General features: G+C 40.1%; 104 protein-coding genes, 4 long non-coding RNA genes, 1 other non-coding gene and 1 pseudogene across 248 annotated transcripts; 55 read left to right on the top strand and 55 right to left on the bottom strand.

Annotated features, from left to right (window-relative positions):
• The first annotated feature begins 1,424 nt into the window (after positions 1-1,424).
• LOC117606226 (uncharacterized) lies at positions 1,425-17,519 on the top strand. Of its 7 annotated transcripts, none has more exons than XM_076690264.1 (8): positions 1,425-1,717; positions 6,394-6,517; positions 6,765-6,850; positions 10,239-10,331; positions 14,035-14,097; positions 14,251-14,394; positions 15,660-15,888; positions 16,061-17,519. In XM_076690264.1, the coding sequence occupies exons 1-8, from the start codon at positions 1,643-1,645 to the stop codon at positions 16,183-16,185; spliced, it is 939 nt and encodes a 312-aa protein (XP_076546379.1). In that variant the 5' UTR covers positions 1,425-1,642; the 3' UTR covers positions 16,186-17,519. The 7 variants fall into 7 exon arrangements, with proteins under 7 accessions (XP_076546379.1, XP_076546378.1, XP_076546380.1 ...); XM_076690263.1 differs by having other exon boundaries at positions 1,426-1,717; positions 14,251-14,448; XM_034328473.2 differs by having other exon boundaries at positions 1,429-1,717; positions 14,311-14,394.
• A 185-nt stretch (positions 17,520-17,704) lies between these two features.
• Positions 17,705-21,246, bottom strand: LOC117606241 (facilitated trehalose transporter Tret1). Its single transcript, XM_076690262.1, has 4 exons — positions 20,836-21,246; positions 20,466-20,728; positions 19,749-20,173; positions 17,705-19,658 (listed from the first exon to the last, which is right to left on the bottom strand). The coding sequence occupies exons 1-4, from the start codon at positions 20,864-20,866 to the stop codon at positions 19,040-19,042; spliced, it is 1,338 nt and encodes a 445-aa protein (XP_076546377.1). The 5' UTR covers positions 20,867-21,246; the 3' UTR covers positions 17,705-19,039.
• A 145-nt stretch (positions 21,247-21,391) lies between these two features.
• On the bottom strand, positions 21,392-25,648 carry LOC117606273 (ubiquitin carboxyl-terminal hydrolase 35). The gene is made up of 3 exons (XM_034328568.2): positions 24,044-25,648; positions 23,597-23,814; positions 21,392-23,527 (listed from the first exon to the last, which is right to left on the bottom strand). Exons 1-3 carry the CDS (start codon positions 25,516-25,518, stop codon positions 22,584-22,586), a joined length of 2,637 nt encoding a protein of 878 aa, XP_034184459.2. The 5' UTR covers positions 25,519-25,648; the 3' UTR covers positions 21,392-22,583.
• A 924-nt stretch (positions 25,649-26,572) lies between these two features.
• Sumo (Small ubiquitin like modifier) lies at positions 26,573-27,519 on the bottom strand. Its single transcript, XM_034318009.2, has 3 exons — positions 27,295-27,519; positions 27,099-27,224; positions 26,573-26,929 (listed from the first exon to the last, which is right to left on the bottom strand). The coding sequence occupies exons 1-3, from the start codon at positions 27,310-27,312 to the stop codon at positions 26,792-26,794; spliced, it is 282 nt and encodes a 93-aa protein (XP_034173900.1). The 5' UTR covers positions 27,313-27,519; the 3' UTR covers positions 26,573-26,791.
• A 257-nt stretch (positions 27,520-27,776) lies between these two features.
• On the top strand, positions 27,777-30,263 carry LOC117602226 (glycerate kinase). Its single transcript, XM_034319966.2, has 2 exons — positions 27,777-28,041; positions 28,106-30,263. Exons 1-2 carry the CDS (start codon positions 28,001-28,003, stop codon positions 30,261-30,263), a joined length of 2,199 nt encoding a protein of 732 aa, XP_034175857.2. The 5' UTR covers positions 27,777-28,000.
• On the bottom strand, positions 28,916-34,775 carry LOC117602219 (small G protein signaling modulator 3 homolog). Of its 2 annotated transcripts, XM_034319953.2 has the most exons (13): positions 34,508-34,775; positions 34,247-34,428; positions 34,053-34,151; positions 33,602-33,976; positions 33,395-33,525; positions 33,094-33,327; positions 32,931-33,025; positions 32,702-32,847; positions 32,520-32,617; positions 32,263-32,442; positions 31,767-32,188; positions 31,002-31,162; positions 28,916-30,926 (listed from the first exon to the last, which is right to left on the bottom strand). In XM_034319953.2, exons 1-13 carry the CDS (start codon positions 34,574-34,576, stop codon positions 30,734-30,736), a joined length of 2,385 nt encoding a protein of 794 aa, XP_034175844.2. In that variant the 5' UTR covers positions 34,577-34,775; the 3' UTR covers positions 28,916-30,733. The 2 variants fall into 2 exon arrangements, with proteins under 2 accessions (XP_034175844.2, XP_076546174.1); XM_076690059.1 differs by lacking the exon at positions 34,508-34,775 and having other exon boundaries at positions 34,053-34,176; positions 34,247-34,412.
• A 161-nt stretch (positions 34,776-34,936) lies between these two features.
• Positions 34,937-42,615, top strand: LOC117602263 (uncharacterized). Of its 2 annotated transcripts, XM_034320055.2 has the most exons (5): positions 34,938-35,100; positions 35,226-35,372; positions 35,494-35,678; positions 35,757-35,890; positions 35,998-42,615. In XM_034320055.2, the coding sequence occupies exons 3-5, from the start codon at positions 35,558-35,560 to the stop codon at positions 36,157-36,159; spliced, it is 417 nt and encodes a 138-aa protein (XP_034175946.2). In that variant the 5' UTR covers positions 34,938-35,100; positions 35,226-35,372; positions 35,494-35,557; the 3' UTR covers positions 36,160-42,615. The 2 variants fall into 2 exon arrangements, with proteins under 2 accessions (XP_034175955.2, XP_034175946.2); XM_034320064.2 differs by lacking the exon at positions 35,226-35,372 and having other exon boundaries at positions 34,937-35,100.
• Positions 42,548-44,649, bottom strand: LOC117602234 (uncharacterized). The gene has a single exon (XM_034319975.2). The coding sequence runs from the start codon at positions 44,647-44,649 to the stop codon at positions 42,754-42,756; it is 1,896 nt and encodes a 631-aa protein (XP_034175866.1). The 3' UTR covers positions 42,548-42,753.
• Positions 44,650-46,695: 2,046 nt separating this feature from the next.
• pip (heparan sulfate 2-O-sulfotransferase pipe) lies at positions 46,696-84,453 on the top strand. Of its 6 annotated transcripts, none has more exons than XM_076690063.1 (10): positions 46,696-47,717; positions 51,106-51,324; positions 52,059-52,417; positions 58,971-59,119; positions 74,821-74,894; positions 80,708-80,914; positions 80,991-81,070; positions 81,507-81,788; positions 82,181-82,335; positions 82,679-84,453. In XM_076690063.1, the coding sequence occupies exons 3-10, from the start codon at positions 52,368-52,370 to the stop codon at positions 82,873-82,875; spliced, it is 1,194 nt and encodes a 397-aa protein (XP_076546178.1). In that variant the 5' UTR covers positions 46,696-47,717; positions 51,106-51,324; positions 52,059-52,367; the 3' UTR covers positions 82,876-84,453. The 6 variants fall into 6 exon arrangements, with proteins under 6 accessions (XP_076546178.1, XP_076546176.1, XP_034175912.1 ...); XM_076690061.1 differs by having other exon boundaries at positions 51,570-52,417; XM_034320021.2 differs by having other exon boundaries at positions 51,522-52,417.
• On the bottom strand, positions 81,689-145,365 carry Gbs-76A (Glycogen binding subunit 76A). Of its 8 annotated transcripts, none has more exons than XR_013062719.1 (4): positions 142,058-142,348; positions 131,148-131,174; positions 123,362-124,460; positions 81,689-81,824 (listed from the first exon to the last, which is right to left on the bottom strand). XR_013062719.1 is itself a non-coding variant. In XM_034319923.2 (3 exons), the coding sequence occupies exon 3, from the start codon at positions 95,303-95,305 to the stop codon at positions 93,014-93,016; it is 2,292 nt and encodes a 763-aa protein (XP_034175814.2). In that variant the 5' UTR covers positions 95,306-95,407; positions 131,148-131,174; positions 145,243-145,365; the 3' UTR covers positions 91,118-93,013. The 8 variants fall into 8 exon arrangements, 5 of the variants coding, with proteins under 5 accessions (XP_034175814.2, XP_034175785.2, XP_034175805.2 ...); XR_013062721.1 differs by lacking the exon at positions 81,689-81,824 and adding an exon at positions 97,855-98,655; XR_013062720.1 differs by lacking the exon at positions 81,689-81,824 and adding an exon at positions 112,220-112,893.
• Positions 145,269-150,186, top strand: aln (divergent protein kinase domain 1C). The gene is made up of 4 exons (XM_034319988.2): positions 145,269-145,418; positions 147,643-147,803; positions 148,476-149,163; positions 149,246-150,186. Exons 1-4 carry the CDS (start codon positions 145,269-145,271, stop codon positions 149,474-149,476), a joined length of 1,230 nt encoding a protein of 409 aa, XP_034175879.2. The 3' UTR covers positions 149,477-150,186.
• Positions 150,187-150,804: 618 nt separating this feature from the next.
• Vps8 (vacuolar protein sorting 8) lies at positions 150,805-156,578 on the top strand. Of its 2 annotated transcripts, none has more exons than XR_004582633.2 (15): positions 150,805-150,979; positions 151,315-151,593; positions 151,663-151,956; positions 152,027-152,245; positions 152,322-152,501; positions 152,579-152,824; positions 152,897-153,037; positions 153,103-153,558; positions 153,652-154,397; positions 154,539-154,926; positions 155,002-155,169; positions 155,244-155,391; positions 155,524-155,764; positions 155,925-156,052; positions 156,135-156,578. XR_004582633.2 is itself a non-coding variant. In XM_034336155.2 (15 exons), exons 1-15 carry the CDS (start codon positions 150,899-150,901, stop codon positions 156,234-156,236), a joined length of 3,903 nt encoding a protein of 1,300 aa, XP_034192046.2. In that variant the 5' UTR covers positions 150,807-150,898; the 3' UTR covers positions 156,237-156,578. The 2 variants fall into 2 exon arrangements, 1 of the variants encoding a protein (XP_034192046.2); XM_034336155.2 differs by having other exon boundaries at positions 150,807-150,979; positions 155,839-156,052.
• A 111-nt stretch (positions 156,579-156,689) lies between these two features.
• LOC117609837 (uncharacterized) lies at positions 156,690-159,427 on the bottom strand. The gene is made up of 4 exons (XM_034336599.2): positions 158,007-159,427; positions 157,557-157,766; positions 157,152-157,370; positions 156,690-157,070 (listed from the first exon to the last, which is right to left on the bottom strand). The coding sequence occupies exons 1-4, from the start codon at positions 158,070-158,072 to the stop codon at positions 156,789-156,791; spliced, it is 777 nt and encodes a 258-aa protein (XP_034192490.1). The 5' UTR covers positions 158,073-159,427; the 3' UTR covers positions 156,690-156,788.
• A 191-nt stretch (positions 159,428-159,618) lies between these two features.
• On the bottom strand, positions 159,619-165,004 carry scny (ubiquitin specific peptidase 36). 5 transcript variants are annotated; one of them, XM_076689894.1, is made up of 9 exons: positions 164,832-165,003; positions 164,470-164,752; positions 163,105-163,646; positions 162,889-162,996; positions 162,579-162,805; positions 162,106-162,504; positions 161,081-162,015; positions 160,857-160,993; positions 159,620-160,400 (listed from the first exon to the last, which is right to left on the bottom strand). In XM_076689894.1, exons 3-9 carry the CDS (start codon positions 163,598-163,600, stop codon positions 160,057-160,059), a joined length of 2,646 nt encoding a protein of 881 aa, XP_076546009.1. In that variant the 5' UTR covers positions 163,601-163,646; positions 164,470-164,752; positions 164,832-165,003; the 3' UTR covers positions 159,620-160,056. The 5 variants fall into 5 exon arrangements, with proteins under 5 accessions (XP_034192319.1, XP_076546009.1, XP_076546010.1 ...); XM_076689895.1 differs by having other exon boundaries at positions 164,470-164,686; XM_034336428.2 differs by lacking the exon at positions 164,470-164,752 and having other exon boundaries at positions 159,619-160,400; positions 164,832-165,004.
• A 581-nt stretch (positions 165,005-165,585) lies between these two features.
• Positions 165,586-221,542, top strand: LOC143305713 (uncharacterized). Its single transcript, XR_013062824.1, has 3 exons — positions 165,586-165,745; positions 202,791-202,905; positions 220,155-221,542. It is a non-coding gene; the product is annotated as an uncharacterized LOC143305713 (long non-coding RNA).
• LOC117609125 (uncharacterized) lies at positions 172,686-186,543 on the bottom strand. Of its 2 annotated transcripts, none has more exons than XM_034335042.2 (4): positions 186,374-186,543; positions 177,786-177,953; positions 174,943-175,202; positions 172,686-174,407 (listed from the first exon to the last, which is right to left on the bottom strand). In XM_034335042.2, exons 1-4 carry the CDS (start codon positions 186,533-186,535, stop codon positions 174,308-174,310), a joined length of 690 nt encoding a protein of 229 aa, XP_034190933.1. In that variant the 5' UTR covers positions 186,536-186,543; the 3' UTR covers positions 172,686-174,307. The 2 variants fall into 2 exon arrangements, with proteins under 2 accessions (XP_034190933.1, XP_034190942.1); XM_034335051.2 differs by lacking the exon at positions 186,374-186,543 and adding an exon at positions 183,105-183,287.
• Positions 188,050-222,107, bottom strand: LOC117609115 (uncharacterized). 2 transcript variants are annotated; one of them, XM_034335028.2, is made up of 4 exons: positions 221,590-222,107; positions 197,973-198,165; positions 197,485-197,629; positions 188,050-195,823 (listed from the first exon to the last, which is right to left on the bottom strand). In XM_034335028.2, exons 2-4 carry the CDS (start codon positions 198,162-198,164, stop codon positions 195,546-195,548), a joined length of 615 nt encoding a protein of 204 aa, XP_034190919.1. In that variant the 5' UTR covers position 198,165; positions 221,590-222,107; the 3' UTR covers positions 188,050-195,545. The 2 variants fall into 2 exon arrangements, with proteins under 2 accessions (XP_034190919.1, XP_034190912.2); XM_034335021.2 differs by lacking the exons at positions 188,050-195,823; positions 197,485-197,629; positions 197,973-198,165 and adding an exon at positions 204,245-213,557 and having other exon boundaries at positions 221,590-222,103.
• Positions 222,108-223,268: 1,161 nt separating this feature from the next.
• LOC117609132 (uncharacterized) lies at positions 223,269-226,154 on the top strand. Of its 2 annotated transcripts, none has more exons than XM_034335072.2 (3): positions 223,269-223,879; positions 224,569-224,763; positions 224,938-226,154. In XM_034335072.2, the coding sequence occupies exons 1-3, from the start codon at positions 223,628-223,630 to the stop codon at positions 225,118-225,120; spliced, it is 630 nt and encodes a 209-aa protein (XP_034190963.2). In that variant the 5' UTR covers positions 223,269-223,627; the 3' UTR covers positions 225,121-226,154. The 2 variants fall into 2 exon arrangements, with proteins under 2 accessions (XP_034190963.2, XP_034190953.2); XM_034335062.2 differs by having other exon boundaries at positions 223,272-223,879; positions 224,884-226,154.
• Positions 226,155-226,743: 589 nt separating this feature from the next.
• Positions 226,744-228,114, bottom strand: vito (nucleolar protein viriato). The gene is made up of 4 exons (XM_034317280.2): positions 227,946-228,114; positions 227,770-227,875; positions 227,232-227,710; positions 226,744-227,063 (listed from the first exon to the last, which is right to left on the bottom strand). The coding sequence occupies exons 1-4, from the start codon at positions 228,104-228,106 to the stop codon at positions 227,027-227,029; spliced, it is 783 nt and encodes a 260-aa protein (XP_034173171.1). The 5' UTR covers positions 228,107-228,114; the 3' UTR covers positions 226,744-227,026.
• A 2,694-nt stretch (positions 228,115-230,808) lies between these two features.
• On the top strand, positions 230,809-239,499 carry Agps (alkyldihydroxyacetonephosphate synthase). 2 transcript variants are annotated; one of them, XM_034319526.2, is made up of 6 exons: positions 230,809-231,020; positions 232,374-232,463; positions 234,439-234,719; positions 236,175-236,463; positions 236,750-237,059; positions 238,363-239,499. In XM_034319526.2, coding segments are annotated over exons 1-6 (1,746 nt in total). In that variant the 5' UTR covers positions 230,809-231,018; the 3' UTR covers positions 239,137-239,499. The 2 variants fall into 2 exon arrangements, with proteins under 2 accessions (XP_034175417.1, XP_034175325.2); XM_034319434.2 differs by lacking the exon at positions 230,809-231,020 and adding an exon at positions 231,488-231,800.
• Positions 239,500-239,640: 141 nt separating this feature from the next.
• On the bottom strand, positions 239,641-247,778 carry Hel89B (histone acetyltransferase 1). Of its 2 annotated transcripts, none has more exons than XM_034319233.2 (15): positions 247,582-247,778; positions 246,959-247,008; positions 246,470-246,717; positions 246,032-246,387; positions 245,581-245,932; positions 244,882-245,504; positions 244,034-244,812; positions 243,390-243,960; positions 243,009-243,303; positions 242,636-242,937; positions 242,233-242,546; positions 241,220-241,970; positions 240,858-241,136; positions 240,150-240,791; positions 239,641-239,860 (listed from the first exon to the last, which is right to left on the bottom strand). In XM_034319233.2, exons 2-15 carry the CDS (start codon positions 246,967-246,969, stop codon positions 239,660-239,662), a joined length of 5,724 nt encoding a protein of 1,907 aa, XP_034175124.2. In that variant the 5' UTR covers positions 246,970-247,008; positions 247,582-247,778; the 3' UTR covers positions 239,641-239,659. The 2 variants fall into 2 exon arrangements, with proteins under 2 accessions (XP_034175124.2, XP_034175206.2); XM_034319315.2 differs by having other exon boundaries at positions 247,600-247,778.
• Positions 247,779-248,253: 475 nt separating this feature from the next.
• On the bottom strand, positions 248,254-249,550 carry ATPsynF (ATP synthase, subunit F). The gene is made up of 4 exons (XM_034314953.2): positions 249,305-249,550; positions 249,135-249,233; positions 248,514-248,630; positions 248,254-248,440 (listed from the first exon to the last, which is right to left on the bottom strand). The coding sequence occupies exons 1-4, from the start codon at positions 249,432-249,434 to the stop codon at positions 248,412-248,414; spliced, it is 375 nt and encodes a 124-aa protein (XP_034170844.1). The 5' UTR covers positions 249,435-249,550; the 3' UTR covers positions 248,254-248,411.
• Positions 249,551-249,818: 268 nt separating this feature from the next.
• On the top strand, positions 249,819-252,801 carry Nup75 (nuclear pore complex protein Nup75). The gene is made up of 8 exons (XM_034314943.2): positions 249,819-250,078; positions 250,286-250,712; positions 250,795-251,174; positions 251,251-251,570; positions 251,646-251,863; positions 251,930-252,148; positions 252,231-252,330; positions 252,404-252,801. Exons 1-8 carry the CDS (start codon positions 250,049-250,051, stop codon positions 252,612-252,614), a joined length of 1,905 nt encoding a protein of 634 aa, XP_034170834.2. The 5' UTR covers positions 249,819-250,048; the 3' UTR covers positions 252,615-252,801.
• A 437-nt stretch (positions 252,802-253,238) lies between these two features.
• On the top strand, positions 253,239-262,450 carry Lrrk (Leucine-rich repeat kinase). Its single transcript, XM_034317328.2, has 2 exons — positions 253,239-254,135; positions 254,211-262,450. Exon 2 carries the CDS (start codon positions 254,219-254,221, stop codon positions 261,599-261,601), a length of 7,383 nt encoding a protein of 2,460 aa, XP_034173219.2. The 5' UTR covers positions 253,239-254,135; positions 254,211-254,218; the 3' UTR covers positions 261,602-262,450.
• Positions 262,211-264,882, bottom strand: LOC117601192 (oxidized purine nucleoside triphosphate hydrolase). Its single transcript, XM_034317687.2, has 3 exons — positions 264,354-264,882; positions 263,159-263,304; positions 262,211-262,540 (listed from the first exon to the last, which is right to left on the bottom strand). Exons 1-3 carry the CDS (start codon positions 264,503-264,505, stop codon positions 262,350-262,352), a joined length of 489 nt encoding a protein of 162 aa, XP_034173578.1. The 5' UTR covers positions 264,506-264,882; the 3' UTR covers positions 262,211-262,349.
• Positions 264,354-266,191, bottom strand: mRpS23 (mitochondrial ribosomal protein S23). Its single transcript, XM_034317818.2, has 5 exons — positions 266,003-266,191; positions 265,588-265,749; positions 265,418-265,517; positions 265,036-265,253; positions 264,354-264,477 (listed from the first exon to the last, which is right to left on the bottom strand). The coding sequence occupies exons 1-4, from the start codon at positions 266,044-266,046 to the stop codon at positions 265,128-265,130; spliced, it is 432 nt and encodes a 143-aa protein (XP_034173709.2). The 5' UTR covers positions 266,047-266,191; the 3' UTR covers positions 264,354-264,477; positions 265,036-265,127.
• Positions 266,192-266,196: 5 nt separating this feature from the next.
• nero (deoxyhypusine hydroxylase nero) lies at positions 266,197-267,543 on the top strand. The gene is made up of 3 exons (XM_034317553.2): positions 266,197-266,715; positions 266,801-267,127; positions 267,203-267,543. The coding sequence occupies exons 1-3, from the start codon at positions 266,436-266,438 to the stop codon at positions 267,511-267,513; spliced, it is 918 nt and encodes a 305-aa protein (XP_034173444.1). The 5' UTR covers positions 266,197-266,435; the 3' UTR covers positions 267,514-267,543.
• A 517-nt stretch (positions 267,544-268,060) lies between these two features.
• On the bottom strand, positions 268,061-268,132 carry TRNAQ-CUG (transfer RNA glutamine (anticodon CUG)). Its single transcript has one exon. It is a non-coding gene; the product is annotated as a tRNA-Gln (tRNA).
• Positions 268,133-268,493: 361 nt separating this feature from the next.
• Positions 268,494-272,271, bottom strand: Vps26 (vacuolar protein sorting 26). Of its 2 annotated transcripts, none has more exons than XM_076689910.1 (6): positions 272,129-272,271; positions 271,870-272,013; positions 271,327-271,721; positions 271,148-271,248; positions 270,769-270,980; positions 268,494-270,693 (listed from the first exon to the last, which is right to left on the bottom strand). In XM_076689910.1, exons 1-6 carry the CDS (start codon positions 272,129-272,131, stop codon positions 270,424-270,426), a joined length of 1,125 nt encoding a protein of 374 aa, XP_076546025.1. In that variant the 5' UTR covers positions 272,132-272,271; the 3' UTR covers positions 268,494-270,423. The 2 variants fall into 2 exon arrangements, with proteins under 2 accessions (XP_076546025.1, XP_034192785.1); XM_034336894.2 differs by having other exon boundaries at positions 268,496-270,693; positions 271,142-271,248.
• A 461-nt stretch (positions 272,272-272,732) lies between these two features.
• LOC117610059 (palmitoyltransferase ZDHHC3) lies at positions 272,733-275,135 on the top strand. Of its 2 annotated transcripts, none has more exons than XM_034337023.2 (7): positions 272,733-272,874; positions 273,041-273,207; positions 273,307-273,492; positions 273,575-273,711; positions 273,795-273,879; positions 273,946-274,158; positions 274,231-275,135. In XM_034337023.2, exons 2-7 carry the CDS (start codon positions 273,127-273,129, stop codon positions 274,390-274,392), a joined length of 864 nt encoding a protein of 287 aa, XP_034192914.2. In that variant the 5' UTR covers positions 272,733-272,874; positions 273,041-273,126; the 3' UTR covers positions 274,393-275,135. The 2 variants fall into 2 exon arrangements, with proteins under 2 accessions (XP_034192914.2, XP_076546026.1); XM_076689911.1 differs by lacking the exon at positions 272,733-272,874 and adding an exon at positions 272,923-272,939.
• A 139-nt stretch (positions 275,136-275,274) lies between these two features.
• Positions 275,275-276,442, top strand: LOC117610115 (uncharacterized). The gene is made up of 3 exons (XM_034337158.2): positions 275,275-275,465; positions 275,854-275,913; positions 275,987-276,442. The coding sequence occupies exons 2-3, from the start codon at positions 275,884-275,886 to the stop codon at positions 276,248-276,250; spliced, it is 294 nt and encodes a 97-aa protein (XP_034193049.2). The 5' UTR covers positions 275,275-275,465; positions 275,854-275,883; the 3' UTR covers positions 276,251-276,442.
• Positions 276,443-277,549: 1,107 nt separating this feature from the next.
• On the top strand, positions 277,550-279,850 carry LOC117609904 (uncharacterized). The gene is made up of 3 exons (XM_034336687.2): positions 277,550-278,083; positions 278,219-278,274; positions 278,356-279,850. The coding sequence occupies exons 1-3, from the start codon at positions 278,060-278,062 to the stop codon at positions 279,848-279,850; spliced, it is 1,575 nt and encodes a 524-aa protein (XP_034192578.2). The 5' UTR covers positions 277,550-278,059.
• Positions 279,851-280,717: 867 nt separating this feature from the next.
• Positions 280,718-281,118, top strand: LOC117604674 (uncharacterized). Its single transcript, XM_034325029.1, has 3 exons — positions 280,718-280,735; positions 280,819-280,871; positions 280,943-281,118. Exons 1-3 carry the CDS (start codon positions 280,718-280,720, stop codon positions 281,070-281,072), a joined length of 201 nt encoding a protein of 66 aa, XP_034180920.1. The 3' UTR covers positions 281,073-281,118.
• LOC117604666 (uncharacterized) lies at positions 281,099-282,837 on the top strand. The gene is made up of 3 exons (XM_034325015.2): positions 281,099-281,113; positions 281,966-282,021; positions 282,164-282,837. Exons 1-3 carry the CDS (start codon positions 281,099-281,101, stop codon positions 282,828-282,830), a joined length of 738 nt encoding a protein of 245 aa, XP_034180906.2. The 3' UTR covers positions 282,831-282,837.
• Positions 282,838-282,918: 81 nt separating this feature from the next.
• LOC117604937 (uncharacterized) lies at positions 282,919-296,382 on the bottom strand. Its single transcript, XM_076690174.1, has 5 exons — positions 293,946-296,382; positions 284,402-286,274; positions 284,107-284,168; positions 283,608-283,834; positions 282,919-283,577 (listed from the first exon to the last, which is right to left on the bottom strand). The coding sequence occupies exons 2-5, from the start codon at positions 284,414-284,416 to the stop codon at positions 283,426-283,428; spliced, it is 456 nt and encodes a 151-aa protein (XP_076546289.1). The 5' UTR covers positions 284,417-286,274; positions 293,946-296,382; the 3' UTR covers positions 282,919-283,425.
• Positions 288,296-289,917, top strand: LOC117604923 (uncharacterized). The gene is made up of 4 exons (XM_034325544.2): positions 288,296-288,433; positions 288,601-288,650; positions 288,744-289,070; positions 289,191-289,917. Exons 1-4 carry the CDS (start codon positions 288,422-288,424, stop codon positions 289,915-289,917), a joined length of 1,116 nt encoding a protein of 371 aa, XP_034181435.1. The 5' UTR covers positions 288,296-288,421.
• LOC117604919 (uncharacterized) lies at positions 294,147-296,407 on the top strand. The gene is made up of 5 exons (XM_076690175.1): positions 294,147-294,216; positions 294,508-294,569; positions 294,684-295,135; positions 295,612-296,203; positions 296,332-296,407. Exons 1-5 carry the CDS (start codon positions 294,199-294,201, stop codon positions 296,405-296,407), a joined length of 1,200 nt encoding a protein of 399 aa, XP_076546290.1. The 5' UTR covers positions 294,147-294,198.
• A 413-nt stretch (positions 296,408-296,820) lies between these two features.
• Positions 296,821-304,657, bottom strand: LOC117604930 (uncharacterized). Its single transcript, XM_034325556.2, has 4 exons — positions 301,105-304,657; positions 300,632-300,690; positions 300,206-300,488; positions 296,821-299,915 (listed from the first exon to the last, which is right to left on the bottom strand). Exons 1-3 carry the CDS (start codon positions 301,492-301,494, stop codon positions 300,242-300,244), a joined length of 696 nt encoding a protein of 231 aa, XP_034181447.1. The 5' UTR covers positions 301,495-304,657; the 3' UTR covers positions 296,821-299,915; positions 300,206-300,241.
• Positions 298,556-299,420, top strand: LOC117604956 (uncharacterized). Its single transcript, XM_076690241.1, is given in 7 exon segments — positions 298,556-298,560; positions 298,641-298,675; positions 298,718-298,749; positions 298,752-298,819; positions 298,862-298,904; positions 299,147-299,223; positions 299,294-299,420. Coding segments are annotated over 7 exon segments (387 nt in total).
• Positions 304,658-304,798: 141 nt separating the features above from the next.
• LOC117604945 (signal peptidase complex subunit 1-like) lies at positions 304,799-305,692 on the bottom strand. The gene is made up of 3 exons (XM_034325581.2): positions 305,534-305,692; positions 305,329-305,388; positions 304,799-305,251 (listed from the first exon to the last, which is right to left on the bottom strand). Exons 1-3 carry the CDS (start codon positions 305,576-305,578, stop codon positions 305,069-305,071), a joined length of 288 nt encoding a protein of 95 aa, XP_034181472.2. The 5' UTR covers positions 305,579-305,692; the 3' UTR covers positions 304,799-305,068.
• A 1,163-nt stretch (positions 305,693-306,855) lies between these two features.
• Spase12 (Signal peptidase complex subunit Spase12) lies at positions 306,856-307,638 on the bottom strand. The gene is made up of 3 exons (XM_034325594.2): positions 307,474-307,638; positions 307,265-307,324; positions 306,856-307,187 (listed from the first exon to the last, which is right to left on the bottom strand). Exons 1-3 carry the CDS (start codon positions 307,516-307,518, stop codon positions 307,005-307,007), a joined length of 288 nt encoding a protein of 95 aa, XP_034181485.1. The 5' UTR covers positions 307,519-307,638; the 3' UTR covers positions 306,856-307,004.
• A 107-nt stretch (positions 307,639-307,745) lies between these two features.
• Positions 307,746-316,333, bottom strand: LOC117604871 (prestin). Of its 5 annotated transcripts, none has more exons than XM_034325417.2 (14): positions 316,171-316,333; positions 313,971-314,084; positions 313,633-313,794; positions 313,463-313,573; positions 312,939-313,111; positions 312,334-312,501; positions 310,395-310,496; positions 310,191-310,324; positions 309,968-310,130; positions 309,617-309,793; positions 309,150-309,422; positions 308,874-309,023; positions 308,685-308,811; positions 307,746-308,573 (listed from the first exon to the last, which is right to left on the bottom strand). In XM_034325417.2, the coding sequence occupies exons 2-14, from the start codon at positions 314,065-314,067 to the stop codon at positions 308,428-308,430; spliced, it is 1,983 nt and encodes a 660-aa protein (XP_034181308.1). In that variant the 5' UTR covers positions 314,068-314,084; positions 316,171-316,333; the 3' UTR covers positions 307,746-308,427. The 5 variants fall into 5 exon arrangements, 4 of the variants coding, with proteins under 4 accessions (XP_034181308.1, XP_034181328.1, XP_034181318.1 ...); XM_034325437.2 differs by lacking the exon at positions 316,171-316,333 and adding an exon at positions 315,124-315,359; XM_034325427.2 differs by lacking the exon at positions 316,171-316,333 and adding an exon at positions 314,711-315,028.
• Positions 316,334-316,812: 479 nt separating this feature from the next.
• On the bottom strand, positions 316,813-319,847 carry LOC117604898 (carboxylic ester hydrolase). Its single transcript, XM_034325474.2, has 10 exons — positions 319,511-319,847; positions 319,303-319,440; positions 319,074-319,233; positions 318,827-319,012; positions 318,559-318,758; positions 318,037-318,199; positions 317,816-317,967; positions 317,613-317,760; positions 317,206-317,338; positions 316,813-317,117 (listed from the first exon to the last, which is right to left on the bottom strand). Exons 1-10 carry the CDS (start codon positions 319,706-319,708, stop codon positions 316,901-316,903), a joined length of 1,695 nt encoding a protein of 564 aa, XP_034181365.2. The 5' UTR covers positions 319,709-319,847; the 3' UTR covers positions 316,813-316,900.
• A 16,920-nt stretch (positions 319,848-336,767) lies between these two features.
• On the bottom strand, positions 336,768-345,991 carry scrt (scratch). 3 transcript variants are annotated; one of them, XM_076690173.1, is made up of 4 exons: positions 345,681-345,989; positions 343,850-345,582; positions 338,062-338,710; positions 336,768-337,667 (listed from the first exon to the last, which is right to left on the bottom strand). In XM_076690173.1, the coding sequence occupies exons 2-4, from the start codon at positions 344,175-344,177 to the stop codon at positions 337,025-337,027; spliced, it is 1,620 nt and encodes a 539-aa protein (XP_076546288.1). In that variant the 5' UTR covers positions 344,178-345,582; positions 345,681-345,989; the 3' UTR covers positions 336,768-337,024. The 3 variants fall into 3 exon arrangements, with proteins under 3 accessions (XP_076546288.1, XP_034181391.1, XP_034181380.1); XM_034325500.2 differs by having other exon boundaries at positions 336,768-337,664; positions 343,850-345,991; XM_034325489.2 differs by having other exon boundaries at positions 343,850-345,989.
• A 12,482-nt stretch (positions 345,992-358,473) lies between these two features.
• Positions 358,474-368,718, top strand: LOC117604889 (uncharacterized). Its single transcript, XM_076690172.1, has 4 exons — positions 358,474-361,545; positions 363,504-364,718; positions 364,782-365,276; positions 365,489-368,718. The coding sequence occupies exons 1-3, from the start codon at positions 361,380-361,382 to the stop codon at positions 365,219-365,221; spliced, it is 1,821 nt and encodes a 606-aa protein (XP_076546287.1). The 5' UTR covers positions 358,474-361,379; the 3' UTR covers positions 365,222-365,276; positions 365,489-368,718.
• Positions 361,747-365,595, bottom strand: LOC117604962 (uncharacterized). 2 transcript variants are annotated; one of them, XR_004581537.2, is made up of 5 exons: positions 365,476-365,595; positions 365,147-365,387; positions 364,772-365,062; positions 363,509-363,919; positions 361,747-363,444 (listed from the first exon to the last, which is right to left on the bottom strand). It is a non-coding gene; the product is annotated as an uncharacterized LOC117604962 (long non-coding RNA). The 2 variants fall into 2 exon arrangements; XR_013062758.1 differs by having other exon boundaries at positions 364,772-365,387.
• A 175-nt stretch (positions 368,719-368,893) lies between the features above and the next one.
• On the bottom strand, positions 368,894-371,494 carry LOC143305676 (uncharacterized). 3 transcript variants are annotated; one of them, XR_013062757.1, is made up of 4 exons: positions 371,279-371,494; positions 370,580-370,999; positions 370,391-370,481; positions 368,894-368,966 (listed from the first exon to the last, which is right to left on the bottom strand). It is a non-coding gene; the product is annotated as an uncharacterized LOC143305676 (long non-coding RNA). The 3 variants fall into 3 exon arrangements; XR_013062756.1 differs by lacking the exon at positions 371,279-371,494 and having other exon boundaries at positions 370,580-370,702; positions 370,863-371,243; XR_013062755.1 differs by lacking the exon at positions 371,279-371,494 and having other exon boundaries at positions 370,580-371,243.
• A 1,846-nt stretch (positions 371,495-373,340) lies between these two features.
• Afg3l2 (AFG3 like matrix AAA peptidase subunit 2) lies at positions 373,341-377,679 on the bottom strand. Of its 2 annotated transcripts, none has more exons than XM_034325396.2 (13): positions 377,479-377,679; positions 377,239-377,359; positions 376,851-377,160; positions 376,663-376,756; positions 376,426-376,591; positions 376,220-376,346; positions 375,772-375,890; positions 375,418-375,693; positions 375,105-375,332; positions 374,811-375,037; positions 374,560-374,736; positions 374,249-374,467; positions 373,341-374,170 (listed from the first exon to the last, which is right to left on the bottom strand). In XM_034325396.2, exons 1-13 carry the CDS (start codon positions 377,560-377,562, stop codon positions 373,907-373,909), a joined length of 2,412 nt encoding a protein of 803 aa, XP_034181287.1. In that variant the 5' UTR covers positions 377,563-377,679; the 3' UTR covers positions 373,341-373,906. The 2 variants fall into 2 exon arrangements, with proteins under 2 accessions (XP_034181287.1, XP_034181278.1); XM_034325387.2 differs by having other exon boundaries at positions 376,851-377,163; positions 377,479-377,678.
• Positions 377,680-377,988: 309 nt separating this feature from the next.
• LOC117604909 (uncharacterized) lies at positions 377,989-380,576 on the bottom strand. The gene is made up of 7 exons (XM_034325513.2): positions 380,252-380,576; positions 379,770-379,946; positions 379,285-379,699; positions 378,982-379,175; positions 378,552-378,881; positions 378,337-378,465; positions 377,989-378,274 (listed from the first exon to the last, which is right to left on the bottom strand). Exons 1-7 carry the CDS (start codon positions 380,444-380,446, stop codon positions 378,200-378,202), a joined length of 1,515 nt encoding a protein of 504 aa, XP_034181404.1. The 5' UTR covers positions 380,447-380,576; the 3' UTR covers positions 377,989-378,199.
• A 1,878-nt stretch (positions 380,577-382,454) lies between these two features.
• On the bottom strand, positions 382,455-383,414 carry LOC117600670 (very-long-chain 3-oxoacyl-CoA reductase pseudogene; annotated as a pseudogene).
• A 1,846-nt stretch (positions 383,415-385,260) lies between these two features.
• On the top strand, positions 385,261-385,884 carry LOC117600680 (ninjurin-A). Its single transcript, XM_034316423.2, has 2 exons — positions 385,261-385,542; positions 385,681-385,884. Exons 1-2 carry the CDS (start codon positions 385,261-385,263, stop codon positions 385,882-385,884), a joined length of 486 nt encoding a protein of 161 aa, XP_034172314.2.
• A 3,030-nt stretch (positions 385,885-388,914) lies between these two features.
• LOC117600658 (uncharacterized) lies at positions 388,915-391,727 on the bottom strand. Of its 3 annotated transcripts, XM_076689866.1 has the most exons (7): positions 391,326-391,676; positions 390,912-390,954; positions 390,487-390,767; positions 390,115-390,408; positions 389,706-390,033; positions 389,249-389,626; positions 388,915-389,174 (listed from the first exon to the last, which is right to left on the bottom strand). In XM_076689866.1, the coding sequence occupies exons 3-7, from the start codon at positions 390,615-390,617 to the stop codon at positions 388,920-388,922; spliced, it is 1,386 nt and encodes a 461-aa protein (XP_076545981.1). In that variant the 5' UTR covers positions 390,618-390,767; positions 390,912-390,954; positions 391,326-391,676; the 3' UTR covers positions 388,915-388,919. The 3 variants fall into 3 exon arrangements, with proteins under 3 accessions (XP_076545981.1, XP_076545982.1, XP_076545980.1); XM_076689867.1 differs by lacking the exon at positions 390,912-390,954 and having other exon boundaries at positions 391,604-391,727; XM_076689865.1 differs by lacking the exon at positions 390,912-390,954 and having other exon boundaries at positions 391,326-391,677.
• Positions 391,728-392,095: 368 nt separating this feature from the next.
• LOC117600532 (uncharacterized) lies at positions 392,096-395,501 on the top strand. The gene is made up of 3 exons (XM_034316111.2): positions 392,096-392,431; positions 392,593-392,976; positions 393,056-395,501. The coding sequence occupies exons 1-3, from the start codon at positions 392,291-392,293 to the stop codon at positions 394,718-394,720; spliced, it is 2,190 nt and encodes a 729-aa protein (XP_034172002.2). The 5' UTR covers positions 392,096-392,290; the 3' UTR covers positions 394,721-395,501.
• Positions 395,502-397,425: 1,924 nt separating this feature from the next.
• LOC117600599 (tRNA:m(4)X modification enzyme TRM13 homolog) lies at positions 397,426-399,092 on the top strand. Its single transcript, XM_034316208.2, has 5 exons — positions 397,426-397,719; positions 397,791-397,984; positions 398,053-398,478; positions 398,544-398,790; positions 398,860-399,092. Exons 1-5 carry the CDS (start codon positions 397,547-397,549, stop codon positions 399,035-399,037), a joined length of 1,218 nt encoding a protein of 405 aa, XP_034172099.2. The 5' UTR covers positions 397,426-397,546; the 3' UTR covers positions 399,038-399,092.
• A 116-nt stretch (positions 399,093-399,208) lies between these two features.
• On the top strand, positions 399,209-400,303 carry wrm1 (wurmchen 1 transmembrane protein). Of its 2 annotated transcripts, none has more exons than XM_034316299.2 (3): positions 399,209-399,421; positions 399,816-400,028; positions 400,104-400,303. In XM_034316299.2, exons 2-3 carry the CDS (start codon positions 399,839-399,841, stop codon positions 400,301-400,303), a joined length of 390 nt encoding a protein of 129 aa, XP_034172190.1. In that variant the 5' UTR covers positions 399,209-399,421; positions 399,816-399,838. The 2 variants fall into 2 exon arrangements, with proteins under 2 accessions (XP_034172190.1, XP_034172181.1); XM_034316290.2 differs by having other exon boundaries at positions 399,211-399,421; positions 399,813-400,028.
• A 172-nt stretch (positions 400,304-400,475) lies between these two features.
• Positions 400,476-400,970, top strand: wrm2 (wurmchen 2 transmembrane micropeptide). The gene has a single exon (XM_034316363.2). The coding sequence runs from the start codon at positions 400,476-400,478 to the stop codon at positions 400,653-400,655; it is 180 nt and encodes a 59-aa protein (XP_034172254.1). The 3' UTR covers positions 400,656-400,970.
• A 1,563-nt stretch (positions 400,971-402,533) lies between these two features.
• LOC117600617 (uncharacterized) lies at positions 402,534-424,950 on the bottom strand. The gene is made up of 6 exons (XM_034316263.2): positions 424,577-424,950; positions 407,257-407,396; positions 406,256-406,405; positions 405,278-405,433; positions 404,482-404,549; positions 402,534-404,379 (listed from the first exon to the last, which is right to left on the bottom strand). Exons 2-5 carry the CDS (start codon positions 407,393-407,395, stop codon positions 404,515-404,517), a joined length of 480 nt encoding a protein of 159 aa, XP_034172154.1. The 5' UTR covers position 407,396; positions 424,577-424,950; the 3' UTR covers positions 402,534-404,379; positions 404,482-404,514.
• Positions 424,951-427,469: 2,519 nt separating this feature from the next.
• Positions 427,470-430,782, bottom strand: PAN3 (Poly(A) specific ribonuclease subunit PAN3). Of its 3 annotated transcripts, none has more exons than XM_034316173.2 (8): positions 430,640-430,782; positions 430,223-430,480; positions 429,773-430,148; positions 429,575-429,691; positions 429,267-429,506; positions 428,668-428,950; positions 428,188-428,542; positions 427,470-427,977 (listed from the first exon to the last, which is right to left on the bottom strand). In XM_034316173.2, the coding sequence occupies exons 1-8, from the start codon at positions 430,715-430,717 to the stop codon at positions 427,861-427,863; spliced, it is 1,824 nt and encodes a 607-aa protein (XP_034172064.1). In that variant the 5' UTR covers positions 430,718-430,782; the 3' UTR covers positions 427,470-427,860. The 3 variants fall into 3 exon arrangements, with proteins under 3 accessions (XP_034172064.1, XP_034172065.1, XP_076546141.1); XM_034316174.2 differs by having other exon boundaries at positions 430,223-430,402; positions 430,640-430,776; XM_076690026.1 differs by lacking the exon at positions 430,640-430,782 and having other exon boundaries at positions 430,223-430,257; positions 430,397-430,625.
• Positions 430,640-444,298, bottom strand: path (solute carrier family 36 member pathetic). Its single transcript, XM_034316184.2, has 11 exons — positions 444,030-444,298; positions 437,434-437,477; positions 437,284-437,360; positions 436,779-436,877; positions 436,269-436,419; positions 436,070-436,191; positions 435,629-435,993; positions 435,060-435,243; positions 434,810-434,976; positions 432,488-434,728; positions 430,640-430,913 (listed from the first exon to the last, which is right to left on the bottom strand). The coding sequence occupies exons 3-10, from the start codon at positions 437,349-437,351 to the stop codon at positions 434,487-434,489; spliced, it is 1,398 nt and encodes a 465-aa protein (XP_034172075.1). The 5' UTR covers positions 437,352-437,360; positions 437,434-437,477; positions 444,030-444,298; the 3' UTR covers positions 430,640-430,913; positions 432,488-434,486.
• On the top strand, positions 432,732-433,835 carry Rpb10 (DNA-directed RNA polymerases I, II, and III subunit Rpb10). The gene is made up of 2 exons (XM_034316349.2): positions 432,732-432,868; positions 433,125-433,835. The coding sequence occupies exons 1-2, from the start codon at positions 432,774-432,776 to the stop codon at positions 433,231-433,233; spliced, it is 204 nt and encodes a 67-aa protein (XP_034172240.1). The 5' UTR covers positions 432,732-432,773; the 3' UTR covers positions 433,234-433,835.
• Positions 444,299-447,365: 3,067 nt separating the features above from the next.
• Positions 447,366-449,113, bottom strand: LOC117600614 (uncharacterized). Its single transcript, XM_076690039.1, has 5 exons — positions 448,979-449,113; positions 448,782-448,923; positions 448,232-448,393; positions 447,640-447,769; positions 447,366-447,579 (listed from the first exon to the last, which is right to left on the bottom strand). The coding sequence occupies exons 1-5, from the start codon at positions 448,985-448,987 to the stop codon at positions 447,366-447,368; spliced, it is 657 nt and encodes a 218-aa protein (XP_076546154.1). The 5' UTR covers positions 448,988-449,113.
• A 70-nt stretch (positions 449,114-449,183) lies between these two features.
• Positions 449,184-450,805, top strand: LOC117600591 (uncharacterized). Its single transcript, XM_034316199.2, has one exon. It carries the CDS (start codon positions 449,426-449,428, stop codon positions 450,707-450,709), a length of 1,284 nt encoding a protein of 427 aa, XP_034172090.1. The 5' UTR covers positions 449,184-449,425; the 3' UTR covers positions 450,710-450,805.
• A 56-nt stretch (positions 450,806-450,861) lies between these two features.
• On the top strand, positions 450,862-452,601 carry LOC117600606 (uncharacterized). 2 transcript variants are annotated; one of them, XR_004580492.2, is made up of 5 exons: positions 450,862-451,124; positions 451,179-451,849; positions 451,912-452,252; positions 452,361-452,433; positions 452,539-452,601. XR_004580492.2 is itself a non-coding variant. In XM_034316234.2 (3 exons), exons 1-3 carry the CDS (start codon positions 451,008-451,010, stop codon positions 452,207-452,209), a joined length of 1,086 nt encoding a protein of 361 aa, XP_034172125.2. In that variant the 5' UTR covers positions 450,862-451,007; the 3' UTR covers positions 452,210-452,381. The 2 variants fall into 2 exon arrangements, 1 of the variants encoding a protein (XP_034172125.2); XM_034316234.2 differs by lacking the exon at positions 452,539-452,601 and having other exon boundaries at positions 451,912-452,381.
• A 312-nt stretch (positions 452,602-452,913) lies between these two features.
• LOC117600533 (short spindle 6) lies at positions 452,914-457,026 on the top strand. Of its 6 annotated transcripts, XM_034316154.2 has the most exons (6): positions 452,914-453,056; positions 453,233-453,381; positions 454,839-454,949; positions 455,061-455,291; positions 455,382-455,642; positions 455,726-457,026. In XM_034316154.2, the coding sequence occupies exons 2-6, from the start codon at positions 453,361-453,363 to the stop codon at positions 456,893-456,895; spliced, it is 1,794 nt and encodes a 597-aa protein (XP_034172045.2). In that variant the 5' UTR covers positions 452,914-453,056; positions 453,233-453,360; the 3' UTR covers positions 456,896-457,026. The 6 variants fall into 6 exon arrangements, with proteins under 6 accessions (XP_034172045.2, XP_034172063.2, XP_076546140.1 ...); XM_034316172.2 differs by lacking the exons at positions 452,914-453,056; positions 453,233-453,381 and adding an exon at positions 453,903-454,064; XM_076690025.1 differs by lacking the exons at positions 452,914-453,056; positions 453,233-453,381 and adding an exon at positions 454,071-454,435 and having other exon boundaries at positions 455,382-455,639.
• A 331-nt stretch (positions 457,027-457,357) lies between these two features.
• LOC117600623 (uncharacterized) lies at positions 457,358-458,562 on the top strand. The gene is made up of 3 exons (XM_034316277.2): positions 457,358-457,762; positions 457,991-458,120; positions 458,198-458,562. Exons 1-3 carry the CDS (start codon positions 457,652-457,654, stop codon positions 458,365-458,367), a joined length of 411 nt encoding a protein of 136 aa, XP_034172168.2. The 5' UTR covers positions 457,358-457,651; the 3' UTR covers positions 458,368-458,562.
• Positions 458,563-458,988: 426 nt separating this feature from the next.
• MEP-1 (zinc finger protein MEP-1) lies at positions 458,989-468,156 on the top strand. 9 transcript variants are annotated; one of them, XM_034316078.2, is made up of 10 exons: positions 458,989-459,126; positions 460,437-460,560; positions 461,861-461,953; positions 462,500-464,842; positions 464,936-465,024; positions 465,555-465,692; positions 466,290-466,463; positions 466,550-466,672; positions 466,910-467,014; positions 467,129-468,156. In XM_034316078.2, the coding sequence occupies exons 3-10, from the start codon at positions 461,884-461,886 to the stop codon at positions 467,441-467,443; spliced, it is 3,357 nt and encodes a 1,118-aa protein (XP_034171969.2). In that variant the 5' UTR covers positions 458,989-459,126; positions 460,437-460,560; positions 461,861-461,883; the 3' UTR covers positions 467,444-468,156. The 9 variants fall into 9 exon arrangements, with proteins under 9 accessions (XP_034171969.2, XP_034171987.2, XP_034171960.2 ...); XM_034316069.2 differs by lacking the exon at positions 458,989-459,126 and adding an exon at positions 459,136-459,392; XM_034316096.2 differs by lacking the exon at positions 460,437-460,560 and having other exon boundaries at positions 459,045-459,126.
• Positions 468,157-469,614: 1,458 nt separating this feature from the next.
• Positions 469,615-473,256, top strand: Parp1 (Poly-(ADP-ribose) polymerase). Its single transcript, XM_034332191.2, has 5 exons — positions 469,615-469,829; positions 470,171-470,312; positions 470,387-470,928; positions 471,013-471,218; positions 471,294-473,256. Exons 1-5 carry the CDS (start codon positions 469,716-469,718, stop codon positions 473,254-473,256), a joined length of 2,967 nt encoding a protein of 988 aa, XP_034188082.2. The 5' UTR covers positions 469,615-469,715.
• On the bottom strand, positions 470,502-475,242 carry eIF3i (eukaryotic translation initiation factor 3 subunit I). Its single transcript, XM_034332323.2, has 5 exons — positions 475,078-475,242; positions 474,509-474,755; positions 474,129-474,409; positions 473,851-474,051; positions 470,502-473,776 (listed from the first exon to the last, which is right to left on the bottom strand). Exons 1-5 carry the CDS (start codon positions 475,078-475,080, stop codon positions 473,528-473,530), a joined length of 981 nt encoding a protein of 326 aa, XP_034188214.1. The 5' UTR covers positions 475,081-475,242; the 3' UTR covers positions 470,502-473,527.
• Positions 475,243-475,422: 180 nt separating this feature from the next.
• LOC117602580 (lanC-like protein 2) lies at positions 475,423-478,872 on the top strand. Of its 8 annotated transcripts, none has more exons than XM_076690034.1 (11): positions 475,750-475,764; positions 476,587-476,731; positions 476,840-477,016; positions 477,081-477,260; positions 477,342-477,493; positions 477,558-477,705; positions 477,782-477,922; positions 477,989-478,171; positions 478,247-478,393; positions 478,467-478,569; positions 478,643-478,872. In XM_076690034.1, exons 3-11 carry the CDS (start codon positions 476,930-476,932, stop codon positions 478,717-478,719), a joined length of 1,218 nt encoding a protein of 405 aa, XP_076546149.1. In that variant the 5' UTR covers positions 475,750-475,764; positions 476,587-476,731; positions 476,840-476,929; the 3' UTR covers positions 478,720-478,872. The 8 variants fall into 8 exon arrangements, with proteins under 8 accessions (XP_076546151.1, XP_076546149.1, XP_034176882.1 ...); XM_076690035.1 differs by lacking the exon at positions 475,750-475,764 and adding an exon at positions 476,081-476,200 and having other exon boundaries at positions 476,587-476,707; XM_076690033.1 differs by lacking the exon at positions 475,750-475,764 and adding an exon at positions 476,081-476,200.
• Positions 478,873-479,024: 152 nt separating this feature from the next.
• LOC117602760 (uncharacterized) lies at positions 479,025-480,631 on the top strand. 2 transcript variants are annotated; one of them, XM_034321213.2, is made up of 2 exons: positions 479,025-479,898; positions 480,341-480,631. In XM_034321213.2, exon 2 carries the CDS (start codon positions 480,341-480,343, stop codon positions 480,629-480,631), a length of 291 nt encoding a protein of 96 aa, XP_034177104.2. In that variant the 5' UTR covers positions 479,025-479,898. The 2 variants fall into 2 exon arrangements, with proteins under 2 accessions (XP_034177104.2, XP_076546155.1); XM_076690040.1 differs by lacking the exon at positions 479,025-479,898 and adding an exon at positions 479,906-480,267.
• Positions 480,632-480,637: 6 nt separating this feature from the next.
• dre4 (SPT16 homolog, facilitates chromatin remodeling subunit dre4) lies at positions 480,638-487,983 on the bottom strand. Of its 5 annotated transcripts, none has more exons than XR_004580908.2 (21): positions 487,164-487,510; positions 486,974-487,078; positions 486,714-486,878; positions 486,479-486,631; positions 486,261-486,407; positions 485,923-486,189; positions 485,518-485,853; positions 485,077-485,446; positions 484,798-484,996; positions 484,346-484,727; positions 484,086-484,268; positions 483,891-484,022; positions 483,642-483,811; positions 483,382-483,565; positions 483,227-483,305; positions 482,989-483,157; positions 482,824-482,916; positions 482,654-482,719; positions 482,452-482,589; positions 482,284-482,375; positions 480,638-480,686 (listed from the first exon to the last, which is right to left on the bottom strand). XR_004580908.2 is itself a non-coding variant. In XM_034319958.2 (21 exons), exons 2-21 carry the CDS (start codon positions 487,230-487,232, stop codon positions 482,369-482,371), a joined length of 3,414 nt encoding a protein of 1,137 aa, XP_034175849.1. In that variant the 5' UTR covers positions 487,233-487,275; positions 487,885-487,983; the 3' UTR covers positions 480,912-482,368. The 5 variants fall into 5 exon arrangements, 3 of the variants coding, with proteins under 3 accessions (XP_034175849.1, XP_034175937.1, XP_034176022.1); XR_013062696.1 differs by lacking the exon at positions 480,638-480,686 and adding an exon at positions 480,912-481,861; XM_034319958.2 differs by lacking the exon at positions 480,638-480,686 and adding an exon at positions 487,885-487,983 and having other exon boundaries at positions 480,912-482,375; positions 487,164-487,275.
• Positions 487,984-488,060: 77 nt separating this feature from the next.
• On the top strand, positions 488,061-494,523 carry Ptpmeg (protein tyrosine phosphatase Meg). Of its 6 annotated transcripts, none has more exons than XM_034320712.2 (17): positions 488,061-488,656; positions 489,436-489,647; positions 489,733-489,861; positions 489,931-489,979; positions 490,061-490,228; positions 490,305-490,425; positions 490,503-490,590; positions 490,666-490,818; positions 490,896-491,128; positions 491,194-491,364; positions 491,437-491,614; positions 491,685-491,852; positions 491,914-492,089; positions 492,168-492,367; positions 492,433-492,776; positions 492,850-493,134; positions 493,210-494,523. In XM_034320712.2, exons 2-17 carry the CDS (start codon positions 489,498-489,500, stop codon positions 493,291-493,293), a joined length of 2,697 nt encoding a protein of 898 aa, XP_034176603.1. In that variant the 5' UTR covers positions 488,061-488,656; positions 489,436-489,497; the 3' UTR covers positions 493,294-494,523. The 6 variants fall into 6 exon arrangements, with proteins under 6 accessions (XP_034176603.1, XP_034176509.1, XP_034176328.1 ...); XM_034320618.2 differs by lacking the exon at positions 488,061-488,656 and adding an exon at positions 489,032-489,222 and having other exon boundaries at positions 489,733-489,855; positions 489,931-489,973; XM_034320437.2 differs by lacking the exon at positions 488,061-488,656 and adding an exon at positions 489,032-489,222 and having other exon boundaries at positions 489,733-489,855.
• A 1,105-nt stretch (positions 494,524-495,628) lies between these two features.
• LOC117603647 (calpain-7) lies at positions 495,629-499,396 on the bottom strand. The gene is made up of 13 exons (XM_034322992.2): positions 499,240-499,396; positions 498,849-499,135; positions 498,613-498,776; positions 498,326-498,536; positions 497,930-498,252; positions 497,722-497,854; positions 497,453-497,643; positions 497,157-497,384; positions 496,847-497,091; positions 496,571-496,779; positions 496,289-496,497; positions 495,991-496,223; positions 495,629-495,924 (listed from the first exon to the last, which is right to left on the bottom strand). The coding sequence occupies exons 2-13, from the start codon at positions 499,030-499,032 to the stop codon at positions 495,780-495,782; spliced, it is 2,475 nt and encodes an 824-aa protein (XP_034178883.1). The 5' UTR covers positions 499,033-499,135; positions 499,240-499,396; the 3' UTR covers positions 495,629-495,779.
• A 167-nt stretch (positions 499,397-499,563) lies between these two features.
• On the top strand, positions 499,564-502,093 carry TfIIB (transcription factor IIB). The gene is made up of 5 exons (XM_034323330.2): positions 499,564-499,715; positions 500,157-500,267; positions 500,332-500,518; positions 500,596-501,066; positions 501,140-502,093. Exons 1-5 carry the CDS (start codon positions 499,699-499,701, stop codon positions 501,299-501,301), a joined length of 948 nt encoding a protein of 315 aa, XP_034179221.1. The 5' UTR covers positions 499,564-499,698; the 3' UTR covers positions 501,302-502,093.
• A 220-nt stretch (positions 502,094-502,313) lies between these two features.
• On the top strand, positions 502,314-503,566 carry Sec8 (exocyst complex component secretory 8). Its single transcript, XM_034323509.2, has 4 exons — positions 502,314-502,789; positions 502,888-503,049; positions 503,127-503,296; positions 503,374-503,566. Exons 1-4 carry the CDS (start codon positions 502,733-502,735, stop codon positions 503,459-503,461), a joined length of 477 nt encoding a protein of 158 aa, XP_034179400.1. The 5' UTR covers positions 502,314-502,732; the 3' UTR covers positions 503,462-503,566.
• Positions 503,567-503,672: 106 nt separating this feature from the next.
• Positions 503,673-506,876, top strand: Ciao1 (cytosolic iron-sulfur assembly component 1). 2 transcript variants are annotated; one of them, XM_034323305.2, is made up of 5 exons: positions 503,683-503,848; positions 505,384-505,756; positions 505,823-505,937; positions 506,004-506,168; positions 506,233-506,876. In XM_034323305.2, the coding sequence occupies exons 2-5, from the start codon at positions 505,394-505,396 to the stop codon at positions 506,499-506,501; spliced, it is 912 nt and encodes a 303-aa protein (XP_034179196.1). In that variant the 5' UTR covers positions 503,683-503,848; positions 505,384-505,393; the 3' UTR covers positions 506,502-506,876. The 2 variants fall into 2 exon arrangements, with proteins under 2 accessions (XP_034179178.2, XP_034179196.1); XM_034323287.2 differs by lacking the exons at positions 505,384-505,756; positions 505,823-505,937; positions 506,004-506,168; positions 506,233-506,876 and adding exons at positions 504,164-504,625; positions 504,693-505,322 and having other exon boundaries at positions 503,673-503,848.
• A 1,310-nt stretch (positions 506,877-508,186) lies between these two features.
• LOC117603844 (neurotrimin) lies at positions 508,187-538,483 on the bottom strand. 4 transcript variants are annotated; one of them, XR_004581311.2, is made up of 8 exons: positions 537,520-538,483; positions 536,566-536,735; positions 534,137-534,347; positions 533,511-533,638; positions 513,515-513,683; positions 509,836-510,136; positions 509,607-509,711; positions 509,106-509,238 (listed from the first exon to the last, which is right to left on the bottom strand). XR_004581311.2 is itself a non-coding variant. In XM_034323355.2 (7 exons), the coding sequence occupies exons 1-6, from the start codon at positions 537,557-537,559 to the stop codon at positions 509,132-509,134; spliced, it is 825 nt and encodes a 274-aa protein (XP_034179246.1). In that variant the 5' UTR covers positions 537,560-538,471; the 3' UTR covers positions 508,187-508,921; positions 509,090-509,131. The 4 variants fall into 4 exon arrangements, 1 of the variants encoding a protein (XP_034179246.1); XM_034323355.2 differs by lacking the exons at positions 509,607-509,711; positions 509,836-510,136 and adding an exon at positions 508,187-508,921 and having other exon boundaries at positions 509,090-509,238; positions 537,520-538,471; XR_004581310.2 differs by having other exon boundaries at positions 509,607-510,136.
• LOC117603780 (protein Wnt-4) lies at positions 536,676-577,834 on the top strand. Its single transcript, XM_034323257.2, has 9 exons — positions 536,676-536,816; positions 542,978-543,024; positions 544,094-544,193; positions 571,366-571,546; positions 573,602-573,725; positions 574,251-574,408; positions 576,481-576,658; positions 576,890-577,121; positions 577,356-577,834. Exons 1-9 carry the CDS (start codon positions 536,794-536,796, stop codon positions 577,555-577,557), a joined length of 1,245 nt encoding a protein of 414 aa, XP_034179148.1. The 5' UTR covers positions 536,676-536,793; the 3' UTR covers positions 577,558-577,834.
• Positions 539,892-541,663, top strand: Mat1 (CDK-activating kinase assembly factor). The gene is made up of 2 exons (XM_034323318.2): positions 539,892-540,324; positions 540,394-541,663. Exons 1-2 carry the CDS (start codon positions 540,201-540,203, stop codon positions 541,230-541,232), a joined length of 963 nt encoding a protein of 320 aa, XP_034179209.1. The 5' UTR covers positions 539,892-540,200; the 3' UTR covers positions 541,233-541,663.
• Positions 577,835-577,974: 140 nt separating the features above from the next.
• On the bottom strand, positions 577,975-583,347 carry LOC117603759 (uncharacterized). 2 transcript variants are annotated; one of them, XM_034323227.2, is made up of 5 exons: positions 582,571-583,347; positions 581,948-582,494; positions 581,394-581,739; positions 581,065-581,323; positions 577,975-580,903 (listed from the first exon to the last, which is right to left on the bottom strand). In XM_034323227.2, exons 2-5 carry the CDS (start codon positions 582,313-582,315, stop codon positions 580,389-580,391), a joined length of 1,488 nt encoding a protein of 495 aa, XP_034179118.2. In that variant the 5' UTR covers positions 582,316-582,494; positions 582,571-583,347; the 3' UTR covers positions 577,975-580,388. The 2 variants fall into 2 exon arrangements, with proteins under 2 accessions (XP_034179118.2, XP_034179111.2); XM_034323220.2 differs by having other exon boundaries at positions 581,948-583,347.
• A 121-nt stretch (positions 583,348-583,468) lies between these two features.
• On the top strand, positions 583,469-585,474 carry Nup62 (nucleoporin 62). 2 transcript variants are annotated; one of them, XM_034323238.2, is made up of 6 exons: positions 583,469-583,681; positions 583,802-583,887; positions 583,962-584,510; positions 584,572-584,734; positions 584,805-585,042; positions 585,112-585,474. In XM_034323238.2, the coding sequence occupies exons 2-6, from the start codon at positions 583,818-583,820 to the stop codon at positions 585,472-585,474; spliced, it is 1,383 nt and encodes a 460-aa protein (XP_034179129.1). In that variant the 5' UTR covers positions 583,469-583,681; positions 583,802-583,817. The 2 variants fall into 2 exon arrangements, with proteins under 2 accessions (XP_034179129.1, XP_034179135.1); XM_034323244.2 differs by having other exon boundaries at positions 583,469-583,690.
• A 125-nt stretch (positions 585,475-585,599) lies between these two features.
• Positions 585,600-586,778, bottom strand: Hus1-like (Hus1-like checkpoint clamp component). Its single transcript, XM_034323383.2, has 3 exons — positions 586,510-586,778; positions 586,033-586,439; positions 585,600-585,962 (listed from the first exon to the last, which is right to left on the bottom strand). Exons 1-3 carry the CDS (start codon positions 586,559-586,561, stop codon positions 585,600-585,602), a joined length of 822 nt encoding a protein of 273 aa, XP_034179274.1. The 5' UTR covers positions 586,562-586,778.
• Positions 586,779-586,972: 194 nt separating this feature from the next.
• Positions 586,973-616,331, top strand: Myb (proto-oncogene like protein Myb). 6 transcript variants are annotated; one of them, XM_034323020.2, is made up of 11 exons: positions 586,973-587,123; positions 587,570-587,703; positions 608,622-608,787; positions 609,734-609,898; positions 611,047-611,368; positions 611,543-611,858; positions 611,938-612,350; positions 612,441-612,757; positions 612,841-612,930; positions 615,096-615,221; positions 615,684-616,331. In XM_034323020.2, the coding sequence occupies exons 2-11, from the start codon at positions 587,678-587,680 to the stop codon at positions 615,816-615,818; spliced, it is 2,076 nt and encodes a 691-aa protein (XP_034178911.2). In that variant the 5' UTR covers positions 586,973-587,123; positions 587,570-587,677; the 3' UTR covers positions 615,819-616,331. The 6 variants fall into 6 exon arrangements, 4 of the variants coding, with proteins under 4 accessions (XP_034178911.2, XP_034178903.2, XP_034178939.2 ...); XM_034323012.2 differs by lacking the exon at positions 586,973-587,123 and having other exon boundaries at positions 587,231-587,703; XR_004581270.2 differs by lacking the exons at positions 586,973-587,123; positions 587,570-587,703 and adding an exon at positions 591,579-596,294 and having other exon boundaries at positions 614,589-615,221; positions 615,684-615,707.
• A 729-nt stretch (positions 616,332-617,060) lies between these two features.
• Positions 617,061-622,871, bottom strand: Rchy1 (Ring finger and CHY zinc finger domain containing 1). Of its 2 annotated transcripts, none has more exons than XM_034323346.2 (5): positions 622,047-622,871; positions 619,770-620,087; positions 619,400-619,678; positions 619,225-619,315; positions 617,061-619,129 (listed from the first exon to the last, which is right to left on the bottom strand). In XM_034323346.2, exons 1-5 carry the CDS (start codon positions 622,170-622,172, stop codon positions 619,110-619,112), a joined length of 834 nt encoding a protein of 277 aa, XP_034179237.1. In that variant the 5' UTR covers positions 622,173-622,871; the 3' UTR covers positions 617,061-619,109. The 2 variants fall into 2 exon arrangements, with proteins under 2 accessions (XP_034179237.1, XP_034179228.1); XM_034323337.2 differs by having other exon boundaries at positions 617,061-619,132; positions 622,047-622,868.
• Positions 622,872-625,949: 3,078 nt separating this feature from the next.
• Positions 625,950-639,339, top strand: Bsg (immunoglobulin domain-containing protein Bsg). 3 transcript variants are annotated; one of them, XM_076690031.1, is made up of 6 exons: positions 625,953-626,675; positions 633,537-633,803; positions 636,131-636,379; positions 636,460-636,904; positions 636,975-637,337; positions 637,536-639,339. In XM_076690031.1, the coding sequence occupies exons 1-5, from the start codon at positions 626,603-626,605 to the stop codon at positions 637,306-637,308; spliced, it is 1,368 nt and encodes a 455-aa protein (XP_076546146.1). In that variant the 5' UTR covers positions 625,953-626,602; the 3' UTR covers positions 637,309-637,337; positions 637,536-639,339. The 3 variants fall into 3 exon arrangements, with proteins under 3 accessions (XP_076546147.1, XP_076546146.1, XP_034179164.1); XM_076690032.1 differs by lacking the exon at positions 633,537-633,803 and having other exon boundaries at positions 625,950-626,675; XM_034323273.2 differs by lacking the exon at positions 636,975-637,337 and having other exon boundaries at positions 625,959-626,675.
• Positions 639,340-639,894: 555 nt separating this feature from the next.
• nahoda (DOMON-like domain-containing protein nahoda) lies at positions 639,895-657,374 on the bottom strand. Of its 5 annotated transcripts, XR_004581257.2 has the most exons (18): positions 655,036-656,034; positions 651,052-651,411; positions 649,000-649,070; positions 646,318-646,415; positions 646,110-646,233; positions 645,786-646,017; positions 644,902-645,366; positions 644,779-644,823; positions 643,931-644,569; positions 643,119-643,562; positions 642,904-643,049; positions 642,745-642,822; positions 642,325-642,667; positions 642,049-642,253; positions 641,781-641,971; positions 641,482-641,663; positions 640,721-640,975; positions 640,391-640,530 (listed from the first exon to the last, which is right to left on the bottom strand). XR_004581257.2 is itself a non-coding variant. In XM_034322940.2 (17 exons), the coding sequence occupies exons 2-17, from the start codon at positions 651,224-651,226 to the stop codon at positions 640,099-640,101; spliced, it is 3,870 nt and encodes a 1,289-aa protein (XP_034178831.2). In that variant the 5' UTR covers positions 651,227-651,411; positions 657,017-657,374; the 3' UTR covers positions 639,895-640,098. The 5 variants fall into 5 exon arrangements, 4 of the variants coding, with proteins under 4 accessions (XP_034178831.2, XP_034178821.2, XP_034178838.2 ...); XM_034322940.2 differs by lacking the exons at positions 640,721-640,975; positions 655,036-656,034 and adding an exon at positions 657,017-657,374 and having other exon boundaries at positions 639,895-640,530; XM_034322930.2 differs by lacking the exon at positions 640,721-640,975 and having other exon boundaries at positions 639,895-640,530; positions 655,036-656,027.
• Positions 657,375-659,326: 1,952 nt separating this feature from the next.
• LOC117603625 (uncharacterized) lies at positions 659,327-728,306 on the bottom strand. Of its 5 annotated transcripts, none has more exons than XM_034322972.2 (8): positions 725,305-725,943; positions 724,682-724,807; positions 667,327-667,630; positions 665,548-666,084; positions 663,465-663,784; positions 663,048-663,371; positions 662,439-662,872; positions 660,752-662,092 (listed from the first exon to the last, which is right to left on the bottom strand). In XM_034322972.2, exons 2-8 carry the CDS (start codon positions 724,804-724,806, stop codon positions 661,842-661,844), a joined length of 2,295 nt encoding a protein of 764 aa, XP_034178863.2. In that variant the 5' UTR covers position 724,807; positions 725,305-725,943; the 3' UTR covers positions 660,752-661,841. The 5 variants fall into 5 exon arrangements, with proteins under 5 accessions (XP_076546139.1, XP_034178846.2, XP_034178872.2 ...); XM_034322964.2 differs by lacking the exon at positions 725,305-725,943 and adding an exon at positions 727,070-728,306 and having other exon boundaries at positions 660,753-662,092; XM_034322955.2 differs by lacking the exons at positions 724,682-724,807; positions 725,305-725,943 and adding an exon at positions 669,344-671,440 and having other exon boundaries at positions 659,337-662,092.
• Positions 728,307-729,296: 990 nt separating this feature from the next.
• On the top strand, positions 729,297-734,143 carry Taz (tafazzin, phospholipid-lysophospholipid transacylase). Its single transcript, XM_034323395.2, has 5 exons — positions 729,297-729,654; positions 731,565-731,693; positions 732,314-732,557; positions 732,659-732,913; positions 732,993-734,143. Exons 1-5 carry the CDS (start codon positions 729,540-729,542, stop codon positions 733,030-733,032), a joined length of 783 nt encoding a protein of 260 aa, XP_034179286.1. The 5' UTR covers positions 729,297-729,539; the 3' UTR covers positions 733,033-734,143.
• On the bottom strand, positions 733,874-738,485 carry LOC117603700 (PX domain-containing protein kinase-like protein). 4 transcript variants are annotated; one of them, XM_076690028.1, is made up of 8 exons: positions 738,094-738,485; positions 737,637-737,825; positions 737,470-737,566; positions 736,867-737,309; positions 736,626-736,802; positions 736,145-736,555; positions 735,925-736,081; positions 733,874-735,533 (listed from the first exon to the last, which is right to left on the bottom strand). In XM_076690028.1, the coding sequence occupies exons 1-8, from the start codon at positions 738,193-738,195 to the stop codon at positions 735,358-735,360; spliced, it is 1,752 nt and encodes a 583-aa protein (XP_076546143.1). In that variant the 5' UTR covers positions 738,196-738,485; the 3' UTR covers positions 733,874-735,357. The 4 variants fall into 4 exon arrangements, with proteins under 4 accessions (XP_076546143.1, XP_076546142.1, XP_034178989.2 ...); XM_076690027.1 differs by having other exon boundaries at positions 733,874-735,542; positions 738,094-738,484; XM_034323098.2 differs by having other exon boundaries at positions 733,876-735,542; positions 736,867-737,291; positions 738,094-738,484.
• Positions 738,486-738,743: 258 nt separating this feature from the next.
• Positions 738,744-742,349, bottom strand: LOC117603722 (glycosyltransferase 25 family member). Its single transcript, XM_034323144.2, has 10 exons — positions 741,890-742,349; positions 741,133-741,361; positions 740,725-741,067; positions 740,523-740,642; positions 740,234-740,423; positions 740,042-740,116; positions 739,727-739,784; positions 739,507-739,634; positions 739,228-739,431; positions 738,744-739,121 (listed from the first exon to the last, which is right to left on the bottom strand). Exons 1-10 carry the CDS (start codon positions 742,075-742,077, stop codon positions 738,944-738,946), a joined length of 1,713 nt encoding a protein of 570 aa, XP_034179035.1. The 5' UTR covers positions 742,078-742,349; the 3' UTR covers positions 738,744-738,943.
• LOC117603868 (uncharacterized) lies at positions 741,541-749,555 on the top strand. 8 transcript variants are annotated; one of them, XM_034323426.2, is made up of 7 exons: positions 741,541-741,701; positions 741,845-741,947; positions 748,199-748,330; positions 748,450-748,718; positions 748,798-748,934; positions 749,003-749,150; positions 749,294-749,529. In XM_034323426.2, exons 3-7 carry the CDS (start codon positions 748,283-748,285, stop codon positions 749,397-749,399), a joined length of 708 nt encoding a protein of 235 aa, XP_034179317.2. In that variant the 5' UTR covers positions 741,541-741,701; positions 741,845-741,947; positions 748,199-748,282; the 3' UTR covers positions 749,400-749,529. The 8 variants fall into 8 exon arrangements, with proteins under 8 accessions (XP_034179317.2, XP_076546153.1, XP_034179325.2 ...); XM_076690038.1 differs by lacking the exons at positions 741,541-741,701; positions 741,845-741,947 and adding exons at positions 745,910-746,066; positions 747,046-747,192; XM_034323434.2 differs by lacking the exons at positions 741,541-741,701; positions 741,845-741,947 and adding an exon at positions 745,927-746,066.
• On the bottom strand, positions 743,290-745,722 carry mtDNA-helicase (mitochondrial DNA helicase). Its single transcript, XM_076690030.1, has 5 exons — positions 744,862-745,722; positions 744,531-744,763; positions 743,771-744,455; positions 743,431-743,675; positions 743,290-743,375 (listed from the first exon to the last, which is right to left on the bottom strand). Exons 1-5 carry the CDS (start codon positions 745,109-745,111, stop codon positions 743,370-743,372), a joined length of 1,419 nt encoding a protein of 472 aa, XP_076546145.1. The 5' UTR covers positions 745,112-745,722; the 3' UTR covers positions 743,290-743,369.
• On the bottom strand, positions 746,127-746,941 carry LOC117603919 (uncharacterized). The gene is made up of 3 exons (XM_034323522.2): positions 746,751-746,941; positions 746,585-746,662; positions 746,127-746,358 (listed from the first exon to the last, which is right to left on the bottom strand). Exons 1-3 carry the CDS (start codon positions 746,939-746,941, stop codon positions 746,301-746,303), a joined length of 327 nt encoding a protein of 108 aa, XP_034179413.1. The 3' UTR covers positions 746,127-746,300.
• Positions 749,556-753,321: 3,766 nt separating the features above from the next.
• LOC117603726 (uncharacterized) lies at positions 753,322-788,806 on the top strand. Of its 6 annotated transcripts, none has more exons than XM_034323177.2 (5): positions 753,322-753,364; positions 754,518-756,090; positions 780,396-781,428; positions 781,611-781,670; positions 786,186-788,805. In XM_034323177.2, the coding sequence occupies exons 2-5, from the start codon at positions 755,692-755,694 to the stop codon at positions 786,377-786,379; spliced, it is 1,686 nt and encodes a 561-aa protein (XP_034179068.2). In that variant the 5' UTR covers positions 753,322-753,364; positions 754,518-755,691; the 3' UTR covers positions 786,380-788,805. The 6 variants fall into 6 exon arrangements, with proteins under 6 accessions (XP_034179068.2, XP_034179076.2, XP_034179059.2 ...); XM_034323185.2 differs by lacking the exon at positions 753,322-753,364 and adding an exon at positions 753,375-754,082; XM_034323168.2 differs by lacking the exon at positions 753,322-753,364 and adding an exon at positions 753,375-754,431.
• An 841-nt stretch (positions 788,807-789,647) lies between these two features.
• On the top strand, positions 789,648-790,358 carry Snapin (SNAP associated protein). Its single transcript, XM_034323496.2, has 2 exons — positions 789,648-789,847; positions 790,031-790,358. Exons 1-2 carry the CDS (start codon positions 789,696-789,698, stop codon positions 790,356-790,358), a joined length of 480 nt encoding a protein of 159 aa, XP_034179387.2. The 5' UTR covers positions 789,648-789,695.
• A 138-nt stretch (positions 790,359-790,496) lies between these two features.
• HemK2 (HemK methyltransferase 2) lies at positions 790,497-791,334 on the top strand. Its single transcript, XM_034323486.2, has one exon. The coding sequence runs from the start codon at positions 790,497-790,499 to the stop codon at positions 791,133-791,135; it is 639 nt and encodes a 212-aa protein (XP_034179377.2). The 3' UTR covers positions 791,136-791,334.
• Positions 791,335-791,390: 56 nt separating this feature from the next.
• Positions 791,391-800,205, bottom strand: LOC117604663 (uncharacterized). The gene is made up of 9 exons (XM_076690240.1): positions 800,099-800,205; positions 795,177-795,292; positions 794,930-795,034; positions 793,624-794,415; positions 793,373-793,533; positions 793,134-793,292; positions 792,771-793,040; positions 792,428-792,679; positions 791,391-792,334 (listed from the first exon to the last, which is right to left on the bottom strand). The coding sequence occupies exons 2-9, from the start codon at positions 795,283-795,285 to the stop codon at positions 791,993-791,995; spliced, it is 2,190 nt and encodes a 729-aa protein (XP_076546355.1). The 5' UTR covers positions 795,286-795,292; positions 800,099-800,205; the 3' UTR covers positions 791,391-791,992.
• A 6,149-nt stretch (positions 800,206-806,354) lies between these two features.
• Positions 806,355-809,119, top strand: LOC117607509 (uncharacterized). Of its 2 annotated transcripts, none has more exons than XM_034331279.2 (6): positions 806,355-806,836; positions 807,059-807,269; positions 807,436-807,732; positions 807,814-807,999; positions 808,091-808,320; positions 808,390-809,119. In XM_034331279.2, the coding sequence occupies exons 1-6, from the start codon at positions 806,579-806,581 to the stop codon at positions 808,594-808,596; spliced, it is 1,389 nt and encodes a 462-aa protein (XP_034187170.2). In that variant the 5' UTR covers positions 806,355-806,578; the 3' UTR covers positions 808,597-809,119. The 2 variants fall into 2 exon arrangements, with proteins under 2 accessions (XP_034187170.2, XP_034187180.2); XM_034331289.2 differs by having other exon boundaries at positions 806,359-806,836; positions 807,844-807,999.
• Positions 809,120-810,299: 1,180 nt separating this feature from the next.
• On the bottom strand, positions 810,300-833,657 carry LOC117607589 (frequenin-2). Of its 2 annotated transcripts, none has more exons than XM_034331470.2 (9): positions 833,560-833,657; positions 829,792-829,965; positions 829,471-829,655; positions 819,493-819,517; positions 819,128-819,176; positions 818,945-819,034; positions 818,574-818,652; positions 817,920-818,008; positions 810,300-814,206 (listed from the first exon to the last, which is right to left on the bottom strand). In XM_034331470.2, exons 3-9 carry the CDS (start codon positions 829,532-829,534, stop codon positions 814,039-814,041), a joined length of 564 nt encoding a protein of 187 aa, XP_034187361.1. In that variant the 5' UTR covers positions 829,535-829,655; positions 829,792-829,965; positions 833,560-833,657; the 3' UTR covers positions 810,300-814,038. The 2 variants fall into 2 exon arrangements, with proteins under 2 accessions (XP_034187361.1, XP_034187354.1); XM_034331463.2 differs by having other exon boundaries at positions 829,792-829,969; positions 833,560-833,642.
• A 3,362-nt stretch (positions 833,658-837,019) lies between these two features.
• Positions 837,020-849,888, bottom strand: LOC117607551 (putative G-protein coupled receptor B0563.6). The gene is made up of 5 exons (XM_034331374.2): positions 843,853-849,888; positions 839,330-839,479; positions 838,823-839,073; positions 838,453-838,740; positions 837,020-838,390 (listed from the first exon to the last, which is right to left on the bottom strand). Exons 1-5 carry the CDS (start codon positions 844,055-844,057, stop codon positions 838,130-838,132), a joined length of 1,155 nt encoding a protein of 384 aa, XP_034187265.2. The 5' UTR covers positions 844,058-849,888; the 3' UTR covers positions 837,020-838,129.
• Positions 849,889-850,065: 177 nt separating this feature from the next.
• LOC117607462 (protein GPR107) lies at positions 850,066-855,967 on the bottom strand. 2 transcript variants are annotated; one of them, XM_034331184.2, is made up of 10 exons: positions 855,766-855,967; positions 855,235-855,345; positions 854,590-854,753; positions 854,358-854,509; positions 852,490-852,719; positions 852,285-852,418; positions 851,927-852,194; positions 851,568-851,840; positions 851,284-851,456; positions 850,066-851,119 (listed from the first exon to the last, which is right to left on the bottom strand). In XM_034331184.2, exons 1-10 carry the CDS (start codon positions 855,853-855,855, stop codon positions 850,957-850,959), a joined length of 1,758 nt encoding a protein of 585 aa, XP_034187075.1. In that variant the 5' UTR covers positions 855,856-855,967; the 3' UTR covers positions 850,066-850,956. The 2 variants fall into 2 exon arrangements, with proteins under 2 accessions (XP_034187075.1, XP_034187084.1); XM_034331193.2 differs by having other exon boundaries at positions 850,066-851,107.
• Positions 855,968-856,213: 246 nt separating this feature from the next.
• LOC117607525 (uncharacterized) lies at positions 856,214-858,319 on the top strand. Of its 2 annotated transcripts, none has more exons than XM_034331323.2 (3): positions 856,214-856,409; positions 856,518-856,754; positions 856,838-858,319. In XM_034331323.2, exons 2-3 carry the CDS (start codon positions 856,561-856,563, stop codon positions 857,982-857,984), a joined length of 1,341 nt encoding a protein of 446 aa, XP_034187214.2. In that variant the 5' UTR covers positions 856,214-856,409; positions 856,518-856,560; the 3' UTR covers positions 857,985-858,319. The 2 variants fall into 2 exon arrangements, with proteins under 2 accessions (XP_034187214.2, XP_034187205.2); XM_034331314.2 differs by having other exon boundaries at positions 856,216-856,409; positions 856,539-856,754; positions 856,838-858,318.
• A 1,066-nt stretch (positions 858,320-859,385) lies between these two features.
• Positions 859,386-863,370, top strand: LOC117607565 (alpha-tocopherol transfer protein-like). Of its 3 annotated transcripts, none has more exons than XM_034331401.2 (7): positions 859,386-859,692; positions 861,089-861,359; positions 861,480-861,639; positions 861,712-861,773; positions 862,059-862,252; positions 862,570-862,783; positions 862,985-863,370. In XM_034331401.2, exons 2-7 carry the CDS (start codon positions 861,185-861,187, stop codon positions 863,188-863,190), a joined length of 1,011 nt encoding a protein of 336 aa, XP_034187292.1. In that variant the 5' UTR covers positions 859,386-859,692; positions 861,089-861,184; the 3' UTR covers positions 863,191-863,370. The 3 variants fall into 3 exon arrangements, with proteins under 3 accessions (XP_034187292.1, XP_034187302.1, XP_034187313.1); XM_034331411.2 differs by lacking the exon at positions 859,386-859,692 and adding an exon at positions 860,283-860,720; XM_034331422.2 differs by lacking the exon at positions 859,386-859,692 and adding an exon at positions 860,735-861,020.
• Positions 863,371-863,516: 146 nt separating this feature from the next.
• On the bottom strand, positions 863,517-865,835 carry LOC117607499 (putative serine protease K12H4.7). The gene is made up of 9 exons (XM_034331266.2): positions 865,536-865,835; positions 865,290-865,471; positions 865,033-865,216; positions 864,907-864,955; positions 864,698-864,833; positions 864,550-864,616; positions 864,014-864,354; positions 863,772-863,941; positions 863,517-863,710 (listed from the first exon to the last, which is right to left on the bottom strand). The coding sequence occupies exons 1-9, from the start codon at positions 865,731-865,733 to the stop codon at positions 863,601-863,603; spliced, it is 1,437 nt and encodes a 478-aa protein (XP_034187157.2). The 5' UTR covers positions 865,734-865,835; the 3' UTR covers positions 863,517-863,600.
• A 269-nt stretch (positions 865,836-866,104) lies between these two features.
• On the bottom strand, positions 866,105-868,829 carry LOC117607430 (uncharacterized). 2 transcript variants are annotated; one of them, XM_034331113.2, is made up of 4 exons: positions 868,224-868,829; positions 867,642-867,943; positions 867,034-867,579; positions 866,105-866,941 (listed from the first exon to the last, which is right to left on the bottom strand). In XM_034331113.2, the coding sequence occupies exons 1-4, from the start codon at positions 868,479-868,481 to the stop codon at positions 866,206-866,208; spliced, it is 1,842 nt and encodes a 613-aa protein (XP_034187004.2). In that variant the 5' UTR covers positions 868,482-868,829; the 3' UTR covers positions 866,105-866,205. The 2 variants fall into 2 exon arrangements, with proteins under 2 accessions (XP_034187004.2, XP_034187014.2); XM_034331123.2 differs by lacking the exon at positions 868,224-868,829 and adding an exon at positions 868,011-868,113.
• Positions 868,830-869,240: 411 nt separating this feature from the next.
• wus (TM2 and DnaJ domain-containing protein wurst) lies at positions 869,241-871,754 on the top strand. The gene is made up of 5 exons (XM_034331386.2): positions 869,241-869,770; positions 869,841-869,988; positions 870,271-870,635; positions 870,696-870,803; positions 870,895-871,754. The coding sequence occupies exons 1-5, from the start codon at positions 869,483-869,485 to the stop codon at positions 871,099-871,101; spliced, it is 1,116 nt and encodes a 371-aa protein (XP_034187277.1). The 5' UTR covers positions 869,241-869,482; the 3' UTR covers positions 871,102-871,754.
• Positions 871,755-871,895: 141 nt separating this feature from the next.
• LOC117607396 (uncharacterized) lies at positions 871,896-879,046 on the bottom strand. 8 transcript variants are annotated; one of them, XM_034331050.2, is made up of 10 exons: positions 878,730-879,046; positions 877,133-878,546; positions 875,937-876,297; positions 875,133-875,510; positions 874,336-874,523; positions 873,563-873,692; positions 872,840-872,980; positions 872,498-872,682; positions 872,185-872,408; positions 871,896-872,083 (listed from the first exon to the last, which is right to left on the bottom strand). In XM_034331050.2, exons 2-10 carry the CDS (start codon positions 877,286-877,288, stop codon positions 871,960-871,962), a joined length of 1,887 nt encoding a protein of 628 aa, XP_034186941.2. In that variant the 5' UTR covers positions 877,289-878,546; positions 878,730-879,046; the 3' UTR covers positions 871,896-871,959. The 8 variants fall into 8 exon arrangements, with proteins under 8 accessions (XP_034186941.2, XP_034186949.2, XP_034186959.2 ...); XM_034331058.2 differs by having other exon boundaries at positions 877,133-878,525; XM_034331068.2 differs by having other exon boundaries at positions 877,133-878,274.
• Positions 879,047-880,050: 1,004 nt separating this feature from the next.
• On the bottom strand, positions 880,051-885,902 carry metro (membrane palmitoylated protein 7-like protein metro). 5 transcript variants are annotated; one of them, XM_034331143.2, is made up of 11 exons: positions 885,128-885,902; positions 884,198-884,484; positions 883,967-884,098; positions 883,575-883,601; positions 882,741-882,908; positions 882,592-882,663; positions 882,308-882,432; positions 882,104-882,228; positions 881,554-881,838; positions 881,136-881,479; positions 880,051-881,069 (listed from the first exon to the last, which is right to left on the bottom strand). In XM_034331143.2, the coding sequence occupies exons 1-11, from the start codon at positions 885,168-885,170 to the stop codon at positions 880,893-880,895; spliced, it is 1,785 nt and encodes a 594-aa protein (XP_034187034.2). In that variant the 5' UTR covers positions 885,171-885,902; the 3' UTR covers positions 880,051-880,892. The 5 variants fall into 5 exon arrangements, with proteins under 5 accessions (XP_034187034.2, XP_034187026.2, XP_034187052.2 ...); XM_034331135.2 differs by having other exon boundaries at positions 880,052-881,069; positions 881,554-881,856; positions 885,128-885,837; XM_034331161.2 differs by having other exon boundaries at positions 880,052-881,069; positions 881,554-881,730; positions 885,128-885,829.
• Positions 885,903-886,309: 407 nt separating this feature from the next.
• Positions 886,310-927,758, top strand: LOC117607612 (uncharacterized). The gene is made up of 4 exons (XR_013062784.1): positions 886,310-886,387; positions 887,238-887,283; positions 918,230-918,353; positions 927,576-927,758. It is a non-coding gene; the product is annotated as an uncharacterized LOC117607612 (long non-coding RNA).
• A 231-nt stretch (positions 927,759-927,989) lies between these two features.
• LOC117607365 (protein bric-a-brac 1) lies at positions 927,990-1,053,203 on the top strand. Of its 7 annotated transcripts, none has more exons than XM_034331011.2 (6): positions 927,990-929,123; positions 1,043,024-1,043,081; positions 1,047,638-1,047,815; positions 1,048,858-1,048,943; positions 1,049,315-1,049,554; positions 1,049,965-1,053,203. In XM_034331011.2, exons 1-6 carry the CDS (start codon positions 928,119-928,121, stop codon positions 1,050,495-1,050,497), a joined length of 2,100 nt encoding a protein of 699 aa, XP_034186902.1. In that variant the 5' UTR covers positions 927,990-928,118; the 3' UTR covers positions 1,050,498-1,053,203. The 7 variants fall into 7 exon arrangements, with proteins under 7 accessions (XP_034186902.1, XP_034186886.1, XP_034186894.1 ...); XM_034330995.2 differs by having other exon boundaries at positions 1,048,858-1,048,949; XM_034331003.2 differs by having other exon boundaries at positions 1,047,635-1,047,815.
• The last annotated feature ends 3,089 nt before the right edge of the window (positions 1,053,204-1,056,292 follow it).

Raw genomic sequence — 1,056,292 nt, 5'->3', positions numbered from 1 at the left:
AAAATTTTATAGAAGAATCGCAACGATTTCATTCAGATTATGACGCTTATATATCCGGTGAAATCGCTAATGATATTCCGGAACGAGCAACATTTACGAGCATTTTTCCACGTGTTCCATTCGCGTGTCAACTAATTACAATGAAGGAAGAATTTTCCAAGAGTCTTCCTCGGACCCCGGTGTTAAATCAGGACACCTTCAGACAGCAGAAGCTATTTCGTTGAATTTATTTCGCGTGCAAGAGGCGTGTGGCAGAATTCGTTTTGCGCGAAGGAGAAGACACCTTACCCTAAGACGAGTGAACGTGCTATAAATTGTGGTGACGAAAGAAAGGCAAGCGAAAAATGGTGAGAACAAAGGACCAGTACTTAACTTTGTACGAGAGCCGTTTCGTTGTTAAAAGGAACAAAACGTTACTTTCAATTTACTTGGTTTTAACTTAAAAATACAGCTTCTGCTTTTCAATATTTCTCGCAGCATAGAATTCGATGAAGAGATTCTTTTATTTTATTACCATTTTCGGCCGTAAAATTCGAACAAAATACCGGAAAACGAACCTCGTTAAATATGTATGAGATAGGATACGATTAAGCTTTCTGCAAGAAGTAAGAAGGTCTGGGAATCGATCGATCGTTTTCTAAGTTCAGTGAAGCGTGATGACGACCTTGTCACGAAAACCCATTTCTCAGAGGGCGAAAAATCGCGAGAAAATTTCACGGGCTGCGCAACAGGAAAGAGGGAACCGTCGCCGTTTTATCTACGCTCTAAAACAAACGTCAAAATCATTCGTGGAACTTTTTACGATCGTCGAAAGTGGAAGTGGCATCGTAAAACAACGGTAGCAGGAAGTCAAGCTTTTGTTCGCATTCGTGTATGTACATATTTTCAAATGAAAAACCAAAACATCGTCTATATACCCCTAAAAAGTTACTCGGCTATTGTTCGGTCAGTTCTCATGAGCATGCAAATGAAATTTCCAATTCTATATCCTTTCCTTTTTAAGACCACTGCCATGGAATTGATTATTCAGTATGTTGTACCATTAGAGGGTAGATTTCCAACATGACCCAGTTGTTTCTTTTTTCCTCGATCTTCTCGAGAATGCTTGAATTTTCATTAAAACTGCGATATCAAAATCATTAACTGGAATGGATCCTGACGGAACTCAAAAGTGCAGTAACGAAGCTAATGAAAGCCGCAACTTTTTCCATCAACATTAGCTGAATTTCTATACATATCCCATGAGAATATCATCCTCTTTTCCGGGTGAGTACAAGTCAATGTCCCCACCCCCCCAATGGTAATGCGATATGTGTCAACTAATATAAAGGCTTGTTATCCAGGTGGAAAAGTACAAACTGGCCGATCGAGGCGAGTGCGCATGCGCGTGCCGAAAGTTTTCGCGCCGCCGGCCGGCGCGAAACCGTCAGTCAGCATCGAGCCGTCGCACGTGGAAGGTCGAGCGTAACCTGTTCGTGCGCGAAATCAGGATGTTTCGGTGTAGTAACCCGCGTATTTCTTGTTTTCATCATTTATATCGTTACAAATTACGTACGATCCTGTAGTCAGAGTCGTTTAGAATAAATTCTTTTCGAATCGGGTGTATGTATGTGAAATGAAGGACAAACCACGCATCTGAAGCATGGCTATCATGCAGTCCTGTTGCTGCTGGCGGTCCGTCAGGAGGGGTAGTTTTGCCTGTGCTATTTATTCTGGGGTAAGTTATTGAATATTTTTATCACTATCCTCTCCTCTGAAATTTCAATTTCATTTTCTTTTCTATTCCTGTATGTTTGATGTTTATATTTAAACCCAGACTGCATTATTGATCCGGCAAGCTATCGAAACGATAATATGTATCATTTAATAAAACATAACTCAATGGAATGCTTTAGGTAGACGCGTTAACCTATCCCGTTTATTGCTAATCCGAAGAATGAACGAGCACGAAATATTGGCAACGTAATACGTGCTACGAATTTATCGCAAATTTTTATATTTCTCCCCCGGGTGTAAATGTTTTAAAAAGAACGTTCCGACAACCCTTGGAAAGTGAACGGAATTTTATTTACAAAAGCGTAATCGAAAGTGCCAAGTTTACCTTCAACCTTTCGTTATTTTCAGCGGAAATGTTGAATGTAATTGAAAGAAAAATTGTCAATGCGATATTTCCTTCTTCGAACCCTTCGAAATTTAGTAAATATACACAGTATTCACAGTCTGTCATTCTCATTAATTGAAAGAAAACACGGAAATGTTTAGCGAACAAGACTCGTTATTTTATATTATAAACACGTTGAAATACCAGGAAGTTCAATGCTGGCGATTACAGTGTCCGCCGGTTTCCTTTCTTTCGCGCGGTAGCCGTATAATGCGAGAAAAATGTTCACGTTTTCGTGAGACGCCAGAATTAATACATTTTATCGTTCCACCGTGGTCGTAAGCGACAACAATAAACAAGCGTGGTATTATGAAATTGCTAGCGTGTCCATAGATGCTTAGTTACGATGGAACATCGTAAAAGGATCGTATATGGTCTATTATTATTCTGCTATGGAATTATGAAATTGCAAAATTATGCAGCTGTTATTTTTAGCAGAAAAATAATATATGACGCACGTGGTGTGTCATTACAATATCGGACGCATAGGGTGCGTTATTGATTGCACTGTATAGACAGCAGACACACAGGGTGCGTCACATGTCTCTATTAGCCCTTTATACACCTACAATCACTTCTTTCTTATATTCGTTACACAAAATGCCCGTCGAAGAATTGATAACGAAGTGTTTGATAATCCAGGAGCAAACTGTGACCAGAGCAAAGGGTTAAGGTACCCTGTATCAGAGAGTTCCTTGATCACGCATATAGCATAACTCGCTAACAAAGTTAATTACGTTCAGTGGCTTGAAATAGAATTAACTTCTTGCAACTGAATTTGTGTCATTCTCCGATCGGTTAGAGTTTCGAACTTCCGGCATTGATTCCCAATTTCGCTGTCGCGTGTTCCTCGATACGCTTTCCCGGAACTATATTTAATTTTCCAAACTACACGTCACACTTTTTCCGCGTAAATATAAATATCGATGAAATTTTCAAATCGGTTATTTAACAGGAAAAATGAAATTGGTGATTTGATCGTTCGCATAAAAAGCGGCGAATTAAATCGGCACGGTTGTCGATTTTCAAGCAGGACGTAGGATATCGGGCGCCAACAAACTGTCGAATTTCATTTAGAACGAAATTACACGGAGAGGGTGGAGAAATTGTATCGTCGATATTTGATGCCTCATAAAGACGCGTCTACACGAACCCGATCGTAGTAAAACGCAGAAAAAAAAAGGGTTAAAACAGCCCCGTTTATTGGGCTTCATACCGTGAGGATGAAATATCGTGAATGGCTTCTTCGTTTTTGAAAAGGGAATAAAAATATTTCGATTAAACATCGAAGTCGTGTTACCGCAGAAATTTCATATCCCTCGTTCGATACTAATTTGTATACAAATTAATTTTCGAATAGATATACATAGGCAAATTTAAATTAAATTGAAATTCATCCACGAAGAACGTTTCAAGTTTCCCTGAAATAAGTATCAGGTGCTCTTTAATCGACAATTTTTCCCGTAACTTTGTAATAGAATAATTAACTCTATAGGAGAAAGACTCTTTTAATGAAATACCTGCTTTCGGGGTAGGGTGTGCACTGTCTGGAAAGTTACGTAAGTTCGTTAGGAATTATCAGAGAAAGGATTAAATTGAATCTTCGATCTGCTCTCGATTGTTAAATACGATGAAAAATCTCGTATACCTATGGGTTAATACCAAGTTACAAAATTAGTCCAAAGATTTTCTGTTATTATTCGATTCGAGATAAGCCCGAACCGACTGTAAAGTGGAGAGGTTTAATTATAAATCAACCTCGAACGAGGAGGATTCGCGAATCCTTTTGCAGCGTTTAATTATTAAGCAAAAGGAAGAACGTTTGAACAAGAAAACTAGCATTTTGTCGGGTTAAAGTGTCCATGGGTCAAAGTAACTCGTCTATCTTCCAAGGGTTAAAAAACGCAAATTTTTAATTATATCTCATGTAATGATATCAGGTAAAATGGATGAAATTATCAGGTAATTCAAAGCCCGTTGCATTGGCGGTACAGTTTAATTGAAACGTTAACGTGCGAAATCACACGGTTGTTTTAATTCTTTGAATAATCGGGAATATCTGACGCTTCCCACGCCGGGTAATTTAATACTGCTGTCCTCGAAATGATCAGGATTATGTTAAATTAATTAAGATCAAAGTTGATCGGCAGAGGCATGAAATTCCTGTTAATCAACGATATGCCGTTTACGTAGAATCAAAATATTATTCTTCGATGCAATCAAAACTTGTGTATACTTGTGTATAACAAGGTCTTCAATTCGATAAAATCGTTAGTTTCGAATTACTGATCGTAGAATTGATTTGACAATTAGAATCTGGAAACCGGAAGCTGCTGTCTTCGGTTTCGAGTCTTAACGAGGACACTTTTAACCCTTGAAACGGATACAGAGTGAAATACTGAAATTTTCATGAAAAGAGTTTCCATACTTCAACATTTATTTTCGAACAAACGAATAGTCTATACTCTATAGTCTGTACTCTTGTGCAAGCAGAGTTCCCTTTCTCAGTCCCTCGACAATATTTGCCATAGAAAAAAAAGAAGGAAAAAATTCCAGAGAAGAAATGAGAAGGAATGGAGAACAGAACACAGAGTATTCCCAGAACAACTCAATAATATTTCTTTTTTGTTTTTATAACTTGAGCCCCGTTATATTGCGGCAAGCTAGCAGAAACTGATCGAGCCGTCTATTGTGAAGGTGAAAAATTTCGTGTTCGATCGCACGAACCATTTCTGTTCGATATACGATATGGTTGAATGAAATGGTGCAAAACAATAGAGCAAATGGTGTGCCATTACAAGAATTCCCTATTGAATTTCTTCGGTTAGATATACTTTGAAAAGAAAATCAACTATTCGATTTGTTCCTTTCACGAGTCGTTATCCTCGCATCAAGCATTTTCTTTTAATTATTATACAGGGCCATTATTTCCAATTTCGTTGAAATTAATCTTTATTAATTCGATACGTGACCGCGAAGTATCTTTGCTAATTGATAACGTGAGTTATCATTTTATATTGTCATCCGCTTATACCCGGCTTTTCGGAATAATTAACTCTATTTGTGTAATTGAAAAGCCCCGAACGGCCTGTTGGGATCACGAGTTGTACGAAGCTTTACGTAAACTTGGCGAAATACATATTTTCATTGAAACACGCGGTCCACGAATTTAAGAACCCTTTTCAGAGCATAACCACTGAAAGGGAATGAAAGAAGGCACCTCGAAGTTGATGACATCTCGAAGACCTACAAAGATGAGGAAATTGGTCCAAGGTCGACCTGACTAGTCGATAAGAGGGTAGAAGCAATTTCAATAACCTCCTAGAATCGATCATTTGAAAGACGAGAAAAAGATACGCGACTCACTCTGAAGAAGCGACTTTTGTGTACGTTTCTGTGCATGCGTCATTCGTATGGCGCGTCAAATCAATGATAAATGTTGACAAATGCTGCTGGTAACGTCCTTCCTTTGAATGAAAACGATTTCTCTTCTTCGAGTGCGCCGTTATTGATACGAATCGCTATTAAAAATGACAAACGATCGATCTTTCTTATCTGTCGTCAGTTAAAATGTGCAAAAACAAAGTAGAGTAAAATTTAAAGTATGACATTTTCTTCTTGGTGTTTGAAATTGCCTGAACACAGACCATTAGGGTCGCTTTTTTGGGAAGTAAGATCCCAATGGAGAAGCTGGATTTCTTCAGAATACCTTGTTTCCACGGCAAAATCTTTGAGCGTGAAAAAAAGATAAAGCAATTGCGATTGCGATTCGACTCCAGGACTAAAGTGGATAGAGCAAAAGAATGGTCAAACTCAGAAATTCAATTTTAAATTCAAACGGTAATCAGGTTATGGTATCGATTGGACATGCTTAAAGACAATTAAAGTTGTCGATAATACACGAGCGGGACCATCGTTTAATTAAACAAATGGTTAACCGGAATCGATGCTTTTGTGTACGATAATCTTTGCACGTATATGTACATCAAACAACATTTTGTTATTTCTGTTAATTGTTCTCAGAGGGAATTCGATTTTTTACATATTTATAAATATGTCAAATGAGCTATAAAAGTGGGCATTTGCTGTTCAGTGATAGGCTTTGATGTCAAGCAGGTGACTGTTCGACGAGGGAAAGAATTCTTTTATTTTGTCACGCTGCATAGAATTTTTACGGGATTCGTAATTGAAGAAAATTTATGACTAACACCTTAGTGTTTCTTCTGTTTCAGATTTACTTTACCGTGTTGGCGCTAACCACTGGCAAAGTACTCCAGGGGGAGAGTCAATACCTGAGAGGGAATCGTTCTTTACCGGAATCCACCAGCTTCCTAGAACCGGACACGATATCCCCGAGTGAGTATTTAATAACAGTATTCACGGTACGTACACAGGAATAGATATTACAAGATTAATAAGTCATTAATCAATAGCTATATTCCCGTGTACTTGTATTTGCTTGAAATCACAACCCACTATTTCTAATTAACGCTAGCGTTCTTAGAAGAATTACAATTTGAAAATTCATAAAATTTCCCAAATGTGTAATTACCAAAGGAAGAAATATACATAGTTTAATGATAACGTGCTTCTGTTGCTTCAGCAACGGTACGGTTTAACGTGACGCTGCTTATATGCTCGTGCTGCGGTGTGATTTGCAGTATCCTCCTTCTCTATGGCCTCTGCAAGGTAAGAGATTTCACCACTGTCACCATAGCGTAAATTTAATTCTTCATTATTTCAACAACAACCTCCCAGAATTAAAATTAAAGCGAAAAGGAGTGGTCTACCAAAATTAGTTTCTCGTCATTAGGAGACAAAAATAGTTTGAAAATAGATCAACAGATTGGTATCATCAGTCGACTGTCGTGTCGTGTCACCCACGTGTGAATGACATCTGAATTTCCATAGAGATCCATCACCCTTATTTTTAGAAATTCTTTGCTTGGTCTAATTAGAAACATCCTCCAACTAGATGATATTTTTCTGTTGTAAACAATAATGTTCCATTTCTTTGCCACGTGGTTTTGAAATGGATGGAGGATCTCAGAGGGAATAAGATTGATTCTGACATGAAAAAGCACAATCCGTAACCAGTGATCCCACGATCACCGTTTCTAGCATCGAAAAGGGATCACAGAAATAGAAAAGCGACGAAGGGTGAACCGAAGGGCACGATCTCCTTCATGTTCTCCTCTATCAAGTTTAGTCCGAAATGGGTGCAGCACGTGGCTGGAAATTCGGATCCTTAAAATTGATTATAAAAAAAGGGACGAGAATAATATCCAGGAGGGTGTTCGAGAGGGAACTTATGGAAACGACCCCGGTTAATTAAGTTGAAATTACTTTTGAAATGGGCCAGTTGCTTTCGCATTGTATTACTGGAAGAGTTGAATAACAAAATTTCATTTCAAGTGTTTAAAATGTTTTCAAAAAGAAAGGGGTCAATGTATCAGATAATCCGACCAATCATTCTTCTGTCCCTTGTAATCGACGTCTTATCACCCTCCTATCCTTCCCGCTGTTGGTTCATCCTAAATGATGGACAAATCCACCCTCCGGGTATGGCGATGCAATTTTTATCAACATCCTAGAAAAAGCATAGCCACCAGTTTTCTGGGTAGCGTAGAATCTTGGCTTGTCGAATCGAGGAAAATATTTCTAGAAATAGTATTCAATATAAAATACAAGTAGAAAAAAGGACACGTGTCGCGAGTTAATATTTTACTGTGAATAAAATATTAAATTGAATATAGAAGCCAAGAAAGGTAGAGTAAATTCTCTGAAAGTTAAAAAAGTAAAAGACGAACTCTTAATCAAAAAACAAGAACCTTCGGCTTCTTTTACGAGCTTTTATCAAGGTGATATAGATCTGAAGAGACTCGCGAGGAAAGTCAATAAAAAGCGCGTTACCTTACAAGTACTTTCCATATTTTTCTTTTAACCGGTCGTTACGCAGCAAAGTTCAAAATCAATCCGCGATGGGTAGACAGGTCGAGGGATTTACAGAAACGTTCCTGTTAGTCCCGCAGAGAGTTAAGTTTTCAAAGTGGATTCCGTAGGATCCGTGATACGTTAACGTAATTAAGCTCGGCGAGTTAATCTCAGGAGTTAGCTTGCTGACTGCCATGCTCGAACAGCTTTCGAATCTTTGACATAATATCCAAAGGACCATGCAAAATTTGAACCGTCGTGAATCGTAAACTGTTTGATTAAGATAGAGAATAGAGATTATTACAATCTGATCAGATTATTCCAATTATCAATAGTAAATAAACGCAGTAAGATGATTAGCCCGTTGTAATCTATTATCCCGTATGATAGGCCAAGTCCGCGAAATATTAGAATATTAGGATCTTAGAATTTTGGAAATTTGGAAGATTAAAATCTTAGAATTTTAAAGTCCCCTTTATCAATTAGAAAATATTAAAAATTAATTATTTCACTTATCTGAAAAATTTGCAATTAAAAGGGGTCGATTTGAATGCCACAATTAATTTTCCAATTGCTTCGGTAATTGATTTTCGCCTTATCATCGTAGGACGAGAATTTTCCGGAAATTCAATCTCTTGATTCCAGTGCTAATTCATCGGTCTGACGCAAAGTTCCTTTTCCTTATCGACCTGTTCATCCATTAATCATTTGACGTCAAAACGTTTATCCCGCGATAGTGAGCCCATCATGAATAACCATGGCAACGTTTCGCCAAGATTATTCCATGCTTTCGTTAGGTTATTTGTCATCCGATGTTCATCATCCCCAACACAATACGTTCGCACGATTGCACGGTTTTTTCTTCAATTTTCCCTCAATTTTCCTCTTGTTTATGGCTTTGATCGAAATGATTCATCTTTTGTTCGTGGAACAGAATGGCAAAGAGGGGATCACGGTAACTGGATTGTGTATTCTGTTCAAAATTCCTCCCGCATAGATCGATTTTACATTTCACGTCAAGAAAGAAACTTAGCGAGCTTAAAATAGAATTTAAATGCGCCCTTGTTATATCTAATGATAATATTTAACAAAGCATAGTTAATTGCAACGAGAGAGTAACTTTAAGTATTTAGCTTTATAGTTAAGTCTTTTCTTCTGAGAATGAAGGTTTTGTTTTGCAGTCATTAATTTTGAAAATAAGATTTAGCCAAGAAAATGGTAACTTTAAGTGCACCAACACACGCAACTAAACTTTCCAACTAGAAGTTTCACTCGATTCGAATCGCATTTCAAAGCAGCCAGCCTGTGTAAATGCACTCGAAGCGAATCGTTTCTTTATGGGTTTACATAAGCACCATGAAACTTTACCTGTCGTATTTTTACCGTAGTTTCAGAAAATATATATAGAAACAATAAACATTACCATTTCTTGCATTTCCTTGGAACAATTCGCGTTATTGTTTCATTTATTTTGGTTCTTTCGAAAATATCCAAACGTATCAAGTTTTTTTGTAAATTAATAATAAAGAAACCCTATAGTATCTACGTGGTAAGAAGAAAATGAAGGCTCATTTTTCACTGACATTTAATTAATTTCGTCGGACAAAGGACCACATAAAAGCTTTGTATTATAAACCCTTTCCAGACGCTATAATTACGAGTCAAAAGGTTTTCAATAAAGTATTAAAAAAGGGGTTTTAATTTGCTCTTAACGTTACAATATAGTTTTCTGAAAGAGAAGAGTTTTGAGAACAGAAATGGAAAAGCTGGTGATATAATTGAATCTGTCAGTATAGCGGCAAGAAAATTATCATTTCCGACTGTATAATCGTCCTACTTTTTCACTTTAACAGAGAAACTCGGTATTCTAGGAAAACGCAATACAATTGTCTTTCCACTGTTCGGAGAAACTTTGAACCCTTTCTAGCGGAGAAGTTGTCCGAACTGTTTAACCCTCTCGGTAGACTTGACGCGGAAAAATGTTGGTCGTTTCACGTTGGCTAGGTGCAACGAGTCGAATCGAATGTTTCTAAAGGAACGGAAAAGATATTAAAGTTAAGAAGAGATACTTTGAACGACCCTCTAGAAATCAGCCTTCCTTCTCTACATTTGTCTCAGTACATTCGTGACTGATGTATTCCAGGATCAACGTGTCTTCCTGATACCATGGATTATCGTCGTCACCACCATCTGTTTCGTCGACATTGGACATTCCTTGTATCTCTTCATCGCTGCTGTAAGTATTACGCATTCCTCTTCGCTATTATTTAACCCTTTCGTGTGGGTGTCTCCGTGCATGGAATTGTCAACGAAAGGGTTGAAGGGTTACCTGAGAAATTTTGAAATTCTGGTATTCTGAAATTTTTGAATTTTAGAGTACGTGGGAATTACTGATTTTTCGGAGATCCAAACTCATTCTAATTCATATAAAATAATGATTTTCTTGAGAAAGAATTTGAAGAAGATCGCGTGTCTCGTTTCCGATAAAGAATAGTCAGGAAGTTGTTTCAGTATCTTTGTTCCTATGCCAACATTCCTACATCCTTCGTGAGAAGAAACCGTATGATCCTTCCAGTCGCGTGTCAAAGAGGTATGTCTAAGGATAATTTAAGGAATCCCTGGGAACTCGAAGGGAAAAGCTTTCACCGATGCTCTTTTGGTCGCTCGAAAGCTTTCTCTTTCCATGAAGAATCCCATATGGAATGAAAAGTGAAAATACGATTTCCAAAGGATTGCGTCCTTGATGCTCGAATAAGTATCGACTTTACTCGCCTCGATAAAACTCTCAACCATAAATGGTAAGACTGGTAGCGATTTTCGATTACGAATTCTTCGACCCAGTTCTTCTCGAAGCTGCGTTTTTCAAGTTCCCTTTAAATCACGACCAGAGAACGAGAATTTCTTCAAACGTTGAATATGGACAGGGGTGCTTTTTACTCGAAGAAAGGTTCTCCTTCGTTCGACGATTTTTATTCGAATAAAAACCACTTGATCGAGGACCAACCCCTCGTATTACGTTACACAATCTTTACGTGTTCTTTTTCTGAAGAAATATTTCAAAAAATGTGATTTCTCTTTTCTGACAAGTTCAATACTTAAATTTATCGATAACCGGAAACTTTCTTTGTTCTCCTTGATAAGTTGAGGAAACTTTGGGATATTTTAAAAAATGTATTCCTTTTCGGCTTAGAAGTTTTATACAGCCAACTATAAGTCGAGTTAAGGGAAGTTTTTAAGCATCGATTGATGGAACCGGGGTCAATCGTGACCCACACCTTTGGACCGTTGGTATAACGCTTGAATTTTTCATTGAACGACCTTTGTATTTCTAACTTGTTAGGGTGAGAAATTAGCACATTGTTTATTAACATTTCGCATCACTCGAGGGTAATTGCCACCTCTCTTAGACCCACCCTTGCCAAGGGTTGCTTCAAACTTTCCTACTAAATTATAATTCTCCTTACCCTCTCACGATTTAAAAAAAAAAAAAATCCTCGGTACAGTATAAAATGGAACACGAAGTGGATACTGGACCGCAATCCGAATCTCTCCTCGTTTCGAGCACTCGTTTTTCCTTGTTGTTGAAGCTGAAGGGTTGAACCGTGTCATTACAGAGCACACGACAAGTCGAGTACTTTTTTTCGATGTTTCCGACATGCTTGAAGGACCATTCTATTATACGATCGAGCATCCACAACGTTTTGACATCTCTCGAGAGGCGTTCACGTGTGGGGGTGGCGCTGGTTGATCCGTATTTGCATATTCGCGAACTTTTTAATGATTCCGACTAATTAGCTTCGAATAGCATACAGGAATATTTCAGATAATTGTTATGGGAATTCGTCAATGACCGCGTCTAGGAAATTTTCATTCTGCCGAGTATAATTCTGAATTATAATAATAATTAGAAACAGTGATTTAAAATATCAAATTTTAAAATAACTCGTTTTTAATTATAAAAATGTAAAATTAAATTTAAATTACTATTGTCTCAGCAAATCTATGATCCATAATTATGCTCGAATAAAAATCAGATGCTTTGGGCGTCACTGAGAAATGGCTACTTTAATAACATAATTGAATGAATTAGTATCCTCTCGTCGTATCTCCGTCAGAAGATCCTTAATTGAGATTCCTGTAGCCACCTGCGTTCGGCGGGGATCAATCCTTAGGCAAATTGTATCATGTCACTTGGTGGTTGTATGCGAGGCCACGAGATCGCATCGCTAACCCATTCAAATCGAGTCAATGAACACGAACCCGAAATACCGTGTATTTCGTAGCGGAATCAGAATCGGTGAAACGTTTATACGAGGCTGTATCTCCGCGTTGCAATAGTTCGAAATCGCTCTAGGTCATTCAAATATTGACTGAAATATTTTTTCGGAAAGAACACGAGCCAGGACAAAGGGTAGTGTAAAAGGAATTGAAAAACGTTGCATCGAAGCATGATGATAAAACGTGTGAACACATGGATCATACAAGGAAATGTCCATGGGTATTTTTTCGCGTACAGAATGGCAACACGTCCAACAGCATCGTGCAATCTTCATTAACGTCCTTACAACCATCACATTCACCTCTTTTGTTAAAAGAGCTGGACGTGGGTAGAACGAAACATTTTTTCATTTTTCTGCACGAACATCAAACGACATCGTCTTTTCTTGCATGAAAAGTGGGACAGTGATTATTATTTCTTGCCGAGACGTAATGATTGATTAACGATTGATTAATATGGAATGGATAAATGTTCGAACATCGACGTTGAAAGGAACGGCAACGAAGGATCGTTGCGTAATGCAAAATCGTTGTTGGTGTTCTCTTTTTCATTTTGCCTTGACTAGAAAGCGCGTGTCACTGATTTTTTTTACTCCCTCTCTTTTTCCTTTCAGTCTTTGGCTGTAATAAAATTTCAGGCAAACTATCGGGAATCGATTGGAAATATCCTCGATTCCATTTTCATGATAGCCATCCGCACACTTTGCAATGTTTGTGGTAGAATTTCTCTAATGAAAAAGCGTACATTTTCAATTGTTTCAGTAAACGATCTATTTTTCAATAAAACTTCTCTTCTATAAAAAATGAAAAATGTATTTCAAGTTTCTTTCACTCTCGGGCGTTTTAATAATATTACTCGTAACCTGACGTAATACAATCTTTTGTTAACAAAGGAAAGGAAAATGATATGCAAATTGCGTACAGCATAGGTTTTACTCGTAGCTTTTGTATCAACCACACAAGTTTTTAGCAGGATATTGAATAACGTTTTACAACTGGTATACAATGAACGTACCACGAATAATAGAAAGCCTCAGCCTTCATTGCCCTCTTGTAATCGATTTCCGTTACCGTTACGGTTCCTCATCGAAATTTTACATTGCGACAAGAAGAGAAACGCAACGAAGCTTATTGGAAAATAATGAAACTTTAATCATGAAAATTATTTTCTGCCAAGAATTTGTCATACCTTTCAATTAAATTGCACACGAAACACTCGATCGCTTTTATTAGAATTGAAAAGACTTTTGAAACTGAAGTTTCCAATTTTTTTATCATCCCACGCGCAACATTGATATTATATACCACATTTATTGACACAAAGAGAAGGTATGGTAAAAAAGAAAAGTAAAAGGTTTCTTTGTTCCAAACACCATAAAAGATAGATTATACATTTTTTCCAGACGAATAATTGTTTCCATATTTCATCAAATCGATGCTTTCACCCGATTTTCTTTTTGCCTCGAAGCTCTCCTTTCGATTTACTTTTCAATACGATGACAAATTTCCGAGATTACTTTGCACTTTGATGATTTTCATCGAGTGCTTTTATGAAACGTCGACATTAGTGTTTTATTTTGGAATCTCTGAATGATGGATTTACGATACGTTTGGATGGTGTATTTCAGAGTGGATTTAATTTTAACGTGATTCTGTTTCAGTCCTCCTTTGACCCGACCAAAGTGATGCTGTACACGTTGAACTTCTTTCTTCTATGTTTGAACGTGAGTGGATTTCAGTCCATATATTTAATATTTATTAAACATTAACGTCATCGTCTTAAAAAATTCGATATCATAGTTCGCGGTGTGGATGAAACTTGGTTAATTTCATCTTTTAATATCAGTTATAAAATATCAGTAGAAACAATCTGTTAGGTTGTCGGACGAGGAGGAGACAATTTATCGGGCTATATTCCAACGTATCCTTTACTTCAGATATATTCCCTGTTGTGCGTGATCTCCCAGTATCAAGAATATACGAACGGTCGAGGCACAGCCGCAGATGACTACGAATACAGGGTCAGTATTCTGAGAGTGTCTCAACGGGAACAGGACAGGGATAAGGGACGAAAAGTTAAGTGTACTAACCGTATTTTCCAATTGTTATTATCTAATTTATATCTGCGAAGTTTCGAGTTCCATTCGTGAGAAATAGAAATGGATTCTGATCATATATTAATAGATGAAACTGGACCTAAAGTTAATTATTAGATAAAAGCTTCGGGGAAAAAAATAAAAGAAAGTTTCGGAGAATCTGGAAACGTTACACTATAATATCCGTCGTTTGGTACGGTAACAAACAATTATGTAGAATCAATGAAAATGTGATACCATTGTAATCTAACGCACAAAAAGTCGGATCAAATGATATCCTCTTTTGTTTTTCCCCAGAAAATCGCTGGACTTCCAATACGAAAAGCTCTTAAGAGTATCGATAACATCCAATTTTGTTATCTTAATACAGGATAACTGTTATCCTCGTGATTTTTTGATAGAAACGTTGCCTTTTTTTGTTATATCAGAGCCAAGTTCACGGGTGAAAGCACGTTATGTAAAATGTACGAGATTTTAACAGATCCGAAGTTCCCTTGCGGATTTAACATCGGAATCTCCCGTGCCATTAATTTCTTGAGAAATAATGAGATTTGTGCCAGACAACTTCGAACTGGCATTGTAATTACACAGAGAACCCTCTTAAATCCTTATCTCTAGAATTCAAACGACTGTCCTCCAACTCCTTACAAAAGACACTTCCTGAACACCATTATTTTTAACGACAATTATGAAACAGCTATTAATAAAGATATTCCATTAAAAATCTAACGTTAGTTTCTTCAGATTTAAATTATTTATCAGAAATGCAATATTGCAAATAGCAAGGTGCAATCAGAAGTGCATCCCAAGAGAAAACTCGATCATGACCAGGAATATTGATTAATGTAGATTGTGTCACCAATGACGTTATACATTCGCATCAATGTACGGATGGACTCGTATTATTACCTTTGTACAAAGGGCGCTTGACGTCGCGATGCCCTTTCGTATCGAAGGCCCTCCCAAACAAGTATCGTTCAAATTAATATGCATAATATGACTCGCGATGTGCATTCGGATAACAGGTTCGATAGAAATTCGTAAGGTAATCCTTGAAAGGTTCGGAAAACGTTCGTCCGGAGAGTCGGCGACGCACGGTACATACTCGGTAGATTCTCGTTATCTTCACAAAAGCGATAGAACTGCAGGAAGTTAATTATAAAATGGACCTTATGAAGTGTTCTTTAAAGGTTCCAGCAGTCAGATACGCCACACATCCGCTGACTACAACCGCCACCTCTTGTTTGAGTTCTCGACGAGCAGCGACCAACAACGAAACCAAAGTAACCGCAACACCGACGCAAAGTCCTACGGGCCAAAATACTGTCTCGTCGGAGAAAAGTCCCGTCGCTGGTAAATCGTCGAGAAAGCACGTCCAGTTTCCTGATACAGCGTCGGACAGCCAGAAAGGAAAATCTGGTAGATTCATACTTTTATATGAAATTTTCAATGTTTCGAAATTAGCCTGTTCGATGTGCAACGAATTTATTATTTTCTATGCATATTTCTTGACGACACTTGTTGCAGAGCTTCTTTGATTAAATACAAAGGCTATTTCGAAACATCAGATCTTTCACTCTGTGTGTTTCAGAGAGCTCGATCACGATGCTGGTAGCCAACAAGGAGACGGAGAATGAATACGCGATACCATCGGACCCAACGATGATCGATCCATCCATTCAATCTCAGAAAATGACCGAAGTACGATACACCTGAAACCATTGTCCATCCCTGTCCCGTGTCAATGATCATGACAGCTTCTTGTTGCCATTTTACGGGTTTTCTTTGCCCATTCGTAGAACGTTTCCACTACGGTCGATTCAATGAATAATTTATCCTCGTAAAGAGCACCATCGGGATACAAGTTCGATAACCGATGGTGGTCGTTTTACCAGTCGTAACAGTGGTTCGATGAAAGCGATCCTCGACAGCGAATGTCGACAGTTTGCTCTATCGACGGATTCGGCCCCCGCGAATTACTTCCAACTAATAGAATCTGGTCATCGGTTCTCCGATAATTGTCCGAGTTTCGTGCCACGATCGCGATAATGTTGCCTGCTTGTCGTCCACGGTCACGATTTTCGTTGCAACTCCACGGTTTTTACCAATGAAAAATCAGATTGACGTTAGAACAGGAAATTGAGAAAGTTTGGAATGTCACCGCGGTGGTAAATCAAGGTACAAAGTTTCACAGGCGGATTCTAGATTGGGGTGAATAACTTCGCGAGTTATGATTTTAGTAAAAAATTCGAAATTTCTATATTTCGAAAATTTCAAATTTCTAAATTTCTGAAATCTAAAATTCTAAAATTCTAAAATTCTAAAATTCTGAAATTCCTAATCCCCTAAAATAATTATTTTACCTCCTACAACGTATAAATGGATCCGCCTCTGCAAAGTTTCTCGGGGAGCAGAAGCAAAAGAATTTTTGGTCGGGTCGAATCTAAGGATAAATATTTACGCCATTGCCGATCAATATTTAACGTCACAAATATGACAATTCTATCGTCGTGGTAATGAGCATCGATCTTTCGAACGAAGATAGACGTATCAATGGTTATCGTTCGAAAATTGTTCGATTTAATCCACGTTTCGAAACTGATCGGGGACGAATTTCAGAGTTGCGATGAGAACGCATCTACGATTGCATACTTTATGCATACTTGAAATACATATTTATACCAACAATGAAATATTTTCGATTCTCAGACTGCTCGTATTCTTCGATGTACATATGATTATAAATTTCATCGTATTACAGTACCTGTTTGTATAGATCCCGAAGAGAACTTTTAAAAGGCTGTTTAAACATTTTCAATAAATCGTTTATGTGGTTTTTTAAAACAATGATTATTATTTTTCAACGACGACCTACAATGAAAATTACAATGAAAATAAATAGTGAATACGTTTGTACAGGTATTCGATTTTCAGGAAATTAATAACAATTGCAAAGGGTACTCGATACGGATGGTAAGTACCTACAGATAAAATGCAAATAAAATGGTATTCATCTTTTGCGTGCAGATCTCAAACGGTCATCTATTTATTTGCAATTTACACTGTAGGTAACGGAATTGATTGTTTGCATGATAAGTAATACGAGCTGCGAGCAACCTAACGTTATTTCATTTTCCACGTCGAATGTTTATCCCTTTACGTTCAATTAATTCGGAGAAATTTCATCTGCACAATATTTTTATCATACAGAGAAATATGCTTATATGCAAATATCAGCCTGTTATTCACAATATATCGTGTAAAGGTATTAATTCGTTTGTTCCGAGTAAAACGTGCTTGTTTATTTTCAATTTAAAATTGGAAAAAGAAAAAGGTAACAGTGATGGAATAATCTTCTAAAATTTTTTAATAACGCACCGTTTCCCGAACTTCGATATTGAAATAATTTTCTTCAAATATTCAACGTAGAATTTATACAATTAAATTTTTGAATAATTTACTAAATAATCTTATAACACAATTAAGGGGATGAAACATTAATAAGGGTGGAAACATGAATAGAATAACAATTTGTTGATTATGTAATTTCACGTGACACATGTATTATACGACTGATCAACATCGGGAAATGACTACTGCCAGTAGTAATAGCTTGCATGCAATTAGCATCAGTAGTAACGAGCAGCGTGGATCAGACAGCGATTTACATAATCTAAACAAATCGTTTATCGTTAATTTCTCAAATTTTCGTTATTATCAAAATACGCACAAGGGGAGGTTACCGTTCATTTTCGTAATACCGTTCATACCGTAAATTCGATTTTCTTTTTTTTTACATAATTTGCATCCTTAAAGTGTTTAGAACGCCTATGTATGGTGCTGGAATAGCTGATTAAATGTAAGTTGTCAAAAAGAAACATTAAATACGATTTCTTAGAATTTTAAACTTTAAATGTGTTTTTCTCGAAACAGCATTTCTTAGAGCGCGGGGCGCTCTACAGCTTCATCGGATTAACCGATTCACATGAATCCTCCGCCAATTGAAAGAAAATTCAATTTGCGGGGCCATGACGAAGCGATTTTTGTTAAAAATTAATTTACAAATGTTCTTTTCGCCTATTGAACAAAAAAAAAACAGCAAAAAAATTCTGTTTTTTCTTCAAACGGCTGCCATTTTCTTATCCAAGGGATTGTTAGAAAATGAAAAACGGTAAGGCCCCTCAAATTTATTCTAGCTTAGTAATTCTGAATCCGTTTTTGGTTCAGATAAACTAACAAGGCTGTGGAGCGCCCCGCGTAGAGCAAAACACGTTGTGCATTTATTTACTATATGACGGGAACTAGAGCCGTCACTTTGGACTTCTTTTTCATAACAAAATTGAAATTTAATTTTCAATTATACAAGAATATATTACGTTGAAACCTATATCGAAAAGTATTTATTTTATATCAAAAAGAAATTCCAAAACTTCACGCATTTTTCATACATCTTGACGGTAACCTCCCCTTTTACTATTAATTAATATTTCAAGTTCATTTAATAATCATTCACGAAACAAGAGTTTCATATTCTTTCAAAGACAAAATTTTCTAATAATATTTACAATAATTATCGTCCGTGCAATTGCTCCTGCACCTCCTGTAACGTTTTTCCCTTCGTCTCGGGCATGTAATAAAATACGAAAACGACCCCTGAAAGACTGATCGTTGAGAACAGCCAGAAAGCAGCGTGTATACCATATTGTTCGACGATACTTTGATAAATCGATGTGACTATAACAGCGGAACCATTGCAAACGAACATCCCGATTCCAGTACCGAGAGCTTTAACGTTGGTAGGAAAAACTTCGCTCATCACGGTGAACGGAAGCGCGGCCAAGCCGAAGGCATACATGATCACGTAAAGTATCGATCCCGTAGCAGGCAACCAAGTAATCATGCCGACGTCCGTTTCGTTATTTTGAAGGAAGAAAAATAAACCGACGAGAAAAGTCGAGACGGAAGTGCCGAAGGCGGATATCATTAGCAACGGCCTCCTACCGAACCGATCCACCACGGTCGTGCCAAATATAGTGCATACTACTTGGATAGCACCCAATATCATGGTCACGTATTTACCTTGCAGTTGGTCACCCGTCGCGTTGAAAATTAATTCGGCGTAAGACATTATCGCCTGGCTACCGCTCCATTGTTGAATTATCACCAGTCCCAATACGATAAATAACGCTCTGAGGAATAAATAAAAAAAAAGAAACAAAAGCAATTATTATAATTTTTCGAATTTCCTGAACATAGAAATTATTCGAAAATACACGCACTTTCGATTGCCAGACACTCTAAACAATTCCCATAAACCTGTGTCATTGGCAAGATCTATCTTGACCGATTTTTCAATGGCATCAGCCTCGATGGAAACATCCGTGCTTCCTCTTAATTGCATAAGTGACTCAATCGCCTGGTGATGTCTTTCGGATCGCATCAATTGATAAGGGGACTCCGGTACCCATAGAACGCTGAAGATGAAGATAATAGGTGCTAACGAGGACACCAGTGCCAAGTTTCTTAATGAAAGAAACGGACCTATCGTCCATTCGATGAACACCCCGAGCTTCGAAGCTATGGTTAACGTGGATGTTAATATCCCACGTATGTTAGCCGGTGATATTTCACCCATGTATACGGTGGCGGATATGTAGCCGTAACCGGTGCTCAAACCGTACGAGAATCTTCCAGCCATCAATTCCTAGACAAGAATAGAAACGAATAGGAGAAATTGAATTTCGAAAACGAAAAAAAATATATATATACATATATTGAATTAAGTATCCTCCTCCTTTTCGAAGTCGGATAAAAAATAAAAATCGTGCTTCGTGATACGAACAGTCGTTAGGAGATTAAACTGATAATCGGTATCACCTTGCACGGCTTAAAGTATTAGACGTATCGCGCGATCAAACTAAAACCGCGAAACTAAGTTAAGATTTTCAATTGAAAAACTCTGGCTACTGAATTATGACAATTTTTAATAAAATTACCCATGCCGATGTCGCTAGAGCGATCATCATCCATCCTATGACCGCTGGTATCGCGGTCAGGAGTAGGGACCATTTTCGACCGATCACGTTTAAAATGAAATAACAGAGAAGGGAACCAATGGTTCCACCAATGGTATGAAACGATGTAACCCATGTAGCTTGTTGTGCGGTTAAACGTATAGGACTATCGTCTTGCAATAAAACGGGTAACGATGGCGAGGCCCAACCAAAACAGAGACCATAAGATAGCATGCCCAAGTTACCTGATAAATATTTCATTATTATTATTTTTTTTTTTTTTTTTTTTTTTTTTTTATAAATTACAGGATTATTGATCGTATAATCAGTTGTATAATCAGTATTTACTTACTGGCAATCGTAGCTAAATACAGTTTCTTCATAGTAATTCAGGTGGGAACTTGTAGTCAAATCTACACCAGGTATTCACAGATACTAAATGAAATAATCGTTATCTCACCAGAGATACATTCAATTATGAAACACCGTATTAAGATAAAAATGCGCATATAAACACAATATTAATGTGAATCCTCTATCATTTCATTAATTATTTAATAAAGAAAATTGGAACCATTTAAAGCTGCTACGGTACTTAAAGAGACAATCACGAAAGAAAAAATGTATAGGAAAATGATAAATTATCGTATAGTCCAGTGAAAAATTATCATATTAATTATCATTTTATTAGTTTAAATTAATGGATCTTTCACACTGGCATTATGTTAACATACTACAAAAACTAACAGAAGAGTAGCACCGAAATTTATATAATAAGAATGTATTTGGGCGATAAAATATTACTCGAACGATTTATTTATTATCCTGAAAATAATTGTGATGCTTGGATAATTTTTTATATAATATTTCCTATTAATAGTAAAATGAACAATAAATACAAGATTAAGTCTAGATAAAAAAAGAATTGCTATGAATAATTTATTCGCGTACTATTTTAAATGATTTACAATTATATAAAAACCTAATAAATATTTTATAGTTATGATGCATCGAATATAAATTAAGACCGATAACGTATCCTTTTTTTCTTTTCTTTTTTGAATACTGAGCTAAGGAATTAATATCATCGATTTGACAGTATAAATTTATCACAGATTCATAATGCTTGGAGTTTCTCTTTTTTTCTTCTCTCTCTTTTTTAATCATCACGATTAAAATATACCTATTTACAACGATAGCAACCGTCATCTTTACAATTTTTTTTTTTTTTCTTTTTCGTTAATATTACAACAATTCTACAATGAATGTTAACTTATAAGCATTAATCGATTTTGTAACGTTTATATAAAAGCTACGATATAAATTGCAAGTAAATTACAAATTTATATACATTGCATTTATCGAAGAGTTAACGGATAAAGTAAGAATGAACGTTAGAAGTAAATGTATTGTTAAAAATAACATATGTTTTTATGCACGTGACAGAAGATTTATATCGGTATCAAATGATGTGCGAATATATTATATAATAATATTAGAGATATTATGCACAGCTTTTTTATACGCATATATATAATATATACATATAAACAACCAATCGTGTTACATTTCTTATAAAATATTAAGTTTCTGTTCTTCTTTAAATTACAATTTTATAATGCACTTTTCCGTATCGATAATGTAACAATTGTCAATCTGTTAAACTACCGCGTCATGAAATTCGAATGAAAAGGCAGTTTAAATATTATAAAAGTAGAAAGAAAAAGAAGATTTTAAGAACTCGTGAATATTCGCATAGCCATCGTTACTTTACAACATTTTAATGAAATATCGATTAATGTTAACATGTTATCTGAACACTAAAAGTAATGATGAAATATACATTGATGTACAAATTAGTTCTAACTATATAGAAATTTACAATAACAGAACACATCAAAAAACTAATTAGAATAATAAGTAAAAATTTCCGTACAATACTGTTTTTGAATGTGCTTGAACGTTTACACCAATCGAGGCAATAGCACTGTACTTATAAAGGAACTTTATTTCCCTTCTTGAAGTAAGGAAAATGTATTAGAAATTTACCTGAAGCATTCGGTTTCATAAAAGAATATACCATTTAAATAGAAAACTAATTTAATAGAGGAAACGACTCGCAGGCATATTAACCGCACCTCGACAGCTACTGGGAGGAGGATTTTCATCGTCTGAATTTTCATTCTTTCGTAGTAACATCGAATTATGTCGGCCTCGTTGTGATTTTTCTGCTTGGTGCCTTAATTCTTCTATGTAAGCTGTAGTATCATTTTCCACAAGTTCTTGTAAATGTTTACTTAGCGTTGACAATTCAGGTTTGTCTTCGTCGTAAACTCCTTCAAATGGTACAATTTTCTCGTAGAACAATATATAAGGTGTGTCCGGTGGTTTTAACTCTTTGAAGTCATTGAACGTTGTTTGCGATACGTAACTATCATTGAATTTATACCAATTTTGTTTCGAATCACGAGCATACGTAAAGTAATGACCATAGTCCATACTGTAACCCGAATGAACAACCGCAGCATATAATTGATACGTTTCCGTGGTTGTGCATAACGGCGTTGACACCGGTAACTGTATGTGTTCGTTATACATTACTTTATGCCGTAATTTCGTTCTTGGTCTAGTATCAAAATCATAACGGAAATGTTTCAGTATTAAAATCAAGTATGTCGGTGCGTGCAAGATTTTAATGATTCTCTGTGCATCGCACAATTTCATACATTTGTCGCAACGGTATTTATTTTCACCGGTCAATTTTTCTGGTGTTAGATAGTAATTAATGAGATCTTGTACAGAAACCTCTTGATTCTCTTGTATCTCTTCTGGGAAGCACAATTGTAAGTCACGAAATTTGTCCGTATTATGGGAACTAGTATCACACTGAGCACACTGATAAGTTATTTTACATTTTCCTCCGAGAACTCTATGTACAAGAGGTACCTGCGTACTCGTATCTTCTCCGCCTACAGACTGTATACCACTGTCTGTGGAGTCTGAGTGTGAATCACTAAGCTGTTGTACTTGTGCTAGATCTTCTCCTGCAATAGACACGATTAATCAAAGTATAAAATTTGTATGTGCTAAAATGTATTAGAAACGCGTATTACCATGTGTAAAATCAGCTAATGACTGAGTTTTCCTTTCCAAAGCTATACTACCAGTTAAGTCTTCTTCAGTTGTCCATCGCTTAATACTAACTCCCTCCTCATTTACCGATGATATGTCGTTTATTTCTTTATCATCTTTATACTTGAGATTAGAATTATTACCCTCACAGTTTATAGGAGCGGATTTTTCTTGCTCGTGTAAAAGGTCTAAAAGGTGACTGTTAACAATAAAGAAATTATTTAATACAGATAAGATATCAAGAATTCATAGAACAAATGAAGAAAAGAATTAATGAGAAAAAAAGGAATCGTTTTCAATGTTAAATATAAAAATGCGCTGAAATAAATGACATGATTATTTCTTACTAACAAACTTACAAATAATAGCTATAAAATTTTATACTTTGGTGTAAAAAATAAACATAAAAATACTAGCAGCATATTAACCAGAGAAATTCTGAACTATCTTGCTGTTGACCCGGTAGAAAATAAGCAGGACGGGAAGCTAATAAAATTTCAGTTGGCGCCAAGGTAATCCTTTTGGAATATAACAACAGTGTAAACAAATTCTGTAACTTTTTAAGTACAACTTGATCGTCGGCTTTGCTCATAGGTTTGTACAGTAATACTTCATAACAGAATCGCTTGGTCATTAACAGTGCTTGTAATACACTATTCATATAACATGTATTTCCAAGATTTGAAAGCCCGACTTTTTCCACGTGTGGTTTTAATGGTTCGATTACTGGTTCAACCTCTTCTATTTCGTCTACCCACACATGCTCGGTCCATAATTCCTTAACAATATGCATTCGTGGTGGGACCGGTAAACTGTTCTCTAAATTGTTGAAGACACTTAGGCCTGGAAATCTTAACATAAGCGTTTTCATAATATCGACCAAATTTTGTATGCATTCTTTGCTCGATTCCGAGTCTTCTTTCGTTAAATAAGACAATATCATTTGTGTATTACGTACTATATTTCTAAACAACGACGGATGCCCTTGTCTTTTTAAAACATAAAATATAATTGTAGAAGCATTCTGACGAATTACCGGTACCGATAAAGCGCAAAACATTACATAGAGCGACGCTTTGGTCACCTCCATAAGTATAGAATACTTATGCTGCTTTTCTAAGCCAAGTATAAATTCCATAATCCAAATGCTAAGTCGATCACCTCTCCACTTTGGAAGCCAACTACAGAGAACCTTTAGAGCTTGAGCTAACTGAGAATCACAATGCGATTCAGATAGGATCCATAAAACAGCTTGAGGTATAATTGATGGTTCTACTACTTGTAATACAGCTGCCAGACCAGGTCCAGGATCTTGTTTCCTTTTGGTATCTGATATAATTCTATATAATGTTTGCAAGCATGTAAAAATTAAATTATTGTTTTCTATATTTTTGGACCTTGTTTGTACCATTTTTAAAAAGTATTCCACTTTAGTAGCATTATCATTGAACTCCAAAATCCTTTTTGACTCATCAGGCATTGAAAAATTAGACAAACTGATTATAATTGCTTCGCATAGCTTTGCATGATTTATAAAATCTGGCAGATAGATACTATGATCCAATAATACTTGAAGTATCATAGTTAAATGAGACATGTCACTGATCTCTGTATTTCTCAACATTGTTGCAATGTCATTTGAAATTAGATGAACAGTCAGTGGTTCCTGTGGCAAATATTTTGCAAACCAGACCATGATTCTTGGTACTTCATGTACATTTTTTATTTCACTATTGAGTACTTCTCGTAAAATACTTTCGTAATTACTTAACTGTTCATATACAGATTCGCTTTCTAATTTTTTAAGTCTAGTCCATCCTTCGTTAACCTCTACATCATCACCAACAACTATTAAATTTAAACATTGTTTAATATCGTACTTAAGAATTTGTTCGGTCTCCATTATTCCACAAGTTACTACTTGAATGACACTTTAAATTACTTCTTTACAATTTTTAATAAGAACTATCATTAACCTCAACCAAGAATGACTTTCATGAAAACCTAAATGATTTTACCAGTCCTAGAGAAATAAAAAACAAATGTCAACGTTACAAAGAAAAATTACCTATATCTTGTAAGCAACTATTAAAGTTCAGTTTTCACAGTAGAGTCATACAAATAAGTGACACAGTAATATTTTTCTTAAAAAACGTATATTTTCATAATGTTACAAAACTAAAAATTATTTATTCATTCAATGAAAAAATCGAAGTAATTCGCACATCTCAACTCAGCGCACCCTCTATATATTGCCAATTTCTCAGTCTATTGGTCATATACTGAGTGGACAATAATGTGCGCATAACAGAATCAGAACATCATGTTAGTAAAAAATATATAGTTCTTTTTCTCCTCAAGATATTCCCCGGTATCGTATAAAATTACTGGATGAATAGATCAAAATTTTATAATCAGCATTTTATTCAAATTTCTATCATAATTCAATATATGCAATAAATATAAAACTTTCAGTTGTTCCAAAAATTACAATAATGTGAATAACTATATGTAAATAAATAATTTCAATTTTTAATTTGAATAAGTTCACAGAATGAATTGAAATAAGTATTTTATATAATAATTAATAATCCAACATCTAGTATTGCATATTAATAACTAAAATTTTTGTTATAACTTTCTAAGATTGAAGAGTAAAAATATTAAAAAATGAATTATTTCTTATAGAAAAGATTAGACGCAATTTATTTTCTGCTTAAATGTACAAAGTAATTATTTTCATGGAAGGTAAATGTCATATTGAATTTAAATTGAAATTATAAAACAAAACCTTTATGAAATTTTTACATTATTAAATATTAATATATTTTTATAACAATACTCTTTATCATTATCCTATTCGTGTACTATTACAAGAAACGAAAATACCTAAAAGGTTGAAATGTATTAAGGTTATTATTTTATAATATTAAACGATATAAAATATAGATAAAAAATTACTTTTTAATAAAAGGAACAAGACTGAACTGTACTTAGATATTAAGTTGATGCATATAAAAAGTGTTAGCAATTCTTCCACATTACATAATGAAATAAAATATTCTGTTATGAGAGGAAAGATAGAAAATAATTTATGCCTCTTTTCTGCAATAAGCACTGGAACAGAAATTTTTTATCAAGTCCATTTTTAAACTATTAAAGGACAATTTTAAATCTCAACACAATCCTCCTCCTGTTTGTTGTTGGTAAACTTCTATTGTATCTCCTTCTTCCATTTCAAGAGTTGTTGGTGTATCTAATTCATTTATGGGTTGTCCATCAAATCTAAATCTTACTGCTGCTATTGCTAAGCCCTATAAGAACAAAATAATTATTGTTATTATCAAAATAATAACTAAATGCTTAGATCATAAATATGACACAAAGTTATAAATAAATCATAGAACATTTTATTAATAAAAAATAATGTAACTACTGTTGATCAAGTAATGATATCATATAACAAAACACACTCAAACTTACCACACGATCACAATAGGCATTCATTAATTTCCTGAGTGGTGTATGTTTTTTTATTTTAAATTGAACCACTGCACTATCTTGGCCCAGGACTTTTAGATTTATGTGTTCTGATTCTGTTTTAGTTTCCTACAACAAAGTATACTCTTGAATTATCACAAAACATTGTAACAACAATTTTGAGGTTATATAGCGTTACCTTCTTTTCGTCAGACATGTTTACAGTTTACCACAAATATATTATTGTGTCACTGATTAATAATAAAATGTTCACGAATTATTTATCGGATTAAATGTAGGTTCCGTAAAATATCAGTAAATAAACGTATAAATGAGTTACTCGCAATAATCCCGCTCCTACCTTTATACCTACAATCACAACGTTTTCATCTTACACAAGTAGTGTAGTATTGTAGAAAGTTATTGGGATACACGCGTTTTAAAAACCTAACATTACTGACTAATGTTTTCTAGGAAATTTTATTATTTCATTTTGGTACTTGTAACTCTGCTATAATTTAGTGAAAAATGAATATCGCTAGATGAGAAAATGCGTATACCGCAGTTCACCAGAGTCCATAACTGCGAAAAGACCAGTTTTCGTTCTTCGCGCATCTCCAGTACGCATCTTCGCCCTGATTGGCGATACTCCCAAACAAAGTGGAAAGCGATTAACAGAGAGCTCGCTGCGTTTCCCCACCATCTTCCAACCTGCGCGTTGCAGTTATGGACTCTGGTGAACTGCGGTATATATAAGATGTTTATAAAGATTTATTTTTAACATAGTAGTAGATATCAATTTTTAAAAATTGGTTAGTAGCTAAGCATAAATAAAAAAATAGTGGCTACATTAAACCTATTGTACTGTCGTAAGAATATGTCTGTACAATAGAGATAATTTAAAAATGCAATGTAAGAATATATTGCATAAATTCACACAATACAGGCAAGTGTTTTAAATAGCCCAGATGTAATATATTTATATTTATACTATCTTGACATTATTTCAGTAATCCAGTTTTTTTTAAATTTAACCTATCAAACATAAATCAATTTACACATAGAAGAATGTCTACTGATATAAAATCTCTGGAAGAAACAAAATCTATTTTGAAAAAACTGTATTTTGCTGGTGTTGAAGCAGTATCACCTAAAACTCTTATATTGAATAAAGTTAAATTTAAAAATGGAGTATTGTATGCAGGAGACCAAAGTTTTGAGCTTAAAGAAAATGTTTATTTGATTGGCTTTGGCAAAGCTGTGATGGGTATGGCAATAATTCTTGAGCATATGCTTGGTAATTATTTGAAGAAAGGTATAATCAGCGTTCCTTCTGCATCAACAAATGCAATGTGGGAATCTGAAGACAAAACATATTTTCCTAAGTTAACAACTAGTGTGGTAGAATATCGTGAAGGTGGCATAAATAATCAGCCAGATGATAGATGTTGGGAGACAACACATGATATCATAGACTTAGCAGAATCTTTAACAGAAAATGATACTTTAATTGTATTGATATCAGGTGGAGGTTCCGCATTGCTTTATATGCCACGGCCAACAATTGATCGTGATGATAAATTAGAGCTTTGCAAAAAGCTTCAAAATGCAGGAGCTGATATCAAAGAACTTAATATAGTAAGAAGAAAATTATCTATGGTGAAAGGTGGAGGCCTGGCTCGAATGGCTTATCCAGCTTCTGTTATAACTTTGATATTATCTGATATTGTTGGTGACCCTGTAGATTTAATTGCTAGTGGTCCAACTGTATATAGTAACAAAATACCAAAGGAAGTAATAAACGTATTAAAAAAGTATAATTTATTCCAAAGTTTAGAAGGTGATCTGAAGAAGATCATATTGGCCAAAGAAAAATTTAAAGATCGTAAACTAATAACCCGAAAAAAGAAAGAATTTAAACATGTAAATAATATTATTTTGGGAAATAATTTGGTAGCTGTTGAAGGAGCTGCTTTTGAAACATACCGCAATCAGCTCACTCCTATAATATTAAGAACCGATGTTGCGGGAGATGTTCGTGATGTCAGTTTAGCATATGCTCATATAACAAGTTTAATATGTCTCGTATTAGATAAAAAATTAGAAAGAGAAGAATTCTTTGCAAAAGTAAAAGATATTCCTATACTTTCACTGCCTCCTGCTAAGGTGGATGAAATCTATAATTTGATTGAAAATGTTAGTGGAGAAGGATTAGTACTGATTGGAGGAGGTGAACCAACAGTGGTAGTTAAAGGAGAAGGAAAAGGTGGTAGAAATCAAGAACTAGCTCTACATTTTTCTTTAGACTGGTTGGCAAAGATAAAAAGTAATCCCCGGTTTGCGGAATATAATGTGGTAATGTTAAGTGCAGGTACAGATGGCCAAGATGGTCCAACTGATGCAGCAGGGGCATTTGGTTACCCTGCAATTGGTCCAATAATTCACAATATATATCAGAAAGCGAAACATTTAACTTCCGAAGTGGTAATTAAAGCAGAAATGAAAAAAGAAGCCATTAAAAAGAAAGAAGAAGAAAAGCAACTATTAGAATCATTGCGACCTAAAGAAATATGTAAAACGCAATTATTAAGTGGTTTTTTTCCAAAAAAACGTACAGAGGAACAAAGTGAAATAAAAGATGAAACAATAGAAGCAAGAAAGAAACTTGATTCGATAATAGATGAGGAAACTTTACTTCCATTTGTATACCTAACATTGGAAATAGAACGTATGTTACCTCAAAATGCTTTAAAAGAAAATGATTCATATAATTTATATTCACGGTTTAAGAAAGGTGCAGATTTATTAAAAACTGGTTTTACTGGTACCAATGTCATGGATTTACATTTTATTTATATTAAACAACGTAAGTGTGAATGTAAAATAGATTTCGAAAAAGAAATATCTGAAAACGATTTAAATATGCATGATTTATACATTGATCCATCAACTATTGAAAAATATAAAAGAATGCGCGAATTAGGAATGTTTAAATGGCAGAAGGGTTTCTATAGATCATCTCGTGTTAGTAAAGATGAAGCTGAACAACTAAATTTAAGAATTATCGATGATAATTTGCTGGACCCATGTTGTCGCAAAGAAAGAAAATTTCCGATAGCAAATGTTTTGAAAGATAAAAAAGTTCCAGTGTCATATGAATATCCATAGCAATTTATTAATGAAGTACAATTAACAAATATTGTTTACGAAACACTTATTTGTATATATTAAAATGTAAAAAAAAATTGAATAAATAGAACATTTGATACTGAACACTGGATTACTAAATATTTGATAAATTTAATGACATTTCTCAAATAGAATTTACAGAAATATAAAATATACGTATGTACATACAGTGTTTATATGTATATACAATTTTTGTTCAGTGTAATAAATTAACGTGGTTAGAAATTTGTTTATAATAAATAATGTTTAAATAATGTATACATAGTAGACAAAACTGTAGATATATTACTGTATTTTTATGACACTCAAGCACAGACACGCACGCGTACATTCTCACAGGATGTATATTATAATGTACATACACAAAAAAAACTTATCTGTACTACTGTGATTTACATAATATGTAAGAGATTTAACGTAAATATTTTTATCGCTTTTGGTATTGTACGCTAAAGATCCCAGCTAAATAAATGATGTTTAACTAACATATCGCGAACACCATCTTTTAACGGTTGCGATTGTTCTTTTTTGGGTGGTAATTCCCAATCAGGATTCAAATTAAAAGCAAATTGACTTAATATTCTTAATTCGCATTTAATTTGTACCCACCCAGGACTATATATAAAACTCCATGGTTGGTACCTATAAAATTAATAACATAAATTAATATTGCAACGAAATAATTTATTACGGATAATTTTACATAAAATTTAGTACCATTTTTGTACAACTTCTACACAAGAACATAAAACTTCGAGCCATAAATGTAACACCTGTTCATTTAATCCCAAACAAATAAGGGATCGTAATTTTACATCCATCTGTGCATGTGCATTATCATGTGTTAAATTTACTGATTGAACACATCGATATAACAACTGAAATAAATTATAAGCAAGAAAATTAGTTTACATAGTATATACAGGGTGTCCCGTAACTTGTGTAACTCCCGGAAACGGGGGGTTGCTAGGGTGATTCTGAACAACATTTTCCTTTACCAAAATGTCGTTTGAAGCTTCGTATTTGAGTTATTAAAGAAAAACACTGGCCAATCGAGCGCGCCTTTAGCGCAGGCCGAACCACGAGAGCGTTGGCTTTCAGCCGTGCTCGGTCGTGGTCGTGAACAAACGCATTGGCACAAACGCATTCATTATTCATGAATAACGAATGATTCCACATTGTTCTTAATTTAAGACTATGTAACATTTATCGCACGCTTCACTTGATACCCACGCTGTGCCAATGCATTTGTTCACGACCACGACCGAGCGCCGTTGAAAGCCAACGCTCCCGTGGCTCAGCGCGCGCTCTGATTGGCCAGTGTTTTTCTTTAATAACTCAAAAACGAAGCTTCAAACGACATTTTGGTAAAGGAAAATGTTGTTCAGAATCACCCCAGCAACCCCCCGTTTCCGGGAGTTACACAAGTTACGGGACACCCTGTATATATATGATTATGAAGAAATAGTTTTTGAGTATTACCTCTTCTGGTGTAAGAACCTTGCCATCTTCATCTAATCTATACGTTTTACAAAGTACCAATCTGCTATAAACTGAATTAAAATCTTTTTCTACTTCTCTGTTTGAGGCTTCTTCTATAAAAAGCCATGGGTGACATGGACCGCCTAAAAATGATGGTTTACGCATTCCATGTTCTAGTACTGCTTTAATAGCTGGGCATAAAGTTCCTCTAACTAAATCCGTAACAACTTCGCTAACTGTGTCGTCTCCGGCACACGTATACTGTTTACTTCGTTCATCCAATAACTCTACAAATTTTGCCGGAAACCACCCTCTTAATCCATTGAGTTCCCCTACCCAGCAATGTTCATCTTTTTGACTTATAATCGTAATTATATCATTTTTTCGAAAACCTAATTCATCATCGTCGTGTCTTTCAAAATCTACGATAGAATATGGTTGGAATAATGGTAAATTCTAATTAAATATGTTTTCATAACTTAAATATATAAAATACCTAATAATGCTTTAGCTCTTCTTTTCCTAGTACGTGATACATTAATATAATTATCATGATCTTTTCCATGACTGTCCATACTATAATCTGCTATAAGTACAATATCACTTAATTTCGGATCAACGTTTATGAAATGTCTTGCAAGTTGTAAAACAGCTTCCCTTAAATCTACCAAGATTTCTGTAACATTTAATTCGTATCTTCAATATTCTTATAATATTATCATTAGAATATAACTTGTTTTTTTAATGCGCGACCTGTTTGACGGATATTTTTTGACTTTGCATCTTCTTCGGTTTCGGAATTTCCAAATAAAAATGTTTGAAGCATCGATTTGTTCTTTTTCATTTGGCGTCTATAACGAAGTGTAAATAACTATATAGATTTGCGAACCTATATGATTAATTAAAAACTTAAAGTGATATAAACAATAATATACCTATTGAGGTGTTGTTTGGGTAAATTTGGTACAGCATCAGGATTACCTACTAACCCTCCTTGATCAGCCATTAAGTAGGCTAAATCCCTACGTCTGTGAGTTTCAATTAAGACATCTGTTAATGATCCACTTACCTCTAAAGATGCCTAAGACCAAAAAAAGGTAGCCAATATATTATATCATTTTTTATTTGTTCATAATTTAAAGTTTAATTTTAAAAAAAACTTACATTAAACAACTGATCTACATCATCAATATCTCCTGGTATATCCGAAAGTGCATTAAATATTTGTGCAGAATTTTCCAGTTGAATTAATTCAGACTCTGAAAAAGAATTTAAACATTATACTATATATATATAATTCATTATATAAAGGTATATAAATGTATACCTTTAATTTTTAACATTCCAAGGGTAACTTGGAACAAAACTATAGATCCATCAAACAGAAACATATCCCATATGCGTAATAATATTTTCATGTGTACAACAGATGCAAATAAAGTTAGGAACCAGTGTAAAGATATTAAACTTAATTCTATGTCATGTTGAATCAGTACTTGATCTATATGGGGGAGATAATTTGATACTAATGTACGAAGTACTCGTTGATCCGCTTGGATACCTGTTAGACATTTTTAAAATTAATAATAATTAAACTTGTATTATTTAATATACCAATCATACAGTACCTATCAATGTTGAAGAATAATAAGATGCTGGCAATAAATCCTCTACTATTGTAGCCATCATCCAAAAAGCATCTTCTTCCTCTAATAGTAATAAAAGAGAAGCTGCTATTGTGCCTGTACCTTGACAGTATCTTTAGAGAACAAATAGATAATGATACAGTTATGAAATACAAGTATGGAAATACTACTTTATAAAAGTATCATTACCCAATATCGGGATATAGCCAAGCGAGAGCACGCATAACGCGTCTCAAACGTGGTATACCAGTGCTATGAAGATGACTGAAACATGCATTAGAAGGCATAATACGAAGCAAATCCTTTTCTATTTGTTTATTGGTCATTAATGCATCATTATTTGATGCTTTTATTATATCTTTATATGTTATTTCAGAAGAAGATTTTTTTTGAAGTGCTCCTGACATTCTCATCCATATTTGTGGTCTAAGAGAATGAGGTACACCATGACGGACCATGTCGCGTAATTTATCCGTGCGAGGTAATCTTCTGTCCATATTCTGCCAGGAAAGTTCTGCTACTTCCTTACTGTGACTAAACTCTAACAGAGCAACCCATTGTAATCTATGGTATAAGATTTGTCAAGTTTATTGCATTATATACTTATAATTATATACTCATTCATTGCTTTTATATTTACCTATGTTGAGGATCCTCAACAAATGGAATACCTAATAATTTTTTTGAACTCTGTTCTGGACCATCTTCTTCTTCCACACGAAATCCAAATTCATCAAACCTAACATATTCAATTAAACAAATACCTAATGATTTATTGTATATCAAAATATAAATAAAAGTAATGTTTTGTAAAATATTATCTATAACAAACACCTATATTCTGGTTGTGAATTAGGATCATCTGGTTGATTTAATTTAGCTAATATATCTTGGGGCCACATGGATGGTGTCAAAGCAAAAAAAGAGCCTCCTGGTGCAGGAGATAAAATTTCTCCACATAATCCTGTAATTTCCATTTCAAACTCATCTTCGGAAACTGCAGTTTCCAATTTTTTCTGAAAAGTAGATATAAAACGATTTGGAACAAATAGATGTATGTTAATTTTTACTAGTTACACATATTTGTGACCTTACATTGTGATCTTCTTTTCCAACGTAACCTTCATGATCACGAACATTAAACAATGATTTAGCAATATCCATTTTACAGAAGTTTTTTTATTATTTATTATGATTGTTGAATATATTCGTTTTTTTTTTATTATGTTATACTATTTGTATACCACACCGCTTCTCATGTCTACCTAACATTGAGAATAGGGTTGACAGTTGACAGTACTGACAGTTTTATTGAGTTTTGTATTTATTTCGCCATCTGACGATGCTAATGATAAACCAATAATAGTGCTCTTTTTAAACTACTTATTGTATGTAGATCTTTTCTTTAACTTCTTAACCCACGGCCGGCAAATGGTGGGTTCGAGTCTCTGAGTTATAATATTGAACATGACATCATTCAATGGTTCATAAGAGTAATTTAAAGAGAGCATGCGCATAACCTGTCATAGCTCATAGTATTCGAACGTTTGTTCAACGTGTGATGTCATTATTGTTTGATGTTAATATTATTGTTTTGTGATTTTCGTTTGTCATAGTGTTGACAACTATTACGTAAAGTTCATATTGTGTAACGTTATTGAAATTACGGGGACGACCTTTCGTTAAAGGTGAGCTTCATGTCTGGAGAGTAACGTCGTGCCGACGATCGTCATGACGTAGCACATTTTTAGATTTCATAGCTCTATATGTTTCAAACAAAGTTTGATAGATTAATGAGTTTTAACAATAACAGAGCGAAGGACGGAGAATTCTGATATCGTCAATCTAATCGGAGTCATCCGCTCGAGATGATGAATTTTGAAGAAGAAAGTGGATCCGTGAGATCCTCATCACGATATATTTGTTGTTGTCTCGCAACAGCTAGATATAACAGTTCAAAGTAAATTTTTCTAATTCGTGTTTAAACGATTCTTTTACATGATCATGTTTTCTCATACATCATTCAATATCATTGTATACGTAGCACTTCTAAATGCTCATTAATTGTATTAATGTTTTAGTGCATATAGATATTTTGTAGACCATCCAGTCTGAGTATATTGTCAGCCGAAGTAGGCAAGGACTATGAATGCATTACAAAATCAAAATACTCATGAATTAATTCGGTGTAGATACAATAATAGTAATAATAACTACAGATTAATGGAATATATTAATTTGGATAACCGTACAAATGATCCTCTCAGTAAGCAAAGACACAAAGAAAAATGTTTTATACAGTTTTATTGAATAATGAGCTACATTTAGTTATACACATTTATAGGTGAACCAGAGGTAACTATGAGTTTAAATGAAAGTTCAGCACAATTACCAGTCCATCCTTTGGAGGAATTAGAAGAAGATATGTTTGATGATGAAGCTGATGCTATGATTCAAGATATAAGTACAGAATCTGAGGTAAATGGATAAATATCACACAAGTATTCTCTTAGTTTTACAGTGTTTCAGATTGCTTGTATAATATCTTTGCACTATACTAAAAATTACTTTATTTTTATTTTTAGGAACAAGTAGTACCATCCAGTCAGATAAGTAATATTTATAAGTATCAGGAGGAACTTACTATTTCTGATGACGAGGTCGATGAGGGTATATTTGAAGACGAACCAACATCTAATTTAGTATTACCCGATGATAATAACAGGCATGATTCTCAACCTCCGTGAATGCCTATCTGGTTGTAGTTGATGTGTTTGTAGAGTAGCACTCTGTGCTCACTTACTATCAACATCTAATGTTATTCTGTTCTTCCATCAACCAGAATTGCAGAACATATTTTAAGTTCTGTGATAGTAACATTAGAGTATTGATTGGTGTTTTATACAAGAAGAAAGCATTCCATATGATATTATAATTTGCAATCAATCATAATTTAATATACAACCAAGCATTAACCAATTATATTAAATATAATGCATGTTTCTGTTAAACTTGGATGTATCAATGAATGAGAGATTTTATAATGGTTACCTGAGATTGATATAAATTTTATTTGAGATTTTAGTATGAGAATTATATATATATATATATATATATTTATTATACAATATGATACATATATTTTTGAGGTCATTATTTTTGTGATTATTACAATTACATGAACATAAAAAAAGATAAGCAAAGAATAACCCTTAAATTAAATTGTATAAATCCATTTTATCGAAATGTGACATGGTATTAATACTCAATAATAAAACGTTCATAGCAAAATATACATAGTAATTGAGTATTCAGTTACGATTGTTTTACGCCTAGATGACGTGCTCCAAATAATTGCATACGTGATGAAGGAAATGTATGAATCAAATTTAATTAAAGGAAATATTCATTACAAGCTGGTCAGTAGCATCCGTCCTCTCGTTTGCATTAAATAATTTGTCAGTGTTTCATTGTACAGTGCAGACGATTATTATCAGTAATTTAAAACACTTAGTATTTAGCATTATTTCTCAGAGAATCTTTTATCTTAAAAAATGCGTAACGGTATAATTGTGGTAGCTTTCTTAGGTACAAATAAAATATTTTATCAGTGCAATAAAACATCCCGCGGAGGGATTTTATTGTTTAACGGAATTTTTTTTTTCATTCAGCTTACGTGAAAGTTCAATGACACTACAACCATGATTTCAGTTATATTGAGTGGGTTAATTTGATTCAGTGTTCTTGTGATTCAGGGCAGAAAGTCGCTGTAATATTTATGCTTTATCAGATGTATGCACAGGTTTAATATATTATCTAGTTTCTACTGTTTCAAAGAATATTTCTCCATGAATGAGAATAGAGCTCTTTTCAAATATTCATTTGAAATAACGGGATTGTTTGATTTATTCCTTTAATTATAATATCAACTTTATATGGTTCGAAGTAACTGGACATTGATTCATAATTCCTTTATTTATTGTTATTTATCGGGGATTCTGTTTTCCGTCATTTAAATGCAACTTTCGCTCATTTGTAAAAGCAATATACAGTTCCCAACTGTGATTTCTATAAATTATAGACATTTGTGAAATGACATCAATCATTCTGTAAATGGAACAGACAAATCGCTTAAAGTGAACGTAAATCCATCATTCGATGAGCGTACTGTCTAGATAAATAATTTACCCAACGTTATTAATTTTTCTTATTATGGAATAAATGATTTATTAAGAGTGTTCGGTGTTGCATTTCGTCGCATGTCCATCGAAAAGCAACTTTTTTGTCATCCAACACGCAAATGAGCCTGCACAATGTCGAATGCTAGAATTACTTTCTGACTCGTGTTTGAAAGTGAAATTGAATCTTGCCGAATCGAATTTCGAACAGTTTCCTTGAGAACATAGTCGACAATCATAGTGAACGCTTTTATTGTTCCCATCGTTGATTCGACTACGTTGCGAAATTCTACGATGTCGAATGTAAATTCCAGAATTGAGGCAATATTATAATTATATATTCATTTTATCATTTCTGTAGAATTAATTATTATTGGTCAAGTTTCTTTTCTCCTGTTACTTTTTGCTTTAAATGACATCAGCATTTGCGTAATTGATTAAGGATTGGTGGACCTAGCCCCTCAAAATGTGCCCCCTTTCCGCACATCAATAATTATTGCAACGAGTAAAAAAATATCAGTTCGTAAAATCGTATTCTAATCATTTACTTATTTTAATATCTATGTTCCTTTTATAAATATAATAATGTTTGATATTCTATGAAAGATGCTCCATATATTGTAATATAATTATATTTTACCTACGTCTTTATTACCTTCCATTAATTGCTACAAAATTTGCATTTTTCTTTCGTTGTAATCTTACACCATGGTACATGATTCGAGAATGCGGAAGTGATTGCGAAATTTCATGTTAATGTCAGATTGGAACAAGAGAAGCTGTCTTTGCGTTTTTATTCAATTCGCACAAAAGAGGACACGTGGGTACGATAAAATTTAAACTATTTGAAATTTCATTTCAAAATGATATTCAGAGGATATCAGTGACAATGGCAAGAATTAATTATATATTAAAAACTATGAGATACTCATTTGGAGTTTCTTGAGTCCTAGGCATATAAATTAAAATCAGGGCCCTTTATACTTTTTCATTAAATTTAGAAGTCGAAGCCAGCAAATCTTTATTGCATTTATTTCTTTTAAAATTATTTTTCTAAATCAGATTTATAATTTTATACAGTGACAATATTTACAAATATTGAATGTCATTCTTGTAGGAGTTGAAACCTTGAAGATAGTAATTTTGAAAGTCAACGTACAATTGTAGGTCGGTTACGCAAATGGAATGAAATTACTAAAAATTTTAAGACTTTCGCAAATGAAAGGTATACGACGTTTCATAATCTTGTCGTTCGAAATAAATATGGGAAGCGTATTTCATCAGGTCAGTATTCATTGTGCATTACGATCTCAGAAATCGTACAACACGATGTCTGGTGTAATTCAAGCCAGAGTCCAGTTTCGCTGGGACAGAAATACCGGGCGATAGTTTTGCAAGCAGTTTCGTGTTTCAAGTAAGGACGACAACTTTTCAGTGGCAATACTAGAAGCATGTATCTAAAGCATCCTCTAAATCGTCTCAACTACTACTATCCATTTCTAATAAATTAAATAATAATTGTTTTGTAACATAGAAAATATATTTAGGACTAAATGCAATTAAAAATAAAGTATACAATAATGTAAAATTCTTATTATATGAAATTATGAGTAAAAGTTATTTTTAAATTAAGCCACATTGGATATTTGGCACTTTTAGTAAATCTAGGGAACCCTAGATAAAAAGCCTAGTTACACCAATGATCATATAGTGTATGTATATGGTGTTGCCTATATTACGGGGCAGGTTTCCTCTACTTGTTTTATACTCCATCCGTTACAGTCCCGCTTATTTCCAATCGCACTTTTCATCTTGTTCGCGTATGCAAATTTTATATTGTGCTTCCCCAGAATGACATGGAACGTTTTTCATTTATGAAACAGCGGAAGAACTCTTACCTCGCCCACACGTGAAGATGAAATCTTTCGCTCGCTGTTTTATTTATCCACTAAAGTACTATTCGTTGAAATGTTTAGCGAAATAGCTGGGATGGGTCGTTTCGAAATGAACAATCTAGGTCGAAACCGGTTTCGATTAACCCCGATGATCTTTGTACAAAATACCAATTATGCATAATATATTTTCTTCGCAATTATCATAATTTTATGCTGTTTCAATTAAATATTATACAATTTTTCTGACTTCTTGAATCGTATCTTAAAATCAGTATACAAGGATTATACTGTTATAGTCCTTGTATAATTTGAAGAAATTTTATTGCTTTTGTTATTTAATAAATTGAAGGAAGGAATTTTGATAAATTGAAGAATTTTTTTTCTCCTGTAGAATATATTAACAAAGTTTGTATAGAAACCTGTAGATCACCTTATATAATAAGGACGTTCCAGATAGGCACGAAAGCATCCTTCGAAATGTGTTAAACAGAAGAGGAAACGTCTGTTTTCTCGTCACGTTGAAGTCGATATAGTTCAAAGTTACCGGACAATGGAAGAGGTCTTTGATTGCGAATCAAAATGCATTCGGCATCCTTGACTACTATCGTAGCATTGCTTTCTTCATTCACGAGCTGGCTATAAATCGAATTTAGGGCTACCGCGGAGACAGACTGATGTATTCACGAGACGTGCTTTTTCATGGACTCTCTAGACGTGCGCCTTTCAGAGACGTGGAAGGCCAGTGAACTCTTTTGGATCTTTCTCTGGTGAAGCTACATTTTCTCTAGTTCATCTTCCAGGCATCCCTTTTTTGCGCTCCCCTTCAGTTCACTGGCCTACATTCTCCTTAATACTTCATTTCCGCCGCATTTCTTATATTTTTGAACATACACCACCATTCAAAACTCTGTGGACACTGTACGAATTAGGATGTTTTGAAAAAGAAGAAGAAAAATGAATACCCTTAAAATAACTGAGAAAATTTTATTTGTTAAAAAACAAGGAACGATTCCAAACACGGAAATTAAAAATATTATGAAACTGTAAATATGTAGGAAATGTCCTCCTGATTAAAATGCAATTTTCGTTTGCTGCCAGTTCGTATCTAGTATTTTGCGATACTAATGCTATCTATTCACGATGGGCAAATACGTATGAATGGCAGTGTATGTCATGTTTCCACGACGGATTGCACCGTTTGCCAAGCTGCTAAAAATTCCTCTCCGTCGAGTTGCGTTTAGTGATTTACGTAGTGTGCGTGTTTTCGCAGGGACGTCAGGCGATAGTCCTGGAAGAGACGTACGTTCGATAACCCTACTAGGTACCGTTGGTTAAACCGGAAGTGAAGAACCCGGGTATACAGTGTCAATGCCACGAAATTGCCCGGGACTTTCGCCATAGAACGAGAAGCGGATGGTATGTGAGAATGCGCTTCTTTTTCGCTGCTCGAAAAATAGCAATGGGAATGACGCCCTCGCAAACGATTATGGTTCCGTAACAGTTATACATATTCATAAATGTATACCGAGATGATGGACGGGAGAGTAAGATATTAGAAGCTGTCACGTCTCTTGTTCTTGCAGATGATGTTGCCTGAGGCTTATTGTTAGATTACATGGAGATATTTCAATTGCATTGAATTGCAGTCTTGTCCAAAAGTAACGAGTATTCGATTCTTAATCCTTAACTGGTAAGGGGGACTGACATACCACAATTATTCTAATTATTCAATTAATAATTAGATAAAAATATAATTATTTTAAAAATGCAAATACATAAAAGAAAATTAAAATTTCGTTTCGAAAATTTCACCCTTGGCCCAACCTACGCCAAGTGAGAATAATTTAAAGAATTCGAAAGCTGAGAGGGATAAAATAATAAATTCTTCTTACGGAATATCAAATTTTACTTTCATAGCTTCTTTGGCAATATTTTCAAAAATTATGTAAAATCCTCCCATTCAATGGTGCCTGTTTAGCACGATCATGAAAGATGATCGTAAAGTGTGTCAATCCTCTTAAAATCCGGTCACACTTCGGCATCTCAAGGTTCTCGTGAAAGTCAAGATCAGTCGGTCGTAAACCGCAAGCTTATTTTATGCATCGTGCACTGTGCATTGTATGTACGTATACATACACTACCGGTCAAAAGTTTAGGCATACTTGATAATCGTAAAAAACCTTTTTACGTTTTTTCTTCTTATTGTAAATATACGTGGAAAACAAAAATTCAGACTTAATATATGGTGAATAAAACTGTAAATACTTGGAAGTTATAGAACTATAATATAATGCATCATGAATGGTATAGGTGTCATAAAAGTTTATTATTTACAGTTGAAGGATAGATGTGCATTTTTATATTGATTAATCGTAGACACAAAATATTAAATGCCAAACATAAATGCAATGGGTGTACTCGAACTTTTGAACCGTAGTGTATATAGAAAGAGTATGTATGTATTATATTTGAGAGAAAGCGAACGTATAAACCAGTGTATGAAAATTGCAATGACCATTGCTAAGCTGACCCAAGTCTTTTATGGGCAAATGCATTTTATACTTGTAAACGTTCATTGCCACCAATGCCACAAATTGCAATAGGTAATTAAACTATGCGTTGTCCTTGTGTTTCCTTTTCACCTTGGGACCTGAATATTTTTTCTTGCAAAATTATTTATTAAAATTCAATAAACAAAAATTTTTAATAGAAATGAGTATCATTCTACTTAGAAGCGTGGGGAAATATTCAAATAGTTGTGATATTAACTTCTTGGTATGAATATCAGTGGATAAAATAACTAATAAAAATTGCATAATTTTTAATCTTGTGTCAGAGATAAAACGCAATAAAAATTTTTAAGAAAGATATAATTTATTAGTAAAAAAAAGGTGTGAAAAGATTTTGAATACAAATGTTTGGAAAAAAGGTGTTAAAAATCAACAAGATCTTCTTAAATATCCAATTTTATTTTCTCTAAACGGTTCTTGCACAATAACAAAAAGGTAGATTCGACAACATATACATACATATATGCGCAGGTTTGCGGTGACATGAATATGAAGCGACTGTTGGTTAAAGATATGAGATTAACATACATGTTAGAGACGTAGAGAGCAGAAATACATAATATCATAATCGAGAACGTGTATCCAGCGATTAAAGCACAACCGTAAGAGATCGTTTTACATCAAGTACAAAGTCGTATCCTAACATCAAGCTTAACATAGAAAGCAAATACGCGAGTCGTCAATATTTCATCAGTCAATTAAATGTCTTCGAATATACCACCCTGTAGTTCATTCAGCTGATTATTATAAATATACAAGAAATTTCCTCTGATCGAGCTCAGCCCGTAGAGAGCTCCATTCTGCAATTTCTGGAATGGATTCCTCGAGATATCCAAAATATTCAAACTTCCCAAATTCTTGCAGGAGCCTTTCGGTATCTCCCTGATCTGATTCTCGTTTAACCAGAGACGCTTCAATTGAGGCAGACCTTCGTAACTATCGCCATCGATGGTTGTCAGGGTGTTGTTGTTCAGATGCAGGTCCCGAAGGGTGGGCAGGTCGAAGGCACCACGCGGAATGTCCGAAATCTTATTTCCAGTCAGGGACAAAGTGAATCTGGGGACATTCAAAAAGCTGCCCTTCTCGAGAGCATTGATCTCATTGAAATCGAGGTGGAGGAAGTCGAGGGTTGGGGGCAGATTAGCAAATGTGTCTTTGGTGATTCTGACCAGCTTGTTCCAGGCCAGGTTCAAATCTTTTAGGCTCTCCAATTCAGAGAAGGTTCCTTTCTGCAGCTCTGTTAAAGAGTTACGATGAAGATAGAGGGTGGTCAACTGTTTCAGGTCGCAGAATGCCTTGGGTTCAATTTCTGTCATACTGTTCCTGGTGATGATGAGCACCTGAAGGGAAGTCAGACCTTTGAATACGTCATCCTGTAGCTTACTGATTTTATTGTTGGCCAGGTTCAGGTAGACCAGACGCGAGAGCGCTGAGAAGGCTTCACTGCTGATGGAAGAGATCTGATTGCCTGATAGGACGAGTTCAGTCAGAGTCTGAGGCAGGCTGGAAGCGAAGGAGAGGTCCTCCAATTGATTGCCATTTAAGAATAGAGCTGTTAAGTTGGTCTTCTGGAATGCACCTTCTTCGACCTTCTCTATAAGATTGTTCCTCAGGTTCAACATCTTCAGATATCTATTTTCAATCACTTGGCTCCAGATACCTCTGATCCTGTTGCCAATAAGGTTAACATAGATCAATCCTTCGGGAAGATCGTTCAATAATTCCTTGGTGATCTCTGTGATCTCATTGTTAGCCAGGTCCAAGGACACGATTGGCAGGTATTGCAGCTGGTACCATCCCTCGTGGAATCCTTTGATTCCCAGTCCACGAAGATTCAGTGATCTGTCCTTTTCATTTATGGGCAATTCGATGCATCCATTTGAAACAGTTTTGTCATCTTCCAATGGTTCTATGGAGAGGACTATCTTCTCTGGCATGCATAGCTTCAGTTTGTTCACCGTGATCAGCTTCGTTTGCGAGGGGATGTAATCGTTTATATTCAAGGCGTTGTTCTCTGTTACTAAACTCAAGTCCTTTTCAGGTTCGTCGTTTTGGATTTCGATGTCAGCCTCGGCCTTGATCTTCTCCAAATGCTTCAGCTCTTCTTCGTCCTTCAGGAAGGAATTGGTGAAGACTCCTGTACTGATGCTCCACAGCGAGTTGCCTTCGGTCAAAATGGTCGTGGACTTGGTAAGACCGAACAAGTGTCCTCGACGTAGGTGCATCACGGGATTGCAGGATATATTCAAGACTCGAAGTTTCTCCAAGCGGATAAACAGGTACTCCAGGCTGCTGAGTCTATTCTCGGCCAGGGACAGGTATTCCAGGTTCGTCAGGTTCGAGAACATAAATTCTGGAAGCGATTGCAACGAGTTGTTCGCCAAGCTGAGGGATTTCAGGTTTGGAACGTTATCCAAAGAGTTTTTCTCCAGGCTGCGTATCCCCAGACCTGATAGGTCTAGCTCGTTAACAGCCTCGCCCTTGAACTGAACGTTCTTCAGGATTCCATTATCGATGTCGATAATGTAGTTGCTCAGTGACGATTTCAGTGGCACGGCTACCACCAGAGGAAGGAAAAGTATGGGAAGTAGCATTTTGAGAAATCTGAAAAAATATATTTCAAGCTCCTTCAGATTTTATTTTCTGTATAAAGAAAGAGGTGATCTCGAAATTCTTTTTTTTATATTTAACAAGAATTAATTTCTGAAATGTGGCACTTGGAAGCAAATGAATACAAATGTCATTTTTTTAAATTTTAGATTTAACCCTCGGACAGCGGACCATGGAGAGAGCTACACTTTTATTATAATTCTAGTTTCAGGCTGATTTTTAAATTTTTGCATCCTTTTGGTTTTAAGTGCTTCAGATACAATGTCCAATCTTTAAATTTCTTGAAATATTCTTTTATTAATTAATAGAAAAATTTGAAAGGGGTAAGTAGAACCGAGTTTCAAGGTGAACTGTCCTTATACGCGTATATTGACACAGCAACTGGAAGTTGCTGGTGGATGTCACCTGGCAAGTTCAGAATTTTAAAAATAATATTTTTTTCTTCTCTTCCGTTTTATGGATCTTCTCGGGACATCAGGATTATCAAAATCATTATGGTGGTTGTTTTGCATGTGCAAGGGGACTTGCATCGCGTATCGTATAACCGGTTTAACCACTTCTTGAAATCGAACTTGTGAAGCTCCTTTTATTTATTTTCAACCATTTTTTATGGCTTGTGCAATTTCAAGGTGGTAAAGCGAGGTGCTAGTTACTGCCAAGCAATCGTAGGCTTTAAAGAAGAGTAAATCTATGTAATGATTAAATTAAACTGAAAGAGCAGAGTTTTTAAAACGTTTATGATGGTAATTTTCACTTGAAACGAAGATTTTGCAATTTCTTTACCTCGTTTGTTGAAACTTCAAACTTGACGATAAGAGAAATCATGGGAGGACTAGGAAAAGACTAGGGTTGCATCTTTGAAACGTTACAACTTATTTTTCACAAATTTCTATATAAATGAAATGTGTTTCTCCCTACGTAGGGAGTTAAGAGCAAAATAATTCAAAATTATCAGCAGAGAATGTTTTGTTCACCCTTTGCTGCATAGTCTTCTTAATTTTCACTTCAAAAGATACATTTCTGAATAATCAAATTTTTGCCTTTTTCAGAAATTTATTTATAGTAAGATCTTTTTTGCAAATTTGCAAGCTTATGTGTTCTATAATTTCATTGCAGTTCATTAATTATTTTATATAGCATATTTGCAACACAGTATAACAAAGGGTTGATCTCAACTTAGTCTCCACTTGAATTTCCTTTTCTAGTTTAAATCTAATCCTATTTCAACCCCCTTCTGGGATTTAAATATAAATTTAGAATTCGATTAATAAAAATTTCCTTATACAAGGTGAATTAGTATTATAAAAACTACTGCTTGAAATGATTTATCTATTGAATTTATAAAACAATGTTCGAAGTGAAGTTTATAGCATGAAAAAATTAAAATGTATCAATTTGATCAAATTCTTTAAATACAATAAATTTCACTTCAAACAGTTTTCAATAAAATACATATGTGGATAACAAGTATTCTCAGATAGTAGTATTTATTGATTCACTCTGTATCAATTTTCCAAGATAATTATAATAATTCTCATTAATTTCAAGATATTTAACTACAATATTGAATTGAAGGTTTCTCTGATTATAGTCAGAATAATTACTTATCATATCCCAATACTTATATTTTATAGAACAAGCCTTAACACAATTAACACAACATAAATTTATCAAAAATGTTTCAATGTCGGCACAGAGGGGTACAAATGTTGAAAAATATGACCTATAGGTTCTTACCTCTCAGCTTGTAAGCGATGGAAGTCTGAAGATCGAGCAGAAGTGTAGACTCAAAGGACTGTCCTGGGTGTCTATCGTTGGGGCGCAGCTCGCGACAGGATTCCTCTGGACGCAGCAATCGCGAAAACAGGTCTTGCAAGCCTTTATATCCCGAGGATTTTAAGTGTGTTCGAGGAATCTATAGATCCGTACACGCAGGTAACGCGAGTATGTTGTCGATTTAGCAGTTCGAGTGGGAGGCAATGTCAAAGAAGGCAAAAAGAGGAGGATGTGCTCGCAGAGCTTCGTTAAACTCGCTGTCGAAGCTATTAGAAGTAAAAACGTCTGTTCCAGATGTTCTTTCAATCGAATCGAATCTATTATTAATTCGACCCATGCGAAGAAACAGACGTAAACTTCAACCGTGTGTCTTCGAAACAATAGCTTCTGTATGCTTTGCATTCTTTTCGAGGAAAGTTGTTAGGTTTCGAAGAATTTGGATAAAGAGTTCGTTGCTAGGTGTTCTGAAATTATAAATTTTAGCTTTCGGTATTGTTTATTTGTTTTCTGATTGTTTAGAAGTATGTACAGTTGTGTAAAATACTTTGAGAATTTTATTATAATAGTTACATATTATAATAGTAGCAAATTTTCTACGAAAAAGTATTAAAATTATTAGATCGAAAATTCATTAGTTAAAAAGATATCTTAGAGAGGGACCACTAGGTTTTCCCACTTACTCCCTCAAATACCTTTTGGAATATTCATAAAATTATTCGTAAAAATTAGTAAATATTCTATGATCGGAATCATGGAAGTGTACTTACATGTGTATGCTTTTGAACATAAAAGTACAAAATAATGATCACAGGTGGTAGATGTACATATAATCAAACATATTTTGATTTTAATCCCATTTTTCTATCAAATTATGCATTTCCAGTCTGTACACAACTGTAATATAATACGCCAACCATTTATTTCGTCAAAGTGTTTGAAAAGGAATCTTCCAGTGGTGTTCGATCAAACAAGCGGCGTATACGAGCAGTCAGTAAATCAATGGTCAATTTCAAGAACTCGTTACTTCTCGGATCGAGACGTCGATCCGATACTTCCGGATGCAAGGAGCCCCACTTCTGATGATACGCTCGCCTCCTGACTGTCTCACGATCGATTATACGATCGGTTAAGCATGACCGATCGATCGAACTCGTTCGACGAGGAACGGCCTGGATCGTCGAGCACACAGCTCGATCTATTGGATCGTGTTGAACGTTGTCTAACGGACGGCATCGGTTGCTTCTTTCCGCAAACAGAATTATCTCATACTGTGCAGGTACATTCCTATTCAATAATCATTTATTAACACTTATTGAACCATAGAACGCTTATTTAATTCTTATAAGAATTAAATTTCTCTGCAACAAGGATCTCTTTTTTATTCTAAAATTCTATACTTCAAAGGGTTAAATCCTGAGTATGCCTCGACGAATGCCCTTACCTTATTCCCAGGTTGCGTATAAAAATTGAAAGTACCGACCAATATATATCTTGTACACAATAACAAGCAGCATCGAAGGAACGACTCGTTTGAATCGAGCAGCTCCAAATCGGGCGTTCGTTCATCCGGAAACAAGCTGCTAACACCATTATAACGTTCACGCGTTTCGAGCTAGTGATTCGACTTTGTTCGACAAGAATCTTCAAGGTGTTCCCCCAAGCCGGTTGGATATAAATTCTTCGGCCGCAGGCGGTATTTCTACGACCAATTTGAAATGTTCGTGACCAGATCAGGGGACGAGCTATGTCCCGGGGTCGATGTACTTCCGGAACTGAAAAATCTCAGGCGAGAACCACTGAAACCTACCGGATCGTGGTTATTACGTAGTACACAAGAGAGGCAAACGCTCAGGCTCGTAGTTCTCTCACGGTGGTATATCTCGAGAAAGAAAAGCGTAGGCTCGATACCTGTAGACGCGTCGAGTTAATTAAGTTTGCGCGCATAGAGTCGCGTTCGGTATCAGACACCGCTTTGAAACATCGCTGAAGGGCTTGAAATACCGAAACGAACCGTATATTATCTTCCGTGAACGATCGTTCCCCGTTTTTCATCGCCGTTATTGTTCTGAGAATTGTTTTAATTACGCGAACTGTAAAATCATCAATTTTTATCGTTTCGTCGAATTCATTGTGGATGCGCATACTCAGTAGTGCAGGTAGAATTGGACTTAATATTATCATGGTCATAAATATTACTATATTAACAGTAAGATATAAGAAAAGTTTTGACCCCCTTATTAAATAATTATAGTTACGCCCCTGTATACAACTCCGCTCGGAAGTCTTCGGACAATTACTCCTTTTAATAATTTGTATATAATTGCTAAGTAGGAATAACAAAGTAAATATGAATTCAAATTTTCCCGCGTTACGTTTATACGCAAGTGGTGGGAGGCCGCAGACCTATATATACGGGGCCTCCGCCCCTACTCGTCATTCTCCTCGGAGAAGCCTACCGGGAAGGGTGGGAACCTGGCACATCACCATTTCCCCCGGGGAAGCGTGATTTGCTCGCGGGTGTACCTATCACTGCTGTCGTATACTTGTCATACCAATAAGTATTCACATATCAGAAGAAATATTTCCTGCAAGAGTAGCTTGTTATCCTCGGATGAAACAGTTATTCAATCAGTACACGTTTCAATTCCTCGTTCACCGTCGTTTATAAAATTATCGAGAGAACAACTTCACAAGCTTCTTATAAGATTATTTTTTAATTAAAGTTGATCAATAATCATGACCAAGATCAAGGATTCGATCGATGTTGTTTAACGAGATACAACGTTGTTAATGAGATATGTGCTTGGCTAAAAACTGGTTCAGAAAATCCGCAAAAACGTTGAAAATGTATGAAAAATCCTGTTTATCATTGCGGACTTAAATGCCGCTGATAAAATTAATGTTATCTGCGACAGGTATGGTTAAATGGATGTTATTACCTGTTGTAAATAACATGTATTGAGAAAGTAGTGGTAAATATTGCATTATTTCATAAATAATAACATTTCTTATCTTTCTTATGAGAAAAGAAAATATCCTCAGAATTGGATTCAGTTCAGATAAATATGTCGAATTAAGGTAAAAATAATGAACCTCTAAAAATATTTTATTAAAAACATTTTATTTTATTCAATCCTGTATTACAATAATAAATAAACAAAAGTGTTACGGTGGTTTGAAAGATTTCTCGCTATTAAATTGATAAGTACACGCCTTAATCCGGCAAAATACAGTCATTACAATGATTTTCCATGACCGTTCTGAAATAATTATTCCAGTAAAGGTGCGAATTTATTTCCCACGGAATGTTTATACATTTTAATGAATTCACTCATCAGCGGTCGCAATTAATCATAAATTTGCATGAAAATACATAGACATAAATAATTTGCTGCACTTACACGGTGACACGTAATTGTATATCTTGACGAGGATCGGTATTGTTTTTTCTTACGCCGCCGATACTCCCGCGATTAGAAACTTTCATTTTTCTTTCTGACTTGCTAATGAATGCTTCCTAAGCCGTATTTATACAGGTTTGCTAATCGATCGTTTGTAGGCTAATTATCGACGATTCCGTTAAATTACGCGTTAGAAGATAAAATCGAGCTCATGGAATGGAGATATTTAACCCAAGATGCTAGTTTATCCGGTTTAAGGAAATGCATCGTGTTCCACAAAATAAGTTAATGGTCTAAAATTTAAACGGGAAAATTCGTCACGGTTAAAGAAATAAAAATTTTATTAAGAATTTTATAATTTGCAAACTTGTTTCACGAGGTGTAAGCATGAATGAAATTACTGCTAAAATTGTTTTAAATAGTATAATATATATAACCTTTGCACATAGTGTTAGAATGTTACCATGTTAGTTGAACATACAAAATAATTTTTGAAAATTTGAGAAATAAATATTTATCAAACGGCTACAGACTATTTTGCTCGCTGACTTTGACACCGCACACGTTGTGACTCGTCAGTCGAGGGAACATTAGTGACATTGCAGGATCGCTTTGTTTTGCTGCCGTTTGAAAATTTTTGACGGTGCGTGAATTTGATATATTTTTCCTATTTGTTATTATTTTACCATGCTTATTTTTGTGGTTGCTTACATGCCTGCGTGTGATATTTATAAATATTCGTGAAGCTATGTGATTTTTTTAAAAATCAAATATGTTTCTAACTTTGAAGAAGTTCTTATATTCCATATTAAGATACAATTCATTTATCTATTAATTTTTTTAAATGTTAAATCAAAATCGAAAATTGGAAATATAAAACTATGTAGGTAGTCTAGGTATCGAGTAGATTTCTCTCAGGAAAATGGCAATGTCCCAAACCCTTTCATCTTCACTGGTTTCGAGTTTCCGGGGTGCCTGGACCTTACGGTAGTTCTCCCCTTCCTCGGGCACCCTTCCCTTTTTCCGGGCCTTAAACGCCTGGTGGGTGTAGTTTATAACCCACTCAGGTTCGTTTGTTCGGCCCAACATCCAAACTCCTTACGTCGACGAAGAGTTAAGTATTGGGTCTTCCGTACATCTAAAACAGTAGAGGTACCTAATTATTAAAAGCTTCATAATTTGAAGCCGGTAGAAACGCCTAGGGGTGAAACATTTGCTCTTTGCCATGAACTTTCTTCTACTGACCAATCAAAACTTTTTCAGATTACACCGATTGATGTGAGCAATAATTATGCAAGTGATGCTAAAATTGGTTAATAGCACCTTCGAGATATATTACACTCGCAAGTTATATACACCTTATTGGATTTATTGGAGTTTGAGTAGCATCAACCCTACCACTTTCTTCGAAAGTGCCTCTCTCCTGAAGATATTCACGGAAGTGATGAGCATTCTGCATGTTTCCTTTCTTTGAAACTCCAGGTATATATCTACTGTAGCTTATATTTCAGATTTTTTTTTGATGAACGGAAATCATGTTGCACGTAAGCATACAAAAAAATTTATTAAGGAATATATTGCACCATCACTCGGCTAATTAAAACTCTTTTCTTTTTAATTGCTATACATAGTAATAAATTTTATGACAGCGAAGTTATAATTTTCATATAATTTACCAGGTATTTCTAGTTATTAATCCGGTGTTTATTGAAATAACATCTGCCTAGGGGTATCACGATTTGTAAAAAGAGATATGGCAGAAAAGATGAAAGGTTCGGATGCCGGGCATCAGTCCAGGTGGATGGCAAGTTCGGGGTCGAACACCTTTTTCTACGGGCAATCTTTCAAGAAAGTGGCGCCTTTCTCGCGGTGAAAGAGGTCGGTTCGGGGGAAGCGGCGCGGCGAATGTGGAGTAGAATCGCATTACGAGGGAGCTGAGTAACGGAGCGAGCGCGGAGTAGAGCGTATCGCGTGTCGTCTCCTGGGTCGACGAGCGGTATGCTCGTACGGAATATTCCTGGTGCTCGCCAGTCGCGTGCTGACCAGCCAACTGTGCGTACGCGTTGCCCTCTACGATCCACCCTGATCAGCTGTCCTCGCTTAGCCCGGTGATTGATGACAGAAAATCTTTGTGAAAAATCTTGTCATCTGTCTCGATCGGGTAAATCCGATCTCTTCTCGCGACACTTGCCGAAATCTCGATGAATCATTTGCAGGATTCGATAGCGGACAAGTGAAACGATCGATCTACGAACGCTTGACGAGGGTGAAGAACGTCCGTCTCGGTAAACCGCGAGTGAATCGGGGACGGTTCCGAGTGCGGCGTTCAGAGTTTCAGTGATCAATTGGAACGATAAGTTGGCGAGGATCCGGTTAACTGGTCGGAAGAAAGAATACATGAGCCCAATCGGTGGCTGTTCCTGCTTGATGAGCCGCGTTCGACCGTCTCGGGTCTGAGGATCCGATCGACGAACAGCGCGCATTGTTCCTTGATAGATCTTCGAAGAAAAACAAACGGCGATAGGATGCTGAACGACAACGTGTGGAAACACAGGCGGGTGCCTGTTCCGAAAAGGTGAGTGTCGTTGATTTCATTTTTTCTTGTTCTATTTTGATTAGGGGAAGAATGGGTTAAATTGGAATTGGGGCTTTCTTCATGGTCCGCCGATTCGAGGGTTGAAGGAGTCGCGGATCTGGATTCTTATAATTATAATTATAACTCGTCTGCCACTTATTTTTCTATATGCCGTGAAAATAGAAATATTAAAATTTCGGGGGATACCCATTCTTCCCTTATTCTTGTGCTTTTTTGTTTAATTTTAGGTCACATCAGTTGTGTGGTTATTAATTACTTTGAAGTTTAATTTTATTCTGTTATCAAGTTTTAGAATTTTTACTTTTATCTTTATCAACTTCCTGTTTAATAGAAATATTCTAATATTATTTTATTAGATTCCTTTTTTGTTAGTTATTATTTATAAAAAAGATAATATTAGGCGTTTGAAACGCATTCGCACCATTACGAGTTTCTGTTCTAAAGTTTCTTGAAACGATACAATCTCAAGCTGGGAATAATATATTCGAGTAGGCAACATTTTGAAATGAAATTGTACCATTATGAACTACTGGTCAAAAGTTTGTTGAAATGAGTTACTCGAGTGGCCAACATTTTGAAATGCAGCTGTAGCATTATGCAATAGGTACTGTTCAGAAGTTTGTGACCAATTAATTCTTCCTTGCATTATACGGTGCTATTCAGTAAAAGTGAATTATACGATATTCAATGCCTGCCCATACTGAAAGCAGTTATTTATTAACATTTGGATTTTCATAACTGTTTATAAATAAAATATGTCATTATTAAATTAATAAAATTAAATAGAAAATTGGAAAATGGTATTGGAAATCCAAATATTCACTTATTCTTCAAATTAGCACATACTTTCTCGTCTTAATAACCAAAACAATAAAATTTAACAATAGCAGTAAATAACGAGTCCTAGTTACGACAGGTCTTTAATAGATGATGTAACAAGTCGTTGAATATTCATACCGTCGGCATCCTCGTATCATCGTATCCTTTTCAATTCGTTTCCATAACGAGTTAAGTGAGAAAATCGTTGATGAATCATTTGTGTACTGTAATCTGTTTGCACTTGATATTAACGGTATACGCCGAATTATTAAGTTGTTTGAAGAGATCTTAAGGGACCTTAAAAGGATCCTTAGAGAGATCTTAGTGCAACACAGAGTAAAGGTCCTCCTAAGTAAACAGGTTTCAACACGAAGTTTCGGTATCTAACTTTATCTTGACCAAACTATAGATTGTAGATTGTCTTCCCAGCGACCACTCAGTGATCAGATACATTGGTTAACGGCAGGAGTGTTTGGGTTCGTTTACCTGGTACCGTTACAGTTTATCTAGGCCAGAGTGATAATTTAGGGTAGTCACGTTAGGGTTGTCAGATCACAACCCATCAATTACTATTCAATTGGAATAACTTCTAAAACCATTAAATAATCAATTCCAAGGTTTTCGAAATAGGATACAGTTGTGCCAGGGCCGTGAGTAATGGCGGATCCAGGAGCCCTTTTTGGGGGCGAAGGGGTGTATAAGTATACCTTTTTTACAAGATTTAAAATTTCCTTGTAATTTATATTTTAATATTTCTTCAGGTGCACCCTTATCGCTTTAGGGGTGCTCCTCTTACCGCCCCCTCCCTTTTGTGGAGCTACCATTACTAATCTTATAAATTTTTGATAATGCTACTTATTTTCGAGTAAATCAATATTAGTTTAAGTACAAAGCGTGAGAACTTAAATCTCCGGTCTCTAATCAATTTATCAAGCGGCGTTCGACGCGTTAAAGTGCTTAACCCCGGAATACCGACGGGTTCAGCGAACGAACGCTAACAGATAAGTGTCTTTTCTAACGTTAGTGTGCTTAGGCGCGTTAGATTTATAGACGAAGAGCAGCTTTTTTTCTGGAGAAACTCTTGAATTATTAACAACTTAAACAATCTTCTATCGCTAGCTGCGCTTCGGAAGGATTCACAGAGATCAACGGGGTAAGAGGCACAGTCGGTTTAATGGGGAGAAGTTGAGGTAACATCGATTATTATCTGCACAGTGATTGAGATTAGATTCGGGGACTTTCGTGATTGGACGTTGCAATTTTATGGAGATACTGATTTTATAATGATCTTCACTGTGACGTGTGTACAGTCACTCCAAAGTTTGTCTTCCTTAAATAAATAAACGTTTCTCTACCTTTTACCGTTTTAAAGTTATAGATACTACAACTAGTCGATCAATATTAGCTTCCTGATGAAATATTTCAACGTTCGTTTAATATTCTGATCTCTATAGAATATTCTTCTTTCTATAGTGTTTTTAACCTACCACGAAGTTTCGTGAAATTTGTCACTCGTGTCAATTCCTAATTATCCAAGTTCCCATCTTTAAAAGCTTCGTAGGAGGGAAAGGAACCGAGACATTCCTAAATGACGTTTAGATGTATCTCCTCGGTGAGCAAGGTCGATGTAATGGATTAAAGGTCATTCAGCAAGGTCTGCACAGTGCCGCAACTGTGAACAAATCGATCCATCACGTTGATTGAACATTGGAATAATGTGAACTGTACGAGACTCACGAGCTGTCGATTCGTTCGTGCATCGTGTCCTCTGGATATCCACGACTACTTTCTTTCATCGATGCGTTTGATAATTCAATGTTGATTAGTTTATTCAACCTTCTCTCTGTGTGCAAATATTTTAATTGTAACCGTATACAGGGATGTAATTACACCACATGCATTTTCGACGGAAAATCCGGGGTTGTAGCCCCCTTATATCTCCCCTAATCTGGCCATAGAATGAAAATTTCACTGTCTTACTATAAATTTTTACTGCGGCAGTAAATTTGTTAAGAATGTCAGAAAGTAAACATACCTTGTTCCATTTGTCTTTAGCATACCTGAAATGTACACTACAAGCATTTTGCGTTGTTCTAAGTGAAAAGTGTATTTGTTTTAACGATAAACGTGCTGCTTTCCGAATACTTTCACATACCAGAGGAAGTGCATGCAAATGACCGAAGAAAGTATGGACAGTGTCCATACTCCGAGAGACAGTGAGAGTTTACGATAATGGTAGTCCCATAACATCGCTGTTTTTAGAAACTATTACTCCCCATGTAATATCGTTAATACAACATGTAACTTTCGATCCTCGTTAATGGCTAGATTTATACGTGCTCATCTCTTCGGAGTTGGTCGTTCACCTTTGAGGATAAAGAACTGAGTGAGATTAGATTACTATTGTCTGAGCTTGTGAATGAATTTCTCAATCGCGCTATCATTATGATTGGAGTTTAATTGATCGATTGTTATGTAATTTAAAATAATTTATTAACTGAAGTTAAACGTATAATTCTTAGATAGAAGGGTTTTATATGTTAGAGGAATAATTTTTATAGGAGCTGTGTGAAATTTAGAAAATAAAAATAATATGAAATACACAATTAAATGAAAATTGGAGCTCTCTCCACGGTCCGCCGTCCGAGAGTTAATGAGCATAATTGTTACAGCCTTTTCAGGACACATTCTAGTTATCACGCTCGCGTTAAAATTGCTTGCGTGCTGATATTAACAACACCTAGTATTTTCGCGGTGTTCTGGCGACCTTATTAAAATCACGCGAAGTAAGGCCTGGTTCGCTGAAAATGCACTATGTTTCCTCGGTCTTTACACCTGGCATGTTAGATGCGACGACGTTTTTCCACACGGGGGAAACGTGGCTTCTCTATTCGTGACTCTATCGCTGTTCTTGCGATCGTTTCTATAGAAATGTAATAACGAAAAGCGGAAGTGTGCTACATCAGAAGAAAGAACCGTATTGTGGAGAATAATTTGCAAATAATTGAGAGTAATATCGTAAGGTTGTTTTTCTTTGAAAACTGACAAAAAGAGAATGACTGGTTTGAGATTATTACTAATTTAATAATGTACGGATTGTTGTGTTAAGCTGTACAAAATGGTAAAGCCAATTTATTTTATTTTTAAGTTCAATTACTCGGATAAATTAAATTACACATTTTTTTTTAATTTTATATTATTTTATATTTCTAATAATATTCTCAAAAAAGAAAATATTTTTTTTAAGCTGTAGAAAAATTCAGATGAAACATCGGCTTTAAATTAGGATTGAGCAGTAATGTATCCTCAGAAAGCGTGGCATTAAATCTCACGTGTACCGTACAATGAAGTATTAAAGCATTGAATTAGCTAGATTTCTTATCCTTCTCGAGTTTGCTTTTCATAATACGTTCTGAGACTCATTATAAATAACCAAACGTCATGTCAATTGTACCTAAGGCTGCATAAAACATAGGAACCGTACTTATGTACTTACGTATACAGGCTGAAAGAACAAAGGCAGTTCAACAGTAAGCCTAGATGAACGTTGGAAAGTAGCCATTTGAAGAGGCTACATTTCATGCAAACATGAATAGTTGCTTTAACAAAATTTGGAAGAATATTTTTATTCCACCCTATAACAATATCCCAACCAGTATTAATCCCAACTCTTTAATAAAATATATTAGAAGAATTTCGAGAAACACAGGCATATTCGTGACTGGACAACAATTAATTACTAACTCATAAATTGTACATTCTTAAGTACACTGTTTCTTTATCTGTAAGTAGTAATCTTCAGATGTTTTGAGTTCCTTGAGATAGAGGCTCGGTTGTTTCATTCCTGTGAAGTAGTACATCACTTAAAGTGCTTTGTTAATTAGCAACATACCTGTTTGAAGATTTTTTAAAAAGATTTATCGAGGATTTTGTACAGAGTTGCCAAGAATTTTCTGCTAATATTCAAGGATTTTTAAGATTTTTGTAGGAATTTCATGATAATTATTTAAAAAGTTTTTAATGATCAACTTGTTCCATTGTTTCAGTATTCTGAATTCATTTTTTAAATTTTATAGAATCTTCTAAAAACACTCTTATGAAACATTCATTCATCCTTTATTTAAGCCTTTTTCAAATAATTGGGCTGTGATAACCTTGCTAATTTTTAAACTAACCATAAGCATAAGTAGTAATTCCGAACTTTCAGCTGGTAGTGTAGGTTCTATTGTCTAGTATGCCTAACCAACCAGACAAGTCATACACATTCAGGTATCGAACGATTTGACCCTGAGACCTCTTTACTGGCCACCACACGTGTGCATTATTGTAGCTCGTGAAATTGGAACGTGCGATTAGAAGGATGCGGGTCCATTATGTGGATTAATCAGGTCTTCAGATATGCTCGTTATACAGGATGGTTCGTCGTTCGTGTGCCTGGTTCCATAGTCTCTTATACAGAAACGCGTTTCTACGGGCTTACGGTTCCTTCGTCCATGTGTCGTTGACACTACGTCTCGCGACCGATACCGTTCGTTTCTTGTTTTCTTTTATCTGAACACACGAGTTCATTTCTCTCGCGTGATTGTGTGATTCGTCTGAACATCGAAACGGTTTCTTCAGGTGTACACGTATCCAGGGAGGGAACAAAGATCAACATTTTTATTGCTCTTGTTTGTTCTTCTGCAACAGGGATAGGCATCGGGTGTGGTGATAAAACTAGGCATTTTAAACCACCGTTACCATTTCACATATTATATAATTTTTTATTTATTAATACTATTATAGTATGTGTGTTATTAACACCTTTACTGCCCTTATGGTCGCTGGTTGTGTTAAGAAATTTTATTAGAATTTTCTCAATTGAAGCGTTTTTTAACTCTCTATAAAAAAGTATTAAGGAGCTTGGGTTGAAATCGATTAGTTTAGAAGATATCTTAGGAAAAGACCATTAGGGTCGCCCTATCTCTCCCTCGAATATCTTTCGAACTAATTCATTTTCGACCCAACAATTTATATTAATTTATGAGATTTTAATTAGTACTTCCATTTCACAAACTCAGGAGCTAAGAACCAGTCGTTAAGAAACGTTTAGTTCTTCGAATTCTGCTAAAAGCATTTTGCATTTCCTTGGTGACGATTGTCCTTTCACGGTCGACGGGGGAACACTTGCTCACCGGGTGAAACCAGGTCGTACGTGAAGCATCTTCGCGAACAGGATGATCAATTACGAGACAGATGACTTTGCCATGCCCTGTTTCCTCTGGCTCCGACAACCCACATGACAGCCAGCTCGTGACACATTCATTTCGAAAAAGGGACGACTACGAGTTTTTTCAACATTTTGTCGTTTTGAATCTATTCGTTCTTTGGGGAGTTTTGTTGGACGAGATGGATGGTTTCATCTTCGAGTCTTTTGTAGTCGATGATTAATACGTGACATCCATTTATGTAACTAGAATTTTTGGGGGGATGGACCAGGACTATTAGTTTCAATAAAAGCGTCAAATGTCTGATATTGTTTAATTAGAATTTAATTATAATATTCTTCATTCTTTTTATTAGGAATATTATCCTATGTTTTGGTTCTATATTGCAGATTAAAATATTGATAATTCTAATAATTCAAATACTTGAAAATTGAAATTTGGAAATTTACTATTCTCATTCTCAATACTTAATTAGAGTTCTAATCGAAAATCTTATTTCTTTTCAGAACCATCGAGCTAGTCGCTCTGGTAGCAATTTCCAGCACCCTCTTTCTCTTTCTTCACACAAGAGAATTGCACTCACGTCTGCGAAAAATGGAAGTTCGTCTTCAGCCTGGAGAAGACGAGATACTGTCAGCGAATCAACTCTCATCCGGTGAGTTTCTCATTTTTTCAACCCTACAAATTTATGATACAAGCAAAGCATTTTTTATATCAATCTTTAAAGGGAATTTTAGTTTTTCATATATTAGTTTTATTATAATAACATTTAATTTATAATTAATTTTTACAGTCGTCGTCAATAATCTATGCAGATGACACGTCATTAAACTTATTAAAAAAAAAAAAAAATCATGGATATGTTAGGCACAAATTATTTTATAGAAATCAGGTGTATAGTAATTATTTATATACTAACAGACGTCATCTGCCTGAGAATTACTTTTAACATAATTAAAAATAGAAAAAAAAAATTGTCTCTAGTCGGGCGGAAGGAAATATCTAAATTAGCGCAGGGAATAGGAACACAATGAACAACTGACACCCAGTCACACGCACACGCGTGGTACACTGTCCTCCGCATCAAGGAGATTAGACTTCCCGGTTGAAGAAGGTCAAGGTGTGAGAGTGAAGGTACAAAGAGCCGTCGCGGTCGAGAGAAACGTGCGTTTCACGTGTGCCCCAAGTATGTACACACCTGTGTATGTATCATTAGATGATTATCGTTGCGCCGCGTAGCATTTCGCATTCGCGAGATACGTAACGGTATCAGGGCCCTCGTTTGTCCGTAACACGCTAATTAGCTGCTCCGGATTCTCTATATCGCTCCGGTTCTCGGCTCAACCACTGCTCCTTCCAATTTGTTCCCGCGCGTTTTGCGATCGGATCGATGAATCGTTCCATTCTTGGAAATGGTAATGGGAGGTCGGTGGAAAAGCCGCTTAACATTGCGGTTACTTGCAAATAACGTAACCGTTGGATGCGGGTCTTTTCGATTCGATACTTTTTCAAATAATTTCAAAAATATTTTTTTTAAATGAAGAATAATGTGCGCAATAATCGCGTTTAAAGGTTAAAATTTCTCACCCTGTATACTTAACGTAATCTCACCTTGAAACATCATTTAACAAAGAAAAAATTGTACGTTTTCCTCTGCCTCGATAAATCATCTCTATGAACTGACGCGGAAGTGAGATAAAAATCAATTAGAATAGCCCAAGGGTTGCAAGGGTGGATAGAAAAACTTACGGTACAGCATTCTAGAAATGACTTCTGGTTATAAATATTAATATTGAGTGATTGCCTTGTGGAATGAGATGAAAGATTTCCAGCAATCCCACTGCCATAACAGGCACCCTGCAATTTGTATAATTAGAAATATTCCAAATAGGCGTAGGAAAGTGCACAGCTTATAAGGTACATCGGAAATCGAAAGTGTAGGGCAGGGAAATGTTGATGAATCATTTTCTTTCATTCCAATACAATAGAATTTACTAATGAAGACGCATGGGTACATAATTTATACCTGTATTTAATTACTGGTATTTGAACTATTCGACGTGAGAAATGCAAACAATTGGACATCTATGTACACGTATGACGAATTAACCCTTCGTTGCATTGTGTTGTATAGTATCGAGCATAGGTACTCGAGGGTTCCTAGGCTTACAGAGGAAATATAATAGAAATTTTCAAAACCTTAATTTAAGGCTTAATATAAAATAATATAAATTGTCGAATTATAAAAGAATATTACGCTTTTGGGTGGGAAGAATGGATGCATCGCAGGCTGCAAGAGTTTATATCTCTTGACCTCGTTTCAAGCGTTCTACTTATTATCAATAAAGGAAGAATTTCTCTTCATTGCAACTCGCCTGCATGGCACTTTCATTAACCCCTTCCGCTGTAAGTACACGAGTACGTCGGTATAAAATTAGTACTTGTGACGGTTTCGATGTTATTCTAAATTATTAAGAAACCAAATGTTGTGTTCAAAACATTTCGAAACTTTCAATCAAATTGAAAATATCGACACCTTATTTTCTCCTGAAATCAGTAATTAAAAAACACCATTCAAAAATAACTTCAAGGAAGATCCACAATGATGAATTGTTTCTTTAATTATATTATGATGATCAATGATCAAACTAATTACCGCGACAAAATCAACTTACTCGCTGCTACAGAAAAGAGATCCTTGCATTTGCATTAAATTCAATGAAGTTTCACATCGAAACGAAAGTCGGTGAATACCTGCAAAAATTTCAGACAGCTTTCCATGGATGCGAACCAGCGTGTATTGAACACGATTTCTACTTCCTTTGCATCCAATATGAACATTGGTTCAAAAAACATTTCCTCCATCGTGAGAAGCAACGGTCAGCCTTTACATAATTCAACCTGTAAATAAAGCTGAATCGAGCTGATCGATCGTAATCTAGATCAAAGGAAGTGGAGTAAATCGGTTATCTTTGAAGATCGAGATCTTCTATCCGGATAGAATCTGCGGCGATGCACGGACCACGAATTATGGGTAAAATAGATAGATTTTACGGTGGTGAGCGAACAGTTCGGTATTTTATTAACTCGATCGTTTTAAGATTATGCTGCGATAAAAAGGTGGATTCGATTGAATGCCGGCTACAACGCTAGAGCTTCATTGTGAAATTATGACGGGGATACCGGCGCGATCGATGGGAAATAGAATTAGCAAGCTTCCTGTGGTTTCTTATCCTCGCGGTTACAAGGATTATAATGGAAGCTCGAGATAACTTAATTTGGTTTAAAATACTTAGATTTTATCGACTTATCTGATCGTAGATTTACGTGAGATACAATGTTGAGATTGAAGCTTCTTCGCACGTTGATTTAAAATTGAGGTAGAAATTCCTTTTCCTTTAAAGGTGACGTGGAACTTAATTTTTTTTTAATGATAGATTTATAACATTACTTATGGGATAATTTAATTCCAATTTAAAATATGAAAAATATTTTTCTACAATTTTACAATTTTTACTCACTTTATGAATTTTCATCTCAGACTCTATTTATATGTAAAAATTATTATCTACTTATTTATTGTAATGCAAATTATAATGCAGGGATCTAGAATGCTGCATCTGCTACATGTACGTTGCACGTTTGCATATGTTTTACGCACATCTGCATATTTTATGAGCATAAGTGCAACATATTTCTTGCATATTTTAAGTGCATGAAAATCCATACTCTATAGTCATAAAATTTATCCCGATTCGTTGAATTGCTTTACCATAGAGTTTGTTTATACGAGGAGTTTGAATGATAACAGGAAGAGTATCGAGGGTGGTTGAACGACATTCTCATTATGTTTTACCTGCAAAAACAAACACGGTCGTTCGCGATGTAGAAAAATAGGGAAGAGGAACGCGTGAAATCGGTCAGCTAATTGACGATGGGACGTTCACCAGGAAGAAAAGGGAAATCACGGAGGATCTGTAGTCAACAAAATAGACGAGAATTAACCTGTCGTGTATCTCGTGATGCGAGGTGAAAGGAAACGCGGATAGGAAAATAAACGGAATGAAGTACCACGCCGCGTACGAAGAAATGGATTAATAGTTCGCGATGAGTAAAACCTTCAGCGGAGATGAAAGTCCATTCTGAGTTTCTTGTGAAAGGAAGTTATAAGTAAAGGGAAGTACAAACACAGTAGGTTCTATCGTCGATTGAAGTTGCATTATTTATAGATATCTTCGTGAAAGATATAGAAATTCTGTCTTCATTTCAAAGCTTATTGAAGCTCAATCAACATAATTGTTTTTGTCAATTTCTTCAGGTGAAAGTTATTACTTTCTTTGAATATTTGATGATAATTAGTCATGGGTTAAAATGAGTGACAGTAACCACATTTAAATAGAAAAATAATGAAAGTTGCAATCAGTAGAGATGCAACCGAGATGATTAGTAACCATTGATACTAAAAATTACTGATGGTTTTGTAGAAATTCTAAATTACTGTAGATATCGTCAATTATTGTTAATTGAAATTCAAATTTTAACAATACACTAGGTATAACTAATTATAGACTAATTAGCATTGCTAATGTTATGTCTGAGTTATTTGATTGCAACACTGCCGATACATCCTCTTCTGTAATTAAAAACATAGTAATGAGCAACAGGAGTTTTTCTCTGGTCAATTAACATTCACTAATCTCTTTATCTTCCAGTACTACATAATTGAAGTACTATGTAGATACGGTCATCAAGTTGACGTGCCAGGGTGTTGCATATTGAAAGACTGATTTTGAAATATCAAAAGTCATACAATTTAACGATATAAGAATACCGTAAAATACTTACCAATTAAAATTCTAAAATCAATAATTTTATCTACAATATCAAACACTAATTGTAATTCCAAAATGAGTAATTAATTTTCTTTAAAAATTATTTTCTATGTGAAAATTTATTTATTTTTTTATTTTTCAATTTTTGACATTTACGTGTTAGCCATAATGTTACTGACATTTCAGCCCCTTTGAATATTTTTCATTTATTTTAACTTATTAAATTCACCTCTTCGTATATACCATCGTCACAGCTCTAGCCAGTATATTATTAAACGTTATACCATATAGCAGTTTTCCATAAATCAGATGCGGAACAAAACGCGAACGTAGAAGTCGAAGAATCCCCAGGAATCTGATTGTTTTGTTTTCACAGAACGGTTTCAGGTATATGTATATCGTGCCCGTAGGAATGGACAATCGCGGCTTTGCAATTCGAAAAATGTCCGCGGTAGCGTTTCTTGCGACGAATCGAGATCACGGATGACGGCCGTGACAAACGACACACGGAAATGATCGCACGCCGATTGCTTTGCAATTCTAAGCGCTCTCTATTGTGCGATGTGGTTGAAACTGGGATCGATCCAGTTCATAACGCCGACCCATAGAATGCACCGGGTTTTCATGGTCAAGATCAAGATCGTGGACGATATACAGGGTAAGACTCTTGAGACATACCCAGCGATCAAAACGGAGATGATTTCATTTACAGAAAGAAAGTGAACTGTACCATTCGATACCAACGTTCTTATGAATGAAATAGAAATTTCTGTTGCACTCTGGATAAGATTGCAAAGATTCAATGAGCCAGGTCTGTTTGATATGCTTGTTTGCGCCGCGTGGCTAGTTAGTAGCTGGAGGAAGTATAAATCGCGGAGGCAAAAAGTAACGAGGAAGGATAAATCAGTGATAATGTGCTATAATGAGCGTTAGAGGCTCCCATTTCAAAGTTTTACGACGAAGGCCGTGAAATACAGCTATTTCTATTAGAACACGTCTTAGATATTAGTAACGGTTTCGAGAATGAAACTATGGTTCATTGTTTCCTTGATGATAATACTGTTGAAAAGAATTAAAATTTAATTAATTAACGGTCACTTAAGGGTCAGTAAAAATAAGGCAAATACGACCAGAATGTTTAAGAATATAAAGAGTTAATTTTTCAATTTTCAATTTTATTGTTAAATTACTATTTAGAGTTTTTTTTTTTTGGATGTAAATACAGTAGACCCTCGTTATATTGCCATGTGAATGATTTAACTTGTATAGGCAATTTCAGTGATACTAATCAATCATTGAAGTTTTATATTTTATTTCAAAGGAAGACTCAGATGTATCTATAAAAAATTTAGTTCATTTTTGTATAAATTTGATAATAATACAAGTTATTATTCACGTATTCAACACGTTTAAGAACGTTAATTATACGAGGCTCTAAATGGCAGCAGACTGTTTAAATTAGGAAAGGGTACATTAAATTAATTATTCAAGATTATAATAATTAGACGCGGGAAAAAGTGAATATCAAGTTTATAATTACCACTTCTATAGCAAGGTAAAATATGAAGCCATTATAAAGCTTAAGAGAATCTGAGATTCTCAACTTAATTGTTATATTACAAAGGGTTATTTTTACAACTTCCTTTACTAAAGAATCCAAAGCCAAAGAAACTTGTAATTAGTAAAACTGTAATTGAACACACTTAATTGTATGTGGTACAAACAAGCTGTTCAATTTCAATGTTTTTCTAGAAATTATTTCTTCCAATCACCGTGTTCAATGAAACGTATCAAATCACTACTGTTACGAACTCAATCAACCGAGACTTCTACCAACAAAGTGATGTACAATCACAATTGATACTGTACAAACTATTAACCAATTTATTATGTGCTTTAATACAAAAGTATCTGTTTTAGTTGTAGTAGACTTAAAATGTATTGGTATACCCTTTAAAACAGGATAACTTTTTTAAAATTGAATTATTCATTAAAAGTTTTAACAGTATTCGTAGTGATAGCATTGCAGATGAAAGATAGCCTCTTCTAGGTTGTTCATTTTTTGCTCAGGAAGCAAGGAAAAGCGTATCGAATTACCAGCAGATTACGTTGGATAATAGCAATGGACGTTTTATTCTTATTAGAGGAGAAATCTGATAATCGCCATGAAAATGGACTCTAAGTAGAGCCTGTCTATTTTCATGTGCACCTAGAAACAAGTGATACAATGTTGGACAAGTGTTACAAGAACTGTTATTATGAAAATGAGATTGATATTTTATTGAGGAAGACCTCTATTCATGGTGACTTTTAACAATCGATCATTTAATAAAAATTTACTATTGTTTAAAAGAATTTATAGAAAAAATTGCTTTACTCATTTTAATTAATTATTTATATCAAATTTCTTTTCTATTTTGCAATCAAATTTGGCCAAATTTTAAGAAAAGTATTTGAGAACTTAATAATTTTGTCATTGAATAATTTTTAAAACATTTCACCTTCATTCGTCTATTCTAACAGTTCAGAACCCTTTTTCTATGATCCTACATTAGCAATTGAAAGCCGATTACCGACAACATCATTAAAAACGCTTCGGCCATTAAGGGTACACAGGTTCTTGCTGTATGTGGTAACGACAAAGGGTTGAAAAACGCGACTCGTGATAGCCTGGAGGGCAAATCGTGGCCAGGAATATCCGGAAGCTTGCTTCTTCGACACGAAGCGACCAGCTAAAGTGGAAACGAAGCTTCGAGGAAATCAGTGGTCGGACCCGTTTGCATTCTTTTCTCCGCCAACCATCTGCGTGCATATCCTGAAACGAGGCCGATCGACCATTAATTCCGGTACTCTTTCCTCGGTGTTGGGACTCCGAGCAATTCGCGCGGAGCGTATCGTTTCCATCTTCGCGCTTCCGTCGAAGGAGCGCATAGCTCCGAGGTATCTCCTCTCGATTTATGGTGTCCTCCTCGCCACGTAGCTTTGACCTCCGCCAGGACGAGGAGGAAGCGATGGTAACGCGAGCACTGGCTAGAACTTGTTCATTGGGATGCTGCCAGTGACTCGAGGGGAATGGAAAGGATGGCAATTGAAAAACCGGGCAAGTACAGATTTCGAATTTTTGAAAATTAAATTAAATATCATTTGTCTAAGTAATAGCAATAATATTTGGGATTTAACGAAAATACAGGGCTTGATCATTTAAAAATTTCAAAATATCGGAATTACAAAAATTTCAGATTCGATACCAAAATTCTAGAATTCCAAAATCATCAAATTTCAGAATTGAAAAATTCCACAATTTTAGATTTCCAAGATCCTAAAGTCTCCAAATTTCTAAGCAACCCAGCCCTCCTTAGAAAAGAATTCTAATTACGCCCTTTTATTTCTCTCACAAATAACTTAATACTAGTGTCACTTAAAATAAAAAAGTTATATTTATTTCAATTATTCAATTATATTAAATTCATAAAAAAAAGTAGTAATATTCAACTGTTACACGGATATTACACTCGGGTCGATACGAATCGTTGCGTTTAATGGAAAACGATTACGATGAAATTAATATTGCAAATCGTCTTGAACCATTGTTCACTGCACATTTATGCACCGAATAACCGGTGTTTGGCGTATTCGAGGAATCGGAGTAGAACATCGACGCAAACGAACCGGCGAACCCGTTCGAACATTTGTTAACGAAACTGTTACTAGCAACGGGTACATCGCGAAACAAGGCTGAAGATAATTACGGGACCGAGAAGAACTTGACGAAGAAGGTTGTCAGGCGGAACGATTCTGGAGAGGACGAGGCTGACGCACTCGGATCGTCCTACTTTTATAGCCGGATTTATTCCTTCTTCTCGACAGGAATTCACGGCACAGCTATGTCAAGAAAATCGAGTTATTTGCGCTTTGATTCGGATAAAATGGGACATTAACCGGTTTAACGCGTGTAAAAAATGTTCTACTCAATTTAAGATGTCTTAATATCTGTGAATTTGAAAGGAGTTTATAAATAATGGAATGATAGATATAAACTAGAATCATTTATCAGTCTTTATTAGAAAATATTACTAACAATGAGTGTACTTTTCGCTCCTTGTAAAGCAACCTCGATGGGATTAGAATGATTTTCAAAGTACCATTCGAATCGTTCTACGAAACTGATAGAATTCATCGTTTTTCACAGTTCCTGGTGCTCGTAAAAGTCGCTTTACGATTTTTCCCAGGACTTTGGGCGAACGAACCCTTCGTACCTTTTACAGCCACGCCATTATCGTGGAATCCTGTAAACGTTCGAACAACTGGCGAAGTTCCATGTTGTCGCTATGAGCCGGCTTCGTTACGCGTTCGACACTTTGGTAACGAGTATCAGGCTCGATAATTCACTTTAATTCAAACGAAACGTGTCAGCAACCCTCAGTGTATCGATTCGCTGCTTGTTTGCACTTTATAAATCTATCAAGAGGCATTTCAGTTACGGTTCAGTGAATTCTAGGGTAATGAATCTTCTCATTAAGCCTCGTACGATTGCAGGTAATTTTGACCTAGTTGCAGGAATCAAGTATGCAGAATATAAGAAGTTTGTTTTTAACACATTGATTGCCACTTAAAGGCTATTGAAAATTTCATTAGACTGCATTTTCTTTACTATTTGTAAAATATTTTGTTATTTTCGTTGTTCGTCATTTCAAATACCGTATCTCGAGTCAACAACCTGATGTAAATTTTTTAAAAATTTTTTCTTAATTTTTTTGGGAGCATTGCTCTTGTTCAGTGGTGTAGGACGAGGTCCTCGCCAATCGTCGGACCGCTACGTTCTGCTCCAGTTTCGTTTCGAGACGACTGATGTGAGCTTTCCCAGGCTCCTTCTCCCTTTCCTTCGAGCAGGAGATTCCATCGAGGAAGTCGAGTTAACCCGATCGGGTCTCCAGAGCGTTCGTTGCAGACACTCAGACAATGGGGTTCGATACAATTAGCGAGCGGGCCGCTAACGAAGGAAGTCGAATGTAAGAACGCGAAACATGGAAACGAAACGAGCAGACCCATAACGATGCGTCTGATGGAAATTACACTGATTAGGGTTCACACGATTTATGTTCGTTGTCTGGTTGGTCACAGATGACCAACAGTATACACTAATTTGCATTCAGTGATCTGAACTTAGAAAACATATAGAATAATATTATCTTAAAATTAAATGTATAATTTTTAAACGAAAGAGCTCCATGTATGGAAAGAAGAATTTTTAGAAGAACGGTGTTAAAGTTAGAAAATGAAAATAATGTGAAATATAAAATTACATTAAAATTGGGGCTCTCTCTATGGTCCGCTGTGGTATCCAACGTATTAGATCGTTAAAAAAGAATTTAGAAACTACGATTTCTTAATAAATTTCCACTCTAGCGACATACATACGAGCTAAACGTTAGGTCGAGTCTGGTGAAGAAACTGTCGCGATCAAGTCTTGGCTAGAATCGCGATGAAACGAACGGTATATAGTTGCTGGGTTACTCGGGCAAAAAGGTAATGTTAGTAAAAACACTATGGAACTAGATATCTTTCAGCCACTACTGTTATCCTTTTTCTTTACGATTAAATCTTATTTAATTTTATTCAGAATAAATTTCAATTTTGAATCAACCAAGAGGGTCCTTAAACGTTTGATAGCCCCGACTCTCACAAATCTTAATCCGGTTCTGAGTATTAATTTCTATTATTAGGCGTATTTCGATAAATAAACAAAAGAAGTAAAAATATAATGTTCGTAAATAAAAATTTTTATTTCTTTATTTCTAAGCATCAATAACAATGTTGGTAAACAAGCTACATAATTAGGCATTCGACGAAATACTGATTAATTTAATACGATTTTTTGTTCATATTTGATAGTAGATAGCAACAGAAAAAAAGTTGCAGATATGTCATCTTTGTTTAGTAAACATAAACTGTTACCTTGACCTTCGATTATTAATAAATGCGATTAATTAAACAGCGTATACGTAAATAAATCATCCAGTTAAGAGTTGTCATGAAACTCTTTTGTCAGATAAGTGCTACTTACAGATTAAAAATAGTTTAACGATTCCATGGATTAAGATGGCTCATTTATATCTTTATTAATTTATTATTATCAAAAATGTAATCTTTTATTTTATTATATGTTTAAGAAAAATGTGAAATTTCAAAATTAACTATTTCTGTTCTTAATAATTAGAGATTGTTCAATATGCCTTTCAACAAATGCCTATTTTCGCTATGGCAATCAACGTGTTAAGAATAATTTATAACAACATTGCTTTAAATAAGTAAGCTATTGAGGTTCATTGACTACCCATCTAGAAACGGGATCTCGAATCGTTTCAAACGGTGCCTAACTGAATGCTTCGAGGAAACAAATCATACTGTTAAAGTAATAAAACGGGACGATCGAACGCAAAGTGACTGCGTAAAATTTAATCATGAAATTGCACGAATCCTCTCTACATTCGTGACATACATCGGGAGGAACCGATAGCGTGTCTTGAAGCGTACAGGAATACGTTCACGTCTCGAGAGGATTTCGAGGCCTCTCGATCACGGCCTACATATTTGATGTTAATAACGTTCACCTTGCGAAAGTTGTTCAACAGCTCTTTCGAATCTCTTTTCCTCGAGAACTTCCTCCTTCGTGTATAGTCCGTGCTTCCTGGCCACTCGTAATACATAGATGTACATCTTTCAAAGATTAAGCTGAACTCCACTTTCTGATATAACACTGACTCAATTTCTCTGATGTACTTCTTCTGTAGAATTTAAAATATCATACACAAGGAATTTGGTTAGTAGGTAATAGTAATAAAAAGTTGTAGATGAAAGAAGTTGGCAAATTTTTTTATTAAAGATCATTATTTATAAAATTATTAAATAGTAATCACATAAAATTTTACATAATATTTTATATAAAAAGAAAATGTAAAATATACCACGAATATTATTGATCTTTTTACATTGAATTCTAAAATTTTTGGTCTATAATGAAAAGAAAGGATAAAGCAATGTACCATGATCCCAAAGTTAAGAAATACTTCTCGCTGTTGTTGAATCTTTTAATTTGAACATCTCTGCACATAAACTTTTACTTTCTTACACGGTCTGTCATAAATAAATCATATGACCTGTCGAATTCGAAAGTCAAAAATCGATCATAACTTCTAATTGTTACGTTTATACGGTTTCCTGTTACATACTGTTACTTTCTTTCGATCCACCGCGATCGCGACCAGAACGATCCACGTTGATGGAAAGCCGGAAATTACGGTGGAGGTATCCAACTCCGTCGGAGATGAAAGTTTCTTCCAGACACCACTAACAATTAGAGCGCAAGATCGTCTCGAGAGGAGTATTATAGCAGCCGCTCCTTTCGAGCCGTTCGCTTTCCCAAGTTCTGGGTCACCGGATCTCCTCTCCGCCAGTTGGGGCTAAAACAGGAGTGAGAGGTCGTCAGTCCAGTCTTATAAGTTCGAGAGAGCATTTACGAATCGAACAAACGGTCATCGCGTTCGTTTTTTTATCCCTTTTTACTCGATCTCACCTTTCGACCATCTGACATCATTTTACGAAAGAAAGAAATCATTTTACTGACATCATTTCACTTTGGAAAGAATTGAATTCCTTCAATTTTACTATAATTAGTTATTAACTTCGAATTCTTATAAATCAATTTTCGGATCGACGCGATAGTTAATAGATGGTAATAAAAAAGACGAATTCAAAATTATTCTTCCTTCCCGCGCGTCATCGATATCCGCCGTAAAGGAGAGGAAACGCATCGTAAAACGTGATTGCCAGTTGCGTGGTCAGGTATTGTTAACTCTCTGGCGATTTTCTCTTCGTTCCTCGCTCGAACGATTACCGCTCCTCCTTTCTCCCTCGACTGGAACAATGAACGTTTCCTCTTTTTTTCCATTTCTGCCGCTTTGAATTCGCGCGCGCTTAAAGCCACTTCCGTTGAGGTTATGTAGATCCCTCTGCGCTTGCACGTTTCACTGTCCAGCCACACCTGATTAGCATTGAACGGGAACAATACGGAAAGCAAATACCACTTTGTTGTTTCGCTATTTACGATTTGTTCCTGTCAATTGACCAGTTGATCGACTTAAACTGTTTTATTTCTCTTGTTGCGATCGTGTCGGGTATTCTAACCTATCAGATCTGTGACGCCATTTTTTCAAGGGAAACCGATTATGCTCGATACTGTACAAAACTTAGATAAGTCGTCTAATTTTATTGTTAGACGTCAATTTTGTAATTTTCATTATCTAATTGCTTTTTTAATGATTATTGAAATTAACTGGTGTGCTAATATAGAATATATCAAAATTAAGTAATTAATTAGAAAACAATTTCAATTAATTTAAAATTGCTTTTCGAAAGGAATACTAACTAAAGAAGCTATAATTACAATAAAGATATCTCAAATGCAGAAAACATTTTAAATTTTAAACAACTAAAAGGATTATATTAAAAACCCAAATTTTCTTAGTTTATTTAAAAGAAACAATGAACTCTCGTTGGTGAAAAAGTAATATCCATTCAAAATATAATTTCTAATTAAGTTCAACCCTTTTTCTCGCATCTGTTCTGAGAACATCCATCCACCTTTCACTCGTCCTATAAAGGCAGGCGAAGGAACAACTGCAATACATTACGCGAACGTTATTCCGATCGTGATGATGAATAATCAGTGCTTACTACGAGTACTCGCGATTTTTCCAGCCTTGAAGCTCGTTGTTCCAAGTCATGAATGACGCGAAAGAACTCTCGACGCCCACGCTGTGCACTGCCCCGAGCAAGCTCGCTACCAGCCTATCTGCTGCTTGAATCCGTATCTGTATCGGTCACGAAACTTCCTGTCACGATTAAGGTCGAACCCTAATACCGATCGATACCAGAGGTCACCCACCGGATAGACGTGCAACGAACTTTAATTGGATATAAAGGGATTCGACGTAATATTATCTTGCACGTTACTGACCACCCTAATATCGATCATTTAGAATCATGTTTAGATCATGTTTAATTTGTTTTAACCCTTAATTGAAAAATGAAATTCCCATTGCCAATTGACGTGGCGAAAGTACGTGTGAAATGCATAATTCTTGACATCATTCTGAGAAACGACGAGAGACCATGAAGTTCCATAGCAGTTCCCACACCTATGAACCATGACCAATATGATCGAAGGATTTTCAACAATCTATTGTTAATCGATTTGTTCTGATCTCAGCGTGCTTCATCACGAGAAAACCGTGGAACATCTCACGGTCAAGCATGCTAGACTAGTCACGAGCTATACTTATCTACGAGGAACGAAAGTTTGCTTGTTTTTAGAAAACGGTGATAAAAAAAGGGGTTTGGAATTTTTAGATAGATAGTCAGGTAGACTATATCTAGTCATGCCTTTCAGTTATATACTAAATTTTATTAATCATATTATTTTGTTTCTAAATCACTTTTAATGTTAATATTGTCATTTGTTCATTTTCTCCAGGGAAACCTGGTTTATTCTTTCCTATTTTCTTTAGGAGATTTTTCCGTGATTTTTAAAAATATTTAGTAGGATAGAAAATTGTGAAATTTGGAAAAATTTGAAAATTTGTTAGGTAAAAATATTTTTCTTTTTCTGTTCTAGAAATTGCCTCGTACCAATTCTTATTTACTTAATGTGAAGCAAATATTCATGCTTTTCCGGGTATTAATTTTGATTTGTTTCAACGATGAAAGGTAAACTTTTCGTTCGAAAAAATATGAAGCGTGATAACATGTGGCCTTTCCCATCTCTTTCTGTAATTAAGAAAGTTGCGCACAGCGGAACCTAAGGAAAGGTTAATTGAGTGTAGCCACGGGGGTAGCAAGGTTAAACAGGAAGCTTTTAATACCTGTTTCACATCCTGCGATCACATTTGAATGCCACACCACGCAATGCAATTATTCGCTGTAATTGGCTGTAAACTACTTCATTTTAAAAGATGTTACATTTACGCTATAACATTATGTAAGAACATGTGTATACATTTGAAAGGTGAAACTTATAAATTGAAGCTATAAGTTCCTAAAGAGCACATATTCCACATATGTACATTAAAACATATAAGTCGTGGCATATAATTATTCTTAAAATTAGAGTATATAATCGAAGTTGTCCTTAAGATTGCGAGGCTCGGGGCTAAAGTCGAGATTATTGAGAATATTTCATTAGAAATCGATAATCTTAAAATCTACTTTAATATCATAACTCGTGTGTTTTATATTTAAAATTTAATTAATTTTATGATACTTTGAAAGTATTAAAACAGGGGGACCAGAAAACGTCTAGGGGCTAGGAGCAGCACTGTATATAATAAAAAAATAAAATTGCCAATACCAAGTCCAGAAATTCATCTCTTCTCGATATAAATAGTAAAAAATGAAAAAAGACCATAGATTAATTACATAAACAGTATGAACATCCATCCGCCAATCATCACATACGGAAATCCTTTCATCACTGAATATAGGTTCAATGAAGGAGAAAGCAAATCGAAAGGATTCTCATCTTGTAAACCAACAAAAATATAGCTCGCCTTTAATTAAACCATAAAACTGTTGGAGCTATTCTTAATTATCCGCGTCATTTGCCGAGATTCCGCGTTTGTTTTAATTAAACTCAACTAATTACATTTCGACAAAGATCGAGAGGTCATTTAAGGTTTACAGCACGATTTGATCTGATAACTGGTCGTCGATCTAGAATTTTATAACAAGACACGAGGAACCCTTGCGGTCATATTAATAACGTTACAACTCAATCCAATAATTAACAGAGGTGAATGAACCGTTCGATGAAAATGCCTTCAGCGAAGAATGAGTGCACGAGAAACGTGACAGATTTACACGATTATAGTTGCTATCGAATAACATTATTTCATTTTATTTGGATTAAACTTCCATTTTTTTGAACCAAGTTTGTAATCAGGGAGGCCCTCAAAAGTTTAATAGCCTCAAGGAAGACCTTAATTCATTTTAACTGAGAAGATTCATTTTACTCTTCAAATCTATAGTAGATTCAGGCATGAGAACAATTTTTCCGAAGTAGAAGTCACGTGCAACTTTCCCAACACTTTTCCCACGAACGAAAGTATAAATCAGGACCCATGACTTTTATTGCCAATAGAATCTCGTGATCCATACAGTGACCAATGGATATAGCTTTTCTTTAATAGGAGAAAGGCATCGCTGCAAATATCCTCAAGATGAACCAAATTCTTCCTGGTGAATATCAATTAACTGGAAACTCGACTGCATTGATTTTTATTTTGAAATATATTTTATAACTAATTGCATAATTTCCATAAATGTATTTTATGAAATTAAATATTGAAATAAATTTGTGTTAAATTTGACACTATAATTTTAAAACCGAGTAATTGTTACAAATATGTGATATAAGATTATTGAGATTTATTAATAATAATACTAATCTACCTTTCCTTTTCTGTTGCAGAAGGAGTTCAAACAGATTCTAGTCCAAGTGGAATCGTCCATTACCCATCCGGGCATCGTCCTTTTGCAGTAAAGGTATGTACGATTAATTTATAATTTAAAAAGAGCAAAATCACAAGTTGAAAAATGGTATTGTATTAATTTTTAAATGAAATAAAATACTATTTAGAGGAATATTGTGAAGTTTAGAAAATGGAAATTATATAAAATATAAAATTAAATGTAAATTGTCATTGTTGTTATTTAATTTATTTTTTTGATTATATTACTTTAGTATAGAACGAAAGTTTTTGATAACATTATTACCGTAGGCTGTAAATTGATACTTTCACTGCTGTCTTCCAAGCAATTAAACCCTCCTAACTAAAGTGTGTAATTCAAACGATCGTATAAGGAATACATCCGGTTTCTATGCTATCTCAGAAACGGCTCTTTGTTTCTTATTTAGTATAGAATAACGCATAATTGTTGAAATAAATAAGATGTACATTCTAAAAATAACTAACATGCAAATAATTTCCAAATTAAGAAAAAGAAAGTGTTTTAGTGAAAGCTAAGAAATACGTAAGATAAAAATAAATATTTAAAGTAAAAGTTATTTAATACCGAATATTGGTTTTCCAAATATACTATTTTCATAATCACAAAAAATTACAAGAATCGAAAGATATTTCGTATTTGCACGACTGTGCTTATTGATTGTACAAAGTCAGTTTAGAAGGACTTAATTTTTAGGCCTAATAAATGTTGAAAACCTTACACTTATGGGCATATCTTCGTTGCAACATAACAAGCTTGTATCAAATCCTTGACACAAGATCTTCTTACAAACCCTTCTCTTTTATGGTTGAAATCAAACACTTATTGATTTATAAAGTCACGAGTATACATTGACGAACAACGACAAAAATGTTTCAAATAAATGCGTTTGCATAATTGTCAACTATCATTGCTTCTCGATTGAGACAACTTGAATTATAAATAACTAATAAGTCGCAACCCCTTACTTTCTTGTTTGATACACACGAAGGCTTGAATTTAAATTGAAGAACGAATTCAAGAATCACCTCTCTATCAATCTTTACGTTGATGAGGCCTCAATTAAATTTTATTTCCATTTTCCCTCACTTTTCATTTTTTTTATTTCATCTGCCATTAACCCGCTTTACTAACGTAATGATCGGTCATTCCCTGGTTACGATACGATTTTAAACATCGTATGTTCTTCTTCAGCGACGCAAAAAATCGCTCTTATTAAAGAACGTTGCACCGAATGATCTCGTTTTGGAGAAAAAGGAAACTGGCGAAACACTTGAAAAACTTCCGGCGTCGAGCTAGATTTAATTAACATCACAATGAGCTAAGTGATACTGGAACGAGGACAGTGTTCCATGGAAGGAATGCTAATTGCGACTTAATACAGAATGCGTTTCTTTTTTACCTACAATTATTCTAATTATCTCTTTAGCCGAATCGCCTTATTTATGCAAGTTGTTTAACCCTGGCTTCTATTCTTCTCGACTCTATATGGCTGAAAATGAAAATCAAGTTTCCTTAAGTATTCCTTAAAAAAATTTAAGATTCTTTTTAAGGAAGGGTAAGTATAAAAGAATTTTGTTTCTATGATCATTTTTTTTTTCCTCTGGATTCCTCGTGTACATATTCCAGGGGTGTGCGAGTACTTGAAATTACGAGTACCCGAGAAGTGTACCCTTCCAAGTGAGCCTGAAAATATCGGACTACCCGATATTCGTACAGTTTGGCAGCGATTACAAATACAAGAAGTCTGGACATGTTCCTTTGTTCTCAAGGGGTGATGATTTTGGAGGTCCCAGATATCCCCACGTCCAGTTAGGCCTGTATGCAGAGAGCACAGCCGATATTACATTCGTACTTACCTGTTTTACCAGTCCCTCTTTTATCGCACCTCGGCCTGTACAGACTGTAGAAACATAATTTTCACTCCCTTTGATTCTTTATTAAATTATTATTATACACAATTGAAATTATTATTATACACAATTGTAATTATTATTATACAAATTTGTATTCACTTCATACACCTTGGTAAATAAATCATTTTAAAAAGCAAATGAGTTATTATTTCATTCATCCAATTTTATTTCTGATTTATTTAATATCTTTTCTCGGTTATTTATTTAATTTACTCGAGTTATTTTCTCATTTTATTTATTTAATGTACTTACCTTCTTTTCTCAGCTATTTATTTCTATAACATAAAATAATGACTGTTTGATCTTTAATAAACAAAAAACATAATATACATGAAAATCAAACTTAAATCAAAACACAGTAATTACTTCTCAATATGAGAAGTTTGATCTAGAAGGAGGCACTTCCTCAGTCTTACAGCGACCGCCGAGGGGTGCAGATCTACCTGTCAAGCATACGTATACTTCTAATATTCTTCAGGAGTTTATTTAATTTCCATTTTCTTTTTTATTCGCTTATTAAATAAGTTCACCAAAGGGGAAAGAAATTTATTATTTCATCCCTCTCCTGGACCTCGGCCGACCATTCCTTTCATTTCTGATTATACTCTTCCTTATGGGCCCCGCCTTATTTTTCCCAGTTATTTATTCTTTTATCCCTCTTTATGGGCTAAAGCTCACACTTTTTAGTTATTAATTATATTATTCTTCGTTATGGGCCAAACCCACGCTTCCTGGTTCCTCGCGGGGACCACCCTTCTCAGTTATTTAATATCATATTCCTCTTTATGGATTAAGTCCTCCCTTTACAGGTATTTATTTTTCTTCATCCCTTTCATAGACCTCGCGAAAATTACCCCTAAATCACCGCATCCCTTACATCCCTGCTTTCTTGACATCCCTGCATCCCTTAGATCCCCGGATCTCTTAAGTGCCTACATCAGAAATCGAAAAATCGTACTAAATTTAGTTCCCTTTTTCGCCACTAGAGGGCGCTGTTTTTTCGAGAAAAATTTAGTTCGTATTTTCTCCACCAGGGAGCGCAAAATTATTCGTTCTTTAGTTCCTTTTTTCGCCACCAGAGGTCGCTGTTTTTTCGAGAAAATTTTAGTTCAAATTTTCTCCACCAGGGGGCGCAAAATGAATTCGTTCTTTAGTTCCCCTTTTCGCCACCAGGGGGCGCTGTTTTTTGAGAAAATTTTAGTTCAAATTTTCTCCTCCAGAGGGCGCAAAATTGATTCGTTCTTTAGTTCCTTTTTTCGCCGCTAGAGGGCGCTGTTTTTCGGGAAAAATTTAGTTCAAGCTTTCCCGTTCAAGATATAACTGATGCATGAGTGTAAGGGATCCAGGGGTATAACGGGTGCAGGAATGTAAGGGATGTTGGAATGTAAGGTATGCAGAGACGTAAGGGATGTAGGGATATAAAGGTTGCAGGAATGTAAGGGATGTTGGAATGTAAGGTATGTAGAGACGTAAGGGATGTAGGGATATAAGGGTTGCAGGAATGGAAGGGATGTTGGAATGTAAGGTATGCAGAGACGTAAGGGATGTAGGGATATAAGGGTTTCAGGGATGTATGGGATGCAGAGATGTAAGGAATACTGGGATGTGCCTTTTTTTTTTGTTTTGTTTTTGACGTGGGGAAATCTTGCATAAGAGTGTCAGATTCCTACTGGCGATGATTCGACATCGACACAATCTGCTATTACCATCAACGAGCGTCTAAAATGTACTTTCGAACACCCTGTATATATTTATGTGTACATTATTCTTGGTTTAGAATGCATACATACTTTGATAGCCATCGCAGCAGCTATAGCGTCGATTAATCAAAGAAGGAACTGCACGACATGGGGTAAAGATGAGGTATCGAAGCGTGGCATGAGTTATGACGTTGTTGGGAATACTCACGCAAGAACAATGCAAACAGCCTTTCCTACGAGATATGTTTCTCCGTTACTGAAATTCAATAATTGTGACGGTTTATCTTGGATATTGTTAAATGTTAATGGGAGAAATCATGTGAAAATTGCAGCTTTATTACAATTTCTAATTTACACATTTATTTACAAACATATACAATAAAATTTACACCACAATTCGAGTAGCTTCTCCTATCATGTCAACCATGCGATGACGGAATGCAACAGACGAGGTTCGTTTGCAACTATCGAGATTCTACTGTAGTAAGAATGACCAAAGAGAACGTTGACCGATCAGTCAAGGAGACAGATGGCTGAAGCTTGGTTCGGGAAGCTTATTCTCTGTTGCTAACAGTGCTCAGCTGCGACCAGGAGTGGTCTTGATTTTCTTGGGAACCAACTCTGTATGCGTTTCGTATCAAGATCGCGTACTTATATACACTGTAACTCGATCTAAAACCTGCACAATCAAGATTCTGGTTCAAGATTAAACTGTATCCATATATTTTTACGAATTTCTTCTCCTCATTTGGTTTTCAACTAAATATAAATTCTTACAAGTGCGTTGATATACTTGAAAAATGAAATTATATTTTTTTTCTGTATTCACATTTACAATTTTCCTATAAGTTGTAGTTTGTAAGAAAATAAAAATTAATAAAATGTATACTTAATTCCAATTAGTAAATCATTTAAACTACAAATTTTTAGAAAAATTTTATTTTATAAATATTGTGGTAATTTTGATTGCACCTCTTAAGGGTAGTTTAGGATATAGAGGTTCAATTTTGTACAAAGCAGGTTGAAATAGAAATATGCAAACAGACAAGAAGGGAAAGGTAACGCGAAGTAACATTACTGTGACTACGATGCGTGAAACCGCGAAATAGATTGCTACCTTTCGGTCTAACCATTCATCGCGTAAAGATCTCAACCATGAAGGTTACTCTGAATTTATGACATAATCGTCCGCTAACCGAGTCGATCGGTGGCAATGACATTGTTGAATTTTCCAGAAATGCTAGTGGTATTTTAAAATAAACTAAAACGAGAATTAAAATTAGCCCTAATATAGTTTGCACACAGCTATTAGGAAACAGTGGATAAACAGTTGTAAAACTTACCTCGTAATGTTTGGTATTACACGAATAACCGCGAAGCAAATTACGTCACGATCCTTTAATACCGCGGGCAGAAGGATTGACCATAAATTGGTGGAGAATTCAAGGAAGAAAGACGGTAGGAAGAAGGTTAGAGGATCCGTAATCAAGGAGGAAGCGTGCAAACCCGTGTAGTAATAATGTAATCACGTAAGATACTTGCAGCGTAATGCTAAGCCTTGGGACGTGGGCAGGGAGAAAAAGATGAGGCTAATTCTCGTAGATCCAATACACACTGTGCGATAAAAATTACCTAATTCTTAAATGTAATTAAAATAAATGTTACACTTATTAACACGTTAATTACTACGGTGGTTTAATTATGGCTTAATTTTGGAAAATTTTTTAGTAGATATAAATTCACTTGGAATTGTTCATGGAACTTTGCAACCAAGGTGAATTTTTAATGTTTCTATCTCTTCCTACAAACTAAACTACAGTAGTGAACAAATCCGAGAAGCTGCAATTATCGTTCCATTAAAGAAATCGTGCAGCAGGTACGTGATTTCAGGGTAGTAAGAAATCGAACGGTAGTCGAAGATTTCATACGAGGTTAAATTCCATATCTGCAACAACCTTGCGGAAGCATCTCTTGAATTATTCTCAACCGAAGCATGTTGAACTAATTAGACCAAAAAGATTAGAAGATAACATAATTACGGTTATGATAATTCATATGCGAGTGTAGAGGGAAATGTAGAGGGAACTGAAAATAGAAATGATACTTTTCATTGAACATTGTTGCAGAAGAAAAATTAAATTAGGACAACAGGGTGTGTGGCAGTGTAAAAATGAAATATAATCTTGGTTTATATAATTTATAAAATTTTCGAATATTATTTATTTGATTTTAGTATAAAGAACTAGAAGTTCTGGACATAGATGCCCTGAATAACACAAAACGAGCTGGCAGAAAGGTTCTCTTTTTCAACCGAGTACCGAAAGTGGGTTCTCAAACTTTTATGGAACTATTGAGGAGGTTGTCAATGAGGAATGGATTTTCATTCAACAGAGATCGTGTGCAGAGAGTCGAAACCATACGTCTTGCACCCATTGAACAGGTGTTAAAAGCAAAATAATTGAATATTCTAACAAATCAATTGTAACATTACCACTTAATATTGTCTTCACTTTTAGCTTCAACTTGCCAGGATGGTCAGCGGTTATGCAGAACCATCAGTATACATAAAACATGTGTGTTTCACTAATTTCACCGAGTAAGTATTAAATTAAATAAAATTTAATAAATAAACATTTTTCTACAGTTTCGGTCTATTTTCCCTAATAACTATGAAAATAAAATTATACAGTAGACTCTCGTTATATTGGTTCTTGAGCGATTTTCAAGGATAGGTACTAATGCCATTTTTTCTTCATCACAACCTACGAAAATGATACATTTTTTTTTTTTCTCCTTTAACTGAAAATTTGGAAGCTTGATATTTTCCCCTACGACCAGCTGCAGCCTCCACCGCGGCAATATAACGAGAGTTTAATGTAAATGCATAAAACGGAACAACAATATGAAATATAATGAAGAACCGTGATTTGTTACAAAGGTAGAAAGGAACTTAAAAATAGAACGAGACAACTTACCAAGAACTTCTTCGATTTCCAATCCGTCTGTTGAATGCTCAATGATTTTCTCCTCAGGTTCAACCTGCCTCAACCAATTTACATCAACATAGTCCGGGACCCTGTTGAGAGAGTGATATCCTGGTACTATTACGTACGAGCACCTTGGTATTACGTCGAGCGAAAGCAAATATTTCCAGACCTACCCTTGCCAGATCCCAATTGGTTAAAAAAAGACTTCGAATCCTGTGTACTTAAGGCGGACCGTGAATGTAGATACCTGGAGGGCGAAATTCACGAAGGGATCGGAGATCATCGCAGACAGACGCTCTTCTTCTGTGGTCACAGTGAAAAGTGCACGTAAGTTACTTTGAACTTCAGTTTCCTATATGTTTTCTGCAATTTCAAAATTTTTTAATTAAAAAATCTCCTTTGCGTACTACACTTTGCAATGGTTAAACAATTAATTTTTTGTTCATACTCAAAGAACCATTTGTACAAAAAATATTATCGTTATTATATTGCTCCATCAGGATCAAAAGGGTTAAATACAAACGCAAAGGTTCAACTATGTGTAGAAAAATGTTCATCTTTCCATGTGCTACTGAAAATTACCAGGAAGTTCAATAATCCATCATCTAAATGTGTTGTTTACATTTTATTATATCGTTACCTCTTTTATTTCTTTACCTCTCCATCAGCGAGCAATTCAAATGGCTATGATACTTATATTAACTGTTATTTCCTGAAAGGCCGTTCAACACTGTGGGGGCCTTAGAACGAGCGAAAATGGCAGTGGAGAAACACTATGCTGTTGTTGGTGTACTGGAGGACGTGAATGCCACTCTCACGGTATTGGAAAATTACATACCCGGATTTTTCCAAGGGGCCACCGACGTCTACTATGGTAAATTCTTTTGTATTTTTTCATCTGACCCTTCCTCGTCCTAAGCTGTAATCGGGATAACAAATGCTTTCCATACAAAACACCTCATAATAGAAGAAAAATCAGCCTTCGAGGGTCAACAGCGATGGCCCAAGTTCGAATTGATCTTGGGAACTTCTTACGGCTAAAATGGCCAAATTTTTACAATTTTTCCCTAAAAAGTTATTATAGATTTTTCTCAATATTGTATCCGAAAAACGTGAATTACTTTATTGGTGTCTTTTGCTTCTATTCCACTAGAGGTACTCTTGTAGATCCTTGATTCATTATCGAGATCGTTAGTGAAATAATGTTTCATTTTCAGATGAAGTGAACGCGTTCACTAGAATTAACCGGAACTTCTTCAAGCCCCCGGTCAGCGAAGAAGTGAAAGACATGGTACGAAGCAACTTCACCCGAGAAATCGAATTCTATCAGTTCTGCAAGCAGCGTTTGCACATGCAATTAAGAGCCTTGAAGTTGACGAAGAAGACGCCATTATCGGGTTCCAACAGTTTGTAATTGCGCCTTTTCATCGTCGAAAGTGACGAATGGTACTTTCAACCGCTGAAAGAATTCGAAAACGTTTGAAACTAAAGCAACGAAGGAACGTGGGTAGAGGGAATGGTTAAAGGAGACCCTTACACAAGAAACCAATAATAATGAAGAAAAAATGTTACAGACAGCCATTGTTTTTAAGAGAAAATTGTTTGATAACGTTGGAACAGATTGTTGTGTTCCATGAATTTATTTAAAGAAAAGAACAAATGTTATAATAAACTATACCTTTTGTGATCCACGCGAGTGAGTGCTTTGTATTTGAATGGGACACTTGAATCTAGTGCCTGTTTTATTTTGTGATTGTTTTCCTTATTCTTATTACATGTAATTTAAAGAAACGGTGACACGATCGCTAAAATCGTTAGATCAGCGAATATTCACGACAAGAAGCGTTAAGAATATTTATTTATGATAATGTAAAGTCACCCTACTTGTAAAACACGCGAAGTGTTTCTGTATCCATTGGCGTAACTTGGAGCTTCTTCTGGAACGAGCCAGATCCCTTAGAAATTTTTCAATTTTTAGAATTTGGAATTCAGAACATTAATTTTTTAATTTTTCGAACTGAAACTTTGGAATTCTGAAGTTTAAAAATTCTGAAATTTCGAAATTTTTTAATTTTACAAGGGACTTTTAGGGGGGCCAGGTCCACCTTGGCCCTTTCTTAGTTATGCCAATGAATATATCGCTTCTCGATTGTTTCTATTTTGTAATAAGTGAAGAACATTGTGAAGACTGATCTGAGCGACCAGACATTATTTTTACCAATGGGTACTTAATTGTTGTAACAGAAACACACAGGGTAACAGTAGGGTACTGCTTATCAGATCATTTGACTTTTAATGTTGACTTAAACTGTCTTCTAGTGTTCACTTTTTTCCTCTGTTTTTATAATAAACAGCTGCCATTTCGAACTGTATTTTATTTCTTTCTATTCCACGATTTCGAGCGATTTAATTTGTTATATAGGCTGTATATAATAACTTTCAATGTTTCCTGAAAGGAACGCCTAAAATAGAAAATATGTATACAGGGTGTTACAGTAATTATGATACAATTGTTAGGGATTATTTCCTCTGGAAAAAATTAATTGAAAACATACAATAAAATTTTCTTACATACATTAGTTACATAAGGAAGATGATAATTGCAATGATTTTTAATTTAATAATTAATAGATGTTATAAATTTATAAATATAATTATTAATACCGCCAAAATGTATCTTTCATAATATTGTTACACTTTGGTGAACCATTTATCACATTTTCGACTAAATCTACCTTGCTATATAAATAAGGTCAGAGAAAGAAACTATCGATCGGTCTTCCATTTATTGTCTTAACATATAGAACGTGTGTTACAGATATATTATATACGTTTATTCATACGTATAGATACTTCATTCCTCCATCATCATTCATTTTGTTGCAACTTCATTTCTCTCAGAATCTTCAAACATTGTCACCCACGCCGTACTCGATCGTCTAACAATAAGCACGAAATCATACCTAACTATAAAGAAACATCCAAACAAACAGATTTGATTAAAAATAAATTCTCATTAACGATTTACAATTAACGGGGACTGGAAGGAAGAGAAAAGGGAAGTGATCCATAGAACTCTATGCTACAAGACAATTACATATTACATAGACAATTTGTTATTAATAACAGGTTCTTCTCGTTTCCTTTTTTACTAATAAAGTACACAGTAGTCTGAGCGTTATTTCAGTCTGAAGCAACATTGCTTAGGTTTAAGAAAATTTTCAGGAACTTTTCAGAAATCAATTTCCATTAACTCCGTATTGAACAGATAATCAGAGTAGAAGAGATAGAAAAAATATAGTTTAAGATTTAAACAAAGTGATTTTCAATAAAAATAAAATTAAAAAAATTGTGTTACCCTGTTTAACTTAAGTTTGTTAAAAATAAATTAAGTTAATTGCAAGAATTGATTTATGAAAAGTTTAGTTAACAAATTATTTTCATCAAATTATACAATAATTTTCTGTGGCAAAACATCGAGCAGTAAAATAATTATATTCACTGTATAAAAATCATAAAATATTACATAAAATCATATTGAGAATAGTGTTATTGCATTATGGTATCCAAAATCCACTATACATAACAAATTTATAGAATAAATATGTCCAGTACCGAGCAAAGTAAAACGGTGGCTCCTCCACCCCCACAAGTTCCCTGTTTTACTCATAAATTTCGCTAACTTCTCACATTCGCGAATTCCCGGTCTTTCCCCGGGCTCTCGTCCTTTCCCGTCGGCGATCCCGAGGAGAATGACGATGCACGGGAAGAGACCCCATATATATACAAGTCTATGCCCTCACCACTTGCCTAGGAACATTTTGCGCGGGAGAATTTGAATTGATATTTGTTTCATGATACATTTTTCTTAATTATATACTAAATTTTATAATGTTTATTAATTAAAAATGATATTATTTTAATTCTAAATCATTTTTATTAATATTAATATTGTCAAAATTAAAATTTTAAGAATTCCTTCTTCCCCTGTAACGCCATCTATCTCAGGGAAGCCTACTTTGCTCGATACTATACATAATTGCCGCGGAGAATTCTTGATTAAACGATATATCTGATAAACAACATCACTGACGTGTCGCAAATATCCGAAACGTGTGATTCATAAGCAAAAAAAAAAATATATATATATATATCGTAGATGTATGACTGTATCGAAAGACACCAGCTATTTTTACACTCGCGAAGAAGTCTGTCAAATAAAAGACGTGCTTTTACGAGCGTAATTATTTCATAGTGGCCTTCGAATGATCGAAAGTACGGAGTACAGCGATTATCTTGTATCAGTGATACTTTCTGTGCAATACTGATTGCTCAGTTTTGCAAATTTTAAATCACCTTCTCATTTATTGTCGAACAAAGTGTAACACATCAGAGAGGTTTTTTGAATGTAAATTCTATTGAATAATAAAAAAGTTTTTGGAAAGAAACTCTTTATCATTTATTTTATTAACCCTCGAATGACAGTAAGTGGCCCAATTGTGAAGTGTAATACAAAGGTGCATCAATTAAAATTGGAAATAAAAATTTCCAAATACAACATTTAAAAAAATAATAGAAAGTTTAGAAAATAAGAACACAGTAAAATTGAAAATTAAATTTGAATTATTAATCATAGATCAGAAAGGATTCGAGGGTTAAATATTAGTTGTTAAATATCTCATCTAAGGTACTGAATAATATTTTTTACAACCCAATTCATATTCCATATTCCATCTTTTGCATACGATTTCAATTTCCATACGACGGAACATCAAGGATCAATCCAAAATTACATATTTAAATAATTTTAGTTAGGTAATTATATAAATCACACTACATCTTTTATAACAAAATGATATAATTTTTAAATTCTCGCGCACCTCTAATTTAGAAGATTAGGAAAATCACTCGATCTATGCGTAGGAAAACAAAGTACAAGTTTCTATCAAGATTTTCTCGCTCAGTCTTGTCTTCGATTTAACGTGAAACCATAGATCCGCGCTTTCGAGCTCCCTCAATAAACGGTAGCTAATTAAAATGTAAAAAGTCATTAGGTAAAACAACCTTCTGCAGATAATTCAGTTTAAACTTTTTACTTCAATGAAATTATGAAAAAAAAAAAAAAAATAAAAACGAAGAAACAGAAAAGAAAGGACAATGATTTAAATGATTGACATGAATTTTTAAAAAAGGAATATGGACCAGCTTGCAATTACTAGAAATAGGATTAACATTAGAACAACCATTTCAGATTTTTCATTTTATATTAAAAAAAAAAAAAAAAAAAAAAAACCAAACTGATAAGTATGCTCTTTTCGTAATGATGATTTTAAAAGAAATAATAAAAATGATTTATTTTACATTAGTTACCTAGATACACCGAAATTTGGTAAAATGTCTAATTTAGTAATCCCATGCCATAATTTATTTATACAAATATATTTATTAAATATTAAAACTAATTTTATTAAATCTTTTGTCGAAACGTATATATTGACTTATATTGAGATTATTAATTGAAAATACTTATTAAACTGGTGGATTGATTCGAAAAAAAAAATTGATAAGAAAATAAAGGAAATAAACAGACAACACCAAACAATAATGTTAATTTACAAAGATAATTTCTACTTCGAAGGCTGCCCATTGCTAATTGTTATCTATTCGTTTCACAGCCGAAATTAAACAAAAAACAAAAAAGAAAAAAAACAAGCAAATTTTTCCTTTTCTCCCGACAGAAAAGGAAAGGAACAAAGAATATAAAATAAAAGTAATTCTTATAGATTGGACAAAGAGATTTATCGATACGTATCTCCAGGCTCTTTCATTCGTTCGCTCTCGTAATTTCATTCACACAAATCAAATAAACACATACACGCATGCAGTCTTTCGCGTTTTTTAACACTTTAACAATATAGATTTCAATTCGTTCGTTAACTTTTTTTTTTTTAGAAACTGCAAAAGGCTCGGTAATTGGACGAAAGCTCACGGCTCTATGGATTAGAGGTGCAACATATGCTTACGTGTACATTATATATAAAATTATACTATTCGATACAATTATCATTTTCCTTCGTGACCACGAACGTAGAAACAGTTTATTTAAAAAGATTTTTAATTTAAAAATTAAAATAAAACGTACTATCTTGAAAATAATATAATTTAATCCTTTGGGAATTAACAGTTTAATGTATACTTAGCAGTATTTTACCATTTTATTTTTATCTATTTATTACTTTCGCTACTCTTTATAATGAAACTGATATCGTATCGCTCAGTCTGGCTTGCGTTTAAAAAAAGAATTTTTCGATCGGTATAAAAATAAATATCTAAAAAGCCTACGCACTGGTGCTGTTTAATGACGAGTCGAGCCAAGAAAAATGGCACGATGTCAAATTGTTTCTACGTTCGAGACCAACGTGACACAATGTTTCAGTTCCTCGATGACGTAAGATTCCCTCGAATGTCGTAGCTGCCATGAAAATCAATTTCCCGCCACGAAATTATACGTTTTACGTGAAATTCCGTCCCACTACCCTTGGGAGAATCTTACGCACGCGGTGACGACAATAACTTTTGAAACATTAACAAAAATAGTTCGCTCACAGTGTAGCTCATGGTTAGTGTATCATCTCTCGTTATAATGTGACATCCAAAGTAGTCACTGCAATATTAGGTGTACAACACCGAGCATAATGGGCGTCCCCACAGAAAATGGCGAATTCGGAGGCTCCCCCTCCACTCGTAGGTTTCCCCCACTTTCCGCATCCCCAAATTCCCACCATTCCGCGTGGGTTTCTCTTTTGGCGGGCTCCCACCCTACCCCTCTGGCGTTCCGGAGGAAACTGACGATATAGGAGAGATCGCATGTATACAGGCCTATGGCCCCCACCACTTGCGTATAAACGTTTACGCGGGATAATTTGAATGGATATTTATTGTATTACTTATATTACTTAATTCTGTATTAATCTTTATAATATTTAATAACAATTAAAAATTATATTATTTTATTTCTAAATCACTTCTAATATTCTAATGTTTGCTAATATCGCCATTTTCTCTAGAGAGGTCAACTTTGCTCAATGTTGTACAAATTAATTCGGTGTCATTAACATTACGCTTTCTGAATTATTATTGTAAATTTAAATTTTTTATTTTTCTGTATATTTTGCTAATTTGAAAGTGTCGTAAGAGAATAAGTTAAGATGACCTTTTAAAAATAATTTTTTCATTTGAGAGAAGGCATCGAATTAATTTGTACATCTGATAGAATTTTTGAAATAGAATTTATGATTTAATGGGTAACAGAATTTTGTCTTGTTTGATGACACTTTTATAATGTGTAATGTACGATTTATGAATTAACAATGATTAATAATATAAATTGCTTTTGTTATACGAATTTTTCGCACGTAGAAATTGCATTTATAGAGAACGTTTCAGTAATTCTGTCGCAAAATTCTTATATGAAATCTTTTATACGAAGAAGAGATGGAATTTTGTGCTCTACAGAATATAAATAAAAGTATAATTTAAAAACCTCGAATAATGTTATTATTAAATCTCAATTCTAATATTCAGTTCGTATCTTCCTACATGTTATTTTTTTATTTAAATATCTACTTTATTTTAAGAACAATTTGTATCTCTTAAAATTTCTGGGCGTAAATGGGTCTGAAATAAAATTCAAATTAAACCATGTTTAAGAGGATTACAAAAAATAAAATTATTTATAAAATTTTTCTTGATTTCCCAATTTTACTATAATTTTTTATATATGAAATATTCTATATAAATAATTATCTACATTAATTAAAACATGGAAAAAATATTTCTTTATTTACAATTTAAAATAAGCCTCAAAATTACATTATTAAGAGCAAAATCAGATTCCCCTCGTAATATAAAAGATTCATGCAGTGAAGATTTTGTTAAAAAGAATTAATGAAACATCTCGTATATTCAACAACAGGTTCGAGCTTTCGTAACAATTAAAATATTTTAATTTGTGTTGCCAGTGATATAACCGTGTTCATAAATCTTAATAACGTCATTGCTCTAAACGCGTGAAAGAATATCGTTTCTCTCGTTAACCAGAATAGAAGTCGACATCATTTCGATACGTAATATGTACATAGAATAACTAGAAAAGGCTTTCATTGTGTATCGAGTAAATATGTGTGTAAATATCGGGGGCCTCAATAATGGTGGTTATAATGCGTCTAAATTAAAGAATACCTTCTTTAACAAAGGGATCCTTTTAAAAATTATATTTCATCGTGACTATATTATCTACTGTATTTAATGTTATTAATACATTGAAAAATAACGATAGTAGTTTGCCCCAGAATAAAAATTAAAACACTATAAAATAAAACAAGACGGTTAACACGTTCGTTGTCGGCGTGTGATGACGACGGATGTCGAACACTGTCGAATGCTGCCGAACACTGTCGAGCACTGCCGAACACTGCCGATTGACTCCGATAGGAGCCGCCGACAGCGAACGTGTTAAAACAGTAGTATATAAAATTATAAAAGAGGTCATAATAGCGACCAAAAATAAAAAAAGAAAATATAGGAAGCTACAGACATGATTACCATGCAAACACCGTGATAAAATATATAAATATGTACATTTAATTAAGAATCTTCGAACAGCTCGAAGAATGAATAAAAATGACTCGTCATCGAGACACCAATACTGACGCCGCTTATATACAATTTACGAATAGCATATACACATCTCTGTACTTCAAAACTGTTACAAAATATCTGGATATATCTATAAACGTCGCTTTAACAATATATTAATAATCTTTAATATCCTCGTTCGTTTCTGTATTATATTGCAATTATCAGCGTTGCTGACTCCGCTTGGTCCAGCTGGTAATCAGGGTTAAGAAAACAACGCTTAACGTTATCAAAATAATTCTGGGATGAAATATTTATCAGTATCTTGTGATTTCGAGTACTACGACGTAATTGAACGATTCTTCGTTTGGTCGGTCGTTAACGTGGTCTGTCGTTCGACAAATGATCATGTCGTATTTTTATATATCCAGGATCGGATTAAGGTTTCTTGGGCCCGGGGCTATCAAACTTTCGAGGGCCCTCCTTTGTTGATAAATTTGGTTCAAAAATTAAAATTTATTTTAAATAAAATTAAGTAACATTTAATTGTAAAGAAAAACAGCAGCGCAATAAAAAAAACATTGCATTCAATATTTTTTAACAAATTAAATGAATCATGACGAAGCCCTTGTGAAGTGGAACCCGGAGCTATAGCCCCGCCCCCCCAACAACCCTTAGATTTCCCGTTAATCCGGCACTGTACATTTAACATATACGACGACGAGAGAAAGTTGCTGTTTTTCACTCACAGTCTTTATACACGAATAGGTGTCAAAACATTAATGTCTTGTTCTCATCGTTCTACTTCGCACACTTCATTGTAAATAGTTCGATCGTTACTCACTCAAACCATTGATGATGTGGTTGCACAAAAATGAACGAAACGTGCATACAGTTCTTCGAATGAAATTAAAAAACGAAAATGTACCTTCGTGTATTTCATTATCTTTTTATAATCAACAAAAACAATAAACCTTTTAATCAAATCAATTATCTTATAAAGCTAGTTAACGTCGAAATAAAAAAAAAAAAAAAAAAGAAAAACAGATTCTATGTACACGAGTGTAAAATCATTTAAATCTAAAGGACTATTATTACATTACTCTTGCAGGAAAATTTCGTCGCATTTTTGGTGCCCCAACGTTTTGTACATCGAGTATATATGTAGTTTCATACGCGAATAAAATTGCTGAATCTCTGATAAAGAATTAGAATTTTTGAAATAATATAATAAAAGCATAAAACACACCGAAGGGCAGTACGATATCTCATGATTATAAATTATCACATTTAAAACTCTGTATATGATATAGTATGTGTTTCGAAGTGATTCAGAAGCAATGACGTAAATTGGACCTTCTTCTAGGCTGGGCCTGGTTCCTTAAGATTTTTGAAATTTTGCAACTCTGGAATTCTGAAAATCTAAAATTTTTTAATTTTGGGAATTGAAACTCTGAAATTCGGGTATTCATATATCGTGAAATTTTAGAATTCTGGAATTTTAGTATCTTACAATTTTTTGGGAAGGAACAATCCACATTTCTATGGGGCCCAGGTCCATCTTGACCCCTGCCTAATTACACCACTGTTCATAAGAATATTTTTCTCGATGAATTCGTATAATGGCACTGAATCAAATTGGCACAAATTGAACGTTTTGATTGATGAAGAAGAAACTTCGAAACTAAATGTCTATAAATAAAAGTAGATTCTAAAAAAATATGGCTTTTGTAAAGAAGATCAAATTGGTCGTGGTTACGCTTGCTAAAAAGATATGTTTTCAACCTTATCGAGTTATTTCAGGAGTATTTGTACAAGATATCGTTAAAATTAAAAATAAAATATCGTTAAAATTAAGAAGAAAGATAAAATAAAGTGAGCCTTCAATTTTGCCTCCTCGAAAAGCAGTACCATCCTAAAAGCGTCTTAACAAACATTTCAATCCATAAAATAGAAATTTTTCATAATTACAACCCTGTCGAAACGACAGAGTTCCTCGACTTCCGTCTCAAGACCTTGTACCATCATTGGTAAGTCTTACAAACGTATTAGGCTCAGGTGCGTCGCGAAGTCTGTACAATTAGCTACTTTCTAGGAACGTGAAAATAATCTCCATGCTCTTCTTAGGACGATTCCTGTTCAATCTTTCTTCGGTTCTTCAAAGACACTTCAAATACCAGACTTCATTTTCATCTCGAAGAACAAGCATATCAGAAGCGTCTTACTCCTCAGCCAGCTGTCTGCCGCTCATGCATCGAGGCGTTTATTAATAACCCACAGAATGTCCCAAAAACAACCTCAGTCGAGAAAAGCAAATTAAAAAATACCCTTTATCATTTTACAGTCTGTGGCTTCGTTTATACGCACATAGAATAACAGGCACTATTGAACAATAAAAATTTGTTGTGCTTTGAGAATTGATTTCTTCCTATCTGGCAGTACTCTGTGTTCTGGAGCAGCAAATTTTCTATTATTTTTACCTTGAAAATACAGACTGCAAATTGTTAAAGGATATTTCGATTCGCTTTACCACGAAGGACTCATGAATTCTAGGATCTTTTTAGGACATCCTGTATATTTGAGCGCAAACAAGGAACAACAAACGTGTAAAAAAAATGTCAGTCTAACAGGTGCGTCAAGTTCTTCCAGTCCACTTAAAGGCTGGTCGGGAAATGGCAGGAAAGAATAATTGACGCCAGTGCTATCCCTGCTTTCCGATTCCACCTCCCGTTCCTCCATCGGCTCCTTCAGAACAGTTATGTACAACAGTAGGGTACACTTTAGGAACGTTTATTCATCCGTAGGCTCTCTCTCTCTCTCTCTGTCGCTTGTTAGCCATATTCGGCTTCACTTTAGACCGCTTCGCCTCCGCGAAACATAGCAGCCCGCGCAAACATCAACGACCTGCACGTCCATCAGTAGAACATCGGTGACCATTCGTGGTGTTGATTCTCTTGCGCGGTGATCGGTATGTAATCGATAGCAGAGGAGGTTGGCAAACATTGGAAGCAGTAATTGGCCCCGGCATTGTTATCCCAGTACTGTTCACCTTTACATTGGAACCGTACCGCAAACTCCAGTCTCTGACCGACCGGCAGCGTGTGACAATACAGGACGAACGAGAATTTGTCGCTGAAACCGTCGCACGAGTTCGGCACGTATATCGCTTGTAGATCGCTGAAATTCCTCCAAGAGTTCAACGTGTATCTGATGTGCACCGATTTGTGAAAGTCCAAATTGATCACGCGCACTGTGCCCTGGATGCACATGGAGATAGGATCTTGGACGAGCACGTTCTCCAGGCATACCCGACGTTCCCGGACTGTCTCCAGAAAGTTAGGCAAACCGCCAGGTTGTTGGAACAAAGGCATCAGAGTTCTGTCCAGTTTGCGAGGCGGCAGCGAGTAGCTGGAATCTCGTCTGCTCTCGGTGTACCTGTCTCCCCAAATGTTTGGTATGCTAGTCACTGGACTGCTGTCCTTCTGGAAGATGTCGTCGTAGATCAGGTCACTGTAGGCTGAGTTGGGAATCTTCGGGATCTCGTCGAGGAAGGTTCGCACGTCAGCCAGATCCAGACCAAGGACATCCGCGAATCTGACGATCTTCTTCCTTCCAGGTGTTCCAGGCGGTGTCTTTCCTGTTTTTAGGGACGAAGACCGTCTGATCTTCTGCGGTCTCACCTCTTCCTCTTCCTCCCCTTCCTCCTCTTCCTCGATGTTTCCTTGAGGTTCTTGAGTAGCTTCCTGGACGTCATCCTTTGCCGTTGAGTCGGTCGTCAGCTTCTTCAACAGCAGACACATTTTGTCCTCGTCGCTGCTGTTCGCCACAGAACCGTTCTCGATTTGTAACTGTACCTCGTTCTTCACCGTTGCCTCTATCACTCTTTCTCCCGTGGGATACTCCAGAGTTAGAGCACCAGGAATATTGATCATACTGCTATACGTCGAACCAATCCCCGTCTCGACAGCGTTTTCTTCCACTTTCAAACTAAGGTTGTTCTGCTGCACCACCGAGACGCTGGGTTTCTCCTCGTCATAAGGAAGTTCTTCTTCGGTGGTGTTCTCCGAGGAATCCGTGGATTCTTCTTTCATTTCCAGGTTCCTTACGTTCTTCATATCCTCCAACTTGCCATTTTCTGACAGCCCGTTCACGAAATCAACCTCGTCGACACCTTGATCGACCTTGTCCCATTCGCAAGAAATCACTAGCCTAGGTCCGTGGGTAGGAATCTCAGAATCGGAATGTGACTTGGGAAGCCGATTCGGAAAGGCGGTTAGCCCGGAACTGATTCTGGAGGGACTTTCGTCCTGAAGAGACATTGTGCTTTCGTCGAAGGTACTCCAAAGAGATTCGTGACTGAGCGAGGTGGTCTCCAAAGAGCTCCTCTCGTTCGAGTCCTTCGAATTACACATCAGTTCGTTGTTCTGCGATTCCTCGTTGCTGAAACTGTTCCTTGGCATCGAGGAAGTGGATTCCGACGTGTCCTCCGACTGTTCCATCTTCGTCTCTGGCCTCCAGCGATACGACACGTTCTTCATCTTCGTCGGCTCGCAGCCGTTGGAAAGATTCGAGGTAGTCATTTCGCTGTCGGACGTGGTTACAGGGTCAAAGTACACCTCGTTCTTCGCTTTCTCCACGTCCGATGACTCTGGATCGAAGTATATATCCGACGAGTCACTGTCCGGGGATCTTTCCATCAGAGGTGACGCGTACACGTAGCCAGACTCGGAATCCAAGCTGGAGTACATAGTTTTCGAGCCGTTTGGCGAACCGTGACGTAGATCGCGATGATTTTTCAATGCTTCGGGATTAACGACCAGGTCCGCCATCTCCGCTGCCGTCGCCTCTTCGGCGGGCGAACTGAGGCCATCTTCGAAATCCTGACACAGATCGGATAGATCGAAGTCGTAACACAGCTCTGTGTCAGGATTGTGACGCGGCTGGTGTTGTAGGACGTGATTGGTCGAAGCATTGTTCACCATCGACTTTGTTGTCGAGGAAGAGCGTAACCAGGAGGTCTCCTTTGGATTGGTGGGATCTTTGTTTCGCTGGGAAGCATCCTCACTGCCGAGAGACGTCAATCGTCGATGAAGACGTCTGGCGAAGGCTTCCGCGCGTCCACGGCAACTGCTCGGGAAGAGGGAGCTGACCAGGCCACAGGAAGGGCCGCCGCTGTGGGCGCTGCCCGCCGAGTCCGTGCTGCCCATCACGAGGACGGACGAGCCGGATGTCCCGTCGGCGTGCCTGCCCTCCGAGGGCGAGGTCGTGCTGCTACCCTGTTCTTCCGACTCCCGACTCTCGGTGTTTGCCTGCAAATTCCAAAAATAGTCTTTTATTTCTATTGACAGAATGGATGGTTCTGTTTTATGCAAAAGAGAATGCACTTCACCCCCAGACGATCTCTTAAACGATTTTATTTTCATCCTGACCTAACATCATTTAGCCTTTTCTCTTTAATAAAATTTCAGATTTGAGACTTTGTTAAATCTTAATAAACCTTTAATTTCTTCAAGAAATGAAATATCTTTCAATTATGAAATTATAATTACAATAAATTTGTAATGGCGGTGATTAATGTGTCCCGCGGCATTCAAGTGTTAAATGGCTTCCATGAAGCCGAGAAGACAAAGAAAGAAATCGATTGAACTTAATTCAATCCCGGCGAAAAAAATAACCGCGAAGAAACAGCTGCAAGATGCAACGACTCGCATAAATCTAAACGAACGTCTGTCCTGTTTACCGGTGATGTCGACGTCGACCGCCACGCGTGTGCAGAAAAAAAAATCATCCGGTGACTTCATTTATCATCGGATCAGCCGCGCGAACGTGCGAGGAAAAGCGGCCGTAATTCTATCGAACATCGCCTTCTTCTTCGTTGCCCTTACACTTTGCAAGGCACGGAGTTACTCGCGCCATGTATTAGGCGCACAATCATATTATTATCCCCTACGGTTAAACTTCCAACTACCATTACAATATTGTTGTTGTAATAGCTTCAAATTACGTGGATCGACGGTCACACACCGTGACGTGTAATCCTACGTCGCAGCATCCTTGAATGAAAATAACGCTCGACCGTTCTATTTATATGCTTTTAAATTCCATAAGCCAGATTTATAGATCCTCCTTCGCCATTCAGAAACACCGGTAAATCGCTTGATCAGAGGGGATCGATCGAAAAATTCTCGGAACTTATCGTCACGATCTTTAAATCGTGATTATCACGTGCCATTGAAACCGTAAGTTTTATACCTATATTTTTTTTTATGATTTAAGGCTCATAAGGCTATATTATAGGGACTATATAATGTTCGAAGATCTTCCTTTGTTTTTTATTTATTACTACCTGATGTATAGATGCTTAATCACAGGTAGGTATTAATTGCTCGTTGTTACTAATTATAACTTGTTCGTAAACAAGGTGATAAAAATGAACTTGCGTTAATGACATGGAGGGAAATTTGAGCATGGATCACAAGGTTGGCTCAAAGCCACAATTCTAATAGAAAGAGGGAGTACAGGAAAACGGATGGTCATCTCGATCTACGCAATGATATTTAAATACGTAAAATGTTTCATGAAATGTTTCAAACATATTAATTAAGAAAAATAAATATATAATTAAGAAAAGTGAATTTTTAAGAAATATTGTACCATAATGTGGATTATAAAATTAGAATTTAATAACGAATCGCTGAAGTGAATCAAATAAATAAGCACGTTCTTTTAAAAATCTTTTTGCCCACGTCATAATCTGTTGATCGTTCTTACCTTTCCCTGAGGCCCATTGTTGCACCGATCCATGTGCACTCGAACGTGAAGCAACGAAAGAATGAAAAATAAAAAGAGCCTCAGCAGGAAAGCAACGCAGAAACGTACACACGAAGACGAAGAGGAAGAAACGCCCTCGTTTCGCCTTCTGCCTTGCAATCGCAGAGCTCTGGCAATTATTTTTGGCGCCGAGCTGGCCATAGCCGATCATCGAAAGCAATTGGTCAAGAAATGGAGCGTGATAGATGACCACCATGACTCGCTTGCCCAAACCGATCATGCACTGATACATCGAATTCATCGATTTTTCAATTAAGATTCAAAATTAAAAGAAAGAAAAAAAAAAAATGAAATATAAATGTGTGAAAAAATATAATAAATAATACATTATATTGTGTATTGTATTATAATATATCATATTATATTATATTTGAATATAAATAATTTATTTTATAAAAAACCCCGCATCGATCTTATGGAAATTGGCTCTCGACGGATTTGGATGAAATTTTGGGAAAAGGTCAAATTCAAGCTCCTGATCAAAAGTTCTCACGGGCCCAATTCCATTTAAAGCAGAATTTAGACTCTGGAAAGCCTCAAAGGGGAAATAAGCGGATTCATGGTAATGAAGATTATCATGAATTATGATTTAGGATATTGCTGAGTAGCATTGATAGGAGTGCTCAACAAAATCTTTTTTCCAAAATCTGGAGAAAACAGTTTTGAGATTTCAATCTAATCGCAAGGAGCTGCGTGAAAATTAGAACAATATAAATACCATTGGCAGAGAACCAGATCTGCTTACCTGGTGGTCGGTGATCCGACATTTTGCAGCGTAAAATTCGTAAATACAAAGCATCATTGCGTGAAAGTTAAAAGCTTTTACGAAACGTAAATTAAATTTATAAAATGACGAGATATTTTGAAATACCTCAGTCAATAATATTGAACTAAAATAGTAATTTTCAGTACATTTAGCCAATTGTCACAAAATTCTATGCAATACTTCTTTTTATTTGTATATTAAAAATTTGATAGCAGAAAGCAATAATTTTTAAAGGAACAGTATAAAATTTAGGAAATGAAGATAACATGAAACGAGAAATTAAATTAAAATTAGGGCTCTCTCCATGGTCCGTCGTCCATGGATTAAGAAGTTAAAATTAATGAGGTAAGTCGGTGCTATTTCCGACAACGGGATAAGCACCATGAGCGAATTAATTGACTCAATTAGGACGCTAAATTCCATGATCGATCTCGAGGAGACGCTTCAGATCACTAATACTCTTATCGATAGACTTAGAAACTGTCGCACTAAGGCTGCAAAATTCCAAACCTTCTGGTCTGTCGTCAATTCCCTCGACTAAGTCGCCTTCCCGCGAATACTTTTATGGAATATTCGTTCCATTCAATTGCGTCGCAATGAATTGATCCTGCTTGTCTCCGAGCAACAAGCTCAAATAATCATGATTACTGAAACCTGGCTCACGCCTACCTCTACATTCACAATTCCTGGCTTCACTGTCCTGCGCCAAGACAGCTGCACTCCTACCCCTTCTGGGGGTACCGTCCTCCTTATACATAATTCTCTTAATTTCATTGCCATTGATAATCCTTTAGCGCACAAATATCAGGCTTGCTTTGCCAAAATCCTTCACCCCAAAATCCTTGTTGGAGTTGTTTATATTCGCAACACTAACTTACTCAATAACTCCGATCTTGACACTCTCGAACATATCGGATCCACCTTCATTATTGGAGGTGACTGGAACGCTAGACATCCCTCCTGGAACAATTACACTACTAACCACGCTGAAAAAGTCATTTATGGGCACATGTCACGTTCCTCTTATCGAGTAATTCATCCTAACTCTTTCACCTGTCATACCCCCAACCGTCGATCATCCACCCTCGATTTCTTTATCTCTAATTACCATCGTAATTTCGAATGTATTACCACTGATCGTTTTGCTTCTGACCATTTGGCACCGGTAATCCTTTCATTGCTTGATTCCGCTCGTCCTCCTGGGCTTGAGGCCGTTGTCGACTGGGATCGTTATTTCGCAGAGACCAACGGACTCAAACTCAAGTCCAAATTCAACTCCATCTCCGAAATTGATACCGCTGTGGACGATCTCTCCGATTTTCTTCACGACTACCGTTATCGCGCCACTAATCATAACGACACAACTACTGGACGACATGCCTTCTTACATACTGATGCCACCTTAAAAACTCTTATTAATGCGCGTCGCCGTTTCCGTAAGCTTAACCAGCGCTTTCCTCTTGACCACATTAAGGAATACATTCGCGATCTTTCGTCAGTAAAAAATGCATTTCTGCCCTCCGAAGTATCGAATGGGAAAATACACTGAAGTCCTTCAAACGACCTGATCCTACATTCTGGACCACCTTCCGAGCCTAAAATTCTCGCAAATCTTCCAGGACGGTTCCATCGCGTTCTCCGATAAAGACAAGGCTGAGGTCTTCGCCGAACATTTCAGCAGGGGAACATTTCGCCTACCACAGTGCAAGCGCCCTTGTGCTTTTGGTTATATGATTCTAACGTCACATTCTGATTCCAGATTACTAGCAGCGGTTGTTTTGAAAATTTTTCCGCTCTATCTTATTTTTTCAAATCCCCTTCACATGACCTACTCAGCCGGTAAGCTGGCTCTCGCTTGCAGGGACGGCGACGGAGACGAGAACACGGCGGAGGGCGCTCTCCGTTCAAATTGTCTAACCTCAAGTTAAAAAAAAAAAGGTAAATCGGTGATAAAGAAACTAACAGAAAATATTCCACAGCATCGCGTGTCGCTGGAGAATAATTATGCAGCTAGACCGTCGGGACGCACCTAGAAAGAAGGACCTTGCCGTATTATTACGCGCGGAGAACGCAACAAGAAACCATCGTGCCTACGGCATGCAAAAGCTTCTCTCTCGCGAACTTCTCTCCTGGCTCGGGTTACACCTCGCCCCACCGACACTCTCGATCCCTATCGGTATCGTAAACTTTCTTTATCTAGACCATAAATACAGAAAGAAGTTCGTGGATGTCCGAAACAGCCCACGGCATCTCGTCAAAGCCAGGGCGTTCCCGTTGCCGCAGTAATATCGCTGTACGAGTACGCGGACCAACAGCCTCGAAGCGACTTCTTGCATAACCATTATCTATCACGCACGCCTAGACTTCCGATAGACGAGAATCGGTGTATGCGGATCGTGTATAAACACCGATTCCATATGAAGAAACAGATGTTCTCGATACGATCATCAGAAGTTCCGTATCACGGTTCCTTATCTATGCCGACCTACAACTGAAACTACGTTTGAATAGTAACCTTGAGGACGTACTGTGAAGAATCGAGTGTGTTTCTCATTGGAGACACGATGAATCGATCGTACGTGGTTGTTTCAATGATAAATGATGATTAGGTTTGAACAGTAGAAAATTTAAATTTGAGCAATTTAAATGAAATACAATTCATTCAAGGATTGAACTATTCTTTGGAGCACACAAGATTAGTGACTTTATATATATATATATATTCTAATAGTATTCATAAAAAAATTAAAAAAATAAAATATGCAACAAAATACGCCTCTTTGTGCCCGAAAAGTAAAATGAAATTGAGAAAATACAAATGTATGAATACGTGAGTTCAAAGTATGATTACGTGGTTTATAAAGGATTAACATTGATACCAAACTACCGTGATGTCTTCTAAACGAACAAAGAGCAGAGTACGCAATAAAATCATTATACCGAAACAAACGACCAACTTCAATTGACCCCATTTCACCAAGTGGCACAAGGACCCTGACTGCTTCTCGGGATATTTACTCCCCATGAGTGGTCCAGCATCATAAATGTGAATTTCAAGGTTAGGTGGATTTGGTGATCTTCAATTCCATTTGGCATAAATTAAAAAATCTAACTGTATGAATGAATAGTTATTGGAAATGATGATCTACCCATAGGAGCTGAGTATTACAAAATGAGGATTTGAGTAGGACTTATTTTCGTAGAAAAACGCTTTCGTACACTTACTTATTTAATTAAGTAATTCAGTATGTAAATGTAAATAAAATAATTTTGTAACTGAATAGTCTTCTGGGTGCTTCTTATTTTTGTGCCCGTCACTTCCACTGCATCCATGCAACACCGCCATTTCTACTTTCACTTAGATTCTATAATTTTATAAAGTTTGGAGAAATCGAAATATTTTTAGCTACGCGATAAACTACTTCTTTTTAAAAATATGCAAATATTTTTTACCGCTCTGGTATACACAGTGGGCGTTCGAAAGGTATCTATTATTACAAACAATTTTGTTTACTTTGACAAAATAAAAAAATACATACTGGTGCTTTTAAAAATAAAAATAGAATGTTATTCAAACGTCTCGAGATCTTAACGTGCGATTTAGAATCAATTAACCAAGATCAGAAAATAAAGAACGTTATCGAATGAAAAAGTGGCTGTAATTATAGAGGTGAGTGAAGAAAACGGGATCCTGAATTCATGTTACGATACGGTGCAAATTACAGTCATGAAGAGGCAAATTTTCATGCTAATTTGAACATATGAATACTTATTTTATCATCATTTTTACTTACTCCATGGCCAGTAACTGTACAATCAATTACCGGCAATAACTTCTCGATACGTGGTATTAGGAATCCCGTTTTTTTTTAAATTAAATATTTCCTACCCTGTCTCACCAGGCATACCAAATAAGGCTAGCAATATCAGCAAATCGATACACCGTATTATAATGATTTTAATTTAATAGAAGAAGGTAATAACAGCATCAACATGACCCTACTTAACATTCAATGTTTATTCTAATTAAAAACAAAAAAAAAAGCATCTTAATAATTTCTCTAGTTACTTTAACGAGTTTGCGTGCCTGTTGTTAAATATGCGTAGGACTTGACGAATGTACACGTGCACGTGCCCACGCGAGCAGAAAGAGTTGCACCTGGGAAGAACGGGACGAGGCATAAAAACAGCTTACAGCCGAGACTGGACAATGTCCAGAGCAGAATTTATCGATAGCTTCAAGTGATTAGCAAATAATTAAGCCGAGAGCGGGAAGATGATAAACGGCCAAGGAATACGATATCCTTATGCATTCTCTATTTTCAGACCGACCTCAAAGAGCAGCCTAACGAACTGATATACAATTTCGTCGATTATCCGAACGGTACAAGATATGCATACGTGTTTCTGTATGCAAAATGATTAAACAGAAACTATCATTTTTTTTTTTTGTTAGGTACTAAACATTGATATGTTATCATATGAAACTTATTACTATCTTAGTTCAAACTACTTAAGAGTGAATTAGTTTTTTATTGAAAAATAGTACAAATTTCCTTAGTACTTTGCTGCTCTAATGAAACCCGGAATAAAAAATTGCTAACTCCATTTAAAAAAATAAAATTTACCTCTAATTCTTTTCTACGCCTCCATCTTTAAATAAAAAATATATTCCTATTTTTATTTATTATTCCAACCCAGGGTGATATATCAGCTGGATAAATGAAACACCCTATATGTTTTTAAATAATAAGTTATAAAAATATGCGTTGGTGTGAAATTGCACGGTTCAATGGGACAAATACATTGATAAATTTATTTTTTCCATGTCATTTTTTCAGATACGAAGGTCATCACTGTTTTCTTAAATGGGCTAAAATATCTGTTGCCATAGTGGTGTAGCGAGAAAAGTCAGAATTGCATGTTACCAGATACAACAAATTATAAAAACAAAAGGTCTTTATAAATGAAATAAAACTAAAATGTTCTTTAATCGAAGAAAATTGTTTTCGTTAATTATTATAAATTACCTGTTTCTAACAATAATTGTTAACGGACAGTGGCAATCTTCGGTAAATACGCATCTAAATGCATATCATGATTCTTAAAACAACATGCTTATTAAAGTGCTTCTTAAGATCCAGATGGCAAAAACGGAGTGCAGCACTCATTAACACAGCAATGGCGCTGATCCGGATTTATCGACTGACACAGCGATACACTATTAGTCAGTTTTCCTCCATTAGAAACAAATAAAGTATGTGCTGATAGAAACTCGCAATCGTCTTACTAATTAATAGTCCCGGTTTATGTTAGGAGCGTAGCGCAAGGTCGTAATGAATTATTATCGTATAACTAACAAGAGTGACACGGTCAAATGTTGCTTCGACACTTCTTGTAATCTATACTATCGTATTACTGAAATCCTCCTTTTTAAATGTGCTTCTGATTTACTATTCATTAAAATTAATTTATTCATTCAAATTAGAAATAAAGATTTGTGTTTTAATGAAGTCACTGCAATGCCGCATAGAAATTTTATAAATCCTCTGTTAATGATTCTGAATGGAATTATACGAGTCCAATACATAAGCTTTTCTACTTAAAAAAGTATTTAAAAAATGGCAGTATATGAGAAGCAGAAATTCTCAAAATCTTAACTTTAATGATATTAATATTAAAAGCGATTCAGAAAATGAAATAATATAATTTTTAATTATTAAAAATATTTTACTGTTCAAGCTAAAAAGGGTCAAAATGGCCCTTATCTCGTCAATATTTTAAATAATGACAATACGTTAATTTATTTCCTTTTACATTTAATAATATTGCCAATACTAAAATAAAAATCGATATTATAGGTATAGGTATTGATTGTCTGAGAGCCCCTTTACACGATTGAAGATTAGGTGGCCGACTTCCTGGGCGTGATCAGAGACTCACACTCATGCATCGGATCCCGTGTAAGTACGTTCGCGCACCCAGAAAGCACTACCAAACAATAAGAGGTCATTCACTCTTGGCCCTTCTCGGAGCGTAACAAACGCTCTTAGTACAGTAGGCTCTCGTTATATTGCCATGAACGAGAGTGTAAGAGTGGCAAATTTTTTATACTTTCAAACTTTCATTTGGAGAGTGAAGGGAAATGGAAGAGTATCATTTCCATAGAATACGATGAAATGTTACGATAAAATGTTTGAAAATTCCTGTGAAGATTGAATCTCTCATATGGCAATATAACAAGAGTCAATTGTACAAATGATCTTTTATTATTCGATATTTACTATCTGTGTATTTATATATCTCAATATGTAGTCATTTGTGTCTGTTTTCATCATCGAATTAATTTTTTTTTTAAGAACTTGTATTTGATATACTGATTATAACCTTCTCAATGCATACAAAAATTAGCTTTCGAATCATAAAACGTTTCCAATTATGAGCCTATAACTGTTACATTATGACTTTTTTGTTTATTTTGACGATTATTGCATGCTGCTTAAATTTGGCCTGAACTTTCAACAACTCTGTATATAAGGCCTTCCCCACGCGTTTGGCTTCATAGAAATGTTAAATAAGCAAGCTCTTCAGAAATAGCGTTTCCAATGACTGTCTCATAAATTTAGCACAAATTCCAACTACAAACATTACTCGAAGTGCTGTCTAGTAGTAGAAATGAACAAATATGTACCGAATCAATATTCAAGTATTATTAGTATTTCATGTTAAAGAAAATTAAGTAGGGAAAATACAAAAATGTGGAATAACTACACGTAACACTTGATTATTCTACCATAGTATGTAGCGCAACCATACTTGACTCTGATAGGGGGTCAGAAAAATTTTTCTTTATAGCTTATTAGCATCATGATAATATTATCTGAAATTTTTGAAAATATTCCAATATTTATTGAAAAAGAAATTTTTTATGATTGTGCCTCTGTTCTATCAAATACAGTAGGTATTCTTCGGTTAATTGTCGATGGCTTGTGTTTAAGTCTCAATTATTCGTGAAGGTAGGCGTTATAAGAATTACGGGTTATTTCGTTTCCGGAGTGTATCGGAGACGAGAGGGAGAAATATTGAATGTGAATGAAGTAAAGTTTACAGAGAGAAAGGTTCGCCGACTGTTTCACAAGTCGTCCCACAAGCCTACACAGTTATAGTACGGAGCGTATATCGTGGGCTGTAAAATGTTCATTCAGATATAGTCGTGTTTGGTATCATTTTCATTAAAATGATCTCAGACTGGGAGTTGAAATTTTAACCAAGAGATTAGTGACAGGATGGAGTCTAATTTTAATTAATTAATTGCCCAGCAGGAATTTACCCAGACTCCCTATAGCTAGCCGCCCCTGACTAAAGATTAACCCCCTGTTTCCCTTTGGGTTTATATGATTCACAATAAAAATTATATTTTTATAAATTTCCTTCTAATTTTGCACTGAATTTAAATTTTATATTTACTTCCCTAATATCTTACATTTTTTCAGAATAAACTCTTTTAGGAGCCCTCAAATATTTGATAGCCCCGTGCTCCTGAAATCTTAATCCGGTCCTGCCTCCTGAGTGTAGACATACTTTGTCAATTATCATATCACATTTATGAATTACCTTGTGTAATTTATAAAACGGCAACAGTTCTAAATGAATTATTCAAAGTATATAAATCAATAATGAAAAGAGACACGTGGCAAGGCAGGGAGAGTTGTTTTCAGAGGATCTATTCTGGCTCTATATATTGTAACAGCGTCGATTTATTCTCATCTGATTGTTCACCAACGCAACCCAAATCGTGACCACTTAACCCATGGTTAGAGCAGCGTCGCAATTTATCCTGACAGATTTATCGTCGTTACTCCTACCAGGAGACGTAGCCAATCAACACCAAGACTTTGCTTTAATTGATTAACAACAAATTACGTGGGGCGACCCTATACGTGGGATACGTTCAAGAAAATGTTTTCCTTTCACATTTTACACCTGTCTCCTGTTTTTATCGTCTTTACCGCAGTCAATCATTCCTCTTGAGACTTTACTTTTATATCAAGCAATCAAGTAATTGGAATTTCAAAAAGTTGTGAGACGACGTTAATATTTTTATTCAATCTCATTAAATAGGTTGTAATAAGAAGATGAATAAACTCTATCTTCGCAGTATACAGCCTATTCTTCTTTGTCACAAGCTATTTAAAAAACTCCAAGTAAAGGAAACCCCGAGGCTCCGCTAGACATGATTGATTTAGAAAATTGGATTTAAAAAACCTCAGGAAGTTGTTAACCCTACCGTAGATTAACACTACTATGGGTGATTATAGTCATTAGGTACAAGGCATGTGTGTTTCAACGTAATGAAGATGCAACAGAAATTAAATTAAATTTTATTGCAAACAAAATTTAATGAACATAATTTAATTTGAAAACTTTTGAAATAGAGTGCTTGATAAGTGCACAGGCAATTCTTTGAATAATTTTATTTTCCGAATTATGGAATGTAATAAAAATTCGTCAGAAGAACAAACTGTCGATTCATTGCTGATTATCTCGATTTATGACTCAATTACGTGGCAAAATTCTTAATAAGACAGTATAATACTTATCAACGATCTTATCAATGTTTGTATAATACTCGATACTTTTTCAGTTTAAGTGCTATCGAACGTACTAATCCTTCTGGATTAATTAATCGATAAAACTCTCTCAGAAATTGTAAAATAGTTTTGATAAAAATTTAATTGTTACTTAGAAAAGACAATTTCATCTGTGACTTGAATGATCAACATATAAAATAAATCATTTTATATTACTGTAATTGAAATAATTCAATTTTAATAATATTACAAAGTGTCCAAAAATTTTACTGCACCAACTATATTGCTTTCCTTATCTTATCGACAGCTGACCTTGAGACTAATAATAAAAAACAATGCATAATAAAAACCTTAAAACATAGTCAAATATTTACAAAAAATAAAGTAACAATCAGAAGATGAATGCTCTTTGACTGAGGCATAATATCAAGAATTTCATCATGCCAGAATTCCAAAATTCCAAATTAAAAAATTCTAAAATTACAGAATCCTAAAACTCTAATTTTCTAACATTCTCTGATAAAATGTTGCGAAATTCAAGATACTAAACTGTGGATACTGTTAACAAAGCTAAGGAACCCGGTCCACACCACAAAAAAAGTCCTAATTACGTCAATGGCGGATACGCAACTTTAGATATTAATGGGTTAAAGTGTCAACTTCCCCTTGCTCAAAAGTCACTGAAAAAATTTGCATTGTTTGGCAAATATGCGCCACGTAGTTACTTAATCGAGTGTCGATCGAAAACTAATTACACGGCACACCGATAAACTGCAACTTGGATTATCACACCAAGACCACGCCACTATTTTTTCACCTCGAGAAACATTCCATCGACGATGCGTCACCGATCGACCGAGTCAACAACCTTTCTTCTTTTATCTTCTTACGTTCCAATTGTTCGACACTCGTTGCAGCTTATTTGCCTAAATCGAGTACGACGAAAAATTGCATCGGTAATCATTTCTACTCTCTTAGTCTTCATCTATTCAGGAGAAAACCAAATTATCTCTTGGTACTAGTGGAATTTTGGTACTTATCGATAAATAAGAATAAACAACAAATGAAGTAACAAGAAACATGATTTCAAAAAGTCATTAAAATTGGGACTCTCTCCATGGTTCGTCATCCAAGGATTAATATGTATCTTCAATGCATATAATGAAGTCATGCATATTTTTTTAATTGATGGGATCATCCTGGATTAAACTAATAAGAAAAAGGTATTTATCTGACGTCATGCAGCGATGCAAAAGCGAATATCAATAATAAATAAGATTATATCGAAGCGTATTTATTGAGTCAATAGAACTATTCGAAGGAAGAGCAAAAGACTTTTAAGAATAATAAATTTAAACGCCGATGGTTGACCGTAAAAGCTGACATTTTGAGATTTTTTGTTTGCATGAAATTTATTGCTTATTTTATTAGCAAATAAATAGGGAGTTGGGGGAAGGGTAAAGGTCCCTTAGAAATTTGAAAAACTAGAATTTTTACATTTTTAGGATCTGGAATTTTGCAATTTTGGAATTATGAAACTGGAGTTTAGAAATTCTGAAATTAGAATTCTGACATTTTGAAATTTTAGAATTTTAGTATATTAAAATGATTGATTCTTTCCAAATACCCATGTTGCATTTTCATTTAATGGTGTCGAAGGACAATCGAAGAAAAACAACGACAATTAACCCATACACCTGAATATTTTATCGATACACCTTGCAAGTTTGAATTATAACGCGAGGCCTCGCAGCTGACGAGATTCTACACGTTGCCAAGAATAAATAAAGTTCTGGTTTATATTTAGCCAAGATGGAAATTGTGACACTGTCTGCATTTCAAAGATCGTTTTATATTCAGGAACCAGTGAAGATCGTAAAAATCAATTAAGACGCGTCAATGAAGATCTCATCCTCTGTTGAAAGCATCGAATTACGTTGAATCTTTTAAAGTACAACTACAAGTTTCCTTTAGCCCTAAGTAACTTAATATGATAAATACCTAACGTATTTTATCTTCCTTACTGTTTATGCCACAACGAAATTCGCAATTTAATTTTACTGCAATAATACAAATTTCACTTTTATTAAAAATAAATTCTATTTAAAAATTATTCAATTCTTTAAAGATTTTGTAAATATATTTTGTACAAATCACAGACACCTTAATCATACTTGGCACCACTGATCATCAATGACCTCTATACTATATAACTTGTTCTTCATTGTAAACAATTAGGAACTTTTTATATTGATCTCAAAATATATTTCATTTAACACATAGAAAATCAACTTCAATCAGAGTATATTTATTCACAGGATAAAAACAGGATGACATTTTGTTGATCATCACACACGTATCTCCTTTGGCAATCAGTAGAAAATAAATACGTATTTATAAACGCACACACGTGAAATTCTGAAATACACTTCTTGTACACTTTGGTGCAGTGCGAGCTTGCAAGACATTTGCATGCAACCATTGAGAAACTCTTCATTTTGTATTTTTAGTACAAACTGGTACCAATAATAGAGACTATGAGTAACTTCATTAATAAGACAGACCGGTTAATGATAAGTATTTTGGCTTCGTCTTCAAAATAATCCCAGACTGATTACTGTACGATTTTCTTACTCATTTCTCTAGCGAAAATTTCACGATTCTTTAATTTTGTTTTTGAATGTATAATGACTTAAAAATTTTACTTTATAATGATATAAAAATCATCAGAATTGAGTCATAATTAAATACTAATAAACAGCTGCAGAGCAGCAGAGGAGATACCTAATTAGAGAATGCAAATCTCTGCAAATCCATTAATTACTTCTATTTTTAATAATTAGAATTGCAATATCTCTTACAAAAATTGTCCATTTTCAATAAACCTACTGATAAAAATTAATTTTGAGACCATAAAGTTATTTATGAAATTCAATATATCTTAGTTAAGCAAGCGGAAGTGACTTGTTCCATCAATACGTTAAATACCACATCATCCATATCTGGATGACACACAGGCGACAGAAATCCGCAACGCATTTTACAAGGAATAATATTATTTACTCGGCTGTTTTGCTAATTGCATAATGTGTTATGCAATTCGATAATGCATGATTAATCTAATAATTAACCGTACAATTTTCGTCTGGATTCTAATAATAATTTCTAGAAAGTCAAGCAGTCTGAATAAATAAATTTCAAATAGACAATGATGCTATTTTTAGAAAATCAAATAGCCTGAGTAAATGAATATCAAATAGACAAAGTTGCTACCTTAGCAACTTATTTAATTTTAATAACTATTTTTAGAAAATCAGATAGTTCGAGTAAGTGGATTCTATATGGACAAAGTTGTTGATTCAGCAATTATTCAATGCTAATAATAATTTCTCGAAAAGTAAGTAGCCTGAGTAAACGAATGGTAAGTAGAGAAACGAGACGGAAGTGCAACGGGTTCTATCGATGTCGCGCGCCACGCCAGTGAATGCGAAGCACGCTGTATCTGAGACGGCAGAGAAAGTCCGTGACAAGTTCTGCCACTGCCTATTTTTAAAGGCACACGGTATAAGGTCGTTGCAACACGACCGTACCACCGAGTACTAGCGATCGACGAATTAATCAAACGCGAACGTTACGTCTTTTATTGTGTTGTCTGAATAAATCCGTTACCTTTTCAATACACAACCCCCCTGACTCACCTCGTACATCCATTATTATACGATCACCGTACGCGAGATCTTTCTTACCTGACCGATGTAACAATTTGCAACATCAAATTTCCTTCGATGGAACGTGACAGACCGCTAGGGAAACTTGCGATTCAAACCTGTTAACACGGCTCGTTTATAGAATTTATGACGTACGGACGTGTATCTCTTTGAACCTGATCGATAAGCGTACGTCACGGAAGGATAGAGATCTGGACAGCTCGAATACCAGGGAACAACAATGACCGTGATAAATAAGGAATATTGTTCCTGCATTAAAGAACTTTATTGCAACGGTATTGAGACGTTATACGGAAGTAATTTATAAAATGAGCTGCTGCATTAATCATTTGATTAAAGACTCGACGTTTTATTATTAAAACAAACGTCTGCGGGTTGATTTTATTGAAAATTCATTGATAAATTTTCTCGATAAACTTGTAACTGTAATTAATATGTTTATGCAAAAGATAAAATGATTTTTTCAGGTTGCAGAAAAATTCAAGTTGAGTGTTGTCTTAAACCTTGAATGGCGGACCATGGAGAGAGCCACAATTTTCACTTAATTTTGTATTTCTGATGCATTTTTATAATATGTTATAATTCGAGAAGAATTTTCAATAATAATTTCCTTTTCATACAATCTGTTTGATAAGGGACAAAAGGGATAACGGGAACGCGTATCATTCGTAATAGATGTTTCAGAATTTCAAGAAGAAAAGGATTCCGTTGCGAAGAAAGAATGCACTCGTAAAGGTATTACCGTTTCAATAACAAACGGGTATCGGTATCCAAAGACGATTACGTTGGATCCACGAGTCGTCTCATGCAATACTTTATAACGAGGATTAATATCCTTCTCTGTTTAGCCAAAGACTTACGAGTCACAGATGCAATCGTCCTAATCCGAGAAAGAATGACGATGAGAAAATTTATTCGCACAGTCTACTACATAAATCTCTTAGCAACGGAGCTACGAATCTTAACGGAGTAATCGCGGCAGATATCATTCGATTAATGGCAAACGCGATCCTGCGAACCGCGACACAGGATCCTCCGCTAATGCTGCGGATTGCGGAACGAGAAAAACTACTGACAAAACGGGAAACCTATTAAACGAGACGGTTTGAAGATTTCTCGATACGCTACTTGTAACTTTGTTAACTCTTCTTCCGCCTTAATATACGAGACACTTAGAACGTTAAATGATGCAAGTGATGTTTTACAAATTTTTGAATTAAGAACAGAAATGGTTAATTAAGACATTAAATATAATATTATTACTATCCTTGATAATTAGTAACTACCAGTTTGATGTTATTCAAATTTTATAATTATTCTCCTAATTTTACAAATATTTATATTCTTATTTTATTAGCAAAATAAACATACTCTTTTGTTTAAAAAAAAAGAAATATGCGATTACATTTATTGTATAAATGTCCATGGAAATGAACAAATTTAATAATAATTCAATTAAATGTAATTGTATATCTCGAGAGAAAAAATTAAACACGTTATTCGATTATCTGTTAGGTGTGTTGAGAAATTCCACATAAATAAGATTTAATTTACATTGAAAGAATACGTAGTAGAATAGTTAGCACTAGTAGTTAATCCCAATAAATAGTCAAACCTTATAGAGAAGCATGCAAATCAATATTGTCTACCATTCAGTGAGAAGGTAATCACTGCATAAAGCTTTCCTCATTTATTTCAAGTAATCAATTTACATTTCTCTTAAGTGAATTCTGCAGTACTTGCAGAGGATTAGACACAGTTTATATGCATATGTGTAGCTGATAATCTACTACTGGAACCAGTTTCAGAATTACACACTTATTCTGAAATAACCAAGTTCAAACCATAGTAGTAGAAGAGTTTATTACACTATTCAACAAATTTTAACTTTTTTAAATCACTCACATTTAATAAACATTTTTTTTGTAGATTTTTATAAAACAAACCATTTTTCTCAATTTCTAAAATGTTTTAGAAACACAAATCATAAATTGTTACTACAAAAGGCAGTAATAGTTTAATAAATTATTAAAAACTTTTAAATGTGCTTACTTCTTTTTGATTTTTTTTTCTATAAGCACCAATCCTTAGTTGAAAAAATGAAAAAAGAATTATTATTGTTTATTATATAATAATTGATGGTTTCATATATTAACAAGTTTAACAATCAAATAGTATAATAGTTACATAATAATCATCTCGTATAATAATTTATATAATACAAATATATTGACGTATAGATAAAGAAACTTACACGAATTTTGTGTTTATCCTAGATTTCGATGTACTTTGCATATTTATGAAATATATTTGCATAAACTTCCGTAATCTATTAATAACTGAGAATCTACTCCTTTTTGACTTTCGACAGTATAATCTCAAACCATTACCGCCAACAGCTTATACTGTTTTTAGATGATTATTTATGGAATAAAAACTAACAGTGTCTAGCCGGAGGCATGCATTTAATGGACACAGGAAAACCGGTATTTCCTACATGGAAAACTAGTTGACATTTCCTTATCTTTCTCTACCTAATCTCACCTATATGTAATTATTTTTTGAAATATTGTGTACTAATTTTGTTGATCTTTTATCACATCTGAACATATCCTGTAATCCTTGAACAGCGGAGTCTGGGTCAATCGAAACTTAAACTTATATAACTGGAAAGATATGTTGGAAAAATAATTTTCAGAGGAACAGTAGAAAATGAAAATAATTCAAAATACAATATTAATTATAAAACTGGAGCTCTCTCCATGGTCCGCCGTTCAATGGTTAATAGAACGACTAATTGTTATTTTGCTTTCAGAAGTGATCGCTTTATGTATCCTGTATTTATATACGGTATCCTTGGTTTTTCTAGCCATACTGAACTAGAAAAAAATAAACAAAAAATGTTAGGCAAATATAGATTCATAGACGCTTTATTCCGAAGGTGTTAAATATTGCAAGAAACGATAAAAAAGTTGTTATTAGCACAATACTTCATGAAAATAGGTCACATGTAATTTGTTCGCAAGACCTTTGTGCACTATTTGCTTCTATTGTTCCATTTCAAAACATTAATCATTAATATCAATATAAATAAATACTTTCAATCTATTCTCATATTACCAGTTCATTCCCTTTTTGAAAGATTTTTTTAGAACGTTTATAGGTCTATAATTAAGTAACACTTTTTTATTTATATATGGATATAACGTTTTACGGCTGACATTATTTATAACATCCTGTACGAGGAGAAATGTATACAGTGCCATTAAAAAAAAATAAATGCATTCAGAAGATGAAACTCGTTAAGTCATTCAACTTTCACCATTTTCTTCTATTTGCAGTCCCAAAAATAGAAATAGCATGCCCCCAAACACCTAACTCCTCTTGTACAGTCTGTTTAAAATAAACGTACACGCTATTATTTAGATACTATTCATTTAACCACTAGAAGAACAACAGAAAATAATTATTATTTTTTGAAGGTACCACATGTTACACTCACAATCAGATTTTTAGGTTTTGTGTGATTTTCGCATATTTTGAATTTGAAAAAATTCAACAAGAATTCACTGAAATAGTTTCAAGTATGTAATTTAAATTTATAAGATTCAAATGTTAAAAAGAAACTAAAGAACCTTTTCTTTTTTAATTGGTTTTGATATATAGTGAATAATAAAAAATAATTAAATTCACATTTATCCCTTAAAACTTTAGAAAAACAAATATGCCGCTTAAACAAATTTTCAAAGAATTATATTTATTTGCGGATCTACATATTCTTGAAGATATACAAATGCCACAAATCACGTTTTTTATAATAATTTTCAAAAGTTACTATGCTCAAATATTTACAATTACATTGGCATACGGTGATTGTGACAGCTAGTCAGAGACAGTGCCATTCTCCCTCACTACATACAACGACGACTTCTATGTTTAGGGTCATTGCCCTGTTGTATAATCTAATGTTCTCTCTGATTCAAACTGTTTCCTAATCAGAATTAATTCTATTTAAATAAAAGTTAATTTTTCCTTAATGATTTTTTTCAACAAAAATTTAGAAATAATTGTTATTTTTTATCTCTGGTTTAAATTATCAAGTATAGTGTTCCCTTGTTGATCATAATAAATGGGAAAATAAAGATTCTCTTCTATTCTTCTCAGAAACATCTCAAGCAGAGGAAAAAATAAATAAAAATGTCACTTGCATCCCTTTAGTTCTAAATGTCTCATTTGAGAGAAATATGTACTACTCTCGACAGCTTCTCGCGCGAGTTTTGCTCTCAAGTGAATCGCGTATCTTTAAAACTAGAGAGTAATTGCGAGTCTACAGAGATGAAGTCTACTGAAGATGACCAACCGGTCGCAGGAGGGATTAATAACAAGAATCAGCTAGCATCTGCGTCTTATTATCAACGGGGAAGATTAGATGAAGAGACGGTACGTAGTTGAATCAGGGCTGTGGCCGGTCATTAGTGCTTTCGGAAGGAACATCTCTCGCACCTTGAAATTACTCATGCGCGATTTATTGCATTTTAATATTCTGACACAGTGTTTCTCAAACTTCAGATATCTGTGTAAGTGCCTCTTCTTACATTTTTCATTATCACCAAGTACCCTCTTATCAAAATAAATGTATATTTCATTCAAAATTTAGATGTACAACATCGAGCAAAATAGACTTTCCTAGGAAAAATGGTGATACAAAGGAAGCAAAAGCTTTAAAAATTTCAATTTTAACAATATTATTTTTAGAAATGATTTAGAAACAAAATAGGTCACATGAAGATCTTTCAGGTACCCTTCGAGGTACGCGTATCACGCTTTGAGAAACACTGTTCTAACATAGTGAAGCGTGATTTCTGAACAGCTTATGTAGAAATGTCAAGAGAATGTCCCTTGTGATTAGCAATACGGTTTGCACTTTTTATCTCTTTCTTTTCTCTTCTTTTAATTCAGAGTTGTTCATTATAATTATGAAAAATTTATTACTAATGTTTTTGTAATGTAGATGCTTGGTAATTTATCAAGCTTTATAGCATGAAAAATAGTTTATAATTTATAATTTTGCATGCTTTGATGGAATTATCATTTAGCTAAGTTTGAGAGATGTGATTAGGTTCACTTGATTATGCTTATATTATCGCACACAGTGAGAATTGATGTTAATTCTGGTTTATTATGAAGAAATAGAAGTTTTTATATAGGGCAATGACTGTGAACCATTGAATTATTTTTGATGAATGAAAATAAATGAAATTGTAAAGTTTCAGGAAGTTTTTTTTTCTTAAATATTTTAATGTTACTTGAAACGATTTTCAATGTAATAGAACATATGATAAGTTACAGAGAAATGTAATTCCTATCATGTTAGACGCAATAGACGACTGACCACAAATGATCCATTTTCCCTAGTTCACTTCTAAATGAATCATGACAAGTTACGTACTATGTATTTTGTCTTAAAAAATATTAAAATAGATAAAAACTTAAAAATCACTTTAATATTCGACAAATTTTATTTATATAAAACACTAAGAAGTTATTGTTTATGTTAATAAAAATATTAACAATTTCCCAATAGCTCCTTTTAGAGAGTAGATTACATTTTGGTAAACAACTGTACATTTAAATGTTGCTAAAAACACAATAACAGTGTAAAAAGCTACTGAATTATGTATGGAAACGAATTTTAATTCGTATTTGAAAAAAAGATGTTACCAGACGAAAACGTTTAATTGACTCATCTAAGTGCATTATGATGCGTCGATGTTGATAAAAAAATTTATAGAACTAGGAATTCTTTGAATTCTGCATTTAATAGAATACAAAAATTTACATTTTGAAAATTGAGTAAAAACATCGTTTTTATTCAAATTCTGTTTTCACGTCCAAATAGGCTCATTAAACGAACGAAGCTATTCCATTCGAAAGGTAGATTCGTATAATTTTTTGTTTTCAGAAAACAAATTTTTCTCCGTTAACATACTGATTTTTTATTTTATTTGTGTATTTATATTGTAACTGTAAATGTACTATTCATTGATACAAAATAAGTAGAAAATTAGAAGTAGCATAAGTAGAAATTAAATGACTATTTAAAAGAAAAATTGTTATATTCAAAAATTTAATGTAATCACATTTTATTTATATGTACGCATATAATAATCAATGTACAGTACCGAGCATGGTAGACTCCCCCAAGGAAAATTACCACGTCCTAGGTTTCAGATCCTCCCCAGAGGCTTCCCCTTCCGCGGGCTCCCGACCGATCGCGTTGGCAGCCACGAGGAGAATGACGATGTGGGGAGAGATGGTCCTATGTATATAGGCCCGCGGCCTCCCACCACTTGCGTGTAAACATTTACGCGGGAGAATTTGAATTGATATTTACGTTATTATTCATATCCCTTGATTACATACTAAATTTTATAATATTTAATGATCAAAAATTATATTATTTTATATTTAAATTACTTTTAATTTTAAGACTTTGAGAATTCCTACTTTATCATCATTTTCCCTAAGGAAGCCTACTTTGCTTGATGCTGTAGGTGAGTTAATATTTTTTTATAATATATTTTATGTTTCTAATAATAAATAAATAAGTATTCCAAAAGTATTTAGTACATTTTAGTCGGTAAAATCAAAAAACTGTACAAAGGGTCCCAACCTTCCCTTAGTTCCTGAGTTAAGTCATAACTTGTCACTATCAATACGGAAGCATTGTAAGCTACACGTAGAATCTCAGGTGTGAAATAAGCATTTGTTCTTAGACGCAGGTTATCACGCAATAAAGCATTCTGGCGGCTAAGATAGCACGGATTGTATTGCGTTTGCCAAGCAACGACAATTTTCACAAGGATATGGGTTAGATAATCGATGCACCGTACTATGCGGCATAACTATTAAAATATCGTATGGCAAGGGAATTTGATCGGTCGAGTAAGTCTAGAATAGAATTCATCCCGTTCGAGTATAAAACAGCACGCGTCGTTCTCGTGAAAAAAAGAAACTTCTACACTCAAGAAAGTCCGATCTGATTCATCGCTGCGAATCGAACGCAGTAGAGTTGGTAGAAATTCTAACCTAAAGTCTCATCCGTGCGTTGGACTAGCACCTTGACCTGCTCTGTTCAATTAAAAATAGCACAAGGCTGAGGACTCGAGAGGAATCGCGTTTTACATTTGCAATACTCAGCGCCTTTAATCTTACGCAAGGAATAAACAATTGGCTCGTCGCTATGAGTGATCTAACTTAACTGAATGTGGACTTCCGGTTAGCGCGACTGTTTTCCTAAGAAAATAGAACCTGAACAAAAATTTATTTTATTTTAATTTATTTAAATTCAAATTAAATTTATTTAAACGATTCTAAAAATATATTTATTTTGCATAAGTATAAAATCATGAAACAATTGATAAATAAATGATTATATTCACTTTCTAATGGTTCTGATTTTAATTTCCAGTAAATTACTCATTACCCATTCATATACCAATCTGACTTACAAAATAAACATTCTTATCCCTTTTAAAGCAAACCACCCTTAATAATACTAAAATCATTCATATATCTTGAAATATTGAAAATTTGGTTGAACACGAGTTCGTTGGGCAATTATCGTGTTAGTATCGCGTTCTATATGTCGACCTCGATATTCGAAGAACGAATCCGTAATTAACGCGTTAATTATTAGAGAATAGATATCATCTGTCGGACGTAACCAATCAAAAAGACGCTTGTTATGAATTACGTCGCGATAACCTCGCGCATTCTTCTCCCTTTATAAACTCAATCGCGAAAAAAAGAAGAAACTCGCCTTTGGCACAATGACTCCCGTGGATAGATTTCACGTTGCGGGCAGTAGCGTATATGAAAACGCAAGGGAGGGAAGAAAAAGAGGAGCGCTCTTGTATTGCTGTTTTATAATTAGCAGATACAGAAGACCCGTTCTGCAAGTTCGATTACATTCCCATGGACTTTCGAGTCATCGTGCGAGCTACGTAGGAGAAACACGCGAACAGTATTTTTAACCGTGGAAAAATGGCCGTGTTCCTGAAACACAGGGGGGTGAAACTAAATTTCACCGAAAATAGACGGTTACGTTTATAGACATCGCGATCGAAGTCTATAGTTATTAACGTAAATATTTAACCGGCGGTACATCTTTCAATTTAGTTGGCACATGTTGCTTTCTTGCGAAGAAAGGAGGATAGGGTGTGTGTAGCAAGAGGTACGGCGGTGCAACGGAGTAGCCGAGTTAGCAACCAAGTGAGAAGAACGTTCAGGGCAGTCAAAGCTTTGGAGGGTAATTTATTTAAACGACGGCCTATCTGCGCGTCTATCGGGTTGCTAGTCTCGCGGTGGTTCGCTGATAAATCTCTTTCTCTCCGGCTCGTGGTGTGTCGGTACCGTTTTTTCTGGCTGAACGAGGAAAAGGAGGCGCGGAGGATACGCCAGGATGGCTTGTTAGTAACTTCAGCAAAGTGCCGGGGACCGTTTTGTTTCCCGGTTTCGTAGCTGGACCAAGCTATAAGCAGCGACGGCCTGGACTATAGGTACCTGAACCGCGCACCTTCTCGCAGGATCGCTGAACCACGAAGAACTCGCAAGTGCCGTACGTCTTCTCGAAGATTACATCGCCATATCCGCCGTGACTCGATGCTACACACCGCTGGATTTTCGATAATAAAACGACAAGATTGCGATCGTTAATCTCGAAAAGGAATCGGTTACCGTTACGGGCTGTAACGACGAGCTTTCATCCATCCTTTTCACCTTTTAATCGCTTCGCATCGTCCTTTTTTTATCGCACGTTTCAGCTATTTTTTTAAAGCGATCCGAATTTTTCGACATTTTGAAAACCGTACAGCGATTAGCTGTACGCACAAAGAAAAGTATTTGACGCGATTTACAACACACGCGTCAACGAAGTTATTTTTGAGAAACTTGTTTTCCCTGCGTTTTACTAATTTAAACCGAACAATGCACACGTCCTTCGAGAGTTTCGTCGCCGGTCTCAATAACGCCCGTGAGGCTCGTAAAAAGTCAGCGGTGAACCAGAACCGAAAAAAGAAAAGGGCACACGTTGCACTTGTATGGAAGGAGAAAAAAAAATTAAAAACACGTTTGAAACGTGAAAAGTTAATTCGTGAAACATATTTCAAAATAAAGCCACTGAATTTTTATCAGAATTTTGAAACTGCCAAAAATAATGCTTATTTATAACAATTAAAAAAAAAACTTTTGAAGAGTATTGTAACAATAAATAGTAAAAATATTTAATATTAAAGAATTGTTGAACAAAGATTTTATTTTACAAATAAGATTTAATCGGTAGAAGAATTTCTCATTGTTACTTTCCTTCGAAACAGTATGGTCAAACGAAAATGTCTTCGCTGTTTCCCGTGGCATTCAAGTAAAGATAGGGCCTATAAAGTTAGAAATTTACAGATCCCTATTTACTAACAGCATGTAATGAGTCTGGCATTAAATGTTGTTAAACAGTGTTTTGAACTTAACGTTTAAAGTTCATACATTGGGACTGAGACTAGGAGAAACTTTCATGCGGCTCTGTCTAATAAACATACCTTTGATTTCTACCCCTCTGTTACCCAAAGGTAATTAATCTGTCTAGTAACTACCAGATTAGAAAATTAGAGATACCACCGTCCATATAATAATATGATGCAGTATTAATATAACATTTGTTCAATTAAAAAATTAATCGAGTAGTGAGGCCTCCTACTCTTACATTCCCATTTACCCTAAGACCTTAAAAATAACCTTTTTTTATATCCTCAATATTTAAATAAACAGCGGAACTGTCGCATATTAGAGTTACTACTCTATTTACATATTGCATAATATTTTTATTCAAGGATTTCTAGTTTTAATTACATCTTGTTTTAATACAGTCATGTTAGTAAAAAAAAAATCATCGCATTATCATGAATCTCATGCAAGATAAATCTACTTTTTGTTGTTCGATTTTTATCAAACGTGAAATAGAAGTAGCTCATTTCTAGTGGAACAATGACCCAGTTAGTATTATTCAAATCCAAAGATATAAATGAACTTAAATAGCAAAGCTTGTTGGCTGTTAATTGTAAAAATGTTATATTTAATACAATAAAATACTGGAACTATCAGAAAATTCAAGATAAAATTATTTCAATCTGTGTATTTGAACAACGCATAATTACCCCGATGACTGTGCCATTTTAATTTGCACAACAAATGTACAACAAGCATTTTATAGATACACGTATTGACCTTCCATATCGTGTCGTGTACATATTATCGTAGCTAAAAATAGCCGTCGTTAAAGCATCCGCTAAATTCTGCACGGCTATCAAGCTCATTGTAAATTCGTGTAAATACGTTTTGACAGGACACCCGTGTTTACACACGACCATAAACGTGCACACTCTAATGCGTTTTGCGGCGAAACATCCGTGGCACGCACCACGCTCGAATACTCTTCTTCCCTGTTGCGATAAAACGCATGCACGTCGACGCATTCGCGGAAAGTTATGAGCCTTTGAAATATTCCCCGTTTAGAATCGTTTAAGTCGTGGACTTATGAAACCGAAACGAAAACATGCAATTTTTATCGTAATAAAAAAAGAACTGATAAGTGGTCGTTGTATGGAACTATCGTGTAGTACTTGTATCTATACTGTTGCAAGTTCAGTGACAAGTTTTTCGAGTTTTTATTAAGTCATGAATATAAATTTAATCCTTATATATATGTTAGACCCTTTGAACATGACTCAATATTTGCAAATAAATTTTTATGTTCTGCTATCATATTGCTGGATATTTTAGCATTTTTTAAAGTAAATTATTAGTAAATAATAATTCAATTATTGTAATAGTGGTTAGTTTTGGAGAAATGGGTAGGATGACAAACTACCACTCTTGAGGAGTCAGAATAATAATGGTTTCACGAGTAGGTATTTGTCATTCGATAGTTAATCAGGGCGCACACGCCTATTTTGTATATTATTAGCATGTAGCATATTAAAAAAACCACTTAAAATGAATATCGGGAAGTCAGTGTCCCCATGTTAGCATATAATTATCTCTTTTCTATGCTACAGTATAATAAAGTATATCGATAGCAAACATACTTTTTATATTTATCCACTGCAAACCTTATGATTCAGAATATAAAATATTTAACATTTAACTTAAATATTTGTCACTTTATCGATTCAAGAAATCAAATTTTAACAAACCATTGATAATTGGATCGTTTATTTTGAAAGTGATCCAAATTCATTTTCAAAAATAATTTTTTTTTTCAAAAATATGGACGTATAACACTTGCAACATTTTGTGAAATTCTCTGGCTGATCGTCGAGAAAATAAAAAGAGTTCAAGTTAATTTATGCAAGAAAATCACGGATTGTGTCCAAAATTAGAAATGATATTTGCATTCTGCGTTCGATCTTCCTTCGTTTCGTTACGTAAAAAATATGAGTCGTCCTGCTTGACGAGCAGCAATGAAAAAACGAGGAAAAGAAAAGGAAAAACGAGCAGCGCATAAGAAAACACAGGCAGGAAATTTATATTCGTGAGAATGCAAGGACGACCAAGAAATCGTGTCGCTCCTGCTTTCAACGGGAACAATCCATGAAAGATGTTCGATTCGGTTGTCGTTCGGATTTTTTCCTCGGTCTATTGTTTTTATGCGAAAGTATTAATACCCAATCAAATGACCCGGCAAGGTTATCGTCTCGACTTTTCAATGTTTAATAATTACTTGAAACATTCGAAGTCACGTGTCTTGAGATCAATAAATGGATACCTCATTTAATTGAACGCTTCAAATGTACAAGCTCGAAATGAAATTCATAATTAACCATATAGATCTAATAATCTATACATTTTTATTCGAAATTGATATAAAGTAATTACCAAAAAGAGAAACTTTTAAATAATCTGCAAAGATTGTTTAAAGTTACGAAAAAGAATAATAAGCGAAATTATTATTAAGAGAAACTCGTATGTAAAATTCAAGCGATCTTAACCACCACGAGGGAAGAAAAAGAAATTATCAAAATTATCGGCATTCGTTGCATTCGCTGAGCAATAAATCTACGCCCTATCTGGAACAAAGTGTTGCACTTGAAGGAAAGAAGAATTCGTTCATTCATTGTCATAAAGCACGATGAGTAACTATCATGTGGAAAATTCTACGAATACGTCATTGTGTTATTGTCGAAGAAAATTTGGAATCGTTTGAAGGGAAACCTTTTTTATCAGATCCATTAGGCAATAGCTTCTCATCCAATGTAATCTGATAAATCAAACATCAATATTTACAGATTGCTTTTGTCAAACATCTTCATTTAACGTTTAAACGATTAAATTTAGATTTAGTATATTTCCTATGAACATTTTAAATGTTATTAATTGAATTTGCACTTCACAAAGATAAGGGGTTACAACGTAACTTGTAAACATCTTTTCGAAGGCTACACTTGTAATTAAGTATATTAACTCCTACACCTCCTCGAAATAAAAACACAAAAGCTCTTTTTAAATGGCAATTAATTGATGTAAGATGCCAAATGCATCGAGAAGTCGCGACGCAGAGCGAACGCTGAAAATTGTATGCGATACGATATGGAGTAAACTAAATATAAACGTACTTGTTGCTGGATATGCGTGTTTAATTTCAGAACAAATAAATTTATCTGGAACGGTTTTTTTTCGATATAACGTAATAAGTCGGCGAATAGCAATGTAACGAGTCAAACGTGGCGCTGCCTAATAATAATTAAATCGAATTAAACGAATGGTTTTGATTTTGTGATTAACTTGGTGCCAAATGTTCGTCGTAACAGTGTTTACAATTTTTCAACCACCTACGACAATTTGAAAGAAAAAATTATAGGAGCAAAATAATCATTACTTCATGACTTTCTTTTGCAATAGAACCATGTGGTATCTACTTTTTCTTTCAATTTATTTCCTAACAGAATTTCTTACAAGAAATAAAAATAAATTTCAGGTATTATATAAATTGATCCACTGTTAGAAATTAAAATTAATTAATACTTTCAGATTGTGGAAATTCTTATAAAATATTAAAAGAAAAGTAATATAATTCTATTTTAAAAATATTAAAGAAATTTTACTAAAAAATAAATTTCATGTATTATAAGCTGATGAACTATTAGTAATTAAAATGAATTAATTTTTTTTTAAATTGAATTTTCAGATGGTGGAGCAGAACCTTTGTCAACCCAACATATGATTTGGAGTTAAAATTGAATTTTGAAGTAATTTTCTAAATTAACGAATTAATTTAATAAATAATTATTTATTCACCATTGAGTGTCCATTCATCTGGTCCGTCGGTGTCTTCGACTCGAAAGTCGTCGATGCTTCTTCTGTATGTGTCATAATCATGTTCCCTTCTCGAATTGATCGTATCGAAAATAAATCACTTTCCAATCAGCTTCACACATTTCCGTCCTCACATTTTCAAAAAACGAAGCCTTGTTTCCCAGACGCTCTTAATTTATCAAGTATCATGAAGCGTCATAAGACGTTGATTGTCTCTGAATGAAATCGATCGGTCCTTTATATCATTCGAAGAACAGCTCAATCCACGAGTACTATCACTCTGGTATCATTAAAAGAACTCATTTCCATCAACAAACTTGATCACCTTATTTATCAGTCTCAACAACCGACAAAGTTCAGACTCAGAGATGTGTCAAAGTCACCTCTGCATTTGAGTATAGGAATTTATCACAACGTCCATGTTACAATTTTTCAAATTATCAAAAAATTAATTATTTCAGGCTCTTTAAATGTCATTACATCGATCATCTTCACTGTTACTTCAATAATTTTTTTCACTTTGTAATATTCTTTATCTTCTTAGAAACAATGTTAATTATGCAGTCTATCATATGTCCAAAGTTCCTTCAGTGGGAGAGACGCAAAAGCTCTTCAAAAAATTGTTCTATTTTCAAAATATTAAAATTCACGTATCTCGTCGTACAACCACTAACAAAGTGTGTAAAAGTTTCACATGTAAAATTATTTCACTGACAAAAAGAAGAACTTGTTGTTGTTCGCATAAACGGTTCGGTCGTAAAAATTTCGACGACAGTTCAAAATCCAAGTATCGCAAATTTCTCGATTGCAGCACTGAGATTCAATGGTGGTAGAAATAATTGATTTTTAATAAATGCTCCTTTGGGATGGTTTTAGTTCGATCGTAAACGAGACACTTTTCACGTTTTCCAAAGGCTGGGTTTCAGTGAACATGAAAGGCAGAATGATTTTTCGAAAAACGGAGGTGCAACAGAGCAGAGGCAGAAAAGAAGCCGGCACGACCGGCCGGCTTACACACACTGACTTCTAACTGGTCGAGCTAGTAGGTGACTGCAGGGACCCCTTCCATAACGCATAGCAACTGCTCATAAAACGACTGATAAGTTCTTGTACTCTGTTAGGATCGACAGATCGTCCTGAGGGCGGTAAACGATTGGTCCCAAGATCTCTTGATACTGTATAATTACTTTTACAAACAAATTAAACGATATACCGCCATATAGGGTTAATCCACATAAGCGCCATTTTGGGTAAAACGCTTTCGAAATTTAAAGTGATTCTTTTTTCTATTTTTTAACAATATTTCATTTGGTGGTTATAGAAATGTTGTTCAATTATTATTAGTTCTTTATATTTTATAAGAATGCCAATTTTTATTCTGCTCTTTTCTGAATTTTATAGACAGAATTTTATTAATTTTTATAGCTTATGTATATAGTTACTTTATTATTGCAGTTTTAATACGAATTCTGATAAGTGTTTTCGAATTTTTTTTCTGAGTTACTGCGATACCGATTTTAATAAACTGGTACATTTTATGTACTGTAGATTATATTTCTTTTTGTAATATATAAATCTTCTTCATTTTTATTGAGTTTTATGAATCAATTATTATCTTGAGAGCTTCTGTACGATTTTTTTATTCATTTATATATAATAATTTTCTTTATAAAAACATTATCCACCAAAATTATATATATATTAATTTTTAACCCCTTGAGATCCTTTTTAATTGATAAACTTGTTCCAATAATTGAAATTTATTTTAAATAAAATTGAATAGCTCTTAATCGTAAAACGGGACAAAAATGGAAAAATTATATTCAACATTTTTTCTGGCATAATAAATGGAAGGCTTATAATAACAAGGCACCTTGCAAAGTGGAGCTTAAAGCTGCAGACCCTCTTAGAGCTCCCCTTAATCCAGCACTGGGACCATGCACTGGCATATGCAGTGGTCATTGTTACTACTCCGATTATCAGATAACTTAGAAACTGACTGGAAAAATCCATTATCTAGATATTTATTTTTTGCAGCACCGGATTAAGAGGAGGTCCAAGGGAGACTACAGCCCTGCGCCCCACTTTGCAGGGGATCCCCTTCTAAGCCTTCCATTTACTACATCAAAAAATATTGAACGAAATTTTGTCCACCAGGGGAGTCCTCGGAGCTTTCATAGCCCCGGGGCACCAGAATTGTTAATCCAATTCTGATTTCTTGCAAATTTATTTAAAAAGTCAATTTTCGCCAAAAATATTGAAGCTGACAATTTTCTTTCACGTTTAACCGAAATACCTATAGAGATATACCGAAACGAAATGAGGCGAACGGTTCTGAAATTGGCAGGTCACGAAAAGAAATCAGCACAGTGATTTGATGCGTCGTCGGCTAGTCGTAAATCAACAGGGGGATGCAATATTATTAAATTATGCCCTAGCTGAATTCCTGCTATTAAGGAGTGCAACTCCTATCGATCTTATCGGCCGATTTCATCGATCTTATCGGGCGACAGTACGAAACGCCTACGCGTTTGTAATCACGGCTTAACTGTACGCGACCTACGCCACAGGCGCGCCGTACCTAGGCAACCTCGTTTTTCAAGCTACGTAAAAAGAGAAAACACCGGGCCGACTCGAGCCGCAAATAATGAAATGAGGCATAAATGCAGTCTCCAGAATGCCTACCTCCCGGCGGCTCAGTCGGATCCATGAAAGGAAAGTGCAAGATATTCGACCATGTCTATCTGGTTTAACAAGTTCGAAATCTTGGAAGTCAGATCGACGGGAATTAATCGTTCAATAGTAAATGGTGTTGCTCTGTGATAATTTGACAACGATCAATACAAAGTGCAATAATTTTAACGCGTTTACTGTCATGAAAACGTTACCGAAGGATTTCATTGAGCACCTAGTATTTTTATTTCATAACAAATTTTGTTTATTATTTTTATAATTATGTTAGTGATATTATCTATGATTGCAAATACTTAATACAAATATTTCTAATTAAAGTAGTATTTAGTTATTTATTTATTGATATCTCAATTAACCCTTCGGTTCAATTACATAAAATTAATATTCTGATTAGTAGATCAGATATTTATTGTAACCAAAATCTTGTAAGTATTAAACCCTTTCTTTAAAATTTGACATTAGGAAATCAATAAATTTATAATAAAATAATAAAATTTTCAATATTAAAATATTAACGAATCTTACTACAATTTATCTTTATTCTCTCTTTTTTTTACCAAAATATTTTTATCACTTCTGAAAATAATTACAATTTAACGACTTTAACAATAAATACTACTGATCCATAAATAAAATAGGGGTTCTAAATAAAAAAATAGCTTGCTTCGTTCTACATGTGTCACTTCAGAAATCGTACAACTGTTATTTGTTTGACCTGTTTTTCGCCACAGACAAAAATACTACTGTAAGTAAGGCAGTTCCAAAAGATACGTTCTATATAAAAAAAGAAAAATTCATAACCCACGATTATTGAATAATAAATTTGTTCTAACTCGATCATTCCTGTTCCAGGCCATTACTTAACAAAAAACGTCATATAGTAAATAAAAAACGAATCTAGATAACGATAAGAAAATTTACTTGAGAATTATATTTCATTCATTTCTAAGCTTATCATAATAGATATGTGATAAGAATCGACCTAAATACAATTCGCAACCGAGATAAGATTAAAGATACGCAAACTGTCTGCTTTTGACTTAATCGCGATTCATAAGCTGCTAATTATAACATTTTCTGAATTATTAGAAAGAAAGATCAGAAATATCATTGAAAGTTTCTACTTTTCTAAATAATTGTTGCCCAGAATAAACGTTCAAGAGACAATTCGAAATTTTCTTCATTGCTACTTAAATTATTGACCGCACGTGGTCATTAGTACTCATTAAGCTTGATTTTCTGCTCCATCCCCCTCATTCTGTGTTGATTGAATCTATTTACCGCGTCAACTAACATAATGAAACATTTATAATGATTAAGAGAAAGAGGAAACAGAGAATATTGAATGAGATAATTAACATTATCATTTCTTCTCGATGCAAAGCGAATTTATCGATCTTCATCGATAATAACTTTTCTCCACAGTGTTGCCTTACAATAGTCTGGAGAGATCTTAGGAAACACATAGACACATTGACCTAGATAAGACTTCAAGAAAGAGCAACTATTCTTAGGATGCACGAGTGGGTGCCAAATATCTTAGAAACTGGCAAATGATTAAATTCATAGTGAATCAAAAAAATAGTTTCATTTTTTTCTAAAATATATCCCGTGATCCTTTGATGACACATAGTGTAGTCCACGAGTAATGATACAACACGAAGATATTCATTTTTATGAAGTTTCAAATCAATTATGCTAATGTCTTATATTTCCAGTTACGCTATTCGTCAGGTTTTGATAAACGAGTCTCACGACCTTAACTGCAACTACTATATAAGTGGTCGTGCCATTGGTGACACACCTTATGAGCAGGAAAATAAATAAGAAGCCGTAATGGCATATACACAGATTATTTCGTTGTCTCAGACTAGTCTGTACACGGTATTTGCGCGGACGATCGTTGTGTACGGTTGACATGAATTATCTTTATTGCGCTTCTCGTTCTCCTTGTTCACCGAGCACCCACGACACGAACAGTTGAGACGATGATCAGGGAGCAATGAGCAACGATATTTCGAGGCCTTACTATAGCGATGTCGTTTCCTTCGTCTGACCTAACTTACTTTTATTTCCCCTCGAATCAGGTTCAAGATTCCGGTTCCGTGGATTTCCCATTCTCTTCGGAATTTGTACTCGCAAAATATTTATTTCTTTCTTTTTTTACCAACAATAAACATTTGAAATTAAGTATACCTAATCACATTTTTTTGGTATAACGAAATTCGAAACAAAATTTTAAAATAGTAGTTTGATTATTTTTGTAATCTGAAATTAATAATTATTTTCACCGCAATAGCGGATGTAATCAAATTTTGCTACTGAAATAAATGATGGTTATCTGTCAATAAAGAATTTTTATATTATATCTTTTAGGTATTTCAGACGTATTTTTTATCGATTGAAAGCATCGAGTATGTACATGTAATCATACATAATCAGATACTCAAACACTTGACTTTATACATCTTCTTGATCGTTAATTTGACATTTTTATAACAATAAGAAAATGGTAATGAAATATTAGATAAAAAATAGTGCAATACTATTTTAGAACTTTACACGTTACTATAAAAAATAATAGCTTTTCAATAAATAACTAATTAAATAAACAAATTTACTTTTCGTAATAGCTATTTAAATATCAATGCGAATAAAAATTGTATTATTACCAACTACTAAAATTGGATTACATTTAATCAACACCAGCGCCGTATTAAGAGGGGCTCGAAGAGGAGCCACAGCACTGGGCCCCTCTTTGCAGGAGTCCCCTGTCTAAACCTTCCATTTACTATGTCAAAAAATACTGAATTAAATCTTTTTTTACCTTTGCTGATTAAGTAGATTATAGTGATTATAAAACATATAGAAAAAAAGACTAAAACTGACACAGTAAATCTTTCATTTAAAAAGTATTGAATAATATTAAAATAAAAATAACGAAAATTTAATAATATTCAAGTCGATTTGAATCGAGATAACAGGACAATATCTTAAGATATTTTATTTGAACCAATTTAATAAACTCAATAATAAGAAATAAAATATCCTGTGTTCTAATATTCTCGTAATGAATAAATACTTCTCGATTGCGATTTGTCGCAATAAAAATGATAACACACTGATTGTCGAAAGAATGTTGTATAGATTAGATACATACCTAATGATAAATTACTGTGTAATATGATTGATTTATTTCGATTATGTCTGTCACAACTACCTACGTAATTATTTACTCATACAGTGTTAGGGCCAATAAAGAAAATTGAAATATTTAAAACACTAATTATTAAAATTAAGCTTCACTTTTTTTGCCTAAAATCCCATCGCAATTTTTATGCAATTATTAAGTCATTTTTTGGCATATTACTGCTTTATTGAAATCATAAATTTGCAATTCCTTGAAATATTACTTTCTCTATGCAACTAATTTTAGTTCAAATATCATTACATATTTCCTAGATGTGAATCAAAACTGACCTAAGGTTCGCCATTCAAGGCTTAAAACCTAGTAGACATACAGAAGCTCAAAGATAAACATGAAACTAACTGATTAATTGGAATAGCTTTTGAAATGCTCCAGAGCACTGCTACGTTCTTCCGTTCGATACGATCACTTGGTTGCCAGAGGCAAGGGTAAGTGACCAAACAAAATCACACCAGTTTCAATGGACAAGAGACTACGTATCGCGAATACTATACAGGGTGTCCCATACAACTGGGCCAAATTATATCTCCAAAATGAAAATATATTATGAAGAAAAATGAGATAGTGTCGAAAAAAGAATCATCTAATCAAAGTGCTGACATTGGAAGTGGAGGGTTTCAAAGATTTCAAGACAAATTTTGTTGCTATAAATGAAACTATGTACTCTTCAATATGCCAATCAAAGTATATTTTTATTCTCTACAAAAAAAGTATTAAGGTAATTGGGTCGAAAATTAATTAAATTGAAATTAAGTTGACTTTGATAATTCGATACAGTTTAATTTTGCCTAATGACACTTTTCCCTACCTTTCATCATTTTAGAAATATAAGAAAGCCCAATTGCGTGGAACACCCTGTATACATGTAATATCTAAATTTCATGCATAAGCTGCATGAACAGTTACAATTCATCGGAACGAACAGCCGGCTTGCAACAGGCCGAGACAAAGACCCGTTGTCGATAGTCGTATAAATTATTGTTAACTTCTACGAGCAATAAATATTAATCCAGCGTGGCACAAGTGTTTCCGCAATATGATTTAACCGCCGTAGCAATTGACGCTTCGCGAAACTCGGGAATAGCGAGGCGATTTACAGGTGAAAAATGTATACTTGCATAAAACGCGAAATAGAACGACGAATGGACCATATTTATAGAAACAAATAAATCGAAATGTCAACGGCCTTTCGTTGATAGTCTGCTTTATCGAGTCAAGATAAATTACCAGTTATAATTTGCTTGGAAGCAAGTACGCTGTACTTTATCTGTCACGCGAGATGCGTGAATCATCTAATTTTAAAACGAATTATAAAAATGAGGCTATGCTCGCCCATTAAAGAATTTTCTGATAAGAAGTTATGTCAGATAGGACAGAAATAAATCATTATCAACATAGTGGCCGTTTTGTGCTTAAAATAATTTTATATGCTGTTATTAACAATGTTAAGCGTGTCGTTTCATATGTAACCTTTTTGAATTTTTAAATTCGATGTGAAATTTGCTTTGGCACACGAATTATTATTAAAATAGAACATTTACGAAATTATAATACCCATCTGAATTAATGATGTGTAAAAATCTATTACTACAAATAAGCCTAATATTATATTCTTTGTAATGCATATTTGCTTTACAATTAGCCCCTGAAATTGTCTAGAAATCCGATTTTGAATATTCCACCTACCATGGAAGATCATAAGCACATAATAAATAATCTAGAGTGTATTTTATTAACGCTTAAAAGAATTTTAATAAAAACTTTACTTTTGGCAAATAATGCTGAATTAAGTGATATACGGTGCTGTTCGTATTTTTACAACTTCCCTATTTGTCAAATAATTCATCGATAGACATAAAATCTTACCTTGACCCAACTCGAATATCTCGTCTCCTGTAACAGAAGAAAACACACAATTAGTGTAATGTATAATTTGTATAAAATTAACTGCTCTCCCCTTCCCCCCAAAATAAGACGTAATCTCTACAAAATTGTTGAAATTAATAAACAAATTTCTTAGCTCTCAAAATTTTGTCTCGATAGAAATAAATTGCCCCCATGCCATTCTCCCAAAAAACATTCTAATTACCTCAATGACTGCAATATTTCAAATACCAGTAATCTTTCAAGTATTCCCATTAAATTTCTATCGTCCAGCTATCATCGTTAAATAGATCAACATTCGCAGTACGATTTAAAAGAAATATCCCGAAAGCAACAAGAGAGCCAACTATACATCTGAACTGCGTCATAAAATGAGCAAAAGCGTAATCGTTTTCTTTAAACGACTCACTAAAAAGGCATTCCTCAGGATAATACGCACGCGAGGATGCGTTCTACTCGTATCGTTCGTCCTCGTTAATAGAGGAAGGGATTCCGAGAACAACGGTTAGCGTGAAACGAAACGATTTCCTCCGGGAAAATCGAAGAGTTACCGCGTGTCATAGGATCGTGCATGACGTTACTTTACGACAGAATCTTAAAACTGGTCCGTGGCTGCATACGAATACACGATATAATTGTGATTGCAAAAAGAAATGAGGGAAGCAAAAGGAAAAGGAGAGGGAATAAAGCGAGAGACCGCGATCCTGTCAGGAGATGTTCGATCGGGAGCAACGACCAATCGTATTTTTCCCCGATGATTACGGCGAGCTTGGACGATTAATGATGGTTTAGCTCGTTGTTAATGCAACGCTGATAATCGTTCGCGGCATTGCAATTATGTTGTTACGCTTACGGGGACACCCGGTATATGATCAGTCGAGGGTGTGGTCTCAAGGCGAAAAGAAAGCGAAGAAAAAAATCTCCTTCCTCTTTTAAGACGCATTATCGTGCGTAACGCATCGTATTTCAGCCTCACTGAGTGCGAGGGGCCCCAACCAGTATCTCCCGCGAAAATAAACGTCCGGTAATACGGACGCTTGTACACTCGCGGTCAAATCAGTCTCCCCCTAGGGAAAATGGCGATACAGGGGAAAAAGGAAATTCTCAGAATCTTGGTAATTTTCTACTATTTCGTCTACCATACGTTATCGTATGTTTTGTTTTCATTTGCACCGTATATATTACCGTATAAATATTTATTTCGATCAGAACGTCTTCGAACTTTGAGCGTAACCCCTGTATTTAATGTCAATTAATTTTCGAAATGCTATGCTTACGCATTTACTGTTGTCAACGGAAGAAACCCCTGGCCAATAAGGAAGTATCAGATACGATGGGTAGACGTCAGAGATGGCAAAAATCAGTAATTTTGCAATGTGTACATAATTTCAGGAATACCCGAGCAATAACACGAAAGATAATTAATATTAAAATTCTGATTATATTTATCTGCTTTGATAATGATTTTATTTTTTTAATAATGATTTGCAAATTTGCAAATTTATTTTTTCCTTTATTTCATTGATATGAAATGCAGTTCATTTATTATTTTATAAAACAATTATAATTTTAATAATTTTACATATCCCAAAAATAACAATTTTGCCGAAAATGATATCTGAGAGCTTGATTTAAGATACGCTACGAAATGACTTATTTCCAAATAGCAATTTACATTTAATAGAAGAAATTCAAATAGCAATGTGAAAGGTTGAATAAATAAATTACGAATACTTGAGGGTGGCCATTGAAGCGTTTAACAGGGCGAAAAATTCGATGGTTCCGGCGAAGATTCGTCAATTTCGCATGCAAACATCGAAGGAGCGACCGTAAGTCGAAGTCATTGGCCGTTGCAATATCTGCAACGTCTATGCACGTGCGTGCACCCGTGAGTGCATAAACGCGTTCGTACAAAACGCAATCTCGTCCGTTGATCCGATACTCTGAAACCTGCTACGTCAATGGGAGACGCACCGTACCCTTGTAATTGGTATTACTTATGGGAATTACCAGCTACCATAAATAACGAAAAATTAACTCGTCGACGAACAGCCGCGCCGCGAGGGAAACATAAGTGAAATACACCGAGCGTTTCGTTTAATTGGAGCAACTGGATAGTTCGATTAATTATTGCCTTCTACGCCGACCATCGGCCGAGAATAATTGAGAAACAGAGGTGAGATTCACGGCGATTGGTATGAAATATATCTAGAACCTGTATGTTCAGTCTCCTTGCTACGATTTTTCATACATCTATCAAACACGCGAGCTTCCTTTTACACTCTATAGTTTCATGCGCTCTATCCAGAAATAGATAAAATTGAGAAAAAAAATTCATACATAATTCCTTTTGTTTTTTTGCTTAATAATGACTTCATTTGTTAATAATGCATAGCGAAAAACTGAATCCATAGAATTTAATATTTTCAATCTGTATTTCAAGAGGAAGACTTATAAGACTTCGACTTTTGTACTACGTAGCCATAGATGAGATTATCACGCAATCGATGCATGACATCGTTCATAAATACATTACTTGTTTCTCCATTTACCTAACCAACGAAGAGCTAATTGAGGCCTCTGACTGAACATGCCGGTAATTAAAAGCTCTTGGGCTTAATTATTGTTACTCCTGTGGGTCAATGGGCATGCGCATCAATAGGACGAAGAATGTTAAGATACAACACATTATAGAGTCATATCAGAATTTATGTACATTATTATTTAGGTGCTAATAATGTTTATTGGGATAGAAATAAGCATAGGCGGTATGTTATTTTGCCTGCTATTATAATAAATCAATTCTTCATAATTTCCCTTATTCCCTTTTTGTACTTTTACATAATTAATTAAAATGTACATTAAAATAATAACAGTATTATGCAATAATTTTCCAAATATAAAATAGGTATCTTATTTGAAAAATTATGAATTATTTTGTAATAAAAACAAAAGTATCTTATCTCTCTTCTGTTTTTCAATTAAAAATATGACAGTATAAACCATTCAAATACTTATACTAATATCATGTTAAATCACAACCCTTAAGTTTTTTCCATCCTTTTTTCTGGAAACGTGTTGTTCAACAGAGAAGAATGACCTCTTCCTGATGACCTTTCTAGAAGATACATAGGAAATCGAATGAAACGAATACATGGGAGGCTAGTGGGAGGAGCTCGCGCCTCAGGGTGACTTTCAGGAACTAACTAAGGTCCATCCGGGATACTGGATCGAACACAACCCTCTGTTTGAAGGTGACCTTTACTGACGTAGTTACAGACACGAATTGAAAAGACATGACAAAAACGCAATCAGCGGAAAATTGAGCTATATTTGATGAAATACGTCGAAGTAATTAACCCTCGGACAGCCGAGTCCTAAGACAATGATATCAAATTTAAACTTAATTTTATAGCGTTACGAAACCCTTTCGTTTGAAGATTGACAGATCTAGTTTTAATTGAAATTCTATTGAATGTGTCTGGTAGGTACATATGAATCACGATTGACCCAGAGCAGCTGTCCATAAATGAAATGCGTATCAAAGGCATTATTTAATGCCATTTTTTAATTCGTCTCAAAAATGACTCTTTGTATAGTGAGCAACAAAAAATAAATTTTATTTTACAACTACAGTATTATATTGCGAATAATTAAATAAGTAAGATAATTGTTAAAGCTTTTTAATTGTTTTTTATATTTTTCAAAATCACAAATTAATCGTACCTATTCACATTTATTTATAATTTTATATTCTAACTATGGATCTTATTACTTTCAAAACTGCACGTATTCGTTGTGAAATGCTATCCACTGTCTTCTAATCTCTGCCAGTAATCAGGTCTACTTTTTTCCCACTCTTCTTGCACTCTGGTTCACAGGTTATCAATGGATATTGGTGGTATGTGATACTCACAATGCAATCATCTTTCTCTTTTCTTTTTTTTTTTTTTCAAATAAACCCGCAAATGATTTTTATTGAATTTAAATCTCGAGTCTGTGCAAGCCAATCTAACATTGCAAATTATTCAACCAATCCTGTATTTATTCTGCTGGAAATCTTGGATTGATGATTTCCACCAGACTTATACATAAATCTTATCTTAAACCACTTCAAAAATGACAGAGTCAAATTTGAAAGTCATCAAGTCAAAGCTCATTCGAATCCTGTCAATTTATTTAGTGGATACGAGGATCCCTAACTATTCATTCAAGAGATCTTTCAATCCCGGAAAAATCTCAGAAAACCAGTATGTTCGATTTGACACGACATTTTCTACCACTGTCTAGTCGACAGAGAACCTGACAAATTGCATTCAACTTCCCGGATGATGTATGATATTCCATTGGCGTAAGGATTTTTTCTGGGATCGGCTAAGTCTCCTAGCTTTATTTAATGCTCCCAACCGGATGCCATCATAAGATGACAAACTTAATTTAATTCTATTAAATGTAGGAAGTGATGCTTCATTCGTCACTATTTAATTTTTTTCAATGACATATTTTTTTTCTATCTTATACCGTTTTAAAGCTATAGCTTGAATCGACTGTAAGGAACACCCTGTATATGGTTTTACGAGGAGGACTATTTGCATTCTGGGTCCCTCCTTACGCCAATGCTTGCAAAACCCTCGCATAACTTATCACGAATTTAAAGGTCGACGAAAGGCTGACACGATCAATCGGAACGACGTTACGCTGAATCGAGGTCATCGTTCGCACTTCTTTCACGATTCACCCCACGAACACGAGAACGAACTCACGCAGACGAGGGTCAGAGGTCAAAGTAAGGCCTACCTCAGCGACTCGGCCGCAAAGATCAAAGAATATGCTCGCTCCTTTTTATGTGTCGACAACCTGAACGCTAAGGATTTTGCCACGACCTTACACACCTGGACGTGGATCGTAGCCGGTCGGCAAGATACCAGCAAATTTTATTCTCCGTTATCGGTGCTCTACCATACGTTACTTTAAAGCTACTTAGGATCCTTAAGAGGAAATGTGTATATAAAGAAAAAAAAGTAGTTTTATTCATTTACTTTTCAGCCACGTCCAGAGCATTCTGGGTCTTAGGCATACAAATGAAAACCGATGCCATTTTATTTGATTTTTTTCATTAAATTAAAATAAGTCGAAGCAAGCAGATTCATTTATTTCATGCAATTATTTTACTTCACCTTTCATCACAAATAAAAATTAGTTAAGTTATGAATCAAATTTTAAGAAGAAATATTGAACTAGGGGGAAGGGCTCATTATACTTTTTACTCTATATAAAATAATACACACATGTGACACGTATTGTCCTATAGTGCATCAAAAATATCTGCACGGATGTATTTAGCTCAGCTGGGTCAAAGGGGTTAAAGCATGTAACACATGTAATTTCAGTGAACTTTGCATATTAATAAATATTATATATATTTAACTAAGTTTGTAAACAATAATTGCTTACACGAATGATTCCGTATTATTCAATGTCCTCGTAACATTTATAAAGAATGTAATTTTTATCTCAGACGCAGGCGAAATGATGTCAGCGAACGTTATAACTGAAAATTATCGTTATTATTGTTATTGCTATTGCTATCGCGTTCACTATCAACGTGTATTTTTTTTTTAACAAATTTATTATTATATACTGCGCACAAATTTTTTAATTTGTTAAAAATGGCACCGCTTAAGGACTCTCAAGTAAATATTTTGGTTCGGTAAACATTATAAGAAATTATATCTCGAATTATCGTTATGTAAGAATACGAGAACACGTGACAAAGTAATTAAATACTTTCGAGTTCCTTCGATACAACTTCATACAGAGGGGAACATCTGAATAACTCACTTGATTTAAAAGACAGCAGAAGATATAAAAAACCAATCTCACAAGGGAAGTTTAATACTTTAAAAATTATTTTAAACAAGAGGAAGTTCAGCGTGTACTGATAATGGCACACATGGTAGAGAATGAGTTAGTACCCATTTCAAAACATTGGACATGATCCAAAAATGGATTGATGAGTTCATTTCATCGAAAGACCAAGTTTGCTTTTAGACGCAATCAATAAGAGTCAAATATTATAGAATCACAGTGATTACATTTAAGATGGAATGTAAAACTTACAAATATGCATGGATTGTATAAAATAATGGAAACATTTTGTACATTAGAATCCGGTAGATTTAAATAAAATAGCTTTAAAAAAGTGCTTAAAGAAACATTTAAAAATAAAATTAGTGTAACAGGTGATGGGGAACTATTCCTTTTACTTTTTTTTTTTTTTTAATCAAACTGGATTATAATGTGCGAAGATGACTCTCTTACCATTATTTTAAATGGAAGTTTCCCTTTCTGTACTCTAATCACTCGTGCCCCACCTAACACTATATTTGGATCAATATTTCCATATCTCGACGAATTTATTATCAGGATGCCCGAATATTCTACTAAAGATAATTATCTACCAACAGGACCGAATTAAGACTATCAAATTATTAAATTATTAAATAAAATATTGTTTACGCTACCTCGTGTACTTCAATGTTCAGATAATATATGGTATTAAAATTTCAGGCACTATGTGAACATGTGGTTTCCCACGCGTAATTGCCATTTGGGGAAATTTGTAAGTTTACACCGTAACCGTTTTGATACGAGATTCTCGTTAGAGAGTTAATGAATGGTCAGGCTGCGAACGCCGACGTTGAAGTAAATTAACTGCTCATTCGTGGCTGAACATCAATTCCAATTTTTGTTGGAACACGCTGCGAAACACGCGCGAGAAACATTATACGGGTCTTACTAACCAACCAGTCTGTTATTCCCTAGAAAACTACGCTAATTGTCGATTATCAAGAAAGACCTATAGACCATTAGCGAAATCAGAATTTTACAGCAAATCTAATTAACTGAAAGTTAAAGTTATTTCACAGTTAGGGTAAAGTAACTGTGTTAGCAAAAGTTTAAATCTTATAAACTATGTCTCAATAATAATTCATACTTTTAAACTATAATTAATCGATCAGGATTAAATTAATCTGTAAAATATAAAATAAAAAATTAATTATAAAATTTATTCAATGATATCATCGATTGAATTGAATTGAATTAATCGCACGATAGAGATATTACAAAAAAAAAATTAACAATTTATTATTCTTTATAAATTGTTGAAAGCAAATACGAAAGTGAATTTTAAGAAAATTTAAAATAATTCTAAATAAATCACTTTGAAGATATGAAGACAATATTAAGTGAATACGTTCGTGATTGATAACATGGTAATACATCTTTTTATCAACTGAAGCTGGAAGCTTCTAACGTATATACTACTACGTCTTTAATTGTACGTCTTATCTGAAGGGAAGAATGTAAACATTAAGAACTTATAGACTGAGTGAGTAGATATAAAAAAAAGAATCACAAGAATTAAATAATTTTTAAAACAAATTTTTAAGCTTCTCCAGATTGTACTATTGGATAGAAGGAAGGTGCAAGCTGCATTTTGGATATACGAATTGCAAATCTACGACATGGCTTGAATGTTAAGGAAATAGAAAATCTCTAATCCTTTATTGTAAAATCTATTCTAAACACATCTTGGTTTATTAAAATCAATGATATAAGAAGAATACCAAATATTCCCATAGTAGAAAAGAACTTGGACATCTAGAAAAGTGTAGTTAATTGGATGAACAAATAGGAGCATTCGATAATGAAACAGTAAATTGTGTATGCTTATTGATAAATTGACAAATGCTTATTAGCGATAGTGTACACAGAAGATGAAGGAATGACACGCGGTCAGTACATGCTTATAATACCACGAAAGAACAACGAATATACGTTCTAATAGCTAGTCGATAAAACGATACCAGTAATATAAGAGAGGGAAGGACGTTTCCGCTTGTAACAGAAACAAATCGATCATCGGTTCATCCTCTTCTATATTTGAACATGTGTACTGAAACGTATTAACCTGTTGCTTTGTTCCTTACAATTTCGTGAAAATTACTTTTCACTTTTCTGTTTGATAAGAAAATTCTTATAAATTATATTTTCCATTAAACTGGCAGTAATAATTGTATTAAGAAAAGTTACATGCAACTAAATTCAGAAAGAGTACAGTACTGAGCATGGAGATTCTCCTAGGGAAAATGAAAAATTCGCCACTGCTCCCTGTATATAATACTTGAAAAATAGCAAGCATTACTTTTAAGAATAAGAATGTCACATAACATTTCCTGCTATCGGTTACATCAATTTGTTTGATACTCGAGAAAGCCCCTGTATCGAAACACAATATGTACGTTCACATCGGTAAAAGAAACGCGATACGAATCTGAAGCAATCGGTTACCTTTCTTCCACTTATGTTCAAAAGTGGATCGAAAATATGTGTCTATCCTTATACACATATACCTTATATTTTTAATAATTTGCATCAGTAACAAAATACAAAAACATAAAAATTTTTTTAACATATCAAAAAGAAGAATCTTAAATTCCTTATTTTAAATTAATTAGTATACGTGAAAAATAACGCGAAAATATGATAACGATAACAATAATCTTTTAAAAATAAATTTTCAATTAAGAAAATAAAGAAAAGTCACTGAATTAATTTGTACACCTAACACTATAAATACTTAAGAAATTGTTGATTTTATTTGACCCAATTGGGTAGCCATAAAATTATCAAAAATATTTAATAGATTATTCATATAAATATTAATTTGTATACTTAATACATTCAATTAAAGAAAAGAAGAAATATCACTGCATAATCGTAAAAAATATTTGTTAAAAGTTTCAATAATTTAACTCTTAATTACAATCAATTTTCGTTTCTATATTGTCGAAGATTGTTTCGAGAAACGAGAGGAAGAAAACATAATTTTTGCGATGAAAAGGACAAATCTGAGCGCAAATGGTCCGAGCGATTAGACAAGTTATCGAAAGTTGGAAATTCCACCATTCTCTGGTAATTCTGAACGAGGCATACATTGTTAATTTTAATTGGAATGCAAAAGCGAAAAAACGCGAAGGAGGAAAATCCAACAGTTTGAAATATGCGAATTTCAAGTAAACACGAATTCGTTCATCCATATTAAAAAATATTAGTTCGCAGTTGTACATTCGATGAACGAAATATTACAATATAAATACTTTTTGAATTCCACTCACGAAAATAATCATTGCATAATGTTAAAGTAATAGTGCACGCGAAAAGATACATCAATTTAATCACGAGCGCGTATCTTCTACCGCTATTTATAAGTCTACTTCTACAAAAGTACAACGTGACATATTTTTCGTCTATTTCGTAATAGATTTAATGTTGGTAGGTAATTAAATTAAATGTAATATGGGAATTATTCCAATGTAAAAATTTAATTATATAAACAGGTCGTCCCTAGCCAGGACCGAATTAAGATTTCTGGGGGCCCTGGGCTATCAAATTATCTAGATCTTCCTTGGCAGATAAACTTGGTTTAAAAATTGATATTCGTTCAAAATAAAATTAAATGTGCTTATTAATATTTTCTAACAAATCCAAGGGAAGGTTTATAATGGGGGAGGTTTATAATTTTTTTATTACCATTCCTCCCTAACCAGATTATTAAAATAAAATTCAAAAACTACACATCAATTAATCCATTAATCAATTTAAAAAAAAAAAAACTAGAAAAAATAATAGAAATAGTACGCTTTTCAAAGCTGATTTATCTCTTTTTAATTTAAATATTTGGACTTTTGGATGATATTTATTTCATCATTATATTATTAATTAAATTCTTTTTAAAGTGTAAACACATAAGCACGTAGGGATTTAATAGAGCAATATTTGTTTTGACACTTAATGGTAACTGAAGGCTGACCAATCAACCATGATTGCCTTGAATTACAGAGATGATACTACTGAACACTGCAACTGATATTTTATATTTGAACAACCCTTATATGAACAAATGATGGAATAATGGTCTCATGTGTTCCAATTAACCCTCGAAAGATGACAGCCAGGTCAGTCAGTGACCCATACCTACATGTATCGTATGTACATACACAGGTATCATTCACTAACGTTAAACACTTCGAAAGATTTTTATTTAATAAAAAATGATATCTAAAACAACAGTATAAAATTTAGAAAGTGAATTGAAAATTAATCTCTTGGATTAGCAATAATATTACCATTATCTGGGGGCAAAATAATATTACCTTTCCAGCCCATATGGCAACATTCATTTGAAATGTATCAGGAGATTAGGAATTCACAAAGTTTGATTTCTGAATAGAATGACAGTTTCGCTAACGCAATATAAATATATGTAAAACTTGTTCGCATTGCATCATATTCTCTTCATCGCATTCTCTTATCAATGAAGAAAAATTTGAAGTAGAAGGGGTTGACAGCATCAATGAACCTACAGAAAAGACCTGCAAGGTTTTAACCCTCAAACGGCGGACCATGAAGGGAGTCACGATTTTTAAATTTTCTACTGTTCCTTTACAAATATATGAAACCCTTTTGTTTAAAAATTATATTATATATTAAATTTTAGGTTACGTTTTGTATACCTTGTATACGTTTTGTAAATTTGGGTCACGATTGACCCAGGCTCCGCTGTTCAAGGGTTAAATGCCATGAAGGTCACCGAAGACCGGCACCACAAACTACGCGTACTCTAATAATAATTGAATGAAACCGATAGAATAATGTAAAGTAAGAAATAAAAAGCTTGTCATTTCAAATTTGAAAATTTTCTACTCCTATTCAATGCTTCTCATAACAAATCCCCAGTTTTAACTTCTCTCACGATAAACAATTTTCTAATGAATTGCGGAAGGGTTGAGAAACGTGCAAGTGAGCGCGTGCATCGCGACACTCACGGACTTTCCGCAAGGCGATCCTTTCGCTGTTGCCCCTTCCAAAGCGCCGAAGAACGAGATGCACTTCCGAGGACGACGCGGCTAGCACTCGAGGCCCTCAGCCGGAAGTACCGGTGTCCATCGACGGAAGCACGGTGTTTTCGCGCGAGAACGCGACACAAAAACGGTGAACGCGCGATTTTGCGTCGTTACGGAATAGGCAAGTATAGCCGAGATACCGAGCGCAGCGGTTCGGAGCTCCGGGTGGCCGTGCGTACGTCCGGCGTAAAAATGATGAGGACGGGCGTCGCTGCACGACCGCTGGCACAAGGGCGTCGAAGGTCGCAGCTGCGCGCCAAGCGACATACAGGTGCGTCCCTCTTTCGCGATACGCGCGATTTGGAAACAGCCACGAATCTCGGCTACAAGATGCGACCGTATCTCCGAGTCGACACCACGCGTTTCAACAGACGGGTATCAACGGAAGACGTCTAAATCCGGTCGACTTTCATGTACTGACATTTCAACGGAGGGCATTCACGCTAAAATCAACTACTAGTTGCTCTTTGTATACAATTTTCAGATTACGTATGTTCATATCATTTTGAACGCTGCATTGTAAGTTATGGAAGAATGAATTTTATTATTTAATAAAACAAAATTTTAAACAAAATTATCATTGATACTGTAAAATTTCTACCCTTGTCATAATTCCCCTCTCCCACCCCCTGCAGGATTTCCTGAATTCCTGGTCCACCCCGTAGACTTACGCGGCTTTCCAGGTTCCAGGATTTCCGGGATTCCCTGCCCCTATCGTAGTCCCCCCTAGGCTTCTGCTCCTCACCATAGGTGGTCCCGGGAAGAATGACAATGTAGGGGAGAAGACCCCATAGGTTTGTTACCCCCCACCAGTTACTTTCCCTGTAACGCCATTTCCCTAGAGAAGCTTAATACTGTGCTCAATACTGTACATATAGAGAGTATTGAACAAGCATCGCATTTACTCAGCATTTACACTAATTGATAGAGAATGAAAATCTAAACTAAAAATCCAATATCCTTTTTCCATACGATGCATATTTTTGCCGCAATTAATTATTGAAAATTAATGCGATTAGTCAATTAGCGTGGAACTTCAAGAGGAAACGATCTAACTGCAACTGGGAACTTCTTATTCTTCTAAGAGTAAAATTATTACATGAATTTATGGATACTATGTTAAAATTAAACAATATATGCAAGACACTGAACACTTTTAATAAAGCCAGGAAATCTAGCCCATCCTAGACAAAAATCCTAGATACGCACATGTCTTTAATAGATCACATATATTAAAAATATAATCCCAAAAACTATTTGTCCCCTTTTAAATTTCAAACCGATTGCATCACTGATCGCAAAGATTTCAGTTGTATCTATTTCATAGTATGTGCGTGCTATAGAGGAGGCAGCACCAGCTGGACTTCGAATTAAAGCTCTCCTGGCCAGTTTGAAGTACACATTCGTAAGTTTGCACACGATCATAAAGCTTAATGTTGCACATGCACGACGATGATGAGCCAGCAAAAAAATCCCTACAACAGCAACTGATGTAAAGCAGTTGCAGTTAGAACGCGGTGCGTGAAAGCGAGGCTTTTATCGTACATCTTCTAACGAAATTTCATTAGATTAATAGTGCAAGAATTTTTTAATTAATACGACGTTGGTACAGAAATTTAGTTATGTAATGGCTGTCAGCAGTAGTGACATCATACTGTGTCAAGAAAATTAAGTTTGTCAGTGAAAATATTTTTGGGGATCAAATTCGACAACTAAATTATAGAAAAATAGAAATAATAGTATATTACAATTGCATTTATTTAAAAAACCAAGTGATTTATCGTCTAAGTTAATTAAGAAAATTAATCATAAAAAAGAATTTAGTTTGTGAGTTGGATTTGTATGTTGATTTTATTTATTACCCTATTATATAATTCTAATGATTCTATAATAGTTAATTATTTTTAATAAATTGCATAGTGGAGAAACTAAATATCTTAATAATTACTTTAATAATAATTTATTTTGTGCAAACAGAAGTGACTAAAATAATTTGGCAACTAAATATTTGTATACTGTAAAACAAAAAAATTAAAAGTAATCTAATTAAATTTTTCCTTGCTTTGTTTTCTTCCAAAATAACCTTATAAATATTTATCGACATCTTTTTGTAAATTAAAAAAAAAATTAGTAAATTTAAAAAAAAATTTGAAATACGTAAATACTTAAATGCTGTTGACTATTTGATTAAACATTATTATTTTCTTCGATTGTATAATTATACTTATATGTGTGTAAAATACGCAATATTCTGATTACTACAATTAAACATCACGTCCTCAGATAATTCAAAAGAATAAATCCATTATAAAAACTTTCTCTAGATATCTAACTCACACATGTACAATTTTTACTTGCAGATATTGCATACCTTAACGCATGACAGCAGTATTCGATCACATAAACGTCTGATTATTTCCGACAATATATACACTATACTTATCATTGCTGTATCATATAACAAAATTTCAATCTATCTCAGCAGTAGCGTACTGCTCAACTAAGCAGTACAATAACTGCCACCCCAAAAAGAAATAACCGTCCTCTCTAAAAAAGCAAAACATAACACCAACAAAGCATAATCCCTACTAAAGCAAATCCATCCGTATTTGGCCATTTACACTGTCGCGTGAGACGCTCCGAAAATAACCTTTCTTAAAAGCTAACCTCAAATCTTGCTCTAACGACCAATCATCGTAGCCATAAAGTAATCCCCGAGAGTACAGCGTCATAGCGAAAAAACGTCGGGAATGAATTTCGAATTTTTACGTAGACAGGTCTAAATACAATACGAGCCTGCGCAAAAGAGAGGTTATCCGAAGAGTCGCCACGAGAGGCGCGGCGTCGCGGCGCGGCGTCGCGGCGCTCGCATGTGCCGCAGATTATGCCGCATTGCCACAAGCGTACAGAGCACCGGTCAGCCGACGATCGTATCGTCGGTACGAGAGACGAAAACGAAACGAATGAGTTCGCGAAGGGATTAAAAAAATCGGGGCGTCGGCACGATGCGCCGTCGCGGACGTCGACGACGATCAAACTTATGAGAAACGAGAACGTCGACAAAGAATAGTGGGAAAATACGGCTGCGTAAATACTGATCGACTTACCCGAAGGAAACGGAGTCCGCAGGATCATGAACGTCCGACGTTTGCCCGGTTTCATGTACCACTACAGGATGGTCACTCTCTTCCTGTTCTCCATTTTCCTCCTCGTCATCTACTTGCTTCTTCACTGGGGTATCATGTGCACGAATCTCGAGGCTTGGCGACACGTATCCAACGTGGTGAGTTCTTTTCAATCTTACACCGATGCAATCTTGACACTGTACCACGACATCACGCGTACACGGATCACAGAGGGTCCCCCGAACTGGTGAAACGAGGATAGAAAATGTGTTAGGGGTTGAGAGGTACACGCACGCGCCCTTGCGGCCTGCACGAAACTGACTGCCAGCCTTACCGAGTGCCAATTTCACGCGTATCCGTACGAAAGTCGAATCAAAACATTGCGTGCCTGAGTGCCTGCACTGCTTCTGTTTACACTGTTTCGACCATATTGTGTTGATCATAACTGCTGTGCTCGCAAGGGTTTTTTTTCGGAATTTGCTTTCGGAGTTTACTGATCTATTTATCTCTCTATAAATACGTCCATAAACATTATTTTCATCTTGTTTTCCAGAAAAATAGAACTCTTTTCATAGATCACAATTCTATAGATGTTGTTTGAAATCTTGGGATTGTGATTAATCGTTGATGAAGATATGCACAGAATTTTTAGGAACAATAATGAACATAATAAAAATCTTGTAATTTAGAAATATTATACAGTTATGACAAAATTTTCTAGTACATTTAATGATTAGATTTTTATTATTAAGTAGGAAAGAGAGAGACTGAGAGAGCCTAATGGTCTCTCCCCAAGATATCTTTTCAACTAATGAATTTTCGCACTAAGCACCTCAATACTTTTTCGTAGAGAATTAAAATGTATTTGTGATTGAACTAATTGTAAGCACTTTAAGAAACTTTGTTCCTAGGCTAATTATAAATTGATCAGTATTCTTCAACTGTAAACAACATTCATTGAACATGCATATACATAAATTCAATTTGTCGCGAATGGTTGCATCGAACGTAAGCTCAGTGTCACTACTCATTGTATTCGATCCACAGTATCGTATCAGAATATTAAGAATGAGACTGTTTACGTAATATATTATCCAGCTCACGCGAGGTCATGAAAAAGTACTGTTATTATTCTTCATACTAAATTATTGGTCATTTAATGTTTTTCCATTTGCAACATTAAATAAGACCAAAAGTAAAATCATACGCATTGATTAAACTTAAAAATAACATCAAGCAGTAACCATTTTATTGTTTATTTATTTTGTAATATTGATATATTTTTAAAAGCAATTTCAAATTATGTAATATGCACTTCTCGTTTCAACTTTGTTTTTGAATTTAAATATTCTGATGCTATATGTATACAATGCCATGAATGCAACGTATGGCACTGTCTAGACGAAATTTATTTCTCAACCTTGATGTCTTTAATATACTGCATCATCGTCACGAATCCTACTTAACTACTTAAAGCAAGAAGCCTCTGTAATTCTATTCAGCTGAATTTTAACCTTTGTACGTATTCCATAATTTAAAATAAAACATATTATCGACCAACAGTTTTAAATCATTACGTGAATTAAATTTAAAAAAAATAGAATCTTTCGAGAAAGATACAATCTTTGAATTTCATATTATTCCATGCTTCTTGTAGTAATTTTCAAAACTGTTCAAAATTGTGATTATAGGTATAATGTTTTTTAAATAATAAAAATGTTCAAGCCATGTCAGTGGTCAAACAATCAAAAATTGTTTTTTTTTCATAGTTTATTCATTACTTTTTTTATTTCTATTTATTCTCGACAACGTTTCCTGAAATTTTCGAAAATACTCAAAAAAAGATTTTTAATTAAACCATTGACCCTTTACTCCCAATTAACGCGGCCTTCTTTCCCTCTTTAACCTACTTTTCAGAAGAAGGTGCAATGGAAGAACTCTAGCCTCATTTTCATCGGTTTTCTGAAGCTTTAAGATTCCCTAATTCGATTTAACTATCAACGAAGATACCATTGTCTTTCTAATTTGCTAATTATGTATAAATATAAAATGAAAAGTAAAAATAAAATTTTAAATGATATTACGTCGAAGATATGTTACCTGATATACATTACAGCCCTCATCGTAAAACGGCTTTAACAGCTTTTCTGTCCCACTTCAATATCTTACGTAACTATTTTTACCGAAAAAGAATACTCGTAAAAGTGACATAAATCACATAGGAATTGAAGCATCGTGCAATATAGAGTAGGTACTTCATAAGAAGATATTTGTTTGGCGTCACGAGAAATGGGGAAAATTTCAAAATGGAATAACGATTTGAACGAATTAAATTGTGTCTTATAAAAGTGCTACGGTATTTGATCATAATTTTCATTTCAGTGTAGCACGCACAGAAAAGGGACTGCAATAGGAATTCTGTGCGAACCATTGTGCGCCGAAAGAGGAATTCACTCGCTCGCCTGTGAAACGCTCCATGCAGGCAAAGAAGCTGTATTTTCTGCCCATTGGGAGACAACTCGACTAATGTTCAAGGCGTCGAGGTTTACATTATTTTCATATTATTATATATTACCTGTTTTTCATAGCTGTAACATAACGAGATCGTAAATTAAAACATTCAGAAACAGCGTCGATTTATTTTACGATGTACAGACTAATATCCAATAATCGTTAACACGTTGATCCACTTCGGTAGATCTACCCTTAGGAGAGATTCAAAGAGATCGTAAAATCACTTAAGCGTGAAAGAACACGGTATCACTAAAACAAACCGCAGTATGCGGTTTTAAGTGCCGGCATCATCAAAGAATCGCTGCGTTCTAATGATTTAATTTACAACTCCTCCTTATCTCGACAGAACTGCATTTATTACCCGGGACCTGAAAGTCTTTAACTGATCAATACTTTTATCGTGAGAAGCTTAAACTGGTCAATACTTTCGTCGTGATTTTACTCTGTTGAGCGTGTCATCTTATGACGACAACCGTTCATTAGGTTTGTCGTCTTATGATGGCATGCATGCTAAGGGATAATACTATAAATTACAAAAATTTTAAAAACGACAATTTGGAAGAATTTTGAAGAACTAGAAAAATAATAAATATCAGTTCAAAGTTTTCTCCCGTAAACTTTGGAACCATCGTCCCTACATCACCATTTTCCCTAGGGAGGTCTACCATGCTCGGTGTTGTACCCATGGAATTCGGTTTCAGAACGAAGGCCCAGTCGGAGCAGTTCGAATCGCTATTCTGGACAGATATATCTGGCGCGAAGCACTACCCGTCTGAAACGGACTTCGGCACCATGATCAAAGATCTAGTTGTTAGCAAACTAAACGTGACACTGTCGCAGCATCAATTAGAGAGGCTGATGCGACTTCGTACGCATCGGGTCGAGACCGAGTCGACGAGACGACAGCTCGAGATGGAAAATCTCTGGCCGTTGTTACAGGAGAACGAGTATCTGATGAGCATCCTTTACGAGGACAGGGATATTTTTCCTCAGCTGATTGGCACGTGCGGAACCTTCTACGCGGTCGAGTACGTCAGGCCCATTGAAACACCCACGACGGTACTAGCGTTGTCCGATTCGAAACCGGAATGGGCAAAACGGCTGAAGCTGGCCGTGATGATCCTTGATTTGCTCGAGGAACTCGACACCAACTTCCCCGAGCCGATTCATTTGTGCGACGTTAAGATAAACCATTTTGGTTTGCCCCTCGGCGGGCAGAAGCTGAAATTCCTCGACCTAGATGCCGTGTTTCCTAGAACGATCATCAACCGTATCACGGCGGACAGGAAGAGCTGCGAGAAACACGAGGACTGCGACTTCTTCGACTGCAGGTCGTTTTGCTCGAAGAACAAGCGTTGCGAGTCCCCGGTCGCCAATAATAATTTACAAGTAATTCGACTGCTAGTTGTAACAGTTATTTTTATTTAATAAAGAAAATACTATTATTTAATCAATTTTTATGGAATTTCAGATCGTATGCGAAAAGATATTCCTCGGCTGGACTCTTTCAGGGACTATCATCATTCCTGGACTACTCATGTCAGAGCACACCACCAGCACATTGGCAGTACTTTTAAGGCAATGTGCAAATCCAGCTGGTGATGTCGAACATCTTCCACGTGCCGCGGTGTCGGATAGTTTAAAAACTCGATTATACAATATGCTACACGAAATGGAACAGGAAGTTGCTGCTTCCGTGTAAACCAGGCATTGCACATGAGATTGCCCTACGGGCGCCCGAGCGCGTCAGAGACAAAGATTTCTTAATAAATAAATTTACATGATAATTTTTGTTTTAAATAAGATAAATATTGTCCGAATTGAATAAGAAGCAATTATTTAAGTGAAATTGCTATTAATTTTATAGTCATCCTTTAAGAAAACAACTCGAGTCTGGCCGCCTCGGGCGACCGTTTTATTGTTTACTGTGCATGCCTGGTGTAGATATTTCAATTAGAGTACAAAGAAATCGCGAAAATCTAATGTTAAATTTTAAACAGCCAAATTTATTGGAATCTTATTACAGAATGATATTAGTAGATGGAAATATTAAGAACGATTCACGATTGTTTATGATTTTACTTCGAGAAAAATTTGTAATTCGTTTAATGTACAGTACCGAACATGGTAGACTTCCCCAGAGAAGCATACTCTCCGCGTAACCTACCCCATAGGTGACTCCAAAGAGAATGGCAATGTACGGTAGGGGGATTCCACATATATAGGTCTGTGGCTCCCCACCACTTGTGTGCAAATGTTTGCGCGGGAAACGTTTTTGCGGGAAAAACGAATTAAAGTATATTATTATTTAGTTATCGGATCAAGTATAGCGCAAATGTTTCCCGAATTTATATTTTATAAATTCGAAAAAAAACTCGAGAATCGAGTAAACTTTGTACTGTAAAAAAAAAATAACGAAATAAACGACCATTAGAGGCTAGTGATAGCGATAAGGATAGGTATTTGAATCAAGTACGATATTATCAATAACGAGCACAAAATACGAACTATCTTATAATTAATTATAGCATTAGCTGTATAGTTTAAATTTAAAACTTGATACGCTTAAATAGAAGTAAAAGGTACTAAGATTATTATTTTTAGTATTCATGCGTTGAGACTAAGCAGAAATCTAATAACGTATACCAATTTAGTAATTGTATCATTTAGTAGGTTTTATTAAATTTTGTCCTTGCCCTTTCTTTATTGAAATTTTTGTATTGAATAAACTAAACTAAAAATTCAATTTGTAGTTTAAAAAACCTTCCTCCTCGCCGAAAACGGTACAGGTGGGATCATCTATCGGCGAACTTAGGAACTGATAAAATAGAAAATGCCGTTTTTTGGCGAAATAAGGAACTTTTGGACTTTTCCAAGGCGGCCAAATGATTCTACGACCTCGAATACACAGGAAAAATGCCCTCGCATTCTATTTAAAACTTTAATTAAGAAAATAAGAAAAATAGCCATTTTATGGACCAAAAAATTGCCGTCCATCTAGCGACAGAAAGATGGAACTAACGAAATACGAAAATTGACATGAATAACAGTGTATGTTCTACAGTTCGATAGAGAGCTGCTATATTTACGTGCATCAGCTGTGGAATGACAGGTGGAATAAAAAATGGCTGAAAATGGGTTGGGGTCGGATGCTGGGTCTCAAGAATATCTTGCAACAGAGATTATTAATTTAGATATTGAAGAGGTAGTCAAATGAGTTTATTACGTAAATACCTAAACCTGTACTTAAACCAATAAAGTTTTTTAGGTTATGTTCTCCTACTTCATTTAATCAATTATTATTTTTATCTTACGTTTATAATAATAATAAAATATTGATCTATCGTTAATAGATTTCTTTATAATAATATTGAATCTTGTTTCTAGGTCGTACTGTTATCTTTTATGTTTACTCAACTTTTAAATAAATATGTATACCACTTAAATATACTCATTTTGTTATTTAATTTAGTAATTATTATCATTCGAAGGCACCAAATCTTATAGTTTATAAATTTGAATTACATTTTACTATTTCAGTTGGACAATACAGAATATGCTATACCTGCTGTGGAGGAATTACCTTCATTAGAAAGTATATTAACAGAACCTGACTGTGCTTCATTATCTGGAACAGACAATGACTTTGGTTTAACACCAGGTGAAAAATTAGGTAGTAGCGAAACAACGAGCGTCGGAAGTCACTTATCGTTAAATTCTTTAAATAAATCGAACAAAACTTCGCAATCAACATCTTCTGGGACTATTTTAAGACATGTCATATTAAAAGGAATATCATCACAAATTGTGTCCGCTAGCGTAAGAAAAAATGTTTTATAATTTTAAACAGTAATAAATAGAATGATTAAACGAATATATTTTATACAGGAAAAGGTGAATGCTGGCTTAGCGAGTGCAGTTGCAGCTGGAGGGAATATGCTAGTAGTTGGAACTAGTCATGGACTGATATTAGGCTTTGATTCGTCGCAAACGTTACGATGGTGTGATCAGGAGGCAAGACATCAGGGATCAGTGTCTGCTTTATGTTTTAATTACGATGGAAGTAGAGTTCTAGCAGGTTTTGCTAGAGGTCACATATTAATGATAGATAGCTCTAATGGAAAAGTATTAAGAACGCTTACCGATGTACATCCGCTTGATACAGCCGTATTACACGTTAAAGTATAATCAGTTTGGTTTATGATGTTACATACTTTCTTTCATTAATCGTATATTACATTATCCTTTATAGTTTACAGATTCACCTAAGGTAGCATTATGCAGCGACAGCGGTGGATCGGTTTTTGAATTAATCTTTACGAGAGTTATGGGAGTACGAGGTTGTGATAGTAGATGTTTATTTAGTGGATCTAGAGGTGAAGTGTGTACATTGGAACCTTTGTTATTAAATCATCTGCCGTCGCATCCCTTGAAAAATTATACATTAGTAGCAATGGCAACATTATCAAAGGTTCTTCAATATTTTTTTAAAGAAAGGTCAAAGATATATTATACTTATATAATTATGTAACGTTTAAATTGTTTAGGTAATAGTAGTTTGCATAAGGCCGCGAATGCGTGTTGTGTTAACTCATCCTTTATCTGGTGCTCCTATAGCACCACCACAATTATCTTGGCAACTTGTTGTCATACAAGCAGCAGATGCTTCTCGTGTAATTGATCCAGTTTTGGCTCTTGCAAGAGACGACGTAGTTCACTTTTATCAAGTAATAATCTCGTATAATTTTGTTTATCAAATAACTACATTATCGTGAAGTTTATATCAATTTAATTGCTTTACTAGGTATGTACCGAAGCTGGTTCAAGAATAAAATTATTTCCGTTAAGAAGAATGACTTTTCCATACACGATAAGTAATTTACGATGGTTGAATCCAAGATCTTTAGCAGTATTGGATACCCAAGAAAGATTACATTTAGTTGATGTAAGAGCACAGGACAATCTGGAAACTTTAGATATGAGTCGTGTTCGTATTTCGTACGCATCTAGCCATTTTAAAGGTTTATCCACCGGTGGAAACGTTTCAAAGGTACTCGAAAATAAAGTATTATTTATTGACACTGCGACTTTGTTAATATCATGTTTTTATTTTTAAAATTAGGCAATGGCATTGGCTGGTGAACGAGCATGTTATAATACCGTGGTAACATTTGGTACCCAACTATTATTATTGGGTACCAAAAGTCTACATGTAGTTTGTATTCGAACGTGGACAGAACGATTGAGACACTTGACGATACAGGTTAGTACATTATAGTGAATTAAATTTTATATTCTGTGTAAATTGTTAATTTTTTAACATTTCAGAGAAGATTTCCAGAAGCTTTAGCATTGGGACTCTCTTTTTATCAAGACAAAGGGAAAGCAGTTGTCGGTCTTCGCGGTTCGAAGCAACGTCGTAAACAAATAGCTCGTGATAAAGTCTGTCAGGTTTTAATTCAGTACATGGAAGAATTGAATCATTGCTGTTCAGATGAAACTTCAGAGTTCGAAATAGTCACCACTTGTGTGGATTATTGTATACAACTAGAAAATACAGATTTATTGTTTGGAAAGTTATGGGATTTAGTCTCGGAATCCGAAGGATTGAAGGCGAGTTATTTACACGCTCTTGAAAGTCCATTATTAGATGGAAGTTTGCGTCCTCGGTTACCACCATTGATTGCTCAACAATTAGTTACTCTTTATGATCAAGAGGAAAAAATAGACTCACTTCAAGCAATTATAGTGTTATTAGACGTTGATTGTTTAGATATTCATCAAGTGAGTAAAATGTGTAATACTATGTAAAAAAGAATTAACTTAATTGGTTATAGAAAAGTTGGTTTAAGAAATATTTACCTAAAAATATTATAGGTAACAACAGTTTGCCGTCAGCGGTGCCTTTGGGAAGCTCTAATACATCTTCAAACGACGGCGTTAGGCGATTTCACTGCTCCTATTCATCAATTAGTGCCGATTTTACACAATTTATTAACAAATTTGAAAGACGGACTAACTCGAGACAGCATACAACTTGGTAATGCACTTCTAGTATATGCTAGCTGCTGCCTTGCCGGTCGTGGTTTTCCCAGAGACGAACTTCCTGAAGGCATGTCTCAAAGAGCGAAAACAGACGTGTTGAGAGCTTTACTTTCACAACACTCTAGCTTAGCTAATGACACAGAGAGGCAGTATCCGTACCTAAGAACTTTACTTCAATTTGATGCAAAAGGATTCCTTGATGTGATTGCGATTGCCTTCCAAGAACCAGAATTTACATCTGAAATGGGTCTTAGACAACGGCAAAGGCTTATAGATATATTATTAAATATTGTTATGCCTAGTACACCGTTAAGCCCAAGGAATCCTGATTACATCAACGATGAACATAGAAATCTAGTTCTTATATTCATAGCTAACGAAGTCGCAGAGAATACTGTTAATTTAGAGCCTAGTATGTTAAATAAAATGATAGAAATATTATGTACTGATTCAAGCATGGGCTCATCGAAAGAACTTAACGCTGATAAAGAAGACGCAATATTGGGATTGTTGCGTTCAAAGAAAATACGCAATATATCAGATAATACTTTACTTAATTTGGCAGAAAGAGCTAACTTGTAAGTAAATTGATTATTCTTTAACGTTGATGTTAGTATTAAATTAATAACGTTTATATTAAATCTCGATAAATTATATCTTATTATTAATGCTAATAGCATCATACATAGTAACTTGTATCGCAGTATATAATGTTGCAGTACGCGAGTTGCAGAGTTACTGTACAGTGCGAGGGAAGATTGGATTTCAGTTTGCAAATGCATGATATCGCATTCATCCAGACATCGTGACGTTTGGGTCTGGTTAAAGAATCTTCCCGCGAACTCATTGCAATCAGTTATAATGGCCAATGTTGAAGCTCTTGTAGGGATCAATGCGAGTCAATTTGCTATTCTTGTAGCAACGCATATGCCAAACAGAGTCGACGAGATATTAGAAAAGTTGGAAAGTATTCCTAACTTGCAATATGCTCTGCTAGAAGCTTTATATCAAATAGTACAATACAAAGAAGAGGATATCACGTTTGAACTGAAAACTGAATTATTTGAGAAATATTTAGAGCTAATGTGTGAATTACGACCGGATCGTGTAAGTGAAAAATTTGATAAAGGTCTTAAAATATACTCTTTCTTAATCTTTTTTTAACTATTTTTTTTAACGTAGGTAATTGAGCATATTCAAGGGTTTCATGGTTGTAGATTGAACGAAGCGCTGAAGATTGTTCAGAAGACAAATCATAAAGATGCTGAAGCAGTAATGTTAGAAAAATTAGGAAATTATCAAGATGCATTTGATATTCTTATAAAAGAATTTCAAAATCATCTTGAATTGGTGAATATATTTTATACAACTAATATAAAAATACAAATATTGGTTGCTAATAATTTGGTATAATTTTGTTTCAGTATTGTCAAAATAAGAGTTTAGAAAATACATCAATCCATACTGCAATTCAGCTTGCGGGATTGTGTAGACGGTCTGCTGGAAATTTAGATTGGATGCCACTTGTGGAAATTATACTTCAAACACACTCGAATAGTAAAGATGAAAAAGGTATGCTGTATTTTAATATAACATGCATATACAGTATTCAACATAAACCTCGAATCATCGTATCAGTGTTTATGTAAAAGTTTACTTTCCATAGTATTTATAAAATAAATACTAACAATCAATAAATTACAGTCGAAAAATTAAGTGGAAAGTTGTTGAGAATTACATTAGAATTTCTTAGTGGTACAACAGCGTTGTCAACTGTATTAGAACAAATACTGAAACATCCATTAGCAACAAGTGGAACGATAGGTGATATCAGACAATTATTATCCGGAGTACTTACGCATTCTCGTTACGAACAAACCTTAGTCGAAACTACAGCACGTTTGGTCAGTCTGGAACTTCATAAAGCATTAAAAAAATCACTAAGGTAATTCATTTTAATAATTATATTGACTTAATATCGTCAATCAATTTTGTAATATTAAAATTTATATATCTTAGGGACGCGGGTAGAGCGTGTGCCAGTGCATCAATAATTTGTGCAATATGTAGACATTTGTTATCACAATGTACAGACTATATAATAGTTTTCAGTTGTGGTCATGGATTTCATTCTGAATGTTTGGAAGAACCTAAATGTTGTTATAAATGTTTGAATACAAAAGGATGGGCATCACTTGTTACGAATACTGTATATACTACTAAATCATTCCATGTAAGTGAATTTTTTAGATAAAAATTGTATCAGCATACACTGTTAAGATTAATTATTTTTAAATTTACGTTACGTTTTACAGGAAACTAAACAAATTCTGCCCCCAGAATTTATGCGTAATAAAGATCTTTCTTTAAGACTTGCACCACCTACTTCTTTACCAGATCTTGAGGGTATTTTTTAATCTAGTCTTCAAATATCAAAATACGGCAACACACTTTTAAATGGTGTGAAGCATTTTGATAGTAGAAATGATGCGATGTCGTATACGTGTACATTACATTAGATCTCGTTTTCATTCCATCAACATCACATTATTTTCTTTCCATATTTCACGTAGAAGATATTATTTTAACAATGTTCCCTTATTATTCACTTTTATTACTATATATGTATATATATATACACATACCATTTTATTATATTTTTTCCAAATATTTCATGCTCATTATTTAAGTCATTTCTCTGTTCAACAGGATTCAATTTATCATATGTTTGTACATTGTAAATTAATATTATGTCTAATATCATTAAGGATTTAAATACTATTATCAATGTAAATTCTATTTGCCCAATGTGCAGCACGTTGCCAAATATCATTCATTAAGCCAATAAAGATCTTAATTAAATAAATTCATTTTTATTTGCTGTTAATAATCATGTATTGTTCTGAATATAATGGTTTATCGTAAAAATTTTAAACTAATGAATAAATATGTGCAGAATAAACACTTTTTTACGTTGGATAATAAGAATTAATCGTTTTACGTTTAGTATTTTTGATAATGAAAACTGGTTTCTTCGGAACATTTTCCATTAGAACATAATTAGGATCAATATATTCATGATCTAGTAATTCACCGGTTAATAATTTGATAACTAACGAAAAAATGCTTAAATCAGATAAAAACGATTTCTGTGCAGGTAACAATTCAACATTAGTGACATATTTGTCTATTGCAGTCTCCAATTTAATAAGATGCGGAGTGATATTTGTTATAGACAAATACTGTTGTAACTGTAAGATGAAAACAAGATATTAAACTATTCTTTTATTCCCGATAATTTATCTTAATATAAAGCTAAGCAATTTTTTTACCTTACTATCACACTTTTTTAAACTATGTATAAGTTCTTCGCTTTCTGTAATTAATTGGTATCCTTTTCGGATATATTCTTTATTATAAATAGATTGATTAATTTTAAGCGATTTTTTTAATAAGATAATTTCCTTCTTTACTTTATCAAGAATAACTGATAATGGTACACCGTGTAACGTTCGACTGGCCATTTGAATTTTAGAATACTTGTCGCAAATCTATGCAAACGTATGATTAAATTATTTTCAAAATTCTACAGTGTGTCAAAAATGGTGTACAACTCGAATATACATAGACAGTTCTTTCAGAACTTTTTAGAACCTGGATTTTTGTACACTATTTTTAAGACAAACTTAATATAAAATAAAAAAAAGAAAATTATACTCTAAAGATACATGTTTTACCTGACGATTCACAGAAGTCCATGAATGTGAAATTTGATCTGCGAATTGTTTTATTTCATTTCCTGATGAGTGGTGTGCTTCAGCTAATTTCCATAGGGAATCAAGTTTATCCGCGAGGCCACGTGATACATTATTGTACCATGTGAGCTTAGTTTCCAATTCATAACCGATTTTTAAATTATAATGATTCTCTATTTTTAAAATAGCTACCTATATAAATATTGAGATTCTATATCTAGTGGTCTATTTTCAATTATACACTCTCTTGCATTTTTACAAGTATCGGTTTTTAATCTTTTTTAATTTTTGTTTTGTTCACTAACTCTTTCATGTTAAACAATTATTAAAAAAATATATTCGAAACTAATGTATTTTTAGGTGTTTTTATAATAATAATTTTGATGAAACTAATAACATTCCAAACATGAAAGAGTTAAATTGTTTACTCACATTTCTTTCGAGTGTTTTCATGAGTTCGTTGCAGGGAAGCTCCTCCTTTTTTATTGCAAGCTCCATTTGAAAATTATAGAATGCCTTTATCACAAATTATAGCAATATTCTAACGATAAGACACGTTAACAAAACGTTAAAACGCATTACGTGCATCCATCAACTTTATATTATATTCATTGGAAACCGCGTTAGTCTTTTTTTTTTAATATAATGAATATCGGTTTCTATGGATTTATTATCCGTTTTACTTTGTCCACAGTAATATTTCAAATATTTGTACAAACGACATTTTCATTTTATTTAAAGTAATTAGTACATAAATTAAATCTGGCATTTATTCGCTATTTGTCGCTGTACAGTCGATATCACATACGTTTACAATAGACATACCGATTTTAAACTTCCAAATTCTGTTCTTTTACGTAGTACATGTATTTGAATGTTACGAAGACCATTTTTTACTGTGTATCGCAGTAGACAGTAAGAACATCGTGCTTAATGTAAGGCTATATCACGGTAATTATACATTTACCGCAATATTAAGCTAATGTGATTATTTATTAACACTAATATTTGCATCTAATATTTAAAATAAAGACACAGGTCTAATGTGCATCCTTCAAATTCATGTATCTTTGAAAATAAAAAAAATTAGGAATTATAAAATCTGTATCAGTTGCCAGATTGCAACGTATGCTTGTTGTTTTTATTTTGGCTAGTACTTAATTTGTAGAATAATATAACGAGGTATTATATTATAACAAGCGGGTAAAACAACCAGCTTCTTTTATACTTGACCTAACAGATTATCTATGGCTTTGTAACTCTTAATGCTCTATGAAAAATCCGTAATATTAAAATTTTACATTTACCTATATAATTTACAATTTTTTTTTGCTTTAATTTATATTTTAATAACTTGGTATTATTAATCATTATCATTAAACACTCTCCATTCCACACTCGCTCTGGAATTATATTTATATATGTATATGTATATTTTATATTTAAAAAAAGAAAAAAATCAAAGTCACATGTAATCATGGAAATATATTTAAGAGAAAATCTTCGCTTACTGATTGATCATTGGAATCATAAATTTCTTTTTACAGTAAGCAATCGTGAACACCATATTTCTCGATACTCATCGCTTGATTAGATTCATTTTATTCTAATTCAGAGAGAGAGAGAGGAGTGTCTTTGCTGATTAAAACAAAGGACGGATCATTATGCTACGAAAATGAAATTATAAATCTTTATCCCATTCTATTTCTGTAACATTAAAATTAATTTAATTTTGTTTTTTCACTTAATATCTGCAGAATTTTTCTGTTGAATGATGTATGGACACCCATTAATTTCTATAAGCAACTAAAGTCATTTAATTATGCATATACATTAATTAAATTCAATTATAATTCCAATATAATAATAGTCTTAATAATTAATATTAATATCAAATCATTAAAAATTTCTGTATTATCGTACAAATAGAATCGTTAAATTATTTTACAAATATGTAATGCCAATTAAATAACAAGAACATAATTTTACGATTAAAAAATGTATTTAAGAGTTGATAAACTCCTAAGTGATATATCGTTTAAACTTTAAAGATTATTCACGTAACTTTGAAACATTGCATCCATACATACACTATACGTAGTCTAAATTAATAATACACGTATTGTAGCACAATTTTATAACAAATTTTGCTTGCTTCACTTTGAACACAAAATTGGCAGAGCTGCTGGTACTCATCTTCCGTGTACTATGTAGTACATTGTCAATAGACATAATATGAGCTACAAGACAACGATAGAGTACGTTCAAACTCTGTCAGGAACATGCAAAGTTATCGCGATGCGGTTTAGCGACTTGTTTACAATGAATGTTGAATAACTTTCAAAATTAATCATCTAAATCGGTACTAACATCCGTACTTTAATTTAAATGTATTGAAAAATTATCATTTGCTTTAGCAATTCAAAACTAACGAAGTCTTTCGACAACAAGAATTTCTCCCAATAATTTAACCTGTCCTGTTTTATCCCCGTTGCCAATGGCCATGAGAATGATTATGGTATCTGTAATGTTGAGGCCTATAATTTCTACCATGCCGTGACCGAGTATAGCTAGAAGTATTATAATAATGTTTCCGGTAATAACCACCACCGGAAGCTCGGTTCCATGTTTTGCTATTTTGATATTCTTGAAAAGGATTATAATCAGTATTGCTTCTATCTTCGTACGTTCGATGATCCTTCACTTTTTTCACTCTACCTCGATCTATCTCCTCATCGTCTGTATTGAAATGCCGCTTACGTTCTTCTCGTCTATCATTGTCAACCTCTCTGTCTAAATGTGTCCTGTTACCATTCCAATTTACAACTGTAAATAAATAAACGCGTTATACATTATATTGAATTTTATAGAAGAAATTAGTGTAAATAATCTTTTAAAACAGAAAGGTTTATGCTTGGCTTGTGATTAAACACATCATTTAATAGTAATATCTTAATACTTAATATAATTTTGTAATAAGAGATTTGACAGAAATACTTTCAATTTAATAAATTATAATACTGAAAAACCATATTTTGGTACTACCCACAATTTATCATTTAAAACCACACTTAAAATATTATTAAAACTATTAATTTTTTCTTGAGACTCTAAGCGGTATTTTAGGCTTTAGGGTAGTTGGATTAAAGGTTCCCGTTGTTTGTACGTTTGCCTTATTGTTCAGTGTTGAACTTTTTGATTTAGAATGCTTGACCGCACAAGATTTTGAAGGAAAAGGAGCTGGACTCGGGTTCTTCGATAGAATTCTTTGGTTGTACTGACCGGAAGAACTGCCGTAACCACGGTGAGACATCTTTAATAAATGCGAAACTGTGTCGGAACGATTTGTTCCATTAAAATCTCTTAACGCTGCAACACTGGGTGTTGTACTGTTTTGATTAACTTTATTTACGTCTTCTCTATAAAAATGAAAGAAATTGTTCATGTATCATGAAGTTTAATCGGGTAAGAGCAATAATATTTAATAAGCAATTATTAAGACTTACTTATCAGTCACGGACCACCCATTGGGTGCTGCAGTCGACGTAGGGGAAAATGTATCTTTTGAAACTTGCCAACCTTTCATATTGCTATTTGCAGCTTTAGTAATTACTTTCTCGTCTTGTCCTGTTTTCGCTCTAACAGAATGATGCCATTTACTTTTATTAGTGCTACTACTTTCTGTCTTACCATTTGCTTCTAATTTACCGTTCTGGTACATTATTGGAGTGGTACTGTAACTGGAACCATTTTGTGCCTTTGCACACTGTGTTATACTACTCTGATTCTGTGAAACATTATTACCACCATTTGCCTTCGACGTAAATTTCTGTACTTCTTTTGAACTAAAAACTGTTTTCGGCAAGTTATTTTTAATCGGAGAATTTTTTGGTGTACCATTAGTGGCACTAGTAGATGTGTTCGTTTTTGGCGCAGTACTTGAACTTGTATGATTTTTTAACGGTACAATGGAATTAACATCTTCTTCTTCGCTGGATCCGTCATAAGGAACTAAGCTATTCCCATTTAAGATTTTTCCATTTTTAATATGCATAATTAATCTCGGTTGTGATTTATCCTGTAATTTTTGCGGTAACTGTGGTCCAATAAAATTTGTGCTCTTCTGTGAAGTGAATTGAAGCACCGCGCTCTTGTTCGTCGATGCTTGCAAACTTGTTTCGGACTTTTCAGTATTGTCTTTATTGACTGATGTACCATTGAGCGATCCGTTTAGTGAAATTAATCCAGACGTTGATGGTTTAGGAGCTACAGTTTTATTCTTTGGACTTCCCGGTGACGATAACGTATTGTTTACAGTCATTGTACCATTTAATTTGACAGTCTGCTGAGTTTGAACCGGAGTTGGTGTTTGCTGTTCCATTTCAAAGATCATTATATATGCGTTTGTACTCAACACATTATTCAAACTAATCGGACGAACCTGTATAAAAATAACGAATAGAAATATTATCACTATGCACAAGGAAATAATTCGATAAAATATAAATGCCAAATTATTGGTAATACGTACACAAGAATCGTCGAAGGAATAATATTGGCCTGTTGAAACTTTAGCAACTGCTGTGTAATGCCCACAATTTACCGATGGACCCATATGTGTAACTATTGACATAAGTTTATATGTAAGTGGTTGTACAGCTTCTCCAGGTTCTCTCCAAAGATAAGGACCCATATCTATAGTCTGCTTAAAACCTATATGTTTTGATATTTTTCCTCCTAGAACGCTGAACCTCTTTAATTGCACACAGAGCACTTTAGGAGGTCGTTCTAAGCTAAACTGTTTTGTAGCAGGAACTCTTTTTTTACAAGCTTCACATTTATAGTCATTGTTATCTAGTTGTTCACGACTAAAATAACTAGTTAATGCTTCATCCAGAGTATTTGCTTTACGAATGTCTACTAATAAGTCCTGCAAAAATTTAAACATACGATTACATTATCCTACGCATAATACGCTATTTAAAAATTAATTTTTAAACGTACTTGAAAGTGTTGAAATGTAGTGGAAACATGCCGACACTGTAGGCACTTTACTTCAGTACGGATATAACCACCAAATATTTGATTAATAGGTGTTGTTTCTTTAGAATAACTGTCTAGTTTGCTGGCTTTATGTCTTGCTAAATAAGCTTTTTCCATGCCTTCCAATAAATAACGTAAAAATTCATGCGCATCTTCTTGCTGCCCAGGCACCATGGTTCGACAAATAACTAAGGAATAAATCCAAATAACATATAAAATGTTTATTATTTCAATAACGATTTAATAATATCTTAAAATTTTCAATACTTACGTTTTAATTTGTTATATATGTAAAACGGCTTGATAGCACATCCCGATTTTTGATGACTAAACTGTAAGGTCTTAGCCACTGCACATGTAAGGCACTCTCCACCTCCATCTAAAACTATCCTATTATCAAAATACGATACAAAACTGTGGAATTATAATTTCAATTCTTTTTCATTTATAGAGTACAAATAGAAAATTATACATTTTGAACACTCACCGTTTTGTTCACACTTTGATGTATGATGCGAATCAGATAATAACCAGTTAACAAGCGCTGGTATATGGAACAGAGCTTGAAGAGTGCTATTTAAGTAACAAGTATTTCCAACATTATACATGCCAGCTCCAACTGGAAATGTCTCTTTCCAACCCAGGCTAACTTTCTTGGGTGGATATAAAACAACACTTGGTTCTGGCAAACTGGGTCCTTTGCTTGTTTTTTCATTTCTTTTTATACAATTTGTTCCATCTTTTGTTTTACCATCTAAATTTTCAGAGTTTGGCAAGCTCAATACAATATATTTGGCTTTAAGTTGATCCAAAATTGTTGTTTGATAATCATCTACTTCCTTGTATTGAATTTCTGATTGGAGAATTCTAGATGCATTGTTAACCAAGCATGAAGATAAATCATCCGATGATTTAGGCTGGTTAGTCTCCAAAGAACGACAGAGTGTGGCCGCAACAGGGTCACATATGCTTACAGCAGGCATTTTAGCTTAGTTTTATTTGACTTCAGACTTATATTATTTGTTTCTCCTATGACATATAAAACAATATAAAATATATTAATAAAAAAGAATAATGTTTAAAATTAATTATTTTTCACAAATCTAGAAACTAATAAATAAATAATAATTTCAGTTTTATTTACTGAGTAATAAATTTATAATATACATTACAAAGAGTAAACAAATAGTTCACTATATTTTGTTATTGAAAATATAAAAAAATCACATTACTTTTTTTTTAATAATATCATGAATTTAATACAATTACTGCACAAATTATCCGAATAATTACATTAGAATAAACGAAATTTGTCGCAATATAATAATTTTAGGTGTCCTTTTTTCTTATTTAAGATATATACGTACTACAAATGCACGAATTCCAGGAATGTCGAAACGTAAGGGTTAATTTCACTACTAATTCATTGATGATCGCATTTCTAACGATGAATTGAACGACTAAATTACGATTTATTTAATAGAAAAAACAAAAACATTGAATTACGTTAAATTTTTTCTATGATTACACAGTACCACTCCGAACACGTAACGAAGTACACTAAAAGCACGCGGCATGCAATTGATACCGCGCCAACAGATTCATTGTTTACGTTCTTCTTGTGATTATATACGTTATAACTTGTAGAAATAATTTTTATTGAAAGTATTATAACACATTTTACATTATAAACGATATTTTCCCACCACAAACATGTACAATCACAACGCTATCGATTAATTCGAAATTCCACGCGCTTACGTGCCTCGAAACGGTTACCGGATGAGTTTAACTGAGGGCGCGTGTCTCCGGTCACGAGTCATTTTTTTCCCGCGTACTTTCTCACACTTACCCCACTTGTGTTTATTCAGATGAAATACCAACGTTAATTTCAATAACAGACACTGTTAAAAGTAGTACATGTCTATATTACCCGACATGTTTTGAATTGTTAGTTTCGAAGCATGCAAAAGCAAGGGGCCATCTATCGTAATGTCAGCCATTTGCAATTACACGGTTGGCCATTAAACTGTTTCCGTTGGGTTCCGATGCGTCCAAAAATATTAGATCTGGTTTTCATGTTTATAGATGTTTATAATAGCCAAAATGAAAACATCGAAATAGTAATAATTGGTCTGTGATGAGAAAATATACTTATCGGTAAACACTTTTTCGTTCACTCTGCGCATATTGGGTTTGATTGGTTCTACATACTTTGTAATCAAGGACAACACGCAGGTGGTCAACGACGTTTGTGACACGAATGTGCATATCCAGTGATCTTTTATTTAGTATATTCTTTTACATTATCATTTCTTTTCATGTTTTTTCCACTGTTCATATATGTATTTTTGTCTACCATGTATATGTCCACAAAGTAAGGTGTAAGCTATAGATGGGCACCGTACTGGTAAAGGAGTCTACTGAACATAGCTGAGATGCGCAAAATAAGTCCTTACATTTTTTTATGACGAGGACATATAAATAAATTAAAACAGGAAAGGAAATAGGATCAAGAAACAAAATTAAAAGAGAAGACAAACTAGAGAAAACAGAGAATATAATTATTTTGTTCAACGAGAGAAAAGTAGTGTCGAGCGATGAATTTTCCGTCCATGCTGCGCAGGTCTCCTCTGGTTCGTTCTAAGCAGTTCCAAGCATGACTCATTGAGCAGACAATTTTTGAAAATTATTATCATAGTCTAGGAATAAAATTTACCATGCAATGTAAATTCCTATCCGATGATGGGGGGGCTACATATCCCTCTTACCATTCTGATATTACATATGTCGTATGTCATACGCGATATTGTCAGATCAGAATAAAAGTATTGGAGCTTTGATTTACACAATTTTAGATATCCACCAATAGCAATTATTTATCGTCCAACTTCGACCAATCAGAATCGTCGCTATCGGCTGAGTACGCAGGTCTGACTCGGTGCGTCATTCCTCTTCGAAACTTTGTTCTGAGTGCATGTGTTTGTAACAAGTAAGATTAAATTGTATTAAAATATTAAATTAAATTGTGTTTCGGATATCAGCAGTACATAAAGTGCAAAGAGAAGTTAAAGAGACATCCAGATCCCTGATTTCTGGCATTAGTACGGCATTTTCTTCAGAAATGCGTGAGTTGAAATTTTTTACTCCTGTCACGAATTTAATTTGAGATTAGAACAGCATTATCTTAATTATTTTCCTTTTATATCGATAATTTCTTGTACTATATTAAAGTTTTTATGTTCTTGGAATTTTTTTCTCATAATTTATTGTTTTAAACTGTAAACATAGGTTTCTATATTTTTGACTATTCCGTTCATGTACACGTGAATTAAAATGATAGTTTTCTTGTTTATTCTGTTTTCATGTGAATAATTTCTTAAATAATATCGAATTTCCTATGGTTTTCTACTTTCTTTTCGGTAATTTAGTGTTTTAAATAGAGAAAAGTGATTTTGATTTATTTTCAATATGGCGTCTATATTCAGAACAATCAAGCGCCAAATTCAAATGTTCAACATTTTGTGCAACTCTTGTTCAACTCTTTGTTTGTTTTATAGAAGTAATTTATATGACTGTTGGTAGAATTAATTGTTTATTTATGTGCTGTTTCGTGTTATTTTATTCTAACATTTTAAGGATATATTTTTTAATTATTAATTAATTCCTTGACGATCAAAACTATAATTTTTGTCTTAATAATATCTTTATTAATCGCTATAGATAATTTTTGCTTACAAAATATACAGATTAACAGAACTTTCAAGCGACAAGGTAATAATATTTTAGATAAAATATTTTTAATGTATATTAGCCATTAGTAGTAGCTTTATTACGTTTACGATGGCGAAAGGGAACATCGATATCTGATACTATAATTTTTCTATCATACTTATTTTATTATTAATTATAAGTACTGGAATGATTTTTATTACAATAATTTGTTTTCTTCTGCATATTAAAAAGGGAATGGGAGTTTCGTTTCGTGTATGCGTATACTAAAAAGTAAGATTGAAACCATGCAATTAATCAGTACTCTATCTGAATGTGATCAATAATTATCCGTAAGAAATCTACATTTCTTCTCAAATACTCTGGCAGTGATAAAACAGACGAAACTTTTCGTTTGAAAAGTTTGCTTTATCTACTGTATGACTATAAAAATTTAATTATTGGATTAATGAACTGTGCGTGCCTCAGAAGTAGTCTCGCGGGTTAGCACAGAAACAAGAGGAATACTTTCGACACATTACCCTGCTCTCTAGTTTTATATGAGATTAACTGATAGATGGTAGAGGCCCGTCAGTGCTGCATTCTGGCCACTTAGATTATATTTTTTTCACAAGATTTCTTGCGGGGCACACACTGTGCGCGGTTGACAAGAAGTCATCCACAAGACTTCGCGGGACTTCTTGTTAGCTGCGCACACTTCACTGCATAATCTTGGATTTCGATACTCGTTTTGAAATTTGTGATTATACGACAAGGTGTATTAATTACTGTACCACGAAAACAATATCGAATGAATATAATGATGAAAAATTACGCCATCGTGAACGTGTTATCATTATTCTGTAAACGTTATTATGATATTGTATCTAGTTCTAAACTTATCGGTAGAACTTTCTCAATTACGTGTACTAACCGGCAATGCGTCAGTGCATTCGTGCCGTTACAAAATTTTCATTGCATTAAGCCGTTTTGACTCGTTTTTGATACGTCTCCTTAACTCGTATCTGATAAAGTTTAATCTTCCTCTTTAATTTGGTTTGAAAATTATAAGCAGCTAAAAAAACGTTATAATTAATGTAATTGATACAATATTGCTAATTTAGTAATTTAATTAGAAATTTAAAAAAAGGAATAGATCATTTTAGCTAAATATGAACTTGATACTAATTCCTATAACAGTTACTTTTATCAGACACGAATTAAAAGCCATCCACTACTAACTCTAATTAAAGTTCGTCTTAATGATTTCCATGTGACATCCCGATTGGTCATTAAAACGGCTATCGGTATAACAATAAGAATATTAATAGTGATAATCATCTTTACAGCCATCAAATATCCTCGATGGCTATCGAAAAGTTATCATTGCAATCTATTGAATTCAATCTACTTTTCTTTTTTTTTTCCTTTATCACTTTATGTATCTCTGTTGTACATTCTAGTAATTACTGCAAAATATTTGGCGTGTATATCCGCGTGTATATCCACGTGTACCATAGACTTCCTTTGGTTATATTCGGGGTATGGAAAAGGTGCTTTGCATTATTCTTTTCTCTTTTTACATAAAACCAAGTTTACATTGGTATAGTTATTTAGTTCAATTTTTGGTCAACCAACTGCAGAACTGGAAAAATGTCTATGGAAAGTAATGCAGAGTACACGCGACCGTACCACGCTACATTAAAGATTAATCAACAAAAGTCAAAGATCTAGGCGCAAAATATATCTCAATTCCTTTTTCTAACGTTAAGAAGCAACAAAATTGATATTTAAAAAAAACGGAGGAATCATGTGATAATATCGGCATTCGACGGTATAGACAATCTCGTAGAGCACCATTATAAAAACTCTTACAACTAGGTGTGTGCGTTGAATGACTTAATCTTAATTTGGATAGCAACATGCAACAAGGAATTAGCTTTCTTCTTAATTATAATATTGAATATTATAATTAATTCAATAAATAAGATGGATATTCACCATATAACTAGTTGCATTTATTTTGGAACAAAGCATCAATAAAATAATAAATAGTTATAAAGAATAGAGTTGGGAGCCAATGATGTTTTTCTAAAAAATTTTGTTTTTCCTTGTTGCACCTTATCCAAGATCCGCTTCGTATTAAACACTACTGTAGGAGTAATATCTTGGGGAGAAATATTCATTTTCAAAATGGTAGAGCATTAGAGAAAAAGGAAACGATAGATATAATTTTAATCGAAGTGATGTTCCTATTCGTAGAACAAAAGAATTAGAATCAACCGAGGGAGAAAACATAAGAATTTGAATCTGAAGCTTCCCCCAAAAATATTTCCATCGCATTCCTTATGTATTATAAATTACGTCACGTTCGAAAATAATTACTTGCTCGCCTAAGAACATATTCATAGTTATTCCTCGCCGAAACTATTCGTCCACGCTAATTCTTCCTAAGATATACATATATGTAAAGGAAGCAAACATTTTACAAATTAAGGCAAACGTCTCTCACTGTAGAAGTAAATCTCATCAGCGAATGGTATGTCGTTCGAGAAGAAACGAATTTTTCTGACAACGGTGTGTTTAATCGCTCTTTCCCATTTACTTCTTTCGGCTGTATTATACGAATAGCAATGAAAAAATAGTTATCTACGTATCGCTTGCTCAATAGATATGTTTCCTTCGAAATTCTTTGCTCGTTGCAAAAAAGAACAAACGCACACGTTTACATGCTGAAATTAGCATTTTATGGAACTAAATACGTACGTGCCTATATGGACCATTAATGCTACGTTAAGTATTATGAAATTGTCAAAGTGGATGTAAAAAATCACTTCTACGTAATACGTTCAGCTAAGATATTTTAATGGCTCGCGTACATGAGGACGGGGTACAGTGCATCGCATTGCAAAAATTTACACTGATAGCATACCGTGCCAGCTCGCAATGGATTGTTTTGCGATATAAAATTTGACGGCTATCTTTTTTAAATTGCGAATTATACGCAAAAATTTACTTGCTAGCCGTTGATGTGGTTCGTTACGATCCGACAAACGATCTAATTCATTTTGATCCGACCCGACCCGACCCGACTCGACCCGATCAGATCTAATCCGAGCCGGTCCGATCTGATCCGTCCCGATCCATTCCGAGGTAACTCGATGCAACCCGATTAGTCCCGAGGCGCGAGCTTTAAAAGAACGATATGGTTCGTTTTGATCCTGTCTCGTGAACTGCGGGCTAAAACAAGGATTTGGTTTCAAAACCATTGCTAGTAAACTAAATGGAAAATATTATGGGTGTAAACTTTCTCTACGATGTATGCGTCTATCCATATGTTTTATGTTATCGTATATGTTTACATTTAATTTTATGTTTTATCCTTACGATTACTAGTGAAATCGAATGGATTTATTTCGTGAACATTATAACAAACATGGTTGATTAAGCTCTCCATTTATCTCGTTCTCATTCTAACGAAGGAAAGGACAGTTCTACTTTTTCACTCCGTAAAGATGAATTCGTCGTTTTTGCTATAGGAGAGAACGCTATTATTATCGTTAGCTATCGATGAGAAAATTGGTAAAAATTTTGAACGATAGACCTTTACGATGACAACTATATGGTTGGATTCACTTTATACCTTTAAACGACAACAGTCAGTTATCAACTGTTGAATAAATATTTAACAATAACTGCAATTAATAACTTTCAGTATCATTGACTTCTATGTATTAGTAGATAAAGATAATTCATACATTTTAATAAATATATGTTTTTTGAATTTATTTTTAAAACCTTCTTTGTTGTGGGTATGCATCAGAATTAATTATTCAAAATTCATAGAAGAAATTATTATTTACAATCTCCTTTCTTGTATTTACTTTTAGAACCTATTACTATACATATAATTTTATTAAACTCGCATGATATTTTTAATATAAACATGAGACTGCGGATGTTTATAATATGTATAAAATATTAGGCTGATAAAATTTGCAATTTTCTTTTTTTTTCCAATAGAATTTGTTAAAATTAAAAAAAGGTTACAATTTTTTTGATAATTTTTCAATTCCTCTGCGCTTAACTTGGGTTATTTTGGATTAAACTATGTGGGGAGGTAAAGTTTAAAAAACAAAAAGAAATATAAGGAAGCTAATAGAAAACAGGCGATATGTGCAGAACATGCATTACGCAAAACATATCAAATAAAAAATGTAAAATAATTTTTATTTTTATTTATTTATTTTGCAAAATATACATTTTTTTAGAACCGTCTAATGACAAAACAAATTTCTGTCTAGGTCCTACTTCTTTATGCATAAAATATGCATTTGCATAAACATCCGCAATCTAGTTATGATTTTTCATTTTTGTCAAAGTTATGTTTAACATAAGCTTATCTTTCTCGTATATTTGAACATTATTTTTCGCTGTTAAATATGCAATAAAACTATTTTTATTATTCCTTTATTATTAGCATTTTGATGGCCTCACGTATTTATCATTTTCATACGTAACTTTATACTTTATTTATATTTACTTACAATTTGAGAATTGGTAATTTTGTTATTTCAAATATTCTCGCAGTAATTTTAGTTTGATACACAAAAAATATATAAAATTACAAGAGCTACCAATTTAATAAAATACGTGGCCGTCAAACTGTTAAATTACATTTACAACTGTAATTTGCCTTTTTAATGTTATATGGACTAAGATTAAAAAAGAAATTGTTATTCTGCAGTTATTTAATTATTTTTATTTTTATCTCTTTTGTTTCTAACTAGTTATTTCTCCTCTCTATAAGATATGTTTCTTTTATCTATTATACTCTAAAATCTTTTCTTATGTAAAAATAAATAAGTGCCAGTGTTTCTTTTATTATATACAATTTGTAAAGTACATTAACCCTTCTTTGCATTATGTTGCAAATCTGTTACATAAATTCCTTATATTTTTTAAACAGTTGTAGCTATAAATTCTATATCATATAATGTTGCAAATTTTTAATATTATATAGTTTTATTTGAAATGAAAAGCAGTATTTCTTTTCAAAATTAAAAAGTTCATGCAACGAAGGGTTAAAAGTTAACCCTTGAACAGCAGAGCCTGAGTCAAATGTGACCCAAACTCAGAACACATATACAAGGATATCAATTTAAAGTTAAATGTATAATTTTTAAAGGAAAGAATTTCATATGTTAGAAGAATAATTTTTAAAGGAACATTGTGAAATTTAAAAAATGAAAATAATATACAAAATTAAATTGCTCTCTTTACGGTCATTCGAGGGTTAATTGAGAAAGGAAAATCAGTGCATCGTTTTAATATTTTACTTGTTCATCGTCAAAGGATCATTTACTGTCATTCGAGCGTATAAAGTGAATCCCATTCATATACAACGTGAACTATTTAATTATATTACGCATGAAATAGAAAATTTCATATGATTCTAACAGCCTTTCTGGGATCGATACGATCATTTCTTCGAGCAATTATCCTTAAATTTGACAATATTTAATCCCCCATCGAGAATCTTTATGCTCATTTCAATCTTAACACACGAACGAGCAACCTTAACGCCTATGGACTAAGCCTAAACATCTATTTATGTTTCGTAATGTGAAGCACATCATTTTAATAATATTCGTCTCTCGGTATGTTTCAGCGTTCGTGGCCTCGTTCATTAAACTTTGATAAGTTCGAACCACTTTCTTCATCATTGTCGAACGACAAATGTTTTCATTTATCTCGTATTCTACGTCGTTTCATCTTTTTTAGGGCTACTTTACAAAAGTGAACCGCATTATGTTTATCTTTGTCAAATCCTTATGATATTTTTCATTGATATTCTTCTCCTCGTGAACTCGTTTGATGAATTGTGAAACTAACTTAAAAGAAAAAAGAAAGAAAAAATTGATATTCCAATGGAGGAAGTAAATCCTATACATTTAATTAAATTAAAAAAATTTTTCTTATCTTTCTTTTTGAACTTCTTGGACATTATTTTCTGAGATATATCGCTTATCTTAAAATTCACTCGTTTATTAAAACGTTCGCCTTAAACTATCCATGTATTCACCAGAGTGTTACATTTCTCTATGTATTTTTCTTTTCAAATGTGTTTCATCGAACACAGACAATATTGATAAAATGTTTGCAGGAACTGGTTAGACGATGTCTAAAAGCAACTGCCGTTCTAAATAATCAATCGTTTCGTGTGTATATTTAAATTTGTGGCAAAGAAATCGTGCTAAGTGAAAGCGGTAGTGAGAGGGAACACGAAACGCTGAAGTCCACGTTCCCTCTAACGATAAGCTGCGCATAATCTTTTCCCTCACACACAGAATCTTTTGAAATTATTTCTCGCGCGTTATTTAAAATTCTGTGCTTAGAGAGGAATAACAGGTCCGCGCAGGTGGAAAAGAAATTAGAGGGAACATCGCTGTGGACTATTAACAATTCTATAACAGACAGTAATACTGTGTCGTTATCAAAGACGGTTCAGTGAAACAATTCCTAATTCGTTTGTAAATTCTTCTTATCAGAGGAACGATAATTTTTCCTCAGCAAAGAAGTTTTCCCATTAAAGCATCGGATTTTCTCGTAAGAATTTTCCATTGAAATTGTTTACAGCTATGATTTAATATTCGAAGATATGTGCAGTACATCATGCGATGATAGATATTTTAGTATGAAATTATTTACTTAAGTGTATTACTGGCAAGTGAAGGGGCACCAAGGCCTGACTAAAAATATTATGCAAGTGTCCGTAAGGGTGTTTGCTGGCTATAACAAGGCCGCTCCATGCTACGTGATTTATTTGATTATTTTCAAACGTCACTCGTTGTCGAAGCACGAATTTCCATCCTTTTTCTCCCGAATGAAGTAATCAAGAATGACAATTAATCTAAACTTTATACAGTTTTTTATACTCGAGTCAGACTTATATCTTGGCGATTTGAACACAATGAAGTCTCGAATGAAATTGCTTCTTTTTTTATTTTATATAATAATCGTGAACAATCGAAGCCGTGAAGCAGCCTGCGGGTATCTTTGATAATGTCGACTTACTTTGACCTCTGTTAAATTTTTTCTATAAAGATTCTTTGAACGAAATTGCACGAACAACAAATTATACAAAATTGTACAATTTGAATTGAAATGTTAAAAAACAATTACACTTTTCTTACAAAATGTGTCGCACTAAATTTCTTGCAAACTAGATTAGTTCGTGCTTCGAAACGAAAGAAACACCCGTACGACCTGAAAGAAAGATCCTGAAGTGAATCGAGAGTTGAACGACGATTATAAGAAGGCAGCCAATTATTAGGTCCCTGTTTTTTCTTTCTTTTTTTTCTCTCTATTTGATACAAATTAAACGTCGAATCTCTTCGCTCTGGCTAACTTGAAACACGCTCAGTTGATTTTCAATGAAAGTCGGAATATGTTCTTTTACTTCGAAGATCAAAAGAAACGTTTCATTGATCGATCACCCAACACCACGGCGCTCCTTTCGTGGTTAATGTTCTCAACAACTTCCTCGATTCGTTCGTTCGAATTTTTCTTTCGAACAATACGGTCTTTTCACAATAATCGCAACCGAGTCCACGAAACAATAGTCAATCAATCGAGAAGAAGTCCTCGCACTGTTCTCGGCTGCATATCAACTGAATTGTTCTTTATAAACGCGACAATTTCACTGGTTCGCCTTATGGATACCCTTGCACAAAGCTAACGGCAGCGTGCAAACTTCGTAGAAAGAAAGAGCACTTGCTGCGTGCACAATTAGTCGGAACTGATTCTCTAAAGAGGTGGCTGACGGTGCGCCAGATATTTTAAACCAGACTGTGTTCACGAGAATCGTAACGATGCGTGTAGAGAATTGATGAATTAGTTCCCGGCGATGTCGATGACGATGGCGTGTTCGAGCACGGTGATGACGATGATTGGGCCTTCTTCGAGGCCGACAATACCTAGGTATTGTGGCCCTGTTTACGAATTTTATTCTCCAGGTTGGAGGTTGGTCGGCCAACGAGGTCCTCCAGTTCGTCAGGCGTCAAAACCGTGAAGTCTCTGTTAAGCAAATTTATGTAATATTATTTTTATATTTTCAAATCGTTTTTTTCTATACTCATTTTCAACAATTTTTAATTTTGGAATGAAGATGAGAGAAAGTAGGGTAAAATGGGGTACCTGATTTTGTACCTAAAAGAGTACAAAAGTTTTAAACTATTAAAATATTTTTGTTTAACAAAAATATATCTATTATAGGATTTCAGATTTTTAAAAAGTGCCAAAATACCCGATTGTGCTCTCTGGTTTGCAATTATAGTACTTTTTTTTAATTATTCTAGCACTTCTCATCAATATAATCTTCATATGCCTATACTTGGCATATAATATATTCTACCCATTTCTCCATAATTAATTATTCAAATAGAAGTTCTATAAAAGAATAAAATTGCGTTTAAATCAGTTTAGTAATTTTCAGTTTTTGTTTAATTGAAAATTAGTTTTCGTGCTTCATTTTATTTCTGTCTACTTTGTTGAAATATTAGCTCCATTGTCTTAGTCAGCAAATAAATGAGACATTGTAGTTCGTCCTTACCTATGTTGAGCAAGAAGCATATCTATGCTAGTTACACTTCTTTGATGCGTTCCATCCTTCTGGGCAGCCTTTTGTTTCTTTATGCACAAAGCTCTGAGTGGCGCGAGAAGTACGCCAACCACTAGTAAACTGCATCCGACAGCAATAAGGGCGGTCGAGTTTTGTGCAGCTTCGGCTCCGGGTGCAAGCTGCACCAGGCCTACTACCAATACCACGGCGCCGAGCAGCAATGACCCAACTACCACGTGTAACGAATTGACCTTCGAAAATATTGAGAAACCCCAATCAATAATCAGCTACATCGTTTACATCCAATACTATTTATCCATAAATTTGATATCATATTTTAATAACCCTTCTAGCTTTGTTACAGTTTTCTTTCTTTTCGTTGTAATTGTATTATTCTATAGATAAAATAATTGAACCGATGGTTAAAAAATAATATTTTTATAGAAGTTTGTTTTTAATTACTGCTGAGTGTTTCCTCTTTTTTATTTTACTTTTTGAGGCACTTGAAATAAAAATGTTCTATGTTTGAAAAATAGTAATTTTTCATTATTTTCATCAAAAAATCATATTCAAATTGAAAAATATCTGGAAATATCTTGAAAATATTTGGGAAACCATATTACTTTTTCTTGATCTATTATTATCTTTAAACCTGTTAGCAAGGAGAAGACTGTTGTTTAAGTATAAAAGAAGAGTAACTAAATTTAGTGTTGGCTGTCGGGGAATAATGTTTATAAAATGGCGTAGAATGAACGGGTAGAAATCCAAGGAGGGTAAATTCCAAACACGACTACGCGCTTTACGTACACATAGTTATACTCTGCTTCTATGTACTAAACGCCCACGTGTTTTCAATGACGTCATTCTACACCCTGCTCCGTTGCGAGAAATATTCCATTTCCAGCGTGACGGTTTGTAAAGCAGCCACGGCGGGGCTCATTTTAAATCGAACAATTATGCGAATGAAGATTCGTTGTTAATTCAGCCGAGTTATTCTGAGATCATCGGAGATATATTTTCATGGATATTATTCCACCCACGTTAAAGCAATTACTGATATGCCAATAGCATCGGTAGTTACTTCAGTAACATTGGCTTGGGTTAAACTTTATTCTGAGGTATCATTTTTCTTTAACTTCTTTTTTACAGTTTGATAGTATTCTATAAATGTAGACGAGGTAGGACTCTCTCCATGGTCCGCCGTCTGAGGGTTAATTGGTGAGATGGGGCCTAACATACCTAAATTATTCTATTTATATATCATTAATTATTGGAAACAATAAATTAATTATTTTAAAAATGCGGGTCAAATTAATTAAAAGGTTTGACGATAGTGATTTGCAAGATTTATTGAATAATCAAGATCCAAATCAAGATTTTAAAACTTCATTCGATTTTACATTAAAAATACACAGAAAACATTCAAAAAGGAAGTAAGTAGATTGGAAAAAGGGAAGAGGCGCGAATTTAATTTACACATCTAATGTAAAACCGATATTGGTGAAATGAGTATTGATGAAAATATTTTCGATAATTTCATTGTCTCGGTGAATTCGTAGTGCCGACGAAACTCGGTGTCGCTGAGAACAGTGTGAGTGAAATGATTGTCAGTGATCTCTCAGGGTAACCGAATTCACCCTTCACCCTTACAGATTGTCTGATCATCAGAGGTATGCGCAGATTTCATCGGGTTGAAATCAGATTATTACTACGGCATAATCGGAATTCCAACATTTCTGAATGTGAATTTCGAGCTTCAATTTTTCTTAAAATCTCCCTCTGAAACTATAAAACTTGTATGTCTAAGAGGGTACATCTACGTTGTCAAGATCTACGATTTGTCTCACAGAGCGTAGATCTACGGTTAATTGCCGTACATTATCGAATAAGGTTTTTTCGAGGAAATTAAGTGCTAGAAGACATGAAAGAGAAATAAAGCTTACTCGGGCCTAAGGTTAAAATTCCTGATGCATGGTCGCTTTTACAGATATGCCTTCTCCAACTCTTTGTTTCAACCTTCACCTTTCGGAGTTTAGTAGAAAATAACGGACCTTGTAAGCGTGTTATACCGTACTGGATTCTTCTTACTCTCTTTGCGCATGTTATATCGATCAGTGCTTTTATCAGTATCGAGTAATAAGTGTCGAATGCTTTTGATAGTGTAAATAATAGGGTTGAAATTGCTTGGTTAGCACTATTCATTTAATTGAAAAAACCAATTGAAGAAACTGCAGAACGTTATAACGTTACGTTAGAAATAAAAGGAACATTAGAAATCGTCTCTTGAACACGTTCGACCACTCGAGTAGATTGAACGCTTTTTGTAGGTTGACGCAAAGTGTAATTCTTAGAAGGTAAAAGTGTTTAACGTTAAAGTGACGCTAATTACAGGGATATTTACTAAGTTCTCAAAGTTCGTAAATAATTCTTTGATGGATCCTCGAGTTAACAGAATTATACTCTAAACTCTCTATGTAATTTAATAATGCAATAATTTAATAATGTTCTTGAATACCGCGACCGTCAAAATAAAAGTAACTATATCTCATTCGACGTACTATTATAATAAATTATTAAAATTATTATTTGCTATTTAAAATTATTAGTGTGATCTTAATGATATTTGAAATACATCATTCGATACTGACATTGATACTTGTATTTTTCGAACTTTTTAATAAATAACGACCGCCAAGTAAAATCTTCACAACACTACTCAGGTTGATGAGCTTGGCAATAAAAAAATCATTGAGATCGTAGGTTGATATCTTTTATAAATTGTCACTATGAAATCTTTTTTTAATATTTTCCACTTATTAATTGCTACTTCTTACCTTGCCACAGAAGTAGTACTCCGGTGGTTCCTTGTCCATTAACGCTAGTACCGCTTCACTCTCAGTTAAGGGGCTGCCAGGTTGACTACTTGTTATCCTGGCTCCTTTTTCTTGATAATAAGTTTTGTGGAAGACCTTCACCGAGGGCACTGGCAATGCCGTGATCATCTTCCAAAGAAAATAAAGAAAGCTCATAATTAATCAAACATCACAATTATTCATAATTAAAATTAATTTTAAAAAGACCTCTGTCAGTATTAATCTTGAAGAGAGAAGTGAAAATGAGTAATTTTTTGAAATTCATTTAAGATGAGAAAAATAATTATTACGCGATCTCTCTTAGAATTCTGTTCAAAAAATGTGAACTACTTTTCTATGTTTCATTTCTACTTCGCTAGATTCTCAAGTTCTGAAATTGTTGTCCTCGTAGAACTTTTCCCAGCCTCATTCCGTGTTTCTCGAACAACGTCTAGTAAATGTAAGGTTGAGCTGATTGGGAAAACAAGGGAAGCCCCTGGTCGCTGCGACTTAACGATAAAACAGCAATAACGCGATCTCCCCTACGGTTGGTTGTTCGATCTCAAAGATAGGTTGCAACCCGTCCTTGGCTTTAATTTCTCCAACATCACCTTTTCTGCAGTGTTTATACGATAAAGAAACCATGTATGTGGCGTTCACAGTATGGCGACGAATTATTGTTCCCTTACACGTATCGTCCTTGTCCTTCCATGATTTTTTTTTTTTAAATTGAAGATCGCGGGTTTCTACGTTCTCGTCTCGATCGATGAGAGAAGAAGGTGTTGAAGGGGAAGGATTCATGTTGAAGGGAAGTTGTGTTTTCAATACGACTAATGATCCTGTCCTTGGCACAGCTTTAAACACGTTCTTATAGAAGCATTGCCTAGTTTTTTTTTATATACGATGTACTTTAAGTGACTGATACAGTAAAATTGGATTTATTGACGATAACGAAGGATTTATACTGTTTCGTGGATTACTTCAATGATTTTGTGATTCAATAGGATAAATTGTAATTCTGGAGACCTGATTGCTATAATTGAAGAATTCTATGCAAAACCTGTTTAGCTTCATTTTTTAATAAAAAATTGATTTTTTTTTTTTAAATACATACGCTACTGGCGACGTTTGTTGGACAACTTTTTATTGGTACTCTGAAACTTTAAATAACAGAGTTGAACGATTTTTGCATTGAGCTTTTTAATTATTGTAATCAGAGTAAACGCTCGATAATTCCTCGCATTTCGAACATTGTAAGGGGGGCACTTATTTTATACCTTCTTTTTTAGTTTATTTGAGTGTATACTATTAATTTTGATCAGTAACTATGCCAATAAATAACCAAGCTACGCGCAGGATAATTTTTATTTTGCAATAAAAAAAAAAATGAAATCGAAAGAGAAAAGAGTTAGGTTGAAAGGGTTAATACACGATGGTGGGCAATGGTTGTAGCAGTAGCAATGATATTGATGACGGTGGTGGTGGTGGAAATGCTGGTGCCGGTGGCCTAGATACGCTGTTGGGGCCGACGGCCGTTGCACCTCGGTTATCGAACAGCAGAGCTTACACGGAGTGCAGCTGCACCGCTATAAAACTATTGCAGACCTCTTTTTGGTCTCCTCCTTGATTTCCTCTCGGAATCGATCGGTTGCATTCAACGTACAACAGATAGGACGATTTCAAGCTTCATCTATCGTCTTATCGATGATTTAACTGATACAATGTCGCGTCCAAAGCCAGTAGAAAGGGTTAAATCTTTAGGTGAAAGTGTATTGTTTTACGAGCTCCTATATAATCCTTGGACAGCGGAGCTCGGGTCAATCGTGACTCAAACTTACGAAACATGTACAAGGATAGTAACATAAAATTAAATGTTTCATATATTGGAAGAAGAATTTTTAAAGGAAAAATGTAAAATTTAGAAAATGAAAATAATATGGAATACAATATTAAATTAAAGTTGGGGTTCTCTCCATGGTCCGTCGTCCAAGGACGGCATTCGAATGTCGAATTACAAATATTTCATTTTTAGAGTATGATAAGGAATCATTGAAACCATTATCCAATGGTGATTTAATTTCGCATTTTCTCCTACAAAAGTTTATATTTTCTACCCAAACAAAGACCCCGAAACAATTCACTTAACTCTTTGTTCACTTAATATTTCTGAGAAACAGTAAATACAGTATACTAATGGAGTCCTGGAAAGCAGAATATTAAAACAACTTTTTTCATTTCAAGTACAAGAATAATAAAGCACGTCATATTTGTTTGTAGAAACCATTTCAACTACATTTGGAAAATTCCAAAATGATATTGGAATACTGTGAAATTTCTAGAGGAAGGAAAGGGTTGATTTATCCGTTCGATACGACTGAAAGAAACTGTCCGTCGTATTTCATCGTTAATCTTATAAAAGGATAATTCTGAAAGTGTTAATGATAAACACAATCTCGCGTGCCCATAGTTACGTTCATGAAGGACGAGAGATGAACGACACGCGATCCAATATGCACGTATCCGTGCAGCTTATATTACTCAGAGTTATACAAGCAGGGTATTCAACTGCACTACGAATTCCAAGCAGGTCTCCTAACACTGGACATCTAGAAAGAAATTACTTGTATATCCTACCGTTCTGATTAGAGGGGGTCTAAGGGAGGGCTACAGCCATGTGTCCCACTTCCTAGGAGGACCCCTTTCCAAACCATTCATTTATTACTACAAAAAATTCCAAACTTTAGGATTCATTATAATTTGACAAATCTTAGACCCGATTGTTGTTGCTTAGACCTAGTTTTATTCGTTACACATGAACTAAAAAAAAAAAACGAGGCTACGAAAGAAATCGTACGAGCGTAACGATTCGAGGGAACCTAGATTCGCAAGGCAGAACTTTCGTCTGTGCAACTTTCACGGCCCTTTGTTTAAGAGGTTTGCTCGTCAATGGCTGTACGGTTATAAACGAAATTCCAAGGCCTTCAATTGTCACCGGTGCCTCGGTAACTTCGATTCACCGACACGAACCGTGTCGACGTCTTGCTTTTCCAGCCGGAATCGTACAAGTTTTGCAACGGAGTCGGTTACGTGCACGCCGAAAGGGTAACCTTTATTGCTCGGAAAGGCGTAAAGTAGGACAGTGGCCTGATTCCTGGAGTCATGGCTGTAGCTGCATGTGCACCGACCAGTGTAGAGGAACGGCTATAGACAGACCGAATGTGCAACCAGTACCGCGTTCTCGTTCCTTGGATATTTGCCAAAAGCTCGCGGGTATTCCCGCTTCGTTGTAGACGGAAACGAAAAAGGAAACGGAAAAAACATACGATTAATATAATGCACGCGTTGCGCTAACACAGTGGACTCGTCTGTTTTCCACGTCTCCGCGTAACAGGTCCCACTTTTCTTTTTCTTTTTTGTCGTTCGATCCATGGAAACGGAGATTATTTTCATTTCCTAGAAATCGAGGATTATCGAGGAGGGTTTCCAGAATTTCTGTGTTTTGTTAATATACCGGACGACGATTGGTGTCAAGGGAGAGCGAGAAGTTTTATGCTCGAACAGAAATGTAAATAATTAGAGGAAGAACTATTCAACGCGTGGAACAGTTATTGGATCAATGAGACGCGCCACAATGATTTGAACAAAAATTCAGCATTTTTCAAAAACACTGGAATTAAGATGAATTATCAATGATGAATTTTTTTTTTTAAATTGATTATTTAGCTAAACTATGAAGGAAAATAGCTCGAGACGTGTTTATACAAAGAAATGTAATAAAAATCATCGGTAAGGGCCGATGAACCGCGAGTTTTCTTTTTTTTTTTTTTCAAAATTCAACCGGCTGTCTAATCGAAGTAATCGTAGAAGGTGCAGTCTAAACGATAAAAGAAAATAGCTTGGGAAGTATTTATGCAAATACGCGCCTTTGCATGGTACATGCAATTCACTTTTATTGAAGGTGGCACGACATCAAGGTGGTTCACCCTTTCGCGGAAGATACCAACTTATAGGGGTGTTACGTGTGCTACGTGAAAATGAGCGATCCTCCTTGGTTACCACCATAAAACGGTACCCCTAAATGAATTTCAACGAAATCTCATGATTTTCACGTCTAATTTGCCGCGTCTCGAAGAAATATTTTCGCCTCTGACGTCGCTGGAAACGCGATTATTATAAAGCTCTCTCATCGCAGATAAAAAAAAAAGATCAAACGTATCGCTTGATTTTCACAGAGACCTAATTATCGATCGCGTGAAATTTATAATTCCTCGCGAAGATCTATGGACGTATCCCGGACCAGAGATTGCTCGTACGTTGATTCACGATTTCCAGCCGCACCAAATGCAGTTGCAACTTCGCCTGGCTATGTTCCAGCGCTACCTAGCTATATATCTATTTCCATAAATTCGGTAATCGAGGTCAGTGTACCTCCAGCTTTGACGTGTCTATTTGCAGAATCATTTTAACACGCCTTGCTTTCACCGAACTTTGGCCCCGTCGAATTAACAGATATTCGGTAACAAGAATTCTGTGATTCTCCTTATACGTATACACGCGGTACGTGGCTCCTCGATAGCTAAGCACAGCGTTGTAAACCTCGAATCATCGGATTTCCATTATTTTAAGTTCATCGATTTTATCGCCTGGAAGTAGCCTTCGACGCAGTACAAAGAATAAGGAGGAAAATTAGCAGACAGGATGTGTGTAACGTTCGATTAAGCGAATTCGATCGAAACAATCGTAGAAATAGTTCGTTAAAATCTCGAGAATCGATAAATGGGTCACCGTAGGTCGTCGAGCAATATCTTACGTATCCACGATGAGTACTCGATCGTCAACTGGGTCATTCGACTGTGGCTTAAATATGAGACAGAAGTGATAGAAATCGTCGGAAATCGTTGATTCGAATGATCGATATCCATTTCGTGTCACTGCATTCTCATCGTGGATACTTGTATAACGTTCACCTTAATTGATCATAATAAACAAATACCACACGTGTACGTGGTTTCTGAAATTCAAATAACCGCGTTGCGTAATTAAATAAAGAATTTCAACGAATCGTTTGAATATTAAACGCTTCGAGTTAAGAAAATGTCGCGCAAGACGGTGCCACGAAATGACGCGTATTTACATCGCTCGACTTGCGGCGTGATAGTTTTTCATCCCTCTTAAAGAATTCACTACTTGTAGCTAGTTTACAACCGTCGATCAATTACATTGGAATGGAATTTAGAAGGTTGCCACAATTTACGATCATTGATAAACATCCGGTGTTGGAATATAAGAGGTTTGACTTACTTTGCTGGTTTATTTTCGACAAGCCTTCAGTGAAATGCCGCGTCGATTCAGCAGCAGAATGCCGTGATAGTGGAACTGTTTCTCACGACGAACAGAACATCGAGCTTCTCGAGTTGAAGAAAATTGCACCGCGAACCCGAGACTATTACGCTTCCGTAAGAGATCGCTTTCGACAGGGTGGTGGTCCCGCGAATACTGAGCCTCCAGAGCTTTGTATCTTGGTCGATAAACCACCCTGTCGGCCACCCACTCAGCTCTCTCGCTAAAGGTACCATCACACTTGCGCTCACGTGACTCCGGTACTGCGTTTATTCACACGATGGATGCTCCTCTTGTGTAGTTTAGTTAGTTAATTTTTTACTTTCCACCAAGGGACGCGCCGTTTTTTTTGCTGTTAGATATATGGCCGCTTAAGGGACATTTTCTTCTTCCTATATTGCCCAACGAGCACGTGGATTACCATTTAGCGTTTTAATTAAATTTTGTGCCTTTTATTCTTTTTAGTCTTATTATTTGTCCTTCTGGTTCTTCATGATTCGAATTTTTTATTAAATTCTGCGTCCTTTATTCTTATTGGTTCTTTCTCTATTCATTTGTTTGTCCTTCTGCCTTTAATAATATGATTTTTATTAAACTCTCTGTCCTTCATTTTCCTTTTGATCTCCTTTCCATTCATTTAGATGGTTTACAACTAAATGATTCTTTTTTTAATGAAAATATTATTATAAGAACCAATGTGCCGCGTTTTTTCCGCTCCGTGGAAATCGTAAGGAGCTGGTGATTTTCTTTCGTCAGGGAAGGATAAGAATGGATGAATAGCACGAAGAGCATTGTTGTGAATTGCGTCTTAGGGAGTGCAGGAAAGAATGTAACTATTGCATTATGGTGAAAACAGATCCATCATTATCGTAACAGCAAGTGTTACATAAAATGTATTTCTTTACTCAATAGCACCATGAAATTATTGAAGCTTCTGATACTAATTATTGGTAATGTCACTGTAAAATGAAGTTATAAATTAACAGTATGTTCGTTATGTAATGAACATTAGAAGCTTTCATAGCTTCGCTTTACTATTGAATAAAGCTCTGTTTTCAACATTATGTAATAGCGTTCGTTGCATTCTTCCTTATAACAGTAGTGCAACAGGGACGGGGGGTCAGAAAAGTCTATTGGCCTCTTATTAAGAAATTAAAAGCCTACCTTCCGAAAGAAGGTAAAAGATCTTCCTTTAAGAGAACGTGGGAGTAAATGAAAATGAATGAGAATAGTTTTATTCTCTTTATTATACTTGCGCTCTTGTATTCCGATCTATCTACAACACGTGTACTTTTCCTCATTAACACACCTTTAACCTTTCTTCTCGACCACTGACATTTTCATAACGAGAGTCAGATCATTTGAAAATATTTTCAAATACATAATAGTTCTTCCTGCTTCCAGGTATGATACTTAAGAAAGTCTTATTATTGTCAATCTGACAATTTCTGATGCTTATTATTCAAAAGTTGAAGATGATTTATAACATTTTTTGTTCAATTTTATCACCCGACTTCCGGGTGTAAGCTGTGTTTAACAGAAAGATGCTCCCAACGTTTTCATTAACTTTAGATGTTTTTCAATTGTAACAACAATAAACCTACAAAATTTTTTAGAGATTTAAATTATAAGTTTTCAATGTTTCGGTTCTTTTTTTCAGCTGTTTGATATTTTACATATATCATTTATATCATCTGCATTAAACTTTGCAATAAATTTTATTTATCTAATCAGATGTAATGTGTCAGTTCTACCTGTAAATTTCTCAACTATTCTTGACTATAATGTAAAATAATTGTTTAAAACGTAAACGAATGGAATTCTATTTAGCCGAGATTTAAACTTTTCGCACAATGTTTGTATACAAAAAACGGGTGCAGAACTGTTCCATGCATGTTCGAATAAGACGCAGATTTTATATTGTTCGTGGTAGTTAGGGTGATTATTTTTAGAGCATGAAGCGCATAGGTGTTACTCTATCGAGAAAATATCGATGAGACCTTCTTCGCAAGGTTGGCCGTCTCTTCGTCGAAGCTTAAAGCGATGCACTAAACGGCAATAATTAATTTCATGATTAACCTTGTACAATTAACCACTAATAAGGTCTTATCTAACAATTTCAATCCGTTCGTATCTGTTCTTACATGTCGGATTATGCAACCTATTATTGAAGACCTTGGTACAAAATCCGGATAGGTCGAATTTTTGAAAGATATGGGAAATTGAATAAAACTGTGTTAATACGACTTATAAGTAATTATACTCATATTTTGGATTTAGCAAGACAGTAGTATGATACTTCTTGCTTCTCATTGACATAAAATTGAAGAATTTTAGAATTTTGGAATTCTGGTTTTCTAGAATTTAAAATATCTAAAATTGCACCAATTAATCGACAATTCGTATTAAAATATATACATAAAACTTCAACAAGTACTATTTTATTAAAATTTGTACATATTCGGTTTTTGCACCGGGCTCCTCAATGCTGGAAAAATTCGAAATTTGATATTTCAAATGGCGTAATTCGATAATGTATTCCTTCGTTAATTTGTGTTCAATCGTCGACATAGGAATCCGATTTCTACTTTATCCGCTTTTTCCAAGAACACTTGATGAGCTGTATTATTGAGTTACAGCACGAGATTGGGTCTCTGATCTTGGAATGATAGAATATAAGATTTTCTACTTGGTGTATTATAAATTTAAAAAGTATATTAATTGTTGATCCGGAGAAAGAAATTTTTATATGATTCATCATAGTAACGTTATTAAATGATAATTGCTTCCGAGTACAAGTAATGCAAATTGTACGAATTGTGCAAAATATAATCACTAATATCCTAACCCTTGAATGGCGGACCATGGAGAGAGCTCCAATTTTAACTCAATATCATTTTTCATATTATTTTTATTTTCTAAATTTGACACTGTTCCTTTAAAAATTATTCTTCCAATTTATGGTATTCTCTAATTTAAAAATCATAAATTTAACTTCAGATTAATATCCTTGCATGTGCTTTCTAAGTGTGGGTCTTGATTTACTGGGAATACGCTGTTCAAAGATTAATGCGAGATGTGGCACTGAATATGATGTTACTTTATGGATGTTATTACATCAAAGAATTTATTTTTAAAGAAATATTACATTACACCTTTATCTACTTGTGTCTGACATTTGAATATCAATAATGAGATGAGATGAAGCAAATTGTATATTTAAAAACTACCTTTCCAATGAGTATCGCAAAAGACGTTTCTATCACTGGGAGTACTGTCTTACGTATCACTCCATCACTGTCTGTAGTGTCTGAGCAGATTAATTCCACAAAATTTGCACTGTACAGCCAGAGAATAGGAATCTTCGGTGTTCCACGTGTCTGTGATTTCATTTGCTACCTATTTTTACCAATGAATTGCAGGCCCGTGTCTAAAACAAGATATGTACCATGTGTTGAACGAGTAGTTAGCAAATAATAGCTACGATGGAGGTGAGATTTTCAAATAACGATCTGTTGTTAGGATCCAATGGATTCGCGTTCATTTGCAATTTATACACAAGACGGTATACATTTACAAAAAAGAACAGCCTGATTTGCAAATTTATTATACAAGGTGTCTCAGCAAAAAGGGACCATCTAAATATTTTCATCTTTCATGGCATTGAAAATAATCAGGATACAATTTGAATTTTGAAAAAAAAAAAGAATTTTGTTGGTTGAGTTAGATAGGACACCCCGGATGTAATTATCGGCTGGTAATTAATTAGCGACGGATCGATCACTTCGAAGATTATTCTCAGGAAATCGATCGCTCTTCATGCTAGAGGTAAATTTTCCTCGAATAATTTAGTAGAAACAGATGAGTAAGGTTGTTGATCATATCGTTACGTCATTCTTCTAAGAAGAACTTTCGGATTACGTATTCTTGCGAGAAAGTTTGACTAATACATACTGCGTTTCAGAGTTTAGTGCATTTACTGTTATCAATCAAAAGTCCATAAAAAGTTATAGTACTTTAGTTTTCAATAAAGCATTGCAAATGGTAACTTTTGCATAATTTTACTGCAACATGACCTTTAGCTGTTATTTTGATTTTTTTTTATCAAACTTTGCTGTTACCAAAAACTTTAAATTTCATACTGCGTGAAATATGTTAATAATTTTCACTTGGAATGATTTGATAAATAATATCAGTGAATTATTTACAAAGAGTTAATAAATATTCAGCGATATCGAAGAATGATTCAATAAATTCAAAAATTTAAACATAAACTTATACATATTCAATATAAGAGTGATGGATGTAACAATATGTCATTTTTAATTTGTATCTCTGTCATTGTTCCTTCGCTGCAATTTTTCATTTAGAAAGCGTAATATTGAGCTAAAGGTCAATTCTTGATATTCTTATAAAATTTTCATTTCATTCAGTTTCATTTTTTTCATTACACCCCAACAGTCGTCAGATATATTTACAACCTGCATTCTCATTTTATTCTACATGTTTTCAACTTGATTTCAAAAAAATGTTATTACTAATTGTTCATAAAACCATAAATTTCCTCTCTAATTTACCTATGTAAATGTCAAAATCCCATTGGCGCGAAAAAGTTGAAGTTATGCGCGTGGGATCAATGTAAAAACTACTAACAATAAGTCAGGATTTTATTTCATCCTCTTTTCAATCAGACATCCTCTTTTGATATTCCTTGCGGAAAAGTATTTCATTTTTTATTGCAAACGGATTTATTTCCTGTTCTTTTGAAAATGTTTTTTCTTTTCGAATCGTTCTATTTCCAGAGGCAACCCTTGGAATTTTGTTGCCCCGTGAATAATTGAACGACATCGTGAAACGCTCAAATATTGCATTTTTCGTGCAATTATATAAAACTTATTTCAATAAATGCAAATTCTTGAAATTAAACAAAGAGATTATCGTAATTAAAAGGCCGTAGTTGTTAGTGAAAACGTTTTATTAAACTCTGGAAGTTACAATAGCGGTAGAGTTTTTGTGTTATTCACGATTTTTGTTTACTGTAGAATCACATACAAGGTTACAGTACTTGAGGTCCTCCGTGCGTAATAATCGCGACACGTTTCTCTGCATACCTTCAATCTCGTCGTAATTCCGTGTACAGTTTCTCATTTTTCAAAAACAATTCAGTCTTTCTAAATTATTATTACGTACTCCAATAAAACATTATTATCAAGATGAATTTCCTAACAAAATTCCTTGAGGCGTACAAAAATTGTACGATTTATTCCTCGAAAACTATCTAAACTAAATGTCACATGAAATTATGTGAATAAATTGGAATTTATTATTTCCATGAATAAGTATTTAATATAAGACCTTTTTCATGAAAAATATACTAAATATCCATATTGTCACTGGATTAGTCCTTTATTTTCCCCTCAATTCCTCATATTTGTACAGAAACAATTATAATTGTTAATTTGATGCATATGGCGTGATCAGTTCTAATTTAAATCTTTGATAATAAAGAATTTAATTAAATCAATATTTTGACATTTAATTCATCAGTTTTTTGACATTAATGAATAATTACAATTTGAGCTGAACTGAAGATACGACATAGCATATGCATTTTATGATTCTATCATATTTATATTATTTCATATAAAATCGTGGGATCAGAAAGGAATTAGAGGGCAGGGGTCTTCTGAGAACTGTCACGAAATTTCACGCACGAAGTTACGACGATTTCGGATGCGGCAAGAAAAATGATCATGTCTTTTATACATGCGATGTCCTTGCGTTATCAAATAATTTTCGAGCCGTATGCGATAAGAAGGTTGAACGATAATCGTAGTCTGCACGAACTTAACTTTCATGCATATGATTCTGTGTATAAATGTACAATAAATATTAAACGGAGAAATAATAATATATTCTTATACAGTGTCCCAGTACATTCGTGACGGGGAAACAAGTTAAAAATATAGAATAAATATAAGCATATATGTATATTTGGAGTCTGACTTCGCAGGTTCATTTATCCTTTCTGAAAGAACACCGACACATCGTGCAACAGAGTCCCTAAATAAATATATAATATATAACATACTTTTTTTTTAAAACTAGAAGATCACATAATCTCACGAGAATTAGAGTTTCGAACGTTGTGCATGGCGAATGCATTTCGAATAATTCCGTTCGTCGATTCTTAATTTCTAGAGTACACAGACCAGTGATGTAATCATAATTATAAAATAGGGAGTTTGACAAAATTTTATTTTATATTAAGTCTAATTTTCTTCTTCTTTTTTTTCTGTTTATTTCAAATAACGTTTTCTGAAATTTTCGAAAATATTATCGTATTTATTAAAAAGAAAAAGTTCGTAATTTCTCAATAAGGGGTCGATCGACCCTTCTTTCTCCCCCCTTGATCAGTTGTGCTACTGATACAGACAAGAATACGGTTTGCTTGATAAGAAAAGAGCATTTCTTTGAAACTACCCGTTCTTTTAGCGCGTTGTTGACGGAATCGAGCTCAAAGGAAGTTGTAAGCATTGAATGCACTATTTTTATTGCTTTCGCTATAACTTAACTATGATCGTTAGCCGAACGTCTTGGATTTAACGTATTGTGGCTCGATTACAATTCTATTACGCTAAATAATTTTCTGCTTTCTCAATACTTTTGTTATCGCCCGATTCGATGATAGTGACAGCCGCTGAAGTTTCGATCACGCGATATCGCGTGCTTGACCGTCAATTTTTTAACGCACTCGCGTCAGCGGCACCCGGAAGGAGGATCATGAATGAGGCGATTACAAAAGTGTTGATATCTGAGGAAAATTTCTATGAAACTTATAAACGGAGCAAGAGTACACAAAATATAGGAGGTATATTTGAAACATAACGTAATAATAACATGATTATGTATTTTGTATAATTCAACACATAATGTAAAAAATGAGTTTAACGATGATAAAACTTCAGAAGCAATAAATTGATGAATAGGAATAGATACATGACGGTATTGCATAAGGAACAAACGAGCTTCTTTTGCAAACCACGGCAGCAAAGCAATCAATCAATTATAAGCGTAATGTTATTTAAAGAGCTACAAACTCTTTAGTGTTTATGATTATCAAATAGTTCGGCGCAATAACAGCAATCAGCGATTATCTAATTAAAGCATCAAAATTGCTTTCTTTTCATAAAACTAATCAGTTTATAAATCAGTGCGGGCACACAATGAGTCTTAAATTGGTAAACATAATCCGTCCAATTGATCATGGATCATCGAAGATCAATTCAATTACAATAAATGATAAATTAGTGGATAATGCGTTTCATCTAATTTACATATCTAAAATATTTTAAATCAAGTTATTTAATTCGAGAGAGTAAATAGTTAAATTAAAAAATATTTATTTAACATTTATTATCATTATATTGTAAGATATCCTTACAATTAATTAATTAGTTTGAAGCATTTTTACTTTCAATTATTATAACAGAGATAATTCATATACAATAATGAATTATACGCTTTTACTTTCTAATGAAATTCAACCCTTTCCTACAAACTTGCCACCGTTTAATAGTAATAAAATTGTTTTAGATATGAAAATTAAAGGAAACATTTAGTATATACAAATTCACTCGTTAGAGTGACATAGAGAGCATGGAAAACAGCGCAAAATATTAAAAAAGTTTCAAAATGTCGCATGTAAAAAAAGTCACATTGAACGTTATCTATCAGCGAGCTTAAATTATGAAACTATTTACACGAATCGCTTAAACAAAAGGTCGAGCTTGTTACACCTGCTCATCTTTCGCTGTACTTAAGCTTAATCGACTTACAAGTTAGATATGCAGTAAATATCTTATTAGTTCAGAAATAATTCGTGTGTGTACCGTATTACTATATTAGAGTGTGTGTATGATATACTTTTTTTCATTATATATATATGCATTATGTCGTATTATAATATATTATCACTAGCACTAGGTGAATGAGAATAAATTAACATCTTTCGGATTTTACCTTCATTCATCTAGTGCAAACGCTTTGTAAAATTCCTTAAAACTGCTTTCATATACGTACATAGATGTAATTTTTTTATTTTCTTTGTTTAATAACTTTAAGTGGACCCCAACGGTAGTCGAACGTGCACACCTGTACATCGAGCAGAGTTTTTCTTTAAATTAATTAATTAGAAGAACCCAGTGGAATACAATTTTTTGTTATAATTAAAATTGATATCTAATTATCATTTACTAAGAGGTATCTGATGAGGACTGCATTTACTCGAAATAAAATTGGTACAAAAAGAATTGTTTTGCAAACTCAGATATGATAATTAATATAAAACATTGTAAAAATTAAAATTTTTCATAGACCATTGATAACCCGTATATTGTCTGGTTAATTAAAATGCACCAAATTGAATACATTAGTTTATACATTAGATCAATATATTCAATTAAAAACATAATAATATTTGTATTCATGATGCAGTTATAATTGTATCCACACTGTACTCTTAAATCAGAAGATTTTTAAATATTATACAATTGATAAAGATTTAGAAAAGCTAACATTCTTAATTGTAAAAGATATCCGCATTTGCTCTGGTCAGGAGGATTTCTTGTGAAAGTCTTCTCGATGTACGGGCACAGAAGAATTTGTAACTGTTTTTAAGTATAAATATTGCAGTGTAAATAGATAATTTAAATATCTGTTACTCGAAAGACACATGTAGACCGCATTTTATGTCGCGTGGTAAGATTATCGGAAATACCTCCAACGGGTTTCCCCTTCTTTTCAAAACTTTCCTCGAAAAAATAACATCAAAGTTGGGTAGGGTGCAGGTGCTGAGTTACATGTATCGACAAGGTGTAAATATACTCAATAGCAACGTTCCTTAATCATATTTAGAGAACCCGAAAATGTGGGGTTGGGTCAAGGATACTTTCTGGGACCTGATCCGACATTTTCGAATTTTCGCACCCCTCTAATTAAGTATCTCTCTTCCATTCTTTTCATTATTCCATGTCTCTTTCTTTCTTTTTCTCAAATCGAACACAATGTTAATAACAAAGCTCAGTTACATACAAGATTACTCGAGAAAGATCAACAACATATATTTTTACAAAAGTTCTAATTTCCTGCTATTTTTCTAATGTGTTGTTATTTAACATTCATGAACAGGCACACGATTTCAAGCTTTCTCTCATCACGTTGCTTTTGAACACCAAACAAGGTGTCGGAGAAGAGAAAAAGTCTTTCTTTTGAGATTGAATTCATAAATGAAAATAAAACTTTCAATCTCACGCGATACTTTGTCACACAACTGCTTTCATTGTACATTAAAAGTTAGAAATTAAAAGATATGATGTGTTAAAAAAGTCTTTTTGTAGTATAATTATCTATTAGCGTAATTCGTAATTATAATTAACAAATATGATAGATCTATCCAAGTGGACTCGAACGTAATAAAAGGAAAGAATTTAAAAGTTTTTTCTATTTTTTTCTTGTACGACTAAAATTATTCTAATGAAATTTAAGTACATTTAACTACAAATTGCTGGCGAATAGATAAAATTCTTCCAAAAAGTCTTTTTTAACACTTTGTAACTTTTTGTAAAGATCTAATTGGTCGAGACTGAAATTTATCGATAACGATAATGATATACGTACATACAAAAATCAATCTAACGAGTCTTATACAGAATATCAAAAACCTTCTAAATACCGTTTCCTTCGCAAAACGACCATGTTACATTCTAATAGGCCTTGTACACACGTAATTGGTCGAGGCGGATGCTTTTCGCGAAAGGCAAAATTTAAGACAGAGGTAGAAACTTATCGTGATTTTTAGAGTGCACTTTTGCGATTAGCATCGTAAAATTTTCATAAATGATCAACAAAACCATGCCAGAAAATTAATAAATTATTAAACTTGCCTCCTTTTTAAAAAAAAAAAAAAATAGCAGTTAAATGTCTGTCATTTATAATTAATTTAGATAACATAACAAAGCCTATATATTATGTATAGGTTTTTTATAACAAAAATATATTTATTTACCGTTAATGGTATTCTTGTTATGTATCATAATTACGTAAAGTAATGTGAAAAATCAAAAATGTTTCTTATTTTTCGTGGCATATTCTATTGATCAATTATAGAAAAGTTTTCCATCGAAGCTCATAAAATAGAAAACATTTAACAGTTGTCCAGAAAGAATCGGGTAGATGTCTCTATCGTGAACACCTTTCGAAATTTCAACTGTCTGATTAATTTCTTTTTTTTTTTATAAACACGTGCTAGATAATTTACTACGTCTCGTAGTAAAATAGATTTTCTAACGAAAGTCTTACGCTCTGATATTAATGTAAATGTTGTACGATTCAGTGAGAGATGTTTGTTATCCTGAATAAACAAAACTCATAGTAAAAAATACGCTACAACAATGACAATTCATAGAATTCAAAATGTGTTTCTTTTGGTGACACTAGGCCAATCATTTTAGAATCCTAACTTTACCTTATATGTACACATATGCTCATATATATATATAATTAACATACGTGTGGAGCTACATAAGAAGATAGCAACAAGAAAGAATATTCAATAGAGTATACTATCATTTTTTAACACTATTATAAGTACACTCACGATCAAATCAGTCTTCCTCAAGGAAAATCGCGACGCCCCCTCCATACCCCGTTCCAGGCCCCCACCACACCCGTAGGTGGCCAATGGGAAAATGACGATGGAGGGGAGGGCCGCATATATACATGTAGATCTGTGACCTCCCACTACTTGCGTATAAACGCTTACGCGGGAAATTTGAATTGATATTTATTCATTATTCATACTTCTCAGTTATATACTAAATTTTATAGTAATTAATAATTAAAGATTGTATTATTTTCTTTCCTAAATTACTTTTAATATTAATATCGTCAGAATTAATATTTTGAGAATTCCAGCTTCTCCTACATCTTCATTTTCCTTAGGGAAGCCTCATTTAATCGCGAGTGAACAACAGAACCATTCAGAACTTGTTACAAATTGGCACGTGAAATCGTACTCAGTAATTTTCTTCTAATTTTGACAGTATTATTTAATACATTAATTCTTCTTTTTATCCAATTATTCTCATCTTTCTTCGACACAACTACTCTTTTTTCTTTTATAAATTTCTAAACATTCTCACGTATTTTGTTATCTTCCTTTTCAATTTGTAGAACGTTTCTCGCGTACAATGCATTTGTTCTATGTATGTAACATGTTTTTTGTACAAAGCTTTTGTTTTCAGTGAGAAGGAATTGTCTGCGATCGCGTGTAGCGTGCTTAACAAGAAGTGTCTCTTTCGTTTCACGCTCGATCATCGTGAAAAAACAGTAACACCCAATTGTCGTCTACAAATCAGCAAATCTCTAACACTTCAATTTACGTCTACTTTGTTACCAATAAGATATTAAAACGAATATCTGGATAAAATTCAAGTCAAATATCTGAGGTTCTGAACGTGTGTGAGCCAATGAAAGCATTTGGTTAATAAGCCAACCCAAAGATTCAACGTCGGGTGGTTAATTTTTCATTTCTCCTGCTAATGAACCAACAGAAAGCGTAATAAAGAGGCCTCCTAGAGTCTGCTGAATTTTGTATGCGGTTGGAGTTACCGAGATGCCACAGAAGGAAAAATTATCATCTTTTCTTCTAATGAGCCAACAAAAGTCACCGAGAAAAACGAATTGTATCTCTTATACCTCTAGATTCTAGAGTCTAGAACAATCTATTTCAGGAATCCACGTCAATCGTTTAATCAGATATTCCTTTTACCAAGAATTATCCAACAGAAAAATGTCGCCTGTACAATAGATACAATCGCTTTTCTTTCTCTCCCAATTAATTTACATTCAAACTTAAGATAACCACCGCGTAGTATTTGGGGTAGCCATTTCATCTATAAGCAAACGTACCAATGGCCGATAATGTGATATTCAGATTAGATAAAGCTCAGCCAGCATACAAGATAGAAAAGTGCACTTTCCTCAGCGACATTTCAAGCTGAGTACACGTTACGCGTTACACGTAATATATATATATATAGTATGTATTGTATATGTATGTATATATATATATATATATATATATATATATATAGAAAGTTACAAAAGATAAAAGAATCGAGTATAATATACATGTACAGACTGTTCTGAGAGACGAATGTCTCCTCTCAACGGATTTACTTCGGTTTACTTTCCAAAAGCTTCATCTACTTTAGTGATTTTTCTCGTTTAGCTACTTTGGTCTGAGACGCCTCGGAAGTTTCTCCCTCCCAGCGGATGTAGGTACTTTCATCGTCGACTAATTACGATCCGATTAATTGGCCGGTTATCTGATGTCGATCATTAGGCTTCGTCGGAATGGGAGCCTTGAGAGCTGCGCTTCTTCTTGTGGTTGCCGTGGTGGTGGTGATGGTGGTGATGGTGGTGTTGATGGCGGTGGTCGGTCTGCATCAAGGCGTCGTTTTCTGGTTGATTTTGGTGGCCTATTAGTAGGTCCAACGGGCCTCTCGGAAGTCCTGCTTGTTCGTTGGCCGGCGGTGGAACCGGGGTTGCCACCGGCGACTCGGTTGGTAATGGTACACAGTGCAGCACGTAACATCTTACGGCTGCCAGAATGATACCTGCAAATTCGTATCTTTTACGCTCTGCTGTTTTTAATAATAGTAGGATAACGTATTCAGCGATACAGTCAGGGCCGCGTTTATCCCTAGGCAAAATAGGCAAATAGAAAAAGTTGAGTTTATTAATATCAGCTATGTGTCCAGTAATTAATCTTGTACAAATTTCAAATATCACCTTGTAATTAGTTCTGTACTACCAGAATTTCATCCAAATTTATATGATAAATTCCATATTGATACATCATTAACATCGTATAATTAATGAGCTCTAAGGTACTTTCCAAATTTAATTCCGAACCGTGCTTTGTTCGTAAGTGTATGTTTACCGCGTCGATGCATATGAATTTTATCGAGGTTTCAAAATTTAATGAACATGCAAATGTTGTAAAGCTTTTACATCTGTATTCATTTTAATTTGCATTTTAGGCAATATACTAAAATACAGAACATTCTATTGCGATCAAACTAAATAACTACATAAAAATACTGCTATAGGTATAAACATTTATTTTATAGTAACACTTGACACATTACATTCTGATTCTTTCCAATAATTTCCTTATGTTTTATTCATATATTTTTTCTACGAGGATGGTTAATTGGAGAGAAAAGTCCAGGTTCATTTAAAATAAGTCTGCGTTTCCATTGCTTCTTATTGACCTATAAATTTTGAATAATTTATCTGAATTATTAAATAGAGAACCTATTCTTAATGTTGATATGCATTATAAAAATCACCTTCCTGAATAATTTTTCCTTATAAACTTAGGGAACATATAGAGGGATACTCATCTAAAGTTAAATTTATAATTTTTGAACGAAAAAGTTTCATATATTGCAAAATAATTTTAAAAAACACAGTGTAAGATTTATAAAATGAAAATAATGTGAAATATAAAATTAAGTTAAGATTGTGGCCTTCTCCATAATCCGCGCCCCAAGGGTTAAAAAATTATTAACAAGATTAACAAGATAAATTATTTTTTCAAAAATCGAAATTTTTTCCACATGAATGCTGCTATATTAATTATATATATACTTTAATATCGAAGGTGATAAATAGACGGATGAATCTTTTTGTCAATACTATATGTGATTATAATGAGAAATGTTATAGAAATAACGTGGTATATTATTTGAAATTTCACAAGCAAAAACGACGAATGAAACTCTCAAGGAATTAAGAGAAATATCCTTGAAGCAAACAATCTTCATCGTTTTTATGTCGACCACAGTAGTAAGTAACAGTAACTCAGTTAAGTTAAATGAATAGCTGGAAGCAATATGATTAGGCTATAAAGGTTCTGGAGACGGTGAATTTCTTCTTAAGCTCTCCTTTATTATTGCTTTACAGGAAAGCATATTTCATACAATCGATGATTAAATTGAATTAAAATACTGCAAGAAATAAATAAATCCTAGATAAATGACTGATTTCTTTTAATTCAAAAAAATATATATAAGAAGTGCCCCGATTTTCATTTATATGTCTGGGTCTGGAAAACGCTAGTCACAGCTCTGGATTTTATTAAGATCATACATAAAATATCGAAATGTATCTCTTAACTTATTCGTCCGGCTGACGCTGGATACGAAGAGTTCTGGCAAAATTTCAAAAATTCTTTCATGCTGTTGAAATGAGCTGAAAAAAGATGGCTTACCTAAGAGAAGCAAAATAGTGCCCGCTACAAGGAGAGCGAGTCTATGGTCGGTGGTCGTTGCACCCGGGGCAAGTTGGACTAAACCAACAACCAGTACCACTGCACCCAACAATAGGCAGACCACCACCGCGTGTAGCCCTGATATCTGTGAACGACAATGTTCTCGTTAAATAATTTTACACGCCTGGCGGTCATATAAATCATAGGGCTGTTAAAAGCTATTAACAAGAATAATTTTCAAATAAAGTAAAAAATTTAGAAAATTATGCATTAGTTCTTTTTTAAGAAAAATTTAAAATGTCAACTTTTATTGCCTTCATAAACATTTTGTGCTAACCTGGAGTAAATTAGAATACTACGTGGTATAGACTGATTCGAAAGTCATGCCATGAAATGTAAAGATGCGTCGCCTATGTTCATGTGAAATCAATACAGAGTCACGTTCACACAGCAATGTTTTTGCGATGTATTCATAAGCAAAGAATTACCTTGCCACAGAGATATAGCTCGGGTAAAGGTTCCAGATGGCTGTTGGGACCATGAGGGCTAGGGGTAGGTGGTGAACTTTGAGGTGGTGGCATCCATGTGCCCCCCAGGTAAAGCTGACTAGGGCGTTTCAACCTTTTCTCTTGCCGTTTGCGTTCGTGGCGAACTGCCACTGCTGGCATCGCACCGATCATCCTGTGAAATCGTCGTAAAAACGTTGATAATCACAATTTGACAAATATCTTGAAGACATTTCAAGAAAATTATAAAAATATACAAGTAGATGCAGGGTATAACAAAGATAGACTTATGCAAAAGAATGTTTTTATTTATAAAAATTAAAATGCTAAACGAAAATAAGAATTCATATACAATTTATAAAACAAATGTGTTTTATAAACTTTTCCTCATTCCTAAAAATGACAGAGACAATTTTAGAGTGACATGTCTAAAAGTGACCACAACAAGTTCAGACTGTATGCAATCACAACGAACAAGTAAACTAGAGGCAGGCGCGAAATATCTTGGAGCCTCAGGATGCCACAGTTTGTCACTTGATAAGTCTCGGGGAAGCGATGACGGACATAGTGAGATAAGTAGGGGAAGTTGCCTAGCCTAGCTTCACATTTTCTTCTTCTCTCTTCCAACATTCTGTCATAAGCGATAAGACTACTGTCATGTACCCAACAAGTACCCAACGCAGTTGCACCATCGGGAGGCATAGTTAGCGATGGTTCCAATAGTAACGCCTCAACCTAGTATCAGGTTGCGATCCTCTCTCCGATGCCGTAAGACAGGGACCGTAAGTTCGCTGTTACGACCGCTAGATGGCTACCCGAGAGTCGTGCGTTCTCGCTAGCACACGGAACGCGCACGACTATAGATACTATAACGTGAACAGTTATGAACGCTTATGCCCCTACTGAAGTAGATGCTAAGATACCGTACGGTGACCGACGGGCTTAATCCTAGAGCTCCCTGGCCTTGTGTTTCCGCTCCAGTTGCGAGCCCCCTCCCCTTCTTCCGTCTGTCTACAACTGTCCCCTCAGTTTTGCGAGCCAAGACCTCGAGCTTAACCGATTTACATCAACTGACTATGTGTCTAATGACGTGTTGACCCTCTTCTTCTAACGTACGCCTACTGTCGTCGCTCGCAAGAACTAGAAAATTGTCCGGAGTGTACGGTATACCTCTGGCCAAATACCACTTCTATCGATCTCAGAAGATAGTTGAACACCAAATTCCAGCAGTAAGAACCGAGTACAGAGCCTTGGGGACATCCCCTCGGGGCCTGCTTGGAAATCTCCACGAAACCTTCTAAAAGCTTAACTCGGTAGCCGCTGAGATAACTGGATTGCGCTTCAAAAACATTCCACAGACAGCGTCGCAATTTCAGACCATGAAGAAATAGAGACCAGCAGACGTTGGCAAAAGTGTTTGGGGTGATGTCAGATCGCGTCCTCTGTTGACTTTCCCGAACTAAACCCGAACTGTCGGCCGAAGACCCGTCCCAGAGGTATCAACGTCTGGCTAAGTCGCTTCTTAAGATGCTGCGACTTCTGCCTCCGTGAAAGGAGCGACTCTGCGGTACCGGATACGAAGTGTGTACTTTCTCTTATGACACCCCTGCCTCGGTGTATTATCCTTCTCCCCATCACCCGAGTGAGATATAAGCATCCAGAAGTAGGCTGACTGTAAATCTAAAGTAGCCTTCCTACTATCCTAGAGGGCTTATCATAGCTACTATACCTATCTTGAGCTTATAATGGTACCCCAGGACTCCAAGGACTTGTGCGACGTAATAAATCATTCCCAGCTCTCCAGCTTCACCTTTCTTACCTTTTTGCTTCACTTTACTTTGGAACCAGATGCATAGCATGAGGCAGAGGAGGACCCTTTGGAAGTAGCCGCATAGGATCTAGGTGATACCTTATTGCAGGCATGGTCAAACTGTGGTTCACGAGCCACTTTTGACTACCATCTCTACTTTCTCATTCCACTGAACCGTAGAAGAAGATCCTCCGACATACCTCTTCCTGTTAGAAGCTGAAGAGTTTATTGGTGACAGAAGGAAAGAAAGTAGGTCTGATTAGGTTAGCTGGTCCAAATAAAGTGTTTTAAGCTATTTTTTCCGAAATGATAGCGGATATAAAATTTTTTCAAAGTTGACCTGAATCTGGCAAATTCTGGTCCAGTTGTCACCTATAAAACTTAACGCGATGCTTTCTTTATGCAGCTATTGATGTTCAAGTACTGGCAGGATGGGATGCCAAATCGGATTAATATCATATCCGCTGGCTTTATTGACGTTCTTGGGTGCTTCAATATTTCGATTGGGCTACGGTGTTTCCTTGGGAAACACTCTCGTTATATTGCCGCGGATGGGGCAATGGAAGCGAACAATTTTTCAAGCTTCTAAATTGTAGCACTTTTATAGGCTGTGTACTCATTTTTTAAAGTGCTAAAATATCTGATTCCTATCAATGAATATATTCACTCTAATTTTCGAAGTTTACACAAGACTTTACTCATTATCTATCATATAGAGTATGTAAAAATGAGATATCTCGTTCTAGAATATAAGTGATGATAACACTACGGATTAATCTACATCTATCCTGGGTACACTTGATAATCCGAAAGCTCTATGTTTTACAACCTACATAATATCAATCTTAATTATTAAACATTAATTTTCAATTCTTAATTGTTAATGTACATGGTACAAATTGAGATTGCATTACTTTTATAACCATTAATTGTTAATTACAGAAATTCGAATCAGAATAATCCTATACAATTAATTTAAAAACAAATACTTGATGTTTATTCATTTTAATATATTTTATCATTACATCTGTTATATTAATATTCCGCATTAATGAATCATGATTGTTTACCAAATATTTTAATGAAATATTTACATAAGCAAGTCCATTAATTTTATTAAAAGTACCAGATACATATAATTTATTATTTTTTTATCTTATAAATTAATTTTGTTTAAAGTTTTTTGAAAAAAATTATAAAATTATCACTTTTGCAATCACAATTTTAATACCCCAAAGGAAATCCATGTTATATAAATAACTTCCTCCATCTTTTATTGTTGCTCGTTCAAAAGCGAACGTAACATATTACAGCATCGGGATAATTGTCCTTAAAAAAGTGTGAAATGGAGGTCATAAAGAGTGGGTCGATTTTTATAAAACGGTAGTTGAACAATACGAAATGGCGGCTGTACTTTCGGTGGGTTTGTGAACCGGGAGACGGTATGAACTTTGGTGACCTCAACTGACCCCGTCGGTCGATACGTTGCTATGTTCACTCCCTTCACCCTCCGGGCTCACCATCCAGCTAGGATATACCCAGGTTCCATGGGGTTGCTAGTACCAACGGTAAAAGCGAATTTACAATCATTTTAATTGCTTTCGTATATTTTTAACTAGAGGAAATATGATCCTTGTTAACCGGGTAAGGAGGCAATAAATGCAGAAACAATCTTCTTTAGGTACATAAGTAACCCATTACTTTTTTAATTAATTATAGATTTACTTTCATTTCGTTCATTTTTCATTTACTGGTACAATTTATAGTTATATTTAGAAATGCACTGATGAATTCTAACTTCAAAAATCAATTAATAATGTGGTAACAAAGATGGCAATCAATAAACAGCATGTAAAAATATTAACAAGTAAAATTGCTGTAGATTTTATAGATTATTATGATCTTTTCTTGGTAAAACATCATATTATATTTGGAATAACATTTAAAATATTTAACCCCATTGCTCCATGCCAATGTCAAACCTTACATTGCTCAATCGACTAAGCTGGATTATCCCACGTCGAATCGATCACTTTTTGACGTCAATGTCAGGGATCTTATCCCAAATATGATGTATTGCGGTTATGTCATTTTCTGTGCAACAGGATTTCTCAAAATAATAATTCTGACGATGTTAATATTAAAAGTAATTTAGAAAAGAAAATAATACAATCATTAATTATTACTTTGTATTCAATTCGAATTTTCCCGCGTAAACCTCTATACGCAAGGGGTGAGAGCCTGCGGTAGGACCCGGAACTCCGGAACCCCTACGAATTTATCAATTTATATCAAAACATTTATGCAATTTATTAACATCAACGTGTTAACGTTGATCATGCTAATCACTGTCGATCAAGCGATTTGACATCATTACTCGTCAAGTGAACACGATGACATAATGCAAAGCGAATAGTAGTTAAACTCTGAAACAGCTATGCAAAGTAGAACAGAAATGGAGAATAATTTTAAAACGATAAAGAAAATTACTCTCTATTCTTTTATACAACAAGTGGTTCTTTAATATATTGTTAAGAATCTTAAACTACCATCGACTTGAAGTGCCACTATTGTTTACACGAGTGGGCCAACAGCTACTCAAATGTTGATAACTTTACACCCAGATAATATGTATATACCAAGAGAACTAATTGGATAAGTACGCTATATCAGTGGTTCTCAACTTATAAATAAATGTGTATGCCCGAAAATCAAGTTTCCCTACTTTTTGTTTCTTAGAGATCAGTGATTTAGCAAATGGGGGCTCATATGTAAATTCTAATATAACTTAACTCTATCTTTCCACTACTTATGAGGATTAAAATAATCCTTACGGGAAAGACAAGGACTGCCCGATAGTCAAGCAGAATGTTGACATAAAAAATGGTTTCACGTCCTTATCTATCCATATTGCTCCTAAAAGACTTTAAGTCGTTTGACTAAAAGATTTACACTATAGCGACGTCGTCCGACATTTTTCATTGTTCCAGATGACTGATTTACTGATGTGATGAGATATCTGCCATCCGACAATGACGATATTAAAATGTTTATACGGTCAGTTGCGGTTGACACCAACTATTTATTCGCCCAAAAGCAGACAAGGTAACTTCGAGTATTTATTTATCTCAACCTGTGATAAAAGTTTATAAAATATCTTTCGTAGATTCAAGTAAAATTTTATCATTATTGTTTAATTATTCTGAACTACTAAAACATCAAAGACATCCTTCTTCAAACGTTTATCTTCAAGTTGTTTTGAAATTAAATTAAATGAAAACACTTGCAATCAGACTACTGTTAATTGAATCTAAATCTTCCATCTGTTATTTAAACATTCGGAACTTCTGAAAGTATACTGGTATTGATATTTATACAATAAAACAAAACATCTATTGAAAATTGCAGGAAATAAATCTTTGCTCTAATTTTATTGCTGTAATAAATTTGATACGTAACAAACATTTTATTTAAAGTTAGTATAAGAAGGACGTCTAAGACGCGAGTTAACTGCAAGCACTTAAAACTTAAATTGAACACATTATCTTATTAGATCGATAATGCTTTGCGCTATTGGAAAAGCAAAGTGCATCGGGTTTTAAACAAACACGAAAGAAACCTTTCAATCGTCGATTCTATTTGAAGAATTTCAGAAGCAATTTCCCGTTGACCAGATCTAATATTTTATCGGGTCTCAGCATATTTTCCTATATTTGAAAGTAATCGAACCTCACGTTTCACGATTTCATATTCACTTCCCTCTATTTCGATATTCCATGCTTTACCTGAGACACATTCAGGTTTAGGGTAGTTAGCTTTTTCATTTCAACTCAAAGGTCTAATAAACGTATAAAATATTTAATGTTACCACTATTAATTAATATATAAAAAATTTTTTTATCAAGTTTACTTCGATTGAGAGAACACTAAAAGGTTGGTACTTAAAATGTTAACACAATTTCGAGTCAGGAAAGTTATTAACTCTTTTTGAAATAAACAATTTTTAATGAAATTATCGCGATGATACGGAATATATTTGTAAATTTTTTGGCTGACGTTTATGCGATATGGATTTTTTACCGGGGTACTGCGCAATGAGATAAATTCAACGACCTGGATAAAAAGTTGCCCGGTTCACCGACTCGTGGTTTATTACTGCTCGAGTCGGATGAACGAGAACAACGTCCGGCTCTCTAACATGTATCTTCAGAAGTATAACATTTCAGAGATGTACTGTATCTCAGAATGTTACAAATTAATATTCATTTTCAATAACACCATTTAAGGATCCACAGAATCGACGCTTTTTTAGATATAATTCTAAGAGAACTACATAATTAATATAATATTCATACTCAGGAGAATTATAGAATGCTTTTGGGAAAAAATTGCAAAATATTTTCTCCTGTAAAAATGCTTCTTTTTCTCTGACAGAATAACAGTGAAACATGGAAAAGTAATTCACGTTTTCCGTCGGCCCTGTTGATCCTTAATCTATTAAATTTGTTTAATAAATAATTATTTAAAAATGAGGTTGCTTTATACGCATCGAGGATTGTCGCGTAAAATCTAGAAAGAACAACCAAGTTACAAAGACTGGAGCGTTTCATAAAGATTTATTCTCGAAAAGTCGTGCATCATGTGTATATAAGTGGTACAATAGAGAAACGGCATAAGAAAGCTTCTTAATATCTATTTATAACAGTTGCGATAGTAATAAGTATTGCAATAATGTATGTAAGAACTATAATTATAACAATGATAAAGATCGTCACCGCTCATCCCAGCCATTCGTCTCCCTTATCGTGTATTTTTATACCTTAGGACTTGTACATGCAATAAGCTTACACGTTAAATTAATCGCTTTCGAAGGGATTTCATTCCTTGAAATGTTCCCTAAGAACGCTATCGTTACGACCATAAATTCTGATTTATTCTTTCCTTTCGAAGACGTCAGAACTGCGAGGTCCCCTCAATGTTTCCCTTGTTTCCCTTATCGTATCTTCAGTTTCTTTTCTGCAGCGAACTCGTTATTTTACGATTACACGAAACGTCTTAACAAGGAAACAACGGTATAGATTTTACCCTTCGTAAGGATCGACGGATTTCTTATTACTAAGAAATTTCGATTCCGGGTTCACGAAGGAATTCTTCGTTCTATCAAGTCTCATCGAGTTCCTCGTTTCAAACCGCCTCGCCTTCTTTCCCATCCTTCGGAACGTCGAATCGATAAGCGGGGAACGTCGCGGGTCTATTACGGTCTCGATGGAACCATCCCCGTATACAGAAGACTTGTAAAACGGTTGTTTTATCAACTTTGCCACGGAAAGGCGCGCTTGGAAGAATAAAGGTCAGTTTATACTAGACCATACCATCATCGCACCTTCATAGTGGTTTTCATCCCTTCGTGTAGTGATACGCGATTCTGGGACTTTTTCCTCGCTAGGAGGTTGCGCGCGCATGCGTAAGTGTCACGTTACAGCTAAGGACATCACGTGATGCCATTTTGTTTTTTCACGATATCTTACGTTTTTGAATAATCCTTTTCTATGTAATGAAGTTTGAGAAAAAAATTAATTACCGAGCAAGGTTACGATCTAGTATAAACTGAGCTTAAAGTGTAAACTTTCACAAATTGTATTAGTCGCTCAATACGAGAAATTGTGCCCGCCTCGTGCGATGCACACCACCCACGCGAGACTCATCTCTCGTTAATTAACCCATCAACGCTTTGCTTATCACTATTAAACTCGCAATCGTAGGAAAAATAATCCTGCGAATGTCCTGATGAAATTCTTTAAAGTACCTCTCGTGCTTGAGGGTCCCTTCGGAGAGGCACATTGACCCAGTTCCTTTTCCTTCAGTTTTTAACATGGATGCTCAAATTAGACTAAATACTATAAATTATACATTCACATGGCAAACGTATTATAGTCATAAAAATGAAAACTATCAAGAACCTTTAACATTATTAACCCTCGAATGACGGATCATAGAGAGAACCCCATTTTTACTTTAATTTTATATTTCATATTATTTTCATTTTCTAAATTTTATACTATTTTTCATTTGGACAAATAAATATACATAATTTTTCATAAGACATTATTAGTTCAATGACCGTTCGACGAGACCCTCAATAGTAACACGAAGCTTTATTTCATAAGCTTTCACACTCTATAATCCGTCCAACGAGACGAGTCAGTATATGTTTACAAATTCACGCGCTCGACGTAGAATCGAAGCACAGTTGTTTCCGGTTCTTCAAACGCTTCGGTCGAGATCTGTGTATTTACTGTGAGTTGGGCCTGCTTCGAGCACGTGAATTTCTTCGAATTTACTGTCTCGTCTCGTTGGATAAACTGTACGAATGTGCGCAAGGTATTAGGTAAAAGTAACTGTACCACTTATTTTAGGATATTTCTGTATCTCGATTTAACGTGCCGTGGAACCCGCCAATTTTCAATTAACCCCGTCCCTCTATTGATACAGGTTCGATTCCTAATAAGATATCTGTCGTGCGTTAAAAATCCATTATAATATATAGCAATAAAAAGTTACAACCCGGTATAATATAGAATAAGTTCACCTTTCAGAGAATATACATGTACAATGTATAATAGATAGATCATTTAAATGAATACAAGAGAAGTACTGAATCACCTACGATTAAAGTTAATCTGCAATTTCAGCCTTTCAGTTTCGAAGGAATGAAAGAAGTAAATTAATTCTTTACAATTGTATGCGCTCTTATATTAAAAGGTACCGCGGTAACAAATAACGTTGAACGTTTTTTGATAAACCAATAATTATTGTCACCTAAATATCATCATTATAGACAGTGGCGCAACCATAATTATGCTATAGGGAAGGGATGCTCAGCAAGTAGTGCCCTATGCCCATAGTTGTACATTATTACGAGCTCGAGGTACATTCGCAGTCAAGTCAATTAGATAAACAAGAATTCTCAAAATTTTAATTTTCTTTAATTCTGACGCCCCTGCTCTCAGTTGCGCTACTGTACATACTAATTAAAAATTCTTTTCGTAAACATTGTAGAATTGTTTTACGCAAATAATTATTCGTTAATTTCGAGATAAGAAAATAGAATGTTTTAATTTTCTTCATTTTGGTAACATCATCTTAACACTTACACGTAATTCAGATATGGATAAGAATATTATAAGATGTATACAAATGATATTTAAATTGCCTATGCAATTTGATAAGTTTAATTTTGTGAACCATTGTCCACATAACGTTTCATTAGGAAACACTTTTTGGAGAAACATTTAACATAGTTTCTTTCAATTCAGATGCCAATAGTTACTGGTTTCAGGTATAGGGCGTTTCATAAATATTCAAAAAATTTTAATTGTTTAATAAATAATTTAGTTTACATCCTTCAGAAATTAGTATTGCACTAATATTGTATCAATTTTCGAAGAAAATGCTTTTATTTACAAAAATTGTGAAAATCATATACATAATATAAATTATTTACTCCACTACCCCTAAAATTATTTCTTCATTTATGAAACACCCTATACTTATAAAAAACACAAGAGCAAGAAATTCGTAACTTACATATCGAGCTTATAAAAAATTAGAAAAATTGTGAAACATTATTGATCGTCACAGGCGATAGAGAAAACTTCATGAACATATCAATAAAAAAAAAAGTCGTTTCCCTTCAACACCGAAAAGCTAGATGAAATACAAAACACATCGCAAAAGGCACTTTCACTCAACATTCAATCTAACCGAACTGTATTTTTTTTGTTTTCTTTTGAGCGTTCCTTGTGTATACCAATTTCTCTCACCCTTTCTCTCTTTATCTTTCACTCTGTTTCGCGCCCTCCCTCCCTTTCTTTCTTAGCCTTGCAAGAGCACACAAAAAGTTGGAATTACGCGAAATACGAAAAGTGGGGACGTCACTTTTTTTTTTTTTCTTTCCCTATCTTGTCTTCGACATTTCTCTCGTTTCTTGCCCTCTTTTCTCATTAATAAATACACGGTGCCCCAATTTAAAAAAGGTAGAGATGTATAATAGTATATATATGTACAGAGTAAGATTCTTCGAAAGAATGTTATCCACCTTTTTTTGTCGGTATGAGTTTAATTAATTAAGTTTTTCATTGGATCACAGAATGGTAGCGCCCGAGCGTGGCAATTTCTTCTTGAAGACACTCGAAAACGACCAGGTTGCGGGACAGACTTTGTGCTGCAACGAAAATTCGAATCTTTACAACTCTCTATTGTCTGTAACACGTTCGTATAATTTTCACGAGCCAAAGGAAAGAAAATAAATAATCAGCATGCTCTATTTACGCGAGATCAGTAACAAAGAATGATAAAACGCGAACGAACGTGAATCGGGTCGTTTTCGATTATCTCGCCGTCTAAAGCTAGCATATGTAGTTAAATACCCATAGTACTATAAAATGGAATATAGCATATTAAAATTACCAACTATCTTAACGATACCGCGCTATCAGTCACTGGACACTCCAAACCCCTGGTTCGAAACACCGAAAGAGATTGCAACTGCCTTTACTAATAATCTTAAAAGCAACGTGTATAAATTTCAATTAAGGGTATTGGGGTATCCGAAATTACGGGCTCAGGCGAACTCGATAAAATTCGCGCCGATCAAACTAGTGCGGAAAAATTTGAACCAACTCAGCCAAGTTTCCCTGCTATACGAATTTTCGGAAAATCGTTAATCAAAGCCTTATCGGCCTACTTTTCATATCTATGTAATATTCCAACCCGTCTTCTCGAATACCCTCACACCTTTAATTTGAATGCATTTATGAGAAAGCAGGTACGTTATATGTAAATGTAATTCGTTTTGATGCTACCAAGATATTGCGAACGAAATGTAAGAATAAGCGTGCTCGAATCTGGATGCAATTTTCAATTTTAATCGCCTGTACAATTCGTCGTATATTCAATAATATTTTCTTCGTCTTTTTCACCCATGCGCCATCGTGACTTATAATAATGGAACAAATACTTTATCTCAATCACTCGTTGTTCTATTAAGATACAAATATTTCAAAAGATTACTCGTTATTTGTCTTCGACACGTAGAAGGTTAATCAGGGTCAGAATTAAACGTTTCAGTCGGTGGAGCTCACTTTGGAAATCTCTTCCATTGTTAGTTTCATTGTGTGCACTATGGTGCGTTTAGACCAGGCATGGGAACAAAAAATGCCTATGTCTGGAATATTTGGGAGCTTGAGCCTACTTTACTAGCAGCTCTATAGGGAAGGGTGGCGTTATAGGGACGGATACTATGGATGGAATAGTGGGGTATGCGATCACTGTACCGATCTGGAAAGATGGCACTTGGAAGGCATAGGATTCCCTCTTTTTTAATATAACCATAGGAATAAAATGCACACATTTTTATCTTTTATCGAAATGATCACATCCACTAATAGACTAATGTATAATAAATATCCTGCGTCATCTCGAGTGACTTCTTTCCAGCTCTGCACAGTACCTGGCATAAAAGGGTACTTCATGGCAGTGCCATTTTAGCCACGATCCCCACTGTCAATGATTTTTATAATTAAGATGACCGAACACGTGTTGATGTGTACTCAATTATGGTATACAGTAGCTGCTCAATAATTCCCCGTCTTTAGGGCTCTAGAAGTAGCTCTTCTAAAGAACTGTGCTCATTTTTCACAGTTCGTTTATGTGACACAGCTATACGTTCATTGATTATCTAAGCGAGATAGTGGGGTAGACGCGCAGGGGTGAGTAATGCATATGAACATGGGGCGTTCCTAACAGAAAATTATATGGCAGGGAATTATCGAACGGCTACTGTATCGAGATTGATGCCTATCCCTGCGGTAACACATCATGATTATCGGAGAGATTTCGTTCAGTTATTACCGTATACTTTATTGTTCACTTTCGTTTCGTTTTGTTCGTTTCGTCGTAACTGATTCTTTATTTCTGAGATGAAGAATGAGGTAATGAATATAAAGAAGACAAAACGTATTTAACTGATCTCAGATAGCCAATATCTTAGTACTTGAAGAATGATATTCTTTAAGAAACAGTTAACAATTATAACTTTAAATTTGCATAAAGTTAAAAATTGCTCGAGATTCACAGCACTTTACGATTTAAATGTTTCCTTCACGTAAAAAGTCCTACTGAAACTTTCTATAATTCATTGATAAAAGGAAAAGAGCTGAAATTCCATTGGAACCAATTATAATAATTGTAGAAAGTTCTTAACGACAACCGTTCCAATTGTTAGGTCTCATTTCTTGATGTACTTGTTAAAAAAACTACTCCCCTTCCGATTTCGATGATTTCTTAATATATCGTAAAATTCTAGATTTTACGCAACTTTTTTTCTCTAACCTATAGGGTGATCTTTTCGCTAGTGAACTCATAGGCAGTGCCACCACAATGCAGTAAAAATTCAATGAAAGCGAAACGTTCAGGACCGAACTTTGGCTTACATTTATAGACAAAATTCACTGTAGTGATAATGATATTTTTTCGCGAATATCTCAGGAACTAAAAGAAAAGTTATATAAAATGTCGAATTTCCAACATATTGAAAAATCATCGAAATCGAAAAGGGAGCGTCTTTTTTACAACTTCATCCGTTCTTATGAATTTCGTTGACTTCGCATGTGCAATGACTGATATCAGACTCGTGACATCGAGACCAACTTTCTTAAACGTTGAAGAACATCGGTTTTGATAAATTGTGCTTCTAACAACACATAGTCCCGATCTCGAGTCCGTTGTTACTTACGATATAAATATTATGTGTAATGAGTATGTTGGCGCCGGAGACCTCTCCTCTTCTCCTTAAACGACTGCTAAAGCAAATTTCTGACACACACGATTAATTAGTGATATTCCGCGAACGAAGAAACATATCATCTACGCGTTACTTCCGTCCTCTCTTTGGCATCGTTATCTTCGAGATCTTCTTTAAAATTGTTCCACCTCGCTCCTCGAATTAATTAAATCTTGGTCCTTGAATGCACATAGTTGAATTCATTTTTTCGTCGCTTAGGTCGGTACTTCGATCGACCCTCCAAGACGACTTCTTTCAGAATTTTTCCTCTTTCCCGTTTCCTTTTCTCTCCGTCGTTCTTCGAATACCGCAAGAGTTCGGAAAATTTCGCACCTCGAATGATCGCTTACTTTCAACTGATCAAGACGTTCCTTAACTCTACTACAGAAGTCGTCAGCCTAGTAAAAGCTTTAATGGACGAAAGGTTTTATCATTTCATGGGTTCGATACAGATGCAATTTTCGGATTCCTCTTTCACCTTCTCCCTTCGTTGACTCGCACTCGACGAATCAGCGAGCAAATTCAAAGGGTACCGTCAGACAGCGGTCTAAAAGATACGTAAACATACTATTCTCAAAGAAGATTCTTCTTGCTTCCTAATGATTTAGAGTTCTCGATTTTGGTGTCGTCGAAAAGCTACACGCGTATCGTTGCACCGTTTAATTCTCGTCGTCTTTTCGTATGCATTGTTAACCCTCGAACGGCGGACCATGGAGAGAGCCCCAATTTTAATGTAATTTTGTGTCTCATATTATTTCCATTTTCTAAATTTTACACTGTCCCTTTCAAAATTAGAAAACCCTTCTGTATATTTATGGTAAGTTTGGGTCACAATTTAGCCAGGCTCCGCCGTGCAAGGGTTAATTATAAAGGTGGTAATCGAAAATTTGTGTTTGTAGTTTAAATATTCGTGAACTGAAATTATCGAGATGTCGAATCATTTTGAAAGAAACGCTACTGATAGTAAGAATAAATGACCTCACTACTGTAATTTCTTGAGATAATTAATTAGTTTCTCCTTTGAGATTTCAATTGTTGAAAATTTACTTGTCGATTCAATTAGTTATCCATTTTATAGCCAATCGGTTACTTTGCATGTCTTGTAACGATGCTTCTGATAAAATACGCTTGAAATCAGTTAATTCGATTAATTCAAATTATTATAAAATTTGCAACTATACCATTACATGCTGTTCTCTTTCATTTATACACCATCGATGGACATCCAAACATTACCATGATATTCGTAACTCAAATAAACCAATAGATTTACGGGAATCGTAAAATCGTTCAGGCATGAAAGAAATGAAAAGAATTCATAAGAAAATTTTAAATATATATGGTGGAAACTGATGATCGGAATCGAACTGATTTATTTCAATTAAAAGGCATCGTGTTACTGTCCTAATGTCAATCGCTATTGTATAAATGAAACGAAATTATCCACTGTAGTGTTCGTAGTGAAAATACATAGGTGAACAAAACTTTGGTCCCACGGTTTAATCACTTTCTATTATTATAGGAAATCATTGATGGTAGTGAGATCCTTCGTACTAAATCAATTTGAAATGCCTACAATAATAAATAAATCAGTGAAATCTCGATAACTTCGAACAAGTAACTACAACGATTATATATTCGATTTATCGTAACGTGAATGAATTCTAAACAAAATTCTACTTAAGATAAGAAAAAAAAATTGAAAATTGTTGATTGAAAACTTTAATATATTCCTAAATTGTTCAATTTCTAATATCTTCGTTTATATACTTCTATTCTTCAACACGTATGCAATTGGAAAATCATCTCTAAACGATTTCCGAGCAAACTGCCAGATTGTTCGATCGTTTCGCTTATCCGTGTGAAATAAACAATCGACAGGATAACGTAGAAACAGTAGAAGATACGCTGTTCGAAGACGTACATACATATAAAAGCTTGTCCTCGTAAAAATTTTCTTCCTCGAATTTGCTCCCGATACGAGATTCTCGCGGTTCTTTGAACATAGAAGGTATACCAAAGATCTGCCGGTATCTAGATCCTGGACACGTAGAGCGGTCGATGAACCTGCTGAGGGTTACCATTCTGCTTCGAGTGGCGAGGGTTCTGGAGTAATTCCCGTGTCTCGCTAGGCGAGCCAGGACTCAAGCTATTGGTCGTTGACGTTTCCACGCGATCGCTGATGATCTCCTCCTCGGTGATCTGCTCGAGGAATAGGGTCGATTGTGCCGTTTGATGATCTCCGTTCATCGTCGGGGGCGGCGAGTAAGCAGGCGGAGGACTTCTGGGCGGGGATCCTTCGGATTCTTTCTCATTCTGCGACTCGATGGATTCCACTTCGCTGGCTATCATTTGCTGCATTTGCCTCGCTCTTCTTGCGTGTTTCGTGGATAACCCGCCCGTCTCGACGTCCCTTTCCAATCTATGTCCAGACCTTGACCTGGTCAATTGCCTCTGTACGTATTCCTCCAAATCGTTCTCCTCCCTCTTCGCGATCACTCTGTTCAGGACTATCAGGAATATACCGACGATAATGGCGAACAACCCTATAGCCACCAACTCGTTCCACCAACCGCCAGACGCTTTGGTGCCCCATTGGGCCAGATCTCCGGGTAACAAGCCACTCATCAGAAGAAAACCTCCGAGTACAAGGAACACCACACCGATGTGAAGCATCCCGATCGACGTAACCACCTTCGTATCCAGCATCCCTTGGCCAGCGGAACGATTCGGATGTCCATGTTTATGGTGTCTCGGCGGATGGTCCAAGGAATCGGTCGATGCCCTCGGAGATGTCAGCCCGCTCTCGCCCGACTGCGCGCTATAACGACGCTCGCGGGCACGACGCTGCTCGTCCCGACGCTTTCTCTGACGCTTGATGGCCAGCGCCGAATGCAATCCAACCGCGTGCATCCTGCAACACCGGAAAGATAACCCTTGCTCAGTCAATCCTCTACAACTCCCTCTTCCTTCTATTCCCCCTTCTCTTTCTACGAATATTACCACCACTTTCCTTACTTTCCCCAATTTTCTTTTTTTACTTGCTCTTTCAGTGTAAACGTAAATTGCGCCGAGACGAGCATCGCGTTACCATTATGTCATTTTCAACTAATTCATTCTTACTATTCTTTAAAAATATATTTTAAATATATATTTGAAAAATATTTAGCATCCTTGCGGTGGAACAATGCTCGTCTCGATGTAAATCTATTGCAGTTGGGTTTCATTTGATCATTCGTTGGAAATAAATTTGTTAATCTAAAAGCTGTACAGGGTTCGCCCACAGGTTTCACAGGATGCACCGCGACAGAATCGCGCATTTCACTAAAATTCACTACTCGCTAACCGCTAATTAATTACCAAAAGTTCTCGTTGATGCCCACGGATCTGGGTATATTTCTTCTTGCACGTATTACGTTTCGTCGTCCATAACGACACGAAGTTCAGCAAGGTGGAAGAAAGGAGACGAGATGAACATCTTCTTAATTTCGAATTGTCACAGTTCCCTTAAATCGGAGAAAAGGCGGAATTCGGTCGACCGAGTTTCTATGCACGAAACTCCGTCGACCGGAAAGTGTAAAGATAGAATCTTTGTTATACCGAAGTTTAATTATTTCGTTGCACCCCATTTCCTTTGTCCCGTGCTTTGTGCGCACAAATAGAATGCATATTTCTTATAAAATTATATACTACATCAATTAAAAATTGTAAGCGTTAAGTGTGTTTGTTTCCAATGTATTTTTAATCCTATTATACAAAATAAAGCGAAATAAAGCGCTTAACCCTCGGACGGCGGACCATGGAGAGAATCCCAATTCTAATTTAATTTTCTATTTCATATTATTTTCATTTTATAAATTTCATACATTTCCAATATTAATTAAGGATAATTAATATACGAATTAAGTATATGTTTCGTAAATTTCGGTCACGATTTGACTCAGGCTCCGCTGTTCAAGGGTTAAATTCACGTTTGCTGGATTTTGTTCATACTGGCTAAATGTACCAATTACAGAGCTTGTCCCTGTTATAAAACCTTTATATGTATTTAAATGACCCTGTCGGGAAGGAAGAAATAGATATTGATTTTAAGAACATGGTACTGTTTTGCAAAAGTGACTTAAAGTCACCGTAATTGGGACACGCGCACCCTAGGTGTCTGTTAGACGAGGAAAAGTAAATATGACGAAAGATGAGATGAATTTCATCGGTGTCTGCGGATTCTTCCCGCTGGTTTCGCGATCAGGAGGTGTGGGACGCAGAATCGTTTCCTCCTCAACCGATCAATAAACCATCCTCATCCCCTTTTGCGGAACGCAAACGCAAAGTCCACGGCGTCGGATAGTGCACTGTGTGCAACGGGGTCATACGTGTACACGTGCACCAGTGCGTGAACTTGTGTAGAACCTTAGGCGGCACGACGCTCTGTCGCTCGGGAAGGAAGAAGGAAATTAACGGCCAAGTCCCCTACGATGACCTTAATTCTTATGCGAAACGCCAGATTCCGAGGATGTTTCGACGAATCGTCACTTTGCAGAAAACGTACATCTGTTATCCTCCCATTTATGTATAATACTTGCATTTATCCTTTTACCGTTGAACAATGATGGTCGGATGATGTTTATTTATTGCGATGCACTGGACTGAGCAATTCTTCGCTCTTTCATATTGAATATATTGATTTTAATTGAAATTATTTGATATTATTAAAATTATTGAAAAGTTATTGAAATTATTTGGAAATTATTCCATTTTTTCAGATATAGTGTAAAATAGAATTTTTTTTCCTCTCTCTAGAAGTGTGATTTTTTTAAATTTCAGAAGTTGTAGGTAATTTCATTTCGAACAACCCTCAACTTGAATTTTTCAAATCGGATAAGTGGAATCTAGGTTATAATTAAAAATTCTACTACTATTGATTCTACAACTGGCAAATAAAGTTTTGCATCCATTATTTCATTCATTTTCATACCAAAACAATTAAATCTATGAAAATAACAAATTTCAGATTTTTTGTATTAAATTACAAAAATTATTAAGGTACTTTTGCGTGAATGTATATTAATTCCTATTAACGCTAATTGCTACATTGGAATTATCACCTTTTATGGATGCCATGTAACTTCGAACAATGCTTTGATAGCTTATCGATATCCGACTAGTGTATTATATTGATCTTTACAATTGACATAGAGGACTCACTTTTCATCGAATAAATTTGTCATAGGATTCCCTCTTATTTAGAGCGGTAAATAAAATACTCATCTTCAAAGGGTACACATGGTTAGGCAGTGTCAATTCGCGTGACATCCCTTTATCCAACTTGTTTACCCTACTCGGGGTCGATAAAATTAATGTGTCGGGTAACGTTTGTATGGTGTCCGTACGTGAAATTTTGTTGCAATTCCGCGAACATTGACGTGAATCAGATTTAACGTTATCGGATCGAGGGATGAAAGGAATTTCAGGGGAATAGTAGGGAAAGGAGTCAGTCGGTAGTGACGCCGTATAGATATATACATATATTATACTAATTCGACTTGTGAACACCATGCAACATTTTGTGATGGGAGCTAATGGTGCTGATGGTGGAAATCTTTCACCGAGGAAGGAAACATAAAACATCTCAAATTTATCGATCTCGTAGTTCAAAGATTTTTAAGCGAAGAAGCAATATTTTCTCATGATTCCTTTCTTAAAATATTCTTCATACAATTATACAGGGGCGTACAGAGCCCGATTTTGCAATTTGGCTTTCAAAACCTTATTTACCTTATTTTTTGTAAAAGAAATTTTTTTACAATTTTTCCTAAAAATCCTCTGCACGTCGATGGGTATACTTCTCCTAAGTATAAATATTATAATCGTTAGACGTTTCTGTAAGAATTAGGTCCGAAAACCTTGAATTACTTTTCTGTGTTTCGCTTCTACTCCTCTGGAAATACTAGCGTTACACCTGTTGACCTTTAACTATGAACGAGTTACTTTCCCGAAATGTTACGAACTACTAAGATATGTATTAATACAATATCAGTGTGTCCTCAAATCCCTGATGAAGTTAGCTGTAATGTTGGTGGGATGTTAGAACATAACTTCGCAAGAACATGGCTTATGCGTGGAAACCTTCAATATCGTCATAGTAACCGAAGTCGTAACCGATTCGTATCAAATTATTCATTATTTTAGGCTTTCATGTTTAATTCATGCTCAGCAGGTATAAGGACGAGAGGCCACAACTGAGTTATCCTCCTATGCTGACTTTCAAAATAATTTTATCCCCGTCTAATCTGTCTCTCATCTTCCATTTATCTCATCCTCCTCAGGGATTTTTTGTCAATATGGCTCTCATCTTCTCTTACGTCCTTCTCTCTTTCTTTTTATGCATACATTCAATGCGTACAGGCATGTCCCTTACTCCACCCCATATACTGTACATCCTCTATCATTCTTATCTCACCACTTTTCCACCTTCATATTTCATTATCCATCCTATATCTTGCTATCCTTTGCCTCCTCTTCTCTGCCCATCTGCAGAACGGGTACAGTGCCCGCTTGATAATTCTCTACTATCGGGGGTCTAGAGGAGGGTCTTTCTAATAAGCGCGAAATTATCGAGCGTCAATAGTATTAATCGGCTATCTAGGTGAAACAATGAAGTACATACACGCGTGTAGGCACAAGACGCTTCTAGCAGGGAATTACGTGGGAGGAAATTAACGAGCAGTTGCATGGAACACCCTGTATAGAGTTTTTATAATGGAAATAAAATTCCATAATCAATAGATTTAATATAATCAATAGATTTTTCATCTAAGTCTGGCGCGCAACAGGCGACTGTTCTAATGCAACCTCATAATTTTTTTACTTGCAAACGCGGCACGATGCCAAATCCTCGCCCATAGCTAATTAATAATTTCTTGGCAAGCCAGGTGCGCTCACGTGATAACAGGTCAATGCATGTGTACACTTATTGAAATTAAACCGAACAAAAACGATGAAAACAATTTTATTACTTGGAAAAATATAAAACTAGTAACTTGAAACGGAAATTTAAATTATAAAAATGAATACCTATTTGTTTAAAATTTATTGTTTTTTACAAAGTTGCATTAAATATCTTCTTTTCAATAAATTTTTATACAAATTTCATTTTCAGCAATTCTTTTCTCAATGCATTATGTTATGCTAATTTAATTGAAATTTACATAATTTTCTCGTTATTATGCTATTGTCATTTATTCTGGATCCGTCATAAATCTTCATTTTCATTTTTTTGTAAAAACAGTTATACAACTGAATTTCTTTTTCGTAGAGGATACAATTTCAGAGTTTCTGTCATTTTTTAAAAATAATTTTTTAATATCATCTTCAATTTTTTTTTCATGTGTGACTACAGGGCGTTGAAATAAATTCAACGATTTTAAAAAGTATATTTTGTTTTTCTTATCCAAAACAAAATTTCTTAAATATCCTTTGATAATCTGTCCAATAACAAGAAATTTTTCTTATTTGTCGTTCAATGATAACAAGACATTGTTCAGCTGACTTACAAAGCGTTCGGACGTATTATGATTAACGAGGCATATTCACACAATCCTTCCAGTAAACTGTTAAACGATTAGCTGACAAGAACAGAAGGGTAAACACGATCGGAGGGAAGAGAGAAACTTTCGAGCTATTGTCACGTGTGTCCGACAAGAACAGAAACTCAGGGGAGACAAAGGCAGCTGAAAACTGTTGCTTCCACTTCGCAAAAGATCGCCAAAGAAGCGATAAACTTGTAAAGCCACTCGAAAAGACCCACGGGTTTATTCTTGAATCATTATTAGAGTTGTCATTGAACGTTGCTAATTAATCTACTGCTGGCTGATCTTCCATCTTCATCTTCATTGTTATGGACAATGATAATTTCTCATTTGTTTATACTATCGTTAATTATTTCTTTTTGTATGATTCATGGATTGCATTAATGATGAAATTTTCGTCACGTTTATTATTATTATTCTTTTTAATTATGAATTTCTGTTGCCCCAGTGAAAATTGTAGGAATAGTATCACAATCAAATTTTACATTTTAAAATCTACACAAATTCTGAACAATAAAATTAATTCGATATTCGCAGAATATGTATTTGAATTGAATATTCATTTTTAACAAACTTTAAGCTTCAAAAATACATCCTGTTATTTAAAAAGACCAAGGTGAACTTGACTTTTTATAGAAAAGAGGCATTTTTTGGCAATTTTGAATTCTGCAATTTGTAGTTGAATCATTTTTATCAAATATTAACCTTCACATTGGCATAGAATAAGTATCTTTTTTATAATGTCTTTATGTCATCCATTTAACGTTTTACAACCTAATGTTTCGTTAGAGTAACAGCAAGGTTACCGTGTGAAACGCGAATAGCTCATAAAAAGAAGTCAAAACTATACAGAACTATACGACGCGACGTTCGTTTTTAACATACGACACCAGACGTACCACATGTATCAACTTGCTTACTTTACCGTGAAAGTTTGTTGTTTATCAATAAAATCTGATACCACTTTTTGTTCAACACAACGCATCGTGTAAACTAGCAAGCATACGTTTCAGATTTGTCGCATGAATTTTCTTCGTTCGGTGGACAATATTCTTTTGACATTATGTAAACCTCGATCGCGGCTTATTTTTCGCTATTTCCAGTTTGGCAGTCTGCCAGTTCTTTTTGTTTGCCATTGTGCTCCTCGAAAGACAGACACGCCATATCACCGTTCCAATTTACATTAGCATTCTTGAATGCGCCGTTTATGTATTTATTGCCGTTACTAACTCTGACTGAATGCGAGAAAATAAATGTAGGTTAGGTTAGTTTAACTCTGGTAAATCCGTGATAGTTTTAACATTTGTTTATCGGCTGCCAATGTTCACGTCAAAGTGAGTTAAGAATCTAATGATAGTTCAGGTATTATACAAACAAATAATAGATTGAGGGAATTGTATTAAACACATTTTATACTCTATCAACTCGTAAATATAATCATAAGTACTTTGTTTAGTATAATTACTATTGTTGATAAGTTATTGTTTTGTGTTATATTTATATCACGTATTGCCTTGTAAGGGGCGAAAGGCGCGGGCCCCTGTAGGCCCGCAACCATGATAACACCTCCGCGGCCGCCAGATGGCAAACCCATAGAACCGCGTTCTCGCAACTCGCGAGGTTACCCGCGGGTATATAAATAGCGCTCCGCAGCCCTAAATGGGCCAGGTCAGTCCTTGCAATGCGAGTCATTTAACCAGCACAATTACTGAACTGTTCTAATTTTTGATATCGGTCGATTCAAGCCCCCAATTCTTTGTGCATGATTGCTTGCCTATCCCCGGAACAGATAATTAGACCTTATTGAACGCGTTCATCGAATCCCTGATCTGATGTCATACCTCATTTCCATTTTTAGAGCCTCAAATGTGTAGAGAATTTATATCGAACGACTACTGTACGTGTATGCGTTCATTTTGTTCCAGGTTTACAATGTCACTCCCCTGCTGTTATTGTCACGTGTGAATAGTTACGTTCATTGATACAACGTCACATCGCTCGTCCACCGAATCTCACGGTGTCTCCGGAGCGAAATCTCGTCAACAAGTTGCTCGTTTGCACCAGGTCTAATTGCAAGCATTGTAAGCCTTAATTGGTGAAGTGATTTTTGGTTTATTTTGTAAGTTTTTTAAAAAAGTAAAACGGTAAGTTATACTAGAATAATCATAGTATTTCTAAGGGTTTCGAAGAAAAAGGAGAAAACGTAAAACGACCAAAATTTTAAAAGCGATTTTAACCTGTTTAGACCAAAATTGCGTTTTCATTAGGAGAACATCGCCTACATATTTATAATGTTTCATAATTTTTTAAATTTGCGAATTCGGGATTATTCCCTATGAGATATTGAAATGTAAGAAAACGAAGGACGCCCCGTGATCAGGCAACCGCCTCGCACCGACGCGACGTCAAGGCTCATCATAGGGGCGCGTCGTCGATGCTCTGTGCCACAGAAAATTTCTAAATTTTTTTGCGCCAAAACGAGCACGTTTAAAGATGTAAGAAAATTATACTAATAAATGAGATTAATTTTAACATTTTTTGCTTGGTATAATTAATGACTTGCAATTAAACTACTGTTAACTTCAAAATTATTAAAATTTGAAAAAATCGAGAAGGTTGCAACACTTTAACACCTTTCTTACAACATAACAAGTAGTTAAGAATATTATACTACTACACATTTTTTTTTGTCTTTTTATAACCGCGTTGTAAACAAATTCGAAAAAATGAAAATGATATGAAATAAAATAAAATTGAAATTGTGGCTATCTCCATGGTCCACCGTCCGAAGGTTGGAAAGTTCATGTAGCTATTACTACTTAAATATGTAAAACAAAATTTTAATTTTTTTAATATAATTCCTTTAACATACGCGTAATGTTCAGAATTAGAGAAGAATTTACCAATACTCATAATAAAAGTCATGACAGATAAAAAAATACACTAAAATTCATAGATCGTAATAGTTAAGTAGTACTGAAGGAAAGGTTAAAAGGGAGACCAACAACGTACTGCGTCGTACAGATGTATATGTGTAGTCAATTAAATGATCAACGGTAATTTTGCATAAAATGCAAATTGTTAATGTAGTTGAGTATAACAAAGTAGTAAAAAAAATTATTCAGTAGTAATCGTTCAATTATAAATTTAAAAAAATGAAGTTGAAAAGCTAGTGCCAAATTACATCATCCTTCAAAAAATCACTGTATATAACTATAAAAATATCACTATAGTATAAAACCAAAAGTACTAAGAAAAGCCGGTAATCAAGCAAGGTAGTTAAGCAGCTAGGTCGTAAATCCAGCAGCTGGCTAACCAACTGGATCTAACTAAAATAGAACAAAACGAGCTTGAACATACCTGATTGTTATCAAGCTTCAAACTTCCGTAATGAAATATCGTTGAACTGTGCTTCCGATTTTCACGCCATGGGAGCTCCTCCGCAAGATGCTTCACTCGCGATCCGTAATACGGGATGTGATCTTCATTCGACGAAGCTAATTTCCAGACAACTGATCCACTCAACCGTTACATTTTCGCGAGCTAAACGACTCTATCGACCGTTTCCGGTTCGAATGACTCGTCTGTTAAAAAAAGAAATTAATTCGTGCCGACTAAATCGAACGCAAACAGGAATACTGTTTTTTTTTTTTTTTTTTTAAATTCTTTTTCTTTCTCGGTTCGACTAGACGCGCACACTCCAGCACGAAAGCTCGTCGACGAGTAAAAGCTAACGAGTGTAGAGAAACCGAGCAAGCCAGGACGCGCCTTTCGAAAGCACCGCGCAAGCTCAGGCTGTTCGTACGAAATCCAGTCTCTGAAGTGGTGTTAAGGATCGTTTCTCTTCGGTTATACTCGGCTACGTTCGACTACCAATGGTGAATCCTACCTATAAAACAGTTATATAGTATAAAACAGTGGTGGGGGGCGGGGGTGACTTGCACTCTGTTATGTTTACATACGGCTACGGAGGAGAAACAGCATCGGGCAAAGGTGAACGTTATTAAACATGTTCGCTTTTATCGCTGATTTTGTTTATTATCTTTGTGCCTATAAACCGGCCCCTATGGCTCGGGGGGTTTAGAATACGGCCACGGTATCCCCTGCCTGTCGTAAGAGGCGACTAAAAGGGGTCACACAGACACATACATATACACATGCACGCACACGCACACACACACCGATTAAGATGAGCGGACACTAAAAGTATGGATTGAGTATAGGATCTAAAAGTATGGACAAGTATACAGAAGTAAAAGTATCGAGAGGAAAAGAGGGAGAAATTTAAACAATGCGCGAGTTTTGGGGTTGGCGGTGCTGCCAGCCCATCCCCGATGCGCGTGGACGATAGCGCTTGTTGGGCAATATGGGGACAGATAAGTCCCCAAAAGCGCCGACCCCTTTAGGGGCGAAATTAGTGAGTGAGTGAGTGCCTATAAACGAAGAACGTAATTTCAATATCACTATAATTCAATTATAGTATAATAATTGTTATAAATAAGAATGAAAACATTTGAATTCGCAGTTTGATGAACAAACTTATTTAATTTCAGAATAAAAATAGAAACTTCATAAAGCAGAAGAATTTAATATACTGCATTCAGTCATTTTGAAATTTTACATATGGTGCTCTATTCTATAATTAAACGCACATTGAAGAGGCTTCAACAAAGAAATGTTGAATTTTATTTGTAGAGAAAAAGAGGAAAGGGATAAATATACATATTTTTCACGCAAAGTATTTAGACATTTGTTGATAAAACATTCTAAGAGCGCTTTTTAGAAAAAATTGCAAAAGATTTTCTTCTATAAAAATGTAGTTTTTCTGAAGTTTCTGGCTTTGTACGGCGGTGTATAATAGTATAAAGAATATTTTTAAAAAACAATCATGAGAAAATATTGTTTCTTTGCCTTAAATTCTTAATAATAATAACTAATTTTTCAGATTTATACTTGCCTCCATTCATCACGTGTTCTTGGTATAATTTACAACCGCGACAACAGCAACCCCTGACGGGATGTGATCATACAGGTCCATACAACTTTATCTCATGATACTTATAGAGTTCGTGGTAAGTTTTTGGTCCTGTGACGTCTTCGTATCTATACATCGTATGTGCACATTGTATCTGCATTGCGAATGAATAATAGCAATAAAATCGTGGATAATTAATATTGCACTAAATGAAATAAAAATATAAAAAAAAACTACAGGCCTCAATCTAAAATTGACAGTTTGACACTTTAACAAGAATGTATTATTCTGCATAGTAGATTCAATGTAATCGTTTTTTATTCACCTATTGGTTAGTAGATTTTAAACGAAGATTCGCAAGTGATTAAAGTGCCCGTTGTTGGGCATAAAATTGCAAAAATTGCGTACATTTCGCGAGAAGATATGCCAGACAGTGGTGCTGTTTATCAACCCACAACAGTGGGTTATACGTATGATAGCGGAGGTGATGGTGCTGGAGGTAGTGGAGGTTTAAGAAATGGTTTCTGGAGGATTATATCCAGACATAAACTTAGTTCTAGAAGATGGTTTGAATGGGTATTACTATCGGTCGCTGTGTCGTTTTTTGTTGCTGGTTTAACAACAATGTTAGTCAGTTTTATATCTGATGGCACGTCACAGGAAAATAAATTTCAGGTAATTTTAAAACTGATCACTTCTTACAATATAAATAAATATTTTAGTTTTTAAAAACATATTTTCAACATGTATTTAATGAAACTAATTCATGAGATAAGGAATATGCACTTTTAATAACTGTTCCTCGAATCACAATAAAAGGAAAACTTCCTACGATATTTTACCACTGTGTCAATTGAACATTAAGTTCAGAAACTGAGAAATGCAGAAACTTTAACCCTTTAGTGTATAATCATTACATTATTAATTGATAAGTTGCATATTTCTGTATGTTATATTTATAGATGTATAAATATTTATATTTTGATAATTTATTATTAATCTTTTTTACTATGTTTAGCTATGGATTTAAGTGAAAGGCCAATAGCAGTTTTGAAACCTTTCTTTATTTTATATCTAATGTTGTTCTGTGTTTCTTGTATAACTGTAGTGGGATCTGTTTATTATAATCGCTTTGGGACTTGGAGCTTTTTTTATAACATTAAGCATAGGATAAAAAATAGTTGTTATTAAATAAACAAGAGATTATAATAACCAAATCCCACTGTTTTATAAATATTTAAATAAAATTAATTTTTATACTTTCATACCGATAGGATAAATACATTTTAGAAGATTAAAATGAGATAATTTTATTAATTTTTTAATTATACGATATATAAAACTAAGCTAACAAATGATTATAGATAAAGATGAATGAACCTTCAACAACATCTGCAACAAATATCGAAGAACAAGTTGAAGATGCTGCAAAAAGTTCCATAGCATTAGGTGCAGGTATGATGTTGATAGGACTCCTGTTGGGTTTTGTCTGGGCATGGCTCCGCTTCTTCCATCATGGCAAATCTCCAAGAAGCGGAATGGTTGGAAGCAGTGGTCAGGTAAGCAAAGTGGTTTTAGTAAACGTATATTTTGAGTTTGGTTTTATTTACTGGAAGCCATCCGTGCTCTGGTTCGTACGTTTGTTTCTTTATCTTATATACGCGTTGCTATGAGGAAAGATGTTGGGCGGTTTGAATCCATCAACTGACTTGCTGGTGGGTTCCACTTCGCAGTACGGGCCAGTACTCACGGAGCTGCCGAGTCAACTGAAGCTGAAACAAACAACTCCCCATGACGTTTCGGCAATACCACTTTCTGATCAAGAGGAGGAAACACGTACCCTAATGCAGGATTCTGTGATTCCCTCAGCTGTTTCTTCTGGTCCTAATACCATTGCTAATCAGATTCCAGGTTGAGTACAAAAGTTAAGTCTGTCATTGTGTAGTAAAAACACATGATACGGACATTCTATTAATTTTATGTGAATTAATAAGAATCACAGTTTCTGCCATTTGTCATATACCTGATTTATTTACAAACAGGATAATTAATCCTCCTTAGCTTTTTCCAGTAGCAACTTTAGTCAATATTAAGTCTGTAAATTCAATTGCATTTTTTGCCTAAGTAATTTTAAAATGTAAAAAGTTTTATTTCTGTAGATTATTGGCACAAGTTTTAACATAAGGTATCATGTAATTATATTTGTCCCGGTTTTAAATTTTACCCCTGGCTTTAACCTATGCATTCCTCCACTCCGTCCATTATAATTGGTAATATGTTAGATGAGCATTGGATCCAGATATTATAAATGGAAAATTTAAAAAAAATCTGAATTAAAATGTTTTTCTCTTTTTAATTTTCAATATTCTTTGAATGAATTATATCTTTAGTAGTAATACTAATATCAATTTTACAATTAGTATAACAATCATTTTCCTTCATGCCAGTGCATTATTGGTCAGAGAAACGGACCAGTTATGAATACTTGTATAAACAAATGGTTATTCTATCCAAATTAAATACAATGGCAACATTTATTGTGATTGACAATATCTTTAATAAAATGTTCGCTCAATTATATGTAGATGGAAAAATAAGCTTTAACGTGTAGTGGTATTAGCAAAGTAAACGATTATGTACATATATATTAAGATAACGTACATAAATTACAATACCAGGCAATTTCTTTTTTCAAATTTCATTGGAATAGGTATGATACAAAGCAGTGAAAGGAATGCACTGCACAATGTTTGTTATATTGTTTTATCACTTTTTATACTTGCATTATTTATAGTTAATGTATTTAATTACATACAGTTTAATTAGTATGTCTATTACAAATACATTTTTATATGTATTTAAACGTTTCAATGAATTTTGGACTCTGTTTTATTAACTTTTCGCATATCTATTGAGACTGGGTAATATATGTAAATATAAGATAATGTATGATCAAGGTGTTTTAACGATCGGGTATAAATCAGAAAAGATTATTAAAATATTTTTAAGTGGCAATCTTTATTTATACATAGATTTAATTTTATTTAATATTAAAATCGCATTTATTATTAAAGACCAATTTTTATCTTACATAAAAACTTAATTATTCATAAATAATATGTTATTAAACTTAAGTTTTTATTGAGTTTATTGTAACTTTTGTTAACAGAACTGAACTATTTATATTGTTTAATAAAATTTTATGAACAGAAATATTTAAAGCGAAAAGAATGAAATTTTTATCTGGATTCAATGCTATTATAGAATGACTATACATAACATTAATATTTTTTTTAATAATTTGTATGAAATCTGTACTATAATAATTAACAACTTATTCATTCATTTATGTAAGTATCCTTATTATGTAAACAAAATAAATAACTGTAAAATAATGCGTGTATGTTTTTTTAATTCCATTATTTGACATATTATGTAAAGTAATATTTTTAGAGTTTATTTAATACGAGACCAAAGAACTATTAAAATAAATGTTTGACAAACCTGTATTTTAAAAATACCGCCATAAATTAAGTATTTTTAAAATTCGATCTTAGCGCCATCTATACAGAAACAGTGGAAACTACACGACAATTTACCTCCTTTGTTTTCGAGGACTCGTGACCTATGGGGTCCCAGACACCCCATCATGAAACCAAGTCGGTATGCAGAGAGCGCCACCGATGCATCGGGGTCTCTGACACCCCGGTAAACGTAATATCAGAATGCAGAGCGTCACCGGTGCATCGGGATCCCTAATATCCCAAGATCATATCAGATCGGTGTCCAGAGGAAGTAAGAATTACAATGGAAGGATTGCTTTCAAAAAATCTTTGAAGCAATGTAAATCATCTGGTCACTAGATTTGAACAAGAAATTTGCATACCTATATTTCCCAAATACAGCAAATGTCTGAATAAAGATATGTCCATTTAGCAGAAAAAATAAAATTAAGAAACTATTCATTATAAAATATACTTATTTATATTTACAATATTTAAAGAACACAATTCAAAAATATTATTACTTTAACTTTTTTTTAAGCTTTCCATTATGTTTCCGAATTTTCTCATTACGTTTTTGTTTCCTCATACTTTCTTTCTTATTTTTTTGGCGTTCTAATTTCTGTTTTCGTTGGAATACTTTACTCTTTTTTACTTGTTTTAATGTAGCTTTCTTTATTGCTTTCTTCAAGTCTTTCTGATTCCCAATTAATTTATTTTCAATAGTTTTCTTTGAAGTTGTGCTTTTAGTTTTTTCATTTAAAGGCATTCCTTCAATCTCTTCTTCATCTTCAGAATTGTTATCACTTTCCTCTTTCTCATTTTCTTCTGTTTCAATGTTACTTTTATTTTCACCAATTAATGCATTGTCTGTCAGATCTGCAACATTTAGCTCCAAGATACTAATGGTATGCCCCTCTGTTTCATATTCATGTTGAGATAATAATTGTTGAATTTCAGGAATATCCCGACTTGATACCAAGCTTTTATACTCTTCTCGTACCTATGCAAATAAATGTATCATATCATTATTGCAAACATGAAAATCATGTACCTACTTACTCCTTGTTTAATCTTCTTTCGTTCTTCCTTCAACTGTTGTTGCAATTTTTCTGCAGCTTTTTCTTTTCGTTGTAATTTTCTTTTACGAAATCCTTTTAAAAAGTCTCTGTATTTAAAAGTATGTAATGCTCATAATGTTCATAATTTTGTTAATTCTAGCAATTAGTTATAAATACCGTCTTTTTTTCTCATCAAATACAACAGTTATCTTCCTACGTTTTTTTGGTCGATGAGGTATTCTGTTTACATTGAGTAACTTTGGTTGCATTTTTGTTTGCACCATTGTACATACATTTATGTATATCCCAAGAACTCCAGATCCAACAAGATTAAACATGCGTTTATTCTGGCAGTGACTACAGATGTAGAAGACTGGACATGCCTTTGTTTCCAAGGGGTTCCAGACACCCCCGGATCGAATTAGGTCATACCCATCACTATTCCGAACAAGTGAGTTTCACGATTTGTTCGTTTTTAGGTCTTATATTTCGCTAGATCCGGTCGTACCCATCACTATCCCGAACAAGTGAGTTTCAAGATTTGTTCGTTTTTAGGTCTTATATTTCGCTATTTGATTTGGGGTCCCTGGCACCCCGGTGGCACGATTTCGGTATGCAGCGTCACTGGTACCTCGGGGTCTCAGATACCCCGGATGCCGTAGTGTCGGTAAGTAAAGAGTGTCGTCGGTGCTTTGGGGTCCTTGACACCCCGAATGCCGAATTGTCGGTATGCAAACAGTGTCACCAGTGCTTTGGGGTTCCTGACACCCCAGATGATATCATGTCGGTGTACAGAGATAGTCCTTGGTGCTATGGGGTCCCTGGCACCCCGGATGCTATATTATTGGTATACTAAGATAGGTACCAGCGCATCGGGGTCCTTAATACCCCAATATGATATCAGGTCAGTACGCATAGGGCGTCATTGGCGCATCGGGGTCCCTAACACCCCTGGATAATATCAGGTCCGTATGAAGAGGGCACATCCAGTATAATTTTTTTCCAGAGTTTATTTAATTTACTTCATTTATTTTTTTTTGCTTATTAAATAACCTCATCGAAGGGGAATAACATTTATGATTATATCCCTCTTCTGGGTCTCAACCGAGGACTCCACTTATTTTACTTTTTCTAGTTATTAATATAATTTTATCTCTCATTATAGGGCAAGGATATCTCAGTATCCCTTACATCCCTGCATTCCTTCCATCCCAGCATTCTTTACATTCCTGTAACCCTTAAATACACTTTTTTTTTTTTTTTTTTTTTTAACGTGGTGGAAATCTTCAGAAAGACACCTTCAGCCCTCCTGGGCAGGGGCCGGAGGTAGTGTGGGATTTTTACCCACTAAAACCACCACGGTGGCCTGCACTAGGGCGGTAGGGTCCCTTGACCCTCCACCATGTGCCAAACTCCGCCGACATCGGGGGCCACACCCGATGCTACACCGGGGCCCCAGACCCGCACCTCTACGGAATTCCTTTACATCCTTCGTTCCGTTACATCTCTGCATCCCTTACATCCCTACATTCTTTTCATCCCTACATTCCTTTCATGCCTACATTTCTTACATCTCTGCATCCCTTATAATAAATATATTTTAAAGACTACTTCGAGTAAAGGTAAGTAAAGGTAAGTAATGTCTTGTGAAAACTAATTTTAAATTTAAATTTTTGCAAAATTTAGTTCCTTTTTTTACCGCCAGAGGGCGCTGATTCGACGTAGCAAATTTAGTTCACATTTTTGCCGCTAGAGGGCCAAAATTCTGGCGTGCTTTAGTTCCTTTTTTCGCTGCCAGGGGGCGCTGATTCGACATCGAAGTTTTAGTTCGAATTTTTGCCGCTAGGGGCGCTATTTTTCGAGAATTTTGCGAAAATTTCGAAAAACAGCACTCCCTAGCAGCAAAAATTTGAACTAAAATTTCGATGTCGAGTCAGCGCCCTCTAGTGGCCAAAAAAGGAACTAAATTTGTATAAAATCGCAAGCCTTATAGCCGCAAAAATTTGAACTTAATTTCAGGGAAGTACTGGGATGTATGGAATGCAGGAATATAAGTGATACAAGAATGTAAAGCATATAGGCATGTAAGGGAAGTGGAGATGTAAGGGATGCAATGATATAAGGGATGAAGAGATGTAAGGAATGTAGAGATGTAAGGGATGAAGAGATGTAAGGAATGTCGGGATGTAAGGGATAAAGAGATGTAAGGAATGTAGGGATATAAGGGATGAAGCGATGTAAGGAATGCAGGGATGAATAGAATGTAGGGATGAAAAGAATGTAGGGATGAAAGGAATTTAGGGGTGAAAGGAATGTAGGGATGAAAAGAATGCGGAGATGTTAGGAATACTGAGATGTAAGGGTTGCTGGGATGTAAGGAATGCAGTGTTATAAGGGTGCAGAGATATAGTGGAATCAGAGATACAAAAGGTGCAGACGTTCATCCTCCTAAGGAGTTTATTTACTAAGCTAACAAGATAATTGCAGCAAATTAAATGAACGCAGAAAATAAAATAAGGGTATATGTATGCCTTTAGCTACCTACATAAAAGATCTTCAACACAATGACAGTTGCTCCAAAAAATTAAAAAAGCTTTTGCGCATAGAATATAAAACAAAAAAGTTAAACGCTTTCCGCTACGCTCTCTGTTGGCAAGAGTCCTGAGTATATGTTGCGCACGCGCACTACAATTATTTATTATAAAACAAACTTGTAAATAATTAAGAAATTATTCACTCACAAACAATGAAAATGATATATTTGTAAATCACAAACGATTGCCAATCAATTACAGTTATCAGTTATCGCAAAATCTGTTTATTATAAAAAATTACTAAAATGTTTCGGCTCACATCATGACTCAAATAAAATTGCTAATTACAAAGGAAGTAATTTGTCACAAACGTTAAAAATAGACTCACAATCAATCACAAACGATTTACAAACGAAATACACTAAGAACAATTAAAAATAATCATATTTTATTATTTCTTCCGGCTAGCTTCATGTACATAGGTGCAAACCTAATCTCATCTGGGGGTGTTTGGGATCCCCTGAATCATGACCCTTGAGAACAAAGGCATGTCCAATGTTTTGCATCTGTAGTCACTGATTCGTGTATATTCAGCAGATCCAGCAGTTACCAGCAGTACATACAGATATAAGCCAGTACTATCCAGGTTATATTGGGTTATATTAGTTTATGTCAAATGTGCATCCAGGTTATGTTTGACTAAAATCTATTCAAAAATGTACTACAAATAATAATTTAATACATAAATAAAATATTTAACATTGATCATTAAAAACTTTTCATGTTCAAGTGATTTCTAACATACCATTATTCCTACATGTTCAGTATTCAATATATATTATATATTACGATATTAATGATAAAATTCATATACAGTATGAAAAATATATCTAAATGGTTATTTAATTGCTTTAAAATATTTCAAATATGTTCTGTTAATTACTATTAGATTAGATAACCTATAATTTGAATAATTTGATACTTGAATAAACATATGGTAAATTTTAGGATCCCTCATATGAAATGTGTAACTGCGCATGCGTAAGAAATCCCTTTCATGAAAAGAATCCCTCAATTTGGGCAAGCACAGTAACAATATCATAGAACATGTGTGAAGAACGGTAAACGTAGTGAGTCAGCCTGTCATTAGTAGATAAAGAATGTTCGTTATTTTACAACGAGAATGCATCGGGTATAAGCGATTGGTTGCCTTTCACGAGGAAATCTGTTGGTAGGCGGATAGCCGTAAAGCGGGGGCTCTATTGATTTAAATTTGGTTTGCCGGTGCGCGTGTCAATAGTCAACACAGTGCCGTGAAGAGCGCGCGCTCAAGCATCTATATACGCTTTGCTGGCCGTGTTTTGTGCGAATCGAAAGGTTAGGCCCTTCGCGGTTCCACTTAATAGGATATGTCGAGTAATCCGAAAAATGGGGCTAATGAGAATGTGGAGAATTTAAACGGACCGATTTGTGTCCAGAGTGTTGTACCAAAAGAAAGGTCAGTTTTGTGCCGGCGAATTCTGGTTTCTGTCAGTTTCTATTGAATCTCTAATATGTCAGTAACAATATCGAGAAAAATATCCACAAGAGGAAGGAGCCTTTGTTAAATTATTTGTAGCCACGCCTTGAGGCAAGTGTTAGCTGACTCATCGGCAGATGTTACGAATCTAAAGCATCCCTTATGTTGCTCAAGCGTGAAAGAGAAAGAGAAATCGATCGATAACATTTTCTCGTCCGATGATGATGATTGTGCATACGAACGTTATTATATAATTACCCAATAAATAATCGCGAACATCGAAACGATCAACTTTTCTTATTATTTTTTCCTGTCAGTTAGTATTTCTTATACAAAATCGATTCGTTTACCGGGTACTTGTTGTCCAGAAAGCTATACGGATTTTACCGATTGGTTGTTGATCAGTCACGTGGCGCGAAAAATTGCGCGCCGAATGTATTGCAAATATATTGATGTACATACAACTCCACTTTTTCAACCGATATTGTTAATATTTCGAAGTGGCGATGCTGTGAGTCAAATAATCGTATGTTTCTTTTCAAATCTTTAAAGGCAAGATTTATTGAAGTGGAATGGCTGGGGATACAAGGATTCAGAATTTCGTATAAACGAAAAAAATATCATCGAATTTACTGGCGACAGGTAAGTCTAGTATGAATAACATCTGTTTGTAACTGATATCACAAATATAATATATTTGTTATTTAATAACTAATTTACATAAGGTTTGGAAAGAAATGTTCTTTTTTAATTTTGTCTTATAATTATTTTTTTATAAAACTGTATGATTCTTGTGATCGGTACAGTAAGAGAATTAAACTTTAAAAATTAAAGTTTAAAATGATATATTTCTATTTCGCCTCCCCCCTTCAAATGGGAGTTTGGAAGCTTGACAAATTTTTCATTCCTACAGGCCCCTCGGCGGCAATATAACGAGGGTCTACTAAGCGAACTCATTACCTCACGGGTTATAGAGTAATTAGAGAATTATTGAAAATGTCTAGTTTAAAAGATTTATTAATATATTAAAATTCATTGGTTGTATTTCGATGTTCAGTATTTAACAAAGTAGGTTTCCACAGCAAAAATGCCGATATCGGAAAGGTAGGAATTTTCAAAATTTTAATTTTGTCGATATTAATTATTCGTTTATAAAAAATTTGATGCGCGGGTCACCCGGCGACGACCATTCCGGCTGCTCTAGAGTCACAACGCATTCTGGCACAATGCCATGATGTGAAATTCGTGTAATGTTGAAGTAAATGCATTCACAATACATTCTAGCATTATGGAAATAACCAACAGAGACCACGGTGTAATGTGAAACAATTTTTTTTTTTAACTTGCAGGAAAGATATTAACGAATAATAAACTCTTTAGCTTAATTTTAAACTCTATGTAAAAATACAAACCTATTTATTTTTGGCAGTTCATATTATCTATCTTTTATAAACTTCGACTAATTTTGTTTTCAGTCAAAGGAGAAAGTGGAAGATAAGATTGTATCATTTTCGTAACTCATGATTGAAAATTTGTGCAAATCAAATCGCTCGCCTGGCAATATAACGAGAGTCCACTGTATTTAAAATTTTACTTCATCTAACGCTACTGATATCATTGCAGCAAAATGTTTATAGATACGATTTAATTTCACCTGTTAATTTAAGAAAATTTTCTATTTTTTCTCCTATATTTTCCATCGAATTTCCCTTAATAGATCATTTCGTCTATCTGTGTCTCGTTACGTTCACAGTGAATGTCTTGTTTGAAACTCGTTTCGTTGCTGTGTCGTAAGCCACATGCAAGAAATTCCATCTTCTTCATATTTGTTCTCTCAATGTTGAGAATTTGATTAAGCAGGCTCGTTTCTGTTCAAACAATGAAATGTAATGAATGTAAATGAATATCTAATGAGTGCATCTTATAAGTGCATCATCTGATATTTAATAAGATGAACAAGTTAACCTTGGAATAAATTCTTCGTGCTTTTCCTATGATCATGCAATCGTTATTTGAAATTTATTTACAGTCATGATTGTAAATATTGATTCGTGTTCATTTAATCTCGCTTTAAATTTTATTCTAAATTTTCAACAATAATTTAATCTTTGAAGATGTGACAATAATTATGTGATGTAATTTGCAATTTTTGTTTTATACCATCACGATTCATTTTATACCATCATTTTATTTTAAAATTCACGAGAAGTTATCGTGATAAGATATACTAATTAAACACATCTAATACTATAGGTTCTATAGTATAGAACTTAGATTTTAACTCGTTATTTCCAACTCTTCACACGTTACTGTATTATTTATGTAATACGATGAAAAGAAATTTTTTCTTTTATTATTATTATTCTTTATTGTTATAAAGTTATGTGAATTTTTAATAAAATTTTGTCTCTTCTCTTGTTTCTTCTTAAAAATTGAATCGTTCAATCCCAGTTTCTGCTAGATTTTAATATAAACAAATGATTTTGGTACATTTATTTTTATGTAATATTTTTTTATGAATTATAAGTAAAAAATTTTAGAAACAATATTTACGACACGATTCTGAAGCTCAATTATTTTTACTAATAAATTTAATAATAACAGAAGATGTTTGTAGGTATCCCATTGGAAATAAGGAACTTCCATATTTCACACAATGGGTCAAAGACATGTTTGGCGTAGACCTGAACAAAAAGCAACCATCTCAACCGATGCCAACGAACTTACCGGAACCAATTATTTCATTGGAATTATTGGAAGCGATTCAAGAGTTAAAAATCGAATATTCCACGAAAGGTATCGATCGATTAGTTAGAGCACACGGACACACGCTTCGCGATATTTATCTTCTGAGACATGGGTCGTTCAAGAGGGTACCGGACATCGTTGTATGGCCAAGTGAGTAATTCATAATTCTTTAAGAAAAAAATAATAATTATCTCGAGTAAAATATTTTTTCTACTTTAATGGCAATAGGAATTGTTACATTTAGTTTATTTAACCCCTTGCCTTATAACATCGAGTCGCAGTCGTGACGCAACTTACACTTCAAATGTGTGAAATTTGACTGGTATTTCTAGTGTTGGTTCGTCTAATTTGTTCAGTCAAGAATCCTTGGATGCCATGTATGCATGGCATTTCAATTTTCTTTACTTGTTTTAAAATTCATGCAATGACTGACGCAACTATTGAACAACAATCATAAGAAAAAGGGTTAATTAAAAGTATCGACATCTTTACCATAAAATAATTTGTCTTATAGCTCTAAAATGGTATAAAATAGAAAATAAATATCATTAGGAAAAATGAAATGGTGTCGAATGTAGCACCACTTGCTACACGTGTTTGATTAATTTTCAGGTCAAATATTGAGAGTATTTGTTTCTTAGTATCTCATTCACAGAAATCGAACATAATCTTTTACCTACATTACCTCATTTGTTACAGTCATTATTTTTATCATAACATTATCAGTACTTTATCGTGTTTCGTTTTCATTTTCATAGTCTTTCACATGAACTATTTACACAGTTTTACAATCGATGCCGATTAGGATAACGGTGGGGTGAGCGAGAGTACTTAAACCTTGACTTAGTTGCGTACTGTAATTTCCGGAATGCATTTCCACACTAATCCATAGCCACGAAGTAAGCGTAAATAAATTAAACGACTGCACATGCATTCAATTGAAAGTCGAATAAAATTTGCTTTTTACATTTCTAACTTGTATCATCTTAAACTATAGTTTAAATGAAAAAATAAAGTAGGATATTTAAAATCATCTTTTTGAATTAAATAAATGCAACTACTGATCTTAAGTTAATCTTTTAAAATGAAAAAAAATGGTATAAATAGCAAACAAGTTTCGTTAGAAAATATCAATTATTTTTTATCATATACTAATACCATATTTTATCACATGAGTAAGGTAAAACCAATTATCTGTTTCAAAGTACATCATATTTAGATACTTAGTGTTGCTAATGATTGTAAGTTACATTTAGGTACATACACTGCAAATGAAGTGATAATTGCAAAAAGAAATTTCGAAAATGGAAAATTTCAATGTAATTTCATTCTATTGTATATTCATAGAAATGGCATATAAGGTTGACAGTAAAGACATTTGCGCATGCAAAAAGCAATTAGTTATGTAAATAATTGCTAAATTACCTGTGTCAAGGATTCTTCGTTACTTATGTAAATAACTTCGTACACTCGCGATCAAATCAGGATCCCCCTAGTGAAAATGGCGATATAGGGGAAACACGAACCCTGAAGATCATAATTTTAACAGTATTAATATTGAAAGTGTTCTATTTAATTAATCTGGTTATATTAATTCGTTTCTAGAATGCCACGAGGACGTCGTTAAAATAATCAAATTATGCGCTCACTACGGATCAGTTTGTATCCCGTTCGGCGGTGGAACAAGCGTCAGTGGTGCAGCCTCTTGTCCAGAAAATGAACGAAGAACGATAATATTACTGGACACATCGCAGATGAACAGGATATTATGGTTAGACAGGGAGAATCTAATCATCTGCTGCGAGACTGGTATTATCGGTCAGGATCTCGAAAGGCAACTCCGACTGCAAGGTCTGACTTCCGGTCACGAACCTGATTCTTACGAATTTTCTAGGTACACGATATTCCATTAAAAGAGAAAAAATATTAACTATCCCCTTGATCCTAAAATGCAAATAGTTTTAGTACACCTCATACATATCCAAAAATTAATAATTTAAGCTCCCAACGTATAAACGTTTACGCGGGAAAAATTGAATTACTTAATTATATACTAAATCTTATAATATTTATTAAACAAAAATCCTATTAATTTGTTTCCAAATTATTTATCAAAATTAATAGATTAATTATTAATCTACTGTTAGTGACATAATTGTTTTTATTTCTTGAAAGAACAGTTTAGGTGGATGGGTTGCCACAAGGGCAAGTGGCATGAAGAAGAATCGATATGGAAACATTGAAGACTTAGTCGTACGAGTAAGAATGGTTACCGGTAGGATAGATGACCCGGAAATAACGTTGGAAAGGGGCACATTGGTTCCACGAGCTTCTTGTGGTCCTGATTTCGATCACGTGATACTTGGTAGCGAAGGTACACTGGGTGTCATCACAGAAGTTGTATTGAAGATTAGGCCAATACCAAAAATAGTCAAATACGGTAGCATAGTTTTCCCAAATTTTCAAACTGGCGTGTCAGCATTGCGACAGGTAAATTTGATTGAAATATTATAAACATAATTTCGACAAAATCATTTGTAAAATTGTTATGCTTATTTTAGTGACATTTTGCATGTTTACAGAATTACTGCAGATAAAAGACAACTTCCTTCGCTACTTAACCATTTAATATAATTTTTCAAATGTAAACATTTACTAAAAATTTAACTTTTATTTTTATTGAATTTGTAACTTAACAAACTTTGTAAAATTAAAAGCATAGCATTTAATGAATTAATATGGCTCACAATATTTATTAGACCTATATTTTTATATAACATTACACAGAATATTTTTCAATTTGATATTAGTGTAAAGTAAGAAAATCAGAACTGAATCTAACTACACAGTATGCCTGCTTTAAGTGCATGCACGCTATTATTTTTCTATCTACACTGTTCCCATGGTTTCTTTTAGATCTCGCGCGGTTGATAATGACGTAAATAGGATTCCCATACCCCTGTAAGTATGGTGATACGCCTTACACCAGAAAACGTTGTATTCGTGGTAGTAAGGAACTCGTTTGTTTCGTTCTTGACAAAATTATAAAAATACTATTGCCGCGTAAATGGAAACTCGCATAAAAGGGATCCCCCAGTTGCGTTACTGGATCAGTGTATTAAAAATGCAAAAAAAAATGTTCCATATGAAAGTTGTTTGAGTTAATTATTCAACTAAATAAAAAATTGCAATCTTATTTCAAATTATTATTTATAGAGATAGAAATAGTGTAATTTCTGTTTTAATGGAACTCCATGTTTTTAACGAAGTGTATAATGAATACATTTGAATAATTTATCAGTTACCTGTACGTATATTAGTAGAAAATCTCAAGTGCGATTAGAGTTATCGTCCTTTACTCAGCGTGTATTTAAAAATATGAAAAAAAAAAATGAAAATTTTAATCATTTTCAATTATTTTTCTCTATAAATAATAATTAAGAAAAAAAATGAATAAATTCTGTTAAGGTTCCCCCATCAAATTAAAAACCAATTTTTACATTTTCAATAATTGCAAAAATAATAGCGTTTATACACTTAAAGCAGATGCACTATAATTTGTATGGTTTCAAAGACCTACTAACATATAATTCTAAATTTCTACACCACCATTTTACCCCTACTTGGTATTGTAACATATATTATATCAAAAATATATTTATAAATCTGCTTAATTTAGCACTTACATATGATTTTATACGTATAACAAATTGTATATTGTTTCTTATTTTTTAATCCTGTAAACATGCCGAGTGTCATTAAAACATATAACGTTTCATATTACTGCGAATAGGTAGCCAAGGATCGATGCCAGCCCGCTAGTATACGTTTAATGGACAATGAACAGTTCCACTTTGGTCAGGCCTTGAAACCAGAACCTGGCTGGGGTGGTTTAATTGTACAAGGGTTGAAACAAGCCTACATCACAAGGATAAAACGTTTTAAATTCGATCAAATGTGCGTTGCTACGCTTCTTTTCGAAGGTGACACAGCTGCGGACGTGGCGGCGCAAGAAAAGAAAGTTTACAATATTGCCAAGCGGTACAATGGTGTTCCAGCGGGAGAATCAAACGGTGAACGAGGATACGTTTTAACGTTTGTTATAGCTTACATTCGAGACATGGGATTGAATTATTACGTTTTGGCCGAGTCTTTCGAGACCTCCGTCGCTTGGAACCGTACGGTTTTCCTGTGTAGGAATGTGAAATCACGTGTGGCTAGAGAGTGTTACGCGCGTGGTGTGGAACATTACTTCATATCTTGTCGTATCACGCAAACGTACGACTCTGGTTGTTGTGTTTACTTCTACCTGGCAATCAATTACAACAAACTATCGAATCCGGTTGAAGCATACGAAAGTATCGAACACATTGCGCGTCAAGAGATTCTCGCTAATGGTGGTTCGTTGTCTCATCACCATGGTGTAGGCAAACTCCGTTCCTGTTTCTATCCGAATGCTGTAGGAGAAGTAGGAGTGTCCCTTTACAGAGCAGCCAAAGCACACTTGGATCCGCATAACATATTTGCAGCTGGAAATTTGGATCCCAGGTGTGTATCAAAATTATAAACTCAACGCCCACTGAAAAAAATTGCATACTTGTTACACTGGAAAGAATTACACCTGTTGAAGAAAAATTTGTTAGTGAATAACAATAACGATTGATACTGTCATTTTATTAATACCTTGTGATGATATAAAAATAGTGGTAAAGGAAGAGACTAGTATAATATAAATAAATATGAACCATGGTGTCGTTTGGTACAAATACAGAATTGTAATTGTATCAGCATTTTTATAAGTTATTATAAATAAACAAGACTCGCTTACTTATAGTACATAATTAATATTATCCATAACTTATTTATCTGAGTGTTTTTTTTTCTTTTATAAGTAATTCGTATATCTTTTCTTCATTTCTAATTAAAAGAATGTTTGTTACTTTCAGTCCTTGAAATTAAGAGAATCAACCGTTTCCTTTATCAGCTCTGATTTCGATACCTTCGTCTAATAACGTAATCAGTTTTTACATATACATTAATTTCACTAAATTCTTATCCATCTGGTGATACTGATGTGCAAAACGATAAGCTCACTGGTTATCAGACTTTAGAGTGGAAAGAAATGAGTCGAAGTCGTATTCGTCGTCGTATTGTTGTTGTTCCCACAATTCAGGAAGAATTTCTAGAACGGAACGACTCACGCCTGGGACATTGCTAATTTTAGACACGGCATCCTCTTGCGTGTCTGATCTTTTTCCTTTATTATTTTCCAACGAAAACAAATCTAACAACTGTAAAGAAGTAAAGGAATTAATTTGAAATAAGTTAATACAATTCTTAATTATTACATATCATTATCCAAAATTCAAAATACAAATTTTTAAGTTTCACAATATAAAATTTAAAAATTGCCAAGTTTCAAAATTAAAATCGTAAGATTTCGAACTTAAAAATTCCATAACCTTAATTTTTAATTTTAGAATACAAAATACAAATGGCGGAGCTTTTTCCCTCCGGAATGCCATTTTCCCAAGGGAAGCCTTCCATGCTCGGCACTGTACAATACTTTAAATATTTTACCTGATCAGTTGCCATCGTTTCCAAAGATGCGTTTTCAGTAGAAATTACAGTATTTGCAGTAAGAAGCTTGAATTTCTGAAGTCCCATAATTTTCTCTTCCACCGTTGATCTTGTGATTAACCTATATACGTTAACCACTTTCTTCTGTCCAATACGATGCGCTCGATCCATCGCCTGAAGATCTTTCATGGGATTCCAATCGTGTTCCACAAATATAACAGTATCTGCACCGGTCAGATTCAATCCAAGACCACCGACTTGGGTCGTTAACAAGAGCACATCTATCGATGGATCAGCGTTAAAACGTGCCACCACGGAATGCCTTTGCGTTGCAGGTATACTTCCATCAAGCCGTAGGTAGGTAACTGTTGGTAAATGTGTACGCAGCAGATCTTTCTCTACGATATCCAACATTGCTTTCAATTGACAAAAGATCAATGCTCGGTGTTGGCTCACTAATTGTTGCTGTTGCGGTGGCTGATTATCTTGAGTAGCGCCAGTAGCCACTGAATTACACCGGCTTTGTTGCTGTTGCGGTTGCCCGATACCACAGTCTAACAACAATTGCTTCAATGCAGGTAATTTAGCTCCATGATCTATATCAGCCAAAGTACTCTTCTGCTGCTTCAATGTATTGCATATCTACGAAATAAACATAATTAAATAGATGTTACAAATATAGGAAACAAATGTATCATTGATACTAACGTTTTGATACAGCGGATGTCGTGGATTCAGTACTAATTTTGGATGATTACAGACGTTACGTAGATAACGCAATGCTTCGAACACGTGGCCACCGTGAGGATCACTCGCGGATGAAGTACACGACGTAGAAGATAAGAGAGTAGCAGAATGTCGAGTACGAAAATCTTCGTAGAGTGTTCGTTGTAACGGTGACAAATCGCAATAGTAGTCTTGCGTGATTTTAGGCGGTAGATCTTGAAGGACATCCTCTTTATTTCGCCTGAGTAAAAATGGCAAAACCTGACCGGCATAAATAATAACATATTAGATTTGTAAAAATTTGTTAATAATTTAAATAGTAATTGTGTTTTTTCACTGATTACCTGTCTATGAAGCGCTTCCATGGCCAGAGCCCCTCCTTCTTGTTCTTTTGGCCCAGCTTTCGGTTCTCTACAAGCTAGGATAGGACGCGAGTACTTGGCCGCAAATTGTTTTTCGGTGCCCAAAAAGCCAGGCATTAAAAAATCGAACAGAGACCACAATTCAAGTACGTCGTTCTGCACCGGTGTTCCTGAGAGTATAAGTCTATGATTGGCGTGTAATCGTTTCGTCGCTTTTGCGCTTTTCGTTTTCCCATTTTTTATAACGTGACCTTCATCGAGCACGCAATAATTCCATTGACGAGTCTCGAAATATTCAATATCCTTACGTACTATGTCGTAACTTGCCACAACGAGTCTGTGATAAGTAACTTTTGGACGTAATTTTTCACGTTCGGGTGGCGTGCCGGCGTATTGTAATACCGAAAGATCTTTGGTTTTGAAAAATTTGTCCGCTTCGTACACCCAATGACCAGTCAGAGTCGGTGGGCACACTACCAAACTTGGTGGAGCATGCGGATTGCGATGGTGATCTAATGCTAATATACATAAGGTTTGTAAGGTTTTTCCAAGACCCATATCGTCACACAGAACACCGTGGAGTCGATAACGGTTCAAAAAATTTAACCAGTTTAAGCCTTGACGCTGATAAGAACGCAATTCCGCAGCTACAGGAATTGGTAATTCAGTATCTGGAATACTGCGTGGGTTTAGGAGCTGTTCTAAAAACCTCCGTTCTTGTGCCTTCTTCTCTCTGGAATATAATTGATATTTTTAATAAATTAAAATCTATTATTTGAGTCATTGGCATAATTAGATTGTTCCGAAAAATGTAGACTGGCCCCCTCACCAAAGTCCTAAAGTCCTAAAATCCTCTAGTAAAATTTCATCTCAATAGAAATAAATATTTTGACTGAAATATTAAACATCTGACACTATTAGTAAATCTAGGACCTTTCTTATACAAAATCCTAGTTACGCCAATGATTACACTTAATCAAATCTTTCAAACTTACACCAGATCCGGTAAATTAGCAATTGCACCAGGATCAAGAGGTAAAAGTTGGACAAGCGTTGCAAATGTTGCGCTGCAAGCTAATCTTACAGCCTGATTCTGATCACTCATACGTCCAAGTAAAGGTACCATGAACAATACAGCATAGGGGACAATATTAACACCTAAATTTTCTACAAGACACGTTAATGCTTCAGCTGCACCTTGTCTTATAGAATCTACTTCACTTGGCGCAGTGACAGTCATCGAGTACACTTTTTCTCCACCGGTAGCTTCTAATAACGGTATTACGCTACGTGTAATATGTACTACTACCTGTGACAAATAATTTTTTCATATCATTTATACATTACAAAATCAATAACTATTAAGTTGATGAAAAGAAATGATTAATAAATACTCACCTTTTCTGTGTCTAATGTAGCTAATACAGCGATACATCGTGAAGCCATATGTCTAACAGCTTTATACGGATGGGCCAACAATTTACACAAACAAGAAAGACATTCTAGGGCAGGAGGTAGTAAAGCTTTGTCGAGGCTCGGAGCCATAATTTCTAGAACTTGTAAAGCAAAAATTAGCTGATTTACTTCTTCTTGACTATTTTTACCGCCGGTGATTTTATCTTCTTCCCGTAATATATTTGGTAATATTAGTTCCCAAAGATGTGGCAAACGTGTAGGTAATTGTACACCAAAGAGAGTAGCTACGAACAAAGATATAAAAAATGTACATGATGTAATTGTATCGTGTATAATTTTGTCATATGACGCAAACCTATAGCGGTAAGTGCAAAAGTGGCACCACGACGACGTGTTCTCGCAGCTTTGGCTTCAGGCTCTTCGCAAGCAAGTAATTCCTCTAATGGAATTTCAGTCGTCGGTGGCCGACCAGGTCCTCTTCCTCCGCCGAGTCCACTGTTCGCTCCTCGATTATAAGCTACTCTTTCAGCATGTTTTTGTCTGTTGCTTAAAGTAAGAATTCCATCAAATAGATCTGAGTCCGTATTACAATTCACACGAGGTGTAAATTCAATATCCGAGCATAGGAATGTACATAAATTGGTCGATATCTATGATTCAAAGGGTACATCAAATTATTCGAAAAAAAAAAACAATAACTGACTGTAATATAAATTATATCATCTTCCATGCATACCTTTGCGTTAGGCGAAGGTTTTCTATTTACACAAAGATCAACTAGGTATGACAAATGCTTTGCAGCTAACTTTTGTAGTTCTTCGTTTTCTTCCCGCTTTATAGCCTCCATTAGTGGTTTCACTAATGGATTAAGAGGTTGCGGGGTCGGGGGTAGGCAATGTAACATGGTAGCAGCACCAGCTAATGCTGCCATCGACATAACATTGTAAGAAAGTTGTTGCGCCGCTGTGTCAGCAGCGCCTACTTCTAACGCTTTTCGTCTTTCTTCTAAACTTTCAATCAATTTCGGCTTTAGTTTAACCGTACTGGTATTGCCGCTAATGTTTCCAGCCGGCCCTCCGGAACCCGTGGCATTACTTATGGCACAAAGCTCTGAAATTGGTTTCCCAGCAAGGCTGGCAATTTGATCAAGCGTCATTACACCTGACGCATCTGTTTCAATAGGAACAGGTAATTTATAATGCTTGAGAGTAGCAATGTAATCACGGCTGTCGTGCAAGAGACGAGTAAAAGATGCAGCTATTTCGTCATAATATACGCATTCATTTAAACACCCCAATAGTCTGTCCCTATTAAATAAATACATGATTATTATACTATACTAAAGAAACAGATAGATAAAGAAAGGATTCATCTACGTACCTTAGAATGTCTGGTATCGCAGGTGGTTTCATATCGTTTATGGTCGCCCAATGAGACATCGTTAAGCCTGCAACGGTCCGTTGCAGTGCTGATCGCGAGTTAAGATGTGCCAGTAATACTTTAGCGTAACAAATTGCAGGACTAGGTATATCCGGTGTGTAAGTAACACCTGGAGCTGGTTGTACTACGTAATGCGATAACAATCCTAACATTCGTGAAGCTCTACAACGAGCCTGTACCACGTTTGATTTCCTTATACTTTGAGCTACGGTTTCGATACCGCCTATATAAACTTTCAATTCGGACACTGACTTTACGTTTCCGGTTACAGTATTGTTACCACCGTTGTTACTAGTGTCTGATTGTCCGTCGCAAATATCGATAATTTGATTATTTTTTATCCCCTTGTTAAGAGTACTTATTGTCATTAATAAGTTCGGATTAAATGGCACGTGTTCGGGTTGCATAGCGAGGCAGAGCCACGTGCTAACGAGAGGACAAGCCGCGTGCAATAGTAGTTCGAGATCGCTCTGTACGACTAGATTATCCCAAACACGTTCAGCTACGTCTTGTATGGCAGTTACATGTTCAATCAGTACGCGCTGAAAAACGTGCCGAAGAGCTTCCTGTAACACCAATCCGCCACCGTCGCCCCATCGTTCCCTTTTATTTTCGTTATGAGCACCGTCTTCTCCGGTCAATGTTTGTAACGTTTGCAGTGTAGCTTTTCGCACGCTCGAACTAGAATGACTAAGGAATGGCCATAATCGTGGTAAAACCTGTAATTATTCATATTTCAAGTTAAACTGAACGTTAAACGTTATTGTAAATTAGATATCAATTGTTACCTGGGATAATGGCTGAGGTGTAATACAAGTGCGTGCTGTAGGTAATGAAAGTATAGCAGCGAGCAATCCCATGAAACTGTTACATGCTGCTGCTAGATCATCTTGTTCGCGTAGAAGCTCCCAAAGACGAATTACGATAGCCTCTAATTCGGATGGTTTCAATAAACGTGGAAGAGCGGATGCCACGGGTATAAGCGCACTAGCTGCAGCAGCACCTACATCATCGACAGGATCGGAAAGACCTTGCATGATGGCTGGAAATACTCTTGGTAGAATATCATCCAATAGATCATCTCGTACAGCAAGTAAATATTTCAGTGCAAGTAATGCACCGTGCCTTGCTTCCCATTCGTCGTGTTCTAAAAGCTTCAGCATAACCGACAGTATTCCTATGATACCCTTATTTTCATTTTTATCGTCCTTTTGATTTGGCACTAGTAACAAAAGTGAACCTAGTGCCTGAGCACATGTTTCCCGTACGGGTGCAACGACTTGATCAGAAACAAAATCTCCAAATCTATCTAATCCCAAGACGCATAATAATCGTAAAGCAGCATCGATAATCCATTGATGATGATTTTCTTCCATCTGATCCGCTGTCTGATCCCTTGATTTACCAGCGCCTACGAAAAATTTTAATCGACATTGAAATTTATAATTATTTTATTATTAATAATTGCGTTTAAAGTGTTTGATCACCTTTTCCATGAAGTTTTACAAGTTCTCGTAAAGCAGTTGCAGCTCCATGACGTATTTCCCATTTTTGACTAAATAAATCTTGACAAAGGTTTTCGGCAAATGACTCTAATGGCCAGTCTATTACAGAATCTGGCCAGCAACCAGTACTATCTGGTACACTATTGGTTGATTCATTCTGTGCACTGCAAGTAACACCGATTTCTGATGAGATCACTTCCTCTAATTTTATTTTCTTATTGAATGGTTCTCCTGTATTAATAGGAGATTGAGCATTTGAATTGTTATGATGATCTTCGTTGCTACGATGATCATCTGGTTCTCGTGAACGTTGTTTCGAAACTGACTGTCGTGCCTATTACATATATGTTGCATATTAAGAGTTATGAAAATACTTGAATTTTAAATCAGTATAATAGAAATATTCAGATAAAAAAAAAACGTAACGCGTTACCTTACGTCTGGCTCTATTCATTTCACGTCTACTAAGTCCGCCTGGTTGTTTTAGCGTTTCATTTACAGATACTTTATTCTGTGCATTCGAGGTAGGTGGTAATACTACTGGGGTCAGATCTTCAGCGGTAAATAACTCTGATGTATCAACTCCCATTAATCGTGGATGTAGACCCAGTTTAGCAGCGATAAGTTTTTCTTCTTGATTAGAAAGTGACATTTGCTCTCCATCGGTAGCGATTAAATCGTATTCACTACCTTCTGATCCAGTAAGATGCGAACTGCGAGCTAAGACTTTTTCCATATTAAAATCTTCCAAATTTAATTTATTACTGGGTCTCTTCGCTTCCCCATCACCTATTAATTTATATAATTTATAGATTAGCAGTTAGACATTATAATTTGCAGTATTAGGGAACAGAAGAAATATAACAATTACTTGTACATGTTTCTTTTTTAATTGATTGCGGATCCCAAGCAGGAACTTGGGCAAGTATAGCCTGCACAGCTTGTGCAGCTGAAACTCTGGTATCCCATTGTGGGGATTTTAAGAGAGTCGAGACTCTTGCTAACAAATGATGTAGATCATGAGGATGTAATCTTTGTGCTTCTCCTAATTGTTGTGCCGCAGCCCTTTTAGTGACCGCATTTGTTCCAGTTTCCAATAATATGAATAGTCTGTCCAACCTGTGATAATTTGTACATTACATTATATGTAATTATACTCTCAGGTTAATAGGAATTTCAGTTTTCATAATGTATAAAGTTGTACATGTAAAATTTAATAATAAAAGGATTCATATAAAATGGGATCATTTCACAAACAAACATTTGGTATTTAAATAAGTATAAATAGTATATTAAGGTAAGAATTATATATATTATTTTATACAATATATTTTCAATAAAATAATTATTAATGCTTTACCTTGATGTCATATTTGCAAATAATGTTTAACGGTAAACACCAGTAAATTCCTAAAATAAAAAAATATATATGTATTTCTCTATACACATATAAGGGATTAATGATTATTGATAAACAAAATTATGCTTGTAAGAACATTTGTATAAAATAAGTAAAAACATGAGAATGAAACTGTCAAAATATCTCAAAGTCTTGATAAATTGACTGAGAATGTACTTTCATCACATTCTTACATATTGTGTATAAAAGTTGGAAAGGAAGTGCACCAATTGTACCAAATAAAATGGAGTACAAGAAACATTAAAATAAATTGTTTGTTATTTATTATTTGATTAGCAGAAGGAAAAACAATTTCAGTGGTAAAAGTTAATTTTCAAATCCGAAGATGAAAGTTTGTTGTAATAAGATTGATGAGGTGGAAATAATACATGACATCTGCGGGGACGCATTTTTTAATCGGTACTTAAGTTCAAGCATCCAGATAATGTAAAATTTAGGCACTATGATAGAAACTATAATTAAAAAACTGGACAGATATAATATTACTAAAAAATGAAGATATTATTATAAGAAAACACAATATGGATACATAAATAAATAATGATTGACGAACTTAGGCATACCCGATTTCAATATATTACTTATTTAACTGCTTCACTTCAGCTAACCCTCATAGCCGTTTCCCACTGTATTGATTCTTCGAAAATCACATTACGATGTATATTTTGAAAAAGTCGACAGATAGACAGACTATTTGTCAAATATTTCGGAGAGCAACGCATGTTACAAGCATCAAATTTATACTGACAGCCATATTGCAGGGGAACCTGAGTTTTGTCCCCCAATTTTGCTCTTATTGGCGGGTTATACGATTCTTATAAATCGATTGACCAATCAACGCTTTCTTCGTGCATTGGTCGCATCAAGTTGCACATATTTCGTACATAGGACGGATTTATGCCGCGTACACATATTTATTAGATGCATTCATTATTTCGGAATTAATTTAAAATTTATCATGTAAATACGTAAACGTGGATTTATTATTTACTATACTACTTGTTTATCATTTTATAACTATTCCATATTTTAATAATTTGTGTATATAATTGAATTTTGATAATTCCCATGATCTTATTGCGTATCATTTTAAAAATTCTATATTTAGAATGCACCCGATGAAATAACTATTTTATCAGTCTATTTTATTTCAGTCGATATTATATTTTTCAATATAGAGGTAATATATAATTGTTTTTATTATACACAATAATGATATGAAAAACAACTGCCCATAAACAAATCTCTTTGTTTAATAATTATAAAAAATTGCATTTTTTTGTATATTAAGTATTTATTTTACTAATGTTTATTCAGCAAAGTGTAATGAACTAATACAACAATATAGTGGTGTTCTATTTTGACTGAATATATATTCAATAACAACAAAATCTTAATGATACTTGTAGCTCCTGTGGCCCCCTGAAAATTAAAATGCACAATATTATAACACAATCACTTTGGCTAAAGGTTAATCTTAGAATTATTAACTTACTAAGACGTAAATAGTTCAGTAAATAAAACAGTGTGGAGCCTGCAATGAAAAATTGGAAAATTGGCGCCGGTGAACTTTTCCTAGGTAGCACCCATGTCATTTGCCAACGCCACAAAGCTGTAATGTTAAGAGTAATTTTAATCATGTTATAATACTTATTACAATGATATAATGAAAGTAATAACTTAATTAGAGGTTCAACATTTCAACATTGAACATCTGCAATGACATTAATAGAAGGAAGGTTATATCTAGTTGTTATATAATTTTTAAGCCATAATATGATCACTGATATAATACACAGGGTGTCATGTAAAACAGGTCATCTAATCATTTTCTATAATTATAACAAAAAAATGTTATACACAATGTATAATTTCAACCTTTTACAATAAAACAGTTTTTTACAAGAAATCAAGTGCATAAACCAGGAATCTTAATGGAAGAATATTTCACATTTGATGTAAAATGTTGAAAACTAAAATCGTTTTACGAGGTGGTATTTATATTAGATTTTTCTATTTTCCGGTTTATCCTTTGAAACCATTTAAATTACGTATGAAAAGTTACAGCTAAAAAAGATAATTAAGTGTCTTGTTTTGTGTAATACACCCAATATACCTCGGGAGAATAGTCCTGCCACTCCTTGGGGTGTCAGGTTACGGCGACCAATCCATGCTGGTATTTCTTTAATTTTTAGTTCGCCAAATGGTGTATCGGCTACAAACATATACATATAACTTATTATAATTATCTTATATAGGAAGTACGAAAATCACAGTACAACTTACCTGGCCCATAGTATCGGGAAGGATTGTATGGTCCATGTTTTGCTGGATCGTATCCCACGGGATAATCCCCAATTCTAACCCATTTTGTTATAGGATTTACGACTGACGGATCTGTCGGTGGTGTTGCCATTACGGAATAAATAAGAAATATGTTACTTTAAACGTTCTCAGAAGTGGTGAACGATACCTTGAACTCGTCGTGGAAAAATAATACCTAGATAGCTACCCACAATTACGAAACTATCTGATCCCCCACTCGCAATCTTTTTAAATCTATAGTTACGGGAGAATCTGTATGTATGTATGTATCACCAGAGTCCATAACTGCGAAAAGACCAGTTTTCGTTCTTCGCGCATCTCTAGTGCGCATCTTCGCCCTGATTGGCGATACTCCCAAACGAAGTGGAAAGCGATTAGCAGAGAGCTCGCTGCGTTCCCCCACCATCTTCCAACCTGCGCGTCGCCCTTATGGACTCTGGTGAACTGCGATATACATACATACATACCTATCAAAAGACGAGTTTCCGCTCGTTCTGCGAATATTGGCTCTGATTGGTTCTAATTCAGCCTGTAATTTAAAGTAATGCGCAAGCGCTCAAACGACGTTCATGACGCTAAGCATGTGCTTATGTTCATGTTATAAACTCATGTTTCAATTTATAAAAAAACATTAACCTCGAATTTGAAGTTAATGTGAATAACATCATAAAATCGCATTTATTTTAAACAATTTCTTTATCAAATATGGCCGAAACTGATAATCCTCCAATTGTAGTAAGCAGTAAATATATTAACCGCATGCGTCAATTTTTTACTTAACCTACATTTTTATCATTAAATGTATTATTTTAATTTCATATAATGTTTATTAAAGTCTAATTTAAATAACTAATCTTTTCATTATTTTTTATAAAAATTACCCTCATAAGATTGTATTGTTTCGTATTAAGTATTAATAAAAATATTATTTTTCATTTATAGGGCACTTTAAGCATTTCAAAAAACGTAGGTATTGCTGGCAGTTGGATAAATAGTAATAAAATCAGTATATATGGTAGTAAAAGATTAAATAAGGAATGTCATGAGAAATATGATCCAACAGTACATATTTTAAGGCCAGAAGTTATTTTATTTTCACCACAATTACGTAAATTGGTAAATGAAAGTAATGGTGTCTTTTTATCTATTCAAAAAATTGAATTAGGTTCTGGAGATGTTAGGCCAGAACTTTTGAAACATAGTAAACAATATAGATCTATTTTACGAGCTTGTATAGAAAGCTTACAAGATATATGTGGGAAATCATTATCAGATAAAAAGGAATCATTAGAAAATTTTCTTACAATTTTTTATCAAATTGAATGTGTATGGCACCTAACTGAAATTCTATATATAGATGTAGTTCCAGGTAAGTTGCTTTTATCATAATTCGATATTAAAAATCAAAACAATAATGTTATTAATATAAAATATAAATATTTGACATTTAGGGGATATAGTATTACCACAATTGCTAGAATGGATCAGATTCCATTTTCCAGCTAGAGAACTAATAGCTCTTAAAATATTAGCTCAGAAAACAATTGGTGCTGATTTAGAACATCCAAATTATTGGGAAACAGTAATAGGCTGTGCATTACATGGAAAAATTGATTTAGTACGAGCTTTACTAGCATTACACAGTAAAGCAGATCATCCAGCCTTTGTAATGGCAGAAAATATTCTTAAGACAATGCCTCTGTATAATGTCTATGGTGGTTACTCTATAAATGAATTTATGATGCGTTGGAAACATTGGCAACTTGATCTATCTTCAAATATAAATAATAAAGCCTTTGTATCTGACACTAATCTAGAAATGATAATGAAGGTATTAGTAGCGCCACTGTTTGTCTAAACATAAATACTTAAAAACCATTTAAATTATTAAAAACCATTTAATATAGTTAATTGTAGGAGAACAAGATGTACTGTGGCAGTTTTCATCATACACAGATGCATGGTATGAATTATTAGCAGCAAAATTATTTTATACATCTCCGTGTTGCAAACAACCCGAACTGTCGCTTCATGCAAACAATATTTCCAAAAGATGGCAAGCTAACAAACCTTCTGATAATGCTATACATGCTTTAATAGAAAGTAATTTACATCAAGTTATCAAAGAAATCCAACATATGGGTGATAATGGCTGGTTTGCTGCTCATTTAGTAAATTTATTATATACTTGTGGAAAATTGAAAATATTGGACAAAGACCAAATTGAGTAAATAATTTAATTATTTATCTCATATAAAACTTATATAGAAATTAAAAAATGAAATTTTTACTTTTCTATTAGAGTTACTAGTCAGCTTCACGAATCTCTTATATTAGAATATGGCAACACCTTAATGGGGCACCATTCTTTATGGCAATGTGGTGCAAGTTATTTGATACATTGTCCTAGCCAAGGTTTAGCTAGACTAGAAATACTGTTACAGTCTTTACCAATGGGATCAGAAGCAAGAGTAAACAAAATAATAGATATAGCACGCGATAACAAAATGGACCATATAGGTGTATATTCATTTTTGCTTGCAAACTATACAAATTTTATATCAGTTTTAACGCCCCCTCTTTTAGTTACAAGTATGTGTAAAATCCAAGGGATAAAATCTATACAACAAGGAAGACTGGGAAATGCTCTTGCATGGGCATTGAAAGCTCAAGATAGTAGCTTTACTACTTATATTGCAGATCAATTTCTGAAACATTATGCAGAAAGCGGAAAACTAGAATGTCGTGATTTATTGGAAAATTTAGGGTTTTGTATGATGGCCAGTGACAGACTCACATTTTTAGGTAAATCATGTACTTTTCAAAACATTAAAAGTATAATTGGATTTTTGCTAAAGCATTAGTTTTGAATATATTTTTGAATTAGGAAAATACTGTGAATTTCATCAGATGTATGGAATTGGAGAATTTAAAGAAGCAGCAAGTTTATTAGTATCCCTTTTAGTTTCGAATTTAACACCAAAATAGTAAGTGAAATATAGATAATTCATTATGTTCAGAAAAAAGAGAAAGTTTTTCTATAAAATGCTTTTGTTCCAGTTTCTGGTCAATACTGTTATCAGATGCCATTCCACTACTAGAAGCCAAAGATGTTATTCTGTCTTCCAGCGATTGTTTCGAATTGTTACGTTGCGCGGAAGCGCACGGAGATGATCCAAAATTTCAAAATGAAATCGAAATTTTTCGATTAGCCGTTGCAAGAAACTTGGCCCGAGCATTAAGCCTTGAAGGCTGCCAAGTGGAACATTAGAAAGTTTATTAACATTTATTATGTAAAAGTTCTCTACCTTTTTAATTAAAAGATTCCATACATTATCATTAACCTACTTCATTAAATCATAGTAAATCTCAAGTATTTTATGAGCATTAATTTTGATACAAAACACCGAATAAAATCATTAGGATAAAATGTGTAAATAAAGAAGTATTTTTATACAAATGGTCGTTTATATGTATTACAATTATTTATAATTTAAAAAGACTGTATGTCAATTTGTATAATAAAAAGAATATAACAATTTATACGAGTTTCTTTTATTATAGTCTTCTGTGACTATTAGTTTAGTATTAATAGTTGTTGCTATTACTTTAGATATAATAGAATATTGAATATCTCTAACATAATGAATATTTAGTTATGTATAAAAATTTGTCGGTTTTCACACATTCGATATGTGGACCAAGGTCTATTCTCATTTATTACGACTAATATGTGTAACAAAGAAAGACTGAAACAAATACATCGTATTTTAAACGTACTTTTGTACGAACAGTATCAGTACAGAATATACTTCAACTTTTCTGCATTGTTAATTTTCATTATAAATCCAAATTTTCTATTTACTTTTTATGTATCAAATAAAAAGAAGTAAAATATAAAATGAGCTAATAGTAGTTTCAAAAAATTAGTACACCACAAATTTGGAAGTGTTAAACAAAAAGTTTTGCGCCGAAATCATTATTGATAATAATTGAAAGTAAATAAATCTTTCAGTGATAACAATAGTAAAGATGTAATGCTGTAATATAGATGAAAAAAGATCAGTATTGATATTGCGTAATATTAAAGGTAGTACTATTTATTTAAATCGATCCGCTGCTAGCGAAGCATAAAATTGTGGCTAAAGGTGCGTACAGTCGATAAAGAGATTCAACAAAATGGCGATCGCTAAATGTTATGTTTAGTATTACGATTGTTTCTCATCCTAAAAACTATACTGTCAGTCACTGTCAGTCAAGTCGCTTGTCAGTGTGAAAAACAATTAAAAACAATGTCCACGTATATAGTGAAAAGCGAGTAATTTTAAACAATCAATCGAATATAATTTTTATAACATCTTTCTCTGATTGATATAAGGTTTGACATACATGCAAGTTCTGCATTTGTATACTGAATTTTAAATTTTAAATTATTTGTTACAAACATGAAAAGGAAGTGACAATGATATTAAAGTGATAATACGTGGTAAAAATTTGAAAATAATTAAATTTAAAATACAAAATATTTTTAATATGAAAACGAATAAATAAATAATCGAGATTTTACAAATGTATATAAACAGTTTTAAATATCTAACTTCCACTTTAGATACAGTAGATATAAAATTCAAAAATAGCAGTCAATTTTTTTACATATTAGATTGTAGTGAACATAAAACATTAAATTTTGATGAAATTAAAAATAAACAGTCATATGCAAAGTATCACAAGAGAAGAGTGTGCCGACAATGTGAATATGTAATTATAGATCAAAATAATTTTTAAATACTTCGTAAGTATAGATATACATATATTAATATTTCTTAACAATGGGTAAAAACATACAAAACATTTAAAATATTTATAGTTTACATTATGGAAGATTATACTCCTATCGATGAAGATTTCCTTGGTCGTCTATTACACCAAGCTGCTTTATGGGATAACGCTGAACTGTTGGAAGATCTTCTGCGAGGAGAACACGCACAGTACATAAACAGTCAGGATTCTTGGGGTAGGACACCGTTACATGCTGCAGCCATTACTGAAAATTCAAGGTGTTTGGACGTGTTATTGTCTGCTGGAGCTAATCCAAATATACCATGCGGACCAAGAGGTCATTATCGTACACCGTTACACGTTTGCGCGGAACATGGTCATAATTCCAATATCGAAAAGTTTTTAAAATTTAACGCCAATCTAATGATTCAAGATAACAATGGTAACACGCCGTTAGATGTAGCAGAAAAAAATAAACAAGATGCATGTATAAATTTACTTAAAGTGGCAGCTGAAAAATATGAATTGGCCAAACTAGCGACACATGCTTCTTTGCGTGCGATATGTATTCAGGGAGATATCGTGGCAGCCAGAAACATTATCCAAGGACTCACCGCTGATGTGGAATCTATTATTAACATGGCACCAAATGGTGCGAATACTCTGCTTTTTATAGCATGCGAAATGGGCCATAAGGATATAGTTCGTCTACTTTTAGATCATGGTGCAGATTGCAGAATTCATCCTGTTACTAAATACTGTCCATTGTATATAGCTTGTTACAATGGCAAAGTAGAAATCGTAGAACTACTGCTTCGTCATTTTCCTAAGCAAGTACAATCTTTAACGGTGGAGAAATGGTTACCTATTCATGCGGCAGCTATAAACGGTCATCACATGATTATTGATTTACTATTAAAATTTGAATATCCGCAACATACGTATCAACGTTACAAAGATTCCTCTGGAGAATTTGAATACGAGATGCCGTTTGATATTAATACTCAAGACGTAACAGGACAGAATGTTCTTTATATATCCAGCATGCTTGGCAACATTAAAATCGTTGAATTGTTATTGAATTACAGAGTGAAAGCAAGAAAGATCAAAGAGGAAGAAATGGGAGTAACGCAACCACTTCCCATATCAAAAAGAAAAATTTCAAGCGGAATACAAAGATTAATGTCTAGCTTAAATTTTAGAAGTAAAACGTTTGATAAAAAGGATGACAATATGATATGTCCGTTAAATTTAGATTTATATTGTAATAATGCAACTGAAACCGCTTTACACGCCGCGGTAAAAGGCAAACATACGGATGTAGTTACCGCTTTATTATTGGCTGGTGCCGATCCTAATTTACTCGTCAAAGTTCCTTATGATCAAAACGATTCAGAGAGAAATTATTCTAGCGCATTAATCGTAGCATGCCAACAGCGTGATATAAAAATTGCTGATCTTTTACTGAAACACGGTGCTGTAGATAATACATGTAAAGCAATTAAAATTGCTGCACAAAATCGAGACGAACCTTTGACAGCTAAACTTTTGTCCATAAAAGCTTACCCCGACTGTGAATACAAAATCAATAAGAAAGCTATGACGGAATGCACTCAAACGTCTCATTTCTCGGCATTGTCCTCTTTTGGTAACGTTACATATTCAACGATATTCCCAAATACTCCTACAATGATAAACTGGCACGATCAACAATGTCATCTGTCTCAAATACGATCCCAATGGTTAACCGACGCCGTGTTGCATGTGAACAAAAAATTGAGCGCCAAAAACAATGATTTAGTGTTGTACGCTATAACCAGGATAGATATCTCTCATAATTCAATTACTTCTATACCATCCACTATATTTTATCTGCAAAGCTTACGGTGCCTAAATATGGCTCAGAATAAAATAGATACTCTCAGTGCTGAAGCAAAAAATGCCAAGGATAAACTGTGCCCTGTTCTAGAGGAGATGTATCTACAAGACAATCGGTTGGAACAGCTACCTGAATTCATCATGAATCTACCCAGCTTGGAAATAATGGATGTTTCAAATAATAAATTACAGTGTCTTCCGGACAATCTATGGCGAGCACCAAAATTGAAGGAACTGAATGCATCGTTTAATTTATTGAAAGATTTGCCTAGCCAGGTGTCGCAAAATATTTCACGGAAATCACAGCGGGACGACTGTTTGAATAACAGTCCGAGCAGTCGAAGCTTAGCAGCACAGTTTGCTATTTCACGCGAGGACTCGTTGGAGTTCGAGTCTTTCACTAAAATAGCAAATGCACAAATAATCGACATGGAGCGTCCGCATGTTTGGACCAAATCCGTTCAAGTTTCAGAAAAAATCTCTGACGACAATGAAGGTGGAGTTAGATCGGTTCTGGCGTCATTGAACTTAGCACACAACTTGTTCAACAGCATTCCAGTAGCATTGCCGTGTTTGGCTGTTAATCTGGTAAGATTAAATATGGCATATAATTCTCTACGGTCCATGAGCCACATAACTTCGTACCCAGCGAGTTTGAAACAATTGGATTTGTCTAATAATCAAATATCTCGATGGCCCAGTTTACCGCAAGTGGACGGCGCAGATTTGACGGAACAAGCAAACACTGCTTGTTATTGTCCCGCTACAAACGTACAATCCCCGATAGTACCAGGGAACAATAGACAAACGGCAACCTCTTTACGGGACGTGGTTCTCATGTCGGTTTGCACGCACAGACGTCACTTGCGTTTGGAAAATTTAAGGACCTTGATTCTTGCCAATAATATGCTAAACAGAATTCAATTAACATCCGTAGACGACGGGGAAATGCCAAATTTCGAGGAAGAGAGCATAGACAAAGACACGAAGATAACTTATTCAGGCTCGAAATTGTACCTTCTCTTTCCCAACGTCAGTATGCTCGACGTTAGCAATAATAAATTGAAAGATATCCCACAGAACATTTATGAATTGAACAACCTCTCTGTCTTGAACATAAGCAGTAATCCAGACATTGTTGAATTACCACCGCAAATGGGTTTGCTGTCCCGTTTATGGAATTTAAATACTCAAGGCTGCCGATTACAGGAGCCTCTGAAGACGATGATCGAATCGAAAAAATATAAAACAATGGACGTTGTTGGGTATTTGAAATCAATATTGGAGGATGCTAAACCGTATGCTCGATTGAAGTTAATGATCGTTGGAATTCAGGGTATCGGTAAAACTAGTCTGCTGGAACAATTGAGACAAGAAGGCGAGGTACCGAATAAGAAGAAAGCCTCTGAACACTGGGCAAAGAGAATGGGTAATAAAAATATCAACGCAAAGACTGCCAGGGGAACGACTATATCAACTGTAGGCGTTGATATTGGTGATTGGATCTATGAAAAGAAAGTAAGAGGCCAGTCGTCCCACGGTCCTGTTTACTTCAGAACCTGGGACTTCGGTGGGCAAAGAGAATATTATGCCACCCATCAATATTTCTTATCTAAACGTAGCTTGTATTTGGTCGTATGGAGGATCACTGATGGTTTCAAAGGTGTGTCTGAGATATTTCAATGGTTGGTAAATATTCAAAGCAGAGCACCAAACTCTCCGGTGATCATTGTCGGTACCCATTACGACATATCTTATGAACATAGCGAGGCTTTGCAGCAGTACATTCGCGATAAGTTTATAAACGTGGTCGATGCCGAGAAATGCGGTTTGCCAAAAGTCATGGAGACCATTGAAGTAAGCTGTAAAACGAGGCATAATATAAAAATGCTTTGTAATTTAATATACGACGTCGTGTTTAGTTTAAGATCCCCTGGAAGCAAAGAATTGTTACTCGAACAGAAAGTTCCTGCCAGTTATCTTGCCTTGGAAGACGTGGTGATACAGCTTGCGCACGATAAGAAATTATCAGGGGCAGATCCAGTTTTGAAAGCGGATCAGTACTATGCTGCTGTCAACAACGAACTTCAGAAACTGCACAGATCTTTCAGAGATCCAGCAGAATTGCACCAAGCTACGCTTTTCCTTCATGAAAACGGTATCATTCTGCACTACGACGATGCTACTCTGAAGGATTTATACTTCCTTGATCCTCAATGGCTCTGTGACATGCTGGCGCACGTAGTGACGATACGTGAAATTAACCCTTTCGCCAGGTCTGGCATAATGAAGCTGGACGATATTCAACACGTTTTTAAATCTTCCACGATATCGTCCATCGACACGCAAGGATATATCGTCAGCTTACTGAACAAATTTGAAGTTGCGTTGACGTGGGATTATCGTACATTACTGATCCCTTCCTTATTACCAACCGAAGAAGATATTTTAAGAAATAATCAAATGATCAAGATACCGGTGAAAACGCGTGGTTGGCACGTAAGATCCAACAAAATTACATCTCCAATGATGACGTTTCAAAATTTTTCCGGAGATAAATTGACGACGGAATGCGTGTTGACGTCTAGGTCGCAACCGGATTGCTCCGTAACAAGACTGCTTCTAATGTCTTATTTTCCTAGTGGATTTTGGTCGAGGCTTATAACTAGAATATTAGCCGACGATGCTATCGTTGAAATAGTGATGTCGTTTCTGGCACCGTTCAAAGATTTCGTCGATGATAATATTTTTACAAGCTTATTAAATACGCAAGCAGAATGGGTACTCTGGCAGACAGGAATAGAGCTAAGATACGCTAACATTACTTTGCTGCGTCTTAAGGAAGTCAATTACAATTTAAAGAACGTACCGTACGATTACAGGCAATTTAAATTTAAACTGAAACAGGACGGCATATGGTGTACGGTGGACCTAAAGAATTCGGCGATTTTAGAAATATGGTTCCCGGTTGACACTTTGGTAATTAAACAACCTATAATGTCAGACTCGGTCGAGGAAGAACCGATGGGTTATCAGGCGATCGTGGTTGAACCACGGCCAGAAAGTATGCCGCAATTGCTAGCGCTTATAGTTGATCACATTGATATTTTATTAGAAGACTGGTATCCTACGTTAGGAACACGTTTTGTCCATACATCCGAGGGTAAATTATTAGTTACTAGATTGATACCGTGCCCTCGGTGCCTATTGAATAACGGAGAGAATGAGAACGAAATTAACGACAGTGATCGTTTAGCAGAAGATATTCAAAGATATTACATTAATAAAGAAAGGCAAAGTCAGGATAGTTATAAGTCTGACGGTGATAGTGGTGTAGGATATGATAGTTTAACATCAAGTAGAATGCCATCTTTAGAAGGTCATCCGGATGTTGCTAAACAGAATAGCAATTCTGAAAGCATTCTAGCATATTCCTGGATGGTAGAGGAATGCATTCTGTCTGCATATAGTAACAAACCAATTAGTTGTCCTAAGCACTTTGATATACCGTTATCGCATGTCGCTCCAGATATTATTTTTATGGATCTTGGATCGAAACATTTGATAAAATCAGAAGATATCAAGTTAGGAAAACTTTTAGGTCGGGGTGCATTTGGATTTGTTTTTAAAGGTGTTTGCCGTTTACCTGGGACATATCAAAAGGTCGATGTTGCCATCAAAATGTTACAACCAGTACCGCCTGGTTCAAATTCAAAACAATCTGCAGTTCTTGCTTACAAAGCGGCGCAAAGTAAATGGGATAGAGATCCTTTACAATACGCCTGTAAAGCATATTGCACTGCTAGACAAGAGCTAAACATTTTATTGACACTGAGACATATAAATATCGTACCCTTGATTGGAATAGTGATTAGCCCATTGGCATTAGTATTAGATTTAGCGCCCGAAGGTGCATTGGATAGCGTGTTAAAAAATTACAGACGTTCAGGCGCTAAATTAGACCCGTACACGTTACAAGCCATAATTCTTCAAGTGGCGAAGGCTGTGGAATACCTTCACCAGCAGCATGTCATTTATAGGGATTTAAAATCTGAAAATGTTCTCGTTTGGCAGATGCCTTTACCGTTTCAAAATCATCCTGAACATCCTGTCCATGTTAAAGTAGCCGATTACGGGATATCTAGATTAACGTTACCAACTGGTGCTAAAGGATTCGGCGGGACTGAAGGATTCATGGCACCTGAAATTATTAAATACAATGGAGAAGAAGAATATACGGAGAAGGTTGATTCATTTTCATTTGGAATGTTTATATATGAATTGATTACTCTGAGGCAACCATTCGAAGGCCATGAGGCGGTTAAAGAATGTATCTTAGAAGGTGGAAGACCACCGTTAACTTACAGAGAAACGTTTCATCCTTGTTATGCTCTTGATTTAATGGTCATATGTTGGGCTCAAAATCCTAAAGAACGACCAACTGCAAGTCAAATAGTTTCTATTGCATCTGCACCTGAATTTACACACCTTATAGACGTTATACTGTTAACAGAGAGAACTCAAGTAACTGCTATTACCATGACAAATAAAACTATAGAAGAAAACATAAATGGAGATGAAATTTGGTTTGGACACAATAACGGTGAAGTTGATATGCTATTAGGAACACAAAAAGGATGGTTACAGCATGTTAGAATTGAAACTCCTATAATACCATATGCTATGTGTGGAGTTGATGGATATATATGGATCGGTGATAACACAGGGCAAGTTCATGTTTATTTAGGCAGCAATTTTGGTTGTGTCGCTAGCTATAATCTAGAACCTAATCACAGTATAGAATCTAAAGTGATAGGCTTAATTTATTTGGAACAATTAAAACAATTTGCAGTAGCCTTACATAGTGGAAAAACATTTCTGTTATCAAATTCTTTTACCCAAATGAAGAAGATGGAAATTATGACTAATATACAAGACAATATAAAAACATATTCTTTAGCAGCTGTTCATAAAAAGAAACGCATATTAGAATTATGGGTTGGACAAAGCTTCGGTAGAATATCCATTTATGTTTTGAAAGATAGTAGTTTAATAGACACAGTACAAATCTGTCATGTAAGCGGAGAGGTGGCAGTTAAAAATTTATTTGCTACATATTTATTAAGCGCTGAAAATTCCATCTTATCGTACACGTACCCTGGATGTATCGTATACCAGTGGGATGTAGATACTAGGCAAATAATAAATAAATTAGATATGTCAAAGTTAGTACCTTGTTCTGAGAGTTTGAAGTCCATTTCTATAGAAGAAAATTTATCGACAGAAAAGTGCCAAGTAACAGCTCTTGAAACTTGTAGGAATCAGTTGTATATCGGTACCACTTGGGGATGCATCGTAGTGGCTGAATGTAATTCTCTCAGACCGATTACTGTTTTCAGACCTTTCGAGGGTAAAGTATGTCAAATAATATCATTCAAATCGATGGATGAAAAGAAATTAGTATTAGCAACAGTTGGCCAGGGTTACAGAAGTTTAATCTCCCGTTACACAGATTTTCCAATTGACAATTTAGATTCAGATGATCTTAAACATAGCATGTATGCTCTTTTGTGGAGATCCGAACATTGGTCGGCAGCTTAAATATAATTTTTCTTTGATATCATAATATTAAGAGTGCTTTATGGTGCAAAGATAAAAGGTGATATAACTGGTTGAGAATTCTATACGTCCATGATATACTTCAGTCTCTAGACTTTAAGCTTTCTACTTTGCCTCATATATTTTTTCAACTAAAAGTGGAAATATTTATTCTTTAATCTGTCCAAGTTGCATGGTGCTTGATTGCAACATCAATTGCAAGATTTTCATTTGCAAGATAAATGTAATTAAAGCAGGATATTTTTATCTTTATTATCTTATGATGCAGCACAGTACGTATAGTTTTATAGTTTACGAGTACTTAAGTCTGCAAGATAATGATGCATTGATTTGATAACAGGTAGAAAATAGATTGCTAACCTCGCGATACAATTTAAAAATTTATTTAATGATCTCTAAAATATGAATAAATATTTTGTACATGCAAATAGTTTAATACATACGTTTTTACACTTATTAAGTTGAAAGTACAATTACTGTAGTACGTACATATTTTTATAATTTTTTGCTTAAAAATCTTTTTCTGTATAATTTAGAATTATAAAGTGATAAGAAATAATGATAATTCCAAAATAGTTTCAGTACTAAAAAAGTTATTGAACTAGCGAAGAGCCAAATTTTATTATAATTATAAAAATGTGAAAGTAGAGCTTTTAATAATTGAAATTATTAACATGTAAATGAATGTATAAAAGTTGTGAATGAAACCTGTGATTGTTAATGAATGTAGTTAAGGAACATCCATTGCTGGTAATTCTTTCAAAGTTTCAATATTATGCTTAATAATTAGGTCCTGACCACGGTACAAAAAGTATCCTTTGAATAATTCCCCTCTTAACATGTAAGGGAACCAATATTCATCATCCGGCCACATTTGTTTGAAAGGAATGTCTTTCAAGTTAAACCACTTTGGTCGCATTTCTGAATAAAAAAAAACATATATATTGTATATATATATATGTGTATTATAAGTAATTACAATGTATTTATTATACTTTTAAGTAAAACAAGTATTAGAAGTAGCAGAAATTATGTAATAGATATATTTTTAAACTTTTTCAGTGTGCCCAAAATATTTCTGATTTTTCTTTTTTTTTTTCAAATAAACTGACATAATTTAAATAGTAACATGCAATCCATTGCAATATAATCTGAGAAACAAAAAGTATAATTTCTTTGTATCTCAAAAAAATATATGTATATGTAGTTAACAGCACTGACATAACTAGAATTCTTTTTTGAATAGGCCAGGTTCCTTAACTTTACTAATAGTGTCAAGAATTCTAACTTAATTATTAATTTAATTTCTTCTATTTATAACGTCATGTAATAAGAACATTACAGTGTGTTTAATTTTTGTTGCATTACAGATTAAATTTTGACAGAATGTTAGAAATTGAAAATTTTAGAATCTTAGAAATTTAGAATGGTGCAGGGCTAGTCTGCATTAGGGAGGGGTCCCATCCCAGCCCCTACGTAGTTATGTCAATGGTTAACAATATGGATAAATATTTAATAGAATCTCTGCAAATTAAATACCTTCAGATTCTGTTTCTTTTTCCTGATAGTTATATGTCTCAAAGACATGAACTTCTAATAAGCTGTCATTTCCTTCAAACTCAAATTCTAAAATACCAACTCTCTTTAAATCTTGTGTAGATAAGCCGCATTCTTCTTTCAATTCACTATAAAATGTAAAGAGAAAACTTGAATAATTGCAGTAACTTTTATTTTATATATGTACATAGAATAGGTATTAATACTGTAATACAATATATGCAATATTTCTATTGTATATATTACATATTTATTATAATTGTTTTTCTACCATGTACAGTCAGTCATAAAAGTTTTCATACATCTCTTAAAATGATCAGTTTAATTAATATAATAATTTTGTATAGTAGCATATTTAATTATTAACATGAAGTAATATTAATTATTTTATAACAAAGTGTATTTATTCTAGAGGAATATTTGAACGAATAAGAAAAGAAATGAACTATGTGCTAGACATCCCTTTGCTTCTAAAACAACTTATATAATCTTCTTTGCAAGAAATGCGCTTATTTTTCAATTTAATGAATTTTTGCCAGATTTTTACTAAAATACTTTTAAGTGCTGTTAAATATGCTCTACCAGCTTTAAATTCATAGATAAGCTACCCTAAAACATTATGTTTCTCATTAGTTACTTTAAATAAAATGGTTCTTTTATGGAATGTACAGACCTTCATGAGTGACTGTATACTCATTAATGTTAATTTTAATTTATACATAGCATTTTATTTAATTACATAAAACTGTACCTGTGCATACAAGATGATTAATGGAAAATATTTTATTGATAAAAATTTCACGTTAAATTTAAAAAAGAACTTACAAATAGTTTAATACATAGTATTATGTTAAAATAATGCAACTATACAATTCTGTGATACAGTGAATATGTATTAAGATATTCATTTATTCATTTATAATCCCATTAGAAAGAAAAGCAAATATTAATCGAAGCTATTGAAAATTCTATAAATCATCTTGTATACTGTTGAACAAAACAAAACAAAACAAAAATCTGTGTTGAAATTCTTCGTTATTTAATGTATCAATTATTACGAAATATAAAATTGTTGTTGATCATACGTTGCATTGTTAACAATAATTTGTCTTTAAGACAATGTTACTATGCACGATATATATAAAATATTCGTAGTAAATTACTTAAAATTGCTTACCGTATGGCTCCTTGAACAATTGTTTCTCCTGGTTCTACCTTGCCGCCAAAACCATTCCACTTATCTTGCCCAAATCCTCGTTTTTTAAAACCTAGTAGGATGTTGGTTGTGTTTCTAACGAAAACTAATGAAAAAATTTGTTTGGCGGTCATATTAATTTAATTTATTAAATATGCCTATGAAATCAAAGTATTTTACGCTCTGCGTATATAAATATGGTGAAATTCAGTTTTTTACAAAATTGTTTCAAAAGTAATGTAAGCAATGTTTATTTTGTGCAATATAAAATTCAAACATTTCTTCCTAACAAGAGCATGCATGCATGTGAAATAACTTTCCACACGTAGCTTTAGAACGTTATTAAAGGTTATCTCATCGTAAGGGGTATTAAATGTACTAAGAATAGTTTTCAAACTTCTTCCACCCCTTAAAATGAGATCTGATTGATAAAAAAAATGATAAATTAGACATACATGTATATCCAATTAAAAGCATTAAATATCTTCATACGATCTACTTCTTTGAATTGTTATAAATGTTATATTTTATTTTTTATTTCATAATTATTTATAATGGTCGTTTCTATTTACAATAATGAAATAAAAAGTTGACTTGATTTCATTAGCAACTTGTGTAGTACTGAATAAAAGGATATTATAAATACCAAGGATTTTATAAATACCTATTTTAAATGCAATTTATGATTATTTTTTATTTTTCTAAATATTATTTTAAGTATGTACATATAGTACAGGTATTTCTATCTTTTTAAGTTTAAATCTTCTTCGTATCATCGTCTGATGATTTGTTTTCGCGACGTTTTACTGATGTACCAAAAACCCTTTCATAAATTTCCAACACTTTTATATATATATCTTCTTCTTTTTCTTTGGAACTAATCTATGATAAAATAAAGTACTGCATATAACAATCAGAATAAGTTAAAAAAATACATATAATTATATAAATATTGTACTCTTCTTTTTTTAACACCCAAAAAAATATATATATATAATTACTTTGTAGTGATTTAACAACATAATATAATTTCTTTTATACATTACCCGTTTTAAATTTGCATAGATGATATAAAATAATTGAGTCTGAGAAAGTTTATCACTTTTTAAATCTATAGCTGGTAGGGTTACATCCTTTTGAAATTTTCTGTAATAAATTTCAAATATAAAAGTATTTACCAATTATCTATGTACAATTTATATTTCATTATACTTACGCCCTTACAATATCTTCTTCATAGAAAATATTTCGTACTGATTTCTGTGGTGCTGGTCTATCAAATCTTGGTTCATATTTTGGAGGAAAAGTTTTATATATATTATACCATAATGGTAAACTTTCTTCTGTTATTGCTTTACTTTTCCACAATGCTGTCACTCTAAAATTGAGAAATTATTGAAAATATTTTCCAAAAAGTGTTGCATATACAAACACATAATAAAAAAATGTATTAATAAATTTGTATAATTTCTTAAATAATTTAAAGCATCAACACAAATATTTTTATTTCGTCATTTAATTTAAATCAAATAATTTATTGTATGTACAAGGTATATAATTATGCTATAATTCTTAACCTTCTTTACATTAAATTTATTAACCCTCATAGATTAGATACAATACAATTTCACCTGGAAAAGATTGTTCCAATTCTTTCCGTTCTACTGTGTGCCATCGTTTACACATAAAATTATAAAAAATTGCGATTTTATTTATTATATGTAAACTTATTTATACATATAAGGGACATTTATTTTTGACGTTAGGTTTGCTTGAAACCTAACCTAATCTATCCTAACCACTCTTTCTGCGCATGCATACTCTGTAATCCAATGCAACATGTGTAATCTCAGATCGTTAATCTCACTGACTGTGTTTATCTGTCACATCTTTAAAAATTAACCTCGATTGTTTATTTAACAAAATTTTAACAGATATCATCAACAGTAAATACTTTTTCATATATGGATTAACTCAAAAGCTTTTGTAATTTAGTAAATTAAATAAATTTGCAAGCATTTTATTCAAGATTAAAAGCGTATATTGTAAATTTATAAAAGCAGTATGTTGGAAATAAGTGAGAGTCAAATTTCTGCCATAGGTCATGTTTTGAATGACCAAACTCGACCATTAAAAGAGAGATTTCGTGCATTATTTACTTTAAAGAATATTGGTGGTGTCAAAGCTATTGAACAGATTAATAACTGTTTTAAAGATGAATCAGCCTTATTGAAGCACGAGCTTGCATATTGTCTTGGTCAGATGCAAGATACTCGTGCTATACCTGTGCTCATTGAAATACTGAAAGATGTTAAACATGAGCCAATGGTGCGTCATGAAGCAGGTAAATTACATATGTATATGTATATTTTTTATATTATTATTTGTAGAACATTTTGCATTTGATGAAATTTATTTTTGCATATTAGGTGAAGCTTTAGGGGCTATTGGTGATCTTAGCATTATACCAGTATTAGAAGAATATAGTAAAGATTGTGTACCAGAAGTAGCAGAAACTTGTCAGCTGGCATTACATCGATTACAATGGTTAAAATCAAACAATTCAAAAGATTTAATGAATTCACAAAGAAGTTCTTATATGTCTGTGGATCCAGCACCACCAGCAGAGATTACTGACATTGAAAAACTAAAAAGCATTCTTTTGAACGAAAATGCTTCTTTATTTGAAAGATATCAAGCAATGTTTTCATTAAGAAACATACACACACCAGAAAGCATTCTTGCTCTCTGCGAAGGTAAATATGATAGTTTTTTGCTCAAATGTATTTATTATTTGTAGTTCATGTTCATGTTTATTCATTTCTACTTAGGTTTGAATGCAGGTAGTGCTCTGTTTAGGCATGAAATAGCTTTTGTTTTGGGACAATTACAAGAAGAAATTTCTGTTCCATATTTGGCAACTTCTTTAGAGAACATGGAAGAAAATGAAATGGTACGACACGAATGTGCGGAGGCTTTAGGTTCCATTGCAACATCAGATTGCTTTGATATTTTAAATAAATATATTAATGATAATCAGAGAGTTGTACGGGAAAGCTGTATAATTGCATTAGATATGTGCGAGTATGAAAATAGTTCAGAATTTCAGTATGCAAATACATTAACCAAGGTTAATGCTTGAAATAATATTTCTGTACATTTGTAATTAAATAAACATGTTTTAATAAACAAAGTTATATTCAATGCCCTCTGATAAGTCAACACCCCACGGCGGTCATTACGAGACAGGGGTTTCATTTCGCTTCAATGATGAGTACACCTTCCTTTCTCCTCGATGTCCGTAGACAGACTGACGCGCTTCTGTCACGAGAGTCCATAACTAATCGTAAGCCCGCAGGTTGGAAGATGGTGGGGGACGCAGTGATGGTGGGAGAAAGCGATCCGCCAATCGCTTTCCACTTCCGCTGGAAGTATCGCCAATCAGAGCGCCAATGCGCAGAAAAGAACGAAAACTGGTCTTTTCGCAGTTATGGACTCTCGTGACATCAAGTATGCATATAACAGTGACTACAGATACAAATGGATCGGTAGTCATTGCATATAATATGTAATTATATTCTTCACCTTGAGTGTGGTGAATTTATCGAGGACATAATGTAAGTCCTAAAGAAATTAGAACACTAATTGTAAGTCACCATTTAAAAGCAATATTTAAAAAAAAAATGTGAAGGTCCCACCGAGATTTGAACTCGGATCGCTGGATTCAGAGTCCAGAGTGCTAACCATTACACCATGGGACCTTGTAGAAATGACTTCTATACAGTTTATTTATCCTCATTTCTTGAATAATTCATAATTTTTACTTATACCTGATATAATTTATCTAGTAATGAAGATAGATAACATTTATGTCACGAAACATCAAAATATTAAACTTTGCTATCGTTATTATTATATTTACATCGCTCAATTTACAGTTAAAATGTCGTTCTTACAGAAATTCCACTTGAATCAATTTAGTCCTATTAATAATATCCTATTCTAATTTTCATTCAATATTCTTGTTTATTGTTTAACATATTTTAAAGAAAAAAATATACATGCATTTTTAAAGAAAGAAATAATGAATTTTGATAAATAATTAAATAACATAATTAACATCACTGTTTATATTCTATAAGAGCAGATAATCAAATTGCAGGTTTTATATATCCTATTTGTTATAAATAAAATTATATAAAAAAAAAGAAAAGAATGGCACGTGGTGTATTAATTAGGAAACTGGTTTGGAAAGTTGTGGTAATTTTAATTGACGTTTAATTAGTCGATCTCACTTTCTGTAAATTTATCATAAAATTAATTACATTTAAATGTAGGAGTTGTCATGGTGAAACTTTCTATGTTGACATAAAATTTTCTGAATAAAAAACAAGTTATAAATAGTAAAAATAAAAATTTGACGATTATATATTAATTAAAACAATAGGAAGGGTATATGCATAAGTGAAGTAATCATTTCCAATATACGTGCACACAAAGGCACACTGTATATAATATAATATACTTATATGGGCATTAAAATGTACAACTAGTTTTGTATTGTATGACAATATGTATATGTATATACAATATTTGACATGTCAAATAATTCACAAATAGTTTTGCTTTCTCTCTTTTACACATATATCTTTTTTTTGTCAACAAATAACAAAGGTGTGAAATATGAAAACTTTAAATTTATACGAAACAAAATTCTCGAAATACACGCGGTTGACTATCATTTATCTTTTCGTTAACAAGATTTTTAATCAACCCATGTTAACATAGAATTGTACAAAACGACAGGCATTCTGTTTCATAGCGGTGAGTTCCATTGTGGTAGCAATCATGGTACTACCTTAATAGAATCTTTTCCTTATTAGTTATTTGCTGTTTTCAGTAGTATTACAATAGTTGGTGGATATTTGTGTATGAATTTGTGTGTGTATATATATATAGCCCAGTTTTTAACTACTGCTATCATTAAAAATCATATATATGCATGTATATATCCACACACATATTGTAATATGTATGTATATATCTATAAATACATGTTGGGCCATCCCAATTTTTAATCTATCATAGTCCACTCTTATATTAATAAAGGCATGCTAAAATTGAGCAGGTATACTAAGGCATATATTTCTTCGAACGATTTATACCATGAATCTTGCATAAAAATTCTATTAAAAAATTAATTGGTATATACAATTCAATAATTTGTATATACAGTTAAGCTATAGTTGGGACAGAACTATTGACATTGTGTTTTTAGAAGATGTACACGTATCTTAACGTATTATTTTGCAAATATCAATAAAAACTTTGTATTAAAAGAAGCCACATATTCTTGTAAATTATTTCAATAACAATGTATTACATGTACGAGCATCTTTTTAATGTGCCTTTATCATATTAGTTGCAGACTAAGTGAATTGATTAAAATAGGGCAGCCATTGTGAGTATATGTATATTCATTTCAGATTTATAAAACTCTAGCATGACATAAATTTTTGTCATACACGAGATTTCGAATTTTAAGTATAATCTAGTGGTTGAAGGCATCATTCACATAACACAGAATAAGTTTGTATAAAATATTCAGAACACTGTAACATTCAGATGCCATTCAAGAATATACCACTGATTAATATTCGATTATTAAACTGTCCGTTTATAAATATTCATTTTATGTGGCTGTATCGTTAATTTCTGTAACATCTTTTCATTTTTAAATCATTTTAGATCTGTCCCGTCAGACACCTTCGATCATTACCTATAAATCTCAATAATTTTAAATTTTGATCGGTAATTGGCTACTTATTCGATTTATTCACCCGCATTATTTATAGGTATCCAAAATATTTACAACTTTGTTTGCAGGCGTTTTTTAATTCTTCGCTGTTTCTAAAATTCAATATCTCTTTACAATATAAGAGTTCCATTCGAAACTACTAGTTCCGCTTCGATTTCCCTCAAGCTGTTACTGGATTCTTTGAACTAGTAAAAACTTCCATTGACTTCAGTAACTGCCTCATTATACAAAAATTCAGTTACTTTCAGGACTAACTTCTTTTTCACCTTCACCATCTCCTTCTTCGCGCGTCATGCCTTCTATTGGAGCTGGTGCATCCTCTGCGTTGGTAATATTACCAGCCGGTAGTTGACCTGATTGTATTGACGGTGGCGCGGATGGTGGACCGTTTTGAGCAGCTCCCTGTGGAAATCCTGTTTCTGCCGACACTAAATGCGATGGCATGTGTGGCGAAGCAGTTTGAGATTTTCTACTTTTTTCACCTTTTCTCCATAACGTTATTTCCTGAACGAGAGACTCATTTAAAATAATTTGTTCGATAAGTATTAACAATGAATGGATTGTATTTCACAGCCTTACTTGTTGCTTGAAATATCTGCGATCTTCTTCGTCCATAAGAACTAAATTAAGGTAGTATCTAACACTGAATTTTTTATTAATGTCGCGCATTGTGGGTGCCAAATCATAACCGGCCAGAAATACTCTTATCGGAATTGATTCACCACGGACCGGTGCTCCGTCCATTATTTCGTATTTCGCTATAGTATCGTTTTCCGTAAAGGTATGTGGACCTGCAAATATATATTCTAATTATTACTATAGAATAATAAGTTGGAAGAAATAAATAACTGGAAAATAAAATACTTTCTCCAAAGAGTGTATTATGATTTGTAATAATATCGAAATTATAGCAAAGATTACTACAACTACTTCTATGTTAATTATACAGTACCAGAACCTGTAGTTTCCCGTTTTATTATGGCAATTTCCATGTGTTTGATCTTTATTCTAACCAAAAGAAAATATATCTTTCCAACAATAACATCTTTTAAATGATATCTGAAAAGTCAGATACAAATTAAAATCACATGTACTTATACGTAAAAATAAATTAAACAATATAACAGTGTAACTTACTTGCTTTTGTTATACTCAAATTCGATATGCAAACAGTCTTCAATTCCAACTTCCATTTTAATAGGATTATTCATATCTGGATAGGAACTAAGAGTGTGCACGACTAATTCAAGTTCTTTAACAATATCACTAAGTCTTCGAACAATTGTCACTTTGAGAAAATATCTTAGCCGTACATTAGATCCTGTATAGCTTTCAAATGGTTTTTCTACATTTGCAAATTCAAAAGTGTATACAGTGTTATGAGTTAGTTCTCCCGGCCTAGCTAATTCTTTAACCAAATTTGTGAATTCATGATGATTTCCTCTATCATAATATAATTCAATTTGTCCAATAAATTCTACCTTCACACCCTGATGCTCCAATTTACCAGCCTTTCTAAGGCTAATATTAATCTGTAAATAAATTAAACAACCTTGAATTTATAGCATACGCTTGTTCATTTGAAGTTTTCGAGTGAATGGTGTAGATAACAAATAACATTCTTTATTCATACTTATTGTTTTATATACTGACTGTTGTTCATTTAAAAAGAATCTTTACCTTCCCAGAGACAGTTTCACCATCATAATATAACAAGTGGCGCTCTTTTTTTCCATCTTCGGATTTAATGTCTGCAGTCTTCCTGGTCTCTGCACCATCCAAAGTAATCTCTATGTCAGCTGACTGACCAAACCCAAAGAAACTCTACAGGAAAAAATAAAAGAAATGAAATAAGAACATCGGAAAAAATGATCAATTGTCAGAACGATCGTATTAAGTATTTCAAGGCGGAGAATTTATTAATCAAAATGTAACATACCATTTTTCGTAAAAAAGGATCACCCTGTATAAATGATCACACGTTTTACCGCAATTATGTTCGCGCTGATAAGTGGAACGTGTGAAATCAATGAAAAATCCTCAAAAGTAACATTTTTTTTACTTAGAAACGAGAAAAGTTGGGTTATTTTTTACTTGCTTCCTCCCAAAAGTCACAAGTAGCCAATATGGCTGCGCACTGTGTCTCCCACCCCTAATATGTACTGTCAAACTTGCAGTCGCGTGCAAGCGAATGCAACACAAACGATGTTAGAACCGGTAGTATCTAGTATTCTTTAAGTTCATTCTAATTACTTGTTAAACTTTCCTTGATCTCAATTGAATAACACAGTGCACTTGAGTTGCAAATATCTCCCGTGAATACATCTGCACGATTGAATGTCCGGTGTGTTCGTAATACAGTTCAATGGCGATTATCGGTGACGTTTAGAAATCAAACTATCTATCGGTTTACACGTGATAACGTAACTCGAGTTTCGTTTACGGTTCATTTACTGTACGCTATATTTGAACCGTTATGAACAGGCGATCGTTGAATACATGAGGAAGATTTTCATATTATTAACATAATTGTTTATGAATGCATATTCGAACTCGGCTTAATTGCTTGAGAGGTGATAAGGAAAAAAAATCAATTTTTATCATCAGGTGTTCATCATACATGCATAGAAAAACAGCATAATGAAGAAAATTGAAATAAAAGTTGATCGGTATATCGTAATCAGTGTAGGTGTTGAGTAATAACGTTAAATACTTGTTGCTTAGGTTATAATTATAATTTACGATACAAAGTTCGTTCTGCTAAATTTAACTTCTTATAAGTTTCTCACTATTGTTTTATCAAATATCTACTAATCTTTCATTCATCTTTTTCATTAACTTTTTGTTCCAGGCAAAGAATCATGGTTATGTTGGTAAACATTATTGATGTCCCTTTATATAATTGATAGTCAAGAATTTAGTAAATAGATACAAATCATGGATTATGATTATATGTCTTTTCATAAAGAAAAAGATGTTCATAATAAATGTTATGGTGGAAGATTATGGTGCATCAAAGTATGTTGAAACACTATAACATTGATTCATACATGGCCACTTGGCCACATGTATTCTATAAATACATTGTAATTTTATTGTTTTACTTTTTTTTTTTAGGACATATGTGGCATTATATGCGCAGTTCTAACATGGTTGTTAATAATTTATGCAGAATTTGTAGTGATGGCAGTAATTCTTATACCTACAATAAACACTTTATATTCTAGTTTAAACACTGCAATATTTCAGTCATTAACTTTCCTAGCTTTTGCATCCCATCTAAGAACAATGCTCACTGACCCAGTAAGTAAACAGATTGTATTTTTAAACGTTCCAAGGCAAGTTTAATAACAGCTGAATAAAAAAAAGTATTTTACATGCATAGGGTGCTGTTCCCAAGGGCAATGCTACAAAAGAAATGATAGAACAAATGGGATTTAGAGATGGGCAGGTAATTTTTAAGTGTCCAAAGTGTTGTTCTATTAAGCCAGATAGAGCGCATCATTGTTCTGTTTGCCAAAGGTAAATTTCTAACACATCTCAATTGGAATTCTTGAAATATGAAGATATAAATAATGATAAATATATGAATGATTTATTTATAGATGTATTAGAAAAATGGATCACCATTGTCCATGGGTTAATAATTGTGTCGGAGAAAATAATCAAAAATATTTTGTACTTTTTACGGTAAGTGTTACTGTACATGGAATTTAAAAGTAGTTGAAATATACATTTTGAATAAATGTATTTCAGTTCTACATAGCTGCAATGTCATTGCAATCTTTATTTTTATGTATACAACAATTTACCACTTGTGTGAGACAAGAGTGGAAAGAATGTTCTACATTCAGTCCACCTGCAACAGTGGTGTTATTACTGTTTCTGGCTTTCGAAGCGCTTTTATTTGCTATTTTTACCGCTGTAATGTTAGGAACACAATTACAAGCAATTTGGAACGACGAAACTGTACGTACATATCTAAATTATGAAATTTTTGTTAGCCTTAAAAACATCAAATTCTTTTTATTTCGATTACAGGGTATTGAGCAACTTAAAAAAGAAGAAGCACGGTGGGTTCGCAATAGTAGATGGAAATCTATTCAAGCCGTGTTTGGAAGATTTTCGCTCGCTTGGTTTTCACCGTTTACTTCACCTCCAAAGGGCAAAACAAAGCTAGATTCTTATTTGTATTCAGTGTAATGCGTTATGGTACGTGGTGGTATCCCAGGGATATTCAATATTTGTAAATATAATGTAATTGTGACGTATCATGAATTCATGTACAAGCGAATAGAATATTTGTAATTTTATACTGTTACCTAACATTCTTATTTTATCGCGACCATTTTGAGAAGTAGCTAAACGAAACAAATAATATTTAATGTATATTTTATTTATCAAAATATAGAGATTTGTAAATTTGCAAACATACAGAAATGGTATGTTTCACGGGAAGATTTGTATATCAAAACATTGATATTACTGTATTGTGATAATGCCAGATGTTTTCAGATACTTTAATCATGATACACCGCAACATATTTATTGTACTAATGTAACATGCATTTTAAGCCATAATATCATACGCTACAATGAACACACGGAACACGACATTAACTTAATATCTTAAGTTTCGTCTAATTTGGCAGTCAATGCTTTGCACCATTTAGATAAAATACATTGCACTTTGTGATAGTAGTGTATCCAATTTACAAAAGAAACCAGTTCATTGGTGTTGCGTTTTAGAGATAAATATCATCTGTGTTTCTATCGACGTTTAGACCAGACAATAATATTAATTATCAGCGACACCAACACGCTTTTTATAACTTCTTAATTTTCGAGGCATATATTTTTATTCCATTTCCTTCTTCGCCGATTTTGTATTTACACGTGGATACCTGATTTTTTGTATAAATAAATTGTACAGTTTCTTACTTTTACTAGCATTGCCCTTGTCTTTTATACAATTTATGCGTGCGACCATTTAGATTTTAATTACTTCATCAAACATAGATTGAGCTGTTCGAAGAGTTAGTTAGTAAAACGACAAAAAGATGCTGTCAAACGGTGCTGGCGATGCCCGAGGTCAATCGGTTTTCCACTTTCATCGACTTCCGTTTCTATAGACCTTCAGAAGTTGCTCTTGTTCTTCAGTGTGGGGAGTGCTCAACAGTGACAAGGTCGCTTAACAGTGTGCAAGTAGAAGATACGTTCTCTGTAGTGTTGTGTACGATCGGTCGAGCGGCTTTCACTTTTGCTACAACTGTTTGGTAAGTTGCAAGTTGAAAACTGGTACTTTTACAATTGTTTTTTAACAGAAATACATTAATACCGAGAATATTTTATCCGATTAATTTATATTTCTCTTTCCATCAAGTGATTTTTATCTATATAAGAAGTAGTAGAGGAGTAAAAGCAGAACTAGATGATTCATTGAATTAAAGATCTCATTTCTTTCACTGAATGTTTTCTTCCTTGTTTTCTATCCTGATTTCAGAATTCCTTTAGTTTCTTCTTTATTCATTAGGCAAAATTTATTTTTTAATTGCATATTTAAACATTGATTTACGATGGCTTCTATAATATATATTTGAAAGCCTTTCAAACGTGACGGATTTCTTTTAATTATTTGTTCTATTGCATGTTTAATTATTTCAGCATTGCAAGAGAAAACACAAAATCAGCAGTATGGCTTTGAATGTTTTTACTTTGTTTATGGTATGTTCTATGTGTTTGTTATTTTATTTTGTTAGAAGAGTTTTGTAATTTTATTCGATATTTATGATTATAGAACTTCTTGGTTTTAATTTCTTTCGCCGCGAATACGTTGGCCTACGATCCGAATGACAAATCGTTGAAGGATATTCTACTTCCGGAGGGACAGTTCGAAGCGTTTTATCTGAAAGGAACACAGGATGAGGAACAAAACGCGGTCAGACCGGCGCATCTTCATGGATCGTTTCACCAGTACAAGAATCCTGCTCTCGTTGGAGCACCCAACAGTGCTGCATACGGTTTCCGTTTCGATGGAAAGCGTCGTTTCAATTACAATTAAATTGTAATGGATTCTTTGAAATCCATTTTCAATGTCTCCTGTTATAGATTTAGAAATTTCTAACAAGTGCAATGTATTCTATATACGTATGTATGCATCTAGGTGCTGTTTGTTAAGTAGTTCAACGGAGAAATAAAACACTTTACAGTATTTGTGTTCTTTAATTGACTCTCCCTTTAGTTTTACTCTGGAATAAAGATAGAAATTTAAAAAAATTTGAATTTAAAAAAAAAATGCATTTATTTCGGTGTTTTATTTGAAACCTATTCAAAGTAATCTTGATTTTGTCTCTTGTCCTCCTATCAATGGGAATTCTGGGTTCAGTATTGAAATATAAGGAAAGATAGATTCTATTTTATCCCTCGTTTTTCATGGTATGCCATATTTAGGACAGGATCTGTTTGTGGGAAAGGACAAGAGGCGGGAAAGTCCCCGCGAAAGTAAGCGAAATTTAGTACCAGCCATCTGCCCCTAGGTGGTTATAGTGTTTCAGCGCCTATAATCAGCAACTTTTATAATTATAAATTTCAACGACTTCAATGACCTATGATGACATTATTTGAATGTAATTATGATCCTAGAATACTTTACATATGCTAAAACGCACAAAATTTGCTAAATTTAACCAAAAAACGTATTTTTCTGTTCGATTAGTTCCCTAGATCATCATCAGGTGGCGCGGGTGGTACAAATTTAAAAACGCGCATAAATATAAATTCAAAAGATATAGAAAAATAAGTCTCCAGCAATAAAATAAGAACCCTGCGTATGCATAGTTTTCGAAACAACATTTTTATAAATTGTACTCCTGGTTCTTATTAAATATTTTTTTAAAACCCGTACTAATTGTGACCTACATAACATGTATTTAATGAACCTTTTAATAGCCGCCTGTCTATTCGATCCCAATTATGGCTACACAAAACCATCCTCTTGGATGGACAAGACGAGTTCGCCGCTGCTTTCGTTTCACGTCAATTAGTTGATTTATGAACAGGTCTGATGGGACGCGTGCCGCACAGCTGCTCGCAACAAGAAATTTTGATCGTTTACTTTCGTTGCCGGTGGATAAAGTTTAACGATACATCGATCGCTTAAACAGCAACGTTGATGTTTGCGCATGCGCCTGAATACTGATTCCGCCAATTAAAGCAATTCCACGCCGGAAAATTCACTTTCATCGAGATCGCGTCTCTCTCGCTGCTCGTGATAAACACGCGCGGTATATTTAGCAATCACGAATGCGCTCCGGGTATAAATGGAAAAGAAATATAATTCAGATGTCAGTTAATTCCTGACTAGTCTTTTATTATCATTCTCTTCCACGAGCGAGTTAAGTTTCATATTGCGAATATAGAAATTAAAAAAAGTATCGCAATACAAGACTGTTCCTGAAAAAAAATATCAATCCGGATTTCTATTCAAATTTCATGACACAAAAGTGTCCTGAACAACACCGTGCGTGGTATCAAACGTAACATCTATTCTTACACTCTTTTTTTGTTCTTCTTGTAAAGATCATTGATCGTGTATTTCAGTCACATAGGTAGATCAAAGAAGGTGGCAGTGTAGCGCGGCTCAATTGCTCGCGACTCGTTCGGAATAGGTAACATCATTTTCTTTTTCCTGCCAGAGAAAAGTAACGGCGCCCTGCTGGCACGTGTGCTCGCAAAACAATGTTGTCGGGTCCAGTTTAGCTGCGTTCGTGGTAGCGGCTCCGAGGAAGCTTTAAAAGAGGTTGTCGATGAACAGCCATCCCCATAGTAGGATCGGCGAAGTGATCTAGTGGGACCAGACGCGATCAGCAACATGAAGATCGCGCGTGTGGTCACGGTGAGTGGAATGGTGACAAGGTAGTTGAAATTTATTGGAAAATATTTTGTGAAGTACACCTTACGTGAAATATGCAACGAAGTGTAACCAGTGGAGTTTAGGACTGCAAATTTAAAATTATTTTCATGATTGCAGGTTTGTGCTGCGTTGATATCAACCTCGCTCGGCGCGGAAACTGAACGTTCCAAGAGGTAAGTTCCCCGAAATTTTCATTACAAATTTCCCTTTTCACTTAAAAAAAATAAATTAGATTTTTGCAAATGTGGATTCAGACGAGCACAGCCGAAAAGCCAGTTGCCTCAACCGAGGATAGAAAATATCAGCACAACACCGGTAACATTCACCACCCTTCGGCCGGACATAAGGCCCTTCGGCTCGCAAATCGACCCCAGTGTCTACCCGGTTGGTTTTAGGAGAAGGGCACCAAGGATTCGTACCACTCGGTTCGCCTCTATTAGATCCAGGAATAATCGTCATCGGAGACAGCTTCATCGACGCGGGAAAAAGAGTCGTCTGGGAAGATCTTTCGACGTGACCAACTCCAAGAAGCTAGAGCTGGTGCATGGTCCACCCGATGAGATCCACCTCGAACCCATCTATCGCGTAATCAAGAACAAAAACATCTTCGACTCGATCATTGATTTGATACGACGATTGATTGGATCGAAGAAACCTTTGGGTCCTCTAGTGGGTCCTTTCCACTTCCCCGGGGTGGGTGACAAGGTTTACGTGAGACTCTTGGAACCAGTGCTCCCTAACCACCTGGTGATCCGTTTGGTGTCCCATTTGCCAGCCACGGAGATCGAGGCTGCTATGGAGAAACATATCTCTCCGCCTATTCATATACCAAAACTTTCTCAGATCCCATCGATCAGCCACGAGTCCTTCGTTGTGGCTCCCAATGAGTTGATCGATTCTTTCAGCAAACACAGTTTAGCTGCATCGGACAGTTTGTTGTCCTCCAGCAACCACGCGGTGCAGACATCTAAAACTGCAAAGAAATTGGATGAAAAGATGCTTGGAAATAGTTGGAACAATAGGGTGCACATATCTGAGACTTATACTAAGAATGATCATAGGAATTCGACGAATCCTCAACCTCTATGGTCACCCGAAATCAGTCGAGACGATTGGAAATTTATAGATCTGAGCAATGAGAGCAGTTATCAGGATTCTTTCAACCAGGTGTACGAGTCGAGTAAAGAGCCTGAAGTGTTGAAGTTCAGTATCGAGGACTTCCACGATCCATTGAACGTTACGGACTATCAACCTTCGGTTAATTCGTTTATTCCTGTCAGGGATTATGCTTTGAATAATGAATTTAAGAATGCTGAAGTTTCTCCTAAATACAGCCTCGATTTTGTGAGCAAGAAGATGAGGTATTTGAACCTGGACGGAAGTGTCGACTCCTCTGAAGAGAAGAACGATGGAAGTTTGAAATCGGTTGAAAATAGTCCAATTTTCTCGAAGGTTGATCGCGAATGGGGATTGGTCAGAAGAATGCGTGTAAGGAGAAAGGAAATAAAGACGTCGTCGAACAGCGAAAAAGGGGTGCAAGAAAGAAACAGCACTGAAGCGTTTCCGGAAGTAGACAGGAAATCGGATGATGATAGATCGAATTATTCTATGAATAAGCTTAGAAATAATACTGTGACAGGGTTGAAAGAAGATGGAAATTTTGGCCAGCGGTATAAAAATAACTCAACTTCTGTAAACACCACGAAATCAGAATCGATTAAAAATTCTACCGAATCTAGAGGAATATAAATTGAGAATTATTTTATTGTATTTTTTTTTATTGACGAAGGAGTTGTTTGAACTCTGATTTATATATTCCTATAATTATTGTACCGTTTAAATTATAGTAATTATGATAGAAATTTGTTTGAATAAAAATTGAAAGTATCTCTAACTGTATCTTTAATTAGTCACGAAAACTTTAATTAGTTAATTAGACGTGACGCGCTCGGGATGAAATAGCGATCCATGCTTGGTTGCATTTTACGCTCGGAGAAGTGCAACTGCATTTAATAGAACAGTTTCCTGGATGCAGTCAGTTCTTCGACTACTCCTGAGTGGTTAGAAACTCTCCGTCTCTCTGGCGAACGTTTTTGCCATTGTCAAATCGAATTGAACCATCTCTTTGCAAGTATTCTGTGTTTTTGCAAGAATAATATTTATAGAATTCTACGAAGAAATGATTAGCTGGATCACCCAACGAACTTTTTAATTTTTAATAATTATCAACAATTAAATTGTAGATGTTATCGAACTCTGTATAAATTTCACATTTTTCATTCACTTGACAGCAACTCGGTGAGTATGCGCATGCATTAAGAATAATTAAATAAAGAATTAGTCAGGATAGGATGCATTTGAAAATTGCAGCATCGCATGACTCTAAATGCAATCCAGTTGCAGAAAAGTGAAAATATACAGGTGAAGATTGACTCCTTGCACGCTGGGCGGAGTTTCTTGGAATTATCTATGGAAACGATTCGCCTCGCTAATTTCACCTCTATATAAATCTAAGATTTGATCTGGTGCCTGCAGAAAGTATCCGTCTCTCGAGTACATTTCAAAGGTGAACGTCTTTGCTCCAGCAACGATACTGTCCATTGGTCTTTCTCCAAAATGAATAGAAAATTTTTGGTAAAAATAATTTCAATCTTCATTAATGAAAATCACCAATCTCTATACATTTATAAAATTTGCATTTTCTTTTTTCTTTTCAGTATGCTGCTGCTTTGTTGGCATTTTTATTACTCCTACAACAGCCTACAGAATCGTGAGTATTGATATTGTTTTTTTAAATAAATATGGATACAGGTTGTACATTTAATATATATTTTATTACAGAAAGAAGGTGATCGTTCATGTACCTTACCGAGTGAAGAATTTGAAACACACCCACACCATATATGTAGTTATACCACACTATGATGAGAAGGAGGAGGACTCTAAAGAAGATGAAAAATTAGAAGATTAATAATAATATTGTGCCTGATTAGTATAATGTATAGTAGAAATGTAAATATAAGCTGAAAGAATAGATGTTCAAACAGTATTAGTTTATTTAAGGAATAATTGTATGTATTTTCAAGAATGAACTTAATAAAGTATTGCAAAGTCTATTAATTTTGAAAGATATTAGTTGTAATATTTGAAAGTTTCAATAAATAAATTAAAGACTAATATATTGTCTATTGTTTATCTTTCAATCCTACTACTATTACAATAAATGGAGAAATTTTTAATAATTGAATTTGCAACAGCTATAATTATTATTTAATCTTTAGATAATTGCAAAATTATAGAAAATGGTTATTATACTTAACTGTATTATAATAATTGATAAGTATAAAATATATTAGTAATTGAATTTGCAACAGCTATAATTATTATTCAATCTTTAGATAATCGCAAAATTATAAAAAATGGTTATTATACTTAACTACATTATATTTAACACGAAACGCTTCGATTAGCATGCGGCAATGAACTTTGACGGTCATGTTCACTCGTTTTTGCCGAGCATGTCGGATGAGGATTGTCAGATGGAGCATATCTCTTCGAAATGGCGAAAGTGTTTAATCAGCCGTAAAATTTCGCTGGATTCGATTATAGTTCCGCGGTTCCATGGTGTTTCCCCTAATAACGGACTCGTTGATATAAAGCAGGAGCATCCTCGACGATGTCAAACGACATTGAACCACTGTTGCTGACGTTCACCCTTATCTCTCGTTGAAATCATGGTAATCAATAATTTCGGTGTTAATCATATTTTTACACCAATTGCAATCTAAAAATCAATCATTTTAGCAAATCAATAATTTTCCAATATCATCAAATACAATAATCTACGTATATTTATCTCTTCAGTGGCTCTTCAAGTACCTGTTCCTTCTCGTGTTAAACAAGATCGTCGTTAACGAAGCGTAAGTGTACAATGAACATTTATCACACACATCAGTTCGAATCTAAAGCGTCTCACCGATATCACACGCTTTCACCAACGAAAACGAGCGTCGATCAACGAGCATCACTCTCGTTTTCGCGCTAACTTTCGCCTGGTTGCAGAGTGCACCTGAAGATCTACGTGCCGGACGTGGTGAACCATCACATCCACACGAAGACGGTTCTGTTGCACGTTCACAAGCCAGCCCCGAAGAAGCCGAAACACCATAAGAAGCACGAGTACCACGCGAATTGGAGTTCCTGGAAGAGCTATGGGAACGATCACACCTTTAAGGACCATCAGGAGTTCCCTGAAGAGCTGGAGGAACCGAAACACGAAGTTGTCACGAAGAAGCCTAAGGATCAGAAAGATAGACAAAAGTATCTTCCAGTTTATGGATATCATAAAGATTCCTATTTCCCACAGTCTTACATGGAGGACAATGATCTCGAAGAAAAGGGTCGTCAACGTGGCAAAGGACCCTCTTACGCGGTACACGAAGAGGTGAATGATATTCCTCCAAACACTGAAAGTTTCGCTTATAATTACGAGGAGGGATACAGAAAGGGGTTGCAAGAGGAGGCTGGGCATATTCGTGCGGACCAGATGAGCAAATTTCACGAGGACCACCAGGAAGAGCAGGACGATAGCGAGAACGAGGGGTCCAGGGATGAATATGAAGGAAAAACCGACGCTGGTCGATATTTCGTGGATGATGTCGAATACGAAAATACCAGGGACAAACGCGACGGTAGAGTTGGTCGTTTTCGAAGGATCATTAAAATTTAGGTTCCATGGTGGTTCTTTCGGTGTACATATTTCTGTAGATAGAATGAAATAAATGTAAACGATGTAAAGAAACGGAATCGCAAGGGGGTCAGTGTTCAGGTACACACGCAATTTATTGAACTTTCTCGTGACTTAATATACACGAACCGCGGTTAGACAACGATACAAAGTAAATAGTTAAAAACAATAGTAAACTGGTAACAATATTTACATATTAACGATACGAGCGATGATTAACAACGGATGGATGAGAGACTAGGACGAGAGGTAAAAGGCAGGGTGATGATCAACAACCCCCCGGGAAACACCAGTCAAAGTGAAGAAATATCTAATCTCTCTAAAACGATCTCCCTCGGTGAAGGGTGAAAGTGTCGTGCGATTGGGGGGTGCTGGTTGCTTCATCGAAACGTGACCGATTCGATTTTAGGCTCTTCCACGTATTCGTTGCAATTAACTTTGTAGATATCTATAATTTTCAATATTTCCGTATGTCTTTGGTTGGAAGTATCAGTTTTGATCAAATAAATGGCAGACGTTTCGAGGAAGCATTATTTCAGAAGAAACTACCAGGTTTCTTCAGGGAACGGAGATTCGATTAATGGCCACCCCAGTCTTCGTGGCCACCGCCTCCGTATCCGCCGCCACCGAAACCGCCTCCACCTATGTCACCGCCGCCGCTGTATTCGATGTGGCCGCCGCCTCCGCCACCGCCGCCGCTGTATTCGATATGGCCGCCGCCTCCACCACCTCCGCCACCACCGCCGTACTCGATGTGACCGCCGCCAAAGTCGCCACCGCCTCCGAAGTCATGGCCACCACCGCCTCCTAGATCGTGACCACCTCCGAATCCTCCGCCGTGACCTAAATCGATCGGGTGTCCCACGGTATATCCAAGGACCTCGTATTTGTCCCCACCTCCGCCGCCATGGTGGATGTGCTTCGTTATGGTATGCGTATGGTGGATGGTCTTGATCTTGTAGGGTACGTGGATGACCACATGGTCGCTGAAACACGAGAAGTAAAATACGTTTCAATCGCTACCGGTTTCTTTCATCGACTTCGAAATGTCACTGTTCCTAAGTCGTCGAAGGAGGAAACGTTTACGAGATCGTTTTATCATCAATCTCGAGGATTCTTGAAGAAAATTATTGCCGTCTAGGAGAAAGTTACAGGAAACAAGTGGGCCGCGATACGGCTCGTCGAGCGCATTCTGTCGATTTTTAGAACATTTCTTCCGCGTCGATACTATCATTTTATAGCTGGAGAGGAAACTTACTGTCCGCCATGGTGTCCTCCTGCCGATGCCAACTCGAGCAACGTGGCGACCACCAGGATAGCCTGAAAGAAAATCCTTTCTTAATTTACCAAAAATCTTGAAAAATTTAAACTTTTCCCCAAAATTGCAAACACCATTAACAGAAAAGGTATTTTCTCTTATTCCCAAAAAATGAAAAAAAAAAAAAAAAAAAAAATCTGATTGAAGTCTCAGGAACTTCATCGAACTTCAGCAATTTCCTATCCTGTTGTTTAAAAAGAATATCTCCCTCGGGAAGAATCCATCACGAACTTACCGCGAGCTTGGTCATCGTGCTGCTCCCTCGGGACTCTCGTCTATGGTGTTCGGGCTGGAACAGAGTATCTGACAGACGATGGTAGACGGGAGGAGCAACTACCGCGTTCCTCTATCGCGATCTAGTTGGCGGTTTAAGCCACGGTTTTGATCTGCTGTCGGTGGTGTACACGCTTGCCGCTTTTATACACGTACGTGATTGGAGTTGGATAAGAATGAAAGGGAATCCTTTGCACCCGTTGCCGTTGCACGTGAAAGGAGCCACGGTATCGTTAATAGAGAAGACGTGGCAAAAAGCGGAGGACCAAGCAACCCCCTCCATCGCAGGCCCGTCTTACCCTTCACCACCGTCTATCGTTTTCTTCGTTTCCTCTTTTTCTGCAAACCGCCACGCCGTAATTCCCTGCCCGTGATCGTGGTCGTTTTAATGAAAGCTGGGTGAACGGCCAAGATCAAGATCAGCTTCGTAATACGAGGTGGGTGCTCCTTCGATTCGTTTCACTCGTCTCCTGGCTCTGGGAGCAACGAGATCGATGCCAGGGACAGGACAAATCGTGTAAACATTTTTCTTGATAAAATGGAGCTTCTTCCAAGTTACAACGACAGTTTTTCATTCGTTTTTCTATGTTTCTTTCGCGTCACTCTCGTTTTCCATAGATTCGTTCGTTGGGTAAGAAAAGTTTCTACTGAGATTTCAGGGATTATTGTATTTGGTACTCGAAGAGGAATCGTAGAGATTTCTTTGGGCTTTGTATTTTATTCGAGTCACTCTCGTTTTCTATGGATTCTGCAGACGATTCGTTCATTGGGTAAGAAGAGTTTCTATTGAGATCTTCAGGGTTCGTAGAGAAATCGTAGCGATTTCTTTCGACTTTGTATCGATAATCCTTGATCGCGAATCGTGTGTCGATGAATTGTCTAACATCGTAATTTAAAGTTCGCAGTAACTTCAGACAATCGCATCACGAGATCCTTTCAAGGATTTTTATCTGGAAAGTTGCATCTTTCATTTTCGATTCGTTTAATTTCTTTCGAAGACGCTTTCGCGACATTTGCATACGAGAATTTTGTTCGATCGTTTAATCTACGACGTAGAAACGGACGTTTTTATAAACATTCCGAAACAAGAAGAACACATTAAGAAAGTTCTCCACCCGTTTCCACGCCCACGCGACTGGACAAATGCTAATGAAAGTGACTTCGCTCGCTTCCGGTCCCGGCTTGATATCCTGAAACATTCTTGCATCCTATAGTCAGGATCGATAGAAATATTGTACCAGTTATTGCGAACTTGATCTTGAACTTGAGCGTAAGTGAAAGAGATCAAGTGCAAGATCAAGATCGTGAGAGGATAACAAATAAACTTGCATTTTTCAATCGTCAAGGATCGACTGGATTTTAAATAAAATAAGCTTCGAAGTGTAACAGTGTTTGTCAGATAAAAAAGAACTCTTCCTAGTTTCTTCAGTACCGTTTCACCGATCGATTTGTAATATTTCCTTTCACGAAACCGAAGCACTCGATTCCTCCCCGGAGGAGGATCCCGCGGAGGATCCCTAGAAATCTGTAAGACGATCGTCGGTGCTCGTGCCAGACGATAGGAGAAAGGGAAACCGATCACCTAGCCTTGTAAAACGTACAAAATTGTACGACAGCATTCCAATGGGAGGCGAAGCGAAAACAAAAACGAACAACTCGTTATCCTTTTCCTAGCGGATCACGGGACCGTGACAGTGAACTCTCTCTACGAGAAGAATTCCATTCGAACTTGGCTCGCTGAATTCGATTCCTCATCAATCCGTTCCTTTTAGTCGTTCAACAGCGGAAGAGTGAACTTGATCGCGTTCGTGGGAAGATTGCTATCGCGTGTTCGTCTAAAATGAGAATTCAGTGATCGGAAAATTTGAAAACATTAGAATGCAAATTATATCATTAAATCTTAATTAGCGTAATTAACGCTTAAACGTCGAAGTATAAATAAATTATCATCGTTTCATTTTACAATGTAACCTTCTCATTTGGTACCTTAGAAAAATAATATAATATCAATGGTATTTAAAATTTTTTTTCTTCAAAATTTTATGAAACTCAAAAATTTATGAATACCTTTTAATTAACATTTAAACGCCACGGTATAAATAAATTATCGTCGTTTCATTTTATAATGTAATCTTCTCATTTAGTACCTTAGAAAATTAATATAATATTAATGGTATTTAGAATTTCTTTTTTCTTCAAAATTGTATGAAATTCCAAAATTTATGAACACCTTTTTTTCTCTCTCAACTTTCATTTATACTCTTCCGTTTTTCTTCGTATAACAAGCCGCAATTAACCCAATTGCGGTCACTGCCGCGTCGTGAAATCCGGAAGGAAGTACCTCGGAGCGGATGCTTTAAGCTTGTTCTCTATTCTTATTGCGTTTCCAGCGATTCTTGACACTTTGTTATTTACCAGGGCGATAGAAAGTGTCGGGATCAATTCGAACAATTCTGACATTTAGATACGTCTATCGGCAAGATAAGTGTGCATTGAACCCGGTAGGTCTATGGTTATGCGTTCGATAAACACCTCTCGAGACCCAAGCTCGTGATACGAAAAGAAGGAGCAAGGTTCCCGTGGTAGGGTTAGAAAGCGAGCATTTATAACGTTACAAATCGTAAGTTGACTTTATTTATCCGCCAAGTTTCACTGGTATCGCACTATCGTACTTCTGATAAGCGACCACATACTTCAAAATAATATTCTATCGCTGAAAAGAAAGTTTAGTTGACTCTGTATCAAAAGAATTGCCGATTCTTTCACTGGAACCTAATAAAATCTCAAGTTCGTGCGATTTTCCATTAATGTTTATGCAAATAATTCACGAGCCTAATCATTACTTTCGAAGCGATCACTTTCACCCAGTGGCTACTCTGGATGTTTTTCGATCGAAGTACGCTTTTGAAAATCGAATACATCAGCATCCGATGACTTTCATAGGCGTTTTCCATCTGAGAAAGAGTAACGACCGCCGCTCCGGCAAGAAAGTCCATCGCGTGAATGAGTTAATTGAAGCGGCCGCCTGCGCTTTTTACTTTAACGACACACCTACCCGCGCGTGGATTTCGTATATGTGGACCGTAACGCCGTGAACGTGAGAGAAGAAAAAAAATTATATTAATTCAGTGAAACGTACGTTTCTAATCGAGACGGGAAGAAGATACGATCCGATGATATTTCAGCACTGGATGCCCTTGCACCCTTCTAAGTTTCTTTTTTCAAACTTGCTGCGGATGGATTATTGGCAATGTCTGAAATATCATATCAATGGCGAAAGTAGGTGAATCATTTTTATGGAAATTCTTCGAGTTGATATTCTGTGAATACCAATTCTCCTCCTTTAAGAGGAGATATTACAACTCTAATTAATAAGGGATGGAGTCAATTTTCCAACCCTTAACCACCCATCTAAAATCTCATCCATTCACTCGTCCAAGAGCTACCGTGTCGAGCGTCCGTGTACAGTTCCAAAGAAATGTGGAACGCTTGTTCCGTTCTTGTTGGTCGCGTTTTGGAAAGCACATCGGGGCGCGGTCGACCTCTCATGCTTGCGTTTAAGCGTTATCCTAAGCCTTGGTAATGGTGAATGGTAACAGAAGAAAGTTTCCCCCCGAAACAAAAATGTCCAGCAAACGGTGGTGCTCGGCTGTCCGTTTCGTATCGGCACGCCATTTTCCCGCGTCCAATCCTTTTCTATCCTTGCGACGGCATCTCTTTCCAGGGCTCTGGCCATCCGGTGGGAGGTCGTTCCTTCGTCCAGCGATTATGCTCTTTTTATCTTGTATAAAAGAGAACAGATCTCGACGAGCCTCCCGCAATTTGTCTGCATCGTTCGAAGTACACGGAACATAGTGAGCTCAGGGTGCGGAGAACGTTTGGATCACAGGGGCACCCATTGTGCGCCGCATCCCTTAACCCGAGGATCGTCGACCGTTTGAAAGGACATTTTTCGAGAAGTTTGCGTTGATTAATCGACGCCATGCGATTTTTGGTAAGCAGAGTTTAATTTTTGGTGATGGGACTTCTAATGGGGTGATTTGTAAGATATCTTTGGGTTCCGGGTGTATTTTTTTCAATTCCATAGAGTTTGAATTAAATTTTAGAAAATTTAATTTAATTTGCTGCCACTGTATAAGTGTTTCTAATTAATTTTTCCAGGGTTTCTGTATTCTGCTCCTGACAATCGGCGAACCTCTACTTGTTCTCACGTAAGTATCAATAGATATGAAATTCAAATTCCCACGATCACGAATCTTCCGTATATCGATGCGTTCTTCATTGTATTTTATTTTATTCCTCAGGGAAAAGGTGCTGCTGGTGATCCCTCAGCAAACCAGGCGAAGCCTTGGACCATCATGGCGGTCTGCTCCGCCGCGTTACAGAAAATCATCTCACGATACTGAGTCCCACTATCACAAGTACTATAGTCCTCCCTTTCATTATCACAAGAGACCTGTGCACGGCAGTGTGCCGCTTCCTCACGGAGGGGATGATTTCGATCAAGGTCACGAGCAAGTGAACCACGTGCATCTACCTTATGGAAAAGGCATCAGTCATGCCATTTCTTATGGCAAGGGGTATATTCCTTACGATAAAGTGAAGAACGCCATCTCCTATGGTCCCGAAAGGTAAGGGTGAAATTTTAGTTTTTACAACTTCTCAAATTGACAAATTAATTCTAACAATTCTAGACTAATTCTAATATTCAATTCCAGTTCTAATATTAATTCCAGTAATTTTTCCTTAAGTCATTACAGACACTCAGGATCGCAGGGGTACAAGCATTCAGAGCCGGACTACGAGTCCACCTCCTACTCTTCAAGCGGAGATTACCCCCCATCAGGACAATTATACGAGGCCCATCATTCGGATGCCTACTTCTCGAATCCGGACAGTGACGTAAGTTACAACGAAAGAAGAAACGACGAGAAGAAATTCTACACCTCCAGATCCATCGAGAAAGAGCTAACAGCAAACAGTGGCATCGATTTCAATGGCGCTGCGAACAAGGACCAACTTCTTCTTCTGCAACAGAAATCTGCAGACTTGTTCAACGACATCAGTCCACAACCAGAAGGTGGCGTTGTGCTACCAACCGGAGTACCATCGGCAACCATCGGTGGTAGCAAAGAAGGCATCGTCCTAAGAGACACAGTGTCAATGGACGAGTATCAGCAGAAGTTGCAAGAGATGACGAAATCTTGGCCCCAATTTTTATCCAACGCTGCTGCAACGTTCAATAGTAATTTTCATAATCAACCAGTGACAGCGAGTTATACCATAGCTGCTTCTTCCACGCCCTTCAACGGTTGGTCCTTGAACTTTGCTCAACCAAAAGGCTACGACGTGAAGGAGGACACCATGGAGCCACCCCATGATTTTCGTACCGCCCCTATTCAAACGACTCCTTATCAGACTTATTCCATTCCCGTGAACGTGGCTCAGCATTCTGTGGTGCAAATGGTTCAGGGTTAATTTGTTTTTTTTTTAGATTAGGTCCTCAGGGCACAATGACATGCATGGAGCAATTATAATCCATGTGCAATTATTTTAAGATTCCCCCTAAACTAATGTAACCAATTAAATTGTACATACCGAAGATTACTTGTAGAGTTAAAAATGGCAATTATTTGATTTAATTACAATTATTCAGTAATTGTATATTTTTCTACGAAGAGCAATCGTTAAACAGTCAACACTCTAATCAGGTGAAAATACATAAAATATACGTTACCATTTGGTCGTCTAATTAAGTCATCGTTACACTTCACAAACTCGGTCATTACCATTACAAAGGAGCGTAAATCAAGTTCGCCTTCGTTTCACCGTAACTTCGGTTTAATTAGCAGGCTTCTGCAGACAAATTTTCAAATATTAATTTTTCAAACGTGTTACATTACGAACCTCTATTTTCACTATGTTAATACGTAATTATTATTCAAAGTTTTCTCTCAGTTATTTAATTATATCGAATTTATAATATTGAACAATATTGAATGTGTTAATTGGACTGCGCGGTTGTCCATCAAACGTCCAGCTGCTCGAATAAACGAATAAAAAACAAAAAAAGAGATAACGATTGAATGCCACGGTCGTGAAGATCACATCTTCCCCGTTTACTTTCACTCGAAGTCCGATGACCGGCTGAAACGTTCGAAAGTCGAGAAAGTAGCTCTATCGCGCGAAGAGACGCGCGATCCTCTCGATTCTTTCAGCTCGCCCCCGCTTCCTCTGCTCCATCCTCTGCGAGGATGATTTTATTAATTGTTCAAATATGGAAGCTATTTAATCAACACCTTCCTTCGGCGTTTTCATTATTTTTATTCCACCTATGCAATTTGGCAAAACGTTTTTTTATTGAATTTGCGAAAGTTCAACAAAGAATTCTCGAAAAGGAAGAGGGAGAGAAGGAATGCAAAGCGAAAGGAGTTTTAAACTCAATGCCATTTACATTGTTGCTCTTTTGAATCCAATGAAAAACTGCAGTCGACTCTTGAAAAGGGTACACAAGGTAGTAAACTCGTATCTTGACAGAACAGTGCGAAAGATCGTTGCTTTTCCTACTTTGTAAGGACCCGAGTGAAAGGAAAAGGAAGACGGAGAAAAACCCTGGTGGAAACAGGTCGACCTGCATTTCTCGCGAAAGAGGATGACTTCCAACCAGTGAGGGATCGCTTTATTAAAAGCAGAAAGGATAATTGAGACTGAATTAATTAAACACCGTAGTAAATTTCCAGAAAAATATATATAAATGACAGGAACAAATGACTGGTTGTTTAAAAAGGAAGGAAAGAAGAAAGGTAGTCATTGAGAATGAAGTTGCCAGAGGGATTGGAAAAGCGGAAGTGAAGATTAGCGAACAGCTAATTGCACGGACAGCTACAATTTCCTGAAAGGCAATATGGTAAACAGCGTTTATTGTCCACTTTGGGCGTCGTCGTTACGGTTTGCTCTTCGCGAGAAAGTACTTTATCTCGGTACTTCTTGGAATACATCGAGGTTTCTCGTGAGTCGAAAAGGTCAGGAAGACCCAGACGATGCGTCGAAAGTTGTCGCAGCTCTCGAGCATGCAAAGTTTCCAATAATATTTTTTCGCTAAAATAAATTCCATTCGAAGAAACATCCCAACCCATTTGCGTTAATTATTTGCAATTATATTTTTCACTAACCGTTAGTCTCAATGGCGTAGGTCAAGGGTGGGCAATTGTTTTGGCTCGGGGGCCACACCTTTTAAAATGATTGCATTCATTAGTTAACTTTGCATTTCAGAAAGATATAAACTGTACTATAAAAATCAATAAATATAAATTAAACAAAATAGTGGCAGTTTTATTGGAAATCTCGATTCAAGGTGGATTTTTCTAACTATCTTGGCGGGCCATAAAAGACTCTTAGCAGGTTGCTATTTGCCCACCCCTGGCGTAGGTTTATCAAGATCACCTGGAAAGCGACGGAAGGCAAAGGTACACGCACGGGGTAGCGTCGTTGAAGATAATCTCACTGGTGACCGGAACACGAAAATGGAAGAAGTGAAAGGGCACGATACAATCACCTGAAGAATATTCGATCTCTCTTCACCTTCTCGAAGATCATCGCTCCCTGTGTTCCCTTTTCTTTCGTATCGCCACTTTCTATTTCGTTCCCTGGCAACAACCTGACTATTCAATCCACTAAACGATCATCCTTCATTGTTTACAGACTGAACAGGATCAATCTACCAGGATGAAACGGCAGTTGTAGAGGTATCGGTGAGATTTAATCTCCAGGAGATTCTAACAGCAGAGGGGTGCAGTTTCGATAAAAGATCAATCGAATCGCTTTCTTTCCCACGAGGAGTTCTTCTACCATCGCGTGTTTACAATGTCTAACTTCCCAGAACGATTAACCTCCGAAGAAATGTCAATGGCGAGAGATTCACGCTCGGTTTCACTGACCATTCACTTTTCTTCTTGCTTAATTATTTTTGTGACGTTTAATTACAGAGAATCGCGATTATGCCATGAAACATCGTGCGACACCCAACGCGTTAAATATGAAAAATATTCTTACGAATAGAAACCGAGGAAAGTGATGGTGCGATTTTTAACGAAAGCAAACTGGTTTCTAGAGCATTTTGCGAGCTTCCGATGGGGCGATTACTTGCGACTAATCGTGCTATTACCTTTCGTTATGCAATATTAGTTTCAATCGTCGATCCTTGTATTTGTACGAATCGTTTAGAATTTTCTTGGTAGAGGAAAGTATCGGGAGAATGAATTTTCCCGATGGAATTGGGTTTTATTGCCGATCAAGAGAGAAACGTTCCTTTTATAAATACCAACGAGACTCTTTTTTTTTTATTCACTGAACAAATACTTCGTATGGATCGCGATGACTTGCGCATAGATCTCTCCGTTTCATTTTATTCTGGAAATCAGGGAAAGTCGTAGCTGGAGTCGCAAAAATTTATCCAACGACCTTCGAGGAAAGTAAATCGATGATGTATCCAGGCTATCTTCGCGATGACGTTTCTATGCAGTGAATAGAAAAGGAAATGGATACACTTTTAGTAATGTATTTCAATATTACACAGCAAGTATCCTAGATGCCACTGATTTCGACTAAAAGTTTCCAGCTATTTATCTTTCCATTTAGAAAATTATAAACAGATAATAATTTCACAAAATTGTGACGATGTCAATTTTGGTTCCTCACGAGTTGGTATGTCTAGGTAATTGTGTGGACACGTAGGAAAAGCATAGAAGCGATTTCTAACGATGGTATGTCGAACATCGTTAGAAAACGAAAGGACAATGAGACGAGCGAACGAAGAAATTTATTACCTCCATTCTGACTCATGTGAATCAATTGAGAATTAAAATTCCTTCTTGCATTTTAATTAGAATATACGACTCTATTCCGTGTACGTTTTTTCTTACGTTCTTTCACCCATTGTGATCGAAAAACTAGGTCAACGTCACGAAGAACAAATTAAAATAGTTATACAATATAACGAATCGAAGCTTATCAACTTCGAATTTAAATATAATAGGATTCATTCTTAATTCTTCCAAATATGCAAAATAATCTTTTAAACATCTGCTTCCTTTTACCAACTCTTCGGCGCACTTTCACAACCGAAATTGCCTAAATTTCGGCAAAAATTTTAATTAATCAACTTTCCCTCCGCCTTTCTTACCCTTCACTACTAGAGAACCAACATTGGCCGAAATTGCAGTCGAAAGGTCATCGCGATGAACCGTGCAAAACAAGTACATACATGGAACCGGAAGGGAAGAACCCAACGCTCTCCACACAGAAAATAATCACTTCAACATTTAATAATTTCCCTTGCAAAACATTCACCTTCGTTATAAGTTCCAAAAAAAAAAAAAAAAGAAAATAATACAATGTCCACGATGTACCCCAGAGGGCAATAACGCCGAAAATCGCCCGAAGCGTGAATTTCTCTGATGGTCGGCTCTGGGTCACGGCCGTTCCTTCACCAACACGTGCACACCTACCTGCAGGAACTCGTACGATCATTGGTCTGTCGTGTGCATTCGCATACGAGGCACCTCGAGTACGACCACCGTCGTCGATTCGAGTCTTCTCTGGTTGGGCACCGATCTTCGGTCTCCCCACTATCGTTAACTCTTCCGGGACTTCCTTCGGGCTCGCTATATATAGGCAGGTTCGTTGCCAGATATATATGACAGTGTGTCCCTAGCCATCGAGGCGTGCTGATCAGGAAGATCCAGGAAGAAGAGAAACACCATGGAGCTGAAAATTGCTGTAAGCAGGAGGATCGATTTAGTGACAGGGGGCTCGTTAGGGTGATAAGTCTGTGATCGAGTTTTGTTCGTGTTAAGGTTCCAAAAGTTCTGAACACCGCGATTTTGTGACAGAGGGATGGGGGGTGTTGAGGTTTCGCGAGCTTAGAAGCAGGGGTGGGAGGATAATAGTAGAGTTTGGGAATTATTTGCAAAGCAGTAGTAAGGGTAATTATAGTAGGAGGGTGGTAGAAGGGAGGGTTGTATTTGTTATACAAAGATTATGAAATAATAATACATTTTTCCTCCACAGGTAAGGTGCCTGATCTTCACCACAATCTTCACCGCCACGTTGGCTACTTTCGGAAAAGAACAGTGAGTACCTGTCTTAATCGTATAATCAACGATTAAATCAAGTCACCATAAAAAATCTCATTACGGTAAAAACGGTAATAATCTCGACTCTTAACTCAGCGATTAACTTTCTAGTGTGCATATAAGGATTCACGTACCCGAGATAGTCCAGCACGAAGAAAAGAAAATCATCAAATACGAAGATCATGGGGGACATGATCACGGAGGAGGTGGAGGTGGACATGGAGGAGGTGGTGGAGATCAGACGATAATAGTTACTTCACCTGGAGGAGGAGGAGGAGGTCACGGGGGTGGTTTTGGAGGCGGACACGGGGGAGGAGGTGGGTTCGGCGGTGGTTTCGGTGGACATGGAGGAGGTGGATTTGGAGGTGGTTTTGGTGGACACGGAGGCGGACACGGAGGAGGTGGTGGAGATCACGCGATAATAATCACTTCACCTGGAGGAGGAGGAGGAGGAGGAGGAGGTCACGGGGGTGGTTTTGGAGGCGGACACGGGGGTGGTTTTGGAGGCGGACACGGCGGAGGTTTTGGGGGTGGTGGCCATGGAGGTGGTGGAGGATACGGAGGTAATTTAATATAGATTATAAATTACAATTATTCTAAAAACGTTCCAAGTATCAGAAAGGCTTCTTACGTTACACGATTTCGTTCCGAAGCCAATGATAAAATCACTTCTCACGTTCTCCTTAAGCCAATCATGATATCTCGTTGATTTACAGAGAATACTTTCGTTCACTGTTTCTCTGCGTACTCTTTGGCACCGTTCAGGCTGAAGAACTCGTTTCGTGGCGTTTCACTTCCGGCTCGTTTCGGAGGCGAGAATATATATTCTGCAGTGTCGCACACGTCCATCTATTCACCTGATGCCACATCTTAATCCGTTCTGTTTTTCTCGCTTCACCGCTAAATGCGCAAACTGCTTAGCAAGGTCGACGACGCGATGACTTTTGTATCGATGACATTGACAAATGCACTTTAACCCTTCCGCTGCGACGAACGAATTCATTTCGTGATTCTGAAAATAAAAAAAATCATATTTCAGGTGGACACGGAGATGTGATAATATCCAGCCCTGGAGGTGGACACGGAGGGGGTGGTGGTTTCGACGACCACCACGGTGGAGGCGGATTTGGAGGCGGTGGTGGTTTCGACGACCATCATGGTGGTGGAGGTTTCGGAGGAGGAGGAGGTGGTGGATATGGGGGTGGCGGTGGTTTCGACGATCATCACGGCGGTGGAGGTTTCGGAGGAGGCGGCGGTGGTGGTTTCGACGACCATCACGGCGGTGGAGGTTTCGGAGGAGGCGGCGGTGGTGGTTTTAGCGATCATCACGGCGGTGGAGGCATTGGAGGAGGCGGTGGTGGTGGTTTCGACGACCATCACGGTGGTGGAGGCTTCGGAGGAGGCGGGGGTGGTGGTTTCGACGACCATCACGGCGGGGGAGGCTTTGGTGGAGGAGGAGGAGGCGGTGGTTTCGGTGATCACCACGGTGGAGGAGGCTATGGAGGAGGAGGAGGAGGAGGAGGTGGTTTTGGTGACCATCATGGTGGAGGAGGAGGCGGATACGGAGGTGGTGGCGGTGGATTTGATCACCATTCCATCAGTAATAGTATATCTTCTGGCTTTGGTAGCAGGTTAGTACATCATTTACAGTATTAATTAATGAAATATCGGTAATACAACGAATTATTTATTTTAGTGGCCATGGAGGAGGAGGAGGAGGTGGATACAGTTCTGGCGGGGGCTACGACTCGTATTCAAGTGGAGGCGGCGGTTTCGGCGGCGGTCATGGTGGCGGTCACGGTGGTGGTTTCTCAGGATACCACAAGAAAAAGTAAAAAACGATCGACAGACCAATGTCGTGTTTTATCATTGCTTTGACCGACCGATTTGTCTAACCGTTTTCCGACATGGAATCGGCCAGTGATCTTTCAGTCAAGTTCAAATCACGCGATTGTTAATGTCACGAGATTTCCGTCCGCCGTCACCAACACTCACAGTATACGCGCTATTGCTCAAAAGTCTTAAGATCGTGCAATTGCAATTCTCTATGATTCGATAGATAAATGAAGAAAAGGCGTTCAATTATAAAATAATGACTAAGGATTGTTATGTAGGAGAAACAAGAAAGAATATTCTTAGTTAAATTTAGCGATTAAGTTGACAAGCTAATCACGAGCTAGCTGGATCAATTGATCAGTATATGTAGTCGCACGTTCTCGTGCGACGCGTTAAGTTAATTAATGACTACTCGCGTGCGTTTCGCAATTGCGATTCACCTACCTGATTGTTTACTTGTTGCAATTATTGTGTTTTGTATATATTATATGTTGTGTAAATACTCTTCTCTTAGTGTTATCTCTTAATAAACTGTTTTTTACGTGTTTTTTTAAGAATCATGGCGTTTTTATACCCTCTAGAAATCATGTAATCAACTTGAAAAGAAGAAATATAAAATTTCAAGTCATAGATTCTACAAAATTTTTTACCATCGGAGTATCAAAATTAATTGACGGTAATTAATGGAAATTGAAAAACATCGACACTAGAACCATAAATAAGACAACATTTTCTCGTTAGAGGATGATTAGTCATCGTAAGGATCAGTTAATTGGGGAAATTGATTGATCGATGGGTACTCGATCACCTAACTCGTTCCAATCGCGGTGAACATGTTTTCCCATAACAGAATGATTTTTCTGTAACGATAATCGTTTGCCGAGCGGCGAGATTAGTTTGAAATGGAAAGTAAGCGGAAAGTGAGAGCAGATGTTATGGAGCACAGAGAAGGACGATTTCACTCGTATGCTTGTATACATTTTATAGCCGGATGTTGCCCTTGATCTACGATAGCTAATGTCGATGTTCTCTTGTTTTCCTACGACACCAACAAGCTTCTAGTTCAATGGTCTCATAAATATGTCAAGGGAAAAGTACCCACGATTTAATTGATCTGAATCTTTCAATTGTTCATTGTGTTGAAGAATAATAAAGCATCAATCATTTCACATTTTAACACTTTGACAGCCTCAAATTTCATCAATCTACGATTCTTGTAATTTTATGCTCCTTTTAATGATTCGTATAATTATTCAGATTGCAAGATTAGTAATTAGCAAATTGTGATTATTATTAAAGTTAACGCTTTTGCGAGCAAATTTTCTCCGGGACCTTCTAACATTCACGGATTACTTTAATGGGAATCGAATCGATTTGAAATGAAAATGAAACTTTCTACTAATTGCTATATTTTTTACTTTCAACTGGAATAATTAATTACGTCTGGAAATTTTAAAAAAGAGCGATGGTTCTTGGAGCAATTACCGGTGAATGCGATGAAAATTTGTTAATTTGACAAAGTAAACATTGGACTAAAACTAAATAACAAGGAAGGTGTCTTGCGATTGGAACGAAAAAAAAAAAAAAAAAAAACAATTCTCCGTTTACTTTCTTCATTACATTGGCGTAGAATAAACTAAGCGCAAAATGCATATTAATAACGCATGTATTTAAGAAAAAAGCGCATAATTAAGCAACTTTCTATCTTTTTTACTAATTTTAACATTTCTAATAAATTGTACATAAAACAAAGTGTAAAAAGAAATGTGCTCAACTGTTAATATTATCTTTCTATCTATAAAAGACGAGCATCGTATTAGAATAAATTATACGTTTCGCAAGGAGATAACATCTTTCGTGGGACATTTTATTTAAGTAACCAATAGACTCGTAACACGACAATTATGATGAACAGATTATGGCTGCAAATGATAGATTACGACAATGGCTTATTACTATAATTACAGTAACAGTAGACAGAGAAAGCGAACAAACGTACCAGAAGGTTCGAAAGGGTCGTTTTCACTTTAATTTTTTTTGATCAAAATTGTAATCGAGATATTGGAATAAATATCAATTACAACTTTCCATTCAACAGGTATCGATTCGCTCAACATTCATTCATTGATTTTCATCAATATTTAATAATGAGGTAATTAAATAAGTGACGGATAGTAAAATGAGAGCAACCAATAAATAGCCATATGTTTTATTTATGTTTTTCTTTCACAGAAGAGATACGATGATGTCTACGACAATGATAGAAGGTTCTCGTGGAATTTCAGGTGATCTCAGGTGAGAGTGAACAGGGTTGGGTGGGGTGCACACAGGAACTATGTATTTTGCTTCGTTCCTGTACCATTCACTGATTGTGTTTCCGTTTATAAGGCTTGCCAAGATCCAACATTTTAGTTCCCCAAGAACAGCGGCCTCGGGAAACACTCCGACTTCAGTGAAGACAATCTCGAAGCAGAAATGGAGAAGCTACGAGCACACGTGGGTGTTCATTTCAATTTCCTTTGTTTTCTTCGTTTGGTGATTTCTCAAAAATATAAGCTCGAAGTTTAAAGATTCAAAATTAGTGGAATAATTTTAAGTAATTAGAAAATGTATTTCTGGTGAAGAAATTTCTCTTTTTATATTGAAAACAAGATTTTGTGATATTAATCATTATAGTGTGATGTTTGAAGAATGTGAAAATTTTAAATAATCTACAAAATAACATTTTTCTTCTTTAGATTGTTCTCTTTGTGTTGCTGGTATCCTTTGCCCTAGTGTACTCGATGCCCTATCCTGGGGGTGGCCACCACGAACAGTAATTATTCAATACAATTTCGATCGTACCAATTATTTTTTATTTATTAACAGAAAAATATTGTTTTCAGCACACACTTCGTCATCCACGTACCTGAACTCATTCACAAACATCATCACACGCATGTGAAGAAGATACACATAAAATCTCACGACGAAGAGGGTGATGATGGACATGAACACATAGAGGAATGGTGAAACACTGTTAATTGTTAATTTTGTTCTTGTTATTGTTGTATTTAATTGTTGATCACTGTTGCCAAATATTATGTGAAATAAAATAATATTAAAAACTTATTCTCTTCACCCTTTGCCATCTTCGATTTTAATTCACTGATATTTAAACACTCGGGAAATAAGTCAATATCTCATTTCACTTATATATTCGCTATTAGAAAGAATAAGAAAAGAAGGATAATAACAACGGGATATTTGTTAAACACGTGTATTGTATAAAAAAAAATAATGTAACATAATACAGTATGTACAAGTATCTTTGAACTAAGTACACACATGTGCATACCAAGTGGCAATAAACCTATATTACATACTTAAATGACTAAAACAAGCGATTCGAGTTATTTTGTACTATTTTAGAATCATTTAAATTCTAGCGTGTATACTTCCGGAAACGATCAAAAAGAAACCTCACGAAACGCTATATTAACTCGAATGCTCTCTTTATTTTACAACCTGAAACAGAGTAAAGAAACATTAATTTATCCTTTTAAATTTTCTATAAAATTATCATTATTAGCCAACCCGTTTCTAAGATTGAAAATCACTTTTCACTTTTGTACAGGCCAAACGGTAAGAGTTATCGAAGAAATTCTTGCGTCATTGTGTTTAGTGGGTCAAAATCTCAAAGAATGGCCGGAAATTTTTTTTTTTTGCCACTTCAGGTCTGACCGGAAATGGCCGAAAAAGGGTTGGCTCTAGAGCGAATCTCGCTCTAGTTCATTTTAGCTTGTTTTTATAATTACCTAAGCAATAACAAGCCGAAAGGCGAAGCGTTCCCATCACCACCATTGTTTTTCCTCGTGAACGGGTACAGGCACATGGACCTTTTCGACGATCGGGACAGGTACGTGGACTTTTTCAACGTGGTGCACCGGTACCGGGACAGCCACCTTCTTCACGTGATGGATGGGAATTGGAACAGGAACGGGCACCTTTTCGACCACGTGTACAGGTACCTTCTTCACGTGATGATGATGCACCGTGTGCACGTGATAAGGCACGTGCACCTTGACGTGGTGGTACGAACTGCAATTAAACCATCGATTACCTTTAAATCGTCCCCATCGTTCCTACGATCGTAGAAAATATTTTTAAGATATTCTGGAGGGTGAATTGTGAATTTTCGGTGTCAGCTGGAAAACATGAATGCTTCTTGAAATAAGACTCACCCATGGTAGCCTGGTACCGGAGAAGACAGTGCCACGGCCAATATTCCAAACACGATTAGCTGCAACACGAATGTGAATTTCTGATTCGTAAGGCGAAAAGTGCACCGTCGTTTATATGCACGACGTTTCTTTTTTTTTTTTCAAGTTTCACTGCCGGTCCTACGTGATCCGCGGCTGTCGCGTGTCGGGGTGAAAGTGTCTCGTTCTAATTTTCAGCAAGTCGATCGATCGGTATCAAAATTTCTTACAAATACTAATATCAAAAAAAGAAAGAAAAAGAAAAAAGATGAATTTATGAAAACTCGTTTTGGTATCACAAAAATATCACCACGCGAATATTCACGAAGATTCTTATTTAAAACCGAGACTGACACAAAAATAAATCAACAACCACTGCTGTTCACGAGTAATACTTTCTTCCCGATCACAATTGTTTCACAAATAAAATTCTCCATGAGGAACGATCTACTCACAGCGATGGTCTGGGAGCGCATCTTGGTCGGCTGATTTACTCTCAAGCTTCTACCCTTCGAAACTTGTCCGTTCGAACGAGCTCGCGGTGCGATGGAAATAACGAGATTAATTAAAAACAAAAAAAGGGAAAAAAAGAAACTAATCCCCAAGACGATCACCGTGTCACGGTTGTCGATACGTTTCTGGCTTTGAACGGCCAGGGATGTGTGCTTATAAAGGACGAACCGAGGTGGCCAAAACCACCCGGTGAAAAGCCGACGAGGTGGGAGAGTAAAGTCGCTCGACTTTACGGTTACGTAAAAGCTAGGAAGCGGGCAACGTTGGTTACGTTCGTTTCGCGCGTTCCACCAGCTGCGTAACAGAAAACGTACGATGCGTACAGGGGGCATGTGTACAACTTTTCTGGATTATCTGTTTTATTCTTTATTCGAGAAGGTAACTCATCGTAACGCGGATGAGATGGAAAAACGATAACGTTCGACGAGTTTCCTTGATTTTTCTGAATTATGAATCAGGGGGTTCATTGACATTAAGGGGTGATCTCTAGACGGAGAATACGAAGGCTCTGTGTTTGTCTGCAAGAAAATTTGTTTATTAAAAAAATTCGAAATTCTTGCGAATTTTAAAAGGTTGACAAAATGTCATAGGACCACATAGGATCATAAATAAGAGTCGATAGTAAAAAATACAAATGATTTAAAATTCATATCTCTGGATATTCTTTCTAGTGCTTTTATACCGGTAGCTTTGAATTTTTAATTTTACCAAGATCCATGACGCTTCTTATATAAATATTGCCTATAAACTTTACTGATATCATTTATTTGGTAATGGAAAAATTTTTAGCGATACTTTATGCCATCCTGATGTCACGTAACAGGACGACGCTAGTGGAATTTTTGTATTACGTGATCGATTTCACCAAAAATCTTTTGCAAAATAATGTATTCCATTTATCCTGTTTATATATAAATAAAGGATATTTAAATGACATTACTTCAGATACAACACCTTATATATCATCATCGCTAATTAAAACTGTCAGAATTTAAATGAAAGAGTAATTATAAATGATAAATCATAAATAATTCGTTATTCCGAATTCTGTTCATCAAGCAGTGACATTTTCAAACGCGATTAACATATTCTTTGCGAAAAAGAGAAATTCTGTTACGTGTCGCTTGTACAATTTCGAAATACATTATAAAAACTCTAATTTTTCTGTTTCGTTTGATATTGTCCACCTAGATGATATAATAATAAACACCATCACGCGCATAATAAACCACTTTATTACCTGTTAATTACATCGAAGCTGTATCTAGCTCACCGTCAGTCAACCAGAACCACTTGGAAGTGGAACAGGAAAATAGAATTATCTAATGACAGACTATGTATCAAGATTATGTCTTCCCATCGACAAACAATTCGTTTAATCGTGAAAAGATTAGGGGGTTCGTTTCGTTCTGCTTCTCGGTAGAATTTAAAAAACTTTCCTTCCTTCCGCTCGACGATTTCGTCTATCGTCATTATCTTCTCGTTTTCGACTAAACATAATATTCTGGACACGGTATAAAAGCGTCTGAAATGCATTTTCCTCGAAACACTTTTACTCTCGCAGCTCGAAACAATTTAAGTGGTGAATTTCCGTCTGTCCTGTCGCGTTAATTAATCGCAACAAACTTACATGGAAATTAAACGAATAATATCCTTACTTCCCGTGCGCAACGTGCTAAGTCTAGTGACTTTAGCTCGTGCGCGGTTAGTCTAGGGAACCCTAGATCCGTCAATTTTTCAATTCTAATTCTCAAACGTGTCATTATTTTTAGAATATAAATCGTATGTATGCAATTTTGTTAGCATCGTGAAGTACTTGATTACTAATTACTGGTATGGAATAACAAGAACACGGAAAGTGTACTTTGTTCCTTAGGGACCTTCGATCAACGATGTTAACTTGATTAACCGCTTGGAAAATCTAATGCTCGAGGACAGGAAAAACAACGATTATATAGAAACGCATAAATCGTTGAAGTCCAGATTCCTTTGTTACTTCCGTTCGAATACTTCGAATCGGTTTGCTTGCTTTCTAAATGATCTCGGGGAGTCAGTGTTAAGAGCAAGGTAACGGACGAGACCGTGTCTCCGTTCCAATGTTCATTCTTTGTTTTTATTTTTCGTTTTTTCACATGTAGGCCCGGCCAGTGTTGCAGGAAGTGGTGCAGCCTGCATGCTTAAAATATCCATCATACAGGGAGAAAGCGTTTCGTAACCCTTTTCTGTACGACTGTGCGTATCTTGCAAGTTGGCTGCACCAGGTAACCGGACGAGGTGAGAAAGACACCATTATGATTACGTAACACGACAGTTTTCGGTTAAGGTCCAATTTTTGGGAGGGACCGCCCATACGGGGAACGCGAAAGCAGGAATTTAGCAAGGCGATCCGTATTTCCCAGAAGAGATGACTGTTTAGAGAACGTACACGCGAGATGGTATCAGGAAGAGGATCGCATGAAACGTTGATGAATGAAAATTATAGAAAATTGTGATTGCGTTAAATTAGCCATTCTTTCGGTCTCGCTTTCTTTCTTTGTTCCTATGAAACATCGCGGTTCATTCTACTACTGTACTGTGCGCTAATTGATCGTTCGGACACCTCGTAGTTCGATTGTTCTCGATGACAAGGATTTCTCAAACATTATTGCTCAATAATGTTGATTTCTCTGGTGAACGCGTTGACAAAAAGAACGTCGATTCACAACAAGTCCGCAAACGAAATCGTCCTCGTTGCGCAATCTCGTCCTCCCTTTCCGTATCCGTGACACGAGACACGAAGAACAAAGTGTCGAGAGTCGATGACGAAAGGGGCAAGGCTAGAGAACGGGAGCAAAAAAAAGAGAAAAAGAGAAAAAACTGTCGAAGAGAAGAAATTGGTAACGGACGTGCTTTGCGGCACATTTTGTACAGTTGGAGGAAGAGACGTAGGGTGCTCGTGCATTAACACGTTCGCTGTGGACGCCGTAGACCCCATCGATTGCGATTAATATTATTAACGTTGATATCGATCCTTCTGAATTTGCATCTAATTGAACAAGGCTCTAATTCAAATTCGACCAATTTGCGACCACCCTACATCGCTTCCATCAACTGTACTTATAATCGTTTGTCGTTTACGTAAGGATCGGCTGCAATCGCGATGCCCCACCGTTCGAAAAGGCTTCTACCTCTTCTGTCCTGTGAAAGTCACGTCCGCAGGCCGATTTTGAGGGAAATATGCTTCGGTTACCGTGCAATGGGAGAAAATGAGAAACGTGCCCGATGAAAGTCAAACGTTGGAACCGATCCAATGGGTGGTGCGTGGTATGTGCCACGATCATAAACCGGTGTTTAATTGTTCGTTGCTAACGGGCAATTTATAGAATCCGGAATACATCGAAGTGGCTTGCTTATGAAAAAAAGACTACGCACAGGAGTTGGATCAACTTTGTAACCGAGACTCCTTCCTGTTACCGGTACGATTATATAACAGTGGTTCCGAAGCGGAAGGGAAATTCTGAGTACGATATTTTATACGCTTGTACCGGTGAGATCGTCCACATTGATCTCCACACACGCGGTGTTTCGCAATAAGATTTACTTTCCAACGGTAAACAACATTAACGGTACGATACAATGAAATTTATGTAAGCAGAGTATGGTTACTCGAATAATTTTATTGATGTCTTTGAAACATCAATGCATTGTGTGTAAATGCAATCCATTGGTACGAGTATTACTTGCCAGTAATACAATATACAATCTAATTTAAAACTAATTATTTAAATAAAAAATATCAGTTCACTCTATTGCAATCATGCCCACTTGTTTCTCTCAATCATAAGTACCTTACTTTAAGACTTATATAATAATGCAATATAATACAGTAATCAAAATATCTTAAATATAATCATGAGTAGTAATTGACTACTTCTTTTTTTTTAACTTAGCTGCATTTGTAAGTTGAGGCTTTTGCCAATCTAAAGGCTTACGGCGATACATGGGCCATGCTGGTACTGTGATCAGGATTGACATTAACAATCCAGCTCCAAGTATATAAATTGTTTGTGAAAACTGCTGGATTACATATCCCCATATTAATCCAACTATCTGTAAATAGAGATCAAATATTTCTAATTTTTCAAAGAATATTTATAACTATAAATATTTTAAATACGATATTTTACCCCAAAAAGTGTTACAATAATCCTTGAGAATTTTTCTGCTCGAGCCTGGCCATCGTAATCCTAAGAAATATAAATCGTGTTTTAAAAATTTTAACATACGGTCATACATAACCTTAACAAAATTAAAATAAAATAAAATATTGTTCGAAAGTTGTTCAATGTATTAATCATTTAATGCTAGTTATAGGTCATTTTGTAAACCTACCATATGCGTCGGAATAGATTTGATATATTGTATCAACAGATTCATCGTAAACAAACAAGATCGAGGTGCCGCGCCGGTTGCGTACTAATGTGAACGAACTTCAGTACGGTTCTCGCTTCCGGTTGGTGCGTTAACGTCGTACGCGCGGACGTTCGTATTTAGCAATCTAATCGTGTAAATTTTATTCGTATTAACAATTTTAATAATTTTAGTAGTGATACAGTGATAAAGTAACGTTTCCTCATTATGTTGAACTTATACTTTTACGATGGCAACGTATATTACTAGTGAAATAGTGTTTTGGAACCCTACCGCCAATTTCACTTGAGAATCTCTCGACGTCTTTCTTCTTCCTGTGAGTATTATTTTGTTTTTACTGTATATATTCGATTTTTTTTGTTTCAAAACTATTTTCCTGCTGACATATAAATAACTATCTGTGGATAAAGTGTTAATTATAGCATTTCAAATGAAATACGCAAATGCATAAACTGACCGTAGTTTAAATAACATGGTCAGTGACTCGATTCGAATTTAGTTTTTTAACCGAACAGCATTTACGCAATTTCTTAACTTATCATTTTACGGATATAAACTGAATGTGTGTTACGTATATCGTGCTTTCTAATGCTTTCGAATACGAATTTCTCCATTAAAATTCAGGAGATTATCATGTAAAGACAGACATCATATATAGCGGATAGAAATGTAAAAACTAATATATTAGTTTGTACATACATATATACAGTTCAATTTATATTATAATTTCTATCTGGCAAGAAAAATAGTTTAGTCGAAAAAATTTCCCGCCTTAAAATATTCTTATGCTATTTCTTGTTCCCTCCGCCATTTTTCCGGAGGGGATTGCATTCCAAATTATCATAGTTCGTGCCAGAGATCGTGTCACTGATCGGTTATACAGAAACTATTAATTAGAGTCAGTTAACTTTTTTGAGGCGTCGACAACGCTGTACGTGTCATCATCGGTTAGAAAACGCGTTTCTAGTTGTTCAATGGCATGCAATGCTTGTCCATTCATGCTTCGTAACAGTTTTAGAAAAGAAACCATCATGCGTAGCATGTTAGTCTACCCGCGTAAAACACGCGTGGAATTCAAAATAAGATTCAGGTAAAATGTCTCAAGGGTAACGACGTGTTACGAGAGTATTGAAATCTAGTAAGAAAATCAGCCGGTAAACATTACGAAATGTTAGTCGTGTTTCATTCTTCCTCTTTGCTATTTCTTACAATTCCTTTATCTAAATAGTAAATGTTCAGATAGAGTGAAAAATTAACTAGTTTATTTGTGTATTCATATACATTTAATGAAAGTCTTCAATGTTTACCATTATCAATGGTATTTTTTTTAAATTACTGTTCTTGTATTCATTAAGACCAATTATAAATATATAACTTTTACACATATCTTTATTACAAAATATTATGAAGTACAATCACAAACAGCAGCTAACTATTTCTTTTTCTTCTGTTTAACTGTAACTTCAGACTGTGGCTTTTGCCATTCTAAAGGTTTACGGCGATACATAGGCCATGGAGGTACTGTAATTATAACAGCCAGTACAAATCCAGCACCGAGTATGTAAATTGTTTGGGAAAATTGTTGGATAACATATCCCCATATTAATCCAACAACCTATAAATATAAATCAGGTTTATGGTGAATTTGAAGAAATTACATAGATTATTAATATTTTAAATATACTATCTTACTCCAAATAATATTATGATGATTCTTGATAATCTCTCTGCTCTAGCTTGACCATCATAGTCCTGAAAGTGATAATATTATTGTTTAAATATTAAATAACAAAAGATATAATTATATAGAAACACCTGTTGTATTGTAAGACATAACCTAACTATGGTTAGGTACACGTACAGCCAAAAGAATATAACTTAAAATTAATCTTTAAACTCACCATATACGTTGGAATGGATTTGATATATTGTACCCAGGCACTCATTGTAGAATAAATAATACTATCTTGTCGGTTAATTAACAATAAACGAACTCTAATTCAGCCACAAATCATACATGAAATGTTGACGTTGCTAACGCATGCGCAGGCGTTTACTGCTGTTGCGTGTAACTTTCTCCGTGGCGCGAATTTAGAATTAAAAATTTGATGTTCATTAAAATGAATATTGTAAATACATTTTAAATATAAGGAAGGGAATAATACAAACTTGAAACGTGCTATATTACAACATAAATTTATTTAACATAATATTGTTCTTTTCCACAATTCTTAGAAATCGATGTTACGAAATTTGATCAGTGAAACAAAACGCATCGATCACAGTCGGTAGACTTTTTTAATTCACCGTAAGGACTTCGTGTCGTCAGAGTTTAGAAAACGCGTTTTCTAACGTTGCAACGGCATGCAACTATGTTATATATTCGTGTTTAACATTGTGCGATCGGCACGTGCTTCTGCATGCACGGAATTCGAAATCACATCGCGATGATGTCTCGCCAAGAGCGATAATGAATCAGGAATATCGAAATTGAGCAAAGTAATAATCGATCAATATCCGATCACAGATACCAAAAGTACTTTCAGGAATCCTTAACCCTTTACGATTCGGACTAACTTGCTTCCATTTGGTCCTCGTGAATTTTCAAACTCTTTCGAGCTAGGAATCAATTAATCACAGAACAATATCACATACACACATACATACGTGTATCACATTTAATCAAGCGTACTGCCTCTTTTACGAGGCTTCATTCATCAAGGAATCGCTTAAATATATCACGCAGGAACAGAGGCAGTTTAAAGATCGCAACAGATCTTGCGTTAATTGAGTATCCACTATTCGTGAAACATGAATGAACACTGGTCACCGACGATTAGTATTCTCAGCTCCTCCTACATGGAGGAGTACCATGCCGGTGTGTGCGTCAACTCGTTGCATCTTGCAAAGTGCACCGCGTCAGCCACGGTGGGGAACATGGAGAAGAGACCACCTCCTAATTCCGTTAGATTGCACTTTCTCATCATCTCGTACACGGGTCCTACAATCGGTTAAATCCTATCGAATCCCGTTCGTTTATCGCACGGACCGATCGGCCAAGCTTCCGCTTCCGATCGATCGCCCTCGAGGAACGTTCGTCGTTTCTACTCACCGGAACAGCCTACTATGTACACGGCGATATTGATGTCGCAGTACTCGCTGATCAGGTTTCCTAGGGTCGTTGTACCCGCCAGATCTATGCGAGTTAACGCGCTGAAGTCCAGTATCAACGTTCGCAGCTGCGAAGTAACAATAAAAGGAAATTGATTAATTCCTTCATGAAGAAAGGATTAATCCTCACCTGTTTAATTTCCGTCAACTCCTCGTGCCTCGTATTCTTCCGAGGCTTTCGTCCGGCTACTTTGTACACCTTCTCACGAAACTGCTGACGACAGGCAAAGTTTAAACTGCCGGAGTAATGAAATATCTTGATACCCGGTAGCTCGACCGTCTGGAAACGCAATGTCCGTGCGGATCAGTCGTTTGGGATAGGATTCGGTGGCTTACTACACGAATGAAATCCACTTTACAGCAGAGACGATAGTAAGAACGAAAAGTGACTGTCATTACTCCATACGCCTTTATATCTCTTGCTATCCAGATAAATCTCGGTACCAGGCACTTGGGCCAGCGAACAGGTGTACGGACGAACGGCGAACAGGATCAGTTTCCCTATGCAGAAGAATATCCCGGCCATCAGACCATACTCCACGTCCAACAGAATGACGGTAATGAACGTCACGGCCCAGATGATTCCGTCCATCTTGTCCAGGTTCCAGAATTTTTTGAACTCTTTCACTTTCATCAGCATTCCATTCAGAGCTACCACGATGATGCTGGCTAGAACACACTGTTCCAAAAAATAAAGTGAACTTGAGCGAGATTCGCTTTAGAGCCAACCCATTTTCGGCCATTTACGAAAATGCAAAAGTGGGGAAAAAAAATGTTGACCCACTAAACACAATGGCGCAAGAATTTTTTTGATGATATAATATAACAGTAATATACGAAACACTTTGGAGATTGTAAGAGAGTGATTATTACCCGTGGTAGAGGCTCAAAAAACGGACCAATCCATAGTAGGACACTGATCAGAAGGCCACAGGATATCAGGCTAGCCAGCTGAGTGTGCCCTCCGACAGTCTGCTGGATCAAAGACCTGGACAAGGAAGCTGTAAATGGCATGCAAGAGAAGAAGGATCCAACAAGGTTACCTACACCCTAAAATAATATAAATAAGGAATTATTCTGTGCCTTGAGTTTTAACGAGACAACTATTATCAATATGGATCGTTAAAACACTTTATGATCAATTTAGAAGAGCCTTGAGATCAAAAGCAGGTTGAGAATCAACTGGGATCAACTTTTTAACTCAAGGATTTTGTTTAACGTTACCTGAGCCATTAGTTCTTGGTTCGAGTCCACCTCGTAGCCCAATTTCTGTGCGAAGATCAACGCCATCGACATGGTTATGGTGTAGGACACCATGGTGATTACGAAACTGTCCAAAAGGATGTTTGGTATCAACGAGAACGGAGGTAGAGACGGAGTTGGTAATCTAGAAAAGAAAAATATATGAAAACTACCTCTCTTGCGTTTTTAAAAATATTCTAATTACCCGACTGGTATGTGACCGACTGTCGCGAGTCCATAAGTCTCTCCAAGATTCAAGTACATTGATAGAATAGTTCCAATTAGAACTGCCAGCATTTCTATGGGAAACGGTAGAGGACTAAGTCTCGCGATTCTCTTCTGCGAATAAAATATAATTAATATTCAACGCGTTAATATCTACGTGAACAATGAAATTTTGTAAAACTACCTTTAGAAAATTGTTGAGGATGAGGATGAGAATGATAACGGTAGAAAGGACGATCGCGACCCAGTTGACGGTTTCGATGTTCCTGAAGTAATCCACGTAAGTCTGAAAACAATGAAATTTAATTATATAACAATCGTCAACATCTCGACGATTGTCATTCGAGAAATCTTCCGTTTCCACGGAACAAAACTGTGGGACTTCTCGTCGGCAGATGAAAAGGAATCTCTTTCTTCGACCGAGTAATCGGCGATAGAAAGTTGCAAGAGGAATTTCGTCCGGCATTTCATTGCGACTAGTTTCTTCGCAATCTTCGTTCCGTTCACCTCGGGATACCGTATGGAACCGAGTTTCCTGAAACGGATGTATTCTATATGTCGGAAACGAGAGAAGCGAATAATAAAGCGCTGTAAAACGCGGCTTTATTTGGCAGTCGGCGATCATGGCCCTTGAGGTCATGTACGACTTTTACGTTTTGATATCAAAAAGCGGATATCCGCTTCAGGAGCGAACCGGAAACGCGCCTACGAGACCCGGAAGAACGGCAAAGCGCGTTAGAAATTCTAATATCGATTCTCGTAGCGATAAAACAATTCGAGTTTCTTTTTTTTTCTTTTTACGATAGTTCCGTGAAAATTAGCCGTGCAATTTGATTTTTCTTCAGCAATGACATTGGAGTTCGTTTTCTCGAACGCCGTGAACGGTCAGCTTGAAACGAGGTCTATCGACACGGCTCGTTAATCTATAAAAAAACATAGAATTTCAAGGATTGCTGCCAAGATTCGCATAATTCTTTCTCTTACAAATTTCTCCAAATTTTTTGGGTCTTTGATTTTTTACAGCTCGGATTTTGAATCTAAAAATCTACAAAGCTACTATAATATGTGCCTCGTGAAAAAGAAATATTTCTGATTTTTTCCGGAATTTTTCACCCGCAAAAGGAGAAATCGACCAAAACCTGTGTTTTACATTTTTGCCCATTACTTTTCACCATCTTAACCAACCCTTTAGAGATCATGTTTCTTATTTCGTCGATCTTCATTTGAATTATTGACTCGTAATAATTTTGCTTCGCTTCGGATACAAAATTAATATCATTCGAATTAATTTATACAATTTAAGTTAAACATTCGAAACTACGGTAGTTTGGACTTTCGAAGTTTTTATTTTTAGCCATTTCAAGGTTCAACCGAAAAACTGATAACACGACCTTCATATTGACACAAATGTCTGATAATAATCACGGTACACTTGGAATTGGATCGTTTCAACAATGTTCCGTACAAAAGTCATTTGACTACTCTAGTAAACGTTCTTATCGTATGGAAAAATTTTGCCTTTTTCAATGACGTGTTGGTAGACAAAGATTCTGAATTTTACATCAACGACCACGTATTATGAAGGCGTTTCAACGACATTATTGATAAAATTCTGATAAGAAGTCACGTTTATTGATCAGGACAGATACGTTCGGTAAATACGTGTGGTTCGAAGCAATCGGAAAGTTGTCAGCCGATCGATGTAACGTAATAATAAATTATGAAATGGTTGAAGTAATTTACATTGCACAATTTCTAAGAAATATCTAAGAAATATTGATTCGAGGAAACTTCAGATTTTTAGATTGGAAAAATAATTTTCCAACGATGTAACTAAGCAATCTTCCCTTTCAATTTCATCTCCTGTTAATTACGTATAGAGAGAAAGTACCTATCGATAACCCGGACATCTCAATCGATTAACTAACGGTCTCCTTGCAATTTGATCCTGTAGAAACTTTCCTTTCGAACCCATCGCTCTTTCTGTCAGTTACGATCGATTATAGCCATCGCTGCTGTATTGTCATTAAAATAGAGTTTGTCGTGAATCAACGGTTCGTTACTCACCAATCACCCACGCGTTAACCCAGTCCCCAGGGAAGTATTCTACCTTCCGTACTTACGAAGATCAACTTGAAGGCTCCTCTCCGATTAGGTAGATTCTTAAGTCCTAACAAATCCTTTACTTGCGACGTGAACACGTGAACCGCCGCCGAGGTGGTGAATCCACTGACCAGACTGTCCGCCAGTAAAGAGGCGATCACTCCCAATCGCAGTAGATACATCAGTAGCTGAATTTGAAAAAAAAAAGAAAATGAAAACATATGCAAGAAATATTAGATGTACAAATTAATTCGGTGCCTTCTCTATTATTTTAATTAAAGATTTATTTTTAAAAAGTCATAGTAATTCCAATTATTGAAATAATCGTTATTATTATGTTGTCTTGTCACTTTTCAAACATTCAAAACCGCGGGAAAATATTCAAATTAAAAATATTAATTAAGAAGGCGTAATACTAAAGGCATCGAATTAATTTGTACACCTAATAATAAGTTAATGAAACTTGAACCTTGTCTCCCGACAAGATGAAGGTTTTTCTAATTGGACCGTAACGAAAGAATGAAATATCAACGAAACGCTTGGGAAGTTCTCCTTCACGGACAGATAGAAATTAGAATTTTCATAGATTAAAAAAAGAAAAGCGACGAGATCGAAGGACGATTACCTGAATCATGGCTACGGTGAACGTGACCGCGGTAGCAACTTCCACGGGGGAATATTGATTATTCCTGGATAATTCGTGATTATCCGTAGCATTGTTGTTCGTCTGTAATTGCTCCGGGGTGCTATAAGTGGCTACCACTTTTCCAGTCATCATGCAAACCAACGCGAACGTACCTTCGCATAATAAAAGTAGCAATTAAAATATCCTCTTATTTTTAATCCTGGGTGTTCTTGAACTGGTGGTACAAATGAAATGAATCTTACTGGAAATTTCATTATTCGTATTTGCACGTGAAATCTGTATCACCGGGTCAAGATTACTTTACATGTTAATATACGTACATATATATATGTATGCACTCCCCGTTCGCTTTAAGGTGTTAATAGTCTTCTGTTCGATAAAGTGTTAATGTTGGAGTGAAGCTCGTCTAATGGTACCATAAATTAGCCCGTTAATGATTGATCGTCGTAATATCGATCAACAAGCTGACGTAACGTTTTATCGTGCCTTGATTGATTACTTACCCATCGAATTGTGTCTCGAAGTACCGAGAAACAGGTAAACTAAAACGGGAAAGAATGCCATGTAAATTCCGACGATCGGTGGTACGTTGCCCAGTATCGCGTACGCCAGTCCTGGAATAAGAATTAAATTAATTATTCCAATTACTATAATTTTATTTAAATCTTTTTACCTTGAGGGATATGCATCACCGCGACTGTAATCCCGGCGATTATGTCTCCAAGGATGTTGCCTTTCCAATTATACTTCGATAACCAACCAATTAAAGGTATCGATTCTTTGACAGCCTTCAAACAGTTGAATTTTTGGCATCTCGATGATAGATTTTGAAAAACTACAACGATAATAAAATTGTGACTGAAATGAATGAAATGGCGCTGTTTACAAAATTTTTATTTCAATTTTTTCACCGATCGGTTAATAAAGAAAAGCAAATACCGGTATCCAATGTTTGTAAATTTTTTCCTAAAGCAATCTTTCGAATATTCGGTGTTCGCGGGGAATGCTTACCCGTTTTATTCGGCTTTACGTATTTGTACAACTGATTGATCTCGTCCTGTTGATAGACCGGTCGCCGGACCATCAGCTCCGGGTTGTTCGTCGACATCTCGTCGCTCAGGTAGTCTACGAAGGTAAATTATGTAACGTTTGTACCGTTAGAAAGATCGCACGCAGAAGATAACGAGACGCATCGTTGAGAGGAAAGAAAACACTGAAACTCCAGTTCGGAAATGAAATTTATCGGTCGATGGAAGCCGATTACATAGAATTGCGTAAACTTGTACTACTAGCGGAGCACATGGTTAAGACCTATAGGAGAAAAACGCGTTTTCTACTTTCGAATCGCAACGAACCGCTTCCCTCCACCTAGTAACACCGCGAGAGTTATCCAATCTTGTCACGAATCGGCATTATTGATCGGTCAATCACAGGCGATGATATTTATCCCACTAATTTTAATACTTCTTTCTCCTTCATTGCTTTCGTCACATCCGAGCAAGTATTATTTAAGCGAAGACGTCTTCGGAATTTTCAGCGTCTAATTTTACTCGGTGCACCGTTCAGGAGACGTGGGTTAGAACCCGACATCACCGACGCGAGTTGGCATCGTGAAAATAGACGCGTGCAGTGAGATGTCTTAGAATCTTACGATATATTAATTTTGTGGGTTTCGATTAGAAAATAAAACTTTCCGTTCTCAGCGTGGCGTTTAACGCGTTGATCGGCATCTGGGTCACCGGTTAACTTACGTCCTCGGATCTTGTATCACCGATTTCTTAGAATCTCAATAAAATTCATAAAAACCTGTCATCACGGCGAATAGAATCTGCTTCCTTTCGATCTAACTCGCACGAGAAACAAACGGATGGAACGAAGACGAAGCGTTACGGCGATTTAGCTCGGCGCTAGCCACTCGCACGCGCGTATCGATCACTTCTAACGATAAAGGCAGAAGATCGAGAGAGGATCGAAGTTGCGAAACGATAAGTTGCACCGTCTATGCGTTACTAACGAATCGACGAAGCGAACAGAACGAACTTCGTCCGACTGTTTGCTCGTATTTTCCATCGACGTTCAGTCACGTGCCGTTGACGCGGCGAGAACCACCGAATAAAACGTCTTGCGTTTCTCGAGATGATCGCTCTCGTCAATGTAGACATACTTTCCGACGATTAATTGAGCTGATGTAACAGTGTCGACCGAGCCGAGGCTCTAATTGAAAGAGATGTTTGTCCCAGGAAATAGTCGTCGAACGTTTTCAAACGAATTGAAAATCTTGTGTTTTCTTCGATTCATCGGTGAACAGAAGGAAAATACGATAAAATGTGTTTGGGTGTTTCCTAACCCGTTCGACCCTGTTTGGATGATATTGCTCCCATGATAAGATTGAATATTGTGAATCAGTGATCATTTTATTTCAGTAAAAATTAATTTTCCTTCCAAAAATTATTTCAAGGTATCGAGTTCACTTCTGTTGTCGAAAATTAATTATAGGGCTTGTATTTTACTGGTCAATATTTTAATCCCTTTTTGTCGGTATTTAAATATGAAGGGTCAGTAATAGTTTTTTATTTATATTGACCATTCGATATTTATGTACTCACCGTTTAGTATTTTTATATTGACCATTTTGGTAATAAAATACTGACCGAAAGTTGATTTATATACTGACCGAAAATGGATTTAAATACTGACCATTTAGTTTGTTGTCTAATTATAGTAGGTATTATTTCTATTTTTCAATACCTACATTCAGATTACTTTTGCAAAACAAATGTGTTTACGCGTTGCTTATCATTAATTTTGATGCATACGGTGGACACCGAATAAATTAACATTTGAAAAGTGAAGCGTTATGTATCGGGTACAAGGAACAAGCGAACAATGGAAAGTGTTATTTAATCGTTCGACAATTTTATAATAATTTAACATTCCGGATAAATCATATTTCTCATAATCACATGATTCTCATTGTTACGAACTGAAGTAGCGAACACGATAAGAAGGAAAAAATATGATGTCGATAGCTTTGAATAGCGAGTCGAAACCGATAACCGCAAGAACGACAAAAAAAAGTTTCTAAACACAGAGTGAAACTTTGAATTCACTTATCGCGATACTGGAATGCTCATAAACGATTTAACCAGTTTCGTTTTCGTACTTAATCCAGGTTTCTGTTTACTTTTTTGGAACCAAAACTTTCATTTACCTGCAATTATTTGTCCTGTAAAATTGATGAAGCAACAGAGCTAAGGTGAAATTATGAACACGAGTGGAACACTGATACTGATAGAGAATCAGTAAGATTCAATAACGCTACTCGTTTCTATTGACTTTGCTGAAGTTCTTCTGTTTGATCTTTGGCTGACATGTCGGTCGTTATTACCTAATTTAAAGCGTAATTGTTTCCAAACACGTGGAATTTCATGAAAACAGCGACGTCTCGCGATTTATGAACGTCGCTACTGTTATCTTATTTATCAGAGAGGAAATAACAGGATGACGTCACTATTATCGTCGCCTTTCTATTCGAACCGAAGTCTATCGAAAAGTGACTAAAAACATGGCCATAATTATTTCAGCGGAATATCTGAATTTGATTTTAAAAAATTTAAAATATACGCTTGTTATAAAAAGTTTGCTGGTGTATTTACGATCGGGATTTATTTAATTAGTATCATATATTTACTTCCCTTCTGTTTGCTTTTATTTATCAATTGAGATAATATTCCCAGAACTTGAAATCGTAAAAGGTGTTGACGACTCCTGTGCGAACTGAAAATCTTAGAATCTTTGGGATCAGAGGATCTTAAATTTCATTGTGTTAAAAATAACAAATTGTATTGTTAAAAAAAAAAATTATATTTGATTTATACAGTATTATACAGTGTTTTTTGCCAAAAGACGACGTTCCAAACAAGAATCTTATATTACAAATATCAAAAGATATCTGTATGGATCGTTGGTATCTTCACGCAGGAGCTAATCACCGGTAACGCCGCGTCCAAACTTTTCATATATGTTTCTGTCCCATCGTCTACTGTACGATTATGCATCACCTCATTTTCATTGAGTTCTATCTGCATGCCAGTCTGACCAGAACTTTTCCAAGTCACGTTGTAATTAGAATTCATTAAATGCTTCGGTGTTGGATCTCTACGAAAGATGGGAATTTGATTACTTAAGAAACCTGTCATGGGTAGATGTACCCAAAGGTGACTTGATAATTTCTCATTTTTCGTACCCGTATTTGGCAAAGTTAGCCCACATGTTGACCATCTTTTTCCTGAATCTATTTAAAGGGTGCCTTCTATCACTGGGTGCTTTAAGATTATGTACGTAAAATATGTATCCGATATCATCAAAATGAGAAGTTCCTGAAACGTATTCACGTAACAATTTAACACTAGAATTACCAAACCAATCCAAATGATTGATTTTTAGTTTCTTATTGAGTTATTTTTGTTAAAACGTATGTTGGCTATTATTATTGAGATAAAGTATGAATGTATATATTAAATTATGTTTCATCCTTTATTTATTTATTTTTCAATATTATTTTCAACTGAGAAATAAGTGTGCATTAAATGTCGATAATTCTATTATTAACAATTTAGAAGAGTCACTTTGTCACAACATTGCTCCGCTTACCATTCAGAGGATTTTCATACAATTTATGCATAGAATATTCCGTTTCGTATGACAATCGGTAGTAATAGATAGGATACTGAGCGTTGTGTTTCGCCAAGAGCCTTTGAGTTAGATCGATAGGACCACTGAAGAAAACGTCCGTTGCAATCTGAAAATGATAGAATTTTACCTGTTTCTCTAATTAAAAAGTAGGATAAATTTACCTTCATAGTTTCTTCATAGGTAGCATTGTAGGTTCTTTGAACGAGTAACGCTATTTCATCCATTGGTTCAGCGTTCATGTGTCCGCGACGTTCGGTCATCTGATTTATGTACCTTTTAGCCCAATCGATTATGTTCGCTATACCGATCGGTGCTGAACAAATTCAGTAATAATATTATATATATCTGTGATTTTCTATCATTTTGATAGAATGATACTCACGGCCTAGGAATAGAATTACTTCATCTCGAGTATAGCCCATCATCATTGCGTGTCGATAGAAATCTCCATTAGAATATCGAGTTATAGGACACTCCGTCAAAAATGAGCTATTAGTGGGATCGATTCTGGGATCTTCTATCGTCGGTCGAAATGGCAGGAAATCCTAGATGATTAAAGAAATAATTTCCAGAGATGTTATTTGCGGAGCTAATAATGCTTCGAGACGAACTTAATTTTGTAGGCGTTTAGTGGAGGGGGAAGGCGGTGAGTCTTCCCAGACGCCCCTTAGTTCAGGTCGGCGACCGCCAGGTGGCAGTGGGATTGGATCTGTTCTCGCTGGCGGTCCCCCGGCATGCGATTATAGGCGTCTGGGGCAGGGATCGTCTGTCGTCAGCCCCACTGACCAGTCTGGCAGACGATCCCGAGACGAAATGCCTTTTTTTCCTCCTACAATTTGACTATGACGCTTTAATAAAGTGCTACGCTAAATGTTTCAATAAAACTCTTTGATTATGTAATTACCAATCCTATCGTTGACCCAACACGTGCAAGATCCATTGCAGGAGCACGTTGAAGAAAATTCAGCAAATCGTCCTTGCTCTTTGGCACGTAGTTAAGGGATGCCGCAATATGATAAGCGTTCGCAATGATATTCTCTGGGGTGTGGTATGCCCACGGGCACAAGGGTGAACCGCTCATGCTAATCGATCGTAGAAACAGACCTGATTAGGAAACGTGTCATTAAAGTAATTATACAATACGATGTAACAATAAATTCTTATTTGTATACCTCTTGATCGTTCAGACAACACGTGGAAACCAATAGCAGTGCTACCAGCACTTTCTCCAAAAATTGTCACTTGTTTCGGATCACCCCCGAACATCGCGATATTCGTCTGCACCCATTTCAAAACTAGATTCTGATCCTTCAGACCAGCGTTTCCTGTTGCATCCGGATGTTTCAGTGTCAGAAATCCTATAAATGAAAAAAATCGCTTTAGAGTCCAAAATTTGATGAATAAAAATATTAAAAATACCGAGAGGCCCAAGGCGATAATTGAAGCTGACGACAACGAGGTGCTCTTCTAAAAAGAAATCAGGTCCATATAGAGACGTGTTGCTAGAGCCTGAACTATAGGCACCTCCGTGGATCCACACCATAACTGGTCTCAGATGCAACCGTCTGTTGAACCTCGTCTGATAATGATTATTTCATTGATTTTTTTGGTTAGAATTATAATATTGTATATATAAGTATAAATTTACCTCAGGAGTGAAAACGTTAAGGAACAAACAATTTTCATCCCCTATCAGAAGATCGGTTTGAATTTCCTTCTGTGGACACACATTACCCTCTTGGTAAGCGTTTAACACTTTCCTCCATGGTTTAATGGGCACTGGGGGCTGGTTATTAGGTGATATTAATTTCTGCTAGATTTTCTAGTAGCAAATAGAAAAATAAATTTCACTTTACTTTGAATCTGAGCTGACGAACCGGTGGTTGCGCGTAAGGGATTCCTCTGAACGACGAATACTCGATTCTATTCCAATATGTTTGCAGTATCGAGCCCCGTACAGGCCCGATTGACGTATTTACCACGGATGTTCGACGAGAATTCGCGAGCAAGCAGAACGAAAAGGAAACGAGTGCGAGCAAAGTTGCGCCACTCATGGTTCCTCAATGGAGCAGCGAAAATACGCTGATTCCGTTCTTTTTAACTGTTTCCAAGTATGTCCGTCCACAGATAATTGTAAGTTGTGGTATTTCTACTCGATACAGAAATTCTGATCATGGAAAATTTATCGGTCACGTATGAACGTCATTGGCGTACAGGAAAAATGTGTTAAACGATTGTTTAACTTCTTCTTTTTTATGTAATCGTTTTATCGAGACTTCTTCTGTTTGGATAATATATGACGTAGATGATTTATATAACAAAGGTTGTTTTTAAACGAATCCATAATTGCGATTTAATTATGTGCTGATCAATGTGTATGCAGAAATTTCAGTTTGCACAAAGATTCAACAAATTTTTCACCTTCTCTTAATGCTATTTTTTGTATAATAAAAAGGGCGGTTTCTGGTGTAAATTTCGTCAGAAGGTAGAAAATGAATTCTGCGAACACGCGTTATCTAATAGTTCGTTAGGAGGGCCGCGAAGAAAAGTTATACAACCGGTCACGTATTGGCTCTTCCGTTCTAAAGCAACAACCTCGATACCCTTTCACGCTAGGTAACAATGAAAGCCCGCTGTTAGGTTTGAAGGGGACGAGAGGGTGGTGGAAATTTAAGTTAAAGCCGGCAAGATCTAGCAGCCGTCTATCGAATGGCCAGGGAATGTGGAACGTTCGCAAGCTTTCGTACAGATCTCTTCTTTCTTAAAGCCAATTTTAACCCTTTCTCCTAGAAATGATACAAATTAAGTAACCAATGATAGGTTAAAGTAACAAGAGTTAATTACTCGAAAATGATCTGCTTGTCGCTGTAACATTTGTAGAAAGTAGCGTTTGAACGCAATGAATTCCGGCACCAACTTCCTGTTGAATATTTCATGGCAGTCCAACTCTGGGTTGCAAGAATTCCTAAGTACATTCTTGATGAGGTAGAGTAACTTTGGTGGCGTACGTACGGGGAGTTCGAATTGTTACAAATGGGAGAATTATTCGAACGATTTAGGAACAAAACGGCTATAAAAGAAACCTTTAAATTTAAGAGACGATTGCGGGAAGAGAAGGTGATAGAATCGATGGAGAGAAGAAAAATAACGCTGGTATGGTTAATACGTCTTTTTTCTACGTGTCTATTTATTATGAAAATATAATACAAAACATCCTATGTTGTATTACATAGATAACAATGCTCAATTAACGTTTTATTCCCTTTTGTCTTGTAACGTTACCATCCAACACTATGAGAAGCATGTCAGGACAGGTAAAATCGTGTTCTCTTATTCCGTGTTCTTCTTCTTCGTCGTCTTTATTTTTTTTTTGTCCCTTCGTTTTCATTTTTTTTTTTTAATATATTCTTTTTTTTTCATTTCGTTTGGAGGAAAGGCCCGATATACATATATATTTATTTAGAGAGAATACATTAGACGAGACGTTACAGATCTGAACGTGGAAACGAAAAGTTCTCTTTCCTTTTGTCGTAAAAAAGAAAAATTGGTTTTTTTTTTTTTTTGTTCAGGAAAAACAGGGCGGGAGCGTTTTATTTCACCTCGATCCGTCTTGGCTTCTCGTCGGTTCAGGAGAAGGTTTATTAGGATGGGGTTTTTTTCTTTTCTTCATCGTTTTCTTTTTTTTTTTCCTCTTTGTTTCGCGTGTGTCGATGCACAATTGGAGTTTTGTATTAGCGCTAGTTTACAAATAATACAAATGTATGTAAATATTCGTTATTATAATAATAGGTTCCCTCTTAGCGAGAAAGAAGCTTAAAGCTAATTCATCTAGCGTCACTATCGTTTTCACACCATGCTAATACTACGTGTTCCAGGTGGTACCCGTGAACAGCCGTGTCGTACGTGGCCGAGCGTTCTTTCCTCGACCAAATAATACGAAATAGAAACAGGGCTTTTGGGGTTAGTAGATGGGTGAAAATACCGAGTCATTGTCGTTCCTTTTTTTTTCTAAAGAACAAATCGAAATATGAATTATTTTATTTTATAAAAATTATTAACTTCCCACCGAAAGCAATTTTTCACCCTACATTTATTTTTTATTTCGAAGCAGATATTCGTTAACCCAAATTCAATTTAACTTAGATCTAACCCAAACTTGATCCAAATTCTACCTAGCCTTACTTAACATCGGTGTGAAAAAAAAAAAGAAATTATAGGAAGGAACGACAAATGGCGACGATTAACACTTGGACAGAAAGAAAGTAGAAAGAGGGACCATGCTCGCGAAGGAAGATCAGAACAAGTTTGAATACGTTGTTCTCTACTCAACAATGTATTGTCAATCGTTTCGTTCTCGAACGGATATAGCGAGCTTAGCTGTCACAGGCACCGAGTGAAATACATTAGCGTTTTTACTTTTAATATTTTTTTTTTTTCCTCTACGATAACTCTATATATCACTACACTTTTTTTTTCTTTTAAATTTATTAGGCGAATTTTCTGTCGACCAGAGTTCCCAGTGTAACCGATACGCGACACCCTGTAGGAAATTAAATCGATGACGATCATTGCGGTTTGTCATTTCGTGGGGTGGTAAAGGGGGAGGCAGGGTAACGCGGAGGGTGACACGGAACTCTGGACGATCCGGTCAACCTAGGCAATTAGTGTCATCTACGTAAATGCTAAGTACAATTAGTACTACGGTCAGAATAAATTAATGACCATACATAGTGTCCACCTGCTGGCGTGTCCTGTGTCCCGAATATCACGGGCGTCCATGTTACGGTTACAGTCGTGTGTTTCTTTATATTTGTGTTAGCTTGTGTGTAAGTGTTCAGTGTACAATAAATGGTAAAAGTATTCGTTTTATCAAAATTTATTGGTTATTAAAGAAATATAAAATTGCAAGAAAAGAAATTTTAAATCAAAAATTTCTGATTTGGAATAATATACATTGAAATACATAAATATATTATTATTAATTGGGAGGATACAAACACTTTTGCCATTCAGTGTACAGAGTGTGTCAAAGTAGCTTCGATGGCTACAGCCATCTTTTTATTTGTTTAATCTCCACGGTTATTAATATTCGTTTACCTTTAGTACCTTTAATCTCGTTTAATTACCTTTTTAACTCTATATTGCTCTTTGTATTGCTTCGGCGGCAGTATAGCCCTACGTAGTCATGCAAGGTATAATTGTATATTTATTTATTTATTTTTTTTTTTCGTTTAATAGATAGAATGTAACTGGTACCTTCGCGTCGTTACAAATCGTGTGATAATAATGAGAATTATTGAAACGATGATACAAGAGATAGTTGACAATGTTGATCATAATAAATAATAACAATGATGGATTTTCGTATTATTGCAAATTTTTCCTTGGCTTTATCAGGGCCAAGTCAACGTGATGATTAATTAATTGAAATTATCGTGACAATTTAGCAGGCCTACCAGTACGATTCAATATATAATTTGTTGTCAACGTATCTATATAAATATATATAGTTAACTTCGCGTTCTGCGTGTACGGTTTAATTTTTCTTAAGTAAAAGCTATAAAATATGGATACTTGCGCAAAAATTCTTTTCTTTTCTTTTCTCCTGTGATTTTTCCCTTTTTCTTTTATACACACACTCTCACTCTTTTATTCCACACTTTTCTCTTTACTCTCTCTCTGTATTTCTTTTTTTTTTTTTATTTTGCGCTCTTTCTATTCGTTCGTCGCTATTTTCTTCGAACCAAAGTTCGAATATTATAATATATATAATATTCTTTATGTATATATATAATATATTTATAATAGATTTATGTATATCAATGTAACCAGTGGTGCGCGTTCCATGCGCGCTGCATCGTATTACTTCATCTTATAAAAGCCATCGCTAATCTCGTCGCCCTTCTTCTCTGTATTATTTATAATAATAACTCTTACTAAATCGTTAGGTTTTTATTAGGCTCATTGTATGGTGTATCTGTGTATGTGTGAGCGATTAATCGAATGTAATATAAATGATTCTTCGCTTATATTTTATTCTACTATTTCCCTTTCGTACCGTTCCCTATCACTCGTTCTCTCATTGTCGCTAAATTAATATTTCTTTTCTATTTTTAATAAATCCTGACGCGTTACCGTATGCTTGTTTCACGCTACGTGTTCATGCGAATGTGTGTGTATGTGTGAAAGTGTTCGTGGAGATGCTGCGCCGCTAAATTAATGTATTTATAAGGTTAAAAATTCATTTCGGCCTATTCTCAACGTTTTTTTTACCTTTCTTCTTATTTTCTGCGCCGTTATTCTTATTTTTATATATTTAATATCGGTCGCGTGTGTGCCTCGCTCGAGGATCCGCGACCGTCTACGAAGTTATTGCTTTTGAATACCCCGGCTTCTTTGGGAGCATCCAATTGGAACAATATCCTGTAAATATCAGTCGCACTTTGGAGGAGGCAGGGATTTTTCTTTTTTTTTTTTTTAGGCGGTTCATTATTGTTGATGTTATTTTTTTTAATTGGTGTGTGTTTGTTGTTGTTTCCTCGAGGGTACTATCACAATGCATACAATATCAACATTCTATATGCGTTTATAGGTAAGGTTAAGGTTCACCTTATATCACATCCGTCCCTAACACGCCGTGGTTCGCGACAAACGAGTTCGTAAGAATTTGTATTTTTCTTTCTTTTAATCGATCGGATTTATAATTTCGTAGAAGTCACTGTTGCATTAATGTAGGAATTTCCGAGAAATGGGACTTTGCTGGGATTTGAATGCGGGTCCTTTTTAATGGTACAGTCTGATTTTTTATTGACTATAAGACTTGTCTAACCTGCGGCCCGCGGGCCACTCGTGGCTCTTTCCCCTACCACAGAGCTCGCGCTCGACTCCCCCCACTCTTCCAGTTGGTTTCCCCACTCTTCCGATATTTGACGGGTATTCCTAGTCATGCTGAGAGAAACCGCTGCCCCACTACTGGCACTACTGGATGGTGGGGGAAGTCTGAAGCGGTAAGAATGGGAGCAGTGGCTATTTCACTTCTAGCAGTTAGACAGGTCTGGGCTATACTACTAAAACCCTACAACGTTCCTACATCAGCTATCCCTTTTATCAAAAAACGAGACTCGCTCGCGGTACCACGGCAATTAGCTCATTAATTTAGGTTCGCAATCAATAATAACAATAATAGTAATCATAGTTCGCAATCATTATATCGTCGTCATCATAGTCGTTGTTAATAATTGGTACTCGCAAGCGTTTTGTAATCTCGGATCGTCGCTCGATATTGCTTTCGTCGTATCTGTATATTATTCTTCGATTTCCTCGATGCAATTCGTATGTCACTCATTTTTTTTTTTTTTTCTTTAAACCTGTAATTGACACTGTCCGTACTCGTTGGAACGCATCGTACACGCTAACGAATAATTTTTTTTCTTTTTTTTTTTTACTGATGTATATAGGCACTTTTTCTTCGTTCTCCTTCTCTTTCTCCCTCTCACGCGTTTCGGAAAAAAAAATCAACAAACTCCTCTACAAATTTTCATCCCCCTTTGTAATCGATAAAGAAACGTCTTGGAGAGAAAGAAAATTGACCAGTCTCTTTATCGAAACAGCCGTCACTTTTTAAAGCTAGAAACACCACGGAATCGAATCAGAACTCGCGTTTATCACACCGAAGACGAAGAATCGTCGAATGCTCTTCGTTGACAGACGAAGGGTCGTAGTGACATTGAAATAGAAGGGAGACAGATGGGAGGAGACAGAGGATAGGAGAACACCATTTTTACGGGTGTCGTTTAAGGGAGAACTTATTCGTTGTTGAAGTTGATAAAGGATCTGGTAGGAACGGAAGATAAGTATCGAAAGAGGAAACGGTACAGCGACAGATAGAAGAAATTTCGAGCGAGAGGACATTCCAGGACGCAGTTTCGATTTATCTTTTCTCCACGTCCGTGAAAATATACTTATCGTCACGCACTGCTGCGTGCAGTTCGTTGTTAGTAATTTTAATTATTAATTGCGAACGCTTTCGGCGACTGGTGTTCGTCGTACGCATATAGGTCGCGGATTAAATGGAAAATTTACAGCGAACAGTTAGAGAGATTATTTCTTGTGACATGAGATGCTAGAGAAGTGATCGTCTCATGAAGTGATCGCTCAAAATATTTTCAAAATATTTTCTATCAATATTTTAACACGTTGACGTATTATTCAAAATACAATCATTTTTAATTTCAATTTCAAACATTTTTCTAATATTGCTTCTTTGAGTATCGAGTCTACGTGTCAAATACCGATCGACGATCACTTTTATCCGATTTCCAATACCGACTGAAAATGCGCGCGATCAACGCCGTTAAGTGAAGAAGAAAGTTGACATTATTTATTTATTTTTTCTAATTTCGCGCCTTCTCGTTTTCGTTCTTCCTCTCTTTGTACTTAATATCACTGCTATAGACGGTTAACTACGATCGTAAATTAAACTAACGAGACTCTTACGAAGTTATTGACTCGTTATTGACTCGTTTTCTAGTTGTTGAGCAATCCTGGATCGATCGAGCACGCGCGTTTTCGGTTGGCCGTTCCATGCTGTCGGGTGTCACCGACATGGGAACCCGGAGTTCGTTTTTGTCAAGGGGTAATGTGTTATTGCTTATTTGTACATGCTGAATGACACATCACACGCACGAAAATTATTCCCCGATCGAGTATTGCTTTTCACCTTACACGACTAGCATCTATGCGATTAGACACGAGCGAGAAACGTATTCGTGTTTGAGTTCGCGATAAACCTTTGTCGTTTCGACGATGGTACGAATGGTCCAGTCGTTTCAATTAAAAAGAAAAATCAACGTTCCGTACGTTTAATATTATCGATGCGTTTTGTTTAGTCTCTTATTGAGTATTACATCAAGTATAATTGAACATTTATTACGTAATCTCGTATGATCTTTTTTCTCTCAACATCGAACATTGGCTACACAAAATATGCGTCTAACACGAACAGCCACTTGGTACCTCGTGATTCAGCTGTAGTGCTGGTGAGTTGGCATGCGAGCATTTTTTTGCTACGGGTGGGAAGGAATTGCACGCGATCTGAAGACTGGTGAAACTGATGCCCACTTCGTAGTTCACTTTACCTTTGCAGGGGAAAACATTTTTTCTTTCTCTACCCCTTTATTCATTTTAATTACCAGTCAGATTGAATTGTAAACAAGAAACAGGCAGTCAAACAGTTCAATGAAAACACAAAGTTTCCAGCGTTCCCCCCTACCCATAAAATGTTCACGATGAATCGGCGATTATCCGCGATCCTCGGCGAAACCGTTAAAGCGATCGACTTGTAATCACATTTAACCCTGAAACATATAACTGATGAGATTCACGCGAAGCTGCGAGAATTTCCTGTTTGTCACCTTCGTCCCGTGTCATTTTCGTGCAATTAATTCCGGGTTCATTCATTAAGATTCGGGTCACCGGATTCGATTACCATTTATGGATTAATCGTACGCGAAGCTTGTACATCGTTGCCCCAGTTTTCCCAGTGAGAGATTCAAAAATGTATTTTTAGACATTTCGCGCTTCAAATTTTGAAGAAACTGGGAATTTAAAAAACAAAAAATAGTGAAGGTTTTATGCACGAAACGAAGGGAATGAGAATTCGATTCTTTGAAACCGACGAATCCGGGCAATGTCACGTCAAGACAGACTTGCAACATCCGAGAATAAGCAACGATCGTTACACGATCACGAACAGAACGAGGAAAATAGAGAGAAATGAAAATAGATCATCACGCCGATATTTATCGAATATTGGCCCGACTGGGAACCCAGTTCTCGCCAGTATAACATTACTTACTTTACAGAGTGTACCTCGTCCCGTGAGACTCTTACATACTATACGCTTTAAAGTTTTCACCTTTAATATCTTTTTTTTCCCTATTATCGTTAAACCCTACTAACTTCTTTATATCGTTACATCGTCCCTACGCGGTTCTTTTATTTACACTAGAACGCGGAGAAAGGGGAACCAAAAGGGAAACGGATGCGGCCGACCCGAAAGAATCCAGAGCGATCACGGATAATAACGTTGTTTCTCTAAGTGATCAAATTCTTATTTTTATAAATAATAAATGCAAAGGTTATTGTACACCACCATCAACTCCTTGAGTCACGTTTCCATATCCAGGGGTAGATTGGGACTTAAAGTGACACGAGGAGCCCTGATTTTAATTAATTAGACTCCGAATCCCTATCAGCCCATTGATAATTTTTCCATCCTTGTTAATAATTATTTTTATTGGGCCTGAAAACTTCAATTCTACCATGTTTAGAAATTTATGATTCTCCAAGAAAATAAGCTTAAAATTAATTATCACTTAGAGAGACAACGTTATAAATGATTGTAGTGATATTCAATCCGTAATGGGCGATAAATAGTCGAGTTTCGTTTAATTCTCTATGCATATACTTTTATATACTATGGATGTACAAGTGTATATATGTACTATTAATCCTTGTTTATGCAATAGTGTGCGTGTGAACGAACTTGTTCCTCGTTGCATCCTTTTAAAGTAGATCAAAATAGACGTAGAATATTTTCTATCGCGATTCCTCTGCTTTCGTCGGAGGAGAAATGAAAGCATATTGCTCTAAATGGCGCGAGGAACTGAAGCAATCGTAGTTATTTTATCAATCAAACTTCCTTTTACGAAACGTATATTGATTAACAATCGTTGCGATACTGTGTTTGTTCGAAGAGCTTGGGGGTCAGCGAGAATTCATTTCGTAATCGTGAGTTTGTAAATAGAAGATTTTCATTCATTTATGAAGAACGATCGGAAGAATTTCGCAATAGATATTTCCTGATACGTGCATTTTCGATGGTCATCGCGATCGCGTATAAGGAAGCGGAAGGCGAAATCCAAGCGTTGGAAGGAGAACCGGGCGAAAGTAAGTAAGAATCCGGTGAGAGCGGGATGGATCGATCGTGAAAAACACGCTTACGGTGGCTACTTTTGGTGTGTACACTCCGCTGCAACGTAGGCCTTTCTTGGTTGAGGGGGAAGGCGGGGGGAGAAGCCTCATATTTGTTTTGGATCCAGGAAAAGCTTAAAGCTCTTTTTCCTCTTGAAAAGAGAACTCTTTTCACCATTTGCTTTTGGCCTTAGGAAAATTTTGGGCAAACCTAGGGATAACCATAAGAGAATCCTAGGGAACCCTAGGAGCACCTCAAAACGTTCTCCGCCACCGTCGAAGCATTGTCATCATAGAATGTAATGACCCGTGTGCCACTCGTCAATTGTGCTTCGACGTTGCTCGTAGGAATTAGGATATAGTGGCACACATCATGTCCCTAAAATTTTCTGGGTAGCAGCGAACGCGTTAAAAGAACGTAAGGACAGCCTAACACAGAACCCTCCATCTTTGCAAATAAACATTATAGGTAAATATGACAATTCTTTCCCCTCCATTTCTCCCCAACAAAGGGAAGCCTAAGTTGCCCTCAGAGTGTGTACGTACTTAACGCTAGAACTAGAATCCTGAACACATTGTTCTCTAAAGTGACATGGTGCTATTTAAGCGCATCTTATTATCATCGACGGAGTCTAAAGGTATCTCAGCCACATCGAAGCCGCCGCAAAAAACGAGACCTGTGAATCTGTCGAAAACGTGCGAGGCTTTATTTTTTATTTAATAATTATTTCATATACGTGGCTAACTGTTCTCCATGCTATCGGAAGTCGAAGCTACACGGATTCCTTTATTCTTTCTAGATTTCTTTTCCTTCAACTATATAAAATATATTATGTATAACTCGTGTGTGTATACTGAAACTATACTATTTCTACATGTGTGTGGATGTATATATATATATATATATATATTAGGCGCCTCTTTCATTCGAAGATTCTCAAGAATAAACGGGCAAATCTTTGATTCGTTTGCACAGCGGGTACAACGGACGTCCGGTTCCTTAGTAGACGATAGTCTATCGTTCTGGTCGTTCGCAACACTGTTTCTCGTCCTTTAAATTATTAGGATCAGAAAAGGAATTTTGTTGTCTGGTGAGAAACACCGACGTTCGTTAACCCTTTAGTTACTTAACTCCTTTGGCTGGGCCTCGATTGAGCCCTTGGTGTCAATTAGTATTGATATTTGAATTTTTTCTAAATTGGCAAATCGACAAATATTAATATATTATTTTGCAATTAAAATCCAGTGGAATTCCACTTGAAAATCAAATAATGACAAGTAGCCAAAGGGTCGTTCGAAAGTGGACCGTTCCTTCCCACCTCTTCTCTAATTTCCTCCCCTCCCTCTTTCATCTCTTACGCTAAGATAACTAACGAATAGTTAAAAAACTGTCAAGGCTCTCGTTGGAAGGATTACAAAACGGGACGCGTTCGAGACGAATTCCTTCGTTGGTCGATATCATCTTTTTTTTTTTTTTTTTTGGATAAACGAGAAGATTTCAGCGTATCGTTCAAACGCGTCACCCTATATAGCGAACGATACTATCGGAACTAAGAGAGTCTCGTCGTTAAAATGCAGCTGGGGGTTGACGGTATATCTACTCGTTCGCTTCCGGCATTTCAATCACGAGCCTCGATCTCCTGTCCTCTCTTCTCTTCTTTTCAAGCTTCGATTCATAGAACCTAAACGAGTAAAACGAGCGACAAAGTAACGAATGTTCCCACTTTTTTATTTATTTATTTTTTTATTTTCCGTCGCGTTTGTTCGCGTCAGTCTGACGAGACAACTTGTCTCGCTTGTTCGAATCGATTTCGAAAGGGTGTCGATTCGCAGCGAAGATCGAGATTGCTCTGTCGAGCGAGAAGAAAGCGTTTCAGCGTTGAAATTTCGAAGAAAGAAGTTTTCTTTAGTTTTGGTCGAAGATACTTTTTCTTGCATCCACAGTTTTGGGTTGGGGAGAAATATAGTCTTCTTTTTTTAGGATGAAACGTGACGATTCGTAAAGGATAATCGAGGAAGTTCAAAAAATTATTGGATTTTTCATAATTTAGATTCTATTGTACAGGATTGATCGATCACTTTTGGATAATATCGACAAGGGTAGAGATTAGGGGTAGACGACGAGCTTGTCGATTATTCTATCGAACCGAGAGGTTTCAGGAACACGATCGAAGATTTGCTCGACAAATTCAGTATTTGAGCAGACAGCGACGAAGAATATCGTGTCGCGAGTAGAAATTCTTTAAGGTAAAGGTAGAAGGAACAGCAGAAGTAGAGGTGGAGGGTGAGAACAGCAACAGTGGATTCGTAATTAAAAAGCAGATGGTAAATTTTCAAAATTTCCAATTCCAAAATTTTTAATTTTTCTATTTTTGAATAATTGCAAATTTTCTCAAAATTGCTGTTCCCGCTTCCCAACTTCTCAGTTTCCAAGCAAGAAATAGTGATCGAATTAGCGAGCACGAAGAACGATCGCTTCGATTAGGGAAAGATTAGACTAGTCACAAGTTACAGAGAGTTTACACGAGAGAGATCTAATCGTGTAATCGTGTAGGTGTAAGAGAGTGTGTTGTCGAGTGTGTCTTTAGGAAATTCTCATACGTGTACGTATTATATACATGTATAATATTTAAGTGTATATAGATCTAGAATAGATAGGTATATACAGAATATATTGTTTAAGAGATACGCGCGTTTTTAACATTTTTTTTCCATTTTTTTTTATCAACTGGGCAAGACTGGAACTCGTCCTCGAGAAGGAATGGCCGTGGAGGAAAGAGTTGGTACTTTTGTCGAAACAAAAGTGTTTCCTTTTTTTAATTACTTTCTAGAAAATAATGAAGTTCTTCTCTGTTGGATTGTGCAAACTAGGGCTAGATTCTACCGTCGCTACTTCCGGTTTTCGTGGTGTGAAAATTCAGTTGAAAATCGATCCACGCGGTAGATCGTGAGATTCCTTGGAACTCGTTAACGATAATTACTAAATTTTATTCTTATCATTTCTTATCGAATGCAAATTGTTGATGGTTGCGCTTGAAACGACGCTTCGTTAAATATTTGCGAAATATATTTACAGAAATAATCGTAAAATATTGCTTCGCTTATCGTTGATTATCTCTATCTCTAATTACTTGCCGTGCCTCGTCACTCGTTATCGATAAATACACGGTATTCATTCTGTCTCATCTACGTTTTGTACACACATGTTTGAGCATCTCTAATTAACAACGAATCCGTGATTGACAGGATTGAGCTGCTGAGCGTTTCAGACAGTTGTCAATTTTTTATCGTATCATTACTGGACAAAGCACCGAATTGAATTGTAGGATAATTGGTCGATTCGCTATGTATTTTCCAAATTACTACTAATTAAATAGTCACACCAAATGTAACGACCGCAATTATCGTGATCAGTATATTCATATTCAATGCGCCGAGTGTGTTAAGTAATTGTTGACTGTTTCATTCATGAATTATACGGGTAGACTATACATCTAACGTGACTATACACGGTTTCGAACTGACACGTGTATCTCAGCGAACAATTGGCTTACCTGTAGCCTTCGGTAAATGTATACAGTATTACAAATTGATTCTGTTTCCTGTAATCGATATCAAAACAATCCTGACTACATAGTTGACGTGTCGTTCCAACCGATTGAGCAGAAATTGCGAAACCTGTAAACCGTTCCTATCAACCGTGTTGAGTGGAAGAAAAAAAGAAATATAAAAATACCATTAACATTATCGTGGATTTAATAATAATTTTTATTCGAAGAATAGTAAGAAGGTAGCTCGTTCGTTGAAATGTTAATTAAATGATTTTAATTTGCTCGATAACGAAGAAAAGAAACAGTGGAAAATGGAGAATTTTCCAGGGATGCAGGGGAAAAGAACTGTTAATTAGTTTGAGAATCGCTTTCGGCCGTTAATAACGCCACGAAGTTACGACAAACGTGAAATGGCCTCGCCGCCGGCCGGTCAATTAAAATAGTTTAATTGTCCATGAGACTTCCCTAACAAACCGGTGCAATTTCCAGTAACGAACTCTGAACTCGATCCACGTTTACCTCTATCTCTCTTTCTTTCTCATCGAATATTTGCGTTCAACCTCGGCTTTCTTTTTTTAATCGAGGATCAACGTCTCTCGATATTTCGCCAGAGACACGCTTGAAAAAATACTTGGAACACGATCAATTTTTTTTTTCTTTTTCGTTTCCATTCCCTTTTTCAACGTATTCTAATCAAGTATGCAGAGGACGAGTCACGATTCAATCATTATATCTCACGTTATAAACCGAATACAAAAATACGATTCAATCGTTCCTTGCAATTTCAAAGATCATCGAAAAATGATGTTTCCCGACGAATCACAAATTCCCAATACCACCTACGTATTACAAACACCCCTAAATCTTCGTTTCAAATCTTTACAATTTCCAATTTCTCTCTTTTTCTTTTATAATATATTAATAATCATAGAAGCAAGCTAATCGTAGAGGACGAGTCACGATTAATTTCTTTTTATTTTATTTTATTTTTTTTTAATTTTATTTAACATCATAGAAAAATACGATCCAATCGTTCCTTGGAATTTCTAAGATTCATCAAAAAATGAAATAATTTTTTTTCCAGACAAATCACCAATTCACGATACGATCTACGCGTTTAGCAGATACTACAATTATGTGTAAGTACTTATACGAGTATCTTTTTTTTTTCACGTACAAGAACGCGTATAATGTACATTCTACGCTACAAGTACATAATGTACATTACCACGTTCCGGAAGTTCGATTACATTATCGATTAAAACGACTGTACACGCTTGAGACTGGTTCAACGAATTGTTTTAGCCTCGATCGTTCCATTTTCTTTCTTATTATTATTATTTTTTTTTTTTTTTTTTTTCACGGGAAAATATACGAAACGACAGGGATTGCACGTATTTTCTTTCACCGATCGTTGTACAAAAATCGTTGTATCAGGCGCAATAATAACAAACGATAAATGATTAGAAAATGATGATTATAATACAATTAACAACAACGCAATAAGGTGAATTTAATATAAGGATAAATAAAGTACACAATAATAATAATAATAATAAATATAATAAATACCGATGACAATAATAAATTACGACGATGATGCAAACGCTAATAATAATAATAATACTGATAACAATTAGTAAGAAAAAAAGAAATAAATATATTATTAAGTAATGAAGAACAATGAAACTGAGACAGAATAAATGCAATTCGAGTTTGCAATTGGAAACGAAGCGAAAGAACTCGAGCAAACGAGTGACTATTTCGTTAGAATAATTTTGGTAGGTTTCGAATATGGTTATGGATAATTAATTAATTTTGAATGGTACTAAATAAGTATTCGATATGGTATTTGCTTCATCCACTCTACCAAACCAACCTAGGTCCATTTCAATTTTCTTGATTCCTTTTATTTAAATTCGATACCAAATATTTAAAATTTCAATAATATTTTGAAAATATTATTGCAAAATTTCAATGACAAAAGTCGCTCGTCCACGTCGAGCCTTAAATTAAAAAAAAAAAAAAACCCCACGCGTCAAACAGTGCGCTTCGTTTGCGTTCACCTGAACGTTTTTGCCATCTTCTTTTCCTATTCGAATCGACTTACTAATTTATATTAATTGCTTTCCTTCTTTAATTAATTAATTAGTATTGCTTAGGACTTTATTGCTCTACGTTCGTATGTTATTTACGTACGCGAGATCGCAATTGCACGCACGGCATACAACTCACGAAATCAATTTCCTTTAAAGGAAAAAACTAGAAAAGCTTCTTTTTTTTCTCATCAATTTAAATTCGATCGACCAGATTTTTCTTCTGAATTCTGGGCCATCGAACCGGCTAAGCAACCAGGGGAAAAACAACAAAGAATATCGTGTTCGTTTTTCTGTTCTCCGTGTGCTTCGGTTCTTTCTCATTTTTTTTCATTTTTTTTTCTTTTTTGCAGTTCATTTTTTTTTTTTTTTTTTGCTTCGTTACTTTGGCGGTGAGAGGTCGGCTACTCTGTACATGCAACGCGGTAATTATTTGTCGGCAATAATTATTACAAAAGGACTCGTTGGATCGTCGAGCCATTTCTGGCTCTGATCCACGCTCTTCTTTGTTCTCTCGCGATTTCTTCGCTTTTCTTTTTTTGTAAAATATTTTTTTTAGAATAATTTGGCCTGGTACAGTCGTTGCTATCTTTAGATAGCAACGTCGATCGAATGGAAGAAAATGATCGAGTCTCTCGGCTGGATTTCTCTGTCTCTCTATAATCGTTGTACTTGGAAGAACGATGTTAACTAATGTACGATGTTTAATCGATGATGAACGAGCAAGATTCGATGTATGTAATATTCGATACGACAAGAAATATTGTCCGTCGTTGTTCATTCATTAAGGACGACGTTACAAATTTAACCCCTATCTATTTAAATAATTAAAACATGAAAGATTGATTAGTATTATCAACTTTCTCGTTGGTTACAGCGCGCATGAATTTTTCCGTATCTCGAGTAGCAAATGAACGAATAATACCTATTTAATTAGTATTCAGTCATTAATTACTAATATCAAAGTGACACTACTAGGTAACTAAATTCTTAAGAATGTAAATTTGGTGTTGTGAAAAAGGCGAATCATTGAGTCGCTGATTCCTCGATTGCTCCCATTATTTTATCCAACCATTCTAATACAAATATGTATATATATATATATATATTAGATTCTAAAATAGGAATAGCTTTTGCTTACCAATACGAAAGAAATTGTTTTTTTCATTAAGCATAGAGAGACAGTGAAATAAATAAACCATGAAACTCGAACAGTTTAACATACGATCACGAAAATGATCGAAGAGCGTGGTTGGACGATCGAATAAGTTCGATACCGAAGCAAATCATCGTTTTTTTTTGTTTAATTTCCCATCGCGTTAAACTTCGATGTTCGCCTCTATATATGTATAATTATATAATTCGTTGTGTCGAAACATTGCTTTTTGACCGTACGCGTCGTCATTATTACTGGTTTATTTATTTATTTATTTACTTTTTTTTAATTATTTTCTTACTCGTTATATTGCTTCTATAAAATATGTGTATAACAATGTTTACGCATCTATTACTTGAATTTGCTCTAAATATACGCTTGTGTTCATTTTGCCCTACGTGTTTGTGTCTCTGTGTCCGTGTAAATCTTGAATTTCCTTTTTCCTTTTCACTTTGTATTCGTTCGTGTAGCATTGCGGAAAGGAAATTATTGAACATCCACTTTCGATAAGTGAACCATTATCTTATTTACATAATGTACACCGTGGAATAAAAATAACGTGAATTTTGTTCACGGGATTAAGGTACATCCACCGTGAGATCGACCCCTGGTCGAATATAACGTGGTCCACCGAAGGATCCATCGAAGAGGAACGTGCGAACGGGGTCGATTGGGTCTGAATTTTCGGTAAAATAAGTGTCGGGGTGACGGGTGTGCGTACCAGCTAGCGACGATCGTTTTTTCGACGCGATTCGATTCTCGCGAGACGTTCACGAACGGCGTCGATGGATCTATCGAATGTTAAGGGATGAATCGAAAACCGGCTGAAAATCACGTTATCGTTTATCATTATTGCATCTTTTTTTTCAAGTACTGACGTATCTCCCCATTTTGTATGTATGTCGTTTATGTGTGTGTATGTGTGTTCTTTTTTTGGTATATTTTCAAGCATCGAAGAGTTTTATTTTCTTTTTTTTTTCTTTAGGCAGCTAAATTATCAATAAATAGTGTCTCCGTAACGAGCTCGCGACTAGAACCGTACGCGCTAGTAAATATACTATATATATATAATAATAATAATATAATATAATATATAATATATAATAATATAATATCATAATGTATTAGGTATAATCGACTAGAGTGACTAGACTGCAGTGTGGACGTCACCGTTCGACGTGTTCTCTGTTCTCGTTTCTCTCGTTTTGTTTCTCCCTTTTTCCCCCTTTTTTTTTTTAAGACTTAACATTATTGGACGTTTTTATTAATGTTAGACATTATTTTACGAAGCCGACACCTCCTCTAACTCTTCGTTCGTTCGATCTCCTCCTTCCCCTGCCTCGTCTTTTCTTTTTTTTTTTTTTCTTTTTACTCTACATCTCACGGTTTACTTCTCTATTCCCGAAATTCACTACTGGCACTTTTCTACTTAAAACCTACGGCAAACCTTATGCGTTAATCCTCGTCCTGCTGATTTCCTCGAAAGCCCGGCTGTTAACCGGCTGTGGCCGGGAACGACCGCTAGCTCTCCTTAGACTCGCTAAGGACGTCCGGGCGTCTGGTGATCATCGCGTTCGCGTCGTCGAAGCGCTGCTACAAACCACGGTTGTTGCTCTGCTGGTGTTGCGTCGCGTTGTTGCTGTTGCTGCCGGCGGCTTGCTGCGGCGGTATCTCGTCGTCGCGGAGGCACGCGGACTCCAGGTGTTTGTTCAAGTAAGATTTCAGCGCGAACGTCTTGTGGCATCGGGAGCACTCGTAATTTTTGTCCGCCGAGTGGGTCTGCATGTGGGCGCGCAGGTTCGAACGATCGGCGAACGCTTTGCCGCAATGCGCGCACCCGTAAGGCTTCTCCCCGGTGTGACTTCTGAGATGACCTTGCAGTAACCAAGGCCTGGAGAACATCTTGCCGCAGACGCCGCAACTGTGGGCCAACTTGTGGGTCAACACGTGCATCGCCAGAGCTGGCATGCTCACGTACGCCTTGCCACAATGGATGCACTTCTTCGCCGATTGAGAGTCTAGGCTGCGATGGGTCTGCTTGTGCCGGGACAGGTTCGAGGAGGTGGCGTACTGTTTACCGCATTCGGTACAGGTGAACTTCGGCCTGTCCGGTTGGGTAGCCTCCTTGTCGGGCACCGCGGCGCCGTTAGTGCTGTTCCCACGACGCTTCGACCGACCGTCCGACACGAAGAAAGCCTCGTACGTGTACGCGACCGTCTTGCTACTGCCGCTGCTGCTGTTGGATCAAGGATCAAGTGATAACTGAAGGCTGCTAGCCCGTTGAGTGCCTGTGATCTAGGACGGACTCGAGGATTCATCGTTACGGGGCACGGACTGGCAGCCGATTTCGAAGGATTTTGGATGTAGGAACGAGGAATCTCCTCCGCGTTCGTGCCCTTTTTCATTACTTCGCTGACCCCATCCAAACATCAAACGTTACCCCAGGAAAGTAACATGCAACACTGACAATGAGAAACGACCAATCAACACACTCAACAAGCGATCGTATACAGAAGCGAGACAGCAAACATCGAATCGCGTTCATCCAACACACCTAATGCCCTACGTGTCCCCCCTGTATCTGTGACCAACATACGATCCATTGCAACGATCAGTAAACGGATACTCACCCATCTCTACCAGCGGAGCAGTTGCCTGCGTTCGCCTCGGCTGTGGCAGGTGACTGAGGTTGCGGCGTTTGTTCTTGTTGTCGCAGCTGGCTGGTCTGCGAGCTAGGTACCGGGACCAGCACCGACACGGGTATAGGCTGCTGCTGTGCCGGCTGCAGCTGGCCGGCCGTCGCAGCGCTAGGCGCCGTTGGCGCTGTAGGCTGCGGCGGTGGCGGCGGTGGTGATAGCGTGTGAATGAAGACCGAGTGCGTGGGCGCAGCCGGTGACGCGCTCAGGTCGAGGATCGCCTGCGCGGCTGACAGATCCTCCTCGGCCGACGTCCGGATCTCCGATGTTGGCTGAAGGCTATAGGGTCGGTAGATGTCCTTCTTCTTCGGGGGCAGCGAGAGCGCCGTCCCGGTGCTGGTGAAGCACATGGACAGGCTTTTTCTAGGAGGTAGACTCAACGACGCGGACGACGAAGGGGTGGTCGTTGGGGCTACTGGGTGTGGTTGGTGCAAACTGGACCCGGTCACCACCACCGGCAGCTCCTGCTGCGCGGCTGGAGGCGGAGGAGACGGGACCACCGGTCGGGCCAGCTCCGCTGCCGAACGCAGGGTCGCGTATTTTGGCGGCTCCTCGTGGTTGATCCACGATTCGTGCGTGTAACCTGCGCAAAATATTATTTTATTATTTAAACATATGCTTTCTGAAGAACATTTGCCAACCGTGGATAAGGCGGATGGATCACGAATAGGGAAGTGTGATTTATTACTGATTTATTCGCGCGGTTAATCCACAGCTCCTGATAAAAGGGAGGGATTAATTAACTAAACTGGGATTTTGAGGATTTCCATCTTACGTCCTCTAATTAATCTACATCCCGGGATCAGAAAGGGTAATCCTGCACACAAGATTAGGAGATCCAAGATTCTGCAAACGAGTTGATTAATTATGATTGCCTTTGAATCTCGCAAACTTATTGTGGTGTAAACTATCGGTTACAGGACACGATTGAAATTACCAAGCTCACCGTGTTGATACAATTAACGAATTGGCTCGTTCCGTATCGAGGGGGCTAAAATTAATGCTGAATATTAATTAATGAGGGATATACGCTCAATCAGACTTAATAGGGAATTCAGAGCTGATTAGAGGCTGCGCTAATGAATAATGCAGATCGAAGGTTTCTCTTCAATTTTCAACGCGCGCTCGGAGAGTTGAAAAAATTCTTGAAAAATTAATATCACGAGGTGAAGCATTTTCAAGACCAACGAACAGAATATAAAACGGCAGCTTCGAAATAACAGCTTTTAATTATCCCTCGAGGATTTTCTCGAGTGGAACGAAACGTTGCGATGTCGAAAATGAAAGGCCACCGATAACGCGACGTTCCTTCTTTCCACCCCGTTTCTTGGTCATCCGGTGCTTCTAAACCCCCCCTGGCTCTAGCCATGAATATTTGAATTCGTGAATCACACGAAACCGGTGCGCCACGCCGTTTCATTTCCTTTTGCCGGTACACGTCAGCTGCTCACGCCATATGCGTTTATTAATGAGAAAACGACACAGAAAAAGTACTCCCTGTGCGTAAGAGAGGGTAAGAAGGATTTGCGTAATACCATGTAAAGTATCTGTTGCATTCAATATTCTCCACTCCACATTTTTCTTTCCTCCCTTGAGAACGTCGCTTAATTTCATAACGCGACTCCTGCTTTTCACGATGTGAAAATGCATAAGATTTCAAGTCACGATTTCAATCGTACCTTTAAAGAATTCACCGGTTAAAGGGTGAAAAACACCGTGACGTTTGCACAGGCTCGTTCAATGTGTACTCGGCTTAATATCCATTCGAACGACATAAACGGGCAGCCCTTCTTTTTATTGCCGTTGTCCACGCGAAAGGACACGCGACAGTTAGCCTTCGATGGCTCGTTGTTGCTTTCCACCGGACACGATCGATACCCTCGCTGCGACAATGTAACGCGACATTTCGCATTGTTGCGAACAGGCCCTGAACACGACAGAACGTTGAAATTGTCGAGCGTGTCGCTTCCCTTCTGTTCCGTCAGCTGCGACTCTTTCCAGCCACGAAAAATCTTCCATCCGTCCCGGTGAAACAATACCGCTAGCTCTCCTTCCTTTTTTACCTTCGTCGAGCTGAGAAACGCGGTTGCGATCGACGTATCGTATAGGAATTCTTTTTCTATCCGGGGTCGTTTACCCTATTCCGATCATCCAGCTATGCCCTCCACGAATAATTAACAAGACAAGAAAAAGAAGAATCAAAGTGTTAATCGTGGGATCATCAGAAATTATGAAAAATTTTCACGTAAAATTCAGTGATTCTGTGGAAAAGAAAAATATAAAGAAGCAACCACTTTGACGAATCGCAAAGGGTCTCGGATCCCTCGAGGGGGAGCCAGGGGTGTCGCAAGGGTGGTCTTCGTGACAGCAATAAATCAGAAAACTGTGCTGGCGATCGATCAACCGACGCGCATCTATTATTGGCTGAAATAAAAGGAAGTCAACACAGAGGGAAAGAAGAGTGGCCGTGTCTGGAAGTGCATTTCATCAACGGCCTAGAGAGAGTGAGAGGGACAAAGAATGAAAGAGAAGGGATGGTGAAGTAGAGAGGGGTTGGAGGAGAGGGTGAGAATCAATAATGTCGAATGAACGCTCAGCACGCTCCCACGAGTCTGTTGATTCTAGCCTTTTCAAAAGGCGACGTAAGGTCCTTTTGCTATTGTTGCTCGTCGATCGTTTCGAACGGCGGACGATCGGGATGCTTGAACAAAACCGAATTGAAATTGATAGGAATCCTAGTGTTGGAAACTGCAAGAACGTAATTGCGTTTCATGGTATATGTATGTACAAAGATTGCAGCATGTTTCGCGTGATTGATAGCCTGCACTTGGTGCGGAAGATGGCCCGATCGCGACTACCTATACTACTTGAAAAAGAGTTGAGCTATACAGGGCGTCCAGTGTCCTTTAAATTCGCCTCGAAAAGGGTTAACGTTTAATTCGAATTTTTTTTAACTCGTTCGATGTGAATTCGCTTACCTCCGATTAGTTTCATTCTCGACCATGTAAAGAGAGTAAAAATAATACCATATGGAAGGAGGGATTAGTGTAGTAAGAATTGCAACAGATTGTGTTATGAAACGCAAAAGACCGCATCGAAACTTTGTACGATTGGGTGGCGCTTGAAAATCGTGTCGCCGGATTCGCTAATTGCCTCAGCCTCATTATCGCCAAGCGAACCCTGCCCGAGACACCCTCTGCGCGCCTCGAACATTCCTCGAGCGTTGCGCAAACTCATTCCCTGCAACATCCAGGCTTTCGAACTTTACTTTCTGCTAATAGAAACTTGAGGAAAATTGAAGAAATTCGATGGGCCGATTATTTTGTAGCAAGTTGAAAAATTATGATTGTCATTGATTGCATAAAACAAGCGACCGTCAAAATGGTATCCTTGTCGTACTAGGCACGGTTATTTCCACTGTACCAGTCACCAGTGCTAATTTATTAATTTGGGTTGCGAGCACCCCCCCCCCCCCCCCCCCCCCCCCCCCCCCCTCGTCGCAGGAATACTTAATCATTAACATGGAATTAAGAGAAGTAACAGCGAGCCCGTACAATGAAGTATTACGTGACTACTACAAAGAAAGTACCGTTCGTTATTTGCGTAGTACTCACAGCAAAAGGAAGCCGTTTAATCGATGCCACGTCGTTCTTACATATTTTTCGACCTGAATTCTCATCTCGACGTGCAAGGTCGTATTCGACGATGCATAAAATCGAACGAAACGAAACGAAACGGAACCGTTCGTGCCCTATTATTTCCAGTAATAAAAGATTTCATAGGAAAATTATGCACACGGTATCTGTTGAAACGAAGTTAAATTACTGATACTTATCAAAATCACAAATTTATTACATCGGTTGTCAAAGGATTAAAATGAGATTTTCGAGAAGTTTGAAAATGTTCGAAGGTTAAATGAAAAATGTACTTTATACACGGTTGCAAAATTGATATATAAAGCATTTTAAAACAAATAGAGAAAATTGGTTGACTTTTGTTGCAAGGTCCAACTTTTAGCCTCGTGGAACGAGTACACGTGTTACATAACGCTTCGCGCCATGTTAAAGACCCGACGGTCAGAATCGATAACGGAATTTAATTAACAGCTGCTCTCGCACGTTATTTTTCGCAACAACCGGCCACCTAATGCGATTAGCTAAAATGTCGTGAATGTCGTGAAACGTTAAATCATTTGTGTGTCACCAAACGAGGTACTTTAAAGAGAAACGTTGAATAATCATTTAAAAGATAATTACATAAAAATTAAAACTAATCATCTGTATTACGTATCTTTAAATATTTCGATAAATTCGATCACCTTTGAACGACGAAAGTTTGTGTTTGATTAAAAATTAATCGAAGGTATCCATTTTGTGGTACAACTTGTGGAGCGCGTTCAACATGTGTCAAGTGAATATTTCGAACCGAAGAATTAATTTTATCGAAAGATTCTATTATCCAAACATTTCAGTTATCTCCTTAATTTCAACGACAAAAGCTTGTTTCTCGATTCTCGTCGGTAGCGAATATCCTCTCTTTATTCTGAATGGTACGCGTCCTAAATTTCGCGAAAACTGCTCGTTTTCATCTGGAACTCTTAAGCCGGCAGCGTAAAAGAATCGCGAGGTAACGTCGTTCGACAAAGGAACCTGACCCAAATAGCTGTGAAAAGAATTTTCCTTTCAATTCTATCATAATTCCTGCATTACAATTAACCGGCCCGATACAATCTCCATTGAAATTCAAATCTCGAACGACGGAATAGAAACCGGGCTCGTTCCTGTTGCGCGAGCAACAGTGTCCCATAGCGCGATGCTAACGGCACCAGGCTCGCCATCGCGCACAAAAATAGGACAACATTGTTGCGATCTCTAATCGCGCGCAACAAGCAAGTCGAAAGGAGAGATACCGAAATTCCTGTGTCCTCGTTTGCACGAGACAGATAGTTTTATAGAGAAAAACGGGGAGAAAGGTAGCGAAAGCTTTGTTCGTAAAAGGAACGTGACCCAAATGGGACGGGCGAGAGAGGAAAGAAAAAAAGAGGAATCATTCCTCCCCTATGCTTCGATCCACCCAAAGATCCGCAGTAGAATCAACGATCGGCCTGGCGGGTGTGTCACTGAGAACCTGTGTGTGTATGTATGTATGTATGTATGTATGCGACGCATGGCCAGAATTCATCGGACGGTCAGCAGAGAAAAATCATTAATCGAAGGAAAAGAAGAAGGAGATACATATTGTTTGGTTGATATTTGGCTACGATTGGAGGTGTACCGTGTTATCGTGGTGGACGACTACCGCAATTTCTCTATAGCACGGACGATCGTCCAATCGGCGGGTGTGTCAGCCCCGTGGCGAGCCACGCATGGCCAGACTCCGAAGGTCGAATCTCAATCGGGGATAAAAATCCAAGCGGGAGAAGAGGTTTTCATCTTACACGATCGCCAAGTCAGATTAGACTCGACGAATCTGGACAAATGTTGGGCGTGGCACGATGGGATATAAATGGATAGGATGATGATGACTATTGCTCCTATAAGTTGTTTATCTGATACGGACGTGAAGATTGTAGCAAGCCAAGCCTACACGTGGAATTTTATATTAAGAGAGATTAGAGTTGACATGCTTATCTCGATGGATAAATGGTCGAGAGAGAGAGAGAGAGAGAGAGAGAGTGTGTGTGTGTTTCGGAGGGTAATCAATAACATCGAAGGTTACTCACCATGATAGTAAAGAGCGCCGGAGGCGTTGAGAGGCGGTGGGCTAGGTGCAGTGGCACCAGCGGTAGGACTGTGCGGACCCCAACAGGTCTGCTGATGATCGACCTGCCTGCTATCCGTGTCCCCGACCACGTCGATCTCCTCGTCTTCCGGCTCATGCCTGTGCTGCCGTTTCTCCATCGTGGCGGATATCTGTTGAATCCCCGTATGACTCGGGGACGTGTGTTCCTGCAGCATAGCCGAAGGATCGTTTTGCTCCTCCTGTGGATCGTCCACGCGATCCGGCCAAGGATAGGCCTTCCATTTCTTGGCCATGAGGCAACGCGGCATGTTGACGGTGCTGGTGGTGATCGCCGTCCGGTGCTTCGTCCACCAGGACCCGATCAGCCGACCTGCCCGACCAAGTATCCCTGTCACGAGAAACCTCCGGATTTTTCGTTACACCACTAGCAACACCCTCACGAATCGCACGAAACGCACCACCAACTTCGTACCGATCGACCGAGTCGATCCGAAGGATGCCCGCGACTAGACCGCCACCGGCACCACTATCGCCGCTCTTCTTCTCCCGTTCCCCGTTACACGATACGTCGACCGCGACGACCTGGTGGTCGTCTACGTTGCGACGCCGTCGTCTCCGTCGCCGCCGTCCGTCACTCAGCGCCGTCCGTATCTGAAGCCTGTTGACCTCTCGTGGGATCAGGGTATCCGTAGACGGTGCCTGCTGCGGCTTCCTCTTCGTCCTTCCTTGCTCACGTTGGGGCGTGATCTGCAGCCTCGTCATCGGCACAGCGAGGGCAGCTCCTTCGTAGGATGCACCGCCACCATGCCAGCCTGTTCGCACCAGAGAACCCTCCTCGACTTTCTCAGCCTCACCCCTTTTCCTAACTAGCGATTACTTTTATTCCCCGTATCGCTACACACCACACTACCCCCTAGAAACTACTACTCTCTATTCTGCTTACTGACGACTCGTTTGTTTCTTCTTTCGTTAGTTATCTCTTCGTTTCCGGTTACTTCTGTCGTAGCTGGACGTTGTTCCTCTTTGTTTTTTTTTTCCGTTCACCGTGCTTCTTCAGTCCCTTCAGTGCAACACGACTAATTTATCCGCTGGCTGGCTAACTGAGTGGACCGACTGACTGACTGACTGACTGACTGACCGTCTGTCCGTCCGTCCGTCCGTCTGTCTGTCTGTCCAAATACTCTCTCGGTCGCTCCCTGTCGCGGCTCTCGCCAGTGACAGGGGGTGCCCTCGAATACGATCACAACGACGGGGTGCGACTGTTTAGTCGGTGGCGCTGCCGCTCCGCTGCTTATCCCCTACCGTACGTTTATCTACTCTCCTCGTCGCGCGGCACCGACTGTTGCCGCTTCTCCCTCTGACCTTTACTGAACCAGCAACCCCCCCGTAGCCCCTCCGTTGCGGCTCACCCCTTGAGTCAGCATCATGGAGTGGCGCTGCCATCGCAGTCGTTGCTGCTGCTGCTGCTGCTGCTGATGGTTTATGCCGAAGCAAGGGATGGCTGCGCAACCCCTCGAGGCTGCCGATGCTAGTTCTCGATTCCTGCAGGCCTTTTCATTGCGTGCGCGCGCGGGCTTCACGTTTGCGCGGTACACGCGTGTGTGCATCCCCATTGGCGTGGCCACAGTCCGCTGCTTCTGAATCGATGAGTTGCTTTCTCAAATGGGATAACGATTCGACGATGACTCTGTTATCCTTGATTCTCCCACGGACCTTCGTAGAACAGTTTGTACGAACTCGAATTTTAATCCCACCTTCAACGACTCTATCTATTTCTAAAATATAAAATTCGATCAATTCGATATTCCTACCCACTGTTTGCCCATAAATTCAGCTCGTTCGAATCCGGCCGTGTCCAAAGGAGGTTAGTGAACTCTGTCGGGCAAAAAAAGAAGAAACAAGCCCCGAAACGTTAGGAAAGAGGGAGAGACTGGTGGAGGTAGGTGGTGGTCGTGGCACGATTCGAGCCCGTGTCGAACGTAGACATGGAAAACGGAAGAGAAAACAGCTGGCTAGGGTGCCACGGGCACCGGCCTCCTTCCTAGCTCCGCGACGAGTGTGCAAACTCCCAAGGGGGGAGGGCAATGGTAATTCCTATGGAAGATTGGCTGCATAGTGGTGACGCTATGTCGGCGATACGCGACGCGCGACGCGAACTTGTTGGTAGCTCACTGTTTGTGTTGGTGCCCGTTCGGGGGTGAGACGTGGCAGGAGGGTAGTTCTATCTCCCCTTGTGCAAAATGGAAGGAGAATGGAGGGGGGGGGGGGGGGGGGTGTAGAAGGTAGAAAACGAGAATGTCGGCTAGATGGAGGGGTGGAAAGGTCCGCGAGGGTTAGGCAAGCTGGGGTAGAGGGGAGTCGCACATGCGCCAACGTTCAGCATCGACCCGACGCGCGACGTCTAGGCAACACCTGGTAGCGCCCCACGTGCCACGTTAGGGTGGCACCAGCCACCCCGCGCACGCGATCCCTCCTATCGAATATCACGCTGGCCTTCCTGTCCTGTCTACTGACCCATGCCAACCATGTCTTTCATCGTTTTCTCTCTTTGCCGAACTCCTAATGGGCCACGCACGAATCCCGACCGATTCTGACTCACGTCTTCTCCGACCAGTTGAACGCTTGCTACTTTTTCTATTAACTTACTTTCTTGACGAAATTTAATAACATCTTTTTCGAACATAGCCCCTGTTACCAAAAACACCCACCTTTGTCGTTAAAATTCGGAGGCCACCGATAACAGAAATTGGTGACACGATATCGAAATTGGTTTCGCGGACAGATGTTCCACGTTGCGGGAAACTCGTGTCCTATTTACAGACTATTGTCACCCTTCCAACAGGGTGCAAACTTTCTAAGTGGCGTCGCGTAATAACCGTGCCACACGAGTGAAATCGTGCCGCAACAGCTGATGCGTTCGACGACGTTGATTTATAATTTTCGAATCTTTCTGCAAGATTTTCTTCAAATATTTACGCGCTCGCGCTTTGTCGCACACCCTCGAGAGCTACCGTTCCGATTCGACACCCTTTGACACCCTCTCGGGAGAACAAATAAGGCAATCGGAACGTTTGCGACAACTTCGGCAACCTTCGTAGAGCTTCCCGGATGACTAATAATCGAGAACTTCCAGAACCGTAAGCATTTTTTTATTTAAGCAAACAATCGACCAAGTACCTTGACTTCGGTGTATGCCGTTAACCCGATTTCTCCGGCGAATAAACTCGTCAGACATTAAACAGGGCATGTTGAATTTACCTTGGGGAAAAATATAGCCTTCGGCTGTATTTCATTTACAGCCGAGGCGCGCGTTAATCCCGATCTGCGATTAAACAACGCTTTACATCGAATCAGGCCGCTATCTCGTGGCGCATTCATCTTTCCGCCCGCTATCTAATCAATCGCTAATTAAACGGTGGCGCGAGCCAAGTCTTATTACACGTTCCACAGGGTTGGCGTGATTTATCCGATCCCCTGCGTATGCATCCTTGCCACACCGACTCACGTGTCACGCCTACACGCTCTTGGACAAGCTAATCACGTTTATTGACCCGACGAGCAGCCGGCTTTTTATCCTGATTCCCACCTGCCCACCTACACACGCGCGCCTGTCTCTCCTTCGCTTCCGTTTCCTTGTGTTCGCGATAACCGATTTTACGGAGCTGAAAGGTTATTATTTTTAACAGAGATCCGAAAATACGTGATTTCGACGTCGATTTTGAAATTAAATAACGACGATTGAAACGTCTAACGAGTCTATCGATCGAAGGAGGATCCGATAAACGTGGGTGGAAAAGCGATGGGACATTAGCGCTAATGACGCGTATAATTTAACGTCAGGAGCTTGACATTTGGAAGAATTTTTAGTCTCCCTGTGAACGAGAATAATCTCGTCGAAGCATCGCAAAGCAAACAGCGATTGATGATAAGATGATTAACGAGCTTCCGTAGAAAGTGTCATTAGGAAATACAGGAAGTTGAAAAAGTTTGAATCGCGAGGAAAGAAAATACGAATTTTCTTTATTAGCGAATATATTATCACAGGAGGTTGGTTCGTTTAGCCGAGAGGGGAGAGTCAGGAAACAGGTTGGTGGATTTCTGTTTCCGCCGAGCACGCCTTTACCTTCGGATTCCTAATTTTCTGGCGATCGCGAGAACAATCGCTTCGTTCCACTTGATTCGTCGACTCGATTCCATCGAGTATTGCGTAACCGTCAATAGTGTCTCTCTGTATCGGATCGATCGACGAACGGTGGGCTGGTCCGAACGAAAACTGCTTTCGTAATCTAAATCCTTCCTCTTAGCAACAGGACATTCCGTCGCTCGCCAACAATCGAATCTTTTTTCATCGCTGAGCAACGGATTTGGATGGATTTCCGAAGAAGGATATCTTCGAGTACCGGTGTAAGAGTTTCGTGGCTCGGATATCTTGCAGGTTTTTCATTAAAATAATTTACAAGCCGAACTGAACTCGCTTCGATTGTCCGAGCGACAATTTATTGTCGAATAAATCGAGTACTCGCACACCTCTGGTTTAATCGTTCGACGGACGATCGATTAGACGTGTTCACACTGGTGGAAAATGTAAGGAAAGCAACAAGGGTGGAAAGGGGGTGGAAAGGAACGCGTATATCGAGCAATCTGATGCGGTGCCGACTTTATTTCGACGTTTTATCACTGAATGCCGAGACACGGAGCCAAGAAGGCAGAATGCCAAGGGATCCGCGTAAAGAAGGATCAGATAAAGTTCCAGATACGTTCGAGCACCGCCTACGTAACTGGGAAATTCACTTTGGCCCTGGACGAGCGCGAATCGACCCACCGTACTGTATCGCGATAGAGATAACAAAAATGTGACAAACTTAAGTGATTAATAATGCCAGCTAACGTTTCAACTAGACGCCTGCATGCAAATTAGAAGCTCGCTGAAAGTAATATCCTGTTCTGGAAAAATATTCCTGAAACCTTTATGAATGCGATGGATCGTGACCTTTGACCTACACTAGTGGAATTAATTTTGGACACTTTCAAAATTTTTACTTAAATTTCGCATTTATTAAAATTATTTAATATATAATCAATTATATTTTATATTATAATCATTGTTTTCTAATTTTAAGGCATCGCTTGTATAAAAAAATCAGTAAAAAGACCATTTACGAGCCATACTTTTAATATACAATAAAAAATACAATTTCAGCACATCAAAGGAGGTAGAAAAAAATTAATATTTCATCCTGTGATTGGATATTTCACATCATGCGACGTTTCATGTTGTCAGGCGCAGAAACAAAAATAACAACTCGGTTTAGATTTTTTTAAATAAAAATTTTAAAACATTTACAATCAAATGATGTAAAAATATTAAGTATAAACATTATAGATTACAATAAAAATATTACGGTATCAATTTAACATAGCAGAATATTCAAAGTGTCCAGAATTAATTCCACCAGTGTAACCGGAATGATATATTGAAACTCGATCGTTATCAGATAGGAAATTTCGAGAATTCTGTCAAAATAACCACTTTACGAGCCATCCTTTGTGCCGGACGAGAGCAATTTTGTAAACGAGAAGCATCCCCTTCGCAAGGGATAGAAACGTCTTCGAATCGAATACTCGATAACGACGATGGAATAAGAAGAATCGTATGTCGGCGATCTTGGGAAATAGAGTCTAACAATTTCTTTTCGTCCATCTTATCGGTATTTTATAATGTGTAAAAAGAAAATCTCGTTTTCCAAGGTGGAAAATCGTAAATCAGTGGTGTCGCGATAAAACGCAACGGGGGGTCGGGGATGCGTGTTAGTATTGTTTTAAAAGCTCCCTTTCCTTGCAACAGTTGGCACGCACTTACTGGGAGGGTGAAAACAGGGGATGCGACGGCGGACAGTTCCGTGACGGGAGCTACCCCACTTTCGGAAGATAATTTCCAACCCGTGATAATCTGTAACGGCGCGCATAAATCTTCGGGTTCGCGCGAAAACCGAGCCACCCACTTGTTCCACCGCGAATGAAATCGTTGAAATTCTTCTCGAATAATCCTTTCCGTCCACGATTTAACGCGTCGCCAAAGTGGAACTACGAACGATACTTCGCTGGTTAATTTCCTTCCTAATCACTTTCGGGAAAAAAATTCTGTTTCTGCATAAGAAATTTCGTAAATTCGAAGAGCCAGCGATATCTCGCGCAAAGGGAAAGTTAATAGCGGATCTAGGCGCATCGGGTCACCCTTAATGACTCATCCCCCTTTTCCTTCCCTTTTCTCCCCCACCCTTATTCGGTGTCTTTCTTCTCGTTGATGGGGCCGGAGTTTCAGGCTGCCTCATAAAAGTCAGCGTATCCGGAATTTCGCCCCTCAGTCATCCTTGATTTTCGCAACGACAGGAGGAGGGAGGAAGCCATTAATTTATGCCCTTCCTCATCGATCCTTTCGCTCTGAGTTTGAACTTTGAACGAGCGACAGCATTGACATCCTCAAAGAGGCGAAATTATTTAAAAAGTATCTGAAGGCTAATACAAAATTGACGGGAATATATTTTAATAATGAAACGTAAATAAACCTCTGATGGCGAAAACCTTTGAAATATAGATTCATATTTCATTTGATCGTCCAAAGTTTACAAACGATAGGTTAAATAATTCGATACAATTTTCTCGAGTTCCATCATGGATTTTCCCTTTCGCAGAACCGTCGTTCGATATTCCTTTTTTATCTTCACTTTTCTCCCCCGTGGTTCCTCGCCGTCTTTTCTGCTCGTCCCTCGCTCGCTTTTGTTCCAAATTCAATTACCCGCCACCGACAAAGGAACGAGGTCCCGAGTTCTACGAACGATCGATTAGGAGGGTTATGCAATTTTCAGAACGAGATCACCGAGTTTCTCGAACAGCCGAAACTACGTAGTCGAACGTCACGCGTTTCTCGTTTTACTCCTCCGTTTCCTCTTTTCTCTCCACTTTCGCGCCGCAATATTTACGATACCGTTCGGAGCCACCCCTGTTTCGAAAGGTGGAACGCTCGATATAATAGGAAATTCACGCTCCTCTTCTTTTCCTTGAAATGAAAAAGAGAATGATATAAAAGATTTTCAATGTCGACGAATTAAGGAAAAGGAAATATTAAGAATTCAAGGAAATATTTAAAAAAATAATAGAGAACCCTCCAATTATTTGCGAAATTAATTCCTTTGATAAAGAAATAAAACGAAGCGAACAAACGGAGCATCGTTGCACGGTTCGTGTCACTTCAATCACAACCTCTTTGAGGACACACAATTTACTTGCATCAGGAAGGGAGAGAAAGAGAGAGAGAGATCAAAGGACTTCCTATCATACGTCGAAAGTATGTACTTCTGGCTTGTTTTCTTCCTCATTTTTTTCTGGAAAGAAAAATTGAATCGAAGATCAGTTTTCTTTTGATTTTTCAACCTCTTCGTATCTACCAGCATTTTTATTAATTATCCACTCTTAATTTCGAAAGAATTGAAATAGTAAATCACAGGATAGATCAATTACTCTTCGAGCTCACTTTTCCTCCTTCCTTAGGAAAGAAACGTCGAGATTTGCGATTGAAACGCGGTTACAGGACCATCGATATTCTTCCTTTCCCTAAGATTCGACGAATCGTTGACTCGTGTTACTGAAAACGGTACAGGTTTGCTGAAACTAGGGATAAAGCTGGAAGTGAAAATGGCAATTCTCGACGCAGCGCTACGTCTTCTTAATACAGAGTATTTCGTTTCCTCGTCGAGGTTTTACGACCACCGACGCTACGTTTCATCGTAAAGCAAAGCCGAGAGGATTTTGACGGGGTGTTAAGTTGTTTTTGATAGCTGAATTTAGAAGGGTTTTTTAAATTGAAACAATTTCCGACAAAAACGCGTTCGAAACGGATGCAGATGTAGCAGGGAATTACGGTGACGCGTTCGCAGGAATAATTCAAGTAAACCGAAACATAAATATGTCGTTCGAGCGCAACTAATGTGCAGCCGCTTAAACGGATTTGCCCGCAGATTTATCGCTTAAAGCGATTTAAATGAATGGTACAGGGCAGCTGGTAAGGTGGATGCAAGAATAAAGCATCCGGCATTAAGTATATTAAAATTTATTTAACCCATTTCCAATAGCATTAAAATTTAGAATTCTTTGTTAGAATTTTTCTAACGAAGAATCGAATGGAATCTCGGGTCGACCGGATGGAAATGAAAATCGGGTTATTGAAAGTTTATCGTTCGTAATTGGTGTGGGTGGGGCTCTGGTGCAGCGCGTACTCACTTAAGTTGCATCCACAGGTAGTTGATTTTCCTGTTGGTCCCAGCCTCCTCTTGTGCACACGGAACGGATCGCAACTAGTGGTTGAATATGGAAGCCGTGGAGATCTCGAAAAATTTCCGACGTTCCCCCGTCGTTTTAATTAAATTCTTTCCATGATTATAAAAACGCGTCCGCGAGCAGATCCGTTTAACGCGACTCGACGAAATATACCGTTGCCCTTTGTAAAGGCTTTAACGAGGGTTCAAGGCATTAAGCTCCGTCCGTTTTTGGAGGCAATCGGGTCCTCGACGATATTACGCCGAGATTAGGAGACACGAGCGAATAGCGTGTCGTTGGCGATTCGTATCAGCAACGTGGATACACGTCGGGCCTAATTTCATCCCAGCGGCGCGCAATCTCTTGCGCTGCCATGTCGTCCCGTCGCGGCGGGAGGTCGAAATCGGGACCTAAATCGGATCGGACCGTGGCTCGTAAATTATTCGGCACACGCATACGTCTACATCGATTTTCAACCTGCCCCCGAAACGGAACAAAGGCCCCCGTTTATTTGCTGAAAATTTTCAAGTAGAAGCTCGAATTTGCCAACGAATTTTTCAAAATAAAAAATTTGTCTTAATAATAGCTCAAAAGAAAATCGCGAGGGTTGAATTTTAGCTTAAGGGTTAATAGCCTACGCGAAAGGTAACCGCGTCTAATAAGTAACGATTTCTCATAATCATTATCCAACGTGTGGCGCAAATACGAGAGTAATAATAATAAGTATCGTAAGGTGGCACGTTGTCGGGCATCGGCACCATCGTATTACGTTTTATGCTCCCTCTCATTTGCTTGCTTGTTATCAGCCTGTCACGCGAATCTCGCCAACGAAAAGCGGAGATCTTGGCCCGTAATAGCGGACCTTTATGGAACACAGCATGCAACATTAATATATTCTTATAACGCTTGATATTATGTTGGTATTTCCCTTAACTACCAACCACTTACATACTTCCTCTTTACCCTGGAGAACCGAGCTTAATCTGACGCTGTGTTCACTTTTATCTTCCCTATTGTTTCTTAATTACGTTGCGGAAGTTTTAGTTAATGAACCGACCGCGTAATTGCTTTTATTATTTGGCTAGGGTAGATTTTTAGAAAGCAGATTGTTCTCGCGATAACTTTCGGGCCAAGGAAATAAATAAACTTTTTAGCGTAATTAAATGAAACACACACACACACGAGAGAAACATTTCAAAAATTTTTAATTTATTTACGAATCGCTTCAAACATTTCATTTCCCGGTCCGTTTTCCTGGAAAGAAAACAACAAACTCGCAGAACGTTTATTGCAGACTTTATAATAATCACAATTGATACATTTCACGGAAAACAAGTTCATTCCGGCTACAGCGGGCTTGATGCGAATCGTTCCTCATTAAATTTCTTTAATTACCTTCATTCGTTCTCCAGAACACGGCTGTTAAATTGAATTTTCGATAAAACTTAGCTTTTCTAAGAGAAGCCGGGTGAAATATCACTTAGAGATGTCCAAGAAACGAACTGAAAAATATATCCGTGCGTCTGACAAATATCGTGGCTGACAAACAAACCACCATCGAGAAACAAGAAACCGGGGCGAGGGGGGGATGAAAAAAGAGAGATTGCGAAAGGGGTAGACGAAATTCCAGAGCGAGGCAGTAAATTCCGTCGTCGCGGCGATATTTTCACCGTGCGCGACATTCGTCGAATATGTCCACCCCCTGCGTGCCACCCTTCGCCCGCACCCTTTCCGATGCACGCCAGGATGAAATTGCGAGAAAAAAAAGGCCGTTTCTCAACTCGAAGTAAGTGGTGCATTCCTCCGTTTTCTATTTCCCCTTCGCCCCCTCTTCAAACTCACCCCCTTCCCCACTTTCGAAACTGATCCTCGCTTCGTAGCTGGCCAACCCTCGAAATCCACCCGCGTACTCGTCGAGAAAGGAACACAACTCGTGCGATTCAAGCAGGAACGTAGAATCGCGGGGGTGGGAGGGGGTTGGTCGAGTGGGGCTAAGTAAGCTTAGCGTGTCACCCTGAAGAGAGGATTTTCTCTTCCTCCTCTGTCCTCTTCCCTCTCCTTCTTCCGCGCTTTTTTTTCCTTCTTCCGTTTGTTTTAATCAAATGCACCCTGTAGAAAGGAGATTTTATTAAAACGAGTGCGGCTTCGAAGGACCTGGCTCTTTCTTTTTTCGAGAGCGCCTCGAGAACTGGCTTCCTGGAGATTGTTTTTTCCTTCTCTTTCCTTTAACTATCAAGGTTTGGCGATAGGGAGAGATGGTTCTTTGTAAAAGGATAATTTGAAATAGTATGTCGGATCATGCATTGCATTGACTATAACTACTGCCGATAATATTGCCTGACCAAGCATTGATTATATCTACTTGCCAGTCAAAGGTTCCGCCCAGTGCATTATAATTTCCCGATCCTTTTACGAATAGGAAGATATTAAACGTAGAGGGCGCCGCATAGAAATACTAATCTTGCCTTTTAGAATCCAGTTTGCGTTCACACGATTCAGCTTGGAAATGAAAATCCTTGGGGTTTGAGAATCGAGGGCAACGCGAGGCGTGCTGCGAGGATATATATCCAGGGAGATCTAATCGAGAGAGAAGAAGGGTGCTCGTGCTGCATCCCGCTGCATTTCCAGAGTGAATCATGCCGCGATACAATCGCCGGTAGCTCCTCGTACTTGCCACCAATACGCTCGCCGTTCTCTGTGCTCTCGTCGATGAACGTCGACGGCGAATCCATTTGTATCCTCTTTATATCAAGATGCAATCTGACGATTGGTAAAACGACCGTGCGATTTACTCGAGTGTTCTCCAGCTTGCTGAGCATTCTTTATCGCTCGCTCGCTCGCTCGCGATTACGGTAAAGCAGCGACGGATACAGCTGGCTGCTGAAATCTCGTAAGAGATTCGCATTTCGAGGATTCAAGATCGTTTAATTGTCTATCGCAATCGGTGCCAATTTAAGTCTCCGTTTCGCTACTTGGCTGGAAGAAAAGTCGGAAGGCGATAAAGCGTCGTTGAATCAGAGCGCACCGTGCGTCGCCGACTCTCCGGACGGTATATGCGAAATAATTAATAGCGCGAAATTGTAATCCCCGAAGGTTGGACCGGATGGACGCGCGCAAGACAAATGGCATAGAAACCAGCTCGGATGTAATCTCTCCATACGTTGGCTAGATATCCGGATGGCATTCAACGAATACGCAGATCCGTCGATATCCTTCCATTATCCCGAAACTAGTGTGCGCTGCTTATAGACCATTCACCGCGAGATTCTCTTCGTTCGACGATATTTAGTTATCGATTCCATTTCGCATCCCCGTAAATCTCTTCGCTGGTAAACAAATCATTGAACGAACGCATCGCCAGATACAGAGGAAAGTAGAATAAGTAGTCGAATGATCAGACAAGTAGAAGAAACTCGTTATACATTCAGTTACTTTAATACAGCTACAATAAAAAGTGACATATCCAGCCTCGTACAATAACTGGCTTCTATTTTCGTTGCAATTTTTATCATGCAGATTAAATCACGTAAAATAGAATCGGTATCCACGTAAAGGTGCGCTTAAACGTGCCTCGATTTCCAACCAGTCTATTCACCAGCTACTCGACGGAATGCATAGCGCACGCCTCTAAAGCGTCTGGAAAATTATTGGCCGTTTCTCTACTTACATAAGCAATTTCATTGGATCCACCAGCCGTGGACGTGTCGTTCGGTAGCCGGGTATCCTGGAAAGGGGAACAACGGTAACGGGAGATTCGCAGATAACGCCGGTTCAACAAACGATCCAGAATTCACGATCGTGACTACGGGATCCCGCGTATTTCATTCTCGAAGTAATCCTCGAATAATCCTTTGATTTATGAAGACCTACGTTCAGTTGTTATTCGTAAGCCACTGAGTCAGTCTCCGATTTAATCGATCGGTAATTTTAATAAGGTTACGTTTTTGGATGCTCCTTTCTTTAGGCGTCGAAAGAGCCCCGAGCAACGGGTTGAAAGTTTATCGAAGATAATATGAAATAATAAGGAGCAAAGGAAAGATTCGGATGGGGGGTAGTTAGGTTGTTTCCATAAAGGGGTTCTTCGGCAACGGTCCACCATAGTAATCGGGCTCTTAGGTTCGATCGCGTTAGACGGCCGGGTAATTGCGGGATACATTCTATTTTACAATCTCCTCGGCAACTCCCACTTGCCGTCCGTTCGCTCGTTCTCGCCCGGTCCTCCGGTAATTGCGCATATTCACCGGTTGCTCGGCAACCTTCGGGGCACTGAGTCGGGTGTACTGGCATCCCGGGACCGGGATGACGCGAAACCAGCTACGCAAATACGTCCTCCAAGGCCGAGAACCGATTAAAATAGGACCGGATCGACCGGTCATCCCTCGAATCCCCTTCCGACCAATCCAAACACCAACCCCGCTTTTTACTCATGAATTTTCGAAACTCTATCGTTCCTTCTCACCCTCCTCTTATGGCAAGCTGGAGAAATTTTTTTCTCTCCACCGTGGAATATTTGCGCGAAGGAAGAAATGTTGTTCCGAGAAACAGGAGAAATATTAAAAGTATTAAATTAAGGGCTGTAACGTATACCGTAAAAGCCGTCCATTTACAGACCACCGGGTACGAAGAATGAAATTTTCTGCGCCAGTTCCAATTTCACACGCGATACAATGTAGAATTTTTTTGTTGAGACCATACCGGTACGTTTGTACAATTTTATTCAGATATTCAAAGTTTGTACAACAAAGAACCTTACAATTGTTTACGATCTTACGTTTGTCCGATATTGAACGTAGGATTAAAACACGCAATTTCTGGCATACGTTATCGGAACAGGTTTTCATAGAAAGGTGGAAGGATAACAATCGTAAATGGAAATTCAGGTCGCGTTTAATTAAAGATCGAATGTTAACACGATTCGCTAATTAGCCTTCCTTTAATCCTCGGGGCTTACGTCGAATTCGTTCCGGCGTTTTAATTGTCTCGTCGGTCGAAACGTTTCCGAGCTGAAAACAGTTGGATAAATATTAATCAGAGAATTTATCGCGAGAATCATTTTAACGATGACGTACGTTCTCTACGGAAACTTGATTAATCCGCGATGAAAAGGCTGAGAAATTAGAAAAATACTCGGTGACGAAACGATCCACGAAGGATTTCGTGTATTCCCCGACATCGTTAAACCTACACCAACAGGAGTAAAGAAGGAAAGGAAAAAGAAAGAAACGGTTCTACACCCTCCAGGACGTCCCCTGATCCGTGGAGAGGCAGAGGGATGAACAGAGAAGAAGGAGGAGGAGGGTTGAATGGGAGAGAAAAGTGAACGATGCGCTATCGCGAACGACGCAGACGATACGAGCGGTTAGACGACGTCCGAGAATAAGCGTCGAGATTATAAGGTACGCATACAAAGCGTCGCGGGGGTTGGAGGTAGAGACGCGCAGCGTCCTCCTCTCTCTTATTCGCGGGAACACGTGGACAGAGAGGAAGATAGGAGAGCTCGGGACGGACAAGGATCGTAGCCTGTTGGATGAGAAGAAGAAGAAGAGAAACGGAGCAAAAAGCTGGAAAACAGAGAGGAAGAAAGAGGGTTAAATTGAAGGCGAAAAGGAAAAATCCGGAGGATGAGAGACAGCCAGGGGGTTGAAGAAAAATGTTAGATAGAAAGAGCAGGCTGGTTTTGGGTAGAAAAAGAGAAAGAGAAAAAGCAACGCGAGCGATGCGCTATCGCAAAACCCTGCCAGCGAACACGGCGCGGCACAACGCCGGGGTCGACGCTATCGATTGGCGTCGGCGTTTCCTCCACGTCGCTATTTGCCCGCCGCCGACGTCTCCTTTCTCTTTCTCCCTATCCCTCTCGACTCACCCTCTTGCAGAATCTCACCTCTCTCTCCCTCTCTATTTCCCTCCCACGTTCTCACCTCCGCCACTCTCGACCACCACCCTCTGTCTCTATTTACTCGGAACTTTCTGTCAGCCTACCTCGTTGCCCCATGCGACTTCCTCTCTCTGTCTACCTCCGCTATTGTTCCCCTCCAGGAAACCTCTCAACCACCCTTCGCCCTCAACCACGTCCTCTCCTCGTCCATCCAACCCTCCCGCCGTTGATAGCTGTACGTTGGTCCTTCGTTGCTCTCTCTGCTACCACCACCATCACCACCACCCCCGCACCCCCTTCTCGCCTGGTCCGACTGCTTTCCATCCGACGCGGTAACAGGTGTTGCTCCGGCCCCGAACTCGTACAAAATCGATGGCCAAGAGCCACCATCGGCGTCGCGGCTAGGGGTGGCTAGGGGTTGTGTGCGTTCCCCTACCGATTCCACCCTCTTGCTCAGTTTCCTCGTTCCTACGCTCGCATTCAACGCTCGATCGGGAAAGGGAAGCTTGTGGCAGCAGCTCGCTTGTGGAGGTGGAACGGAGCAAAAGCGAAACGGAGAAAGGCTCCCTACCGATAGAGAGGGTGTAAGAGGGAAAGACGAAGGAAGCTGCACGAACCGAGGTGTGCGAAGGACGCAGGCGTCCAGGACGCGAGGCGACGCTGCTCGACGACGCTGCATTGGCAGTTGCACCCCAGCCACACCCGGTACGAGCCATGTAGTCGGGCTACCCTCCACCGCGATACACGGCGGACAATTGTTGCTTCTGCGCCCACAGGTGGTACATCTTCGTCTTCGATTTTCGTACTGCTAGACGACGCGCGGTCCGTCTCTCGCACGTCCAGCTCTAACCACCGTAATCCGCGGACACGAGTCTGGAAAGCTCGCTCGACCACGCTCCTCGTCTGCACGAAACCAGCACTCTACTCCACGTCCAGCCCTCGTGCCGATACGATTCCTCCTCGTCGTTCTTCGTTGCGTGCCGCTGCTTCGAATCGTCGTGGTCGTCGTGGTTACGCTTCGTCGTATCGTGCGCGTCCGTATACCCTGCGACCATTTCGCAAAAAAGCCTTTTTCTTATCGAAGCTTGTGCGGTGAACGAAGAAATAACTCTGTGCTGCTGAATCAAGGGAAGAAGAAGAAGAAGAAGAGTGAAAAAAAGAAGGGAAAAATCGAGGAAGCATAAAAGCGTACGTGGCTCGTCGACCCCGAAGCTCGGATGATCCGAACAGGCCGCACGAGGGCAGAGTTGTAGCTTCACGCGGTTCTACGCGATCCTCTTTTCCCGGTGCTTCCCGTCGTGCCCAGGGTGAAAAAGCACGGACAGAGGGTGAAGAAAAAGCTTGCTTCGTTCGCGAGACGCAGCAAGACGCAGAGGGGAGAGGGGACCACTTACCCAGAGGGAGGTTATCGACTACACACGTAAGGCGACAGCGCACACGTACGGATACACAAACATCGCGGACCTGTTGTCCAACTTGTTGCTCGTCCCTGCAAAAGGCACACCCGCCTGCCTCGCACAACCAGTTTTCGAAAAATAAGCGACCCGAGCTAGACAGCCAGCTAAATATCAACCTAACGTCGATCGGATCCGACGAGCCTGGCAGAGCAGCCTGCCACGCTCTACCCTTCAGCTACCTCGCTTTCCCTCGCCGGGCAGCCTGATAAATCAATCCCAAGCTGACCCCAAAAGTCCACCCTTAACTGGATAATTATCTTCTTTGCTTCCACACAGACGAGGGACGAGGATAAAGCTCAACAAGTGTTTGCTTTGATTTTCTATCGCTCAAAAGTTTGCTTCGAGGAAGGGAGGCGGGGTGGTTCGCCAGTGTTCGCCAGGGATATCCGTCGTTCTCGAAATCGGTGAGATGAGGGTATCGTCGCGAGTACGGACACGCCCGACCACCACGGTACCGAAGAAGCCGAGTGTTGCCGGCAGAATGGAACGCTGCTCGGACCAGCCGGGCGAGTAGACGGTTTTAAAAAAAATTTTTTTTTAATAAAAAAAATATGTTCACGAGAGACACGAGACTAAAACATTTCACGAACCAAAGAAAATACGATACCTGTATAATGTACGAGTGAATTACCGAAGTGGTGGGGGTCTTGACAAAGAAAACTCGTGGCGTCGACTAAATATATTATACACAGATGTAGGTGTACGGATTGTTTAGATTCCGTAGTTATAAAGGATGAACGTAGCGATCGGTAGATACGATCGGTACGAAGGCGTGAGGAAACGGAAAACAGGGCCGAAGTTAGATGATTAAGAGGGATTAAACGGGATCGATCGAAGCGAGTACCCGAAGCACCACGTAATCTTCCAGCCGTGAATACAACGAAAGCAATACTACAAACAAGGTAAAGCAACAAAGAAGAAACGAAGAAGAAGAAGAAGAAGAAAAAAATAAAAGAGAAGCTAAAGGCAAGCGGCACTCTGTTCGCGCCGTACAACTCCGAGTCACCTTTCGACGAGCCAATATATTTACTGGACATCCTCGTTCAAGAAAGTTTCACCCAAGCCGTTTGGACTCGATGAGTTTCGACTGACACTCGCTTCGCCGAAAGATATTTTAATATAAAACGTATACACCTGTATCTATAGATATATATAGAGAGAGAGACACACAGACGCGCGTGACGCGTGTCTATAGAAAAGGCATATAAGATAGACGTATAGATACGGAGCTGTTTTGTAAGCGATCGTGCAACGACATCTAGAATTAAAATAACCGCCCCCTCAATCGCGCCGCGATAACCTCTGATCGGAATCGACGTTTCCGCTAGAGCTGCTCTTCGCCGGACACACCGGACGGAAGTGGCGCATAACCTGAATCGATGCGACATCAACAGCGTTGAACGAGGATTGTTCTTCCGAAGAGATCCACCCGCGAGAGAGGACCAAACGAAAAATTCAATCGCGTTTTGGTTAATCGTCTAAGGGAGACCCGAGGAGGAGGAGGATGCAGTGAACAATGAGGAACAACTACTTAGGTTGAAAGAAATTCGTCAGAGAATCGAATCGCATCTTCGGTTCCTGGTGGCCTCCACGGAGACCACCAGGACGATATTTTACATCGACCAAAGGACCGTCGTCTGTTCTCCAACGTACCACGAAGGATCCTCTTCGATCAGTGAAGCAGGGACGATAAATAATTCAGAAAGAGGAAACTTGTGTCGAGACTTGATGCGCCACTCGGTGTTTCGTAAACCATCTACCCCGAAGAGCCGTGAAATCGCGCGGACGTTGAAGCAGTTCGGTTATCCGCGAGCTTTTCGCTAAATTTTTTTCATCGAAAATAAGAGAAGAGAGAGGAGGGCAAGATGCCGCGCTGTTACATGGTGAAGAAGGCCCTGTGCAACAAGTACATAAGCAGCGTTGCCAGAGGATTCGAAAGCTGGGGTCGTGGAAGGAGCCCGCCATCGCCAACCACCATGCAGATACCAGTCTCGCCCATAGAAGGCAGCGTTGCACCCCCTGTTGCTCAAGGTACGACCGCTCTTACTATTATAACCCCTGTTACTGTAATTAAATCAGCTACTCCGGTGGTCCATGATGGACAGGTTTATAATATCATTATACACGTATTTATGGTACCCTTTGAATATTATTTCATCGCTTAAATGGTACAAAATGGTATGGTATTTGTACGGACCAAAAGCGCGGACCTTAAAGAGATCCAACCTCCGGTGCTGCTTACATAGCAAAGAAAAATCGGAAAGATATCGAGCTATTAGTCTTACCGAGCGAATAATAATGATCAATATTTTAGCCGCAGCTATTACGTTCAATTAATGCGAATGTTGCTATTTGTTCGGAATGTCCGTGGTATTGATTCACCCTCTAGCCATATATCGTTCGTCCCGTGTCGGCGCGCTGCAGGAGCGAGCGTTTCGTCGCAGCAAAGAAAAACCAACGAAAAATCATCTGCAGCCGTTGCTCGAAAATATTTCATAAATCTCGAATAATTTATAACGAAAATTAAATTCTTCAGTTTAATACGAGGTCAGAATTAAAACAGAGTACCGCGTCGTTATTAACGAACAATCTTCTCTAATTAACTGAGATATAATTTAAAAAGCGCACGATCGTGAATACAATTTTTTCAAAATGAAACTCGCAAAGAGAAATACGATGGTGCTTAAAGAAAAATGTAAACGGGGAGACGCGAAACGTGGCGGAGGTGGCAATTTCTAGGTACATTGGTGCAATTCGCGGTAAACGCATTACTCGTCGCGGGGCAAAGCTACATTAATTGTCTGAATTGTCGTTGCCTGTGGCGGCGTTTCAAGCGACGGCCCCGTTTTGTAAGGCTCGGTTTATGCCTCGTGTTCGTAATCGAGTGAATGAGAAAGTGTCATGCGAAACTTGTGCCGGAGACGTTAATGGAGCTACAAAGACCGCACTTAAGACTCGTTACAATGCCTGCACACGACTGCGCCAGCTTTCTAGTCGAACCAGGCCAATCGAAAGCAAATTACCAAAAAAAGTAAATCTCTAATTAGGAGGAGAATAATTTTACAATGATTTTCAACGTTTTCTTTAATCAATTTTAAATTCAACAATGAAAGTCATCCGGTGACTAAACGCAGGTGAATAACAACGGAACAACTGGGTGCGCTTTGAAAAGACTAAAAGAGCTGGTGGTCCTCTGGCAGAAGCGGTGCTTGCTCGAACGAAACGCGCAGTTTCATAACCGAGTTATCGTGAAATTTTATATCCGCTCGGTCGTACACTTTCCTTAGCCATCCACTCATCCCCTTTGACCTCCTTTCCAACATGCTTGCCGTCATAATCCCCCCCGCCCCATGCCGTCGTGCCCGCGCCATTTCAACCACCAGCTTCGACACCGTTCACTGCCACATCTACAACAGCGGCTAGAGTTCCTCGTCTTTCGTGTTCGCTCGTTAAATCTCGATTAAAAAGTCAAATTAAGAAATCGAGTTACACGCTACTCGTCAGGTGACTTGTTAATATCGTGAACGAAGGGGAGAAAGAAGAAAAAAAAGAAAAAAAGAAAAAAGAAGAGGCTGACAATCCTTTTTCGCCCCCTTTTCCTCGACCTTTCTATTACGTTTCTTTTCGAAGAAATAAAAACGGCTCGGTAGCCGGTCTACGCTGGTTGCCGAATAAAGTTTTCCCGCTACAAACGAAATTCCAGTCGCCGGGTTTATTGAATCTCGCGAACGAGAGGGATTCTTCTCGTTCTCTACCGAGAACTCGCTCTTTTCGAGCTTAATTGCTACTCCCGAAGCGTTAAGATTGATCGATGCTTCTTGCCGTGTTTCCAACAGTCTCGTGGCTTCGGCAATTATTTTCTTGCATCAGTTTATTTTCTTCTTTCAAGTTCGGAGTACGCCACTAGGGATCTGTACTTGAAAAGTAAAACTGTAAAAATGATACGGGTATTAAGATTTTAAAGAGAAATCCTTTTTTTACGATTGCAGAGTACCTGAGCGCGCAGTCCCAGGAAACGAGAGCGACGACAGGAAGGAAAACAGCGGAGCAAGAGGTATCCAGGGAGAGGCTAAACGAGCCGAGCAATGGGAACGCGACATCCACGTCGAACGCATCGAGCAATGCCATCATCGTCGCGACGGAAGCTCCAGCGATCGTCGCACGGACAGAGACGACGACGACGACGGTGATTACCTGTACCACAGGTTCCTCCTCAATAATTATCCCAGCAGCAACAGAGTCCATCGGTTCCAGCGTCGAGAATACGACAATGGTGACGTCCGCGTTACCGTTCACCGCACCCAGATCGCCGTCCAGTACAGTCACGGAACAACAGATGAGCGTGCTTCATCATTTGCCACCGGGAGAGCCGTCTCCTCCTTCGAGTACAGCGACGCCGTATCATCTGGAAGAAAGCACCAATCATTCGACGTCCGAATCGAGGATAGGGTCCGATTGCAACGTCGTCGTTACCAACTACGCGTCCTCGATGTTCAAAGATCGTTCCGCAGCCGAAACGGAAGCCGCTCATGATCTGTTAGAATTGTCGAGGTCTCTGCCACCCTTGCCACCACCCAGCGTCGCCATCGGACCCCAAAGCGTAATCGAGACTCCCGCGACCGACATCCAAGAGATGACCGTCTACCAACCGGACCAACCGATCTACCAAGTGAACACCATCGACTTAGCCAGCTCCACCGTGTACACCCATCACCAGCAACAGCAACCACCCACCGCGAGCATCATCTACGAGCCAAGCGCGACGATCGTTCAGCAAACGGGCAGCGTGTTCATACCTCTGTCGCCGGTGCAAGAGATCCTGCTGACCTACAGCACACCGTCCATCCCGTGCACGCCGATCGTTGCCCAGCAACCGCCGCAACCGCCACCGCTGCAGCAACAGCAGCTTCAACAACACCAGCCCATCGAGACTGCGCCACCGCTCACGCCCCCTACCTCCGAGTGCAGCAGCGACATAGAGAACAACAATCCCAATTCGCAGCCCAGCCAAAAGGACAAGGAGGTGCAGACGGTGACCGAACAGACGGAAGTAAAACCGGCCAGTTATACCTATGACACTCTACTGGTGGCCGATGGAAGGTCGAAGAACAAGAAGATCGCTCCCAGTCAGAAGAACCAGGAGACCGAACCCATCGAGACACCGGAGACGTCCAAGATCGGTCGCTACGTCTGTTGCGAGTGTGGTACGTGTTCGGGTTACGTACTGTAATTTCTCAAATTCACTGTGAAAATTCACCTTTTTCCAGGTAAACAATACGCAACATCCTCGAACCTATCGCGGCACAAGCAAACCCATCGCAGCATCGACTCCCAATCGGCGAAGAAGTGCATCCACTGTGGCAAGGCGTACGTGAGCATGCCCGCCCTGGCGATGCACGTGTTGACACACAAGTTGACGCACAGTTGCGGCGTCTGCGGCAAGATGTTCTCCAGGCCTTGGTTACTGCAAGGTCATCTCAGAAGTCACACCGGGGAGAAACCATACGGTTGCGCCCACTGCGGCAAGGCGTTCGCCGATCGGTCCAACCTGCGCGCCCACATGCAAACCCACTCGGCCGATAAGAACTACGAATGTCACAAGTGTCACAAGTCGTTCGCGCTCAAGTCCTACCTGAACAAACACCTGGAATCGGCCTGCCAGAGGGAGAACGACGAGAGCAGCAACGACGTCGATACGCCCCAGTAACCGTGTTCCTTTTCGATGGACGCTTGTCGACGCTGGGATCTTTAATGTTCATCCGGTGAGTCGGTGGATACCTCGACGAAGATATTTTAATTTTGATTTTAGTTTGCGTTCTTTTCGCCGCGATTGTACCTCTTGAGTATAGTTAGCCGCGGAGATATAGCATGATCTTAAAATTTAAAATATAAATAGTTAATTTTATTTTTTTTGTTACTTTCTTTTTTACTAGTTATTCAAGGACTGATTCATGTACCAACTTTTCTCTTTCAGTCAGGTTCGCGTGAATGAAGCGTAAAACCTTCCTGGACGATGGGTCAATTCGATAACTTCAGCGACGACAGTGAATTCCTTGCTTCAACTTCCTCGAAAACTTTTCGAGAGCATCGAAGTTCAGAACTACACACGAGGAGAAAGGTCCGTGAAGCGAGGCAATCGAGCATTTCTTGTCGTCATCGTCGATGCCACAGGTGATCTTTCGCCTTTCGAACAGAAATCTTCATCGTCGTACGGCATCCAACGCGACCTGGATATGGGTAAGCGAACGATGGTTCATTAAATCCACGGTCAATGTGAGAAAAAGAAAACGGTTCGTTAGAGACGTCTGGGAATTTCATCCCCTTGGATTTTATAATCAGAGAAACGAAGAAGATCCGAAGGGGTTAAAATTCTAAAGAAAGAGGAGAAAGTGTTTCGAACGTACATACAGGGATACTGTTTAAGGCTACGCTTAAAAGGAACGGCGATTTTCTTGGCATCGATCGCGGACACGATGCGATTCAAACGGCATTCCTCTTGTCCCTCCGCACTCAACGGAAATCCGTTCACCGTCTGGTAATCGATATTCGAAACTCGAGGGAAACGAAACGAAACGGCAATCGTTCGTTCCCAATGCTTGCTCGCGATTAAGAATCGACGAGGCTTTTTCGGTAAACGCGGCTACAGCCGAATTGATGCAATACTATCGAGGGACCATCAATTTGTGAGTAAAATTCATTTCGATACGACGATCGGGTCGAGAATCAAAGAGCTTTTTCGAGGATAGACATAAACAGCTTCGGATTCTCAAGCTTTTATCGTTAACTACTTTATCCTATTCGATACTCGAAACTTTGGACAAACTTGGCCACGATCATCCTTTTATCTTGTCTTCTTCGTTTTATAAGAAACCTGTGTCTATTCTCTTTACCTGGAACAGCAAACACTTTGTACTTTATTCGGTTAATTGATTTAAGATATTTTATTTGATCGTTTACCTGGATTTTAGGGTAAACAGCGTACCTGAATTTCGTGAGATAAAGGTATCATAAAATGCTACTTAAATGTTTCGTTCTGATATTCTGTATGGAAAATGGCCGGTTCGTGGTGGACGGTTAGGCGAAAACTTTTCTCCCAAATTAGAAATTTCCTCGAGACGTCTGGGAAGAGTCGTTTTTCCGAAAGTTCTATCGACGCCGTCGGCGTACAATGCAGTTAGAGAGGGGCAGAGGGCACACGTCGAAGGTTTTCATCAACATTTCACGTGAACTGGACCACCTGTTGAATGCAGGAATGACCATTCGGTGGCAAAAGGGTCGCTCGTTCTGCTTCCCTGAATTATAGAACGTCCTCCTGTAATTTCCTCATTGTTAAATACGCGAACTGAATCGCGATTCCGTCGCTTTCAATCGTCGAATGTAAACGTTAGACCATCTTCGTTCCGATGATTTCTAGTCCATATGCTCTTTCAATCGCTATCCTAGTCGTAACACGTTATTTCCTTCTAGTCTATTTAATCTACTCGTTTAATTATATCCAAAGTACTTGAAGACTCCAAATTGTCCATGTGATATTAATTTAGTATTTCCTCGTCGAGTAAGGCACGACTTGAAAAACGGAAGGAACAAGAGGAATGCCGAGCAATGAAATAAAATAAAATTAAATTGTCTGGTCAATGGAAAACCAAAAAGAAAAATAAACTGAGGAGGAGGAGAAGAAGAAGAAGATGAAGAGACTTACCCTCTAGTCAGCGAGCTACGCTTGAAATGTATCGTTTTATCTTAGGTTGCCCTACGATAAAGGGGCAGGCGTATATAGTCAGGGTGGAAATTTTCATTTCGTTCGTCCGTGTGTTGCTTTCATCGTGAAAAACCGCGTTTTTTATATCACGTAGAGATATTTTGGTACGAGACATTTTCAGCGATTAGAGACGAAATAGGGTTGACGAATGAATTGCGTGTAAATCGGTTTATTCGCGTAGAGTAATTCAAAGGGCGCGAACCGGAGAGCTTTAACGGTGTTTAAGTTGTAAAATGCATAGATCAACCCGCGAGTGATTCAGAAGAAGATATATTAAACAGGCTATCGTTCTGAATCACCTGCGCGTTGCTTAATAAATAAGTTTTAAAGTCAGAAATAGACTTGCCTAACGCTTTCTAATAAGACTTAGATTATTAAACCTCGTGGCTGTTGACTTGTACATAAATCCCGTTATTTTTTCACGTTCTTATTAAATGATTTAGCATTTAAGCGTAAGGTTCCTAGTCATGGCGATCGTTACATTTATATTTTTTCGTGATCGTTTTCATTCGTACGAGTTAAGCGAGTCTGGTTCTGACTGAGCTCTAATGAAATAAAAAATCAAGAAAAAGGGAACAGCGTTATCCTGATATCGTTCTGTGCGTTCGTTTCTACGGGACATTAGCAGTATTTCTTGTCCTGATTCGTTGAAACAAGAATCGACCTGGTTAAAGTAGGTCGTACGCAATTTCGTCGCACCCTTTAACGAATTATTATTATCCACAGTTAAAAAAAAAAAAAGCAGTCTCGTCTTCACGCTGTATTACGATACTCGACAGTCAATCGAATCTCTAATTAATTAGAGTTAACCTCGTAACGATAGTCAATAATAAAAACAAAGGATAATGAACTGTAACGTTATCTCAAGGCGAATCGTTCCGCGTTGCGGCAACGAACCGCAGTGCTGGGAAACTTTTTAATCATCGTCGACATAGATTTTCAACTTCATCAATTATCACAGAAACGGATAATTCTCTCTAGAGCTCTTGCTCCGTCGCTCGACGGAGGAGATCGAAAATTCACCTCCTCTCTTAGTACGTTAAATTTTACTCTATTTCGTATATACATATTTTGTTGGTCGCGTGACAGAGTGAAATTTCGACGACGATCGTCGGCTCGCCTCGTATGGCGAAAGGCTTTCGGTTCGTTGCCGTTGTCGACGAACGTTTCGCCGTTTCAAAGATGTTCTCGAAATGAATAGCGCAGCTTCGGGGCTTGCCGACGCGATTTCCTCGACGCTTTTCTCGACAGAGAAAAGACACGATAACGCGTAGAATTCATTGAACGAGCCGGGGGAGAAACGGTATCGCAAGCCGCAGAACTGAACTCGCGAATACAAACTAACGTTAGATCGTCGCCGTAGTGTACTTGAACGCAAAGAGAGAAAAAAATACAAAAAAAAAAAAAAATGAAAAAAGAGGTGGTAATTATTAACGATATTAACGGACAGTCGACACTATTTTTTAGATATTGAAATACGATTTAAGCCAGGACCAAGGACGATCATGCCTCGTACGTTTCTCGGTCCAGGGGAGAGCTTCTTGTGCTTTTGTCCGGGATATGAAACACGCTTCTTTCTATCGGCTGTTGCGCTAACAATTTCCGATCGAACCAATGAAAAATCGTGCACGTGTACGACGATGGTCCGAGCGATGCTTAAAATCTTCAGTCACGAGACAAGAATTGCACTGACCTAGAACAGGGTATTTTAGAAAATTAAATACGCTTAGCGTTTCTTTCGTAGAGGCAAGGTGTCCGCGGATTACCGACAAAAGGATAACAGCAATATACAGGGTGTTAAAAATTCCCTAAAAACCTCTACACTGTTGGATAGATCACAAAAAATCTAAGCGAAAAGTTCTGTAGCATTTTTCGATGGGATCAGTAGTTTAGCCACATTTCGTTGTTGAAAATTGAAGAAATTGACCAATCAGCGCGCGGTTTGAGTGGCAAGATTGTATTCCGTTTCCACTAGACTCTCGGCGCATGCGTAAGTGCAACGCACAGCGGCGCATGCGTAAGTACGACGCACAGCGGCGCATGCGTAAGTATGACGCACAGCAGCGCGGCTCGTCGGCGGCAGAGGAGGCTAGTTCCCTACTCCGCATATCGTGCCACTCAAGCTCCGCGCAGATTGGTCAATTTTTCAATTTTCAACAACGAAACGTGGCTAAACTAGTGATCCCATCGAAAAATGCTACAGAACTTTTCGCTTCGATTTCTTGTGATCTATCCAACGGTGTAGAGATCTTCAGGGAATTTTTTAACACCCTATAAATGTAAAAGCTTATCCTTATTTTGAGAACACCCTGTGTTGTATGGTTCGAGGTAACTCGACTGTTTGCAACAGGTCAGCTTAATTAATTTATATAATCCAAAGGAAATCTATCTTGTTAAGCTAAAGCACACTCTTGTTACTTAAACGCCTTATCACGGGTAATTGATCTATATTCGTGACAATTTTTTTTTTACGCCAGACACCGTATCGCTTCGTTTTCATTTATTCCTGCTTTCCTTTACATCATAGCTAATTGCCCGGAGTTGCGTCGTACTCGTTACCGTCACGAAGCCTCGCTTAACAGAATTTTCTAGTAGATAAAAAGCAACTGACCCTTCCCAAGCACGATTAAACGGTACCGTTGATATAATGAAAGGATACTTATTGCCCCGTAGATGTAAAGTTTGCCCGATGAATAAGTACATTAATGAAAAACGAGAAGAGATTCTTTTCATAGTTCTATCGTGACGAAAGGCCGATATTATCGTTTCGACGCGTCGCTTAATTAAATATTAAAAGATTCTACAGAGGACCAAAGTACTTAAAACATAAACTGTACGCCGAAACCGTGGCGCTCTTAAAACAGCGGTAAATGTAATTGATATCGCTTTCGTGCTGATACACGTTGTCGATATACAACGGAAATCGATGGAAAAAGAGAAACAGGGAAAGATCAAACGAGAAATAAACAGAGAGCTGGCTGTTAACACGGTTAAAAAAAAAGAGAACAACGAAAAACAACGTGACAAAAATTATTGTCCGTGTACATGTAACTTAATTAATTAATTAATTTACTAGGAGACAGGCGCACGATATGCTATGTGTATATGTGTATGTACCATGTATGTTAGTCGAACATGTTCTACGCAGAAACATTTTCGCGGCAACGATTGCCTCTGATTAATTTCAAAACGTTGCCGCACCAGTCGCCTGGAAAACGAGAAAATGAATGATTTAATCCGCCTAGCTCGTACAATTGTTCATTTCCTTTAATACTTTCGAGATTGAAATCGTAATTTAATGCTTACACTGTATACACGTATTTAACCTTCCTTATGCCTCGAAAGTCTTTACCATAGATTGATACCGTTTCACGGATCTTGAGATTATTATCGATCAGACTTCCGCTTCGTTTTCAAGGTTTTCTAAATCTGTAGGTTAGAACGACGTTATTCGTTGCGAGGCAGGGGAACATGAAAAATAAATAATCCATTGCACGTTGAACGGGTAATTTGCGGGCCACGGATAAGAAATAGGTTAACCTTTAATAAATGCAATTATGAAATTAATTAGAGCGCGATCCGAGCTTACCTCCGTATACACGATAATTTAGAATTTCGCTCGAGTTTCATGCAGAGTCGATAAATACGAAAACTGCACGTAAACTAATGCCGTCGGAATCGTTTCACATTCACATACGCGCGCGCACGCTGAATCAGTGGAACTAGCTGAAAAATGTAAAAAAAAAGAGAAACAATAAACCAGGAGAGAAGCAGGCATGATCATCAGTAAACCTGGCTTTTGTGAAAAAGACAAAAAAAATGAGGAAAAAGAGGAAAAGATGTAAAAAAAAAGGGAAAAACGTAAAGTAAAGAAAAAACATAGAGTTTAGATTAGTGTGATACAAGGTACGACAAAGCAATAATTTAGTGATTGTATGATATATTTGATTAGTGACTTAGCGAGCTAAGTTTAATGGTAAACTTTCGGAACTTATAAATACCTACTTGATAAATATTATAGTTTTGTAGAAACACTGAGAATATTTGCCACTTGAGAGATGAGATGAAAAAAAAACGCTGTCTTGGGATCAAAGATATAGCGACAAACGTCGAGAAAGAATTAGTGAAATGTGCAATCTATGGTCGGCTTACATGACCCACGATAATGTTTTTTAACAATTTTCTTATCCTCGAAATTTTCCTCTGTTTCTTTTCAAATTGCGCGTCGACGAGGATTCTGCAACAAATTGAAAAGTAAATGATTTTTATCTTTCAAATTGTTTCTATAAAAAAATTCAAACCTCTATAGCAATCCAAGCGAAACAGTATTTTTACCGATGCGCGAATCGTGTTGGTGCCAAAATGTCATTATGATTCGATGATCGATTGCTTCGAAGAATCACAGAAACTCAATAAATGGAACAATTAAGGTGCTAATCTGCAATACAAAGCGGAATAAGAATTTTAATGATTCGTGAACATTCGCGATCAGAAAAAATGGCGATGTAGGGGAAACAGGAATTCTCAAAATCTTAATTTCGACGATACTAATAATTAATAGTAATATAGAAACAAAATAATACAATTTTTAATTATTATATATTATAGAATTTAGTATATAACTGAGAAATATAAATAATAAGGTAAATGGTAATTCAAATTTTCCCGCGTAAGCCTTTACATACCAGTGGTGGGGCGCCACGGATCTATATATACGGAACCTCTTCCCCTGCATCGTCATTCTCTCCGAGGATGCCCATGGGTGAGGGTGGTAACGTAAAGTATCGCTTCTTCTGGGGGAAGCCTGATTTGACCGTGAGTGTACCTACTGACGTTATATGTTGTGCGTCACGTGATTTTTGTTTGAAACTGTTTTGATATCGATCGGAAATAACATTTCACTCGTTCCAATTGTACGCCTTTCTTTTGATATTCGAAGAGAGCATTTTTTATAAAATCTTACACGTATGTAAGTATTGCACGAAAAACAAAGGTGCAAATATCTTTGCCAATCTTTTCGTAACACAACTTGTGCACGAGAAACAAAAACTAATCCATACGATTATGGGTTGAGAAATGCTGGTTGGAAACTATTTTTATGCGCGCGCTTTTTAGAACGTGAAACTTTTTTTTTTATATATTTGAAACTTTTATAATAGTGTAGTTCGTTCCGTTCAATATGCGAACATGTATATAAGATCTATTATATAACTTCTTTAATCCTGAATAAATACGTTTAATTGATTTCAAAAAAAAGAATTACAAAAAAGGCGCGTCAAAATAAAAACAAGCAAATTTTTCAATCCGATACTTTTCTTTGAACGTTCAAACAATATTCCCAAGAGCGTCTCGGCTCATAAAATAAATTTTAAAAAAAAAATCCCAAGACTGATAGTGAATATATCGAGATGCATGCACATCCGATTTGTTTAAACCTACGTCTAAACGAGCTCAAAGCTTACCTTATGAAAAATCGTTTTTAAATGTTCTGACTTCACGAATAATGCGTATGTGTGTAAGTTTGTATGAGAGAGATAAAGAGAGAGATAGGAAGAGAAAAAAATGAACGAAGGTCTACATTTTTCATATCCTTCGACGCAACTTACTCTCGTTTTAAGTACATACTTCCGGTGTCTCTTATCCACCGGAAGTTGCTAGCCTGCAATTTGTTAGTTATCTTTAATCGATAACTGTTTTGTTGTTGAATGATATTATTATAATTTAAAATAATTTAGTTTTAGAAAACCCCACGACATAAACGTGTACAGAGATGAAGTGTTAAAAATCTTACCAACGAAAAAGACCTTCGTCGTTTTTTTTTTTTTTTAAATTTCCATCATAAATATATGTATATGAACCTTTAGTATACAGGAAAAAAAACAAAGTAGAACTGTTTTCGTTTCATTTTTATTAAACGATGTCTAATTTATGCACATTCGTACACGCATTATTTTTAATTGGGCTGCACCAAAGATTTCGCCAAAATAAAACTCAACAATTAGTGATAAAAGGAAACAGTAATGTAACAGGTTATCAATGTACTTACAGTATTTAAGGATAAAAACAATTTAATTGCACTACATTTGTAAACTTTATTAATTATACGTTGCAAAAAACTGATGTCATTTGTTGTTGTCATTTACTTTAGTCTTGAAAAAGAAAAAAAAAGAAAAAACAATGTTACGATTTTAACAAAATAATTACTCTTTATACAATTATATCTGAACAATAAAAGTTACATGTCCCTTGTACCCTTATTTTACACTCTGCATAAAATGTTATCGCGCAAAATTTATAAATACAGTACTTCAAAAATTTTAATAGTTTATATTACGTACTTTTATACAACTTGGTTTTCATTATAAAAAAACTCCGTTGATTAATAATCAATAGTTACGGTGACGATGAGTACAAGCAATACTAAATCGGTGTAAAAAGATAAAGGTATTTTCCAAAATAGTTGCTAATTTTTTGAATAACTTTTAAGCTTGAACAGCTTATACACATTGTAAATATGATCTATACAATCGATGCAATCGAATGCACACTCATATATTACTACTTATTACAATTATATATTTCAAACTATAATACAAAATACTTAACAAGCTATAATCCATGATAGTATTATAATTATAATCGCTGGTGCGGTTGATTTTGAGAACTGCTATCTGAAACTGCGTCCGACGATGGAGGAACTTCTTTCTCTTCCTTATCAGATTTCTTTGTTTTATTCCATTCCTGTAAACCTTTTGGTAAGCTGGTATCTTCCTCGAACGAACCTGTCCCTTCGACAAATTGTTCGTACGTTGACTTTTCAGGGAACGGTCTAGGTCCAAGCAATTCTATCATGTCATCTCTACTTAAAATTTCTTGTTTCAATAACCGTTCAGCAACCTAAAGAGAATACAAAATATTTCACTTATTCAGTTCAGTATGAAGTAATTGTAAATTATATAAATTAACATTCCATACCTTGCTTACGTTGTCCTTGTGTTTTGTAAGTAATTCACGCGTATGGACATGCGCCCTTTCGATTAACGCGCGTACTTCAACGTCGATTAGCTGTGCCGTATGTTCGGAATATGGTTTATCAAATGTCATATCACCCTGTTGTGGCATTTGGAAACTAACATTACCAACTTTTTCGTTCATACCGAACTGAATGACCTGAGCATATGCACTTTGAGTTACCTGGTAATAAACAAAATCTTTTATATTAGTATAAATTAATTTTTAATAAATATAATAATATCTGAGAAAAGGTTATTTAAATAGAACAGTACTTTCTGTAAATCATCTTGTGCTCCTGTTGTTATGCGACCAAAAAATATCTCTTCTGATACCCGTCCTCCAAGTGCCATACACATTCTATCGAACAACTGTTCTTTCGTATAAAGATACTGTTCGTGTGGTAAATACTGGGCATAACCTAAACCTTTACCACGAGGAATTATGGAAACCTGCCACAATTAATATAATGATTCACCTAAATTAGATTAAATAAAGGTTGCTCCCGATGAGTGAGAAATTATACCTTCAACAGTGGATCCGCGTATTGTAGAAACCAACCTGCTACCGCATGCCCAGCCTCGTGATATGCAACTGTTTTTTTCTCCTCAGGTTGCAAAACATTCGTTTTCTTTTCCATGCCTGCAATCACTCTTTCAATGGCCTGTTCAAAATGTTTTATTTGAATGTTATCGTTCAAGTCTCGGGCCGCTATTAAAGCCGCTTCGTTGCATACATTAGCAATATCAGCACCTAAAACAATCTATGTACAAACAACACTTTTTTGAAAAACTTCATTACCTTCAAATCATTCTCATACCGGTGAATCCAGGGGTTAAGGAAGCCATTTTTCTAGCTAACTGATCTTTGTCTACTGTAGTTTTCAAAGGTCCTAAGTGTACTTTAAAAATAGATGCTCTTCCCTTAATGTCTGGCGCGGAAACGTAAATTTGTCTATCAAATCTTCCAGGTCGTAATAATGCTTTATCTAAAATATCTATCCTATTAGTTGCCGCTAAAACCACTACGTTGGTAGTCGTATTAAATCCTAAAGAAGAAGAAGAAAGAAAATAATGATTAATTAAATGCTGAATTTAAAACTGATGTTTGATGTCAACTATTATAATAACAACCATCCATTTCTACTAAAAGTTGATTAAGTGTGTTTTCTTGTTCCGAGTGACCACCGAAATTTCGTCCACCTCTTTTTCTTCCAACAGCATCAATTTCATCAATGAACAATATACACGGGGCATGCTTTCGTGCCATTGCGAACATATCACGAACTCTCGATGGACCGACGCCAACAAACATTTCCAGGAATTCGGAACCTGACACACTGATAAAAGGAACGTTCGCTTCACCAGCTGTAGCCTTAGCTAACAGTGTTTTGCCTGTACCCGGTGGACCTATAAAATATATTAATTAACACATCAAGTATACAGGTATATAATATGAAGAAAAATTATATATAGTTATATCATTACCCGTCAACATGGCGCCTTTAGGAATTTTAGCACCAAGTTCAACATACTGTTGTGGATTTTTTAAAAAGTTTACGAATTCCATGATTTCAATTTTTGCTTCTTCACAGCCAGCAACATCCCTAGATTTTCACAATATACAGAGAAATACGGATAATAATTTTATATTAACATAAGTGATAACTGAAAAATTACTCCAATATCCTTAAAGAATGTTGAACAATTGCATACAATCTTTTCCTACTCTCTAAACAGACTACATTGTTCCAATAATTCCCTGTAATTTATATTATAAATTACGTTATTGCTATTTAATTCCTCTTGCTTTATCTTTTCTCATGCCACTCTATGTATTCTAGAAAAAGCCCAGAGTAGAAAAAAATTGTTTACAATTTATGATTAATTACCTGAAATGATATAACATTGATTAACATTATCTTTACCAACTTACTTAAATCGAACACCAATATCTTTAGAATTGATTAATTTTGCAGTTGATTCCATTACTGAACCAAATAGTCCTTTCTTTCCTCTACCAAACTGTGCCATTGACTTCCGGAATAAAAAAAACAGAACCCCTACAATTAAGAAACATTGCGATTAGCGAAAGAAACGAATGAAAAAATGAATATGTATATGTAAGTATCTGTAACTTACCCCATATTACTAACTGTGGTAAAAATTTTAAAACGTGACGTAATTCAACTTCATTCTTATAATGTACTGGTAAGTAATTATGTGATTCTATGTTTAGCTCAATTTGTGCACTTTCCAAATTTCTCTCAAACGTCTCAACACTTCCAATATTAAACCACAAAGTATCCTATGAAATATATCAAATAAATTATTGTACAATCAACAAACAGAGAATACATTTTTTAATAACAAACCCACTTTTCCATTCACAGTATGTCCAGGCAATAATTTTACACGAACCCATTGTTTATTAACAACTTCTACTTTACTCACAACTCCTTTGCTTAAACACCTAAATGAAATGAATAAAAATTATTTGTATTCATACTATGAAAACCTAATTACTGTACGTATTATATCAAATGACCATAACATAATTCAATTACTTAGTTATAAATTCTCTCCATGTGATCTCTGTTGCAAGACTTGATACATGTTGCAAATATAAATAAAACACTGCCATTGTTACAGAGCCAAAAATTATCATTTTTTCATTATTCTTATTTTTAAATGGATTATTTCCTCCGTCCCATTTATATTCCCATTGAAAATTACGTTTGAAATCATTTCCTAAAGAATTGTCAGATGATTTCTGAGACTGGCGTCCAGATGATGATTCTGACTTAGAAGCTGATTTAGATGATCCTTCTTTAACTTTCTCTGCAACCTTTTCAGTGGTTTTATTGGAATTACTTTCTTCTATAGATAAAAAACAAATTTTATTACCACTTATTGATATCACTTATGGTGAATTAGTAAGTATAAAATAATAACTTGATTTATAAAACTTTTCAAATCCTTTTGGTGGTTTTAACCATAATCTCCACTGCTTTTGTAACCTTTCAATAGTAGTTGGTTCATTGCCAGTTCTAATCAGTGATAAGTACCTTCTTAACTAAAAAAAATGTTATAACATTTAATACCGATAAACCATATAAAATAATAATTCAAGAACCATTATTGGAAGAATTTATCATAATGGATAATACAGGTTATGTTAGGTTATATTTATACCTGAAATATGTTGCCATTTTTGTAAATAGAATTTAAAACGAATCTTTCTAATTTACTTGTTGAAAATAATAGCTGATGTGCCATATTTCTGATTTTGTTTAATTATCACGTAATATGATGAAATTTTGTAGTTCCACTTCTTTCTTGCAACAGATTACCGGTCACAAACCACCGTTCCAACAAATATCCCCAGTACCAAACTTTATTTCTCATTACAGCGCACAATATATACTCGTGGACAGTCCTAAAACTACTATTTGTTGGCTAGTTATCTTTTCTCAAATAGAAAACCATATGATATTTTAATACATTATATGCTAGCAAACAAACACCAAGAAACATATTTTTAACATTCTAAGAAAAACTATTTTTGATGTAGTACACGTTTATTGTTGCAACATTCGAATGAATCAGAGACCAGTAAATTATTTCTATTAATTCTATTAATTACATTTATATAAATATAACACATAATACTTATACATTGTTCGTAAAAAAATAATTATAATAAATATTCATTAAATATATGAGCTTGAGAAAATAATGAACATAAAATTAAATCAAGATCATTCTTAGTAATTTCATTGCAATATACAAATATTACGAAATTAGTTTTTATATCTTATCGTGTGTATATATATTATTATAATTCTAAATTAGCATACACGTTACTATACAAAAGAGAATATTATGTTTTAGATGAATGATCAGAATTTATATGCTAACTCTCAGTCTGCGAATAATTTGAATTTTCTTCAATACTTGTAGCACAAGGAACATACTCTTGTACTGATTCCTGAAAAAAATTGCATCAATTTAAATAATGATTATTAAATTAAATAGATAAAAGGAACGTACGGAATTAACAATAATTTGTCGTCCTTCTTCTAAATTAAGTTCGTCCATATCTTCTGCTGTTAATATTATCACAGAATCCTCAGGTATACTATTTTCATCTATGTAAGTTATAGGAATCTCTGATGAAACCTATAATTAGAATTTATTAATAATAACAATATTCAATTATACAAATCCATAAGATAAATGGTAAAAATGTTTAAAGCTCTTAATACCTCACAATATGTAAAATCAGAACCTTCCTGCACTTTAGTTTCTGAATTATGTTTAGGATCTATTACTCTTTGCTTTCTTGAATTTAATAATCGTTCCGATTTTTTACCATCTTGTTGAAGACGCCTCCATATAGTTGTTTTAGGAATATGATAAGTCATGGATGCCGCAGCTTGTGACATTTTCCCTCCCTTACACGCGGCGACAGCTTCTTCCAAACGAGACTTTTTTAATTCCTCATTCTCTGTTTTACGTTTTTTCCAAAACGATAGTGGTAATTTCCCTTCGTCCACCAATCGAGCTTTATCTCTGAATAAAGTAGTCTTTGGAATCTAAAATCATAATTTCTAATATTACCTTTAAAACGTTCGAATAATGGCAAAATTGTTTATTACTTCTATTATAGATTAAGAATTTATTAAACCGTATTACTTTGAATTCAAGCGCGACTTTTGTTAGATTCTCCCCCCTTTCTAATGCTTTCACTGCCGCTTCTCGTTTGTCAGAACCATAAGACCTTTTCATTTCAGAACGTAATATTTGATAGCCTTCTTTCTGAATCCTTCTCCACAATACAGTTTTTGGGATACTAAACATTTCTGATGCATGCTGTAAACTTGATCCACCTAGGATATAGATAAAATAAGTTGAATATAACGATACTCCACGCACCCGCCACCAGAGGCATCCACAACACTTACACCTACTTCCTTACTTAAGAATTAAAATACCAACCAATTACTGCATTTATAGCAGCTTTCATACATTCAGCTGGATATTCATTTCTTGATGCATTTAAATGTATACCTAATGCTTTGGCACGCATGTATAACGTTGAACGGGGTATATTGTGCTTAGTAGAAGCTTCTATCAATGTTTGACCTGATTTTAAATCATTGATCGCAGATTCTAACATATCATCGCTATAATCTCTTTTCGTCGCATCGCGTCTGCGTTTCTTCTTTTTATGCAAAGTGATATTCTCAGTAATCTGTTCCTTTTGTTGATCCTCCAATTCTTCGTAACTATGTTGCAACGCATTGATAACATTTTCTTCTGTCTCCTCGTTGATTATAGTTGTTGATTCTTCGCTATTATCATTGAAATCTTTTGTGTTTGTTACTAAATCACCTTCGTCAAGTCCATCAATCTATAAACATAACAATGTAGAAAAGAATGATATTTTCATCCAATTTCTTTTCATAATCAATGAAACCAACCTCAATAAGGCCACATATTTTTAAAGAACGTGCAGCATCTAACAAACTACTGATATTCTCAACTGGAACCCTTACTTCGCCATGATAAGTAAATTCTACAATAGATTTTATGTCTTGAGCAGATATGTCGCTCAATATTATTGTTGGATGATCTTCATTTACTTGACTTAATATCTCCTACAAATAAAGGATCAATTATTAAGTAAATTGTATATAGTATGATATATATATGTTTAGCTTTTCTATAAACTACAGCATACATATTCTGTTATAAGTAGAAAGTTATCTATTGTAGAAAAAGGTGGATCACACAACAAATAATATTTTTAAGTACAGGACAACTACAACTCTTGAAGAGTATGAATAAATGAGTAAAAATATTAACTACTACATTATTAAGTTATTCATGAACATTTGAAAACATGAATTAACATTTTTCATTCAATATTTGTAAGCATACATCGAAAAATACAATTGTTTACTCGAAATAAAGTGCTGCAAGCACAGAGGACTATTCGATGAGCATGAATTCGTTCTCCTGCAGCTGCTAATGTAACATCCACCATGCAATCCTCATCCAAAAGTTGTCTAACTACATCGGATAAATGATTTTGATAATCATTCCATTTGAACCAGTAGCTCTGATTAATTTCATGTTGGTTAATAACCTCGGACATGCCGTTTCAATTTCGTTTCCTTTTTCAGGTTTCAACAACGCGTATACAACAGGAATTTGGAATAGGACTGAATTCTTCACAACCAAGATGTGATACTTTGCTTTCCAAGAGCAAATCTGCGGTAAATTTCAATAGCACGGTGACTACAGATCTATAAACTGAACATGCCTTTGTTTTCGAGGGTCATGGTTCAGGGGATCCTAAACACCCCCAGGTGAGATTATTGTTAGTTCTGCATGTGTAATAGCTGGTATGACAGTCGTGCCGCTTATATCAATCTCTCTTTTACCATATCTTGCATTCGCAACTGAAAAACCATTTTGACACCCTTTGATTCCATTTTTTTCGAAATCAGTCCAAATTAGCATAAATTGACAATCTTGTATTTTAAAAGGACCGCCATAATTTCAAAATTCTACACCAGAGCCATCTATTCAAAAATGGCGGAAACTGCTGAATGATATACCGATCTAGATTTTTGGGGTCCCAGGCACCCCAAGGCACAATTAGAGCTATATCTACAGAACACAGTCGGTATGCCAATCCTGTCTGTTTTACCAGTCCTTCGTTTACCGCACCCCCCACAGACTACTGCAAACATACAATATTGACTCCCTCTGACTCTATTTTTTATAAATTAATTAAAATAAGTACAAGACCAAAACATTATTAAAATAATTGTAAGACAAACTTGTATTCACCTCATGCTTAGTAAATAAATCATCTTAAAAAAGCAACTGAGTTATTATTTAATTTACCCAACTTCATTTCCGAGTTATTTATTTTATTTTATTTCTTTCGGGGTTGCGATTTTGTACAAATTTAGTTCCTTTTTCTACCGCCAGAGGGCGCTGTTTCGGCGTGAAGATTTTAGTTCAGATTTTTGCCGCTAGGGGGCCGGCGATTTTGCACTGCTTTAGTTCCTTTTTCTACCGCCAGAGGGCGCTATTTCGACGTGAGGATTTTAGTTCAGATTTTTGCCGCTAGGGGGCCGGCGACTTTATACAGCTTTAGTTCCTTTTTTACCACCAGAGGGCGTTGTTTTTTCGGGGAAATTTTAGTTCGAACTTTCTCCCTCAGGGGGCGCAAAATTTATTCGTTCTTTAGTTCCTTTTCTTACCGCTAGATGGCGCTATTTTGGGAAAATTTAGTTCAAACTTTTCCGCTAGAAATATAATTGATGCATAGATGTAAGGTATGCAGAGACGTAAAGGATGCAGGAATATAAGGGTTGGAGGGATGTGAGGAATGCTGGAATGTAAGGGATGTTGGGACGTAAAGGATGCAGGAATATAAGGGTTGGAGGGATGTGAGGAATGCTGGAATGTAAGGGATGTTGGGATGTAAGGGATGCAGGAATGTAAGGAATGCTGGGATGTGAGATTATTTTTTTTTTTTTGTTTTTAACGTGGGGAAATCTTGCATAAGACCCCCCACCGTCCCTTGGGGGAGGGCGGCGGGGGAGTGTCAGATTCTTACTGACTAAAACCCCACGGCGACCGACACAGGCGTTAAAGGAGGTTTTCGAGACCTTATGTGTATTACTTCGGAGCTCTTCACGCATGGCACACAGGTGCCCATTCCGGATGCCTAGCATGTGGCCGACACCGGGGGTCGCACCCGGTGCCGACTCTTCCTCGGACCGCGTACAAGGGCGTCTGGAGCCCCCACTCCTGAGGCCCTTCGCTTTCGATATCGGAAATGTAATAGAACCACATAAATGAATGAGCTTCTTTAATATCATGTTTTTAATAATTGAAACTTCGAAGAAAAATTATAGTCATTAATATCGAAGCAATCTACAGTTACCGTCAACGCGTACTAGACTGGTGCAGTCTACTAGGACAGAGCAGATGGCACAGTTAAACCTTTAGCGCCATTTATTAAAAAAATAACAAAAACTACTTTGGAAGATGATGCGCCAAGTATGAAGAGATCGAAATAATTTGTGTTAATTTCCTTATCATTCTGATGATCTATGAAGCAAAAAGTATACAAATTTGTCTTTACATTAAGGCTTGTATATTTAAATATTTGTACAAAATCATCCGATGTAACGCCGCAAGGCGATATTCCGATTCCCTTCCATGATGTTGATCATCCAAACGATGATAGAGTTAGGTGATACTCGATAAATCAATTTAATTATCCTGACTAGAATGGAGTGTTGCAAGAAACCTGTTGTCACATTCTCCTTGCCTATCGTTTTAATAGCGCTTTGTACATATTTCTCAGGCGTTGGTACCATCCACCCTGATCTTGGCGAGTCTGTCTTATGATTAGTTACGGTACCAGGTAACAAACACTGTACAATTATACCATGTTTAGCATATTCGATCTGTAAATCTTTACTGAATTTCACGATGTACGCCTTCGTGGCTGCAAATACAGTGAGAAGAGGACTCGGCAGTACAGCGACCATCGAGGCAACGTTTACGATCACTCCTTTCCCTCTGACCACCATTTGAGGCAGCAAGATGCGACACATGTTCGTGACGACGACCACGTTGCAATGTATGATGCTCATGTAGATCTTCTCTTTGTGAGGAAGATTGAGAAAATATTCCGGATGCGGATACGACATACCAAGGTTGTTGATCAATACGCCGATCTCCAAACCGTACATCTCTTTCTCAATAGCGTTGTACGTTTCCAGACCTTCCGATAGATCCAACTTGATCACTTTCGTTTTCACGTTGTACATCGCCTCGATATTGCTAGCGATCGCCTTTAAATTCTCCGTGTCAGGGCTGACAAGAATTATGTTTAACCCCATTCTTGCTAGAGCCTCGACATACGCTCTTCCTATCCCATGGGAACATCCTGTGACCACTGCCCATTTACCCATCGAGTATAAGTCGACGCATGAAGTGGAGAAAAAGTTATTGTACACTTTGTACAACGTGTTACGAGAAAATTTGTATCCCCAATATATGATCGCTGCATAACCTATTTTCTCCACCAACATTATTGAATATATCGCACGGTTTCCGGACCAGTTTTCACTATGTACATGTTCAAGGAATAAGCGATAAGTCAGATTTTACTTATCACCTCATGCGGTTTTCCAGTTGGAAAGGGAATTTATTTCTGTGACATTTAAAAAACTTAGGATACTTGAAATGATGACATATTTCAAGAGAGTGAAGTGATCAAATGAAAATCAATGAAAGGAATTATTCGCTATCAGAGGCAATACCTTTACGCATTTCTAGCAGTCTTTTAATATCTACTTTTGCGTAACCAAGCCGTAGCTATGATCACAAGATACACACTTTCGTTATCGCCAATTTGTTCATTGGAAATGTAACTACTGAACTTTGTTTATAAAAGTAATTAGTACTGATGATTTGCCTAAGTAATCAATAATGCGTGTATCTTGTGCTCAATCAACAAGGACCTGTACACTTGTCGTTTTTTTCGAATGAAACTTAATCGTGAGTGTCCTCGTCTTCGACGTTTATAGCGAATTGACCCCTTTATCCTCTCGACTTTCACCTGTACAAAACGTTCTTTTTTGTTCCAGATCATTGGTTCGCTCGAAGGACCACAGTTACGCCAATGTCCATAATACTATCAGGGATCAAAATACACGCGCGTGTCACGATGCTTTTCTTTAATTGTAAAAAACACGTGTCGCTGTTCAATTAATGAGTCAACAATAGGTCATTGTGCACCACACACGATAGGTTCTCTGTGCCCTCGACGAATTTACACGTGGGTACAATGTTGGTGAAGGGTAAAGAGAAAAAGAGGAGCGTCTCGCCATTTGCCCTAGAAGAGCCTAAGATTCCTAAGGGAAGCTATGAAGGAGGATGACTTTTAATCCTATTATGCTAATTCTTCTGCAGTGAAAAAATTCTTCTATTACAATATTTATCTCTTCAAAACAATAGACATTCCAACCTTAAGTGACTCTTTCTATATATATATATTTTGAATTCAAAAGCAATCGAGCAGATAATACATATAAATGATTAATTTCTTATCAGTTATCAGATTCAGTTAGCCAATCAAAGTTGCAATCAGACTTGTTTCAGATCTATTGCACAATACTATTCTCTAAAGAAAAGAATTTATCTGTCTCTATCACCATTCAGAGACTTAATTGAAACGAATCATCAGATTTATTTGCTTATTGCAATTGCTCGTGGTTTTGTTTTTAAATATAAGCGTCTAACAAGCTGGAAACAATAGTTGAAATCGTCGTAGTTACTGTCACTGTCATCGCTACTGACCTCCTTTTTTCTTTTTCGTATTTTATTGTTCATACGACCGCACGCGGTGATAAGCTGATACAGTAGCCAACATAGTAACGATGTTTTGATTGGTATACAAGCGTATACATTCATTGTCCTTAGACACTTCCCTTCAGTCACGCGTCATTTGTGGTTTCCTTAAGCCACCACGGAACTGAACTCTCTTTTAACGCTATTTAACATACGTTCCGCGTTAATTATTGTGAAGTAACTTCAGGTAAATTCTTCTTTCGCTTACCTTCTTATTAACTCCTGTGTGGGCAACCGGTTAGTTGTTTCATTTAACAATTTTTAACTTGTGAAAATATTACAAAACCACTCTTTGGATATTTCTATATTGGTTCACCTTTTTTAAAATCAAAATTTTAAACAATAACGCTGGAAAGACACAGTGGATACCTGATCGCCCACACAAGAGTTGATATTTTAAATTATAAACCTTGTCATCTCAGTGTAAAACTTAAAATCAATGTTACATGTGCACAATATATATATATTTTTTAAGAGCACTGACTCTGCCAAAGAAAAGCACAGGGTTAATGCAAGAAGAAAACCATGGAGGAGGAAAAAGAAATAGATCCGAAATTAGAAGTACAAATGATCGAAGAAGTGGTAATTAAGGATTCTGTGCCATCCGTCGACACGACGGACAAAAAGTCTCAAGCGTATAAACAATCAAACACTTATGCCGCTAAAAAAACGGTCGCGCAAGGCATGATGGACGTTGCCTTAATTACTGCCAATGCGAATCAATTGAGGTATCTAATTGAGTATCAACGGTATAGCCCTACGTTCCTCATCATTTTGTCTTTGATAATTATCAGTCTTATGCTTCAGGTAAGATTATCATTCTTACTGACACAAAGAATCAAATATCCTTTGTTAACAATGATCGTGATAATTGATGATATACAAATTGATTACAACGAATTTTGTACCTTTCATTTCTTTATGATTTTAATCTTCTGCTTTTAGATTGCTGTGGGAGTCAGTTTGATTTTCAAAGGTCGCTTCGACATAAAAGGACAGTCGAAATCACTAAATGCAAGAAGAATCAATAATTACGTGGTAGTTGGGGTTTTTCTCATAACAATTATAAATGTATTCATAGCCGCGTTTAGTATATCTGTCCCCTCTACCTCACCACAATTGATACAAACAATAGGCAATGGCGTGTGAATAATTTGAATAATTAGGCAATAATTCAGTGGCTCTCTATTCTTGCATAATGCGATTTAAAAACGGCCCTTTTGTATATGCGTAAAACTGATGTAGTTAAGTTTTTTATACTTTTATATACATAGTTGATAAGATAATGAATATTCTGTTGAAATTTTATATTAAAATATCATTAGATCTGTAAATATATTATTTAATGTAAGTCTGTTGGAGATACAAATAAATAATCTTTGCAATGAATATTTGGTACCATTTCAACACACAAAAATATTCAGTATGGTTTTCTATTTATAACTTTTTGATTTGTTACAGAATAAAGACGATTGATTTTTGCTAATCTTAGTTTAATAACTAATGAATTAATTAGTGAAGTCGTTAATAGATTTAACAATTTTAGTTACAAAAAAATGAGATAGTATAAATTTTTAAGGATTACAATTTGTTAGAGAAGCTAATTTACCTGTGAGCTCTTTTTTTTTTTTAAAGGAAGTTAGTCTTCTACTAGAATAATGTAGTTGTATTCATCTAGACCCATTTCCATTATCTTCTGTTTGTTGCAGAATATTCAAGTTTCTCTCTCATGAGGTACTTTAATTAAATGCAAATTTAAATGCTCCTAAGATTTTGATATGTTCCTTTTTCTGCATACCTAACAATTACAAAAATGTCACAAATAAAGTGTCTGTCGTTACAAATTAAGTTCAAGTAAGAAATTTGAAATTTCATTTGAATTATTAATCGCAAATTACACGCACGTATAACTTTAATTTGTATTCACAGCAAAAATATTTAGTTAGATCCATTTTGTACAACCAATATGTTTCTGACCTACTTAATCTAACTTTCATATGTATATATAAGAAAGCTGACTATTAAATAAATAATATAAACATTATTTTAACGTTTTCTTTAAAGCTATTTACACACAACAAACTCGGATTTCTTTTTATTCTATAAAATCCTTCATTTCTATAGAAACATCATTTTTTCTCTGATGAATCATGAAGAAGAAACATTCGTTCTGTATTAGTTCATAAAGTTTGCGCTATAATTTATACGTAAATCTACTTAATAAAAGAAGAAAATGATAATACGGTAAGAGGAAGTTGCGCGTTAAAGTAAACTGATGTATGTTTTTCATAGTTTTTTTCATATTTGGTAGTCATAATACAAACCTAATACGATTTGTAACATGTCCATATGTACCTCTGGAAAGTGGACAAAAATACATGTCCATTATAGGTCTTTCTCTTTCTTAAATACAACAATACTTCTAATGTATTAATCAATTGTAGAATTTGTAATCCTCTCGAGTCTTATTCTCATACACTATTAGCTCATCTATAACAAGTCTTTTTTTTTTATTATTTTTAAAACATTTGTCACTATTTTTCTCTTTACTCTAGTTAACAAATATAGTTATAGCTCCTTTCTTGATTACGCTTGATTAAAAATTGAAGCAGCTGAACAAATCCTGTAACGTGTGATTTTCAATCAGTCGAAGTGATCCCTTCGTATCGGTATATTTAAGTTAGATAATATTGCATAGAATATAATAAAAATACAATAACTAATAATTAACACATTCTTTTCGTTTCTTTCTTTTCTGGTGTGACTAGGATTGCTCCATAGTGGCATAACTCTATCTTGTGCTTCATACATTCCCGCTGACAATTTTTCTGTTTTGCGCTTCACTTCCGCGAACTTGATACCTATATCACACACGTGAAAATATAAAATTCTTACTACATCGTAGTTTATACATACTTTAATAGGATATTCAAGAATCGTTTGATGCGCCGTTTTAAATTAGTTATCGTGCAATGAAAACTCACTTATAATTAGTTCCTTTCTGTATCCTATGAAACAACTTTTCTTTTCTCCTGGTTCCTGTATATATAACGAAGGCCGACGATGTTGAACTTAATGTAATAAATTAAGGAATAAAAAATTAAAAGAGAAGCTATTTTTTTTAATTTATCCACACCTAATTCTGAAGTCATTTAAAGACTTTGAAAATGCCTTAAAACGTCTACTTTAGCTTCATAAACGACTAGATGCAAAGCCGTAATTTAGATGACTTAAAATGATTTTCAAGGAAGGAGTATTGGAAACAGATAGTTCTTTCCTTTACATGTCAGTTGGTATAAGTCGACCTGTACAGTGGTACCTGTAGATATATCTTTTGAAATGTTAAGTGAAATTCCTATAAATTAAAACTTTTTCGATGTACCATATTCAATATTGCAACTTTATAGAGTATTATGCTGAAATAATATAATAACATTTCTAATACTTTTTCTTCACTCTATTCAATTTGATCTATTCCAATTAATTTGGAAATACTGCGTTTATGTTTGTCTTATCGTAGAATTACGTTTCACACTAATGTCATTACTAACTTAAAATTACGCATACATCAAGTTGCACATACTGGGCAGGGCCAATTAGGGCAAGTTTTTTGATTATTATAAACAAATTATGCTGCTGTTTAAACTTACATAAAATTTGTTAATGCAATTATGCAAGATTTTTTCACTTAATACTCCTTATAAAACGCGTTACCAGGCTATACATGCTTTCTTACTTGATAAATATCAGTTTACATAAATAAATAATACGGAACGAAATATCATCTTTTATATACCTATTATACTGCATAATATTCTATTTACTTTAGTAAATTTGTTTGAAAAAATTTCTTTTCAAGATAATTATAAATCTTTATTCTGCCCTTACCTGCCCTATCCATTTAATTGTGCTTTACTTTTTGATAACATGTTTAAGTGGTTTTCCCTTTTCAGAACATTTATATGATTTTCATTCTTCTTTGGATAATTCAAATTCAAAATCGTTACATTATACATTTATAGTAGCTATTCTGTTTACATGTTTATCAATAGCAGATTTATCACAGTGGTATATTATTGTATTCCTCGAATTGCATATTTCATCTGGAATAGTACATCATATACTAATTAGAAACATTTTATTAATTTCCATATAATTCAGTATTTATTTTTATCTTACTTGAATTAATCATCCCATTCGTCATCATCTTCGCTGGTTTCACTAGTCGAATCATCACTTTCACTATGGATTGCACTTGATCGCTCGGCAAGAGCTCTGGACAAAGCACTAGCTAATCCGCCTTGATATGCCGGTGTCGTTTTAGATTTTACCTCGTTCGCAACAGGCCTTAATTCAACTCCCTGACGAATTTGTTCCAATAAAGCATTCCTAGGACCCCCAACAGCAGGTGCTGGTTTTGTTTCAGGTTTATCAACTTTCTGTAACGTAAATTTATACAATATTAATAATAAAATTCAGTGGCAGTATCTATATTCTTTGTTCTGATACCAACTCTAAGTGTAGTGCCACTTCTTATAGACTGCATGAGCATTGATCTAGGGTCAGCGCTTTCTTCGTTATTATTATTATTACTATGATTATTATTATTGGTAGCACTCGTATTCACAGTTCCTTCATTGGTATTTATTAAATTAGGCAATGGAGGTGGAGGCGGGACAGGTGCGGTTGAATTATTTCTGGATGGTGGAATTGGAGCTGGTGGAGCCGGAGGTGGAGGCGGTGGCAGTGATGGTGCCGCAGTTAAAGAAACTGGGGGCGGTCGAGATGGTAATGTTCTATGTACTGGGGGCGCAGTAAGCGGTGCATTTGGCGGTGTCGAAGGTGCGTTTAACCGGCTTGGAGGTAACGGAGGAGCACTTCTTGTTTGATGCTGTAAAAAAAAAATTTGCTTCGTTAAGCTGATTCATCTTTTCACAAGGAACATATAATGTCGTACAAAGTATACCAACAGGTATCGTTCTCGCAGGAACTGGAGGAGGATATTCCTGTCTTGGAGGTGCAACTGGAGGTTGTTGTTGTTGTTGTTGTAATGGTTGATGTTGTTGCTGTTGTGACTGCTGTTGTTGTGTGTTACCTTTCGAAATAGACGAAGAAATATCTTCCCGAATGGCACTCATGCCGCCATTCTTTTCGATAAAATCATAAATAAAATTGCGCGTATCTTGATTCCTGAATTGATGCTCTGATACTCCTACTTTATCAAGGAAAATTTTTAAATGTAAATCAAGCGGCTCTAAATCCATTCCTTTGTTATTAGAATTCCAGCCCATAACATGTCTAAAAACATTAAAATAAACGTGAGAATTTATTTGATGTTGTTAAAGAAATGGTGCTGTAATTATTTTATAAACTCCCCACCTAAAATTAGATGGAGGACCTATGTCATCTTTTGTTAATTTTTTTTTCGCTTTATCCCGCTTTTTCTTTTTAGTTTTGTATATAGAACTACTTGACGCACTCCTATTGACGTCAATCGTAGCCGGGGTTCCGTTTAATAAATTAGAAGTTGATCCTGTGCTAAACGCAGCGGGTGATGTGTTACTCTGATTCCTCCAGGGTAATGTTGCACCATGTTGACCTTCTCCTTCTATTTTAGATCTCCTTTGTTGTCTTCTTTGACGTTTGGCATTCAATTTACCAAGAAGAATATTCCTAAATACAATTTATAGTTACTCCACATTTTTTACAATACCTTAATAGCACTTTCCCTTAACTTTTACCACAAATTACCTTAGAGTAACAGCATCAGTTTCACTTGCAAAATTAAAAGCAGCCATGCAATCTTCTGCTTCAAATGTATGAAAGTATGTCAATGGTGCTTTATAGTCCATTGCATTGTAAACCTCATGTTCCCATAACATTGCTTTCCTTTGTAAGCAATATAAACGAAGGAAGAAACTACGTCTAGGATTATCCCTTATCAATGTTATAATACCTGTAGTCTTTTTTATCCATTCTTTATGTAACGGTGGTTCTGTCAGATACAACTGTATAACTCCAGCTGCTAGACACTAAAAAATAATTTTTAAAAATGTAATATAAATCTTTATGGAGGTATTATTATATTTTCAATGAATGTGCAAACAACAAAGTGTAAGCATGAAAAATTTATTTAACATAAATATTTAACTATTCAATGGAAGACTTCTGCATACTTATGAGTCCTCTGATGTCATTTGATTCACCCATGACTAATACCTAACATTAAACATACACTTTCAATGCTGTGAAATATTTTCTATTTAATAATTCACGATATTATTTAAAAGTACTAAATCAATACTTCCATTTAAATTCCATTTCGTAATTTCGGAATTTTATTTTACGTTATTAAATATGTCGATGTTAAACATTCAAAATTGATATAGGTATTACACGAGTAACAGATAAGATAAACAAAGGCTTAGCTGGAATATTGGCAGAAGAAAATTTGCAAATAATGTGAAAATAGAAATGACAATATGTGTTTATCTATATCTGTCGATCGACAAAATTTAGGTCAAAATCAGTCAGGTAAAATAAGAATTACCGTATTAGCGAGAAAAGTTGACCGTGAGAATAATTCTTACCTGGCACCGATTTCCTATTAATTGGAAGACTTGCTCGTTTTCTTCCAATTTCAGAAGTGTCGAGCCTCTATGTTTGTCCATGGTGCCTGACTTCATTTTTAACAAGGTTAGGATCCTCGCACTATCGCACCGTGATATTTCCTACCACGTTCTCTCACGATCAATAGATTTTTTCTCATAATTTAACATCAACATATTTCGTTTTCACGCATTTTTGTTAACTACGTGCATGTACTGACATGAAATCCACAGAATAAAAATAATCAATCACTACCCACCAAACTTATTCCCGATACTATCCCCACAGGAAACTCCACCAGTTGGTGATGACATTTTCATCTATCCGGTTCAATGTTCCACGTTTCCTCATTCGATATCTTCCCGAGCATAGATGGGAGCCCAGACCACGAATTATTATTATAAAAAATATTCTTTGTAAAAACATGAATTCTTATTTCGTATGAAACATATTTCGAATAAAGAATTGTATAAATAAACTTCTTATATTACTTTTTTTAAGTTTCTATCGCTAAAGAACGATTGTTCTAAAAATTGAAGCAGTGACATACTAATAAAAATGAATTTTATCCACTTGTCATTGATTATATGTAAGCGATATAAATTCTGAAATCATGTATGAATTAATTTATAATCATACGTTGTAATTAAAGTTCCTTTAATATTTTTAAACCTGCATGTGTTTGTGTAGTTTACAAATAGATTTGAATTTTTAGCGCGTTTCGTTATCGTTCATTGTCGCTATAATCACAAACTGCAAATGGCCACGGGTACAATTCACGTAGTCTCAGAAATGCGATATCAAGCGGGATCTTATTTTGTATGCAAAATAGCATCGTCAACGATGATAGCGCAATAGTGATCATTGCTACGAGTATATTTCTATAAAAGGAAAGTTACTCGCGATTTTCTTAAGGTCGCGCAATTAAGTTTTCCGCGGGAAAACAATGTCTGGATATCGAAGAGTGAATTATTACGAACTGTGCAGATTGTGTACTAGCAGTGAGGGAAATAAAATGAACATTTTCCGGGAGGAAGGTCGTAGACGGCAACTTCAAACAAAGATTCAAACATGTTTACCGATCCAGGTGAGGCTATATATTTTGTATGTATGTTAATTAGAAATGGTTTTTAAAAATGTTGGTTATAAAACAGAGGCTATCCTTTGTAGCATAAGCCCAATTTAGAAATGTAGTATTAATTGATTTGCATCAATAAATAATATGTATAATTTAATAAATATTTCAAGGTTCTCGAGGAGGATTCTTTGCCAAAAATTGTTTGCCATGAGTGTGTAAAGAAATTGGAAAATTTCATTGAGTTTAGAGAAACTGTTGTTAATGCAGAAGGTATGCTAGAATCATATTTTACTTCGTTAAGATTCTCTGAAGATTTCCTAAAAGAGGGTAAGGTTTATGTAAAGAGTACAGAGAAAGATAGATCTGCAACACCTGACAATGAAATGTTAAAGTCCATGGAAAAGGTAACATCCTCTGCAGGAAATCAACTAGTTAATAATGATCAACAAATACAGCATCAGCAACCTGTTGTTGTTAGCAACATAAATACTTCAAATATTCAAATTATCAGTGGAGTTCAAGCTAGAGTTCAACAATATAAATGTGCTATGCAGGTTTGTTAAACACAAAAATATTGTTACATTGCGGTACTCATTATTTTTTTGATAAATTAATGACAGTTATGTATTTTAGATGCAACCTGGGGGTATGGCAGCTGCTGTAGTAGAAGCAACTGCGGAAACACATTATAGTTATCAGCAACAAACCTCGCAGCAAGTATCGCCTCAACAATCAAATGAAACACAAAATCAAATAAATGATCAACAAAGTCCAAACTCACAAATTCAACAAGTGCAAAGTCAAATTCAAAATCATAATCCTATAAATCAACAAATACAACCACAAAGACAAATATCTCAGCAACCGAATCAAACACAGGTTAGTCAGCAGCAGCAGCAACAGCCACAAAATCAATCACAAATAACACAACAGATTCAACAGTTACAAAGACAGCAAAGAGAGTACGAAAAGCAACACAGACAGCTTCAACAAATTGAAAAGCAACAAGTACAGATTTCCTCGCAACAAGAATTTCCTGTAAAGCAAGAATCTCAAACTCAAGTAGTACATCAAAATAATAACATTGTTTTAAAGGTCGATTCGAATCCTAAACAAAATCAGCAAATTATCCAAAAAGTACAATCTGAAACTCAAAAAGATGAAGGTACAGTGCAAAACGTACAAAGTTATACGACCGTACAAGGCGCGCCAGAAGTATTTTTAAATTTGGGATTTAAAGACACACCTTTGGTTACGCAAACTGTTCGAGAGGAGGGAAAGGAATTTAAAGATTATAACAAATCAGACGATTCAATGTCTCGTAACTCGATCGGGCAGATATCAGAGTTTCTGAGAATTAAATCAGGACCTGAACCGACCTCTTTAATCACAGTGAATCCTCAAGTTATATCGCAAACTCATAGGGATAGTACTTGTAAGGGTTGTGGTAAAATTTTTTCCTCTATAAGTCAACTGAATAGTCACAGTTGCTCTGTTCAAAATCTTTTAAGTGAAACATCTGACGGTAGTGCTATCAAAGAAGATAATTTACAAACTAGTACCAATTCCTTCAGTTGTGACGTTTGTGGTAAACCGTTTAAGCGGAAAGAACATCTTTACCAGCATAGAAAATTACATACCGGTGAACGTCCTTATGTGTGTACTACATGTACTAAAGCATTTAGTCGCAAAGAACATTTAGTTAGACACTCTGTGTCTCATACAGGCGAAAAGATGCATGACTGTGAAATGTGCGGTAAAAGCTTCTCTCGTAAGGACAATCTTCACAAACATCGTAAAACGCATGGCGTATCTGGCCCGTATATTTGTGAAGTTTGTGGGAAATCATTTGTGGTCAAGCATTATTATTCGATGCATTTAGCAGCTCATGCATCGTCGGCTATCGCGGATGATGTAAATTGTCAGGTTCCATTACCATTCAAGTGTGATATCTGTCACAAGGGATTCTCTGTAAAACAAAGTCTCGACACTCACAAGCTTCGGCATAGACCTAAGAATAGGAATAATAATAATCCTGCCCAGAATGCTGCGAATGGCCATCAACCACAGCAACAGCAGCAGCAGCAACAACAACAACCACAACAACAGCAACAGACGCAACAATCTAATACTACAAACAATGTTAACATAGTTACTAATTCTGGAAATTTAAATAGTACCAATGGACAACCTAACAGTGGATCAACGGTTGAAATGCAAAGTGTTATTGAAAGAAATGAACAATCAAATGGTTCATTCAATAACCAATATCATAGTAATATGCAAGAGTTTCAATGAGATAAGGGGAAGCGTGTCTATTATGTTCTCTTGCCAAATGGTAACAATCATAAGATTGTCGTTGTGTGAGCAAGAGAAATCTTACGACGCGCCAAAATATTTTCTTAACTAAATCTGCTGTTACTCGAGAAAAAGATTTTTTATACTTTAATAATAGTAACAATAATAAATTTAAATACTATTATTTCGAACAAGTTAAAAGTTGAATAACTCATCGTTCATTTGATCAACAAAGTAGAATCTTCAATGGCTTATGAGCTTAATACGGAACATATTGTATATATATTTTGCCAGTAAAGTATTACATGTATTAAATGCATGCTATGTTTTATATGAATGCACACTGTAATTTAACGTTAAAAAAGAAAAGTTGTGTGCTACAAAATTTCAATGTACAGTAGATAGTCATGAGGTTGTTTCAATACCTGATTGGATGGTGTCTGTAGATAAGTACGTTTTTAAATAATTGTTAAATGATAGAAAATATTATAAGAAACAAATATTTTTTTTTTTATATAAAATTTGATAGTACAACAAACATATTGTAAAAGGAAATCAAAGAAATGACAGAAAATGATTTTTAATACCAACAAATTTTTCATGTATTCTATCATTTATAAATTATTTAAAGCAACGCTTATCTAGGGACACCTAAAATGTATTTAATCATTGAATATCAGATCAATATGTAATCAGGATATTTACAAATCATTGTCTATTATTTTAGTTGCTTACATTAATAGAATTAGAATAGTATGCTAAAAATAGTCAAAATTTTTTTCTACAAATGTTATCAGAAATATTCAAGTATTTGTTATATAGTTTTATAAATGATTATTAGTTAAATTTTATATTGTAAATGATTAAATGAATTGCAAAAAAGAATCACATCTTATTTTGCTTTGTGCAATGTTTCTATAATTATATACGTTAATTCGTTAGTTATCACGAGAAAAGTTTTTTTTTAACCAGTGATTGCAACAATCTATGACCACTTTACAAAGTATTTTAGAATTATATGATTTATATGTAAACTTAGAATACAAAACAAAGCAAAACTTAAGACCAAAGAAATTTATATTATGTATAAATTGGGTAAATAATACAGAAGTAGAGAAATGTAAGGTAAAATCAGGCTCAGACCTAATTAGCTCTATTATAATTAAGATTTTGGTTAAACGTGCATGTATATAGATATATGCACGTCACTTACTAATGTGTATAACGATTTAAAAATCGTTTTCTGACAAATGAGAGTGTGCCATACAGTAAACTTTGGAAATAAGTATATGAGAAATAATGATCGATAAAATTCCTCACATTTTTAGCATATACAGACCAAATTAAAAAAAAAGGGATTAAAAGAATTTATATTTATTGAATCTTATTCGATTCTGTAACATTTGTATGTAATTGATATATATATATATATACACATTATTAATTATAATTAATTTATAATTTATTTTTTATTTTTTAATATAAGATAAACAGGGGGCAACTATATACTTCTTCGAATAACAGTTCTCAGTGTATCATTATTAAAAATTCTTGTTAAATTTTCTATTTCTGTACGAGTAAATTACAAAAATTGTATAATTTACTTTTAATTATTGCACTAATTTTACATGGAACACATCGATTTGTTATTGTATATATAACACCGACAATTCTTTTTTCACATAATAAATATTTCAAATTGTAAATGAACTTACTACAGTACAAAAATTTATTATCATTACTGGTCAAACTTCATTTTACAATAAGATCTTGTACATATATTGAAAGAAAAAATAATGAGTTTAAGACTGTGTTTCTATACCACCTAGTAATAGGTGTACATTGATGGTACATAGATTTATAGGGATAATATTGTATATAACAAGGTCCAGTGAGTAAGACAAAAAACTGTTAGTGTGCTGTTCCTAAGAAAATGGTACTTCCTGCTAAGCAGATGAGTACCCATATTCATATTGAAATCTTGTAAAGTAAACATTACATACAAAGATGCAATTTTTTTTTGTATTAATTATATACTTTGTGCCTAATTATAGAAATCATAAACAAAATTTATTTATGAAATTATATCAGAATCTACTTTTCAGAAGCCCCCTGCTATGTATAACTTACAGCAAAATGACATTAAGTAATTATTTAGATACAGTTGTTTTCGAAATTCATACTATTAATTTTTATTCATTACATTGTATATATTTTTCAACTAATACTATATTTAAATATATTATAATAAATTAAACTGTAGTAGTGTAGTGTTTATTTCCCCATAGCCTTCCCTTTCCGTAGGTAGCCCCGGAAAAAATAACCATGTAGAGGAATAGAATTCCATATATACCACAAAGTTTAAATTATTGATAACAATAAACAAAAAGTAAATACTAATAAAAATACAAAGTTATTTGTATTTTCCCCGCCAGCAGGTAGCAATTTTGCTATGGTGGCATCTCTGGTGTTGATAAAAAGAACTATAATTAGGAGTAATTTGTGCGCTCCCTATCAGCGAAATCAGGAAGCTCGGTTAGAGCACCGGAGAATAGATGGCGCTACTTGTTTTGGCGGCTTTTTTAAAAATATAGAAATTTTAATGAATTTTTAGATGTCGAATTATATGATAGGTTGCATAAATAATCTATTCTATAGACATTTTGTTTATAGCTATAAAACTATGAATTAAAATCGTATGAAAAAACTAAAAAAGGAAGTAACTGTTTCTATATATGTATTGGATCAAGTTACTCGATATACTAGGTTATAAACACATAGTGATTACATTATTTTATAAATCACTATAAATTCTGTAATCAAACTATGGAAAATCATTGCATGTATTTTGTAAAAAGAAAGAAGCGTTATTGCCGTATGACAGTAAAACAAGGAAACAAATACTGTGGCGAACATCAAGAATATTCATTGGAATCTACAAATTCCAAAGACAATGAATCTGTAGATAAAAGAATAAAGTGTCCACTTGATTCTACACAGTAAGTGTACTTCTAGTAAAATGTATTACAGACATTCCTTCATGCATATAAAATTTATAGATCATTTCCAGTACATGCTTTGAATCAAAGTTGTCTAAACATTTGAAGGTATGCAATGCGAAAAGGTTGATGGATGCGCAACCTTCCTTCATTGTAAAGGGAGTTAATATTGATAAAACATGCGAAAAACCGCAACATATACCACTTTCTGAACTTAATGAGCTTATAGTAAATGCAGTCATAGATAAAGTGACAGCTGCTTATGGTTGGTAATTTATATATAATATTCTAAGTTTTAATTTTGTCAAACTATTTGTTTAATTTCATTTTTAGAAAAGTTGCCTCAATTTCTTGAGGTAGTGAGAACACACAAAGTACTCAGTGATAAAATAAATGATGAATCTTATGGGAAAACTATTAAGAAACATATGTTACAAAATTCTTCATTGTTATCTCACTTAGAAGATGCAGGTCTTGTACAAGATAATACATGTTTTATTGAATTTGGAGCAGGGAAGGGTAAATTAACTTACTGGTTGGGGCAAATGATAAAGAATAAAAAAAATAGCTGTATAGTGCTAATAGATCGCTCTAGTCACAGACATAAAAGTGATAATAAATTAAAGAATGAACAGTCTCCTTTGGTGATAAAAAGAATTCGTGCTGACATTGCTGATTTAAAGTTAAATGAAATTACAGAGATACAGAAATTTGAATGTAAAGTTGGAATAGCAAAACATTTGTGTGGTACAGCTACAGGTATATACTGTTATTACAGTAACAACTATATTACTTTCAAATATTACTAGAAATATTGTTTACAGATTTAACTGTAAGTTGTTTGGTTCAAGCAATGCAAAATGATCCTAAATGTAATGTTACTGGATTAATAATAGCATTCTGTTGTCACCACAGATGCGAATATGCGTCATATGTTGGAAAAAATTATTTAAAACAATGTGGTTTTACTCCAAACGAATTTACAATCCTATGCAGCATTGCTAGCTGGGCAACTTGTGGATATGGTTTAAGTAATATAACTAAAACTTCAAATAATTGTAGGGATACAAGGTAACTTTAGTAATATTTAATTTGTTTATATCTTAAAATGTATGTAAGACTGCATGATATTTTTTTTAGAACAATATTAACTTCCAGTGAAAGAGAAAATATCGGTCGCAAAGTAAAAGCTTTATTAAATTGGGGACGATTAGAGTATTTGAAAAGTGTTGGATTCCAGAGCAATTTAATTTATTATACCACTACCGATGTATCTCTGGAAAATATGTGCATAGTAGCTACAAGAAATCAAATTTAGTAATTTTATTACATCATGTAATTAATTTGTTTTCCTTCATTTGATAAGAATAAAAAATTACTTATATTGAATTTTTAGTATTTAATACCCTTAATCCTTCCAAACTATCTTTAATCGCGCCATTTCATGAACAGAATTATTTGACTTTTTTGCTATAGGTATGTGAATGATGCTTAAAGTATACATTTCTCCTACTACTATACAGAACGCCCCGCCCAAATACAACTTGATGTAACAGATTCTAACGCATAAAAGGGATGCTTGGAATGTGTATGGTATATGTAGTTTCTTTAATACTACTAATTTTAAATTGCAACGAGTTTAAATTATAAAAAATTTCAGTAATAATTAATAGAAAAATACGCGAACGGAGCAAACTTTAAGGTGCGTATTGTATCTCGTTAACGTGCTAATTTCACCTGCCTATTTGAGGTCTCTGAAACTCTTTCTATAAACTTATCTCCTAGCTTATTGAAATTTATTAAAGACGTAATGCCTTTCATTAAAGTTATTAATGTATAAAAGAATTTAAGTTCAATGGTAAATACACCGCACCCATGTGATTGACGGTAACCACAATTTCATAATTTCAAATTAACGCCACGCCTACACCTTTTGAAGTACAAATGACGCGAGATTCTTTTTTCTTAAAAATTGATTTTATGAATTATAAAAAGATTCTCTTCAGTCGATTTCTAAACCTATACTCTGATTAACAAGTAAATTCGATGAAAATTTATGCATTGAAGGGAAAACTATCTTTGTTTTTTTTCAGAAGAATCTCAGTTTAAAATTTATAAAATGTCCGTTCTAGACGAAAGAGAAGATTATCTGAAGAATCCGTTCTTTGTGAAGCACGAGTATAGTGACTTTACCCCATTTTATGTCACTGTCACTATCTGTTCTCTGATATTTGCATTCCTGTGTATCCTAAACATTGGATTTTGTTGGTGTTCACGACACAGAAGCTATTGGCAAAGTCCTCATACTGGTGAGTTTCAAAGATTTCATTTGTTAATGATTTTAAATTGATTCCATTGTTTTATATGATTCTTCATTTTGTTAGGAAATAGGTGGATTCAGCCGCTGTTTACAGTATTACCTCATAAAACACCACCTCTAGACTTGAGTGAATTAGAACCAGGACGTGTTTTTGAGTCTCAAGAAAAACAAGAAGTTTTACAGTATCACAATCCTAAGTCTTATAGGGCTGCACCACAAACACAAGAGTATATGGAAATGCAAAAACGTGAAAGTGAAATTTAGTTTCAATATTTTGCAGCTAAGAAAGTACAGAGATTTTACAAAGTATTAGCATTGAATTAAAAACATCACTTTTATCTCACTGTTATACAAACTGGTATATTATATAGCCAAAGTTGAGAAATAGTAGAACTATAAAATTTTGAAAGTATTTTAAGTAGAAAACTACGCCGAGATGGGACTACACATATTTTGGCCAGCAACTACATGTTTGACCCTTTTTGTAGTTTGCATTATAATGATTATACTCAAATACGGTTCGCGTATTTGTAAATTACGGCATACGCCGTTACCCTCGGATCAAGAATGGGAAGAAAAAGCATATTCACGAAAACTTTCCGTCTCTATGGCGTAAAAATAAGTAGATATCACCAATTGTTTTCATATCACTTTACATGAAAATTTTAACTAAATCAAAAAACTTCAGCATGTAGGAACATGCTTATTTTATCTAAGTATAACAATTTATACTTAACCACTTAATATCAGAATCTCTTAGATGAATATCTATAAAGTAATACCATTTTTCTATTTTACAGTAGCATAGTTGTGTGTCTAAAAAGTTAATGCTACATATCTTTTATACGTTACCTTTTATATGTAGTATAAGTATCGCTAACAATTCCGTCCATTTGTACATGTAATTTTAATAATTCGAGTCTCGAGAATTGGCAGAACGTGTCAGTTAATTACAGCAATAAAATTAGAATTAAACTTCCGGATCGTGACATAAAATATAGAAAACTCAAAAAGTTAATCATTGTATAACTTAAAAGAAAGACTATATCCGTCCAATGTTTTAGTATTAAATGACAATTTTATCTATGAACTTTTACACTTTTTATATGTGTTTCCTTTATAAATAAAAAATGCTTGTCTTTATATAAAATATACAGGTGTATTTTATATGAAATGTTCCCAATTTCTAAAATAATTTTAGAAACAGTTGAGATGCCAACACTTACTGATCCACCTTGTATATAATATTTAGTCTTTATTGACAACATTGGATTTTTATTACATGTGTAACGGTTACACAATGATTTAATAAGTAAGTAGATACATTATACAATTTTTTTTTTTTGCATTCAGTTATAACGTCAGTTTGTAAATAAATCACTGACAGTTTCTCACGAGCTACGAAGATATTTGATTTTTAGGAAACATAAATTTGATTCGATTGCCTAGGCAACTAAAACCTCAACTTATTTTTTTTTTTATGTCAAAAAACATCGTTTCATAAACTTTTGCTCTTAACTAATATATTCGGGCTTTTGATCTGATGTAAAACTTGATTCGCTATATAAACTGGAAAGACACTGAACAAAATATCCTTGCTCCCTATTGATTTGATTCCACGCTAACAAGGTGAACTATTAACACGAATATAATGATCGAGAAACTTGAACATCGTAATTGAACGACCGATACACCCTTGGAAAGACTTTTGATTATGTTGCAAGTATAGCGATGGGTCAAATTTTAGAAGAAATAAAGCAACACTTTCCTCCGTCGTGATACTTCACTCGCATCGAGGAGCGGTAATTAATTTCTAATTATCAGCGTATCTTCTATTGTTATTATGCTATGTTACAATGCGTTTAACGCGTTCGCTGCGAATTGAGAGCCTTGGAAATAATATTAATATTAATAATAATGTCAATTATGATATAAGTATTAGTATTAGTACTAATATTATCATTGATACTATATTAGTAAAATTAATATAGCACGAATGTAGTAAAATCAGTATTAATATTAATAATATTAACGCGTCTTCAGCTGACTTAAATCTACCGCATTCGCAGTGGATGCGTTAAAAAAAAAATGGAGAACTTCCATGAAGTTCCACACAGAGAGAGAGAGGAAGAATTCAAGCATGTTATATTTAATTACGCTTTAGTAAACGTTTAATGATAGCTAATTAGAAGAAATAATAAAACGTAGATAAATGCTATCTTACTCTATCGGTAGATTCGTTTTTTCCTTTTTCTTTCTTCATTAAATCCATTAAATGGTGATATGATGTACATACGTAATCTAAATCTATAATCATTGATACCGATCAACACTATTTGATCCGTATATTCATGTTTTTCATTGAACGCATTTTTTTATACAGATACACCGTGTTTATATGTTATACCTGGAATCAGCTGATTTCATATTTTTTTTTATGTATCGAGCTTCTTTCATTTTTTGATTATACATCTAGACTTAAAAACAAATACAATCTTGTATTCGAGGGAGGGCGGGAGAGGGTTTGATTTCTATAGTTTCACTGTTACGTCTCGTAGAGACGAATTCTAATTAACCTAATTAGCCGACCGGATCTACGAGACGCCTGAGACTTTTGCATTATGTTAATTTGATTTTCATGCTCATTTGGCTTTCGTTATTATTATTATTAAAGTTTTTTTCCACTCAGAGATAATTATGAGACACATATAATGATTTGTATATACCGACATTTCTTTTTTATGCAATGGAATATGTCTTTTTCGAAAAACGGATCGTAATACACAGTGAAGAGTGCGAAGTTAAACTTACGAAGCGATATTTCTCAGAAAATTGTTATTTAGTATTAACGCGTACAATGGATAATAATTTTCTAGGAGAACAATCATATTCTTTCAGTTTTGCTCTTCACTATAGGAAAAATGGTAGTAATTATCAAATCATGCTTATTACTTGAAACACTGATTCCCAAACTTAAGGACCCAGCAATTCGAACTAATTCTTTATCCTTTTATCCCCCATACCTAAAGCGTATCATAAATACTTTCCAATTTCAATTTTTATATGTACTTTATAAAATGCCTTTTTCCTCTTTGATTATACATCTATTATAGAAAAATGTTTTCTTTACTAGCACAATTTGATTAAACAATGTTAAACGCAAAATCATTCACTATATCGCCCGAAAAGTTTGGAAATCATTGGGTGTATAAGACATAGTTAACATCAAACATTTGTATATTATTTATGCGACAATCGAGAAGATATATTTCTAGTCACAAATATTGTACCTGGTTTTAAGTGTAAACACTGTTGATTACGAACTGAACAAGGATCACTTTGAAGCAAAACATACGTTAAAAATATGCGTGAAAAAAGATACTCTTAACAATTGAATGAATTGAAACGATGCTTGTTAATACCATCCCTTTTGTTTTTCACTTCTTTCAATTAGAGGAAGACGAGGAAAGTTAACGGGTGTACCTTAAAAACATAGAGACCGTACGATCATCTGCTCTTTTCTCCGTTTCTTCTTTCGATTTCTTTACTGTCTCGAAAGAGTAACTACATCTAACCGAGATATCTATGCACGCTATGATCCATACAATTATACGTAACGTGTGGAAAACTCGTGAATGGGTTTTTGTTTAACGATGTATATTCTAGCAAGAATATATTTCGTGAAGAATCTCAACGGCAGTCGTTTACTACACGTTTACCATAGCGTATTGCTATATAATTATTACAGCTTGTGTCGTCGTTTGATCATCGAGACAGTAGCACAGCGTGATAAAACGAATAAACACCGCATGGTTTTTTAAAAAAATAATCCGCGTAAATATTATCATCTTAACAAATTACTTCTTACGCAACAATCTAATAAATGCAAAGAAACGAACGATAAATTGGAACACAATGGTTGAAATTGAATATTTACCTATGCTACTGCGTCGATAACATAATTTTCATATTATAATATTCACACGCAATAAATTGGTACATGGTCATTTCAGCGTCGGCGAAAATCGCTAAGGATAACCTATGCGTTTATTTAAATCGGCATATCACCATTAATAATAATATTGGCCACATACAACGAAGGTAATTCTGAATACTCACGATTGAAAATTACCGACGGTCGGACATGTACCGACAGCCAACGATTTGAAAGTAATGGAAAATTCGGATTGAAGATCGTTGCGCCTGATGTACACGTATCGATACTTGTTACTTCCTAGACAAAGTACTTAAAAATGCTTTTTCTTTGAATTACGATCACTGCCAGTACTTTGGATTGTGGAACGTTTTTTCCATCTTCGTGTTGTTCTCGTTTGTTCATGCTATAAACAGTATTCATTGAAAAAAAAGAAGATATAGTTTCGCGTGGAAAAAGATAAGATTGCGTTTTTCGTTGCCTGTTGCCGAAACAGATCGTAGCGTACCATTTGGAGCGATCGATCGACGATTTTCTTCGCTTACTGCTTACCCGATTTCTTGTTCGATCGTTCACCTAGAATAATTCAAAATTTGTCAATTTATGTAATAATATCTGCATGTTCCGTATAAATTTTGTCAATTACCGACCGTCGATAATAATTTTTCAAATCGTAAAAGACTGAATGATCGCAATTGTTGAAAAGAGTAAATTGAAAGGAAAAAGCCGCGTTCCAATTACTTTATACGATGTAAGGATGTTTTATGATCTAGAACAAAAAGGTTCATTCAAAAGAAAATCTATTCAAAGAGAAAAAAAGGTCATTACGAGGAACAGAGCACGTCCATTTCTAGACGCGTGTGCTCTCGTCTCTATTCAAACATTTGTACGGAACATTTATTGCCGCTATTGTCCGTGACCGCAACGAGAAGTTTCAATAAGCTATCTTTAACTCTGTCAATGCCATCGTCAAGTGTGTGCTCGACGAAGCGAGGAGATGCTGCGGCACTAGTGTGAATCTCAAGTATAACCAGAGAGTATACAGGGTTTCAGACAAAAGGGGTTGTTGCGTCTTTCAATAAAACCTCAAGTAACCTCGCCTTCGTTTTTACGTTAGGTTATCGACGACAAACTGCCTTCTTTTCAGCTGCTATCAGGAAAATTGAACTTTCTTGTTAGTTATCGATTTCGTATACTCAAGTTACTTCAAAGGGCGGATGCTATTACTGAAAGAGTCTTCGAATTCTTCAAGATGTCATAGGTCAATTCTTTCAAACGCTAACGAAAGAAATTAATGGCAATACCTTTGGTAGATTTCTTAGTGTTGGTCTCTGGTTTACACCTCTTGGTAAGTCGGCGCGTCTTCTCGCAGGAGGCATCACTGTTCACCTTCAAATTGTCCACTCTCGTCATCAGCTGATTCGCGCATCCGCTCCACGTGCCCTTTTCGTATCGGCAAGCTGTGTTCCCCAGCAGGCAGGAAAAATAAATCAAAGTTACAACGATGCAAAGAAATATTGCAGTTCCTTCAACGAGAAAAGTTCTAGAAGTATTGATCGAAAATATCTCGAGAGTTAGGTCAGCAGATTAGATTCCGAATATCACGGTTTTTAATTCGATTGAAACGCCGCATGGAAAGAGGGGATATGCAGGGTCAGCGGTGTCCATTAAATTAAAAAGTTCTCCAGGAGGTTTGTGTATGCCAGGAGGCTGCATTTGATGGCGGTGCTTTAACGAGTTTTTAATCACGACCACAATTCTCGTCGTTTATTTTTTGCCTTGCTACTTCGCGAAGTAATTCTTGGCGAACGATTTCAAAGAAATGCGATCGTTTGTCGACACGTTTCGATTATAAATTGGAACGCGACGTGTTCCTTCTTCGATAATTAAGATATTCCTGAGATTCTCGTTAATTAGTCGAGATAGTTAAGTTCTATCCAATCATCTTTCTCTCTGTGGAGCAAACTCTGACGATATGTTAGAAATTGATGACACAACCGGTGCGTCCTATATTATCTGCTCTATATAACTGCCGACGCACCGTGTGCGTCTTGTAGGAAAACTGAAATAACGCTGTGATAATTAGTAAGATCCTCTCGTATGCATTAATTACTGGAAAAAAACCTCGAATGAATTAATTAGTAAAGGACACGCGACGTATTTCAACTTAATTACTCTATTCAAAGTTTCCAATTTTTCCCCGAGATTCGAACAATGAATCCCAGAGAACGGATGATGGATATCGGAAACAGAGAAAAAGAAATGAAACAAACGGGATGTACCTTTTTTACACTTCTTTTGAATAGTCTTCGTCTGCTCGCAGGACTTGTCGCCCTTTTTGAGGTTCAGCGTGCGGGACCGTGTGTTGGTTTTCGAGTCGCATTCCGACCATTGACCCTTCACGTATCTGCACGACGAAGTGCTGCCGGATGCTGCGTCAACAGATGCGAAACGTCAATGAAGATAATTGAAGGCACGACCGATCAAGTGGACAGAGAAATTTCCGAACGAAGAGGAAGACCCCTTAATTAAAGGCCCATCATTTTCGATCATTTCTGACTATCTCGAATTCAAACGTTATTTTATTATTATCAAATTCTTTTTTCTTAGGGGATGGGGAGAGGTAATTCATTCATCGTCGAATTCTTGTATTCCAGCCACGAATATGGCGTTTCGTTCGAATACCTAAAGTTTCTTACAGTTCCCGAAACAAGCGGCAAGGGGGTGAAGAAAAAGGGAGGGCGGGTGAAACGCCTAAGCAGCAGAGTGGAAAGTTGTAAGCCGGCAAAGATTTGGCTCGACGTTGTAATTCGACGTGATCCTCGAAGTTGAAATTTCAACGGCAGCAGCCGGCCGGCCGCGTTCTTTCCGCGACTTGTTCCAGCGTGAAAGGAGTTGGAAGAAAGAGTTCTCTCCCCGGTCCGTGGCACGGAAGCTCGATCCTGGCCCGAATAAATTTCTAAGGCCAAATAATCTTAGTCGACAATGAAACGGTGCGCGAACCGTCGGATGATATTTCAATTGTGTTCTCGGCCGTAGGCCACGGCCAGTGGAAGCTCGAAAGATGAGAAAAGAGCTGGCCAACAGAGACAAAAGGGGCTCTTTTCATCCGTGCGATCAGCAGGGCTATGGATCCGCGATACCGCGCTTTCGAATCCGTCGTCTTCTTTCTTCCACACGCTCGATCGACCCTTTTCTTGAATACCCCTATCTTAGAACCTTTGCTTGAAAGTTGAAATTTCACCTTGCAATACGATTTTGAAAAAAAAAGAGCGCGAAATACCTCTTTCTTTGGTACCGCGAACGGTTCTCACGAGAACTTCCGTGTCGTCCTCTTCCCAGAGATCGGATTCTGCCCTGGTTGTGACGACCACCATCAACAGGGCGATGCCCACTAACGCCAAACTCCACCACAGCTTCATTCTGTAACGAAGAAAGTAAATTTCATTAGTATTAGTGATGCGCGACCCGACTAGTCGGGTCGGTTCGGAAAATATCGGGCGGGCTCGGGCGTGCAGTCGGGTAGCCCGACTATTTCGGGTTCGGTCGGATAAAGTCGGGCAGATGCGGACGAGCCCGTCCGAGCCCGTAATATCGGGTACCCGCACATCCCTAATTAGTATTAAAATCGAAGAATTCTGCAATTTCTTTGCTCCTTCATTTTCACGCTTCGACGAATAAATGTAACAACAAAGACTTTCAATCGGTATCGGAGTTTCTGTTGGGAAAATCAATTTCCATTGTGTATCCTCCGAATTCGATGGCAATATTTTCGCCAACGTTTTACCAACACGCGTATTTTTTCCTGGATGGCGTGTTGGAAATTTACGGGTCAATTCATTCGCGCCAGCAGCGCGCGGTGCACCGCGAGATTGGACCCAGCTACGAGGGGAAAAACTAATGTTTTTTCAGTTACAGATTTAAATGGGTCGCAGTTTTCTCTTATTTCTTTTATACACTCTCCCAATCGATCGTTTAATTGCACGTTGTATTTGTTTAAATTCTTTGCGATTAAAACTCCCTTTCTATTTTAAACGTAACTAATTTATAACTACAGTTCAAACGATCCCTTTGCCCTTTAATATTCGATCGAACGCGAAACGAGCTACATGGTTCGGTGAAAATAAATGAAAATTGATCGTGGCTCGTTTTAAGGGTGCCTGAGGGATGAGAGGGGAATATTAAATATATATCTGGCGTAACGTATATGTATGCACCAGTTAAATCGTCATGTTAATTAATAGGGAAGTGCGGGGGCGAGAAAATTATACCTAAAGCAATTTCGTTGCCCTTCCACGGGAGGAAACGTTCGTTTGTCTCTTACATTTGCAACCGCAATTACTGAAATCTTTTCCATTTGCGTCAACGATTTCGACAATCAATGCCAATGGAACAATGATACGTTTATCTCATTACAAAGCTACTTTGTCGCGCAATCAATCGAAATTGTTCGACCAATAAATGACGAATAACATTTTGCACATTGACGATTTTATTATATGCAAGGGAAAGATTCGTTCTCACATCAGTGCCCTGTATTATTGAAATAAAATTTTCATACTCGAAATTTTGTCTGATAATTAAATGTACAGAAGGAGGTCATCCACGAACGACAGGAAAGAAAGTAACGATTCTACTTTTTTTTTTTTACACAGCAGAACTCGTGGCCCACCACGTTATTATAACCTCGTTTCGACGAAAGGGATGTTAATTAATCTTAGGAAGCAACTGTCTTCGTTAACGCGGCGTTACGAGCGAGAAACTAGCTTCCAACTTTTTAAATTTATAATTAAGCTGGTTTCACTCTTTCAGTTCGAAAACTTACATAGTACTTTGCACGAATTTAATTATCGCCCTTTTTTTTTAATTTGCAATGATCCCGCGTTACTCGATCTATCAACAGCATCGTCTATAAAGAGAGGGAAAAATAAAATATAATAACACCGAGCAAACAGCATTGCTTTTACAGAAATCACGCGCTTTTCCAGCTATTTCAGATCGTTCCGAATCGAAACGGTGGGAGCGAGCATCCAAAGAGTGGGATTAACTGGAAAATAGCCGGGCAAAGTCTATGTACGCGTTGGAAGAATGAATTTTAACGAGGTAGGAGCGCGAGAGAATGGGGCAAATCGGCCCGAAACCGGCGACGAAAAGTTTAATAACCGCACGTTAATGAACGGCAGCTGCAGTTCCGCGAATCGTGTGCAGCCAGCAAGCCGTGCCATTTCGCACAGCCTCGCATTCTTATGGGGTGAAAAGAACGGCCAGTGAAAAGAAAGAAAAACGAAGCGACCGAGAAAAATAGAGAGAAAAATAGAGGAGAAAGGAGAAGAGAAGAAAAATCGAAAGAAATGAGAAAAAAAAAAGAATATGACTCGCGTGGGAGGGACGAAGAAAGAAATTAGAACGTGGTGGAAAAAGTTAAATTGGAGAACGAGGGGAGGGAATAGAAGAAACATACGGGGAGAAAAGTAACGAGAGAAGAAGAAAAGAGTTAAAGCGAAGGGAAAGAATTCTCGAGGGAGAACACGTGGTTTAGAAAATAGAATTATGGCGCCTTGACGAAGCAGAGAGAAACGAGAGGCGACGAAAATTGGGAAAAAATATTTTTTAAATTATATGGAACGACGAGCTAGTAAAATAAATAGGATACCAATTTCGGCTGAGACGAAATATTGCCAGCGTCGAATTTTCGAGGGAGAGAAAAAAAAAAAAAAACACGTCGCTTTTTCAAGCGTCGTTGGCTCATAAATATGCGGAACGGCGTGCCGCGATGTGGCGTTGGTGAAATTGCGACGCTCAACGTCGGCCCTGACCGATCCCGGCCACGGAAGCTGCAGATTGATTCGGTAAAGGGTGCACACACGGCGATACGCATAAATCATTGTTTCAAGGTCCTTCCTTGGAACCGTTAGAAGCGGATTATATGCAACTCGACGTTTCGAATGAGCACCCTTCAAAGCGATCCTCTGAGGGCACCAAATTCAGGCTACCCGAATAAAATTCCAGGCAAGGACAAAGCCTCGGGGTTTTCTCTTTAAAATTCGGTTACTCGATATTGAGGGATACCGCAGTTTTGCATTCTATCGAGACCCCTTTCCTTTCTTTTTATTGGAAAAATAAAAATGGAGTACCCTTTCGAATAATTTTCTTTCTATTTCTTTTTTCTTACGTTTTATAAATTTATACCTTGGCCTAATTATATGCAGCACCCTGTAGCGTTCGAAAGAAGCGAGCACCCAATTAACGTCACATCTCGATTTGGATTTCCTTATATAACCCTGGCAACTTTCTATTTCGACTTCAAAAGCCTCCACCTAACACACTTTCACCTTTCACGTGTATGAGCTATTAGTCGCTTAATTAAACCGAGGGTTGAACAGGGGCGAGGAGCTCGGTATCGGGTATCGTGATAAAATTGCTGCAACGAGAAAGTGGGTGATTCGAAAGAACGTGTTGATTGCTAAATTAACCTTCAAAAAAAAAGAAGCAAGGAAGAGACGAGATGATTAATTAGAAAATAAATAACGAACAACCTTTTTACAAAATACTTTGAATTTTCACGTGGCACGTGTTTCAAAGCGATCGTCTGTCGTCCACGTGTTCCGTGTGCTAAGGGAGAGCCAAGTTTTCTCTTCAGGGTCCATAAGATTTGCTGTTTACCCAGAAGATAAATTTTACAGTCTTTACGACTCGGGGGGCCTGGTAGAAGTTGGAAATTTATCTTTGGAATTCGTTTAGTCATGGACACGTTGGCTAGTCCATCTTCAGTTATATCTGGAGTAGCAACGTGTTTTGCTGACTAAATTCTATTTTTAAAATTTTTAAATACACCGTTTTAAAAAGAAAATACAACGTTCTTCTGTAAGGAGCTTTGATAGATACACTTTTGTAAAGAATATTGTGTAAAATGAAATTTTCAATGAAATGATATTTTGTAAGCGTTCGGTTTTCTTGCAAAATCCGTTTGGCTGGGTATAATAAGAATATGGAAATATGCTTGTTACTATGAAAATTCAGCTGTAGCAATTTCCTGAGTCAGATATATCTCGTATCGTATCTTTCTAGGCGGATCGTATTCGTCGTTCGATTGTAAATCATGGAATTTGCTGGATCTCGAGCTATCGGGGATGTTGCCTGGCATCGAATGGTACATAGAACTGCATTCTCCGCGGCACATTCGTCGAAAAATCAATTTCGTACAAGGATAGAAAGCGATTTTCCAAAGGATGCATACCGGACGGTCGCGCAAAGAAATGGTTACTACGTGACCAATCAAATTTCGAGTTTTACATTATTCTTCCATTATACATCCTTCGGACGATTTAAACACAATTTTTCATTTTCCAAAAGTCAAACGTACACGACAGAAGGTAATTGTGTAAATACCGAAAAAAGGAAATTTGAAATCGTTAAAACTTCAACGTAACAGATGACGAAAGTCGTTAAGTTAATTTACCGTGTCACACGGAAAATTCTCTTTAATTACGGAAGTCCTACTCGACGCTTTTTCTATACGGAACCGTAAGAAAACCGCGTTTTAGAGATTCCGCCCTTATTACTTGGGAAGCGCTTTCCTCTTCAATTAGAAAAACATTCGCGTGATAAAAAGAAAGGAGCCTGTTGTGAAAAAAGATTTCATTACCAGCGCGGAAGTAACACCCCGAGTACAATTTTTAACAACCAAAAAAGATACGAACGATAACAGGAAGCTTATGCAAATTTGAAGATTCAACACCGGAAGCGAGCCTTTCGAAGATAACTACCCGATGCAAGTTATCAGTCGAACCGTTTTATTGATTTAGGACTACTCGAATAGTGAACATTTCTTTTCAAGATTTTCAATTTGAAACTTTCAAACGACTAAAATGAAGAAAATTTGATAATTTTCATTGAATACATTTTCGTGGGAGATGACAATTTCAACTGATTTTAGTGATCATAGATGAAACGCGGAGGTTGGCCTGGTGTAAATAGGAGCCAACACGATGGAACAAAAGGAAATCCTGGGCGATACTTGCCGGCGTGGTTAACCAAGGAAATTCTGTTTAATTAGAAGAAACCCACTCGAGGCTTTTTCTTGCGGAGAAAGCTATTTTTAAAAGATTCCTCTTCCCTTGCTCTAACCACCCTTTTCGTGTCCTTTATTCTTCTGCTCTCTGTGAAGCCCAGCCAGCCAAGTCTTTGCTTTTGTTTACAGAACCGTGCCAGATGACAGAGAACATAGGACAGGAAAATGAAGAAAAACCATCCTGTATACGTGTACCAAGGAATTTCGAAGAAAACTGTGTAGGTTTTGTACGTCGTGGGGTAACGCGAGCTTGTGGAAAGAAGTTCTTTGTTGGAACACGTATCAGAGAGGATTTCTTTTGAAAATATCCTCAGACGACTTAGCGGATAATAAGAGGTCAGAGGAACGCGTTCAAGAAACACGTGCAACGATCCTTTTGAAGTTTTCTGTAATTTTCAAATCTTTGTGCCCGGATCTCGAGGAGAACTTGGCTGGATTAAGGAAAGATTGCGTTCACCGTGGCGTTTAGCGAACAACTATCTCCTATTATTTTAATTTTCGAACGACGGAATAGAATTCACCGGCTGTGATTTCAATTTCAAAGGGATCCTCGAAAGTGCCAATGATTCAAACAGTTGCCGTTTGTCTATGCGGTGAAATAAAAATCGAAAGAACGGAGCGGCTGTCGCGTCGATTGACAAAATTATCGGAAGCATTGTGAAAACCGGAAGACAATGCTGAAAACTTTTACCTTTGTCGAGGATCTTCTCGTTGATAGCTATTGTTGGCGCACTCGATACCAGACGCGTGTATGTACTACACAAAGCTGATTCGAAATCGAGAAAAAGAATTAATAATAAAAAAAAAAAACGATACGAGCGAACATTTTAATAGGAAATGTTATTAACGCGTTGATTGTTAGAGTGAAAATGACCGTGCGCAGTATCGTAGTTCGTAATCGTTTTGTGTATGCTCATATGTGAATTCAAACTTTCCACCTGTTACCTTGTTTAATTAGTATAATACAAAACGTACCAATCAAATTTCTATTAATATTGTATCGACAGCATGAAATGACTAATTGGAGGTTCTGAATAATTAAAGTTCAGTAGTCACAATTTTAAATATTCTAATAATTATTATAATATAAGATGGAAGGAGGGAAATATGTTAACAATTTATATTACGACAAAATTAATCCACGTTATTCCATCCACTTTCGTATAACGCTAAATTAAGACGATAAAAACCGCTCTATATTTGGATATGCATTATCAGTGACACGATAGCAGAAGAACGTCCTCTTTGTCGGACTTCCTAGCGATATCAAAGCGCGCGTCGTACATTCGCAAAATCTAAAAGGAAAAAAAAATAAAATGAACGGTAAAGCAAATGGTAAAGCAGGAAATGTGCCGTGTCCCACTTGGCAACGATCCTGATTTGGAAATGTTGCATAGCTAAAAGCGCAATAAAGGAAATAGAAGGGGGTTAGGTAGGTAGGTTGAACGAAACGAGATCCGTCCCTGAAGTCCAATTAAATTAACGACTCGAACGCGTGCAATTGAAAGATACCGTTCGACTGACAAGGAGTTGCATACTCGTCGCTGGGACAGGTCTAGAACTGTTTCAATAATTTAATATTCAGATATCTTACGAATACGTAGAATCGCGATCGAATCAGGCTTCCCGGGGGGAAATGTCCCCCGTCTCACCCCTTACGCGGTCGCGAGGTGAATGACAATGCACGGAAAGGGGCCTCGTATATATACCTCTGTGGTCTTCCCCCACCACTAAGACGCAGAGGGTTACGCGCGGGAAAATTCGAATTCGTATTTACTTTATTTCCACTTTTCAGTTATATTTCTGTATTTAAACGCAGCAGAGCTGGCTAATTAACAGTAGAATTGATTTTTCGTTAAAAGAGAAGTTCGGTCGGTCGAAAATGTCTATCGGATGGAATTGACAAAATTATCGGGAGCAACGAAGTGGGGAAGGGACAATGAGATAGTAAACGCGTGTTTCCCTTTGTCGAAGTTCCTCGTCGAACCCATTGTCACGTGCTTGCACACAGGACTCGGGCTACAGACGTCACCGCTTTCCGACATTGAACGAGACACTTTTCGATGCGGAAGTTACGAGGAAAACGGCGAAACGTCGGAAATCGAGTCTGGGAGAAATTCAGTGAATCGTTGGACCACTCGGTGATAATAATTGATCCGACGATATTTCACGGACGATACTGTCCATTCAAACTGTCTTGCTTTCGACGAATCAACAGTTGTTCGTTTCGTTTAGATAAAGCTAATTAATTTCAGAGTATTTTAAATATAGCTTTCTATTTAGATAGACGATTCCTGGCAAGTATTTTTAACTAAGTCAGAGCAAATTTTAAGGCTCCACAGATTGACTTAATTTCGTTGCCGAGAATTGTCGGAAAACATGATCCCTGCGATCGTGGAAACGCAATCCTCTCTCTATACGTATGGTTTAGCATTGTCAGAGTTAAGCTCTGAAGCTTACAGAGCTTCCCGCGTTCCGTTACCATGGTGCATAAACTCTGGCTGAGATGTGAGAGTTGATGTCATACGTGAAAAGTACGTATCTCGTGCAGCGAACACGCATGATTCCCCAGAAAATCCACCCTATTTGTTTGAACCATCGTATCAAGGTAGAATTTGGACGGCAAATTCCACGAGTATCTTGTACCTTTACAACCCTTTCTTCTTTTTGCTTGTTCCAGTTAAGCTTTCGAGCTTAAGAAGATTCTCCCACGATTACTCCGTTATGGTGGGAGATTCGAGTGAAGTTATCTCTGGAAAATATATATAAACCCCTTCGCCGCTGATCATTTCTTGAGAAAGAAAATAATTAAGGATCATCTATAAAACTAGTTAAGGAAAGAAACGATAGTGTTGGTTACCAAGAGATGGCTACAGCGAAGAAAGAATAAAACATGGTGGTATATTGGAGGCGTGGCAAGAAATCAAAGAGAAGAGAAGCATGAAAGGGCTGGCTTCCATCCGACCGCCGAGCAAAGAAATTGGATCTTCGGTACAAAGTGTTCGATAGAAGCGAAAAAATTGAAATGTCAATGAACAGAGAAGGTATGAAATAAAAGGGGCAGGTTCGTGACAAAGTAAAAGACCAGGTAGCCTATGAAACAGAGATGAAGAATGGAGAGATAAGGTTCTTTTAAAGAAAGATATAGAAGGTAAAAGAGAAGCATAGGGAAGAATTTCCACTTGGAACCGTGAACCGATTCTTGTTATCTACATAGTGTATAGAGGAGCATAGTGCCAGGAGCGAGTTAATAAAGATAAAAATTTCTAAGTTCCTATTTCGTAATTTTAGCAAAACAAGGGTTGGAAATCCTAAGTTCTACATACTTAAGGACTAAGTCCCATGCGTCGTCAGCTTTTCGGAGGGATATCCCTAGTATCTATAAGGAAACATACTTCAAAGAGCATCCAAAGTGAAGCAAAAGTTTCTAGGTCCCTATTTCTCCACTCTGACGAACTGAAAGTACGAAGTCCCAAAGTCGGAAGCCGAGAGCCTGTGTAATGCCGTGCGTCGCCGACTCTACGGATCCGTAGCATTAAAAGCAAATAGAGCTAAGAATTCATTTCGTGAATGCATCGAGGATGTAGTTATTCACTGTTTAAGGTAAACAACTTTTGAAGAGGATTTGGAGAAAGGTATGTACTGTAGGTTTCCAATGGAATACAGAAATACGCAAACGTCGCGGTTGCTCCTTGAGAGGAGATCTCTTTCCTCCAAAGTCGCAACTTTCTGTTACTCTATCCTGGATCAGGATACACTCGCTGATCCTGGGATAACAGGAACGTATTGAACGTTATTGCATTCCACGTTGCTGTTTCCTAGGATTCGAACGCGGATTACCGTTCGATATCGAAGTCATTAGACGCAGATGAAATCCGGGTATGGACATGCATATCATGCTGCCGATGATGCGATCTAATTGAATGGGTATTACACGTATCGCCTGCTTCGTTACACTTCGTCCGACAGACGTAACTATGCCGAGAATAATTAAGTTAATGAAAGTGTGTTAATATAAAAGAAATAGGAACAGATATTTTCCTCCGACTAACGTCTTACGTACGTAGGTTCGCTGTAGAAAAAGAAGAAAAAAATTTTGATATAACCATCTACGAGTGCCCTTTGAAGCTATCTCGTTTCTTTTGAGCCGTCTACTCGTATATTTTTAGTTACCGGTTCTCTCCTCTTTTCTTATATATTACCGGTGATACGGCCTGTAAAGAGCTGTTTTTGCCCGTGGCCCGAATAAACGGCAAAATGGAACCGTGAGTACCACTCGAAGCTCTACTTTCAAATCTACTCTTTGTTCCGACGAGAAAAATTTTTAATCAAATGTTTATATCAAACTTTAAACATAGGAAAAAATAAATTTTTATTTGTAGGAGGGAGAGAAAAAGGCGTTTTGTCTTGGGATCGTCTGTCAGACTCGTCAGTGATGCCCAGACACCTATCATACCGAAATTCGGAACTCCTATACCTATATTGGAAATGCATTGCCGGGCGACCGCCAGCGAGAACGCTGATCGTCTCGCCGCCACCTAGCGGTCTCCGGCCCGAACCAAAGGCGCCCGGGGAGACGAAACCCCCTCCCTCTCTACTCAAACGCCTACACATTGATTACAAATGAAGCGAAGTTTTCTTATTTAACTTAATTTCTATTCTTTCCACTTTCTGTATTCGATTAATCTGAAATTCTCGACTCGCTCCTCTCCGTAAGCTCGCAATCAGCGCGGACTCGCGAGCATACAGAGGGATCTTACAGTATTTCGAACGGATTGCATCGAGTACCGTATCGTTACGCTGAAAAACCGTCAGATTATCATCCCCGGAGTATCTCCAATTAAAACTTTCCCTTCGAACAAGGTATGCAAATGTAGCCGGATAAGGAAAAATAAAAGAAAAACGCTTCATACCTGAAATCTGTCTATAACAGAAGTATTATAGCGCTTATAAAAGAATGAGCTCGAATATCATCCACGATTTACCCTAACCTCCCGCCATGTAAATTATTCATTAACGGAATCGCCGGTGATAAACTGCGTTACAACTTCAAGTTCATTAATTTAGAAAAAGAGAATCTTTTTTTCTTAATTTTATTTAACTTCGAGTTTCAAAATATACGGGAAAATGGTACGGATCACGTTTCCAACGTTTTTCGTTGGACAAAGATTTCGACAAAGACCAACGAGAGAGGGTACAAAAAAGGCACGTTAACAGGCAGAGGTTAAAGATAATCCGTATCAGGAATGCCCCTCACAACTTTTTCTTTTCCCTCGAAATACTGATACACGAATTTTGCGTTGTCGACCGACGTTCATTCGATTCCCCGAGTATTTTTCTGTTAACACATTGAACGCCACGGGGGTCACCGGTGACCGGCCCCGCAACTTACACGCGCCTGAATAATTAAAAGAAAACAATAGAAAAACATTATTTTAAGTAATATTGCTATGGTACAAATAACGTGAAATGGCAAATAGAAATATTGAAATTTGAAAATTAATTATTACTATTCTTAGTAATTAGAGCTTTCATACGTCCCACAAAAAATGGCCAATTTCACTGTGGCGTTGAACGTGTTAAGTACATATTAACTGAAAAAAAAAAAAAAAAAGAAAAACGTTAGAGTCAAATCGCTTTTAATATCATCAGGCAATGTTTTCACTCTAGTAACTCAGCTTTGAGTTCTTCACAAAGTAGTAATACTGTAATCGAGTACACGGACTGGTGAATGGAAAATGGAAGGCCCTTGGCTTAGCGCTCCGTTTCTTCTTGTTTCCACTTGCTTCTCGAGTCCGTCAGTCGAAAATTCGGGTCAGCGCACATCGTCACAAAGAAATCTGCCTGCTCTATCGCGACGTAATTTCACGATTCCGCGTAATTCTTATCAATGTCCTGATAAATTTTCAACCTACAATCGAGGCGGAAGTTTCGAGCGTTTCTTTTATCGGGCACAGCCAAAGGGAGGCTAATTTTCTCGAGAAATCGAGAAGTATAAATTTATCGAAGCGTGTTCGAATTACGCGGAGAGAAACAAAAAAGTCTTCTTCATCTGTATCGCCATTTTCCTTGCTGGACTTCGTTTGGACAAGAATAAGTTTGAAGGGGAAGTCTAGGGGAACTTAAGGAGAGCCTAGGGAGAATCTACACTCCGTCCTTCCGACGGACCTTCCATCGCTAAAAACGTTCCGGAACTCTGTTTCTCTTTTTAATTTCTTTAACGAACGCCAAGGTGCTGTTGGTCGCGTCGCGTGAAAAATTGGAAAACAACAGATGCACTTTGCGAGTTTTTCTAATGAAACTATGTTTGTTTGAAGAAGAGTTTTTTTTCTCTTCACCCTAGAGCCACCACCACCGGAGACATCATAAATCTACTCGATTTCAAGTGGAAACAATTTACGCTCGCGTGGGTCTCGAACGGCCCCCAGATGTCAGAGGTCTTTCTCGGGTTAAATGTAAGTACGGTTGGCTCTCCTCTAGATCGATCAGCGACCTCTACAGACTGTTTTATAAGTAGAGATCGATAGTAAAAGGATTTTTGGAAGGGAAATAATTTACTTGGACTTGAAACGAAACGGAAGTACCGCAACAATTTTCTGATTCCTCGCGGAACTAGCAATCATCCCTAGCCGGAGAAACGAAGGAGTGGAAACCGCGAGGAACAGGAATGACGACTGTTTGTACAGCGCACGAGACACTTAAGTGGAGAATAGGTAGACGAAGAGAGGAGGAGATCTCGTCCATGCAAATTGACATTAATATGCAATTGGAACAATAGATCCCAATTAATTATCTCCGGTTAATTGGGCCAACGAGAAGCGCGCGGAAGGCATCTTAACGAAGTTACCTATGCATTTCCCCAATTTGGCAACAAAACGACGCGATAGCAAGCGCGACGTTGTATAGAAATTAATATTTACCAAGGCAATTTCGCGAGCGTGTGCTCCTGGTCTTCGTGGCCGCTTACAATTTCTCCTTCTTCCAGGATTATTAGAATTACTTAGTTCTTATTGCCGCCATAAATATCACTGCTACCTACGTTCCTCTATTAATTGCTTTCATCACGAAACGCTGCGCGGGCGCGTATAGTACTTTGCACCATGTACGCTAATAATACTGTTCGTATCGCTGCTCTACGTAACCAGTAATTATACCGATATTTTCGCGGATTAAAACGCTTCAGATATTCAAGAAAACATAATAAACATAATAATATGTTAAATATTGTGCTTCGATGCGTAATACTTGATAACGACAAGGTCAGGAAGCTAATGTATCTCGTTGAAAAATGGCGCCAAACGTGTTCGAGAAACCGGAAGAGCACGGGGAAATCGGAAGAGGGTGCACACGCGATTATCTCTGGCGAACGCTAAGCGGAGAAGCTCGAAATCCAGATGCTATGCCGATAAGGCGGTATCTAAGAGATAGGATCGACACGTCAATGCCAGCAGTACGTCGCCGTTGGATGTAGTTTCCTCGGGCGATGAAAAAGAGAAAAACAGGGAAAAGGGAAAGAGAGCCGCGTTAAGCCGCGATAAGAACCGCCTTACCGTGAGATCGTTACGGGACGATCCATTTTCCCTGCTAGCGGCTCGAGGAAGATCGCGAAACGAGGAAGAAGAGGACCGATCCCCGTTTACATACCCGCGGTATTTCCGGTACCCGTGTCTTCCGGCGATTCGAGAAAACCGATGGAGCCGGCTTTTCTTTCCAACCACCGTCCGGCGCGGCGTCGTTTTACCATGCCGCGACACGGAATGCTCGTTAAAGCTACGTCGACGTAATATAACGAGAGTTTCCGGTTTGAATTTTATTCACTGATTCCCTCTTTTTATCGGCTCGATAGATCATAAGGGGAAGTATAAGATTTCAGGAGCAACGTCCTTAACAATGTTATTCATTTACGGATAAAATAAGAGGTTCAGCCATTAGAGCAAGAAGCGTACACTTGTACCTATTATCTTGTTACATATTGTATACAGAACGATGATATGTTCGTTGAAAGGGTTAAAAGCTTGTAGACAGCGAATAGATTCTCTCTTGTCGAGGGAGAGGAAGAGGAAGCTAAGACGTCCATTATGAAAGTAAGAGAAGGGTAGAGGAATGGCGTAAACTATGCGCCATTTACATACAATATATCCGCGAGTGAAGCCGCATTTTCTGCTTTATGTGACATCTACGTCCTGTGTGACGCTCTAAGGCGAACGTTGTTCCGTCGTGCGTTCAATGATTTACCTCTGGCAAACACACTCGGCTCTCGAACGTGTTTCCGGCTAAGCAAATAAATTCATCGTCGAACGGCAAGAAATGCTTTACTCGCTGGAAAAACAAGACTACCTGGAGCGAAGAAATGTACTAACGATCGCAGGCATGCTAACCGGTACGTCCGTGTGCAAACGTTTAAACAACGAGCACCGACGAAAGCACGTTTCACGGATCGAATTCATTAGCACGCCTGGTCGATAAATTATCGAGCAACTTAACCGCGAAATCGATGCTTGTTAGAAGCAGGGGTTGCAGCAGAGGATAACGTGGATTCGTATAACACCGAGCGAAAATTGTGATAAGGGGAGAAACCTTCCACCACTTGCCTTTGGTCTTCGGGGAATCTAGGGAGATCCTAGGGAGATCCTAAGGAGAGACTAACGAGATGGGTGGCGAGACACTTTTTCTACGTTTTCCCAAGAGAAAAAGAAGAAATATAGGAAGAGATCCCACCAGTGAAGAGCCACCCCACCAGTAATCGCTTTTTTCCCTAAGCCCTAGGGACAGCTAACATAGGGAACCCTAGGTTACCATACTTAATATTTTCGAACCGTACACGATAAACCGAAGGCTCGATATTTTTGTTTAAAATCACTTTATACATTCTGAACGGATAAAAATCATCGATGAAAAGCGGAAAGGAATATCATGAATATCTAGCCTACAGTTCGTGCATTGAAATTCAAAGAGGTTAGAATCTCTTGACGGAAGACTCAAACGAAACTTCCTGACAAACAAGAAAAGGCTAATACATAATGTACAAAAAAAAGAAGGGACGAAAGATTAATTCATTTACATAAGTCTATGTTGTTGGATAGATTACCAGAATTGATTACATAGAATGTTACGCGTTTTTGGAATAATTGTACAGCTACGACATGTAAATCACTCGTTCACGAATCTATATAGAATTCAGGGAACCATGTTTTGTGTATAAATTCATCCTCGCGCGTAGTTTCCTTTTTTTTTTTTATCAATCAATATTTGAATTTCAAATATTTCTATTTGACCTGACTGTTGTATCAACATGTGCACTCCCATTTATTAGGCTTCCCTTCTTTTCCTTTCTTTACCTATAAAAAGAAAAGCTGGCATGTATCACCAAGCTATCATAGATGAATTTTTTTTTCTGTTCAATAGAAAACTATCCGGTCAAACAGGTTTCATAGTTATACGCGTGGGATGGTACGGATAGATAGGTATTGACAATGGACTCGATTGTCGACCCCCTTGATCGATATATCTCGCTGACAATTTAGCAACGCGATACCAGCGATATGGAGCGATATTATCGATACGACAAACTGCTTGGAGAAGGCGAAACGTCAGTAAATTGGCGGCAACTATGTCACCAGATGTACCGCAAATTGAGGTTAATTAAAGAGGGAGATATGGCGTGGTAATAGGGCCATGATATGTTTAAATGCATCCACATTCTTAATAGACATTAAAGAAACGTATGAACCCTCGTACGCAATTTGACACGATTAAATATGAACAGAGTGTCCCAGAATTAAACCGTCATACTCTAATAAGTATAAGACGTATAAAAAATTGATGGTGGTTTCATGGAAACGAGAATAAAATTTTGAATTCTTCTTCTTTAGAACCCTCCCCCACTGTTATGCGCAAAAGAAACAGACGATTAAATTAATTTGAATTTCGAACGATCAGAAATTCAATGGTAATTTAATTCGCGCCGCCTTACAATTCTAATCTCGACTGTGGAGGAACAAATGTCAGCGGTGCTAAGAATAAACGTAGACGCCACGATAAGCAGGAAATCACAAAATGAGTGTCACTCGGGCTTCAAGGCTCATACATCACAAGCTATCCGGTTATATTCGTACGGGCTACGAGAGAAAATCGAGATAGTTTCCGTAGGCGAAAATCCGGATTCTCGCGAGATTTTGTAGAAAAAATAATATGCGTGCAAGTGTCACGGTGAAATTCTTTTTTTCAACGCGATGGAACACGACATCGTGAATCGGTCACATGGTGCCGAGAACTCTATTCCCTAGTTCTTTTTTTCTCCTCAACCGTCTCGCGCGTGCGCGTGCGCGGGTAATATGATTCTACCACGGCAATGGCAAATATTGCACGCAATTTCCCCTCAAATTGCTCCCGTGTAACTTAATTCGCTGGCGATGGTGAAGCACGTCGACCCTTTTTCTCCTCTTTTTTCATCGACCATAATTTCTCTCGCGGTATCGGTCACACAGGCACGCCTTTTTTTGTCACCTATGCGTCCCTCCCAAATTGCTTGACCATTTTTCACACCGTTATAATTATAAATAAGATAGCCATGAAATTATTTTATATGTAAAAAAAGCAATACCTAACCTCTCTTTGGTTTTCGCTTAAACAGACTATGCAATAAACTATTAAACCCTGAACAAAAAGTCTCGCGTTTCTCACGCTACTAACATCGAACAAGTATCACTTAATGCTACAGTTTACTGACTCCGTTAAATCAACCCCCCGAATGTCAATTCAAGTGTATGCGCGTCTATTGTGAGTGCCATCTGCTGAACAAAAGTAAAAACATTTACCGCACGCAACATAATTGCAAACTCAAAAAAAGTTCCTAAAATTGTAGTAGATATAAATTGTATGGTTCGTATTTTGTAGCTATACAGTACCAGTGTTTCTGATTCACTCTGAGCAAAACAACTGAATTTACAAAGCATGGAGCAAACAAAAATAATCGACATATTTTTTCAAAGGGTTGTTGCAACATCACACCATTCACTCGATATCCTTTAATGAATTAACAGGAACTTGCACCACTAGGGTGATGCAGCTCGAAAAAATCGTTAAACATCGGCTTCCATCATGTTGTTCGAGATAAACGTGTATTACACTTTTCATATTGAGAAGCTTGTTGCATGAAAAGGCGAGACGCGTATGTGTAGGTACAAGTCAATGCGCGTTACCTTGTGTGCTGTACCTTTTTATGGAATACCGTGGTTTTAAAGCACCGTGTCCATTAAAAATATCATATCGGTCACTAGTTTTTATATTACTTTCATTCCCAACATTTCCCGCAAAAAGAAAGAAATTTGGTCTTTTCATGTATCCAATGCCCAACAAAAAAGACATCACCAACCCTTATTCACTGATTTGGATGAAACTTGATGAGTTTATAGAATAACCCGAGATAAGAGTAAAGGTATGCTTCATTCGTGCCCAATCGTCCTTTAAAGGTATAAAGACTAACCTCAAACCCAAATGGGCTTAGATATTTTTGTTAACCTAAAAGCTAAAGTTCACAGTGTTCCCCGAAAAATACTGAACACGAAGTCGCGGTAAAATAAAAATTCATACGCTACGCTGTTGTTTTCTGTTTACTTCGACGGCTCCTTTCAATTCGGACATTTTCAATCTCGTAAAAGTTCGAACTACTTTTATACCGCTAGTCAAAGTGCGTGTTTACGGTGGCAAAGTTTCTTTCAATGAATTCTTTCTGTTATACCGGGTTCGCTTGTCGCGGTAATTCGAGATTCAGGCCGATGTCCTCTCGCGTCTACGCGAGAAAAACAACGCGCACGAAGATTGAACGTAAACAACAAACATGTACAGAATCTATGATAACTATACTCTACAAAAATTATTATGTATCATTAATTGTTTAAATAAAAAACTGATGATTTCTCTTCATAAAAAAGTTTTGAAAAGTTTCACGAATCACGCTCGACCGCGATCGGACTTCGATCGTCTTCTTCTATCGAGAATCGATACAGACGCGTGGTCCATCGAGAGCAGAGCGTCTAGCGAACGGTATCGCGTCAGAAAGAAACGACCATCCATGGATTCGAAGATACAGGGTAAAAGAGAGAAGCCGATAGAGTCCATCGATCGTCGACGGCAAACACTCGCGGCGTTTGCCCAAAAAAGGATCCGCAGACTCGTCTCGATAACCAAGGGAATTATACGACCGCGCTTCGTATGTCCCTTAAAGTCTTTATGAACTTCAACGTCAGACGGGTATGGGTGAAAATAAAAAAAAAAATGATCAAGTACAAACTGACAAAGAGAGAGGGAGAGAACGTTAAATTACAGGGCGGGTCTTGCTGTGGAAAATCGATGGGAATTCACAGAGAGAGCGCGTGGAACGAAACGCTATGGTGTTCCAAGAAGGGTCGCGTCGCGGTCGTTTCGGTGGACGAAAAACCGCGTACGTAAACGAGCCACCATTTTCAAGCTCAACGATCGACGGACGCTGATCGGGTAAAAAGATGCAGAAAAAAATATAGCGGTTACTCACCTCACGTTGTCTCGAGAATGCGAGCCCTCACTTTTGTACGATTATCGTCCAGGAACAACCCGATGCTGATCCGGTGGTCCTGCTGACGTTCCGTGTATGTTGACACGCTTGACGGTGCAGGTGGTGGTAGCGGTGGTAACAGTGTCGTTGGTAGTAGTGATGGTGGTGGTGGCGGATGCTGGTAGTGGTTGGAGAGATACGGAAAAATGTATCCCCGTAACGCGACTGCGCCACTGGACCGAATGAGACTGGCTCGAAGCGAGTCTACCGACTACCAAAGCGACGTATACAAGCGTGTGCGTCCTCGTCGAGGTGCTACCGTGTACTACGTGTTGCTGCTTCCACAGCCGCTACCGCTCTACCCGCTCCGCGACCTCTTCTCCTCTGTGTGTGTCTACACCATCCCTACGCAGCAGCAACCTTCGCGCGAGCAGCACGCGGGGTTGCCGCTTCCAGCGTCGCCCCATCGTTCCGCTGCACTGAAAGGATATTTTCAAACCTTTACTACCTGTCTTCTATTTCTTATGTTTTCCAATAGTCTAGCCAATAAATATTTATCCTGTCCCCAGGATAATATCGCTAATCGTTTCTAACACGACTGGGATTAAACGGAAACAGACGAAGCCGGAAAGGATTAAACAAAGAGTAAATATGGATCAATGTCCTCGAGATGGATGTAGGAAATTATTAGAGACGTTTACTACTCCTCGATCCTTAGAAAGAAAATGTTATATTGTAAATAAATTATGTACGTAATAAATTCGTATAACTACGTTTCACGTGTTTCTTTTTACCGACCTTACATTTCCTTTTTTACCGCTCCATCTAAGAGGATTAGGGGCAACTGTGCTTCCTAGGTATTACGTACATCATGAGCAAAGTTTACAATTTTCTTTTTTTATTAGAGTTTGCGTTTGTAAATGAGAAAGGAAGGAAATTGTTTCAAGGTATACTATCGCGACTTGGAAAACACGTTTTTTAATAAACCCTTTGCATTTTCTATATAAACCATGTGTACTACCATTCCCACGAAAATCTGCCACGACATACATACGTTATCCGATAACTTGTCCCTCGTATCTGGTGAACGATTAATCTCTGTAACGCGGTGATTAAACTACGACTGGTGAGTAGGCAAGAATATCGATTCAAACGAATCGGATGCAAAACATGGTGTATGACGTTGAACCGTGTGCGTGCGTATGTACAATGTGTCTTAACCGTTATAGGGTAAAAAAAGAAGCGCGCTAACGAACTTCAACGTTGACCAATAGTCGAGTCGAGTTCTTATTTGAGCCACACGCTCGATAAGTAAATTCTGGTAAAATTTTTTTCCCCCGCGAATACCTCGTCTTCCCGAAACAGGCAGAAGGAGAATAACCAGACGAACGAGACGCTCGTGCACCATATATTGCCCGAGCATGTTTCGCTGGTACCTTGCTTTTCTTGGAACACATAGAAGAAGTTACACGTTCTTTCTCACCGAGCTCTGGTCATATACATTCGCTTGCACGGAGGAGCATACCGACTGGTCTTTTTTTTTTCAAACGGTTTCGTGCGACCTTCCGCGCAATCCAGTTTCATGATCGTGGGACGATCGTAAGAAAAGTCACTTGCGCAAGGGTTCGCTGCTCCCGTGGTTGTGTTTAGAGTTTCTTAACAACCAGTAAGTCTGGATTTAAAGCCAACAGCGCTTTCACGATCCTGTTATAAACGTACCTTAAGACATCGGATTTCGTCATCATAAAATTTATAAATCATCAACGGCGGAGCCGGATCTGTAAAAATGAAATAATCGCTGGTCCGTCGTTCAAGGGTAAATAATGATACAAATATATTTACAATATTGATACCTCCTCACAGCCGACGCGGATCCGCGTCAATGAGTATCAGAGTTAATTAGTAAAAAGTTAATCGACTATGGATTAATCATTTTACGTTTAAAAATATAATGTCATAGCAGTATTCGTGTGACGTCTCTGGGTTAGCGGGTTGATGTCGAATAAAATGAAGACTTACACTCGGTCGTACCACGTATATATGGTTAATACGTGTACGAGAAGAGTGATTGTCAGAAATGACACGGTACGGGGGAGTAAATCACGTCGACATTAAGACAATTAGGTGGAGAACGATGGGCCCAGTCGAATCGGTTAATCTGTCTTGGACAGAAACAGATGTTTGATATGCCTTTTATTTCGACTCCACGGTCAGCTTACGTATAAGTTAAACACTTATTCGAACCACAGGACGTACGTATGATAAATGCATGGGCGTCGATACAGGGTATTAGAGATGAGAAGAAATTGGATGAATATTATAATCCCACAATGAAATTAATTTTTCTCCAATCAAAGATATCCTCTGTAAAAAATTGTTATTTAAAATGTAGATATTTAAATGAGGTATATAGTGTAAATGTATGTTATATATATGTAAGATTGTATTTTGTGAATAAAATACTAGCGACGACCATGTGTATGATACGATCCGGAGAATGTGTGCGCAAAAGTCTGTCCATACTCTGGTCGTGCAATTGCGCGAAGGAAATGAGATCAAGTTTGAGTGATTGCGGACAGCAGCCGAAGAGCGGAGGAGAGCGGTAGGGAATGTAGATAGGGCAGTTCAAGAACCGAATCTACAGATTGCCAACTGGATAAACTGGAACAAACGAAGTACCCAGATTTCTACGAGTATCAAATATTCGAATATAAAATCACATAATAATGGATAAAAATACAAGTAAATTTTGTATGGTGATATAATTATTTGAAATAATCGCACACCATTAATTAAGATTGCTTTCAAAAATAAACATTTATTTCAAAATTAATGCTTACCAGCTGTATCCTAAAAACTAAGATCTATCCTATACACCGACTGTGTTTAGGTATTTCTTATTTTTTTTTTTTTTTTTTTAAGACTTCATTGCATTATTAAGTTGTGTACAATTCATTTTCTTTTGTATAGTACCGTAATAGCTTCCACAGCAAATTCAAACATTTTCTGATTTACATCATCACATGATCTCCTTGCACACATATGTTACATTCAAATGGCAGTACCAGAATGTATTTCGCACTTATCTAATGATTCGACATTGTAATCATGCTTACAAACTGGTTCACATACTATTTTTTTCTTATCACCAAACTTAACTCTCGGATCGAATCTCACTCTCCTATGTCTTGATAAAGATTAAAATGATAGTACCGCTAAGTGGTGATATCACATTTATGGTTCGGAGTATGTACCGTCTGGTCAGTTGAGAAAAAGGGTTAGACCTAGACAGCATCTTTAGCAGATTGTACCAATTCTCCAAATGAGGTTTCCAAACATTGTCGCAATTCTGCGTAACTTACTACTAATACACTTTGTTCGTCTCGTGACATCAAACATATCTATATAAATTATAAAGAAGAGATTCAAAAATATATATTAATATCATTTGTATGCTCAACACTAGATTGCCGATTTTATTGCTATTTTTTTTTGAATATATATAGATTTTTAATAGAATTATGAAATGTATACAAATACTAATTCCTTCCCGGCCTATTTGTCCGGCAATCTAGTGTTAATGGATGTATTCTGAAAAATAAAAAATATACCTTATCCTGAGAACCTGAATCCAACTTATTTAAGCAAGATACAACATGAGCCATATCCAACCACGGTCTCCCATCGGCTGCTACCTGGTGGAAAACATAATCCCTAAACAATTTGAGCATATACCGGTCACCCGTTTCTGCCCATGTGGGTTCCATGTTAAGCTCAGGTCTTTCGTTAATAGTGGCCAATTTGACGAGTAACTTAAATAATCTTCCATTTTCCAACTCCTTGGCAAGTTCGTTTTCCAGTACATCGGATCGAAGTTGAGCTGCGTCTAGTTGCGTATAAAATCGTGCTCCAATCATTGGCATGAGATCTGTCACACTTCTTCGTGCTTGGTTTGAAAGTAAATACCTATAAAATTATAATTCCGTTATGAACATAAGCACAGAGTAACGTAAATTACTCTGTCTCCTTCAATCGGAAATGTTAATTTTACAACGAAAAATGTCTTAGAAGGATATAAAACGTATACAAACAGAATCAGATTTCGAAGATCCGTGGAGTAGGAACGTGCGACGAGCTCGAGGGACGCTTGCATATTGTCGCGATGGACGGCAAGTAAACTACGGCATGCTAAAGCCAACACCAACTTTCCAAGGGCGATTAAATCTTCCTGTTGATAATGCGGTATAAGAGAGAGTGGATTTGCTGCGCTTCCATCAAAAGTAACGACATCCGGTATAGCGACACAACTTAAACGTAATCTCGTTCGGGACGTGAGTAGCACTTTCGTCGGATCCAAACATCTGTATGCCAAACCTATCAAAAAAAGAAAAAAAGAAATAAGCTAAAGTGAATTAGCGCGAGATTCGCTCTAAAGTCAACCCTTTTTCGGTCATTTCCGGTCAAAGCGGAAGTGGCGAAAAAAAAAAAAATTTGTCGGCCATTCGTTGAGATTTTGACACACTAAATACAATGGCGCAAGAATTTTTTCGATAACTCTTGCCATTTGGCCTGTACAAAAGTGACAGAAAGTCTAAATGCTTTATCTCCCTTCTCAAGATTTTCAATCTTAGACACGGGTTGGCTAATAAATCAAACAAAATACGTAAAAATATTATTCAAATATACAAACCAGCAGCATGTATAACACGAAGCGCGGCAGTGAGTTGAATGATATAACTCCATATGACGCTTTCCGGTAACATACTGCTATGCTGTTGCCTCAAAATAGTATTCTTGGTATGGCTGTAAGGTCGCGGAGCGTTAGGATCCGAAGAAAATGGATCCGTATAACCATTTAATTCGGTTGCTGAGAAATGCTTATTCAGTAATGTCTCCGAGCCAGGATGATAATCGTAAACAAATACCATGGCTGAAACGATAAAGTTGCTTCATAAAGGTATATTTAGAATTTTTCTTACTATGTACATTAATACGAACAATGGTCACCAAAGGCCTTGGTTGTAAAAACTTCTCTTAACTGCACCAAATTTGTATGAGATAATCGTTTCCACATATCTACCAGCACCATACACTTCGTATTAGCAAGTCTGAAATCTAAAAGGATATGAAATGCTTCTCTCAGTATCATTTTTATTGAACTTTTTAAATATTACCACACAGTTTATAAATACTTACCATGTATGCGACGTAAACAATAACGAGTACCACTTTTAATGCTGGTAGCTTTGTACGTTGATGTTTGATAGCCAAGTATCGTTGAAGCAGGTTTATGGATTGGTTCCAATGGGCACAGCTCGTGATAATTATCTACCTCATTTGGTAAATCGGGAAATCGTACTACATCAGGTTGCGCTAATGTTAAAGCATTTTTCTGTAGAATGTCCATTCGTAGATTCTCACTGACAAAGAAGCTGGGTGTTGCTTGGGGAGGTGGAGTTGAAGGAGCAGAAGAGTTATTAGACGAGGGGGGCTTTGTAGGTTTCACTGGCTGAAGATGGGCAGGTGTACCTGGATAGACATAGCCTACCTGACCTGCTCCGACAGTTCCGATCTATCAATGAAATTTTTACTCGTTAATTAAGCAAAAATGATACAATGTTTTTGTTAATTTTGATATTTACTCACAGTCTCGGTTCCTTCTTCAGCCCCAACACTTTCAGCTGAAGTATTTCCAAGATAAAAATAAGTAGTACCGCCCACATTCTCTTGCGAATGATAAGAGTTATTGAAAAGATTTGGAGAGCTGCTGTTACTACTAGTAAGACCCCGTCCAGGTACAAATTCTGGACTGGCAGTTACCTTTTTCTGTGAATCCAGAGAAAGGTTTGACAAATGTTTCGTAACAGCTGAGGTACTTAACGTTATCCCTGGACTTTGACGATTCTATCCAAAAAATATATAATAAATAAATCATATATGTATATTACCAATTCATTAATGTATTCCAATTTACTAATGTATCTAATTGAATAATATATAAAATGGAAAGTTTTACTAAAGCTTGACTCTCCTCAAATAAATTGAAGATGAGTAGTATACTACCATGTAGGTAGCAAGCTTGGACTCCAGTGGAACGCCGTTTGTTTGAGGGGTGTACGCAACAAACATTGATGGGTCCATCTCTCCTTCAGCCACTGCATTTACCGCTGTCACGCTTAACCCTCACTTCTACTCTTCCTATTTTCCTCCCTGATGAAAATCTCTTTGCACCTATTTGTCTCAATTGAAATTAACAAATGTGCTTTACCACAGTTGTCTGCTCCTCCTATTATATAGATGTACGATGCGATATCAATTCTCTGACCCTGGAACATACCTTACAAATACATAAGTATAAATGAAAAATAAACTTATAACAAATTATTCTACATTATCAATAGTTATTGCAATATATAAAATTAACGATAGATAAATATATATTTATTGAGATAACATAATTGTCTCAAAAATCATAAACGCATGTACAAAAATTAATTTACAGAACAACGAACAATATATCAATATCTTATATAGATAGATAGATAATATATAAAAATAATATATGTAGTTTGTTTATAAAACATTTTTGAAGTATTTAAGTATATTTATAGTTCTAATCCACGTCCACTTGTATTCATACAAGTAGTGGTGTATAAATTTAGTAAAGTATATCGCTTCTTCTAAACGACGAGATAACTTGCCGTGTACGATTTAAAAAAAAACTGAACACACCACAAGTCGTTGATCTTGAATGAAATTTCGGGAATGGATGTAGCTCAAGAAATATAAAAAAAAAAAATAAAAGAAAACCAAAAAAGAGCAAGTAGAATTGTACGCTATAGCAATGGCAGCTGATTTTGACAATACAGCGAAAAAGACGCACAGAATATAACCTTGACTTAATGTTATTAGCGATACGAAGTATTTATCGCGACCACGAGTTTGATAAAACGATCGAACGATTGGGCAATAAGAGGAACCGAAAACAATTAAGTATGGGAACGTATTCGATAAAATGTACGTAAAAAGTACGCTGTGCTAACATAACCATTTACACTGTCATTGATGTCGCGTCGGTGTACGGCGCCAAAATTCCGATCTTTCCGGTTTCTGTTACAGCAACGGTAAACGAGCGCGGTAAAAAAAAAGCAATAATTAGAAAGACGATTTGATAGCACTCTAACCGTGTTATAACATGTTTCCATCCAGCAGACAAAGGAGAAAGCAGAACCAATGCGATCTTGTATGTTTATGGTGTTCTCCCTTTGCTTCGGCCTCGTATTTTTCTCTTTCTCCCTCTCTCCCTTCCGCCCCCCCTATTCATGTCCTTCGATCGGAGCAGCTGTCTTTCTGCCACGGCTTGTCTCCGGGCGCGCTAAACGCGAAGCTGTATATTTATCTTTCGAACGCGCTTGTAAACGACCGCGTTTTGAATTGTCACCGCACTTCTTAGACTTTATCTAACTGTTGCTCATTGCCAATGATTATCCGTAAATAATATTCAAGGTGATCTAACATTTTAACGGTACATTATTAATAACAATCGATCGAAGAACAAAAATACGTCCACGATTTTTTAGTTGGTATAATTTCATTATGGGAAACGTATGGTCACCGTTATTGCGTCGCGTTTAGAATATTTATCTTGCCACCCGATTTGTTATATTCAATATTAGATTAAACGTTCGCAACGATAAATATTCTTATCGAAAAATGATACGATAATAATGTTTAAATAAAAGATTATTTCTTTGTTAAAGGTTAATTTAGGACGATGATTTTAATAATTTGAGTCACAGCGTACGATTCGCTTTACTTATATATAATATATATATATATTTTCGTTTAACGTTTCTCAGTTATTTTAAGACGCTCGTATTTTTTATATACTATGATAATTCAAATATTTACAATAAATTTACGAGGCTTCTTTCTCGGTACTGTAATCTTCTCGGCTGATGCACTCTAATATTTTATTTTCACGATTTTGTTGGCAACAATGAGCAAGATCGAAATACTTCAAGGTACTGCACGATTGCAGATATGTTAGTTTGTGTATGCAAGTCGGAAATCGAGCTTTCGAGAATAAGTAAACTAACGTTTTTTGCTTATTCGTTATTGTAAAAGTTAAAGCGAGTAACAGTACACATATTGACGTATATTGAAAGGATCTAATTGTTCAGTAAGACTTATAACAATGATTATACCTGTACGTTGTTTTACTTGTGGAAAAGTGATCGGTAACAAGTGGGAAGCTTATCTTGGTTTATTGCAAGCAGAATACACTGAAGGGTGAGTATATAAATATCTAAAAACAAAAAAAATAATTTTAAAAAAAATGACATAGAATCCAATAATTTGTATGTATTTTGTAATTCACATTCATAAGAAACTTAACCTTAATTTCGAGCATATTACACTGTACTGAAGTCAATAAAAATCAGTAACATAAAATTGATTAATTGCTCTTCCAATAAAAATTCTACATGTTTCATCAAGTCTAAACAGCAGATATTAATACACTGTGTGGTACATGTGTATGTTACAGAGATGCTCTTGATGCATTGGGATTAAAACGATACTGTTGCCGCAGAATGCTCCTTGGACATGTAGATTTAATTGAAAAACTTCTAAATTATGCACCATTAGAAAAATAACATGTTGCATTTTTATTTTCAAACCTCGTTTTGAGTAACATTGTATAATGATTATAGAAATTGTTAAAATAAAATGTTGCTATAATATTTTGTACTCTTAATACTAACAAGTGTATAGAAGTGTATTTACATGAAAGTATTATTCCTTAATGTGTACATAAAGTTTGGAGTAATAAAATGTAAGAACATATTATAAAATGATTTGTATTTTAAAGTTACAATAAAATTCATCTTGTATTCGTTTTAATCATGAATATGTAAATATTCCCAACAAGTGTATAAAAAATTGATTACAAGTTTGGTGAACAAACATTGCTTTGGAAAAAAAAATGTTTTTTTTTTTTGTTTTTTAAATATGTATTCACATTAAATGCAACACAAGAGTGAAACATTTCATATATTGTGTATCTGTTATATGCACAGAATATGTAACAGGAACTTATTTTACATGCACATTCGTATATCTAAAACTTTCCTTAAAAATTTAATATACATGTTTCAAATATTACAACAATATTTTATATTTACTATAAATTAACAAACTGTTTTCAGGTTTAGAAAAAAAATGGAAGGTTATACTCTGTGTTGAATAATAAAAAATTTCACGTTTATATTTTTTCAAATTTTGAATCAACATTGTTTGTAACTTATTGTTCCAATATAAAACATTGTTCACAGTCTAAATACTGTTTACTTCCCCTAGACTCCATCTTTTGTAAATTCAATAAAATTTTATAAATAAAAACGTTAGTTACATACTTCAAAATTCATTAGCTACTTTTCAACAATTAAATTTTTTCATATAACCTTCGTTGACGCTATTTTATATTGTACAAGTTATTTGTGCGTAGATACAATTTAAACTATAGCATTTACCGAATATCGGCTCTTCGGTTCTGATCGTCCGTACAAGAATTAATATTTTGATGTTCCCATTTGCACAGCAATCGAAACATTAGCATAATAAATACTTTCTTTTCTCATCTTATTAAAATTACTTCTTGTAAGCACGTAGAAACATTTAAATCTGTGATATAAACTTTCAAATTTTCTATTTCGTGTTCATCCTTAAAATCAATTATCATTAGTATTTCTCGTTTATAAATCTTTCTTCACTTTTATGATTGTCTTCATAAAATATAAAAGATTCGAAATTTATTGCATTAAAATCCGTTATAAAATGGTATCCAAACGTTTGAAGTTTGGAACATTGGAATATCTACAAATCTATTTATTGACGAGAACAGCTTCTTTTAACTGTATAGTGCTACGATTTGTATCAATGCACTACGAGATCCAAATATCAACGCCATCATGCCAATAATACATATGATAATGTTCTTCAAGGCTACCCAATTTCCTGCCCCGAAACCAACGTCCCAGTACGTTACCGTTTCGACGAACACGGGAATTAAAAGTCCCAATATCGAAAAACAGAATGCACCGATCAAACCGATGAAAGGTTCGATAGTTGGTACAATCACGGCGAGTAAAACTGCAACACAAAAGTAACATATTTATTTTTTCTTCTTAATATCAATGATAAAATTACTCATAAACGGAATCATGTTTATACCTGCTCCTGTGACCATCACTGTTCTCAGAATGTAATTAGCTAACAATGGTTTCTTCTGGAACCGATCTTTAATACCGTTCCATGCAATATCAAGGCACACATAAAATTGCAGACCAAACGTACAGTAAACAGCAAGTGCTATTAAAATCTTTACAACTTGGGCCGGTCTGAAAATGAAAAAAAAAAACATGAGATATAATTAGTACAAATAGATCTTTCATTTATTTATTGTACTAATCGTGACTCCTACATTTCTGCCGTTGGTAAATTCAACGTGATACTGTCCGAAGTAAGATCTTGATATTTCACGTATCCTAAGAATCCGAGTAAAATATATATAAGCGTAACCCCGGACATTCCCTTGTTGAGAACACCGCAGATTCCAACAAAATGTTGCGGTGTTTTCATGTTATTCTCCAGTGGCATTACGACACCTGTAAAACACTGTTCTTTCAATCCCAATTTCTTTATATACAGGGTGTTAAAAAATTACCTAAAGAGCTCAAAAGTTCTGTACTATTTTTCGATGAGATCAGTCGTTATTAAAAATTGAAAAATTGACCAATCAGCTTGAGTCGAGGTGCGACGACAGAGCAAGCAAACGGAGACACCTACTCCGCGTGTCTTGCCACTCAAGCTGCACGCTGATTGGTCAATTTTTCAATTTTCAACCACGAAAATGTGGCTAAACTACTGATCCCATCGAAAAATGCTACAGAACTTTTCGCTTCGATTTTCCTTGATATATCCAATGATATAGAGCTCTTCAAATAATTTTTTAACAGTATGTTCAAACGATCAAAGACCGATAAACAGTACCTATTGCTTCCATGGCAAAAATAGTAATGCTAAAGAATCGTGGGAAGTCCTCGATAGACGCAAACAATGGTACAGAGTTGATAGGAGGGAGATCCCAAACTAAATAATAAAACGTTATTCCTAAACCGGTTCCCATGAATATATTGGCAACCATAGAAACAGGTGCAAGATACTTCAGATTCGGTATATAACTAAGCAGTATCATCGGGATCAGTAAACAGGCGGCTATCAACCGTAAACTGAATTCAGGCGAATCTTCATCCTTGTAATATTGAATAATTTGCTTGAAGTTCGCGGCAACGATAACCGTGTACACACTGCAGGTGCCAAAATATGTTGCGAATAAACTAATTTGTATAAGATACCTGTTGACAAAAAGATCATAACGTTGTTATCACGATTACATAGAACGATAGTTAGCCAGTGAAATAAAAGTTTTACCTAATTGGCCTTGCAAACTTTCTTCCCCATTGTGGTCCGGTGGCAAACGCTGCTTCTGCTACATCAGCGAAGCTCATTTCTGAACGCTTTGTTTTGTAATAAAGGACGTGCGCACATTTTACCTGAGCATCATAAATTTACCAATTAAATCTCTGTTTAGCCTTTAATTGTCAGACTCAATGTCTCAATGTTTATTTACCAAGATATAAGCGCAGTGTGTGCATACAAATGCTACCAAGATAGTGGAAAATACACCGAGTAGGAGACCGGCATTCTTGAATGCAATTGGCATAGACAGTATGCCTGTACCAAGCGACGCTTTCAGTAAATGCGTTAATGTGTCGCAGTCCCTGGAACGATACAAGGGCAACGTTTCAATAGATAATCACCTGTTTGCGTAATTTAACGAGGAACAGTTATTTTTCATTTCGTGTAATAAACGTCACGAGCAAATAAACTGTTTACAATAATAAGTGTGAAAATAAAAAAAAAGCTACAACTTGCTCCAACAACTAAAATCAACGAATATAAATCAAGAAGCTTTAATCAAGGAATTCCCACAACGAATATCAACTTTATTATTACTTTTATCTCTGACCTAAGAGCACGAATAATGTGTAACGATTTAAGGCGAGAGGGGCAAGTAAGGTTGAATGTATCGATTATATTAAATATTTTTATGAATTTCTTCTTTCGCAATTGCTCTTACGTCGTCGGGTTATCAACTATTCGTTCGGTGAAGGGATCGTAAGTTTTTCCATCACCCTGTGCGGCCTCCGGGTCTCGTGGAGCGACTTGCACTTTGTATCTGCAACGAACATAATACATTACCATAAATGGAACTGAATATTATTTTACGTAATGCGATTATCGTTGAATATACGAGAACATAATAGGTGTAAGCGAACTTTGATTATTCATCATTAAGTCTGTACGATAACGAGTACCTTAAATTTTCTAAAAACAAATGTTGTGATAATGAAAATTTCCAGAGGAACTTATTTCATTTTTATAAATGAAACATTAATTCTATGAATCGATAACTGACAAACATGACTTTCATACATAAATTTCCGCTGGATAACCCATGCAACGGATCATATAAATATCAATTTTATTAATAAAAAACTTCCACGTTCAAAGTGCGTGTTTACACAAATTAATTGATAATAATGAATCATTAATGTTCAAAATGAAAAAAAAGTTAATTTTACTTGGTTAGTACACCGTCTTTAGGGTTGGATCCGTCTTGGGGTAAAAAGGTGTGCATCTCCGTAGGCATTCTGTTATCCTAAAAAGTAAATTTTATATAATAAATATTCCGCATAATTGGAGATTTAAATATTCAAATATTTGTTACGTACCGTTTGGATGCCGTCTGTCTTCTAGCCTTTCTAAATTATATTATCTGTAATTAAAAAGAAAAAGCGATAATAATAACGTAATTATCATTTTTATCACTAAATCGAAACCATAGGAGAAATTGTTTTGTCTGTGAGTGTAACAAGATATTATCGACTTATCAGCTTAATTGGTGATGCTAATCGAAGCCCTATCGTTCTAAAAGTATTGTTATAATTAAACTGTGTTAATATCAGTGTGAAACGATTGGCGAAATTTATAAATAAATTGCAAACGTATAGCAACAATTTCTGTTCTATCGTACAACTCCAACTTCCAAATTCGTCTGTCTCGAATTTAAATTCAATATCAATCGCGCCTAATCGGGCGCTAAATAATTGTAATCAAGCATTGTCTCTCGTTTCAGAATTGAATTTCAAACGAGGATTTCCGAGAATAGACTGATGAAATATACATGCCACTTTGGTCGTGTAAAGTATTTCAATTTAGAATTTAAAAAAAAATAAAATAAAATTGAAATAGGGAGTCTCGTTTTAACACTGAGCGCCCCGTCATCCATATATGGGTGACGCTTGAATTTCAATAGGAATCAATCACTCGTGTTATTAAGAATTCTTTGATTTAATTGGAAATACTTATATCAGATACTTGAAATTGTGGATAAAAATATAATGAAATATTTTAAAGATAATATATATAAGATTTTTGAAGATAAAAGTAAAAAAATAATTTATAACGTAAAGCGATAATAATAACAACGCAATTATTATTTTTAGCACTAAATCGAAACCATAGGAGAAATTGTTATGTCTGAATGCAACAAGAAATTATCGAAAATACTTAATGGAATTTTCAATGGTTTTACCGTGGCAGTCAAAATGTTAAATTAGTCACTATAACGTGACGTAGTATTACATGGAATTACGATATCTCTTGAGCATCCTTATGTAAAGTATCATCTCGGAAAGACAGCCTTTAGCTCCGACCTTGTAATGTTGCGGTTCTACATGCATTTGAATGACGTATACGGAAATGCAACAAGTGTGGGCGTTCGATATCCCGATGCGTAGAACAATTAAGACGAACAGAGAAATGTTAATCGAAGCTCTGTTAAATAATCATTTCGATATCGCGGATCGAGCCTTATGGCGAAAGTACTGTTCATTTTCGCCGGGGAACCCTCACCTTGATTTTGAATTCAAAGTGCTTTCAATATAATTCGTAGATAAAGAGATTCTAGCTCGTCTAGAGGTTATCGTCTTTGATAACGTGTTTAATTACGTAATTTTCTGTTATCGCTGATCTAAACATTTACAGAGGTTGCAGTATTTCAACCTTTGAAACTGCATTCACGCGTACTGTGCATTTCGTGGAAGGAGAAAAAAAGAAGTAGACCAAACAATTAAATAGTAGATTATTCCCTATGACCGAAGCTTCTAAGTACGTAATAATTAATGACGTAAATGATTGCTCAAAGAACCGTAAGAGAGACAGTTAAACGAATAAATTAAGTATGTGAAAAAATGAGTACAATTATCTTGGACATTTAATTGTCAAAAGTGACGCGAGAAATCATCTGAGATATAAGACGAGTTTAGAAGCAATGCTATAAGTCTGCAAATGTAAATTAAGAAATAGTGGAATTTGGATCGAAATCTAGGTTGTTCGTGCAACAGCGCTAGAAGTATCCGAGGAAATATGAATTTCTAAACGCTTCAAATTAAGCAGCCAATTATTTTTTCATTAACCTAAATTATACGATACTTTGTCTACAATATTTATGCGATCGCTGTTGATTTCCACTATCACCGATCAAAGACCCTTTGTTCGCTCTTGCTATTATTATATTTAAATACACTTTATGCGGTGCTTGAACAAAGAGTGCCACTGTATCAAACAATTTTTTGGTCGTACTTTAAAAGCAACGATACTGCTCGGCATTTGAACGCGTCTTATTTTCCGATAATATTTCTGAATGAAAGGAAGAAAAATTTTTCAACTTATAATTACTCGTAATCAGCTGATCATAAATTGCACGTTTCAACGGCGGTTCAAGTAAAAATACCGAACGCTAGTAGCTAAACTTACAAAGTAAGTTTCGCGTAATCTTATTTATTTTCAGGTTTTCCTTACATAATTAGGAACAAATTTTTTTTCATACTCGTGAATATTTTACTGTAAACCAGGGGTGGGCAATTGTTTTGGTTTGGGGGCCATTTTGTGGAAGCGGAGGACCGCGCCCTTTAAAATGATTGCATTTCTAGAAAAATTTCTAGAAAGTAATTCGGTTACAAAATCGCCATTTTTTACGGATGAAAAATATTCGAAAGGTTAAAGTCGCCCAACTGGAATGTATAATTAAATGTTTCCATGCGAGCGGACTTGATTCGTGCGCAATTAGGTTTTGACAATACAGTTTGATTTCCATGATATTTAAAGGGCATGCTCGTTACAAATTCAGATATCAAACGTACAGCAAAGTCTAATTACCATTCCGCCGATCGAAGCCTGTACTTGTTACCTGTAATTTGTTGCCGTCCACGTGTCACACCAAATAGCCGAGTAAAAAGTGCACACATGACGTACAAGTGAAACAATCATTACTCAATCATGATGTTTGCATACATTTGAGAACTTGTAGCTCTAATTTCAGTGAAGTTCCTTTTTCGATTTTCGAATAAAGTAGGAGCGAAGTGAAATCAGATTAAACTATCCTAGATAGTAATTGCACCGACGATCCTAGCAATTTCGCATTGGAATTAATTAATCTTTAATCTATCCTCGTTGAAACGACAATTACCAGAGCGAGTGTTATGTGGAAAATTAGGTCGTTCAACTTTCAGAGTTAACCTTTCATTTATTGCGGTCAATTTTAGTTAATTATTACCGAATCGCTGACTAATTTTTAAAAGGGAAGAAAAATATAATCAAGTATGCTCGATGGGTAAGGTAGGAATTACAAAGAATGGAAAATAACAAAGGACTTCGTCCGGTTCTGTTTATAAATAAGAAGATAAATTTACTGGCGGTTAGCCAATTTCTGAAACCACAAGGCATCCAAAACTTTGTTAGAATACTAATTGGTGCGGTAATTCCTTAATTCCTTCCCAATAAAGCTTACAGCGTTTTTGTTGACCCACGTTTATCAGCTTAGTTAAAAAAAATCTTTACGAGAGGATGATTAACCGAGGCTCAAAATAAATTAGCTTCTTGGTGTATCAAATTCTCCATTGTACTACTGTTCGCTTCCAACCAATTGTAAATTAAGTAGCAGTTGACAAAGGTTGATTGAATTAATCAGAGGCACGAAATCTTTTCAATTATCTGTATAAAGGAGAAGCAGACCTTAAGCTGCTATACTTACACTTATAAAACTTTATATCGAAACATGACAAGGTGATTTCGTTATATTGCATGATTTGCTTTTTCATCTTCAGATTCTTTTCTATAATTCTACTTTCATATCAGTAGATAAGTCACAGATGTGACTATCGGGTGCAACAAGCATGAGTAATGTTTCGTGCCAAATATAGATGCTGTTTAAATAATTTAATAATTTATATCCGGCGCAAGATATGGCGTCTTGTAGATGAAAAGTATGGGAGGAGGAACGACCAATGGCGTTTCAGGCTCAGTTTAGAATCCTCGATTCTAAAATAACCTCAAACTATCTTTCCCAGTAAGCATAATGTGCAAGTAATCATCGTTTACACCATATTTTACGTCACCTATTCCTTCGATGGAATCATGACTAAGCAATATTTTGTTTAAGAAAAATGCGTCGCTATTTGACGTTCGCAAAGATGCGTTATAAAAAATTTCCATTTTTAACCTATAAGTAAGCAATTGTCTGCCACGCAAAATAACAGAAAAGGAAGTAAACATACATTATCTGAAGTCGATGAATATGCATGCTAACTGTATCTCTTACAAACATTGTTTCCAGAGCAGAAAAAACAATGTGAACATAAAATGAATTAATTTAATGTAATATTGGATTAATTGATTACGAATGTGATTTTAAACGTTCTAACAGAAAGTGTTGCGCAGTATTTTTCAGAAAATGACTCAGGAGATTACAAATATACTGGTCCAAACTATAGCTTTAGAAAACAGAAAAGGATTTCGGTACGAGAAAGAAAATGGCGCGAATGCAGCATCACGTGACGCGTGCGTAGGCTCCGGAAGAAGAGGCGTTTCCAAAGATTTATGGCTACCTTGCCCATCTTGTGCCCAATGACCCGAGATAATAAAATTCCATTTGAAAGTTCAAAACTCGAAGAACTGTCTTTATTTACGGATTTATACCTGGAATTTTTGAAAAATTCCCTAAAGAAACGTTACAATCCCTTGCTCGGCCTGTTAGAAACTTCCTGGAAATCCCCGTTCACAATATCTCTGCTTTTCATCACGCCTCAACGAAACGATTAGTAATATAATATCAGAAACGTTTCTGTTTCACGATCATCCTTTTTTTACAGTGTTTCCGTCGCACGTGGTAAATTGTTAATAAAAGTGCACGTGTCACAATGATATAGTTACCTGCATAGAAACTGAAATGTGGGTCACCTTGAAACTGAGTTTTCTAGTTCGTTGTCAAGGCTGAGTGCCAAAGTTCGTTTATACGGCCGTTTCGTGTACCGGGATCAAGTTTTTGTAAAAAAGGAATTCAGTAACTTTCTAACAAGAAACTGTTTGTCAGAAATAAATTGATACATATATTAAGTGAATGATTGATAAAATATTTTGAACACATAAATCTCGTTATCACATCAATATGTAACGGAAAGCAAATCTCGTTATATGCGATAAGATTACAGTAATTACAAGGTCAATGAAATTATTCATATACAGCTCATAAAGGTTCTTGAGTTATTTCATATTCAACCGGTTTTCCCGCGAGTTCAAGAGTACTATTATAATTTACATAAAGTGTATGCTTTAATCCTTTGATCCTTAATCCTTTTAAAGATCAAAATTTTATTTTTCACACTTGCTATTTCTTTTTTTTTAAATATCGAATATAATAGTCCATCTATTACGCCAATATGATGCAATAAACAGGCAGTTATTTATTATCTCTATCAACAGTAAAGTGATAACAAAAAAATATTGTTTTTTCTATCATCCCAGACACGTCGTATAACGCCAGGTCCGTTAATAACCATGACACGAACCGCTGTGTCACATTTGTTCCCGAGGTATGTACATATATAAGAATAAAACGTGATGACCGATAAGAAAAGCGTGACTTAATTTACACGGGAAAAATCGATTTCTATGACGCGAAGGTGCAACGAACGAATTCATCTATATAGTTATATCGTAGTTTCAACGCGCATGTCCGAAATATCGACGCGAGGTTACATCATACAAAGCTACCGTACGATGGAACTGCCATCGCGAGCCATACAAGTCGCGTCTACCACAAACTTAGTACACCACGTGCTCGTGGCGGCACGATTCTACTGACGAAACACGTTCAAGAACTTGCAGTCTTCTTTCTACGACAAGAATTTCCAGATGCACTACATTTTTCCTCGTATTTCATTAACATTCTATTTCAGGAAACGTTGGGAATTTTTATACTTTAAAGAATTTTTATAATTTAAGATAAAATTAAGTACCAGATGGATCATTCATTTCTCTAATGACCAACATTCAGCTCTTGTTTGCGTTTAAATTTTTCCGATACACTGTATAAATGTTTTTTTAACTAAAATAACTTTTACGGTTCATCAAATTGATAATGCTAAGCGCTAAATTCGCCGGGGCAGATTACTGAAGGACAAGATATACAGTCATGAGAAATGGTATTCCGTGCTATTGTAATGTTTTCTCTTTCTTGAATTTTACATGTACCACACGACTTTTTGATGGCGAACAATGCTTGAACGCAGCTGTGACTAAACGCGTGAGTGAACAAAGTTTCCTAAAACGCATGCTTTCAGTTGAAATCCGTCAAGAAGACGAAGAGGATTGATAAAATTGTAAATGTCGATATTTAGATCGACGTGGCGTCTTGAGGTCACGCCGAGAAAAAGATATACCGTTGTATTCGACGTAGTATTTAAACTTTACTCTTCGTCGCTTAAAATGTTTCTTTTTTTTATGAAACAAACTCTTCGAGATTTCGTTTATGCAAGTCTATAACGCTTATTGCATCATTACATCTTTATTCGAAAATTTTTTCTATTCTTTGAATTTTAACGATTACACGCGAAAAAGGTGCCTATTCGATTTGAGGTTAGATTTCACACCCTTCAAGGACGATAGGGCACAAATAGAGCGTATCTTTATTTTTGTCTTGGCTTACTCTACAAACCCAAAAAGTTTCATACAAATCGGTAAATAAGGGTCTGCGATTTTCCCTAGTCAGTTTGAACGTGTAAACTATTGAAATTTGAATCGATCTTCATCGATCAAGATCGATGATACATTTTAACGCAAGAATATAATTCGAATATCGATCGATTGCATAGAAAACTTTGATCGTTACATTCTCAGCTATTTTGTAATTTAAATCGAGTGCACGGACCTTTTTAAACAGCGCAAGGAGGAGTGAACATCTAATAACGTAAATTAAAGATCCACATACCTGTTCGCAGAAGGTTGCTTATGTTTTATACGGTGTAGGAAAGAAAACGTGGTGCGTACGGTTGAATCCTGCCGTTTGATGTTACTTCATTTCAGGCAAACGCCGGTACGCACAGTAACGATGTTTAATAAATTAATTGCAGCGTAAATTCAACACAACAAAATTCACGATGCATCCAATGGCTTCTTACTACACGTACCGGCGTATACCGCCGCGAACATCGACCGCCCGAAAGAGACTGCCGTTAGAGACGCACGCCGTGCAAGAATAAACTGAAAACTTTAGTCCCCGGAAGAGCGTCCTACGCGTTTCGTCGACCAACCGCCAGAGGTCGAACATCCTCCTCCTTCCCCCATCGCAATCGAATTCTGCCACAGTATTTTCCGCTGTTTTAAAATTATTACCCCCTGATCTATGGCCACCGTGATCACGTGACTAACCAATCAGTTTTATTTTCATTACCGAACTACAAGGTTATCGAGGAGAAAATACGAGATCAAGATGTTTGGAAGAGCGATGCTTAATATTTCCGTTCTTCATAAAGGTTCGTTTATTCACTTGTTCAACAAATTTACTATGGTTTGATGAATTGGTTAGTAGAGTTTGTTGCTTGTTTTGATGTACTGAATAAAACGATATCCACTGTAAAGGCGCGGTTTTCATATTAAGCTGGTTAGACAAGCACGTGGTTAAAAACCATATGATGAAATTCTGACTGGCGTGTCACCGTCAAATGACCGTGTGATTTAAACGATTAAAATGTCAAACAGCTACGTCGATAATCGATGAAAATTTAAACCGTTACCGATGTACAGCACATTAAATTTTGCTTAAAATTTCGTATGTCAATATTATGGCGATAAAATTGAACAAGATTTATGTTCACATTTTCTTTCATTACTCGGTCTATAAACGGTATCAGATTACTGTTAAGCGCGATTAGAATTATAAACGTGTTACGTAATATCTGATACTATCTTTTGTAAACGTTACGATAAATGGCATGAAACACGCAACGTGACATTACATCGATCAATGAATGAACGAAAAATTATAATTTTTCGTGCAAACGTATGCGCATGATCGAGCGTTGAGTCGATTCTTCGATTATTATCGAAAAGAGGTTAACTAGTTAAACGGAATGCGCGGGAAATACCACGTGTGAGACAAAATTGTTTATTTCAACATGAAATACCTACGAAAACATGCAAATGAACTAGATCTCCGTGAAACCGTAACATTATTCTTGCTGACATAATGGCTGCGTCGTTTTCTGGAATTCGCAAGCATCATGCAGAAAAGAAACGTAATCGCATCGTAGGGTGTAGACGTAATTTAATCGTAGGACTACGCGACGAATTAATTCTACGAAATAAAAACTACTCGTTTACGGAGTGGCGTGTAAATTGAATATCCATTTCGCTCGATTGAAATACGAAACAAAACAGAGGTTCAACAAAGGTTAGCGATGTTAATTGAATAACATACACGTCTAAGATTCGTCGTAGCAGCTTTTCTGTCACATCTGTGCCACGCGTTTCGTAACTGTCTTATTGCTGATTTGCTATCGGTCATGATAATATTTCCTTTTAGCCTAATGCGTGTATGTTTTTAGCCTACTTGCGTGCAATTTGAACGTAGCCGATTACGGTAGCTGATCCAGAAGCTTTGCTCGGCTAAAGAATTTTAATTCCTCACTTTCGTTGGTTTATTCCTCGAATACCAGATATGTAAGTCGTGCAAGAAAGGTCGGGTTAATTTTCGCAGTTCCTTTTGTCGTTCTGCATCGGTCGTAAAAATACTTGTGCTCTCGTAGACGGGTTGCCATCGGTGATCGTTATCACAAGGCGTTGTATGAATTATTAACAAATCTTTATCCAACTTTGAATCGCGAACTGCAACGGGTTCGAATTAGAATTACAAATTTGTCCGCGTAAGAGGGAAGAAGTTTTCTAAAGCGTAGGTGAGAATATTTCATAGAAGACGACACCTACGACGTTTCTGAGGAGGGCAGATACATCTGTCAACAGGTGGACTATCTTTTGGCAGGCTTTCAACATTTCTCAGCACATGTTTGAAAGCATCTGCTTGCTCGAGGACATCCTTCATACTAGTATCTTCTGGATTCTGTTCAAATACAAATACCGTTCTCATTTTTAATCGAGACCAATATCGTGCGCTAAAAATTTTAATAATCGAGTTATCACGTTATTATTCAAGACACGATCGCTTCATTTTTTTTTCAGTTCAATTGCTATCTTACGGAAGTACTTTTCTTAACACGTTGACTGCCAACTACGAGCCAACTCGTAGTTTGCGTTATTGCCTAGGACGCCAACTACGAGTTATCCCGTACTTTGTGCACGAATTGACTCGTAGTTGGCCAGTTACGAGTCAATTCGTGCACAAAGTACGGGATGACTCGTAGTTGGCGTCCTAGGCAATAACGCAAACTACGAGTTGTCTCGTAGTTGGCAGTCAACGTGTTAAAGACTTAATCGTACAGCTAAACAAACGAACGCTCATTTAGACGATACCAAAGGTGTCGACCTTGGTCTATTTCGCACAGCCTGAGTGATTTTTCATTCGTGAAATAACGCGTGCAAACAAAGTTCGCGTATACTCGACAATTACATCTTGTGACGGGTGACGTGTAAGCTTCGAGGATCCTCGCTCGTGTAACATTCCGGATATTTAATTTTACAGCGTTCTCACGCTGCAATGTGACGGACAAATCGTTTAAACTGTCCTCGCGTAAGGAATTCAAAGTCGTCATTTTTGGTACTTTGTGATTCACAATTGGACCTTTTTTTTGTTTGCCGGAGGGGAAATACGTTTACGTACGGAAAAGGTGATCCCCAGTCGCCTATTCGGCTAAGGGGGCCCAGGCAGTATGGGACTACCACCACCCAATGGCGGCTCGCGTATAGGCACTGTAGAACTGCAGCACCCCCTATTTAATTTAATAAGTCCTCTTTTCTTTAATTCTTTCTTTATACTTGTACAATATATGTATAATCTTTAAGCTCAATGTCAGTAACCATCCCCCAATTTATGAAAAAGATACAAAAATCTTTGTATGGAACTGTGCGCTTCACAGCTTCAGCGACGTGGTGACTGCGTGCGCATGCGCACATAGGAAGCTGCGCGCGAGGCTGCGCAGGAGAGAGAGCAATGTCGCTACCGCAGTGCTGGTTTTTTAAAACAAAGACTACACATTTTCTGGAACAGCACCCCTACTAATTTTAGCTACGAGCCGCCACTGCCATCACCCCTCTGAAGAGTAGGGCCCTATTCACCGTTTCAGGTATCCCAGGAATACCGGCATATTCACAATTATACCTTTATCCGATGAATGACACCGGGTATGTATTTCTTCGGATGATCCATGTGAAGTTTCTCGCTGATTTTCATATCGGCGTGATCTCGATCCGCTGCTCGTTCAAACGTATAATCGTCTATGTTCCCCACCGGAAGAGCTCTTGGTTTCCCGGTTTCGCCTTTCCACCAAATCGGAGGTTCCAAGAAATCGCACGGTTCCTTGTCCGTTCTATTAAAATTACCTCGCCGTTTCATCGAATTACATACCGAAGATAAATAGAATCCTTACTTGATTTCTTCTTCCTCTTTTTCCTCGCGTTTTGTCTCCGTCGTTTTACATTTTCCTGATTTTTTCGATTGTGTCTCGCGGATGTGGGATAATTCGTACTGCTGCGATCGTGGAAACGTGGAGAAGGAAACTGAATAAAATTTGTTCGATTATTTAAAGTGTCATCGACTCGCGATGAAAGGAAAGAGTTCATCGACGTCGTTGGCTGACGGATCGACGATTAGCAATCAGACTAATTTTTCTAACGTTGAAATTGAATTGCAAATCACTCGCGACTCATTAGCAAATTAGCGTCGTGAACAATTCGTTTCATCATAGATTGCTTCTCGGACGTTCCGTTATTTATAAGACCGATACTCGATTGGTCGAAATTGCCAGCCCGCGATGTATTCCTTCATTACTTTAAATGGGGAACAATTAATATTCCAGACGGTTCTTAACTACAGAGGACCGTTCTGTCTGTACAAGACCAGATAAATCACCTCTGACCTCGACATTCTAATTGTTATTAAAAGAAATCTATTACTTACAGTGATAATTAATTTATTTAAAAAATACCAAGGTCTGGGTCACGACTGACCTTAAAACATACATTTTTCTCTTCCCTTCCGTTTCCATTTGGGCATCCATTTAAGAATATCGTAAACCATTCCATCATCCTTGCCGCAAGGATTCACGTATCCTCCCTTCTCCTTCTGAAGAATCCGGCTTAAAGTACGCGAATCTAATTCCTGCGGCGGCGCTATCGGGTCGCCTGCAACAATTATTACACGAACATTCATCTAATTCGATCGGCTTAACTCAATTGCGACATCGTCTTAAATGCCATTAACCGAGACAGTTCGATTCAATGATACGAGACGGATATATCTCGAAGCATCGCGTGTGCAGTTTCATTATCGCCTACTTCCAAATCAATTATGCCCGTTCTTGGTTTCCACATTAATTGAAGATCCTGATTTCTCTTCAATTATCGTTTCTACCAATCTTTCAGAATTCTCATATAAATTATAATTGAACCGACAATTTTGAACGTTTCGACAGCAAAAGTGTTAAAAGATACAACGTTGAAACTCGAGGGGGAAAAAATTGTTATCGTCTATGTTTAATCAAGATAAGGATTATCCGAACCGATAACTTACGTAAAGTTCTTTTGATCGGTTTTAGTTGCTTGGCAATATGTTTATGACCGGCAGCTGCTCGTCCGTGATAAAATATGCCGTCCGCCGAATAAGACGACGAGATATCGGTTATATAATAATCGAGTGGAGGTGGTTCTGGAAACTGATGAATCGCATTAGAAAATTATTCTATCCCTGTGCGCGTACGAAATGCTTACCATAAACATTTTTCCGTAGAAATATTTGCAATATTGACTATTTTATTTGTAATTTTTTATTCGTCGTAGCCTAACCTTTATAAAAGTATCGAATTATCGAAACGATAACTCAGCCATGTTCAATGGAAACTGTGGTTTGTTATTGCAAATAGAAGATACCTATCGGTATCCTGTTGATAAGCGATAAACGTGACATCACGGTCGCTTATCGCGTTCGAAATTCAAAATGTCATCAGGGAACGCCTTTAATTATGACACGATCGAATAGTACGGATAAATAACGAGGTGGAAATCGAAAACGATTTTCCAAGGACGTACCAAATTATTACGAACGATCGAGACTTCTTCGCGGTATTGCTAACTTCACGGAAATGCTCTTTCGTAACCTGGTCTGAAAAATTGTCAGTCGCTCTTTAAACGAAAAATGTTCAATAATAATTATCATTAATGGATCGTGGACATCGTTCGAAGAAGAAATCTCTGAAAGACGATAAAATTAAGAAGGATTCGTCACTAACTCTTGGAAGCCGCGACCAGGCTGTACCGGAAGCGAAGGAACATTACCTCTTCCTCCTCGAATTCTTCATCCACCAGTTGACCAGCGAACGTTTAGCGAAGCTGAATCAAATGTTCTTCGTGCCGACCACGATCTCCGTGGAATTTCTGAATTTCAAGAACGAAGATGGCATCGAAATCACCCCGGTCGACCCGATGTTCCAGCCTCAAGCAGGAGTCGCCGACGACGTCGAGTATTTTTATTCGGGACGATCCGTCTTATTCGCGATCGATCAATACACGGTTGTCAATAAGATGCTGGAGTTGGTGATCGATCTCTGTGTACGGAAATCGATGCCGGAAGGAGTGAAACCGGACGTGTTGGTCGGCAAAGGTGAATTGGACATGTCGAAGCACTTCGCCGCGCTTAGGAAGGAGATGCTTCAATGTTGGCACAAAATGGTGCCACCGCCGAGGGTGTTCGAGGGCGAGGTACCCTTGATGTACAACGAGGAGGAGATCGGGGCCGCGTGTATGTTCGTAAGGATCTCCGCTTTCGGTCAGACGATCGTGACCGAGTTCGACGCGCCTCCCGAACGTACCGTCTCCTCGTACGTCTTCAAAGGGGACGCGTCCGACCGGAAGTCGCCGGTTTACAAATGCCGGATCGTCGACTCGCAGATCGCCGATGTTTGCAGAGATTCGAAGGACGAGCTCTACGCCGGTGGTCCTCCTTGCCGCGTCTGCGTGAAGGAGCAGCATCCTTGCACCCCGTGCGGTGATCCTTGCGGAGCGACACTGAAGCCGAACGTCAGCCCCAGCAGACAATTCGAATCGGAACCGCGCTCGAGGCCGGTCTCGGGAACGCGATCGAAGGCGGACTGCAAACAGGCCGGTTTGATCCAATCGAGCCGCGGGCCGGCTCAACCGTGCGGAAAGGCGGTCGTTCTGAAGGTGTCCGGCATTTTGGACACCGGTAAAGATAAGAAGCCCACGGTCACCGTGGCGCCTGAATGCGAGGCCACCGATCCTCACTCCGTCGACCCTGACCATGACATCTTCGTGCTGAGGATCGGGAAGAAAGGCATCGTCGGAGCTGGTGAAAAGTCAGACATACAATTGGAAATGAAAACGCCCAAGGGACCCGAAAGGGGACCGCCCATCAGGTACGAGACCCGGGAAATGCAGACCGACGAAAGCAAGGGAAAGAAGAAGAAGAAGAAAAAGAAGAACTGATCGGGTTCTTCGAATGATTCTCATTGAAATTTATGTTCTATTTTGCAACTGCTTTATTGAATAAAAATAATTTGATAACAGCTTATGTTTAGAATATAAAACAAATTTTTATGATTGTGCGTATTTTGACAGTGCCCTCTAGTTTACTTTTGACTTTTGAATTTTTTTAAATTGTTGGTTAATCAGTCTCTAAATCGATGGTTAATATATAAATATCCTCCGTATTCTTTATGAAGGATACTTAGAAACCGATCATGAAAAGAATCTTCCAAATCTAGTGAAATTTTATCCGACAAAAATGGGTGAAGAACAACAGCTTTTCTTAGTCGAATTTTTAGTCGAGAAGGTTAAGATTCCAGTGATAAGGGCGATGCAAGACGAGTTGTTGCCAGCGTGTACCTGTGTCTCTTTCCAAGTAATTACACTTACATTTCATTCCTGGCACCTCTGCTAATACCGCGAATTCCAGATCCTCGGTTTGCCACCCGTCAACATTTGCCAGGAATCGTTGACCGACGGTTGCGGTTGCGAGGACGGCGACACGCAGATCTTTAAGAAAGGGAAATCCTGTTTGTTCGCGTTGCCATCGATCGTGCTACAGAGGCCAGTAACCTCGTTCCCGGTCAAGTTATCCGTCTACAAGAAGCTACCACCTGGAGTACTACCGGACGTGATGCTGGTCGGTTGTCACCAGATCGAGGCGAAGGCTTTGATAAACGCGGTACTGAGCCAGAAGGTATTCAAGATCGCGAATCCATGCCAGACGATCAAGGACACTTTCAAGATCACCACCGCAACGGGACAGTGCGTCGGGGCTGTCACCGTTTACATAAGGGTGTCCTGCTTCGGCAATAAAATCATCACCCAATTCCAAGTGCCCCACAACAGGAAACCGTATCTATTCAAAGGCGCCGACGACAGCCCCGTTTTTCAATGCAAGAAGATACCTTCTTCTTGCGACACACCTGCCCCAGTGAAGTGCACCTGCACGAAGAAATGCATCGACGGAAGTGGCGAATCAGCTGGAAGAACTTGCTGCCAAACCCCACTGGTCGTCGCGTCACCCTGCCCTCCTCTACCTGACAAACAACCTGACTGGGGACCACGACCCTGTTGCGCCTCTCGACAATCCCCCCCCGGGTATTTCTTTTCGGAATAATCGAATCTTTTCGTTGGAATAATTTTTGTACATGTATTCTTAGGGGACAAGGTGGGAGTTGTCCATGCTCCTCCAAATCACCCCAAAAATATCAAGATACCGATCCAACGGTAAAATTCGGTGGATGTAGCGCTGTTCATCAGCAACCTGCCGATGGAAAATGTAAACCTTGTTGCGGTTCGGCACAACCGGTTCAAAAGGATCCTTGTCCACCCTGTTGCGGTGCCTCTTCATCCGGCTCAAAAGGCTACAAAGGGTTCAGTGATTTAGCGAGTAAAGAAACGCCCACGAAAAAGTGTGGATGTCCTGTGAAGGATTACAGTTGTAACTGTGGAAAGTGAAGAGAATCTTTCCACTTGAAAAATAAACACTTTTTCATAGAAAGTAATTAGTAGAGTGCTCTGAAATAATCGCCAAATGGACGTCGAATTTTGTTTCGATAATTAACCATAAATTTCTTATTTTCTTTTTCTTTTTCGACTAACGTTGAAGCAAATTTTTGGTGAATATGGCAAGCACGATAGAAACTTACAAATCGAATTCAAGCATCTTGGATCTCTACTCGGTAATTCTGTGCAATTTGCACGAAAATTCTATGATAATTACTATTGGTATTAGTATTATTACTGTTTCATTAGAAATCTAACCCCCTGTACATTGCCAATTCCAGACGACTTATCCGTTTAATATACTGATTAATATCCTCGCTGGGAACGTGCTGGTAGTTCTCGAGTGGCAAGCGATGCTGCTTTACGCGATATTCGATCCGAATAACAATGCGGGAAGAGCGTTAACCGTAGTTGAAAACGAGACTTTCCCGCAATTAAAGCGACCGGAAGATGTAATTAAACAGCCGTGTTGGGAGAGAATGGACGTGAACGCGGAGGAGCCTAGGACGGTGCAACACGCCGGGCAGAAAAAAGGCAAAAGGAAGAGGAAATCTGGTGGAAATAAAGAGAAAAGGCGAAAGGAACGAGAGGAAAAAGCGGCGAAACGTAACGCGGAAGAGAAGGAACGTTTACGTAAATGGGAGGAATGTTGGGAAAAGGAATTCGAAGCCGAAGAGGAACGCAATAAAGCCGAGTGCTGCAAGAGCGACGGATTGTGTCTGAAACCGAGGACTCAATCGAACATCTGGATCAACGTGGTTCGGGATAGATCGATTCAAGAAATCCATATGGCTTTTAAGTAAGATATTGAATAAATTTCAAAGACGCATTTCAACAGTTCACAGGTCAAAGATATGAGCACTGAACTTATCTATGATTTTATGAGACTTTGAATTGTTGTTCAATATCGAATTGGATGCAACAATTTTAAAAAATTTTTCATCAATCCAAAGCAATAATAATTAATTTGCATAGACACGTTCCTGTCCCAAGACCCAAACCTCCACCGCTACCACCACCCCCGCCACCCGAAAAGAAAAGCGACGTGCAGAAAGTTCACAAACAGGCCGGTACAACGAAGAGGAAAAAGAAATAGGATACATATGCAGAGTAGTTGTATCTCTGTACGTCACCGTTCTTATTTCTCCCTCGTATTTCTTTAGACATTTCGCGTGTTTCTGTTTTGTTGAAACTCTTTGTAAAAATATATATCGGTCCACGGCGACGGCGAGGTCGTCGTCGTGACACGTTATTCTGGTCGTTCGAAGTGCATTCACCGAACTACCGAAATGGAAACGGTCTTGCAGCGAGAAACGATGCGCCATTAGAAGCCTCTATTCGTCTGAAAATTCGCATTCAAAATTCATTTTCAAACGTTACAAAGCAAATTTGATTAAATGCCCTTAGAATACCATATAATCCACCAGGGGGGTTGAACCGATAGAAGATAAAAATTTCATTGGAATGAAAAGCGAACAGACAAGGGTGGACTAAAGTCTGTTCATTGACATGTTCCCCGAAAGAAATGACGGTGCAGAAGTGTAAGGACGTTGCACGCGATGAGTTATTCCTGTCCTGTGGGAAAGAGCAGGGCCACGGTGCGGGGGAGGGAGAAGAAGAGATAGGTGATAAAAGGTGACGGAAGGGGGTGAATGGTGGGAAGAGGAGAGGGATCGAGGACGAGACTGCGCTTGCTCTGTCCTCTAGCACCCTCGGCAACCGCGAATACGACGGGGTTGTAAGCCGATATTGTCGGGCAGGCGCATTGGACGCTGCTGGCCAGGGGAAAAGGAAGATAACAATAAAAGTGAGCATACACGATCGCGATACACTAAACGCACGTTAACCTCGCGGCCTGGCTGGCTGGCTGGCTGTGGCTGCTCGCTCGTCGCCTCCGAAAATGTTGACCACAATGAGAGAGAACGTGAATCTTAAAGCGTTGTAAGCTAAGCACGGCGCGCGACGCGAAATAAAATAAAAAAAGGAATAAAGCAATCTCTGTTCGTTCGCCATCGACGACCGGCCCACAGATCGTCGCCCTCTGTGCGAGGATAATACCTCTCGGTGGTGGAAGGAACGATGAACAACTCGCCGCAGAATACGGAGGTGGCCGGGCAACAACAGCGGACCGGCGTTGAGAACAGCGACGAGGAGGAATGGAGTGGTGTCGTGGAATGTGTAATGTTATTACATCGACTCGTGTATCGAAAGAATGATTTTTATTTGCTGAAACAGCCTTCCTCGAGCAGTTTCTTGTTGCCCATTTCGAGTTGTTTTTCGTGGTCAAGGAAATTCTGTGGATTGCACAACGTGTGTTGAATCTTATTATCTGATTCTTAGTTTTTATTGTTATTGTTGTTGTTAATGTTGTTGTTGTTGTTGTTGTTTGCACTGAACAGATTTGTATCACACGAGTTTTCTTTTATTTATTTATCGCGCTTTGATAAATCCAAGATACTTGATAGCTTGATTGCTTATATTTCTATCTATTAGTCTTTTGAAATTTCTTTACTTTTGCCAAAGCATAGATTTATGCCCCATTTTCGTTCCGAGCATATTGTAGTAATGCACTCTTCCGTAGGCTGTTCTGGAGAGGTCAAAGTCAGAGCGGGTGACACGAGCGGATGAAGACAGACGTCGGCGTACCATCATCGTCGAAAAGAAGAACGGCACGTACGGTTTCACGTTACAGGTAAAGTGATCCATCCGTGTGCTTATACCTTTTCTTTTTTTGCACCACTGTATTAAGCCTCGAATTAATTTCGAATCGTACGATTAATTTGTCTGATATAAAATTACGCAGAGCTATGGAATACATTACAAAAGGGAGCAGGAAATCGAGATGGTCACCTACGTGGACTACGTAGAATACGACGGGCCAGCGTTCAAAGCCGGTATGCGCGAGGGTGACGTGATACTTTCGATAAACGGCCACGAAATGGACAGGGCCGATCATAAGACGTTAGTCAATTTCATAAAGAACTGTGATACTAGGATGCGAATGGTCGTGTCTTTCGAAGACTGCGTAAGAAAGGTGAGGGGAACCTTTGCAAACGCGATTGACAACCGGTTAACCGCGTAGCCGAAGCCTAATTGAACGCGACGGAACGACGTTTTCTTTCAGGTGGAATTGCATATGCGTTATATCGAATTACAACGTGCCCTCCAATCACGGCTCAGTGAATTGGAGAGACTTTGCGAAAGGGAACGGTCTATTCTTATGGGTCGATGGAAAACCCATTCACTGCCAGCACGCAAAAGAACGCCTAACAGTGTAATTACCAGCAATCCAAATCAACCATCACCGTCGTCCAGTTTCAATTCTTCCACGATTCAGTGTTGCAGACCGGCTACGTCCACGGAACATCTGTTGCTCTATAACGTGGTATATTCGAACCCCTTTGATGCTTCGTCCGATTCAGGTTAAGCTTGTTATACGACTGAACACGATTATCCACGTGTTTTCAGTTTGCCGATGGACGACCGTGCTTGGTTCCTCGCAACGCTGCCTGCTTAGTAGCGATAGGACCTCCTCGTTCTCGAAGCGACCATCATCATTTTTTGTCGAAGATGTCCAGCGAATCAGGGGTGACCACCTCGTCGCGGCACAGTTATCATCAAGCGAACGGGATGAACAGCACACCAGCCAAGTCGAAATTGCACAAATCTTGTCAGCAACAGCAGCAACAGTCGAATACGAGCGGTGATCCGAATCCTCTTCATCCCCCACCGCAAAACAGCCTATGCGTTGCTTGCATCTCCAGCGCAAATCGTCGTAGAGAACACTCGGATAGCGGTAGCTTAGACGCGTACGATTTAGCCAGTCCGTGCTGTGATCCGAATTGTGTACCCAGTCGTAGACGCAGAGAGAAACAGAGGAGGGCTAGAAACGAACAGAATCACCATCAACAGCAACAGCAACAGCAGCAACAATCACAGGTACAGCATCATCATGTGCAACGAGAACAATCGCAACAACAGCAACAACAACAACAACAACAACAACACGGTACGCACAATTGCTCGCGCACATCGGGACACAGTTTGCATTCCATTACCAGCAGCGACGTATCAACTGCCGCCGATAGCGTCGCTTCCTGCTCGACCAGCCTAAGTACGGACACGCTTTATTGGGATCCAAGTGTGCATCAACGACCACCACCGTGCCTTCAGTACGCCAAGCCAAAGTCCTGGGACAATCTGACTACAAAGGCGTTCGGAGGCTATGGCTTCGGATACGGTTATTTAGACACGGCTACCATAAAAACCCACAGCGCCGAGAGGCCCGGCAAAGGTGCACACGGTCGTGCCAAAACACCGACCGGTACCGTTCAGAGAAGAACGAGCAGTAGTACCACTTATTCTGGAAGTTCGAGCAGACATTTTCAACCGACTAAGTCTACCGAAAGTTTACTGATACCACCGCCGTATCAAAGCGAATTAGACGCCAGTTTAAGCTGCGAGTGCCTGGACGGACCAGCCCCACGGTGCATACCGATTATTCAAATGGAAAAGCACAATCGACAGGATGAGGGTAGCTATATTATTAATACGCACACTCAAGTTCGACATCGCCGGTCTAGCCATTCCGATGGGAAATTAAGGGCTCTAAATAATTCCGAAGTGACGCGGCTGTAAGTTACGTTTCTCCTTGAAAATTCATACCCTAAATAAAACGTAATTACAGTATCAGATTCCAGACGTGCGTCGGATCTATTTGCATTTAAACCTTTGTATTCAGCTTTATATCATGGCAATTAGTACTGTATTCGCCGAACAATTGAAGAATAGATCACCATTTTTGAAACTTTTTCGAACGTGTATAATATTGATTATGGTGTTTAGTTAATTGAATTATGTTAGATTAATAAATGACATTTTCTTTCTTCTTTTTTTTACTTAAGTTTCGGTACAATTTAGTACAAATATGTCGATGTTTTACGACACTTTTTTAAATCTTTATTAAATTTTTACGAATAGTTGATTATGTAATTAATCGAGAAATTATAAATTATGAGGAAACGTTAATAGTACAATTATCGTTATTATAAAAGGAATAAATTATCAAATGTATATTATTTCAATGTTAAAGTCATATAATCATCCCTTCATTCTTTGAAACAATGAGTTTATTCAAAAACACATTCGTTTCGACCTGGTCTTTTCATGTTCTTAAAAAATTTTTAAATCATACACAATGCCACATATAGGGTTATAAACTTCCTATAATTTTTCCCTGATACCAACCAGTCAATGAAATGTACTAGTAAATTTTACTAGGTGCTTCTCGATGCGCAATCTATGTAATATATAAGTTTATGCCTGTTTGCGTAATAACTTTACGACGGTTAAATTAGGTTATATTATGATTTAGTGTTTGATATTATTAACAAAATGTCACGGAAAAAACACAATGTGTCGTATATTAAACCAAACGAACCAAAATTTTTACGTGAATTAAAAGAACAAGTTGGATATAAAGAAGGACCCACAGTCGAGACAAAGGTATATTTTACTTTTTCGTTTTTTAATTGTTATTATAATGTGATTGCATTTTATTTTGTCTAAAATTTAGCAAGTACGTAATATTATTAGATTTACAATTAGATTTTGGAGTTATCAATCCTGTTTGTTACATACTCATACTTACTCTAATCAAATTATTAAGTATAATATAATTAGTGCTTGTTTATAACTAGCATAAACAACCATTTAAATGACTTCTTAAAATAGAGAGAAGTATTGCCAGTAGCTTCAGATAATGAAGATGAACGTGATGAAGAGAAACCTGTTGTGGTTGTATTAAATTCTGAACATTTAACTGAAGAAGAAGCAGAGGCATTTAAAAAAAAAAAAGAAGAAGGTATAATTTTACATAATTTCGGACACAAATTTTTTAATTTATTAAAAAATAATGTTCATATAAATATTGAATTGCAGAAGAAACTAATGCCCCAGCTGATCTATCTAAACGAATCATATTTAGGAAAAATAAATTAACAGAAACAGAATCAGAAACCATAGATAAGCCAGTGAAAAAGAAGATAAAGAAAAGAAAACAGGAAAAGACTGTGTTATCTTTTAATGATAATGATGAAGATTATCTTTAACACTATTTATATATTTAGAGTGTTTTTGCACACATGTTGTACATAATAGAAATTAATGTAAAGACTTTTTATGTATTTGAATTCATATTTAAATGAAGATATTATTTTTTATTTTTTAAACAACAATTTTTAAGATACTTGCATAAACATTAAAATTTTGTAATAAAAATATTTTAGAATAAATTGCAGCTGTAGTCTTAATTACATATATGAGAAGTAATTATATACTCAATGGTATGATAAAAGATACTTATAGATGATAAGGATGATATTATTCCACTTGGAATATTACAAGAATTAAATAATAATTTAAATATTAATGAAATTCGTAAAGATATCAAAGTAGTTTTTAGATGTTATTACTTAAATCACTCCAGGGGTGTATACCAAAGGATCCCATAGAAAAGGGCGGGGGCTTGTTAGTCAACCCTATTATTATACATTGTTGCAATTGCAGATTGTCCTTATTCTTGGGAGAGACTCTCATTGGATGTGCACGTGTACCTGGTCACGTGATTATATATAACAAACGCTACTGGTCGTTTAGTCCCTTTAACATTACTCGTACGTCATAAAATTTGCGGTCACGTGATTATCGTCGCCATCTTGGCAGTTTTCGACGACGAAGGTAAGGAGGATCCGTGACGTCGAACCCAAATAAACACAAAGTATGTGTGAATAATTTTGATATAAAAACGGTGTATATCAAGTGCCGAAGGAGTCGCGTGTGTTGTCGAATATTTATCAGTGCTTCGAACGGTCAGTGAATTTAAATAGCGCGGCATTTGCGATGTGTGTGTGTTTCGATTATTGGTCCTCGTTTGGGGGGATAATCGCGATCGGCTAGCGACCACCACGGCAGCTGTTCGACAGTTAAGCCAGCCCTTATGAAGAAATGGCGGCAGCTTTCTAAATTTTAATAAATCTAGTAGACACCACTGGTTTAGTTGTCGATCATAGAGAATAATATACTTTATAAAAACATGCCAGGGGACTTGGAATTGATTTGTTGAATTTTACAATTTGTACAGTTGTGATACCAAATAACACAATATAACCAGGGCCGTGACAGTCCTCTCAATCCCTTGCGCCTTCCCTATACTTTAAGTCCCGTTGTCTTGTTAAATGTTTATGAAATTTGCTTCAAACATTATGTTTGTATATCTTTTGATAATGTTTAGATAAAATAGATTACTATTGCCGTGTTGAGGTGACTCATTCATGATATATTGATGATTATTAAAACAAACTGTAGCGTAATTAAATTTTACACCTACAAATTATGTAAATTACTCGAATAAGCACACATTGAAAATTCCTCGTTATAAATTGAATTCATTATTATTATTTTTGTTACATTCGATGTTATAATTGGATTTCATCGTTTACAATTTATTTTAATTTGAAATTTATATTAAAGTATACCGTTTGGTTATCGAGTTATCTTGCATCATAATTTCGCCTACTTAAGCGTGTGGTCAGCAAATAAAGAATACAGTTCTAAGAAAAGTTTTACATATAAATTACAGAAATTACATTCGAGTTATTCTTATTCTTTTAAATAGAATGTGCTAATGTTTTTACACTTAGTTGTTCGGCCATGTTTTGTATGTAATGTGTTTCTCTATTTGAATATAATAACAGTATTAAAAAAAAAAGGAAAAAATGCATTTTTGAAAACTTATTAGCAAGTCTTATATGCTATGCTTTTTTAATAAGAAAACTACTAAAGATTCAATATCAGCGATACTAAATGCTATTATTACGTTGTATTTATTTTTGTAAAAATAGTAAGGAATGTTAATTATAAAGTAATTTTTATAAGAATTTAAATATAGAAATGATGCTAAAACTGTAACAGTTGAATAGCGAGAAGATGAAGTAGAAAGATTATGGAGATAGCTTTTCTTCCGTTTTGTGACTTCTTTTTTTTCTATTTTACTCTACTTAACCCTCATGAAAAGAACCCACGATTTTATGACGGCCCTGGGTATAACTTTTTAACGTTTCCAACGTAGCGCCTGCCCTCTGGTGCCTAATTTTCAGCGATGAATGTTCACTATTTACAGGTTTGTGAATAAATCGTGTACCGTGCATATAAGGACGATTCGTAGCTCCACCGCCACCGCTGAAGATTGCAGGTTGTGAAAATGTCGCGGTATCAGAAAATCGTTTAGGACAGCAAGCGGTCAGGTGCGTATACTTGTGCCTAGTGACAGGATACGGATGGAGTTCGTACGCGTTCCATTACCTCATCGAACTGCCGGGATTCGTGGATAGGGAGTTAAGTAGCACGAGACATGCCTCGGAACAAGCATACTGAATGGGATTCCTTTTATCTGAAGTCAACAGTGCCTTGAATTCTCTTTCATGTTTTCCAACTTCCAAACATTGTTACCATTATTTCGAACCTAGATACACGCTGGATAAAGCTAAACATTGCTGTAGGTTAAAGTATGCTCAGCATCTTCAGTAAGAATACTATGCCCTCCAGATTTATACAGAGATTTTATCTCTATTTTCATTTTCATCGATTTCACACTTGTTTTCACACAAACATTCGAATTGTCTTTGATAAGAGACCAAATGGTTATTACGAAAAATTCTCGTAGAACCTTGGATAAGAATACTGTGTTCGGGTGGATCAGATTTCTATAGATAATCTGACAAAATGGTCCGCGTTTATCTAGTTCCTTCTTCGTCACGTACATCAATCGGTATTACAATGTTTATCGGTTTTTGGTTTCTGTTGTTGTACAGACAAAAACGATTGAATATTTGTACAAAAAAGCCGTTTAAGTGCAGTATCGTCGTGGGAGATCAGTGTATCATGATCGGATTCGGTAGGTCATAGGGTTGTTCTGTAGGTGGTTAGTGTGTTGTCCGGCATGTAGTATAGAGTTCGGAAGGTTGTGCGCTCGCGCGTACACCCATGGATAGTAAGTTGATAGGACGTGTGTGAGTGATTGTATGCGTATTAATACGTGCATGTATCGTGTATGAAAGGCGAAAGTTCAATGTGTAAGTTGTAGGTATAGATGTAGTTTGGTAGGTTGTGAAGGTTGAGAGGAGAGGTACGGCGGAGGGCTGACTGACTGGCTGGCTGGCGCTCGGACGCGGTGGCTGGCGAGTGCAGGTGACTGACTGAGAGACGCTAACCATTCAAGCTACTTCACAGGACTTTACTCGTCCGATCATTTCTATCCACGGGTGACTCCCTGTCCCTTAATTAATTCTGTAACTGTGCGTGCCAAGAGCATTCGGACCAATTTGACGCATTTCGACAACGCGTCGACTGGAAATCAACGTATCACGAACTTTGTTGGTTATGGGAACAAGGAAATAGGAGTACGGAATTCGCAGCGCCATTTTGAAAAATTCGGCCCCGCTAAAAATTCCCTCCCTCTACCCGCCCTCGCGTTCACGTCGTCGATGTAATGAAACGCGTCGTCGCCACGAACCGCTTATTCCTGTGTTCTTATTAATTGTTTAGATCAACTAAACAGTGCTGGCCCCATGGAAGGCACATTGGAAGAACCCCCTGTTAAGGACTCATCTCAGGCCAGTCCTGATAAGGTTCTCAAAGGTATAGTTTATACTGCTTTGCTTTAAATGATCAAAGCAACTCATCTCATTCGTCCAATACATCTTAAGTGTTTATGCTATCATAAGTTGTTATTGAACAATAATACTGTTATTGCAGTTTTACTTTAATAGTGTACTGTATTGTATTTTATAACGCTCAATCAAATGTGTATGTACATTTTGAAGAAAACATGGCTTGTTTAAATTATGTATAAATGATTCTTATTTTGTAACAAACCTTTGTAAATATATATTTAACATCTTATTTTTGAATCATGTACTATTAATGTATAATTGTCATTAATATATAGATAATTACATATGTACATGTATAAGATATAACACCACAAGTACATACTTTATTAAGCTATCATTCAATAATGTGATTAATATTCTAAAAGTAGATTATGTAAGATATTACCAGTACTTTATTTATCAGTTTTGAATCTTTCAGTTTTATGATTTTATCTTTGTTATCTTATGTTTCATAATTTAATAATACATTTTAAATAATATCTTTATGAAAATATTTTTTTACATTTTTCAGATGTGATTCCAAATGGTGTTAATGGAAATTATAATGACAGAGAAGAATTTGATGATGCAAATATTAATGCATCTAAATTTGTGTCTAAAGAAATTAACAGTGCAGTAAAGGGGAATAGGGAGGCAAATGGAAAAGAAGATGACGAAGATGAACACAAAATGGATGTTGACATCGAAGAAAGGGATTTAGAATCTGAAGATAGTGAACAAAATGGGATAGCTGAAAGTAGAAGCAACAGGGGTGAAATGTCAGAGTCAGAAAATGACTCAAAAACATCTAAATCATCTGAGGGTGTCAGTGAGACGGACAATTTTAGTGAAGTGTCTAAGACTGAAGATAAGTGTAAAAACACATCTTGTGAGGCTATGGAAGTTGACGAACAAAGTAATAACTCAGATGTTGAATGTCTTGATGAAAGTGTAACAGAAATACACTCCGATAATGATGATGTGTTCACTATGAAAAATTCTGCTGTTAAGGATATTCAAAATTTATCGAGCAGTAGTGATATACAGATTAATGACAGTAATGAAATTGCTGACAGTAGTCTGGATACATCTGATGTGAAAATTTGTGAAGAAAATGGAAGTTGTGGTAGTCCTGATATCGAAGAGATAACGGATAGTGCAAAGAATGGTCATAATTCTTCGTCAGAACGTACTAATAAAGATCCTACAAAGCAGAGGAAGCCAAGGAAACAAATAGATCTTGGTAGCATTACACCGAGAAGAAGTTCGCGTAATATAAAAAGGACAAGTTATATAGAAAAAGAAATAGAAGAAGATGTAGATGATGATGGTTCGGATATAGAGGAAATTAAGCCAGAAGATCCTTTGGCTGGTATCGATAGTAAGGATAAAGAGAATTCTAAACTGAAATCACCAATTAAAAACAGTAAAACTACTATTGTGGTTAATGATACTAAACGGTTAGTAGAGATTGCAGCTGGTAGTAAATCCGTAAAAGGAGGGAAAAAAGAACCTACTTTAGTTATCATAGACACAAATTCCATTCTTTCTGGGCGTGGTGGTGTTCCTGTAAGTAGCAGTAAGCCTCATCATACTGCCTCCAGTACTAGTTCATTTTCTGTGGTTCCAATGGGTATGACAACACAAACAATGTATCCTAATATGAGAACAACAATTACACCTGTGCCCATGACATCAAAATCTGCACAGTTAAGTCCTAAAACAAGCAGTATGACTACTGTAACACCTACAGTAACACCTCCGATATTACCAACATTGACTGATGATATGTTTGTAGTAGAAGCACCATCTTTTATAGTACCATATGTATATGAAAAACCACCTCTTAAACCATTAAAAGAATTTGTCACAAAACTAGAAAAATGCTTAGAAGAAAAGGAGAAGGAAGAAAGAAATAATAGAATCATGGAAGAGAATAAAGAAGAATGTGATGACGACTCGTCGGATATAAGTCAGAAAAATAAAGACAAAGATGAAGAAAGTGAAAACGAAGGAAATTCTAAAAGCAAAGATGGGGAGGACAAAGGTGATAATTCGTTAGATTTAACCGAATCTGGATTTAGTAATATAAGTGACAAACAAGACATAAGGCAAGACGATAGGAATAAAGTATTGACTTATTTTGATTTACCATTGGGAAAATTTTTCATGCAAATTGGAGTAAATCTTGTACAAGAATACGTGCAAACCGATCTTTTACGGACTCAAAAGCGTAAACAAGGCAAAGGTAGCACATCGGCTGAAACTCAGTTAGCTATAAATTCACTCATTAAAAACCTAGAATTTAGTAAAGAAAATAATGAACCATTCCACTTAGAACTGAAAAAATGTGAATTCTGTAGTTTTAAAACAGAATCGACCTTAGTCATGCAACATCATTTAGAAACACCGCATATGCGCAATTACGTCTACAAGTGTAACTTCTGTCCAGTCGAAGTGCGTAGCCCTCACGATATATTATTCCATATGGAAGCAGAACATAATACTCGCGGAAGGTTGGAACGTGGTCCAGCTTTTCATCAATGTCCTAATTGTCCATTTGAGGATAATCAAAAAGGCAAATTAACACGACATATACTTGCTTGTACTAAAAAATTCAGACCAGAAAAAAACTTGGAACCAGCTGCCGATTGGGAACCTCCAGCAAAGATTCCAAGATTAAATAGAACAAGGCCTGTTGGACCTACTAACCCGAGTGCCCTTGCAATGGCAATGAGTGGTAAAGGGCCACAACCACTTTTACCAAAATTACTTCCTGCCCCTATCACAGGACGTGGAAGAGGACGAGCACCTATGCAGCCAAGATATCCAGATTTAAAAACGTTACGGCCGGGTGGTACGACGATGAGACAAGGTAAAGCTTTTGCTACTGAAAAATTAATAAAATACTAAATTCACGTATATTCGTTTCTTAAGTCCGATTATATAATACGCTGTATCGTTTCAGATAATGTTGCAGGAATGATGTATCGTCCAACATCTTCTGGTCTATTAGTCCCTACTTCATACCAATTTGGTAGCAACCAAATATTTCAGGTAATACTTTTTTTCACTGTTACATTTATTTCTGTGAAAATTAATAGAAAAATATCAAAATATTTTAATAGTAGAAAAATTATACATGTTCAGTGTTTTTTGAGTATCGTAATTTTTTTGCAAATTTATTGGCATTTAGGGCAATGATAATCGTGTAAAGTCATGCCCCACAAGTAATATGTTTGAATTGTAATTGTATAAGCACACATATGATATGCGTAGTGTATTCTTTGAAATCATTTGTAGGTGTACTAATATAAAGAAATGTATGAAAAGGAGTATTATTTGTTATTATGCCAAATTATTGTAAAAAATTGTACATTTTAAACAAAAAAAAGAAGGCTTAGTTACTATTCCCTTTGAGAAAATATTAATCTAAATTGTATACCTATTTTATTTAGTTAATTTTAAGTATTTTGTATTCTTCATTTTCATCAGTATTAATAAGTATATAGATAAAAAATACGGATTTACAAATAAAAATAAATAAAAATGTAAGAATTAGTACAAAAATATATGGGTGGTGGCAGGTGGTGGGTGGCTCTGGGACTGTCATGTCGGCTGTCTCGGGAGTGAGTAGCAGTAGCGGCGGCAGTTCCGGTCAACCCACACCCATTGCACTTGTACCCAACGTAATCGACTCTCTCTCTAGATTGTCCTCATCACAGGTAAATAAATGTTCGAATCTACCAGGAAGTTTAAATTGATTTTATATACAATTTGTGATCGCATGGATGATGTGTTCTATAGGTGTAAAAGGCTTTTATAACCAGTTCCTTAAACTTTATCATAATTCAAGCTATACACAATCGCTTATAGGATTTAACAATATGTTTAAGATTATAATTAAACATATCATTAGTGTGCAGTGCAACTAGTTCTGTAACTATTAATTTCAGTAATACATTTTGTTCCTTATAATAATTTGTATTGTCTAAGTCTGTGCCTAATTTTATCATTAAAACAACAATTGTTCTTATCTATGTAAGATTAAAGTTAATGACTAGTATTTAAGTTTATACTAAATATAAAAGGTTTGAAAGTAATCATATATATATATATATATATATATATATATATGTATCCAAATGTCTAGCAAAATTATTTTTAAAAAACTATTTATATACGTATTGTATAATCATTTAAATGGATAATTTTTAATATGATTTCAAACATTTGTTTATCAAATAATATAGTATTTAGTATCTTTGATGTACATGTTATTTAATTAATATATTAATACGATTTTACTTTATATTTTTCAGAATACAACAAGTCCCAAGAATCCCACAGCAAAGTTGTTAAGTCAGCCAAGTATATCTATTACTCCATTACCGCGTACAACATCTCAAACCTCCGTTCCTGGTTCAGGAACTTCGTCGAAGTCTGGGGGGAAAACTACATTTGTTATATGCGAGATCTGCGATGGTTATATTAAGGTAAATTATGTATCTTATTTAAGAAAAACCATTGTAACTTGTAATTTATATCTTTTATCTGTAATATAAAAGTATATTTTTTCCAGGATTTAGAACAACTACGTAATCATATGCAATGGATCCACAAAGTAAAAATACATCCAAAGATGATTTATAATAGACCTCCACTGAATTGCCAAAAATGTCAGTTTCGGTTTTTCACAGATCAGGTACATATACTATTTTTAAGTAATGAATATGTATTATCGTACACTAATAAAAATGTATATAAAATAATAGTTCTAAACAAGCATATCTTTTTTTCCATAAAATTTGTTGTCAAGAGTATAAATATATTCAGTCGTGTCTTAATGGTAATTCTTTTTTTGTTTCATTTTTTTCTGTATAACTTTATGTTCGATTGTTTGTTGTATAAATGTTATAATGATGTGTTGTTTCTGTGATAGGGTCTAGAAAGACATTTACTTGGATCTCATGGATTGGTTACATCTAGTATGCAAGAAGCAGCAAACAAAGGAAAAGATGCAGGTCGCTGTCCCGCTTGCGGCAGAGTAAGTTTATTTTCTTTACTTTGTGTAATATATGTTGTTATAATACATATGACACGTTGGGAATTATAAGTATAAACAGAGTGATACTTGAGGGTTGTGGATCTTGATTTTTAGGTATATCAGTGGAAATTACTAAATCATGTCGCGCGAGATCACGGAATGACACTAAAACCAGCGCATCTATCTTATAAATGTACAGTTTGCACTGCCACATTTGGAATGTATAAGCAATTTGAAAACCATGTTTATTCGGCACATAGTGTCGTTGCTAAAAGAGTGATGGATAAGAAGAATACACCTTCGTCTCCATCGTCCAGATCCAATGATTCCCTTCTGAAACCGTTGAAGATAAATGATGAAATTACAATTATTCCACAACCAGCAAAACCTACAACCAGATCGGGTACATCTCAAGGCAGAGGAAAATAGCAATGATCAGCCGAGTGATACATGTGTCTTGTCTTACTGAATTTCACGTAATTTTGTGGTACTCCATATGGTCGTTGTATTATACAATGACTGACGTGCCGTGTACATGTGTATGCATATTATGCTTAAGACGCAATTACAACACATAAATCTTACAACTCTTGGCAAAAAAAACTAGTTGATTGCGTAACAATATTCCATCAATGATTATACCGATATATTTATTTAAGAATTTTTATTGTTGTTATCAGACATAGATAAAATAGACTGTAAAAATATTAAAGGGTGGCCTTCAGTCTAATTCCTTGGTTAATCCTAGAGCTGCATATTCCTGACCTACATGCCTATGAAAACCTACAAATATAAAGTATATTTACATTTTATGCGAAACTCACATGTCATATTGCGAAATCACTCTTAAATAGTAAATTCACTATAATATAAATTCATTTTCTAAAACAAATATATTTGAATTAATTCTATTTTGTTATTAACGCTAATACAACTAAGTAGGGCAAAAACTGTCCTCACTATCCATATATTCGATGTGTCTGCGCGTTGCGAAGCAATTTCTGAATATACCAAGTAACAAATAATACTAATTAACGAGAGTGCCCTAGACTGTCTCGCGATGTTTTTTGGTATGTAATAGGTATCAAGAATTTTTTCTCACTTTTTTCTATCACATGTATACTTCTCTTTTTTTTTCTAATTTCGCCATCGTATTTTTAAGCGACGAATGTGAAACTTATAATTCACTGCTTAAACTTGTAACATTTACTGAAGTTATGTGTATGAAATAAGTTGTGACATCAGAAACTTTTTCAAAGTTGTAAATTGTGTTACTGCTATAAGTTGAAATCTTTCGTCGCAAACATTGTAATAAGACAATTAAGTTTTATTTTCGTGCTCTTAATATAAAGAAAAATGTACATTAACATAGAGTATAATATAAAGGATTATATCAATAAAATAGGATGGCACACACATGTGTATACATTTTTTCTGTTAAAACGATGAATTTATCATGGAATACCGAACTTACTAGCACACATCGCGATATTTAAATAAATATATATATATTTATGTATGTATATATATAATATCTAACAAAAAATATTATATATATAAATATGTAAAATTATTCTAGTATAGCGATAGTGTGGTATAAAGAAGGACAGTTAATTATGTTCTTGTATGCACTATGGATCAATAATAGGCTTATATTAATATGTAGATAGTTGAAAAAGTAACAGGTTTAATTTAATAATTTCGATTTTTTCTTAATAAGTTTTATACGTTACTGTAGGTAATAATTTTAGGAAAAAAAACTATATTCAATAAAGAAAATAACGGTGCATTTTTGCACTGTATGGCTGTATTATTTAATTCTATCACTTGCCAGCCACTTTTATGGCAAGACATGTTGGTAAAACAGAGAAACATTCATAGACATAATTACAGAAATATATAGTTTACTGTAATAATTTGTACAATATTATATGATTATAAAAATAAAGTGTACCAACATTGTATTAAAATTAATACTTTATTCTTGAACTCCTTCGAACTACGTGCAATAACACATCATTTTGTCTACAAAATCCAACTAATCAATGAATTTTAATGGAATTGTAAAAATATTTACTTTATAAAATAAAATACTGTGAAAAAATAAAACTATTATAATGATTATTAATTATTAATAATACAATGCTTGTACTGTCTTGAGATAAATATACATATATTTTACCTCTTAATTATCAATATAAGATTAAATTTAATCAACAAAAAAAACATATAGTCTTTAATGATCTTACGAATCAAATAATAAATTCATGAAAGACAAACACCGTTTCAATTTTATAACATGCATTTTGAAATCAAAACATGCGTATAAATTAAGAAGTAGTAAAAGCATAATTTGTTAACATTAAATAAGGTAAATTTTAAGGTCCGTTAGACTTAAATTCTATTTCCGGTTAAACTGATTAGTCAATTCGGCAACTATATGCCGGCAAATTATTTGATACATCTTTTTAATTGTTTATTTTAAATAAATATAAGTAAATAAAATTGTAATAATGCTTTATAATTTTAAGATTTGTTATTCTTATGTTCCAATTTATTATTATATGTATTATTCGAAAAAAAAAGAACGAATTTAGTTTGGCGGGTAACACGCATTTTGTCCTGTGCTTCGTGGCTGTTGCGCGGCTTCCATCATAGTACGACGCCTCTCAACTGACATTGTAAAACCGTTAACAGAATAATGAATGCAGATCAACCATATTCTGTCGAATATGCGAAAAGTGCACGAGCATCTTGTCAAAATTGCAAAAGCTCTATTGCAAAGGATTCGTTAAGACTTGCCGTAGTAGTACAGGTACGCATCATTCAACATACCCCATAAATAGCAACGTTTCATTTCGTTTATGCGTCATTATCGCTAACGACAATACATTTTAAAACTTGTATTCGCTCTTAAATTAATGTTCAGTTTTTGTACTGTTATGTAATGCAATTAGTAATGCATGTAAAGTAGAAAACATGATAATATAAAATATGCAAAATGTTTCTTTGTAGAAATTATTCGGTGTATGTTTAGTTACAATGCAGTCTGTTGTAATTATTTTTAACATTCATATCCGTGTAATATTTATCTGAAAATTACATAGGTTTAAATTAATAGTATTTTACCTTTTATTAATGACATTTTAATTTCAGAGTCCAATGCATGATGGACTGATACCAAGATGGTACCATCCAGATTGTTTCTTTATGAAACAAAGGCCAAAAATTACTGCAGATATTGCTAATTTTGATAATATTCGATGGGAAGATCAGAAGATAATTGAAAAAAAAATTGGTTTGTGCTTTAACAAAAGTAGCATTCAATATTATATAATAAAATAATTCAACTACATAAAGAGTTACTTTTAGAGGAATCAACTAATCTTCCATTACCTACAAGTGGAAGAGGTAAAAAACGCGGTAATGCTGCTGCAAAAAATGCTGGTCCATTAGGTGATTTTCTTGTTCAATATGCAAAATCAAATAAATCAACTTGCAAAGCGTGCGAAGAAAGGATAGTACAAGGTGAGATAAGAATATCAAAGAAAGATTTTGAAAGTGAACATGGTAGAAGGTATGGTGGTATAGATAGATGGCATCATCTTGAATGCTTTGCAAAAGTAAGAGAAAGTTTAGAGTTTTATGAAAGTGGTGATGTGCTTCCTGGTATAAAAGATTTTTCTAAAGAAGACCAAGCAAAAGTTAAAAATGCCCTGCCAAAAATTAAATCAGATGATATACCAATTAAGAAAGTTAAAAACGAAACTCAAGATGCAGAAGAAGAGGAAGAAATGAAAGAACAGAACCAAGAAATATTTAAAATTAAAGACATTCTATCTCCAATAAAAAAGCTTGATCTTATTGCCATGCTTGAGAAAAATGAACAACAAATTCCAGAAGGTGTACCAGCTGTATGTACCATCAGCAATACATAGCTTATAATTTTAAACAAATAATATTTGTAATAATGTGAAAATGTTTTTTTTTTTTTACAGATAATAGATCGTTTGGCAGATGCAATTTATTTTGGAGCCTTAAAGCCATGCACAAAATGTAATGGGCAACTTGCATATACCTCTGGGATTGGATATAAATGTACTGGAAATTTAACAGAATGGACTAAATGTGAATATGTAACACAAGATCCTAAAAGAAAAAAGTTTGTTATACCAGCAAATTTAAAAGAACCATACCCAGGACTGTAAGTGTTTTGTTTGATTATTACTTTAAAACTCTAAATAATAAGAAAAAACTAATTGTTTAAACATTTTAACAGGAAATCTTTAAAGTGTAAAGTTAGAAAAAGGCTCATAAAACTGGCTGTACCTTCAACATCTACATCTGTGAAAAAAGATGTTGTTGATTCTGGAGTTAAAATTGAGGCAAAACCGAAACCATTAAAACACATGCAGTTCGTAATTATAGGACGTACAGAAAGAAATAAAGACAGTTTGAAGAAAGATATTATGCTTTTGGGAGGAGATGTAACTTCAAAAATTCATGAACATGTAGCTGCTATTATATCAAACCAACAGGAAATAGAAAAAATGAACAAAAAGATAGAAGAAGCTAAAAAATTTAATATTCAAGTTATTACTGAAGATTTTATTGAGGAAGCAAAAGAATACATAATGCCTGCTATTACACTTATTCAGAAAAAGACTATTTCGAGTTGGGGTGGTAATTTATCTGATAGAATTAATGTCGTGGCAGAAAAGTCTGCTGCAAAAAGCAAAGGTAAAAGCATTTTTGAAAAATCAGCATCAGGTAAAGTAAAGCTACAAATAAAGGAAGGTAGTACAGTTGACCCAGATAGTGGTTTGCAAGATTGTGCACACGTATATCAAAAAGGTAAAGATAAGTACACTGTTACGTTAGTACATACAGACATCCAATCAAAGAAAAACAGTTTTTACAAGCTACAGATTTTGAAGCACGATAAACAGAATAAATACTGGTTATTTAGAAGTTGGGGTAGGATAGGAACAACTATTGGTGGTACCAAATTAGATAGCTTACACTTAGAAGATAGCAAAGCACAGTTTGAATTTTTGTACGAAGATAAAACTGGAAACCGTTGGTCTCAAAGAGAACATTTTGTTAAAGTGCCTCATAAGATGTATCCCGTTGACGTTGATTACGGAGACGAAGTTACAACAAAATTATTAGATTCTGACATTGAGAGTAATTTAGAAAAACCAGTTCAAGATTTAATAAGATTAATTTTCGACGAAGGACATATGAAAAAAGTAATGGCAGAGTTTGAAATTGACGTAGATAAAATGCCGCTTGGAAAGTTAACTAAAAAACAAATTCAGAAAGCTTATTCGGTACTAACAGAACTTCAGGAACTATTAAAAAACAAACCAGTTGATTCCGTTCTTTTACTCGATGCGTCTAATAGATTTTATAATTTAATACCTCATAATTTTGGAGTATCTGGACCTAAAGTCTTGGATACAATCGAAGAAATTCATGTGAAGTGTGAGATGTTAGATGCGTTACTCGAAATGGAAATTGCCTATTCTCTGTTGCATACCAAGACCGATGCAACAAAGAATCCACTCGACGTTCATTACGAGCAATTACATACTGATATTAAAATATTAGACAAAGAAAGTGAGGAATACAAAGTTATTGATCAATACGTAAAGAATACTCATGGAAAGACTCACACGCAGTATGAACTTGTGATTGAAAACGTATTTGTTGTTAAGAGACAAGGAGAAGAGAGTAGATATAAGCCATTCAAGAAACTACATAATAGAAAATTATTATGGCATGGTTCTAGAACAACTAACTTTGCTGGTATACTTTCTCAGGGATTAAGAATAGCTCCACCAGAAGCTCCAGTTACCGGATATATGTTTGGTAAAGGTATATACTTCGCAGATATGGTTACCAAATCTGCGAATTATTGTTGTACAAATAGTGGAGACCCTACTGGATTATTGTTACTTTCTGAAGTAGCATTGGGTAATATGTATGAAAGATATCGTGCAGATTATATTGAGAAACTACCCCAAGGTAAACATTCAACGTGGGGTCATGGCCAGACACAGCCCGATCCCGAAGTCGTTCATAAAATGGAAGATGGTGTCGAAGTTCCATATGGACCAGCTGTACCTGCTAAACTTCCTAAAAAATCAGACCTATTGTACAATGAATTTATTGTATACGATGTTGCTCAAGTAAAGGTACGGTATTTGGTGAGGATGTACTTTAAGTACAAGGTATAATATTATATACAACATCGTATTATGATATTATATACAATGATTATGTATGCCATATGCAATATAACTTATGTTATATCTTTGAATCTCTATTAATAATCCTACTACCTGTTATTCTGATCTGTGTACCATTAGTGATAGTACTGTTTTTTCATAAGTACATTTATTGTTTCTTTTTTATACGAATAAAAAATATATATTTAAATTCATGGAAATAAATAATTTACATGATCCGTTTGATTTATACACATTTTATTACTTTTATCTGACAAAATTAATATTCAAAATGAAAGTCAAAATACGATTGATCAAATGTATTAATACGAACATATCCATCTTCCCCGCCCGTTGAAATGCTACGACCATTAGGGTGAAACGCAAGAGAGTTAATTGGACCGAAATGTCCTTTCAAACGAGCAAATTCTTCTTCGAATACTAAATGGAAAAATCGGGAATCAAATTTTCCCTGACGAGTAGACGTTGTTGTGACATCCATAGCATCCTGACCTCCTCCAAGAACCACCTAAAGAAATACGATTATAAATATTCAAGCATTCAATCATGTTTTATAAACATTTCTGTGTACGGAAAACATACGTGATCATAGACAGGTGAAATTGTGGCAGAATTCACAGGCCTTTCTGTTTTATACGTTTTTAGTAACATCAATGAATCACTGTCAAATAATTTGGCAGTATTATCTTTCGATGCAGTTACAAACATGGTGCCATCTTTATTGAACTGCATGTCGTTTATTTGTGATTTGTGTCCTTTGACACTTGACAATTTCTTTCTTGTCTACGAACAAATGAAACATCCTGATCAGTTATATCCAGTGCATATTTTATACCTGAATGCACAAGTGCATTACTTACTCTCACATCCCAAAGAGCAATTTCACCATCTTCATGACCAGTGATAATTGTTTCGTCTAATGCACCCCATAAAATAGCTGAGATTCTGGGACCAGTGACTGCAATTCTGGAAATTGCATCTTCTTGTGATAACTTTGCATCAACATTTCTTATATCAATGATGAACATTTCGCACTGATGCCCTAAAGCTTTATCAGTAGAATAAACAGCAAGGTTTGCTGAGTAACTGAAACTACACGTCCTTACTGAACTGTTTGTCTCAAGTAAACCTATTTCTTTTCCTATAAACATAGAGGTATATAACAAAGATTACGTATTCAAGTAAATGTATTCATGTTTTGTCTAGAGATTAACAAAAGCAATAACAGCAAAATACAAACCAGTTTCACAATCCCAAACTCTTAATGAATTGTCACCACTTCCGGATAAAAATCTTGTTGTATCCCAATTGACATCTATACACCACACAGAACCATTGTGTCCATTAAAACTTCCAAGCCGTTCTCCATTTAAAGAGTACCAAACATTTGGCTTTTTGTCTTTGCTAGAGGAAAACAATAAGTCTCCTTCTCTATTGTATTTGATTTTTGTTATGGCACGTTCATGCCCATGTAACATCAAGGGTTTCTACAATAAAATAATATGCATTATATTTTATTTAAGAAATTATAACACGTAACTAAACGTAATAAGATAACCATAATTTCGCTAATTATTGTAATTATTATAAAATGAACGGACTAAATTCCATCATAACAATATTTTGAAAATAAAATGCACAAATTTTGAAAAATTCACGTATATTTAATAAATTAGCATTTTTAACGGAGAAATGACATCGACGTTATGCTGTCACATGTTTAAATATATCCTGTAACGTGTAGCTTTGATCATTAATTATTAATTAAAAATTGTATGTACAATTGCTGGTATGTATGAAATAACTAACCATTTTGTTTTAAAATACACGACTACGTAAAATGGTCCAAATATCAGCAAACACTTTACTAAATTACAAAAGCTCTCAATGTAAAACCACAAACGAGGTAAGAGGTGGTAAGAAGCACCATGTCCTGCAAATTTCTGTATTTTGTGTCGTATCGCCAGTGACTGCAGATAGTAGAAGACTGGATAAGCCTTTGTTTGCCAGGAAACATGATTTTGGGGTCCCAGACATCCCTAGACACAGCGCCAGTGTTGGACGCCGTGGGCTACCTTCAGCCCGCCTGGGGAGGGGCCGGAGATAGTGTGGGATTTTTACCCACTAAAACCACCACGGTGCCCTGCACTAGGGCGGAAGGGAGGGTCCTTTGACCCTCCACCATGTGCCAAACTCCGTCGACATCGGGGGCCACGCCCGATGCCGGCACTCCTCGACCGCGTGCAGTGGAGACTGGGGCCACAGCATCGGACCCTTACGGAATTCCGTTATATCTCTGCATCCCTTACATCCCTGCATTCTTTTCATCCCTACATTCCTTACATCTCTTCATCCCTTAAATCCCTACATCCTTTCCATCCCTACTTTCTTTTCATCCCTACACTCTTTTCATCCCTACATTCTTTTCATCCCTACATTCCTTACATCTCTGCATCCCTTATAATAAATATATTATAAAGACTGCTACGAGTAAAGGTAAGTAAAGTTTTTTCGAAATTTTCGCGGAATTCTCGAAAAAAAAAAAAAATAGCGCCCCCTGGCGACAAAAATGTGAACTAAAATTTCGATGTTAAGTCAGCGCCTTCCGGCGGCGAAAAAAGGAACTAAGTCACGCTCGATTTCTGGCCCTCTGTCGGCAAAAATGTGAACTAAAATTTCAATGTCGAATCAGCGCCCTCTGGCGACGAAAAAGGGAATTAAATCTGGCTTCATTTCTGGCCCCCTGGCGGCAAAAATGTGAACTAAAATGTCGAGGTCGAATCAGCGCCCTCTGGTGGCGAAGAAAGGAACTAAATCTGTATAAAATCACAGGCCTTATAGCCGCAAAAATTTCAACTCAATTTCAGGGAGGTACTAGGATGTATGGAATGCAGGAATATAAGTGGTACAAGAATGTAAAGGATACAGGCATGTAAGGGATGTTGGGATATAAAGAAGGCAGGAATGTAAGGGATGAAGAGATGTAAGGAATGTCGGGATGTAAGGGATAAAGAGATGTAAGGAATGTAGGGATATAAGGGATGAAGCGATGTAAGGAATGTAGGGGCGGAAAGAATGTATGGATGAAAAGAATGCAGAGATGTAAGGGATGCAGAGATGTTAGGAATACTGAGATGTATGGGTTGCTGGGATGTAAGGAATGCAGAGATATAGTGGAATCAGAGATGTAAAGGGTGCAGACGGAAGTAATAAAATCAACACGTTCGTCCTCCTAAGGAGTTTATTCAATAAGTTAAGAACATAATTACAGCAAATTAAATGAACGCAGAAAATAAAATAAGGGTATATTTCGGCTAGCTTCATGTAGGTCCGTGGGCCCGTGGGGTTGGTGTCTGAGACCCCATAAAACATGACTCCTCGAAAACAAAGGCATGTCCAGTCTTTCGCATTTGTAGTCACTGCTGAGCGTACTATATAGGTAACATTTCTGCTGACTGAGCCGGTAATTTTATAATTTTTATTTTTTTTAGTATTGCAAAAGATACTAACCAGTGTTATCGTATGTAATTTTACATATAAATAAATGTACTATATGTAACATATGTTTCAGGCAATTATCAGATATAAAATCAAGGCAGAACAAACATCTACTAAACGTCTAAACACCATTAAACAATTCAGACGTTTGTTTTGTGACAAAATGGATGATAACCGGCATTATAACAATCCGTTTGAAGATTATCCCAATCCTTCCGCAAATTCCATTGTGAATGCTTCTACAAATGAGGTAATTACATATATTATTTATAAACTCACGTATATGTACGATGAATGAGATTTATGCTTGTTAGGTTAATGAAAATTATAAAGAAACCCTACGAATGCATACAAAGAGATTATTGGACGAATTGAAAGAAAAGAGGCATAATTGGACGTACAATGATGATTGTTCTGTATACACTGGAACAGCAGGGATTGCATACATGTATTATCAATATGGGAAATGCTTCAATCAACCTGCTTATATTGAAGTACGTATCATTAATTATTTTGATGTAATTAAGGGATGTAATTAAGGAAATTACATATGCGTTACACATTCTTTATTATAGCAAGCTACAGAATGGTTAAGAATATGTGTAAGTAAATTCAGAGGAAGAAGAGAAGTTACATTCTTAACTGGTAGTGTGGGTCCGCAAGCTTTAAGTGCAGTAGTTCTTCATTCTCAAGGCCATAAAGAAGAAGCACTTAATATGATTTCAAAGTATATAGATCATAGTTTCATTTATTTATAAATATAATACTTATTCTATGAATTTGTATTTTAGAGTAAAATCAGTATCTGCTTATGTTCTGGATGAATGTAGCGATTTGCCTGATGAATTACTTTATGGAAGGGCTGGATACTTATTCTGTCTTCTATTTTTAAATTCAAATATATCTCCCCCTCCTATAGAAGATGAGCTTATTAAACAGGTATTCAATAGCAGTAAAGCTATGATTAAAGGCAATGTTGTTACAATACTAGTTATTAAACAAAGTATTATATCAGGTTATTGCACTCATAATTAAATCTGGAAATGTATATTCTGCTTCAAGAAAATATAAGACACCTCTCATGTATGCCTGGCATGATTCAGAGTACCTTGGCGGTGCCCATGGTTTGGGTGGAATACTATATATGCTCTTACAGGTATTTTACTTTTGTAATTTACTTAAGTAATAATATAGATTACACAGAAACACATTTATTCCGTAGGCACGGCAGTATTTAACACAGAGTCAACTGACAAGAGACATAAAACCGGCATTAGATTTTCTTCAGAGTTTACGGTATCCTTCTGGAAATTGTCCATCTTCTATTGGAAGTCGTACTGATAAATTGGTGCATTGGTGCCATGGAGCGCCTGGAATGATTATGTTATTTACTTTGGCTTATGAGGTGGTCACTATTTGATTGATGTTGTTTCCGATTTTGTTAAGTTGTTTGTATTTAATTAAATGTCTATTTGAGCAGATATATCAGGATGAGCAGTATTTAAATACTGCTTTACAATGCGGAGAAGTAGTTTGGGCAAGAGGTTTGCTTAAAAAAGGGTGTGGAATATGTCATGGAGCAGCTGGAAATGCATATACATTCTTAACCCTCTTCCAAAAGACTAAGGTTACATTTAATTTATAAAAGAATATAACAATATTGCAATAAGTCCTAATCAAATATTGGTATTGCTTTTCAGGATGTGAAACATCTATATAGGGCTTGTAGGTTTGCAGAGTGGTGTACGGATTATAAAGCACATCAGACTAGGATTCCTGATAGACCATATTCATTGTTTGAAGGTATTTTACTATCAGTTATCATATGTATCCCACTGTTAGTATTTTTTAATAGTATACGTATGTATTATTATAGGTCTTGCCGGTACTATTTATTTCTTGATCGATATACAACATCCACATTTGGCAAAATTTCCAGCATATACTATTTAAAATAATTGCATTTTAAAGATTAATACCCGTAAATTAATGTTTAATTAAGATAAAATTAACAAAGAATTGAATCTATGATGATGAATAAATTCATTTTCCGTCTTATATTTATGATACACAAATCAATGTATAGTTTATACATGCATAATAAATTGCGACCACTCCAAATCTATACAAGGAATTTCTAAATTGGCTTCAATTTATTGCTGTATAATTTATGGATTAATATTTCAAGCTTTTTTATACCTACACAGTTTATTTACAAGAATCTCGTTTAATTTTTAGCGCTGCAAATTTGTTGCTATTTATTGCTGATAAATTTCGCAGGTTAGACGATTGAAAAAATAAAATATTTTATGGAAAGGTTGGGGCATTAATACTATGTAAGCAACACACTTGAATCCTGTTACTAGCCTGAGGACAATGGTAAAAGTGAAACGAGTTTATTTCAATCACTACATATTGGTTAACAGGTCACTAATATTCATGGCGGGTCGTGCAATGGTATTTGTAAAAGCGTAAAGAGAAATGGTTAAAAGAGTTACATCGTGTAACGGCTTTGTTGAATCCAAAGTACCTCTGCTTATAATCAATATATGCAACTTGCTCTGTATAATCTCTACAGAACAGGCAATCATATTTTTCACAAGAAACTTGCAAAAACTCGTGCTAGATAAATAGCCATGAATTGCAGTTATTTCAATGAACCGTGAAACGTGACATTACGGTAATACCGCATCGATTGCGAACCAATATTACCATTTATCGTTCACCAAGAATGAACGGTTCGTCGGGCAAACGAAAGCAAAAGTGATGATCACGCGTCTCTTCCTGCAACTTTTAAGAAATTGGAAGGTGGATCTTTACTGTTTGCCCAAGAGTGGTGTGCTACCGCAACCACAGTGACCATCTCCAGTATAAAAGCCGCTTCTGCCGGCCGCGCGCTTAGTTTCGCTTCGTGGCAACCGATTGTGAAACACGATACTCCCAACGTGAGCAACATTCATCCCAGATCGGTTTTTTGCGATTGCGAGACCTACTTCCTTTTACCAATTAACCCTGGAACGTTAACGAGTTGCGTGGAATCAGCTGGGAACTATACTATCTTTCTGTTAGTTATCAACGGTCGACCAACGTTCTCACTGCTTTACATTCGCACGGCTTTGACAGTGAATAAACGTAAGTTAATATTTCTAACTTCTGTTTAAGACCAAACGGGTGAGAAAGTACGTCGTCCACGTTACTTACCTGGCATCACTTACCATCTTATAGTGAAAGTGTGGAAGCAACCTTCTAAAGAATTAAAATTAATGAGCTGTTCAAAATTATAAAATGTTAATTCATCTACTGCTACTATTTCTTTCATTTATGGGAAACTGAATTACAGTATATTGTCACTAGCAAAAAGTAATGTTCTTGTAATTTGTACTTATTCCATTAAGTACTATATTTGTATTATAATATTTTACTAAATCGCACTTGTACACATTCGTAAGTCTTAACATGAAGAATATCAATGAAAATTTGTACAATTCAATATAGGAGACGGTAAATATAATACAATTATTAAAAGATAGAAGTTAAACAAAAAGTAGCTAATCAGTATTTGTTTCCTTTTCAGATGGAAATCCGTACACTGTTAATATTTTTATCCGTGATAGCATCAGCGGTAACATTTCCTCAAAAAGATGGTCAAATTTTTAGTAACGAGGCTATAAAACAAGCACAGAATACCTATCTTATTCCAAAAGATGCGACAATACAAAAGGTACAAGAGGGTATAGAACTGGCTGCATACGAATCAATTCCTGGTGATCAAAAGATCAATCTTTTTGAAATTCTGGGAGAGCACGTTCCTCCGGAAGTCGTGAACAATCTTCAGACTCAGATCGATCAGATAGGACGAAATTAGATTCGTTTCTTTCTTCCCCGATTGTCATCGTTTCCTTGTAAAAATTTCTCTAGCCCTAAGTTTTATAACAAATATTTATAAAATGTGATAACCTTTTTTTTTATAACGATGTACTTAGTTTTTGTCACTTTTTCTTAAATAAATTGAATAAAAACACACCCTATTCGTATGATCCTTGTAAAAATGTTAATATTCCTGATTTCTGTGAGACTTTTGAGAAAGTCCTATTGGTATTATTGTCAAGAGAATGGCAATGTTAAATATATATTAAAAACTTTCTTCACGACGCTATTCATGTATAAGTTACTCAAACGTTTCCTTGAAAAAACTTGATCATTCATTTTATTTAAGTTTATAAAATTTATGACATGATTTAAATACTTTAAAACTAGCCTTTCGTTGACCTTACCGGTAAAAGAATTACAACATATATTCCGAATAACATTGTTTCGTTATAAAAAAGAAAATCGCGTCATTCACAAAATTGTGAAACACTGAACTCAGTCAGCTGCTAGAATTATGTATGGATGTGGCTAGTGATGTCGTGGAGAAAGCTGCAGAACCACTAACCAGAAGTGTACTTTCACTTCACCTACATTTACGTTCTTATTGGAACTGTATTTCTTTGGCGTTTATCGTCATATAACGTTGCCAAAAATAATACCAGTGTTGATAAGTATCCTTCATCTTTGTTAATTACTCAATATAAAAGCAGAAAAAATGAAAAATGTAAGTCAAGGGTATGACAAATTTCGTAAAGTTACACTTTCATTTTGCTTTCACTTTCACGTAGACCTATCGATATTCTTGTTTCTCTTCTTTGAAACTTAACAGGAAAAAAAATTACGTAAGATCTCAAGGATGAATGAATATTTGAATCTCGAGAACAAAACTGATTGTTATTTAATGACGTTATATAATTAAAAAACGTAATCGTACGCTACATGCTAAATTGTGATTACTTCACTAGAGTAAGTGAACGATATTTATACAATTAATGATAAATAACTTAAAAAGTATTTATTTCGTTTACCAAGGTACAAATTTCAAAACTATGCGAACAAAATTATCAAAGGTTTTTGATCCATTTCAGCTTTCTCCGCTTAGTAAATTAATCTCTATCGTGTCTGGTTATCTTATTTAACGATAGTTATCACTAGTGCATTGTCTTGCATTGAGAGCGTATTACAATTATTATAGTATACCTATTATAGGTTTTCCTCATTTTGTCTGTAATAATCACGAAATAACGTTATATTCACTGTCTGTACAATAAATATTGTTTCGCGTTGTTAATATACTTCAATTTATTAACTCAAGTTAATACAAATGTATTATTACCACTAGCAAACGAACAATGGAATGAAATGATACGTGTTAGTAACTATATGTTATACAAATAAAAAATCGATACTTGATTACTTAGAAGAGAGTTTTATGTACAATTGATAAAAAATGTATCGCAAACGTTCGTACGAATACATTACCCGTAAATGTTCATATACACTGTACCGCTATCACTGCACCTCCAAGCATTTTATACCTTGGAGTACTTTATCGAACTTTAAAATAATATCAACAAATCGTTTGCTGAGCAGTTTAAACGAATCAATGCAAGAAAATGTACTATTCTTATAACTTAGTTGACGTACCACAAGTAAGAAAGCTTAATGTAGAACCAACATGATGTTCGTGTTTTCAGGTGTGCTTTTATCTCTCATATTTGGATAATTGTTCTCATTTTCTGGAAACATAAAAGCAACGTGAACTAATAATTCTATTACGTTACATTATATCTAATAAGGTGTATTCATACATACTTAGATTTCTTTGATCCTCTGTCGTTTCTTTCTGAACTCTCTTCGCGAGATCGTTTTTTACTGTTAGATGAAGAATGGCTGGACGATTTATGTTTGTCGCGTTTATCATGTTTGTCGTGTCTATCACTCTTCTTAGGACTAAACAGAAAAAAATGAAGTTACATAAAACGTCGTCGAATATATATAAACTTATATTAATCACCTGTGTTTGGATGACGTAGAAGGAGATACTTTCTTGTGTGATCTCCCGCTCCGCGATCGATCCGATCTTTAATTATTAAAGAATAGACTTAACACAATTTCACAACAAAATTATGTCCTTTGTGTCTAAACTTTGAGAACGCAATTTAGGTAAATACGTAGTTTTGTTACCTGTGCTTATCGGATGACGATGATTTTTTATCTTTGCTACTGGACGAACTTTTACTTTTCGAACTGGAAGAACTTTTGTGTTTTGAATTATGCCTGCAAAAAATACCGTGGAAATTAAAGGCAATCGAAAAACGGAGAAAGGAAACAGGAAGTTGAATAATATACCTATCCTTTGAAGGTGAAGGTGAGTGTTTTCGACTTGATTTCTTTTTCTTGCTAGAATTATAATCATCGCGGAATCCATCTTCCCCTCTTTCTTTATCTTCTTCAGCTGCTTCTCGTTCCAAGTCTGACCAGTCTTTACCTGATTCTTCAGAGCTACCTAGTTCTTCTTCTGACACACGAATAGATCAAGTAAGGGCCATTAAATAAACAAAATTATATTTTGTAATTCGAAAAGTACCTTCGCTATCAGAGTCTTCCGAAGCTTCAGAGTATTCAGAGTCATCGTCGGATTCTTCTTCGCTGTCCAAATCAGTTGGCTAGATAAATAGGCAAACAATATAAACATTGTTGCTTTCATAAGTTTTTGTATAATTATTGAAGTAAATTTTAAACCTCGTAAGCATCATCCTCTTCTTCTTCTTCATCTTCCAGATCTTCATTTTCTGCATCACTTTCTGGATCCAAGAAGGTCCAACCACCATTGTCAAAGAAACCTTCAGGATCATCTGTGATCGTTTTCATGATCTTTGTCCAATTCAAAGATTGTACACCCTCTGTGTATCTAATGTCGCATGAACTAACCAAAAATTACACGTTTAAATTTTATTTCATTAGAATTCGTTTAATGAAGAATAATGTTTAATGAAACTTACTTCAACCATTCCTTTACATGATCCAGCATGTTCATAGGGATAGCATTTAATATGGCAACTTTTCTATGATAATCTTTGAAAACAAAAATCATATCAAAATTCTTCAGGTGAAATTGCACTCTTTCGAAATGAACAAGTTCAACATCCTCTAAAGTAATAACAAACGGAGGCTAAAATATAAATACAAGTATGTTATTTCTATTAAATTTTCAATTAATCTAATTGATATTAATAGCTGACAGAACTTACCCATTCTGTGAGATTAACCAAACAACCACTGGTTGGTTGCAAAAGAACAGTACTTCGGAATGGGGCGCCAGGGAATCCTAGTTCTCTAAACGGTGTGTCGAATTCAATTTCTTGCTTCGTCATACTTTCAACCTAAACCAGCATTTATCATTTCTCTTCGTTGTTTGAAATAAAACATCTATAATTTAATATTACCTTCTCACAAAAACTTTTAAACGCAGTTTTTAATTTGTGCCTAAGTTCTCGTTCTGATTGTTCCGCGGCAAGATCATCACGATCGTGCATGTGTTGATGTTTCCCTAAATCTGTTGTAATTTCACCGACCTCGGTATAAAATTGTACATCCACGTGTTTCTTTTTACCAAACATTATTGCATGCTAAAAATGTTAATAAGTAACATGGTTATTAATAGTAACTAGAATAATTTTTATTCCGACGTCAAGAAGACAAGTACCTTTAAATGAAAATGAAGCAATATGATCATTTCACCATCACATGGTTGGAAAAAGGCATTCTTAATATTATTGTAAAGAATATCAACTTTGTCTCCTCTGACAGAAGTGTAACGAAAACCGTTTACATGCGCTTCTAAACCCCCAGTCATTCTTTTTGAGACAATGTTTGGTCGAATGTACAAGTCTTTCAATTTCGGGTTACCCTTATTTTGTGACAATATTAAAGTGTCTTGTTTCACGAGATCCTCTTTTTCTCTTTCTTCTGCTTCCCTGTTTTTGAATTTCTTTTGGACTTCTTTTATCAGTCTAAAGGCTGTGTTCAGATTGGATGATGGCGCTGAAATTTCACCGGGTTCTTTTGTGTTTGTACTTCGATATGTTCTGTAAACAGCATAAATTATTGTTGCGCATGTTTGTGCTTGAACAATAGATAAGTGTGAAATATACTGACACTTCTTTAACGAAGGTGGCATCAGGCTGAGGATAAGATCCACCTTCGTTGCGACCCATTGTCGCACCAGGATGAAAAAAATTTATTCTGAGATACGTATAATCTCCTTCTACAGACTGAGAAATGTTCTTGATTGTGGATATGTGGAATGGTACAGGGATACCAAAAATGGGTAGAATTACAGTTTCATATTTTTTGTCTGAAAATATAAAACAAAATGCTTAATATTCTGTTCGCTTGTTACATTTGTGTAATAAAAGCTACTTTATTGTAACTTACCCACATATAATTTAAGCTCTTTTACTTCCGGTTCCCGTGGCATGTGACTAAGGCTTTTATACGATATCGTTGATTTTCGTATCTTTTCTTGTTCCTTGCCACCGGATTGCTGAGCCAATCGAGCTTTCGCAACTTCGTTCAATTGTTGTGCAAGTTCTTTCTGATGCTGTTTCCTTTTCTCTTCCGAGCTATGTTCTGTTCTTAATTTCGATTCTATCACCGCTGTTCTTTTACCGCGGCCCAGAATTTCCGGCTTAGGTTCATTTTCTTTTCCACTGCCCTCCTCTTCCTCTTCTTCTTCGTCTTTAACAAATATCCCAACATTTTTCAGCTTTTTCTTCGATGGTGTCAAGTTTACCGCAGGTTGTCCCTAAGATAAATAATTTTATTGTAACATTCAGTTTTCAATTTACAATAACAGGAATATTCTAGTAGTTTTACCTCATTAACCATAACAGTATCGCCAATAAAAAGAGCATAGACTTTTCCTTCCTTCTCAGTAGCATCTGGATTTGAAAGATTTGCCAATCCAACATTTACATTGAACACCATGCCTTTCTTTATTACCGCATGAGTTTTTGGACCAATAAGTAACGAACTCTCTCTAAATTCAATACCCATAGCAAATCCGAAATTTTTGGTTAAATGATCTAGCATTTCTGGTTTCTCATCCTTTACATATTTCACACCTGTTTCATATACTTCGCTGATTTTTACTCCAGCTATCAGTTTCTTTAGAATCTCCTCTTCCAATTGTAAAAGGAAGTTATAATTATCCTGTGACAATTAACGTGTATTATTACGGTAAGTATACAGTTACGATTATATATAAAATTTCCAAGTTACCTCGATCTGCTTAGTGGGATTTACTAATAACGTCCGAACTATGTTAGAACAATAAGATTTGTAACGTGCTCCGAGAGAACATACAATGACACCGAAATGCAAAGTATTTTTATCACTAACAACACTGAATTTTAGTGAGTAATTTCCACCGCTCTGTATTATCGCAGGATAACACATATCTACTTGGGTAACATCGACACCGGTTACATATTTCTTATTCGTTATAGCCGCGTCTACGCCTTCTGCAAGCTTTGAATGCTTAACTTTCTGAAATAAAAATAGTCATACATCAAAATCAATGACACACGCATAGTTTTAAATGAAAATAATTCACATACCTTATCAGAATCAATTATTTCCATGATCTGATCTTTAAGGTACTTTGTGAAAACATCTACAGACACCAGACATGCCTTTTTTATTGTAAGAATCTCAGCATCCTCTTTAGGACACATTACATATGCAGCTGCAGCACTAACATCAACCTAGTAATGTATATAGTAAGCATTATGATAACGATTCTCACATTATATTATTATAAGAAATGACATCATACCGTATCAAAAGATTCTGATTTCAAAGCAGCTCTCCATGCATCCATAAAGGCACCTGGATAATTTTCTTTTGAAAAAACACCCAATGTTTTACCCTTTTTACTTTGTTTTATAGTCTCAATAAGTTTAGCAAAATTAGCTTTATCCTCGTCATTCTAAAATAAAAGATTACAATACATTATGTAAGATCAAAATCTTGAGTGGTTGAACAAAGCATGAATCACATAAAATACTTACTCTATCTCTTACAAGCAGTTTCACAGGGGGTACACCAGTCTCTTCTGCTTTCTGATTTTCAAGTTTCCTTAGAAATTCAATTTTTTTCTTGCTAGCTAAGAAGCAAATAGACTCTTCTGCTAAGATCATTATAGTGTCTGTAAGTTCGTAACTAAGGAGCCAAGTCTAAAACAAAGCAGAAATTAAGATAGAAATGATTTAATTATTTTTAAGCGCATAAAGACTAGACTGTAAAATCAGAAGGTTTTAAAATAATATACTTGTAACGCCGTTGATTTGCTGTAAACGATATCCTCGTCTGTGCCCACTGCAGAAACGAGACAATCCATTTTACTAAAACTGTCATCTGTACCGACTTCTCCATCCTGTTAAACAAAAAGCATTATTTTCATATATCGAACAATAACGGTTACCGCTAACATCAAAATAAAATAATCGTGGATTTCTTACTTTCCACGCGGAATAGAGCCGTTTCATACGTCGAAAGAACGTTTCTTTGTCAACGGATACGTTTGCCATAGCTGCTTGTTTTCAATTTGTTTCAGCGTAGCACAACACGCGGCTGCGAAATGCGAAATCAACTCAACATAAAAATATAACAAATCCTTTCGGCATAAACGATAACGAACTAAACATTCAGATAATTGAAAAAACGTGAGGTTATCACATTTTCCTTGATATTCCTTACAAAACAAGTAATACTATCAAAATTCCGTCGAGTTAATACGGAAATGGCGGGATTTATAACCAAACCGCAACTACAATCCACAAACTACAGGCCACGCGGCGGGAATAGTTTTGATGCATCGTGAGCTATTCGCTCGTGAAAGAAAATGCAGCAGCGCTCCCAGTGAACAAATGCAAAAATAACTTTAACAATACAGTGCACGCTAACGATTAATAAAAATTTCATAAATTAACTTTACTATTCTACATTGTTGCAGAAGATCAACACCTCAAGTTACGCAATAAGTAGCAGTCACGAAATGATTTTAAGTTTTTTCAACTTCCTACACGTTCAACGCTATTACCGAAACTGTTCGATTACCGTAATAAGAATTTCAAATTGTATCTGATATTTTAACAATTATAATCTACAAAATTAGCCTTTTCTTGTAAAACACAGCAATTATAACATGCACAATTTTCAAAATATTTCAACCTTAATTACCAGCAAGTTATTTGTAAAATATACCAAGTTAGGAAGCGTAATTACGTTATGAACTGTTGCATTATATTATGTACAATCCATAAATAACGAACATCGTTACTATAGTATGTGGAAGAAAGTGAATTACAATATCTTAATTTCACTTATTCTATGGTTAATATAAATGCGCGCATACATGCATACAATGTAGTACATACATGCATGTAACACAGTGAAATTTTCTATCAGGGCGTCAAACAATTTTATTGCAAATAAAATTGTTAATCTTTATGGTACGATGCTGTTGAAAGAAATTATTTCAGAATAATATAGTCTACGAATACATACAATATTTACAATGGTTGTTGTAAAGTTGGAAGAGAACATTGAATGTAATTCAAAGACATCATTGCTTGTCGTGCCGATTTATTAGCGTTACCTTATATGTTGCTGATCGAGTGAAAGAACTTATAGTTTTATAGAATTAAACTTGTTTTACTATTAACTGCGATAAAGTGATACGGTAACCAATGCTAACTAGTTTAATTGGGATTGCATTTTTTCAAAATTAACGCATCAATATGTGGCTGTAGAAAATAATGAGAAAAGCTTTAAAAAAGAAAAAATTCTCGATGAAATTTCTTTATAACAGAGAAGATTTATTTTTTCCCTGATGTTTTAATAAATATCATTTACGAAAGCACTAACAAGCGTTAACAGTTTTTCGCTTGTCAACTTATCAGGAACACCTGTGAAAACCTATGTATTGGAGGTAGTGCAACGGATCATGAATGTAAGTGTTGATTTTACTATGCTTGTTTAATACAATTACACATCGCATCCGCTTTGATGCGTATTAATTAATTATTTATTCTAATATTTGAAATATACGTATATACCCTGGTTAATATTGAAATTATTTATGTTTACAGTTCAAGATTTTTGCCTAAAAAATCTTTGGATATTTCCTGTATTAAATAATTACCATTTCATTTGTAATATACAAAACAAATATCTTAACACACAGTAAAACTGTACCTGTGGTTGATTATTGTAAATGAACTTGAATTATAAATATTTTACTATTTCTATATTATAAATAACAAATAAATACAATTACAGTTTAATTAATTTTATAAAAAGAAATTTTTATTTTGTATTTCATGCCTGAAAGGATTGATATGCAAAGCATTTAAATATATTTGGTAGTTAATGAGTTCATTTTGCTTCTTTTATGTAAACTATTTTCAGAATACCTCGTTCTATATTATTCTGGCACATAGTAGACATGAACTTGCTTATATAACTGACGTTAGATTGCTGACCTGATGAATTTATTTTCAATGACATCTTCTGAATGTAATTACACTATCAATAGTGATTTACAATTAATCAGACTATGTAACTGTAGGAGATTGATTTGTCCAGTTATTTATCAAAATAGACAGCATGGTTGATGACATAACCTTGCATCTAGTATTATTTAAATTTCCTTTTCTATTGATATTACTTTTCTATTAATATTTAACATAGTTTAAATAATATTTTGATCATTCTTTTGTAAACATTTAGGTGGTCAGCATAGCAGAGAGGCGGTGTCGGGAAGGTGGTTGACACGCCTTCAAATCTTTGAGATGATTGAAAGCGTATCTCGTAGAGCGTTGAGTGGCTCCAGTGGGAGCTACCACGTTCGTGGTGCTGAATTAGCAAGAAATCGTAGGCTAAAATCTTTATCAGCAACTGTTGTATTCCTTGATGATACTCAACACACATTTCAATTAGATGTAAGTCTATAAATTGTTACAAAGAAATAGAAAAAAGAATAAAATGTTTTTCTCTATTGTTTAGACACTATTTTAAATGTTTTAGAAAAGAGCAAAGGGTCAAGCATTATTGGATTTGGTATTTCAACACTTGGAACTTGTTGAGAAAGATTATTTTGGTTTGCAATATGCTGAAAATGGAGCTACAACCTGTACATATTCACCCGATGTAATGGTAAAATCTTGTACTAATTTTATTATGAAAATTTTTTCATTAAGTAATCCAATGATTTGAATGTTTTAGAGGTGGCTAGATCCTAGTAAGCCAGTTAAGAAGCAGATAAGAAGTAAGGGTAAAGATCCTATTTAGATTGCCTACTTGTATCTACAGAGACAAACCTCATGAGATAATGTAAAATAATTTATCATTTCAGGCGGACAATTTTATTTTAGAGTGAAGTTTTATGTATCTGACCCTAGTAAATTACAAGAAGAATATACTAGATATCAATTTTACTTACAAATACGAAGAGACATTCTTCAAGGAAAGCTTCAGTTACCACCAAGTACAGCGTGTCTTATTGCCAGTTATACTGTTCAATGTAAGCATTGCACTACACTAACATTTATTTTGTTGTAAAATTTATTTACAATATTACAGTTTTTATGTGATTACAGCTGAGTTAGGCGATTATCATCCAGAAGAACATGGTCCAGGATATCTTTCGAGGTTACAGTTAATACCAGGACAGACTGAAGAAATGGAAAAAAAAATTTCTGAATTACATAAACTTCATAAGTAGGTTGAATTTGTACATATAACATTAATCGATTATTTTTTATAAGAAATGTTACCTAATATTACATATTCTCTAGGGGTCAATTACCAGCAGATGCAGAATTCAATTTTTTAGATCATGCAAAGAGATTAGATATGTATGGGGTAGAATTACATAAAGCTAGGGTACGTATTTGTATTACCAATTTTTCTTCCAAGTATTTAACAGTTTCAATTTATTTTACTTTATTCTTTATCTAGGATTCAACGAATAAAGAAATACAATTAGGTGTAACATCTATAGGCTTAGTAGTATTTCAAAACGGAATAAAAATCAATGTATTTTCATGGTCAAAAATAGTTAAAATTTCGTTCAAACGGAAACAATTTTTTATTCAACTCAGAAGAGAACAGGTACTTCGAAATATTCTATTTTATAATTAAAAATATCGTTAGAGCTTTTTGATAATGTATACAAAATTTCATTCTAGTCAGAAAATTACGATACATTACTTGGTTTTAACATGCAAACATATCGAAGTTCAAAAAATTTATGGAAAGCATGTGTCGAGCATCACACATTTTTTAGACTTCACAGTCCTAAAACGAGGCCAAGGCGTTTTCCACTCACCTTAAGTAGTAGATTTACTTATTCAGGCCGTACTGAATTCCAAACAGTTGAAGATGGAAAGCATAGAGCCAGGGTGGAAAGAACGTTTATTAGGTAATACTATAGAGTATCATATTATTTGTTATTCGTAATATAACATGACAATTTAATAAATTTAGATCTCCTAGCAAAAGATTAGTACACGGGGTAACATCAGCCTCGATTATTGAAGAAAAAGGGAAATTATCTATACCCCCTGGAAGACCTCCTAGGCCGTATGATAATAAAGTTCAATCTCTTGGTGCTCGTGAACCTCGTCAAGCCTGGGGTGAAGGGAATCCTAGTGACGAGTTAGTTGAAATCAATTTAAGCCATTTAAAAATGTAATCTTTTATCTTAAATTAATTTGTCTTGCTCCATAGTGAAGGCGGTTTTCTGTCTCTTCGAGAAGAAATAACAGGCTCGCATACCCAGGGAAATGCATTTTCACCTATATTAGGATCTAGAGTTTTAAGTTATGTGGACGATGATACAACGGCCGAAAGAAATATTTATGATCTTCCTGATTATAGTGAACCTACAAGTTCACCTGCTCCCCAGGTACATATTTGATGTTCTTTAATTTCTGATTATTTTTACAATGAATAATGTCAAATGTGGTGATTTACAGATAGTGGAAGATGGATTAGTAACTATATCTTTAACGCCAGATGAACAGGGTCGATTTGGGTTTAACGTAAAAGGTGGTTTAGATCTTGACATGCCTATTTTAGTATCCAGAGTAGCGCCGAATACACCTGCCGATCGTTGTTATCCAAAATTAAATGAAGGAGATCAGGTTTGTATTATTGTTAGCATTTGAATTGCAACTATTCAAACTATTTGTTATAAATAAACAGGTAGTATACATAAATGGGATCGATGTGAGTGGATTGTTACACGAACATGTAGTGAATTTAATTCGTCAGTCTCGTGATTCGGGCTCAGGTGAATTGACATTAACAGTTAGGCCAAATGCTTTGTACAATGCTTTAGCGGGTACTGATGAAACGTCCGAAGAAGAACCTCCATATAGGTATTACATCTAGTTATAGATAATTAAAATATTAAATATCATACCAAATATTAATACCAATACCTTTGTTTAAACAAGGTACGTTCCGGATGCACCTCACGCAGCTATCGGATCAGATGCATTAGCACAATCAATGTTACTCCTTGCTGATGGTCTAGCAAGTGGTGCCTTAATTGCGCAATACGAACAGTTGTACAGAAAGAATCCTGAGCTTACCTCTCTTGAATCCAAGAAGCCTGAAAATCAGAGCAAAAATCGTTACCGAGATATCTCACCATGTAAGAATAAAAAAGATTTAATGTATAAAGTTTTCTATAAATTCTTTGAATTAATATGTTTGCAGACGATGTTACTCGAGTGATACTCATGGGCTCTGCGAGCGGAGATTACATTAATGCTAACTATGTGAATATGGAAATACCAGGATCGGGTATTATCAATAGATATATTGCTACCCAAGGACCATTGTCTTCGACAGTCGCTGATTTTTGGCAGATGGTTTTAGAAGCAGGCAGCACTCTCGTTGTAATGCTTACAACTTTAGTTGATCGTGGCCGAGCAAAATGTCATCAGTATTGGCCTGCGCTCAATGAAACTCTTACACTGCGGAATCTTACGCTTACATCCACGGCTGAAAATGTTGAAGACACTTTTATATTTCGAGAATTCATACTTCGTGATATTAATGTAAATAAAATCAGAAACTATATTATGTTTTATTGCTGTACGATTGATGATTGATTGCCTATATATTTTATAGACTGGAGAGGAAAGAGACATAACGCATATGCAATACTGCAGCTGGCCAGATCATGGTGTTCCTAGTGATTGGCGACAATTTACGACGTTTACTGAAAGAGTGCGGGCAGCTCGAACAGGAATGGTAGAACCTGCTGTTGTTCATTGTTCCGCTGGAATAGGCAGAACAGGTGTTTTAGTGTTAATGGAAACAGCACTGTGTCTTATCGAAGCAAATCAACCAGTATATCCACTAGACATTGTGCGATCTATGAGAGATCAAAGAGCAATGATGATACAAAATGCTGTAAGTTAAATTAAAGGAAAAAAATACGATTAAAATTATACTGTAATTAATAATAAAACAAATATTTGGTTACAGAGTCAGTATAGATTCGTATGTGAAGCAGTTCACAAAGCTTACAGCGAAGGAATAGCTAAACCACTTCCGGAATTTAGCAGGTGAAAATAACACAAGGTTGAAAAGCATTGTATTTACCATTTTTCTTACATTTTGCTAAAAGCATCACATCATTAGAAAATAATTTTATACTCTGACAATAATATACATATATATTATTGATTAATAGAAAAGATATATACTATTTAAAATAGATATTTTCCGTCTAAAAATTTAATTAACAAGAAAAAAAATATAACTTTTCGCGCCTTTGAGTTTATCTATTTTAATTTATACAAGAACACTTGTAAATAATGAAATTTTGATGAAATAAGTTTACTAATTTATATTTAAGATAAAAATATAAATGTTAAAGTATTATTTGAAATAATTAACGTATTATGATTTTATTGTTATCATTATCATTGCTAACTTTGATTTTCATACATGAGATACAAAAGCAAGGGTACGGAAAGTTAAATTTCAAGATATTAATAACGTCCTTTTAGATTGTGAAAATCAATTCCTTCCATTAATATTATTCTATGAGATCCAATTTTTGCATTATTACTCATTGCAGAGTAATACCACCGTAAATATAATCCTTTTGAAAACTTAATAAGGCATATTTAAATTTATAAATTTTAATTGGTATGTTAGCAAGATGTTTAGAAATATAAGAGGTGCCAATCTAAAACTAATGCCTTGAAAAAAACCAAAATGAAACGTTAAAAATATAAATTAGCACAAAACTAAAGGAGGCCGAATCTATAGTCAATCTATTAAAATAAGCTAAAGAATGTGATTAAACAACACAATTTTCAGAACATTAAATATTTTGAAAACGTTTTTAAGATAATTATTCATAAACTCTGCTCTCTTTCAAACTGATCTAACAAATAATACATCTAACACTTCGTCCCTAGTTTAACTTGTAATTATAAATAACATTCTATTTGTAATAGTTGTAATTTCTAATATCGTTTATACAATGTACAGCTTAATTTTTATTCGAAACAATAGTGCATACTACTAAGATATCAAAATTTACGCTCATCTTGTAGGAAGAATGCAAGTTTAAATATAAAGTAAAGAAAACTGTTTAAGGTGATATTATAATACAAAGGTATTTTACTATTAAATTAAATTCAAATTAATTTAAAACAAAATCAATATGAGTTAATAATTTTAGTGAATTTAAAATAACAATGATTGCGTTTATAATTATAAATTATTGCATACATAGCAGCAACATAATTATAATAATTAAACATTGATTAAATTTATAACGCATATCATAACACTAAGCAGAATAGTAAAAGTACAATTTAATTTAAATATTTTCTACATTAATAATATTTCTCTACGTTGACAATAGTGCCTTCTATATATACATCTAAATAATTACAACGCGAGAATACTGTTATACATATAACAATTTCACTCTATACAGTTTTCTTTACAATTTCATTTCCAATTAATACTATTGTGTTTATTCATTGTGTACATTTTTTGTATAATTGTCCATAATTCTTTTTATAATTTATCTGTCCGCAGTTCTGTAAATACATTCATGTTCTACTCAATTTCTGTTTCACAACCCATGATTTCATATAAATTACACGATTATTTATTTATAGTTATCGTTAGGTTAACGAGAAATATTACAATTAACAATAATTATTAGTTTATAATTATTTGTAAGCCACTATTGACAGATGTTAACGAATTCCATAACTAATGAATATCAAAATACGAAATAGCATATTTAAAAATCAGAATATAAGTATTAATTACACAATACAATTGTTATTAAGTTATGACATCTTTAGGATATAAATTACTATACACATTTTTAACAAAATTGAAAATGTGTTAGCCAAAATTATAGTAAAAAAATTTGGAAAAAAACAGAATTAATATTGTAGAACATAGTTTCTATTAAGTAGATAAAAAAGAAATATGGTAATGCAATAATACTTACGATTAACACCATTTGATGCGTTTTCTTCACATTCACATACAGATGATTAAAAACACATTATTTTATCAAAACGACGTTCATATTTTTCCGTACTGCGTACATACGAATAGTACAAAAAAACATTAATTAGCCGATAAAAAGATATTTAGAAAATTATACTCATCGAAATTGAGCTGCATACGTGCCAAACATAATATCAAACAAATATTGAACATAAATAAAGTGCCACAAATCTTCATAATCCAGTCAGTAGTTGTCTAGTCTAATTTGTACTTTGAAAATATAATAAAAGCATTTTATAATACCTTATTTAATTATTTTTCCAATGTTCTTCAGTTCGCATATTAAAAAAAAAAAAACATTTCACTGTTTATGATATTAACATACATTTTGGCATTGTAACATTTTTAAATAATTTAGTATTAGCAACATTTATTTATAATTTTGTAACAGTAAATATAAATATTTTATAGCTCCTTTTTGTATATCACACTTGATGCGTATAAACGAATGACTATGTAATATGCATTTATATATAAAAAAGTAAATTATGTTATAATTAATGTTCTTACTGTAACCTTTGAAGCTGTAGTTTGCAAGATGATTTGCAAATTAAGAAAAAAGGTCCTTCTTGCCCAGGGATGTATGTTGATGGTGTAACATGATATGTACCAGCAGGTACATCTTCTAATTCAAGATAAACAAAGCCCGACCTGTATAAGATTTAATTATTAATTCATTATTTACATAATTATGTATAATACATCATTAAATAATACCTGAATGGTCCTGAACTTTTCATTTTGAACGCGCTGGGTGCGTCAGGATCATTTAATACAACCGAAACAATATCAAAACCTATTTGATACTGTTTGGGACCTTTTAATATAATCAACAAATAATTATTATTGTTTGAACTTTCTAATACTAATTGGTAACGTGGATTGTTTTGATATGTTGGATGATTGCTGCATCCACCAGCTGAAACACCTTTCCACTGGCCATCAGTGATCTAAAATAACAATTATTTTAATACAATATATTTTAAACGAATAAATAAGTAATAAATAAATATACCTCTTTTTCGTATTTGTATAATTGTGGCATTTTTCGTAATGTAAATGGACATGTGCCGTAAGCGCGTAAAGTGTAATATATCGTATTTGTCTTTTCATATTGCGATATGACTAGAGCGTATCTAGAATCACTATTCCCGTCTAGCTTTATTTTACAGAGGTAGTGAGGACTATTTATTCGTACACCATCAATGTACGGTGGTGGATCATCTACATGATTAAATATCTAAAGTTACACTTACATTCAATATCAAAAATATTATAAACAAATTATTTTTCTTACGAGGATAATATACTCTTCTTCCATCATTTTTATACACTAATATTGTAATATATTCTTGGTTCTGTCGGAAATCTGCTATATCCGTAATATGTCTCGTTAAAAGAATCCATATGACCCCTGTTACATTATTTTGCACCTCTAAACTAAACTGAGGATTGTCACCTATATTGTATGCATCTTTTACCGGGCCTATTCCTGCATTCCACATCCTATAACGGAAGATCTTTTTATAAAATATCATAAAACTATAAGGGGAACGAGAAACATGTAACTTACTGGTGAATACAATAAGTGTAATTAAATAAACCTGGGTTCCAGTTTAAGTAAAACACGTCAAAGAAGCGACATATGCTATCATAATCAATCCAGAATACTCCGTTATCAAATTGAGACGCAGAATCTGGGTCATAATTTAATGCTTCTTTTAATTCGTTCGTCCAATGCATGGTATCAAGCTCTGAATAATTTCCTTTCCAACGTAAATGAGACCAAGGATTTTTCAGTTGTAACAATCTTTCTCCCTGTAATTGTGTCTATGAATCTTATGTCTTTTAATATTTGTTTTAAATGAAAAATTACTGCTCACATTTATGTTTCTAACATTAAGAACAGCATATGCATGAGTAGGTACAAGACCTGTTCTATCAGCGTCTAAATCAGATAGTTCTCCAGTAGCCACTGTCACTAGTACATCTCCTTTATGTAAACGTGATAATAAAACATTATACAAATTGTCTTTATTAAAATCTGGTTCACCTGGTCTTATAGCCCACCTCTCTGGTATCCATCCAGTTAGAGCATGTAAATCTATATTCTAAACAATATTTACTTGTTAGACAAATATCATTAATGTACAAAAATACTGTACAAAAATGGGCTTACACTATTTGAGCCAGGAAAATCATAACCACCCATTACTTTCATGTATGCTTTCTCCAGTAATGAGATCCACAGCTCTCCCTGATTGCTGGAGTAGGAACAAAGTAATTGGTTGTAACGACTTACAGGAAGTAAGTCATCTATTATAACTTTTCGCGGTATGCCATTAATGTGTAGTTTCACCATATATTTTCCTAATCATAAAATTCTAGCACATTAATTATTTAAAGAAGAAAGTTTTATAATTTGTACAATAATACACAAATTCTTACCAAATGGATTATAAATTGGTTCTTTATTTCTATTTTTCGGATAAATAATAGACGTGATAAGTCTACGTCCAAATCTTTTTTCATATTGAGCACTAACAGCGAGTGAAGCAACAAAGGAGCAATCAGAAACAACCTAAAATTGAATATTAAATTAACAATTAAATCAAGAATTTTAATAACATAACAGCAATGACCATCTATTACTAACAGTTTGCTTTATACTATAGTAATCGACATGAGGACCTTTAAGCATTTTCGGATCAGAAAACAGTTCTTCTGGTCGGCACCATCTTGCAAAATCAGGTTTCTGTTTTGGTGCTAATTCTAACAAACCGTCTCTATCAGTAAATGGAATGGCATACTGAAATTTTTCTGTAAGATCAATACTCATAAAGGGTACGAATTCATGATCGTTGATATGAGAACTATGAAGTAAAACCCTTTTCTCTTCCTCTGTGTAATTACTACTACCGCCGCTTACTTTTAAATGCATACTGCTACCACGATGAAGCGGTGGTCGAGTTTGTTTCCCTAAAAATTATGATTAATTAAGAGGAAAGAAAAAAATTCTTAAAAAAAGATATACAATTGTTATTTGCATTACCAGAATTTAAAATAGGTCTTGTTGTTGGTAGCGATGGGATTTTATCCACATCTTCATCCAAACTTGTTTCTGGCACTGGTGGTAATTTAGAAAGTGTTTCAATAATATCAACATTCTCTTGTTTTTTCACACCCTTTAAAGATTCAGCTCTATCAAGAGCAAGTCTTACAAGAGCAGTTAATTTTCCTTTAGCTTCTGAATCAGTAGTTTTCTGTAATTATAGTATTAATTAACCAATGTTTTTTACAAAACTGATTTCGTTAGCATTAAAAACTTGTTTTACATACTACACTAAGTCCAAATTCAGCAGCATCTGTATATAATTTTACAGCAATATCTTTCAAACCAGCTTCATCCGCATCTTGTGCTTGATTTATAAGAAATTTGCATCTTTGCAACTCTGACTGATGTACAGACTGAGCTTTACAAGATTTCTGCTCTTCTTCACTAACTATGAATGATTAATAATGTACACATTTTTATTTGCCTCTATATAAATTATAAATTTATATAAAATACTTACTAAGTTTCTCTATTACTGATATTCTTTCCTGATATTCTGAAAGTTTCTGATCATACACAGGATCTTGCAACTCAGTAAGGTATTTCACAGCAATGTTATAATAATATAAAGCTTGTTTGTATTGACTGTTACTATCGAACTGTACTGCTTTTCTTGCTGCATTTTGTACATCTTCTAATGTCATTTTATAAGCTTTTTTAGTCACAAGTAAATAAAAATTTATATTCTATTCAGTACTTGTACATATATATATAGATCTATACTTTCATTGTTTGGTAAATTTCAATCTGCACAAAAATTCATAAGTTTTGTAAAATATAAAAGGGTTAGGTTCATATTTGTTCTAAAAACCAAGTAAAGAAATGTGAAGGATTAAATTTCATTAACTTACATTTCTTATTTTTGTATATTAGTAAAATTTGTCAAGTTCTATATATATTACTTATTGTAGGAAATCACTTGACAACTACAGTAAACAATACAGGTAAAAATATAATTTTCAGGGTGAGTAATACACTATGATTATGTTTATATGTATGTATAGGCAGGTGCATTGATTGCCTTTAGTTCTTGTTTCCATTGATCAGAAGTTCAAAGAAAATTATGTTGCATTTCATGAAGCTAAAGTAGATTACAGTAAAGTATTAACAATTCTTTATTAACGTTTAGTGTATAATAATTAGTCCTAAATGTATGTATAACATAAAATCAGTAATACATTTTGACTATTAGACCTTATGTCCACTGCATTTTCTATAGCTCAGTACACATGTTAATGCCTATCCATACAGATACGATAAAGTATCTGCATTGACTTACGCGGCAGAGTAGAAAAACACGAATCCAAAATATGGCAAGTTCGTCAAGGTAAATTTTGTGGAAGTTTTATCTAATATTTTTTAATTGATCTTAATAACGTATCTTGTAATATTTTGTCTTACAAATTGTTATTATCCGATAACAAATCCCAATAGTTTGTGCATAAATTGATGTCATAAGCTGTGGTTATGAAATCTGACAGTAAAATTGTTTGTTATTAATGTATTCTTAATTAATTGTCTTTGAAACTATAATGTGATATTTATATATGGTTCATTTTCTCCAAATTCATTTTTTATAGTTTTTCTGCTTTAATAATAAAGGTGTATTGGACAAAGATTAAACACAAATTTTTTAAATAAAAATGTAAATGCAAAGAGGTACAAAAAGCAGTAGAATTTTTACAGTTATCAAGATAGTAGTAATGCAAATATTGATATGTATGTATATATATTATATGGCATACATTTTCATAATTTTTTTTTACAGACATGAAACAAACAAAGTTTGTTGTTATGCACATCCAGATGCACCACTTATTGAGGACTATCGGGCTGGTGATCAAATCTGTTCAGAGTGTGGATTAGTTGTTGGTGATAGGTAAATATAAAAGTTATATATCTTTGAATTGAAACTAATCTAACTATAAAATATTTTCTATAAGAGTAATAGATGTTGGTTCAGAGTGGAGAACATTCAGTAATGAAAAAGCTGGTGTTGATCCATCGCGTGTCGGTGGACCAGAAAATCCACTTCTCAATGGTTCAGATTTATCCACCATGATTGGCCCAGGAACTGGTGCAGCATCTTTTGATGCCTTTGGTGTATCAAAATATCAAAACAGACGTACAGTAAGTGTTGTTATATTGTATGCAACATATTTTAATCATTTAAAATAATAAAGCTTAATAAACTATAATACTTTCAGATGAGCAGTTCAGACAGAGCATTGATCAATGCATTTCGTGAAATTAACGGAATGGCCGATCGCATTAATTTACCGAAAACCATTGTTGATAGAGCTAATAATTTGTTCAAACAAGTGCATGATGGAAAAAATCTAAAGGGACGTGCAAACGATGCTATTGCTTCTGCCTGTTTATATATTGCCTGCAGGCAGGAAGGTGTACCACGAACATTCAAAGAGATATGTGCAGTCAGTAAAATTAGTAAAAAAGAAATTGGAAGATGTTTTAAATTGATCTTGAAGGCACTGGAAACCAGTGTTGATCTTATCACTACAGGAGACTTTATGTCTAGATTTTGTTCTAATCTTGGCCTTCCTAATATGGTTCAAAGAGCTGCAACACATATTGCTAGAAAAGCGGTAGAAATTGATATTGTACCTGGAAGATCGCCTATTTCAGTAGCAGCTGCTGCAATATACATGGCATCACAGGTATATAAAATGATTAAGAAAATTATTATTCAAAGTATATATAATTCTTGTATACTGTATTGTTTTTCTTTAGGCTTCAGAAGACAAGAGATCCCAAAAAGAAATTGGTGATATTGCTGGTGTAGCAGATGTTACCATCAGACAGTCTTATAAATTAATGTATCCTCATGCAGGAAAATTGTTTCCAGAAGATTTCAAATTCGCGACACCGATCGATCAATTACCGCAAATGTAAAGTAAACATGGAGCCTTATGTTTCAATGTATATTTTATCATGTTGAAACAGTAGTTTATGTATCTGAAATAATTATTCATAAATAATTTAACCTTTATTTACAGTATACATTCCTAAATAATTTACAAAAAATTGGTATTATCTTATTTATTGCATAATGATTACACTTCCTATTTTCTTCTTTTATTACAACAGTAATAGCCTGATAACTTATATGGTGTGGATAATTAATTTACATTCGCCCCTAGAGTTGCAATGTTAATTTAGTTTTTTCATTATTAAACAAAATTTGAATATTTTAAATATAAAGATGAAATATACATTTTTATACAAATACGAATAATTTTATTTATGTAGAAATTATGTTTCAACATGTTAAAATTGGAAAAAAGAAATTCGTACAATTCTAAACATATTCATATAAGATATTTAATACCAAATATGCATTAAGTTTCAAGCTATGTGAAACTAAGCTGATAAGTGGAAACTATTTTATAGACTTGTTAACATCAATTTTGCTTGAAGTACTGTAGCACAATATTTTATATTTGACACCTAGGAAAACAGTGAAGACTAAAAATAAAATTTGTTACAAATTAACTTGAAAGTACCACACAGTACAAGTATATAATAAATTCTGTGATACTTCTATATGACTAAGTCAAATATTTGCAACTAATACATTCAACTAAATTCAGAAGACAATAGACTTTTTCATATTAAATAGTGTACATATACATTATTTTTCATTCAAAATTTGTATAAAATACTACACAAAAATGTTTCTGAAAATGAATTTTTAATAATGAAATATCACTATTTTACATATTATATGTTATTTTGTTACAATTTTATAAAATATTTGTAGCAATTCAATTATATCATGGAATTGATAACATTAAAAATGTCATTTCCTTTTCATCTTTATGTTTAATAATGAAAGTTTATTACTGTTTTTAATTGTGACCAATTTGAATGTACATACATTGCCACAGAAATTGTATGAAATTTAAATAGATATAATACATATCCTAAATTGTATATCAAATTTTATTCTAATAAAACAAATTGTTGCAATTAGTTAGATAAGCAGTCTGCTTTTATTGGCACCTTTAAATGTGTGTGTCTGTAGCAGTTATGTTGCCTAATGTCACTTTCAAAACGTCAATACGCGGGGGTGTGTGTATAATAAAAACAGTCTAATAGTTAACTTTTTCCGTTTAAATAATAATTATTTAGTACTTTTATAACAATTTTTCTAAAAATATTCTAAAAATCGGATGTTTAAGTATCACAGATTTATGAAACTGTATATAAAACATAACCTATATATGTAACATTTAACAGTAAATAGAAAAATCATTATTATTATACAAAAAGAAGAAAATTTGACGTTGTCTTTTCTGTTTTTACTCGAGAAAATAATAGAGAATGAACTCAGTGCCTCCTACTAAGCCTCCAAGAGGTATTAAACCAACTAAAGAAACTGTAAGTATAACTAATACATCTTTATTGCACTATTTCAACATTTTTCATTACAACAGCTAAAATTAGTTAGCTTCATTATTAATCAAATGTGTTTTTAGAGTGGTTTATTGATCTCTGTGATTCGTGCTTTGTCAGCAAGTGAAACTAATGAACAACGAGAGATAGAAAAAGCTAAACTTGAGAAAGAATATAAGAAGAGTGACCAAAGACTTGATGAACTAGTATCATTACATGATCAAGATCTTACAGAAGTTATGCAAGTAAATACATGTTATTATATGATGTAAGATAATGATTTTGTATACGATAATAATATGTTTATTATTTTCAACTTCAGATATTTAGTGCTTTATCAGAAAAGGTAACTGCATCTAGAGAGAAAATTCATGCAGTTAAGGAAAATTTGAATGCCTGTAAACAACTACTAAGGTGTAAAAGAGAAGAATTATTAAATTTATGGTTGGAGGGTATTGAACACAAACATGTGTTACATCTTTTGAAAGATGTGTAAGTAGTAAGAAATTCTTAATATAGTTATGTTCAAATACAATTACTAAATTTTCTATATCCCTTTTAATATTTAGGACACCTGATTCTTGTACAAGAATGTTACCTTTAACAGACACAGATTCATTATCAGTAGCTACATCGTATAATGCAGCATCAGACTGATAATTATTAAGTTTATTCATAGATAATTATAAACAAATTGTAATTTAATTATTTTTTATTTGTATATTATAAAAAATAAAATATAATAAATTTTGATTGTGGATATTGTTATTGTGGTGAATAATAATTTATTTCCACCTTCTAATGGTCAATAATAATCAAACTAATCCTTTTGAAATTTTTTGAACAATTTATCTGGTCAGTTAGTAGTTCATGGTTATGTGACGCACGTGATATTTCATGGATATTTCACGAAGGATTTGCAATCTGCTATCTGTGTATCTATTATATTATTATAATTATACGTAAAGCATATGCAGCCGACTGAGCTTGCTGACTATTCATTCTTTAATACTGTGCAATTAAAAAGTCTTCAAAACGATTATCGTAAGTAATTATCGTAATATATTGGTCTAACACTTTCATCGTTTCGTAAAATATTCTTAACTTTCATATAACTTGCAAATTTTTATTGTTATGTTGTTTAAAATATCGTTAATATTATCAATACTTACGTAAAAATTGAAACATAATTATCAACATAATTATCAATTTATGTTTGCTTGTATGTACATTTCATGATTTCGATCTTCATGTCAGGTACGGTGCGCAAACATTTCCCACTCGTATTTCCTCATTAACATCTGTAATATTTTTCATAAGTTCAGGGTAAATATAAAGAGAAAGCATTTATTATTGCAGGTAGAAATGGGTACATTGGAATTAAAACAAACTTTGAATGGACATAGGGGAAGAGTGTGGAATGTTTGCTGGCATCCTAAAGGCATATACCTTGCATCTTGCGGTGAAGATAAAACAATTATTATATGGGGACCGCAAGAGCCAAAATGGGCTATAAAAACTATTCTTACTGAGGGACATTCAAGAACTATAAGAGAAGTTGCATGGTCTCCTTGTGGGAATTACATAGCATCTGCTAGTTTTGATGCTACTACTGCTGTATGGGATAAAAAATCGGGTCAGTTTGAATGTAATGCAACATTAGAAGGGCATGAGAATGAAGTGAAAAGTGTTAGTTGGTCTACAAGTGGACAGTTGTTAGCTACTTGTAGCCGAGATAAATCTGTTTGGATATGGGAAGTAAATGATGATGAGTATGAGTGTGAAGCTGTAATTAGTGCTCATACTCAAGATGTGAAAAAGGTAAGTATATCATTTTTATGTTTTTGAAAAATAAGAATATGTTAAATACATGTTTGAATTAAAATAGGTAAGGTGGCATCCAACTGAGGAAATAGTAGCATCTGCTAGTTATGATAATACAGTAAAGATATTCAAGGAAGAAGCAGCAGCTAATGATTGGTCCTGCTTAGCAACATTATCATCTCATACTTCAACAGTTTGGAGTCTTTCATGGAACAAGGAGGGCAATAGAATAGCTACATGTAGCGATGATCAAACAGTGAAGATATGGCAAGAATTTAAGCCTGGTAATGAACAAGGAATTGCTACAGCAAACAATGAACCGGTTTGGAAGTGTGTGTGCACAATATCTGGTTATCATACAAGGACAATTTATGACATTGATTGGTGTAAAACAACTGATTTAATAGTGACTGCATGTGGTGATGACATTATTAGAATATTTAAAGAAGACAGTGATTCTGATTCTCTTCAACCTACCTTTACAATGGTTTGTTCAATGGACACTGCTCATACACAGGATGTGAATTGCGTGCAATGGAATCCTACTGTTCCTGGACAACTTGCATCATGTAGTGATGATGGTTTAGTGAAAATCTGGTTTTATAACGAATAACACACTTATTATTGTTATGTAATTGTATTTTTTAATAATAAATATATTTAAAAGATAGAAATTTATTTTATTTCTTTTACTATCAAATAATTGAAATGATATTTCATACTTGAACTGTTTTACCTGTGTTCACTTGTTTTAGATTGCCCTAAATGTTTAGACATTTTACTGCATTGAAAAGAAGCTGTAGAATCTTTGTTTATGATACTAAACAGAAACACAGCAGTGTATTGTATGCAATGAGTGCCATGAAACCTGATGCTATGGGGATTCCTTTAACCCAGGTTGTAGAAACATTACACAAGTTTGCTGATCCATCACTTGCAAATCCCTGGGATAATGTAGGGTTACTTATTGAACCTACAGAAACAAAACTAGTCTCTCACATTCTTCTAACAAATGATTTAACTGAAAGTGTCATGCAAGAGGCTTTAGATTTAAAAACAGATATGATTATTACCTATCATCCTTTGATATTTGCCCCTATGAAATCTGTAACAACCAGATCATGGAAGGTAATTAATAATTAGTTATTATGTTCTTGCTAAATTCATACATACTATTTAAATCATTTCTTTTAGGAGAAAATTGTTGCCAAATGTTTGGAAAATAGAATAGCTGTGTATTCGCCGCATACTAGTTTCGACTCTGTTAAAGGCGGTGTAAATGATTGGCTAGCTTCAGCATTTGAAGATGGTAAGTTTCAAATAAAATTGTTAATTCTGAAAATTATGTTACAATCAATGGTGTTATGTCTGTCAGTACTTAAGAGCAGTCACCCAATAGAAGTAAATGTAAGCAATCCTGACTATGGTTGTGGAAGGATATGTATTTTAAAAAGCAAAATTTCTATCGAGGATGCTGTACAACGTGTAAAGGAACATACAGGCTTGAAATACGTTAGATTAGCTCGCGCTTGTCGCACAGGTATTCATTCAAATATTTACTTCCAAACTATTAATAGAGATTCAAATTTAAAATGTTATTTCAGATGGTTTTATCAACACTATTGCACTTTGTGCTGGATCTGGAGCATCTGTTTTAAAAGGTGTGTCTGCTGATCTATATCTTACTGGAGAGATGTTGCATCATGATATTCTTGATGCTACACACAATGGAATCAGTGTGATATTAACAAATCATTCCGATTCAGAACGTGGTTTTCTTACAAAATTTGCATTTACTTTAAGCGATGTGTTGGACAAATCTGTGAATGTGAGTGTATCTAAAAATGATGCGGATCCCTTGAAAACGGTTTAATTTAATTGGAAAAATAAAAAGGGCAGTCACATCAACGTGAAATTGGGGATAAAATTATCTTTCGTTTTAAGGATAGACAATTTTTATTTCAACCCGATGAAGTTTTTAATCGGAGAGATATCAGGGAAGTAATCGTTACATAAAAGAATCATATTATATTGTAATATAACACAAATAATTTACAGCTACAACAGAAACTGTATTTCAGTTTGTGTATAACGCGCTTAAACTACTTTGCAATTAATCTTTAAACATATGTAACCATTATAGAATCAATTTCCCTTAATTCGATTATTGAAATATTTTTCATTTGCTTTACCATTCGTCCGTTTTATTTTTCTTTTTTTCTTATATGCTCACATTCACACGAAAAATCACGCATGACGATTACGAAGAGAAACTTGATCTTTTTGTTAACAACGTGTACGTAATAGACGCTTATCGTTTGAAAACTTATCTAAATAAAATACAACAGTCGTTAATTCTGGTCCAATTATAGAATTAATTTCCCAATCTAAGTAGGTCCACTCATTCAACATTCTTCATTTCTCACCATGTTTCTCTCTTCTTCAATTTGGCTTCCACTTAACAATAGATGAAAATTAGTTTGTTCGTGTAGCAGACTTTATGTAAAGACCTGTTACAGGTCAACGTAGATGAAATCTAACAATAAATGATCGTTCATTCTTGCTAAATATGTGTGTTGCACTTTCGTGTGTACACCGACGACGAAATAAAATGCTTAATACACAATGAACACTTTATAAATTGCGATTCTACGTCACCAGAAACGGTGTGGAAGTATGCCCTGAGCTGAGATGCCCAAAAACTGTGGACCGTATTTAGCCGTTTCAGAATATTGCAGAACAGACAACGCGAAACCTCAGACCGAATAGTAAACGAAATTCATCATCATACACCGCTTCTAATCATAGATCCTTATAAAGTTTTTAGTTCAACGTTTTCCATACTGCGATAACTGATTACCGGTAGTATCGGTTACTAAATCAGGAATATGTTCTTATTAGAAATACTGTGTCATTATCAAGAAAATACCGCTTTAAGTACAATTTATCATTTTCTGGTTCAATGTTGCTGACTCTTAATACCAATGTATCAGCAATTTTCAATGAGGTGTACAAATTATGGTAATTCGTATATGTATGACAAGTAATTTCATGCGGTTCCAATCTGAACATAGTCCAAGAATCGTTTAGAATGACTGTTAAAAGCCGCTAGTTCGTTCAGACATCAATACACTCGCCGGATAGAACCAAAAAAAAACAAATTGAGTAAAAAATCATTAACAATCTTTCTCTTTTTACGGCGCGAAACAGTTTTCTCCATTTGAAACTACAATTTGCCGAACGTATAGATTCAATTCGAAGATAATCCAGCTTTACTTCACGCTTCTAATCCAGATCCTCAATTTAACGTGGTCAAAGGTGATTCACGTTCCACCATTTTACAACTGAACACAAATTCCTGGCGATTCTTTGCCATTTGTTTCCAAGTATAACATAGTCTTTCTTTCTATATATATATTAATATGTATATGTATACCATATAGAGTTACGTATCGTATATAAACAGAACAATTAAAAATCTTAATCGCATTGTTTCAACAATAATTCGTACGTTTCCTTTGGCAAGTACAGCGTATTGTCTTGTGACCGTAACACAGCAAATAAAAAAATCGTACACCCTTTTCTCTCCCGATGTTAATCGGTTCGCTTGAACGAACTATATTACTACCACCGATAGCGTTTTTATGTTTCCTTTAGATACAGAGTATTCCAGAATACGAATAGAAGTGGCAGAGTTGTCGTTAATGAATTACAATCTTATATTTATGAGGAAGTGACTTCAGGTTTGCCATGATGGATACTTAGAAGGTTCTCAAGGGCTCCTGGTGTTCATACATATTTTAGTACAACCATCTCATTAAATATTACATTAGAATTATATTCAGTAATATCTATTTTTAATGTGTTTCCTTCGTCCTACTAAAAATGCTTTTTTTATGGAGGGAGGCTCTAGGGTATTTCATTATTATAAAATGAAAAATCTACAGGAATGAATAGAGTATTACAGCTAATAGAAGATTTTCATTCTGGAACACTCTGTACATGAATTCTTTTTTATCTCAAGACAACAGACTACTTTTTTTTTTTAGATACATTCAGCACATAACTGTGCTCTAGAATGGTCCAAACTCCTACACCGATTTTTTCATTCAGTCATGGATCTTTTTTTCAACCAGAAACACGACAGAGATCACTTTATCGTTCCATCAACAGGTATCATTTTTTTTTTAATAATGGTATTCGTATACTTTCACGCTGACTGCCAGTCCCATGTTGATTAAGGTTCTTCTTGTCCTCTTTTGAAAAAGCAGCAACCAGCGATGTAAACGTAACCTGGAAATCATAAAAGGACTTGTGTATTTGATAAAGAAGCTTTCCATCGTGTTCAGTCGAAATCTCCAAATGGAGCTGTCGGAGATTGGATTATTCTGGGTGGAAAAATCAAATTTTCACGCGTGAAACGGGTTTCCACGACGACTGTGCCAGTGGAATATGATTTACCAGGCAAAACGGGCGTCTCCTGATCCCTGTGCTGGTTGCTTTTCAATAACGATGATTCAGGAAAGCCAGCAGAGTCGTTGAGATCATTACGAAGGGTAGATTCGCCAGTCTGAGTTGGCCACCGTGTTGCATCGCTGCTGGATGTTCTCCTGTCGAAAAATGATTAAAATTCAAATTGAATTCTCTTTTAACATCCGTCGTCTTATTGGAATTGTTTCTTGGTTCTACGAGCTATGGCATACAGGGTGGTTCAAATATTGTGGAGGGAAATCATTGCCATTTTTCCTGGGGAAGCTTACAATGCTTGATATTTTACTTTAAAGAATCTGACAATAAAACAATTCAATAAGCTTAAATAACGGATCAAAATGTTGTGAAAGAATCTCAAGTGAAGGAAATAAACAGCAATGTCGATTCAAATTCAATATTGAATTACAAAGAGCTAATAAATATTTCACGCAGCGAAAGAGATTATTCTCTGTAGAAGCTTTTAATTTTTCATCTAAAGAAATTGTACTTTTTTTTTTATTATCCAAGAACAAAGAAGGAATAAACGCATCCAATAAATTTCCTGCCTATTGTGCTTTATACAATCCCGTCGAGTTGAGAGTTATTCAGAGTGCTGAAAAACAAAGTTCAGTAAATTTAATTTGTACGATATCAATAGAGTGTTGATAAATATTAAATAAACGCTGTTAAAGTAGATCTCTTGTGAAAGCGATGAGCGAATAAAAATCACATTTTACCTTTAGGGAATTCATCAGACTGGCTATAGAGAATCTTTTTAAAAGGGAAACTTTAATTTTTCTAACACTCGTGTGCTCGACGCGAAGCTAATTTCTGTCATCAGTATGTAAGTACATCGTAGCCGGAATTTAAAACTGCCTTCAATGCCCTCCTCTTACACTTGCTGGCTCCTTATGCTCGTCTGAAGAGTCTCCGTTACACTTTTAAGAAGAAAGCATATCAAAAGAGAGTAATCTTCATATCTCGAAAGCTTCTCCCCTATACAGATTCAAGTTTCTACCTTCGTACGATTGCCTGTAACTTATGTTAATGAAAAAATTTTTAAAACGAATAAAAATTCAGGATCTATCTCTAAAAGAATCATAGTAATTATTAAAATTATGTTTGAGATTTCTATTTCTAATAATTCTACTGATTTTCTAATACTTCTACATTATTTTTTAAATAAAATCCCGCAATTTTAAGCATGATATTTTTCTTGGAAAGCGCTGGTAGATGGAAACAAGCCCGGAGGAGTGAAACTCTTGGACGTCGACCGCGTAACCACCCTGTATATCGATTTTATGATAAACTTCCTCTCTGTCAGGCCTTTAATCCAGAATTCTACTTTCTAACGTTATCCATCCGGACAGTGTACGGTTTCGCCAGAGTGTCTGGCAATAGCTGAGCTCAGCTACGTCCTCTCTGCACTCTGAGAAATCTCTTTAATTACTCTTCCAACTCGGTCGAATGGTTTTTTTTGCTAAGACCGTTATCTTCTGCCAAGACCGATCGGATTCATTCGTTTTGTAAACGGGTCATAACCAACCAACGGAACACGACCAACCGTATTATGAAATACTGCTACCCCCGTTTCTTTTTCTCTCCACCCTTCCACCTGCTTTTCTTCTCCGATAGAAGAGGAGGAAAGCTTGGAGGAGTTTCGTAGCAGAAACAGGATTACTACAACGGAGCAGTTTTTAACGAGAATTCATTAACGGTCCAGTTAATGGAAATTCGTGGAATCGATCCACCCTTTGTCTCCTACGCTTCCACTGAATTTTTTCTTTCATCTTTGCCGTCACCAAGGTGTTCGCTGATCCGTATACTGATTTTAAAATATTACATCTCACGATACTTTTACTGTATCGATATTTTTCGTTCGTTGAATCATAAAAGGATCCGACATGATTTCACAACATAAAAGTACTTCAGAGTGTAACACTTATAGTACATCCGTGTCAGGATCGATGAAAATTAGTATGCAAACGTTTATTAATATTGTTAATACAAATTGACTGGTTCTTTGTTCGAACAAACAATGCATCGCACCGAGTGATTTGTGGCTTAATATTGTTCATTAGCGAATATCCAATTTCCAATCGGTCGTATTTCAAATTGATAAAGGAATTTCCGATTTGTTTTACCGTAATGGTTGTATAATATGAAAATTATTGATTCTATAATGAATATCCGGTTGAATAATTGTAAAAATTAGAATATGAATGACAGAGAATTGAATATTCCTTAGACGATTGATCATCTGCTTGTTTCAATAAAAATTCCTCTACTTTATATTAGAAATATTGTCGAAACGTGTACGCAATTTTGTTCGGTGAACTACAAGCTTTAAATTCGTATACCGCAAGTGCCATTTTGAGATACTTTTCTGTCATCAATTCGTGTCGGAATTTAGATGCTTCTAAATTCGTCACTGCTCCCTGTAACTGACAGTCAGCCATTTTTTATTACGAATATTGATGAAGCTTTTACATGATCATTTTCACGAAACTTTAAGCTCCAAAATGATATATCACAAGTTGTATTTCGAGAAACTTTTATGTCATCGAATCATGTAAAATGTATCGTTTCAATAAAGAATGGATCGTATCGCAAGCTGTTACTCTTATTTTATGGAATCCCTTAAAATCATGCAATATTATGCGGTTGGTGCAACACGCCTTGTATTCTTCCAAAAAAATAAACGAAAATGTCCGAAACGATAAAGTTAGCCGCGTCTTTTCAACGTTACGTTGTATGTACGGTATAAAAGCGAGGGAACATCTAAGCAAGCAACTCAGGTAGTTCCTTTACAAGGAGATAGCGAGGAGGAAAAAGTGTTCAGGAGGAAGAAATTTCGTTGTCCGAGAGTGTAGCTCATTTTTATCCTCCTTTAAGTTTCTTCCCTTAAAAGAAGAAGTCAAACAACGAGTAAAAAATTTTTAGAAGAATTTCAAACTATCTCCCCCTTACTTTGTACCCTTTTGATTGATGCAACACTTGAAACACCTTGCCGAGAGCATTAAAAATGGTAGTGAAGGGTTCAACCCCTTGGGGGTCGATATAATATAATTAGGGGTCGATGAATACCAATGTTATTCAATCGCAAGTTTTTTTTCTTTTTTAACATTTTTTTATAGAGAGGGTCGATAAGAGAATTGGCAAATTTTTAGGGGTCAATGACCAAAAAAGTTTGACGACCCCTTTGGAGGTTCCATAATCTCAGGGTACCAAGGTTCTAAGGTCCACAATCTCCAAATTTGTAAGTTGCCAAATTTCAGAATCTCCCAATTGCCAAGCTTTCGAATTTTCAACTTCTCAAATTTACAAGCTTCCAAATTCACGGATGGGTTAAATTAGTTGTCTATGAAAATCCATATTTAAACAAGCGGTTAGCATTCAATTTCAGGGGAACAGGGTAAGGTAAACACAATTTTCCGGGTCTTTTGAGTTACATCTAACCGGTTCCTCGTCGGTTCAATTACAGGATCACCTGTTCAAAAGACTTCATCGTTCCCCGAGGTGTGCAATATTTTAAAAGCTCCAACATGTATAAATTAAACGTTTCCCTGCTTTCGTTGCTGTGCGCCAGCACGCCTTTGCCTCCAGACTCGAGTCATTTTCAATTTTCCACAGGAAACGCAATTTTCTCCCATCCATCCGAGTCATTTTTTTCCCCCTCCCTCCACCCCTATCGCAGTCCTGTCGTGAACGCTTTGAACGTTTAGAAACGCGAAAAAGATTGCTCTGTGTAGGGAAAGATTCAAGTTTACTCAACAGAATCAACAAGACGCCGAAAGTACGCTATTAAACAATTTTCCCTCGACTTTGCAACCGTTGAATCGTGTTGAATTAAGGGTTTCTCGCGTCAACACCCACACTCGACACCCGGAAGAGCCGAGGATGCGGTAGCGCAAACGATTTCAGCGTGTGAACACTTTGAGAAGACCGCGAGCTACGTAGGATCCACCGCCTTTATAATTTTATTCGCCTTTTTATGTTTGAACAGAGAGCAGTGGCGGATTTGAGAGGTTTGGCTAAGCTGTTTCGCTTCGAAAAGCGAGCGAAAAATCGGTGCTTCGGAAATCTTCAATTCTGAACCTTCGAGGCATTCGAATTTCCAAGCAATCAAATTTCTAAATTTCTAAATATCCAAATTCTCGCGTCACTAAATTTTCAAGCTAAAAAATTCTAAAATACTAAAAGTACTCTTCAACTCTTTCTTCTACCCCCTGTTACACGGCACACTGTACAACGGCTGATAAGGTTGAAGTTCGCGTTATGTATCAAAGTCACGGAATGTAAGATACCATCCATCAAAGTGTTACAAAAATTTGGAAAAGCACGTAGCAGGTAGGGTAGAAAAGAGAGAGATATATATGTATATATTCAAAGTTTTTCTCGCTATTATGTACATACCGTTAAGTACGTGTACCAGCACGGTTTTTGTGTTGGCGTTACTTGGATGGCAGGTATAGTGTCCGCTATCAGCAGGCTGAGCACGTTGCACTAGAAGATACGAGGTTGTAACTTCTCCTTTTTCCGTGATCACCGATACACCGCCCCTTGGACTGTCGTAGTTGATCACCTATATCAGCAGACGAAGGTGGAGAATGTAAGTTAAGGCTGGTTCGTTTCGACCATTTCGGCGAGAAAGGGGTGAAAAAAGGGGGGAAGGGTGAAAAAGAGAAGGAACGTTACGAGTCAGCGTGATGCTAGTTAGGCGAAAAAACAGAGAGAGCGCTAATTCTCTCGTTTTCGCCGGTGAACGAATTTATTTCACCGTTTCGTTCGCTAACCGAATTGTCCAGAAATTCGTTTATCCGCGGTTAATGGAATCTCCGCTCGCAGCCCCAGAAGCGGAACGTGAAATTCGTCCGAGGACAGGAAAAGAAGGGATAAAACGTACAAATTTCGAGTATAAATTATATAAAAATGGTACACGAGAATCTGATGTTTAATGATTGGTGAAAATAGCTGGTTTCTCGTCGGAACAAACAACCGACGGATTTACATATTCTCCTCCATACATGGAATATTCGAACGAAATTTTACAAACTTGTCATGGTAAAATAAATAAAAAAATTCCGTTATTATCTTCAGGTAGCTACAAGTATGTAATTGGAAACTGAATATCCGCTAACGAGCACCATTGATCCATTGTTCGTTCGTTCCGACAAAAACCAGGAATATTATATTACGAATATCGATGAAGCATTTATGCGCTCTTTTTCTTCAAACTTTAAGCTTTAAATTCATGTACGGTAAGTGCTATTTTGAGATACTCTTATGTGATGAATTTGTGATAGACTTTGGGTGTTTCAAAATCGGTCACTCTTTAACATAATTAACCATCATTTATTTTATATCGAGAATATTGATAAAGCATTTGTATCATCGTTTTTGTTAGGCTTTAAGCTTTAAATTGATATACCATAAGCAATATTTCGTGATACTTTTATGTCATCAAATTAATTCTGAATGCAACCGCGAATGGCGAAGATATTTCTTTAAAATTATAATAAAATAAAATTATCAATCTGTCCTCGAATCCGCGTTTAAACCGTAAGCTATGGAGGAAAGAAAATTTAAATGGAATTGTTAACAAGTCACCGTCAGCCTCTCGTTAGCATAAACTTTTCAACAGTACAATCATAATATCGTGTACACGTTTCAAATTACGATTATTTATACGCGTTTATCGTTGCGGGTTCATCGAATTTCCAAACAGCAGAAATAGAGAGTCGTTTCGCTGGGTATTCTCCAGGGTGAAACGACCCGATACCGTGAATTTGCGCCGAGCAGCAGAGACTTTATTATCAATTTATCGGGAACGAATTAGCCGGCCGACAAAGGGGTGAACAAGTAGGTGCAGGAACGAGTTTGCTCGTTTTGTTTGTTTCGAGTGGAATCTCGAAAACGCGGACATCAATGTGCCCGAATAATTTATTAAAAGTATGCGAAACTTTTGCACATAACAGAAGTTCCGTTATTTGAATTAATCAGAGGACAAAAGTGTCTCTTTCCCATAATGGAACGAGGAATGTTCTCCTCCACTAGTTATGAAACAATTTGGGAAATATTGTAGGAACCGAAAAAGGCGTTTCGTTTCGGGATCGTCTGCTAAATTCGTCAGTGGAGCTGAGGACAGACGATCCCTGCCCCAGATGCCTGTAACACCTACAATATTAGCAAGTTGAAATTGAAATAAAAATATAAAAATTTCTAAATGCCATGAGAATTTATTAAATGCGTTGGCTCGTTAACTTGTTTTTTTAATCAAAAAAACATCCCTCGATTTCTGATTGATAAATTAGCAAACGTGCGTGATTGTACGAATAATCGCGATCCCAGCCGCGATATTCCATCCCCCCCTACGCATTTACCATCGATTTTGTAAATACATTCGGGACGAGGATAAATAAATAAATGAAACGCGTCGCGATTACGTGACACGAAATAATGAGCGTTTATCGTGGGGTTTGGAGGGTTGAAAAACTGTAGGAAAATGATTCGAGGGAATTCAAGATTTATCTTTTATCTGGAATTTTAATGAATTATTTAAAACTTCTTTATGCCATTCATTACTGATTGACAGTTAATTAACAAATATTTCATTATTAATCACTGAATGAAATCTCAATAATAGAGTAATGTAAATTACCACAATTGTTCTCGTCTTTCGTTCGTTATTTAAAGTTTCGTTCCCGTTTCAGCTCTGTATTTTAAATGAAAGCTACGTAAAATTAATATTAAAATTTGTGAAATTTCATATGCAATAAAAGAACGATAAGAGAAATGTGACATCTTGTCAGGATAGCGTATAACACGATATTAAGGATAAAGGTTAGTTTCCAACGATAATCCAGATTTTGCGTTTAGTACAAGTAACAGAGATAGGGTGTCCATTACCATTACTGTAACTTAGAAGTTGGTTCGGGCTTCATGGTTTCATATGGCTGCGTTCGTGTTCCAAACTCCTTTACCTACACCCCCTCGTCTCTCTGTCAATTTCCTTCTCCATCCACCTGTGACTCGGTACATATCCCACGGTAACATTACGCAAATGTTATTATTCGACAGTACTAGACGGTTTGCCTATATAACGCAGCTCTTGCCGCTCTACCAACGCTTAATGCGGCTATTCCTTGCTAATCCGCGGCTAATTGATAATTAAGAAAATTAGACGCTTCTTTCATAATTTCAAGCTTTCTGAACTTCCACTATCCTAAGATATTGCATTTCCAAGCTCTCGAATTTCCAAGTTTACAAAATTCTAAGTTCTCGAATTACCAACTTTCCAAAATTCCAAGTTCTCAAATATCGAAACTTCGAAAATTCTCTACTCCTGGATTTCTAAACTTTCAAAATTCTAAGCTCTCAGATTTCCAAACATCCCACGGGATATACTTGAATTTAAAACTCGGTAGACGTGTACCATCCGAATCTCGGTACGAACCGATTCCGCGAGAAACGCGGTATTCGAAAGCCATAAGTAAATGTTATCAAGGCAACCATAAATTCTATCCAGAATCGATACAATCACCCTGTGCACCCTCTTCCTCTCCCCTCTTTCGTTTCGCCGTATCATTTTCCGGACCGTGTGCTTGGCCGTTTAAATTCCAACGTCGTGAACCCCGGTACACACCACGTTTCTACGAGATTAACCGTGTAATTTTTGCCAAACGAGAAGCAGCAAGATGAGATAGCCCCCGGTTACGGCTGCAAACGATATCGTTTCGATGCGTAAATTTCCCTTGGAACAGCGCGTTACTGCTAAAGGGAAACTCTGGGGAAAAAAAATGAAAAAGAGAAAGAAATAGACCAGTAGAATTTTTATAACAATTAATTTGTTAGTTTGATCCATGGTGTGTAATAAATCCACGTTACCCATGATATCTGGTTACTCGTTACGAGTCAGATTCTTTTTTTTTGTTTGTAATAATTAACTTTTCCCATGAACTGGTGGCATAGCGGGATATCAATGTCAAGAGGTAGTTCATTAAGCGTACAAGTCTTTCCATGGATGACTCATTTTCGCGTGCCTTAATTTCTCTGACACGAACGAGTGATTACGACCGACTGATGTCCACATCAGAGAGTAACGTAATCCGTTGTGTGCTATACCAATATACCAGGTCCGTTCGTTGGTAACGGTAATTACATCAGTGACCCGTATCTCATCGGGCGAACGTTGTAACTCAGAATTATCCGGTTTCAGACGGTTCCATCTACGATACACAATGGTAGGTAACTGAAAAGCATCCCGAGATATTCGGTGAATCCTTTCCTCGCGACAAACAGAGGGTAATTTTCCAGGAAACAGCGTAACCGGCAAAGTCGAGAGCATTTCGGAAAAGGAAAAAACTGAGGAGAAGAAGAGGCGCGCTTTGCCAGGAAGAACAGCGTCGAGAGTATTATGCGACATAATGAAAAGTCCGTGGCACAGGGTAGTTTCTTTTTCGAACGAACCTCCGGTATTACTGCAGCAAGAAACTGGCGACCTTTTCCAAACTCGAACCAACCATTCGAGACGCTTTTAATGAACTGGACTTTTCTTTCTTACTTTCTTTCTTTCTTTCTTTTTTCTTTCTTCGAGTTTTTCAACCGGGTGTTGGCTGCTTTGATTATTAGCAACGATAGGAAAACTATACTTTAAGGAAAAATTTTTTTATATACCGACATGAATATAGATTATTATTTTTTTATTAGAATTTCTTAATTGTGGTTGTTCGTTTTACAATTCGTTAATTTAGAACCGCGACGTCAGTAAAGTAACTGGCGATTGATAATATATTATTTCTGCTGGCTGAAAAAAATTTATTTATAGTTTGAGGGATGTTTAGTATTTTTCATAAATCACCCTGTACTGAATGCGAGGATAAAGCAATCTATAAACACCGGGTAATATTTGAAATCAATCACGATCGTTGCTGTCCGTATTCGTCATCGTTGTCTAACTGAAAAATAAATCGTGTCACTGCACGTCGAGCATAAATTAACGGAGCGGACAGATGTTAATGACAAACAAGCGGAATGGTGGGGAGGGGAAATGATTTCGCGTTCAATCGAGGCTGAAATGTGTACGGAAAGCCGGGAAATAATTATGGCAGTATGATGGAAAATGAAAAAAACATTTGTTTGAAAAAAAACGAAAAACTCGTTGCAACAAACGAAGTTCGGTCGTATGGAAAAATAAAGCTGAAAAAGAAAAGTTGCACGAGCTTGGTGTAATTACAGTGCCGAGAAATGGGAGGGGCTCTTTTTACGTTCTCGACAAATCTTACCGGGAAGTTTACGACTTCCGGTTCATTACTGATCATCAAAGAATATTAAAAATTTCAAGCTCGAGATTGGTCGATAGAAATAAATAAAATTGTTCAATATTTTAACGCTCGATAAATTTCAGCGCTATCAATATTCGAATGGTACGAATTCGGTGCAATTTAAAATCTAAATGCTTCGAATTTTTTAATACTCCAGTATTCGAATACTACGAATTCGGTGTGATTTCAAATCCAAACGCTTCTAATTTTTGAATACTCCAGTATTCGAATGCTACGAATTTGGTACGATTCAAAATCTAAACGCTTCGAATTTTTGAATATTCTAGTATTCGAATGCTACGAATTCGGTGCAATTTAAAATCTAAATGCTCCGAATTTTTTAATACTCCAGTATTCGAATACTACGAATTCGGTGCGATTTCAAATCCAAACGCTTCGAATTTTTGAATACTCCAGTATTCGAATGCGACGAATTCGGAACGCTTCGAATTATTCGAATTATTCTCATAAGAAATTCCTATTCGAATACTCCAATTCCAGGTGCACCTCTTTTAATAGAACCTGTATAAATCTGTTTCGCAAACAGAAATTACCTCTCGTTCGTCCGACGATTTCGTAGCGTCGATTGTTTCTGAATCGAATTGAAAAGGGAACGAAGTTTGCACGTGTGCTCGTTCTTGACGTGTTACCGATCGATCGATAAATCCATCGATTGATCGACGAGAGGCTTTCGGTGTCGCGAAAATTCTAGCCTTCTCGCGCAAATATCGCGTATCTCAAAGCGTGTATGAATTTTTTTTCCCCACCTTTTTTCTTTTTTCATCAACAACTGCGATATCGACGAACAATAGATACACTGGGCTTCTGTTACTCGAACGTTGTTCGAAACTAAAACGGTGGGATTTAAATGCAACACATTGGGGGGGAAAAAAAGAGGAAGAAAAAAAATTCAGGAAACACGAGCTTAGGTGTAAAACTGAACGTTTCGCGTTGTCGTGGAAAAGAGAAATTTCAGGGAAACGTGATTCTCATTCACCGCGTGAAAAACGTTCTGCAAATTTCATTAAAACCAAAGTTCCTAATTGCACAAGGTACGTTAAATAAAGTGTTAATTGGTTGACGCAGTTACTCTACTAAAATGCTTTATGTTTCCCTTTTTAACGATATATAAATTTATTTTGCAGAAAATATGAAACGTTGTAAGTTATTCTCATAATTGCAGGTTAAACTAATAATTGGTAAAATTATAAATATTTTGATAATATATGAAATAATATATTTTGATTATATATGAAAGTATTCGTTCAATTAAAAATATTCTCGTTTCCATGTCGCTAAATAAAAACGATCGTTGCTCGTAACAAGTCATCGAAACTTATCGTCGATTTCCATTTCGATCGTTAGAAGATGCTCGTCGAAAGTTTCAAGAAATCGATCTTTCAGCTTAATATCTACACCGTGTATTGCCGTGAGAGTACTTGGAAGTAAGTTGGACAGCGAAGAGGCGAAAGTTTCTGTTACTTATCGGAACGACTCTCGTACTGTCTCGAAGCACACAAATTGAAGGGATGGAAAGAAGATGAAGAAGAAGAAGAAGAAGAAGAAGAAGATGAAAAAGAAAAAAAAATAGGGGAAAAAGAAAGAAAGAGGATGGTAGTAAAACCGAGGATGTTGGAGTGGCAAATAACAGGTCCTTTTAGAGGCGAGGGTAAGAAAAGGGACGGGCGTTTTCGAAGGAGTCGATAGAACGACAAGATCTCTGTGATCTTTGATAGAACGATCATCGAACACGATGCCAAGGACTCTTTAGATTTCGCGAATGGTTGAACCTTCCTTTCCTGTATCGACAGTTGTATTTCATTGTTTCGACGTGTTGCACGCGATGAACGATTGTTTCCCTTCTTTTCTCGTTGCACCGTGAAATTGACCTTTAACCCTTTCCTTAAACGCGACACCATTTGTCGGTATTGACAGAAGAAGGTAGAAATATTTGTAGAATTTCAAATCGAATCACTTCGAATCTTTGATGCGATCTGAAATTGAAATGCTTCGAATATTGGAATACTCGAGTATTCGAACGTTGAAATTCCAACTTTACCGGTATTCGAAATAATCCAAAATTGTAAAGCTTTGAATACCCAAATTATCCCATTTAAATACGGAGATATTCGAAGCGTAGAAATGATTTATTTATAAATATTTGCACCGCGCAAATTGCATTTTATCTATGAAGATCAGTAGGTGCAATGGTGCACGTCACTTTCCATCGCGGATCAGTTGTTGCAGAAAGACTGCTGTCCCCGTTTACGCGGAAAGGCTTTTTCATTATATAGAAACGCTCGGTAGAATGTCTAACAAAGTAGAATCAACTGAATTGATGCATCCATTACCGAGGATTTAATTCAACTCCATTGTACAATGTTCACGCGATTTCTCGTTTTTCTCGACGAACTGTATTCTGTTTTTATTTCTACCCCTACAATGGTGAATATTTATCACCAGGGAGTCCGTGATAAATATCTCGAAACCATCTATTCTTGATTGCATCGAATACGTATCGCTAAACATTTGCACGAATTCGGTTGATTTTTGTGATAATAAAAGGAAAAATTACGAGATATCGCGTTTTGAAAAATAAAATTGTTACAGTATAAAATGAGATAAGAATCTTGATCAGAATCGCCGATCGTTTGGTAACATTCACCCTTCGATGCTGACCGATTTCCATCAATCTTGATAAATTTTATCGGTGTAGATCGGGAAAGGTGTGAAAAGACGGCAAACCGAAGGGCAGAATGGACGACAAAGCGGCTTCTCCTCTTCCGTTGGAAGCTTAGCTTCCGGTCGTTTGTAGCGTGTTAAAGCGTTACGCGAAGCCGAGCAGCCGGTTCTCATGACTATTCAAATTTTCCACCGGCATTGTGCGTTCTCGAGTATTTTCTCGTTTGTAAGTTAATTGACCCAGACTGCTCGAGAACCGTGCTCGTCGCGGCCTCTCCTCGCGCGATTTTCTCTACGATACGCTTCACGCGAGCAATTCAGACTCCCGTGTAACCACCCTTCTATAATTCACCGGGCCGGCTAATTTTTATATTTCACGAAAGTACCACACTGAATTATTAATTAAAAAGTTTCAACGTCGAACAGCATGGAAGTATAAATTGGTTCGTTAATCAGAATACGGTACAAAAAAAAAAAAAAGAGAAACCTATATTTATTAAACTGAGAAATAATTGTAAAATTGTCTATATTTTTTTTCAACCGACGAATTACGCATAGCGTGCGTTCATTAGCTATAATTTTCTGCAGATTTTGTAATAAATTGCCGGTAGCCATCACTGCAGAAAGTTCTGATTGAAATCCCTGGAAGAACAATACACGAATTTCCCTCGGACCCATTGTTTGCTGTAACTGACAACCAACCATTTTCTACGAAGCACATTAATGAAACGTTTGTATTTGTATTCGTGAAACCTTAAGCTTGAAATTGATGTGGCGGTAGTGATATTGTACGGTTAATTTTATATTATCAAATACTGTTAAATTGGATACTCGATGATGCAACAATAGAATCTCCATTTTCGATAATTTGAAAATTTGTATAAAAATGGAACTGTAATAGAAATGATAAAAATTGACTATTTTTATTCGACCAACAATAAAATTCGTAGCATCGATGACCAAAATGATACTCGACGCATCAATTAGTTGTCTGTGAATTTAACGAAGGTCTTCGATCAACCAATCAAATTAAATTCTATCGACCAAAACCATTTTAAATACTTTCTAAAGAGTTTGTGATTGTTAAATAAACTGAAACGAAAGCGAATGCCCGTGAAATATCCACAGTTGTTTCTGAACGAATAAACCATGCGATGTATTATACATGTCATTTCCACTTCTGGTAAAAACCAACGATGTACATATTACCTCGTATTTCAGATATGCAAATCGCTAAAAACACCGACATTTCATTTTTACAATTTCATATTTCGTTAATGTATCGTAATAACGACTAACAAACGGGCGATTTATTATTCTTTATTAAAGCTACATTTCAATATTTAATTTTCACGTTAAATTTTCCATTTGAGAACTCTTGATTACAATATCCATTAATTATAACTTTTAAATTATGATTCATAATAATATTCATTAATTAAAATTTTTATTAATCTACCCTGCAGAGATTGATAAAAAGATTTGAAAATTTGATACTTTTATTTATGCTTTCTGGACTATAAATTAATATTTATCATTTTAAAGTTGCGAAGAATAATAAAAGAAATTTCAATATTAAAAATTTTATTTTATTTTATTTTAAATTTGGAGTTTCTAATGCATCGGCTATTGAAATTCTTGCAATCTTATTCCGAAATCTGTCCATGCATTATTTTATCGATACTTTCAGCACTAAAAGACAGTCAGAAAAATTCATTTTCTACACGCTCTCTGGAGGAAAACTCTATATGGGAGACATCGCGTTGAAGCAGAGAGTTTCATCTTAGAGGAAACAGCTCTTCCAGCCGCATGCATACGAAGCTAAAGTATTCGAACTATTCAATTTGATCTTGTATCCACCCTCGCCGTGAAAACCCTTCAAATTCTTAGGGAACACACTTCGCCTCAATATATGTGCAAGTTTTTTTCATCGAATGTCAAATATGACTGCAATATTCTGAAAATTCGTTCTTATGCGTATATCCCTTAAAAGCAAAACCGTGTGTGTGTACGCGTGCCGTGAGAAGAAATATTTTTTTGGCTGAGAAAAAGCACGTCGTTTCGTATTCGAAACACGAAGCTAGCCCCCGTTCGATCATCCGAACTGAGAGCGTTGAAATTTCTGAAAATGCTCCTCTACCATGGTATTTGGATCAATTTTTCGTCCGGCACACGTAGCGATTGGAATTTTGATATCGTCGAAAAGCCAGCTAGCTGAAGGAAAATGAAATTTTCGTCCACGCTAGTGACAACTGTACTCGTTTAGCCGAGTTATGTGAAAAACCTGACGAGACACGTTCCTCGTCTTCCATAACCCTGATATAACCAACCCTGAACAGGAAGTGTCGAATTTTATGTTACGTAATCCGTCCATCTATTCCTCTCACACCTACGTCTTCTCGTCTGCTTACGGATGATCAAATAAAAAAAATAAATAGCTTCTTTCACAGTTTCAAATTCCAAGTTTCAAATTTCACGATTCCAAATTCCAAGTTTCAAATTTTGCAGCTCCAAATACCAAAGTTGACTGTATTAATTAAGGAACGTAATTTAATAATATACCGAGTGTTTGGACTGAACGCATTCGCGGGTTTCAAAGTGAAAAGTAATTAAACTAATGACTCTTCTGTGAGAAACTCTTAGAGAAAAACAAAATTTTCCTAAAATGAAACATGGAATTACGGTACTTTGGATGGTCGGAAGCGGAAACTGGAGTTATTCAAGTTTATTTCCGTATCGATGGTTTAATTCAGTGAGAAAGTTAACTGAAAGTGTCCAGCATGATACAGATAGCTTTAATCCTTTTCACCACAGGAGAACTGACCAAAAACGGCCGCAGCTGGACCGGGAAAAGCGATAACGCGAGTGTGCACTTTACTATGAACAGACTTTGCGCTTTGTTTGTTACTCGCCGAGTAATTTGCTGTTTTTAATGGCCATTATAATGCTCCTTTGCTACGGAAGGATTAAAGCCATTCTTTTAAACTTAAAAAAATGTGTTTTAATAAAATATTAACCCTTCTTGCTTTCATTCCTTGCTTTGTTTCCGTCGCAGTAAAATGCATGCAGTTAGCAGTCGATGTATGCGCGCACTAACTTGATAAGTAAATACACAAGCAATGAAATTTAAACTTTCGCTAATAAAAGCATACAGTGAACTGTGACAAATGTGTCTAACGTATAATGTATTCATTTTCTAGACAAATAGGAGAGATTCCGAAATAATAGCAGAAACAGACATTCCTATTTTCATTCGCAATTCAGTTTCGAATGTCTCCAAATAATTTTATGCAAATTACTTAGCAATAACGCGATCTGTTTTCATTCCCTTACGATAAATCGCGAGAATTCGAAACAGTTGATTAATTACAATTCACCGGAGGTATACACAAAAATTCCAGGAATCCAAAGATGAAACATTGAAAAAAAAAGTGAAAAGGTTCAAAGTGTTAAGAGCGTCACGCGAAGCGCAGGGATGAAAAGCAGGAAGAGAAAAGCGCGCGGGTGAAAAAAAAGAAGTGCGAAGCACGACAAAACTGATATCGTCGTTAAGTTAAATATTCGCACAAAAGAAGGGGCTGGGTGAAACGCGGTGCAACGACAGTGAGTAGATAAATGAAAAAAAAGAGAACAGGCAGAGGGGAAGTCGTAGTAAATAAAAGGGGTGGCCGGGGTGAGGTAGCGCGGAGCGGTGGATGAAAAATGTGTATATGTGTACGAAATGGGGCCGAGGGCGTTGAAAGACACGCGGAAAATCCGTCGGCTATGAAAATATGCGAAAAAAAAAAAAAAAGAAAAGGCTACATAGTATAATTGCGTTTAAAAAAGGCCTTAACCCTTTTCGCCGTTTGCCAGAGATTCGTTTTCCGTGCCGTGTGGTCGGCCAATTCGAGTTCACGTTGCCGGAAAGTGGGCCGAGGTACTCGCTAAAGAAGAAAGAAGAAAAAAAAAGAACGATCGTATCCGGATGAAAATTGAAATTAATACACTTTGAAGTCGAGGGAAACGCGAACTTTCTACTTTCCCGCGAAAATCTTTCTCATATTTTTCCGACGCTAATTGATCACGGCCCTGACATGATGATTGTTTTATGAGAAATAGTGGATTAAGGATAGAGAAAGATCTTCCATCTTTCAGACGATAAATTTTGAAAATTCTATCATGGATGATTAGATTTTTTTCTGGCACGGTGGTTTCTATGGAAACTGTACGTAGCTGTAAACATTTTTCAAAATAAAAAATATGAGATGGTCTTTTAATTCTTCTACGGCTTTTTAACACACAAATTGGCAATTTCAAAATATTTCAAAGTAAATTGTCAATCAGACCTGTGACACGTTAATTAAGATATAGAATAGAAAATTGTATTTAAAAAATAGCAAGTCCATTGGAATATCAGTGAAAATTGTATCGCAAGAGGTTTCTCTCCTGAAATATTGAAGAGGATAAAGGATGTGGGAGAGCCATTCTTGAGTATCCTTGAAGAACCAAAATCTTTCAAGTACAGTGGCAAAGCTTCTTACAGTCAAGTGGATATTTCAATTATTCGCGATAATATTCAAAATAGGTAGAGGAATATTCTACTTGTATAATACTGACTCTTCAATTATAACAGTATAATTTTATTTTATTTTTAAATTTCAGGATGTTAATTCCCAATGTAATGAAACAATCGTATTTAAATCAGAAATCTTTCGAGATGTCTTTGAAGTCGATAAATAACAATAAAATAAAAGAAAATCAGTGAAACGAGGAAAAGTGTAAAGAAACAAGTGAAACGAAGCGAAGCAATTAACGGGTAACGGTGCAAATTATTAAAAACGATAAAAAATTTACACATCTCACAATTTCAGCGTTTCAGCAAGTAGAAAATTCCCAGAACAATTTTCTCGCGAAATTTCGAATATCACAGTTACGTTATACATTCAAGATATTAATGCATCTGGCAAGCTCTAATTGCATTAGAAACAGAGTGAAATTGTTTACGCTTAGATTTGTTTCAATTTGCTGAAAATTGCAAACTCATGAATACTTAATTGTATTTGTTTCAAAGGGGAGGTTCTTTTAGCGGAAGACGATGGTCACCACTGGGGTAAATGGATTTTTGGATAAAATGGGTTAGCTCCCTTAACTTTATTAACAGGGTCAAGTGTTTAATATCTTGAATTTCGCAAAATTTTAGAAGAGCATCTTAAAATTTTAAAAACTCTAAAATAACAAAGGGGGCCAGACCCCACCCTGTCCTCCGCTTAGTTACGCCACTGCAGAAAATAATTCGAAAAAAAAACAATATCGAGTCAAGTGGCGCGAATTTCCATTCGACTTCAAATTTCCTTTATTTTCCACCGTTTATTTTGTCCTTTCCAACAATGTCTATATCTCTGCCTCGCAAAGATACCTACGCGACACGTTCGTGCTCGCCTCTTTTTCCCTTTCTTTCCTTTTTTAATCATCAACCCGTGCGAAGAAAATGTTCCACGGGACGGTAAATTTGCTCTTGCAACAGTAGCTTTTCAACTGTCGGGTATACAAAGACGTAAATTAACGTCACTCGGAGAGGCACGTTCGCAGAGTACGCGGAAACAGAAGAAAATTTTTATTCGCCGACCGAGATTCCTTGAAATATTCACCGGGTCCCCAACGTTTCAACGTTTGTTCTGCTGTCGAACAAAAAATGGAGCGATTAATGCGTACGGATGAAAGCTTGGGAAAATGGACCCTTTAATAATACGTGTATTACCCCTTCTATAATCAGGAAATTTTAACTGCTGCTTTTACCATGAGATTCGGCAAAAAAAGAAAAAAGAAAACACACGATTTCAGTTCTTCCGAATGGAAAGAGAATTCAGATGATTTAATTAATTCGGATTAAAAAGAGAAAAATCGTTGCCACTTTCTAGAGGGAAACAAATGGCTATTGTATGTTAAAAATAATTACTCAATTTCATTGGCACAGTGAAAAGTGCAGCGGACTTCAATAAAAATAATTTGATTATTTTACCATTGTTCAATTGATGTTTTTAAAATCGCTAATTATTAATTTTTTAATTGTAATAAAGCAAGCAAAAATTAAGAAAATTAGGTACAATTCACCAACGTCTCGTTCAGCTTATGCGTCTGATCAATGAAAGGGACTACTACTGACGACCGAGTGTCACTATAAAGTAGTATAACCCATTGATAGATCAGACCAGTGGCCACTCCGTTGTTAGACGGTATTGACCACGTTGTTTTGTGTCAACGTACCATGTACGCCCATTTGTCTGGCGTTGGTGAACGTGTACAGTCTTGAATACAGAAACTCACGATTGCTTGCACACACTTCTACAGAGATACCAGCCGATCTGGATTCGCTATTATAACGTGTCAAAGAGCCAGGTAATCTACCAACAACTTCCTAATTAATAACTAACAAACATATCATACAAAAGAGTAATTAATCATCATGATTTCAATGATGCGATCCATAATTTTCTATTAGTACATTCTGACATATAACAGATAAGACGATCCAAGTTTCTCTAATAATTCTCCCAAGTGCTTAAACCATCCATTCTCGTGTGTTGATCTGTTCAAAGTTTTCACACTAAACTGACTTCCTAATCACCCGCATAGTCTTCTCTTCAAGTTATAATCGTAATAAATCAAGCCTTTATACGATGAAACATTATCCTGATTACACGTTTCATTAAATTTTAGAAGAGTTTTATTATTAATGCCAGTTAGCTTATGGCACTCGTGATTTAGAGGATTAATATTCCACCTTCAATTGTTAATTCAGTCTATGGTAGTTCATTTGTAAACGTTTCATTAGTTTCATCCTATGTTACATACTTATCCATTATTCACTAATGAACAATACTAAGGTAAACGTTAATTGATTCATTAATTACTCTAATAAATAATTAAACAATTTGCATTGAAAATATTAATGAAATGTTTATTAATCTTTAATTTTTTTATTAATCTTTAAGTTTTAATTTGATGTATCACAAGTGATATTTCGTAATAATTTTATTTGAATAAACGCAAATTCTGTTCATAACCAGTGAACCTATTTTCACTATAACAGCTAGCAGTGACCCGGACCAATTATCCAGTAATCAAGCGACACTGGAAACCCATTGAATCCTTGCGATTCTATTACTTTACAAAAAAAAACCATTAACCACCGCACCGATGTAACCCGGTTTTCATTGGTATTGCGATCGTTCCCAAATGTCCCTGGCAACCTGATTCACTGATAATCCAGATCGTTCTACAACGAGCCAACCCTTCATCTCGGTGCAAGCCGTATCGCGATCTACGAAGTTTCTACGGTATCCTAGAGCAAGCCAGTCAAGTGTTCTGACCCATACACGTTGACCTACTGCATCCCGTCATCTTATCTTCCCTGTATTGGCTATATCCGCACATTCGCGTGGGCGGTGCTTAAACATCCAGCAAAGACGCTTCAAAGATCGCAAATGAAATTACCCGAAGATTTAATTGGATATTAATAATAACGATGTTTGAAGAACGGTGAAATTTCAAGAAAGGAAATTTCAGAATATTTGGATGGAAAATGTAGGCTTCTTGAAAGTTTCCCGTTTGGAAATTTCAGAGCCTATTTTTCATCGATGCACCGATGCGCTTGGGTGCAATGTAGGTCTGCGATTTGCTTTCAATCTTGGGCGAACCAAGAGAGGGCCTAAGAACTTTTATGCTATTTTTTCTTTCCAATATACGAAAGTCTTTCGTTTGGAAATTTCACTGCCTATTTTTCATCGATGCACCCATGCACCGTTGCACTTAGGTGCAACGTAGGCACCTTGATTTGTTTTCAATCTCGCGGGGGAGTCTAAGAAATTTTACATTTTCTTTCTTTTTTCCTGTTCAATATTACGACTAACTTTCGAACGTGGCTATCGCCTTAATCTCACTTGAGTGGACGAAATTTTGTACGAACGAGCCGTGCACACACCTAAGGGGGCCACTTTTGATTGCGGTGCATCGATCAGATTCCCTGGGAGCTTACACGCGCGTTCAACGCGGATTCTCCGAATGTTTATAAACGCCAATAACAGCGGGGAATTTAATGGGAATCGTTTCAGCTATTTCAACGGATACGTTTTGCCAAGTAAAGTCGATTCGTATCCGTGGTCAAACAACCGAACTGGACCAAACCGCTTGGACAATGGAAACTGGAATCGAAGGAACTTGCTTTTTTTATTCCGTTGTTGCTACAGGGCTTTCCGTTTTAAGCTCCCTACTGTATCTATATGCAATTCCCGGCTTACGTGCACTCGAATGCACGTGCAGTTTTCAGATGTAACTTCGTTTAATTCGCTAGAATTAATCACTGGAAATTTGACACACAATTAATGATAGGTATCGGATTTATCGTTTTATAAAATAAAATGCGTCATACGGTTAATCGAAATTTTGTTGAACGTTGATACTTTATACTTTGACGATGAATATCCATTTCCAACCCTTTATCGGCAAAACCAGATCTTCCTACCAAATTTTCATTTCCACAGAAAAGAATTTGGAACGTTTGACTTAACGAGCAATTATATAAATAAAATAGTGAAAATCTGGAATTTTTGCAGATTTTTGAAAAGTTAAAATAACACAAATGACCCAGTTTGCTGATGGTGTATGAAAAAAATGCTTCTCTACGAACGGTTAAAATAAATACGGGATGTTTGTGTGCTATACATCATTTATGTATTTTTTCAATTTATTTAAATTGTTAACTTTCCTTTGCCCGGGAAAAACAGATATTGTTTCCAGATTATTGCAAAACTGAATATTGTAAATAAAAAAAAAAAAAACGTGCAGCACACATCGGCTATTTAATTGCAACAATACAGATACCGTTGAATTCGAAGTTTTCGAAGCGGGATATTTTTGAAATGAAATTGAATTTTTGATTCATATTTGGTAATCAATATTTCCCTGCCGTCCAATTGCTTCCCCATAGTCAGCAAGCAAATGAGTCACATAGGATTAAACGAGGAATAAAATGTAAAATATTGATAAGCGATTATGTTTGAAAACATTCGTACGACAGTAGCTTTATTAAATTAATTGCACGGTATCGGTTTCTAAATTTGATCTCTTCTTTTTTTCCAATTCGAAAGTCATATTTTCCAAGCAAAATGGACAGAAAACAGGATCGATTAATTATTCGTCGTATATTCTCATTCGCGTCGATAAATATTAAATTTAATCACGTTTACGTATGTATGTATGTGCTTGCGTACACGAAGTACTCGCAAATTACATCGTCATAAATTTTGCTTACCTACCTAAGTACATTTTAGTTTACCTAACAAGTTAAGCGCAATACAAATATGAAATTTCATTAAAATTAACGTAGAAACTCTGGATGGAATAATCTGTAAGTGAATATGCACGTGTGCGGTCAGACGGACGTCAGTATATCTGAAAATTTCGGGTACCCGTACCTCGGGTCGAGTCGTACTCGGCTGTCGAGTTGATATCCGTGTGTAAATTAACAAACTATGTACTCTCGTCGGGAAATTGCAATTTCAACTTTCCTCGAAAGGAAGCGTGTCAACGAGCCTAAGAAGCGTGGAAGAAAGTAGACAGCAACGTCAGAGGATCTCCGAAAAGTTATGTTTAACTAATAAAAGGAACGTCGTCAAGAAAGTAGGAAAGCCAGTCGGACGGAAATAAATGAAACAGCAGCGTGGCTCGTAGACGAAGTTCACGGCAAAGTTTAACGAACTGACCAAGAACATAATAGGCTAAGGAGCTGGCCCCAGTGCCGGGACATTGATAAATGGATACGCCGGGTGTAATCGAGTGATTAAGGAATTGATTCATAAGTTTCGTGCCACGGTGTGTACCGATTCGATCCGAACGGAGAGACTCCATGGAAACGGGTCGGTCAGGGATGAAGTAAGAAGTAACGACAAAAGGACGAGTTTGGGGAAAGAGATAAAAAAAAGAATGGGAAAGTTCGAACCGGACGAAAAGAGCAAAGTGAGAGAAGAAAGGGGACAGGGAAAGAAAAAAGCGTGAACGAGGGTTGAAAACTTTTTTTATCGGCTAATTAATTCATTGTCTCGTAGAACAGGGGGATGAAACGATATCGAGCCGAGGGGTAAAAAACAACGAAACTTTTATCGACGAAGGGTGGAATTTGGAGTTACGTCCTTCGAAATTATCTGGATTTTTTAGCAAAATGTCCAGCAATCGAGCGTGGAATGACCCAATCCTGGTCAACCGAGCGATACCCATGTATCATTCAACCCCTTAGGAGAGGGAGTGCAGAGAAATAAATTTATCTCGCGCAGGAACATTTATTTTTCAATCGGGAACGATTAAACGTTGGTACGACGGCGAGATGAAAAATCATTTCGTCGGATTGGCGTAAAAAATGGAGTGGTTCTCGTTGAATCCGCGCGCAGCCGAAGGAGGGTTGGCGATGGTAGAAATAATTGAAAGAACCGAGAAAGCGGTGAGGAAGAAAAAAAATATTGACGGAGACAAGAAGAAGAGGTCGAAGGGTTGCTGTGGTCGTTGACTGACAAAAAAAAAAAAAAAAAAGAAAAAAGAAGGGAACAGATAAAGCCGTACTGCTGGAAAGGATTAGAAATAGCAAAATAAAAAATATAAACCAGAGAGAGAAAGTGCAGGGTAGGTGTTGACTGCCTAGATGGAAGAAATGACGTGAAAGGGAGACAAAACTGAAACGATACGGAAGGGTTTGAAGAGGAGTAAGGCGAGATAAATAACGAGATGCAAGAGGAATGACACGATGAAGCGACAAAGAGCGTGTAAAGTCGATAGTGAGGAATAAAGAGGAGGGTTGCTGGGTAGAAAAGGAGAGGGTTGAACGAGGAGGAAAACTCGCTGGGAAATTGTGTGTGCCTGGCTGTGGAGGATAGTGCGAAAGTGGGCGTGTTGTAGCTTGGAAGGTGACAGAGATAATGGTCGCGACGAAGAGCGAGGGTATAAAAATGAGTGAAAGACAGTGTGTAAGGCTGGGAATTGTAAAGACAGACGCGGTGGTACACAAAGAGCTGAGCTGCCAGAAGAGAACTGACACCCTTAAGAAGGATGGACGTGAAAGACAATGCACCTGCGAGAGAGGAAGCTGCGTGAGAGAAAGAACAGTACCGTAGATAATTCAAGAGAGAGAAAACGATGGGGAAGGGAAGGGAAGTAGAATCGTAGAACAGAATGTAGAGAAGACGAAAAACAAAAGGGCCATGCATGCAAAGGAATTGAAAAGAAGAAAAAGATAAAGTAACTGGGGAGAGAATTAGGGAAAGGTGCAGGGTATTAGGTGCGCGTTGAAGAGAAAGGCTTGTTTTATTCATCCTATAAGACATTGCCTTCTTATAGAGTAAAGAGGGTGTCTCAAAAATAAAGTGTGAATCGTAAGAATTTTCAGGACTGAAAATTGGAAAAATAAGGATAAAAATGTTAATAATGCAAGGATGCGTCGCGATGATAGAAAATTGAATATCACGATTCGGGGTAGCCGAAAAGGAAAAGTTTGAGGATAGCTGTGAAAACTATTTCCTGAAATTTGAACGTGATCAAAATTCAACGAGGGCGTAAATTTGTAAAGACTCAGGAGAGCTTATTCGCGTTCCGGTATACGCCGACACCAGTACCAGCCACCTTTCCTTTTTTTACCCCCGAAATGTAATTGAATAATTCATTTCGTAAACTACGACTTGAATAATATCGTTTCTGCTCGGTAGAATTCGCTCGGCGATGCGCTCGGTGTAAGAGGTATTAAAAGGAAGAGGGAGAAATTAAAAACAAATTGAAACAAAGACACAGACAAGCGCGTGGGAGGAAAAGAAAAAGTAAACGAGAAAATTAACCTTGCTCCAACTTCCCTCGAATATCCCTTTAACCTAGTTAGACGAAATTATATAATCGAGTGCTCGATACGACTACTTGACTCGACCCTGCATCGCGAACAATGTTCATAACTCACCCACATACCTAGGCCGGAAAAATCTAGCCTCACCCTTTTTGCTGGTTACCTCGTTATCGCTTCGCCGTTTTCGACGAGACTTCAAAACTCCGCCTCTCCCTTTTCCCGTTCCGTATTGAATTTGTTTAAATTCACAGGTTAAACCGTGTACCATACAGTTGTCGTTAATCGATCGTTTTAACCGGATTCCTGGATATGCATACGCGATGCGAAAAGCGAGATAGCAGGTTCCGTTTTCGAATTGAAGTTACATTCGTCTGTACCGCGTGTCCTCTCGCTAATGGTGATCAATAACGTTCTGGCTGGCCTACTTTCCTTCCTTTCTTTCATCGCGGTATAATTTATACGAGGGAGTATAAAATAATTTGCACCAGCAACACATATACAAATGCATAGATCCACACAGAGATTGATTAAACACATGCGATAGACGTACCTCGTGATTGTGGGTCCAATAAATGGCGCTCGGTGGTTCTGGACTGTGACGTATCACACAGGTTAGGTTCATAGTGCTGCCTTTGTTTATGAACATTTCTGGTTCGCCGACGATCGATGTGACAGGTTCTGTGTAATAAACGAAAATAAAAAAATCCTGTCATAAATCAAGCTCCATGATAATTTAGTCGAATATCAAAGCGAAATAAAATACAAGGATGCAGAGGAACATGTGGGAATAAAAGCAACAGAAATGAAATGTACGCCATGTTGTTTTCTATTACGTTCAGATTCGTTTGGCGTGAGAAAACACAAATTAGCTGCAGGCAAGAAAACAAACAGGTTTAATTGAAATTCGAAACAAATTTGGAAGTAAAAAAAAAAAGGATAGAAACACAAAACACTACTGAAACACTCGTTTCGTGTAAACTTGATTCTCGTCGGGCAACGAAATAACACGATTAAAGGTTAGAGGAGATCCTAATAGAACCCCGGGTGAAAATAAAATGAACGGTTACTGGCATTGAAACAACAGCGACGACGAGCGAAATTAAACGATAAGATTACGAAAGGAAAATCGACACGACGAAAGAATAAAAAACGAATAAAAAAGGATGTTCAACGAACCTACAACCGAGAGATGCATGGAATGACCGATCGGAGGTGTGGTTGACACTTGACATTCGTAGGTCCCTGAGTCACGTCGTTGAGGATATTTTACTTGAAGAGTCCAGTCTTCAGTTCTAGGAAAGTGTGATGCCACAAATCGTTGATCCGAAGTGTATGTTTGAATCCCGATAGTCAAAAGATGAATATCCCTGTGCCTCACCCATGACACCTATGCGATACACATAAATCGTACAAATTTGTTAACTCGTTCAATAAACGAATAACTATTAAAAAACACAAACTAGTAAAGGAACAGCTCACGGTTTTCTCTTGTGAAATACAATTAAATGTGTATTATTCATAAAAACGCAACTACATGACCGCTTGCTTGAAAATGTCGTATACGACTGACTTCATTCTAAATGTATGGCGGTTTGTTCAGTGATAACTTCACATCTTTAAATCTGACAGGATCGCCATGCTATTTTCCTCGATAAATACACCACTATTTCACATGAACGAGCTTGCAACGTGATTCTAAATAATGAAGCACTTATCGGCATGCAATTTTGCTTGCAGATCTGTTTAAGGCCGAAATTCAAACTCTTGCTCAACTATTCGAGTGAGTAACGTTTGAAATTGATTCTATCTTTGATATCGGATCGGCGCTATGCGTTGAATAATCGAGATACAGATCGATCGACTTATTCATTTCTATCTGTGCGTCGAATAATTTGCGTATTTTTTTAATGCCGCAATATTTTTTGGCATTAATTCGAATAACAGACTTTTGTTCCCCCGAGAATAATGGTACGAACTCATTGTATCACGTTTCATGGAAATGATGAAAACTACGCAGTGTCGTATCTAACACCGGCCAAATGGGGCGCTTGTTTAGGGCTCATATTCATTAACTTTCGTATTTTTTGAAAATTACCGAATTCATTGAAATTCTGTAATCTAGAATTTATCTCGAATTTATAGCATGTGCGAAAAACACCCGCTGCACATTTCGCATCGATGATGCGTATTCGGGCGAACACGATCCCGCAAGAAATGCATTGTTACCGCGAACAACAACGATTCCATGAAAAGCTCTAATTAATGCTCGTTGTAACGCATCCTATGATGTGTTTGCAAACATCAATTTGAGTCCGTCGTGACACCGATTGTTGCCGGGTAAATAATTATTAACGTTATCCGCTTGGTGACAAACTTTTTGTCTGTGTGCAGACGTATGTTACGTGTACACGCTTGACACGAGGAGAATCCGTTGAATATGCATTATTCGATGTACTCGGTGTAGTTATAGAGTCCGGTAAAATGGTCGTACTTCACGCCTTCAGCGAGCATCATTGATTGCCTGCTGATGGTTTAATACCATCTGTTGTGTTACGCCTCGTTAAATCGTTCGTTTCCTCGTGTACGCGTGGCTACTTCTAAACAGATTATACATTAATATTTGGTACATACATATGTACCAATAATCGGTAGGACATTCTGAGCACACAAAGGAATACACCATTCGCAACGGATAACCTTTCTGCGCTCGATGAAAAGCCACCACAGTCGGCTTACTTAAGAACCCCACCGCTACCGACCGACCATTTAAAAATTCAAGTGCAGCTTAAGGTATTACATGAAATTAAAGATGAATCGAAACAAACATCTCCTTGGTTGTACAGAGAACCATAGCGTTCTGTTTAAGACTTTAAGCGGACTACGCAGCTTTCGAAACTACGTTAGCCGATAAATTATTTACGAACGCCGGAAGTAGCTCGATGGAAACCCGTTGCACGCGTTTACCCCGAACCACGTGACCTTTACATATGTGTACGTTTCCTGTATAACGCGATTCTTCGCCAACGAGAAACTTCGCGAGACGGTGAGAAAGAAATATTTCTAAAAACAACGCGTGTGCGGTATTATCGGTGTTTTGTGAGAGAAAAAGAGATAAGTAAAGAGAAAACGCAAGGAGCGAGAAGTGAGTTGACGACGAATGCCGCGCGCGCGATATAAAAACTGCACGGTAAAAAACAAAGCAAAGCCTTCTGTTTTACTTTAATTCCTCCGGCGAACACGGGAACGAAGTACGAACAAACGACGCGAAAAACGAAACTTTGCTCTTTCGTTGGTTCGGTATTACGAAGCAAGCTTCGAACTGTTATATGGTTACCTCTTGATGGGCCAACTTAAATTGTACCCCCCTCTTTTGTATTATACGCGACCTGGGCTGTCTGCTCGTTCGCCCCCTTTCTCCTCCAGCATTAATCTCTTAATGCCAGTTCGTTTACGGTTCGTGCACAAGAACACGCGTCGGTATTCTATCAATCTCTTGCCGTGATTACAAGAATCTCGTCTCGTTACTGAATTTTCATCATTGTTCGCGATAGTCGATAATCCTCTTTGATCCTGAACATCTATTTATTCGAGCGTATATTACTTACCGTGCGGTCGCCTAAATTCCGTATACGACAGTTTAAGGTGGCTGTTTTGCCGACCAACGCGGTGACATTTCGAGAAGCTGACACATCAAAGTACGGTCCACGGTCGAGTGGTTCTAACGACCGATTCTCGTACATCTCCTGATCGGACGTGCTCCGGGCAAGTCCTTGCACTTGAAGAAAAAGGACGAGGACACTATCAAAGGGGTTGTTCCAGCCTGGCAGATTAGGATGGATCGTTCTTTGACCAAAAGGTAATTACATATCATGAATATTTTAAGAAAGAAAAAACATGTCACGTTTAATCGTTCGTTATCGAAGTTTCATGAATCCTCGATTAACCTCTAAAATGCGATATTCTTTCTACGCGAGTTTGTATATTACGAGAACGTACAAGTACGGTCTTCGAGGAAAAGGGATTAACTTTTAAGGTTTACCGCGACACGGTGTAGTCGGAAGTGGTGAGAAATCATTTTAAAGTGTCCGGTAAGTGATACGTGGTAAGAACGGCGATATATCTTTCTTCAGCTCGGACACAGACCTTGCTACGCTTTGTCTCATAATGTATTACAGCTAAGCTGGTAAAGTTTCGCGTTGCAGTTTCAGAAAGTACTTCATCTCATAATACGTGGCGGTAAGGTGTCACCGAGAACCGTTGTCGCTTTGCTCTTTTGTGTATCGCGCGAGTGAATGAAACGCGTCTCGGTCGCGTTATTACAATAAAATGTTCCAAGGATTTCTTATCGTTTTATCGTATTACTTGTGCTACGCTTGCATCGGGGAAAGCAACGTTCTTTCAACGAACGGTTAAACGTGCACGAGAAATTGCATTCTTCTCCCTTTTACCTCTAATTTACTGTTTTAATTTTCTGCATAATTCATGAAACATGTCACTGCACGATATTCAAAGAACAATCTCCGTACTCGACGTATACGCGTGACTGAAGGTTCACTTACCGGAAAATAATAAACTGAGGGTAAAAAATAAACCCTTCATTTTCTATTTCTCTCTCTCATAGTCGATCCACGATGTTGTTCGATATATCCGTCGCGGTATCGAATAAATGTACACCAGAACTGATCTCGGCTTGTTCACGATGAAATAGAATTTGTTACAGGTGTCAAGTTTTTTAATCACGAGTTTCACTTATCAATTATTTCGATGTTATCCCTTCTACGCTGCGTTAATTTCCTCCCACGGTGATGCAATAATCCAGAAACGATCGTTCTATATAGCATCTCGCGACAAAGGCGCGGAATTAAAATCGAGGAGAAAGTAGTATCGGACGAATCGATAGCATCCGATTTTCCTTCGGTTTTTCACTCGATGTCGCCATTATGTCTTTGCTATTCGGGATCTACGCGTCGGGATGCATTGAAATCGTCCTCGATACTTCTTCCTCATAGCCTCTTGTTTCCTCGATATACGACTATTCTCGTCTTCCCGCTACAACATGCCTTTTATACGCTCGTTGGGTAATCCGTCAGCGTCTTTTTTTCTCTCTCTCTCTCTCTCTCGGTAAAGTAGCAGTATTCCGTAAAACAGTACGGATAAAAGATATATCCAATCGTGTCTCGTTTCCTTTCCCCGGTGTATTCTATTATGCAAATCAAATTGCCCCGACGAATTCGAAGCGACGGCCGACTCGATTTCCTTGATCAGCCAGTTTTAAAGAACGAAACAAAATATATATTTGTCAACGATTTAAAACGATTCGAGGTTACGCGCGAATGAGAAAAAGGTAGGAGAATCGAGAGCGTGTCGAGAGTTTAGTTCTCTGCGAGGAGCACGATGGTGGTAGAACAAGCACGATAAAACTCGTGTACGAATATCCGAGCGAAACTGACAGTGCATGCGACACGGCCCGGGAGAGACGCCCTGCCATCTGTCCTTGCACACGCCCCGCTTTCCCTCACCTGAAGTCAACGGGAAGATGGGGTAGACATCGTCCGGCGCAAGCGTATCCCTTTAGTTCTATTACAGCCACCCACACTTGTGCGAGCGGCAAGCGTGCAGCATCCCCTAGTCAAGAATCGAATTCCATGCCGGCCGATCGTTGTCATTGTCGTACACGTGTCGTGCGCTAACACGGCTCGTGCCACCGTAACAAATTTCATGCAACGCAACGCACCGAGCCAGCCACCCTTCCGCGTCGTCGTTTTCTTCTGAACGTAGGGTCGAATCGAGCGTATCGCTTCGATCGTCGCTTTTACAAAAGGCGGCTAACGAAACGAGATACTTATCTCGAGTGTTTCGACCATTGGATTACTTTCGAAGAATATCAGATCGTCGCGTGACGCGTTCCATTGATACGAGATTTTGCCTTTAGCAGTATACTGCAATTTTTTAGTTAAATTTCAAAAGCCAAAGATGGAACTTTATCCTTAAGCGAATTTCCGTGGAACGAGGAAACATCGAAATAGGGAACTGTCACTTTAGCAAATCTCCTCGGAACAAGATTTCGGCTAATCTCGGAAATTTCGTGTGCCACCGTGTAAAAGCAAGCTTAGGATACCTTTCGCTTACCGTCGAAACGTCGTTGCACATTTTTCACAGAATCTCGGGCTGGTCTTACGAAAAAGGGGTTGAATAATGGGAGTTCGTAGCATCACCGTGAAAAAGCAGGGGAACACCAAAGCATACCATCCCCCCCTTTTGTTCTTTAAAGTATAATGGACATGCATTGCATCTCCTTCTTGCAGCTTTTTAATGTACAATTTACACGATGGAACTGAAAGAAAAATCGATGCCCCAAATCGTTAGAAGTGAGACGCACAAAAGACGTACGGCTTTGGTCTTAAGGGACTCGATTTTAGCTCCTTTTTCTCTTCGCTAAGATCCTCTGTCTTTTCCTTTCTACCTCGGTAATCATGTAACAGTGCGTGATCATCGAGGATCACAGAAAGAGGAACGATTCCTTCCATGAAAGTAAAACATGCGACACACGTATCTTTCATAAGTTTATCTTTCAATTGATTTATACATCTACACTTATAAATGTCCGAGATGCGACTAGTAAAAATGGAACTTTAATTAGAAATCGTCACAGATCTACTAAAATTGCTTCAAAAATAATTAAACAATGAATAATGATAGAGTATAATAGAATTCGTATCACATAATATAAATTTATGGTTATAAAATCGGGATTTTACATTTAGGTCAATCGATAGCGGAAAATGTATGCAGATAATAATTGTTAATGGTTATAGGCGAATATTACAATTAGTAAAGATATTATCGGAGATCATGCTTAACAAACATTTGGTTATTTTACATTGCGGTTATAAATATCTCCGATATTATCGACCCCGAATGCATTTCATACTTGATTCCACAAGCTACGTAATGGCAGCGACTACAGATCCATCTTGGAGCTGTTTGCAATTGCAATTATAGGTTATGTTCAAAAATGACGATTTTATAAATCCTTTGCTACGTCTTTGAAAGGTGGTAATGCAGTTACTTTTGCGTTGTTTAAGTGTACAAAACGATTGAATTAATTTGAATTCAGCTTGAAATTATGTCATGCACTGTATATAGTGTAAATTTGCCCACGTTCTAACCGGTCGGTCGGTCTAAGAAAGGAAACAGTGGTTCCTATAAATCTAGTATTTGTATCAAATATTTTGCGAAAATGGAAGATCAAGCTTGTCCACGATGCAAAACTACCAAATATCGAAATCCATCATTAAAAATGATGGTAAACGTTTGTGGGCATACATTATGTGAAAGTTGTGTTGACTTGTTGTTTCTTAAAGGTTAGTTACTTTGTTACAAAAATAGTATTCAATAACAGATATCTTAACATTTATTGTGTGATCTTAAAGGTTCAGGATCTTGCCCAGAATGTAAAATTCCTTTGAGAAGGGCTAATTTTCGTATACAGTTGTTTGAGGATCCAATGGTAGAGAAGGATATAAACATAAGAAAGAAAGTACTTAAAGATTTCAATAAAAAGGAGGAGGATTTTGCAACACTGAGAGAATATAATGATTATCTAGAGGAAGTTGAAACAATAATATATAATTTAGTTAACAACATTGATGTAGTAGAAACAAATAAGAAGATAGAACAATATAAAAAGGACAACAAAGAACAAATAACAAAGAATAAATCTAAACTTAGCAGGAGTGAATATGAATTGGAAGAGATGATAGAACTAGAGAAACAGAAAGAAGAAGAGAGAAGGTTGGAAATAGTCAAGGAAGAAATGGAAGCTAAAAAGAAGAAGGTTCGTGAAAAAGAAGCACTGATAGATGAGCTCACATTTTCTGAAGGAGATGCTAAGAATATTGTAGAAACGCATGTCTCTGCTATGCAAGCATTTAAAAAGGAAGTAAAGGCAGTACTACCTAAAGCTACTCAGTTTAGCACTGGAATCAAATTTGGAAGCCAAGGAAGTCAAAATTATATGCCTATGCCAAAAATTGAAGAAGGACCCTTGTATTCTTACAATCCAATTCAAGATACAACAGATGGCCCCATACCACCTGGTTGGAGAGAATTACAAGCTCGTGGTTATGTCTCTAACGTACGTGGAGAATCTTCGTCGGAAAGGGCAGGAGGATTCAAGGCACATGTTGCATGTTTAAGAGCTTTACAGGAAGCTATGGCTGGTTTATATTATAATCCCTCACAATGCCAAACAGAATTTACAAACGTATGACAACATAGACTGTTTAATTATTGAAATATCTTTAACTTTGTATATAATAATAGCACTCAATGGTCAATTTATTAAATTACCACATACAGCAGAAGTTTTGACATGCCAACCTGATCACATAAATGTGATATAATCAGAAATTACAGATACATGTGCCTTTCATATTTATGTAATATTTAGTATTACATATTGTGTGTCAAAATGATAGTACTAGTACAGTACCTGTCAATTTATCAAGTATATATAAGAATAATTTTTTTTTATTTTGTTAAATACACCGATGTTATTAATCTTTTATAAATCTATCTTCATTTTGCTCCACCAATTAAAAGTATATCTAAAGTTTGTATTTTATTATCATGTCAAAGAAAATGGTACTGTTAGTGCCATCTAACAGTGAGCGAATCAGATTATCCCAAAAGAAAATATCTTTTTCGAAAAATAAAAAAACTTAGAACTATACTAATTCTCGAAAGTATTCGATTGTCGCAATTTGTTTTAAATCTTAAAACTAATAATGAAATTATTGTATTTCAATGCGGTGTGAAATAGGGGTGGTTATAGGGAATTGAAATGCTCAGCCATCTAGCAGTAGTGGGCTGATACTAGTAGAACTGAATTCTACTAAGTAAGAATGATCGATAGATCCTTCTGAAAAAAGGAATATAGCTGTTGGTATCGAAGCAATTTTCCGTTACCGTCAACGTGCCGTAGTTTGTTGCAGTGCGAAGTGTTTCATATTTTTGTACTAGGATAGAGCAGATGGCGTTCGTTCTCGAGGCACAAATTCACGACCCTTCCAGAACAAAGGCATGTTTAGTCTTGTTAGACCTGTAGTTACTGGTTTAAATGAGCGTATTTAATCTTAATTCCTACCACTAGGAGCACTGCGAAAAAGTACCAAGCGTTGTTGGTATAGTAGGATGCGATAGGAAACTTGTAAGGGGTCTATGATAAATCTATTTTACATTTCGTTTTTTATTAAATATTATATACCAATAAAACATAAAAGTCATTTATTTTGCTAAAGAATGTAATTGTTGACTTTGCTAGTTTCGTCACTCACCACTAGATAGCGTTGGCGGTACTGTTTTTTAAGCACGCGTTAATATAAAATATAAAAAACGGTGTGAAAATGTGGCTTACATAATGTCTTTAAAACAGTTAAACTATTCAAACAGTTACCTTATAATAATGGAACGTTCTCTCTTGTTGCTGTACAAAATTAAGTAGGTATTAAGAATTTAAAATTCAAGGGTGAAAGTTACCCTTTTGAAGGAGTAGTTTAATTGTAAAAGAGCGTGAATTTAAATTCTTGTAAAACAATAATGTAGAAACAAGTATTTCCAGCATAGATTGTTAGCAGTGCAAAATATTTCATATTTGTGAAATATTCAATAGTGTAATGGAAATATTTAAAGGCCAATGCATCAGATGTCATATATTCTATAAAATATTCATTCAACTACATTTAACTTCGTTATAAAGTTCGAGATAACTAATTGTATGCTAATTAGCTGAAAAATTCTACCAATTGTTTTATCGAGTACTCTTTTTAAATATTACTTCGATAAAAACCATTTAAATGAGAAATCTACAACGGTTCGTATTTCACGTTTATTTAAACCGATATATAAAGAAATACTAAGTAAGTTTGATACGAGTTCACGGTACGACGAATAAAACAATGACATTGATACTCATAACTTAAACAACATTCTCAATTTCAATTTGTTGTTTTGCAGGTGCCTCTCTGTCGTCGTAAGAAGCGATTGTATTACAAAACTACAAGGTTAGTATGTTCTTAACCAAGAGTATTTTTTACTCTTTTTTTCTAAAAATAAACGTTTTTAATCAAGTTACGGAACCCGGTTCAATCAAGGCAAAAATCTTAGTTACGCCAATGCTACGTCCTGCAGAAGGAATGCAGCTCTAGCATTGCAACAAAACGAATCGAATTCGCAACAAAGTTCTCGCCGTATGGCTCCGAAATTATAGAAATCGAACGTTTAACTCGATGATTGTTTGATTATTTTTCATTCTTATTTCGAAAATTGTTAGGGAAACTTGCAAAAACAAATACGGTGTGACGAACGAATCGCAAGCGAGCGAGCGTACGCGTGAATCTCCGAGACAGGACGAAGTGCCGAAATGCTTAATTAACGCAAGTGGAGCCTCGCTGGTTCTCTCGCGAAACAGCCAATCGCGTGCGCGCAAGTGACTGGAGGCTCCACCCATTCAGAGAACCCCGTTGCCCGTTTCCTCGTGACTACCAGCCACAGTACGTACGCGACCGTCTACGGAGTGGTGTCTAGTTCGCGTAAGCTACGCTTTTCTTCAAGTTGAATTATTCTTTACCCGTTAATATCGGTGCATCGTGACATTCGACATCCCCGATTTATCCCCGTGATTCTGGATTTCAAATTGGTTCCGTCGTTTCGTTTCTTTTCGACCGGCTAACTTTGTTCGAAAAGCGCGCCACTGTCGGCGGACTTCGTGTGATAGAAAAACAAGTGCACTCGAAAAAGAGATCGATTCTTTTAACCGCCACGATTTCGCGCATCGATCACGAAGTCAGTGATACATCGGGAAAAATGTAAGAAGGAATAGCGATCGAAGGTAGAAAGAGAGTAAAAGAAAGTAAAGGCATCGTGTTGTGGGACCGGGTACGTCAGACACAGCGATCAGTTCGGATAACGGGCTACGTTCGATCTCGATCTGTCAGCCTCGGGGATCGGCTATCGATGCGAATGCTCGATCGATATCGACGCTCGTAAGAATGCGTGGCTGAAACAGAGCACGGACTGACAAGCATTGTCCTTTCTTTTTTTCCATCGAAACAACCCAACGATCCACAACAGTCCAACGAATCCTAACGAAGATGCGGCCCCTTCTGACGACCTTCTTCGTCGTACCATTTCTACTCGTCGCGTGGCAAAACGGTGCGCAAGCCAACTGGTGGTGAGTTTTTACAAGATTGTTTATGTCTACTTGATAGATAAGATCTCTCGGTCCATGCCTTTCAGAAGCTCGATCTTCTGTTAACGTTCTGTTATTACCTATATACGAGGCATGTGTCTCGTGTTGGGAATAATTCAAAGACGCAGTAGTAGAAAATCTTACTTTCGACTTTGTTCATGGAACGTATAGTGAATGTTTTTCCTTTTTAGTCGCTAAGAATAATTCTTGGGAAACGCGACATCTTTTGTTATGCGTATGGTACTTTAACCCTGAATAATATCTATTGTGTCTTTGACGAATATACATTTTTTTACAAGTGAACAGTTACTTGCGTTGGTACGCGAATGAGCAGTAGCAAATATATTAACTATCTAAATAATATATATTCGACTTCTTAGAAAGATAATCTCGATCGCTTGGAATATCTTTGATATTTTTCATATAAATTACACAGTTGCACGATAGAAATAGGAGCGACGAAGAAAGAGACAGGAACGAGTTTGTCGGTGGCGAGTTACATAAAAGCCGACCGCAAAGATAAATGTCCGTTTTGATAGGTGAAAAGAGGGAGGCATTAATTCGCGTAGCGGTCAACGATTGAGAGAACATGGTTTTCGCGCGTCGCTGGTAATCTCACGATCTACATTTGCGCGATCGGAATATCCGTTCGTGCAGAACTCGAGTTTCCGTTTGCGGCTAATTTTCACCTGGCAAAAGGAACGAGAACAAAGTTATCAGTCAGCTTAGAATCTTAGTGTCCCTCATTTTTTAGCGCGAAGTTCTCCCTAGACTCTCCTAGGGTTTTCCCCAATACCGAATTCTCTTTTTCCCTTAACCTCCCTTAACCTAAAATAAGGTTGATAAACCTTCGTTGCACTGAAGCGTACCGTTTTCTGAAACTGTTCCGTTGACCACATCGTGGTACAATCTATTTACGAAAACCAATATGATGTACGAGGTTTTCACCATAACCTCGCTATGGTGCGGTTGAAGTGACCAACGAATGGTTGCGTCACAAATCGGGAGGGCAACGTTATCTGCGACCTACGTCATCGTAGCCATGTGCTTTTAACATGTAAAATTTTATTTCGTGCAATTGCCAATTAATTATCGTCGTTGTACCATGACTATCAAATGGTCGGTCGTACGAAACGTATTACCCTAATGAAAGATACTTTTTTTATTTTTTACCCTAGCTCCGATACATAATCCTGTTTCGTATGATTAACGTTCAGGACGTGTGTTTAGACAGGAGCGCGAATTTATGGCAGGACGTTGTTTTGCAAGATCGTGTAAGAGTAAGGAAAGGAGAAAAAAAGGAGAAACTCTGTTGAAGTTTCGTGTTGACCGATCGAGTTGTGACTAGGGAGAGACGCAACTTTGATACGCGCTCGCCTTATAAGATTATGGCGGCATTTTTATACGCGCGACACAGCCGCATGGTATAAGTTCTCGCAACGTAAGCGTTTATTTTAGCATTTGAAATATACTATTGGCGAAGCGCAGCAGATATTCACGAGCGTAAAGCCACGATCATGTTTCCGTACATAGAAAGGCACGTAGTACTCGGTACGGAGGATGATGACGAAACGTTTGCTTTGAAGGACAATTTTCTACAGATCGTTTCACCTATTGTTCGTAGATACCGTCTGCGATACTTGTGTCACTCTTTTGTCGCATTTTATATTTCTGGTGTATCGTACAAGTCCGATCTCCATTGTCGTGTAAACTATCCCTTCCCTTTGACACCGTACGCATGAATTTCAATCTTATCCGACATTTTCGATTAGAAAATGGTGGCAGATAAATACTATTGATCGCGATAGGGGTTGTATAAATAGGTAAACGTAAAAAAATTGGTCGGCCTAAAGTGTCTTATAGACGAAGAAATCCGCTTCGATCGGACACGCGAGTGGCACGCACACGATCGGGGGAAGCCCCGATGATAGGGATGATAGGCCGCGCCGCTAGAGGATGCACCGTGTGCAGCCCGGTGTCGACGCGGCCCTTTAGGGCACGCTTTTAAAACGAGAAGGCCGCTGGCACGTTGACGTCCCTATGCTTCGGAGCACGATTCCACCGGCAGATTTTATTTCCGACAAACTGGTTCCCCGGGCGATTAATCGGCCCCGCTGGCGGCACAGCCTTCCGGTATATATACGCTTCGGCCTTTTCGCCTGTCGTTTTATCTTGCTCAAGGAGGAGAGCACGCGACGCGCGAACTGCAAACGCTTAATAATTCACGTTAAGTCGCGCCTGTTAGCCTTGCTTAACGGACAAATCGTCGTTGCCTTTCCTCCTCCCGCCATTTTCATGTCCGCCTAGTTCCCCATCCGCTTTCCGGCGATTTTTCAAAGCGAATCCTCCTCGACGCGTTATCGGTCGCGAATTCTTTTTTCCCCACCAACGATCTAAGAAAGCATAGTTGCGGGTAAACTTAAGGTTACGATACGGTGCTGTACTGTTATAAGTACGCCGATGCGGCACGGATAACGGTATGGCAAAAAGAAGTAAACACGGGATCATTAAACAAACCAGTTTGACGCTAAAGAGCCTCTTTGCGTCTAAATCCCGCCACTGGAGGGTTCGCTCGGCGAAACGATATCAGCAGGGATATATCGGCCCTGTCTTTTCAGTCGTCACGATCACCATAAAGGGGCCGAACGAACGGTATGTCGTAAAACATCGAGTTTTTAGTGCGGCGTAGGAACAAAGCGGGGGAGGAAGATAAGACGAGGCTATGGTAACATTTAGTAAAAGAGAAGCTTTATTGCCGAATGCGCGAATCCTTCTCGTCCGACGCGGTCCGCTTACATGCGCGACCTCTTTACGACGAGCGATTAAAATTCGTATTAACGAGCTGACGGGGAACGAAGAAGACGCTTCTCTTTTCTACCTTTAACGTCGACGGTCAACTCCTCGTACATCGATCTCATCGTTCCCCTTCGCGAAGAGCTGGTCGCTTTATTTCGCGAGCTTTTATCCAACCACGCTCGACTGCCTTGATCGTCGTAAGTTCGCCTATGGACAAGCAGCAGCTTCTTCTTTTGCTTTAACTCACGCTCGTAACTCCGGCAGATGCCGGTGGAGGGCTAGGCTTACTATAACGTCCAATTCGCGTCGCGTCGTCGAAGGGAGGTTAAGGGCTTAGGCTACTTTTTCACGTGGCGTTTAATGGCGAAAAATAAAAGCGATATCGAATTTCCGGGATTTCAATGTCGCGACATCGAATTTTTCATGGTAAAGTAAAAGTCACGAGAACGCATCTCTTACGAGATTACATTCGCGAACGACCCCATGTTAGCGTTCCACTCCTTAGGATCGCTTTTATAGAGTCTACGCGACGTTCCGATATGAAATGTGTTTTACCACACCGTGCCGTCATCTACCCCACATCGTAATATTTTTTATAAGGCTAACATAAAAAGTAACGAAACATACGAGTTACCCATCTCGTAAAAGTATAGAAAGTATCGTCGATAACGTTAGCTTCCCCCGCGATCGTTCATCGCCCTTGGAGGAAAAAGCTAATGGAAGTGGATGGTACGGTCGTCCGCGGAATATAGCGGACATTTTCTTCGCAACGATCCGATAAGACCGTTTGGATTTGTCGTTTTGACGAATAAAGTTCGAGAGAACAGAGGTTAGATATTTGGTAATTCGGCAGCCATATTGGATTGGTTTTCACGCGCCGCCATATCGAATCATGCGATCGTGGCGCATAGAAGCCGACACGCCTAAAGAACAATTAACCCTTTCAGGGGCACATGTTTCTTTCGAACAAATTATTGAAATCAAAGGTTATCTTGGAACCTGAAGAGTCTAAAAAGTACTCGCATATTGAAAAAATCTGCAAATTAATTCCGAATTAAAAAAAAAAAAAAATAAAAACGAAAACTGCCCCTCAAAGGGTTAACCCAATAATGATTTTTGCTGAATCGTCACAAAACTTAATTAAACGTGCCACTTTCGTTTATCTAATTAAACGAAGCGAGCGTCTAAGAAAGAAATCTACGTTTCTGGGATTCATGGGTGTTCGAGAATGGAGAAAAACTTGCTCCTTGTCGCTTTCTCCCGGTGCCCGTAACTCGGTGCAAAAATCTCGTACCAGTTAAGGCAACGCTTCGAGGGAATAATATACGTGGGACCTTTGACGTTGGTCGGGGCAAAAACTGTACAGATCTCTACACGCTATCTTCATTTTCCTGCCGGTCTTTAGCTCGAACCACGCTCGAATCGAGGTACGTATAGAGTTTTACCTCGGCAGGCAATTAAGATCGCGTCGTTGATTCTCTTTTTCTCGCTCGACGATCTGATAAGCCGGCGTATTGTGCGATACATCGATGACTAGCTACAGAGTAGAATCCTAGGTGTCCTGGAACAGGGGAAAAAGCTAATAGCGTGTATCCTGTTATGCTTAGCTTATACTTGTCGTTTCACGTGAATGGAGAAGAAGAGGAGTCAGGCATTGGCCTCTAGTACCGCGCGCGGCTTCTTCTTCTTCTTCTTCTTCTTCTTCTCGCTCGAAGAATCTCCGACAAAGGAGACCGCCGCAAGCTTTCGGAGCATGCCTTCAGGACTTCTCCGGCCAATGTTTCCTTCGGGGCCCAGATATATTGTCATAACGAAGAGGCTGCTTCGGCCTATACGACGTACTCTTTCTTTTTTCTTCTCCTCTTTCCACCTTCTTTACTATCTCTTTTTGTCCTTGACTGCAGCCGCGGTTTTTCTCCCTTTCTCGCCACGGTATCGCCCACTCTACCCCATTTCAAACTCGCTCCTCTCATTATGTGCGAACCATTATTCCGTTCGCTCTTTTCTCCTCCTTACGATTCCGGCAGACCTCGCTCTGCATACTTTTCTACTTCGGTTACGTTTACAATGCCCGATCTCTCGGTGTTCTGCTCTTCCTGTTTATCCGCGACAGTTTCATCCTTCCTTCTTTCTTTTGTTCCCGTTTCGCCTGCCGTGATCCGCCCGGTTTGGCTTCGCGGAGCAAATTTAACCCTTCCACGACGTATATATACGTCGTAAGTTCATCCACGTTTCAAATAAAATTCGAATAAAAGTTAAATAAAATGCTCGATCTTCGAGCGACGTATATATACGTCGACGATGGAAATAAGGGTTAAACGGGGGAATCAATGACCGTGTTGACTGCCGGATTTCACTGAAGGCTGGGAAAACAAGTTTCGCGTGAAACTCGTTTGTACAACACCCTTGAAGATGAAGTAAGAAAACGATGAGAAGAGAGAGGGAGAGAAAGGTGCATTAGGCGTGCGTACGCGACGGGCACGTCGCGATCACACGTGACGCCACGCGTCGTTTCAGCGATTCGTAATTTTCTTTTGGCCGCCGCGCCGCGTAAGCCGCGAGGCGGGATCCATTCTCTTAACGACGCCGCAGGACTCGTTCGCCGAGTAGAAAAATTCAGCGAAAATTGCGCTACTACCGGCTACCTGGCCTTTCTCTTCGTCCTTGTGCACAGGGTGGCCGTCGCACTCGCGACGGAGACGGAAGGGGCTGATTCTTCGTGGAAAAGATAAATTTTCTATGAACGTTGGAAAAATGTCTTTGTGACTTTTCTTGCTTCGTGCGCGCCTTGGTATTTTAAGGCAACGCCGATAGAAAAGGAAACTTGGAATATGAATTTCACTTTTTTTTTTAAGCAACTCTGATATTTATTACGACCGGTGTCATTTCGACTGTTTATTATGTGATAAAATAAATTGAGAATATTATTGGCTCGCTTTACGTCGCGGTAAAAATAGCTGAAAATTGATAAGGTAACCGTTTAGTAATTATTCTTTATCCAATCTATACCGGTATCGAATAATTTTACAAAAATTTATCGGAATAAATCAAAGCTGCCAGGGGAAAATTCCGACTCTGGCATCGATTTATATTTTCCATTAAGGTGAGAGAGAGAGAAAAAATCATCCCCTTGCCACGATTATTGGAGTATTCCGTAATATCCGCGCGCAAAACCGAACATCGAGAAGAGAATTTGCGCGGAAGGAACACGACCTGCTGCTTGCTTGCTCGCTGGTCGTCGACCCATTATTCGCCGGAATTTTCCGCCGTTATTATGGCGCAACAATGCCCGGTTCCCCTGTTTTTCTCGTTCCAATGGGTTCTTGTTGTTTGCACGCGCACACCCCCGGCTAATTATTTCTGTAAGAACGCACTTTTCGGCGCGTAATTAACCTGCTCGGTAACGCAAGTTCCTCTCCGATGGAGGAGGAGCGAAGCCGAGTCGAGCTGGCCAGCACACACGTGTATTGACTTAGGAACGAACGAGTTTATCCAGGCTAGTGGCACACGAAACTTTTAATTACGTCCTGTTTCCATTGAATTTTCAGCCTGCAAATTAACGCTCTTCGTATGGTTGTTTTTACTCGAACAAAACGGAGTTGAAATTGGAATTAAAAATGAAGTTTCTACGAGATTGCGAAGGGAATTTCGAAATAATTTATCTGTATAGATCTACAGCAGATAGAAAATTATCATTCCACTTTATTTCACGAGGATGTTGCCATCAATTCTGGAAAAATTCGCAGACAAAAGTGTCGCGTCGCCAGAGCACGACTATGGAACAGGCTATCGGCGAAGCACACTTGTTGAACGCCTGGTTTATCTTCGGCCATAGATCACTCAGGGTCCACGGTGTCTTCTCGTACGCTCTCCTTTCTTCCACTACCCTCTTCTTCCTTCTTGATGTCAACGGCACCCGTGCCAATATCTTCCGTTTACGTTGAACAGCACGCGTATTTGCAACTTTCCTTATACCCTCTATCCCGTATGAAATCGAAAAGAAGTATAACAAAATTTGAACCTTTTATAAAAATCAAAATAATTTCAACCCTTGAAAATCCTATGACCTATAATCTATATTTAGGATCGAATATCTCCTGATCACTATTTTCTGTTATTTCCAAGAAGCAATTGCTCTAAGAATCTCTTTAACCAGCCAATACCATATCCATCCCCATATATCCTTCGTTCTTCTCCATTGGCCATAGCGAAGGCAGTTTCATTTTTATTCCCCTTTCGTCCCGTTGCAAGTCTCTCACCCCTTGGACCAGGTCCCGTTGGCCATAAATTACCTTCTCCTCCTTTTATTTGCAGCAGCTACTACGAGGAGCCGAACTTAAGTAACTAGATCCTTGCGAGGAGGGTTAAACGTGGCATCATCTCGCGTTCCTTTTTCACGGGCACGCCGATATACAAGTTTACGCGGCACCTAGGAAGAGCGTGTTGCGAGTTAAGCGAGTAGTGACCCAGAGGGCCACCCTCTGCCGCCGGGGAGAGACACGAGCTCTCATTCCGAGCAGATGCGATTGCGTTTGTCCCGCGGGGCGAGCGTGTGTCGCACAGCCCTGGACCAAGGGGTCCAATAATGGCCACCTGAATAATAGAAGGGACACGGGGCAAGGCTGGTGCACAGTCAAGTCGTTCTCGCCGCCATACTCCTTTTCTCTATTCATGTTCAATTTCATGCCCGATCCCGGTTGTGTTCGCGGTCAACTAGATGCTCTCGGGGACGAAGGGATGAAATTTAAATTCTTTCGATTTTTCGATCATTCTTACACGGGATCCCGGTTCATCCCGACGAATTTAATATTTATTATATTTAATTTTCATACGTGATCCAGGACATTTTTCAACGCTATCACCATTCGGGATAAGCGTTTAAGTAGCCAGAGACAGTGAAATTGTGAATGGGGATTAAAGAATGCTCGTACATTTGGCAGGTGGTTAAGCACCTCGTACACGTATGCCAGACACATAGACACACGTGGAACGGATGATGCAGAGCACGTGGGTCGCGATCTTTTCGAAATAATTTAGGGGACCGGATCCCCGTACACGAGCGTACATACACGCATCTGCACGGAGTTATTTATGATGGATTAGGCAGGGATTTAAGCCACGACTAATTTATGTCAGGCCGCGGGATTCTCGACTCTCAACGATTTTCTACGCCCCACCATAGCTGTGGCTAAACTCACCACCGTGGAAATATCTAAGCTGCACCTATTTGTCCTAGGTTGCACGACCTCGAAAATCTTTGGAAAATTCTTCCTCTCGACTGTTCATCTTAACGGTATTCAGAATTTTTCTTACGCGTTAGACCAGGGGTCGCCAAACTTTTTGAAAAACGGGTCGGATTGAAATTTTTAAAAACATGCGGGAAAATATTCTTATTGAAATCCATTATATAAAATATTTATAAATAAAATGGGGCCGGATAAAAATCTTTGGAGGGCTGGATCTGTAGTTTTGACCGCTGCGTTAGACTAATAAAACTTCATCAAGAGAAACAATTAACTATTCCTCTGCAGAAATGTAATTTTCTGTAAGTGAAAGGAAGGAGCATTAATTTGTATTCATCAAGATACACGAGCAATAGTTTGCTAATACTCGCTTACAAGTGTAATTGCACGATACATCAGGTTTGAAAAGGAATCGGTGCAATGATCGTATGCGAAATGGCAGGCATTAATTATTAGCCTGTACGCGGTATAACTTTCATCGTGAAATAAAAGAAATAAGAGCGAATAAGTAAATAGGGCCGAGCGAAATAATTGTACGTCGTACGTGAAAGATTATCGTTTATCCCTAAAGCGCAGGGAAAATAAATCTGCCGGTGAATATTTATGGACGAGTGTGCAGTTCGACTCTGTCAATTCTTTTATTTCTTTTTTTTTCGCTAACCCTTCTCATCACGCTTTTTTACACCTTCTTTCTTCCTCCTTTTTTCTTTTCGAACAGGAAACATTGTTCTTTCAGAGGATGATTAATATTTTTATATGATACTTTCTTCGTTAACTTATTTTATTTTATACATTTTATCTAAATGGGTTATATTGATTTTTTTAAATGTAGCACAGGGTTCGCGTGTGCTTTGTATATTTTTCTATACCATAAGTGCATAAATATCCACGTCCCCAATTAAGCCTCCCTTAATTGCAATGAAATTCAACAAAATTCAATTTCCAATAAATCAGCCTCTCGATCAAAATTTCTCCAGTTTGATGAACCATTTTAAAGATGATCCTCTTGGACCCTGGAAAAACCATTCCAGGGTGCAATGAATCAGATCTTCATAGGTGAACGATCCAAAGGTATTCTCTTGGTCTGTGGGAGCACTCGAGTTTTTTTTTCAGCCCCACATTCGACCTGACTCGATTACGAAAACGGACCTTTTTTTTCCATCGAAGCAGACCCGGTAAGCCAGGTAAAAGTTAGGACCTCTTTCATCCGATCCTCCCACCCTTTCCCAGGGTATTGCTTGCTCACGCGATAAGTAAATATGAATTTTTCCGTGGACGATAGGCCAGGCTGTTCTAATATTTTTCTTTGGGAACAGATTGGCTCGCGATGCCCAAGTCTCGAGAATTTTTATTTCACCATGAGTCACGAGAACGAAGGGAAATGAGGTGGTTGCCATCCCCATACGAGGTATACGCAGCGTGTAATGGGCTGCTACCTATATGCATGCTCGACTAGCCGCCTATAGGGCCAGTCCGACATATGGAAATGGTCAATTTGTCTGACGAATGTGCTTGTTCCTCGCTATTCTTCTCGGCGCCCTTTGTAGAGTGTTGATAATAAATTGGTACGATCACCGGTACGTCAGAAACGAAGGAGAAATAATTTCGGTGCCACTGTGAAAATGGCCGTGTCTGAATGCGGTTAAATTTAACACATTCACCCCATTTCGAAGGAAAATTTTCAATCACAACCCCTTGGGGATGTTTTTGAAAAAAATAGTCAATCATATTCTCCAAGTTGGTCGTTCTATTTCTTTTTTTTTTCCCTCATTTGGCAGCCTTTCGATCGATTTTCATTTCTCCGGCATTGTGTTCGTCCCGGTCGCAGATCGGTCGAGAAATTAACGAGAGGGATGTCGAATCCCGGTAACTGGGGCGTAATTCGAACAGAGAACCGAGGAAAAAAAGACGATTTGAAGCGGCGAAGAAAAGAGAAGTCCTCTCTTGGCAGAAAAAAAAAGAAAAAGAAAAGATGGAGTACGCTCTTGATTTGTGCCGGTGGCTCGATTTTCGTGGTTCGAGCTTTTGTCGAGCATCTCCATGATCTTCTTGGTGAAAAAAAAAGGGGGCCACGATGCGAAGGAGGCGGTGTACAAGAGGGTACGTGCCGAGGAAGAAGTAGGGATGGCAAAAAAAAGGAAAGAAAGATAGGGGGGTTGGAAGTAGGGGAGGGGTTGGAAAAAAATGGCGAATCTCGCTAACAAGCTTTCGAGCAAGCTTGTGGGAAACAAGCCGCTGTTGGAGACCTGCTGGTTGCGTTCCGCACAGCTCTTCTCGTCGTCGAGAGAAGTACACTCGAGCGGAGAAAAGCCGAGCGTTCGGCCGCTTCTATCCCCTCCTTTTACCCTTTTCTCTGCTGATACCAACCCCTCTTCCATCCCCTACCACTCGTGGCACACACGATGCTCGCTACTACGAGCCTTCTCGAGCCTCCTCCAGCGCTCCACCCTTTACGCCGCGCTGCTCTCTCGAAAATCCAACCCTTTTTGGGTCGCTCGACCAATCGTCGCGTACTCGCCGGATCGCACCGGTCCATCTTTTTTTTCTTTTCTTTTTTTTTTTATTCCCTGTCGCCTGGCACGCTCGTTAAGACGAAAGTGCATGCACCTCGAAATTTTATCTTCTACCACCATCGCCATCCTACCCCATCCCGAGTAGTTGCACCCTGTGACTACTTTCTTCGTTTTCCCAGTGTTTCGCTGGAACGAGAGGTCTTCTACCCTCTCGTCGTTACTTCCGCCTACTCCACGCTTCGACAGCTTCCTGGTCGAGCAGCAAAGTGGGTAGGTCACTTTTGTCCTCGTTTTTACTTTAAATTCTTTCATTGTGCCCGGTGCGCCTTCCCTAACCACTTGACTTCTACTCGGATTTTTAGCTCGCCTCTTTAGTGGTCATCTCGAGTTACTCTTACGCTTTTTCAACATTTTCTCAATCTGTTGCGCGGGTTTCCATGCGGTACGTAAAGAGTTGTAACTTCGGTCTGTGGACTATCGAACTTCCTGTTTGATGCTTGTAAGACAGTTTAGATAGCTGCTTTATCGAAGCTGATCGATAGACAATACCCTTTTCTACATTGTTACTCCATGAAATTGAACGAAATGAAAATTAGATTGTGTACTTTACCTTATCTCTGGCAGACCAGCGAACGACGGAGTATATAACACTTTCGCTGTCTGTTCAGACAGCATAATGTCCACTTAATGGTAACAAGCTTTGCAATCGGAGAAATCGGTATTGAATTTGTCCAAGAATGGAACCAGAGATAAAGTCTAGCTTGCCATAGTCTGTCTGGAATGAATGGGCGCTCAAGGTCGCCTCTGAAGTGGTTTCCATTGGAATAAATTAATTACAAATTACTAAGCTATAATTTGGCAAGATTCCATTTTTGAAACCTCAAATTATTATTCTCGAGTCTTACCACTTGCACCCCAAAATAAAATAATTTTTAATATTTTCAAAATAAAATATTCTTGAAAAAAAAAAAAAAGAAAAATTCAGCGACATGGAATCGCGCTCGCGATGTTTCTGGGAAGAAGGATCGATCGATCGGCTCCGTCCGGTCGTCTTCTTTCTTCCTTCGCCACCCTCGGCATATTCCCCTTTCACCGACCGGGTCCTTCTCTTTTATTCCAACTTCCGCTCGCTCTCGCGTCCCCGATAGATGGAATCGTTTCGTTCTAAGGAATGAACCTATGCAACGACAGACAGAGGAGCCCAGTCGGAAGAAGCCAATCTCAGAAATGAATATGACTGCTGCAAAATTCACGGAACAATCCGCGGCTAGCTGAATGCCGGCTTGTTTGTCTGTTTGTTTGCGCGCCTGTTTCCCATCTCATTTCTATTCACGCGGATCGTCCACCGCTCGCTTGGTGCACCTAACGATTCTACAGGTGCACCAGGCTCGATTAAAGGTGTTGCAGTGAAATTCCGAATAAAATTATTCGTTCTTGAACCCTCCGAGTAAAAGTATCCCCTTGCAAAATGATATACCCAGACAACGCGACCGCGGACCAGAAAAAAAAAAATGAAGATTCCAGAAACAAAGAGGCAGCTGAAAACGAAGATCAAGCAAAGATGAAGAAAGGAGAAGGAGGTAGGGGCAGGCTACGTCAGGATTAAACCAGCGAACCGACTAAACGGAACAGCCAGGCTGCGAAAAGGTGAAGAAACCAAGGAGGAGGAACCCTGCGGAGGGATAAAAAGAGGAAAAAGTAGAGGGCAGCTTTCTGTATTGGACGCATTCACGCGGTATTTATTAACGAGTACGATCGAAGGGCACGTCAGTCAAGTACGTCGTTTCGTCGATGAATTTTCTAAACCGGATATCGGAAATCGGCCAGAGAGCATTAACGCGGTGGATTCGGTGACCGGTTGATCCTTTACCCTCCTTCCGTTAACGATTTTTCGTTCGTTCGTTAAACTTAGTCGAGATTCATCCACTGAGAATTCCTGCGATTAAATTTAATAATTTTATGAAAATTATTAACACTTTGGGTACCGCGAGGGTGATCAATTTCCAATTGGAAAATGAAACGAACTCGAATCGTTTAGCAATAACAAACACGTGTTTTAATTTCGATCCGTGCATCCATTGGGAAAGGGAATCGGTATGGGGTCAACGGTGGCTGCCTTTGCTGATATTCGAGCGGGATATTATTGGGGGGATGGTCCATATGCGTTATGAATGTGTTATAAGCTATTTTCTAGGGGAGTGTTTGGGGATAACGAGAAGGATGTGGGTAGTTTGGGGTTTATTGGGATCCTTTATGTGATAGATGGTGCTCTGCTGCTTTCAGGGGAACAGATGGTCACCTCCACCTAATTTGTTCTTTTTTTTTTTATAACTACATGCTTCGCATAGTCGATTCTATGCACCGTGTATAGAGATAAAATATTTCCAATATTTTTTGCAAACTTTTGCAACCAGATCTATTGAGAAATTTGTAACGTTTAATCGCTGTTGACCCACATCCAGTAGATACACCTTCAATTTCCCAATACCTGGTTACACACCAATTTCCTTTCAATCTCGACTGAATGCAGGTATGCGAGAGATTACAGATCGCAAAGTATTCGATCAGATCGAACGTACACGAGTGTACCATTTGAATAAACACGATTCGAGACAGCTTGATTCATCTATCCAACTTGTGTTCCACTTCCATGGATAACGTTATCGCGTGAACACACAAGTGCAAATGGTGATTCCACGCTGCTAATGCGTCCAAGTCCTGTGTTGCTTACTATGGATTAAAAGATGTATCCGAAGTCGTGCAAGCAAGCAGAGAGATACCTGCAATTCCCTGGAGGTAGCTCGCTTCTCACGAATTCTTTCCTTTCATCCGACAGTCTCGTCCCTCTTCCCCTTTACTATCCTCTTCTTTCTGCTCTTGTCATTGACATCTGGAAGAATGCTAGAAAACACTGACTGCTATAGTACTCTATGCTATTCTTGAAGATTCTTCGCTTTTTTAAGGAAGAAAGCAGTCCTGTGTACCTTCGATGGATTCTTGATTAGCAAATAGGACACTTGAGAACTTTTAGATCATTTCTCATTCGGGTCATCAGTGACCCTTCCGTGCGTGGTCGCAGGGTTAATTCGCGGTAGAGATTCGAAACGAGATCGGTGGTGCGTCAGAGTCGAGCGATTCGCCACCTATCTTGGTTGTGACATTAATGCAGTGCGTCTAAATCGGGCCTATTCTCGGAAGGTGGAAATCTTCTTTCCGTAGGGTACCGTAGGATCGTGCCAAGGTATCCGCGACATTTCATAAACACGAAATCAGTTTTAATCCCGGTGTCGGAGCGATGGCGAAGCCAGCCTGGCTCGGCTTGGCCGAATGATGCTTATTTATAAGCATTCTACGCGGCCCACTTCCTGCACCGGGATCCCGTGAGACGTTTTGCATCCTTGTGTCGCTTTGTAAGCGCAGCGAGCGCCGCTAATAGACCCGATATATCTGACCCGTTCCTTCGGTGCATCCACCGTGTTTCCCTTCCAGCTGCACTTGCAACTTGCAACTCGCATACCGGCGTTCCTCAAGGTTGCTCATCGTTATGGGAAACTCGTGATTAATGAATTCCAAGGAAAGGGCAGGGAGGATCTAAGGTTCGGCTACTGTCGCCTTCCACCATAACTATGAGCAATAATTTTCTTATAAAATATTTATATTTCAAAAAGTGGAAAAATAAGATATAATTGTTAATGTGTTAAATTTGGTTGGTATTTTTAGTATGATTGAATATTGAATTTAATTTTATTTAATTATAATTTGCTCAGTCAAGGATCGTTGAATGTTATATATTATTATTTCAAAATTGAAATTGTCTGACGCAACTATCGAAAAAATCATAGGCGAAGGGGTGAAAAAAATGAGCTGCGACTCTCAACATCCTTTCCGTTCCGCCACATCAAAGAAAATTCTCTTCCTCGAGGATGGTATCGTGGAAATGTCCGCGGATCGAGGAAAACGATCGACTTTCCCAGCCGGAGCTGAACGTGTTAATCGGTTCTGGCGGTGAAAAAAACGAGCTGCGACTTTCAACATTCTTTCCGTTCCGCCACATCAAAGAAAATTCTGTTCCCGGTGGATGGTACGGTGGAAAAGTGCGCGGATCGAGGAAAACGGGGCTGGAACCGGATGCGCGTCGGTCGTAGCCGCGGCGAGGCGGCGAGACGCGGAGTTTTACGGGGAACGGGTTTTATTGGCCTCTCGGTTGCCGCACAGTCACAGTCGGCTCGGCTCAAAGGGCCGGTCGGAACAGTAAAGGCTAGTTTAACGGTGCTAACAGCGACCACAACGCGCCGAATGTATCGCTATACCGCAACAGAGGATGCCTACTTTTCTTCGTCCCTGACTGTGCCCTCCTGCTTCCACACCTTTCTTCCCTCTTTCTCTTCAACCCATTCTTTTCGCTCCACCCGTTTCTTTTCCATCCTGACCAACGCGGCTGTTACCGCGTCGATAGCGCGATAATTTACGGCCGCGCGAGGATTTAATTAAATTTCCTAGAGGCTGGACAACAACCCCCTCGGGCGACGACGTGAAACGAAGACGTATGCGAGGCGTACCAAAGAAAAATTCTGGATATTGGAAAATTTTCGATTGGAAGATCCTTGGAAAGCACGCGGGATTACCCGGATATCGCGATGTCTCATTTGAAATATTAAATTAAAATAAAGAAATCGAAAGGCAACAGGCGAGGTTCAGACGGAAAGAAGCCATCCAATCCCACGGAACGAAAGCAACCTTTTACTTTTCTTTTCTACCCGCGAAAGAACAACGAAGCAGACGACCCTCTCCAACTCCTATCCTCCGCTTATCCTTCTTTACGGCGGATCCGAGCCGCGTTTCTTTCCTCCGGAAAAATGTGCGAGAGCAGCGAAATCAGAGAGTATCGAAGAGGATTCCTAGCTTTCGAGGCTATGAGTAACCGAAATTGAAGAGGAAAACGAGCCGGGACAGACGCAAAGGTACACGGGCCATTGAACGTTCGCTTGGCATCCGGCAAACTCTGATTAGCTCTTTCCTTTTCTTATTCTTATTGGAAAACTTTGCTCGCGACGGGGGGATGAAATTCCCTCTGCTTCCCCCTTCTCCGTACCGGTTCGCTCAATTTACCAGAAAATTCTTTATATTATACTTTCTCTCAATTACCCCGATGATGTTTACCCATCTAAACTCACCCTCGTCCACCTCGACCCCTCTGTTATCATTGGATTTTTCCTCCGACATTCTTGTTTGCTTCGACTCTTTATTACAACTATTGATATAGGGCAAAAATTAATATGATCTTGTATAAACAACACGTTCACGATCAAAGATGCCGAGGGTGAAATCGTTTATTCTTTATCCTCCTGGACCAAAAAGGCATTCGTAACTCGATACGTGAATATAAAGTGTTGAAACATAGATAAGAGCCCATCTGGCTCGAGGATTTTTGCTCTTTGCCAGTCAGTCGATTCGAAGCTTCGAAAGAGGGAACGTTCAATTAAATGTACATATATTTTGTTCTCTTTTTTGGTAATTATCGATATCTCAACCCCATCGATTTCGCTCATTTTTTAATACGTTATTAGGATAATGATTCTAAGCAACTTTTTCCTATACATGAAATATTTGTAAACGAAGCGAAACAGAATTTTCTTTTCGAATATCTCGAAAACTAAAGCATCGTCCCAGCGATATATTAAAAACCTAGCGAAATCGGTGGAGTTGACGAGATATCGATAATTACCTAATTTTTATTATCATCCTGCTCCGCAAAACCAACAAGAACATTTACAAAATTTAATTGCCCTGACTCGTAACTGACCACCCTCTCTGCACTGTTAAAATACACATATCCATGTTTGCTTACAAAGCAGTCCCTGTATATTATTCCAGAAACAGAATCTTCTTAATCACAAACGTTAATTAACGCAAGATGCGCAAAATTATCATTCGTTTCTGACCCATCCACGATGCAAATGGAAAAGTCGGGACAAAGGGTGGAAGACAATTTAGTAAAATATCATGTGACGGGTAAAACGATCCGGTCAAGTGATGTACACCCGCGGACATATATGTTTCTGTATTATGGCAAGGTAAACACGGGTGTTGATACAGTGCACTATTATACACGGTGCACGGCAAACAAACAAGTGGAATCAAACTGGCTGCGATTGTTGGGGGGCTTCGATCCATCTCGAACACGGATACCCTGCCATTCAATACCGAAAAATGATACTCGATCTCGAATTATTCGCAACATTGTCGGGGAGTTTCTTCTACCCGTTACCCGGGAACTTAATACCCCGTTCGCGTGTATCTGCCTGGGGTTACGCGTTCAGAAATTTCTCTGGTTTGCCTTGGAATATGAATCTTTTCCAAATTCCAACGAGTAGACTGATTAATTTTTACCGAATAGAAGTATTGGGAGATTAGAAATTCGGTTAATAGGGCATAGAGACGGTTCCACCGGAAACGAGGAAATTAGTATACCTGGAAACGGTACACCTGAACACACTTTCGATTTCCGTTGAAAAATCGGCCAGTCTGTCGGACTAGAATCTCAAGGACAGCTTCTGATAAATTTTTATATCTCCTTCCTTTCATCCATTCAAGTCTCAATTTTCAATTTTTCTTTTTTTTTTTTATAATCATCGAGGCTCGAAGTCAAAGTGCGACAGTGAAGAGTTTCCCGGGTGAAATCATAAATATTATCCGCGTTGCGCCGGCAAAGGGCGAGCCGTGTGCCGCTTCTTTCGATTTATATGTCACGAAGGATCAAAGCGAGCTGCCACCTACGCTGAGAATAATCGTACAGCCGCGCTCGATAAATTTCGGCCGATTTACTGGCACCGCTGTCTGTCCTAAGATCGAACAGCAGGACCGACACTTCCCTCTGCGAACAAAGTTGCTTTCGCTTCCATTAACGCGCCTCGTAATTTTCAAATTATCGTCTCGAGAGAGGAGTATAATAAAAAAGAAAAAAGAAAAAACACTTGATGTTTCTCTGTCAGTGTTTAATGACTTTTACGTTTGATGGGACTTAATGACGAGGTTATTAGTATCTTACATGGGAAGATTACGTTTTAGAAATTGTACGCGTAATTAATATCTGACAGAGTAGAATAGGGTGGCAAGAAAATCATCGAGTCGTCGAGGATCGATCGAACGAGTGTGTTCGAAGAGTTGAAAACTCGAAGGTCCGGATGAGTTGACGGCGTGTTTGTTCTGTCCCGTGAGAGCACCGTATTACCTGGATGTATTTACTCGTGGAATACGTGCACTCTCGCGTGGCTAAGAAGACAATTACCTGTGCGAGGCAAACGGGCCGGCTGGCGGCTCTCTTTGTACCTGCACGTCCGCTTCTTCCGCTCGTTCCTCGAATTTATCTCGAAACGATCAAGGAATTTTTCATTTCTCTTTACCGTCGCGTGTATGCAGTCTAAAAACTGCATATTAAACCGTAAGCGTGTTTATTTTAATTATTTGCCCAGCCCCAGTTTTATCATTCAAATAATATGAGAATTTTCGTTCTTCACACCGATTTATATAAAAATTTTATTATTCTCGTGAAAAATAGCTCGATGCAAAGGTGTTAAGAAATATTTTCTAAAATTAAAAATCAATACCAAAGGGTATTACCCTATTTTATTGAGCTATACACTATTTTATAGTTCATAAAAAGAAACCGTTGTACACCAAATTTCAATCCTGTATTTCAACCAGGAGGGTAGTTACAGGGTAAGGAAGAAAAACTGATTTTCCCCATATTTTCCCTATTTAATGGTGTTCAAAAAATCTGAAAAAATTCTAGAATATTCTAGACACGTTTCTTTATGACTATGAATTTTTTCAGATTTTTCGGTCGCAAATCCTAAGCGTGAAAAATCAGAAACGTAAATTGAGATATCGGGGCAGAAGCTTTCGAGAGGATGGAAGAATCGAAAGAAGTTAAGTTTCGAGGTGCATCCTGCGCGCGTCCGGCGCATGTGCGTACAATGTACAAGCCGATGGAGAGCGGCAAAGTCATCCACTCGACCGAGTCAAAGCCTGTCCTGTTCCTGCTCTGCCTCCTTCTCTTTTTTCATCTTCTTTCTTCCGCGGCGAGAGTGGGCGGCGGACGGCAATTAGCATACTCGCGTGATCAAAGCGGTGGGACACGTGCGACAAGAATTAACGACCACCAACGGGACGACTCTTTCTTCGCCGCGAGCAGCACGAGCACAGTCTTGTGGCGCGCGCGATAAATCGCGCTTCCGATGCCTTCGTCGACACCCGCTATGACGCCCACGCGTCTGTCCCTTGCTTGCTTCTCCAGCTCGAACTGCCTCTACTAAAGTCCCTGTATTCTTAGATATATATACATAGCGATCACGCGATATCGCGTGAGTATTAGATGGAAAAAGAGAGACCGTGTATTCATGAAACGGCAGGACGGCGCGAAGGGTGCAGCAAGGCTGACGCCAGCGTGAGTAGAAAAATCAGGAGCACAGTCGAACCCGGAAGCAATTGTCATCGAAACAGCCCTTGCCTGATCATCATACAATGTCCCAGGCTGATTACAGTCAACCACGCGTGTCTGCCAAGCAAATCGCGCTTCTTCCGACCGTGCCGTCTGTCAATGGCCTTTTCCTATTTTTCTTTTTGTTTTTTTTTTTTTTTTTTTTTCGTGAGTAGGCGGCTTTATGGGAGGTCGCGAGGATCGAACAAGGAGTGGGTCGTGGATACGAGAAAATCCTACCTGAGTCTGCATGGAAATCCGAGATAAACGGCGACAAAATCGTACATTCATTTGTTCACCGATCGCGAATATAGAAAAGTTATAGCGTTCTTAGGATTTCCTGGTGGGCTAAAGATGGTCAAGCGAAGTTAGGATACAGGAAGAATATTTATTTTATTATCCATCAGTGTTATTTATTCTGAAATCAACCTGATACACCAGAATTCAATCAGATTGATGAAACGTCGCGTGCCGCATTCGGTACGCTTCACCCGATCCAGGGCCTAAGGGTTGAAAAGGTAGATGGAAGGGGTGAGGTAGAGAGGATCGTTGTACAATATAACGAAATGCAAATGGCAATATGCTAATGCAAGCGGCGCCGAACGTTTGTCTAACCGAGCGTTAAGGATCCCGAGCTGGGGCACTCGCCGACTCCTTGTTTCACGCGTGAACGACCCGCAAAACCGCCGCAAAAGCAATGCCTGAACCAACACAGGACTGTTTTCGTCCACCGTTCTACCCAGATTTCCTTCTATCCGATAAATCCTTTCGGATGGATTAGGAAATCCTACCTAAGGTACAGGATCGTCCCAGAAACTGGGAATAGTTGATAGTTACCATACTTGGGTAATTTTAATTTCACAATCAACCCAATTTTTCGTCCTCCGTCCTACTCAGCTTTCCTACTATCGGATAAATCCTCTCGGATCGATTAGAAGTCCTGCCTAAGGTACAGGATCGTCCCAGAAACTGGGAATAATTGATAGTTGCGATACTTGGTTAATTTTAATTTCACAATCAACCCAATTTTTCGTCCTCCGTCCTACCCAGATTTCCTTTCATCCAATAAATTCTCTCGGATGGATTAGAAGTCCTGCCTAAGGTACAGGATCGTCCCAGAAACTGGTAATAGTTGATAGTCGCGATACTTGGTTAATTTTAATTTCATAATCAACCCAATTAACACCCCCCCTGATAATAATAACAAAATTGCAAATCTCTCCTCGAGTGTGATTCAGTGTTAGAGGGAAAGGGTTAAGCGAAAGCCTGAACCAACAAAACGAGCACACCCACGTATACACCCAACGATGTGTTTTCGCGTTATTGGTGCGTGCAGTGTGTGGTCGAAGTAGAACGGATCGGGCTTACGACAACAGGAATAAAAGGGGCTGATCGGGTATGGATTTGCCGGCGAAATCGGCCGGTATTTATTTTCTCGTGCCTACGGTACGGATAAACAACCGTCGGATAATTTAATTACGGTTGTTTCGGCGGCTGATCGCGAGGGCAACGCAAACAACGTGCACTCGACTAAATGAAATACATATGTCGGTGCGCGCGATGGGCAAACATATCGCGTTACGCGATATTCCACGCGCTCGACATTCGATAAAACAACAGGGATTAACAACAGTGATTTTCCATGTTTATTATCACTCATTGAAACTCGTTGATTTAAATTTGATCCGATGACCAGTCAAAATGACTGGTCTCAATTTTCTCATTTTAAGTTATAAATTTTAAAGAATGTGTTTTTGTTAAAATGTAGAAATAAGGAATGTTTTCGGCTATTTTTCACAAAGAATATCTATCAGGAAAGCGCACATGTATCGCTAAACGACGACAACATTTATTTTTTAAAAACGAGAATTCTCCTTTCCTGAGACGAGTGTGTTAATTTAGATGAAAATTAAAAATCACAAAAAAATGTTAAAATATTCCAAAAAAGCATAGATTAGTATATCACTTCTATCCGCGACTCCCTATCAACCTCTAATTTACCTACACCCTCGTCCCCCCCCCGGGTATCGTTGTACCCCATACCCACCCTTTTGTCTCCTTTCTCCCTTTCCTTTTCAAGGCAGCGCAAGCCTAACGAATCGTAAGTTGCACGATAATCGATAACGTACGCTCGACTCGTTATTTCCTCGTTTCCACGGACGTTTGTTCATTTCCATTCCGCTCAGCGGCCCTCCTTCTTCCTTTTCCTTTTGCCTGTCGAGCAGAGAGCGCATTATCGAGCCGGGTCGGCCGATTAAAAACATTTTCCACGATTGCGTAACAACGGGGGCTAACGAACGGCTAGTATCGGCGGTATGGAAAGAAGAGTGTCTGTGCGCGTAGCCCGGGCCCCCTTTTCACTCGGGCTGCTTTTCAGGAATTTAACGTTCCCAGAAAAGATTACGTAACAAAGCTCCGATGGCAAGGGTAAGAGTACCGGGAGAGAGAGAAATAAAAAAAAAAAAGGGTGGTATTGCGTCACCGACCAGGTTCGTCGATCACGGTATCGACTCCTCGAGGGATCGACGAATCATTCAGCGGGCTGCCTGAAACAAGGCCAATCTTAATTAGGGGATGCACCGGGTCTCCGGGGTACCCCATTGTTTTTCCCTTTGGCTGCTCGGATGGTTTGCGTACGCCTACGCAACGAAAGTGCACGCCCCGGAAACCCTGGGGATATCAAGTAGAGTACTACCGGTTCACTAGAATAACCTTCCTTGGATCGGTAAAAATATGGAGGAGATGGGCGACTTTCTTGGACAGACTGCCGCAGGAATATTAAATTCATCACTGAAAAGTGTTGCGAAATAACACTTGCGATACATCAATTTAAAGCTTACAGTGTAATAAAAATAACTATATAAACGTTTCGTTAATATTCTTATTATAAAATAGTGGATTCTTGGTTGGAATTATCAACATCGTCCATCAGTGAGTATTTAATTTTCAATCGCTCGTATTTAAAAATGATTTGAATTTTTCATGGAAACTTTATACAGGTATTTTCATGAAAGTTTAAGCTTTAATTTGATGTACCATAAGTACAATTTTGCGATACTTTTATGTGATGAAATCGAGTCTAGTTTTAGAGAAATTTAGAATTTTCTATAATGGTCGTTAGTTTTGTGCTCGCTGCGGCTGGTCTAAAATCTCTAATCTCGTTAGTGCTAATTCCTAGCCCTAGATCTTGTTAGAATCTATGCCCAGGCGATCTAGTCGCTCGTTTGCGTAAGGAAATTAGCTGGTCGTAGGAATCTAGCGTCGTGCGGCGATGCCAGTATACTACGTTGAAATCTCTGGATTTCGACGGGACGTGACTGGTTTTCTGGCCAACTTTTCACGTTTCCCCCCCTGGGGGGATGGACGATAAAGCGGCCACGTTTTCGGAGAAACAGAAGTGGTCTAGGTGAAAAGCAAACGCGACCGATAAAGCTGGTCATATCCATCCTTAGACGAGATAAGCTTTTATGACATCCCCATTATTTCTGGAACCCGTTCGTACAATCTCGAAGGTGGAAGAACTCCGGTCAGACACCGTAGCAACCACCTATTCTTCGGTGATAATTTTTATTGTCTCTCAATGATTTATGCTTAACCCATTAAGCAAAGTACGCTCGAAGAATTCCTGTTGCTCCTTTTACCCGGCTCCCAGATATTTTCTCGAATTTCCGAAGGAAGATTTGGACATTGAAATCCTAAGTACAAATATTTTGGAAACTAATTTGTTAGACATGGGGGCGTTAGCGAAATAGAAGATAGATAGCGATTTTTAATTACGTTAATTATGTTAGGAGCGCGAGTGAGTTACGATTCTATATTTTTCTGTTTTTTGGGAGAAATGAAAAACTTGAATTCTGATCTCGGCAGCCGAGGGCTCCGTTTATTAGTTGTAATCAATTATTCTGTGAGAAAAACTCAGTTTTAAACGAATCCTGAGTCATTCATCGATTTCCTATCCAAAACTCTGGTTCCTCTGCTTTTTTACGATCGTTTAGAAAGAGAAATAGGAACGCGTCTATGGTTGTTGAACGTATCCCGAATCCATTTAGTGTCCCGATAAGAGGTGTATCGTTGAGGGAATGCAGATCGAAATTGTCGTTGAGCCAGAAAGAGCAGACGCAAACAGCGAGTTTAAGGTCGGTCGTAAAACGGGCCCGCTATTTATCCACGTTCCTTTCGCAGCAGCCCGTGTCGGTGTTCCGTAAACGAAACGGGCAGACACGATCCACGGGACGAATCATTGCCAGACAACCTGACGAACGTCAGGTTACCCTCTGCTGCACTCGGTTTACGAGTATAGTCGACGAGTGACGTCGTCTGATCCTCGTCCTGGTCGGACACGACGCGACGTTGCGCGTCGTGACGCTCTCTTTGACGCCCTCACCGACCCGATATCCGATTACAGAGATGCCTTCTGAACGGAGTTGTTGTTTCTTCCCAGCTTCCTGTTGAGCTTGCTGGCTCTCCGGGGACGAGGAACAGGGATGAGTTACAGAACGCTGACGCGCCAGCTTTTGGGACCGGTGATTCTATAATACTTTTAGGTCCCAACTGATAACTGGTCGATAGTTAACCCTTTCTCCTACGATCTTTTTTATACTTCCGTTAGTCATCGCTAAAGTTCATTGTTTCAATTAAAAAATAATAGGGACATTTATGAAGCTTTCGTTTCCCAATAAATGTTCTCTTCCACAAGCCCTAGTATCGAAAATCGTTAATTAAAAAATGGAATAATCAGAGTGATTCGAGCAGTCAACGCGTTAACCTCCTTTTCCCCTCTTCCTTTCCCTGTCTTAGCATCGTCACCGACTAACCCCAATTAGCCAGAAGAAATAGCAAATTTCCTTCCTTCCTTCCTTTCAGAACAATGCAACTGCAGGCAATCTATGCCACCCTAGTCGATGGAGGGGCCCAGCCCTCGAAGTGAGCGTAGGAACAGGGTTAGATGGAGGAGATAACGAACGGTAGGAGTTAGATACGGAGGAACAAGCTGGTCGCGTAGAAGGGAAGAGAACGCGTCTGTTCGGTAATCGATACTAATTAGGAGGAGGCAAAGTTTCGGCTTGCAGGAATAGGGCAGACTCGCTTACCGGGGCTAAACACGAACAAGAAAGAAGAGGAGGGATGTTGTCCGTGTTGGTTCCACGTTGAACCGATCTATCCGCCTACTTACCGGTTAATACCCGCGATGCACGGACGTATTGTGGGCTTTCGGGGATTTATCCGGCCATTATGATGTCGGCGGTGAGTGTTCTCGACGTAAATGGGCCCTATCGCTGTCACGTGGACAAAGCAGGGACCAAGCGTGCTTTAACCACGGCAACGCGATACCTCTCCAATACAATAATAATAATAATCCTGGTCATAATCATAATCGTCGCCGGGCTCGGTCAATGATAAAGGCAAGAGCGTACGTACAACGAGAGCCGGCTTCTCTTCTTTCCTCATCCAAGCTTCAATGGAGAACCTTCCTGTGCCGCTCCGGATACATCATCGGATCTGAATATGGATTTCTTTCTTTATACAGCGCCGCTTTGTGGAATTATTATTCTCTCCCTGTTTGCCCCTCTTCCATAATGTCCCTCTTTTTCCCTTTTTTTTTTCCACCGTATTCAGTATTATTTTATAATCGTCTCGACTTAGAGCCGTGGAGAGCCACGACTTCGTCCCAAGACTGAAGTGCACTCGATGGTTTCAATCGTCGAGCTAGAGGATCGTGTAAGGAGCCCATGAGAGTCCCCATCGTTCCAGGAGCTGGCGCTAAGCCACCTCGTCGTCCGGAATAACAGTGTCCTAGACTCCTATCTGGACTGTAATTCCTACTCGAAAGCTAGTGTAACCTGGCGCTCCGTTACGTTCCATAAACCACCTCGTGGCCCCTTAGCTACCAGTACCTAACCTTGACCGCGATACCCGTCCAACCATCCACACCTTTTCCCCGTAAAACTCGACCAGCTGGCCATCGCTCTTTTCTCCCGGCACACAACCATCTGTATCGATTGCAATATCCTCGAGGTGTATCGAGGATGTTTAGGGGGTAGCCAGTTTGTTATAGGGCTCAGCCTTCGCGTAAACAGCATCGAGTAGATGACGAATACGTTCGATGGTTTAATCCTGCAAGATGACTGGGTTCCTGGTAGATAAGCAGCCAGGCTACAAGGAGTATCGCGCGATCGGTCTGCTGAAACGTGGCTCCGTCTCTTTCTCGGGGAAGAGAGCCGTAAACCGTGGCCAAACAAACCCGAAATAGCTATAGGCGAGGAGAAACGGAGCCGGGGGCCGGAGCTGGCCCGCGTATTCTCGGCCGCAAACAAATAATAAACGCTCCTACGCCGTTGCTACAAAAGCCCTCTTACCTGATTGCCGGCCTCTCGTTAGATGACTCATGTGATTTCCTCGCGGGACAGCCTCGATACGAAGAAATTACTTGGCAACCAGCCTTCCTCCACAGCGGATATACTCTTTTTAGCTTTACATCCATTTTTCAGTGGGGGGAAGGGGAAATTTAGAGGGATATTCGAGCACCAAATGTCTTCGAGTATCCAAATACCTTGGAAATAACCCCGGCGAGATTAGGATCTATAAGAGGATCGCGTTCGTCTACCTTTTGGTAAATTGGTCACTCCCTTTCGTATCGTACGCGTCAGTTGACGCGACGGTCTTTCTAATCGTTGCCCACAGGGTTGCAATCATCGTTTCCGAGCCATCCAAGGCCACACCCTCGATTCTCATTAAGATTTACCGCCTAAACGAGAGCTACCTATACAGGTAGCTCTTCGGAGCCCTCCTCGAGAAATAATATAAAACGACGCGCTGGCCGCTTTTTTAAATTAGTGAGCAACGGGTAGGGAGGATGATCGCGAGCATTCCTTTTACAAGCAGCTCGAACAATTTATATATACGATAGGACATTCTTGATTCTCTTCGGGGTACAATTTTAACGCGTTTATCACGAAAAGTTCACGGCGAAGAGAGAAAGCGCGGCTGAGAGTGGACGCGTACAGAGAAAGCGTGTCAAATTTAATTCCTCGTAAACCTCCATTAATTTACGGGTGGTCGGTTCAGCTAAGACACTGCCAACACGTTCAATTATCGAATTTATTTAACGTTCGTTCGGATAATAAGCAGCTGTGATAAGGAATTTATATCCTTACCAGGAGCTGCCGACAGGCTGCGCGAAAATATTAGTAATTTTAATCTTTGTTAGGGAAAAAGTATTCTAGTTTAATATCCTCGAGAGATATTTTTTAGTTATTCTATGGTGGTAAGGCAAGTTTACAAGGACGTATATATACGTCGAGGAGGATTAAATCCGCGAGACCAGTTCGCGAAGCTATCCACTTCCTCTGCCTTCTCCTCTCCTCATCTACCTCCTCCTCCTCTTTATTCCCCGGCGTCGCATCTCCTGTACTAGTTTGCCCTTCGTCCTTTTCCCCTCTATAATTTTCACTCGAATACCTGCTCTAATTATAGGTGGTTCGTCACGCCGAAAGTTTCTTCCTCGGTAGCATCACAGGCCGACCAGATTGTTTCGGAAAGTATTTCATTGTAAAACCCAAAGGTGTTCACGCCACGAAACCGTCCATTTTTTTATTCTCAACGTTGCTTCATAAAACAAGAATTTTTCTAAATCTTAGTAGATTCACGATTTTATTGATTTTTGAAAACTTGTGATACATTCTGGTTGCGGTACTAGCGAGAATTAATCGCGATCGATGGCCATCTAGCGGCGAATTTTGGAAACATATTTTTTTATTCTCAACGTTGCTTCATAAAACAAGAATTTTTCTAAATCTTAGTAGATTCTCGATTTTATTGATTTTTGAAAACTTGTGATACATTCTGGTTGCTGTACCAGCGAGAATTAATCGCGATCGATGGCCATCTGGCGGCGAATTTTGGAAACATATTTTTTTATTCTCAACGTTGCTTCATAAAACAAGAATTTTTCTAAATTTTAGTTGATTCACGATTTTATTGATTTTTGAAAACTTGTGATACATTCTGATTGCGGTACTAGCGAGAATTAATCGCGATCGATGGCCATCTGGCGGCGAATTTTGGAAACCTTTTTTTTTTATTCGATGCCATCTGTTACATCTCTGCTTCCGGGATTGTTTCAGGTACCTGGGAGTAGAATCTCGACTGAACAGCGGATCGGATCAAGGAAGCGGTGCCGACGGGCAGGCACAGATCGTCGGCGCGGGTGTGATCGGGCCGGCGAGTGCCGAAAAGAATTGCAAGAGCATGCACCTGACCAGCAAGCAGCAGGCGATATGCTCCCGCTCGCCACCCGTTCTCCAGGTATTTACCTCGTGGTAGGCCCATCCTCTCGGATTAATGGCCGGCAAAGCACGCGGCTAATTCGGACCCATCGACCGAACCCGTCCAATATTGTCCTCTTTGATCTTTTTCTTTTTTATCATTCCTTTAGAATACTCCGAAATTTAACTGGTGCGTTTGTACAAAACTGACCTCTGCTTCGTTCACTTTTCTTCGTTTAATCAAAATTTTAATATCGCTGTACGCTAATTAATAACACCCTGTTTTACGTTTATGGATTCTTATTCGATTAACATAATTTTGTGATTCTAACAAGATTGAATAAGAAAACGTACGTATAATAGAATCGCGTACGTATCTCTTTACTCGATGCGTTTCAGTAAAGATAAAATATGATAATTAGAAACATTCGCAAGATATTTTACATACTCGTTCCATTCAATCGGTACGGTAATATACTCGACCTTTAAGGTTTCAGCTTCCTCTTAATTGAAAATTAAACCCGTGTATTTTTCTTTATGGCGGAGAGTTTTAACGTCACTTTCAACCATGTTAAGTGGAAGAAACTTGAAATTCCACTTATAAAGTGTACGGTTTTCGAATACCGATGGTTAATTTACTCGAAGACAAATATCGTCGCGTCGTTTAAATAAGGAAAATGAAGCGCAATTAAACGCGATTCAAGCGTGTCATTAAAGTCGCGAGATAAACGGATCGTTGATGGTTAAACATTTGCGACAACATTTAACTTTTTCAATTTTCGCGTTCAATTTTTATTTCATTAATTGTAATCGCAAAATTTTGCTATTCATTTTAATTCGGAATTTTTATGAAAAAAAAAAAAAAAAGAATCTTTCCAACACACCCCTGTCAGAGGCGTATGATTAAAGTGATGGCTGGCAGATCGCGAGAGAAAATTCAAGACAGAGATCTTTAAGCCGGCTTGAAGGAAGGCGAGGGCACCGGTGAATTCGCGCGATTCTAAAGAACTCCCGGAATGCCGTTCCCGAGTTGTAGCTTTCGTTTGCTGCGCCTGTAATATTTAATAGTCGAGCTCTGTAACAGTCAGGGTCTTCAGTGAACCCTACACGACCTCCTTTCCAGACATACTCGCAGCCGGGAAATTGAAGTCGCGCGATTCTGTGATCTCGGATCGAGGATTTGTTCGTGCACCGCGGTGAGAGGACGTCGCGATAAATTAACGAGAAACAGCTGAAACAGTCATTTTCACGAATTAGAATATATTTATTACGCGTTCAATCTTCCTTATTTTGACGTTTCTAATTTCGGGAAAATTACGCGTACGCCTTCCACTCGCATAATTCGATTAATCATCAAATAAACTTTCAGTAAATATTATTTATAAACGCGTGCTCCCTTGTAAAGTTCACCGAGCACGCGTTAATTAATTTTCAATTAAAAAGTATAATCAAGGGTCTCTAGTTATAAAACCGATCGATAAATTGCTAAAAAAAAAATTGTTTCTAATAATAATAATAAAAAAAAAATTGATGGTTCGTGATTGAAAGGGCGCAACAGCTTGGACGGTCCGGGAAACGTGTGGAACGTTGCCGAAAATCGCGTTTACCTTTGCCTAATGCAGGAATCTTGTCGGTTGTCCACGGTGTAGGGAGAGATTTTAGTCTCGTCTAGAAAGCGCTGCCTAGGTAAACTCCAGCCACTGGGAGACGCGAAGGTCCCTTTGAACATCGCCGACCGTCTCGCTTTTCCGACTGCTGCTTACCGACAAAAGGATCCGATGAATATTCATAACTCGCAGCCCCCGTCGGATTTTAATTCCGACCGATTAACCGGACACGCTCGAGGATCCTTGTCGATTCGTGTCCGGTTAACTCGACGCCACGATTTCACCCCAAACACTCGTCGCGACTTCTTCGGTCATCGACGAACAACTTGAAATCTGATTGACCTTCATTCAGAATTCTCTGATTCCTTCAGGGTCATTTTTTATTTTATTTTAAATTATAATACTTTGTTGGAATCGACAGGAATTCAATTGTTTATCATTCAGTTTATTATTGTTCGATTCGCGGCTTTCATGGTTTTTCCTTTCAGGCAGTCAGTGCAGGCGCGAGATTGGCCATAGAGGAGTGTCAGCACCAGTTTAGATCGGCCAGATGGAATTGCTCCATCAGCCCGGAAAATCCGGACAACGTTTTCGGCGGCGTGATGCTAGTCAGTAAGTAGAAGATAGCAAGTCTGAAGAGACTTAAGTCTGCAGACGGGATATTCTTGATGGCTTGAAAGCTCGATGAGAGGCCATCGATGGAAAGCAAAGATCGAGCTTTCGTACTTTGGCCCAGGGTCAATTTTTAGAGAAAAATTTGAAGCCATAGATCGTAGGTTATTGTAAATTTTTAGTATTCCACCTGGGTCACCCTTCAATTTTTCACCAAAAAAAATATCCAAATTATTATCCCCAACGCTCTAATTAATAACAATATTTAATATTTCAATTAGAAACCCCAATTTTTTTCATTTAAACTTCAGAGTCCAATCTTTAGCAAATAAATTACTCGGCTGCTTGTAAATGGGCTCGTTTAAACTGGAAAATAATTTTAATTAAATCCAGCGCGGCATCTGTTGTGCCGTGTAATCAGGACGACATTGTTGTCGTTGAGATATACAAATAGCCGGGGCAGTAGTTTGGATAAATGGAAAAAGTTTGGTTGTAGCGAGGAAAATTTCGTTGCATCTTTTGCAGACAGTCGCGAGGCAGCGTTCGTGTATGCAATATCAGCGGCCGGGGTTGCTTACAGCGTCACGAGAGCCTGTTCCAGGGGCGAACTCACCGATTGCTCGTGCGACAACCGGGTCAGAACACGCCGCCCGAATAATTGGCAATGGGGTGGCTGCAGCGAGGTAATTTACCCTCTATTTTCTATTCCCCTGTTCTTGAAAAAAAAAAAAAAATAAGACGCGTCTGATACTTCCGCTCTACAACATTTCTTTCCTTATCAATTTTATTTATAAACTACTTTGAAATCGAATACCCAGGTAACATATGAAAGTCTTTGGTTTTTTAGAAATTTTTTAAACAGAAACTATATTTTGCAAAATAATTGTTTCAACTTGAAAGGTTTCCAATCGTGAATAAAATAAATGACAAAACCGTGCTTGTTCCACAAGTTAATAGAATTCCATTCCACCGACAAACGACGATTATTTTCACCCTTTGGGGGCGAACAGAAACACCGGAGGCACACGTAACAGTATCCTTTCTTTGCGTTCCGCGTACACGGGGCTCGGGGGACCAACCCCTCGGCACAGAGAACAGCTACCACCGGCTTTTTCTCGGAAACTCTTCGCGTCGTCTGCTACTTTTCAACCACCGTCAGACTGCGTTCTATCAGCTATTCAATTGTTAGACTTCGCTGTGCTAATATACGAAAACAGCCATAAGAACACTCTTCTCTCGTCATGGGATAATAAAAAGAATTTTCCATTATTATTTTAAGAAACGTCGATAACAATTATTAGTATCGTTAAGGGTTGAAAATGAAAAAATGTTCTCAGTGTTCTTAAAAAAAAAAAAATTGTGTATTTTATAATTTTCGATCGGGCGGAACACCCTTAACGAATAAAGGGGTAGGGAAGCACTGCCCCGAACTGGCATCCCCAATTAGTCGTCTCGATCTCTTGTACGGTCGGTCGACGTAAACCTTAACCCTGGACGAAGACAAAGCTCGTCCTGTAAACGGATGCATTTCATGCGTACGGCTGACCCCTTGTAGACATTGCTAGCTTACAAGGGGATTAAGGGGGCTAAGCTTGTTAAGTTGCAACAACCCACCACCTCTTTGCCCCGTCCAGCCGGACATATCGGCCACGTAACTCGCACGTGAGCGATACACACCGACGTAAATACGTAAATACCCCTGCGAAATAGCCGGGAGGGGAAAAGGATCCGGAGAAACGGTGAAAGATGGAAAATTTCAACAACAAAAAAAAATAATAGAAGAAAGAAAAGAAATTTAGGACAGGTGTAGAATTTAGGAAGGTGTTAAAGAAGAAACAAATAAAATGAGAAAGTGAAAAGGAGACGTTGAAGGAAAATAGAAAATAAAGACAAGAACAAAAGCATCGATTAGTCTAGTTAAAGGGAGAAAAGACGCAAAAAAGAGAAGAAAGAAAGAAATGAAAAAAATGTGACGCTAAAAGGGTTAAACAAGTAGAAAGAGAAGAACGTGAGAAAAAACAACACACAGTGAAGAGAAGAGAAATGGTCTAGGAGTAGAGTGAAAAAGGAACGAAACGAGGAGAGAGGTGGTAAAAAATGGGACACGTGCTCGAGAAGAAAGTCACGTGACAGGAAGAGGAAAGCTTTGGGAAAAGTGGCGTATTTTACCTTAGGGATTTACCGTGTTGGCCACTTCTGCGGCGAGCCTCGAACCTCGGATCTTCTTAACGAGTTAGATCCCGTGGGACGAACGTCTCTCGGTTCCAGTCGTTGACAGATTTTCGGAGATAATGATGTTTGCCGACTCGCTCGCACGGCTTTCGAGATTTAACAAACGAACAAACCCGTACCTCTCGTCGATAAGTCGTCTCTAGATGTCCTCCTCCGTCGGGACGAGAAGAATTTCTTATCCTAGAGATGGATCGATTGTACCAATTTCAACCCCTTAGATATGAATCGGAGATGGTGAATATTCGCTGAATGCACTCAGGTGCAAATTCGTGTCATAGAGGTCACTAGAGGCCCGAATCTCTACGGGGTCATATTGGTCCAAGAGATACTCGAGGTATAGACCACCAGGGATTTAATTGTTTAGAGACTGTTGGTAAATATTTGATGGATCATCAATGGTCCACGATGTGCAGGAGGATTCAAGGTGTGAAAATATTATACATTTAAACAGGAAACTTTACCCTACATAACACTACCTTGGGTAGTTGATTAAAAATTAACGATAAAATTTGTTTGCACTCAGGATATACATTTCGGAGAGAAGTTTTCGCGAGAATGGTCGGACGGTGGAGAGGAACCGGTGAAGGAGGATGTTCTCCAAGGACCGAAAGGGCTGGCTGGCCAGCTGATGAGGAAACACGATAGCGAGGCTGGCAGGCGTGCTGTCCGCTCTAGAATGCAACGGGTGTGCAAGTGTCACGGTGAGCCATTAACGCGTCCTAGAGATAATCCTTCCGCTATCTACGCTCTTATTTTTCATTCCTCGCGCTTCAACGACCCACCGTTTCACCGATCCCCCTTTCTTCCTTACTTGACGCGAGTACCATTCGTGGGGGAAGCGTATCCCATGCCTAGGACCTGTTTAGAAGCGGCCATCTGAAATGTTTCTCAGATTTATAAGTTTAACACGAATATGATGGTGTGTGCCACAGGTATGTCCGGTTCGTGTAGCGTGAAAGTGTGTTGGAGAAAATTACCCGCGTTCAGGGTGGCTGGTGCCGCTCTGGCCGCGCTGCACGAAGGAGCAGCTTTGGTACGACTGGCGCAACGCGGTGGAAGGAGACCGGCAAGACTGAGGCCCGCCCGTCCGGACCTCAAGCGACCAAATAAAACGGACCTAGTCTATCTCGAAGATAGTCCTGACTACTGTGAAAAGAACATCGCGTGAGCAACTTCTTTCCTTCCCTCTCGATCCTTCTACTCTTACCATCAGAGGGACACACAGCATGAAAATTGGACCGAACCTATACCCTAACTACCATTCTACCTCGAGTCCCCACTTTACTAATAAATCCACTAGACAGGGTCCCAAAATCCGCCATTTTTCTCGCATAACACGCCATATGCCATTCTGCTTCAAGAAGAACGCGTTGTTCTAAGTAAATTTCTGAATTGCAGACTCGGTATACCAGGCACCAGAGGAAGGATATGCAACCGGACGTCTCTGGGGCTGGACGGATGTCGACTGTTGTGCTGCGGCCGTGGTTACCAGACGAGAGTACGAGACGTGACGGAGAAGTGCAACTGCCGTTTCGTCTGGTGTTGTAACGTGAAGTGCGAGCTATGTCGGCACAAGCGAGAAGAGCACGTGTGCAATTAGACGGTGCAATTGGCATTCCGGTCGGCCTACCGATAGGTGCTTCACGACCCCGCTTCGACGAGGCATCATCACCGATGACGAGGATCCCTCTTCGACAACTTACGGTCCCTCCGTGGTCGCGTTGGAATCGATCAGGACGGACCGTGCGCTTCTACCACGCCATTCATTTTCTTTAAGTTTAATTCCGAGGCCCGCAATCGGTCCGCGAACCGTCGTAAAAATCGCCGCGAGAGGCTACAAAGCGTGACAGGTTACGTTAGAGCGTTCCGTACCTGACAGTCAGAGTATTTGCGAGTCCACTATAGGATGGCTAGAGCGTGTCTAAGCGTTTCTCGACTCCTACAGGGTGTCGCTGACAAGGGAGGTCATCGGACGATGAGCAGTTTTCATTTGAAACACCCTGTACAGAGGCAACCAGAGTGAAAATCCTTTCGCAATGAAACGATGCGTTGGATGGTTACAGTATTACCGTCAGATACGTCTAGCGAAGTGGCTTTATTCTGCTAGTCTGACTCTCAGGTACACCCATTTATTTATGTAAATGTTAACATGTTGAGGCTCGACGGTGATAACCGAACATGTGATGAGAATTCGACTCGACGAAGAGCGTAACAGAGTTCAGAGGACAGTAATAAGACACAGGAGGAGCTTTTGATTGTACTCTATTTAACGAGGATGAATTTTTTGCATGAATTTTTAATGGAATCGACCTCTCTGAATCTCTTACTGCAGTTTATATAGGTTAATTACAGCTTAAGTACTGATCTCGCGCTGATACTCAATATGTTAATAATTTACCGAGGAGAAGAAGAACGACAGGAGGAGGAGAGGCGCGCGTGTGTTTTCCGTATGAGTGTCCGGTTAAGCGAGCGATTGAACACGAGCGAACAATAACTAGATTAATATTAGGCGAGTTATTAGGCCACTCGACGACCATTCGTTCTTTCTTCTTTTTCTATTTTTTCTTCTTTCCTATTCATGCTCGCATAGCTGCGTACGGCCGTGAGAATCTTATTTATATTCGAAGTAAAAAGATCCTCCACGATGTGTAGGTATCTCATTGTATACCAATGCTCTCTAGCGCGTAGAACCACCTTGTCTTCACCTAAAACACGGACCAGCTGACGGTGTAGGGCGAAAGCATTCGAACGTAAACTGAACATTTTATGGCACTGTTAGGACTCTCTGTATCGTTAGAGTAAGGCTTAGGCTACCATTACTATTCCACGAAATCCTGCTCGGCTCTACTCTTCCGACTATTCGTTTTAGTACTCTGCCATCCGCTTGCCCAATCCAACTACCATTGTAACCTAGGCCTAAATAGTAGAGTAACTAGCGCTAGAGTAGAACATTTCACTGTGGAATAGTAGCTGTACCACTCGCCTTGTTAGCGTTATAATTCTGTTCAAAAGCAATAGTCGCTCCGCCATAAATGCCACCCAAGCGCCCTCTACGACCTCTGAGCATCCAATTGATTCCATGTAGTCTATAATTTATCAAGCCTTCCCGTAATTCTAATTCTACTTCCTCGTGTTTCTTGTCGTCAAGCCGTTCGGATACTTTCGCGAATCACTGTACAAGACTCGCTGTGTCAGCCGTGTACCGGCGAACAATGCGAGTTACGAGGAACGAGACGGACTACGAAAGCAAGAGGTTCAATTCCTGATGCGACGAAAGAAGAGAGCAGAGAGATAAAGAGGAGTAAAAATGTGGTCGTATAATCCCGATCTCGCTCTCGACAGTTCGCCTCGGATCACTCGGTTCGGGAACAATTCTGCCAATGACTGTACATACTGTCTTCTTACTGTTTTGTAGATTTTACGTCCACGACTGTCGCGCTGTATATAGATAAGACATATACGCATACACGTACGATCGATCGATGTTATTGAACGTTTAATTAAAATGCTGCGTCGAATAAGAAGACGGGACCGGAGCTGTTTTTAAAGAGTGATCGCTCCTGTGTTTTACGCAGCCCTCTCTGTCTTCATCGTTTCCCCTTCATAAATCGGCATAATCGAAAGACACCGAATTCATCCTTCGCGGTTCAAACGTACTACTCCCCAAATAATGTTTATTACACGAAGTGGAAGTTGACGTTTCGTAATTTTAAACCAAGCTGATTAAAGCCACAGTCTAGTCAATTAGTCGTGAGTTCGCGCTCAAAGCATCGAATGTCTCATAGGACTTCTCTCTATCTCTTTTTTTTTCTTTTTTATACCGCTTGTTTTTGTCTTTTAATAATGCTCTTTCGATCTTTTTTTTTTCTTTTCCTAGGAATCAACACGAGCCGACGACGAATATACAAGAATAAGTGTTTTGTCTAAGTTGTACAACGAAAATGATGTATTTTAGACGTACGGGTCAGGTGTACACACACCAGGCGAAAACGAAGGCAGCTGATCTAATTAGAAGAACATGGCCTTAAAAGTGTGAGTCGAATTAAACTAGGTACCGATTCGTCCGTACATTGTAAGGATCTAGGCGATATACGCACACGAGCGAGCACTCGTGCAACGAGACGACATACAGAGCGCAGTATTACAAATTGTAATTTATTTTTTTTCCTCCCTTCTTATGATAAACATGTTTACATCGTACTTTCTAGCTTTTCCAATCAATCAATCAATCAATGAGTCAATCAGTGAAACAATCTTATTGATCAAGTATTCTCGTAATAGATACGTCTCTTCATTAGCAATGAGATAAACCCTAGCTCGTAACATTTGTATTTGTATGTACCTGTACTCTACGTGCATTTATATAAATACATATGCGAAAAGTGTCCGTAATTAACCATCCTATCGATTCCAGTTCACCTATGATCATCTCTACCGGGCGTACCTTCCCTTTGACCTCTGGATCCTCTTGGATACGACTAGATATCTTGTCAGCAAGCAACCGACAGTGGAGGATATCCCTAGTATAAGTATGCCTACGAATAAGCCAAAGAAGAACTGAAGATCCTCGTTGAAAGTTTTCACCGAAGGATCAGCAGCTAGGAAGTCAATGTTCCAGTCTCTAGTTCTCGCCATGTAACGCAACCAGTAGATCAGCCTATCCACCGCAGGATTTATTCTATCACGTATAGCTAGAGAAACCTTGCGAGCATTCTCGCGGTAATCCATAGTCTCGTGAATCTGGTTCACGGTGTTAGCTATTTCTTCGCTGGACACCGCATGAATGTCTTCCGTGGAGCGAGCGAAACCCAGCTGAACCGCTCTGGCCGCATTCTGGGATTCCTGAGAGTTCCTAGGGAAGCATATCACTGGAGTTCCGTGGAAGGCAGCTTCTAACAATTCTGAATCAGCACAATGACTCAGCATCACTCGTGTACGACTGTAACCTATAAATGAAACGCAAGAAACAGGGTTGAAGAATTATCGAAGATCCCGCCCGGATGAATGAAGCAGATCAAAGCCGTATAGTAATTATCGAAAGCTTTAATCAAGAACCTATTAGGATTCTACGCAGAAATTATAAGGTTTCAATGTGCTCTTCCTCTACCTATTAGGTCTTGCCGATCAATTCCCGACTGAATGAAAAGATTATCCGGCATAGCGCTGCTCGAGCTCTGCCATTTCATGTTCTTCCAAACCAACGCTTGACCATCCCTTCCCTGCGGCAATTTTTCGGCCAATTCCTTGATCAAGGTATGGTAATTCTCGTCCAGAAGTACCACTACGGTTCCAAGTCTAAATTCGAGTAGTGACTTATGCAGGTCTCCTTGTAAGGGATGTGCTCCTCTGCAGTGGTGGCAGCCGACCTGAACGAAAGGTATAACAATTATAGCTTCTCAGTATTAGGAGTATCGAGAAATGTTCCATTTCACTAACTTCAACTATAAGCTGCGTGAGGGGCACGAAATCCGAACGTAAGACGACATCCGATCCCCAAAGTATCAGACGAAGGTCGGTATAAAGATTGTCTAAATTGAGACCAGTGTCTGGCAAGTATTTCCCCGCTATCCGGAGAGCATACGCCACGTACTCGTCTCGGGTCGTCGAGAATATTGTCCTCCTCGAGAAGCTCGTCCATAGACGTGTCCACAATCCTGCACTCTGAACCGGCCAAGCAGCATTCGTGTATTCAAATACGTACAGCTCCTCGTCCCTATTACGGGTCCATACGGCTGGAATGGACTCGATGGTTTTTGCCCAGGGTAACAGACAACCATCGTGTCTGAAAATATAGAGAATGATTAAATAACAATTTTGAAAAATAAGAATATGTTCCTTGGGTCTAACGTTGCCCGATGGGGAGCACGCGTCTGAAGCTAAAAATAGTTTCTACGTTCCATGGATCCCCATGTAGTTACTAAAAGATAACAATTTCTTGGTTTTGACACGAACCCATTTCCTCCTAACTTCTTTATTTCATTTTCTTTTACCTGAGTGCAGGGAATATGGTGAAGGTAGGCTGAATCTCCTGTATTTTCTTTGCAATACCTTCATCCGTCAAGAGCGCTTCACAGGCTTGAACCGCTCGTTTCTCTGGAGACGTGGATTCTTCAGTTTTAAGTTTCACCGTTAACACCTCAACATCGATCAGTGTCTCATAAAGTTCATTCTCATACGAATCTGGTATTATCAAAGTAGCATCAATCCCTTGATCCGACAAAGTATTCGCTAACAAGGATAAATCGTAGACATCTTCAAAGGCGACTACCACTGCTGATTGCGGGGGTGTAGTCAATGTCGAAGTACCAGCATTGTTAACCAGATAGAGACACATGCATAATGCAAAGAGAGGGAGCATCTTGACCAAGCGATGGTAACGATCGACAAAAATAATTTAACGTTTTCAATGCGTTAGAATAAAAAAAAAATGGAAGAATAGTTATATCTGATTGATAAGTAGTTCCTCGGTTAATTGCGATTTCGAAATTCGTTGTTCGTTAACTATGGAACAGTACTTCCTCTCACGAGACACCGATACTAAAATTTATTCAAATTGTTATAATTGCGCTGATATTTTAAAATAGTTGAAAATCACTAGCTTGATTTCACTTACGAAATACCCAAAATTGTTATAGTCATAAAATATCACAAAGTATTTCACCATAAAATTGTAGCTCACGGAGATGAGATCTTTCGCAGCGAAGATTACTTCGTAGGCGAGTCTGCTAGGCACAGATTTTACAATCCTGCATAGTTTTCGCGCCTTATAGTCACAAGAACGGTAGACGAACACTACTTCTCACTCAAAAAATATTTCATACACAGATCGATGGAAATATCAGTTTGAGAAGAAACGAATAAAACACGTATGACTCGTTTCTGACACAGGGTCGCCACGAAGCATAAATGATCGCGTGGGTCGTAACATTTGACTATCGTAAGCAACTCTGGTCAATGGTCCAGAAGGGAAGCTCCAACATGTGAGCCGGCTAAAAGTTCTGGAAATGTATGCTCACATTCTAAACAAGTGTGCGTGCACTCTATTTAGACATGACGCGTATCTTCGTCGTACGATATTCGTGTAATGCATAAAGATTTTTACAGATAAAACCTTGCATATAAAGTCAGTCAATATGTTACTATGAAATATTTATTTCTACCAGTTGAATAATTAATGTCTAATGATGTATATATAATCATACACAATTATATATTTCACATTTCTCTCCACTATCAATATTCATTCGCGATAAAGTATTTTCATAACCTTCTAATCGACACCGGGTCAATTGTACGATATATTATATGTTAGTAGACAATTTTTTGGTACAATATTTATGTGATTATAAACTTTATTATTAACAAGTCTCGTAGTTGAAAGTTTATTTATTCTATAAGGAACAGTTGTTTTAATTTTGAAAAATATACATCGTCACAACAAATGTCTGATCACTGATGCCATCTATGGTAACTAAAATGGCTACATAGAGTAGAGGGCACTGTATTCTGTTCAATTCTGTTGAAACAGTGACTACAACTGGTTGAAAGATGTTTGTTGTTGCTTAAAAATAGTAAACTGTTTTGTGATGAGAATTGTGAAGTAGTTTAATATCGAAAGTGTTAAAAATAGATCAGTCGCATAAAGTAGAGACATCGTTTATAAGTGGTTATTAACTGTTTGTTATTAAAACATTCCTTTTATAGTCTTCCAATTTACTTCCAAGGTGAACAAGGTTAATCACAAATATTTATAGCATTTTGAAATAACTGTGTAATAAGTACAAGAATGTTTGAATATACTTCAAAATTATTAACTTTAATGTAGAATATATATTTTTACATAGGTTAAACAGTACAAAAATGAGTTTTACATTGAATCCTGCTAAGCCTCAAGCCACTGCTACTCCTGCAACTGGCACCCCAACTACAAGTATAGTCACATATTTTATGGTAATGGAAAGAAAAACAAACTTTCATTCTCTCATAAATTAATATGTTTTATAGCTTTTGCCTTTGGAGCAACTGGTGCTGGAGATGCAGCAAAGCCAACAGGGTTCTCATTAACCCCTACACCTGCACAAAATAAACCTGGAGGTGTATTTGGAACTGGATTAACTAATACTCCTCCTCAGAATACTGGATTTAATTTAGGAGCACCTATTGGTACTCCTGGAAGCACTTTGCCTTTGCAGACTCCTGGTTTAGGATTTGGTATTAGTACACCTGCAAGTACACAGGGTGCAACTCCGGGTGTAGTTACCTCAGCAATACCTGTAGGATTCCCTGCAGCAGCCCCAGCTGGAAATACTTTAGGCTTTAATCTAGGAGGCACCACTACTGCTACAACAACAACTGCAACAACCACATCAGCATTTGCATCTAAACCACTCACTAGTGGATTTGGTTTGGGAGCTGGTGAAGCAGTTTCATCTACTACAACAACTGGACTAACATTCGGTACACCAAATACAATGGCAGTAGGAACTGGATTTGCTATTCCAGCTTCAACTGCTGCAACAACAGCATCAGCCTTAACAACAGCTCCAGCAACAGGTATAAATTCTGGATGCTTCTATATTTAAAGCATGTAACTGATTCATTTTTTGTTTTACAGGTTTCTCTTTAAATACAAGTACAACAACTTCTGCACCCACAGGATTTGCCTTTGGCACAAGTACAGCAGCAGCTACAACAACAGGATTTTCTTTAAATAAAACTTCTGCTGCACCAAGCTTTACAACTCCTAGTTCTCAAGTATCATTGGGAACAACTACAACGTACGCGTCTTTCTATCTTATTCTTTTACATCATATGACGCAATATATTTCATTAATAAATAAAATATAGGGTCAGTTCATCCGCAAATACATTCCAACCAGCCTCCATAAGTTCATTTGAAGAATCTATCAACAAATGGACTCTGGAATTGGAAGAACAAGAGAAAGTATTCGTAAATCAGGCAGCCCAAGTGAATGCTTGGGATAAATTGCTGATAAGTAATGGAGAAAAAATAGTAACGCTCAATCAGGAAGTTGAAAGAGTAAAAATTGAACAACAACAGCTGGAACATGAATTGGACTATGTTGTAAGTTAATAATGCACTAGAATTAGTATAAATAATATATTTCTCTTACAAACATCATTACAAATACAGGTCGGCCAACAGAAGGAATTACAGGATTGTTTGGTACCATTAGAAAAGGAATTAGCGTCTCTTTCAGTTTCCGATCCAGAAAGAGAGTACACGTATCGTTTAGCGGAGGATCTTGATACACAATTAAAACGAATGTCGGAGGATTTAAAAGAAATTATCGAACATTTAAATCAAGCTAATCGTACTCAAGATTCTAGCGATCCTATCGTTCAGATCGGCAAAATACTGAACGCTCACATGAACAGCTTACAATGGATAGATCAACAAACGTCGTTACTTAATCAAAAAATACAACAAATAGATCAGATGCATCAGAACTTTAGACAGGAAAATGAACGAAGCTTTAACTTAGCTTACAATTAATTCAAATCGTCAAATTTTGTAACTGTTTAATTGAAATCTAACACTTTTATATTGATTGCCTTTACACGTTAAAAAGTACAGATAAATCATGTGAAAATATGAACTCCAGAAATCAACGTGACGATTCAAGTAGCTACCGAAGGAATGAAATATTGTATTTTAAGGTAATCTGCCACGTGTAAGTGCAAGTTGACCATTCTTTCGTGAAGCATATTGCATTTTACACTGTCAGGGTGTACAATATCCCACGAAAGAAACGTGTAGAATTTTTTTACATCAATAACGACTGATATTTTGTCATCTTGTTCTTGGCTACAACTCCAAACTTGGAGATTCTGAAAGTGTGTAGAAATGGAGGCACTGTCTGTTTCAACTTGTAATACAAATCCTCCAGATTTGTCTGCACCTAATGTTATTGTTGGGCTCATATTTTTCATCCTCTCCACGATATGTTTCACGTGTTTAAGTCGAGGCATATCAACTGATATCTTAAAAAAAAAAAATAAAAAATGAAAATGTAAACGAAATGTTGGATATGGAATGAGGAATTGTTCTTACATTAAATTCCGGTATATTTGGCGTCTGATGCTCTGCCCATTCTCTTCGTGGTATCACTCTAACCGGAACGTCGTGAAAACATTGCCGCGATTCGATGCTCAGTGACGGTAATTCAATTTCGAAGGTGAGGCAAGGCTGACGTTTATTTGTTAATTTAATTTTCACACTCTTCGCTGTCATTCGTAAAGAACCTAATGATCTAGCGAGCATAGTGGGATCGAATTCTAAATAAATTTCATTTTGTTCTTCAGTTACGCCACTCATTACGTATTCGGTGAAAAAGTGAGTCTGGGATAATTCTGCCCAAACCATTGATATTCGATCGTCACTGACACTAAAACACAGCCCGTTCTCTGTTAATCGTAAGGTACAGTGTTTCGTTATTCGAGCGAAAATGTTAGCAATATCTGAAACAATTGACACAAAATAATAAAGTTGGAAAAAAGGTTAGAAAACATTTTTGAATTTTAAACTTACTTGTAAAGTCTCTCATCGCGATTACATCTACCATTCTACATTTAAATTTCATACTGGATAATCTAATAAGATTTTTCAACAATGACAACAAGTTGCAATAATCTTTTTTGCTTGAACAAATTTTGCGCGGGAATTTGTCGCTTAACCTTTACTGACGTTTGACAGATGGGCTGTTAATTGAAGTTAATGATGAAAAATATTATTCAATTATAACATATTTTAAATTTAGAAAAGTAGTTATTGAATTTTTAATAATAGGAAAGGTTTATTTATTCAAAAAAGTAAATTTTACAGGAAAAAATTCTCTGTTTCAGTAATTCCGCTGCTCACCGCTAGATGTCGCCGGAAGTACCATATCGAAAACACGCATCGATTTGAAATCGATACATGTCAGTATATCCTGTTACAGTGAAACGCGTATGTCGTTTATTTGAAAATTCTGTTGCCGTAAGTCGTGAAATGTAATTCTCTATAAACTGTATACTGTGAGTCGGACCTGCGACGAGCACGTGAATTCGTATACATTTAGTGACTCGTCTCGCTGAACGGAATATAGTTTGGAGATCGAACAAAGTGTCAAAATCATGTGACTCAGAAGATCAACGTTATTTCTGGTATGTGCATCGATGACAAGATGTCCCATGAGACAAATTTAAATGCGTGCTTCTCATGGGACATCTTGTCATCGGTGCACAGTACCCTTCATCTTTAATGATAATAATCATTTCCTACTTGATCTATCACGTTTCCAAAATCATTGTGATACTCTATAGTTTATAAGCGTCCCGGTAGATGTCGGAAAGACCCACATTATTCGTTATTTTTCGCGCGAGAAATTACCCTACGTGGTGCAAACGTCGAGTAAACCCATAATTCTGGCAACGTGATATCAGTGTCCTGTCACGCTTTGTGTGTAAACAAAAACGACATATTAAGCAAGTACAGTCGACAGGAAGGTCGTGTCTTTTGTCTTCGCATTGCCGATGGAAAGTGTTAGCACTTTGACACCGTAGTCTTCGTTACGTTCTCTCCCTTAGAGGTTGCGAATATTTGTTATTAGATCGAGGGTGAGTTCGGCCATGTTGTCAAGTCCAACGACCGAAAGAAATTTATCATAGGAAATGGTGTTTTCGAAATCAGCTGATCATCAACGAATAATGCAGTACTGATGGATATGTGGTTTGCCAGAAAGAGGTGAGTCTCTTTATCTCTTTCTCGTAAACGTCCATGCCTTCATCTACTTGTTCTATATTTTATCTTGTTGATTTGTAATAAAACACGCGCGATTATGGTCCTATTGTTAGACCAAGTATTACGGCCTTAATACTGATGAAGTATCGATTTAAAATACTGTGGTTGGATATCGATGTTTTACCTCGAAAAAAGTATCCTCGAACCGTGTTCCGTTCCGAGGTAATTAACCCCGGTCACGAACCGACAAAACTTGAAAACGACAAAGATTAAAGTTTCTAGGTATGAAAAACTTTGTTTCGATAGTTTTTAGATATATTCCCTTATTTAGATATTCATTGGTAGTAGGTACAAAATTCTGAAATGCTTTCATTTGTTTAACCCCTATGACCTGACACTCTACAATCAATACAAATTTTATTCCAAATAAATTATTATAGCTTTCAAAATATTTACATTTATTTGTCTCAGTGTCGGATCTGAGGGGTTAATATTCCAAAATATTAATTATACATCAAATTTAATTGGGTTGTTCTGTATAGAAATCATAGATATCTTAAAATTCAGTAATTTTATTATACTTGGGAAATATTCTCGCGGTAACAGAGTATTTAAATGATCAGTATGTATATTTTTTTACATTATCGAGGGTCTAGCCAAGGCAGGTGGTAAAACACGTGGCATGCGTAGAGAACATGCACCGGTCCCCATGTTTTTCCTTCCTTGTCTTCTTTCATCTTGTTTAGTCACTGTTAGTTACACTGCTCTCTTTTCAACTTCCGCTTTTCCCCGTCCCTCTTCCTCATTATTATACCTTCTTCGTATTACACGACACCACGAAGAAAGCGTCATATACTCGTGGTTCTCACCCTAGGTCATAAGATACGTGGAAACATAAAGAATAAGCACATTCTTTCCTCTGTTTCACGATACCGTCCTTATTGTTATATTGGAACAAGTAACAAATACCGCGATACGTTAACAAATTTATTTATTCATTAGAAATATCGCGAGATTAGTATTTAGCAAAATCCTTCGTACTTTACCCTTTGTGAAACTTGTCTGATGGCTTATAATTCAGAGTTCAATGATACGTCTGGCTGATAAAAAAACTTGTATCCCGCGATCGACAATTTCGAGGTTAGCCACTATCTACGTTGTCGAAGTTTTTGCACCGATATCGTCTTTCTTATTCGCGGATCCGGTAACCTAGAAAGGTATAAGGTAACGCGTGGTAAACTCTTCTCGAAAGGGTCAGCTTTCTCTTTTCGAAAGAAAATATTCGAGAGAAACAATCGTGTGTAAGGTGTCCATATATTGGCGCCACACAACGTACGAGAAAAGCGTAACAAAATACACATTGTGTTGAGCAGTGCATCTTGAGACGATGGGGGTACTTATCGGCGGCCATATTGCTTTTTCTTAAGGAACTTAAATACCGTGTAGAATCTTTCAAATTAAATTCTCCAAAGCATAGACTTTTTTACATTTGCTTATGTGATATTTAATCTTTAATCTTAAGCTTAAAATTCTTTGATTTGGAATTCGTACTTGGTGTACGAACGATTGTGAGAATAAAACGGTATCGTATGTTTAACAGGCGCCACGTATCTGACCTGGAAAGCTCTGATTAATCACAAAACGTGTTCTCGCAAACTGGATCCTCCCTTCCGACGTATCATCAGCTCTGGCTCCATTTCCCTATATTTGCTTTGCAGTAAAAGCAAAGCAGCCAAGAAGAACCGTAAAACCTACCGATAAATTCCTTCTCCGACAAGTTGTTCCCGGAAAGTCAGCCTTAAATGGGAGTTCACGGTTGTTCAAACACTTACATGTTCAAACCCTTTGAAGACCTGAATACTTTTACCAGCGGCATACAAGGTACGATGATTTTAATTATACATTCTTCGTTTTTCTTAACACGCGTTATTTACAATCTTTCGAAAATCGACATTTATGGGATACAATGACTCGTTGATTAATACTTTCCCGGTATTGTGGTCTACGCTCAACCCTCGAAATTAACAGTCCAGATGGTACAAATCCACCCCTGAATCATTTAGACTTTTCAAGCGTTCGGATCTGCATGACCCTCTCTATCTCCCCTCGCCAAACTCATTTCGGCCATATTGTGTTTCACGTATCTGCTCGTACATTCTATTTCTAATTGATTTTCATCGTTATCATTTTTCCAAAATGATGCTGTACGTTTAACGGTCAACGGGTAGAGGATCGTATTGTGCATGGTTGGTGTTTTGCCAAGCAGAGCATGGGGATCGGTTGAGACCGCTGATAACTCATCTCTCTTGATCCCGGCTTCCAGAGCATGTAACGCTTCTACTTATCAATATTAACTTGCCTGTTGGGAGATAGAATGACGTCAACCCATGAACCCCGGTGTCCCGCATGGCAACTGCCAAGACGCGTTCAGGACGCAAGGACAAACAGACGCCGCGCATAGCGTTCAAGAACACGCCAGACCGCGGCGTGCAGCACCACACACGTTTCCTCTACTCGTGCTGCATTTCTTGCTCTACCCTGATCGTTCTTCTCCGTTTCACTTGATCTTTTCTCTTTCACTCCACCTTCTCCCCTCGTTCTGCTTGTTCTTTTCTTTACACCTTTTGTAAACTCTTCCTCTTTTTTCGAACGCGTTTTCTTTCAGTCTCACTTCCGCCCATTCGTTTTGCTGTTATCTTTTTGTTTCACTCTAAGGTTCGCATCATTTTTGCGGGCTTCATTACACTGTTACGCTTGGTATCTTCAATTTTTATACTTTTTTTTTTTGTCGGGTAATTACGTAGGAAACTGATGAGGTGGTATTCCATATCTAGTCTGCCCTTTTTTTATCTACAGCCACTTTATTTTCATTTAGAGTTACTTTGCACCTCAACTTTCAGGTCTTCTTTTTCTCTCTTTTTCTCAAGATTTTCTTTGCGCCTCTTGTTCCTTCAACCTTGGTCCCAACATTCTTCTCTACATTTTCTCCTACCGTCGAATGTAGCTTTCTTCATTCATCTTTACTTCCTTTTTCTCTCTCGTTTAGCTACTATGTGTACATACGTATGTGTGTGTGCGTATCCCTTCTCCCTTTCCCTGGATGTCTCGTTGGGCCCACACTCAAGGGTACGCCATTGAACGGCACGCATCATTGCCGGGTGAAAGAGACGAGGAGGGTTCATAAGTTCGTTCGTCTCGTTTCGTTTCTATGAACGCGGCAGCTGTCTTCTATTTGTCTTCTCACACCAGCGTGTGCGGAATGATCGGGCGACACAGTGTCGTGTCGTGTCGTTTCGTTGCGAATCACCATTCTGGATGCGTGCTAGCGACAGGATGCTCTTTAATCTCGCCAGAGGTCTGATAAAAATGTCTGCCGTCGAGCGATTTGCAGATGCCCATCGTTAGGCTATGTTACCGCGTTGTATTTGAGCAAACTGCCTTTGCTCAGCGGCCAAATTCGGATCCCCGGACTTACGGAGATTAGATAGGGGGACTCGTAGGAGGAGGAAGATGGCGCTGGTCACAATTATACACATACCCGGCGTAACAACCATAGTATCATCCGGCAATAAATCCCATAGAGTCTCAAACTCATTCAAACATTTCACCGTTATCTATTATTTTTTCAGCAAACTTAACGGATCTCGACCACGTTTAAATCTCTCAAAGATAACAACATTGTGAACGATACAGTATGTACGTAATCCATATTCGAACCGTACTTTTTTTTTTTGCCTCCTAGCAGCTCATGATAATGGTCAATATTTATGGAGTTACGCGGACCAACACCCTCCCTGTTGCATACCCATTCTCTTCTCTTGTTACTTCGTCGAAGCAGCAACAGTCCATTACCGCGGACATGTGTTTCTTAATTTGATAATTAACACGCGCGTGCACCCGTGCGCAATGAAAGCTTAAACGAGAGCCCCGGGGGAGAATCGCGCTAACAGTAGAGTTAATTACTTGCTCGTCGCTGCGCTTAAAACAACAACGATTTTTCTACGGTTTCATCGCGCGATGGAAGGTCGACGAAGTTCGTAAACCTGCGGTGAAAAATTCGATGCAGGAAGGAGATAATAATTTATGCCGGTTTTTAACCAATTACCGACCCACGGACACGAATTCGACTCGGATCGCAAGCGGGTACCGCAATGCGGTCGGTAACTCGGTATTTTCGAAATTCAACACGTTAATACGAGCGAAATTACGGGGTGCCCCCGGGTTCTTTGTACGAATACCAACAGCGCCACACTCGGTGGTTCTCAGTCGCCTTGGGGCCAGTCTCCGGTAATCCGTGCTCTTCTAGCCACGGCGGAACGAATGAGAACCCGGAAGGCGGATTCTCCGTGCACTTCAAAGGGAAAAACCTGTCTGCATCGTGAAACGACCTGCATCCATTCTCAGACGTATCGTTCTGGCTTTGGTCGACGACGTATACGGCATCATCTCTTTTCGTAGCAGGTCCCGTTTCAGGAATTTCATGCTGCACAGTCGGGCCTAATCTATCTTACTGTTGCGTCTAGCTCGTAATATTGTTTGACGACAGGTTATCATTTATTTTTCGTGACATTTCTAAGCGGTTCGCCTTCAAAGGACTCCATTCTCGGTACTACCTGACTTTTAATCCTTTCTTTTATGAACAAGAGTACCGAGGTGGCGAAAGGGCGCGAGCAACCGTGAAGCCATCTTTTTTTATCCGATACTTTGGTTTCTCGCTTCGTCGAGTCGCGCTATGGAAAGATTGTACGTATCATTTTGCGGTGTAAATCATTTGCATCACGGTGAATTCGTCCACCTCTTACGGCGTCATGAAAGAATTGGGATGCCTTTGAAGGCATCACGCGAACTGCAGTTTCCGGTACGAAAGAAGAATCATCCGAAATCTCGTTGGTTATTACGATCGGAAGTCAAAGGATATTACGCCATCTGGCGCGACGCGACGCGAGCATGACGAGCCGGGGGAACTGTGTAATCTGTGCCCGACAATATCGTCGATTCAGATGGAATGAGAAGACGAGAAAAAAAAGGATTCGGGCATAATTTTTCGCGCTTCTCAAGCAACTCGCTTGAATGGTAATTTTTTTTTTCGAGGTAAATCTTTATTCTGCGTCTGGCTCTCAGGACCAGCCCAAAGAATTTCGTGACCTGTTCCACGAGCATTGCATTCATTTCAATATTCTATGTATTTAGTGTTTACGTCTACTTCGTATCCGGTCACGGTGAATAGCTGACAAAGGCTGGCAAACTGGTAAATGAACTAGACGTTGATATTAAACTCGCCGTTAACTCCTTTTCATTTACTGCCTCACAATACGACGTTACCAGGACGATCGAAATCAGAATAATATCTTATTGAAGTTACCGACCTGGCAAAGGGGGATGGGAGGTAGAGTCAGAGTGGGTTCGATATACAAGAATCTGGACATGAAAGATTTATTTATAAAATTTGTACATTTTCTGAACATTTCTGAGAATTCCGCCATATTTGTCACGTGACAAACGACCACCATACCGGTGAAGGGTTGAAACTGTTTCCATGAATATTACAATACTGTAAACCATCAGAGGATCGTTCGCTCGAGTGATTTAACCTACTTCGAGCAATATATTTTACGTATTAGAGTCGCTACAATTTTCCACTTAAAATGATTGGAAGCATCAAACGTACTAAAAGTCACTTTGTATGGTATCCTAACATCAATGAAAGGAACCGTGAGTTTGCGAGGGCAAATGTGAGTCCATGTTATAAGACAAGAGATGGAACGCCATCTTTTGGTTTACAATCATTGCGCATCGGTTAGGTTAATTAACGACGGTAGTATCTATTAGCTAATGAACATTTTTATTCGACAAAAGGGCCCAGCCGAATTGCCCTTATTACATTTAAATCCGGAGCGGAGCAAAATCGATGTCGATTTCACGTGGACCCCCAGCTTTTGTTGTTCTTTCGCGTTTCAAGAAGCGATCGGTTCTCAGAACACAACGGCGAAACCGCGAGGCCTTGCAGAGACTTATATTTCGGACCCCTTCCTCTCTTTTCTTCGTCTTTCTCGTGTCTCCTCTTCTCTTCCGTGTCCCCGACCACCTCCTTGATTCTTCTCCATCCATGCTTCTCTGGTTCATTTGTTTTTCTTGCTCTACCCCTCCCTCATTCTCCACGCTCGCACCTTAAGGGCAATTCACACCGAGTCGATGGATTCCATAGGAATTCCATTAAACGTCAACAAATTTTGCAAATGTTTTACAACCATTAGTCCCTTATCGCTGATCTGGAAAACGAGTTCTGCAAACTTATGACGCAGTTTCGTGACTTCGCCGTTGCGTAGGTGTACTTCCGGTGCCCCGTGTTTTAGATAAGAGAAAATTGGACTAGGTCACTGGTGTTGAAACATAAACGAAGTCGTTGCATGGGTCACTATAACTATCGCGAGCTGTTTGGGATTGGCTATCAATCTTGGCTCCACGTATTCCCCTGAAGGAGATGGGACAATTTGTAAATATTTTCCTGGAGCCAAGTGACCGTTGCATTTTTTAACGTTTCAAGGACTTGTAAGGGTGGGCCGGCTGACATTGCTTTGTCCTAAAGTGCATTAAAAATGCACATTGTGACCAGATTGCTCGTTGCTTTCAGTAACAACGATTACAGATGTCAAAAAGTGATCGATACTTTTGTGTAGACAATATTGTGACAGTGTTAGGACCCCCTTAAGAGCAGCCCTCCTTGGGCGAGCAGAAAATAGGTTAGAAACGCAGTGTGGGTCACACATGCACTCCGTCCAAGAACACCGCGAGTCTGTTTACAGCGATGCTCGCTGCAGCCACAGACTCCACGGTGGGAAAACATTCGCGAGCGTTGCAGATAAACCTTGAGGCATGCGCGACCAAGGGGAATACCCCCCGAGTGATCTACTCGGATTTTACTTTTCTTTAGAGATATTTTTGCAGAGGTATCTTCTTTCATGTATACCCGGTATGCACAAATGATTCCCTTCCGTACATTGATTACATAAGTAACGCATGTCTAGACGGTGATCCTCTAATTCTTTCTGGGTCCAAAAACGGTCGGAATAGAAGCAAAACAAGGGTATCCCTGTTTTCTTTAAACGTGACTTTAAGATTCTTCATTTTTTTTTGCACTGGCATTAACGTTTTAGGAAGTTTTCCGTCTAGGGAGATCGCGTATTAATTTTTTTTTTTTAAACATCATGGAGTAAACAGAAATTCTGATATAACTTTGATCTCCAAAATGGTGTACCTCTTTAAATCTCCAAGTAAAATCAATGTACTTCGATAACCATAAAAATCTGTCTTCTGGTTCAGTCCAAACATTCCGAACTCTATTAATCGTAAGAGAATGAAGGGTTAATGAAAGAGCTTTCGTCGCAGCATCACCGTTCGACTGTTTTTTCCACAGGCTGAATGAGTATGGGCGGTCGAGGGCGCATGTAGCCAGTAACGCATACAAGCTGAACGCAAAAGCGTGTAGGGACGGTCGGCGTTTGATCGCGCCCTCCGTACCATCTCTCCATCGTTCTATGGCTCTCCTGTCCTTCCCTTACCCTCCTCGACCAGCCACCGAGCGTACCTTTCCCCTCCACGTTGCTAACAGAGCCCAGCACGAGAGCACGTTTCGGAGCCGTGCGCGCAGGCCGGCAAACAACCAGCCTGGGTACCTTCAGTTCAAATCCAAACAGCGAACGGTCGAGACATCGGCGCGATTCAGCTCGATTTTGGGCGCGCGTCGCGACAAAGCAGCCGCTCGATTACCGCTCTCGCGTTATGGACAACGCCGGAGGAAACACGACGGGGATCGATCGAAAGGAACGCACGTGTTCGGCTGACGTTTGACGCTCTGGCGACTCGTTAAAAAAAAAAAAAACCATCTTTCTTCCTGTTTTACCTCGATCGTGTCCTTTCTCATTTTTGGATCCTGCCTTGGCGACAGAACGCTTCTCTCGTTTACCTACCACGTTCTATTGCACTGTCGCGACGCGTGCGCCGAAACTCCCTTCCTCTCTCGAACGTCTTAACAACTCCACGACACGGGAAAAAGTTTTTCTTTTTTAAACATAGTGGTGGTAGAACACAACTCGCGAAAGTGTACTGTCACGAAAGAAAGGACAAGCAAAGAGGGAGAGAGAGACCGAGGGACCACGAAGTTCTTATGTTTCCGAGTTCCTCCACGAATATCCCGCCAAGACTGTTTTTACATTGTATCGGTGACGCGTCGCGAACGATCGCACAACGTGAAAAAATGCACGTGTAGGGAAGGGAGAAAATATAATTGTGCCGTGATTAACTCTATTGGAAAGTATATACCGGCAGAGAGAGTTTCAATGATGTTTTGCGGTGTTATGACTTAAAGTAACGGGGGAGAGAAAGAGAGAAATAAATAGTGTCTAGTATTTGGTGGAGTTTCGAGTTTTCGAGACTGGATCCCTCTGGAAACTATTCGGGAAACCCCTGACCGTGAGTTTTCCTGGAAGGCTAGCCGTGAGAATGGATGTAGTGTCGAGTGGACTGCTGATGCCAGCGAAGGTCGTGGATATTACGACCTACCACTCGTCCTTTTATTCTCCGCCACCCACCGAGGCGTAAGTAACACATGCGTACATCGGTTTACCTACAAAGTGATTTACAGGAATATTGACGTTAATTTTAATCGTGCGATTTGTTATAATTTTATAAAGTTTTAAACGACGTAGCGGTATGCCCATTTCGGCCCAATCGCCCTTTTACTCTGGAAAGACTAAGGCGGTATGTACTTGGAAGTTCGCATTGTTTTTTTCCAAATTGTGTTAATACAAATTTATATCTTTTGTACATTAAGATTTACGCGCGAAAAAGTGAACGTCCATTTAACTTTGAGGTTAGGTTTCGACACCCTTAGAAGACGTACCGTTACTCTTACATCCATAAAGTTTCCCTTGTCGGTAAACCACAGATCCTTGACAATGTGGTATCTCCGGTTTAAATAGGTTTCTAGTTCCCGTCCCAAGGTTATCGGTTATTCGAGTACTTGTTGCTTCCTCAGATTTATCTTTGGCAAACAGATATCGTAACGAGGTTCATGCAGTTTTATCAAAACAAACTGGCGAAGTAACCCTGGTCGGTAGTGCGGAACACGTAACAAGCGTTCGAAACATCTCGTCGCGAGGCACCGGAAGCGCCGTTTCAGCGTCGATATCAAAGGATGCGGCCTTATCTCGGGGTAGATTGTAACACCGGGATACGTAAACGTCCTCGATGTTTTTAGCTCGAAATCAAGACGAAAGGAAAGCCCAAGTATATTAACTTTTAACCTTTCCAATACCGAAGGACTAGAATTTATGTCATTGAATTTTTAATGAAGGATGTCTGCGAGAGTTGCTCACAAAGTTGAGGGGAAATAGTAGGTAAAAAAAAATGAAGGAACAAGTTGATAAATTTTTAATTCGAGTTCGTCGGACTCCATCTATTATTACGAATGCGTTAGGAGAGTATTTTCGAAAAGTCACCAAGTAGGTTGTCGATACGGAATGACCGAGGGGAATGTAGAAGTGAAAAACATGCAGGCAGACAGAAAAGAAAAGCAGCAGGCACCTTCGAAGGAACCTCCTGACTATCCCTCGTGTTGTTACCTAGCAGATATCCCACTTTGAGGCTCGTTTATCGCCCGAAGCCAGAGGGAGAAGACTATGGGGCCCCGTGTAGGGCCGGCTCTCTTTCGCGCAGGTCTATAGCCGGGCCAGACTCGTTCTTGACTAAGGAGATTTAAACCCGGTTCCAGATCGAACCCGTTGAGAATTCTCCGCTCGTTTATTTCGTTTGCCGGCGGACAAGTTTGCGTCTCTGTCCTTTAACTGGCCGGCATATTAACTATTTTCTGAATTGGCTTAATAGCCAACCCTGACCGCCTTTCAGTAAGTTCCTCATTGTTTCATCTTTGAACGGTTATCCGCTATTCTTATACACGTGTATTCCGTAATATTCTTAAACGTTTAATAAGAAGACAACAAAATGTGCTGGAATTTGATACCTGAGTCCCTCGGGAGGAAAAGAGAGTGAGATCGAAGAAGCGTATCTGGTAAACCAAGATTCCGGGAGTCATTGAAAACGCGAAATCATCTTTCAAAAAAAAAGATAAAGGAATCAACGAGAGAGAGCGACGAAAGAGGCTCAAAGACGTTCGTTGAATTGGGAATTGTAGGATTATTAACACTTTCGCTGAAGAATTATTTTTATCAGACTTCGAAAAGGAGGTGGATACTCAATTCAATGTGTATATATATAATTTTTTTTTTACGTATCGAAGGAATCGCCATGCCGGATCTAACGTTCACCGAGTTAAAAAGCGTGAAACGAGCGGAAACCATTAGCTGCAAGCATATCTTAAGTGCGAAACGCACGTGATTACGTAGTTCGGAAAGAAACCACAGCGCGCGCTAGTGGTCGGAAGAGTGGAGGTGGAGGAGAGAAATACATACATGTCGCGAGGATAAGTTGGATCACTCGGAGACGAAGGAATCCACGTGTGTGAACGGGTCCAGATAACCCGGCACGTGTTCCAACCGACAGCCGAGACGTTTGTCTGCAAACTGTCCTGAGAATTTCATGGAAATCTACCTCCAGATCTCTGGCGCCTCTTTATTCTCTTTTCCATGCAAGGATGCTACTTGAGCAGGTAGAATAGAACAGGAAACACGTGATTGGTTTTCTTAGTAGTGTCTACAGTTTAATGGGCCGTCAAAGGGTGCGCTGTTGCTGAGAAAGAAATTTTGCGAAATGCTTAAGTACATAATCTATAAGTTTCTTTATATTTCTGTGGGGTCCATGCTTTTTACGAATATTGAAATTTTAACTGGCCAGATAAATCCGTAAATACGACACCGTCGTTGCGTGTGGCGAAGAAAAGTGGATAAAAAATAACCTCCTAGCGCGTTAGCAGAACTCGATGCAACCAGAGTGCATGTCTCGTAGTAAACTTAGTACGATCCGTGGTTCGTTCTAATTTTAGAGAAAATTCTACGAACCCAGGCCAACTACGATGAATCTCCGCGAGAAGATTCTTAGTCTGCTGAGCAAAGGAATTCGTGCAAATAACTTCGCGACGGCCATTTAAATTCGTAACGGAGGAGTGTCCTCTCGTAGTTGACAATTAAATAACCGTTTAAGCAGCTGCGCTTCTTTAAAAGCCTTTGACGGACAATGCCGTAAGGCAACGAACCAAGTTGATCGAAGAAAAGAGAGAGAGAGAGAGATGGATAGAACAAGACCCGAGAAATGTCAAGTAACAAATTTCTCGAAGGGATTCCAGTTCTTCCGACGAGATTCGCGACCGGGGCCCTTGAGGAAGCCCCCTCGAACACCTAACCTCTCTTTCTATCTTCTTCTCATCGTATCATTATTTTCGATGCCGGGTCGGTACACTCGTTTTCTCGAGGGTCTCGCTCGTCGATCGTCAGAGGGTACACACGCAGAAGGGCGAAGCCTGATTTCCAGCATCTGCTCCAGTCAAGAAAGAGCCGTGTGTAGTCTGGAACGACTTTGCCTAGCAAAGGCTTTGCATGCGCCTTCTATCGTCTGCGCGACGCCTTCTTATATTCTATTGAGTCCTCGAAAAGCACCGGAGCATATGTTTTCGAATTGTTCTCGAACGGGGCACGGTCAAATGATAGACCGACTCGGCTGCTTTCATTCATTGCTGATACGATAAATTCTAATCATCTCTCGTCGAACATATATTCTCTCTTAACCAGTCTTCCATTTTTCGTTTATAATCTATCTCTCTGTTTGCATTATCTGGCGATGGACAAGATGGCGATCGACAGGGCGGATAGTAGGGATGGAATAAAAAGTTTGACTTTGTAGAATTCACGTTCAGTGTAGGCAAAAACATGTACGCTATAACGTTTAAAATCAAAATGTGACTTATAAAAATTTGGATATCACGATCATTAGAATTCTTACTGTCCACAAACGTGGTAACTTCAGTATTGGGATAACCTATGGAAAGACTGGTCCTAAGTAGAACCTAATCTAACAAGGTGGGCGGCGGGACATTACATTTTATCTTAACTGAGGATGACCCAAGTTTCGTGAGAATATATTAAGAGAAAAGGCAATGTAAGGAAAAGAGATTTCACCCCCTTGCGTACCTAAAGCCCTACATTCAAAAGTAACCATTACTCAAAGATTTCAATAAAATCATAATTTATTCCATCTGTCATTCTTCAGACCAGAGCATCGCCTTAACTATAAAACAGTGGCCTAGAAGGTCTGATGTAAGGGTAGATAAGATCAGGATCAGTGTCTCTAATCAGCCGGCGTTAGCAAGGTGCGCGGTACGGACACGATTTTCAAATGCAGCCTCGATTCCCACGGTGGAATTAAAGATTCACGAGGAGAAAATACCCATCGCACTTGTCATGGGAACGAGCACCGGGTGGCTCCTCGCTCGATTTACAATTGGTCGTCGGTCGTGCGCTCACCGCGGTGTAGTAAAGGCGTGGTACGACGCGCGCACCTCGAGAGTGACGAGGGGGATGAAGCTCACTACCCTACGGGCTTCCCCCTCGTCTTTTTCTCTCCTTTTTTTTTTACGCCGCGACACCCGGAGGGGCACGGGAATTTCCCTTGCTTACCTTGCACTCCGGCACATGGCTGGAAGTATGGCGAGGAAGTCGAGTGACATATGTGCACGTCGAGGCTGTTCAGTCGGTCATATGAATCCTGGACAGGATATTATAAACAGACAATCGTGCCATTAACGTTTCACTGGCTCGAAATAGATCCTTTCCTTCAATTTACCGTGCGTGCGATTCGCAGGTTTGGAAATATTGATTTTCAAAAGGGTTCGATGATTTTCGGTCAGCCTTAAGTCTCTATGTGAAAGGGGTTTTAGGTTAAGCATTAATCTCCAAATTTCATCGTTCCAAGAAATTATCTGAAAATCCGGAAACGCTAAAAAGTTTCTATCGGCGATTTTGCATGGCAGAATTTAGCGATGCGGCTCGACTTGGAACACGTGCATTCTCGTATACACGTGCATCCACATGCATGCGTCATAGGAGCGGGTGCGCATGCCCAGGGAACGTTCTATTGGGGGGAAGTTTGGCAGTGCGAGGGCATCGAGGCAGGTGGTAGCCAGATGTCTCTCGTAAGGACTTCTACCCTGATGTCGTTGCCTGCTCGTGTTCCCTCTCGTACGTGTGCGATCTCATACATGAATAGTATGCAAGTACGAGTATAGGTATATACATATCCGTGCATCCTATGCCTAGCACAGAGCGTGTTCGAACCGGCATACGAATTCATCTTCCGATATATCTGGCTCTCTTTCACAGCATGCGTGTCGACTCGTTTCGTTTCGATTCATCTGTGCGGCTCGATACCGAGGCAAAGTTGGACAGCGATGGCTGTCCAGTCGGGACAGATCACTTCTCGCTGGAATTTTTATGATGCAATTAGAAATCTCGAGGAGATGGTAGATGGTCCCTCCTCCCTTGAACGCAAGCCGACGACCCAACTATAATTAATCCTCGTACGTTCGAAACGCCATTAGCAAGTAGTAGAAACGACCGAGGCTCCGACGCCATAGTGGCGCTAGTAGAACAGGCATAGGTGTGCCGATACCATTCCACGGCACCGGGTTACTTTCTAATTTAGCATCCGTCATTGTAATTTTACCTCACGTTTCGAATACCTTTATTTCAGAGTTTTTCTTCTTTTTTCACGTCTATTTTGCCAACCGACCGGTCCGCGAAGAAAGATTCCAAAACGCGTCGACCTTGATCTTGACTCGTCGCGCATGTACATTCCGCCTGTTCCATTCAATCTTTCTTTTTCATCTGGTCGCGTTGTCGAGCTCGGCAAGGATACCTCAATGTCATTCATGAATCAGCCGACCACGAGATCGCTAGACCCGTCGTGTAAACTCTTGCACGGTTCATTGAGTAACGGTGGCGCCTGATTACCTTGCTCTTCTCTCACTCTCTCGTAGACGTAAGAGCATTAAGCGTAATTTGCGGTGTCCTGTTTTTGCCGGTCTCAGATCTTCGGTAGATCGTACGATGCAAATTTGCAAATGTGCCCTCAGCGGACTTGTTACAAGAAAGAAGGTAGGGATATGTAGGGCAAAGAACGGTGTAAGAGCGAGTGCATCGAGAACAGGCAATTTGTCACGGTCACCTGTCTTAGCCGATGATAGAGCATCACCGCCGCTCCTAGGATATCCCGTAAAGCGGGCGCACCGGTCCGTTTGGAAATTCCGCATATCTTACCAGGGCGTTCCCTTTCATCGGTAGTTGGTCCGGCGCGGCGGCACGAGCAGCTTTTAAAGGCAGAAATTGAGGAACGCCGCGAGTGTGCGTCAGTGCTTTGCTCCTCGTGGTCGGCCGTGTGCCGAGGAGGGGGTGTGTCGTGGGGGTAGCAGCTGACGCTGAACAGGCAGGGACGAATGGATCCTCTACACCTGGTCTCTCCTAACTTTGGAAAATCGACGACAGAATCAATTGTGTCGGCTTCGAGCACGCGACCGCACGATCGGACGATAACGGTCGCGCATCGACCCTGCAGTCTTGACCCGTTACTCAAGTTACGAACATTGACTCTGCCCTGCCAGAGATAAACAGACCTTTGAATCTGGCCGTTTGAGGAATAACTTCCGGTGCAGCGAGACGACCGACACGAATATTTAACCTTTATGCAAAAGGGCAGAGATAATCGTGTGTACATTACGATCAGTCGGCCCATTGCGACAACCCATTATTTTCATCAATTTTATGATAATTCGAAAACTTCGGGACTACCGAATGCTGTAAGCGTTGCTATGACCTAGTGATGGTACGACCGATTGTACAGTCGTCTGCAACGCAAATTTCCATTGCGCCCGAGTGCAACATAGACTTCTTTTAGTTGAGGGGAACGATAGGGAGGTTAGGCGCTCATCACTAGCTTGAGAAAACTTTGTCTTTCTCTACAACTTCCCCTCAGCTAATTACCCAACATCCAATGCCCTAAGAAGATTCTTATTTGGTAAAGAATTTCTTAATTGATGAAGTCTCATTATTGAACGAGTCTTGGTTCGTCGACTCCACGAGATCGTTAAGAGTCCTCCGTTATCGCTGGACCTAGCTGCTCCCCACGAAATGCCCCTCTGAGAACGTTAAGTATAGAGCCGGGTTTCTTTATTCCATCGAGCATCGATACGTTTCTGGATCGCAGCAGAGGTCGTCCGATACGATCTCGAAAGGACACCGTGAAGCAAAAAGGCGCTATGGTTGCCCGTCTGGTTCTCCCGGCAGACCATGAATACGGGGTCTCAGACAGACCGATGGACATTACCGGAGAAGGGACACATCGGCTGGTACGCGCAATGACCTTATTGTTGCGTGACGACCGACAGACGTACGGAAGGAAGGAAGGAAGGAAGGAAAAAGAAAGAAGAAAAAAAGGAAGACTGTTAGCCGAAGGGCCGAATGCTTGCAAAAGGGGGACGAATGCGCGGCAGACGAGAACCAAGGAAGTGGCCGAAAAGAGGGGAAAGTTCGGAACTTTGGCAGATGTCCATACGAGCGCGGCATGCGTGGCCGCGATGGGTTCCTTTTTCCTCTCCCTTTCTCACGAGGCGCTCGATTTTCATCGTGAAACTGGTAAACTAACAGGGGAATCAACGGTGTATAATCGTGTATCGATGAAAATCGCTCGATGAATAGGTTCGTTAACCCTCTTACCTTCGTGGGAAGGGAAGGGACACTATTTGTTATCCGGAATTACCAAGGTTTCCCTGCTCGTCTTTGGTAACACAGTTTCCTCCTTGTTTACCTTACGTTGATATCTTTTGGTGAGAAAATACTGTTTCCGACTTTTTAACATGCTGATAAACTTGGCTGATTTCAACCTAACCTTAACTCAGGTCACGTGGTGCTTATGCATTATAAGCTCTTCAGAGCCCATAAGATGGCGGGAACTTAAAAGTTTCACCTCACGTGTTTTATAAATGTGTCAAGATGATCGCGTGTCACGTGGCAATTAATAATCTTGATTGAAGTAATTGTCGATGATGTTGTACAAGAGTCAAAGTCATACACAGTCTGACAGTCCTAGACAAAGGTGGCAGCTGTTGCAGAGCACCTGCTTGTGTCACCACCTTTCAAGTAACAGCCTAAGTGCAAGGACTTATTCATTCATATCGTTCCACGAGGAACACCGCTTTCTTGTGGACGTGGTGGTTCACAGGCAGCCGATTGGAAATTTTAACCGGACGTCCTCGACCTCCGACAGTAATTTTGCATGCGGATTCGAAGAAGGAAGGGAGCTTAGCAACCGATAGCTTCAATTTCTGCTAGGCTAATTTGGAAAGGAATAGGGGGAGAAACAGGAAGCTTGGACTTTGATGTTTCCAACTTACTCGAATCTCCATATTATTGAAATTTAAATATTTCTTCATTTATAATATAAAAAGAAAGTGTACATACCAGCAATTATATTAATAGCCTCAAATTTTCTTTTCTTTCTAAGAGTTAATTCCATGTTCCTGCTCATTTTTCTTTATTTTCTTATTCCGTCATTTAGACAGCCTGTGTCTTGACCGTTAAGTCAGGAAATTTCAATTACCCTTTTGACCAACAGGAAGTGAGAAACACCGAGGTAAGAGGATAGAAAGATATAAAATCCAACAAGATCCAATAGGATGTTAATATCCACCCTTCCTTTTCCTGTGTCAACCTTGTTCCTCCCCTCTTTCTCTCTTGTTTCAACTTACATTCTGCCCTCTCGCGTGTTCCTTTCGAATTTCCTTCCATCTTTTACCGCGTTCGTCCCCTCTGTTTCCTCTCGCCCTGTCGCTGGTGTTGCCGTTCTAAATTGATTAACAAGTGTCGCAGTCGAGTCGTTTCGTTTGTCCCTCGTTTTCTTTCACCGCGACTGTGTCACGTGTTCGCTGCAATCGTCACGATTTTATCAACCATTCTGTATACTTGTCCACGTGCCTTTCTTCGCTTTTATCATTTCCGTATCTTGTTGCCCCTTGTATTGTTCCATGCTACTTCCGTTTCCTTTCTTCACGCTTTTTTCCTCGATTTTAAGAGGTTCCGTTCAAACACCGAAGGTGCCTAAGTTTGTATTTCGAAATTAGATGCTACTGCTCGGTTCCTTACGCTGTTTGATCAACCATTTATAATCTTAAAATCACTCGATCGTATCTACGGATGAACGATCTCGTCTGCTATCACTTTTTCGCAATCACCATCAATAAAAACGTTAGATGTCACGTCGCGGTAAATATTCATGAACCCGTAGAGCGGAAACTATAATTTATTCGAGATGCCTCGGAGAGTGGCCGAAGCTAGTCGCGAAGAGATCGCCACCCCACCTCTCAGGGTTAACAAACATTACAGAGACTGATCTTTCCTATCTACACGACTCGACTATCTCCCGGCATGTATGATTTCTTTTTTTTCTCTTCTTCCTCTTTCTCTGTATATGTATGTGCATATTTTTCGCGAATCGTGAGAATTTCGAAGAAGCCCCTCTGCGCGTTCAGACACGTGTCTCGGGATTTAAACTCAAGGATGCCGCGACCGTTAGAACTTCCACGAAGGCGAAAGCCTTTACGTAACACAGAAAGGAGAAAAAGAAACGCTTACCGATCGTGCTGTTCAAACGCTTATTTGCGATTCCCAGACCTATTTCTATCCCGTTTTTTCGCACCATTACGTGTGAATAGAAAAGGAATTCCTCGTGAAAGTTGAATGAAGAAACATGTAAGAAAATTTACTATATCTTTACGTTCGCTACTTTTCTTCTTTCCTTGCAAAATCATCAGTAGTTATAGAATCAATTACTTCGGTTAGGTTATGTCGGTACACGCGTGACGAAGATCAAGTGCGCGTGATTCGCGCCATATCTTTGTTTTCACTTTCAAATTTGAATGGAACAGCAGAATAGCGGAGGGTCGTTGAATTCCAAGCACGTTCCACCTTCACTTCGGACTTTGGATCGGTCATACCGATCGGAAAGTGAAAAGGGAAATGGACGAAAACACCGTCAACGTATTCCATAGATTTCTAGCAAGAATTTTATTGAAAACAGGAAATAATTATTTGTACATTCATTTCATTATAATAGTATGATATAACAAGTTTTAGCATTTAGATAGTCTTTTAACGAGTTACTATCTCCGAAGAATTTTAACACCTTTATGGGTTCTGTCAATTTACGGATTTCACTGTGGTTGCTAAGTAACCACTGCTTCCTCTTGTAGGAGAGATGGCATCCTTGAGAACTAAACGCCTTGTCTCGTGTCGATGAACTTTCCTACTCGTTGCATTTGCTTTCGCGAATGAAATTTTAATAGCATCGATGGTTAATCGATCCGCAATTTTGTGTAAGAAGTAATTAGACCAAATTGGCAATCGGTACATTCTTGAAATCTTCCTCGTCTCGTAGGTTAGGTTGTCCGCCTGTAAGTATTATTAGGTTAGGTTCTAGATGCACAAATGATCTATAACGATACCGTGCCTACAGTAAACGTGACATCCTCCAGTGGATTGTCTCACGTGCAATTTTATTGAACTGTCAGCAGAGGTATTTTTCCGCAATAGCTTCACGAATTCGGCGACGTTCGATTCCTTTTTTTCCTGTTCACGCGATCTGTGTACAGGAAGGAGACATACCAACTGAACGGCACACCCTTTTTCAGTTCCTGGCATTCCCTTCGAACCACAAGAGGCTTCATAACGTATTCCCAACTTGTCCACAGTGAGGAACGTAAACATACGTGCACCTGCGGAAAGCCAATGTGCCTCGCGAGACGAAGATTGCATTGCTAGGCTCTCCGCCAATTAGAAGCTCAATTACAGGGTGTATATCAGTTTGCGTTTTATACGAGTTTCACTTCGACGTTAAACAGCTGCAGAGAGATGGATACGCGCGTTTCCTGTAGCGTGCTTATGCCTGCCACGTGCGTGCCGCCAAATAAGACTAAACGAGGACTTTTATGATTATTGATCCGTGAACACGATGGAGATAAGGAAATCGAGGAATCGAGGTACCTTTTTAGTTTCGTAATGGAAAGAAAGAAAACAGGATGGTTCTCTTGATTAACACGTTCGAGACCCCTTGGACAGATCTGCTCGCGTGAAGTGACGGGACGGAATGATTCTGCATCCATAGGCACGTAATTGCATTTATTTTCTTTTAAATGGCGATAATGAGAGAAATAATCGGTAACTCTTTCATGCGAGTTGAGAACAGGATTTGTACACCGGAAGTGACCAGTTTACCCTTGAATCCATAATTAAACGCTTTTAATTTACTCATTAACCGCTTGGTCGCTTAATTTCAACGTCTTCCAGGTGGATTAAAAAGCAATGTTATGACGAAAATACGTATCTCGAACCGGGGGCGGAAAAATAATGGTAACGATAAGGTTCACCAGCCATCTGCGTTTCGCATATGTTTACTATACGTCGCGTACATGTATACTCGGCATATACCCTATCGTTCCATAACCTTCCATTGTACTTTATTACGGGACACACCATAGGGTCACCTTTTTCTCTCTCCTTCTCTCTGTACACGCAGCTGTTTGAAAGCGAAAGAGAAAGATAGAGAAGAAATTCGAGGATGAAAAAAGCTCTTAGAAACACGAAAAGGGAATCATCAAATTGGCTTAGGTGATTTCGAAGTCGTGCTACGTTTTCAAAGATAAAAGTTACGTTCTACATCCTCTTCGAGTACACAAAGACGCAGTGTTATCGATTAAAATTGGTAAATTTTAAAGAAAAGTAAAGAACGAAATACCAAGCATTCCTTTTCCATGAAATAAATCAACATTACACGGCTACTAAATAAAGTGTCCTTCTTTTTATTTGATACAGAAGAGAACATTCGAGGAAGTAGAACAGGGAACGTTTCATCAACAGTGACGAAACGTTGGTTCAATTTGAACAAAGTATCTCGAAACAGCGTTCAACTGTTCAAATAGTGAAACTGTGTACATCGGCTCGGTCCAACGATACGGTAGCGCATGTAGCGAGCTCTGGCGGAACAAAAGGGTTAAATGAGCGCCGTTTGACAGAGGCTCGCACGATATGGCCGCGTACACCGGAAACGCGGTCGTAGGCTAGTTGAAACAGTAAACATAACAAGCCAGGGGACCGTTGCGTTTCCACTCGTATGCGTGGTAAGCACGTACTTACTTGCATACCACGTCTCCAGTTGACTGGCTATCGCGGCAAATTACATCATCTCGCAAACATAGACTGCACAGTGGTTGGATCGTGAAACTGAGAGCGTTATTTAATTGCGCCTTGCGATTAACGATTATGTAACGCGAGCAGCATATCGTTCCGAAACTTTCTTCGTTTTCATTTGGAAAAGAAATATTTTTTAAAAAATCTGGGTTAGATTTCGTGTGAGAAAAAGAAAGAAAGAAATTGTTGGAGGGGGTGAGGAACGAATAACGATCATTCGCGGAGGAAGTGGACAGGAAATCCTTGAAAACGAAGAAGGAAGAAACCACTCGTAACCGCAAAAACTGACACTCGTCAGACTGTGTGGTCAAGATTACCTCTTGGACGGAGGTTTCGGGCAAGGGTGAGGAACAAAGGGGTGGCGAAGAGTAGGTTGATAGTTCTTCGACAAAGAAGAGGAAGAAACGCGTAGAACGGACGGTGGTCAGCCATCCGTGATTTCCCGTCCTTCGCTTTTGCGCAAAAAAAAAGAAATGCTATATCCGTTACAGGTTCGCACGTTTCATCTTCTTGCGAGTTTCGATTAGAAATTTGAAAATTCAAAGACACTCGGGAATTACAATATTTTCGCAAATTTTCTTACAAGTTATATACGCTCGTCTCTCGATTCGAACGAATGCAAATTCTCTGTTTTACGATTTCCAGCAAACCACTGAAGGACAACGTTCTCTTTGTTTTTTTTAGATCGCGGTCTGGGTACGATTCTAGTAGCGGCGGAGAGTCTGACAACGAGTATAGTGCCAGCGTCTGTCGTGGGACCGGTAATCAGTCTCAGAATGCAACCGCGTCGAACGCGAACAGTCATGGGCAGGGAAAGCACATAAACAAAGGAAGATGGACCAAAGAGGAGGTAATAAAACAATGAAGGTTGACTATTTCCTTGCACCAACAAAAAGTTTCGAATCATTTCCATGAGAATCAAATGTCCTGATTAATTTTGAATACACTGAAATTTTTTTCTTAGGTAATTACCATGTATAATATAATATAAATTTTCACTTTTATCGGCCAAATGTCACGGTCACTCTGATAAGAAGCACGCACCCCATCCTTCATCCCTTATTCTTGTCCAGCTGAACATTTCACAGAATGCACACGTGATCGCGTCATCATACCGTGACTTCGATCGGATGTAACTGGAGGGGAAGGGATGAGGAGGATACAATGAGCATGCGACTCAAAAAAAAAAAAAAAGGTCCACCCTTCGTACCTTCCACAACGAGTTACGTCCGCGGGCAGATGCCCTCGACCACCCCATAGTCATATGCGGCTCTAGAGTATAGGGTGCGCCGTATGCTTTCCCGTGGGAAACATCACACAGCCCTATCGATCCCTTGCATTTGTTACCGTCTCCTTTCTCTCCCTTTCACTCAGATGTAATTGCCAAATGAGAGAAAAAAAAAATGTATACTTCGAACATTCGTGAAATATTACACCCCTTTTTCTAATTCCATCTGAATGCACATTCAATGTCGAAATTTGGAATTAAATTCAAAAGATCTAATCATAATTTTTGATACAGTAACGTGACAATATTATACCCTATTCTTCCATTTTGTTTCAAAATTAACCTCAAAAATGGTGTCTAAAGCGTCAACCGGAAATGCCCTTTCCGACCAAATTGGTAACCTAAATTTTCAGTAATCGATCACTGTGTTCGTTCTCCAGTGGTCTCCTTACGAACGCACCTGCCATCGAACGGGGTCACGGTTGTCAGAGTGTGTTGATGCATCGCGTGTTGGTCCTTCGAGGGAGCAAGTCCCAGGAGTAACCTTTTGGTGGGAATTTGATTTCAGGACGCCCTGTTGAAGCAGCTAGTGAGCAACGCGGAACAACGGGGCACAGGGCTTCGATGGGACGCCATAGCTGGCCACTTCCCAGACCGAAGCGATGTGCAATGCCAGCAGAGATGGGCAAAGGTCGTGAATCCGGAGCTGGTCAAGGGACCTTGGACGAAAGAGGTATTCCAACGTTGTTCCTCCGAAAAATTATTTTATAAATTTTCAAGCAAATCAAATTATGGAAGTTTTGAAAGTCCTTGAAAATATTGGTAATTCTCGAAAACTAAAATTCCCGTTGAAATGAAACTCCTTCCATGTTCCTCGGTGAAACTCGTTTTGGCAAGAAGCTGAACCGCGTCCAGTCTGTCAGTGAAATTCCCCAAAGACCCGTTGCGCCTCGTTTCCCCGAAGTTCCGGCACGTTGAAAAAGCAGATTACTCGGATGAGATCGCGGGAGAAGGTTTGCTACCTTTTGGCGAAAGCTCCCTCTTTCTCTTTCTCTGTCTGCCGCGGTGCTGGAAGGTTTCGAGTTCATAACGGCACGGCCCTGCCCGGTGTACCGCCTACACACGTAGCCAGGGCAGATAACGAACGGCCCACGGCCGACTCGGTGGGGTATGCAATAAGAAAATAAAGGAGTCTCGAGAGCCGCGGAGATGCTGCGTCGTGGTCGTGCCAATGCACTTGGCAACAGCCAAGGGCAAGTAAAGTCTTGGTGCACCGAACGTGTACACGTGTTCGTGTGCACCTGATTCGTGGTATGAGAGCGCAAAGCCCGATTCTCTTCTTCCATTCGCCGCGACGCGACCATCATCTCCTTCGTGTCCTCCTCTCTTTCTATCTTCTCTTCTCGTGTTCTCCAACATCCTCGAGACACTGCCCCGGCTTCGAGAAATTACTCGGCAACCAACGCGTCGCTTTTGGCACATCTCAAACTCTGCCTTCCGCTCACCTCGTGGACCAAGGAACTTTTATCCATCGAATAATAACTGTGTACCTCCGACTTGGAAAATAACAGGAGGATAGTTGAAACAATGAATATTTTCGACAACCACCGGGTACTTTCCTGGTGGATTTTAGCCTGGACCTTCTACCTGCTTCACAGAGACTAGGTACCAAGACCCTTTCCATTGTTTCTTCCTTTTTGACAGTGGACGAGCTGGTCTGTGTCTGCAGAGGATACTTTTATGACCCTCTTCTGTTTTAAGATCGTGTTGAACTTAACTAATAAGAAATTATGTATAAATCCCGAATTACCTTAGTTATAAGAGTAGCTGTATCCGCAAATACCTGCGGCCCTCCTGCTCACGATTGCCGATGTTTCGCAGGAAGACGAAAAAGTGGTAGAATTAGTGGAGCGATACGGGCCAAAGAAGTGGACGTTAATCGCGCGACATCTGAAGGGTCGCATCGGTAAGCAGTGTCGGGAACGATGGCACAATCACTTGAACCCAGGGATCAAGAAAACCGCGTGGACAGAGGCGGAGGATAGGATCATCGTGGAGGCTCATCGGAGGGTGGGGAACCAGTGGGCGAAAATAGCAAAGTTATTGCCAGGCAGGACCGACAATGCCATTAAGAACCATTGGAACAGCACAATGAGGAGAAAGTACGAGACCGATGAGGGGAGGACCACCACTGGTACCAGAGGTCTTTATCGTTTTTTAAAAAAGATCCATTAACCTTGTGGTGCTCGCTTTGATGACATTAGTTTTAGATTTTAGTTAAGGGTGTCATAAGTGTTCTCGGATGCGATCACCACAAGATTGAACGATTCCAGAAAATAATTAAAATCATTTGTAATGACACTGATACGTCCAACAGGGAGAGGTAGAAGGAAAACCGTAGAGTCCTCCGTCACCTCGAAGGACACGCTCTGTACAGAGGAGGACATCTCGGCTCGTCTGAAGGCAGCGTCCACCAGTAACAAAAATAGCTCTACGGTGACCAGTGTCCACACCATGGACATGGATCAGATAGACTGGGCCAGGGCTTGGGACAATCAGCAGAGTGGTCAAACGTATCAGGGTCTCCTTGGTCTGAACGAACGTACACACGGCAACGAGTCCCGTATAGATTCTCCCTCGAAGAGAGGGGGCTCCGTTAGAATTAAGACTGAACCAATCTCGGCATTCACCAAGTAGGTCACTTGGACGAAAGATTAAAAACAAAAATCTCAAGTCGAAGAAGATCGCTAATCGATGCGTTTCTTTGTACAGGTACTTTGACATGCAAATGCAGGGTGAAGCGACCAGTTCGAAAAGCACGGAAATTAGGCTAATGCCTATGCCGGACCTGGAAGAGATTTCGAATAGCATGACGGAGAAAGAGAGGAGCAGTCCACCCCCTATTCTGCGTCGACGCAGAAATACTCAGACCCTTCAGCAGAGAACGGACACCCCCGACAGTGGAAGTCAGTCGGAGTATCTGATAATAAGTCAGCAACAAGAAGAGCAGCCTGCTGATAATACCCCGTCCACTCCTATTAAACAACTACCCTTCAGTCCGTCGCAGTTCTTGAATAGTCTGAGCCCCGAGACATCTTCCTGGCCACGGGCGAGCACCCCCAAGGGAAGCAGTCCTGGTCCACTCACTACACCGCAACCCTCTGGTCTTCGACGAAGTCAGAATGGTATAATTTCTATCATAAAGTTTCTCTTAGCTTTATATTGGAAATAATTATCTTCCAGAGAATTGAATATATTTAAATTATACTTTCCAGATGGCAACACGCCGAGGACACCAACGCCGTTCAAAAACGCCCTAGCGGAATTGGAACGGCGCAGCGGCGCGACTACTCAGTTACCTGCTACGCCAAGTCGTCTCGACGCTTTAACCGAGATCATCAAACAGGAAACCGACCGTGAAAGTCTAGCAGGTACTAGTACCATCCTTCAGGACTCTGGTTACGGCACGATACGACGACGGGGTAAGGAGAACAGCGCTCCTGGTGGAAAGAGGGCGCGCAAGGCTCTCTGTCAAGCCTGGGCGAACGCTTCTCAGGATAATTCCGAAATGAGTTTCGTTGTAGAAACACCCGTAAGTTCAGGATCGAGTCTTCTTTCTCTTCGTAAAAAAAAATTGGTTCGTTATACGTAATTTATTTCTTTATTTCTTTGCAGAGTAAAAGTTTGGACACATCGGTATTGTTTTCACCGGCATCCATGGCGTTGGAGGATAATTTCTTAACAGCAGGGACTAGTCCCGTGAAGGTAGAGAACAACCATGTCCATAATCATAATCAGATTCAATCTCAACCCGCCCTATCCTGGTTTTATTCCCGTACCAATCGCCTTTAGACACGCTAGCCGGCCTTTCTATTTTTTTTTTAACTTTCTTTCGTTTAACATTGTTTCTTTTTTACCCTTCCTGTGTTTAGTAATTTAATCATGTTGCCTGCCTCGTAACAACGTTACACGCCTCGTCGCTTCTGTTTCTATTTTCCTTTCTTTTAATTAATTTATGACTAAATGTTAAACACCATCGGTGATTTAATTATCACCGATTCTCTATCGTCGCCTGGTATCGTTCAATCCAAAGATTATTAGCGTCCCCCCTTCTTCCCCCTTTTCCCTTAAATTCTAAGTGTATGAAGTAACATAACTAACATTAACGACGTAAATATCGTTTTTGAATCTATTTATACAATTAACTTATTTTAACGACGCGTATGCTTTTCCTGTTAAATTATTTATGTATGTAATACGTTAATGCTTGAAGCTGTTAAGTGTAACTTATAATTCTGGAGAGAAATTCTGGAACGTTCCGCGTTGTTTAATTATTATTAGTCGCAGAGGTTAGTGGACTCGTTAAAGAAACCTATAAGATGTACTTAACTTATTATTTTGCGTGTATTATGTTTTTTTTTATTTATAAATATTTTGATCGAATTTTGTCGTACTTCTATATACATTCGAAAGATTCGTACTGTTCGTTTCGAACGAAAATTCACGATGTTATTCTAATGTTGTGCATATACAGTCGATTTTGTTTCGTTTTTGTTTGCTTCGTTCTTTAACTTCAGCATTCGATTGATTTTCGGTGAGAATTAAATCATGTAAGTACTAGACTCGTCCTCATTTCTCTTCTTTTTTGTTGATGTTTTATTTTTATTTCTCTCTCTCGTGTAAATTATTCGTGTACATTGGTAATCAATTCAGGGACGAAGTGAACTGGAAGCATTCGTTTCTTTTTTTGTGAAACTTATTTGTTACTCTCAGAGATGGTAATAAGTACAGTCGTGTGCAACTTGAGCTTTTCTGAATCGGGAGAGAGGTAGCCTGCATTGCCCCTGGGTGTACCTGAGTGTACACTCCGGTGCAAGGAAGGCTTCTTGAATTGTGAATATGGAAAGTCCAAACTGCACACGATCGTATAAGGTGCTTGAATATATTGTTGATACTTTCTAACCCCAGTGTCTATAATTTATTGTACAGGAATTGATCCTGTTAATCATGTACATATATAATGTAAAGAAGTTGAAAAGAAAACTTAAACCATAGATTATAAAAATTATACAGAAACCATTGATCGTACCAAATTGTTTACAGTCTCACTTTCGTCACCCTAGTATTTGTTCTTTTATTAATTCTAGTACCAAACGAAAGAAATGGATCACCGGTGATCCACGCGGTAATGGAACGTGGTAATTACTTCTACGTTCCAAGTTGTATATCCCTGTGACTTCTTCATCCTTCGAGTGGTTTCCAAATCATATCCCTCAATTATGTATATATATATATACATAGAATTATACATAAAGATATAGCGTCTATTTATTATTATATTAATATATGTATACATATATATATTTTTTTTTTACAATAACGTTGAGTTGCCGCATGTTTACAACTAACTCGAACGTAAAAAGCCCTTGTACAGGCCTGGCCTAGCGTACCAAAGTTATATCCTTCCCATTCCTACCCTCATCCTTCGAAGTCGACAACATCCAAAGACAATTGTGCGGCGGCTCCAGTGGTCGCGAGACGCTTCTTTAAAAGACCAATATGCAGAAATGTAGAAAAAGGCCTAGTCATTCCACGAGAAGTGGTAGTTCGCTAGCATGCGTGTAAAACGGTACCCCAGTGAGAAAAAGACAACGCGTGAGGTCAAGAGCTCGTAATTTCTCTGTTCGAGTAAGCTCCCGTAACACCATTCTCTTTCTTTCTCTAACTTAAACCTTCTCTCTGTCTCCGTCTCTTCTATGCTCCCCTTTCGAATCTGTTTCGAATCTGTTCGAAAAGAGCGATGAAAATTTCGTATGCCTATTTTTGTTTAGACGCTTGTTTTTCCATAAGAACATTTATCTTGAATAGGCATTTTTCTGAATACGATTCTCTTAATCGCCGGCTGTAGCTAGTGTGTCTATCCTTTCCAGACCTCCCACGACTTTGCGTCCGTACAACGGAAGCCTAACGCCAAGAGAGCGATCACGTTCGACGCGTTCGACAGTCCCTGTTGTATCCTCAGCCCTTTGCCGCTCAGGCCAGTTAAACGTGCCAAGGTGAGTTTTTTTTTTTTTTTTTATTTTTTTTCGATCGATAATTTAATTTCAATTTCGATCGATAATGCTTTCGTCATTTGTCTTTAATCTTAGGAAAATTCTAGGGGAACTTAAAGTGAATCTAGGGGAATTGACATAGAGTCGCAAAAAATTTATTATACCAGGTTCGAACGATACCAGTGCAAAATTATAATGATAAGTTGCTCGTCTACATCATGCCTTAGAGATTCGATATTCCCGTGTCGAATTTCCGTTCGCATCATTTTTGGGTGGTTCAGTTTACGGATGCTCGAAAGACATCTGTTGCTATGTGTATCGTGTTTCATAAATCGGTGTTAAATGGTGCTTGTAAATGGGGTAACTAACTTCCTAACCCTTTCACTTCAATGTAGAAGCCAGAGAATTAGAAATCTTTGTATATAGGATATATTTTCATGGTATAAGATTCATTTTTATTTACAGCTTCATTTAGAGGCGCAATGGACGACAGTAGCTTGCGGACGCACACGTGACCAACTGGAAATGACGCAGGCCGCCCGGCGATTTCTCAGTAGCCATGGATACCTACCGTTGCGTCCTCGTTCTTTGAACTTTTGAGAATGCCTTTTTCTTTTGCAACCCTAGGAGCCCGGTCGCACTTCGTGGTACAAAAAATGCGACACTGAACTAGTCGTGATTAAAGCTAATGCGGCACTTCCGTTTAAGGAACATGGCCTTTTTTCTATCAGACAAAGGAAAGAAAAAAAAAGAAAGATAAATCTATTAGAAAATTTTTACAAGTCGTGCATGAGAGGCACGCGTTATACGTTGGAACATCTTTGCGAATGATGAACTGTGAATAGTATGTAGATGTACCGATGCATAACGCGTACCAGCCGTTGAATCTCTCTTTAAAAAGAAAGGAAGAACCACGGTGCAACCGAAATTGCATCTTTTAAAAGGAGAGGGAATGTCAGGCTTTATCAACTTTTCTTGGTAAAGACCAGAGAAATGACAACAAAGCAAAAGACACTTCTGCCTTTTTCCTGGATGATAGGAAGTTGCTACACAAAGTGAGATATGCATTTGAGAAAAAAAAAAATGATAATTGTTGAAAAGCAGTCACTTCCATCTGTGGTAAATCTTGCATACTCCTGGTAAAATATAAAAATATTAATGTCGATTATTTTTTTTAGAGAGCAGGAGAAGGCAACGTTTACATGAGTCAAATTCGCGTGTTGATCATGATGATATAATTTGTATTTTTGTATATCAGAATCACTTGTACAGTAGGGACCTCTTATCATCACTTTAGTAAGAACATTAAAAGAAAAGAATCTAAATAATAATAGCCGGTTTATTTGATACAATAGTATATATTATATAATATAAAACAAAAGCATTATTGCGGCCGTTATGTACAAAGAGCCTTTGTAACTGGTATTTAATTTACAACTGAATAATAAAGACGTGATGATAATCACACCAAAAAAGGTAACGTTGTGAACGTCCTTTCGAATTCTTGTATTATAATAATCCGTTTAAGAGAGTCACGTGCCTCCGAATGAAAATTTACCAGAGGCTTGTAATCGTGACTTAACGTAGTACGGTTCAATTTTTCCACATCTTTTATACTCGCGAGCCAATAATACTCAATGAAACGTGCTAATACATTAACACGGTAATGAACGATAGCTCAAAACATTCGTATCGTTACATTAGCATGTTACTTGGAATGCCATGGAATGGATAAAAGATACAAGTGCTATTAATGTTTATCACCAGCTAATACGCTTATTACTGAATAATGAGAAAAGCCCATCAAAATGTTTCATGATCGTTGAAGTATACTGAAAGCGCCTAATTTTTTTTTTTTTTCAATTGAGCTTCAATATAGTTTCATTATTTTATTTTTTTTATTTTTTAAAACGCCCCTTCTACGATTTTGTCGCACGAAGACAGACGTTCATGTTGTACTTGGATTCAAATGATAATTTTTTTTTGTCTAAAAAGTATACTCTACAAGATCATCTACTAATACAAACTGGACACGAATGAGATATAATTATGAGCGAATTGGCGAGCGTCGTAACGTAACTCTAAGGCTCCTTCTATACACGCGTTTGTTACATATACATACTTAAATGTCATATGGAATGCAGGGTTCTTGATGAAACCTCATACAAAAGGCAAATTAAAAATTGCATTATAATATTAAATACGAAGTTACCAATTATACTGCATTCTCTATTGGTTTCACTTATTTTAAACATTAACCCATATTAGAGTATAATTTACTTTCTCTCTCTTAACCGCTTAATTATCCGATTAATTTTAAAGAAAAATACTGTTTTCAGCTTATTTCACTTATACTACATATTCCTCTGAATGTTTGAGCAGTTTCAAAATGAATGAAAATCAATACCTTTGATTTACTTTATACATATACGAATAACCAATGGTCGATACGACATAAAATGCGTTAGATTTGCTAAAAAGATTAGAAGAAATTTGCTTTGAAGAAAAGGAATCCAGTTTCAACTTTGCTCACTGTATAAGTTTATACTAAATGATTACCTTATTCGTTATAACAAATGAAGGCCAATTAACGTGTTAAAAGTATTGATTTCTTCCTCGCAAAATTCAGCGCGCATTTTGAAACACGTGCACGAAAAGAGACTTAAAAATATACGTAGAATATTACAAAGTACACATTAACGAATACGTTTCAATTCACAATAACACGGTGGTAATGCCCGATAAGATTCGATAGATGAATGTCGAAGCCTGATTGTATCTCTTCTTTATCTTCTATTTCATTTTAACGATACGAATTTTCTTCGTAAATGGTCACAAAAATCGTGTCAAGTATCAGCTTACGTCACCCAACTATCTGAGATTCCCCCGCGCACTTTTTTTTTTTTTTATGCAAAAAACGTTCACACCAAGAAGTGACTCGAGTGATCCTTGACTAGATGGCGATCTTTTCGAAAATTGCGCGTACAATTCGTAAACGAATAGAATGCGTCTTATTATTAATAATCTCATTGTTGTCTATATCTCTACGTATAGCTGCAATAATAATTATGATATTTGGGGGGGAAACTATGCGTAGTAAGATACTATAGAGGAACTCTTAGCTGTCGAGTACTATAGCTAATAAGAGGGATTCTTCTTTCATTTTCTTTTTCCTTTTTGACTAGCACTACCGGTACATATTGATCGATTAGCATTTACGAAAAGATTGCATCGAAAGAAAGTCACGCATCCTGAAATGTAAGGATCTATGTATACATATATAATTATATGTTATTATTTAAAACAGCGCGAGAAGAATTTTAGGAAATGGGTGACACTGCGGTCATTGCGCCACCAATCGGTAAAAAATATCGAAACAAAAATATCGATAACATTGCCTTACTGCGTTTACATCTCGAATTTACTAATATTGTGTTATGCAAAAATTTAAACTTCATGATCAGAAGGTTTTTATACTTCGTTCGTTAACCACAGAAAGTTCATTTTATATTAATATTTGAAATTAAACGTTTCATCTATGCTGGCGTTGTAACGCGACTATTATTAACCTTAATTTTCGGTGTTTCACAATAATTGCATCGGTGAGGCGCTGATCAGAATCAGTCGCTACGTTCAGCCTCCTAACAAAAACAACGTCTATAAAAAGTCTGAAAACAATTAACAAAGACGTAAAAATTCACTAAAAACAATAAAGAGGTATAACGCCAAAAAGGCTTTTTTTCTACTGTCTTTTTTAAAAACGCTCGATAGCGACACTTTCTTGGGAATGATTGTGCATCATCTTTTTCCCTTTTGCTTTAATACTCGATCTCTAGCGCTTTGCGATCTTATTATTATTCCTTCGCCGTCCGTATCGTTGACACCGGTTCTTTAGTCCAGCGTATCAGGATCTGCTAAACAATTTTTCGAGAGGACATTCGAAATTGTACAATAATTTCCAAAAGAAGGTAAGAACATACGTTAACGATTGATAATTAATATTTACCTGGAGAGGGAGATCCTTTGACTCTACAAGTGTTGTAACTTCCACAATTCAAGCATTTCAAACCTACAACGTGGAATTTTACCGTTGATTCCTGAAACGTTTGAGAATAAATGAATCAATTTTAAATTATCGATGTTTGACGATTTAACAAAACGCCACGGGAACGAAATCTTACCTCGTGACAGTCTTTGCACAGAATATCAACCTTGTAGTCCCTGTACTCCTCTGGCATTGGCGTTGACGACACCTCTATGTCCAAAAATCTCCACAAGTCAGTCATATCTAAAAGGGATACTTGGCAAATGGGACACGCGTAATGCCCTGAGTGTAACAATTCCTCGAAACATGTACGATGGAGCAAATGACCACAGTTTGGAATGTGACAAGGTATACGGCTTGTGTGAATATCCTCCAGACATACAGGACAATTTGCATGCGACACGTTTTCGACGCACTGAAAGAAAATTAAAGGAAAACGTAACTCGATCAAGATTACAAACGTGTAACCGAGCATTTTATTTGATATTTCGTAACTAGTTACTTACCGTGTGTCCATTTTGTAACTGGACAGGCAAACACATGTTGCACTTGGCACAGTGAAAAAATCGGTCGCGGCCACCGACTCTGCATATTCCACAGCCGTCACAATGATACTGATTCTTGTCTTCATCGTCAAATAGATTACATTCGAGACACGTGTATTTACCAAATCGACAGTGACAGTTTTGGCAAGTGGCTTGCACCGGTTGACGGGTATCGCACAGCACGCATATCAGCTCCGTCACTTCCTTTCTGTTTACCGTGTGGGTTTCTTCTTTGTCGTGGCAAAATCGGCATGTGTATACCTTGTTGCAACACGGTGTCTGAAAAAAGAGACCAAAGCAAATATTAAAGTTAGCATTGAAATTTTTCAAATTCGTCTTCGAACACCTCAGTAATATTCCTTCGACGATCCTTGTACACTTTAGGAAAGAAAAGGCCATAGATAATAATCCAATTAGCCCTCGTATGAATTCGTCCTTGATCCTTAACCCTTTCGATGCAGACAAGCGTTTATAAGCCTTCGGCAAATCTGTTCGACTCGTGCAGTGAACGCATATTGGCATGCGGAGGACGCAATAACGTGCCCACCATTCAAGATACTCTGCACGTAGCGTACATCTTACAGTATCGAAAAGATTAATGGCACGAATCAATTATAGAAAAATGTAGTTGCACTCGATATCTGGAAATTTTTCCATTACGATCTCTATCGATTCTTCCAAATTTTTCCGCGCAATAATAATCATTTAATTAACATTCGTAACAAATTCAATTTTGCACGAATAGTAGTCATAGTCTACGATATAAAATAAGATATGTAATCAATTGTAATCAGGATAATATTGGGTTTCTATTAGATAGCGCAACATAGCGTAACATTCGAGGCCTACATTCGAAACCACGTGCTCCTACAGAATTCCAATGTCCGCCCAAGTCATTAACGTTAAGTGAATTGCTCTTATTTTTTAAATTCAGAAAATAAACATGGAATCATTGAATGGATAGTGATCTTTTCTATTTATTAATTGATGGTAAATTATACCGAATTCCTACTTTACCGATCGGGTAAAACTGAAAACGTTTGCACATTGTATAATTTTGTCAACAGACAGTTGTTGAAATACCATTTGTTTCTCCAGATGCTACTTATTTATGGTGTTCTTCTTTTCGACAATATTTGAGGAACAAAGATTTCAGCGTCTTATCTTGATACATTCAAGTAAACAAGGTAAAACGCGCAAGCAGGAAATCGAACGATCGATGCATATTCCTTCCCGATGATGATTGAATATTTATCAGGTATACGATCGATGAAAAAAAAAGAAACCGGAATTATGACTTTTTCTTTTTTTCGAATAACGTAGAAGTGGTGGTGGCTGAAACACGACATTTGACTTATCGCGGCAATTGGTAGCAACACTTTGAAAGAGGGCGTCTCGTTACACAACACACGGCTGAACTTCATCGATTTGTTTGCTGTGTCCATACACACGTACGCGAAACGCGCGTACATGTTTACATGCGGTAAGTAGAAAAGGCTCGTGTACGAACGATTTCGGCATCAGTTGTTAATTGTAAAACACCTACGCGTGCCGTTTATTTTAGAAACGTTTATACTATCGATTGTCCCGCAAGTTCAAGGATAGTCAGCAAGCTATCGAACTTCCTTTTTCGTTATTTCCGGCTTAACCAACAAATTTCTTTCAAATATACATTTTCCATCGCTTATCGGTTTCAGATCATACTATAACACAATGTATATAAATAAATAAATGTTAATTAGTAACCCTGTTAGTCGCAACGAAAGTGGCTTGATCAATTTCAAGTACATGTATGTATATTCACCAAAGCAATGCAACGCGAATTAATATAATGAACTGTCAACTGATGACGTACGTTACAGCGATTTAGCAGCCAAATTAATCATTTATACGAAGAACAATCATTAACGCTCGTTGCATTGTTATGAGAGTGGTTGAATCGAATTACATATTTCAATGAATACATATTTATGAAATGACCAGACGATATCCGGGGGAAAAATCGAGGGTTAACGAGATTAATCAATGTCACACCGTTCTTCTTGACAAGTTTGAAAAAATGGTTGACGCGGATGAAGCCGTAAGAGAAGCGAGAAAGGATTAACGAAGAGCCGGAAAAAACGTTTGGTGATTTCGAAACGTACGAATTGATCACTAGATATCTGCGTGATCGAAGTCGAAAACAGAGGCGCTCTTGACGTGCACGTAGCCGATAGGCGTAGGAATAAAAAGGCTCACCACGAACTTCGACTTTCGCTTGTAATGCTCACAGCCGTAATCATCGTCAGCGGTTGCTTCTAGAGGTTCCTCCTTTGACGTCGACGCACGTTCAGCCACGGTGCGCGCTTCGTCGTTATTCTCCATATCTCGCGTTGATCCTAAGTTCCTGCCTCTTTCTCCTCCGCCGCCTCCTTCTTCTCATCGACTCGCACGTCCTTTCCAGATTTTCTTGCAGCGTGTCCGATTAACACCGCTGGCCCACAGTTTGTTTGTTTAATTAACACGCTGGCGGCGATTCAAAAACGGCGGAAAAAGAAGAGCATCGGTGTACGTCGAACGTTTGGATCACGCGCCGAATATGAGCAGGCCAGGTGTATCGTTTCCGTGATACGTCAACCCGAACTGACAGGAAACGTCTCCAATCTCGTGTGTCCGCTTGCGAGGATAAAATACAATCGAGCCATCGTGGGCAAAGCTGCGTACAACGCTACTCTCTATAATTTGTGGACGTTTCGAAAAACGAATCTCACGATTCGTTCCAACGTAATCGCGGGATATTTCCTTATCCGTCTGATCTAAAAAAACAATTACGCACCGTTTTGGACGTACACGAAACGATATACTCTGACGAAACGACACTTTTTCGATGATTTTCAGAGAAAAGCTCTCAACAATCGCCACTTTTAACTACTTCACTTCGTTGTACTATCACCACGGTGTAATGATTACAATGGCAGACGATGTACGGAAAAAATGATGTAAAAGTACAGCCGGAAGTTGCGACGATGCGACGAACTATTGCGTCGAGCTACCACGTAAACCCCCGAGGACGCTCGGTGTCACTCTAGGGAAAATGGCGGTAAGCAAGCGCGGCGGGGAAAGGTGTTCACACTGGGTATACCCAGAGTTAGCAGGCATTATGCCTAATCCACAGGAAACACTTTTGTATTCGGAGGCCGAACTCCGAATTCCGCGTCGGTAAAACAGTCAACGTTTCATCGAAAAATAGGAATCTGACACTCCTCCGCCCGCTCCTCTAGGGGTCGGTGGAGGGTCTTATGCAAGATTTCCCCATGTTAAAAAAAAAAAACTCCTGTACATCTCTGCTTTCCTTACATTCCTGCATTACTTACATCTCTGCATTCCTTACATCCCTGCATCCCTTACATCCCTAAATCATTTACATTTCTGCTTTCCTTACATTCCTGCATCCCTTACATCTCTGCATTCCTTACATCCCTTACATCCCTAAATCACTTACATCTCGGCTTTCCTTACATTCCTGCATCCTTTACATCTCTGCATTCCTTACATCCCTGCATCCCTTACATTCCTAAATCACTTACATCACTGCATCCTTTTACATCCTTGCATCCTTTTTGTAAGCATCCCATCATAGCGCCTCCTGGCGGTAAAAAAAGGAACTAAACTTTGCAAGAATTTTGCCCTCTAGCGGCAAAAATGTGAACTAAATTTTCGACGGCGGATCAGCACCATCTGGTTTCGGAAAAAGGAACTAAACCTTGCACCATTTCTGTCCCTCTGGCGGCAAAAATGTGAACTAAATTCTCGACGTCGAATCAGCGCCATCTGGTTTCGGAAAAAGGAACTAAACCTTGCACCATTTCTGGCCCTCTGGCGGCAAAAATGCGAACTAAATTCTCGACGTCGAATCAGCGCCGTCTGGTTTCGGAAAAAGGAACTAAACCTTGCAAGAATTTTGGCCCTCTAGCAGCAAAAATGTGAATTAAATTTTCGACGTCGGATCAGCGCCCTCTGGCGGTAAAAAAGGAACTAAATTTTGCAAAAATTTAAATTTAAAATTATTTTTCACGAGACTTTACTTACCTTTACTTACCTTTAATCGAACCAGTGGCCATAAGTATATTATTTATAATATATTTATTATAAGGGTTGAAAGGATACAAGTGATGCAGGGAGAATTCAGGAGTGTAAGGGATACAGAGATATAAAGGGTACAGAGATGTAAGGGATGCCGAGGTATAAGGAATGCTGCCATATACGAGATGCAGGAATATAGGGAATGTAGTGATATAAGGGATATAGGGATGTTAAGGATGCAGACATGTAAGGGATGCAGTGATAAAAGGTTGGGTCTCGTGATGCCCTTAAAGACAAAAAAATAATAAATAACTGGGAAGGTTGAGCCGAGGCCCATGAAGAGGGATAAAATAATAAATGACTTGGGAGGGTGGTCCACGCGAGGCCTGAAAATAGGGGTAAAATAATAAATAAAAGAATAAAATAATAGGCGAGGCACACAGATGTAATAGAATCAACACGTTCATGCTCTTAATGAGTTTATTCAATAAGCTAAGAAGATAGTCACAGCAAATCTTTCCTTTTAATAACGCGAGAACATGTCTGTGAGTGACACTGAGACGTTGTACGCATGCTCGAAAACAAGGCAGAAAAATGTTATATGTGTATTCTTACAATGATAGTACAGTAAAACGTGTTAAAAAGGACATCTTAAAACATTTAACGGATACATAAAAACTAATTACGTCATCATTTAGAATGGTCGGTCGGGGTTTTCTTGGTTAACTTTCTTTGTAAAAATTTAGTTCAGATTCTGAAGTGTATCACATTGCAAATACAATTTTACGGAAAGAAAATTAATAATAATGAATGCATGGTCAGCATTGTTTAATTATGTACTTATACATATAGCTATCGTAGTATACACGTGTCATTTAGCTGCATGCGAAAGGTGACGTAGTATACCAGTGACTACAGATACAAGAAGACTGGACATGCCTTTGTTCTCAAGGGGTCATGATTTTGGGATTCTAGGCACCCCCAGGTGAAGCAGGTCTACATGCAGGAGCACAGTCGGTAAGATAATCGTGCCTGTTTTATCAGGCATGTTCTCCTGCTTTGGAAAAGTAGTCGATATATGGCTGAGCAGTTTCCGCCGCCTTTGTGTAGATGACGCATTTACTATAGCAATTGTGATTAACATTTTCATTCGTAAGCTAATTGTAAAATGTTGAAATAAACACTCTTAACTCTTCAGCGTCTAAAGATGAACTGACCTGCCTCAGTGCAAAACGAATAATTATATTTTTAGTCTTTATCCTAGTGATTTTAACGAGGCTATAGTGTCAGTCCTAATAACCTGCCTGTAATGATCACTATAATGAATGGAAAGTTTTGATAACATTTTAGAGATATTGTGATTTTCCTTTAAAATCTTTGAAATCGTATTGTTTAAAACTAATTATATATTTGCTTATTTATTCGGGCCTAATAATATCTAAACAACAGTCGGTTCGTCGGTTGGTAAGACTGAATTTATATCAAGTGCGATCTTACTAAAAATTTACAAATTTTCTGCAATATTTTGTATATTTACAACGTTTAAAACATATATTTCAATATGTTATTTGTCAAACAACTATCAACAATAACAATGTCATGAATAATAATATAAATTTGTGAATAATATTCGAATATTTAATGAATTACATATTTGTGAATAATTTATGTATGGTATCACTGAAGAACAAATAAACTTATGTGAATTCATTTTTTTATAGTATGTATTTTGGATCGTAATAGAAACTTTAATATTCTTCGCAACAAAACTATTCTAATAATGTGATTTGTTACGACACTGCCTACCGTAACATCAATATTGTATCAATCATTCTATCAATACACAAATCTGCACCTATAACCTGAGTCTTTTTCTTTCTAAACTATACGAGCAAGTGAATCAAATCCTGCAACAATAATCCTAACATTCAAAATGCCTAACGCTTTTAAACATTGCGTTACATTGAATATTACTTTTGCGTTGGAGTGGTAATAAAAACTGTGCTTAAAAAATCGTTCATATATGTATATTATTTGGGAGGGAGTATCACGCATGCGTTGGTGGAGCTTATGGGACGGACGTAGAGGACGTATGCGAGCAGTTTGTCGTAGAACGAAAAAGAGGAAACGACAGATGAGAAAGTAAGAGAGATCTCCGCGCAGAAAATTAAGCAGAAGACAGTGGCAGCCATTTTTCCCTGACATTGCCGTTTCTGCGGCTCCGTGGTGCTAATTGTCATTATTACTTAAACGATTTTTAAGGCGGAGCAGTAAAAAGAGGTACGGTGGCAGTAGAGGATTGCGGTGTTGTTGTGCACACCGAGATATAAAAATAAGAGCGGTGCTAGATAACGATAAGAGGAATATAGAGACGTCAATGGTACGGCGTGGCTCGAAGTGACGAAGTGCGTGTGTAAACGATCCGCACAGAAAGTAGTGGGGCTCGATCATAGTTGGCTGAGTGGACAGGCGAAAAGGAGGAGCTGCCGACAAACGGGAAGGGTGTTACAGGAGACGACAGCGACGGCAACGGTGACGACAACGACGAACACGACGACAACGACGGCTACGCTACGACAACGGCAACGATCGCGGAAACGGAGTTACGATAGCCCAGCCTAGGTGGCCCTATTTTTTGGTTTCTTCCTTAGAAACCCTGTTCAATCGGAATCGTTAGTATATTGTGCACAGTGCACACGATCACGCGCCACCGCGTACATCAGCGCCACGAGATGGAGAGGCGAGCTGCTTTTGTGCTGCTGGGGATGCTATATTTAGCGGGCACCCTCGTCACGGTCCAGGCAGGTGAGACTTATCCTCTCTTTCGGATTGCCCACTATTCAACCATTCATTTATTTCTCTCTCATTCTCTGTTTTCTCTTCTTTATCATGTTAGCCCCATTGTTAAAGTTCTGCTTCGTGTTACTTTCATTTCAAACAAAATCAATTTACAGAATGTCCCTTTTTCATTTTTATTTTTACTGAATCTTAATTGCATTGCCACGACTTTCGAGGCCATGCTTATGATTAAGAAACATGTTGGATTCTAATCAGATCTTATTCCTAGAGAAACACCTATCCGATTTTAATTCATCGCTATTTTCCTTCTTCCTTCAACGTTTTTCAACGATGATACGATTTTCCTGACGCAATGTCCATTTTCGAAGTTACACACACGCTGGTCTGTCAGTTCGAAGAAAGCCGTCAGTACTGTGACGTACATGTCACATGGTACCCTAAATGCATCGTTCATCGTCCGTATTTTAACTTTGAACATGGTTATCTTATCGAACTCCAGTTCTCGTGCATAGGAAATACATGATAATCATTCCAAATTCGATTCGAAAATTCGCTAGTTTCCCTATACGATACTGTCGACATATGTTGACAAATTATGAAATTCTATTTTTAGTTTCGATTATACCGCATCACGTTAGAAATGCGAGTGTCCTCGCGCGGTATTGAATACGTGATGCTATCAACCCATTTTCAACCGTGCCGTTTTCGCGAATCGCATGAATATTTCTGCGAGGATAACGTGAAGTGATTCTTTAAACAACAAAATTCTGATTCGCAATATCCTACCCCGGTTTGATTGTCACCGTATATATAGCTTACGGTGTTCGATCGAACGCGATATATACGGTACTGAACGTATCACGTGTGCCGCAACCAACCGCCTTGTTCCCATATTCGTTATCTTCTTCAAAACTGTTTTATTATTTGGTAACAATTGCAACGACAATTTATTAGAAGAAATGGAGTTAAGTTTTCTTACGATATGCTCAACGATATTGATCCAACGTGTCATTAAAAGTCGTACGCACAGTTCTGACATGTGCGTCTACGAACTACTGTGATGTCGGCCGAATTTTGAACCTCCTGATCACTCGAATTGCGCACCTCTGGTTTATATACCGACGCAAGACACCGGGATTCGATGCTACAGCTACATTCCGAGAGACGTACGCAAAGTACCCACGCCAAGCAACTTTTGTTGTGTAACAATTGACCCTGTTTTGCGTCCACCCAGAAAACTTTACCGACTTTTAGCGATCGTTAGGCAGAAGTTGATGTTCGGTCGGTAATTATGTAAATCCGCGAAATTTTTACGCCAAGCACTGCTATCGATTAGTGTACGGCTCAAGGATACGTTTTAGATAATGTAGGTACTCAAAGACGCTCCTAGCACTGAGCAGGTGGGGCACTATCGCCATTTTGTAAAAATTATTCGAATCGAAAATATAGAAAAGTGAGAATGCTTTAAAACTTTGTCCGAAGGAACGTGCATCATGTGAAAATGTGTCGCGTGAAAAGATTTCAAGCGTTCGTTAGAATACTTATATTTAGACCGAGGAGTCTACGAATATAATTTCCATTTTGTTCACGTCGTGTTTATGGGATTGGGCGGAGACATTACACGCGTATAATCATAGGATCGTAAACCCATTTTTTTCTTTTTTTTAATATAGGACATATAGAAAATAAATTCGAATTTAATTTAAAGAAATTTCTATCGAGATTAGCACGTGTGTCTTCGTCATTTATATTCTTAGCTGGCATGCCTGTTTATTGAAATGTAAACTTAACCTCCATTCTCTAACACGGTGAATGTTTTCGTCCGCTCTGTTTTACCGTCGCTCGCAAACCAGACGAGAAGAATGCTTACGTTTAACCCTGGGAACGCGTGTCTATTTTTGACCCTTCAGCGTGTACCATAGAATAATGCAACGATAGTAACGCCATGCAAAATTTTAGACCTTAATGTTTCATACATAGTGAGTGATTCGACTAGAAAATCCTAAAGGAATTACGGAGTAAATATCTCGATATCCGTTATTCGAGATATCGGGTATGACTGCGCCGATCGATTTCGAATACGTTTTTCGCCGAGTTCGCTATTCTACGTCCCCTGTGTACAGACACGAACGGTTTTGTGTGCTTCGATTGCCTGCTTTCTTACATTATCTTGCTGATATGCAACCATTACACCAGCGAATAGTTTGACCCTCGTTTGAACTAACTAGGCTAACGCGTTTTCGGTTTACTTGTCCCGCGGTATGTCGGTTACAAGAATTACTTTATGCATCACCGAAATAAATTCATTAGAGTATCTTTAGTTGATTACATAACACCGTTCGCCGGCCGAACGGGCTAAAACTTTTGTCCGTCTTTTTGTATTCTAGGTCTGGGTTAGGTCTAGGTTAGAACTGGTTTCAAATACGAGTACCAGTGCATGGATAACAAATACGCAATCAATGGAGATTAGTAGACTCATTGAAAGGTCTACCTTTCGCAAAGGTCGCTCAATAATTTGAATGTAGTTTTTTGGCTAAATGAATGTGAAAACTAACCTCAAAATCAAACGAGGACTCGCAATTTCTTACGTATTACTCATAATTCGAAGAATGTCCAGCTAAGAAGTAAACAATGCGCTATCGTTAATTTATTAGTCGTTCTAGGAACAATAACGCTGCAATCTGAGAAAACTCGCGTTGTGATGAGTTTAGAGACGTTTTTCCTTCACCGATAAAGTGTGAAATGTAGTTAGTTATGGTGAATCATATCCTCAAATAATGGCCGACCTTTGTTACGATCGCTGGCAAATGTATCGTGACGTATATTAACTAGTATGCCCAGTATTGTGGCGTAGCGTTGTAAATTTACCTATTCGTCATCGAAACGCTTAATGCCTCACGCAATCTTATTACCCTGTTATTTACCACTCCTCGAAAATTAAAAGCAATTATCTGATGGGTTCAAAAGCCGAAAGTTATCTTTGCTTAGTCATTCATTCCAGAATCTTTCTTTCAGATTACTTAAATGTGTAAACGAGGGGATCCTGATGCATGTCGATTTTCTATACAAACCGTGTATAACCTGTATTTCGTTAGAATTTCTTTAACAGATATTTTCCAAATTCCACCGGTGTGTAGTTGTGTAACTTTGGAACCTATAATCAATTATAAAAAAAAAAAATGCACGTGTGTTAAGTCCGGTGTCATTTCAAATATACCGTATGAAGTTGTAGAAACCTAATGTGAACACCTGACCTAGAAGAGAATCATTGACACCAGTTTCGAAACGTAATAAAATTGATTTTCAAGCACATTATACGATCGATTCAGTTTTACTAAATTTCACCGAGTTTTAATCGAATTATTATTCCAATGATTCTAACCTCATTGTATCGAAATCTTATTGACGTTTCTAATAAAGTCGTAATAGGTTATTCTGATGCGGTTGCCGTAGGAACTAAAGGGAAAAAAATGGCGAGAAAACGAGGATTGTTCAATATCGTTTAACCGTGGAGGTTACCTGTTTATTCGATCTTAGCGATCAAATATAATACCGGCGCGTGACCACGTTCACAACTTGATAACCTCTCTTTGTACGTTTCTTTTTTTCCTTCAAATACCGACATATCGCATGTGTTTCGTTAGAAATATGTGTATGGAGGTGGTTACAATGTACGTTGTACTCTCCCTCCTCAAAATGACGTAAGAGAAGCAGGATCTTTTATTGACTGACTGACGTAAACATACGTAAACACATATATATATATATATATATATATCGGTCCATCTTAAAAACTAGCTCTCATTGTTGGTACACGGTCGGCAAATTTTATCGCGCTTCGAATTTCCCAGCATTTATACTGTTAATCTTTTTTTAAGTTACAGATTGACAGTTATATCTGCGGTGGGTATATTCCACCACGAGTTAAATTTCCAACCTTTATGTAAGAATAACAGTTTTCCTTGCGTGGTCAGCTAGCGCATTAAAATTCCGTCGAATTCTTTTTCCACCTTTAGACGAAGTGAAAGCGTTATGTATCGCGTTAAGAAAATTAAATGAACACACTTGACACTATTCTTTCTAACCTTTAACGTGAACCATTATACTAATCTGACCATTGCTATTTACTTTAGCCACTTGTCTACGATATCGGTTTTTAAGCGTTGTTGTTTGTCTTCGATTAGTATCTTATACTCAAGGATGAAAAGATTGTATCCAGAAGAACAAATTACTTAAGAAATTCGTGCGTTGGAAGGTACATCTTGAAGCTTTGAATCAATTTAACACAAATTATATCAGAATAATACCGTTCGCTCCTCCTCGAGTAATTTCATCTATCTCCTGAATTTATTGGGGCAGAAAAATTGTAACGTATTCCAATTGGAAAGTAGCGGTTTCCGATTGGCTCCACCCTTGTTTACATCAAACCGATAAGTTTATCAGTAGGTGCAGTGACCGGTTTTCAATTGACCCGTATTTGAAATTTGTTTATCTGGGAAAGCACACGAGCCAGCTTGAAAGGAAAATTAATAACACGTCGAAATTTGGACGCACGCAAAGTTACGGTAACGTAGATGGCGCCATCTACGCGCTCGACATTTTGGATCGTCTTAAAAACCCTATCGCTACAAATATTTCTTCTAGGATAATTAAAAACTAAAACGTATAATCGGATAAGTAATAAAAGGCAGATGAAAATGATCGACTTTTGGCGTCGTCAAGGGAAACGAAACGTGTTTACGAGCATTGGCTCCTCTGTCCACCATCACACGTGCAATTCCAACTTGCCAAATTGCGTCCTAGATCCAACGGGCGTTCTAATTCCTACGTCCTCCATCGTATTCTATATTTCTGTATAGAAATACCTCGAGCATTTTCGTACAATTCGAGAGGTTATACTGGACGATCCCGTTGCTACTGGACAATAGGCGGCGCTGCACAAGTTCCACTTCGGTCCACTTTCAGCCGGTTACTGAAACACAAAAACGTTATTACTTAGTATGATGCACTATAATTTTCTATAATTAAAAAAGGTGCAAATTTGTATATCACTGACAATGGTCAGTTGACGAATATTTCTTAGAGGTTTTGCGTGCTGAATGAAATGCACAAGCTGGCAGTCCCTATTCCACGCCCCTATATAGAGCATATGATTTAATATATAGATATTTCTGATGCTTAGGGTCATACGGCACGTGTTCGTCGCATTATCGATCTCTTTTCTATCCTACTTCGCGTTCTAGTATACTTTCAACTTCGTAAATCGCGTTCTAAACAGAACGGCCCAGTTCCACTCTTTACCTGTCTGTTCGTTTCACCAACCGCTGATGTGAAATTAATCCTGGACCGATTTTTAGCGCGCCCTAAGCGTCGAGGATGCGGAAATTTTCTTGTAAAATCATCATCGTTAACCGTACGCGATAGATGTGTTTAGAGGAAACTTTAAAGATAGCCAGAAGGCTTGATCAAAATCCAAGCAAATATTTAAAGTCTAAACGATCATCGATCGAGCTGTTGGTATCGTTCGCGGTGTATTCTTAAATCGCTTAAGGCAGGAAAGGCAGAAGCCATCAGCCACTTTATAGGTCAGCCGACGTGTTCGTGATTATCAATCCCTTTTCTTCGGCCTGCATGCATTATAATTTCATCTGGTCGAGTTGGTGTACACGAGGACACGACAGGGTTCTCTATGTAAAAGAATAAACCGCTAAAAATAAGTATGATAGAGCATGTACGTGTGTATCCTGACTACAAACGGAACTGGATTAACACGTTTGTCTGCGTTTAGCACCCGTTGCCTTCTATATTAACGTGATTGACTTTTTGGCGTCGCTTCGTTTTCCAACCTTATTTCTACGGCTTAGGATCGGCACGAAAGTTCTATTTTCTACTGAAATTAAACTCGACAATTGTCGTTATAGCGCTTGCGAATGCATAGCACTATGGGGACAACGTAGGCGGCTTCCTTTGGTTAACAGTTGAGGATTAATTATGGGAAGCCTGAATCGCGTACGACCATACCGATCAAGTAATTCGAAGCATTTGCGAAAGATAAATGTTTACTGCCATGCTACCATATTACGTCACCGGTCTGATAATCGAGAAACCCTAAAATCGAATCCCGGTCAACCGAGGTCTCACCTGGTTCGTTCGAAAAGTTTCGTGCCACGGCTGGTTAGCTGGTAATTGAGTTCGCGCTTAACGTGCACGGTATCCAAAGGATTACCATGCGATGGTTGCGGTCACAGCGACTCTTTTATATGAAAGAGAAAGAAAAGGAAGGGAGCTATGAATGCCTTTCATTCAGGGTCTCTTAGGTGGACTCATTCATAAGGTTACCTGGCAGGCACGTGTTTGAGATTAATCTTAAAGAGAATGATTACCGCCTTGATGCGCCTCGTGTGTCCCTAATTGATTCAGAAAAGAAAAAGCCTTTATGTACGACCCATCAATGAGCGTTAGTCTTTTTCTGACTAATTTTAGCGGTAGTCGTGTCAGGGGATGCATGTGTCAAATAGTTGGACGGGTATTTGTGAGAAAATTGGTATTAGAATGATCCACCTGGTGGCGAATGCGGGTACTGTACTGGTCGCCATGACGCAGGCAGGTCGTAAGATCCTTCGCAATTCATATACACAAAATCTTAAAACAGAACACACCGCTTCCTGAAGGTACAAGTTACGACCTCCCCTGCAACATGGCGGCTATTATATCAGTATAATCACCTCCATCTCTAACACCCTGCACTCGTGTATAATCGAATCCTAGTGGAAACCAGATACCCAGAATCCATCCACCCACAGGCTCCCCTGTATCTCCGTCGTTGTAAACCTCTTGACGTGTGCTCGTATGTTCTTCCCGATAAAGTAACCTACAAGGGGTTGGCGTCGATCGTGCACGAGGGCCAGCCTTGGTGGATCGAGTGCAAAGACCTGAAGCCGGACGATCTGATTAGATGGACGAGAAACGGGCAGTCGCTCGAGCCGGAATTGGCGAGTGGTCAGCTGGTCGTCCACTCGCCGGTCGGCACCGGAAGCAGCACGCTGACGGCGATGCACGCGACGGACAGCCACGACGGAGACTACAAGTGCACCCCGGATAGCAGCGAGGTCTTCCACTTGTGGATATATGTCGGTTCGTATGCCGAGCTCCTCAACGGCCCGCTCTTTAACCACGTTTGCTTAAGCACGTTCTATTTATGTTCGATACCTTTTAGTTTTGTCGCACGTTTGTACCCCGTACGAGGAGATGCTTCTGTTGCATGCATTTGGCTTGAGAATTGGAGACTCGATGCAAAGTCTGGAATCACAGAATAGGCGCAATCGTGTTAGAGAGGATCCTTCACAGAAATGTTACATTGGTAGAGTGTATAATAGAGCAAGTACATTGGGGGTATGGTAGAAGATTAATGCTTTATCACGCTCTACGAACGCCTAGTTTTCAATCTGAGTTACATTGGTAGAGCAGTTTTAACGCTAGTTTAGTGGAGTAGTGGGAGAAGGCTAGTGACAAAATTACTCTACCACGATTGCTATCCAACTCTACTCTATCATCAACCGGCTTTTAGCTAGGTTAGTGGCAGGGTGTACTAGAGCACTACTAGGAAACTACCGAGAAGTTGTAGTTGGTAAAGTACTAAATATGATATCTAGGCTCTAGTGTTCCACTGGCATTAGAATATTCTATCAATGTAACCTGGGACTTAAAGGACAACACCGGAATACAGTCTGCCCCAAATTGTTGGGCCCCTCGAGCCTACCGGGCAGTTCCCCCTACCATGACTCCAGTAGGCACCGCCCAGGGCTCCCCACTTCTATTATACAAGTATGCAATCGGTGAAAAAGAAAGAACTGCATTATCTGTGATTTCAGACTTGGCTTTCTTAGAATGTTTAAGCTGTCTTAGGGCATTTATTGACTAAAGATCAAAGTCCCCCCACTTAGAAGATAATCGCTATTCAATTCACTGCTGCTCGGTGCTTGTATATGGTGCAGAATTTTTTCAATTATCCGTGATTAAATCCTTTTCTGATAAGGCGTTATCGAACAGCGAAAGTGTCAACGATTATACCGTGTCAGCATGAAGCTTCGCGTACGCCATTTCTTGGCGAACGTTTCTCGTTCTCTTCGATGACGTGTCAGGCTCGAACGCTTATCTAGTTACGCGAATGTAAATGGTAATTAATATCTATTATGTGGGCTTGAGTTGGAACCACGTGAAATAAAACAATCACTCGAGAAGAATTATTATACGCTCAAAGAATGTTCGTTACTAATCCAGAGAGATTCTCCTACTCGATAACGATCGTTTTTTCGCTGCGTAAGGAGGAAATAAATTCGTTTTCCACGAAGAATGTGGTATATGCTTTCGAGCAACGAGGAAAATACATTTAACGTGATGTAATTCGCGTTGCCGTTGTTTATGCTTCTCGTTTGTAATCACTGTAGCTGGTTATTTAGGACTGTTATCAACGAGAAATGTGCTTCCTCATAAACAGAAGGAAGATAGAGCTTATGTGAAGCCTTGAAGATGTTATGTTTGTTCTTACGACAAATTTACGCGATTAGTTAATGAAACAGCGCGTACGGTAATTTTGCAATTGATAGGAAGAACTTCTTGGAATTTGAGACTTAGAAGAAACATCTAGACAATTATTTTGCTTGACTTCAAAGAACTTAGATTTTTTAAGAAACAACGATCAAACTTTAGAACTATAAATTGTGTTAATCAGGTAGAACAAGTATGACGTTGTACTTTATTCGCAAAGGTGATAAGTCTATCCCTGTATCGCTATTATTACACGTTTGACAGATAACAGTGATCTCAAGTTTCCTGATAAGAACAATGTTGAAGATAAGAAACGTAAGAGAATTCTGAGTAGCTAGATGCTTCTAAAAAAATACGTTATATAATTGCAGTACGTATAATTGAATGAAGAAACTATGCTAATATAGGATTTGCAAAACTTTTGTACGATGGAGTGCAATTTAGACTTCCTTAGTCAAGAGGAATTATATTCTTTCCCCTAGGGTCTCCTTAGACCAGCACTTGGAATTAGCTGTTCTTTTCTTCTAGGTTTCAGAGGCCCTACCCCTTTCCTCCCACCGCTTGCCGTGCCCCGAGCGAGGGCCTTAGTCCTCGAGGCACATCAGGCGTGTGCCGTATGAATCGTACCCCATGGATGATGTGGAAACCTATTGACACGAGTGTGGCCCCAATGTGCTTTGAAAAGTTCATATGGCATACGCCTGAGGTGCCTCGTGGGCTAAGACCTTCGGGCGGAGCACGGCGCGCGGTGGGAGGAAAGGGGTAGGTCCTCTGAAAACTAAAAGGCAAGTGGCCTCTTCCCTATACTGTATCCCTTAACCGAGAGAAGCCTACATTGCACCCGAGTGTACAGCAATTTCCTGTCCCATCGAGGATCCTAAGCGGTTAACATAACTCGTTCTCCTTTGATACAGACATCAAGATTAAAGTACTTACACCGAAGGATGCGCCTATGACACTGGAGTGTGGAAACAGAACTGCCGGTGAGAAGTTCCAATGGTTCAAAGAAAACGTTCCGCTACACACAGCCGTGGCTGATAGCGAGGAGCTGTTCGAGTTGGACAACGACAACGGTACTCTGGAGCTTCTGAAGAGTACAGAAGTGTTGTACGGAAATTACAGTTGCAAAGGATCTAACTCCTCCACAGAATACAGGATCGTATGTGAGTATCCAATGTGGATCGTCGTCTTTTGCGATATCCTATCGATAATTAATACATTTGTTTTTTTTTTTTATTTTTAGCAAAACCCACGGCACACTTGCCCGATTCGACGAGCGTGGTGGAAGGAGAGAAGCTGCATTTAGTTTGCGCCGGTAAACAGAGTCCTGGCATTAAAGTATCCTGGACGTTTGGTGATCAGAATTACACGCGCAGCAAGGGCCGCGTGAAGCTTGGACGGGACCAGGAAAGAGGCATCTACGGCGCGGTTCTAATCGTCGAGAACATCGAAATGAACGATCGTGGCAGCGTGTACTGCAGGGTATCTTACAATTGGTCCGACACCGCCGAGGATCACATAGCAGAGGCCCAAACATTCCTTAGGGTCAAAGACAAGCTTGCCGCACTCTGGCCCTTCTTAGGCATTTGCGCGGAGGTCGTTGTTCTGTGCGCCATCATTCTAATTTACGAGAAGAAACGAAACAAGGCTGAACTCGAAGAATCCGATACGGATCAGAGTCCTGACACGTACGTACCATTTATCTCTTCTCCCTATCATTCGTGTCGTTTTTTAATGTGAATCATTTTAAAACTGTAGAGAACCAAGCACAAAGGACGACAGATTGGAGTATTACATTCCATTACGAGGACCTATTCCACCCTCCGACCTTCCTGTCGATCCTCCTCCAGTAGTTACACCACCTACACCAGAAACTGTAGATGAGGGGAGCGATCGGTTAAACTCCTCGTCTCCTGCTTCCACTCCGCAACGCATATTATCCGCCCCTGCTCAATTGACTTTGTCTCGTTATCGCTTTGCCACTTTCCCGCTGATATCGTGTCGTCGTTTTTGGAACTACGCTCAGAGAGAATATTTTCGAAGTAAAGAAACTCGTGCTGAGCCTGCATCTAGTCTGCAGGATATATGTTAGAAATAGAAACGGCCAGGGTTACTGTCTAGGTTACTATTTATGATCTCCTATTTTAGTTTAAGTGTAAATACCCAAACACTCCAAGAATCTTTGAATATCCATTGACTATTTCACTACTGTGATTTTATATATCTGACAAATATGTCCTTCATCTGATCACCCTTGCCATTCTTTCTCTTCACTGGTCAATTTGATCCTGTTCAATCATTATGAATTTTATCCTGCAGCAAGCCAACGCCCAACAAGGATTCCGACGTTAGGCAGAGAAAGTGAAGCAACGAAGAAAAAGCGGCGGATGAGTGAGAGCAGCGAGATGCAGGATAGCAGCAACGGATATGGAGAACGATCGTGGGCATCTGCCGGAGTGACAATACATAGCTGTACAAGAGAGATAAGGATGGATGGAAGCTGATCATAAAGTTTCCATTAACCACAGAAAGACATCGTTCGAGGATAACGAAATAAGAGATTAATCGATGTAAAGAAAGGGATTGATCGTTTTCAAAGTGAGGGACAGGGTGTGTAGCGCCTCTAATCGAGAGCCCCCAGCCAGGTACCCTTGTTCGTTTCACGAGTGAATACCTGCGTGAAGAAAACAGGCTTTGTCTGTGCACACAGAAAATGTACACGCACGCGTGGTATTACACAATTTACTAACAAATTTAAATTAAGCCTTACTATCGTGTTCACTTCATTTATCAGATGTTCGCCTGTCCGTTATCTCTATTACACTGCTTTGATCGACGATCGGAGGAGAAAGAAAAATATAATATTATGTGCTCTGCTGATCTTTGCGCGTTGTATGTGTCCTTCGAATGATGACGAGTGAGCGATTAAGCCGGATGAAGAGTAATGACGATGAAAAGAGATACCTAAAACGAAGAGAAAGGGCGTGAGAAAAATGAATGTACGTATGAGAATCTATGTGTGTATGTGTATGTAAGTTTGTGCACATGCTTGCATGCGCTTGAATGACAGAATGCGATAGTGACGAAAAAAATGAATACAAAAAGAATATATAAAAAAAATAAATAAAATAGCCGGATCAGCATACCCGCCAAAAGCAATTTGAAACGAGCGGATTGAAAATTCGTTTCTCTCTGCTTGTAAGAAATATACACACACATATATATATATATATATTATAAATATATGCTATGTTCGAAAACGCATTTATTCGCTAACGTACTTTTTACGGTACTCTCTTTTTTTCCTCAAAAAAGGGTTGATAGAAATTCTTTTTCTAAGGGGGTGTGCTTTGGCGGGTATGCCCTCCACGTGACTCGGAACGTGTAGAGACCCCTGTTTCTCATATTTCGCACCGTGTGACCGAAGAGAATATAAAAAAATAAAAAGATTTTACGGTAGGACCGAGATAAAAAAAAATTATGTGCTCGATAAACTAGTTACGTAATAATAGAATCAGGAGAGGCAATGCGTGCTATAATTGGCTTCCGAACACCACAGACTTTCGGAAGTATTTGAAAAAGCTTACCTGGTGGCGCCGCCTTATTATAATTATTGTAATTATTACTATTATTATTATTATTATTATTATGGTTATTGTGAACAATGATGATGATGATCTTGATTATTCCATCGGTCATGGAAAAGGAAATAAAACACGTCGGAAGTCATGGTTCTGCGCGCGACGCCGTTGTTAACGACGTTGTAATATAATATTAATACTGTAATATGATTATTGCCATCGTTATTACTACTGCTACTATCGTTATTATGATTATTACAAGTATTATCGTTAATTTTACCACTATTGTAATTTATAATCCGTACCAACACGATTGTCCGTCGACAGTGTCGTCATTGTAAGTATTACAATTTCTATATCCATTAATGGCTAGTATAAACTTTAGGTGCTCTTATGCGATCTTTTTCTTTGTTTCTTTCTTACGGGTGCTGTTTTGCTGCGTCTACTTCCGTCACTGTTGTCCCTAGCGTTGTCACCATCTTTATCAATACTCGAGCTACGAGCAGGATAATTATATTCATGAGTTTTCATTTTTCTCTTAATTTTTTTCAAATTCTTTTATCGATAACACCGTCTTCTCAGTACTTTTCATTCGAGAACACAGGTTTGATTGCATTTAAATAGAATTCTCTCTGAATGTTCTCTATTTTGGTAAAACATTCGAGGAGATGCTCGTGTTTTTAACGATGATATGTGTAAGAGAAGAAGAAATACAGTTCCATCAGTGACTGAGCCAAGAGAGGAAGATGTGCGTTCTATTAAAAAAAAAAGAAAATGTACAAACGTTTTATTGTTTAAAAACGTCCATCTGCTTACTCGTTATAAGTACACGTGTGTAATATATCTGAGGGCGCATCGGTACCGATCGTACCCGGGCCACACGCCAATCGCAAGTTTAAAGTTGCTTAATGCGCTTTTGTACAGAATCGCGCGCCATCGAGCGCACCTTAACGATAACTCTTTGGTCGTGTAAGCGCCACTTCTGCGTGTGGTATATTTTATCGTGAAACGCGATGATGCCTCGGTTCGATGCTCTCGAGAGCTGAACGGGACCAAACGACAGAGAAACGGAACAACGATCCATGAGAAGTGCAACCGGAGGGGGGAGGGAGGGGGCTCCTTTCAAAAGTCTCGTTCTCTCCAGGTCCACTAACGTGTGTTTTATGTACAGGGTCGCTTCACTGAAGCGAGGAGGTAAAATCGTCCGCTTGGATGTGGGGGCTTAAGTAATCAGAAGAGGGCAGCACTGTCGCAAACATCTTTCTCTTTCGTTTTCTTTCGTCCGTTGGGGATAATGGAGGTTACTTTGGCGTCTGACTACCGTAATCCACGTAAACGCGCACGACTTCGCCGCTGTATTTGCGCTGGCTGGGCATGAAATAAAAGTCAGGCTGATTGGGCTGAGTGGAAACGCCACTGGCGTTGTGCGCGTTGTTCTTCGATCGCTGATAATGATCCCTGCGATCTTGGGTGTAGTAGCCCGGCTGAATGGGCGCGGTGTGCCTAGTTCCAGGGGCACGCGGCAGACTGTAGGTCGCCCGGGGTCCTACCATTCTTGTAGGACCCTCGACGGTGTCTGTGCCCAGACCGTTTCCAGTCATTTCTCTGTGCCGTGGTAAACTAGAGACTGGAGGCGGTGGAGCCTTCTCTTCTGTTTCGAACGCCTCGAAGGCGAAATTTGTGTTTGCACCCGAGGCGTAGTCCTTCCAAGCGTTACTGGCGATCAGACGATCCTGCAACACCCATACCAGACGTTTTGTGTTTTTATTTATTACAAAGGCCTCCCTTTTACACGGCCACTGTAATTTATATCGTGTGCACTGAAGGAACAAATAAAGCAACTCAAACTACGTACAAACATACGCGCATGCTAAGAAGAGAATAGAGATTAGAAAGCAAAAGAAGAAGCAGTGTAGAATGTACCTGGATTAGCGAGCGAACGAGGGTACGACGAGTGATATTAACGCGCCTTGATCGTGTACCGAGTGTGAAGTTCTACCAGCTGGGATTAGGACGATGCATATCGTATGGAGCGTGTTGGTGATGATGCCGAAGATGATGGTGGTGGTTGTTGTGATGGTGATGGTGATCGCCGTTTTGTCGATGATACCGCGTCGCGTTCGTTCGATGAATCGGGTTGGGCGCGTCACAAGAAGCCAGAGGCAGCGAGTACACCCTCTTAACATCGTGATGGTCGCGAGGAGCGGGGATCATGCAACACAAGCGAAGCAGAAGATCGTCTCGGGTTCACAAAGAGAGGTGGACAGTAGAAGTTGAATTCGACGTGGGACTAATGTATTTTTAGTTGAGCGTGTCAAGAAGAAATACGTTCACACAGAGTCACTCAGAGGGATTTCTACCTTATCTTCATGCTTACACTTTGTTATTTTTTTCATATAAAATTGCTATACTGCTCTACTAATAATTCAGAAGCAAGCAGAGAACAGATAATTTTGAAAATTATTATTTTATAAATTTTGAAGAATTAGCAAATTAACAATTGACGAGAAAGTTGTGAAAAGACATGCGTAAATATAAGAATGCAATAAATGTGACAACTGGTAGAAATGTTTACAAAAAAAAAGAGTGAAGTGCACACGATACAAACAGAAAGGACTAATTAGAACACTAACAGAAATTATGTAAAATAAAAGGGAAATTTGTTTAACATAAGTGGTGTGTACCTTTGTTGCTCGCCTCCTGGAGGACCTGTAGAGGGTGCAGCTTGCTTGTAGAAGAGCAAGAGCGAGCAAAGCAGCAACGCAACCAACGAGGATGTACAGTTTCGTCGCGTCCAGAAACAGGTCCGAGCCAAATGTTGATGATGATCCCTCCTCTGGGTCTCCTCCGCCACCAAAGTCATTTACTAAGTGACCAAATAAATGTTCAACTTGTATTCATTTAATCTTTGTACGAACAAACTTTGTATTTAACAATAATAATATTTAAAAAATTGAAAATTTGTATATTATTCTTCGCATACCTCGAGGGGCTCTGATGACGAGATACTGAGGGTCGACGCTGAGTGCCCCGACCTTCCCATTAACCAGAGCCTCTTTCAATGCTTTCTCCGCAGCAGCATTAGTGTCCAAAGGTTTCAACGACCTGCCTTTGACTTCATTTTTATCTAGGATCAGATCCATGCGCGCGATGACGCCATTTTGTTCGTCGTCCCTAAACAAGGTGGTTGAAACGTTGACAAGTGAAGCTAAAATTAGCTGACAATCGAAATGATATTTGCAAAGACTCACTTTTTCAATTCGTTCAGACGAATTTGGTAATACCCTGGTAGTTTATCGAGAACGGGACCAAAGCTGTCGGAAATTCTATTCGAGATAACCTCAAAGTCAGGGGTGCCCGGTGCAGGAGTTGTAAAACCATCACCTAAATTAATCAGCTTCACTTCAACGTTATAGTGTAATCTAGGCGGCGCTGGTGTGGTCATTTCCTCAAGTTCTATAAGAATAAAAGAATTTTTATAAACTTTGCTTTATAACTACCTAAATAGGTACGGTTATAAAAGGAACCTTCGAGGCCGCAAGATCTGATGCATATCCTCTCGGAGGAGACAATGGGCACAGCATCGTGTTTGCGTATTTTCTTGCTGACAGCATTGAATACGCCACCCTTGACAGGGTACATCATGTACAAACAGTGATCATCCGTGAACGAGAGGTCCCTATTGTCCTTTGTTATCCGTTTCCTCGAGAATTTAAGCGTCGTTACGCCATCCACTTTACTACCACCGGTGTTGTAGATATCTTGAGATGGATCGAGCAACGGGGCATTGTATCCGCTGATCCAAGTGTCCATGAGAAAAGCCCGACCCGACTTGTCGTCGACCCAACCTAACACTGCATCCGTCTGAGACTGTTGATCAAACAATAGGATCAATATACATTCTCTAAATTAATTCAAGTAAGTACCCTTCAGAATACGATGCATACCATTTTCTCATCGTCGGAGAATCCAACACCGGTCCAAGTATTGGTATGGGTAGTGGTAATGACAAACGATAATTGATCCTACATAAACATTTTCAACAATTATATCTTTACGACGAAATATAAATAAAAAGAATTCTTCGCGATTTTTTGGGAAACTACCTTTCGTCCCTTGTAGGACCATTGAATAGAGTATTCACAGGTACCATTCTCGGGTAGACAATGTCTGGGATAACGCCATTCACCAGTGCAATTTGAAATCTGCAAGGTATTGTTGCCACTCATCGCCTCCTGTCTGTTCTTTTCGTCTAGAGACAGAAACACAGGCTAGTGACGAGAATTTATAATAAACAACATAATGGTCACTAATGACCTACCAAAGAAATTAAGCGTCACTGTCCCCCTTTGGGACCCATGTCCATGGTACTTGAGCTCGTCAGGTTTGTAGAAGTCCTTCACCTTGACCTTAGTTTTTTCAATACCGCTAGGTGGATGGTGGACGTAGTTGCCCGGTTCTTGCCCCTTTGCCCATATCACCTGCATGTTGTCGTCAACTATTTCATGGTCAGTTGGCTCGTTTGCTGCCAGTTTTCTTCTGAAGAGGATCGTGGTAACACCGTCGCGCTCATAGCCCATGGCAGCAGTCAACGTATCCCTACCACCCCAGTATTCATCCTTTCGCGGGGTGGATCTATCTCTAGTGTAATAGTCACCGATCCTGTGACTATTACCACGCGCAGAACCGATTATGATGTCCGTACAGTCCATGGGATTGAAATCGTGCTTTGGTGTGAACTTGTGCCCTGATCCGGGGAGGGCAGCTTCAATCATGAAGAACGAGATTAAAATGATAGCTCGACGATGATGTCTTCAGGAATTGAGCGAATGATTGATGACTGTAGGTTGAGGCATGTTGTATTTTGAAGATTATTCAAATTTTGGAGATCAAGAGTCGATTGTTAGCGTTAAGTAACTTCAATATATTAACATCCTACTATATATGCTTGTTGTATGAGGTTAGTGTCGACACTACTAATTACACGAATTACTTCTTGTCTACTAGAAATGCTACTGATTTTATGATACATTTTACTGTTGATTTAGTTAACATTGATTCTGTACAATATAAAAGCTGGTGCAGCATGTACCAGGACAAATAAGCATCGAAATTGCCTAATTAGCTCGTTACCTTTCGTTGCGCTCGAATTGGAGTCTGAAATCGGCTCTGGTTCCGAGGTCGGTTCAGACTTTGGCTCCGGCTCTGACTTGGGTTCCGGTTCAGATTTTGGCTCTGGTTCGGAACTGGGTTCTGGTTCTGACTTGGGTTCTGGCTCGGATTTTGGCTCTGGCTCTGAACTTGGTTCTGGCTCGGACTTGGGTTCAGGTTCTGGCTCGGACTCGGGTTCGGGTTCCGAGCTAGGTTCAGGTTTGGATTTAGGCTCCGAACTAGGTTCAGGTTCGGATTTAGGCTCCGAACTAGGTTCGGGTTCGGATTTAGGCTCCGAAATAGGTTCAGGTTCGGACTTGGGCTCGGGTTCGGATTTAGGTTCAGCTGCCGAAATCAGTTCTGCCTTGAATCTTGATTCAGTTTTAGAATTTGATTTAGTTTTGGAAATAGATTCTGATTGAGATTTCGGTTCTGGTTCCGGTTCCGAACTAGGTTCTGGTTCAGACTTGGGCTCTGGTTCTGAACTCGGTTCAGGTTCGGACTCAGGCTCCGGTTCTGAACTCGGTTCAGGTTCGGATTTGGGTTCTGGTTCGGATTTAGGTTCCGGTTCAGATTTGGTGTTGGTGCTGTTGACAGTGCTCGGCTCGGCGACGGGTTCCCCTGTGCAACAAAGCATCGATCGTCGTGCGGCTACCTACTGCTTATATCTTACAAAACCATCACCTCGTGCATAGTGTTTGAAACAAGAGGGACGCCAAGTACTTCGTACTACTTCATTGGGAAGCAAACTACGTGTTGCTACTATATAATTACGGGAGGCAATAGGGGCTATTCATCTGTACATACTTGCATCGAACGTGGGTACGTACCATTTGTAGAGGCTGCTGCTGACTCCGGAGACCTCTTCTTACGTCCTGAGAAACGAAAACGCTATACATTAGCTATCCTTAAACCTGAAGTCACGGTGTATGATAAGCAAACTTGATTTTCACCTTGCCTCGTGCTAACGCGATAAGTAACGCTCGTCTGCACCGTGACATCAGTGTCTGATCTAGGAGTCGCAGCCAATAGTGCGATATCATGGGCCTTAGCCGATCTTCTCTTAGCACTGGATCTTTCCGTCCCAGACTCAGGTTCGGCTTCGGGTTCGGGCTCGGGTTCAGGTTCGGCTTTCGGTTCGGCTTTTGGTTCGGACTTTGGTTCTGGTTCTGATTTGGGTTCAGGCTGTGGAAGTGGCTCGTCCTTTGGCCGTTCTTGGATGTTGGGAAAAGAGCGACACATGGGAGTCAGATCGCTTGGCCGCCAGCCAACACCGACCCAACTTGTGCCATTTACCACCATTACACCTTCAAGTTCTTTACTCTCTTTCAATATTCGCCAGTAGAACGTAAAATTGTCGGAGAACTTTTTCATCGTGTAAGAGTCCAGGTCAACGTCGATGGTCTTGATTGGTGATTCTGAAACGAATCATCAACATCTAACAAATTACACCTTTATAATGTCTGTAGGCACGAGTATTTTAATTTTTTGCGGTTAGGTTGAAATTAGCCAATTACTGCATAGAAAGCTGCAGGGTTTAAGTCAGATTTATGACACAGCGTTTAAGAAGTGAACGTTGAGAAAGTCCCTCTTGGGACATTCTCGCGGTTACCACTAGATGGAGCACGTTAAATCGCGATTCCCGAAAGTACCAGGTGTTAGGTACTTAAATTCTAAGCACCTATGGGTACTTAGGCAGCTATTACTCGACACCAGCTGTGCACAAAAGTGTAAGGTAGGGATTTGCTAGGTAGCCTTACCAACGCCTACGCTAGCGAATTCTTGAAAAACTTATTTTTAGATAAAGAGCAAAGAATGGTGTTTGAATGAAACTTACTCTTGGCACAACTTGGGCCGAACCAGCCGATATTGCAGTAGCAATGCTTGGTGGGCGCGGTCGTGCCACCATTATCAATGCACGTGCCCTGGATACCGCAATCGGAATCGTCCAGGCATTCCTCCTTAAATTCGCACCTTGTACCGTGATACAGTCGATCGCATCTGCATCGACCCAGAAGATATCGGCCGTGACCGCTGCAATCTTCCCTGTAGCTCTTTCTGTCGATAATCTAACGAGCACAAATTACAGGTTACCTCGGAAAATACTATACACAAGGTGTTTAAAAAAATATATTCCAACTGGTAAAGTCGAGATGCATACATCAATGTCGGCGCAGGACCAAAATCTGTAACTGGAACCCCATTCCTCGGCTTCTCGCAAAAGGCGAATCGTACAATCTGTACATGTAAAGTTCTGAGGTAATTGCACCGCATAACTTTGTGCCCTGGAAAATCAACGAACCTTGTATGTTTAGAATGTTGCAATAAATTATTGAGAATGCGCGGAATAATGACTTTGTTTCACTCACGTGGCGTCATCTTCGACGAATTCGCTGTTTTTCGTAACCGGAGTCAGGTCGACCAGTGGTCGGTCGAGGGCATCCAAGATTTGCAAGCGAAATCCACCCTGGGAACATTTGAAGGTGGAGCCAAATTACAAAAAGAATCATTTAAGCTGTAACGCGTGTGTAGACTTCCGGTTTCTTTTGCTACACGCCAGCATAGGAAGCGAGAAACGGTGAAGAGGACGTTGGGACATCGATGGCACGTATCGATAGCGGTGTCGAAGAGTCTTATTGCGGATTCGTGACATAGAACCTAGCCGTACGTTCGATTGGTCGCGCTAACAAAAATGTGGATACAGCTTTGGCTAACGATTTCTCGCTACGACTTGCAATTTTGCCGTTATGAAACCGTCATCGTTTCGTGAAACGTTCAACGAATTGGAAATAGGAAGAGACGCGTCACTGTGGGAGGAGATGGTCATCTCATCGAAATGGCATCAATGATATTGGCGCTAATTCAATGATTGCATCTGTCAATCGGACACCTTGGTGTAAAGATCGAAAGAAAAGAACCGTTATTAATCGGCTTACACCGAAAGAGAATGTTCGTTTCTTCTACGTGCCACGTTTCCTGATTATTAACCGCATTCCTCGAGTCGTCATAACCTCAAAGCTCTGTCGGTAACTGGTTATCAATACCGATTTATCACACAGAGATAATGTTCACTAATTGAACAAAACTCTTTGATTATTGCAATTATGAATTTAGATTAGCTAAAAATGTTAGAATTCACTCTAAACGACAGAAGTAACCTGATCTATGACATTCTATCCTAAATGGTAATTTTAAAACAGAACTCATTAATTACAAACTTATGAGTATGGACGTCGGATTATTTTGAAATTCTAAACAGGAATGGAGAAAAAATCCTGAAAAAGTATTTGTAGTATTTGTGAAAGTACATTCAGATGATCCCTGGTACCGTTTCAAAGTGTACAATGCCCTAGAGACGCGTTCACTGAAGGAACGGAATCAGTTCACACGAGATGCTTGTCACTTTAGACGAAAGTTTCGTCGAAAATCCATGCGAGAGAGTTTGAAACGTTTTCCAACAGTGTACGTCGCGACTGAAAACGATAAGGAGAAAGGGAAGAGAGGCGGTCTCGCCAAGTGGTACTGCTTCGCACGGTACACACCTGCAGCGGTTATTGTCGAATTTTTCTCGTGCCAGGGATATTCTTGCGCGTAGAATTTGCGAGCTGCCTAGGCTACGTCTAAAAACCAGTCGCCGAAGGAAAGACAATGACGACTGCACGCGAGAAATGCGTAGACTTGGGATTTCGCAATCCCCAAGGGAAACCGATGAGAAGCAAAGACAATTCCACGATACTTTTAAGTTTTTTACGTTTGTAAATATTGCGGAATACTTGGATCATAATTGATCTGAAGCCAATTGCGCGGTACACCAGGCCTGCACAACAGTTTGCCCTTGCGACTTTAATTTTGCCCATCTCAGCCCTATGCGTTCAAACATTGGAGACAGTCGCGTTACGGTACTCGGCATACCGACGAGTGCCATTCGAATTCTCTTGTCCACATGCAAAGTTACGTCCTACCACCTTCCGACCTACCTATCCACGCAAGACACAGACGAGGCACCATGAACGCATGCATACCCCCATAGCTTTTCTTCTGAATTATTCAACGCGCATCACGTTGAGCAACGACGTGCAAGCGTAAGCCGAGGTTCAGTCCCTGTCTGTCTTTTCTTTCCCTTTGGTATAGACCACGTGCGGACAAATTCGTGATATCTTTCATGATGACTTAGGTACTTGCTCAACGCCTGGCTAAGAATACGAATTTCTGCTTGTACAGTATGGCAGGCTTCCCTAGGGTAAATAGCGAAGTAAGAAACGACATACGAGCATCGGTAGCTGTCTATTGTGTTTAGGTTAGAAACACGTTTCATCGACGGCGGAAATATTATTTTTTTTTTCAATCGGAAATTTTTGAAACACTTGGGTGAACAAGTCTTATTATGTTCGCAAGATATGGAATTTCTTAATTAAAAGATGCGTTCAGATAAGTAATTGCGAAACTAAAGAACACTGATTCTTAGCAGGTGTATTTTAATGTCTTACTTCGCAATATGGCGGGGGACTGGTACGCGTCAGTTGAAGCAATAATTAATGAAATTCTTTACTGTTCGGATTCCTTACAATGTAAACATTGTGCAACAATGGAGAAGATTACATCGATTATGGCAGAGTTGACTGGAACTCGATGAATGCAGAAAGTTCTATATCGGCGAAAGTGTGGCCACGCGAATAATAAAACGTGGCATGATTTTAATTCGCCACTCACGTAACCACTTGTATGATCTTGTTTTTTACTTTTTTTTTAACAACTGCGAGCATTTTTATTTAGAAATGAGAAACTTTTTTTTCTGTTAATAATGCATACCGCTATCTACTTTCAAATAGAGAAACTAAAATGTTAGTTGGGTCAAATTTGACCCTACTTTGATAATCAATTAAAAAGTATATACACAAGAATTACTGGTCTCGGTAAAATGTTCCAGTAGCTTTCTTTTTTCCTCATCAATGGCTAAAGAATTTAATTAACGCTCGAGTAAAAGTTATTTATAGGCGAAAAAGCGAACGAAAGAATATATTAATATTAATCTCTCTGCGATATTTACTTACTCGATGAGGGTATGCCAGATGCCACGTGACGTTGAAGTTACTCCCAGACAGAAACGTAGTCTTTACATCACCTGAAACGGAAACTTGTTACATCTAAGGCTCTCATTGATTTGTACTATGAGAAAAAATTAATATTCATTGCGATTAATTGACCCTATAACTTCTGATAATCACCGGAAACATATGGAAAAATATGCACGTTCAGTTGGGTCACATGGTCTCGCTTGGAGGGGGGGGTAGTAAAATAAATTGTTTGAATTTTAACTGCAACAATCAGGAAAAGCAATTGTACAAGGAAACGAAGTAGCGCGAATCAGCGTGAAAGAAAATGGCGGTATCGAGACGCGGAGGAACGTTTGTATCGCGAATTATATCGAACGTTATGAAAACAGATTCCAACGTAATTTCGCGTAGTTTCACATCCTCGATTCGCCGTCAGACCAGATAACGATCTGGCTACGGTGTTTATCGTATCGAGACAGAGTTCCGGAAATAATTGAAAGTGGTCGAGAATACAATTAACTTCCGGAAGCAGTCGAGTGCAGCCCGAGCACCGATCTTGCCTTATATGGACTACCGTCATCTTCCCCCTTTCCCGGTTCTCTGAAAAGAAAGCAGACATTCCATGCTTCTGAACCATGCTTCGGTCGAATTATGAAAGAATGTTTTAAGACATTGACACAGCAAAAAGAGAATATAATAAATGTGTAACAGCATACACAGCATCGATCGTATGCACTTCCGCTTCCCGACGAGACAGGTGGACACATTAGGAAGTATCCTTCTTTTATGATTCACGCAAGCATGGTAGTTTATGTATTCAGCTGCATGGGGCATTTAGCAGTACTCCATACGGTGTAATACATAGGTTATGGTAAGCGAGACAATTAGGAGATGGCGTATGATTAGTTGATAGATGTCTATGGAGGACCCTAAGAAAGTATGATCGATGTGGATATGCTTTCTATTTTAACACGAGGCAATTAAGTTTTTGAGCATCCAGCCGATAGTAGATAGAAAGCTGGCGTGATTGAACAGTATTCCTCATTTAGATCAAATAGCAATGATATCCACAAGTATCGATCACCATGATCAACCATTGACCATACGGGCTACGAGGGCATCTTAAGAATTCCTCGCGACTGTGTTTGCAGAAAAAAAAAAACGCTGGGTGAACATAAGTGTAGTCGCATGGTGGAGGTAAACGTAGAAGGTAATGGCCGGACAGCGAGGTTCGAGTTCTCTTCGTGCGAGTCGGTGAAAGTCGCTTCGAATCAGAGCTATCCCCACGCGAAATATCTATCCTCGTGTTAATGTCGTTTTCCCATAGAACCCTCTCACCCTTTTTCTTCCCGTCCCGTGGCAACGTTGCTTCTACGTCGCTATGACGATCGGCTAACAACGCCATCCTCGAGACGACCGCGAAAATTCCACGCTAGTTTCCGGTCCACGCTCGCGTACCACGGATCGTGTGACACACCGACGGTATCCGGAGAACCTGCTCCGTTGGTAACACTATCGAACGGGATATTCGTCGTTTTTCTACCCGCAGGGGGACGGGGACACGATGCACCGTTTCAGGTTTCACCAGTTCGTTCTTTCTATGTGCAAGGATGCGAGGTCGATTCTTTTTGGTTCGTTTGACCAGGGTGCAGTTTGGGACCCGGGATTTGGGTTGGTCGCTGTGTATGCCGTAGCATTAGTGACATAGCACATGATATCGAGTGAGTGGCACTGAGAACAGTTCGACTCGATGCCTACACGTAGGTACTTGTTTCCCAATGCTCTTGAACGAGTAATTGACTTTGAACAATGGCAGCTTTTTATATCAGACAATCGTATTTGCAATGTCGTTTTTAAATTAAGACTGACAGCCTTGTATTTCTTGTACCGTGTTACTAATAATTAAGATTCATAGCAAGCTAACTCGAACGGGGCCAAGGTTGATGGCAGCACTGTAGCCTCAAAAAGAATGTATACCCCCCGTCTCCTTAGCAGACTATCAGTTACTGAATTTGAGATTTGTCAAATTTCTAAAGATAAAATACCTACCACGAGGCATTCCACAGGGACCAGGTGTCCTGGCATTGTCCAGAAAATCTAAATCATATTTCCTAGCACGTGGAAAGGTTAAGGCAACGTGTCCTTGCACTTCTCTGAACGTTATCACCGTTAACACCAACAACATTAGTCCCGACATGATCGCGGAACACGTTTTCGATAACATTTTCAAGTTGCGACGTGCTACGATCGTTCACGTTCACAAATTCGATTCTTTCACCGAGTTCCTCGAGCTTCTTCCCTCTGACAATGTTCCTCTCGCGCTCCTAAGACCCTCCTGCTGATTTCTCCTGACGCTCGGCATGGGCACCCCTCTCGTTGATTAACTCCTTCCGCCTTGGTGAGGCGAATCTGCAAAAACAACGAATCCTTAGCTTAGCTTCGTTACGTCTGAAACGTGATATTTTTATCGACCACCTTTCCGAAGCATCGTTTTTTTGTTTGTTTTATCGATCGCTTGCACGAGTGTCGTTGAAATCGACAGCGCTGAAAGGTAGAAGTTTGTAACCGAACCAGATACACGCTACGACACGACAAGTCAAGGTCAAACGATGCTCGCGCAAACTTGTTCCTCGATAACTTGATTAGCCAACATTGCATAAATTAGAATTTTACATAAATTTGTAATTAGTTGAAGGGGTTGCGAAGATACCATCTAGCCTGGATGTCCGAATCCAAGAAATAAACAAAATTCTCAATTCCGCTTATGAATAGTCATAAAAATTCCAATTGAGATACGCAAGTTACGGCAAAATCGTCACGGAACGCTCCTCTTTTTGCGAATTCATCATCGTCCAAGAACGCGTTAACCTTTGCCGCGAAGTCCGTCTACAAAACGGTAAAATAATAACGAGAATTAAACAGTACTGGTCTGGAATTGTAACCTGCCATCGGAACGTGTCATTTTCTCGATCCGAGCTTTCCTTGTTAAATGCACCCCGACGGTAGACCGTAAATATTTCATCGATCATTCGTTGCAGCGAATGAATAACGGTCCCTCTGTCGGAAGGAAGAGCGCAGCTCACACGCGACGTCGTTCTGTCTCGCTTCCTCTTTTTTTCATGGAACGAAGTCAGCGAAACAAGGTAAACAGAAATGGTTTTCCGAGAATCTTACAGAACAATAGGAAGCTCGAAATCGTCGAGGTAAGCGTGAGAAATGAAGAAAAGATAAAGGCTGAAGGACGCGTGCACATCGAGATAAGTGGAAAAGAAATAATTACGGCGGGCCGTGGAGCGAATTGCACGAAATCAGACAACGCAGCGAGAAATTACGTTCTAGTATGTGATTTGAAACATTAAATTACAGCCTTGGAGCATAGACGAAAGATAATAGAATAAAGGTATGAAACAATTTCGAAATAACTGCAGAAGATTATGATTAGAAGGCACGTGTAAGTCGATGAAAATTAATATATTCCTGAACGGTTGCGACAAGAAGCGTTTCTACGCACGTTGCGACACTCAGCAGCGGATCTCCTTCTGAGGGATCTTAGCCCGACCCTATCGTCAGAGGTAGCCTTTGTTTATCCCCATAGGGCTGTGTTCTAAAACTTAGGTAGGTTTAAAACCATTTGGGATACATTAGTATATGGGGTCCTATGGGATTAACCTGGTAAGCGCAATTCACTCGCGAAGACGAGTGTCGTTAGTGGGAGAAGGAGATGTCGAAGAGAGTGAGAGGCGGAATGGCAACGCGCGTGCAGGGGGTATTTTTTCCTCTCCTCCCGTGGAAACCTGACATTCTACGGATTCTCGATCCTCCATTGCGTCCAACTAGTTTTCCAAACGATTCTCCAATCGTTACGAAATTACGAATCTGTTAACAACTCGGATCCGCATTCGCGAATTCCATCGCGCACAAAAATAGAGGTTATCTCATTGAAAAAGAAGCTTCCATGTTTTTTTTTCGACCGAGGATTCCCAGAAGGCGATGCTTCTCGGGGGATGCTAATTGTGCACGCGCACATTCTTTCCAGCATTCAATCCAGGTTTTCGTAAAAATGGGTACCGTTCAATGGTACCTCGAAAACATTAGCGCAGAGGCGCGTAAGCGTGTTAAATCACCGGAAACGTAACCATCTTCTTTACCTTCTTATGGTGGGAGAAAAATTAATTGACATTCCAACGGATGGCACGACGATTTCTATCGGTGTCGATGAACGGCTCTTGGTCGCGCGTGGAGTTTCGACTGTACGCGTCTGCTTCTGAGTGAAAGAAGAAGGTGAGGTAAGAGTCGAATAAGGAGACGGCTACGTAGGGAAAACGACCCGCCTTCGATGGCTCGTGGAAAACGAGTTGACATTCCAGTGAACACTGATGTTGTCCTTACCGGTATGCTCGATGCTCGGTTACTTATTCGCGCTCTAAATGCCGTTGATCGATCTGGTGCGTGATCTTCGTGAGCAGTCGTCGTGATAAATAAGTGGACATTGGCTTCCAACCCGATAGTCATCGAAATAAGAACTTATTAACGTTTGACGACACTTAATTAACTATTCCTCTTTAATAGGATTGAACTGATCGACAATTTCCTTTGAAAATCGATAGAATGTATTCGAAGCACGGTTTTGCAATAAAAAGGACGCTAAACATATACTTTCTTACGAAGAGAACTGCGCAGTTCACAAGTTGCACGGCAAAACTTTCTCGGGCTCCTCTGTTTAGCTTCCACATTCTGTGCAGCGTATTCTTTTTTTTTGAGAATAAATTATGTGACGACGCAGAGTCGTAAAAATAAAACAAAGTTCATTCGTGTTTTAAATTGATATTCCAAGCTCCAGTATCATTATCATTGTAACAATGCAGCAAAACGATACAAAATCGGGTTACAATGCTCAGGTATCCGTATAAATGCTCACAGAGTATCATGAAATAGACAAAGCGAAGCTACGGAACAATGAAAAAAGTTTAACAAAGGAAGGTAATATTTCTTTGATTACTTGGAAAGAAAAAGAAGGCGTTTTTTTTAACGCGTGTCGCAGCGACTTGATCGTTCTCATTGATTTCGTGGCGAACAGGAGAAAAGAAATATCTGCGGTCCGACTGCGGGAGCAAGCGAAACTACGAGCCTTCGGAGAGAATACCACTTTCTTCGAGAGGTGTCGTGGAAAACGAGCAACACCGTTCTAACGGACGCTCGTTTCATTCAATTTTCGTTTCGTTCTCACTGCCTCTCGTTGCGTTTTCACTCGAAAGGATATTACGCGATCCTGCGGCATTACGATGCACGATAGGAACGGCGCGATGAAGCGGAATAACGAATGTCGAGAAAGGAATGTGACAAAGAATGTAAAAAAAACCATCTTCGATATGGAAGAAAACATCGACGAACACCGTGTTTGTTTCGACAACGAAAAGAAGACAGGTGACCGAAATACAGGAGGATGAACTTACAGTTCAGAATTATGTAGATGAGATAGGTGCAATTCTGTTGGGCGTAATTAAGGAAAAAACGAAGAGGCGAGGAACGTCAATGACGTTCGTATCATTAAGCTTCCTCTCACCCAGGGTTCTACGTGTATAATGAGCTATTACGCCATACGCATGATATTACCGCGGGATACAGGGGAGAATATAAATACAGAACGATGGATGCAGGAAGCACGCATCGATAAAAAAAAAGAGGAAAAGCGAACGTCCTTCGTCATGGATCGGTTAAATGGATATCGTTACTCCTTAAGACGATCATTATTAGTCGATCAAAGCGCCTTTCGATTATCTCTTTAACGCTGATTTATTTGTTCGCACCCGTTCAATCTTCTCCTGGTATCAATTTTCACTTGCTTGTATAGTACGCGTCTATATGCACTTTCAGTTTTCGTCGAAGATCGCATCGATAACATCGTGGTTTCTCCTTTAGTCTCTTTTATCGTAACTTCGTGGTTAAAACTAGTCTTAGTCCACGAATTACAAGAGAGCCTTATAATTACTCGCCAACATCGAAAAAGATTCAAAGAGAAATAAATCTTCCTACCTGTTGAATAGCGTTTGCTAATCTTCCAGCTGATCCTGTCGGACACGCACACACGAAATCACTGCACCAAAAAGGACGTGGTCTCAACCGATGCACCGGTTGGACGACGTCATCGTCGATGAGAAAACAACAAAATCGTTGGAGCAATCAAATGTCGCGAAGGAGAGAGAGCAAGAATGTGTGCAGCGATCGGTGGTGAACCGTCGTGATTCACTGAACCGACGATCCTTGACGGTTTTTCAGATCGCGGCCATTTCGAGCAAACAAGCGGCAAGTGGTTCGATGACGTTACACGATAAAGATCGTTCGATTTCGACAGGTGGTAGCCGTGCACGAGGATACCACCAGGCAGCGTCGAGAAGGATGCGACGAGGCCACGTTCAAGACTGACTCCAAGAGGCTCGGGCTCGGCTCCGTTCGACTCGACTCGACTCACCTCGACTGCCTGGCATTGCAAAGCAGCCGCGAGCGAAAACTCACTTTACGCTCCCGCGGCCCCTTACGTTTGCCCCCCGCCATATTACCGACTGCTTGTTCGCCTGCTTTCTTAAGGCTTGCCGTGCTCACTCGCCTGAATACCTGCTCTCTTGGCCCCCTCTTCTTTCTTCTTGCTATGCCACTCACACGAACGCTTGATGTCTCTTCTTGGGGCTCTCTGGCTCCCTCTGACAGGGAGACCACACGACATTCGGGTCACCGATTTGCCTCGAATTTTGTATACGCGCCAAGGTATCGGACACTTGAGGTAGAATCCTTTTCATAAACTGCAGGTCTTACTGTACTTCAGTAAAGACATATGTATCTTCAGTCTTGATTTACCTTCGCGATGTCAAAAATCAGTAACGTGAAATGCTTGTACGGATGCGGCCTTGAAACGATCTTGACCAACTTTTTTCGTCGTCTAAATTTAAATATCATAGTCATGCATGATTAGCAGGTATTAAGTCGTGAATATTCTAATTTTGTTCTACCACACGACGTCAAGGAAATTTCTTGTTTCTTAACGATATCTTTCGCAAAAATATTTCACTATTATTATAAAAAATATAATGGTACCAACGCGGTTACATAAAATTATGAAAACTCATCGAAGTTGCGCCATGAAAAAAAGTCGTTCATGAAATTCTTGTTGAAACGCATTTATGTTTCTGATCTCGAAAATTTATGCAATTCAGCCTTCGCGTGGAATCGGTATTCCGATATCGTCGATACATCGGTAGAGGTATCCTTCGAGCGGAAACTAAATTTCATTCAGTTGCTTTTACTCGCGTAGTAAGCGTGCCCGTCAAGCGCAAATCAGGCCTCGTGTTTATACCAGAGTCTGTACATTTTAACCTGTAGCGGCAACAGCAAAACCTTTCGATCGGAATGGAAAGCGAGCAGCCTGGACACGCGGCGTACAGTTCGATCGAATAGTATTCACTCGCGCTTCAGGCTGCGCACAGATTGGAGAACGAGTTTTATGTCTGTTGCGCGATTGCACGCTTTTCTTCCTACCCACAAAAAAAATATATAGTGTTTTTACACGAACGTTCCCTCAAAAGACACCTCTGAGATAACCACGTTCCGCCATTGCCATATTTCCTTGATTTTTGACGGGAAAGCAAGTGTTGGGTTTTAAGCATTCGCTCCATGCTTAGCCGCGTAACCGAGCTCTGTCTACATGTGTGTATGTCGGTACGCTGCGGTAAATGCTCGATCTTTAATCGAAACAACTCCACGCATGGATAATTTTTCGCGTGCTATCGTGCTAGAAATGTTTAATTACTGAGTCACTACTAGGCAACATTTTGCAACACGAGATTATTCGAGCACCGCGCACGTACGAGCCAACGAATGAATTCATTTCGAAGTAAATTGTTTCCCTTGCGATGAAAGGGAAACCAAGGAAATATTGCATTTCTACCACGTTCTTAACATTTTACTTGCCGAGAACAATTCTACCGCTGTTTGTCTATATAAATTTATATTCGGTACTTACTTATTATTACTAGCGATCTTCCTTCCTAATAAACTTATGATGTATCACTTTTCCACTTTTCTACACATCACCAAATATGCACTAAATTCATAAATATATAGCCAGTGGTAGAGTAGGTGTACCGTCAGACATCCTGTCCCTCAAAACAGGACAGCAACGTCCTTTGATCTTGTTCCTCTGCAACATGTATTTTTTAAGTCCAGTTTTGATCCGTCCAAGTGACAGTAACAGTAGAAACTTGAACTCTGTCGCCCACTTTTCTAGAAAGAAGTTGCAAATCCCGATTTTCCGGTAGGCCGCCGTTGCAGAGGAACTAAAACTTAAGAAGGAACAGTCCTGGAGGCCGACGTACCTCCGTGGTTGTCCTCGAAGCGAGCCAGAGAGCCGGTCAGAGGGAGAGGCCGCATTCCAAGCCACGGAGAAAGCCTCTCGCGCATTTAACCACGGGATGACCGTCCAGAGGTCGCGTAAACGAGCTCCATGGATCCGTTAGTTTGGCTCTAGCCTGAAATTATCCGGTTTGATTGCTCGTTTTTATGGATTTTTTTCCATCGATACCCAAAACATGCGGAATTCTTAAATACCATCATATGGTCATGAACATTATCCAGATTGAATCAGTTTTGGCCAAACTAAGCTTAACAGTTTAGCAGGTTTCATTTAACACGTGGTATAGTTGTGATTCAAGATTCTGGGCACTCAAGGTCGTTTCACCCATCTATTACACCGGAAGTACTTCCCACTTTCACACCTCATTAGTCTAGTGCTGTTTTCTCTTTTTTTACTTTTTCTTCTAATACTGGTATCTCTTTCTATTAATTACAGTTTATGAACAGTGTATCACCATGATCATCTGATATCCTTTGTGTCTAAAATTTGTAAGGTCTTCCGAAGTAGCCACCGATCTCTGTCTCTCAGTTTAGATCGAGACGATTTGAATCGAGTGTTCGAATTCAAATGGGGGAAAGTACGGTGTAACGTTTGAGGACGTTCGGTACACCTGCCACAAGGTGACTGCATTCCACGGCGAGGTGAAACGTAAGGAGCGGGATCCGCGCTGGAATGTATGTCGGATTTGCTGGAATACTTTACGAACCGCTAGCAATGTGCCGGCAATTATATGTATCTCGCCGTGTGTACAGATCGTTTGTTTTTGCGCGACCGGCCTACTTACGTCGCGTATGATTAACTTGCAATTCAGCCTTTGACATATGATTGCTATCCGTGAAATTTTCGGCTCGACCTCTCTTTGTTCCGTGGACTTCAACCACATTACTTTCTGTACATCATGTTCGTATCTCTTCAAACACTAACAATAAGAGGCCTGGTTCAAAGTATCATAGTAGTTTCTTAAAACCTGATTCTCCTTCTGGTTCAGTGGGTGTCTTTGGGTGCAGGGAGTTAAAGTGAAGGAATGTTTACATTTTATTTCAGTAAAATAGTTGTTAGGTTACACAAGTTGTTGCTTCCCAAGGGCTGCCAAATCTTGATGATCTTCTAATCTTCTGGATAGATGAAAATCTGTTGGAGTAAAGTCTAGTGGGGAATCATTTTGCATCGGGGTTTGAGCAATGTGGGCTTTAACATCATCATCCTACGATTAATTCTAATTAATCTTGGATAGACGAAGGTCTTTAGCCATTAGAACTAAAGACCTACAAACTTCCAATATCTCAATCACTTTATGGTCTTACAATTAGACGATTGTTCTTTTCCTGCCACCTTCTTCTCGAAGTTCAGAAAAGGAATCTGGCCAGGAGAATGAATTTTAATCCCTAACCAGTTTCCAGTGTAGGATAAGGTTCTTCGATTAGGTGCTTATAGCCTGAACGTTACATAAATTGATGTGGTAACATGCTGTAGGAGGTTAGAAGGAATGACCTGAAGGGGTTGGCGCACAAGGTAAGGGGGAATATTGCTTGCAGAATACATTTTCGTGACAGTGTCGTCATTATCTATCGGTTAAGGCATTAAGTGTATAGGGAATAGCAAGCGAAGTTGCGTGTGCGTGTCTCAATATTATGGCCAGTGGGACTTCTATTCCTTCAAGGGGCATTCTTTGCTACATTCTACAGCGTATGAGCACCTTGTACGCCATCGTGTACTTGTTATACCTTTTCCAGCTGGCTAATGTGGAATAAAGAATATAGATAGAATGGCGAACTAGGAAGGTGTCCTTCTTCTACGTGGAATAGGATCCAAGTGAAAAATACACATGGCTACTTTGAACCACGAAGATGAGTTTCAATAAACATATATCTTTGGAATTCATAATTCCAGAGATTTCAGAATCGCCATTTACTATTCAATTTACAATAAATAATAATAAAACACGATGAAGTGTAGTGGATATCCATGGAGTCACATTATTAATCCTTGGTCTCTGGAGACTGCACACTGACTTAGAACAGTGAACACAACGGTTCCTTAATTTTTCTGCATTTCCTCATTCAGCGAGGGCTACAGGTGAACGCGTTGAAGGAAACGTTCGAGTTTCACGGAAACAGTACAATAGCGATGCGATCCATAACACAACAGACTGTGTTATGTGTTCCAAGAGGATTCCGTGAAAATGAACATCCACGCGAGAGTGCGTTCTCTTTCAGGCGTGCACAACTGCCACGAGTCACTTACTCGTATTATAGTTGCACAATCGCAACCTACCTCGTGCACTGGGAAAACGTTAAATTTTGCCACGAACTCGTGTCAACTGCCCAATTACCGGGGACATGTCGAAATGTCCTAAATTTTGATGTTGCAATTGCGAAGCAACGATCTTGTAGGTTTCTGTTTATTACAAACATCAGAGTCCGTTCAAGTGTATGGTGTATAACGAGAAAAGTATCTCAATTTGCATAATTGACCATTAAAACGGTTTCAAACACGCGATCCGCAACGAGAATTTCACTCGTTTTGCTTGGCTCGAAGCTTGCGCACTAGAGGTGTCTACGTATCATGCAAAAAAGATTCCATTTCCAATAAAATAAAAAGACAACAAGTAGCTATCTAGTCGGAATACTGTAACTTGGATCTGCAACTAAATGTTATCATCTACCTACGTGACGTTGACTCATGTCGAAAGATACACTACACAACTGTTCTACGTTTTACAACTACATAAAAGAAACATACATCTTAATCTACCTATTCTACCTGGGATACTATTCAATTTTCTCTTCAGCTACACAGACAGCCATAACAAATCAATCCCTTTCACAACATCCCAAACATAAAGCCTAAAAATTTAATCCGTCTTAAAAGGCATTTACATTTTCGTAGCAGTAATTTCTCATCTCATTCAAATCGATAATAAAATCTACCTTTTAGCAAGCCACAGGATATAGACTACACAATTATATAACCTTGTACCTGTTCGTTGTTCCCCGAGTTAACGTGACATAATCGAGCCATCCTTTCGATGCCTGTGTCAGACATTGAACGATTAGTCAATACACAGGACGTGCACGGTCGTAGGTGTGTTGCTTATATGCTAATGCCCCGTTGATCTTTCGCAACTAGGCAAGCAGAATTGGAAAAGTGGACAGGCTAATAGCTGGCGTGGCTCATTCTTCTGATTCCTTTGACGGTCCGTCATAGACAAGATCTTCCGCGGGTAGCAGCGTGAAACGCCACGGTCGAGAGAAAGTGAGAAAGAGGCTTTACGAGTCCAACACGACCACGAGAATAGTGGCATAACAACAACAACAAACCTCTGAGGTCCCAGAGAGAAACCAACCACTTTCGCTCTTTTCGCTGCTCGACCATGCGTTTTCATTTTTCCCCGATCGGGACATACCTCGTTCCTCCGCGACATCGATGCTCCTCTCTCGGTTCGCAGTTTTCTAATGCTCCTTTCGTCCAACTGGAACGCTCTTCGCGGCATGCTATTCACGAGCTTTCATGCGTTGTCGCTTTTGGCGATGGTCTACCTGTCCAAGTCGACAGGTAGAAAGTTTGCAGGTGTTAGAAGTGTGGATAGATTGATTTAGTGTTTTGTTACCTGGACTGGAGGATCAAGGAAGCTGGGTCTTGAGGTTCTGTAAAGCGACGAAGAGTGGGCATCTTCCTTTAGGACTCTTCTATGCTTTATTTATCCAAACCTAATCCTTGTGTGGGCAACCAGGTACTTGCATCTAAAGGGTTATTACTTAACGACTCTAAATAAAAATAAAAAAATAATATCGGTTAGAAATTCTGAAGGAACGTGAAGGATAAGTAGGTAAATGCCTACTTCGATCGATTTCGTCTCACTTTATTTCCCGAATACTTCTCTCAGATTGTCTACATCGATTCGAACGCTCGTCATTTGTACTTACAGCGTTAACGTGACGCGTCTGCGTCACAGGAAATACTGTGTCTGCCTCGTCGAGCAGAGCCCGCTACGCTGCTCGTCAGAATAAATTCTGAATACCTTAAGAAATGCGAAAGAATAAGGCCGTCGAGACCTCGTAGCGGGAATGGCAATGGTAATAAAATATAACGGTATCATCGTCGTTAATATCGAATACATCAACGGGGGTAATAAAAATAGAAAAAGAAGCGCGATCGTCGCGATTGTCCGGTATCCACGAGCGATCGTTTCGGAAGTATTACGTTCACTATTTACACGAGCAACATTGTATTTTTCAGTCCTTGCAGTGAACAACGTCGAGCCTCGAACACGGAAGACGTCGTTAAAACTCCGGTTACGCCGGCTAGGAACTCTGTGCTTTCTCGTCTTTCATTTGTCTGTGCTGTCTGCACATATTCGAAGCTCGACAAGTTTCTCACGTCGTTCAAAATAAAACTGATCCTCTCAGGAGCAAAGAGACTGTCGAGGGAATCATCAAGACACGACACATTTTTCCGAGTCCCTTTGCCCCTGATTGGGGGTCGTCGACGTGGGTGTACGTTTTCTCGCGCAGGCTACGGCGTCATTGGGTACGTAGGATATCCGAACCCCACCGTAGGCCCTTCTAGGAGGAAGAGCATACGCAGCCGCCTCGTCGGAACTGGTGGACGAGCTGCAGGTGGAGCAGCAGCTCTCTACGTCGTCGTCTTCTCCGTCCATTCTCGATTTCGAGCTTCCTGCTACACCTACGAATTATATTAAGACAGTATAATAATCGTTGTAACAAGTATAGCGGCACACTGAGGATAGTGCAGGCACAGAAGCTATAGCAGGTGACGTAGATGCAGGAAACACATCGTAGGTGCAGTGCTGAGATGAATAGAAGAAAAAACACACAGGGCAGTAAATTTTGCAGGGACTGTAGGTTTTCAGAGAGTATAGCAAATGCAGGAGGTCTGAAAAGTGCAGTAAGGATTAGCAGCAGTTATATTATAAAACACCAAAAACCAAAGATGTCTGTCCCCATCAAAAACCAGCAATTCCTTCAGGGAAGCACGCCAGATCGTATGTAAAACATCGAAGTTTACCCACCCCAGGCAGACGTGCTGGCGACTTCCTCCGGCTGTAAGCTCCTCGATCGAGACACATTCGTCCTCGACAAGGATGCGGGGGGCGGAGAGGGCGAGGACGACGAATTCCTTTCGTTGCCAGGAGAGAGAGGTACACGCGACGACGCGTTATGATCGGTCACGTCTAGATCCCCTTGAAACCGTACGCGCCGCGACGTCGGCGTTGGGGGATCCATTTGGCCGATGATAAGGTTCGTCGGCAATGTGGCCGATTCTTGAGCCAAGGCTCCGCCGGACATAACGCCAACAGCGCCGGTCGATGTGGACGTCGACGCCGAGGCTGACGCCCCGGAGGACGGCCGAGGAGGTGGAGGCAGTTCCGGCATACTCGACGCATGAGATGGAGCGCAGTTCTGAACGCACCTTAACGGCTCTCGATCCCTGGCTTGCATCAGCCTGGGAAGAATAAGGCTCTTGGTCATTGATTGGATAAATAGACTTAAATTACCATTTGTTTTGTTAGCGTGACTTTAGAACGCAGCCAATGTTCTTCTGATATTCTTGTGTAATATTTGTATTATGCGATGGGTAATAAAGACGATGATACTGTGCGAAAAGAATATTAATTTACCTTCCCAGTTCGCTGCGATTTTCCTCGGGGTGAGAAGTACGTTCTTGGAGTAGTCTCTCGAGATTTCTCTCAAGAAGCACCCGGTCGAGACCACTGGGTCTAGAGCCGCTCGAAGGGAACCCTTCGGCGGTAAATTCAGGACTCAGTGTGCTCTGAGTGGGTGTCGTCGCTAGGGATGTCGACGTTTGATGATGTTTTCTTGTCATTCGAGGCGAGTTGCGTGGTGAACTTAGGGTATGCCTTGATCCTGGCGGTGGTGGAGGTGGCGGAGGAGGCGGTGGACTCGAGGAACCTTCGCTGGTTGGAGGTTGTCTTCGACCGGTCCTGCAAATGAAACAGTAATTAGAATAGTGATCGAAACAAATTAGCGAGTTTTGAGTAGAAATCCCTATCCTCTTGTAGGCGAGAGATATGTACCGTAGAAAGGAAGGCGGTGGTGGTGGCGGTCCAGCGGAAGAATCGCTCGGCGTTGTCGGCGGTTCTCCCTTGCTACAGGCTATGCTGCAGTAAATGGCACCTCTTCGTGGCAGGAACGGTCGTCCAAGAAGGGAGGTGCGGCAAGTGGCGCAGCAAAAGCAAGTCTCGGTCGCGTGCCAGTGCTGACCCTCGTGCGACATTTGCCCTTGATCGACACCGATCGGTTCCCCACAGCTGTCGCAGTACTCGGCAAAGGAGGCATCGAAACACCGAAGACAGTAAGGTCTGCCTTCCCTCATCACATACCTTTGACCTCCGAGCTGGAAGGAGGATGCAAATTTAGGGTGGGTGCTGAGGGAATTGCTGATCGAGCGATTCGATCCACGAACGTTAGTTTTTTGGACTTTCAGGGATGGGTTCCCACGCAAATGATCCTGCACGCTTTCCCAGGAGTATTGTTAGTTCACCTGGACTCGATTAATCCGGTCGGTAAGCATACAGGTAACGGGTGGCCAAGAGGAACTTCATGAAACTGGATGACTGCTATCTTAGAAACACGTTTGTTGAACTGACAGGATAATAAGACCATTTTGGCCATCGATACCGTTAATCTTAACGCTCAGCCTACTGCTTTTAATCGTTTCAATCCACTGATAATTAAATCTCTTTCTAATGGCATAGTTTAAAGCGGAAGAAGTGGCCTTGAACCAACTGACCTGGCAGATTGTAACTGCAACAATCGTCCCATTCATCAGCCGCAACATCCACGACAATTATCGTCAATCCCGGTTGTCCTATTAATCGATATCCTCCTACCGATCGATACATCAATACACAACGTTACAACACTTATCCAGGCTCCCAGGAAAAGCGAAACATCGACAAAGTACAGATTCCATCATGTATTATCGAGGGCTCTGTATGGACGATAAGAAGCTTTGTCCAGGGAGCGCAGAATGCAACCGGGATTGCTGCCTATGACATTTATCGACACCTAGATTCAATGAATTATTGTGCACGAACCGTATGCCACGAACGGCCGTCAGAGAATATAAAGGGGAGAGCTCTGAGGCTGACAGCTAAATCGTTCCATCGCTCGGGGGTAAATGACTCTCAACGGACGTGGTTACTGGGCGTAAATAATTGTCACATTGCAAAAACTGCAACCGATCGAACAACCGCCTCTCTCTCTCTCTCTCTCTCGATAGGATTGCAAACGCTATCTCCGAGTTGCCCTTTTTTTCCCGTCGAAAGTATCCACGGACCGCGATTTTCCTTTTTTTTTCCTTCATCCACCGACGATGTGTACACGCCATCCAATGAAATCGTACCCCCTTTTTACGTTACTAATCCGTTTCGAGTGATAAAGTTGCAGCCGATGCAGGCATCGAGGGTAATTAAAGTGAAAGAAACAAGAGAAGCATCGGAGGTCTTTGATGAGTCGCTACGATAACGGGAGGGAGAGGTTGATCCTGATCTATGCAGATCGAGCGTACCGGTGATAAATTATGGGTTCGCGTGAATATGAGCGGGGCACTTATGCTCATTAGCGCAGATTATCACTGCTTAAGATCGTTTAAGAATTTAAATTCGCGGCCGAACGAGCCTGCTTTGCGAGCGCCGGTGTATCATTGCTGAAGGATGAAACAACCGGCCGGATCACGAAGACTCCCTACGTTCTTAGTATTCTGATTTCAGTGCATAATATTTTTCTACGGGCTTCTTATATCAATATTAATACAGAAATTAGAAAATACACGCGAGTTCGCAGTGGTGCTATCAAATACTGTCAGCAAGGCGTTATCTAAACAACTTAGAGAATCGGCTACCAGTCTTGTCACCTCGGCAGATGTTTATTTAACACTGTTTGAGTACTAACGTCGAAGTCCAGACGTCTATTTCCAAGTTTGTATGGATAAGAAATATAAATAATTCATGTCTGCTTTGCGACACTACTGAAATAACATTTTTGTCTCTTAAATGAACTGCCTACATCGACGTGATGTAGGAACCCAAAACCCTTCAAGACCAACTGAACCAGCGATCACTGATCCACGACGGAGCAACTGCTTCAGTCGTTTACCTGTCGATCGCACTCGAGACAAGCAAAGTGCCTCATGTGCCATGCCCTGCCTTCGGCCTCCGTGCACTCGTCAGCCAGTATGATCTCGTCGCACGCGCAGCATCGAGGCTTCAGAGTTTCCGCGTGATGTCTGCCGCAATAGAGCCTACCGTCCCTCCAGAAGTATATCAGGTCGACGAGTAGCTGCCTGCAGACGCAGCAGACGAAGCAGGCCGGATGCCAGAGGGCGGATGGACCAGCCCGACTGGCGGCCACTGCCATTTCACCTGCGGCAATCGGCCTGCTGCATTCGCGACATCCAGCTCCGTGAGGCCTGTCTAGTTGGCTCGCGTGTCCCCGACCCAACGCTTCGCGTTTCCGCTGCGCCGCGAACACCCTAAGTTCTCGCTTCTCCTCCTCAGTAAGTCCGCTGCAGTACCTCGCCTCGTTGTCGTGCGGCGGTAGTTGCTGCAGCAGCTGCTTTACCCGCTCCCGTTCGCCAGCGCTGCCCGCGTACGGGATCTTGTCTTCCGGTAGCGCGCTGAAGTACAGGTGTACCTGCGACACACACAGCGTGTACGCGCGCCGATTGTAATTAAGAGCGATCGAGTGGAAGCGATGCGCTCGCCGCGCTCGCTTTGCTCTCCTTCCTTTCTTTTCTTTCGAAGGCGCGGAGGAATTTCAGATGGATCTTCTGCGAGGATTAATGAAATTGAAAGGGTTGGGTTCTGAAGGTATGATGGATAGTCCATAAGCATGTGAGTTAGGTTTTTGGGTATGAGATGCATCAGTGCTAAAAGATGGTTTAGAGATTGCTTTACTAGAAAATGATGTAAAGGTTAACATTTTGCCGGTTCTGTGGACTAAATGGGACTTGTTGTACTTGTTTGATGAGATATTAAGTGGGATGCTATATTGCAACATTTAATTACCTACTATATTAATGAAGAGCACTCAGTGTCTTTAGATCTCCAGATGGCTGAGTAACTTAACAGTCTTGTCTGAAAGGGATTCAAGATGCTACATGTTAAATGCTTTGTTTATCACCGTTGAGATGCCCGATATTGATCATTCATGAATAATTCAGATACGAAATGCTTACAGTTACATGGGACGCGTGATGGACTCCTCCCTTGAACAAAACACTGGGAACAGGTCTGGATACTTTTATTTCTTTACGTTCTACTTGCCTGTTTTCACCGCGTTCGAAGCGCACCAAGAAAGTTTATTCGATGTCCTCTTTATTTTGTCGTGTTTGTAAGAAATGTAGGGCACTGATGAATCGCTTCGAACGACATGCAAAATTCCTGGAAAATTTCCCATGATTCTAAACGTTTTGATCATACGTCTGTCTGAAACGGTCCCGATAAATTTTGCGGAGGGAAAGTCAACCTTTATGCAAATCTAAAGGTCACCGTGTATGGCGCATAGCATATCAGGGCGCGCCCACTTGATACTCAACGAGTCTTGAAGGTCTTGAAAGTTTTGCAATGCTCACATCTTTTTGGTGAAACTTCTTTTTTTTTCTTTCCTTTTGCTACGACCGTGCTGTTCTCGAAATTGAACAATAAATTACTCCAAGAGCAGAAACTATTTATGCTAACCTAATCCATCGAGGACAATTTTACAAAGCACCTGGCAGTCGAAGGATCGAAAGTTATCCTCTTGAAAAAACAAAAACGAGTAAGATCGAAGGTTTCCATAGGTCGGGTTGGGAAGGCAGCCGCAGAAAGGAGTAGAATCAGTTGGGTATCGGGCAGATCAGTATTCCAAGCACGGCGGAGAGTATATGTTTCTTACCTGGTCCGGCCTGAGACCGGGTGGCACCCACGTGTACTCCTCGAGCGCACATCCGCTGTCATCGTCGCTCTGCGAGTGCCTCTGATGATGCATCAGGGCCTCCTGAAGTGCGAGCCCTGGTGGAGCCGCTTGCATGGGACTTTTGAAGGGTTCTTGGTGAGAAGAACCGGCGGCCCCGCTTGGAAAAGCCATAGCCATGGCCATCGGCGGACCAGGACCGAGGCCGAGTCCCGAGGGACCGCCCGCCTCCGTCGAAGTCCGCTGATGCTCCTCCCTGGGACACCTGCAGCTTCTGCACACTTTCCTGAAAAACACGATTAGGTTGTCGGTTAGAAGTGATATTCGAATGATCGCAGCAGCTGCGGGTTAAAATAGAATACCAAATTATCAAAGGCATGAAAAAAAAGTACTAATTGCAAAGGACGGATGAAAGCAAGTACTAATCGGTAAAGGCACGTAACACCGAATACTAATAATCAAAGGTGTGGATAATCGAATACTAATCGTATACGATGTGTAAACATGAATACTAATGGCAAGGGACACGGGTATACATCCAGCTATCAAGATACCGAATAGCCAGTGGACCCATTTCAAGAGTTGTCCCAACAGTCCAGGGCAATCGAGTATCGACTATTAAGACAGAGAAATTAATTGAAATTAATTGATCGGATCTTTCCATAAAGAAACGATAAATTCCGCTTCATTAACATTTTCCATTTCGATAGCGTTCATCGCGTTCGAACTTTATTAAAGATCAGACTGTTTAAATCTATCCAGCGCAGTGAAACACTGAGTTTATGCTGGTAACCACACAAGCTGCATATTAATATTAAACAGTATATTCCGAGAAGAATGAAGAAATTCCTTTCCCACGGGAAGCAATAAATTCGCTTCCCATTTGCGTTCGAAAATTCGAAGAAATCCAGAAGTTTTTGGTTCTCCTTGGAACTTTAAAATTAATGTAATATCTATTCTCTCCGGCAACTCTTCTTGATGAATAATCGTGTTATCAGTAAAAATAATAAAAAGGCACACTGTACGTTTCCTTTGCTTTATATTCAATTTGTCTTTAACATCTTCAAGAATTGCAAACGAAAGAACCGTAAACGGTTCATTTAATGTTCACAATTACACAGGATGGAAGTTGTTGAAGTCGGAAATGCTGGCAACATGTTACCATTTAGAGAATGCTTTATCATTACAGACACAACGATGAGAAATCCTCTATCGTGGTAAGAAATGCTATTTGCATGGGAAATGATAAATTGGCAGCAAGTGGCAGGCCTGATTACACGGTTAACCATCGGCGTTCTCTTTGGAACTCCTGCCGTTTCCAGGCTAAAACCCCTCCACCGATATATTGTAATTTAAGAAGCAATTTATTGCTAGCCACACGACTATGTTTCGAAAAACGTCCAAGAGATTCAATCATCGACGAAACGTGCAAATTTAGTTCGACGGAAAATTGATCCGATTATGCAGCAGCCATCAGCCTAGTAATTTGCTTGCAAAATTATTCGCGAAAACAACGCGACAGAGAAAATAAATGAATCTTACATCCCTTCGTTGCTGGTCTCCGATCGCTTAGTAATTATTGGTCGATTATTTGGTTTTATGCACAAACTGGATCTCACACGAAGAGATGCTGTCTCATTCTGACTCTAGCGATATCCACATATTATCGTACAACGAAGAAACAAAGATAATTATAAACTAAGGAACCCTACTGACAACAGCACTAACAGAATTAAGTCCCTCTGGCAATTAATGGTGGAACTTAAAAGCTAAGAATCAAAATGACCCTGCGATATCGAGTGACGCGGTCGTTAACAATTCTGGCCCGAGCAGAAAATTTAACGCGTACCAAAAATGGTACATGTACCAGGGAACCGTGTTGAACTGCGCGGAACATCGGGAACAGAGAAGAGATCCGCCCAACGAGGGCAGCCCTCGAAGCACTTTCCCTGACAATCGATCAGCTTGCGAAACGAGAGCAATACTGCGATAAACTCACTCCAGAGAAGTGGCGGCGACATCGTAACCCGAATGCAGGGAGCTGCAATCGGCCGCACGGCTGCATTCCGGTTCCTCGAGTCGGCGATCGTTTTCGAAGCTGATCGCAGCATCGTGGGCACCGTTCAGGAATTCCACGCACTTCTCCGTTGGACTAGACCTGGATGTGGCTAACGCTGGACACCCAACGACAACGCCAACCACATCGTCCTCCTCGTTGCCATCTTCGCGGTTTCTCAGGAAGGCGTCCAGATAGTGTTCCTCGGTGGGAGGTAGTTCGTAGACAGTACCAGATGCCCAGCTAGCCCCCAGATCCCTTCGGCCCGCCGCTTCGTCCTCACCTTTCCCGGTCTGCTCGTTCTTCCTAGCGTACAATCTTCGTAGATAGGCTTCCTGGTGGCTCCTGGTAGCCCAGCAGCCACCTTGCCACCATCTCTTCGACCCTAGCACCGAGGTCTTCCTTCTTCTGGCTAGACTCGACATCGTCTTAACGAGTCATCCGCAGTGGCACTTATCAACGAGCAGCCGTGCTGACCGACTGGCTTTCGCGAAGCATCAGCAAGCAGGATGTGTCCCTTTATTCGGTCTAGCCGCTCCCTTGTGTCCAGATTGCCGTCTGTCGTTCTCTCTTTTAGCGGCGCTCGTTTCGCGTTTAATCCTGGCCGATCGGAGGATGCATTAAGCCTCTCTCCCTCGGCTGATCCTCGCTGATAGCGCGTCGATCGTTACGCGGCCACTTCGATCAGCCACGAACAGCTTCGATACGATCGTGATCCCGCTTGTGCCTGGTGATGACGATCCTGGTATTGGTCGGGCACCGAGATTGGGGGCTCGGGATGCGTTCGAAACTCCCTGAGTTCGCGCCCGGACACCTGGACATCGAGGCTTGTCATTGTCCCGCTGATCGATTAAAGATACGCGATACTTTGGATCCTCGAGAATGCCGACAGGGTAGAATCGGCTAGGTCCAATCGATGGTGTGGCATCTTTTCTTTATTCTGGTGCAACGGCAAGAGAACACAAGGGCTCTGTTCGCGAACCAGGACACGGGCTATAAGAAGGAACCGGTGTAGAGGGAAGAACTGTGGAAGGAACAGGGAGGCGCACGCGGGTTGGGTGGAAAGGGATAGCAGAGAAAGCGAGCACAGAGGTAAGAAGGGCGGGGAAGGAGAAACAGAGAAAGAGAAAAGAAAGGTAGCCGAGGAAAAGGAAGAAAAGAGCAGAGACAGAGAGATGAAAGAGACGGAGCGAGGAAGGAGAGATAGAGAAGGCAGAGAGAAAGGGTAAAAGGAAGAAAGGGAACGCGCAGGAGAGACAGACGGGAGAGGGAGAGGCAATCTGTACGTATAACCGGTAGTACAGCCGGAGATTAACGTTTTAATACGCGGCACGTATCCGAACGTACAAAGGGAACCGGGCGAACGATAACGTTTTACGCGATCTCCAGCCGATCCATCGCTCCTTCTGATCGATCTTCTCCCGCCCCTGAACAACCTCCACCAATCTTGTTGCCTCGTGAAACCGAGCACCGATTCAGATCCCCGGGCGTCAATTTCCGATTCCACTGACACGGAACGAGGATTTCACCCTTCCTCTACTATCTCTTTCTCACAGCCTCTCCGGATCTCGGCAAATCGAATTCCATTCACGTACGATCCTTGACACGCGATGTCCGTGTGTCACTCGGTTTTTAGAACCGATCCAACAGGTAATACCATCCTGTCAATCTCAAACACTCACTGATAGCACTGTATGACCAACATAGCCTAAACGGCACCGCAAAACACACCTTCGACACCGTGTATCATCAAAATCCTACGGCCAATTACCACCACTGTCACAGGAAGCCACAGGTCCGACAAGGTTGATCCTTTACCTTTAATACGAAGACAAAGATCTCACCGCTGTACGAGAACAAAATGTTCACGCGGTTAATTGGCGGCACAGGATCGAGTCAGTGCGCGCTGCCACGAACCCATTGAAAAGCTTCTAGAAGCGGCGTCCTGTCCTTCCTACTCGGGCGTGCTGAGGCCGAGCGGACACTGAGCGCACTTCAGGACTCGGGGCCCCGGAGAAGAGCGGGGTGAACAGGCTGGCTGGCTGTAAGGCCGCTTCAGGGTAGGGAGAACAGGGGTCCGTTCTCGAGAGGCTGCTACGTCGGCTGCGTGTAACTTCCACGCCGCCAATACGCGCTCGCCGGGCCCCACCAGCCGCCCGCCTGCCTTCCTTCCCGATATATTTATATTCGTTTCTAATACGTGTGGCGTGTCGGGGCCTGACGCCTCGCCGAGGGGCCCCCGTTCGAATACGCGCCACCGGCTCGACTCCGTGTCGCTTCTTCCTCCGCCAAGAATCTATGCCTGCTACGATCAATAGTTACATCCTGAGATCACTCTCGCTAGACGGCCGTTTAGTGAAGATCATCAGATCGATACTGTCGTGTAATGATCCTCTGGGACCAAAACGAAGATCTCAGATACCTCCAAACGATGGGGCTGTTCTTTGATCCGAAGACAGCACTAGGACTGTGCTGAGCTTTAGTGTCTGAGGTCTCCTCTTAATTGTAGGCGTTAATTATCCCCCTAATTAAACGCAACATTCGCTATAGCTGAGTGGGAAGGTGCTAATTATACCTCATAAATGCATAAACTCATAAATACTTGGTTTAACATAGCTAGCACCTTAAACTGTAATAGAAATTCCTATAGTCGAATTTCTTTCCTATTTTGAAATGAATTAATTTCCCATACTCAGTTTTCAATACCCAAATGGTCAAGCTTATTTTTACCATCGAATATTGTGCAGAGAATAATATGCGAAGTATGCATCCCTGATGCTGATTGCTAGGCTTAACGATCGCTGGTACCGTACAATACAGTCGTCTGTTTTACAATGCGAATGTTGCTGGTGTTTAGCACTTTCAGCAACTTCGCTACTCGCGACAACACGCATTGGTTGAATTGTTCCGGCTAATGTAGCTCGCAGCTGGCGATGTCCCGTAAGCTTGTTGTAAGTAGTTGCAAATGTTCGTAAATAATGACGGCGTCGTTTTTCTAGAGTATCTTCTTAATGCCTCCACGCTGGCCAAGAAATGCGATAATGGTACTTGACCGAACGTTAACCCGTCGCTCGCAGATGCAACGTTAATTAGTTATTAATTGGTCATCCACCAGGTGGTCCCAATAACATCGGAATAATCTTTTCGTTGGCAAGCTACTTATGCTTTCACCAAATTTAAGTTTTTATTATCTACAGAAGTTTTATGGCGAACTCATTCATTAAGATAACCAATCATTATCTCTAAGTAAGAAGTAATCAGGTACAGAGTATCTGGAATAACAGAGGACACAGATTTCAGATTATTCTGGAAAAATCCAGTCCTATGTATGACTAATCAGGCAGTGTACACGCATGGCATAATCAGCATAAACGAGGACGTACATCCGTTTAAAACTGATCCTGATCGTTACTGAACGCTTCGATGCCCAGTAACCAGGAAATTCTTTCCCAATCTAAGTAGAACGAGTCTTTTTTTTCTGGGACGATTCCGGGATCGCCACTAATGATACTGAACCACCACTGCCAATGGGAATTCAATCGCTTAATCATTTTGTTGCTGCGCGCTCAAAGATTCCACGGCATCCCGTTTCGCTACCCTGTTAACAGAGACTATGAATAAACGCACACCTCTTATTCTCTTGATCGTTTTTCTATAATATACGTGTATTCCTCCATCGAGTCAGCTCCTGATAGCCTATTTTTTTTTTTACCGCTCGATTGCGCTTCGTAATATACGAAGGATCTTTTATTTATTGCCAAGCAATTAAACGAACGCGCCACCTGGAGCCAGACTTCCTTATTTATGATGGCCAAGGATGCTGTCTTGATATTCTAACTTTCTTTGGATTAAATCAGACCGATGAAGGAACTTTGATCGTGACTCGATACCGTCACTGTCTCCGCTATCCAGGTAGCATTTTTCACGATGCCAAGGTCAGAGGATGTCCGATAATTCGAATGGACCATCATTGGGCTGGCCACAACTCGATTCGAAACCACACTTCAACAGCCTCGTCGCGGAAATCGACGGCGATTTTTGCAGCCACAAAATGGACCGAGCGTTCGTGCCTCGAGCAATTTCTGCCTGACCAAAACAGCTGCCATGGCAGAAATATCGCGCGGGATGAACGACTAATTGATCGAACAAAAACTACGTTGTTGCAGAGATTCTGATTTAAATCGGTCTTGTTCGGAGAACGATTAAAAGCGCACAGGATGCTCGATCGTCATGAACGTGGTTTCGTCGAAATTGGCGGCTTAATTTAATTCAGATTCCTTTTTGGTTTATTAAAACCATTCTGAAATTCTCAGAACGTTTTCTTCGAGAAATGTCTTCATCGGACGGTTTTATCGTTCGAGGAACTTGCGAATACTTCGATCATTTCTGACGAAATCGAAACGAAATAGACATTTTCCTATGTTTTATCCCATTTCAAAGGATTAAGCAAAAACTACCGACTAGATCCTCGCCATTAAGATTTCAATCAGACCTTCGTGTTTCCCTTCCAATCTTACCGGGAGTACTATCTCTTCAAAAAAAAACACCAAAGTTTCCTCGATCACTTTTTCACAATTCCGACCAGACCCAATGTTTAAATGGGACTTCGGTGAAGATGCGCATTCCAGTTGTCCAGTAATTACACAGCTTGGATCATTTTTATGCACTAAATGCATTAAGGATGAAATAAGAAAAGCTTCAGCATTCTCTCTATCAAGATTTCAATCAACCTTTTTCAAACTGAATCGTTCGCGTCCCTAATGCTCGAGCCAAGAATACCCTAAGCCCTTTCGACCCAACTGCCCGCCATGTTTACAGGAAAGCCCACGGAACGAAGGCATCCCGAAGGGTCTCGATGTACCGCGAAGCTATATTGCACCGGACGATGCAATTCTTGCGGCTAGAGCAACACAGCCACCCATTAGAACGCCAACAAAACAGGTGGCTCACGATTGTGTCCGTGATGAACCCGTTCGAGCTCGTGGGTAACACAGACACAGGGTCCTCGAGTAACGTACACATATCGTGGCAACCGTATAACCGGTACACTCTGCACCGGAATTATTAACTGTTATGCAGATGAATCTCCGCCGCCTGTATACGCGAGGCGCAACGGGCGCGTGCTTCCACCAGAGCGGGCTGAAATTTTCAAGCTCCGCCGAGGGCGTTCGCTGGTGCACAGGGATCCTCCATCATCGGCGCCACTGATCGCCGGATCAAGATCCTTCTTTATACGGTAGCGCAAGGTTTCCGTGTTAACGAGCTGCAAACGTGTGCGTGTCACGAGCCACGCTCGGATAAGAACCGTCTGATCGATGGATTCTTTGTTCTTCGACGTTCAGACATTCGCTTTCCCTAGCTTTTTAGGTATCCTTACGATCGACCGTGTCCTTTTTGGATTTCTGATTGATTAGGAAGTTCTTTAAGAGGTTAGGGCTGACTCTTAGGTCAAGGCAGTCTAGACTTCAAGGCTTCGGTCTGCTTATCAATTTATCAGCCGTCTGAATACCAGTTATCTGTTGATCTATACAGACTAACGATCTGGATCAACTAAACCCTATAAGCACGTATTTGCTAAATTGTCATCGATGATTAAATACGCGTACACGGGAGCAGTGATTAATCAACGCGTTGATAAAATATTCCGTTACAAAGCTGAGACCAACAGACGCTCAAACACGATCATGCTACCAAAGCATCAGCGGCTTTCTTCAATGGTAATCCGCGAAAGGTCTGCTGATTTCTGGGCTTCGGGCTAAATCTTTATTAATGACATCCACGGCGCCGTGAATACATTTCAGCTCCTTGGAAGTCCATTTTCGAGGTTCGAGTAATCCGCGTGCGAGACACACGCTCTCGAATAATTTCATTCCAAGGATTTCTTCTCGACAATTCGTGCCCCATAAAAGAGAAATAACCTGTCTGGCGAAGGAAGAAAGAAACGTGCTCAGGTGTTCATTAAACCAATGATGGGTCTACGACTGCAAATATTTTTCTCTTCTTCTCTTCCTTTTTTGGCTACAGATTAGCATTGCACGAAGTACATTTTTTAATACCTCAACTATAGTCCAACTTGTTAGACGTAAGTCTCTGACCATCTAGCGCTAACGCTATCTCGCTAAAGTGGGTTTTAATCGTTCACAGCAGCAACCTCGACATTAACCCTATAAAAATTCATCTCTGATGATCAGATAGTTCTCTTAAGTAAAGACCATGACACAGCTCTTTGCTCAGCCATAATAGACGAATCACTGATCTCAATCTCTACCAGGATTTTTTATTCCCAACCCAGTATGTAATTGGAGGCTAAGGTTTTATACTTTATAATAATCTATTTCATCAACTCTTTATCTTTTATTATTGCTGTTGAGACTTTCTTCCTCTTCGTACCTTACTTAGCACCGTGACTTCGGGATCGATTCGTTTCTACAGATTCGTTCACCATCGGACAGTGATAACTTGTAGTACCTGAAAAACACGTACGGATCTTCATTAGGTCACCTCCTCCAGAGGTGGTGGCCAATTAAGAGCCTGTTTAGCATCACAGTCGTTTCTTCTTCGAGTCGTCCCTTCTTCAGTCAACCTTCTTTCGCGATGACACCTGTTTCCAAGTGAAACAGGTGGTCTACGACGTTACAAGAGGACGTTCCCCGAATATCCGCAGGTGCACCCCAGACTGCTCGTTACCGACGTGCTCTTCGCCTGGTCACCGTTTTCCTTCTTTTCTTGCGTTTATATTTAGCATCGTCCTACCGCCAGTTTACGACACGCGTGGTATTTTTCATACCGAGGAACTGGTTTCTACGCACCAAACCAACGTACGTCCATTTCTCGCGTGATTCCTTAATTTCATCGGATTCAGAGCCACTGGGATCTTCCTTTTGTCTGGTATTCTCCTCCTGATCCATGCATCCAGCACCAATTGTTCCCTGGAGAAGACTATCTTGCCGTGCTACAGAAGCGTCGACTATTACCCTTCGTGGAGAAGAATTGACCCTCTCGCGCACAGGAAACGCGCGATCATCGATCCGTTTCAACATGTTTACGTAAAACAGAGGCCTCCAGTTTTTACTCGTTTCGAGCATCCGGCTCTTAGTGGCGTGCAATATCGAATTACCCTGGTCAGCGGTTCATTTTCTTTGAAATTACGATTTTTCTAATCCCTCGTCCGGCTAACCGGTGCTTCTCCTACATTCGCATTCCTAACTTCTAAATCACTCGATCACCATTATCCAAACTCGTGCACCTTACGGTGGAGGGATGGAATTTAACTACATCCTGAAACCAGCCGGATAGTTTCTTGAACTTTAAACCTTTGAATTAGCAGTTGAACCTAGCGGGAAGCGGTTCGACGACCTTAAGTGACGATATATCTCCGCCTGCGACTACAAAGCTCGGTTTTAAAGAATTACTTCTTTCGTTAATTACGATATTTTAACAAACATAGCATTAGCTTCGTGAACGACGCGAGTCAGACAAAGATATGTTTGGTTTGAAATTCGAGAGTCCCGAGTCGAACGGGTCGTACTATTGCAAGGGGTCGCGCATGCGCTTTCTTTCCTGGGCATATGCGTGCGTCTCTCCCTCGTTTCCCACGAACATTCCCGCTCATTACGACTTCCCGCGGTCGAGACTTTGCAGGACACGTCAGATTCTCGAAAGGAAGAGCTCCGTCAATAGTAGCTGCTCCAACTTGTTTCAATATTTGTAAATGCTACGCACTCCCCTTGTTAAACACTGTATTTCAGGGCACAAACAGAGCAGAGCTAAAGGTTTCTTGACTAAGAGCACTTGTTGAACTTTTAATCGTTTTATGATGCTTTGTAAATATTACAGCCTTTCAAAAATTTTGTATTCAGCCTCTAAGTTATAGAAAGTAGATACGTATGTTAAAGAAATAATATCTTATATAACTAGCTACTTTTAAAACTTTCCTAAGTGCACGTGAACAGAATAGTAAAACAAGTTCATGTCTCGCTAGATGCTTCGTTTCATTCATGCCGGTGCTACATTTCCTGGGACACGTATACCCGATAACCATCTAATACGAAGTTTCAACTGCTCAAAGATTTCACAGAAGGAAGAACGTTGCTTGGTATCCATCACGATCACCGTAATTACATCAAAACCGCTTTCACGTTGATGCACGTAATTGCTTTACAACTCCATATTAGATACATGCAATAAATCGAAGAAAACGATCGTGAATTTGTTCGCGTGTCGTTGTCAAACCATGGACGAATCGCTAGTCAAAGAAACATGCTTCTCATCTTCGAGATTCCGCGTAATGTATTCATCCTGCCTAGCTCATTGTTACTTACAATATCGTAATACGCGTGTAACATCATCTATTTACTAAATCCTTGGATGAGTATTCGTGGAGGGAGGATATGGATTCGAAATATGAATCCAGAACTGATTTAGAATTGTCTAGAAAAAGGAGGTTTCGACTTCGATATCGGGATGATCCAAATAAAAATGGATAACAAAGCCCAACAAGCTTGAGCCAGCCGGAATACCTCGTAAACAATACGTTTCACGCGCGAACGAAGCTGAAGAAGGGCTTTCAAGGTCCTCTGGTCGGGAGGAGGGAAAAAAAGGTGCCGTTAATGGAAGCGGTGGAGTTCCATCGGGTGCGAGCGAAGCAACGCAAAGGGATAAGGAAATGTAGCCAGGGAATTATGCAGATTGTAGGTTGGAATCCATCCGCTGATAGCTTGGATGAGCACACTCGAACCTACGTGAGTTCATTCGTGGCGGTATGCTGCTCGGACCAACTACCCATCAGTTCTGCCTGTCCGTTTCGTTCCAACTTTGTCTTTCTCGTTGCCGATGCTTATAACGCGTCTTTTCGACACAATGTGTCTTCCTCTTCTGATGATGCCGGTAGAATTACGGGACCATAGGGACAGCATCGACCCGTGAACCATGAGATTGATGAAACGAAAAAAGTGGCTAAACTAATCTTCCGTTTCTTTCCTAATACTTTGGAATTAACCTAATCATTAGACCCTAGCGACAAATGATTCCTAAACTGTTTTTGATAAACCCGTAACAGCTTCATTAATTTTACAACTTTTACGAGTATCCCTGCGTGTTAATTTCCAACGTTATCGTCTTAATTAACGGGACTTGGGGCCGATGATGATCGATGGTATCACGGAGCGTTCATTTGACGAAATGGGAAGAGGGAGGGAAGAAAGGTTTCCGTAGAGCGGTACAGGACGATGGAAATTTGCGCCCAGTGAACCTTGTCCTGGGGCGTCGGGATTATTTCTCTATTTTCATTCCTGGCAGATAGCTCTGGCCTGTTCGCGCGATCCGGTTTACCTATCTCGTCCAATAAACATCGGAACATCACGTGAAAACTTCTGTCCGAGGCATGCCTGAAATCGCCAACTCGGACTGATTTCGCCTTACGGTAAAAGACGCTGTGTCATTATTCATCTTAATGAATGGCTGCCATCAAAGCATAAAGAAATCCCTATTAGAAACGCCATCGCTTTTAACCCACTTGATAATTTAATACATGCTATCACCGTGTTTAAATGTTACGGAAGTTTGTTATATATATATATATATATTTTTTTCAAAATGATCTCAAAATTCCTTAGGAAACAACCGCAGATTACGAGTTTGTACAACGATCCAGGTAGTAAGCCTGATTGATCAGCTTCATCTTTCAGCTGTCACTACCAGTGTTGGCCGCGAATCGAGGGGACCGGGTCAGATTCAGCAAGAAGCTGGACAAAACAACGACAACGGCGCCAACGAGATCGCCACTTGTCCCTTGATGCGTTCGAGAAATCGCGGGTGCCGAGCATGCGCAGCAGAGAAATCGGGAATTCAGGTAGTGGCCGGACGAGAGGAGTAGCGTTGCTTCGCTCGCGGAAAGGCTCGACACGACCGGGGGAACGAACGAGTCGAGCTGAGCTGTAATTTAGAGAAAAACGTTCCCCCGGAGCCGCGAGGCCCTACTTTTCGTGCTCACCGACCCGCCTACCTGGCCTCTATTACGTTGCTCGCTTCGGATATAGCGATGGGCTCAACACGAATTCGAATTGCTTTTTCACAGTTTAACAACGATGACTCGAATCATTTCGAAAAATATTCGACGCTTAATGGCGAGTCGATGAAAATAAATTACAGAAACTAGCCTCGGACAGAAGGTATTCTGCCGAGTGGTCCTAAGAGCAGAATCCAAATTAACCCTTGACTCCTAAGCCATTAAGACTACGATTACCCTGTTGTATCCTATAAGTTTCGTAGACCTGGGTCACTACTGACCCAGTTTCCATTGTTCCATGGTAGAATATACAAGAGGGGAATGGAAGACGCGTAGCTAGCCTTAACTCTCAAGCTACCAAACGTTTCTTGCCTCCTTCCCTACGGGCATCATCCTTCCCTCGCCCCTCACCTGTCTGCGTCATCTCTTCGAGTATGCACTTAAAGGCTCGCGCGCTCGAAGCGCCTTTTGCGCGCGGATTCTTCGCAGCGCGGCGGTAGCCTCGGTATCGCGCGCTGGCCTTGGAACTTTCTTCTTAGAAAGGTCTTTATTCGGGAACACGATTGCGGGCACGACGTCGGAATTACGGGTAATCAGCTGGCGTGACTTCGGGGAATTGTTTTTTGGAAAGAGTACAGTTGGAGAAGGGAACTACGACATTCGGATGATGGATTTCACGCGTCACTTTTGCGATTCCTTGCTTTTTTCGGTCGGGACTTCGGTGTTTGAAAAGGAAGAAAATGAAAGCAAGTGATAAACAAATATACCGGGTGTCTCAGTCTTTTTCTCGTTAAGTTTGGCTACTAAATCGAGCGAGCATATCGAGGCGATAACCTCGAGACGTATTTACGCTTGTCCTTGGCTACTTCTCGTTCGTTTTTCACAGAAAAAAAAGCGACGTTTATTCATGGACACTGATTGCGTGTGTACAGTTGAAATTACAGAGGGCGGGTTCGATCGGATGATCGATTTCAGAAATTGTCTCCCGCGATGGAAAATTAATAAATGATCCTTGATCACGCGTAAGAGTTATAGTTACTCTGGTATTCGTATCCTTGAGCATTTCACGCGATAACCTCGGTAGAGATTACGCTCGCGCCTTCTAGAGACTCTAACTATAACCTTAAATCATAATCGGGTGGAAAGTCGGGTCTGAATACAGATGAATCTTTAAATATTGTTTCAAAGAATGAAGAGTTAAATAAAAATAACAAGTTGATGAAATCCATCAGAAACGAAGTAATCTAACAATTTGGTCGAGCGTCTTAGTTAATAACTTTTAGGAAAATCAGAAAGAGATACATCTTCCTAAAGTTCTTAAGTAGACAGATGTAATTGAACGGACTCGAATCTGTCTACGAAACAAAAGACACAGAATGACTGTGTTAAATCTTGTTCACACTGGTGTAACACGTTTGCCTTCGTATTGTCAGCCATGCCTACCTGAGAGATTGGTATCTGGGTTATTGTCAACGTATTGTGTGCGGGCCCAAGTTTGGAGCGCTACCAGCTATGTTAACAAGCCGCGCTAACCGAATGATCATTTCCATGAAGCCGACAGGTCGAAAAAAGAAGGTATCAATTTGATACCGACAGAAGGCTCTCCTACCCACCTTTAATTTTCATAATTAGCCGTCCAGACACAATCCCAAGATCAGCCAACCCTAGTCCTTCACAATTTTTTAAGAAATTTTAGCAACTGCAGTGTTCAAATATCAAATACGAATCATCTGAATGCCATCAAGATTATCTTTGGGGTTCCACCTCGAAATGTCCAACATGGACGCATTTGTGTTACAGTCCTACCTGCTGGTCGTTTCGACGCCCCACAAAGAAACGTCACAGGTGAAAAATAACAAGGGGGACTGGTAGGATGGGGCCACCAAGAGGGAGCCGAAATTCGTCATAGAGACTATGACAGATCTACCTTTTCCCATAAGTGTGGAGAGCACGGAGAAAGATGGTGGGCAGGGAGGCGACGAGACGCCTTAAGACGCGAATAGGGTGCGAAAACGTCGGGACATCTGCTACCTCAGCGTGCCGTTGGAAATTATTAATCCCGTCAAAAGTACTAAATCATATCCCGGTGTTGGTGCACGGCTGCTGCGGAGAGAAGTGAAAGTGACGACGAGGCGTGCGACGTAGCTGACCTTGATTTAGGGTCGTACAAACCCTTCCCCGAAGATCCTCCCAGGTATTTATGACTCGCAGGAACTAGTTGCCGTAGCGTACTCTCTGGTAGCATCTGCCACTGAAAGGATCTCCCTCTCCCGAGGGATAGAAGGAAGAAATCAAAAATATTCCTCTTTATCAGAGCCATCACTTCCACTCACTTACACTTGACAGTGGGAAGAATTAATCTTATGGTTTCTAGATTTAGGTGAAAATTCTGTGAATAAAACTATTCCAATATAAATAAATGAAAAAAAAAAAAATATTAAATATCATAGTTTGCATTTCAATTCCACCTGGTCTCTCCCCTCAATCTTACAACACTCATCCTTCCTTTCACACTTCAATCATTCTCTTTCGTTTCCCTGACACTGACAAGAGAGGCAGTCGGCTCGTTCCAAAAATAATGAAGATTAATCAAAATTCCCCGCGTCACGTCTTGACCCTTTTTTCCCATTGCGCGTTCGAAGCAGGACGAAGGGAAAATATAGCCCGCGGAGAATATTCCCCTTCGTGGACGTAGGTAGAAACGTCGGAGAAAATATAGAGCGCTTAATGAATCGCCTCGTGCACTGACCTCATCTCGTTCAGTAATGGAATTTCAAAACATGCCCACGCTTCCCATTCTCTCTGCGGCCCTTCTTCGCGGCGTTAGCTAGCCCCGCATGCCTTCGCGCGACCGCACACACTCGTATTTTTCGTTAGGCATAAATTGCATTTTTTTAATCCCCCCTACGCCGGACGAAAGTCTCGAATTACACGCGTTCGTATCGCGTTACACTTTTACACCGTTGGTAATTGAACGGGGCGCCCTCTGGAGCGCCCTCTACTAGCTTCGCCAACTTTCCGATTAATTCGATTTTTCCGCTATTAAGACGAATTAATCGAGACACGGAGTATGAATCAATTTCATATGACCGATGTGTGTAAAACACGTTTAATTGCAATTGAAGTACAAACAGGTGTAATTACAGCTGCCGCACAGAGGTGACCAGAAGATTTATCGAGTCACCGAAGGACGCAACACTTTGAGTGCCTGTATATTATCACGAGCAATAAATATACTTAGATTACGTACTCGTATGAACGCCTTCGTGTTTATGATCAATTTAATTAAATGGGCGTGTAATTAATATTCACGTTCCAATAAGATAACTTTTCTGATCTTTGAAAATTAAGAAGTTAAGCCCATTAATTTAAGTACTGCCAAAATGGCGATGCGAAACATTCCATAAAAATTCATTTGCTACCATTTTCGGCCGGTTTTCTGTCTCGAATTCGTAAGCCGGTCACGCGCGGATCATGAAAAGCTGGTATCCCGTAACCGGTGTTGAAGCGACGGTCCGTTTATGATTGGTACGAGTCCCATGGTGGTCGTTGAACGAACAGACCGACACCGGGAAACCTCCCCTTCCGTGTAGCTCCGCGCGTACGAATCCGCGGTACCAAAGGCTAGCACCAGTCTCTCTCGCAACAACCAGCTTAATTCGCTCGTGCCGTGAGATATATTAATTAACGATGGCCCGACTTGCAACCCAATTTAGAAACAAGCACCTTGTTTGCATACAAAGAAGCGTCATAGAGCGAGTTCGCACCCTCGATCCAGCGCCGATATAAATGACTTGCGCTCAAGAGGACCACCCTGGCGAAGAGGAGTGGTGTGGTACGGTGGTTAGGGGAAGCGAGGGAGTAGAATAGTAGAAATGGTGAAAAATGATGAAAGAGAAGAGCAGAAATGTAGAAAATGGTTCTACGATGAGGGAAAGTAGAAAACAAGAGCGAAGGAAACAACAAAAGGAAGAGAAGAAGAGTAGCACTATGAATGGGTCTCGTTAAAACGGGGTCCGAGTGTTTAAGGAACACTTTGACTGTTGACTGGATGCTCAAGATACACTTGTGTGCAGTTCTCAAGAGAGCATGCACGAGCAGCACTCTCCAGAGTGCGCTTCTTTGCTGCTGAGTCCGCGGTTTCCTGTCAACAAATATCATCGACTTCCTGCCACCTTCCATTCTCCTGAATTCAATTATGACTTCGAAGGAAGTCACGTTGCGTCAATACCCCATCTCCCTTTGGCTGACCCGAGGTTTCTGAATGTCTTCGAGAAGAAAATTGTCTCCGCGTTACCAACTATGTAGAATCAGGGAAGCCGGTTTTTCGATCGGTAAAAACACCTAAGTTCAAGCCAATGCTCGGTCGATAACAACTCCTACATAGGATTAGTATGAACTCATTGACACACGGCTCCCCTGTGCTCATCAAGGTTCTTTTATGGAAATAACGATGAGATATAGTTAAACGGCAGGACTTTATTAAAAGCTACCATATAGAAACTTGCGCTAAACTCGAGCAACTTTGTTCATAAAAGCGAACGCCAACCTTTATCCGCGTCGTTACTTATGCATACAGCATCCGTCTCTCTCGTATCAGACACCGAGGAACTTTACCGTATGAGAGAAAGTCAAAGGATTTACATTTGAATAAAAAATAGGGCCCTGTTAATCAAAACGAGTTGAAAAAGTTTGTAGCAACTTTCTTCAACTCCTTAAAGTACGACGGCGTTTAGATACCGAGGTTGCGCGGGTTGCCGTCCTACAGGCACCGCGTAAAAGCCAACGTATTACAAAATCGCTTAGAATATGTATTGTTTGGACATTTTTACGTCTAATGTTCAGTTGATTTAATTATATGCTACATCTACGAGGAATTATAACGCATAAAAGTTGGGCGAAGGCGTAAGTACATCAATTTAGATCTTCCTACAGAGCAACGCGCTAGATTGCCGCGCGAAGGGGGCGTGTTTAACTCAATTTTCGCTTCGAAGGGGCACACTTCGATTCAAACGCAACCTCTTCAATTTATGGTATACACTGTAGGCTCCCACGGGGCGAGGGGAATTTCCGGTACGGTCTTGGCTCAATTTCCGCCAAAGCTGCACCCCTAAACTCTAGATAACACCGCAACTTGTCCCCCCCGTGTATCCTGTCTGTAAGAGATTCGTTGAACGTCCTAAAATGTCCACGATCCTTAGCAAACTTTAATATAAAAACGAAATTCTAAACGCTAGGAAACGAATAGACCAAAAAGTTGAGCAGTGAGATGGATAATTCCTTGCTGCCATCTACCGAGGCATCGCGACGGGCCCCTGAAAGCTGCAACCCGCCGAATGCCTTTCCAACTAACGCGAGGTCGTCTGGAAGCGTATCCCGATATCGACGCGAGTCTGTAACCCGTTTATCTACAGGCAATGCTGCACAAGTGGAATGCAAAGCCCTGAATCCCGGTTCTACGAACAATCCGTCTGTCTCAGCAGTGTCGTTAGTTCGGTTTACGCTCCGGGCGGCTTCAGGCCTACCTAAGCTATATAATACAGGGGACTCGAACATTTAGCTTATCACAGCCGACTATCTACCGGTGGCATACGCCTCCGTTAGGGGGCTTTTCACCCCTCCAGGCGAGCATAGGGTCGCGCGTACCGGAATGGCAATACCGGGCCCTTAAATCAGCCGGTGGCCTGCCTCAGGCTGCTTGAATTTAAGCTAAAACGTTATCGCGCCAACTAAACGGAGCCAGAGGTGAGACTGGACCGGAGATAAGCCTTGTACACAGCGGATTAACCGCGCACCTGTGTTGGCATCGTGTCTAATACATGCGGGCGATCATTGTTGGGACGGATGATTAGGTGGCAGAGGTTGAGTTACAAAAGGGCGAGCATTTATTTTTAGGGACATGAAAGATTCTCGTGTAGAAGGGGATATTTTGAAATAGGGATTCTTACTAAAGAGAAATTTTCTTTTTCCAAGAAGAACCCCCACACCCATAGAGACCACGTCCCTCCAACGTGTTTCAGGGCACGTGTCGAAGACATATTCGCATTAATTGTAGCATCGCATGATGCCAGAGGCACGTGTAATCAGGCCACACATGAGGGCAGCAGGTTTACGATAGATCGTTCAACCTACTCACGATTAATTGGCTTTTCTCTGAGAAACTGGATCACGTCGTAACACGTAAAATTCACCCCTCTATAGACGAAGGAGGCTCGCCTGTCTCCAGGCCTAGCTCCCCCTTTCTCGATCATTGTAAAGCAGCTGCTTACGAGAGGATGCGTAAAATACGACCGATATATCGGAAGTGGTTCTGCGACTCGATCGATCGACGGATGGCGAATGAAAAGGAAAGAACCAGTACCTAGTTTTACGACTGTGTGGCGTGCAGATGGAGCCCCGAAATCCGTAAACCATAAAGACAGGACCAGCCAAGCTGGATTTACGATGGGAAAATAGGAACACGAGCGACGCGTACGTAAATCACTAGACGTTTCGGTAACGGTCGATCCATTCACGAATCTGTAATCCTCTCTCGATTGATACAATCATATTAAATGAGAAATTACTCAGACGATGTACACGACGTGCCTGGTAACGGTACCGGTGATTTTTCAACCACTTAAGGTAATTCATCTGTGAGACAAGTGATACTGGGAATCAGTGAGTGTAACAGAAAATTCATGTATCAAATTAGTCAAACGCAGGGATCTCTATTACTCATTGATCCTAACCAGGCAAAGCTTAATCCCTTCGATCCAACATCGTACGCTATATGAACTTTGGTTTTTTAAATTATTTTGAACCTTACGATAAACTTTTGGTTGATAGTGTACGTCCAGATCCGAGCTTGAAATAATCAAAGACTTCCGTTCCATATTTCATCATTGCAAAGAGTTATTTCATATTACCTCTTTCTCAAGTCGTTTCTTAACGTCTCAACGCCGTTCGTTTCTCCGTGTTTCGTGTCATTGAATATGATACACGATCCTGAAGCATCCCCGGACCCGAGGAACCCTACTCGCGTTTGAAATATGCTTCACCTTGAAGGCCGGGTTTCGCTGGGCGCGATCCCTCTGGCCCCCGGTTACATGCAGCATCATATTGAATATGGGATCCCATAAGTCGGCCGATAATGCAATATGCCGACGTCAGGTCCCGGGGTTACCGGTCTACGGACGATATGGAAAGGAAATTCACACGGAGAACTCTCTATTAAATCCGGATTTACCGTCGCCTTTTCTCTCGACCCTTCCCGTCCGTCTGAAAACCTTCTTCTTCCACGGATTTTAATAACGATCAAACGATGGAAGAATTCGTTCCAAGTCTGATCGATTGGTTTTTTCATTAATGGATGTAGTAAAATTTTATGATCGGAGCAATCATTTTGTTTGTTACAGTATTGCGGTGACCAGTTAAAACTGTCTCATTTTTCAAGCAGACTAAAATCGCCCCAACCACGCTTGTAAATCACGATTTCCAAAAAGCGATACAATTCAACCTTCAATCCCTGCAATTACACGTTCCCCGCGGGAAACGCAAATCCCAGAAAACCCATCGAATTAGTCCACCTTCGGAATCGCCCTCCTCATCGCTCTTTATTACCCAAACGAGTACCAACTACCCCTACCCCTTTGTTGGACATGTGGTCAACCGAGTAGTCACTTGATTTATTAAAATATATTAATCGATGCCAAAAATGTATCTTCCTAAAGCTGGTACTTAACATTTTAAGACTCCCAGATGAGACCAAGGGTCAAAGGACCCCATCGAATTGATTCGTTCCCAAAATCAACCAGCTCATCGTTCCTCCAGTAACTACTAACGACCATGCAAAATAGACCCTAACCAATATCTCCATAAAAACCAATCCATATGTATTGGGAGGGACAAAAAAGCCATTGTTGAACGGTTCAATGAAATCGCCATGGGGTTTCTTCACGTACGAGAATCATTACCCACAAAGAAGGAGCACGAAGTGTTTCTTCCAAACAAGGCGGTCTACGAGACGCCAAGAGGGATGGTTGCCTACGGGGGTGGGTCCATGGGAGGTCCTTGCACGTTATGGTCAACGTGTTCGCTATAATAAAACTATTCCTGTCGTAGCTCGCAAAAGGAGGGTAGGCGAAGAACAGAAAAGGGGGAGAGTGGCGAATCCCAGGGGATATAAATGCTGGCAGGGTGTTTCTTTGGACCGTGGCCGGCCCGGTAGATTCAATCACGACCCTTCCCTATACCGACGAAACTCGCGCCTCGAATAACAAGCAGACCTTTTCCGACCCGGTATTACAGCGTCCCGACGTCTTTGAGCGTGACGTGAATCTTCTGTATGTAGCGGAATTCCACCTTTTCGTCGAACCGTGCCCGCTACGCGATTGCTTACCACGAGGCAAGTTGAATCAAGACAAATTATACCCCCTGGCCGTGTCGATGGATAGTCGAGTGAGAACGCGAGAAGTGGTAGAAGGGATAATGTCTCTAGGAAATGGCGTCCATAAGTTGACGCATTCATAATTTGACTGATAAAAACAAAGACCGGTCGTGGTGCTTTATTCAGGATGTAAAATTAAGTTACGAGGATCGTACGAGGGTTCACGATTCCATGGCGGTTTCCGACCGTGCGTTTCACCGGCTGTTTATCTGGAACTTTATTCCCGCCGTCTTTGCCTGTGTTCTTTGATCTCCCGCGGCGAGAGATGGCGCTACTTTACGCGGCAGCTCAGCGAATTAGAGCTGCGTCTGTTATGGGTGACGTTAATGCGGGATGAATAAGGAAGGGGCGCTCGGTTAAGTATCCACCACCTTATGAACTTATGATTGCTCTTTGGTATGATGATATTGGATTAACTTTGATGGCCGCACATTTCATAGAATTTATGATTTTCATAACTTCGTGTTTACAGGTTCATAGTAAGTCAAGCACATACGAGGTTTCGATTATTTGGAATTTTATTCAAATTCAAAAAGTATTAAAAATCTTCTTATCGAAACTTTTAATTGAACGATTAAAACTATATTGGAACGTCTCGGAATAGAGCTTTGTTCGTATCATCTTGAATCGAAGCTTCGCCGAGACTAGACTTTTTGAATTGAGATGCATAGCAGCCGAGCTCGTCTACTTCAAACAAATATGTATCTCGGACAAATAGGAAGCGGATCTTTGTTCCCGAGAATCTAGAAAGCCCTCTCTACTTACGGTGCAATCTGCACCTGCAGTCAGGCAACCCGACGTACATCGCAGTCGGCTGGCACGATTGCTCGCCGCCATTAGGGTTCGCAAAGCCAGAGAACAGAACAAGAATATCAAGAACGACGTTCGATCCTCAGAGGATACAGAGTGTTTCAAAACATGCGTTCATCATCTCGAAAATAGAATTTTCACAATAACAATTTTCCATTAGAAAATCCTGATTAATAAAACAATGAAAAAACCAACACGCTATGATATAAAAAAAGGGGGTTGGAAAGAGAAAGAAATGGCAGATTTTCTTGTAGCCCTAAACGATCCCAACTTTACCATCAAAATTCCATCGTTCGTCCATAAAAACACGATATCACCGCAGGCAGCGAAAAGTCACTAGACCCGCGACAACTCGAGGAAGCCCCGAAGGATCGTTTTATTACAGAAACTCGGCGTGTCTGGCGAGTGGAAACGTCTCGTCCGATCATTTTTCTCAAGTAGACGTCCCCGGGGAAACGTGCACGATGATCCTGTCCCCCATTCCTGTTCCCCTCGGCCAGGTACTTAGTATTCAGCCGGTGAAGCCTCATCGAAACTCGAGCGACCTCTGCGAGAGAAACTTCGATACCGCCGCGGGAAAACTGTTCGTCTTATTCGACCTTCCTCTTTCTCTTCCTCTTCGCGAACAGAAGAAAAGGGAGAAGAAGGGCGAACACAATCAATTCTCATGCTACGCGCGTTCTGCTCTACATCACTTTTCTTCCACTGTACCCTACGAACTCGAGGATTTGCAGTGAACTATAATAGTAAATGCTATCACATCTATAATAGTAAAATGCTTTACAGTAGCCTACTCGTCAGGACCAAAAGCACAGTTCTCCGCTTTATATTCATTCCATTTATATTTGGGATACTTGGTCCAGTGGATACTTTAGTGGAAAATTAATTAGACGGTTGGAAACTTAAAGCATACCTCATCCAATATACACCTAACTATCACGATTTAACATCGTTTACGGTCCACGATATCACGAACTTTAATATCCAGACGGATCTTCATCCGGATCCACTGACTCATCCCTGGAGGAGGGCTAAGAAGCGAAATTAATATTAAACGTGCCGCCTAACTGCGAATAGGATGACTAAACGTACTCGCAGGACACGCGACGAACCAAGGGTCCCACCGGCTAAAACGCGTTATATCCGTAGCGTATCCGAGTTAAAACATATCCGACGTGCGTGAACGAGACATTAGTCTGCTACGCGAAGGATTACGACTCTGCTGTATCTGGCTCGTTAATCCTGATTTAGGGATCCCGGTGTGCACCACCGGCCTTCTATACGTCGCGAATTAAGACAGCGAAGGAGACGCGACCATTTGGGCATTCAAACGATCCTTAAGTCGTACTAAAGGATTAACTTTCGACCCCTTAGCAGCTGATCGCCCGTCATGAAAAAATATCGACCCCACACGCGTTGGTCAGAATACAAGCGATGCCTTGAACGAGGCTTTTCTATGGGAGCGGAGTTAGGGGAGAGTTGGATGATTATTTGTTTCATTGGACGAGATGATAGAAAAGTTAATATATTTTACGAGTATTTTCAATATGTCTCGAGGAAATAGATCGTTGGTCCGATTCAACGCAACCCCGAAGAAGACGATTATTTGATCAGATGTTCAGGGAAGATTCATTTGGGGAGTATGTAATAAGAGAGAATTTATTCTAGCTTTGTTGAACGTTCCGTTGGAGGAACCGTGAAAACTGGCGAACGCAGGGTGGCCCGTCACAGACGGTCGTATTAATATAATCCCATAATTCCGCTGGATGTTCCGCTTGTACTCGCTCCATGGTCAGCCGTTCCAACGTCAGTATCAATTACTTTACCCTTGTCAACCGGGTTAGCCGTGGCCTGGCTGTAGGGCAGCCTTTCTCGACCGTTTCGTGTCAACATCCTTCGCTCGGCACGCATACGCTCGCAAAAAGCTTGCGGTTTACTCCATCTAATCCATCCGCAAAGAAGGAAGAGATCGGGAATTAAAGTCGACGTCTTAAAGCGGAATTCGAGAGGATTTTCCCTCACGATAGGGTTCCAGCACAGCTGTGGGTGGCTTGGGAATCAGTCTTACAGTTTCACTGATTACCCTTATTCAGGGTTAAAATCATTTGTTTAACAATAAAAAATATGCCAAAGTACAATCTACAGAATAGGGTCAGTGTGTCCGGTAAGTGTAAACAATGGGAGTAACAGTGTGCGTTTAAATCTATGCGAAGGGGTGAATTGTTAAGGGGTGAACAGGAAGTTCCATAAAACCGAAGCTCATAAAAACATGAAACATGCAATTACCTCCTTTTCAAGTCACCGAAAACAAAATCTCGAAGGAGTCAGAAGAAGAAAAGTTACCTGATATTCGCAAATCCGATTCGAGAATGCTGCACGTTGATCATCTGCCATCTTACACGCTCTCCCGTGTAGAAGTGTGTGCCAGACAAACGCCTCATTCTTTCTTGTTTCACCGAAAAACTCGAGAAATTTTGAGTCAGATCTGAACAACGCGATGGAGGGAGACGCTCTAAGGAGCCCCATGATCGTCGTTCAATGACGAATTATTGCTCGTCACCCCTCGACACATAAATCCGAATTGTCATCTCTTTGTTTCGTCCTCACACTTTACTAAATGCGAATCATTAACTTAACTTCTAGAAACGTCTAAACATAGTCACAATAATAACTCCATCTTGTATCCTCTCGCAATCGTCTACAACCCTCCACGTTACAAGATTCTATCGAATTATCGTTCTAACATCCCTTCGACAACGATTCAACATCTCTGTGTCGCAGAGAAACTGGATTTTCGACCACCCAACACCTTCCACCCTGGTTAAACAAACATTTCACCCCAAACGCGAAATAAACAGCGTCGAATCCGGTTGAAGGTTATTCGTCGTTATTTTGTTAGCACGACCACGAAGATGAGGTGAACGGGTAAGCGGCGAACGAAACACTAGCTAGGACATCAGGGTGTACGGAACACTAGGGGCGCGCCCCTTCGTTCGAAGCCCCCCTTTTACCGAAGGCTCCTGCGCACGTATACCTACATCTACTACGTATATTCGATACGTTGTCCACGAGGGGTTCTCTCGACCCATCGTGACTATGACTAATAAGAAGCCCGAGACTATGTCACACGATTCTGACCGACCCCCGTTAAACGATGCGAACTCGTCGCTTCGATCGAACCTCCCTGCACACTGTTAGGTGGTGGTGTTTTGTGGCGTTTAGACGATATACTAGTACCAGGCTGCTTCCGGTCTCGAAGCATGCTGTTGTTAGACTTTATTTCTATCAATGCCTGATCACCTTGTGATGTTCCATTAAGCCATCATTATGATAGATGATGGTATGTTACCTTTGAGACACTTTCAGTTACGACGAAAAGTATTCGAAGCGAGAAAGGATCGTGAAAATTATCTGACCGCTGAAAGTAAAACGCTCGTTTGTTCTCTTCCGATACGATCGCGTGTAGCCCGATATCGGGGAAGGGTTGCCATAGGGGCAATTTTTGTGGGTTCGGACGCGTCGGGGAAAAAAGCCGTTTATTGATTTATCTAGGCACACGCTTAGTCAACCGAAATTACCGCATCCTTTATCCCAATTTTATCCTTTATCCCAAAGAACAGACAGATAAAAGGATTCGACCAAGAGTGGCAAAAGGTTAGTACACCCCAAAAAGGTAGTTCGTTGCGCTCATCGATTCTTCGATCGTGTTTTACATCGTTCCCGTGATTTACACGGCCGACACCACCCTCGGCGCGCAGCAGCCGCTAGTTTTTATCAAAACATGCAGCAGATGCGAAACATGTCGCCCCTACGCGTGCTGTCTCCCCGCGAAACGGTTAGTACATCAAATTTTCTCCTCGAGGAGGGTCCCATGTGCGACTCGATCGTCAGCATATGTAAAACGGCGAATCGAAATTCGCGTCGCGTTGCTTCGCTCGCGTGGTAACGACACTCGGGAGAAAAGAAACGTCGAACCGAGTCGGTGGTTCGATCTAAACCGAGATTGTTCCGTTGCGAAGCTTGCAACAAGGGGGTGGAGCCTCGCGAACCGAAGTTACGAGCCTGGATTTCGTGTCGATGAAGAACGAAGCCAGCATATTTAAGATGAATATTTTCATTTTCCCTTTTTTTTCTGACAGAGGATTCGGAGAAATCGAATTCTTTGTTCCAGGGGAAAGGCGCGGATGATCGAGGGGATGAATTATTGAGATATTCTAATTTTTCGAGGCTTTAAAATTCTACAGAGATATTCCCTATTCTCTTAAACTTTCATCATTATTAATATCATAATTCATCCCCGAACTCCTGAAACTATTTTCAATTCCAACCTCTATTCGCCCATTCAATTTTATTCAACCTTAGAAAATATTCCAATTAAAGGTGAAAAGTTTCTTCCCGGTGTAACTTAACAAAGCTTCCACTTCTACGTGCCCTCCCTTGCACCCGTTTCCTGTTCTTCGGAACAGTAACAGGCCAGGCTCGTTTATCCTCGTTCAACAAGAATCGTAAAGCTTTTTTGGAACAAACGTTATCTGCACAGTGGTCGCGCGAATCTCTATTCTTATCGCAGCATTCTGGCAATAGCGGAGAGCCAGGAGGGTAGATAAACGCTGAAGAACCTCGCCTCGTTCCAACCGCAATGATGCATGTACCATATGCGCACGCGACACATCCCCACGGTAAGTACTTTTGCAACCCTTGAAACGGTTAAGACGTCGTATTTTCTCCCCGCTTTCTGCGCCACGTGCGACCCTTAACTCGAGGAACGCGAAAAGAAACCGGAACCAGGCGTAAACAACGGGCGTAAAAGTTTAACAAACCGAGATACGTAGGGTGGTAAAGGAGATTATCATTGAAAACGTGCAGACTCGAAGAAGAAGAAAAAAGTAAAAGGGAGAGGAGTAACGAGAGTGCGAATCTGAAGGTTGAGCAGGGGTGGGTTGGGGATGAAAAATCACATCAAATATTTACCCTCGGGTTGGAAGGTGTCGCGAAGGAAAATCGAGAAATCAAGGGAAAAACCTGCCCACTGACAAGGAAATCCAACGGGAATCGAAATCTCTTCGAATGCACCCCCTCATTTTTCTTTCTACCTTCGCGCACATCAATCTGACACCGGCGATATACGTTCTCGCAAACGACTCTGTTGATTGGTTGGATTTCCTTTTTCTACCAATCCACTTGTCCAAAATATTTTACTAGTAGATAATAATAATCAGGTGCAACTTAAGTCTCTCTGTAACTAAGAATAAGAATAACTCAATCTAGACCCTTTTTATCCACCCCGTGTCGCAACATGAAATCCAGTGTCATGACAACGGAAGCACCGGTCTTCACGGCGACAAAGTCATAACATTTAGCGTCAACATCAGCTCGCGACACAACAAAGTCGCCGCTCTTCCTCCGGCGGGTAAAAGCGTGCGTCGCTTCGCTGAATTACGAGGATTGTCGGTGAAATAAGAGGAACTCTCGAGGGGCGGCGGCAGGTTGAAAATATTGCACGGGACGATACGGTCCCCTGTGCGCCGCGTATACCTCACAAGGAGATTCCAAGGAGTGAAGGGGGAAACCTTTAAAAATACCCGTCGAAACGAATGGCACCGTACCGCGACACGCACCGACCGAAATAGAAGTCGAACCCGCGATCTTGCAGCGATACACTTCCCTCTACCCCACCGGTTCTTACACCCCTGCTAGGACGAAGGACATATTCCCTTCGCTGTTCGTTTTGTAAACCTGCCACAACGATGGCGCAACTATTTTTGGACGTGCCAAAGGGGTGAACCGCGTCGCTACTCGGTTTCGATGCTGACTTTTGACAGAAGCCTTGACAGAAAGGTTTACCATAAACTTGACACTCGGAGCTTCTGTCTTTTATCTCGGTGGAACTTGTAGAAAAGCTACTCCCCCTCCGATTTCGATGATTTTTAAATATGTTGCACAATTCGACGTTTTAAGCAACTTTTTTCCTCTAAGCTATACGTCGGACTCGATTACTTTGAGAGATATTCGCGAAAAAAATAATGTTATTACTACAGGAAATTCTGCCTATACGTATAGGCTATGATAAATTCATGGCTCGTCGTGAATCATTCGTGTTTGATTGATTTTGCAAAATTCTATCTAAACAAATTAGAGGTTCTATTCGTCTCTAATGATATCCAAACAAGACCCTTGGTAATTGGATGTGACTCATCGAGCATAGGATGCCAAGCTTGTTTAACCACTTGGTCATTAGTAATTGGATCTTTCGTATATTTGTCGGTCATCGATGGGACGACGATCTTGAAGAGCGAATCCCTTTCATACGCCCTCGCCACCCTTCGTCGCTTCGCCGCTTTCTAAGTTAAATATTTGACGCAATATATCTTCCCCGTCTTTTCTAATCCCGTCCTCGATCCAATAACAGGTCGTTCTTAATTTCACTTTTTTCTCGGCCCTTATCGTTTCCTCCTTTCCAATGAATCACGCCAACTTTCCCCATCTGTTACAGGTAACTGGTGTTCGACGCTCGACAAACTTCAGCTAGGTTGTAAATCGCGGGAATCGTTTATAACGTGTAATTTTCCAAAAACCAGATTTACATGATTCATAGGAAATTCATAGGAAATCAACGATCACCGGCTAGTAGCTGCTAATTGTAAAATAACACACGCGGGTCATTGATTAAGACGATCGCAACGACACCCGTATAAAGCATATCTCGCACCAGGCAAACGTATTCAGCGTAAGAGGGAATTAGCGAGTCGAGCGTCGACGAAGGGCTGCTGCTAATGGGGTCTGACGTTGACGAATCTTCAGGTTACGAAGTCGTCAACCGGCCGGGGATCCCCGCTGCCTGAAGCTTGGTATTACATCTAAGGCATCGTTCGCATTTACCAGCTTATCGTGTTAATCTAAAGCATTCATTTCCGACTGATGAGACAACTATTATTTCCGACCAGTTGACGGAGAGAGAGACACTACGGACTCCATGGTTATGGAGGTTGAAGCATTAAGAATAACTCTTAACCCGTTCGCCTATTTGTTCGACAATTGTGTCAGTCAAAGCTAAATGTTAGTTGCTTCAATTTTAATACAAATAAAGAAAAATGAAATATAATGCAGTCGTAACATTCAACGATCCTTGGCTGAGCAAATTAAAATTAGAATTCAACTAAAAATTCAACCATACTAAACGTTCCAGCCGAATTTGATACGTATGACACGATGTTGTAGGGTAAGACGTTAAGCAATAGACTCATCAAAGATCCAAATTGATAAATTAATTATTTTTATCAAGTGATCTTGAATTCTTGATAAGTCCCTTAAAATATGACGTTAATTCCAAAGTTTGCGGTGGTAATTTATCGTGGCCGGTCTTAATCTCGGCTGGAACGTTTTAGAAGGCTTTCGAAAATGTAGCAGCCGTCTGGATGGTGGAAGACAAATTCCTGGCGAGCTTTCCGAAAAGAGGGAACCTTATCGTAGGACCTGATCTGGAAGAACCTCATCCAGGTTGCCGCGAGCATGCAATACCAAAGTATCTTCTCGGATCTCTTACGCCCGGGCTCTTTATCTGTACCGCCGCTTACCCGAAAGGGATTACTTTCCCATTAGGATCTTGTCTTTCGAGGACAAATAGTCGAAACTCGAACCGACGCTACTGTCCAAGCCGCCACGCTGATTTTTACCCCTGGCCTGGATATCCCTCTGTCTTATCAGGGATCCGCCAGATGCCCCTTCTTCTTTCTTCCTTTTTTAAGTTTACCGTCGACTTATCGAACTTTTTCTACCGTTTCGGCTTTATAGAGTATCTTAGAAAGGGGTCGTTAAAGTTTACGTTAAATTTTTTCAGTTGCTAAATTGCTAAAGTTTTCAGATAATGGGGTGGAAATATGAAAGCTTTAAGTTTTGAGATCTTAAAATTAATTACTCTGTTAAACAATTGAATATTAAATGCAAAATACTGTCAAAAACGCATTGTTTTGGTTGGATTAAGTTATTTATTTCTGTCCCACTCTATCGAAATAATACCAACAATTGAATGTTACTTTGATTTTCATCGCTTTGCAACTTCCATGTATCTCGAGGAGAGAAGACGACCCTTTTCACTTAAGTTCTCAAAACAGCGTATCGCGCGTGCACGCTACGGTTCATCGTATTTTCCGGCGGAAGAAACAGGAGGACCAAACCGCAACAGTGAATACACGGCAGGGCGTTTTAATCTCGCGTTCCGGGCATCGCGGACCGGAGGCTAATTAAAAATCACAACGCGGGATATGGTGAAAAGGGCCACGGGCACAGAGTGCCATGCCGGCTCCTCGGTTTCTCTACTTTGCGCGCACCGACTTGAAAACCTGCTCGCTAATTGGCGCATCTTCAAAGACTGTCCAACTGTCTTTCTTTCTCTCGACGTTTTCCCTCTCAATTTTTTTCTTGCACGCAAATAACCGTCACAAATAGAACCAGGGCTTTTGTAAAACCGGAAGTGGCTGATGCTTTGGTTCCCACATTAGTGTGGTTCCCAAATTTTTAAACGCACTTGTAAATAATTGTATCGTACTTTTCGTTTTTCTAAAGTAAACGATTACCAATAATAAAAAATACGTGTCAAGTATTTGGAAATTACATCGAAATCGACACCATCTATGCGATATTTTTTAAACGTAAGGCAATTCGAACCGAAAACTGTAACGGGCCACACTAAAGAAAACAATGGTTTTTTTTCCTACCTCTTATCTGATCTGCTGTTGCCAACGGCACGTTCTCGAATGATTCTTCATCTCAGTTTCACGGTCAGCCTCGCATCGTTGAAGTTTTGAAATACGATACTCTGGCAACGGACTGTGTCCTTCACCGCATCACGCCTCACCACTTAGTAGAAAAATACACTTGATTTATAATCGATGAATTGTCGAAAAGTTTTATGATCACAAAAGTATTTACGCATCAACGGTTCGCTCGAAAAATTTATTCATTTACGATCAAAAATAGAAAGTAATTGTATTTGTTTAACGGACGAAGAAGGAAAATGTCGTAAACACGGAACGCGAACGAATAAACGTACACACGACCTATCTATACGTGGCACGCGCCTACGACTGACGGCATAGCATTCCGACACCCGGTGCCAACACGAAATCTCAAGTTCGGCCGCGTTCGGTAATTTTCGTCGACGCTCGACTGGAAGCACGTGGCTGCTTCGCGCGACCACGCTGCCTCTTTCCGGTTTCTCTTCGCCCCACCGCTAATCATGATTTTTCAACCTTCCACTTGTCGTTCGCATTCCTTTTTTTTTTTTTAGAATTTAGAAGTTTACTTATAAAGGGTTGATAGAAGAAAATCCACCTTGGTCCTAATATCATATTGCCAGCTCAAAAATAAAATCCCCATTTCATATTCCCATATCCCCCGTAATCTCCCTCGGATCATGCCAAGTTCACAAAAGAAACCTCCACCTCCCTTCGCCCCTCTCGCTATTCACCCACGCCATTTTCGGATAACGATCATAAAGACTATTTGGACATGGAAATACGATACTTCGTGCGAGGAAAGCGGAAAGAATCGTCTTAGCCTCGTCGGATTTACAGGCTAACGGTGGACGGACACGAAATTACGGGGGTGGTTCAACTATATCGGCGCTCAAGCACGAGTACAAGAGGACCGAACCACCCCCCCAGCCCTCGATCCTCGATCACGATGCATTAGTATTCACGATGGATACTCGTTCCGCTGATGAACTCAAGGCTGACGTATCATCCCCCCGTTTCCAGAGGACTGTCGCGACTCTGCCAGGCTTTCCTGCTTATGGGAAAGACTTTGAAATTCAAAGTGCCATAAAAAAAATTCCTATGGAGATGGAACAGCTAGCGTCGATAACGAGATCGTTTCGATGGTACCCATCGACGATCCGTCTTATAGGGGACACGCTGCTCTATGATCGATGGTGACTGTCTTGCCAACTCCTATGGGAGTGCAACAGCTTTCGGAACATTTGTCTATAGCGTGTCTCGAAATGGATGGAGAAAGTATGCTTGGAAAATTATTGCTTGAGGCAGCTGCTTTCGATACGAATCTAATTGTAAGTGCCCTACAAACGCTTGTGTTTATAAAATATTATCAGACCACATTATACCTAACTAAACCCAAATGTAGTTTAAATTCGATTACACGATCGATGGACAAACAAGGAACGAAGCGCAGCATTAAAAATCCAATTCCAGATAGGGTAAGCGTTCGAATCTCATGATGGGGGGGGGGGGCTGAAACCAATCGCCCTCACCGAAACGACGTGGAATCGGTAAGTTAGCATAAATTACGGGCCCGCGGAAATCCAGAGTTTATCCGCGCCGGAGTTTCTCCCCGATGAGCGATTCGCATGTAAACGACATCCGGTATACTGCCCTTTGGTGACCGCTCGTAAAACCGTGGGGCAGACCACCTGCTGCCGGCTGCCCTGCCCGACTCTCCTCCCTATCTCTCCTTCTCTCGTCCGAAGCACTAACAATCTCAGACAGTAAATGGGCGGAATTTCCACGATAAAGAGAAAGGGACAGCCGACTTTTCCGGGAAAGGGACGCGTAGAGAAATTCCGAGTCGAATGCACGGGGCGGAACGCTGGCGACGACCGCAGATTCTATTTGCTCGATGGAAAACGCGTACCGTATGCCGCGTGTGGGGTTGCTTCCACGCGTTCTGTATTTCCTTACTTGCACTCTTGCCAACGTCGTCGGATTCTAATGGATCCCCGCCTTCGAAGTGGCCGTAAATCCTGACGCTGCCAAGCCACCCCCGAGCTTCGCATCGATTACCTCCCCGAGATATTTCCAAAGTAATGGCTATTGCCGAGTTGACGGTAAACAGAACCGCGAGAAACCGCGGAAACGACTCGTCGAATCGGCAAATGTTTCCAGAAGGGGATAATTGGATGACACAGTTGGCTTATTGCTATTGACGAAGATTAAAAAATGACTCGGATGAAAATTTAAGGGTTCAGAACTGAACTTTTTAAATCCTGAAAATTTAGAAGGGTTCACCGAGAGCGTCGATTCGCTGAAAAATCGAATAGCTGCCAGAATCGTGATAGTTTACGAGCGTTTGTTGCCGCGATAAACGGATAAAGGCAGGGACTTGAACTTTCAAGGGCGCATTTCCGCGGGCGGACGTTAAACCGGAGGGAAAGAAGAACGTTTCATTTCCCGACGTTTATCGCTCCTTCCCCACCTTAAACTGGTGCTCGTTATTTTTTATCCCCTTCCTTTTTTTCTTGGCACACTTCCGGATCACTTCCCTTTCGTTCTCATGAATTTCTTGTTGCAACACACAGTCGTCTCCCTGATCCTACAGTATGAAAATCGAGTGTCACCGAAGAATTTGAACGAACACGTTTCGACCGATCATCTCCCTGACGATCACTCCCGAAAATATCGGTATTCCTGCTGGAATAATGCCAACAACGGTGAAATCGAATCACGGGGAACTGAAGAGAAAACGTGTCCCAATAAAGTAAGAAACATATAGGACAATTCTCCCGTAGGAATTTGATCGCTCTTCATTTTCCAAGGCATGAATTCCCTGATTCTAAATGTTCCATTTTAGTTAAGGGATCTCTGGCAACCATTCAGGCACGTGACGATGATCGTATTCCATGGTCCAGTTGGTCCAAATGGACCCTGTAAATGAACAATACGCGCATTCCTGCGGTTGACAACGAGGAATGCGGGTAAAGTGCAGAGGATTGATGTGCCTAACACCGTTCTGGATGAACATCAATTCCTGTCCACTTTGGACATAGCGATAGTTGATTGTTATTTTAACTCGACGGACTTATTTGCATTTACGTTTACGTCTACTCGGTTCAGATACCCAAGTAGCCTCGTAAACTGGCAATCCCTAACCATTACGAACCATAAAAATGTATCATGTACACCAAACCCCTATACGTGCCTCTATTATTTCCGCGATATTTCTTGGATAGGTTATTCGAACCGCATTCGCTTTTTCCATTCGGAAAGCGAGACAACGGGAATGAAGAAACAAACGATGTTCCAACCCTCGATATTCAGCGTGACGCATCAGTATTCCGAAATCGCGTCGACCGTTCATCTTGCCAGACAAGAATTCAAACGATTTTGAACGAATTTTCCGGCAGTACAAGGCGGGAAAGTTTACGATAGCGCGACCGCCCTCCAGGGTCGGTTTTTTTTCCAGGAGAACACATCTTCGTCCCCTGCCACTCTAGCTTCCTCCTAATTGTCGTCGAAACAATAAGGAGTCGTGAAAACTTTTTTTGGTCCATCTCGAATTTTCTGCTGATGGCGGACGTCGTCGTTCCGTTTCTTAGGAGGAGGGCACGAGATATTTTCATTCTTAATTCGACCCCTCCGCCGTTTTCTTGCGAGGATTCTTTTAGCCTGATCCCGGAGAAAGGTGCGGACATAGAATAATGAAGGCGTCAGAAGGAATTCTCGAGCCTGGTAGTTTGATTAAATTAAAACGGTCAGTTAGGAACTTAACGAGTTCGTCAAAGGAGTCTCCCGTTTATCTTCTATTTATTTGATGAATCATCCTGGAATTACGAACCTGCGTTTTTTAAATAACGTCCGATTACTGTTTGTTACTCAAGATGTCTTTCATTTTCTAACAGGGTTAAATAGAGACGTTAAACACTGCTCGATGATAAATCTGTTCGTCTATTCAAGTATTTACTTATCTATCCATCAACGAACGACTGCTTTTTCTCTCGGAATCCGACCCTTCGGTATATTACTTTTAATTGAATTCCCGCGATGAAATTTCATCCGACGGGTCTGTAGCCTCGTCACTCTCTCGTTGTATTAAGTCGACAGACCATTTCGCGGCTATCCTCTCTGCTTCATCTCCCATCGCGTCCTTGCCGCCCTCTCGCCAACCCTATCTCATTCTCCGCACCACTCCTTTCTCCTTTGTGCAAAGTGGCGCCCGGTGATGGTTACAAGGAACCTTTATGAACTGAGAAAAGTCGAATCCCAACGAAACTTGAACGGGGATTGCATGAAACTTGCCGCAAGGAGTTCATGAGTGAACTCCTCCAAGAGTGGCAGGAGAGAAAATACAGTTACGTAAGCGCAGGTTGGTCCCTTTCGCACTATTCGGCTAGGGGATGCGCTTGGGCAGTGTGGGACTCGTACCACCCACGCCAAAAAATTTGAAGTGGCATCCTACCAGCTGAAATCCCTCCCCTGTGTGGGCCCCCGGTACCATTTCAACGCTTCACTTATCCCAGAAATACCGGCATAGATAAGTTTACTATACTACTGGTTAGTAAAGCAGTAGTCAGTGATTGAAAAAGAAATCGCGAAATCCAAGTAATTCGTCAATTAATGTCAAGGTTTCTCCAAAGTATCCATGACACTTGGGAAATAAGAGCAAAACGTCCTCAGCTTTTTACTTTCAAAATAAACAGCTCACATTTCGATGTGAGATTAACTCGGATGACATTCAAGCAGAGGCTGATTTCTCATGGCTTTCCTCGTGAGAACAAGAACCGCTTGAAACACGTTACCACGATAAGGAGTCGCCGAGTGAAGGCTGCGTTGGACGATGGTAACGACAGGTGCGATTAACGAGCGTTTGACGGAAGTTTGGGTCTTGAATCGACCGCTAATTAAATTAATTTCAAGATACGCTCCGCTGTCGCCCACGTTTAAACTGCCAGTCACGAATCCAGTAATGATCATAGGGTAAAGGGGGGATAGAAGGAGGTCGGAGAATGACTGGGGGAATTCAGTGGAATTAATACGATTATTTAATTAATTTCCTTGCACGCCTAAAAAAGATAATCGCCGAGTACAATGCTGCGGGCGATTAAGAGGGCGTTACCGATGATTCGATTTACTACCTTCAGATAAGATATTGAACCATCGTGATCAATATCCGAAACGATAAAAAGATACCTTCAGACTGCTAAGAAAGAAATAAAATGTAGAATGGAAAAAGAGAGAAGAATCGAGTACCTGAAGAGTCGGTATCGAAAGACCTTGTCCTTCGTATAAGCTACCGTGTATCTGGCTACACTTCGGAGCACTTCGGAATTTCATGATTTGCAACTATCTCACATTTCTATATTAAGATAAAGCAGATGGCGCCCGTTTTCAAGGCACAAATTCAAGACCCCATAAAAACAAAGGCATGTCCAATCGTGTTGGATCCATAGTCACTATTTAGGGGTGAAGATCCAGGAAATTGGCGCTGGACCTTCTCCTCTCGCGTAGAAACGGTGAAATCTTATTGGGTCTCGCCATGGTTCCTTTCAATTAACGCCTTTCCCGTCTTCGAGATACGCCTCCCCCTTTTCCCTTTGTTCCCATCCAGGTTCACGACAAAGAGCGGCTATGTAACGGTGAAACAGAGACAACTGCGTCTACCTTGACGCGGTGGAACGAGGAGAAAGAATCAGAGGGTGGAAGTACCGACAGGATGGAGAAAGGGAGGGCAGGAACGAAGATGATGGAAAGAGCGAGACGGGGAGAGAGAGAAAAGTCTTTATCACGGCGAACGTCTTGGCTTGGAGAACGGCAATGTTGAAGGAGTGGTAAAGAGGGAGCAGGTGGAAAGAGAAGCGAAGAGGGAGGCGAGCAGAATCAGCGAGAGGATGGCGTGTTATGGGGTTTTCACGGGTGCTCGGGAATTTGCATACAGAGCATCTGTCACCAGCCCCTTAGCTGGCTTCGGCCATTCTCCACTTGGAATATCTCCCGGCGCGGATCTACGGGATAATGGGGACCATTCTTATGGTAAACCAGGGGAGGTGTGCCTGTGATTCGGTCTACGCCTCTCCTCGGCTCTCGTAAAGCTACACCGCTTTCTACCCGCCTCGCGAATCGTATGCGTTCAAGCCACACCAGGTTCCTAGTGAATGCCTACGGTAGCCAACGTACAGTGATGTCATAACTTGAGAAACGGCATCGAGCGATGTCGCAATTACTCGGTTAGGAGTTAAAACGTAACCCGTCGTAACCTCGCGTGACGCCAAACTTCGACCGAGAGATTTCGCGTGATCGATCTCGATCCTGAGACTGTAGAAATGTTCATGGAAACTGGAAAACGGCTGTGTTCTCTAGGCTCGTAAAGTGGGATGAAAGCTAACGAGCGAAGATGAAAGCTCTAGAAACCGAGTGCGCTCTAGAAAATGACTGTTACAAAGCCATTACCTAAATCGGAATATCGGCTAGAGATTAAAAGGGGGTTGATCGTGCCCCGACAGTTCAAACGTTCATTCAACCCTTTAGTTTAACCAAAGATTCTCCGAATACAGATATGGGTACGAAAGTAGCAGCCATTATCAGTTTCAGTGTTATCCCAACATTTAACGTCCCTCATTTACCACCTTCTCATAGGGATTTTACTCTCAAGTGAGCGTGGACCTTAAAGAAAGGCTAAAGGTTTTACTAGTACCCGTTCGATCGATCGAGTGTCAGTTCAATTCCATCCTTGTCCGTAATTTTCCTGATCCACGGACTCTCCTCTAGTTTTCCCTCCCTTTGTGATCCTCCGTCCTTCATCCATCGCCGCGATTCTTCCGTGCTACCTGTGCCTTCCTTCTCCCTCCGGCCGAAAATGGTTTTCCAGGCACGAATTGCGGAACACATTGAAATTCACCGCGAATCTCGCTTTCCATCTCTATTCCCGACAGCCAACAGCGGAGCCACGCGCTTTGATCCGAGGCGAAGAGCCAAACGTAGACACCCTTATACACCATGCTGCACCTACACGCGGCTCTTTTGCTCTCCAGGCACATCCGCCTTTGTTCGCGACGCCCTTTAATTTAGCTCGCTCTTTCTTCTCCTATTTTTTCTCTCGTCTCCCTTATTCTTGCCCCTTTTTCGCTTATACTTTCCCTTTCTCGCGTCTTCTATCTCTTCTCTGTTCATTCTCAACGCGATTCCATCCCGTTGTCGCTATTCTTTGTTCTTCGGCCGTTCTACATTTTCCTTGCTTCAATTCTGGACCCCTTTGTGGCACCTGGCTTTTTGTTCAACCGTGTGCCTGGTTTTTGGTAGGATACGTGTTCGCTCGAAAGCGAAAGTCACGCAGGTTTTGCTCTCGAGTAGGACACCTTACGTCTTGAGGAATAGAAAAAAAAATTTCCATTAAAATGAATGTCCTTAGTGTCGGAGATGAGTTTCTTTTTTTAAATATACACCTTTTGTACGAGCAATCTTGTTGCTCGTTTTACCGGTAAGTCCATCTTTCACTTGGTCCATCGCATCGACTAGATCGAGGATGATTATCCTTTGCACCGTGATTCATTGCATCCTCCCGAGGCTATGGCTAAGATTTATCTACCAGATGGACTGAAATAGGATCCAGGAACTATTCCATCTAGGAAAGTATCGTAGGAATCTCAGGAAATTGTCTCTGATCACATGTGCTCAGACTTCTGTTGCTACTACTAATTAGTTCTATTGCTACTGTGAGCATAGCGGAATAACTAATTGTCCTTTGCTTTCCTGCTGCGCCCAGCTAACGATCCAACATTCCACAGGCAACCTCCAACAGTAAAACTGATCGATTCTAAATTAAAGAATTAGCTACTGGGTCTTCATTTTGGACCGATGAGTTTATTGCTTCCATCGAATCATAAAGCTTTCCAAATGAGTCTAAAAACTCTATACGTTTCTCTGGGTGCGAAGTTCTAATCAGACTTAATATGGGAGTAGTTACCGGGCCATTCGATATCGTGATTACGTTATAAATCCGGATAAGCATCGCGTAAAGCAAACCCACGCGAATTCACGATCGTGTTTGCGTGGTTTAAACCTGAACTTTGCTTATTTTTGTCGAGAATAGACTGGAGTCCTGTCCAACAAGCTCGATAACGATCCTACTTTCCATTTTAGCCACTTTATGCACTTCCAGTGATTCGCGCATTTGTTTTACAGAGGGGCGGGCAAAAAAGTTGGATTCTTATTTATTACCGCCCTTTTTATTAGTAATAAAATTAACACTCAGCATTATACTACCGGAAATAGAATATATATGTATATACCAGAGTCCAGTGTCATTATAACACTTATAAGATGGTGTCTTGATCATGGGTAGCCAACTCGAAACCTTGGGTTTAAGCCAAAAAGTGTTTGAAAATAGCTAAAAACATTTAAATATAGTCATTTTATTAAAATTGCAAAAACGCCAAAAAGCCAAATCAATTTTTCAAAGCCAACCGAATTTGAAAAATGCCAAGTTTCCTCGTCTGCAAAGAGTTCACGTGTTCTAAGTACAGGTCCCTGTTAAGGGCTGAAGAGGAGTTTAACGTGAGTTTGAAAGCGAAAGTCGTTTGGACCCTCGGAAAAATCGAGGGTAGAATCGGCTTCCATCTTTCTCGCTCGTTTCTTTCGCTGGTCGACACGGGGGGAGGGCTTGGGGGGCTGTTGGAAGGTTGAAAAATTGTAGGGACTTATTAAACGGAAAAGTTGGCCCTGACGGGACAAGAGGCGTGATATATGTGTACCCATCGGGTAAGAAAGTTGTGACGAGCCACCGATTGCCACACTGCGTTATTATTGGCGATAAATTATCGGCCTGTGTACTTACGAGGGACCTAAGATACAAACACCGAAGGTAGGGTGTAAAGTTCGCGAGAACTGCCTCGAATTACGCGATCCAAAGGATTTACGAGTTACGTGCCGATCGTGGCTCCTTTCGAAGCCGGCTTCGATGCTGGAAATAATCGCGGGAAAATTAATAGTGCCATTTAGGATCAAAATTTCGTGACTCCATTCGTCTTCAGGATAGAATTATGACTTTAGTCTCGTGGATTTAGGGAGTGTTCCCATTTAGAGAGATTATTATTGGAACTGAAAGTTAAAATTATCATCGGCACTTTTTCACCAACTGGCCGGATCAGTACGAAAATCCAAGCTTCGCAAACCCGATCCCTCATAAAGTACCAGAAATCCAGTGTGACTGTTGAAACGAGGCCAGCGATCCCTGGAAATCTCGAAAACGAAATGCATTCGATTTCGCGAAGAAGTGGAAGTCGTAGGACAAACGACACCGCCTTCCCTTTATGTCTTGGCAGGTAACGTCGTCTTCCCTCGTTTCTTCTTCTTCTTCTTTTTCTTCTTCCTGAGCGTGGCTTTTCGGATAATTCGAGGCGATAAGCCGGTCGTCGATGAGAGGGTTTATCGTCGGGGGTTCCTCCCGTCGACGACAGGGCGAGAGACTAGCCGAGATTCAAAGCAGACGTAAGATGGAAGGGACGCGGCGTGGCGCGGCACGACGGTCCGGGTTGCCTAGCTAAGGGGCAACCCGAAAGAGGAGGATCTCCGCGACGAGCTTTAAGCCGACTGCTCGTAAATCGCACTCGTCCGTGTCCTCGTAGCTACTGCGACCATTGGCTCGAACGATCGATCCGAAAACGGGGAACTCGAAGACAGGATCGGTCTGGAAACACCGGCTTGAACGCGAGCCGAGACGGTGAAGGATGTCGAAAGGAAGGGGACGATTAAGATAAATATAGCAAGCCCGAAGTGCGTTTCATTATTACCGTGAGGCGGACGAGAGTTGTTGAAGAGATGGATAGAAGGTCTAACGCAAAGATATAGGTATAGGTACTGAAAATTTTGAACGAATTTCGAAATAACATCTCTTCTTAACTTTGATGAAAATTTTTGAATCTACTTTCTGCAACTGTTTGAGATAATGTCAGCGAGACATTCGTGGAAAACGATTTTCCAGATAGAGAGTTTTCCCGAGAAGCGGGATTCTCGGGCTCGTTCCTTGATCCGAGGAGCAAGTTTCTCTGCTACGTCGGGGTCCGGTCTTCAGAGCAAGCGTGTTTTTTGCCCGACTAGTCGTCGTCCCTGTACAGCAACGGCTGTGCCGAGAGAAGAGCCGCTCGGCTAAAACGCGAGTAATTTGAGCGTGGATTCAACGCGGCGCATCGATCATCATCATCATCATCATGCTCGAATAATGCCCGTTCCTCGAATCGTGCATCGGTGCAATACCAATTTGTCGTTAAGGACGATAGAGTTTAGGTAGGTAGTTTTCGATTGAACTTAATAAAGAATCTTGACGATAATTTAGATGATTATTCCAATGCAAACGTAATTTTAACACCTGCTTGAAAGAAAAAGTTTAATTCAATATTAATAGAGAAATTCTAGGGATCCCTAGAAATCTCTAGTACTTGATTTCTGAAACTTAAGAATCCCTAGGATAGAAATTCTAAAGTATAGAAATACTTAAATTTAGAGATGCCAGGAATTTTTAGAGATAAGCCCTCAGTGGTGCCAAAGACATCTAGAAAACCCTAGAAATTCTAGGGATCCCTAGATGGCAAAAATTCTCGATCTAAATCAACAAGTCTCCTCTGAGTTCATCATCTCGGATAAATTTATTTCAAATTTTATTCCTTTATGTATAACGTCTGTATGAAACCGTAAACGAGATAAACACCCCAAGAATTAACACTCTCGTTCATTACCTCGACGCTATATCATTATTCACGGAAAAAAGCCGAGGGGTTCGAGCGGACCCGTAAATTGCTAAAATTGAACGGTTGTCGAAACGCTGGAAATTAGAAGACAGGCAGCAGCTGAGAGCAAGAGGTCTGAGGATGGGCAAGGGCAATACCTTGCGAACTTCTGAACCACCACCCTTCGTCCTTCGGCAGAGTCTCCGAGGAGAAGACAGCGCGGGCTCTCTAACGAACTTATCCCGAAGGCTGAGTGCTGCCTCCGGCAACCTGAGGATATACGAGAATCTCTCTGGACTCGGTGTCTCTATAGGGTGGGGCAATAATTATTGTCACATTCAACCCTTTGTTTCTTTACGTTTTATCATTCCATGTAAATTCATCGAAGAGGTTTTAAGGATTTAACTATGAATCTAACCGAACATTAGTGGCTCGTTAAGCTGTGCAACTAATCCTGGTAATCAGCACCAGTTGCTCGAGGATTTCTTAATTACACATCACTCCTTAATACCACCAACTTCGAATCAGAAGATGATATACGAGCCGCACTCTCGTTTTACTAACTCCTTTGAGACGAAATAATTGACGCATGGGATAACTCGCATCCTTATGACCCCGTAAAATGGAAACTCAATTGCTTCGAGACCTGTTTTAACGAAGCAAAATATAGTTATCGTCGATCTTTCGATGGAACGATTTTTCTCTCTCTACGATAGCTTTTAAGGTAACTACTCGAGCGAAGATTTATTACTTTTTTCTTTTCGCGAAGGGGAAGTCGTTTGGATCGACGGAAGTTATTGTGTCACCCTGTATTATAATGTTCGCAGAACGTAGACGTACGCGCAAGCGTCGCTGGTGAAAAACGAAGGAAAAAAAGGAAGGGTGGACTTGGCAGAAAACTCACTTTCCGCTTCGGATCAGCCTCCAACCCTTCGCCCACGCGTGTTCTTCCTCCCTTTACTCGAAACCTGACGAAACATGGGAATGTGAGAACCGAGTTCCAAAAAATTCAAACGAAGCGAACCTAAATAAATTGATGGTAAATTCAAGGTACGCTTGGGGAGACGAAGAGGAACCGGGGCAGAAATGGAAAGTCGTTTGCGAGGAAGAAACACGAAGATCGCAATTATGCCGTCGTCGACACATGCATCTTGCTGTATTAATCCTAGTCGCGTGACGGACATGACGTTTCTTGCGGGTTGAAAGCGATTCATGACCACAGAAGAAGTACTTAATCCTTCGTGAAAGGTTGTTATCATTTCTTCAAGTCTCTCCGTTTCTGTTCAACCAACGACTGGTTTTCTACACTTTTTCCTCGATGAAAGAAATGTCGTGTACGCTTACATCGTGCCATTGCTTCGATTCAGAACGGGGCACACAGTAGACTTGACCTACTTAAGTATTTTTACGTCTGCGAACGATGGATGTCGTTAAATCGTAAGAAAAATATATGGAGGTCGCTTTAATTAGTCGAACCACTTCAAACCTCGATCAAAGCCTGGTATTTCATTCGTTTCAACGAATATATAAGGATCTAGCCTCGATGCTTAAGCCACCCTCTTATTAACGCCCTGAATCATCCCTCCCCCGAGGGGGTAAAAATATCCGAAGAAAGTTTCGAGTCGTATCGCGGAGAACCGTGACAATCCGCGGCGAGTTAAAAGGCTATTCGTTAGAAAAGCCATTGGAAAAGTTCGAGGATCATTATCTCGAAAAATCGTGCACCGCTCCTAATAGGGTATTCCGATGGAGTTTCTCGAGTTCGAGGGGTGGAACGAAGAAAAAAAAAAAAGAAGAAGGGGGTGGCGCGAAAAGAGGCACGACACTTGGAGAAGTACCTCGATTCTTCTTCGAGAAGAGAAAACACCCTTACCCCCCACCCATCACCCTTCTCTTCACGATGGTCACAGTTCGGTCGGCACCCTAAAAATTACTTCATGTAAAAAACGAGCTCTGAACGGGACAGGGGCAGCTGCCTTTCGCGAGGGTTCTCCATGTTCGACTATCGGGACAAGACGTGTTCGCCTTCGAGAACCAGGATCGAACAGAGCTCCTTTCTTGAGGGACTTGAAACGAATGAACCGGGTGATCGTAAAATTTTTCTGTCATTGTAGAAAATACCCTTTGCGATTCCAGTATTTCGCTACCCTTCTGAAACTCGCTTTTGTTTCTTGCGGAATTGCAAGTGAAAGAGGTGAAATATAAATGGAAAACAGTAAATTTTTCGATGGTACACGATAGAAATTTGCATCTACCCACACCGTAGAATTTTATAAGCAAAATGTGACCGTGTTGTTTAGAAACAAGAGCGATAGGAATGCGTTTGGACGAGCAGTTACCAACTAAATAGCAGTTTCATCTGTGGATACGTGTACGTACACAAGGGTGAGAATTCTAAAGGGAGAACGGTGAGTGACGAGTGGGAATTTCGAAAGGGAGGCTTTCAGCTACTGACTTTAGAGGGAACGCGTTTCGGTATTCCAAATGTAGACAAAGAAAACGTTACATGCAACTTCTATTCTCCCTTTCCAGCAATTTTAACAGCCAAGGTGTTAAGGATGGAAGATAAATTAAAGGTGAGATCAGAGAGAAAAAAAAATCCAATTAATTGAATTTGAAGTTAATTGCACGCCTAGAAACTACGAGCAGTATCGCACGCGTTCTTGCGTTACAACAGTATGCGCTTATGGCACGCTTGATCGGTGATGCTGCACACGTAGAACGAGTTTCATGAAATTATAAAACTTGTAATACTAGTAGTTTCCTGGTTTGCTGCTAGTTCCCCGTGGATTCTTGTTTCCCGTTTGATCATTTTATTAATCCAGTATCGTCTAGCCGAGTGACAATCGTAATAAACGTTATCTAGCATTGCCGATAATCCCGAGCCAATATTATATTGAATAAACAGGAAAGATTTAGAAAATTCTTCCTCCGTGACAGAGAAATTAATATAACGTCTAGTTTCTTGCGAATTTTTTTCCTACAAACAACTCGACGATTCTCTATTGATAGCGTCATTTATGTAGCACTGGAATCATCCTCTTAATGATGATGAAGGATAATGCAGCCCGCGGGATTTTCTCATTCAACAGCAGGCAATTCTGTTGCAGACCACACCGGATACTACTCTATCTTTGTTAATATGCAAAGAGATTAGACAACAGAGGGAGAGATTCGCGAAGCAAGAAACTGGGCAATATGTATGAGGGTGAACAATCAAACCCGAAGATATCGAGGGGAAAAACAGAAATGAATTATCGTGTAATGAATGAAAATTTGATAACAAAGTTCATAAATTTGAAAAAACTATCAATTCAAATGACTTAGGGATAGCGTTGAAAGGGTACCAGCGGCCAATACGTAGGAGGGGTTTGAGTGGGTAGTTTGCCACCCCGAATTTTTTCGCGGGGGTGGTACGAGTCCCACACTGCCCGGGCGCATCCCCTAGCCGAATAGTGCGAAAGGGACCAACCTGCGCGTACGTAACTGTATTTTCCCTCCGGCTAATCAAAAAAAAATAAAGGGTTCACTAAGTCTTCTCACTTAAGCATTCTTCGCCCCCCACTACTCTCTTCTCCGTACACCGCCATTTTCCCTAGAAAGTCCACCATGCTCGAGACTGTACGTAATTCACGTTCCAGCAGGAGAACAAGCCTCGAAGATGCTTCTTCGATCGGTCTGGCCGACGAGTATACATAATACCCGAACGTCTACGTCGCTCCTGCGAATCTTCCGTGCGTGACCGACGTATAGAGTTACGCGTACGTTGCGGCCTGCATTCCTAGGAAGGCATATACGTGAAATTCGATAACTTTCGCGCATCGGAGACGCGCATAAGGGCGAGGAACCGCGACGAGGACGAGAGAAACTCGTAAGAATAAAAGGGCGATCGATGGGTATCGAGTGCAAGGGTTGAGATACTCGTCGATCACCCTTCGAAACGTCCTGGACATCTTCGCAGAAGCCTAATCTAGGTCTTAGGCTAAAAGAAGATTGCGACTATTCAGGAATACTTTTATACTATCAAACCCGAAGATATCGAGAGGAAAAATTGAAATGAATTATCCTGTAATGGATAAAAATTTGATAACATAGTTCATAAATCTGAAAATGATCAATTTAAGTGACTTAGAGTTCACTAGACATGCCCCCTCCAGTTGCTGAAAAGTTGAAGAGTTAAGAGAAGAAACAAGATCCCGGAGATATTAATCGACAGAGTTTGCGTTTCCCATGAAACGTAAGCCATGAGACGGTCTCACGCGGCTCGCGCTTAATGTGAATCAAGCTTAAAGGTGAAAGCCGGCCTGTTTGCCGTGGGTACACCGATGCATTTTGCCCAGCGATTACTCGTACGACCTGTTCCCCAATGTACGTCCTGATTTTACATACCCACGACATCGTTTCCCGATTAAGGATTCCGAAACGCAGCCACGAGACGAGCAAAAAGTACAGCCGGAGAATCTTAATGTACAATCGATGGGGCAACTCTTGCTTTCTATATCTTGCCTGCCCGTATTGTATCCATTCTCGATTACTGCGATAGAAATACTAATACCAAAGTAGTTAAATTTTGTTTATTCAAAAGTAGTGATTTGTAAAATTTGAACTTAAGCATACGAAGCATCTAGGGAATTTAAGTCCCAGAGATGTAGTAAATAATTTTTTAACTTTAAATTTATTACGATTTAAATTATAATTAGATGACAATGGTAGTTGAAGTGTTTGTAATGTAATTAACTCAAGTGTAATCGAAATATCGAGACATCGCGGGAAGTATCGATTCGATCGAGGAAGGACTCTAGGGAACCCTAGCCTGGTAACAAGTAAAGCGCGTCGATATAATTGGATAAGCTTCCTGACCCGTGCGTTTCGAGTTTCATCTTTTCTGTTTCGCGGTGGCTTAAACTCGTGGGGTTTCGTGCGACGGAACCACCATAAACCAGACCGAGGATGGGGAGCACCTATCGAAAATCGTTCGGCCAATGTTAACCCTCGATTACGTTCGCCTTAATCACCGTCGATATTTCACAATATTCGACTACCAGGAATCCCAAGATACAAGGAATTGGGGATACCATAACGATGGATTAAAAAACACTCAAAGTGCTTTCAGTACGATAACGGTAGATATGTAAATAAACTATGATGTTTAAACATGCAACAGATAAAAATGCAGGAGATGTACGGGACGGAGGATAGGACCTTTCCCAACGCTTCAAGAGCACCCTCGTTAAGCTAATCGCGACGACAAAGTCCAGTGTCAGGAATCGAGGGAAAACACACAGGGTTGGAGAGGAAAGCAAGGCCTGCGGAGAGGGGTGGTGGTCGTGGAACAAAGAGTATGATGTACTGCGCTAATAACCGAACCCACCAACGCCGGCTGTGGCAGATCCTAACGATGTTTTAAGCCGTAATTAATTTACTGCCGGACCCCTTACCTACCAGCAACCATCCGGCGTACCTTTGAATTCCGCGCTTCGCCCGATACCGATGAACACGCAGTATCCAGCCTCGTATCGGGTTGCATACGTACAATCATCAGCTGAATGAAGCACGAAACGTTGCTCCGATCATCTCCCAGGCTGGCCAGGAATATCTAAATAGCGATCAGTTTTGGCGGCAGGTATCGCCTGCGCTCGCCGGTGTGGGCGTGATGCTTGGCCGCCAGTCTTTTTCTGATCGCAACATGCGCCTTTTCTCACGGGACCGGGCTTTGTATCGCGTGCAAGCCGTCCAACCTATGCAGCCATTTATATATTATCATTCGTAATTCAAACGGTCGAATCCATCCGGAGATGGTCGCCCCGCGAGCCTAGCGAAGAACAATGATGTAACGGCAGATGCATCCGTTGCGGTTCAACTACGGTTTTTAGGTACCACAGATGGATGATACCGTTGTTCCGTGAGGTTCTAGCGATATTTATTCACCAACAAGGTAGATATCTCAGCAAAGGGTTCACTTTTCAATTACTTCAACGACCAGTCTTATTGATCAGTCCATTAGAGGAGTCCTGATGACATTTTCTTATCGATTTCCTTTTCTCTTCGCGTTCTTCCTTAATCTACCCTACGTTCCCTTAAAACTATCCACAATTCACGAGTGTCCATTTACAGCAAGACATACGGAACCTAAACAGAGCCTGTTATCCGAGACTTACACGAAGTTCCCAGCGACGTTTGGAGGAAAACGAATGGCATCTTTTTATCACGAATACCTACGAAATAACTCAGCTTCTCTAAAGCTGATCACGTCGAGTCGTAACGGAATTTCCACGACATAGAATCGCGGGGGCGTCCAGGCCTGCTCTCCGGCAGATGAGCACGGACGCAGCCAATTTGTCTAGTCCATTCATTGGCGAGAGCAGAGCACACGGTGCAGCGACCGGGCAGAGAAAACGATGGGAGGAGAAGGTAAACCGGGGAAAACGGGCGCCGAGACGCCAGACGACGACGCCGCCGGATGGCGGGCGCCGTGCGTCCTAGACTCGACGCGGTACAACGACCGCGATGTTTGTCAAGCGAAATGGTAGAAAAAGGAGCATCGAAGCGAGGACCCAACCGAAACTGTTCGAAAAGGAAAGAACAGGCGACGAGGAAAAGTGCGCGGTAATAGCGGAGGATAAGAAAAAAAGAAGGAAAGCACGCTAAGTAATGCGCGACGAAGAAGAATGATAAGAAAGCCAGCAAGTGCTGAGCGAACTGTTGGAAAAAGCATCGAGGAAGCGCTAGCGAGCATCCATAAGCGAGATTGATGTCTCGTCTTTATTTAAATCGATGGAGGAACCTTCCATTGGGAAAGAGGCGAGGCAAGGATGCGTCCATTGAGGGACGACTGCGGATCGCGAACACGGAAGAGATTGATCTCGCATTATTCGCATCACGCCAGTGGAATTAGTGATTCAAAAGCGGCTTTGGAAAGAAAGAAGTGAAAGTGAGGATAAATACAAATGTCACATACCTTGATGTATTGTTATGTAGACACTACAGTAATGCTTTGAACTTAAAATACTGATGCAACGAAGGATTTGAAGAGTTGGATCTAACGAACGTTGGTACTACAAACGAAAGAAGGACACACTGGCTGTTAAAGTTAATTGAAAAATATTTCATGGACATTGGTTGCGTTTAAGAAAGCCCATAAGTTAGATAAAATTTATGTTTCGAGGTATCCAGGCGCATCCGAAAGCTGGCTTTTATAACCGAGCAAAATGTAGGCGCATCAAGGGGGGGCAGTAAAAGGTATCGAAACTGGCAAACAGCAAAACCTGCTCCTCTTCCCTGAGATATCCGGTATAAGCCGTTGCTTTCGATTACCCGGCGGCATTCAACGCTGTTCTTGCACACTCTCCGTAAGGAAGGCTCGCGATAACCTAACGAGCAGATCGAGTTCAGCGGCGAGACTTAAAGGGTTAACGGCTCCCGGACAATCTCCAGCTCTATGGAATTTCACGAATTTCTACCTGAAGCCTCCTAACTGCGCGACCTAACACCGCCTAACAGACACATCCTGAAGTGAGAACTATGATCATCCAAGATAGGTGATCTAGAGGCTAGTAACTTAGCCTACAGCAACGTGATGTTTAAATAAAACGAAATAAGTTCAATGCTTAATCTTCATCACACGAAATTTCACAATCAACGGTGTCGCAAATGACCGTCCAACCCAGTGACCCCGAATGCACCGGTACGGTAAACCTGTTCGCTTTGAACGGAACAGCCCACCTCTGAGTCAGCCTAAATTTATCCGACCACGCACACAGGCGGGACAGGCGGTCCCAATTTTCGCGTCATTCATCGCGATGACCAGGTCTGGTCCGAGTCGTTAACGATGACTCCTAGACGTCAGAGTCTCCCTTCGAGGAGGGGCAATTTCGATGAAAGACGCGCGAGTTGGAGGAACAGGGCGAAAGAATGGCTGCGACGACAAGAGGAGAGGAGAGGAAAGAAGGAAAAGAAGAAAAAGAAGAAAAAGAAGAAAAGAGCGAAGTGGCCAAAGGTCCAGCCAAAGGGAACGTTTATGACGGGGCCGAGCGCTGAATTACGATCTCAATACTGCAATAAGTGCTCTTAGCAGGGCCATGCTTTTTTTTCATCTACCCTACTCCCTCCGACAGCCCTTATCGTAGCTTTACGCCGCTGCTCCCGTGGGCTTCTCGAGAAATATTATTTAATTAACGGCGGGCGACCACCGCGGTCGAGACCTGGATCTTCCTTAGGTCGTAAATAAAAACGGTACACTCCGGGCAACCTTTCCCTCTGTCTCCTGCGTTCACTACCGTCCCTCTCTTCCTTCTATTTTCTGGTTACCTTTCAGCCTGGCCCTTTCCAACCCGACTGTCGCGATATTTTCGGTAATCATGGCAGCGTTTCTAGAAGTCGGGAGCCAGCCCAGGGAGTTGGAGGTCTTTAAGTGCAACATTACTTCCGCTAGAAACGCGTCTTTTGCTCGATTAGCCCTGCGGTGAATTTAAGCTCCGCTCGAATCGGCCGCACAGTCTCGCCCGGCGAAACGCCATCGCCTCTATCTCGCCCTTCTTCTCCCTCGACCCCGCCAATCGGGGGCCAAAGAATTTCTTCCTTTAATTGTCCTCCACCCCATGCGGCAGCACCAACTCTCACAGCCCAACCAACGGGCGGACGCGGTCGAAATATATACTACGGTTAGAGTAAGAAACCGGGACTCGAACGACTCCGGAAAGTAATCTGCCTAATTACCCAGCAAAAGATTCATTCCGGTACGAAGGATCGACGGAACGGAGAAGGCGACGCGGGTCGACTCGTAAAACGACCCAGGACTCTTCTCCGTCGACGTCTATCCGCGCGATTTTCTTCGCGACGCGCCGACATCTCAGGCGCGACCGGATTTTAACCCTTGCCAACCGTGACTTAACGCGAGAGACGAGCAAACTTATTTAAAGCTCTCGCAGCCTCCGACTTCCTCTTTGAAGCGAAAACCAAGCGACCGACGAATTTCGCTGGAGAAACTTGGGAGAAGATCTCTGTTCGTAATTCTTGTCTCTGATGGAATGCAGAAGCTCGAGGATTATCATGATAGGGTGGAGGTTAAAATTTCAGATTAACCCCCATGACTGGGATACAGTCACGACAATGCTAATACCATGTCCCCCTACATTCGCCTGGAAGGTACCAAGACTGGTACTACCAGCTTCACTACAAGACGGGACAATAAAAGTCGTCCCAAGATGGGACACAAGGGTGTTCCAGTGTCTCTCCACACGTGATAAAAATAATGTTCCTTCTTGGTGCAGGAAGTGCAGGGTAAGGAGAAAATATTCATAATGCTGGATTAAACGTGGAAGTGTTCTGGGGTGGACGACCAAACTAATCAAGAGTCCGCCCCATTTAATTCCCACCCTCCCCGTCTCGCTCTCAACCGTGGACCGTGAATACTCTGCGTCCAACAGACGATTCTTACGCCTCGATTCTCCTTATTACCTTTTCTCCCTGCTACCCCTTTTATCGCTACCCTTCCTTAGGAAACCTGCACCTATCCACCGCACAAACTTCCTTTTTCCCCCCAGAATCATAGTCCATGTGTCGCGCGATGCTGCTGCTGTAAACAGAGAATTTGCTTATCGATTCCATCGAGGATCGATTAGCACTGCGTAAAAGTAACGAATCAATGACCAGGATATGTCGCGGAAGGTTAGCACGCTTTTAATCCTAAAGTGGGCATACCTTCCGCTCTGCAGAATAAAGTTCTTATCTCTCGAGATACGTACAAGCAGAATTTCCTTTTCTTTCGCTACTATTACCAGAAGAAGAAGCGGCAGGGCGCGTGGCGCAAAAAGAGAATAACGACGTCTCCGAGTTGTTTCGGTTGACGAAAAACCAATACGATTCACGCTGCGTTAACGTCGAATCCATTCAGTGACGGGCACAACACAATCGAGAAAGAAAGTCGTTCGCTGACGTTCCACTTGTTTTCGAGCAATTTCACGTGTTCCCCGTGAACATCGCGGCGGCGTGAACCGACAGAAACGAGGACATGCTGTTCGCGCGGCAATTTGTCAGTCGGGGAAACACAGCGGAGCAACAAAGAGTAGCGTCAAGCGAGAAACGTGTGGAAACGGGTAACAGAGAAAATAGTGGCACTGGCCAGACGTTTTTCTCTGTTATAAAAAAACCGCGCGACAACGTCACAGCTGGATTAGACGAAGAGTGCTCCATGGCTGTTGCTTTGTAAAAACATAGAAGTATTTCAATTCATACAAGATCTCTTAAAAAACACAGACCTGGAAGAGGAATCACCTAAACCGAGGTGTTAATTTATATAACCATCAGAGGACATAATTCACAAAAATTCCAAAACAACCTTCCCATTCCGCCCTACCAAATGAGGACCGCAAAAAACTTTGCAGTACATACCCCATCCGGTTGGAGCGCGATCGTCAGCGTGACATCACGTGCCGGTACCTTCTCGAAATCGTTAATCGCGTTTAATAGGCAGATTTACGGGTTTTTGCAAACTTGTCGCGTACCAGCTTCGTTACTCGACACGTTGTTTACGCGACCGCGTACCTCCACGGTCGTTTGTCAAGCGTTAAACACCGGTCACCCTCGGTGCATCTCCCATTTTCCACCCTATAGGCCGCGGGCGATAGTCGAGCCTCTCTTGATTAACGAGACACCCCATACATCCGGTGCGAGGCACCAGCAGGGGTAGCCTCGCATTGTTGCATTTCTGTTTTACTGCATATTGCCCGACGATCGTGCTGCCCTCTGTCTCCCGGTAACTACCATTTCCATCTTGGACCCGCGTTCGCTATCCATTACCTATGTACAACCCAATTTCCTTTGATCTTCTCGATAGATCGGTAACGTTGATCGGTAGTTTATGGCTCTGAGAGTCCAAGAGACGATGGCGACCAGTTATATAGATCCCAAATTAAACTTTGAAGAAATTATCGTCGGTTTGCGCGATAAAAAGGCTGCCTTTTTCGAAAGCGATGATTTTCGGCTAACAACACCAGGGTAAATATTTGATAAAAGGCGCGGGAACGAGGGAGGTTAGGGAAGAGGACGCGACCGAGTGGCAACGAGCCAATGATTCCAACGAAATCGCTTTCCTCGATTATCAGTCGTGTAACGACACGAAAAACTTCGCAAAATCGGGTTTTGTCGCATTCCTTGCGCGCTCTGCCGTAGTCAGCCCGCGACCAGGACAATCTTTTTTTTTATCCGGCTGTATTTTCTTCGCATTTCTACCGTGCCAACCATTGCGCTAATGAACATATGAAAAAGCACGCTTCCGTTTAACCAGATAGCCGTATTGTCTCGTTTAATGATCCGTCAGCCACGGGTCGTTCCGCGAATCTGACTGCTGCCTTTCATAGCTCCGTTGATTTCCTTTCGAACGCGCCGCTCTCTCCGTCTTTCTATTTGGCTTCCTTTTAATTGTTACTTGTTAATAACATCTCAGGAGTGCTTAGCTCCGTGTAACGATGGAATATAAAGGATCGATCTCGTGTTTACACGCGCGTTCATTCTTCCTTCATTTTCATCGATCGACGACGTTACGGAAAGTCGGCCGATTGTGAAAGTTCCCGACGGCGATGACGAAAGGCCGAAAAATATATTCGTTGTCGCTTCGTTGAGATCATTTTATAACCGAGTTGAAGCGGTATACCGCTCGATTTTACGACGGCGTTTATCACATTCTTACGTCGGCTTGGCATTTGAAAATGCCCAACTTTATCGTCGCGTTAAATCTAACTCTCGTGAAGGAAGAACAAATAATTGGGTGTTGATCAGCGAATATCAAAGTATATTGTGAATAAATTATTCTTCTAACGAAGGGCTATGCTACAAGGTTATAAATATTGTCTCGTTAATGAACGTCCAGCTTCGTAAAGGAACGTTCTCGGTGGAAATCATTGATTTTTCGAGGAATTTGAAAATCTGGGTCGACGTATGACACCCACACACTGTGGACCGGAGTTTTTCTCCTATGAACCTGTTAGTCGATTGAAACTAAGTAACCTCGTTTAAAGTAAACCAGAACGACTCGCGCGACTCTGAATAATACTCGAGTGAAGAGCGATTAAAGGTTGGAGAGACGAACGCGAGCAAAGCTAATTAGCGGCTTCCGAAGCGGTCACCGTGTACCTTAAAAGGCAGGATACGACGGGACACGGTCGCTTGAACGAGGTATAGAATTGTGGTCCCGAAAGAATCAGAAAAAGCGACCGGATTCTTAGCCGTAAAAATCATTTCGAGCAAAAGCATCATCGTTCTCGTTACGCTATTTTGTCGAACTTTCTAAGACTCAAGGTTTAACCGCTCTCGATAACGGAAAATTAAGATAATCGTTGAACAGAGTTATGTAGATTGATATTTTAATTAATTTAAGCTAAATGTAAGAAACATTAATGATATTGCGATAAGATAAAAACATATCAATAAATTGCATTAATGCATTCAATCAAAGTTAAATAAATTCAAACCGTGTCGAATTAAAGCGAATCGAGTCGAACTAATCCGAAGTATAGTACGAATAGATCCGAACATAATCGAAGCACGTCCAATCGAACCAAATCAATGTAAACTTAAGCCTATGAAAGCGTAGTAAGAGGATTAAAATCTAATGAAAATTTATTGCAACTAATCGAATGGGATTCAATTAAATTCAATGAAATTAATAAACCGAATTAAAGTATAGCAAAATCTATACTATATATATAATCTAACCTAACCTGATATAACCGAATTGAGCCGAAGTTAGCCGAAGTGTATCGAATCGAACCGATTCACATCGAACTTAGTTATCAATGACAAAGAATACATATGCATATAGATAGGAAAAAAGAAATGATAAAAAGAAGGATATAACGACAAGTGAAACTCAGAGATCTGTTTCAGGGATACTTCGAAAGAAGAACGAGTTAGCAAGCGAGAGAACGGGTTGCAAACGGTGCCGGGACAAGAGGAACCAAAGGTCTTCAAGTTTTTGCTGGACCCGTACGAAACCTGCAACGCGGAGCGACATTCTTCTTCTCTTCTAACCCTTTCTGTTCTCGATTCGATGAACGTGAAGAAATCGGCGTCGGTAGGCTGAACTTTTAGGGGCATACTTTTTCAGAAGCGGATAAAAGCGTTTGTCTTCGTCAAGCATCGCTGGCCAGATGCAAGTCGAACAATTACTTTCAGCCTTTTTCTCTCCGAAAGGCATTCCGAGTCTCAAAACGTTGCGCAATATTTTCCACGAAAGCGTCGTCGAGTTATCGAACGGCTACTGTGCCCATCAACCATCCTCGTTCCTTTCCTCCCAGTATTCTGGCAAAAAGAAAAGGGTAAGGAAATGGAAACGACCATGATATCCCATTTTTATTTCCCTTCGTAATCTCGCCTCTCGATAATAACACGAGAATCAACTATGGTCAGCAGACTATAATCTTCCAGAAAACGTTCAAGAACCCGGATGATAAAAATACCAGGGAGATTCGGTGAAGATTAACCGCGAAGAACCGTGAAAGAACATCGGATAGAAACCCTTAATTTTGACGAACTCGACCAACTGTTTTTTAGAATAAATTTCCCTAACGAGCAACCTTTTCCATCGAAGATAATTCGCTCGTTACCAAGAAACCGGCGTCCTGATAACGGTGAAATTAAAACTGCCAGCGACAGATAAATAGTACGACTCGGCGTTCAGGTTTGACGATTCGCAAGGGACTGTATAGAGGGTACAGTTGAATGTTATCGTTTCTTTAGTCCTTCGCAAGGTACGAATCGTATTTCATCGGACTTTAGTGTGACACGCAAACTGTCCTTATGGACAGGCTACGAAGCATTGACGAAGGGAGCCCATAACGCCGGGCCGGTCGTCATCGTTGCAGTTGATTATACGTTCTGTAAAATCGCGCTGACGCGCGACAGCGCAGCCTCGTGTACGCACACCTGTAGGAAAGCTTAATGATCCTAACGAGTTGCCTTTGCTGCCGTAGACGCGGCAAACGATGTTAATCACGGTCACGCTCGCGTATGAAGCCTCTCGCCAGGAACAATGGGCCACTGCTGGCCGTGATTCCATAACGTTACGCTCCGTACACACACTGTTGTCTCTTTAACAAAGTGGCAAACACTCTTGGTCACCTGCGACTTTATACAGTGTCACACGTAGCAGCTCGATAATTTCCCGCCCGCGTAATTCCTTTTTGGGAACGGCTAATGCACCTGTGCGCCCCTATCGATAATTCCCCGTTTTTTAAAAAGGCCCTACTAAATTATTACTAAAACCAAAGCGATTATTGCTTTCTAAAGATAACAGAAACAACCCGTAAACGTAACAAGGATCCTCCCATAGGTAGCTTCATGATTTAGAGGCACACGAACTGGACATTAATTAACCGCGATACTCTAATAAAGTGAAAAGCAGGGGATACAAGGGATGCATCGGTCAGATACCGAAATGGGAATAGAAAGTTCACTCGTATCTCGGTTACCGATCTTCATTGTACGGTTAAATGCTAACTAAACTTTAAAGGCTGCCTCTCTGCTAGCCTGCTAAATTGGCTACACGGCTTTTGATAATAAGATCTCTAGCAATCCCAATAAGAAACACGTGTTCACGCCACGAGTTATGCTCAAAGCTTTTTCCAGCAGTCGATAATCAAACGCTGAGAAGAAATTCATTCGTTCTCTTTCTCTAACGTAGAGTGGAAGTTGTCCGATCAACTTTCTTCGCGTTTATTGGCAATTATCCAGCAACTTTGCGCGGCTCTTAGATATCCACCAACTAAACATTATTTTTCTAATATTTTCATATCTTCTTAGAAGAAATAAAATTAGTTTTTCGATGAAATATCAGATTGAGCATTGGATTACGAGAAATAGGTAGCGGGATGATAAACGCGCGGATAGAGACTTTGTTGGAAAGCCGGCTTTGATCGTTTCCACTGGACGACAGAGTGTGAGATAAGCTTTAATCCTTTGATTCCACCGGACTTTGATCGATACTCCATTATTGGGATCCGGTCGACCTCGATCGGTTCTTTCACGTCGCTGATACCGTATTTTTCAAGCTTCCAGAATTCCCTACACCCTCTTCAAGGAAACTACTTTGTTCCAGCAATGAACCGGCCATTGACGTGATCGTTTTCGTCGGACTTTAAAGCTTGAAACTGATACGACGTAAGTAGCATTTTGCCGTACTTTTGAAATCGTACCGGTCTCTCGTCGTAACGCAATAATCAGATACGAAAGAAAGCGGTAAACTTTCGAAGGGAATAACAAAATTGGCAGCAAAACTGCAGCCCAAGCTCTGTGAACCTGCGAACCGACGCGACGGACCAAGTTTACACGAGGGGGGCCTCGGTATGTTAATTACAGACCAACATACGTCTCTCCCCTTCTCACCGTCTCATCTTTGGTGCTCGTACCCTCTCGCCCTCTCGTTCTTTCTCATCGGTTCGCTCGGTTGCCAGCCGATTCGTCTTGGAACAGCCCATCGCGGTGCTGGTTGCACGCAGGGCTCGCGTGAGACCGACAACGAGTCGACCCTACGACCCGAAGCCGAGAAACTTTCTTCCTTTTTGCCCTCTTTCGATCTTCCTGCCTTCGCTCCTAAGGCCACGGTTACACTTCGACCCCTCCTCGTGCTCCCCCCCCCCAACCACAACCCTCAGGTTCACCGGAAATCGACTCTCGGTTATTTGCACAACATGCTCTTCCTCCGGCTCCAACACGTTCCTCAGTGTTCGTATAGAGAAGCAACATAGATTTCAGATGATTATAATTTCATTCTTAAATCCCCCCCTGAGGGTGTAACTCGAGGTACACCGGTATTTGAAAATATTCGCAGTGTTCATTTTATTAAATAATTATTCGAATCATTTTAAATACGTACTGTTATGACACGCGTTATTTCTCCATTTATTTGGATTCATAAATTAAGCATCCACTTATCAAGAGACATCATTTTATAGCCCAACAACATTATACGTTATCAAATCCAGTTTACGTAACATGTATCGTTATGCAAAGATTGGTCACCCTGTGAAACGACACGCTTCTTCGTTTTATCTACTGGTCGACCAACCAGGCAGCATATCTTGCTTCGCCGGTCTTCACGGCTCGGTTCGTGATAATTTTCCATCTTGAGCATCTATTTTCTTTAGTTTTATTGGAATAAAGCTCGCCAAGTTTCACTGGTTCGTTCGTGCAATTTACTATTGCTTTCTGACAGCTAAGTCGGGGAAAATCAAAGGATCGCGTGAGTCGAGATCGGGATCGTTTTATTAGTAATAAAGAAGTATTTATACGGCCATTGATCGTGCGATCGGTAATTTCTTTTGAAATCACTTCAGTATTGCTGGATAATGATAACTCAGCTCGAACGGTAATAGCAGCACGAGTCATTGATTTTCCTTTCGTTGGAAACGCATCATAGAATTTCGCTATCGCTCGGGGGATAAAAAAGCAACGCGATCGAAGGGTATCTTACCCGCCTGTTTATGTTTTCGTTTAAAAAACGCGCCAAATTCGAATCGCATCGCTTCGTTTCAGTGGACCCGCAACGGACCACAGATGGGTTAGTCGCATAATGTATAAGAAATGTTTCTGATCACTTACCTCCAAAAGTGAGGCACGTATCCTGCTGGGCATAAATCTCGACACTGACCACAGGGTGCACCTTGAAGAACGACATTACCGTGCGAGTAACTGTTAGGCTGGCCCTCTTGTCCGGGTGACAACATTCTGTAACAAATAACAACTGTATCGTTCTCTGACTCATTTGCTACCTGTAATTACACGAACAACTTTAAAGCACCTAATTCTATTTCTTAATGGAAACTATAACGAAGAAAATTGAATTAATAACCTGGCTGTTATCAGTTTCCATCGTGTTCAAGAATGATATTACTTTTATTTTATGTCGCCATACATGTTTCCCATGATTTGTTGTTATGCCTTGAATAAATTTTAACCTCACACTCTGCGTTACTTTTTAACGTTCGAAGCCCGCCATTTTCCTGCCGGCCACAACAAGGTTATGTCGCGAGAATAATTAATTTAAGGCGCCAATTTAATAGGGGGGAACATGGGCGATTACAACCCGCTCGAATTAATAAAGGCAACCAGTAATTAACGGGCAATCGATGTCTCGTGTGGCATTGATCGTTGTCGATTAAGCGACACCACATAATTACATGTTTTTTAAAATTGTGTTACACTAAAAATTCAGAGGTACTTACACCGGTCAGTTTCCATCATTCGTCCTTCTTTTTCCTCGCACCTTGATTATTCTTAAACGTTCCACTTTTGTTTCGCTTCTTCGTCGAGAACGCGTAATAACTATTTTCCCTCCGAATAATAATGGCGCCGTCGCGCATGCGCGGAAACGAAACAAAATACGATCTACAACCGGGTCGATAACTTATCCCACCGTTTAGCCCAAATTACTCCTACTTTTTTCATCGGTCGGTCACAGTCGATAAAACGAAATTGAAAATTGCTGGAGAAACCGCTTGGGATTATGAAATTAACCGAAAAGAAAATTTCCAAAGGGAACGAAAGAGATACTTTCGAACAAGAGGGTAACGTCGAAGGTCGATCACAACCACATACGGTAGACGTATCGGAGATTGGTACGAGAAGAAAAAGGAGGAACGAGAAATTTAACCACAACGCCATTATACGACCCCCAAGGTACAATAAGGCAAGCTGAAGCGCGCGCAGACTTTTATGAAAGACCGTGACAGGAACTACAAGGTCGCCGCTCGTGGTCTTGCGACTGTCACGTGCCACGCTTTGTAAAATCGTGAAGGACAGAAAAACGATTAAGTTGTGCACGGTACGTGACATTTTATCCACTGATACAGTTGCAAAGTATTATTACGATAACAGGTTAAAGGATGTACAGTATGTCTACCTATAAAGGTTATCCACTACTCGCTTTTATTTCGTACGTTTATAATCGTATCCTATTATGTATCATTACCCTGGAAATTTATTTCTCAACACCAGAGGAATACTGGCAAACGAACATTGCAATTTCCATTGGCGGGTAAATAGAGGACAATAATTAGTCTAAGTTGTCGTAATTGCTATCCACGGCCAGGCTAAACGAAATACGGAAAATAAGGAAAGTGGGCTACGGTCTGGTCGGTGCAGAAGAAATGTCCGCAGCTTGCTGTAATTAGTATCTTTTTGCGTCGTTAAAGTTAAGCGTCGCTAGCGTGCAACGACAACGACACAACGAACACACAGGTATGTTAATGGAAGCGATAGCAAGCGTGGTAGCGAAGTCCTTTACCCTCGGTGTTTTATAATTCGTGAAACGACCAATTAACATTCCCCGAAAATAGTAGGTGGTCCACCGCGGTTCTAAGCAGACCTCTTCGGTTACGCGTTTTCTACCCACCGAGTAAACACGAATAATCTTAATTGAAATCTACGTAAAACCGTAATACGCTTTCAGGACCGATATTCCATCCAGGCATTTTATGCCTTTCTTTGTCGTTAAGAGAATTCCCGAAATGCGACTAAAGAGCTGCCGAAGGAGGGTCGTAAATTTCCGTTGTCCAATTGCTGACTGAAATTCGTGAAATGATCAAAGCAACTTTGTTCTAATTAGTGTTAAAATGTACCTCCCTAACTACCTAAAGTTATACTTTAAATGAAAATATATTAACTGTGCCTATAGTAAACTTTGTGGAGGATCTTACATTTATTCTACACGGTCATGCCGATTCAAAGGTAAAGAACATAAAAGTAGCAGGACGTGTATGCACGAGGTACAGATGCAAGAGCTTGAGATTCAAGTCGGTTGAACTGGAACTTCTTCCGCGATGAAAGACGCGTACATACACACAGAGTCACTGTTGCCCGCTGTATATTGCCTTGTGCACGGCAAGATCTTCGATCAAGAGCATGCGCACGTTCGTGCGCGAACGAACTGGCATCGCAACCGTATAACGTGCAACCAGCAAGAATACGGAACGCATACTACACACGTACCTGTTGCTTTCTCTCTACGGCGGAGATGCTGAAACTACGATGCTCGGGATAGTTCGAGATGCTCCTCGAGGTTTGCGAGAGCGCAGGCCACGAATTCGCCGTTTGTTGTTTAAATGTCGTTACTCGCACGCCACCGATCTCGTAGCCTCTTCCGGTACTAAAGACAGCTGCGATTTCCCTGCGACTCGTATCGTTCTTCATACGCGAGGACACGGTAGCCAACGACGCTGTCTTCACTCGCGATTCAATGGACACGATTCCGGATGTTCCGCATCGTCGAACACGAATCACTTCTCGCGGCTCACTACGCGCCGCGTAATATCCCCTGCGTACCCTCTGGTCGTCGTTGAACTGGCACCACTTCACAGTTGCACCTGCACTTCCACTTGCACCGCACCGCGCATGTAACAGCACGAAGTCGTGGCAGAAAGTCGTGGGGCCCCGGCTGATCACGGGGTACCGTCGTCTCGCCGTCTTATATCGTGTCGAGAGGACCGACGACGGTGGCATCCTCGCAGCATCACCGTACACTGCACTCGAGTCAAGCCGAACACTCGGCTCGCTCTCTCTTCCCTCTCGCTCTGTTTCTCTTTGCCCCACCGAGATTCCCTTTTTGCCTTTCCTTTTGATCGCTTTTTTCTTCCTTCTTTCTCTTTCTATAGCATCATCACCGCCGTCTAGTTGGGTGTTTCACAAAAGGATCGACAGCGCACCACTTTACGTTGACGGTATTCGGTAACTGTTCACGGTTCAACGATCGAGAAATTTGTCATAAAACATGCGTATCGTCGATAGTGGCACTAGTATCGCCGTTAGATCTGTCATGTCGAATGTCAAGGTTAGAAGAGTCGAATAAAGATGATGAAGAAACTTTTCTTTGAATCGATCGCATCAAACTTAAAGCGTATAACCCTGTGACCGGTGCGACCTACCCTCCCTTTCTGTCATAGAAAACGCACTATTGTTATTCGTCGAAAGCAAGTCGGAGAAGAATTACAACGTGAAGAAGACAGTTTGCGGTCGACTCTCGAATGGTACACGACTTGTCTCGGTATGGTGCTTCAAGGTATCCTCTCCACAGTTGTAACTGGAAGTATAGCTCGTATGTACGATGGCACGGGAACACGCAGCCGAGAGACTCGAATCGGACTGGCTGTTGAGATGAGGCCCTTTTCCCCCACTCTATACCCTTTCGACTGGTTGCTTCTCTCCTCGCGTCAGGCCCCCCCACTTTTCACATGCCACCGGACATTCTCCTTTCATCCCTCCCCCGCGGCCTACGACTTTGCTCGCATCATTGTATCTTTTCCCTTCTTTTTCCCCTCCATCGATGCTCCCGTACTTCATCCTTTCTTTCGAGCGCATGAACTTAACCGAAGACTCTCTAATACATATATTCGATGCTCGTGCATGCCTCTCCCCTTCATAACCCTCCCGCGTTCTTTCGCGAGAGCTTCTGATAGGTGTTCGGCTGACATTACAAGTGCAGAGTCACCGCCAGAGGCACAACTTCGTAGACATTTGTGTCTTATTGTACATCCGTTCGTCCCGTGAATGGTTATCTTCGATCTCCCAGGCATTTTACTATTACGCCGGCTACAAGCGTGCCATGATTATTATAATGTATCCCTTGCAATTTTCGAGTTGCGCTAACGAGGCTACGTTACCACCGTTTAGAGTAATACGCCCATAAATTTATTTACCACCATCGGAAGTGTTAGGTAAGCGTCTTGACTAACCTTAGGCATTTGCATTCGACGATTTTCCTTTATTATTTTTCTATTTCAGTAGCTTTCCTCTCGTTCTTAAAAAAAGAGAAAAATAAAATATTCATTTGAATCGTACATGTACCAAAATGGCTGAATTACGTTGTATTCTTTTGACACCTGTTTCCTTGTACATACCTTTTGTTTTTCTCATTTCCATACTCGTCACTTCGTTACTTGTGTTATCCTTCGTTCTTCATATCTGAAAATATTGTATATCTTTACTTTCTTTCGATTCATGTTTTATACATCGTATTGAAAAATTTGTAGTAGAGGTTATATTCAATATATGTTAACTAACAAATGTTTAATGAACATCATAACGAGGTGTTTAAATCATACAAAAATCTTAAATTGGGAGCTAAATCTGTGGTACTTACATTGTTATTCAGAAAGCGTGATTGTAATCAATTTAGTAACGGGATGTGCTTACACGTCGTTAACCGAAGCGAGAACAAGTGTTCGAAGCGCGGTAATTTCGAATTGGATGATTCAATAGCCGTCAACATTCGGCTATGTTCGGAAACGTTCGCCCAACCACGTGACGCTTATCGGGAAATATGGCGTGAAGTTGGCACGAAGATGGTTGACGTGAGTTACGAAAGAGTAAGACCATTTCTCGCGGGGAAGGTGCTTCCCAATCGTGCGGAAAAAGTACCGCACTTCGATTTTTCCCTCGGACACAGCCAGTGGAAAGCAGTACGATGATATACGATATCAAATGGATCATACCGAAGCTTCGAAATCCGAGCAAACTATGGAACATCGCAAGCAGTATAACCTTCGCAGCAGTAGGGATTTTCTCTAAAATCTTTATAGGTATGTAAGCAATTGTTTTAGCCGGTTTTTAAATCAAAATCAGTACTGTTTATCCCTCTACCTTGCTGTGCACGTGTATTAAAGATAATTTTAATTGATATTCTCTTTTGTGTCAAGCAAAAGTTCTATATTTTTAAATATTGTATATAGGTAGTAACAAATATAAAAATCAGGCGTCAAGTTACCATAGAGAATATAATGTTACTTTGCGGCTAGCCGTGCGAATTATTACAATAGGAAAAACAATACTGATTTATGTGATAGTGAAATAATTCACGAAATCATCTTATTTAATCACATTGATAGTCATCTTTCCTTTATAATAATAATTTTATTAAGCATGATGTCCAAAGATATTTTGATTGTATTTTATAATAATACTGAGAATGAGAATCTTTTCTCGCAATCTTTTTTTTTAATGTAAGTTATACATGCAAATCGATATTCGAAAAATATATCGATAAAAATGCTTGAAATGCGCCGATAGGTTAACTATACAGTATTATCAGACACATCATTTCTTATCAATTAAAATAAAAATCAGTATATATGATCTTTCAATCTCATTGTCTGTTCCAAGGAAAAAAGTAAGCAATAAATTTTAGATAATGCATACTTCTTACGTGTACACGTTTAATGTATTGAAATATTTGCGTCATTGTATATGTTTGAATCTAATTACTGTTCATTTTCAGTTATCTGACAAATTATATTGCACTAATGTATGTAAGGTATTTTATCTGTAAATACTTATTATGCACATTTCTAATGTGCCCTACCGTCTTGTTGCAATTTTCAAATTTGACGCGCATCTTTGAAAAGTATATTTTAAACAAAACTGAAGCAATCATAAAACACGTGACTGATAGGTATGACGCTACATCAAATCGAACATTTATAAATTGCAAAACTATCCATATTTAAGATACACAATAAACGCAGCAATTGAAATATTATCTTCTAATATTATCTACGTATTTTTAAGTCACGCAAATACGTAATCGACGTATGCTTATTTCTAATCTCCACGATTAGCCAAGCTATGTCACACTATTCTAGGAAAAAAGAAATAGAAGTCTGTATCGTGCCATTTTCTGCGATTGGTCTTTCTAATTTCAGTTAAGATTGCGTACACATTATTGCCCAACAAAGGGCCCAGGAAACCAGCCATTGGCTTACGCTGACCTTTCAGTGAGTACCACTGTACTCATCAGTGTACACTGATTTTACGAGCACGGCTCGATGTTGACTTAGTGACGATACAATAAAGTTCGGAAATTAAACGCATTACTCAATTGGTCGGTCAACTAGAGTCGACATACGCTATCATCCCTCTCCTTACCTATCCCTTCCTCCTTTGACCATCATCTTTTATTCGTGGGCATTGATATAGTTTTTGCTTTCTTTTAATAAAATACCGTTTGAAAAACAAAATTCCTCAGGTAGAATAGGGATTCGCAAAATTGCCACCTGGTGGTTTGTACGGGAATCATCATTATGGACATACAAGGTCATTCAAGATCACAAAACATGTTGCATATTTTGCACCGTCACTTTCCTCGGCAGGCACTCAAACCTGCTATCGTTTCGTTATGTATTCTCGACCTTGAATGACATTGTACAAAGGTCGTTGAACTTGTCATGAAATTGAATGTCCACTTAAAAGTAAAAGTCGCGTGATACGTACGTAAATTGCCAAGATAGTTTCGCAACTGGTGTCGTTTTTATTAGAACGATTACTCTAATGGTACTAATAGCAAGGACTTCGAGTTCCAATTATTACAGGCAACGAAGCGTAAGTAATGGAATTATATTGAAGTTCTGGTATTTGCTAGAATGCGAAGGCTACTCAGTCAGAAGTCGAAAAGAGATTATTAATAATTATATGACAATTAATTTCGATGTTTCAGAATGGCTGAATAAAACGACGGTGTACAACAAGCATGTCATTGAACAGGCGTTAAACTGTCGACCAAGAAATAGGCCTCTCATCACGGTATCGAACCATTATAGTTGCTTCGATGATCCTGGAATATGGGGTAAGTTCCCACATACTGCTTGGGAACACAGTTTGACCACCTTAACCGTTCTGTGTTAAGCACTCGACACTATTCTATCAACTCTTGTTATTACAGACGTTCGATTGTGCACTTGAAACAATAGAATGACAACCTTACGTGACACTGCGTTTTTTCAGGTTCTCAGAGATGCGTCTGTTTCGTTTGTTACGTTCTACGAGGAACAACTGGAAGTATATTCTGGCGATCAGGATGAAGAAGTTAATAAACAAAGAATTCCTTGTTTACCTCAGTCGTTTCCCCTGATTTAAAAGTATTTCAAGTAATAATAATGTACATAAGGAAGAAAAAAGTATTAATAAGCTTAAGATCTGCACAACAGAATCTACTTCCGGTTATATCGTTGTATATTCTTTTGTGAGAACGAAATAATGCAGTGCGCGTTAAAGGTCACGATGCATCATTTATAATGTATTTGAACCAAATGCAACTGGGTTCGTTGTATCTATAGTGTCGATTATTTTGACACGCTCGACAATCCCCTTTCCTGAAACATATATAATCTTTTCTTCCTCAGAATGACGTCGATAAAGCGATCGAATGAAAGAATTTAAGACAGAAAAATCTCTGAACTCATTTAGCGACACTGGACCTGAGGTATCTGCTGAAACCACGTAAGATGCGATGGTCGCTCGCCGCGCACGACATTTGTTTCACGAAAACTTGGCATTCCTACTTGTTTATGCTGGGCAAATGCATTCCTGTGATCAGAGGTGCTGGAGTGTACCAAGAAGCGATCAATTTCTGCATCGAAAAGCTGGCTGTCGGGGAATGGATTCACGTTTTCCCCGAGGGAAAAGTGAATATGTTTAAAGAGAACATGAGGTCAGTCGTTGGATTTTCCTCGATTTTAATCACCGATATAAAATTATTGCAACGTATCATGAAATATTCATAGAAACTTGGCACATTGTTTTATTTTGCAGATTGAAGTGGGGTGTTGGCAGGTTGATATTCGAATCACCCGTTCCTCCACTAGTGATTCCTATTTATCACCTTGGTATGGACCAAGTTCTTCCTAACGAAGTGCCGTATAGATTAAGAATTAAGAATAAGGTCACCATAAACTACGGTGACCCCATAGATTTTACTGAATTACTAAAAGAATTGCGTACGTCGAAAACGAACGAAATCGAAGCGAGGAAAGCGATCTCTGATCGTATCCAAACAGAGCTTCTCAAGTAAATTTCACTTTTACATGTATACAGAGCAAAAATTTTGGATAAAATATAATACTTAATGGTGCAATATCTGTTGCAGACTGAAGACAGTGACAGAAGAACTTCATGAAACTACGTGATATCAAATTAGGGGCAAGCCGTATCGTCATCCTTAGTTAGCTTTAATTTGCCAAAAAATAAAATGTTAATTTTTATTTGACAATAGGCGATTCTGATACACAGCTTTTGATTGGAGACAATCATCTATGAACGACGCATTAGTAACATAGCATGTATCGGACAATAATGATTCGGGATTTCTGAAGAAAACGCTGTGCTCGTATGGCTCTTTTCCTTAAAGTTTAATTTAGATACGAGTCTTGCTAACTTCATTCAGAATGCCATGTACGTTTCGCGATTACCTCATCGCATACGTAGCAATGTATATACGACATAGAAAAAACTTGAACACACAATCACAAATCACAGGAGCTCGTGAAATAGTATTAAACCGTGCTACCGTACAATTTGTTTCTATACATCCGAGACTTGATCATTTTATAGTATTTATACTTCGTGATTGCACAATTAATGTTACAATTTTACACATCCGCCGAATTTATTACGCGTATACTAAGAAATATTTTATACTGCTGCGCATCATTTGAATACAATTATATTAAAAGGAAAAGAAATTGAATCGAACGAATGATATTAAATCCCAATTTTATCAAGCTTTGAAAACGTCTAACTATTCAGCTAAAATAGACAAAATCAAACTGCATTATTTATAATTATCATTGCACGTTTAGACAGCTGTATTTGTATATGTATATTTTTGATATAAGGGTTTACAGTATAATATTAAAGATACTTACAATCGATGATAAAAATACTGCAGAGATATGCATATCTTGTATTTATTAAATTTTCATTGTAAGTAGTAAAATATTTCCTACATGAAAACTATTTTCTTGCATTTTATATTCAGTATTGGGTTATTATTCAAAGTATAATGTGATATTTATTTTTTTTTACACAATTGTTTTGTTGTAATAAATTATTTTGCACATCGTAGTATTTCGTTCGAGAAAACATGCAGATTGTTTCAATTGTCACACATTAGCGAGAGTAACGTTTCTCGTAAATAACTAGTCTAATTTACTAATGTATTTATTATTACATCTGAAGATTTTCGAATTATGTAAGTGACATTTTGTCATCAATAAAGATAGATCTTTTTTATTCTGATGTTACAGTTGTTGATGAAGGAAATATTTACATTACTCTAAAATGCAGAATAGCATTTACATGGACAGTTCAACAAATTACATTTGAAATCATTATTGTATATGAAAAGTGTGACTATATTACATGTTCTCGTTTACGATATTCACAGATAAATCTTGTACATATATATTTTTCATTCTTTTTTCTGACATATAGAAATAGATTACATCATTGTTTACTGTCATGATGTTACTACTCTCCAATGGAAAGTTCGCATGTATCTTGGCACATCTTTTCTTTTTTGCAGAAACAGACAATTCTGATTCTACGAGTGATATAATGAAAGCAATACACGATACTCATTTTTATTACAAAACGAATAGGACCTGTATTTTAATACGTCACATACACTATAAACTTTAAATAGACAGAACGGTATGTAATACCAACGAGACAAAATTTGTGTAGTACACATTAAATATATGTATATGTATACATCACTCTCATTTTATCACTTATCGTTTGAATTTTATCTAGGTTCACACGAATAAATTTCCAAGAATGATATAACAAATTGATTAAAAATGTTCGATCGCGAAACTTGGATCGAAACATTTGAATTTCATTGAACTTCAATGATAAAGGTAATCATATCTACCCGTACTCGTAATTAAGATACTATACATTATTTTCACAAATAATAATAACACATGATTCTAAATAATTCCATTCCTCTAATTGCTTTAAATACAATAGCGTCAATAAGAAGTTGAATTGATATTTTTTTGTGATACGATATATAAATATGATGTACAAAAGAACATCATTCTAAAGATTCTTTCACATTTTAATAAATTCTTTACATTTTCGGATCCATCTTTGGACGGTGTTCAAGGAATAAAAGTAACAACAAATAATATTTAAATATTGCTCAATTCTAACAACGATTCATGCTACTAACATACATAAATAGGATTATTTTGTACACAACTGTTTGTAAATACATGATTTATAACTACTTGGTTTTGGAGCATTATATATACATACATACTAGGATGCTATAGAATTCAAATACATATAGTTCCATCAAGTATCGCGATCGAAATAAAATTATAAACACCATCGAATGCTTATTTGATGAAAAAATAGCATCTTTTTGGTATAGGTCGTATCATATCTGTTCAATTGAAACGACTGGTTTAGCATTTTTCATTTAATTATCCTATCCTACTGTCTCAATTATATCCATTGGAAACTTTGCGAAGACTAGCTTTATTAAAGTTAGAAATACTCCCCAGAAGAGCAGCTCGTTCATTGGTCACCTTAGGGACGTTGTCAACCAAGTTAATAGGTTGCGATGGAGGCGGTGGGACAGCACCCTTAACAGGACCTCCATTACTGTGCGGCCCATCTACAGAACCTTAAGTTAGATAAATTGTAATTTCCTTTATTTTTACAGAATCGCTTGGATAACACCTTACAACGCCTACTCTCATTGAATAATATACATCTACGTAACTACAGACAACAAAATAACCAAAATACATCTACATAACTACACGAACAAAAACCAAATCATAGGACACTGCCACTGCATTACTACGAAATACATTTACAACGTATCCAAGCGATAATTAAATAAAATGTATGAACGTGTATGTTTCAGTGATGGTATGACCTACGTGAGAGAAATAAACGTAGTATGCGCCATCAACTTTTGTGTCCAGCTAATGTAAAGATTCGAAAGATCGATCAATGTTAGTTATTAGTAGCATTTAATTGTTACATAATTTTATACTTACGTAGCGATGGTGGAGTCAAGGTGCCAACGCTAGTTGCTGTGGAAGTACTTGTAGGACTTTCTGAACGCTCCGGACTCTTGCCGTTCACGTGTTTCATTCCATTTGTACCCAACTGGTTTGCGGATCGTTGTTCTTGTGCTAACTTCTGTTCTTTTTTCTGCACAAAGAGGAAACATCGGTCAATTTCAATGTCTGAATATCACCTTAAGACGATACTCACTAATTTCTGTTTTCGTTTCTTCATTTCTTCTTCTGAACTCATCATTTCTTGAACTTTGACAAGCCTTTTCTGATGTCTAGCAACTTTTTGTTCGTCCTTCAATCTCTGTTCTGCTTTGTTCACCGCTTCCTGTAGTGCTTCCTTCAAATGACTGCTCAATTTGAAATGTGGCTTTTCTATTGAACCGACCGCCATTGCGGCGCGTCTTGCTCCCTCGAAAAACGGATGTTCCAATAGATGATGTATCGTTGGTAGATCTTGTTTCAAAGCTTCGGGTGACAGAATCACCTCTAGCAGACTTCTAAGGGTTGCATCGCAATGTGGTAATTCTGAACAGGTTGCCTCTAACAATGGCCTTCCAAATGCCATTTCATACAGTACATGTCCAAACGAGTAAATATCCACCTGCGTCTGTTAAAAGAAATTACATATTGATATATGAAATTCATAAATTTGTGAATCATTAAAGTTGTCAGCATACTGTAGCGTGAAGTTTACGTCTTTGTACAACGTAAGGCCGATAAAACGCAGGCAAGCCTAAGAGACCATTTTCTATGTCGAATAATTTTGCGCATCGTTGAGTTAGAAGAATATTGCCCGTATGCAAATGACCGTAAGGTAGGCCTTTCTCGTGAAGGAACCCTAGAGCTTCCAAAATCTAAAATAAAAACTTTTCTCCTATAGAATACCTTAATTTATCATCTCGGTATTTATATACTAACCTGATGACCATACATCGCGATTTCAGGCACTGTTAACGATTTAGTTTGTTTCGGATTTCCATATTTTTTGATAAAAGGTTGTTTAGGTTTAGTTACGCACAAAGTGTCACGCAATGTACCCGTCGGATGAAAGTTCCTTATCATTAACGCTCCACTTTCTGTTACGTGTTGATAAACAATTGGTTCTATATAACTGTGTTTTAACGTTCCTAAACTTTTGAAGACACCTTGCATATCTTTGTCCTGTAGATGTTTATCAGGGCCAAATTCCACCCAGGCAAGTAGCAATTCTTGCTTCGGATTCTGACGATTTTTAACGGTATAATAATGCTTCCTCAACCGCCAGCCCATGTCAGGAATGGCCTTACAAACTTCAAAATTTGCATCACTGCGCAGGGCTAGCGACACCTGTTGCAGCGCTATTTCTAAAAAATTACGAGAATCTACATGAAATACATACAAAAAATTATACAATTCATAACAGTACTATTTAATTAGAACTTTCTCTCTATATCTGTTATGTATTTATACATGTATACAACTTACTTTCAATCACATTATTACATTCATTAAACAGCTTTGATTATTATAATTAGATCATACCATGTAAGGGTGCAGTGTAATTATCCGGATCTAAGAATTTTTTCATAGGAAGAGACGATGCCAATATAGGATTCATTAGTATATTGTTTAGGTAATTCTGAAAACAATAACAATATTATGACACACTAGTACTTGATGATTAGCTTTTTTATTCTGCCCCAATATACCTGTAGTGCCACTTGACGTTGAGCTATGAAGTCTGGTTCCATATTACCAATAATTTTCTTTGGAGGAAGTGCCAGGTCAATGCCTGATATAGATAAAGCTCCATTGAGCTGTACAAAGTCATTGTAACGCCTGCTAACTCTCCAAGATTTTTCTGGAATTGGACCTCTTTGTGTTTTAATTACGTATTCCTAAATTTACAAAAAGTAATTTTCCATTAATGGTTTACAAATATAAAATTTTTGGATATAGGTGCAATAAGTTGGTTCCAAGAAAAATTGAAATAGATTAAGGTATTTGGTTCATAAAGAAAAAGAAGGATCGAGAATGTCTACGTAATAAACGTTAGTACCCTTCATTCAATTTAGCGACATGAGATTGGAGCGAAATCCCGATGTATATAAACTTCACCTTTTATCGAGCAAATGTCAAAATGTACACGTTAAGCGTGCGCCGTACCGTATGTCCGTCGATTGTTCTTGCATTTTCAATGACACTCGTCAACTTTTCTGTATCATCTAGCAGCACTTTATTCGTATATCGTTTCTCAAATAAAGCCATTGATCATTAATCCGACGGAATGCAGAGCCCGTGCGGGGCGAACTGCGTATCTCTATCGCATACTTTCCGTGAGTCGCCATACATGACGTATTTCTCCTTCATTTCAACATTGGCGAATGTGTTGTACGCTTGTTATAAACGGTTCAATACCACCCAAACAAACGTACTAATATCAATGTGATTCGTTAAATGATTCGAATAATCAAATTTCACGAATTTCCTCTCAAGATTCAACACCCATCTCTCACTATCTTATTATGTACATACATACATCAGTAACTACATATAAAAAAGACCGGACATGCTTTTGTTCTCGAAAGGACACGATTTATGGGGGTCCTAGACACCCCCGGATGGGGAAAGGCCTCATGGTTGAAAACTTTACCGACAGTTCCTAGAATAATCCCTAGAGACGAGAACACAAGGACTAGACATAAACTGTAACATTTATTTTAAAAAAAAAGATATAAAGTTGAAATAGACTTTAATTGTTAATAAATGCAGCATGTATATACAATATAATATTAATATACATATGTATTTATAAACAAATTACGAAAGGGATACATAAAATAGTTACTCTTTGCATTCGTACAGTTTCTTATATGATTAATAGTTGTATGTATAGTATAAACATAAATGGCAGTCATATTTGTCATGGAAATTAAATGCTTTGTTTCAATATCATTATGAAGATTACTTAAGTATATTTCATTCCCTTATAGATCTTCAATTTCTGTTATGGCACTCACAAATCTTCCCGCTCTTTCGATTTGTTTACGTTCTGCTGGTTAAATACAATAGTAGAGTCTTCTGTATCACTAACATATCCCTGTTCCCCAGTATAATGTGTGGGGTAAATTAATAAAGGATTTGCAGAAAGAATGATTAAATCACGCTTTGGATAATGTACCTTCCAATCTTTTCTATATGAAAAAAAGAACAAAAAAAAAGCAGAAATAACTTGAATACGTAATACAATTAATAAACGTATCAAATATCTTTCAAAATGTTAAATCTGATTTCTTTTACCTAGGATGAACATCCGATAATATAGGAAGATACTCATCGACGGGTATTAATTTTTTCAATGGCATTGCTTCCACGAGTCTTTTTGCTCCTCTTGCCGATAAGATATATCCTAATGTCCAATAACTGTAGGCAGCATGCACCAAATATTTCGATCCATCGACCCAAGGTTCATTATTTTCAATCAATCTTTTTCTTCCCAAATAACTAATACATGATACATTAATTTAATGTACTACAATTGAAATTAGGTTGTCTATTGTTTAAAAATCAATCACTTACACTAAATCCCATTCAAGTTGAAGGCTATTCAATTCTGCTAATATGTAATTTACTTTTTGTCGAAAAAATGGTTCAAAACGAACGTCGTCTTCTAATATTATAGCATTTTTGTAACCATTCTGTATTACCTAATAATTTTCCAGGAGTATAATTCAAAATAAAAATTAATATAACTTCAAGTTGTGAAAAAAAACGCTTAGTTAAAAAATTTCGTAATTACCTTGTTCCAGATAGCATAGTGACTTAAGAAACAACCAACTTCGCCCATAGTCATTGGTCTACGATATTTTTTGTTTCATCATTATTATTGTTTATGATTTAATACATATATATTTGATGTCACGAGAGTTCATAATTGCGAAAAGACCAGTTTTCGTTCTTTTCTGCGCAGCGTCGCTCTGATTGGCGATACTCCCAGACGAAGTGGAAAGCGATTGGCGGAGAGCTCGCTGCGTTCCCCCACCATCCTCCAACCTGCGCGTCGTTGGTTATGGACTCTCGCGGCATCAAGTAGTTTGTCCTATAACATACTTACCGCTCATGATAAGGATCAGTGTATTCTGGCATCATTACTATTCCCAATTTATGAAGAACAGTTTCGTTTAATGTCCTATAAAAATAAACACAACAAGGATGAAATTCAATTATTAATATTTAAGATAATATTTAAAATTTCAAAGGTACAAGAAATACACTTACTAAAATTTACATTTTCATCGCGACTTACCTACCGTCAATGGCATCAATAGTTTCCGCTCGAATGCCGAGTTCTTTAAAGAGTTTATGCATTCTGTCGCGTCTCTCTTGCCTCCTTAAAAGATTTATCATATAAATATGGTCTACCTGTAAAGTATCTTCCGCGGGATATTGAACAAAATGTTCTAGATATGTCGATAATGGAAGATAATTACTGTTTGCTAAAAACATACAAGATATGTATATATTAAATAAGATTTGTTTTCTTGTTTATGCTTGAAATTCAGCTTTTCTTCTCGTTGGAGGACGACTTAACTCACATAATATTTCTGTTTTAATGTTTATTAGTCGCTGTATATCTTCCGCAATTGTTTCTGTTTCTTCTAATGGAACTATAATATTCCCGTAAATATTGTCATTGCAAATAAATAATGGTACACCTATAATAGGGACAAAGTAAATTTTATTGGTCGAGACTTAAAACGCAGAAAGTTGTTAAAGCTATATATAACGCTAATTTACCAGACTTGTTAGCTCCGACCGCAAAAGTTATAATATCATCCGTAGGGCCATCGTAGTGATTTAAATTTTTTGGATCATACGTTAATCGATCCGAAAGATGTGTTCTTAAATCTATAAGAACAGCGCTATGAATCATAGGTACATCAAAACATCCTGTTTCTTCCCGAAACAATATCGGTTCGTATTTATCTGTTCTCAGATAGTAATAATCACTTGTCATTCCGGCCCAAAAATTGCTGTACAAACCATCGGATTTTAATAATGGGGCAACCGCAGTCTGATTCTTTAAGATCAATTCATTCAAAGTATTCGCATTTGTTAAAAAAACATCTGCATCCAGCATCTGAAATGTTGCGTTAAAAAATTAATAAAAAAATTTTCATGAAGAAATAGTAATGATATCTATACCCAAACAAAATCTGCCCAGATATTTCTACCCGCGTTCAGCGCGTCTTCCCGTAACTTTATCACGTGTAAAAATCTTTGTGTTGACCAATGAGCAATTCCATTTTCATCTTCGAATCCAATTGATTTTTCATTAAAATTTGTTTCAACTCCATGGTATTCATTGGCTGTACGACTAAGCCATGTAGATAATACTTCTATTGATTTATCGATATTGTTATCACTGCGTATCCTTAAAAAAATGTTATATTAAAAAGACATAATTTATCATGTACAATATCGAACATAGTCAGTTTCCACAGAGAAGCAGAAATTCTCAAAACCTTAATTTTGACGATATTAATAATAAAAAAACTTAGAAAAAAGATAACAATGTTTAATTATCAAACATGCTCGGTACTATAAGATTTTTATCGGTTGTAAAGGAATTTAAACGGGAAAAATCGATTAAGTTCAGTTATCGATCTATCGAATTATTGTTAAGTGCGAGATATTTTAATGCCCTTTCATATTCATCTACTAAGCCATGAAAAAATACGCTTAGTTAAACTAGCAAATATTAATAATAGAAAGTATGTACAACATCCTTTATTTAAACGTAGTACAAAATGATCTCGAAATATTTTTGATGTTTTTAATATTTAAAATATAAAAGTTATTATTTACTACATTGTTGTTAAGACAGATCTTATTAAAAAATGTTTCCTTTTTTCAGCAGTTAATCAAAAATAGGTTATACACGAAAAGTGAGGTTACTTACCATAGATGTATTCGTGATTTTGGATAATTCAGTTGTTCCAAAAAGGTTAAAAAATATGGTAATGTATGCGCTTTGTTACGTACTAATATGGCTATTAACACTGATGGTTTTTTTAAATCTCTACCATAAATTATTAGAAACATAGTAACAATAACGAAAGTAATGTGAACTAAATTTATTAATTTCATCTTTATTATTGACTCGATTAACACCTTTTTACGTTTAAATATGATTTAAAAACATAAAACACTAAATAATATAAAATGTTAGATCGACGTTTATTCTTATCTTCATCATTCTGATCAAATTTTACCACCCACGTTTAGAGCATGTATTTAGTCGATAAAGCGGTAAACTGTTCGTATTGTTTCTCTGACTCAGATGAGATATAAGATAGATTTATCATGAAATTCGTGTTATATTCTACTATACCATTTACGATTAGTATTCTATTTGAATGTATATACTTAAGTATATAATACATATGTATGTACTTACGTACAGAGAACCCCTCTTTAGGCCCATTTTTGCCGGTAATGTCACTTCGCTACATTACCCGTGTCTACCCCCTTAATTATCTATCAAATAATACGAGCGAATTGGCTGTGAGATTTGTGGTCTGCTATATTTTTTCGTTAAGTTTTGCAATTTCTGCATTTTTGCATAGGCTTATTGACCAAGTTAGACACCAACGACATACTATTATATAAGTACTTTTTATTTATCAAATAAAAAGTTTGTTTTTATGATAATAATATAAAACACAAAGAAACCTATATAATATCAAAAATGTATGTTTGTACAAGAAAGTTTAACAATATAATATTTATTTAATACTTTTTAAAAAAGTATTCTTTTATAAAGTCTTTTTACTATCCGTTTCTACTGAATGCTTTTTTGTTGTGGATTTTTCCTTCTCTTTTAACTTCATTTTTGAAGAATAGCTTAGACTTGACTTATCAAATTCTAGTACCATGATACCTAAATCTCCGCTATATCTATTCTTGGCTACCTACAATCATATACCCTTTTTAATAATCAGATCTTTGTCATATTTTGTTTCCATATACATACTTACTTGTAAGTACTTTTTGCCTCGGATACTTGTAAGTCTCTTGTCCTGAATAATAAGCACATTATCTGCCTCTTGACTCGCTTTTGCACTCCCAAAAATTGAAGAGGTTGTCAGTTCCTCGTCGTTACGTTCCTTTCTTGGATGTATTATTGCAGTTACATGACAATTGTGTTTAGTGGCAAAGTTTCTAAATCTTGATATTATATTATCTTGTTTCCAAAATCTAGAACACGACAGTACTATTCAATATAACAAAGAAATACATTCTATAAAAGAATAGTAATTTTAGTACCTATCTATGTGTTTTGAATCGTCCGCCGTTCCCATCATAAATTGAACATTGTCAATTACTACGTGAGCTATGTCATGAACATACGTTGCGTGTTCAACTGCCTACAACAAGAATTATTGCTTTTTTTTAAATATATTAAGGAACACCATATAACAACAGTATGCATATACCTACATCCATCACTACTTTGATATTTTGTTGACCATGAAATGTCATAAAATAAATTGGCAATTTCTCAAAAGCATCTGCATACACATTAAAATTTTCCAAATTTTGATCTAATGGTACACCTACCATTTGTTGTAACATTGTTTTCGCTAATCGTACGTTTCTTATTTCAAAACTACCCCATAGAGTACTCACATCTTGCATTGCTAAATCTAAAGAATATTCACTCATGAAAGTTGTTTTACCGCATCCTAATGTTAAAAAAAATAAATAAATAAATAAATTATTACATATAAAACTCAAGATTAGAACTTGTTTCATAAACGCTTTAATAGTTTTTTGTTACCTGTTGGTCCTGTTAGCACTGTGAATTCCCCTCTTCTGTGACCTTTTAGTATACGATTTAAAGTTGGATATTTTTTCCATTTTACACCCTGTACTTTATCAATATTTTGTAAATCACTCAATACTTCTTCCCTAAGGTGATGAAAGGTAATTATACTTTTATGCCATACAGGTTGAGCATTTTGAAGAATACTTTTAAAATCATAACCAATTTCGGCGGCTAATTTTGGCCGAGGCTGTGAATCTGTTGGTCTAATAAAATAACATCGTTTATCATTCAGCTTTTTTGCAAAATGTCTTGCGGTGTACCAACTTGTTTCATCATTTCCAAACCATAAAATTAATTTCTTAAAAGATTCCATGCAAGGTAATAACTGTTGAGGTAAGCTCTTTAAATTGTAGGGAAGACAGATGATGCTGTTTGTTAACTTTTTTGATATTAAAGCTAATAGATCATCTATCATTCCAACGACCACAGCAACATTGTCGCTTTTACTATTATATTTCTTGTATTTAATACATCCACCGACACCCAAGGCTGGGACAGTTTGTTCTATTCCTGCTTCAGTGGTAAGCACTTTATATCCAACTATAGAGTTGTTTAAACCTATCAATGGGAAATATATTACATTGGTTACCTTCTCATAAAAACAATTTAATTGAGATATATCTTCTTGTAAAACATACTGTAAAAATAATTATGTTTTATCATTTCATCAGAATTTAAATAAAAATGAAGACAGTTCTTTTTATATTCTTACAGGAAGCGAAAAATTGTTGAGAAGCATATTATATTCTTCTATGGACATATCTGCAACATTTTGACAGTTCCTTATCTTCTCATTCCATTCTTCTTCAAAATTTTCTTCCAAATGACAAGTTGCTCTTAACATTTCCAGCTCTTTTAATTTATCATTAGACTTTTTCATTGATAAAAATTTCTCTAGTATATTCCATGAACCAGTAAATTTGCACTGATCGCACATAAAGAATCCTATAATTATTTCAAAGTAAAATGAAATGATTAATTTTAAAGTTTAATATCAAATTGTATACATATTTTTATAACATTTATTTAAAAGTCATATCTACCTGTTGTTTTATTTACATAAATTTTCGAACCTTTTTTAGTATCATTACATATTGGACAGTCTGCTATAATACATGTATATCCTTCTGTTACATTTAAACATTGTTGCTTAAAACTATATTTCAAATGTGATATGGATATGTTCATTGTAGACTCTTTTGTATTCGTGTGAATACACTGCTTCCTGATAGAACTTCTAATATGTTGTTTTTGCTTTTGAATACAAGTTCGTAAAAATAATTTTATAAACATTTTATAAATGAAATATAATTACTTGCTGGATATATTTTTTTAAATAAATATTAATATTCATAATATTGTATGTATATATGTACAACATGCACTCGTCTCTGTACAAAAAATAAAATTACTAAACAATGAATTAAGATTATTTACACAAATTTGCTAATACGTATTATAGATACACGTGGTTTGTTTAACACGTGAGAATTTTTCATGGATGAACGTTTCTTGACAGCAGTTTATCAGTTTGTTAAGTAATGTATTTAGAAAATGCACGTTACTTAAATTAAACTTTGTTATAAAAACTTGAACAATTATACTAATGTAATACTTAATAATCTACTATTTTGTGAAGTAATTGGGTTTATGATAACCTTCAGATACACTGAGTTTCATAAAATCGTAATAAGAATTTTGGTTACTTTTTATGGGATAGAATCTGATAGTTGTATCGAATGAGCTATTTTTAATGTGATATAAATTTGCAAATGTCATTTTGATAAAAAAAATCATGTCTTAAAAGTCGAAAAATTGTGTCTAATAATATATATATGTATTAAACTATAGATGATATATTAAACTATATATATTTACATATATATATCGCAGTTCACCAGAGTCCATAACTGCGAAAAGACCAGTTTTCGTTCTTCGCGCTTCTCCAGTGCGCATCTTCGCTCTGATTGGCGATACTCCCAAACGAAGTGGAAAGCGATTAGCAGAGAGCTCGCTGCGTTCCCCTACCATCTTCCAACCTGCGCGTCGCAGTTATGGACTCTGGTGAACTGCGGTATATATGTTCACATACTGTGTATTTCAGTACTGATTCTTACTTCTACAAATTGGCCAATATTAGTTATTAGTGGTAGGAGAAGAAGAATATTCATAGATTTATAATTTATTTATAAGTCCTGTTGACAAATTAAGAACAAATTAAAAGAATTAATTGTAAAAATATAAATAGGTATGTGAAATTAATTGTAAATGAAGTATTACATTTCTTTAAAAATATTTATTTTTTATTACATTCTGTCTGTTGAGAGCCCAACATAACAAAATAAGTGATTTATTTTATACATGTTTGTATACCTTCTTAAAATTGTATACAGTTTGAATTTACATATGTATATCAGTGCTGTGTAATGTTATTAATTCATGGTTGAGTTTATAAAATTGAGTATACAAATTTAGCTTCATTTTAAGGTTCATTATTTTTCTTTGGTGGATTATAAAATGAAAGTTTAACCTCTTCTTGCCTATAGAGAAATTAAAGTAACATTAATATATTATATACTTTTTCAGTTACATGTTACAGAAATAGAAATGATCAAATGCAGGACAATATAATTTTGTTTGATTTTATTCTTTAAAAGTTATTAAAGTTATATTATATTAACTTGACAATTAAAACATAAGATACCACAGGAACAGTTAATATATATATATATATCTTTTGATAACAAAATGTTGTTCTAACATTACCCTTCAGTTGTATCATTGGTTGTATTATCCGCATCTGTTAGAATACCAATTTCATATACTACTGCTTTTATGACATATCTATAACATAAAGAACATTTATATGTGATACATACATATATATATACATATATGTTAGTGAAGATACTAGATAATAGGAAATTCTTACAAATCATCAGCAGTTGAATTATTTGATGACAATGTAGTTGTATCAAAGTCGGTTGTAGGTATAGACAAGGTCATGCTTAATTGCACAGATATATAAATTAAAAGTAAGATGAAATATAATACTCGAGGAACTTTAAGATCTCTATTGATTTCTGTGTCACACAACATTTTCAACAGTACTTCCCCTTTCATATGCGAACACTTTTATAGTGGATGATGGTACCTTGTTAGCGCTACTCCCTCTTCATCTTATAAACATAACATGTCATTATATGTATTTTCATGTTGTTCATAAGTGGAAGTGGAAAATTTGCAAGAAAAAATTCTACTTAAAGAATATAGTCAAAGTGCTTACAAGGACTGCAAGACGTATAATTTAAAAAATTTTACTGAGATGATAGTGAAAAAATAGATGTGAAATTATCAAAATACTATCTAACAATGTAAGCTTATAAAATTAATTAAAAATGAATTTAACTGTTAAATTATTATCAAATTACCATTTGAATCATTTATTATAAATATATGTATAATATAATGTAATATAATGTAATTTTATAATGCATAACACATATATATATATATATAAATGCAACAATGTCTATGAAATATTTTTCTGGTAAGTTGTAGCATAGCACATATTAGGTTTCGTACTTATTAGATTAACGCTGAAGTGCGAAAAAAAATGTTTTATACGACCGCGTTATACATAGATATCTATTTGGAATGAATTCGTTTAAATATTCTATATATAAATACTATTTTCAAATCATAACGAAAAAGTGACTAATTAAATAATTTTATAAATAAATAAATAAAAACGACAATTAGAAATTATAATATTCATTGTATTAAAAAAATTAATTGTTGGTATTTGAACTAAGAAGTGCATTGTATAAATTGTAAGCTACTTTTTAACAAATTGTAACACAATGTTGGTTACATTATAAGTAATTGTATGTAATTTTTATTCGGTGATCGGATTGTATCTTGTACTTTACACATCTATATGTATATATGCATACTTGTTCTTCATACTCTGGGTTTGACTGTCTTACACGTAATGTACGTATTTATTATATATCAGTTGAAAGAATTTAGTAAAAAGATTAGATTTGTATGTAGTTTGACAAAACTTAGTTGGCTCTTATTGTTAGTGAATTCTATTTATTTTTGAATACTATATATACATGTTCCATTTTACTCAAAATTTTTTAATTCAATGTAATTTAATATGGGTGCATTTTATATATCTATAATACCATATAAATAGTATACGTAGTATTTTTTTATTCGTAAAGTATATTATTTATTTCATGTATTAAAATACTACTATTGATTATGAATATCACTCCAGAATTCTGAATAATTACGTATCTGTATATAATATATATAATACATATATGTATATCCATATATATGTATACTCCATCTGTCATTTCTTTGTAGATCGTTTGAGGTTATAACGAGAGTAAGTATTTAAGTTCATATCAGATGATAGCCTAATGATCGATAATATTACGCAAACTGTGCATGATGTATCAAGAAAATGAAGACAACGTTAAAATTATTCAACAACTGGTAAATAGTTATGGTTAAAAATCGATGACAATCTTTTATGTATTACTTTCAACTAATTGATGTTGAAAAAAAATAACAATTGTTTTGGAGCAGAATTAAAAATTATCAATAAATTGTAGATTCCTGGTGCTACGCTGGAAAATCTACAAGCCTTTCACAAATGTATGAGTACAGATGCTGTTTATAAATCTGGTCTACCTTGTGGAATAACATCTGGATTAATGTTTCATTTTCTACTTCCTAAGAAATTAGGAGCTATAAAGCCTGTGGTAACAGCCCTTTCAAGTTTTACAGCATTTCTGTGGGGAAAAATAATATATAGTCCAATATGTAAAGAGAGGGTATTTGGTCCAGGAGATGTATTTGCTGGCAAACTCCAAGAAAAAAGGTATTATCTAATATATATATATATATTGTTATACAACATTAATCTTCATTTGTTATAAAATTGTTTAATTTGCGTTTAGAGATTTGCACGATAATTCCAGTTATGGTGGTAGTACCAATCAAGAAGATCAAGTAAATAGACTCACTATTTCTTCTGACAAATTGTTGGAAGATGATTCGTCGTGGAGTAATTTTGATCCTTTCTTAGATAGTAATGGTAAGTATACCGAAAATAAATAATAAAATTTTTTTGTTCACTGGAATGATTATTAATTTTATTTTCAGTGAGCCACTTTAATGATACAAGTAACACTTTTCCAGAAGAATTAACAACAGAACAAACAACGGATGTAAAACAACGTGTAACGTATGATGATCTATGGGCACAACATAGAGACAGTCAGATGAATCCAAAATATAAAGATTTTAGGGGGTACAATCTAGTTTAAACAGTCACATAGGAAATATAATTTATCGAGTTTTTATAGTTACTTAATATTTCAACTGTCAGACATAAGCTTTCGATAGCATTAAACAGCTTATATTCGATTCTAAAGTATACAATTTTATTTTCAGCAGTAGAGGTATGAATACAGAGAGATCGGCGGTACCACCCCAACGAGAGTCAGAAAAAACAGCACCTCCGGAAATGACATATGATGAAAAGAATATTTGGAGTTGAATAAAATGACATGTTTTATATAATTTTTTAGGATTCGTACACGATACAGTTTTGCGTAACTGTTGCGATAGAATAGATTCCAATAACAATAAAATGCGCTGTTGAATAAAACGTGTAGTAATACTCTTTTTCACTGCATCCTTTTGAAACGAATTCGGCCGAGAACAGTGTAGATAATAGAAAAATTGTTTTAATGCAAATTAAGTACAATCTTGCAATATAGTAATTTGTTTTCTTTCACCTGGCCGAATGTAGTCAACATTTTTTTCGTTAGTATTTAATGTATATTTAATAATAATTTTAATTTATTGCTAATTGCTCTAATTTATTCTGCTATCAAAATAAATAAAAATCATTGTTTAAAACTTAAACATAATTAATTCAGCTTTTTTATGCTTTTTCTAGATAGATCTTCGTAACCATATTGTGCGAGTGGTTGACACTATATTAATTACAATTAAATAGCCAATAATGTTAATTGCTGAGATGAAAGGACGTGTCAAAACAAATACATAATTAAACTTGAACTAGTCTGTTTCTGGTCAGGATGCTCATATACCTAAGTAAGTTCTTACATACATATACAGTACCTATGTCAACTATCGATCTATGCAGACATGTGTATACATATATGTACCTAAGTAGTTATAGTTACGTTCATTTGCTATAAATAATGAAAAATTAGTGGACAATAAGATAAGTTTGTAATTTCTTTCGGGATATTAACGCGACTGTGATTCGAACGATCTTCAATTCTTTTGCTCGATCACGTTTTGAATCCGTTACCTATCCGTGTAGCGTCAAACAGTATACCGTTTACGAATTGCAAAATGATCGTACCACACGATATCTTTCAATTGATTTGTGGATTTTGTTGCATGATTATTTAGTTTTTAACTTAAATATGAAACGATCTGATTTTAATCATTGCGCGATCTTGGTCACGAAAGTTCGCCATTTTGTTAAGGTTCCGAAACAGAACACTTGAATTTGTAATAATTTAATAATAAATTATAGATTTATTTTACGAAACATGTCAACAAAGTAAGGCAATGAACAGATTTATTAAATAATTAAATTCTTTATATGTAGTTTTTGATATAATTCGTATGAAACATTGGAAAATTATTGATTTGTACGGAGATGTCTTAACTATACGAAATACCTACTAAATATTATTTGCACAATCAAATTGATCAAATGTATTATAATTAAATGTGGGTGATTATCGACTATGCTTTTTCTATTGAAAGCATGTTACGTTTTCTCGATTGATTCGATTGAAATAAATCAAGTAAATTGTAAAGGAAAGGGAAAAGGAAGAAAAGAAGGCGGGAGGGAAGCGTGTGGTGGGATGGGATGAGGGGGATGGTAATGGGGGATGGAGAGGCTTAAAGAAAATTGTACATATACACATAAGGACACATGGTTCAAACTTTACCGAGTCGAACGGACTCGTGTTTATCTGGTGTTTATCGGTGTCGAGATTTAGGTGGCGAACTTGCGCGGAATCGCGCAAAGAGGGCCGCATACAGTCAGCCATTGGCTATCGGAACCGACCAATGGGCGAATACTCCCATTCATAAGTTGCGTTGCTTCCGTGCTGATAGTGGGGATTCGTCTGGTCGGTGATGCAACAGGAATTCTACTTCGTCGCTTCCATGACCCCGCGGATCGAATCGACTTTTGACAAGTTACCTAGCCACTTTATTGCATTTTCTCTTTTAAATTCTCTTTCAGCCCCCTTGGATTTTAACACAAACAACTTTTCGCTCTCATGGATGAAACGTTGGGAAAAGGAAACTAAACAAACAATCGAGAGTTTGCAGAGATTATACCGTAAAAATGTTGGCGAGAAGAAATAACAAAAAGAAAATTATCATATAATAAATAGGTATATTAATATAGTTTAATATAATTAATATAGTTAACATAATTACGTACTAATTTTCTAATTCTTGTATTTCAGCTTGTAAAGTGCAATACTTGATGTGAGGTATTTAAAAAAAAGAACTTTTGTTTATTTTGCATCCTTTCTTTCAACGAATACATAGTTACAATTAGTTGCAAATGGAACGAGTTGCGATTGAAATTCTTTTCGTATAAGCTTTTTGGAAAATTTTCTTTTCAATCAGGGTTAGAATGAAAAAAAAGTCTGACGATTAAAAATCCGTGGTAAGACGATCGTCGATTACGATTCACCCGTCCGCTCGGTTTAAATGATCGCGCGTAGGAAAAAGGGGAGTCATGCAGGTGCAGGTCATGTGAAATATTTGCACTTTGTCGTAATTTGCGTAACTCGTTGCATATATAATAAATCCGCAAAGCTAAAGCGCCACGATAGAAAATCGTTTCACAATCTAAAGAGAAAGGGAATCTCTGACACCGTGGGAGGGGAGAGATTCGAGATGCTTATTGCCGTCTACCTATATTACATACGTAAGTATCTACATACAAGTAGTACATTGCGCTTCGTCCTGCTCCAAATTCGATCAGATTCGAAGTATTTTTTTTTACCATTGATCGTTAGTTTGACGTTTGTTTGCAAAACAGAAAGCACAACCGTTGGATCAAAAGCAATACTATGAGTGTTTTTTCTTTTTTAGCGTGAAGGTAAAAAGGTTATCATCCCGATTGTCGATTCTCGATGAAGGTGATGCCGAACGAAATAAGAGAGAAGACATTAGCGGTTGTGGTGTATATAAGGTGACGTCAGACGAGCGTTGGCGGAATGGTTATGGCCGTTCCCGTTGTCCGAGTAGAAGATGGGGAGAAGAAGAGACGAAGACGGAGGATCGTGTCCACGAGCCGCACGAGCGCAACGGGACTGGACAAAGTAAGTAAAAGAGAAGTTCCGCGGTGCGCGTTTCCGCGGCTTCAGCCATGGCCGTACGAAAAATTTGCGACCAGTCTCCATTGTGAAGAACACAGCAGGAAGATGTTAGAAGTTACGTAGAAAATTGAAAGAGTAGGAAAAATTAAGGCCGGGATAGAAAAATTGGTTTCGATGTTCGTAAAATTTCAACAAGGACGTCAGAGGGTTAGAGACGCGACGCAAGGGTCGATACCGTGTCGAGAAACAAGGTAAAAAATGGGGCAAAAGACGAAGCAACGATCAAGGTGAAGTGTGCCAAAGTCGTGGATGGAAGGAGTCATTTGATAGCTCATAGCGATAATCGTGTTCTCGAGAATAAATAACACCGTCTTGTTTAGCGATTCGAGCGAAATGGAGATCGAAAACGAGCGACTTTTCGAGAGGAACGAGGCGAAGGTGAAAAAGGAAAGAGGGCGGGTGTACACAAAGAGATAGATGGAGAGAGAGAGAGAGATAGGGGGGTGGGGGCACACACATACACATACAAAGAGAGGGAAAGAGATTATAATTTGACGAAGAAGAAGGAACGACGAACAGGCGAAGGGGTGGGAGACAAAGTGAGAGGGAGGGACAGAGAGGACAATGGAGGAAAGAGTCTGTCGTGGATAAAAATGTAACGAGAGGAAAAAGGAGAAGGCACCGAGGATGAAAAGAAAGAGACGATGGTAGTAGAGTAGCAAAGAGGATGAGAGCAATACTAGAGGGGAAGATGAAGGTAAGGAGCGAGAGGGAAGATAAACGACGCGACGGGACGGGGGCGTGTTTGATGGCCGGCTAGACCGCTTGGATCGGTCGCGCCTGGGGCGTGAGCCAGCCAGAAGCAAAAGCCAGAAGTGTAGATATGCGAGGGTAAAGAGTGAAAGGGAGCGATCAAGTCAGTGAAAAAGAATGAGAAACGCGAAGAGCGTGTATACGAGATAGAATGAGATAGGGTCACGTAGACAGAGAGAGAGAGAGAGAGAGAGAGAGAGGACGGGAGAGAGCAAAAGAGAGGGAGATCCTGCGAGAAGAGCATGGTCCGTGGAGGGCTGCGTTCACCAGGCAGTTACTCCGGAACTGTTGCCTTGACGACACGCATTCGCGCATGCGCGTAGGTGACATCAGGAGTGTGCCAGTATCGCGTTGCGAGTACCAGTTGCGTTCGCCACCCTTGTTTCCACTACCACCGCTACCACCACTTTTCCTCGCCTCTATTGCTATCCATTGGAACCACTACCATCTTCGCTACCACCACCGCTAATATTTCACCACCGTTGCCACTACCGCCACTGCCACCACCGCCACTATTTCCATCATTATCATCATCTGTATTTACTACCACCACCATCGTCATCACTTGTCATCGTTACCACCACCGCTGCTGCTGCTGATGCCTCGCCGTCATAGTTGCTGTCGTTGTTATTGTTGTTTTTACGTCGATACTTTGGAACGTGTTTCTCCTGCGTAACCGTTCCTGTTACTCGTAATTATCTCCAAATGATTTTACGTATCCATTAATTGGTTCGTTCCTCTTTGTCGCTCTTTTAACTACGTTATTAAAAATAGACCGAACAGGAAAAGATTAACGACGCGTTAACGAAAGCGTGTGCTATTATTAACTAGGAAGGTTGTTTGATCGAGTCGATTTATACCGGTGGACTGTCATCGCACATGCATGTTTCACCGTCGTCGTCATCGTCATCATCATCGTGGTCGTGGTCGTGGTGGTGGTGGTGGTCGTTGCCGCCGTGCTCCTTTCGATACGGTAGTGGTTAAAATCCATTAAACCTTACGGCACCTCTTCGAGACTACCCTTCAACTTCCTCATGGTAATCGCATAATTCGACCTTCGTTTCTCTCTTTCGGTGTTTTCTCTTTCTCCGGCTCCACCTCCACTACTACCACCACCACTACCACCACCTCCACCTTCATCTCCACCTCCATCTCCTCCTCTTGCTCCTACCCCTTGTGATTCCTCTCCTACGCCGTCGCGTTCTCCACCTCTTCCTCTTCGTTCGCCGCGTTTCGCTACTACGAGTGTTCGGTTGTCATGCGTCGACGGTGTTCGTGATAAGACGCGACCGTATCAACCGATCAGCGATCGATCTGTCAATGTTTCGTTGCTTGTAACTTATTCGACCGCTAGTGATTTTGGAACGGAAGCTTTTGCTAAATATCGTTCGTTGATCGTTGATCGTTTATCGATAATGCGGCTATGTCAAGTGTTGACATATGACATCCAGTTGATTTCGTTTCTTTAAAAGAAGATTCGTTCGCATCCGTTTCGGTGATATTCGAGGATATTCGAGGAATCTAGTTGAACAAGTGAGTTGAGGTGAATCGATCGAGAACATAACAGTGGAATCGTAAATTTGGCGTTCATCGATGTTCGATCGTGAAAGCGATTCGAGAAAAAATCAAACACCGGAATACTGGAGAATATCGATGACGCGGTGAATCGCAAACAATATTCATGTCTCGCTATCGCCGCGGAACCTGCCGCTGTAGCTTGGCTTTGGAAAGAGCAGCGGCAGGTCGACGTCGTCTTCGTTCGCGGTTCTTTCGACAAGCATGACGCATGATGTACGAAAGCAGAAAATCAAAGCGAATAGGTCCACCTACGTAGTTCGTTTGAACGAATGGTGCAGGAAGAGATCGTGAAATCGAAAGATCTGTCGGTACATGACAACGAAAGAAGAAGATCAAAGAAAGGAAGAAAGGAAGAAAGGAGGACAAGTTTGACGATGTCGCAAATTTCTTCGTTAAGCGTTGCGCGACGCGATCATACGTTGCTCGTAGGACGCGAGACTTTTAGGATTGTCTGCTTTCGAAGAAAATAAATATTCGAAAAATTTATTTGTTCGCGGACCAAAGAAGTATATCGAGAAAATTAAGATGGCATCGTTGAAGGAGCATTGAAACGGTGCGGTATAGACGAGTGACGATTCGCGTTTGTTTACTAAACACGTGTATAGCGTGAGATATTGGACGTGAAACATGGTACCGCGTTTCATTACCCGAAACGGTCGTCAAGCTAGTCGATCCGCGGCGAAAATCGACGGAAAAGAGGTTATTTTGTGTTCCATAATGCGTTGCTATTGTAAAGCTGGACGGTAATTGAAAAAAAAAAAATTGACGATCGAGTGTTTGGTTGTTTAAACGCAACATTGTTAACGTTATCCAGCCGCAAGGTTTCAGTTTGATCTCTTGACCAAACGGAGTCGCACGATTTGCGACGTAGGTGGTTGTAGAAACCGAGCGAATGAAATACTAAAGGGAAGAAAAGTTGAGCAAAAGAAGGAGATTTGTGGAAGTGTGACGAAACGTAAGAGTAGTGATCGTTAAAGGATAAACAAGAAATAGGAAGTAGGAAGTAGGAAGTAGGAAGAAACGAAGGAAGGAAGGACGGAAGGAAGGAAGCTGGTGGTCGCGAGTTGAATGGTTCCGCGAGGGTTAACCGTTGGGAGGTCGATTTGGGAGCAAGCAGTGCTAGAGGCAGGGCCTGAGGTAGGGCCAGAGCCGGAGCAGCAACGTTTCTACGATTCTCCGCCACCACGGATGGACGTGAGCGTGTGCTGCTTGCCCGCCAGTGCCGGCTCGGGGGCCCAGCACCCTCATCCAGCGAGTTTGCCTTCCGGCGGACAGCCGACGATTCAGCCACCCTATCAGTATGCCGATCAGATAGTACCGGATCGGGGTCAACCCGACGGATTGCCGGTACTCGGCTGTACCGGTCAGGACAACTGGCAACAGATCTCTGCGACCAATGTCGCCGGCGCTGTCACCGCCGCCACCACCACAACCACCTACATCGATTACTCCTGGCTGCAAATGCAGGTAAGCTTATTATACCATTTCCTACCATTTCCTCTAGATTTTCACGGCTATCTTGATCATCTATACCTTTTATTCGTATTTCGTGCTTTTCTTGATTTTCTTGCAAAGGAAAACATTGTCTTTTATTTCTCTGCATAGCAGCTACGCAGCCTAATCGTTGACCGCGTGTTCACTCGACAAATTATGGTATCGATGAGCATAGTGAACACGATTGGAAATTCTCGGGAAATTAAAATTTATTTATGTTTCGATGGTATTTGCATCGCTGAGATCGTTCGATCGTGCTGATAAGGACCAACGAGGCGTTGGACCGTTTAATAATGATGACAATAGTAGTAGTAGTTATAATAATAATAATAATAATGGAGCAAAGTAATAACGGCCATTACCATTATCTTGGCCCAAGTGATCGTTCTTCTCTTTTAGACGTAGCGGCGTTTCCACATAAAACCGCGTTGTTGACAAGGCAAATATCCTTTGATACGCCGTCCGTCCGGGACACGCGTCGCACGCCTTTCCACCTTACCGAGCCGACCGACTCCGAAACGTGGCCGTATTTGTGCGTTTCCCTTTGTGTCTGTTTGTATTCTACTCGCTTGCTCGACCATCCTTCGCCACCCTCTTCTTCGTTCCTTCTCTCTATTTACCTGTATTATGCCTTTTTCAAATTAGGCCTTTCAGCTATCTCGTTAAAGGGATTCGACGAGTTTTTTTGCCCTTTCCTCTGTCCTAAGAACACGAGGTGATCGGAAACGACGCGTGTCGCGTCGCATCGCTTTTAACGCGAAATTGATTTTTAACGGTTAAAGAATAATAATGAATGTCGAATGTCGAATATTGTTAAGGATTTTTGTCGGATCGTGTCACGTAACAGTTGTTTAGGCAACATCGAGGCGAGATTCGAATATTAATCGACAATTTTCTAAATATAGTCAGCGGTGATCGATTTCAACGTGGATATCGATAGATTAGAAATCGACAAAGGAGTTGTTTGAAATTCGACAGTTTACTTTTTTTGAGCTTTTCGCTAGAGATCGGATCGTACGCGGCGAGATATGTAGCCAGTTTTCGCGAAGCGAAATCGTTGATGAATTTTTCAATGGTGAGGTGCACCGGTGTGTTGTAGTTAGAATATAAAACCGGTTTATCGATACCGTTATCGATACTAGCTTTTGGCGAGTGAAATTCGCGCCGTATCCATCGGAAGATTCGATGAAAACGAGATAACAGTAAGTTTATGTCGTGAAATTTTCCCGCGTAAAACAATCTATTCGCGGAGTAGCGAGAGAATAAGAGCGTCGGGTCGCGGTCGCAGAAAACACTATTTCGTTGCTAATTAGCCGTTACCAGGACGCAATCTGAACGTATTGTGACTCGCGTAAGATAATAAGCGGACGGAAATCCACGATTATCGTGGTCAGGCAGAAAGGGCATCCCGGCTACCACCGGACGAACCATTTCCACGGTTCACCGCCCTTCGTTTCAGCTCTGCGTACGATTATCGTTCTACCGATTATTTCGCTGAACGTTCGAGCGGAGAACAAACGTAATTAACATTAGAGTCAAAGTTCACTGAGCTAAAATATGAGGTCGATCGTGTTTGCTCGGAGGGAAACTCTCTCACGCGTTTAACGTTACCAAACCGATTCGATTATTTGATCTCGGTTTCTTTCTCGCGTTAGCAAGGGGAGTCTCGAAACGAAACGGCGTCGACGTCGGGGTCGGAGCGAACGTTTCCGAACTCGATTAACGATTCGTCGAGAGTGAGTCAGGTAAAAGGAAGAAAGGAAGAAGCGCCGCGCCGTTGTCTCTGATTCTTGACAAAGTAGAGAGATTCGGAAGAGGCCGCAGCTTGGGTGACTGGTATTATATGTATGCTTACTTATTCGAGAGAGTATCGTGCCGGTGAGCTGCTTGCAGTGAGTCACGATGAATCGCTCGCGGACGAGTGGGTGGGTGTGCAGTTACCTGCGTTGCACGCGTCTAGCGTATACAGGGCCGTCTTCAACGTTTTGTTCCTCCATTTTCTTCGATTCAGCAAACTTTCTTACCATCGTTTCATTCGTGCGATGTCAATATTATCTGTACAATTACTTTTGGCATTAATTGTCTTAGGAAAATCGCGTTAATCGACAATTTATAAATCGTAATTGGTACTTACACGAATTGCTTGATTCGTTGAACGATGATTGCAAAGATCGTAGAGTAGTTGCGCATCGACTCCCCGGCACGGCAACCCCGTTTCGTTGTCGTTACATTTAGTTACGTTTGGATTGTACCGAACCAATGTTACGGACAATTTACTCACGAAATTAGTTACAAAACGTTCGACCTATCTACCCATCAGCCACTTCCTCTTCCTTCTCGTTAAATAGATGGACGGCCATTAAATGCCGAGAGTGGAGGAAGAGTTATTGTTCGCGAGTTGCCATAATAGATTCGAGTTCGCGTATCGCGAAGCGGTTGCTTCGTTCCGTTCCCTCTGACCTGAGACACATCGCCCAATCCCCTTCTACCATTCCCCGGGTACTTTTTCGATTCGCTCGTAAGCGCAAAGTCTCGACGATCTTTTGTTTGGCTTGTGTGGTTTGCTAAAACTTTCGATCATGGAACCGATTCCGTGATACGGACGGTTGAACGGACGCGCGACCCTTTTCTCTCGTTTGAGCGCGTTCGTTTAAGCGTTTTGGTGGTTAGTAGTCACGGGTCACGATCCCCAGGAAACAGATATGACGCGCGTCGCGAAGCGTGAAAAGCTTGAACCAAACGCACCCACCGATTACGTTCGAGCACATCAGGACGCGTTTCTGTTCTAGTATCAAGCTACCTGCTATCCCTTTAGCTTCTTGCAATTCAACTTTTTTCGAATAACACGACGAAAAGAGGAGAAAGAGTACGTTTCCGCGCAGAGGCGCGTTCCAGTTGACAGAAGATCGAAAGGGTTACAGGTTGGATTTACTTACAATTAGACAAAGCGTCGCTTGGCTTCGAATTTATTTGTTTTTATGAGATTAATTCAAGTTACTTTCGCTAGCCAGATTGATCTTAGGAATCGTATAAGTTGATAAACGATACACCTACTTACTTACTTAACTTATGTATAACACGATCTTTGCAAGACTAAACACTATGAAGAGGAAAGATACGATGGTTATCGAGAAAACGAGTGTAAACAAACGAAAGAAGAGGAAAGAGGAGAAACTGGAAAATCGAGCAACGGCGTTGGCACAATAAGGGTGTTGTAAGCAAGTAAGAAGCAGCAAAGACCTCATAGGAGGCAACCTCGTGGCATTGCATACTTAATGTCCGCAAAGAAGCGCTTTGTAGCCTGCACGGAAGTCTCGGCTGTATAACACATTAGCATTACGAGCTAACACTGAGGACGGATTGTAAAGCATCGGTGTATCTGCTGTAATAACTGTGAAGCGACATTGCGCTCTTCATACTAATGAGTTGGATTTTAATGGCTCGGCATCGAGCTTCCCTCGACATGTTGGATGCTACTGCGAAAAATCCGACCCGTACGCGTCCCGAAAACTCAATTCGTTCCATTCCAACAACTACCTCGCTTCGTCGATTATAATTATCGACGATGTCTCAAGTTTCTCGATGTCGATCAGAAATCTCTTTCTGAAACTCCTCTTCTTTTCTTTTCTGACGTTATTGATAAGCTTTCACAATTAATCTATTGCATCCCAAAGCGGGAAAAATGGAGTATTGCTTTGGAAAAGCGTATAGCGATCGCGTATGCCGTGTAACATTATTGCCAGTTAATTATTGTTACTTGAGAGAGAAGAGATTATGAAAGATGCAAAAGGTTTTCGGTTGGGCGGAGGCTAGTTGATTATCCGTTTCTCCTGTATTCTCTTGCGCTCTCTTGCGAGATACCGTTATGCTCGCGGCGCCCGGGGCCTCGTACGTCCCTTCTTTCCCTCTTTCCTCCTTTTCTCTTTTTCTCCTTTTCTCCTTTCTTCCTTTCCTCCTTTCCTCCTTTCCTTCTTGCATAGCCTGCAGGATTCTTCGTTACCTTGCCATACCTTACCTTACCTTACCCTTCTCTCGCAAAGATCTTAGCCTCGCCTAACCTGCCATGCCCTATCCAACTATCCGACCATCCGATTATTCGACTACCTGGTTAATCACGGAACACGGAAACGAGCCTCTGTAGGCTCGTTTGATCGTCGAACGATCAAATCTGAAAATCATTTGGGAGATGAAATTTTGGAGTACCGTTCGCCTCGATAAACGTGTAAAAGAGTAGGTTTGTTTAGCCGACCGTACGCCTACGGATAGGAGGTTCAGAGATTCGGTCGAAGCGTATCGGCGTCGTTGTTGTTGAACGAATGATTTATAACAAGCAGACTTTGGGCTACTTTCTCGGCTCGCTGATTACGTAAAGGCCGACGGTCCTCCGGACGTATCGCGTGGTTTCATTTTTGCGATCGTATCGCCTTTTGGTAAATCGTTTGCTTGAAACTACAGCGAGAAAACATACGAAGTTCTTGATACTTTTTTACCCGCAGAATTTATCCATTCGTTTTGAGTAGCGTTTCAGAAGTTTCGCAAGGGTATAGAATGCAAGGAGAAACTTTTAAACATCGGTACTAGAATTCAGTGGACAAAATTTCAATGGAATCGATCGATCGATGTTGCAGCCAGTCGAATCACGTTGACGATGGACGTTGGTGTCGGTTGGGCGTGCACACGGCCGTGCGCGGCCGACTTCTAAACGAAGATAGAAAGACGGAGTAGGTAGGATGATGAGTCCGAGTGTGGAATTCTCTCTGAACGTTGACCTACGGTACTGCAGATCAGGGAAATTTATATCTACTGCACCGAGTACACGCACCGTGGTTCGTGTCGGTTCGCATAGCATCGCATAGCATCGCATCGCATCTCATCGCATCCCATCGCATCTCATCGGATCGCTGGTAACCGATCCAACCGAGACCGTTACGAAATATGACGTATTTTAACGATGTCTATCGATATAAGTCGGTAATTGCACGTTACAGCGAATACAAGTATATCGTCTTGGTGATACGAAAATTGAAAAAATTGAAATTGATATGAAAATTGACAGTCGAAAAATTGTAACGATGTACAACAGGAGGGTTATCGGTGGTGGAAGGTTGGCGCGAAACGAATTTTAACGGAAGAAGAAGAAAAAGGAGAAGGCTGACTGCGCTTAAGCCTTTTTCTTGCTGTTAGTCTTGGGAGAAAAGTTCCGAAGAAGGTCTTTAGCCTTCAGGGCGTACCGCGGCGTGCAGGAAGACCGGTGAGCAGTGATTTTTAAGATGCGTACCGACACGCATTCTACGTGTCTCTCGGCTGCGTAGCAATCGTGTCAGCGATGCCGGGGACCGTGAAACGCATGTAAATCCTTTCTTCGCGCAGCCAAGATACAGAAGGTAGTGTCAAGCGTGTGTCCAGTCTCGCGCGATCGCGAACCAATCAGCTTTGACGTGCTTTAGATCGAATACAACATCGATAACAGCTTTCTCGGACAAGTTATTTAGAATATTTCACGAGTATCGAGAGTGAATGTTCGATATACCCTTTGGTGAAATGTATGAAACTAAAAGAAAGGAAGGAAGGAAGGAAGGAAAAGATAAAGGGTAGAAAGCTACCCTTGTGTAAAGAGAAATAGGAAAATTCAACGCGTCGTTGGTCGTGTACCACAGTGATTTTCGGAGACGCCTTTTGAGTGAATTGCACAAGGGTGCAAAGACGGATATAGGTCAAGAAAGGAGATTGCTATCTCTGGAGCACAGCATTCGCCGCTCGTGCATGAGCCGGTCGAAGAGAGAGAGTAGCCGGAGCTTTCTCGATACAACTGTACACCGTGGTCGCCTCGCCTCGCATCGTTTCGCCCATTCGATTCTTCCGACTCTCGGTAGATATCGAATGTGGTACGATCACGAATCGTGAATCGTGAATCATGAATCGTGAACCATAATCCACCGAACAAACCGAACCAGCAGTGGTCTCGGTTTCGGTATACGTAGTCGTCGAAATTTCGACTTGCGAGCTTTCCGACAAATTTTCCCCGATCGTTACCTCGAATTTACGAGGAAAAGCTTTATGGGAGTGGAATTACTTGATCGAAATTTGAAATGAAATTGCGTAAGAACCGCGCAGAAATAGCGGAGGGAGGAAAGAGGAATTTGCAAATACTCACGCATCATAAGTATCGTTTCCGATAAGAAGTTTTCGTCGGATCTTTAGTTGAACACACAAACCTTTATGTATCTTTCGATAGAGAAGCAAAGTGTGCGTATCGATTCGCGATCGCGTCACGTTACGTGGAACGTTACAAGAGCGAATCGTGCGACGATTAGAACGGCACCGTGGATGTGAGAACGCCACCTGAAAAGCAAACCTACATGACCGGTACGATGTGTTTACTCGTGCTTTCCGATCTTTTTTTCAACTCGATCGCTGTTTAACTTCCGATGACGCTCGCGAGACTTAAACGCCGATACTGCTACGACGTTATTCGCGGCGCGGTCTTATCTTCTTTCGCGAATATTCCTCTTTGCATTCTTTTCCCACGCTTTGACGCATCAAAATGTCCTTGAAAGTAAAGAGCAAACAGAATAAGAAGAAGCAAAATTGTACTAAGCATAGTAATTTGAAGCTGAGACAGAAAATTTTTGTGAATAACCAGAAAAGGAGTAGGAGAAGACATTTTGACGATTTTCAATTGGATTATCGTAAAATTGGAGCATGAAAGGTAGCGATCGGACGTAGAAGGTGAATTTGTAAGCAAAGTTTGCAAGATGGCGAATTAAAGAACGCATAGTCGACCCTGTGTGTTTCTTTTCTTAGTCTGGTTGGAGGAGAACAGCTTATCACCGGCAAACACGTAATACGTGTATTCTCGTAAAAAGATAGACGTCGGTGCAGGTTAGATGGGACTACGGCCAATGTCACATTGAGATTAGATTGTTTGCAATTACTTGCTTTTCGTATTTACACGGATTATCCTTTCCGTCGTTATCGAGAGTCGCCTTAAAAATCGGACCTATTCGAAGCTTAGAGCTTCGAACTTCGAACGGACTGCTCTCGCTCGATCTTTCTCCTTACGTAACGATTTCTCATCGATACAATTCGGCAAACGATTTCTTGTTTTTACATGTAGACCCTTGAAATTTTTTCAATATTGTTTGCATCTACGATCAGTGCGATCGTTCGTTCAAAGATACGGACGATCGCGATTTTTAAAATAACAAATTTAAACAAGTTGTCCTCGAACCGGTAAATTACACACAGTGCTACAGCTCGCGTGTGCTTGCTTACAAATGATCGGAATCGATCGGAATCGAAAAGCCACGATCGCCTATAGAACGAACAAGTGGTTCAAGAGACACGCTTCGCGTTTCGATAAACCGATACCGAACAAATAATATTCGTACACGCACGGTTCTCCAAAAAACTCTGCTATACAAGCTTATAGCAGTTATGGTTTAGGTTAAAATACTTTTAAGCGTCGAATCGCGATCGGTTCTCTGCAAGTACCGATACAGGAAGTTGAAGGTGTTAGCGGGTAGCGTTTAATATCGTTCGACCTAGTCGAATTCGAAAAGAAAGGCAAGGCAAGGCTAGGAAAGGAAAAAAAGTGAAGAAAGGTGCGATCGAGATCGGCAATTACGCTAAATCGAATACGAACGTAGCCGGGCGGCATTGAAATCGAGAATGTCGTCTGGTTATGAACGGTCATTTTCACTGTCGCCAGCTGTTCACGCGGCAACTTGCGCAAAACCCAGCGGTTTTCAGATGCAAGGAACACACGACACGCTCCCCGTGCCTCGATTTATCGGAATCGAGTCTTTAGAAAACTCGCATGGCGTATACATAGTACTTCAGTTCATCCGTTTCTCGTTTCAAGGTGAATGACTATGCTCTGACCTATCTCCTTCTACGATTTGACAGCTGTTCCCTTGTCCCTTGCGTACCTAACTCAAATTCAGATCCCGACTTCCGAATTCTTTTCTCTTACAGTTTACTCATCATTAGCGGTTCGTTCTTCTTTCCGATCCGTGTTTCCTGCGCGAAACATTTATCGTCGGGATTCACCCGCCTTGACGAACAGACGATTGTCATGGATAATCAACTCGACCAAATCGTTTAAACATTGCGCGATAAAGGCTGAGTGGTAGGAAATTGTTTAATAAAACGAATCTCTGGCAGGTAGGCAGACAGGCAGGGAAGTAGGTAGGTTAAAAGCGATCCGGCCACAGTTCTCCAGGTCTCCTCGTTCGGGGGCTATATTGTTTGTAAATTGTCGACGATATTGTGTCCCGTGTGTATTATGAAAAGTAAACGTCCTTGCCTTTCGGAATTCCACCGCGCCTGAACGTTGTTTCGCGTTCGATTCCGATCCATATTTTCGCGTATCGTTCAACGGTCGATTAAAAATCATTTTCTCGTTGAACGCGAATATAAAAGATGGAAACGCTACGAAGAGTCAACGGCCTGTTCTCAAATTCCCGCTGATCGTGAATCGTTGCTATCGATTGCTGTTGATCGTTGCTTTTCTATTTTTTGTCGAATGTCTGTCGACCAAGGCAACGAAGCGTAAAAATGCGACACGAGTTTCAAGCTGGTTCGCACTGTTGTTCGAACTTACAGCGAAAGTCGGATATACATGCATCTACTTACACGGTCGATTTCAAGGACGTGATTTATAAGAAGGACACGGGCGTGTAGCGTGAATACCTACTTACGAGACATCGAGGATCGCCAGGGGCTTCTCGAAATCGAACACGCTAGCGAAAATGTCTAAAGATACGTCCCGAGAGAAAGCTTTAGCTGTAGATCCTTCGAAACGATCGAATCGTCGTGCTCCGCCACGTCGCGTAGCGTCGTTGCCAACAAAGATGTTTACCTAAACGTTATTCATCGATAGGAGTTTGATCGATCGAACAGTGTTATTGAAGTGTATCAAGAAATCGAGACGATTGTAAAAATTATCGTGGTAGAAAATTTATGACCACCCGATTTCAATAGCAACGAAAGGAATATCTTCGCGACTGTACGCTAGGTACGTTTAACCGAATAACGATGCCTTCTCTTCTAATCAGTCGAGTCTCTCGAAGAGCGTTCCAATCGTTTGAAACTCGCGCAACTAATTTAAATAGTAATCGTTTGATCGTGTGTACGGAATAATTTTCATACGTACCTACTCGCGCGTACCGACATCCGCGCGCTGTCACTTTCATTGCCATCCACATGTCTTTAAAGCGATAATTGCGATCGAGTTGGTGAGTCTCGCGAAAGGAAATCGGCTCTAATGCAGTTACCTGTCGACGCGGCGGGAAGGAAAAATACTTGGTAAAGAGGCTTCTGTTGTTCCGCCAATCCGTGAGAAAACTGGCACGTTTTCCAGTAATCTTGGCACAGATACGCCTATTATTATAGTTTTCCATAGTTCGTTTCTTTGTCATTCTCCATGGCCATACCATCGCACAAATGTACGCGCTCTTCTAACTAACGTAATTTTAAAATAACTTTATTATAGGTACCTAGTGTGGAAATATAGGGGTTTTACATGAGTATAGTAAAAGTTTGCCATCTCGTTGGTAGACTTTTTGCTTTATTATTATGCCTCGAGGATTTTTTAAGCTGGTAAAGCCCTTTATCCAGCCCTTGTCTAATGGATCGTTGAAAATGGTGATGGTGAAAAATGGGAAAAGGAATTGGCAACATTGGCAACGCTAAGTAAGAAGGAAGTTTAAACGCGTGTCTCCGTGAGTGTACGCGTGTTGCTGGTCGTTCGTTCGGTGGCCGTGCCGCTGTTGGTGAATTTGCAGCAGCACACATAGGCGAACGTGTTCCCGCAGGTGAGTTCCTCGTGTCATAGGTAGCCCCCGTGTTCGTATAAAGGGGTTCATAGTATATGTACATAGGTACGTACACAGCCAGATGGGAAACACTCGGATGAGGCGAACGTACGTGTCAGGTACACGCGTACGTGTTCGTTATACAACTTTTCCAGCAGTCACGGAGGCGTAGAGGTGAGCCGGTGGCTTGTGAACGCTGGAAAGTGGGGGAACAGAATGCGGAATAGCCTAGAATGTGATGTGAGCGCTCTCCATAGCGCTCCTCTCCTCTCCTCTCCTCTCCTCATTTCTTCTCTATTTCTCTCCATATTCTCCCTTTCCCTCTTTATTTCTCCTCCTCCTGCTCCTCCTTCTCCTCCTTCTCCTACACCTCTTGTTTGCATCGTTCTCTTCCTCCTAGCTCACTGTTTCCTACATTCGCCCTCTTCTCTTCGTCTAACTCTTTGACTACTTTCAGCCGACGACAATTCCTTTTTCCGACGTTACAGTCTACCGTGACTATGTTGTTCGTGACCCTATCACCTTTGGAAATATCAACAAAAGGATGTCTCGATAATTGGTGATGGATAGGAATGAACTCGACTTTATCTCTCTTATTCACTGTCGTACCTTCCTTCTTTTTCTCGAGCTGTTTTTTAATCGACTAGTTCGATCTATAAGATCACGGTGATCGGTAACGAGAAGTGTCACGAGTGTAATTTACTCGAGTAATTAAAAAACAGGAAAAAAGAAGGCTTCGAGCAGCGTAGTTACTTTGTTAATAACAGGAAATAGGTAGCAAGGTAAACGATCGATGGAAAAATGAAACGATCGTATCTTTAATGCAATGTTTATTTTCATTGTGCCAGTTAACGCGTTCGCCAATATTATTAGGAAATATCTGTTGGTTGCATCGATGCCACTCGTAACGAGGATCTCTCGATCCTTATTTAACTAGGTCCCATCATCGCGTCGAGCAAAGGGATTCCCTTCGAAGAAGCACACCCTCAATGGTGGTGGACATATCCCGAGTCTTTGGTGGACAGGTAGGAATCGGTCGATTGGTGGGACACCTGCCAGCATGGCTATTCGTAAAAAAATGGAAAGCTTTTAAAGATCGGAATATCAGGATAACGCGATTAGCAAGATTTCTATATAGCGGGGCGTGATTGTACTCGGCGGGATACACTATGGAAAGGCTCTTTCACCCTACCTTTTCGAAAGATTTATTCGGAGTTAAGTAGCCCTAACGCGATCGCGGTCCTAGTTGTACCGCGCCCAAATATGGGTATTAATCATCGCTCGAACCTCGTTTCGGGGTCGATTGGACGGACGTGCGCGTTTTACCTTTGGTTTACCGCATTTTCTACCTTTCTACCTGCGATCTAAACTATGCAATTACGTATACGTACAACCGCTAAGTTTCATCGTAAACTTACCGATTGAACACGAATGAAATTAGACGGTAGATCGGTAGTAATTAGATTACGCCGGAAGAATTCGTTAGCATCGAGCGTGAAACGTTCGATTTGAAAATTTCAAGAATTTCTATTAGACGAACTACATAGAATGGAGCGGAACGAAGCTGGATGAGACAAGAAGGGTCGATGTATTTTCTGAAAGGTGAAAAGACACGTTTCGACGATAAACGCGTCAAGGTTGGCCAGCGTTCGATCGGTGGAATAGGACAGTTAATGGTACGCCGAGTCAAAGTCGGTGTCCGACCAGAAAATTAATGGCCATAAATCAACGACGATACGACTATACGTTCGGTAGATTCGGTCGTTCGAAAAGTTTTCGATACTGCATCTATTCTCGGTATCTTTTCCGGCGCTCAAAGTGTCTCGTAGTATAGTTCATCGATCGTTGTTAGCGTGGTGTGCGAAGAAAAACGATGCCGTTTTGTCAGAAGCTGTCACAATGCAAGTATCGCGATCGAGAGTTCGGCGGACGTGGACAGTTCGATCGGTCGATGATGAAATCAGGCATTAGTCAAATTCCTGACAGAGGAGATTCTAACGATGGTGCGATAGTTGCACAATGCGTTTGGCATGCGACTCGACGCACATGCAATTGTGTATTATTTCAATGACATATACAATAATATGACAGCGTTCGCTGGCTAGACGGCACCTGAAACCGGCTCGCGTAGCGTCTTCTTTGAACGAAAGGTTATGGCGCATCCTTTGAAATTCTGACATTTCACGATCATTTCGCGCGTAAAACGCGGCCGATCGATGCTCTGTCACCCGTCGCGTTTAGAGCCTTCATGTATTTCTGTTCAAAATTTTCATCTCTTTAAACTTTATACGGTTGAAATGGAAGGATCTCCAATGAGTTCCGCTAACTTCTGCTAGAATTCGAACGAGTTTTTTCAAGTCTGTTCATTTGATGTTCTCGATTTCCAGATAGTTATTCCACCGTGAGATATCGCGTTACAGTCGCTGGAATTGCGCGGACATATTTTCAAGTTTAAACAAACAGATGTTTCGATGGTATCGCTGTGACAGATATGTTAGATCTAGAAAGGGCAGAAAGGGCAGAAAGGCGTGAAAGGAAGACGCTCGGTGCTCGCGTGTCCCTGGCATCAAATACCGCGTCCTTGCGAAAAAATATTCACTAAAGCGATTCCTAGTAGCACGCTCGAAACACGCACCACCATGCTTTGCTCGTAATTTCACTAATGCGTCTATTAATAAATTAACCGAAGCCACGTTCGAGTAACGAGTAGTTTCTAACAATTTAAAGGAAGATAATTGTTATCCCTGTTGCACGAGTGTTACACCTTATACGATCAATTGTAATCAATTTTTTAAATTTTTCGGCACTTGAGAGAAAATCAATGTATCCTGTCGAGAGCAAGAGGTTTTGCTGGAAAGCAAATAATACGCGCGCTATTGACACGGCTAGAGCAAACAGATTACACGGTTGAGTTTCTGGCGTTATTGGACGCATCAGCGACACACAAGTGTTCTCGTTCAAGTCGCGTTGCTTACCTGGTCTCTCCCTTATTCTCCAATTCTTCTATTCACTATTCTCGTATCGGTGGTTGATCTGCTAAGTGAGATTTGGCAGAAACGTTGGACGTTTCCTAGTCGAATCGAGAAGACACGTCACACGAGCTCTAGGTATTAATGTCCCGCTGAGCATCTCCATTCTACCTTCTCGCCCCGTATCCTGTCAAATTTCGTCCCGTCGATCGGGGACCGGTCGGTTCGACAGCATTCGTTGCCCATTGGCGTGGCAGTTTGACAATTTTTAAACCAACGTTCGAATCCTCTATCAAGATCGTTCACGTTACGCAATCGATTACGCCGGATTCGTGATAAGAGATAAATGGGCTCGTTTTGAACACGTTTGGTTATATACGCACAAGTATCAAGGATTCCAGGGGAAATTTTACGACAGAGATATTCAACCAAAGTGGTTGTGAAATGAAATTAATTTCTCTCAAAGGAACGACCTTTTAGTAGCTATTTAAGGAAAAATGTTTCGTTGGAGTCGAGCCGTGTGTCGTATTCGTGAAGACGCGAAGAAATTCTTTTTACGCCTTTGAACGAGAAAATAGATCCGGAGATCGGGAGGAAATATGTTTGTTGCGATGCGAAGAAGACAGCCTATGATAAATACATCGGGTATTCGTTTGCGAGTAAAAGCTGATTGGGGCTTACCTCTCTACCAGACGACTACCGTCTAATCCGTCTATCTTTCTCTTCATCCTTTTCTCGTAATTGTCTTATTGTATTCGTCTAACCTCGAGAGGGATCAGTCCCCGCATCCTCCGGAATTCGTCGAACCGAGATCAATTTCCATTTCTCGCGAGAAAAATCGACGCTACTGTTTTTTGATAAAAAGTTTCGTATCGTAACCGGTAGAGTAATCTTGGCTTACGATTTCTTCGATTCCTCGGATTTCTCGGATTTCTCGAAGTGATGGTCGTTGCTTTATCACATTTTTAGTTACCTTTATCGCCTCGTGTTTTATCGCCATCTACGGTTTGCTAGTGTACCCGCAATACGTCCAAGGCACGCAAATTCTTGGTCGAATCACTGCTTTCAGCTGCACGAAGCAGAGGCAATGAAAGTAGGAGTTGGTAATCTTCTTTTTTTTTTTTTGAAGAAAAGCAACGAGAAGAAAATGAGAGGATAGGGAAGAAAAGAGAAAGGTGAACAGAGTCAGATGGAAAGGTTGGTAGAGAGAAGCGCACGTGTGCGTGTCATACGAGTCCACCCAGTATGTTAATTCGCGCTGATGACCCCATCAGGAAACATGCTCACCGTTGAGTGGAGGAGCCGAGTTTTCGTCTTGTCTCGTCCGTTGCTCGTGTGTATGCGTTTAGAGGCAATCGTGTCGGTGTACACGCACGAGGATATACCTGGCTGCCTCCGAACAATCGTCATCCCCGACCACGGTTCGTTCACGCCCACGCACTTGTTCAAACATTCCAGTCGCTCGGCACAAAGCCCGCCACAAAGCCGGCCACGCTAATCGTAATGGAATTGCCGTCTATTCGTTAGAAAGCATTAATGGCGCCGATTCGTGATATATGAGATCGATGTGAGATCGATCGATTTGACTCGTTCCAAAACTCGGCTAGATCACCGATTATTACTAGACGATTATTAGAAATCTCGCCACTCCTAGCTTTTCGTCGAACGCGATGATACAAGGATACTTGCTTCCGTAATCGACCTCGGTTCGCCGATCCACCGATCGTACGATCGGGCATCATTTCAGGCGGTAAGTAGGTAGGTAAGTAGGTTGGTTGGTAGAATCGGTTACATTTGCCAGAGGGGATGAAGCGATTAATTTATACCGATGAGTATAGTTCCTGACGTAAGTCACCGCAGGATGACGTTCCTCGTATTGTCATGCGACATCCTCTTCGTCTTGCTGAGATATCATCGAATTCTTCGTAGGATTATAATTTTATGATCGCTACTGCCTCGGTGACGCGATGATTCGAATCTTGGACGATTACGATTTCGAACCTCTTATTTTCCCTCTTATTTTTCTAGAAATTCGATCGTGGATCGATATTTTCTCAAGAAGCGCAAATTTTGTCGCGAAACTTTCGAGAAAAGTGTGTCGCCCGTTAAGCGCGAGTGTGCGAGCAAAACGTAGCTGCGATCCAGAATGCTGGGACTGTCGCTTTCGTCGAAGGTTCCTCGTTCCAACCGGTTCTTCTCGCTGACACCGAATCCAGGTTCTGGTAATCAGCTCTACGAATCGTTACGTTCGCACCTCGATTCGTAAACTCGATCGTGGTTGGTCGTTCGTGAAACTGCGAAATGCCGAGTGAGAACACTGAAAAAAACAACTGGCAAACTACTTTGATTTACTACGAAATTAACTTGACCAGCTACACAATTTTATAGCGAGTCAATCGATTCATGTCGACAAGAATTTGTCGATGCGATCAGAAGAGAAAAAGAACGACAGGATCGTGCAATAAATTCGAAGACGAATCAATAAAAGCAATTGTGACAATTAGATTCCTTCGAAGGCGATAACGAAAGAATGAAGGTGTGTGTTGGAACAGTGTCAACGTTGCTCGTTTATTTTCGACGGATAGGAGAGTAAAGAAAGAAATCAACGGAAGATAGGAAGGAAGAAAGGAAGAAGCAAATGGATCAGGATTATTCGGATAGGGTAGGAGTAGGTCCTTAGATTGGCCATGGTGAAGGAGAAATCGGGGCTGAGTTTGCAAGCGAAACGGAGCAAAGGAGAGAAGAGAAGAGAGGAGCGAGAAAACTAGAGAGCTTAGACGGTGAAACGAAGCGCGTGGATCTTGATCCAGAATCGGTGGTCAGGTAGCAGTGGTGGTGGCGGCAGCAACGGCAGCAACGGCCTGCGTTCGTCCACGTTCCGGATCGCGTCCTCTTCTCCTATTCCGCGCCTTCACGCGCCCGCTCCAACGAGCCGGCTGATTTATGTCGGCCATTCATTCTAATCGTCTTGCATCTCGAGCAGCCCGAAGCAACCCCCTATCCGGCGTGTATAGTCGCGCTTTTCGAGACACCGCCCTCGGCGACCCGTAGCTAATTGAATACAAAAATTCGAATATTTAGTCGAGCCCATAAACCATTTAATTAACGAGACTCTCTAGCTTTCGAACCTCGTAAATATCGTCTCGCAACCACCACTGGTTCAATGCCCGTTTTCTATTCCACTGGCCGTGAATCCCTACGATTTTATCTTTACCTTTATTTTTATCCTCGTCTTTGTTACTCCTTCTTTATAAGAGGTCAGGTTGCGTCGCGTAGATAAACAAGTAAACGAAGAAAAGCTAAATTAGGTTTACTTTGCGGTGAAGAAGAGGAGCGGTTCGTGAAATAGCTCAAATCCCAGCGGTTAATTAGCCATAAACGTGTGTAATTTACGGTAATAATCAGTTTATAGCTTCCTACCGGCAATAATCGTAACAAGTAGAATTACAGAGGTTATAAGGCACACGTGAAAAAAAAAATGATATCGAATTAAGGAGACAGTCGGTCATGCAGATGTGGGTGGTATGCACATAGCTATGTAGTTTGGATGGACGGTAGATGGGAAATAAGAAAAGAAAGGAGATTCTGAGAGATTGCCAGGATGGCAGATTGTGTCGTTTGTCGGGTAAAAGGTTTCAGATTAGACGGAAAGGGGGTTGAAGGAAGGAGGGGAGTTTTGTCCGTGGGGATGAGTTTGCACCTAGAGCAGGGCAGACAGCCGGCACGCGAGGTCGGTCAGCACGAGAAGCACGAGACGCATGGAGGAACGGGGGGGTCGGCCCATTGGCTCGTTTAATTAATTAAAAGTGCATTAGCGGGGGCAGCCACGTTTACGGGGGGTTCCTAGATACGCGTGTAACGATCTTTCGAGCGGAACAGCCGCCCTATTACTTTCGTCAACACGAGAACGCCTCCGGAACACGTAGGTGTTCCATTCCCGTGCCACGATTCCGAAACGATCGACGTCGATCAAATGATTAAATGACTTCTTGCTCGACGCCTCTTTCCGTTTGACCTACATCGTTTTGCGCGCCATTGATAATCACCGACGCGACGCGACGCGACGCTTTGTCATCCTTTATTTTTTTTTGTATCATTTTCAAAGCTTTTATATGCATCGTAGAAAAAGCGCGTAAGATTGTTGCTTCTTGATCGCAGTTGGTCGGATGGAGGGAACTGAGCGCATTATCGGGATTACTCGAAGCAGAGAAGAGTAGATAGAATCAAAGCACCAGGTGCAAATTACAAGGGGGATGACCAGGTAGCACGGAAGTTGGACGCGCTACCAGCTGACTGGTCTGCGAGCGTAGCGTGTAATCACGCTAATGCGGCACGTCGTTGCCAAGAGAGAGTGATCCCGGTTTTGCCACAGGGATCACCCTGGATCGACTTTTCAGTGACTCATGCGCGTCATTGCGTAACCGTTTGGTCTCGATAACGATAATCTTGTTCCTCATACGAGCGAGCGCGATCGTCGATCATTGTACTCGGAACGGTACGGCGGTGATCGTGATCACAGAGGACGAACGGGACGACGATAAGCCCGATCGATTCACCTGGAAATTTAATAAGACGCGATACAATGGAACGTTCGCCGTGAAAATCTACGTTGTAATCGTGCGTACTGCGATCGATTATCGTACTGCGCGAAATTATCGAGCTAACACCGTTCGGTGCGTCACTCCAGCACTGGACAAATTCGAGAGTAATTTGCGACTAGCGACGAACAATGGCACAGAGTCGTATTCTACATACGTAAATGGTATTCCTTTGTTACTTTAAAGTTACGTTTCATCTCGAAGCCAATTTTAAGCGTTTATTTGTCATGTTGTAAAGGAAACAAAGAAAAAAAGAGTTAAGAGAAAGAGGTAACGTTAACCGTTGGGAGATAAGAGCTAGAAAGCGGAGAGAACGGCGTTCGATTTAATGGCAATTTGTCGTTGCACGTAGATTTATGCGTTCCCGAGGATGCTCCGCTCGTATAATATACGACACGTGGTTCCTAACGAGGGGAGTGGATCCACGGGATGCGCGGATCGCGTGAGCCGACCGTCTAACAATGAGATCGATGACGAAGCGGCAGGCAAGCCGGCCAAGCCAACCGAGCCAACCGAACCAACCAGGGCAAGAATAAATCCGATCGACCGTTTGACCGACGACCGGCGACTGGCGAACGATCCGGGGTTAACCACGCGACCTTATCGCGTCTTCGCTCCTTCCTAGACCGAGACAGTTAATCTAGCCAGAGTACCTGTCGTCAACTCGAATGCTGCACGGGCAAATCGAACGAAAACTCGTGTAACATCGTTTCTGGAGTTACTTTCCACGCTCGTTGCTCGTCATTTCCAAGGGGTCGGGGGTGTTGACAGAATTCTAAACGTTGGACGATGGGCCGTTGGCAAGGGAAAAGCGATAGAAGGAGAATTCTATTAGGTAGGATCAACAGAAATTGACGATCGAATGGAATAGCTAGGTGAAAAGGGGTCTCCGTTTTCCGTGCTCGGTAAACAGCGTGAAACAATATCACGGGGCGAGCTGGACGAACAGAACACGCGACACTTTGGGGGTGAACGCTGACTAAGGTAACGCAAACTGTTGGCTGTCAAGCCGCAGGATGAGGTGGGGTGAAAGGGTACGAAAGAACGAAGATGTGCCCACGCGCGCACGTGCCTTTTAATACGCCATAATGCGTTGCATGTCCATATTCATTAAGTAATTTTCTGTCCTGAAAGTCACTGGCCGAGCAGCTATTGTCATCGCCCGTATCCGAGGTGTCCGTTCCTATCCGATTATTTTTCTCGTCGCGAACAGTTTCTTCGGTGTTCGCGTTTGCTGAGTTAACGAGTCGCGCGTGATACGCGTGCGGATGGAGGAAGAAAATACACGTGGATTTTTTTCCTAGATGCATCCCTCGCGATCCCTCGCTTTCGCTCTGTTTCATATTTATGATCGTTATAATGTTAAGATCGCGGCGGGTCTGGGCGCGCATAAATTTCCGTGCCCTGTGGTTACGATGAAATCGCGACACGACGCGACGCGAGGCGACGATTGTTTCTCGCTGCGTCCAAAGAGAATGCGAAAGAATAATTTGGATGACGGGCAATTACATGGACGACGTAACGGTAACGCGGCGTACGTGAGGTCAGCGTCGCGGGGCGCGGTAACAGACCGCTCGGATGCGAAACGGCGCGGCCTGCTTTGGTCGGGGAAATCGCCGATGCGCGCATTCGGCAGACTTGCTCCTTTCGTAGTTTCTCGCGCTGAAATTCGTGCTCGCATTGCCTGCTTGTGAGACACCTGAAGCACATAGCGAGACAACGATTTGTTGGCAGAGCAATGGCGCAACGCAGCCGCATCGCGGTGTCGAGGCGTCGCGTCGCGTCGCATCAAGCGTCTAAAAAAAGAGAATTTTAGCTCGAAAGTAATTTGTTGAAAAGTTGGTACCTACACGTATAGGCAGATATCGAAGACTGTAGAATCTCTAAACGTATTAGAGGCGAACGTAGCACGTAGCGGTACGTAGCAGCACGTAGCAGTTAGTACGTAGCAGCACGTAGTATCAACTGGGTGAACGAGGCAACCGAGGAGCCGAGTTCTGAGATCAAGTCACGCGTAGCCTAAAGAAAGTTGTTTAAAGGTCAGTGTAGCTCGACTTGCATCACAAATGCCAATCTAGTTACGAAATGTGTAGAGGGAACAATGATACTCTCGTGGAAAGTAATTCGTTCCCTCGCGCTCTTTATACCTTCTCCGGATCCTCGTTCTCCGTTTCAAACACTTTTCACGCGACGCGACGTTTTCATAGGAAACGCAACGAAACCTTGATTGGACGATCGCATGGATCGGAATCTGTTTGTTTTACGAAATTTACCTTGTCGCGAATTTAGCGAACAAAACGCGGCATCCCTCTCGCGATAGACTCCCGTCGAACGATAACCCGGATTATAGGTAGAAATAATTTATTTCGGATAAATTCGGGGAAACCGCGTTCACGTGCCGTCCCGTTCCCTGAACTCGTCGAAGATTTCGCGAATTATATGTCTATCGGTGGGCCGTATCTCGCGCGTTATTCATATCCACGAAATAACATTGAATAATTTCACCATAAATACGTGGCGCGTCCGCGTAGGCGTAAAGTAACGATAATGCAAGTAAATAATGGACGCAAGAGTTTTATTACCTAGGCGGCTGAATGGCAAGATAGAATCTACGTGTCCGCGGCAGTGCAGCCCCCTCGAACACCGAACAGGAGAAGACAAGAGAACACGAGAAAACACAAGAGAGGAGAAGCCTGAAACGGAGTTGAGCCGAGCTAACTCGAGACGAGACGAGACGAGACAAGAGCCGATCTTGGCGAGTAGCTCCGTTTCCGGTCAAAGTTCGAACCAACGACCTTTTCAATTCTGTCGTTTTTAATGTTTTTCGACGAAATATTTCCTTTTCCGTTTCTTTCGTGAAACGACATTCCATTTGTTTTCTTTTTCTTCCTTTATTTGCTCCTCTTGACGAGATGCAGTTCTCGTCGAGCGCTTACTGCCGTTTTGCCATGGGTTAAATAAGTTATCGACCCGTTTGAAACGACGCTGTTGTCTTCTTTCACGCTTTTATAGAGTAGGCTTCGACTCCTTTGTCTCTACCTCGAAGCACGTTCGCTCAAACTGTTCAGAGTTGCGAAATAAATAGTTATTCGATATATAGGTCATCGATCGGAGTACCAGCTTCTTGCCGTTGCGATTCAGCGCGATCACGATCTCTCTGCTACGATTTACCCTTCCATCGTTCGCTTTTCCTCGCGAAGATACTCGATGGGAACGAAATCGAGTCGAGCAGCCGATCGAATTAAAATCCACATTCAAAGACCAGCGTAGCGGCAAGGTGATTGATTTTCGAAGGAAGCACCACTGCTCGTCGTGCCGTGCCGGGGCCACTGACATTCTCGAGAAACGAAAATTTGCATTTGAACTTAATCCTTGATTGTGCCACGCCTCCTCCTCCGTTTCTTTCTTTTCACCTTCGCCTCGAAACTTTCTTCTTTCTCCTCCTCCTCTTCTTCTTCTTCTTCTTCTTCTTCTTCTTCTTCTTCTTCTTCTTCTTCTTCTTCTCGAACGGTTGGATCAGGCCACAGGCGTCGCCCATCTCGCGCCATCATTTAAGTAAATTACCGGCTTGCCGCGCATGAAACGACACTGTTGTATAGTTGCCATTAGTTTCGTACAACTTTGCGCCCTCCTCCTTTTCATGTTCTGGTGACGCGTTCCTTCTCCAAACGTTCTTGCTTCTTCTCAGTGTTCGAATAAAGCAGCTAGATATAGGTATGCTTCGATATCATTTAATATTCAATAACTGTTATATATCTTATTGATAAAGTTTTAAATTGAAAGATACTTAATTTTAAGCCGTACGTATTGTTAGCTATATACGATACTTTGTGAATACCTGTCGATACGAGTGTAGGTATTTATTAAAAATATAGGTAAGTAAGCAGGTAGATAAGGTGTAGGGTTGATGGGTTTAAGAACGGAGGGGTGGCGTTATGGCGATGCGACAATGTTACGGTGGTTGGATAGGGCAGAAGGATGGCAAACGGAACGATTTCGGAAGCTCGTCCGTCCTGGATGCGAAAGCTTCGAAGAAAAATGGCTGACAGCGAGTACCGCTGACATTTGGCCGCGCGTTTATCGCGATAATACACGGCTTTAGGTCAGAGGGTGTGGCCTCGCCAGATTGATTCGGCGAGCTCGCTTCTGCGCGCTACGCTTCGTTACCGCGTACAGAATGGCCGCTTTCCTTGCCATGGCTTTTCATCCATCTTTCTTGTCCCATTTGGCCCGAGACTCGATAAATAGACCGAACGATAAAGCTGTCCCTGTATCGCCGTTGAATTCAGCCAACGATTCGCTTTCCATAATTATGATATACGAGGCGAGAAAGGGAGAACCCGCGTCTTCGTTCCTTAAGGTTCGCTCGTTCGGGGATCGGTGCGACGATTTAGGAAAATTCCTCTTTTTCTCTTTTTCTCTGCGTTCTTCTACCCGCGATTTCTATACTCCTTTCTTCCAGATATTCGTTAAACAGAGTTATCAATGAATTTCAAAGTTTGCTAACCTCTGTTATTCCGTTCTTCTTTTTTATCGATCAAGCTTATCTAATTGGAAAAGTTCTGCCAGATGACAGGGTTTTCGGAATTATTTGTTTTTCATAAAAAGAGAAGGTTTTATTATAGATGCGAGCCTCTCTCTTTCTCGTCGATCTTGGATTTCGCCTAATTAAAGTCGGTTCGAAGGGCAAACAAAAGCTGCGAACGATTAATCGCGCCATTCTTGCAAATGAGAGCAGAACGCGAGCTCTGGCTAGCGGCTAGAGCGTTCCTTGGTCGGTCGGCGAGGCCGCGGTTGGTCGGAATAAAAAAATGTTAAGCGGCACGAACGCGAACGCGAATGCGATCGCGAAGCAACTCGATCGGAAAGGTTTTTCATCTTGCTCTCCGGTTATGATGACGACGCACAATCTCTATCGACGGCGCGCCGCGGCGTGGGTGTTCGTTCTCGCTCTGACAGATTCGAAAACGCATTATTAACGCCGTCGACCCTGACTCTATGATTACGCGCATTAATAGCCGGATGGACGAACTTTGCTCGCGCTCCGCACTATCATTATCGTGATGCGGGAAGGAGAACGTCGACGATTCGAGAGGGACACGCTCGAACCAAATTAAATAGAAAAAAAGCAAAAGACCGCGTGTACCTACACCTACCCGTGTGTTTGACACAAACGGAGAAGAGTGGGGGATGATAAAAAATATCGCCAGTGATCAAATTCTCTGTCATAGCTGTCTTCTGCTAACGCTTTGATCGCTCAGATATCTATTGTTTTCTTACATTGGGCGACGATCGCGACCCTTTCTCCGTTCCTGTTTCTTGCTCTCTGTAACGTCAGGGTGAGATCGAAAGGCTTGCAATCGTTGTTGGTTATTTTATCGATGAACGCAGGTACTGAGGTTCGTATCTATCCTGCTCAAGACGATATGGCATTTAAATGTAATATTTGCTGCGCAAGCGCGCTAGCGCGCATGTCGTGTCTCCCTACAAACTCCTTTTCAAATTGCATATCAGGTACGATCGAGTGTTGCGAGTATACCAATCTTCCGACGATGAATAATTCATTGTGTAAATAATTCATAAATCACTATATAATCCCGTCGGACTGTGAGTCCGAATCGTTCGAAAATTTCCAATGAGTTTTTTTTTTTGTTTAATTTTAATCGATTCGTCATTTTCCATCGCGACGGCGTTTTCGTTTCCAAGTGTCGACGGAAAATTTTGCGGTTCATTCCTTTCGAATGTGATATTTGATTTAGCAGACAATAATACCTTGTTAAGTTGTTATGTTTTTTCGATACAATTTTCCGGTTAATACCGACTGGCTCAGCCGCAACGAGGTGTTCGCAACCGTTTTGTCGTTAGCGAACGCATCGGCCCGCGATGCGACAGGAATTCTTACACCTCGATAACAACTTTGATCGACAAGGATGGCGTTTAAAAATTCATCCTACGTATTCCATACCGTTTCTTTCGATTCGCGTGGTAACGGAGTTCTCGAGGATGTAATACGAAATTTTTCGAACGGAGTAACGCTCGGTTCGTAGACTTTCCTCGAAGAAATTCATACCGCTGAATTGGATGATCGATGCGAACATCGCATCGAACCACTGTTTCTGAATTTGCTTATGGTTTACGAAACGGAGCAGGGAGATCTTTTTAAATTCGTAGGAGCGTCGGACGCGAAGAAGAGACGCAGGGCTTGCGAGCAAGAAGCGTGAAAGGGGCGTTGGAGCTGTTCGTATCCCGGCATATTAAAATATTCGAAATGTAATGTGGTCTGTGCGTAGAGTATATACGAGCATTCGTCGAAAGCGTAGAGAGTACGGCACAGGAGGGCGGCGTTGCGCGTGTACAAATCATGCAAAGAATGACGCGGCACTGCTCCGCTCCCACCCATCTTCGGCTTTGGAACGAAACCGTGCTGTCTCTTTTATCCTTCCCTTATGCCCTTCTTGCTTGCTTGCTTTCTTTCTTTCTTTCTTTCTTTCTTTCTTTCTTTTCCCTCCGGCTGCCGCTATACCTTTTCTTGTTATATGCATCGTAGAACTGGCGCGGCAGGCGTGGGGTGTAGAAGAGTTCAAGTTGCACATCCTTCGCGATGCGTTCGTCCTGCGTTTCTTCGTTCGTTCATTTGTTGCATATTAACCGAGAACAACATGCCGTGTACCCTTTCGTAAATCAGCATACCGCAAGTCACTCGTTCGTCCGCTTACCTGTCCGTCTGCTCGTTTAACCTATATCGTCGACACCTTCGATCCAACTTGTTTGAACGGATAGCCGCGTCTTTCTAGAGTCTAGACCTTACAAGATAGATCTTTAACATTTGCTGTCGAAAGGATTTCGGCCAGTACGAACTCGGTTTTCCGACCACCTTCGTCTTGTATTTTCAGCAGACCTCGGAGCTGGACACGTTGTTGTGCAGACAGGACCTCGATCGGTTGCAGAAGCTCGACGAAGATGACCCGGAAAAGGACTCGAGAGAGTCTTCGGTGCAGATGGAGGATTTTTTCGAGGTCGGAGGGCCAGTTTGTCGACCACAAGCAAGTTTCGTTTCGTCGAGGAGTCAACCGGCTGGCAACGACGACGACGTGTTCCTCAGGCCTCCGCTCTGGGAGGACATTACATCGAGTATCCAAAAGTTGGATCCGGAGAACGCGGACATGTTGGCTTCGCAGTCGCATGTCAAGATGGAGACGGAGGATGTCGCGTCCCCGGTATTGTCCCCGGTTGAGATTAAAACCGAACCGTTGCCACCGCCCCCGACGTTGCACCTTCTCGAAGGACCCACCTCGAATTCGGTACAAACTTACGTAAACGGTCACGCTCCAGCCTCGACGGACCCTCAAGTTGTTCACCATCGAACCTCGACCACCGCCTACAAAACCTTTTCATCCAACAACAACAACAACAACAATAACAACAACAACGCCAATAATAATAACAACAACAATACAACCACGAACAATAACAACACGGTCAGCGTGAACAACAACGGTAACGGGCAGGGGCATGGGCACGGACACGGACACGGGCATGGTCATGGGCACGGGAACAACAATAACGTCGGTAACGGTAACAATAACAATAGTAACAGTAACAACAACAATGGCGGTAATAACGGTAGCAACAACAGCAACAACGATTCGACGAATAGTCACGGGAATCAAATCGGAGGCACAGCGACTTCGCCGCTCTACGGCTCGATGACCAGGCTGATGTATATTTCCCCGTTGACGCCGCCAATTTCCGATCCTGGATCCCCGATAGGAGCACCACCGAGACGGACACCGCCTCCACCCTATCCTCAGCCTTCCATTATGAATCCTTCTCACAGGATTCAACCTTCGCCCATCTCCACCAAATTCAACAGACGGAACAATCCCGAGCTCGAGAAGCGACGAGTCCACCACTGTGATTTTATAGGTAAGTCTGAATTCGCCGCTTCCGTCGCGCCGCGTCGAGGCATAGCGTTTTTCCAAATCTAAAAACAAGCTTTTAGTATTATTTTGCATACAGACGCTTCCGGAGAAGCAACAACAACAACAACAACAACGACATCGATTTGAGGAACAGTTGACGGTATCCGTAATTATTTCGTTTTCCAGGTTGTACAAAGGTCTACACGAAGAGTTCGCACTTGAAGGCGCACCAACGGATACACACAGGTGAGTCGATTTCCTTGCTGGCAACGACCTAGATGGTCGAATAGCTGTTCGAAAACGATTAGCAGATAAACTGTAGGCTGTTAAGAAGAAACGTCCGTGGATATTAGATATACGTAGCTCATCTACGAACCGAAGCGAAGCGAAGCGAAGGGAAGGGAAGCAAAGGAAAGCAAAGCGTTTGAAAACACGAGGTCGAGCACTCGGCAGCGTGGGCAGGGCGCGGTTCTCGCGGTTTCTCCTTCTCTCCGACCTCTTTCTTCCTTTAACCTTTCTCTCTTTCTCTTTATATCTATATATCTTTGTCTCACTTGCTGGCCTTAGTGAGTTTCGCGCATTCTCTCTTTTTCTCCTATTATCTCTCGCTCTTTCGATCCCGTGTCTTTCTCGTTTGCTTGTTCTCTAGGCTTTCCGTGCATACGCGCGGTGTCGCGCAAAGGAGCCTCTATCATATGTAAACGTATAAGGAACGCACGAAGCGTGGTATGCGACTCGGAGTCCGCTTCGTAGACTCGAGCTAGCGACCCACATCCTGTCCGTATCCAAACACGCTGCTCGGTAACGCGCTCGTATCTACACCTACGTGTGTTTCCACACGTTCAGCCACGAAAGGGCTTTCTCCGGCTCGCGGAATCTTCGCCAGAGTCGTCGCGTTGCGTCCCGCGAATGCATTTCGATCGATTCAAAACTTTCCTTTTACCTATGCGAGATCGAAATTGAATCTTCTACGAGCTTAGAAGATTTGAGATCGAAGAGGGGTTGGATCGCGATCGCGATCGCGATTCGAGAAAGCGGTCGTTGACGCAGAAACGCGTCGCGAGGAACGAGATATAGGCGATAGGTGCACGCGTGCCTGCTCGACAGCCTCTCGCGGAATGCCAGAGGCATCTTAAGCGCGATGTACCACTTTCCAATTGATATCTCGAGGTTTTGCGGTAACTCGTCATAGTGTCGCACGCGTCGAATACTGGAAATTGGCTAACCGCAATGCATCTCGTTGCTCTTTTTCTTCGTTCAGCTGTGCAATTATTGTTTTTCTTTCCACGAAAATAATGCGACGTTCGTTTAATCGAGGCTTCTGTTCTTGAAATCGATAAATTCGATTAGAGTAAGTACAGTTGCCTATTGCCACGGGAATCGATTGAAATTGTTTGTAACGCATACTTTGCTGGACTTTCTACATCGGTGAAATAACTTGTCTCGCCTTTCCTTCGAAATGTATGCACATAGTGGTCGTTTATCGGTAGATTCGGAGAGACGTTTAGAAGGAATCGCGGCGAGTCGATTTATTTCTTGTACGGTTGCGATCGCTCTTGGAATTCCTTAATTACTAGCCTGCCTCTGATCGAGTCGATAAAGGACCAGCGCGTTAGTCTTGGCGTCGCTAAATTAATTCGAGCTATGCGGCAGGTCTATCTTTCTTTCCTTTCGAGACTTCCCTTTCTCTTCTGTAGAACGTTTAGGAGCTAGCGCGTGCCTCGAGCCTCGAGTCTCCGACCGGTCTCTTCGCGAGATTCCAACACTCGAATCGTTCGAGAACACCGCGATCGCGTCCTGGTTTACTTCGTTCTTCGAAAGGGCCATTTTAACTTTTTCAATTTCTTTGCTGCTGTTTTCGCACTTACTGTTGCAAATAAATTTTCATCGAGTCAAGGAGGAAAAGCGTGGAAAAGAAGAATAAACGAGAACAGTGGAGGAAATCGGATCGGGTAAGAATCGCGAAAGTCAGTGGTGGAGTTAGAGGGTCGAGAGCCTGGAACACGTGGCGATGGCTGGTCTTGAATGAACTCGGAGCGAAACGCCCCGTGCCTTCTTCCTTCTATCACCGTTTCTCTCTCTGTTCGCGATGAACCTCGGCATACACGCAACGCACACGCGTGTATCGTTCCATACTCGTCCCATCACCATCCCATATCCCATATCCTATAACTCGACCCGGCTCGATCGTTCAGAAATGAATATCGGTCGATCGGTCGATCGCTCGTACATTATACACCGTCCAAGGTGGAACGTCTATATTCGAGAATTGTTCGACCGGTCGTAAGCGGACGTCGTCGATCGATTCGTGATCAACGACGCAAAGGTATTACGGCGCGCTTAGTATTCCGTTAATGCGATTCAACGCGTTATACTGCCTGCAAGAAGATATACATACGCGTTGCGTGCTTCTCAATAGGAAAATTTCGTGCGCGTTCACCGAGTCCAAGCTTTCGTGCGAGACAACCTTGGGCGAGAATTGTTTTTTTCTTTCCTCTGCTATACTTGAAAGTCAATCATTTAAAAAACATAAAAAAATCTTTTCGGTGTAGACTTCGTTTTACAGGGTTAAAGGAGCAAAAGAAACGATTCGAACGTTAACGCATTTAATAATGAAACGATTCGAAATTTTCTTGCAATTTATTTTTTATTACGTTGATAGATAGATAGATGCAAAGATAGACTGTTTTCTTTTCTAATTGAGACGTAGGTGTACCATACTCGATCAGAAGGGGGTATCATCTCAATTTCGAGTAGTATTTGTGAAAATGCTCTTTGAGTCCCTGTAAATGGCTCAGCTAAGGTAAAAGATGAAGAACAATCAGAATAATAAAATGGTGGAACGAAATAAAAGTAGAATTAGAGCAGTAGGTAAGCGAGTGATTGAATCGTAAGAGACTGCGGGTGGCGAAGAGCATAATGTGTCGTATTGTATCCCGGTGAAAGTGATCGAAAATTAACGGGGACGCCTCGAGACTCGTAGGCGTCGCGTCGTCGAACCAAGGGGCATACCACCTTTTCCAATAATTATCAACTTCCTATTCTTTTCATTCGAAAATCGAATTTTAAAAGATGCGAATGCATCGGATTCGTTAAAAAAAATAGATAGAAAGGAAAGCTTCGTAAGGCTAACGCGTCGATCGAATTCAGACGTTAGCACGCACGAACGAACGGGCACGCGACTGTGTTTACGTGGAAGAAAAATTATGATCGGAAAGCTGGCTGGAGTTGACCCTTTGCTCCGTCGACTCGAAGAAATCTCCACGGAATTCTCATGAACGGGCAATACCGTGAATGGATGCCGGTCGTGGTGGTAATACCGATTGTATGGGAGCCGTGCGTGTGGCTAAGACCGGTTGGAGTCGTCTCCATAGCGAGACCGAGCCGAACCGAGCTGAACCGAGCGGGGTCGAGACGTTTCGCAGTGGAGAACGAGTCAGCGCGGACCGCTTCGACGCGTGGGCGGATTTCTCAGCTATCGAATCTTCTTTCGCTATTTTCTCTTGTAAGCAACACGCGTGTACAACCGTCGTCTTCCTGTCACTCTTTCTCTCAATTTATTCGCCTTACGATTATTTCACCTTTTTCACGGTACTTTTGTTTTATTTTATTTTATTTTACTTTATTGTCTCGTCTCTTATTTTACTTTATTTGCAAATTGCAAATAAAAAGATTAGTAATCCGTTATTCGTCATCGAGTGGGAAAATAACTGGAATGACGCGGATAATCGAGAGCGATCATGGTGGGATTGTTGTCGCGCTTCGAGCGAATACCTATCCGTTGACAATAATCGCGACGCGTCAGTAAGAAACACGTCTGAATGGTGTGTCTCGCGTCAGCCGTGAATCTAAACGATCCAAGAAGATAATCGGTAAGCAAGTATGATCGGAACACGACTCGTATTGGCCGTCGTATAAAAGTCTATCAAATAGTCGAAACGTTTATATGGTTTGACCTTTGATCGAAAAGGGTTAACAGGCGAAGGGAGTCAGTCCCGGTAGAAAAAAAACACGTTTGAATCGGCGGGGCATTCGTGGTGGTTTTCGAACGCGACAGCATGAGAGGAGAGAGAAAGGAAGGGAAAGGAAAGGAAAGGAAGGGAAAAGAAGGGAAAAGAAGGGAAGGGAAGCGTTGCATCGGTACGCTATTCGTCGGTACTTGGGCCAAGGAAAAGGACCTATTAAAGAACAAAGCGTTGCTCTTTGAGAGGACGATAGGTGGAACGAAGAACCAGTACCTTAGGCTACGAGAGATGCCGCGCTGACCTTTAACTGTACCCGCATGCCGCAACACGCTCACCTGTATTCTAGCGCAATCCGTTCGCGTTCTCGCTGCTGCAATCCCGCTCCTGTTCTCTGCTCTTGCTCTTGCTCTTGCCTTTGCTTCTCCCCGTCGCGAACGATGCAACGGTCCTTGGATGCATACGCTCCAAGTCCAGTTAACTTTTCACCGTGGCGAAAAGTGCGACCATGGCCGAGCGAAGTACTGCTCGAAACCCGTTAACCTTAAATGATGAGAGATGGATTGGCTGCTTCGAACACAATTCACTTATTGCTCAAAGTTGAAAGTTAAAAGTTGAACAACTAGATTTTAGCTTAAACGGGATACAATTTTTACCATTTCCTATTTCGCATGCCGTGTATCGAGTGTGCCGTATGCGAATACAAAGCAAAAATAGAAAAGGAAAAGAAGGCTTATACGTGTGCAGCTAGTGAAAGTAAGACAGGCATCGATGTACAATGTTCACGTTTTTGTTTCAGGTGAAAAACCGTACCAGTGTCAGTGGCCGGAATGCGAATGGCGGTTCGCTAGAAGCGACGAATTGACTCGTCACTATCGGAAACATACTGGCGCGAAACCCTTCAAGTGTGCCGTTTGCGAGCGTTCCTTCGCTAGAAGCGACCATCTCGCTCTGCACATGAAACGGCATCTTCCGAAACAGCACGCCAAGTGAGCGTACTGCTTCATCAACTCCCTCCCTATTTCCTTTGGAACTCTTGTTCGCGTCACAGTTCCCTTCATCTTCCACGTCGAACCGTCTCTCTCGACGAGGCATTTAGACTTTTCCAGCTCGTAACTAGGTATCTTGGAAGGAACCTGCGAGTCGACACCCGAAAAAGCTCCACGAACGCGTAAACGCTCTTTAGCTACTCTAACATATGTACTTACTTGCCGGTGACCGATTCGTTCACGGCACGGTTTATGGAGGAAAGTTTGTCGAACAAGAGCGCTAATCGCATCTCTCGATAGACGATCGTCGATAGTTTGCTTAGAAATTTCGTTACACGTTTAACGAAACACGCACGTAAAACGATTGCGATCATAGTGGCTGGACCACTAAACGAATTCTTAAACGTTTCACTGCTGCTCGATGATTTTCTTCGCGTCTTTTTTAATCCTTTTTTGAAGCAAACGAAAGAACGTATAGGGTACAATATTCTCGTTGCTCGCGAAAATTTTCATAGCAACGCTGTAACTCCGTTGAATGGCGAGCTTTTGTTCGTTAGTTGGTAGAAAAGAGAAAAGACTAAAGAAATAAACAAAAGTATCGAAGCAAACGCGTGTGTCGTTGTACATTTAACGGTTTGTATTTACGATAAAATATGCGAAAATCAGAACAACTGTTATATGTAAATCGTTGTACTACTCGTTTCATAGAGTTTTTCCGAGTAACTTATCAAAGTATTTATCTAGAGTAGTGCGGGAGAGAATTCCTCTTACTTAGAAATTTCCAAAAGTTTCCGCGGAAATATTTGTATCCGTGGTAGGTAGTTGTTCAATTTTCGACGGATAATCGAAAGTCGATGAAGATGAAACGCGAAAACGAGGTATGCTTTTGGTTGGCAATGTCGTTCGCTGAAAGCGAGACGCGAGGAAAAGCATCATGATTCTTATTCGGTTCGCGTTCGTTAGCTCGAAAGTTTTCGACAATCCAATTCAACTGCTTAACAGAGATGTTTCCTTCCGTTTCGTGCCCAATTATTCGCCTTCCAATTGATTCTTCTTCTTTCCACTCTCTCTTTGTCGCACGCGTAAAGCGTGTATGCGAAATTGTCAAGTGAAAAGTAAATCGAATGCGTTTCATTTTCTGCCAGAATCGGAACATTGTGACGAAAGTGTGTTAACTTTCGAGAAAACGTGAGTAGGTTTAAGGAAAATGTATCGTTACCACCACACACTTGTCAGTGATTAACGTTAAAAATTCCCACCTTTATCTAATTCTGTAATCGTGGATTTACGTGTACGCTTCCAAAAGAGAACGAAAATAAAAAAAAAGTAGCCAGTTATTGAGCGTGTGTAAAAACTGTTGCGAATACAATGGTATTTGTTTCGTGATATCGAAGAGACTAGAATTATGTAGTCCAGTAATGTAGACACGGTTGATTTTCCGAGAGAAGCGTTCTTTACATGTAGTTAATGTAACAATATGCTTGTACGATATTCGATTTAAATATTTAAATCGACGCTCCACCTGGTCCGTCGGCATAGTATTTCATTCGGTATCTTATTCGCCTTTTGAAGAAAACAAAAAGAGTAGTCCGCATAATATATTAGCGATAAGCGAGAAAACAGCGATTAGACACTTGCGATTAGTCGTGAGTTAGGAATGAAAAGTAAACCCTTTTAACTCTCTCTCTTTCTTCTCCCCACCCCACCCCTTTCTCCTTCACTCTCTTTTCAACCTCTTCTTGTTTTCTATGTTTTTCATCGTGTTGTTTTTTTTATAGCATGGAAAAAAACGATCTAAACGGTTGAACACGCGCTAAAAACCAAAACATTCAGTGCGCATGCGCTTTACACACTACGTAATACAACTTGTTGGTAAATCTGGAAAAATGACAAAATATGTAATTTCCGATGATACAACTTATCGTTGTGTTCGCTCGCATTACTGTCCGATTCACTACCTTCTACTATCGAAACACATCGAAGTAAATTTTCTTTGATTATTAATTCGAAATGGTTACGATTTCATCCGAAATTCAGCTGGAAGCATATGGCGCATTCGTCGTACTTCCATTCATAGAATTGCGCGCGCATTTTACTTAATCGTCACTCATTCGTAGTTAGTCAGTTTTTTGCTTTCTACTCCTTCGAGATAAAGGGTTAAACACGCTTCACGATTTTCCTCTGGTCCGTATTACCTCATTCGTTTCGACACTTCCTCTCAACCTTCGATTCTCGATCAATTCGTCCGACAAGTTTACGCAGATATACCTCATTTACCGAAATAAACAATTAAACGCTGTTGCGACGAAATTTTCACGCACTTTCTTGCACGATTTTCTACAATTTTGTTCATAATGTTTATAAAAATCTTGTAATTTGTGTGTTGTGTAATTTAAATGTACAATGATATAAACGTATTATACATATTATCATTAACGAGTTCGATTATTTTTATTCGAAGAAAACATGGTAAATAGAATATGTTCTTCAATTTGTTTTGCTTTTAGTGTTTCACATTTCACTGTATAATTTTTACTCAATATCATAAAAAAAAATTGACGCAAATGTGTGAAATAATGATTATCGATATAAAAAATTGTTCTGCGACGCTTAGGTACAGGTACTTTTTTTTAGCCTAGGTGTTTCATTTGTAAAATGAATTTATGATCAAGTTGCGACGTTCGATTTTCATAAGTAACGTTAGAATAATGTGGGGGTAATTAATGTTTATTATGTTACCATTGAAATAAGCTAATTTAAAACAATAAATATCGATTCCAATCGATCGTACAAGATTTTAGATTACAAATGGTAGATGGTGCTAAAGGTGCTATTGTTGTACGATACTGATGATACATTTTTATATCAAATTAATTTGTATTACATAGAGAAATCGTCTAGGATTTTTCAAATAGGTCGGTATGGTTTTCTTCACCGTAGTAATGAGACCCCTGAGGCCATCTATTATCATTCGATAAAGTTTCAGTACCGGAAATTGGAAGTCATGTGAAGTCTGCCACTAATCAAAGTTCGCCCACAATCGTTTGAGCCTGGTGTATCTTTTATTGTTACAATTTATACGTCTATTTTTTACGTATACAGATTCAGGAAAAGTACTCGTGAAATGATATGAAATGAAATGAAATTATACATTGTTGTTCCGTTTACGTGTGGAAACGTGCTGAAGCGCGATATCAATTTTCCCTAAATTCCCCTATTCGATGAAAAATTGGTGAACCTGATCGATGCATAACCTGAGCAAACAGGTGGTGCCATCTGATAAATAACTTAGAGATCGAAAAGTAGAAAATAGTAAAAACATGGATGTGGATACAGCGAGTGATAATACGTCTATAGATGACAAGATTGACGATTTTTGTGAAAATCCAACAAGAGATGCCTTGACAGAAGGTCTTATGAGTCTTTTGAAGCCCACTGTGGATCAGCTAGATGAAAGAATTCGTGCTACCAGGTATGTAATGTATTTGTATACCTATATATTGTATGTATGTACCTTAGGCTAAAGATTATCTTATCGGTATGATATTTCAATGTTTATGAACATTTAAGAATGTATTAAAATTAACGAAGCTTGAAACATCCATATTTCTCGTATACTTTGTTTTATTTACACGTAAATATGTTATTCGTACAGAATATGTCAGATAGAGTTAAAGCAACGGATCGAATCCTTAACGGAAGAATTACAGAGGATCAATGAAGCTTTACAGTGCCCATTGGAAACGGATTCCTATGTGAAAAAGCTAATCAATGCTAAACATAAAATCACAATCGTCAGTAATATTTTACAAAATACTCAAGAACGACTGAATAAGATTCATCAAGCTGTGGAGAAAAATACAGCGAAGAGAAAAGCTTTATTAGATCATAGTTCTTCGTATGGCAATGTTGCAGGTGTTTTAGATAACGAGGAGCAAACAGAAGCGGAAAAAGAAACTGCACAGTCCAAGGAGCAGGAATGAACTATGGCTATGACATTGTAACATTGTAAAATTGTAAAATTGTAAAATATGTGTGATATATTTGTATAGCGGTATCAATGTAAAAGTAACCAGCGAAGATCCCTTGAACGAAAATTGTATGCAATTTGCCGGCGTGTCATGGATACTCCGCTGGTGAAATTGTCGACCAGGGAGTTGGAAACGGTTTACGAACCTTCAGAGGATTCCTTTCTCTTGATAGATGCCTTAGAAGCCGATTTAGAGGTCCTAAAAGTTAAAAAACCTGTGATGTGTTTAGAAATAGGCAGCGGATCTGGTATTGTAATTACCGCGTTGGCAATGGCACTGAGCAAGTACTGTCAGCCTTACCATCTTGCGATCGATATTAACCTGGATGCGTGTAAAGCTACGAAGAAAACAGCTATGGAAAATTCGGTAGAGATAAATGCGATACAAATGGATTTGTTAAGTTGCATACGTGGCAATCGTGCTTTCGATATCGTGCTGTTTAATCCACCGTACGTGGTAACAAGCGACGAAGAAATTTCAAATAGCAAACTAGTGTTCAGAACTTGGGCGGGTGGGTCTAACGGTAGAAAAGTTATGGAACGAGTATTTCCTAGGATTCCCGATATTCTATCGGACGTTGGAATATTTTATTTACTGATTATCAAAGAGAACGATCCAGAGTACATTTTGTGTACCTTTAAGCATTTAAATATGGAAGGAAGAATAGTTGCGGAAAGAAAAATTAGAGGAGAACATTTGTACGTTTTACGGTTTGAAAAGATTACGTAACTAGGAATATGTAAAAATATCACATATCGTTTTACGCATTGAAAACGTTAATCAATTTTCGTATTTGTTTAAACCATTAACACGATGAACTAACGTAATTGAAGAAACATTGTTCAATGCGTTCGATTTTCTCAGTTGATGACACAGAAAATGATAACCTATAATCATGTAGATATATAAAGGATTATTTGTTGTTACACTTGATTTGTACATATATTTTATTTTATTGTTAATTCATACAACGTTGTACTTGTCGATAGAAGAACGTATATATGTACGTGCAATACGATGTAACAGGTACGTCAAACCAGTGACAGTTGTATAGTAAAAAATATTTTTTTTATCTCATTCATGGTTGCACGATTAATCGTACATATTTACAAGTGTATGATCGAATGTACCTCGCATTATTCGTTATGCAAACCATTGTCGAAACATGCGGCTAGTCTAATTATGTTTAAAATTTACTCATTGTTGTGTCGTATAAAAAAAAAAAAAATACTGAAAAATGTGCCCGATCGACACACGATAATTAGATAAAAACAACATTGTTATTTGCGAATATCATAGCTGTTGGAACGACGGGCAGCAGGAGGAGGAAGAGGAGGCGGCGGCCCAATGTTTTATAGGGTTACCGTTCCCGCCAACCAGTCTTTAGAATTTTTACATACATGTAGAGTGTATAGTAATAGGCAGGCAACGTAAAGTATAGCTGTTCGTTCAATATTATCATTATAAAATTCACGTACAATCATACGTGAAATACGTCAATTAATGGTTAATTACCATTTTAGCGTTCGTTGATCGCGCGTTATCGAAGTCCAAAATAACGACAGCAACGAATTACGCAGAAGTTACTACGAGTAAATAGATTTCGACCTGTAAACTCGTTGCAACTTGACGTAGAGTGTAACCGCACTGATCGTAGCGACAAAGATGGTGCTCAACAGAAAGAAGATGGCCGTGTAAAATCCGGTGTAAGTCATGCAAACGTTCGTCGTTGTTCTCGCCATTTCCTCGATAGCAGTTTCCTCGAGATGCTCGAGTACTTGGCTGCTGGCTTTGCTGAGATCGTCTACCATGACCACTCTGAAGCCACGGGTAACCCGTATCGGTTCGGAAAGTCGGACAGCCGAAGTATTTGATGAGGCTGTGGTGTATAATATCGATCGCCGCCGCCGCCTACCTGGCTCGATTTGCTGAAAAAGTATCGTTTTTTAATTGACACACAATTTCACGTTTAAATTTACATTCCCGATAAAACTATCGGCCGAGGTACAGAAGTAATTTACCTGATTCAGTTCCGGGCAGGGTTCGCAGTCGGTTTTGCAGAGTTCGACATTACATTCGATGAACAGATCCATCACGTCGGGGAACTTGAAGGCTTGAAAATATGCGTAAGCGATAATCGATGCGCCCGTATTTCCAGTGTCTTTCGTCTTTTGGAAGGCACCGAATAATTTTGGTTTCAGTATGCATCCTCTTTCGTCCGTCAACTGTATCATGTTGGTAGAGCTTTCGTCTCGAGCAAGACAATCGCGCACCTTGAAAGTTGACAATCCGTTAAATACTTTCTATCGACTTGGTTTTTTTCAAGTTGACTCAATGGTTTGACGAACGGAGAGAGAAAATTACCTGAAGATCGAAGGCAGGATCTCCTTCGACGGAAACCACCAGGGTCATGGTCTCTCCAATTTTCACCAGTCCATCTGCCGCAGCTGCGAACGGACCTTTTCCGACTTGGATATCTAACCTGGCGACCGCTGTGTCGCCGCTAAACGTTACTATTTCTTGATTCAACATATCGACGGAAAAGTTAACCGACAACGCTTTGTTGATGTTCCCTTCCCACAAGCAACGAACTCTCCGTACCGTGTCCCAAACTTCCTGTATGCCTGGTTCGTTCTTGAACGGAAATAAACGAGATAGGTACGTTCATGGAATATTTCGCATTGAGCCGAGCAAAGACGAACATGAGACAAATGTGATCACGCTTACCTGTAAGACCAACACGTTTTCCAGATACGCTTGTCCAGCTTCACCCGCAAAGTCGTTGATGAATTGGGTACCGCAAGAATCTAGACTCACCGTGAACGAGTATTTCGTTTGCCCGGAATTTTGTGCAACGTATCTACATTCCGGGTTTGTGTAGTATCCCTGCGGACATTTGTATCATTTAGGTATAAATGGTGAAATTATCAACGCTTCAGTGTTCGAACGAATAGGTTCGTTCGTACCTTGGAATAAATAACCCCGTCGAAGGCGCGATTGAACTCGATGTCGATAGTCATCATAGTTTTGCTGCACTGAACGTCAAGGGCGTGAATGTGCGGAGGGTGCTTCAAATCGTCATCTTCCCCAGCTCCGTCGCCAATTACCGTTCCAGAAGAGCCAGAGCCTAAAAGGATTAAAAGTTATGGCGAAGATATATATACAGTACATACCCTAGTCTCTAGTAGATAGTAGTAAAATCAGGTTAATTGAATACCTTGGCCGGTTGAGATGCCAGTTCCGCCGGGAGTTTCGGAAGGACCGTTGGAACCAGCGGCGTTCTCTTGAGGAGTAGAAGGATAACTTGGAGCAGGATATCCAGCCCCGCTGTCCTGTTCGTAGGTTCCGGTTCCGGCTCCGACTCCGGTCCCGGTTCCGGTTCCGACTCCTGTCCCGGTTCCGGTTCCGGTTCCAGAAGTTGGAAACGGAGGACTGGGATTCGAGGTGGAATATCCATAGGTGCCGCTGGACGCGCCTCCTTCGGCGGACGGAATGTAGGCGGTGTTCGGTCTCTGAGTGGAATAACCGTAAGTACTGGAGAATCCACTCGGAGTAGAGAATTTGCCGGTATTTGTTCCGCTGCCAGCGCCAGCAAATGTCGAGCTCGAATAACCAAAGTTGCTGGAAACTCCACCGGAAGAGGAATATCCAGGCTGAGAGGATTGCGTGGTGGATACTGGCCGAGAAGTCGAACTGTACGGTGGGAAAGCAGAGGAACCGGAGTTGGAATAGGAGGGCGTTGGAGATGGACGAGGATTGTAAGAGGATGGACTGTTTGGCGGAAGATAGGTGGATCGTTGGGTCGAGAAGGGTAGAGGAGGTTGAACGGTGGACGATTGACCGGATGGCCTCTGGTAAGGATAATTATTGGTCACCTCGTTTTGAGCCGAGGGAGACGAGTAGCTTGGTTGCTGGCCAGTCGAGGGCGGTTGAAAAGGTCGAGGTCTTTCGGGTGGCCTTTGAGTGCTGTACGGTGGTAGATATCCAGCAGGATCCGACTGCTGACGAGCTGCAAAACAATCGATCTCGGCTGTGTAAATTTCTGCTTTCGGCAACCATTTGAAAAACTACGCGATTCGATGTTTCCGTCGATGACTAATGTAAGACTAATGAACTTTTACATCGATTGCAAAAATTAGCGATGATTTTCTCGACAATATTTCTTGATTTTACCAACTTCGGGTCGCGTAGCTTTGGATTTCTACCTCGGGAGAGTTTCATTAATATGCGTGAGAGAGGAGACAAGCGTGCTTGATAGAAATTCGTGTAAAATCGTGGTTAATTGTTCGTGGAAGTATTGCATAGGCAAGGATCTCTATTTTGATGGTAAATCGGAGTAAGATCGTTGCCGCTTGTATGCGGGGTTTTCAGCTTCAGTGCTCGATTTATGGTGTTTACGTTTAGTCGACTAGTTAAAATAAGTAAGAAAAAAATAGACCGAAGAAGTCCAGATCGATGGTTCAAGATGAACCTTGTTCAATGGAGTAACTGAAAAGGGATAAAGCTTCTCCTGGAGAACGTACTTTTACGTGCGCCCTGTCGGTAGATGCCCTGAATCCAGTCTAGGATATTTTGCGCCATCAGGTCTGCGGCCGACACGGGAGCAGCTCGCTGGACTCTCGAGTGCGCTAATGGATTTTAAACGATTGCATTCGTCAAATTCGCTCGTCGTTTTCCTACGTTATCACTTTCTTTACTCTCGATCGATCAGATGGATCGTACTCATTGTCAGACTCGAGATTCGATTAGGATCCCGTCTTTCTCTCTTACCAGCTACAGACGGGGCTCTGACGAACAAGGCATGTCTTCCTCCATACTCCTGGCTCGTGGCTACACCCAGCCCGGCAACGATCAGCAGCGTCCCCACGATTTGCTTCATCCTCTATCTGTAACGTCAGTTTTTCTTTTCAAATTTCTTTTATTACTTTTCTTTAGCTGATTTCAAGTTAAAACGAAAACTCGTGGAAAATTTGAATTTTGAATTGGAAACAAATCGATCGAGGAAAAGATCGTTCTGTATAAAAGAGGAAACCTTGAATTTTTCAAGGCTGCGAGCCTATGGTCTATACGGAGTTCGCAGAAACAATAGGAAGCATACTGGTTGCTCGCTCGCTTTTGAAGGGAAAGGTTAATTAAGAGCAGGCGTTACTTTTATAACTTGAAACCGAGTAGATATATAAGGTAAAGGAACGAGGATCCTATAGGTACGCGGCCTAAGAGAATTGCGCGCAAGGTCTCGGGCTCTCGGACGAAAACTGCTCTCGTCGAACGAGCAACAAGAATGTTGCATTCGTTTCGTTAATTTTTTCCATTTATTTCGACAGAAAGTTTAACGAATAGGATGGTTAAATAGCGTAGCCGCAGCCGGTCTCGGGAAAGGACGTTTTCACGATTGTTTCCCTCTTCTCACGTGCGCGTGCGTTAGTACGTTTCGTCAGATCAGATTGCGAGGGAACCCCAATCGTATTCTGTGGTCTCTAACGCGTCTCGAGATTTCAGAGCGAGCGCGGTCGAAACGCGATGTACAAGCTCGATCCGCAGCTAATTAACGCCTCGCGTCATTTCGGTGGTTGCGCAACGCCTGTTCGTTTCACCAAAGGGAACATAGTACGCGAACGAGGCGCCTCGTCTCGATGTTTGGCGACCGTTCGATTTTTCAACGATTTTACTACAATCGCTTTCCTCTTTGTATTTGCATTATGTATTTTGCTTTCTCGTTAGCCGGAGAATTCGTTGGCACGGAGAAAGTAAAGGTAAATTTGTCGGGTGCGAATCATCCGAGCAGCGCGTGCAAAAGAAAACAGTCGTCAGCCAATTCGTACATTGATACATCGTGTAATTTCTTTACTGTAGAACGACTGTACGTGATTTGCATCGACTTTCCTTCTCACGAAAATTTCCGTTCTCGACTTTTAACGAGAATGAAGGAGAATAGGTGTTTTTGGATTTTAATTGGTCGCTAGACAAGAGAGTTTACGGACAATCTACGGTTTCCATATCCGTGACTAGAATCGCTAGGATAGAAAGTGTAGTGGCTTCAGGTTTCGGAAGAAGGAGAGGAAGGAGCGATCGGTGTCTGCTCGTCTTCCAGCAATGCGAAACACTGTCGCTTTCGTCGAAAGCGAAGTTACGAGCGGAATTCTTGCTTAGATCCGGATCCTTTTCATCCGTATCGATTCGATTTAGCCCGGTAACGGTGAAATCCTGCTGCTCGTGCAGCTCGTGCTTCGAATTGCACTTACATCTTCCCTCGGAAGAAGAAGATACTCGCGTTAGTCGTATCTCGGTTCCTATGCTTAGTTGTTAGTCGAGTATAGGTTGGAGAAGCGAACCGTCGATTCGTGCTCGACCTAGGTGAAAGGTGAAAGTCGCGTCGGCCTCGAGATCTTACGCGTTGCTGTTGCCCCTGGCTCTGCTCGCGCGATTCGCGACATCGAGATACGGCATCTCCAGCTGAGATCTTGCTCGTGCTCCTGTCCGCCTTCGCGTCTGCGGACCACTCGAACAAATAAAATTGCAACTACCCGAAACGTTCAAAATTCTCATCAGCGAGTAGAGAAATCACTTTTCAACGCCGCGTTGAGCTGTGTGTATGTATGTATATAGGCATACATCGCAGATGTTGCGCTTGCTCGAATTCATTAAGATACAAAACTCGTGGGAAAAGCATCGGAGGGGGTCGACCGACTCGAACGAATAGCATTCCGATTTAATTAAGATCGCGGGAGCAAAGTTTGTTGAACGATGGGAGATAAGGAGATTGCGACGATCGGGAATTTAAAGTGCGGGAATCGAATTGCAAGAACGTTTGCGAGGACGTTTCTCTGACGAACTTTATTCATCGTACAAGCTAAAATCACGAAAGCAAGAGTTAGAGCGTGTCTTCTGACTGGTACAGGTATATTGTATGATAGGATCGAAAAGATCGCGAGAGCGTTCTAATTTACAAACATTTCTTTGGAAATATATACAAAGTTTAATCGAAGCAAACGCGGCATAATACGCGTTGTGAGAGAAAAAAACAGAACTGTGGCTACCAAACGAAGATCGCGGAGATCGAGATTAAAAGTAATAAACGAGTACGTTGCGTCAACGAGATCGCGATTAAATTAGAACGAAGCAAAATAGACGTTTCCAGTGCTTTCCTCTTCCGAATTTAATCCCATTTCAATTCGTCTTTTTCGTTTGTTCGCAAATCGATCGATTAAAATAAGCTTTTCCTTATTTACAAACGCCTTCCTTCCGTCTCATTCAAATTTGAGGGAAAAAATTGTCATCTGCCAATATTGACGAAACAATTAAAGGTTCGAAAGGTAACAAAGTTGCCTCTTTTATGTCTCAGCCAGCGGTGGTGTAATGGACATTTTTATCGACCTTTCTATTTTAACGAGCAAACTCGATATCGTTTGACCGTGGGCGATAAAGTCGAAGATGCGATGCGACTCGAAAAATCGCGAAGTTTAATTTTATAAAAGTTTCATAATTATTCTAGGAAATTTGCACAGTTTGTAAAGAGTCGTCCTTAAGGTGGTCGTTTGCGGGAAGAAGATTGGGCAAGCGCAAGGTGTACCCGAGATGCTGCGGTTTTCTTCGACGTTTCGGATGGATGTGGCATTCTTAATGTGGCAGTCGAAACGGTACTCGTTCATTATCCAGATTTCGTAACAAGGCTAAACATTTTTGTTCTCATTGCACGCTTTTCGCACGATAAGCATCCGAGTCGAGCCACGGACCAAAAAGTCTACAAAACTTTAAGAGAGGTCGTTTTTCTTTTTCACGAGGATAAATTGAAATTGATTAGTTTTTTTGTTTAGGAACGTAAACAACTGACAGTGAAAGTAACGTTTAATGAATTTCAGGTTTAGGAGAACGAAAAAGCCGAATAAAAAATGATTTTGTTCGAGCGTTAATCAGTCGGTTTAGCGCAAAATGAAGCAGAAGAAGAGTGTGTGGAACGCGATTGCGAGAGATTTGCCAGTGAAAACAGCCAGTTATATACGTTCGATAGGTCTGGGTTACGGGGACATCGATTACCTTACGCGTCGAGAAACGCGATTCGAAAGAGTAAGTAAGGGGATAACTCGTGGCTTGTGGTTTCTACTTCGCAATGTTAGCCGTAGGCAGATCGCGATCGCGATCGCGAATTCGTATCTCTTTCGAGGACCGTTACCTGGATGCTGTGAGTCAATTCCAACTCGTCCAGTATGCGATTCGTTTCAATTCGAAAATACCGTGTTTGCGTCTGTACCCGCGCCTGCACCCACGCATCCCTTTATGTAATTTCAAATGTAACGTAATGTAACGTAAAAATAATGTCAAATCTTTTTTTCTGGATAGATCACCGAAGAACCGCTGATTTTCTCGACGAATTACGACAACGCTTAATCGCGTTTCGCAACTCGAGTATTGTCTGCGATTTTCAGAGGAAACTGCTGTCCCACGTTCGCAAACGTTAACGATCGATCGTCATACCTATACATTATTTTAACTCGTGTTAAATAATAAAAAACTGAAAGTCGCTGAATATAGTGATTGGACGCGGCGAATTAACATTGCTGGTTCGATGTATATGGCGAGGAAATTTATTTTTATGTAGAAAAAGTAACGTGAAATCGGCCGTCCTGCGACCTTCGGTACGGAGAAAGTCGAAGAGATTTTGTTCGGTCAAACGTAACATTTCGGTATATATGTAGACACACTTATGATAGACGAGTCTCTCAGAAGGCGTCCTTTTGAACGGTCATTAATTTTTCCAGATAGTTAATAGCTTGCTTCGATCGTGTTAAAAAGAGGCAACGCGTTTCGCTAATCGAAAGTATTGCGGCATATACTAGGATTCGAATTTTTTTTCTTTTTATTCAAGCAATTACATCATCTTACTGAACGTCGAACGCGCAAACAAACATTTAGTCGTCCGTACTTGGCGCAACAAGCAACTCGTTTCAGCGTAGGATGTCGAGACTGGCGGAGATACGAGTCGAAGAGAAAAGTCAAAGTGCGCGGGTAAGAATTGGCGTATTTAATTGGCGATAGAAGAAGAGGCGCGAAAGAAGAATGTCCCAGCGATCGGTGGGTACAGAAGCAGGCGCGCTTTCTTCCTGTCCGCCTCCGCGTTTTCTCTCCTTCTCCTCGCGAGATTCTCACATTTGTTTGCAATCGTTTACGCGCCTTTCTTCGCTCCCGTTCGATTTCAGCGAAAGAAGAACGTTATCGGCAGCCGTCGATCATAACGAATCGATCTGTTTGAATTCAATCGTCGCACCGAGGAAATTGAAAGCATTCAGTTCGATGATAACAAATTCACGCGCGTCGATCATGAGAAAAACGTCATACGAGCTCGCACTAGAAACGCTGCACACGTTTCTGGACAGGAACAGATATCAATCACTTTGCTTCAACATAGCTTTCTTCCTCGTAGCGTAATAAATACGTGTCTTTGCAATTCCATCTCTCAAGAATCGGATAGTGTTTTGTATCGTAAATTTATCGGGTTATCGAAATTTTCAGTCGCGATCGTACCGCAGATTTTCGCTAATATATCAGGCGATTCCTTCTCGGAATTTGTAAATGTCGCGCACATCTATACACACGCGCATACACGCACAGATGCACGATGTAATCGACGATGAAACTCACCGAGTTTATCGATAACTGATTCGTCGAGCAAACGCGAACAAAGTCAAAAGACTCACCTCGAAACGAAATCCTTTTTACAGTAAATGAAGACGAAGACGAAGGAGATCTTCCCTCGCGATTCGTCCGGAAGATTTGCTTCGTGCGCACGCTTGTGAGAAAGGTGAGAGTGAATAGCTGGGAGCATCTTCATTCAAGCTTTATATAGGTATTGTACCCCCTTTCCTAACTGGCCTGTAGAAAGACCCTGCCATCGTAGTTGCCCGCTGTAATTGTACCATCTACAATCTACGAGACCAAGAATGACTCTTATAAAAAAAAAAAAAGAGTAAACAATACTCTGCTATGTATAACTGTCCTTTAATCTACTCCGTTTGCGTACGCTCGAGTTGCGGCGAATTGGAAAACTCCGATTTCGTACGATCGATCCTTTAACCCGGTCGAGCAACGAAATCAGTGTTTCCTCTTCACGGACGAGTTTTTTCGGAAGAGACCAGGAAGTTTAAAAGCAAAGTAACTGCTTTTAAAAACTTTTGTTTTAGCGAGTTTATTGAATTTCGCAACTTGGGGATTTTACCGATTAACGATTAATAATTAGCCACCAATTAACTAGAAAACGGTAGATGTTTTGGAAAGTCTGTTGGATCTTTAAAATCTCTTTACGCTTTTTAAATTACTCGACCGGGAGGAAGAGGAATATTAAGTTAGAGCGATTGTAGAAAGAGCATTGGTAAGAGTTTGCGATTACATCGTGGTTTCAAAGTGATGCTCGATGTTAGCAACTAGGTAGCCATATTAGCCGAATTAATGAGAAAATGAGAGGTTATTAAATCGGTTACGCGAGAAGGTCCGAGGACGCAATTGGTCGACGGTGCGGCTGTATGCGGAACGAATCGCGAAAAGGCACGACTTCCACTTTATCTCCTAGATTTAGTGGCAACTTTGTTTAGAAGGCTGCGTGTATTCGACCGCAAAGGATAGGTCCTTGTTACCTTCTTATCCTCGGAGGTATACGGGGACCAGCCGTTCCATATAACCCTTTAGCTATATTCCGTCAGTTTTTCTCGTTCAGGGAATCAAGCCACAATGGAAAATTCTTCCATCAAGATTTTTTTCTTTTCATTTTTCCTTCTTTTGATCAGTGGAAGTAAAACTTTCCAAGGAAAATATAGTTTTCACAGTTGAAAACTGTCCGAAAGAAGAAAACCAAGGTACGTATCGAAAAGAATGACAGAGAATCTTCGGAACGGATGACCTTTATGTACGAAGAGGAAAGAATAGTGAAGGAGAAAGTCACACGGTGGAATTAGCTCCCTGACCAAACTATCCTCTGGTAAAATTTAATATTACACGTTGCTCTAATCTTGCGCAAAACTCTGACGAGCCAGTGTTGTTGGAAACGCGAATGTAATTTTGCCCTCGAGTCGTTTGATTATTTCGCTTTGTCTCCGATGATTCTTGCCTTCTTGCAGAAAGATACGTGTCGACCACCCTGTTACCAGTTCGCGTACGATTAACCAGTTTTCATATGAAATTACATTGAGCTAAACGGAACTTGCTTATCCGCTTAAAATTGATAAAAGTGATATCCTACCTTGTTAACGTTCATGGAATTACCCTCGCCTTTTCCTTGAACAATGGTGCCACCTTCGTAAACAGCGTTAAACCAACTTGTCTGATTGTCTCTCAACAGTCTCACGTACAACTATTCGATAGTTGTACATGATCAATTTGTTCGTAATTGAAATTCAAGTTTAAATTCAATATTCGATTCGTTTTTTCTTTCCGATCGCAACTTGCAGAAGTATATTTTCATAAATTTACCAGCAACCAATATTGGTACAGGAGTGAGCAGAAAGGAAAACATTTAACAGAATTGCGCAAAATGGTATAGAACAACGAAACGTAGATTGGTAATTATTCGCACTAAAGTCTAGTAGTAATTCACTTTTAAAATTAAGATCGTCTAATTACAATAGCTTATAAACTTTTACTTTCCTAATACCTACGAATTATCTATTCGAACCTTTCCTCCCTTCCGGAAGCCTTTCTTCTCGTTAGTTTTCAGCCGTAATAACCATTTTACGCACTCGGTAGCTGGTAAACTGCCAGCTTTCTATCCTTCTATCTGCTCATCGTTTTGAAAAAGACTATCATGGTTGCAGTAAACTACCCGCGAATCCTGTAATCCTTTCACGATAACGAGGGAGGTCGTAAAATTTTCCAAATATCAGAGACATTCGCGAGCATCGATCTTTAGAAAGCAACATTCTTTCGCTCTTCCTCTTTTGCTACATAGCAATGCTAAATAGCAAAATCTGTTTCTATTTTGTAATCTGAGCCTTCCTTTCTGAGAATAATCAAACAACGTTGAAAGCCTGTCGAAAAATCGATGTTCGTATATGCTGGATAAAGCGAAATCGCAAATGCTGTTATGCGATCATCGGTCAAGGAGACACGTATCGAGATAGAAGGTTTGTCTTCGAGTAGGTGCTTGATTAGAGCCCACAGGGAACGTTCGATAATAATTGTTCGTTGCTCTAGCAAGCCGCTAATGGATTAGACGGCTACTAATTTTCGAAATACCGCTACACTTTGCTTCGCAAATTTGAAATCGTTTATCGATGTGTACTTTCACTGAACTTTATTAGTCGGTGTGCCAAACTTATTTAGGTAAAATTAGTTACAGATTGGTTTTTAGTTTGCAAGACAATACGCGTTTCTTTTTCTCGATGAGAAAGCGAACGAGGCTCTTTGTGCAGCAGTCTAAGGTCGTAAAACCTGCTTACGCCTGCAAGCAACATATTCGTTGATTAATTATGCATTTTCTCTTCGTGGTCCCTGTCAAGAGTTTGCATAATAGCGCGGCCGGCAGATGGTAACTTCGAAAGCGAATTAGCTCGTTTCTGTATCTCTACCTTCTATTAATAGCGCGCAACACTTTAAACAGCCTAACGTAGCTTTTGTTAAAGGTAGGTTCGAACATCGTTTGAAAAGCTTCGTTTAAAACCGCGTCGACGACGACGGTACGTTATTGGTGAACAGGAGAAAGGACGCAAGCGATACGTTTTCATTCTTAGGATAAACGTAATGCGTGATGAATGTAACGAAGGAATGTAAATGCGTGTTTCGAAAAACGTTGCTCCTCTTTAGGTTGTCGCTTCGGCCAGGTGTATGTATGTTTCGTTGTAAAAGCGAACTGTGCTCGCGTCAAAATTCGTAAGTTTACCCCGATATCGAACGATTACTCGAAAGAAATTTGATTCTTTGCTCGATGAAAATTGAAAATCGAATATCGAAAATCGGAAATCGAAAACATTGATTGCATAATGCGAAGCGTCATCGCTCTATAGAAAATAGGTAATGCAGGAATGTTGTACACGTAGAACGCAAAAGCTGATTGTGAATTTTGCTTCTAGAGTGACCACTTCTCTCGAGCAAACCAAACCAATTGAGTTATCCGGCGCTTCTTCTGGAGAATGAGCGGACGATCTGCGTGTAGATTACATCAACTCGATTGCCGCGTCGTTGTCACTGGTAAAAATTGCGCAAACAACGCTACGCCAGAGGCGACGAAACTTGCGTAGAAAGCCGAATCATATGCGCATATTATATACTACAAGTAAATATTTCATATTTATTTTTACACATCAAATGAAAGATACAAAAAAAAATTAATTATTTTCTGTTTGAGAGTAAGATATCTGTACTACAGATATACATGTATGAATGAACATTTTCTTTATTAAGAGTGTAAATTTGTTCTGTTATGTATTGATCAAAAACATTGTAGTCATGATTATATAAATTAACAAATTTTAATAATAATTTATTACAAACATGTACCTATATTGTACAATAATTTCATAGACAATATTTATTCCTAGTTATTTATTATTTTTTTGTCTTATGAGGCCCAACCCTTTATCACTGCATCCCTTACATGTCTGTATCCTTAACATCCCTCTATCCCTTATATCACTATATTCCCTATATTCCTGCATCTCGTATATGCTGGTATTCCTTATACCTCGGCATCCCTTACATCTCTGTACCCTTTATGTCTCCGTATCCCTTACACTCCTGAATTCTTCCTGCATCTCTTGTATGCTTTCAACCCTTATAATAAATATATTATAAATAAAATACTTATGGCCACTGGTTCGAGTAAAGGTAAGTAAAGGTAAGTAAAGTCTCGTGAAAAATAATGTTAAATTTAAATTTTTGCAAAATTTAGTTCCTTTTTTTACCGCTAGAGGGCGCTGATTCGACGTCGTAAATTTAGTTCGCATTTTTGCCACTAGAGGGCCAAAATTCGTGCAAGGTTTAGTTCCTTTTTCCGAAACCAGATGGCGCTGATCCAACGCCGAAAATTTAGTTCACATTTTTGCCGCCAGAGGGCCAGAAATGGTGCAAGGTTTAGTTCCTTTTTCCGAAACCAGATGGCGCTCATTCGACATCGAAATTTTAGTTCGCATTTTTGCCGCCAGAGAGCCAGAAATGGTGCAAGGTTTAGTTCCTTTTTCCGAAACCAGATGGCGCTGATTCGACATCGAAATTTTAGTTTGCATTTTTGCCGCCAGATGGCCAGAAATGGTGCAAGGTTTAGTTTCTTTTTCCGAAACCAGATGGCGCTGATCCGACGTCGAAAATTTAGTTCACGTTTTTGCCGCCAGAGGACCAAAAATTTTGCAAGGTTTAGTTCCTTCGTTTACCGCTAGGAGGCGCTATAATGGGATGCTTACAAAAGAGATGCAAGGATGTAAGGAATGCAGGGGTGTAAGGAATGCAGAGATGTAGGAGATGCAGGAATGTAAGGAATGCAGAGATGTAAGGGATGCAGGGATGTAAGGAATGCAGGGATGTAAGGAATGTAGGGATGTAAGGAATGCACGGGTGTAAGGAATGTAGGGATGTAAGGAATGCACGGGTGTAAAGAATGCAGAGATGTAGGGGATGCAGGAATGTAAGGAGAGCAGAGATGTAAAGGATTTTTTTTTTTTTTTAACGTGGGGAAATCTTGCATAAGACCCCCCACCGACCCCTGGGAGAGGGCGGCGGGGGAGTGTCAGATTCCTACTGACTAAAACCCCACGGCGACCAACACTGGCGCTAATCAAGTGGTTATTATTCAACGAACGTCTTAAAGTTAATGCAAATAATCTTTACTTTGAATTTTTGACAAAAATTTGATGCTCGACCGATACTGTGGTACTATCATTGCAAGATTACTTACATACACATATAACATTTTTCTGCCTTGTTTTCGAGCATGCGTACAACGTCTCAGCGTCACTCACAGACATGTTTCCGCGTTATTAAAAGAAAAGTTTAGTGACTACAGGTGTAAAAAGGGTTGCAGGGCTGAAAGGGATACGGAGATGCAGTGCAGTGGTAGATCCCGCGAGGTTCATCTGGGGGCACCTGGGACCCCATAAATTACGACCCCTCAAAAACAAAGACACGTTGAATGTTTTTTACCGGTAGTCACTAGAGTCAAAGGGTACTTACGTAGTCTATTTTCAATTATAACCCCGTCGACTTACTTGCCGACTTATCAACTGATCCATCGGCGGTCGATAAGTTGCCATCGCAATAGTCGGTAATCCGGCAGTCGGTAAGTTGCCATCTGATTGGTCGGTAATCCGGCAGTCGGTAAATTGCTGCGTAGCTTCTTGGTTTCGGAAAATTGGTGGGTAAGCTGTCGAATAGTTTCGGTTACTTTAATATAGATGGTGCTACGATCGAAAATGAGAATCTCACCTCTTCGACGTATCGGATGCCGAGATGTAAGGGTTGCGGCTCATGGGGGGTGGGATAAAATTATTAAGTTCATCTATCTTATCAATTTATTGAATAAGCTAAAAAAATTAAATAAACGCAGAAAATAAAATAAAGGTATAGCTATGATTAACAGATAGATCCGCATCCCTCGGCTGTCGCTATAAGACTGACGGTGAGTGGGTTTGACTTCGGGCTAGGTTGATCGGTTGATAATGTTGCCCGATTAGCCGTGACGGGCCGTTTCATCGTCACGTCATCGCCACGACTGGCTATCTTTACTTTAATGAAACTACCGCGATCAATGATGACAGATTACATATTGGAGGCGCGTTGTCTATAGGTACATAGATGACCAATTCGAATTTGTTTGTAATTTCAGATGCTAGGTGTGCGTTTATGACGATTGCAAAACGTTCGTTCGATATAACGTTGTAGAAAACGAAGACAAGGAAGATCGAGCGGTTTGTCGCGCGATCGTCCGCTGTCCGTAGCGGTGTGCAAGCGGAATAAAGATAAGCAAAACTACTAAGGATCGGTCGCGAGGCGAGAACAAAAGATAATCGTATGCGTCTGTTTTGTCGAAACAAAAGTGGTCGCACTTCTGCCAAGATAGTCAGTCCGTCGTTCGAAACGATCTTACGTCTTACGGTGTTAAGCGTTTCTCTTCCCTTTCGTAAGTAGTACGCGACGGAGTGAAAGCCGGTGACGTACGGTGATCGACCACTGATCGATTCTCAACAAAGTTATAACGGAGAATGTCGCGTAATTTGTCGGAAACCGAGAGGAAAAAGAATCAATTTGATAAGGAGGAGCGTGTTCATTTATTGGCTATAATGAAGCAATATGCTCCGTTGTTGGATACGAGCACCTCCACTCTGGCTCGTAAGCGGATTTGGACGATCATCGAGGAGGAATTCAAGAAAGCGGGCTTCACGCGCAAAACCTCTGCTCAGTTGAAAAAGTACTGGCAGAACTACAAGTACCATTGCAAGAAGGCCAAAGTATTGGGCAAGGTATTCATGTGTTTTATAACGACCTTACGATTATACCGTGCTCGTCATATTTTCTTTTCGTTCCGTTTCATTTCAAAGAAGTCACGGAACACGACCGATTGCGAGAAAAAGAACTTTTCGTTTTAATTTGAAATTTAATTTTTCTGCAAGCGTGTCGTCAACTCTCCTCTATTGTTTTCTCCAATTGTTCCACTGATGCGCAAAATTTTATATGTATCGTAGGAAAGTAAAAGATGTAGAAATTCAGGCGATAACGAGTCCGTTGAATGGAACCGATACCAGATCTTTGTCGATAATCAAGCCGTGACAAAGTTTCCGGAAGTTTCCGAATCTCTTCGCTCGATGTCCGATCGTTTGCAAAGCTCGTCTACTGAAATGTATCAACACGATGGGAGCTCAACTGGAAAATTGAATACCTCGGATGCCAGCATTGGTATCTCTTTTTCGTTTCACCTTCTTTGCTTCTTTTTTTAACTACAAAAGAAATATTTTTAAGTCAAAGGCAAATTTCTTCTCTTCTTAATATCCTTTGAATCGAAGAACGATTTAACTTACCTAAAGACTTCTGAATAGAAATAATTGTCCGTTTAATTTCAAAGACTTGTCGCGGGTGAAGATGGAACGAAACGACGAGGAAACTATGAGCAACTATTGCGACATGGAAGAAACGAATCCGTTGAAGGATTTAAGTCTCGAAGAGGACAGTTTGGATGAGAAGAAAGAGATTTTTATGAACGAGGATCAACTAGTGTCGCCATCGACCACCACGGCGAAACATAAAACGAGGAATCGTATCGTGGTGTCGAATTCAAGAATTTCCAACAACAGCGTCACGGTCTCGGTCATTTATCCGGAAGCTCGCAACGAAACAGACTTCCTATCCATCAGTAAATCAGGTAAATGGATAAATTTGTGTTTTAAAATGAAAAGTATAGATAGCTCGAGTCTACTGTTTTCTCTAACCTTCGCGCAAATAGCCATTACATACATATGTATATGTATATTAGCGGAGGTATCGTGGAACGAGTGCAAAGAGAAATCAAATGATTTGAATTTAAGTGAAAATCCGAACGCTATATACCCTGCACCACTCGTCGATTGTCCTAATTTATTCGAATACGATAACGATCCAGGAAACTTGGATAGGACAAATGGAAGCGCAAGTAAGATAATTTAAACTCTGTACGCCGTAGGTGTTTTTGTTCCCGTAAGCTTTACGCCATAAGAGATCTCAAAACGTGTCCTGACGAGCAGTTACAGATAACGAGAAAATTCATTTGTTCGGACATAACGGAAGCGAGAATTTCATTCACGCGAAACAGATGGATGATGATTTTGATTGTACGGGAGGAAAGAACGATGTCACGGTTCGAGGGAAATGTCCGAAAACTCGGCAGAACGATGCTTCCCGTTCGAGAGGTTGCGTGTTTCTGACCGATTATAGGAATAGACTTAGGCATCGGTTACTCTTGCAGCAGCTCGAAGTAGGTTGATGAAATGTTTGTTGAAATTCAAGCAAAGATCCAAGTACAGAGACGAGATTTTCGTTGCAGACGGAGGAGAAACGTTTGAAGGTAAAAATCGCCGAGATGACGTTTCAGGAAGTGCAGCTCAGGATAAAGGCTCTGTACGAGGATATGCGACGCACCGAAGAACTGCATCGGTTGCGTTTGTTGCAAGCGGCGGCTTCGGCGGCTGCTTCGGCGGCTGCTTCGACCGCGACGACTACCATTGGAAATGGAAAGACAAACAACGTTTAAAAAAAGTCTAGACCGATGAAACAGGTTATCAATGAAAATTGAAAAGAGAAGAAGGAAGAAAGTGAGCGATCGTTTGTGCTTCAAATTATTTTTATTAATCGTTAATCATCATTATCGTGTGTTACGATGTCGTCGTCATTTAGAAAAAACGCATGGGACCATACAAAATAACAATGCGCTTAGATTTTCGTGGTAACCGAGCAACGTATCGAGGTCGCAATACAATTTTCTTCTTTTCGCTGGTTTCCGTCGTTGATCGATCGAACTGAACGAACCGTATCATCGACGGACCCGATATTGTCAACGAATCGTCAACAAAGTAACAAGAACATTTTCTCGACGAAACACGTGTCGTCCCTTTGACTTACTTCGCGTTTATACTTTGCGTCTATACTTAGCGATCGCTATCGCTTGTCCTTTCGTTCCCCGCCGCGCCACCTCGCTAACTAGCGATTTTTCCTCGTATTTAGTGATTGTTAATAATTATCACAGAAAGTTCATAAAACAATGACCTTGACGTATCTTTGCGTGTACATACAATCATTTGCTGCTTGTACGCTCGAGTGTGCGTGTCTCGCGTATCTTCTGTCGTGCTATTTGTCGTGTGCGTGTGTTTGTTTCCTTATTTGCGTGTGGGTGTTAAGATGTGTAGGTGTTACGTATTATCATTTTCTCCCGCTTATTCCTTCCGTGTACGTCCTGTTTTTTTCATTTTTTCTTATCATCATTGTCTTTTCGCGGAAGGAGAGACAAAGTATGGTTACGCGGTTCAAAGACGGAAAAAGATTGTTTCGCGTTGCTGTTTTAAGTAGAGTAACGATGGATTAGCGTGTAGTATATAACTAGCGGTAACAGTATAGCGATACGAGTAGTAGCGATACAAGTATAGCGTTCTTAATTTTGCAGCGCTTAAAAATATTTAGTTACGCTAGAGTGTAGAATAGTTAGTTCGTTTTAATTTAATGCATAAACAGGATTGTTGTCGTTTTCCTCTTTCGAAATCATCGCATCGCGTCGAGTCGACAAGTAGAGACAGAGAGACAGAGAGACAGAGAAGAGAAACCGACAGGTGATCCGTTCTGCCATCGATCAATTTTCCACACCGAGAAAAGAACCTTACAAAGTCGTTTTGATTGTCGCGATAAAATTGTCCGCCATAATCGAATTCTAACCTGAAGCTGGCTGTAGCATTGTCTTCTTTGGTTAACGCGGAAAACGACCATTGAAAGTCGAAGCAAATCTTTTCAACGGTAGAACTTTAAAAATGTAGAGTTTTTCTCTTCTGTTCCCCTGTCTGGTTTTCTTCTATGTTTTGTAACGTCCATTCTCACACGTTTCTTCCTTGCCTCGTACCAGTGACGAGTGATAAAAAGGAAGAAATCGTAGCTCGACGAAGCTTTGCTACGAGAATTTTTACACGGAAAGCAGCTAGAAATCTCACTAAGCGAAAGTCTTGTTTTTTTCTTTTTCTCTTTCATTTTTTTTTTTTGAAACTTTTTTTCTTTTAAACCGTTATAATTCCCTTTGAAAATGTAAAAATTGCTTAAAACAACTGTTAGTTCGTGATTCGCCTCGATTTACCACGAATTGTCTCGAACCGTATCTATTTTATTCAACACTTACGTAGCCATTCGTGGTTTTGACTTCACCTCGAACCGATGGTTGCTTCTATCTTTGATGGTCGGTCCTGTCAACGATCGACCCTCCTTCCGATCGGTTCTACGATTTATGTAGCTGGATAGAAGGCACGACTACGACCCTCCCGACGGCTGCTCCCGAATCCCAAACGAGTAACTTTCGAAACATCTTGCCTACCTTTATTTATCTCCCTGCTACGATGTCGCATTAAGAACCTCTCATCGATACGGTTAACATAGTTGTTCGATTATTGCTAGTATTCGAGCTACGTTACGCGAAGAGATCGCAACTCACCGATCGTTCAATGTTTGCTCGTCGTTTTCAGTTTCGAAAGGTGTTCGCGCTGGACGAATCGGTACCGCGCATACAGGTACATCGGCTCGATAAAAACGTTTAACGTGTGTGACAAGTTGTCTGCACCGTCGAGCCAAAGGACGCGGTGCAGAAGAAATATTTCTGATCTTCGAGGAACAAGAATAACGTTAACTTATCTATCTACAACTATTTACGGTTCGTCTTTCTCTACAGACTGCAAGATCTAATAGCGTACCGTCCTGTGTAAGTACTTTACAGGTACGATCGACGAAGGAGGCGTCGCATCACGAAAAATAACTTGATAGCGCAACAAGTAACGCGTGAAATCTTCTTCGGTCGATCAATTTCGAATGTGTACACAAAATCGGATCAAAAGAAGTTAAAAAAAGATCGGTTCGAGGATAGCGTGGAAAATGTGGAAAATACGGGTAACGCGAAAGAGGTGGATCGTTGAGGATTGTATCCGACCGATGCGATGTCGTTTTATTCGTCGAATACATGGAAGTCTGCTGATTTTTCCGACAGCTGGGCTTGAAAAGTTTCTCGATCGAGCCGTCACGCGTCGAATTGGATCAGTCTCGACGTGATTTCGTTCCTTTGCACAAGTCTCTATCGAACGGTAATCCGACTAGTAATCCCGTTCGCTTTGAATTGATCGCCAAAAGAATGTATGCCGTCTTTTCTAGTCAACTTTTCAGCACCAAGTTCTGGAACACGCGCTGCATCATAAGCACTTTTCAACTTCAGCGAGACGTCTCCATTTTTGAAAAGGGAATTGTTCGATAAACCATACGCGATAAATAACGCGTTGGTAAATCAAATTTCTTTCTAAATTTGTTCAGTCAATTTTGATGCCAGGTTTATTATAACCGATGCTACGGTTGCGGAACGCGAGTTTCGCAAAGTTTCCTGGTCGTGGGGTAAAGTAAATTCGCGTTTGCTGGTTGCAACTGTTTACCATCCGCTTACCGGTTCGGTTTTCAATCGACGTTGATCGGGTTCTGGTAGAATTTACGTAAAAGCATCGACACGAAAACGGCATTAGGGTCGCGTAGCACCGCGACGCGGCAACCGTTCTTCTCGTATTTGGGTCGCACGCGCTACAACTGGAGCGATTTTTCACCTCCAATCCTTTTCTTTGTTATCGTTTACAAAGAGAAACCGCGATTAACGCGACGACAATGGAACGGTGAAACGGTACGCGCATATTTTTCGATTACATTTTTCATTTTTCCAAGTTTATCGTTGAAAAGGGAATAATTCTCTGGAGAAAATGGAATGACCGGAACGAGGTCCGAATGAAAAGAGCGCGACAATTTGGATAAACGAAGCGAAATAAAGTAAATGGAGAGTAAGTAAGTCGGGCAGGGTCGTTCCGAGTACTCGAGAAAAAAACGGAACGATAATGGCACGTCGCGTCGCGTCGAATGATATTTACCGTCACCGTACACCCGCGAATCCTGAAACTTCAATACGAACATGCCGACGAAAGAAAAACAGATTTTTCGAAGTTTACCAATATCGGGCAATTTTTTCTTCACCGTCGAAATTTGTTGTTCGAGGAAAGGATCGGTGTATGTACATAAGTCGTCTGTTGATTCGAAAACTTTTCGAACAACTTTAACCTGAAAAGTACGCGGAACAAGCTTAATCGAACGCTTAATTACGGGCATAAATTTCCACCTGCAGCTGGTAGTTTGATGGTAAAAACTGGACGTAATTCGAAAAAGTGGTGGAAAGTTCTCGCTATGTTTTAGTTGTAATAAACGCGAAACGGGGAAGAAAACTGTGAAAAGAAACTGCCGTGTTGTATGGGTGCAACCGTTATCGATCGAGGCAAGATGCGAGAATGCTGGAAGAAACCGCAAATCGTGCTAAAGAGAAACAGTAAATTGTCTGAAACGATCCACAAAAAGAAAAGATGCAAAATTATGAGAGGTTGCAAAATTTCCCGTTTGTTTTAAAAGGAGGAATGGACAAATTTCTGCAAAATCATTTAGCAGATGATCTTCTTTTTTCGACTTTTCATTGTCAAAGTAGCGGACCGCAGGCCACGAGGTTCCACTGAATTTTTCATGGACTTTCGTCTGCTAAGCGGGACACGTTTGAAGAGTAACTTTATCCAGTGATTTTTTAACAAGATCCCGAGCCTCCGGGCATCGTAAATACGTAATACCGCCGAGGGATGTGCAATCCAGTTGCTTGTTTCTTCGCCGTATATTTATTGCTCGAACAGAGAATATTTTCCAACGTTAGCCGTTTCTTCGAGAGGATTGCGCGTTTCGTTCTTTTCCCGTTTCCATCGAATAGGAATGAAAATTTCTTTTCGTTATATAGGAAGAAGATCGAAGAAAAGGCGAGGATTGATGAAGAAAGAAAATCTGGAGCGTAGGAGATGAATGGTGGAAATCAGGCGTATTTTAATAAGTTGATGGGAAGGTAGCATTCCGATGGGTGCCTCTTTATCTTCGGCCATTTTGCGTATTCGTTCGACTACCCTCTCTTTCAACGGAACTTTTACCTTTGCAAACGTTTCGCAGCGACTCGTTGAGTAAATGATGTTGTAATTTCGATTTCCACGCGATTTAATTAGCGGTTCGAGTTAATGGAAAAATGAGCGTGTAACCGACAACTCGTAATAACGACGCGAGTAAGTAGTACGTGTTTGGATAAATGAAACAGTCGTGTCGAAACGATTATTCGTTGGTCGGAAAGTTGGCAGGATGGTTACCGCGAATGCACGCAAACAGAAAACTTTTCGTTCTACACGATACGAGAAGCCGAGATAATTTGTTCGTTAAAGTTCCAAGGGGTAGGTAAGTAACGGTTCTTGTTCGTAACGCGAACAAGCTTGCTTTTTCATTCATCCTGCTTTCTGACCGATTGCTCGACATCTCTCTTTCGTTACTCCATACGTTGCTACGTCTTGGATATTTCTATTTCTATCGTGTCAATTGTTGAACGTGAAAATCCATCAATGAATATTCACGGGACACGCGAGTGGCCGATTCTCACGAAAACGTAATCTACCTAATCTCGTCGTTCGCCTCCTGTCGTCGTTCGTACAAAGAAAGTTCGGTCGAGTACTGAGAACTAGGAAATCGACCATCAAGTCAAACTACTCGAGTCTTCTACCTTTCTATCGACGCTAGCGACGTTATCGTCGCACGATTTTCCAAACGGTTCGTGCAAGAAAAGAAAACAGGTATATAAATAGCTAAATAGATAAATAGAGAAACAGTAAGAGAACGAGAACGAGAACGAGAACAAGAACGAGAACGAGAACTAGAACGTGAACGTGAACGAGAGAAGATTCATCGTAGAGGGTCGTTTCGCGTCGATGTTACCTAGGTATGCGTGTACGTCGGGCTGCGTGATTACCGGGAGCCAGTTTACATCCGTTCGAGCGATCGCCGCTTTCCTCCTTCTTGATCCGATCAATTAGCAGCGATCGAGGAATCGTCATCCGACTTGCAACGAGCTGTCACGTTACTCGCCACCCAACGATAACGCCTGCACGATCCTTGGATCGGCTTTGCTACCCTCCCGAAACTCCTCCAGAGTTAGCTTGTCGTCGTGATTTTTGTCCATCTGATCAAATATCTTGTCCACCCTTTTCTGCGGTGTGTTCTCGTCTTCCGCGTGCGGCTGCTGTCCCTGAAATATCGTGCGCGTTAATTACTTGAAGGGGTAGGTGAAAGACGAAGAAAAGGTGAAGTCAGCGCGGCGGTTAATTCGAGTTTTCCGTGTCGATAAGTTGTAGGCCGAAAGCGAAAAGGTGGAAAGGAAAGGGGAATTTCGAGAGCGGTTTAAATCGATCGACGGCTTTGCGTTTTTGTCGCGTTATCGGCCATCGCCTCTTTAGTCGAAGCTGCTCGACCTCTCGAGCGTTCGACCGAGTTTACAGAGATGCTTCGATATAACCGAAATCTGGTTAATTCGCCCTCTTCAAAATGAAAATCTTGAATCAAAGGAAGGTTGAACGAATTACCTCGTTTAATCCTCCGCGCGAGTTAGCGTATCTTGCATCTCGCGTTTGCATCGGCTTAGCAAAAAAAAACGCGAGTTGCACCATTTACGTTATTGTACGCGTCCCTGGCATTTATACGCTTTGCCGCGGACGGGTTCTATCGCGGGTTACTCGCGCAGATCCCTCGAATTAAAGTCTTTCTTTGTTTAGACCTGCAGAGGTGTATGGCTTTTAACGCGATACCTTTGCGTTTCATTCTCTGTTTAAGGAAATGTAAATTACACGAGAACACACGGGTACAGCAATTCGCTGAGAAAACGCGAAAGCCGCGCCGATTATCTTTTCTTCGTTTTCATCTAATATCTCGCGTCAAAGTTCACTAGTTCACGACCTACTTTTGCCATTTTAATCCCAACACGACGCGAAATCAATTTTCCTTCTTCTCGAAAAAATTTTCAACTGGCAGTCTTTTTTTCCTGAACGGTGATCGCTCGATGAAAAATTACTCTCACAAGGGCAACTACCCAAGTGTTACACTCACTTATTAATGAAACTTTGCTAGCTTGTAGAGCTCGTCGAGTTGAACACGCTTATGCTCCCTTTGGGGGCAAACGGCTAATTGTTTAAAAGATATTAACAATTACAGTTAGTTACTCCTTACATTCTGAAGTATGACAAACTCACACATACAACTCGCAATCTGAAGGTCCACGGTTCAAATCCTTGGTTCCCAACACTTTTTTTTTTTTAATAATAATTTGTCTCTTTTTGAATAACTATTATATAAAAATTATCATAACAAAAAAAAAAAAAAATTTTGGGAACCAAGGATTTGAACCGAGGACCTTCAGATTGCAAGTCATGGATCCGCTCCGTGGTTAAACACATGACTCGCAATCTAAAGATCCTCGGTTCAAATCCCTGGTTCCCACTTTTTTTTTTTTTTTTTTTAAGTGATAATTTGTCTCTTTTTGAATAACTAAAATTCTATATAATTCTAAACTAAAATCCTATATTCTATTTTGAATAACTTAAATTCTATAAAAATTGCAGTGTATGTAATTAATTATTAATAAATGCAATGATTATAGCACAGCTATAATAGTTATTCAAAAAGAGACAAATTATAATTTAAAAAAAAAACTTGTGAACCATGGATTTGAACCGTGGACCTTCAGATTGCGAGTCAAGGAGTCTGTCATACTTCTCAATGTAAGTAGTAACTAACTTTAATTATTAATATCTTTGAAACATTTAGCCGTCTGCCCACAAAACGGGGTATAGGCGTGTTCAGCTCGACGAGCTCTACAAGCTGGCAAAGTTTCATTAATAAGTAAGTGTAACACTTGGGTAGTTCTCTGTATCAGTTATACGGATGCTTTAAATCGTAAAAATTTCACGATTCGCGTTAAAATTAACACCGGTCGACGTTCAGTGCAATTTGCTCAATTTGCGCTAGCAGAGTATTCCTAGGTAATCATTTATTTACGAAGATTATAAACTTTCGCTGAAAGCGTTCAATGACGAAAGCTCTCGCGATTCGTCGTTCGAAACGCTCTCGGTTGTTATAAAGGCGTTTTTTGAAGCACACCTCTTACCCCGTAAACGTTGCATGTAATTTAAAGATGCGATCAAAATAAAGAGACAGTAATGATCGACCGGTTGCAAACTCGATAACGTTGATAATGATAATAAAGGTAGGCAGCACGGCGCAAACTTATTTTTCCTTCCAGGAACGCGGACCTTTTCATCATCGGATAACGATTAAGGGCATTGACTTTCCTTCGTAACTTTCGCGTGCAGAACGTTCAGACTTTTTCAGATAAAGCATAAACGCGCTATCGTCTACGGTTATTTCGCGTGTTTAGCTGAAACAGATTCGAACGTCGAATTACACACACTAGTATAATAATTATTTTATCTGAAACGAAACAGCTATTTATTAGGTCGTGTAGACAAACTTTGTACTGTTACGAACGAGTACGACCATTCTGTTTCTTTACAATTTTCCTACATGCATTTTTTCAAACTGTTACTCTTATCAACCAGATTGTGCGAATAACATTTTATAACGGCACGAGCTTTTGGAACGATCTAATATTACAGTAGGTACAATTACGAATCTACGTTCGAGCACATTGGCCGACTTTTAACAAGCCGTAATCTTGTATCGCGGCATCGGCAACAACACAGATTTCTTTTTTAGCTATACAAGGTGTTTCAAGAAACATGTAAGTAGGTAGGTAAACCTAGTTTAGATTTAGATTAGATTTTGAAATACGAACTATCGAAGATCAAGATTAATTGCAAAAGAATGAAATAAATATAATAAGGGGGTGGTAATCCGTGGCGCCGCTGGTGCCAATGCAAATCCAACGTTATCGATAACGCAGTGTTCTCTGCGTCGCGTCGGCGTTTCACGAGGAAATTCGGGCATCGATCGGCCAAGATTTTCCGCGAGCTCCGCGAGATCGATTGTAACTTCGAATCTGACTGCGTTTCCTGCGCCAGTACTGTCTCTTTTTCACCCCCCCATTGAAATTTCTCGACCACTCGCGGTAAGCTTTCGAAATGAAAGAAAAAGAAAAGGAAGATGAAATGCCCAGCATCGTTATTCATCGACGAGCAACAAATAAATCTGTAATCGTTGATGGACAGTAACAATCGACGAGCGTTCGTGCGTACACGAACGAACTATCAAACAATCGATCGTAACGTAATTACTTGATTCAATTAACTTTGATCGGGTCTACCGTTACTCACGGTAGAAACAAACTTTGTAATTATCTCGAATAACGAGCGATAGAGCGTTTAAGGAGAGCGTCCGCTGAAATGATGTTACTTAGCGAAATAATTGCAACGAACCAGATAAATTAACTTCGAACGATCGTCCTGTCTACAAGTTTGGACGTTCTCCGAAAATAATTTTCTTTTCGTCGACATTCGAAACGAAACGATCCCCGACAGGGTGACCCAGTAACGACGAAGCTGCAACGCTTTCTTTGCCGTACGAACAACGCGGAATATTTATCGTTCCTACTTTGACCGCGTTTTTCATGAAACCACAACTTCGAATTTACCGAATGGTTCTTCTTTACTATCTTATTGTTAGAATTGCCGGTCGATGCGCGATTACTTTCCTCGTTTGCTTGACTCGATTTTCTCGTTTACGCTAACTGGATGCATCGTTTCAAAGGCATCATTTCGTCGCTGCTTCGCTATTCTTGTTCGAAGTGAATCCCGGTTATTGCAGAGTTTAAACGAAGAAGGAGGAACCATGTGGGAAAGTTACGGAGGGAAGGAACAGCAGCTTCACGTGGAAAGGAAAAATAAAGAGGAGTATAAAGTTTGCTGGAAACGTTGAAAGTAAAAAGTAAAAAGTTAAAAGCCTTGTACTCACCACCATCTCGTATATCGCATCAACGATATTGTACATCTCCTCCCTGGTGATGAAACCATCGTTATCCACGTCGTACAATCGAAATGCCCCTGGAAGTAAACGAAAAATCGATACCTCTCCAGCGTAGTTTCCGTGAAACGCGCAGAATAATATTGTTTGCGAAAAACGAGCGATTATTGTACATCGAGTGTAACAGGCATTTAGACATTTCTAAAAATAACCATGTAAAATATTCAAGTCTCATCGGTTCGAGAACGTCGTCTCGTTTATTATTCCTTTGACGTCACAGAGTACCATACGTGTCTTTAAGAGCATTTATCTCTCGTAATTTCGTATCTTCCACGATTCTTCTTGTTTGTTACCGCGTAAAGTTGTAGCACTACAAACGTCTGTGTCTTGTTTGACACGCGATAAGAGTAGATTACGTAATATCTAACGCTTCGATATTCAAATCAGGTATTCCGAGTAATTTCACAAAAATTTCCCTTTTTCAATTCGTTCTATAATTATTGGACTAAACGAAAATCGTAGTAGCGCGAGTGGTAGGGTCTGGTGACATTTAACGGGTTAATATTTTAGCTTCTCGGAAGAGGTTCGTTTCTCTCGTTTTCGCCAACATTTTTCAGAGCGTGACAAGTTTGCTTTATTACTCACAGTGAAGTTTCTCGTCCAAGTTGCCGCGCGACGTCACCGACAGCGCCCTTATGAACTCTTCGAATTCTATCGTGCCGTCCTGCAAAACAACCCTTCCTGCAGCTTCTTTCTCTACACCGGTGTACACCCGTTGCCTATCCCAGGCGTCTGGCACGTCGGTATCTAACGTTACGTTTCAGCGAAACTTGTTCGAACACCGTGAACCCTTTCATCGTCAGTCCGCGAGTTAAGAGAATTAAGACAGCCGGATAAATGGTAGAAAGGTTAACGAAAATTCTTTCGTTCACCTGTGGCTTCGTATCAAAGTTTCGCGGTCGAAACTATGCGGCGCGCGAAGATAAAGTTGCAAAAAGTGCGTTACAAAGACTTACGCTGTTCTCGTCGAACACCCTGAAGACCAGGGAGGCGAATTTCGATGGATCGCCTTGAGGAAAGAACTGCTTGTAGATTTTTATGAAACCCTGAAATCACGCAACAGGCTCGCTTATCTTCAAACTTCCTTCGTGCGTATCGATTTTCGTTTAATTAAGGTGCCAGTTGAAACGAGGTCATACCTGTTCCGTCAGCAAGCCATCGGGGCAGTCTTTCAGGAATCCTTTGTGCCTAAACAAATAGTCGCCAAAGTTATCGAACCTATTCTCGCATTTTTTATATCTTTTTCTTTTTTCTTTACCAAAAAATGCAACGACTCTATATGACTCCAATAAATAACGTATCGACGTGTCTGAAATACGTAGTCGAACATTTTGATCGGGCGAACGTGGCTTTCGAACACGATCAGAAACTCGCCCAAGGAGAATGATTTAGTTTCGTTCGTGCGAATCGTCGAATCAAGTTATTTTCCAAGCAACATTTCTCACTATTTTATCTTTATCGCCGAAAGAATCTTAACGAAACCGATTATTTTCTCGCTACTCACCATTGTCGAATTTCCTTCTCGGTAACTGAAACAAAAATCAATGACAATGTTTATAATCGAACGTTTAATAGAAGCAAAATAATAGAAAAAAAAAAGGAACGCCAAAGGATAATGTTCGGAGAAGATTCCGCAAATCCGTTTTTCGCGTTTCCGAAAGGTTTTACTATCTATCAGCTTCTCGAATTCTCTGCTGAGCGTCGCGGAAATTGAACATTGGATTTCTGAGCAGAGCGATATCGGTTCGATAGAAACGCGAAACGCAGGAAGGATATGACCGTTTATTAAACGTGGAAACCAACAAAATGATTTGGTAATGAGAAAATTTGTAAAAAAACGCTATCCTCGCAATTTTCAAACGTCCCTTTAAAATTCCAAGGTAACATATCGAACACGACCTCGATTAATTAATCGTTTCGAAGGTTGGATCGTGTTTTAATAGGAAGCAGAGAGAGTACGGTTAACTATCGACGATTGAACAGCGTCCACAAATCGGCGAAAAGAGAATTCTCGATAGGAAAAATCGCCGCAATGCAGGCCACCGTTTCGCTGATGAATTGAATTTATTCCAAGGTGGAAAAGCGTATCGAGGTCAGATAATCGATACGTCGATCGTTAGCACGGAAAACGTTCGACGATGAGCAATTAAAATTTCTTTTAACGCGAATGCGTGCTTTTATTGCAGACAACTCGTCGAAAGACACACGTTGGTACATTTACCCCCTTTTTTTCGATTTTTAGAAACCGCGTATCGAGTTGGAAAGTGGTCCAACATTGGACGATAATGGAATTTCACGAGCTTTTAGCACAGCTTTGAAAAAATATTATAAACCTAGGTAAAAAGGAGGTACGACGACTTTTCTTCAGCTTTGAAAACGAAAGCTGGTTGTTGTTAAATGAGCAAGTAGCTGGATAGAAAGAATCGCTTCGCAGAGTATCTCGTATGAAAATCGTTGATTCCTTGGTAATTTTTTAAGCTGTCTTTTGACAAATCGAGCATGCATAATGTTGCTGGCACGTGGGTTTGGCCGCGCATCATTTTTAACATCCCTCCGATAAATTTGCGTCCAGTTTTCAAGCCAACACGCAATTTTACCTGAACAAGGTCGTTTCGTTTTCGACAGAGTTCTCGCGAAAGCCCCTTTGTTCCATTCCTAAGCATCGTACAAATAACCTGGCAAACTAAAATTTCCTTTTTATTCGGGATAAAGGTTCATTTTTGATAGGATAAAATACAACGAGTACCGAACGCGTATTCCTGCAAGTTCCTTGGTTTCCTTGTTTCCTTAGATGCTTTCCGGAGAAACGGTGCATCGGTAAGCGGTTTTGCCGGCAAATACGATAAAGTTGCGAAGGCGCATCCGAAGCAGGAGAACGATGCTGTTTCGAGCACTCGGTCTCCAGGGATCGAACGTTTCGAAGAGTTTGAAGAAAACGATCGGTCGTCACAGGGGACGAGAAGTTCATTCCTCATTACGTGTTTCGAAAGCTATCGATCTGCTGCACGAGCAACCGACACCTAATTACTTTCTATCAACGCTTTCATCCCCATTCGAGGAATACGTATTTAGTAAGAAACAAGCTTTCGGAGCGACGTGGAAAAAACGTTTCACGATATCAAACACCGGCAACCGAATGGTTGATAAAACGTTCAACAGTCCTTAAAATCTCAAAGCCAACACGTAACAGTATTAAAAGCCGCAGGTAAAGGTCGGTTGAATTTTTAATAACGCTATTTAAAGCCCTGTAACGTATACAACGGTATAAAAAGAAAATGAATAATGCCTGGTAGAAATCGTGGCGAGATCCAACGCGCGATAAACCGTACGACGTACGAGGAAAGTTAACAAGAGGAAAATTAAATCGTCCTGAAACTTTTTCAGCTGCTAGTTGATTTGCTAAAACTTTCCAGCGGAATAATCAAGGAAGCAGTTACCCGGCCAAAAGAGGAAACGATAAGCCGTCATTTTGCGGACCTGCAGGACAGGACGACGCGTCGCGACACGAGCAACGCCAACGTCGACGACGTTAAAGGAAGAAGAGATTATCCTTGCGGAAAGGACGAAGCGACGCGGTGACATCGCTTGGAAAAGCGTCGCGACAGCGAGAAGAGAATATAGGCGGTACGATATTGTAGGGTAACAATCATTTCAGCCACGTGGCCAGTACTTTACTGTCCGCCACGCTATACGTCGCGACGCCACCAACTACTGAATCGAACGAATAATTTATATCTCCACGTGTACAAAACAGCTGCCAGTTTCAACCACTTTTTTCGCAATGCGTTCGTTCCTTTTAACTCGTACTTGTTCGGTTCCCTCGTAGACGTTGCATATTTTTTATTCATTTATTTAATTATACAACGAACGAGAGATAATCGCACACGACACGAAAGTATCTCTACTCTCGAAAAACTTTGGTTCCGTCGCTTATTTTCAAGCTCGCTGTTGAATCGTCACATTTTTCGCTCGATTTGTCACTTTAATTCGTCGTTCCCATATTATTCTCGTAATCGGTCGCATTTTTTATACCACCTTTTTCCTATTTCCGTCGTCCGTCTTATCCGCTCCATGTACTTACTAAAGCAATTTCCATTAACTCGAAGAATTTTACCGCGCCGTTGCGCTGGTCGATTTGCACTGATCGACGATTTAATCGATCAACGGATGCTTCAGATTACACGGATCAGCACTGCGTCACGTCGGATCGAGGAATTTTGACGTGTACAACGTGTATATCTAGGTTGGATGCAAAAACGTGTGGGAGAAAGTTCTTTGGAAGAAGGAATACGTGAAACTACGCGACCGAGTTGTTTACCGGATCCAGGAGGATAAATATTTACCTGAGAAAAAGAGCGTTTGACGAAACATTTCGTGATAGGCGATACCTCGCGAACGTGGTAGCATGACGCGGAGTCAATTCGTTTGGGTAATTAGCGAATCGGCGATTAATCATTTTACAATTACGAGCACTATAACGAGCAATTTCGACGGGGAGCTTGAAGAAAGTTTTCGCGTCAACCGCAGAATTCTGATGCCTGTCCTCTGATGTCTGACCAATATGCGTGTCTTCTGCTAAACCCCTGTTCGACCTCGTAATTGCTTCCAGGCCAACAAGGCTTAATTGCTCTTCATCCATTTCCCTCCCTTTTCTCACGCCCACGCATCTTTCAATGCTCTTCTCCCTTCTTCACATTTTACTTCAACGACTTTCCCTCCTTTATTTCCTCTTCTTTTCTATTTTCTCCACTGCTCTTACAGTCTGATTACTTTTCTCGCTTAACCCCGTCCAACCAGAATCATATCGTACGTCGAACGCGCTCTTTTTCGCTTCGCCATTGCCCCTTCGTTCCCTTTAACTACTTTTCCCCAATCTCTTTCGCACCGTTTACTCCACTTGCCTCGGACTACTTTTCAAACTTATGCTTTACGATCCGCGGTTCGCTCATTCATGCCGAAAACTTCTCCTCTCGATTCTTACTCCACTTTTATTTCGCATTGGCCACATATCAGTTTCGATATCGTTCCGAACGATCTGTTATTTCGAACGAAAGGAGCGATAATTTGTCCGAAGAATGTGTAGCGATGATTAACAAAAGCAATGTGTTATCTCTTTAAAACAAGCTTCCTTTCATTCGTCTCGTTATTTTTATTTCTTGCTTTTTCATACGTGTTCTTACTGTTCTCGTTGGATGCAGTTTCCCGTCTTTCGTTCTCGGTAATAAAGCTGAAAATCTCTCGTTTCGCAAGCCAAAGGCGGTGTCGCGAGAGTCGTCTCTCTTCTCTAATCCCCGGCTCGGCGAAGCTCATTCTAACGTTTGAAGAAGAAGCCCCTGGCTTTCAGGTTTGCTCGAAAGCGGTTCAGGCTCCTCTGAAACTGGCCGACTAAACTCCGGAGGATCGTTTCGGGTGGTCGTCGATACCGATGTCGCTGCTTTAACATCCATAATGATTTTCAAGAAATAAAAAATAAGGAAAGAATTTGTTGAATTCGTCAAGATAACAAAGTTGGCAAATGGGTCGAGTTCGAGACTCGTGAAATAAAGAAATTTTCCGCTTGGTCAAGTATAAAAAGTAAACACGCGAGTGCATCGAGGACGTACAAATTCAGCGAAGCGGAAAGATTTTGGTGGAGTTTCCGTCAAAGCCGATGGTCACGATTCGAAACGTTCTGCATCGTTTGCGGAACACTCGCGGACCATGGGACAGACCAGGCCACGGACCGTTTGGTCGCTCGTTAATTAAAATAACTTCCGAAAACTTTATTGTCTGCGCTAGAGACGATTACAAAGCTCGGCAGTGTGGCGGCGTTGAAATGGGAAAACTTTCCGAGATCTTGCTCCGAAAAACATCAGCGGCTGAAACTTTTCCTCTAACCGTTCGACTAACCGAAGAAGATTACGACACCGTTTCGACATTTTTTCCTCCTCGGCAATTTGTCGTTTAACTTGTCTAATCTTCTTTTTCGCCAATTGGTCCGAACGAGGAGGAGAATGGAGAAGCAGGTAAACCACGATTTTCGCGTTTCAGTCTCCATCAAAGGGGTTAGGCGAACTAAACACTGCTTTAAATTGACGAAGATAAGGGCGGAAGAAAGTGGAAGAGGGTAACTAGACGTCATAAACCGGTGAGTAGCCTGATAAACGAGTGAATTTCATCGGGGAAGATTTAATGGGCCGTGGTATCGCGTTCCGCGAAGTGCATTTTAACGAGTCCGGATAATTTAGCGGCGTTGTTTCGAGCGCAACAGCGAGAGGAATTCGGGACAGCTGTACCCTCGGGAAAATATGGTTACAGCCGGCAAAAGTTAGGCGCGCATGCTCGAACATGTTGACGGAAATTGGAAAATGCAATTGGAACGGCGCACCGCGACGTTAATAAACGCGGATCGCGTTAATCGAGCAGAGTCCACGTTATCGTTGGTGAAAAATTTACACAGCGTTTTTTCAACATCGACCCAGCAATCTTCTGCACGACGTTTATTTTCTTTTCACGTCGATAACGTCCGCGTTAAAATTCTAACCGAATGAAAATTTCATCGCCGGTTCAGCTCTATCGAACACGTTCCTTCTGAAATTCTCTTTATATTATTAACGAAAGAGGGATGCCGTTTAAAACGGGATAATAGGTTGGCTGAAGGCGATCGTAAATTGACACGTCGAATGTGCACCATCTGGCAAGCCGCTTCGTAATGACGCAGTGTCATCCCCTAATGAATCGTTAATATCCGCACTGTATAACCTGAAACGTTTTATTGCTACGGCATAAGCAGCTTTAATTCATGCGGTTCGCAGAAAAACCACGGATATCGAATGTCCGAAGATTCGAAATGTTGCATAATTCCAACAAAGAATTCGTTGCATCTGTCGCGTAATTTTCATCGTAGATTCACGACTATTACGCTCCTTAAGTAACTCGTTAAGCGGTAAGAGTTGATCACGCATCGTTACCCTAAATGCTCGTTACCCTTTAACTACGCTCGAAACGTTTTAATTTTTCACTCCGTCTCTTTCAAGCTTGTTCGACGGAATTTCGATTTTCCACGCTTCGGAGCACCGGGAGCTTACAATTTTCTGTTCGATCGCTTTAAATATTTCCTACTTAGTTTATCGAAGGAATAAAGAAAAATGATAGCAAGTCTTTCGTTATTCCTGAAGAAAGAAATAAAAGGATCGAAGGTACGTAATCGGATTGCCGAAGGGCCAGGGGTGGGCGTGCAGAGCGTCAACTAGTTCCTCTGGGTAAACTTCCGGTTAACAAGAATTAGCATAGCCCGGCATTAATTTCCATACCCGTAATTGCGTTAGAATGTGGAGCGGTGGAGAAGCAAGGATCTAGGAACTGTTTGAACATATACGACCGCACACACGTGACATTAAGCTTTGTCGGGGCAAGTTGAAATAGACGAAGGGTGCTTTCCGTGGTGGCCGCTGTATGCTACCCGCGTTTCCCGTAAAGTATAAATCACGAAACTAGAGATTTCGCGACACTCTTATTGTGCGCTTCTTAAAGTACCACCTTCGCTTCCTTACGTTGGAAACCAATTCATTGCGACGGATTCTAGCTGCGCTGCTGCAAGCTAATGCTGTAAACCTTTCGTTCACGCTCGAAGTAAGCTCTCGCTAGAGAATCGTCTTGCGAGAAAAGCCCTCCTCGAGAAAACGAATTTTTACAGCTTCCCAAGCGCTGGCTGTATCCTTGAAAATCTATCGGATGGCGAAGCAGCTTTCGGAGTAACTGTTGCAGATTTTCCTCTTGGAAGGCTCGCGATCGGGTGCTCCGATATTTCTAGTTTTCCAAACATACGGGAGGAAATGAAGGGTAGTTCCTGAAAGTCGATCGAATCGAGAACGGGAAAGAGCTCGTGATCGTCGAAAACGCGAAATAATTGCTCGAAGGCAATTAAGGACCATTAAGTGGATCGGGTGGCAATTAATCGAACAGGTCGACTCTTCGATGCGCGCATCCCAGCCATACTTCGGCAAGCTCGTTTCGTTCCTTCATTTTCAACTCGTTCGCTCCTTGTTATTTCGCGGAGACGGATATTTCATTTTCTCTAGAGTAATTGCCTTCTTCCTTCGAATCGATGTATTATACGTGCATTGAAAAGAGCAAGTCTGGGGGATCGTTGAATTTCCGGCACGCGAAGCAAACTTTCCCATATCCCGAATAAACAGGCAGCTTCTCACCTTTCCACTCGCTACTGTCTTCTTTTACATTAGGAAGATTCAGAATTCTCTCAACGAGCAGTATCATTTTTATCATTACCGTCTCGTGACTTGCAGAAATTTAGATCGACAATTGGTACGAATCGTGAGAGAGCATTTCTAAACAAACTTGGGAGAGAAAAGTTAAAATCGTTCCAAGGAACGATTCGAGTGTTGCGTGACGAGGCAGCCATGAAATGTCTATAAGTCTAGGAGCATCTTCGTAGTTACCGAAAGCTATTTATCCTGGAATCATTTAGCGGGAATCTAACGTTGATCCAGGAGTTCCATTCGATTGGGTCAACGAATGATTTCCTCGTGTCGGCCGTTTGCGTTTAATAGAACAGCGAGGAAACGACGGAATGAGATTCTGACTAGATTTCACTCGTTTCCTGATGGCAACAGAGACTGATGCGAATCAACCTTTTGAGTTTTGACATTTCGAGATTTCGCAATTTCGCGTGCTCCAACCATAGGAAATAGGGCGGAAATGTTTTTAAAGCGCGAGACTGAATGAGATTCCCGGCAACGCGAAACTCTTGGAAAGCATGAAAACGCTCGAGAGTTTACGAGTTCGTAGAAAACGAACCGTTACGACCAACGAGATCTGTATACCTCCATAGCTTGTGGCTGTCGAATTTTCCGGGTAAACAGTCTTCGTATACCTAGCAGAGTAGTAATCAGATCGATTATATCAGGATTCTCGTGTAAATTTGAATTGCGAACGCTAGGTCGCGCAAATAGTTGACTCGTTTCACTGACGAATAGTCACAGGGATAAAATCGAAGAATCGTTGAAAGTTCCGTTTCTCTGCTCGTTTACACTTTCTGTGTTAGTGTTTAGACAAAGTAATTCGTTGACGTTAACAAGTTTGCTCTATCGAGCAGCCGGGGAAGACACGCCGAACCGAAACAAGTCGGTTCGGCGAACGTTCCCTCGTCTTTTCAAAAGGAAAGCTTCGGGGTAGAAAAAAAAGACCTGGGTCGTGCTTGTACACGTACCGACTCGAGCAGCGCTTAAAAGAAGCCTCCAGCATTTACCCCGATCTCGTCTTGTTTGAAAGTTTTAGAGTTTTCGTTTGAAAAAGTCAACGTAGAAATGTTGTACGGTATTGTATGGTTGACAACGGGTAGCGAGTGAGAAAATGCTCTTCTGGATGAACTCGTTTCTGAGGGAAACCGCGACACGAATAACCGAGACGCGAGTGGAAAACTAAAAGAAGAAGAGAAAATATTGTCACGAGGGAGTTGCAATCGAGACGGTATGCACGCAGAATGGCAAAGCGTTCGTACACGTATCTATGTACGTAGGTGTACGACTGTCGGTCGAAGCGTGGAAAGAGCCATCGGAATCGATCGCTTCAACTTCGCGAACGCGACGTTTCGTCGATGAAAAGAACTCTTCGCTTCTTCGGCAAAGCGAATCGAATGAATAATAAGCGAACCCGAGGAAAACGAGACGCTGACCGCGAGGAACAGTAAGGGAACGTTACATTTATAGCCAGCCAGAACGTTAGAAAAACAAGACAGGGATACCTTATTATATGTACATTCTGACAGTTCGGCTAATAATTCAATGTTATTTGAATGGAAACGGAAGAATGCTATCGTTGAGGATTGGACAACTAAATCTCTTGAAATATTTTTAGAAGGTACGAGATCTGGCATCAAATAATATTATAAATGGAAAAATTCTTACAACTACAATAGTGAAATTACAGATTAATATCTACTTCTTCAGAAAATTGATAAACACGGGGGTATATCGTGGCGGTAATAGCTTCGTAGCTAACAATTTCGATAATAATTTTGAGGCGGAAACGCGGTCGTAAATCAGGTTACGTCGTATAAACGCAAGAAAAGAAGCCGAGGTAAAGTAACTTCGTGCGAAGATCGACTTTGGATAAACTAATAAAGCATCGATGATAACACTGTATTAATCACGCAACCAGAATCGACTTTTGTTCGAACTAGTTGCGCCTTTCCCATTCGATTCTTTTACTTCTCGCTTTACCAGCGAAATCTTTTCCCCTGCTTTCATAGATTTGATTCAACCTTTAAGCGCACAATTTCTCTCGGCTCTTCGTTGTTTTTCTACTCGATCGAACTCCACAAATTTTTGACCAAGGATTTCTTCTTTACGACGTTCAATTACGTAAATGTCCTTCAATCATGGGGTCAATTAACACGGTAATTCTAACATCGTTTGTCCGGGCTATCGGACCTTTGTCCTTTCGACGAGGGGTTCGTTAATATTTCTTTTCAATGACCTTCACATTTACGCAACAATCGTCGAAACGCGTGGAATTGTGCCCTGAATAATATGTATTTTGTAAAGATGTTTCTGATACAACAGAGAAAGGATTTTGCGTTTGATTCGAACGGCCGAATTCCTTTTTCGAGAATAGCTTTGCTTTTTCGGCTAGCTTTTCGAAAAAGAGTCGAAAAGGACCGAGAGGATCTGGAAGGAGAAATGATGCGAGAGGAAAACGTCGGCAGAGTGATTACGGTTCAACGTAAAAGAAAATTTTCCACCTACGTACGAATGGTTATTGGCTGGCGAATCTCGAGACGGACTGCTTGAAAATATCTAGACCGGAAACTTCGTAATTCTCGTTGCGGTATTACGGCCAGGTCAGTCGGAAGAATCTTCCCCCAAAACTGCCAGATTTTACCGATGAACTAAAGTACACGCGTTCGTTTTACTCGATAAATTGCTATGGTATTCCTCGATATATCGCGCGACAGGATGGCTGGTAGGTCACTGACCGAAAATCTTGAAACGTCGCTTCTTCGATCGACGTGTCGCGAAACTTGTAAAAAAGTGGAAAAAGAAAGAAAGTACCGTCTAGTGGGAAAAGCACCCTGAAGAATAATTCGAAACGCGATAATGCCGAATGCGCAAGAGTGGTCTGTAATAAAAATGGAAAACTCGGCAGAGGTGGAATTCGAGTAAAAGCTGATATTCGATGGGGCGGAGAACGGTGACACAGTACACTGGTCGAATATTTATGGAAATCGGGATAACGAAGGATATAGCTCGATAGTTGGGCAGCCACGGTGAACGCCAGGTCGGCGACTGCGACTCGTTCCTTGAATTAACGAGCGAAAAGCTAGCTACAGCCTTTCGATCAAACGGTTTATCGTGTCATTTTCACGACAAATCAGTTGTTTCGCGACAAGCTCTGCTTAATCGGATCGATTTCGTAGCGGAAAATTTTAATTTTCTTTATCGCTACCGAGTCTGATAAACGATGAGATAACAAGGATACTCACAATACGTGTCAGTGGTGAGCCGATCGATGGTGTCTTGCTTCAACTTGCTGTTCTTCTTGCCCATATTTCTCGCGAATTTACCTTTTCCTTCGTTATGATTCGATTTCGTCTATCGTTCGCGTTCGATCGCGCCTTATCTTTGTTTTTCGAGCAACCTCACCGTCCGCTTCGCATTTTTCGCGTTCCTGTAGATTCAATAACCACCATTAACCGAACTTGTTTCAATCGAGTAGCACGCGCCAACTTCGCTCCTCGTACGAGAACCGGCAAAACCGACTTTCCTCCAAGGTTAGCTCGGATTTCTTTCGAGTCGGTTCTTACTTTAAAACTTCTTCTCGTTGTCCAACGATCGAGCCTTTGAAAGTGGTTCTACCGAAAATGTATCGAATTTGTTCACGGTACGTGGACCGTGAATAAAACTCTGTCTCGTTTTGGAAGCCTCCTTGGTACCTCGAATTCGTCTGGAGATCGTGCGCATCACTTCGATTCCGCTAGCTGTCTGGAAAAGTTGCTTTCGAACCCCGTTCTTGACTCGACTCGATTCGATTCGATTCGATTCGATTCGATTTGCCACTTCGAAGCGATTCACAGTCAAAACCTTCAAGTTTTTTCACATTTTCCACGATGAACATACGCCATTGAATTTAATCTTTTCAACAGATTTCTGATTCACGCTCCACGATTCTTTCGAAAAGAGAAAAACAAAGGACAACGAAAGAGACGCATCCTTTGTTTCGCGCTACGGCGGACCAGTTGAATGGTTTCCCAGTTTCCCAACGAGAACGTTTCAGCGAGCGTGGCCGTTATTAAATGCGCAGATAAAAGGGTTCGAGTTTGAACCGTAATTCGGAAAATCGATGAAAGATACTATGGATAGTCGGGACGAGCTATTGTACCTAGAGAAATATCTACGGTGTCTCCTTTTCACAGACAGCATTACGAGCACTTGTCATTCGACTTGTTAAACGAATTTCCACGATTGCCGTAGCTGATTACATTTTGTCGTTCCAACGAGAGCCTCTGCGTCTACTTTCAAAGCCTTTACACCGGCACTTCCCGTTTCCACGTTTCTCTATGAAACCTTTCAACGTCCTTCATGGAACAACGATATTAAAAGCGCGACGCTGACAGCGACATATCTATCCTTAACACTGAAGAAACTGGCAACAGCAGCAACAGCGATTCAATCGCGTTACATTGGCGGCTGCTGGTAAATGCGTAACGTGTAAAAGACGAAGCAAAAGGATTGCAAGGTATATATGGGAAGGATATCTGAACTGGGTCGAGGAGAAGCACCGCGAAGAATTTCATTAAACCTACCAATGGATTGCCTACCTCTGTTCCGCGTAAATAGATAGTAAATCCCAAAAGTCCGATGGTTGAACGAGTCTATACTTTGATCGGTAGAGCCGATACGAAGAGAAAAATAAGAAAACGTTCGTCGTTAATAAATGTTTTGCGGTGGGATAAGTTCGCAAACGATGGAATTAAAAACGGAAGGCAATCGTTTCGAAGTTGAGAGCGATCGACGATTAAAGTAGTTCGGGAAAAGTCTTCGAGAGGCAATTTAAAAAATATACCTTAACTCGTAATTCGATGAACCTTTTCCAAGAATAACTTCTCTGTCCCTTGTTCCTTCCACCTTTCCTATTATACGTATATACGTGTAGGTTTATGAGAACGTTCGCATCCAAAAATTTGATTTTAATTGGAGAGTCGTCGAATCGTTATCGGCGAGTTATCAACGAGCACTTCGAAAATCCTAACGATGCCACGTAACGATTTCTATTCGCTTCCGACTGTTATTACATTAATTTCTCTCTGCGAATAATTGCTTCGTTACTCGTTGCATTATTCACGAACCTTTCCTCGAAGTCTCACAGAGGGTGTCACGAGGTAAACTACAACTTGCCAACGATTTACATCGTCCAACTAACCTTCGATCCGCGTTAAATTATTTACTGTTTGAATCGCTTTTAAATTTATGTCAAAATGGATCGTTAAAAGAGGAGTATTTTGCATCGTTATACGATACGAATGTTTCGAAGATTAGCAACGCAACGATTAATTATCTCGCTGGGCGGATTCGAATGAAGGAAATGGATTTGAAGGTGCGAACGAAACCCTGTCTACACCTTTATCGAGTTCCACCAGTACGTAGTTGGGGTTGGAATTATTTACCTCCCCAAGGCCCGACGGTACCCTTGACCTCCGCTCGCTACGATGAACTCCTGGAATTCTCTTCTTTTTCCTGACACACCGATCGTCATACGATCAAGATCGACGACAGTCCAATCTACGGCGAATAACCGATATGAACCGATTCGATCGAGACGAACGTTTTATGGGAAATTACACGGGGATAACTGTGCAGCGCGGCGCAGTTGGAGGAAAAACAAACGTTGCTCGTAATTATTTCCAAAGTTTGCGAGAGGGCTTTCGATCGAGCCAGCACGGGAAATTCCATTATCGAGCAATAGTTTAATGCCGTAGTATAGCCAGGTTGTTCGTAAAAGTTTGTCGAACGCTCGGTCAGTTTCCATAGTTGGTCATAAAATTTCAGGAAAAAATATTGTCCGCTCGGTAGCGCGGTACTTTGGTTCCCGGACAAAAGGATCTTTCAAAAAATTCCATTTGTCGGATGCAAGCGGTTAAATTCGAGATCGTCTCCGCCGAGGATCGTAAAATAAAGGAAGCGGCGTTTGTTGGACGAAAATTTTGTAGATTTATACGAACGGAAAGAATTTGCTTGCTCGTTTGGTTGCGTTAAACGAGGGGTCAGAGTGTTCGATGATGGGGAAAATATGCCATAGCTTGAATGTCCAACAATTCGAGTGGCAAGGAACGAATAGATTCTAGGTAAACAATTACACATTGTCCGGTACCGCGATCCGAGCGTTATTGGATTACTGACCATTCCACTCTATTGGATGATATTCCCAGAAGTAATCGAAGCTAGTTGAGCGTTCTTCGATATCGCATCGTTTCGATACGTCAACGATGCTAATTCAAATTTATGCATACCTAAATATTGACTCGCGATTTAATCGTATGACAAGCAGACGATTCTTTTGAAGAGAACTATTATCGCTTTCAACAACTTCATCTCGGCTTTATCCTAGTATTTTCCAACAAAATCTAAAAGAAGCTAGCCTAGCGGACGATCAAAGCGAGTGCTCGACGAGGGTGCTCGACGAAGAATCTCTTGGTTGACGGAACGAAGAAAAGGGACTAATTGTCTGAAAACACATTGACGCGTTTCGTAAAAGATATTTAAGATTGTGCTTTTGTGGTGAACACGACGCGGCACGGCACGGCACGGCGTGGCACGACGTGGTGGTTAAAGACAAAAGCAACGAACGGTGATTCGATGAACGAAGCACAGTCATCACGTGTAACTATTGCTATCGCAACGCAACAAATAATCTCCTGATGACTCTTGTACGTTTTGCGAAACGTTATGAAAAATGGCTTAACGTTGCACCAGTTGTGTTTCGAGTGTCGAAAAGCGAGTTGCACCGCGCACCATCGGACACTGCAGCGGAAGGGAGCGGTGAAGAATTTCGAGTAGATGCGTGGCTGCTAAGTAGGATAACGCAGATGACACATCTGTACACGGAACGAATCTTCCTCGTGTCTGTTCATCAACGTACTTATATTGGTATACGAAACGGCGCGACTCCTATAAAATCGAGAATCAAGAATCGAGAGATACAAATCTCAATGTTTCAACGTTTCGTCCATTTCGTAGTGATTCTGCAAAATATGCTAAATTTACTCTCCGATCACCTGAATTTCCTTGAAACTGGAATCGAGTAAGAAGAAGGAGAAGAAAGAGAAGAAAGAGTTCGCCGGAGTCGTTGCAGAGATTTTGATCGTCGCACCACTGGGTCGGTTCCATTCCGTGAATCTGTTCTCGTGTAAGCAGATCGAGAGATCGATCGAGATCGCATCGGATCGATTCGGTCGATCGTGTTTCGACTTTTAGCACGAGGATTCACCTGGCAATTCGATCGATTAGGCTGACGAATGGTAGAAAGATTCGACGAACGCTTCGAAGTAGCAGTTTTCATTCATGAATTTCCTTACCGCTGTTGAGAAACGATCGCTAGGAAAACGCGAACCAGTGACGTCATAGCGTCGCGGCGCCTGGCGTCAGACTGGCTCGCCGATGGTGTTACGTGCCAGTGCGTTGCTACTGATTCGCGCAAGCGCCAGCCGCCGCTCTGACCGGAGAATTCTCGATCGTTCCCTCTTTCTTTCCTTCCGAATCCCTCTTTTCTCCCTCCTTCTCGCTCTCTACCACTCGCTTCCCTCAACCCTCATCCCTCATTTCTCTCTGTCCTTGCCCCTTTTCCTCTTCCACCACGCTTACACCGAGCTTCCTCTCTTCCTATCCTAGATACCAGCCTGTTCTCTGCTTTCGCTCCTCTATTCCCCATACCTGATCACCATATCTCTCCCTTTATCCACCTCTCTTCTTTTCTCCCTTATCCTCTCCTCTTCCGCACGCTATCATCCCTTCCTTCAAACACTTCTCGTTTTTTACCTCTCTATTCGCTTTAACGCCTCTTCTTTCGAACCATTACAGATCCTTTTGATTCCTTGCCGCGAGTAAACTTTTTGTTTGTAATTCTGTCGAGTTGGTTCGTGATATCTGAATTTAGCCCGTTCATCGGCACGGTAAAAAATAGCCGCGCGCCATGATCCTCGAGCGTTGAGTAGTAGAACGCGTTATAGTGGCGCCAGATTTCAGAAACGGATCCGTACCACTTCCGTTGCTTCTCCATCTTTTTCCCCGTGTTTACTTATTCGCGCAAAGTCACGTTTATCCGAATAATAAATATAACCGTTTATCTTCTAACCCGGCTGTCCCATTTTTCTCCCTGCAAGCACGAACAGACATATGTACATATCCATATTTTTGTTGAAGAGAACGGCATGGCGCGTCGCGTTGCGTCTGTGAAATTACCAATTCTGGTAACGAGAAAAAATATGTATCTCGAATCGACGGAGGCAATCGACGCGAGAAATATTCCTTGTCGCGATAAAAAATTGTCTCGCACGCGACTAAACTTTTCATCGTCGAATGTTTTTGCCGTTGCCGTTTCTTTCCCCTTAAAATTGACTGAACATTTTTAACTTTCTCATTCAGGTACGATTTATTTTGCCAATATTTCGAAAGCTGGCAATGTCGTGAAACGATTTCGAAACATTCGCATCGGCCGGACACGAGCTTTTCATTTTTTTACTCGCCACTCACGCGGTCATTAATATTTATAGTCACGCGTTATAACGCTTCCATGCGACTTTTTAACCTTTGATCGATCAACGATCGAAGCTTTTCACTGCTCTCACCCTTCGTGTTCACCCGACTAACGCGTCAACTGCCACAGTGAAAACGACCATACGTGGTACGGTAGAATTTATAGTTTGCTTTTTGTTTTCAATTTAAGAGCATCATCGTCGCTCTAAAAACACCCTGTGTGCAGTGTACAGAGCGACATCGAACGAATGATTTGTTCGTCTTGTATGGTGCCTGAAAAGCCAACTTCGCCTTTTCTACTCAATGGATTTTCGCTGTTCGAACTTGCTATTCTAATGAGAGTATATTTGTTCGTGTCGAAGTGCGACGCGCTATGAAAATTAATAGACGCACGATTGAAATAAAAATATTCATGTTTTTCTTAATATCTACAAATTCCCTTTCATTTGATTCGTTTACCTAGCGATAACATTTGACGGAATAAAAAGGAAAGTAAAGCATGCGTTGCAAAAAGGTGTCGAATTTTTTCAATCGTAAGAAAGGCGTTCTGATCGATAGACTCAAGAGGAACGGATAGAATCGGCTCCATGGTGACTCCATGAATTAAAGAACAGAGCTTACTCGACGCGGCGCGACGGTGCGTTTCAACGCGAAAATCACCAACGAGGTTTCAATAGAACCAAAACGTCCTTCTATTCCTTTTCGTTCTTACTTACCCTCGATGAAATCGTGTAAGTCGTAAGCGTTCTCGATGACTATGCCTGTTATTTACCATATATGTATATATAGCTTGCTCCAACGATAGTCGTTAATTGCATGCTGTCTCGTCGTTCGTTTTACCCTATCATCTATCATTCTAGATATTTTTCCATAAAACAGACTGATTCATGCGCGTTTTCATGTACTAAATTTATTTATTTATACGGATACGAACACTTCGAGCACATTTAAACACGTTACCAAATAACAACTATTGTTTGCATTAATCTGTTTAAATTCATTTTATCGAAATTTCATTTAAGTTTGTATTTAAAAGCGTCTCGGTTCGTTCTCCCGCAACACGATTAATTTTACCTGTCGTGGCAAGGAGCTAGGGATTCTGCAAATGCCAGGAATTAAAGTGAATTTTAGCGAAGCAGGCGCAAACCGTTGGATTCAACTGCCGCTTTTTACAGCAGAGAGTAGCTTCGAAAAGTACTTAGCGCCGAATAAACGCGCGTTAAAGTCAGCAACCTAACAGTGGATTCAATAGAATACTTCTTACTTCTCTGCGCGAGGAAAAGCTTGTCAACGATCGAAGTTAACGTTCGATAAGTTGCTCGCGGTGATGACGAGGACTCTAACAGACGCTAAACTACCTGACCGCAAAATATTCGTTAACCTTTAACGGCGAACCGCCGACGAACCACCGATGAACCGGATAACGCAATTCTTGACTGGCAATTGAGTTCGTTATCGAACAAATTACCAACAAAGAAACACACGCGCGTAGATTCTGAAAGAAAGCATCTCTGTCCGGGAATTCGTATTTGGGGTACGACGGTTTCGTTATCATCGATGAACGTCAAAATGACTTTGTTTGAGTCGTATTCAGGGACACGACTGGCAAGCAATTTGCGCGCATACGGAACATCGCTAATACTAAATATGTACTCACTTGTTCACGCTTCGATGTTTTGCAAACGTTTCGACGAATTCCAACTAGCGTTTCTTGCGTAAATAAATCATTAGAACGTTGCACAGCGGTTACATGATTTTTAAACGTTGGCTTCGTACGCGAATTGGTGGAAAAAGAATATATTTCAATTTGGAAAGACTGTTCGTTTCTGTATTGCCTGGAGAAAGGCTGGAGAACGACTGAATGTACGGTCACGCTTCGACGCGGCTTCGCTACTCGCTGATAATTCGAGTGTTTATATTTACAAAGGGTATATTTCATTTTCGAGCGCCGGTTTCGCCGGTTTTACCGATAGCCTAGCGGCCTCGGATAAACTTCATCTATCTATGCACGCACTGACCTTCGCAAACTCGGAAGCCTACTCCTGATAAGTAAAAATTAAACGATTTATCGGATATTCCCGATAACGTCCAAGCAAAAGTGTTGATCGTTAGTAAGAAACGTTTAGCAGAAAGAGAAAATTAGGCAATATCTGATATGCAGTTAGTAGCAGACTGCAGGGGTGGGAAACGTTCATTCAGTTCCGTTGAGCTTTCCTCGCGAGCTACGGCGAAGCCACCCTGTATCGACCCAGCAACGCCCACCCAAACAGCAACCCCCACCAGACTAACCATCTCTACCCTTCACCATAGCTACCTTACTCTCCAAAAATTTTCAGCGGATGCGATGCATCGCGTTGCTCCTTTTCTTCTTTCCTTCTTTCCTTCAACCACTTGAAGAAAATTCGTTGCACTATGTACCTACAGCCTACGTAATCAAATCGTGACTAGTAAAGCAAAGTGGAAAGGCAATATTCGCACTGATGAAAAATGAAACGATCACTCGAATCGGAGTAGGAATCGATCCCGTCTATGTTGAAAAATTAAAAGGTTCGTTCAATATTCCGAGAGAATTTCACAAATACCTTTTATTAAATCCGTTTTCTTGACGATGATTACTCTTATCGTCTAGTGATTCCTTGCACACCGTGCGTTCGATCGTTTTTACGAAACCAAAACGATTGCAAGTTTGCGCGTTGCCGTTACCAGTTTGTTTATAGGTACTTTATACGTTTTATGTGGGTAGTAAGGAGGCAGTGTTCTTGAGAAATTGTTTCCTTTTATGTACAGAGTATTTCGTAACGCGTTGGACCCGCTTGAACGATAAATGAAGATTACGAAGGTGGTGAACGAACTAAACATTCGAATGCACGATCTTTTGTTTATCCGCGAAGGGGGTACCGCGTGTTATGCAACAGCCTGTATATTTACAACGTCGAAGAGCAACACGCTGAAAATCACGTACAATGCTCGTTGAATAGAACGTTTCCGTGGAAGGTACGTTTGCCCGATATCGCGAGGACCATACGCCAAATATTGTCGGCCGCTCGTTCGATACATAAAACGCGCCAATATTTGCCAAGATATCGTAACCTTGCGTCTAGCCTTCTCTCCGATATCGCGTTACGATAAAACGTGTCCGCAGGAAGTACGCAAATTTATGGCGTAAACTAGCCTAACTGACCGTACGCCAAATAAGTCCATGATGCTCAAGATCCATGACAAGCCGAGCAAATTACTTTTACTGTAATTTTTGAAAGTATAAAAAACATAGATAAAATCAGTCTTGCCACTCTCTTAGACCGAAGAGGATTCCGCACCTGTTACGAAATTACTAGGAAATTGTACAAATTACTTTTCTTTTCGAATAGGGCGGGAAAAAATGCTTGCATAAAGCTAAACGCTGGCACGCGTCAAATGTCCAGGAGTCGCAACGGTGGTTGTCGGTGGTGTGGTGGTGGTTGTAGTAGTGATAGTTGCTCTGGGAAGTGGCGAACGTTTCATCGGAAGACCTCTTCCTCCCTCGCTACTTTTCCCCCATGGCCATTGCAACGTACGAATCAAGGTGTTTCGAAAATCTTCCGAGAACAAACAATAGATGTAGAAGGTGATTGAGTAATTGGTTACCTCGAGCAAATTCGCTATGGCACGGAACACCTGAAATGGAAAGTTCGATTGAACGAATCTAAGGAGAAACGAAGGTAAATCGAATAACTGACCTGATAAGCGTAATTATTCAAATTACTTTCCCTCAAGGTGACGTTGAGAATTACCATAGGACTGACGCAAACGAGGAACAGGATGCTGGTACTTCCTAAAAGCAGGACCAGCCTTCGTTCCTCCGCGAATGTTCTTGGATCTTCGTCGTTGCTCACGGTTCTGGCTAACGTCATTCGTCTACGACGCTCGCAGGATTTTCTATAGACCACCATGATACGGAGATTAAAGCCAGCCAGGAGAATCGTTGGCGCCACTTTGAAAACCATCTCCAACATCACTTTGTACACCTACAGATAAACGTTCGCAAAGAAATGACAAGTTTCCTTTTCTCAACATTCCTTTTGCGTAATCGTGTCGATAATATAATACTTGATAAAACATCGAGTCGAGGTACGATTGATTCTCCCTCTTCTGATAAACAACGTAACCACCGGGTTCGAGGAGACAGGTCGTAATTTGTCCTCGGAACGCACTCGGCAGATAAATAATAAACGTTGCCAAGGGGATGAGAGCGACGGTTAAATGCGGAGGACCGCAGAGTGGACGGGTGTGCTGACCAGGCCGGCAAACGCTAACGTAACGTTCCACCGTTAATGCTAGCAACATCATCACTCCGACTCCTACAAAATATCATCGACTCATTAAATTCATTAATTATCTGCTACCACGTATGCATCCTCTGACTTGACTCTATTTCTCCGTTTTAGACAGATCCTCCCACGATCGCTTCCCTCTTTCTCTCGCTCCTCTTTTCAACGCTACTCTCGCGTTCGTTTACAATAGAATAAAACGAAGAAAACGATGAAAACAGTCTAAAGGGAAACCGAACTGAATAGAGAGAAAGAGAATAAAAGGACGAAAATACGAGTGTCATACCTAAACAACCGTTTCCGAGAAACAACTCGAGATGAGCATGATAAAAGGCTTGAAGCCAATTATTCCATTGGCCTGTTTCCTGATGAATAAGAACCCTCAGCGCAAAAGGGATGCAGAAAGAAATCGCGAGAAGCGCTGCTGCTGAGTAACCTGTAACACAAGAGGATAATAATGTTAGTTCGTTTTTACCAAGCAAAAGAAAACGAATGATGTATCGCGCGACTCGCTTAACCTGCTATCATTTACCTTTCTACATTTTTTCTCGAACGCGATAACAGTCTCGAAAAAACTTTGCTAATTATCCATCGTTGGTTACACCTAAGAATGTAATACATTCATTATTCATCAAGCTCTTTTTTTTTATTGATCCTTTACCTCGAAAGGATCCATCGATCCTTTAGCCCCAGTGTAGTTTCTGAATTGTAGGGTACACAGGAAAACAATTGACAGAAAATTGATTGATTTGTCTTATAACTTCGTCTATGATTATATTACAGACTCGTGTACAATTATATAAGTAAGTATATACTTTTTAAATAAATCAGATATTCTCCACTCAAGATAAGTTTTCAACCGTGGATAAGAAAGCTACCTCCCTTGTCGATACCAAGGTATCTATCTTATTCGTGATAGGTAATCGATGATAAATACGGTTATGCGACGGTAGATAAAAAGACAACTGCTGATAGAAGAAACAGTCAAAGATAACTAGATAGAATTGCGGTAAAAGTTTGAATCCACTTCCGATCATCTGGTCAAATCAAATAATAAACCGGAGGGAAAAAGAAAGAAACGTATGATAGGTACAGTTGAAGAAAACGATAACAAAAACAATAGAGATACAGAGATCCGAATTGGATGATGGTAGAAAGAGGTGAAGGAGGCGTAGAAAGCGCTGGAAAGGAGGTAGTTTAAAAATTGGTGATGCGCGTGACGCTCGCGATACGTGTCCGCTTCTAGAACGAGTTAATTCGCGCGTGTTCTCTCGACGCGTACCCCGAGGGAAATAAAGGCTGAAGGTTCGCGTCGTCTTGCATACCATCGAGGAATCTTCGGCATTCGGCAAAGTCTTGCTTCGCCGAATAACGATGCCGACAGTCGAAAAGGCGGCAAACGAGAAGCATCTGTCTCTTCTCGTGGATCTCGAAGGCACCAATTTTCCTAGCTTTTCATCGAGAAAAATTAACCGTCGTGTGATTTCACATATTTGCATGGGAGTCTCGTTACGCACTCCTCTTTCCGCCTTCCACTTATCCATTTTATCTCCGGCTGAATGTCGCCTCTAGCGAAATGACTTTCGCCTTCAACATTTCACCTACATCGACACAAAGTTCTTCTTGTTCCAACTAGAAAGCTTTCGTTTAGAAAGCGGATTAACCCTTCGGTTATGGTAAAATTGAACGCCTAGTTATTCGTATATAGTTTTGAAACGACGTGTTTGAGCGATATCGAAAAAGATTAGGAAGCCCCATCGGAAGGGAAAAGAAGAAGAGGAAGAGAAGGAAAGAAAAGCGTTCGTTTGAAGGTGCCTTGTTATCTTAAGATACCGAGGACGAAGCTTAAGATCGGGGCCACTGAATCTACTTAGCCGCCAAGCGAAACGCAACGTCAACCCCTCGTTCACCCTCCTATCCCTCTCGACGCCACGCGTCGCCTTCTGGCTCCCGCTCCTTTTCCTTCTCGGTGTGATGCAAATTTTGCTTGATGCACTAAATGAACATCCGTTGTATCTGGTTAAAGGTGTCCATACCGTTTCGCTAATCTTTGTCATGTCTTTTTCCTCTTCCTCTCCGGTACGCAGGGAAAACGTCGATACATCGCGTCGCGGTTCCGACGGCACCTTCGATGCGCGATGACAACTTGCATCGCGGACACGGAAAATTATTCGTTTCGCGAACGTCGACGAAGCCGGTGACAAAGTGTCAGCGATAGATGGGCGCAAAACATGCGACCTACATTCTGAAATACTCGCAACGGTCAGTGATAGCTGAAAAATCGTAGGTTGAATTTATCGGAAATTCGGTACGGCAAACTGGAATTCCATGAAACTTCAACTATTTCGCGATGAAACTGTTTTCAGTCGTTTAAGAAAGTTATCCAGAAACGTCAGCCAGTTATCTAAACCGAGCTAAGCTCGAAGAAGCTGTCCGGCTAGCGTAATTCATCGCTAAGCTAGCTCAAACTGTCACGACGTCCGGCCCGAGTGGACGGACAATATTTTTGCAAGAAAAATAAATTCTCTAAGTTCCTGAATTTCCTTGATTTCTCGAATCGCTATAAACAATTCAGTTGTTGCGACGAACGAACAAAGGAAGGCTAATTACGTAACCTTCCGTAAGGATTAAGAAGGAGTTGACGGTAGTTTAGGGGCGGCAGTTAATGCGTCGGCAAGCAGAGAGCTGCGAACGTGCTCGTTAATATTCATAAAGTTTGAAGCGTAGCAGACGGAGATGTTAACGTTACAAGGAAAATATCTGCTCGCTTTCGAGAGCAGAAGGAACTCGCGGGAAGTGACCGACGAACGGATAGCAAGTAGGAAGCGGGAAAAGTTTGTCGACGGAACGAACGGCTTTCGAGTCCGCTCGATTTTCCGGAAGAACGTAATGGGATTCCGGGTGGAAAAGGTTCGCAAAGGTGGAGAAGAAGCGCGGTACTAGCTCCTTGAACGCTTCGTTTCAACGGGATTAGAAGGTTACCGCGATTCTAGTTAACGCAATCATCTCCCATTGCTCTCGAAACGTTTTTATCCGTGTAAATGGAACGTTCGCATTATTTCGTACAGCGGTAAACTCGTTATCCAGTTTGGTTCAAATAGACGACAAACCTTTAGCCTGAATCAAATATAAAATTCCACGTTTCCGAGTTGCCGATAGTTCGATTTGAATAAAAAGACCGTGTGTTCGATTTTCGTTCGACCCAATAGAGGCTCTCGTTACACCACCGCTGAATTCTATTGCGTTGACAATCGCGTTTTCTTTGTCGAATACCCTCGTGCCTTGATCTACCTTTCCGAGATACAGCTGTTCCCAGTGAAACCAGTGTAAAGTGGAAAAAGAGTTCATTTGGCTGGCTATCCTTTTTTACTGATCGATTCGCCAAAATGCGATTAACCGGAATTTCTACAAAAGCCAGAAAATTCGGTAGAAAATTTGAAAGATTTGAGAAGTAAAGGAAAGACAGAGTGAAAGTTGGAACGATTGGCTTAAACGTAATGTAAATTCGCGAAGCGACCGCGGCCGTTTGCGGAGGAAATTCAGCAGAACTAGATAAAGATTTGTCGAAGCTACGACGGCACGTATCTTTCTACACGCAAATATGCCGTAGCTACGTATACGGTTCTGTTTTACATATTTATACGTGACGTTGAACCGTAGCTTTCGCCGTTTCCGAGCACGTCTCAAATTGCATTTCCTTACGCACAAATTCTTCCGCCCCAATACCCCAGGATTCGCAATATTTCCACGTTCAAAGGCACGTCCTTTTAGTTCGACCTCATCCTGGTCCTCAGCCTCAGCCTCACCCTACCTGCCCGCTCTACATCGTGCATATCGATAGACTTCCGAGGCTCCAACGAGCCTCTACCATCTATCCGATCGCCTTTTCCTTCTCATCTGCTCTTCGATCTCCCTACGAACATTAGTAGGTGTTCAAAAAAAAAAGAAAAAAAAAAGAAATCGAATTCGCGGAGAAAGAAAGGGTTGGCGGGCGGTGGGAATGATAAAGCAATCCTTTTTTCGAAACGGAAGTGAAATGGATGAGCGAAACGCAGAATCTTATTCTCTCGTTTTCCTTTGGGAAAACACGCCAGATTTCAGCGCCTCGAGAAAAACGAAATGAAACGGAAATTTCGTGAGATTTTTCGCATCCGGAAGTAACGTACAGACAGGATCGCTTCCTGCGGATATCGATGTCCTATCCAATTGGTCGACGTCTCCCGCTGATTTACTTGATATCCGTTCCTTCTCTCGGCATCGTACTGCCAGTAAACCGCGACGAACATCTTTTCAGGAGAAACGTTGAATAATTCTGCACCGTGCCGTAAATAATTTCACGTGGGAGAAAAAGAAAATTCGTTTAAATTATTTCGCGATGCAACAAGCGCACGAATAAGTAAACGCCTATCGAGAAACTGGAGAAAATCGAGGACCAACCAGACAGACGAATCGAAAGACACTCTTGGTCGTATAACGAACTAGACATTGTTCGAAACAAAGCGACAGAAACGGGGAAAATACCGCAATCGAATTGTCGAGTAATTTCCTCCTAATGTATCGTCCTCGTCTAACCGGAAACGAGCGTGGACTCGTAGGGTACCAGCACTGAATGCTCCACCCCGAGCCCATCACAAGTCTGACCGAGTATGTGTATATCTTCTGATCGTTCCTCTCTTGAATCGACAAAAATAATATTTTAAAGAAAACAAAAGAACAACTGAAAGAAAACTTCGAGGAACAGTTGTTAGAAGACGTCGACGATAGACGTGGTCGAAACTTTGAGGTCGGCGAACAAAGAAAAGGGCTTACCTCTCATGTAGATGTAAGCGGTTCCTCGCATGTTGCGTCGGGTAAGGACAACCAAGTTGAAAATATTCCCGACAATTCCCAAGCAACAGATAGCAGGCAGGATAATGCCGTAGCTGATTCGTTTGAGAGACGGTGTTCGAGGATCCTCCAGATCTTCCGGTCGAAAGCACAATTCTGTCTTTGTTGCGTTCACTGCGTCGAACATCTTGTCTTTTGCCTCACCCTCTCCCCTCTCCCTCTATTATTTTCTTTCTTTCACGCATCTACATCTTTTCCAGTTACGATTGAAATTGTTCGTTACGTGTTGCATCATGTAAAGTCAACGATCAATTACCGGTCGTTTCGAACGGTCCACTCGCTCCTTCACTCTCATCGAATACTTGCAGCGATGTTTAATCTGTTTTCGATGGAACGATCGAGCTTGATTACAAGAAAAGCCGAGAAAAACGATGCAACAAGTGCAACGCTCGTTTCGCGTTCATTCCAGCTGTTTGAACTTCCGAAAAATCCTGACCAGGTGACGACCGCTTGTCCTCGGGGATGTTTCTAGGTTCGGGAAGTGTTTCTCGCTTCTATTTCACCGAGGAATCTGAACGTGCTCTTCTGGATAATTTGTACGCTGCCATTTTGTAAGCTGACCAGTCGATCCTCGAGCGTTTACCTACGGACAAAACAGCTTTCTTATCCTCGTTGTGTTTTCGTTCGTAAGACTTACTTGCTGCTTCCTCCTGCCTCATTTCCCTCAATTTATCTTACAGTTTATCGAGATTCGATATTGAATCGAAAACGGATGAGTGTCGACCGAACGAGACTTTCCGTGCTGCAGCAAAAACATGATCGCGTGAACAGAAAGCTAAGAGGGATATGTAGGGGAAAAAGAATAAAAAGAAGAAGAAAAAGGCGGCGAATGTCGGTTGGAACAGTGAATATAATTCACGTTTCGCCGTAATAACAAAGTTTTCCGTAAGAAAAACCGCGACGAATACGTATCCAGGTTCGAGGATGTAGATCACGACGCAACTTGAGGGCAGAATGAGAAAGCAGTTTAGAAGCGGCTGCGGTTGCGGACAAGGTTGAGGCGGTGCCAATACCGACTTACCATTTTTCCATCCGCTTTTCCTTCGAGGAGAACTCTCTGCTTTCAACTTATTTTTACTCTTTATTAATGTAACATGTAGAGGTGTGCAAGTACTCGTAATTTACAAGCCGAGCTGAACTCGCTTCGATTGTTCGAACCGAGTCGAGCGCTTGTTTTTGCCGAATTACTCAAAATCGGCAAACTGTTTGAAACAAAAGCGAGTTACTCGAAACAATTGAACTACTTGAATATTCGAGACGTCGTAAAACTTCGATTTACTTGAAGATGAATTTTCAGCTCGAATATTCGAGTAGTTCGATTTTTTCGAGCAGCTCGCTTTTGTTTCAAGCAGTTCGTCGATTTCGAGTAGCTCGGCAAATTCAAACTCTCGACACGGCTCATTTATAGACTCAAAATTCGAGTACTCGAGTAAATCGAGTACTCGCACACCTCTAGTAACATGTTTAAGATTGCAGTTGGATTAACCTTGCTTTCGTCGCTGAAAATTTATCCTGCTTCCCTTGGGAGGTTCATTTTTTGTTTCTTTAATAATCTGACAAATTCCAAATGCCAGTCTTTTTTACATTCTTCCGATATACGGCTTGATCGCTCGATTTAGCGTTGCCTGCATAATTTTATACGAGAAAGAAAGGTGAAACGAAGGGAGGAAAGGCGGTAAGCTGGCGATAATAGCGATATTATGCGCGACGAAAGAATAAAACTGGTAGCGAAATCAGTGCGAAAGGGGAATAATTTTCCGTATGAATCGGAGACGATGAGTCGTGACATCGTATCCTCGCGATACTCGGACATTTATCTACTTTGGAAAGATGGTGAGCGGTCGGTAGGGCTCTGGAGGATCGTAAATGGAACGGTAAAGAGCTCTTCCTTGTCTGGACGAGGGGTGTTTGGCTTTGGACTCGTTCGGGACATCTTAGTCGAACAAAGAGTCTCCCTCGTCGGAATTTCGAAATCAAAAGAGGATAAAAGAAAGAAGAAAGAGAAAAAGCAGCAGGGCTGTTTCGATGATTTTCGATGAAGAATTAGGTAGCCGCGAGCTCGAACGCATCGAGACGAGGCTCGAAGCCAGAAAACTTGTCAAGCAAAGTTTCCGCTTTCTGTAGCCACGTGTGCGATTTCTACGAGTTTTCTCGCGAATTTCAAATACCGTTTCCGCGTTTAGTCGACAGCTGCGATTTAATATCGACGCGAGAATGGAAAAAAAATGGAAATTTTCGGAAGAAGTTGTCGAGAAGCGGGGGCGTGATTGTTTCTTGGACGTTTCGTGAACGATGAAAAATTTCTTCGAGGTACGATGTTGCGGTTCACCGCGCTCGATACACCGACACCATCCAAGGATCCTCTCATTTTTATCGCTCTGTAAATTGCATAGCTCTTTGCCACGTTCGAACGAGTCATCGAGCTGCTTCGAAGAAGTTTCGCGAGATTCGAAATCGAAAGAAATGACTGCTACCTTCCCGAGAACATATCCGAGAAGAAATAAAGCGAACGCTTTATATTTTATATCGTCCCCGTTGAAACGGAAGCAACGAATTTTTGTCTTTTCTATATATGAGCTTTCTACGCGTTGCTACGTTTACTTTCGACTTTTGGTTCGAATAAGAAGCACCGTTTTCGACGTTTATAGCTGCGCTTTAAGCGAATAACTTTAAACGAATCTATCGTTTCGGAAAGCGTACACTTTGGTATGTAGGACACGCGACACACTGGACATTCAACGAATCACTGGTCACACAGGAATATGTACTTGAAAAGTTAATGCCGCGTGAAATGTTGAAATGTTCGCGAAACGCTTGTGTATCCAACGAAATCAGGATCAGGTTTATTCGAAAATAAATGCACTGGTTGTTTACGCTGGTTGCTCTCGCGAAACTACCATAAGTTCGCATAAGGGTTAATCCGAAGAACCAGGGATAAAATGGAAGGAGAAGAAGGGTGGGTCGTAAATTCGAAAGAAAATTGGAAAGATTTGTCAGGGATTAGCGCGGTGCGCGCGAATCGAAACGAGTCGAAAGGCATCGTTTACTCGAAAGCTATGTAATACATTATTTATTATATAGGTTTATTTTGAAATCCGTTTCCCGTACAGTATTTAATGGTTGTTCCGAATGTACTGAACACCTGGTGAAAGTGTTTGAACGGGCAAAGAAAAGAAAAAGGAGATCCGTTAGCGAACAGAGCAGCCATGGGAATTACTTTTAAGATCATAGTTAATGAAACACGGCTACCGAGGGAAAAGTTCCGCATCTAGCGACACTTTCCAGAGCCGCTTTTCAAATCCTTCACGACGCTTAACGCGACTCGATCTCAAAGCTCGATTCATTATTCGAGATTCTCTTGGTTGTAGAAAAGAAAAAAAGAAAAAATCGAATCGATTCAGACTTCAGGCCTGTAAATATTCACGATTCTATGGACGCGATTCCGAATTAATTCGAATCCATTTACAGATTACAACTATCTTTTGCACTTCCTTTAATAATCGTTTCAGGATTCTCCGTGGAAGAATATTCTTCTGGATAACCGGCAAAAGAATTCGGTACGCGGAAAAGAAGCGTCCGTATTTTCGAGCTTATCCGAGATCCGAATCTGATCTTACGAAACGACCGTTTGGAATTAGCACGTAGACGGGAATTTTCTTCCAGCTGGAACTGTCTGGAAGAAAATTAACAGAGTTTCCCCTAGACGGTTTCCATTTTCCCGGCTCGAAGCGACGTTCGAGCCGAAATCTGCCACGATCGTGGGAATCGTTTTAAACGTTTTAACGCTTTAACGCTTCGAGATCCAATCACGTGGAAAAGATACGATTCCGGGCCGACTTTCGAACCACCTATCTACCCGACTATGGACTCCGATCCACCCAACCCTTGCGAAACGAACCTTCCTCTTTTCCTCTTCTAGGCAATAATTTAACAAATTTGATCGCACATCGACTTCCGTAGAATCTGCGCTCTTTATTCTGCTATGCGGTTGTTGATCCAGATATCGCGTGTTCATCGATAGCAAACGGATGATCTGACGCGACGCGATTCGATTCGATTATTCGCGGCACGTCGCGCTGGCAACATTTTTAATTTAAGTTCGACGGAAATCCGGACTGTTTTTTCTCGAATGCGCTGGATTCGTGGCTGGATTTCAAATGGATTCGAAAAACTCCGATGATAACGCGACCGCGTCTTCTCATCGAATAGAACAGAACGACATCGATGATATATTAAGTAACGCGATTCGATCTCACAAACTTTTTCTCGAATCGAACAAACAGAAGACGTAGACAACGCGACGCCGCGGCGTGTTCTTTCAATTACATCAAAACCTGTCAATGCTTCGAGATGGTGAAACTTGTTTGGAAAGTTTTCACGTCGTTAAGCTCATCACCCACAACACTATAGCGTCAGCAAAGTCCTTTCGTTCCTCGCTGTTTACGGTTATTTATGATAGTCTTCAACTTTCTTATTTTCCCAACCTTCTACTATATCAAATTTAATTAATCATGAAGAGGTCGTAAATTTCTTTAAATGATTAATAATCTGGTAATCAGATTAAAACAAAGAATTTGGAAATATCCAAAATCGTTGTTTCATTTGGCTGTAAATCGTGAATCGTGAAACAGCATCGACGCAGATATTTCATTCGATGCTGCACATATGGTTACGTATAAGAGAATTACCGATGTTTAAAATCGAGCATCGAATCGTGGCAAGTAAATCCGATAAACGAGTAGAATTCAGCTGAACGCATCCAGCTTCACAGGCATCGTTCGATGCGTTATACGAAACTTTAATCTCGCGGTTATATCCCATATTCGTAACTCAGTGAATACTCTTTTTATCGGAGGTAGCTCAGGTGTCCAGGCTGCTCTTGATATCCACTTTTTGTTCAAAAAATCGCATAAAGTAACGAAGAAACCTTTTAACTTTACTATTAAATTGTGTTTACTAGACGACACCGAACAGCATCGCTTAGTTGTACACTTTTAAATCTTATCTCCCGCCGAGTAAATTCTTTTCGACCTGTTGAAAAATTCCAAATCAACGCTGCTTTACACAACTCGGATCAACTGCATTTCGATAAATCGCGTTCCACCTTTGCGGCTACGTACCTTTGTAAACACATATGCATGCACGTTTTGACTTGTATGCCGCGAAAAAAAAAAAATAAATATTACCACGAATCGAATAGAAAAAGGACCGCGTTCATGAAAATTGTTGACGTCGCGTCAATTTTTGTTAGTCGAACGGACGAACGAACAAACAAGCAACAAGAACACAAACGTAAGGTGGATTGAAGCGCGTCGCGACGCAGACTGAAGTTTCGCGATGAGTTCCGTAGACACGACCACTGGTCGCCGGAACGTCGCGCGTCGGGTCGTCGAGGCGCCGAGACGCATGCTCCAGGATACGTCGTACGACAGACTGAAAATATTTTGTGTATTTATCAGGAATAAACGGTACACTTCGTTAGCTTCGGTTACGACGAGAAAAAAAAAAAATTTGCAAGCTTTGTCAACTCGTTTGTAAAGTTTGAATAAAAGCGCGCATTCTTGTAAGAAGGGAAAGAATTGAATGAAATTTAACATTGCATTGGACAAAAATTATCATATCTTTTTTATTAAGATGATAATAAAAATGATCATCTTAATTTTTAGCAAAATTATTATTTTTATTCTGACTGCTATAATTTAATCAGAATTGAATAGCGAAACGAAGGGGATTATAGAAAGACCGATGGAAAGATAATAGCGATCGGAATAGTCGCACGAACATAGGGGGTTCGGTTAACGACGATCAAGAATGCGAACGTCTTCGTTTAAATGCACTTTGCGATTCCTACAAAATATAGATCGTCCGAGCTAAGATGCATCTTCTCGATTCCTAACCGCGGGACGCTTGTAGAGCAATGTCGAGCAATTTATTAACCACAGGCTGATTCACCCGCTTACGATCCAATGATGTTCTGTTAATAATATCCCTCGAATTTAACACCATCGATCTTTTCTGTAAACGCGCAACTTACGACTTTGCAAGAGTTTTCTCCCGGATGAAATTAATTCGAATAATATTTAAGGCATTTAGGGAAATGAGAAGTTTCATAAAAATATCCATTTTATTTGTTCAACTTCATTCTTGCGTGTCCCTTTTATTACATATAATAAAATACTAATAGTAACAGACGTAACAATAATTACGATAACGCGTATACAGTAGCGGTAATAGTAATAATAACGACAATGTTTCGTAATGGGACACATTAAACGTTTAAAAACATATTACACCTTTGTTTTTTCTTGACACAATAATTGTTTCTATACAAAAAAGTTATCAAGTGCTTTACAAAAATGGATTATGATACACCAGGGTGTATCAATTATCACAAGATTACTAAAGCGCCGGGGCGCGGGTTCTTCGTTCGAAGAAAATTAAAGGTTGTCATGGGAAAAAACAAATGGAAATGTCTGAACGTTTCGCTAAATGCCTACGAAAAATCAGCTAGAGCAAGATGCATATAAAAACACGAATTTACTCTCCCACCGAGTTTTTCATCCAAATTTAATTCTAAACGTATTATAACGTATCGCGTATTTAAAACTATGACAACTTTCTACCGGTAATTATAGATTGCGCTAAATTTTACGATTCGCGTTTAATTTTCTTACAGACGAAAACTCGGATATAAGCGGAAGAAAGTTTGGTACGAAGTGCTGAACGGAACGTCTTCGATTAGATCGAGCACGACAATAAAATTAAATTAAAAGTATCCACCGTCGTCTCAAGATTTAAGCGAATACAATGTATGTTATCGCGTAAAATAATGATCTGGCGTCCATCCCTAAAAGAAATTCAGACAGCAAGATTGATGCTACCTTTAACTACGTATTCCCATTTTCGTTAGATGTTAAACTGACTGCTATCGGTATTTCGAAATATCACAAGACCACGAAACGAGTCTGTCACTTTCTGCTTTTCACTAAAATCATATACATACGTTACAAAGAATTCCTACTTTGTTCAGTCGTACTCGTGAGATGGTTCTGTTTTATTGAACAAACAGTCTCTCTCTTCCTGAGTGGATGGAACATCCGAAGTGGCGGGCCTCGTGACTTTTGGAACTTTGCTAACTTTGCTAAGACCCTCGGTGATGCCACTCCTTCCGGAAATACTGGAAAAGAGACTGAGATCGTCACATTAGAACACTTAACGAGTATTGGAACACGTACACATACTGTAAACGATAAAACAAAGGCTTGTCGTTCGCACAGTAACGATATAATTTATGTGCAAATAGAATATACATGTACATACATTACAGTGGAGTAGATTCGAATGAATACTCACACTACGTCCATCTCATCGTCCTCGTCGGCTTGGGTTGTTTCGTCGTTAGTTAACGTGAAATACGGATTCGCGGAGGCTGGTCGGAACTTGTACCCGGTAAGAACAAAAAACACGTACGTGGCCATTTCACGAAACATCTCGTCCAACCACTCGTATTGGAAAGGTACCGTGATCTATAAAGCGAAAATCATGAAAGATAAATATTTTCGAAAGAATAATTTAAAGGTGTTTTGGGGAGGGACAGAAGAAGAAAAGATACGATCTTTTCGCAACGAAAATCGTACCTTCAGTAAGTACACTATGATTCTTGTGAAATAAATGTAACAAACTATCATGATATAGAAATGCCTAAAGAGCTTGAGCTTGCGTAAGTTAACAGCTGCTTTGCCGTCTGTGTGCGCAGCTTCCTGTAGGTGCCTGATACTCCAAACTACTGGAAATAAAATGGCACCACAGCAAAGTAAGTCCACGAGAATGAACACGTCTCGCCAGGTCTTGTGTTCAATGTCTCCTTCTTCGCTTTCCTCGATTATTATTTCGGCCACATTTGCCAATACCTACGGATCAAAGTTTCTCATTAAGTACTCGCCTGTTCCATATCTTTCATCACATATTGAAAACTATACATATTTTCGATGCTAACTTGTAACGGTATCACGATCATAAACAACTTTTTATCCTTGTCGGCTAAAATGTGTTTAATAAACGTCCATCCAGTACCAACGAGCACGATTGTAATAAAAAGTACAGCTCCTTTTAATAAATGAGTGATATAATATAGAATCGCCCAAGCTGCTACGTGTTCTCCTTTCGTTTGTATGAAATGATAATTGATTCCGTGGAAAAGCAGTGACAGAGATTTTAAGTACACCAAAATTGCCATTAGATAGTGAATCTTGAAAACAGGGTGCCTAAATGAAGAAAAATTTTTAATTAAAAAAATAAGAAAGAGGAAAGGCATCTTCATCGTTACCATAGAAATATATTGTTGAGGTTCTTACTTGCTCTTTCTGAGAATAAACACCCAGAAACAACCCGACAAAAAGAATAAAAGTGCCATCATAAAATAGAGAGCCGGTAAAGGCATTTCACCCGCGCTGAGGAAATTCCCGCTATTTATTTCTGATATTTGTATCTGCAAATGAGATATCATTAATGCAATAGAAGCGTGAAATTATTCAAATTATTAGGAAACAAATGTCTTACTGTAAAATCTAACGCAACCGGAGAATCATATTTATAATTTGGACAATTGTGAAAGTAAAGATTGTAAAGTCCTTCTTCTTCCTTGCTGGCGACGTATACGGCAAAACTTGTATTATAATATTTCTCTCCTTTTATAGTCTGTACGGTCATTGGAAGCTTTAAACGAGAACAAACGTTGCTCTCCGACGATTTCGTCTCGAATTCATCCTCAACAGCGGATCTTTCGATACCTGAAAAGATTACCATTATTCAGCGAAATAACATTTTAACCGATCCACCGAGAAACACTCTTTCTTTCGTTTCCGCTAAGCCATTTGAATCCGCTGAAAATGGATTAAGCGAATTGAACTCTGTTACATGCTTAATGTAATCCAATCGAAGAGTGAATTTCATTGGCGCGAAATATACTACTCTAGAAGACAGTTACCTAACCGGACTCTCAAAAATATTTGAGTTTCGAGTTATTTATAAGATTGGGGACGAGTCACGTTAATTATAGCGACTCTCATCTCGGTGGTGTTCGATCACCGATGTCGTTTCACGTTCACATTCCATGAGATATCGATCACAATCGAATTTAGTGCGGTGCAATCATACCTCGGTATGATCGGACTGAACAATTTAATCGTTTTACATACGAAAGTATAGGAATATCGTGTCGGAAAATATTAATGCGCAATATCTGTCGCTTGTTACAAAATATACATGGTAAAACAGAAAAAAAACTAAAAACGTATGAAGTGGTAACGCATCGTTCGGTAATAACGCACCGTCATTGAACAATCAATTACAAGTATTAAATAACATGTGATAATACACGTATACAGTAAATGTCGCATCTATAAATTAGAGCGAAAATGTCTGTCTCACGATTCACAGCATCAATTTATTGCCAAATGGCAAACGGTTCAAGGTAAACCTACTCTAATCATTGGACATGATTGAACGTACTTACATACTTTCGCACTTCCAAGCATTTATAAACGGAAAGAAACGAATACTATACGTATAAGTACGCACATATGATAAATACCCATACATAGCACGTTGTATGGAAAACTTTCTTTACTGGAGGAACATTAATAACTGTATACCCAAAGGATGTAATCGATGTAGTTCGTGCCAACTTCTCGTTTTTCCACCTGTTAGTGTATGTTACTAACCAAGCATCTAATATTAGTAACAGTCCATATTAAAAATAACCCGCGAATGCAATCGTGTATATTTTTAACACTCTTTCTCATGCAGTATTGACAAGTACTCCGGAATTAACGCCGTTCGCGTCATGATTCAAATTGTCATGATTCTTGCGTTAACGCTTTATGCGTTTCTTTTGAAATCCTTAATATAACGAGCGACATTGATGACCAACTAAATACCTGTCCTTGACGCAAAATTAATAACTGTAACAAATTATACGTCTGATCATCGACTTCGAACTACGCTGAAACTCTGAAAAGAAAACTTCAGTTTTCTTACTTATGGGATTGATTGATTGGACTGTAATCTATAGAATAACCGAAGTCGAGCAGTTCAACACTTTGTGAGAAACTGTGGTACATACACATTCAATTATAAAATGTACGGAAGTTTCGACGTGTTGTGAAGTGATTCATTCATTTCGGGGGATGTTTCGCGGTACAGCTTGAAACCTTTGGACATTTGCCAAAATCACGACTACGGTACGACCAACTTATTTTAAAATCCTTGTCCCTCTGTAAGCGACGTTCCTCGATCATTGGTGGTGGTGATACATTTTCTCTTTCATAATAAGTAGTTCAATAATTGTTCGTTGCGATAGTGACTTTACGACAAAGTTTATTATCGCGAGGAGGAAAGTTCAAGGGAATTGGAAAAATCTGACTCACCGTAGGAGGTGTAACGTTTTCTTCGTGGAAAGAGAACGGTATCGCTAAATCGACCCGGAAAAGAGTTTCTCTTTTCTCGAAACGCCAACACACTGCTAGAATCTTTGTAGATATGCACAGTGTGTACGTTTCGACTGCAGTTCACTTTCAACCTGAAACAGATTCGTTTATTGAGTTTCAGAAGATGAAGTTTAAACTCGAATCGCAGGAGATTCGATTAAATGATACTTACAAATTGTTCTTTAAATCCATCGTGAAGTATATGATCGCACTGTCATCCCTCTGTTCGAAATCGGATTTCACGTTTGAAATGTCTTGGAGTACGCATCTTTCTTGATGACTATCCAAATACGGATTCATCGCATCGCTTAGGGTACGATCCAAACTGAATCCAAACTACATCGTAAAAAATAAAAAAGCACAAATTATACACACGAGAAAGATTAATCTTTCGTATTTTATGAATTTTCGTGTCATCATTATCGAATATTAACAATTTATTTCGTATTTAACTGATGATTAAACGAATACTAAAAATCCGACTATAATCAATATCGGATATTGTTTATAAATAACTCGAGAACATTATAACATTTATAACCTGACTTGAAAAGAACATTAGGTAGGTAATTATAAGTGTATTATCATCAGCATTAAATAATTGATAAAATCTGATGCGTGCGGTCATACATTTACATAAGCGTGATTAACTACATTGATAGTTCCCGTTCGAAAAGGAAAAATACGTATCAGGAAATGGTTCCGAGTATTTTCCTAGCGGTACATTTTAGGCGACGTGAATGACGGAAAATAGAAACAGGTGTCAGTGAATGGACGACGCTTAGCATTACGCGACATCCACGTTACGATTACTCACCACTGCATTCTCGTGAAAAGGCTCGGCCTTGAAATTTGTCAGATTTACGTCGAGAATACCTCCCTTGTAGAAACCAAAGGTACTCAGAGAAATGTATCGCCTGACATCTTTCTGTAACATAAATCGTATATCTAGTATAATCGTCCGAGAATCCCGTAACCTATGACTAAGCGTAGAGGATAAAGGAATTTGTGGAAAAATGATAGCCTCTACGATTGGTAGACGATTATAACCTATATTCTAACAGTTCTATTTTTTATTCAATTCTTCATGGAAATCTTTCTGTATTTCTTTTATGATATTTATAAGTATTTAGTTAAATGTTGTAGCCTTTAAAGTAAACATTGATACAATATCATCTTAGTTTATAACATTTTTTTATAATTTTTTGTCAAATTGAACGTTATTTCATACTTATTACGAATAAGCTAGATAACATGATCGGTTAAACGCAATTGACGTAATAAATAAATTCCGATAAAGTGATTAGTAAATATACATTCGTTACTACTCAAGATCAATGCAACTAACCCGTATTTCGAGTTTATGTATTCTACCGGAGGCCAGCACGAGTACTGACATAATCCAGAGACATTGTATTAATAGTTGTTTTGATCGCATTTTTATTGCTTTTCACTGGAGAAATGTCACATTACGAAAACACAAATTAACACATCTAAAATCTACACTGTTCACTCGTCGATACACGAGCAGAAACTGAAGCTTGAATCGCAGGAATGTGGACTGTGATCAGCGGAATGGATAGATTGAAACTACGCGCAATTTTTCAAACACTGTTTCGTTGTTATAATATTTTTCATTCTTAAAATTTTGCAAAATTATTTATTCAAATTACTATACGTCGAAAGAAATTTTCTTTCACATATAGTACTAAAATTTATCCGAATACAAGCTTCAGAAGGTTACGACTTGAATTGGATTTTAGTGATTTATATACTTACGTTATTGAATATTTTTATGTGTTTTCTTGAAATTGTAAAGTAATATAAAAACACAATAATTAATATAAGAATAAAACAAACGATATCAAGGATCTTACATTTTTTCATGTAGGAATTTCAAATTCCAGCAGTAATTTCGTTTGTTCTGCATTTGCTGTTCGTTTAATTCAAGTTTCATCGGTTTAATAAATTGGTTACTGTAGAAACTCGAAGGTATATATCATTATAATAAGTAATTTGAGATATTCATCTTTGTGATTAAGAAAAAGAAAATGCAGGAAAGATCACAAACTTAAAATATCATTAAGGTTATGTTCGTAGAATTGTTGGTTAAAATTACAGGGTCTGGATTTTTGTTGATGTTATGGAAGAACATTTTGCAGCGTTGAAATTGTTGGATGCGGATAATGATCATAAATTAACTAGAACTATCAGTTATTCTGAGCTTCCATCGTCTCGGCGAATCTGTATAGAAGAATCATATTACTCTGGAAATCCTTCTAGTTTGGTTAGACAATACAGTTGCGAACAAATGTTCGGTAAAACTACGAATTCCAGGTAGATATCTGCTATGGACATGTTAAATAACATAATTACACGAATTTCTCTGCCTGTAATGATTAAATTTCTTTCACTTTTAGACAATTTAATAATGAAAATGAGTGGCAGACGATAGGTCCTTCCTCTAATTTTGTTGAACCTGCTAACTGGCAATTTTGTAAAAGTAATAATATAATACATACACCAAAATTTATACTACCGAAACAATCAAGTGAAATAGGATGCAAAGAAACTAAAAATATGAATATGCTGAAAGATTCCAAATTCTCATTACGTTATTCTTCTACAAATACTAACATATCAGATGAAAGGGAGCATTTATTATGCTCAGAGCCAAAAAACACAGAAAAAGCTGAACAGAAACAGTTCAATGTTACAAATGATAATAATAGAGGCACGTATGAAGATATAAAAAAGAAATTTAGACCTTTAGCAGCAAAGAAAAAAAGTCTTGTGAAAAAGAAAGGAAACATGTGTTGCTATAGTTTTTTATGTTTATGCATGTTCCCAATAGTTATGGCAATATTTGCAATATTTTTAAATTTAGATTCATTTATGATTTGTAATCATACAATGCTTTTTTCAAATGCTAGCCTTGAATTACAACAAAAAATATATGGACAAGGACATGCAATTTCGAATATCGTTTCATTTTTAAATACAGACACTTTTTATGTGAAAGTATTGTGTCTTATAGGCGGAACTGGTGTTGGAAAATCTTATACCGCTGAAATTATAGCAAGAAATTTTCCGTATAAAGATGAAATTTTCGTCTATGATCGTATTCTAGAAGATACTATAGATACAAATGCGTTAAATTCATCTCGTTCCGACGCATTACTAATTATGGAAAATTTGAAAATGAAAGATTTAGATTTCTTTTCCGATGCAATGAACTTGTTAAGCAAGAATAAAAATAAATGTATTACGGTATTAGCAATTTTCAATGTTAAAAGTTTAAATAATTATTTAGGAAAAGAGGCAGATTCGGTAGACAACGAAAATGCAATCAACAAAGTTTTCGTCGATAAAAACATAAAATTTTTAGTTGTTCCTTATAAACCGCTAAACGAGCAGATATTAGAAATGTGTATAACTGAGATAGCAAGGAATAGCAACATGAGTCTTACCCAGAGTCAGATAAATATAATTAAGCAAAGTTTATTATTTTTCGGTAGTGGATGTAAAGGTGCTTATAGTAAGGTACAAGTTATTGGTAGAGAATAAATCTGACATAATTTTTTGTTTTATGAATGTATGTTCCTATTCTAATGATCGTGAAAAGACTTTGAAGACTGGAGTAATCAATTCAAGTGCTCAATTTGTAAATTAGTTACTACTTTTAGTTGTTTAAAGTTGAGTGGTTTGTCAGTTGTGTATTCCAACTTGAAAATGACGCAGTATTTATACGAATTTAGATAGAAAGTATAATTAATATTTTTTTATGTGGTAAATGCTATCATTAGTTTTTATATCATTAAAATTTGAAGATATACGTTTGAAATTTTGTAACTTGATATACTTTTTGATGACAATAAATGAGATAAAATGAGTATTTAAAGTGTTCTTGCCCTAATTTATTGCGTGAAATCTACACAAATAAACTCTGCTTACCAGCAAAGTTCTTTTGCGCACGTAATTTCTCCGACTCTAGTCGAAACATTCTTGCGGGTATAGTCACAATTTCACTTTCTGATTATATATAAGTGTTTAGAGTATTGCGTGTCAAAAGTTGTGAAGAAAACAGAAGGTACTATCGAAGCAACAGTTACGTGGACTTATGTCAGTATGATCGCTACCGTTATGCGTAACCGTAACAGTAACAATCCATCTTTATATTCCAACTAATACTTACATTTCACTTTTACTTTTATAACGGATGACATTTATATGTATATCAATAATATCTATATCACAGAGAAGAAGGAATAGGTATTATATGACTATACGATGAATCACGTTATTCTAATGATGTTGGTACCGAGTAAAAGTAAGATCCGCTCTCTTCATTTTTTTGGCAATATCGTTAAACTTACCAGAGATTGAATCTAGCAGAAAAGAAATTTCCTAATTGCTTGTTACGTGGACCGATGATGTAAGGTAAAAAATAGTTACGTGTAATACAATGATTATTAGGGGGAAAAAAAAGTACAACTATACATTTAAGAAATTATTCGGATGTAACACGTTGCTATCGACTTGCGTTATCACTGTTGCTATTAGAATGCGATATTACATTTTCAAAATATTTCCTTAAAATAGAATATACTGCTTACTATGTTCTCAAGAGTGATTCATAATAAAGTTTCAACTACGAATTATGATTTTTAAGATTTTCCTGAACCTTAATTTACTCCAAGAAAGTGTGTAGTTGTAATTATTCTAGTCTTGTTTGAAATAAAATTTTTTTTACCAACACTCAGTTTGTGTAAATAAACCGTCGAATATTAATACGGAAGTTGCGAACAAGAATAGAACGTTTCACACTCACGTGTATAATTCCCGAAAAGTTTTGTAAGGAACTCGTTGCGGTCGAGGAGGGAAAGAATCGTTACGAAATTATCGTCCATCGTTTAGTTAATGTGAACGACGATACCTACCGACGTATCTATAAAAGACGAACAATTAGGTAAACCGTGACAGTCCGGTACTTACGCTTCGCCGCAAAATATACGGAACAATTTGTATACGGTACCAAAGATCGTTCGTCCTCCGTCGAGGAACACATTTTCGCAATAAAACAAAAAATAGTTTCAAAGAACATATCAGCTGTCTCTCGAAGGGACTTTGTTTCACCGCTTCAGAGGTACAAGCAGCCGCAAGGATACCAAAGGTGGAGTAAGAAGAAAGGTGTAACTGGAAATTATAAAAGAGCGCTCGTCGGTTCAGAGGAGACAGTCTCCTCCAAGTATTCACCTGCGTGACTTCGATTCGGGTACGTTATCCTTTTTTTCTTCTATTTTACAATAACTATTATGTTCAAGCTTTTTATACAATATAGCACTCTGGAAACCTCGACATTTTCTGAATGAATTTCTTCCTAATATCTGATCATTATTTTTGTTCACCCGATGTGTTCATTGTTCTTCAAATAAATTCCAATCATTTCGTCCCGATCGGGTCTTTATCGAATTGATGCATCAAGAAGTTTAATTACGATTCAAGTTTTATAACGAGTTGTCCTAAAAGATTTGCTTCGACCATATTTCCTTATCTGCAAATAAATCGCGTATATAATTTGAAAAATATAATTCTAAATCCATCGAGTTCGTTGACATAATTAACGTAATTGATGTAATAAAAAAAAAAAAAAAATTTTCTATTTATGAAGCGAATGGCAATTTGTATGATAGAAAAAAAATTCTAGGGGCAATAACTTGATAAATTGCACTTTCTACACGGAAGATAGGTGCACGCGCGGTTAACTTCCCCGATTGCTCGCTTACCCTATTAGCGTTGCATTCATTCATTGCACTCGTAGCATAGAGTTTACAAACGGTGCAAATCAGCATATCAGAAAGTTTACTAATTGTAATGAGTATTCGTATCGTTAATCGTGCGAGGATGCTCTTATGTTTGTGATATGTTTTAAAGTCAAAAATACATATATAATTAAAACTGTATAAATAGCACTGACCCGACGCGACGCGACGATCATCCGGTGACTTTCACGGACTGAACACGTAATTTATGATAAAACCGACTGATTGGAAGGAAAAAAGGTGCCAAAATTATTACGTGACAATGATGAAATATTTATCGATCCATGTCAGTCGGTCGTACAAAATCGAAGAACAAAGATGGGCGCGCAACTTGGTCGATTGCATAATCGGAGAAAGTGATTGCGAAACGAGTCAGTCACTCGACGTACGGGTAATGCCGGTCCCGGTGTTTGTGGCCGGTTGAACATTATATCATAAAGCGAGGGAAACGTTATGTCACGAAATCGTGGATGGTTCAACGGTGGGTAAAGAATTTCTCACGAAGTTACAAAATTTCGTTGAAACGATCGTAAGTTACGCGCGCGAAACTTTAGATATTTCGATCGGTATCTCTGAGCATCGCGATATAGCAGGCATTCACGGCTTGACTTTGAACGTTGCCGGGAAACTATGTCAGGGGTTCGTTAAAGAAAGTGCAGCCGGAGATCGAGAAGCCACGGGAACGAATTCGACCTCGTTTCTTCGGTACAAATCGGGACGAGCGAGCGGTATTTCGAACATAATATTTATAAAAATTTGCAGAAGTAGCGAACCGAAGAATGTAAGACGATCGCAGGGGGTGCTTATTATAGACGAACGACGAATAATCAAAGTCGAATGATTTTTTAGAACTACACTCGATCGATAAACTTTTGGATTTTCAAAATTTGAAGTTACCTTCAAGTTGTCGTTTGTTCATTCGAAAGTAATCGATCGAACAGCAAAATGGGAGCGATAGAATGGGTAACCCCGGAAGACAATTACGAGTGTTCCCTTTCGGAAGAGACGCAGAAACTTGCCAAGGAGGAACTCAGAGAGGATAAAAATACGAGAGACCAAGCCCTCGAACAAGTACGCAACTGGATAAAATTGAATCCACGTATTCAAAACTGTCGATTGGGTAAGAGAACAACCTATATTTTTTTAAAACTATTTTATCCTATTTAATGTCGTAAACGAGTGTCACGCGTTGTGACTGAATCTCGTTACGCTTTTAATCGATACGCTTCTCGTTCGACAGACGCACAATTTTTACTAAGATTCTTGAGATGTAAAAAGTTTAACGTACCGATGGCCGAAGAGGCGATCGAAAGATATTTATTGCTTCGTCAAGTATATCATCCGGCATTCAACAATTTAGACATGTTGGAAACAACGATAGAAGAGTTGGTGTCTCTGGGGTAAGATTCGAGGGCGATCACGCGCACGGTGCACCCTAGACTATAATGACATTTCAATTTGTTTTTCGTTAGGTATTTGTTTGCCGTGCCTGGCCGCGACAAGAAAGGCCGTCGTGTTGTAGTTGCCAGACCAGGTAATCTCATCGATATTAATTACGTTTGTCAAGTTTTTCCGCCGTTGACTCGAATATTTTCACGCGACCTTCTGAAACCGAATACCTACAGCTTACTATCAAATTTTGTTTTTCTTTTTTTTTCGAAATATTCTATTTAATTTAATAGAAATTTATGCAACGAATTTAAGTTATTTTTTAACACGCGATGGCGGTCGCGATCGTGATCGCGATCGAAGAAGAGAGTGAGTAGCACGTGTTCTCTAACACGCGTTTACTTTTCCTTTTCATGGAACACATTTTCAGGTGTTTTCGATCCTCATAAATACACGAACGCCGACATGTGCAGAATGCATGCGATCACTTACGAAACTTTAATGGAGGACGAGGAAAGTCAAATAAGGGGTTTTGTTCATTTCGCCGATGGAGCTGGTGTGAGTTTTCCGCATCTGACGCTTTTCACGCCAAAGGAAGCTGTTCGCATCGTGAAAAACGGCGAGGTACTATAATAGAACGCCTTTCTTCTCCTGTATTTTTCAACTAGTTGGACGAGAACAGTTAGCTTACAAAATCACGGAACAGTTTCCCTTTCGTCGAATGTTGTGTGATACTTTCGATTCAAGGACAGTGACGCAATGACATTTCATAACGTCTTAAAAAAAGATGAAGAAGAGAAGCAACCGGTTCCTTGAACTTTGTTCTTCCTTTCTCGAGCTGACTCTCATGGGGACCATCAATGAACAATGCGTCGGATTTAATTTATTGTTAGTTGAAAATTAAAAGATAAAGAAAATTCACGAAACAATGATCATTTCAGCGCACCATACCGATGCGGCACAAGGAGGTTCACGCCATTAATACGCATCCTTCCTTGAAATTTGCTCTCGATTTCGGCATGTCGTTGATTTCGGAGAAAATTAAAAAGCGTGTCAAAATTTACACCAGCCTGGAAGATGCGATCAATCGAAAAATGGACACGAGCATGTTGCCTAAAGAGTACGGCGGTACAATGCCGATGAAGGAAATGATCGGTAAGTAACGAATTAAAACCATATCGTTTCATCGATAATTTCCTTGTTCTGCTGATTCCGATAACGATATCGTAGCGATTCTCGAATTTGATAACTTATCGAAAAATCCTTTGTTATTTTGCAATCTGATGCTTTGTTCTCGAGATATAAGCGACTTAAGATTAGAAAACAAAGTCCCAGTAAAATGAATTATTTGCGTAGCGCTATGGAGAAAGGAGTTGCTAGAAATGAGACCGACGTTGTTGAGTCACGATAAGATGAGAGTATGTTTGGATTTGTACTCGGACAAGGCTCGAGAAGGTGCGGTGTCTGCTCTGAAACAAGGTTTTAGCTGTTCCGAAATCGGAACCAGCGATTCCACCATGTACGGTATCACCGGTTCCTTCAGAAAACTCGAAGTCGATTGAACAATATTGCAAACTGATATGATGGCAATTTTCGCGATGAGAAAATGGCAAAACTTCGATCTCGGTCGGCGCAAATCGTTTTTGGGCTCGATCAATTGTTGATATAAATATTTAAATTACGTTTAGAAACGTAAGGCGCGGTGTTTAGAAATAGTGTCACGAAATTTTAGTTACGTTTTGTAGTCTTATCGTTAAATGCCGTAAACGTAGAGGTGAATGAAGAAATCGAAGGGATTTGAATTGGACTTGAAACGATAGGGTTGCGTTTTGATAGTTCGTAAATTACATGTAATTCTATATTTGTCGCTTGTAAATAAGACTGTGTCAATGGAAATAAATGTATACCTTTTTTTTTTTTTTACATCTATCTTCGCCTCTTGTTCTTTTCGCCAGGTAATCGTATAACAAGTTTAGGAAGCGAGCCAAGTGCCGATAATTTTCCGCACGTTTGCTCTAGCGTTAACAAGATCCTTAACGTCGGTGTCTAGGTCGCTGTATAGATCGCGACAGTGCGACGACCCTGGAAATAACGTTCGATCGTCAGTAGTTCGAAACGAAAACAGCGAACCTCCTTCCGTTACCTTTGATAAGTATGGCAGGTGAGTACGCGTTCAGATCTTGAAGAACCGAAAGCTTATGCCACGGATCGACGTCACCGTTGGTGAAAATTACTTTGACCAAATCTGGTCGTACACCGCCGTACATCAGATTCGTTCTTACGATCCTCGTGTTCAAGAAATCGTTATTGTAACTGGAAGAAAAGGGCAGAATCAAATAGCAAGCAACATATCTGCATAGAGAGTTTGCTTTTTCAAATACGTACTAATTACCGTACAAATCGGTACACATATCTGTAAAGTAATGCAACGGGAATAGAGATCCAAACACGGAGTTATTCGAATTGGTCGTTTGGTAATAACCGAATTCCGTGCAGGTTTGATAATACCATTGTCTGTTAATCTTGCTACTCCACGTCTCATTCTTGTAAAGTTTCACGAATTTCTGGTAATTATTTTCCACGCAATCCGTCAGGTTGTCTGAAACGAGATGCGCCAGTCTCTGCAGAGGACTGCCCAAGTACTTAGCGGTCATTTTTTCGCAATAAGCTGCGATTTTTGTTCGATTTTTTTCCACTTTGTCGTACTGTACAATGCCAGCAAATTCCTGCCAACAAAACAAATAGACTTACGCGATTACAGAATTGCGCAACGATTTCTCTCGAAGGATTGTTGATTTGGTTTTTTGTTTTTAACAATAAGAAACTGACGTCGTCTTCTACTAGTAGACTACGTAACGCAGTTTCGTAACGTATCACGTAACCCAGCGGGAAATAGTAGTTTAGATTTAAAAAAACTATACCTCTGCTAATATGTTCATCAGGTGTCCGATATCATTGGGAGACTTTACGTCGGGCAGGTCGCACAAACTGAAACATTTTCCTCGAATAACATTAGCTGTGTAATATTAATTTTTTCCTAGAGTGCAATTAAAAACAGACGATAATTACTGGAAATAAGTTTTTAATTTCTCCGGACCATCTTTAGAGAAAAGTAGTTCTTCAACCGAGTTGAACGCAACTTTGACCTCGTCCGCGCAGTTTTCGCTGTGTCTACGTAGGGATTCGGTCACAACTTCGTAATATTCTAAGACAAACATTTCTCTTCTTTTAGTACACGATTAAAAGTTTACCGAAACGTAAATAGTTTCGTTACTTACCGTAAAAGTCGGCCTTCGCATACATCGGAGCACTACTGGCTAATGCACCCTGAATACGAATATCAATCGTTACTGATTTTCTTAAAAAAAAAAAGAAAAGAAAGGACGAGAAAAATGTTTAAACACCTGAATAAGATGAGGGTACTTTAGTCTAGCCCATGCTGCCATACTTCCGGCGTAAGATCCACCAAAAACGATAACAGTGCTGTTCCGAAGAGCTTCATCTTTCTTTTTTATTTCGATAAAGTATGCTAAATCGGCTAACGCCTGATCCACGCTCAAATATTGCAAGTTACTTGAACTGATGTCGCTGGAAATGTTCGAACGGTGCATAATTTAACATGTAACGCGAAAAGAAAAAGAAAAAATAACAAACGTCTTACCCGGTTGGTTTACTTTGACCGTAATAACGATGCTCGGTGTAATACATCATCGCGTTATGAGCGGAAGCGATCTCGAACATTAGGCCAGATTTTAAGAAACCTGTGGATATTTCCCATTCTCCGCCGATCATAATCATTATTGGTCCACCTTTCTTATGTAAACCAGTATTTTCGTAGTATCGCTGTTGAATAAAACGTATAAATTTAACGACATTACTCTAGAATAATTGTTCATTCGACAAATACCATTGACCAAGTCCGATTGTCACGAGGATTGAAATGATCGAGAGGCTGCTCGATCCGAGCTTCGATTACGTTCTGAGAATCCGATCTATTCAAAGAAAATGGTTCTTCCAAACCTCGGAAGTGAAATCCATGAAGACCAACGGCATCGCTCGCTCGAAAAGCGATGCACAACGACAATAAAACACTCAGGAAGATCATATTAAACTTTCTAGAGAACAAAATTTGTTCGATCAGCGTTTAAGCTGATCTGAAAAGCACTGATTCACAAATTCTTTTCGGCGATTGTTTTAATACGTTTCAACGATCGATATCAAATAGGTTCCTATTAACTTTCAATCAAATTGAAAGAGTTTATCTGATAAGATGATACGAAGGTTTACAGTCGGATCGGATTGGATCGAATCGAATCAATGATTGCAACCACCTTAATCACGGTAAAATGTATACAATTCAACAATAAAAAAATATCAAATTATCAATACGGATATGAGTGCCCGATAGATAACATGCATTGCTCTATGTACGCACTTATCTAACGCACTTAACGGATTAAAAAGTGTTAAAGCGCATCGAATATAAAACATTTTATTGGTAAGTGTGCTTTGAAAAAAGAGAAAAACTAATTACAATCTTAATTACAATAATTACACGAGACAATGTTGTTTACTTGCTACTTGTCTTTAACTTCATCCTCAGAATCCGTCGTTGCCCACTCATCGTCAGACTTTTTCGAACAGACTTTACTCTTCGTATCGTCGATGGACCCGGATGAATCCGAGTCCATTGATTCCATGCTTTCCGAATCAATGTGTTCGAAATTTTCTTTGTCCCATTTAGATTTCACGCGTGTCGCATACTTTGTGTTCTCAGTGTCCACGGTGTTGGGTTTTTCGGATAGCTCGTTAGATTTCCTTCTCGGGGAGTCTTCATGAGATTTATCGTGATTTTTCGAATTGTGTTTAACGTTATCGCGATCCTCTTTATCTCTCCTAGAATAGTTGCTCGAAGATCGAGGAATTTTCGAGCGATAACTCTTGTCGCTGCTTTTCGAGTGTCTTTTGCTAGAATATTTTGGTGACTTTGGTAAGTCGCAACTATGCTCCTCTTCCCCCTTTCTCTGGTGTTTTGTCGAACGTCTTCTGCAAGATTCACGGCCATTCGAAACTTTATCGTCTTTACTTTTCTCCTCGAGACGTTTTCCAGAGCTCGATCGACGATGCTTAATCGACGTTTCTCTATCGGATGGCTCGTGTCGTTTGTCGCGCGTGGATTTTCTGTCGTCCGAATAACGATGACGTTTGTCGGTGCTTCTCGAACGATGTTCAACTTCGACTTCTGGTGATTCTGACCATCTCCAATTCTTACTCTGCTCGACGTCGCTGCCGTCCTCCCATTTTGATTTACCTCTGAAAATAAGAAATTACGTTGCGATTAAAATATAAACTGTTAAGAAACGTCTTATTATTCGAAAAGATGATGAGATGATAAAAAGAGATACTTGTGATCGCTTCTTCTGGTGCTGGCAACCTCGTGAGAAGACGAGACCGACTGCTGTTTCGCCCATCTTGGAGGACTTTTAATGTCGTACTCGTCGTGCGGATTTTTGAAAGTATGCAAAAAATTGCATGCCCTTCCCTTCGGACATTTTGACATCCCGCATACGGCGCTTCTCCAAGACTTCAAATTGACAAATTCGCAATTGAGCTGGCGACCAGCGTACCAACGACCTTTCAATCTTCTCAATGCTCTGGCTGCTTCTCTTTCGGTATAATATTCGACGTACAAGTTCCCTCGCAGGTGAACCTCAGTGTTGCAACAGTATTTCAGGGTTTTTATTCTTCCAAAGGATTCCAGTTCTGGGACAACATCCTTGTAAAATTCACGAAAATGTTGTCTCGTTTCGGAAGTTTCAAATTCTAGCGCGACATCGGTGTCGTACTCGGCAGAATTTTTTTCCAGGGAAAAATGCGTGTAAAAGCCAGGTACTAATATCACTTTGCTCAGACATACTCTTCGATGATTTCTGGAGCAAGTGTCGCCGTAGCTGGAAATATATTATTTACAAATATCTTTGTTATTATCATGTTACTTTAACGTTTCACTTACCGGCAAGCGCCCGTTTTGCTGAAAAAAGGGCAAAGCTCTTTTCCAGGCTGGCTTTCGATCACTTCGCGCAACGCTTCTGGGGTCTTGATCCCGTCATCGATGTAGTCATCGATCTCCTTCAAAAGCAGTTCTCGCTTTCTAATATCCTCCTCTCTTTTACGTTTCTCTTCTTCCTGCTTCTTTCGAATCGCTTCCTGTTTCGCCTCGAATTCTTGCCGAATTTTCGCCTCCTGTTCCAGCTGTACCAGACGAGCTTTTCGCTTTCGTTCCTGCAGAATTTGCCATTCCTTTTGGGCTCTCACCTGTTTCAATTCAACCAGAGAAATATTATACTCGAGTTTTGGTATAGATACCAGTTTATTCGCTTACTGGAACCATGTAATAACTGATAGGTTTTGGTATCCACATTGCATTATTCTCATGGTTAGAGTAAATTGTTTCGAATGATCTTAGAACTAATCGAACGAGTACCATCGATCGTTGAAAAACAAAGACATTTCGATGCTGACAATGTTAATTTTTATAAAATCTTGAAATTAAAAAATCAATCAATCAAAATTTAAACACGGCTATTAACTTTACCTCCTCTTCTAACCATTCCCGTTCTCGCTGATCGTGTTCTTCCTTTTCTCGTGCCTCTTTTTCCTTTTCTTCAAGTTCGCAATTTTCGAGCCAGTTTAAATAATCCGCGTTTTGCTCGAGTGCTGCCCTCAATCGTTCTTCATCCGCTTGCCGCTCTACGGCTGCTTTGCGACGCAGACGCCTGCGACGTTCTTTCTTCGCTACTCGTCGCCACTCTTTATGGCTCTTTTTCGTTGAACAACACCCTTCCATTACCATACATTTTTCACGAATAAAAATGTCTGTTTCACCTTCGACGATATTACGAATGATCCGGTAGTCGCAAGATAACGTTCGTTACACGTTTGACAATTAAATAGGTCGCTGAGATGCAGACACCACGTGCACACCGCCATATTATCTTCGAAACAAGCAGCTTCGATCTAACGAATAGTCCCCATCTTTTGGAATTGTACGAAATTACGCGTTAACGGGAAGAAAACGCTTTTCGTCAATGTATTTTACATTATTTAACGAGATGACTGAAACTAATGCATACGATGTTTCGTTCAACTATTATACAGTTTCGGAATAATATTCATCCAAGTAGTTAAAATTCGACCATTCCGCTATCTGTACAAAAACGATGGAAACTACTCAACGATTTACCGGTCGATTTTCCAACACTAGTGAATCAGTGGTGCCATTTATTGGAAAGCAGTGGAAGTTACTTGTCGGCTTATAGTCGGTAAACGACTAGCGCGATTATTTGTAATGTAAAAATGATTTACAGACCGTGAAATGTTTGCCAGGCAAAATGAATAAAAAAGCTACCGACAAATAAAATAGCGATAAATGGGACTCGACAATTCGGTAAAATGCATTCAAATAGTTGCATTCAACATTTTGCTTTGGCATTTACTTCGTATTACACGATGAATATTTATTACTCGAAAATAATAGGACGGATTGACATATAGCATATGTAGCAATTTCATCCTGATGGTACATTGAGTTTTCTTTTGACGGTGTAGTTGCTACGGTCCTGCGAGGGTACCGTTACAACTGACGGAGCGTTGAACCCTAAATGGTACGAACCGGCGTGGTGGAACTACCTTCGGCATTTCCTAAATCGCCACTGACAAGTGCACTTAGGCCAGTTGTGTTCTTCCCAAATGAATCATCGAAAAAATTGTGTACGCGTTGCCTGACAATTATAGCTTGCAATTAGTGGGATCGTGAAACTCGAAAACAAAGGTGTTTCAGTATAAAGAGTGAGGATGGAATTGAAAAATGGCCACGTCGAAGAAAAGGAAAAGAAAAGAACGAAGAAACAGAAGTCGATCTTTTGGACTTACGTGTTGTGGTTGTTTGGAGGTCTGTTTGGGGCACACCACGTGTATTTGGAACGAGACATACAAGCGTTCGTCTACTTTAGCACTTTTGGGGGATACTTTGGTCTCGGATGGCTTCGAGACATTTACAGGATTCCTTCGTACGTGCGAGACGCTAACGAAGATCCCGGTTTCTTGAACGAATTCAAACAGAAAGTCAGAAGCAATGGAAAGGTATCAGATTTGGAGAATTCGTGAATTCTCTTAATACTAGAGGAACCGACGATGCATCATTTGATTTCAGCCGCCATTCTCCACTGTGCGATTTGCTGCCGAAAATGCAGTGGCGTATTTATGGGCTGAACTGTTTCGTAATGCCATTCCGGAAGACGAAATTTTTGGTATCAATTTTAGGCACTTGTTAATCCTGACACCCTTGGTGATTGCTCTAGGTAAGAAAATTATAAGTTACAAAACACCTAGATGAATTTTATTTTCGTCTGACTTATTCTTCGCGCTTGCTAATTATGTACGGTTGTTCGCGTACAACAATTAACCGATAACATTCTTCAAGGCCCTGAAATTGAATACGTTTAAGAGCTCGAGTTTCATCGCTGATAATACATTTACCGCGACCGCAGTAACTAGCAAAAGAAAAATATTACATTACCAATTCGCTAGTAGTTGGTCGCTTTCAAACGTTATGTTCCATCTAACTTTAATTATTTAATTAGGTGTCTGGACGATCGGAAATATCGGCAGAGAACAAGGATCCATATGGTTCGCTTTATGCTCGGCGTACTTGTTTTATCCAACTTTATCCTATATCGGGGACGACACCGTATGGTTGTCTTTGATGATCGTAGCCGCTAGCTTAAGTTTCGATACGTTCAGCAAGCAATGGAGACTAAAGCCAAGAAGGAAAAGAAACCTTGTTCAAAGAATCGTTTACCTAGGCTTCGCTGTCGCGATTTATCTTTGTTTGATAGGATGTTATCTCTACTTCAATGCAGTCATTACCGACAGCGAAGGCGAAGAGATCAAACTATCCGAAGCGATTCAGCATTTCTTAACGTCTCCTATATGGCTGGATCTTAAGGTTCGTTAAGATAATAACGTGAAATATGCTTGATTAACATCAGCCTTTTACGTATTGCAGGCTAGCTTGGAAGCGACGTGGAATCAAGCGATGCATCAAGGTTTTTGGGCAACATGGACGCAACTGGTGGACCTAACCGATCCTCGGGGCGAAATAAATGCTTACAAAGCAAGTCTTCGATTCGTAAAATCTGCTGCTTTAAATGATGTTGACGATTTTAACGATGTTGCGTTTTTTTTTTTTTTCTTTTTTGGCACAGGTGTTGGGTCTGTCGCAAACGGCCACGCAAACCGAAGTAACGGCTCGTTGGAGAGCTCTCTCGAGAGACAATCATCCTGACAAGATAAAAGGCAGCGAGGAGGAGAGAAGACAAGCCCAAGAAAAGTTCATGGAGATACAGCAGGCGTACGAAATCCTTTCGAAGGCAAAGAATCGTAGACAACGTCGCAACAGAAAATCTGATTGATCTGCGAGCAGTTTAATTGTATGGCAACTTTAAGGTATCCCAGCTTTCGTACAAGTTGCAAAATTAATCAAAGTTCCGATCGATAGGTTCATAGTATTCGTGGAAATATTTCGTATCTCGAATACGTTTCGCGATTTAGAATAAGAACACATATATATGTAGAAAGTATACATATGTAGATTACATGTTTTTCACTCGATCGACAATTTAGGCGAGGTACGGTGACGAAATGATTTTGGGCACCGATCACATTCTGCCTCGTTGTAGATGTCTGTTTATACGTGTAAATACAAGAACTGACTTGTGTAAATATGTTTATACCTGTAAATATAAAAGCAAGAAAATATAGTATGTACCTTCTGCTAGTGAAGCTCAATTCTAATCTACCTTGACAACGAGTCCAGTTTACCAATTTACACGATGTTTTTAATATCAAGAAGTTTATTTAAAAGTTCGTTCAACTATTGTTATACAGAGATACAAAATATCGCCTTATCCACCGGCACGCTTAAAACGTCGTAAATTTAAAAATCTTGCAGCGAATGTTTCTCGTCTGAACTCGACAGATGATTATTTAGAATCGCTTAGAAACTATTACATCGATTTCTTTGCACGATTCTCTGAGTCATCGTAACTCCAGTTCGTTTCTTTGGTATTCTTGGCTTTCGAGCTACGTGATTCCATCTTCTTCTCTGTTTCCTACCGTCTACCCATATCGTAGACGAAAAATATAAGTTCGATCGTTACTTGATCGTACCGAGTCCACGGTAATTCCATCGACCATGACAAGGTTACGCGAATCGAATAGGAACTGTAGCAGTATCGAACAACGAGGAAGGATATTGAAAATTGGTCTATTTATTTCTTTTTTTTCGTTCGCGACGATTGTTTCGCGACCGTGTTCTCGATCTTTTCCGCGAAATTTGATCCGTACTTGTCCTTTGATTGGTCGAGGAAATCCTGCGGCGAAACCAGCGTCACTCTGAAATATTTCAAACGATACGATCACGTTTAAACGAACGGCAAAAATGGTAAAAAATGATCGTTTGTGAGGGTAATGGAGCGAGATGGAAAGAACGGTACCTTAACTGAGGGACGCTCAGAGGTCGAAGAAGACTTTTAACTACTGGAGGGACTTCGCTCGATTTCGGCAAAGCGGGACTGCTTGCGCAAAGTGCGGCACTGGTCAATTGGGAAACCAAGGAGAAATTTCTATCTGGTCCAGAAGTGGTGCGAAAAACTTTCCTTATCTTCGACTTGAACCCTGAAGACGGTGGCGACAGTGGAGTCGAAGGAATCGGCATCACCTGTTTCAAACCTGTGTTATCTCTCTTCCACTTTCCCAACTTTTCTATTTTCCTAAAAATTCGTGGGAATTTCGTTGAAACGCTTTTACCTTTCCTTGCAGCACTTTCGCCGCTAGTTCAGGTTCGCTGCCCCATCTACACGACGTTGATCTCTCCAGGAGTCTATGCCTGGCGAATCTTTCGATCACTTCGGCGCAAACGTATCTTCCGCAAAATCTGGCCCATTGCTCTGCCCTCAGCCCTCTCCCGTGATCTCTTAGAGTTGGATTCGCGCCTAAAAATAGTTAGACGCGTAAGAACGTTACCTTGCTACGAACGTATCGTAAAGAAAATAAGAGAAAGAAGAAACGGTTCTAAACAAAAGTGACGTGAAATGATCCGTGGCAGACGCGGCAGACACGGGCACGGTAATACTCGTAAATTTTGCTCACCGGCAAACAAGAGAATTTTTGCGCACTTTGTTCTTCCTTGGAGGGCAGCCTTCATCAACGGGGTGAAACCCGACGCGTTTCTAGCGTCGACTTCGATCTCCGGGCACCTTTGTAGCAGTATGTTCAAACAGTCTGTTTGGCCTGGATATGAGAAAAGGAGAAAAGAGTTAAATGAAAATGAAGCAGCCCAGTGGTCGGCCTACGTCCTTCGGGAAATCGAAATACGTCCGCGTATTTCGAGTAACTCGACGTCGTGTTTTGGCTTAAAATGTTCGTCGATGAGCGTCAATGCAAAACCACGCGTCTCTCCGCTATATCTACCTACATACGTTTCTCTCTAACGTTGGTTATTTCTGGCATCGATGACGCGGTGGAATCCTTACGGCATCGTGCGTGTAAATTTTGACGTTTACGCGCTCGTACGTCGACCACTCGAGCCCTGATCCTCTAACGATTCGTTGCGTTTAGGAAATTTATATTCATCGCGAGGGCCGAAATTTGATTGCAACAGGGGATGAAAACAACTGTCCTTGAACGAAGCAGTATTTTATTTTCGTAGCAATCTTTTCCTTTCCCTCTGCAAATATTTATTAACCAATCCCTATTTCGATCCGGCGAGTATCTATACCGGCTGCGAATCGATGCGAGACGTGCAACGCGACGAAAAAAAACTTTTTTTCAATATCCTATGCTTTTTCTTCAACGTAGAAAGTAATCGCTTACCCGCCTGCGCGGCAAAGTGCAGGGGCGTGTTGCCCTCGTTGTCGGGAGTATTGGGATCCACCCCGTCGAACGACAAAGCTAGCTCCAACATTGTCGACGTTCCGTTTCCAGCCATGTAGCTTATGGCGGTCTGGCAAGACAAATAAACAATCTCAATGTTGATTCACTCAAAAGTTTGCTTCGAAAGCCCGTCGATTACATAAACTGCTTTTTCGAAAGAATTCTCTAACAATTCTGTTACCCTGGCGTACTTACCGTTTTCTTCTTTTTTTTTTTAAACATCGCTTCTATTTATTCGTCTCATTAGAAAAATCTGATTTTGAAAAGAAGAGAAGGACGAAGGAAGAATTCGCAGCGAGAAGGCTGAGAATGGGCACTCGTTATTCTTTGCTGCAGAGATAGAGCACAATAGACGGTGCCCGTTAAGGATCAATTTATTAAGTGGTTACTGACGTTGACGCGATAGTTCAAAGTCGCGCTATTACTTTATATCTGCGTCAGCTTAGCGAACACGCGTCAGAGCCAGGCCACGATTGTTTTTCGCGCAAAGAAGAACGTTCGCTGCTCTTTAGAACCGTCAAACTACCAGAACTGTTTATATTTGGTGCATCGAAAATGATGTTTCGCGGTACGAGGAAGCAACGTTGGTTTAACAGCTTTCCTTTTAACCATAGTCTGCACCGTAAACTCTCCCGTGCGTTTTGTGCGGAAAACATTTTTTTTAATTTTTACGTAATGGCGCGGAATGGAAGTATTGGATAACGATAGCTTACCCTGCCGCTGCTGTCAGCCACGTTAACATCCATATCACCGAATCCAAATTTTCCCACCCTAAGGGTAATCTCGTTGAGAGCCGCGTCGTCGGCATCCCTGGCAGCTCTGAGTAGGGCCGATCGGCCCTCGTTGTTCGTTTCCCACGAGGACGGCACTTTTCTGACGATCGTATCAGCCTCGCTATGATCTAACACCGGTTCGGAACTTTACATTTACCTAAGCTCGTTAAGAGAAGACGCGAAAATAGAAGAAACAATAAATAGGCGGATTTGGATCGACGTTAAACCGTGCATCTACGTGTGTTTTCAGTCAGCTGCAAACCCTGATGGACGCGTTTATTTCGACTTTATAACACAAAGCGTAGGTAATATTGTTACGAATGTCAGTGTCGAACAGAGAGCGTATTTTACGCGTTCTATATACGAACGAATACACGTTTCTAACAAGCAACGTTCTCGATTCGTTCGTTCCGTTCAGTCTGTCAACGCGTCGCATTGTTCTTCGATTTCAATTCCTTTTGTCCATGCGTTTAGAGTTAGAGCGTATTTAGACGTTCCCCTTGAAGGACTTCCAAAGAAAATAGCACCGGTTAGGCACCGGTTAGGCACCGGTGCGCAAATTCTAAATCTAGCCTTTCGTAGAAGATTGACTTTGAGAGAAATCACGAAGCTGTACTTTTTACGATCGACGTTTTCTCAAGTAGGTCAAGGACGTAACATCGAACGCGTCCGATTTCGTACTTTTCATCTTAACTGAAGGACGGAGGAAGAGAAAAGAAGAGAAGGGAAAGGCATACCTTGCAGGACACCCTTGTGATAGGCCTTGACCTCGTGAACGGCCCCGGTTCTCCTGTACGGTGCCCGTTTCTCCTCGAAGCTGGTATCAGAACTGAAGGACACTGATTTCTTCACTCGAACACCGTTCTTCTTCTTCTTCCGTTCGACTGGCAGCGTTTGAACGCTCGGCGAACGATAAAGAGACTCAAAGTCGTTGGTTACGCTGTTCAAAATCGTAAAGTATCCTCTGACATTCGATGATTTCGCGCGATTGTCGCTAGTTTTCTTCTCCCTGACGCGACAAGCAGTCTGTGCGATGTTCGCCAGAAACGCGGAAGACCTTTTTAAAATACCGTTGTCGAAGGGCCTTCGTCCTTTTCCCTGTGCCGCGGAGATACCTGAAATTGACACCTGCCTACAATTTCTGCGTTTTCTGCGTTTGACGAGTGTCAAAACGATCCTACCATTTCAAGGACGATTTCTATTATTCGTTTGGATACGTAGCGTTCCGTAACGGTTCAGACAAGTATTCTTGCAGTCGTTTAAATAGAACTGTTTATATATAACGTAGTGGCAACGGTTCAGACAAAAATTCATTGACAGTTGTTTCATATCTGTTTTGAAATAATAAAATAAAATTTCAATCGGTACATTTACGGTTACTCGATACTACTCCACATAGTAATTACCGGTAAAGGAAATCCTGATTTCCTATGTATCTACTTACGTAAAACACAGGTTGCCGACACGAATAATTACCTATAAACAGTATGTATTTTTTGCGGAAACGTTACATATCCGAATGAATCGGTTGTTCTAGATACCTTCTCGTAGATCGTCTGGAAGAGAAAACGACTTGGGGATGGCTCGATGAGGCTTTCTGAAAGCCGTCGTCGATCTTGCTGTCTCCAGAGAGAATCGTTTGCCTAAAAACTCTTCTTCGAGAAAGCGATCCGGTCGTTTGGCGCGGTAACTCGCGTCGACGACCGCGTTGCTCTTCTCGTTAACGACGCACGGCGCCGGCGTCTTTCTCTTGGTGCAGCTATTTCGAGCAAGTTCACCCCTAGAGGCAACTAGACCGTTGTTCACGATGCAGCCGGTGCCCTTTACGGAGGAACTGCACTTTATTCGGCTCGCCTGGACACCGTTTACCCGCCAACTGCTATCGACAATTTCACCTCTTCCCTGCAATTAAATCAGTCGTACCTATTAATCGGCTCTTTAACGCGGTTTAAATTTCCGAGTCGGAAGGCAAAAATGGCTGCGACGGAAACGAAAACCAGGTGAAATCGTAGCGAAACGATGACTATTTCTGATGGCAATGTCAATAAACTGATTTACGAATGTTTATTCTCGTCGCCGCGATCGCGCTTTGCTTTCGTCGCGTCGAAAGCATAATTTCAAAAAACGCGACAGAATCGAGAAGCTAAAACGCTTACCGACAAACCACTGGCTCGTACTTGTTCTTGTTCGAAGAAGAAGGAAGACGAAATCGAGTTCGCGCGTCGAACATTGATCGTAGCCGCGTAAACTGTCGGAAATCACTGAGGACGGTGTGGCGGATCGCGATGAGGTGAGTGTCGGTGTTCGGAGTAGGAGAAGCCTTCCTTGAAAAGCGAATCGTGCCTTCCGGATCGCCTCGCAAGACGTGCACGCGAGTTCTACCGCATCCGTTTCAACTAAACGCTATTTATATGTCGGTTAAGTCCTCGTGTCGGTTTCTCGCCCCGTACACCCGCAACGTCCGAATCTTCTTAGTAGCTGTGTCAGCCACACTAGTGTACCTAGTGTACACGTTCTACAACTTGTTACCTCTGTTTTCGAATTAATCCATCGACGACACGCCGGGCAAATTCGTATATCGCGTTTGAAAGATTTCGCGAAACCGTCTGCTGTTATTCGCGTATAAAACGGTTTAGTAAACGATCCGTAAATCGGCCGATCTCCAATGACGTGGTCGATTTTACGAAGCGCGATGAAAAATGCAAGCGTGAAGAAACGTGAGAAGCTTGTTGCTTACTTGGCTAATGTTTCTTTGCACGTTGACCAGTGACGCGGTGTCTACGATGTTGCGTTTCGTTTCACTGGTAAACGAATCTTTCCTAGAGTACGTCTCGTTCTGCCTCGTCAATCCATTGTCACGATGGTTCTTCGTCATCGTTGATCCAGACTCCATGGAGCACCGTTCAAAGTCAATTACCGACGAGAAAATATGTGAAATCAATGGGGCTCGATTCGACGTAACATTTCCATGATATCCAGTTTACACGTTAACTATCTTCCGATTCGAAATTGCATCCCGGCTCGAATTGTTTGTCGACACGCTTCTTTCATTTTCTATTACAGCTTTCCGTCTTCTTCAGATCCAGAAGCGAACGAGGATGTTCTCGTAGAACGTGCTCTACGCGACCGAATACGCTCGTCTTTTTGCTGGGCCCGCGTGCTTATTTTGGCCACGTTACATTTCCCTGTCTTCGTCTTCGTTTTCGTGCTTGTCGCCGTCACCTCTGGCGCGAAGCCAATATTTTGAATTCTCTTATGCACGACAATCTATCGATTATGCCAGCCTTCGTTCGCGCTCGTTTATCGACCATACGAAATCATTGCCGTAGATATCTTCGAGCCGGGGAATTGTAAGCTCGCATATGGCGTCAAGTTGTTTGAACAGATGTAGAAACAATCGTTGAAGAAACGCTTGTCGTCGCCTAACTGGGTCGTATGTTAATGATCTAGCCGTTTCGATCTTCCGCGAATAAAAGGTAAACTTCCGGACGCGATGAAAAGATATTCGACGAATAACGTTCACCGTTTTCCGTATTGTTGAACCGCGCTTTTGTTTCGAATCGTAACGATCGGTGTTTATTATACCAAGGAACGATGGAACTTATGATAGAGCTACGTCAAGAGAGAAGATTCTATTCAGATTTTACCAGATTTTCCAATGTTTGCCCGAGGTCGCTATATTTTATACGGAAACGACAAGCTGTCTGCTATTATCGCGTTGCGCACACAAGCGAATAACTTTTTTAAAAGGTGTTGTTAAGCAGCCGTGTTGCGAGCCCTGTTTTTTAAATACAATACGCGACTGATGAAAATTCATAAGGCATTGCTCGACGAACCGGTGAAGGTTATCAATGTCAATACCACGCACGTAACTTCGATCTGGAATAATAATCGTGTTTCGTTGATAATCACGTGCACGCTCGTGTCATTGACACATTTCGAAGAGGTACATTAAAGCCCGTCCCAACGAATTTTATCGAGCACAGTTGTTAAAAACGTCTCGACTAATTGGGGTCGTAATCTACGTAAGAAAATTCTTTTTCTATACTGACTGGCTTCGGTTTAATTTTAAACTAGCTCGGCTCCAACTGCTGGGAATCGTGAACTTGTCGTCGTAAAACGTAGCGAACCTGATTCGTTAACGAATATTGCTTTAAACGAAAATACGAAAAATATACACTTACAAAATCTTTCTGAACGGTAAAACGTGATTTGTAATAGTTTAGCCGCGAAATACATTTATTTCAAGAAAGTTAAATAAACTTTGAAACAAAATGTTTCAGCTGTAAGATTTCAACTCAAGAATAAAAAAAAAGAAAAAAATATATACTTACCTCCGTCCGTTACATTCTTTAAAACAGGCGAGAAACATCTATCGCGTTTAAACGCTACAAAAGGTACATATAAAGAATTCGCGATGAAAATTGTCTGAATGTAAATACGTTTGTAAACGGGAATTGGGTAGAAAAAGTAGGCGAAAGGTGAAATTACACGGCACCGTTAGTTCCATCGAGAAACTTTTCGAGCTAATCCACTCGCGAAAGGGTTGATTGGATACTGGGCGAAAGTTTAATTCTCACCCTCGCCCTGTAAGTACGGCGTGAGTCGTATCTCACGTTCATTCATCCGCGCAGCCGCGAGTTTTAGCCAGCTGTTATACTTCTTCGATGGTTAGTCAACGAGAAATTACAAAGGATCGCAAACAGTTTTACAAAATTGTTTACACTTCTCACGACAATGTCAATTTCCATAGGCCGTGACACGGCGAAGGTAGGAAAAGTTTCGCGTTCGACTTCCGAATCTGAAAGTTTTTCCACTTATTTCTACGCGGTATCCGACGGAACGCACGTGGTCGAATGGTACGATGATTCAAGATCAATTAGAAAACTGAAAACCTTAAAAATAGAATTTGCAACGGTCTGCATTAGCAACTTCTTGGCTATTCGCAAATGATATTACGCGGCGTATAAATATAATTCGACAACGAAATCTACTGAAAAGCAACGTGTATCGACTCGAACTTGTTTTCGAACCTCCCCGAACCAATACATAATACTACATGCGTTTAATTAGAGATCTCTGCTTCGAAAATAAGTATATGTTTTCCGTTGCGTTAAAATTAACATATTCTATCCTTGAACAAAGAATAAAAGGAAGTTAATTTATAAGCTGCGAGAAAATCTTTTGCACTCGCGGCAGTAGTAACGAGAAGTAACAGAGAAAATGCACGAATTCTGAAAGGATCGATAGTTTACGTTGTCTTTTAACAACATACTAAAGATATCGCGAACAAAGAAGTAAAGAAGTGCGAAAGTTGGCACGTAGGCGTGCGTGTTTGGAAATCAATGTCTGAGCGATGGATGGTTTGCAATTCCGAAAGAAAATTACAACTGTGAAAGAAACAAATTTCGTGCCATAGATGATAGAATAAAGCGATTATCCGCACGATAGTTTATCGTACAATGAAAAGGTATCAGGTAGTAAATAATGGTAAAAAATCTCGATTTATCGGTTGAATTTCGCGTTGCTTGAGTTTTCTATCACGAGAAGCATTTGCAGAGATCGTTACTTCAAGGTTGAAGTAACCTTGAGTCGCTCGATGAAAAAAAAAAAAAAAAAAAAAAAACGAATACGAAGATACGAGATAGAAAGACAGTAATACGTATTTCAAAGTGTAATGCTATATTTCGATAACATACAGAGTTTACATCGAGGATGAACTATTTGATGCAACGCCGATAGGATCGCGCGCATAAATTTTCCTCGCGCTGGTAGCCCTTAATTATGAAAAAAATAGCGATATCGTGGCAATGCTGATCAAGTGGAAAATACAATAATCGTGAGACGATTCTCACCGTGTTCTAGGTACGATACTTATTTTGGCAACAATCAACAACAATTGGGATCAAAGGTCACGAGTGGTATTAACGAGTGGTAGCAACGAGTGGTTCGCGTCATCTTCCCCAAATTGTCGTATCCTCTCTGGTGTGTTTCGAACGAACGTCTCGTCTCGACTGTGTCCGATCGGTTACCATTTATAATCATTGATCCCAAAATTACATAAGAGCTTTAAACACGGTTCACGTGTCTTTCCTAATAATCCCCTTTAATCTTCGCCATTCGCGAGATAACACGCGATTAAATCAAAGCAACGCTCTATCCTTGATTACGAGACGCTTCCCTCGATCGCAACGTTTCTGGCAGTAAACACACTAACGATAAGATCACACATCGAACGTACGATAGATTCGAAAACAACGGTGAACAAAGAAAACGATTAAATTGATCGCTCGCAAATATATCCTCTTTTCTCTTTCAAATTGGACTATAATCTGTCCGAAAACGTATCAAACGTATCAAACCTATCCGTCCATGAAAGGTAGAAAGGCATCGGGGTAAGTGCGAGGTGATTCGAAATGCCATCGAAAATTATGTAGAGGAAAAAGTAACGCGTGTTATTGAAAAAGTTCGCGGCCCTTTTTCGGTTCAAGAAAAATTTATTGAACCCACGAAGCAGGTACCCAAAGTGGTTCGGACTCCACTCGATGAACCGCGTTCACCAGTTGCTCGAACGCCATTGACAGGTCAGCGTTCACTATCGCTTCGTCGAACAGATGAGAGTAGAGAAATTCTATCCTAGCCGCGCTGTGCAGAATTTCGTTAAACTCCTCGTCCTGCGAACGGATCATTCAAGTATCACTGGCTTACGAATAAATTGTATAAAGAATAAATCGATTTACCGTGAAACCTCGAGAGTTGCTCTCGTCGAACGTGGACCTTGCCCTGGCGTCGTTTCTCGTCTCTTTCAATATTTCGAACCTAGGCGGTTTTATGTATATCACGTACGGCTTTGTTTGCGGTGTTCGAAGCATCTTTAGTGCCTGATAGTGCGGGTTTAACAGGCAAACGTAGCCAGCGTTTATCAGCGAGCTGACGCTCTCGGAACTGGTACCGTACAAGTTACCCTTGTACTCGCCGTACTCTATAAACTTGCCAGCCTCGATTTCCTCTTCCATCTTTTCGCGGGTTACGAAGTGATACTCTTTGCCGTTGATCTCGCCGGATTTCGGCGGCCTCGAGGTATCTGGAAAGGAACGCGATTGCCCGAAGTAGGTAAGCTGGCGTTTGCCGAAGGAAACGAGGGAAGAAAAAGCTTACAAGGAACGGGCGTCTTGTACTTATCGGAATCGGTGGCCATGAGCCGCCTCTTGAGCTCGTTCCTGCCGACTCCCGGTGGCCCGATCAGAACCACCGGTCGGTAGAGACCCGGCCTCGGGTAGAGTTTCGCTACTTCTTCGTAGGTAGGTATTTCTTCCCGGTCAAAGTCGTCGTTCTCTGCAGCGTCATACATGATTTTTTTAGTTTTTACTCCCTGCAAGTTGCACTTTGTGGGCGAGGCGTGCAAAGAGGTAGTAGGACGGGGGCACAATGCGGGCAAAGGCACTGGAACAGAACACAAGCCTAACCGACGGTTAGGTGGTCAGGCCATCAAACGTTGAGAAGAGCAGTCGTGATCGATCGATCGATCGATCGATCGATTGGGTTGTTTAGTCAAGCGAGATCGTTCGTTAGTCAGCAGCATTTCTGCATGCCTTTACACTCTCTACGGCTAGACTGGCAAATGTGACAACAAGATTATCAGACGAAACGTCGCGTCGTGGCGACAAAAGCACTCTACGTCTACACGATCGCAAACCTGCTTGCTTACTTATATTGTCGTCGTCGGTCTTCTCCTTTTGCTGTCTCTCCAGAATAATTCGTCTCTCCTGTAGGGCTCGGCTAGGGATTAAGCCGGCTCTCATGTTTCGATCGCCCTCTCGTCTCGCCTGCCACCTAATTTCAAACGAGTATACTTGATAGGAGAACTATAACGTTCTTCCCCGTTGAAACAAGGAATTCGCGCGTCTCGTACCAGTAAGCGTCATCCTGGCTGACGATATGGAGGACATCGCCTTTGGAAAAGTCTAGTCCAGCCTCTTTGCAAGGTATGTATGGATCGTCGGAGGCCTTATACGAAAAGTGCGCTCTCACTCGTACCTACGGTGAAAAAACGCTTTTAAACTTTCCAACCTTAGGTATTTGGTGAAGCTTTGCTTGATCTTCGTTAAAATTGGCAAACTTTCTGAAGCGCGAAAACTCGTCTACGCGATACACGGTTTTCTGGGAACGATTCGAGGAGGAAAATTAGGTACGTACCTTGCTCTCTCGAATGCCTCCTTTACTATCGGCTGGAACTATCTTAAACGTAATGGTACCCTCGGAATTTTGCTGAAAAAGAATAGGTGGTTTTATAATAACTCCGAATTGGAAATCGAATCGGAAATCGAACGGAAACTGTCACCTACCAATATCTTGAGAACACAGTTTGGAGTTTTTCCTTCGACGCTGATGCCGTTCACCTCGCAAACCTCGTCGCCAACGTGAATGAGGCCGGATCTATCGGCTGCACCGCCATGCATTATTCGCGCAATCACGATCTTGCCCGTCACCTCGCACGTTTTTATGGTCGCCCCCTATTGTCAACGTGTAAACTAATATTTTCATTGGGGTTGCGAGGTACGCGTGTTAGGGAGCGCCTTCGTTTTTCTTAAAAAATAAATAAAAAGAAAGAGAATTCATCGCGAAGGCGTTAAACGCACACTCGATCGAAGCGATTCTTGTCTTCTTCGTTAATTCGAAGCGTCGGCCACGCGATCCTTTAAATCCCTCGAGATAATCGCCTTATCTCCAGAGATTTTCAACACTTACACGAGGACATGCGGGACAATAACACAGGATACGATTGTTACGATAGAGAAATCGTTTTATTTACAAGCTAAAATCACAAAACAGAAAACAAAAAGGAGGAAACCAAAAACAAATCAGTGGGAATTCAAACGGACGCAAAAGGGTGTCAAAAGTAGGAGGTAAGCGTAACGAATATAAAAAATTAGCAGCGAGAAAAATCAACATCGTTCTATTTACAGCTCGGCTTCTCCACGTTTTCGGTACAAAAACGAGATCGCAGCATAAGAACAAAAGTAAAATTCTAATGACTAGACATTCAGCGTAACGAAATGAAAGAAAACCAGATGGAACGAAACGAAACGAAACGGCTACAAAATCGTACTAAGAATCGATAATACGCACGATAATTGTTTACAAGCCTGTACATTAAATTCGGCTTCAAGTCGACTTACCACGATCGGTTCAACGCCAGCGCCACACTTCGAAGCAAGTTTGACGATGAAAGAAACACGTGATTACTTAAGAAATATACGTGAGAATACGTATTCGATAACTACGATTACTTATTAGGGGAACACACGAGGCGTCTACGCCGGTACAAAGGATTAATTACGATGAAATTCCATGCAAGTAGGCATAATTACGCCGGTTACGCTGGTTACTTCGTTACTTCTATGTATCATTGTCGCTTTTTTTTTCGTTTTTTTTATCGTAAATACGAATCTGTACTACGTTTACCGAAGACCAATCGAGCTCGAGCTCGATCTCTCTGTCTTTACCGTGTTATTCGACTGGAAACATGAACAACGCTCTGAGCACGAAAAGTGCCAGCTATCTGACGTACCAAGGGTTCGTTTGATTTCACCAGCTGCACGATCTTCACCGTCTCTTCGTCCTCGTCGACTTCCAACGGTATTTCCGGTAGTCTCGGATAGTAATCCTTTTGCGCGACCGCGTCGTGAGCGCACAACAATCCCTAAGACGACAATAAATAATATCGATTCATTCACCAATCTGCGTAAGCATACACGATGTATATATTCGGTGTAAAAGGAGCACCCTCTCCTCTATTCACCTGTATATGCGGCTTTTGAAGAAGATGAAAAAGCTCTTTGCAATCCTTCGAGACGTGCACCTTGGTCGCCAACAAGTTCAAAACATCGATGTCGATGTCCATGGAATTGGACAGTACCGGGAAGAACTTGTCGTCCTTGACATTGTTCAAAATCTTATTGTGCACGTTCACCAACGCGTTCAATTCCTTCGACTGCAACAATTCGCTGAGGAATCCAAATTCCTCGTCGGTGCAGCTCGGTATTTCGTTCTTGTTCGCCTGCAGAGAATTCAGCAGCTTGGACAACGCTAAAAGCAAAAAGAAAAAAAAAAACCCGGTAAATCGATCGATCATAAGGATTTCGTCGATCCTGCGTCCTCGAAAGAACGGTAGGAATATACCTACTACATAAGTCTGTACTAATTTCTCGTTGTTTTATGCCGCCGGAAACGTTCGGTTCGCGGCGACACATTTAACTTCTGATCGATAAATTAATTTCCTCCGAAACGTTCGAACAACGCTTGATTTTTGTCGAAAAACAAAAGAAAAAAGAAAAAATAAACCGAAGCTGATTTCGCGAACGTTTTTTTTTACCGCGATTAAAGGTGCGAGTAACGCGCGACAAACGAGTAGCGTGCATTTTCGTTTTAATAATAGCACAAAGTTGACTCTGCTGTTTCGTTGAAAAACTTGATAGCAGATAAAAATAGACGCGTGCAACACTCGTACGCGGTGCAACGTTATTTTTCCAAAGTGTTCGATCGAACCGGTTAAAAACTGTGCAGGGAGTTCGAGATACGTTCGAAGCACTGTTTTTAAAATCGGTGACGTTCGTCCCCTCGCTGCGCTGGTGACGAACAATCAAAAGACGAAAGAAGAACAAGGATAAACGAAAACAAACGCGAACAGCGGCGGCGGCGAAATGTAAACGTATTTTGCTCCTTTACTCACCAGCATCCCAATTTGCGTTTTCCATGACGAGCGCCGCTGTCATAATTCAATTCGACCAATTCCGATATGCTTTTCCAGCGTGACTGGAAAGGAAGGCGGTGTGAGACGGGGTGGACGCGTACGGTGGCGTGGTACGACGATATCAAAACGAGAACTGAGAAAATTCAGGTCAGTCGCGATATGTATTTCTAGCGTATTCGTGCGCAGCGCCGCGAATAACCTGGTAAAACAGTTTCTTGTTTCGCATTCGCGACTGGAATATCGTTATCATAGCGAGAAACAATCCGTTACGTAAGCCACTGTCACTCGACACGGGGTAGAATGACCACCGCTAGATTGGCCTGCTCTCGCATCTTCGGCAATCTTACTATTTTTTTCAGTCGCTCGAACGTTTTGAAACACCAAACGTATATCCCTGCTGAACGATCGTACCGAATGTATCTTCGACCACCATAATATTCGATTCAGCCGATATTCACGATTTCGTACGGGTTTTCGATCATTTTTCGGCTTAGACGCGACACGGCGCGTTTCCTCGGGAAGCCATCTTTAAAGGCAGCACTGTTTCCTCCACTTCCATTGCCGACGGCACAGCTTTCTCCCCCACCCTTTTAGCCTGCTTCTCAAACGAACCGCGATTCATCATCCCTTTTCATCATCGTTTAACTTGTTTCTCTGTTTCGTTCTTGTTATTGATTTTATACTTTCATCGTTTGAAGAATCTTACTCTCTTGCTAAATAAATAACAATTTATTTTTCTATACCGTTCTCTTTCCCTCTCTGCGTCTATCTAGTTCTTTGCCTCTCCTTTCACCCCACCCTTTCAACCCTTTCAACCCGGTTAATCCATATTTCGAAAAGAGGGAGGGAATAGAAGCGACGAAGAAACAAAAAGATAGAGAACGCATTGAAACGGTATCTGTTTCTTATCAGTACTTTTGTACAAATAATCTTAACGATTTATAAGTTCCACCTTAATTGGTCAGGTATTGTATTTTTGAAGAACGACTCATTATATCAATTAGAAATATCAAATCACTTTTAAAAGTTTTAAGCAATTACACGTGTAATTCGATAATTCGTATTAACACGATGATAAATCCTTTCAGAAGTTGTTTCAATAAAAACATTCCTAACTCGATTTGAAATGGCGCGGTCGCAATGTTGTTTCGTGTGGTCGGCATGCGTAGTACGTGGCAGCACCGTCGATTGTGTGTACATGCAGTTGTCTGCACGAAACATCTCGCCGCTAGCTTCCGAGTATTTTGTGAATTTTGTGTTGTTTTTCCTTGTGAAATTTTCATCGGAGGTCATTATAAGGAGGCCATAATCCCCTCTTTGAACAGTTTTGGTAAGATCGTCGATTTCTTTTTACTTTCGGCGAGCAACGCTGCTCAAAACTTGACATGGCGTTGACACTCGGATTTTGGTCGAAATTTCTATAAAAACCCGCACCCAGTTAAGCTTGTTCGGTTTCGTTTTTTCTTTGACTATCGTGTATTTCGTTCTGGCAGTATTTTTCAATATTTCAAGTTGTTGTACATAACCGTACTCGGGAGAGAAACCGCGTTCGTTGACGTTCGCAACACGTATCTCTCGTGTCTATGATCCACAAGTGGTTGTATAGCGCGAGTTGTGTACAAACTTGATCTTTCCAAATTTGACGGTGACTAATTTTTGTCGTAACTCCCTGGTTAACAGCGACGACTTACGAGCGATCTTTGACATCTCATTTTTAAACCGCAAATTTCGAAACGTGCAAACAAAAACGGTTCGGGTATCGACGCGTTTATTCGTTCGAATGAAAAGTTAAAACAATTTCAGACAGCGACGAAGTAATTTAAACTCAAAGTGGAAATTATAACGAGTTCTTCGTTTCTCATTAATTTGTACTTTAAATTATTCATAAGAAGATACTGTTTTATAAAGTAACGAAATCGCTTGTCATGCATAACTTTATTTTCCAGCGTAATTTGTAAATTGTTATAAATCATTAAATGGAATAAAAACAATGATATACAGCAAACGAAAATGTTGTATTTATTAAAAAAGAACTGTTCACGATGTCATTTACAATTGATTTGAAGTGCACTTTTTTCATTTGTTGCAGTTACAACTCCCGTATCCCCCCTGTTTATTTTTCATTCGTCGCTTTGGTAAGTTTGTTAATTTTTTTTGTTCTTATCACTATCCATTTTTCCCCTCCTGTTATTTTTTCCTCCATGTTATTTTCAAACGCGTCCATTTACCGATAAACGAAAACAAAACCGCGGATAAAAAGCGAGCCAGCTGCCTGCATTATCGATCGTAGTTAAGACCGCAACTTTCCAACAGATGGCGGAAACGGTATCATTGGAATGCATCCATAGGCATATGAATGCATCGATGCGTTTCGTGTGCATGTTTGAAAAAAGTTAAATGAGAATTGCGTGTTCTATACGGAAATTCAAAAATGAGATCTCTCGTTTTATTTAGATTAATTAAGTTAAATTAATCAAGTTAAAATAAATTAATTAAATGTAGTTAAATTAAGAGATTGCCTAATATACAAAAAAGTTTCAACATTCGTTCGCAGAAAGTTTTAACGCGCTGTTTAAGATTTGTAATTATAAGCGCGGAAATTTTGCTTTTGAATCTAATCAATTTAAATAAGATGACGCGAAGGAAAGAAAGCAGACGGATTGGTTCGTAAAGCTGTACCAATTAGTCGAATTAGATGGTAATGAAAAAAAAAAAAAGGAGTCATTCCGTGTTCGCGTTCGTCGAACACGACACATAAGGGTGTGAAAGGGTTAAGGGGGAGAGGGACGTAGGGTTTATAGGGATGGAGAGGGCGGGGAGAAGGGTGCGCTAGGTGTCAGGAAAGTGTTTTACTAGCCTTAATTTCGTGTGCTTTCGCAGCCAATATGTCGGGCAGTAAATTCCAAAGTTTCCGGCGGGTTTCGCGTTTCGCGTTTCGGTGTTGCCCGTTTTAGCGCTCTCGCGGTTTTAACGACACCCCGGTCATCCCCTCCTCCGTATCCTCTGGCTCAAGGAACGAACGCTCGTCGGATATTAATCCTGTAAACAACCAAACTCCTTGCCTGGCTTACCTAGCCGCCGTAATTTTTCATCTCTCCAAATTGCTTCCGTTCTCGTCAGCTATCTCTGCCACGCTCTTCTCGCTTTTTACTCGTTTTTCTTTCCCTCCCGTTAACGTTGCAGACGACGAGACGCGACGAAACGTTTGGCCCTTTTGGCCTGCTCCTTCCAATTTTTACACGATGCTTATGCGTCGCATTTCCTTTGCAAACGATAATTAAGACATTCGGGTATCGCAAGTATTATACCTATGGTAAAAAGAAAGGTCCAGTGAAAAAATACAATACCTATCACCGGGAAAGTTGACGGTCAAGGAAATACGTGCGTTTAGCAGCGGACGAGCGTAGTCGACGAAAGGGTTAATGCAAAGTTCGGTGTGGCAAAAGCAAACAGGAGACAGAGAGAGGAGGAGGTAGGACACGATTAAACATTCGCGAGGAATGGCGTGTAAAAATTTACGATATCCAGAGAAGTAGGCGCGTGCGAGAGAGAAAGGGGAGGTTGGTGGAAAAAGTTGTAGGAACAGAGGGTGTCAGAAGAGAAGCACAAATGAGGGTGGAGAGGAAAGGGAGCAACGAATCGATTGAACCAACATAAACGGTGAAGGACTAATAAAAAAGAAAAAAAAAAAAGGGAAAAGGAAAAAAATAGTAATTTAGTTAGTAAAACATAAAGTCGTGTCGGTGGCCGGAGAAGGAAGGCAAACACATTAAACATTTAGAGGGCATAATAACCCGTGGCATACGTAATATGGCTGGCGCCCTTTTCACCGATGGCTATGAATAATGTACATACGCCAAGGTATGACGTAGGCTTGCCGAGCTGTGTGTATTTCACGGTGGGGTAGATCGACCAGACTATTTCCAATAACCGCCACGTAACGTTATCGCGAGACCATTCGCGAGACCCCGAGGACCCTTTTGTGCCGTTCTCCTCCGTTTCTGTCGCGTACTTCGTTGACCCCATTTCGATCACACTTTCTTGAAGCGAAGCGACGCGGTGCGTCCAAACTCTTTTTTTTTTTTACGTTTATCTATGATCAATTTAGAATGGGTGGAATCGCGAATCGAATACGAAAAGAAAGGAACGCGACGATCGATCTGCGATTATACGCGATGCTTACCGTTTCAAATTTCTGCGAAACGAAGAAAGATGTTTATCGTTGGATCGCGGTAAGAAGGCGTGAGCTGAATATAACGGGTAAGGGGCGAGCGTTGTTTTCGTGGCTGGACAATACCGGTGGAATTCCAGCGACTCGAAACAAATGCTCGATACCGTGTGTTATTATTGAAAATCGGAAGGAACGCGAGGATGTTGACGAAACAGCGCAGCGTTGCGTTGATTCTGAAAAAGAGGGCGGCGCGCGGCGATAAGAAACTCGGTCCGTTGGTTTAAAAGGGCAACGTTTCGCGTACGTCCATCGAGTGGCTAGCGAAAAATTGTAGGGAAACGCGTTTGTCCAAACGCGATCGTCTGGTTGACACGAACGTTGGGAACGGTCGGGTATCTGTCAGAAGGGATATGATCGGGAACGAGGAAACAGCCTGGAGGTGCACGCAGAGGCAGCCGGTGACGGTTTCGTTGACGGTTTCGTTGACGGGCTAGGACCGAACGAAAAACGGGTAGGACACGCGCGTTCGTTGTCCGATAAATCTACTAGAGGTGTCTAGGTGGGGTAGCAGTGCGGCGAGGGGTATCGCGCAACGAATATCGCCATAAAGGCCGGCTCAAAAGTCAATCAAGCGGGCCGAATTACGTCGAAAAGCGTGGAGCGCGAACGGGGCGAGCGCGGCCGCCACCGATATACAACAAAATGAAAGCTATCAGAGGTGACAATCCGCGGACGACAAATCAGCGTGTATATTTAATGTCCGTGGTGCCACCCTCGCCCCCGGAAAACCTCCCGACGCTCGAGGTGGAACGCGTTCGCACCCGCTACCCTTCTCTCTTTCTCTCCCTCCGAATCGTCGCCCCGTTTCTTCGTTCCTTCTCGTTCACATTTTCGTCCCGTGGTTGTTCGTCTTCTTTCTCCTCTCTTTCCATCTCTAGCCCTACGCTGTTCCTGTTTCGCAGTTTCGCTGTTTCGCTGTTTCGCTCACATTCGCGTCATCGCGTCGTTGCTCTCGGATATGTCACCGTGCTACCAACATAACCGACATAACCGAGAACCACCCCTCGTCGGTTCCTCTTCGCCCCGATAACCCCTCGTTTCTCGCCTCCGACCATCTCTGGTTGACGCAGGGCGCGACGCAACGAAACGTGGTACGCGTTATTTGCACTGCGTTGTTCTCTCGCTCCTCGCACTCGCCCTCCCGCCGCGATCTAGCGCAATCAGCGCTATTACATTAATATTTATGTACCCTGTCGACCCTTCTACCTGCCCCATCGCTCGGTTCCGTTTACGTCAACGACGACGACGACGATGACGACGACGACGACAGTGACGGCATTTCACGAAAACTCACCTGTCGAGCGGTCTCCTGTTTCTTTGAATCGCGCACGAATCGTGATGGTACGATCATCGCGTTAATATTTTATATAATACATTCGTTAGCCTTGCTCGTAGACGACCCAGTTGCGTAGTTATGCTAATGCATGCACGATAAATTCGATTGTATGTAAATGGTATAATAGGAAGTAGGAAGGTTTGCGCAACGTCGCGATCCACGAGTGACTTTCAGCGGCCGAAAGCGGCGAACGTGGCGAACGTGGCGAACGCAACCGCGAACCGCGATTGTTCGATTTGCCAAGGCGCGAATTTTCGACCCTTCTCAGAGCTTCTAGTCGCTTCTGGTCGCTTCTGGTCGCTTCTGGTCGCTTCTGGTCGCGCGGTTTTCACGACTCGACGAACCCAAAGTGAACCGCAAAGCTCGGTTTACGGCCGATTACGCGTCTCCCGACTCGTCTCGTTTCCTCCCTTCTCTGACCGCTGTTGCACCAACGGCGGACCATCGATCCGTCTAATCGTGATACGTTTGTTCTTTCCTCACCTCGCGAATCTGATTTACCGTTCGCTGCACCGATCAGATTCCCTTTGGTCTAGATTCTAGAGGCGCGAGTTTCAACGTTTCACGCGACTTTCGCTCGAAGCGACAACTGGATCGTGGACGTCGCGATCGGTCTCTTAACCGAATAATCGGATTTTCCTCTTATCCGGTAGGGTTCCAACCACCCGTGGATCGGCCCCCCCGTCGATGTTCGTTCCATTGAGCGTTACGAGAGGCATCGGATCGCGCGGAGATAGCCGCGTCCGCCAACTGCATCCTTTTTAATCGCGAGAATCGCGACATTTGACATTTTTTCTACGACACGCGAGAATATTTGCGATGTTAAGGAGATTGCGCGGTAAAGAAGTTGACAGTAATGTTGCAAGACGGTCTATCGGTCGGTGCGTTTGTGTTAGTGCAGTAAACACCCCGTGGTGCAAAAATTGATGCCTAATGCGAATTACAGGTTAGATTTCTCCGGGCGGTGACGAGGCTGTTTCGTCGATCGAAATTTCATTTCCGATCGTTCGAATTGGCCGCCCGGGGTTCCAGCCCCATTCGGCGCGCTCTCTGTTCCTTTGAAATTAGGTTGTAGCCGGTATTAGAAAGATAACCGTAGATTTTATTGTGCGCGCAATAAACGCGAGTACCGAAGGGTTGTTCCCCCTCGAGTTCGCAGGAAATTTCGGAGCGAACGTTTGCAAACGCACTCGACGGAGTACCAATCGTTCGAGTCGAGTTTCAGTATGTTCTCGAAAAAGCGATTAGACGCTCTGCTGGTTAAGGAAGAAAAAAGAGAAAGGAAAGGGGAAAGAGAAAAAAGACTAAGGAGCCCATTGCAAGGAATAGATGATTTTCGTGATTTCATGATTTATACGATATCGAGAAGGATCGTCCGTAACGAGTCGATCGTGACTCGCCGCTTTCGTACGGTAGCTTATTCCGCGAATTGTTGCAGTAACCAAGCACGAGAGAACGTTATATCTGTTGGGGTGTATTCTTCGACGATCCTTTCGCGAACAGAGAAACTGCCACTTATCCGTTCACTCGTTTTTAAATCGGTCGCTAACGTCTTGCGTACACGCGTCTATGACGGATTACCCTTTTCCTCCGTTTCTCCATGTGCTTTTCTCTACTTTCTCTCGTTTGACCCCCGAGTCTCGAGCCTGAAGCTTTGAGCGCGAACGCGATGTTCCCCTCTGTCCTCTTTTCTGCCTGTTTACACACTGCAAAGCAAACCCAAGAGGCCTCGACGGGCAACGATGCCTAGGATCGATCGATTCTCGAGTATCGCGAACGATGGAAAAGAACCGTGTCGAGGGAAGGCGAGATTTGTCGATGTCCAAGGGAAATTCCAGGAATTCCAGAACGTCGATTTCCTTTCTCGACGTATCCGTCGCGTCGTTCGCGAACGAGTAAAAGGGCCGACGAAGGAACGATTGTTTCTTCTAGATCGGCCAGTTTGATGATACGTTGCGTTGTTCGGGAAGGGATCGGTAGGGAGTGCAGGAAATCGGATCGCATGTCTGCCTCGAATCTTTCCGCCATCTTGCGAGAATTCTTTCCACGGTAGCGAGCGACGAACGGCGAAAACCGAGCTCTGCGATTACATTCCCTTATAAATATGCAAATATGGCGGCACCGTGCACGTAGGGAGAAGAAACGGCGGCGGCGGTGGCGGTGGCGGTGGCGGTGGTGGAGGCGGAGGCGGAGAAAGAGGAGGAGGAGGAATAGGAGGGAGCGGCTGTGTGGGTTCGCGGGTCTCCGGCAAACGAAGCCTTCGCCGAGAGAACGCGAAGGGGGCCAGGACGCAAAAATAGAGAGTATCGCGGTAATAATTATTGATTAGGTATTCGTGACCGACTCGCCATCGCTAGAACCGTACGATGTACAAGCCGGGCTAGGTACACGGTACTACCTTCTCTTTCCTTCTGCTACAATGGAACGACGAACGATGGACGAGATCAATCGTCTCGAAACGAAGCGATCGGAGATCGTTGGGCAGTTTTTTCGCGCTATGCTTCTTAAACCGTGCCTAAGAGGGTGATCGCGATAGAGCAAGAAAACGTGAACGCGGTAGAAAGAGAAAAGGATGGAGAAGGGAGAGTACGATACGCCTCTCGCGTCTCCGCCGGCCGAACGGCGTGTCCATAATTTTCATAATTCTGGGGTTTGAAGAAGCGGCCGACCGTGTTCTGGCTACCAGTCTTTACTTCGTCCATTTTGTTGCTCGCCTCTTTGAATTTGGCGCGTTCGAGTATCAAGGACGCACACGGGCCACGACGCTCGATACCTAAGAATAATTCCGTCTCGTACGAGATATCAGACACGAGACACTGTAACGGCATTTTCAGCAGCTTGTAGAGAAACGCGAACGCGCAGGAAACTACAACGTGCACGCGGCATTATCATTCACCCTGCCCATTATCCATCAACCGACACCATCCACGAGCCAACCCTTATCCACCACTGGTCCCTGCTCGACTATCCCCTTTCGCATTCGACGAGATGGAAATTTAGCGGAATCATTCGCGATTTACGACGGGGCAAACGCGCCAGCAGCCCACCCCCTCGGTACTTACCTCGGTTTATATGCGACAAAGATGAACAATGTTGTCTCTCGTTTCTTCTACCTCTGCCTCTATCGCCTCCTACCTTCCGCCTCCCGACAATCATACCATCCGGCATCATAGTTTATTCGCCGTGCATAGTCCCGTTCCTACATCTCCGAAGATAATTATCGCTATAATCCCAGACTAACAGAACAAACGAAACGAGTTTACTCCACTCTACGCGGCAATAACTATTGTGCAACGATTCGCAAGGTGTCGACGGTTTGTGATACGCGCGATTTCCTTCTACGAAACTGACGATCAGCTCCAAGTTCCGATACGCCTCCTCAACTTGTACAATACATAAGAGAAAGAAGCTTTTTCTTATTCAAAATAAGCTCCTTCAGAGTCGATGCAGAGTTTACGATGTTCATACAAATTTTCGAAGCACTTTGGCTAAGCTTTTGTCGGAGTCTTATTTAGACCGTCAGTCGAAGATCGTCTTCCAACTTCATTTCGATTCGGGTAATAAAAAATCGTAAAGAATATTTTAACGAACAATATGATCATTGCGCTGGCAGGATTGCATCGCCGTCAGACGTTCGTTTGTTGGCTTTCGAGTTCGCCCGTTGGCACCGCGGTGTTCTGTGACGCGCGAACCCAGGCCCACAAAGGCCGAAAGCGTAAATTAACGTATCGCGAGGTGTAACGTACGCGTACTGGCACGGTGAAAAGCTCGGCCAACCTCTCTCGCTCGAGCTTCCGTGTTTTATCGCTTCGGTTCCTGCTCTCCTACGCGAAACGCAAACACACCGATGCGATGGATCGCGCCTATTGCCGACGCCGTCAGTTAAATTTCATTCCCTCGCTCATTTGTGCACAACTTTATATTTCCCATTAGCGGGATAAACCGACCCAATTCCGCGGGCTAAAACAGCGCGTAGGGAATTCCGACGGTCGCGCGAAACGGAAGGCGTTCCGAAGGAAATGCGATCGTCTGAACCCTTCATTTTGTCGCGTTTCCACAACTAAATCGTTGGAATGATTTAACTGAATTTTCCCTAGTCCTCGACGTCTCGTTTCGTCTTTTCGTCCTTGTTTTCATCCTGTCTATAGCGTTTTCAAGGGAATCTTCTTTTTCCCTTGTTCGATCGCTCGACGACTTTCGTTTTCTTTCTTTCTTTCTTTCTTGGGAAATCAAGTTCAAAGAAGGTTGGACGGTGTAAAGACAGCATTCGTGGTAGATATGTACACAGAGTGCAGAGTGTAGAGAAACATGCAGGAGTCGAGGCGTGCAGAGAAACACGGTGTAAAAGGGTGCGAACGAGCGAGCAGGAATAGGCGGGGCTGCAGATGCGTAGCAGCGTGCATGCCTCGCTTTCTAATCAGGCATAGTAGTTCTCGGAATCCCTCTGCCTATAATCGATCAGTCGGGTTATAAATTTTTCCGTTGAACCTTCTCTCTCTCCTGTTGCTCTCGCGGCTCGTCCGATCGATCGATTTGCTTCCCGTTCGCGGAACCCGCGGAACCCCCGGAACCCACGCTAGTTCATTGGCGAGAAGTAACAATGAGGCCGACTGAAAAAGGTTCGAAAGGTTCGCGGTATGCATTACGATTGCATAACCATGAAACGTGACGGAGGCTGGCAATATTCTGGGGGAAAAAAAATGGAAGAACGAAAGTCGAGTCGTAGGTGGAAGATCAGGGGCAACTCGTCGCGATTCAGTGTATAGCCAGTTGTTACAGTGGTGCATTCTTCCTTGCCGCAAAGCTACCGAAAAGGTTCTAGGTCTTTGCATCGTTTCGTTTAAAGGTTAAACCGTATAGGAGCGTAGGCGCGGGACGGAGACCCGAGGCCGGATAAAAGCCACGCTCTCCTCGACTCGGCTTGTTTTCCACCCTTAGTTATAACCCCGTGACGTTCCCATGGCATAAACAAAACGCAACCGTCAATTCCGAAGATGAAATATTATAAGTAATAACATATACGTATAGGGAGAGCGAGATACGTGTTGTTCGCCACGGTCTCTCGCGGGACTCGAAGAGAACGGGATAATAACACGGCACTAAACTATACGCTCGATACGCCATACCTACATATAATTGTATAATTATTATTAATGATATCGGGTCCCTTACCGGCTTAAACGAGGCAACGTACACCCAAGGTACCGGTACCGATCGAACCGTACTTGTGCTTGCTCGCGTCTTACTTTACCCTTTCTCCCATCCCTCCTCCTCTTATTTTACCTTTCCTCTACATCATCTCGTTTTTCAAGGAAACGCGACAATTCGTGGTCTTAATGATCCCACTTGGAAATTTCCCGCGATTCCTTTCATCCTGGCGAAGATTCTGAAAATCGACTTTACCCGACTGGCATCGCCGCACAAGCACAACCACGATTCGAGCAACCTCGTAATTTACTCCGTTATTTATTGCCTCTGCTTCTCGCGTTTCTGTAGACCGTAGACGTAGCCGATGGAACAGTCGTTTCAGGTGAGAAACGAAGCTGAATTCGTTGCGGAATCGAGGTGAATCGCGGCCACGCGAGCGACAAGCGCGTGACTCAACGAGCCGATTAACGACACCTTCGGAATAAAGAGATCGCCACGCTGAGCCGTGCGCCGTTCGTAGTCGTCGCGCGACCAGTTTACGTTCGATAAGGGATTCATTTTCAAGCGTAATGGCAAACATTAGCGTAACCTGTCGCTCGGAACGCCGAAAAGGCAAATTTCAATGGGAGAGGGTGAGAGCGGTAGCTGGACAAAGAGGATAAAGGGGAAAAGGGAAGACGAAGAAGCGAGGAGAGGAGCGTGCGCGTGGAATATTAAGGACAGATTAACATAAGGGGACAGAAGCGTGCGTGTCTTTGGGATCGTGACGACGTTATCGATTGTGTCGTTGTCGTCGTCGACGTCGTCGTGGTCGTGGTCGTCGTCGTCGAGTTCTAGGTTCAAGCACGTATCGTATACACGCACTCGCGAACCGACAATGAAGAGGACGAGGTTAAAGACACGCGCTCGCGACGAGTCAACTTTGCAGGAAGGGGAAAGCTGGCTGGCTGAACAAAAAGAGAATCGCGCTTGGAAAAGAATCGGAAAAAGGAGGTGGTGAACGAAAGAGAGAGAGAGAGAGAGAGAGAGGGAACAGGTGACACTTGGGGGACCGCGAAGAAGAGAAGAGAACTCGCGGTATTGTCAACCGTGCGAGGCCATATACCGACGACGTACCGCGTTACTGCTAACCATAACTGTACCTGCATTCCGATCTTCTGAATAACGCCGGAATAATACGCTTGGAAAAAGTACGCCCGTTACACCTTGCCCGCGCTTCCATCGCTAGACGGCACCCACTGATCGGCCCACGTTTTCGCCAGCATCGAGTCTAGAAATCTACGCGTCGTCCAGCTTATGGAATCGGTATTCGATAGAGATAAGACAGATAGAGAGAGAAAGAGAGCGAAACGGACCACCGGGCAGGGTGCTCGAGGCATCATTAAGACGAATTTTCCGGCACGCAGTCGCCTGATTGCCTCACGTACGACGGTTACGCGCGATCATTCGGTTCGATGATAATCCCTCGGGTAGTCTGACGTGGCACGTTTGCCGGAGCGGGAGGATGGACGAAGGAAACGGACAGAACCGAGGGAACGATCTCTACTACGATCGTACGCAATTACATGCTGAATCTTTAATGGAACGTTTCGACGCTGAAATTACTCGAGTGCCGCGGAAAGCTATCGCCACGTGATGGAAGCATGCCGGTTCAGACACAGCACGCGGGACCCCCGCGCTTTCTTCCGTTCGACTGTCCGTGTCCCTGTCGAGGTCTTCGCAATTGTGTCTCCTATTCTCCATGGCAGGATGGGAAACTTGAGGGCAAAGAAAGCAAGATGGACAGCCTCCTCTTTGCGATCGTAAACGATCCGTATTCGATCCAACCGTAATTTGTCTGCCTTTCCCCTGTATAATCGTCGAAATACCACGATACCAGGCTTGATTACGAGTCACTAACGCGCAAGAATCGAACGAATCCATCTTGTATCCGTTGGTCAAATCGCGGTGAAATTTGAAATCATCGAAAACGGAGGGTGACGTTGTCGTCGTCGTGCACAACGACAAACGAAATAGGGGAAGAAAGAGGAAGAGGAAGAGGATGCGAGCCTGAAGCGAACGTAAAATGACTTTCCAAAATTCGAAATTCCGTAGGAGAGCTGAGCGATAAAGCGGCCCGTTTCCACCGGCCACTTAGATACCACAATTTGCTAGATGGTCGCCTAGGGCGAGCCATCCACTCGAGCAACCTTTGCTTTGTGTCTCCGCCGGACAGGGCAGCCAGAGAATTCGATTTAACTACCACGTGGCCAGAAACGATTCGTGTGTGCGCGAGAGTACAACCAGTCTCAGGACACGCGTTCGAATTCTATCGGGTGTACGCGAATTCGAGAATGCTTCTTTCCCTTGCATCCCGTTCGCTTTCCAAGCTGATCGGAAAAGGCTTTCGACCAACGGAGAACGGAGGATCGTTTTCACATCGAGACACCCGTTACTCTGTTTTGCTCGTTGGACAAAGGGACAGTATGCGCCGTGTTCTTCGTCTATTCGCCATGGAAATACGATGTAATTTAATGCAGGACTTTTGACGTTGGTACTCGATATCTTTGCGATGCGCGTACACTGCCCAGCGTTCGTTCTTGGCGTGCTCTGCGAGAAGTTCTCAAAGGTCTCGGTGGATCGAAATTGCGTTAACTGGCGAACGAAAAGGGTAGCGAGCACCGAGAACGGAGCGAAAGTTTCGATGGAAGTATTCTATCCGATGGAAGAGGAATAGAAGGAAGAGGGGAAAGGTTCGTCGGGAGGCGCGACCGAAGCCGCACTCGAATTTATAAAATATCATTAATCTTCTGGCTATGTACCCGAGGCCCGATCGAAACGTGTGTTTATGCCATCTCGCGGCACCGTTTAGACGTGATTTATCGTAAGAAATTATCGGAATGCTAGAAATACCGTATCATTATCGTGCATCTCGCATCGTCTCGCATCGTCTCGCGCGTACAACGAGAATTTACAGCTGGCAGAGCGAACGATCCACGAGGATCGAGCGGGGTTGGGAACGCGCGATTTTTTTACCTACGTTCACGAATTCTTGTTCGCGGTTGAAACACGACCGTTCTCGAACCGAGGTACGCCCGTGAAAAGAACGTTCAACGAACCGTTTATTTCCGGGCTCGTTTGAAGCAGCTGAAAAAACCATGGTCGTCGTACAAAATTAACAATTTCCACGATCATTTCTAAAGGTGTATCGCCGGAAAATTACCGCGAAACGCGTTTCGTGAAAGGCGTACGATTCGCCGATTCACCGTTCGCGAGACGTACTAGTGTTCCGTTGATTTATTACTCGCGCAATACGACGGGTCAGAAAGGGCGAAAAGTTGATTTGCAATTTTAATGGACGACTTTTTGTTTTGATGAAGCGGCGAGAGGTAGCCGCACGACGGAGATTCGATGAAACGACGACGTTACGTTAGAAGAAGAATCGACGCGACGCGATCCGCGACGGGGGGTAGCTAGTTTCTACCGGTAGCTGTTACAATGCTTCGTTGTTGTTGCAATTGTCTCGTTACAACTAACAATACACCTCGGCTGACCTAGAATTCCTGGCCGGTGTCTATTGAAATCTGCATTCGCGAATCGAGCCGCAATCGCGGGAACATGCAAATGCGCTGTCGACGAGCTTGTGAAATTCCTACGATCGCAATTAGGGCTGTCCGCGCTGCGTTGTTCCCTGTTGGTCACCGTTCAGCTATTAGAGAAAACCGAACGATACCGCGAAGAAATTCCGATCGATATCGAACGGCTACAGCTTCGTTCTAACCAGATCGTTTTCATGACAATCGATTCGTAGGCATAGACGAGAGATCAATTCTCAGGATTATAGATGGAAAAAAGAAAGAGATAGGATCGTTGATGACAAGGGGAGAAGGTTAGAGAAAGGTGGGAAAGAAGAAGAGCGAGGCGCGAAGGAAGGAAGGAGATAGCAGGGAAGAAGGAGGCAGGGAGATAATTTTGATATTCGGTGATTCGATGATTTGGTGATTCTGTACCCGGTAGCATGTTCGGTGTAACGCTTAGCCACAGGATCTGGACGATGGTTGCCTCGGGGCACTGATATTACCTACCCCCGTGATCAGCGCCTACATCGAAAATCGCTGCGCGCCACAGAAAAGGAGCGCGTTTTATTCCGAGAGTCGACGTCGACATTTTTTGCGTCTAGCCGGTAGTAAATGCAGGGTGTGTGCCCTTACACACGGGAGTAGAGTGAAGCGGGGAAGGAGGATAGAATCGGAAAGGTGCAGGGGGGGGTGAAAGCTACCTATCGTTCGGTCGAGAAATTCGGAACCTTGAAAAAAGGAGCGAAAACGTTGGAAATTGCACGTTGCGAATGCAAATTCAGCTTGCCCCTTTTCTCCTTGCTGGCTTGCTTAGAGATTTGCCCGCGTCCGCGCCCTCGCGACTCCGCGTCTTCTTCTAAACTTTGTTCGCTTGCAGCGAAAACGCTGCTGCTAGGATCCGTCGACTAACCGGTAACGCCGCGCCCGTGCCGCTGCTCTTAGAATCTCGTATATCTTCTCGGTAGCTATCCTCGCTAGGAGGATGTAACACAGTCATTAATTTTTTGCCAGACTATCGGGCAGCGATCGAGCGATCCTTGTGGAAGTTTATCTTCGGTCGCGCGCAGCTCGCCCTTGAAAAGATTCGAATATAAACGCGCCTCTGGATATATTGTATAAATTCCAGCAGCCGGAGGTGTGCACTCGGTTGTACGGTTAAACGCGAGCTTGTACGTGCGCCGCACACCCCATGTCTACATGGAAATATCTATAGATATAAATATATATATATATATAAATATATGGATACATGTACACGTACATGTATACCTACATAACATATATTCGTTCATTGGAAGTGCGGAGGGTAGGTAATGCAACAAGTGGCGGTTTTCACGGGTTTTCCAGGGGATGAAACGGAACGGGCCGCTGCCTGGATGGAGTCCCACGCCACTTCCACTTCCACTACCACTACCACTACCACTTCCACCGCCACTTGCACGGCAAAACCGCCGACACTTCCACCCACCTCTGCACCCCAATGCCACCCCTTAACGGCCGCAAAGCTCCTGTCTGGAATTTAAGGGTGGAAGCCCTTACGGCGCCTCCTCGTCCCTTCGTTGCTTCGCGTCACGAATTGAGATAGGTCGAGCCGCGATCGAGCCTCTCGACCTTGCGATTAAGGGATCACCCGTGCATCGTCGACGATCGAACGAAATAAAGAGAAGGGTAGGACATTCGCAAAAAGAGAAAGAAGTATTAGAACGGTCGAGTCACGATTTAAAAATATCTTGCAGTCTTGCAATTTTCTTCAAGTAACGCGAATTCTCGGTCAAAGCTCGGTAACGCTTCATCGACCTCTCTCGTTCTTTTCATTTTCTATTTAACTCTAATTACGTGAATATAGACGAGCGGTTACAGTTTCATCGTGCTGCTCCGCGGTGGTATGCATTTCCGAGTTTAGTGCAGCGCCGGTGGAAACCATTATTTGAAATCGACCGACGCGATTGGCCGGCACGAAGGCACGGCGAGCGGTTCGCATGATTAAGATCATCCAATGATTCCTTCTCTATAATGATAGGCTCTGGTGTGCCTGCTCTCTTGCTTTCTGGCTGGTGGGGCAACTCGCGGGCGGAAGGGGGAGGCATTACGCGAAATTGCTAAAAAGAATCTTATGCTAATGAAAATACCCCCGCTTGTCTCCTCCCTCTGGCTACCACTGCTCGCGAATCCTAAGATGACGTCGCAGTTGATTCGTTTCATTTTCTTACTTTTTTCTCCACTCACGATTTCTTCGGTTCGCCTTCGAAATGACAACCTTTGCCATCATGACCACTGTTTTTCGAAAAATCGCTATCCAAATCGATGCTGTTGTTCCGTTCCAATTACCATCTGAAACGAGAAACTATCGAGTCTCTTTCGCGTTTCGCATGGAAAGAAAGAAATGAAAAGAAAAGAAGCAAGGAGACGTTGAAGCGGTTAAAAGGGAATCGTAGCAACCGGGTAGGTCAATCGAAGACAAGGAGGAGGTAGGAAAAAGAAACACTTTAATACCAGGATGGAGTTGTACGAATTGAAAAAACCATTTAGCAACTGGCCATTATAATAATACGTGATTCGTTTATCCCATCTTCGTACAGTCGCGTTCGATCGAATTACCGTTCCCTCCAGTCAACTCGACAAACTTCACGTAATCGTTTTTGCCTTTAAATCTGACTGAAAGATCGAGCCTAGTGAGCTGAGCTTTCGAATTGATTTTCTTTCGTGCCCTGGCTAGTCTCGAAAAAGAAGCGGAGCCCGGAGATTCGTAGGTGGTGGGCCGGTGTCGAAAGGAAGATACAGATGCCGTGTAGTATATCGTTCGCTGTCACCGAGCAGATCGGGCAGACTTCTGTACAAAAGAGCTGCTTTCGTGCTGGAGAGCATGATCGCGGAAGTAGCGTACTGCTGTCGCGGACTGTACGATAATGCATCAGGATGGATACCTCTGCATTACAATATGAACTTGGATCGGCTCGGTCACGTTCCCTCGGCGTGTGTGTGTGGTCCACCTCTGGGTCCCCGTCCTCTCCTTCGACCTTTTTTTCCACCCGTTCCTTCTTCTGTGTTTCTCTTTCCCCTCGGCTTCTTTCCTCTTCCCTCGCTGCTATCTTCCTTCTGTTGACCCTTCCCCACCTTCACCTCCACCTCCATCCCTGTTAATCTTACTGCACCGCGAAAAGGACGGAAACTCATTATCCGTACGAGATTTTACGACCGACCAATTCGCGCAGCGTTTTCAAACGACGCGGTTTAGGTATCTACTGTTTGCTTCGAAAAGCATCGTCGCGTTTCTGTTGGTCGCGCGACAACGAACAGAAGAGAACAGAAGGGTAGCATTGCCTCGACAGGCATGAATTTTTGTTGGTACGTGGCTTGAAATTGACATTTACATAAGACGCAAGAGCGCGACAAAGGGGTACGGGTGAAACAGAGACAGTCGGTCAGGATGCATCGGTCTAACGAGTTGGCATTTAATATCATAGAATCCGAGTTGGCATCGTAGCACGCGAACCGAGCGCGAACGATCATGGTTTGTTGGTTAAAACCGCGTAATTCCCGATCCGCTTGCCGCTCAACCGAGCGTATTCTCTAAGCAGTAAGCAGACTTACATTATGTAGGTACATTTTGCTTCAACTGGAATGTCAATTGATCGCGTGATAAAAAAGTTTATATCACTGCCGTCCAATATCGTTAAACAATATAAAATCGCGCAAACGATTGAATATTCAACCGTCACGTCCTTAAAGATTATTGGTGTAAAAATTCCACCGACGGACGTATCAATATAAATTATTAAGTACGCAAACGGGTCGTAACCTGATGGGAAAGGTCGAACGGCTATTTAGAAAAACATTCATTATATGAACATCTAATACCGTTAAACTGCTGAGCCATATCCGCTCTTTTTCGATTTCGAATTGATTTAAATTACTCGCTATTTATTGTTGTTAGTTTCATTCAGCCACGGAAACGCGTGCAATCCGACAAAAGTACTTTTTCAGACTATCTATGCTGTTTCTCCGAGTCGTCGTCGTCGTCGCGACGTTCTTGTTTGCGTACCGAGCCGATAAACAACTGGCTAGAATTTGAAAGTTTTTTGCTCGTTCGTAGCGGCGTTCTACTCCGAATATCGAAACTTAATCGAGATTTACGACGGTGTACAGGAGACAGATAGGAGGTGCAGGAAAAATGTAATCGCGTAATGACGGCTCGGCACGAATGACACCTCGTGATTGGCGACCCTCCGCTATTTTCGTTCTCGTCATTGTTTCCCGCGTTGCTCGGTGGTCAGTTTCACCGTGACGTACAACGGTACGCCCGTCGGTCAACGACATCCATGCGTTTTAGCTGCTCGTTTCTCGGTTCGACTTAACCTTTGCCCATCCGAGGTTCGTTGGACCGACGCGACGCGATGCGATCACGAAATTAAAACGATTGCAGAATGCAATTTGAATAGAATGAAAAGTTGGTCGTTTTCTCAACTTTCTCTAAAGAGAGGCGGTAAAAGAAACGAGTGCGAAGAAATGGTTGCGAGCTTGTAAATGTTGGAGCGGAGAAAAGTATGGTACGCTAGGACATGGATTAAAACGCGCGTGCTGAGTTACGCTGGGGTGGTCCGACCCCCGTTGCGAGTAATGTCGATGAATTATACCCATAAGTCTGTGCCAATGTGCGTGACGTGTCCTGCGGGGAGAGTACGAAGCAAGCCAGCAGCGGTGATGTCGATTCGTCCAATCAGGCCGCGTCCCGTAAATGGAAATCCAAAAGTTCCTCTGCGTATCGGTCAGTATCGGAAATGCAACGATGCCGAATCTCGTGCGCATTTTGTATTCGAGCCGCGGCAGAATCGTTCCCCGTACAAATTTACATCCGAAATGATATTTCGAAAAAATACTGCCTTCTAGAATTTCCACGTATCTGGACGGTCTCTGGTGCAGCATTTTTGAACGGTGATTCTTCGATTCGACGCGCGGTTTCCGAGATAGGCACGTTAAAACGCGTAGAAATCGAGCCAAAGGGATGAGAAAGGGAGAGCCGATGTTCTCTGGTCGGTTAAATTTGTAGCGCGAGAAGTATCGCGTCGAGAGGGGTTGAAAGAAAGAGCGAATTCGAGGGTGTACGCACCCGGTAACCCAGTCCCGTGACCCACCGCTGAAAACGCCACGCCGAAACCCCAGCCGTGTTTGCAATTGATTCGGCCGACTACCCCTCGCTTTTTCATCCCTCGCTTCTTGGGGTGCGCCCTTTCGAGAGGGGAGTGAAAACTCTCGAAATATTATTGCGGTAGCGAGCGGAGAAACGGTTCAATGAAGTCGTAAAAGGCTTCGACGACCGGTCCAAGAATTTTTACGAGTGCCCCGCTTAGGTCGTCGCACGTATCGGGAACGCCTTCTTCTACTCCCTGCTAAACTTTGTTGAAACGAACGAACGAAAACGCAAACGTATAAAAGCGATTAGCGTTTCATTATCGCGAGTACAATGAAGATCCTCGGAACTCATTGCCCTTTATGATTTCCCACATGCAGAAACAATCGATGCAATGACGTGTGCGCGTACACTGGCTTCGGTTATCAGATTAGAGACCGAGCGGGAATAATTCGTCGGATCTTTGTCCCTAATCACAATTGATACACCAACAACGTGGCAGAATGGAGGCGTACACCCGGTATACATAGATTTTACCATTCGCCGCGTAACACGTCGGGGCCCGGTTGTTTATCGCTCAAATAGCCGCCTATAGGCGTGATCCCACACGTTGGCTAGTATATTTAGGCTTTCGTTAGGTGTGTGCATATAATATAAACATTCGATATGCGTTATATGTGCGCGACAGCGTTCGCGCGCACAAACGCCGCTACGTAAATAGCCGTGCGAGGGTAAGTAAGTACGTGTATACGCGCCGTCCGCGTACACAGATATCGATGGACGCCGCTTCGAAATCGATGGCCGCTTTATTACGACGAACGATGTATAAGCGGTATTCCAAACGCTGAATCCTATTATTATACCGGACAATTATAATAATTATTTGCCTTTCTCGTCGTAACAATTAATACCGCGCGGACTGGACGCGATATCGGACGCGTATGTGCCGAAACGGCACGGACGCATCGTACGACTATATACCTACCGTTCCCAACACTCCCAACTATCATCCTCCACCAGCATACGTACACGCATTCACCTATCCGTCCGCTTTCTAACTATCGAACAGAATATACGCGTGTGTACACACCCGGTACTAGGCTTAGAGTCGGCTTTCCACGCTTCTCTGCCTCTACGCGTCCGCGTGCGTGCACATAACACACGCGCGCGCGCTCCCACCGTGGCGAACGCTAATCAACTGACACAGGATCTGCATCGTGCTGGGTCGTTTGTTTAGATGGAGTTCCAATATTATCGACGGTATTAATTAATATTACCGTGGCATCGGTAATTAACATAAATCGACCGAGCACCGTAACAAATTTCCGACCAACCGGGGGAAAAATTCGTCCCGGCAATTAGGATTTCAATTAGATTTTCGAGGATGCGCACGCATCCGATTTACCTTGACAAATTTACCCCGCGGTCTTCTATAAGTGGCGAGTTTTAGAGGGGCTCGCGCCCGCTAAACGGCTCGTTTATTTGTCGTTATTTACGGAGGTAAATTTAACCGGTGCCCCTATTAAATTATACCTTGTAATTTCGACGATCAATTCGTTAACTAAATATCGGTACAAGAATCAATCGGAATACGCGTACCATCGGGACGTAGGATCGTGTTTCTTCGAAAATTCGAAAACGAGATGGTGTTCGATGGGACCAGGGCAAAGAAAATTGTAGCTGGTCGATGTTAGCAACGATAAGCTAAAAGGAAACGTTCTGCGGTTGGTATACGAGATAAGTGGCGGTGAGTTTAATAGTAAAATGGGTTGGGGAAAGCGTAGGCGCGAGAGGGTGGGTGGTAGTGAGGGAGACTAGTATGGTGGAAGGGCGGAGAGGCGGGAAAGGGTAGGAACGGCGAAGCAGGCGTGTAAATAATTTCTGATATAATACGGTTAAAAATTACCAAGTTTAAAATTAAATAATTCATTTTAATACTGGCTGGCGGGTCTGGTCGGGGGTGAGGTCGGGGGGGGGGGGGGGGGGGGGGGGGGAGTGGAGACGGAGAAACCTAGAGGCGGTAGCGATGGAAAGGGGTTCGGGGCAGGAACGTACCTACTCGCAGGGGGTCGACGGGGCCCGCGCCCAGGAGGCATCTATAAATTTCTAAACTTAATAAATACCTAATGGCCAGACCTGCTTTGTAGCATAGCGCTCTGTAGATTTTACTTTACTGGAAAGGTAGCAGACTCATCCACCTCTACCGTTCACCCCCTACGTTCCCTGTCCCTTTCACTCATCCTCCCGGTCTTTCCATTTCTCCATCTTTTTTTTTCCACTCGTTCCCTCGACTCTCGACTCTCCACTCTTATTCTCTCCTTTTTCACCGTTTCTCTCTTTCGTCTTCTCGCTCGACGTTGGATTTCTTGATCTCGTGAAATTTTCATCGTCGAAATTTCGGCAACGACTGTCTCTTCCTCGCTTTCATTGTCTGCCAACCGAGTGCGTCCAGAGGGGCTTTCTTTTTTCCGTTGCTTCGCTTTCATCGCGCGGTAATCGAAGAAAAGCGAGCAACCTTGCCTCGTTTTCGTTTCCACCAGACGATCCGTCTGACCTCGTCGTCGCTGTTTAAATCGCGTCGCGACAATCAAGCAGGTTTGTTTAAAGAAGGGAAAGGAAAAAAGAAAAACTTGTCGCAATGGGTTCGGGAAAACGATCTCGTACATCCGCGAAAGGTCTTGGCGGAAAAAGTGGTAAAATGTTAGACACGCCAAGGTTTTCGTTTACCAAACGAACCCCGTCTCTGGAGCGGCGACGCGACGGAAAGTGGCACGGGGGTCAATAAAGATCGAGCGAGCGCGAATGGAAGAAGAAAAGAAACATTAGTTGGCATTATCGCAACAACCAAGGCACGGTCGAATTCCTGGAAAAAGAATGCAAGCACCGTAGCATGTATTGCGATAGTACACGGTACACGCCGTTGGACTTCCATTGTTGCACCGAGTAATATAAACAATTGGCCCTGTCCATCTGCTGGTTTCCGGCCGTCACTCGGAAGCCTCGACATTTTTATGGATCGCGGCACCGTGCCCACCCGTTCGCCGTACCTACTCGTTCCCTCTTTCCCTCTATCCCTCTTTCCTTGCCTGCCAGCCTGCTCGACTGCCTACCTGCCTGCCTGCTCGACTGCCTGCTCCACTGCCTGCCTACCGCCAGTTTCTTCTTCCTTAAGACCTCCGCGAGCCTGAATATTAATGCGATTCTCAGTTTACATATTCCCCTCCACCCACACGGATGTATTCCTATCCGAACCGCACGACAAAATCCTTCGAGATTTCGAACTTGTCGACCCCGCTTCCTCCGTTACTCGAACGCCCTTATTTATTATTCACCGTTTCCTAAGAAGTTCCGGGAAATTAGTCGCGGGACTCCGATGTCGATTCTCGTTTTCTTTCTCGTTTTCAAGCTACGAGAACGCGGTTACCAAGTGGTTAAAAAGATCTTCGATGTCGGTTTAGATTCTCCAAAAGATTCCATCTCTTGCGCTTTAACGCGTGAAATCTTGTATAAACGGGTCGTAAAATCGGTTCCTCTTAACGAGGAATCTCGTTTGTAACGTTGACGCTAACTTACAAAGCGGTGACGGTGCTTTACCCGCCGCGCGCTAAACGTGCAGAGAAACAAACAGGATCGTAAGGAATTATTTCCAGTCTTGAGTTTCGTACTTTTCTTGTCGCGTATTTCGCCTATCCCGCATCCATTCTCTCTGTCTCTCGATAGAATCTACATTGTAAGCAAGACCGCCCAACCGATATAATTAATTTAGTGATACGCGTTCAACTAATATCAACTTTGCAAACCTGTAAAGTTAGTCCGTAAGCATTTTCTGATAGTAATCTATGAGTATCGATTTGTTATAGAACGTTAAGACGACGAACAACTACAAAAAATCTATTATCTATGTTGCAACGTATGCAAATCGTGTATAAATATTCTATTAAATATGCGGTATATCTACGCGACGAAGAAAAACATCGTTCTTGATCCATTAAAACGTCTTTCTCTCTCTCTTGTGCTTCGTACCACTCGTTTCGCATTTGCTTTGATACGTTCTAATCTACGTAAAATAGTATTGTTCCGAAGAAAAAATGTAATAGAAACAATTGTAACATGCAAGCGATCAGGATACGTTCCCTCTCAACTTTCAACATGAAACGAGAAGTATTAATTTCACGGCTGGTGATACACGGTTCGATGCGAACGCGTGATTCTCGATAATTAATTCCTGCTTCTCGGCTGCTGGTCATTCGAGGACACATATCTAACGCGAGGCAACGCGATACGCGAAAGATCTTTCCGTTCATCGCGAATCGAAGCTAGGCCAATCGATCTACGAATTCGAATCCACCAAGGTTTCCCTTCTGACAGCCTAAAATAGAGAACCCCGCGTACGCTTCGACGGTTCGACGGACACGGTATGTAATCCAGCAGCTTCAGAATTCGAACGTACCAATTCGAACGGGTGTACCATTAGCTATCGATTGCTATTCCAGCTTTGCTATTAAGCCGGCCAAAACGAGTACGGGTTCCACGCGTACCTTTTCTGTCGCGCGTCTCAAACTTTACCGGGCGTCTTTCGTTTATAGTCTTGTCAATTAAACTGAGCAAGTTCAACCGTATCGGAGGTATCGGAATCGAGATGGCCGCGTAGAGCTAGTTAAACGGTGGAAAAGTACGTTGCTTGTAGAATGAAAAAGTGGAAAACGGGAAGTTTGCCGCGTGTAAACGAGGGATTAATTTACCCTGGATCGAGGGCAGGCAGCAAGAAGCAGGTATCGTTGGTCGATCTCTGGCTCGGCAGGCCGTTCCGCGCCACGCCGCGCCGGTTTCTTTCGCTCTCCGTCGTTCCCGCGGCTACGAGTCAATCACGGAATATACACGAACCTCGCGCATTGCCGTGGAACAGGCTGCGGCATACATTAATCACTGATGCTAATGGTATCATAGGCAGCATAGCTGTTTCGAACTCGCGCGCACCCTCGGACACACGCAAGCCTCTTGCATACAGCCTGCCAGAGAACCGGCGAACTCGAGGGAAAGAGGGACAGGACGATGCACGTAAAACGCGTGCATGCGCCGAACCGACCTCTACTCTCTTATCTTTACTTTCGTTCAACGTTTCTTTCTACATAGTACTTACATATGTACGTAGCAGGTTCCACGCACGGTACCGATTCGGTATCGAATCGTTTTGCAACATTTAAATTTTCTTTTCTTCCCTGAATCCGTGGCTCGCTCGTGCCTTCTTTTCGTACGTTTCACAATGAGTTTCTAGAATGCACGGATAAGAGATTGAAAGAGTAAAAGATGAAATGCGAAGAGCGGTAAAGATACGAAGGGGTGGATGAGTTTATGAAGAGGAAGAGTGGGGAGTACGGAATGGACAAGAGAAAGTCAGAAGGGCGCAATGGCCGCTCTCTCCCGAGGGGTGGAACGTTCTACGTTCCACGTTTCGAGGAGGCACGGGCAGAGATGGATGCGGAGGTGGTTGCGGAGGTGGTTGCGGAGGCGGCGGAGGTAGAGTTAGAAGTAGAGGGACGGGGACGAGCTGGTAGGGGGTTAGGTGGGAGGTATCAGGTAGGAGGTTGTAGGAGGTTGTATGAGAAGGTAGAGATGGAGGTGGAGGCGAACGAGAAGTGAAGAGAAGAGAAGGGACGGGGTTCGTCCTATCAATCACGGTATTATTATCGAGTCCGTGATTAGCAAGGCATGCTAACGATATCTCTGGCCGGAGGCAGAGGGCAACGCTAGGCCGTTGTGCTCTCGCGTATATGCGCGTGTATGTACGCATCGTTCGCCGAGTTGCTCCGTTCGATGGATCTGCGTACTCCCTACGTATTTCTCTTCCCTACATGTGTCGACCAGCCGGACCTCTGTGTTGTGTGCAGATCGGTGTTGGCCGCAATGCAACTGGAGTGGCCACCATGCGATTCCAGAGTAGTACCAGAGTGTACCGTGTATACGGTACCGCTGCTGCTGCTGTTGCTGATGCTGCTGCTGTTACTGCTACTGCTGCTGTTGATGGTACCGAACGATGGTGGTGGTGATTTCAACGACGATGGTGGAGATGGTCGATGAAGAGGGACGAAACGAGGGAGGAAAGGAGAAAGATGGGTAGATGGGTCGGGAAGCATAGGGGAAAGCAAATGGAGAAGGTGGAACGAGGAACGAGGAGGAGGCAAGCGCTGTTACTAGCTCCTGGATGCTGTCTACTGGCTGCTGACTACTATCCTCAGGCTGCTGTTCCTGCCGTTGCTGCTACTGGCTGTCTGCATATTCGTTTGCCTACCTACGTCCTATCCTTTGGCTGGCTGCTTCGCTGCTGACACTCTCTCGTCGACAACGTAGCCGGTTCCATCGTTTCCCTCGTCGTTACCGCTGCCAGCTGACTACCCGCTGGAGAATGTTTCGCAGAGGGGCCGGGTGCGGGGGAGGAGGAAGAAGGCGGAGATAGTTGTAGGTAGCCAGCAGGTTGATGGTACGTAGTACCTAGTCGACTGGTCAATTCGATGCGCGTGCATCGATTCAATGCTACCCTTGTCGCGAGCTTCCGAGTACCGGTATCGACTATCATCCACTTGGAATCTGAAAGCTCGATTCGAGCAGCCGTGAAAGGAGGAATCGAGTGGTAAGACGACTTGGAAAAGACCGGTATTTTCCGATGCCCGTGCAACTTGGATCGGATGGTTGATATGATAGAAAGGATAGGTTGTAGGGTTGCTTCGTGTATCGAAGAATATCGCATCGACGCTTGGTAGGCGGCAATTCGATAAAGGGAAAGGATCGATCGTCAAAATGGAGTGTGAAATCTATCATCGATGGGTGTAATGATCGTTGCTGGACGAATCCGTCGGTCGTTCGTTCGTTCGGTCGGTCGGTCGGTCGGTTGGTCGGTCGGTCCTATCTCTGGCGTGCGGCCGATATTCGGGTTATACGGATCGCTCGCAATGCGATTCGCGGCTAAACGCGTTACGGGGAACGTAATTTAGTCCCGGTTGCATAGCCCGTCGTGCACCGTGTTCGCGCGCATCCATGTGCAAGCTCACCAATGTGTTTTTCCCTGTACGTATACGCGCGACACCAATCTACCGCACGCTTGCTTCTCTCTTTCCTTCTCCCGCGTGTTCCGTGTTTCCATCCGTGTCTGTTCGGCTCTTCTCTGTTCGTTCGTCGACGCGTTTGTCTGTCTGTCTGTGCTGGTAATATTCGCGATGCAGGGAGTCACCGACAACGAATTCACGAGGGATGTAGGAACGCGGGACGGTGGGGTGCGACGGTAGATGACGGGGGACGGCGGTAGCGCGGCGGCAGGGTGGCGGAGGGTGTCGCACAGGCGGCAGGTAATGATATTTCGCGCCCATTATGAAATATTCGAAATGATTTGCCGGGATTGTGCATTTTGATTTGACGTACATCCGCGTAACAGCCGAAACTCTCGCGCTTGTATGCGATGCGCGACATCGCGTTAGAATGCCGATTCCTCGCTCGCTCGATCGTTTCATCGACCACCCTACTACGTCTCCTTTCCGTTTCCACTTATTTCAGTTCACGATCGCGATCGCGATCCGTTTTTCTCCTCTGCGTCTCCCGATCGCGAAACGATACTTTGAAAGTTCGATGAAATCCGTTGATACACGAGCCCCTGGAGCATCGTTAATGCCGTATTTGATATGCAATAACGAAGCAATAAATATTTAATAAAGTACCGAAACGTATAATTATAACGTGATTACGCGGCAATGCCCAAGTCGTAATAACGCTAATTTAAATCGTAATTTGGCGCAAAAACGATACACTCCCCGTTCTCGATGTATCCTTCTTCTTTTTTTTCAGTCTAAAAATTCAGTCGATATTTTCAATCGATAGATAGGATCGGTTGCTCGCGAATCGTGACAGAGTCGCAGGGATGAGTGAGAGGCGAAGCTTGTAAAGTGGTCGCGCGAAGCAACGAAAGTGGTGGTAATCGGAATTAGATGTTACTCGGGTCCGAAGGTGGAAAGAGACAGGGAAAGCGTTGGCAGGAGAAAGGGGACGGGACGGAGGCAAGAGGATAGATCGGAGGTAGTTGGTTTAAATTCTCTTCTGCTACCGCAAACATGCATAATGCAGCCAGGCGGCGCGTGTAAACGCGTGAACGCCGGCCGGTGCCAACCGCTAAATACAAAAATCCCCAACCACCTGTGAAGCACGCCGCATCGTCCGGCGGTGGTGGCGATGTGTGCTCGCTTAGCCGTACGTTCCACGTTCCAGTGTTTTTGTCGCGTCGGTGTGCGTGGCCGACCGGGCGCTCGCGCTGCTTACGCGTTTCCGTGTCTATTTCGCGCTACAAACCGTACATCCGTACATCCCGTACACCCGTACACCCGAGAGGAGTGTGTACGTTACCAAGTTAATTACAGCATAATTGCGGTCGACATTTTGTTGTTCGTCGTTCGTCGCAGTTGTCGACCGGTTGACCCGCGAATCCGATCGCTTTCAGATTTTCTCGTTGGAAAATTCTTGCGATATCACGCGCGCTTATCAGCATTGCTGCTCCTGCGCGTCGAACGCGTCGATTCGTTACACGAAATTATGTTCGTTCGTCAATTATTCCCGTCATTCGAAGCGTCCCGCTTGCTCGAGAGATTTTTTTTCCCGTTCACCCCCAACTACCAATCCCCCCCGCACCGCCGTCACCCCGTTACTTTTGCATCGAGAAAACCGCTTATAGGATTTTCCTTTGTCGCGGAACTGCGAAACCGCGAAACGCGAGCTTCGAGAGATCCTCGAGTCGCGATCGAACGAACGATCGAACGACTCGCCGCGTTGCGGTTCGAGGTCGGAGCACTCTTTGAGATGTTTCGAAATCGAGCAGATGCGAAACGATAAGAGACAAGACCGAGAATAACAGAGAGTAGGAGCAGAGAAGAAGGGGCAGGCAAGTAGAGAGAAAGCATAGGCAGGAAGATAATGGGAGAAAGGAGCGAAAGGGGGTGAGTGTAGAAAGAGGCGAGGTGTGGCGCGGTGCTGCGACGAGGAGACGCGAGGAGAGGCGAGAATAGCGGAGGCTCGTTGAGAGAAAGACGAGCAGAGATGGAAACGAGGAGGTGTAGATGGGCACAAAAGCACGAGATATTCAACCCTATCGGATCGTATATATCTGCTGCACCCTCCCACCCCATAAATTGATGCCAATGTACCTACGTGGCCCCGGCACGTTATACGTCTGAATATTACGCACACTCGGCCCTATGGACATCAGGGGTGGCAAGAGGTGGCAGCGGGTGGGACTAGGATAGCAGGGAACAGGAAGAGGAAGAGGAGGAGGGTAGGGTGAAGTAGGTGGGGGTGCGGTGCTCCGAAGGGCAGCCAAAGCGGCGAAGTACGGTAAGAGGGGTGTAGGCAGCCGCGTACCTACACGAGTCGCACACCATACCTCGGTTATACCGTATAGAAGACAATTAAGTAAATGAGCACGGGTTGCGCGCGCTATAGATACCTTCTATTATGTGTATTGATCTCTAGCACGGACTCCAGTTACACGTAATACGTGTTTTGTCATTTACGCGTTCGTACGTAGCTGCCTGCCGATCCTCGCTTTGCACGGGAGAGCGTGTGCAAGTGCGCGGAATAGATGTATATCGGGGCTACGCGGAGAAAAGAGAACCGTCGTGAATCGGATGAAATCGCGGGGAACCGACTGGAACGAGGGAACGGGGGAACGGGAACCGGATGCTACGTCGAGGCGTCATCAGCGTGCATCACGCACCACGCACCGTATACCATACACCTTGTTACGCATCGCGTTTCTGCCATTTCTACCTCCTGCCATTTCCGATCGAATATTCCTAATGAAACGTCTCCGTGTTGATTCGCAATGATATCCGATCGCGAGACGAATCATTGTTTTCGGCAAGGACCACGCGAATCGCGCATCCTTACCACATACTTCCTTTTCTATTTCACGCAGAAATAATTTGCGTCGAGCTACCGGATACACGCTCTCGCTAACATCGTCCTGTTCTTGGATACACTTTCCTTTTCGCGTTGTCCGTGACCGATCGGACTGTAAGTTAGTAAACGAAAAGCGTGCCGAAACGGTAGATACTTAGATATTTGGAAAAAGAATCGGTAGCATTAGCTTCTGTAGTGGATCGGGCGAGTGAATCGATGCATGTGTTGTGTACATAAGCTTGCGTAGTTCACCGGGAGCCGTCAACAGGAAACGGAAAGATAGTTATCCAACGAATAGGTAAAAACGGTGAGAGGGGCGGAGAGAGGCAACTACGTAGACGCCATAGTTATTTATTTTGCCGAGGCTGATTATAATATTACGCAAGTGGACGGTAGGTACATGGGAGGTTCTCGTAACGCGGATGTAAAGCGAGGTGAGACGAGGCGTCGGGCAACCGAGGCAGCTCGGCAAATCTTCGAACGGAGATACTGTATTTTATTTATTCATACGCTCCGTCCAGTGTTCGCTGAAAAGAGTGACACGTATTCGCGCGACGAGCACCTACTCGGTTCTTACAGGTTCGGGCACGAACCACCAGCTATCGTTTAACCGAGTAACGATACATTTACAATTTAAACGTTTGTCACTGACTCGGAACGGAATCACGCCGAAGCGAATTCGAGGGAAAGGTACGGGACGTAGAGGAGCAGGAAAAAGAGAATCCGCATCGCCACGTTTTCAAACACGTGAGAATTAAAAGGCATTATGCGTTCTAAGATTCGTCGCGAATCTCGTTTGTAATCGCGTTTAATCGTCGTCACGTTTTATTGGAAATATGCAAAGCGTTGCTCGATCGTTCCCAATATCTCGCAGGATACCGATCTGTCGCGAAACGATGTCGGGAGAGTGGAAACGACCGGCATCGCCGTCCCACATACGAAATAATTACAACAGCGTTTTTCCAACAACGCGGCCTATTCGGCTGATTCAACCGATACGCGCATAACAGAAGAATCAACTGCTCGCGCGTCGGAAATATCCTGCGGCAGGGTCGAACGTTTATGTAAATTTTCGCTGTTAGTCGAAGCGGAGCGACATGGCGCGAGCAAGAAACGCAACGGCGAGCTAATAACGGAAACGTAGCCTCGTAAAAAGGAGACTTAATTTATGCGTTCAACGGAGCACCGGTCTCGTCGATAGAAATTATTCGGAATGCGTGTGTCAATACGTATATCGTGGGAATTTGATACAGCAACTTTCCTCCCGCCTATCTTATTTAATTTGAACGTCGCGTCGCGTGGTAGATAAAGATATTATTCTGCTTCGTAAGGTCGATTTCTTTAATGACGGAAACGCAACGTCACGTGAAGATCTCGTTTAATTCGTCGATCGCATGGAATACCGGTTATAACGATAAAGACATTATCTATTGCTCTAGCAGTCGCGTAGACCGCGTGATGAGAGCGCTATCCGTGCACCGATTTCCTTCCGTGCCGTCTATCTACCTATCGTATACGAACGAAACGTATTCGCCTATACTATCGCGTATATTAGCGCGTACATAGTGGTATCGTGTACGGGATGCGCTTACGTAACCGACTGTAAAGACACGTGCATCGGACCAGTCTCTTCTCCTCGCAACCCGCTTATGCGCTATTTCGCATAACGATATATTATTTATATAAGCAGACCTGTCCCAGCAAATCGTTCCACTCTTGCAAATTACCGACAATATAAACCGCTAACGCGAATAATGGCCATCTCTCGAGCCGTTCGCGTCGAAATTTTCTCCAATATACCTACGTTTTTGTCTTTCGTTTTTGTTTTTTAAACTCGACTCGTTTCATCAGATCCCAACATTTTTGCTTGTTTCCCGAGAAAATGGACTGGTTATTGTCGCAAAAGGGGAAATCGAGAGCGTAGGAAGAGAGAGACGCTGCGAAGACGGTACATAGATAGTCGGTACGTTGGAGCGTATACTCGGTGGAACGATTCGCAAGCACATTCCCCCCGTGCACGAGCTGTCCCTGCCGGAAGTGCACGGCCTCGCGCGCCGTAACGTTATTTTCTGATTTCCCATTCATGGTCTACCGTTTAGTTTCGATTTGCCGCTTCGTTACGACGCCCGGAGATTTACACGATCAGATAGGATTGTTGCGGCCTAGCATCCCCTTCCACCCTCGCCAATCTCCTCGTCTTCTTTCCGTAGCCGGTAATGTTCTCTTCCTTTGCACGCTGGCTCGGTTCCTCTGGTACCTCGACCACCGCATCCACCGCATCTACCGCCCACCGTATACTCTGGAAACCACCGCAAACTTGCTATCTTTTATATAACAGTCTTTCGTCACTGCGTGCGATCTCCCTTGTTATCTCGCTTCGTAATCACCTTTTTCTCCACCGGCTCGACCGATCTTTCCTGCCAGATAATTTACTCGTCGCGTATTTTGCATTTCAAATATGTCTGCCGCGCGTCTCGACCACGACCACCATTCTTCTTACGTCCTTTACGAAAACGATCAATCTCGGTCGATCGTGCGATCTTTGAAAAAGTTGCGTTTTGCGTTTACGTTTCCGTTTGCGCGAAATCCGGTCGCGTTCCGGTAACGCGGAATGGAGATATTTCCATCAGACTCTGCTCCGCTAGAAAAGCTGGTGGAAGAATGAAACGTGTGGTCGGGAAGGTGAGGAGAACGAGAGAGAGTATAGGAAGAGCGGGAAGGACCGGTGAGAGGGTGAGGGAGGGGTAGAAAAAGAAAGAGTAAGATGGAGAGAGGAAAGCGAGCGAAAGAAAAAGGAGAAAAAGGTGGAGAGCGTGGCGCACCGTGCCCAGCGAGTAATAAGTTAGTAATAATATTTTCACAATATCTCTCCTGGATTGGATGTTATTTCATTATATTTTATTGCCTCTTACTATTACTCTTGCCGGTGCGCCAAGCCCCGCACTCTTTCCACCCCTGTTCGACCAACACTGCCGTTACTACCTACCACCGTCGCTCACTCGCTCGCTCGCTAGCTCCAGTCCCAGTCGCTCTGTTTTATTATCTGGATCCTCTCCGCGCCGCGGCGCGCCGGGACGCGCCGGGACGCGCCGGGGGAATTCGCTCGTGGAACTCATTATTGAGGGGTTTATTCTGCTGTAACCATTGCTACCCGTACCCCTTGTTTCTTTCCTCTAACTCTTGTCTTTCGTGCTCCTTTCTCCGATTCCGTTTCTCTTTTCTACCCAAAAACTTCCCTTCCTTTCCGTACCTTTCCACTTCCTCCTTTCTATTTTCTTCTTCTTCTATCGCACCGCGTAATTTTTCTTTTCTTTTTTTCTCTCCTTTCTTTTCGAAATAAACTCGATAAAACGATCGCCGCCCGTTTGTCTTCTTACCTGAGCACTGAAAACGAGAGCACAGCGATAAAAGTAGGATATGGGAAATCTTTTAAAAGCATCGTTATTCGACAGATAAATCGTGCTTTCGTTTCTGAACGGCCATTCGATTGCTGGCTCGCTCCGCTGTTTCCACGTTAATACGGCAAAGAGAATTCAAGGATGCAAATCGCATTCGCGAATAGGGGCCAGATTCTTGGATCGTTCCCTTCGAACGACCCTCGTAAAAGCCGTTATTGAATTCGTATCCAACGATGTTCGATCGTCGTACCTCTTCTTCTTGCCGTTTGCCGCGAGAAACTTTGGCGAACGCTCGACGCGAACAGGTCGCGGACCGATGTTGATGGTGTAACGCTTTGATGTTGCAGCAGGTCATCGAGGAGAAGCAGCTGTTCTAGCGGATGGACACGAAGGAGAGCAATGTACCTGTCGTGGAGGAAACGCGAGCTCCGCTATCAACGGTATCGACGACGCCCTAGGACACGTAATGTACAGGTAAGCAGTCGAGGTATCGCTCGTACGCTGCAATATCGAGGGAAAAAAATATTTCAATTCCACACAAGCTATTCGGTCGTCAGGAAATCAATGTGATCCTCCTCTCGGACATTGATAGCGTCGTTCACTAAACAAGAATTTGGTTTTCACGCGTCTCGCGTTTTTGCCTCGTAACGAAACTAAAGAAGAAAGACGATGTTATGATATACAAACTCAACGACTGAAATAGCACGCGTTGTCACCGAGAAATTGCAGCAAACGATCATAAAAGTATTACATCATAGGCTTGTAATGTCGTTCTTGCTCGTGCACGCACATGCATATTATACGCGTTATTGCCGCGGCACTGACGCAATTCCGATTTGTCACAGCCGACAGCGACGCGATCCACGCGCCTATTATCCTCAAACGTTCGTTCCGATTTGCGATTCACCATTCGCGATCGTTCGAGTTTCGTTTGTTGCAGCGTAACGCTGCTAGCTATGTTTGTTTTCTAATTTCGCGGAAATGTTTTTATACGCGCGACGTAACGAGCTTAGATTTTCCTAGAAGAAGAAAAGTTGAAAATATTGCCGGACCGTTCGCAGCGGATTATAATAAGCAAACGAATACGTCCGTCGGTCTAAGGAGGGGGCAGCGAGTAAACTTGGCATCGGAAGGGAACCGTCTGCTCGTATTAATATAAACTTGCCGTGACTAATACAACAATTTATCCAACGGCGAGCATTTAAATGGTTACGGGCTGCTCGTCCATCTACGTTCGTCCGACGAGGCCGAATCGAGCCGAGTCGAGCTGGCTCCGTCTCCGCGTTAACTCGCACGCGTTCAATTCGTTCCGCTGCTTTCGCGAATTAACTCTCTCGCCCACGTTTTCTTTGATCATCGACGTCTCTCTTTCTCTACTTTTTTTCCTTTTTCCACGCACGCGCTTCCCTTTAACTCGATTCGACCCAGTTTAATCGAATTTAATCTAGTTTAACTTTATCCGATCCAATTTAATCTAATCTTCGTCCTGCTATTTCCCTCCTTGACGAGCTATGATTTTATACCGTTTCTCCCTTTATTTTTTAACCAGTCAAAATTACATTTCCCTCCTTCTAAATGAATCGATTGTAAATAAATTTTTCTTTTGAATTTTTCAAAACTGAAAGATCGTGTTTCTTCAGATAGATTTACCGAGTCGAGGTTTGCGCGTCTCCCCTGCTTGTTTGACGTTGTATAAGTTATATACAATACATACATACGTATATGTATTCCCGTACGGATCGTTCCGGCAGTCGTGCACACACGCTGCTTCTCTCCTGCTTTCTCTTCCCCTACGTATGTTTACTTCCGTCTCTGTCGTTCCACGACCCTCATACGTTTAATTGTTATATTTATAAAAGGGGAGAACCGGCGTATACGGTATACACGTCGAAGGGATACGGGACGAAACGAAACGAGACGAGACGAAACGAGAGGAGAGGAGACGAGACGAGACGAGGCGCACTTTTTCGGACGAGAGACCTCGAGCAACCCCTCGGTTTTACGAATCGATATTAACCCGAAACGAATGTTACTCGATTTTCTCGCGCTTTCGATGCTGGCCAAGGGCAATCGTCCGTCAACGGTAAAAGTACCTCGCGAGTACGCTCGTTACCCTTGTACAGGCCAATTTCCTCCAATGCCTCCGATTTCGACTGTTCGACGACAGAACTTTTTATCCTCGGTTTCTGTTTGTTCAACCAGCCACAGTAACGATCTCGGTGTCGGGAAAAGATTTCAACTGTGCGTTAGAAAAAAGGAGATGACGTATAAACTAGAATGTTGCTAGGAGAGATAGATAGGGAGAGAGATGGCCGACGGAGAAGATGAGGGCGAGTTCGAAGAGCAGGATGGGTCGAATATTGGACAACTAATTACCTAATCACTCATTATCTATCACAGGCCCGGAGAACGGTAGATCGTTGCTACGTACGCAGCTAGAGGTTTGCTGGGTCGTAGAATAGGTTGCCCAGAGGGCCATTGTGATACGCGAAGCAGAATCATGCAGGATCGTATATTATCGACGAGAGAAGGGGTTGAGGGCGGCGGACCCTCGACCCTCAACACCCCCACAACCGTTCACCCAGTTAGTAACGGCGATACCGTTAGCCAGATGCGTCGTCGATGTTCGGTCGACGGTCGACGGTCGACGGCGTGTATCGCACTGATGATACTTACTTACCTCCTTCCGTGCCATCATCGTCGTTGGCATCGCCATTGCTATCCTGATGTTTCTAATACGAACGAAATGATTAACGTTTCTCAGGGCACCGAGTACTCGTTATTAAACGACATAACGAGCTAAGATTTATCAATATACCATGCGATTCTGTCTACCAAGAACGCTTTCTCTCGAATCTATTTTCATGATAGTTGAATCGAGTATGAGAACGACCGTTTCGAAACACAGGCGCGTTTCAGAAATAGATAAACTTGCCATTCGAATCACGTTTTCCCTATTTTAATCGCGTCGCTAAAGTATGAGTGGCGAGGCTCGAACGAGCCCCCGGTGTCTCTTAAAGCTTCAATTTTTCAGCAATCCGCGAATCGTTTCTATCTCGCGTCGCCTCCGTTTCTTTGTCTTTGTCTTTGATCGAACTGTTGGAAATACGCTAAATTCGCGAAATTCGCGAGCAAAATAAAAAATCAAACAGTTTCCCGATTAGCTATTGATTATCCTGAATAATTAGGAATCCTTGCTGGTTACTCCTCTACGATGATCGTGCTCCAACGGACTCGCGGATCTTTCTGTTTCCTATACACAGCCAAATATCAGTCGATGCTTCTGTCAAATGCCAGTCCAACGTCATTAACCTGCTTTACTCTTTTCACTCGCCTTGGATCCGTCCTGCCTATCGATCCTTTCTAGTCAAATACCTACGACTTATTCTCGGTAATTGTATTCGTAAGCGTAGGGTCGACGAAACGGCGAGCAGACGAAAAGTAAACACGGTGCGGCTCGAGAAGGACGCGATTTAAGGTTCCGAGCGGAACAAAGCCACTGTTTAGGCAGTTACCTCTCGGTTCTCAACCGTTTTGAACCACGGATCTTGTATCTCTCGACGTATTAATCGAACGGAGTCTCGTTTTCAACGAGGAAGGTACCTCGTCACTCGTCCATCACATCGAAAACAAATCTATTCGCTGTATGTAAAAATGATGACAAGAAGAAGGAAATAATATATTAAAGAAATAGAAGAAAGAAGGTGGCCGATGGGAGAGGAAAAGGGAGTAAGCGCGAATAGAACGCGGACAGTCGAGCGATCGGAAATAAGTGGTACGATCGGGCTTTCGAGCTTTCTAGTAGCGCGTTTCACTCCGACACGGGGATGACAGCTGTTGAATAATAGAAGGAGCCACGTCGAGGTTAGATATTCTTACGATCACCGAGAACCCTTTCCTTCCAACGATACACAGCTAAATCCTCAATAATTCAACCTTTGGCTCGAGCATTTTCCCCGTTTCCGACTGCATACAACTATATAGGTAGATGCACTGTTAAACTCATGCGCGTCCTTGATTACAACGAACTGATTCGCACGTTTTAAATCAGCCCAAGAATGCTTCCGTGTTTTGCGATTAATATTCGAAAATTTACTCCGAATCGCAGCGAATCGTTCTCGGTAGGAAGGGATTAACGAGATCGGCAGACATTTTAAAAGGACAGAGCACCGTCGTCGAGTGGTGTCTCCCTTCAATTATTCAGGCGCAATTAACACGTCAATAGGTCCGTTGCAGCTGGCTGCCGGAGCCGGGCCGTCTTCTGCCAAATATGTACGTACGTTCGTGAAATGGCACGGACAACCGACTAACTTCTCTTACTTCTTTTCCTTATCACTCTTCCTCTTCCGTTTTCTCTTCGCGAAGCTTCTCTTGGCCGAGCAAAACTCGTCACGGAAGGAAAAATTGATAGAAATAATTAATAGTGAAATTTCGATGCTTTCGCGAGGCTTTGAGCTTGCGACGAACAAACGGGAAACACGAGAGAAAAAGCCGGCCGACTTGCATCGATAAGCCTGGTCGCAGCCGTTTAGGTAACTGTAGGTAGGTACATGTATGTACAATACGCGTACCTAACGAACGTAGACGCGTAGGTAGGTATAGTAGTGTATCGGTGGAGGTATAGAGAATGGCGCAGAAGGGAAGGAGGAGAGAAGCGAGACGGGGGATGAAATGCGGGGTCGCAAGTCGGTATTGTCGTCGGTTACAAATCAAATACCCGATATCATTGTTTGGTACAAGCCAGTATGGTTTGGTACAACCCAACCACCCACCCACTCCCCTTTTATGCCACCCCTTTCTGCAACGTTAACCTCGCCCGCAACCTGCCACCCTACCGCGCGACTACGACTAATAACTGCCACCAGAACGTTCTCCCTCTTTCCCCTTTCGTCTCTCTCGCGTAGGGCCAAGTATCGCATTGCTAACTTAGTGTTTTTCTCGTCCCTTTCCCCGAATATCGGTAAAACGCGCAGATAAGATGAGTTTCAGATTTGAGAACGCGTTTGTTACGGACATTGTTAATCGTAAAATCGGGTGACAGCAGTTGATCGGGAATGTTCGTTACGGCTCGGTCGACGAGTCTAATATTCGTATCTCGGCGAGGGATTCGAAATATTCAATCCTGGGCTAGCTTTCCTAGTCGAAGAACGAAAGTAACGAAACCAAAAGCTGGGAGAGAAAGAGAGAAAGAGTGCGGGAGGCGCGAACGCGGATAGAGTGTAAGGGGTAGAAGGGTATAAGGGGTGACGAAGGTAAAGGGCGAGAGAGAGAGAGAAAGAGAGAGAGCGAGAGAAATAGGCGAAGGTAGCGGTGGGTGAGGAGGTGGAGAGGAGGAGGAAGGGGCGAAGCTCGGCTAGGCACCGCAGGGGTAGGCGATTAATGATTCAGGGGCAGAATTTCGCGATGCTGAAATATTAAGCACATAACTCTCTCTCTCTTTCTCCCTTCACCCCCTTATTCACCCTTCTTCTCGTTCTATCATTTTCCCCTTGCTCGTTCTTCCTACAAGCTGCCGTCCCCTCTGCCAGCCACCCCTCTTTCTCTTCGTTATACCCCCTCGTGTTTCCATCTTCCTTTCTTCTATTCCTCCCTCTTTCTCTCGCTTTGGTACCTTCTCGCGTTCCGCTTCTCTTTCTTGCTCTCTCGGCTACGGCGCGGTGCGGCACACCGTGTATACGCACAGTCCTTTCGCGTTGCACGCGCGTACACGCTCGTACTCGTATTCGCGTATACCACGCACTGATGTTCCTTCTCTCACTCGGTAGCGCGCTTAGCCACACTGCAGGAGCATCATCAATATTTCTCTTTGCTCATTGTTCTTGTACAATACGTACAAGGTTGCTTTGCCGTCCCTGTAATTCCGGGAGGAACGGCCAGAGTCCGACCAGGTAACGATTACTCTGAAAATGACTAATTTCTGAGCAAGCGAGTGCACGCGTCGCATTGCAACGCTCTTCCTTCGACAGCTATCTTTCTTTGAAAATTTTCATCTGCTCGAAGAAGAATCGATCTTCGAAAGGGGAAAATTGCCTTTTCGCTGATAAAGACGATAGAAGTCGAAGCGTTTTCAGGGGAATCGTGTAAAGGATTTCAGCCGACGCGACAGCCGTAGCGTGGAATAAAAACGTGGAAATTCCAACACCGATGCTTTACGGTTTTATTTCGTTGCACGGTACGGCCTGGCTCGACCGTTTCCGTCCGCTTTTCTCATCTCGTATTTTTTCATAACCAGCCGCCGAGAGCGCGTGTCGTCGTCGTCGGGAAAGTACTGTCGGCCGAATCGCGACTTCCTTTCGAAACACCGAATCGCGTCGAGCTTTCAATGGAGATACGTCGAAAGCGAATTAATTGCAATGGACCACCCTTCCTTCTTTGTTTTCTCATTACGAACGAATCAAAGTCGAACTTGTTCGAGGCCTCTTGACTGGCGAACAGCGACGTTCGAAATTTTTCCATTTCGCCAGAACGCGCGGGGCGTTAGTATACTGTTTGCAGTTAAACAATATTACGTAGTAAAATTTATGGCCTTACCCCCTTGGCGAAGCGGAGCTCGAGCTGGCCTCGCAAGCGCACCCTTACAATACGCCAGCTCGCAACCTACACGGCTGAAAGTATCAACGATATGAGAAATACGAGCGTTATGGCTACTGCCACCCTTGCGTTACCGGCTTGCCACGATCCACGGCTTAACGGATATTACCCTAAACCTGGCCCCGCCTTTCCTTCCCGCCGATTTCTTTTTTTTCCTTTCCGTCTTTTCTATCTATAAAAAAATTGTTGCATTCTCGAAAACGTTTTTTTTCGCGAACTTTATCGAGCAATCAAGTATCTATCCGGTCTTTTAGAAACCGATTCGTAGGCCCTCTAGTCTTTTTCGTGGAGCTTGCTCGTCAAAATCGTAGGAATCGATTCTGCGAGGAAGAAGTAAAGATCCTTGGCGTTGGCGCGTTATGGCGATTGCGAAGGAAGAGATTGGAAGCGATCGAGCGATTCGCGCGAGGAGGGAAAATCAGCAGGGGGGTTGAAACTCGCTAGTTCGAAAATTCGCGTTAATAGCCATTTAGGAGTGTCTGCTGGAGTCGGAGGGACAGACGCGAACCGTCTCTTTGTGCCCTTAATTTCATTAGGACGGCCATCTCTCCTTTCTACCGGCGGAACAGTAACTCCGTTATCGGGAAGCACGACTACCTAAATACGACCGTTAGGTAATATTCTTGCTTGTCTCGAGAAAACGGCGGCATCCTGCGAGGCGGCGCTCGTTGTCGTTAAATAATCGTTTCCTCCCTCGTGATCCAATTACGCCGGCCGGTTGCTCGCCAACCCTTACGGAGACGGACGTTGCTCTTCGATTTTTTTCAAACTTTCCGCGCGATACGCGACTTTGGCCTCGATCTGCTAAACCACCCGACCGACAGAGTTACCGCTGTTACTTCGTTGAACTCACTAGTTTCAAAGAATCCCGAACGAACGGACGATCGAACGAGCGAAATCGAACCGAAATCGAATGGACGAATTTCTCGATCGCACCTAATAACAGCTGGTCGACGACCGACCTAATTGTACCAACGCGATCGACTGATTTCTCTCGACGAAACGCAGTCATTTGAACGTGTATGACAGCTATTATTCGTCGAATCCTAGATGTTGTAGGAAAACCGGTAGAATCGGCCAGTTTCGTTTCGAACATCCCCATGTTTCGCCATCCACTCGTTTAAGTCTCGGAAAACGCATCACGAAAAACAGCGTCGTTCGGGAATTTCATGATTTCCGGATAATTTCTCGACTTGAAACGTCTGAATCGGAACGAACGTACGTAGTTATCGGTGGTCAATATCGTCATTGCACCGCGAAAGTTAGGCATCGGTACCGAATACTCTTATCGACGTTGATGCGGCAAGGAACCGCACCGCGAAAAAAGACGAAATAGATTCGCTTAGAAGAAAAGAGAAGAAAGAACGAAAGCAGGAAGGAAGGAAAGAAGGAAGGAAGGAAGGAAAGAAGAAAATGGGTAGAAGAGAAAACGGAGCAAGGTAAGAGAGGAGACGGCGCGAAAGGAACGCGAACGCGAGGAACGATCACCACCACCTCCATCACCACCAACCACCACCACCAGCACCACCACTACCACCATCATCATCAGCAGCAGCAGCAACAGCAGCGGCAGTAGCACGAGCACCAACGGCAGTAAGCAGCAGCAACAACGAGATGCGGTGACCTCCTCTCGTGGTGATCGGTGGATCGGAGTTTCGGGAGGCCGATCGGTGGTGGGCCTGCTCTCCGATCTGCCGCCGAGAGAAATTCTCTTCTTCTCGGGGAGAGAAGCGAGAAGCGAGAAGCCGATCGGTCGAGGGAGAAAGAAGGAGAGGCGGTATGAGGCGGTCTCCGGGGGCGGCGCCTGTCGGCGCGTCCGATCGGAAGGTGAGCCTCCCGATTGGCCGATGCGACGGCGGTGCGAGGGGAACGCGAGGAAGCGCGAGGCTACGTTGGTTCCTCCACCCGCACCCGTTCTCTTCGCGATCGTTTTTCTCTGTTCCACCCTCCTTCGTTCTCTTCCTCGCACCCATCCGTTCACCTTCTCCGTCCCTCTTTCCACTCGCGGACTCGCCGGTTCTTTGTTTCGCCGCCAGTCGTCTCTGTCGCTCGAGCGAGCCGCCTTGGCCGTTATCTCTCTTCGTCGCACCCACGCGTCAGTCTCCCCGCGGACACCGCACGCTTCGCGTCTCTCGTTTCTCGTCTCTCGTCTCTCGTCGTTCGTCGTTCGTTTCGGCCGTCGAGTCGGCGCTAGCACCGCGGACCGCGGCAAACACACGGTATCGGCGCTCGACCGCCTCACGGACCTCTCGGTTGCCGCTCGCGCTCCAACGAACCGTCGCCGCGGCAAGCCTCTCAGTTGCGACGCGCTCGTCACCGGGTGCAGATCGTGTGCTGCTCGTCGTCCCCGTCATCGTTGTCCCATCGGTCTGTCGAACACGCGCGTTCCCTCCCCGTACCCAGACGGATCTCTACACACTGATCGAGAAACACGCGTTCGCATGCTCGCGCTATTGCTCCTGCCGGTGCTGGTGTTGATTGGTGCTCTGGTGTTTGGTGTTTCCGATGGTGATCTCCGATATTACGATCGGTGGCTGCTGCAGTTGAGAACTACGACGCTCGGTTAGAAGAGCGAAACGAGGACTGATTGTGAGAAACACGAAAGGGAGGGAAAGAAGACGAGACGTTTGAACGGGGCTAATTGTAAGAATCGGGTTTCGGTGGTGGCGCGCGCGCGGGAAATCCCGTTCGTTCGTTTCGCTCCATTTTCGAAAGTGGCGCGCTACCCTCCGATCGTTCCGGTCCGCCCGATCGGAGTATTCGTTTCGAAGATGTGGCGTACCAAAAGACGCGATCGACGAACCCGTTAAAGAGAGGAATCGTCGTTAACCAGATTGCGTAGCACGAGGTCGAGGTCACGCGAATCGAGAAGAAGAGACAAAAGGAAAAGGGGTAAAAGGATGCTACGGAGCATCATTTGATCAAGGTTGTCGGGGTAAAAAAGTATCGTCGAGGGGGCGCAGGTTTAACGAATCGACGCGCGTTGCCACGAGGAGAAGCAGAAGGTGGTGGTGGTGGAGGAGGAAGAGGAGGCGCGTGGAGAAACGCGTCGTTGGTGCTGCGTGTTTCGAGGTTCGCGCGTCGCTGTGTACGTGTGTGTTCCAGATGCGGTCTGGCCGTTGATTGGTTCGCGACCGATCGGTAAAGCGAGTGCTCGGCTGGTCGACGCATTCGCGAGAAGATTTGGTCGATCGAAAAACGGAGCAAAGAACGGCAACGGACGAGGAAGGCGTGAAGGAGCGCGCCAAAAGCGAGCAGGCGGAGGGGGAGGAGGGGGAGGAAGAGGAGGAGGAGGAGGAGGAGGTGGTGGTGGAGGAGGCGGTGGCGGAGGAGGAGGAGGTTGTGGCGAACGAAAGAAAGGTTAAGAAAACGAGAAAACTGGAGGAACGGAAACGCAAGTACGAATACGAGGTGAAAGAAGAAGCGGAAGCGGAAGCGGAAGCAGAAGAGGAGGCAGCGAAGGAAGGAGGGGAGGAGGAGGAGGAAGAAGAGGAGGCGGGGGAGGAGGAGGTGGGGGAGGAGGAGGAGGAGGAGGAGGAGGAAGAAGACGAGGAAGAGGAAGAGGAAGAGGAAGAGGAGAATCGAAAGGAAGAAGACATCTACGAAAACGATAGACGAGACGATAGAAAGGAAAAATCCGACGAAACCATGACGCAACAAAGCGGCGCTGGGTCGCCCCAGCAATTTTGCCTGAGGTGGAACAATTACCAAACGAATCTGACCAATGTGTTCGATCAGTTGTTGCAGAGCGAGAGTTTCGTCGACGTGACCCTTGCTTGCGACGGACACAGCGTGAAGGCACACAAGATGGTACTGTCCGCCTGCAGTCCGTACTTTCAAGCATTATTTTTCGACAATCCTTGCCAGCATCCGATCGTGATCATGAAGGATATCAAGTGGCCGGAGTTGAAGGCCGCGGTCGAGTTCATGTACAAAGGCGAGATAAACGTGTCGCAGGAGCAGATCGGCCCTTTACTAAAGGTCGCGGAGAGCCTGAAGATCCGCGGTTTAGCGGACGTGAACAGCGAGCACGAGCTTACGTCGAGATCGAGTTTGGAGGAGGCGGCGAATGCAGCGAACGCGGCGATGCATAGGAAGAAACGACGTCGAATATCCGGCGAGAGATCGCCGCCTAACAGCAGCCCCGATCGGATCGTTAGCGGCAATTTGGCGGACGATCAAGATGGTAGCAGCAGCGGGGCGGGCGTGATCATGCCTGACATTCACAGCATGCTACCCAGCAGCTCGACTCCTCGATCCATCGGCTCCCCTGGTACGCCCAACGTCTCGGTAACACCGCAGATCAACCTCCAAGAACTTCCGGTATCGTTGCCTCTGCCACCGCCGCCGCCGCCACCCCCTCAGGGACAGCAGCAGAGTTCGCACTCGGTATCCGCTCACCACGTGCCCGGCCACGTGACTTCCGGTCCCCACGCCTCAGTCAACCACCTGACCGCTCACGGCCAGCAGCTAACCGTTCAGCAACAGCAGCAACATCAACAACAACAACAACAGCAGCAGCAGCAACAACAACAGCAGCAGCAACAGCAACAGCAACAGCATCATCAGCAAGGAGCTGCCGGTCAACCGAATCCCGGAGACGATCTGGAGATCAAGCCTGGCATCGCCGAGATGATTCGCGAGGAGGAAAGGGTGAGTTTGCTTTTCACTTCTTTTCTTGATTTTCGATCGAACGATAAAAAAAGGCTATTGGTCGATGACCAGAGGAATCGCTTTTACTCGAGCACGGAGACAAGGAGAAAAATCGATGAACGTCGAAGCGTTTTCCAAAGTTGCTAATTGGGTTTCCGGCGTTAACGAGATTCGTTGTGGTCGACGTTTTAGGAAAAAAGTTTCGGGGTAGTCGGGACGGGGAGAGGGCGAATTCGCGGGGAACGACTTTGAATAAGCAACGGCAATGGCAACATTCTCACAGGTTAGACAAAGTCGCGAGAAAAAGGCCTAGACCGGGGCCGTTTATAATTGGAGAGTCGTAGGAAAGCTCGTGGAAGGAGGTGGCGAGAAATCGTAGGTTAGGGTCTCCGCGATGCTCCCAATTACGCCGGTACGTGTTTTCACGCGACGAAACGACCGCGAACGGGAAGACTCGCTCCGTATGCCTTTGCCGGAGAGGTCCAATTACCCGACGATCGGCTTCGACGGTGTGCACTAATTGAGAGTATCAATGAACGTCAATGAGCATAGTCAATATTTGGACGCGGAGCGTCCGACCGTTTTGTAACGTTCTTTTTGTTAAAACGAATGACAAATATTGACTACGCGCTCGTTCGCGCATACGTGACACACACCGGGTATCGACTGTTCTCGTTAATTACATCGGGACGACGGTGTCTCCTGCATTATTTATCGTCCGCCACCGGCGCAAGTTATTAAACGAACAGCTAGTAACCGCTTCTCGTTTCGCGACCCCTCCTCCGTCCCTCTTTCTCTCTTTATCTCTCTCTGTATCTTCTTCGATCCTACGAGCGTTTTCGAGACTTTGGAAAAGCGCTAGAAACGAAAGAAGACAGAGTTTAGTTTAGTTCTTTAAACGCGTTGACATCGATTCGCAAGACGCTGCTAGGTAGAACGTAGGAAACACACCAGCTACGGGCAAAGTATAAAATGGAAGCGAATCATTGCTCGGAGGCCGAGTATTATTTTTCTATCGTGGGTATATATCGGTGCGGTGACGCAATCGGCCATGTATAATGGGTATAACATTCCGCGGAATTCCATTATGTTAACGCAACCACGTTCCAATTCTCCGGGCATGCCTGCTCGTATCGTAATACGCTAGTATATCGCAACTATTCCGCGGTGTGCCGGCAACACGCCGCGCGGGGGCCTCTTCGATTAAAATGCCTACTAATTGATGCAGGTAAACCTAATAGGAGGGCATTTTGGCGTTTCGGCGTTTCGACGTTTCGACGTTTCGGTCGATGTACGCGGAAATCCGAGCAAGGTTAACACCCGAAGGAAATTACTCGCGATAAAAAGAAAAAGGAAAAGAACGCGCTTTCTTCGCGTCCACCTGTACAACGTCGTGAAAAATATTCCCTGGCGAGAGGCGCGCCACTCGAGGATGGATTATTAAAGATTTAGCCGCCGCAAAAGGATCGTTTCCACCGCGCTAGCTGGATTTCCTTCGGATTAAGTGCTTTAATGAAACGGAATTTAAATATAAATTGTGTTTTAAATCCCGATCGTTTGGCGATTCTCTCGCGGAAGATTCGTCGAGAACGGTGCGCGGGCGAATCGCGTGCACGGTTCGAAACGAAGCAAAGGAGATAAAACGAAGAAGAGAGCGGAAGATGCATCGTAAAAGCGAAGAACGCGAGAAGAGCGGTGTAGCGCGAAAAAAATTTAATCTTCCCTCGAATTATCTTTTTTGGCAGTAACTGCTTTACTTCCCTGGACCGTTCTTACCCTTTCGCATCGCGTCGCGTGGACGGGTGCAGCACGCTGGTTCAAGAGAGAAGTCGCGCGACTGCTGTCGCGTCGAGAGACAGCCGGGGACGGTCAGGGAATAGGATGAATGGAATAGAAAGAGAGCCGCGACTGGTGGACGAGAACGCGGGGAAAAAGAAGGAGAGAGAACGGAGAAGGGAAAAAAGTCGCAAAACGGTAAATCGTGAATCGTAGTAACCAGGCGAGCGCCATTCATCCTGATACACAACGGATACGACTACATATTTCCTTCGTTCCGTTTAAATTAGTGTTTTTGCCGTACAGGGTCCTGATTGTGTTTTCGCGCGGGCGCGTCCACCCCCTTCGTTCGCGAAACAAACTTCTCCGTGTACCGTGTACGCGTTGTTTGCCTGTACGCACGCGTATATCGATTCCGCGTTGATGAACGCGTAACGGGCCACCTAAGCGATATATCAGGAGCGTCATTTCGCGACGGGCAGAGTCGGTGTCGCGATACGAGCCGCGGCAAAATTGAAAAGTTTGATGTATTAAAATGCGTCACGCCGTACCCTCCTTCGAAGCACGGAGAAAAAAAGTAAACCCTTCCGCCGTTGCATCCACCGTCTGTACTCGTACGCTACTCGATTACCCCACCCGTCAAAACGTGATCGAGAGTTTCGCCTCTATCGCGTCGGTTCGATCTTAAGTCCTCTATTTTTTCCGTCCTCGCGTAATTTCGAAAAGAATAGCTGGGTAACGTTCTATCCTAGCTACCTGCGACATTAGTTTTCGTTTCTTTTCCAAATGGAAGCTTAGTTTTTATCCTTTCCCAGGATGCGGATGCGATCAACTTGTACGCACGCGATTCTATGCGAGACGCTCCGTTACAAACGCCTCGACATACGTAGATATACATAGGAGCGAATCGCTTCCGGCGACGGCAGGTAAAGTTAGTTTTTTGCGAGAGATTCGAAACGGCCGTGGGTGTTTGCCATTTTCGAGCAGCAAGGATGGAGCCGGAAAAAATTGCTAGGTACCGGTGCGCGTCCAACGGTTATAATTTCCTCGTGCGTTCTCGACGGAAGGAAGAATAGGGAGGAAAAGGAGAAGAAAGTCGATCGGGTCCTAGTCAAAATTCCGACTGCGAATCGGCAAACTCGAAGCGAGATGGTGTGTTACGTAGCCACTGCCTTTCGTGGAGACTATTTTATAATAAGGGACGGCTTAACGTCTATAATGGTATGTATTTTAAATATTTCGAAAATTGCCTTCCTAGGAAATTCTTGCTATAATGGCAATACTTGGAATATAATCCCAGGGTAACCGGGCCACATAGGCGGCTCAGTACTTAACTTTGACTCTCCTTTTATTTTTCCACGTTTATTTTTCTTTTTCATATAATCGCCTAGTTCGTTTCGTTTCGTAACACGACTAAACTTGGTTATTCGCTTCGCGGAGCGTCAGCCTCTGGTCTTCGCTCTTCATCTACTTACAATTAGTAATCCGTTCTAGCGGTCAGAAAATTTAATCGATTCCATTTTCTCTTGTACGAGCAACGTTTCGTCTCAAGATCGCTCCGCTTTTATCACGCTAATGCCGGAAATCCTTTGGAGGAAACGTTCATAGACGGTTGAATCGAAATCGAAGAAAAAGCAAACGGGGCGAGCTGGTTGCTCGTAAAAGATGTAAGCGCGTCCAGCGGCAACGTTCGCGAAACGATCGTGAAAGATTCAGCGAAACGATGGTAGAAAGACACTTGTTCGCGATTCCCGAGCGCAAACTTTCACTCGAAATTCCCGCAAGGAGTTGCACGTAATAATGTAACGACCCGAAGCGTCGCTGTGCTGCACGGAAGAACGCATCGCGTGGACAATCGAAAGCCTTGTGTCGTTTTCGCGACTTTGCGATACGTTACACCATTGTGAATCGCCTTCCTCCTTATCGCGATTCATTTTTTAACGGTTGCTCCACTTGGAAATCTAGCGAGATTTTTCAGCGAGAATACAGCTCGATGGATAGTGGAAGGGATAGAGACCGTAGAGTATCGCGATTCGTTTAGGTCGAAAGAGTAAAAGAAAGATGAGAGAGTTTGAGATGAGAGAGTTTCATTTTGAAAATGCGACGTTGGATGGATCTCCGCGCGGGATGTACGGCGCACGACAGGTCCGACGAAGCCGCGCGGTAAATCAGAAATTATCTTGCGTCGCGTCCGAGTTGCGCGCTGCCTTTTCCCATCGAAACTCGCATAAATACTGAGCGGGCGAGAGCGAACGAGCAGGGAGACCACGCCACGCATCGCACACCGTAACACCGTACATCGAACACCCTGCCCTACCCTACCCTACGATATACTCTCGGTCCAGCCTGCATACATCCTACGGCATACGCGATACGCGATACATGATACGCGATACACGATGCACGATGCATCCGCAACGCGCTTTCGCAACGGCGGCGTTCACCGTGGCGCGACGCGACGCGGCCCGGCTCTTCACTCGACTCGGCTCGACTCGACTCGACTCATCTCGTCTCGCCTTGCCTCGCGCGCGAATCTCCGCTCTGACCCGCAGATATATTAATACGTAGACTGTACGTCGCGGTGCGCGTGACTTGATGGACGGATGACCGGACCATTCCGCAGATTGCTTCGCTCCCGATTCCAACCGGAAGGAGATTTATAACCTCTCGTCGTTATCTGCCTCGCACCGCCAACCACCTATTCTGCCTCCATCCCTTCTCCAACCCCTCGGATACGCTCGCCGTGCCGTTGCTTTGCTTTCTCGTTTCGCTAGATCATCGATAGATCATCGCCGTCATTTCAATTTTTTATCTTTCACGATGCGTTTAAAGAAAAGTTATCGGGCGTCAATTAAAACTGGCCGGGAATCGCGTTCCCGAAAAGAACGCCGGACCGATGGACAACGGGTCTTTCGATTGGAATCGCGAAAACACGGCGCGGCGCCGCCGTCCCTAGTCCCTCGTGTCGAACGGTAGGTATCCCTGAAACGCGACACGGGCGTCGCGATAAATTAGATTTAATTACTGTCGCAAAAAAGCGCGATATGAAAGTCGAACGCGCGCGGGACGAACCGATAGAATTAAATTCTAGGATATTCGATTACATCCTCCCGCCTTCTCCCCTCTTCAGCTCATCCTCTGTTCGCATTCGCTTGTTCTGTCCTCCTCTCGGGCCAATAAAACTCTCGCTCCGTTCGTTGCTGCACATTCGAATTTTCACCGCCATCGACGCGAACATCCCGAAAAAAACGAAAAATAATCTCTTCGATCGCGTATAATAGACGAGTACCACCTATAAAAATAAGCCAAGCTACAATCATGAAAATCTTTTTCCTTCCAAACTGTCTTATTTCCTGCTTCGACGAATCTCTGACGCTTTCTCGAGTCTCTCGCGTTCTTTGCGTTCAAAGGAAACGTCGAGTAGCGGGCCGTCGATCGAGCGCGTTCTTCCGTCGCGAAAACCGATCAAACGCTCTTCGTAAGGCACGCCTTACTCGTATGTATTTCTACATATTACATACGGTATGAGGTGACTGAGTCACGCGCTTAAATTTGTTTGTCGGAACGGCGCGCCGGTTAATGCCGACCGTTACTATTAGAAGGTAGAATATAATCTCGTTTACGTCGATGACTCACGTCGCAATACTCGTAACGAACATGATTCATTCGATTCGATTTAAACACGAATCGCGGTATTCGATTTCGAGGAACGACTCGATACTCACCGGAAAGTTTTACTACCGACGAAAAGCCTCCGTGTTCTTCCTTTCGCGTATGTCGGCCGACGCTGATTTGTTTCCCAGGCTAACGATTTATTTCCCGCGAATAATAATCTCGTGCGGGAAGAAGATTAGCGGATAAAGAAGAATCAATTTCGGAAGTTGGACGAATAACAGTATTCGGATATTAAAAGGAAACAGTGGCCGGTGCGAACGAGTTTCTTCGCGGAAGCGAGATTAGTTTGGTGGCTAGAAAATACCTGGCCGAGATAAAGGCGAGAATCGGTCTCGCGAAAGCCATTGTTTCGCGCCTCGTTTCGTATTCCTATCCGGCCGTTAAAAATTCCGTGTTCCATTGTATCGCCGAGATTGCGTCTCGAGAGAGAAAAAGCAAACGACCGTTCCATAGACGCCCCAACCGTCGTCGTCGCACCTGTCGAACATTTTCGAAGGTGTCGCGCGGCAATCGGATACAAGATATACGAGAGCAGCAGGCGAGCCAAGAAAACCTGAAAATTAGATGGATGATCGGGAAAAGGTTGAGGATGCTCCGTTCGCGTTAAACGAAACGACTCGACGCTCCGTTCGTCCATCGTGTCGACGCTGAGGTGGCGGCCCATTGTCTGGACTACGAATTAATCCGACGATCGATAGGAACGCGTCTTGGCCGGCTATACACGGTACGGTGACTCGCGGAAACAAAGTCGATCGAATGGCCGCGAGGCGGTACTTTCAAGCCTGACTACGAGGTACGCTACCTTTGAACCGGCGCCTGACTACCTCGATCGATGCGTGCGATTAAGGCGAAACTACTATCTCCTCTGTGACAATTATTCTTTACGCGAACTTTCGCGACCTTCCGTCGCGTCCGCTCTTCTCGAACCAGCAATACGAATTCGTGATTAGGCCGATGCGCGATCCATCGAGTATCTCACGTTACTTTTCTTTTCCGTCCCTCGGCTGACTTTCCGGCAGGCTGGCAGGGGTAACGCGATAGAATATTCAACTAGAAAATAAAAAAGGGGTTGCCGAACGCTGGGCGGGTAGGGTATTGCATTAACCAAGATTGCTGACGATAAAATGAAAATAATGCGGAATGACGTGCGCGTCGCTGAAGGAGGATACACGAGATACATATATAGGGTTAGGAAAGGTAGGAAGGGCGGAGAGGGGTGGACGAGAGAGTCGAGTCGAGTCGAGGCTGCGAGAGGGTGAAAAACGGATAAAGATAAAGTACGGAGCAAAGTAGGTTCGTGGGTGAGTTGGCAGCAGGGGGTAGGCAGGAGACTGTTGGAGTAAGAAAGAGGAAAGTGGCGGAGGGTGTAAGAAAGACGGAAGGAAGAAAGCGGAGGATGGCCGAGCGGCACGCTGTTACGTTGCTGGTAATAGTAGTAGTAGTTGTTGTAGTTGTATTAGTAGGGGAAGCGGTAGTAAAGGATGAGGCAGTAGAGGAGGTGGGTGAGAAGGGAAAGGAGCAGGACGGAGGCTGTGAGTGGAAAAGAAAGGTAGCATGAGGGTTGGAAGGCGGCAGGAATCGGCCGTAATTGCGTGAAAACTTCTTCCGTGCAAAAAGGCTTCTTCGAACACGTTTCCGCTAGTCGCGAGCAGGACTTTGCGGAACTCGACCCTTGCGTCTTCTCGACGCGTCCGTTTCGTTTCTCGTCCTGTAAACGCCATCGTTCGTTTTCTGCGGATCGCACCTGTCGCGCGAACAAACTTCCAACATGCCAGCTACGGTATCTCGAGAGAAGGATATCGAGAATCGAGGTAATAGTTTGATTCTCGAAGCGACGATGCGAAAGGATCGTTTACCTCGTTTCGTGTTTTCGCCAGAATCGAATGGCAGTAGACGAAAGGTAATAGCAACAGCACCAGGTGGTGATGGTAGTAATAGTAGCAACGGTAGCAGGAACAGGAGAGCAAGGACAAGAGGTAGAGGAAGAGACAAGAGATGGAGGTGTCGAGGGGGTTAATGTATTCGGTCGTCGAGCGTAAAGCGTCGTCGTGGCGGCGTTGACGCGCCTTTACCACGTACCGCGTAAAACGTGCAAGTACACGTGTATAAAGCCTACGTACGCAAACTTTATACGATGACACGGTCGCGTGGCACGCGAATTCAACCGTGACAAGAAACCCGCCTGGCAGCTTCAATTTTCCTTATCGTCTCTCCTACGGGCAAGTTTGGTCCGATTCCAGGTTTGGGCCGGGAAACGGCCTCGTGTCACAAGCTCGGGTGAAAATAATTTCGATATCGAGATAGCGCGGAGAGCAGGATGGAAGAATTAACAAAGTTCTCGTGAGTTACGAAGCAGAGAGGTGGGATTCGGTTTCGGGACGCAGCGTAATTTAGAAGTTTAATATCGCTGGCATGATTTCTGACCCCCTGTGATCGATAATCGCGCACATCTTTTGTCTGCGAGTGCAGCCTGGAGGAACGCGTTCCAGTTCCTCGTTGGCTGGCAAATCGTTCGCTCGTGGGAACCGCGAACGAAATGGTTTCGAGCGGCGAACGAACGCCCACGCGAATTCGGTCCACGAACGGCGCACCACCGGCTGCACGACGGGTGGCCAATCGGTGAAAAAAACCGGGACTAAAAACAGAGGGCCTCGTACACAGGGGTGGTTCCATAATCCTGCGCCCTGCGACGCGGGGGTGGGGTAAATGCGCGGGTGCGACAGCGCGAATTCCTGCCGCCCCACTCTCGATGCACCTGCACGTGCATCGCATCGACTGCACACACGACTCATTCATCCTCTCCTCCTTCTCCGCCTTCTCCTTCATCCTACCCCTTCGTTCCTTCTAACCCCTTCCACATTCTATCACTCGACAACGGACACCCCTCTCCTCCTCCACCTTATACTTCTCCTCTACCACCTTTACGATCTACTCTTAATTTTTCTTTATCTTTGCCTTTAGTTCTTCGCAACGCAACGCGTCAGAATTCGATCTTTTTGATCTTGTATCGACTGGACTTTTCGGCTCTTTCAGTTTTCGTGTGTTTACCGATGAAGGGAAGGACGATGCACGGGAGGTAGTCCCGTGGCGAAGGAAAAGAGAGTTGGTAACGTTCGATTCTGTTAATTTGTAAAGGCAGTAGCCGCGGATAGTCGAGCAATCGAGGGTGCACGAGTTGGAGGGAAATCCGAAATTCCTGGCACGAACGAGCGATCCTCGCTGCATTAACGTTTCATCGCGCTCGGTACATACGGCGGGGTAGCACATCGATCGTTACAAAGTTCGGACTCGAGTCGAGCGTCGCAAAGCGTTGGAGGATGTGGATGAGAACGGGAATGGGAACGAGAACGAGAACGAGAACGAGAACGAGAACGAGAAAGAAAAGGGGAAAGAGCAAGCGGGAGAATCGCGTCCGTGCCAGAGGGACACCAAGACCGGGCGAGACAGAGATGGTCGGTCGGACGGACGCGTCGAGACGTACCTAGAAAGAAGGAGAGAATGGGAACGACGACGTCGACGACGACGACGACGACGACGACGTCGACGACGATGTAGAGGCGGAAGAGTAGAACGTGGGAGCCGACGGTGACGAAGACTAAAACGAAAAAGAGAAACGAACGAGAGAGAGAGAGAGCGTGAGTGTAGCAGGGTGAGGGCGTGGGAGAAGGAGAGGGAGGGGAGGGAGGAAGCAAGTAGAGAGGAGAAGGCAATGAAAGACACGGAGAGAAAGAAAGACGCGCAGAGAGTGGGACGAGAGGAGAGTAAGTTGACTTTGCATTATTTAAACGGCGTCCTAGCACCGTAACACGTGTTCTTTTGAAGTCTCGCCCCCCTTCAAATATTCAGGCTGACGTCACCGCCGTCATATTCTTCGCTAGTGGAAAGCCAGGAAAGCATATACGCTCGGAATACACGCGGCGCGTTCCTTCTATCGCTTTCTCGCCTTTTCCACCTCGCCGACTCTTTCTCTCGCTTTTCCTTGCCCGGCTTTGCTCCTTTCTCGCACTCCTCTCCCGTGTCTGGTGCAACGCTTTCCGATCGTCCACCCTTTTTCGAAGTCGTTCTACTCGGAAGATTCGCGCGACTCGCGAAGAGTCAAGCATCGTTTGCTTATCAACGCGATACCGACGCGGTTGGCGTTTCTCGGACTTGTCCAGACATTCCAGAAAAAATTAATGCGCCGCGGAAATAAATATTATTATCGAAGCCAGGCACGAACATTAAAAACGATATTGTTTCGCTGCTCGGATTATCGCGAACCAGCGAAAGCGTTTTACGCGCGCTTTTATGCTCCATTATTTTTTTTTCCTTCGCTCGAACGACCGTTCCTGGAATTCTCCGACTTTACTCCACACCAAACTCGTTCTCCTTTGCTTCGAAGTTGCTCGCTAACCCTTTCGTAAAATCGCGACGCGAATCCAACGGACCGCGAAGGTGGTGGATTCTTCGATGTAGGTACGAAGACGACTCGTTTCGCTCGATCGGTATCCGGCTGTTACAACCGATGATTCCGATCACGATTTCCCAACAAAGTTTCTTCCCCGTTTCGCCTTGTTGTCCGACCACGATGAAAACTCGACGCACCGGTTGGGAGAAGCTGGCTCGCATTGGAATTGTTTACGCGAACAGAGTTACCAGTGCTCCGTTAACGACTTTACACTCGTTTTCGCAACAACGCGGTCCGATTGTCCGCAACTTTAGTCGGATTTCCGCGAACGGTTCCTTCCGCTCGAATTCGTTTCGTTTGAAAGGAAAAATGGCAATTTACCGATAATGTATCGATCATGATTGTACATGTATAAACACGGTCCACCGATCGTTCGCTTCGCACCCTCGAGCCTCGAACCGAGTGGCAAACTTACGTCATGCCCGTACGGAACACGCTCTTTATTATATAACGCTCGAGAACCTTCAACGAACGGCTGAATAGGCCATTCAGCGAGTTTTCTAAGGGACCGTTAAGTTATTCCGCGGATATAATTGACGCCGAAGTCCGCGTGGGACTTTTGCCGCCGCACGCTCTCGCAATAAACTACGTGAAAAACATTCGGTTCCGCGTTTATTTCGCGCGTCCGCTCTCTCCTTCTCGTGTTTTTTCTTTTTTCTTCCTCTATCTTACCTTATACTTACCCCTTTTCTTTCTCTAGCACGCGTGCTTTTCTCCTCTTCCCAGTCACCCCCGGTTCTGTTCTTCGCCATTTCTTCTCCTTTCGTTTCGCCAACGATCCCTGGCTAGAGAGCAAAGAAAAGCAAAGCAAAGAGGGCAGCGAAATAGGGGAAAAAGAAAGCCGGAGAGCTGGTGAAAACTCGCAAAGTAGCAGCGGAGAGTCAAAGTAAAAAGAGGCAGCTGGGCGATGCTGAAGCGTAATTGAAACTTTGTTTCGCCCGCGACAATGCCGGAAATTGTTCCTACGAACGATTCGACGAGGGCTCTTTCCCGTCTTGTTCTCGGATCGCTTAACTTCCGGCCGACCGTTTCAATCGGCGAAGAGCGAGTAACTCTCGCTCACCCCCGATTACCGCGTTTTCTTTTCTTTTCTACTTATTTAACACCCTCCCTCGTTCGAACTCCTCCCGTGGGTCTGGCCACTTTCAAACTTTCTTCTCTTCTTTTCTCTTCTTTTTTTTTATAAAACATGCGGCTGGAAATCAGAATCGAACAAACTCTCGAATCCCGTGTTTCAAACATGTGATCTGTCGTGATAAAAAATTAGAGAAACGAAGAGAAAAAAGTCTGAGAAAGAGGCGGGTGTTCTTCGAGGCGAGAACCGGACGTAGAAGCGGATGAATCGCAATAGGCGCGCGTCTCCCTGTACAAACGCAACGACGTGTCGCGTCGAGAGAGGGCAAAGTGGCGCTCTCGAGAAGCGCCTGTCTGCCGTAAAGAATGCAGCAGGGAGCTTCTCGTTTGCTTAGCTCGCTGCGAACGGTCGAGGCTGCGCTTTCAGGAAGAAGGACGGTGCACCAGGCCACCGGTACTCGGAACACACCGAGCAAAAACGCGGCCACCACACCACCGCCCCTCTACAATCTTCTTACCCCCGTTCGACCTCTTCTTTCGCTTCTTCCTACTTTTCCTACATTTCCCTTTTTCCTTCTTTCTTCTTCCTTCTTCTAACGATTCCACTTAATTGCGACCACTTGTTTCGCGGTGCGCGAAGAAAGAAACTGTGCATTACCATCACAGGTACTCGGTGCTCCGGTGCGTCATCGTACTCGCGAACTTTGCGATTCACCAGTGTCTATAAACCCACGATCGAAAGCTTCTGAATCGATTTCGTTAACATCGGACATTTGGTTGGTGAAAGTTTTTATTGAACGTCCAGACATTTATTTGTTACCTATTCAACAAAAATACGTTTGATTTGAAGAAATTGAATTTGAGCGTCGGGCAGAGATTACGATGAAATTTCGCGTATCAAAATATCAATTATCCTTATTTTTTGCTTTCAAAACATACTCGTTAACAATAATGAAATATCGCGTAATAGCAGCAGAGGTGTAGGACGGCACCGCGGGACAGATCGCTCCTGTCGATGACCGCCGCGTATTTCTTCCCCTATTTTTTTCGTCGCTCCGATCATCCCCGTCCCCCTTATACGTCTATGACGTAAATTACCGCGATCTAATAACGTTGAAAAATTCGTGACAGATGACGGGATAACGCGGGGGAAGGGATCAGGGACGGGACGTTGGACTTTTGCTTTACCCTGTATCGATTTCACGCAGCTTTTAAATATTCCATTTCATTCTTAATGGTTATAACGATCTCGTTCTCGCGATTAATAATTTTACTTTTCGAATCTGTCAGCTCTTTTGGATTCTTTCTATACGATTATTTGCATCGGAGCTGATTAGACTTCCTGCCGGCGAGCAACGCGAAATCGTGGTCGTTCGTAAAAGAGAATCGTCCAGACGATTTTATGCCGTTAACTGCTGCGCTGCAGTTCCATTTACAAGAGGACACGGATTTCGTGTCTTGAACGACGCGCGAGCATCCCCATTGTAATACGCTCTCGAACGAATTTGCACTCGAATTACAAGGTGGGGAATAAATTATGGCGCTGCGCGTTTAATGGACTAAATGGAACGAGTTGCGGGTAATGCGAGAAACCGTCGCGTCGCATCCCGGATCGCCTCGAACGGATGGTAGAAGACGCACGGAGCGGATCGATCGACAACTATGCTTCCAGTTTTTATTTTCTCCATCTTCGATTTCTCTATGCAATTCACAATCCACAATCTTAAGCGTAAATCGAAGGGAATCGCGATAGTTGGCATACTTTCTTACCGATTTCTACCGATCTGTTTGCTTTCTTTCATTAACGAAAGAGAGAAGGAAGAACGTTGATAGGTATAGCGAAGAGAAAGGAGGAGTAGGCGCGCTCCTCTGAGAAAGGGAGATGAAGAAGGCGATAATGAAATTCATTAACGTAGCGAGGGTCGCCGTCGTCTTGGTGGTTGTTGGCAGCGCCGTCGTCGCTGTCGTTATTATTATCGTAATACGCATATAATGCCGCATAATACGAGTCGTCGTGACACAACGTGGCTCGTCTAACATTCCCGTTGCACGAACTCGCGTCTTCGCGCGCGATTATAAATCCTATTACGATCGTAGGCAACGCGTGTAAAAGCGCACGCGCTCGCTACGATAGCAGAGTCTCGTATAGATTCTTGAAACGTCCCAAAAGGAAGAAGAAAAAGGAAAAGATCGTCCTCGGAGAATAATCTGTTACACGTCAAACTGTGTGCAGCCGTATTGTCCGGTACGCGAATCGAGCTGGACGCAACGAGAAATCGGGGAAGAGGGTATAAAAACGACGATTAAGGTCCATGGAAAATACGAAAGCATTCTCGCTCTCTCTCTCTCGCATTATGTAATTTAAATGAGTTCAATTTAGCGTAATTAATAAAAATTGAGTTGTAGCTCGGACGAGTGCACTTATCGATTTTTCTGGTTTATATAATCGTCGATTGTGTTTCATGGAGACCGATACTCGGTCGTGATAATAAAAACGACGCGTGTCGGTTCAGGGCCGTACGAAGGTAATATCTGCAGGATGGCCCCATCACGGCAACTTATGATTCTCTAATTGAACCGGTCCATTCAGCCGCCGCATACAGAATAGAGCCCACATCCTAGACCGTGCCGTCGCCATTCTAATGGCAAATTGCATCAATATTATATGCAGATTTCACCGTGCCGCTTTATGCGGGGATAAGTACGTACAGCTAGTCGGCTTTACTCGCCGACTAGCTCGATCTTTTGCAAGCTTGCTTCTGCTCGCTCGATCTATCCGCGTACAACCGTACATCTGTATACATGGGTCCAGAGTATCGGTCGATTTCCTTCGAGCTGCTACCAGAATTCTACCCTATCGCGGGGAGGAGACATCCGGTCCGTTTCCGAAACGATTCGAAAAGTGAAACGTTCGCCGATAGTCGGACCGATCGACGAAGGAAAACGAAGGTGGAGGAGTTTGGTCGAGCCCGTTGGAGCGTACTCGTCGAGGTACTTGCTATCGTCGCGAATAACATAACCTAGATTCGCGGCAATAAGCCACATCCTACCGCGCACGCACGGCTCTCGTACACGCGCGTCTCGCGAGCTACGCACACACGTCGAGTCGTGCCGGCATATAAAGTAGAAATAATAAGGCGCAGAGTAAATTCGACCTACTTAACGCTACTTAGCGCTTACGTTGAATACGTTATGTTTTGCACAATATTGTATCGTCGAGTGACCGTGCACGTTCGTCTTTCCGAGCGTTGCGTAATTCACCAGTTTTCTCCTCGGTTCGTCCGTTAGTCTCGCGAATCTCCTATCGCGCGACTCGATCAACCAACGGAAAGAGATTGAAGAAGAGGAGGCGAAAAAAATATTATCGACTTTTATTTATTCAGAGACCGGCAGATCTGTGTACAGTGTATAGTGTATAATATATACACGAAGAAGGGAAAAACGGAAACGGAATCGTATCGCGAGCAATGCTCAGAGACGCGTCCGAGAGCAATCCCTTCCCGTTCCCTCGAAAATTAGAGGTACAATGCCGCGTGTAATTTATCCGGCGCTGAAAGAAGCGCGTCATTCTGGTTATAAAAGAGACAATAAAGAGTATTAAAAGCGGAGAGCCAACAATGCAGATTGCGAAGGCTGCAATAATACGGTAACCTTCGTAACTGTGGTACGCGGGCGCGCGCGCGACCGCGACCGGTACGCGTCCGTAAAATTCTGGGCATAACGCGTCTGTTATTCGTAACAGTACCAATTTTTAGAGAAATGAGAGGAGTAAGAAGATTATGTCGGAGAAGAACGCTTTAGGCGTTAGATAAAAATATTGTTAAGGAAGCAGGGATGGGTCTCGGGGATGCTCGAACCAACGATTATCCTTGAATCGACTACGGTGTCGCTTATCGATAATTTATTGCAGCTCGACGCGACAACGCTGTTGGCGATCGATAAGATCGATGCGATCGATCGAGATTTCACGAACCGCGCTACGACTCCTTTCCAAACTGTATCGACGAAACACCGGTTGCTATTCAAGCTTCTTCTAAGTCGTTTACTGCTTTCTGTCGCATTCGCGAGCAGTTTACTTTTTCGCGACGCATCTCTCGCAACTTGCCGACGACGCTCGATTCTCGGCGACGACGCGATCGTCGTATCTCTCTTTCTCTCGTCTCGTGCCTCTGCTTGTCTCGACTCCTAGATCCCTAGTCGCGTCCCGTCTCGATCCGACCCGTGCTCTGAACCCTCCTCGCTCCGCGTCCGCGTCCGCGTCGCTTCGAGCTCCACGTTGCGTACTCGACGCTCCATACTCCTCTCCTCCTCCACCACCTCCTCTCTTCTCTTCGCCGCTCCTCTGTTCGTCGCCACGGTCGCGACCGCGTCCCGCGTTATATAATAAATTATTTCATAAATTAAGAGCTATTAACGCGTAATTATCCTTCGCGTGTGCGTGTTTTTCCATGACTGCGGTTATAGACCGCGTTACGCGGAATATGCACGACACGGTAAAATGAATAATATGCCGGCAGGCGTGGGTCACTTAGGGGGTGCCAGCAAACCTCGACAATCCCTGAAACATCCGACAACGTTATTCATCCTGAAACGGATAAATTCGGCTTTATCGTGGAGCCTTGTGGAACGATATAATTTCTTTTTTTTTCTTTTATATGAAACATGCTAGTCTTCGTTTCTTCTGTGTAGATGTGCGTTTTTCTCCGTCTCTGTCTCTCCCTCTTGCTAATTCTTCGCACGAACTTTGACTAATGAATTTTTCTCGTCTGCGTGTCACACTAGCGTAAAAACAATAGAAGAGACGGCGCGATAGACGATTAAAAAAGGAGCGAAAAGCAAAATACGATAACGCGAAATGTAAGTAAGCGCGATAAGGTCGGAAATATGTTTATAGAATGACACACTTCGCCGACGACGTCGCGCGCGTCGCGTTCGCCTTTTGCCTTTACGCGTTGTGCATTTTACGCGAGTAGAACACGATACGTGTAACGTTGCTCGAGTTTTGTTGGAAAAAAAAGATTTGTTTTTTTCGGATTTCGCGTGCCAGCGAAAACACTGCGTTCAATCTGGAGGATGGTGGTGTACGCGTTATTACCAATTATTGCGGTTGTTTGAATAATCGAAACGATTGCGCACTTGCGGTGATAAGCGAAACGGCTTATCGCGGCGAGAAATTGCATCGTCGGTTCGTTGGGACGGTCGGTCGCTCGTTCTCCTAACCCGTTCCTTGGACGATCATAGACGTAGGTAATCGAGTCGTGTGCCACGTAAAGCCGAAATCTCTCACGGTGCACGGCGCGCAACATCCGGCGCGGTACGCGTTCGAACGGGCTTGGATAGCGCGATTTCGCTGGCCGGCGACTTTCTGTTATTTTAATTTTCACTCTGTTTACCGTTTTCCCCCCCGGTTCGTGTATTTACCCGCGACGCGAACGCTGCGATGACTGCGGTCGCATCATTTTGTAAATATTGTTTCGCGCGCTAAAACGCGCGCGCCGCGGCCGCTCTGCCACTATACGCGCCACGCTCCCACCAGATCTCTGCCCTCTCTCCATCCACCTCTCGAGTCCAGCCTGGCTGCTAATTTTTCCGAATGAAAATTACTCGAGTGCCGCCGAACGATCGAGCAAGGATCGTTGACGACGAGCAACGAGCACGGTCAACCGGTCGTTCGATGATTATTAAATCGTTCAGCGAACCGTCCCGGATACGTACTTGGAATAAATTAACGACCGCTCGTTCCGCGCAAGATACATCGCGTTCCTGACAAAAATAACGATCGCGGAATGGCATTGTTCGAAAATGGCCTTTGAAAAATTTCAAATCCTCTTTTTTCTGACTGTGCACCTACAGTTTCTCTTCTTTCTCAACGTTTGACTATATTATCGAAATACTCGCGAACCGTTCTCCGAACACGTTGCAGGTACGATATCGCACGTGTGTGCATTCGCGCGCGCGCGTTCGTACGTGTAATTCATTGTAATTAAGTTGCCGGTATAACGGTCATTTAATGGAGAGAAATTCAGCTTTGCCTCGTATCCGTGTCTTTCCCGTAGACGTCATCGGCGACCTCTTTAACGCCGCATTTTTACCATTCCAAGTAAGCGTGTTCACTCCGTATACGTACGCCGCATTTGAGTCGACCGAAGTTTACGAGTATACAATTAGTCCTTTCCCTGTGGACAATAGGGTCATTGTGTCACGATTTTTTTGATAAAGCGCGCACGGATCGAGCGAGTGGAGGGGAAGTGCATCGGTGCACCGCTCTCCTCGCGCCTCGTCGTCTCGTCTCGTCGTCTCGCTTGCCACGCACTGGATGCTCATTACGCGACGAGCATCGTGCAGCATACGAGATCAAAGCAAGATCGTTCTTCTTCTTCTTCTTCTTCTCCTTCTTTCTCTTCTTAAGACTACTGCTGTGAATAGGGATACCTTTGAAAAAAAGGGTTCTATATTTTGGCCGCGCGCATCCCTCTCGTCGAATATACAAAGAGGGGTTCTAGCAGGAGGTTCGTAAGAATCTTATACATATATGTAGGTTGATTTCTTGTTTGCAATGTAGCGATGCTCCGTACATTTGCAATACATACAGAGTGCATCTTAACGTCGCGTGCATTACGCGTTAATTCGGTTTTACCCGCGATCACGAACGCGAACGAGGGGAAGATAGGGATAATTTCGAGATCGACTGGTCGATTCGTCGTAAATCAAGTCTGAACAATTACGTACAACATAATTTCACGATTAAAGTTTGAACGGACAAAGGGGGTGCGGTGGAACGGGCATTCCAATTGCGCGGTCCGGCACGATCCGACGCGGCGAGGCCGTATTAAAATGACAAAACCCGTGTGTATCGTTGCACCGATCTACCTCTTGCTTTTCCTCTACGCGTCTCCCTTTCTCCCGCATTTCTACCTTTTTCACCCTGTTTATCGGTTCATTGCGCGTTATCTAGCTGCACGGTCTAGGTTGGATGCGAACGGCCTGCAAGACTACTACTCTCTTGCAACGGAAGCGATAACGAGCTTTGTCGCCCGGTAAGAAGTTGGTAAGCCGATGCCCCAACTGGCCTCCGCTTTCTTACAGTCCCCGATAAGCGCGTATCGCGTTCAGCTCCGTACCGATTCGCGAAACCATCGAGTCTCTCGGACGATTTTCAGCCGGTTCGAGCGGTCATCGATCCGAATTTATCCGTCGCGCGGGTATGCCACGCGGCTACAGCCCGGCTGATTCGTGTCGAACGAAACGAACACGCGATAATTTGTACCCGCGAAGCTCCCAAGTTGACGCGATAAATCCAGCGAAACGCGGTCTCGCTCGGTCTCCGTGTATCCGTTTGAGCCGCGTCGACGCGAGGAAACGTTCTGCAGGCACAGAGAAGCCGGTGCCATAGAAAGGGAAAGAAGCCTCGGTACAAAGAAGACCCAGCGAGATAGATAGCGGCGGGTGCGGCGCGAGTAGGTCCGTGAGGAAGGGAGCGCGGAGGAGCGGGCGAACGTCGAGCACACACAGGGAGAACGAGGCGCGTTCATTATGATTCGTGTATTTATATAAGGTCTAAAAATATACGCGCGCTGTGCCGCCGGGCCCCACCCGGTATTTCATCTGAGAATAATATTTTAATGTACATACGTCCCCTCTTTCTCCGTCCTTTACCCCTTCCTTTGCCGTCTCTCTCTCTCTTTCTCCCTCCTCTACATCGGACTTGCACACATTCAGCCCAGCCGCCACCACTTCTCTTTCTTTTTCTCTCTCACTCGCGAGCTGCTTCTTCTTCTTCTTCGTCTTCTTCTTTACGTTCTTCTATCGCTTCTTCTCTGCTCCGTGATAATCCTGCTGCCCTTACAGCGTCTATTCGCCTTCTTCTTCATCCCTTTCGGTCTCCTTCTATCCTTTCCACCTCCGGCCCTCCGACCCTTCGTTTCCCGCCACAGATGCTTCTCTCGTCCCTGTACGCGTCGCTTTGTGCTCGCTGCGTTTTTTGATGTTTCTCAACGAACGCGCGTTTGTCCCTGGAATTGTGCAGCTACGTGTTTCCGGACGGTCGCGCCTGCCTTACCATTCCGTCGAGCTCGCGCAAGGAGCCGAGAATCCTCGGGGTTCTTATCCTCTCGCGTTAATTGTACGCCGGGATTTTGGAAATCCAGCTCGACGCCGTTTTTTCATCGTTCGCCCGGGAAAAAAATGACAGCGGGGAGCTGTTTAAGCGCAACCGATACAGACTCGGTCCATTCGTTTGCATCGAGAACGATAAATAAATGATATTCTATGAAAGAAAAATCATTGGTCGCATAGCCTGGCTCGAATCGCGCGCATTTGTCAGCCAGTGTTTCCCAAGCGGCCGACGGATATAAACCCGTAAAACGGCAAAACCTCGAATCGTTGGCTAATATTTTATCCCTCGAAACGTTGATCTATTTTTCAACGTCGTTAACCTCGGCAAATTACATTCGGCTGGTAGCTGGACGAAACGAAAAAACAGCCGAAAACTTTGATAATTCTCCAGTCTGGAGAATGGTGGGCCCGGTTTGTTCGGCGTAACCGATCGTCGTTCCAGCGAATCCAGTCGAGACCCGAAGAAACGAGGAGATTGCCGCGATAAATTTCGATGTAATCGCAAACGCGAAGATAATAAGATACAAAGGTACACGCGACCCGGTAACGGAACCGACCAGCTACCGCGCGAAGCAAAGAGAAACTCGACGAAACGAGATCCATCGTATTTCAATTGTAAAGATCCGACCGGTGCCAGCCGTAAGTTTTTCTCCAGCCAATATCCGGGAAAGCATCGGGGCTCCGGCACCTACGACACGATCGAGTCGCCTACCTCGTGCTCTCTTTCTTCCAAACCTATTTATTCGCTCCTGCTGCTACTTCTCTACGGTACGGAGCACGGAGATGCTACGATCTATCGCGTATCTCGCCTCCGTATCGTTGCTCGAGGGAATTTACATTCTTGCTGAATCGCGAACAGCTAGGACGGCGTACGATTGTGGGAAGGGGAGGAAAGAGAATTCGAGTCGATTAGGGCGTGCCACGCGACCGATTTCATAGATAACGGCCAAGCGTCTTTGACTCGTATTTAGAACGGGAGCGCGGCTCCGTTGCGCCTTCGCAACGCGTGAAACGCGACTTTCACGAATGCCTTCCAGCAAGTGGGAAATTCAAAAAGTGTCAAAAAAGTTTGCTGAACACGGCAAAGTAACTCGATCCATTCGCCTCGCCTCGCGTCGGTTTGATCGGTGAAACAGACGGTGCGTCAGTGTGACGCGTTTGGTCGACCAGCAACGATCGAGAATTAATAAATACTTGATCCGGCGGAACGATAGGAAATATTAGCGAGGCGGAGGCAGGATTCGTTGGGTCGTGTACGCGTTTACTCGCGGCCTCGCACACATCGGAGCGGGTGAACGAGCAAGCGAGCGAACGGTACGTGGGTGCACGCGTGTGCGTCCAAGCTTGGGTTACGAATGTACCGGTGCACCGTACACGCCGCGTAATATATTGCCTGGTACGAGCGGTAATCTATAGGGTTTTAATAAATCTTATTCTTCGTATGAAATACGATAATAATAATTTATAACGTAAACTATAAGCTCACTGTAAACCGCATGGCCGCGCTCTCTACCTCCCCTCGACCGAAGCCTCTCTCTCCTTAACGTCCCCCAACCTTCCTCTCTCACCACCACGGCCACCCTCATCTCTCTCTTTCTCTCTCTTTCATTTTCTTTTTAGTCTTGTTCATCATTCGCATCTTTCGCGCTTCTTTCGTCGTTTCTCCGTTTTCCGTCTACGGTTCCGTCTCCGTCTCGCACGCTTCGAATCAACCGCCTCTACTACCTACGCACGACTCTCTGTTCGCGGTCTTGCCTCGCTCTCCCGCTCTCTTAGTTCTCTCTTACTCTCGTACTCTGTACCGTGTATACGAGCCGTACGTCTTTAAATAAACTTTTATTTATACGACCAGTCGCCGAGATGAATTTGCGCGATTCCTATCGTACACGGCCGGATATGCACGATGGATTCGAGTCGCTTTCGTTCCCACCAAATGTATTCTCCGAAGTCATTGACCGTCGGATGCGCGTTCCTCTCTGAATACGCCTTCCCTCGGATCGCGGAATTTGGAAAAAAACAAACAATCGCGAAAAATATCATCCTCGAATCGCGGTAGATCAAAACGGTCGACCGCTGCGAGAAGAAATTCTCGCTTCTCGTCCCGTTCCATCCCCCGTTCTGTTCGCCAGGCGAACGCGCAAAGTTTTCAGAAAAGTATAAGAAAGTCGGACCGGAAACTGGTAGATGTTTGGGAAGGAAATAAAATTACATTCAAAGATCGTAGCGATCCGGGCGGCGATAGATCGTCGCGGGTGTCCGCGTTCGTATGCAATTAAGAAAGCAAGAAAAAATAAAAAGGACAGGCCGAGTAGAATGGAGGAGAGTGGTCAACCGATCGGGCATGCTGATCCGCGAACGGCGCGCTTGCTTTCGGATTTAAACATTGGCGTACACGGTACACGGATTACACGTAATATATTATTCCTGCATATAATATGTAGAAACATTGAAACGGCGAAGAGGGGAATGCGGAGAAGCGGAGAAGCGCATATGCACTCGACGTATGTAGGGAGAGGCCAGGCACGATTGTGGGCGCACGTAAGCGCGTAGCTACGCATACAGCGAGCCACACAAAGGCGAGTAGTCATAAATTTCAATAAAACACTCGGTGTGCGTAGAGAACGCGGTGGAGGAGACGGTTGGCGGGAGGGGGCGGTTTCGGGAGGGGGGGAAGGAGCAGGAGAGAGAACGGAGGAGGGAGGGAAGGAGAGAGTAGCTTCGACACGACTCATATACGTTCATTACGAATGCATACGAGCACGTTAGATTGTACGTTAGTGCCTTGTAATAAAATATTGTAATGGTGGCCTACTTCTGCACCACACTGTAGTCGCCGTATAATATCTCCCGCGGCATTCTTACTACGGCGTTATTTATTCTACGCTCTGCACAATGGCGGCGGCGGCGGCGACGACAGCCGCGGTGGCGTGTCTGCTGATCTCCATCCGAGTCCACGATTTTTGTTCGCGAATAATTTCACCCTCCCGCCCCCATCCCCCTTTTTTCGACAATTTCGATATCCAGATAACAAAAACGCGCTTCCTTGGTGATCTCGACACCGGCAAACGACAACGGATAACGAATCGAATCGAATCGTAAAGATTTATCGTTCGTACACCGCGATACGTTCAGATTTAAGGGCTGTGACAGATTTTTCGCCAAAGATAACCGTGTCCGCTGATACCCATCGCTCTCGTTCGACCGATAAAATCGCCACGAATTAACGCTTCCACTATCGTTTCAACCATATTTGTATGATGCGCGAATTTTCACAAGTATAGCGAATGAAAATGTATCGAAAGTCAAATTATGTAGTACGTATTGATATACCGTTCGGTAACGCTACAAAGTTTGGAAAGTGACGTTTTAAGGACGCGTGTAACACGCTCGACGAAATCGCGACGAAGCCGAGGTGTTCGTTTTTCGGGTAGAATGGAAAAATGAATCGAGCAGCGTGATTGATAGCGCGAGCGTGAGCGCGAACGCGGAGCGCGGTCAGATTTGTAGAGCGGAACGGTGAAATCGCGTCCTTGCCTTAGCCGTGGCAGTGGAGCGCAGGCGGTCGATTCCTCCTCGCAGAGTTTCAGAGCAATTTCGAAACTGGCGCGATTCGCGCTCATCGACACGTAGGTACGTATCGAGGAACATGGAACGGCGTCGTTTTGTTGCCCAATAATATCTGTAAAAATATTTTTCTCCTCGGGGCCTGATACTCCGAAGACAGCGTTACGAAAACGTTGATTTACCGCGACAGAAACGAAAACGTTTCACAATCTAACGGGCGGCGTACTAAACGCTGGCTATAAGCATCGGAGGATTAATCGAAATTCCTTTCCTCTTACTCGCTTCGATGGCTAGAGTTGGGTAGGGTATATGTATTATTGTGGAAGCAGCGCGTGGCTTTTACATTCATCGAAGTAAGTAAGAGGCGCGAGCACGTATGCTTTCTTAATTACACGAAGCTGTCCATTGGGCAAATTCCTCGAACGGTCGTGGTCGTGGTCGTGGTCGCGGTCGCGGCCGCGGTCGTGGTTTACGGTAAACCAGTTGGCGCGCGTTCGTCGGAGGTAACTCTATTTGTCGACTTTTGTTAACGCGTCACGCGTACATGGGAGCCATTCTCAAATCCTGCGTAAACAGAAATTCTCATTGGCATTAAAATGCAAATTCGCCAGAAATTATTCGATCAATTATATAGTCCAGCAAAAGAACGTTGCGTTCGCCGCGGAATAAAAGATCCGTTATGAAATGTATAAAAATTTTAATGAAAATCAATATCGCTTTGAACGCGACGAGACTGGCCAGAAACGCGTAAAAACACGCGATCCACGCGTAACGCGTTAACGGACAATGAAACCAGGCTTAATCCGCTGGGACGGAATTTATTTTACTTTAATACGTAAAACGCATAAAACGCATAAAACGCGGCGACGAGTCTCGTTTCCGGTTGTTTCACGTGGAACAGTGTACACGCGCGTGTTGCGCTCCAAACCGATTTTTATACTTAAAGTATTTACGAGCGACTTCTCTTTTCCCGAGGCAAATTGTTTACGATCCTCTCGCTGCCGAGTGGACGGTCGCTCGTAATTGGTCCTAAAATCCTTCGGCAGCTGGCTTCTTTCGGACGCGTCCGAACGGTGGAAGACTCTTTGGACGATCGTAACTCATCTCTTTCCAACCATGAACACGTACGGAGCGGCTTCGAATTGCCCTTTACTATACAAAGAAGACGAAGAAGCGCATTTAAGACCGTGGGGACGCAATTTCGGTAGAAGCCATTCGGTATTCTGATAATTGCTCGTTGATTCGACGATGCGAAACGTTCGGAGGAAACGTTCACCGCCACCGCGATAGTCGACGCGACGCAAAACTCTTCCGATTCCCTGACGTTGCACTTTCCACGCGCCTTTAATTTCCTCGTGTTTGCGGCTAATTGAAATCCATTCGATCAAAATTCTCTTTCTCGCGACCTTCGAGCATAACACAAAACGTTTCGTAACACGTGGAAACGGCTTGAGCGATAGACGGAAGAGGTTCCCCGGCAGGAAGACGAAGAGATACGGAGAGTAACTCGAATTAGTGAACTCGAGCATTGAATTCTTGTTTCTCTAGTGGTAACTTGTTAATAAATTCGAGGGAAATCAAGTTTATCATTGAGAAATATTGAAATAGAAAACTGGTCGTAACTAGAAAGTACGTTTACACGAGGTTTTTAATTGCCTTTGTATCGCGCGTGTTACGAAACGGCCTGTGCGTACGGGGAAGATTTACCCGATATAACGGCTGTTAATGTTTCTGGGAACAGGGTTAAAAGTGTGATTTGGAAGAAAGGACGCGAGATAGATGGTAAGGATTCGTTGAAAAGAGGAAATCTGTAGATAAAAGGGAGTAGAACGGAGGGTGGGGGCGTAAGTGGACGGACGAACGGGTTGGGTGGCTGGACGGAGCGACGGTCGAGAGAGGGAAGGAAAGCGAGCCGCGCGAAACATCGTGAAAGAAATTCGCGGCGAAAAGCGTACGCGCTGGCACGCTTTAGCAGTAATTTCGTATTAAGGCCGGCGTGACGTGTGTGGCTGCTCGGAAAGGCCGAGGGAGTATTTGCGAGGGCAATGCACTCTGGAATGCACGAGTCGGCCAGCCGGCGGTACGACGTAATATTATATATTTTATCGCTTTATTTGTTCTAACTTCTCCTCTTAGCCCCACCTCGCACCGTATCCTTCTCGCGTTCCGACCAGCCGCTTCGATCGTAACGCGTTTCTTTCATCCACCCTCGCCTCTTCTTCCCTCCTCTTCTCTTCACTCGCCTATGTCACTCTCCTCTTAATTCTCATCTCTGTTTCGCTTCGCGTTCGTCACTGAAGCTCGTAGATCGTCGATTCACTGACGGGAAATCGAACTGTTTTCGTCTTAGTTAATGAAAGAATAAGAAGAAGAAGAAAAAAAGAGAGCATCGCGCGTTCGCTACGATTTCGACACGAGGCAAGGTATCGTCAGTTTGTTATTGACCGGACGGTACGCGATAACGCGTGGTATTTTTATAGACCCACGGGGTTACGTGCAATAATAAATATCGTGACGCGAGATTAAATAATAAATCTCCGCGCGAGATAGCAGCGCCGCGTTAACGTCGACCGACTGCGAATCTCTTTCGAATCGTCGATTCCTTGTTCCCTGCGTTTATTCTTACTTCGAAATTCTACGATCCTAGAATTCATCATACGTCTCTTTCGGTAAACGATCGAACCGGCTGGCAATTTTTCCGGTCAGTAGCGAGCCAACAGAGCGACTGGAAAATGTCACAGGATTGGAAGTGTGGGGAGGGGGGATTGGGAACAACGGTTTGCCAAGCCGAAAAATCGTGCCGTATGGTGGCACGCACACGTGGCCTCGCGTACTCACACACTCGCCAGGCTCTAGTCTCACCTGGGGTGAGGGCGAATGCTAAAAAGCCGGATCTGAATAAATAAACAGTTTTTAATTGCGGCCCGCTGCTGCCGGATAAAAACAATAATTATTGGCTTGCCGTACCAACGTGTATTCTCGTGTTACGTCCCCTGATGCGACTCCACGTTCGCTCACCCTCTTATTCGTTCGCAAAGAGACCTCGTACGAGCATTCCATGAGTTCTCGCGTCGCTAATTATCCCCCAGCTTGAATACGCTTTCCAAACAACTATCCAATCGAAACTGCTCTACTGTGTATCTGTTGTAGAATTCTCTTGATTATCGTCTCATCAACATCACGCAAATTTTCTTAACAAGGAAGCTTCGCGTGAGAAAAAAGAAAAGAGTTATTTTCTTAAGTAGAATCGTCGCCATCCTGCCGGCATCACTAGTTACACTTTGTATAAAGGAGACAGGAGAGTTTAGCGGTTGGTTCGCGCGATTTCTGTTCATATTTCTGTTTGCACCGGTATTCTCGCGAGAGAACTCGTTCCAGGAACGAGAAGGTAAATGATTTATCTCCATCTTCGTTGCCCTTTTCCCTCGTTTCTGGTCGAAGGTTTTCCTTCTTCTTTCTCTGTTCTTCGTTGCCGCGATATTTGGTACAACGGCCCTTTTTTCTCTTTTCTTCTCTTCGCTTCTCTTCTCCCGTTTGTAGCGAGCTCCGTAATAACCGGCGCCGTGTACAGACGAGCACGGCTATAAATATCGTATAGTAAACACGAGAGCAGATAAGGGAGAGCGTGAAAACTTCGGGTATAATAAAATACAGATAAGTCCGCGAACAAATAGTCCTGACCGTCGAGTTTCACGGGGATAGAAGGGGAGAAAAAGAGGAATGCGGTGTCGGGGTTGAGGTGCGGGCGGTCGGAGGGGAGTCGAGGCGAGGCGTGGCGGAGCGAGGTGAGACGAGGGTGGTTAGAACCGTAGGCGAGAAGGCGGAAACGGGAATAATCGTGAAAATTACTCGCGGGCAAACTCCTCTTATGCGGGGTGAAGAAAGCTTCGAAAGGAAACGGATCGCTAGCCTTTTTTTCTTCCGTCTTTTTCATCGTTCAGGTTGAAAGAGACGCAAGAACGATGTTGTTACCATCGCATCGATTCTTAATACGATATCGCGTTTTGGTCATTTTTATCCGTGAAACAGGTACCATCGCAACCACGATGCCACGAACCTGCTCTTGGTAGCAGTTGAAAATAAACAATTTTCGCTGTTTTCCATCGCTGTGTATCCTCGGCCTCCCTGTACTTCATTTTCGAAAGTTTCATCGCCGCTTTTAAACGCTTTAAACTGACCCGTTTTACCGGTTTCTTTTTTCGAAATTTTAAGAATGTGAATAAAAATATTTGTACAGCCATCGATAAAGCGAGCGATGCGTTCGGAAGATTTCTGTCGATCGAAACTTTTTGAAAGAAAATAGAAAATAGAAAGCAAAAAGGATGCATTTGGGGTGGTAGGCAGTTAAAGGGAGCGAATGGCAGAAGGACGGATGGAGGAAAGCAGAAGGAAGGAGCCGCGATTAACGCGGACGTTTTCTTGCGTTCGCTCGGCCAGAGCGATGTTTGTTCTGGGAAATGCAATCACGCTGTCATATAAAATATAACGTGCTTCCTTTTCCTCCTTGCCCTCGCCACGGTAGACCGCGGTTTCTTTACTTCGCTTCGTCGACGCGCCTCTCCTCTCGATTTCCACGCTAACCGAGACTACGAGAAACACTGACATTAGGCCTCGCCGTGCTTCGCAGATTATGCGAAAACTACCCAGCTCGTTCCATTTTTTTCCGATTATTGCCCTTCTTTCTAAGAACACAGCCCAGAACGCTGCACCCCTTTTCTTTCCTCTACCTTATACTTTTCTCTCCCTTCTCCCTTCGCCGTTTCGCCGCTTGTCGTATCGTTTCCGCTTTTTCGATCGCAAACTTCTGTCCAGCTTCGGCCTCCACTTAGCCCTGTTGCTTCTTTTTTCGAGCCTCGACCGGAAAACGTAGCCGCCAGCAGGTACACCTGCTTCGACCTTACCCTCTATTACCTCCACCGTCCGACTCCTTCTCTAATGTTCGTCGTCGATGGAAGCTCTTACGGATCGTTAGGAGTGGGTGAACAGATTTCGAAAGGTAACGCACAATCGTCAACGAACATTTACAAAACACGGTGAAACTACGATAACACCTCGGGGACAACAAGATAGTTTGAATAATTTGAATGTTCGAATTTATCCAAAGCCAGCTTTGGCGAGTTGACCTCACGCATCTCATTCTCCATTCTTGATAAGAAATTTGGAGATGCGGTGACAACGGACGGTTCTTTTTTGGAAAGTACATATACATAAGTTGAATTTCGTGGCGCGTATATGCCCGAGCGTTCCTTTCGCGAAGAGAGAGCCGGCTGCGGGGCCAGAAGAAAGGGAGAGAGGAAACGAAGCAAGCAAGCAAGCAAGCAGGCGGTGTGGGGCTCTGACCGAAGAGAAACATATTTCTTTATTATTACTCCCACCAAGCTTATTTTTCTTACCCACCGACTTGGATTCCAGATGGTTGGCTCGATTCGCCTCTCCCTTCATCCTTCTCCTTCCACCTTCCTTTCCCCTGTCTTCGCTGCCTCTCTCTTTATCTGCTCGTCTTCGTAGACAAGAAAAACTTAACCCCAAACTTCGTCTTTCTCTTTTTATAACCGCGTTGCCGGGAGAAACGCTCCCCTCGGTGCTAGCCAAGGGAAAGAAAAGAGGGAAAACGAGGGTGGAGGGTGAGGAACGGAACAAGGTACCTTCCTGCAAGCGGTGCAGGGTAAATAACGCGTCGTACGTTGGAACCGCATCGCGCATTCGTCATATTTTCCTTGGCGATTCGCCGGAGGCGGTGCGGTCTCGAGAAGATAGAGCCGTTCGCGAGGTTTACGCGCGACTCACGCTACGGAGTCACGCGATCGCGCCTCGAATTCCAACGCGATACCATCCCGGGCCGGTCGCGGCCGCGGCGAGGACGTTCGACGTACCCGAACGATACTCGAAATCGGCGTCCGTCGACCACCATCGACGAGCACGAAAACTTTCTCGACCAACTGTACTGGCGTCAGGCTGCCGCTCTGGCTGTTATTATTTGTATATTATAATTTAGATACAATTATATCAGTCTCCTCGTCGCACTCGACCCGCAACCGATATCGTCATCTTTCTCTTCTCTTGTTTCCTCGCCGTTTCTCTTGCTCCGTCCTTCTTCCACTGTTAAAAACGCGAGCTGGGTTGGACAAGGATCGAAGAGCGAAGAGAGTACGAGACAAGATTCGATACGCGTTTATGCCTGCGCGCGCGGAAAAGAAAGAGAAGACATCGAGCAAGTCCGTGACTCGGTCGAAAGAGAGAGAGATGGTAGAGAAGAAAAGAAGGTATGGAATGGTAAGGGAGGAGAGCAGGGGGTAGGAGGGGTACAGAAAAGAAAAGGGACAGAAAGGTATAATAAAGTTTGTAGGAGGACAAGAAGGGCGTGGGGGGGCATAGGGAGGGAAGAGAGGAGAGGAGAATCGCGTTGCGTAGTGGTAGAGAGAGTTTCGAGGAAAGAAGAAGAAGGTGTTGGTGGACGGTGTAGGAGCAGAAGGTAGAAAACGGCGGGGCCAGGGTGAAGCGACGGGGAGACAGGTGAAGAAGGAGAGGCAAGCCGGTGGTCGCAAAGCGCGGAGGTGCAGGTGGGGGTGGAAGCGGAGGTGGAGGTGCGGTCGTTGGCGGTCGTTGGCGGTGGCGGCGGCGGCAGTGGTGCGAGGGAGACCGAGATAGCAATAAAATATATTACCGGAGAAAAATGATGGCATTGCGAGACAAAGAGGGCCGATGGCATTAGCCGCGGCAGCCTCGAGGAATTCCACCGGCGTTATTTCGTTGCGTTACCTGCAACCTGAGTTACCTACCTGCATTCGGCTGAAAATCTACCTTCGAGAGAGCCGAGCGATATCTCTTCGGTGCGCTCACCTGCGCTCACCTGCGCTCCTCGGCCTCTCTTCTCCTCCCCCTCTGGCCTGCCGCGCCGCACCGCCTTTACGCGCCTCTTTGTATTATTTCGAGTCCGCGTCTTCGTTTCTTCTGTTCCACGAACGATCCTTTCTCGATTACTTACACGGACCATTCGCGAAACGATCGAAACGGGGCATCGACGGCCGTTCGACCGTCTTCCGGAAAAAGGAGGCGCAAGAAACGAACGAGGGTAGGGCGAATTGAAGAAACGGGCAAAGTTGAACGGTGAGAAATAGAATGGGTGGGTGGGTGAGGGCTGTGGGGCAAAGACTTTGCAAGAGGATGGAGAAGAAGAAGAGAGGGAGGCGAGGACGTTTTGTAATTTCTATAATTTAAACTCCGCGGCAGCTGGCGTGGCTCGTAATTACTCTAACCCGAGGAGAAACGCGCGAGCGAGCCTGCGTGTTTACTTTTAATTCCTTCTGGGTAGAGCCGCGTATACGGTTACAGTCGTTTCTCGATTCTTTCGTTCCTTCAAACGTTATATCCTTCGTTCCGCTGGCGTCCCGACGCGACGCGACGCGACTCGACGCACAAGATGCTTTATTCGAGAGGTATCGACACGCGTTCCTCCGCTTCCTTTTGTTCAACCTCTTCCGTCTTCCGGTCGCACCGAGAGAACGCCTAGACTTTTTTCCCTCCTCTTTTCTCGCGTCTTCTACTCTTTTACCCTCTTCCTTCTCCACCTCCTTTCCCCGTCGCGGCTCGCCTCGCCTCGCTTCGTTTCTCCGACTCGTTGAAAAATCGTCCGTCGTAAACGGGAACAGCGGTTTTATTGTTCCACTGCAGACAATGCCCGGGAATATTATAAAAACTTTCCGACGGAATATATTAATGTTAACTCATCGCTTTACCGTTAGGCAAACTTTTCGGTCGAGCAAGCACCCGCGTCTTTGTGTCTGTCTGTCTCCGTTTCTGTCTCCCTTCGGCTCTCTTCTCCACCATCTCTCCTTCTTCCTTTTCCGTCCTCGTTCCTGCTTCTTTCAGAACTTCTCCTCCCTCTCTCCCTCTCTTTCTCATCCCCTTGCTCGGCCGTTGCTCCGCGCTTCCCTTCGCGTTTCTTCCATTTCGCGACTTAAAATCAGCGCGACGACGCCGAAGGAAACTTTCATTTCGAGGAACGAGCCAACGCGTCTCGCCAACGATCCCTTCCTTTCGATCTCGCTGTACTACCTACGATACCCTATCGTTCGAACGCGGCTGAAACGTGGCGAAAGGACGTCTCCGTAATTATTCCAACGAGCTGGAACCACCACCCGAACGGTTCCATCGGCCAGAATTCGAGCTGGTTCGCGCTCGAGAAGCGGAACGACTCGACGCTGGCCGACCGACGATAAACTTTAATGTATTCGAAATTATTAAAATATATTCGTGGCTGCGTGCCGTAGATATTTTAACGAGCCTCGCTTTCGCTGCTGGCAGCGTCCCCGTGTCGGCGTCGCGATGCAAACCGAACGAATTACACTTATAACGACTTATTTAAATTTATATCGCGTGTAAATCTATCGTCCTTTCTGTTTCGAGGAAGGGTTTGTTCATTGCACGAGTCGGCGGAAAACGCGACGAGTTCGTGACGAAATGGTCGCGAGAAAGGGGAGGAAATTCGCGAGCAGTTAGCTGCAACGTGGCTCCGCGCGGAAAACTGTTTCCCAGCTTCTGCCGGTTGTAGATATTCCGCGATCGAGCGATGATTTAGGTAGGTAATTATATTCGGTACCGCGAAGTGGGATTGCTCGCGCGGCAAACAATTAATTGCGAACGAATAGGAAGGGGCTCGGCCCCGCGGAATATTACCGCGCTTATTTTTCATCCGGCCTCTCCGGGCGCGCATTTCGCGCCTGTTTTTAATATTACACCGCGGTCGCGAATGTTTTAGCCCCCAATCCCACCCACGCTCCCCCTGCACCATCCTTTCGGGAAGCGGCGGTATCGCGTCCGTAACGAATTTACGATATTAATTTGGCGTACCGCCTTGGCGATTTATTATCTACGCTGCGTCCGAGAGAGCCGGAACAAAAAAAAAACCAAAAAAAATTTGTACAACGCCGAGAGAACGGAGCCGATTTTGCTTGCAAGGGAATGAAGGTCTATACACGCGCGCACCTATGCGTCTGTGTGTATGGAGTGAGGAGAGAGAAAAACAGTGAAAGAGTGCGGAGGTGGAGAAGAGGGTTAGCCCTCGAGGGAATCGCGACAATTCGCGAGTAGGCGCGCGTGCGTACACGCGTCAGGAGCGAAACAATCGTACAGGCACACGCGAGTCGTCTGTCTATACGGGAGGAGCACAGGCGATAAAACGATAATTCTATAATTTATTCCCGTAGTATGCGTGTACGTGCGAACGCGGTGGCGTGTTACGCGTACGCCTATATGGGCCGCACAGTTGGCGTTAATATATCATCGAACGCATCTGCCCCCAACGACGCGTTTCAATATGTTCTACGAGTGTATAACCGTTTCTATAGAAATATTCTCGTCGGTTTGGTTGGTGTGCGTCGCGGATACATCTGGATATAAATACGCGTACCGTGGCCCTCCACGTGCCTCTCTTTGACCGTTCACCACTCTTAAAGTATTCGAGAAATCATAGTAGACCCGGGGCGATGCCGTCGAAGCCGGTCTGCTTTGCCTCTTTTCCGTTCACCCTTTTTCTTCCTCCTTCCTTCCTTCCCCGAGCGTGTCTGGTAGTTCGCAATTTTGTATCGGCCATTAGCACCACCCCGTTCGGGGTTAGGTGTGCAGCTTGATGGAAATTTATGACAGCCACTTGATTGGGTTCAACGTTCCCACTATTTCATTCTGACGAATCGCTCGCTTCGACTTCTTTCGCCGGTAGACTTTGGGCTCTTAACGACCTCGATAACGATTAAAACGCCTAGCCACCTCGGTCATCAACGGAACAACCGAACAACCTCCGAGACGCGTCAACAGAACTTTTCGCGCCTACCACCGACCCCTGTTATCCATGTTTCGATCGCGTTGATACGCGCGAACAACAGACAAATCGGAGGACAAACCCATGGCTTCGTTGCGAAGCGTAAAACACAAAAGTAATGGTATAACGAGGACGGTAGCTGGAGTGCGTGTAGGAACGCGGGAAAGGAATAATAGAAGCGTCGAAATTGCCCCCGAAGACTCGACGATCCAGTTCCCGTTTTCGTCCTCGTTCGTTGTAGGTACGCGTTGATTTACGCGCGGCCCGGGCGCACGCATCACCGACCGTTTTTTCGTTTTTACAATTATTATTTCTCCACATTTGTTTCGTGCTTGCGTATTACCGGTCGTAAATTTTCGCCGGGATTCCGCTGGAAATTGTCCGGCTTTTCCAGCGGCCACGAGAACGACACGATCCGTGCGCGGTGCTAGCCGTCTTCTACCTCTTTCTCGGCCGCTAATGGAAACGTCGTTACGTTATTGGGTCGAATTAGCCGATCGAACGATTAATTCCCCGGCGATTTCATTTAATTAAACTCTCTTTGCTGGGCGTCGGAATCGAACGACGTTAAATTATCTCAGCAGTGGCGCGTTCTTATCGTTGGTATCGGCTTGAGATTACGACGTTTCGCGGATTAACGAGGTTGCTTCGACGACGAAGGGAAAAAAGAGGAGAAATGGGGGGTAGCTAGATGCGTTTTTCAGGAAAGACGCGTTTACGTATCTATTGTGGGTATAGAGGAGAAAGATCGAGCGTTCAATATACAGTTGATATCGATCGTGGGAAGGTAAAAAGGGGATGCGCGAGTTTGGTCGTGGTCGGAGAGAGCCTATACGGAATGTTTCTGGAATCGAAATAAAAACGTGGCCAGGCAAGCATCCATAAAAACCCTTTCGCCGCGGGCAATTAGCAATAAAGTTTTCATCGTTTAATAAAGGTCGGTACAAATAAATGGGACGATAAAAAATCGACGTACAATACGCGAGGCTGTGCAAGCCTCCCATAGAGCGCGACAAACGTATAATTCTCGGATGTACGTGCGGAGACTGTATCCCGTGAATACGCAACCGTACCTTACCGCCAGATTTTCCGTGTCCGCTTTATCGCCCTCGCTCCGCTTTACGAGATCGACCTTTTATTTCGTTTATCGCGTGTATAAAAAAACACAAAACGTACGCGTTCTAACTCGCGTTCTTAGCGATCCACGGATAGAGTTTTCTCGATCGTTTCTGGACCGATTCGATCGGTACGTTTCCGAGCGAGAAAATCGTACGCGAGGCAACGGATTCTCGAAAATGAAAGAGAAGCTGTCGAACGGTTTAACGAGACAGGGAAAGAGAGGAGAGAAACGTCGAGTGAAAGAAGAGAAAGGAAGATGGTAACGGAGAGAGGAAGAAGGGAAAAAAAGAAGCAATGGTGAATGCAGGAACGCAGGGAGGAGGAGATATTGCACCCGAGGCAACGGGGAATGCGCATGCGTCGGTGCGTGCATCCGCGCGGCCGCCAAGCCGCGGCCGAGAAACAGAGGGACGAAGCGAGGAAGCGTGAATGGAAGAGCCGCGGGGCACGCCGGGAGTGAAAGCCGGAAAAATATGTCATCGTTTCATCGACAGTCATCACAAAGAACCGAACGAACGAACAGATCGACGAACGAACGAACGAACGAACGAACGAACGAGCGTAGGAACGATCGGTGCCAACGAACCGGGTATATATCGTATGCGTCCACGTGTGCGTAGACGCGGTCGTATAAGCCAGCAGAGCCACCCCTTCCTCCGATTTTCTTGCAACGCGTACCACCCTCTCCCTGCCCTCTTTTTCCCTTCTGCCGGTGGTGCTGCTGCTACTGCTTCTCCACCTCCGTCTCCGGTTTGCAGCACGCTCCACCGCTACCTCCACGGAGATGCAGTCATTGTGCGCTGCTCATCCCGGTGTATTGTCATTCGAAACAATGATTTCATAAAAATACACGCGAATATGCCCTGGATGCTTGGCTGCGTAGTGCGTGCCTGCCTGGATGCTTGCGTGCCTGCGTACGTGCGTCCAAGATACGCGAATATGCGGCAAGAGAGGGAAAAGCAAGAATACCGATCGAGGAGCGGTCGATTTACGAGGAAAATATTCACTCGACTCTGGAGATAGGATGCGAAGGAAAACGGCGAGAAGGGAGAAAAAGAAACGGAATAAAAAAAGGAAAAAGGGAAGAGAAAGAGTAGCGCAAGCGTCGCGTCGTCTCGCGTCGTGCGGCTCCGTTTAAAGAGATTTAACCGAGTTTCTCGAGTCGTGGTAAAGCTTGCGACGCGACGCACGGTACGAGAGATCCTTGGGAAATCTTGCCCGAAAGATTTAGTCGAAATTTGTTCGAATTATATAATAGCAACAAGCATAAATGAAAGTGGACGGTGACCGATAACCGGCCTCGATTATTCGATCGTTTCCCCAAAAACGCTGACGTCGTTTTTAACGATATATCCACCCTCTGTCCTCGTTTTTTTTTTTTTTTTTTTTTTTCGTCTTTTTTGCGGTGCTCTTTTTGCCGGGGAAACGCATCGGCCGGCAAAAAGTAGAAAACGCGAAACGTTGGTACGTCGAGCGTGGCTGATGGCTCGATATCGCGAATATCGGGATATCGGGTATCCGACATCGAGATATTCTTCGGTTTAACGCGATGCCGCGAAAAGTTCGGCTTGACACAGGGGCGGAAAGGTTAAGGGGGTGAGTAAAAGGGACGAGGCTAGGGGCGTTTTTCGGGCTTCGTGACGCCGTGTGCAACAGGTTATAGTTTTTGGCACACACCGCCGCATCGCCCTTTCCCCGCTCCCACCCTATCGTCCCCTCTCTTCCATTTCTTCTTCTCTCTTACCATCTCTCTTCTTTGCTCGCATTCTTTTCCCGCGCTATTCCGTTCACGAAATTTCTCATATTCGCATCGCGCTCACCGACCGATCCGTGTATCGACGTTACGCGTTTCCGCTGGCAAAGCAACTCGATCGGCAACTTTTCGAGCGCGAAGAAACCGTTGAAAACAAACTCTTTCGACGAACATTTGGCAACTAGTTGGTGACATTTGGAAATCGATCGAATCAGGTGGAAACGGAACGAAATCGAATGGAAGCGGAGGATCGTCGAAGCACGGGGTAGGACTGGAATTTTCGTTTGTCCCCTTTTCCGCCCTTGCTTTTGCATCTTTTTTTTTTTTTTCGTCGAGCGAGCCCTCGCGGCACTGCGCCGCGTCGAAAAAAAGCCCGATTTTTTCCTCGCTACACTTCTGTGTTATTTGCTTTATGGAACGCCTGTTACAGATAAATATAATAGGCATTCATCGCCGCGTATTGTCCCCGACGAAGCGCCGTGCGCGCCGGGGCTTTTACATTTTTTCCACCCCCCTTCCTACTACCCATTTTTTTTGTCTCACCACCGCCGCCACCGCTACCACCGCCGCCGCCATCGCCATCGCCGCCGCCGCCACCGTTGGCAGTGCCGTGCTAGCATCGCCTCGCCATCGTCACCGCCACCGCCACACACGCGGTGCACGCGAGCTCTCATTTTTATTATTCGCGTTTTTTGGAATTTTTCCAGTGGCGCCCAGCATTGTTTCACGGTTTGTCATTGTTATACGCCTACATCCTGCCAAGCGAGAGAGAGGCGAGGGCTCTAGAACGGGGATCCACCGAACCCTACAACGCCACCTCCCTCCCCTACCACCACCTCCGCCTATCGCTCGTCCCGACCCCCCAACTCTTTCGTTACCCATACCTCCCTTTTCTCTCTTTCCTCGCCCCCTCTCCTGTTCCTTCTACCACCCCCTCCCCCCGTACGGCACCCCTGTCACCCTCTCTCAATCCGTCAGATCCCCGTCCCGGATGCGTTCCTCCGTGTCGCCGTCTCTGCTTTCCCCGATCCCTTGATCGCGCGATCACGATCACTATCACGACGAACCAGCGTCATTGCGAACCATGACTACGCGATCGCGATGACGACGACGACGACGACGACGGCGACTAGATGGAGGACACGATGACGAGGTTGTGGATGAACAGGAGGACGATGATGACGGGTTGCGCGCCGGGGGAACGGAACGGAACTGGGAACACGAAGGGAGCCAGCCCTTGTCGCGCTAACGGGGGCCTCTGATGACTATCGAATGACTTCGGGCGTTATCGATTCCGGTAGCATTCCGCGGAAAAAACGATCCTTCCTGTCGGTTGCCGCCTCGCCTACGCGTTCCTACGTTATTTCCCTCTCGCCGTCGATTCGTCGATCCGCGCTGGTTTTCGTTGTAACAGGAGCGCGATACTAGTAGCTAGGCTCGTCGATAATCCGAGAAACGAGGACGAAATCGAAAACAAATGTTGGCGATGGGTCGACGAGATCGATCGTTAAAACGGTTCGGTGAGGAACGGCCAATTAAAGCGACGATTCCGCGGGGGTATCTGGCGACGCGAAGCGTGTATCTAGCTACCAGCGATGCCGAATCCAGTAGGATCGAACGCGTATGATAAATACGATTCGGACATGGACGCGATCGCGTAGAGGTACGAAACGATAGCGGCCGCCCTATCGCGACACAAAATACGCCTGGCCTGCGATAAACGCACGCGCTCGTTTCTCTCGCCCTCGTCGTTCCGCCGCACGCCATTAAGTGTACCCCGTTGCGTTCGTCATTTCGGCTTTACGTTTACGATTACGATTTCCCCTCCTTTCCCTCTGTCCTCTGGTTCGCATAAAAAATTTTCCCCTGGTCCGATGCATTCCGGCGAGAATGATCGCCGTTCGTTGGCCGCGTGGAATTTCAATAGCTGCCAACTCGAGGCTGATCGAAAGACGCGTTTCGATCGACCGAAAACGTCTCTGCTAGCCATTTGCCCTTTTGTATTTTCTCGCCACAAAAAGGTCCGGTTCCATAATTTCGTTCGAAACGCACGCTTTCTCTCGTTCGGAATCGAGAGGTCGAACGAGGGCGCGGCCCGTTTCTCTTCTCTTCTGTTCTCTTTGCGGAAGGCTGGGAAGCGGATAATCGGTCGGATCGCGGCTGGATCGAGGCCTCTCGATAAAATTTCCCAGGGCAAAAGGGACGATGTAACGAACGGTTTCTCTTGGCGTGGCTGCGTGGACGTTGAACGCGTCCCCGTTAACCAGCTTTTGCTTCCTTCCGGGGTGGCGATGCGCTCGAACGAGCTAACCAATGCGGCACTAGCCAGTATTCGCTCGAATTTTCGAGCCGTGTTCCTCTATGATTCCACGATTCCACGATTCCACGATTGGAAGTAACGCCGTAGGGAGCGTCGAGAGGTTTGAACAGCCAAGGCTGAGGGAGAGAGAATTGACCTGGCATTATCGGCCGGCCGATATTTGCACTCCACTCGTACTCGCGCGCGCACCGACGCATCGCGGCCTCTTTCCATCGACGCTTTTTACCAGCTCGAGGCGAAGCGTACGCCAGCGTTTTTCTCCGAGCCAGCCTCGTTGTATCTTCGGCTGCTGTGTCGGCTCCGGCTTCTATCTCGCAAAATTATCGCCAGCCAACGGACTCTCCTCGCGTTGCTCCCTTTTCTTTCCAGCATTTTTCGTTCCGTCTGTCGCCGTGTACGCAACCTAGAAGAAGTCGCAGCTGTGGCTCTGCTACAACTCTCTCCGTCTATCCTTTTACCCTATCGAATCACCCTATCTTTACGTGTCTAACTCGCAACCACTTTCTTCTTCTCCTTCTTCTCTTTTCCCTTCTTCCCGACTGGTGAAAGCACAAGAAATAAACCAAAGAATAAAGGCGTTACGGCCGATTGCTCGCGTCAAAGGACGTCGTCGATCGCGGATCAAACGGGAATGAAAGTAGAAAGGAGGTATACGCGGTGGCTGAAGAGGAAGTCGATGCGAAAGAGAAGAGCAGAGATACTCGAAGCTCCCGTGTCCGTGTGTCGGTTCGATGCGTGTTCGACTACGCACGGCCGGATGCAGCTTACGGGTTATTCAAATGAACGGTAAAAATCATCCATAACCGAGGAGAGTAGAAGGCACCCTGGTTAGTATTGGTTATATTTAAATGGGTTTAATGCCCCGACCGCGTACCCTCGACCAGCAGCAGCCGCCAACCGTCCTGCCTGCCTCTGTCCTCTGCACTCTCCTACTCGCGCGCGCTCCGATCCCTTCTCATCCTCCTTCCTCGCCACCTCCGTCGCCAGGCACCGAGCCGCACCCCACCCACCTGCAAGCCGCCGCGGCTCGAGGGTTAAAGTATGCCGTCGATAAAAAGCAAGTGTGCCGTCGCGGAGGAGGGACGGGGGGGGGGATAGGAGAAAGGAGGAGGAAGACGAACGTAGAGGGTTGACGAAGAGACGTAGCAAGGATGGAAGGCGGTCGCGCGGAAAAGAGAGGACCGATAGGGAAAGGGGTAAGAGCAGCCGGGCTCGGGCTCGGGCTCGGGCTCGGGCTCGCGATCGCGCTCGGTGTTGGGGGTTGGGGTCGACGGGGTAGAGAGGAAAGAGCTCGAGAGAAGTCGGTGTCATTTTCATTCTTCCGCCTTTCTCTTCCTCTTCTCCGGCACCTTTTTTTTTCTTTCCTTCTACGCCGGCTGTACTCTCAACAATTAGGTATATCTCGGGCCACCCTCGACATTGTTTTCGCGGCATCTCGAGTGAGCTTTTCGCTCGAGATTCTTTCCGCGTGGCGACGAGCTCGCATCCCTATCCGTCTCCTCTTTCTTTCCCTTTTCCGCTGATACCCGCGGCTGCCACGGATATCCACGCGGGCTCTTTCACGCGACCGCGACGACACAGGATAGCGAATCGCGGCCTCCCCTTTTCACCCTTTCTTCTCTCGTCTTTCGAACAATCGTTGCAGTCTAATTTGCCTCGATTCGCGAAGATAGCGTCCCCTCCTAGGAAAACCGTGCCTCGAAAGCTGAGCGAATAAAACAAAGAACAGGAAACGAAAATGGAAATATTTTTTCATCGAAGGGGTAAAGCAAATCGGTAGCGCGATCTGCCGCTAATCCGGGCATTGCAAAACGGTATCGGATTTTTGCGCCGTTTTGTGGTTCTGCTAAAAAAGGCGGAAAAATCGGCGCTTGCCAAAAAAAAAAAAAAAAAAAAAAAAAAATCGAGACATAGGCAAAGAGTCGCGCGAGGATTGGGAGTCGCTGCTGCTGCTGCTACTGTCGCTGTTGTTGGATAGAGAGGGGCTCGATGGGAGGATGGAGATGAACGAAAAGCCGTGATCGGACGCGGCTACAAAAATTGCGTGTAGTTGCCGGGCGACAATAATTGAAACGGTGCGTAACACCGTCCGAATCCTCGAAACCCATTTTATATTTTAATCGCACTTCGATAGGCTCGTCGCGACCCTATCCTACTTTTTCCCCCTGCCGCGTCGCGCGTCGCGTCGTCGCGATCGTCCTCTCGTCCAACAAAATTTTTGTCAAATTTCGTTTCGTTCCGACCTGTTCCCCTTGCTCTTTCTCCCGCCGTATTTTTCGTCGGTTCGCTGGATTTTCCCGAAAAGCGATATCGAAACGCGACCCCTGAAAGAACGCGGATGATCTGTTCGAAGGGATCAACGACAATCGCGTAAACGGAGCTCACGGAGATGCGACCCGTACGAATCCGCGTTTACGAGCACGATGTTCAATTTAATTTGAACCGGTAGGCGATCTTCGAGGTCGCTGGTTATAAATAAACGCTGGGCGCCAAGGATCTGCCGGTAATTTACGGTTCGTTCGACGTCGGTTTTTCACAGTTTAATCGTTGTTACACACCGTTCGTTGAATTTCAAACGATTTCAAAGCTCTTCTTCTTTTTCTAAGCGAGTAACTTTGTCCCGCGCGAAGAATCGACAACTCGGTCGGTAGGTATATCCTTTATCGTCCAATTGGAGCAGCGAGAAAAGTCAGCGGAAGAAAAGAGAAGTTTGATATTAGAGAATAAGTTTGTTAGGGTAGGCTGAATACAAGAGCAACGCTGTTGCACGCGGTAGTTGAGAAATCCGGCACGGGGAACACGTAATTGCATTAATACATATTTACGCTCGTTCGCGTTTCACCGTAATTTATTATTTCTGCGCAACATTATAGGCGCGTGTTCGCGTCGAGGTCGAGAGCGGGTTAGCGAGCGCGTAGGCGAAACCATCGACGAACAACACGGTTACGTGGTCGCAACTATGCTCGTTAATCGATAATCGTCTTGATCGATGTCTTCGTCTTTTTGTTGCAGGTGAGTAGCAGACAATGGAATGCCAACTTAGACCAGGTGTCGGATCGTAGCCACGCTAATAAACCGTCTCCGACTAGATAAAGTAAAGCGGAAGTCGATCGTACGAATTGCGAGTACCTACATTTATATGATGAGAAAAGAGAGGAAAGGAGCGAGAGAAATGATGGTGGAAGAAGTTTACGGATGGCGAATTAAAATTGCTCGTAATCGCGAAGATTTAACGACAAAAGTAGGGTGGAGGGGTAGCGGTAGCAGGGTTATTTACGATTTTTAATATGCGGAGAATCGCAGCCCGGCCTCCTATTCGCTCATCCGTCCGCCTCACTCGGCTATGAATAAACATTAAGTTCCTCGTTACTCCTTTTAATAACTTTTTATACTTCATATTTTATTAATGCAAGACATTCCGATCGGACCCGCTACGACGCGGCGGCGCAGCCAGTTGCGCAACGTGATTTGCGTTTCAATAACGCGCGTACCTACTTGCTGTATTAAGTCTTTTCTTCATCATCCTCATCAACATCCTCTTCTTCTTCTTTCTTTTCTTTGCTTCTCTCAAGTAACACTGTTTGTATTATGGGGAAAGAGGAACGGTTCGAAATCGAGCGGGTTTTCGGATGTGAAAAAGGTTGACGAACAGACGCAAGGAGGGAAGAGTAGGTGAGCGCGTACAGGAAGAGGGCAGAAGCGGCGTAACTGTATTGGCCCTGCACGGTGGCTGGATTTTAATCGAAGCGCAACGTATAAAGTTGCTGAAAATCAGATTATCCCTGCTCGTCCTGTTCCTCGTCCTCCTACGCTAGCCGCCTCGTTCTCCCTTCCCTCTTCGCGATTTCTGCTTTCCGGTTGGCCACGACTGCGAACCATTTTTTATTCGCCCAGTTTTTTATCTCGCGGATTTTTATTGATTCCTGCAAATCAAACGTTCTATCCGCCAGGATCGAGCCAGTTCGAGCCGCTTTCGCAGCCTCTCGAACCGACTCTCTTCGCTCAGCCCCGCTACCCCCTCGATAATCGAGAAAACCCATCGTCCGTCGATGCTTTTTCGCCACCGATTCCGAAACCCGAGTCCGGCACGCCGCTACCGAATCTTCTTTCATAATTTTCTCCAAGTTAGACTTTGACGAACCAGCCGAGCAGAGTCGATTCTTGATTTCTTTACGCCGACCCGTACAGTTTCTCAGAACCGTTCTAGCTATTCCACGAGTTAATGGAATGTCGCGTTGTTGCCGTCGCGACCTTCGCAACGATTCTTGTCCCGAGGCGAGTCTCTAGATATTCCGCCAAGGAACACTTTGCCAACGCTCTCCGATCGTTCGATGGGGAAAAACTTTCGACAGACGAGACACGATGGAAAATCGTTGGAAAACTCGTTGAACCGTTTTCACCGTGGTCCGCTTTCTTCCCAGCAAGTCGAAACGATTCCGATTCTTTGCCTCCTTTCCTCTGCCTCGATGTTTGATCTTCTATCGACGGTAATAGCGTTTTTCTTCCATTAACGCGTTCTAAAGCAGTGTTTCTCATAGTTTGTTCGAAAATCCCGTGAAAAATCGAAAAGAGGGTGGCGTTTGGTCCACGGGCAAGGGCAATTAGTCCTGCGTCGAAAATTCACGAGGCAATAATTTCGCGCAACTAAGCGGTCGATGGGCAGGAGGGAAGCAGAGGAGAACGGGGCAACGTCGTGCATGAACGTTACAGTATTATTTTTAATAACGACTGCTGAGAAGTGGGGGACCCGTTTGCCATTACGTTACGCGGTAAATAATAAACGTTTATAAGGCCTTGAAAGTTATTATACAATATATACGTTCGTATACGCCCGATGCCATTACTAGTATCGTATATTATTAATGCAGCGGCGCTCAACCAACCCACCGTCGTCGTCGTCGTCTCTGTCGTTAGACGCGCTCGTGCGCTCTTAGCTTCGATTCTCGCTATGGCTTTTTCATCATATTTCGTTCTCGAACCAATACATATCGTGTTGAAACAAAATTTAACTACATTTTACTATGTATTCCTCTCTTTGATATTGTAACATTAGTATAGAGTAGCATGACTATTCTGACGGGAAATTTCGGAGCACGAAATTCGTCGCACACCGGGAATCGCGTATGATCAACGACGCTGACTTAGAAACGGAAAATATCCGTCAAGGTAACTCGGCCGTGAAACAACACCCGCCAACTGACTCTACCCGCTTCCGATGTAATTATCATACACGCGGACGAATAATGAAACGTTGGAGGATGTAATTGAGGCGAACCGCGATCTCTACACGAATTCTTTTTCGTGGATCGTTGGTCGTCGTAATTCGATAGATTCCGAAGAAAAGCAAGATGTCCTGTATCGGCCTGTAGAGAATAACGAGGGGGCAGTAAGTTTCGGTAGAGTCGCGACAGGCTAATTGCGCAGTTATTTCGTTAAGATAAGAGTTCGCGTTTCATGGTCGCTTCACGCTACATGGAGATTAGGCGAATTATTATATTTTACGTGTACTATCGTGCCGAGACGATAGCGCAACCAAAGTTTCGTATCAATATTTATTGTAAACGATAAGATTAAAAGGAATTTGTTAATGCGCCGTTCATATTTATATTGTTACGTCAGGCGGCAGCTCGAGCCAACCGTACACCAAGCCATGCCTCTTTCTATCGAATAAAATAAAGCGGTTCTCATTTTATCCTCGTGAAAATAGACAAGCAACGCGTACGCGAAGCTTCGAGTTCGAGTTAAATGAAAGATTGCCCGTGGACGAGATCGGAGCATCGTCTTAACGTGGATAATTTTCCACAGGAAACGAGGTAAAAGGGGTTGGAAGATGGTTGTCGGGTAGTTTTGCCGGTTAAAAAGAAGGTCGGTCCTAGGCGGTAACGAGGCGCTTATCGATCGATAATAATTTAATGACAGTTATTCCCGAACAGACTGTTATTTCTCTGGAGGCACGGGCCGGCTAAAATATATTTTTGTATCGTTCTAGTCGGCGACTGGAAAGTCGATTCGTCACGACCTCCGCGTAGAAAATATGCTACTTCATTCTCAACGGAGAAACACAGAGGGAAGGAGAGATCCGCTCCGCGGGAGCGGTTGTGCGCTCGCGACACACAGAGGGAAATACGAACAGAGAGGCAAGGGAGATTGGGGCGAAAGAGACGAGGGGGGTACACCTACGTACGTCTTCTCTTACGTTCGTGTGTGCGTACGCGCGCTGGTACTTATATATAGAATTAAATATACGATACATTATTCATTTTAAGTTCTTTCTCCTTGCTTGTCCGGAGAACGTACGTATTACCCGCACACTACGCGATCGCGCACACAAACGTACCCTCTCTCTCTCTTTCTCTCTTCCTCATTCTTCGCTCCATGCCCTCTTTCCTTGTCCCCCGCGAAACCGTTCACGGACACGGGTATACGTACGCTTCTAGGTGTCTGTGTACGTTGTATATGTATACACGCTTAGGACGCGTACCGTCGAAACTTACGAGCGCGAGCGCGCCGTTATAACTTTTTATTTTAAAGAAGGCAGCGTCTCATTTGCAATTCTATGCAGCACGTCGATACGCCTGATTTATCGTTACTATACTTATAGCGAGTCTGCGAGCTTCTGCTACAATTTATATCGCGAATACGCGACAACTTTGGAAAGATCTCTGCCGATCGGAGGACGATTTCGTCCGCGTCTTCTGAAATGCCGAAAACTATTTACAAAGAAGTTACTAGGAAGACGATGCGTATTTCGTTAGGGAACCGCGACAATTGGCAATTAAGAAAGACAAGACACTTGGATGGAACCGCGTTCGATCCAGGGAACACGGAAGAGGAATGACGTTACCAGTTACGGGTCAATGATCGAAATTAAAAGCGGTAAGCGTTCACGGCGATACGATAATTACGTTGTAACACGACGATAAGGATGATTGCGCGCGCGTTGACGTTAAACGAGTTGTACGCGCGTGCCGCTGCTCCGAAACGAGAAAATCCGGTCGAAAAGGTGGACGGACCAGTCGTCGGCGAGAAGAAGCTCTCTCGCTTGTCGTCGATAAATCGAGCCGGATCGATCGTTCGGAAAGATCAGATTATCGCGCGGAGGCGTGAAATTTGCAACGGCTTCTCGACGGGGGTTGGGAGGTATGTCCAGATAAGATTCGATACGAGGCGAAACACGCGTGGCGAATGATGTATTTAGCGTGGAAATAAATTCGACCTTGATCGACGGTTCGCGGATCGGGGGTACGCTAACTCGTAAGAGAAGTAGATCGTAAAAAAAACGTCGGCAATAAAAATGGTAATGCACCGGGCAATACGCGCATAATACCAGCTATTATCCACGCGCGTCTTCCTTTATTATCTTCTTTATACTCGATACAGTACGGATCGTAAAGATCGCGATAGTAAAAAGTATTATTTTGTACCGTATAGGCCGGTGGACGAACTAGTGACTCTTTTTCTTCTCTCCCTCTCTTTCTCTGTGCGAGGTGAAGAAAACTGTTACGACAAAAGATCGACAGAGAATCGAGTTAACGAAAGCGTTTTTAATTAGCCGGATAGCAAGTCAGGAGATTGCGAGAATTGATAGGTAAAAAAAAAAGGTGAGAAATTATTGCGAAAAGAAAGCGGGGTGAACAGAGAGAAGAAGAAGCGTCGAATAGTGCCTAACCCGTCCCGTTCGACGCGAGTGAGCACCATTGTTCGACTTATCGGCCTCCACCACGTGCTTTACATAATGGTAGTGTCGAAAATGCGGTTTAACGATATCTAAACACGAGTACTCGGCCGTTTTAACTGGAAACGCACGGCACGGCACGGCGGCAGGGGGTGGCCCTGTTGCGCGACAGAGAACAGGCCAAGCGCTCGTTGTGTTTTCCACCGGCAAAATCCCCTTTGGTAGGGAATATTCTGAACTGGATACCCTGTGCTCCCTCGCGCTCTTGCGCGCTCGCTTTATCGCGTACGCGTGTGCAGGCCATCGAAAAGAGAGAAAGAGGAGAGAACGGGGATGAGATGGCGCGGGAATGGGAACGCATTTGCTGTGATGCGCTGCGAGAAGCAGATATCGGTTTACATCCGAACAATTACTGCCTTTTATCGGCCCGAAAACGTTATGCTAATTGGTTCGATATTCGCGGGACACTCAATGAGAAACGATTCTTACGACTCCCCGGCTTCGTTTTTCAATTCGCTTACAACCGCTCCTTCGTCTTTGAAAATATAATAAATACCAATTTCATTTTAAAGCAAAGTCTCGGAGAAAAGTAAAAGTGGCACCAAAATCGAAGTCGTTCGATCAGAAGGAGGATTCGGAAATCGAGGTCGATGGAAATTGCAGAACCGTTGCTCGTGGCATCGTACGGCGTTGTAAGACGAAGATAAATATTTTTGTAATCGTTAATTGTATTTGACGCGTCGGTGAACGATGGAAATTGTTCGTCGGGCTGTTCCATTTGCGTATCATTAAAGTGGCGGAGTAACAATAATATCGGTACACGTGCATAAACATTCGTATAATAATTATTCTATTTAACGTGGTATCGTTTTGCGCTTCGGCTCGTATTTTTACGACGATCCGAACGAGGCGACCGTAAAGTCGTCGCGACAACGCCACCGGATAGCTGCGTTTACGACTCATTAAATAACTACATTGTACAACACGTGTATATATATATATTATATAAATATTCATACGATCGCGATACCCGATAACAGCCAGACAGAGCGGAGTTCCGGTTTTCTCGAACGATCGAACCGAACACGGTCCAAGCTATTATCGCATTACGCGTAATTGGACGCGAAGAGACAAGGAGACAGAGGATGGGCAGAGAGAGAAGAGCGCAAACGTTATCGTTCGAAGCACCTTACTTGCAATTACGATAGGTAGTCAGGCTCCTTACGTGCCGTAACGTAACATAATGTAATATCAAGGCGCATGTAACAGGGATATTTGCGACTTGCGTAAAGTCGGCTTACATCTGTATTGTTACTTGTGCTAGTTGTCCGTCAATTAGCCGGCCCGGTTAATCTACTTTCCCGGAATCGTGTCAACGCTATTCAATACTGGTACAAGTATTTTCTTATTCAATTTACAGTGGGTTAGTGGTACAAGTAAAGCCGGCTTTATTAGAAGGCAATGCGTGCGTAACCGAGCGTATTCCAATATCTGAACAAAGAGCTGCTAAGTGTAAGTGGAGCTATCGTTCTGTCAAGATCTTTTCGCCGTCGCGTTTCGATGAAAGATACGAAACGTCTTACTTGCCAACACCGTGTTCCGCGTGGTTTGTCCTATTACTCGGCAGAAGGTAGTTGCGAGTGTGGAAAACCGTGGAGAAGAAGTAGAGGAAAAAGAAGAAGAAGAAGAAGAAGCTCCGATTGTCGACGGCGCCGTCCAAGTTTGGCCGGGAACGATTATTCGTTGACGACAAAAGAAATCGGCCAAGCCAGACGGTAATAGCTACGATTATCATATTCGATGAAATATCGTTGGTGGGCGGACGTACGCGTCGCTACAAATTGCGGGGACAAAACTAGTTTGTCGCCTCGTACGTCCTCGCCGAGCAATTTACGAATCGGAAATTGCCGAAAATAGGCAAACCGTTGCGCGATCGTCGCTGTTTTCCGCCGTCGAATTCGACAGCTTTTCGCATTCTCGGTTTCGATGCTTCTCCATCGTAAAACCTTTCGATTAGTCGTCGATTAACGTGGACGCTTGGTCAAGGCACCGCACCACCGAAGAAACGTTAACGATGACGAACTTGTAAAAGGGAGAAAAAAAAGCGATCTCTGGAGATCAGGAAACCTCGTGTAAACGTTTCGTAATCGATCGGTGGCCAACGCACGAGGCGGACGTCTAAATTACACTCGCCTGTTGGGACGATCGAAAGATAATTATCCATAATTTTACATTTCGATCGAAATATCGTATTACGGTTGCGAGTTTTTCCCTCGAACCGAGCGTTGGATGGTCCGTCGTTACAAGAATGATCGATATCGTGGATCCTTTCGGGAAATTACGTAAGTAACCTCGTCGATTGAACTCGTCTCGTAGCTATTCTAATTGCGCGGCTTCTTTTTCAACGAGTTTGCGAGTCACGTTTGCTTTACGAATAATCGATGAGCACAGTTTATCGTAAGACAACGTCAACGTTCACGTAATTTGTGACGATTTAACCGGCTACCTGGATTACAAAAAAATCTAACACAAAGCGTTTAATTTATTCTGCATCGATCTGTTGGGAGGACAGATTTGTCGTACCTAAAGAATATCAAAAAATTGTTGGATCGTTTCGTATAGAGTATCTGATGAAACGTATTTTTCGCGTTCGTGGAACTTTCGAATGCGTTTAGTCGACGGCCAACCGGATTCGCGGTTGAAGAGATCGACGGCTAAAATCCCCTTCGACAATTGGCGAAACAAAAAATTTCCACGTTGGACGAGACTTCCGGCTGACAGATCCTCTTCGAAGACTAGGAAAGTTGCACGCGGGGCTGTCGATTCGCTAAATTTAATCGGGAATTCGTATCGGAACGATCCACCGCACCGGTCCATGGCCGCTCAGGTGATTCGGTTGTCTCGATTTCAAGGCTGACGTTGAATAGTCAGCCGTGGAAAAGTCAATTTGTAATGCAACGGCCACCGCTCGAACTTAATCCACGAGCGCGCAAAAGTAATTCCGGAGGGCCGCCCGTTCGGCTACGAACGGCTGCGAGTCGCTGGAAATATCGTTCGAATTTCTAAACTGTCTATCGTGAGTTTCGCTCTTCCCTGTTTCCGCGGAATAATAATAATAACAATAGTAATAATGATAAAAATAATAATAATGATAATAATAATATAAATAACAGTAATAGCGGTAGCAATAATAACGGCAATAATAACGCTCGTAATAATAGCAATAATAATAACAATAACAGTAATAACGACAGAGCGTTATTACGCGTAATAATTTTCAACGGCGTAATCGTTAAGACAGGACGTCCCAGGGTAACTGCGCCTATAATCGTTATCGTTACGGTTTACGCCGCTTTCTCTATGTTCCCTTCGTTCTTTCTTCTCCTCCGCGTCTCCTCCCTCTTCCCTTCTTCTCTTCTGACCTTTTTCTTGCTATCCTTGTTCGTTATTTCTATTATGGTAAAATTTTATTTCCGAAGGTTCCTCGAATTTTCCCGTAGGAAGGAAAATTCGTTTGCGAAACAATTAATCTAATGGTTAAGCGATCTAGGCCGATGGCGAATACACCCCTTTCTTGGAGAAGCAATCGTATCGCGAAAACCCTAGTCGAGCGCGAAGTAGGCATTTTGTTTGGTCGTTCTTTCACTGGCGAGAAGACGCTTACTGGAAAAGGGTTGGAAGGATGGTGGGTCGGTTGGTAGTGGTGGCACACATACTCGAAAGAGAGCATTAGTTTCAACGATTATTAGAGTTAGTCCTAGCCGAATGAGTTTCATAAATGCCTCGGGAAAACTCTGGGCGTATACTTGTATTTATACGAGCGGTTGGTCGGAGGGCGAGGGGAGGACGAACGAAGAGGTCGTAGGAGCGCGAGGATAGGAAGAGAAAGAGAAGGACGGCATTCGCGGAGCCAAAGTATCCGTCGTTCCGCTTCGTCCCCAGGGGTTGGGGACGCACGGGCTCGCGCGAGTACGCTCCTTCTCTCTTCACCCCCTTGCCCCTCCTCACCGTTTCCCGTTCCTTTCCGTACTCTCCGCTTGCCTCCTATTATTATTATTTTTTATCACAATATTTGCTTTTCCCACATTCTGTTTTATGTTAATGGTCGCTGCCTGCCTCCCTCCACTCGCCCCGTCCTCGCTCCTTTTTCTCGCTGCTTCCCGCTTCGTATGCATGGCCTCGGGGAACTTTTAGCATTTTGTCTCGAATTTAAAAAGTTTTTCCGTCGCTCCCGTCCTTACCCTCTCCCCCGTTCTCCTCCTTTTCTCTCTCTCTCTCTCTCTGTTTCTCTTTTCTCGATTCTGCTGTTTCTGTAAAGCAGGCCCCCACGTCACACCGCAATTCTCTGGTTCCTCGTCACCTACTCTCTTCGTTTCGCTTCCGTTTCTCTCCATCGTTCCTTTCGAAACATCTTTGCTCCTGTCTCTCGCTCGATTCGTCTTCGCGATCGTGGTTTGCGGGAACGTCGCGTTTCGAGTATTTATTATTTACCACGAATCCTCGAAGATCGATGGTTGACAGAATAAGTATGACGAGAGAACAAGGGAAACCGTATCCTCCAAGTTGGCAACGGGAATAAAGTTTCGCGATACAGATTCGACGCGGAATCGATCTGTTCCGCGACGAGGACGAGGACGACGGGGGCTGTGTTCTCGTGGTTCGCGAGACGAAAGGAAGAAAAGGGGGTACGCACGGTTGGCGAACGTTGCCGTCGAAGCAAGGAAACGTAGGCAAGAGCGTAGTTTCTTCGGCCCGAAATCCATAAGTTGAGAAATTTTTCGCAGAGTGGAAAACTTTCGAATAATACAGCGTTCGGTCTCCACATCCGTGCTTCGCCGCGAAGTTTTGTAATATATTACGCGTTTCTCTGGCTCGTCCTGGGCTTTAACGGCGCTGCACACGGTCCGGGAACAAATTGGAATTTTTACGTCTGAAACTCGGTCGTCACTCTTTGTACTTCTTTCTTCTTGTTCCTCTTCCTTCGACCAGGATTCGGTTCGTCATTGCCGTTTCTCGAATTCTTTTTTCGATATCGTTTCGTACTCGCAGCTTGCGGTTCCTATAGTGGAACGTTTAACGCCGATGATTTGAGAAATTTTTGGTAGATTAGACGAAACGTCGCGATCTTTTCGAGCAAGAGCGGTGAGCAAAAGCTTCGTTCCCGTTTCGTTCGGTTGCAACAGAATTATTTTGCCGTCGACGAATCTCTTGGAAACGAACAGAGGGAGAGAATCGGTTTCGCGGCGAGTAGAAATGGCCGTTTTATCGGCTCGAAATCGATCGATTCGCGCACCGTAGTCTCGCGCAAAATATTAAAACAAAAAAAAAAAAAAAAAAAAAAAAAAACAGGGAAGAAAAAAGTAGAGTGAAAAAAAGGGAGATAAAGGGAGAGGGAGAGCGGGAGTAGAATAGAATTCCTCGTATCCCGCTCCATAACTTTTGATGAGTTTCAGCGAGTCGAAACCGTGGCGAGATGTGGATATAATTTTATCCAGTTTTTTATTGCGGACATGTTGAACTGGTAAGGGCTTCGATAGCGGCAGCTGAATCGGAAATATTGCCCATAAATATCGGAGATACCCAACCAGCCACGTGTAACTTCACGCACGTGCAGCCTGGTCGCGTACGTACGCGCGATTCTCGGCTGTGTGGTATCTCGCGGATTCGTATAGCGCGCGAGCATCCCGCACCACACGCGAATTGCCTCTTCCTCTGCCTCTGCCTCTTTGCCTCCCCCTCGCCACCCGCCTCCTATCTGCCGTGTACCTGCAGATAGCCGATTCGTATCGTCAATCCTGGCTATCCTATATATACGCACACCTATACCCTGTACCCTTCACAGTCTGGTATAGGGCCTACGTCCCTACCGCGTCCCGTATCTATTCCGCGACGGCTCTATCGCGAAATGGATTTTTTTTCAAAATCGTGAAAGCGCTTCCGCCCTGCCCCTTCATCGCCCACCCATCCTCCCTCCTTTTCCATCCCCTCGCACCGTTTGCCTCTGCTAGCCGCGCCTCGCATACCACGCTGGCAACCGCGGTTACGCTGGAAAAAATGTTTCGAATTCCTCGAATCGCCGCGATTAGTTTCCGTCTCGATTGTTCCGACCGCTTCGACCGCTTTCGACCGTTCGACCGAATATCCTATCCGAAAGCTCCTTTGCCGATTCGATCGCGACAAAAATCAGGAACGCGTCCGTTTATATATTTCGACGGGTTCTCCCCGCGTCGCGTCGTTCGAAGCGTGCGAAACGAGTCTCGGCACGGTCGAAGCGCGACAAAAGGCGAAGAGTGGCTCTTTCATTGGCCGTGGTAGAAAGCGCGAAATAAAAAAGGAACGTCGCGAACGAAGTGGCTGGATCGGGGGTTGGCAGAGGATGCTGTAGAGGTGGAGGGAGGATAGGAATAAAGGAGGCTTCGCATTATTTTAAACGCGGACCTCCGACTCTCCCATCCTCCATGCCTGCCTGCCTACCTCTCTTCCTCCCTTTTCTCTTTCCGTTGCCGCTTTGCCAGCGGTTTTCGGCCGGGAAAGGTTTTCCCCGGATAGGCGCGCACCAGAACAAATCGCTGAGAACCGACGCGTTCGCAGAAACAAAAAGAAAAAAAAAGGAAATAAAAGGAAAAAGAATAAAGAGAGGAAAAAAGGCCGTAGAAAATTCGCGGCATCGCGGAGATAGATAGGCCCGGAAAACGGTTCCCGCTTTCCGAGACGCTTTTCAACGACACCAGCGTTGTTCCCGAGGCGCGATCGTGATCGCTTGATTCCTCGATTGCCTGTGTTTCTTTCGTTCCTCGTTCAAACCGATCGTGAAATTATTCTCTTCCAAAATTGATATAAATGATCGAGCAAGCGTAAACTCCGTGAATCGAATAGCCGAAGAATACCTTGGAGAGAAATAAAAAAGGAGAATCACGAAGTTGCAGGGAAATGTAGAGGGAAACGATCGCGATGCTTTCTTCTCGATAAACTTGCCGCTACGTTCAAGTATCAATCCCGTTTCGTGCTCGAACAGGTTGGCGGGATAATCGTGCTCGACGACGACGACGTTCATGGGGCGAAAAGGTGGCGGTAAATGGGTGGCGAAGTAACGCGATCCAAAGATTCCGACTCGTCCGTGGGATGCTTCGATGCTCCAGGCTGTGCAATGCTACGATGGTTCGCGCGACGCCATTCTCGGAATCTTTCGGGCCAATGCCTCGAACGCGTTTAGCATCCACTCGATGCTTCCTCCTCTCGGATGCTAAGTACGCCCTCGGATATGAACGTGATTAATTACCAGCAAATAGGAGCCGACGTAGATTGATATATCGAGCGTTCTTGCAGCTTTCCCGTCGATTTACGGTCGCATCTATGGGTTATGACAATAGGGACAGAAGAGGGAGCGTGGTGGGTGGAAGGGTAAGAGGAGCGAGGGGTTGGTATACGCCGTACGCGGTTGTCGTCCTCGATAGGCCCAACAGAGAGAAAGCGGATGAATAGATAGCTGGATAGATAGACGTATGACTGGACGGTTGGAGGAAGAGGAGAGATACATGGTATCGATGGAAAAAAAGGCGGGTCTTGTTCGTGAAAAATGACAGATCGTGAAAAAACTTTGGCAAGAAATTACGAACGTTTCGGAATCGTTGGAACGTTAGCCCGATATTTGGGATCGCGATAAAGCATCGAGCAGCGTTCGGTTACCGCTTTCGCGGCGAACGACCGTGAAAAAGAAACGAAATGGAACGGTACGAGGATAATGACTATTCCCTGACTCCCTTTGCAGCTTTCCCGATCGGGATCGATGGCGAAGGAAACGAGGTTCGAGCGGCGCGTCTAGAAATTCCCGAACGACGTAGTTGGAATAATAATTAGTCAATTAATTAACGTACACATAATTATCAAGGAAGACGCGGAAAGCGTAGGTGGGGAAGGGAGGTTGCAAGTGCCAGCTGTCGCTTCGTCGGCAGCGTAACTACCATCCACGCCTCGTTCGGTTTCGCCTTCGATCAGGAATTATTCAGGAAACTAATTGTGCGTGAAGTCTGCCAACGCGACCCTCTGCCTCTGTTTTACGCCCCTCTCTTCCTTCTCTCATCTCCCATCCCCCTACCCTACATCCTCCCCCTTAACCCTTCCGCACCTCTACTCGATTTCTCAGTCGGTTTTACTCTTTTTCCCCGATACGAATACTTTTCTCTCTCCCTCTGCCCGTTTCTCTTTTCAGTCTCCTCTCTCGACTCGACCCGACGCAACTCGATTTGAGTCGAGTCGAGTCACTTTACCGCCCGCGTAATACTTCCGCGGTCTTCTATTCTCCGTAACCACCCACACTCGGGGTCGAAGCGCACCTGTCAGAAATGGCATTCTTTTTTGCAATATCCTGCTTCTCCAGGCCGGTAAGAATATGACGCATCGAATATAAAAAAATATTCAAAGTTCGATCCCTTAATATTGCCCCCGGACCTTTTAGATCGTTCTCGACAAAACCGTGGAGCAACGAGACGAAGCGACGCGACGCGGCACGGGGTGGATAAAGTATGCGGTGCGCTCGGAACACCAGATCGACGAGCTTGTGTTGTACGAATCGTATCTGTATGCGGGCGAATCGGGGCCGTGCTCTAGTAATAACTGCACTCATCTATTTATATTAATTATCGCCGATTAGCAATACCAATTAATCGCATTATCGTGGAACTCTGGTAGCGCGCGCGGTCGGCGGGGACGAGTAGAAGCAAAGAGCGAGCTCGGACGAACAGGACGTGGGTATGGTCGGATGAAGTAGCATGGTTGTTGTTGGCATAGTCGTTGCTGTCTATTGCCTCGTTGTCGGCGTTCCCTGTGTTGCCTATGCCGTTGCCTATGCCGTTAGTGGAAAGAGGGTGGTACGGAGGGCAACTCTCTAGAGCGGGGGTGGGATCGTGCCACCGTGGCACCAGCGACGAGTCGCTCCGCCTCGTGAGTAATTTACTGTTATTGGTCGAATTATGCCACGGTCGAATGCATATTTATGCGGTTAATTATAATTTATGATAAAGCTACGTCGTGAACGACGAGTCTGCCTGACGTAGCGATCCTTCGCTACGACGGATCGATCGAAACACCGAGTAAATGTTCATCGCTTTCTTCCGGTTGCTTGTTCCTAAACAAAATAAAAGCGAAAACCAGGGATATCCTCTTTACCGTTTCTTCTCGCGTCAGTGGTAATTAACCGTGACGCCTTTTCAATTCGGGGGGGGTTGTCGAACGAGAGCGTCGCGCCACGATCTCGAGTGTGGCAAGAGGGTTGATAGAGGGTGCGCGTGTAACGACTTAGGTGTAACACGAAAACATAGTATAAATCCGTACGAGTGGGAGGCGGTGTCGCGTGCTCGTAACGTAGAAGGAGTAGAGCGGATACGAAGGAGAGGAGCGGAGCGGACGTTAGGGATGCAAGAGTAACGGAAGAGGGCTGCTCGGAAAGAGGGGCCACAAAAAGCAACAGCTCGGGTTGCCGCATAATGGGGTTTTCATATTTTCGCCGGTGAATGGCATCGCGCATCGCTGAGTCGCGTAAATGGGAAGCCGCGCTACCAGCTTTCGCGTAGAATGCAGTCGCAGCAGCAACTGCAATCGCGAATACAACGGCGGCATCGACAACGAGGATGTCGACGGCGCCGCGGCTACCACGACGACGACGACGACGACGACGACGACGACGAAGTTAGCGATGAGCTTGACTAGCTCCGCCTGCCCGACAAATTAATAACTCGCGCGAACGGCCGCCGCGCAAACTCAACGGATTCTCTTCAACCGGCTCTCATCGTTTTTCTATTTTAATCGACTCCGTTTCCGCGGGGAGAGCTGCTTCTATCGCGTCGCACGAATTTACCGTCTTTTCACGCTCGTTATTATATTATCGTGCTCGATTATGACGGCGAGGAAACGCCGTAACCGGGAAAATTAATGCTTATACTGATGTAGAATGAAAGAAACGCGTTCGCTCGTCGCGTCGCTTTTGGAAGCTAAACACGCGTTAACGTTGCTGCAAACAAAGAAGAAGCGATCGTGAAAAAGATCGTGGTGGCTCGTTGCTCGAATCGCGCGGATCGTTTGGGCTTCGAACGGTGTGAAACTGTTGACGTAAGAAGAAGGTTGTTTCGGCAAGTTGGTGGGATAGGTCCGTAAGCTGGCATATCTTACGACCATCGCTTAATATCGGCTGGGCGGTGCACCGCGTGTCTCGGCAAGTACAAGCGATAAATCGTGCGTCGTACGAGGCTATTTACGCGAGAAGAGTTTCCACCCTTCGACCGGTTTCCTTTTCTACCCACCGCCTGTGTCTTCTTCCTCCCTCCTACCTTAACCCCTAGCCGTCACCGTCGTCGTCGTCGTCGTCGCGACTTTCACGAGCTTAACTTTCCCTATCGGTAAGTGCGACCTAAAGCGATTTGCATTTATATTAAAATATTAATATAACGGGCCGACAAAGATCGCGTTGAAACAGAAAGCGAAGCTACCTGAGGGAGTTGGTGGTTTCTTTGCTCGCGTGTGGCCGCTTAAACGCGTACGCCGAGAATAGAAGGATGCGAGAGCGCGGGAGTAGAACGGAAGAGCGTTCTGGGCGAAGGAAGTCGGGCAGAAAAGGGAAAGGCAACGGGCTCCTGTGTGCGAACGTGTGTGAACGTGTGGTGGTCGGTGTTTCGAGCGTTTCGACGCGGGACGGAAGCCGCGTGAAAAAGAGCGTACACGCGGTCGTATATCGTGCCGCGCGGACATTAATTCCGAAAGGAAGGTAAGCCGCGTACGTTGGTATATACGTTGGCGGTGCAAGTACCTTGCAGCTAATGTCACTTTGATTCTAGGTTGGGGCAGCAAGCCCGCGGTGCTGGAGGGGCTTCGGCATGCCCGACCGCTCGCAGTAGTAGCCCGTAGTCAGCTTCTCGAGGCTCGTTCGAGCCTCCCATACATATTCATAAATAAGATACTCGCTTTTTCTCCTCTTCTTCTTCTTTGCCACCTTCCTCTTCCCTTGTTCCCGTTCCTCTTTTCTCTTTCGCCGCCGACTCGGCCCGGTTCTACCCACTTCCACCCGCTTCCACCGGTCTTCCTCTTCTTTTTTCTCTCGGACGATCGCTTTGCCACGGCAACGGAAAAAAGAGCAAGTTTTCCCCTTCCGCGAGACGACGGGATATTTGCATGGAATCTCTGTTCTCCTGCCCGTTTGCCGCGTTCCAAGGGTCCGTGGAATTAAGACGCCGCGGCGTTGACGAACGCCGCGCCTGTCTCCCGCTTTGCTGATAAACTTGCCAGCTTTCTTTCACGTCGCGTTTTTTTCGCACCAGATATCGAAACTTGCGGAGACGACCGGCTCGTCCCTCTTTCGCGAGCGACGATTTATCGACGTAACCGAGTCGCGTTCCTCTTCGGAAAAAAGGTTCGCGATACTCGACGGAATTCTTTCAACGATGTTCGAACTCGATAATCAGAAGAAAGACCAGGATTGAGAAGGCCGCGCGGGGCCGAGTAGAGCGATAATTTTCGTCTGAAAAGCATAGTAGAGTCGTGTCCGGGATTCTGTATATGTTGGATACGGTTTTCTTCCATTTCCCACGAGACCGACCTTCGCGGTTCCTTCCACGTGTTCTCCGGCATCAGATAACAGTATCCTATTAATCTTGTTAATTATTAGACAAATTAACATTCCTAATTATCGTTCTCGCTTCCATTCTCTCGTGCTCGACGTTTATTGCCCGCGCTCGTTGGAGCCTCGTTAGTCGGTTCGGACAGCCGGAGCAATAATAATTATCGGACCGTCTCGCTTTTTTGCCACTGCCCCGGAACCTGAAACAGCAACGGTTGTTATCGCGCTTTTTACTTATTAAACCAACGCCAAGATTAACCAACTTTCCGAGATTCCGCCGGTTTGTTGTTGATCGCAATCGACAAAGGAATCGAGGATATTCTGTTCTCCCGCTTGTTTCTAGCAGCGTAACGCGCCGAGCTTAAATCTCCCGGTTTTCGCCCAGCGAAAGCTACTCGGTGTTAAACAAAAAAAAAGAGGGTTGGTCGATTTGAAGGGTGGTACGAGTTCAAAGCGCGAAAAGTTGACGCGGTCGCGGAAAACGTGCGTAGAAAGTTGGGAGAATGGCAACGAAACGAAACGAAACGAAACGAAGGGGTTAGTGGTGGTGGTGGTGGCGTGGCGTGGCGCATTAATGCGTCGCGGTGCGCTGGCCCGTAGGCCTATGGGGTAGGTCGCGGAAGAGATAAATTTTCCAAAGACTTCTCATCCATTTGAATGCGAGGATCGCGCGGCGCGAGTAGAGCTTGGCTCTTCTTTGTGATGCTAACGACTAGCGTTACCTGCAAATATGCAACGAGCCCGCATATTTTCCACTTAATTGCATTTTCGTATTCGCCGACGTGCCAAGAAGCACCGGCGATTCTCGATCCCTCCCTTCGAGCTGAACGTGTCAGAAAAGGGAGGACCATTCTCGCGTGGACGACAGTTTCGCGACTTACATATTTATTCCTGCGATCTCGTGCCGCGAGATCGGAAATTCAAAACCTGTCGCGACCCTAACGAACGAATCGTTTTTCCACTTTCTCCCTTTGGTCTCTATCCCTCGTTAAACGCAGACCGATAATTCTTCTCTCTGATGTTTTTGAAACTCGCGCTTCGAGAATCCACGTTCTCGCGATCCTGGTATCATTTCGTATTGTAGGTTAATCTATCCTCCAAGGGCAAAAATTGCAAGTTGCTACGAATGGTAAAGGGTTTCGTTACACGGGTGAAATTCAAGAAGAGATGATAGAGCGCGGAAAGTCGGTAATATGATTTGGTCGATGATGGAGGGAGAAAGGAGAAACGAACGTCTAGCAGATAAAGCGCAAAGGGGCCCGGTCGCGTCGTCGAGGAGTAAAAGTGTTTCGAAGGCGGAACGCGTCAAGTATGAATCCTGAAAGGATACGAGTTTCATTTCCCGATTGCTCGGCGAAAGGTCGCGTTATTTCCGGACGTCGCGGAAACCGAACTTTAATTCTCAGCTTCTGGGTATAGAGGAGAGACTAGGTTGATGGTAACGCATTCGTTCGCGTTCTCCAGCGATTCCGCGCGTCTCTCCTAGGTCCGCCTCGTTCGTCTCGCCTCCTCTCCTTGCCAGTCCCGTCGGTCTCGCCGCAACGACGCCATCGCTCTTCTTCTTCGCACCCTCCTACCGCGACTAATTGACGCGGGGTTGGAAAATCAAGATGGCCGACCTATTACGCTTTCAATCTCGCGTCCCCCTGCGTTGTACCCCGGAGGCAGCATCCTCCCTAAAAATAAATATATTTCGCGCGCTCCAACGCTTCGTTCCGATTCTTCCGCCCTCTTTGCCGAATTTCGGCTTCCCTCCTCTCTTTCAAGCTCGATCGTTGGAGAACGGATCGTCGCGTTTGTCGGGGGCGGGCGAACGGTTCATCTTGCCCAGGGACACGTTTTGTCGGGCTCGTACACGATTCTAGGGCAACCATGGACTCGTTATTTCGACGCAAACCAATCGGTTATACCGTGCGGGCAACCGTCTCGGTCGGAAGGTATTACAAAGTCATGGGGCGCCATTGAAAATTCCATTTTGCGAAATTTGTTAGAGGCTCGCGTAAAAAATAAAATCACCGACCGTAGCTCCGCTGTAAAAAAGAGAACTCTTTCCTTTTTTGTTTTTTTTTGTTTTTTTCGCTCATCTTCTCGGCTTCTCCTGTTCCGTTCGTTTATTTATTTTTGTAATTTTTTTTTTTTTTTTCATAGGCAAAGCAGAGAACGATTCGCATGGGGTAGCGAAACGGAGGATAAAGGGAAACGAGAATCGAGTCGCGTAGTTTTATTTGCGAGCCTTAACGAAGAAACCTCGTTATCTTGGGGAAGCACGCTCGCTCATGATCGTGTCGTACGGATAAACGCGGCGGGCGGGGATGGCGACGATTAGGCAAGGGTGGAGGGTACGCGGGAAACGAACGAACGAACGCTTCGGAACGAAGCGGCAGGGATTTGACAATTTCTCGCCAATGACAAGCGGAGACGAGAAATTGCCGCGGAATCCGTTCTCGCCCCCTCCGGCAGTCACTTATTTCCTATTTACCACCCTTCGTCTCTGTTCCGTTGGCCCCCGTCGCCACCAACGACCCCTTCTTACGCGTGAATCGTCCCTCGATATCTTAACCTTTCCCGCGATCTATCCAAAATGGCGGCTTTAAGATGGCTGCCAAGCTTTCCTCGCTGGAGAACCTTTTCGTAAATTCTTTACGATTAAACGGGCAGACCGAATGTCGCTGCTTAATTATTTGACTAAAAAATTAAATTGTCGACCGGTGAGGTGTGACAGCGGCTTACCGATTTGTTTGGATTACGCGTCACGTTTCTCCGAGATTGGCCTACATAAGCCGCACACGGCGTCGACCTTTTAAGCTCGTCTCGAAGAATTCTCGTCAAATTACCTAGAGTTTCTGTTTTCTTTCGTACCTCTGATATCCTTTTCCGCTTTTCCGCCCGCTTCCTCGAAGCGGCGAGGCAGCTCTCATTGTGGGCGCTAACCTTTTTATCGTTTAACCGGTCCGCGTCCAGCCTTCTCACCCCTGCTCTCAGCCTTTCCCTCGTTCGCACTTCTTTCCTCTTTTCCCTCCCGTTTCTCTTGCTCGCTTCCTCCCTGCTAATATTATATTATCTCGTTTCTTCGTCGACCTTTATAATTTTTTCATCCGTTCGACTCGTTCCGACTCACCCTCGTCCACGTTTCTCCGTCGTTCGGTCTACGTTTTCTTTCTTCGTTCGCGGTCGATTTCTTCGGTCTTTTCTGTTTCGCCCCGGTGTCCTTGTCGCGGTTCCTCGAGCAGCCAAGAGTTTTCTCAATCAGCCCGTTACCACGAAGTAATTCGCGGCGCTAACCTCGTTAACTCCGTGGTCGGGCACAACTTTCGAACCTTCGCGAATCTTGCTCTCCTTCCCTCTCTTTTTTCTTTCGTTCTTTCTCTTTTCTCCCGCGATTCGAGACTTAAATCGTTCGGAAGAGCGAGCTTTTCCTTCGAAGCAACCAGCTTGAGGTACCGTTCCGGCAGATCCCTGGAAAAAAGACGCGTTCCCGAGCGATGAAAAACCTGGTCGAAGCTTAGTAGAAATCGATACGCGTTCGACAACAAATTATAATTTCTTGTCGTTCTCGAGCGGAAAAACAGTGTAACGCGATTGCGAGAAGAACGACAATTTTAGATTTTATAGCAGTGATTGGTAGGATCGGTCGAGTGCCGTATTTCCGCATCAACGTACTCGATGGAAAACGAAAGAAAGAAAGGAAGCGGAGCTCGTGCGACAAAGTCGCGTGTCGCAAACGAGGAATTGCATCGGGTTTTGTCGTTAATGTTACGTATTAGTCGAATCGGCATAAGAAACCGAATAATTGCGGCTTTATCGGTACGAGGGAAATAGCAGTGTCGCGGAGAGGGGTAAGAGAAATGGTTCGAACGCGGCGGTAACTGGTCGTGTTTCTTGGCGGCTAAACGAGAGATAATGGAGTTCGGGGAACTGGAGTTGCGTATCGCGAGAGGAAGGACGCATTACGGAATTACGATTTTAAACGGCGTCGAACGGACGGACGGACGATAGGAGCGGCGTGAAAAATAAAACGAATCGAGAGGGAAAGGGTCGTGGGTGGCGACGGAGATGGGGGACGAAGGAGCGAGAAACGAGAGGCAGGGAGATACAAGAGCTTCCGGTTTGTCCCCGGCTTTCCAATATTCTTCTCGGTCGACGATTGGAGATCGAATTGTCCGTTAATTGAAATGATTAATTGTCTCACCTCTGGCAGCCCTGGTCGAACGGTTCGCGTTCCCTGATTGCTTATTTACAAATAGGAAATTCGAAAATGTGCAGAATCGCGCGCGCGTTCCTGGTCCCGGAACGCGGGAAAGAGGAAGCCTCGAGCGGAACGAAGAGCGAAGGCGACGCGACGCGACGAACGGGGACTCGTTTCGCGTCCGGCCTGCACTCTGTGTCGAGCAACGGTGCACAGCAGAGCGAGAAAGAGAAGAAGAGAAAGGGATAAAGAGAAAGAGACAGGTTGATCGGACTCGTACGGGAGACACGGTAGGCGGCTAGGCGGTGTTGGTGTATCCGTGGGAAAGGGGGTGGCGATAACTCGGATACTCGCTCGCTCACCGAGTTTCCAGCGATGGGGTGGTGGTAGGGGCCACGAGGTGGAGGCCATACGAGGGCCGCAATATCGTAGGATATTACGAATTTGCTATTTTCCGCGGCGACCGAATTGAAACTGGGATTGTTAATTACTCGATGATTATCGCAGGCAGAATCGAAGTCGCGCCGAAATTGCAGAAATCGAAATTACTTTTACGATCCTCCTTCTCTTCCTGCTTCTCTAACCGGCACGCCTAACTTTCCATCTTTTCCACGATTCCTTCCACGGCACGGTAGTTTCGCGCACTTTCGTCCGTGATCATCGATCTTCTGGAAATAAGCAAATTTCTTCGCGTAGTTGTTCTTGAAAAAGCAGAAACGGACGCAACGGGCGATGGAGATATAGGTAGGAAATGGAGGAGGAGGAGGAGGAGGATGAGTGGATGGCAACGGTAACGGCACCGGGCAAATTGAAATTCGTAGATGCGGTGCGGCTCGCTCGGCCAATTGGAATGCAGAATCATACCGGAAATGCCGAGTAATGCACCAATCAGAATCTGGGAATAGTTAGAGGCCCGGATGATTAGGAATGCGCGCAATAACCTCTGATTAATGTGATCGGTGTATGGTATATGCCGTGTACCGTGGCACGACGGCGTCGGTGGCGTCGGCGGCCTCGGTGGCGACGCCGGCTCGTTGCTCCATCCTTTGCCAAGACTCGGCTGCCGCTTACGTGAATACACCCTCTTGCCCTCCACCCCTATTTCTCGCTCTCTTACTCTCTCACGATCGTACGCACTCGCGTCTAGTCTCATCTTTCTCCCCTTACGCCCTCTGTCCACCCTCGAATCCCCTCCCTCGATAACTGCCTCCGTCCTCGTTGGACAACCACGTTCACCCTCGGTAACTCGGCTTCTACCCGTGTACGATTACACGCGCCTTACGCGCGTCTACGTGTACGTTCACGCAAATTCCATGCACACTCGCTTCGCTCTATCTACTATATATGTATACCTAGCTACGGCTAGAGAGAGAAAGAGCTAGAGACCGTTCTCCTCTACCTATTGCTATGTACGCCCGTATAACATATCTGCGTCCACAAGCGGTATAGTTTGTGCAAGAGCTTGCCATCGGCCGGTTGCGAACGAGAGAACCTGGGCCTGTTTGGCAGCATGAGAAGGAAAGGGGCGGTTCGACGAGGCAGAGAAGGTGGAGAAGGGTTAGAGGGTGCAGCGTTCGAGCACTCGCGTGGGGGATGGGGGAGTATGCATTTACATAAATACATAACGCGGGTGCATACAATGTTAGTGCTATGCTGTCAATTCTACCCTTGCAGCGAGGCAATTCTGAGTTATGCCAGAACGCCATGCCCTATGACGGGCCTCCCTACCTCCCTCCCTCCCTCCTACTAGTATGCGGCTCTACCCTTCGCGCCCGCTTACCCGTATGTTTGTGCCTACCGTTCTCCGCGCCCCTTTCCACCGCCACCCCACAGCCCAATCCCTGCGCTACCCTTACTACCTTCACCCTCACCTTTCCCTTTACTCCTGAAAGCACCGTCTCTCGGTGATTGCAACATTCATCTTTAAAGTTTCCTCGACGAGTTGCCGAATCGACGTTCGGTTCGACAGTCGCTTCGCGAGAAAAAAACCAGTGGATTTCGCTTCTTCGAGTACGCCGTACTCGCGGTGCACCGGGAACGATCCAAAATCCGTGGACGATTAAATTAACGGTTGCCGGTTCGTTTAAAAGCAACGACCGGCTAGAGCGCGGTGGTTTAATCGAAACGCGAATTGAAAGCAAAACCGCGAGCCAGCTCGAGTCTTTGCACGAACTGCGAGCCCATTAAACGGTCCGCCACTTACGCTTACATAATAATAATAATGGTGAATAACGAGAAAGCGTCTTTGTTCCAACGGTTGTTTTTCCAGAGTTGCTGTGGGGGCGGTAAGGGGATTGGTAGGGGGAGGCGTGGGAGCGTCGGTAGCACCGGTGCGAAATTAAAACTACTAAATCTCTTTCGGCGAGCGTTATAAAGCGATGTCCCCTTCCCGGTCTACATTTCCTGTCGGTGACGATATCGAAGGTGGCAGACGCGGAAAATTCTACGACCGGAACTACGTCGCGATCATATTTAATAATCGATCGTTTGTTTTTTGTTTCAGGTGAGTACCTACCATCGATGATTCTGTTTTGAAGCGTGAACGTCGAAGGATCGAGCGCGATTAGGTAGGTGATACATCTTGGTTTTTAACCTGGCACGATTAATAACGAAGAATACGATTTCGCGGCCGTTCGATATCGAAGCCAGTGAGAAATTTCAAGTCGTTTCATTTTTAAACGTTTGCTCGTTTCTGTATCCACGCGTTTAAATTATTCGCAAGATTCAGATGGGAATTCGCGGTAGAAAATCCTAAAATATATTATATTTGTTCCACTATCGGTCAAAGGTCGCGGACAACTTTCCGTGATATTAACCTCCTTTCCGTAGTGTCCTCGTTTCGAATTGTTTCTTGCAATTCCTTCGCGAAATCAGCGTCAATCATTCGCGATCCCCATTGTCGTAGGAACGTTGTTTCGCTGGAATCTTTTCTGGTACAGTTTATTGGCAAGTATCATCGCGTGATTTTTCGTCCATTTTCGAGGATGCGGGCCGCGTTTAAACGCAATCTCTGGCGACGTTCTGCCAGATCGCGTACCGTACAGTGCACCCTAGCAGATAGCGGAACAGTAGTGGAGTTGGCGGCTATTCGTCTTGGAAAAGGAACGACGTTCAACGACCACCGTCTACGAGGGTGCACACAGTCGTATCCGGCGAAACAAATATAAAGTATAAAGCATAAAGTATATATTAATGCTCGACAGTTTCTTCGCAAACGGTGCGCCCGCCGAGATAGCGAAACTGAGGCAAGGACTGCCAGAGAAAAATATCCTATGAATCATTTATCAGTCTGGTTACGTTGGAACGTACGCGTCTGTGTTAATACACAGAACGCATACGCACGCTTGTATTCGCGAAATGCGCTCCGTACGAGCAAGGGATTGCCTTTTTATTCTGCTCTAACTATTTATCGAAGCATCGCGTCTAGTCGATGCAGCCTCCTTCGAGTTGGCTCGATCTCTTTGTCTCGGCTAAATTTTAAATTGCTCCCAGTAATGTCCGTTGACTTTCGAGAAATTATACCCGTGAAGTGACGATTCGTCGTCGGACAAGCTGGATCCTGGAACACGATCGAAGATGGAGCGGAAAAGAGATAAAAAAAAATAGGAAAGGAAGGTCAGGTTGGCGTTTCGCGCGAATAATATCGTTCATCTGTGCGTCGAAGGTTAGCGCGAGAAGGAGAGTGGTACGAATCCCGGATACGGAATCGAAACATCCCTGGTACCGGTAGTGACGCTTTATTGCGATTTTTATATTTCATTCCGTTGGGGTCCGGCCCGATCAAAAGCACTCTGCAGTATGCATGGGGACTCCGATTTACCTTTGCTACCTGCTCGTTTCGTGCCGGCCACGGTCGCGCCCGCGAGAGAGGAGAGGAAAAAAGCGAGCACGAGAATATACGAACGGCGGACAAAGAACGACCGTCTGTACGGTTGGACGGAAACGGTTTGAGAGAGAAAGAGTAGAGACGGGGGGAGGAGGAGGAGGAGGAGAAACACCAATTTTTCACCCTCGAATAAAATTATTATCGACGAATGAGTAAGTGGGTTGCAGGTTATCGGGTAGGAGGCGGCAGGTAGCTAGAGGGGTCGAGAGGAGAGTAGTTGGCGATGTATGGCGTTTGGAAAACATCGCGGCAGCGAAGGTGAAAGAAAGAGGGACGACAAGGGGGGTGAGTGGGTAGCACACGGCGGCAACAGAGAGAAACAACGCGGCCGGCTATTTTTAATATTTAAAATTTAATTTACAAAATGCCACTGGGCTGCCCTCTTCTGCGTCCGAGGCTCCCTCGCGCGCGTACCTGAACGCAATCGTTACGCTTTCGCTCACTCGACAGCCCGTCGTTCCGCCCCTCGACACCCGAATCACCCTCGCTACGGCCCTTCCAGCCTCTTCCCTTTAACTCCCTTTCCCTCCTTCGACACGCTGACATCCTTTTGTTTGTCCCTTTGTTCGTACGTCTCTGTTTCTCCACTTTCTTTTCTTCTTGTCCCTCGGCCGCGAGAGAAACGGTGTCTGAAGCGAGGAACCGCTGACAAAATCGAGTGGGAGTCACCTAGAATTATCGAGAGTCGTTTGTCGTTTCGCGAAAAGGGTACAAGCATAAGCAGCTTCCCCTCGGCTGGCGCGCATTCTCGAAGAAGAGCCAAAGGGCGATTATTCGCGCGTACCAACGGTGTCATTGTAATCGTGGTGGGCCGTTGCGTCGAGTCGTTATTGCCATCTCTCGCGTTATGACAATTCCACTTTTATCGATCGTTCCGACGGACGTAGCACGGCGCGTCTCTATCTTGTTCGTCTTCGTTCGCCTCATCCACCCTCGGTCGTTCTGTTTACGGTGCTCGTCGCGAGGGAGATAGCAGGCGCCTCGACGAAACTTAAGCGGTCGTGTACCTTAGGTATATGCAGCGGCGGCGGCGGTGGCGGTGGCGGTGGCAGCTTCGCGTGTACCTACATAATACGATGTAAGTTACGACGCGCCATGTAACTTTGGCACTTTGGACAATAGCTGCTGCGTCTCTCGCTCCTTCTTCTTCCTTCTCGCCTTCTTCGCCTCGAACCGTTCTCCTTCCTTTTCGTCTTCTTTCCTTCCTGTTGTTCTCCTTTCCCACCCTCGCCACCCTTACCGCTGGCTGCTTGCTCGCGTATATACACTCTCGAGAACGGTACAAACGACTACTAAATACTCAACGGGGTATCGTGCGCCCGGAAAGCCCGGAAAGCCCGACCTAGCCCAACGACGCAACGGCAGGCACACGCCGATACCGCGTGCCGTGTAAACGAGTGTCGTCGCGTTAATGCTAACGAGCCTCCACCGTTTTTCTCCTTCTCTTGCGATCGCTTTTTATTTTATTTTTTTTCAAACGTACACGACAGCGATCTTGGAACGTTTTAAAAATTTCGCCATCCCACGGTGAACTGTTATACGCGGAGCACCGGTGGTACGAATAGATAGGATGAGATAGGACGAACGGTTTTAAGGAGGGCGATAGAATCGAAGGAATAACGTTCTCTGAAAGCCGATCGTGAAATCGATTCCCGATCGATGGTGCTCGACGATGCTCAATGCTAGAGGAATAGGGCGAGTGACGAATGGCGAACAGAGCGAGCAAGGCGAGTGGCACGCGGGTAATTCGGACGTGAGGAGGCGGTGGTGACGGCGGTCAGAGGTCAGCCGTGAATCGCGGTGGCGGCGAGTTAGTCGCGTCAGGAGCATAGAAGCGAGAGGGGTTGGGGTCGAGAGGGTGAAAGCGTAGATCTATGGAAAAGGGGGGAAAGGGGAAAGAGGGGTTGTACCAACCTCGCCTCAAACGAGCGACGTATCTCTAATCCAACGCAGTAGTACTGACCGGTGCTATTTAGCCTGAATTGTATCGGATAAAGCGAGTACCGTGTAGCACCACCATAGTAACACCATGCCCTCTGTCGATCTCTCTAGAGCTCCGTTCGCTCCTTCTCCTGAACGACCGACCGACCGACCGACTCGCTCACTCTCTATCTCTCATTCTCTTTTGGTCTCTTATCGGTTGTCCCGTTTCGTTGGTAGCTTTCTCTCGCTTCCTCTAGCCATCTCGAATACCCTTGTGCCGCCGTCCCTCGGCCTCGCTCGGTCGTTCTCTCCGTTCTCTTCGACCGGCCTCACCCCCGTGGAATCAATTGCGGTCGCCATGACTACCGTAATGGAGATCCAGGACCAGGAGGGTGCCTTTTCCACGGGAGGTTGACCAAAGCGTATCCCGTAATGCCTACACGTCAGGACAAAATCAAAGACCGGGATCCGACGCATCGTCGACCACCTCGATTCGTACGCGAGACCTCTCCCTTTCTCGCTTTCTCTATTCCTCCTTCCGTTTCTCTCTCCGACTCCCTCCCCTATCATTTCTGCCCTCTCGTCGAGCTCGATCGCGCGGAAAAATCGGTCGCTTTTGACTCGGCCGAGGAAAGCGACCGAGAATAAACGAATAAATCCGCGTTGCTAGCGAAACGCGACGGTGGAATGTGGAAATTCCACGGATCGTTTGAAAGTGGTTCGTTAGACGAGAGGAGAAGACGCAAGATGCTCACCGCTGCTTTCGATGCTTCGATTCCGAGCAGTAACTACAGATACAAGAAGACCGGACATACCTTTGTTCGCGGGGGTCATCATTTTGGAGTCTCAGACACCCCCAGATGAGATTAGGGCTGCTTGCAGAGAGAATAGCCGGTATGACAATTTTGCCTGTTTTACCAGTCCCATTTTTACTACACCTCACACAGGTTACTGAAAACACAATTTATACTCCCTCCGACACCATTTTTTTTAAATTAATTAAAACAAGTAAACTAGAAACATTATTAAAATACTTGTAACATACACTTGTATTCACTTCATGCGCCGTGGCAAATAAATCATTTTAAAAAAGCAACTGAGTTATTATTTAATTTACTCAATTACTAAAGGGCCAAAATTTATGCATAATTTAGTTCCCCTTTTTACCGCCAGAGGTCGCTGATCCGACCTTTGAAATTTAGTTGAAATTTTTGCCGCTAGAGGGCCAGGCATTATGCAAGATTTAGTTCCTTTTTTCGCCACCAGAGGGCGCTGACTCGAGGTCGAGATTTTAGTTCGCATTTTTCCCGCTAGAGGACCAAAATTTCGGCATGGTTTAGTTCCTTTTTTTACCGCCAGATGGCGCTGACTCAGCATTTGAGATTTAGTTGAAATGTTTGCCGCTAGAGGGCCAAAGAATTTACCTCCCCCTCCCCTTTTTTTACGTGGGAAAATCTTGCATAAGACCCCCTACCGTTCCCTGGCGGTGGGCGGCGGGAGAGTGTCAGATTCTTACTGACTAAAACCCCACGACGACCGACCCTGGCGCTAAATGAGGGCTGTGGGGCCTTATGCGTACTACCCCAGAGCCCTCCACGCCTGGGCCACAAGTGCCCATCTCGGGGGAGGTCGAAATTGAGACCTCCCCCTGCTGCCTACCTTGTGGCCGACACCGGGGGTCGCACCCGGTACCGGCTTCACCTCAGGCCGCATGCGGAGGCGCCCGGAGCCCCCACTCCCGACGCCAGCGGCCCTAATGGCCCTAGTGTTGAGAGAATGGCTGGATTAACCTCCCCTTGCTGCTCCTCTTATTGTTGTAATATGGCAAGGCTGAGCTCAAGACACTGACTGAGTGATGGAATATAGTCTTTGATATCGAAGAACTTTGCTATTACTATTAACATGCGTTAGACTATTGCAGTTCGAAGTGTTTCAGATTTTTATACTACGATACAGTAAATAGCGTTCGTTCTGAAAGAACAAATTGAAAACCTCTTGAAAACAAAGGAATATCTAGTATGATTGGACCTGTAGTCAGTGTTCCGAGTGTAGGTCGGTGGGTCTGTGAGGCAGTGGGCAGTGGGATATACAAGTATATATGCATGTACCTACGTACGTAAGTAGACTGGACAGCATTGAAACGTCGACTGGACACTCTTGTCCTAGGATAAGAAGAAAAACATCGAAGGGGTGTTGAGCATTCGTTTAGTAGAGTTTAGTCCATCGGTGGTTTGCTGGCGTGGTGTGTGCGCGCGCGTGTTTGGCGTCGCCGCGTGTCTTGCCGGCTCAGGCTACGTAACACGTATCCGACAAGAGGCAGCTCGAGATCACGCGATCGGAACAGTCGGTAGCGGTATCAACCCTTTTCTCTGAAATCAAATTCAACTCGACCCTCTTCCACACCCTCTTTGACGAGCTGTTCGCTTCTTTCTCTCTCCGTTCTCGCGTTCCTCGACTTTTCCCCTCTCTGTCCATTCGTCGTTTCTTCGTCCATCCGTTCGTTCGTTCGTTCGTTCGTTCGTTCGTTCGTTCGTCAGCTCGCCCATTCGACCGACCGTTCTAGATGTAATTACATAATGGTTTTACGTGCACCCTCCTCTTCTGTTCGTAACTCTCCCACTCCGAGAATTTGCCTTTCTGTCTGTTGCTTCGTCCTCCCCCTTATAACCATAGCCATCTAGGTGGTCGCGTATTCGCGTATACGCGCATGCACACAGACAGACAAACAGCTAGCTAAGCGAACGGACAGTAAAGCAGGCAGGCTGGCAGGCAGAAAGGCTCTCGCACGCACGTATGCATTCGCGCACCCACGCACTCGCTTAGGCGGCACGCATCGACCCTCCTTCACCCCCGTCGATGCAACGCAGCAGAAATACGTAGCTCGCGGTTTATCAATATTGCACGGCTGCTTACACGAGGGAGGGAATAACAGTGGGGAAAAGGAGGAAAGAAAGAAACAGCGTTCTCGTTAAAAAACCTGTCATTATTCTTCTAGCCTCTTGGCGATGGTGTTCGTTGATCGGAAAAGTCGTTCATCCCCTTGGCGCGTCGTTAATGCGGGATAAAGGATGAATCGGTGAAAACGTTTACCGTACGGTGTACGCGATGCCTTTCTCCTCCGATGTCTTCCCCTCTGTCGACTGGCTGGAAACTTTACGCTCGATTCGCAATCACGCTCGACCTCCTAAATTCGAGCCTTTCCTGAAATTCGACGACGATCATCGAGCGCTTTTGCTTGACAACGCGCGACGGAAACTGCCTGCGACCATGACTACATTATTCAGAAAGACGCGTCGTGGGATGAAGGGGAAGAGAGAGAAGCAGGTACAAGAAGGGGGAGGAAAAATCCTTCCTCTTGGCCTGACGAAAGGGTTAAAACATAGGGGTCTATGAAAAATTCACGGGGATTTCAGTGGCTGAAAAACATTGTTTAGCCCCCTGGTAGCACGGTCCGAGTAACCGGTTCATCTATTATTTCTACGACACCGAGTAGACGCGCCAGGCGAAACTCACCCCTGTTACCCCTGCCTCCCCTTTTCTCTCACTATTTTATCCTCCTCTTTTTTATTTTGCTCGCAGATTTGATCAAAAATTTTCAACAGTTTTTGTATCGCAAAATCTTCGAGTCGCGGAAACGTGAGTCGAAAGATTTAAAGTAAGCGAATTGAAACAAACCGGTCCCGCGAGAATCGTCCGGAACTGAAGACGTTCAGTGTCCGTTTCTGAACGTAATTTCTCCTCGTAAAGGGATCTTCAGATGAAAAGGGCAGGATAATTTTGTTATAATTTTGATGAATCACGTGATATATCGATTGCGAGTACTTGGACATGGGATCGAACATTGTTTTTTTCATCGTAATCGTGAAGAGCAAAGTTCCGTGGCGGGAATACGCGTAAAGAGAGAAAGAGGGCGGAGCGGTCGGTCCCTGGAACGATTCTTAAATCCTTCGGGGCGAATAGAAACTCTATTTATTCTTCGAGCGAGGCTTCTAAAATTAGGCGAAAGCAGCAGCTAGAATCGATAGCAGCACCTAGTGGTAGTAAGGGTGGTAGTGGTGGTGGTGGTGATGGTGGTGGTGGTAGTGGTTGGTGGTGGTGGTGTTGTTGCCGGCGATGGTGGTCGCGGGGGTGTATCGTGGCGCGTTATAGAGAAGGTCGGAGAGTAAGCAACAACGGCAGGCAGGCAACCACCCTGCCGCCCAACTAAATTAATCTAAGTAATTCATGTCGAAGTTTGTTCCGCCGTCTAGTGTATGCGTATGCGTGCCAGCTCGACGCGTGTACGCGCCTACCACTGTCTCTACACTCTACATTCTACATTGTTACACTGTCCTATCTGCCGTAGATGCGACCCGAAGTTTCTTTTTACCATTCGTTCTCTATCTGATTCGATGCTGTTTCAATTTTTACCTTGGCAGTTGCATCGTTCTCCAGAATTTAGACAAATTCGCGCGCAAACGGGGCAAATTGAAAAACCGTAGAATAGATATTGGACCGAGGTGCTCGACCTGGAAATTCTGTGAATAGTTTAGTCGCGTCTCAGCAGCGAGTTAATCGGGAGATTGTACGAAAGTCGACACGGTTCAGGAAGCTTGCTTTCCAAAGCTCCTGGAGAATGCTTCGCCGGGGTAAACATTGGCTACGAAGTTTCTTGGAAACTCGACCTTGAATCGAATATCTTCGCGCGTCCGTTGCATCGAGAATGTGGTCGTGCAACGAACTTGTCTTTCGACCAGACGTATTTTCACATACCGCCGTAAAGCTCGCGATCAGTTCGCGACGAAAGGAATCGATCATCGCAACGACCGCGCGGCGTGGCGTTGAGATTTGATCGAGAGCCAAGACGGAATTGAAAGGCGTTAAATACGCGTTGAAGAGGATCGAGGCACGTTAAGAGCGTGGAACGACGTTCGTCGAAAGGCGAACCGATATCGAGTTGAAAGGTCGCGTGACGCGGCGTCTATTAGTTGAAGAACCGTTAATTATAATTCGCGATGGTGTTGGTCGCTAGGTGGAGGGGTGGCTTTGTTGATTTACGAGGACAAAACGACGGAACTGATTTAGAAAATGGTTGATTCGTATCTTGAAGCCGGGCGGTGGTCGTTGGTCGTTGGCTTGCCTATAAATAACGTAGCTCTTCTCCGACGAGTAACCTCGGCTTTGTGTGATCAAGCGATTCTCACGAAGGCGCGAGAATCGTAGCTGATAATCACGCGACATTTTTGCGAGGCCTCGACTCGTTCGTTGGCCGAACATTTCTTTTCGGCGTTTAGCCATTTTTAGGGGGGCATGACAGGCAAAGAAGAAAATTACCATCAAAGTCTTCCTTCGGAATCGTTCCGATCGGTTCAAAGTTATTCGTAAATTAAATCGACAAGAAAGTTTTTAAAGTTTGTTCGCGAACAGAAAATTTCGTTGCCGCTAATTAACATCGAGGACGTTTATCGATCGAAAGTTGAATTCTATTCGGAAGGAGAAATATTCTTTAGCCGCGATGGTATCGATTCGAAGAGCAACCTTGTTCCCCTCTATTCTCGTCGTAAATGCGCGTTACAGTTTTAACGCGATTTCAAACTTCTATCGTTTAATAACGAACGTTGCAACAATATACAATGTATATATATATATATATATATAAAAAACACTAAACTCCAACTAGCAGATACCTGGTTCTTCGAAACGATAAGAGCTTTCTCGTTCGTTCGAGGCGAGTATGAACGTGAAAGAAATAATTAAGCGAAGCGTCAAATTCCACGGTGCTGGGTCGTCGTCCCGATATCCCGTTACGTTTGTCCGCTGCCTCGTTTCTTCTTAAGTAAACGCGAAAACACGGTTGCGTTCAAGCTGGCCCCGCAATAAGTAAGTATGTATTACGTGGTACGCGCGTGTCAGCCGCACCCATCGAGAGGAACTCGCGTTTTACGAACGAGAGAAAAATGGCGCTCGAAGAAATAGATATTAGCTAACGACTTTAACTACCCTCCCACCTTTACGTATCTACATCTATATATACATGCCTGTAAAACGATTCTCGAGAGCCTCCACCCGCTTTAGGGTGCGGCTTTTCTTTCAGTTTGTTTTTTCGCTCGGTCGGTGGTTGTTTTCTCCCTTCCGGTTCGATTGTTCCCGCGGAATCTCGACAAAGTCCCGTCTTCCACTGTAGACTCGTCTTCGATTGCTCGCCGACCGTCGAAACGAGCCGTTCGCGTGACCACGCCGACGACACGAAAAAGCGGCTACCATCGAGAAAAGAAATTGACCGCGAACGAGTCAGTTTTAATTCGTTTTTCGAAATGACAGAACGCGAACCTCGGAACTGGCCCGGTGATTTTTCGCGAACGCTGAAAAAGTAAGTTGCAGCTGGTCGAAAATTTGTTTCGCGGAAGCCGGGGAGTCGTGCGTCACGTTTAACGTGCGGACGCGTCGTGAAAACTATGAAAGCAGGATGTAGTTCCCTCTGGACGCCTTTAAAGTCGCTCCAGGAGAAGAGGAGCGAACGCGAAGGAGAAAAAACGAGGAGAGAAAGAACAACATTGCTGGTTACGAAATGAGAGGGAGAGGTTGTTTCGAAGGCGAACGTAGGAAAAATCTTGTAACCCGTGAAATCTGCTGGTTATCGGGCATGTTTCGTCGTTTGGCAACGGGGGTGGGAAGGGATTGCAGACGACAACGAGCCCTTGGCGTTGTCGCGAGCTACCGGCGTTCGCGACGCGTCACGGTCGGGGCGAATTATTTTGTTCGTGGACTCGTGGACTCATCTACGGCAGAAAAGTAGGAAATCCTGTCGAAAAGATTAGAACACGGCCGCGCCCGTGTCCAAGTAATACCAGTCGGGTAATATCTCACCATTAGGCATAATCATCCCCTTACACATCCGACGAGCACATCCACCGGAGTCAGCCCGGCCCCCTAATGCCTTATAATTTATAACTCACCCCCTATCTCCGCCGCTTCGTCTACGCCCAACCTACCGCATCCAGCTTGCTCTTCTCCTTCTCTCGTCCTCTCTCTCACTCTCTCCTCATAGTCTCGCGCTCCTGGAAAATATATCAGCGTTAGAGTTAGAGGCGGCCACCGACCCGGGCAAGAAAATAAGCTCCCAAACTAGCTGGAATTTATAAATACGTCGACTAATATCGCATCTTTATCATCGGCTGGTTCTCAACAACGTACAGAAGAAGAAGGAAAGGGAAGAGGAAGAGAAAAAGAAAAAGAAAAAGAAAAAAATTGGAGGGGGACGAGTTTCTCCGATGGTGGTTTCATTTCGCGGCAGATCCTGGAGAGATCCGGTTGCGTATGAAATGATGGCGAGTCGACGCGGACGGTATCTTGCAAGCGAACTCGTCGTGCAATTATTTGCGAGAGTACACACGCGCGAGTCGACTACCGGCTGAACGGTCGTATATTACGAAGAAACGAGCAGAGAGACGGAGAGAGCGAATAGAAACGGAGCGAGGAGGAAGGGGTTCGGTTGGGCGATCAGCATTTTAAAATAGAGCTATTTTTAATTATGCCGGCTTCGCCGGTGATCCGCGATAGAGCGGAGAAGCGAGGAGTAAGGGAGGATAGAGTATGGAGAGGGTGGAGAGAAAATGGAGGGAAGTAGGAGAAGGTTGAAGCGTCTGTGTCGCGAACGCGATCGCGATCGCGTTCCTCGTGTTCGTGCGCGTTTATCCACCTACGGCACGACATATTAAAAATCCGTGCACACGAACGCGAGCATGAGAGAGGGGTAGGAAACGCGGGTACTCTGGCGGATACGGGTTCCCGATCTTTTCCGCAAACACGGAATTATATGTAAGCCGTAAGACATAGACAAAGGGATCGGGGAGGTTGCGCTGGTGGTGGCCAAGAGCTACGCGAATCGAACCCGTTCGTTCGCTTGCTCTCTCCTCTTGCCTAGGCCGCACATGCCTACGTTCGATACAGGTTGCCGGCGACACACAGATCGTGCCATCCGTATGTCCCGAACCCCTTTGCCCCTCGAAACGTTAAGCTTCCGAGCGGTACATAGGCCTTAAGCCGCATCGTCGCCGATCCCCAGGCCCTTTTAACCACCCGTCCCTTAGCCCGTGTGCTGCGCGATACATCGCGTCACCAGTTATCCGCCGGGCACTGCTCTTACCGCCTTAATGCATTCGGCAAACATTCGCCAGCGTTGCGAACGGGTCTTTATTTACACTACGGATTCTTTCCGGCGTGCACAGGCCTGCCACTCGTGTGCGTTATGCTCCTCTCGTTCCTCGTACGTCTCCGCGCGACGTGTACCGCAGCTGCCTGCTTTTCACCCCCGCCCACGCCTTCGATTCTTCTCTTTTTTCCAACTTTCCCACCGTCTTTTGCGATCGTTCCGTTCGTGACTTTCGTTTAAACGAAACGTTTCTCTGGACACCGAAAGTTTTGCCGATTGTTCGCACCGCGTAATCTCTTCACCCGAGTACAATTAATTGTCAAGCATCTAATTATTTTTCTGGGAATCGTAAGCAGCTTTGCTGGCAAAGAAGCTAAACGGAACGAAAGCGTTGCGATTATTCCCGCTCGTAACCCGATTATCGCGCAACGCCTTTCGAACGTCGTTTCTTAGGCGCGTTAAGTAACGATCGAATTGTTTCTCGATCGGCTAGGATTAAAACCCTCGACTCGTTATCCCCCTCCCCGTAAGATTCTCTTTTTCCCCGATTCTTACCGGTCGATGTATTTTACCTTGCCACGAAGGGACGAAGGGAGAGAAGAGACGGATCACGTTTGAAGCAGCGAATCTGACACGGTACGGCAAATTTGACGTATTGCGTGCACGTCAAATTGACGTACGTCAACGTGCCATCCTCGGTCCTCCCACCGAATACGTTTTGTTCTAATACAGTCCACGTTATAGCCGCATCAAACTGGTGGCGTAAAGCATTATCTCTCTATCGTTGTTAGAAATCGTCGGCGATAGAGAGCGATAGAGAGAGATATACATATATCCAGACGTATTCCTTACAAACGAACCGTGAAATACGAACGAACCGGTAATTTCGACGTGTCACGCTTTCACGCGAATCTTTCCATTGTTCTTTTTTCCTACTTTTCAACCGTTTGTAGCGTTTCAGTGATAGAAACGGTGAATTCTTTCGGTTCGTAATTAATAATCGGCAGCTGATAATCAGGGGAAATTGCATCGAACCGATCGGTCAGTACCGAAGGAATTTGTATTCGAATTACAAGCGATAAAAAATTCACCGTTGAAATAATTAAAATCCCCTCTTTTTCTCCCGTTCAGTAAATTATTCGTGCGATGCTACGCGCGTGCGAGCGTATCGTATCGTATCGTGGCAAATTAATTCGTTTCCATTGAACAAAAAAAGATAAAAGAGAAATTGTAAAAGGTCCATGCCAACGAGGCTGGAATTAAATGTGGAAAATTACATTTAAATTAATTGTTTTCGCGGCGATCGTACGAAATTCCATCCTTTCTGCCTCTGTTGACCGTATTTATCCGAACATTGCGGTTTCGGAACGCTGAAATCGGATTAGACCAAGTTTTTACCGAGAGGCGAAGAAAGGCGTAACAGCTTTTCTCGATTCACGATTCACAATTTCTCGCTGCGTCGAAGGCGCTATGGTAGACGATAGACGATATAGGAGAAGAACTAGAGTAGATGGAGAGGAATGCAATAGGGAGAGAGAGCATTTCGATCGACTGGTCGGTCGGCCGGCCGGTCGGGCGGCGAGGGATAACGCGATGCAATGGAAATCAAGCGCAACCCCTTACCGCGGATTGGTATATACGAACGATCGGCCGATGGAAGCCATTATCTTGATATGCTGGCCGAGCATCGAACCGCTCTCCTCGTTCCGTAGCCGTATAATTAAAGTTGCTCACCGGTCAGAGCGAACTCTCTCTAGCTCGCTTACGAGAGCCATGGAATGGTGTACTCGCCACTCTTGGAGCACCTACATACGTACAGGGTGGGGTGACAGGTAAATAGCTGGGCAGACTCTCGTAACGCGTTGTACTTGTTGCAAGGGTGAAAAAAAATATTTCGAAATATATCGAGTCCTTGCGCGTCGACTTTGAGGACGGAAAGGTCTCGATAGTTTGGCGTTGTCGCGTAGCCGAGGCGTAAAATAGCAGGAGGAAGAAGGAAGAGGAAGGAAGGGTGTCGCCTAATAGCGGCAAATTACGCCTTCTTACTTCTTCCACGAAGAGAGAAAGAGGGTAAAGTGCGGTGTAGGGCGGCTGCCGCGGGAGTAACTCTCTCGTTTTTATTTCCTCCGTTTCGTCCGTCTTCTTCCTTTTTTCCTTCTTCCTTTCCTTTTTATTTTTTAAGTATTCCGCTCAAGAAAAACAGCCATTAGCGAGAGTTTTCGCTTTTCGCGCAAAACTTTTACCCCGTCCCGTAAATTTTCCCTTTCTTTCTCGGCGAGGCGGCCGTGAGAGCGCGAGGGAAGAAGGATGACGAAAGTGTGGCGAGGGTGGGCGAGACGAAACGGCTCCGGGGGTCGCGGGGGGGTTGCGGAAACGACGAAAGAGAGGGGCGGGTAGATGAAAAGAGAGAGAAAGGAGTAGGAAGCGAGGAAAGAGAGGAAGATGGAAAGGGGGAGGGTGGAAAACTCGAGCGAAACTCCAACTTTCGTCCGCATTTTTCATCGTCTATAAATTCTTATTTATATGCGACGCCATGTTTCCTTTCGATTAGAGCGCGCTCGAGCCTGCCAGCGGACTTTCCAGAGATATCGAGGCAAATTTGTCAAAGCATTTTGCCGCTCGCGATCGCGAATCCACCTTCCGACGACGTTCGAACGCGCCGAAATTGCCAAAGTTGCGAATATTCCTCGCTGTAAAATTAATGCGTCCCGTGCACTGTATTCGCAGACTAGTCGCACTACCACCCCCTCGTACACCTCCGTCTACACCCTCGCGTATACGTAAGTATACTCTACTCTGTTTCTCCCGGTTTCCCTCGCCACCCCCCCCAGTCGTTCTCTCTGTCTGAACCCCCTGACGTCTCTCCGCTTGCCCTCCACTCTCTGAAACGGACCACGGAGCGAGCAGATAGGCGCATTTACGCCGACGAACCAGGCTTACGTTCCCGTACGAGTGTATTTACGTAGAATTCGATAGTACGCTCGATGCGAGGCATCCCCGCGCCTCGTACGGTTAGAGGAGGAAGCGGTGCAAGAGGAGGGCTATCGAATAGGTCATTAATCAAACCACACCCTCGCGAATAGACACGGTATACCGGGCGTCTTTTCCGTAAAGTATCTTACAAAAGAGCAATTCCTCTCTGCAACGATTTTCCAGAGGGTAGCCGACGGCAAAGCAGATTTCTCGAGCTTGCCAAACCAGGTTTCTTCTGTTATCGCGGACGCGTACAAGGCCGAGACGATTCCGGGAGTAAAGTTGAAAGAGTGGCACGCGTATCAAATGGCTTTTCCTCGAGCCTGATGCTCGCTAGTGCACTCGGCGGTGGTAAATTTAGCGCCCGTTTCTGCTCGCCCAAGTGCCTCTAGTAGGGTTGCGATTCCCCTTGGCCACCGACACCGGAGAGAAGAGAGTGTAAAATACTGTCTTGTCCTCGTTGCGCTCCGTGAATGCTCGCCGTTTAATGCGAGGCCGGGTGATGAACGACGGCCGCCGAAAAACTGGAGGGGAAACGTATACCTATTCATCGCCGCGAACCTCTTAAACGTAACCGCGACGAGTCCAGTCTCGAACTCTTCCCTTTTTGCTTGGAAAATCTTGGAAATCGTAGGTGGCAAGGAGGAGGGGATGATTCGAGGTTCGAGGTTCGAGGGAAAAAGAAGCGCCGAGGCTCGTATTGCGTTACGGGGAACGCGCGCGAGGGGTGGCTTTCGAATTAGCGTATTTGAAACTTGGTATACACCGCTCGATGGCGCGGCACAGTTGCCAAGTGACGTATTATAATATTTCATCCCCGTCCTGCTCGGCTACGCGTACCAAGCCCATCGGCAAAGTGTACACGATCGTGTGTGCGTTTATGTGTAAAGGGTGGCGCGCGCGCTTCGTAGGCTGCTCCACCCCTTCGTCGCACGCGTTATACGGTACACCGTACCAGCCTCGTTTTACGTCTCTGTCCGACCAGCGCAGACAGTAAGCACGCGTACGTACGAGTAATATCGTTAATTTGTATGTGTTTGAGTTCCAAGGGGGAGCAGAACCACCCTAATATATTCACATGCGCGAATAGGATGTACAGTCGGTGCAAAATGCATCCGCCGCCGTCGCCGTCGCCGTCGCCGTCGCTTTTGCCCTTCTTCTGGCCTTCGCTCTCACCCTCGCCCTACATCTCTCTGTCGCTCTCTCGTCGACGGAGAAATTTTGGTGCGATCGCAAATAACGTTTCGTCGCTGGTTGCCGCGGTCGGTACCAGACAACAGTTTATACGCTCGTCTTTCCTTCTCCACGCGACGGAACGATTCTACGTCCTTCGAAAAATACGTAGGTACTCGTAAACGCGAGCAACTTTCTTTCGCGCCTTTCACAGCGATAACAAAATTTCGCTTCGGAAGAAAGTCGACGAACCCTTGGAGAGGGAGCAAACGTGTTCCTACGTGTGTATCCTTTGCCGGTGTCGGACGATGAAACGATGCGCCTTCGATCGATAGTGGGAAGCAAGTTTGGGAAGCGAAACCTTCGCGCGCCAATTTTTCCTGCTCGCGTTGTTTCCCACCGTTTAAACGAATTAAACGTTTCTCGGCCCCGTGGCACACGCTCGTTTCGAAAGTTGGCCAACGTTTTTCCTCGGCCTCTGTCAGCTGCGTCCCGTTCCACGATTCCTATCGCGACGGATAGGAAACGGCGTACCGGTTCTCGCCATTCGACGCTGATAAGATCTTGGATTAGAAGCAAAGAAATGAAAAAAAGAATAATGTTGGAAAGGAAGGAACGAATTGAGGGAGGACGCGTTCCATCGGACGGAGTCGAGCGATGGACGCGAGAGGGTGACCAAAGGGGGTAGGCAATAGATAGGTAGGTAGGTAGGTAGGTAGGTAGGTAGTGAGTGAGTGGGTTAGGAGGCAACTCGTAGGCAGGGGGTTGGGAAAGAGGCGATGCTGGCGATCGTGGAGGAAGCAGGCGGAAGGTGGCGTTAGAGAATAGTCGGTGGCGGAGAAGCGCGAGGAGGGTCGGGAGGGTGGGTCGGTTGTGGCAGGACGAGGGGATGAGAGAAGTCGGAGGGTCGGGGTGGTACCAAACGCTGCTCGCTAGCTCGCGTACTATTGTGTATACTATTGTTCTGGTTGGCTAATATCCAAGATGGCCGCTCGGTTATACTCGCTACTCCGCGGTGTGCGCGTCCTCACGGCATCGGTACGCGTGTAGGTGCACGCGAGGACGTGGCCGGGGGAGTGCGGGCAGAGATATGCGCACCGGTGCGCTCAAGTAACGCATAGGCATACGCGCGCGCGTATTTGTGTACGGGGAATTCAGTGTACCAAGCAATGCACGGAGCGATGCATATATACGCGTGAGATAATAGCCATTGGCGGAGCCTTAGTCTCCTCGAGGTATATCGATCTGGCGTCGTTGCCGAACACCGAAGACTTCCTGTTGCCGCGGTACCCTCGCGTTCGCGCACCCGCTTCGTCTCCTAGAATCCTCTTTGTCGTTACGATTTCGTCGTTGTCGTTATCGTTACCGGCCCGTCGCCGTTAACGATCTAAAATGCTGGCGAACGGGGCAACAGATAGGACAGGTCGAAACTGATCCCTCTTCTGCGAATTCGAGTTCGAGTTAGGACGGTGAAGCCCCGTTTTTCGACGAGGGTAACGATTACCGCGCAGACGCTCGCTCGTCGATGTAAATTATTATCCAACTTTTTCATCGTCGGTACCTCCTTCGTAGCCTGGATAAAACTGAGCTCTTGTTCTCATCCTTTTTCTCCGCTCTAGCTGCCTCGTTTCACGTCCTCCACCTTCCACCCCGTTGCACCACTTTGCTCTGTCTCTTCTCCTCTTTCTTCCCGGTTCCCCGCACGCACATTCCATTCGCAGGGCCGCGTAGACGTCGGCATAAAATGTAGATTAATATAAATATTCATAAACACCATAAAGTTTATGTCTCGGTAGCGGCAAAGGCAACGGGAACGGCAGCGAGAGCGAGAACGAGAGGGTGAGAAACGAGAGCCGCGTTTCGCTCGTCGTAAAACCACCCTAGCTATATACCTTTGCTCGCCTCGTCCCGCTCGAGATCTGCCGTGAAAAGAACCGCGGAGAAGAGGGAGGATTGTGCGAGAAACGCGGACGGTAAAGGAAACTGCGTCGCAGTTCCTACTTTGTTCGTTTCACCTTCGAAGTAGCCGTTTCTTCCGGCGCGGAAAGACTCGTCCGTTCGTTCTGCGCGAATTTTCCGCGCTGGAAATGTTCCGGTGGTAACCGTTATGGATCGGGGGAAGGGTGCGAGCTAGGCTGAACGGTCGACGAACGTCGAAGAGCGTGGAGAATAGGGAGAAAAGGAAGGAAAAAAGGGAAAAGAAGAGGAGTGCCGTTTGCGATTCAGCTTTGAACGGGCGTTGCATGGTCGCGACACACGCTTGCCCTTATAATTAATGAATTAATGGTCGACTAACGCGATCCTCGACGGAAGCGTGGCATTTTTAATTTTACGACCGCGCGACCTAGACTGCCACGCCGCACCGCGCCGGTGCGTCAGTGTGCCGCTTTGCCTCGGCTGGCGTGCTGTGATTTTTATCGGGCAATTAACGCGACCGTACACGTGTTGCGCCAACGTTTACGCCTCGTTGACCGGTCGTCGACAATTAAAACGAACCCGAAGAACCGGGCATATCGTCCGCTCGCGCGTGCCACCGCGGGACAAAACCGACCGACCGCTTATTTCCTCTGCTTCTTTCCAATGGAAAATTGCCTTTCTAAATGGCGGCAGCTCGGGTTCGTGGTTCGCCGCCTCTTAAGCTGCTAGATGCTCGTTTCAACGTTTCACGCGGTTATCTGTCGCGCACGAGAATGAGAAACAACCAACAGTTTTAGTTCAGAAACTTTCTAAACGAGAAGCACCACGCTTGTAAAGCCAGTTAAAGGGACGCCCGAGTACTGGAAAATTTACGAAAAACTAGACTGTACGAACTACACTGAATTCAGGAATTACCTAATTGTCATTGGAACGGAAGATACCTGGGATCTGTTGATGTATTTACAGAAGGATTTTAGTCTTTAATTGCTTCGTTAAAACTTTAATTGAAAGGAAAATATATTACGTTAGCATATGTCGCGTACAAGATAAATTAACTTTTTATTACACATACAAAGAGGTAAGAATTCTTTTCTAGTTGAAAAATGACTCGGTTGACGGGTGAATAATGGCAAGTCTTCTCGGAAAGGTGTACTTTTAAAGAACGACGTTCGGTGATAAGATTTTCCTCTTTCAGACGGTGTAAAACCATCCGCAATCTGATGCCCCTTATAACCGAATTTCCCTTTCCAGACAAAACTGTTGCTTAGTCGAAAAAGAAAACTAGAGGAGCTCGGATTTTATCCAGTTAACGATTGACGGAGGGGCAACTCCGTCGTTTGTCGTCGCGCTTTCTCGACCCGAAACGAAATTCGTAAAGACTGAGAGTCGCGCGGGTACGAACGCAGGGACGAGGAAAACCGCGGGAGAACTTTATGAACGGTACCGTTGTAAAACAAACGTTAATTATTCCTGAACACTTTGCGAGCGCGAGCCACTCCAGACGCGTTTTTGCCGGCCCGCGTCATGGCGCAAAGTCTCGAACAACACAACGGAGAAAGAAATATTTAAAAATAAAAAAAATATAAAATGAAACTACTAGTCTTGTTGACTTCCAACAGGGGAGACGCGTCGAACGCGAGGGTGCATGTAAAAAATCCGGCTACCTTGCTAGCGGTATCCGACGAGCGTTCTTTCCGCTTTAGAAAGGATCTTCCGACAGATTTGTCAGGATTCATAAAAGAGTGGAGAAAGAGGAAGGGGAATTATCGAAACGAAACCGAAACGGCCGCGATAATCCTTCGAGTTGCGCGTATCACCGTTCCGCAGCTTCGTGTCATCGGCATTATCTAATTCCGAGAGTAAATTCAACGGGTACAATCGATACCGTATTGTCGATTCGTTATCGATACCGCGCCAGTCGTTTCTTTTCCTTCCTCGAGGCTCGTAAAACGACAAAAGATCGAATAAAATGCTTTTTCGTGTAGTTTCTTTCCGGCCGGGCCGGAAATGCGTAACTCCTGTGCAACCATGGGGTAGGTGTGTGCGTGTGTGCTCGCGCGCGGGCGCGTATGACTTTGTTAGCCGGCTGCATTTGTTTCGAAACTACCGACGAAACGTTCGAGCGAATTTTCGCCGTGCGATAGCAAACGAAATTCTGGAAAGCCGTCGCATGGAACGCGACAAAGTGAGTTGAATTGGAAGAACGCTGAAAGGAACACGGGCTGTATTTATAATTAAACGAAACTTTTTTAGCCGACCCGAAAAATATGGAATCGAATAACATATACAATATTAAGAATTTCATTGCATCAGTGTTCCTACATTGAATGTAGGTCAGTTCTACATATAAGATACACGGCGCTACTTTCGAATGTTATTTATTTTAAACGGTTCGTTTAAACGTTTTACCTCCCAACACGCGACCGATAATACAGTGTCGGCTCGTAAATAAGGGTCTCTGAAGTTTCGTGTCGTTTAACGGAACGTACGATATTTTATTCACTTATCAGTGCAGAGAGTTAAAACGTCAAGAAACATTAGGTTGTCGTGGAATAAACAATGTTTGTAAAATTGTAATCCTTTTTCGTTCGTGTAAGTGACACAGCCCCTTTGGGTGTCTCTCCATGAGAAATCGGAAACTCTGATAAAAAATAAAAGAAGAAAAATGTCGGAGAAGAGAAATAGAGGAAAAGGATAAAGGGAAGGGGTGTGGGTAAAATCGAAACTCCGGGGAATGTCGGTTTCGACGGTCGAGAGGACCAACGCGGTGAACGCGGGCGTCGCGCCGAAAGGGTGGAATCTGGCACGCGCCTAACTTGCCTCGCGATTACCGAGAAATTAAAATGCTCGCGCCAACCCCCTTTGTTTCAGCCGTTTCCGCAGATTCTTTTGGGACACCGTGCTCCCACGCTTTCCGCCGCGCAGCGCCGCGCCATTCCGTAGACCCGTGGGTTATTACAAGAACAGATCAGCTATAAGAAAACAAAAATAAAATTGATACGAAAGGACAGGAAAATGTTTTTTGCCAAACAATAATATTGTTACACTGGAGGGATGCCATCGCACGACATTACGTTTCGCAACACGAAAATGATAAAACTGAACGCAACCGAACCGTTTATTCGCAATTTTACAATTAGAAGCTTTATTTTAAAGACACGCAAGAACGCAATGTCCTCGTTTCCTTTCCCAAGGTAGTTGACTCCTGATATTCAAAAGTTATTCCACGCTGCATAAGATTCGGTTTACGGTGGATTTGTACGGTTAACGGTAATTATCTTACAGTTACCACTTTAGAAACAGTCTATCAATTACAAGGAAATACGATTACGTTCGATTTGTCGCGCGTAAGATTTTATTACCAGGAAATATTTAGCGCGATTTGCAAAGAAATAGAAATTCGGGAAACAGAAGAGAGTAGGCGAAATGCAGTTTGGAGACGCGACGATTTTCCTCGATTTCGCGTGAACGCTTGCAGCTATAAATCCTTTCCGATGGCAGGCGTGTGCGGTAACGAGGGAAAAGGAAGAGCAGGCAGAGAAGCGAGACGAGTAGAGGATAAAAGAGGAAGAGAAAGAGAGAGAGAGAGGGGCAGAGAGGGCAACGAGGCCGCATAATCCGGCCGCAAAATCCGGAAGCGTTTAACATAATTAGGTATCGGGTGTCGAGTATCGGGTGTCGGGGGTGTTGAGAGAGAAAGAGAGAATGGGGATGGAGTAAGGGAGGAGAGATAGACGAAGAGGATTGAGCGAGGGCGACACGGTTTGGTTGGTGCGAAAGAGAGGATAGAGAGAAGAGAGAGGAAAATGGAGAGGTGAAAGCAGCAAGAGGTGGAGGACGATGAAGAGAGGTATGCAGGTGAAGAGAGGTGTGCGTTTATGCCGGACAGTGCGCGGCGCGAAAGAGGAACAGAGTACGAGAGAGATTCTGCACGAGGGTGTATACAACGTAGTATGTATCGCGAAACGGTATAACGATACGCGTGTGTTGGCCTGGGTTAATCGTTAGCACGTTGTCGTGGTAAAACAGTTTGGCGTTTTATCCCGCTTGCCAGCTCGCTGCTGTCACCAGTCGGATTCCAAGCTTCCGGCCTATGCAACGAGCCGACGTACAGGTGGCAACGATATTTCGATCCTAGTCTCAAGGTTCGAATTGTAACGATAAAAATTCGAGAGTGAATTTTTAACAGAGATTTTGCGAAAGATGAATCTACGCGCTAAGGGGTTAGAATAAGAGAATAGACTTGTAGAATAAGCTAATATTTGTGAAATCTCAAGTGCGCGTTACAGACCTTTGCTTCGCGAAGCTGTACATGTACATTTTATCTTCTTACGATCCGCTACGAATCGTGTGTACCACCCTCTTCTGCTTGCCTCTCGACGGTTTTTCTATCCTTCCAGCCTGTCCACGCTTCTCGTCGCGAACGAGCGGAACGATCGAAATAAAGGTTTTTGCGAAGAACGAGGGAAGAACGGAGGAAAAGAAAAGCGGTGTAAACGCGGGCGATTTCACGCGAGCCACGAAGCGTTCTTGCACGCGTGCACCGTGACGTATCGTTTCTGTTCATTTTCTTTTTTTTTCCTGGCCAATTCGCCACAAATGACGACACCAATTACCGCGGTCTCGATAGCCATCGGAATTGTCGGTTTGCCGCCCCGTGGCCTGGCCAGTGAAATAAATAAAATGCAACCAACCAGTATGGAAAAAAACGGTTCGCGGGTACACCGCGACGCTATGGTTTTTTCGCGCGCAGAGAAGCCGCGGAATAAAACAAAACAGTTTATCGGGCAGCTTATAGTTCGATCGTTTCAGCGGGTTAACGATCGCGAACGATGAGCTATGATTTTCTACCGGCTAAAAATCACCCACCACCAACACCTTGCCCCGCGGCTCGCTAATCCGCGGAAACATCGAACAAAAAATAAAGAAGTATGTACCAGGGTGGAAGACGTTAAATTAACAGTAATTTTTATCTTTCCACCGAGGGGTTACGCGAGAAAGATCGGAAGATGTACGACAGCGATCGAACGAGATCCATCGCGATCGGTTCCCTTTTGCTCTGCAAGTATAGAGGAAAATGAAAGGGTTGCACAGACAGGTGGGTGGTAGCAGAGAATGGAAGAAGGATGGTGAAAATTGAAAAGACGGTCGAAGATAGACAATGGGGTCGTATCGGAGGAGCGTCGTTAGGGATTTGGCATATGCAGACACACGGTAGGATAAAGGATGCGGCGCGTGTGTTTGTATCGGGTGGAGTCTTGTGGGTTGGAATAGCGCGTCTTCTTTTCGGGCTGCGGGCTGCGGGCTGCGGTCTGCTTCGAAACGGGCGAGAAGTCACGGGACAAAACCTGGCTTCGACGCATTGTTTCGTTGTTTTCAATGGCGCGTGTACAATGCGGCCCGATGCGCGGATGCCGAAGTTGCATATCCATCGGACGTGCGCGCATTCGTTTCCCGGTATCGCGACGTATGCTCGCTCGTCGACCGTTCCGCTCGTTTTCGTATCGTCTATTCTCGAAGGTTTACCCTCCCTCTTTTCTCTTGCTCCTTCTCTCGAGCAAGCTTTCTCTCTTTCGCGCTCTGTGTATCCTTTTTGCCTTTTCGCGTTATGCAACGTTTCTGTTGCAACGCACTGAAACACCCACCAATAGATACGGCCCGTTCCATTACAAGTTGTTAATGAGACAGCTCTGTTACGCGCGGCCTCCCTTTCCGCTATCGTCCGACATTGTCGGATCGATGTGTATCGGCCATTGTCTCTGACGGATAATAATATCTGGGTAATGACCGAGGACCCGAAACAATCCCTTCGGTTTCCAACTTCTTTGCTCGACAGACGCGGCCGGCAAACCGTAACCGTAGATTTCTTTAGACTTTTCTACTTTTCCATCGATTCGATGGAACGAGAAAGCCTTGACCGTCAGTGTGTTGAAACGTTGCGATACGCAAACGAATCTATTCCCGATTCTAGATTTAATCCCGTGGAAAGAGGGTAGAGCAGGGCGTATACTGGAAGGGGAAACGAAGTTAGCGGAGCGACGAGAAAAGATCCTGGATCGGATTCGAACTGGGTCTGGGTTAATTCGATGAAAACGAGACCGAATCGGATAGCGTTTGTAAACTCGGAATCGCTTCGTTACTCCGCAAGTATTTCGTGCGCTCGACTCTCGATAAATATTCTACGAAGGATATCATCCGTTGGCCGGCACTCGCACTCGCTCGATTACGATCGACCGGATATCGATCGAATCGTTTCGAAAACGCTTAAATACCTACCTACCGCGCGTCGGTTTCTCTGGAATCGAATTACCTGGAAATACTATCGCCGTCGACGCGATACGCCTGTACTTTTGCGATTATTAACGATCCGGACCGCGTACACTGATCGATCAGCCTTTCAAGTTAGTCGCATACAGCTCCATCGATTTAAATATTCCCAGTCGAAAGATTCGAAACGTTTCGCGAAAAGGAATTCGATTTTAAATACTGTAATTGACAAGATAGGAACATATTTTTTCTATTTTTCTTTTTTTTTCGCTAAAATGCTCGACTGTCCTGTGTACTTACTATTAATTTACGATGTTCAATGTACACAAGGAAAGTACATAGGTTCAAATCAGCAGGGTATCTTAGTTATTAGCAAGGTTTCCGGTAAAAAGCGGAGAGCGTAGAAACGGAGTTACGCGTTCGTGCGTGGCAACCGGAATTGTTTTGCATACAATTTCGCGCAATCGCGAGATCTTAATATCGGCTGTAATTTAGAAGGGCGTTCCACCCTCTCGACTCCTCTTTCAGACGTTATTGCACGTTTTCGCTTGAATTCGCGGTTACGAAGATTGGACGAAATCCGTGGCGAAACGTCCAAGTCGAGGCCGATCAAGGAAGTCGAAGAAAGAGCGTGTCGTGGGAAACGACGATATCCTCTTTAGCTTTAAACGCGTAAACGTCGAGCGTTGGGTTCTCTTAACCCGCTTCGAGTTGGTTCAGCGAGCGAGGAGAAGGAGACGGCGAAGGGGTGATGCGCGAAGACGGAGACAGCCGGTGGTGGGTTGTTGGCGAAGGGTTGGAAGGTAGGGTAGGGTTGGGAGGCAGTAAAGAGAGTCGGCAGTTGCCGTATTCGAAGCAACGAAGCGGCCGTCTGTATTTTTATATAAAATACCCGTGCGAGTCGCTTCTCCCTCTCCCTTTGCCCCTTTCCTTCTTCTCTTCCTCTTTCCTCGCCTTAGGTCGCCTCTTCTCTCGCGCCACCGCCGCCACCGCCGCCACCGCCGCCAGCACCGCAGCCGCAACTACCCCGCTGCGCCCGTTCCTCTCGGTGCGCCCGGTGCATTCAGGCATTTACATCAAGAGACTGCGCGACGATGATAATTAGTATATAAGAGGGTGGTTGAAACGCGAAACCCCTAGACCACGCTGTACTGACTTCTGTAGACCACTAGAGGGAGGTTTACCCTGTCCTGTCCCTCTGCCGCTATCCGTCGCGCAGCCACGAGAATAAAAAGACGCGTAGGCACGTACATACTCGGTATACTTAAACGTACGAGCCCGTCTCTGTATCCTTCGCTCGTCGCGTTCCAGCTTTCTTTCTTCTTCCGCCCGCGCCGACCCTCTTTTCCACCTATCTCTTCTTTCGTTTTTTTTTTTGTTTTTTTTCCTCGTTCGCCAAACCTTCCGCCGTTACCGGCGTACTTTTCGAACAGACTTTCCACAAATTCATTTACGTCCGGATATATATACAATATATATAGAAATTCCAGGTAATTCGTGACGAGTATCATAATTACGATTAATTGCGAGAAAAGTAGGATACTGTTTCGAGAGATGGAAGGATAAAGAAGGTGGTCGAGGGAATATTCGAGAAAGAAACGAAAGGATCGATAGCTCGCGGTTTTCTCCACGGGCCGTTCCATCTTTCGTAGCGGCTACTACCTTCTAGCCTTACTGCTCGTCCGGGGAGACTAACGGGAAAATAATACCCCGTTGATTGGCAATTTAGTCTGAGATTGCAACGGCAAGGAACTCCTCGAGAAGAGCGGACGAACGAATCGAGGGACAGAAAGCGGTAGAAAAGAAGGGCAAACGACGAAAGGGGGATAGGATAGGACCGTAGAGGGACCGTAGAGGCACCGTGGAGGCGCCGAGGAAACGGAGATCGAGACCGTTTCCTGGCTATCACCGTTCTCCCGCTTGATTCAACCGTTTTTAAATACTACTTTGCTCCTTTGAATTTACTTTACTCGATTAGGGCGTATTTTAATTCGTCTTTATCGCCGGCGAGAACCGAATGGAAAGGCAGAGAGTTGAACGAATCCCGTCGATGCTTGTAAACGCAGCCTTTCCGACGAAACGAATTTAAACGCGGCCAAACGAAGTTTTAACGCTCGATAATTCCTGTATTTCTATCGTTGCCGATAACCGACTCGGCTCGGCTCGGCTCTGAATTACAAGCGTTTTTTAACGCCCTATGATATGTTTCGGTTACACGGCAAGCTCGGGCAATTTGACCCTTCCGGCAGTTCCGCGGAAAACTAAACCACCAGCTAATAGCTATAATTTGTCTTTTAATTTATCTGTTAGAAAACAAACTGTTCTTTCGGTAGATGCGGTAAATGCGGTTTTACCCGTTTCCTACGATCAAAGGATGGAAAGATTTGGTTTGTCTGAGATCGAGAGGGTTCGTAGATGTTCCGGATTGGCTCGTTTATTAGAGACCCGGGTTCAATTTGTTCCTTGTCGGCCGACAGCGCTCGAAAATTTCGGGGCTAATTCACGCGCTTTAATCGCTCGGCTCATTTGACGCGGCGCATGAAAAACGGCTGCCGATAAATTTTGACAGTATTCTGTCCATTGCATTGCAATAATACCGGACCATATATTAGGGTGGTCGCGGGACGATGTCCATCGCGGGCGAGGGGTGTTAGAGGGGTTGTCGGAGGTGTGTCGGAGGGGTGGGTGGACAGGAGGAGAGAGCGAGAGGAAGGCGCGAGAGGGGGCGGTGGGCTTTCGTATAGTTTGCCGGTAACATATTACGAATTAATACCAACTGCTCCGGTGAAATATTACTGCAAAATACTGACCGTTATTTGCGCTCGCGAGCACGCGTGCTGCTGCTGCGTGCTCGTGAGCGCGCGGCCTATGCACCAGCAGCAACGAATTGCCTCGCACTTTCGCATTTTTGTCAGGCCGTCTATATTCTTTCCGGAATTTATTTCGTTCCACCGAGAGACGCCTGGCTCGGCCTACTTCGTCGAGGCAACCACCCTGCCTACAAAGTTCATTGATTTATCTTGAAATATAGTCGTAAGTAGCCGTACTATTCAGCAGTCGTTTTCATTTAGTATACAACGAACCGTTGCGCTACATAAATAAATGTCAACACCGATACGCGATAATCGTTCTCTTCTATTTTCTGCGGGTATCGCGATAAAAGATCGTTTGTTCGTTGTCGGGATATTCGGTGGGAGAAGAGGCGAATCGAGGTGCGATAAAGGCGAAACGAGACTCGAAGCGTGGCGAGGAAGAGCATCGTCGTGCACCTTTATCGAGCGTAGAAAAGTGCGCGATAACGATCTACGTACGATGCGGCTCGCCATTCCTCCGGTCGGAACTCGAAATCGTTACAAAACGTTTACTTTCGATTCCGTTACGCCGCGTGAGACATGCACGCACATTCCCTCTAGGTAAACGCGCACGCGAGCGAGTACGCACGTGTTTCCTGTCAACGCGTTAACAAGGCATACACGAACGGTATATACCTATCGAGTATATTGAGGTTCGAAAGCGAGCATAAATTCACGAAAAAAAATGTCGTGTCGAAGGCTACTCCAATTAAGAGAGAACGTATCCCTCGACGGAGCCCCGGGTTCTTTCCTCTGTTCCCTGCAGCCTGTGGCCTCCTCGAGATCGAATTTTGCCGGGCACCTACGGGGTACGCTAATGACTTTCGATGCGCGTTTAATTGGCGCGGGAAACGAAGGAAAAAAAAAAAGAGAGAAAAGGAAGAGAGGAAAATAAGAAAGGAGGGTGGAAGTACGGAACGGAACGGAACGGAACGGGCCGGGACGAGAATCGCTTAGGCTTAATCAATCCGTTCGCGCTCGTTATGGGCCTCCACAGCCCGGCCGATTGAATAACTAACGATTTTCACGCGAGTCTCGTTAAAAATGCTTTTACCCTGATCACCGTAAAGCTTTTTTCGGCCCAATCACCGCCACCGCCACCGCTACCCTCCACAACACCCCTACGTACCTTTCTTTCACTTTTCTTTTTTTCTTTTCTCACCTATAAATCGGGTTCACCCGTGACCACGTCGAAAGTTTCGCAGTGATTTCATCGATCATATACTCGTTCTCGCGAATTTCTAATTGTACATCGTCGTTCCTCTTCGAGTTGCCCCCGATCGTTCGAATAATCGCGGCTCCTGCTTGCTTCTTTCGACATTGTTAAGAGGGGTTCGAAAAGGAGAGAGAAAGAGAGAGTGAAAGAGCGGAGAAGGGCGGAAACGCCGAAAGCGAATCGCGATACGTTATTCCGGCCGCATTATAAAGCGGCTGTATATTCAATTTGCACGAATAAAAGTTAATTTATTTTGCAAAACTAAATTTATGTTGCAAATCCTTCGTTCAGCGTACAAAACGCTCGGCGTTCCGCGGCATTTTGTGTAATTAAAGAGTGGAGGGAGAGGAGCGGAATAAAAATTGTTGCGAACTTAAACCGCGCAAATGAATCAACGATGCATAAATATAAATTACATGCACGCTGGAATATCGTTCGGTCGCGTTGGTGCGCGATATAATTTTAAATTTAATTAAAAATAATGAACCCCATTGTGTTCGTAAAACCCGCGTTCAATGATATACCGGCGTAAGTGTATTATGTCTGTAAAACCCATACATTTTCAAACAGAATTTCCAAAACTTCTTCGGGGGTATTATCGATTCTACGGATATTATTCGGTTTAATAAAGGAAGAAAATAAAAAAGAAGCGATTGCAGAAGAGTGGAGACGCGATCGGCGTGGATCCTAATCGAATCGAATGGGAATAAGTGTTTTGAAAGAAAACGAATGTTTGGAAAGGTGAGATTTGGAATTGGAGAAACGTCGCGTGTCGTCGGGAATCGGTCTGGTAATTATTACTAAACAAACTCATTAAACGGGGACGATCTGGTCCAGGCGAAACGGCGACCACGCGTGAAACTTTGATCATCCCGCGCGATGCGAGAGTAGGATCAGCGATCCCAGGATCGGGTAAACGCTGGGCTGACGTTAAATTACCGCATCGGTAAGCGTGTCATACGCCAATTAAACGACCGCTATTTTCTGCACCGAAATTGATAATCGCGATTAAAAGCCGAAGGGCTGGTGACACGTGTGAAAGAGCGAACCGCGCAAGATCGCAATTACGCTTTTTCGACGTGACAGCTCGAACCGTGCAATAATATCCTTTCTCTCTTTTTCTCTCTCTGTTGACAAGTTTTATAGGGTCGTGTAAAAGTTTCGACACCGATCTTCGCCAAAGCGCATTCTATCCATCGGGGTTGTATTTTACTTTACGTATCCAAATTATAAAATTAACAAATATTATATCTCTCTATTACAACAAGTTTAATTCGTTTAACGTATGGTCCGGTTGGTATCGTGAGAAAGCAAATTCGAAATTAAACAGAGACATTTGATAAGTTACACGGATGACGAATAAAGGGTTAAACGTCTGCTCTCGAGCGAGGTGGAGAAAGAGAAGGAGGAAAAGGAAAAAGATAACGAGATAACGGTCAAAGCAGCCTCTTTTCCTTAGACTTTTCAGCAAAGAGGGGAAAAAAGAGAAAAAAAGAAAGACGACGAGTCGCGGAGGAGCGTCGATTCGCAGGCGATTTATTCCGACGTACACCTGATTCCCTTCAGGCGCCACGAATATCATCCGGCGGGCTGCCTACCGTCGGTCGCTTCGATTAAGCGAAATTATTAACGCGGCGCTCGATAAACTAATTTTCATTTCTGATATTTTAGCCAATTATGAAATGTAATTATTTTCGCACCGGCCGTCGTTTTAATATCGCGCCACTGTATTGGTGTCACCGACAACCACCGTGTCCCGGTGTGATTGTGTCGCTAAATGTGGAATGACGATTTACGTCTCGCGTCGCGTCGCCTCGTACCACCCCCTTACCATCTCGCCATCTTTCGATTTTCCCTACGGTCTACCTCGAGTCCCTTCGTGGTCTCATCGGTCCACTGGCAAACCTCGGGATCGGTATCCGGATACGTAGCAATATATTCCGATCGGTATCGTTTCGAAACAAAAGAATAGCAGAAACGTTGACGAGTTAGCTAAACTGGAGATTCATGAATATAATAGAGGCCCGATTGATCAACCTGCCGTCTATCTTTCTCTGTCCATCTGTTTCTCGTATCGTCGAATATTTTTTTTTATTTCGGAAATCATATCGAAACGCGCCCATACGTTTCGGGACTTTCACAGTCACCGGACGTTTGCAATGGTAATTCTGCGGCACCGTGGAAAAAAAAAAGCTGCAAACGGCGATGGGGCTGAAAGGTGGGCAGGGAGGGAAGTACAGCCATCGATCACGAGTCTGTTTACCGATTTTTCCACAGGCGCCATGTGGATATTTGTAATTACAGAACCAAAGCTGCCACGGCCAGTTTTTATTCCCGATTCGAACGACGATTTTTAATTTCGGGTAATGAAGCGCCACTGGCCCCGCCGCTGTTGATATTCGTTATTAATTTTTAATCGGCCGTTCCGTTCGGGCCAGATGTTGAATATTGTCTCGCGGTGAAAATTCCCCGAAAAAAAAAAGAGTCGCTATTTTTTTTACACCCTCTCCCGTCCCCGTCCCCGTCCCCGTCCCCGTTCCCATCCCCATCACCCTACCCGTTCTGCTCGATACATTTGTGAATTATCGTCGCTCGAACACAACGGTTCTTTCTTCCGTTTTCGAAACGAGAACAACGATGGCATAGTTTTCGTTTCCCGCGTTTTTCTCGCCGTCAAATCGCACCGAGTAGACCGACGAACGGACTCGAGCAATTTGTTGGCGTATCAAAACGAAATCAACCCGGCAATATAAACGTTTCGCTGTCGAGTCCATGCATATTAATTTTAAGCCACGAAAAAGCCAGCTTTCCCTCCTCTCCCGATTTCGCTCCCTTTCTCTCCTCCCACTCGCTTTTCTCCTCTTCGTCGATGTATTGTCGTTGCCGTTGTTTCTCCATCTAAAACGCAAAACAGTGGCAAACTCGAAACAATTATTTTTCGATCGGCGGACTTGGCGCGTAAAAACGCTGACCAATTACGAATTAATGCAGCCGGGTCCGGCTGACAAAAAAAAAATACAGACAGCCGACGCGACGATCATCGACGGAAACAGTTTTCGCTCGTTTCCGATTCGAATTTAAAAACAACATTATTCTTCGGAATTAACGTGGAAACCAGCGGTCCCTTTCTCTCCGCGGGACACCACGCTTGCCGTCACTGCTTTCGTCTGCGATACAAGCGTCATTCGGAAAGAGAGCCGCATATGAAAGCACGTTCGACAAAATTAAAAGTTTATTAATCGAAACGCGAAGGAACGGTCGCTTGAAAAGAATTCAAGCACCGGCGACCACAGCGCTGGGTGGTACGTTGGGTGGAGTGTAATAATAAAAATTGCCCGAATGAAGTTCCAGCATCGTATAAGCGGGAATAATAACGTAACGGTGGTTGGTTCGCGTAACACGATATAATATAATAAACAAACCGCGGTCTCTTTATTGTCGCGATGGAAAATTGCTCTCGAACGTTACTCGTTGTTCGTTCCTCGGGCCGCGTTCACCCTTCCGTTCGAAAGCATCCTCGAAACACGAAACGGTAACTGGTGCCGACCGAGAGCGATGGCAAAAAACGAGTTGAATCGAGTCGAGGCGGGTGGTACGTTTGCCTGGAAGGAAAAATGTTGCTCGCGAGTAGAGAAGGGATGAGAAAGGACGCGAAGAGAAGGGACGAGATGGCTGTCGTCGCGGAATCGATTCGCGAGTACGCGGGTCGCGAACACGAAGCAAAGCGGGCAAGCGGCGCGGGAGGCCCTTGGAGGCAAAGAGGTTGCGCGGTTTAAAGCCGGCTCCCTTATTGCCTTCACCGTTGAATGACTGGTGGTGTGGCAGCGGCGGTGACTTGTTCCGGTGCATGCAAAAAATAAGAGGGCGTTTTCGCTCGAGAGCGGACAATAGAACGGAGGTCATCGGTGAGAAATGCAGGGAGGATGATACCTAGCCTCCACCTACGCGCTAGGCCGACGACGATGAAGACAGGAAAGGAGAGAGAGAGAGAGAGAGAGAGGGGGAGAGTCGAGAAGAGAACGAGGCTGTGCTACGAGGAGGAGAGAGAGAGGAAAAGGAAAGAGGAAGAGTCTGTGAGGGAGAAGGGTAGCGAGAAAGAGAGGACGGGAATCTCGGCTTCAAGTATTTCGCTCTTTGATGTGCGACCTGCCCCAAACTCGGCAGTCCGTGCCACCCTTTCCAAGTGGCTCGGTCGGCTTCAAAGAAAGTGCCTTGGGACCACCCGCCACCCTCTGCCCTTCTCCCGCGCCTTCCTACAAAACCCAACCGGTATTCCGTATTATACCGCCACAGCCAGCTAACTTTCTTTCCAGAAAGACTCTCCTTTCCTCTCTCCTTTCGGCTTTCCGACGTTTGCGCGAATAGAAGGAAGGAAAGAACGAACGCGCCTAGGGAGAACGGAAACCCGAGGAAACTTCTCGACCAAGAGAATCGAGAAATTTTCTGAAATTATTTCTCGATCGACCTTTGATTTCGTCGGAAGGTATTTTCGTGCACGATCATTCTCGTGAAGCGAAGAAAGCTTGTAGAGAGCTTAGGAGATACTCGATATTGGTCATCCTTCGCAACGCGGAAATGCAAGCGTGAACGCGAATTGATTTGGAGAACGCGAGAGTCAAAGTTTCATCGAGGATCGTATCCGGGTAACGAACGAGGCGGTAACGTCGTTTATCCGACGTCTCTTCGGGAAAAACAGCGACGAGTCATCAAGACTTCGTTTTACGAACTAAACTTCGTTCCTCGGGTGTTTGCGCTCGATTTTCCCCCTGTAATAAGCACTCGTCTTGACGAGATTCTCGCGAATGGGGATTGTTAACAAAAACAACGATCTAGAATCTAGAATGTAGAATGGAGAATGAGGAATAAAAACGCACGCGATTACGAGGACGCTCGATATTATTCGAGGCTCGCTCGACCTCTTCGCCCAGGGACAACTGATTTTGGTCCAATAACATTATATCTATTAGCAGCCACTCAATACTATTAATAATTAATCACCAGCTAATATTCCGCATTTGGCTACGCGCGTTTCCGACCTTTGCCCTCCGCCACCCCTCTTGCATCGGCTCTCCACGACTCCAACACCCCCTCGCGGTTCACATTCGCTCCTCCATCCTCCGTTTTCCGCGCTTGTTCCCTCTCCTCCCGACCCCTCCGCTTCGGGATGATCTAGGATCACCGGATGCGTGGAATGCCTCGAAAATATCTATCCTCCCAATAAAGCGTATCGATACGACCGCACACTCTGCCTGCAGCTACATCCAACGCGTGCCCCGTCCGCTAGTTCGAATAATAACGCTGCTGCAAATTCGCGATCAAAGGTATTCGATGATGCCTCGTTCCCGTGTTTTATCTTACACCACCGTCACCAGCCTGAAGGCGAATTCTCCAAATCGAATGATCCTGGCTTCCGCTGGCGGATTGCCATCGCGACAACCTTTTCTTTCCACACCCTATCGACGATATTATACTGTCACGTTCAGACTGGGTCATTTTTGTCAAACGTTAAGCTTCAAATAGAGATGGCATAAGTGAGGCAATTTGCTTTTCATAATTATTCGATTACGTTCAATTTCCAACGAGGCGATGAACGCGTTAAAGATGCAGGAAAACGTATCTGTTTGACGCGGCTCGACGGATCGTTGAAAGGGGCGGTTACGATTTCAGGGAAAAAAAGCAATGTTTGTCGACGTCCGGAGGGTTTAGAATCGAAAACGGTGCAGGTTGGAGGACAGCTGGAAAGAGCGGAGAAACGATCGAGCGACGGATGGGCGGGGGACGCAAGCTCCATATATATTCACGGGGAAAACACCTGTGGCTCCGCTCGTTAGATTCGCGCGCGACTTTTCCAAAGATAGTAAGAGCTATCCTCTTCCCTCTCTCGGTCTTCTCCTCTTCGTTCGACCAGCCCGCAGCGGCGCGGCGCGTCGTGCCGTACCATCCCTCCAACCACCCAGCCTCCTCCGTCTACGACAAGCTACCTGTTCCACCCGTCGCCGCGACCTCGTCTCCCCGCAAAATTCCTCCTTCGCCCTCGAAAATAGTTCGCTCGATTTCTATAACGGACCGCCATACCGCCAGAATAGAGATCCTTACTCCGACGCGTGATCTCCTACCTTCATCTTCCCTCGCCATTTCTATTTCGGGACCTGTTCTTGCTTCAGCTTACAGATAACGCATTCGAATAGATCGGTGTATATTTTTGCACCGCTACCTCACCGTAAAGCGGAGACGGTGTTTCGCGAAATTCACGAATTACGGTGAAAATCCAGTTGGATCGCGGGGGAAATTCGAACGAATGCTCGCGATTAGTCGCCACGCGAGCCGGCTTAATCGTCGGGATTAAGCAGGGAAACTTTGGCCCGCGGAAGGATTACAGGAAAATTTTGGTCGGAAAAATTGTGCAAACTCCAAGATTAACAAGACCGAGAATGTTCGCGTTAGACGAGGGAAAGGAGAATGTCGCAAAATCAGAGCAAGAGCAGAAGGGATTGTCGGTTAGTTTAGGCGGTGTTTAACGCGTGCTAACGTGGCGAGCGGTCGATGGGAGAAACATAGCCGATGGCTAGTCCAGGATAGTATTTAGGCGCGGTCCATGCCGGTTCGTGGAGATACCGGCCGCTAATGCGCCGGAATAGATTAATACCGACCAATAGGAACGTCGATCGAACGGCCTGGAGCACATTACTCAATTATTTACGCTTCATTAAGTATATATCCAATAGCGGCGAGCGTAGGGAGCGCGCGAGCGGGCCTCACCGACAAGCCGTACCTACCGCGCCGGGGACGAGGCAGGAAGAGAGTAAACTCGCAGGAGGGTGGACGTACGAAGAGGCCGGCTGTACACCGTGTTCGTCCTGGTGTGCGGCAACGTTCCGCTTACCTACGCTTACGCGAGTCGTCGGTACGCGTTTCCCAAAGCGTTTGGCCAGGCCCAGAAACAGCGTCGCGATCGTTCGCGTTCACCTACGTTTACCACGCGTCCGCCTATGTATACGTACACCTATACACGCGTGTCTCTCCTTCTCCTCCTCCTACACCTCGTCGTCGTCCACCTCCTCGTCCTCTCTCTTCTCGGCCACACTCTGCCATTCCATCGTGCGCCTGTACTCGCGCCATGTACCACCACTGTTACATAATGTATGAGACTGTGTGTTGGTAGGTAAGCGACCACCCCTAGCTCACCGAGGTCTAACTTAATTATTCGAGAAATTCACCGATCCATTCCTGCACCCTCCGCTTTGCCACTCCGCTCTGCCCTCCCCGCTTTCTACCCCTTCACATCCACCCCACATTTCGCCCTTCTCTTTCTCTCCCTCGAAACGTCCAGCTCGTCGCTACGATCCCTACCGGACGACGACGATCGCGACGCTACGCGACGAGTTCATCGAGATCGATTCCTCGCCGCGCCGCCAGTTGGTGATCCCTGCTCTCGAAAGGCTGGGCAGATTCGCATGCACCAGCGCCAATATTTAAATGAGTCCGCGTGGAAGAAACGAAGGATCTACGCGTATCGGTACAACAGCGGAACAGATAGATCGTCGGTCACGATACCGTCCCCTGGAGAGACTTTAATTATCATCGCGTACGGACTATTTATATGGCAGGAAGCGCTTAAATAATATTTCTTGGAGCGGCGAGGAACCGCGAGACACGGTGGAAGGACAGTAGACGCGGTGGCGGGCGGGTCGAGGCCAAGATGGGAACAGGATATTGCGAACGCTCCGGCTCGCTAGCGAAGCTTCTGATCCGACCGCGCGATAGGAACGCACCGTGCACGGTTACGGGCTGCCCGGTGGGCGGAATCCACTCTCTTATCGGCCGGAAGTTAAAAACAATACGCGCGAAAAACGGTTCGAGGTGTCCTGGGATACGAAGCGAGAAAGACGAGAACAGAGAACGATTTATGCCTCGACACTGGGAATTTCGATCTCCGCCTAAAACTGTTTCTTCCGGTTCCTCCTCCATTTCCATCTCTTCTTTCCTCGCTTATTTTCCCACCTCTCGTCGTCTCGTCATCTCGTCCGAGCGATTATCCAGGGAAGAGGACATCCGAGGGTGTCCGTGCCGGAGCATCGGATACCCGCTTCGATCCCGGAACGGATCGATCGACGAGTAATTAGCGCACACGGCCGAAGGTGCCCGCGGACATTATCGTGGCTCAGAAACGAGCCCCGACACCTATTAAAGGCGGAGCACGTCACGGTAATAGCCACAACACCATTAGCGTGAGAGTAGACCGACCGTGAGGAGAGGAGAGAAGAGTAAAGATCGTACAAGAGAATCGGAGACGAATGGGGCTGAACTGGTCTTGAGAAATATTGTATATTGCGAGGATCCTTTTCAAACGACTGACGACCGACCAATATGATTCGGCAGTCGAATTAAGCCGATAAATTGATTCGACCACCTCGACTCGTGTTCTCGCATCGTAATTACACGGATTATGCACGGTCGTCTGTGCATGCGATTTCTGTCGGAAAAATTGCAACGTTAGACTTCCGTAAGTAATCGAGACTCGACGAGTATATCGGTCGAAAGGAGAGGCGCGCGAATATATTTCAAAGATACATTCGTGGTTTCGCAAGCACAATTGTATGTAAAATCGAAGAGAGGCTCGTTAACGGATGATCAACATCCGCGAATAAAGTAATCGAGATAAAGGTTATCGGTCGGCGATCGCTGTAACGCCCGTTACGCTGATCGCGATACGCCTGTTAAAACCGTTCTCGTATTTCGCGAGCTGAGTTTTTACGAGCTGTACCGCGACACGCTCGTCGAGCCCTTATCGGTGCTCGAGGGAAAAAAAAAAAAAGAATAGAAACGCGACACGCCAAGCGTTAAGGCATGCATACGCTCTCGATTCGCGATCAAATTGTTTTTCACTCCCCCGATTAGCCGCAAACGCGTCGCGTCGTGGGACGCGGGACTGACAACCGAGTAAAAGATACACTGATTTCCTAGATGCCTATCGACTTGTTCTACGCGAATGAAATCTAGTTACTTTTTCTTTCTATGTACATTTTTCTTACCTTAACCTGCGAGAAGATGATAACGCACCGTTGGCGTTCTAAGAGTATCGTTAACGAATATATTATAGTTGGAGACGGTACAAACGAGTGGTAGAAACGAAAGTACACGCGTCAACTAGTCAGAACGAGCGTACGGCCGTATGCGTCGCTTATGATTCAGTCGACGCTATACATAGAAGTCTACTCTCTACCCCTCGACTGTTCGCTATATTCGATCATAAAGTGCATTGCCTTTCCTCCTGCCAGCCAGCCAGCCAGTCAGCCTTTTCGCTGGACAATCTCGCTACGGTACGCTTTGTAAACCGGCGTCGTGACTCGGCTACCTCGACACCGGTTCCCTGCCTCCATTGTTCCTTACGACTTTCACCGTTTTATTTTCATTTTGCTCCTTCCTTCGACCGATCCACTTGGACAGATCGAACACCGCTACCGGAATTTCGATGATACTTTGCATTCAATATCGGATCGGACATAATTAGGACGAGACGAGTCGAGACGAGCCGGTTGTTGGCATCCCTTGATCCCTCCGAGAGGCGTTTCCTTTTAACCGGGTCAATGCCAAGGCGAAACTCGTGTATATTTAAACACTGACCACCGCTCGGAGAATCTTTTAACGATTTCATACAGGATCGATACAACTGAAAGTCTCCCAGGACATTCAATCGTTTTCACTTTACTTTTTTACACTTTTACCATCAAATTCTATTACTTCTTCCTCGAGTTTTCGTACAATCTGACATCGAGAACTGAAAAGTTTCGAACACACTAGGGTATCGGTGTCGGTAGCGCGAGAATCTTGACGAAAATCGTTTTTTATTCAATCTTTCGAGCAAATCATTGTAATACAGCGCGTCTCAAAAGGGGTGGATCGAACCCCCAAAAAAGGGTATACGAAGCGTATGCAACGAGTCTCTTCTTTCCAGTTGAACTACCCCTTTTGAGACATCCTATATAGTAATTACGTTACGCGCATTATTCATTCAAACGACAATGTAACTTACACGGTTGCCTGAAAGATTTTAACGTTTCAAGACCCGTTTCCGAGCATTCAAGATTCATCGAGACGGTCGTGGGTCGTTGAAGATTTTTCAAAGTTTCAAGCGTTCCTAATTTCAAGGAACGAAAGATCTCGTCGTCGGCTAGTACGTCGGTGCACTTTCAGTTAACAACACCCGTTCGAGACAGCCTCGAATTCCATTTAAAATCAATCAACTACAACTATCTCGCGCAGAATCAGAGAAATTATAGGCATTTAGAAATGATTTATTTGCAGGTGTGTTTCTAACCCTCGCCGTTGTTCAACGGTCAGCTGTAAGTTGCGCCGCGTCGTAAACTTAGCTCATTGAGAAGGTTTGATTGTTTGAGAAAATCAAACAGTTACCGTTTGTCGTTTCCCTTTTCTTCTTTTTCTTTCTTTCGCGGGTGCGCCGGCACAGGCGAGTGGAAACATAAGTAAATAGCGTTTCTCTCGTAGCGACGGAAATTACAGGTGTACGCAACGTACCGCGGCTACGTACGGAAAGAATACGCTTGTATTTTCCTTGTGGCAGGGTGGCCGCGGCGCGGCGGGGAGATCGCGGAAGATATTTCATTCGATATTGCAGCCCCGGCATTATTTCTCTATTTCAGTAGCCGGCTCGACTCGTTTTCCCTTAACCTCACCCTCCTCGGCCTCGACACGCCTGCTCGGCAACCGTTCGTTCCCCCCTTGCCAGCGTCGCTGGAAAATAAATTGTTTAATTTATATTAAAAATAAATAGAACCGCGGAGAGCGGGAACGCGATTCCAGCCGCGCTGCGCCGTGGACGGGCCGAGAAATATTACTTTTAATATTAGCATTCGCCCTCGCGCACCCTCGCTCTTCTTTCCCCCGCTAACACACCCTCCTCTGTTCACCCCGCTGCCGACAACCTCCGTCATACCCCTCTCGACAACCCTTACCACCGCTCTTTTTCCCTCCTTCTTCTTTCACCCTCGCTCCCCTTTTTCGTCTGTCCTTCCGATACCGCCGCGCCCCTTCTCTTTTCTTCTCTCATTTCGTTCTTCTCGAATCTCTCCTGAAACGCGAGCTTCCGTCCGTCTGAGTTACGCGACTCGTCCGCGCCTGTGGGAGCAACGAGAACGATGAAAAATTTATCGCGAACCACCCTGTCGAACCGTTTTGAGGATCGATCCGTCGTTTACCTCAAATATTCCTCGCGGGCAGAGTGTTCGCACTTGGATACGCTTCTAGACCAATGGATTGGCCCTTCGGAACGAGTGCATCGCGGATGCACTTGCGGTGTTCCGAAACAAACTGATGACTCTTTCGCGGTTGGGAAACGCATGCGCTGAAAGATCAGCGGCTGCAATTTTCGGGGCAGTTTTGAAGGGCAGTGCGGTGGAGCGCGCGAAACCGTGAGCAACCTCGCGGCTCCTGCGCTTCTACGATCCGGCGAACAACAACAAAGTCCCTATTCTTCTTCTTCTTCTGTAAAATGTAGGTTACCGAGCGAAATCGCTGGCGTCGTCCAGTCGGCGGCCGTGCTGCAAAATAGTAGAGGAGAGGACGATGCTCCTCCCCTCGTGTCGGCCTCGACTCGTTTTCCTCTCGTTTTCCTCTCGCTCTCTTCGGGTCCTTCCTCGGCCTCCGCTACGAAACCTCTGCTCCAGCTTTACCTCCACCCTCGCACCCCTTCCTCTCTGCTCCTCTCTGCTACTCTCCTCTTCATCCTCCTCCCGTTCCCTCTATATAATGTACGGAGCGCGAGCGAGATGAATGGCAAGACGGCGACGAATATTTCATGAGACGCATTAATATTGCAACGTCTCATCTCACGGATGTATCGAGGTAACATAATGCTTCGCTATAGATAGCTCCTTATTAAACCACGACGCCGCCGCGTTGAGCAACCTTCCGACTATGCTGTTCGCTGCAAAATCCCGCCTTTCCTACAGCCTTTGGCTATGTATCGCCACGTCTATGCACGATTTCGCGTGATTTCGCGTGATTTCGCGTGATTTCGCGATCGTTCCTCGCTGGACCGTCAAAAACTTAGGAAACGATTGCGTTCAACCTCTTCTATCTTCTGTAAAGCATTGTTTGCTCCAACCAAGTACCAGCCAATTTCTATTAAGCGTATCGACTGATAAACCTTTACGTAATCGTTCTCATCTAAACTTTAAGCTGCAAATTGGTATTTTTAGCGAGTGCTATTTTGCGTTACTTTTATGTCGTCTCTCATATGTCAGACTTTCTACGTTTCGAAATCGGTCATTGTTTGCTGTAACTGGCAACCAGTCGTTTCATATTAAGAACATTAATGAAGGGTTTATGTAATGATTTTCATCAAAGTTTAAATTTTAAATTGATATGTCATAAGTGCTGTTTTACGATACTTTTACGTCATGAATTCGCGTCAGACTTTCCATGTTACGAAATCGGCCATTTGATGTGCAACGACCTAATGCATCTACGGACGCGACGCGACCTCCCTACGTAGCTATACATTTTCAACGACCGGAAAAATCAGTCAGTGTTTTTCTTCTTTTTCCCGTAATCGATATTCGTGGTCGATGAGAGCCGACGACAGTGCTCGATTCTAAGAGATTTTTCACAGCAACGCGACACCAGTTTCCACGACGAGACAGGACGATTCGGCGACGCGTCTAGTTCGCCCTGACGGATTATCGGCGTCGCTGTAAGCATCGCGTCGACCTACGCGCGTCCAAACTATTATTTCAGAGTCCACCCCTATCGGCGAACGAGGAGGTAACCGAACTTTGCCATTAGCAAGCCCTCTCGCTCGCTCGCTTGCCCCCCCCCCCCGTGTCCCGAGGTAAAATCCAGCCGCGTAATGTATTACCCGCGCAAATAGATTATTGAGCACGTTATCAAAGTTATAAACATTCCTTGCCGTTAATATCGCGATCTACCGACATGGAACCATCGACGCGCCGTTCTCTCGCTATTAATATCCTTCTTTATTTCTTTCTTTATTTCTTTATTTCTCTCCTCGTCGTTACTCTCCTTTCCCCTCCTAGCAGATGCACGCCGCGAACCCTGCGATATAGACTCGCTCGTGATAGATGCCAAGCCTGTCTTACCTTTCTTGCGGGGTGCAAAATATATGGAGGATCATCCATCAGCCGTCTCTCGGCGAAACTACAGGAAAAAAAGAAAAAAACGATTTCGCCGCCGCTACCGCCGATTTCACCGCCAACGGTGCTCCACGTTTCAGCCTCTGTCTAATTTCATCGGATTAATTACCGGCCGTACTCTGTTTATTATTTTAGCTAATACAGTACTTATAGAACAACGTTTATGTTAACTAATTATGCGAAAGGTATAATTGTAGCGTCAAAGAGGCGAAAACAACGCGGTCGTTGTAAATTCCCGAATACAGTCAATTGCTATCGGGTGAGACACGCTGCTTATACTGCATTTGGCCAGAAATTTTAACCGAATAAACTGTATTAGAGTACGGGTGCGCCTTGATTCCGTGAAAGAAAGAGAAAGATCGATCGAAATCGGGACGGTAAAAGGAAAGAGATTTCGAAGAAGTTGGCGAAAGAGAAAGTGGAAGAGGGCAACGGATAAAAGCGGAGAGGGTAAAAGTAGTGGCAGGGAGGATAGGGTAAGAGAGAAACGCGATATGTAAAGTGCAATCAAACATCGATCGTGCGATGCAGGGACCTCTTTCCTCTTGCCAGCTACCTACGTGCGTATCGAATGCATACCATGGGGTTGCATCGCGCATGCATGCGAGCTAGGCCCTGTGTTTGTGTTTCGAGGGGAAACGTTACTACCCCCGGCAAGCGAGCAAGGAATCGATAGCCCGCGTAACCGAGGCACAGGCACGTACGAATAATGCTCGAGCCTATCCTCTAACCGCTAAGTCGATCGAAACCCGTTTCGCCCTCCGAATCGGGCTCGATTCTTCCCTCAAACTCCTACAACCTTTCCATCCCATCGAATTTCTTTCTTTTCTCCAGATTTAAACATCGCCAGAAACAAACTTGTCTCGCCCTACGCCTACCATATGGACCTACCATTCTCTCTGCCTCTATAGTAATTCTACGAGAACGCGAACCGTTCGTTAAATAAATTGAAAAAAGACGAACAAGGTATCGATTGACCGAGGAAAAGATTCGATTTGCATGGATCGACTCGAATCGACGGGTAATCATGAGGATATATCTCTAAGGGATCACGCGATATCGAGTGCTCTTCGAGAACGATCGGAAGGTCGATGAAGCGGGATAAGCGAATCGCGGTTGAATAGCGTGTCAGTGATGCAGCACCGATTAGTATCACCGAGGAACGACAACGTGGTTGGGTAAAAAAATCCATCTCTCCCTGTTCGCTTCCCCAAGGGTTCGAGAGTTAATCGCATTATTTCCGATGACTTCGCGCGATCTGTAGGAAAAAGCGACGAGAGACGCGGCCCTTTATGCCCTTCGTTTGTCAGTTTTTCTTTTTCCAATTTTTCTCGCCACACGCTGCTGGACTATTTTCCGATACACATACCTAGTACCTATTCTTTTTTTTTCTTTTTTTTCTTTTTTTTTTTCCTACGTATTTTCGTATTGTCAATTTTCTTCCACTCGGTTGCTTTTCATAGAAATGACTGAAAATCGATATTACACGACTGTTATACCTTTATAGACTGTACACGGTAGCGGAGACCTGGGTATTCAATTCACAAATGACCCACCGTTTGCTACTGATATCGGAAACATTGTAAGCTATGATTTGAGAGCGTTTGTCTAAAAGATACTGCACTGGGTGTCTAGTTGGGCTACCACTTTGAATACGATATAACAGAAACATTTATGCATCGCGATGGAGAGAGTATCCCTTATTGGATTTCCTACAGTTTTTATAATAATATGCTTGTTGCAATTGGAAATTCGTGTTATCCTGCATTAAAATGCTGGCGCAATCACGAGCACGAAAAGAAAGGCGCATAATTATGCAAGTTTATAGAAATCAAGATCGATAAGTGCAGTGGCGAAGGTAACGTTAGAGTCGCGGAATATGACGGTTGGGCTGGAGGCACACGGTAAGAGAGGCATAGAAGATTCATAAGGATGGAATTACGTTGCCTCCGCGGTGACTTTTGTTCTCGACTCTTTAATCGCGGTGCCTGTTCCGCTAAAAAATATATATTCCTACTCCTGCCGGAGGGCAACGTCCTCGTCCAGTGATGAATTTAGAAATCCACCCCACGCTATCCTCTTTCCCCCCGGAAACACTCTCCGCCTGTTTACCCTCTCCGATTTCGTTCGGACGTACAACAGATGCATCCCTGTCTCGCCCAAATTAATAATGAATCGACCGTTTTGCGAATTTACGCGCGAAACCATGCTTCCTATTCCCTAACAATGATTGTCCCTTTCCTATGTTTTTTTAAGAGAGCTCCTAGCTTCGATTCCCGCAGTTCCTATTTTTCACGAATTCTTACAATATCTTTTGAATTATTGGTCATTTGTTTCGATACGATCTGAACGGTCGAAAAGTTTAGACGACGAAGTCGAAACTTACAGTTTATAACAACGAGAACAACGTGGATCGTAAGTTGGCAGGAGAACAAGGTTAGAATAATTCGGAGCAATCCGACGAACGTATTAGTTTTTGTCGAATTAATCGGCCGGATTAATCGAATCGAGTCGCGGCGGAATCGATTTGGATTCAATCGAGTCGGCACCCCGCATTAAATTAAATCGCTCGAACGATATTGCCGGGACGTCGTGCTTTTAATCGGCTCGAATTAGAATCAGGCACGTTAATTGCCCGCGAATACGCGAACCGGAACCAGAGCTTCCGGACCTCACGATCTTACACGTTTTTTTTTGAACCAGTTTTTTTCAAACGCCGCGCCGTTCCACTCGACGACGCTGATTTATCGTTTATGCGAAATATCCCTGTACAATACATGCCGCGCCGGTGTCACGCTTGCTACCAAACTTGGATCATTTTCAATATTCCACCATACCATTGAGAGTTTCAAATTTTCATAAGCGAGCAATGTAATTGCACGACCGACTACTTCGATACGTTATCAATCGTCGTATTATTTTTCCCAGCACGGTGCATAATTCATGCCGAGAAAGCAACGGAGATGTATTCGCGTACACGGTGGAAGGGCAATTTATAAAACAGACATCCGTGCGATGTAATCGCGTAAATAAAAAAATACTTCTCGTCTGTGACCTGTTTGTCGACTAATAAAGAATCGAGCTATCTCGAAACGTATTGTAACAATCAACCGTTCCCGTAGTCCGCGTCTTTGCCTCGGCTTCTTCTGAAACTATCGTCGAAATAGAAGAAGAGAATCATTTCTCTTCGCGCAATATTGTGTATAATATGGAATATTTGAAATACCTGTTGATAGCAATTTTATTTGTAATAAGTAAACCGTATAGAAGGAAAGAAAGTGGAATCGAAACGAAGTGGTAATAACGCAGCGTAGAATCGTTGTAACGTCGGTTGTAGAGAAAAAGCTAAAGCCAATTTTTCACGCGAGCCAATAATTTTCGTACGTTCGTCCGATTCGAATCGCATTAAACGGTTATGACACGGCTCAGAGGGATCGGGCGAGAATCACGAAACGCGAGCCCCGAAAATAGCAGCAAACGTTATTGTTGAGTTTAGTGAAACCGGGGTTTAAATATCTACCGGATGTTTGGCGTGTATATCACTTCGTAAATTTAAAGTTTACGGTCGTTCGTGCCGCTACTCTCCGCTCTTTGCTTTTCCATCCTTTTCTTCGTTTCACGTTGCCCCTTTTGCTCGTTGTTTCTTTTATTCTCCCGGGGTCTCTTTGCTTTCTCTCCTCTCTTCCCAGCTATATAGGACCTCTTCAACTTTCTTTTTTCACGGAATCGAGCGTATTACCTTTTACGAGCGTTACCTTCCATTGTGTATTCGATTCTTTCTCTCTTATTCATCTTAATTATCGTTGCGAGCTCGCGTACCGCCTACGATTCCCTTCTCTGTCGTTTTCTTTGCTCTCCGCCGCTTTCGAGATCCCTTCTTTAAAAAAGAATCTTCTGCATCTTGAGCATCTTTCGGAGCATGATCCACCTCGTCGTAGATCGTCGCCGCGCGTTAACGGAGCCTGCTCCTCTTTTTTTTCTTTTTTTTTCCTTTCGCATCGAGTTCGTTTCTCGCGTCTTTTGCTTCTTTCTCCTCTTTGTCCCTTTTGTTCGCGCTTCTTAGGTACGCGTATTTTTATCCCGGCACACTTGGTTTACGAGTGCTCCTTCACCGTTTATACGATCCAGTGTAAGGATCGTTTGTCCGCGATGAGAAAAGCCACCCTCCTAAAATCGGTTAAGTAGAAAAATTTATAATAAATTTATTCGGTAGAGAGCGTTGTTGTTTCTTTTCGATCGAGTATGGAAAATTTGCCGTGTCTAACTTGGAGTTGAAAAACGTGAGAAAATAGATTGGTCATTCAACATCGAGACACGGGTGGAGTCGCGACGAAATAAATTCCTCCATCCGTTCGGCGTCGATGCTCGCGCGAAAGGAAATTGTTGAAATTTACGAGTGTTCACGCGGATCGGTTAATCCCGCGACAGAGCAGCTTTCACGGATCGTAAAGTATCGTTTCGATTCTTTGGCTGGATTTCGAGAGCACCCGTTAGGCAGGATTTCAGTGCAGCCCCGCCAATGGCAAATCTTGTACTATACAAACCCTGGTATATCTATGTGCAAGGTACACGACTCTAATACATAGTTCAGTACTCTATCTACATACGGTGCGAGCTAACATCGCGCTAACTCTGCTCTCTGGCCAGCTCGATCCACCTTCCTCTCTCTCTCCATCTCTCTATCCTTTCCTCTTCGCCATTCTACTCCACTCCGCTCGACTCCGCTTTGCGCTGCACCGCATCCCCCATTGCCATCCTCGCAGGTACACGTTTCTATCCCTATTCCTAACGGCGCTGCACAGCATCGAACACACCCCGATCCGACGGAACAGAGCCACAACTTTGCCAGGACACGCGTGGCCGCCTGCTTCTACATAGCGTTAAGAAACTAATGGTCATGCTTTCCAGCTGATTCTCCGCGATAAAGTCCACTCGCAGGATTAATTAAAGACCTCCTCAAATTAAAGGTTAATTCTTCTTTTCTAATTTTATACGTTCCATTGTTATTAAGAAAACGGAACAAAAAATGTCTGCAGATCAGAATTTAAGTAGCTAGACTTAGATTTTAATAGAACACTTAACAGAGAGTTCTAGTATAAACAGCCATAAAGGACGAGTAACAAAGGTGCGTTATTTGCAAGGAACACCGCTATCCCTTTCCTATATGTAGTACGGTATTGACCGTCTATAAACAGGCAGCGATATTCTTCAAACATCGAAAGCCAGAAAGTAACGATAAGACGCGTCGAACTGCGGTTTTAATCCTACAAGGTTCTCTAGCATCTAAAGTCTAGGTCAGTGACAGCAGTGCTGTTTTATATCTACCTCTTCTACCGTAAAGTTTGTAACGCTACATTCGTGCAATGAGACCAGTTCTTCTTGAAGAAAACAATAATGTATAAATTGGTATATGTATTCAACAGATCTTTATCTCGATAAAGGCCAACGTACGTTTCCGCAGAAACAAGCTCATTAATTTCTGTAATTTAAAATAAGGAATCTAAAGTCCGTTATGTTTGATTGTTCCTAGTGTTAATTAATTTAAAAACATGATGCGAAGAATCATCTGTGTAAGGCATGACAATTACTTTCTTAACACCCTGTACACGTAGACGCGTACGCGTTGCTCGTTCGTCGACCACCGAGATTGTTTGCCGCTTAACACAGCCTGACCACCATTATTCAACGGATAATCCGCTCCTTATACATTAGAGTCTGAATACGATCTATCGTGCTGACGGATCGTAAAATTGTAGCAAAGAAATTAGCCGAAATTCTGTCGCCGGGATAGAAAATCGTGTCGTGTTTTCTTCGGGTAACAGAAGATACTACGTGTCTTTTCGCTTTTGAACGGTGGAGAAACAGTTGGTAGGATTTCGCGAGATGGCAAGACGAGACGAGGCCACTCAACTTTGCTGAAATAATATACACGGAAGGCGTATTTATACCGGTGCTGGACTCTGAGCGGTCGTTATCTTTGGCTCGCGAAGAGTTGAGAGCAGAGTCGAAAGGAAAGAAAGCTCTCGCGATCGAAACCCAAATATACCGTGTCTTTTCTTTTACTCGATCGTTTTGCTTGGCGATTGGCGATACGATTCAACACGCCTGTACTTATACTTTCGTAGAAACAACGTAATGAAAAGTAATCGGGGAGTTAACCGAGAACTGTTACCCTTCTGTCTCCATGTTAGAATAGAAACGTTTCGCGTTGCGTGAAAGGGGGAAAAAAAAAACGTCCAAGTTTGGATAAGTCGAATCGCGAACAAAATCGGATCGAACGCGGTTAAACGTTTTAGAGAAAGATTCGCGTTAAATTCGGGAGAGAAAAAGAGAGGAAGGGAAGAACAACATATTTGGTCGCGTGTACGCGACTATTCGAGAGGAGGATTTATCTGGACGGTCGCTTGGATCGAGCGTGTATCGTACGTGACTACCTGTAGAGTCCCGGTTGAAATAAAACGGGACGACGAAAAAGCGGTGACCAGGCAAAGAGCGTGAGCTACTCGTGAAAACGGATGTGAAAACGGTCAAGAGGGGGAGAAACGGTTGCTCGTTGAACGACGACTACCACCGGACCGTACACAAATAAAGCCGTTCGCTAAAAACCGTCCTGCCGATCGGACAGGACGATTCGTTAAGCGATAATGACGAGTCAATGCGTCAAACAGGACACGCTATCCTGTCCTCCAGTTCTCCTCTCTCCGACCTAGTCGCGTCGATTACCTCTCTGTAAATTCTGCACCATCTGTACATACACGTGCTCAAATTTTACCCTCTGTTACTCCTTTGAAAATCATCCTGTTCTTTTTTCTTTCTTTACACGTATCGCGCGTACAACGCGAACGAAATCGTTCCACTGCAAAAAGACACGATTGTTACGAGATAACAAACTCTTCGAAATCGGTCGATGAACGGTTTAATCGTTATCCGTAGCGCCTTTCTCGAAGGAGAACACTTGGCCGGAATTCTATGTTGCAGCTCGATCTCGAATGTTTTCGGCGCATCCCGGTGTACCGGATGAATAAACCAGGCGTTGTTTGTGTTCACTTACGCGCGATCGTCGGTGACAGAGATGGAAACTTGAACGCGGTAGCCGTGTGAGACTATCGGTGGAATAGTTTGCGCGCGATATCTCTGAATAAAATATGAACAAACGCGTGCAAAGAGAGGAAGCAGAAATACGCGCGTGTGCGATTGATATGCGTACGCGCAGAGATTCGGCGAACCGCGTGTTTTTTCCGCGAATCCCTACGCCTTTCAACGACAATTAACGCGCGTGCTTCATTAAGTACGACCGAATTTATCCGGTTTCAAGATACAAAAGTCGAATGGTTAAGGATCGATGCACGTTCTGTTTGCAAGAAGAAGAGCAAGGAGACAGGAAGGGGAAAAGGAAATAGTAGGCCGAGCAAGACGCGTTGCTTCTTCACCGGCTGCCGTTCACCTCCGGCCCTGTTTCCCCTCCGTTCCCGCGCTACCCTTTTCACCCGATCTCGCTGTTCCTCCTCCGGCGACGTTCCCTCTTCCGACGTTAATTTAGACGAATTTCATTAGAACAAACGAACTTTGCTAATCCGCGTTAATCTGATTAGAAATTTGCCGTGGCGCGGTGCATTCTGCCGCGTGAAACTCCAGCCGGTCGACGGCAGCCTCGACGACGTCAACGGCGTCGCTGGGGCGTCCGTGGCACCGTCGAAGGAGAGAACGAGCCTGCTCGCCGACTAGTCTTCGTCCTCGTCCTCGCCCTCGCCCTCTTTCCCTCTCCCGTCCCTTTGCCTTCACTCAAATCCCCGTGCATACATCCACGCTTTCTCTCTTCATCTCTCTCTCTCTCTCTCTCTCTCTCTCTCTCTTCGTTCCTCTCGCGTCCTTCCGACGCCTATTCATTTCGCCCACGCCTATATCCTTGCCCGGCAAATATTTGCAGGAATTAGCAACGATAGACGACTGCCTCGTAAATTCTCTTAGCAAGGTTCGTAGGATTTTCCGTGAGAATGTTCGGGAAATTCGAAGCCCTTCTTAATTAGGCCGACAACCCCCTCGTCCTCCTCTGTTCGTCTCCCTGACTTCTATTTATCCTTGCTCCTTTTTTTCCCCCGCGCGAATTACGTTTAACCCTTTCACTGTTCGACAATAACATCATCGATAATACCTGCCTAGGGTATCGACTGAATCGATTCGTTGGGCGACGCGAGTTCTCATCGAAATAAAGGACGAAATAAAAGGCTCGACGTTGCGATTCGAACGAGACGAGTTGGATAGGGAGGAGGAAGAAAAAATGGTCGGAAGAACGCGACGAGCAATTTTCTCGTTAATGCAGTGGTCGCGTGCACCGCGACGTGCATTCTTCAAGGCGCACCCCGCGACAGACACACGAGACAATGAAAAATGCACGCACCAGAGAATACACCGTTTGGTGTGCGATGAACTTGTACGTACATCATTGGCAAATCCGATTTCCCTGTCCCTGTCCCTGTCCCTGTCCCTGTCGTCTGCGTCTCGACGCATCGATGCACGCCGCTCGTTTTGCGGTTACCTCCAGACGCGTGCACGCCTATCGTTGCATCGTTTTCTCTATTACCCGCCCACTCGATATTTCGTATCACCGATCGTCCAGCTTATGTATCTAATGTTTGTTGCTTCCTTGTTTATTTCCTTACATCTTACGCGGCGATCCTAAAGTCGAAATCAGAAAAAGAGAAGACGAAACCCTGGAGGAACAAACGAGGCGAGAGTGAGAATCGAGCGGAAGATGGGGGCCAAGGATGGGGGAGGGCGGTAGCCGGTTTCGAGTTTGATAGAGGATCGAGGCGTGTATCAAATGAGAAGCTTCGGCCCTTGGACCCTTAAAAATTAATTTTGAAAGTCAGCAGCCGAGTGGCGGCTTCTGGAAACGATTCGAAACGGTATATGAGCAGAGGTCTCGGTAGAGACTATCCCCGATCTCCGGTATTGCGAAAAATCGCGAGCCACCGACGAAAACTTTTCAAATGAGCCAACTTTGCGTGTGTCTTGCGCTTTCGGCCGCGTCTCGCAACCCCCTTTCTAGAGATCCGGAAAAACTCGCATATTAGTAAAGTTGTCGACAGAGAGACGCGAACCTCTGGCCGAGCATCTTTCGACCAGCTAGCCGCACCGTACCCTCCGCCGAGAACGTTAACCCTTTCTGCTTACCTTACCAACCACGATACTTCGCTATTTCGTCGCGTGCTACCATTACCGTTATCTCCGTTTCTTTCAATTCTTTTCTCTTTTCTGTTTCAGGCCAAGTTGTTGGAATCATCCCACGCTTGGCTCGGAGCCTCCACGTCGAGTATAGCAGGTAAGTTGTACAAAATTTTCTACCTTTACCTAATCCGTTATTCGCTGTCTCGGCAGCACATTTCAGGAAACCAATGGCGTTATACCTGTAACCGCGTCACCGCGATTTCCTTTATTTCTCGCGATAACGTACAGTGGTGCTGCTCGCGATTCGCGCCATTTTCTACGTATAGTAAGATCTAGCTCGCGAACTAACAATGAGAGAAAAGATTAGGACGCCGAGGTGTGTCGGCTGAGAGAAAGAAGAGAAGAGGGTGGAAAGAAACGGGGCAGAAACGACGGAGGGTAACGGTGAGACGTCGCCGATCGAGGAAGTTGACGAAGAAAACTTGGAAGAAAATGGACAAAACGAAGAACACGTGATCGAGCAGACACAGAGAAGATAAAAAAGGAAGAACGAGTCTAAAGGTGGAGAGAAGGACCGTGTCGTAATCCAGATGACGATAAAGAGCAGGAATGCGAATTGTTTTAATATAGAAAGCAGTTCGGATAGAGAAGCAAGTGGGCAGCCGTTAATGGTAGCGATTCGTGTCTTCGCGAATTAACTTCTCGACGCTTTATTCCTCGCACGGTTTCCTTCCAATTTGGACTCGAATTTTTCGTTCATTTTTCGTCCACTTCAAGTACGATATAAAACCGCGATTACATTGGTATTAGATGTTCACGAATCACTAAAAAGCACAATTATTTTTTATCCGGTAAAACTGACGCGCAAACACGTTTCACCGATGATTTTCTTTGGTCTGCGTCTCATCGTTTCGCCGCTCTGTCGCAGTCCCTTTCTTTCCGACCTTTTCGCGTGTTTGCACTCGCATTTATCGCCCCCTCGACGCGATAAGCCTTGATTTCTTATCCAAACAAGAAAAGAACAAAGAATAAAGGATCGACGAGATGCGGAAAGAGAGCAGAATGAGAGGCGAAAAAGAGATACGATGAAAAAGCGAAAGAAAGAGGGAATGGGGGTTGATCGAGGAATTCGAGAAATACGGGTAAGGGGTGGGTTTTCGTTGGAGATTGTTGAGTAAAAGGGTTGCGTCGATCAACTACCTTCAAGATCGATCGATCTGTGTTAGGCTCAGCCACCAGGTGCATCGGTCGAGAGAAACAAAAAAAAGTCGAAAAATCCCTGACTATTTTCTAGCTGACTATTCGAGCCTGCTGAAGCTGAAGGCGCCCACGTGGACGCGGCACGATCTCCAGGAAGCGATCGAGGCCGTGGTTACTCAGAAGATGCGCTTCACCCAGGCGTCCACGAAATACGGTATACCGAAAGGCACACTGTACGACAACATCCTGGGAAAGACGAAGAGAATGATGGTCCTCGAGGAAGCGGGATTAAACTCGAGCGAGGAAACGGCGGTGCTCGACTTCTGCTGCGACATCAGCGTCAGTCCGTATAATCGACGCACGAAAAAGTCGTTGAACGCGATCCTGAACTTTGTCGAGAAGCTCAGGCGTAAACGCGATCCCGGCTTCGTGTTCAACGGTCTCTCGGGTTTTCGTTGGTGGTGGGCATTCTGTAAAAAGCACTCGATAGTCTCGCTATACTTCAACGACGAGAACGAGAACGATCAGTAACCTCAAACGATTTTCTTTTCATTTTTCTTCTTCTGTAGATACAAGAGCATCTTTTGTTCTTTTTTTTCTAGAAAAACCTTGCGCTTTCTCGTACAGTGCCTTTCCGCGAACGATCCGGTCGTTTTAAACCGTGTTATCCGTTCGCGAATGATCGCGAAAGAACGCGAAGAGACGACTGTTTATTGTTGACATTCCATTACGCATTCCTGTCGTTAGCGAAATGAAATATTTTCTTGGAAACTCGTGTGCCTTTGTTGCGGGACCGATAACCGTGTTAATAAAAGTAGTTAGCAATAACGATAACAATGATTATTAGTGACTTTTATGACAATATATATAATAACATATTACGCGGCTAACGATTATTCTAGCGATAAGAAAGTGCCTTTCCGTTCGATCGTCTTCCATTCGGTGTAATTTACCGAATTCGATCCTTTGTTTTTTAATTGCTGACTCGACTCTCGTCGTATTACGATTACGGTGAAGACGCTAGACGATCGTGACGCGAAAGCGTCGCCTTCGACGACAGAAAAATTGTGATATCGACGAATCTCAAAATTTCACGATCGTACAGTATCGCGAAAGTCGAGTCGTCGTTCGTTTTCATCAAAAATAATTTTCTACTCGGTACAACGTACCTAAACTTAATCATTCAAAACCGTCGCCTGTGCTTCAGCAGCGTTATTAGATCGTTTCCAAAGGTTTTCGCGGTTTATCAATTTTCACGTCAATTTTCACCCTTTAGTGTTTGCCGCTAAAACGTGTCATAATAAGCGCGGTAGCGCATAAAATAAACGTCTTCCAATAGACCAAACTCGCGAAGATGTAACGAAACTTTTGCAGTAGGTACACCAACACTTTGACGATTTACCTTGGATATTTTTTTTATCTTCCGTATATTTAACATATCGCGCGCTAATTATAATTTGAAAATTGTTAATTTTGCAGCGCACAGTAGAGTGCTGTCAAGACTCCTTATACGTATAAAAAAGAAACATAGAATTAGGTAAAAGAGTCATAGATCCCATGAAACGGTCGACCGTCAAAGTGTTAATATTTGCTTACTACGAAGGTGTTGGAAACGAGTAACTTTGCTCGAGCACCGACTTTGACGATCCTCGTCGCGAACCAACTTCGAAACGTTGAAAATTATTCGAATTTCTCGGGGAATATATCCGTGTGTACGTATGTTCGTTGGTAAAAGTATTTCGACTCGATTAGCGAGTGTTGCGCAAACTCAAACGGTTGAATGACATTCGTTTCTGCAGGCGGGCAAAAAAAAAAAAAAGAAACGAACATTTTACTGTTCGAATATTTTCGTGTATCAGTGTACGGGGTATCCCAGGTTTTTACCGAACAAAATTCATAGGTAGATTCTTTAGGTAAAAATAGGAAAAACAAGTTACATAGAGGATGAGCCAAAAACCTGGGACGTCCTGTATGTTTGTGAATTTTTCTAACGTTGTTAAAAACCTGGCAAAATACTCGACGCCCGTAAACGATATTCCAACGAACATTTACTCGTATCTTATCGTAACTCCGTCATTCCGTGGTAGAGAATTAATTGTAAGTAGCGTGAACATATCATCGACATCGTTCTGTTTCATTCCGTTTTGTTTTTACGCTTCGCAATTGCGATGAGCCTGCGATTCCTCGAGCGCAAAAGCCTACCCGTTAATTGATCTTTCGCGCGAAATAACGGGAAACTAACATTACGATACTTTGGAGAATTCCAGCGAGAGAGAAGTAGCTTTGCCAGCCTATGTCGTACCTCGGGACCAAGCCAGCAGTACGAGCTAATTCGAGAGGAGAAGGAAAAGTAGTTCATAGTCGAGATAATAAGAAAGAGTAATTCGCGCTAAAATAATTATCTTACGAGGCGTTTTCTCCTTTAGGAAATGAACGAATCTATTAGATCGAAACTTTTATCGTTGGATAATTGGATTATTTTTATTTCGTTTCTTCGAAACTCGAGGCAAGAATCGGTTTAAAAATAATTCCTATTCGGTGAAACGTTGTCCGTCGATGAATACAGCGGAACGAAACAAAACGAACAACAGGAAGAGAATAGAAGCGAAACTCGCGGTCTCTCGATGGTACACGCGTGCGCCTCGGTACACGCGCACGCGCGCGCTTCTTTCCAATTAATTGTATTAATCGTCAAATTGGAGGATGCTCAATTAAACCCAATAAGTTAACTATTAAATAATCGTTGCGAATTGAGGCCAGCCGTCCGTGGCGCGTAGCCGGTATATTTCGAGCATGTATCGCGACGCGAGTTCGCGAAGGCAAAACGCTCGCATTGTTCGCAATTACCGCTTAACGTTAAGCAAAGAATAAGAAGTTAAGAAGAAGAAGAAGAAAAAAAAAAAAAAAAACGAACAAATATTTTCTATCGACGACCATAAACCTCTGTGTTCTCTTCTGTCTCTTTTATTCTGTAACGATTGTATGCCAACGATAATACAATCGACACGTTTAACTTATGCAACGCGCAGTCTTTATTCCGCCCTTCTATGCCTTTCTTTTCCTGCCACAATTTTGTTTTTCTTTCAACAGTTTGTTCACAGGTACTGTTCATCCAAGCAGCTACAAAGGAACCTAACCGAGCGACTCGATACACCCACCTTGACTCGACACTTACCTGCGTCTGGTTATTTCTACACCCAATTTATGGTCATTTTGCTTTATGAAACGCGTACGAACTTTCGTCGCAAACGATTCGGATCCTTCCTGCTCGCGCGGCTATCCACGCGTCCATCTTTGTGTCTTATACACACGCGATAATTAGCGAATCAACTCTTCGATCGAAAGAAAAGTAAAAATAATGAAAATGAAAAATAAACGCGTTGAAAGATGAAACGATCGAAGGGTTGATCGCGATCGATACGCTTTTAATTATTAAGAATTCTTTGAAAACACTTACTAACGCTGTGCTTTTTCTGTTTTCTCTTTTCCGCGGGGGGCGTAAACTAGCAGACAGCTACCAGTATCAGTTGCAGTCGATGTGGCAGAAATGTTGGAACACGAATCAGAGCCTGGTGCACAATCTACGGTTCCGGGAACGTGGGCCGCTCAAGTCTTGGCGACCGGAAACCATGGCGGAGGCAATCTTCAGCGTTCTCAAGGAAGGATTGTCCTTGAGTCAAGCTGCAAGGTAAGATGAAACTTTTATCACGAACGAAATTTTCGTTGGTTAACCGAATAAAGAATCGCGAGGTGTCTCGTCGTTGCTTAACTAGAATGAATCGTCTGAATTTACGTTCGCGTCGGATGTCGCGTCGTTTTCAACAGAAGTGCTGAGAAGAAATTCATTACTAGATGGATATTTGCGGCGCGACGCGACAAATTAAACTATCGAAGGTTCATTGGACCGATTTGTAACGAAACGTTGAATTTCGGATGAAGAACATAAGAATGTGATAGACGCTAGATCTGTATATTGTAGGTTGAAAGAAATAAATGTTACCTGCTAAAGTTTCGAAGGAAATGGAAGGGTTTAATCGCGAGAATCTCGGTGTAGCTACCAAGCAAGAACCTGTGTGCCGGATGTAAACGGCTCGAAACAGGGAGAAAACAATTGGCCGTATGGGTTCGGTGAGCTGGCTCTCGACTTAAAAACTTTTACAACCTCGTCGTAAAACGCGTATCGCATGCGCGTAATAACAAGCCGTTCGTCGTTAAAGGTTTCTCTCCCTTTGTGCGAACGGTAGGGTGCTCGATCCGAGAAACAGTTCGCGGAACGAACCTGTTAATTGCAAATTAAAGGCGAAACGCGAAGCTTCCGCGCGAAGATAGATTCGAAATAGGAAAATCGAAAGATCTCACTGTAAAATGAATTCGTATTATCGGTTGTTACACCAGATACGACTATTTCTACTGTGTCACACGGGGACGTGTTTTAATCTCTTGTCTTCAAATTTCTTTCGAAATTTACGACAGTGAACTACTTGCTGCATAGAAGAACAAGAAGGTTCTTCGTTTGAGAAATTATGTAGGAGTTTGAAATAAGATCAGATGTAAAATTGAAAGTTTGAGAATGGTACTTAACGGGTAAAACTCGATAACGATCAAAATAGCAGACTACTGTGTACAACGCGAGTGTATTTTGCATAAGCCAAGAGGTTAATGTTCCTTTCGTCTAAAAACTCAGAGGGCAAACACATTGTAACTAATTGTTTGATGCAATTCTGTTATAGGAAATACGACATCCCGTATCCGACGTTCGTTTTATACGCCAATCGAGTACACAATATGCTGGGACCTAGTGCTGACGGCGGCGCCGGTGAGTGTTAGTTGCCATTTTCGCTAAAAGTTGCGCGATACTGCCGTTTCTCGGTCATTTCGATTCTTTCGTATGAGCAAATTAAAATTGGCAATAGATGATTGTTAGGAAATAAAGAAAGAAAAAAGAAAAGTAGTAAAATGAAAATGCAGCAGCTCTATCGTGGCGAAAGAGTTAAGGAGAAAAGACGAGGGCATACGATCGCAAGGATTAGTCGCGGTCGTAAAAGGCGCGCCGGTATCGCGACGAACGATATTTCCCCGAGTAAGTCGAACATGGACCGTCGAGAAAAACGGCAGATCGTTCGGTTGCAATGGAACGCGGACAGATCGGATGGACAAATACTATTGACGCGGTTCGTGGCTGTTTAGATCTACGCCCGAAAGGCAGAGGTAGACCGCAAAGGATTCTGTTGGGCGTGTGGCCGGACGAACATATTCGCGGAGTGATTCGGGCCGTGGTATTCCGCGACGGCCACTCTCCGCACATGGTGAAGGAAGAGCCGACCTCGATGTATCCGAGTCTAGCGAATTACGCTGCCTGTAACGGACCCGAAGGCGCGGTCAGCCCTGGAGCAGCAGCCGCGGCTGCGGTTGCCGCGGTCGCGCAAGGTAACTTTGCATCGAATCTTTTACCTTTTCCCTTCTTTTATTCTCTTCTTTGCCAGCACAGGGATCCGCTACCAATTTTCTCGCAAGTCCTCGCTTAACCGTCCATGCGAATGTGTACATCCTCTGTCGGAGGGATCCAATTATCTTCGAGTTCGTAACTGGGATACCTATGTTAGATAGCCTTGTAGAGACGAATCTATTCAAATAGGCTCTACACTTGTCACCAATCTTACCTGTCCCTCCAAATACGTACACCGTCCTGAAGTAGCGACCCCAGCTGGTCCCCATCATTTCCTTCCACAGTACTCAACTATCATAAACATACTAGATCAGAATCCTGGTCTAGCAACTAGTTGATAGATCTCACCAGCAGGAGGAAAGTAACGTTGACGTTGTTTGTCTGCACACAGGGTTGCGACATCAAATGTGTAGCATGGTAGCTGCAGCGCATTCGCAACAGCACGACATGATGGCGACGAACCTGTCGACAAACCTGTCGACAAGCCTCTCGTCGAATCTCCAGGCGGCGATGCAAGCAAGCCAGCATCATCACAATAGCACGAATAGCGGCGCGGCCGGTATCGGCAGCAACAACAGCGGTAGCGGTGGCGGCGCTGGAATTGGCGGGAACAACGGAAATTCGCCGCTAAATTTGGGCTTGTCAAGTCCAGGATCCGGCGGTCCGCCGGAGAGTCCGATGGAGAGCCCTCTTGCGAGTCCTCTCGGCTCGCTAATGGATCCCAGCCACATACCTAGCAGCGTGGAGGTCGGTATCGGTGTCAGTGGAATGACCTACAAGCCAGCGCGGAGCTTCGTTAGCCCGCGACCGGAGAATCTCTTCCAAGAGGACATCGCGGATCTGGTGAAAGGTCCTCACGGACTCAAGGACAAGGATAAGATCCCCGTTAAACTGGAGCCCCTGACGGACTCCCGTTGCGAATAGTAAGCGAGCCGCCACTAGGCGTACAGTCCAGGACGATGGAGCAGTTAAATCGATGCCAATCGGATCGGCCGGACACAGCTCCGCTTCCACCGTCGTCGCGATCTTGTCAGGCTTCTGTTTCGTGTCGCGACCGCGTACCCAACGGTCAACACTTTTCCCAGAACCGGGTAAATCTCCGAGTAGGCGGTGGTGTTGGCGTTGGCGGCGATACTGATCGTTCGATTCGGTGTTCCGAACGGTCCGTGCTGTGTCACAAAAGTCGTCCTTGTGGCGATACATCGCAGCCAGTATACCTGGCTGATCTCGAGATCGCACTCTCGACAACCTACAATCAAAATAAATAAAAGGTTTTAGGTGGAGGAGGAGGAGAAGGAGGAGTCGCGCGCGAGTCGCTCGAAAGAGGATCAATGTTCGACATCCTCGATTCTTTACTCTAGATTCTTGAATCTCAAACGAATCTCTTTTTTTCCGATTTCGAGCATCGATCGCTCGATTCTCGACTCTCGAGCGAAGCCCGCGTATTTCAAGGAACCGTTCCGTAGCTATTTGCTAGAAAAAAAGGGGGGGGAGGGGAAGAGGAGAAAGAGAAAAAAAAGAGGAGCGAGTCGAATTCGCGAGCAAGTTTGTTAGCTTCGCGCGACATTTATATATGTATTTACGCATATACGATAACCGTACGTTTAATATGCCAAATGTATAGCCATTGGTGAACGGTTGCCGCGTACCGTGACCCACTGTTCGCCTCGAAAACGGACGGGATCGCACGTTTGCGATCGACCAGCGAATTCCTCGGAACTGATCGCGACTCGCGGAAGCGAATGCAACCGGACGAAATCGGATATCGATTGAGAGAACAATTAGAGCGTTGCGTTCCCGTGAAAACGCGACAGTATCCGCGAGAGCGATGAACGTGTAAAAAATTCGCTTCACGACCGTTCGTCGAACGAGAAGACGATGAAATTATCTCTACGGAACGAAAGGGAAAGAAGGTTGTTCGGCTCGAGCGAACGCGCGTTTGCACACGTAAAGGTAAACCAAACTGATTGCTGTACTTTATTAAGTGTAATAATTGCCTTCCTGCCGTATTTGGGGTATGCCAAGTATAAAAATTATAAGGTTTAGACATTAGGGAACGAGGAAAAAAAAAAAGAAATGAAACGGCGACACTCATTGCGAAATTCATTGAATTTGGAACTAAAAAACACGTGGATGAGAGGCGTGATTGTGTTAGAAAAAGTAATAGAAAACAGTGCAGACGTGGAAAGTGAGAATGCGTGATGTTGTTCGAGCGAATGGATTATTTCGGAAAGATCGTGCTATTTTTCAAAATTTTACATAGTACGCGTACACGACTTTTCGCGAAGGGACCCTCGATCCTCGACAATCGAAGAACGACGAGTGACGAGTAGTCGTCGAACCAAGAACCACCATACATTGGCTACGACCATTAAATTCGTCGAAAACGGCTGAAAACACCTAGATATCTTTTTTTTTCACGGCTATCATCTCAACGGTCCATACAAAATTACTTTTTTCGGACGTTCCACGTCTACTCCTCGATCGTTCTTGTCACGAACCGGCGTTCAGAGATTTCGTGCGACGTCCACGAGCGAGTTCGCGTTTCGAACCTGATCGTCTTAGGATCAGAAAGAGGAGAGATGACAGAAACATTGGAATGAAAGGATACGAAAGAATGCAGGAGCGAATGAGACGAAAGAGAAAAAGAAAAAAGGGAGCGTTTGTGTAAAAGAGAGAACGGAACTTTCTAAAAACAAAGAAGAAAGATGCAAACAGAGAGAAACAAACATTTTTTAAAGTTGGCACACCGGTTCCAGTGACTCTTTGTAGGTATTAAAAGGTAAACCAAGAAAAAAAAAAAAAAAACAAAAAAACTATTTAAAACAAAAATAAGAATTCGAAGTGGCCTTCTGTAAAAGGAAAAGACCATCGCTTTTCGCTTTTGCTCGAGTGAAAAAAAAGGAAATGAAAGCGGGGCGTATACATATAGGCTCTGTCTGTCGTTATCTATCCATTGTCTAGGCAAATTTTTCAAAAGACGTTCTCGCGCCACTCCCCTACGAAAGCTTTAAACGGTTTGTAAAGAACGAGAATTTCGACAATTTCGTAAGAAAAAAAGAGAGCGAGGAGAGAAAGAGACTCGATTAGCAATTTATTATCGGCGAATTAGACAATTAATTCGGGAAAATTTCGGGATAAAAAAAAAAAAACGCGTTATTCTTGATACGAAAAATTTTTGTGCAACAGAGGAAAATGACGTTTCGTCGACGAGGAAGGTGCGGTATCGAGCGCTATCGTTTTAGTTTCCGCGATGAAAAAGGAACGTGGGGAAGAAAAAAGAGAACGGTAGATCGCGATTCTAAAAGATTTTATTACGATTTAGGCTTAATGTGTTCAACGAGAAGGTAAATTTGAACGAAACCAGCGGCAGGGTGGAACGAAAGAAATTCGTGAGTCAAAGCGAGGGAATGATAGAGAATGAGAGAGATAGAAAGAGAGAGAAAAAAAAATATATTTGTTCAAAGAGCCGCGAACGAAATTGCGAGAAAAAAGATTAGGGAGAGAGTGCGAGAGAAAAGGATGGGGCATGTGAACTGGCGAGAATGTGGAAGAGATTAAAATTAATATTGTATTAAAGACAAAAAAAAGTAGTAAGTGCCTTCCAAAAAAAAAAAAAAAAAAATTTAACGTGTCCCGTAGACCGTGACCACTTATACGTGATGAAAAATCATTTCGAAATTTCGCGTCACTGAATGAGAATCGTTTTGTGACTGAAGAGATTGAAAGGAAAACAAAAACGAGAAGAAATGTAAAGTAAAAATCTAGGAAACAGAGTACAGTGAAAAAAAAAAAAGATGCGAAAAATTATATTTGTGGGGACGTTGCGTAAAATAAACATTTCTTCTTATGTACGATATTCTCTTCGTCTCGTCTCGAAGTGCTAGCGACGCTGCGCGATTTCTACGAGGATTAAAAACAGCACGGTTTATAGTCGAGGATAGAATCAAAGGAGGAACTCGGATATTTTGCAAACAAAACTTTTGGCCTTTCTTTCGAACGAACCAATATACCCGGCTGATCTTATATAAGAATCGATTCTCGAATCGAATCGAATCGAATAATCGATTCGGATCGGATCAAATGGGAAAGGGATGATTTTCTCCGTCGATTACGCAATGTGTCTACGAATCGTTTGTATGCGTGTGTGCAGAATGAATGTACAGAATCTAGAAGCAACCGGACAAAATTTCTGTTTTGGAACAAACCAACACCGGTAATACCCTGAATGGCATATTCTCGTAAACGTTTCTTTCGATTCGATTGTACGAATGAGAGAGAATGCGCGGTGATGAAAAGCAAAAAAGAAGGTTGAGGGTAGGGAAAAGGAAAAAGCGTGTAACTGAATCACCCAGAGGGAAAACGGACATTTCGAGAATCTTTCGTTTACGCATTTTGATATATATTATATATATATCTTTGTGAGCAGATAATGATGAAGAAAACAAAAAAGATACTTATATTACATACATAAAGTGTAAGTGAACAACAACAACAAAAATGCATCTAATACGCTATTATTGATATAGGAACACAAAGTAAAGTAAATCTATATATGAAACAAAAAAAAAAAGTATATATATACATAAATTGATATATTGACGCTATAAGGTTACTGCTGGATGCGTTTTACGTTGAAGAAAAAATTACGACGACGATGATGATAGCGATGACGATGACGATGACAATGACGATGATAATGAAGCAGTTTTCCGTTCAAAAATATCGTCGAGGACGAAACAAAAGTTCACGGGGAGAAATTAAGTTTAGAGAAACGTAAGGACCTTAGAGTTCGAAGACAAAGTAGCTGTTAGAATTTTTATCGAGGCAAACATAAGGACGGACGGGCGTGACACTGATATTACTACTATTCAGAACGACTTTCCCATTCGTTACGTTGGCATTTGCGTTTCGCTCGTCTTAATTATCGCTGTTTCTTACTACAATTATCGTCTTCTCGATTTGAAAATCGAGATAATTGCCAAGTCAAAGAAGAACAGGCGAATCAAAAGGGCGTGAAAATATTTCTCACGAGCGAGCGAGCGAAACGTACTTGCCGGTGGAACGAGGAACGCTCGACTGCGGTTACAAATTTGTAACGTTTGTTCTACTTTGGGAGTCCGTGAAACTAGAGGTGAAATGTATCACGCACGCGCCGAATCTTTCCTTTATTTTCGCCTTAGCTTCGAAAATGTAACACGTCGTATTATTAATAACGATCGACCCGACATACATGAGACACACACTTGTACACACGAACGAACAGAAAAAAAAAAGCAAAATAAGAAAAACTCCAAGCAAGCTCTGTAGACGATAATGGCGATAACACGAACCGTAGTTAATCCCGTATCCGCGATTTACGACTAGTTTACAGGATGTGTAACGCGTTACGGCGTTAATGTCGCGAGCAGGCCTTACGACAGCGGAAGGGACACGGTCGAGATCCACGAAACGGAAACCAAGAGAGAACACGAGCGTATTATTATTCCTCGACGTGTGTTTTTCCCTTTTATCTGCTGCGGTAACGGCCGATCGTACGAAAATAATCTATAGATGACATCCTAATTTACAGGAAAACTATTAGTCGAACAATAGAACCGCACATTTCTTCGGAACCCGATTATTTAATCGTATACACGTACACTCGGCCATTGGGCCAATATCCGAGACACGCGTTTATCAACACACGCGCACCCAACCGCTTCGCGTACGCGCCCCGTGCTATTATAAACATACACGACACGTACATCACACAATGTTACACATACAGTTAAACATTCAGGGAAAAGGAGCGTGTAGCATAGAGAGATAAAGGGTAAAATAAAAGAGAACCGTTAGGAAGGAAAGAAAAGTGAGATAAAAAGCGAAAAATTTGAACGAGAAGAACACGAGTGTGAAAAAGAATGTAAATGAAAGAGCGAGAGAAGGAGGGAAAGAGAAAACGAGAAGAAGGCACCTTCTTGAAACAAGTAGGGTAAGATGGTATTAGAGTACGCAGAGTAAGTTATAAATATTATTGAAATAATTAATAGAAAATTACACAATGTCATTTGCGTACTCTGTTATGAAGGTTACGGACATGAAGAATAAGATTCTTAACTGATAAACATTAATACTTATTTTCAAAGTATTACATTGCATCACAACGTAAATATACTTCGCAAATGTTAAAAATAAACAACAAAATGCATGAAAAACTTATACTTACCTGGCTTTACTACTTCTAAACACTTTTTAATTCTTTTTTGGTTCAAACACTTGCACTGTACGCCGGTAAAGATGTGACTGAACTTAGCTTCGATATATAAACTATTTCACTTATAACTTCAGTGCGTACTCTTATCGACTGCGTGCTCTTATGCCAGCTTACTCTACGCTAAAGGAGAACACACACATAGTACGTTACGCGACAGAGAGAGACAAGCACAACCGCGCGTTTACTGTAAATAGAGAGAATGCAACCATTATTATTTGGCAAAGATCATCTTGTGTTATCGTAACTTGTAATATATTTATTTGTCCGGTCGTCAACAGATATATTTCTATAGTTTAACTAAGATTCAAAAGCCTCTGTTTTCATTTGAATTTGCCGCTATCGCGCTCCGAGCGAGAAATTGGTCGACGCAACGAGAAGGAAAAACAGATTCTCTTTGGTACAATAATCATTTTTGAAAAGCGCTTAAAAAACAAAGTTCAGCTTCCGACTAATGCCTCGGCGA

Source organism: Osmia lignaria, chromosome 9, assembly GCF_051020975.1.
Source record: "Osmia lignaria lignaria isolate PbOS001 chromosome 9, iyOsmLign1, whole genome shotgun sequence".
Taxonomy (NCBI): domain Eukaryota; kingdom Metazoa; phylum Arthropoda; class Insecta; order Hymenoptera; family Megachilidae; genus Osmia; species Osmia lignaria.
Note: the sequence above shows the minus strand (reverse complement) of the source record. Positions and strands in the feature narration are given on the sequence as shown.

Excerpts from the sequence above, each read along its gene's own strand:
- LOC117606273 (XM_034328568.2), bottom strand. The coding sequence starts at position 25,518 with ATGGAGACCGAACAAATTCTTAAGTACGATATTAAACAATGTTTAAAT. Across the intron at positions 23,815-24,043 it reads GATAGTTCAGAATTTCTCTG|TCACCTTTTAGACCTTTTAC; the intron begins GTTAATATGCTG and ends TATTGTTAACAG. Across the intron at positions 23,528-23,596 it reads ATTAGCTGATTTTACACATG|GAGAAGATCTAGCACAAGTA; the intron begins GTAATACGCGTT and ends TGTCTATTGCAG.
- Mat1 (XM_034323318.2), top strand. The coding sequence starts at position 540,201 with ATGGAAGATCAAGCTTGTCCACGATGCAAAACTACCAAATATCGAAAT. Across the intron at positions 540,325-540,393 it reads TGACTTGTTGTTTCTTAAAG|GTTCAGGATCTTGCCCAGAA; the intron begins GTTAGTTACTTT and ends GTGATCTTAAAG.
- LOC117603700 (XM_076690027.1), bottom strand. The coding sequence starts at position 738,195 with ATGGCTTTATTTGAGAAACGATATACGAATAAAGTGCTGCTAGATGAT. Across the intron at positions 737,310-737,469 it reads TTACACTGCACCCTTACATG|ATTCTCGTAATTTTTTAGAA; the intron begins GTATGATCTAAT and ends TATTTCATGTAG. Across the intron at positions 736,803-736,866 it reads TCGCGATGTATGGTCATCAG|ATTTTGGAAGCTCTAGGGTT; the intron begins GTTAGTATATAA and ends TTTTTATTTTAG.
- Nup62 (XM_034323238.2), top strand. The coding sequence starts at position 583,818 with ATGAGTTTTACATTGAATCCTGCTAAGCCTCAAGCCACTGCTACTCCT. Across the intron at positions 583,888-583,961 it reads AACTGGCACCCCAACTACAA|CTTTTGCCTTTGGAGCAACT; the intron begins GTATAGTCACAT and ends TATGTTTTATAG. Across the intron at positions 585,043-585,111 it reads AACATGAATTGGACTATGTT|GTCGGCCAACAGAAGGAATT; the intron begins GTAAGTTAATAA and ends TTACAAATACAG.
- LOC117601192 (XM_034317687.2), bottom strand. The coding sequence starts at position 264,505 with ATGACCGCCAAACAAATTTTTTCATTAGTTTTCGTTAGAAACACAACC. Across the intron at positions 263,305-264,353 it reads ATTGTTCAAGGAGCCATACG|TGAATTGAAAGAAGAATGCG; the intron begins GTAAGCAATTTT and ends TACATTTTATAG. Across the intron at positions 262,541-263,158 it reads AAAAGAAACAGAATCTGAAG|AAATGCGACCAAAGTGGTTT; the intron begins GTATTTAATTTG and ends TTTTTTATTCAG.
- metro (XM_034331135.2), bottom strand. The coding sequence starts at position 885,170 with ATGACAGCGGCGCTCGTCATGGAAAACGCAAATTGGGATGCTG. Across the intron at positions 884,485-885,127 it reads AAACGCAAATTGGGATGCTG|CGTTGTCCAAGCTGCTGAAT; the intron begins GTGAGTAAAGGA and ends TTTTGCTTTTAG. Across the intron at positions 881,857-882,103 it reads GACCGACGACGACAATATAA|GCTTGTGTTCTGTTCCAGTG; the intron begins GTAAGCAAGCAG and ends ACCGTCGGTTAG.
- LOC117600591 (XM_034316199.2), top strand. The coding sequence starts at position 449,426 with ATGGATCGTGGACATCGTTCGAAGAAGAAATCTCTGAAAGACGATAAA.
- LOC117600680 (XM_034316423.2), top strand. The coding sequence starts at position 385,261 with ATGGAGGAGGAAAAAGAAATAGATCCGAAATTAGAAGTACAAATGATC. Across the intron at positions 385,543-385,680 it reads TTATCAGTCTTATGCTTCAG|ATTGCTGTGGGAGTCAGTTT; the intron begins GTAAGATTATCA and ends TTCTGCTTTTAG.
- MEP-1 (XM_034316044.2), top strand. The coding sequence starts at position 461,039 with ATGGTCCGCGTTTATCTAGTTCCTTCTTCGTCACGTACATCAATCGGT. Across the intron at positions 464,843-464,935 it reads TGGTACGACGATGAGACAAG|ATAATGTTGCAGGAATGATG; the intron begins GTAAAGCTTTTG and ends GTATCGTTTCAG. Across the intron at positions 467,015-467,128 it reads GCTGTCCCGCTTGCGGCAGA|GTATATCAGTGGAAATTACT; the intron begins GTAAGTTTATTT and ends CTTGATTTTTAG.
- PAN3 (XM_034316173.2), bottom strand. The coding sequence starts at position 430,717 with ATGGACCCATCAATGTTTGTTGCGTACACCCCTCAAACAAACGGCGTT. Across the intron at positions 429,507-429,574 it reads CAAGGCCTTTGGTGACCATT|CCATGGTATTTGTTTACGAT; the intron begins GTTCGTATTAAT and ends TTATCGTTTCAG. Across the intron at positions 428,951-429,266 it reads TCGTGTTATACATGCTGCTG|GTTTGGCATACAGATGTTTG; the intron begins GTTTGTATATTT and ends TTTTTTTGATAG.
- LOC117609115 (XM_034335021.2), bottom strand. The coding sequence starts at position 213,556 with ATGCACGCGGTTGGATTGCATTCGGCGCTGGCCATCAAGCGTCAGAGA.
- LOC117603868 (XM_034323426.2), top strand. The coding sequence starts at position 748,283 with ATGATGTATCAAGAAAATGAAGACAACGTTAAAATTATTCAACAACTG. Across the intron at positions 748,331-748,449 it reads TTAAAATTATTCAACAACTG|ATTCCTGGTGCTACGCTGGA; the intron begins GTAAATAGTTAT and ends AATAAATTGTAG. Across the intron at positions 749,151-749,293 it reads AAATATAAAGATTTTAGGGG|CAGTAGAGGTATGAATACAG; the intron begins GTACAATCTAGT and ends TTTTATTTTCAG.
- LOC117603726 (XM_034323177.2), top strand. The coding sequence starts at position 755,692 with ATGGTTCCGCGAGGGTTAACCGTTGGGAGGTCGATTTGGGAGCAAGCA. Across the intron at positions 756,091-780,395 it reads ACTCCTGGCTGCAAATGCAG|CAGACCTCGGAGCTGGACAC; the intron begins GTAAGCTTATTA and ends TTGTATTTTCAG. Across the intron at positions 781,671-786,185 it reads GCACCAACGGATACACACAG|GTGAAAAACCGTACCAGTGT; the intron begins GTGAGTCGATTT and ends TTTTTGTTTCAG.
- LOC117602263 (XM_034320064.2), top strand. The coding sequence starts at position 35,558 with ATGAATGCATTACAAAATCAAAATACTCATGAATTAATTCGGTGTAGA. Across the intron at positions 35,679-35,756 it reads CCGTACAAATGATCCTCTCA|GTGAACCAGAGGTAACTATG; the intron begins GTAAGCAAAGAC and ends ACACATTTATAG. Across the intron at positions 35,891-35,997 it reads ATATAAGTACAGAATCTGAG|GAACAAGTAGTACCATCCAG; the intron begins GTAAATGGATAA and ends TTTTATTTTTAG.
- LOC117606241 (XM_076690262.1), bottom strand. The coding sequence starts at position 20,866 with ATGAAGAAACTGTATTTAGCTACGATTGCCA. Across the intron at positions 20,174-20,465 it reads CTCTAGCGACATCGGCATGG|GAATTGATGGCTGGAAGATT; the intron begins GTAATTTTATTA and ends ATTCTTGTCTAG. Across the intron at positions 19,659-19,748 it reads AGAGTGTCTGGCAATCGAAA|AGCGTTATTTATCGTATTGG; the intron begins GTGCGTGTATTT and ends TTTATTCCTCAG.
- Afg3l2 (XM_034325387.2), bottom strand. The coding sequence starts at position 377,562 with ATGGCACATCAGCTATTATTTTCAACAAGTAAATTAGAAAGATTCGTT. Across the intron at positions 377,360-377,478 it reads AAAATGGCAACATATTTCAG|TTAAGAAGGTACTTATCACT; the intron begins GTATAAATATAA and ends CATTTTTTTTAG. Across the intron at positions 375,694-375,771 it reads TAAAGGCGCCATGTTGACGG|GTCCACCGGGTACAGGCAAA; the intron begins GTAATGATATAA and ends TATATTTTATAG.
- LOC117602580 (XM_034320828.2), top strand. The coding sequence starts at position 476,831 with ATGTTTCAGGCAATTATCAGATATAAAATCAAGGCAGAACAAACATCT. Across the intron at positions 477,017-477,080 it reads TGAATGCTTCTACAAATGAG|GTTAATGAAAATTATAAAGA; the intron begins GTAATTACATAT and ends TATGCTTGTTAG. Across the intron at positions 477,494-477,557 it reads GCACTTAATATGATTTCAAA|AGTAAAATCAGTATCTGCTT; the intron begins GTATATAGATCA and ends TTTGTATTTTAG.
- Snapin (XM_034323496.2), top strand. The coding sequence starts at position 789,696 with ATGGATGTGGATACAGCGAGTGATAATACGTCTATAGATGACAAGATT. Across the intron at positions 789,848-790,030 it reads GAAAGAATTCGTGCTACCAG|AATATGTCAGATAGAGTTAA; the intron begins GTATGTAATGTA and ends TTATTCGTACAG.
- LOC117603759 (XM_034323220.2), bottom strand. The coding sequence starts at position 582,315 with ATGCTCCCTCTCTTTGCATTATGCATGTGTCTCTATCTGGTTAACAAT. Across the intron at positions 581,740-581,947 it reads ACCATATTCCCTGCACTCAG|ACACGATGGTTGTCTGTTAC; the intron begins GTAAAAGAAAAT and ends CTATATTTTCAG. Across the intron at positions 580,904-581,064 it reads TGATCGGCAAGACCTAATAG|GTTACAGTCGTACACGAGTG; the intron begins GTAGAGGAAGAG and ends TTTCATTTATAG.
- LOC117606226 (XM_076690263.1), top strand. The coding sequence starts at position 1,643 with ATGGCTATCATGCAGTCCTGTTGCTGCTGGCGGTCCGTCAGGAGGGGT. Across the intron at positions 14,449-15,659 it reads ACAGGGATAAGGGACGAAAA|GTTCCAGCAGTCAGATACGC; the intron begins GTTAAGTGTACT and ends TGTTCTTTAAAG. Across the intron at positions 15,889-16,060 it reads CAGCCAGAAAGGAAAATCTG|AGAGCTCGATCACGATGCTG; the intron begins GTAGATTCATAC and ends TGTGTGTTTCAG.
- Vps8 (XM_034336155.2), top strand. The coding sequence starts at position 150,899 with ATGGCTGAAAATGGGTTGGGGTCGGATGCTGGGTCTCAAGAATATCTT. Across the intron at positions 150,980-151,314 it reads TTAATTTAGATATTGAAGAG|TTGGACAATACAGAATATGC; the intron begins GTAGTCAAATGA and ends TTACTATTTCAG. Across the intron at positions 154,927-155,001 it reads GTGAATTACGACCGGATCGT|GTAATTGAGCATATTCAAGG; the intron begins GTAAGTGAAAAA and ends TTTTTAACGTAG.
- LOC117610059 (XM_034337023.2), top strand. The coding sequence starts at position 273,127 with ATGGATTATGATTATATGTCTTTTCATAAAGAAAAAGATGTTCATAAT. Across the intron at positions 273,208-273,306 it reads GAAGATTATGGTGCATCAAA|GACATATGTGGCATTATATG; the intron begins GTATGTTGAAAC and ends TTTTTTTTTTAG. Across the intron at positions 273,493-273,574 it reads GAACAATGCTCACTGACCCA|GGTGCTGTTCCCAAGGGCAA; the intron begins GTAAGTAAACAG and ends TTACATGCATAG.
- LOC117604889 (XM_076690172.1), top strand. The coding sequence starts at position 361,380 with ATGCCGCGCTGTTACATGGTGAAGAAGGCCCTGTGCAACAAGTACATA. Across the intron at positions 361,546-363,503 it reads TGCACCCCCTGTTGCTCAAG|AGTACCTGAGCGCGCAGTCC; the intron begins GTACGACCGCTC and ends TTACGATTGCAG. Across the intron at positions 364,719-364,781 it reads CTACGTCTGTTGCGAGTGTG|GTAAACAATACGCAACATCC; the intron begins GTACGTGTTCGG and ends ACCTTTTTCCAG.
- LOC117604937 (XM_076690174.1), bottom strand. Across the intron at positions 283,835-284,106 it reads GGAGGACACCATGGCGGACA|CGACCATGTGGTCATCCACG; the intron begins GTAAGTTTCCTC and ends CTCGTGTTTCAG. Across the intron at positions 283,578-283,607 it reads CGGTGGCGACTTTGGCGGCG|GTGGTGGAGGCGGCGGCCAT; the intron begins GTCACATCGAGT and ends GTGGTGGCGGAG.
- LOC117603647 (XM_034322992.2), bottom strand. The coding sequence starts at position 499,032 with ATGACATTAGAAGATGTACAAAATGCAGCAAGAAAAGCAGTACAGTTC. Across the intron at positions 497,855-497,929 it reads ACTATAGTATAAAGCAAACT|GTTGTTTCTGATTGCTCCTT; the intron begins GTTAGTAATAGA and ends ATTCAATTTTAG. Across the intron at positions 495,925-495,990 it reads AAAAGTTCAGGACCATTCAG|GTCGGGCTTTGTTTATCTTG; the intron begins GTATTATTTAAT and ends AATCTTATACAG.
- Vps26 (XM_034336894.2), bottom strand. Across the intron at positions 270,981-271,141 it reads ACGGGAAACTACAGGTTCTG|GTCCACATACCTTTACGGAA; the intron begins GTACTGTATAAT and ends ATATATTTGCAG. Across the intron at positions 270,694-270,768 it reads GCAGATATTTCAAGCAACAA|GAAATAACGTTATGGAGAAA; the intron begins GTAAGGCTGTGA and ends TCTCTCGTTCAG.
- LOC117607462 (XM_034331184.2), bottom strand. The coding sequence starts at position 855,855 with ATGCGATCAAAACAACTATTAATACAATGTCTCTGGATTATGTCAGTA. Across the intron at positions 855,346-855,765 it reads TACATAAACTCGAAATACGG|AAAGATGTCAGGCGATACAT; the intron begins GTTAGTTGCATT and ends TTTATGTTACAG. Across the intron at positions 851,841-851,926 it reads TGATCGTGATACCGTTACAA|GTATTGGCAAATGTGGCCGA; the intron begins GTTAGCATCGAA and ends TTTGATCCGTAG.
- LOC117607365 (XM_034330985.2), top strand. The coding sequence starts at position 928,119 with ATGACGCAACAAAGCGGCGCTGGGTCGCCCCAGCAATTTTGCCTGAGG. Across the intron at positions 1,043,082-1,047,634 it reads CTCCACGTCGAGTATAGCAG|CAGACAGCTACCAGTATCAG; the intron begins GTAAGTTGTACA and ends GGCGTAAACTAG. Across the intron at positions 1,049,555-1,049,964 it reads GGTTGCCGCGGTCGCGCAAG|GGTTGCGACATCAAATGTGT; the intron begins GTAACTTTGCAT and ends GTCTGCACACAG.
- LOC117600658 (XM_076689865.1), bottom strand. The coding sequence starts at position 391,421 with ATGAAGTCAGGCACCATGGACAAACATAGAGGCTCGACACTTCTGAAA. Across the intron at positions 390,034-390,114 it reads GGTCCTCCATCTAATTTTAG|ACATGTTATGGGCTGGAATT; the intron begins GTGGGGAGTTTA and ends TAATGTTTTTAG. Across the intron at positions 389,175-389,248 it reads GAAGTGGCACTACACTTAGA|AAAGTTGATAAACCTGAAAC; the intron begins GTTGGTATCAGA and ends TTTACGTTACAG.
- Sec8 (XM_034323509.2), top strand. The coding sequence starts at position 502,733 with ATGAACTCAGTGCCTCCTACTAAGCCTCCAAGAGGTATTAAACCAACT. Across the intron at positions 503,050-503,126 it reads ATCTTACAGAAGTTATGCAA|ATATTTAGTGCTTTATCAGA; the intron begins GTAAATACATGT and ends TTTCAACTTCAG. Across the intron at positions 503,297-503,373 it reads TTACATCTTTTGAAAGATGT|GACACCTGATTCTTGTACAA; the intron begins GTAAGTAGTAAG and ends TTTAATATTTAG.
- Lrrk (XM_034317328.2), top strand. The coding sequence starts at position 254,219 with ATGGAAGATTATACTCCTATCGATGAAGATTTCCTTGGTCGTCTATTA.
- Nup75 (XM_034314943.2), top strand. The coding sequence starts at position 250,049 with ATGGCCGAAACTGATAATCCTCCAATTGTA. Across the intron at positions 251,864-251,929 it reads TAACAAAATGGACCATATAG|TTACAAGTATGTGTAAAATC; the intron begins GTGTATATTCAT and ends CCCCTCTTTTAG. Across the intron at positions 252,149-252,230 it reads TGACAGACTCACATTTTTAG|GAAAATACTGTGAATTTCAT; the intron begins GTAAATCATGTA and ends TTTTTGAATTAG.
- LOC117600614 (XM_076690039.1), bottom strand. Across the intron at positions 447,770-448,231 it reads ACGGAAGGGAAGAGAAAAAT|TTTCCTTCTCCACGTTTCCA; the intron begins GTATGTTTTAAG and ends AATTTTATTCAG. Across the intron at positions 447,580-447,639 it reads AAAGAGGAAGAAGAAATCAA|AACGGACAAGGAACCGTGCG; the intron begins GTAAGGATTCTA and ends TAATTTTAATAG.
- wrm1 (XM_034316299.2), top strand. The coding sequence starts at position 399,839 with ATGTCCGTTCTAGACGAAAGAGAAGATTATCTGAAGAATCCGTTCTTT. Across the intron at positions 400,029-400,103 it reads TTGGCAAAGTCCTCATACTG|GAAATAGGTGGATTCAGCCG; the intron begins GTGAGTTTCAAA and ends TCATTTTGTTAG.
- ATPsynF (XM_034314953.2), bottom strand. The coding sequence starts at position 249,434 with ATGGCAACACCACCGACAGATCCGTCAGTCGTAAATCCTATAACAAAA. Across the intron at positions 248,631-249,134 it reads GGCAGGACTATTCTCCCGAG|CTTTGTGGCGTTGGCAAATG; the intron begins GTATATTGGGTG and ends TTAACATTACAG. Across the intron at positions 248,441-248,513 it reads ACTGAACTATTTACGTCTTA|GGGGCCACAGGAGCTACAAG; the intron begins GTAAGTTAATAA and ends TTTAATTTTCAG.
- mRpS23 (XM_034317818.2), bottom strand. The coding sequence starts at position 266,046 with ATGGCACACAGTAGAACGGAAAGAATTGGAACAATCTTTTCCAG. Across the intron at positions 265,518-265,587 it reads GAAGAAGATATTGTAAGGGC|AAAATTTCAAAAGGATGTAA; the intron begins GTAAGTATAATG and ends AATTTATTACAG. Across the intron at positions 265,254-265,417 it reads TCTATGCAAATTTAAAACGG|ATTAGTTCCAAAGAAAAAGA; the intron begins GTAATGTATAAA and ends ATTTTATCATAG.
- LOC117603919 (XM_034323522.2), bottom strand. The coding sequence starts at position 746,941 with ATGAAAGGGGAAGTACTGTTGAAAATGTTGTGTGACACAGAAATCAAT. Across the intron at positions 746,663-746,750 it reads AATTCAACTGCTGATGATTT|ATATGTCATAAAAGCAGTAG; the intron begins GTAAGAATTTCC and ends TTTATGTTATAG. Across the intron at positions 746,359-746,584 it reads ACCAATGATACAACTGAAGG|GCAAGAAGAGGTTAAACTTT; the intron begins GTAATGTTAGAA and ends ATTTCTCTATAG.
- Rchy1 (XM_034323337.2), bottom strand. The coding sequence starts at position 622,172 with ATGGAGAATAACGACGAAGCGCGCACCGTGGCTGAACGTGCGTCGACG. Across the intron at positions 620,088-622,046 it reads AGCGAAAGTCGAAGTTCGTG|ACACCGTGTTGCAACAAGGT; the intron begins GTGAGCCTTTTT and ends CTCTTTTTTCAG. Across the intron at positions 619,133-619,224 it reads CAAAGGATCTCCCTCTCCAG|CAGATCCTGATACGCTGGAC; the intron begins GTAAATATTAAT and ends AAAATTGTTTAG.
- Myb (XM_034323005.2), top strand. The coding sequence starts at position 596,200 with ATGGATGTAGTGTCGAGTGGACTGCTGATGCCAGCGAAGGTCGTGGAT. Across the intron at positions 611,369-611,542 it reads GACCACCACTGGTACCAGAG|GGAGAGGTAGAAGGAAAACC; the intron begins GTCTTTATCGTT and ends TACGTCCAACAG. Across the intron at positions 615,222-615,683 it reads GGCCAGTTAAACGTGCCAAG|CTTCATTTAGAGGCGCAATG; the intron begins GTGAGTTTTTTT and ends TTTTATTTACAG.
- LOC117600623 (XM_034316277.2), top strand. The coding sequence starts at position 457,652 with ATGTCACGGAAAAAACACAATGTGTCGTATATTAAACCAAACGAACCA. Across the intron at positions 457,763-457,990 it reads GACCCACAGTCGAGACAAAG|AGAGAAGTATTGCCAGTAGC; the intron begins GTATATTTTACT and ends TTCTTAAAATAG. Across the intron at positions 458,121-458,197 it reads TAAAAAAAAAAAAGAAGAAG|AAGAAACTAATGCCCCAGCT; the intron begins GTATAATTTTAC and ends ATTGAATTGCAG.
- pip (XM_034320039.2), top strand. The coding sequence starts at position 52,368 with ATGCTGAACGACAACGTGTGGAAACACAGGCGGGTGCCTGTTCCGAAA. Across the intron at positions 52,418-58,970 it reads CGGGTGCCTGTTCCGAAAAG|AACCATCGAGCTAGTCGCTC; the intron begins GTGAGTGTCGTT and ends ATTTCTTTTCAG. Across the intron at positions 59,120-74,820 it reads AGCGAATCAACTCTCATCCG|AAGGAGTTCAAACAGATTCT; the intron begins GTGAGTTTCTCA and ends TTTCTGTTGCAG.
- Bsg (XM_076690031.1), top strand. The coding sequence starts at position 626,603 with ATGGAGAGGCGAGCTGCTTTTGTGCTGCTGGGGATGCTATATTTAGCG. Across the intron at positions 636,380-636,459 it reads CACAGAATACAGGATCGTAT|CAAAACCCACGGCACACTTG; the intron begins GTGAGTATCCAA and ends TTTTATTTTTAG. Across the intron at positions 636,905-636,974 it reads ACGGATCAGAGTCCTGACAC|AGAACCAAGCACAAAGGACG; the intron begins GTACGTACCATT and ends TTAAAACTGTAG.
- LOC117607551 (XM_034331374.2), bottom strand. The coding sequence starts at position 844,057 with ATGTTCGACGCAGTGAACGCAACAAAGACAGAATTGTGCTTTCGACCG. Across the intron at positions 839,074-839,329 it reads TCTCGGAAACGGTTGTTTAG|GAGTCGGAGTGATGATGTTG; the intron begins GTATGACACTCG and ends GATATTTTGTAG. Across the intron at positions 838,391-838,452 it reads TGAATAATTACGCTTATCAG|GTGTTCCGTGCCATAGCGAA; the intron begins GTCAGTTATTCG and ends TTTCCATTTCAG.
- LOC117600532 (XM_034316111.2), top strand. The coding sequence starts at position 392,291 with ATGTCTGGATATCGAAGAGTGAATTATTACGAACTGTGCAGATTGTGT. Across the intron at positions 392,432-392,592 it reads AAACATGTTTACCGATCCAG|GTTCTCGAGGAGGATTCTTT; the intron begins GTGAGGCTATAT and ends AAATATTTCAAG. Across the intron at positions 392,977-393,055 it reads AATATAAATGTGCTATGCAG|ATGCAACCTGGGGGTATGGC; the intron begins GTTTGTTAAACA and ends TATGTATTTTAG.
- LOC117607499 (XM_034331266.2), bottom strand. The coding sequence starts at position 865,733 with ATGATCTTCCTGAGTGTTTTATTGTCGTTGTGCATCGCTTTTCGAGCG. Across the intron at positions 865,217-865,289 it reads GGTCAAAGTAAACCAACCGG|CGACATCAGTTCAAGTAACT; the intron begins GTAAGACGTTTG and ends GAACATTTCCAG. Across the intron at positions 864,617-864,697 it reads AAATTAAAAACTTATTTCCA|TTTGTGCGACCTGCCCGACG; the intron begins GTAATTATCGTC and ends AAAATGTTTCAG.
- LOC117602234 (XM_034319975.2), bottom strand. The coding sequence starts at position 44,649 with ATGCTACTTCCCATACTTTTCCTTCCTCTGGTGGTAGCCGTGCCACTG.
- LOC117604898 (XM_034325474.2), bottom strand. The coding sequence starts at position 319,708 with ATGAGTGGCGCAACTTTGCTCGCACTCGTTTCCTTTTCGTTCTGCTTG. Across the intron at positions 317,968-318,036 it reads AGTAATTCTATTCCTAGGCC|CACCGATCGGTATAGCGAAC; the intron begins GTGAGTATCATT and ends GAATTTGTTCAG. Across the intron at positions 317,761-317,815 it reads CCTATGAAGAAACTATGAAG|ATTGCAACGGACGTTTTCTT; the intron begins GTAAATTTATCC and ends TATCATTTTCAG.
- LOC117609837 (XM_034336599.2), bottom strand. The coding sequence starts at position 158,072 with ATGGAGCTTGCAATAAAAAAGGAGGAGCTTCCCTGCAACGAACTCATG. Across the intron at positions 157,767-158,006 it reads TGAAAACACTCGAAAGAAAT|GTAGCTATTTTAAAAATAGA; the intron begins GTGAGTAAACAA and ends ATATTTATATAG. Across the intron at positions 157,371-157,556 it reads GGACTTCTGTGAATCGTCAG|ATTTGCGACAAGTATTCTAA; the intron begins GTAAAACATGTA and ends ACGTTTGCATAG.
- TfIIB (XM_034323330.2), top strand. Across the intron at positions 500,268-500,331 it reads GGATTAGTTGTTGGTGATAG|AGTAATAGATGTTGGTTCAG; the intron begins GTAAATATAAAA and ends ATTTTCTATAAG. Across the intron at positions 500,519-500,595 it reads AATATCAAAACAGACGTACA|ATGAGCAGTTCAGACAGAGC; the intron begins GTAAGTGTTGTT and ends TAATACTTTCAG.
- scrt (XM_034325489.2), bottom strand. The coding sequence starts at position 344,177 with ATGCCGCGTTGCCTCATGGCCAAGAAATGGAAGGCCTATCCTTGGCCG. Across the intron at positions 338,711-343,849 it reads CGGCGCTCTTTACTATCATG|GTTACACGCACGAATCGTGG; the intron begins GTGAGTAACCTT and ends TATTTTGCGCAG. Across the intron at positions 337,668-338,061 it reads TGCTCCGCTGGTAGAGATGG|CAGCAGCGGCAGTAGCAAGA; the intron begins GTGAGTATCCGT and ends TTGATCCAACAG.
- HemK2 (XM_034323486.2), top strand. The coding sequence starts at position 790,497 with ATGGATACTCCGCTGGTGAAATTGTCGACCAGGGAGTTGGAAACGGTT.
- LOC117604674 (XM_034325029.1), top strand. Across the intron at positions 280,872-280,942 it reads CTACAACAGCCTACAGAATC|AAAGAAGGTGATCGTTCATG; the intron begins GTGAGTATTGAT and ends ATTTTATTACAG.
- LOC117610115 (XM_034337158.2), top strand. The coding sequence starts at position 275,884 with ATGGCTTTGAATGTTTTTACTTTGTTTATG. Across the intron at positions 275,914-275,986 it reads ATGTTTTTACTTTGTTTATG|AACTTCTTGGTTTTAATTTC; the intron begins GTATGTTCTATG and ends TTATGATTATAG.
- wrm2 (XM_034316363.2), top strand. The coding sequence starts at position 400,476 with ATGGGACTACACATATTTTGGCCAGCAACTACATGTTTGACCCTTTTT.
- LOC117604923 (XM_034325544.2), top strand. Across the intron at positions 288,651-288,743 it reads GAACCTCTACTTGTTCTCAC|GGAAAAGGTGCTGCTGGTGA; the intron begins GTAAGTATCAAT and ends TTTATTCCTCAG. Across the intron at positions 289,071-289,190 it reads ATCTCCTATGGTCCCGAAAG|TCATTACAGACACTCAGGAT; the intron begins GTAAGGGTGAAA and ends TTTTTCCTTAAG.
- LOC117607565 (XM_034331401.2), top strand. The coding sequence starts at position 861,185 with ATGGGAGCGATAGAATGGGTAACCCCGGAAGACAATTACGAGTGTTCC. Across the intron at positions 861,640-861,711 it reads GAAGAGTTGGTGTCTCTGGG|GTATTTGTTTGCCGTGCCTG; the intron begins GTAAGATTCGAG and ends GTTTTTCGTTAG. Across the intron at positions 862,784-862,984 it reads GCCGATGAAGGAAATGATCG|CGCTATGGAGAAAGGAGTTG; the intron begins GTAAGTAACGAA and ends TTATTTGCGTAG.
- LOC117609904 (XM_034336687.2), top strand. The coding sequence starts at position 278,060 with ATGAAGATCGCGCGTGTGGTCACG. Across the intron at positions 278,084-278,218 it reads AGATCGCGCGTGTGGTCACG|GTTTGTGCTGCGTTGATATC; the intron begins GTGAGTGGAATG and ends TCATGATTGCAG. Across the intron at positions 278,275-278,355 it reads GAAACTGAACGTTCCAAGAG|ACGAGCACAGCCGAAAAGCC; the intron begins GTAAGTTCCCCG and ends ATGTGGATTCAG.
- LOC117600599 (XM_034316208.2), top strand. The coding sequence starts at position 397,547 with ATGGAAAATCATTGCATGTATTTTGTAAAAAGAAAGAAGCGTTATTGC. Across the intron at positions 398,479-398,543 it reads TTTGTGTGGTACAGCTACAG|ATTTAACTGTAAGTTGTTTG; the intron begins GTATATACTGTT and ends TATTGTTTACAG. Across the intron at positions 398,791-398,859 it reads AATAATTGTAGGGATACAAG|AACAATATTAACTTCCAGTG; the intron begins GTAACTTTAGTA and ends TATTTTTTTTAG.
- LOC117603844 (XM_034323355.2), bottom strand. The coding sequence starts at position 537,559 with ATGAAGGGTTTATTTTTTACCCTCAGTTTATTATTTTCCG. Across the intron at positions 513,684-533,510 it reads ATTGGACCCACAATCACGAG|GTGATCAACTACGACAGTCC; the intron begins GTACGTCTATCG and ends CTGCTGATATAG. Across the intron at positions 509,239-513,514 it reads GCTGGTACACGTACTTAACG|GAGAACATCCAGCAGCGATG; the intron begins GTATGTACATAA and ends ATTTTTCGACAG.
- Ptpmeg (XM_034320258.2), top strand. The coding sequence starts at position 489,192 with ATGAATTTATTTTCAATGACATCTTCTGAAT. Across the intron at positions 492,090-492,167 it reads GAAGAAGAACCTCCATATAG|GTACGTTCCGGATGCACCTC; the intron begins GTATTACATCTA and ends TGTTTAAACAAG. Across the intron at positions 492,777-492,849 it reads TCATACTTCGTGATATTAAT|ACTGGAGAGGAAAGAGACAT; the intron begins GTAAATAAAATC and ends TATATTTTATAG.
- mtDNA-helicase (XM_076690030.1), bottom strand. The coding sequence starts at position 745,111 with ATGTTTATAAAATTATTTTTACGAACTTGTATTCAAAAGCAAAAACAA. Across the intron at positions 744,764-744,861 it reads TTATGTAAATAAAACAACAG|GATTCTTTATGTGCGATCAG; the intron begins GTAGATATGACT and ends AAATAATTATAG. Across the intron at positions 743,676-743,770 it reads AGTGCTAACAGGACCAACAG|GATGCGGTAAAACAACTTTC; the intron begins GTAACAAAAAAC and ends TTTTAACATTAG.
- LOC117603780 (XM_034323257.2), top strand. The coding sequence starts at position 536,794 with ATGGATCGTTCTTTGACCAAAAG. Across the intron at positions 543,025-544,093 it reads TTGTATTACAAAACTACAAG|TCCAACGAATCCTAACGAAG; the intron begins GTTAGTATGTTC and ends GATCCACAACAG. Across the intron at positions 577,122-577,355 it reads TACTGTGAAAAGAACATCGC|ACTCGGTATACCAGGCACCA; the intron begins GTGAGCAACTTC and ends TCTGAATTGCAG.
- Sumo (XM_034318009.2), bottom strand. Across the intron at positions 26,930-27,098 it reads ATGCCTATTGTGATCGTGTG|GGCTTAGCAATAGCAGCAGT; the intron begins GTAAGTTTGAGT and ends TTGTTCTTATAG.
- vito (XM_034317280.2), bottom strand. The coding sequence starts at position 228,106 with ATGTTTAATCTTGTTGGATCTGGAGTTCTTGGGATATACATAAATGTA. Across the intron at positions 227,711-227,769 it reads GAAAGAAGATTAAACAAGGA|GTACGAGAAGAGTATAAAAG; the intron begins GTAAGTAGGTAC and ends TTATTTGCATAG. Across the intron at positions 227,064-227,231 it reads AAGCTTAAAAAAAAGTTAAA|TGACCAGATGATTTACATTG; the intron begins GTAATAATATTT and ends GTTCAAATCTAG.
- LOC117604666 (XM_034325015.2), top strand. Across the intron at positions 282,022-282,163 it reads AAGATCGTCGTTAACGAAGC|AGTGCACCTGAAGATCTACG; the intron begins GTAAGTGTACAA and ends GCCTGGTTGCAG.
- dre4 (XM_034319958.2), bottom strand. The coding sequence starts at position 487,232 with ATGGCAAACGTATCCGTTGACAAAGAAACGTTCTTTCGACGTATGAAA. Across the intron at positions 483,306-483,381 it reads AAGAGGATGATGCTTACGAG|CCAACTGATTTGGACAGCGA; the intron begins GTTTAAAATTTA and ends CTATTTATCTAG. Across the intron at positions 482,590-482,653 it reads TCTACGTCATCCAAACACAG|TCCTAAGAAGAGTGATAGAC; the intron begins GTGATTAATATA and ends TTTTCTGTTTAG.
- LOC117600533 (XM_034316127.2), top strand. The coding sequence starts at position 454,337 with ATGAACAACTCGCCGCAGAATACGGAGGTGGCCGGGCAACAACAGCGG. Across the intron at positions 454,568-454,838 it reads AATTCTGTGGATTGCACAAC|GCTGTTCTGGAGAGGTCAAA; the intron begins GTGTGTTGAATC and ends ACTCTTCCGTAG. Across the intron at positions 455,643-455,725 it reads ATCTGTTGCTCTATAACGTG|TTTGCCGATGGACGACCGTG; the intron begins GTATATTCGAAC and ends ACGTGTTTTCAG.
- LOC117604909 (XM_034325513.2), bottom strand. The coding sequence starts at position 380,446 with ATGTCCGAGGTTATTAACCAACATGAAATTAATCAGAGCTACTGGTTC. Across the intron at positions 379,700-379,769 it reads AAATATGTGGCCTTATTGAG|ATTGATGGACTTGACGAAGG; the intron begins GTTGGTTTCATT and ends TTATGTTTATAG. Across the intron at positions 378,882-378,981 it reads AAGTCGCGCTTGAATTCAAA|ATTCCAAAGACTACTTTATT; the intron begins GTAATACGGTTT and ends TTATGATTTTAG.
- Ciao1 (XM_034323287.2), top strand. The coding sequence starts at position 504,170 with ATGGGTACATTGGAATTAAAACAAACTTTGAATGGACATAGGGGAAGA. Across the intron at positions 504,626-504,692 it reads ATACTCAAGATGTGAAAAAG|GTAAGGTGGCATCCAACTGA; the intron begins GTAAGTATATCA and ends GAATTAAAATAG.
- LOC117602226 (XM_034319966.2), top strand. The coding sequence starts at position 28,001 with ATGCAATGTAAGAATATATTGCATAAATTCACACAATACAG. Across the intron at positions 28,042-28,105 it reads CATAAATTCACACAATACAG|TAATCCAGTTTTTTTTAAAT; the intron begins GCAAGTGTTTTA and ends ACATTATTTCAG.
- LOC117600606 (XM_034316234.2), top strand. The coding sequence starts at position 451,008 with ATGGGTGAAGAACAACAGCTTTTCTTAGTCGAATTTTTAGTCGAGAAG. Across the intron at positions 451,125-451,178 it reads GTACCTGTGTCTCTTTCCAA|ATCCTCGGTTTGCCACCCGT; the intron begins GTAATTACACTT and ends CGCGAATTCCAG. Across the intron at positions 451,850-451,911 it reads TCTCGACAATCCCCCCCCGG|GGGACAAGGTGGGAGTTGTC; the intron begins GTATTTCTTTTC and ends ATGTATTCTTAG.
- Hel89B (XM_034319233.2), bottom strand. Across the intron at positions 245,505-245,580 it reads TGTAAAACTTCATGGAAAAG|GCGCTGGTAAATCAAGGGAT; the intron begins GTGATCAAACAC and ends AATTTTTCGTAG. Across the intron at positions 242,938-243,008 it reads TTTTGCACTTACCGCTATAG|CTACTCTCTTTGGTGTACAA; the intron begins GTTTGCGTCATA and ends CTTTGTTCGTAG.
- Hus1-like (XM_034323383.2), bottom strand. The coding sequence starts at position 586,561 with ATGAAATTTAAATGTAGAATGGTAGATGTAATCGCGATGAGAGACTTT. Across the intron at positions 586,440-586,509 it reads CGCGATGAGAGACTTTACAA|ATATTGCTAACATTTTCGCT; the intron begins GTAAGTTTAAAA and ends CAATTGTTTCAG. Across the intron at positions 585,963-586,032 it reads CAAATATACCGGAATTTAAT|ATATCAGTTGATATGCCTCG; the intron begins GTAAGAACAATT and ends TTTTTTTTTAAG.
- LOC117604919 (XM_076690175.1), top strand. Across the intron at positions 295,136-295,611 it reads AGGTGGTGGAGGATACGGAG|GTGGACACGGAGATGTGATA; the intron begins GTAATTTAATAT and ends ATCATATTTCAG. Across the intron at positions 296,204-296,331 it reads TCTTCTGGCTTTGGTAGCAG|TGGAGGCGGCGGTTTCGGCG; the intron begins GTTAGTACATCA and ends CTCGTATTCAAG.
- LOC117604930 (XM_034325556.2), bottom strand. The coding sequence starts at position 301,494 with ATGCCCCCTGTACGCATCGTACGTTTTCTGTTACGCAGCTGGTGGAAC. Across the intron at positions 300,691-301,104 it reads TGCGCTCCCAGACCATCGCT|CTAATCGTGTTTGGAATATT; the intron begins GTGAGTAGATCG and ends TTCGTGTTGCAG. Across the intron at positions 300,489-300,631 it reads CCGGTACCAGGCTACCATGG|TTCGTACCACCACGTCAAGG; the intron begins GTGAGTCTTATT and ends GTTTAATTGCAG.
- nero (XM_034317553.2), top strand. The coding sequence starts at position 266,436 with ATGTTGGAAATAAGTGAGAGTCAAATTTCTGCCATAGGTCATGTTTTG. Across the intron at positions 266,716-266,800 it reads AATGGTGCGTCATGAAGCAG|GTGAAGCTTTAGGGGCTATT; the intron begins GTAAATTACATA and ends TTTGCATATTAG. Across the intron at positions 267,128-267,202 it reads CATTCTTGCTCTCTGCGAAG|GTTTGAATGCAGGTAGTGCT; the intron begins GTAAATATGATA and ends ATTTCTACTTAG.
- scny (XM_034336428.2), bottom strand. The coding sequence starts at position 163,600 with ATGCCTGCTGTAAGCATATGTGACCCTGTTGCGGCCACACTCTGTCGT. Across the intron at positions 162,806-162,888 it reads CATATATAACAAATTAAAAC|TTATTTGTCGAACCATGGTG; the intron begins GTAAGTATTGAA and ends TTTATTCCTTAG. Across the intron at positions 162,016-162,105 it reads ATTCCTTCGACGATTCTTGT|GTTCGTCCGATTAGTTTGAA; the intron begins GTACGTATTACC and ends ATTTTTATACAG.
- LOC117602760 (XM_034321213.2), top strand. The coding sequence starts at position 480,341 with ATGGAAATCCGTACACTGTTAATATTTTTATCCGTGATAGCATCAGCG.
- LOC117607430 (XM_034331113.2), bottom strand. The coding sequence starts at position 868,481 with ATGGTAATGGAAGGGTGTTGTTCAACGAAAAAGAGCCATAAAGAGTGG. Across the intron at positions 867,944-868,223 it reads GGGAATGGTTAGAAGAGGAG|GTGAGAGCCCAAAAGGAATG; the intron begins GTAAAGTTAATA and ends GAATTGAAACAG. Across the intron at positions 866,942-867,033 it reads ACCAGAAGAAGCGATCACAA|AGGTAAATCAAAATGGGAGG; the intron begins GTATCTCTTTTT and ends TCTTATTTTCAG.
- nahoda (XM_034322940.2), bottom strand. The coding sequence starts at position 651,226 with ATGTTATCGAAAACGTGTTCCGCGATCATGTCGGGACTAATGTTGTTG. Across the intron at positions 643,563-643,930 it reads CAATTCGAGCGCAACGAAAG|CTGCCCTCCCCGGATCAGGG; the intron begins GTAACGAGCTAA and ends TCATGATTGAAG. Across the intron at positions 643,050-643,118 it reads AGTGACGCTTAATTTCTTTG|ACGAAAAGAACAGACAGGAG; the intron begins GTAGGTCATTAG and ends TTCTGTCTCTAG.
- Gbs-76A (XM_034319894.2), bottom strand. The coding sequence starts at position 144,581 with ATGATAAGTATAGTGTATATATTGTCGGAAATAATCAGACGTTTATGT. Across the intron at positions 131,175-144,506 it reads TACTGCTGTCATGCGTTAAG|GAGACGAGATATTCGAGTTG; the intron begins GTATGCAATATC and ends CTTCTGTTACAG. Across the intron at positions 95,408-131,147 it reads GATATTCGAGTTGGGTCAAG|GCAAACACCGAGAGTCGGGA; the intron begins GTAAGATTTTAT and ends TGGAATTTGCAG.
- aln (XM_034319988.2), top strand. The coding sequence starts at position 145,269 with ATGAACGTCCGACGTTTGCCCGGTTTCATGTACCACTACAGGATGGTC. Across the intron at positions 147,804-148,475 it reads CTAATGTTCAAGGCGTCGAG|AACGAAGGCCCAGTCGGAGC; the intron begins GTTTACATTATT and ends ATTCGGTTTCAG. Across the intron at positions 149,164-149,245 it reads TCGCCAATAATAATTTACAA|ATCGTATGCGAAAAGATATT; the intron begins GTAATTCGACTG and ends ATGGAATTTCAG.
- LOC117609132 (XM_034335062.2), top strand. The coding sequence starts at position 223,628 with ATGCCAGACAGTGGTGCTGTTTATCAACCCACAACAGTGGGTTATACG. Across the intron at positions 223,880-224,568 it reads CACAGGAAAATAAATTTCAG|ATAAAGATGAATGAACCTTC; the intron begins GTAATTTTAAAA and ends AAATGATTATAG. Across the intron at positions 224,764-224,883 it reads TGGTTGGAAGCAGTGGTCAG|ATGTTGGGCGGTTTGAATCC; the intron begins GTAAGCAAAGTG and ends CTATGAGGAAAG.
- LOC117607509 (XM_034331279.2), top strand. The coding sequence starts at position 806,579 with ATGTCGCGTAATTTGTCGGAAACCGAGAGGAAAAAGAATCAATTTGAT. Across the intron at positions 806,837-807,058 it reads AGGCCAAAGTATTGGGCAAG|GAAAGTAAAAGATGTAGAAA; the intron begins GTATTCATGTGT and ends TATGTATCGTAG. Across the intron at positions 808,321-808,389 it reads TACTCTTGCAGCAGCTCGAA|ACGGAGGAGAAACGTTTGAA; the intron begins GTAGGTTGATGA and ends TTTTCGTTGCAG.
- LOC117603625 (XM_034322955.2), bottom strand. The coding sequence starts at position 669,825 with ATGTCGAGTCTAGCCAGAAGAAGGAAGACCTCGGTGCTAGGGTCGAAG. Across the intron at positions 667,631-669,343 it reads GTCGCCGCCACTTCTCTGGA|GAAAGTGTGCAGAAGCTGCA; the intron begins GTGAGTTTATCG and ends CGTGTTTTTCAG. Across the intron at positions 663,372-663,464 it reads CCACCGCCTTCCTTTCTACG|GACCGGTCGAAGACAACCTC; the intron begins GTACATATCTCT and ends TTTCATTTGCAG.
- LOC117604945 (XM_034325581.2), bottom strand. The coding sequence starts at position 305,578 with ATGAATCTGTTGATACAATATATCAAATCTATTCCGACGCATATG. Across the intron at positions 305,389-305,533 it reads AATCTATTCCGACGCATATG|GATTACGATGGCCAGGCTCG; the intron begins GTAGGTTTACAA and ends TATATTTCTTAG. Across the intron at positions 305,252-305,328 it reads TTATTGTAACACTTTTTGGG|ATAGTTGGATTAATATGGGG; the intron begins GTAAAATATCGT and ends CTCTATTTACAG.
- LOC117609125 (XM_034335042.2), bottom strand. The coding sequence starts at position 186,535 with ATGAAATCACAGACACGTGGAACACCGAAGATTCCTATTCTCTGGCTG. Across the intron at positions 175,203-177,785 it reads AGTACTACTTCTGTGGCAAG|GTCAATTCGTTACACGTGGT; the intron begins GTAAGAAGTAGC and ends ATATTTTCGAAG. Across the intron at positions 174,408-174,942 it reads ATGCTTCTTGCTCAACATAG|AGACTTCACGGTTTTGACGC; the intron begins GTAAGGACGAAC and ends TTTGCTTAACAG.
- LOC117607589 (XM_034331470.2), bottom strand. The coding sequence starts at position 829,534 with ATGGGCAAGAAGAACAGCAAGTTGAAGCAAGACACCATCGATCGGCTC. Across the intron at positions 819,177-819,492 it reads GAGAAGGAAATTCGACAATG|GCACAAAGGATTCCTGAAAG; the intron begins GTGAGTAGCGAG and ends CTATTTGTTTAG. Across the intron at positions 818,009-818,573 it reads CTTGGACGAGAAACTTCACT|GGGCATTTCGATTGTACGAC; the intron begins GTGAGTAATAAA and ends GTTTACTTCCAG.
- LOC117607396 (XM_034331050.2), bottom strand. The coding sequence starts at position 877,288 with ATGGAGTCTGGATCAACGATGACGAAGAACCATCGTGACAATGGATTG. Across the intron at positions 875,511-875,936 it reads TCCAGACGATCTACGAGAAG|GTATCTCCGCGGCACAGGGA; the intron begins GTATCTAGAACA and ends TGTCAATTTCAG. Across the intron at positions 872,683-872,839 it reads AAAAATTCTCTTGTTTGCCG|GCGCGAATCCAACTCTAAGA; the intron begins GTGAGCAAAATT and ends AACTATTTTTAG.
- Rpb10 (XM_034316349.2), top strand. The coding sequence starts at position 432,774 with ATGATTATACCTGTACGTTGTTTTACTTGTGGAAAAGTGATCGGTAAC. Across the intron at positions 432,869-433,124 it reads CAAGCAGAATACACTGAAGG|AGATGCTCTTGATGCATTGG; the intron begins GTGAGTATATAA and ends TGTATGTTACAG.
- LOC117602219 (XM_034319953.2), bottom strand. The coding sequence starts at position 34,576 with ATGGATATTGCTAAATCATTGTTTAATGTTCGTGATCATGAAGGTTAC. Across the intron at positions 34,152-34,246 it reads AATTCACAACCAGAATATAG|GTTTGATGAATTTGGATTTC; the intron begins GTGTTTGTTATA and ends TGAATATGTTAG. Across the intron at positions 30,927-31,001 it reads GTAGAAGTTGTACAAAAATG|GTACCAACCATGGAGTTTTA; the intron begins GTACTAAATTTT and ends TTAATTTTATAG.
- Parp1 (XM_034332191.2), top strand. The coding sequence starts at position 469,716 with ATGAATGCAGATCAACCATATTCTGTCGAATATGCGAAAAGTGCACGA. Across the intron at positions 469,830-470,170 it reads GACTTGCCGTAGTAGTACAG|AGTCCAATGCATGATGGACT; the intron begins GTACGCATCATT and ends TTTTAATTTCAG. Across the intron at positions 470,929-471,012 it reads TTCCAGAAGGTGTACCAGCT|ATAATAGATCGTTTGGCAGA; the intron begins GTATGTACCATC and ends TTTTTTTTACAG.
- LOC117604663 (XM_076690240.1), bottom strand. The coding sequence starts at position 795,285 with ATGAAGCAAATCGTGGGGACGCTGCTGATCGTTGCCGGGCTGGGTGTA. Across the intron at positions 793,534-793,623 it reads TGGCATCTCAACCGGCCAAG|GCTCTGGCTCTTCTGGAACG; the intron begins GTATTCAATTAA and ends TAATCCTTTTAG. Across the intron at positions 793,041-793,133 it reads AAAACGTGTTGGTCTTACAG|AACGAACCAGGCATACAGGA; the intron begins GTAAGCGTGATC and ends TTTCCGTTCAAG.
- LOC117604871 (XM_034325407.2), bottom strand. Across the intron at positions 313,112-313,462 it reads TTCGAGACACAATTCGATGG|GTACGTTCGCGTTGGTTTGC; the intron begins GTAAGTAATCAA and ends TATTATGCGAAG. Across the intron at positions 308,812-308,873 it reads AGTTGACGGAAATTAAACAG|CTGCGAACGTTGATACTGGA; the intron begins GTGAGGATTAAT and ends GTTACTTCGCAG.
- LOC117603722 (XM_034323144.2), bottom strand. The coding sequence starts at position 742,077 with ATGAAATTAATAAATTTAGTTCACATTACTTTCGTTATTGTTACTATG. Across the intron at positions 741,068-741,132 it reads TCTGGGCAGATTTTGTTTGG|ATGCTGGATGCAGATGTTTT; the intron begins GTATAGATATCA and ends GCAACATTTCAG. Across the intron at positions 739,432-739,506 it reads CAACTTGAATGGGATTTAGT|TTATTTGGGAAGAAAAAGAT; the intron begins GTAAGTGATTGA and ends ATCATGTATTAG.
- Taz (XM_034323395.2), top strand. The coding sequence starts at position 729,540 with ATGATATACGATATCAAATGGATCATACCGAAGCTTCGAAATCCGAGC. Across the intron at positions 729,655-731,564 it reads TTTCTCTAAAATCTTTATAG|AATGGCTGAATAAAACGACG; the intron begins GTATGTAAGCAA and ends TCGATGTTTCAG. Across the intron at positions 732,914-732,992 it reads ATCCAAACAGAGCTTCTCAA|ACTGAAGACAGTGACAGAAG; the intron begins GTAAATTTCACT and ends TATCTGTTGCAG.
- LOC117607525 (XM_034331323.2), top strand. The coding sequence starts at position 856,561 with ATGGAAGAACATTTTGCAGCGTTGAAATTGTTGGATGCGGATAATGAT. Across the intron at positions 856,755-856,837 it reads GGTAAAACTACGAATTCCAG|ACAATTTAATAATGAAAATG; the intron begins GTAGATATCTGC and ends TTTCACTTTTAG.
- LOC117600617 (XM_034316263.2), bottom strand. The coding sequence starts at position 407,395 with ATGAAGCTGTGGTGGAGTTTGGCGTTAGTGGGCATCGCCCTGTTGATG. Across the intron at positions 406,406-407,256 it reads TCGCGGTACCAAAGAAAGAG|CATCCGGCAGCACTTCGTCG; the intron begins GTATTTCGCGCT and ends CTGTTGACGCAG. Across the intron at positions 405,434-406,255 it reads TCAAAAGAAGTGTAAAAAAG|CTTGCCGATACGAAAAGGGC; the intron begins GTACATCCCGTT and ends TGGGGAACACAG.
- eIF3i (XM_034332323.2), bottom strand. Across the intron at positions 474,410-474,508 it reads AGTTTGGGATTGTGAAACTG|GAAAAGAAATAGGTTTACTT; the intron begins GTTTGTATTTTG and ends CTATGTTTATAG. Across the intron at positions 474,052-474,128 it reads TTGCTCTTTGGGATGTGAGA|ACAAGAAAGAAATTGTCAAG; the intron begins GTAAGTAATGCA and ends ATTTGTTCGTAG.
- wus (XM_034331386.2), top strand. The coding sequence starts at position 869,483 with ATGGAATTGAAAAATGGCCACGTCGAAGAAAAGGAAAAGAAAAGAACG. Across the intron at positions 869,771-869,840 it reads AAGTCAGAAGCAATGGAAAG|CCGCCATTCTCCACTGTGCG; the intron begins GTATCAGATTTG and ends ATTTGATTTCAG. Across the intron at positions 869,989-870,270 it reads ACCCTTGGTGATTGCTCTAG|GTGTCTGGACGATCGGAAAT; the intron begins GTAAGAAAATTA and ends TTATTTAATTAG.
- Spase12 (XM_034325594.2), bottom strand. The coding sequence starts at position 307,518 with ATGAGTGCCTGGGTACAATATATCAAATCCATTCCAACGTATATG. Across the intron at positions 307,325-307,473 it reads AATCCATTCCAACGTATATG|GACTATGATGGTCAAGCTAG; the intron begins GTGAGTTTAAAG and ends TATCACTTTCAG. Across the intron at positions 307,188-307,264 it reads TCATCATAATATTATTTGGA|GTTGTTGGATTAATATGGGG; the intron begins GTAAGATAGTAT and ends TTATATTTATAG.
- Agps (XM_034319434.2), top strand. The coding sequence starts at position 231,712 with ATGTCGAGTAATCCGAAAAATGGGGCTAATGAGAATGTGGAGAATTTA. Across the intron at positions 236,464-236,749 it reads GATTCTTACGAATTTTCTAG|TTTAGGTGGATGGGTTGCCA; the intron begins GTACACGATATT and ends TTGAAAGAACAG. Across the intron at positions 237,060-238,362 it reads GCGTGTCAGCATTGCGACAG|GTAGCCAAGGATCGATGCCA; the intron begins GTAAATTTGATT and ends TACTGCGAATAG.
- path (XM_034316184.2), bottom strand. The coding sequence starts at position 437,351 with ATGCCTACGGAGATGCACACCTTTTTACCCCAAGACGGATCCAACCCT. Across the intron at positions 434,977-435,059 it reads AATTTACCAACGGCAGAAAT|ACCGGCCCAAGTTGTAAAGA; the intron begins GTAGGAGTCACG and ends TTTCATTTTCAG. Across the intron at positions 434,729-434,809 it reads AGTGATGGTCACAGGAGCAG|TTTTACTCGCCGTGATTGTA; the intron begins GTATAAACATGA and ends TTTGTGTTGCAG.